The following is a 1,153,433-nucleotide window of genomic DNA, read 5'->3' on the forward strand; positions in this document are numbered from 1 at the left end:
AACTGTCCAGCCTTGCCTACCACCTGTGCGAAGTCCACACTGCCAGCGAGTCAATGGATGATCCACCTTCCAACTCCCATTTTAGACTCTGCTTCCTTGTTCAGTACCACCCTGACTGTCATCAGCTGGATGCAGAGATGGAGACTTGTGTGTGAAGCTTCACTGGGTGTGCTGTAGGGAAGTGGGCCTAGCAGGGAGTGAGGGAAGCAAGATTGAGTCAAGGGAGAATTGAGCAGCAGCAATGTGGCTGTAACCCCATGGCTGTGAGATGGGATGGCCCTTCCGAGGGGTCCTGAATTTATGCTCAGGGATGGACCTTCTCCCCACACCTGTGCCTCATTGGATAGACTGCCTCTGGGAGGGGAGTGAAACCTTGAGCAAGGCAGCTCCCTTTGGCTGAGGGCCATTCCTGGGGACATACTACACTGTGAGCCATGCAGGCAACACTCCCGGCAGTGTGGGCAGATCTAGTGGTCACTCCAGCATCCACTATGCACCTGCCTTGGGAAAGAGTGAGGTGTGCAATGCTACACGTATGCAGCCAGCTAAACAAGGACAGCTAAGCGGCCAGCTCCAAAGACAGCCAAGGTGGACAGCTCCACCTTGTGTCCTGTCAGTCACAAAGCCAGAACCTTCTCCCCAAGAAGAAGTTTAGAGGCCCCCAGCTTGAGCCCTGATCCAGGTGAGCTTCCCACGGGAGGACAGGAATGTGCAGAGCACACAGGTGCCCTGGGATCAAGCCAGTCTGCAAGTGTGTTCTGATGGGGCAGGGCCATGCGGGCTCTGAGTCTCTACCCTTCTTTCCCTAAATCTGTCACCTTCCTGTGGGGAAGAATGTGTGAGAGGCAGAAGGAGAGTGGATGTGTCTATGGAAACTTCCAAGAGACGAGGAATGTCTCCTCTATGTGCAGGGAGGCCTCTGGGGAAAAAGGGGGAGTGGTTCCCTCAATTCGGCACAACCATGCATTTGATGATGCTTTGGTCATCCAGCATCCATTCCTACTTCTGGAAAACACCAGATCTCCTTTTGAAAAAGTACTTTGTCACGTGTGTGGCCTTGGTGGGTCTGTCAGTCAAGGTGTCCTGCCACTTCTAGCCAAGGAGCAGGCATATGACCCAAGCAGACTCTCTGGGACTCTAACCTTGGGGGGAAATCATCTACAGATGGAAAAACGTGGTAGAAGCATGTTCATTCCACTGATGGGGCTGAATTGGAGGACTGAGAAGTCCTGCAGTGTAGACACCAGGGTTTGGTTCTGCTTCCAAACTCAGTTCTCATTTCCATCCATTCTTTGAGCTGCCCAACATTCCCCCATATTTTACTTGTGACCCAGAGTTAGATGTTGTTTGCAGCTAAAGAACATGAATTGGTGAGATATGATGCAGCCCACCAGTCTGGCTCCCAGGCACGCTCCTAACCACTGCCTATTGGCTTGTTGGCTAAGAAATGCATCCCGGTTCCTCCGTGGGTTTGCCATGTTGACTTGGGATGTGTTTAGCTTCATTTACCAACTCCAGATGGTTTTGTTGAAACTTATTGCTGAGAGGTGGGAGGATGGGGTGAGGCAAGTTTTCTTAAAAGGGACAGATTCAGACAGGGAGAAGGTGTCACTATACCTAACAATCCTTTCTCATGAAGAATTTTCTGTTTTGGTGCTAAATCTAGATATTCACTTTTACTGTAAAAACTGTGCTTCAGGAATCGATACCACACAGCACTGGTGTTGACCACTGACATTTAAAGGGCCTCCTCCATCTGTTTTCAGTTTCTCAGCTGTCACTGAGAAGTGATTGTGAATATTCCTGCGATGTCAGAGTGCTTTATGATGATCATGAATTTCTTTTGTCCGTCCTAACAGTACACAAGTTTGGTTATCATGTGAAATTTTCTTCTTGTTAAAATTCAAAAGGCAATAAGATTCAGTGTTTGAAAATGCGTCTTTTCTTCTTCTGTTTTGCTGACGGACATTTTCTGAGGTGCTTTTTGTGTGTGTGCCTTATTTATTAATAGAACTGAGAAAGAAATTATTTAATGTTTTTCTTCGTGCACCGGCCTGGAAAGATATTTTTATCTTTGACCAGTTTGCGGCTTGGCGCAAGATATCTTCTGAACACTGGGTCTTAAGATCTCTCTTGAACATGCTTTTCTCTCCACTAGAAGGGAAAAGAAAACCCTTTTTTTTCATATTGAGGGTAGAAGAAGCAAAAATGAAGTTGGTGAAAGTTTTAGCTTTTTATTTTAGTTGACCTCTTTTTCCCGAGAAGAGCGTTTGATTCTCTCTTTTAAGACATACAGTTGATAATCCCTGGTGCTGAAAAGGCCTCTTTCTAAATGTAAAAAAATATATGTTTTTGTTTTCGACTGGGCGATATCATTTCAACTTTCAGAAAGTTTCAGTCCAAGCTATGGAGGTCCATATATTTATCTTCATAACAATCAGCCCTGGCATTCATTCATTCATTCATTCATTTATTCATTCATTCCTTTGTTCCATCGGTATCCATTAAGCATTTATCCCTGCCTGGTACTGTTTTAGATCCTAAAGATACATTATAAGCAAATAAGAAGACAGATCCCTGCTCTTGTAGAGCACAGAGAAGGTTCTGGCTAATTTTAGCCTGAATTATGAAAGTAGAAATACAATTTCATTTTATTCAAGAAGAAAATACGACTGGAGGATAATCACGCACAGGTTTTATAATTAGTATAATTTACAGTTTTCTTTCATGTTCCAACTTTTGTGTGAGCATTCATAGAATCACTGAGTCATCCAGTCTCACTGAATAAAATGAAGTGTGTGTGTATGTGTGTCTTTGTGTGTGTGTGTGTGTGTGTGTAGGGAGTGGGGAGGGAACCAACCCAGAGATAAGGTAAAATTTTGTGAACAATTCCTTCTCATTCAGCTTATCGCCCCGTGATGCCATCTGGTGGTTGAAATGAAGGAAAACATTTCAACTGACATACGTCGTTGTAATATAGAACAATTGGTCCCTTTATCTGCGATGAACATATAATTATCTTCCAAACTGGGATAGTTTTGAATGTAAAAAAGGAAACTATTAATAATTTCCCAGGGGCAACAGGATAAAATAAGACTGCCAAAGACAAACATACAACAGATGCAAGACTAATAATTTTAACATTTTGAGCATTTACCATGCACCAGTGCTTTCCGTGCCTTATTTCATAAAATCCACACAGTAACCCCATGAAGGGCAAGTTCAATTATTATCCTCATTTTATTGATGAAGATATGGGACTTGCAGGCTTTCCAGATAAAATATAGGATGTCAAGTTAATTTCAGATAATCAACAAATAATTTTTTAGTATAAATATGTCCCAAGCATTCAGATAAGCAATGAATGATTTTTAGTGTCCCATGCAATATTTGAGCCATATTTATACTAAAAAATTATTTATTGTTTATCTGAGATTCAAATTTAACTGGATGGCCTGTTTTTGTTGTTGTTTGTTTCATTTTTTTTTTCCCCTAAATCTGGCCACCCTAAGCGGGAGAGGTTAAGCAACTTACTTAAGATCATACAGATGGTGAGGACGAAACTGGTATTTGAAATCGGCTCTTCTAGAACGAAGCTCAGGCTCTTAACTGCATGGCTTACCTCTACTGACCACATGCCCTCCTGACCAAGAGGCACACATCTGGGTGGGGAGGCAGAAGCCCGAGCTATTTAATTGTGCATAACTTCTACTTCCAACCATGTGTGTAGGTATGCACCGTGTAGTATATGAAGGTATGGACTGTAATTATTAACAGCACAGTTTGTTTTAATTTAGTGAACATCACAGAATTTTAGGGCAGAAAGTGCAGTTGGAAAGGCCAGAGGAAGAACTAGACCCAGGCACTGGAAGATGCCGGAAGACTGCAGAAGATTTTCACGTGGTAAAATAGAAATGCCAGTGTGGGTCTCTGGGTGCTGTGCCGTGGCTGTGAAGCCTGGAGCGACACACACACAGCTCAGCGACGAGAGCATGGAAAGAACCTGGGGCTTCTTAAGGGGAATTCTCATGCTCACTTCCCAACATGGTGTACAGAGGAGGGGTCCCCCAGTGAGCGACGGCTTCTCTGACCAACGTCTGGGGCAGCCCAGCCACGGCTGGAGGCCAGTCTGTGGTTGTGAGCGCTGGGCCTGAGCCTGAGCCACCAGCTTCTGGAATGCGTGTTTTAAGGGATTTTTTGGTCCACAAACGCCTCTTATGAAATCTACCCTCCAACCCACAGACTGGGGCCCTGGCAGCCATTTTTGTACTTGGTGGCTTATCCCTCTGCCCACAACAGCAGGTGGTGGTGGGGACCCATTCCCCAGGAACTTAGAATTGGGGCCCAAGATATTAGTTAGTCTCTGGTGGTCCCCGAGGAGGAGATGGAAACCTGGGCGCTGGGAGGCTCCTGATAGGAGGGAAGGAGAGAGGGAAGGAGGAGGAGGGGGAGGAGGGGGAGGAGGGAGAGGAAGGAGAACCACGAAGAGAAGCAGGGACCCTGTGGCCTCGACAGCACCTGGGAGCCCAGGGCTGGCTTCCTGGGGGCCTCCCAGCTCCAGTTCTGGAACCCCGCTGCCCAAAGGTGCATCATGTTCCTGTCCTGGAACCTCCGTGTGCTCCCAGCAGCCCCTCAGCCTCCCTGTCTGCATGACACCATCTGCACCGTCACCCTGGATAACACTTGGCACCCGCCCCACCCACTGGGTCCCCCTCTCATATTAGATATGGAGAAACGCTGCATTATCAGAAACAGGTTTCTTTGGAGACTATTTACCCAGGATGTCTTCCCTAGAAGTGAATACTGGATCCTGGCCTCCAGACCATGCTAAGTCTATCTCCCTGTACATCAGAATACCTCAAAGGAGGACCCCTCTCCTGGCCTGAGCTGTGGGGCTCCTGCTCTGACCTCAGGCCCTTCCGGGTCTGCTCCTTACAGGAGCCCTTCCCCGAAGCCACGAATAACTGTGACCTTCCTGTCTTGGGGACATGCTGCACAACCCGGTCTTCCAGGCATCCCCTCTGTGGGTCCAGGTCTGGTATCCCAGAGAATAGGGTACCCAGATGACTGTGTTCACCCTCTGCAGTCTGTTGCCACCTAGTGGCCAGGCAGGGCCAGCGGAGAAATTGTGCCCAGAATGGAGATGGCATCCTCTTGGGCAGGTTGAAGCAGCATCATCCATGGGCCCCACGAGAATGGGGGAGCCTTGGAGATGAGCAGAACCAGAAGCCACGTAAGTCAGAGAACAGGAGGCTTACATCTGAGGCTGACAAGCAAGCCACGGTGAAAAATGCCAAGCTGACCGTAGCAGGCACCCACGTTTGCGTGGCCCAGCACCGCTCCCTTCTTAGGAAGCTGTCCTGCCACTCCACTGGGAACTGGTGTGGAGTTGCCGTTTCCTCTCATGACCTACCTTGCCAGGCCACAGCCGATTGGCCCGGAGGTGGACACCAGCTGAGATGGGTCAGTGAGAGTTTCCCACCCTGGAGTTATGGACATAAGACCAAAGAATGTGGTCACTCTTTCTCCAGGGCTGGAGGCGTGAAGTGCAGATGGACTGGTGGCCATGTCCACAGGAGCTGGTCTTCCTCCCCACACGGAGGGGCAGAGAGGGAGAAGCAGGAGAGGGTTCACGTGTCGGGCTCTGTCTGTGCCTGAAGCCCAGCCCTGGTCTGTCCGTGATGTCTGGAGGTCACTCTAGTGTCCTTGTAGCAAATCACTTGTTTGTGTTAAATTGATGCACATTGGATTTCTGACACTGGCAACCGACCAAACTTAAATGAACGCACCATTCAAAGCCAGTTGTCAGGCCCTGGGATGAGTGCCGACCTATCGGTCAGTGCTGTGTCATCAGGGGGCCAAGGGCACCTCAAGCCCCCCAGGCCCTGGGCAGGCTCGTGGGGAACCCACCTGGCCATGGGCTGGGTAGAGAAGCCGAAGCCTGTGGGATGACTTGAGGGGCACTGGGAAGGCCACCTGCCCCTCTCCTGCCTGCATACCTTCCCTTAGTGTGCACGCGCCCCACCTCCTGAAGTTGTACCAGTGGGGAAGCATCATGCAGGTCTTAACTCTCTTCCCCCCTCACCAGCTGTCCCCTAATACGAACACCTCATGAGAGGGGTCAAACCACAAACTCCACCCTCACCACCATTTAGATGACATGCTTCTTGTGGGATTTGTTTCTATTCCCGCCTTCTCCTCCACTCGACTGTCAACTCCATGAGGCACAGCTCCTATGTCTGTTTCCTGTACCCGCAGCACGAAAACTGGTACTTGACACACAATAGGGGCTATGGGTGTGTTGAGTAAATGAACGGGTTTGGGGACTCCTGTATGGTAAATGATAGCATTCTGGAGGTGATGTCACCTCTTCGAGGCTTCGTCTGGTCCGGTTCAGGCACAGAATCCACCCCAGGTTCTCTCTGCCAGCATGTTGGCTTGGCAGAGGGCCAGCCTGGCCTAGTTCTCTTCCAGGTCATGGTCAGGCTGATAACTGATGAGCATTAATTGATATGGGGGAGAAAGAAGAGACAGACAGGAAATATAATACATATAATGCACATAGTTCCTCTGTATATAATATCCGTAAAGTTCTCTTCACACTGCCCCACACAGTGCTGTTCAATAAATATCATTTGCCCCTAAAATATTTTCCTGCAAATATTATATATAGAATCTATAAAACACTCCGTTTGCTTTGGTATTCATGTGTATTTTCTGCCATGTTGTAAGTCCTGCTGCGAGCGCTGGCCAGCGAGAGTGAGGGAGGCCGACTGAAGCATCGTTTCCACCGGCCGCATGTAACACCCAATGCTGAGAGTTATACTGATAATCACAAAGTAGTCGTTGGCAATTTGACATGGGGAAACGGTATCTTGATGATTTAGTTCTCAACTCAATATTTTTTCGTCTTAGGCTTTTTTAAATAACCTTTTTATTTTAGAATAGTTTTAGATTTTCAGTAAAGTTGTGAATATAAGACAGAGAGTTTCTATATACTCTATGTCTGGTTTCCCCTGTAATTAACATCTTACATCTGTATGGTACACGAAAAACATCAAACAAATCTCAATTGAGGTACGTTTTGCAAAGTATCTGCCTAGTCCTCCTCAAAACTGTCAAGGTCATCCGAAATGAGGAAAGTCTGAGAAGCTGTCACAGCCAAGAGGAGCCTAAGGAAACGTAACAACCAAATGTGACACATGTGGTTTCCTGGATGGAATTCAGGAAAGGAAAAAGGACGTTAGGGGAAAACAGGAAATCTGAATACAGTATGGATTTCAGTTAATAATAATGTATCGATACTGCGTCATTCATTGTGACAAGTGTATCCTACTCATGTAAGATGTTAATAATACGGCAACTGGGGGAGGAGGGGCATGGGAACTCCGCATTATCACTGTAATTTTTCTGTAAATCTAAAACTACTTTAAAATAAAAAGTTTATTTAACAAAAAAATCCATGTCGAATCTAAAACAAACAAACAAAAAAACCTGAGCTCATAGATACAGAGAACAGATTGGTGGTCCCCAGGGGCAGGGAGGGGGTTGGGTGGGTGAACGGGGTCAAAAGGTACAAACTTCCAGTTATAACATAAATAAGTCCTGGGCGTGTGGTGCACAGAGTGGTGGCTATAGTTAATAATACTGTGTTGCATATTTGAAAGTTTCTTAGAAAGTAGATCTGGCAAGTTCTCATCAGAAGAAAAAAAATTTTGCCAACTATATATGTTGATGGATGTTAACTAGACTCATTGTGGTGATCGCTTTACAATATATATGAATATCAAATCATTATGTGCTATACCTGAAACTAACATAGTGTTTTACGTCAATTATATATCAATTTTAAAAAATCCGGATACTTCAAAACAAAACAAAACAAAACAAAATGAATAACAACTACCCTAACAGCAAGGAGCCTCAATATCAAGTGGCTGATGAGTTGAACTGCGGGTGGTAATAACAGCCTGTAGGACGTACATCTGAAACCACATCTTCATTATAAGGGCAGTTTTCCTAATGGGAGGTTGGGTTAGTGAAGCACCGTATAAATTTTATCATAAATAGCCTACTGAAAAGACAGTGCAGTAGAGTGGGAAGAAGATGGGAGACTTTGGAGTCAGAGTTAGAGGCAAAACCCTTGGCTCACTGATGGCGTGACTCCTGGCAACATAATGAAATGTTTAGAGCCTCAGTTTTAGTCTCTGTAAAATGGGTATGATAGTACCTAGCTCTCACAACTGTTGGGCCCGTTAAATGAGATGGTAAAAACAGCCCTTACACAGTGCCCGGCACAGGGAAGCAATCACTCCACCTTCCACCAATGATGAGCCCCACAAAGGGTACGAATCTCAGGGAAGGTGTGTTTCAAAGCGGAAATTCTGTTTGTAAAATGTACTTCATTCAGTAGATTAGTTTTCTTTCAAGGACATATGCTTTCTAAAGCTGGAACACCAATTCAAAATTACATTGCCTGTTGTAGGTAATTGGGATTTGTCTGCCAATAATTGACTCAAAGTCCTTTAAAAATTATACTCTTTACAAGTAAACTCCAGCATCTTATTTGCATTGTTAATTTGATTCAGAATAGCTTCATATAATTACAAATTTGATATTATCATAAATTCCAAATTAAAGATATCTAAACCCATGAGGTTTTAACTTATGGTTGAAATAACCAGATGCTTAAAAAATGTGGTGGCCTTCCCCGCACAGAGCATGCTCCTCTCCTGATAGCCTCAGGTCCTGGATCTCATGAGGCAGCATTAAATACAATGTGTTTCTCTCCCACCACCAAACCAGATGACATGCTCACGAGTGGGGAGCAGGGAAATTTATTTTCAGAACACCCTGGAAAGTGTCTTGAGGACCAAAAGGGAATCAGAGTAATGTGGTTAGATAAACAAAGAAACAACAAGCCAGCCAGAGTGGTTTAAAAAGAGCTTCCATTGTTTCGATTCAGCAGATGATGATGCTTTAAATATTCAGATGTGTGATGAGAACCTCTCCAGGGGTTGAGTAGGTCCTGCTGTGGGGAGAAAGGGCACGAACTGGAAGGAGCTGGGCAGAGCCGTAGAGTCACAGGGCTTTCGGAATACTCGCCTTGCCTTCTCAGGTTACAAACGCAATCTTGGAATACACAGGTAGAAAAATTTTATAAAAATCTAATTTTGCTACCCAGTGATAACCATTGTCAAGATTTCAGTGTATATTTTTTTAAGTTTCTGTTGTAGACTGAATGTTCATGTCCCCCTCAAAGTCATACATTGAAGCCCTAACCCCCAATGTGGTGGTATTTGGAGGTGGGGCCTTTGGGAGGTGATTAGGATTAGATGAGGTCATGGGGGGGGGGTTCCCATGATGGGGGTCAGTCAAGGAGAGGGACCTCCCCCTCTCTTTCTGCCACGTGAGGACACAGCCAGAAAGTGGCTATCCTCAAGATGTTAGAGGTCTCTCATCAGACACCAAATCTGCCAGCACCTTGCTCTTGGAATTCTAACTTCCAGAACCGTGAGAAATAAATGTCTGCTGTTTAAGCCACCCACTCAGTGGTATTTAGTTACAGCAGCCTGAGCAGAATAAGACAGTTTCTCTTTCTCTCTCTAATACACATAAACAAACACCCATATACATACATATTTTATAATGATGTGGCCAAAAATTTTTTTTCTTGCTTTTATCATTTAGTAATGTAGAGTGTACATTGTTACATGGTGTCATTCTTCTGCAACTCGATTCTTAATGACTGTATAGAATTCCATTCAAAGATTTCCCATACTTTATTTAGTTAAATTATCACCGTACAATGTTTAGCCAGTTTTTCTCCTGTTTGGTTCCTTCCATTGTACCTATCTACCTATCTGTAAAGGAAAAACACTCCTGTGTTTTTCCTCTACTCTCAGTATTCACACTGAACCCTTCTATGGACAGATGTGTGTGTGTGTGTGTGGGTTCCTCCCACACCAAGCAATTCTATGACACCAGTTGGATGTCCTACAATTTAACTCAATTCTGACACTGTGTACCTGGAGTTAGCATCAGACCCCACAGATTAAGGGCTCAGTCCTACAAGACTGCCCCATCCCCCCCACTTTAGACACCAATTTCAAGTCCAGGTTGTCACCTGTGGTTTGACAGACTGTCTATAAATTGAGGTTCCCATGCTCCCCGCCTAGGGTTAGATGAATTTGCTAGAGGGACTCACAGAACTCAGGAAAACAGTTTACTTACTAGATTACTGGTTTATTACAAAGGATACAAATGAACAGCCAGATGAAGAAATACATAGGGACAGATCCAGAAGGTCCCAAGCGCAGGAGCTTCTGCCTCTGTGGAGTTTAGGGTGCAGCACCCTCCAGCCTGTGGATGCGTTCTGGTTCACCGAACTGGATGCTCTCCAAACACCATCCTTCTGTGTTTTTATGGAGGTTTCATTATGCAGACAGGATTGATTAAATCATTGGCCGATGGTGATTAGTTCAAACTCCAGCTCTCTCCTCTCCCTGGGTCTGGGTAGGGTGTGAGGTTGAGAGTTCCAACCCTCTAATCACAGGATTGGCTCCCCTGGCAACCAGCCCCACTCCTAAAAGTCACTGTATTAGCCATATAAACTCAGGTGTGGTTGAATGGGGCTTTTAATGAATAACAAAAGGCACCTTTATCTCTCTTATTACTTAGGAAATTCTAAGAGTTTTAGGAGCTCTGTGCTAAGAACAGGGATGAAGACCAAATATTATAAATCAAAATATCATTCTTTCTGTCTGTCTATCTATCTATCTATCTATCTATCTATCTATCTATCTATCAATCATCATCTCAATGCACATTCCACCAAAGAGACAGAACCAGTAGGAGAGAGATATATACATCCTCATACATGCCTCATACATGCCTCTAGCGAGGCAACTCCGAAATCCATAGAATAGGCCATCAGGAAGGGTAGACTGGAATTCTCAGCATGAGCTGAAGCTGCAGTCAACAGGTAGAATTTCTCCTTCTGAGAAGCCTCAGTTCTGCTCTTAAAGCCTTTACATTGATTGAATCAGGCCCACCCAGGTTGTCTAAAATGATCTGTTTTACTCTAAATCAATTGATTATAGATGTTAGTTACATCTACAAAATGCCTTCGCAGCAACACCTAGATTGGTGTTTAATTGAATAATTGGGGAATGTAACCTATCCAAGTTGACACATAAAACGACTCTATCTCATCAATCTATCATCTATCTATCTATCCATCCATCCATCCACCTATCCATCTTTCTGTCATCTATCTATCATGAACACTCTTCTACTGTACATTCTTTTATATAAACCATGTGCACATTTCTGCTTGTTTCCGTAGAAAGGGGAATTGTCGAATGAAAGGTCATGCTCATTTTTAAAATTCTGAATTGTGTGGATCAGGGATCAGCAAACTTCTCTGTAAAGGAGCAGATAGTAAATATTTTCAGCTTTGTGGTCCATATGTCTCTGTCACAACTACTCGACTCTGCTGCTGCAGAGTGAAAGCAGCCACAGACGACATGTGAATAAATGAGCACAGCTGTGTCCCAATAAAACTTTATTTACAAAAACAGATGATGAGCTGGACTTTGCCCCAACATAGACTAATTGTAAAAGGGATGTTTTTAGAAAACACTGTCCGTGGAAAAGGAAGCCAGCAAGAGAAGCTGCCAAGGGCAGGTGTGGAGGAGAGAGAGAGGGAAGGGCACCTCATTAGCACTTACAGCAAGTGCAGTAGAGCACAGACAACTGTGTGGAAACCATGACAACCACTGAACTCCATGTGATGTCAGCAGAGCTGTTCACTGGATATGGGGTTTCCCTCCTTCCAGGCACGTGGACTCTCCTGTTCCCTTTGACGATAGGTGCTGCCATGCGGTTTTATCTAGACAGTGAGATATAAGCAGAAATGATGTGTTACTTATGACGAAGAACTTTAAGAGCCAACACATGATTTGTCACATTTCTGTCCCAATGCAGAAGTTTTAAGATAAAGCTTCCATCAACCTGGGTATCTTAGTAAGCAAGGTGAGCAGAATTCCCTTGCCAACCCATGTTATATGAGTGAGATATAAACTTGGGCTGTGTTAAGCCACCAAGATTTTGGAATTGTTTGTTACCATGACAGAGCCTAGCCTATCCTGACTGATATAGTTAACAACAGCAACTGTTAACTAAAATAGCATCCCCTGTTACAGTCTATACTTTGCACCCTACCTTATTTGTCTTCATAACACTTACCACCACCCAAACCACCACCCAACATACATTTGTCTGTTCATTTATTGATTGTCTGTTTTCCCCTCTGGAATATGGGCTTCTCCAAAGCAGACACTTCTTCTGTGTGCTTATTGCTGTCAAAGCTCAGTATGTATTTATTATGTGAATTAATCAACATCACCAAAACGTCAACAATATAAATAAGCACTTACTAAGTACAGGGTATTCTACAAGCAGTTTATATGCAGTATCTCATTTAGTGCTCACAAAGCTGTACGAGGTAGATAGTATTATCCTTATTTTTCTTTATAGGTGAATTGTTCTCATTTTGCCCATGAGAAATGTATTCATTAGCTATTGCTGTGTAACAAACTACCACAAAAGCAGCTTAAAACAACACATACTTGTTGTTTCCTAGTTGATGTGGGTCAGGAGTCCAGACACAGCTTGCTGGGTCCTCTGCTCAGGGTTCCCACAAGACTAGGGAGTCGGTTCAGACTGGGTTCTTATCTAAAGGCTTGACAGGGGAAGGATCCCCTTCTAAGCTCACGTAGTTGTGGCAGGATTCAGTTCCTTCTTGCTGGCTGTTGACTGGAGTCTGGCCTCAGTGTGATTCCCTTGCCACATGGGCCTCTCCAACATGACCGCTCGCTTCATCAAAGTGTGCCAGCTGAGAAGGCATGATGACCGGGCAGCTCTTAGGCAAGCCAGCTGGACCAGTGACAAAGCATGAGGAAAATCTAGAACGAGTGGTGGAGGAGAGAGGTGATACATTTCAGTCATGGTCCCTGGTTAGTTGCAGGTTTCTGGTTCACTCACACCTTCTCTGTGGAGTCATCTGTAGGGACTGTGGCTGGCCACCGTCTTGCAGACTTGATGACAGAGGGGAATTAACATAGAGAAGAGCGATCTGAGAGGTGCGAGGGGTGTGCTGCAGCAAATGTGTGGTGCTCTGACTCGTGTCCCCTCAGCCTGACCTCTGATTTCAGGGGGGCTAGGATTGCGTTTCTGCTCCGTGTTCAAGCCCCTTCATGCTGATAACAGCTTACTTCAAGCATGCGCTGCGGGTTCTTACCTTCCACTCCAGGGCTCCTCTGATGCTGTGAATGGGGAAGCCCAACGTGGGGAGTTGATATCCTTGGAGAAAATCCTCTGCCTTTGGGGGCAGAAGCTGGTGAGGATGGAAGTGCTCATACTTCCTGTCCTTTGGGTGAGCAGTTCTAGAGGCAGTTCTACACTTCTCAGCAGGTCCAGGCAGGATGGAGCGCCATTGTCCACAGCAGTTGGTTGACAAGATCATCTCTTCTTCCTTCTCTGTCTCACTCTTGTGGGTTGAATTGTCCCCCAAAAACAGATGTTCAAGTCTTAACCTCTGGTACCTGCGAATGTGACCTTATTTGGAAATAGGGTCTTTGCAAGATGTAATCGAGTTAAGGTGAGGTCATACTGGAGTGGGGTGGACCGTAATCCAACATGACTGACGTCTTTATAGGAAGATGATATGAAGACACGTGGAGAGATGGGCTTTGTGACAAAGAGGCAGAGATTGCAGTGATGCAGCCTCAAGCCAGGGAACACCAAGGATTGATGGCAAACACCAGAAAGTAGGAGGAAGCATAGAAGGATTCCTTCCTACAGGTTTCAGTGAGAGTATGCCCTAGCTGACATCTTGATATGAGACTTCTGGTCACCAGAACTGTGAGAACATAAATTTCTACTGTTTTAAGCAACGCAGTTTGTGGTTGTGGCAGTCCTAGGAAACTAATGCACCATCCTTTTGTGTCCTCTCTCCTGTTCCCTGGGATCACCTTCCAAATAAACTGCTTGCTCACTAATCCTTTATTTTAGCCTCTTCTTTTTTAGAAACCCAGGCCAAGAAACTGTGTAAAGAGGGATGCAGTAGTGTATAAAGGAGACTTAATGTTTCTGAATGAACTCTTGTTTTGTGAAGCATTTAGTTATAATGATACCATTTGCTGGCTATTATGGGCCTGGCACTTTACAAACATCAAATTTAACACAATGCAACCCCATGTGGTAGATATTAGTATCACCATATTACAAAAGAGAAACTGAGTCTGGTGGAGGTTAATTAACTTGTACCATTTGTGACCCCAAATCCATGTTTTTAAGTACTTGGAACCAAACTTTGCCCAACAAATGTTGAATTTCTTTAATGGTCTCTAGCTTTTATATGTGTATTCACTTGTGTTAATATAAAGGTTTGGTTGCTATAGAGACCAAAATAAGAGTAAAGTAGAAACTTATTTCTCTCTACAGATGCCTACATGTGGGGCCGTCCCGCTCTTCAGAGCCTTCGAGGGCTCAGATTCCCTCTACCCACTCGCTTTGCCACCTCTGGGGTGTGGTTATGGTGGCTCATGACCACTTCCACTTTCCACCCTGTAGGAAGGTGGAAAAAGGGAGAGAGGAGAACAGACTTCTCTTAAGGGCAGGATCTACTCACATCCTCTTGATCGGAATTTAGACACGTGGCCATGCTTAACTGCAAGTGGGGAAGGCTGGGAGATGCAGTCTGTACTTGTGCCCAGCTAAAGAGTAGGGTTCTACTACCATAGAATATGGAAAAATGGATGTTGGAGCATGCCAGCAGCTATCCATAGGGCATTCTTTGTGTGTGGCATGGTATCAAGCCTTCTTGGGAATAGGAAGAATAGAACATTGAGCCCTGAGTCCAGAAGAGGGAGACAACAAGGTAAAGTTTCATTAGCAGGTAGAGGTAGCCAATGCAGTCCACAGAATGGCAAGAATACAATAAATGGGGAGTGTAGGTATTCGAGTACAATTAGCTAGCAGGTCCTGGCCAGAAGAATACACAAAATAAAGAAATAAAGAAGGGAAGAGAAAGTAACTTTAAGCTAGTTCAAGACTTGAAATACAGATCTTTTAAAGAACAGTCCTTTGGAGACTTGGGATATTACAAAAAACCCCCAACAACCCACTGACACTGATTTCACATTTTGAAGGAGATATACCAGGTCAACAAAGCAGAGTGGGGACATGAGAGGAATGGAACCAGCAAATGTTTATTGGACAGCAGCATTTTCAACGACCAGTCTAAAGGGACTAGAGAGGGCAGTAAGGTAAGCAAACACTGGTCTCTTAGTGTCCTAGGGCTGCTGAATCAAAGATCCACAAGGTGGCTTAGAAGAAAGGAAATTTGTTGTCTCACAGTTCTGGAGACCAGAAGTAAGAAATCAAGGTGTCTGCAGGGCCACGCTCCCTCTGAAACCTGTAGTGGAGGGTCCTTCCTGGCTTCTTCCAGCTTCTGGTAGCCCCAAATGACCTTTGGTTTATGGTAGTATAATTTTAATCTCTGCCTCTGTCTTCACGTGACATCTCCCTGTGTCTCCTCACATTGTCTTTCCTCTGTATAGGTCTGTCTCTGTGTCCAAATTTCTCCTTTTCATAAGGACACCACTCTAATGACCTCATTTCAACTCGACTTCTCTGTAAAGACCCTATCTCCAAATAAGGTCACATTCGGAGGTCCTGCTGGTGTGGACTTCAACATATCTTTTTTTGGGAGACACAATTCAAGCTATAATGGCTTCCTTGATTGATGTTCGTATCTGAAGTCAAAGTAAACTTAACTCTCATCCACAGAAGCAAGAAAGATCCCACCACTAGAGCCAACATTAGCATCCAGGGAGTTTCATCTCCCAAGCAACTAGGAGCCCTCGTGCAAACATTAATTGCCAAAAAAGGACGATGTGCTCATTTCTCAGCCATACACACCTGTGATGTGTCAAGCCATTTGACATGCCTAGAATGAGAATTCTCCAGTAAAAATAGAATAGAATAAATTAGATGATGATGTTCCAAGGCAATTTATACTTTTCTGTGCTTTGGAATTCATTTTCAAAAACACGTTTTATTTGTCTTTGAAAATCTAAGTTCACTTTCAAGGGCCACTTTTATTTTGCTTTTTGTCCAACCATTAGTGTGTGAACTGGATGATACACAGGACGGTAACCACGGGGGAACTCCTGGCTTAGGGCCGTGGAACCAGCAGAAGGCCCCCAAATTTAATGACTGCTTTTGAAAGATTTTGCACATTTTAAAGCCCACTCACCCCTCAGCAAACACCACTCTTTGCCCATTGACAAAACCAGGTTGTCCTCACAAGGCCTCTAGTCCCTTGGAGGGTGGCTGACATCTGAGACTCGAGGTCCAGGGCTGGGAGCCTGCTTGTCCAAGATGCCTTTGTGAATACAGGTCATGCCCACCCATTCCTGCGTGCCCTCTTCTCACCACCAAAACGATTTGAGGATGTGGTGGTTTTAAAGCGTGACTGCCAAATTCTTCGACATTCCTCCACTGGGGGATCTGACACCCCTCTGCCTGAATCTGGATTCTGTGACTTCTTGGGCAGTGGAATACAGTGGGAGTGATTGTGGCAGGAAGAATCCTAAAATGACCCCCATCTTTGTATAACCCCCTCCCCCTTGAGGGTGGGTGGGACCTGTGAATATGGTGTGCCATCACTCCTATGTCTGTTACGTTATGGGGCAAAAGGGAGATTATCCAAGTGGACCTCACCTAATCACACGAGCCCTTTAAAAGTTTTCTCCAGCTGGCAGCATGAGAGGGAGTCAGAGATTTGAAGCAGAAAGGGGATTCAATGCTGGCTTAGGAGATGGAGGGGGTGACCTTTAGGAGCTGAGAGTGGCCCTCGGCTGACAGCCAGCATGGAAGCAGGGACCTCAGCCCTACAGCCAGAAACAAGTGAGTTCAGCTCACAAACCAAATGAACTCGAAAGTGGATTCGTTCCCAGAGCCTCCAGATAAGGAGCCAGGCATGACGGACACCTTGATTTTGCCAGAGAACCCAGCCAAACCTGCCTGGACTTCTGACCTGCAGAACAGTGAGACAGTACGTGGGTGCTGTTTTAAGCCGCTACATTTGTGGTAGTTTGTTATTTAGCAACGGAGAACAAATGCAGTGACATTGCCAGTTTCCAGGTCCAGGCTTTAAAAGACTAGCATCTTCCATCTTCTGTCTACTGGAGCGGTTGCTCTTTGAACCCGACTGCCCTGCTGTGAGGAAGCCCAGGCAGTCCCACAGGGAGTTCTACCTGGAGAGGAATGCAGACCCTCAGCACAGCCACACCCGGGCCAACTTTGCAGCCTTGTGAATGAGCCGTCTTGGAGGTGGGTCCTCGAGTGCCAGGATCTGCTCCAGCTGACACTACGGAGCAGGAGAGGCCATCTCCGCTGAGTGCTGCCCAGATGGCAAAATAAATGATTGTTCTTATTTTAAGCCACTAAGTTTTGGGTTGGTTTAAATAGAGGGTGGAATTTCTGCTGTTTGCCCTGGGCAAAAATTGCTAATTATGTCTCTAATGATATGGTTGATATTAAAGATAACTTCAATAAAGCTGTTAAAGGCATTCCTACACAAGGAGGAGAAATGGCCCTTGCAACTTTAAGAACATGTTGTCCTAGTCGATTTTCCCCCTAGGATTTTGTGAATTAAAGTGTGTAGTGGACAGAGAGTATTTTGCAAATTCCTACTTAAAGAGGGATTTATTAACTTTGTACCCCAGTCAACCACACTCACAAAAATGACAATATTTAATGCTGTTGATGGTGCGGTGAAATAAGTCATCTCAGACACTTAATGTGGGATCGTAAGTCAGCATAGTTCTGGAAACTAATTTAACTATTCATAATTTTAAAGTGATTAGTGTTTTGACTTATGATTCTAATTAAAAGAGCCTACTGTAAGATACAGTACCAAATGCAAAATAAAAGAAAAAAAACCCCCAACCTTCTATATACATAAATACACTCATCTCAGTATTATTTGCAATATTGAAAAGCTAGAAACAACATAATGTTTAACCACATGGGTGTTCTTACAGCCACTTTGATATACTTATAATGATATGATGTTATGTATCATACTGCAGCATATTATTATGAAGCCATTAAAACAATGTTCATGAATGGTTTTTAATGATATGGAACAATGCTTATAATATAGTGTTAAACTAAAAAGGATATAAACTTGCACAGACAACATTATATTTAACTATATAATATGTGAAACTATATATGGTGGTTCAAGGAAAAGATTTCTAGTAGCTGAAATATAGATGTAATTTAATGTTTAATAACAAAGAATTCTTTAAATAAATGATGGTACATCCATAAAACATAACACTTTTTAGCCACTTAAAATTATTTTGTAAGAATATATACATTTATGGAAACACATTTAGGCCATTTGATTAAGTGGGTGTATTGGTTTCCTAGGGCTATTGTTACAAAGTACCACAAATTAGGTGCCTTGAAACAACACACATTTATTCTCTCCATTTGTGGAGGGTAGGAGTCTGAAATCAAGGTGTGGGCAGGGCCATGCTCCCTCTGAAGGGCCTGAGGAGGAATCCTTCCTTGCGTCTTTCAGCTTCTGGGGGTTGCCAGCAATTCTTGGTGTTTCTTGGCTTACAGATGCGTCTTTCCAATCTCTGCCTCTGTGGTCACACGGCCTTATCCCTGTGTGTCTTCATGTAATCTTCTCTCTGTGTTCAAATTCTCTCTTCTTATAATGACACCAGTCATGGTGGATTAGGGCCTTCCATAATCTAGTATGACCTCACCTCTATTTAGCTAATTACATCTACAGTGACCCTATTTCCAAATAAGGTCACGTTCTCAGGTTTTGAGTAGACTTGAATTTTTGGGGACACTATTCAACCCTGTATAGTGGGTTAAGTGAAAAATGCAGACCTTGGGTATAAAATTATATATAATACTTCAATAAAAAGTTAAAAATTATACATGACATACAGACATACACGTTCATAGACACGTAGATGTACGTACACATACATAAGGGATTGGAAGGTTTTATGACAAACACTTTATAGAGGTCTCCCTGGGTGGCAAGGTTCTGGATTCTGCTTAATGACCTCTGTGAATTTTTATGAGTTTTCCACATTGACAACACATTCCTTTTATAACTGAAACAGTAATGAATTTTTTTATTTTTTGCCATTCAAATGGTCAACAATCAAAATAGCGGATGGTGTTGATCACATTGGTTGTTAGCTGCTAGGGGCGATATAACTATCTTGGAGAGATTTTTGGGAATCCAGGATATTTCAGACTTCTTACAGTGTGCGTGTCTTCTGACCCAGCAATTGCATTTTTTTTTTTAAAAAATAGGCTTTATTTCTTAGAGCAGTTTTGGGTTCACAGCAAAACTGAGCAGAAGGTACAGAGATTTCCCATATGCCCTCTGTTCCCCCACAGGCATAGCCTCTCCCAGTATCAACATCCCCCACCAGAGTGGTACATTTGTTACAATTGATGAGCCTACGTTGACAAATCATCATCACCCAATGTCCATAGTTGATCTTAGGGCTCCCTCTTGGTGCTGTGCATTCTAAAGTTTTCGACAAGTGTATAATGACATGTATCCACCATTGCGATATCACACCGAGTAGTTTTACTGCCCTAAAAATCCTCTCTTCTCTGACTATTTATCCCTCCCCCCAGCAATCACGGATCTGTTTACTGTCTCCATAATAGCAACTACATTTTTTGGAATTGATCCTAAGGAAATCATTAGGCGTATACTCTCTGACCCAGCTGTGATGGTGCTCACCACCTCAAGCGATGTGAAGCCCAACAGCAGGAACAGGTGAAGGTAAGTGATGCGACCTTCAGTTGATCGAACTATGTTTAGTCATTAAAAATAATGTATTTCCTGATTGGGGGCAGAGGTTTGTAGTATATTAAGTAAATGAAATCTAGTTACTAAACAGCAGGTACAGTATGAACATTTTTTTTTTTTTTGTGAGGAAGATCAGCCCTGAGCTAACATCCATGCCAATCCTCCTCTTTTGGCTTGGGAGACCAGCCGTGAGCTAACATCTATTGCCAATCCTCCTCCTTTTTTCCCCCTTTTTCTCCCCAAAGCCCCAGTAGATAGTTGTATGTCATAGTTGCACATCCTTCTAGTTGCTGTATGTGGGATGCCACCTCAGCATGGCTGGACAAGCGGTGTGTCGGTGCGCACCCGGGATCCAAACCCGGGCCGCCAGTAGCGGAGCGTGTGCACTTAACCGCTAAGCTACGGGGCCGGTCCCTAGTATGAACATTTTTTAGCAGATACTTGCCATGATGTTAGCAGTGCTTGTCTCTGTGTGGTGGTCTTAAGAGCAATCTGTTTTAAAATTTTCCACCATTTTTTGTGTGTGTGAGGAAGATTCCCCCTGAGATAGCATCTGTTGCCAATCTTCCTCTTTTTGCTTGACGAAGATTCTGCCTGAGCTAATATCTGTACCAGTCTTTCTCTATTTTGTATATGGGTTGCTGCCACAGCATGGCTGCTGACGAGTGGTGTAGGTCCATGCCTGGGATCCGCACCCAGGGCACCGAAGCAGAGTGTGCTGAACTTAACCACTAGGCCATGGGACCGGCCCCCAAATTTTCCTCCTTTTTGCTTCCTTGCGTTTTCTAATTTTTCCATAGTGAATATGTATCACTTTTGTAATAAGGAAAATAATAGAAGCTACTCATTAAAAATTCATAATGCTTATCTATGGGTGATATTGAGAATACAGATGGCTTTTATTTTCTTCTTTATATTAGGTTGAGCCTAATATGAAATTGCTATTTCTGTAGGTGAAAAACAGTTAAATGTGGGGCCTCTTATATGAGTTAACCTACTTTATATTTTAATATTTTCTAAATATTCTAGAGATCATGCTACTTGTATACTTAAATTCCTCAAAGGGCTCCTGTGAAAGGATTTAAAATCATGGCTCTCATACAAATCCAAAAGGTACACATGTCCAAGATCTTATTTAACTCTTTAATTAGTTGAGGGAACCAGTGAGATGTTACAACAGATTCAATGAAGAATTCAAAGAACACACATATATAAGCCATCGTGAATGCTGAAACATTTACAGTCATGTGCTGCATAACGATGTTTTGGTCAATGACGAGCCACCCCATATACCATGGTGGTCCCATAAGATTAGTATCATGTAACCTAGGTGTGTAGTGGGCCATACCATCTGGGTTTGTGTAAGTACACCCTATGTTATTCACACAATGACAGAATCGCCTAAGGATGCATTTCTCAGAACATATCCCCTACATTGACTGTACAAATAGATGCAAAACTGGTCAAAATCTGCAGGGCAAAAATCAACTGCATCCTCACCAAAGTTCATTTGCATCTCTGTGTACTAGAATCATTTGTATTACTCTCAGTTTCTTACAACTCTGTATTAGTCAGGGTTCTCCAGAAAAAGAGAACCTATATATATATATGTATGTATTTATTATGAGAAATTGGCTTATGCGATTATGGAGGCTGAGAAGTCCTATGATCTACCTTCTGCAAGGTAGAGACCCAGGAAAGCTGGTGGTGTAGTTCCAGTACAAGTTTGAAGCCCTGAGAAGGGAAGGGCTGATGGTATAAATTCCAGTTTGAATCCAAAGGCTTGAGAACCAGGACTGCCAATGTCTGAGGGCAGAAGACCAATGTTTAGGTAAACAGCCAGGCTGAGAGAGAGAATCTGCCCCTCCTCTACCTTTTTGTTCTATTCAAGCCCTCAACAGATTAGATGAGGCCCACCCACATTAGGGAGGGCGATCTGCTTTACTCAGTCTACCAATCGATTCAAATGCTAACATCTTCTAGAGACATCCTCACAGACACACCCAGAAATAGTGTTTAACTGGATATCTGGGCATCCTGTGGCCCAGTCAAGTTGACACATAAAGTTAACCATCATGAACTAGCGTTTTAAGTCGTTCAAAGACAGCTCAGGCCCTATTATCAGATAATTCAGTAACCTTCTTAGTCTATTTCAAAATTTTTCACTGCTTTCCTGATATTCCTTTTTATATTTGAAGATAAAAACTAAACTTGTGACTGTACCTTTGGGCTGGACCCTGCTCATCTAAGCCCCCTCTGCCTCCCAGCTCTCTGCATCCGTTCCCATGAGCCTCTTTAACTTCTCTGGTGAACCAGGCTTCCTGCCATCTGCCCCCAGGCTTAGACGCACATTGTTCCCCCTGCCCCAGAGGGTGGTCCAGCCGGCCCCTCCACCTTCCTACCTGGTTAGCTCCTAACTGCCCACCCACCAGCTGAGCCCAAACCCAGTTTCCTTGGAGAACCCCGCCCCCTTCATCAAAACTTCCTTCAGAGACTTTACTGCAATTTGAATCACAGTGTGAATATGTTTTATGTGAATCTGAACTTTGTGATTTTAAAATAGCTTAGGCTAAAAATATTAGTAAAATCTCTCTTTATGCTCAAACTTTGAAATAATGCAAACCTCCCAAATTTCGAAAAAAAAAAATGTTCCTCAGGATCACACAGTTTCAGAGCTGCATTTCCAATGACTTGTAAATCGTGTTTTCACTCTGGTCCCAGAGGCAGCTGCTCAGGAGCTGGTGGACAGGAGAACCCCGGGCCCAGGGTTGGCAGTGGGGGCCCTCCACTTGCTACAGACCTTCTGAGAGTGGTTATTATTGTTATATATATGCATTTTGTTATGGCACTTGTAGGGGGTCCGAATATGCCACTCCAAAATATGCCACTTTGGCAGAAGGATTATTTTAAACTGAAGATGATAGAGCAGGCACCAAACAAACCCCCTGTCCTCCCCTCTCTTGTATCAGGAAGGGCAAAATGGTCTTAGTCGCTGGACACTCTTATCAGAATCTACATAATGAACTGTACCAAAAGCAACCCTTATCTTCCATTAGTCTCCCCTATATATTCACCTGCCCACAGTTTGCTGCCCCTCAAAACCTAAGCTCCTTTTTCTTCGTCTTGTCACTTCTCTATGAATTTATTGTCTTGTTAAGATTCTACCTAAGCCTGAGTCCTAATCACTTCTTTGAGTTACTCATCACTGTGTTTCCCCTGCAGGTACGTGTGCTGCGCGTGTTAACAAACTCTAGTTTAATCTCTCTTTTGTCAATTTAATTTCCAGGCCCTCAGGCACAGAACTGAAAAGGGTAGAGAAAAAATTTGTTTCCTTCCCTACACACTCGTTGTTATGAGAACTTAAAATTTTCTAAAAGCTGTAACAATATTCTCCAGTAGCAGTGCTGAGGCTAAGGCTGGGGCTGGAAATCTTGATGAGGAAAGTCAGCTGTGATACTGTGCTCTGAAGGCCAGTTCTCATGATTCCCAGTGATGACTGATAGTCTAAATATTAGGACTGAAGCTGAGAAAATAAAAAAGCTCATCAGGGCCAAAATGAGCTATATGCACCTTAGATTTTTATTTCTGTGGTTCGTTGTTCTGCAATTATTTGAGTTTTGAATTATGCTAGGCCATCAGGGACACAGTGCTTGAATAAGGTGCTATGACCCTGTGTATACTTGTTAGATTATTTGATTAATATGTTAACTCTGTGAGTCTATCTGTTTTGCTCACTGTTTTTCTGACCAGCTCCTAGCACAGGGCCTTGTAGGAGAAGGAAAAAAAAAACTTTTCCTCTACCCTTTTGGGTTCACTGTCTGGGGACTGTGAATTAAACTGACAAAAGACAGTTTAACAGGAGAAAAGGTTTATTCTGCATGCATATGGAACCAACAAAGGAAGTAGCAGGGTCATTAAATGGCTGGAGTTAAAGGCTTACATACCTAACTTAGCAGGGGAAATGGAAGAGGGGAGAACAAATAGGTTTATTTAGGAAAGACAAATAGATTTTTAGAAGAACGAATGAGAGATAAGAAAGTTGGTGATAATGTTTGTCTATACAGGTATGAGTGGTCTTTCCATCTTATTCTGGGTCATAAACTCTCTTGGAGAAGGGATTTGGAGTACGTTATTTACGTTCTCCCTTCTGGGGGTAGATCCACCCTGAAGAGGAATTTATGGCAGCCTTATTTCCCAGAATTTGCTGCTTTTAGTGAGAAAAGGGAAGCTCTGAGAAGGCTTTTTTACATCTGTTGAATCTCAAATGTCTTCAGCTTAAAATAACTTTTATGCCAAACTGACATATTTTTGGGGTGGCATATTCTGATCCCCTTCAACTGGAAGGCACAACATTTCCCCCTATTTATTTACTTCAGGGTCTTACTCTAAATGTCTGACCCACACCTTGTGTTGGTGCCTATCCTGTGCAGACACCCTTGACCCTGAGTCCCCTGACAAGATTAAAACGTACTGAAGGAGACAAGCCAGACATTCAAAAAGAACTGCACGAGAGCAGACAGTTTAATAACGGTGCCGCGCATCAGGATTTTGGGAGATGGTCTTTCCAGCAATTGTCACGGTGCTCTGAAAAACCAAGTCCCTTTGTTCTGAGGCGCTGGGGTGGGGTGTGGGAGGGCTGCAGAAAACCTCTCAACAGTTCTGGTGCAAATACGCCAGAGGAAACCGCTTCACTCCTCAAGGTGGCCACGTTCCAGAGGACTTCACCCTTCGGCCTTTTTTTTCTTTCACAAAAGAACCCATTCTTGTGGATGTGGAGGCGCCTGGCTGGGAGAAGGAACCGGCTTCACCGGCCGCTGGGATCTGTGTCAGAGGCCAGGAGGGAGCAGGGTTGGCCAGGCCGCCGCCCACAGGCAGGAAGGAGCTGCCAGCCTCCAGCTGGTGGAAGACGACCAGCAGGACAGCTTGGGACCCATTCTGGTCTTGGCTCTGTGGGACTCGAGAAAGGCTCAGAGGAGGAACAGGGAGGGCAGGCCGAGTAGGAGGACAGCCTTGGCCCCGCGGCCTTGGCATTCTCAACCCGGGCCGGACTTCCTGCTGCTGGTCGGGGCTGGCTAATGATTAACAGGAAATGTGCCGCCCTGGGGCACCCACACCTTCCGGGGGCGAGGAGCCTGTGGCAGGTGGAGGCCACCTCTGGGTTTATAGCCCAGCCTGTGACGTGACAGGAGCATTTGGGAGGCACTTCCTGTTAGCTGGTGAGGACGGGCCGAGATTCTCTGGTGGCCAGACAGATTTGCTCCTGCGTTTGTGTGGAGACAGGACGAGAACCTTCGCTGATGTCCTGAAGAGATTTCCCTGCCTGAGTGAGGTGAGAGCTCCTGGGTGTGGCTCCCAGCGGGGTTTGTCTGGTGGGTTTCTTCACTGGGACCAGGTCTCCTCCCAAGGAGCAGGGGACCAGGCCCCCGGAGGCCATCGGCTGTCTCCCAGGGAAAGCGTGGGATGATCAAACACATATTCTTTGTTTCCCAACTTCCAAGAAGTTAAAGATTAAAAGAGCCGGCTGCTCTGAGCGTGTAGGACTTCGAGACGATCTCTGATCTAGCGAGTGTCCCTTTCATGGGGAGCTGTTCTTGGGGATGCGCTGAGAGCCGAGACTCTGCTGGAGTTTGGGAGGTCAGGGTTCAAATGCTGGAATATTTCTGTGACTCATGTTGTTCGTCGGACAGATTTTGAAATGCCGTTCTTCTCCCCCCTAATGAGAAGGATAAGAGACTGGCTCTGACGTCTCTGGAAGTGCTGAGTTGGCCCTCAGTCGCAGGCCTTGCCGAGGCACCTCCTGATGTAGGGGTGCACAGAGCTGGGGTTCAGGGAGTGGAGGAGAATGCTGGGGCCTGTCCATTAGGCCTGCAGGTCTGCAGCAAGCCCGTGGAGTGGATGTTGTTGCTGCTAATTCTCACTAACCCTGAGAAGCACTTGCCTCCTTTCTTTTAGAGTTTGGTTCTTGTGCTGTTGCCTAAAACAGGACGTTGGCACACACCTTTGGGTTTTATGATATCCAGCTATTCCTCAGAACCCCCAGGGAAGGGTTTGTGTGCGTGGTAATTAAGTGAGATGATCAAGTTCAGCAGTTTTCTTCCTGTGATGACTAGCTTGGTGGGTCCAGATGGACAGTCTGAGTTATTTTGCTTTCTCAGGGCAGGAAGGAATTGGTTGAGGGTTAAAATCCTGTCTATTTCATAAGATTTAAGATTTTAAGAAGACTTCACAGTTTTTCAACTAAAAGTAGGTAATGCAAGTCTTCCATAATGAAGGAACAAGAAGGTAAACCTCAAAGACCCATCAAACTACTGCATAGAGATATTAACTTGCAAATTACCCAGCATAGGTCTTCATTCAATTAAAGCAACTTGCCTGATTTGAGTTGAAACTTGAAATCAACCTTATGACAGTTCCTCCCTGCACACACCCTTCACATACCATCCCCGCACAAATCCACATCTGTAGTAACCTTGCAACTGGGTTCCTATGCTGCCCGCCTGTGAGTTCTGCTGGGCCCATTAGAAATGGAGTCCTTCATTCTCTCATACAGATAATAGGGGAGTGGTGTGTGAGGACAGGGGCAGAATGGAGCATTTGACAGTTAGGTCATCTGTTCTTCGTCTGCAGCCTGCCTCCCTTGCTTATCAGCGGCTAGAAGTATTTCCTAGTGGACTCTAAGCTGTTGCCACGGTTTCAATAATGCCCAGTCCACACTTTGCATTTATTGATTTAGTAAGAGGTGTAACCTTTTATCACTCGACGGTTCCATTTCTCCTTCATCCTGTGCTTGGATCTAGCATTCCAGGTGACTGGTAAAGCAACTGACTTGTCAAGTTGTGTTCACTGAACCTTAAAATTAGTAAATGATTTATTCGGCTCTTCGTAATTCGGGATCTTGAATCAATCTTGGAAGGCCGTGATTTCAGTCCGGTTTGTGTACAGCATATGTTCAGGGATTCGCAGGGTCTGTTTTAGATCATTGCAAGGGGCAGGGTTCCACGACAGTATGCACTGCAGCACAGATGCTTTGAACCTCGCAGTACCGCACACGAGTGGTTATAGTTCAGCGCACATGCTGAATTCTGCTTTCCAAAGATATGAGAGAAACGAGGTGATGGAAACCCCATGTTCCTTCTCAGGACCTGTGAATACCCAGTAACAGTGTGGGTCACGGGCCTGAGCCCATGTGATCCTTCACACTGCCTCTGTTTTACTCAGCAGCTTGTAGGAGGGCGTTTCCTGGACTGAGGTGTGGAGGTTATCTACCTGCGCCTACTTCAGATTTTGTATTTCTGCTTGTGAGCTGCTGTGGGGTCTGCCTCCCACGGTCTGTGAGAGATTAAGGGAGACCGGAGCCCTGGATGAGTGTGTCCGCTCATTACAAAATCCCACACGCGTCCCTGATGGAACCCAGCACCCCAAATTTGGGAGGGACTAGGTGGATCCCCCCAGCAGGGCTGTGAAATCTGCGCGACTCCAAAGCGAAAGCGAAAACCGCTCTCCACTCACTGTGTTCCACAGGTCAGCGGTGTTGAGGAATGTTTGAAATAAAGAGACCCTTCCCTGAGGCTCAGGAGCCTCAGTTGTCTTTGCAGACAATTCCCCATAAGTTCAGTGGGTGATTTAACTCTAAGTCCTCCAGCCGGACCGAGCAGTGCTGGTGACTGCCTTGGACAGGCCTGTCCCGGGGGGGAAGGAAAAAATAAAAAGAAAAAATGCAGAGGGGCCGGCCCCGTGGTGTAGTGTTAAGTGCGCACGCTCTGCTGCTGGTGGCCCAGGTTGGGACCACGGGTGTGCATGGACTCACGGCTTGTCAGGCCATGCTGTGGCGGGGGTCCCATATAAAGTGGAGGAAGATGGGCACAGATGTTAGCCCAGGGCCAGTCTTCCAGCAAAAAGAGGAGGATTGGCATGGGTGTTAGCTCAGGGCTGATCTTCCTCACACAAAAAAAGAAAAAATGCAGAGATGGAGGGTGAGCAGGAGGGTTATCAAAGAACAAATGTTTTGGAAGGAAGGGCCAAGAGGCCTACATGACAGTATCCCCATGTGCTGCTGAGGGGCCGGTAAGGCCTTCCTCCATCTACCCTGATCTCTCCTCCTTCCACTCACCCCACACTCTGCCCCAGCCCCAAAGCCCTCTCTGCAGTTCCTCCAACACTCCAGGCACAGTCTCACCCCAGGGCCTTTGCACCTGCTGTTCCTCTGCCTGGAAAGCTCTTCTGCAGATAGCCACGTGGCTGTCACCTCACTTCCTTCACTGTTCATGGAGCACCTTCTCAGGGAGCCTTTCTCTGCCCTCCTTATTTGAAGCGATAGCCAGCCCACCCCATGCACATGGCCCCTGACACACACTCCTCCCTATTCTATTTTTCTCCATACCTCTTGCCATCTTCCAGTAGGCTTATGATCTATTTCTTTATTTTGTTGCCTGTTTTCCCTTTAGAATGTAAACTCGTTATGGGCAGGATTTTTTTTTTTTCTCAGTGATGAAAGTATCATGATTGAAATGCATAGCAGGAAACCCACACGCAGACACCTCGGTCAGTGATTCAGCGGTAACGGTATACCATCTGCATCTCATAATTTATACATGGCCTTGGGAGTAAGATCATTTAATACAGTGATTCTCAAAGTTGGGCATGGACCAGAATCGGAAGATTGTTTAGTTGTTCAGACAGATTACTGGGCTCCCCCCCGGAGTTTCTGATCCAGCAGGTCTGGGGTGGGTCCAAGAATTTGCTTTTCTAACAAGTTCCCAGGTCAGGCTGGTACCACTGACCATGCTGAGAAGCTCTGATTAACCCATCCGCGGACCGTGGGAGGCTGCACATGCTCTGACAGTAACTGCCCATCACTGATGCACTGTGACCTGCGGCTTTGTTTCCCAGGGGAGGAAGAACATGCGGAGATGGAGAGCGGCTGCAAAGGCATCCTGACCGTGCTGGTGGTCCTGGCTGGGCTGGCAGGTAAGGATCACGGGGGCTCAGAGGGATGTTCCTGGGCGTCCACTTGGAGTGGGCAATAAGGAACCCCAGATGAGGCTGCCAGGACACACGGCTTCCAGAGAGTCTTCCTTAGGCACTCCCCACCGCGTCCCCTTCCATCCGCGCCCTCTTGAGTGGGGTCCATTTCCTGCCACGTCCCCTCAAGTCCGGGAGCGGTCCTCCAGGTGCATCTGACCCCACCAGTCCTCTTTGTTGGGGTCCTCGCCGTCCTGGGAACATGCCTTCAGTACTTTCCCACATGTCATCGCTCTCGTCGAAATGTCCCTCCCCTGCCTGGTTTTTCTCCTCTTCTGTTTCCATCTGGTCTTCAAGGAAGGCCCAACTCAGCATCACCTCCTCCTGGAAGCTTTCCTGACCTTGCAGTTTTTGGGGTGATAATCCCAGCTCCATTTATTGACAGGGTGAGGGGCCCCTTGTGTGTGATTCCCACCCCCCCACAGCTCCTCCTCGTCGTGGGACCCTCCCAGGGTGTCGGTCGGAGTGGACTCCAGGGTGTCCGAGGCCAGGCTCTCCTGATCAGGAAGAGGAGTGGGCGGGCATGGGGGCCTTAGGTAACTGGAGTTTGGACCCCCAGCTTTGCTTTCACTGTGTCTCGTCTAGATTTCATTGCTTCAGGTGCGTTTGTCTTGTTTTCCCGGCTAGATTTTAACCTCCGGGTCCTCCTCCTGTATTCCTTACTGCAGAGTTTTTAAGGCATCGTATTGAAGAATAATACACACACAGACAAGTGTGCAGATCCTGAAGGTACATGTTCACAAGCCGAACACCTTCCTGTGTCAATAGTGAGCCTAGAACATTCCACAAATGTTCCCTTTCAGTCACTCCCTATCCCTTTCCCCCCAAAGTGACCGTGATCCTGACTACTAACTGCATAGATAAATTTTGCACTTTCTGTACATATGAACCCTATTTTAGATGGCTGGATAATGTTTTTTTTTTTTCTTTTTAAAGAAACTCTGGCCATGACAGCGTTAAACAATTAAAATGGAATAAAATAGAATAGGGACTATCAGAGGTGTTACATGCAGTAAGTACTGTTTAGAAAATTTTGGTTTTGGGTATTACATGTTAAGGCTCTGGGTCCCAGGCTGTGGTGGTAAAATGCATTTGGGGGCAGCAGAGATGTTCAGAAGCCCCTCCTTATAGCAGGCAGTGCTAAGCGATTAGTAGGTGCTTGGAAACATTTGTTCACAGGGTGGACAGGGGTGCACGGTCCCTGCTTGTGTAGAGCTTGGGGATTCATCGTGGAGCGAGCAGACCACGCTCTGTGCATGTGTTAGGGAGATGGCTCCAGACGGGCCTGTCTCAGCCACGGTTGCAAAAGTGTTTTCCAGGGGTTTAGTGGGAAACTGACAAAATCTGGGTCTATAGTTTTTCTGAGACATTTTTCCTAAAGTCTGTTTTGAAGGCAGGGATGGCTTTGGTCGAGGCCTGGAGACGGCTGTTCTGGGAAGGGAGAGTATTATGGGCTCATTCTAGAGCCCCCGGGGATGGGGTCCATCGCAGAAGACTGAGCCCTGTGGATGCTTCCTCTTGGAAAGTCTTGGGGTAAAGACACCCTGTTTGTAGACTTGGCTTTGAGTAGCTGAGGGCAACCTCCATGTGCACCCAGAGGGCTCCAGCCTGCCCTCTCCTCTTTACTTGGCCCCCAGTGTAATGGATTATATAGAACTGGACCACCTAGTTTATTCACTCAGTGAACAGTCACTGAGGGTCTGTTATGTGCACTGCCATTTAGTTGCAGGCACTGGGATGCAGGGATGGGCAAAACCAGTCCTAGTCCTTGCTAACAAAGAGCTTAAAGCCTAGTAGGGGAACCAGCTTTAATCGACAAAAAAAAAATCTATATAAAAACACCACTGTGACAATTGCGTCACTGACTCGAAAGCCTGTTATAGGATAGTTTAACCTAAACAGGATGGTCTGGGGAGGCTCCCTGAGGAGAAGATGACATGGCCAGGAGCTGAGGAGTAAGCAAGACTGGCACACCATGCTGTCAGTGCCTGTGGAAAGGCCCTGGGGCCAGAAGAGTTGGTGAGTTTGATACATTCAAGTTGGTCAGGTGATCAGAGGGCAGAGTTGAGGGCACAATGAAACTGGAAAGGAAGTTGATGTGAGATTAAGCAGGCTCTGAAGATACTGTTAAGGATTATCTGGTCTTTATCCCAAACGATGGAAATATTTTAAACAAAGTCTGGGGTGTGGGGGTGGGAGGTAGGGGAGAGTACCTGGTCCCAATGGTGTGTTGAGAAGCTGCCTCAGGCTGCCACGTGGAGAGCAGCTTTGGGTGGTGGTGGTGGCAGGGCAGTGACGCTGGCACCTCCTGCGGTGGTCAGCAGGACTCGGCAGGCAGCTCAGACCTGCCTGGGGAGCCCCTCCCTCACTTCTCAGTTCCCTTCTGACGGTCCCAACCCCTGATGTGTTTTGATTCCCATTTTCTCCTTCAGAGCCGCCTCACCAGGGCAGTTCTCATCCACTGCTCTCCACGTTATTTCCCTTTGTTCCTTCTGACTTTTAATTGTCTGCTTTTCTGTTCATTTCCAGTGGTAAGTAAGAGACGGGGGAAGGTGAGGGATCTATGCTGCATTGAGGCAAGCTGGAGAAGAGCAGAGGGGGGGGACAGAGGGGTTGGTTGGTGCAGACCTGCCACGTCCTCTACGCCAGGGAGACAACCGGCCACTCTTCCAGGGAGCCGAGAAAAAGCCATCACAGAAGAATGGTCCTTCTGTTTAGGATCAATTTATGGAGGACAGGTGGGAGCCACGAGGCTGGCAGACGTGCTGCGGTATGAAGGATTTCAGTTTTGCAGATGTTGGGATGCAGCGAGTAGAGGAAGAGAAGCTTCTTGATCCCGGGCGGCAGCCAGTCGTTTCCACGGAGATGCCTGGTGGAGTAGGGTCCATAGGGCAAGAGAGAAAGCAAGAGGGCAGGGCTGGAGACATGGCTTGGGGAATTGGAGAGTGTTGGCGTGAGTAAAAATCTTGCAAGTGGATAGACTCCTACAAGGGAGGACCTGGGGTTGGCTGACCACCATAGCTGGTGGCCGATGGAGGTTCCTGGGAGGAGGGGGACGCCGATCTTTCCTGTAGCTCTGCCCCTGATTTGACTCTTTGCTGTACAAAGTGAAAGGGAGAGCAAAGCGGGAAGGGAGGTTTCGTGCTGAGGATCTGCCTGTTTGATTAAAGGTCTTATTTACAATTTTCTAGTATTGGTTCCGTGTAGGGCAGGGTTACACCCGCCACCAAGCTGATGGGACATGGGTGAGAGAGGAAGGAGACTCCAGGACCGCACGTTACGGGAAGTACAGCTTCTGAGTCACCAGGCAGAGCTGGACGGGTGTTTACTTGTGATGGTAACAGAGATCGCAGGCAACGCTGTCATGGGAATTTAGTACCTAGGATTTGGTGCCTCCTGTTTCATTTAAAGGTCAAGTTCAAACTGGGAGAGTTTCCATTTGGCACAGGTCCCTCCTTCCTTCCCTCTCACCTCCCCAGCTGCAAAGTAAGGTGTGTCACCTGCGTGTATTCTTGGTCACACGTGCATTCTGCAGGATATCTAAAGACTGGCTTGGAGTGAACAGTGTTCAGGAGTGAAATAATCTCTCTACCTCACACAGGGCCGTGAAGGAATCATGATTTCAGATGGCTTTGCTTATTCTGTAGGAGTTGCGTAGATTGAGCTCCTCGCAGGGCAAGCCTGGGTCTCACTCGTCCCTGCACTCCCCACATCCAGTCCCGCCGGGCTCTGTCCAGTGAACTCCTGTGGACCTGAGTCAGGAGCGGGGAAGAATGTCCTTATCACAGGATGGAGAATGAAGCACACCACATCCCATCTTTCTTTCCTTGGGGTGTAGATTTGGCTATTTCTTTTCTTTTGTCTTTTTTCTTAAGATGCAATTCAGGGCTCGTGGAAAGAGCCAAGTTGGCACAGTGGCTGTGACTTCCCTTCCTCAGGCTTTTTGCCTTTTTAAAAATCCAAGATCAGAGGGATCCTTGGACTGAGCGACTTACCCAGGGGTAGGGGAGATGACCCAACGTGAGTTGTTATTTAGAGTCACCCTTTCTCTCTTTTTCTCTCATGCCCAGAGACAAAACAAAGAACAGTGAGCGTGTTTACCCAAACTCAGGGTTGGTCTTAGTTAATTCTGACCTTCCCTCAATTCCACCTCTTTGGGTGCCCTCTTCGACCCTGGCTGCCTCACCGCCCAGTCCTGGTTTCTGGGGCCCTGTCTGTGCAGTGGTTCATTCTCTCCATTGACCTGTTCCTGCAGTAGACAATGCATTCTGGGTACTCAGGTGAAGCGTTAATGTGTTAATGTGTGTCCAGTGGTGTGGTTCCTCTGCAGAAACCTTCAGGGTTGTGATGAGATTCTTTTAGAACCTGCCTTACAACTTGACCTTATAAAACTGGAAGGAAAGGAGGGGGCTGCAGTTATTGGGGAGCACCCAATGTATACACCAGGCTGCCTGGTCCACCCACAGGGATCATACAGCTCCAGAAGGTAGTAGGAACCCATCGCAGTCTTATTGATGTGGCAGGCATGGCTGAGAAGAAACCAAGGAGTGTGGTCTGCCGGGGAGTCTTTTTGTTATACACTCCGAGTGAGATCAGAGGGGAAAGAGTGGGAAAGAGGGAAAATTCAGAGTGGGAAGGTCTGAGTTTGGGTCCCTGCTCACCACTGTGATCACAAGTCCTGGGATGTTGCTGGTCTTCATTTCCTCATCATTAAAACACAGGTGGTAATAAGGTGAGAATAAGAGATCTTGAAGACTGTTCCAGTGCTCTGCAAGTTCCACTTCGAATTGTTACTACAAACATGGGAAAGTCTAGGAAAAGTCCGGCTGCCAATTTGCTCTTCTAGGGTGATAAGAAATCAGTCCTAAATGGCCAAAAGATTTCTTGAGTTCTTCAGGTGCAGAACACACTCCATCTCAAGTGATTATGACTGAGTTCACATGGGCTGGAAGCCTTTGGTGCACTCCATGTGGAAGACCAGTCAGAAGTTGTCATTCCAGTTAAAACCAGTGTCACAGTGCATCTGCTGAGCGAAGGCTGAAAGTTGTGAAGGGCATGAAAGAAACAGTTTTATTTTAATCTATGATTTTCTTGGCTCATCTTGTAGGTCCACACAATCCCTTCTCACAGGTCCACGCAATCCCTTCTTACAGGTCAACGCAATCCTTTCCTGCAGGTCATGTAATAGTGACTATTTACTGAGTGCTTGAGGGTCATGGTAAGGGCTTTACATGCGTCGTCTCATTTGGTTCCTAAAAAAAATTCACTGTGGTACTAGCATCGCTGTTTTGCAGCTGAGGGGAGTGGCATATAGAGAAGTTGAGATAACTTGCCCAGTGAGCCAGGAACCTCACTCTGGAGTCTGTAGTCTTACAGTCTAGAACCAGTTGCCTGTCTGTTGGAGTTTCAAACCAGACACTAGATGTGGTGAAACTTTTTACCGAGCTACCACATGCATCCCTGGAGCGTTCTCAGAAAGGGATCCACTGTCCTGCATCCTTCTACCTATTTCCTTCTCTCTGTATCTCCCCCACCTGTGTCTCTTCAAGTCCTTAGGAGGAGGGGTGTGGCCTCAACGACAGTACCATCCTTTTGAGACTTGGCGACTGAGTTTCCTTTTACTCCATGACGGTAAACTCATGATACAACTTTTATCTCTCTCCAGCTGTATTGCTTCTGTCTCAACCTTGTTCATCCTCCAGCCCCAGACACTGTCCTAAACACCCCTTTTGGGAGCTCTAAGGATGCAGGGGCACGCAGTGGGCTGTGATCACAGCATGCCGAGGTCCTCACCCTCTTTGTGAAGAGAAGATACTTCCCTCTTTCTCCTCTGAGCCTTTGGATTTCCACAGAGGTGGAAATCAGATTTCCTCCCCATTTCACTGGGAGGAAAATTCTCATTTCATAATGAGGCTGGAAAACTCGCCTAAATTAACAGAGCTGGGCTAGTGGTGGCTCTCTGGGCCAGGCTGGGGTCAGATACTTAAGGTAACATCCCTCCAGAGCATTGCTTCCTCCACTCCCAATCCTGCTGGGAGTGCCATGTACTGTGGATTGAAGGGAGGGGAGTGGAAAGCAGGGATGGGGTGGCTTCCTGTCTACTGGACGCTCCTGATCTACTGGGAGATCTGGTGTTGGTACCAGTAGGACATGGAGTCTGAGCCATTGGACAGTCACCCAGGGGTCACAACTGGTACAAGAAGGGTTAAATTGTACAGGTGACTTACATAGATTCATTCACTTATCACCTTGAAAAACTGGTTGTCTTCCAGCTTCTGGATCCAGCTATGAAATCATAGAAGGTCCCAAAAATACAACGGTGCTGAAGGGCTCAGAGGCTCGCTTCAACTGCACTGTCTCGCCTGGCTGGAGGCTCATCATGTGGTCTCTGAATGGTACTGTGGTTCTGAGCATCACGCCCACGGAGCCCATCATCACCAATGACCGCTTTACCAATGCGAGTTATGAAGAGGGCGGTAACTTCGTCTCTGAGATGATAATCCATGATGTGCAACTCAGTGATGCGGGGCATATCAAATGCAGCCTCCAGAACAGTGACCGGGATGCATCTGCCTTTCTCTCGGTCATAGGTGTGTATACAGGTGGCTCCGAAGCAGAGCATATGGAGTCCATTAGGTTAAATGTCAGGGAAATGGAAGGAACCTTCTGAAGTTCATGTCATGTAAGATGACATATGGGGTCTACTTTCAGTTGGTGTCATGCTTAGAATTATTCTGAACAGACTAATATTTATTGTTTTATGTGTTTATTTCTCTCTTTCCTTCCTCACTGACTCTCTTTCTACTTCCTTTCTTCCTCCTTCTTTCCCTTTATCCTTCCCTCTTTCTTTTCCTTTTTCTCTTACTAAGACTCTTAAAGACAGGTTTCATCACTTTCCCATCTAATCCATTTCAGAACCTAATAGCTTTTCTGGAAGTACATCCTGGAATTCTTCTGGGGCCAGTTGCAATGACTTGTATTTGATTTAGAGAGAATTGACAATCATTGCCTTTTCTCTAGTTTTTCATATATGTGACTCTATTTCTTTTATCATTTATCAACTTTGAATCATGCTTTAACTTTTTCTTCTTTCCAGCTCAGTCCCCTCAATCTATATTACTCTTTCCTGCTCCTAGTGGTTCTTGGTAGTCAAAGATGGGTGTTCACTAAACATACCGAGTCTTTAGAAAAGAGTGAACAAAATTTATAATAACGGATAACTTATTTTTCATTTTCAAAGGTAATTTTGAGGTGCTGAATTCAGATCATGCTACATAGTGAAAAAAAAATAAAAGAATGCTTTACAAGGATTCAGAACATCTTTATCAAAGTTTAATCACTTTGCATTCCTTAAAAATGTAATTACATACTATTTATATAATTACTCCAATTATTTATGTATTTATTCCAATTTAGATGCATCAGAGCTTGTCCAGCTCCTGATTTCTATGGCAGCATTTTTAATAACAGACCACATTGTGTCTTTCAAATTTTTTCTTATATCTATTTATTTGCTTGTCTAGGAGAAATTCCCAAAGATTTGGTGTGTCTTTGCGCTGCTATCAAATCAAATTTGATAACATTTGGTGGAGATACAAGTCTACCCATTTCTACTTGCATTTTTTTGTTTATCCAAATTGGCGTGTCTTTACTTTGATGTGTCTTTAATTTTGCATGGTTTAATTAGGGGCACAATGATATTTTCTAAATAAGTGATTTTACGACGCTACCTGGACTATTGGCCTAGTTTGCACGGCCAGATTCTTGTTATAATAATTTGTGGTATAAAGGAAAGAACACAGGAAAAGGAATCAAAGATATGAATTCTGGTTTTGCTTTCATCCGTAACCTACCTTAGTGACCCCTGAGATGGCTCAATTTCTTTACCTTTATAGTGGGGATAAGGGTCCTCTGCCCACCTCGCAGATTTACTGTGCGGATTAGATAAAAACATGTCTGAGGATGGTTTGAAAACTCCAAAGCCCTGTCCGAGTCAATTTACTGCCCATGAAATTGAGGGGCCGGAGTCGTCTAGTAGTTAGTGGTGCAGACTTGGGAGCCCATCTGCCAGGTTCAAGTTCCAGCTTTATCACTGGCTAACTGTGTGATCTTGGACATGTTACTTAACGACCTTGTGCCCTAGTTTCCTCATCACAGAGCTATTGTGGGATTATGCAAAGCCTTTAGAACAGTACTTGGCTCTTAGCAATTCCCACATAGTCATTTGCTGTTATTTACTGCATTCCCAATAGCAGCCCGCATCGTGTTGGGCATTTAAGGGGGACTCAAAGATGAATAGAATGAGACACAGTTCTGCCCTCAAGAACCTTCCAGGAAGAGTGGATAATGCAAGTGCACGAATAATACTGGTGCAACGTAGATGCTGGCAAGTGCAATGGGAGGGAGACAAGCTCAGGCTCGAATTGGGAAGGGAGACGAGAGAATCAGCAAAGCCTTCAAGGATGGCTCCATGGAGAATATGCCATTTGAGATGTGCCTCAAAGGTCTGTAGATGATAGGAAAATGGGGAAGCAAGAGGGGAGGAGGGCACCCCTGGATGAAGGAAACATCTGTCAAAGGCATGACTTATTACTGCTATGCTTATGGCATATCCAATTCATAAAGCCATGTGGTTTTATAGCATCTTTTCCCAAAGCTATAAATCTACAAAGTTATCCCAAAACCCCTAACATGCATTTTTATATGTTGGTAATTACTGTAGTTTTTGGTTTTAATACAGATGGAAGAACAAGCATCTAGGGAAGTTAAAGTCTTCCCCACGGTCATGTGGAAGGAACCCATAGAGCGGGGACAGAACTCGAGCATTTTACCCTGGTTCCATCGGTCTCAATGGCACTTTGTTCTTAGAGGAACAAATGTTCTCTGAGCAACAGGGTCTCTTTCAAGAGAAAAGAATCCTGAAAAAAGAGGGAACATCCAATTTATTTTGAAAGTGAATTATCCAAAGATTGTTTTTTTTTTTCCTCCTCGTGTATTAACAAGAAAAATAAAGAGAGCTTACATAACTCCATGTTGAGTCCTCCAAAATCCATGTGAATGTTCTAGCCATCACCTGTGTATAAAATCTCTGTCCTGCTACTGGATAACCTTTGTGAAAGCCAATGGGAAAAGTTGAATTGCAGATACATACAGAAAAAGGAAATGCTTCAGATTGCTGCATTTGTCCGTTTATTGCCCAATCCTCCAAATAATCACACACTAAACTCCAGACTCCTTGTGTTTTGAGGACCACTAGGACTTGAGTTCAAGATCTTCTGTTGTTAACTGAGGCAATACCGTTCCTCCTGTTTCTGACATCTTAAACCTCTCCATCAATGAAATAATGAAGGAACAGAACAGAACAAGCACAGAACCCTTTCGCCTAAGAGACAAATCTGTTCCCCTCTCCTTGGTGCATTTACACTAATCTTTGAATTAGCAAATGTGCTTACTTACTCCAAGAGACTATTCAGGAAAGGGATAGTTGGAAATCTAACATTTCAGAGTCAGAAGAGCTTTCAGAGCTGGTCCAGTTCTGTCTAGTCTGGGAACTCCCAGGTGTTTCCAAGACCCTTTCAGAGTGGTCTGTGAAGTCATGACTGTTTTCATAATAATACTAAGATGTCACTTGAATTTCCCACTCTCATTCTCACAACTGCACAGGGAGTTTCCCACTATCCATGGGGAAGGTCTGCACAACTCAGTGGACTGGCATTTTCCAAAGACTTCTGTGTAATGATACACAAAATCATGCAAGGGCAAAAGATCCATTCAAAGTGCCAGATAAAGCAATGGACTTTAACGTTAACAGAGAATGAAAGTTCCTTTATATAGTTTCAGATTCCATAGTGCAACAAACCCGTAAGAAACCACTACTTGTCAAGTTTTGGTGTAATGTCAAAGAATATCCATGATTATCTGAGAAGTCTCCTCACTGTTCCAACTATATATACTATATATCCAACTATATATATATGTTTTTCTTTACATACTCCAGACAAAGCAATGTATTACAACAGATTGAATGCAGATGCAGACATGAGAATCCAGCTGGACATTAAAGAGATTTGCATAAATATAAAACAATGTTCTTCTTACTAATTTATTTTGGTTTAAAAATATAGGTATTTTTCATAAGAACATGTTAATCCATATTAACATATAATGGGTTAATATTGTTATTTTTAAATAATTATTTAAAAATACACAAATAGGGGCCAGCCTGGCGGTATAGTGGCTAAATTTGTGTGCTCTGCTTTGGCGGTCTTGGGTTTGTGGGTTCGGATCCTGGGTGCAGACCTACACACCACTCGTTAAGCCATGCTGTGGAGGTGTCCCACATACAAAAAGAGGAAGACTGGCAACAGATGTTAGCTCAGGGCCAATCTTCCTCACCAAACAAAACAAAACAAAACAAAAAACACAAATATTTAATTCAAATTTCAAATATGGTAAATATTGATATACCCCACAAAAACAAAAGGTCTTTGGAGTCCTCAATGATTTTTAAGAGTATAAAACGTACTGAAACCAAAATGTTGGAAAACCAGTGACCTAGTCAAATCATCTTATTCGACAGGTAGAAAACAGAGAGCCTGACAATTTCAGTGACTTTCCCAGGGTGATGTCAATATTGTGGGAAAGCCAGGATTGAGAACCGATTTTTGATTCCTAGTCCAGTGTTCTTTCCATTATATTATGGAGCAGGCAGTTTCAGGATATTTTATGTGAATGTTTCAATGTGTATATATTTCACTAAGGCTGTGTCTTTACCAGGGCCAACCCTCAGGTTATTTTAGTAATATTAGCAACACAAGTGCTATTCTCAGGGGGGTTATTTACAGTGTGAACACTGGCATATGTAAGTGGGTCCTTAATAAAAACTTTACCTTATCTGAGTAATATATCCTGATACATGATTTAGGGTCATTATTTCTATAATTAGATTAGATTTTGATCTAATTTGTACCTAAAAAAATATTTTAAGGCAATATCATAGGATGTTATGTTTAAAAATGTGTGACCCAAAAAAATAAATGAATCTGAATGACCGAAGGTGAGGAGAGACTTAATTCCAATGAGACTCGGAGATGTGTTCTCCTTCCAATGAAGAGAAGTAAAAGTATTTCCCTTTTTGCTTTGGCTCCCAGGATAGTCCAGGACAACTTTGCAACTCTACATCAGAGATTGTGTAGCCCACTATGGCAGGCATTTGCCCTCTCTTTCCCTTATAATTTATATTCCCCTGGATTCTGATTTTTATTTATTCATTTTCTGTGGAATTATATGTTTTCTGGTGAGCAACTTCACCTTCTTCTGTGAACTTGGCAGGTATAAAGAACGACACACAGGGTCTGGCCCGGTGGCGCAGCGGTTAAGTGTGCGCGCTTAGCTTCAGCAGCTCAGGGTTCGCAGGTTCGGATCCCGGGCATGCACCAACGCACTGCTTGTCAACCCATGCTATGGCGGCATCCCATACAAAGTAGAGGAAGGTGGCCACGGATGTTAGCTCAGGGCCAATTATCCTCAGCAAAAAAAGAGGAGGATTGGCATCAGATGTTAGCTCAGGGCTGATCTTCCTCACAAGACAAAAAGAAAGACACAGATAAAACCTGAGTCAAGGTTCTTGATACAGACACAGCCAATTTGGGCTTGGGATGATAGCTTTCATGAAATGTGATTTGAAGGAAAAACTAATGAAAACCTAGAACCAGAGGCATGGTCATTCCTTCAAACGTTTCTCTTCTCTTCTTCAGTTATGGGGGACTTGCTCATTCCCAGTGGTGTTCTTGTAGTCACTGAGGATGAACCTTGTAATGTGACCTGCCATGCACTGGGCTGGACCCCACTCCCAAATATTTCCTGGGAGATCGGTGTTCCGGTGAGCCATTCAAGCTACTATTCCCTTCCGGAGCCCAACGACCTTCAGAGCGCAGTGAGCATCCTGGCTCTCACGCCACAGGGCAATGGGACTTTGACTTGTGTGGCTAATGTGGAGGTGCTGCAGCTCCACAAGTCTGTAACTGTAAATCTTACTGTGGTTCAGCCTTCCTTGGGTAAGTGAAGACTTCTTGCTTTATATAAAGTGAATTATTATTTCATGCTTCTATTTTATATGTCGTGCTGCTTAATCAACAGTGCTTAGGAAAATCATACGATGACCTTGATTTCAGGTGGGGATTGTAATGTAGACAAATTACTTATAGGGTAGGCTTAATGACCGTGTAATTTCACTTGCTTTCAAAATTCCATCTTCAAGTATTTCTCTCTTTTCTACTTACAAATGAAAACCATTAAGAATCTTGACAATTATTTATCATGAAATAGAATCAAGTTCAGAGACAAATACTTGAATTCCATCTTTTTCCCTAGGTTTACCCGCTGTTCTGGTTTGATCCCATCCCCTGGGGCAATATAAAGCGAGCTCTTATATTTGAGGAGGGTGCGTAGGTCTTCTTGGGTTCCTTCCAATCTCAGTGGAATTATGATGTTTCATTTTTTTTACCCAGGAAATCCACAGTGTTTGAAAGTACAAAGTCTATATATATATTTTTAACTCAACTAAATGACAGAAGTTTAAAGTTTAGATCCCGAAAAGAATATACAATAGAGTCCTTGACATACCAGAAACTCTAACCACACACCTTCTCGGGGCCCGCAGAGCCTGCTTGAGCCTGAGTCGGCCTGGGCCAACTAGAAAACGTGGGGGGTTGGGGGTTGGAGCTTGACTTTAACTCCGTTTTGCAGAGCAGGAAAGAAAGAGTGGCCTAGAGAAGTGCGGGGCTGAGTTCCAGGTAGTGTAGCTCTAAGGGGCAGAGGGGGCCTAGAAGCCAGGAAGAGTAGCTCTCCTGGTCCAAAGCTTTTCCCATTACAAAAGCACCATTACTTAAGATTGTTCGAAGTTCGGAACAAAGCTACAGCCAAAGCAAGAGGACAATAATAATAATAACAAAAATAAAATAGGGCTACATAGCACTCACCAAATAAGGACACTGTTTTAAGTGCTTCTAAATATTAACTGAATTAACCTGCACTGCAGCCCTATGAGTGGATGCTGCTAGTATTCCTGTTGTAGAGGTGAGGTGACAAGGACACAGTGTTGCTTGGAATTTGCCTGTGTCCGTAGAGCTAGTAAACGGCAGGAGGTGGCCCTGCTGGTCTATCTCCAGAATCTGCTCATCTGTCACCCCCACCCTCCACTGTGTGAGCAGCTGCTTGGTGGGTGTATGAGTACCCTGGGGCCGCTGTAACAAAGTACCACAGATGGGGGTACTTAAACCACAGAAATGTATTCTCTCTCAGTTCTGGAGGCTGGAAGTCCAAGATCAAGGTGTTGGCAGCGTTGATTCTTTCTGAGGGTCGGGAGGGAAAGTCTGCTTGGGGTCTCTCTCCTAGCTTCTCGTGGTTTGCTGGCAATCTTTGGCTTGTAGGCGCATCACCCCCATCTTCATCTTCACATGGCGTTCTTCCTGTGTGTGTGTCTGTGTCCAAATTTCTCTTTTTGAAAAGGACACCAGTCATGTTGGGTCAGGGGCTCAACCTAGCCAGTATGACCTCATCATAACTATAATTAATGCGTAATCTACAAATACTGTCTGAATATCTTTTTTCTTGCCAGTCTTTCCCTTAATAACTTTTGTATTTTTTGATCAGTCATTACCTGAATCAGTTATTTCTATAGTGGTTGTCAATGAGTGATTTTCTGGTTCCATGATTTTTCTATATTTATTAGCTGGCATTCTTCTGTAAAAAAGAGGCTTCCCTCTCCTTCCTTCATTTCTTTCTTTTTTTAAAATAGTTTTAGCACGGACTCGTTTTTATTCAATACATTATAATTTGCTTCTGTCATTATTCATTTTGATGCTCAGATTGCTCCCGATTTACCCAGTGGGAATCCCTTCCACCTGGCTCTGGTGTCCTTTTGACACGGCCCTATTAGTTTTTGAGCACTTGGCCCAATAAGATGTCCCCGATTTATTTTACACTTCTCCTGTCCCAGGCTGGAATCAGCCATTTCTCCAAGGAGCCAACCTAGCTTGTTTTTAAGCTATTTAAATATGATAAGATATGGTCTAGGCTTTGAAAGGGAAGATTTAAAAAGAAGTTCCATTAGCACCAAATGGAATGAAATTGACTGTTTAACCACACATCTTAACCAGGTAATAAGGCAGCAAAGAGCTCTGCTCTGGTTGATGATGCCCCATAGAAATGGATTTTAGAGATTAGCTTGCCTGCGAAGTTTTTCTTCAGTAGGGGCAGGGCAAGGGGCACTTAATTTCCCTCGATCAGTTTGATTCAGCTGAGTTCTGCTTAGATTAGGACTGGTGAAGCGAGCGGCCTTAATTACGGCAGCTGGGGTCCCCACAGCCTCACAGGGGAGAGCGTGGTGGCTGTGTTGCCATGAGTCTTACTGTATTGGACTCATTTGGAAAAGGGTAATTTGTTTCTAAATTATTCATCAAGATCCAGAGCAGCTGGTGGCTGGCTGTATGTTGTGTGTTTTATGCAAGTTTTAGCAGTTGAAGACCTCATTATGGCCTCGGCTGGCGGAGCTGGCGGCTGGAAGGCTTCAAGGAGCACGGCCAGGTTGACAGGGAGCCCGGAAGGAACGAGGCTGTGCGTTCAGGCGTCTTCAGGAATCGGATAAACACCAGTCCTGAGGCCCATTTCCTAAACGTGCAAGGAATCTGCATTCCTTTCTGAAATAATCCCTTTAAGTCAATGACAATGGCAGCTTAGGAAGCCTAATTAGTTTAAGCCAAGAAGTTGTATGAAGCACTTACGGTTTCTTGAAAGAAAAATGTATTGAAAGGGCTAATGCTCACGTTTTCTGAGAAATCGATTTTCTTGGTTCCAGAAGTCATACAAAGTTCCAGCATTGCAGACACGCATACAACTAGAAGGAAAGCCCCTCCCCTGCCTGCCTTGAGATAAGCACTCCACCCCCTGTCTGCCCATCTGGGTTGTTTTCTCTGTGTACTTAATTGTAAGGGCTGTGAAACGTTAAAACAGAGCAGTATTTTTAGGACACCTGAGCACCCTGTAGAATGGAGTGATTCCTGGTTATAATCTCAGTTTTGTGAGATGTGGAATTTTCCAGGGCAGGCAAGGTGGTGGGAATGGCAGTCCTGGGTCGTAGCTCTGCCACCAGCTGTGTGACTTGGGCAAGTCACTGCCCTTTAGGGCTCCATTTTCTCACCTGTAAGCTGAGGGGGAAAAGAATAGGATGGAAGTTTTCTCTTCTGGCTGCCTGTGGGAGACTCCGAGGAGCTTTAACGCATCTGCTGCTGCTCCAGCCCCACCCCGGAGGCTCTGATTTAATTGGTCTGCATGGAGCCTGGGAATTGACATTTTTGAAAAGCTCCCAAATTACTCTACTGGGCAGGCTGGATTGGAAGTTACCGAACTGGAAAATCTCAAAGGCCCCACTTCCTGATCCAGCCTCATGAGGTGTTACTATCCACACAAGCTTGGGCACCAGACAGCCTGGACTCAGATCCCAGCTTGCCTACTTACTTGCTGTGTGACTTTGAGCGAGTTACTTAACCTCTCTGTGCCTCAGTTTTCTTTTCCTTTTTTTTTTTAAGATTATGCAGTCCATGTACCCACCTCCCCCATTTATAGCAAGCAAATCTTTCTATAATTTTATTTTTATTTTTTTCCCCAAAGCGCCAGTAGATAGTTGTATGCCAGAGCTGCACATCCTTCTAGTTGCTGTATGTGGGACGCGGCCTCAGCATGGCCGGAGAAGCGGTGCGTCAGTGCGCCCCTGGGATCTGAACCCGGGCCGCCAGCAGCGGAGCGCGTGCACTTAACCGCTAGGCCAGGGGGCTGACCCTGCCTCAGTTTTCTCATCTGTAAAACTGTCATAATAATAATACCTACCTTATAGGGTTGTTATTGGTGTGAGAAGGAAGTGAGTTAAAACATCTAAAGCACTTAGGACAGTCCCTGCCCCAGAGCTCACAGGACAGGAGAGTGAGCGATTGTTATCATTTGTTATATTGATTCAGAGATCTCCTGTGTCCCTTCTGGTCAGCGCAGGAGCCTGTTTTGCACATATGAGTGGTGACATTTTGTATTAATCCAGTTGGTTTCGAGAAATTCTATGTGCCCTTTTAAAACTCTGAGCATTCCTGTGAGAGCATCTGGGGAACATTATTTTCCTTTTCTTTGCAGACGGGCAAAGGACACTCTCGAAGCTGAGATTAAAGTTATACGGTAAATTCAGTAACGCAGCCCTAACGTGCACACAGTTGTGTGAAGGAATGTAGGGAGGAAGGCAAGCGGTGTTGAACTTGGAGGTAATCCTTAGTCACTGTGGGTTACGCAGGTGTAGTATACGCATGCTCTCCAGCAAATCTGCCACTCACCTTATCATCACGCCACACCCTCCACTAAGGCACAAGTCAGGGATCAGCGTCTGCCTAGACTCTCTACTTCCTCTAAGACTCGGGCTGTGTCTTTCTCAGAAGGATTATTGCAAATGGAAGACACAACATGGCAGGATGGAAAGACAAGAGTCAGAGGGCTGGGGTTTTTCTATTCTGAGTATCCTTGTCCAATTTACTGAGTCTCTTCGTCCCGAGTGTCTTATCTGCACGATGAAGGGGTTGGATTATGGATGAGATCGTTCCAAGGTTCTGTGTTTTCTGTCTCCTCTCAAGACTTTTGATTTATTGATCTATGACTATCATTTATTTTTCTTTCAATCCACTATGAATGGACTCATTTAAAAAATTAGCCTCATCCTAAACAAAATATCCATGCTATATCTGCATGTGTGTATACATATATATGTAAGAGACGATAAATCAAAAATTATTGGGAAAATAAGAAAGGTTCTTCGATGTAGCTCCAGCACCAATCATGCTTTACTTTGGTCTCTGCTGGAGTAGAGGGGGAGTGTAAGTCTCTCCTAGGTGGGAGACTCCATGGGAGATTCAACCCCCAGTGGAGTGGAGTCACAGCAAATAGGAAACGAAAGAAAGAGCCATGTGGTTCCTGATATCAGGTGCCGTTTGGTGAGAGTTGGGGGCTTTTGACTGATGCAGGCGTCACTTAGCTGACCTTGATGGTTGAATTACAGACATGAGAGTGAGTGAGGTCACAATATCACCTGCTTGTGTCCTTGATTCAGTTGCCAACCCCAGCAAGGTGGCCCTTCCCTTCCTTTAAACAGGTCGTCCCCAAGAATAAGCGGCTGTCTCTGTGCTAGATCAGAGGAAAGGGTGCTATGTCGTGACTTGGTTGACAGAACTTGGCACGTCGACAGTTTTCTCCAGCAGGGGAGGAAAACGCTTTGATAGGGAGTATTTGAGTAAGTCAACAAGTGTGTTGACTTACGCCAGTAAGAATTTCAAGCCTATCTCTTGAATCCGGAGCCAGACCCTAATGTTTCACGCCAGCTGGCTCCCTTATTATGAAAACTTCTAATATCTGCAAACTTTGGTTGTAAAAGAGCTCATCAGACTGAATTTAGGATGACCACAGCAATCTCGAACATGGGCATTGTGCCTTATGGTGTTCTCAGCGTGTTCACGTGTATCTCTTGAGTCTCTGAACAGCCTGGTGGGGCAAGAATTGTTACGGATGAGTGAGCCAGAGGCCAAAGGGAGCCCAAGTCAGCGGTGGCCATGAGATTTCACTAGTTCCATTGACGTGAAGCCCAAAGCTCTTTGTCAGCCATGAAGCTTCCATATGGTGGTTTGACTCTAAACTCCAGATTGTGAATATCATAAATGCAGTTCTGGACTTCATAATTTTATTATCACATCTGTGAGAGGGAGAGTATGGGAGCATCCTGTAAGGTGGCAGGTTGCTTGGGCAGTGTTTACATTTTGGCTGAACACTAGGAATTCTCAGAGTGTGGGTCACCACCCACCTGCATCGGAATTACCTGGGGAGCCATCCCAGATACCTGACTGGGCTGCACTGGAGGTGAGTTCAGAATCTGCGTGCACAGCAGGCATTCCAGGTGGTGCTTGGGATTCTGCTGTCTGTGCAGCAAAAGGATAAGCTGTATTGCTCTCTGGGTGTGAAGGGATTGGCTTGTTTTAAAGCTCCAATTCTGGGGCTGGGGAAGGGTGGCATAGGAAAGGTATAATCCTGTCCCCTCCCCCTTCCACCTTTTTTTGGGAATTCTTTTCCTATCTCTATCTGTCCCAGTTCATCTCAGAAAAATGGTGGGTAATATGGAAATCCATCCGTTCATCCATCCCTCCATCCATCCCTCCCTCCATCCATCCCTCCATCCATCCCTCCATCCACCCATCCACCTGTTCTTCCCTCCCTCCATCCATCCCTCCATCCATCCCTCCATCCATCCCTCCATCCACCCATCCACCTGTTCTTCCCTCCCTCCATCCATCCCTCCATCCATCCCTCCATCCATCCCTCCATCCACCCATCCACCTGTTCTTCCATCCCTCCATCTATCCCTCCACCCATCCCTCCATCCATCCCTCCATCCCTCCATCCATCCATCCATCCGTCCATCCGTCCATCCACCCATCCATCCCTCCATCCATCTCTCCATCTCTCCAGCCATCCATCCTTCCATCCCTCCATCCACCTGTTCTTCCATCCATCCATCCATTCAAGGTGCCCAATATGTGCCAGATGCTTGGGGCATAGGGAGAATAAGACATAGTCCTTGACCTTGAGGGGACTAAGGCTAGATTAGATAGTAGCAAGTGTGTAAGAAGAAATGGAAGCCACAGCAGTCAATTTCATAGACATTTAAGATGGCAATGAATGTGAGATGTTAAAAAAAAAAAAGAAAACTTTTAAAACTATCACAGGTAATGCAGAGAAGCTTTGCACAAAGGGCAGAAGACAAATATCATTTTGTATTATATAATTCTTCAAAGCAATGTTCTTGAGATAAGTCTGTGGATTATTCTGCAGTTGGATCCTTGCTTTTCCATGAGTCAGCATCAAGGTGGTTGATGATTGTAGACGCCAGAGCATTAGTGACCATCTCTAACCACTCCTAAAACTTATTCTGAGCATTTAACTTTGACACAGGAATAGCAAACTACGATTTCAAGGAAAACTCTAAGTAAGAACATCCAAGAGCTGCTTTTCCGCTAATAACTCACCTGTGGTTCCAAAGTGCTGGAAGGCCACTGATGTAAAAGCAAACTTTATCTTCCTGCATAGGAAGTCTGTTGTTTTATTTTCTAATGACTGGCATTTAATAAAATAGCATGCATTTACACTGAGATATCACCCAAGCACTCAAGGTTGAGTGACGGACTTTATTGAATAGCAATTCACACGTAAACAGATCAACTTAAACATGGTTTGACTTCCCTGTTGTTCAGTAGGGGAAGTGAAACGCCCATAAGGGCTTTTTGGAACATCCATGCAGTTCCCACAAGCCCATGACCAGGCGGCGCTGTCCAACAGGACTTTCTGCGATGAAGGCAATGTTCTAACCTGTGGTAACTGAGCCTTTGAAACGTGGCCAGTGCGACCGAGGCACTGAGTATTTAATTGTATATAGTGTTAATTAATTTAAATTTGAATTTAGATAACCGCGTGAAGTGTATTGACAGCTCTGGCTAAGACATGGCTATAAAAAGTCATAATGGCTTTTTCTCTCTTTCCGTCTCACCCTGCCTCTCCTTCATTTCCTGCTTGCCCTTCCTTACCTTATCCTTTCTCTCTTCCGACTCCATGACTACTGGATTAAACAAGAGGGCAAACTAGGCATTAGTGAAGGTGGCCCCTGAAAAGCCATGGAGAGAGCAATTACTCGATGAGAAATGAATTCTGCGGGTGGGGTATGGATGGCACTGGAGCGAAGGCCTTGCGATAAGTTCCTTTGTGAGTGACTCTTCCCCAATTTGTCCCTATTCCTTCGGGCTCTGGACTCTCGAAGGGTGGGGATGTGGAAGAGAGCGCCAGACGTTAGTCTTCCAGTCTTGTCCAGCAGTAGCTGATCAATAAGCATTTCTTGACTAAATAAAGGATGTGGAACATGGTAATTACTACCCCAATCCCAGGGAGTTGTCACCCAGCCCAGCCTTATCTACCACTCAGGAATGTTAGAAGCGTTAACCAACTAGCACTTGGACTGTGTTACTAAGCAGGTATTTATTGACAAAATAAATATTGTGGAAGGTACTGTAGAGTGTTGAGTATTTAAGCACACTGAAGGGAAGTTGGCCTAGGACATCTAGCTATAGCAGGCTGAATAGTTATAATATTATTGAAAAACATAATCTAATTGATAGTGTGGCAGAATCAGTGATTGCATCCCCTAGATAATGGCAAATATCACTAAAATATTTCTTTTCCTCCTTTTGACCTTATAGGCAGTGTTGATAAAGCAGGTGCATCATTGCCCACCTGGGCCATAGTTCTACTCGCAGTCTCATTGTCATTGCTTTTGATCCTGATAATTGTTCTGATTATAATATTCTGCTGCTGTTGTGTCTCCGGGAGAGAGAAAAAAGGTAATTTTTTTTTATATAGATTTGTACATATTTTTGAACTTTCAGTACAAGCTGTCAAAGTTCATTAGCTCATCAGCTCTTTCAAAAGATACATTGGCTATCGGTGTCCTTGAAAGGAAATGTGTGAAATTCACAGAGAGGGAAGGGACTTTCCAAAGAAGAGAAGCCACTCCTTTGGGGCCTGACACAATCCCTCTAGGAAGACAGATCTTCACACTTTTGAGATTGTTTTGAGGCAACACCTTTCTCATAAAAGACACTGACTATTTGATTGATTTTTGTGCTTATTTGCAAGGACACAAGGCTGTGTCATCTGTCACTCAGATGCTATGTTTTTTCTAGAATAATACCTACCTATCTGAGCACATTAAAAGATTATTTCCTCTTTTGTATAATTCCAAATCTCCTTTGGTAGGTGAACGGTGATGTAGTGGCAGAGAGAAATGTAAGGTCTTCTGTTAATCAAAATAGTAAAATAAAATTAATAAAAATAGTTATGCATTTCTTCTGAATGAGGTCTCCTGAGATACTCCAAGATATATGAATGCAGTGACCTTGTTTGGGGTCAGGCTCAACGTGGGGGTGGGCTCATCCACGTGAGGGTGGGCTTGTAGAGTTTGGCAGTGTGTGACTTCAGAAACAAAAGGATCTTTGCCATGTGGACAGCTCAGGACTTTCCAAGTGCTGAGTATGTGTGTCCATCCTTATCTTTCTTTCTCTCATAAAACCTTTACCTACTCCTATTTGAATATTTTCTACAGTTGAATTATTTTTCTGAAAATCAGTTTTGATGTTAGGCAGCGTGTCAATTTAATTGCATTTTTAATTTTATTAACACTAAGTGCCATTCGATGAGCAGTTTTTGTGTGTGTGCCGGGCACTGTGTTAACTAACTCTTCTACACGGAATATCTCTCTTAGGGAGATGGTCTAGCCTTAACCAGGCTAATGGTCTAGTCTTAACTCCTGCATGGATTCGGTTTGTGATTGAAGAATTAATTCTGTGATATAAATTTATTCCTTATGAAATAGAAAATGAAAAGTAGCAAACTCCTGTTGACCCAGATTTGAGGGGAATTTGTTTTTGCTTGGGAGTTACTCTATATGGCACAGATGGATTACTCAAATAAAATACACTGGATTTTAAATTAAAACTATTGGATAACTTGAATTTATTCAGAAGTGACTAGGATTGTTCAGTGCCTTCAGATGATTATTTTCAACGCTAGCTATTGAGGTGTAGTTGGGGAACACTCTGGTTATTTGGACTTCTGCTTCTCTTAGGTTTTTCTCTGTTCCACAAGAGCTTGGTAAGGTTTGTGATGTTGGTGGCCCCTGGAGGATGTGCAGAAGGGTGATTCCCTGATTCTTAGCTTCCTCATTCACAAAATGGGAATAAGTCCTACCCTGTAGATTGGGTACGAGAATTAAATAAATGGATATATTAAATTGTTCTGTGATCTGTCCTAGATTTTATCCTTTTTTTAACTTTGAGATGAAAAGCCATGTAAGAGAAATTTGTTTTTATTCTCCTAGTTCATAACAGCTCCAGGTAAGGGCTTTGAACAGGGCCTGTGACAACCTACTTACAATGCCTGCTCCCACTAAGTGTAATTCCAAGTGGACACTTCACCTTGACATAAATGTAAAGGATCCAAGTCCCAAGGACATTTTTCACAGAAACAGAACAAAGAATCCTAAAATTTATATGGAACAACAAAAGACCCTGAATAGTCAAAGGAATCCTGAGAAAAAAGAACAAAGCTGGAGATATCACATCCCCTGACTTCAAAATATACTGCAAAGCTATAGGAATCAAAACAGCATGGCACTGGCACAAAAACACACACATAGATCAATGGAACAGAATTAGAATCCCAGAAATAAACCCACACACCTACAGATAGCTGATCTTCAACAAAGGAGCCAAGAACACACAGTGGAGAAAGGAAAGTCTCTTCAATAAATGGTGGTGGGAAAACTGGACAGCCATGTGCAAAAGAAAGACAGTAGATTATTATCTTACACCATATACAAAAATTAACTGAAAATGGTTTAAAGACTTTAATGTAAGACCTGAAACCAAAACTCCTAGAAGAAAACATAGATGGTGTGCTCTTCAACGTCGGTCTTAGCAGCATCTTTTCAAATGCCATGTCTCACCAGGCAAGGGAAGCAAAAGAAAAAATAAATAAATGGGACTACACCAAACTAAAAAGCTTCACACAGAGGAAACCATCAACAAAACAAAAAGACAACCTAACAATTGGGAGAAGATATTTGCAAACCATATATGATAAGTGGTTAATATCCAAACTATATAAAGAACTCATAAATCTCAACAACAAAGAAAAAAGCAACCCAATTAAAAAATGGGCAAAGGATCTGAACAGGTATTTTTCCAAAGAAGATCTACAGAGGACCAACAGGTACATGAAAAGATGTTCTACATCACTAATTATTAGGGAAATACAAATAAAAACTACAATGAGATATCACCTCACACCCATCAGAATGGCTATAATTAACAAGAGAAGAAATAACGAGTGTTGAAGAGGATGTGGAGAAAAGGGAACCCTCATACACTACTAGCGGGAATGCAAACTGGTGCAGTCACTATGGAAAACAGTATGGAGATTCCTCAAAAAATTAAGAATAGAACTACCATATGATCCAGCTATTCCACTGCTGGGTATTTATCCAAAGAACACAAAAATATGAATGTGTAAAGATATTTGCACTCTTATGTTCATTGCAGCATCATTCACAGTAGCCAAGACTTGGAAACAACCTAAGTGTCCATCAATGGATGAATAGATAAAGAAGATGTGTGGTGTATATACATACGATGGAATACTACTCAGCCATAAAAAAGATGATATCTTGCCATTTGCGACAGCATGGATGGACCTTGAGGGTACTACGCTAAGTGAAATAAATCAGACAGAGAAGGCCAAATACTGTATGATCTCACTCATATGTGGAAGATAAAACAACAACAAACACATAGATACAGAGAACAGATTGGTGGTTATCAGAGGGGAAAGGGGGTGGGGGGAGGGCAAAAAGGGTAAAGGGGCACATGTGTACAGTGACGCATGGCAGCTAGACTTTTGGTGATGTACATGATGCAGTCTGTACAGAAGTCGAAAGATAATGATGCACACCTGAAATTTATATAATGTCATAAATCAATGTGACCTCAATAAAAAAAATAAATAAGAAAAAGGATCCGGCGAAGTCCTGGATTTCCCCACGATAATTATTTACATGCTTATAATATTAAACAATTAGTTTTTTCAAAAGTATTTTCTGGCACTCTCCTTTGCTAGTGCCTGGAGAATTCTCAGTGCTCCAACTGGTTAACTCCAGACTGACTGAGGACGGCTGGGACCCCACTCAGCATGGCCTGGAGGACTTGGGATCGCATCTTCTAGAGCAGAGGGACCGAGAGGCCGTCTCTTGCAGCCTGGCCCTTATGGGAACGCTAGCAACATCGCCTATTACCAGAGGGGGACCAGATGATCTCTCTCTTCCAATTCAAATAAGATTGCCCGAGGTTCAATCTGGAGTGTGAATCGGCAGATGTTATTACAACTGAAAATAAGCGATAGCATTATCTAAAAAATAAGGAAAATGAATATTTTTTAGATCTCAATAAAGCTTGACGAGTAGACGATCCACCAGGAAAGCATAGTTGCAAAGAACGCTGGGTTTCGAGACAGATGGCCAGCGACTGGTGTGTGGCTCTGTTACTCCCTATTTTCAAATTCTATATTTCCTCTCGTCCGAGAATCCATTGATTAAAAACATTAGCAATTTAATGACAGCTTTTGGGGTGGACGCAACTGTATGAATTGATACCATTGGTACATGGTGATTGAAAATGTATCTTAGAATTCAAAGAACTATAGTGCTTAAGCAGTATAATTCTTTATCTGTTAAAAATATGGTTATACTAGTATAATAGCATCCAGTCTGTTAAAAATATGAGAACACTAACATAAGACCTACCTTTTGGGTTGTTGTAATGATTAAATGAAATAATACTGCACAGTGCTGGCCAGATGCTGTCACATGGTAAGTACTGAATGAATGACAGTGGGGATTGGGAATGCAGAGCATCTCTTCATGGAGAATGGAGTCTTTATAATCTTGCTAATCAAATGCAGTGTTCACTAAGTACTTATTAGGGACCTACTATATTTCAGGTGCCTAGGGGTTATTTATATTTGTGATAGTTGATAGTGAATTCTACTTTCTTTGATAACTGGGTGTGAGGAAGCTTAATAATACCTACTGGGTCGCAGATATTCAATAATGTCAGTATTAAAATCACGGAGTCTATAAAAATCTATGAGATTTTATTTTCAGGATAACTATCCTGATTTTGCTAATGTGATTTTGTTCTTTTTTTTTTTTTTGCAGAATCTAGTTATCAAAGTGAAATAAGGTAAGCTTGAAATCACATCAATTTTCCAAAAACAAAAGTAAATGAATAGAAAAACCAAACAGTGGGGCTGGTCCTGTAGCGTCGTGGTTAAGTGCGCACGTCCGGCTGCTGGGTTCAGACCCCAGGCGCGCACCGATGCACCTCTTGTCAGGCCATGCTGTGGCGGCGTCCAACATAAAGTGGAGGAAGATGGGCATGGATGTTAGCCCAGGGCCAGTCTTCCTCAGCAAAAAGGGGAGGATTGGCATGGACGTTAGCTCAGGGTTGATCTTCCTCACACACACACACACACACACACACACAAAAACAACAAAAAAAACCCGAACAACACACACACACACACACACACACACCCAACTGTGGGATTTTAGGATTATGTTAATCAAAATTTCAGTGGTACTGAAAATGGACCACTCTGAAAAACATGTATGCCAATCACAAGCTCATAGGGCAACATTAATTGTAGAATAAAATAGGTGGGCTGCTACTGCCTACGACTCACTTAGGAAAATGGAGCAGATTTTCTACTTGGTGTCTGGCATTTGCAACTCTTTCCACAAGAGGACATTCTGCACTCTGACTCTTGGCCTTCCTGCTTTGAGTCAGGGCTAGGGACCTGAGGAGCATTTCAAGGATGTTAAAGAACCAGGCAAGGTCCTGCTGACATTTCTGGGGCGGTGGAGAACAGTGAGACCAGCCAGATGGCTTAAGGCACGTGAAATTGAGCAGGCAGACAAATTAGGCAGCATTCACTGCTTGTACCACTGACAGGGGAGGGGACAGAAAAATTCCTGCCATTCCCATGGCTGTCCAGAAGTAGCTGCAAGCACTTTTAAGGTAACTATGTCAAAGACTCACAATAGTACAGTAAATCAGTTTAAATGTCTGCAATATTTACCGAATCATAAGTGCACTAAGGGGAGGGATTTTTAGACAGCAGTGGTTTTGTTGGGGGTGTTATAACGAAACCGCATTGAGTTTCAGAATTTTATTAGATAATTTTGATTTTTGAAACGTTGCAATTTTAAAATATCTTTCGGCTACACGTGGAGAATGAAGATGCGTGTAATTACCGCATAACAGATCCTGCCCTTTCTCCCTCTGGCCCTGCTTGCTCCCTGGTGATAACGTGGTTTTGAGAGAGGTGGCTGTGCTCTCCCTGAGGACCCCACCAAGCGGGAATCTGAAAATACACCTCCTCTGGGGCCTGACTTAAGGCAAGAGGAGACGAAGGAGAGCTGACTCGATAATGACTCCGGCATTTCTCTCCATCGCTGTCACGGGCAGGATGGCAGTCTGCATCCTTCTGTTCACTATTGACCATGTAACAGCTTTCATTTCTCTTCTCTGGGATCTTAGGTGATTTCAAAACATGGCACAGTGATCAACAGCTATTCAGGGCAATGGGAGAGAATAGTAATAATAACAGCAGGGATAATAATCACGACAGTGGTAGTGACAATGAGAGCTGGCATACACTGAACGCTTAGCATACCTGCCAGGTGCTGTTCTACACCTGGGAGGGGTTGTTCTCTCACCTAATCTTCACAATGATTTTATGAGTCTGCAGATGAGGAAACTGCAGGGTACAGAGAGGCTAGGTTGGGAGCCAGCATCTCCCGTCTAGAAAGTGGACGGGTCAGACTGTGACCCAGGCAGTCCTGCTCAGGACCTGGTCTCCTGTCCGTGTGTAGCTCTCACACTTAGATCCAAGTGCATTAGGCCCAGGGAGGAAAGACGGGGTGACTCACTGGGACCCCCGTATCTCACCTACTTTCCACTCCCACTGCACCAACAGTGCTGACTCCAGCTGCCTGCAGAATTCTTCTGCGTTGGAAGAACCTATATACTTTTCCCTGTAGAATCAATGCGTGTTTATTATAGAAAAAATTAAAAATAAAGTATAAGAAATGGTTTTAAAATCACCTGTAATTCTGTTATTCAGAAGTAATCATTGTCATCTAAGTGTGTATACTTACATGCGTGTGTGTTCACACAGACACAAGAGATACACACTCATATGCATTTTGTGAGATTTGCATTATCATCAACATTATTTTGTAGCTTTTTCTCTTCACTTGACACTATTCTGAAGTGTATTTCTGTTAACAGATATTTGCCTGCAACATTTTGCTTCATTTGCTTAATGAAATATTTTATTGAAATATAAGGGCAGAAAGTACATGAATCGTAGGTGTGTAGCTTGATTCATTTTCTGAAAGCATATGTGCCTGGCCCTTGGCTGCTGACATGCAGGACTAGAACACCCTAGCACCCCAAAACCTCCCTCAGTCCCCTGTCAAATCATCACCTGCCCCTTCCTCAAAGGTCACATCTTCTGACAACTATCCCCACATCTAATCTGTTAGAATCTAATCTAACAGATTAGATTCATGTAAACTTTACATAAATGGGGTCATATCATGTGTACTCGTTTGCATCCGCCTTCTTGAGCCTCACACTGTGAGATAGATCCATATTGTTGAATGTCGATGTACATGGTTTATTATGATATAATACTACGTTCTGGGCACATAGGCAATTCATTTTTCCATTTTACTTTAAATGGGCATTTGGATAGTTTTCAGGTTGGAGCCCTTATGAATACTACTGCACTAAGCATTCTCATGGGTGTCTTTTGGTGACATGTACACAAGTACTCATTCCTGTTTTGTATTCCATTGGGTATATAGCTACCACGAAAGCTGGGTCATAGGGTAGGTATATGTTCAGTTTTATATGGTACTGCCACACGGTTCCCCAGAGTACCTGTACCAGCAGGTGTATACTTCCACCAGCAGTGCATGAGAGTTCTCATCTATAATAATTTCTACAGGCAAGACTTTTCATCATTTGTTTTACTAGTCCTCTATGCTTGGGCACCTGGGTTGTTTGCAGTTTTTGCTGTTATAAATAGCTCACGAATGGACATCCTTTCAAGTAAATCTTTGCACATATCCTTGATGATTTCCCTATAATAAATTCTTAGTGGTCAAGCATAAATATTTTTAAATCTTTGGATATCCATTGCCAAACTTCCTTACATTGCACCAATTTTTGCTTTATTTCAGCAGTTGGCATACTTTTTCTATAAAGGGCCAGATGGTAGATATTTTTGGTTTTGCAGGCCACACGATTTCTGTCACAACTACTCAACTCTGCTACCATTAACATGAAAGCAGCCATAGACAATATGGAAGCAGACAGATGTGGCTGTGTTCCAATAAAACTTTATTTATAAAAACAGGTGGTGGGCCACATTTGGCTTGTGGGTCCTAGTTTGCCAACCCTGCTTTATTTGGTTACTGGTTTCTGAGAGTTGAGTGGAGTCCATGGACCTATCATGATGAAGTTGCCTCTCTCCCCATAATGGGAGTGTGTGAGCCTGCAGGCTGTCTACACAACCATGCCGGTGGCTGTGAGTGTCCATTCTGTTGCTCACCACTCCCCAGAGGCCAGCAACCAAGCTGTGGCCTTGTGGTAAGTTCAACATGTAAGAATGCTCTGGGCAGAACAGTGTGAACTGAACATCCATTACCAATTAACATTTGGCTTTTTAAAATGGTCTAATTCTAGGAAATCTGCGACCATGAAGACCAACAAAGAAACTTCTGAGACAAAGTTAAAAAGTGGAAATGAAAACTATGGATACAGTTCCGATGAGCCAAGGACCACAAGTGAGTGGACATGTGGGGCAGGAGAAAGACCTTGAAAGGGGAGTGTCCAGAGAGGGGCTGGCCAACCAAACACCAGCATCACAAAGCAGATGACTTAGCCATGGGTGGTCATTATTTTTTGGATAATTTTTAGAAGAAGAAGAAATTCCAGAAATATTCTAGGAGTAGATTAACAGTGAAAATCCACCTATTTGTCTAAAGTTTAAAATAAAGTGAGGTGGGAGCCAGCCCTCATGACCTAGTGGTTAAAGTTTGGCGTTCACTGCCTTGGCGGGCCAGATTTGCGGAACCACACCACCTGTCTGTCAGTTGCCATGCTGTGGTGGCGGCTCACATAGAAGAACTAGAACAACTGACAACTAGGATATACAACCATGCACTGAGGATTTTGGAAGGGAAAAAAAAAAAAGGAAGAGGAAGATTGGCAACAGATGTTAGCTCAGGGTGAATCTTCCCTGCAAAAAAATAAATAAATAAATAAAGTGAGATGGACATGTAAGAGCTTTTAAGAATAATGTTCTGGTTTTTGCCCCATGCTTTCCATTTCTTTTAAGGCTTCTACCTGAAACCGTGTGAAGAGGCATTTTAATACGTTGAGGGTAACTTGCCCAAAACCTCAATTAAATCTGAAGCTCAGTAGGAAATGTTCCTCTTCAACCTTACAGGGTGTTGGAGAATGTCGAAAGACTAAACCCAATTTTGAAAAGCCTTTTTGTAGTCCCTATACGTCTTACTTTTAGAGGATGCAGGCATCATGGGCGGCATCTCTGAAGGCACTCTCACTAGTAAGAGGCAGGGGTATGATTTGAACCGAGATCACTTCGTAAGGCAGATGAGAGAGAAAGGCTGTGCAAATTACTCCTTAGCAGTCCTATTCTCAGCCACCCCATTCTTCCCACTTTACCATGGATGTCTCCCATGTACGTTCCAAACTGTGTGCTTCAGATTTAAAGAAATTCTGCAAAGCATTGGCTGTTTCCTTTGATAATCTGATCACAGCTTCTTGCAAAACTTCCTGTGAGCGAGTATTTATTCATTAGTATTTTGAGCAATTAATCCAGTAGCTTGACCAAAATCATGGCCAAAACCAAGCCTCTCTGCCTCTTTTTTTCCCCATTTGCCCTGTATTTGTTTTCCTTGGTCAGCCATTAAAGCTGTGGATCCATCTTGTCTCTGGATGAGACTATAGTGTCAAGAAAGGAATTGATTTTGAGTCAGTTTGCCATATTTTTGTTTCATTAGAAAGAAAGTTCTAAAGATATGCAACCTCAAGGGAACTTTAAAAAAAGTCTGTTTATGGTTAAGGATTATTTTTTGCCAGGGATACTCCATAAAAGCAAATGCATTTCTTTATAAATCAGAATTGTTAGGATATGAAGCTTGATTTTTGTCACTTATCACTCTAAAGTCATTCTTCTGTTGCAGAGACTACTTCTGTCCCTCCAAAGTCCTCCGAATCCAGTGTTCCAGAACAACACAGTAGGCAACCTCGTCAGGTGATTTAGACTTTTTCCTCTTTTTGGACTTTTTCTGCTATTTAGAAACTCTTGCATTGTTGTAGGTGATTATAAAACAGTGCCTTTTTTTTTTTTTTGATGTTCATGATGAAAGAAAGTGGCTTTTGCTCACCTCTATGTCAACCAGTCAGCATGGGGGGAATGGGGCCGGGACGTAGTAGTGTCTCTTGCCCTTTCTAGCGAGTTTTTTGGGGAAAGATAAGTTTAATTGGGGGCTTGTAGATCTTGAGTTGTGTGTTAGACGTCCACATAGAGATGGCAAGTGTGCAGCTGGATGTACAAGTCTGGAGTCCAAGGAGAGGCACAAGTTGTAGATATTATTGGCCGTTAGGCAAATTTTGATGGGCACCGTCCTTCCAAAGGACGTTAACTTAAAGAAAACAGTCAGTTAGGAGCTGCGAAGATGCAGTATGTTAATTTTCTGACACAGAATTAGCGTTGGTTGTCATACACAAGTGAATTAGAGTTCATATGCTGAAAATACGATTTTTTATATCCAAAGTCATATTAGGCAAAAAATATATAACCAGCACCATCTTCTGACCTGTATAATTGCGACTTCAAAGGAGAAGTACTTCGATGCAATTCTGCAATGGTGTCCCCGATAAGTGTGGATGTTCTCCCCTCTTAGCTTTGGGAAAAGCCAAACTCACAGATTGCGTTTCCAACAGCATGCTGGATCAGATAGTCTTGGCTTTGTTCTGCCTAGAAGTTGCTATTAGTCTGATGTGCTACTCTGGAGAGTGTGCCTTCACAGCCCCCATCACTCTCTCTTGGTGCAGATATTCACTTGAGTTTCCAGGCAGCTCCAGGCTGTAATATTCCCTCCTGCAGTTGGGATTCAGCTCAACACATACATCTTACTGGTGACGTGTGTCTCCCAGGTCTTTGGAAGGAAGAGGAACTTTGATGGATGCTCAGCCACATATCATCAGGGGGACCTAAGTGATGCTATTAGTGCAACCAAGGTAGCCAGGCGGGAAGATATATGAGGGGTCTGGGGCACACAAGAAGATGGGCCTAAGTGACAAATCTTGAGTTCCTGGTATGAGTTCAAGCTGCTTTCCTCAGGCTGGGTGTCAGGAAAATGGAGAGGTAAACTTCTTCCCACCGATGCTGCTCTTTTTGGTACATATATCTTTTAATGCACTTAGTCTGGTGCTGGGAGGGATGACTGTAGAGATGCAACAGGTTCCCTTTTCAAAGGCTGGCCTCTAAGAGGTGGCGGGCAAAAGGGAGTAATCGCCGGGTTGGGAAGGATGTTTCCTGTCAACGCCCCATGATTGGACCTGAGTGGGGGCCACAGGCTAATGAAGGGGCTCTCTCCTACCCAGCGCTATGCATGGTTACCCCAAGAACACATTTAAGGCAACCATTATTCCTGTGGCCTTTCTGTGGTTACGTTTTTCTGTCACATGTCTTTCCACTAGACAAGCCAAAATGCTCAGGTCTGGGGTGGTGGATGGGATAGGCGGGGAGGAGATTCAGAAGGGGGTCATGTCAGATGATTCCCCTGAAAAAATAAGTGAGGAAAAAGGGGAACTCTCAGTGCCTCAGGATACAGGAATGGAGAATGATGTTTTGAAGCTCAGGGTGGATATTTATTAAAGCTTGAAGTGTTGTTTTGAAAATACACAGGGAGAGAAATTTAAGAAGTCTCTGCTACTTAAACATGTAACCAGCTAAATAATCTATTGGTGGCTGGGTCCTGGGGCTGGTCACACACGCTTGTGTTTCTTGAAGTGTTTGGAAGGCTTATAGGGGAGCAGTGCATCTCAGCCCAGAGCATCAGGGTCCTTCAGAAACAAATCAAGATGCCAGGAAAGATGTTTTTGCCTGGGCTAAAAACTGGTGAGAGGTGATTAAATAGCTGGATTTTTCTACTTAGAGTGGAGGAACTTAGGACAAGCACAGTTCTGAAGAGGTCCATCTTTGATCATTCACCAAAGGGTGCTTTTGCAGGTGTGGTTCCAGGCACTGTCTCCAGGATGCTCCTCTGGAGAACCTGGACACGAGATGTACCATGGGCTATGCTTCCCATGAGGCAGAGAAGGGAGGAAGCAAGATGGGCAGTAGAGGAAAGCGCCGGGCCTAGGAGCATGGTGGCTCCCTTCTGTGTCCTTGGCCCAAAGAGGACATAGTCCTGCATGTGGTCAAGTGGCCACTCAAGAGCTGCCAGGTGGCTGAGCCACAGCTTGTAGAAGCAGGTCAAGATGACTCTTAGCACAGAGGTTCCTTTTAGAGCTCCCCAAGGCCAGGCCTGCAGCCCTGCCTGGTCTATGTGGCTGTGTTCCTACAGTGCCGGCCGAGAGGACCTTCCTCAGAACTCATTAGTCCATGGTGCAAGGACACCGCAATCTGCACTTTCTTTTCTCATAAGCTGTCTCCATTCTGCGGTGAGCCTTGCCCCCTAAAGGGCCTTGGAGAGGCAGCTGAGAGCTATTCAGAGCCCCTTCGTTTGTTCTTTCATCTTGGCTCCTTTCCACATGCCTCAGTGTGACTCCAATTTGTCACAGAGCCACCTGTGCTGCTGTGGGGTGTTTCCACCGCTGGCTCAGAGTAGGTGCCCAGTGGGATTCCTCCCAAAAAGCTGGCTTGTTAGAGTTCAAGGTTGTTGATTACAGATTAGACTGTTTTGCAGAAAATCTGCACTAGGATCCTGTCCTGAAAAGCCTGTAGATTAAACCGAGAGAGCTCAAACTGTAAGTCAGCCTGCAGCAAAAGCACTTCCCAATCTCCATCGCTGTGGAGCCAGTTGGGTCAGATGCATGTCCTATCCATGGAGACACTGCATGTACAACAGCAACAGAAGCCCCTGCTCTGTATTAATAGGTCTCAGAGCAGAGCGATCTTGGTTTTGTCAACAGGGCAGCAACTGTTGAGTCCATGTGCTTGTTCTCTCCTCATGCTGGCCTTCTCATCTTCTCAACCTGGTGCTCTTAGCATTTTCAGAAGATCTAATGGACGATCATTGACTACACACAGTCTAGCACAGCATTACTGGACACTCATTAAGCAGTTATTCACTAAAGTGGAGGCTATCTTCAACGCCCAGCGCTATGCTGTCACAAGTGAGGCGATACAAGGAGCGTGTGTGCGTGTAGACATGGTTCCTTTGCTGATAATCACAATCCAGTCATGACAAGAACTAGTATCAGACTGGTGGACATGAGTTTGCAACATAAAAATAACAGTATGTTTTGAGTCCTTGAAAAAGGGTAAATAATTCCATGTCAAATTGCCATTTCACTCCTTTAATTGTCTCGGGCACTTTGGTTTCCTTCAAGAGTCTCCTGTTCAAACGCGATCCAAGGAAGGGGAGGTCTGAAGGGCCAGGGGCTGCATACGGAATCGTCGATGTGGGAGGTCTTGGGATGCCCAGATTCCTGGTCCCACTTCTGGACCTCCTGGCTCGGCAGAGTTGGGGAGGCAGCCTGAGCATCTCTGTGTTTTAGACAACTTGAGGTGGTTTTGACATGTGGCTGGGTTTAAGGGTTGTTTGCTATCTCATAGCAAGATAGAAATGGGGGTGTTGCCAGAAGGGAGAGTGGGATGTTGCCAAAGATCACCTTGCCTACTTTGTCATTTCACACCACCCAATAATTGTGATTTGCTCAGAGTCCCAAGGCATTCATGATGCCTGTGCTAACTACACTGGGGAGGGGTTGTACTGGGCCCCTCCTAGGGCTGACGGTGCCCGTAGTCTTGTTGGAATCATGTGGACTCCCCAACAAGCAGAGGAGGGTGCAGATACTGAGCCCTGGACTATGTAACCACACCCAACTCAGGGCTGAGCACAGGCGCTGAGGAGCAGGTGGCCTTTCTGGGTCCCTGTCACCCTTGCCTCCAATGCCACAACTTCCAGTCCCACGCAGGGTCCTACACATCCGTGTCTACACCTCCAGGCTGTAGCAAGCTGTAGCGATGAAGACATGCCACGTCTTCATCGTGCATCGCCAAGCATGATTTCAATTACCTCCCATGCTCAGCAGTTACTGACACAGGAAACTGGAATTTTGATACTTTGGGAAGCGGTAGAAAATGGCATTGCTCTGCACCAGCCCCCTGTAACTCTTGCTCCTCCCACGTCCTTTCAGTTGAGGTCCATAATGCCAGAGGCCCACACGGCTATGGGGAAGATCAAGATGAGATGTTGTGGGGAAGCTCTTTTTTCAAATCCCTAATTGTATCCTGATGCTTTCAGTGCTGACAGTTCTCAGGAAACTTCAGAAGGGGTGAGAGCTCGTCTCAGGGATGGTGTTATTGGGGACAGGCTGTGGGCTGGAGGTGTGCGCCACAGAAGGCCAGCCACCGAGGTCAGAAGCTACAAGGGGGCCGATGGCTGACATAGCTCAGGTCCATTGGGTGATGCTAGGTTGTATACCATGAGAAGAGGCAACCACTGGCTGCCTGGAGCCCCCTCCCTTGCTCATCCCCACCTCTCGGCCCACTCCCTGCGGGGGTCTTCCCTGAACATGGGACTCTTTACCAGAGGCTGAGAGATGGGGCAGTCCTTGTTCCTGCCACCAGCTGGCAGAAATGGGGATGTGTTTCCTGTATCCTGGCTCCCAAAGAATGCCTGCTGCACAGGGAGGTGCATCTTGCACCTGTAAATATGAATGTCTTGGTACCCTGCTGGTTTAGCAGTCGTTCTCAACACAGTGGTAGTCCAGAAGCATGTTGGGTGCTTGTTAAAATGCAGACTTCTGAGCATCTTCCAGACTTTCTGGCTCATAGTCTCTGGGAGATAGGGCCAAAGAATGAGTATTTTTACCACGTTCCACAGATGATCTGCTTTGAGGAAAATATTTTCGTGGCTCAATGTGAAAACATCACAGACGTGTACAGTGTTGTTTCTAAGGGCAAGTCATCTCTGAGAGAACGTTCTAGGGATTTTCCTACAATTGTGCATTTGGAATGACTTGTACTTTGAAACTCCACAGCATTGAGCTTTCCGCAAAGCACAGAGAAGAATGTGAGATGCTTGTGGGGTGCTGTGATGCATGTCAAATGGAAGGGTCTTGAGACTGAAATACTCCACAATCCATGCGGCACCATGGTTGAGGAAAACTTTTTTAAACCTCCCATGTTTTAGATGAGTCCTAAGGCACACTGCATTCAATATGAATGAAAGAAATAAGATTTTAGGCTGTAGAGACCCCAGATCATATATTAAATTGTAGGAAGGATCAGAAGGAAGAAAAAGAGACTGATTTTCAAAACTGACATATACCAAAACATGACACTTTTCTTCACTGATTAGTTCTATTCTGGCTGAATCTACAGTTAGGATATTTAATACTGACATTATTTTCCAGACAACAGTTTCTGTAGATAAAGTACAGTGAACTCAGGTGTAACTGTCCATGAAACACATTAGGACAAAACCAATAAATAAAATTAGAAATTCTTGGGCCAGCTCCAGTGGCCTAGTGATTAAGTTTGGCATGTTCTGTGATTAAATTTGGTGGCCCGGGTTTTGTTCTTGGGAGCGGACCTACACCACTCGTCTGGCAGTGGCCATGCTGTGGTGGCGGCTCACATACAAAAAGAGGAAGATTGGCAGCAGATGTTAGCTCAGGGTGAGTCTTCCTCAGCAAAAAAACAACAACAAAAAAAGGAAATTCTTAGTAAAACTTACAATCAGTTAATGAGATAGGCAAGTGTCTTTTATTTTTATACAAAGCCATGGGGTTTGCAAATGTTTTGCATCTTAATGAATATGTAACACAAAGAACTCTCCTTTTCCTCTCCTCTTTCCAGGCCTGGACTCACGGGCAGTCAATTTTTCTGGCTATTTCAGGCAACTCTGTCCCTTTCCTCCTGAGTCTGTCAGTTTCGAGGGGTGAGCATATGAACAACTCAAAACCTGGGTCAAGTCTTCCCTGCTAATCACTTCCCTACTGAGATCAACAGAAATAAACTCTTGATAAATTTAGAAAACAGTGATGCCTTTGTGCAACCCAACAGTGACAACAAAAGTCAAGCAACGCCCAAAATCTCAGGCATAGCCACAGCAGAAGCACAATTTCTACAGTACATTGCTGAGGTTGCCCCATCAGCTCCCCAGTTCTGGTGCAATTGGGAGTCAATAAACTAAGGCCGTGAGCCAGAGTGAGTCTATCCTCAGGACTCATTGACGTTCCAGTGCAGTGTAAATAATTGATGGTGCCCAGTTGCATTATTTAGGATGTTAAATGCAGCTACGGTGCCCTGGAATCTGAGCTGGCATTCTCAGGACTGGCAGGAAAACATGTTGCACTTATTTTAGTAGAGCAATACCCTTAGACAGGCATTGGCCCCTCTGGAGGAGTAAGTGGTCTGCTTGGGATTACATTTCAGAATGGGAACGGCAAAGACTACTTGCCTTCCTGATAGGAGCCAGCAACATGCACGGTCCAAGGACACCGATGGGTGATCTGCTTGGAGTCGGTTCTCAGTTTTGCCCCTCTCTTTTAGAAGGAATGTGTGTTATTTAAAGAAAGTTAGAAATATTTTATATTTTCATACAAAAGCTAGAATTTCCATAGGAAAATTGAAAAACAAAACAAAACAGTGAATCTTTGCAGTAATTTGCCTGCATGCAAACAACTATTGGATTCTTTGAATTGGATCGGTCTTTAGGCCCTGAACTTGGAAACTTCTAGAGTGTGTGTTAATGAAAATAATGAAATAAAGGTAGGACCCGAGGTAACATTTTTATTCTTCTCTGCACCCTAATTTTATCTTATCTGAGGAGTGGAGCTTCCTTCTCAAGTGTGTCTTTTACAGAGATCTCAACCCACTAAATTGACCTTTTTCCCTTGGTTACCAGGGAACTGATGACCGTCAGCAGAGTCCAGCAAGTCGTTCACAGGTTTCCTTTATCATGGCCAGTCCTAGGAAGGTCAGGAATGTGACTTTAGTATAATCTAGTCATCCTTTGGGCTCCATGTTGCACTTGGCTGATCAAGACAATGTCATCATTCCTCTCTGTCCCGAGGCTGGGCTCCTGCTTTGCCAGCGTTACCTGGAAGAAGCGATATTGGAATCATCAGAACAGATATTTTATAGTGAAAGAAGGAATCCATTTTCCTGGCTTCCAGAGGAGAATTTGACTTTTAAAATGTTTCAAGATTTCAGCGAATTCTGCAAAGTGACTAAGTAAAAGCTGCCAATCCATCATGATAATGTGTCTCATCACTCAACACTCCTGTCTGCTAATCCAATAAATGGTAGATAAGTCTACATCCTACCATGACTTTTAAAATGTTTTTATAATCTTAAATCATATGAAGATGATATTTATGTTTGTTTAATACGTGGGCATTATTGCATGTTATCAGTGGAAAAAGAGGATAAAAATTAAGATCAATCAGACACCTAAAATTGCCTAGAAAATCAGAACTCATAGGTTAAAAATAAGATTAAATTCTAGGGGTCAGCCCAGTGGGATAGTGGTTGAGTTTTCGTGCTCCACTTCGGCGGCCCGGGGTTCATGGGTTTGGATCCCAGGCACGGACCTATGCACCGCTCATCAAGCCATGCTGTGGCAGCGTCCCACATATAAAGTAGAGGAAGATGGGCACGGATGTTAGCCCAGGGCCAATCTTCCTGAGGAAAAAGAGGAGGATTGGCAGCAGATGTTAGCTCAGGGATAATCTTCCTCACACAAAAAAATAAGATTAAATTCTAAAGTTGATGTATACCTTGCAAAATATCTCATTATTGGATATTGACATGAAAATATTCATCTTTTTCTGCTCCCTTATCAGCCTTGCTCTCACGTCCACAAATGAGTTAGATGTGGATTATGCTTTGTAGGAGATGTCCCTCACCTACCACAAACGCCGTGAAAAAACTGGAAATGGGTAATGTGTTCTTTAATAAACAAAAGAGAAAACACCAAAAAACTTGTATTGCCTTTTTTTAAACTCTTCACTATTCAGATGGTAGTTTAAAGAATCATAGTGTTTAGGAATTCAGCATTTTCCAAAATGCAAAACAGGAGACTTCTGTAAAAAAAAAAATTACTTTTCATGTAGATATTCTCAGGGGATTTCACTGCCCACCCCACGGCTTCATATTTAACCTAGAGGCACGACTATTATTTGGCTGAGCTCTGCACTGGTTAGAATAGATTCGTATGATGGTTAGTAATTAGCAACTGCTCTAAGCCCCCGATGCCCAACCATGCCATTGCCAAAGTAGAATCTGACTTGCAAAATGTGTTACGATTTTAGTGAATTCCTTAAAGTTACTAGATAAAAGATGCAAATTCATCATGATGATGTTTCTCATCACTCAATGCTCCTGCTTGCTAATTCAATCAAAGGTAGGCAAGTCTATATACTACCATGATTTATAAAGTATTTTTATGATCTTAGATCATAAAAATGATCCTACCCTGGACCCCCTCCTATGAATCAACTAACTCAAAGGGTATTGGCTGGCACAGCATGGGGTGGTGGCAAGTATTTGTTCTAATTGGCTGATGCCTATATAGCATCCATTCTGATTGGTCAATGCACATACAATATCTACTCTGATTGGGTGGTGTTTGTGCCTTACAGGTTGTCAAATGTTTTGAATATCACCACTGCTTAGAGGATTCTGAAAAAAAAGGTCATCTCTTCTAGGACTGTGTTCCTAATGTGACGGAATTGGCTACCTATTTTCTTTGGTGTAGGAATAAAAATGCAGAATTTCAAAAACCCGTAAATATTGCTTTCCCATGAGTCCTTTTTATGGAAAAAATTGCCAATTAGACTACTTAAAAATGAGACTCTTGTTTATTACAATAACTTCTTTACTCTCTGCCAGTGTGATTCTGTCTCCCTTCACCATCCTTGAGTGAGTACAAGTCAAGGAGAAAGATGAGAAGATTCATGAGGCCCTTTGGGCAGAGCAGTTCAATGAATAAAATCCATTTTCCTCACTTAATAGTTTGCTTTCCTTAAACCACCACAGAACACAGATCCCGAGACAAGGCAAATGTCATGTCATTTATGCCTTTTGTAACCTTTATAGAACCTAGCATTCTGTAGGCGTTTAGTAAATGTTAATATTACACAGGTCAATACTGAGAAAGACTGTATATTGAAGTATCATATTTGCCATCTGCCTGCTATAAAATTCATATTTAAGGAGTATTTAAGACTCCATTATTTTAGGAGTCGGGGGGTTGCATGTAGAATATAATTGAACTTTAAATTATGAACTCTGGACAATGCCGAAGGATCTTCACAGAAATTTCTCCAACTTAGTATGTGTTGGTTGAATCATGCTTAAAATATTTTTGTTTATCAGACTTTGGGAAGTTTTCCTGTGTCACTGATGAACAGGTTGTAGCTTGTTCCAGGAGTAAGTTTTCTCAAAGAGACCCCTGACCCGTTTTTATTTCACAAGAGGTGGATAAGTTATTTGAACAGAACTGTCTAGAGCTGCACTGTCCAATCCCGTAGCCGCATGTGGTTATTTATATTTAAATTATTTGAAATTAAATAAAATGTAGGATTCATTTCCTGAATCCCACTAGCCACATGTCAAGTGCTCAATAGCCATGTGTGGCTAGTGGCCGTAGTATTGGACAGAGCAGATTACGAGTTTCACTGTTGCGGAAAGCTCTATTGGACAGTACTGACCTGGAGCTAGCTACTTGGAAATGACCTTAATGTGTCAAGGAGGGCTCTTTTACCCAAACATGCAATCGTGTTTTCTCTCCGTGTTAGTCTGAGCACTCGCCGGTTTCTATTTAGGAATCCTGCAAACCCCAAGACAGTCCTCAACTGAGAATGGGGTTTTGCTGATGTGGTAAATTCGTCTCGCACTTCTGCAATGCAGAGAGCTGAAGCAGGCTCAGTGGGATGGGGTGAGAGGAGCCAATCACAGCAAAACATCACGGCCAAGGGTGTTTCTCAGAAATATAGATACGGCGCTCTGCTAATGAATGGCTGGTGAAACTACAGATTTATTTAAACAAATACCTCTCAAAGCCTTGTGTCATAAAGTCCTAGCCAGGGACACCACACCTGCCCATTGTCGTGGGGGCCTTTGATCTTGGTTACTCTGTCAGGTTCCAAGCCCGTGAAGTCAATGATCTTCCATGGTTTACTTAGAGTAGGACTGAAGTGATAATGTCGATACATCAAAGATAATTTGAGAGCTCAAATAGAAGCACTTCCTTTGCTCTGTGCTGCCTTGACCTTGGAAAACAGGAGCATTAAAATTGGGCTGCCAGTTCCCAGGAGTTTGATGACCTGAAAGGTGAATGAACGCCACCGAGAATACAGGAGGTGCTGTGTCAGCATCTGCACCCTGCGATTTAAGGGCTTATGGTGTCGCTGGGGAAGAACACTCCATCGTCTGTAAAGAGGGCAGATACTCCTCTCTGTGGAACAGCTGAGAGCTCGGAGTTCAGAGACTAGAGAAGTAGCCAAGAGGCAAGACAGTAAGGAAGGGCTCGGGGGGAAGATAGAATAGAATAGATGGGTGGCCTAGCAGGCCTGGGGCAGAACTTGTGGGCCTGAGGAGCTGTTACCATCCATAGGGCTGAGGGGGCAGGGAGAGGTGGCTAGATCTATAGGTAGGGGGCCCCCGACAATTGCTGGACCTTAGGTAGAGGGACACAGCCAAGCCATGGAAATCAGGCATGGAGAGAGTCAGCTGATAAAGACTCCATCCCCTCCCTCTCCTGCTCATGCCTCCTGTTGGCCAAGCCTGACCAAAGCCAGAGAGCCCACTGAAGTCATGGATGGGGAGGGGCAGGCAGAAGCTATCCAGCCAGAAGGATCTGGCAATATTTAGGAAACAGAAATTAAGGAATGGGGGATGTGTTTGTGAAGTCATAGGGAAAGATGTTTTCCCTGGTAGCATTCCACTTTTCCATTCCTTAAGGATGAATCCATTTACCAAAAGAGGACACCAGTTGGAGGAAAGGAATTTGGCTGTGTTGAACTTGAATAGGTCATGACTTGGGTATCACATCAGTAGAACAAAGCGATTGGATGGTGGACCCCTTCTGGCACTTACCTTTGTGGAGATGTTCACATACACACACACACACACACACACACACACACACACACACACACACACACCCTGCCCCATCCTCATCTGACATGGCCCAGCTGTTAGGACTGAGGCTGCTTCTGTCTGAATGTGTGCAGGCGTCTTTCATCCCTGCAGCACTGGGAGGGAGCTGTGTTCATCTGCAGTTAGTAAATATTTAATTCTCACCCAGCACAGCCTGTCAATCACGCTCTGGGCCAGGGCCTCCGGTGAGACTCCCTCTCCAACATTCATGGAGCTGGGGCTCCAACCTCCGGGCCTCACAACCTCCACAACCTCCGGGCCTGGATCTGGACAAAGTACAGAGTTTGAGGCAGCAGGCTGGGTGCTGAGCTGAAAGCAACCCCACAATCGTCTTCCCTCTTTTGTTGGGCGAGCCGTGTTATTTGTAAAAATACAATGAGATTCTGAACCTGGGGACTAGTGGGAAGATCTGTGAGATTTATTGCCCCATCAATGGCTTCAGACTGCGAGATTCATGCCTGGCCTTATAATCATACTGGGTTGACACAGCAGAAAATTTATGAGATTCCAGTAAAGTCTGTGGGGAAAAGGTTGCACAGAATGTACTGATTACATTTCTCTTCAGAAAGCTTAAGAATGGATGACATTTCATAGCGTACCTTAATTTGGGAACAATTGGTAATATTATATTTCAATTTCATGGCTAATAAAGTCTGAGGTAGTTCAATTAATAGCAAATTATGGTCTAAATAAAAAACTAATTTTAAAAATTACAATTGATATAGTTTTCTTTTTTTTTTCTCAGAAAGTGCAAATTGGACTGGCTTAGGTGAACTGTGCTCAGCCTGAAGGCTAGTATTATGGCAGAAGCAGGTGATAGAAGAAAGCACCTGTGCCTTCTGCCCCCTCGCAGTTGTGTGGTATGCGTGTGTGTGTGTGTATGTTTGTGTGTGTGCTGTGCTTGTGTGTGTATGATGTGTATGTGTGTTTCTGTGTGTGCATAGATGGTATGTATGTGTGTGTGCATTTGTGTGTGCATGCGTATGTATGTACATGTTTGTGTGTGCTTCTGTGTGTGCTGTGCTTGTGTGTGTATGTGTGTGTGTAGATGGTGTGTGTGTGTGTATAAAGAACAAAGGAAGAGGAGAGACATTTGTTTTGTTTCTATCTCACAGGAGTGAGCAAACACAGCCCATGAGCCCACATCCAACCTGCTGTTTATTTTTATGCGGCCCACAAACTAAGAATGGTTTTTACATTTTCAAATGGCTGAGAAAAAATAAAAAAGGAATACTATTTCATGACATGTGGAAATTATATGAGAAATTCAAATTTCAGTGTCCCCAAGTAAAGTTTTATCGGAACCCAGCCAATACTTATTTACACCTGTGTGTTGTCTGCAGCTGCTTCCGCACCACAACGGCAGAGGCGGGCAGTTGTGACAGAGACCGCATGGCCCACAGAGCCTAAGATATTTACTGTCCGGCCCTGTGCTGAAACAGTGTGCCCGTCCCTGTCCCTGGCACACAGGCAATGTCGTGGGTTATTTCTCTTAGTCCTCACTTGATCCTGTGGTGCTCTTTTGTCTCCATTGAACCAATGAGCAAAGTGAAGTCACAAACCTACAGTCACAGAGTGACATGCGTGTCTTCTGACCCCAGGTCTTTCTAACTCCAAAGCTGGTGCTCTGTTTACTCTCTCTGCTGGGTGACATCTTCCCCTGGGTCTCTACCACTCTTAGGATAAAATCTAAAATCCTATCATGGCCTCATAGCCATGTGGGTCTACCCTCAACCTTCCCTGGCCATGCACTGCTCTTTGCAAATTGCTCTCCAGTCACTGCAGTGCAGGAAGTTCTGTAGGCATCCATGGTCCTGTCTACCACAGGGCCTTTGTACATGCTGGTCTTTCTGCTTGGAACATTCACCTCCTCCCTCTTCACTTTGTCCAGCTATAGCTGATCCTTCAGTTCCTCCCTGATGAAGCCATCTGGATGGTTTTGTACTATGTCAATTAGGTTCCCTTCCCTCTGTGGTTCTGGGTGGGAGCCGGCCACAGAGAAATATGCCTAAGATTTGGAAGGTAGATGTGAAGGCCTGGTGACTTGACGCTCAGAAGGGTTGGTGTGGTGCACCAGATGCCTTTGAAACTCGCACCTGCTGAGGCTGGTCTGCTGGCTCACGTCACTGCCATGGGCAGCCGCAGGAACTCGCAGCTCCTCCAGCTCGCCCAGGACCTTCTCCTTCCATCTCTCCTGAGCAGAGGTGTGAGCAGCTCTGTGGGGAAGGGTGCCAGCTTCTGCAGGCCACCTGTGTCATTAGGCTAGACGAGCTGAGAGAAAGGCAGGGGTCTCAGTTTTTCTTCCCAGGTCAAGTTAGTGTCTCTGCTGACTTAGTCTTCACGTCTAACCCTTCTTGCTGATGGCAGTGACTGCAGGTCCTTCCCAGATGCAGAGGCAGCAGCTCCCCACGGACTTCTCATCAGCTTCCCTTTGCAGAACCTGGTTGGTGACTCTTTTCTGATCCTCTCACCCTCCCCTTCTGAGCCTTTTCTTCCCAGCACCCTACAATGGTGTAATGAATCCCTTACTCCGTATCACTCAGAGCATTCTGCTTCCCTAATGGAACTCTAACAGCGTCCCTGTTGGGTTAATGCCTTGACTGTATTAATATGCCACCTTAGACTTGCCCTTCATTGTGCTGATAACTAATGACATACTTGTTTGTGTGATTAATTACTGAATGCCTGCTTCCTCATTAAATTCTGTGAAGGTGGGCAGGCTCCATGTCCACCTTGTTCCCCCTGTGGCCCTGTTTCTACTTAGATGGGGGCAGGCATGTTCCAGGTGGTCAATAAATGCTTGTAGAATGAGTGATTTATTCCAAAAGCAGTGAGGGGACATGAAAATTGATGTTGCTTTTAGGCATTCGTTCACATTGTTTTCAGAATTTCCAAGCTGTCAAGGCCCATTGACTGATGTACGTTAGCAGCCACTTTCCACCTGTTGGCTCACCTGGTGCCATAGCGTCTCAAACCAAGGGGACACAAGCACCCACCTGTGGCTGAAGGACATTTAAGATAATCGCCATGATTATTTTGGATGGGGGTCATTGTAGAGTTGGATTTTCCCTCTTTGGAGTCTGGAGGCCCCTAGAAGCATCATGCAGAGGAAAGAGCCTGGAAAGGAGCGATTGGGCTTGCTGCTGACTTGCTGTGTGACCTTGGGCATGTCACCTGACTCATCTGAGCCATATCCTCAGTGGTAAAGGTGTGGCTCTCCTCCCAGTCTGTGTAGGAGTGGGTGTTTGAATATCTTAATGATTGACAGATGCTAGTGACTTTCAGTTGAGGACAGGTTCCTAGATGTCCTTCAATACTTGAGAAGTCTGAAAAACTTTCAAATGTCCCATCACACATTTATGTAAGTGACAAATCTGTTTATCTGAGCCATTTTTCATTATAAATATTTCACAATAAATAAAAACATAAAATATGTTTGTCATGTGAGTAAGATACACCTAATTTTCCATGAATGCAACTACCATGAAAATCAAGGGAAGATTAAAGTTGGTTTTGTGAGGAGCTCCATCAAGAGTTGTTTGCCCTTTTGGAAAACTGCATCACTGATAGCAATGCCACTTGTAATAGTTGAGTTGCTGACACCACACATGTAGATCCATGTGGGTTTACAGCTGTTGCACTCCTGGTGATTCTAAGTGTGGATGCAGATGTAGATGCAGTAGACTATGTCATGTCTTCCAGTGGAGACCTACTGTGCGCTACATTTGCTATCTTATAAATAACTTCCCTTTTACATTTCCTTTATGTCACATAAAGGGCATTATGTTGGAGTTTTTGTCTTGAAATTTAGGTATATGTAGGTAAGTTATGTTATGCATGAATTTAATTTCAGAATAGTAAAATAGGCATTGCAAAATAATTATTGTTAAAAATGGTGCTGCATTTGAAAAGTTAAGAGCTGCTGTTACTGAAAACAACCATAGGTTTGTTTATCCGATGCACGGCAAAGCTAATCAGCAAAATGTCAGTCTTATAGCAAGGAAAGAGGTTTATTATCAAAAGGCAGCCAGACCAGGACACGGGAGTAAAAAACTCAGATCCACCTCCTTGAAGGGGAAGAAAGTAGAGGTTTTTATCTGGGGTTTTAGGTAGGGGAGGCAGAGCATGTGACCTTGATGGCTGGCTCCTTCCCACAAGGTTTATCTTGAGTCTCTGGGTTCATCATCTTCAGCCTGTGTTTGGTCTTGTGAGACTGAATCTCTTTTTGTCTTGACCATCTGGCCCTTGACTGTCTGGGAAAAACAATTCACTCATAACAGCAAGATCTGGTTAGTTTTCGTAGCTGAGTATGTGCATGCGCAGCTGCAGTTAGAGGAGCTTATCTCAAATTTCTCTCTCTCTCTTTTTTTTTTTCTCTAACCCAGAGAAAATTTTAACTCATTCATTCTCGGTTTCACCTTTAAACCATCTGCCTGTGAACGTCGTTTTAGCTTTAATATATCCCTGCATTTCCCCTATTCCAGTGTACATTTGACTTCTAAAGGAGATTTGGCATAGGGAAAAGAGAGACGTCCCCAAATTAGCATGTTTAGGTATCGATTTCTTCCTTTTCCATCTGTTGTTCCTCTTAACTGAATATTTATATACTGAAATTTTCTCAAGCGAGGGAGAATTATCGGTGACATCAGAGCTCATGGTAATTATAGTGCTGCGTGTGACATTGTCTTGTTTGCAAAACGCATTTCTGCTGGTGCTTTATTCAGCATTTACATGCAGCAAACTTGTCACTTAAAATTGGATTTGGGTTCCACTTCTGCCTCGGATGTAGAAAGCTGAAAAGAACGTCACTCAGACTTTAAAGAGAAAAAGCCAGATAAACTACAAAATCATAGCTTTTCCTGAACCCAGCAGAGAGTTAGAGAGCTGAGGTCATGGGGCAGTCGAGTAACCTGGAATCCAAGGAGGGAGAGTCCTGCCAGAGAAGGCAGAACACAAGCACTGTGCAGAACACAGGGGGAAGTCACCTCTGCCATAAAAGAGTTTTGAAGCAATCAGCTGAACTTTTGACTAATTGCTACAGGCCTAGTGTGGACTGACATGGAGCAGAGAGACCCTGGGTGCACAGACCCAAGGGGATTCACACTCACTCACAGATTTTCTTCTGTGGACCTCCCCCCAAAACTTCCTTGAAAGATCGAGGTGGGAGGCTGGAGAGCCTTGTCGGTGGTACAGGCCTGAAGAAGAAGATCAGGTACCACTGCAGCGGTAGAGTGGCAGGTAGTAGGGGGAAAAAGCAGGAACCCCCTCCATAACTCCTGAGCCTTCACTCAAAGCAACAGCTTTAAGCTGCTGGGAGAGGAGGCAGTGAGATTTGTAGCCTCCAAGGTGCAGGTACAGATCCATTGTTGCTGAGTGAAGGAGAGCAGACAAACCCTGTATCTGGGAGAGGGATAGAGAAAGCCATGGGCCCAGAATCCCACACCAGCATCAGGAAACGCTGTTGTGTAAGACTCACTACAATTATAGAGCAGTCTGATCTTCATGGGGAGGAGGCTCAGAAAGCTGTACCGTCAAGTCCCAAGCACACAGGACCATCTGAGACTGATGCTGGGCTGATCGACAGAGATGCCCATTGCATCCTCCCATCAGCCCAGCAAGAACCGGGTAACAAACAGCAGGCTTCTGCAGGGAAAGGAGCAAGAGCTTGGAGAAGCCCAGAGAAGCTCTGAGAGGCTGGCATACAAGGATGAGGAAAGCTGAGAGTGGGGCATGAACACGGAGAAAAACCTTTCCACACTCCAACTCCCATGCCGAACATAAAGCATTGTTAGAGAATGCCCACCTTTGGTTTGAGGAAGGTAACCATTTTGGTCTGCTTGGGCTGCAATAACAAAGTATCATAAACTGGGTGACTTAAAACAACAGAAATTTATTTCTTCTTATTTTTTTTAAAACAGTAGTTCTTTTATTATATCCCAATTTTGTGTGTCAGGAATTTGGGTAGGACTCAGCTGGATAATTTTTCTGCTCCACATTGTTGTTGTTGTTGGTATTCAGCTGGTGGGTGGGATGGTCTGGAGGGTCCATAATGACTTTATTATTCCACCTGGCCCCTTGGTGGGGGTGGCTGGAAATCTAGGCTCAGCTGGGCCTGTCAATCAAAACATATACTTGACTTCTCCATCATGGTGGTCTCAAATAATTGGACCAATTATACCATGGCAGCTCAGAGCTCCCAGAGAGTGTTCCAAGACATCGAGATGGAAGCTGCAAGGTTTTTTATGACTAGCCTCGGAAGTCCCAGCATGACGTGTATGCCACATTTTATTGGTCATGTAAGTCATGAAGGCCAGCCCAGATCACAGGGGTGGGATCTAGACTTGCCATTCAGCAAAGAATTTGGGCCATCTTTATCGTTCCAGATGGATCATAGTCCTAAAGATAAAACAAAGCTTTTAAGAGAAAACTCAGGGGAAAACATTTCCATGACCTTAGGAGGGGGTAAAGATTCCTTAAACAGAACTCAGAAAATACTAATCATAAAAGAAAAGAAAATATTGACTTCGTTAAAATTAAGAACTACATATAAAAGAACGCTTTTTAGAGAATTAAAATACAAGCTACATACAGACTTACCTCAGAGAGATTGCGGGTTTGGTTCGAAACCACATCAATAAAATGAATATTGCAATAAAGCGAGTCACATGGATTTTTTGGTTTCCCAGTGCATATAAAAGTTATGTCTACACTATACTATAGTCTAGTATATAAGTAATACTTATATACTATAGTCTAGTATATAAGTAATACTTATATACTATAGTCTAGTATATAAGTAATACTTATATACTATAGTCTAGTATATAAGTAATACTTATATACTATAGTCTAGTATATAAGTAATACTTATATACTATAGTCTAGTATATAAGTAATACTTATATACTATAGTCTAGTATATAAGTAATACTTATATACTATAGTCTAGTATATAAGTAATACTTATATACTATTAAGTGTGCAATAGCATTATGTCTAAAAAAACAATGTGCATACCTTAATTAAAAAATACTTTATTGCTAAAAAATGCTAACCATCATCTGAGCCTTCAGTGAGTCATAACCTTTTTGCTGGTGGAGGGTCTTGCCTCAGTGTTGATGGCTGTTGACTGATCAGGGTGCTGGTTGCTGAAGGTTGGGGGGCCATGGCAATTTCGTAAAATAAGCCAATAATGAACTTTGCCACATTGAGCGACTCTTCCTTTCACCAATGATTTCTCTGCAGCACGTGATGCTGTTCGATGGCATTTTCCACACAGTAGAAATTCTTTCAAAATTGGAGTCAGTCCTCTCAAACCCTGCCACTGCTTTATCAACTAAGGTTGTGTAATATTCTAAATCCTTTGTTGTCATTTCAACAATCTTCACCAGGAGTAGATTCCATCTCAAGAAACCACTTTCTTTGCTCATCCATAAGAAGCAACTCCTCGTGTGTTAAAGTTTTATCATGAGATTGCAGCAATTCAGTCCCATCTTCAGACTCCGCTTCTAATTCTAGTTCTCTTGCTATTTCCACCACATCTGCAGTTACTTCCTCCACTGAAGTCTTGACTCCTCCAAGTCATCCACGAGGGTTGGAATCAACTTCTGCTAAACTCGTGTTAATGTTGATATTTTGACCTTTTCCCATGAATCATAAATGTTCTTAATGGCATCTAGAATGGCGAATATTTTCCAGAAGGTTTTCAATTTACTTTGCCCAGCTCCATCAGAGGAATCACTATCAATGGCAGCTCTAGCCTTATGAAATGTATTTCTTAAATTATAAGACCTGAAAGTTGAAATGACTTCTTGATCTATGGGCTGCAGAGTGGATGTTGTGTTAGCAGGCATGAAAACAATGTTCATCTTGTCGTACATCTCCATCAGAATTCTTGGGTGACCAGGTGCATTGTCAATGAGCAGTAATATTTTGAAAGGAATCTTTTTTTCTGAGCAGTGGGTCTCAACAGTGGGCTTAAAATATTCAGTGAATTGTGTTGTAAACAGATGCGCTGTCATTCAGGCTTTGTTGTTCCATTTATAGAGCACAGGCAGAGTAGATTGAGCATAATTATTAAGGGCCCTAGGATTTTCAGAATGGTAAATGAGCATTGGCTTCTACTTCAAGTCACCAGCTGCATTAGCCCCTAAGAAGAGAATCAGCCTGTCCTGTGAAGCTTTGAAGCCAGACATTGACTTCTCCTCTCTAGCTATGAGCATCTTACATGGCATCTTCTTTCAATATAAGGCTGTTTCATCTACATTAAAAATCTGTTGTTTAGTGTAGTCACCTTCATTAATTATCTTTGCTAGATCTTCTGAATAACTTGCTGCAGCTTCTACATCAGCACTTGCTGCTTCATCTTGCACTTTGATGTTATGGAGATGGCTTCTTTCCTTAAACCTCACGAACTAACCTCTGCTAGCTTCAAACTTTTCTTCTGCAGCTTCCTCACCTCTCTCAGCCTTCACAGAATTGAAGAGTTAGGGCCGTGCTCTGGATTAGGCTTTGGCTTAAGGGAATGTTGAGGCTGGTTTGATCTTCTATCCAGACCACTAAAATTTTCTCCATATCAGCAATAAGGCTGTTTCACTTTTTTATCATTCACGTGTCCACTGGAGTAGCACTTTTAATTTCCTTCAAGAACTTTTCCTTTGCATTCACAACTTAGCTAATTGGCTTAAGAGGCCTAGCTTTCAGCCTGTTTCAGCTTTTGACATGCCGTCTTCACTAAGCTTCATCATTTCTAGCTCTTGATTTAAAGTGAGAGACATGTGACTCTTCCTTTCACATGAACACTTAGAGGCCATTGTAGAGTTATTAATTGGCCTAATTTCAACATTGTTGTGTTTCAGGGAATAAGGAGGCCTGAGGAGAGGGAGAGAGATGAGGTAATGGCTTGTCGGTGGAGCAGTCAGAACACACACGATGTTTATCAATTAAGTTGGCTGTCTTATCTGGGTGTGGCTCGTGGAACCCCAAAACAGTTACAACAGTAACATCAAAGATCACTGATCACAGATCACCCTAAAAAATATAATAACAATGAAAAAGTTTGAAATATGGTGAGAATTACCAAAATGTGACACAGAGACACAAAGTGAGCAAATGCTGTTGGAAAAATGGTGCCAACAGACTTGCTCGACGCAGGGTTGCCAGAAACCTTCAATTTGTAAAAAATGCAATATCTGTGAAGTGTAATAAAGTGAAGCACAATGAAATGAGGTATGCCTGTATATTAGAATGTATCCAGAATATAAATGAACTGTTCAATCAATGAGATACATAATTCAATAAAAAATTGGTTAAAAGTGACTTAAATAGGTATTTCACAAAAACGATATATAAATGGCCAATAAGCATATGAAAATGTACTCAATGTTATTAGTTATTAGGTAAATGCAAATTAAAACCACAAATTCCCCACCAGAATGGCTAAACTCAAAAGGATCGACAATTCCAGGTGTTGACAAACATGTGGAGCAACTACAGTTCTTTTATTTTTTAGATTTTTTTTGAATTTTATTGAGAAATAATTGACATACGTCACTGTGTAAGCTTAAGGTGTACAGTGTCACTGTTTGGATTTACTCTATTGTAAAATGATTACCACAATAGGTTCAACTAACATCCATCTTCTCATATAGATACAATAAAAAGAAGAGGAAGAAGAAAAGAAAAAAGAAAGTATTTTCTCCTTATGATGAGAACTCTTAGGATTTACTCTCTTAACAACTTTCCTGTATATCATACAGCAGAGTTGGCTGTAGTCATCATGGTGCACATTACATCCCTTGTACTTACTTATCTTATTACCAGAAGTTTGTACCTTTTGACCACCTTCCTCCAATTCTCCCTCCCCTCCTTCCTCCATCTCTGGTAATCACAAGTCCAATCTCTTTTTCTATGAGTTGTGTTTTTTTTCCCCAACAAAAATTCATTTTATCACAGTTCTAGAGACAGGAAGTCCAAGATCCAGGTGTCAGCAGTTCTCCTTGGCTGGCAGATGGCCACTTCTTGCTGTGTCCTCACATGGCCTTTCCTCTGTTCGTGCATCCCTGGTGTCCTCTTCTTATAAGGACACCAGTCAGATTGGATTAGAGTCCACCCTTAAGACCTCCTGTAAGTATATTTACCTCTTTAAAGGCTGTATCTCCAAATATAGTCACATTGTGGCTTAGAGTTTCAAGATATGAACTTTGGGGGAAAACAGTTCAGTCCGTAATGGTAACTATAACTAAACAAAACCCAAATCCAGTTCCTTCCTAATTAGATCTACTCAACTCCCCCACTTTAAAAAAATCACTAGTCATTATATTATAAATGTTTCCCCTATCGCTGCACAGTCTTTGCAATTGCCATGTTTAACAGCTCCATAGTATTTCTTTGAGAAGATTTGTCGTTCTGTACCTACATCTTTTCTTCTAGTTGCACATTTTAGGTTAGTTCCTTTTGTTTTTTTTGCAAGGAAAATTTTTTATGCACGTTTTTCCATAGTTTGGAATATTCCTTTAGGATAGATTCTAAAAAGAGAAATTATTGCATCAAAGGGCATGACCTCTGTCATGGACTCAATTGTGTCTTCCCTAAAATCCACATGTGAAAGCCCTAAGCCCTAATGTGATGATATTTGGAGGTGGGGCCTTTGGGAGGTAGTTAGTGTTAAATAAGACCAGAAGAGTGGGCCCCTAATCCGATGGGATTGGTGTCTTTATAAGAGGAGGAGGAGACACCAGAGAGCTCTCTCTCTCTCTCTCTCTGAGTGAGCACCCACAGAGGAAAGGCCCTATGAGGACATGGTGAGAAGGCAGCCTTCTGCAAACCAGGGAGACCTCACCAGGAATCGAATTTCCCGGCACCTTGCTCTTGGACTTCCAGCCTCCAGAACTGTGAGAAAATAAATTTCTGTAGTTTAAGCCCCTTAGTCTGTGGTATTTTGTATGGCAGCCTGAGCAGAATATTATACCCATTCTATACACATGCATTACTAATCTATAATGTCCTTGCCCATGTTAGGAGTCATCTGCCTTTTTTCTGGCTGTTAACATAAAGTTTTCTGTGCCTACCTCTCTGAATCAACTTTTCTGTCATTTGTAAACTTAAGATATTCAAATATACTCTGTCATTTAAATAATTTGTGAAGAGTTAGATCCTAGCACTGATATCCCATAATTGTAAATCAGGGATTTTGTATCTTTAAGCTTATCAATAACAAAGTAGTCATCTAATTCTGACATTTCTTTCTCTTTCTCGCTGTTTTTTAGATCATCTCTTTCATGTACCAGGAAACACATATAATAAAAATGAACAAAACAAAACCCCCAGAAACCCCAAACCCCAAACCAAAAAAACCCCTAGAATTATAGAAATTCATGCCTAAACCCTATAAATATTTTAACATAGACGTTTATCCAAAGTATATTTTTATGTATCCTAATATAACACAAGGAATGTTATTTAAATACTTGTTGCTATGACACGATTTGTGTTAGTTTGAAAAATAAAGAGGAAAACTTCAATAAAACATTTTTCTGTCATGTGGGTCACCAAATAATGTAAGTGAAAGTTACATAAAAATTAAAAATGAATAGCTTAGGAGAGAGTCACCATCGTTGGATGATCTGACTTCCAAGATAAACCCTTGATTCACTCTGGGATACAGCTTGTCAGGGACTACAGTAGTAACACATCTATGGAGGACTATATTTGCTTCAAGACCTTTATTTTACTGTCTTTAACGGAAGCTTAAGAGTCAGTCAATAAACATTTATTGATTTTCCAAGGTTCCTTAGGACACAAAGAATAAGATACAGTCCACATAGAATTTTCAAGCCATTGGTTTTGTCAGAGTGTTGTTTTAAGGTTGACTGCTGCTTACGATGACATCCCTGTCGCCTTGCACCTGGGTTCCCACATGAACTAATATCATCTGAAAGAGAGAGACATCTTTGCTTCTCAGGTCTGTCTACTTTTATTTCTTTGCCTATACTGCAGCCAAAGTACAGGTCAAGACTTTTTGAGGTATTAGGAGAATGTTTGGATGATCCAAAATTATCACTTATTATAATTGGTTCATAAATTCAGTTATTTCCTCACCCAACTTCCTCACTACAAATGTAGCAAAATTGATGAAGGGGAGCATTTTAGTTCCAGTCTCCTCCCCCGCCAAAGAAGCAGGAGTTAGGGAGAGGGAGGCAGGGAAGGAGGAAAAGGCAATATCCAGGTATTGATGTTATCAATATAATATATAGAGGCAGCAGGCTTGCTGCTGTGGCAGTGAGGGCTCAAGCCTGGGGCAGCTCCTGTGAGTTTGGGATGTCCCCAGAAAGGTCCACTTGAAGGAGAGGAGGCTGCAGCACTTATTCACCTGCTCCATTCCTGCTGACTGGGGACATTGACCTCCTCCTCCCTCCCATCTGCTGAGAAGACCCTGGAGCACAAATGGGAAGACTCAAGGTCGCTGCCTGAGGTGGGATGCTGCAAAGTGCAAGATGACTCTGCGCTCATCCTGAACTCTGCATGGCACCTGTGGACACTGGGTCAAGGAGGTGGGACTCAGGGCACCAGAGGCATCTCTCTCAGCGAGCTTCATCTCCCTTTTCCGTTTCCTGTTTGACTCCACAATCAAACAAGCAAAGATCAGGGAAGAAGTAGAAGCAGAGGACTTGAAAAATCTCGGCCTTGATTAACACAACTTCTGGCACCAAGAGTTGAATCCTCTAAGTCTTTCTGCTTTATTGGCAAACTGCTGAGAAATTGTGCAGTATTTGCAGCTGCCTTTTGAGTATGATAATTATAAGGAAACAAATTGATGAAGAAGCCTGGGGGTATTGATGAGCGTTCTTCCATCTTCACTGACATGTGTGTGGTTCTCTTAAAGGCCTGTAAGAGTGACTAGATTGAAAAATTAATGAGTGCGACGTGCTTTAAACTTATGCATCTTTTCAGGGCAAATGTGAACAGGCACAATAGTGACCTGCAAAATGCAGAGTTTAGGTCTGCTCTCTGGAAAATGCACAACTCCAAGCTTCAAAGACCAATGGCAAATTGTGGTGAGAGCATTGGCTGCAGTTTTCCATGTTTTTGGATAGCACCAAGGTATTCTTCACTTTTTATTTCATCATTAAGATAAAAATAATAACATCTGTCTGATGGTAACACTACAAAATATAAAGCTGTGATTTATACTTTTGTAAAAGCTTAAAGTATAGAACACACTGCTGAGGTGAGAGACTAAATAATGTAGAGTCAACCACATAAACATTTAAATAAATGTTTTAAAAAGTGAGCTATTATAGAGCCGGTCTTCCTCAGCAAAAAGAGGAGGATTAGCATGGATGTTAGCTCAGGGCTGATCTTCCTCACAAAAAAAAAAAAAAGTGAGCTATTAGACTCATTACCAAGTAGCAAGGCAGTGAGCCTGTATGGTTATGAGCGCTCATGTTTACTTTGGGGAGGGTGGGCTGGGGGATTCTGCTGTTGTTTTCATATAGTAGTAAGTTCTTTGGAAGAAATGGATTTCAAGGACTGCTCAGATTTAGGAAGAGACAATGATAAGAGAGGGGATTAAGGGTGGCTAGACTGGGACTCCAAAGATGAGTTGACGATGAAACCGTGACCAACAGTACATTGAATACATTTTCTAGAGAAGAACGCATATTTTAGGCAATTTAGAAAGAGTTGTTGTCAGAGGGCAGGCTCTTGATGATGCCGAATGAATGAATAAAGAGAGATGGTGTGTGTCATGAAGAAGCCCAGGGAATTTTGGACAAATACAGCGAGGGGGTGGATTTTATATTGACTCTCTGTGTGAGGGGAGGGTGTTGGAGGGCTCTAAGGGGAGAGAGGTGACAGGAAGAGGAAGAAACATTACTAAGGGTCAGAGTGTAGCCCAACGGAAGCTCAAGCACCAGACAGTGACCTAGTGGGGGAGGAACAGGCTTCAGTGAGGAGAAGGGTTGTGTCCGGAAGGGAGAAGGTGGGAAATATTATCAAGGACCTACCCTAAGGCTGGGTCTTCCATAACTCATCGGTGATGGGTTACTGAGCATCTTCTCAGAGAGCGTTTTCGAATGGCCAGATTCTCTTCAGACAACTTTGACTATGAATCATCCCTCATTATGCAACCAAAGTGCTGAGTTTCGCCTCTTAGTAGTGAAAGCCAGTCACTGGTGCCTCAAGCAGAGTCTGCATGGAAACTGGTCTCCTGGTAAGAGTCCCCTCAGCCCTGTCCCAGTGCACAGACAGTGATTTCTGCAGTGACATTTCCTCTTTCTGGCACATGTTTCACTGCAGCACTTAAGGGGAGGGGCACACAGGACACAGCCATCCTGGCAAGACCTCCACTCCCCTAGCCTCCCTACCTCTATCCGATGCCTGAGGATGTAATCAGAACTGCTTACCCACTTTCTCCTAAAAGACCGTCAGGAACAATCTCATCACTCTGTATGTACATCTCTCTTCAGGTCAGTCTCCACCAGAACGCCATGCCTTTCAGATGGTCTTTATCCCCCTGATCTGTGCTCCATAATGTTTTTTATATCCCTTAATAAGACTCGATCTCCCACCCTTTCTTACCACTCAAAACCTTCCACTGTATCCTCTGGAATCAAGTCTGTCATCAGCAAAGTCCCCTGTGCCTTCAATATCTCCTCGGAAAGTTCCCTTCTTTCTCAGAAAGACATCTGCTTTCTCCTGAGGACACTGTGGTCCTCTTGAGTGGTGGCTGTTTCCTCTCCTATTCCCCATGGAGCACAGGGCTGGGAGTGGGATAGGCATCCTTGCTGCTTTCATGGCCTCTTCCCGATCATTTTCTTCCTGCCTTCCTCAAAAATTCTGTCCTTTTGAGGAATAGCCATTGCCATATGTATTAGTGTGGGTTCTCCAGAGAAACAAAATCATAAGATGTGTATATATATCCTATGATAGGATATATTATGATATTATAATATATCCTATATATTATGTATGTATTCATAATACATATATATATATATTTACTATAAGGATTTGGCTCATGTGATTATGGAGGCTGAGAAGTCCAAGATCTGCAGTCTGTAAATTGGAAACCCAGGAAAGCTGATGGTGTAAGATCCAGTCAGAGTCTGAGTCTGAAGGCAGGAGAAGACCCATGTCCCAGCTCAAAGACAGTGAGGCAGAGAGAGAATTCTTTCTTTTTCAGCCTTTTATTCTATTCAGGCCTCCAAGGATTGGATTAAGCCCATTCATATTAGGAGGGCAATCTGCTTTACTCAGTCTACTGATTCAAATTCAAACTAATCTCACCCAGAAACACCCTCACAAACACACCCAGAATAATGTCTAACCAAACGTCTAGGTGCCCCGTGGCCCAGTCAAGTTGACACATACAGTTAGTCATCCCACACTTACTTGTCACAGTCCTCAGCTAGTGGTGGATTCCCCTTGTTCATTGGAGGTTTGAACGCAGTTCATTTTTATTATCTGGGGATCTGTAGAGAAAATATTATTATGTTTCTGCACAGTTAGGGCTTTCTGAGCATATTTTATTGAAACTTGGGACCTGGGCTAAAAGAACAAGCCTTGGAAGTTAAAGAGTGATTAGATAGTGGGTGACTTTCCAGAAAGATTTACTGCCCTGGAAGTGTGTGTTTACATTTCAAGGTGGGGATGAGACCTGGGGCCATGGGCACATCCCTGAGTCTCAAAGCTGAAGACACTAATCTTTTCTTCCTCTTAGCGTCATTTATTTACATTCCAAGGATAAGAACCCAGGATCCCAGCTAAGGAGAATTTATTTACACTGAGTGACAACGATTCTTTGCTTGACCAAACTTTAGTCAGCCTCCCAAAACTTCTCCTAGGCTCATCTGTGCACCTCCTTGTAAAATCTAGTTTTAGCAACAACCCTGCTAGGTCAGTCTAGCCAGAGTCCCTGACTCTCACTATCTGATCACCCTCATTACCTGATCGGGTTCCTCATCCTCCATCATCCCCCAGGTGTTGTCTGGTCACCCTCTTCTGCCTCCAGCAAGAATCCTGTTGCGTCAGTTTAGCCAGAGTCTCCCTCACCCCTGTGTTTGCTTTTAGTAATTTTCCATCCACTGGCCACCACCCTGCTCCTTGGCTATGAACTCCCGGTTGTCCATACTGTACTCGGAGTTGATCCCGGTTCTATATTGAGGTCTCTTTTCCCCTATTGCAATAGTTCTAAATAAAATCTGTTTTTACTGCTTTAACTACTGTCCAACTCTGGATTTTCTTTGACAGGAAATAAGGTTTATTTTCTTTCTCAGAAGGAGAAGAGGGCTACTACACAAGCCACCCTATACAACCACCCAGATTCATGGTTTCATTTGTGGACAACAATATGTGTAGGGTGACATCTGATGTAGCTCTAATTGCATCACCCCAGGGGCAAGAATTGGGGTATGGAAGGGTCCCGGTTATTATACGTAAGTAATAATTAATCTATCTTTGCTCTGGAAACTCATGTCTACTTTCAGCTTAATATGAAAAATACTAAACACTTGATGTTGTCTTCAACACTGTTCTCGTGTTCTCGGTGATTCAACACTCATGTCAAACCACCAGACTTGAGCTTCTCACTTCCTTCATTTCCTCACTGCTCACACAATGTTTTTCTCTAATCCTCCTCACCACCCAGGGAGTAGTAAATATTGGCTGAATGATAATCACTCCCAATTGATGATCTTGTTTTGTTTCATTGAGCAATCAAAAGAGAACTACCTTATATTTTCCCCATGAGATTGCCAGCCTGACAGACTCTGTCTGACTCTTGCCCTCTGCCTTCTCTCTTGTGATAAAAGGGCTTGCTGTGTCTATGCCCATCCCCTCTAGTGCACCCTGGATCCTGTCTCCTCTGACTGTCCCAAGTGGCTTCCCTGCATCATCAATTTTTCCTTCTCTCCTGGATCATTCCCCTCAGCAAACGTGCTATACTATCTCCCATACGAAAACATTGTCCTTATTAATTTCTCATCCCCCTCCAGTCACCAACCCAATTTGTTCTTCTTTATAGCAAAACTCCTCAAAAGAGTTGCCCCAAATCACAGTTCCCACTCTCTCACTCCCCAATTCCAGTCAAGCTTTTATCCTCCACATTAAGATCACACTGGTCAAGGTCACCAATCACCGCCATCTTGTTGAATCCAAAGGACACTTTGCACTCTTCATCTTGCTTGACCCATTGGTGGCATGTGGTACCGCTGATCACTTCCTCCTTCATGAAATCTCTCATTTGGTTTCCATGAATCTCCATTCTCCCCCTCCTACTTCGCTAACTTCTCTTTCTATGTTTTTTGTTTGTTTGTTTTTTAGGATTCTCCTCTTCTTGTGACCTCTAAATGTTGGTTTGTTCTGGACTGAGTTTTTGATTCTCTTCTCTGTCTATAATCTCTCCCTACATTGTTTCACATTTCACTCAGTCTCATGGCTTTAAAAACCATGTGTATGCTGATAGTTCCACATTTTTATATTGATCTTTGACCTCTTCCCAAACTCCAGACTTGTTATCCAATTTACTACTTGGCATCTCACTTGGATGTTGAATACACACCTCAAATCTGTATATTAATACTAGATTTCTCCCCAAACCCATTGCTTCCCATGTTGGTAAATGATGCCACCCATAGTCAGGCCATGTGTCTTTGGTTTTCTTTTTCACATCTTTCATCCATTATCTTGTTGGCAATATCCTTGAAATACATCTGGAATCCACCCACTGTCACCACCTCTGCGGCTGGCAGAATAATGGCCCCCCCAAAAAGTCCATGCTCTAATCCCCAGACCTATGAATATCACATTATATGGTAACAGGGACTATGCAGATGCCATTAAGTTTACAGACCTTAAATGGGAGATTTGCCTAGATTATCTGGGTGACCCAATCTAATCACATGAGTCTTTAAAAGTGGAAAAGGAAGGCAGAAATGTGGGTCGGAGAGATATGACATTAGAAGAACACAACTGCTACTGCTGACTTTGAAGATTAAGAAAAGAGGCCATAAGTCAGGGAATGTGGCAGCCTCTAGAAGGTGAGAACAGCCCTCATTTTACAGCCTGCAATAAAACAGGGCTTTGTCCTGTAGCCACAAAGAGCTGAATTCTGACAACTCAAGTGAAAGGGAAACAGGTTCTTCCCTAGAGCCTGCAGAGAGGAATGCAACCCTGCCAACAACTTGATTTTACCCTCATGAGACCGTTCTGCACTCTGACCTACAGAAACATAACATAATAAATTATTGTTTTTTTCAGGCATTAAGTTTTTGGCAACTTGCCACAGCAGCAATAGAAAGCAAACACAACCTCCCTCACCATCAACCTGTCAGAGGCACCATCATCTCTCACTGGCAATAGTTTCCCAATGGCTTCTACTCCACAAAATATAAATCAGAGCACACCATTCTCCTGCTCCAAAGCCTCCAAAAGCTTCCTGACACATTTAGCTAGATTTTTAATTGTTGCCCACAAGTCTCTACGCGTCTGACACCTGTGTAACTTTATGATCGTGAATTCTTCCATGCTCCTTCTCTCATTGTTCTCCAACCATACTGGTCTTTTTGCAATTTCTCAAACACACCAAGCTCGTCCCTGCCTCAGTGCTTTTATCCTTGCAGTTATTTTCCCTTGAATTCTTGCTCTTTCCCCGGATATTCACCAGGTTTCATTCAGGTCTGTGCTAACATGGAACCTCCATGGGCAGGATCACTCTATCGGCCATTTCTATAATTGTCCCATGTCCCACTACCGTCACCTCTATTCCTTTACTTGCTGTATTGTTCTTGATAGCATTTGTTAGTATTTGAAAGGAGTATTATGGACTCATTTCTTTGCTAGTTTGTTGTTTGTTTCTGCCACTAGAAAATAAGCTTCATGAGGACCCGTCAAAATATGTCTTGTGTGTTGCTGTTTTGTGTGCTGCTGGCTACAACAGCTCCTGGCAGTGGTGAATGAATGAGTGAAGGGCGGAAGGCGGTTAGGGTATCTTAGTCTTTGCTTCAATGAACCCATGTCTTCCGCACCTTGAGTGTTTGGGGAGGGAATGGAGAGAGGTATTCTTGAATTCTACTTGATTAATTCTTTATCAGAGAGAACACCACATTAGCAGGCTCACTGGGTGAAGGGTCTCTGAAGAGTTACGGAATGTGGTGGTGCTGGACTGTGCATATCCCAACACAGCAGAATCAGAGCCCAAGGACAAGTCAAACAGAGGGAGCATCGGATGGTTTGGTCAGCTGCTGCCTCAGGACTTTGGGGCTCAGAAGTGTGAAAGGTCATGGCATTTTGCTTGCTCCTTTGGTTTTCTGCTGAACCCACACAGTTTTTGAATATAATGATGGCTGGAAGAAGGTTCTCCCGTCCGCCCATTTACAAAATGAGCTGATACCATGCTGTCACAGCCTGCAGGAATGGTCACTGAACATGACCTTCCAAGTAAGTCACGCATCTAGCATCTCTCATTTCTGATGACACGGCTGAAGTGCTAAGACATCAGGGCATAGGATGTTAAAAAAATACTTATTCACAGAACAACCCCTTCATCTAGGGAGGAAATTCCAGCAGGTGTGTCGTTGGGTTTACGCGACCAGCAGAACTCCCCATCTCACTGTCCACTTCCTCTCACCCATGCTTCAGGACCCAATGTGCACAGCAGGACTCAAGCATTTGTAGCCTTTGTTTACATCACAAGTTTTCTTGTAGTTTTGACCAAACGTTTTTTACTAGGACTGCCGAATAGAAATTTACATTTGTTTATCTATTTAAAAAATAGTTACTTTCTCCTGGTCAAGTTCCTGTGCTGGTATCCTTTTCTTGATCCAGTTGATCACTTCCTTCTTCTGAAACACTTTCTTTGGCTTCCATGTTGCTTCATTCTCTTGATTTTTCCTCATTCCTCAAATTGCCTTCTTTATTGCTTGTTTTTACCGATTACACATTGGAGAACCCCTGGTCCATGGCCTTCTTTCCTTCTCTGTTTACATTTTTCTCTTAGGTGATTTGTTATGGTCCTGTGACTTTAAATACCAGCTAAATGCCAATGACTTCCAAATTTATCTTCATTCTTGACTTCTTCCCTGAGCTCTAGCTTCATGTATGCAACTGCCCCCTTGAAATCTCTATTTAGATGTCTACTAGGCTTCCCAAACCAGAAAGCCCAAAACAGAACTTTTGATCTCCCACTATAAAATGAAAAATAAGATCTAGAAGTAATCCTTGATTTGTCTCTTTCCATTATTGTCACAGCCAAATCCATTAGCAAGTCCTGCCAGCTCTACCTCCATGATATACTTCCTCAACCCATGCACTTGGCTCATCCCCGTAGCTCCCACCCTAGTCTAAGCCACAATCACCTCTTGTCTAGACAACTACTCCAGTCTTTTTACTGGTCACCCTGCTTTCACTGTAGTTCCAGTCCAAATAGGAAGAAGTCTTTAAAAATGTAAATCAGGTAATATTTATTCTCTTTTTAAAACTATCCAGTGGCTTCTCATTATATTTAAGGAAAAAATCCTCCAAGCTCTCTTAATCTGGCTCTACCTTTTATTCCGACTTCAATTGGCACTCCCTACCCCAGCCCACTATCAACACACACACACACTGGAGTACCATGCTGCAGTCTCCCTGGCCTACTTTGTCTTCCAATACTGGTCAATTTTGTTTCCATCCTCTGCCTTGAATGCTATTTCCGTACATCTTCATGTCATGCAGGTCTCAGATTTATGTGACCTCCTCACAGAGGCCTTCCTTGCTGGATGGGGATACTGAGGCTCAGGAAGGTCCAGTAACTAGTGTGATGCTACTCTGCCGATAAGTAACATGTGTGAGATCTGAGCCCAGGTGGCCTGGCTCCATATCCTGGTTCTTGACTACAATTTTCTCTGTCTTTACTCCCTCATAATAGGGGCAAGAGAACCCAGTATGACGCAGGGCTTGTTGGGGGCTGCATCTACAGGAGATACAGGGGATGAAGGAAGCAAAGGAGATGACTGGGGAGGAGGTCAGCCCATGAGCATTTTTGGCAACAGCAGTGGAGCCCAGTAACAGAACAACTGAATGTTGAATAAAATGAAGAGTCAGCCTGTTCTTAATCCAGCCAAGAATAAAGCATCAGGTCATGATCCATAGATTACAAGATGAGGACTGCAAAACAAACCTGCTCTCCCTAGCCAGAGAAGTATTCTTTATTTCCTAGGAAAGTAGGGAACCTGACTCACACTTGTGTCTCTGATTAGTGATTATACTTGATTTAACAACTTAGTCAATACCCTCAGAAATTTATCAAAGAGTGACAGTTATCTACAAGTAAGTCCTTTAGTTTAATGTTACTACTCCAATAATCCCAACCGGTGTTGGTTAAAGCAGGAATACCTGAAACTGGTGACCAACATCTTTACATGATTGGAGTTGGAAAAGACCATGAGAATAACAATAGAAAGAGTGGATGTGTCAACTCTTGTGTTAGGTTATTTAAGTGTTCCTTTTGAGTCATCTCTATACTGACTGTTACTGGGACAAAGAAAGGAAATTCCTATGATGGGGCCAAGAAAGGTGGTGATTATATGAACACACCGAGACACCAGCATAATCTCTAGAGCATGTATTGAGTTTAATAGCATCCCCCCAAAATTCCTGTCTATCCAGAACCTGTGAATGTGACCTTATTTGGAAATAGAGTCTTTGCAGATGTAATTGAGTTAAGATGAGGTCATTAGCATGGGACCTAAATCCAACATGACCATGTCCTTACAAAAGGGGAAATTTGGGCACACACACAGACACACAGGGAGAACCATGTGAAGACAGAGACAGAGACTGGAGGGATGCAGCTACAAGCCAAGGAGCGCCGAAGGTTGCCCGCCACCACCAGAAACTGGAAGAGACAAGGAAGGATTCTCCGCTGGAGTCTTCACAGAGAGCATGGCCCTGCTGACATTTTGATTTCAGAAGCCTGGATTCCAGAACCGTGAGTGAATAAATCTCTGTTTTTATAAACCACCTAGTTTGTGGTAATTTGTTATGACAGCCCCAGGAAGCTAATACAGTGCCTCTAAATAAGTGGCCCTCATCAGATGCTCAGTATAAGTAAAAATTACCCATAATTGCTGTATTTTTGTTGTTGAAACAGATTATTTTTGTTTTCAAAAGTAGTTTCTAGCAGTCTATGTGAACAGACGGTGAATTCATATGATTCTCGAATCAAAAATTGAACAGGGAATGCGTGAAATCCTTCCTCCTTCCTCTGCCCCCATTTCTCCTCTTCATAGGCAACACTTTTTATTAGTTTCTTGCTTATTTTTCCAGGAGAATTTTGTGCATATACAAGCAATTCAAGGACATATTCTCCACACAATTTTAAATAAATCATAGCATACTACATTCTTGGATTTACACCTTGCTTTTTTCACTCAATTATTTATCTTAGAAAACTTTTCACGTGCGTATATAAAGAGCATCCTGATTCATTTGTACACCTGCAAAATTTCTCCTTGTATGCTTGGAAAGATAATTTATTTATCTGGCCCTCTCATGATGGCCATCTAGATGGCTCCCAATATTTTATTATAAATAGTGCTGCAACAAATAACTTTTGACCTATGTCATTTCACGTGTCTGTAATTATATATGTAGGGTAAATTCCACCAAAGTGAAATAGGATAATCCCAAGGGCATGCGCATTTGTTGTTTTTCAAAATTTATTTATCTTATTGTGGTAAAATACACATAATATAAAATTTACAATTTAATAATTTTTAGGTGACATTTAAGCACAGTGGCACTAAGTACAGTGGTAAGTTCAGTGGCGTTAAGTACATTCACATGGTTGTGCAACCATCACCACCATCCATCTCCAGAACTTTTTTATCTTCCCAAACTGAAGCTCTGTCCCCATTATACACTACAGGAAGGGAAGGGGAAAACAGGGGCTCAGAGAACATTAGCTGGATGAATGACTGAATTCACGGGAAGCCAAAGTCTTGAGTTTGACCATTTGGTTAAATAAAAGTCCGGGTAAACTGTAGACCAATTACCAAGTAGCCAGTGTCCAGGCAAGGAGGAAAACTCCCAGATACAAGGACTGCTACTTAGGAGCCATTCATGCATTCATTCATTCATTCAACAAATGTTTATCTTGGGTACCTAGGGGCAGACAAGGAGCATGGTCTCCAGTCTCATGGAACTTCCAGTCTAGTGGGGGAAACATATCTTCTACAAATAAATATGTAACTATCAACTGATAAATACTAGGAAAAAGAGTGCAGGAAGGATGCAGTTTAGAGGGTTTAAGGTTTGGCTGGTGGAGAGGTGGGGGGAGTTCTGCACTCAGTCGTTCTCCTTGCCATCCTCCAAGCCCTGACACATGTCCCCAGTGGGAAGAACAGAGGGGCACAATGATCAGCTGCTAGCACTGCATTAGAAGCCCCGGCTTCTTAGAGCAAACTACTCTCCTCCATGAATCTGTTATCCAGCACGCTCTACTGGCAGAGTCAGCAGCATGATCGGGGTGTGCTTTCTCACATCATTAAAATTTTAGCTGCTGAGACTTTGGTTCCATAGAGGCAATAAACTAAATATTTAAGAGAGCTCAGAAATAAAATTGACAGACAGACCTAAAGAAGTCTCCTACTTCGTAATTACAAAAAGTAGCACAGTTTCCACTTCATAAAAATGTACACTTACAGGCTTTGTTGGTTTTCACTTTATGGTGGCTTAGCTAAATCTGAGCCCTCAGAGTTTGGATTTTTAAAAATTTCATAAAAATAGTGACTTCATCCTATTCCTTTTAAAGCCTTAATTTCTTTTCTCCATTTTGTGAAATGATGGGCCAGATTCCAAATTCTAAGACTTTGGAATGCTTATTCTATTTGATTGAGTTTCCTTTTTTGAGTGTTCTTTCTCTCTCTCTTGCAAAATATAAAATTTGAACCCTAAAATAAAAACCCTAAAGTTAAACCCTAAAAAAAGTTAGGATCTATCTTCTCTTTACTGACACCCCATGAAGTAGTCTGGTTATTTCTAGGATAAGACAAAGAATGATCCATAGGTTTTAAGCTCTTTCTACCAATAACGTAATACCTTATAAGAAACAAGATATTTTAAGATTTAATTGTTAGTAATTCTCCCTTCTCATGACGATAATTTTGCTTTCGAAGAGTCAATACTCAATTTTACATTCGCTTTTGTATAATCAAGTCTGCCCATTGTCTATTTGTCCTCCATGATATGTGACATTTGTGGCCCTGTCATTGCTTCGTTGGCTCTGGATAGTGTTTCTCCAATGTTCCTCTCAGTGTTGTCCTTGAAGCAGAGAGAGAAGATGTGTATCCTTGGGGTTCTGGGGGATAACCCAGAATGGCTTACCAAAGGCACAAAATTTTTGTGAAATCTCATACTTTAGTTTCACATTTTGCCTCTGATTTGTATTCTTATCATGTTTCTACTTGTTTTAATATATAAATGTCTATTTCCGTCAAACTCTCAACGTTGATGCTTTGGGATGCTGTATTAAACACGTGTGCTCTACAGTTGTCTGTCTGAGGAATTTGGGGGTACACGGTCCAGATGAGCTGCACAATGTCTGGGGTTGGGATTTCGTACAAGGTTTATTGAGCGCTCCATGTAGCAGGGCAAGGACTAGAGCTTGACCTTCTCTTGTCGCCCCAGGAACTTTGCAACCCATTGCCTGGATTGTGAGCACAGTTCTAGTCTCACCTCTTCATGTGTGGCTCCTCATGTGTGTCTACACAAACCAGTGGGAAACTGGAGAAAGGAGTGCCACCACGCCTCGCCCAGCCAGGACCCCCTGTTTAGATTTATAGGGAGTGTCTGTTTCCTAATGAAAGGCACCAAATGCAGCTTTTCAGTCTCCTTCCACATATCCAAATGCCATCTCCTTCCTTTCGAGACAGGATCTCCCCCTCCTTCAAATCCACACGGCAAAAGCAAAACAGATCAAAACAAAAGGAGGAGATAGAGTTAGATCGAAAATGATGGAATTAGAAAATCATTATTTTGCAATTATCACTGTAACTGAGTCAAATGAAATCATGGGATGAATGATTGGGGAACAGCATAGTCCCAGATCTTCAGAGGGACACTCCCTAAGTCATTTATTTATTAATTACAAGGGAAACTTCCCTTCTGGCCCAGCCATCTGCCAACATCGGGGTCATGGAGAGGCTGACATCATGGGCTCCTGTTCTGATGCAAGGGGAAGTGCACGGCATCAAATATTTAGCATTCTGGCCCAGAGTGTTTAACCTGAGTCTAACAATGTGGACATGATCAGACAAATTTAGACTGTAGGACAGTCTACAAAACAACTGGCCTGGACTCAAAAAACATGTTACAAACAAAAACAAGCACAAGACATAGGCAAGGGATCAGTTCTAGGTAAAAAGAGACTAAAGAGGCATGATGATTAAGTACATTGCACGATTCTTGATAGGGTCTTGGGTGATTGGGACATTTGAATATGAATTGTATATGTGAAATTATTATTTATCAATGTTAAATTCCTTGGGTGTGACAATAATATTCAAGGTATGTAGGAAAATATTCTTTTTTAAGAAGAAATATTTGGAGATGAAACATTTGGGGAAGAAGTGTTATAATGACTTCAACTTATTTTCAAATGATAGAGATAGAGATAGTGCTCAGGGGCGCATGCACACCAGGGAGAGAGAGAGAAAGAGAGAGAGAGAGAGAGAGATTGAGAGAGCAAATGTTGGGGACATGTTAACAACTGGTGAACAAATGTTCGGGAGACGTTAACAATTGGTGAAGAAATGTTGGGGAGATGTTAACAATTGGTGAACAGATGTTGAGGAGATGTTAACAATTGGTGAACAGATGTTGGGGAGATGTTAGCAATTGGTGAACAGATGTTGGGGAGATGTTAGCAACTGGTGAACAGATGTTGGGGAGATGTTAACAATTGGTGAACAAATGTTGGGTAGATGTTAACAATTGGTGAACAGATGTTGAGGAGATGTTAATTGGTGAAAAAATGTTGGGGAGATGTTAGCAATTGGTGAATTGGGGTCAAGGGTACATGGATGTTTGTTGTAATCTTTGACTTTCTCTGTAGATTTGAAGTTTTTCAAACTTTTGCAGGAAAAAATAATCCGCATAGCAATATATCTATCTACAACTCTCATTTGGCAATTTGAATCTTGTACTCTAGTTATCTGTGGGTGTTCTACTGTCCCTAGTGAGATGTTGACTCTTCTAGGGTCAGGTCCTATCTCCTACAGTCTGCCAGCACCCGCAGAGGCTAACGCATGGCTTTTCTCACAATATGCGTTCAATAATTATTACCTTCATGAGTGTGAATACTAATACCTTGTACATTGGAGTGAGCCTCTCCTCAACCCGTCCTGAGACAATAAAATGGGTCACTCTCTGCTGCAAAAGGTAAGGAATCTTAACCTTCGTGGGTCCTGAAGATCTTGTGAGCCCTTCCAGTATGTAAGCCCCACATTTAGGACACTGGACTTCCTGGCCTTGAAGACCTGACCTTCATCTACACTAGCTGATGGGGATTTCTGTGTGTATGGCTCGTGTGAGGGAGCTGCCCGAAAAAGTTGAGAGTAATGTAATAATAAAGCTTTTGAAATAGGAAGGATGATGCACAGAGTTTCAGATGATCAAGTTTTTTGAAGTTATGTTTTATAGACATAGGGCATGAATAATAGGAAGGAAATGTGCATTTAAGTTAGAGCAATCAAATTTTTCAGAATTACATATTTATTCAAGGTTCAGGAATGTTGTGTATTTTTCTCATTTTCCTTTGATTTGGGACGCATTGGTTTATCTTATGAAGGGGCTCGGTGATGGTGAGGCGGGGCTCTAAACCTTCACATCAGCTCCCAACAGAGTGTCAGGGCTTTTTCCATCTTTTCCTCGAGCACCTCATAGTTTATTGTTTTCCTGGATGGAGATGGAGGCATATACTTCCTTCACTGAAGAGTCAGATTGGTTGCAAGAGACTAGTCTCCTCCCCTTAGGTGGCCTGGGTTTTCTTCACTGTGGTCCTTCCACGAGTCTTGAATTCCGAGCGCCTCCAGGTTGGGTCGGACGCTGACGGAGACTCCTGCAGCTGCTGAGGCCCCAGGTGGAAGGGCCAACACTGTTCCTAGGGGTTCACAGAAAAGCAGATGCCCCACCTCTAGTTCAGTGCCACTACCAACCAGATGGGCAGCTGACCGCCTTCCTAGCTCACCTGCAAAGCAGGCACAGTTGGCCAAGGTGAGCGCTGTTTCTTCTCGGAGACAACGCCGTCGGTTGCACCCAATGAAAGGGATGTCGCTCCCGTTACATGACAATAAGCTCTGGCGTCATTGTGCCCAGGAGTGTTTGGCTTCTTCCCAGGACCAGCTTCCATTGCAGGCACCTCCTTGCTGGCTGTGAATGGATCTTTCTCTGCCCACAGGGAGGAGGACACTGCTCTAATGAGATTGTTTCACCTCCAAATCTTCCTCAGTGATTGGGGCAGTGGCGGTGCTTTCCCATTCATGCATTTGTACAGTATTAGGGGATATAATAAAGTAAGACCACAGCTTCACACCAAATCCTGTGTACCACTCTTTTTGGATTTGTTTTTCCATTTTGATTTCATTTTGATTCTTTGATTTTACTCTGGGGCATGGAGAGATTCTCCCCTCTCTCCTCCTTCCGTGGACCAATGTGGGAGAGGGGCAGGTGGGTATATCCACAAGGCACACTGTTGCTTCTTTCATCCTGGGCCCCATTGTGTCCCAATGATTGACATACTTGAATATTTAAATTTTACTTTATATTAATTTATTTGAACAGGAAACATTTGCATGACTCAAAATTCAAAGCAATGTAAAATGTATACACTGAGATGTATCTGCCCATCTATCTCCCACCCGCCCTGACTGGTATTCTTCACCTGCCAATGTCCATTCTCCATCCTTTTCTGCCTGCTCAGCCTGGAAGCTGCCCCATGATCACACAGACCAGGCTTCTTGGCTCCATTTAGCCAGTGGGAGATGCTGACAGGCAGTCGTGTAGAATGCTGGAGGGAATCCCAGAGGGGAGCTGGCAGGGGGCTTCAGACTCCCCTCCACTCTTCATTGCCTCCCCATGGTTGGGGCAGCTGTGCTCCTCTATGGCCATGGGCCCTCCAGGATGGCTTCCTTCTGGAGAATACCCTTCTCTGGGACTCAGGTCACTGTTCCTGCTGCTCAGGGAAGATGGGAGTGGGAGGAAGAGGTGGTGGAAACAGCCTCCTGAAGTTGTTGGCCCTGGGTGCTCAGCTTCCTCTGCTGCTCCCTTAATCCTGCCTTACACTTGGGTGCACAGGCTCTGCCTTAAATTCTTCCTCTAAACCCATAAGAGCAGACCAACCCATCTGACCTGGTGGTCATACCCAGAATGATACATTCGCTGTCCCCCATACCCTGTAGGGAACTGCTGGTACCTCGAGTGTTTCTTTATGCAAATATCAGATGTATGCATATATAGTCTCATTTCCCTCTTTTTGAGATGAAAGGCAGCACACTTTTCACTGGAAAGTATATGCTGGAGGTGCGTCCATTCAGTGCATGGAGAGACTCCTCTTTTTATTCTTTCCCTCTCTTCCTTCCGCCCTTTCTTCTTCTCCTCCTCCCTCTCTCCTTCCTTTCTCTCTCTCTCTCTTTCTTTCCTCCCTCCTTTTCTCCTTTCTTTCTCTTTCTCTCTTTCTCTCCTGCTCCAATCTTTCCTGAACTAATGAAGTTTCTGTTCACACCTGCTCTGTGTGTGTGTGTGTTGGGGGGGGGGAGGTAGGTTGCTTCTCTCCTGCTCAGCTGATGTGGTCCCACTGAGTGGGTGAGGGAATCTGTGGTTGGGTTTGGGTGTTCCCAAATCCATCTTCTTAGGAGATTAAGCACTGGGATATTTGGGTGCCAGAGGGAAAAAAGACTAGGGGAGAGGCAGGAGAGGAGTGGGGGCTGAGGGAGGGGAGACAAAAGGGTGAGAGAAGGCTGGAGGGGTGAGGAAACGGAAGGGGTGAGGATGGTTGGAGGGGAGGGGAGAGAGAGGAGCCAGTGGCTGATGTAGTGGTCGCTCCCTGGGGGTCTCATCCCATGCTTTTTGGGTTTTTCAGTTTTGGAGATGCCACAACACAGAAGAACCTAGAGTATGGTTCATATTAACCAGACGCACAAGATACAAGAACATATTTTGTTAACTTACTTGAGAAAATGTTCTTTTCACTGGCTACAGGCTTTGTGTTCCATTCAGCAGGAAAATAAAAATTCTAATCAGGTGAGCCTAGAATCAAGGCAAAATGACTTGCATAGTTTCGTCCAGTATTCTCCCTGGGATTTTCTTTATCATCTTGAATCTTTGGTGTTATGGAGATATTTTTTGCAGGTTTGGGTGAGTTCATTGATTCAGTCTCTATCAGTACTTCGCTCACGTCTGGACAGTGCCTGGTGCCAAGGAGGACACACTCTCAAGGCTTGCGGTGTGGTGGGCAAGGGGATCTATGATTGTTGCCCTCTGGTCCATGGAGGCTCTGTTGATTCTCCCCAGAGGCCAATATTTCCAATCCTGGTTGACTGAAGGGAGAAAAGGCTGGGCTCAGAGAGGTTACTCAGCTCTCTCGAAGTCACACAGCTCACTCACGAGACAGATACCTGCTACGGACTAAATGTCCTCCCCAAAATTCATATGTTGAAGTCCTAACCCCTAATGTGATGTATTGGGAGACAGGGTCTTTGGGAGGTGATTAGGGTTAGATGAGGTCATGAGGGTGGAGTCCCCATGATGGAATTAGTGCCCTCATAAGAAGAGGAAGAGACACCAGAGCCCTCTCTCTCTCCACAAGCATTTACCAAGTAAAGGCCATGTGAGGACATGACAAGAAGGCAGCGCTCTGCTAGCCAGGAAGAGAGGTCTCACCAGAAACGCAAGCTGCCAGCACCTTGATCTTGGATGCCCAGGCTCCAGAACTGTGAGAAATAAATGCCTGTTTCTAAACTCCCTAGTCTGTGGTATTTTGTTATGGCAGCCCCAGCTGACTAAGACAATCCCAGAAGCCAGGAAGTCCTGTGCATTTGACTGACTCAGAACTTTTCTCTTCCTGAGGAGGACATTGAGGTCATCAAGCTTTTGGGGTGCAGCATGAGAAACTCTGTAATCCAGGAAGAAGCCCTCTGTCTGATGATGGCTCAGTGGAGACGTGAGCACCTCAGCAGGAGGCTGCAGGACAGATTTTCCGAGGAGGAGGGGACACTTGGGCAGGTTTTGAGGGCAGCTGGGCCAGGCTGGGGGCAATCTCCTGGCTGAGGGACCCACCCATGTGCACAGAGGCACGGGTCTGTTTGGAATGAGGTTCCCCCGGTTCTCAGGAACCAGCGTCTTTGACATCATTGGGTCACCTTCGCAGATCTTCCTCCTCAGCCCTTTGGCCTGAAAGGCTTGATCCTGGGGAGACCTCAGTTCTGTGACCTCAAAATGTGCTCTGGTCCAGTGGAGGAGCTAAAATGCCACCTACGTTGGGGTCTTTCCAATTAAAAAAAACTTTTTTTTTTGCTATAGTTGACCCAGGTTTTAATTATTCATGGGTTGATGGCCTCACAGCACGTTGCCCATCTGGCCTGGCTCTCTGGGAGCAATGTTTAATCCAAGGAGCTGAAAGCCTTTGACCCCCCTCTACTTTCCATTCTCAGGGGCTGACTGATCTACTCTTATCATGTAAGAGTTGCCAGCTCAATATTTCTTCCAAGGAAAGAAAATGCCCATTCTGGGAAAAAGTGGGAGAATATCTCAGAGGGAGGCTTTGGACAGAAAAAATCACAAGGTATAAATAACTGAACAAGAGCAGTGGGAAAGCATTGTTCTCCACAAGGAAGCTCTGCCAACGTGCGAACTTTAAGGTCATGAAAGAAGAGAACCCCTTGTTTTCCCTACCTGGGAGCAATTTTCTTGGAGGTCTAGCAATTTTTTGAGTGTGGAGAAAAATCCATCTGGTGACCAGCCAACCCACAGCTTCCCTTTCTGCCAGGGTTAGGCGCCCTTCCTCCTAAAGTTACTTAGGATAACGGGGCCCTTAAGTCTGGAGCCCTCGCAAACAGGTGTTGGGGGTAGCAGCCCTGGAGTTCAAGTTTCCAGAAACCAGAGGGGAAAAGTGGGGGCAGAGGTATTCCTTTATCATCACTCCTTCCCTAAACCTCAAGAAATAATTATCCAGGCCTTTTTTAGACACATTAATTCCCTTGTCTGAATAGAGATTGAAATTTGTTAACTGATAATTAATGTCTTTTTTACCTTTTAATTAAAAGTTAACTGCCAGTGGAAAGTGCCAAGAAAAATTCTTGAGCTGCGCCCAGGCAGTTAATGCTCTCTGTGCTTTCCTGACCTGAGGCCAGTTGGAGGGCCTGAGGGCGATATTTGTATGCAAGTGACAGGTTAGGGACTTAAGCAGCTTGAAATAAAAGTTATTTATTTTATGCAAAATTATGCAAAAGATAAGGCTGAAACAATTAAAAAAGAAAACCATCTCCAAGTTCACAACCCTTTTGGCTACCAAGCCCAGCCCCACTCCCTAATTGCTGGAGAGGAGAGGAAGGCTTTGTTCTGTCTTCCTAGGGATGACAATGAGTCATTGCAGATAAAGCCTTTCTCCAGTATCTTCCATAAGTGGAGGACAGCTGGCCACCATACTTTAAGACTCCCTTGGGATGGTACCTCTCTTTTGCCCTTCAGGTTATCGTGAACTGTCACAGATGGTGTTTAACTAAAATTTCCCCAAAGGATACTTTCTTCCCACCATTGTTTATACCTTAGTAATGATATGTGCTGTATTCTGTCCCAGGCTGGGGGGTGGGACACAATGATCTTACCTAGAAGTTGTTTTTTGAATTGTATTTTGCACAATTCAAGTTTAATTTGCATCTTTGTAGGATTCATATTGACCATATATTGAGCTTTATTATGTACTAGGCACTGTGCTAAAGCCCTGAAATGTTGGTTTGAACCCTGTGAAATTGCAGATATTCAACTATTTCACCTACAAAACCAGACATTTCTTAAGGTTCAACCTAATACCTGATTTCACTTAATCCTCACAGTAAGTCTATGGGGGAGGTATCTTTTAATTCATTTTTTTTTGGATGGTGAAGAACCACGGTTCAGGGAGGTTAAGGTATTTGCTTAAGGTCACATGGCCAGTAGGCTGGCAGAGCCAGCTGTCTTGTGCTGAAAGCTTGTGCTATTTTGCACCTTGCTCTGGGATGCACATCTGTGTGTTTCAAAAAGCTTGGACTAAAATTCAGTGCTTTTCAACAGGATGCAGTGCTGTACTCTGCAGAGGCACTTAAAACAAAGTGGGCTGGTTTAGTATCACGATGACGGGGGACGGGACCCTTTTGGCATTTACTGGATGGACCAGGGGTGCTAAGTATCCCACAAAGTGTGAGTGGTCCTGACCAATGATCAATCATTCTGCTCCAAATGCCAATTGCTTCCTCTCTAGAAACACGGCCCAAATGAACCCCAGGTTTCTTTGGGCGGTAGAATCTGAGCATTCAAAGGCAAAAGTTTCTTTCTGTGAATAGCTGATGGGCTGGTCTGACCAGCCCTCTTCTGAGGACATGCTGGCCCTGCCATGCTCAGGGCTGGCTCTGGGGCCATGATTCTGTTATTGGACCATATCCCCCTGGCTGAGTCAGTCCATTCAGGGGTGGGCACCTAGCCAAGCTGGGCTAATTTCTGAGAAATCTGACCATGAGTACACATAGAGACCCCACATGACAAGAACCACACACATGAACTTAGGCTTGTGGGTGGCCATCTTCGATCCACATGTGGCCTGGAGTAGCCAAGATGGTCAGCTTGCAAAGAAAGAGGGTAGAAGGCAATTATCACGACTTCCTGGTTCCCTAGGGGCCTCGAGGTCTCAGGTCCAGCCTTCCTTGTTGATCACCTGCCTTCTTCTCCTCAGGTTCTGGGAGGCAGCCTGCTTCCCTACAGCCAGTCCTTCTCTTTGGCTTAAGCCAGTTGGAAATGGTTGCTGTTTTTTGAAACCAAAACAAGCCTAGGCAAGAGACCTCTGTCTGCTCTACCTTTGCACCCACATGATAGAATGTGAAAGATGAGCCGTGCTGCCGACTCCCTCTTTAGAAAATGAAGTTAACCTTCATGCAAACGTGAAGGTGCTTATCTTAATTTGACTCCACAGGAGGTTAATATTTTTACAGTAGAAAAACTTAGCTTTCGTTGTTGAAGGGGAATTTTCCATAATTAAAAAGGCAAATTACCTGCGAAACTGGAAGCGGTTATTAATTAAAACAATTTCCGAAGGAAAATTTTCTGGTTTCTCAATTAAAAAAATATTTTTTCTTGAAATTGGTCTTGTTATTTGTCTGTAAATTTATCCAATATTCACTTATTTATTATGCAACTAATTTTAATAAAATGAAAATGCATTATTATAATTGAACTACATTTGAAAGTAAGAACATGGGTGCTTTCTACATCAAATATCTATGAGTGCTTTTCATTCCATGGATTTTTCATGGGTAATAAAAGCAGATATTTTCTTTGTATTTGGATCATCATTACTTGAATATTCCAGTATTCCAATTATTCCATTACTTGAAAATTACTTTCAAGACTTTGTGTTCCTAAAAGTTACTGAACTACTTGGAAGTAATAGTTTCATCATAGACTGATAGAATTATATGTGAAAAAATTCCATCCTCAGATGCTGAAAGGAATGGTGACAGCAGTAGATGTCTACACTACTCTTCTTTTACTTTTATAATTATAAGTATTAGATCCCATCATTATGAAAAAATAATACACTTAATTTATCTAAAAAAATGGATTGTGCCTGTTACATAATGGGAATCAGATTCTTATCTCATCAAACACTTAGGGAAATTCTTTGAGCTATGAGAATTTCCTGAAACTTTTTTGCTGGAGTTGACTGTCAAGGTGAATCGTCAGCATTCTAGACAACTTCGAGAGTTCTGGAGCCACAACCCAGCTTCTGCAGAGGCCCAGCTGTACCACAGGCCACGGTCTGTATTACTCATATCTGAATCCACTTCATTCATCTATTTTTCCTCACATCTCTGGGGGCCGAGGGAAGGGCCTATTGAGTAGAGTTGGGATTTATCATGGTCCAAAGCCTCATGCTGGCAGAGTGTTTGTGTTTGTATGTATGAAAGAGAGAGAGAGAGAGTTAAAGGCAGAGAAATGGGTAGAGAAACAGCCTGTGCTGGTGGTTCTGTCTGCCCAGAACCCCTGATGCATACATGTCCAGGCAGATGCCCTCTCAGCTCCAGGCACTTTAGCTGCTGTTGTAGTAACCCTTGCTCTTTCATTTCTAAGCCATGGGATGTGGGTAGTGTGGCCAGTAGAATAATGACTTCCACAAATATGTCTATGTCCTAATTCCCCAGACATGTGAGTATGTTACCTTGCATGGCAAAAGGGACTTTGCAGCTGGTATTAAGTTAACAATTTTGAGACAGGAAGATTTTCCTGGATTGTCTGCGTGGGCCCAATGTAGTCTAAAGGGTCCTTAAAAGATAAAAGAGGGAGGCAGAAGGGTCAGAGATGGAGATGTGACAGCCAAAGCAGAGGCTGGAGTGAGGCAAGGCCAGGAGCCAAAGATGCAGGCATCCTCTACAGGATGGAAAAGACAAAGAAATGGGTTCTCTCCTAGAGCTTCCAGAAGAAACGCAGCTCTACTGATCCATTTTAGACTTCTGATATCTGGAATTATAGGATAATAGATTTATGTTGTTTGAAGCCGCTAAGTTTGTGGTAATTTGTTACAGCAGCCATAGGAAACTTGGACAGACAGCTCACTTCAATTCCCTGAACCTCAGATTTTTCCTGTTTCAATTATGCTTAGATCATGGTATTTAGATCAATTATACTTAATCCCTGGCCTGCACCTGATACTGACTGTCACTTCTTGTCTAGGATCTCACCAAGACAGTTCATGAAGAATACAATGTAACTCATGAAGAAGATGGTGTGGCTCATGGAGAAAATGGTGTGGTTCGTGGAGAAAATGGTGTGTTTCATGGAAAAAATGGTGAAGCTCATGGAGAAAATGGTGCCGATGATGGAGAAGATGGTGTGGCACATGGAGAAGATGGTGCGTCTCCTGGAGAAGATGGTGCGGCTCCTGGAGAAGATGGTGCGGCTCATGGAGAAGATGGTGTGGTTCATGGGGAAGACAGTGCAGCTCATGGATAAAACAGTGCAGCTCATGGGGAAGATGATGAAGCTCATGAGAAGATGGTGAAGCTCATGGGGAAGATGGTGCAGCTTGACAGAGACTGGCTCCTTGATCAAACTCTAGTAAGGCTCCCCTGAGCCCTCTTCTTGTCTAGGTCTCAACCTTGGCTTATAAATACTGCAGACTCTCAGCACAAATGATTCTATCCACGTCCCCACACTAAGAGACTTAAACAAACACTAATATAGTTTCTAAGAGCTCAAGGTTGTGTCGCTAGGATGATGACTCCAGTTCCCTTCAGTTCCTGTCTGGGAAAGCTCACGGCTACCAAAAGAATGTACTCTTTGCTCCAGCCAAAACCTGGTGATAGTCAGGTAGGCCTCTGAACTTCCTTTTAGAGCTGTTCCTATAGAAAGCTTGCAAATATAAATCCTTTCTCTGCCCCTTTGAGCTACACATCTTCTACCACACAGATCTGTCTTCTCAAGGATTGAGAGCTGTCCTTGAGCAACATTCAAGGAGATAACTCTTTGCTTGCTTGCTTCCACTCCCAGTCCCTGGGGGAGTGAAAGCACCTAACTTCAGTGAGTGCCGTGCTCTAAAGTGTACCACTGCCTCCTGACATAAAGACACGAGACGTTTGTTTCTCTGTGGATAACGACAATGATCAAATCCAAGTGGCCTAGTCACACGGACCAACCCCCCTTAATGCCCCTCAGTGCCTTTTCTTTAGCGCCCCCAGGCCTTTAAAAAGTCTCCTGACTGTTGTCTTGGTAAATTTGAGTTCAACTCCTGTTGGACCCTCTTCCTTATTGCAATAACTATTACTGAATAAAATCTACCCTTACCACTTTAACTCACGTCTAACTTTGTTTCTCTCTGGCAAGCTTGTGGATAACAGGGTGCAGCTCGTGGAGAAGACAGTGTACTTTCATCAGTTTCTGGCCCTCTAGCCTCTAACTGTCAGAGCTCCATGGGACCACAGAGGGGCCAACTCACACCACCCGCTTCGTCCAGCACCCATCTCTCCTTGGTCCCTCATCATTGCAAAAAGCGTCACTCCCCCTGAAGCCTCAAACTAAAGCTCTTCAAAGATGAATAAGGTGAACAAATCTTAGCCACTGTTGAAGGGAGGCAGGACTAACATGGCGAGGCAAAACCTCCTTCTTACCCATGTTTCTGGGTCCATGCTGAGAGAGAGATTCCTTTTTGTCTGCTCTGGGAACTGGTGTACTCTGGTTTTCCTGACTTCCTGAGGTGAGCGACCCCAGTGATATCCTGGCCCAATACTATACCCACTCCATGCATTCAACCGGAGAGACACAATGGCCAGTAACAGAAGACGCATTACTGGCAGATGTCCCTTGGGTCAGCTCTCAGGCAACCAGTACCATTGCCCATGGATTCCCTCCCAGTTAACCCCTTAGTTCAGCCCAGTTTTCATCTGTAAGAATTCTCCATGCCTAATAGGACAATCCACCGTCTCATAAGATGCAGCTCTTGCTCTTCAGACTGAGGTCCAGAGTTGTCTCCCTTCACCACCTTGCATTGCAACCTAGTCCCCCGACTCTGAGGTGCTGACCTGGCTGTCTTGCCTAACTCTTCTCATTTGAAGCAGGATTCAATTACTCAGATCTTTCAATCTCAGATCTTTTCCATTCTTTGGCTCTGGGCCTCTTTCTCTCTCCTGCGCTTGGTGATTCTTTGGGAGACATTTTGGGGAACTTCCACTGACTCCTCCCTTTCCAGGTCTTGACTCAACACTCTCTCCAGTCTCCTCTAGTCCTTGGTCCTCCCATGACAAATTTACAGATGGAGAGTGCCACTGGCCTGCCACAGAGCCATCCTCCCTCCCCACTGCTGAGCCCCTCCCTTCTCTCAAGGGTAAAGCCCCTTGCTGTAGCCATTCACCTATTCCCTATATCGATACTCACCATAGGCTGGTATTCTCACGTGTTTCTGGCTGTTCTTCCCATAGTTCAAGTACCTTATGAATTTCAGGTATTTTTCCAAGGCCCTAGAGATCAAAGGATGCACAGGACCCTGAAGAATTTCATGTCCCCATGAATTTTATTAAAGGCATTACAGTTACGGTTAATGGATATGTATTTATGGGGGAATGGGCAGTGAGTTTGTCCACATTTTAATGTTTTGTGTAGGGATGTTGCTATAGATGAAATTCTGGCACTTAGACTATTCAGGCCAAAAAAGGGCCATGGAATAGACTGTTATTACCCCAAATATTTTTGACTCAGAGGTACCTAGTTGCAAAAGCAATTTTTCAGAAGAGGAATGAAGGCTTTTTCTGGTTAGCTTCTCTACATGATGAAAATGGCCTTGCCTTTTGGGTTACAAGTATATGATGGCATTTATGGGTTTTTAAGCTTCATTCTCCACAATTATGTCTAAGTCAAAGTCATTTATGAGGCTAGTACCTCTGTGGCTTCTCTGTGGGAAAATTGTACTTGCAATCCCCCACCCCTCAGCTGCTTAATTAGGGAATTAAATTTTTCTAAAGACTTTTACTTCACTGAATTTAATTGACTGAGATTTTTTCCAACTTTACTATATTGGTAATAGGTTCTTCAATATGATTTAGTATTTGGAATTATTTAAAGCGACATTCATATTAAATGGAATGAACTTATTGCTTTTTATACTAATGTTTTGCAATCTTGAAATAATTAAAATGACATAAATTTTGCAGAAGATCAAATTTGGACATCATTTTTGCTTTCATTTTGAAAGAAGTTAGCACAGTTTCCCAGCATTCTATTGACATATGCATTAGGCCCAGATAGTTGTAACCTTATATAATCCTTCTTTCATGACCCATTTAAATGCTGTACAATTTAGTGCCATAGAAGGTGTCACAGTGAATATATGTTTACTTTCTCTCTACTCCTTTCTCCAGCCCATCCCTGAAACACACACACACACACACACACACACACACACACACACACACACCCCAAATATTTGTCCTCTTTATTTGTCCAGCTTAATGACTCCTAGTACAGGGCAGAGGTCTATTAAGGAGTATGAGAGAACAAAAACAGTGGTATCCACCATGTTAATACACCCAAGAAGAAAAACCATGATCAAACTTTTAAATTTTCTTACCATATAAACTATTTATCTTGAGGGAAAATAGTGAGATTATCTGAATTCAGTGAATTGAAAGTTAATATTGTGGGTAACTAACACCAGCTAAATCACTTGCTTCACTGGTCTTTTTATTTCCAGATCCCTTGGGGATTCTCCCATAGACATTGAGAGGCAAGACTCATTTCATCCCGCATGACCCACATTGCCTTCTCCCGGATGCTCTTATGATCATAGACTGACCCTGCAGCATTTACAAATCCTACTAATCCTTCTGTAGCATTGAGTGGACATTTTCCCTGGTAACAGTGAGTCCAGGAGTATTATCTTACATGCTGCCTCATTAGATTTTGTGAGCACTGAATGAAATAAGGCATCTCAGGGGCTATATGGACAGGATCACCAGGAAGCTGACACTACCAGCTTTGCCCAGATTTGAGTTAATATAAAAATTGATAATGAGGTGTAAAGATGTTGGCTAGTTGACCAAAAGAGAACTCTAAGGTATCATAGAGGTAGAAATTGTATGAAGCAGCTACTACCCCTGTGGCAGGAAGAGTAAGAATTACTGAAACCTAGAAGCTTAGAGGAGGGCCTTCACAGAGCTGAAGTTCAGACCTCTGAGGAGGGGGTGTAGCTCAGCTGGTGCTGGTGTCCCTGGGGGGAGTGTGGTGAGGCTCGTTCTGCAAATGTTGGAAAAATGACAAACTAGATCCATCCAGGAGGAATTGCCACTGCTGAGGTGATCAAGTACTGCCACCAAGGAGAACAGGAATCAAACAGGAAGGATTGAGAAGGATCAAGAAGGAAACAGGAAGGAGTAAAAAGGAAACAGGAAGAAACAAGAAGGAAATAGGAAGGAGTAAGAAGGAAACAGGAAAAATCACAAAGGAAACAGGAAGGAGCACACCTCTTCTTCCTCTGCCAGCCTCAAAGAATCACTACTGTGCCCCCTCTTGGCTGAGCCTGGAAGGGAGCCACTGGCTGAGACAAAATGTGGTTTGCAGAGTCCCAGATCCAGGATCATAGAGCAGAGGCATAGGAGGGAGAGTCTACTAATTCCATCATCTCTGCGTTGGTTTCTATGAAATGAATGGGTCATATTTTCCTGCTTTTTTTGCACACTTGGTAATTTTTGGATGCCAGACATTACGAATATCGTATTGTTGGGTGCTAGCTTTTCTTGTATTCCTTTAAAGAGTGTTGGGTTATTTTTCTGGCACATAATTAAGTAATCAGTGGGTCAGTTTGAGTCTTTTGAGGCTTGTTGTTGGGCTTTGTTATGGTGAGCAAAGGGCAGCCTTTAGTCTGGGACTAATTTGACCCTACTGCTAAGGCATAGACTGATAGGGCCTCTACCCGATGCCTGTATATTTGAGGTCGCTCCTCTTTGGCTTGTGGGAAGAGAATGATTTCCAATTCTGTGTGACCTCCAGGAATTATTCAAGGGGCTCTTTCTTCAGCCTTGGGAAGTGTCCTCCACTTTGGCTTCAGGGAGTACTTTTTGCAGAGATCAGTACTCAGTCCAAGATTCATGGGAAACCTCTCTAGATCTCTCATTGTAGCTCTCTCCTTTCTGCTATTCAGTCTTGCACACCTTAGTGTCTCTGGTGCCCCCTGGTAAAGGTGACGCCCATGCTGTGTTTTCAAGACTTACATATTATACCCACTCTAGCCCTTTGTCGTAGCTCAGTTGATGTAAAATGGGGCTCTTGGCCCAAGGTGATGTTATGCAATATCCTATGTCAGTGGGTCAAACACTCTTTAAGCCACCAGATAGTGGTGATGGACTTGGATAGATAGAGGCCTGTGAGCAGGAAAGGAAACTCACACCAGCATAGGTGTCAATTCCAGTTAAGGTGAATTCATCTCTTCTAGGGTGGAAGGGGTCTATAGATGTCAACTTGCAACCAAAGGGCTGGCTGATCTCCTGAAGGGATGGTGTCATATCAGGGGCTCACAACTTCTGATTCTCCTTCCTCATAATGAAGGAAGAGGACGCATTTGCTAGATCAGTGACCACATACCGTGTTCCCGAGGCCATGTTAACCTCCTCTAGCAAGGATACCACATCTGGCACAGCAGTTGCAATTGGGCTGCTATTTGGTTGAGTTTGCACCACTCTACTGACATCTCCCAGGGTCAGTCTGGCTTTTATAGACACCAGATTGGTGGATTAAATGAAGATAAGTTGAGAACCACCACACCAGCATCCTTTAGCTGTTTATGAGTGGTGCTAACCTCCATACCACTGGAACGTGATATTGTTTTTTATGAACATTTTGGCTGAGATAGGGATGGTTTCAGAGCTTTACTTGGCCTTCCCCACTATGAGAGCTCTTATGCCACAGACCATGGATCCAGTGTGGAGATTCTGCCAATTGCCAAATATGTCTATTTCAAGTGGACCAACTTTGTGTCGATCCTGTGCCAGGATGCCATTTATACTTGGCTCCCATAAGTCCCTACTCTAACAGGGAAGCTGATGCTTTGAGTCCCCAGTTTCTACTTGGACCATATATTTAATTATCTTCAAAATGTTTGGGCCTTCTTCCTTTTTAGTGTACAGTGACTCAGGTAAATGGTCATGGGTCCTTTTGAGGAATAACTTGGAAAATTAATATCACATACAGTTGCCATGATATTGATGGGTCCTTTTTCCTGGGTACCTGGCCTCCCTTCCAGTCAATCGCTTCTGAATCTGAAAACTGGCTCAGATCGAGAACTGAGCAAGGAATCTTGACTTTTTATTGGGATGGCTGCCCTCAGTCTCTTGATTATCCATCTTTGGTTTCTTGTACAGATTTGTACAGATCCTTGTATAGATGTGTTTGTATAGATTAAGGTTTCTCAACCTCAGCAAATATTGACATTTTGTACCAGACATTTTTTTGTTGTGAGGGCCTGTTCTGAATAGTGTAGGAAATTTAGCAGCATCCCTGCTCTCTACACGCTGGCTGTCAGTAAAACCCTCCCCCAACCCCAGGTTGAGACAAGCAAAAATATCTCCTCCCAGTTGTGACACCCAAAAATGTCTCCAGACATTGCTAATGTCCCCTGAGTCAGGGGGAATCACCTTGCTCCTCCTTTGAGAACCACTAGTATGGACTGAGCAATGCCCTTGTTGGCTGCCCCTCTGTCTTGCCTCTATGGGAGCTGTGTTCTTTAACAAATATCAACATAGCGCTCTGCAAGTCAAGTCTACTGGCTGCCCTCAGGCCTTTCCATTCATTTGATTCTTGCACCCACTTTGCTTTTGACAGTTGAATGTTACCACTTGGCCTCTGTTATTTCTGGATCCTACCATCTCCATTGCCATTAGGAAGCCTGCTTCTGTATTGGCTTCACCTACTACAGTCCTGGCCTTTGGAAGATAGTTGCCAATGAGCTATTCAGTGACACTGAAGCCTCTTTCACCAGGATATCCCTTATTGCTCTGGTAAAGGCGATGCTCTTATTGTATTTTTCCAGACTTAGATGGTACATCCACTCTAGCATACCCTCATCTCTAAGCCTTTAGATCCTCTCTTTCACTTTTTTCCATAGCAGTTCTGGCATTTTTACTTCACTCAGTGGGGGCCACCTCTTTCTGTAAGGTCCCAGAGCCATCCTAGCAGCTTGTTGGTATCATCCCCTGGGTGATGATACCCTTATCAGACCCAACACTTCCCCTGCCAGCTTATACAGTGATTTAACTCTAGTTAAGAGTCTGGTGGCCAGGAGGAAGGTGGCGCAGATCTGGGAAAGGCATGTATTGTCTTGCAAGGCAGAAGCCTTTGCATCATCTTCAAGCCCCAGGAGCATGAGCCTTCAATAGGACTGGAGGAGGCCAGTCCTGCAGGCCCAGAGTGATCAGAGGGATCTAGGAATTCAAGATTTTAAAGGGCATGTACCTATGACTCAGGATCCTTTTCCCTCCCAAACAGACCCTGACCTTGGCATAGCATACTTGCTGGGCTGAGGACTTAGCCTTCCCTGGGGTCCTGCTACACTTATGATTAGTCTTGGGCCTGCAGCTGTAGGAAATGAGAATCTCTGTGTGCTGCTCAAGGGACCCCTGGATTTCACACTTAGTCATCAATTCCTAATTAATCACCCCAGCCTTGCCTGATTTTTCTCCACAGCTTTAGTTTCCCAGAAATAGCCATCTCATCCCATTGCCCTCATAATTACTCTTTCCAGCTATTTCTTGAACGTCTGACACTTGGTTCCCACATTGTGCATTTGCTTTCAGAGGTAGACCACCCACTTCACCAGGATGAACATTTTAACAACTGCGCACTCCAGGTGGTCTTTGTGCTCCACGTGCTGCCACTGAGGGGTCCTCACTGCCAGCTGGTCAGCTGGTGATCCAGCTCCGAACCCCACGTCAGCATCTGCTTTCTCCCACCACTCGTGGTACGACTGTGTCAGTTGTACCTGGAAGCAGACTCTGAGGTGGCAGTTAGAAGGCAGGGTGATACTGGGGGTGCCCTGACATTGCACCCATGTGGGAGTGAAGGGGGAGGCGGAGGCAGAGGGGGAGCTTGGGCTGTGAATCAGGCAGAACAAATGCCTCAGTTGACCCCACAGGAAGCTTTGGAGCCAGGATGGATGACCCTGCAGAGTTGTTCAGAATTGGCCAAGGGGGCCAGGCCTCTATTGGATGTGGACTGCCCTGTGAATGGCATGGTGACTTTGGGTGAGGTGGCTCCTTTTATCTGAGAGCAGTCTCCCTGGGGCTACCAAGTGGAGAGCTGAGTCCAACACCAACACTCAGCAGCAGTGGAATGAGCATCTGGGGGCGTCCACTCTAGCGTTCTCTACAGAAAGAACCTCAGCCACAGTCCAGAGGTCTGAGCTGCTTGGGCTGCCATTACAGAACACAGGTAAGGCAGCTTAAACAACAGAAATTTATTCTCACTATTCTGGAGGCTGGAAGTCAGAGATCAAGATGTGGGCAGGGCTGGGTTTCCCTTGAGGCCTCTCCCTTTGGCTTGTAGATGGCCATCTTCCTGTGTCCTCACATGGCTTTTCCTGGTGTGTGCACATCCCTAGTGACTCTTCCTCTTCTTTTTTTGGGAGGGAGATCAGCCCTGAGCTAACATCTGATACCAATCCTCCTCTTTTTTTTCTCTTTTTTTGCTGAGGAAGATCGGCCCTGGGCTAACATCCGTGCCCATCTTCCTCTACTTTATATGGGACGCCACCACAGCATGGCTTGATGAGCGGTGCATTAGTGTGTGCCCGGGATCTGAAGCTGTGAACCCCAGGCCACCAAAGCAGAGTGTGCACACTTGACCACTTACACCACCAGACTGGCCCCTCTCTTCCCCTTTTATAAGGACACCAGACCTATTGGATTAGAGTCCCACTCTTATGACTTCATTTAACCTTAATCACCTTATTAAAGGCCTTATCTCCAAATATAGTCACATTGTATGAATTTTGGGGAGGGCACAATTCGGCCTATAACACGAGACAAGTGGGCTGGCTGTGCAGAACTACCGATTTGAAATTTTGGGAACAGTTGCTAGAGAGTGATTTGGAGGAGTTCGCCTGTGTAGAAGTGAGAGCAGGGAAAATAATTAAGGACTCAACAAAGCACAATTCTGAAAGCTGTCACGGCTGCTGAGACTGGAGAGCCCTGTCAGCTGGCCCACAGCGTGGCCTTCAGCGACGGGCCTGGGGGGCTCTTTGAATACAAACATCCATTGACCTTTTCATCAAAGAGAGAGCTGCAGAGGGTGACACACCGGCTCTGTGAGCAATCCGGGCAGTCTTTATCCCGAAGGCAGGCTTGGACAATTAATTGGGCAAAAAAGGACTGTAGGTTATAACATGACCTTTTCATCCATAAACAGGGAGTAATTTAAACCTTAAGAATAGTAGCAGCTCAGGTAAGACTGCAGCAATTGAAATGAGAAGGTGAGAGAAGACAGAGGCCACAGAACCATGGCAGCAGATCTGACCTTTCCATGTCGGCCTCCCATGTCTTTGTTCTTTCTCTCTGATTGGCTGGTGACCTCACCCAGTGTCAAGGTGGGATGGAGGGTTGCATATGTAAACACAAGTTATTTTAGGTGAGAGAGAGAGAGACATAGAGGGAGAAAGGGAGAAAGAAAGAGAGAGAGAGCACGCTCAAGGGTGACAAATTTTCATGCATTCCAGAAACGGTAAAACGTACACATCCATTATCCAGAGTGGTCAGTTAAGGGTGACCACCAGAGTATAGAAGAGTTGAGGAGAACACAGAGGTTGGGTGGGCACTAAGAAGCAGGGGTCAGATTGTCAGCTGTGCAATATTCTTTGCTAAAAGCCTGGAAAGTCTGATATTTCTGTTAATCAATTTTTCTTTTAAAGAGGCAATGAAACAGTCATCTAGGTTTAAAACAGGTCTATTTTGCCAGAAATTTTTTTTTTTTTTTTGGTGAGGAAGATGAGCCATGAACTACCATCTGTTGCCAATCCTCCTCTTTTTGCTGAGGAAGATTGGCCCTGAGCTAACATCTGTGCCCATCTTCCTCTACTTTACATGGGATGCTGACACAGCATGGCTTGACAAGTGGCGTGTAGGTCTGTGCCTGCTAACCCTGGGCTGCCGAAGCAGAGCGTGCAAACTTAACTGCTACGCCACTGGGCCGGTCCCCAGAAAATTTTTTAGTGTTTTAAAAAGTTGGCTTAAAATCTGACAGCATAGGGATTTTTGAAATATCCTCTTTTCTCAATTTCAAAGGAGAAAACTCTTACATGACGGCTTTGGAAAGGGAGTCTAATTTTATAGAAAAAGAGTTTTCTTTATATAGCAACATTCACATTTAGTGTCTGATAGAATACTTATTCATTTGAAAGTAGTTTGGGGAGCTGAGTTGGTGCCGGGCACCATGCCAGGTAGGGGCAGTGGGAGGGTGAACGGGGTGGGATGCCTTACCCTCTTTTAAGAGGCTTAAAGTCAAGAAGATGAGAGACAAGATTTGTGTAAACAAGCACACACATGAATGAATCATTCCAATAAATAAATGCTCCCAGGGGAGGTTTGTAGAATTAGGTTGTTTTTCCGTATCTGTGGATACAACATGGTAGCTTCTTGGCTCTGGGCCCTGTGACATCCAGCAGTTGGCAGAGGGTTAGGTCTGTAGGAAGGATTAAAATTCAAGGCAGCAGGAAACAAGGTGGGGGATCAAAGACAGGAGCCCCCTGGGTCCATGGGAAATGCTGAGACTTGGGAGTGGGGGCTACATAGACACCCAAGGGCTCTAGCTGGCTTCTGGTTGGGGAGCAATGAAGGCAGAAGGAAAAGAGGACACTGGCCTCTGATGTCGGTACCGAAAGCCTCCATTCTAGGAGGATGACCACATTATCTCTCTGTCCTGAAGCCTTCTATGTTCGGGGATGAGGATAGCACTGCGTCTGTGCATGGCGGCACATGAAGAGGTCAAGAAGCAAAGGTGGAAAAATGAAGCAGGAGGTGGATTTTTTAAAAGTCTCCACGCCCCCTGAAATTGTACACAAATGTTGCACTTGGTATAAAAGTCTGATGAAAAGCCCTAGGTCATCAGTATACACTGTCCCTATAAATAACCCCAATGGAAGATTTTGAAAGATTGCCTGGTCCAACTTTGCACCTTCAGGCAAGATCATGCTTCCAAGAAGATGAAAATAACCTCTCTGTATTATGTATTTTTTCATAAATTATAGAACCATACTTCTGTATTTTAATTTCACAAGGTTGAAGTATTCCCCAAGATCTAATATATGAAGCTGTAGATCTAATTCTCCTGAAGCTCCTTCAAAATTTATTTCCCAGCTCAATATATTTAGTGTATATATTTTTGCTTAGGTTGGCAGGGGTGAGGGTTTAATATTTCTATATTACCAGTGGAGGAAATGAGACACTGAAGAATGGAGAGACTTCACCAAGGTCGTGTGGAAAGCAATTGCTCATGTCAAGGATTAAAGTTCTAAGCTCTGGTTCGTGACTCTATCTACCATGTAATGTGGTGTTTGGCTGATCTGAGGAAAGTCCTGTGATAGAGAGGTGTTGAAGCTGTTTCAATAAAATTGGTACATGTAAGAGTCAACAATGTCCACGCAGATCCTAAAAGGAGGTAGAGGGAGGAGGGTGGGCAGGACGCAGGAGGGAGCCCGGAAAGTTTGGCAGGCATGATGTATGCGTGTGTATATGTTTGTTCTTCCACTGCTTTAGGCAATGATTCTCAAACTTGATTGCTTATCAGAACCAGACAAAAAGGCGCAAAGACCATTCATTTACCATCCTTGTCCCTCGGGATTCTGAGACCGGGTCCAGGGAGTCTGTAATCCTAGGCCTGATGGCTGGTCTTGTTGGGGCACTACTGCCCCAAGAGAATGGATGGAGTTGGGAGTTGTGGTCCAAGGGCCCACCTGTTGGGAGATAATGGAAGAAGCATTCAGTGCCGGAGTGCCTGTGGAGCTGGCCAGCGTGCATACATGGAACCGCGTGAGGTGCACCCTGGGATGCTTCCTGTGTAACCCTGTGGGCACTGATTTCCTGCAGGCCACTTGGTCCTCCCCCTGCACCATACTCAACATTTGCTTTGTGTTCTCTAAAACAGGCAACTCCACAACTCATTAACAGGAGATAAGTGTTTTACTACAGACGTCCTGGGAGAAGGAATAGGGTTAAGTTACACGCCACATGGCAAACACTGATCAAATTCCCCTTAAGATCCTTCTATCTTTCCCCAGAAGTCCTCTCTGACTGCTTGCTCTGTCATCTGTATTAGTCTGGTAGGGCTGCCATAACATAAAATGCTGGGGGGCTTAAACAACAGAAATTTATTGTCTCACAGTTCTGGAGGCTGGAAGTTTGAGATCAAGCTAATGGCATGATTAGTTTCTCCTGAGGCCTCTCTCTTTGGCATGTAGGTAGCCATCTTCTCCCTGTGTCCTCATATCGTCTTCCCTCTATATTGGGTCTATGCCCAGATTTCTTCTTCTTTTAAGGACGTCAGTCTTGTTGGATTAGATCCCAAAGATATGATCTAATTTTACCTTAATTACCTCTTTTAAGACCTTTTCTCCAAATACAGTCACATTCTGAGGTACCGGGTGTTAGAACTTCAATATATGAATTTTGGGTGGACACAATTCAGCACATAACATCATCCATCCTCTCTTTCATAGCCTTTACACCCCCTCATTTGATCCAAACAATTGCACAGTCTACTCAGCAAAGCCACAACCCAGCTTGGGCCCCACCAACCCTGGCCCCACCCCTTGGAAACTCCAGCAACTGTTCCCTGTTCCCCAAACCCCAAGCTGTTGCAAATCGATATGTGTGTCTGTGTTATGGGAAAATTAATGTGTGCATCAGAGTCAGGCCAGCAGGGCACAGGCTGGTTCTCTGTGTCCCTTTTACTTATCTTCTCTGCCTGCAAAACCACATGTGGGACCCTGTCAAGGTTGCCACTGGGAGATCTCCTCCTCCACCTCCAGGTGCTGGGTGCTCAAAATCCCCAACCAGACAGGCTTCCCTTGAGGAGGGTGCGGTTTTGCTCCTCATGCAGAGAAGTGAGCTCTGCTCCCCTTCCTCTGGTCTGTTGTACATCTGTAGACCCATCCTCTTCCCTTCTCCCATTTCTAACCACCTGGGGAATCCTAAAATTGTCCTGCCTGGGCCCTCCCTTGTGTGAAACTCCCCCACCCCTTCCACAGTGTGGGTTAGGGGAGGGGAAGGGGGAGTAAGAGGATAAGGAGGGTGCTGTCAGGATGCGCTCGCAGACACATCCTTTGTTAGTTTGCAAATGGTTCGTGTGGTTGGGATATATAAATACATATAATTTATATACATATAGTCCATTTCTGTTGCTCTGTGAAATATGAGTTATTATAATGAATAGACCAATATTCCCATTGAAAGGTGCCTTTCTGTAGACAAATTCCTTCGTAAAGTGGCTCTAAATTAAGAAGATGGGTTCCCACAAGCCTAGGAGACTTGTGTTTCTTGCTGCTTCATGTTTGTGCTCACTCGTATTCATGCAGCACAGACAAAGTCTCTGACCCAGGCTTCCTGCATTGGCCTCCACGGTGGCCCGTGCTTACTTGGTGCTCATCTGGGGACCTGTGGCCTTTCCCTCCCTCACTGAGGGGCCCCTGAGGAGACTGGAGCTGGAAGACTGGATGTCAAGGAGAGGAGGGTATAGTGGGTGCTGAGTTAGGGCGAGAAGAGGATTAATACAAGTTGGGATGTGGTGGGTCTTCTCAGCACAGGGGGCAGAGGGGCAGTGGGGGGAGTGTGGGAAGAGGAAGGTGTCAGAGGACACTTAATCTTCTTGCCAGACCCATTAACTCCCACCCCAGGACTGGCCAGGTAATAGGACTTGAATGTTCCTTGAGTCTCCCTTTCTGCCTCCCCCACACCTCCCCCAGGCACTCAGTCCCGCTTGTGGAAAAGCTGTTTTTGCTCCTTGTCCTGGGGCAGCAAACCAGGATCCGCAGCAGTAACCCACGTTAAGGAAGTTTTGAAGTTTCAATCAAGTGCTCACGTTGTTGATTGTAGTTATTTGTCATGGTTGCATCTGAAATGTGCATTCTGGCTAGACGGCTCTACAAAGAACCATGTTCACAGCCTCTTCTTTGATGGTGACCTAGAAGGGCTCCTGTTCTCGCCTTTTACTGTGCTTTTATTCTTTGGTATTGTGGAAATGAATAAAAGGAACGTTAACTAAATTGGAGTCAGGAAGGCCTATGGGGGAGCTTTCATGCCCTTTCATAATTGTCAATTACACCAACTAGGAAGAGATGGACGCTTGCATCTCAGACACAAAATAAAATTAATTTACTACCGAAGGAAGATTTCTCTCCCCATCTGGCAACAGCTGAGAAACCCTGCAGCTCAGCCAACGGGAAATGCCACAGCTCAGTCAATGAGAAACCCTGCAGCTCAGCCAATGAGAAACACCACAGCTCAGCCAATGAGAAACACCACAGCTCAGCCAATGAGAAGCCATTGCCACCCTGAACTGTTACTCTGCCCCAATGGATTTTCCTTTAGAACAGCCCCTCCCTACTCCGCCTTGTTCTCTATAAAGGCAGCTCCCTCCTTTGTTTTCCAGATTTGCCTATGGTTCACCACAGCATGCACATCTGGAAATTCTTTTGGCTATTCCCGAATAAACTCGTTTTCAGGATAAAATAGCAGGTGAATTTGCTTTTTAAGTTGGCAATACAAACTCATTGACCCTCTCCCAGGAATTGGGGAACTGCTAGCAAGGCAGGACCAGGGGGCACAATCCTGGCACCCACAGAACACAGTTTAAGGAGGTGCCGATTCTCAGGTTCCAGCAAGCGCAGCGTTGGCATTTGCACAAACCTGAGAGTGAGTGCCTCAAGTTTTGCGCCTGCCCTGTAGTTACCACTTCTTACTTCTTCCTCCAAACTCAGGGAAGTTGATTCTGTGGATCCAACTGGTAGAGTTTCAAACAGTAGATGACTCAAATATTCACACGTTCCCTTAGAGCATTTTGATTTCAGGGCACCTGCAAGGCAGAGATGGAGGGACTTTACCCCAGAGCAGTCACGATGGGTCATTCCTTAGCAGTGAGGGAGGCTGATAAAGAAAGAACAGGGAGAGAATTAGAATTGCCACGATTGTTGGGGTGCAGAGGTGGGGGTGGCATCTGGGAACAGAAAGCCTGGAGCAGGAAGGCATGGAGGCTGGGTGAAAACCCCATGGAGTGTGAAGTGAGAGATGGAGGCCCCCATGGAAGAAGGAGTTGAAAGAAGAGGCTGCCATGGCGATGGCTGCAGAGAAGCCAATGGAGGAGAATCATGATTAAGGCCTGTGCTCTGTACTGATTCCATATGCAGCTGGTGACTGAGTCTCCCCGTGTTGGGGTGCCGGGTGAGGCTCTGTGAAGCATTAGGATTGTAACAACCACCCAGTTTCTCACTGATTTATCCACATGAGATATTTGGTGGCCGCTGCTTGGATATGTTTGTATCTCCAGGAGGTCCTTGGCATTTGAGGAGTTACTGCTCATCACTTGGACTATTCACCAGGACATGGCATCATCATTACCCTGCTGAGGCTTCTGCTTGAATGTGGGGCCCAGCTGAAGCTGGCAAGTTGCGGGAGGGCACCCTGACCAGCGATGGGCCAAGGAGACAGGCATCCACGCACATCTCAGTTCTGTGCATCAGCTACATTCCCCAGTCTGTGACATCTCCCTTGTGAAAGTCAAGGGTCCACTTGGATGCCATGAAAACTCTTCGGGGTCTCACGAGTCCGGCACTGGGCAAAAGGATTGAATCTTTTCACAGAGAAGCTGGATAGCTCGAGGCAATGAGACCTTTAGCTGATTCCAGGGTCAAAGCTGAGTCTTCCTCCCAAAGCTGGTGAGGTTATGACAATCACAGATGAAGCTGAGGGAGCTCCTCTCCTCTCTTGTCACACGTGACTCTCCAAGTCGATATCCTAGTCCTGCTTCTATCTTCCAGCCAGGGATGAAGTGCCCGGGGTACAAGCACGCTGACAGATTTGGGGTCGGGGGAGAAGGAGTGGAAAATGTTCAACTCTAAAGGCTGAGATGTGTGCTACAAAGCGCAGGGAGGCTGCAGCTCCTGAGAAGACAAGGAGGGATGCCACAGAGCACTCACTGGTATTTTCAGAACTGCATTCCTTCGAAAAACAAATCTTCTTTCCATTGACACTGAAAATGTATTTTCCAAGTGTCGAAATCCTGTGCCCCTTGAATTAACGAAAAATGGCATCCCTGTGATGACCTTTGTACCTCTGACTTTGAATTTTTTTTTTTTAAATCCAGCATTTCCTTCTCTCCCTGGCAGAATTTGCAGTGACCTAGCCCGCCTTCCTCCTTTGTTCCACTAGGTGGCCCTTTGTGCTCTCAGATATCTGCGAGGCGTTCAGACAGGTGAATGAATCTCATTGGCTTACGGAAGGCGTGATGCCACCAGGCAGCCCTTTTTAAGAGGAAAGCCAGGACCGGGGATAGCGACCCCTGAGCAGTGCTCTCCGTGCTGAGCGGCGGGGATCCAGAGCTGCTGTGTTAAGGCAACATGAGTGAGGTGAGTGGTGCTTCTACCTGAAGAGAGAAACACGGGAGTGAGAAGGGACCTCGCTGCACAGTTAGGCTCAGAAAATGTGAAGGGTTTCTGAGTGGTGGTGAAGAGCAAGTCAACCCTGTAACTATTTGCTCTGAGGACTGGCACTATCGATAGCTCGGTTTGTATGGCACGTGCAGACACTGGTTAGGTTTGCAACTTTTTAAAATTCACTTAGAAAGAGGAAGGGATGAATTGTTTGCTTCTGATTTAATTGTGACTTTGGACAGTGCTTTGGGTTTTAGACCTCAGAAGAGAAAGCCAATCGTTTTAGTCTCTCAAGAAGATTTTGCGTTACTTCCAGCAAGTCTTCATGTGTTTTCTTTGGTGGATACCTTTCAGAGTGCTTGCAGGCAGGCCATCTGGTGAAAGTCAGCCTCGGCAGAGAAGTGGGGAAAGGATTTCATTGCATGGTGTGTGGAAGCTTTGCCTGTGCAAACTACATCTGCAGTTAATCAGAGTACCAGTGAGAGAAATGCAAATTGTATGAACCATGAAAAACCTGTGTATAGGTGTGTGGCTCTAGGAAGGAGAGACTTTGGCAGGAGAGGAGCTACAGTTTTCAATTGAAAGTCACTTCTCGGAATATGTTTATATGAATATTTTGTTAGGGTAAACCGATAGCTCATTTTATTTTTAAAACAATCATATTCTCTTTCTTTCTTTTAAATGAGGCAGATTTGGGGTTGTACAACACCACCCTCTAATTCAATTGGAAAACCGAGAAAAGTCCATTTTCATTTCCTTTTTGGCACTTAAATTATTACTTTTTAAGATCTTTTATCTTTTTTGTCTTTTTTTTTTTGTTTTTGGACAGATGGGTGATCCTTTTTTTGGAGCTCTAGAGTAAAATTAACAAGTTCAGAAATAAAATGCCTCTTTACTGCTTTTATCTCTCTGGTGGGTGACTTTTGATATAAACATGGAAGAAGGAGTGGGAAAAGCATTATAAAATTTAGGAATGGGGTTTGGGGTGGAGCCAAAGGCTCGAGCAAGGAAGGGAGAGAAAGATGGAGAGGCTGAAACCCTTCCAACAACAACAACGGGAACCACCACAGCAGCTCCCATTGGCCCATCGGTCTCAGTGCCCAGCGTGAGGTCTACCACTCCACCCGTGTTTCCTTATTTGAGCCTCCCAACAACCCTGGGAGGTTGGGGCTATTATCATTTCCAACCGACAGATGAGGAAACTGAGCCACAGAGAAGTTCAAGGTCAACTGGTTCAAAGTCACCAGCTAGGGCCGGCCCCATGGCTTAGTGGTTAAGTGTGCGCGCCCCGCTACTGGTGGCCCGGGGTTCGGATCCCGGGCGCGCACCGACGCACCCCTTCTCCGGCCATGCTGAGGCCCTGTCCCACATACAGCAACTAGAAGGATGTGCAACTATGACGTACAACTATCTACTGGGGCTTTGGGGAGAAAAAAAGGAGAAGGATTGGCAATAGATGTTAGCTCAGAGCCGGTCTTCCTCAGCAAAAAGAGGAGGATTAGCATGGATGTTAGCTCAGGGCTGATTTTCCTCACAAAAACAAAGTCACCAGCTAGTGAAGGGCGAGCCAGGACTTGGGCCACAATGCTGGGCTGCCGACCGCCAGGTGGATCTTGATGTCTAAATGCATGTGAAATTCTCTGAATGGCGGGTGCCAGAGAAGGAGAAAGAAAAGGAGAGTGGGAGGCGAGGAAAAGGAAGTCAGGGCTCTGAAATGACACAGGGCAATGAGGACCAGGCCTCCATCTCCTGCCTGCTTGGGTGAGGGCCTTTCTGCTGGACTTGACGGAGATTTCAGAAGCTTCTGTGCTCATGTCAGCTCACCTTGCTTGCAACAAGAAGGATGGGTGCTGTGTGGAGTGGTTTTTTATAGATAACTTAATAGTTTCATGTAGAAACCAGCATAGCCTTGAGGGACCCCCTTTCTTCCATCAGGTTATCTAGGAAGATTCTTCCGGGAGCAGTGATCCACCTGCGGGCTCTCCCCTCTGGCTGTCACCCCGTCTTCAGTTAGGCTCCTGCCTAGCATCATGCTCATGAGCTTTCCAGAAAGCCTCAGCTCCCTGGTGATCACTTAACTGGGTCCCCAGGGAGAGAGCAAATGTCCCGGAGCTCACCCCATGATTAGGGTCACAACCTCGTTTCTGCTAAATGTGTAATTAGGGCAGCTCGGCAGTCATGGCCCCGCCCCTCAGCATTCCATCAGACCCGTTTGCAGGCTATGGCAAGAACTCTCTGCCTTCTTTCCTTGAATGTTGATAAAATCCCACAATATGCACATCTCACTCCTTGCCTCCCTTTTCTGCCCATCAAATCCCTTCCAGCTTCCTCTATCTTTCTGCTTTCTGTCCTTCCTGTGCCCATCTCCCCCCTCACATCACGTGCAGCCCCCGACCTCTGGCCACCAGCTGGGTGACCAGCTCTCTGGCTGATCTCCAAGATTCTGGGGGTGTGCTCCTCGGGGAGCTGGAATTTGTCCTTTGACTAAAACTTAAATCTGCTTAAAACATTTAATAAAGTTGAACAGAAGCTCCTTTCTGGGTAGAGAGCTGGCTCCCCCCTCCCCAGTTAGTTGGATGACTTACATGTGGCTTCTAGTTTTAATAACTTTCAGGCAGCGATGGATTTCAGATGATCATTTACTTACTCCTGTAACTGATGACCACAGAGGGCCAAAGCAAAGGATTTTGCCTGACTTTCCTCTGACTTCAGGATTTATTTGAGTCTGACGGGCAAATAGTTCCTGCTCCAGCTGTCAGAGCTTAGTGCCCACTATAGAAATACCCCAGCTCATAGCTGTTCCTTTGTGCCAGTGCACCAGTTGCGCTGGGCAGAGAGACCTGTAAAGGGCTAAATGCTCCTTGGAGTCAGCTCTGCTCTCCCAGGTCATCTAGCCTTTAGGGGGAAAGCCGTGGGGGTGGGGAAACTGATCCTGGAGCTGGCTCTAAACTGGATGATTTTACAAAGACATTGGTCTTCTTTATCCTCTGTGACAATGCTTTTTGGGGGGAATGACATATGATTGAAAAAAGCAGCTCAAGTATAGGGAGGAAAGTAAAGTCCAAATTTAGGGCAATGTGAGAGAGTGGAGGCGGTTCGTGGGGGTGTCTAATTTACATTTCAGTATTAAAGGATGTCAGATGTGCCTGGAGCAATCCACGGGATGAGTTGGAAGATAATTTAGCAGGGATCAAAATGCAGGCTTAGTTATATTAGCCAGATCAGAAATCCTAATCACCAAGGTTGAAGTTTACAAAATGCATTCTCTTCTTTCCCTACTGGACTCCCCATGCACACGAAGAATGAAAAGACTCCCTTTGTTTAGCCACCTAATATGGGTTGGAAAAAAGATTCCCGTGAATGATGACAATCATTCCCATTTTCTCATTCAGTGTCCATTTTTAAGTTGCTTTTCAAAAGAATTTATTTAGGAGATCTGGGAGCAAGATTTTGATGCATAAAGGCAAACATCTGGAGAGTTGATTTAAAAATGACACACACTATCGCCCTGTTTGGGAAGGGGCGGCGGGAGTTCCCGGTTGCATAATGCATCAGTTGACAGCTATTAATTAGACTCGAGACCTCTTTGGGAAAGCGTTCTCCTAATGCTTTGGTTTCACTGTCACAGACTCTCTTCTCAAATTGGCCTGGGTGGGATGTTGGAGCTCGGTGCCAGGGTTACGAGCCTTTCTTCCAACCAGACACCGGCCACAACAAAAGGACTGTTTCTGTCAGAGGCACGGGTTTGAACACACCAAGGACATTTAAGGGCAAATCTTTAGACACAGAATCAGAAGCTACTTGCCTTATACATTAAATTATCCAAGGAAAGAAGAAAACAGCAAACAGCATTGTTCTGGACAGAGATTTGCAAGGGGAGGCTATGCCCACTTAAATCTTGGAATGAGGACATGGGAAAGACATGATTTTTTTTTTTTTCCCCAAAAATAGCCATTGGTTTTAAATTCACATACAACACTGGTTTGGGGCTTACCTAGTCAGCCATCAGCGCAATCCATCAGTGACACAAACAGTGAGATGAAACAGATCTAAAATGAGAATTATTATAGCCGTGTGCTTCCTATGATGTAATAGAGAGCTGAAACAAATATTAATAAATGGATGATTGGGTTTGCAAGGAACTATATATTTTAGACCACTTCAGCACAGATTCTGAGGTAACTGCATAAAATGTGCATTTTGCAACTGGTCCCAAATGCATAGCAACAGGAGGTCAAGTGACAATCCAATGTCTTAGATAATTCTAACCTCATTTGGAGGTCTACCTACAGTGGAGATCCAGGAAGGTCTAGGAAGATCCACATGGTTTTGCTGGATCACACAATAATAGACACTTTCTCTGTTCTAAGTGGGGATATTAGGTCTAGAAAGACGCCAATTACAACTTGGGTTCGACGTTCAACTTTTCCTAAGTGAGAAGAGGCCGCAATCAAGCACGAAAATGTGTTTGCTGGGCTGACTGTAATGGATTGCCCTAAAATTTGTTTCCCCAGATCCTGCATTTCATTAACGAGTGCTGTGGGATTAAAGCTAATGCTGTTTTTTCTCTTTTGAATTCTAAGAATGACAGAATACAAGATGTATTATTTTTTTGCAGGAAGAAAAATGAATGAGTCACAATTGATTTTATCAAAGGTTTAGTGGAATATTGTGATCAAGATAAAAAAGGAAACAGGGGTTTTTGTAATGGAAAGTGCCTTGAATTTATGAGGAACACAGTTGCTGCATTATTTTTTAAAATTCTAATGTCTGCCACCAGTGCTTTATTAGAAGTGGTGTCATGGGTGGAAGGCATTCACAATTGGTCTGTGGTCCTTCTGTTCTTAGTCTACTGGGCACGCTGTATGGTTTCAACACCTGAATAATATCATGAACCCTAGTCTGGGGCTTTTCATTAATTTAGAATGAATTTCTAGAAAGGGCTTCATACTGGGGGAAAAGAAGGATTTTAGGGGATGCATATGCATAGGTTTATACTGTGTTTGACTGATAGTTTTATCAAACACAGCATTGAAGATCGTGCTGTTAGCCTATTGTGTTAGTCCGTTTGGGCTGCTATAACAAAGTACCACACACTGAGCAGCTTATAAACAACAGAAATTTATTGCTCACAGTTCTGGAGGCTGGAAGTCCGAGATCAAGGTGAAGCATAGTTGGGTGAGGGCCCTCTTCCTGGTTCATAGACAGCAGGCAGTCTCCTTGCTGTGTCCTCATGTGGTGGAAGGGACCAGGGAACTCTCTGGGGTCCCTTTTATAAGGGCACTACTCCCATTGAGGAGGACTCCACCCTCACAACCTAATCAGCTCCCAAAGGCCCCACCTCCTAATGCCATCACCTTTTGTTGTTGGGATTTCAGTATATGAATTTTGGGGGAACACCAACATCCAGACCATAGAAAATATTATGGGTTGCATTTTATTTATTAAAATTATCCTGCCTAGACTGTGAACTTCCTGAGGACAGGGATGACCTTACGTCATCCACAAGACCTGGCTCCTGGTTTGGCACTTGGTACTGCTCAGTTACTGGATGAATAGATGGATTTCAGGGTGTGGATTTATCAGTTAATGTGACCAATGGACCTGACACCCTTTTTCCTACATGTTGAGATTTTTGGTCTGGATAGGTTTGGAGAAGAAAAAAACGTTCTCTCATTTGTTTTTCACTCCCTATTTGAAACCTGTGTTTGCCATTTAAATCCTTTTAAGTTAGAAATGGTGCATTGTTACATATGCAAAATAAATGCTTTCACGGCAGACAAAGAAATGAGAAAAACTGGGAAGAATCTTGACAGAAAGAACTCTTGATATTTGGGAAAATGTCAAGGAAAATAGGGGAGCTGAGGGAGGGATGGAGAATTCTAATATCCTATTGTTGGGAGCTGTTTCCACTGAGACTATCTCACTTCACATAAGTTCTATGAAATTCCAACAAAAGGGACTGTAGCCAGAGAGGCAGAGCCCATGAATTCCCTGACAAATTGTTTGCTGTCTTGAAAGCCAATCCAACTGTGGTTAGAGGGGAGTAAGAAAAAGTCGAAGCAAATCTTTAGTAAGAGAGTTCCTTCTGCTGAATTGCAGTCAGACAAACTGCAACTTCTGGCATGTTGTTGAAGGCGAAATATCTCTAACATACAGAAAACAAATAGCACATCTAAATATTTTAATTCAGATTTAAAAATTAATCATCAATATTGATGTTAATTAAAACAAATATTTTAATTTATAGTTGCATATTTAAATATTTTAAATTTAATTTATATTTGAAATAGGAATATATGACAATTCTTACGCAATAAGAAATTGGTTTGCATTTGTTCTCCTGGGAAGTTAGACATTGAATTGTGCATCCATGCCTCTGTGCGGTCACATAGGGTCTGTCTTCACTTTCCTATTATCCCCAGGCATAAACTATTTACCATTCTTCTTTCAATCTTCTGAAGGAATTGAGGTGTAAATAATGAATAGAGAAACATTTTCCATTCGGTTTGGCACAGGTGCCTTTTGGGTATGGATATAAGAATGTTCTATAGGTCATCAGTTTGTGCCATAAGCCAAGCAAGCTTGCCACGCCTATCAATGGCCCAAAACTATAAATCCAACATCCATTTCGGGGCTGCTTAATGTGAACAATTCAGCCTAAGTTACACATTCCAAGCATCAAACTGCTTGAATGTTGTTTGTGCCTTGCAAATAGCCCTAAATTTATGCTTTTGAATCTCACTGAATTACCTCTTATTCCATTTCTGAGAGGGAAATGTTTGGCCATATTTATAACATTGCCAGTGGAAAGATCAATCACCCACTAAATGCCATTATTTTATATTTTACTATTAAACTGCCACCTTATAAATAAAAGGAAGACAAATTAGAATCATAAAGTAGTAAGGTAATCATCCACAAATTGAAAACTCCCCTGCAGAACATCTAAGGAGAAAGATGCCAAAAAGTGTGAACTGATGGAACTAATCAAATGAGGCAGTTTTTGTATAGCAATGGAACTAGAATGGAGAACGGGGAAGTCCTTTCCTCTGGAAGGTTTCTGTCCCCAGTTGGAGGACATAGTCATGGACTACACCAAGACTAAAATATCTCAAGTCATCCATACTTCAGTCCTTCAGCAAATGGTCTGGAATGTCTTTGGAATTTTAGTTTTCAATACTTGTTTATGACTATTTGATAGCTGAGTTTGTATCTGGATTGGTTTGGGATTATGCTTTTCCTGGTATCACAATCCAAAACTGTTGCAGAGAGGCATGGCAAAGGAAATGGTCATCTGTCGCCGTAACACCACATCTGTGCCTTGGCCAAGGTTCTAACGAAGTGACTAGTTATTTTAATTTTAAAGAATGCCTGAAAAGAGGATCCCAGAGGTTGAGAATACTCCTTAACATTTATCTTAACCAAACAAGAGAGTAAAAAATATCACAAGGAAATATGTTTTCCTTTTTTCCCAAGATCTCTTTCTTTTTTAGCCAATATACTTTTCTGCCCAACACGTGGCTAAGTTCCAATACTTAAAAGCTAATTAAGAAATTACACCTGTTTTAAAATTTAAGATTCTTACATATATAATGTTCTTATTAAGTAATATCCACTGTTTCATTAGGGGTTGTTAGAAAAATATCACTTTTTTTTCCTGAGCCTGGCAAAATGGCTAATTGTACCCCAGCACTTCTTTGTCACATTTCCCCACACTTGTTGGATGTGCAGAGAAATCCCTGACCGTTAATTGGTCAAATAGTAAGCCTGAGAGTGGTTGTGTTGGAGGATCCATGGTGCCAGTCTCCCCATCTCTGAGGGGTAAGAGAGGTCATCAAGAGACACTAGTGTGGACATAAACTTGTCTGCATCCAAGATGGGCGTGAGTGTTGAGCCCTCTTTTAAAAATTGTATATGTTCGTGTGTTTCTCAGAGTTTTAGTTGGAGGTATCAACAAGCAAAACTTCAAGCCATTATGCTGTAGAACATCTTCTCCCCAAAGCAATTCAAGGTGCTTTGACATGATTCTGTTGTCTCCCTAGGGGGACCATTGCTATCTTGTTCCTTTCCTTCTTTGACTTTTCTGCAGTCAGCTGTCGTTGTTAGAACAATAACCATCAATAAGTACTTAAAAACTCACATTCAAAGCTTATGAACTTTTTGGGAACTATCTCCGCAGTCTTCCCACAGATCCATGACAGAACAATGGAATTATGTCCACAATGACCATGGGAACCCATCCTCTAGACTACTGGTCTCCAAAGTGTTTGCAAGTGCACCCTCTCAGGAAAAGATTTTGAGCATGTATGCACAATAAATCTTTATTTATTTATTTAAAAATTATGTATACATGCTAATACGTTAAGTGAATTATAAAACATTAAAAATGTAAAAGAATGAGACAATGATGAAATAAACCCTACTTTTAGATATCTTGTTAATTGTGATGGCTTTTTTAACCCTAGCCAAAGTTTCAAGGCAGAATATATACTTGTGAAAGTTGGTTGTTAGTAGAAGAGCATGGAAATCTATAATTCAAAGAGTCTTGGTAATTGCACCTCTTTTTGAGCCTAATTCGATGACTGTGGTTTTTAAGCTCGTCTTGGCGCTCATGAAGATATTCTAACGGTAGAAGGGTCAGTTGGCGCCTGCATTGTTTCCTTGTTGCTCTTGCTGGCAATATTAGCATTATTTTCAATCTGTAAACATTTTATGCAGGAATATTTTTTTATTGTGGTAAAAAACACATCATAAAATTTACCATCTTACCCATTTTTAAGTGTATAATTCAGTAGTAAGTGCATTTACATTATTGTGAAACAGATCTCCAGAACATTTTCATCTTGTAAAACTGAAACTCTATACCCATTAAACAACAACTCCCCACTTCCCCCCTCCCTCTATCCCCTGCTAATTTCCTTTCTACTTTCTCTTTCTATGATTTTTGATTACTTTAGGTACTTCATATAAGTGGAATTATGCAGTATTTGTTCTTTTTGTGACTGGTTTACTTTACTTAGCATGACGTCCTCAAGGTTCATCCATGTTGCGGCATGTGACTATGTAGGAATTACTTAAAGCCACTTACCTACTCTGGGGAGATTAGTTTAGTTAAAGGTAGATTGTATAATCTATAGATCCTCTTATACTGGAGCACAGGAACTGCAATGCAGCACACGGCGATATTCTGAGAGCAAGTCAAGAGTTGAAGGTCCCAGACAATCCTCAACTGTGGGATTCCCACTCTTCCCTACCCACTAAATGATGATGTCAGCATCAATCCAGATATGAACTATTGGTAACACCTAATTTCTGTCTTATTGATCTTAGATCCTAAACAGATAGATAGAAATTATGAAGTTCTCTTCGCCATGAGTGGTTGTGAGATTTAAGCACCTTACAACCTCAGAACTTGTAAGGTCATTCACTCTGCAGTCTGTGTCGATGGTGCCCCCTGGAGTTGTGCTGTGCACAACCTGTGCAGCTGAACATGGTGGCCCTGCTCCTCCCTGGGGTGCAGTCAGCCTGCTTAAAGACTATTGACCTAGAGAAAGACTGTCGTTTCTATGGTCTTACTTAGAATTTAGGGAATTGAAGGAGGCCATGGTTGTCATTTGATTCAAAGTAGTCATTCTAAAATAGGGAACTGAGTGCCTGAAGCTAATCTTGTTCAAAATCAGATCTTCTTGAGGAAAAGCCAGTAGGTTTCACTTACACATTTCCTATCCTATTAAATTTCTTATGTTCTATTGAATCCTGGATACAACCCAATTTCTTTTACACCTGTCCCAATTCCATTTAGAGCTTGAACATGAAATATATTAAAAATAATATTGTCCTGGATTTCTTTTTATTAGTCAAGTAAAAAAAGAACAACTACAGACATCTTGACGAAGCCGTTCTATCCTTTACTAGGTCTTCTACTTTATTTCTAGAGACTCAGGTTTCCACTCTGACCCTCTCACCCTCCCGTCCCAATCACACATGGAGAGGTTGCTAAATGCCGGTATTGCTACTCTTGTGAAATATTTCATTAAGATCTTTGTTGACAAAGTTTTCTTGTTTCTTGCTCAGCAGAGTTTCCTTGACTTTGAGTTTACACCAATCACCTTCCCTCCTTACCTTATCCTCCACGGCTCTGTGTGAATAAGAAAGAGCATTCTGAACCCCCCAAAACAAAACTCTTAGAAAAAGTTTGCTCAGGGAACGGTGGCCCTTTCTATGTTCAAAACCATTGTATGTATCATCTGCAATCACATATTTGTCAGTCACATTTCTTTCTGTCTTCTAGATTAATGAATTTTTAAAAAACAGAGACTATGTCTTTTACACCTCTTCATCTCCCCAGCACATACCATTCAACCCCCATTGATGGAGAATCCATTATGTGTTGGACATTGTGCTGGGTCAATGAATAAGACGTGGTCCCTACCCTGCAAAGAGCTTATAGGCTAGTGGAAGAGACATATCACATAAAATTAACCGGACTATAGGGTTCATACAGAGTACAAATCTGTTCACTGTATAAACCAAGTGCCAGGGCAGCATGGGTTAATGTCGTTGTGCAGGTTTGGGAAGGAGAGGAAGGAAGTGTTCAAGAAAACCTTCCCCATGGAGTCAATGCTCACAAAAGTAGGGGCTTAGTACACATCGACTGAAGAGTAACAACCATAGAGAATTTAATAATTTGGTTTAGCAATAACCACATGAGAATTTAACAATCTTCAAAACCAATGAATGGATACATGCCTAATGATAAAAACTGCTTTAAACATGTGGGGCATTTTTCCATCCTCATCAATGAAAATTTGGGTTCTATTGACTATCTCCCTTTAAAGTGTTAAGTAAAAAAAAATATCTTCAGTACGTTGGAAGCAAATTACATGAGGACAGTCAATAAGATTTTAGGAATTGTGCATATTGTTTTATTTTTAAAGTTCCATGTTCTAATTGTGAGAAATGCCTAAATGAATGTAGATATACCTGTAATCTACCTTCTGTGTGAGTGTTAGCATTTGCCCATGGTGGAATATCATTGCACTATTTGTATCTTAGAGCCCCGTTGGCTTCTTAACCATTATTATTATTTTTCTCCTCCTCTTTGGAGTTTGTTCAAGGCATGGGCTCATTGCTATACTTATAGCTCCGTTTTCACATATGCATAAGTCCTGTCAAAATATCGAGATAATACAATGCCACATTGCAAATATTATTTCCGGCAATGTTGTATACCTCTGAAATGTGGGCTATTTCACCTCTTCTTGAAGATAACTTCTTAAAATAGATGTAGCAATTTGTCGACTTCTTCCACCAAATACTTCCTTCAAGTTCATAGTCATTTTTTCCTCTAGATATAATCTTCTCCATCTTCAAGGCAGATTTGTTTCATTTTTGGGGCACTCTTTTATGAATTTCCATGACATCTTTTTTTTTGCTGAGTGCCAGATTTGGCTGAAATTCATGTGAGAATTCCCCCACAGTTGAATTTTGGATGAGGATTTTGAATTCTCACATGACAAAAATATAAGCGCAGCGTAATGTAACTGTAGAGCCACAGGCGATGCCCTCAGGGGATGCTGCTCTCGCTCCTATATCCCTTTACTATTACAACAAGGAGGCAGACAGAAACTGGTTAAGTCAGGCAGAGCTCCATCAGAAATGAGGTAATTTAAAAGCAAACAACAGTTCTGTAATCATTTCTTCCTGTCTACCTCTGTGATAAACCTCCTTTGAGGTGTTGGTAGCTCAGACAGAGTTGGGAAGCCTGAGAGAGCATGTGACTGGGGTGTGGGGACAGGACCAGTGACACAATTTATGGGGCTCAGTGAAAAATAGAAATGTGGCACTCCATGTTAAGCTTTCAAGGCGGTGATGATAGAGCAGTAAATCAAGTGTGGGGTGCTTCTAAGCCAGAGGATTGTGTGTATATCCTTAGGTCACTCAGCCATAAGCCTGGCCCTGGGTAAGTGTGGGGGGCTGCCTAACTATGTTTTAGAGGAAAAAAAAAGAGAATGAGCTGATGAAATATAATTCCATTATCCCTTTGCAATGCCTGGATCTTCTTATGTGTCTTTTTCCCCTCTCCAAGTGGAGGATTTTGGAATGGCCCACCCCTGACCATGAAAGCAGGTGACTTGAGGGTCTTACCCACGGATCAGATGGAGCTTTCAGGCTGGCTCTGAGGAAGCACACCTAGTGGCATGCTTGGACAAGGAATCAGTGATGCTGGCTGACCCTGCAGGACTGTTGTGAGGATGGAGAAATAAAATTGATTCAAAAACACTTGGGAAGTATATACTTTTTTAAGACCATATAAATGCTAAACTATGACCTCAATGTGAAAAATCCCCCCAGTTCAGAATCCAAACGTCTTTACTGAGTGTTCACTGTTTATTCCAATGAATGCTTCAAGTGGCCCCTTTTGTCCTGAGACTTTTCCTACAGACGAGTCTTCTGTCCTCACCTGCTTTCCTTGAGCGTGCAGTGTCACGGGACACGGAGGGCAGACGTAGGAGGCTTGTTCAATTGAAGAAACATTTTTGTGCTTGGGAAGTGAAGAAGTGTATCATAATAAGAGCCAGGGTCCATATGTGCAGATATGAAGCAATTCTGTGGTATGAACTTTGGCTATTCCTAACAGCCTCGCCCCTGGAAGACAACCTTTAACTAAATTACAACTGGGTTTGTTCTCCAGCAAATTAAGTTGTTCCGGATTTTGGAGGGATTTGAAAGCAAAATATGGAGCCAATATCCACCAGGAAGTAGGCCAAGCTGTGAGACTGAGTTGGTAGGTGGTGCTGATGGTGGTGGGATGTGTGCATTTTGTTTGAACGGGGAGACGGCTAGAATTTTCACCTCCCCAGGGAGCAGCAGATCAAATGGACCATATAGCTGTTATCCTGTCTTCCAATCTGTCTCAATTTACTTCTTGAGCTGTGACAGCTGGTTTAGGACAAAGCATTCCCCTTTCTTCCAAAAGTATACAACCTCAGACTTCCATCGTCTTCTGAAGCTATTTTCGTTTTAGTTGAGTGGGGGAAGAAAGCCGGCTGCTTCTTTATTACCAAAAAAGAAAATCTCAAGTTTCTGTAGCCTCGAAATACCCCATCTCGCAGAAGCACATGGAGCAGTGCACGGTGCCAAATCAGCATCTGGGCTTCATCACAAGAAGTCATTGCGCGAGGACTGGGCTTTAGTCTTTGGAGGAGGTGTGTACGCACATCTAGTCTATAAAGCTAGCTAAATGTGTGAAAAATACAGCAGGACACCTGTACAGAGTGAATTACCAGGCGAGAGTTGTCTGCATGGTCCTGGAGCCCTGTTCTCACAGGCGCGGGAAACACGTCTGCAGATCTAATGTCAGAGTGGACTCTGGACACTGCATGGTGTGTTATCGGGGTCCTTGACAATCCGGTGAAGTGTGTTCATCCCATCTTTTTCCTGAAATGATTCGTGCATTTTCACACACAGAATTTTGTGTGATGTAATGGACTTCCATAATGAGGAGGGTCAGGAAGCATGATGATGCCCACTCTGCCACCAGATGTACAGAAGCATAAAATGACTGTGCCATTGGTGGCAGAGGGAGTCATCAAGTCAGGTCTTCTGTCTTCCAAGTCAATGTTTTTCCCTCTAGACAGGCAAGATGAAGTGGCAAGTGTGCAGACTTCCAAGCCAGTCTGCTCAGGTTCAAACTCCACCCCCTCCGCTTGGAAGCCATATGTCCTTGGACATGTTACTAAACCTCCTTGTGTCTCAAATTTTGTATCTACTGAACTGGAATAACTGTCGTATCCACCTCATAGTGTTGTTGCAATAGACGTGTTAAGCTATTGTTATTGAGAAAACATGGCTCTTTGCATTTGCAGAGACAAAGCCTTGTGCCTTGGTGCAAAGAAAGGAAAAAGTCTTTGCCAAACTATGGAGGCACCATCTTTCACTCAGCCCTGCAGGTGGGCTTCTCTTGATTAACAGTGGATTTGGCTTGTGTCCTGTCTTCTCGTGAACTCTGCTTTGTCACTTGATGAAGAAGTTGAGTGCAGCAATAGATGAAGACTGGTTCAACCACGGGGGAGCCATGTGGTCATGATGAGTGACCACTGAGCTCCCAGGATGGATGGCTGTTTAGGAGTCAGCAGTGCAAGATTCACCCCTCCATGGGGACATTTTCGTTCTATTGTCTTTGGTCCCTCTTTGGCCTTCATTTGATTACATCCAGCCTGCATTTTACTAGCCATATTGGGGAAGGGTTGGAGGAATGGAATGTGGGTGTTACTCCTGAAAGCAAAGCAAGGACATGTCTTTCTCTGTGGCCAGTTTCTGTAATCTGGGGAAACCACATGTGGATCTTCTGACCTCATGTCAGTTTCTCTGGCCCGTGAAATACAGAAGTGCCCTAAAACTCACGTGATTCTAAAAGGGACAGGCAGGCTTGGTGTTTCCACAATGACACAGTAGAGATTTCATGTAGCTCTAGAAAACTGGCCATCCCTGTTGGTTTTTCCCTCATTATCTGTATAGGGTAGATTTGTCCTTAACTGAGTTAGTTTATAGCCACATGTCAGTTTCCACTTTTACATTTATCTTTTATTGACAATTTTTCATCTCCTTCCTTTCTCTTGGCATTTGGCTCGTCAGCCATAACTTCTAGGGATGGGAGAGAAAGCAAATCCCTTCTGTGCGTCTCTGCCCTTCCTGAATCTGGTACCTTCTGGGTTCACTGTGAGAATAAACATTTGGATATCTGCGTCTTTGTCTGAGAGCCTGCTGCTGTGTTTTGTTCAATCACAGCAGTTGTTCTAGAAAGCATCTGGCCTTTATACCAACAACCTTTATTCTGAGGATAATTTGAGGAACTGACACAAATTCAGGAAGACATAGAGGAAGTGGGGCGGATGGACAAGCATTTCTTTGAGTGCAGTTGAGATGCAGAGAGTGGATGAAGACATCCACGTTCCCGGATCATTCTAGCACCTTACAGATCCATGGGGTTTCCAAAGATGGCTGAGGGCAGGTTAATTCCACTCTTGCTGGGATAAATGGAGCAGATTGGATATTGACTTCCATGTCCTTTATTCAACCTTAGATTTGTGGAAAGTCTGCAGATTGGGTTAGAGGCACACGCACCAGGGCCACCAGGTTCTTCCAGCTTCCTTCCACATTCTTCCTTTGGTCATCAGTCCATCCTCACCCTGCATCTTCTCTTTCTAGAAAAAATACAAGCTGTGATTTGTACCAAACATGTAAAATGCATCCACGCCAGAATCGAAGGCCCAGGAAATTTCAACTGAAATTAATAACTTAATGACTAACGGGTAGAGGCTGCATACTTTATGAAAAAAAAGGATCACAAATACTAATATCCTTTCTTGGGATTCCCATAATAGCCATGTGGGATATATGTTTACTTTAATTGTATTTATTTTAATTCATCACACAGAAGAAACTAAGCAGATGGAGAAGCTGAGATCCGAGGAGTGAAATTGCTTGTTCAGGATCATTCGGCTGCAGGTGAGAGCTGGGCTCCTCCTGGCCTTCAAAGTGCCGAACCCAATGCTTTCACCAACCTTAACTTACTGCAAGTTGAAGACAACGGAAAAGAGAGGCATACCTCCTTTTGGGCCTTTTTAACCATAACTTTTCGGTTTGATTCCTTTTAGGGACTAGGTCCACACCATGTGACTGTTTATATCTCATTTAATTCTCACAACCTGATGAGGTAGGTGTATTGTTATCCCCATTTTATAGAAGCAGAAACCGAGGCTCAGAGATGTCAAGTGACCTGCACAGAGTCACACAGCTGCTAAGTGACAGGGTTATGATAACCTGGGCAGTCTGATTCCAGAACACTCTATCTTTCTTTTTTTAAAGTCAGGTTTATCAAGGTGTAATTTATAGATACTAAAAGTTATCCTTGTTAGTTGTACAGTTGATGAGTTTTGACACACTTGCAGTATTTTTTTTTTTTTTTTTTAGTTTTTTTTTTGAGGAAGATTGCCCCTGAGCTAATGTCTGTGCCCATCTTCCTCTATTTTGTATGCGAGACGCTGCCTCAGTATGGTTTGATGAGCAGTACATAGGTCCGCGCCCAGGATCCAAACCCGTAAACCCTGGGCCGCTGAAGTAGAGTGTGCGAACTTAACTGCTACACCACCAGGCTGGCCCCCCACACTTGCAGTCTTGTAATTGAAATATGGACTCTGCTACCACTCTCAAAAGTTCTTTTGTGTCTCTTTGGAGTCAGTCCACTCTCTCCACTTTTAGTTCCAGAACCCACATTCTTCGCCATGACACCCTCAATAAAAATAAACCTAATCAGTGATGCAAGGTGTTTACGCTGTCTTGAGAATAGTGTGATCACATAGACTTGCAAATAAATGGAATCGTGTATTACCACCATTTCCAACGGTGCTTTGTAATTCATAACTGGAGTCCTGGAAATGTGGAAAATGCCCAAGGGAGTGAGGACAGTTCTGGTTCCCGTAAGTCACTCCGAAGTCTCAAACAGCAGGGAGGGACTTCGACGAGCAGGGGAATCTTCAGCGTCTGCACAGCAGCCTCAGCCCCGGTCCGTACATGGTTTTCTGTCCTGTTCCTTAAGCTGACACTCAGCCTCACCACCTGCTCTTGCTCGAGGGGCCTATTCCAACACATCTGGGAGATGGAGGGCTGTGGTGCTTCTGTTGCCAACCAGGATCCCATCTTCAGTTGTTTTGCTCTGCGCCACAGCTCTCTCTCCACGTCCTTGGTGGAGGCTGGGAAACCTCTGGTTCTGGGCTGGTTCTGGGGCTGGTGATTTAAAGACCACATTTATCCCCTTTCTAATCCAGAGCCAGCATCCTGCGTCTGTGCACTTTGGGGTTCAGGAGAGAATTCAGCCCATGCCCACAGAATCGCACATCCCATGGAGAGCAGGTACTTGAAGTGGCCTGGAAGGAGGATGCCCTCCTGTGTGCTCTGGGCACTGGAGGCCAAGGGCGCCATGCTGCCCTCTGGGGCCAGGATTCCAGGGCACACAGGGCAAGGCCAGCTGCAGAGTTTTCCCTTATGTGCCTCTAGTTTTGAGCCCGAGTGGATAAATCTGTTCTTTCTCCTATACTATCTGCATTATCAGTTTGCTAGGGCTGCCGTAACAAGGTACCACAGACCCGGGGCTTACACAACAGAAATTTATTGTCTCACAGCTCTGGAGGCCAGAGGTCCAGGATCAAGGTAGCAGAAGGGTTGGTTCCTTCTGGACAGTCTGTTCCAAGTCTCTCTCCTTGGCTTGTAGATGATGGTCTTCTCCCTGTGTCTCTTCACATTGTCTCCCTCTATGGACATCTGTATCCATATCTTCCCTTTTTACGGGGACACCAGTCATAATGGATTAGGGCCCATCCTAATGACCTCATTTTAACTTGATTACCTCTGTAAGGACCCAATTTGCTAATAAGGTCACTTCTAAGGTACTGGGGGTTAGTACTCCAATTTTAGGGGCACACAACTCAACAAGTAACACTGCAAATGTTGTGGTGGCTTCCCTGCATCTTCAAGAACCATTTGGAAACTTCCATACCATTCATTTTCAAAGAGAATTGACATACACATGTCATGGTGCCTCTTTGTTGAGCTAAGTTGAATAAACGAAGCAAAGAGATTTTGTTGGCATGTTTGAGATATGTGGATTTGAACATTTAGAGGATATTCCTGTAAGTGAACTTAATAGGACATGAGCTCATCCTGTGATGAACTCATAGGACACATCACCAAATCTATAAAATTAGAGGATTCCGCACAGAAGCATTAAACAGCAACTGTTCTTGAAATTGCAACATATACCTGTTATGAAATTGTATATGTGGTGTACAGCCATTTCTATAAAACAGAGACTATGTTTATATATGTCCATACAGAAAAAAGATGGGAAGGAAATATTCTGGAATATTTCATGGAATATTAAAATGGATTAACTCTGATTACTTAGATTATACATATTTTTTTGCTCTCCTTGTACACTTATTTTCCAAAATTTTCATAATGACCACATCCTACTTTTATAAATAGAAATCAGTGTTATTAAAAAACAATTGGCACAAAGAAGCTTTTTATTTATTTATTTATTTATTTTGGTGAGGAAGATTAGCCCTAAGCTAACATCCACTGCCAATCCTCCTCTTTTTGCTGAGGAAGCTTGGCCCTGAGCTAACATCCGTACCCATCTTCTTCTACTTTATATGGGACGCCGCCACAGCATGGCTCTACAAGTGGTGCATCGGTGCACGCCCGGGATCCGAACTGGTGAACTCTGGGCCACCGAAGTGGAGCGCATACACTTAACTGCTTGCGCCACTGGGCTGGCCCCCAAAGAAGCTTTTTAAGGGTAGAAAATATTAATTTAAAAAGTATGGCTATGGGATAAAGTATAAATTGAATTTCAATAAGACAAACTAGGAATCTCTAGAAATGAGGGTCCTTTCATAAATGGTCTGCCTAAACTACAGCAATGCTAGTTGTTTCTATTACCATAAAGGTCAGGATAAAAATGCTAGGAGCAGAATATAGTATTTGGGGTAGAATTTCAGCATTTGGGTCTTTCAGAGGTGAGAGCAAGCATGGGGAGGAAGAATTGGGAAGACTTACAGGGGTTAATGCACTTGTCATTGAGGAGCCCATCACTTTTTTTTTAAGCAACTATATTTTTTTTAAAAAACCCTGCCAGCTGAAATTCTCTTTGACATTAGTTTTTACACCTTTAGGGATTAAATTTGTGGAGTTTTTAGTGCTCAATTTTCAGACAGTTATAGGAGAATTATAGACGATATAAAAATATCAGTGGCATGAAATTAAACCTATTCAGTCCTCATCCAAAAATGTTGGCATAAAAGTCTCTTCTGTTCTTCAGACAAATTCAGGGACTCGGATTTGGAAGAAGCCTTTAATGATGTGTCTTTGGTGTTCTTGAGAAGCCACTCCTTTAGCGATTGCACTGGCCCCAAGCAATCATCCATGACCTGCCACCGACCCAGCTGTTCACTCCATTTTGCTATGCAATCACCGTGGTTTCACTCCTCTGTTCATTTAAAGTCTTATATTTCATCTAAGAGACTCACCATCCTCTGTCAATAAAACATTAAATATAATACTATGGAAACACGCCTTTGTGTTTCTTTATAAACATGATGATCAAAAGAAAGCATAGAAAAAATGCTGAGAAGGGTGGACTGAAGTCTTTGGGGATGGTTCTCCACCGTGCTGTCACTCCTGTGCAGAGTATTCGTTCTGCAAAGAACACACAATATCTGAAACATCATGTTCCCCGAGTGCAATCTATGCCAAAGGTATGCATATTTGTGTCTTTCCTCTTATTTGTGACCCATCTGAGGAACTGCTTGTCATGATGCTACCATTTCAGGGGCGCTAGAAACACGGAAACCATTAGAAATCTGAATATCAGGATACAACAGCATGAAAGGGAGACAACACCACGGAGAAAAATAGCTTAAGAGAAAACTCATCACCAGGGCATGGATGGTATTAAGTAGCTCTTGCTAATGAGAGCTTCCAAGCTACCTTGGGAACGAGATGGATTTTTCTTTCCTTCTTTGGCCAAATCTCTGCAACTACTTGGTAGACAGGGTCCAACGGTGGCCAGGTGTTGGGAACAGAGGGCAAAATGCTAAAAAGCGCCTTGAAACAAGTACTTTCTCTTCCTTTGATACAGAGATGCTGTCCACTTGATATCATTTCATAATGCCTCTTCTGGAAAACACTGTTATTGATAGACAGGTGGTAAGAGCACCCCTGCTGGGTACCAGGTCCCTACTTGTGGCAGTAGAAGCCAGAGGTTATGATGTTTCCTTCTCAGCGGGAGGGAATGGAGACTCCGATAAGGGATTTCCTCAGCAGTGCGCAGCTGGTGGGGGCGCTGTGACTCACACGCATCCCTCAAGATGTGGAAGGCCCCCCTTGACCCCCACCCACCCTAGTGTGATTTTTGGGGGCCCCTTGTCCATGGCCCTGATCTTAGTCGTCTTAGGTCAGTCTTATCTGCTGTATTAAGATGGTTGGTTTAGTCTCTGTCTGTCCTTCCAGGTTCTGAACCAATCCAACTCAGGTAATGTGCCCTTCTCCTGGGACCCTCACAGTCCAGCCTAGTGTCTGGCTCATCGAAGGAAAAGTAAACAGTTAGTTCAGGAAGGAGTCATCTCCCCACCCCCTACCCCCAGTTGAGTTTGGGCCTCTGTCTGACACTGAATCCATGACCTTCACTGTGGATGGTTTTGTACATTGACACATGCACCTAATTTTAATAATCAGCTTTTGAAAAGAATGTTTTATTTCCTAGCCTGGGAAAGACCAGAGTCCTCTAAGTGGGGAATTTTCCTTGAGTTGCAGCCATGAGAGGCTGACCCCTCTCAGGGGGGTCAGAGGGAGCCCATTTCACTTCCTCCCCTGGTGGCTTGATAATGGGGCTGAGAAGAAATGTCTTTGTAAGCCAAAGGCTTCTGTGGGGTCCCTTTGTCCTTTGTCCCCTGTGGATCTGGCTCCATGAGGGTTGTTGTGTTGTCTCCTGTGTTGCTAAAGCAAATGCATGCATAGAGCTTTTCCCAATATTTAGTGGCAAAATGGGCGAGTCTCTTGGGAAGATGGGAGAAGTAGGGGTGGAGAGTGGGTGGGGCACTAGGGACCTTGGGGATAACCTGGGGCCCTGACTGCTTCTGAAGGCTCTTTGTTCCCCAACCCTAAGGGGGCTTTGGAAGCGGTGACCCTCCAAGTCGTATCTCACCAAATTAAAAATCAAATCAAGTTCTTGGAGTGAATACAGATTTATCCACTTAAATGCTATAGGTGTAGATTCAGAAAATATTCTTACACTGCCATTTGTACCCCAAATTTAACATGCTGGAATTCATTTCACATTTCATTCTCTTCAGGCTTCTGAAATGAAAAATAAATATCTTTTAATGGGAACGTGTGTTTCATCCTGAAGATGAAACAGTATGTCCTGGCTGAATGATTTTCCAAGTAGACATAATCTGTGATCTGAGTTTGCATTAATGAGGAAGCAGGTTTTGGTAATTTAGTTGCATACACGACATATTATTGGCATACTTAATTTTATGGGTATAAACGGCAAAGTAGGAAAGATGGGTCCCTCCACTGCAGTGCTCTAGAAATCGTATAATAAAAACTCACAAAATGAGAGCGCGAATACATAACCTACAGTCATGGCCCATGAGAAAGCTACAAACGAGAGGTTTCAAAGACTGGATTAGAATAATTTTCTAAATCCCTGAAATCATTCGACTTCTTGACTCTTTTACTTACTTTGGGGAAGAAGCATGTGATCAGCGCTTGGTGGAGCCTCACAGGAGCCTGACGCAGAAGGAAACCTGAGTAATACCGAGTGATCCTGTCTTTATGTAAAACGTTGATATTTCGTTTATATGACTTTTTGCGGTACTTTGATTTGCTGAAATATTGCATTAAAATATTATTTACCTTTTTTCAGCTTTAGTGAGGTATAATTGACCAATAAAATTGTAATATACTTAAAGTGTGCCATGTGATGGTTTGATATATGTACACATCGTGAAAGGAGTCCCACCACTGGGTTAATGAACACACCCCTCACCTCACATATTTACCTTTCTTTTTTGGTGAGAACACCTAAGTTCCACTCCCTTAGCAAATTTCAATTATACAACACAGTGTTATCAGCTATAGTCACCAGATTGTGCATTAGATTCTCAGACTTTAGTCATCTTATAACCGAAAGTTTGTGTCCTTTGACCAACCTCTCCTGGTTTCCCCACCCCCAGCCCCTGGCAACCACCATTCTACTCTCTGTTTCTGTGAATGCATTTTTTTTTTTTTTGCCCCCCAGATTCCACATATAAGTGATCCCATACAGTGTTTGTCTTTATTAATGAGTTTCTTGGCCCCCTTAAATTTTGTGCCTTAGGCGAATGCCTCACTCTCCTTACCCCATGATGACCACTCCAAGAAGACTGAGATTTTGTAATAAATTTCACGAGGAAGAAGAGTGGACTGAGAAGTAATCGAGTCACTCGTTTTCAAAGGAAGTGTAGGCTTTGCGACGAACATGTGGTAAGGTTGTTTTTGAGTCTGTGACGGTGAGGATGCCAGCGCGCTTTCTAGGCAAGCCAACACTGTTAAGACGTAGGTATTATTGATATGTGAACAGCCACTAGACGTAGCATAGAAGTGGTCAGACATACCTTAATATCTACTCTCAGCTCAAAGTATGGGAAGAAATGGATCCAAAGTCAGTTATTTACTGGAAAGTTGGTGTGACCTATTCCACTAGTAGAGTATCTAATATGAAGGGACTGACTGTGATTTTGCAACTTGGTTGAAGAGAGTCACCCAGCCAAATTTATGTGCTGAGTCAGACACCTCTCATGTTTCACTTCAGACACTATCAGTGAGGACACCCCTGGGAGGCCAGCTCGGCGTGGGCTCCACAGACTTCAGGCAGGTGTGAAGGGACAGCATGTCTCCTCCTGCCCATGCCCGTGTCTTCACCTGTCCACCTCTGGCCCTGGGGCTTCCTCTTTGTCCCTGGACAGATGCCAGGTGGGAGACATTGCCCAGTCTGTAAGCATCGGGAATTAATGCTCCCTGGCGTGTGTCTTGGACCAGTGAGAGACAGGAGCTGGTGGATAACTCATTCGTCTTCTCCCTACTGGGGGTCTGTCCTCAGACGCAGTCTGCACAGCTCTTGGAGGGTGCATGATGAGCATCCGGATGTGAGTGGCAATGCCAGCTTGGTGATGAATGCTTACATCGGATCTCTCTCATCTCTGCTTCCATCCTTCCTCCATCATTCCTGGCATCGCCTTCTCTAACAAAATTGTAGCACAAACAGTGTGTGCCTCATGCTCTGCTTTCTGGGAAACCAAACTAAGACATATTCTTTGTTATTTTCCTATAGCCCCGGGTAAAACTGGACTGCCAGGAAAAATTACTTCAAAAATTGTACCTTTAAATATCAGTGCTGACTTTTTATGGATACTTGGCATGTACTAGATTATCAGAAGGAACTATCATATACTCTTCATTTAGGCTTCTTTTAATTGGGGGTTTATTAAGTTCTGAAGTGCTATCTTTTTATTAGTTAATCTCACTGAGAGAGGAAACCTCCCTTCTGAGATGTGTGAGTTGCTTGGAGAGTGTTTGAAGGTTAAGAACCCAGAGAAGTCCTCTTCCTGTGGTGGTTCTTCCTTCCTCCCTCAGATTTCCTCATTGCTGGTCACCAGATTCCACAGCATGCATGCCAGCTACCAGGCTGTGCTAGAGAAGGTTACGTTAATGCTGTGATTTTAACTTCTTGTGTTGCGTCCTCAGGGGGGTATTTAACTTTTCCTAATGGTGAAATGGGGACAATACAGAAAGAGGGAGTTTTGAGGAAAACGTGTCTGTGTTCTAAGGAGCTGAGTAGTTTTCTTATTTGTGATCGTGAAGGTAAATTTAGTGGAATACTCTCCCTCACACAGGACTCTCTATTCCTTAAAGAGGTCCTGGGGATGATGAAAGGGAGGTTGTCTGGATGTGTTTGAAGAGAGAATGCCAGTGTGCCTCAGGAGGATGGAAGCAGAGCTGGCTTTGGCAGTAGACTCTGATTTCAGATGGCCAAAGAAGGAAGGGGCTGTTATTCTTTTAGACACTTAGGAGAACATGGAAGATGGTGCTGTGTCTGTGGCAGACAAGGTGTCTCGGGGAGGGTCCCCAAACAGGAGTGTTTTATGAACATGAAGTCGTTAGGTGGGGTGGGGCTGGAGTTGATCAAGAGAGGACCTGAATGAGAACATTTGTGCCAAGTGCCATGATGACAAGGATCACAGCGAGATTCTCCTGGAGCAGAATTATGAGGAGATCTCCCAGCACTGGTGTTGCTGTTGCTAACATTGATGCTTATTTTTTGCCTCTACTTCCTCCCCCACCAAAGAAAACATAAGCAAAAGGCCAAATATTCAACCACTACTGTTCTTAGTGGCCATGAAAATTGACTCTCTACATGGGTCTGAAAACATTGAAGGAAATTTCTGCTGACAAAAAGCTATTGAACGTGACTAGCAGGAAGCTCTCAATTATATTTGTGCTTGGTTTTCTAGACAATTTCGACAGTATATTCAACACACCTGCATTAACCTGGTAATTGTGGCTGTGCACATTTGGTCAGAGAGAACTTTTCCTGCCTTCTGTGTACCCTAATATATTACGTTGTACTGATATGTAAACTGAATGACGCAGTGGTGGGATTCATGATATCATTGAATCATTTCTGAAATTCCTAGGAAAGAACTTGGAATTCCAGAATCTCACATCAGGGTTTGCTCTAATGACAGTTCATTGGGCCCTTCTCCTTTAACATTTCATCTTATCATTAGTCCAGTTAGAATAGATGATATTCTTGAGGTGTGACTACTTCTGTTCAGCAGGCAACACAGGTTCTCAGGTTGATGAACTCGTGGTTGGGGCTAATGGATGGAGGAGGCTGGGGTCTTTTCTCACGTGGGGAAGAGAGTGGGAGGGGAGAAAAGGCAGCCTCTTCCTTCAGGGCCCTAATTCTATCATCTCATGGAAAAGAAACTTTTCCCTACCAGACTTTTGGAGAATGACATCCACCCATCCATCTATTTTAGCATAGCCTAGCTCTGAATTTTGTGTTATTTAAACTTTATTTAAATAACAGTAATTCTACCATTCTACCATTGAGCAATTCTACCATTGAGCCCTGGACTGTTGGTTTGACTCTGCTTCTTTCTGTAAATCAAGTGTCCTCAAAACTCAGCCTGTGGGTGCTAATGAAGTCACATCGACCTTCACACAGGAATCTCCCTACCTCATTACTCCCCACCTGCTGAGGGAGGCCCGCAGAAGGATTCTGGGAAATGCTCAGGCTCAGAGGTTCCAAGGGAAGACTCCAGAACCAGCATCTCTGGGTTTGAGTTCTGGCTCTGCCACTTCCCGGCTGCATGACCTTGAGCCAGTTCCTCCCTGTGCCTTGGGATACAATCTGGATAGTGAGGCTGATGAGGATAATGATGGTGTCTCCCTCATCAGGGATGTTGTCAGAATCCTTTGAGACGATGATGCCCGGAGCACTTGGAGCATGTCTGGCTTTGGCACGTGTGAGCTATGACCACCCTCAACACCCAGCCTGACTTAGACCCTCTTCGTTTCCCAATTCAGGGAAATTTCACCTGCCTTGCCTAGTGATAAATCAATCAAGTGTGATGACCACCGTACGCCCCAGGAATAGGAAAGCTCTCGGATAATTCCCCCACTGCTGTCAGCTTTGCCTTAAAAATGTCACAAGGTCTCAAAGAATTCTGAAACGAGATGCTTTCAATAACTATTTCTCTTTTGTCAGGATCGTTTTCTGATCCGAGACAGCGTCTCCTTACGACATTCAGCAGCTTCGTTTTGCCCCCATCAAATAAGACCTGACACAAAAACCCCGTCTTAGAAATCCTGAAAAAAGTGACTCCTTTTTCTCCCCTGCGCACATTTCATTTTGGTTTTCCTCGGGTTTCTAAAAAGTGCTTTTTTATGGAACGCAGTATTCATGACATTTGAAAGGTGTCAATGTTCAAGGTATTCAAAGACAGTGAGACTGAGTATACTCCTGTTTTGCACTTGTGTTCCATTTAATTTGACTTTATTCAACTGTAGAACACTGTCCTTTTATTCCGTGGAACTTGCCTTTTTTGTCTGAGCCGTCTATGAATTATGCGGAGGAGGGTTTAAACCCTGGAGCAGTTCAGCCGCCCACAGCCCAGTCCTCCACAATGGCGGTCAGATTTCCATCGAGCGCAGCGAACTTATCAGCTTTGTGTTTGAAAAAGGGAGACATCACAGTAAGCACAGGCAGGAAAAAGGGGCATTTTCACTTGCAAATCTACTATATTTAAGAGACGTGCAACTTGGTTTAAATCAGGATGGTGTATATTACAGGTTGAGTGCTTTAGATAATGATGCCATGACGTGGGGACCTAAATGGAGTTTGTTGAAGAACAGTTGATGTTTGGCTAAGGGCTGGAACCTTCTCCCTCGATGAGAACACATGGGCAAGTCTGGCATTCTGAAAATTCAAGATGTCCCAAATTAAATATGAGGAAGGAACCCGCATTTATCTAACCTTTACAACTTGTTGCCTTTCCTTCCATTTCCTGGCAGAGAAGGGTGGTTTTTCCTCTGAGGATGGGGCAGAGCACCCCCTTGACCTGGGGGGAACATTTGCACTTCACATTGACGGGGATGGGTGTGTGTGTGTGTGTGTGTGTGTGGTGGGGTTGGTAATAAATAGGAGACTTGACTTTGCCTCTCTCTCGGGTATCACCTGCACAAGGCAATAAGCATACACGGGGAGGGTTAACTTTGTTGACAGAAGTCTGTATCATTCATCCTATTTATTAACACTAAGCAGAACCTGAAAGCAAGATTTTCCCAGATGATCCATCTACCATTAATTAAGTGTTGACTAAGGACCTGGGAATTTCTCATGACAACATTGAACGCTAATGGGAACTGATTATTATTTTTTTGATGTTATTTTTAGGCTGAAGTCCTGGATCCAAACATAAATTTTGAGGACATCCTTATTCCTTAGTGCGAGTCACCTTTAGTGGTTTTCTTCTTGTTCAGTGCTCTGCCTCTTTCCAAGATCCTGTTCAGATAGTTATGTAACAATCTCAATTCCTGCAAGACACCAACCTCTGGGCAAAAAAGTCCAGTGTCCAGTGTTGACAGTGCCACCAATTAGCCAAATGACCTCGGACAATCAGGCTCCTTGCCTGACCTCGTTTTCTTCACCTGAGAGTTAGAGACTTTACAATCTTTTCAGTTTTTTCAACCTGAAGCATATTTTCTGAAAATGACCAGAAAATTGGATTGACAAAATACTTCCCTCTCAATGGACTAGAGCAATTCTGAACATCATGTTATTTAAAGACAGTAGCTGGATAAACTTTGAGGAAACATGCTTAGATGTTTACATGTGTAATGCATTTCACACAGCTCCCCAGACCTCACATCCAGAGAATCTTGCCCAAAGGTTCAAGTCTAACCATGAAATATTCATACTTCTGGTCGACCCAGTAAAATGAAAAGGCACAGGATAGGCATAAACAGTGACAGAAAAATAACTCAACAATAGCAGAAACTCTATCAGTACAAATTTTTTTTAGTTGATTAAAATTTATTTAAAAATAAGACATTGGACATAGTGATTGGAATAAGAATAAAGCAGGACAATGACCATCATTGACAATGGTGGCAGTTCTGATCTTCTCGTAATTGGTACAAACCCTTGGCTGTTTCCTTCATATTAGATGAGGTTATGCTCCATCAACACTAGTCTCCCATCTAGTTTCCCTTGTGACTGGTGAACTGCATTCATAGAGCAGTGGATATGGATGAGTCTGTGCAATTTCAGTAGGTCCATCCTTAGTTTGATCCTATCCTGGTCTCATGAGCACCATGCTTTAACCACCTGAGCTAAAGTAACATAGAACTTAATATAATGAAGAGATATTGTAAATAATAAAAGAGACAAAAATAACCCTGAATATATTTGATAACAATTTCTTTTTTTTTCTTTTTTTTTGTGCCTTTAGCGACAAGGTGCTGGGGCAACCAATGGAAAAGACAAGACATCTGGCGAAAATGGTAAGATGACACAAGTAATCCAAGCACTTACCTTTCTCCCATCTGCAGACTTGGGCATGTGGCAGGTGTGGATCACACCTTCCACCCAAACCAGCTTACTGTATATGTCTGTGATTCAGTTTGAAGTGGATTTTAGTAATTCACAGTGAGCACCACAGTCTGGTTTTACAAAGAAAACCGAGCTAGCTAAATACAGTGGCAAGAACAGTTTTCCTCCCAAAGGAGGACTCCCATTTTGGGCAACGTGATAATTGCAATGTAAATATAGTTCTCTGTTTTCTTCATTAGGGTTGGTGAGAATCATCTGGGTTGTTGTGAGGATAAAATGAGATCAAATGAGATAAGTGCGTTGAAAACTGTGAAGTGTTCAACTCCTAAAAGGAGGTTTTAAAACGTGCATCACCCTCCCTTGTACACAGAGCACAGAGCCCTAGGGGAGGTGCTGGATCGTTGAGTGTTGCAGCTGTGATTCACCAGCAAATAAAAGCATGTAGTCGAGACCGGAGCATTTGCATCCTGTCCCTCTAGTCTCCACCGAATGATCATCCTATTTCATGGATGGGGAAACTGAGGCTTGAGTGGGGGAGCTGGGATATGACCAGGAATGGGAAGAGCATGGGTCTTGCAGGAGACAGAGGTGGGTGTAAGCCCAGCTCCCCAACTTTAGCGGTTGTGATGGAGGATGACTCATAATAATGGAAAATCTCCAGTAAGCACTGAGGGCTACAGTTATGGTTCTGGTGAGGTGAGAATCTGGGTCCTCTCACTTTTTGTTAATTACAAAATGAACTCACCTTTTGTGAAAGACTACTCCTGCTTCCAACTGGATGGAATTTATGCTGGTGCCTACTCATCCAATTGTGGATAATGCCAATCTTTCAAATCAGCTGTAAAAATTGCTTAGGGGCCTGAAAACCACTTTGGATCCTCCATTGTGAGTCTGAGCTGGGGCCTAAGCAAGACTCAAGTACTAGAATGTTCCTCTCTGCTGCACTCATCTCCGGTCTGCTAACTCACCCACTCGTTTCGGGCCATCCTATTGGGCAGCGTCAGTGTGGTGACTTCTGGGGTGAAAGGTCATCATATCAATAAATAGAGGGGTTGGTACCCAAGAATGTCCTGATCAGAGCTGGTGGTGGGGAGCATGGAAGGATCTTGGAAAGAGGCAGAGCACTGAACAAGGAGAAAACCACTGTAGGTAACTCCCACTAAGGAATAAGGATGCCCTCAAAATTTAGGCCTTTCACAATGCTCAGGGCTCTTCCTGTCTTCTCTGTGTGATCTGGGGTTGGTGTGGACCGTTGGCAAGGAGGTCAGAAGCAGAGGAGGAGCAAAATTAGAGATGCTCTAATAGAGCAGGATGGACTGCCAACAGGAGCTTCCCGATTTTCCTGGCTCATAGATTCATACCCATCTCTTTGTTGGAGTTCATTTCCATTGAACCTCCCACCCTTACACTCGTGGAGTTTTATGGTCAAAGATCTTTTCCTGCAGTGGTTCTTACACTTTTTGCTCTCACAACTTCTTTCCATTCTTAAAAATTCTCCAAGACCTCCAAAGAACTTTTGTTTGTGTTGGTTATATCTACTGATGCTTCCCATATTAGAAATTAAAATGGAGAAATTTTTAAAGAGTTTACTTATTAATTCATTAAAAATAAAGTGATGAACTTGTGATATGTTAACATAAGTAACATTTTTAAAAGTAATTATATTTTCCAAAACAGAAAAAAATATTTAGTGAAAAGAGTGGCAATGTTTTACGTTTTTGCAAATCTCTTCAATGTCTGGCTTAGTAGAAGACAGCTGCTCTGCATTCAATCTGTTGCAATATCATATGGTGTGTAGCCTCTGGAAAATTCCACCGTGTACTTGAGAGAATGGGATTTAAAAAAGCAAATGATACATTAGTACTATAAGAAATAATTTTGATCTTGCAGGCTCCCTCAAAGGAGGGAGTTACCTCCAGGGTACCCGGTCCATACTTTGAGAACTGTTGCTCCAATGTAACTCCCGTGTCATGCCTGAGGAGCCTGGAGTCTGACGATCAGGCAGGGTGGCGGCCACGACAGGACTAGATCCCTTGTGCTCAATGCCTCTGCAACCCAGCTTTACCCTGGCATCTCAGAGGTCTTTTGAATCATGTCTACATGCTCAGTGCTTTGCACCAAAGGGATTGTCAGCTGTTACAGAAGACACTACTTCCTGCCATTCCAAGGCAGGGAATTTCTTTCAGCTGAAAATCGGTCCAGTCTAGTGAAAACTGAATGTGTCTTTTCTGGAGGTATAAAAATTGAGGGCTAGCCCCAGTGGCCTAGTGGTTAAGTTCGGTGCTTTCTACAACACTTGTTGGTGGCCGTGCTGTGGTGGTGGCTCACATACAAAATAGAGGAAGATTGGAAACAGATGTTAGCTCAGAGCGAATCTTCCTCAGCAAAAAAAAAAAACGTAAAAAAATAAAAAAATTAATTGAAAGGAAAAATTTGAGATACTGTGGATAAAACTTTTCTTTATATAATTCTAGATATTAGAGGATATTCTCTTTTGAGTAGAAAAAGGGATATTTAAAATTAGAGATTATTTGATAGTTATAGAATAATGGGGCTGTAAAAATTCTCTCTCTTTTTTTTTTGCTCAGGAAGATTAGCCCTGAGCTAGCATCTGTTGTCAATCTTCCTCTTTTTTTTTGCTTGAGGAAGATTAGCCCTGAGCTAACATCCATGCCCATCTTCCTCTACTTATATGTGAGACGCCGCCACACCATGGCTGACAAGTGGCATAGGTCCACACCGGGATCTGAACCTGTGAACCTGGGCCACTGAAGCAGAGCGCGCCAAACTTAACCACTGCACCACAGGGACAGCCCCAATGGTGCTGTATAATTTCAAATTATTATTAACATGTTGTACCTTAATTTCGGATAAAACTCCTCATATATGATATATGTACATGATATTTTATTATAATATTAAATTTGTGCTTTTGCCTCCAAAACTGAACATGGACAAAAGTCAGTAACAACCCAACAAAGGTTGGGGTAAAGATTTCTGGAAGTGGTCTAAAAGATGTTTTCATAAAAATCTGAGTTGCTTAGTTCCTTATCCTTAAATTCGTAAAATGAGAAGATCATCTTGGAATTTCTGTTTTAACCTAATATTACATTCCATTGAAATTCAAATTATTTTACTCTGTCATCACAGGTATCTAGAGAGATCTTTTATCTTAATGTATATTTCTTATTAATACAAATGAAGCTGCCTACATGTGTTGAAGGAACAGGGACCCATGAGAATAGAAATATGAAGCACAGAACATCAAAATGCTATGAGATTTGGATAGTAGTCAATTAATCATAAAATGAACATCCCCAAATTTCGTTAGTTGTCTACAAATCTAAGTGTTCTTATTTTAGATATTATAAATTTAGTTGAGGTCTCCATTTAACACTTAAAGCAATGAAGACAATGGGAGTGAGTTATGGGTGCCTTGAAATTCTAATTCAGATCACAGAAGACACAAGTCAGATACATTAAAACTCCAGAGGGATCTAAGTTCTTGGGCTCTGCTGGAATTTTATTAGATTAAACGTTATCTCAAGAGGGCCATTGGCTGGGAATCTGGGCTTTTGTGATTTCAAGATTTATTTTTGTTGTTGTTGCCAGGGCATTTATTGATGTGAAATATGACATTTACCCACTCTGTATCCAGAACATCCCTGAAATCCTCCTCCCTCTCCAGGACACCAATCTCTGGATGCACAACACGAAAATCCAGATGTTCCTCATCTTATCTGCAGTATGGAGATAAGTTTTTTCAGAAATATTAGGGTTATTATTATTCTTTTAGTTAAAAATGAATTCATTAGGATCTTGGTGGTTCATAGATTTTCATTCCTCTATGAACAAAGTACCTTCATTATTTGATTAGTTTCGGCCAAGAACTTCATTTGTTTCTTGATATAACGCCCTATTTGAGTGAAATAGTAGCTCATGGCTCCAGTTACAAATCATCTGTACATTAAATTCAAATATGTTTATAAGTACAGCCACCGCCATCTGAATCTAGATTATTCACCAACAATTACCAGTTTGGGCACAACTAAAGGATTTTTTTGTAAGACAATAATTTTGCTGGATATCTTGATCCATGTCTTGATACTCACCCAGAGAGACTCCAAGAGTTAAATTTCTTTAATGACATACAAAAATAGGAAAATATTAGAAGGAGAGTGGCTTCTGGGACACTTCCAATCCGAAGGAAAGATTTATGAGTAATAAACCCCTGACAGAGCTTTTTTTCAGAGCTTGGAGGCTTACCCAAGCTAAATTGAATTTCTAAAACTGGAACGGATTTCTCTCGACTGAGTGAGCTGTGATACATTTGTTTCCAAAAAATCTGACTTTGGAGGTGAAAGGCGTATGGACATAGCTGATTTTGATAAAAGAATCCTCTCCAATCCAGGCTATAGGTAAAGACACAGAAGGAAGGTATTGTTCTGAACTACCTGTGGGGCTCACTGCAGTTGTAGTTTGAGATGTGAGTAGCCGAGCAAAAACTCGGGTACCATATTTGAATGCAGAAGCATGCCCCTTCTTGGGGAAAGAGGCTGTGGCTTGAGAAATTCTAGTAGTTGTGGGTTTATGCTAGGAGCAGTTAAGATTTAGTTTGCTTTGATAAGATTATATGATTGCTAACAATGAATAAGATAAATGTTGTTGAACTGGGTACTCTCCTCTCCTTGTTTTGAATAAAACCAAAATCATAGATATTTAAGTGTATCTCACCTTAGCATTTTGCAGGAACACACACACACATATGCACACTGTAATTTTATTTTTCTGCTATCGAGTAGGTGGAGAGAGAGATTGACTGAGAAGAACCTGCATTCACAGACAGATATATACACTACCATTAATCTGAGCGTGATTTTTCAAATAAGAAATAAAATTCAAATATTTATTCCCAAAGCACTTTACACGCCCCCCGCCTTGGCTCCAGATCACTCAGTAGACACCAAATTTTTTTTCTTTTGGCATTCTTGGTGCGTGATGATCTTTCAATACCTACAAATGACTTGGGCAGATTTTGCCCAGGACGCTTTTAAGCTATCACCTCTCCTTGGTTTGCAGAAGTGTGTGGAGTGAGGTCTTGTGTGCAAGGGTGGAAATCATCTTAGAGTAAGAAGGAACCGATGGTGGGGCCAGGAACGAAAGGTGATTGTGCGCTCACTGTGGCACCCAAGAGAGAAGGTCAGTTCTGGCAGAAGGTGCTTCCTGGCTGCTCCTGTTCCTGGTGCACAGGAAGGTTTGGATGGAAGGCAAGAGGGAGAAATGCAATTTCTAGAAAGGCTACAGAGGCATCATGCCCTACAACTGCCTAAAGCAGTGATGTGATTCGGTTCTGCTTCAAATACCGGATGTGATAGATCAGAGTTTGAGGATGGATAGACAGAAGCCCATAGCCTGCTATTTAGACTTGTGGTGTTCCCATAGGCTGGTGTGTGCAGGGGTCTGGAAGCCAAAGGATGTAAAGCTCTACTCACACTGAAGATCTAACATGCCAATTCTGCATAGTTCTCAATAGGAGTTTAGGTGGAAATTTACTGGGCTAAGCTAAGCCTCTTGGAAAATGTAAGGTGATAAATTAGAATGTTGAGATGCAACACGTATCAGAAACGTGTTGTTTAAAGCTTTCTACACCTTGCTGTGGGAAAAGAACCTTCCTAAAGTCATCAGTCTCTCAGGTGTGCAACAATTCCAGGCCAGAAAACTCTAAATCGGTTTCCTGCTGGAGCAATAAAACCGTGAGCTGCACAGAGCCCAGATTACCCCAAACTGAAAGATCGTGAGTGCTGCCATGAATGACACAGATACAGGAAGGTTTCAAGGTGAAAAATCAAACAACTCAGGTCTGCATCTGGGGTCTCTCGGCTATTCCTCTCCTTCTTTTTCTGTATTTGAAGCAACCAGAAAAAAAATTTCAAAACGGGAATGGATGAAATGCTAACACGGCTTTCAAATACTACTAGTGGGATATGCCCTTTGTGCTGCTGGCTTTGAACACCCTAAAGAATCTGTATTCCAGAAGGAAGACAAGGATACATGAGGTTGCTTCTGATATTGATCCCGGTGGGGAAGGAATGAAATTGGAATTGCTTATTAAGCCAGGCCTTTAAACCATTAGAGTCTCCACACAAAGCTGGTCAATGGGTAATATTGTTCAACAAGTGAATCGATTCTTTGTGAAGGTTATTTGAGGGATTAGTGCTGACAGGGAATTTATTACTGTCCATCTCAGTTTTAAGAGTGATTTTTTTTTTTTTTTTTTTGCCCTTCAGGTTGAGCACTAGAATAACTTCAATGTGCAAGTAACACCTTGAATAAATACAGTGTCTCTAATCCACTGTCTTTGGAGTAAACATGCTAGAGGCATTGTCAATAGAAGTAGAGAGTTATACCTGCTCCCAATTATAATTCTCTACATTTAGATATATTTGCAGAGTTTAAAAGGCTTTCAGGCACAATCTTCTGTTCAATTCTATGGCAGACTTGGGAGGTGGGTAGGGAGGCCATGCCAGGCAAAATTCCTTGGGAAGTCAGGTGATTTGTCCAAGGTCACATAAATAAGAGGAGGAAAGTTTTGGTCATCTGGCCTGCAGTTCAAATGCACCAGGTTGTCTCCATTTACATTCTCTCCTGAGTTATCTCTTGACTGGAAGTCTTGTTTGGAAACTGGCCCCTTGGGTGGGCTGTGGTCTGAGCCCATGGAACAGAATGGGGTTAACAGGCCCACATCTAGGCCAAGCTGAAACCGTAGTCTCAACAGCACCATTATCTCATCAATTTAGTTAACTAGCCTCTGCTAAATCCGGGTGATCTCAAACTAATTACAGGGCTAGCCACATTAACTTTCAAAATTAAAACATTGAAGCATATACTAATTTATGAACTTATCCATATTTTCCCTTTTCTTTCTTCCTTCCTTTCTTTACCCTCCATCCCTCCGTTCTTTCCATCTTTCCTTCTTGCTTCTTGAGATTGAACACTGGATAACCTTAGACCAGCTGAAGACAGAATTTTGTTGCATACGCCTTAGTGAAAAACTGAAGTTATAATTTATGCTAAAAGAATTGCCGTTGAAGATCTTTTTAAGCCTATGAAGCAGTTGGCACCAGGAGAATTGCCATCTTTCTATCCTTTTGGGATCCTGCCCCATTCAAGAGATAGGAATGTTCATATTTTGCTTATCAATTATTTGTATGGAGATAATATTTCTCAAGTGCTTGAAAACATTTTGCTCTTTTAAGTAAGTGAAACACTCATAATTTTATTTATAGAATTAATTTGCACAGCAAGCAGCTTTTCAGAAGAGAGAAACGACTTGAACTTCAGCCTGGGCTACGTGATAACGTGGTTTAAATTTGTAGGTTTCATATTAGTGGGGTCCATCTGTGATGACAAAGGCACGTAGAAATGCTAATGCTCCCTCTTGGAAAAGGATGTTCTTGGGAGATAGAGTGGGCTGAGTCGTCTTCAGAGACTGGCTCTTCCTCCTAGGCTAGATCTGCTCTGTCAACGGCGTTGTGCAAGGAAAAGGAAGCCTTGATGTCCCTGTAAACGTCTCCCAGGGTATCCTCAGAGCAACCACAGAACTTACTTCAGCCCTGAAGGCAGACATCTCCCTGGGTCTCACAAGGAAGCGCTCTGCGTGCCATTCTAGAACACGGCTTTGGCGAGAGCACTTAGGGACAGTTGTGAGCTTATGTAAATTCCATTCAACACTATTGATTGTCTTCTTCGAGCATTCCTAATCAGTAATGTCAGAGTTTCCGATCAATGTCAATTGTGAAGATTTGGCTCAGTTTGGACTATTCAATCAAGAAATGGCACAATTTTGCTCCAAGTACAATTTTTTGTTTTCTCCTAAGTGGGCTTCTCTGTGTTTTTAGGAAGTAGCCAATTTTCATTAACTTAATCCAGCTGAGAACAGATTGGCTCTGAATGCACTTTTTAAGAGTTATTTCAAAATGTGATCGTAGATTTTGTTGGCTCTGCGATAAAAAACCTAGTCTAGCTGACTGGCCACGTTCTTTACGAAGGACAGGGGCCGGCAATATCAGTTGTGGGGGCCCAGGAAAAATGAAACACAGGCCCTTGTTAAAAAATTATTAAGCAGAGGGTTAAGCCCAGGCCCTTCTGAGTGTGGGGTCTGTACGTGTTACCTGCCGTGAAGCCAGCCTGTGAAGAGGGCCACATACAAACTTCTTTTTCTAAAACAATTAAATATGTATCATTTATTTCATAATACATTTTTTCCCCAGCACTTTCTAAACTGCTATCCTGGTTTAAGCACAGCACATAGATAATTGGAAACTTTTTTGTGTGAAAAATTAATTTGAATCCAATTAATTTTCCAAACAAGGGACATGAAACTTCTCTGTTCTTTATATTTTTTCTTACTTTTTTTTTGAGGAAGATTGGCCCTTAGCTAACATCTGTTGCTGATCCTTCTCCTTTTTTCCTTTTTTCTCCCCAAATCCCAGTATATAGTTTTATGTCATAGTTGTACATCCTTCTAGTTGCTCTACATGGGACACCACCTCAGCATGGCTTGATGAGCCATGTGTAGGTCCTCACCCAGGATCTGAACCGGCGAACTCCGGGCCACTGAAGTGGAGGGCATGAATTTAACCACTACCTCACTGGGATGGCCCCTTTCTTACTTTTTACTGGAGTTGGCGATTATTCCTGGATCACTTTGAATATTAGTAGTAATGTTGTATGATTTCTGGTTTGAGATCATACTTTGTAGAGGATTAAAGTCTTTGGCCCATGGAGAGGGAGTTCTAAGTCACCTCCTCTTGCATCGGGGCAGGCTATCTTAGACCAACAGATGCATGCGAGTTTCTAGGCTGAACCTTAAGACACTGGCAGCTTCCACTTTTCTCTCTGGGAATGCTTGCTGTGGGAGAAGCCAGTTGCCACGTACGAAGTCCAACTACTTTGAAACTATCATGCTGTGTGGATGCCTGAGCCAGCCACGTGGAGCGGCCACTTGGAGATGTGCCCAACCAGCCAGTGATGTGCCAGCTCTCTCAGCCAGGCTGGCAGACATGTGGGTCAAGATCCTCCAGGTGGCTCCAGCCCCTGGGCCATCTGGATGCAACCACATGGGAGACTCCATGCCAGAAGCACCCAGCTGAGCCCGCCAACCTACAGACTTGGAGGAGAGAATACTCAGTTCTTATGTTTAAGCAGCTAAATTTGGGAGTAATTAGTTTTACAGCAGTGGTTAACTGGAATATACCTAAACCTCTTGTTTTGGCTAACCCGTCAGTTAGTTCTCCTCTCATTCCATCCCTCCTTCAGGTACATGCCAGATTGGTTCCTATTCTTTGCTGGTTAGAATGTCGTCCTGCAGGATGCAGACCTGTAGGTCCTTAATCATCAGAAAAACGATGTTACAAAACAGTATGGACTCTGGCTTTTTTTTTTTTTTTTGTGAGGAAGATCGGCCCTGAGCTAACATCTGCCAATCCTCCTCTTTTTGTTTGCTGAGGAAGACTGGCCCTGGGCTAACATCCGTGCCCATATTCCTCTACTTTATATGGGATGCTGCCACAGCATGGCTTGATAAGCGGTGTGTCGGTGCACGGCCAGGATCCAAACCGGTGAACCCCGGGCCTCCGCAGCGCAGATCGTGCACTTAACCGCTTGCGCCACCGGGCTGGCCCCCGACTCTGGCTTTGTTTTGCTCGTTCATTCATTCAAGAAATATTTGCTTAGCCCCTAACATGTGCTAGAGATTATAATCAGAGCTGTGATGGAATATTTTAATAGAGCAATGCTGTGTGCGTGGAGTGGGAAGTCCTTAGGGACGAATGTATCAGTCACGGCCCAGGGAGGAAATAGGGGGCACACTCCATCTGGGTAATTTGCAGAGAGTTAACTACAAAGGGACCATTTGCAAAGGGTGTGCAGGGTTTAGGGACACACACAAAGACTAGTGTAGTATCTCAGGCCAGCAATGGCAGGGCCTGAAGGGAGACCGCAGGATCCAGAGAGGTGCCGCTTGGAGGGGCAGCCTGACAGGGACTGCACTCTGCTGTCGCGGGACATACCTGAGCTTTGGGCAATTTTGCAGACTTTTAGGGTTGCCAGCTTTAGCAAATAAGAATACAGGATGTCCAGTTAAATTTCAATGTCAGATAAGCAAAAAAACATTGTGTTTTAGTATAAGTGTGTCCCATGGAGTATTTGGGACATATTTACAGTAAACATTTTTTCATTGTTTATCTGAAATTTGAATTTAACAGAACATTCTGTATTTTATCTGGCAACCCTAGTAGAGAAGGAGAGAAGGGACAAAATCTCCCTCTTTCTGTCTTCTGATTGCCTCCAGTACCACCTATTGGATGAACCCAAGCAAAGTCACAACCCAACCATTAAGAAGAGTGGGGAAAGGATGGGGAGTGAGTCGGAGGAGCAGAGCTGAACAATTGTGTTGTATCTTGACCGTGCAATTCTCTCACTGGGCCTTTGGGCCAGGTCACCCTGGGTCCCTCTCAGTCCCCCTAATTGGAAAATGTAGCCCATTATACTCTAAGTGATTGCAGCCTGACAGAGACAAAGCAAGAATGACTTTTGTGTGATAATTCTGGATTGGTTTCAGAAAAAAAAAAAAAAAAAGAAAAGAAGGAAAAGCAGTCCATCCATATCATCCTTTTATTTAACTGTGTAGTGTTATTGATTGGCTTAATATTTTTAAAGAAGGAAAACTGTCAAGTCTATTTTTGAAAGATGATCTATTTGACATTCTTAGAGCAATTAGGCTGTCCCTGTGAAGGTTAATGCATGTGCTCGGCGGTCACCCTCAGCCCCCTACAGGTGTCATTCAGAGGTGAAGGGAGGTGGCTGAAGACGGAGGGTGGGGGGTGGCACTTAACTGGAAGGCAGCCAGGCAGGGGTGGGCATAAGGGTGGATGCCGAGCTGTGCGCATCTCAAGCCAGCCTGAAGGGAAACTCAGCAGGAGCCCAAGCCAACTGCGAAATGGGGGTGGGGAGGCAGAGCAGGCACGGTTCCTGCCAGGAATTCAGGCTTATCAGAGCGGGAGGGAGGGGACAGCAGCTTCCAGCCGTCTGGGATTCGGGGCTATCAGGGACCAAACAGGGGTGGGGCATGGTCAGGCACCCTCCAGTGAGCTGGGGCTGGAAGCCACACACCCACACACCACGGGCTTCCAGAAAAGCTGCCTTCCTGGGGCCCACAGCATCTGTGGATGACTCACCTAGCCGTCCTCAGCTACAAGACAGGTGGGGAGAAGGGGCTGCCAGCGACTCCAGGTGTTCCTGGGAAGGCCTGGAAGAGCGGCTTCCTGACTTGGAGTGATGATGAGAGATGCAGCCCTGTGCTCTCCCCAGCCAGTGCCTCAGGTAGGAGAGGCTACAGGTCGCCTGCACTGTCCCGGAGAGGCATCAAGGAGCAGATTTGCTTCCATTTTACATCTCTCTTGGATTCCTTAGTTTCAGAACCTTGAATTAAACTTCAAACATGTGGCTGCAAGATCAGCTGCTTAAAAAAATATGAGAAAGGACCAACCATCTCTTTCTTTTAATTAAGTACAAACCAGAACCCAAATCTTCATCTCGCTCCTTCCTCACACAACCAGGGGAATTGTTCTTTTGGGAAGTAGGTGAGGACATTTCCCCAAGAAATGAGGATTTGAACCCCTTCAATATAAACCATACTTTGAAAGTTCAAGAACGAAGAAGGGTAACCAATATGGCGGGATCATTGAATTTAAAATGTCATTATTTATAAACTTCATTTTTTCCAGCATTAATGTGAAGGAATATTCATTATTATTACTGTTATTTACAGAAATTGCCACTTGTCATGGGTGAGAAAGATAATTATTTGCATATTACTAGATTTAATTTAATAAGACATTAAAAAAATTATATTTCCATTGAAGGTTACCCGCTTCCTCCCAGAAAAATAACTAACAGTAGATGCTCCGAATCAACCCTCTGGGATTCCGTTTGCTTCTTGCTACATCTGTCCTGTTCCAGTTGCCACTTTCCCTTCCCTGCTGGGATCTGGAATCGAGTAAGACCACTGACTAGCTGAAATGTGTATTGATTCAACAGCCCCAGATGAGGGGCAGGGGACAAGGGGGAAACGGGGACACAGCGATACGGCCTCCTTCACAGTGTTTATGAGAACACTCCTTCCAGTAATTTATGAGGATGCGAAAGGGAAGCGAGCTGCTATTTTTGCTCTTGGCAAGTGGCTTCTTCAATATTTCTAAAGCACGTGTTTCTCTCTCTACCGTTCCACCGTCCAGACCCTGACGAATATTGAAAATTGAACCGTGTTCCGGCGTTCACTTAGAAAGCACAATCTTCTCGGATGTCAGAGAGATGCTTTCATGGCTAGGAGCTAATGGGAGCTAAGTAACTCCCACTTCAGACGTCTCCCATTGCAATCACCTCACAGACCCAAGTTCAGCGGGACGGACCTTGGTACACGTCAGAGCTCATTTTCCACAGCAGAGTCACAAATGGTGCTAAATCACAACGAGATGATGGGTCTTCTTGCCTGTGACCTTTCTTAGATTTTAGGGTTTCGGAGTTTCAATGCAAACATAAACTGTTTGGCAGTTTGAATTGACGTGCGCTCACCAAGATTCAATTTCTCACCAGTCCATAAAGAACATATTTTTAGATTGTGCTTTGAAAATGGGCTGGGTCATCAGAAATGGCCCATGAAGATGCCTGTTGTAGATTATAATGCATTTTCTGGCCATGAAAAGTGCTCTAAATGTTCCTCCCAGGTAGTCACACTCCATAATTCTTTCCTAGGAATTTCGGAAGAAAATAGAGAAATGTTTAGCATCAAATTTTTGCTGGGTTCATCCATGGCTTAGCTGACACCACGAGGCCTTCTCTGCGAGGCTTCAGCATTTCAGTTGATAGGTTTCCTACCTTTTAGCCATTTCCCCTGATTGTGGAACCTCTGAGCCTGCTCCGCTGCCTGGTCTGGCTAGAAAACCAGGTCTGATTCTCTGTTTGCTCGTGAAGGGCAGGGGGAGGGTGAATCCCCAAAGTCTCTCATTCCTGCTCTTCTGTGGTTTGGCCATTTGCTGGTGGTTCATCCACAGTGAATCGTTTCATCTCTGTGGGTCCAATTCCTCACTGTGGGACTATGTTGTCTTTAGGCTCTGGTCTAATTTTGACAATTTATGATTCTGTGGCCTTCTCTTTCCTGGGACACTATAGAATGTTTGACTTCTTTTGATTTTATTTTCTGCACATGGCAAGGGACTATCGCCTGTGGGTCTGAAGGAGAAATACGATACTATTTCTTGGTGGAAGCTGTAGAGGGGAAAGAAGGTACAGTGGACAGAATTTGAATAGGATTGTCACCAGCTGCGAGCATGTGATAACAAATAACATAACTATTTCGACAAAATGAGTGAAAATGGGAAAATTCGTTTTCCGATCTGGACAAACTGTGTGTTTCAACTAATTGACTGCAGAACACGGAAAGAGTGCTCATTTCCTTGCACATTTCCATGGCATGCATTCAGTTTTGCAACGAGGCTGCCCTGCCAGGGACTGGCCTCCAGGTGAGGCCAGGTGTTGACCACAACGGTCCACTCATCGCAGGAACACAAAAGATGCTGGTGGCCTCCCAGGGCTGAAATGGGCACACCTGGGCACATAAAGAGGCTGCTGTCAGCCCTCCTTCACCCTTGAAATTAAATTGTTACTGCAATGTTGCAACCAGAAGGTATTCCAATCTTATTTTGAAACTTTATAACCATTTCACTTGTGGGCCTAATGCCACTTGGTGCCACGTAAGCATGATTGGAATCGTGGGTGAGGTTGCCAACGTGTACCCTCTCCAACCCCGTGGGAATTGAACATTGAATCACAGCTATTTCTTGAAAATGTCTCATTTGCATTTTCTACAAATCCAGCCCATGACACCTTAAATTATGGCAAGGCATGGGGGAGTTGAAGCATAATTTTGAAATTATGGGCCAGATTCGTTTGTGGAAGGCTAGAATAAGGTCTTAGAAGATATTGTGAACTACCTGTAGATAAAATGTTCAGTCTTATTCTGTTCACACATCTCAAAGTTGAACAAAACCATAAAATCTTGCCAATTACATATCTGGGCTGGAAGCAGGCGCTTAGGTCATCCTGGTCATTCACAGCGGGCAAAATATAACCCCGTGGTGTATATTTCCTCAGTTCAGTTTAAAATGACTTTAGTGAAAGGTCAGATGCCACCCTCTGGGGAACGCTTCCATTTTCTAATAGACTGATGTTAGACATTATTTTTTTTATAACGTTCTATCTAAATTGGTTTCCCCCATCACTTTCTTGACATCGGCCTCTATTAATGCTCCCCTGAGCTACAGCAACCAAAAATGGATATTATATCATTGCCTAAATTTTTGATCTAGACAGAAATGCTTCTACGACCTCTGTTGATAATTAGAATCCTTCAAGGAATGATATTTCAGTGCTGGTCCTTTGAATAATTATGTGTGTTTTTTTAAACTATTTCAAAACAATAATTTTGGACCATGTTGCCTGATACTGGAAATGTCTCTGTTTTTGGAATTCTTGAAATAAATACACTCTGTTTTATTTTTGATCTGTAAGAACTTCTGGAAGGAGGCAGTTTGAAGGCCTGCACAAAGGGCAGGGGACTTGCTGTCTTGTCACAGTGTCACCTAAAAGGCCCTGCTTAGACAGTGGTGATGGCTCGTTGGACCAAGCACAGCCCACATCTGAATGTTCTCCAGGTGTTCACCACCTGAGCCAGTAGGAGAGAAGTCTGGAGCTTCAGAACTTTCCACTACCTGGGAAAGCGCTTCTTATCCCATTTCTTCTTGAGACTAATTGTCAGAACATTATAATTAAATAATTCTTAAAACTAAAACCAAAACTCTGCTGTTAGCTAGTCCTTCTGAGTCTGGGGCTCTCTATGCAGCTCAGCTACCTAGGCCGGAAACCACATAGCTTTATTCCTTCTTGGGATTTTGACTTGATTCTCTTTTTACAAATATGTAAACCCATCTTCCTGGTAAGTAGAATAATAAAACCCAAAGCTTAAAATGACTCTCCTCTAAAAAGCTATTTCCAACAAACCAGCAAGTCCTTGGCCCTGCACTTAAGATAGTGCCATTTAAAAAATGCAAATGGAAGCCATGTGTCTTGGTTTCAAACATACCAGAAGAATGTGGAAGACTGGGGCTGTGGATTCAGGAAACCAGAGGGTGTGGAGTTTAGATCCACAGGCTGGCAGTTCCTGGAACCCAGAGCACATCTACGTTTACACATAAGTACACACTTACGAACAGTGGCACACACCTCTGTGCAGAACCCATCCCATCCTCAAGACATTCCGACAGGGAGTGCTTGGTCACCTTCAGAAGGTTTGAAGAGTATTTTAAAATATGGGAAGTCGGGGACACATGTAGTCTCATCTATTTCCGCTCCTCTTTTTCTTGTCGCACGTGAAAAGCGTAGAAAGTGAAGTGAAGCACAGGATGCGTGACTGGATGGGGAATCAGGTTTGGTGGGAGCCTTGAGTTTGCAATTTTGAGCAGAAACGGGCATTAATCAGCCCAGCTGCAGCTGGACCTGGCACGGACCTGGCTCTGGCTTTGCTTCACAGACCCCCTTTCAAGGCGTCACTCAGAGCTTTGCATCCAAAGTCAAGTTCTATATATGTGGTGGATGCATCTGTCCAATAGTCTTGTGCATCTAAGAAAGCTTGTAATCCCTGAAAATCCGTAAAGGAAAATGGCTGGCCGCCCGGATTAGAGGCGCAGGGCCAAAGAGCCAGAGAGGAATGTGTCCGGTGCGATAGTGCAGCCCCTTGGCTTAGCTGCCGGCGAGGGTCCAGGAAGAATGCAGAAACATCTGCCCGGCTGAGGCTGGACACTGGCGCACGGCTGGAGAGAGGCATCCTCAATCAGGCAGCGCCACAGAGAGCAAGGGAAGGAGAAGAGGCCAGAATCCCAAAGTCTGAAAACAGCTCTGGTCCCCTTCTGGCGAGCATGTAATGATTTTTCAATCCATGCTGCTGTTTGCTTTCCGTTCACGAAGCTTGATTATTTATTCTACGGATCCCAGGGCTTATCTGCCCTGTAGTCTTTCTCTTCCTTCTGCACCGAGTCCTGGAACGCCTTCCATTTGCCTTAGCTGCTGCCTTTTCCCTTTAAAGTCAGAATCATTAGAATGATAGGGGAGGGGAGTCAGAAACTCAATGGGCTCATGTCAGGTTTTCCATATTCGTTAGGCGAAATGATGCTCCTTTGAGGCTACTTGAAAATGTCCTGTAATTATGATTGCATTTGACTTTTCCTTCTGTTTAAAACTGGGGCACTTTATAAAATTCTCTATGGTGGCGAAAATTTCAGAGTTTAATCCTTTAAAACTGGTATTTTGAAGTTTAGAAGCTAGGGGAAAAAGTGAGTTTGAGAATGTTCTACCCTTCTGAAATGGTAAAACCAGGTAATATAAAAGAAAGGAAAAAATTCAAATTATTTCAAATTCTAAAAGGAAGGAAAAAATGGACGTGGAGCAGAATGAAGGAGTGGGCTAAACCCTGATGCCGGAAAATGCCCCCTGAGGAGCTGTAACTTGCTCACATGTTTCCTATATTTTCAAGCACTTGAAAAGCTACATGCTTTCAAAAGCTGGGAGTGGCTATTCCACTGCTGGGTATTTATCCAAAGAACTTGAAAACACCAATGCACAAAGATACATGCACCCCTGTGTTCATTGCAGCGTTATTCACAACAGCCAAGACTTGGAAGCAACCTAAGTGCCCATCAAAGGGACGAATGGATAAAGAAGATGTGGTATATATACACAATGGAATACTACTCAGCCATAAGAAACGATGAAATCCAGCCATTTGTGACAACATGGATGGACATTGAGGGTGTTATGCAAAGTGAAATAAATCAGAGGGAGAAGGTCAAATACCGTATGATTTCCTTCATTAAGTAGTAGATGATAAGAACAATAAACAAACACATAGAGACAGAGATTGGATCGGTGGTTACCAGAGGGGAAGCGGGGAGGGAGGAGAGCGAAAGGGATAATTCAGCACATGTGTGTGGTGATGGGTTATAATTAGTCTTTGGGTGGTGAACATGATGTAATCTATGCAGAAATAGAAGTATAATGGTGTACACCTGAAATTTATACAATGTTATAAACCAACATTACTGCGATAAACAAAAAATTAAAAAAAAAAGATAGCAAAAAAAAAAAAAAGCTGGGAGTGGAAGAGTGTGGAGGGAGAAGCTGATGCTACAGGAGGGGAAAAAGGATAACAGGAAGCAGGGAAGCCTGAGAGTGATGGCTGGCAAAGGTTACCGAATATGCAGGAAATATTACTGTAAAAAGATAGAAGTTTTTAAAGTAGTAAGTGCTATAAAGAAATGGCCATCCATATCAGAAATTGAATAGACATATATATCAGAAGAAAAAACATATAGTTAAGGGAGGAAAAGGAAGCCATACTGTGCACAGTGACGTATATTTGAATTTCTGCTATCAGCTTGAAATAAAATGTTTTCAAATGAATTACACACGTATGTGTGAGTACATAAGGTTTATCTACAAGAGATTGAAACCCTAAAATAACAACAGCTTAAACTGTAAAGTTTATTCCTCTCTCATACAAAAGGAGTCTGGAAGTATGTGGTTGAGGACAGTCAGGATAGTTTCAAGGAGCATCAAGCATCTGATTAGTGTTTTGTCATCCTCAGCATAAGACTTCCAACTTATGGTCCAAAATGACTGGTTGAGCATCAGCTATTGCATCTGCATTCCAGCTAGCAGGAAGAAGAGAGGAACAAGAAAAAAGCGGAAAGAGTGTCCGTCAGCTTTCTTTTAAGGAGATTTCTTTCTTTGAACCACATCATATTGACCAGAACCTAGTTGTGTGTATGGCTGCACCCAGTAAGGAGGATGGAAACCTTGTTCTGGGTAACCATGTACTCAGCCCCAAATCAGGGGTTTTATAACTAGGAATAAAGGGGGAAAAGGGAGGCAAGGAGCAGACTCGGCCACGTTTCTGCTCATGGAGTTTCTTGAACACTTACATACCTGGCTGGCTTGCACAGAGGGCTGGTCTAGAATGTTAGAGGTCTCATTTGTCCTCCATCCCCCAATCAGCTTGAAGTCATTTTTCTTTGTCAGAGGGTGAGGGAGGGTGAGCTGTGGCATATTTGACAGGGATTGCCGTTAGGGAAGTTAACGCTGATTCCTAGGAAGGAGTTTTCATTCTCTCCATGTGCTCAGAAGAGGAAAGAAACATTTGGTATGTTACCCTCATCTCCGAAAGGATTCTCATTTATCTACTTTCCTTGAACTTCTTCTCTAGCAAGTACTAAAGAATCTTTTTTGCAAATAAAGTGAAAGCCTGTCATCTGATCCCTAAACTCATGGGGTTGTCCCTTTCCTTATATAACATCCCTCTCCTCCTCCAGCCCCACGTAAACTAGGCGTGCCTGTAAGGGATGGTGGCACAGACAACAGAATTCACTCTTGCTAGATTCAGTAGAAAGGGGTTTGTTGCAGGGTGTCACTGCCTTACAGAATTTCTGGGGGGCAGAGACCCCAGCCTGGAGCGGGCACAGTCAGGAACAGTGCATACAGCAGCACTCAACAACACGGCACGTCCTTCCAGCAGAAGCTCCACGGCTGCTGCTGCTGCCTGGCACGTGACACCAGGCACAGGATGGTGGATGTCCCTACGTCTGCCCCAAAGAGACCCAATGCCTCCGCCTCCGTGCTTGCCAGAGGTGGGATCTTCCTGTGTGTGGTTGCCACCCCCGGCACTCACTTCTGCCTTCTTAGATCCTGCCACAGTGCACCTGCTTGGCTGGCCCTCAGCCTGGGCGGCAGAATTCTCCTCTCAGGACATCTGGGAATGGATTTCCTCCAGCATCTCAGCATCTGTGGTGGAGGGAGGAGCTGGAAGGAGAGAGTACTGGGTGAGCCAGTCTGCACACCACCATCTCTGAAGATAATAATCCTGCATTTGTCCTTGCTCTTTACCCATTACACAGCAGGCCAGTGCGCGCTCTCTGCTTGTCCCTCCAATCATCTTGAGAGAGAACCAAGCCTTGATTCATTATCACCCCCATTTCAAACACAGGGGAGGATCTGAACCTCAGAAAAGCAAATCTGACCACACTCAGTCAGTCAGAACTTGAATTTGAGCCTTCCTTAGTGAAGCTGTGTCTCATCATACCTCATCTGCCTGTCTTTATTTTTTTCCCAGAAGATGTAGGCATTTTGACAAGTGTTATGGGCTGACTTATGTCTGCCATCTTAAATTTGTGCATTGAAGCCCTAGACCCTAGAACTTCAGAATGTGGCTGTATGTGAAGACAGGGCCTCTAAAGAGGTAAATTGAGGTAAAATGAGGTCATTAGGTGGGCCCTAGTCCAAGATGACTAATGTCCTTATAAGAGGAGATCAGGACAGAGGGAAGACCATGTGAGGACACAGGGAGACGACGGCCATCTACACGCCAAGGAGAGAGGCCTCAGAGGAACCAGCCCTGCTGACACCTTGATCTTAGACTTCCAGCCTCCAGGACAGCAAGGAAATAGATTTCTGTTGTTTCAGCCGCACATCCTATGGTACTTTGTTAAGGCAGCCCTAGCAGAATAATACTACAAGGAACCAATTTTGCCTTTGCAATAGAAAAGTTATTTTTTTCAATGATATTTGTATCTTCTTTTTTGGTTCTCTTCCTAGGCTTAATGAATTTGGGGGAAAATTGGATCTCATCCATGCTCATTCTTTTCCATCGATTCCCACATTTGTGAGATAATCATTTGATTATCTAAATGCTACAGTTGGGTAGTCATTTTATATAAGCAAGGTGCATATAGGTAGGGACCAGAGAAATGGAATAATGGGAAACAGAGGGGTTGGAAGTGAAGTCTCATTTTCAGCTGACCAAACTAGGCTTTGCGTGAACCATAGCACGATTTGAACAGTGGAGACAGTGGGTTCAGAATGCCTCTATTTCAGGACACAAGAGAATTTCTCTTTCTTTGCAAAAGACCTAAGTACTAAAGAAGGTGCTAACTTGGTAAATGGAAAGTTAGAAGAAATGAGAATTGTGTTTTTACTTGACGTGAGAAGACAATAGATGCAGAAAGCCCCCTTGCCCGTTGCTGCTAATGCCTGACCCTGCTCGTTAATCTCTGCCGCTTAACAAAGACCTGGAAAATTGCAATTCTCCGCACCAGTGGCCCCTGTTCAATAAGCCCCGAGCCAGAAGGCAGGAGCGAGGCTGCTGAATTCCGTGCTCCCGCCCGGCAATGAAGGGACTGTTTTAACTCGGGAACGACTGGCTGAAGGATACTGTGGTGTCTTCATGCTTCATTTCCTTTTTAAGCTGTTGTGGTTTTTTATTGACATTTCATAAAATGGATGCTCTATGCCAGCATTTTTATGAACTGGATATACAAATTTATTTTTATTATTTTTTTCTCTTGGGAGGAATCGACCTTTTCCCTAACATTAGATGCCTTGTTGTCTGGGTATATTTCGATCCAATTTGAGGCTTAGGAGATAAAAATTCCAATCCTCACTTGCTTTTCTTACTTGTTTCTTTGCTTTCCCTGCCTCGAGGGCCTGGTTTTGGGTCCTTAGGAAGGAAGCCACACTGGTTCTCCGTGGCCAGTGGGTGGCCTGGTGCAGGAGAGGGCAGATAGCCAGCTAAGAGGCTCCAGGAGCCAAGGGCTCTGTGTAAATTAAGTCTATCAAGGGCAATACAACTGATAGATGCTAATTCTTTCCAAATTAACATCATACTTTGAAAGAAGGTAGGACCTTCTAAGGACCTTGGCATCATAATACCCCATTTGCAAGGCGTACTTAAGTTAAATGACTGTTATTTCTTTATGGCGTGCTAAAATTTAGGTCCTTTTATAGCTCGCTCTGTGCTGTGCCTCCAAATCAAGGCAAACTCCCACTCAGGACAATTATATCCCAATTTATTGCTTATGCGCAAATTTCTGATCCACAGGATTAGGGCTTAGGAGGTAATTTGTTTCTATAAAATAAGTCTTAAGATATGGAGAGTCTTAAATACATAAACGAAAGTCTTTACCTGTGTGTGTGTGTGTGTGTGTGTGCTCGTGCGCGCGTGTGCTCAAGCCCCTGCGTTCTTGACTTATTGCCAGTACCTCTAGTCATTGACTTTACATCATCAGAAACTCAGAAAGAAATGTATTTAAGAGTTCCTTTGATCAAGCGTGGGGGTTATTTTGGAATGATGCTGGGTTTCAAACTTATCATCATATCTTGGGTTGTTCAGGATCTGTGAATAGCTGTCTTATGCCCTGGCTGACTACATGTCTTTTAATTTCTCGAGACTTTATGCTAATTATTTGAAGTCTGTCGCTTAGATTGTGAATGCGCGGATGAAGAATAATTTTTCAGAAACTGTTGTTTCTTGTCACCAAGAGCCCCTGCTGCCCCTCCTCCTGGACAGATGGTCCTAGCCTCCTGCTTCCACCTCCGTCCTTCCTGGAGGCCTTACCTGACACCTTTGTGCACACACACACACTCTCCCGCTCAGCACTCTGCTTTATTTTTGGAATTTCTGAAATTCTATTACTTATTTGTGCATTTACCTTCTTATTTCCTATTTTCCCCAGGAGAACAGAGGTGTGGGCTTGCTCTCTGCTCTCTCCTAGCCCCTAAAACAGTGATGGGCCTGTGCTAGGCACTCCAGACCATTTCAAGAATTTGGCATAAATTCTCCCTGACAGCCTGGTAAACAAGCAGATTTTGCAAAGTGGTTGACTGTGTCATGTATTCAGGACATGGACCTGGACCATTCATGGACCATTTAAGGTTTTTTAGCAACACTAACTCGTCCATGTGAATGCTGCCATCTTGGCCTGTGTCTAAGGAGCTGAAAGGAATGCAACTCTGCAGAATAAAACCAAGACTTGGAGCAAGACCTGGGTTCTGAATTAGCCCTTAGCCAGTACTCACCAGGTGATGCGTGGCATGGTCTCTGTGCCTTTGTAGAATGGGGACAATGAGCACTTCCTGCAGCTCTCGTAAGTGGTGACGGATGTCAAGCAAAGCACAGAATATAAAGCTACTTCAAAACTTATAGAGGCCCAGAGTTAAATCAGCTGCTGTTCTGGGCTGAATTGTTCCCCCCACAAATTCAAATGCTGAAGCCCTGACCTCCAGTCCCTCAGAATGTGGCTATATTTGGAGATAGGGCTGTTAAAGAGGTGATTCAGTTAAAATGAGGTCGTTAGGGTGGGGTCTAATCCCATCTCACTGATGTCCTTGTAACAAAGGAGACACAGTGAGGACACAGGGAGAAGGTGGCTGTCTGCAAGCCAAGGCGAGAGGCCACAGGGGAAACCAACCCTGGCGACACCTTGATCTCAGACTTCCAGCCTCCAGAACTGTGAGAAGATACTCTTCTGCTGTTTAAGGCACCCAGTGTGTGGTACTCTATTATAGCAGCCTGAGCCGAGTAAAACAGGTGCTCAATTAGCATCAGTTGATGGGCTGTAGGACTGATTTGATAACCACTAGACTCCATGTTTATGAGAATAGATAAACCCAAATGGGATTTTAGTATGTCAAACCTTTTCCCCAGTTGATGGATTTTCATGACAATATCAGAGACTTGTCATATTCATTTGAGATTGTCTTCAGCTGGTAGTAGTTCCTTCTTTTTATATTTATGATTCTCTATTTTATGTTTGCCATCAAATGATCTGTAAAAGAAAATCCACTTAAGTCTATGAGGGAGGTTCTTTTTAATGCTCAATAAAGAGTGGCTCTTATTACGATGACATTTTTAGAAGGGCTACCTGAATGTTTCTTTTATGACATAATAAAATACAAAATAGCAGGGCCACTTCCTGTCTCAGTTTCTGCAAGAAAAAGGCAATATTTCAGAAAAGTAGCATAAGAAATTTCTACACTAGTCCAAGTGTAAATCTGAATAGGACTGCGTTCCTTCCTGGTGGGGAGGTCGCGAATCACGAGTCGTTTTGAGCCTAAAGACCCATCGTTTCTTCACTGTGCTGGGCTTCTTCCTCGGCAGGGCTGTGTGTCATATCTTGGGTGTTTGGTGAAGTTTCTGCCTGCGGAGAAAAGTCTCATTGCTGGGGGTTGTTTTGTAGCTGTGCTCTTTGTTCTGAGAGAGAGAAGTGGGGAGAGAAGGTAGAGGGAAACATGGATAGACGGATAGTGGAGAGGCAGATAGGTAATGCAGCAGATAATGCCAACTTCCAGTCTGATAGATTTTGACCCTCATTTCCTCAGACTGCCTCACATCTTTGAGACGGGGTCTTCCAGGTAAAGGACGTGGCAGAGTTTGGGTGAAGTCTGAAGAGCTTGTGGGGGATCCTTCTCCTCATGTCTATGGTCAGGAAGTCAGATTTCCGCCCATTCAACAGGGGAGCTGGCAATCACCATCTTTTTCCATTAAACCAATGATTAGGATGAATAATCTCTTGACCATTCTCCTGGTCAGATTCAGAATTTCTACACAGAGGGACACACAGAAATGACAAAATTCCAGAACCCTGGACAGATACAAAGAATAATGACGGTGCAGTAGTGGACAGTTTACAAAGTGTCTGGTGAAATATTGCTCACTCAGACTGATGAAAAGCTGCCGTCTTGAACCAGGCAGCCAACGCGTTTTGCCTGCTTCAGGCAGCGGAATCCTAAATAAAAATGTCAGGTAGAGCCCATCCAGTCCAGATATAAGCCTGCAGACATCTTTGTGAAGCAACAAGTAGGAGGATAAAGGGAATGGTTGGGGCCACCTGGAAATAAGAATGGCACGTGATCTCCCTGCACTGCTCATTTAGATCTACTGTCCCTCCTGGCAGAGGAGCTGTGCAGAGGGCCCGGTGCCTTCAGTGCCCCCTAGCTTTGGTGATGGGGGCCACCCTTCTGCACTGTCCCAGGTTTGTATTCACAGGACCTGTGAGTCACGGGCTGCCAGGTCTTTAGGTATAGTCTCTATGCCTTGTGCTGTTGATCTGGGGCCATCCCGTCAGAACCCCAATAAACACCACCTGTCACTGGAGAGGCTGGAGAGGGCCCAATGCCTCAACAGCCGAGTGGCCAGCCCTGCAGGAAAGCATTCCTTTCCACTCTGCATTAGGTCCCAAGTATCTGTGAGTCTCACCACTGAGCAGACGCAGGGCCCTGGGGCTGGGGAACCCTGTGTCTGCCCATGTCCCCCTCTACTTGCTTTGCAGCTGCAACCTCCCCAACACCATTGGGCCTGTGGTTTAATTTACAACATGGCCTTGATCTGCACATAACACTGGGACCTAGGGGGAGCAGGATTTTAAAAAACGATTTTACTTCTCCGTTTTCTAGATGAGCAAACTGAGACCCAGAGAACTGATGAACTCTCCGTAGTCACAGAGCAGCCGGAGACACCCCCAAATCCACTGCCCCCTGCATCTGCCTCATTGGGAGCGGGAGGATCTGAGGATTGGAGGGAGTCAGCCTCTTTCCCGAGGAGGCTGAAGGCAGCTGTCTGCCTGGTGCGAGGGCTGTCATCGTTTATTCCCTGGCCTGGTGCTGGTGGCAGGTGCTGTTCTAGGCAGGCAGGGGCTTAAAAGCCCACCCAGAGCTCCCAGGCATGAGAACCGACCATCAGTGGCGATTTCTCTGGTGCTAGTGCCTGGGCCCCTGGGCCCAGGGCTGCCTCTGTGTTCACCCAGGGTGTCTCTGGTCCTGCTGGGCCTCAACAGGCTGCTCCAGGTCACACCTATGCCTCACTAATTCCCTTGTCCTCCCGCGAGGGCTGCGTATCTGAATGTGCCTGCCCTGGGTGCCCTGACCATATCCTGAGTGCCTCTTGCATGAAACAACACTTCCTTACTCTGTTCCAATGTGGCCACATTTTCCATCTGGGAGAGAAACCTCCCACCTTCTTCACCGTGTCATCAGTGGACAGTGCCCCTCAGCTGGCCCCATAAAGTCTTTGCCTTGGCACCTCTCCGCCTCCTCCTTGAGAGGCCTGGTGGTGGAAGTTGGGGTGAAGAACCCCTCCCATGTGGAAATGAAATGGTTACCACTGAGAGTGACTGACTTGGTTTAGTCCTCCAGACAAAGGCATGCACTGGACAGCTGCCTCTCCTATGAGTTAATGGGCTCATTTGCAATCAACGGTTACTAATTGAACACCTGTTAAGTGTCAGGCCCTGTGTGAGCTGCTGGAACAAGACAGATGAAGTCCTTGCCCTCGTGGAGCTCACACCGTAGTGGGGTGATGGGCCACAAGCCTGGAGTAGAGAAGGAAGGAGAGTGAGGTAATGATTGCCTATGAAGAACCATAATGTGGGGCGAGGGGATGGGTGCACACTACAGGGAGCGCACCTGCCCAGGGCCTTTCCTGTCCCCAGCAGACGTGGCCGAGGTCTTCTTTCTGGGTTTCAGCAGCAGGAAGGGCCCCTGGTGCTGCCAGTGGGTAACCCACCTCCGCCCTGGAGTGACAGGGAAGGGAGGCAGTCATATGGCCACGCTGCACCTTGCTGTTGTCGCCATCACCTGTGTCATGGGAGGGGAGCCTTGGCAGGCACTGGATGACTCGGATTTCTGCAAGGCTTGAGGCTCTGCAGAGTGGCTCTGAGGGCTGGGGATCTGGCAACGGTCCCTCTGATGCCCTCCTCCATCATCCCTTCGCTTCTGCTGAGTCTGGGGTGCCCAGAGCTATTTTCTAGATCTTAGGACCACATGGAGCCATCTCCAAGCCTGTACATCATTTGCACTGAACTCAGTGCCACGGAATCTAATTAGCCGCCCCTTCTCTACCACAATCCCGGTCCCCCTCCTCTGCTTCCACAAATCCCTGGCTGGCTCAGTGGAAGAAGTAACAATGGCAGACCTTCTCCAAGAAATGCTTGACTCAGTAAATACTTGACAAAGTAAACAGAAAGCAGCAACAATTCTTGGAATATTAGTGGTTTCTTTTTTAAACGTTGTACCATTTTTCAAACGAGGGAGGAATCCATAAATCATTTTTGGCTGAAGATATTAGTTTAAGATATAATTGTGAAATTTATTTTTATGACCCATCCTCACTGTCTCGTTATATACTCCCTAAATATACATAATTTTCTGCATCTTCATTTATCATTTGTCAAAAATAATCTTGCTGTTTTCTTCCATTATTATAAAAGGGAAAAGATGAATCAGACCTTTCAAAAACTTCAGGTTGCAGCAACATTTTACATCTAAAAAAGAAATCTCTCATCTCCTTTTAAATCAGAGTTAATTTTTCCCCTTTATAATTTCGATACAGTAGATGCAAGGTCTCCTTTGGGAGGAAAAATATCTGGGACTCTAAATCATCTCATGACAATTCCTAGTGTTGAAGGTTCTACTTGTTCACAGATGTTGTTGGTATTGAGGCGCTTATTGCTGTGAGCATGTGAGCTGTAGCCATTTGACTTTCAGGTTTACTAGATACTTTTCTCCAGTCCCAGGCTCATGTGATAACATTAATGAGATGTTTTTAAAGTATGGATTTGATCTTCAGGAAAATCCTTCCCCTACCAATGGTCCTGTCCCTTAGCATTCCCTGAAGAAAGGGCCCTTGCAAGGTAAATTAAACTGTGAATGGCTACCTGAGGCACTAAGAAACAATTGCACTTGTTTTCCCGATCATCTGGGCTCTCATGGGTTAAAAAGATGGCCTCTAAATATTCCCTGGACATTGGAGCAGTCAAAATCACCACTTTTATGGGCATCTGAAGCAAATCTGGGGTAGAGGAAAACAATTCTACTGATTTAGGTTATGCACTGATCAGTCGGCAAGGCTTGCAAAGCTAGCGTCCTGTCCTCTTGGGTGGAGGTATGATTGGAGGGCTCCAGGGAGAACCTGCTTAATCTCTAGGAAAATTGACATGAGACTGCTCAAAGATCTGAGAAGGAAATAGCATGCAACCAGATGCATCTGAAATGAGGGCCCATTCACATATATTCTTATCTATCATCTATCTATCCATTATCTCTATCTATCTATCTATCTACCTACCTATCATCTATCTATCTGTCTATCTATCTATCTGTCTATCTATCTATCTATCTATCTATCTATCTATCTATCTATCTATCTATCTATCGTCTATCTGAGAGAGAGAGAGAGAGAGAGAGAGAGAGGGAGGGGACAGAGAAAGCAGGAGAGAAAAAGCCTGCCTCCCTTACAAGCAATCCCAGTGTCCTCCAACCTCTTTGTTAGGGCTACTGTGTGAACATTATTATCCAAAGTCACTGAGAAAGGAAGTGGATGAATGGACCACATGTGGGTTAAATGATGAACCCAGGCTGCCTGGTGACAAAGTCAGGAATAGAGGCCTGCCCCCACTCCCTGGCTGGGGCTTTCTCTCCTGCCTCAAATCCCCTGATTCTCCCGTCCATAGCTGGATGTGCTCATCACACTGTCGGGCTCCAGGTGCAAGTCCAGGCGGCAGTGAGGTTACTGGCCCAGATGCCAGCGATGGGCCCTGTCCCCAGTTCTGCCTTGAGCTAACTCCAGGGCCTTATTTGTCACTTCAAAGTAGCTGGATCTCAGCTCTGGCTGCATCTTAGAACCACCTGAGAGCCTTTTTAAAAAGTAGGACAGTCTAGCCCTACCCCAGGGACACTGATGTATCTAACTTGGCCTTGCTCTCAGGAGCTCTTCCCACTGCAGCTGTGCAAAGAGGCATCCCTGTGTCTGTATTTTAAAAAAGATGATTTTGGTCATTCTGATGATGAGTTTTCACTGGACTGAAGGGGTTATAAAGATTCTCCTCTTTTAAGACTAGATGATTTCATTTATGTATTCATTTTTAGTACTTAGCTAGAAGTTGGCTGGTGCTCAGTAAGGTACACAGCACAAAAGGCCAGTAGGCACATGTTATCACTTGCCTTGGCTTATATCCTATTTCAATGATCATTACAGTGTGAATTGGTTAAATCCTCCTGGTTTAGCAAACAAATTGCTAAGCCTACCTCATTGGAACAGAATATAAGACTTGTGAAAGTTCAACCTAACTGTGAAGGTCAAATGGTGTCATCCATTCGTGACAATGATAAAAACAGAAGCCCTAATTCGACAATCAAATCTCATTGGCAATAGAAGTAACACAGAAACTCAATGACTTTAACTTAGAGCTGTTGTGAATATCAGGTACTATTTTGTCTATAGCTACAGCACTAGTTAAATTGTATCTAAACTATTTAAATTGTTACTTTCAGGAGAAAGTAACAGCACAGCTAGTATTTTTGACACTATGTGTAAAATCTGGCTTTGAGACATAGAAAATCGTGTAGAGAACATATCTGAGATGTTGAGACTGTGTCCTTGAGTTTCATCATCTCTCACAGGTGTGGAGTTGGGGCAGCCAGAAAACAGCATAGTCTGAGCTCTGATGAGCATCAGGACGCGCTCCACTGGACTTGACTTTGCAAACTAGGTCTTGTGCTAGGAGTGGAGTATGCACCGCATGGTGACTGGCCGCTATCTGCCTTCCCGCTCTCAGCTCAGTGACTGCCTTATGTTTGTGTGTCTCTTGCTACAGATGGGCAGAAGAAAGTTCAAGAAGAATTTGACATCGACATGGATGCGCCAGAGACAGAACGCGCAGCGGTGGCCATTCAGTCTCAGTTCAGAAAATTCCAGAAGAAAAAGGCGGGGTCCCAGTCCTAGCGGGAGAGCCCCTTCCTAGTCTGCCAGAAGACATCGAATTCCACCATCATCTGTCAAGGAATTAAAAGAACAACACCCTAGAGAGAAATCATCTACACACCATACACACATGCACAGCAGTCCCAAAATGCATGTACAGAGACCCTTGATATTTATACCCTGATAGGAAGTGTAGACAATGCAGTTGTGAGTGGCTTAATCTCTGTGTTTGCCTCTAGTATCATTCCTCCTGCAACTAAGTATTTTCCTTGATGTTGTAATAAAATGGAGTTAAGATGCATGATTACAGTGTCTGCCTTCATCTCTCCCTTTGCATTAATCTGGGAAGTTATGACAGTTAGAGGTGACCGCCAGCCGGATGTCGATTCTTCGTCCCTTAAGAGTTAGAGCTGAAACACGGTGCCTTCTGCAAGGAGCTTTTCTGGAGAGAATGAGAGCTCCATTCTCAGCAGTGCCTGTCTCATTTGGAGAGTATTAACTGCCGACTGGCGATGGTAATACATTTTCTTCTTATGATGGAAATAGAGCCCTGTATCCTGGGATGTCAAAGATTCAGATGTTCACTGGGAATTATGACTCATCCAGGAAAACAAGAAGGGGGAGGGAGATGCATCTGTGTCACCCAGGTTTACTCAGCAGGTGTGTTTCAGAACTCCAAAGGGGATGCCCCCACCGTTAAAGGCTATTCTGCCACTTACCTGCAGTTCTCTGCACCTGCAGGGCTCCAGGTGGAAGGCATGTTTTCCGGTGTCCCCCACCTCCCTGAGCTTCTCACGCTGTGATTTGCCCGTGTTAGGATTATTTACCACAGCCTGCAATTTGGAGAAGCTGTCTGGCTTCTCTCCCACCACATCTCTTTCCCTGCAAACCTTGCAGGTAAATTGCTTTGCACACCACAAAGGGGCTCTGCACGCAGCAGACATTCTGTCATGTGCAGAAGATGGCTTCACAGAGACAAGAGCCAGGGGGTTGCGTGCGTGCCTGCCTTGGGGGCCCAGGTGGCAGAAGCCCCCAGCCCCAGAGTCTGGCTGTTGTTGGAGCTTTGCCACATGAGAACCTGATGTGGAAGTTGCATCTCGTCTTCAGCATCCCAAGGTGCTCCGTGACAGCACAATGTCCTGCAGTGGAGCATCAATATCTTTCCTTTGCCAGCTCCTTAACCAAGATCAAGGTGTAGGATAAAGAATGGTGGAAAGAGGAGGGACGGTGGTCTGTGTGTTTGTGTGTGTGCGTGTGCTCACACACATGTGCCTGGGAGTGAAGGTATAAAGTATGGTGGAAGCAGCCAGTAGGCAAGGCAATGATTGGGGTGGAGGTCATGCCACTCCTCTGGCAGGGCCCCGTTTGCCATCACGAGGGTACAGACCAAGAAAGACTGGCTCACTTGGGAGGATTAACTGCCTCAAAAAATCAATCTGAAAACGTGTTTGTTGTCTTGTGTAAGGAGATTCCTCCTCTGGGGCTGTTAGGGACGGGGTGGGAGAGAAACTCCGGGGGTTCCTCTGATGGGTTTCTAGAGAAGCACTAAAGAGGATTGCTTTGGCACTAGCCACCAGCCAGGGCTCCTTGGGGCTCCTGGTAGCCTGTGGTCCCCCCTAAAAAGAGGATAGCAGGTTGAGGCGACACTCTACAGAAAGCTTCCTGAGACCGCAGGGGTACGAATGACACATAAATTAGATGGATTGTGACGTAGTCTTCTTTGGATGTCCCTGAAGGACCAATGCGAAGAAAGTCGGGAACAAAACAAGAGCTTACACAATTTGGATGAGTTCCCTCCACACCCTATTCTCCCAGCACCCCCTTGGTTCCTTTTTACTCTGAATATTTCACATAAGGGAAGCGGGGCCTCCCCTTACTGGGTGTGTCTGGCTCTGATGGCCAGCATGGGTCTCCTCTGGCTCTGACCCATCTGGAAGCAAATCTGGTATTATAGTGAAGATGCTCCCCCTAGAGGGGACTCTCTATGCAAAGCAGGAAATCCTAGGGTGTGGTTCTTCTCCAATGTTCCAAAGGGACAGGAAGTACTCCTTAGTAGTAATGGCTCATTGGTGCAGAAGGAGGAGAGTAGGGTGAGGGCTGTGACGTTTGGAGAGGCCCTCAATGGTTCTGATACACTCCCTCATCCCAGTCACTGATGGTACGTCAATGGTACATTTAACTTCTTAGAGCTACAGGGATGAATTTAATTTTTTGCTCCCCAGGTGGATACATGAGAGTGTAAAACTCCAGCTAACAGCAAGGGGAAGATTCCAAATGTGCCCCCCTCTGCATGGTAATTGGATATGTTGAGTCTATGGCCTCATAGAGCCAGAGGAAGGAGAAGTGGTTTATGGCTCCAGGCTTTGAAGGGTCTTTCCGTTCCCATGGGCTGTAGTGTTTACCCCAGAGGAAAGGAAGGAACTTTCCCAGTGGGGCTGCAAAGGGTGGAGTATCACTAATTCAATTTTGTTTCATGTATACTTATTAATATTAATTTATTTATTTTAATTTATTAATATTAATCATTAATATATTAAGCCCTTAATATTTATATGGCCATCCCTCATCAAGGTACTGGCAGGCTGGTGGGGAAGAGGCCCAGATAAAAAGATGGCAAAATGGAGAGATTCATGCTGTGGCAGAACAGAAGGGAGGCAGCTCATCCAGTCTTGGAGAATCACTGAAATCTTCCAGAGGAACTGTCACCCTCAGCAGCGATTGGAAAGATGATGACAGTTGCTAGGTAAATAAGGGTGGATGGTTGGTTGGTAGAGAAGCGTCTGGGAAAGGCCCAGAGGGAGGAGGTGCTCAGCTTCATAGACCTAGAGGTACAATTTATTAGCATATCCCAGCGTGGGGGACGTGGCTCTGTAACCCAAATGTGGGAAGGCTAGGAGGCAGGACCCCAACACTTGAGACTGGGAACTGGATTCATCTTTGGCTTACAGGTCAGCCAAGTGACTGCAGAGACGTTACCTACCTTGAGCAACTGGTTTCCTTACCATCAAGATGATGATAAAATCTACTTGGCAAGGTGGATGGGAAAATGTTAGGAACTTAAAATGAGATAAAATACATGAGTGCCTGGCTCAATGTAGGTGTCTAACAAATGGAAGCCATTAATAATGGCAGACCCATGTGGCAAAGAGTTAATCATTGCCTCCATCACTAACACCCTTTTTCTTGACTCAATGAAACCCAGAGTTCCTGGGGACTTTGCTTCTCTTGGCTACAGCCTGTTGGGCCAGTGATGGGCACTTGACCCAAGAGGTGGGCTCGGCTAAACAGCATCCTTTTCTTGTGAGTCTGAACTAATGGTGGGAACTGAGCCAGTTAACAGGAAGGAGATGTTGAGTTGGGCTGAAGCTGGTATTATGGAAGGTTAAAGCTGCCAAAAAGCTTTTTAAAAGAAAGCAAAACAAACTATTTTTTTTTTCCAAGAAGCTGCAAAAGACCATTTGGAGAGAGATGCAGGAGGATGATGAGAGGATTTGAGACCCAAGATATACGGGCCCACAAGAGACGAAGAGCACCTAGATTGAGTTAGTCATTTGGTTGCAATGATCAGAAACCTACTCACCTGAGCTAAAAAAAGAATTATTCAGGTCCTACAGACATCCAAGATTAGAACACCCAAGACATCCAAGAAAAGAACAGAACGCCATGGGCAGGGAGAATTACATTAAATTTATAAATAAACTGGGGCATGGGGGGGGGAGAATTGATGTCCTTAGATTATTGTCTTTATAGCATTTGATGACTTTCAGTAAAGTTTTATAGTTTTCTTCATATAGGTGTTTTTGTTCTATTTCTAGGTATTTCATGGCTTTTTCTGTCCTTCTCAATAAAATCTTTTCCAAAACATTCTCTAGTTGGTGTTCCTGTTATCTAGGAAAACTACTAATAACTGTGTATTTAACTCTATCTCTATTCATCATACTGAACTACATAATATCTGATCATTTTTCAGTGATCTTAGGATTTCCAGGTAGACAGTCCTATCATCTGCAAATGACAATAATTTTGTCTCTTCTTTTCCTCTATTTTTCACTCCTTTCTTTTTTATTTTCTTGTCTTCCTTATATTCTATACTTGTGTCTTGATTGTTTCAGTCTCAAGTGATAGCAAAAGACCATCACATGAGATGGTCATTTTCATCGATCATCTATATTGGGTCATGGGTTTTAACTTCAGAGGATCATTTATTCTCAAGTCTTGCCATCCTCTTATTGTACCTTCAAATGAACAAATTTTGTATACCCTGAAGATTAACCTAGATAAATTGGTATCTTTAGTATGATTATAAGGGAAGATTGGAGAGGAGAATGAATTTAGGTTCAGAGGTTATTTAGGATATGTTTTTAAGGTGAGGATTCACATTAATGGTATATTTAGTTTTCACTTGATTCCAATTCAAAGCATAGATCATTGAGGTTGGGTTCCTTGGTCCGTCTGCAATATTCAGTGTCTTAGTCAGCTCAGGCTGCATAACAAAATATTATAGACTGGGTATTCTAAACAGTAGACATTTATTTCTCACAGTTCTGGGGGCTGGAAGTCTGAGATCAAGGTGTTGGCAAATTCAATTCCCTGGTGAGGGCTCTTTTCCTGGTTTGCAGATAGCCTCTTTCTTGCTGTGTCCTCACATGGTGGAGAGAGAGAGAGCTCTGGTGTCTCTTCTTCTTATAATGGCACTAATCCCATCATGGAGGGTCCACCCTCATGAACTCATGTAAATCCGATTACCTCCCAAAGGCTCCACATCTTAATACCGTTGCATTGGGAGTTAGGTCTTTGCCATATGAATTTGTGGGGGGTACAGACATTCAGCTCATAACATCCACCTTCGTAGGAGCAGGGCTCTCCTGTCCTCCCAGATGCCCTTTACTGTAATGTGATCTGACTAAAATAATACGTTGGATGTTATTCATCACCCAGCCGTCTTGCTACGTAGCTCAGGTGTGTTCTCATCGCCTGCCACTACTCCTCTCAGTTGCTGTTTTAATGTTGGCTCCATTTTCCTCATGGCTGTGACGGTGGACTCCGTTCAGTCCACATTGCCCTTTTGGATGTAGTTTGCTCTTTTGCTAACAGATGCTTAATTGAATAAGAATTAGGGTGAGCATAATGCTGCTATGTTACTTCCCTGGAAATTAGGGGTCTGCAGGGTGGGGATAAGGATGGATTTGAATGGGGCCCTATCAGGCTTTATGGATAAAACCACGGGAGGATTGTCAAAGTGGAACCACCAATCTTGTTCTCTCTCTGCCCCTTGCCCTGTAAAGCTAATCTGAATATGTAAATTTTGAACCCCCACAGCTAAGCTTTCTCATTATTTCCACATGCCTATGCTGCTGTAGGGTCTCTGCCACCCGAGTGTTTAAAAAGATGCCATCACGTGAGTCACGACCACTCACAGAGGATGGAGAAGTGCTTCTCTGTTAGAGCTTCTTGAGATTCAGCAGGGGTCCCTCTTACAGCCCCCACAACAAAGCACCATTTCCTAGCCCCCTATGAAATGAACTGCAGAGCTCCGGTTAAAGAATTGTCTTGTCCAAAGCCAGGCTGAGACTTCAACTTGTGAGACGGATTTCTGCACAGAAACACCCAGACACAGGTGAAATCACACAGTGTTCACCTAGGCTTGGAGGAGACTGTTTCCCGCGAACTTTACGATGCTGAAAATACCACCCTGATTGCACGTTTCCCTGTGGTGCAGCCACAGCTATCCGTGTCCCGGTCCTTTAACCAATCACTGTAGTTTGGAACTCACATACGAAGTGTGTCCTGCCTGAGACAGAAGAGCTGGTGGCTGACTCTCTAAGTATTGACTAGTCCAAAGGCTTAGACAGAGCTGACGTTGGGGAGAGAGCTAACACTATTCTGCACCCGACCATTTCAGCTGCCGTCCCTCCGATTTCTCCACTTTGCACCCTCTTTCCTCTTTCTAGTAGATTCCCCTGTGGAAGCCAGAGTAACCTTTTAAGAATGCGAATCTGATCATGTCATCTTTTCCATGCCTTCCTGCCCCCAAACTTAAAATCCTTCAATGGCTTCACTGTGCTCTTAGGATGAAGCCAATTTCCTTAACGTGGCCTTCGAGGACCTGTGTGCTGCCCTCTCCACTCACTTTCTGGATGTTTCGGTTCTTCGAATGCACTCTGCTCTGTCCCACAGCAGCTCGTTTTTGCCTGCCTCTCTGTCTTCGCACCTGGTTGACTCCCATCATCCACTAGTTCTGAGCTGACACGTTACTTCCTGGAGCAGTTGAGATAAAACTAACTGATGTGAAAGATAAACCCCCAAATCCCGGAGGCTGAACCAAGGGAATTTTATTTCGCACTCAGAGCAGAGCCTAATACAGGTGTTCTGAGTCATGACCATTCTCTACACAGAAGATGGAGTCAGAGGTTTGTCATGGGCCAGACCCGGGAGTGACTTAGATCGATTCCACCGGCTAGAACGCAGGCACATGGCCACACCTTTTTTCAAGGGAAGCTGGGATGTAGTCCACCTGTGTGCCCAGGAGGAAGAGGAACCAGATTTTTGTGAACACACTGCAGTTTCTGTCCCTTCCCTCCCATGCCCACCTCATACATGAGGTCCTGTTCTTGATGGCACTTATTATAGCTTTAATTTCACGTGCATTTGTGTGATTCTTTGATTAATACTCGTCTCCTCCACTCAACTCCATAAGGTCAGGCACATCCATTTCATAGGCAGTTTCATTGCTCAGTAAATACCGTGAGAATGAATGAATACTTGTGCACCTGAGTCTGTTGCATGCATGGAGTCTCCCCCAACATATTTGAAGACAGAGGGACATAAAGGAATCCCGTATTTTCATTCAGTAAACAGCCAAGAAAGACCCTGATTTGGCCAGAGTCCCAAGGGGCCTGTACTCTTCAGTTTTTCATTTTCCTTTCTAAAGAGGGTCTTAGAAAGCCAGTGTGTTGTGGGCTTTCTTGTCATTCCAGTTTACAATGGACAGACACACCATGGATTTCAGGACAGACATGCACCAAGGCATGAGGACATTTCTAGGCCATCTCCCTCCTAAAAGAAAATAAGAGCAAACAAATCTCCAAGGCTGTGGTGTCCTCAAAGACAGCAGGTGCATGAATAGTGCAAATCCAGGATCCTGTCTGTCATTTTTTTCATGTCTTTCCTTCCATATAGCACATAGTCCCTCCTCTCCACCTATCCTCCCTGGGGGAGCAGACCACCTGGACTTGTGGTCAGCAGAGCCAGGCTTTGGCCCCAACTCAGTCACTACCATCGGTGTTGTCCTGTGCAAGAATCATAACTTCCTCCAGCCTCAATCTCCCTTCTATAGAGTGGGCATAACAAAGCCCCCAGGGTGGTAGGGAGGGAACGATGTCCTTTCTGTGTGTCAGGCTGAAGCAAGCTGCTGAACACTTTGTGTGTATTATTTCATTTAATCTTAGCAATCTTACAAAGTAGGTACTTTATCCCCACTTTACAGATGAGGAAATTAATCATGCAGCTAGTGGGGGATGAGGTGGGATTTCTCATCTGGGTCTGACTTGAGAGCCTGCAGTTTCTGACACCTATATCACCCAGTACAAGGCATTGAACACAAAAGTGTCTTGTAGCTAATGATATTTATTATCCACATGAGGCACTCTTAGGGTTCTACAGTCTTTGGTGACCACCATGGTGACTCTTTCATCCATTTAAGTCCTTAGGGGGTCCTCTTGCCTCTGAATTCTGACAGTGGTGGTATAGTTGGAATAATGGTCCCCAAAGATGTTCATGTTCTAATCCCTGGAACCTGTGACTGTGCTACCTTACTCGACAAAGGGGACTATGCAGAAGTAATTAAGTTAAAGCTCTTGAGATGGGAGATTATACTGGTTGTCTGAGTGGGCCCAATGTAATCACAGGGTCCTTATAAGAGGAAGGCAGGAAGATCATGTCAGAAAAAGATATCATGATGGAAGTAGAGTTTGGAATGATGCCCTTTGAAGGGCAGGCTTCAAAGCAGGCTTTGAAGGAGGCTGTGAACCAAGGAATGTGGGTGGCATCTAGAAACTGGAAAGGGCAAAAAAAAACAGATCCCCCCTGGAGCCTCCAGAAGGAACTTAGCCCTGCCGACACCTTGATTCTACTTCATAAAGCTCATGCAGGACTTCTAACCTCCAGAACTGTAACTGTTAATTTGAGTTGCTGTAAGCAACTAGGTTGTAATTTGTTACAGCAGCAACAGGAAACTAATACTGTCGTATTTTCTGTGCCATGTCTCTTGTACCTTAACACTTGGCATGGTCTTGTAACAACTGTTATGCATGCATTAACTATTATTGCCCTACCTCATGGAGAATCCCTTGGTGGAGGTGACCACCGTTTATCCCTCTCTTAAGGATAGTGCAGACATATTAGAGGAATGGAGTAAAATTCTGTTGGGGTTCCAAACCATGGTGAGGCCATGGAGATGGCCAGCAGATCACTGGGTCACCAGGCCTGGTCTCTGGGGATGGAAGCTGCATGACATCACCACACCCAGAGTCTCCGTGGGACCCCCTCAGACGGGGAGGTGTTGATGGCTGAAGTGAGTGGGCAGCATTATGGCCACAGCTGCCATGACCGGAGAACTGTGGGCAAATTCAACACATAGAGGTGTCCTGCCTTGGAGGCTGGCCTGGGGCCAGCACTGGTTGTCACCACAGATTTTCTTGTGGTTCAGATGTAGCTCAGGATCCTCTGTGTGATTTGTTTGCAACCCAGCCAGCAGCCTCTGCGACACGAGGGCACTGAGCCAAGCTGATGAACACGGTCACCACAGGAATGGCTTTGCCACTGCAGAGCTGCGAGCAGGGAGGGAGCAATGCAGGCTCTGCACCATTTGTAATATTCCTCCAGTGTTCCCTGCCCTCCCACTGCAGTCACTCCCCAAGGAATGGAAGATGCGTGGCTCTGCTCATCCTCCTGGTGCAGATGATCAGTGCGGTGGAAAAGTGGGAAGCAGGATACTTTATTAATTTGATAACCTCCTAGGTGGGCAAGCCATGGCAAGGGAGCTCCATGGTGCTGTTCGTGGAGTGGCTGGGCTCAGCTTTTGTGATTGTCTGGGTCTAAACGAACAAAGGCATTTTGCAGCTCCCTTGTGAACTGTCAGGCTCTCAATCCAGCTCTCATTTGCTTGCTTCTCTCACCCCCTCTAAGGCCCCCTTATGTGCCTTCACTTTCATAAATCAAAGAGCATTCAGGGCTACAAGCTGCCATAGGATCTCATCCAGCCCTGCATTTTATAAACAAATAAAGCAAGACTCAGAGAGATGGAGTGGCTTGTCCATGGCTACATGGCCATGCCCCAGTCTTCAGGGCCAGTGTGTCTCCTATTGAAGTTTGAACCACAAAGAGGGCTGATGCAATGCATCTCTGACTTTCCATCAGAGACATGAGGCTGCGCTTTTCCCCAACAAGGCCCCGTGAGGCCCCTTGCTGACCAGGTTGCACAATCTTTTGCTAAAATTCCCTGGGAATGGAAGTGGAAGAAAGATCAGAAGCAAATAGTGGGCCACTCCATTGCTATTTTAGGCCAAGTCTTAGAAGGGTGGAGAGGAGCAGTGTGGCAGAAAGGATTTAAGCTCAGTTGCTTCAACCAACACCCCAAATACTAGCAGCTCCAAGAAGCAGGCTGTCTCACTTGTGACAGTCTGGATGAAGAGCTTCCATGGCTGTGAGAGCAGCTCTTGGTGTCAGGAACAGTGTTCCTTCTATCTTGTCGTTCTGCCAGCCTTAGGTCCTGCCCTTTCCCTCCCGATCTAAGATGGATCCCCACGGTGTCCACATTCTAGTCACAGGAAGGGGACACAGGGATGCACTGGGAGGATGGATCCAGAGGGATGGCATAAAGTCTCTGCCACACAGCTGTCTTTTGTGGCCTAAACTATGGAGATGGACATGACATGTATATGGCCATGTTCCCCAGACATTCCCTTGGCATGTGTGGCCTGGGGTGTGTGATTGATGTGGTGTAGCAGATGCTCTCCGTGCCTGCCCATGCCTCCCCAGCACTCGTCATTCCAGTTAACACTGATGGCCTCCTCCTGCAAGCCTCTGTGACTCACTAGGGCTTCTCTCAGCCTGCATGCAGGGCAGCTGGGAGTGATGGGTCATCTCTGCTGCCCAGCACAGTCCCCAGACAATGCCTGATTGGGATTGAAGGATGACCATCCCAGCTCCCTTGCTCCTCAGACGAGATCTCTCCGAGGCTGTTCCGTCCTGCCTCCCAGAGTTTCCTATTGAAGGCAAGCCCCCAAAGGCACACAGTAACCTGCTTGATAACACACTCTTTATTGGTTTTGCTCCCTTCCCGTCCCATGTCCCCACTTCCCTCCCCATGCTCCCTCAGATAACCTCCCAGATAAACCACTTACATTCAAATCCTTGCCTCAAAGTTTGTTTCTGGGGGAACCCAACCCAAGACATATGGCAAGGGAGATGTGTGGGCATTTTTAGTTAAACTCCCGGTTCTGAGAATTCTGGACCATATGTTTTGTTTACATCTTATTTTTCACAACCTCCTTTTATCAAGAAAGCCTTTTAAGAATAAAGTGGGCAAGAATTGACATAGTTTTTATCCATCAAGATTTATTTTCTTCCGTTCATTGAAGGAAAAACTTGCCCATAAGGACGAAGGAAAGTGGAGTAGGATGGTGTAAACAATCTGCTTTGTGTCGGGCTCTGGCTAAGTATTGTAGATACAAAAACAAGAGACATGGTCTCTACTTCCCCTGGAAGGTCCATTCTAAAGGGAAATTTAAGATATAAGTATATGGGAAGGCAAATAAGAGGCTGAGAGTGAATGTAAGATGTGTCACAGCAGACCTCATGTTTATGAAAAAGTGAGCATGTCCTTGAGAAATGGAGAGGTCTCCATGGGTGGGCTGAGAAGCCAGAAGCATCTAGAACTGGAGAGATGAAAAGGAGAAGAAAGGACAGTTCAAGAATGAGGCTCACAATGTCTGTAACAAGACCACGTGTTTCTGGATCAGCCTCATCTTCTTGAGCACAGGAACATCAGCCACGAAACCTTCCCTCCTGGATCCTTGGGAATTGCGTACAAACTTCCCCCCTGCTTTTTCAGGTTAGTGAGACATGAACTTCAGGTTGCTTCAGGGACATTGCTTTCTTCACTGATTTGTGTATTATATCTTGGTGCCTCGGGATACACTGACATCTTGGATCTGCTTTTGCATCTCGGCTGAAACAGGGATGGTGTTCTCTACACATGTGCACCCCCATCCCTTCTGCCTCAGATGTTACCCACTGCCCGCTCTCTCTGATTCTTCTGGATGTTCACTTACTTGTTCTTTGTTGAAGCTCCCTCAGTCTCCTACCCTCCAGACCATTCTCAAGTGGTCTTCGCTCCCCAAGAACAACTCGTTGTGTTTGGTCCAGGCTTAGTTACAAGGCTCTCTGGTGAAGGGGTGATTGCTTCCCAGGAGGTGCCCTGATGCCTCATGATAATACTTCTCTGATAGACACAAGTTCTTGGCAGTCCTGACTGCAGAGAAGTTTGAGTCTAAGCCCTGAACACAGCTGAGCCCATCTCCCAGCACCTATGTTAGTCTAGGACTATGAAAAGCTATTCCAGTTAAAACCAGTTCAGTTTGGGGTGAGGCCAATTGCACTGCGGCCCCTCAAAATTTCCTGAGTCCTATCTTTCCTCTTTTCCTATACTTTGTAAACCCCAGAGTATGATTTCCCAGTTTTCTTAACGGGCAATGTAACAAGCTGAGTTATCTTCCAGACAGATTACATCATTTTTATCTAGCCTTAAACTGGGTGCCCGACCTGGATTGAATCAGTCCTAGGGTGTGCCTCTTGGCTTCCTCTGGCCTGGGACCACACTCATCCTCAATTTGAGTCTCCCCAGGAAAGTAGGTCAGTGTCCCTCCTTGAAGTTTGTGGACTTTACAACTCTGTTTTGTAATAAATGGTTTGACTTAGTCTCTGAGCCAACAGTAACTCCAGTAGGTTTTAGAGATGAGGTGGGATTAACAGGGCTTTGTGTGGGTCATTCTGTCCTGGACTCATATCCACGAGAAAGATCCAGAACTTGATATACCATTGAGGAAAAGGAAGTGGAACTTCTTACCTCCTCTTCTTTCTACCTTTCCTGTTATTCATGTTGTTTCCTTTCTGTTTCATCTAGATCCCTACTTTAGATCCCTTAATAATAATAGTCATATTACTCAGGATAATTAATGCTAGTGGCTGTAACAAATAACCCCACATCTTAATGGTTTAATAGACAAGAAGTATTTCTCACTCCTATAAAGTCTGATGAGCCTTGTGAAGCTCTCTTGGGCAGCTCTCCAACCAGGGGGTGACTCAGGGATTCAGGCTCCATCTCCAGGGTGACTCTGCTACCTTTGGGTCATTTGCTTCCGAGGGAAGGAGCTTCAATGATTACAAGATGTGTCAGTTTCCTAGGGCTGCCGTAAAAAACTGACACAAACTGGGTGGCTTAAAATAACAGCAATTTATTGTCTCGCAGTTTGAACCTCGCAGAGGCAGAGGTTCAAAATCAAGGAGTTGACAGGGACAGGGTTGGTTTCTTCTGGAGACAGTGAGGGAGAATCTGTTCCAGGCCTCTCTCCTAGTGCCTTGTGCTTCTGACAATCCTGGAATTTCCTTGGCTTTCCTTTGCATCACTCCAATCTCTGCCTCCATCTTTACTTGGCCCTCTGCTCTGTGTCCCTGTGTCTTCCTTCCTTCCTCCCTTCCTTCCTTCCTTCCTTCCTTCCTTCCTTCCTTCCTTCCTTCCTTCCTTCCTTCCTTCCTTCCTTCCTTTTGTTCTTTCTTTCTCTCTGTCTCTTTTTCTTTCTCACTTGCTTGCTTTCTTGCTTTCTCTTTCTTGCTTGCTTTCTTGCTTTCTCTTTCTTGCTTGCTTTCTTGCTTTCTCTCCGTCTCTCCCTTTCTTTCTCTCTCTCTCTCTCTCCCTCTCTTATAAGGACAACTCTCATTGGATTTAAGGCTCAGCCTAAATCCAAGATTATCTCATCTTGAGACATTTGACTTAATTACACCTGCAAAGATCCTTTTTATCCAGATGAGTTCACCTTCACAGTTTCCACGGGTTAGGACTTGGATATATCTTTTTGGGGACCACTTTTCAACCTTCTCCACTCTGTTTTATTGTCAGGCCTGGAAGTGGCACACAGGTCCACTCACATTCCACTGGCCAGAACTAATCACACAGCACAGCCCTAATTGCAAGGGAGCCTGGGGAATATAGTCTTCCTGTTTGTCCAGAGGAGGAAACGGAGGTGGTGAGCACCTGGCCAGGCTCCGATATTGGCCAACCCTCAAAGAGAACCTGCTCTGTTCCAGATGGCCTGAGGACTTTGCAAGGACAATTTCACTTTAATCCTCACCAGAAACCTCTGAGGTGGATACTCTTAGTTATGCAAATTTCAGATGAGTAAACAGAGGCACAGAGTCCTTTGAACAATTTCCCGAGGTCATTTGTACATGGTGGAACCACTGTTTTCAGAGCCTATGCCTTTAGCCTCTGCATGACGTGGCCTCTAACTGCACTGACTCTTGGTCATTTGTCCTTGTGGGACAATCGTTACCCTTCCCCCCATGTCCTCAAGCCTGTTCTTAGACCTTCCTTGACTCATCCCTGGGGACTGACCCGGCTGGGGCTCAGTGTTCATTGGGTGTTGACCTTCTTCTCAAATATTCTTTCCTTCACTCTGGAAAGCATCTCAGCTTTCTTTTCCCTGCAATGACTTGTTCAAGGACACCTCAAGGGATGCCAATGATAGAGCCAAAGTTCTTGCCTTCTAGTCCAGTGACTGGATGACAGCAATCAACAGGAATGACTATGCAGATGTCCCAAGCTGATTGAAGTAAATGTTGACAAGCTCATCTATCACAGAAGAGAAGCTGTCTAATGGAGGCTGGTGTGAGTATCTCAAGCACAATTATTGACTTTTGAGTGCGAGGATACTGCAAATTTATTTCTACTTTGGCTGCTCACAGAACCGCATCTCAGCAGCTCTAGCATAATGGACACCAAGCTGCAAAACATCAATTGGCAGTTTGGTTTAAGTGGATCCAAGCTCCCTTGTCTGAATAGAGCAACACAGCACACTTGTGAACAAGAAGGTCTTGGATTCATGGTGTGTGGTGAGGAGGGGATCATGGTTACTCTCCTGCTCTCTGCTGTCTCTTCTGTTTTGGAAAATTTTCTGCTGGCTTCCAGAAGTGCAAAGAGGGAAAAAGACGCTGGTGTAATTTTGTACTCCATTACTGATTATTGATCCAGATCTATCTTGTATATATAGCAGACAAAAAAAATAAATATTTCTTTAAACAAATAAAGTCTGGGAGAGCGGTGAGGTTGGATGAAGGGTAAGAAGACGGAGGAAAAGAATCCAAGAAAGGGAGAGAGGCAGGAAGGGAAGAGAAAAAAGGAACAAATAAATAGGAGGAAAGAAAATAATTTCCCTCCAGCGTGGTTTTGAGGTAAGAGAAAACATTTCTCACTGTGCCCTTGACCCACTAGTGTATGGTTAGGGGACATCCATGTCTGCTAAAAAAGTTCTGTTAAATATGCTCCCAGTTTCTGCAGATACATTAGATTTCATTCTAGAAGCTGGAGGGCTGTGGTCAGTCCATGGATGCGGGGTGCACCTGATGGTGCAGTTGTCACTAGTTCCCTTTGCACCTGCTGTGTATGAGGCATTGTGCCAATTCTAAGAGGACACAGGGTGAACAATGCGATTAGGCACAGAGAGTTCTTACAGTCTGCTTCGGTTAGGCACAATGTTAAGACATGACCATCTGTCTGCAAGGGGCTTGCTTTTTAATGGAGGTGATAGACACGTCCACAAATAAGGAAAAGTGTCAAGTTCTTTGGCAGACTGATGAAGACTGGGAAGGGAGGGAGATCAATTTCAATCAAGAGAATACTTCATGGAGAAGTATGGTCTTGAAGAAAGAATAGAACTTGAACATGTGGAGATAGGGAAAGGGACATTCTGGGAGGGGCAGACACAGAGGCAAGAAAACACTTTTTTGGGAGAATAGCAGCTATTCCAATTTGGGAAATGCATAGGGAGCTTGGAGTGGTGTGGTGAAAATGAAGCCTAGAGAGGCTTAGGTTAAGGCCAGGCCAGATGACATATGGCCGCTGCAGCAGAGATGGCTAGCTGTTCACCAGCTTGTCTTCTCTTTGCCTTGGGACCATAGCCAGTCTATACTTCCCAGACTTCCTCACAGTTAGATGTGGCCATGTGACTGAATCCCAACCAATGAAATGGGGCAGAAGCCATCTGCCAGAAAAGAGGAGCTGACACCATGGATGGGTGGGAGGTGAGCCTGTGCAACTGCACCACCACATCTTACCATGCCAGCTGCCACCAACACCATCACCACCACCATTACCACCATCACCACCATCAACATCACCACCATCACTATCATCTCCACCTCCACCACTATCACCACTGCCACCAGTACCACCACTACCACCTCCACTATCATCATCACTATTATCACCATCTTCACCACCATTACCACTATCAACACCACCCCTACTGTCACCACCACCAGCACCATCACTACCCCTACTTTCACCGTCACCACCACTACTGCCATTACTGCTGACAGGAGTATCAAGCATACATGCTGTGCCTAGTGTTGTTCTAAATACTCTCACATTTTATCTCATTTAACGCTAACATTGACCCTATGAGGTGGGCACTATGATTAGCTCCATCTTGAAGATATATTTAATGCCATTGGTTGTGTTCTAGACATCACAGAGTTAGCCTTTCAATTATTTTGAAGTTCTTTAAGTCAATTCTTAAATCATGGTATTCAGGTAATGATTTAGGCTTTGTTTTCTTGATCATGTTCATCATGAATCTTGCAGTCTTTTAGCTAAACTTGAATAGTGTTTAAAGATAAGCACATTCATCTGCAGATGGGAGAGTTTCCAGCAAAGTGCTACAGCATATAAATGTTTAGTGTCATATGACTCTTTAAAACTTGGGCAGTAAGAGCTATTGCCTTGATAACTGTCCTTCACTATTATGACTTTTACTCTATTGATAAAATTATATAGAATAAAACAAAAGGGACATTTCATTTGAGAAATAAAATTAGGTGTTTAAAGACTTGACCTACAGAGGAACAGAAAATTGATGAAGATGGTTTTCAAAACAAAATGTTCTGACTTGAGTGTTGAATCCCTCCGCTACTTCCATTAATTCCTTTCACGTCTCCACAACCTCCAACATTTACTGATCTTGCTTTTCATCCATACTACGACCTGTGTCTCTATTCTCTCTACCCGTTCCTTCCAACCATCTCCACTTTACCTTCACTTTCTTTTCAGCCTCTGCCTCTATCTCAGCCATTTATTAAGGTACACATTTCCCTCCCCTCTTGATGTATTGCCTGCATTTTTTTTGGTTAAATTTTACTTTTATAGATATTACATAGTTCTACAAAACTTATGACAAAAACAGCAATGTTCTTCCCCGCATTTCCCATCTCCAAGTCCTATCACCCAAAGGAAACATCTTTCAACTTTTTCAGATATTTCTTTGAGCAGTTACCCCCATATTTCTAAAACATGCTTATACAACTCTTAATATTTCAGTTTCAGATATTGTATGTGGACTTCCTAAATGCAATATGAGGATTTACCTCCTCCTGATCTTCCCCATCTCCTATTATCTTAATAGAATTTTGTTTCAATCAGTTTTGGTATTTTCCTTGTTATCTCTATGCTAATGTAATCCAGAGTTTAGTCATTTAATGTTCTGTCATTGCATTTTCTTTTCCCAGAGTTAATAATTGTCTATTTTTTCCTTTGCTTAGGTTTTATGTACTTACTACTATTTTAATCCCAAGCTTTTCACTAAAAGTGTATCTATCTTCAATATATTAAAATAACTCAAGTAATCTGTAGTTTCCTTCATTATTTCTTTCTGATGTATCCCTCCATCCTCTTGCTCCAATAGGACTGCAGCACAGCTTCCATCCTGGAGTGTCTATCTATGTATCCCACAGATAGTCACTTAACCTTTCTCTTGTGTTGGAATTTCTGTATTCTGGCTCTCATATGTTCTTCTTTCTTGGTTAACTTTTTCCATGTTGATAGAACATATCTTCGGGTTCCTACTAGGAAAGAGTACCTGGAAGGTATATTTTTTGAGACCATGCATTTTTGAAGATATGTTTTTCCTAACTCTTACAATTGAACCATAGTTTGGCTAGGTATAAAATTCTAGGCTGTGAATAATTATTTCAGATTTCTTATACTGTTTTTTCCCCCAGCTTTACTGATACATAATTTATGACAATAACATTCATTCATTGAAAGTATATAGTTTTATAATTTTGGTAATTATGTAAAATTGTATAACCACCACTACAATCAAGATCTAGAACAGTTCTATCACTCTAAGAATTTGACCCTCTACAGTCAATCCTCAGGCACCCACTGCTCTGATTTGTGTCACTACAGTTTTGCCTTTTCTAGAATTTAATATAAATGGAATCATATAGTTTATAGACTTTTGTGTTTGTCTTTTTTCACTTAGCATAATGTCTTTGAGGTTCATCCGTGTTGTTATGTGTATTAATATTTTGTTCCTCTTTATGGATAAGAAGTGTCCCATAGCATGAATATACTGTAATTTGTCCCTTCACCAATTGATGGACAGTTGGTTTGTATCAGTTTTAGGATTTTATTAATCATTCTGTAACTAATATTTGCATACAAGTCTTTGCGTGGACATATGTTTTTATTTCATTTCTTTCTCTACAAGTGGGTGGGATTTCTGGGTCATATGCTAAGTTTCTGTTTAGATTTATAAGAAATGGCCAAATTGCTTTTCAAAATGGCTGTGCCATTTTGCACCCCCTCCAGCAACATATGGGAGTTCTACTAATTCCTGTCAACAATTGATATTGTTTCTTAGGACTTTTGAAAGTGTCCTTTGTTATATTACAGGCTCCATTGTTGCTGAAGAGAAATCTAATATCATTCTGATTTCCAATTTTTGTCTGTGCCCTAGTTTTTCTTCTGGAAGCTTTAAAGTTCTTCTCTTTACCCCAGTTTTCTGAAAATTTAGTGATGTTCTTTGAGCTAGATGTCTTTCATCCTCTTGTACTGGATGTTTAAAACAAACTTTCCAACTGGAGTCTCATCTCCTTCCATTCCCGGAAATTTTCTGAAATTATTTCTTAATTTATTCCCCTCTATTTTTCTCTGAACTCACTTCCTAAAAATCTATTATTTGGATGTGGGCTTCCTAGAATGCTCCCTTCATTTTGCTTATTTTTCTTTCTTAGTTTTCATTTCTCTATCATTTTGTCTTACTAGCTGGAAGATTTTTTTTTCAATTTTGTCTTTCAATATTTCTATTGTATTTTCCATTTTGATCTCATGTTTTTAGTTTCCAAGATCTATTTTTTTGTTGCCTGAATGTAATTGCTTTTAATCACACTTATTTTATTAAAACAGTATCTACTTTTATCTATCAGGATATTAATTGTAATTTCCACCCCCCAAAAAGATATATTATTCTCCTTGCATCATCCTTGTTTCCTTTTTCTTATGTTTGTTGTAGAATTTGTCGTTCGTTTCATGCTAGATCAGTGATTCTCAACTAGGTGAGTGAGGGGGAAGGAGGGGAAGGTGGATTTTACCCTCAGGGGATATTTGGCAAAATCTGAAGATACTTTTGATTATCACAACTGGACTGGGGGTGCTACTCCCTGTAGAGGGTAGAGGCCAGGGATGTTGCTAAACATTTTACAATGCACAGGATACTCACATCCCACCCCACAACAAAGAATTATCCAGCCCACAATGTCAGTAGTGTGGAGGTTGAGAAACCCTGTGCCACTAGATGCTTCTGTCAACTGCCTGCTTGTCCTTGGCTGTCAGTTCATATTTAAAGTGCAATGCACTAAAAAGTGTCTATCTGCAGAGCTTGTTGACTGATGGATTCAACATAGAGAAATTTGACTGTATCTTTTCATTGCCGTGTGTAGGTCATTGTCAGTGTGAGTATGAGTGTAGGGAGAGGAGGATAAGTGTGGCAGCGTATGTGCGCTAAACTGAGGAGGGAAAGGGACCCAGAGGTCTCACCATGAGTGTGCAAACTTTTGTTTAATTCTTGTGTTTCAGGCTATACTCTGACATTATCTCTACTCTGTCTCTGTTTCAGTCCCTCCAGAGAACAAACTGCAGCCTTTTGCCAGGTAGAGGTGGACTCAGGATGTAATGCCTTTACAAAATTTTAGTAAATCTCCCTGTTTTTGGTGATGCTTGTCTCCCCATTGCTCACCTGAGCTGTAACCTCAGCCCATCCTCCCTGGGGCTTATTCCCCCTTTCAGAGTTGACTCTGCTGCTTTTCCATGGGAGCCACCACACACCCTATAAATTCTCCTTAAACTCCCACCCCACCACCAGCTGGTCCTTAAACTCTTAGCAGATGACCTCCCCTCCCATCTTACTTCTCATACTGAAGCCATTCCAACATAAACCCCTGACTCCAAGCCTCTTATGGACAATGTTTCTTAGGTCCACCTCTTCTCTTGCTTCTGTTTATGAAGAAATATCTATTGCCTTGAAAATGTGCACCATTGCTGTTATGTGCAGGACCAACCCCTTCCAGTCTCTTTAGGAAAGGCGCACCACAATTTTACTCTTTTTCTTGAATGTTTCGTTTCTCCCTCATCATAGCCTCCTTTCTCCCTGTAAAAACATGGTTAGGTCTACTCTGTCTTTCAAAATGAAATCATCTCATGACTGTGGTATTTCTCAAGACTCCGATTCTTCCCTTCATAGGCAAACTTCTTTTAAAAAGTTGTCTACACTTCTTGCACTTACCCACCTGGTGTTTGTGCACTGGCCGTCACTTCCATCCCTCCACATGTCACTGACGATAATCTTGGCTTGCACCCTCCCAGAGATAACCCCAGGCTTTCTACCTTCTTGTCACTGCTCCTTCTCTCTGCTGATCCCCTCTCTTCCTTCGATTGGGTCTTCCTCTTACTCCCATAACTAACAAATGGAGGAATAGCTTCAGGCCCTCCACTCAGCCTTCATTTCTTCTCCCCTGGATAATCTTATTTATACTCATGGCTTCTATCAGTTAGCTCCCAAATCTTCATTGCCAACTTCCTGGTTTTAATGCTCAGAGTCCATGTAAGGCACACCTGAGGGAAATGACCCTTTGATTTTAGGTTATGTGGGGGGAAAAAAGATGGTAGCCAAAATATTGCCGTAACAGCTAGATATATATGTTCAGAGGATGGCATGCTATCAACCTGCTGCAGTTCCTTGGCAGGCTCATATCATCAAATGTAGGAAATAGCCTTCCACCTCAGCTAAAGTGTTAGTATTTCTGCCCTTCTTCCACATTAAATCCTTACCTTACTCTGTTTTAATTTGGGACCCCTTTTACACCTAAACTATTAAGATACTTCTGTTTCCCAAGTTACCCTGAAATTACATTTTGTAGTCCATCCATAGCTAGACCAAAGAAATATGGTCTTTCATTCCTTTCAAGTTGAAAATGAAAGCATAATTTTGTTTATTCTGTGACTTGGAGCACAAAGGAGCGAGGCAAACCTCTCCTGAACCCCACACTTGCACACGTACTCATTATGCTGCCCCTGGATTAAGTCTTGTGGCTTAGGTTCTTGGCCCTGTCTCACACTATAATCACCTAGGGAGCTTTTTAAAAACACCGTTGTTCTGGCTCCTCCCTAGACCAATTATGAGGCTTGGGCATCAGTACTGTTACAAAGCTTTTCATGTGATTCAAATATGCTGCCAGGGCTGAGAGCCACAGTTCCACTTGGGTGTTTTTCTTTGTCTAACTTTTATTCTCTTTTGGCCAAGACTCAAAACCTACTCTTGTGGTTCTCAAACTTTCGTGTGCATTAGCATCACCTGGGGCACTTATTAAGACATATTTCTGAGCCTCATCCTCAGAGTTTCTGATTCAGTAAGTCTGGATGGGCCCCAAGAATGTGCATTTCTAACAAATTTCCAGGTGATGCAGATGCTGCTGCTCTGGGGACCACACTTCGAGAGCCTCTGCCTAAGGGTGTTAGTTTTCTGGAGTCTGCTTCTTAGAGTTAAGGTAACCAGCTAGTCTCCATCTTGCCACTAAAAGTCCCAGGTCTTGGAAAAACCCTCAGCATCAGGAAAACTGGGACAGTTGGGTCACCAAAAAGGTATATCCATGTTCTAACCCCTAGAACCTGTGAACGTGATCTTTTTCGGAAACAAGGTCTTCATAGATGTAATTAAATTGAGGATCTTGAGATGAGGAGATCATACTGGATTATCTGGGTGGGCCTCAAAGCCAATGATAAACGTCTTTAAAGGATGAGGTGGAAGGAGATTATACAAACAGAAGAGGAGAAGACCATGTGGCCGCAGAGACAGAGACTGGAGCAATCCAGTCACAAGCCAAGGAGCACCTGGAGCCACCAGAAGCTGGAAGAGGCGAGGACTGGATTCTCCCCTCCAGCCTTCAGAGGGAGTGTGGCCTTGTTGACATGTTGATTTTGGACTTCTCCAGAACTGTGAGAGAATATACTTCTCTTGTTTTTAAGCCACCAAGTTTGTGGTAATTTACGACAACAGCCACGGGAAATTAATACAGTTAATTTATTAATTATAAATAATTAATAAATTATTATTTGCCCTAACCATTGCTCTTCTGTTGGGGATGTTTCTTGTCTCTTGTGCCTATCAAAAGTGGGATATTTTAAAAATACATTGCTTCCACAAAGACTGGTTGATTGACTAATGAGTCCATAAAAATAGTTTCCAGAAAGAATGGGCTAGAAACCGATGGAGTACAGCTAATCTGACATGTTAAAAGTTCTGAAGATTATCTACAGTAGGTCATTAAGCAGCAAATGATGTAAATAGAAAATCTATTAATATTAAATGTGCCACTTGGTTATGCAGGATATGGCAGCCCAACAATTGTGGGCATCTTGTCAGAAATATTCTGGAGCAATTGTGCTCTGGGTACAAAAACGAGACCACATGGAGAAACCCGGAGAGTGTTAGCACATCCTTGACCACTGGGAAAGTACTGCAACCCTAGAGTCAGGTGTTGGAGGGTTGTCTGTGTTCTAAGAAGGTACTGGCATCTTCACATCATTGGGGCACACAGAGGGAGATCCCAGGTTTTAAAGGGCTGGGCTGGCCTCAGGGCACACTCCGTCAACTCCAGTTCTCTCCTAGGGCCTGTGCTTGGAATAGGAATGTCAAGATGTGTATGAAAAGCTCTAGAAATCTCAGGTTGCCCTGCAATGGTCTTTGACTTCTATGCACTGGGCTGGTTCTACCCTGGAAAACCAGGTGTGGATCTCTTTGGGGCTCCCTAACTGGTTAACTGGTGTACTCTGTTTTCTCCATCTCTTCTGGGTGCTTATGAGGAGTCTCTGGCTCCTACATCCTTGCTGAAGTCTGAGTCATGGTTTTCTCCTGATATTAAACTTCTGGACTAGTCTCTGAACATACCACTGTATGAATTATCTTATCCATGTTGCTCACACTTAGCATACATCCAGCATACATCCAGCATATACTGTTATATATAAGTGTTATACTTTTTCTTCTGTTTATTTTTTTTAAAGTTGTTCATCACTTGTCTAATGAACTCTCTTCTGCACACTGAGATTACTAATTATTTAAGGAGAATAATCAGGCCATCTGCTTTTTCTTACTTTCAAAGCACCCAGGCCTGGCACTGGTAAACAGTAGGATCTTATCTGGTGCAGGCATATTCACAGCTCCCCACCATTGTTTTATTATCATTGAATCTAAATATTAATAAAAGCCTTCTGATTCAGCTGTGAGTTGAATGGGTCTCCCCAGAATGGGCCTCAAAAGCTGGCTAAATGTTCTAGAAATGAGGAGAGAGGATCAACATGGCAGACCTGGGAGAGAGCGATGGAGCCACGGGCACAGCTCATTACCTGGCACCTTTGCAAACATTCAATGATATTTGCTGAATGAATAGTGCCTAAGGGAATTAGCAGTGTTCAACTTCTCGTAATAGAATACTTTGGAGTGTTTTTGCATTGCAGAGAATCTATTTTGAAATTCAAGTTCTTCAATGGCTGTTCTTATTGGACCAACTTAGTTTCTGAGACCATAGAGAAGAAACTCTAGGTTATATTTAATGTCATGTCCACCCCAAGACATGACCAGCCCAAAGGCCCAAAATGAGTTTGAAAGCTGGTATTCTAGCCTAAAATTCACATGAATGTTCATTCTATTCTCCAGTGTTTGCATTGTAAATTACCCATCAGGGAATGAAATCAATCTTTAGGGAAGATGCGCCATATTTTTTTTACTTTATTTCCCACTCTTTCTGAACCCTGGGGTTCAGGGGCCTTGTGCATAACCCTCCAGTGTGACTAGCCCAGAGTATAACTGTATGGAATTGTGTTAAAATGGTAATTTTAAAAAAGGAATGATTAACGTAGTTTATAAAATGTAAAGATGTAAGATCCAATAGTTATTTCTCTCAGCTACCTCTACAGCTAGCTAGGGAGGACAACCTTAGTGAAAATTTAAAGTGCTTTTTGCTAAAAATAGAAGCATCCTATCAAGATACAATGGGCTAATGTAACAGTTCAGTAACTACTTTTTTCCCCAAAAAGTAGAATTGTTAGTAAGCTAAAATGCTATGGGATTTTAATTCACAGATTTACTGTAGAAACTTAATTTGGGAAGGCTAATATAAAAAATGCTTTGCTTGCAAAGCTATCAATAATTTAGATGATGGTTTCTTTGGGATTTATTTACTGATTTCATTGAGACTTTACAGTATGGGGAAGAGAGCGACTATTTTTGAATATTGTTGAAGTTATGCTACACAGGGCTCCAAATTGGCGAAAGAAAAGCTTAAAGGGAAAATAGATCAAATTATCTCCTATCAGTGAGAAGACAATGATTTCAAATACTGAAAATCTTGCATTAGTCACTTTTTTGCAAAATTAGGAAAACATTTATGTTGGTTCTTTATAAATTTCAATTGGATTTATTATGGCACTTTATTACTAAGTGAATTTTGTAAAACGAATTTATTATGCTAAAAAAGAAAAAGTATATATATTCAAGTATATATATGTCAGGCTTCTGTTGATAAAAACTGGCCATGTTCTCTTAGCTATTGTTCCAGGGGTCTATTTCTGGAAGCTTACTAATGTCTTTAAAACTTAGAAGCACAAGCCAATGTCATGTAAATGAAATTAAGCTTATGAAAAATTAGTTTCTTTCTAGTTTTAGCACTCGCAATAAACCCTGCAAAACAATTTCTTTTTTAGTAAGTTCTGACCTTGGGAAGTTATGGTACATGGTAGAATAAAACTAAATAGAAATAGTATTTTAAAAAATTATGTGAGGCCATGTTGGCTTCTAAGTACTCAATTTAAAGAAACTTAATGGTAAGAAAGTAAGTTTCATGAAAAGAAATGGCACTTCTGAGGTTCTCCGAGTTAAGTTTCTCTGAGGATGAACACATTTCTATGAATATGTGATTAAATCTTACAGCCCCATTTTGAGAGGCATCTAACATACCTTCTGTTAACTAACTGTCCAAGTGCCATACAACCATGCATCCACAAAAGACTTCAGCACTAATTTTTCACGAATTATCACCCCTAACTCACAAGGTATAGATCACCATTAGGCAAACAAGTAGCATTTTTAGCTGTTAAGTCAGAGTAGAGGGGGGGCTACAGGGCCATGGGCACTACTCAGGTATCCTTGTTGCATTTTTCAAGTCATTTTTCTCTAAGTTGTCCCAACAATGTGCTTCTGCAGGTGCTGATGTTTTATGGACAAGCTGATCGGTCAGGTTGAGTTGGATGTTCTTACTTCTTTTTTTGAAACATGCTGACCTGATGTTTCCACCTCGAATTTCAAGAGCCAGGTGGATTTTTTTGGAAGTTCAAAATCTGTAAGTTTCCGTGTTATCTTTAGCTGAGGCTCAAAAAGAAAAAAGGCAAGCATTTATAAAAGGGTGACTTTTCAAAGAATGTTATTTCTATATTTTTATTTTTAACAGTTTGAGTAGATATTAAAAAAGACTGCTTCATGTCAGTAAGGAAACTTACAGAATGAAACTTTTGTTAAAAATTAGAACTTACCTAAAAATACCAGAAAAACACACTGCATTTTAGCTTAAGGTGGGAAACTGAGAAGAGGAGATGGAGTATAAGGGAAGGAGTGTGGATCTGACCTGGGTTATTTCCTCAGATCAAGGGAAATGAAATAACTTTTGGCTTCACAGTTTTTCAAGCTTTTTGACCTCGGCAGTCTTCACTTCCATTTCATTTCAGAAACTCTCATTCATGGCCTTTTTCTGGATCTTATAACCGCTCAGAGCTACTCTGCCTTCAAGGAGGTCAAATTCTTTACTGTGGCTACAATCTTTGGTCTCTTCCACTCTCGCATTCTGAATGTTCTTTTTTTCTCCATCAAATCAGTAGTCCTATAACCTTACCCTAGATTTCCCAGTCCATCAGTCTTCTCTTGTCTTAGTTTCCCCACTTGGTCTGGATGAGATGATCAGCCGTTTTGATTGTTCTCTTACTAGTGTCCTAAATTTCAGTATTTGCTTGAATTTCCTCACTACCCATTTTGTTTTTGCCTAACATGATTAAATTCTTGTGTGTGCATGTGAGTGTGTGTATGTGTGTGCATTTGTCTATGAGTGCGTCTGTGTGTGCCTGTGAACATGCACATGTTTTTATAGTCTTGATGTTGAACTTTTAGATGCTACTAGAGAAAGATACTTGGTAATTTTCATTACTCTCACCACAAAATTATTTTATATAACCTCAGCTGAGGCCTCCTTGGTACTTGACATGTCTTATGTTATTCTAGTTAATTTCCTAGTGAATTGCCCGCAGTGTCTGATCTATTCCTTTTCTATTCTTTTCACGTTTCAAACATACTTCCTTAAACTGCCTCTTTCTCTGACAATGAACTTGTGTCCTACTTCACTGAGACGATATGGCTGTATAGACTCTCCCTCACCCTTGGCCTCTGACACCTCGATATCAAAATTCCTCTTCATATTCTCTTCTCTTCTCTTTTGCTAATATTTCAGAAGATGAAGTAACTTTCTTCCTGTTTCATCACTGAAAATTTCTCAGCCATTATCTCTTTGAATTTTACTTCTACCCAATTTTCCGTCTTTCTTCTCCTCTTTGGGACACCAAATATATGTATGTTGGACATTCCGAGGGTATCCCAAATGTTGTTTATGCTCTTAATTGTTTTTCCCACTATTTTTTCTCTCTTCAATTTGTGTGGTTTCTACCAGCTTTTCTTCTGGTTTACTAATACTGTGTTCTGTGTGTCCAATCTGCAGTAAAACCTATCAACTAGTATCTCAACTTCTGATGTTATACTTTTTTAATGAACTTCAGTTCTTTGGCAAACTTGTTCACCTTTTTGTCTATATTATGATTCTTTTCCTTCATTTAAAGGAACACATTAATCAAGTCAAAATTATTATTTACTATCTCCAAGATCTAGCTTATCTGTTTTTCTTCTTCTATTAAATGTTTTTTCTACTGATTATTGGTCTTCCCTCTTTGCATATCTAATTTTAAAAATTCGTATTGTATATAAAAGAACAGTGGAGCCTCCAGTTGATGTTATCTTCCACCAAAAAGGCTTGTTCTTTCCTTTGGTAGGCAGAGCAGATAAGAGGCTGATCACCTTACTACAATCAGGATTGAGCTGAGTTGACTGTTGAGCTGCAATTTTAGTAAAACTCAGTTTACATCTGGTCCACCACTGTGTCAGGCTTTTGATTGAGAGCCCAGCAGATCTTTATCTCAGCCCTGAAAGACCAGAGTTCAGTTCTGCCCTTCAGCGGTTTTCAATTTAGCTCCTTAACTTCACATATATATTTGTTATCTATTTCTGCATAACAAATTACCCCAAATTTAGAGGCTTAAAATAACAAGCATTATTATCTCACAGTTTCTGTGGGTCAAGAATTTGGGAGTAGCTTAGCTGGGTGATTTGGCTGAGGGTCTCTCATGAAGTTGCAGTCAAGATGTTGACGGGGGCTGCCACAAAGATGAAGATTGGACTGGAGGGGAAAGATCTGCTTGCAAGCTTGGTCACCTGGCCACTCACGAAATCCCTTTTTTTCTCTCTGATGGGCAAGGGGCCTCATTTCCTCACCATGTAGCCTTTCTAGAGGGCACTTGTGTGTCCTTATGACATAGCAGGTGGTTTTCCCCAGAATGGATGATTTAAGAGAGAGCAAGATGGAAGTCACAATGTCATTATGACCTAGGCTCAAAAGTCACACTCCATCATGTCTGCCACATTCTATTCCCTAGAAATGAGTCACTAAGCAGAACCCACACTCAAGGGGAAGGGAATTATCTTCACTGAAGGGAAGAGTATCAAGTCATTTGTGAACATATTTTAAACCACCACATCGCCACACACATCTTTCAAAATCTGGAAAACATCTTTGGGGAAGATCTGCTTTGTGTTTAAGGTAGACTCCCAGAATGGCCTTGTTTTTTAAGCACCAAGAGAATGCAGGAGAATTCACTTCACTGTTTGGAATCCTTGGCCTGCGTCCCCAGTCTCCCACATGGCTCCAGAACTCAGAGAGTAGCCCGAGGCCCCTCTCATTTCCAGTTTGTCACAGCAGTCTCATTTGCTGCTAGAAGATTTGCTGTTTCTCCTTCTCTCAACAGAAGCCCTCTGCTGTCCAGATCCTCAGCACCCACCAGGAATAGTCCCCCAGTAGAAAAATGGGTGGCCATCATCACTTCACCTCGGAATGGTTTTCCCGTATTTGGAAACTTAGTTCATCTCGTCCTTCTTGCTTCTACAGTTCTCTGATGCTTTAAAAATATAATTTTGTAATTGAGCCTCTGAAGCAGATCTCTCTTCCTTTTTAAAGGAAACGCCTCCGTCTGTTTTCTTGTTTCTGAGTCCTTGAAGCCCTGCTCCATAAAGCGTGTGTTCTTTCTCTGGAATCTCCCTTTGTTCCTGTTCTCCTTCAGCTTGCAAACAGCTTTATGTCTTTGCTCTTCTAAACAAATCTTGTTTTTTTCCCCAACTCTGACATCTCTTTAAAACCTCCCTCCCACTCCCTTTCACTCCATTGGTGGAGGTGCTTGGCCTCATCTCCTACTTGCGTCCCTCCCACTCTGGTTTCTGAAAGCTCCCTGTAAAGTCCTCAAGAGACCTCCTGACAAAACCCTGAGGCTTCTTCTCAGTCTTCCCCGCACCCGAACACCCAGCTGCATTTACTGTTAAAAACTCTCCGCTCTGATCTTTTCTTTGGCATTTCCCTTGGGGGGAATTTACCGTTTTTGGCACATCTTTTGCCACTTGCCGCTCTCTTTTCTTTTGTTGCTGGATGTTCTCTCCTAATTTCACTAGAACCCAGGGCTTCCACTTCCACTTCTATTTGAGTGACCTCCAGATTTTCACCTGTAGCCTTTACCTTTCTCCTGGGCAACAAAGCAGATTTCAAGTGCTTATCAGACATCTCCATATGATTGGACTATTATTATTCTAAAAACAATATTTTGACCTGAAATTTTATTTTCTTAATCTCCATTCATTCTTTAAGACTCAGATCATATTGACCTTCCACCTGGTATCCATCACTGATCCCACAGGCTGCATGGTGTAGGATGGGGGCAGGATTTCTCTGTGTTCCTGTGTCTCTCCAGCATGACGTTCACTGCTCTGCATTGCATCATCTGCTAACTGTCCCTCTTGCTCCCCTAGAGCAGTCATTCTGAACTTGGGGGATTTTGCACCACTATCCCCACCCAAGGGAATTTGACAATGTCTGGGGACATTTTTATGTTGTGACTATTTGGGAGTTGCTACTGGCATCTAGTGAGTAGAGGCCAGGGATGCTGCTAAACATCTTAAAATGCACAGGACAACCCTCCCCGCCCCCATAACAAAGCGTTATCCAGCCCCAAATCCAGTTTCTAGTGCTGAGAAACTGCAGTAGGCTTTCAGAAATTAGTGGCATGTTTTCCTGCTCTGTGAACCTGCAGCGCTTGACTCATTATACGCACTCAGTAAATGTCTACTAAATGTCTGAAAGAAAAGAAACGCATTAGATACACTTGCCTACCTTATCTTCTTTTCTAGATTCTGTAATATCTTCTTTCCTTTTTGTTTACTAAAATCTTATACATTCTTTACGATTTGGATCAAATACAGGTAGCACTCCACGAGGTCTTCATGATTCCTCCAGAGTTCCTCTCTCTCTCCTATGAGCCCCCACAGCACTTTGCTTGCAGCATTTATTATCTTTTCTGGAGAAGTAGGTTTATTTGCTTCTATGGTCACCTCCCTAAGTAATTCATGGAAGTCCCCAGAGCACTGTTGGCTAACTGCTCCTTTTGGATACCCAGAGTCTCAGAGTAGTAGCTGTTTTTCATCGTTAGAGAGTTGACTTGTGCTGCCAAGTGGCCCTCAGTATCTCCCAATCCAGAGCACTTTCTGTGTACCAGGCTGTATTCCCTAAAACGATGCAGAAACCAATGGATTATTTGAACTTCCTGTTTGGTGTCATTTGTTATCTGATGATAAATGCCTAATTGAGAACTTTTGGTGACTGGTGTCTCCTTGTAGTATTTGTTAAATAAACTCCAACAAAAGAACTTCCAAAAACATCTTGCTCAACAATGTCATCGTTGGAATTAATCCATATCCAACTGGACAATTGGACAATTTTTATTTCAACGTGTAAATACCAGTGTTTGCCAAAAAAAATAAGCACACCACTAAACCGTCACACTTGGCTTACAGCACTGCAGGGGAGCAGAAAATGCCATCCCAAAATATGGCATGTTGGCATAAGGATTATTTTGAGCTGAAGACAGAGTAGATATAAGAAAAGCTCTCTGCCCTCCCGCTATTTGCCTAAAAGCAGGACATAACTTTGTAAAGGTGTCACCCCTCCCCTAGCTACCAGGAAGGACAGAAGTTAATCCCTGGAGACAACTTGGTACCTTTATCAGCCTAGAGATGTCAACAGAGGAATCTACATAACGAACTTTACTAGCTAGCCCTTATCTTCCATTAGTTCCCCCATATATTTACCTTCCAGGATTTGCCACCCCTAGAAGCTTGAAGTTGTTTTCCTGTGTCTTATCACTTCTCTAAAAATGTGTTGTTCTTTTGTTAGGATGCTCTATACGTCCAAGTTCTCACTACCCCTTTGAGATACTCATCACTGGGTCCTCCCATGTGTATGCAGCTGCCCGTGTTAATAAACTTCTGTTTGTTCTTCTCTTGTTAATCTGTCTTTTGTCAGTCTAATTTACAGGGTTCCAGCCAATGAACCTAAGACAGGTAGAGGAAAAAAAGTTAAGTTTTCCCTCCCCTACAACACACATCCAAAGCATTATAAACAAGTTCAGAACTATCACCATTGTTCTAACAAGTCCTATGGACTGACACTAGGCTCATAGTGGTAAACAGCCTGTTCTTTCAAAGACAGACCCATTCTTCTCACTGCTGGCAAATCCTTGCTCTTTGATTGTGGATTTGAATTTCTGAAACTGTTTAAAATCATTCAGAACAGAGAATAGTGAGTAATGGGGATTTGCCCTAGGCCTCTGAAAGTTAAAAACAGGGTTTAAATAAATAATTTAAGCCTGTATTTCTTGAATCACTTATAATCAAGTTCAGAAAGCCATTCCAACGTGGCTTTATATGTTTCAGCATCACTGAAACAGCTTCCGGAGACTCAAGGTGACTACTCTAAGAGGGTCAAACTCCTGTTGATCTATAAATTCTGTCATTGCTTTGCTACCTTTCACTCATATCTTGTTTTGAAAGTGTGTTTAATCACCTTGTGAAGAGGCGATGGTTCCTACTCTACTAGGACAGACTATAATATTCAGAAGAACAGGGACAAAGAAGATCATTCAACATCCTTCTAGTAAATGACCTTTTAAAGGATTTCTGTTGCTTTAAATCACGTCTCTTTTCTGCCTCCGGCTAAGAACCTTCCAGGCATTTTAGATTAGGTTTTCTGTGCTTCTAACACAAGCGTATCATTAGGGAGCTAAATTACGTTTAGAAGTTGCATTTTTATTTTGATGATATATTGTTGATTGACTTTGCGCTCAATTTAATAGAGTAATCATTTTGCTCCCGAGTGGCTATGACATGCTCACTGCCCTAGGCCACAAGCCAGAATCAAGATCCTGTGTAAGAGAGTTATAAAGCTCTTTAACAGAGAAAAGAAAGATAATAGATTCTTTGCTCTACACCATCCAGCCCCACCAGCTGTTTTGAACACATTTTCACTTGGACTCCAAAATTAATGAATTGTGTCTTTTTCAAAATAGCAATACCAGTTTATACAAACTGGTGTGTCCTAAATGGACAAGATAGATGTGTGTTTGTTTTGCAATAGGAAATAAATGGACTTTCTTGGTTACAGTTTTAAGGTTAGACACTTAGTTTCGTTTTCCTTTTCAAAATACACACACACAAATACACACAGAAAATTGCAATTAAAACGTCTAAAACATCTAATTCCACAGTGCTGGGACTGCATTACAGTGGACGTTACAGTTCTACATGACCTCATAATTTACAGCACACATTTTGTGTTTTAAGTTATTTAATTTCCAAAACGATCACCAGAGGTGAAATAACTCACCAGAGACGAGAGAGTGACCGAGCCAGGACTTGAGAACAAATCTTTTGACCCAGGTCTTCCACCTTCTTCGTTACAAGAGTGTTTCTCAAACTCAAGTATGGTCCAGACCCTTTTGAAAATATCTATTCTCATGGATCCCTGAGAGAAACACAAAAGGCATTTTGGTGATTGCCTGGTCTAATAACATCATAAATCCAGAGGCAAACATGAGATGCCAGGTTTCAGAATATGCTCATGCTTTTTAAGATGAACATCAAAGTGAAAACGTACACTAGAAAAGATGCATATAATTATAGGACTTGAGAGCTCCCCCTGATTTTATGGACTCCACACTGAAAAGCCGTGGCTTAGGAAAAAGAATATTTTTTTAGCTTTCCTGAGTGAAAATGTAGAATTTACCATCTCAGTATGAAAGCTTCTGCAGATAGCATGAATCTCAGTCCTCAAACCTAAGCATCCAAAATGCAACTTCATTTTCATATACATACCCTAAGCCCCTGCTGGGTGGTGGAAATGGAAAGAGTCCTATTTCATTAAACATAAGCACAACTGTAAGTGAACATAAGTGAGGCCATCTTGTCATGCTAAATGACCCTTTCCTAGATAAAATCCATCTAGCACGTAATCATTATGAATTACTACACACTTTCATGATTTTATGGCCCTGATCCTGTGCGTATACCTCTGCTGAGGTACTCTGATAGCTTTGTTCTTAACAATCTTAAAAAATTTTCCCAGGGAACAAGAAGGCCTCCAGGAAGAAGGAACACCTGTTGGATGTTCATCATCACTGACAGAAAAAAAGAACAATAAAGGACCCTGGTGTCTGTCATGTTAAGAAGGCCGACATTTCTTAACGCACATTTTACTGCCCATTTTCCCTATATAACTGCCTGAAGATTCTGTAATCCTTTAAGATGTTTTTTTTTTGAGACATTAGCCTGCCATCTTCTGATTATGCTGGCTAATCGAATAAAAGCTTCCTTTCTCGATCTCTAACTCGTTGTGATTAATAGGCTCAGATTGTGGCGAGCAGAGAAAGCCCATTGCTTGGTAACACAACCAGTTCAGGGCTTCCTCTGGAGATTCAGGGTCTCCTCCTCTTCTCCCTATAGTGGACACTACATTCAAAGGTGTTGGGTTTAGATGGTGCCACAGTCTGGGTGGGAGTGGGGCGTCTTGTCCTTGAATGTCATTGTCTTCTCTTGTGAGCTTCTGAGATATCCATGTTCCCATTTAGTCAGGGGTCACTGGTCCACCCAGATCTTTCTACCTGGAGCCCTTGGGTGGTGCCCTTGTCCTCCCCTTTGGCATCCACTGAGTGACTGATTCTCAGCAAGGAATGTGTGATGGTTAATTTTATGTGTCAGATTGATTGGGCTAAGGGATGCTCAGAGCTGGTAAAACATTATCTCTGGGTGTGTCTGTGAGCGTGTTTCTGAAAGAGGTTAGCATTTGAGTCAGTAGACTGAGTAAAGATCTGCCCTCCCCAATGCACGCAGGCATCACCCAATCCACTGAGGGTCCAAACAGAACAAAAAGGGAGAAAAAGGACAAATTCTCTTTCTTCTTGAGCTGGGATGTCCATATTTTCCTGTCCTCAGACGTTGGCTTCCCTGGATCTCTGGCCTTTGGACTCTGGGACTTACACCAGTGACCCTCTCCCTGTCTGGTTCTGCCTCAGGCTGAATTACACTTCTGGCTTTCCTGGTTCCCCAGCTTATAGACAGCAGATCGTGGGACTTTTCGGCCTCCATAACCATGTGAGCCAATTGCTATAATAAATCTCTTCCAGTATATATTTCAATATATCCTATTTGTTCTCTTTCTCTGGAGAACCCTGACTCATACAGAAGGGACACTCTCTCTCTTGTGTAGAACTTTGTGGGGCTCTCCCAGCTATCACTTTTCCTGCACCAAAACACCTGGGGTAGGTGAAAAGCTGCGATGTTGGTCCCCATCTAAGAAGCAAGGCACAGGTCATTTGTGATCTTGGGCCTCCAAACTTCTCCAGGTGGGGAGGGGACATCTGTCATTCCTTCCTTGTATTAGTCAGGGTTCTTCAAAGAAACAGAACCAACAGGATCTCTCTCACATCTCTATGTATAGAGATATAAGATATATATATGCACATAGAGAAGGAGAGAGATTTATTCTGAGGAATTGGTTCACATGATTATGTGATTGTGAGGACTGGCAAGTATGAAATCTGTAGGTCAGGCCAACAGGCTGGAAATCTAGGTGTGAGTTCATGTTACAGTCCTGAGTTCAAGTTGCACAGGGCAAATGGCTGGAATCACAGGCAAGATTTCTACATTGTGGTCTCAAGCCTGAATTCCTTCCTCTCTGGAAAAGCTCAGTCTTTGCTCCTAAGGCCTTCAATTGATTGGATGAGGCCCATCCACATTACATAGAGTAATCTGCTTTACTCAAAGTCTACTGATTTAAATGTTATTCATATCTACAAAATACCTTCACAGCAATATCTAGGTTGGCGTTTGATCACACAATTGCGCACCGTGGCTCAGTCAAGTCGACACACAACATTAACCATCACACCTTTCCCTGAATGACTTGGGTCCAGAGGGCAGAACAGCCTGGGCATGGGGCCCCTTCTCAGGCCCCCCACTATCAGGCATCCTTTCTCCTGCTCCTTCACCCCAGCCTGGGGACATTTTAAAATTCTCCCATGGGGCAGGAAAAACTGGCTCTCACTTTTTCTCACATTGTTCCAAATCTGTTGTTGATGGTGTAAAATGTGTTTCCCTGGATCCTTCAGGACTGTGGTTTCTGCGACTCAGATGGCTTTTCCTGTAAATTATGGTTTCTCCATTGAGTTGCAAAGGTTATTTTTAAACTCAGAAGCTGAGAATTTATTCCCTGGTTCTGCTGTGTCATTGTAGCAGGAAGGCATCACACAGGAATGGATCCTGTGATGTCTGAGCTGCTGCCTGACCCAGGGGAGGCAGCATAGGGTACAAGAGGAGTCACCAGAGAACACTGAAGTCAATCCATCACCATGTCAGCAGCTGCATTTCCACAACATCAGACTGCTGCTTTTGTGCCTTGATGAGATCTCACATGTGTTATGTGCACCTGGACCCGATCTTCCTCAAGGCCACCTCTGCATCTTATTCATCTTGCATCTACCATACAGTTAGATTTCACTGAGAAGAAGTTGAATATAATGGGAGGAAGCTTCCAATTCTTCCTCACACCCGATGACTGTCTGAGACAGGCCAGGGAATATAGTAAGCATAAATTTCTTTAAATAAGAACTGGAATTTCTTCATCAGCTCTGGCTGGCGCTATTCTTTAAGGTAGTTGAATGCTTTCACAACCACTGAGACCAAGGGCTTAATGAATTTGCACATCTCTCTTCATAAAGCCCTTTCCTGTGCTTAGATTATAAAGCCAAGACCCATCTATTTTGTCACTCAGATCAATTATTAGAAGCACGATGAAAAATAAAACTTTTGAAACACATAGAAAGAAGATCTAACCGCATCACTTATAGTTAGTCCTCTATGTCCTTGAATGAGTTTCTAATTTGTCTCAGAAAAAGCTGGCTCTCTGAAATACAGCATATATTTTAATTGCTGATTAAGACCTACATAAATCTAAGACTCTATTTCTTTGTTCAAAGACATACCATCTTATATAATTAGCAGAGGGGAGGCTCTCAATATTATTTGTTGAATGAACAAATCGTGTTAATAATACAGATGTTAATATAAAATATAAGCTAGCAACTGAGCCACAGGAGGGATACTGATCCATGTGGATTAAATCACTTGGCATTGTTGGCCCAGATATTACCATAGCCATTTCCTGATCTGGAGGGCCATTTTGTCAGTGAGTGAATCATCAACACCTCTAGGGTGAAGCAGAAAGGAATTCACTAGAAGCTTCCAGAACTAAAGGGAAGGCTGGAGAATCTGGCTCAGAGAAAGGGTAGGATCAGGTAGACTCAGCAGCAGGGCTGAAGCCAAGGGTCCTCCAGGGTGGACATCGTTGTTGGCACTGTGGCCACTCTTGGACACCTAATGTCAATGCTGATATGCCCTGGGAGCAGAGGCCACTCTGGACATCTGCCTCTGTGGGGCTGCAACTGTGAGCAATTTTCTCCACTATCCTGGCATCTTTGGGTCACCTTCCTGGGTGCAGAGGCCGGAGCAGGAACTTCTCGCTGGCCGAGTGGAAGTCGCATGCTCACTCAGTAGCAGTCAGGGTGGCACGCTGGCCTTGCCGTCCACCAAGATTCACACAATGCAAGGATCCCTCCCAAAGGGACCTGGATTCAGAAGCTTGGTGAGCAAACCCCTCAAAGATGTTCACTGCTGTGTTGCAACTGAGTCGTGTACAAATGTAGTTTTATAGAACGAAATCAGATTAACACCAAGGAAAGCAACATTATGTTTACATGGAGCCACTTAGCACTGAGTTGGGCTTGGAATAAACACTTGATAAACATTATTTATTATTGTTATTTTATTATCATCATTATTAACAATGTGGAATTGTCTAGATTTTAAAAATAGTATGTAATGACTAATTGTCCATGGGATAGCCTTTGGTAAAATTCTGAAGCAGGGGGTTTTGTCTCAGAGATCCACCTCCCTGCATTTCCAACACTCCCTCCCATCTGCCTCCTTCCCACCCTCACTTTCTTTCCTGTACCCTCTTTCCTTCTTTCCCAGTACCACAGGGTCTTGTTCTTTGCTGGTGGTCGACTAATGTTTGTTAAAGAAGTTAAGGTTGAGAATGGCTTAAATACCAGCTATGCAGAGCTATTTGTATTTCTACCACGAGCTGGCAAAGATCTTAAAGTTGGCAAGGCCAAATGAAGGAATCTTTAATGGTGACACTTACTGCCGCAGGAATAACTAGCCTTCAGTAAATATGCACTTCCATGCTGGGTGCTGAGCCGAATGCTTTGACTGCATTATCTCCTAGGCGTAAATGCATTTAATCCTTGCAACTCTTTGAGATGGTTATTATTATTATTACCACCTTGATTTTCAGATGGGAAAATTGAGGCTTAGAGTTAAGGCGTGAACCCAGTCTTGACTGATCTGCAGCTCGTACTGGGGGCTATAGCTCAAACTACCTCACCTTTAGCTTAATTTCACATACTCCTGGGGCTGGTTCTTGACACTGCTGTCCACTCAAATGGTAAAGAGTATAACCTGAGGAGCATTGAGGAGCCCTGTATTAGTCGGAGTTCTCCAGAGAAACAGAACCAATAAGATATATATATATATACGGCTCATTTCATTACGGAGACTGAGAAGTCCTAAGATACGAAGTTGGCAAGCTGGAGACCTAGGACAGCTGATGGTGTAGTTCCAGTCTGAGTCTGAAGGCAGAGAAGACTGATGTCCCAGCTCCAGCAGTCAGGCAGAGAGAAAAGTTCCCTCTTCTCCGTTCTTTTTGTTCTATTTGGGTCTTCAACTGACTGGATGAGACCCACCCACACTGGGGAGGGCAACCTGCTTTGCTCAGTCTGCTGATTCAAATGTTGATCTCATCCAAAAACACCCTCACAGACACACCCAGGATACCATTTGACCAAATGTCTGGGCGCTCATGGCCCAGTCAGGTTGACATATAAAATTAACCAGAACAAGTCCTAATTTTCTGAAGTGTTCTGAGTTCCCTGAGGCCAAGGACTAATTTTTACTCTTTTTTGAAATTTTTTATTATTTGTTAGTGTTCAGTGCCCATCTAGTTAAGTTGGATTGAGTAAATGTGTGCTAGACTTTGTCTCAGTGCGTGGGGACAATCCCAGTGGCTCTAGTGAGGAATCCTGTGCCCCGCAAGCCCAGAGTGTACTGATGAGAAGAGTTTAGTTTCAGGTCTTGTGTCTGCAACTGAGCAAGTGATTCAGCATCTCCAAGTCCATTGTTTTATCTGTAGAATGGGCGATAACACTATCTGTTTCCTAGGGTTGCTGTGAAGATTAGAGAGCAGGCAGGGGGAAGTGCCAGGCACATAGTAGGCCCACCACAAGTGGATGCTCTTATACTTAAGAGATGAGGAAACTGAAATCGATTTTCCTGGCAACGATCAAAGATGGCAGCTTTTTACTGGTTGTGCCCAAAGCGGTTTAGGGAGAGGGTCCTCTCCAAGTCACCGTCCATCAACTGGACATTTATAAGCTTTCTCAGAATCTGTTCTGGATGGCTTCATTTAAAAGACACTCAGCACGCCTCCTTTTAAAAGATAAATCACTGAAAATATGACCTTTGTGTTCTAAAGCAGCTTTTATCTGGTGCAAAGAAAATATGTGGAATGCTGAGAAAGCCTTTCAAGTGGAGACATTTGCTGTAGGCTGGCATAGCCAGGGTAGATGACCTTTTAATTGATGGTGCACCAAGCTCTCAAAAATCAACTTCAAAGTTAATTTGTCAAACAGTGTTCCTTTAAGAGTTGGAAGCCATGATTTTTTTCTTTCTAATAACAAAAGAGGGGTTTTACATTTTTAGCAAAGTATTTGCTCCCTCTTTTAATATCCCTCCCTTCCTCCTCCCCAGCATCTCTGGGGCTTTGATGTTGAACTTAATTCTTTGTGGGTCAGAGCCTCTGCTGAGATAACTCAGGGAAACGGATTAGCCTCTGAGACCCACAAAGACTTACAAAGAGTTCCCGAAGAAGCAGAAGGATAAACGTTGGATCTGAGGTTGCAAGTCACTGAAAACCCATTTTGGAATTATGGGGTTATTGAGTCTTTCTGCTGAATTCTCCTTGTGGAGGCTTCATGGAACCAACAATAAACTGTGGCTGTCAGTGGGAATGCTTGCGCCTTGATCTCACCGAAGCCAACAGAATAACCATTTAGGAAGAGTAGGTCTAAAGGTACTTCATTGGACTTGAAATAGACCTTAACTTCCTTACCTTACTCAGTCAAGCCACCCATTTCAACTTGATGTTCTTTCATTTTGCACACGTCCTTTCAGTTCTGGACTTCCCTGGGTACCACAGCTCGTCTGCAGCCTTGTCTGTGAGCTTATTTCCAAGTAGCTCTTTTGATGGGGACTTTTCTATTCCTTTCAGTCACCAATATCCATGCAACTATTCAGATTTGTTTAGTTCTTTTGTCTGTGTTTTTAGAAAAATCCAATAGGATGTTTGGCTGCCTGGGTTTCTAGATTGTTTCTTTTACTGATGAATTTGTTACCTACTCCCACTTTCTGGGAGTCTTGGTTTGTCTTGAATACACCAAGGCCAGGAGGACAGATGGCCTCAGGTTTGGCCAGCAATCCCCTGCCTGTCCAAAGGCATGAATGCTAGAATGTTTGCCATTCAGAGCCACCTCTAGCCTGGAGCCATTCTTTTAATAAGCCCCAGAAACACATACTGCCTCTTCCAGGAGAGGGTCAGTTTCTCTTCAGCCCTGCATCTCCCTCCCCTCCGGATGACCCACTGAGTCAGGGTACACAACTGCTCTTGGTGCCCCTGTCCCTCAGCCCAAAGCACTCCTGACCCAGGAGGCCATTCCCCAGGGTGCTTACACCATTCAAAAGCATGCACAGTCAACTCCAAACTGAAGGAAATTGCGGCAGCCCAATGTAATTTTGGTTCATACTAGCTAAGAGCCATAAAATGATGATTTTTTTTTATTTTTTATTTTTTGCCAGAAGCACATAACCGCCTCTTTAAATTATTTCAGCTAACTTCCCTTGATGGTCTGTGGATAAACAAAAGTGCCAGTTGAACTGAATTTGTGGGGCGGTTTCACATAAAAGCGGCATGTCGTAAGTAGGAGATCTGTACTCGAGAGCATCTAATTAGGAAAACCTAACAACAGCCCTGGTAAATGTCTCCCAGGAAGCTTGCGTCTGGGCTCAATGCATCAATTACATATTAAAGATTCATAGGTTTTGTGAGTCATTAAAAACTGTGTAACAATCATGAAGTCATGTTCAGTTGTTGGGGAAAATGGAAGGCACGGTTTTGAGCTGGAAAGTCATTTGCCTTATTGTACGGATATGTGTCTGTGTGTGACACAAAAACATTCCATAGGTGACCTTTGTTTCACATGCCTCCCTCCTGGGCCCCCACAGGCCCCTTGGCCTCCTCCCTGTACTCTGTGTCTCCCCTACAGGTACCTACTTGGGATTTCATGCCTATAGGTTCTTGTTATTTTGCTTGCTGTCATGTTTAGAAAAGTAATATCCACTAAGGTTTTTAACATTTTAAGCAAACACATTATTATTTAATATGCAGCTTCTGAAAACTGAAAAACTTTCAAGACCCACTAGGATTCATGTCAAATAATGGCGTGTAGGCTTCCTGAAGAGCTGATGGAAAGATGGTTGTGGTCAGGTGTCTTCTCCTCGCCCCATCTGTTAGTTTCCTAGGGCTGCCATAACAAATCATCACCAACTGGGTGGCTTACAACTATGGAAAAGTATTTTCTCAGTTCCAGAGAAGAAGGTCAAAATCAAAGTGTGAGCAGAGCCGTGCTGTCTCTGGGTGTTCTTGCGGAGGATCTTCTCTTGCGTCTTCCATTTTCTAGGGGCTCCAGGCATTCCTCAGCTTGTGGCAGCATCACTCCAATCTCTGCCTCTACGGCCACATGGCCATCTCCTCTTCTGTCTATCATCTCTCTCTGCCTTTCTCTTATAAAGGCACATGTCTTTGGATTTAGGATCCACCCAGATAATTCATCATGATCTTGTCTTGAGATCCTTAACTTAGTTATACCTGCAAAAACCTTTTTTCCAAATAAGGTCACACTCATGGTTCCAAGTGGACATATCTTTTGCGGGGGAACTAATCAACCCACTACTCCTCTTAAACCACAGTAGACAGCAAAGAGAAAGGGCACTATGTTGTTGTAACTCAATTTCTGGGAGATATTTGTGAGAAAGTCAAAGCTTGTACCAGTGAAAACACCACTCTGTGTTGACTCCACCTTCTTGTTTTGAAATTCCCTGCCTGATTCCTACAGGGTGACTCTTTGCATAGTTCTGGAATTTTTAAATAACTAAATTGGGACTTGGGGGTAAATCTTTGAATTAGGTGGTGCTACTTAGACAATTTCTCACTTAAAATAAGGAATTTTATGAATAAAAATCCAAAAGAATCAGTTGGCATTTTGGCTCCCTCTGTGGTTAATGGGGGAGATCTTTGTGGTCAGAGGTGATATCTCCTTGCCCCTCAAACCACAGTGCATAGACTTTCCACTACAGACCCACAAGGAGCCCTGCTGTTGATTCTGGTGGGAGAAGAGGGTCTGGCAGAGCAGTTCATGTTCCTGCAATAAGAGGGTCAGAGTCAGCAGGAATGGGTGAGGAGATGTGGGGCAGGAAGAGGACAATAATGGCTACAGAGCAAGACAAAGTTGGAAGAAGCAGAGAAGTATAGGTAATGTAATATCGCAGAACACAGAGAACGAGCCCAACCAAGGGGAGAAATGGAAGCAAAGGAACAAACGTAGGCTTTGGAACAAAACATTGTGAGGATGCAAACTCTCTCTTAGTATGTACTACATTCCAGGGTTTTTCTATTCCCAGATGCCAATAAATATGGCTGGCCCAATTGGAAGCCATACTAGTCTTCTGTGGTTCTATAATTCTGGCCTTGGGAATCCTCACTTAGAGTCTGGGCTTGGCTCAGAGAAGATCCAGTGAAAAGCCAGGAAGATCCAACATGACCTGAAATCAGGGATATATTCACTGGTTTTCTTGCTTACCATCTTCCTCATGAGAATGAAGGCTCCATGAGGATGGGGCCCATCTGTGATGTTCACTGTTGAGGACAGGACACTCAGTTCCTACCCTCAGTGTTTGACATGTAGCAGGTACTCAATAAATATGTGATAAACGAAGGATGAGTGGTGACCTCAGGCTTTGTTTGTCTGTATTTTGTTCAAATTCGAGTCCTTGATTTTTCTTTGATTCTTACTCCCTAGTCTTCCTTCGTGTTTTAATTGCCTCCTATTTGCCCCATTAGTGAGAGATGGATTCTCACCCCAACATTATAGAGAAGTTTAGCAGGCAGGTGGAGCTCTCCCATAAAACCACTTCCAGCTCACATTATCCCCGGGGCTCAAGTGTTAGATGTTTACTCACATGGGTGCCATCTTCCCTAGTGAGAAACAATCAAATAATAGTACAATAACATCATTACTATTTTTATTGTTTCAGGACAGGATCATATATTTGCCAAGAAAAGAGACTCTTGTCTTTGGAATGAGACTGAATGAAGTTCAAACACCAGCTGAGTCATTTTCTAGCTGTGCTTGACCTAGGGAAAGTCACTTGACTTCTCTTAGCTTCAGTTCTTCATCTGTTAAGCACAGAGAATAACATCTTTTACACAGATGAAATAAGGCAGTAATATAAAAACTCCTGGCATAATACCTGGGGCATACTAGGCACTCCGTAATTATGATTATCACCAGTGTGGTTGTGTGGCTAGTTCCTTTGAGATGTCGTAGCTCAAAACATCTACAGCTCTTCTTGAGAAAATGCTAGTTTATTTGCATGTATTTTAGAAGATGAAAGAGGCCACTGGGGGTGGGAGGGCAGGTGTCTTGGTCATGTTCCACATTGTAATGGCATGCTTCTTTGAAAAAGAAGTTCTAAGCACTACTCCCTCCTTCATAATCATGCATGCCTTCATAATTGCTTGAGAGTAAAGACTAAAGTCTCATACATTTTATTAGTCCACATATTGGCCACAAAGGATACAACAAATCCTTCTTACTGGGTCCCAGGGGAAGGGTGTGATGTGGTTAACCCATGCTTATTCTCTGGCTGCCTCAGAGTCCCTGTTCTTTCTTCTTTCTCCCCACCTTTCCTAGGCAGGCTCCTTCTAGAGGAAGGTAGCCAGATCACATTTGTCAGAGGGAAAATGAGAAGAAATCGATGGTTACGGCTTTACAGCCCACTTGGGAAATCTGTGCCGTTTCTCCAGGGGTTTCCAAGTTTAATTTTTCTTATTCAATCATTTTACTTTCTGAACTTGCTGGCAGGCAGTGAATTTCCTTCAGAACTGTTGCAGCATGGAGCTTCTGTTGGCAGAAACAATTTTTTGGAGCTATAAAAATCTTGGCAGAGTTGGAGAAACACACTGATGGTCCTAGCCCGTCTCCAAGTGACCACTCTACTAACTCCCAGGAAACAAACAATTTGGTCCATGTTCCAGTGACTGCTATCGTGAAGCTGGAATTTATTATATTGTTCAGAAGTCTAATGATCCTGGTAAATCAGGAATAAATAGAGATTAATTTCCCAGCTCTACAGTATAACTCTTCCAGTAAGTGGATAAAATCTCGTTTCTCATTGTGAGCTCAAAAGACTGACTTTGAAAATCTAGAAGTTTCTGTTGTTGATGCTACTTAAAAGAGGCTGGTTCCAAAATCATCAAGGGCTCTGTTTGTAGAACAAATGGAGTTTTAATGGCCTGCAGTGTCATTTGAATATTCATGCTAATAGGCATTTTCCATTTAGGAAATAAGTACATGGTAACCAAGAATTAATTCCAACGCTGGTTGTTAATATAGGCAACTAATTTACACTGATTCTTGACTAAAGGAAGCAAATTGGCATATCCATTAAGGAAATTAAAGAAGGCCATCTTTTTTCCTTCACCTGCATCAGACGGTGGGCATCCTTCCCCTCATATGCTGAGCATCCAAATGTCTTCTGAACGTGCTCACCAGCTTCATTCCAACCATTAGGCGCTCTGTTTTCCATTTACTGTTCAGTTAACAATAAAGGAACCCAAAACTTAGATTAAGTATAAAGAAGTGAATACTTATAATACATTAACTAGGTCTTTCAAATAAGAATGAGGCCTTGCAGATGGCATGATAAATCTTGTAGGTCACTATTGTGTAGATCAGACTATGGTCACTGAGCCCAATTAAGTCTGTAGATTTCAAAATGTAGAAAGTTGATTGAGTGACGAGGATAGATATTCTTTTTTGTGTAATTGGACGAGGCAAAAGTAAAGGATTCTTAAGAAAGAAAAGGATGGCTTATTTATTTTCCAGTCTTCAATCAGGACCCTAAGAATCATGTCTAGACCTACCAGCCTTCCCTCAAAATCAACCTGTTAGGTGTCATAGTCTCTGCTTACTTGTCTGAAAATAGTGAGTTTTTTTTTTTTTTTGAGAGCTATTCCTTGAGGGTTCCCTGCTTTCTGTTTTTCTTTTTAACTGAGAGTTATAGTCTTAAACAAGACCACCTGTACTGAGAGTCAAGCTACCTGAGTCTTAGATCTGGTTTGGCCACTAACTAGTTTGGAGAACTGCTGAAACTCCATTGGTTATTCTGAGCCTCAGTGTCCTCATATCTGAAATACAGATGTTGGACCAGATCATTGTTTGGGTCACTAATTCTCACTTAGACAATGGTACTCCCCATTAGTGAAAATTTACACCGCTACCAAGCTCGAAAAGACACTTTAAGTACCCTAACAAAAAATAAAAAGAGAAGAACAGAGTTCTAGTATCTTACGGGAAACTGGAATATCCTAGACGTGGAAATATGTTTTATATACTATAGCACAGTAATTTCCCCCAAGTTTTCTCTATGTAAAATTCAGTTATAAGGAGATCCACCTCTTCATACTCTGCCTATAAATGCACAACTTTGGGATCAGTACATACAAATTTCTCCAAAATGCTTGAACTGTTTTTACTCACAACACTTCTGACACCAAGCGCGTGGGGTTTTCCACATCAATAAATTCTTCAGTTTTCTGAGGAAACCAGCTGGGTGTGCTACAATTCAATTCAACTCAATTCTGACATTAACTACCTAGAGTTAGGGTCAGACCCCACAGGTTAAGGGCTTAGTCCCACAGTACTGCCCCTACTTCAGATGCCAATTGCATATCTCGTGTCCCCAGGTTATCCTTCTCTGGAGTGTTTTTTGACACCAACGACCAATTCTCTGATTCTCTGGACACTGACCGGGTGTGCTACAATTCAATTCAATTCTGGCACTAAGTACTGAAAGTTAGCACAGACCCCACAAGTTAAGGGCTCAGCCCCACAAGACTGTCCCCACTTCAGACACCAATCCCAAGACCAGGCCACTTGTACTTCTGACCGACCAGCTATAAATTGGGGATTCCTGTGACCCCCTCTTTAGGTTCGTAATTTGCTAGAAGGACTCACAGAACTCAGGAGACCACTTTACTTATGTTTATCGCTTATCATAAAGGATACAACTCAGGAACAGCCAAATGGAAGAGATGCATTGGGCCAGGTATGGGAGGTTTGGGCCAAGTTTCCATGCCCTCTCTGGTTTTGCCATTGTCCCAGCACCTCACTGTGGATGTGCTCCCCTACCCAGAAGCTCATCAAATCTTGTCGTTCATGAGTGTTTATAGAGCTCAACCTGTAGCCCCCCATCCCCTTTCCCAGAAGTCTGTGTGTGGGGCTGAAAGTTCCAACCATCTAATCACTTGGTCTTTCTGGTGACCAGCCCCCTCAGAGGCTATCTAGGGACTTCATCCTAAGTTACTTCTTTAGCATAAAGTCAGGTGTGATGAAAAGGGGCTTGCTATACATAACAAAAGACTCATCACTCAGGAAATTTCAAGGGTTTTTTTTAGGAGCTTTGTGCCAAGAACGGGGATAAAAACCAAATATATTTCTTATTAGAATGCATCTACCCTTCTTGACTACAAAGTTAGGGGTTCCCACAACCCTGTCTCCCTTTCAGATTTGATAATTTACTAGAATGGCTCACAAAACTCAGAAAAGCACTTTACTTATGATTACCGGTTTATTATAAAGGATACCACCCAGAAACAGACAAATGGAAGAGATGCATAGAGCAAGGTATTGGGATGGGTGCATGGAGCTTCCATAACCTCTCTGGGCATGCTAACTTTCCAGCATCTTGATGTGTTCTTCCACCTGGAAGTTCTCTGAACCCCATTGTTGAGGGGTTTTTATAGAGGTTTCATTACAAAGGCATGATTGATTAAATCATTGGCCATTGGTGATTGAACTCAACCTTCAGTCCCTCTCCCTTTTCTTAAAGTGAGGGTGAGTTGGGGCTGAAAATTCCAACCCTCTAACCACATCTTGGTCTTTCTGATATGCAGACCTGAGGTCATCTAGGGCCCCCCAGCCACCAGTCATTTTAGCACATGAAAGACACTCATCACTTCAGAGATTCCAACGGTTTTAGGAGCTGTGTGCCTGGGACTGGGGACGATGACCAAATGTTTATGTTTTATTATATCACGAAGCTCTCCTATTATTTATGAGCAGACCTTTTCATAGGGCATAGATCACGATCAGTGAAATAATTGCTCACATTTAGGTTCTATTTCACAAATGTATCTTCTCTCTATAATATTTTGTGTTGTGTGTGTAACCATGTTCACTGCTATAGTCTCACTGCCGGCATATGGTAGGTGATGAAAAAATACTTATTGAATGTGTAAATAAATGAATGAATGTGATCTTTATGTAGGCCATATGCAGTTGGACTGAAAACATTTAACAGTACTGCCCTGATCTGCCATCACTGGGGAAGGAGAGAGAATGATTTTTGTTGTTGTGACACAGAAACATATCCGTTTTCATTCCACATCCCAGAAGTAAGTAACTCTTTCAACCAGGGTGTTGAATGGGTCCCCTCCATTGCCACCAATGCCAATGGTGCCAATGCCAGTGGTGCCTCTGAAGACATCACAAAGATCAGTCCATTAGAGAGTTTTGTTGTCACACGTCTTTCCTATTTCCTAGTCATATAGGCAGCCTGGATTTTGTGCAGCAAAGAAAAGCATTTCATGGGATTCAGTGGATGAGACTCAGAACTTAAGCATTATTCTTCCACTTAATTAATAGATTTTAAAAAAATATGTCTTTGTGTCAGGGATTATGTTGTATGCTGGGGACGAAAACATGATGAAGATAGGATTCCTGTTCTCAAGGACGAGGGGAGGCCACTCATTACTCACCATTGTTTAAAGTGTCATGAAACAAATGTACAGGCTGTACTGTGGGAGTTTATCCTGAATGTCAGATTGAGATTCAGGGCCAGAATCGTTTTGTATTCAGTCATCACTGTCTGTGATTTTCAACGCTGTGTCCCCCTCTGTGCCATTGGCGATGCAGTAGATCTGCAAAGAGTGATCAGCAACTGTCCCCAGATTTTCTGCAAGTTTTAATGTGGTGCTCACCAGGATGGGTCAAGGGAAGATTTCCAATTAACAGCGGTATTTGCTTCCATCACCAACTGAGCCTTCACAAGTTTATTGAAGAAAACATCAAAGAGAAAGAAGGGGGGAAGCAGCGTTACTATGGAAACTCCCTAAATTCCCCCATAAGAACACAAAGAGCAACTAGGATAACAAAACTAAAAACCCGTGGACACCAACTACCATGAAATTTGGTGGCAAGGTAGCCCCACAAATCCCAACGTCTAAGTGAGTCATAATCCATGTCAACAGATGCCGTTACTCCACCCTTTCTGCATCATGTCCTCCTCAGAACCTCCTGCCATCTTTCCACTCCTTCCTTCCTTCCTTCCTTCCTTCCTTCCTTCCTTCCTTCCTTCCTTCCTTCCTTCCTTCCTTCCTTCCTTCCTTCCTTCTTCTCCTCCTGCTTTGTTCTCTGAAACTGAGGTCAAAAGGCAAGAAGAGGAACTCACATATACTGGGCTGCTGCTCTCTGCCCACCAGTGGTACACACTGGAATCTCACCAAACACGCATGAGATTTTCCAGAATCTCTGTGGTTTCGTGTGATTTTGTTCATTTCAGTAAAGTCGATTTGCTAAAAGTATATAACTAAATGCTATTTTTGTATGCTTGTAAAACTCATGAATAAATTCATAAATCATGAAAATAATCCTATTTCTAAATGTGTACCATGATTTTGGGAAATACAGTCTTTAGAGAGGACACAAAAGGACAAATTTAAATTGAACAGCTGGAGAAACAAGCTAGGAAAACATTCAGCCTCTAAATAAGACAGAAGTATTTGACTGTAAAGTGTAGTTCAATGAAATTTGAAATGATTGCATACAAGCTTTTGTCGTGTTGGTTTGTGTTCCTAAGACGTGACCCAGCTATGACTAAAATTCGATTGGTCCAGCGCTGTGTGCAATTCTCTGCTGTTGGGGGCTTCTTCTTCTTCACTTTGCTGACCCTCTCCCTGCCCCTCCCACTTGCCCGTGGAGGGCACCATCCTTCCAGGTTCCCGCCCAGCCTGCTGCACTTCCTGTCCTCTCCCCTTCCCTGCAGAATGTCTCCAAGGCTCAAAAGTTTGCACAGAAATATGCTGGTGACTCCCAAGTGCACTTCTGTGGCCCGAAGTAGTCTCTGGAATTCCAGACCCGTGTTTCCAAATGCTTGTAGGACACCTCCATGGAGCCTGGAACTTTTTATCCCGGATTCAAGGGCACTTTTGGAGCCTGGGATGGCTACAGGTGGTCCGTGTGCATTTTTCTGGAGAGATGGTCCATAGATTTTATCAGATTTTCAAAGTGGTCCCTGATGCCCATTTCCCTCACCATAGATAATGTTTAATAAGTGCTCACCTTGTGCCAGGCATGTTCCAAGGCTTTGCTTGAATTATTTTATGTAATTATTGCAGTGGTCTCCTGAGGTATGATCTGTTAACAACTCTCAATTTTGCATATGAAGAACCAGAAGAATAGGGAGATTGGTAAGTAGCCAAGGTTACAGCTAAGGGATAGTAGAGGTAAGGTTCAAACTCCAGTCTTTTAGATGCCGCAATGCAGGTTTCTCATCCCAGGACTCTACTGTCTCCTTCATCCCCTCCCTCCCCCCAAGTTAAGAATCCCGCTCCTAATCCCGTGTTCTTTACTGGACATTGGCATCATATCGCTATAACCTACCTGGTCCTCCACACTCCTCTCTCTTCTTCCTCTACCCATCATGGATTTTGTCTTTTGGGGTTCTTTTGCACTCTGCCTCCCAGATGTCTCTTATAGCTTCTCCTCCAATAGAACCCCAAATACCATGTCCAAGTTAAGGCTCTCCTCACGTCAGACTGATCATCACCACATTGGCTTCCCTGCCCCTCCCCCTCCCATCCGCCCACCACCTGCTACCCACATTGTCTATCGGAAGCATCAATTGTATTGATCAGATCATATTCCCTGCTCAGACACGTCTGTGGCCTCATAAGATACAATCCAGCCTTTTAGCAAGAAGTTGGGTTACTCCAGGATCAAGGTCACTCTGAACTTTACAGCCACACGCATGTGTGCTCACACACACACACAGACACACACACACACATCACACATAGATACACACATCACACAGACACACATACCACACACATCATTCATAGATAGACATACCACACACAGACACTGACACACCCCAGCCAGACACACACTGCACTTTTCCACCTTCGTGCGTTGTCCACACTGATTCCTCATCTGAGAGGCCCCATCTATTTCCTCTTTTTGGATTTAGATCAATCTTCGTTGACTCAATCCGATCTTCCCCAAAGGAAGCCTGCCTGAATCACTCCATTCAGAATATTCTCCTCCCATCTGCCCCCAGGACCTCATAGTATGTGCCAGGTGTCTTGAATTGTAATTAGGAGTGTATAGTTATGCCCCATCCAACACAACCCACACAGCTCCCCATACCCCCCACACTACATGCAAACACACACCCTAAACTATGACTTCTCTGATGCCTGGAATATCATCATGATTCACTACAACAGCTGGCGCTCGGTAAATGTTGTTGATCTTGAGTTTGACTTATGAGTACAATGCGAATCTGGGATTCTGCTGGAAGTCGGTGTCTGGGAGAAGGGACTGGGAAGGGCAGGAAAAGGCCACTGGGAGCCTTTGCTGAACTTTTGATGCAGTGACCACGTTTCTGCAGAGCTGCCCCTTTGCAGATGGAGATGGTCATTCACGACAGGAGCCCACTGTGCAAACAAACCCCAACTCAGGCCCCACCCACATTTTCCTCAGGCAGGTGCTTTGATGGAAGAGGTGATGGTCCCAGGGAACTCTGAAGCTGGGTCTCCCCAGTTCCCGCAGGTGTCTGACACGGGCCCTTTGATGGCATCCCTGCTTGGAATGTGATCTCTTTCAGCTGGCCAGATCCCTTAAGTGGTGACCATGTGGTCAGGTGGGGTGGCTGGGGGCGGGGAAGAAGTATTACTAAGGGTTATTTGTGCTGATGGAAAGTTTGGGGAGTCCTGTGTGAGGGTGCTGAATCTCTCCAAGTCCTGCTGGGTCCTTGAGCCTCAGACCCTTGAGCCCACTGAGGGAGGATATAATTGCCTATGAGGGAGAGGAAGGAGCAGAAAGGGGTGGGGAGGGGTCTGGGTCACCCTGTGGGCAAACTGCCCCCCATGTGGAATGTGGCAGCCCCATCTTTCTTGCTCCCAAGTTCAGGGAGAGACTGGCTCAGTCCATTCCTTGAACTCCCGCCCAGGGAGCCAGCGGTGACTCAGCCACCTGCGCTGGCTATCATAACACACTGAGTCCTGAGATTCTCACAGACAAGCAGGAAAATATCAGCTTGCACCACCTGTTCTTGCTCCCCAGTGACAGTGAGTGATGGAGAGCCGTCTTCCTTCCTCATCTGCACCCCAGGGAGAGGCTGGCACCATCTGGTCATGTCCTCTCTACTCCTCCACCACCCCCTGACACCCTGTACCCCCACTCACTTTATGTCAATTCTCCCTTCTATTGCTCACTACAACATTGCTGTTTGTGGTGCCCTCTCAGGTGTTCTCAACTTGCTCCTAAGGTGATGCTGTGCCCACCTCCTCTCTCCTACCACTATTACCAAAACCAATGATTCTCAAAGTGGGGTTCCTGGGCCAGCAGAATCAGCATCACCCAAGCTCTTGTTAGCAATTCAGAGTTCTGGGGCCCACCCCAGACATTCTGAACCAGACACTCCGGGATGGGGCTCAGAAATCTGTGTTTTTTTTGTTTTTGAGGAAGATTAGCCCTGAGATAACATCTGTTGCCAAGCTGCCTCTTTTGGCTGAGGAAGATTGGCCCTGGGCTAACATCCGTGCTCATCTTCCTCTGCTTTATATGGGACACTGCCATAGCACGGCTTGACAAGCGGTACGTAGGTCCGGGCCTGGGATCCGAAACTGTGAACCCCAGGCCACCAAAGCAGAGCACGAGAACTTGACTGCTACACCACCAGGCCGGCCCCCAGAAATCAGTGTTTGTTCAGCTCCTACAGGTGATTCTGATGCACTCAATTCTGAGAAGCCCTGAGCTAAATTGCCAGGATTACAAACCCTCTGTCAAGAGTTGATTCAGAGGGGACTGGCTCTGTGGCTTAGCGGTTGAGGGCGCGCGCTCCGCTGCTGGCGGCCTGGGTTCGGATCCTGGGCACGCACTGATGCACCACCCCTCCGGCTATGCTGAGGCCGCCTCCCACATACGGAAACTAGAAGGATGTGCAGCTATGACGTACAACTAGCTACTGGGGCCTTGGGGAAAAAATAAATAACTAAAGTTAAAAAAAGAGTTGATTAAGAGGAATCAGAGTTTTAATTGGGACGGACTTCTCCTTGAGCAGAGCAGACTCTGCTTTGCCCAGTGGCCACAGGAAGTTCCCGTGGAGAGGCAGCCCTGGCCCTGGGCCTGGATACCTGGTCCAGCTTCTTTTTGCCCTAATGCATCACTTCTTATCTAGCTCACTTTTCTGCAGCCGTTCTTATGCCTGCCTATTTAACAAGCATTTTTACTTTCCATCTGCAACCACATTTTAATTTTGGCTCTGAAATTAATTTTAATAAATGGAAACCCCTTAACCACCTTGGGACATGTGCTTCCATGTTCCCAGATAAGTGTCAAGTAGGAATGCTTATGGTGAGTTAGGTAACATTGTGTAATTAATCCAGAAATCCCAAGTTCTAAACACTGAGCTCCCAGGGATGCTGAACACAACCCTTTCAATAATTTATGTGAAGGGGAGGGATAGTCTTCGATCTGGCTGTGACTGAAAGCACATCAGACATGCATATTTTGTTTTGCTGCCTGATGAGCGGCTCCCCAGCCCCGTACAGCTGCCTCACCAGCTGCAGGGGAGGAAACCCCCAGACCACCTGGCCAGGTGTGGGTCAGCATTCAGGGCGGGAGGGGAGAACGTAGGGCAGGCCGGAGCAGCCCCATTCTACTTCCTCACAAAAGTTGTTCCCAGTTCTTGGCTCACCCTGGAATTTATGAGCAGGAGAGGAGCAGACCTGGGGTCTCAACTTCCTGACATGCTGTGATGTTGCCTTCCCACTATGCTGGGGAAAAGGGGCCAAGGCGAGGCCTGCTCAACACTGGGTGCTGTTGGCGGCGTTACTTTTGTTTTGAAACCCAGATGCTGTCAATTTAATTGTACTATTTGAGTGGATTAAATGTGCCTCCCTGGGGGACTTTTGTTTGACTGACACGGGGACTTATAGTTCCCCCAAATCCCCAAGCTGAATGTTGAGGTCTGTGTGGGGCAGGACTGGAGCTGTCAGACTACAGCGACCCCATCGGCCGGAAGGATGAGAGTTTAAGACAGGCAGGGGAGCCCAGTGGTCAAGGTCGTTGACCCTGGAGCTGCTGCTGGGTGTGCATCCCACCTCTGGACCCTGAGCAAGTTCCTTTACCCCCATAGCCTTCAGTTTCCTCATCCACAGACCAGAGATGATAATGATATCTGCCTCAGAGAGGTATCCTGTGGAATACATGGCTTCATATTCAGAAAGCGCTTAGGACAACGCCTGGTAGAATAAGCGCTATGGGTAAAAATAAAAACAATAAATGATACTTACTTGTTTTCCTATAATTTTTTTTTCCCTAAAAGCATAAGACAGAAAAATCTTTCTGGTTAATGGAAATAATTGAGGGCTTTGAAGAGGACATTTATTTCAGTTTCCAGTGGCTGCTGTAACAAAGTACCACAAATTGGGGGCTTAAACAACAAAAGTTTATTGGTTCTGGAGGCATAAAGTCCAAATCAAGGTGTGGGCAGGGCTGGTTTCTCTGAGGCTGTGAGGGAGAGTCTGCTCCAGGCCTCTCTCTTTGACTGGTAGATGGCCATCTTCTCTCCAGGTCTCTTCACATCATCTTTTCTCCATGTAAGTCTCTGTGTCCAAATTTCCCTTTCTGTGAGATCCCAGTCATGCTGGATTAGGGTCACCCTAATGACCTCACTTTACCTTGATTACCTCTGTAAAGACCCTATCTCCTAATAAGATTCATTCTGAGGTACTTGGGTTTATGACTCCGACATATCTTTTTGGAGGAGCCCACAATTCAACCCATGACAACATTCAACTATTGTTTTGGTTCTTTAATCATCCCTGACTGTCAGGAATTCTCCCCAGAAGTTTTTGCCTTTCCACCAGCTCTTTCTTCTCCAACATGGACAATTTATGTCTGTGTCTGTGCTCTGACTCCCTCTGGTCTTTCGTGATTTGGAATTCTAAATGAAACCAGCATTTCTTCCTAGATTTTTACAGGAGAGCTGTACTTTCAGGTTTGAGGCCATCTCAGAGTAGTTTTGTTTTAATTGGTTTATTTTTTTCTTGTCCAGCCAGATTGCTACAAGTGCTTGGCTTTCTGAACGAGGTGCTGAGATGCTCAGATGTACACAGCAGGCCGGAATCTGGCCCATGTGATGGGACCTTAGGATGGAGATCAAGCATGACTATTAATAACAATTATTGTAGGGTGACTGGTCAGAGTCAATGTCATCTTCAGAATCATTATTCCCCTCAGCATCTGCTCACTTGAAATATAGGCGTGGGATTTTTAAAGAACCAAATATTCGGAATATGCCTTTCTTCTCCCACTTCTGAGGAACTCAAATCACTTTGTTGTTAGTTCTAATGTGACTCCTTGCTTTTCGTAGGTACTGCATAATAAAGCGGTAATATAAGGTATTGGGGAGTTAGATGTAGTTATATATATCTCGGGGTCACTGGAGTCCAGATAGGCTAGGGTGATTCATGGATAGCTGCACCTCGAAGCAGCAAGGAGAAAGAACTAGGGATGCCAACATGTCTGACTCTTGGCCCTGTGTTCCAACTTCTAACCACACTCTATCTAGGTTGAACAAATTTGGAGACATCTGTCATTGCAATCACACTGTGTGAGCTCTGATGCATGACTTCTGCAAAGGCTTCAAGGAGTTTTACTTGATGTGCTTTTTATTATCCATTACTGCCCTGAAGTACGTACTGTGTTTTCAAAATCGTGACGTGTTGGGTAGTTCTGCTGTTGGCCAAGCAGACGCCGGGGACGTCCTGTGGCCAAGATCCAGATGTGTGGTTGGCTCAATGGGTCTAAATGCCCTTTCTCTTTCCAGATGAGACCCACTGCAGCCTCGAGCTGAAGCCAAAATATGCGGCTGCCAGGAGAGGTTAACGGGATCACATTTTCCCTCCTTTATGGGCTTCAGCAAGGGAGAATGGAAATGTCAGTGAGGTTTCTGACCTCTGAAATATGAGCTTTTTAACGAACAAAATTAAACAAACAAACAAATAACCTAGAACCTGTGCGACCCTGTCTGAGTGTCCTAGGGCTGCCATAACAAGTACCACAAATTGGGGGGTTTAAACAACAGAAACTTATTCTCGGATATTTCTGGAGGCCAGAAATCTGAGATCAAGGTATCGGGAGGGCAATGCTCCCTCGGAGACTCTGGGTAGAACCTTTCATGCCTCTTCCTAGCTTCTGGTGGTGGCTGTTGACCTTTGGCATTCTTTAATTTGTCACTAAGCCGCTCCAATCTCTGCCTCTATCATTACATGGTGTTCTTCCATGTGGCTCTGTGTCCAAATTTTGCTTTCCTTCTAGGGACACCTACCACTGGATTTAGGGCTCACCCTAATTCAATATGCCCTCATCTAAACTTGATTACATCTGCAAAGACTCTATTTCCAAATAGGGTCACATACTGGAGGGTTTGGGGGTTGGGGACTTCAACATATACTCTTGGAGGACACAGTTCAGCCCAAGACACTTTATCATTCTCACAAGCACTCATTTGTCTGCTTGGCTTTCATAAGCTTTATTACAAGAGTGTAAAGTCCTAGGAAATATCGAAAATTATCTGACCTTGGGATTTTGCAGTTGGGTTTATAGTGGCCATGTGTCTGTGTTGATAGGGATAAGGAAATAAAATTTGGAATGGGTTTTGGTTTGTAGGGATCAGGTTAGTTGCCCAAAAGACAGCTACCAAGCTGGTCAATCCCCGACTGTGGTCATGGGATCTGGTAAACACCAGCTTCCTCCAGTCCAGAGCCACACTTGTGTTTCAAGATAGTGGTATAAAAGATTTCCCTGTGCTTCTGTGTGTGGTGAGGGAGCATGGGCAGGATCAACACTGAAATTAAACAGTTAAGCAAAAAACACTGATGTTTTGTAACAATGTTCTTTAGATTTCATTGGGAGTTTGAAAGTCTCATACAGAAAAAACTGAATAACTTGGATTACTGACTCACATCTACTTTTAGGAAGTGACTGTCTATTGTCCAGAGTCACAGCCTAAGGAGAGGACACACTGTCTTCGTGGCTTCTCTATGCTCCTGACATTCGAGCCACAAAGTCGAGGGACCTTCATGACCCCCACCATGTTAAGAAGCCATTTGGGTGTACGTTGGACTGCCAAGAGGACCAAGAGAATGTCCATTTCATCTTTTGATGAAATGACCTTGCTTCACGACCTTGGGCAAAGCAATTTGACACCCTCTACTTTGCTTCTCTTGTTGCGAAGTGGAGATCACTAGAAGGAAACTCACACAAGAAAGGCTCTCCTTTGCTGCATGCCAAAAATAAATAAACAGGACCCATAGAGCAATTTATTGGGGTCTAGTGTAAATGATGTTATAGGTGCTCACAATGAACCTCTGAACATACTCATTAATGTTTTCAGCATGCCAGGGCACTGTTGAATAAATTGAAACTTTAGGAATAAAAATAAAATATGACTGAAAAATAATTATAAAGATCGTAACAATTTTACATGAAATTTTTTTTATAGGTAATTGGGACTTTCTGAATGCTTGGGCTATAATGATTCCCCCATTCAAATAATGGTTGATTTGATTCTCCCACAATCAAAGTAACTGAAATTGTAGGTCCTAAAACCGGCTTTGTAGCAAGTGTTTGAATTTACAGAATGCTTCTTTATGTAAATATGGTCTTTTGCATATATATTTAATGTGTCTTTGTAAGGTAAAAGTAGTGTTCACAAAACCAACCGTTGTTTGAGAATTTTCTCTCAACTGAAAGTGAGGGTGCTGTGAATGAGGGAAAATGGCTTTTGCAGTCAACTTAGAACTTCTTAAAGACATTGCAGGGGAAAAAAGAAAATAGCTTCAGGAATTGTGTGTCTTATGCTCCTATTATCAAGCCAATGATTTGCTACTTATTCTTTCATATTTCTTGATAAGAAACACCTGTGAAAGTATTGACTAAGCTTGAGCCATAGGGTTATGTACAAGCCTGAAATTCTAACTTTTGGAAATTTGAACATATTCATTTACTCACATTTACAATGAAATTGGCTTCTTGTGAAGTGTCAGCTCATTGGGATGGTGAAGAGGAAATCCTGTAGTCTTATTTTTTCCAGCATCTGCCTTTCCCAACTCTGCTAGGATGAACTCTCCATTCCTCCAGGCAACACCTCCCTGAATGACCTGGTGAGAGCCTGTACTTCTTTCTCAGCTCCTTCCATCTTGGAGCAGTCTCACTCTGGTCCTTAAGACTCGGTGTTATTCCTTTGCAATCATCACTATTAAGTTTGGTTCATCTCTCTCTTCTCCTCCCCAAAGAGCAGGTCACATCTCCTCCTTGTCTTCTCCTTGTACTTCCTCCTCCTCCTTCTCCCTCTTTCAGGCGCTGGATCCCCTGAGGATGGAGTTGGGAGGTTGACAAAAAAGGGCAAATGTTTCCTGGTTGACTAGGTGAAATTACAATCCACTCTACTGGTATTGTTGCCTCTCTGGCTGGCACTGCCAACCTTTGTTGTTCTTCTTAAGTTGGGAATCCAAATGTTTGGTCCCTCATGAGTTGGACACTCAGGTGGTTCTTTAGAGGACCCTAGAGAGAGCTCTATCTCCTCAGCCCCCACTACAGGAAGTCTCACCCTCAGATTCTTACTGCTTGCATGACAGATTCCCTCTTGACTGGGTCTCCCCAAGTCAGTGCAAACTTGAGGTGTTCACTCAACCCACAAGGAACTCCTGGATTCTTGCAAGGTCAAATGCTGGAGGTTCAGGCTACTCCAGGTGCCCTCTCTTGAATACTCCTCCATGATGTTCATCATGGAGGATCACAGATGAGGAGTGCTGCACTGCTTGGGTGGGAGAGAGTGAGGTGAGGTGACAGAACAGCTGTGTTCATGGAAAAGCTGATAGACTCTTCTCCCCATTCTGAAGAAAGCCCGTGGGGGAGCAGTGGGCAGAGTCGGTGTGGTGAAGCCAGCAGGCTCCTCAGGAAAAGGAGGGCTTCCAGGTTAACCTCTTGACTGGTTGCAGAGACTCATTCTCATGTGTACACCATGGTTTCTATCTTTATCATCAGTCTTGAATGGAAACACACTATCTACCTAAATTTGCCTCTCACAGAAATCCCATAAGGCTGATAAGGCTGATGTCCTCATTTTAAAGATGAGGAAACATTCCACATATCATGGTCCCCTCATGCATCCTCTCCTTGCACAGTCACAATCTGTCCTCCTAAGACTGAGATAACCTCCTCTTTGAAGGTCCTGAGATTAAGTTGACCTTTACGATCCTTCTTCCTGGATACTTAATTTGGCACTGAGTATAATCTATTTTGTCCTATTTTATCCGTCAAGTGTATTTGTCTTGTTTCTTTAACAAGATGGTAAAATATTTGAAGGTGAGAGTCATATCTTCAAGATTTACATTCTCCTCTTAACTGACTAGAAAATGCTGGACATTTAGCAGGTACTGAAAAATATTTCTTGATTGATTAGAAAGGGCAGCCAAACTTTTTTTAGAAGCATGGGTTATTCAGGTATTTCCTGTAATCCTTTTTTATTGGGCAACTCTGATACGCTTGAAGAGATCCGTGATTGATAGATACCTTCATTTCCTTCATTTCATTTTATGGTAAAATGTATGACCTTTGGCAGAGTCAACCAAGGGTAGGTCCCATTCAAATGCACTAATAGGGGAGACTTCCCTGGCCCACCTATTCTGAGATCCAGAGCCTGCAAGTGGCAGCTGGGGTCTCCTGTTCTGCAACTTCCTTAGTCTCCTTGGAAACAATCTCTCAACAGTGCCTTATAGAGATATCCAAGGAAATGGTTGAGAAAGACCAAAACCATACCCATAGAAAATGTATCCATAGTTTAGTAAGCAGGAAACATTAGCTATAGTATGTACATAAAACGCCAAAACCATATGTGGTCATAAGAACAGTCTTGTTCTGGTACTGAGTACAAATCCTGTCTCCCCTAAGCATTGGGGAAACCTGAGTGACTCTGTCTCTGTTCCATTCTTGCTTGACTCTCTCTGGTCCCCTCATGTGCTTCTCTGATGTCCTTGCTCCTGTTTCTGCCCTTCAATGAACTACATTGTGGGGGAAAATACTTGTCTTCTGGCTGCTATGAAAATGGCAGCAAAGCCTTCATCCATCCAGGAGTTGTTGCTCAAAGTACTGACTTTAAAATACAGAGTTTTCATGGGTTAGACTCACACTACCACTTGTGCTAAGACAGAGGTCCCTTAAAAAGCTCGAAGAGGTGCATTTTTCTTCCAATGAAAGTTCTACTTAACTGGCCTCCATTCTTGATTTCTCCTTTCCTGGGATGGCTCTTGTTTTCTCTTCATTATTTTGGTGGCTGTGTTCTATAATCCACTCTGGTTTTTGAGCAGACAAAAGCAAGAATTGGAGTCAGCCAGATGTGGGTTCCAATCTCTATTTATTGCTTATTAGTGGTGTGTGACTTTGGTCAACTCATCTCACCTCACAATGTCTTCCCAATGACTTCCCAATGACTGCCTCCAATCATTTTGTATACATAGAGAGAGTATATGAGTGTTAAATTATCAAAGGTCCCCAGCCTGCAGCAGCCCAAGAGTGGGGAGGATACACGGTCTGCTGTTCTCATTTAATGGATCTGTGCCCATTTATGGTGACTTACATTTGCACAACAAGCCAAAAAATTATGTTCTCCATCTGATGCACACATCAAAATATTGATGCTGATGATAAGAAAACCTGACATTTTTACATGCAATATTTTCACATGTATCATTAATTGAATTCTTTTTTATTATTACTGATATTTTTCCTGAGGGTATTTCGTAAGGTTTCCTTGAAAGCATCTTTGTTGACATCTATGAACTTACCTTACTTCTCACTTGAGTTTGAAGAAAGGAACTAGGATGTGGCATCCTGGTGACCTCTTATACTCAAGATGCCATGAGCCCTACCTTTGTGCTGAATCTGGTGTGGGGAGTGACAGTGGCACCTTGAACGTGGAGGACAAAAAGTACTGAGTAGTTAGAAGATAAAACAGAGCCCAAGCCAGCGTTAAGAGAGTTTAATCAATCCAAGACACAAAGTAAAAAGAAAATAAAGTAAAAACATACAAAAAAATCTTCATTTAACTGGAGGCATTTAGGCAAAGCAAGTTTACGTCTTTCAGAAATTGCTCATTTGAGCCTAAACCCAAAAAGCATCCTTTGGATGAAAATATTGACTTGAATAGTTACTTGAAAGTCATGAAACATTAGCAATGAAACTTTAATTAGAAATAGCCATGGCTTGCTACTGTGAGAGAACTTGCCTCTTTTTTTAAAATTATTTTAAACAACAACTTTATTGAGATATAATTCACATATCATAGAATTCACGCCTTTAAGCACACAATTCAGTGGATTTTAGGATATTCACAGAGTTGAACAATCGTCACCACTATCTACCTTGAGAACAGTTTCATCACCCAAAAAGAAACCGCACACCCATTAGCGGAGAGAACTTGCCTCTTAATGGGAGGATCTTTGAACAGTTTGCAGCATCAAATTTGCTTTCATTCTAATGATATACCTTTAAAACTTTCAGAAAAATAACTTAAAGACTTTATTGAATCATAGGGCTTGTGTCTGTGAATAGCCTCTTCTGCAAGGGGAGTGGGTCACCTCAAGAAGTGGTGCATCCTCCCAAAGTGAGGAGAGGGCAGCGTTTCTGGAGTGCATCAGCCCTGCTTCTGTGAAACCTTTGATCACATGTTCCTTCCTGAAGAAAAGTGGTATGGATGTCCTTTCTATTTACTCTGGGCTCTTTGTTAAATATATACTCTTTCTCCTTGTTCATTAAGCTGTTGATTCTCTTCAAGGCTGAAGAGACCTCCATGAGTTCATAACTGGACTTGAACCCAGCTGGCTAATTTCTATAATTCAGATCTTGGAAATACTCCCTCATTAAATAACATCCTGCTGTCTTCAAAGAGCCCTCTAGGGCAGCTTATTTTAAGTAAGTTAACCATTGCTTTACCATGGATCCTAGAGCACAGCTTTCCATCTGCCGAAGGTCCAGGCTGGGTGTTCAAAGCCTTGCACAGTCAGCTCAAGGAAGGGAGTGGCGGTTAGGAATCCAAGCCATGGAGTCACGTGCCTGCCTCTGCCACTCATCAGTAGTGTTGGGGAAGTTACTACAACTCTCTGCACCTCTGTTTCAGCATCTGTGAAATAAAGATTACTATCTCATGGGCTTATTGTGAGGATCAGGCGAGATAATGCCTAGGAAGGGCATTCTAGGTGCTGGCATGTGATCAGGACTCGATCTGCAACAGCTATTTTACTATTATTTTCATTATACAAACTTTTACTGAGATCCTACTATGCACCAGTCACTGGGCTAGACCAGTTGGAGTGCCAAGATGAAACCATGAGCCCCTTGGTCCAGATGAGAGGAGCAGACAAGTACATAGGTCATGAGAGTTCAGGGTGATCCTGGCTTTGGTCAAGGTTTCCCAGGGTATTTGGGAGCATCTGCCCAGATGTGGGCTGGGGCACCTGAGGGAATTCTGAAGGCTGGATAAGAGTTGGATGTAGCCAAGTATTCTCAGTGAAGGGAGGAGCTTGAGCAAAGGCTCTGAGGCATGGAGGAGCATGGAGAATTCTGGAGTCACTGGCACAAGGTGGGCAGTGGGGAGTTGAGTCTGGACAGTAGGCAGGCCAGATTAGAGGGGCCTTGAGGGTCATGTCCAAGAGCAATGGGAAGTCACCAAAAAATGTAAGTGGAGGAGGAGTTATTTGATGACATTTCTGTTTCAGGAGGGTGGATTTTCCAGGAATGTGAAGGAGGGACTGGAGGGAGAAAGACTGGAGTCCAAGGGACTGATTGGGAGCAATACTCCATTGAGAGAATGAACAACTCTCATTCATGTAGAGAATGGGCTACTGAAGGGGTGGTGGGATGGGCAGGAAGAGATAAAAATGAGAGGAGGGTGAGACTAGAGTGGATAGTGTTGGAAACCACTGCAGGTGGGAGCTGAGGTATCTGCAGGAGAAAAGGGCGATGAGACGGAAGTTGGAACATGGCAGGTGGTTCAGACTGGAGCCTGCTCCCACCTGTGATGGGGATTAGGAGCAAGAGCAGCTCCTGAGTGGGGGATAGGGAGTTCTGGCTGCCTGAAATCCCAGCTGCTATTCTTTATAATCTTTGACCTTGGCCAAGTGACTAACTGCAAGCCTCGCTTTCCTCGTATGTAAAATGAGGGTAGTAAAATCTTTCTCTGAGGCTGATGTGCATTAAACAAGGGAACATGTGCACAGAACACAGTGCTGGGAGCCTGAGGTTTGGTCAGTGTGCCCAGACTGAACATATGGAGGGTATCCTCAGAATAGTTTGAGGCCGTGTAAACAAGGAGGGGCTGTCAATATCAAATGCACGGTGACTTGAGGTTTTACCAATTGCAATTCTGGTCGCTATAAAAATAGGATTTGGATGGATCCAAAATGGATCTTATCCTATCCAAGCTAAAGAACTAGTCACCACGAGAGTTCCACAGATAAAGCACAGTCCCTCCCCTCAGGTAGCTGAGGGTTGGGTGAGGAGACAGGGTAGAATCAGAGAAGTCTAGTCTTGATTCTCAGCATCACTGCCACTTTCTACTTACACTATCATAGGCATCTCACCTTCCCTGAGTTATGTTTCTTCACCTAGAAAATGGGGATGATAATGCTTGTTTTCTGGGCCTTTGGGAAGATTAGAGGTGACATATGGCAAGACCTGGCAAGCAGTGGCTTCATTATCATTATTAAAGAGATGAAAGGTAATCACATATAGTTATGTAGCACAAAATGAGGAGCATCATTAGAGAAGGTAAGGTGTTCTGGAGGTTCAGAGGAGAAAGGGACCATTTTCAGCTGAGATAACTAGGAAAGCCTTCCCCTGGAGAAAATGGAACTTGCTGGTCCTGAAAGAAAGGTGTGGTGGCTTTACCATGTTGACTAAGCTAAGCTGGAACTACATTTCCCAGAATTCTCCTTGCTGCATGGGGTCAGGTTAGGGCGGCTACAGGGTATTTGCATGATGTTTCAAAGGCGAAGAAGGAGCAGCAGCCACCTTCCTTCAGTCCTTTGGAGGTCAGTGTACAGGGTCAAGGCACTATCACTGCTTACACACATTGTCCTCATCTGCCGGCTTAACTGGATGGCTCAGTTGTGCCAGCTCCTGCTGAATGCCTGCTCTGCTTCTCCAACTCCTGGGCCAGGGGCGGGCTTAGCTCCATGAGAAAGAATGCCAGCTTATCCTGCAGGACACACTCACCACCTGTCATCGAAGTTGGAGGCTTAGAGGTGTAAGAGACTGTGGTATAAAGCCTAAATTCTTTGTGCCTCCACATCTGGGGGAACCCAGGAGGGCCTCAAATGGCCTAACTACAAGTTCCTCTCCCCACTGTGCTCCTGCAGATAGGTCTCCCAGCTAAATCACTCTCTTGATCACAGGGAACAGGCACAGAGGTTGCTTATTGCTGGTAGCAGGCTTCAGTTCTCTACCAGCCTACAGAATTTTTCAAAAAAGCCAACCACGTCCTCCTGTGGGAACCAGGTGTCACCTCACCCTCTTGTTACTACAAAGCCTGCCTCCCACAGCCCCTGGTTGTTCACTCTGTTCCCAAATGGAACCCCTGTGTGGCCCTGTGTGGTGTGTGGTGTCTTCCATTCCCTAAGCTGTGAGTGTATGTGGCTCAGATGCTGTGTGTTTGACCATCCCCATAACCCTATGGTGGGAATGCCTCCCTCACCAATGAGGTGAAGAGGTGGTATTCAAAACAAACCCACACATGTTCCAGTCTGTTCTCCTGGATTCCTGTTCCTGTATGTGGGTTCCACTTGTCTTCCCTCTCCCCAGTGTGATATACATCCTTCCATCCACACTACCTCCTTTGTGGACTTTAAGCACCGAACACAAAGACCACAGCCTTGCAGGGACTGTTTAACTGGCTTCTGGAATTTCATGGCTCAAATCTCTATAATAAATGCCTTTTTATATATATAACTCCAGATGGTTTTGTTTCTTGGATCTACCCTTAAATTTTACAGATTCTAACAGGTACAATCAGGCTGAAGGAATAACAGGATCTGAAAAATCTAAAGATGGTGAGGGGAAGGTCTATTTATGCAATAGGTGGAAATTTTTCAATCCACCACCTTGAGTGTGCTAGAAATGTAACTGGCTTTTTCTTCCTGGAGGTCCCTTTCTGTAAGGAGTAGAAACATAATCTTCCTAATTCATGGTAAACACAGTGAATATCCAGGTTCCTTTCCCCGCTCCCCTTCTCCTCAGAGGGGCACATTCATTCTATGGACTAACATGGTGGCATCTGGGCAGGGAAGGAATCGGGCTTCACTTGGCATCTGTAGACATCGGACTCCTCAGCAACATGCATGTTCCATTGGTGTGTCTCTGTTCTGGCTGGCCAGTTCTCCTGCCCTCAGGACAGCCACCCCTCCTCTGACATTGCCTGCTGCTACCTATGATTTCTCTGTACTCTGTCAGGGGTTGGGGGCTCTGAGTCTACCTTGTGACCTTGCCCTCAGCATTCCATGCAGATCCCTGTTTCCATTCTCTTGGTGCCCAGGGTTACAGGTGACAAGGTTCCCACAGGTGTCCTCAACTCTTGGGTCCTCAAACATATCAGAGATTTCCTTATGTTCTCCCCTTAAGGCTTGTCCTGGGCTGGGATCATAGCTTCTATTCAGAGACCTTGTACACATTTAATTCTTTTAATTTTCTTTTCTCTCTTTTGGTCTGAAGAGAGTATTTTTCCCTCTTAGGAGAAGCAAGTATTTTAAAAATCTTTTCATTTTTTCCTTGAGCTATAGTTTAGGAAAACACCCCAGATATTAAGAACTTGACATCTTTATTCTTTCTTTCCAACTGACCTGATGATTTTGCTTTGGAGAAATGGCAGCCTCTGGTTTCAGCTAGAGAAGGCCTCGGGGTGGGTGAGGGATGGGAGGACACATATATCACACAATCCTTCAAAATCTCAGGCAGAGGACAAGACAGGTGCAGAGCCTGTTGTTAGGGACTGAATGCGCGCTCCCCAAAATTCATATGTTGAAGCCCTAACTCCCAATGTGATGATAGTTGGAGATGGGGTCTTTGGGAGGCAATTAGATTTAGATGAGGTCATGATGGAGCCCCATGATGAGATTAGCACCCTTGTAAGAAGAGGAGAAACCAGAGCCCTTCCCCTCTGTCTCTCTCTCTCTGCATGTACGCACCCAGGAAAGGCCATGTGAGGACACAGTGAGAGGGCAGCCTTCTTCAAACCAGGAAGACAGGCTCACCAAGAATCAAATTTGGTGGCACCTTGGTCTGAGACTTCCAGCCTCCAGATCTGTGAGAAACAAATGTCTGTTGTTTAAGCCACCCAGTCTATGGTGTTTTGTTACAGCAGCCCAAATGGACTAAGACACTAGGGAGCCGAGGATGGGAGAGAATTTAAAAGGAGAGCCGATGGATAACAGACTTCCTTCTACACAGAAGGCTGGGCAAGGCTGGGTGTTAGGAAGGCCATTCAATTTGACACTCAAGAGCATTTTTGGGAGAATGCTGGAAAGAAAACAAGATTATGAAAGGTTATGAAGTAAACCAGGATTGGAAACCTGGGAGTGTTGAGTGTCAGCCACTTACTTCTATGAGATCCTAGTAAATAAAAGTGGGGACAGATGATGGAAGCTTTAGGACCTGTAGGGGGCATTCAGGTCCCAGCAAGGTTGAGGGAAGACTTAGGTATATTGGTTGACAGAAGAGAAAGGGCCGAAGCAAAGGGAGAAATCAAAAGTGTGTTGAAAAATCTCTACATTTGGAAATGGAAAATCTATTTTTGAACCTTGGCTACATTTTGCCATCATGGTAATCTTGGACAAGATACTAAGCTTCTCTGAGCTTCACTTTCTTCATTTGTTTAACTTCTGGGGGTGACAAGTCTACTGACAGGCTTGCTTTGAAATGTTATACTATTAATTCAAAAGGACTTTGCATAATACACTACCACTTCCACAAAAAGGATACATATACGGTGCTTACCACGTGTCAAGCCCTATTCTCCACATTTAACGTGTATTAACCCACTGAATTGTATGTGTTAAATGTCTTTTGACTCACTTAATTTTCAAAGCAACACTGGGAAGTAATTACTTTTATTATTTCCATTTTACAAGTGAGGCACAGAGAGGCTAAATAATTCGCCCAAAAGACAGGGCTAACAATTGGCAGGAAGACTGCCTCCATAATCTATACTCTTAACCACTGTGTAAAACTGTCTCATGCCAAATGAGCTTTCAGGATAAAAATTCGTTACTTGATTGATTGATTAGCTAAATAGAGAAAGAGGAAGGATAATCACTGGAAAACAATAGCAAAGAAGGAATGAAATTGTGAGATCAATAGCTCAAGTAGAAAAGTTGACCTTTGAAGAATGAAGGACAAGACCAGAAGAAAAGATGAATCTGCAATGTGACAGTAACACTGTTTGAGCACCTGTATCCAGCCGCTCCTGAAGCTGATCAGATCTCTCCCCTGAATTTCTGCTTGAGCCAACAAAATCTCTTCTTGCTTCAATTAAGATAGATTGGATGTTTGCCCACTTGCATCTGAAGGATGAAAACTGATATAATCATGGAATTTAAAGTCTGGTGGTAGAGAGGAGAGGCAGAGTGGGCTATCACTTCATGAGAGTAACCAGTCCCTGCCCATCCGTCTGTATTAGTTTCCTAGGGCTGCCAAAACAAGTTATATCAACTGCGTGGCTTAAAACAACAAAAATTTATTCTCTCATACTTCTGGAGGCTAGAAGTCTGAAATCAAGGTGTTGGCAGGGCCGTGCTCTCTCTGAAAGTTCTAGAAGAGAATCTGTTCCTTGTCTCTTCCTAGTTTCTGTTGATGCTGGTAATCCTTGTGTTTCTTAGCTTGTAGATGCATCACCTCAATCTCTGTCTTCAGCATCACTTGGTTGTTTTCCCCGTGGGTCTATGTCTCTTCTCCTCTTATAAGGACACAAGTCGTGTTGGGACAGGGCCCACCCTAACTAAATATGAGTTCATCTTAACTTGATTTCAGCTGCAAAGAGCCTATTTTGAAATAAGATCACATTCACAGGTTGCAGGGGTAAGACTTCAACATACTTTTTGGGGGGACATGATCTTCCCACTACATCCTCATAGCTCATTATACATGGCCATGTGGGGCAGAAGATCACCTTGAAATTTTCCTCTCATTTTTTCCTATCTTTCCACAAGTATTCAGGCAGCTTTCTGTCTCCCAGCTCTCAAGGGGAAGGATGACAATGTCTAGAACAAAGGCCATATTCTTGACTTTGAGTTCCAAAACTGGCTCTTGAAATCAACTGTAAAGTTAACAGTCTAAAAACCAAGGGATTTTTGATTTACAGGAGTTGAGCTTTGTTGGGAGACAAAAGAATTTGTGAGTTTCAGCAAAAGAGCTTGAGGGCTGAGCACAAAAAGTGTAAAATAAGCCAGATGGCTAGAGAGAGGACACAGAATATAATGCAAGGGCAGCTTTTCAACTACTTGCAAAGGAAAACAAGGATTTAACAAGCAAGGTACTTAGGAGGCAATGAGGTTAGAACAGAGCTTTTGGTAGGTGTCTGAGAAGACCCACGTCCCACAGTCTCCCTCTGCCAGAGTTAAAACCCTAAAGAGGCAAGAATCATGAAGAGAGGTTTGAGGAACCCAGTAAGCAAAGTCTGGGAACACTGCAAGCCTCTTAGCATGGGGCCAGAGCACACGGCCTCGGGGTAGTAGATGACCTAAGGTTGAGGGAGGTGTTTAGCTGCAGAGGTGCCAAGGCAGTCTCAAGGTGCTGTACATACCATGAGGAGCATGCCCCTAGGTGGACCAGAGTGCCAATAAGGTCTGAGAGCCCATAGTGGCCATGGCAGGGACCACAGACCTTAGCAGTGGCTGTCAGCATGGGATATCCAAAGACCGCAAGGAGCGGCTTCACTGAGACTGAGGCAGCAGCAATGGCTAGATGCCAGCCCTCACCCTTGGCAGCCTGTCCTGAACCAAGTGTATATTCCCTTCCCCTCCTCTAGAGCTTTGCCACAAAGACACAGAGAAGAGAAGGAGCAGGAGGGAAGTCTGCATTTGGACAACTTCTTACCCCTAACAGGCTGAGTTCTAAATTGGACGTGACCAATTTATTTGAATTGAGTTTTTATTTTCAATCATCAAGTGAAATGGAGGCTAAGTTGAGTTATGAAGAAATAGAACAACTGCATCTTTACACATCTGAGTCTTCCTAATATGGGTATACCTATTGCTGTGTAACAAATTACTGTAAATTTACACTGAAAACAATCTATGTTTATGATCTCACAGTTTCTGTCAGCCAGGATATTGGGTATGACTTTGCAGGGTTCTCTGTTTTGGGGTCTCACCAGGCAGCAGTGAAGGTGTTGACTGGGCTGAGGTCTCATCTGAACGATCCAAGGGAGAAGAATCCACTTTCAAGCTCTCTCAGGTTTTCGGCAGAATTCATTTCCTTGTGGTTGTAAGATCAAGGGCTGACCGTTGGCCAGAGGTGGTCCACAGCTTACAGGGGCCACCCACAGTTCCCTGCTACGCCGTTCTCTCCACGGGCAGCTCATAACATGGCACATGACTTCTTGAAGGACAGTAGAAGAGCAGAAGTGAGGCAGCTAGCACAGGGTGACATCTTATGTAACATAATCATGGGAGTAACAAATCGTCACCTTTGCCACAAACTACTTGTGAGAAGCAAGTCACAGGTCCTGCCTACACTCAAAGGAAGGGGCTTACACAGAGGCATGACTATCAGGAGGCAGGGATTATTGGGGGTCACCCAAGGGTCTGTCTACTGCCATATGTAAATTTTCAAACTTGTTATTCTTGCATAGATAGCTGCATATAGTCTTCACTCCAGGATATGGGTTCAACTGTTTTCAGTGAAGTCTTTTGTCAATTTCATAAAGATCTGTTAAAGATTATGTTAGTTAGAGAGCCTCTCTATGGAATTTATATACAAGCTGAGTAAATCCTATCTAACTGTTGAAGAAGGGAAAACTTGAGTAGGCAGGACTCTGCACAGACTCCAAGAAAGGATGGCTTCCAAGTGGGTGGACTGTATGTTACAATTCCATACGCCACTAGGGTCCAAATGCATTGTTTTCTTTATTTACTCGGGTGTTACTCAGTATAATTTAGCTATTAGAAAAAGATCTAATATTTGAGAGACAATAACTTGCTTTTACGAAGTTTATTGTCTAGTAAATAAGAAATAAATGAGAACATGTAGCTACTTGACTTTAACGACTATTTACAAATTTTAAACATGTATCTTTTAGAATGATAATGGAACAGTTTCTTTTGAAGTTTAAGCTATAAATACTGTCATTTATACATTTTTGGTAGAAGTGGCTTCAATTAGCCCCCTCTCCTCTTCGTCCTCCACACTCTCCCTCTCCCTCTCCCCTTCCTTCTTCTTTTTTTTTTTTTTAAATATATGTCAATATAATTAGCTTTATGAGCCAACCTGGCTCAACTAAGCAGAAAATATGACATAAAATTGAAAATGGACTGCATGATTAAACATTTAAACATGATTAAATACACTCCTATACATGCTGTTAGGCTAGGAATTGATTTCAGTACCAGGGACATTCACCCAATCCAGAGCCATGTGGGAGCGTTTGCCTTATACTGCTACATACAAATGCAACAAAATGACTCTTTTCAGCCCAAATGTTGAAACAGTGCTTGCGATGACTGAGTGGGATGCCTGTTGGGACATTCTTGTTGACAGGTGTTACTCAGCATGCATGGTCTTAAATAAGTGGGACAGAGGCCAGAGCCTTGGTGTAGTGGTTAAGTTAGGCACACTCTGCTTCGGCGGCCAGGGTCACGGGTTTGGATCCCAGGAGCAGACCTACACCACTCGTTAGCCACGCTGTGGTGGCATCCTACATGCAAAATAGAGGAAGATTGGCACAGATGTTAGCTCAGGGGCAATCTTCCTCAAGCCAAAAAAAGAGGAAGATTGGAAACAGACGTTAGCTCAGGGACAATCTTCCTCAGCAAAAAAATAAAATAAAATAAAAATAAGCAGGTCAAAGGAATAGCTAATCACAATGGTAAACATTTATTGGGAACCTATCATGTGCCAGGCACTGTTCTAAGGCTTTTAGATGCGTTAACTCATTTCATACTCATAAACTCCTAAAAGGAGTTACTATTATTTCCCATGCTTTACAGATAAGGAAATTGAGACATGGGGAGTAACTCGCCCAAGATTACAAGCTTATCCACGGTAAAGCCCAGATCCAAACCCAGTAATCTGACTCCAGATCTCATACTCTTAACTGCTTTGTTTTAAGTTTCCTGCAGGGTTAGTGCTGTACACCTGGGTAAGTCAGTGCAAAAGTCTTTGGAATGATTAAAGGAAAGCAAGTAAGTCAGCTTTGAGCTGTTCCATTAAGTGCCAATATTAACTGCATGATGAAAGGACCCTGGTGTGGTGTATGGTCAGGGTTTCAGAGTGGTTTCTGTCTGTATAACGGGGCAGGTTATAATGAAGCACATTCTCCCATATTCATTATTTTTGGTTGAAAGACTAGCTCATATTAACTTTGTGTGAAATTCCATCTTTTTTTGTCCTCTTTTGAAATATTGTGCTCAGCTCAAGTCAACAATCTCTTGCCCCAGGTGTTAGAAACACTGGGCTCCTCTTAGCAGGGAGCTGGGAGGATGAATCAGCCACAAGGTGGGTTTCACAAAGAAGTCTTAAAAGGAAACCAAAACCAAATTTCAGGAAATGGTGTTAAAGGTTCACGTATATTGTAAGACCTATAAATATCCCATCTTCTATCTTTAAAAGTCCTTGCTGCTAGTCCAAATGTTAATCCCCGTTAGGTTATAAACCTGGAAAGGATTTAGTCATCAAAGATAGTGCAAAAATTGGATGCTTCCTAGCTGAGTCCAGCCCTGTGAAGAAACCAAACGACTTCCCCCTCCCTGCTTCAAAGCCCTGACTGATTTACCTATTTCCTAAGCTTGTCAATCCAGATGAAAAGGTCCTTTGTTGAGTGCCTGCTCTAGCAGTGTCCTGCCAGTTCTTCATCTGTGAGAGGGCTTGGGAGGGGAGGTTAAACTCAGAACCAATTCACCTAGCTGTCTGTTGGACACAAAAGCAGTGGGCTCTTATGCTGGATCCCATTTGCCTTCCCCTTGGCTCACGAGCAGCTGTGGAGCAGACTCATCAGGGCTGGCTCATGTTTCCTCAAAAGTGCAGGAGAGCATTTTGCATTTCAAGAGGATTTGATCTTACACTTTCTCCTTTACTTTTGGCCAAGATTGACTTGCACCATATATTGAGAAGTTCAGAGAGTATTCAATAAGCATCTCCCCAGAGGAATCTTCCTAAGAATAATAAGGAGAATAATAACATTCTTAATAAGGAGAATAAGAGAAAAGTGTGAACATTTGCAATGCTACCTACCCTTATTTATTGTCAAATATTTATTGAACATCTAATACACATTGGGCACTAAGATAGGTATAGGAGTAGAATGAAGAATAAGATCTTACATTAGGTAGAGATCCCTAGAAATAGGACAAAGATGTGAATTTATATGCAAATAATTTATTAAAGTGCCACCAGGAGAAAGCAGAAAGGGAGTGGGTGAAGAAAGGTTGGAACAGGGAAGAGGCAATGATGTTATATTTGGCAAATTCCCAGCTTTGGGCTGATCCTGCATGGAGTTCTGGAGCATAAATTGCAGATAAGATTTTGCTCTAAACTGAGGCAAGGAAGCTGGGCTTTCGTGCTCCTGGACTTGTCAGTCATTGGCTAAGATCTCTCCAGGAGGATGATAACTCCCAGGTATTTTGACTCTCTGTGGTTGTAGGAAATGCAATCCCAGTAGCTCAAGCGCACTGAAGAAAGTGGTAGGCACTGCCGTTAGAAGAAAAGCACACAGAAGCTGGGGTATGGCCATATGGAAAGAGTAAAAGGTGATTTGAAGGATTGGATGGAGCACTAACAGAGTCCACTACAGTCCACCCCTTGCTCCTCTTAGATTTACTCATGTCTCTCATTAGGTTCACTCCTTCCTGTCATGGCTTCTTCAAGATTGTTGTTGATTTCAATTTCTGTGGAAAACCTATAAGAGAAGAGTTAGTGGGACAAAATACAGCCCCTACTGCTGCACTTGGTCCCAAGGCAATATCTCATTTTCATCGTCTCTTTCCTCTGGCACCCATTCTAGCTAGATTCCCTTCACCATCAGCAAGCACTCCTGCTGGTCTAGGTGGCTTGTTTGGTGAGATCACCAAGACCCTCACCCCTGAGAGCATGGAGCCCATGGTTACTATGCCCATTTAAGGCCATGGTTGCTGTAACTGCCCATGCACAGTTAAAAATGGGCACGGGAGCACCAAGAGATACTCCAGTGAATCACCTGAGCGCCAACTCTACTCCTCTCTGCACTCATTAAGTGGAAACCCTATTTCCTTATGATGACCAAGGTCAATTACTCCTACCAGGATGGTAACATCTTTATTTGCCAGCTGATCTGCTGTCAGAAAGAACCCAGAATGACCAGGCAGCAGCTGTAGCTTTAATGTGATTTCTACTGTGTCTCCTGGTGGAAACTTATCCCCTCTGGTAACTGGGACCTCCAGACCCACTCTAGAAACCTGAAGTTGTAGAGATGAAATCACAGATTTCCTTGTGAGTTATTGGGGGTGTTGGTGAGGAAGGCCGCTCCTACTTCTAAACTTTTGTTTCTGGATCCATGTATTCTACCATTGAGGACTTAACAACATATAATGACTGTTGGTTTAAGATATATGCTGCTTCCTGAAGCATAGTACCCCAACTTTATGGGGTGTCATCTTCAATCTAGCATCTTAGCTATACCTTCAAGATGCCATTATCATGCTCTATGGTAGCTTCTGGTTGTAGTAGGACCAGTAGATTCTATCAGCATGTGCCCAATGTCACACTTTCTTTGCCATAAATGGGTCCCTTGGTTCTAGACAATATTTTGTTATGTGGGACCCCATATTAGTATATTTGTCACTCCATGAGCTCTAAGATGTTTTGTGGGCCTTGGCACTGGGGCAGGAAGGGCAGAGTGATATATGTTAATCCTGATCATGCTTGCTACCTTTTCCAGGTCAGGGACGAGGAAGGAAGATGCTAAACAGGATATAACTTCAGGCAAAGTCCAAGGCTCAGACATGTCTCTCAGGGAGAACTGAAGAATAAAGTACAGCTCGGCAGAATTGTTGCCCTGGTCTTAGGCAAGAGGGCTTGAATTTCATGCTTCAGCCCCAATCAGTTTCTGGCTAAGGCTTCTTCACCCAGGGAACATAAGCTCCTAGGTACATCCTTCTGTCTTCATTTGTGGGCAAAGTGGCTTTAGCTGCCCAGGAGAATCCTTCCAAAGAGAGTCTCATGTATAGCCATTTGAAGCCAGGGCATGGGCCCAGGGGATCCGAGTAAAAGGGATCTGAGAAGATCTGGGTGAAGAGTAGACAGTGTCTGCTACAGACTTGGTCTCTGCGCTCAAGCAGCTCATGGTCTCAGGGAAGAGGTAGATCTTGAGTAAATTCTTATAATTCAGAGCAGTAGGTGCAATGACAGAGGCAAAGCAGACAATTCCAGGGTCACTGAGGCTAAGTGTCTTTCCCAGGCTTAAAGGTGTGAGAAAGGAGAAGGGGCAATTACTCTATAGGAAGTGACCTCTGAGCTGAGTTGAGAAAGATGACCAAGGATTATTCAGACAAATGAGTTGCGGGGTATCATGTTCCAGGTAGAGGGATGGGCATGTGTAAAGTCATGAGGGTGAGAAAGCCAATACAAGTATTGAAGACTGGCGGAAGCATTGAGTGTGTGTGTGTGTGTGTGTGTGTGTGTGTGTGTGAGAGAGAGAATGTGTGTGAGTGTGTGTGTGTGAGAGAAAGATATTGTATATGTGTGTGTATGTGTGTGTGAGAAAGAGAGGTGGGGGATAAAGGGATGTTGATTGAGATGAAAGAGTAGTCTAGTCTAGACAGATGAGACTAGACAATAGGCAGATCATAAATGGTCTTATTTGGCACAGTGAAGAGTTTGGATGTTTTACCGAAGGCAATGGAAAATCGTTAAAAGATATTGAGCAATAAATTACTCAATGGGAATTGCTAGGAAGACAAGTATGGCACTGGTAAAGAGAATGAGATTGAAAAGGGTACAATATTGGGGATAGCAAGACCTATTTCAGGAAGTCTTTGCAATAATACACGTGAAGAAAGACCTGAACCAGAGCAGGTGTGGAGAGACTAGGAAGCAGAAGGAGAAGTGTGAGAATTAGAGACATGGTTAGTGAATGTGGGGTGAAGGAGAGCTTTGGATAGGTGATAAAGTCATACACTGGGACAGGGATTCAGATGTACGGGAGCCAAGCATAGTAGGGTCATACATAGTCATCAGTGTTGCAGAGGTTGAATATGAGGTTCGCATGGGACATCCAAGTGGAGATTTCCAGGAGGCCGTTGGATGTGGAGCTCAAAGCAGAAGTTCAGGCTGGACATACAAATTAGGAGTCAGCAGAATACAGATGATAACTAAAGCTATGATTGCCACAATGAGATACTAAAATTGTCCAGGTGAGAAATAAATGCACAAGAGTGAGGGTGGAACTCCAAGAACATACACATTTGAAAGGAGTTTGGGAGAATAAGGACCTTACCAATGAAATTGAGAATTAGCCCAAAGAGTAAAAGAACCAGAAACCAGGCAGAAGACAATTTCTCCAACGCTGCAGAAGAGGTTGACCAAACTGAGGATTGTCAAGGGGCAATGGGATCCAGCCACAAGAAAGTCATCTGTGGCCTTGAGGAAAGCAGCTTCAGGAGCAAGAGCAAATGGGAGAAAAACTGGCGGTGAGGGAGTGGGACCACAGGATACACATCTTCAAGACGCATTGTGAAGGAAAGGGGAGACATACGACAGTGTCTGCAGTGAGCGGAGGATGGATGGAAGGAGAAATTTCTTCTTTCTTGATGTGAAGAAATTGAATATCTTTACATATGAATATGAGAGGACATATGAGTGAGAGGGGGAGTGAAGGTCTTGTAAGGGGAGAGGTTGAGATCCAAAGCACAGATGGAGAGATGAGCTGTGGGTAGGAGAGGACACTTTTTCTACTGCCCCAGGAGGGCAGGGGTAAGGAAGGATGTAGGCTCAGAAGAGTTTGGGAGTGTGTGCAGGAAAAGGAAGACAAATCTCATTGATGGTCTCTGGTTTCTTTCTTTCTTTCTTTCTTTTTTTGGAAGAAGATCAGCCCTGAGCTAACATCCATGCCAATCCTCCTCCCTTTTTTTTTTTCCCCTTTTTCTCCCCAAAGCCCCAGTAGATATTTGTATGTCATAGTTGCACATCCTTCCAGTTGCCGTATGTGGGACGCCGCCTCAGCATGGCCTGACAAGCGGTGCATCGGTGTGCGCCCTGGATCCAAACCCAGGCCGCCAGTAGCGGAGCGCGCGCACTTAACTGCTAAGCCACGGGGCCGCTGGCCCCGTGATGGTCTCTGTTTTATTGGTTGTCTGTCTGCTGAAAATGGGGCCAGGATATCGACGGGGGTTTGGAGAGGGTCCTGAAAGGTTAGCCTGGCCCACGTAGAACTGGGTTAGCATCAGAAGTGCTGGCGTCACAGGAGCCTCAGTTGCAGAAGTTGGCTCAGTTCTGGTTGTCTGGTTCACGTTTTCAAGAATGAGAGGCGTGGTGTACCTACTGACCCTCATGCTATGACAGGAGCTGTGGTCTGGGTGAATGTAAGTGACTGGGGCCGCGTTCACCAAGGGCAGACCACCAGCCTTTTTACCAAAGACAAAAATCATTTTTCTGCTATCATACAAGGGTTACCAACACACACTTAGAAAACTGCTAAATGTGATGTTTGGATAGAGTCTACCTAAAGAGAAGTTTTTATTTAGAAGGGCCTGAGGGAAGGTCGATCTTTTCAACACAAGTTTGTGAGATTTTATGCAACATGCAGTGAAGTCTCTATTACCTGAAACCTTCAAATAATCAAGTTGTTTCTTTACTTTCCCCTCCCCCCAGGATAAAGAGCAAACAGACAACAATTGGCTGAACTTAGGAGTTTATTAAAAAGGTTAAAATCTGTCTTATACCCTGGGCTCATGGACCTTTAGAGCATCCTTTTTACATTCTACAGACACCTGAACATCTACATTCATTTCATAAATATTTTAAAAATTTACCACTTTTGGCTAATGCCTCTGCTGGGTGTAGGGGTACAAAAAAATGAATGAAATACAGCCCTCACTCCTCGCACACACATCCAAGGAGCTCAAATATTTACCCAGTGAGACTGACACTGAGAAGGATCATCTCCTTGTTCAGCCAAAAGGGCCTTAGATATCTTCTGGTCCAATCAGGTCTGTTTGCAGATGTCCAAACCAGATGGCCAAGCATGAGATCTCAAGGTGAATTTCTGGAATTGGTGGTACTAGAGTTGAGCCTCTCAGTGCAGTGTCTTTTTTAATGACACCATGTGCCTTGCCAACTCCAAATCCTCCTATGATCCAACATCATTAAGCAAACAGAAGTTTTCGTATTCAGCAGAATGGCCACATACGGCAAGCAGACAAACGCATCTTGAGAACACTCTTTGAGAAGGATGGATACTGAAGGGTTTTCCAGTTAGCTGCATGGCCATCTAATGTCCCCTTCCTGCATGCTCTGATAACACTTGTTGGAAGCATTTTCATTATGTTTGGTTTGATGCAAAAGACTCTTACTCCTCGTAATGGAAATGTCAGCATCTTGATGCTGAGTGTTAACTCTTGCCACATGAGTGGATTGAATGTCATTCACTAAGATTCACCAAGCTGAAGATCCTGAAAGAATTTTGAGAGAAAGATAAGTGGTAGTTTCAATGGGACAAGAATGTCCTCTTGTCACGTGGCCAAGCAGTCAGATGAATAGGTAGTGTTGGGCTAACACTACATTGAAATAAAATCAATTCTAACGTATGCATCTTCACCTGGCTTGTGCTTTGCTTTGCATGTGTAGAGTGTATCTCTTTGGACTGTCATCAGGCCACCTTCCTGGGCAACGGGAGAACAACCTCCCACCTTGGATGGGGAAATGGATGTTGGAGAGTTGTTGGCGTGGTGTGTGGGATGTGTTTCATTTGTGTGTTACTGAGTGTGGGCACAGCGGTTGCATGGAGGATCATGCTCTCACTCAGGGCAAGGGTTCTTGATTTCCACATACCTGGGGGTTGAATGCTGGATCAGCACCACAGCACCATCATTGCTCCATCTCAGAAGTCACACCTTTATAAGACATTTATAATTTTAGATCCAGAAACAGGAAGCATCTTTTTAACAGAGAGCTAAAATATTTCTCCATAGAGTGGTAAAAGGAGGTCCCCTTTATTTAGTGAGGCCCTCAACCCTTAGAGGAACCTCAGAGGATGACAGCTTGAGGCAAACACCAAATTAACTCTTTGAGAACAAAACCTTGTGCCTGCACACAGCGTGGTTGGAAATGCCACCTTTCCTCTGATAGTGATGGTTGGGGGAACATGGTAACCACCTAGGTGGTGTTCTGGCCCCAGGCCCTGCTGTCTCGAGGATGCTTGTGAGCACGTTCCCTCCGAAACACACATGAATGTATGTCCCAGTTGTTTTGTTCTCCAGAGAAGGGTTATTTCTTTGAGGCAGAACACAACCCTCTGTGGGGTGGCACAGTGCCAGACATAATAAACATTGCCTTTTTTTCTTACAGTTGGTTTGATGTTTCTGGGACACAAAGAGCTTCCTGGCTTTGCCAAGCTTGTCTTGGGAGATGAAACAGGCACCCCCTGCCGTGTGCTCAAAGTTACTTTTTCCAAGTTTTTTCTCTTTCTTTCTGAAAGTGAGAAATTGAGAAGAGGAAAAAACAACAACAACAACATTCCCATCAAATTGCAAAAAATTTGTGAGTGAGTGGATCACACCCAGCAGCCTAAGCTGCTACTAGTCCTACTAGAGAGTGTGGGGGGGTGGGATTTGGTGCTGCCCAAGTCTAGTTTGTTATTGTCAAGAACCGTAGGGGGTCTCAGATTTTTATCATACTCGAAAGCTAACAAGTTGACCTGCCACTCTTCTGTGGATGCTGCCTGAAGACACCAGTCTCCTGAGTCAGAGACTCAGCATGATATTATGCATTGTATAGCAGTCAGCATGAGTGCCATGTTCCCATCAGTTCCCCTGTGCCCCCAAGGCCCCCGGGGTGATCTGGAGGGCCAGGTGAATGCTGTGCACACAGTGGGTTTGTGTCACAGCTGAGGAACCCTGAGCTTAGGAAACCTCAAACTTCTTTTTCCAATTCAACAAATATTTATAGGATGCTACCACGGGCCTGGTGGTGTGCTAGGAACTGGAGACACGATGAACAAAAGAGAGTTCTGTCCTCATGGACCTGACATTCTAGCGGGAGAAGACAGATAATGAACAATAACCATTATAAATAAGTAAATTACATAGTAAGTTAGAAGATGGTAAGGGTATGGACAGAGAACTAGAGAAGATGTGGGGGCACAGAAATGCCAAGAAGGCAGCAGAATGTGATATTTAAATAGGGTGAACAGGGAGGGCTTCACTGAGAAGAGGAGATTGGAGTGAAGATGGAAGAAGGTGAGGGAGCCTGCCTGAGACTCCTCAGGTAGTCAGGGAAGAGTGAGGGTTTGAATTGCCTGTGTCTAATGCCTAGGAAACCCCAAAATTTTAGACAGGGTTGCTGGCAAACTTGCCAAATTCTGCCTCAGAGGGAGATATTGTTTCTGTTGTCCTGGTCAGCAAACAGATCTGCCTTTTGCCCAGCAGGGAGACAGATCTCTTGTCTTCCAAGGCTATTTGTTATGCAAAGATAGTACAGAACAGAATCCACCAATGCCCCTTCTCAGAAGACATGCACAAATGCAAAGGATCCACGAAGGTTTGTCTCTCAACAGTCATTCCCTACTCCCATGCTTGATGACGCCCGAGTGACCCAGGTAATGCTGAGGTCCATTCAGTCTTCTGTCCCAGCTCACTGGAGGTGAGAGGCTCAGCCAGGATCCCGTCCTTACTTACCACCTAACTCTGTTCCACCCTGGGCTCATCAGGCTCGGAAATTCCTTAGACTGCTCAAGAGCTCTACCATCACAAATCTTCTCCTCAAATAAACACACATACAAGAGCAAATGAACAAAGTTTTACAGACTTGAAGGCTCCTTGATTTAAGCCCTTGTTAGGGATTGCAACAGCTTGGTTTCTCAGAGCTGCAGAAAACCTTTCCTTCACTCCAGCCTCGTTCTTCCTACTCTGTTGTTTGACAGGTCATTTGGGGCCAATGGCTGAAAAAGTAACGTGGTGTTCAGGACCCCTGGATATTAAATTGTTGACACTTAATCTTCCCAAGAGACTTTCAGAGAGCTGATGATGTAGCCCTCTTTCTGGGCCACATTCTTTAGGCAGTTAAAGAAGGCTTTTGAACATGTACATACTGTTAGCTCCCTTTAAATCTTTCCAGGGTAGGTGACCATAATGAATTAGTCCTTGTATTCCCGATCCTGCTCCAGGCCCTGGAGGCTGTCCACACTGTCCGCCATTGCTGGAAATAGATTTACAGAGTTCACAGCTTTTCTGGAAGGCCTCAGTCATTTTCTTAAAAATCACATGAAGCTTTTGGCATATGGGGAATCAAGGTCCCCATATGAGGGACCCTAACTGAGTGGTCATCTACTGCTTATTTTAAGACCAATTTAAGCAATAGTGTGTTTTCTGTGTCTTAAGATATTATCAAGATTCTCTGTAGCAAGGGCACCAAGACAGTGGGATTAGTGCCTATCCAGTCTAGCCTGTGACCAGCTTTACATCATCTCACTCTTCCATCTTTCCTCACCTCCACTTCTCCCCCCTCTTCCCTTCATGGGTAGTCATGGCAGATGTGGATACAAGGAAGTGGGCAGGCAGACATGTGAACTGAATGGAAGCACTGGGGCTCCTGTAGACGTATGAGCACGGAGTTTTGTTTGGCTTACTGGCTACACATTAAGAGAAGACTTTGCTCACTTCAGGCAGTTGGGCATTTTTCAGACTGCCAGCCAGATGGATGCCTCGGAGGAAACCCAATCCATTGACTCAATAGTCATTGTCCAGAGGATAAAGCATTTGTCTGAGTTTCACCACTCTAAGATACAGCAATCTGATCTCAGACTGAGGCTAATAAGATGACCTCCCAAAGACATTATAAATCAGATTAGAGATAGGCAGAAGTCTGGAGGAAAATTAATTATTATTACTCTTTATAATGGTCTTTTAAATACACAGTGTCCCTTTAGTCTAAGGATGTGGACCTCATTGTAGACATGAATACTAGGCCACTATCTGACAGGTAGGGAGGTGGACATGTTGATACAGTGCTTGTGTGTTGAACTCATTTTAACAAGCATTTTCAAGGCAAGATTATTGAAAGCAATCCATTCCAGAGGCAGACATGATGTAGAATGTTTTATTTTCACATAGCTTGAGAGAAAAATTTTAAAATAGGTAAACTTCTAAGTTTGGGGAATATAGAAGTTTTAAACTGATGAAAGATAGAGCTTTAATCTTTTTCCCGGAAAGTAGCATTTTATTTCTTTTCCATAAAAAACATTCTGTGAGAGTCTGTGAGGGTGCAAATAATAAGCTGTCAACATGGATTAAATTCTGAAACCATGGCAAGAAAAAAATGTACATCTCACATCCATGGAGTCACCTAATGTTAATACCAGCAGGGGGTCTTGACATGGTCGTGGACCTGTTCTGCAGGCACTTGATGTCACTGCATCTACGTAGACAAATGAGTCTGCCTGGAAAATAAGTGGAAGGAAGAAATGATAGAAAAGAGGGAAGGAGAGAGGGAAAGAGATAGGAAGGGAGGATGGGAATGAACGAGGGAAGCAGAGAGAAAAGGAAAGAAATTTCTGAACATGTTCCCAGATGGTAATAACTGGCACCAGCCTATGCTGGTGGCTTAAAGGGAATAAGAATGCAGAGACTATTAAGGGAAAGGAAGATACCTGTGCAGTCTGTTACCTGGGTAACTGAGCAGCCACGGGCGTTTGATCAAGTTTTCCGGTCAATGCCACACCTCTGACATGGAGACGCGGATATCCTTCTCCTTTAGGGAAAGGAGTCTGAAATGGGATGTGGGTACCATGGGAGGATTACATACTCTTTCTAAAATTCACTATGTAAGGATCACGGGATGAAGAATGCAGTTCACACTGTTTAAGAGCAAGTTCTCTGTTAGGAATAGTCACATGGTAAGTAATTTAAATTGAGAGGAATGACAATAAAAACTTTGATTTCAGAGGAACATCACTTACTATTGACTAGTTTTCCTCTGGGTACAGAGGAGTGAACTGGAGGCAAGATATATTAAGATGCTCTGTTGCAAATTTAGATACCAGTCACAGTGGCGACAGGACAGGTCTGGGAGAGTATGCATGGACTTCTCCTGGTCCTCTCTTCTTTTCTCCAGCAAGCTGTGGCTAGCTGTGGGACTCTAGAGCAGGGTTTTGCACATTTTTTCTGTAAAGGGCCAAATGGTAAATATTTTCAGCTTTGCAGGCCATACCATCTCTTTTGTATCTACTCAACTCTGCCATTGTGGCAGGAAACAGTCATCAACAAAATGCAAATGGTGCGCATGGCTGTTCGAATAAAGTTCCAATAAAACTTTATTTATAAAAACAGCAGTGAGCTGACTATGGCTCAAAGGCTATGGTTTGCTGGCTCCTGGTCTAGCCAGAGGGCCAAGTGCCATGGGGAGGTGAGGAGCAGAGCATTTGGGAAGCTCAGAATACCTGGCCAGCCCTTTGTTATGATTGAGACCAGCTGCATCTTCTGCGCTCTTCCCGGCCTTTCCGGAGAAGTTCAGAGTGTTGGCATCCTCTCTGGTTTATGGAGTTGGGGTCTAGGTTCAGCCCTAGTATTTGCAAACACAAACATCAATAGGAAGGAAGACCCGGCAATCAGTGGGAGGCAAGAGAAGTAGACGTGGAAATAAAGGCAGACAACTTTTTCTTTTTTATTTTGCTTAGACAAAATGCAAAGAGTGTCTCTTTAAATTAAAAAATAAACAAAAAAGAAAACCAAATTGATTCCCCCCACCCCTTCACTGACGGCACTCATCCTAATTAACAACAGAAGAAGGTCAAATTGAGGACCCCGTTTCTAATGGGAAAGAAAGGTGTGCAAACGTGACTAAAGTTTCCCCTGCCCCCAAATCAATGTCCCCTTTAAATTCACAAAGAGGGTTAATTTTTTTTCCTGTTCTCTTTCTTGCATCTTGTGTGATAGAACTTCCAGTCAGAAGGTTTAGTTAGTCCCCCATGCACTTTGTAGAAAATCAGTAAAAATGCAGTAGCCTGTGAAGATCATAAAACTGGACTTCTTTCCCAAAAAATCAGATGCCCAGGCAGATGGAGCTCACACTCAGACAGAAAAAAAGCAGGAGAGTCTTTGCACTGTCTGTGGTTTCAGTATTTTCTCTTTTTTTTTTAATATATTTTGGCAATTTTCTTTAATTATAAATATTGGAATTCCGTAAAAAAAAGGTAGCTTTGATTGAATTTTTTAAATCGTATTTACAACGGCTTGTCCAGTCATGCTGTTTGTTATACCAGGGTGTACGATTTTGCGTAGGGATTGTTTCCTTTCAAATGGCCCCGAGAGTCGAGCAGAGATTCTTGGGAGCTGCTCATTTTAGCTGCCTGTCCCAGCTCTGCCCCTTCTCGCTGAGGTAATGTGGCCACGGCCCCTTGTTGCCACTGCTGTCCCTCTCTTGTGGAGGACGTGGAGGAGGAGGCCTCCATGGGGATTGGCTCGAGGACCGTGGGGCGCTTCAGGGTCCGACTTTTCTGAGGTTCCAAGCATGCTTGCCCTAAACTCAGATCCCTGCTGGTGCCTGGACCACTTCGGTTTAACAAAAAGTCCATTCTAAGGTATGGAGGCAAATGGATGAGGTCACCTGGAAAGAAACACAGAGCAGTTAGTTGGTTTCTTCATTTGGTAAACAGGTACAAAGGGCTCTTGAGCAAACACAATGGTCCATTCAGGGTTTGGAGATGGAAATGTCTCTGCACCTGGGCACGTTTTTCAAGACCCCTCATTAGAGTGCACAAAAAGCAGATGGAATTGTCCTCACTTCTCTCCACAGGGCACAGGAAGAGCTGGCTTTTCTACAATGCATTAACTCAGGCTCTTAAATGTCACAGTAACCTGAGAAATAGAGGCAACAAGATCTTTCAAAACCCCATAACGGAAAGAAAAACAACAGCAAAGGCAACAGTGCACACCGGGTATAAAATGTTGACAGATTGAACCCTGTACGTGATCAGAAGTGCTGGGAGAGCACTGGGCTTGAGGAGGGAGGCAAGGCTGCCAAGGAAAGAGGAATGAGGAGCTGGATATAGTCTCAGCAATTCCACAAAACTGTGTGACCTTGGCCAGCCACTTAGTGACTGGGTTTCTATGATTGCTTTTGGTGAAAATCCCAGAGCATGTGGCCTCTCTCCTAGGCTTTGCCTACCTGCTAAATTCTTGTGTCTCTTCTGTTTCAGTTAGTGCTGTGTATAGAGATAAGAACAGCTTAGACCAGAGTATTAGTATTTCTACTTTCTTCTTAAGACCATTCACTTTGGTTTCTACGGTGCCGTGAAGATGCACCCTCAGGTCTCCTTCAAGAGAACCCACCGTAGGGAGAGAGGTTGGCTGGCAGCCTCCAGAATGCTGAGGCTACCTGTCCTCCAGGCTGCTCCCAGCTACTGCCTGAGCATGACAGGATCCTCCTGACCACCATTCCCACCCAATGCGGGATTTCTGTAACAGGCAGCTTTTCTCAGGGATTCCCTATCACCCTGGCTGCAGCCTTCTCAGCAGTGCATTGCGTCTGAGGTTCTTCCTGTCCCATCCTTCCCCCGCTTTCTCCTCTCACAGGTGTCAGACCCATATCTTGGTCTGTGGACTCTCCCTGTCTGTTCCTGCTTCCTCTTTCTCTCTTTATTCTTCACAAGATTAAATAAATCCCTTGCACATCTAATCTGCCTTAGCATTTGCTTCTTGGAAAATCTGAACTGGCACAGTTTCTATCACCATCAACTACTGAAATCATTCTTTTGAAGGTCAACTCTGACCTCTAATTGCCACATTTTATGGTTTTTTCTTGGTCCTCATCCTCTTGTACCATCTACAACATTTGACGCTATTGATCTTTTTGTTCTTGGAACTCAGTTTCCACGGCACTTTGTTCTCCGAGATCTCTTCTACAGTCTGATTGCCACTTGTCACTCTCCTTGGCTGGATCCTTGTCCTCCATTATTCCCCTAATACAAGGTTTTCCCAGTGGCCTGTGCTCAGCTCTCTCTCTCAGAGAGCTCAGCTGCTGCATTGTCTCTGTATGAGTAGCTCTCACATCTATCTTTTCCATTTTGCTCTCTCTCCTGGGCCCTACACTTGAATTTCAGATGTTTTTCTAGGTATTTCCACATGAATGTCCATCCTGAATTTTAAAGGTCATGATCTACAAACTCAGTTTGTGAAAGTCAGCCCCCACTCCCAACCTCACACCAAATGCCACTTTCTCCTATGTTCCTAATCTTGTTTAATGCCATCATCACCCTCCCAGACCTTAATGCTTGAAACCTTAGAGCCCTTTCTGGCACCTTCCTCTCTAGGTTAATTCTACTTGTGAATTATCTCTTGACTCCTTTCTGTTCCCATCTTCATGATCCTGTTCAAGTCTTTGATACATCTCAACGGTCCCCTGCAACGCATGAGCACAATGAGGACCCAGGCACTGGACACATGTGCACCTGACATTCCCCAGGCTTGGGCTGGACTGAAGCCTGGATATGACCTTCCAGCAGTTTTTGAATAGACAGTGCTCATTCTCTAGCCTAGCTCCCACCGTTCTCACTTTGAGACCACACAGACAAGGGGTATTTGTGCAGCATGCTGGGATGAACCCAGGGGTCTCTTCCTGGCCATCTTGGGGACTGAGGGGCTCACCATCTTGGCTCACCTGTAACTCCTTCATGACATACCAGGTGGGCAACTCTACTTAGAAAATGGACTGGGTATATGCAGCCCTGGAGCCAAGAGACCAGGTAGAAGGATGAGCAGGGGAGGGAGCCATGACAATGGCCTGAGCTCAGAGGGCAGCAATGGGAAATAAGAGAGAATGAAACTGTGAGATATGAATGAGGCCCAAGGAAGACGGCTTCAGAATTGACGACAGGTGGGACTGGTAAAAGGGAAGGAGCGGTCAGGGACGACTCTTCCCAGCTTCTAAGCTCAGGAAACTGGATAGACAGTGGGACCATTCACTGGGAAGAGATGTCTAGGAGAAAGATCATATTTTGATGGAAAAAGATAATGGATTTAGTTTCAGACATGCTAACTTTGATACGGTTCGAGGACACTCAAGAGGAGACATCTAGTGGATATTTTTATCTTAATAATATATCTAAGGCCTAACTCATCCTTTAACTTTCTGAGTCTAAAATAACTGACAATTCTCATTTCTTTTGCTTCAAAATAGTCCTTTCTTTCCTAATTGTCAATCATGCCTTCCTCAGTCAGCCCCTTTGGGGCTTTGGGCTCTGAGCACAGAGCAGGGGGATGGAGGAACCACCTGTATGAAGCAGGGCTGCCATCAGCTCTGACATGCTAGCAAAGTAATGGAAGCTGTGTGTGTTCAAACAGTGACTTAAACCCCCAAACCTTCAAAAATTCAAGTTTACTCACTACAAGGGAATAACCAGTTAAATAGGAGGAAAGGATTGCTCAATGACGTAGGAGAAATAGAAATAAAACCAAGATGGGCACTGAAAAACACACTTTATACAATTTAAATGAGCATAAAAGTTTTCAAAATGCTATTACTTTTATTAAGATTTTTCTCCCCAGGGTAAGAGGAACAATGACCTTATTTTTGGGAAATTCAATCATATCTTTGCATTACATTGTTGTGTCACTTGATATTTATGATGCAAGAATCCACTCAGCATTTCCCATTGGCTTTCTTAGGACGTCTTTATGCCATGAAGCGATGGTGAGTAATTATATGATGTCATTAGGAGCTGTAGCATGTGTTTCACTAAAATGGCCCCAGGGACACTTCGGTTTTGGCTCACTGAAATTAAAGATATTCTGATTCAATGTTGGCTTTATACAGTGAGCTGGATCAAAGGAAAGCCCAATAATAACTACCTTGACAATAAATTGGCTATAATACTCCTAGAGAAAGAAATTACATAATTTGGCATTCTTGTGAAAAGAGTTTTGGTAACTTGATGTATTTGGATTTCGGCTTAGAAAAAATAATGGTATGAGGTCCCCCGTTAAAGACTCTAATGGTGAAGGTAAAGGTGTATTTTGCCATGTGTATTAGCTTTGCTCCTGAAAAATGACAGTATTTAATTTTTAAAAATGAAATCTTATGTCCCTAATGCCTTCTATGATGGCATTAAAATTATTTATCTGCATTTACGGTAGTAGATGTATTCTTCAACCCTCTCTACCAGGGGTTAATTATTTGCAAACAAGTCTCATGAAAACATTAACAGCTGTGATTAAAAAATAAACTGGAAAATTCTTTTGTAGTGTGAAGAACATTTTGTATGTGAATTGACACACCCTATTTTACCAATTTTTAAATTTTTGTATATCCAATTTCCTCAAAGTGATTATCTGTCTTTATTCCTAAGAGTCCAATAAGAAAATTATGTTAATTTGCTCCCTTATTTATTTACATGACTGCTTTTTCTTTTTTATCATCTTGTTCAAATACTTGAGCAAATGTGGAAGACATTTATCTTCAGGGCTATTTAAAAATGCAGGTCAAGAATGCTGCCTGCTTTTCCTGAGACCCAACCAAATCTTGAACACTTGATATGTTTGTAATGTGTTGTAACAGATTTAGGAATGAGTCTCTATTCCAGCAACTCCCCATTGAATGCATAAGACTTATTAAACCCTTAAAAAGCAATAGCCTTTTGGTCCCAGCTGGATTGCAGGATGTTCAGGTCCTAGATTGGATGGAACGAATGTGTTTGAAATCAAAAGACAAAGCCCATGATATCTGCCCCCTGCCTGCAGGGCTTCCCACTTCAGATTTAGTGATCAAGAGGGTTCAGGTGGCTGAGAAAGATTGGTGATAACCAGAAATCTTTAATAATGAAAACAGCTCAGCACCATAGCTTTATATACAAGGGCTTCTTGTGTTTGCTTATTGCAGGTCTGCCAAGTAGCTCTGAATATCCAATGTCTCTGAGTGATCCAGTTTTTCAGGCAAAGCTTGATTAAGTTGTATGATGCTCTAATTCACTCTTTTGACAGTGTGTATTTCCCAATTAGCACCCAAAGTAGCCCTTTCAACTGTGTGAATGCTACAAATGAGCTCTCAATAATTCATGCACTTATATGGAAGAACGCATCAGAGCAACTGGTGGTGAGCTTTGTTTATTAAAGGCATTTTATGTCCCTTAAAATCTGTCCCCCATGTGCTAGTCCAAGTACCAGCTGGGAAACTGGATTCTCGAACTGTTTGTCCATCTTCTACGTTCTTCAGACGCCTACAGATACCAACTCAACTCATGCACCTATCACTCCAGAGACAGAGAAGGGAAATGGAAAACTGTGGTGTCCAATCTGGCTATTGGCACAACTGCTTTTCTTAACCTCCCGGCCTCCATCTGCCTGTTTCACATGGGAGAAACTAAACAATGATTCTAACGGTGGTGATTAAAGAGTAGAAGTCTGGATGGCATTGCCTGCCTTTAATCTGACTGCATACAAATCTGGGCTCATTTTCCTCATTCATACAATGGGCATAATAGCGGAATCTATCACACAAGGTTGTGGTGAGGATTTAATTAGAAAATGCATGTGAAAATTTTACTGACAGACATCTCCCTTGTCAGAGGGTCTGAAGTTATGGGCTGGAGATCTGCCAGGGGGATGAGCTGGGAATCTTCTTCATACCTTAGTTTCTGTCTTTAGTGGGTTGATTACTGTCCCCCAAAAAATATGTCCATGTCCTACCCTCAGAATCTGTGAATGTGACCTTATTTGGCGAAAGGGTCCTTGTGGATGTAATTAAGTTAAGGATCTTGAGATGAGATCACCTGGATTTAAGGTGGGCCCTAAATTCAGTGATGTGTGTCCTTATAAGAGAAAAGTGAGGGAGATTTGAGACACAAAGAAGAGGAGAGAAAGCCACACGAAGATGGTGGCAGAGGTTGGGGTGATGCAGCCCTAAGCCAAGGAACACCTGGAGCCACCAGAAGCTGGAAGAGGGAAGGAAGGATTCTTCCCTAGAGCTCCTGGAGGAGCGCAGCCCTACCGACACCCTGATTTCAGACTTCTGGCCTCCACAACTGTGAAAGAATAAATTTGTGTTGTTTTGAGCCACCTAATTTGTGGTAATTTGTTACAGAAGCCATAGGACACTAACATAGATGTTCTCTTCTCTTGGCTGGGATGGGCTGAGGGACTTCACATGAAGCCTCTCTGAATATTTCTCCTGTATGGGAACAGTCTCTGCTTCCATCAACCAAGGAAAGGAGGGGATTTCTCCTTAATGATTAATACTAGCGGCCAACATGGTAGTGGTTTAGGGCACCCCGACCTGTGCTCTAAGCTTGTAGTAGCCCCTCGGTGGGCTATCCTGTCCTCCATCCTTGCTTGCCTACCAAGGCCAAGCCAGAGTCACTTCTCCCAGTTCCCCTGCTCCCTGTCCAGGTGGCACTCAAAGAACCCCTCAGGGATATGTTGGAAGTGGCTTTCCTGGATTTTCCCCCAGAAGGGAGCAGAAGCCTCTTTGAAGGCATTTGTCTCCATAGGGAGTGGGCCTTCTTGCTTCCTCATCGCCCAGTCCTCTCCAGCTGACCCACCCCAGCCAGTCAACCCTCTCCACACTCCGTGGAGTCACACGCCCCGAAGCTGACCAGCCATGCCCCTCTGGAGTCTTCCATTTGAAAGAAGTAGTGACCCAGGAGAAGTTTAAGGATCTTTTCTGCTTTGAACTCAAAAGTCACCCCTGTCAGGTGCACACGCCCCTTGGCATCCTTGTATATAAACTCGCCATTACCACAAACAGCATAGAGACCAAGCCTCACCTTAGCGCTGTTTCCAGGAAAACCAGTTACAGTGTCGTTCACTTCTATCTCCTGCAAGGATTTACAGCCTCTGTTATTTCACTTCCTCCTCCACTTTCTCTCTCTCTTTCTTGTTTTGTTTCCCTTGTGCTGAAACTTTCACCCATGAAGTAAAAGGCATGGAGAAGGAGTAAAACAGAGAGGACACGTGGGAGAGGGGGAGGGAGATAGCTGAGTGCAGCATAGCAACTAGGGCCCAGACATCAGGGAAAGTGTGGCGGGTGTGTGTGTATGCACATGTGTATATATGTGTCTGTGTCTCTGTGTGTGCGTATGTGTGTATGACAGAAAGACAGAGACGGGAGGAAAATTGGGGGGACAAGCAGCACACTAAAAGAGGAAGATGAAGCATGTAGGAGAAAAGGACGGTGGCTGACAGGAGGACCCCGGCTCACATTCTGAAAGCTGGAGGGAAAGAACATGGAGACTCCAACACTCCCTTCCATATCTTCCTTTCGCCCTGCTTACCTAACTGCCCGCACTTCTAGCACCTTCTTAGTTAGCTAAACCCAGTTAGCTAACTTCCCAAACCCAACATGAAGACCCACGGTGACAGCAGGCTAACAGAGTCCCATCTGGGCCTTTGGGGGCACACTCTACCCACTAATTTTCGTGGTTTTTAATCGTGCACTTGCTCATCATAAACAGTCACCCACTGTGCTCTGCTCCCGAGGCTGACGGCCCTTGTGTCAGAGACGGGCAGTGAGGGCGAGGGCTGAAGGAAGCTGAGACACCTGTGGGAAGAAAGAGCTCTGAGAAACCAAATTTAGGGACCAAGGAGCCTGATCAGACTGGGGTCAGTGGGGCTGAGATGGAAGGGGCAGGGCAGGGGTGAGTGGGAGGGAGGAGGGCTAAGAGAGGGAAACAGAGAGAGGGAGACAGAGAGACAGGAGACAAAGAAATAGAGAGAAACAGAGAGAGACAGAGAGACAGACAGACAGAGAGAGAGATGTGGGACAGAGTCAGAAAATAGAGATGGAGGGGGAGAGAGAGATGGGGAGAGGGGGGGAGGGAGATGGAGAGGGAAGAAAGAGAGATAGAGACTGAGTGAGGGGAGAGAGAGAGTTAGACAGACAGAGAGAGAGTGGCAGAGAGAGGGGAGATCAGAAAGATGGACACACACATACACACACACACACACACACACACACACACACTCAGAAGGAAGAAACACGGAGAATAGAACGAAGGAAAGATGAAATGAGAGATAAAAAGCCACAACAGAGAAAAGCAAATGGAAAGGGAACAAGTGAAGGCATCACATGGACCACAACAAACAGGAGTGGGGAGAGCCAGGACACTGAGGCAGGCACTACGAGAATAGATGTGGATTACGGATGACAGAACAGCCTGTCCCCTTGCCTGGCATTGACGGCCACCCTCCCTGGGACCTCTGCATTACCAGAACATTTCTTCCACTTTGCCTCATCAGCCTGCAGCCCCCCAGACCACAAGCTGTGACCCTCGCCCCCTGCCGCCGGAGCCCAGGTGCTGCTGTGACTCATGTCTCAAGGGATGAGGGGCTATTTAGCTTTCTTTCAATGTTGTCCCTTATTATTTGACATAATGCTCTATTTCTCATCCTCTTGTCACTGCCCTCTGGGGACCTTCGGTGACACTATTATCTCTGAGAGTTCACACTAAATACATCAGCATCGATTTCTCTCTCTGTCCCTAACCACTGTGCTCACTGGTGCCCTGAACCAGCACAGATCCCTCTGGCGGTCCCATATCCATTGGCAGATACTTGCTCAAAACTTGCCATCCTCCACTAACAGGGCCTTCAAGCCCAACTGTGAGAAAGGTGTTGTATTAAATCTGCTTTACTTTAGCTGAAAACCAGGAGACTCCCCTTCCTTTCAGGAAAGCAAAACTTCCTGAACTTTCTCAATATATTCAGACTCACACACAGAGTTTGAATGCATTTTAGCTTTGGAAGGATAGCAAAATCAATACTGAAACGGAACAAGAATGAATCAATTCAGAAAATCTATACTGGATGTGCATTCCACAGATCTATTCTTAGACAATGGTTCCTGCCATTTGCCACGTACACACTAGGAGAAAAACGTCTCAAGTCTAGATTAGTGGCCCTCAGTTGAGGGTGATATCCCACCCCCCAGGGGGCATGTGGCAACGTCTGAAGACTTTTTTGGATGTCACAATTGGTGGTGGTAGTGGGGGATGGCTGCTACCGGCTTCTATTGGACAGAGGTCAGGGATGCTGTTCAACATCCTACAGTGCACAGGACAGCCCCCACCACAAAGAAGGATCCTGCCTCAAGTGTTCATTGTGCTGCCGTTGACAAACCCTAGTTTAGACGGCCACAGTTCATAATTCCAAATGGGTCTTTATTTCACTTTAATTATACTTGAAAAAATGTTGAATTCCATCAGAATAAGGAATCCTACTCCTCCACCTCTACTAGTCCACAAGGAGTTATGGCCTCAGTTCTTCACGGGAAAAAGTAAGGGAGAGTCGGAATGAACAGTGGTCAGAAGGCCTTTTTCCAACTTGACCTGATGAGGTGGGAGCTTAGAACAATGTGAAGAGAGTGAATTGGGGAGTTCTGCGCTTTGTGTGGAAATCCTGCCTCTGCCTCTACATACTTCTGTGACCCCTTCGAGCGTTAGCTCTTATCTTTAGTCAAGTGAAGGGGGCACAATAATTTCTAAGGGTTCCTTTAATTCTGAAAGATTCTTGTGCTCTGAACTATCTCATCTGTGAAGACTTGTTAAGCACGTCTGCATTAGGAATTTGGGGATAAATATGGGACAAATGAATGCATTTCTGGGAGCCTAAAATTCCAAGGCACATTGCAATAGCCTTCTTCCCCTCCTGTGCAATACTTTACTAGTCAGCAACTGTGAAAACACGTGCATGTTTTCACAACAAATTCATGTGGAATGAAAGTGAATCAGAGTCCAGAGGGGCTTAAATCCCTTCTGGGGCCACAAGAAAAGGAGCTTTCATCAATGTCTAATGATGTTTGATATCTGTGCTTGGATGGAGCTGAATATTGATGCAAAAGTAAGAAGCAAAGGATGCTTACCTTGAGTTCTAGAAATTTCAATAAAAGCCACAAGGATCAGCCTTCCAATGATACTACGGCTTCAAACAGCAAGCTACAAAGGGGAGCATGCAACCTGCCCATGCCAGAGGCAGACGAGATCTAACGCTTTTTCAGTTTAATATTAATGCTGCAGCATGGTAATGAAAACTTGTAAACGAACCTCTCCTGGTAAATGAATCTTTACTCCCAAACGGCAACCAGGAAAAACCCTAAATAAATAATGTGTGATTGCTATCAGATTTCCATGTACACGGATTCTATTACCGTTCTTGACTTGTACCTTGGAGGCTTCATGCATTTTTAAGAGCTCATGGATATTGTGATCCCCCTACCTGCTGATGAACTTTGAAAACTACACCGAGGTATGAAGTGGGGCTTAGGGTTTGTTGCTGTTCATGATTCTTCCGACATAAAGTCATTCTGGAGAAAAGTGGGATTGGAAAATGTGCCCCAGCATTTAGGCAAACTCAGTACTCGTTAGCAGGGATTTTGGAGCACCAGGTGAGGAAGGGTCTGTGAGGTTCAAAGACAGCTCCAGCTCCCAGGTGAGACCCACAGGGCCCCACACACTGGGGACCACTGAGGAGGAACCCTGGTTAGGGGCTTGTACCTGCTCAGCCATGAAGCTGGCAGATCCCTCTCAACAACCCTGTGCATCTAGAGTCATCCCACAGAAGGACTGAGTTAAACTCGAAATGAGAGGATTCCAGGTAATATACGTTGGTGGGGTTTAGGAGGCCAGAGAGTTGGAGCCCAGAGAGCAGAGGTCATGACTGGTGAGGAAGACGGGGCTGCCCTCTCAGAGCTTTGTATGCCTTTATCCTGAGAGCAGTGGGAAGCCATGCCAGGGATTTCAACACGAGAGGTTGACTACGTGACTAGAATTTACAGCTTGTTGCTTCCCCATTTGGGATATAGGATGCATTAGAACTTAGTGCCAGCTGTAGCCACACAGGACCACATTGAAAGATGATTTCTTCCTACCTTTTCTGTATAATCCCAGGACCTTCAGGTTGCTCCTGGCTCAACATGACATCTCACTGGGCTGTGTGTAGTCTGTGTGTGTGTGCATAGGCGTGGGCATGGGAGGGGATGGTGCCTGTCTTCCTAAGCTGGATTTCGCCTTGTTTCTTGGACCTCCTCATTTATCTGTCTTGTGTCTTCGGTACTCTTTGCCTGCTGTCTATGATACTACATGCTATTCTGATAAACTAAGGAGACGGTGGAAAGTGTTGATTTAATACATTAACATTTTCATGTCTTAAGATAACACCTGGTGCAGTATCATTTTACAGAGAAGATGTTGAATAAATATGGACTGAATACATGAATGTAATTGAGTGTAATATATTTGTGTAATATGCATGCTCTTTCTGGAGATGCAGCAAACTTGCATTCACTGTAGAGAGCCTTTTTGCTTGTCATCTGCAGCACCGGAATCTATAAGCTTCTAGACACAAGTGGCCCTCCTGCTTTTCCATCACAGTTCTATCAGGCAGAGCCATCCTCCTCACCTTCCACCACCTGTGGGCTCCCCAACAACTAGACCTGAACCCCCATAGGCCTATCAAGCAAAACAGTGAGCTGTCTAAGGGGCTCAGAAGTCAGAGAAAAGGCAGTCAGAACAAGAGAACCCACCCCTGGCAAGCAGAGGATGCACACAACAGCAGCGGCTACAATAAATCAGTAAGAACACTCAGAAAGGGTAGGGGGCTTGGGCACCTGTAACCAGTGGCAGGAGGGGGAGAAGGTGGGTGCAAAAGGCAAGTGGGCTTAGAGTTCCAAGCTTGGGACCATTCAAAACAAGTCCAGCCGTCACTTTGTGTGTCCAAGATTAAAATTACAGAAGAGTCCTTAATAAGAAGAAACTGCAAGTGCACATCAAAGTGATCTGGGTTTTCTAGAAGGGAACCAGGATGAGCAGCTTTGAACATTTAGGTCTACCCAGAGTGGGTGTGAATAGCAATATGCGAAGGTGTTGATAAAGGCCCCAGGGTCCTTCTAACTTGAAATTCTATGGGAGTATTTGAAAGTTTGCAAGTTTGGCAGGTCAGAGGGAACTCCTGCTCCAGGTGGTGAATGCCAAGGTCATTCCTATTTCCTGCCTTTATCTTTGCTTTTTCCCTCTGTCTAGGCCGCTGTCCCCTTAGGATCTCTGCTGGACTTTCTCTGCTTCATCCACTGCTTAGATCTCAACTCAGGTCTCATGGCTTTCGAGAGGCGTTCCCTGACCATCCTCTCCATAAAACCCCCCTGCCAGACTAACTCCTTCTCCAGTTTACTTCTCTTCCCAGCACTTCTCACGATCTGACACTATATGATTTGTTTACTTGATTAGTGTCTGTCTCCCCCCAGGGATGTAAGCTCCTTCAAGGTGGGGTCTTTGTGAGTCTTGTTTACCGTTGTATCCCCAGATCCTAAAGCAGGGCCAGTTATTGAGTGGGCTCTCAAAAATACATGCCGAAGGAAGAAAAGGAAGCTGGAAGGGAAGGAGCAGATCTATCTCTAGAAGGGAGAAGGCCAGAGCAACTCAGTGTGTATGTGTGAGTGTGCAGGTGCATGCCTGTGTGTGCATGCATGTGCATGTGTGTGCACATGTGTGTGTGTATGCACACATGTGCATGTGTAGGCATCAAAGATGCTTGCACTTGAAAGGAGACTCTTTCCCTAGCTCTTGAAATAACATTCATGATAGAAATTTCAAAATTAAATAGTAATGATATGCAAAAAAGAGGAGGAGGATGAAAGTCGGAGGCATGGGGCCCAACCACACAACCCAAGGGAGAAAGGGCAGGAGGGAGCACACTCACTTGAGAGGAACGAAGTGTGACACCTTGAGTTATGTGATGGGAGTCTGTGCCAGTTTACCTGCCAGGAGCAGAGCTCGAGTTCTCAGATGATGCAGGTGAGTGAGGGTGGGGAGGAGGTTATTTGGCAGTGAAGATTTCTGGAGTCTTATTTTAATTTAAGAGCCAACATGAGAGCCTCATAGGCTTCAGAGGGAAAAATAGCACGATCTAAATGACGCTGAGAACAATCGGGCCAGCCTTAGTGGAGGAGGGCATGACCTGAGCAAAGCTCGGCTTGTCCTTCAGGTAAGGACCCCGTCTCTCACTCTCCAAGCTTTTCGATTAAGCACACACACCCAGAAGAGCATGAGGAATGGGAGGAATGGATCCTAAAATTAAAATCACGAAACTGCTTCATATAACTGGTTATTCAGAGAACCAACAAGTTGGTGGCAGGCAGTGGCCATCTCCAGTTGGAAAACCTCAACTGTCTTCATCGCGAGAGGGGCTGACGTGTGTACATTTAAGGCTGGGCCCCAGATCTGAAGAGGCCGACGCTTCCCCTGCTGCTAGTGGGGCCAGGCTGCATTATGTTGCATATTTGAAGCTCTAAATTGATTTAAGTGGCTTCATGCAATGGCATCTCTTGACTGCATAGGATAAACATCACGAATAAAGAAGCAGCAGTAATCCAAGAATGTTAGAAACGGGCTCAAGATGCTACCTGACACCAGGAATAGGTATTGTAACCAAAGTATTGGAAGCCACCCTGACCAAGAGGAAAAGAAGCTGTTGAATTGTCCAGCTATTTCTCAGAGGAATAGAGAGTTCTGTTTGTTTGCCTGTTTTTGTTTTAAAAGATGGAAATAGCCATCCCGTATGGAAGAAAATAAAACAATTACACAATTGGCTTTTTATTTAAAATATACAAGCCCTACAATGCAGAAAATTCAAAATTCAGGTATTCTTAAAAATTGAAAGGTAGATTCTGATGCCAGCCTCCTGTATGAATCGTCTACATTTCATGGGGAGCTCTCCCTTATCTGTAGAGGAGATTTTCTTTTGACTTGTTTAGAGCAAGAATAGGAAATAATCACTTTGTTTAAAGTTAGGCTGGAAGATGGAGTAGACTTAACCATCCTCTTATATTTTACTAATAATTTCTAATAATTGTAATATTTTAACAAATTGGCCATTCTTGTCATTATCACAAACATCATATAGCCATTCATTCAATAACGTTTATTAAGCACCTACAATGTGTCAGACATAGAGTTGGGAGTATATATTCAATACTATTCAGTCATTTAAAAATATTTCTTGAACACTCACTGTGCTGCCTGGTATCTGCTAGACACTGGGAGAGAAATATGAGGGTAACGAGACATGTTTTCTGTGTTCCTGCAGCCATGACTTGGCCAAAAAGTTCATTTAACTTGATCCTGATTTATAGAGAGTTTAAAAGCTTCAGATTATAAATGGAAAAAAAAAGAAGATGTGCTGGCAAGGAGAAAGATATCTAGAGATTTGGAAGACTACCTAGAGACACACACTGACTGGTACCATCTAGAACCACAAGGGAACACAAGTACACAGTGCAAGGAACTGCTAATTTTGACACAGCCTCTAGTCAGCAGGAGAAGAAATTGTAACCTTGGCTTCTGTGCCCAACATTGAATTTAGTTGCATTATAAAGGAGCAACAGAAAGGCTTCCAGAAGGATGAAATACTTTTCTAAAAGCACATCAAATGTTCAATAATAACACAGTCATCTAGAGTGGACAAGACAAAGTTTGTGGACATTAGAATTTGAGTTGATTTAAAAACGTATTCATATCTAAAGTTATAAAATCATTTCAGTCTAAATAGTATATTAAGACAACAGTAACTTACTTAGCTACGATCTTTCAAGAGCTCTGATGGACCCAGGCAACAATGTCACAAAAAAGTTCAAAGTTTTTTCAATATTAATCCAACAATATGAACAACAGGCCATCAAAAAGAAACAAATCTTTAATTATTTCAAGGTCTGCCCAAATAAGACAGTCATTTAACACAGAAGTTCCTTCTATGCAAGGGGGATGGTGGCTGTGTATCTTAGATGGAAGCATAAAGTACTTAATTGGGTGATACATAAATGAGGTGGATGCTTTCCAGGACATCAGTGGCCACTTAAGGAAAATAAACAAAACAAGGAAGGAAGAGAGGAGCCAGCAGGACATCTGGAGAGCACCATTGGCATCCCTGTGGGAATTCTAACAATATCATCAAAGCAACAACAGAAACAAATAATGTTGCTGACCCATTCTCTGCTAACCTCTGCTTTATCTGTATCATGCTACATACGTCTTACACAAACCCCATATGCTAGCCACCAATGTTATGCCCATTTTACAGATGGGGCAACTGAAGCCCAGCAAAGGTAAACAACGTGCGCACAGGCTCATTTTCTCGTCTCCTGTCTTCCTCATCCGCAGGCTTTAAAGCCACAAAAAGCCATGTCATTTATCTTACATTTTCCTGCGTTTGCCTTTCAAATAAATGCCAACAACAAAAAAATACTTGAAATAAAAACACCCACAAATAACAGCTTGTCTTCTCCCTGAGGAGGTAGACAGAGTGAAAATAAATGAAGCCATCATTCTTTATTGTAAGCTGGCATGAGTCTTGACTCAGTCTGGAAGATTAGTTACTGGATAGATGATTCTTATTTTATATATTTTTATGCATTTATAAGGCTCATTTCAGCTAGGCCTTATGCCATAAAACCCAAGGGAATTGCAGTAATTTAAAAATGAAGATAAATGTTTGAAATAGAATCAGTATAATGGTTCAGGAAATGGGAAAAAGAGAAATAAAACTGGATTCAACAAGAACAGATAGGCCAGTCCACGAAGGAAAGTTTACAGGCAGCTATTTGAGGGTGAAAAGGAAAAAATGATTCTTCAGATGAGGACTACAACTGGCTGCTGTGATTTGGATTTAGTCTAAAAATTTGTCTTATTTGCCCTGCACAATGGTTTGCAAATATGTGAGCTGACACTTACAAACTGTGAGTCTCCACACAGAGTCAAGATTTCTAGCTTCTCTTAGGAAACCCCCTCATATGAGGCCCCCATTTCCACTTGGGTTCAGTTGGCGGGAGCTCACTAGAGTCTTTTCCCTCTAGACAGTTGGTGAATTCTTAAATTGTCCATGCCCGAATCATTCTCTTTTATCCTGTTTCCTAGCCTCTTCACTCACTTACATGACCTGCCAGTCCATGCAGAGTTTACAGCTCCCATCCACACAGCCAGACTGCAGTCACACGCTCAAGGCAAAGACTAAACTACGAGCTGACCTAATGTTAGCCAGTTACTGTCACTTTGAGTAACTCAGTAAAGCCAAGTCCTGAGCATTGGCTCACTGGTAAGACCTCTCTCCCTTCGAAAGCCCTCAGCACAGCAGTTTTAAAATATAAGCCCCATATTTTTCATACTTCTCTCAACAAGTGGTGGGGGTCTCCTCTTAAATCTGAGCTTCTTGGGCCCTGTGACTGCTTCAACAATAGACTATGGCAGAAGTGATGTGTTATTTTCTAGACTCAGCCTTAACGAACTGGCTATTTCCACTGTCTGTCTCTTGGGACACTGGCTCTTAGAATGGAGTCACCATGACATAAGGAAGCCAAGACACCTTGTGGAGACACCTCCATAGGGAGGACAGAGCCAGCACTAACTCGCCAGGTGAGCCAGCCATTTTGTAAGTGGATCCTCCAGCCTTAATTGAGCCCTCCCAGCTGACACTGCTGGAACAGAGATGAGCTGTTCCCACCAAGCCCTGACAAAATTTCAGATTCATAAACAAAATAAATGATTGCTGTTTTTCAAGGCATTAAACTTTGGGGTGGCTCATTATGCAGCAATCGATACACAGAACACCCAATCTAACCACCAAGGAGGGCCTTCATCATAGACGAGTGTGAATTAGGAAGATGAGCCTTCCCAAACAACAGTCCGCGCGTTTACTTTCTCACCTGGCCGATGTGCCTTTGGAACCGCCATGTTCATCACGCGTCCTCCATCCTGAGGTTTAGGGGGAGATGCAGTGAATCTGCAGATCCCCGATTCTGAAGGGGTGCTGGAGGTCAGACTGTCTGTGTACTCATTTGTCCCTGCCGTCAACTGTTCGGATGATGTGTCTGATATGAAGCACTCTGTGATGGTGAACTTGGCGTGCCTCAATTGTTCTTCCATCTTGGCGTGCTCGTAGGCCCTGGCCAGTTCTTCATAAGTGGAGGAGGCACTTTCTGTGGAGACCATGCTGCTTCGCGCCCGATCTGCCACGTGGAAGAGAAAACAAGATGGGCGAATTATCACTGTAAGTTTGCATCGACTGCATGGCCCTCTCTGGCTTGTGGCTAATTCTCCCAGATCACAGGACAACCTGGTAGGAATCCTGGGTCTTTGTCTGAGGACTGCCTTTGTCACCCTGAGGCCAGCTTCATAAGCCCCAGCAAAGTCAGCTCGGGGAAATTTGTTTCAACTGAATCGCTGTACTCAGATGTCCCCAGCCTGGGACATTTCTACAAATCAGTAATGCATCCCCCTTAAAAAATTCTACTTTTAGTGAAAACAATTAGGAATGCAGCATCAATGAACTGCAGTGTCTCCCCTCCCTGCTCTGACTTGCAAATCCATCCGTACTGTGGACTCTTTAATTGGCATGAATGATTGAAGCTCTCCTCCGGCCGCAGAAGCTGTGATGATGGTTTGAAATGAAGATGTGACTTTGCATGGAAATCGGCCACTGGGCAGAACTGTTCCTGATGCCTGGACTCATCCTTTGCATTTGCCACCCTTTATAGGGACTGGAAAACCCCCCTGGACGAAAAGAGGTGCATCTTGGCCAGAGGAATCTCTGCATTTTAAGCCCACTAAAAATTTTTGAAACATCTCTGTGGAACTCTGAGATTCTTCTAAGAGAAACAACAGCCATAAAAATAAATGTACATGGTGACACTACACCTTTGGAACACTATTTTTGAAGTGTATCATCCAGAACAAAAGAAAATGAGTATTAAAATTTCCCACAGCTATTAGGTTTAGATATAATTTCTTTTCAAAATTTAAGATGGGGGGGTGGGCAACTTGGTGCTATTCTTAGGCCCTGTCTTTTCTCAGAAGTGAAATCCTACTGGCTGACTTACTTTATAATCAACCCGTTTAACTGTCAAACAGATCAGCCTAGGTTCCCTGTAGAGGGTGCTGTGACCTTGTCATGTAACTTCAAGTGCAGTGTCTTAATCCTGGAGATGGTAGTGGGTCAGACGCCCTCAGAGTGTAATAAGGAATTATTGCAATCATGTGGGTGAAAATTTAAAAATATCTGTATTTCTCTTGGTAGGGGTAGGAACTAAAAGGAGAGAGCAGCACGAGTCTGAGATTCAGGATATCTGCAAAATAGATGTTTTTTGGTTCTGTTTTGCAGAATTCACTGGGCCCCAGATGTTGTCAATGCATACAGCTGTACTTGTACCTGTTAGGTAAATAGCCTAACAATTTGAAAGTGATCTTGAAAGAGAATAAGTAGAAGACCATGGAGCTCACGGTGTGGGTCGTGCTCATCCTGGGTGGAGGAGGAGGTGTGAGGCCCCTACCTGTGTCTTGTGAGGGGCTGACACTGTAACTGTCACTCTCCTTGTCCATCGATCCCGCAGCCCTGGGCGTCGGCAGCCTCCAGTCTGTGGTGAGGGTATGTGCTGAAATGGTGGGGTGGGGTCTGTTGAGGGTCCACTGGCTGGCGTACCGGTTTCTTGCTGTGGGCCCAGTCTTTGCATTCCTCCTGGTGGTGGGATCTGTGAAGAGCCAGCAATAATGTCTGTCTCTGTTTCTAGGAGTACAGTCATCTGTGATCAAGGTGTTGAGCGCAGTTCTCTTGACCCAGCCCTACGACCCACCCTGTCCCAGGGCTCATGCTTCCGGGAAGCCCTCCCTGACTGCCCCTGTCCCGAGTACTCATTTCCTTTCCCTTATGGCCTGAAACATTTATGTGATACTAAAGCATTTTAAAAATCCCTGTAGGGAAAAGAACATTAGATTTGGACTCAGGAGTTGTGGATTAGAGTCTTGCTCTTGGCCGTTAATAGTTTCATGACCTGATGGACATCATTTAAACTTCCTGAGAATCACCACCTTCTGTAAAAGGAGGGGGCTCAGCTAAATATGCTCTAACGTGGCTTCCTTTCTATAGTTCTCCTACCTTGAGGTGTTGTTGTGGGTTGAATCCTGCCCCTACAAAAGATATATCCATGTCCTAATCCCCAGGATCTCAGAATGCGATCTTATTTGGAAATAGGGTCATTGCAGATGTAATTAGTTAAGATGAAGTCAGACTGAAGTAGGGTGGGCCCTTAATCCAGCATGACTGGTGTCCTTATAAGAAGAGAAGACAGACACAGGAGGGCAGAAGACCATGGGACAACGGAGGCAGAGTGCAATAGTTGCAAGCCAAGGAACATCAAAGATCATTGGCAACCACCAGACACTAGGAAGAGGCAAAGAAGGATCCTCCCCTACAGGTTTCAGAGGGAGCATAGCCCTGTTGACAACTTGATTTTGGACTTTTAGCCTCCAGAACTGTGAAACAATGAATTTCTGTCCTTTTCAGCCACCCATGTTGCTACAGCAGTGCTAGGAAACTAACACACATGTCTCCTGTTTTATTGTTGTCTTGTATTTACTCATTGCCTCAACTGTGACTGTTTTGTGCAGCAACTAAATTGCAAGTTCCTAGAGCAGAGGGATGGTATCTTTTTTTTTTTTTTGTGAGGAAGATCAGCCCTGAGCTAACATCTGTGCTAATCATCCTCTTTTTGCTGAGGAAGACCGGCTCTGAGCTAACATCAGGCCGGAGAAGCGGTGCGTTGGTGCGCGCCCGGGATCCGAACCCCGGGCCGCCAGTAGCGGAGCGCGCGCACTTAACTGCTAAGCCACGGGGCCGGCCCCGGGATATCTTTTTGTCGTTAACACTCTCTTAGACCTTTGCATATGATAGCATATCTCTTCAATGGAATTGTCTGAATTTTGACAAAGACTTGGATTACACTACATGGAGAACAAAGGATTAATGAGTATCTGGATTTTACATGTCTACCATCCTCAAAATCACAGAGTTTATGAATGCATGGGCTGGTGCCAGATGGGTTTCATTTTCTCTAAATTTGGAATTGAAGGCAGCAAGCCAATGGAGTGGACCGAGTTCCTAGCTCAACTCTTTGGTGAGCTAAGAACAAAGATGTTCTAAGAGCACAGAACATTGGACACAGGAGTGGACCTCAACATTGCTTTTTCTGGAATTCTCTGGAAAAGGGGAGAGGCATAGTTACCTGGAATGATTTTTCTGGGGCTCCAGCCTAAAGGAAACATAAAGTCCTAGATGGGCCTTTTCTACCTTTGAATTCTTTGCTTCTCAAGGAGGAATTTTATGCACTTATATTTCAAAATGGTCTGGCCACTACAAAACACAGCAGTCTCTCTTCACTGCTCACCACTAATGGAGCAGTTTCAAAGGAACAAAACCAAAAGGGCCAACCAGTGGCATTATTACGCCGACTTATTCATGTGCTCTCATGAGCCTGGAAGTCTGTCCAGGGCAGGGGCAAGAGTGTTCAGCCTTGCATCCACCCATAGAGCCTGCTGTAACCCCTGACACACATAGTTCCCTGGATTGATACGTATAGCCCAGCGTCACTTTATGGATGAGGCAGTGGAAGATCAGAGAGGCTCAGTGAGGAGAAGGGGCATAGCTATTAAGTGACGAAAATGGAGCCCAAGACTCCACCTTTCAGTTCAGAGATTGCCCATTACTTGACCATACACGTCCTCACCCTGGACGTCTCAGTGTCTAGTACAGTGCCTGCATGACACTGGCTCATTTATAATTCCATGTTGGGTCATGGGAGGCATGGGAGCCATGGGTCATGGGAGACACTTGAAAGTGGTGAAATGACTTTATTTTTAAATGGAGCATTTTCCTCTTTGCAATTTCTGGTTATCGGACTTTGAACCTAATCCATCATTCTACAATGCTAGAGAGAAGCATTAAGATGGCAGCCAAATCAATATATTTTAAGATTTTCTGGGTCATCAAAATACTGTGTCTTGGTGCATATTCTCTGGGACATTGATTTTAAGACACATTTCATCCTTTACTTGCAAAATTCTGCAGAAGACTTTATTGGAAGATTTTTTTTGCCTTGATTAGAATGCAAATGAGTTATGCTGGAGAGACAAGCTCTCTGGACAGCAAGGTATGAATGATAATTGTGTTTCTCCACTGAAATGCTGGGAGAGAGGTCCTCAAAGCAATAGAAAAACATTCTCCTGGGTAGGAGGCTAAATGTCTTCCAGGCACTATCGACTTGATAAGTGGAGCTTGTTATTTAAATGCTAATGAATCTTTTCCAGAAAATTACCCAATCCCTTATATAAGTTTTGAGGGCTCTCGTTTTTATTCTTCTTTAAGTTTCTTACAACTACAGCTGTGGATCAGGTTTACCCCTGGCATGGATGCTTGTCGGGGATGGGGTCAGTTTGATAATCCCACTTCAAAGACACAATTTCCTCAACACCCCCCAAACCCTCACCTGCATTTCCTTCACCCATCAACGGTGAGGCAGAGCCCTTTACACCCATAGCCCCTTCTCTCACCTAGATCACCCTATTTGGAAAGCTCCATGGTCAAGTTGCACGTGTTAGCCTCTACTCAAAGCCAGAACTCTTTTCACCTTAATTTTGTTCATCACCCCTTTTTCCTAGATGAGAACAGTTTTACCAGTGGCCTGATAATGCTGGAAATATAGGTCATGGTATTACTTTCCTTGAACCACAGCCTGCCGTTCTGTTCTGCTCTAAGCAAGCATCCTAGAGGCGAAATTGTCTCAGTAGGTAGCATACGTGGGTACTTGACACATTTTGTTAATAATCAGGTTTTTGGAGCCATTTTGTACCTGAACGGAACTCTTCTGTATGATTGTTCCTGCAATAGCAGCAGAATCAAAAATTTTACATGGATTCCATGCAGTAGCTTCCTTTGTAGATCTTACTAGCTAATCTACTAACCAAATACACGTTGGGATTTCCTGCCCTGGCATGGAAAATATTTTATCTAGTTTCCCAACATTCTAACATAAATAAAACTTAGTGATGAGGCATCATGCCTGCTAAACAGCCAACGAATTAGGGGGGAAGTGATATAAATAATTCTTGGCCTTTCAATACTGGGTCTGAACATGAATTAAGCTTCTGCCCATTGAATCAAATTATTTTAATTATCCTGAATTTGGGATAAGAGAGGATTTTGTGGATAATAGGGTTATAAAAGATGTCATGTGCACTGTGTTCGTGGTATTAATCTGCTTTTATTCCCTGCTATTGGTTTTCATATCTTGTAGATGCTGAGGCCCCAGCTTTACTTGATGAATTTATGAGTTGTCTCATAAGGAGGATGAAACTGGTAAGCCTGAACATTCCTATCATTTAATGAACAAATATTTATCAACCCTCACCCACATCAGATATTTTCTCCCAGTGTTATATCTAATACCATCCTGGGTGATAGAGGGTGCATTTTTCTCAGTCTCAACAAAAAAGATTCAAATCATGTTGTAAGCTGTTCTTATTTATTATATGTGTGAAGTCCATTTAGTCTCTAGATTTCCTTCAAGAAGCAGCATCTCTACTTAATGGCAACATGAAGGAGTTGAGAGTGGGGACTATGGAGTTAGGTTGCCTGAGTTTGATCCAGTTTCACTGCTCGCTGGCTGTGCCCATCTCCCTCATTTCTGAGAATGGGGCGATAACACCACCCACATTTAGAACCATTGTGAGACGTGAGTGAGCCGTGGGCACATGGGAGGACTCAATAGATCTCAGGGCCCACGACTCCTGAGTGACAAACACTTGGCAAGAGATGGAGCACATCCTGTTCATTGGGAAGATGGTGGTGGGCGAGCTGGTTGATCAGGAAGGCTAGAAACTCAATTTAGAGGGTTTGGCAAAAAAACACCCATTAAAACTCATAAAACTGGATGCTGGAGGATGCTTATGATGCAGAAAGGAGCTGAAAAGTAGAGCTGGTGAGGATGAGAGCTGTGTCCTATTCATCTCCCCGTCTATGCCTACATGTATCAGGGGTGCTTGGTTAATGTGCTTTGCATGAGTGAATTAATAATGAATGAATGGATGACTTACAGGTAAATATGACAAGAAAAACCCCCAACAGGTCAAGTCTAATACTTATCACTTGACATGTCTTCATATCCTCACACATTTTGTAAGTTTAAATAGTTGATTTAAGGGGCCGGCCCAGTGGCACAGTGGTTAAGTTCGTGTGCTCCCTTCCGCCGCCCGGGGTTCGCAGGTTCAGATCCCAGGTGCAGACCAATGTATCGCTTACCAAGCCATGCTGTGGCAGGAGTCCCACGTATAAAGTAGAGGAAGATGGCCATGGATGTTAGCCCAGGGCCAATCTTCCTCAGCAAAAAGAGGAGGATTGGCAACAGATGTTAGCTCAGGGCTAATCTTCCTCACACACACACACACACACAAAGTTTATTTAAGTTCTCCTAGGTAATGATCTCATCAGTAAGTCTCTGCAGTGTGCTGGGTGGAGATGTGTATGTATTAAAAGGGACACTTCTAATGGGGTGAGGGCACAGTACATACACCCAGCCAATTAGATGTCTCAGGAAATGGAGAATAAAGAGAGGCAAAAAGGGATGGCCCAAGTCTTGTTTAAAATACTAAACATCCTTTGTTTTCCATCCCCTTTACTCTGATTTCAGAACTAGACAGTTAATAGCTACTTAAATATATTTACTGAATGCCTCCTGTGTGCTGGAACCTGTGGCTGGAGCTGGGGATATTGACATGAATAAAGTTCCCATTCTCAAGTGTATCCTAACTCACAGGAGAGACAGGGAAGTGAAGAGAGCTGCAGACACAGCCAAGGCATGTGTTTTCACGGGCTGAAAGAGATAAATAGCAAATCGTTGCAATTTCTCCCATCCTCACACTAAGAATTTGTTGCAATTCTTTGGTGAACCAATAAAACGCTTAGAAACATAACTTCTATGATGCAGTCATTGTAGTGTGCAAACAATATATTTTACATGCTCTTCTTAAAACTAAAGAATTCCTACAATGACAACACAGTCCTAACATAACAAGAATAGAACAATAATGTCTTTTGTGGTTGAGGCAATAGACTATAAATGAGTCTCTGTAAATACGCCAGACCGCAGTGAGAAGAACCTGCTCCAGGGGACTGAGATGACATAGATGTAACATGTGGGCCAAGGTGACAAGCTGTAGGGTACAAGAAGCAAGCAGCGGGCTGGGCTTCAGAAAGCTCACAGCTATAGCTTCCTGCAGTAATCTGCTGGGGGCCCGTCACTCACAATTTCTACTTCCAAATAAAAAATGCAACGCTCTTAGTCCCTCACAATGTGGTTTTGGGGAAATATTTAATGAAAAGTGATCCCAAAGATCTTTTACCATAGAGATTGTTCCGCAGACGCTAAATGAATAACCATTTTTTTTTTTTTTTGGAACTAGAGACTGATGCATGGATTTGAGTAGATTTGCGTAATGTTTGTAAACGGTATTTAATGAAGTTTATCCCAAATGAAAGAAGCATCCTTCTACAAGCTTTAGTTGTTTCAATGGGATGTGATCATCAGGTGGAACCCCCTGGGACAGCATCCCAGCACCCTCAGAATGAAATGCAAATGCCTGACCATGGCCTGGGAGGCCCCACAAACCCAGGCCAGTTATTTCTCTGGCTCATCCTTTACCACATTTCCTATCGCTCGCTGCACGCCAGTCCTGCTTCTGTCCCCAACATGCCTTAGGAGCTTTTCCCTCCTGTTCCCTCTGCCTGGCAGGCTGGTCCCTGGCTGTGACTCAGACGTTGGTTCACAGCTTCTCCTCAATGGAGGTCTTCCCCAAAGACTCAGATCTGAAGTAGCCCTCTCACAGTCCCCACACTCTCATTGACTCACCATCACATCATTGTGTTCTATTTTTTCCCTAGTACTTATTGACAAACAAAAAATAATTTAGTTCCTTGTTTAAACGTCTGAGTTCCTCCACTAAGATGAAATGAATGTCTTTTTGCATCTTACAATGTAGCTCTATCATCGAGCACTGGGCCATATGTAAAGTAAAACCTTAACAAATAGTTTTGACTCTGAATGAACAAATTCTTAAAGGTCCCCAATGATGCTTACAACATCCTAGCCATGGGAGACACAGATATGCCCCTCCCGGGTGTCTCTTGCCTGTCACTCACCTCTCACTGGCTATAGTTTCTGCTTGTGACTGAGATTCATGTCTCTGTTGATATTTTGAATGTCATCAAACCAACTTTCCCTTTATTCTGGGGCTGATCATGCAGTTGGAAGGTTCCCAGTGGTTTCGTTTCACTGTCTCTCCTCCCATCTTGACTATTTATGACTAGCCTTTGTGCATTTCTTTGTTGGACACTGAAAGGGAGGTGGAAATGCACCTTCTTTTTATCTGGCAGAAAGAACTGATGTGCTGTGAGCATGGCAAGCTTGAGGGATCTTGCACCAATTCACTAAAAAGGCAGAGGTATGATGAACACTTCCTCCTGGATTCTACATGACACGTGTCTAACACTTGGGGAAGTGTTTCTTAATGAAGGGTCCAGATAACCAGCATGAGAATCACCCAGCATGTCTGTTACAATACAGATTCCTGGGCCCTGCCCTAGACCAAGTAGATCAGAATCTCTGCAGGCGGAGCCCTGGAATGGGTATTTTAAACAGGCACTCTGGGGGATTCTGATGCACACAAAAGATTGGGAACCACTATCTTGGGCAACTGTCCTATTTTTTCTGTCTCTTTCCTATTCTGCTAATGCCTCTGTTAATTTCCATGTTGACTGAACAAAGGAACGCTGAAGTCAAGGATCCATCGATCAAAGTCCCCTGGGATTGTCATCCTTCCCTGATTTAATAGCAATGAGTGGCTCAGAAACCCATCTGTGCAGTGTCCTAATGTAGCCAGAAGCGGGACCAGACAGATCACAATGGAAAAGCCAACAGCTGGAGAGAATGTCAAGGACCTTGAAGCAATTGTTAAGAGCAAGGCTCTCCTTCACACACCCCTTCACAAAGCTAATTCTCGCTCATGTCCCATTCACATCTTCAGAATGTGCTAATGTCATCAAAGAAGGAAGGGGGTGAGGTTAGACAGAAGAGAGAAATAAAAGACTTTTTAAACATGTTCTTGAAAACAATTTTTCAAGTGAATTTCAATAATTGTTAAAACTGTTTTCCTGCATATTACAATGTTATTTAGGAATCGACCAGTTTGCTTCATGAAGCTCAGTGCATTTTGCAAATGTCTTACCAAGGCAGGAATTATGAAGAATAGCCTTTAACAGTATAATATTTATTTTTATAATTATAATACTAAGAATGTAAATTTTTGCCAAGAGAGCGATTAAAGATTTAAAAGCTAGACATCAAATCTTCCAAAAAGATAATAATTGGGACATCAATTTCTCAGTCTTTAAAGAGATTTAGGAACAATTTCAATAGGAAGGAACAAGAATATCTAATTAATAAGCTCTAGATACACGTTAGGGGATTTAATTTCATTGCAGTAATTAATTTCCATGTATCATGGTTGCAAATATTAATAACTAAACCAAATATAATCCTCAGATTAACCAGAACTATAAATTATCCCAAACAGTGTGTTCAGGAGAAAAGCTTAAGCTTTGAGGACAGGCAGATCTACATCTAAATTGTGGTTTCACTACATATTATGTGTACAACTTTGGGCTGTTTACCTGACTTTCCTGAGACACTGTTTTCTCCTCTGTAAAATAAGGGCTGTGATATCTGCTTTATAAGTAGGTAACTTGCAGGGTGGTTGCACAGATAACAGATACGACATCATCTTTCTATTCCAACCCTGGCACAGAGTAGACACCCACTAACACTAATTACCTTCCCCTTTCCTGTATTATCTAAGTAAAAAAAACTAAATTGACCAGAAATTTCTAGCACTTTCCTAGTAAACCAATACCAAAAGTTATTGGCTTCAATTCACAATTTTAATAATAGCTAAGATCAAACAATAAAAACTCAATGTCCCAATTAAAGAAGTTATCACACCTGTTTGTTTCTTAGGCATAGGGCTGAAACGTTTTCATTTGGTAGGGACAGAGCGTTAAGGTGTCCTCCACACTGATAACACTCATACAGTTTAGGTGAAGTCTGACTATCACTCGTTCCCGGTCTAACACCCATACAGTTTAGGTGAGGTCTGACCACTCACTCGTTCCCGGTCGAGCGTCCGAAACATCCACTAAGGGCCCGGTGGCCTGGGACACTGATTGGTAGTGAACCGTGTGCGTGACCGTCAGGGACTTCTGTTTAGCTGCCTCTCCAAAGTCAGCATCCGTCAACAGGACCGTGGAGCGATCGTCTACAGCACAGCAGGGACACAGAAAACCACATATGTTTATATCCCCCCTTAAATGACTCCCTGGCCTTTTCCCTTCTAGGTACTTGAGTTGTTGTTAATAGCAACAATAATAATAGCCTCATCTACAGCAGCAAAAGCAGCTAAAAATTCAAGCACTGCATTAGAATTATTCTAGAATGCCCAAAATGGAAGATTAAAGAGAAGGACTGCAGAGAAGGGTCACTTGTCTACCTTGGGGCTTGGTTTCTTCTCATTAAGCAAACATTGATTTGGGGAGGCTTGTTGCAGCTGTCCGTTTAACAGAATTTTGGATTTATGTGTTTGTCAAAAGCTCACCTGAGACATCGCCAGCCACATCAGCACCACCCAGTGATGGGGCTGCCATTGAAAATAAGCTCTGTTTGCAGTGCTAGGAAAACTCCACTGCAGTTGACTACACTGGGGTCAGCTCTCAGACTGCACTTGGCAAGTGTTTGGGGTTGGGGGGTGGTGGGGAGAAAAGAAGGGCCAGTTCAGAGCGTATGGATTCCTCTATTTTAGAGTTTTTGAGGTATGTTCCTTCTCTTCCCACCTCTTCTGAGCTCTAATTACTCTAGAACATCCCTTATTTGACTTCTCAAAATAACTCACTTGTCAGATTTCTAAAGTCCTATTAGCGTAGGCACTTAAAGGTTAGAGAAGCAGGAACCTGGCTTCAGATGAATTGGGAGGATTTTAGTGCTTGGAGAAGGAGCCGTTGGTTGAGCTCTGTGTCATTATTTGGTTGTCTCAAGATTTTCATGACTTTGTTGTGATAATTTTCACACTTTCTTAAGAGCTTTATTCCTCCAAAGGAAACTTCCGTTAGGATATATGGATTTTTCATAAACTTTCGAGCACTGCAGCCCGGGATGATGTTTGTACGAGTTTATCAGTCAGCTGGGACCACACTTCAGTGTGCCTTGACACGGAATGCTAACGTGAAAGTCATAAACAACACAGCAAGACTTCTGTGCCCAAAAAAGGCTCTGAACAGAACGAACCTTACAAAATCCAATTACCCAGGCTCTGGCAGGAAAGGAAAGCCTGTTGAAGTTAGAATAAAATTTCTTGGCAGAGAAATAGAGGAAAGACTGCCAAGATGTTTGCCGGTATCCCAGTGTGTGGTGCAGCACAGGTTGGTACTGTAGCAGAAGCTAGGATTTGGCTTGGGGGTCCAGCCCCCCAGCCTTCACTCGACCCTCAAATAGGGCAGCCTTTCTCAGAGACAGGTTCTTACAGTTGGACCTGGCATCAGAGGCCCGACGTCTACAGTGGCTTTTCATTAATAATACTGATGTGTTGTGGTTTCTAACATGTAACCCTGTTAAGAACACACCAGGTTATCTGCGGGGCTAGGTTACAAAGATTTAACGGGGAATTTCAGGTGCCTGTCAGTTTGTGAGGTTAACTATTCATTCTGGCTAGAAATTAATGGCCATCTCATATTGGATTTTCATAGTCAGAGCACGGAGCATTTTACGGCATCATATTTTTACTTCCCCAATAATTAGAAAATTCCATCGACCAATTGTCAGGCATCACCAGGAGGTCGATGGCTCTTGGTGATAGATGATCCTGTGAAGACTGTGATGCATCTCTGGCTGAGGGTCATTATTACTTACAGAAATGATGAGCAGACCTTCCTCTGGTTTGAGGCCAGCAATGACTAGCTACTGGGAAGCAATGCACCACTCCTAGGATCCACCTGGCTATCTATTGTAACAGGCATAAGTAGAACTATTGACAAGTCCAGTGAGAAAAATTTAGCAATACCTGAACCAAAAGGTCAAAGGAAGTACATTTTGATTTTTGAAACCGAAGTTTCAAAGGAAATTTTAGTTTTAATTATGTCCAATCTATTGAGTTCAATAAGAGACTGCAGATATATTACTGAAGAGATAATCAAAGACAAAACATGGTGCCTTGTCATGATGTGAGCAAGCTAACAAAATCCTGTGTATACTACGACGAGTAGAGCACCCTCATACAACATGGGTGGTATTTAATTGAAGTTGGTTGGTCCAGGGCCACATTGGACTTGACAGACCTTCTCTAAGTGCTCTTACGCCCGGACCAAACTTGAATCCAGAAGGGCAGCCCAGGCCTTAGAATTCGGGAGCCATTAGGTCAAGATGTCTTTGCTGTTTTGTTAGAACATAATAAAAGTAGGGCAGGGGCAAGGGGCAATGGAGATGTTCTGCCAGCCTGGCCATTTACACTGCCTTCCTGGCAGGAGGTACCTAGGGCACGTGCCAGGAGTTGGGTAGTTTTAGTCAAATCACAAGAAAGGGTTGCCCTGGGACCAAGTGCCAGCAAACACCTTCCAGAACAAACACAGAGTGAAGTTTGAAAAGAGGCAGGCTTGCAATCTGCCACAGAGTCTGTTTCCATGGCTACCAGAAAGCTCAGTGGTACTTCTAAAGTGAGGGATTCTGGGAGGTAGCCTGTTGATACGGAAGCGGCAATGATACGGTGACTGGCGATGGCCAGTCACCTGAGGAGAAGCAGGCGGACAGGCAGGGGCCCTGCCTGGTTCTGCTCCTAAATGTCTGTGAGATCTGCAAGCTGTGGAACGTCTAAGTGCCCCAGTTACAAAGTAGTGCCATTTTCCTATGCTGACTGGGAGAGTTAAACTACATATTTCATATAAAGAGCTTATAAAAGTACATGACATTTAGAGGGCTCTCAACAAATGTTAGCTATTCCTCCAATCATTATTGCAATGAAAATATAAAGCCTCTGATTCTGGAATAAATAGGACTATCTAGGAAGACAGTGGGGGACGGTGCACTTCCAGTGGAAAGAGCCCAGGAGGAGTCAAGACACCAGGGTTCTGGGTGAACAAGCCACAAAAGCTCTCCAGGTGTCTGTTTTGCAATTGTGAGAAAAGGGAGCTGGTGTTTCCCAAAGCACTGTGAAGGAAACTGGTCCAGGATGTTTATGGGGTCCCGGGGGATGGAGAAAAGATACCCTGTGTAAAGATATTTGTCTGTGAAGTGTTAAGGAGAGTTTAAATGTTTTCTTTAACAAAGGCCTTATTGGAGCTGATGAGGAGAGCACAGAGTGGATTTCCAAGAAGGGGCCCTTCTAGGTTTATTTGATTACAGGTGTTCATTCTTTGGAGCAGCACCAATAACCTCTCCAGGAAAGATCCAGTGTGGATCAGAGCTGGGGAACTCCTGTCTCAGGTGACTTCTAAGATGTACATAAGTTCATTTCCCCTAGATTTGTTAGTACTTATTATTTTCCTCCATAACAATTCTTCACCTTCTAACTTCTTGCTCACATAGCATCAAGACGTTCCCACGTCTAATGGGGTTTGGGCTGAGAGGGCATGGCTGTAGCAGCCACATTGTGTAAAGTGATAAACAGGGCACCTTACCAATGGTCTCCATTGTGTCTCTCTCTTCAATCAGAAGCTGAGCCCTGGGTATGTCAATGTGCATTCTCAGGGTTTGTTGTTGCTTGCTCAATGTATCCGAAGTCCGGGTATTCTTACTGGGAATAAAATAAGGGGGATGCATTAACAAATACAGTTCAGTGTTACACTATGCCAACATATGCTTAAACACCAACCTGGTTTATTATCTAATTATGTGAATGTTTTGTCAGGGCTGGGGGAAAGCCCATGATAGGAGATTTTTTTTCCTTCATTCAAATGATATTTGTTAATATTAAATTTCAGCAGTCAGTTGGGAGGTTCAGAAAATACAAATTGTCTATAACGATAGAACCTTTGGAATTTCTCATTTCCTGAGTAAAAGCTAAGTGAACCAGAAAAGCGATTTTTAAACCAACAACATTTTCATTTGTCAGATGTAAGATATTCCAACGACGGCAAGGGAGGAAGCATGTGCACTGGCTCGTCAATGGATGAGAGTTTTACTAATGGATTTGTATTTATATCTGGTGTCATTTGTTCTAGTAACAAATCATAAACCTTGTTAGCTTTCCCCACATTAGTTTAGTTTTCCTAACCAATATTACATTTTAGAATACAAAAAAAGCAATTATGATAAGAATTTTATCTCAAAATTTGTGTACCAGAAAATTACTCTTAGAGTGAGCTGTCTTCCAAAAGTAAATAAAAATAGGTAGTAAAACTGTATGGTATAATCAAATTCAGTTACAGGCCGTAGCACAAAAAATCTGCATGTTGCACAAAAACACAAGAAAATTGATAAAGGCTTTAATTAGCGACCCACATTAGAAGAATGTTGTTTGGTCTTTACAGAATTATAAGAATTGAGTAGATTAAAATGTTTACTGAAACACCCTCTAAGAAGCAGCACCCTCATTCAGATAATTCAGTCAGTGTGATAATTTATGGCATCCATAAATCTAATTCAATGATTGTCAAAATCTGTTTTGAGAAAGATTTCTGGAGCCTTAGTTCACTCAATGATTTACCTCTGTGTTAGTTACTTTTAATAGAGAACAATAAACAGGGTATCCATACTACAGCTCAAATGCTTTTTGATCCAACCAAGCATCCACCAGGAGTCCCAGATCCTTCCTTGTCAGAGGACTCGTCCACTCTTGAACCTCGTGGCTGAAGGAACGTGAATAATCTGAAGGTGAAGTTCACTCGAGAACCCCCGTAGATGTTTGCATACTGACATCTGTGTTAATATTCTGAATACGTTATAATGGCCCTTGCTTCATTGAGTGTAAACAAAACACCTCACGAAAACGACAGCTCCTGGAAGGTGCAGCGTTCCTACTTAGGATTTGATCTTGAACCAGATTTCTTGCTCCACAGATGAGTAACTGGGTTATGTAGCTAGATCATGCTAATTACGCACAGCCCGAATTCAAACGTGTCGGCCTGAATTTTTCTCATGGCCTGTATACTCTTTTCAATTATTAATAAGTTCTCACTTTATTTATGTTCAAAAAAAAGCAAAGATCAAACACTTGTATGAATTGAGAAGCATTTTGGTTACTTGGGGGGCTGCAGCCATGTCATGCTTAGACAAGGTCTATTTTCACAAAAACGTGTGGGGAACTACTCCTCTGTGAATATCTGAAAGATCTGTTTAGAAACTTCACTGGGGACTCGGGCTTGTCCTTGCACCAAAAATAGCAGCGTGAGCTAGTTCCTTCTGTTCATCATGAATAGTTATGAGGCAGCCAGAGGCCGCTCTGTTAAACAGCTATGACCCCAAGTGCAGGCTATCCTTAAGAACAATAAGGGGTGCGCTGGCAGACTGACACAGGAAGCAAGCGAAATAACTGGTGTGCACCACTGCAATTGGCACAAAGACTGAGAATATGATTAAACTTTATGAACAAGGACAATCAAAGCTGAAGGGTAACTCCCCCTCCTCCTGGAAGGATTGTACGCTGCCAGGACCTGCAGTGGGAAGGCAAGAACACGGCCCCATGAACCTTGAGATTCACGGGCTAATTGTTCCTCCCTCCCTTTGCACTTCCTGCTCCCTTCGCTTAGAACACACTCCCCCTGCCCCCTGATATCCAGATACCCACGTGGCTGGCTGCCTCACTTCCATCTTTTCAATGGAGCCAGGTTGGCCCTGCTATGGGAACTCTTCACACCTCCTCTCTTCATTCTCTAATTTTGTTTCCTTAGCACTTCATACTCTAGTATATATTTAATTGATTTATATATTTTTTATCCATCTCTCCCACCAGCATATAGGCTCTATAGGGGCTATTTTCATCTGTTCTGTTCCCTGTGTATCCCTGGAACTTGGAGCAGTATGTGGACCAAGGTAGGTGCCCAATAAACATTTGTTGAAGGTTGTTGAATAAACTGTGTTATTTGGACATACAATGTGAGCTGAGTGACATGTCCCTGAGGCTTTGCTTTGGGGCCATAATATCCTTCTCATTCTAAAAGTGTTATTAGGTCCCAACTAAACTGTTTCCTTATGTTAATCTTTGCTTCCGTATTTCATAATCTATTGTTATATGAAGGCTGATTCTCCAAAATTATAACAATTGGTCATTAGAACAGCAGCAAATCTTCAAAAAAAAAAAAAAAAAGAAAAGCTATTTGAAGCAATCTCATTGGTGATCTGGAAAAGGATTCTGAATGTTTTCACTGTGGAAGCAAAATTGCATCTTTTATATGAGATGGAATTATGTTAAATATATTAGTTAGTTATTATTGAAACATAATCTTCCACCATCCATTTGCCATCTGCTTGTCTGATTAAAATGACGGAGAGCTGGCGCTGGTTCACAGAGTATGGTATTTCTGGGCTCAGTCAACAAATTACTTGCAGTTGCTACAACTCTTTTAAGTCTTAATACTTCCTTAGGTGTTGTGGAAAGGAACGAATGAAGATGCCTGCACATCACCTTCCCCCCCCAAAATAGGATATGGGGCATTCTATAAGTATAAAATAACTGTAGGGCTCTCAGGATCATATATCATTATAACAGTTGGGTGGGTGTTTTTGTTTTTTTTTACTCTGTGTATAAAAATATGAACATCAAAAAAGCTAAACTAATTTAAACTCTCAATTTGAACCCTTCTCTGCTTACAACTAGCTCTTACTAATACTGGTCCTTGGACATTAACCTTATGTGTTGGTTAGTGTCTTAGAGCAGGCCAGTCTCATCTCTTAGAAGGCTGGTATTTTTAAAAAATTTATTCTTGTCTAATCATATAAAAGGAAAATCCTTTCTATCTGGGCCTGGTGGGTGAAGTCTCTCTTCTTTCTCTTATCTGGGGTGGTTTGCTTGGGTGAAGTGGATAAGTGTCCAGAAGCAGGAAGCCCAGCGATGGGAGATGGTGCCACACGGGGGATCCCCTGGAGGAGTCCAGATTGTCTGTGTTTGTCTTACAGTGGCATCTGCCTGTCTGGCCTTGGGACAGCTAATCTCGCTGAATTACGCAGAGACTCCTTTGTGGGACGTGGTCAGAAAATACACGCTACCTTTGCTAAGATCACAGAATAATAAAAGCTAGGAACAATGCCCAGTTGCTATTTTTAGATGAGGAAAGTTGGACACAGATAGGGAAAATGACTTGCCCAAGATCACAAAACCAGCTGGTGGCAGCATTAAGCCTAGAACATAGGCTTGTGGCTCTGTGTTCATACGGCACCAGCCTGCTAAGGCCTCAACTTCCCAAGAAAGCAGCAGTGAAGATTGGGGACAGCAATCCCATAGTCTTTTCTGCACCAATGGATATGACTTGCCTAGACTTCCTGGGCCAAATTCAAAATATCTTTGGCCCACAAACTCACCAGGTAGGTGACAAGGTCTTTTGTTGGTTGGCCTGTTAACCCACCAAACTCAGACTGAACTGATCCTTTACGATTAAAAACATTGCTTTTACTTCTGAATTAATCCTATAAAAATCCACCTATTTGAGGAGCTCGGAAATTCTCTTCCTTTTCAGTCATTTTCACTTGTTGGAGGAATACCACCCCAACTACCTTAAGTGGGAGTAATTACTAGTTTTAATCTTCCTAATTTCATGTTGACAACTGTCAACTGCAAATACCATTATTAATTCCTGCTCTCATCAACAGGTGGTCTTTCAACCACAGTAATTGCCCTATTAATGAGGAAGATGCTTTCTTATGTCTTACTTGGGGCTAATGAGAAGGTGGAGGGATGCATTCTAGAACATCAGATACTAAATCATCCTGACTAAACAAATGTCAAACACGTCAGAAAACAGACTCAGATATCATCGGCTCTGGGCAGAAGCGTGATCTATGGTTTGGGAGAGGATGGAGGAAGTGGCCAGAAACTCCCTGGGAGGGCTGCAGGAACCAGGCTGGGGTACAGATCACTGAAGTGAACTGGGGTGGGGATGCGGATGAGCTCCCTGTGCTGAGCGCAAGTCAGGCCCGGTCTAAAGGGGGCGCTGTATGTGGCTCCAGAAAGCCATTATCATCTAGGCTGTGCCCAGTGTGGCCAGAGCATTTTCAAAAGTCAGAAAGCCCAAATTTCATGTGAAAGCTCTTGATTTCTAAATGTCGTCAATGAATTCATATTTTTAAGTCTACATTATTTTGTTAGGTGGATAAGTTATAATAAATCAAATGACTCTGGTTTGTTTTTTTGTTTTCCAGATGTTTTGTCAGATTTGCTCTGCACAAGCACACATGTGTCTAGAAGCCTTCCATGTGACCACAAAAATGTCCTAATACTTGCTTGGCAAACAAGTACAGATTTTCATAAGACATGGACTCAAGGTATTTCATGTAGATTTTCTTAACCTTCCCATACAAGTTTGATCTAGCATGATGTGATTAGATGTCCACTATGAAGGAGATATTTTACAGGCCATTTGCATCTCTGAGCTCTCCTCTGAGCTCCAGATTCCTGCTACTAACTGTCTATTTGACACTGTCTTTGGATGCTTAAAAAGCATCCTAAGTTCAACATGACTCATACAGATTTTTTCATTTCCATCAACATCTTCCCTTCCCCACCCTATAGAAAAAGGGTCCACACCGTGCATCTATCATCCTAATCCTGGCAAATGGCACCAATGTTCATCTAATTGCTCAAACCAAATAGTTCAGAGCTATCTTTTACCCACATTTCACATTGTTTTAAAACACAATATGGCCAAACAAAGACGTCTGTGGGAAATGTACTCTATAGGCCAATGGTAGTTGACCTCTGCCTTAGGTCTTCAAAAATACCAGTGAGATGGGACATGGGTTCTCTGAATAACAGAAAGGTACTAATTTTATATGCAAAGATGGGTGAGAAAGTTAAAGCCAACTGTGATGGGGGAGGGAGTGGGAAGAGACCCCATACTCCATCCTCTTTCTCTCCCTACATTAGTCATCCCCGAATGGCAACACCAAATTCACCATCAGGGTCCCTGACATTTTTTCTTATCTGGTTCCTAGACTCTGATTATCTCTTTACACTTTTGGTTTAATCATTACCATATAAAAGGCTTAAAATGCAAATATTGGGGTGTCTTTTACAGTTGTGAACATTCACTTACTTATTCAACTACTCTAGTCATTCATCTAGTAAACAATCATTAGCGGGGCAACTACAGTGCTAGGTGGCTCCTAACACTATGATTAAATATCAGGCTCTGACCTCCAAGACCAGACAGAGAATAGATATTTGCAGCAGAACTTGGTGAGTGCTCTAGTGGAGGGGTGCTAAAGGTTCCATGGGGGCTGAGGGCCAGGAAAGTCTTGATCAGCCTACTGCTTTTGAAGAGCACAGTGCATAACACATTTCCCCTTGTGGATTTCTTTTCACTTGGCTAACTCTGTTAGGAAGAAGGTTTGACCTCAGGTTGTGTATTTGGGTGGAAGTAAAGCCAAAGCTACTTACTTACCACGTGTCTCTTTATTCCCAGGTTAATGGGAAACATTCTACTGGTTGAGTTTAGCCAACAAGAACACTACATATGTCATGTATAAAAGGATATTATTTGGTATTTATATATCCAACTAAGTATTACACGGATATTTTGGTACATAGAATGGAAATTATATGTCAAAGAGAAAATGTCTTATCATTTCAGACTGTCATTAAAACAATCATTAAGGCAAGTTGGAAATTGTTCTATTAAACATGATGTTTGGGATGCTAGGTCTTATTCTTACCTCATAAGCATTTCAGCTAAACTCTTTGCATCTGGGGAAAGAAAATTAATATTAGTACATGGTAAAAATTCATTAACATTCACTTAGGTATTTATCTTTTTTTTTTTTAACTTCATCTATTTATGTTTTCCCCCCAAAGCCCCAGTAGATAGTTGTGTGTCATAGTTGCACATTCTTCCAGTTGCTGTATGTGGGACTCGGCCTCAGCATGGCCGGAGAAGCAGTGCGTAGGTGCGCGTCCAGATCCGAACCCGGGCCGCCAGTAGCGAAGCGCGCGCACTTAAGCGCTAAGCCACGGGGGCCGGCCCTCACTTAGGTATTTATAACACATATTCTACAGAGTCAGATGACAATAGCCATTTTTAAATGTGTATAAACTGTATACCCAGACAACTACTAATAACCTAGAGTTTTATGGATTGCTTATTTCATCTACATGGGGTATATGTATATACATATATATATTTTAATTACAAGAAGATAGCATAGCACTCTAGGGCCATAAAAATTCTCAGACATTGATTAAAGGTTTTATTATAATCTGTTTGCCACTTTTTGGAAACCCAATTTTATTTTCAATAGTCAGAAAATTAACATTTTGAAAGTAATTCATTTATGTAGCACAAATCCTATCCTTTTCATTAGCAAAATTTAAAAGTTTATGACACCATAGATCCCTTAAAAAAGGCACTATTATAGAGCTGTGAGTCCCCTAGGCCAACCAAAGAATTGTATAAATGGCATATCACTGTGCCTGGAAACTTAGATGTTTACTTCAAACTCAGAAACAAAACTTTATTCTTTTTTCTCTGAGGACATTGTTTACCAAGACCTGATTACCACTCCTGACAAAATAAATCCTACCTAAAAATGATGTAGAAAACAAATATCTACTTTTTTGGTGGCATTGCTTTGAAATTCTCATTTCCTTTCAAATATAATTTGTTCTTTTTACACATTTTGTCCTGGCAAAAATGAACATTTCGGTTCTTAGAACACAAAAGCCTTCCTTTTGTTTTTCTTTCATTCTACTCCAAAAAGTCTTGATGCTAAATGTAATGTTCGATAAATAGAACTTTCTGGAAAGGGATGCAGAGGACTGTGTGTCTGGGTCTATAGGGAAGAACTACATACGTTGGAGGATTTTCATCTTTTCGGGGGCTGACATTTAAATGCAATCATATTCATGTCGGGGAGCGCCATGCTATTATTGAGAGGTGTGGACAGTCATAGGATAACCACCCGTGGGCTGGCACCCTCACCACCCAAAGCTCAGTTCTTCAAGTCAGCCATGCCAGTTCCCATTGGCAGCCTCACAGCGGGGCCCTGGTTTTGTGCACAGATGGGCTCAGTCTGGGAAATGCAACAGCTCCCTTCCATCCCACTCGTATGGTAAAGCAAAGGAAGCAAAACAGCATTTAATTTCCCAGCCCATGTCTTTATATTTATCTACAAAGACAAAGTAAATATGACGAGCTTCTTCTCTTCCTGAATGAATTAACACTTGTAGAGTAAATATATGTATATTAAATGCCAGAAGCTTGGGATTAATGAGCTCTATGTAACAACCAAGCAGTGGCTAGTTAAATATTCTAAAAAAGAGGGAAAAATTCCAAGGAGTAAACATTTTATTTCCGCTCACGATTTGAAGGTAACTCACACTCAAATGTCTTCAGCATGGACCTGCTTTCCTCATTTAGCCCATCATCATTTTTCCTTTTCTATTCCTGAAGTCAATCACAGTTTTCTCTCCTGTGATTTTTCCACATCAATGTGCTACAGCATTGTAGGATCCAACAAGCGAGAACAGAGCCCCCCTCAAATACTGACATGCTCTAACTGCAAATTTTCCCTGTCTACAATTAGCAGGCATCTCTGTTGGGGTTAAGCTGGTCCACAGGTATAGGCGCCCAAAGCTGTTTTGGCCCAATCTCCTCTACGCTTATCATCTTACAGTGGATCCCTGTCTCCTTCTGTCTTAGCTACTTCCTCCTTCTGATTTCATCTGAAATTGTGAGAAAAATTACATTAGTGGAAATTCACTTCTTCTGTGAGTTCACCTTTGAAAAGTGTTGGTGGAGTTTTAAGCACAGTGATGTGGTCCAGATGGCACAGTTGGCATCAGGGATCACGGGTGAACGTCTTCTGGGCAGCGGGCAAGGGGCCAGTGGGGGTCACAGTTGAGTGCATACTAGGGATCTGGATTTTGCCAGTGACTTTAGGACTGCTAGCTCGTGTCCCCTTAATATCTATCTCTGCCCGGGGAATTATTATGCCCTTGTTCAGAAACCAGGAAATTGGGACCCAGATATGCTCAGTCATTTGCTACAGCTGAGCGGAAATTCATAACCAACGTCTGTTGGTTTAAACTCTTTTTTTTCATCACTGTGCTCAAGGCGCTTTGTACATAGAGTGGGATACATGTCATATCTTCAGGGACACAAAGAGGAGCAGACGACTAGCACCAGCTGGCTGAGGGAAATGACCCCAGGAGGGCACTGTCTCTGGTTAAGTCAGTCTGGAAAGACAGAAGACTGCCCACACCTTAAGCGGAGCATGGACGTGGGGATCCCAGACTTGAATGGGAAGGGCGCTCCACGGTACAGAATTAGCGTGCATTGCAATTCTGAGCTCCTCAGGAAGCAAGGATTGGGCCAGTTTGACTGAACAAAGTTACCAGCATGGCTGTGAATTGGGGATGGTCAAGACATTAAGGAGCCAAGCGAATGTGACTCCTTGCTACTGGCCATAATCTGGAAGCTTTCACCTGGGCCAAGGGAAGGAGTGGAAGAAGGAGGGCAGAGGTGGTGGTGGGTGGGCATGGGTGCTATAAACTAGCATCAATCAGGCAATCCAGGGCGCTCAGGGTGGGGGCTGGGGCAGGGACTTGTTGGCAAAGGAGAGAGGCTGCGAGGCTTGGATTAGAGGGCTGCAGTGAGAGCAGGGGGCGGGGAATGGATGACATTACAGTAGGTAGAAGGCATCTGTAGGAATCAAGGACCTACCGGATGTGGAGGCAATGGGCAGAGGGACTGCAGGGAGTCCAGGGAAATGGCCAGAGATATGCAGGGCTGGGTGTATGGCGACACAAGTGACAGGAATAGGAGTCTAGAAGGACATGGAAGCAGCAATTTGGGTGAAAGCTGAGGTGTTTGGCTTCAAACATATTGGAGTACTTTAACATATTAAAGTAGATGGAAGACAGGAGGTGAAGCTGTTCAAGGCAGATTTGGAATCGAGCTTGAGAGAGATGTCAGGGCTGAGCTGGAGCTCAGGGTCTTATTCATATTCATATAGGAGGAGCGGAAAGAGAAGATGACAGAATCTTAGACACACTTCTGGTTAGGGGTGATAAGAGAATCCAGGACAAGTTAAGATAATTTTTTAAAATCATGGAATCATAGAGTCTTCAGAGGATTAAAGACTTTTCAAGTCAGCCTCCTGATAAACATTTGAATCCCTTCCACATTGTCTTGGACAGACGTTAAAATGAGCTGGGGCCACTGGACACTGCAGGGAAGGGATCAATGTTGCTGCAGCACACACAGTGCCCTACCTCTTGCTCCAGTATTGATGGGCCTATCAGTCTGTTGATCTCTCCCACCTCAACATGTCCCCAGGGGACCTTTGCGTTTTTCTCTCTCCTCAGTTCAAATCTCATTTACTAGTCAACAGCCTCCTCCTGGTCTCCTCAACTCCAGTCTCTCAGCCCTTTAAATGACATCCATATTGGAGGAAGGGTGACGGGTCTGAAACACAGCCCTTACTGTGTCACACCTGTGCCTTGAAACTCTCAAAGGCACCTACTTGCCAATAGGACTCCTCAGCACAGAGCATGAGCCTTCAGACGCTGGTCCCAAGCTGTCTTTCCACTTCTGTTGCCTCTCACTTTTGACTTCCTGCCTTCTCCTTGAGTTTCTGGCTCTTGCATTCTCTGCAGAGACCCCATGACTTTGCTCTTCCAAGGCCCTCCTTTGTCCCACCCCATGCAGATGCCACTTGCTCTGTGCCTCCTCCCAAGTCCAGCAGGTGAAGTTGGTGCTTTGGTTCTTTGGGCTCCTGTGGACCTCTGCACACACATGCAGCACAGCCTATCCCACTTTGCATTGTGACTTCTTGTTTTCATGTTGTCTCTCTATCGGTCCTTCCGTCTTTATTTCCAGGCACAGCCCGGTCTCTGGTAGACAGTGAAGCCACATAAAGTTTTCTCAAGGATACATTTAACTTTAAGAGACATCTTCCTTGTCTTGCATTGAAATCCCTTGATATAATTTCTACCTGGATATAACAATGACACCTTCTGGAATCATTTACCACCATTGAATATTTCCATGTATCCACCATGTCCACTGCTTGCCTTCAACTTTCTCTTTTCCAGGTTAAATTCTTTAATTTTCTCAATCACTCCTCATATGGCATAATTTCTAGGTAATTCTCTACTTGGAACTCTCTTCTATGAAAGACTGGTAATGTCTTATTATCTTTTATTAAATAAGAGGCTGAGCACAGAAACTGGTAATTTTTGATAGTCTCTTTCTTGCACACCAGTGAGAACTCAGTGCTCATTATATGTGTTGCAAATGAATTTTCACAACTTATCTAGAAGACTTTACAATTATCCCTGTTAAATTTTATCTTCTTGGTTCCAGCCTTTCAAAATCTCTTAAAATTTGGATTCTTCCCTCTAACACATTAGCTTTCCCACCTGGATTTGTGCCACCTCAAAAATTGACTCAGCCTGCCCATATTTCAGCTACAGACTGGTGCTCCCTTACCATCAATGCTGTCAAAATGCAAATGGGATTTGTCTAGGCCTCTGGTCATCCCTATCATTTCCTGATTGCTCACAAACCATCCTTCCTATAACTTAAACTAATTTATTTCAATATATAATTTCTAGAATTTATTGTTTTTGACAATGGTTATGGAGTATAACTATTTTCTAACAACTCAAATTTGATTGTTCAAAGATTATCCGCAAAGTTCGTGGGATTATGTTTGAAAAAATTTTGTTCAGAATCCTAAGATGTTATCCTTTGGGGTGTAGGGACTGGAAACCTATGGCACCTAATCTCCCCAGTGGGGAACAATATCTTCCCTTTCAGTGAGTTAGCATAGCATTTATTGGTGTCCACAGTGTGCTGCTTATCATTTGGAATTTGTATCATGGTTTGTTGTAAACATGGTTTGCCTCCCCTGCTAAGAAGGTCTTGGGAATATTATTTTATACAACATCCCCTTCCTTTCCCCCAATAATGACTAGAAATCAGTAGGTTTTGAAAGAATAAATCAATTTAAATAATCAGGGACTCTGATTATTTTATCAAGCAACCTGAGTTTTCCTTCCTTCCTTTCCTTCCTTCCTTCCTTCCTTCCTTCCTTCCTTCCTTCCTTCCTTCCTTCCTTCCTTCCTTCCTTCCTTCCTTCCCTCCTTTCCTCCTTCCCTCCTTCCTTCCCTCCGTGTGTTTTTTATAATTCTTGTTCCACATTTTCTGGTCTTGTTCCACACTTCTGGTGCACATCAAAGCAGAGCAGATGTTGAGTCATTCTTCTTTCTACCTGCCATCTGTTAATATAAGAACATCATCTCAAGCCTTGTTTTTCTTGCCCAAAGCAGCTATACAGCCGTTTGTGTTGCCTGTCACATTTTTTCACAAATTTCAGCTCAACCTGAGGTTTAGACTTCATGACATCTCTTCTAAAGCCCCTTGCTATTTCTACATATCCATCTTGGCTCTGTGCTCTTCTCTTAATCTTTTGGGGTGGGAAATGGTGGAGAAATACCACTATGATAGTCTAGTGATATTGAAATGTGAAAAGAAGGAGTTTCAAAAAATTACAGTTGCTAACACTCTGAATGTTCAAAGAAGGCTAGAAAATGATGAGGGAAAGGAGAGTTTGGTGATCAGAAGGCAACGGGTCATCTTCCTTCAAAAGAGCAGTTTCATTTGAGTGGTGGGAGTAGAAGCAAGACTGTGAGGATTTGGGAGCCAGTGACAGGCAATGTAGCTGAGTATAGAATACTCTTTCAAGAATTCAATGGCGGAAAAGTAGTGAGCAAGGCAGTAAGCTGAAGATATGCAAACTAGAAGGAATACTTTTTTTTTTCAAATATAGGAGAAGCCTGAGGGGTAGTGAATATAGAGATAAAAAATGGATCAACTAAATATCTTTGATGGGCAAAAGTAAAATTGTAAAGTAACTACTGATTCCATGTTAATATATCTTCTGTTTCCATGTTTCACTGATAAACCTTTTAAAGCTAACTTAATATTGATGGGACAGCCTATTTCCTTCTTGAATATTCCAAAGTCTGAAGAAGTTTCATGGAAAGAGAACTGGGATAGGCAACAGTGATCTGGGCTCTCCTTCTAGTTCTGTCCTAATTGACGTGGGATTTTGGGCAAGTTCCCTTCAGTTTTCATGTCAACAAAGTACAGCATCATCCCATCAAGTTTATCCTCAACTGATTTGCACAGGTATTGAGAGACTAAAACAAGAAAGTGTACAGTAAAGGGTTATAGAAGAGGAAGAAGAGTGAAAAATGGACAGTGTTAGTACTCTGTTGATTACCACATGGTTCAGTTAGTTCTTGGGGATAGGCGCCCCCAGCTGAACTAGGAGTATCCCAGCGTGGTCTCCCCCAGTTCCCATGTTCTTTCTGGGGACCATTGCTCCTGTCTCCGGTCTGTGCACGGCATGAAGGTTCTTATCAATGACGCAGCGCAGGCCACATTGTGTCAGGGGAGAGCACACAGCGAGTCTGTGCCAGCGTTGAGAGCCTGAGTTGCCTCAGATTTTACACGCTCAAATGCTTCTTTAAAAAAGAGAAATCTGATTCATAGCACATGACTACATTTTCATTTCCGAAGTTCCAGTTAGTTAAGTGAAATAGATTATGCTTAAGTTAATACCTCTATTGGGCAGTCATTGCACACTCTCACAGAAAGAAAAAACCAGTTTGGGGGTGACAGACTTTATCCTGCTTTGCCATCTATCAAAAGCTCTTGTTTACGAGCTCCCTCACAGCAAGCCCTGCTTTTCTGTGGGATTGAAATGGGTCTCATAAAGTAGCTATTTTGGTAAGGGCTATAAACCTGCATTTAAATTTTTACAAGATGACCAATAGGACTGGCAATCATCAGCATGTTCAACTGAAAGCTGATTCAAAAACCATGGCAAAATAAATATCCAAAAAAGAAAACCATGAATACTTGCAATCCAAGAAAACTGCAAGGGCAAACAGGCAAAATAGAACACTGGGCAGGGCACAGAGCTGGGGCCAGGGCTGACACCAGCTCGCTCCCTCCTGCTGCCCATTCTCTGTCCCTCGCTCCACTGGCTGCCCTTAGCTCCGCCCTGCTCCTCACTCTCAGATACAGAAACTCTTGTTTACTTAGGTTTGCTATAACAGGTTTGGAGGTTTGAAAGGATAATTTTATTAAGAAATTAAGTAAAAAAAGAAAGGAAGGAAAGGAGGAAGGGAGAAGGAAAGAGAAGGAGGAAGGGAGGAAGGAAGGAAGGAAGAAAGGAAGAGAGGAGGGAAGGATGGACGGAAGGAAGTACAAAGCGTAGAACTAAAATTTCAGAGTACATGCTTCTGATCCCATCTAAACCGCAATTTGGGCATTTATTAGCTTGGCGATTAAGTCTCTAAGGTACCCACTCCCAATTCCTTCACTAACAAATATTGTGGACTTCTTGCATGCACAGGAGCTCTACACATCAGTGTTATGGTCATCTTTATCTACTTTAAGTCTACCTCAAGTCTAAGAGTATTGGACTCCTAGATACAATTCCTCTTCCTTTAGATTATTAAAGTTTAAGCTAATTTTTGGTCTTACACATGAGGAGGGCTTTTTAGCTCATTCGCAGAGCAGATAAATGGCATATCGGAACTCAGAAAATGATGACTCCTCATGACCCACTCCTTAAACTGCCTGTATAGAACCACGAGGCCTCCTGGAACTGATCAGTTTTATAATATTAATCCATTTCAAGGCAAATTTAAAATAATAAATGTGTTTCTGTTCAAGAGAAGAAGGGAATTTTGCCACAGAAGCATGGCCAAATTTTATATCATCCATTGATTTTTATTTTTAGCTTATTTGAAGTCTTGGAAGTAGCTTTTTGGCTTGGCACTGCCAGTTGACCCATACTGGTTGGTGCCAGCGTAACTTTGCACCCTCTTGGGTAAACTCATACTAAAGGAGGAAGCTTTTAGGGATTCTGGAGTTGATTACCTGACATGAGAATCAAATTTTTATAAGGTTGGGGATGCTGGGACAGTGGGTCCAGCCAGTGACTCATTCTATAACCTTGCACTTCAAAGGATCTAGAAGTGGGGAAAAATCAGGACATCATTAAAAGCAAAATGTGGCTTCTAAACTCCTGGATAAAGTTACAGATTTAAAAAAAAATGTAGCACTTGCAAACAATCTAGACTTTAGGAGGTCGCTTCGCTCTAAAATTAGTAAAATGCTCAGGAAGGAGGAATATAGGTTGGCTAAATTGCTTGAGTCCCATTTTCTTCCCTTTTTTTTTTTTTTACATTTTTACATTAAAGAACATTATGTTGTATTCACCTAACTAAGTTGCTTGTTTATATGGTAAAACACACCACGCTTATAACCATTTGGTAGTCTCTAGCCACAATAAACAACGGAATCAAACAAGGTCAATAGTACGAAGCTGATCTTAAGTAGCAACTCTCACAGTGCCCACTAGGAAGCCCCATGATAGTTTTCTATAATTCAGATTTTCTAATTTCCATTTTTGATCCCGATCGGTGGTTGCTCAGGCAACACTGACATACTATTAGAAATGTTGTTATTTTGGATAATACAGTTATTGTAGGAAACAACTCTTTCTGTCGAATCTATAAATATACTTGAACTCGTTCTAACTCAGGCACAGGATCTGTGCCTTATGTGGGTCAGGTTGTAACTGGGCGATTCTACTAGTGAACTTTGTTTAACAGATAGGCATCTACTGCCTTAAACACTGTGGCTGCAGTTTCCCTCCAGGAGTGAGCTGGGAACATTTCACGTGGTTAATGAATAGGGGCCCTGCAGGGCTAAGAGACAAAGGATTTCCTGGGGCAAGGCCTGGCCTTTCATTAACTGCCCCTTAACAACCCTAGTCACTTACTCTGTCCTTTTAAGGGTCACTTCTCACAGTTACAGAAAGATGCATCTGTCCCTTATAAGCCTTTAGTCACTGCCACTGAGTGTCAGCATTTACAATTCTGAGATGGGGTCTTAATAATCTGTTTTCTCTCCAGGACCTAGCCAAACTCTTGTGATCAAATAAAAATGGTTAATAAGAAAATTATACTGTTGGGTTTAAAAATGTTACACCTGGCACTTGGTAGATAATCAACAATGGTTTGTTGAATTGAATGCATTTCAGTGCGTCCACATTAAAACTTGCCATTAGGATGTAGATGGAATTGGGTACCCAACCCTTTGCATTCTTGCTGCACTCTGCTCAGATTCTTCACTTGGAAGCCTTTATTAAGCATGCACAAAATGCAAGAGTGCAGATACCTTTGTACCATGGCAAGCTACTTCTCTGGAATTCTTTGCTCCTCAGCATCTCCCATAAATACATCCTCTTTGCCACATCGCTTATATTCTTCCTGCTGAAACTTTTGTGTTGGCTCTATCTTTTCTCTAGTACATAGAAAACAAAACCACTTCTGGGGAATGAAAGACCACGCTCTTCGACGTGATGTATTGCTTTCTTTGCCAAAACCAACTACAAAATGCTGGTGTCTAGAGGTAGAAATGCCAACAATAAAAATGCCAGTCCCAGGATATTTTCTGGACAGAGCTCTTGCAAAGCAATAACTAAATTACAAGGAAGTATTAAGAAGGAAAATAAAGGATGCACGAGCCTGCCATCAGTCTAACCCAAACATATCAGTGAGAGTCAGCAACATCTTTTCCTTGCTCTTGTCAAGGAAGAGCGAGCTTGGGTACTTAGGCTGTAAGTAGAATAGGAAATAAAACAATAGCTGGGGAGGAAAGAGCATGAAATAGGGGAGGGGGGGAAAAGAAAAGGTGAATTTGGCAGAGGGTAGTACGATGCTGGGAAGCACTGCCTCTATGCTTAACCTTTTGCTGCCAAACACTTGTGATCAAACAGAAATGATGAATAAGAAAATTTTACTGTTGGTTTTAAAAAGTGTTATGTGAACAATTCATAGCCTTCTAAATGCAACGAGTTAGATTTGGCTGCCTGAGCACAACCAGGACACATCCCCTTGGTACGTCAATAACAATGTTCCTGAAGTCCAGACTATGGGATTCTGTTTTCTGTGAAAGAGGGTTATAAAAACATCCTTTTGGTATTTTAATGATGGACACTTGTGAATGGAATCCAGCACAGCTCACCTTACACCAAATTTCTCAACATATTAGGCAATATTACATCTGTATAGTGCTATTTTATGTAGCTCTTGGATGGCCTCCTCTCTTCCCCTCAGTTGGGATTAATCGCTCCCTCTTTTGTGCTTATGCAGGATTTGTTTGAAGCCCCACTTGAGCATTCATGACATTTTTTGTTCTTTTCCTGGAAGATGCTTCTGTGTCTCCCTCCTACGCTAAACCTAGAGTTCAGAAGGCTCTTTCTTTTCATCTTTGCACATCAAGCACCTAGCATGGAGCTTAGGATACAGGCTTCGCTCAAGTAAGTCTGTAGGATTAAAACATACGTGGTTAACGTGATTTAGAAAGGACACTTCAATGAGATTGACAGTTCATCTGAATTATTGGGCTGCAAAAGATTTAAATAGGAGTACTAAAGCGTAGAGATGGAGTGCAATGTACTTCAAATATTTTAATTTGTTGGCAAAGTGAAGGCAAATTGATAGTAAAATGTATTAGTCATGTAAAGAAGAGTACTTTGAGTAAGTGAAGATGTGAAAATCTCACCATGTTCTGCTGCTCTAACTGGATTACGGTGAAATAAAGTATTTTCAGAGAGGTCAACGTTTTCCACATACATCAGCGAGGTTTGGGGCTACCACAGATACGTTTTAGGGGGAGTGCTTGCAGACTTGTTCCTCAAATGTAAATTTGAGGAATATACAGGATGCTGCATACCATTACTCCACACTGCACTGATATTAAAATGTGAACATCTTGCATATGCATTTTACCAAAAAGGCAGCTTGGTTAAATACCCTGACAGGTAAAGAGGAAGGACTCGGAAACACTTGTCCTGCCCAATGTTTCGTGTTTGAAAGAGCTCGTTATCCTCACCCAGTAGAACAAAGGCCAAGTAAGGGCTGCCGGCTGGAAGCTGGAAATAGCCCCATTACCAGAACTCTACAGAGCTGGACTTTATAATAACGGGGACTGCTAACAATGGCTTTCATCTGGCCTAGGGGCTCATCTTCCACTATTGTTTTCTTAGTTAGAGTGAAACTCTTACTCCGGGCTTCAGCTCAAATTTCTAATTCAGGAAAGTGTGTTTTCTGCCTCATAATGCTTTACCAGGACCATAAGCCCTCCATTTCAGCTTCCTGGCAATAAACTAGTTCGCATTTCCAGGGCAAATCTGATAGGTCTTTTCAAAGGAAGCCCTAACTGGTGCTATTGCTGGAATGGCTGAAAATTAAAGAGAGTGGGGTTGAAAAATCCAAGAGAAAATCTGCCTACTGATAGCTAGGATTTAGGAGACTTGTGAGAGGCTGACTTTCACTCCATTTCTGACTGACTGAGTAGTAACACCTGTATGACTTTTCCCCGAAGGCTCTGTGGTCTTGCTGAAGGCATGTCACAGAATCAGGCAGTTGGGGGACCTGGTTCAGAGAGTAAAGGTCATTCCACTGGGGGTTAATTCTCTCCTGCCTGGCTGCAGGCATGTGCAGGGGGTGACTGGAGCCTTGACTCACCTCTCAGCCTCTTCAGCCTCTGCTCCCGCCTCCTTCTCCGCACCACCAGCAGGAGAACAAACAGCAGCAAGACCCCCACCAAGATACAGGAGATGGTCACCAGCATCTTGAGCCCCTCGTTCGTCGTCAGCCCTTCTTCGCTTTGGACAACTGACTTAATGAGTGGAGGGATTGTACCTGAAAGCAGGGCCATGATGTTAGATGGCTATTAATGAAGACAGCATGGCGCAGTTTTTAGGGATGACGGGTTACAAGAGTCGGACCGTGTGATCTGAGGGTGTCCAAGGTGATGAGAAATGAGAGGAACTCTTTATCTAGGTCCTTGCTAATTTATTTACTTGCTCACTCCTCTCCTTCTGCCCAATTTCGAACTTACTCTGTAGCACATCAAATCAGCATCTGCACAAAGGGTAGAGTGCATTTCTTTGACAGGGACTGCATTTTGCAACCTACTGCTGGGTGCAGGCACTTGAAAGCATAATGTCCAGGCTAGGTGCTCAAAAAAGCCACATGCATTTACCTGGAATTCAGTGTCACCCACAGTACAACTGACAGAGGCTGTTTGAAAAATTGCACATCAAAGAAGGAACAATAGGTTTGGCAAGCAGACAGAAGAGAGGCTGCAGGGAGACTGTACCAGACACACTGGCTTAAAGAAACTTAAAATTCCTTTTTGTTTGGTTATTGACTTGCTTTTTATCACAGGTGTAAGACCAAATCTACTTTAAAAACTCTTATTTTAGGGATTCAGAGCTACAGACAACTTTTCAAAGGGGTACCATCTAGGTCTCTGAAGCAAGCTATTTATTGACGAGGCATTGTTAAACAGTGCTATGAAATTCGGATTGCCTAGAATTATAAGGAAATACCTAAATAGACTGAACTCTGAACTATATTAAGCTGCCTTCTATACAGAGGCTTAGTACAATGGGTGCATAGATTCAAACACAGATATCCACTTTTTGTGGAGCGTGCATTTTGGCACCCTCCATTGTGTAAGATGCTCCATTCCACTGTATCTTCCATGTAAAACAAGGGCCAGGAAGTCAAAGATTTAGGAAAAATAATGCAAAAACAATGTAATTGTCCTCTGAGCAAAAATGCTCTTTATCCTGCATCTAGTGAGTAGAACAGAGACAATAGAACCCCACTTCCCCATGTTATCTGCTGAGTGCAAGAAGAGCCTTCTTCCAACTTAGTGTTTTGGGCTGGAAACCCTGGTCTGGAAATGCTCAGAACCCAGGTAAGAAGCACGTAAGGGGTGCAGGTGAGGATGGGTCTGCAAAACCAAGAGATCATAAGGACAAGTGGAAATGTTTGGCCAAGGAAACTGCAGAAGAAAGAGTCAAATAAAGAAATGGAAGAATCTGCAATCTGACTGGTGTAGATGTGAGGCTAATTGTCAATGTTTGTTTTTCCCAAAATGAAGAAAATTCTTCAGGCAGATGAGACAAGAGAAATGAAAAAAATTCTTCAAGCAGATGTGACAAGAGATATTAAAGCTATATATCCACGAGATTGGTTCAAAGAAATCCATAACCTTTTTCAAAGAAAATATAAACATGTATTCTCATTTCCTAGTGTCAAAATCCTTTCAGAGTTCAGAAAATTAAATGTAGTTCATAGGACTTTTTCATGATGATAATCTAAGATCTTGGATAGAGTGAGAGCATTAAATATGTTTTTGGAAGAGAAATATTTAAAACCTGCAGAGTGCTTTGTAAGTTAGAATCACAGTTTCAAATGCTGCACATGAGTAGTTTCTAATTAAGTGGTTGGCTATGAACATATCATCAATGTGCACATTGAAGCTTATGCTCTGGCATCTACACAGATTATAAAGAAGCTGTGTGCCAGAGTGTGATTATTATAAGTAAATTGATATGTCAATAATCTAAAGTAAGAAATATACGTACTGCTCAAATGTGTACCTACTAGCAAAGGACTTTGGGGAAACTTTAAACACTAGGAAAGTTTTTGATCTTTTATTTTGTAAGACTGGAGAATTAAATCATGTCGGGGGAGAAAGCAAGTTAGAAGTGCCGCTCTGCCTGTGGTGATGTTTTGTGATGGGAACATCTTTGAATGATGTGATTCATAACTGAGAAAGTTAGAGAAGCATCAGCCCTTGAGAGAACGGTTACCATCCAGGAGCTGTGCAAGGTGATCCAGGGCCATGGGGCAGAGCACCACAGAGGAGGGGTCCCAGGCTGGTGTGACCAACACCAGGAAGGCTTCTACCTAAGGACCTTCCCCCATTCCCCTCCATTCAGAGGCCCCAGGCCTGAAATGCTGGAGACAAGCCTGGGCTCTGTCTGAGGAGGACTTTGGGGGAAATAGCCCTGACAGGACATCACAGTGTGCCAGAGAGAAAAGAACTGGCTCTCGGCCACCCAGGAGAAAATGGGAGAATGAGGCTTACAGGCCACATCACCTTATTAGCTTCCTTCAGCCGTTTCTGAGGGTCCTTGGGCTCATGGACTCACTTTCCTTAGGACAGTATAATCTGCACTCCAAGGAAGCTCCTGCTGGAGCTTTAACTAGCAAGACTCCACGTGCACATAAGCAGAGGGGGGCCCTTAGCCTGCCTAGCAGTGAATAAAGTATTCAGGCATTGGCTCAGGTACAGCCTTTCTGGGCTCACTCATCCAACACTGGGGTCCAGCCTGATCCACGGGGAGTGGACAGAAGGCTCTGAGGGGAGCTAAGCCAGGAGGCCCAAACATTCTGATAAATTGCAGCTGGTTTTACCTTGTGATTAGAGCACCTAATTCAATCCTTGCCGTTCCCTGAGTGAACATCGCCGCAAGGCTGCAGAAATCAGCACAAAGATGCTGCTATTTAGGACTTTCTGAAGTTCCCTAACCGCAGAACATTCAATGAGCTTTACCAGGCTGGGCATTTGTTCAGATATCAATAAATGGCCCTTGATACTAGTTACAGAAAAAAAGGATAAAAATTTATATTATTTATTTTTGGTCAACTAAACATCATAAGACACCTCACCTGGTTTTCAGAAAGCCCTGGCAAATTGTGTACGTGCGTGTGTGAGTGTGTGAGCTGGCACTAATATCCTGTGACACTGTTCTATTTCCATCGGTGACTCTATTTCTGCGGCGAGACTGACATAAGCTCCTTTACCATGGAAAACTGATTTTGCACATGCATTTTAAGGGCTTAATGAGAGCAAACACGAAAGTTGTTATGTGGATTGGGATGGGGTGTGGAAAGAGGTGGGAGACAACAAAAGCAATGTTAGCTCACGGTCATTGACAAAGGTACAGAACCACGTGGTCAAGAATCCTTCAGCCCGGAGAGAAATCACTCCTGCACCAAGACTCCCTAATGAGATCCCGTTGGCTTTCAGTCCCTTATTTCTGGAACACAGCCACCGTCATGTAAGTACAATGAACTAGGAATCCCTGGAGGGAGCTGATTGAATGGCCCCAAAGCCTAAGGGGATCTGTGGGCCCTGGTCACACTGTGCTAAGGATGGGTGTCAAATGGGAAAGGGACAGTGAGCACATGCATGTCCCGAGACACAAACAGGAGGGCTATAAAGCCAGCCAGCTTACTGCCGTCGTAGTTCAGCGTGGCGAAGTTGGCCTGCTTCTCTGCACAGCCGGCGCTGTTGCACACCCTCATCTGCAGCTCATACCACGTGGCTTCCTGCAGGTCGTACAAAATGTATGACTTGGAGAGAGAGGTCCGCTGAGCTGTTGTCCAGACCGTGGTCCCAAAGGGTCTGTACTCGAGTGTGAAGGAGGTGATAGGACAGCCGCCGTCATTCCAGCCTATGAGGTTCAGCCTCACGCGTGTAGTGTTGATGCTGGCGAAGAGCTCTTGCTCCTTCGAGAACTGGGGCTCTGCAGGAGAATGCACATTGGGGATCAGCCCATAGGATGCATGAACGAGAGCTGTGGAGTAATCACACATTTCCTTTGGGCTGTTTCTCGACCTAGGCGAGAAGCCCAGTCCATGTCTGGGTCACAGGCCATTCACAACTTGTCCTCTATTTATAGGGACCTTATGGACCAATGAGCTGTCTCCAAGTGTAATGTAGGTGTGAGAGGGAAAATTGGGTGGGTAGAGGTTATCTTTGTGTTTCTTAGAGTTCCCTGAAGAACAACGCTATTTCATGTGTGTATTTCCTTGAGCGGTTCTGAAGGACCCATTGCAGTATGCTGGGCTGACTCATTTCCATACTCGTGCAGATGGACCTGACTCAAGAGAAGACAGAGTTGGATTTTGGAAGTACCAACAGGTATCCCTTGCTATCCAAACACTTCATACTGGAGCCCAGGGACCTAATGGATATATTTCTGCATAAATCAATCCCTCATCATCTGAATCCTTACAATACATTCTCTAAATCTCAGGGCCTGATCAAAACAACACCTTTGCCTTCTCATCTCTTGCTCTCCTGCCATCCAGCCCACTCCACTGGATAAGAGGCAGATGTGAGGGAAATCTACAGAGACCTTCTCTTCACCTCTACTCTTACACTCACGTGCAGCTATATCCCTCCCTCTGTCAGGTGTGCCTGGGCTGCAAATTCAGTGCTGAACATCTTTTCCCTGGGGTTCATCTCCTTGAAGGTTCATGTTTCAGATATACAACCAAATCACATTGAAGGTTAACAATCTATCCCAGTCACTTCCCACGTGAGAAGTGGGGCCATATGGCAATGTGAAAGTTATAGATAGAGGGCTCATGGGGTGACTAAGGGCGAAGGTCACCCTAGAAGAAGGTGAGAGGGCAAATATCACATTTCATGGCTGCCCTGCCTGGGCACTTTATGTTGGCACCAAAGCCCTTGATTTTAAAATGACAATCTTCTTTCTAACTGCAAATGAAATAATGAAAAAAGAAATCCAGAATACTCTGTAAGGACTGGCCATCTCTCTCTTTACGCTGCTGTAGTACTGCGAAACCCACTTTGGGAATCAAGTTTAAACACACAAACATGCAAATATATGACGCATCTTTTGTGATTCCAATCCTCCTTCAATCTGCAAAACAGAGGAAATCTAGAAACAACAAGAAGGCACACATACCTTTTCCTAATGTTTTCGCTTCTATGATTTCACTTATGCGCCCTGGGCCTACTCCATTTTGTGCGGTAAGAGTGAACTTATACCAGGTACCACATTTCAGATTCTCCAGGCGGTAGGAACGTTCGCTCGGGCTGATTGGAAAACTTCCCCACTGCTCACTGTTATCCTCGGAGTACTGCAATATGTATCCTTCGGGAAACAAGAAATATTCACAAGAGCATTATTTACTTCCTACCAGAAGTCGGCTGATGTTTGCATTTTGTACCGCATGGGAGTTCTCAGAATTCGAGCATCTTTGGAAAAGAACATGTGAACTCTTTCTGATTCCAGGAAATTTAACCCCGGCTGGGAGAAGTGCTGTGAAGACGTATTGATTAGTAAGATATTTAGGCCACAGGGACATTATTATGGTGGTATTGCTGGATGGTGTGGTGAAAATAAAACCGCTTTCTGCCCACTCCCTTTTAAAAGGTGCACTGGGAAGCAAGGAATGGACACTACATATCTGCCCTTCAGAGCACACATGCCCCAATCTTTGGGCGTGGTCTGAAGTTGAGTTATTTTTAAGAGAACGAAGCTCTGGAAAAGGGATATGGTCTCAATTGGGGTAGGAATCTCCTCAAACATTCCCTGCCAGGGGCACAATTACTAAGGGAATTGGCTCCAAATCCTGTAACTATCTCAACATTTCAATGGTAACCTGGCTTCTCCTTGGTTGGAAAAATCCCTCCAACAATTCATTTCTGCACATGACCACTATTACCTCTACTTTTACTACTACTAACAACAACTGTCCATTTTTGGAGCAGTCACTATGTGCCAAGCATTGTCCTCAGCCCATTACATTACCTCAGGAAGCCCTATGAAATAGTGATTATTATCTCCACAGTACTGATGAAGACCCTGAGGTCCAGAGAGGTTAGGTGACCATTCTAGGGTCCCGTAAGTAAGATTCAAATCCCATTGTCAGAATCTGAAGCCCACCCTCCTTGCCCCTGTGGTCATTGACACATTCCTCCTTATCACGGCCTTCACTCCTGTTACTCCAACCATCTTCCTGGGCAAACCTATCTTATCTATTCTGTCCCCGTCTCCAAATGCAGCCCACCACTAGCCTACCTGGTGCATGGTGTCCTTACACCAATGGACTGCTATCTTCTACCCTGCCGTGGAAATCCACGTTTAACACAAGCTAAGCACTTCCCACTTCTGCACTACAGAGGCTCCTAACCCCACAGTGGCAGCACTAAGTGTGCTCCGAACCTCTCACATGGAAATTGACCATCTCTGATTCCTCCTTCCATGGTCATGGTCGGTATCTTCCCTACTTCCTCCTTTCCTCCCCTCTGGCTATCTGCAGCCTTTTGGTTCCTCCTCCTTCCTGAGCCTCATTTTCTCTTCTGTGTTCCTGATCTACACTCCTCGAAGCTCCTCCAATGCCTGATAGGTGAGTGACGGATCCATGTACTCCGTGCTCCCACCATCATAGCCTGACTCCCACTCCAGCTCTGCCCAAAACACCTCCTTGGTGCCCTGCACATCATAGAGACTGCACTTTCCTTCTAATTTCCACCATCTAAATCACTTCTAGGAAGCTTTTCTAACCCTTGGCTATGGGACCCCCTGTACCAATGACTTGACCATCACCGTGTTTCAAGGACTCCCTTGTTGCCTTTGCTTGGAAACTCTTCATCATAAAAATTGGCCACATTTCTAAGACCTTCCACTCTGACACTCTTCCTGCACTATCTCTCCCATGCTCTCACACTAATGGATCCAAAATTTCATTTCATTTGAGCCTGGAGTCCTGGGTCCCTTGGACTCTTCCCTTGGTGCCCCATTTTTTTCCATAAAAAGGTTCTCTAAGCGGCCTAGAACCTTGGGTAGACCATTTAGATAAGGAGCCTGGGTATCCTCTCTCTTCTGACTCCTGGCCACACGTATCCTCCAGTCACCAACTCTGTAACCTGTGATCCACTTTTCTTCCCAGCTGTTCAGCACCACTTGAGAAAGTCATTAAGCGGTGATAATTGTGACCACTACAATTTGTCTGTTTATCTCCAGCTGAGGCCTCGCTCCCACTTGGCAATGATTTTGTTCATCTATTAATGACTCCCCGTGCCTTTCACATGACAGCTGTTACAAATCTTTCCCACGCTCTTCAAACCCACAAATGCATCCTACCCCCTAATCATCCAACTATTTTAAAAAAATAATCTCACCTTCTTCTTTCCTAAAAAAAGGGGAGATCCTCCCCTTCACCCAGTGGAGTGCTGATAAATGTTTAACAACTGGCTCTTGTAAAACCAAAGAGCCCTGATTGGCAGCATTTCTGATTTTCGTGATGTGTAAATATCTCCAGCCTGGCTCTAGTCACAGAGTAGAAAGATGGGAAGAGATGTGACAACTGGCTCTCATGAGCTGGAAGGAGCTGGTTCCAGCACACCACTGGCTTCACTCTAAAATGCCCTGTATTTCCAGTTGTCTACTCACCTTCCCCTTCTCTTGGAGGAAAGGATGTCCTCTGCCTTTGGAAATCTAAGCCCACCATCCTCTCCCACCCACTCCAGGACCTTTTTCATCACTCAGCCCCTCACTCCTGTGTATCTTCAGTCTCTTACTTTAGATTGTCTCCCTTTTCTTGGTCTGCAACTTGCTCAGAATGATGTTCTCCAAACTCCATTTAGGCTAAATTATCACATTATCTCATTTCTTCAGTATAAACTTTCTTTATCCTTTTTTAGTGTACACTGATTGCAAAAGCTTTGTGCAAATAGATCACTTCCCATTTAAATTCTAGGTTCTCCATCTTTTATTACTTTATAAGTCAGAACACTGTGGTTACTTGAATGAATGATTGATTACATGAATGAATGAATGATACAGTGTTCACAACATGTGGAAGAAACAGCATGCAGAATTTCGAGGGAGAGATTACCAATTTTTTTTTCTTTTTTTGCATTTGTTAATATCTAACTCAGATTGGATGCATAATAATAGTTTTGTGAATGGGACTCCTTGGATGAATGATGAGTTTCAACAAATACCATAAAAATAGATGTGTGGTTTCCTGTTTAGTTAATGGAAGAATGAATTATACAATGTATTTTTTGGAGGAATAAAAAACACAATTATTTGATAAAGATGTGTCACTTATCAGCCTGTAGATAATGACAATTAAATAACTATTGTGGATAACCTATTTCTATTACCTCTGATGGAACTGCCCCCGTTGTCTCCAGGGAGCCAGGAGAGGGTAATGGAAGAAGATGTGGTTTTGGACACTGTAAGCCGAGGCTGATCTGGTGGAACTAGATAGGAAACGGTTTTCAGAAAACAAGAATTAGTTTTTCACATCTTTAATCTTCTTTAACAGTCATTTACCAAATCATTTTTAACAGCCATTTATTAAATAAGTGTTTTAGGTTGCCAAAATATGCAATTCACTTCTGTCAAAATGTCTGTTTCGTTGATATCCTGGGCTAAAGAGATAGAACAGAGTGAATCTATTATTTAAAGAAAATTCAACCACATTTCTACTTGGATTTATATCTAACTCATTTTCTCATCGATTCCTTGAATTTCTGAGTCGTTCATCACTAATTGAAATCTGCTTTAAAATTACTAAGAATACACGCATTATTTTACTCTGAATTTCAGCCATGATTCAAGTGAGACAGATAAAAGGCATCCACTTAGCTGTTCTATTCTCAGGGATGCAAAAAGGGGAGGCAAAGTGTGGCTGGTGGGGAAAAGAATTGTAAAAATTTCCACTTTTTTAGCTACTCTTCCAAGATGCAACACACACACTCAGCTCTTAAAATCAAAGGTGTGCCACTGAGCAGCAGTACATGAACTTAAGAGTTCATACAAGCTCTGAAGAATACATACTCCTAACCAATGAGCCTCAATATTATTTTGGATTAGCTCTGAGGACAGAAACGCTGAAGAAATTCAGAATCAGGTTATCCAAATTATATAGAAATCTTCCCATAAAATGTCCTTCTCTTTTAATCTGAGAGAAGCCTGATATATTAGCCCAAAGGCATGAAAAATTGACCCATCTCCTTAGAGTCATAATAGAGTGCCTGTGTTCTAAAATGCCCTGAAATTCTCCTGACTTCAATTTACTTGAAATTCCAGATCAATTTTGCACTATTTTTAAAAAATATGGTTCTTCCCCTCCCCTCACCTCCCACTGAGGACAATATTGATTTTTTTGTTACTTGTTGTGATTCATTAATGTGACAACATTTAAATCCAAAGAAGCATATGCTTTGATTCTTCTACTAATAAAATATAACTGTGCATCCAAATCTGAACCCAATCAGTGGCCATTTGGGATTTTACACTGATTTTAATGTGACATTCTTGAATTTGTCACATATTGTTTGTGTATGATATCAAGAAAAAATTACTTATGCTGTATTAAATACAAAATTAAATATTATAGCAATATACTTAGAATTTTAGTTAGTGTCTTTTTTACTTACAGTACATATAACAATTTAGTTACTTAGAAGACATAAAAGACCTCAGTTCAGACTTATTTTTGTTTGTGTTCTCTGGATTACATTTATACATAATAGAGTAAACCATGCAATTAGTGGAAGTTATTAAGAAGGACTTTCTCAGCGATGCACACACAAAGAAAAATGAGACTAGGCCCTCTAGATGCAAAACTGTAAACTGTGTTTTCTCTAGGATTATGAATGCTAATTATTCTCTTTTATTTTTTAAATTGTATTTTCCAAAATGAACATACTTTTTTGTAATATGAAAATAGCAATTAGCTCCTTATAAAGGCTTATTTTTAAATTTGTTTAATTTTACTCTTTGCATACGGGCACACATACAAAAACTGTCATCAAAGAGTCCCCAAATTTTGTACCTTGTACTTGTAAATTTAAAATAATTTCATCCGATCCCCAGTTGTTATTGGCGATGCAGCTGTAATAGCCGGAATCTTCCGCCTTTACCGTGCGGATAACGAAGCTTCCATTGCTGAAGATGCTCCTTCGCCCGTCAATCATCACGAGGCTGGGTGTCCCGTTACTACCTCACAGGAAAAAAAAGGCACAGATTAAAGAAATTACAATCCAAATTAGCTGAGGTTGGGGAAAAGCATAAAGACTCTGACCCCTGTGTTCATTGCAGCGTTATCCACAACAGCCAAGACTTGGAAGCAACCTAAGTGCCCATCAAGGGATGAATGGATGAAGAAGCTGTGGTATATATACACAATGGAATACTACTCAGCCATAAGAAACGATGAAATCCAGCCATTTGTGACATCATGGATGGACATTGAGGGTACAATGCAAAGTGAAATAAGTCAGAGGGAGAAGGTCAAATACCCTATGATTTCCTTCATTAAGTAGTAGATAATAACAACAATAAACAAACACATAGGGACAGAGATTGGATTGGTGGTTACCAGAGGGGAAGGGGGGAGGGAGGAGGGTGAAAGGGATAATTCGGTACATGTGTGTGGTGATGGGTTGTAATTAGTATTTTGGTGGTGAACATGATGTAATCTATGCAGAAATAGAAGTACAATGATGTACACCTGAAATTTTTACAATGTTATAAACCAATGTTACTGCAATAAACAAAAAATTAAAAAAAAAAAAAAAGACTCTCTCTGAAGCAAACAATACATTTGGAAGCTTGTATTAAGTAAGAACTAAACTACAATTACATGACCAACAATCAAATAGCTGAGTTTTGTTCTTTGTAAAAAATGGTATGTTGAAGTTATGTCTGTGTTGAGGGCCTAGATTCTGGCTCCTGACATATATCAGTGACTGTCACAGCCCCAATGGGCCTCTCTCTCCTGCACTGTGTAGGCACTGGTGACTTCCTCTTTTCGAGAATTCCTTCTGTGGGCAGAAGTGCCATTTTGACCAAGTCATGTAGGAACAACTAAATTTTGGGATCTCTTGCAGAGTCATTTAAAGTGATAGTTGTTGTTAATAATTTTGACATAAAAAATAAACTGTGGTATCTCAAGAGGGCAATGAGCTGACCCTAATATAAAGACAGTTAGTTTCCTTGCCCTCATAGTCAAGGCCACGGTGGTAACAGTCCAGTCATCTAGGGTCATCCCCACATCAGGCAGAATGCCACTTGACCTTGGGAACTTACTTATTTCCTTTGGATTAACTGACTTTAAAAGAGATGAGAAAAGTGGTCACTGGACGAAGACCATTATTTCCATAGGTTATGTCTTTTAAGTGCTTTAGTTTGAAAATAGGTACTCTTCGGAATCTGTTATCTCTATGCTCATTAGTGAATTCTCAACCCTTTATTTATATCCTAACTTCTTCCTCTGAATAGAGACAAGGCATTTAAAAAGTTCCACTGACAGAATACGTCTCACCTTCTCCCTTCTATCTTAGCTGCTATTATTGTAATAATTACTATTGAGTATGGAAAATCAGATTTATATTAGCAAAGTGCTAATGTATTCCATTTCTTAAAGTTATTTCTCAGAGCATTTGAGTTAGAGTTAGTTGGTCCATTATCTCCAAAGGAGAAGAGATAGGTGTTAAGTCTCACATAACCTTCGGCACATTCATCTCAATTGTACAGGAAACTAACGCCATAAGATACAGAAAACTTCCACAGAGATTATTGCAAGCATTTATCGTGAATTTAAATGCTCTGCATTTATAGAGGATTGACACAATAGATCAGATCTTTTTAGTGCTAACGTGAAGATTCTCCCTCCTCCATCTGCCCTCTGTCTCAGAACAGTTGAAAGGTTTCCTGGAGATTTCATGAGCGTATAACACAAGATTAGACCACTAGACCCAACCATGGTGTGTCTGATGTAATCTCTCAGAGTTGACTAAGGGCGTACATTGGGTTACTGGTTACCTGTCTTTCATCCATTTTACTGCAGGAGAAGGGTCCCCGACAGCTTTACAAGGCAAGGCGATATCTTTCATCCAGGGAGTAGTCACCGTGCCACTGAAGGTCAGGATTCGTGCAGGAGCTGGAGCACCAAACAGAGCAGAAGCCCAGTTACTCCACCGACTTTTCTACACAGAGGCCAAAATGACCTTCCCCACTATAGCAACACCCCACAAAGAGGCGAGCGCAGCACTGCCAATTAACCTTACACCTGTCAATGCTATTCTCTGGTGTCAGGTGTTTACAAGAGATTTTCATTGTAAGGACATACAAATAACTGAAAATCCCTATTGTAACATTGTTTTTTCCCTTCTATTGACTAAACATGAAGAGCCTAAATTAAATATTGAGGCTTCATAAGCCCAGCAGCTCCAAGCTGTGCTTTCTATGAGCCCAATTATTTTTCGAAGCACTTTATTAAGTAATTTATCTCAACACCAAAAACTACACATTAAAATAGATTTTTAATATCTGAGAGAATAGACAATACAAAACATAAAGCCCCAAAAGGCAGGAAGAAGTAAAGCTGAACAACTTCTATTTATCAATTTTGTGGTACTTTCCTGACTTTATTACATCAACTCGATCTTCAGCACAAACAGTAAGAAAAATGAAAATTTTCAGAGTGGCCTCTCTCAAAGAACAACCGTTTACTTGGGCCAGCGATTCTGACGTTTGAACAGGAGCATCATCCAGGGGCATCTGGCATTGGCACAGTCCCCAAGTAGCAGGAGACCCCAGGAGGTAGAGAAGAAGCAGCCCAGGGTGGACCTGTGTCAGTAGGGGCCTCTTTGAACACCAGCAGGGCCCAGCACTGACAGGCTCCTAGCACCACCTTCTTGAGTGAGACACAAAGGATGACAGAGACACCAAGACACAAGTCTTCCAGAGGCAAAATGATCTTCCCGAACTTTGCCATACATTGGGACAGTACTTTCTGTAGTGCTCCCTCCAGAATCTCAGCCTGATCAGATGCACAGATGTGGTCTCCAGACTACAGGTGGAAAGTGGCCTCAACCTGATTCTGGGCCCATAAAAATGGGACCAGTGTTGGGACGCCTGTACCACTTCAGGCTTGAGGGTTTGGATTGGCCAACAGGTGTGGGGAGGAAATTCCCCAGGAAAGCCCTGGAATTCCAGAAAAGGCGGAGTTCCTGGAGCCAACTCATTACAGAGACAACCTGGTTTAGAACACAAGCCTTGGTTATTCAGGTCTACCAAACAACTCCTATTTTTGTTGTTCTGAGCTCTGTGGGCAAGAGCAGAGAGAGAGGAAGAGGAAACGCCAGTGGGCTCAGAAGCTGGGCCTGTTTTGTGCAGCAACAATTACGCAAAACCCAACCATGTGTTTGAAGCAATGTTCCCTGCCTATAGGGGAAACTGAAGCTCTTCCTCCTTAGAGCAAGGTCTTCAGAGACAGACATGGATCGCACCCTTTACCATGGAATGGAGTGTCTAGGGCAGAGATCACGCTGTTAGTCATTGACATCGCTGATTTATCATCTTGATAAGAGAACTAGGCCCATCAGGTAGCATTGGATTTCTGGCATTGGTAGTTTGGCATTTTCCCTTTCAAATCTTTCAGACTGTCCTTTTATGAGGAATATTCTAGCAGCAAATTGGGGGTGACTCGGGAAACCCAGCTAGAGTTAGGGTCTTCCAAGCTTTTTAACAGCCCCCTCTACTCTAAGAAATATATTCTACATTGAATCCCAGAAGCTGCACACATATTGGGATGTGTGTGTGAGTGAGAACAAGTGTACAAATTAATACTTACTGTGTTTGGTGCATTCTGATATTTTCTACTTTTTTTTCAAGTCTAGTCTAGACTATTTGACTGTATTCCATTCTATTCCATTTTATCTCTTTAATATGCTGGCTATAAGCCCTAAAATTAATTCCAGGACTTAGGAATGATTTCCCATCAGCGTTTTGAAAAACATGGCTAGAATTACTTCATCTTCAAGCCCAACACACCTGGTTTCTAGAATTAATGCCCATTAGTGACAGTTGGAATTTAAGGGGTCCTAGTCTGAAATTCGAAGACTAAGCAACAGAACACACTAGACCTGGTTTTCAAACTGCAGCAGGCAAGAGAATCACCTAGAACCTTTGTTAAATACGCAGATTCCTACTCTGGCCCTGTGAGTAAGCGGATCTTTGGTGGGCTCAGAGATCCTGTCTTTTAACAAGAACCTCAGGTGATTGTGATGTGAAACTGTAGGCCACCTGCAATCCGGACATCACTTCTGGTTCCTCTACTGACCTCAGCCATTCGACCATGCTCTCTGGGTCCATGCCCTAGCCCTGGGCTCCTTCCCAGGTTGGCGTTCCCCTAGGACTGGGTACATGGTTCCATTCTGCCACTCCCTTCACAAGAGCAGCAATCTTCTTCTTGAACCTAACTCTGGATTTTGAACTTGGCTACCTGTCAACAGATTTGCCATAGCTGCCAGCATGCCTTGATCTCCCAACAATTACAAAATAACCTGCACCATGGCCCGTGGGCAACCCTGTCCTTCCAGCTTGGACCTTTCAGTTTTTATGGTTTGCTAGTGTCTGGGGCTTCTGGATGGTATCTGCCAGCCTGAACATCTGCTCCAAACCTGAGGCATTTCCTAGGTCATCCCCTTTCCGGAAAACTCATCAAGATCAACCCTAACTCTGGGTGAACCTCACTTGAGCGTGAGAAGCTGAACATTTCTGGAGAGGTCCATGTGATTCAGGAACCACTGTACAATCATGATCACCAACCTCAACCAGACTCTCAGCTTTCCCTGCCCGTCTGTTTCCTCAGTAAATTCCTTCTCACTTCTCTGCAGTGATGATTTTGTCTTGTCCCTCTTCTTCTCAAACTTCTGATCCTCCTCCACCACCCCCAAATTGTTTAATACTTGATAGAAAAAATAGAAGGCACCTCTGGGAACTCTGCATTTCCTGCCATCAAATCTACAAACTTGTGTTTCCTCCCACAAACCTCAGTCATGTGGCTGCCACTCTTTCTCCCGTGTTATCAACCTCTCCCTCTCTGCTGGAGCCTTCTGTTGCCCTACAAACATGCACTGCTAGCTGACATATTAAAAAATAATAAAACCAGAGCCTTTACCTGGGTGAGACCCCCACCCTCGCTCCAGCTTCTTGTCACTTCTTCTGGGAGATGTATGTTCAGAGAATTTTTTGCCCAGTCAGTCTGCTTCCTCACCTCCCATCCACGTTCTCCATCATCCAGTCTCATTTCTGTATGCCCCTCCCCACTGAAGCTGCGTTCAGGAAGGTCGATGAAGTTCCCTACATGGCCAAACCCAAGGGCACTGCAGTCTTGTCCCACTTGACCTCCCAGCAGCAGCTGCCAAGCTGACCGCTCTCTCCTTTTCGAAGCATCTCTGTTGAGTTCCCAACACCACCCTCCTGGTTCTTCTCCTGCCTCTCTGGCCTGACCCCTTTTCTCTCTACCAGCTCCTGCGCCTCTCCCTCCCCTGTGTAAGCTGACGTTCCTCAGAGCTATTCCTGGACCTGACTCTCCACTTCTCCTCTGTCTTCCAGTGGGCGCTTCCCATCCCAGGTGGGAGGGGTGTCTAGGTGCTGACCACTCTCCGTTTCTGCCTCTTGACAGAGGTCTCTTGAGAGGCGGCATTGGCCTCATCTGCACAGACATCTTTAAGCGGACGGCTCTCAGTCATCTCAGATGTAACAAGTCCAAATGTCCAGATCTCCTTCCACCTGCTTCACAATCCACTTCTTCCACAGTCTTCCTCATCACTACATGACATCTCTAACTGCAATAACTCATGCTAGAATTTGGGGCTTTATTCTTTCCCTCTCCCTCTCTACTCCCTGCATGTCTTCCACTCAGTCCTGTCACTTCTTCTCCCAGGACACATCTTGGGCCCGTCCACTTCTTCCAGCCCTGTCTGCTGCCATGCTAGCCCAAGCCATGTTGCCTGACTGCTCGGACGCCTCTCTGTCTCCTGCATTTTCCACTCTTACCTCCCTGCAATCCGTTCAGAATATAGAGATCAGTGTGGTCTTAGAAAACATGCCTGCCATTAATTGTCACAAACGCTCCACGCTGATATAAGACGTCAATGATGGGGAAACCAGGTACAAGGTGTGTGGCCATTTTCTGTACTAGCTTCACAATTTTTCTGTAAATCTAAAGCTGTTCTAAAAAATAAGGTTTATTACAAACACATACACACACACACACACAAACACACACACAGGATCATGTCCCTCCTCTGGTTAAAACCGTATGGTGTCTGCACATTTTGCTTCGAGTGAACTCTGAAATCCCTTCAAGGCCCAGCATGGCCAGGCCCCTGCCTTCCTCCCCAGGCTCACCATAGACTACTTTCTCCTCCGCAGACCCACGGGTTCCAGCATCCCGGACTTCCGACATGCTACACTCTTTCTCTGAGAAGCTGGAGGCCTTCTCATGTTGGGACATCATTTCCTTCCCTTGTCATGGAACTGCATTTACTCTTACTTATGTGGCCAAGTCCATCCACCACCTCCAATGTTCTAAGTGAGGTCCTGTCATGGTGCTTCTTTATAACACTTACTGCAGTTTGCAATGATAAATGTATTTTTGTGATGCTTTGTTTACTGTCTCCCCACCCAACTGTGAACTCTGTGAGGGCACGTAGTAAACATTTATATATATATACATATATATATAATCCTTAGAAGAGACTCCTATGTGCTTACCAAACCCTGTTTCCTTTTCCTTCTGGACATTCAGCCTGGCTTCATTTCCCAGCTCTGCTTTGAAAATAGGAAGGTCCCATGACTTCGTTCTACACAATGGAATGTGGGTAAAAATAATGCATACACTTCCATATCTGGCCCATGAAAACCTCCCTTACCAGCCTCCATGTTCTCTCTTTCTCCATCTCTGTGGCTGGAAATGAAAGATCCCAGGACTTGAAATCACAAGGTGGGAGAGACCTTGATCCCTGAGTCACCATATGGAATGAGCCAGCTGTCCAGAAATATCTGTGTTGGCCTATGTTACTATGTTAAGCCACTGAAACTTAGGGGATATTTGCTTCAATGGTCAGGCTTCCTTGACTAAATCACCCCTCTATCCCTAGCCTAGCGCCTGACATACAATAGGCACTCAAAATGAATTTTTTTTTTTGTACGGAAGATCAGCCCGTAGCTAACATCTGCCAATCTTCCTCTTTTTGCTGAGGAAGACTGGCCCTGGGCTAACATCCATGCTCATCTTCCTCCACTTTATGTGGGACGCCACCACAGCTCGGCCTGACAAGCGGTGCGTCAGTGCGCGCCCAGGATCCGAACTCAGGCCGCCAGCAGCAGAACGCATGCACCCAACCGCTACGCCACGGGGCAGGCCCCACAAAATGGTTTATTGAATGACCAAATGACGTTTATTCTCCCCAGATAAGTCCTACTCCTGCGGAAGTAGCCAGTTTTCAGTTGTGCCCCCTCTGAGTATGTCACCTCCTACTACATTAGCCAGGACATTCCTGGCTATGTTTGGAGATATAATATTGAACACACAAAAGGAGAGAAGAGGTCAAGCCATTGCTAATCCTGCATCTTATGTTGCAGCTCTTTTTTCAAATCCCACAGTGCAGTCATTATGCCCATTGATAATCATTGTTTTCTAAATGTTAGAGACTGTCTGTTATGGGTGGCTTGATATCATGATCAAAGAGTACAACAGACAAAACAAAAATCCACCAATTTATTTTCCTTATCAACAACATACTTATTTTCTATCTGTATTTGTGTTCACAATGTGACACCACTCTCTTTTTCCCTCACTATTTTACTCTGCCTCTTTCTCAGCTATCACACTAAGGCATGATGCATGTTATCAAGAGCTCTTAGAGGTAAAATTGGAATCTCAGGAGGTTGATTTTCTCTTTCAGGCACCTAGAAGCTTCATTAGTAATAAACTGCCAATGTGGTGTATTCCAAAATCAGGAGCCATCTCCTGCTGGCATGGAATTCTGATGTAGATACACTCATTCATGATGACTGCTAATTTAGGGGGACCCTACACACTGGGTGGTAGCAATGAATAGACGTAGAATAAGAATATTCTGTGCCTATAAGTGCTTTGTAGGATCAGGATACCATGTCAGTGCGGAGACACTGTATTTACTTTTAGGGACTTTTTGTTCTTTGTTGACTCCAACTTCCCACTGTTACTTAATGATTTTGTTTATAGTATTCTATCAATAAAAGAAGAGCTAATGATTTTCTTGTATTTGTAAGGTTCCAAATTCCATAGACCAAAACATGGACTTTTCTCTTTAAGAAGTATGGTACCCGATTTTGATGAAAGTAGAACTTTGCTGGGATGTTGCGATGCAGTGATATTCATCTACCCATAGAGGTGAGTGGGGGCTCCTTTTCTTAATTTCCCCAAAGACACATTAAGTTGTAAAGCCACTCACACCTCCAGGAGGATTCTTTTCTGATTTGCACAAAAGCCCAGTGCCAGCTAGCAGCAATCTTATTTCTTGGGCTGAAATATGATAACATGTGATGTTCTGATTTACTTGAGTTTTAGGCCATTGGAAGCTTTATTTCAGATAAAATAGAGACTTAAAAACAGTCAAATTTCAATGGGAAATGAGGTCCTTACTACGGTGGCACACCTTTAGCTAACGGCTCTACCGTGATGATTTCGCTGCTGTTGCCTCTCCCTGCTGAGGTCACCGCCACCACCCAGACGCTGTACTGACGATTCCGACTCAGGTTAGGAATTCTGTAGGAAAATGAGTCAGGAGAGGCTTCAAACTCGCTGATCACCTGTGAGAGGAGACATAAATGTTCCCACATTCAAGGAGGCAATGGTACAATGGGTTTCCTAAAGCAATAGCTATTAACATATTATCTTTTGTAAGAAACAAAAGCCACTAATCCCTCTATAAAACGCTGGATTTACAATATGAATATACACACACACACACACACACACACACACACACACCATAGTCTACATTTCTCTATGCAGCAGCTTTGACAGCCACCAATGAGTAATTTAATCCTTTAAATTAGAGGTCACCTCACTTCTTTTTTCAGCTGATATGGAGTAACAAGAACCAGATCTACCCTCCTACTGGAAACAACCAAAGAACACAATATATATGAAACAACAGTTTCCAAGGCATTGTACATCCGCTAATGAAGGATGGTGATCTCTGAAATACAGGAAACCAATGAGGTAAGGCCTACAATTGCAGGGTATTTACATTTTTGAGAGTTTCCAGGCCATGGCACAGGGAACCCAGGAGGAGCCCGGCAACTTCCCCGATTTGAGAAGACAGAACTGAGAAACTGGTAGGGAGTTGGAGTTTGCAGGACTGAGTACTGGAAAGGAGAGAGCTACACAGAAAACTCTGGAGATCTAAAGAGCATCCCACTTGGGTATTCAACTGAGTTGATCTGTGCATACATGTGAGGAACTATCTGAGGCCAGGGAAGAACCACCTGAAAGGACTGGCGGTCACAGCACCCAGCATTCACACAGGGCTGGGAATAGTGCCTGTTCCCATCAGCCACATGGGAAACTCTAGAGATTCACGGGGCATTGGGTATGGTGTATAAGGCTCTTATCTCGGTAAGGGGGGATAATTCGCTCTAGATTGAACACCACACTGGTATTGCCTAACAAATATTAAAAGCAAGATTCATAAAGATCAAATTGTCACTAAGTAACTTAACTGCATCCCAGAACAAAAGCCAAAAATATTTATAGGAATAAAAATATCCAGTATCCAAGAAGGTAAAATTCACAATGTTCGACATCCAATTAAAAATTTACAGATATGAACAACCCAAATATCCATCAACTCATGAATGGATAGAAAAAATATATGGTATCCATACGATGGAGTATTATTCAATAGTGGAAAGGAATGAAGTGTGGATACATGCTACAGCTTGGATAAATCTTGAAAACATTATACTAAGTGAAAGAAGCCAATCACAAAAGACCACATATTTATGATTCTGTTTATATGAAATGTCCAAAATAGGCAAATCTGTAGAGACAGAAAGTAGATTAGTGGTTGCTGGGGGTGGGGTAGTGAAGGGAGAGAATGAGGAGAAACTAGTACTGGGTGTGGGGTTCCTTTTTGGGATGATTAAAATGTTCTCAAATTAGACAGTGGTGGAGGTTGTGCAGCTGTGGGAATACACTAAAAGCCACTGAACTGTACACTTTCAAAGCATGGATTTCCTGGTATGTGAATTATATCTCAAAAAAGCTGTTATAAAAAAAATTCCAGGAATGTAAAGAAGCACAAAAACATGACTCATAAAAAATATATAATTCAATCAATCCAAATTGACCCATAATTGACACAGATATTAGATTTAGCAGATGAGGCCATTGAAACAGTTATTATAATTGTATTATAGCTATATTATAATAGCTATATTATAGCTATAGGTATTCAAAAATTTAAGTAGATACATGAATTATATAAAAAGATCCAAGTTAAACTTGAAATGGGGCCAGCCCTGGTGGTCTGGAGGTTAAGTTTAGCGTGCTATGCTTCAGTGGCCCAGGGTTCAGTTCCTGGGCATACCTACACCACTTGTCTGTCAGTGGCCATGCTATGGTGGCAGCTCACATACAAAAAGAGGAAGATTGGCAGCAGATGTTAGCTCAGGGTGAATCTTCTTCAGCAAAATAAAAAAAAGGAAGAAAAACTTGAAAATACAATGTGTGAGATGAAAAATACACTGGATTAGATTAATAACAGGTTAGTTCTTGCAGAAAAAAAAAGGTTAGTGAATTTGAAGACATATTAATAGATGAAACACAGAGAGAAAAGAGAATACAAAACTTAACAGATCATTAGTGAGCTATGGGACAACGGTAAGCAGCCTGAATACGTATAATTGGAATCACTTGAAGGAGGAGAGGGATGCAGGACAGAAAAACAAGTTTGAAGAAATAGTGGCTGAAAATCTTCCATATTTGATGAAAACTATAAACCCATAGAGCCAAGAATCTCAATGAACCTCAGCCATAAAAATATAGAGAAAATTAGACTAAGGCACATGATAACCTAATTGCTCAAAACCAGTGATAAAGAGAAAATCTTAAAAATAGCCAGAGAAAAGACTTATTGCACACGGAGAAACAAAGATGAAGATGTCAGCCAACTTCTCGTCAAAAACAATCCAAGTGCTATCGAATGTCTCTCTCAAATTCATATGCTGAACACTAATCCCCAAAGTGATTAGGAGGGGGGGCCTTTGGAAGGTGATTAGGTCATGGGATTAGTGCCCTTATAAAACAGGCTGGAGAAACCTCCCTTGGCCCCTTCCCCTATGTAAAGACATAAGGAGAAGTCTGCAACCCAGAAGAGCGCTCTCACCATAACCTGACCATGCTGGCACCGTGATCTTGGATGTCTAGCCTCTGGAACAAATACAGAAAAGTAGTACGGAGAAGTGGGGATGCTGCTGTAACAAATACCTAAAAATGTGGAAACAGCTTTGAACTGGGTTGAGGCTGGAAGAGTTTTGAGGGGGATGCTAGAAAAAAGCCAATATTGCCGTGAAGGGAATGCTAATGGTGATTCTGGTGAGAGCTCGGGAAGGAAAGAGGAGAGCTGGAGAGAGCCTCCATCTTCTTAGAGAATACAAATAATCATGTACGGAACGTTGGTAGAAGTACGGATGGCAAAGGCCATTTGGGTGAGGTCTCAGATGGAAATGACGAACATGTTACTGGACAATAGAGAAAAGGTGATCCTTGTTATTAAGTGGCAATGAACGTGGCTGAATTGTGTCCCTGTTCTAGTGTTTTGAGGAAGGTAGAACTTATGAGTGATGAAATTGGATATTTAGCTGAGGAGATTTCTAAGCAAAGTGTTGAAGGAATGGCTTGGTTCCTCTTGACTGACTTTACTGACACAGTAAAAGGCAAGACGAGAGAAATGAATTGAAGAAAGAAGCAAAAGGAACTAAAACTTAAAAATGTGGAAAATTCTCACCTACTTATATTGCAAAAAACGAGACAGCATGTTTGGATGAGAAGACTGAGGCTGCGGGCCAGCAACCATTAGATAAGGAGATTACTGTGGGTGTGAACTATGAACCTAATCAGCCACCCCAGCAGGAACACTCCCAGTTTATGGGATAGAATGAAGGAAGGCTACTGGACTTAGATTCTACAAGGCAGGACAACAAAGCCATTTGGCTGTGAACTTGTGTTACTCTTCAAGAAAAGGGAAGAATGGCTCTGAAGGATATTCAGAGTTCATCAGGACCACTGCCTTGGTTTCAACTGGCTTTCAACTGAAGTGTTGGAGGCAGGGACCCCTGTGTCTGTGGTGGTCTAATGCCCACCTGGCAGAGCCCTGGAGGCTCTGCTCTGACCTGCAGAACAGCAGCATGGGTGGGGTCCCTGCAGAGGGCCCCAGCATGGGCAGAGCCCCACTGAGCAGAGGAGGCAATCCTAGTGGACTTGGAGGACAGAGCATTAAACCAAAGAAGACTATTCTTGTGTCTTAAGATCCAATGGAATTTGCCTTGCTAAGTTTCGGACTTACTTGGGACCCATCACTCCTTCCTTCTTTCCTGTTTCTCCCTTTTGGAGTGGGAATGTCTGCCCTGTGCCTGCCCCACCATTGTATTTGGGAAGCACATAACTTGTCTGCTTTCACACATTCGCAGTTGGAGAGGAATTTGCCTCAGGAGGAATTGTACCTGGAGTCTCACTCACATCTAATTTAGATGATATTTAGATGAGACTTTGGATTTTAGACTTTAGAGTTGGTGCTGGAATGAGTTAAGACTTATGGGACTGTTGGGATGGAATGAATGTATTTTTGCCTGTAAAAAGGACATGAATTTTGGGGGGGCGGGGGCAGAATGTTATGGACTGAATGTTTGTGTCCTCCCCTAAATTCATAGGTTGAAGCCCAGATCCTTAATGTGATGGTATTAGAAGGTGGGGCTTTTGGGTGGTGGTTAGGTCATACAGGTGGAGCCCTCATGAATGGGATTAGTGTCCTTATAAGGTGATGAAGAGACCAGAGCTCTATCTCTCTCTACCAAGTGAAGATACAGTGAAAAACCAGGAAGAGGGGTCTCACCAGACACTAGACCTACTAACACCATGATCTTGGAGTTCCCAGCTCCAGCATTGTGAGAAATAAATGCCTGTTGGTTAGGCTTCCCTGTGTGGCATTTGTTATAAAAGTCAGAGCTGACTAAAGCAAGGAAACTAAGGTACATACAGAGTAAGTGACTCACTGAGGTCATGCCAGACAAGGGTGGACAGAGGCTCAAGCTCGGTGCTTCTGGTCTCAAGTCCACTGCTGTTTCCTCACACTCCATGCTGCCAGTTATGAGAGGCCAAAGACATGAAGAACTTACTTCCACCCTTGTGAGCTGTTAAATATACCTTAGTAGGTCAGCAGGCTGCATAAACTGCAATACCAGCTGTGCAGTGAAATAGGTTAACTATATCTCTTAATTGTCATACATCTTACGCTCCTCCAATAAAAAATCACGTCAGAAAATTGCCCATTGTCACATAGTTAACTTACAGGTACATAGTGTCAGATGATTAAAGGGAGACTATAGGGTCCTTGCACAGATTCCTCAGGTGTGCATATACACTTTAGTGTGCACACATGCGTGTGCGTGCACACATCTGTACTCCCCCTCCCTCTTCCATCCCCACACCAGTCTTGTCTCATTTTCAGAAAATCGTGGGAAATCTAATCCCTACAGAAGTTCAGAGAGAATTTGGCTTGCCTCCTGGCAAACTGAGGAAATGATCCCAAGACTGTGTGTACTTGTATTCTGTCATGTTCCAAGGCTATGTTGTTGCTAAACTAATTTTACAAAGCTTAATGATGTGCAAATTATAACAAGTGCATCAACGGAGCCTTAAAATATATTTACAAAATAAGGATTTTCTGTGAAGAGCACATAGCTTTTAGTTAAAACTCAATAAATATCCTGTCTATAAGGTGCAATTGGCCCTTGACTACCACCAAAATATGCATTTTACTTAATTTTTACCTGCAACACAAAGCATGGCTAAAATCAGTGATAAAAATATGATTTCTTATGAAACAATATTTGTTTCACTGTTTATATAGAAGATTAACCAAGAGCTGAAGTAAAAAGTTTATTTACAGCAATTTCCTCCAGTTGGAATGACTTTTCTCTACAGACTAGGATGGAACATAGTAGTCAAGCTGTTCAGGGTTCCTATTGGTTATTTGGGAAAGTCAGTTGCACTGGTGTTGTTGCCCTTTGATACCACTGTATTCCCCTGATGACTGCCATAATTAGGCACCATTTTTCTGGTGTCAGCAGAAGGGCAAATAGAACATTGCCAACTGTACAATTTAAGCAATTGAAGAGTTGATTTGTTTTCTGTGTAATGTACGTAACTGGATATTAAATGTGACTCTTCTTGTTGTCTTGAAGTTTTAGCAATGGCCTTAAAAGGTGAGAATAGTTCCAAAGATGCCAGTACCTTCTTTCCTAACAAGAAACACGAGGCCACATATGCAGGGCCTTCTGGTTCTGATGTTTTGTCCATGATCCATCACTGGGCCCCATAAGGGGCAGAGTCAGGATTAAGGACTTTTGTGTTGAGAGACGTCTGTGTGAATTCCCACCTAGGGGTGGGAGGGGGCTTTGAGCTTCAAGGAAACCACTCGGAGATCTTGGAGTTTGGAAGGATATAGAGATTGGTGAGTGAGTCACACCTGAGAAGGCTAAGGCTAGCCATAATGGCAAAGGCTAGCCCTGCTCACGACAGGAGAGAAGGCTGTGCTGAGACTGGCTGTCCCTTCTGGTTTGGTGGGGTAAGGATGCTTACAGGTGGACCCTTTGGGAGAAAGCAAGACTGGATGCCTCAAGAGAGATGTCCATAGGCATGAGATACCTCTTAACCAAGCGTGTATTGCAAATTACATAATGTTTACTTTAAACAGCATCACTTATCTATAGATAGTGCATAATTCAACTATTGGTAACAATTTCAAGACGTGGCAACAGGTAAGAAAGAAGAGCTAAATGGAAAAAATATCAGAAGCTCATTCAGGGTAGTGAAGCAAATCTATGTGATTAAATCCTTCTCCTTAACCCTCACCCAAAAATGCTTGTTCTGAGAAAGAGGGAGGATGAATATCGCTTCCTTATGAAACATTTTCCTCAATATTGTATATGAGATATAATAGCATTGATTATATTTACATTTCATTAATTGTCTTTCTATTGGACACTAGATTTTCCAACACAACGATCTAGTAGCGTTTAAGCTGACTTGCTAATTTCACATGCATTTCATTATATGACATTCCCTCCCAAATACTGGGAATGTTCAATTTGAAGGGATGAATTTTATTTCCAAATTTCTCCCAATACTTCAGCTAGGTTGATACATCAAAGCATTAATGGAACATGGAGGGAATAAAAAGTTACAAAGTAGAGCTTGACTCTCAAGGGCAAGAAGATACAAAATTGTAGCATAAGAAAAGCTAACTCCCACTGTCTTAGAGATTAAAGAATCAAATGCAGTAAAGAAGAAATTTGAGGGGAGGAGAGAAAGACACATTTCTCAATATTTAAATATCAAAATATTTAATTTTCTTCCAGATCTTTAACTCTCTAGACTCATCATCTTCAGAGTTAAGAGAGAGATATTAGCCATTCAAGAAGATTTTATTATACTTAAAATGTGAATTAATCTTGAATAGATTACTATAATTGGGCTAAACATTTATTTTAAGGGAAGACTTAAGAGTTACTTCATGGCCTGTGGAAATGCAGGAAATACTTTCAACAGTAAGAAAGCTCTGGTGCCAGGCATATGACTTGCATAAGCATGGTTTTTGGTGGGGAACTCTGCCCCACGACTCATTTTTGATTCTGCTCTGTGCCGGCATGATGGAGTAGACAGACATTTGTAGATGGGGTTGCCATTATTCTGTGCCTATCATAAATTCCTATTAGTCCTTTAAGAAAAAATATCTGTTCTTTCTCATCTAAAAAGTATTTAAATATGTTGATTCTGTCAGAATCCAGAGTTAACCTAACATTTATTATTAATTAGTCACTCTCAATTGAAATGGCTCTAAGTGGCAGCCAAGTTATTTATTTCTTGGTCCATCAGAGATTGTGGAGTAAGAAGATCAAGTTCTTCTCTCTAGCTGATGTCCCCTAACAGGGACAATCCACAGAATTCTTGAGGGAAGACTTTGGTTTTCTGCTTGAGGCACACACTTAAAATATAAAATATTTATGTAGTTTGTCTATTAGCTATCACAAATACTGTGCTTACAAATGGAATGTTCATAGTTTTTACTGTAGGAGATAGTTGGGGGGTCATGCTAACACCACTACAGTGGAAGGATGGAGGCCCACGGCTGATGAGGGATGACAAGAGGTACAGGACACCTGGGGCCAGCCTTATAAACTCGCTGGACTACAGATCCCTCCTTTGGGTTGTGATAAGAAAATTCATGCAAAAGCTCTTAACGTCATGCCTAGTAATAGGAAATGCTCATAAATAGTTGCTGAGTTTGAATCCATAGGCATTTACTGAGTTCAATTCCAGTGTGTAGATTATAAGGTAAAGTTCCTCCCCAAGGAACAAGATGTGATCACAGCATGGCAAATGGAGGATTAATTAAAATGAAGTATGGTAGGATTCTGACAAATTCTTACTAAAATCTAGAAATAAAATCATTTGCATTCCTTTTTTTAATGCCAGAAATGTATTCTTTGTAGAAATTATTATTTTTTTTTTTGAGGAAGATTGGCTCTGAGCTAACATCTGTTGCCAATCTTCCTCTTTTTCTTTTTTCTGCCCAAAGCCCCAGTACATAGTTGTGTATCATAGCTGTAGAGTTGTAGCTCTCCTATGTGGGACGCCGCCTCAGCATGGCTTGATGAGTGGTGAGTAGGTCAGCACCCAGGATCCGAATGAACCCCAGGCCTCCTACGCGGAGTGCGTGAACTTAACCGCTATGCCCCCAGGCCAGACCCCTGCATTCCTTTTCTAAAAGTATCCTTGTCTTATTTGAGGATATGGATTAATATTTGCAAAATGCCTATGAAAGTAAACGGAAACTTCATGTATTTCATTAGAAAAATATTTAGAGCAAGTTTTTACAAGACTTCTGACATGTTTGCCTTCCTAAAATTGGACTCAGAGTGGAAAATGCAGCTAATGGTATGAACCTTGCAACACCCACGCCAGACAGCTCATTTCCATTGTTCCATCTTTCTGCATGATTTCTTTAGGTCTGGTGGATGGAGTCACAGATTTCTAAGGAACTGGACAGCATACTCGTCAAAAGAACGTAAACATTGCTGGAAGGTTAGTCTCCTAGTGCTTCAATGTCGCCCCATGAAAAGCCTGGGAACAGTGTCTTCCAGGCCTACTTTCATTTCAGAATTATTTTTGCCTTGTGGTGCTGGTGTAATATTCTTCCTCATGTTTAAGATACTTTTTAACCAGTAAATAAGATAACATTAGCCACCATGAGCTACTTTAAGTGCTCTTTAGTAATTTCTATAAAACTGGATATTTACCTACTAATGGCTGAATCCATCTCCAAATCCCTCTTGCTATTTAGCTCAATAGACCAACTTGTAATGTCTTCTAAGCTTTCTCTAATCCCCTCAATCTGGTGCCGTACTGGCCCTTTGTTTATACGTCTTTTATGGTCTGTATTCCACTTTGGATTATGGTCTTCGTGCTCTTACCATCTCTCTCCCTGCTGGGTGGAGTTCAGGCTCTCTGAGTGGCCCTTTCTCACCCCTCCCTCCACTTATTCCCCAGGGGTCCAGAGTGGGGACCCACTAACCACTAACTGGAATGGACCGAGGAAATGCCTGTTGTATTAAGTGGGTTTAATAATGACCTAGAAGTTATTTGAATGCAACAGAAAAAACATGTGTAGAGAATGGCTATGGAGTTGCAGGCTGTGCAGATCAAATTGTTCAGCATGTCTGTTGTATATAAAAAGAATTCCACTTAAAAAAAATTTCAATTAACTTTTTAATGAAAAACTAATTCTATCAAATAAATATGGTGCTTTATAAAGCTTTAATATCTAATTATTAACACGCAGTTCAAAAAAAAAAAACTTGAATGCTCTGATTTTGTAGATAGAATGTTTTGTAGACAGAATGTAGATATTAGTGATGAAAAAAAACCTCCCCCAAAGCAGAATAAACCAAATGGATAGTTCTTTTAATTATAGAGCAACAACAGTTCCAGAGCATATAAAATCTTCCTGTTTAGTGGCAGAGAAATGGCCTGGACTACATTAAGAATAAGCAGTTAGCTGGATCAATTTAAGATTTGTCTCTGTTTTTTAAATTCCTATGTTTAATACATTTTGATCTAATTTCCATTTTATTTCACTATTTTGATCTATAAAAGGAGATAATATGGCACAAAACCCCTCCTAAAGGGCCAGACTGGGATGGCCTGTGCTTATAGAAAGGACAGCCTATTGAAGCTGCTTGTTCCATCCCAGTCAATTTCAGCGGTTTTTCTCTGAGCTTTACTGAGATGACTGTAGCTGCTGTTGGCTATATACGACTATTGTCGACTTTTAAGAAAGCTTTCCAAACATAGTATATTTTGCTTTTGGCTTCAAATATAAAAATTATTGTTATAATGTTTTGCGAGTGAATTAAAGTTGATATCCAGAAAAGGCATGAAAGAAGCTAGTTTCTCCGTGTTATTATTTAGAATCAGGAGTACTGTCCAGTTTGCCAGAATGGCATTACAGGATCCTTATGTTTCCCAGGGTCTTTCTAATAAAATCACCTCCATTTACTAAAATTCTGCCTCATCCCTTCTCTGTTGTCACATCATCTGCCATACAAATTGTGTATTTGTAAAGTGCTTTATTAATTTAACTTGATTGTTATCACCTATTCAACAAATCTTGCACAAAAGACCTAGTTTAGCACCATATAACTTCTCACATATAAGAAAGAAATTAGCGAGAAAGGCTATTCTTAGTAAAAAAAAAATATGTATAATATACTTTTTTTTTTTTTTTTTTTTGTGAGGAGATCAGCCCTGAGCTAACATCCGCCAATCCTCCTCTTTTTTTTTTTTTGCTGAGGAAGACGGCCCTGGGCTAACATCGGTGCCCATCTTCCTCCACTTTATATGGGACGCCGCCACAGCATGGCCCACCAAGCAGTGCGTCGGTGCGCGCCCGGGATCCGAACCAGCGAACCCCGGGCCGCCGCAGCGGAGCGCGCGCACCCAACCGCTTGCGCCACCGGGCCGGCCCCTGTATAATATACTTTATTGGAAAAAATAACTATTTCCACTGTCTTAATTGAAAACGATTTAAAGATATTTCTTTCCTTAAATAGTACCACACGTCTGTGTCAGGCCAAGTCAAAAAGATAAGATATTTTCAAAGCTGGAAGCTTTCAAAGGCTCCAAAAGCTGATTGATCAAAAGGGCATTTTAATCTGTGGCTACTTGGGAAGCAGTAAGCAGCAATGGAGAAGCACGTTCAGAGAGGCATATACTGGCTGTCTAGTCTGAATGAGTGCCATCTCAAAGCCAGAATAGTTATTGGCAATTTATCTGAAAAACTGGGCAGGCTCTCTTGTGAGACTGGGTTTCAAAAGAGATTTCTGGGGCTTGTTTCTGCACAGAAATTCTATCTGAATATATGCTTCTGTTTTCCTATGCTCCATAAAGTACAAAATTGGGCTCAGGATCTTAAAGCTTTCTCCCAACCTTAGAGCATGTGTCACCTGCACCTGCTATGCATCATAGCAATGAGCAGTTTCACTGGATGACAATGAAATCGAATGAGTACCTATGATGATAAAAAAGAAAATTAAAATATGTATTCAACAGAGAGATTGAGCAGTTATTGACTGGTTCATTGAGGATAGGTAAAATGGGAAGGAAGACTATTTTTTGTTTGTTTGTTTGTGAGGAGGACTAGCCCTGAGCTAACATCCAATGCCAATCCTCCCCTTTTTTCTTGAGGAAGACTGGCCCTGGGCTAACATCCGTGCCCATCTTCCTCTACTTTATATGGGACGCTGCCATAGCCTGGCTTAACAAGCGGTGCATCGGTGAGCCCCCGGAATCCGAACCTGTGAACCCCGGGCCGCCGCAGCCGAGCGCGCGCACTTAACCACTGCGCCACAGGGAAGCCCCAGAAGACTATTTTTAAAGAAATAGATTCTAAAAAATAACATGTAGTTCCCCCAATCCCTAAAGGGGTGAAATTCTAATAAATAGATGCAAATTGCAGCATGAAAAATTAAAGTCTATTTAGAACAATATTCCGTCAGAACTGGGTTTGAAATACTGAAGTATTTCCAAGGAAGTTTCAAGGATATACTTCCCAACAGATTTTATAAAGCCAGAATTGGTTTGCATATGTCGGGGATGCTTAGATGTCGCTCTATCTCAAGGAAACTTTTCTAGGCTTTTTTTCCCAGCCATGTGATTGTATGAGACCATGTTGACAGCTTGAGTACAATTTTATTGAATACAAGAGCACTTATACATGCCCACCACACAGAAGTACTCAACAAAGCTCTGATCAACAGGTAATTAAATGCACGTGTCAATGGAACGGGACTGCGCATTCTTAAGCCAACTGTTGGCATCTCCATAATTTCTAACTATGTCATTACAGAGCAAAGAGGTCCACCATTAGGTCATTTAGATAGAACTACGGAAGAATGATTTCCACATCAGTGATTTAAAAGCACAGGCATTTTATCTAACTTCTTCTGGGATAAAAACCATCCCAAAGTGTATAACACACTTTCCTACCTTATTAAGCAGAAGCTTCATTATACAACTTAACCTCTGTTGGATGACTCACAGCCATAATCCATAAAATTTAATTCGACACAACATTTGCTGAACATCCACTATTTCAGCATAATACTAGATTTTCTGAAGGCATAACAGCGACTAGCTGTGGTTCCTGCACTCAGGAAACTGACTCTAGGGGCTCAGCTATGTCCCTGTCTCACAATAATGCATGATATTATGGTTGCACCAAAGGGAGGTTGAAAATCAGTGCTGGGGATCCTTGAAGTGAGATGGAGCCACCTTCCCAAAGAAGGCAGTAGGCTCTCAGGGTGAAGAGTCCAGACCCCAGGCTCAGATACCTGTGGGTTGCAGACTCTGTGTTTTCCTTGCTAAGCTGCATGGTCCTGGCCAGATTGCACAGTCTCCATTTCAATACCAGTGCAATGAAGATAATAATAACAACCCCTTCTGCATAAGGTAACCATCAGAATTAACTGATAAAAAACAGCATTTTAAAAAATGTGAGTCATGGAAGCAATTTCGTGAGTCATGACAATCATTTGAAAAATAAAATAGAGGAGAAAAAAATCCAATAGAACAGAAAATATCAGAATGCATTACGTGTAGTAAGTGTAAGTTTCATTCTGGAAGCTTTTGTTGTGTGTATGTATTGGACTGTGATTATAAAATGTATTTCCTATTGTGAGTCATGAAGAAACAAGTTCAGAAACGGTAGCGAGAAAGCACATAGCGACCAGAATATAGACAGTGCTCAAAAATGGTAGACTAAATAATATAGCATTTAAGTTGAGCCTTAACAATAAACATTTTTACATAAGAAGATGAGAGGAAAAGGCAAGGAGGACCCAATACACACACACACTCATGCACACACACACACACTCATGCACACACACACACACATCTATACACACACACACACCGAGACATGGCATGGCTGAGATATTGGGTGGGGGCAGGTTAGTAGAATATGAGACTGGGCAGGTGTTGGAGCTCGATTGTGGAAATCTGTACAGATCATCTTGAGGATTTTGAATTTTTTTTTAGGTAAAAAGGAAGAAGTCAAGAAATTTGCACAAAGGAGTGACATGATCAGACGCAAGATTTGAAAGAATACTTATGACAGTGATGTGGACAGTGGACTGGGAGTTCAGGCTGGCAGTGGAAATGCTTCTGACCGAGTTTTGGTTCCCCCATCCCCTTGAACCAAGGCAATGGCAGCGGGCATGAAAGGAAGGGAGAGGATTAAAAAGACTTTGCAGAGAGAGAATCCTCACGACCGGATGTCATTTTGCAGATGCTATTTCGTCTGATCATAATGCCCTTTCACCAGGTAAAATTCTCCTCCTGCAAGCCAAGGCTTTATATAGGTCCCATGAAATTATCTCTGACCTTACTGTTTGAGTAACAACCCTGTCGCCTGTGTTCCTATGTCATCCTGTGCTCTGTATTCCACTGTTGTGACCTTCCCCACATCACACAGAACATGATGATCTCTGGTATTATCTGCCCTCCCTACACTAGGAACTCTTCAAAGAAAGACACTACCCTTTGTCACTGCAGTCCCACCGGAGTCATTAGAGCTGTTCTCCAAACAGTCTGGTTTTCCGTCTTCCGGGTACGTGTTAACGTTGTACTTCCTAGTTCCCTTGTAGTTGGGTGAGGCCATGTGACAAATTCTGGCCAAAGACTTGTGCTGGAGCATTTAATGTCTATTGCAGACCCTCCAAAGATTTCTTTCCCTCTGTCATAAAACCCACATGGGTCCTTCTTGGAGTGAAGATAACTTAGAGCAGAGCTATCGCAACTCACAATGGACATGAATGTGAAAGAAAAACAAAACTGTTGGTGTACATGTTAGGCTTGTTTGTTATGCCACATAACTCAGCTTCTCCTGACTGATAAGCCTCAGAACCTGGCTCAGTGCTTGGCCCAGAGTAGTGCTCTACATAGATTTGCTGTGTAGATGAAGAAATGATTTGCTAGCCAATCAGATAATGAGTGGAGAAGGAGAAGAGGCATCAAACGTAGCTCTAAGGCTTTTGGTCAGAGGAAAAAGGATATTGTTAGATTGTGAACTTAGCTGAGAAATGGGAAGAGAAGTGGGGCAAGAATGAATTTGGTCTGGACTTGCCGGATGTGAAGGACTGGTGGGGTCTCCGTGAAGGCGTGGATGGTAGGAAGCTAGAAATATAGGACGAATTGGTTCTCTAAGATTGTCAGGGTTAGGGATAAAAATTTTGAACTCCTTAACTTAAGGTGCTAGTTAAATTATGAGAATAGATTCAACGAGCCATGGAGATAGTAAAGAATATGTAAAGAGAATAAAGGAGGAGTATTGAAAAATGCCTACATTTAAGGGTGGGGTGTTAAGGGAGAGGGAGCAACAAAAGAGAAAGAATAAAAGGATAACGGAAGCTAAGAAAGAATTTAAAAACAAATAGCTATTCCATGGAATGCCACGCTAAAACTGAATAAAATAGGAAGAGTACTAGGAAGAGGTAATGGAATTTTACAACCAGGAGGTCCATGGTGACCTCTGAGCGAGGAATGACAAAAATTGTGATGAATATCCTTATCAATATAGACGGTTGAGTTAGATACTACTTGCCTGATTCCATCATGGCATCATTTTTTGACTTAAGATTCCTGAACATTTCTGGTTCTCTGAAGCCACTCTCTCTTGTTCTCAGTCCCACTATGGTTTTATTAAATGCAATTGTGTGGGAGGATTGGGAGGCAAACGCACACCTGCTACCTTGGACTGAAAGTTACCTGGACCTGGTGAAAGCTACGCTCCTTTTTGCTCAGACTTGCTTAATTCCAAGTTGTGGGCTACATCGTGGAGAGTTCGTTGCCAAAAGTCTTCTTTCGGTTAAGAAGTATACTAGTATATTCTCATTTGCTCATTCAGCAACATCCATTGAGCACCTACTATAATAATGGATAACATTATCCTCTGAAACTGGAATAACTGATGTGGATCACAGCTCATTGATTTTTTTTTTTATTTTTCATTAACGACAAGTTTGTGCTGTCTAATTTCACTTTCTAAGCCCTATGTAAATCAGCTTAGCATTGTAAAGTAGATAATTTCTAGATCCTGGTGTTTATTGAATATACAAAATTTTTAACAGACTGCTTTTATGTGGGGAGGAGCATTAGAGAGGAAAATCCAGCTTAGCTGCTTTCCACCTGGAACCTTACAAGGTTAGCTCACGTCTTTGGATTTCCACGGCTTATCATAGTGTGTGAATTGATCATTCTAATATTATACATTAAAATTAATAGCCACAGTCCAAAAATTATGTGGATGAGGTCCTGAAGCAAATGAACTTTGAGGTTTTGCTACTCGAATCTCTGACTGGGGAGGTCAATGACTGCATTTGCTGGTCCCTCGTGGTGAGGTTCACGTTTACCCAGCCCCACTTTTAGACAACCAGTCTTTTGATGAGTTTACAGTTTCTTGTCTGGCCACACAGTAAGTTTCAAATTCTAATACCTTTTACTATGCTGAATTGAGAGAACACCATGAAACAAACGCCTATTATTAGACGATATATTTTACGTCTTAGAGAAGAGAACTTGGGTCATTTAACAAGGTCCTTTCACAAGGAAGGAGATGAATTAGGGATCTTGAGAGAAGATTGACATCAGCAAGGAGGTTAGCTGAGGGACTCTTATAAAGAAGATTAAATTACAGGGCATGGTGTGTCCTGATTTATCCTCCCATGTTCTACATTCAACTAGGAAATCATTTCAAAGAAAAAAATGTCAGATAGATGAGCAAGGAAAATATACAGAAGTAAGACTGCCCTCTGGTGTTTATTCTGACACACAAGCAGAAATGTAAAACCCTCAGAAAATTTGATAGCATCATTTTCTGCCTTTATTATAGAAACTAAAGATGGGGGGAAAAATCCCCCTTTCTAGTAATTTATATTTTCTTACTGATTCCATTTGAAAAAAACAGAATAATAGGTGGGATTTTCAGGAATCACCTCCAAAGAGAAATGTATTAGCTCTCTCTGATCTTTACTTGTTACAATATTATTTTATTTTAAAAATAGGTCTCGTACGGGAAATCTCCTCACCTCTTGCTCAGGTTTGCTGTCAACCTAAAACTGCTCTAAAAAGTGAAGCCTATTAAAAAAACAGGCCTCCTGGTCTTAAATGAGGTTTGAAATAGATGAATATCAATGTGGCTCCAGAGATGGAATGAAACTGATTCTGGTTCACTTCACTTTATTGAGGACAGCTCTGGGGTTCTTCCAAAACTTAGTAAATTGTCCTGCCCAGAAGACTACAGGAACCTTGTGACAATCATCTCTCTAGATCTATAGTGTTTTCTAATACAGTCAAAAGGCAGCACAGTGACACTCTGTTAGTGATTGTAAGACACCAACTAGGTGAGAAACTCAGTTGTTATTTCCCACCTTTTCCGGTTGGCCTGATCTTATTACTGTCATTTTTGGAAGGATCTTGTTGAGAAGGTACTGGGCGGTCAAATCCCATTGTTCAGTGCACAGAAAGACAGTGGAAATCCCTGAGCAAATCATTTCTATCCATCCTACAGGCTGTTTGATCACCTTTTAAGAAGAGTAACTCGTTTTTTTTTTATTGTATATAATTTGTAGGCTGGGAGGATGGATGCTAATATAGTCCACAGCATTCACAAACAGGAGCTTTCTCACCCAAGTGTCCGTTACTTAGGACTAATTTCAAATAAGCTGGGTTGGGGTTTTTAGATTAGAGATAAAGACTCGATTGGGAAGACAGAATGAGCGTGAGCTGCTGGTGTTCTCTGTACTCTGCTAGTCTCTTTCTGGCTTGTTGGAGTTAAAATAGCAAATGTGAGTCCTTTAGCAAATAGATCAATGGATGATGCAATGAATAACAATAAAGAAGCACTTCATATTCTAGTGGCATATGGGTACTCTTTACTTCAGCAATAATCTTGTCTCTCTGGTGAACATGGTGCTACATTAGGGCTAATGAGAGAATAAGAAGCTACACAGTGTCCAGTGGCTTGCCTCTCTTAGTAGAGGAATGGAATTTCCTAGCACTTCATCTCAGCATCTACGTTGCTTTGCATCTCTGGGCTTTGATGACAGGATTCACCAGGTGAGAATAACAGCATATTTGAAACCAAATAAGGAACCCATAAAAAAGTCCTGGAACCCAAATGTGACTATTTTACATTTAAATCTACTTCAACTCCAGAGGTGCTGCTGCTGCTATATAAACAGCAGAACAAACAACTTGATGTTTTTCAGCAGAGAGATGGACCGATCTCTGCAAGCTGCATACATGCTCTCCCTCGTCTCCCTACTGTTAATCATGCTTGCTGTCTGGGGAGCTACAGGGTCTTGGGGTCCCCTACAGACTCTAAACTTGGGAAATTGTATCACTTGAATTAAAAGATTAACTAAAAAATTAGTTCAGGAATAGTATTCAGCCCTAAAAAAGAAGGACATTCTGACACATGCTGCAATATGGATGAACCTTGAGGACATTATGCTGAGTGAAGTAAGCCAGTCACAAAAGGCCAAACACTGTATGATTCCACTTATAGAAGATATCTAGAGTAGTTAAATTCATAGAGACAGAAAGTAGAATGGTGGCTGCCAGGGGCTAGGGGAGCGAGATGGGGAGTTAGTGTTTCATGGGGACAGAGTTTCAGTTTGGGAAAGATGAGAAGAATTCTGGAAATGGATAGGGGTGATGGTTGCACAACAATGTGAGTGTATTTCATGCCACTGAACTGTAAGTTAAAATGGTAAATTTTATGTTATGTGTATTTTACCCCAATGAAAACCAAATTAATTCTGTACTCACTCCAAAAAAACTTATCAAATGGCTATGCATGTCAAGTTCTATGCCAGGAACTGGGAGATATAAAGATAGCTTAGACACGGTGACTACCTCAGAAGATGTCATAACATTTCTATGAAGACATCATAAATTTTGATGAACCATGTTTGTTTTCTTTTCTCTAAAATTTCCCTTCTTGATATGCTTTTGTCTCTGGTCTTAGAAACAGATTTAACTCTATAATTATTATTCAGTAGTAATAACATTAATGATATACCACACTTTGAAACATTAAGTACTCTAACTTTTATTTCCTTTGCAATGAACTAAGATGACTGTTGTAATTGTGAGGGTCACAGATGCTCATTAAAGTCCCTCAGGTCCAGAACAGGGGTTTGCCGCTGCTCTTTCTCAGTGGGGGATGGGGCAGGGAAGGAAGACGGGGTGGAGGGGGAGCAAAGGGGGAGGGCGGGAGGGAATGCTGAGTCGAACAGCAAAATCAATAGGTGTTGTCCACTGACTATCAATTAAGGCACAATTAAAGCCTCTGGGGTTTGATTTTGATAAGCCGGCTGGCAGTTTTGTGGGAACTCACCAAATAAACAATAATTCCAGACAATCGTGTTCCTCTTAATGATTCAGACATGTATTTTCAAATGAGGTGTAAATGAGGACGTTGCTTTGTATGTGGAGACAACAGAGGAAAAATAAAACCACTGGAAGGACACAAGTAGGTGGGAAATAAAGGAACGAAACTGGCCGAAATGCGCCTCGTGGCTCGTTTCTGGAAGGTGCTGGAAAGGCACTTGGTTATTTACCAACTTACTGTGGGATAGGGGTGGGAGCAGAACACAGTGTACTTTCGGATGATGCCGTTCAGCTTGAGAGGGGGAAGCCAGGACACGAAGACCATGGAGGCTGAGGCCGCCGCTGCCTTGACTCCTGCGGGCGGACCTGGAACTAGAAGAGCCATGCGTTTAGTCACAAAAATGCAGCTTCCACGAAAGCGCTCAGGCCCTCTCTGCCCAACATGACCCCCTTCTCCAGCTGGGCCCAGCCACTCTCTATGCTCAGCTCTTCAACAGTCAGTGTTATGGGCTGAATGTGCCCCCTCAAAATCCGTATGTTGAAGCCCTAACTCCCAGTACCTCAGAATGTGACCTTATTCGGATACAGGGTTTTTACAGAGTTAAAACGTGGTCATTAAGGTGGGCCCCAATCCAGTATGGCTGATGTCCTTATAAAAAAAGGGAAATTTGGACTCAGACATGTGTGTAGAGGGAAGACAATGTGAGGACATGGGGAGAAGATGGCCGTCTACAAGTCAAGGAGAGAGGCCTGGGACAGATTCTTTCCTCACTGCCCTCAGAGGGAACCAACACTGCCCACACCTTGATTTTGGACTTCTGGCCTCCAGAGCTGTGAGACAATACATTTCTATTGCTGAAGACACCGGGTCTGTGGTACTCTGTTACAGCAGCCCTAGGAACTGACAGAGTCTCTCTTTGACCAATGACCTATGAGCCCCCTAGGCCCTGTCCCAGGGCATGTCCTCTAAGAGCCCAATTTTAGCAAGAATCTTGCTAATTCAGTTCAGCCAGAATCCCCTCAATATCTCATCACCCATCAACTTGATATCTGATCAAAGTTCTTATTCTCCACCATCCCACAGGGACTGTCTGATCATCCTAGCCTGCCTTCAGCAAGAATCCTGTTAGATGGATCTAGTCAGAATGCTCCTTATCCCTCATGTTTCCTCTTTGTAATTTTCCATCCAATGACTCCGCCCCTTCCCATCTACTCCTTGGCTATAAATTTCCACATTTACTAGTATTCAGAGACAAGCCCAATCTCTCTCCCCCACTGCACAACCCCATTGTGGTAGACCCTACACCTACACCTTGCGATAGTCCCCCTGAATAAAGTCTGCCTTATTGTTCTTTAATGAGTGTGATGAATAATTGTTTCTTTAACATAACTAGAACAATCAGTTCAAGTGCCTGTTTTCCTGGGAGCCTTCCCTACCCATTTCAGTCCCAGCTGGGGAATTTAGTTTCTGGGTCATTCTTGTTTCTGCTACCGTGTTTGGCTTTGAACAGGCTGGGGATGTACATCTCGCCTCCTGAGTTAGAGAGGAATGAGGGCAAACTATCTCAGTCATCAGAGACCACTCCTCCTTGCCCAAAACACTTTTTAATGTTGACTCTTTGGGGTCAGGAGAGGTACAGAAACATTTTTTATGAGTATGGATTTTTTGTCAAAGATTCATAGTTCGTATAGAAAACAAATTCTCCTCTGTAAACCATCTAAGAAGGCAGAAAATGGTGCTAACAATATTAAGCATAATTTGGGAGTGAGACTGAAAGCACATAGCCCTCCCCCATCCCTTTGTCTTCCAAGTTGAAGAAGGAGGGTGGGGTGAGGCGGGCAGGACACAGAGAGAAGAAGAAAGAACATTAATGCTGCTACAAGAGAAGCCCAAGGATCTTGCTTGTTCCTCACTGGTCTAACTGTCCACGTAGAGAGTGGTTCCCACCTTGATGTAGGTCTTGAAATTCAAGCTAATGTAAGTCCCTTGTGAGCCCCTGGAGGAATCCTTGAGTCTCTTCCTGGTCCAACAACAACATAACTGCTCAGTAAATATCTTTGGAGTTGAGTGTGTGTCTTGTAATTGCCACCTTGACTCTTCTAGTTCAAAACGACAAAACCGACAACTCTGGTGAGAGGTAAATTGGGTTGGACACAGTCACCATTTGGAAATATAAAATCTTGGGATCAGGTTTTGGCCAGCCCTGCTGACAGGAGAGGGTCTAGAAAAGGGAATACACCCAAGTGATGAAGCCTGGATCAAGTCCTTGGGAACACTGCAACGTTGTCCTGAGTATGGAGGGCATGTGTGTGCAAGTTTCCTATAGGTGTGGGCAATAGCCAAGACATCCACAAATCCACAACCTGGTTCAGAGCCTCAAGGGCTCTTCCTGAACACCAAGGATAGAGTGGACATTAGCTTAATATTTCCATCCCAGTGGATGCCCCAGATTAGCCAACACTATCCATTCTTTCTGTAAAGCAACCACCTGGCTGGCATCCATCATGCTGAAGACTCCCTCTGGTCAGCTTCTTTCTAGAAGCCCAGCCACGTGAATGGCTGCTCAACAGGAGTCGGTCATGTATGTGTCCACCCTGTTTGTGACAATTGTACTTGTCTTGGTAATGCAATTTAATTCGTCATGTCAACCAATGAAATGTGAGTGCACAAGAAAGCTGTTTCTATGACAGTTAATGGGATTTCTTTGTACAAACTTTCTTAAAGGGAAGTTAAAAAAAATAAGGTCCAATTAGGTTTGGGGCAAGACTATTGAGAAGAATGGGACACATGGCAAAAATCATGACAAACAGATAAAAAAAATGCATGCAAAAAAATTGTTGGCAAGTGGCAACCTGCTTTTACTCTGTTTTCAAGAAACTTAAACGGAAATTGAAGATGATCCACGATGAATACAGTTCATGGAATAAAAAATGACGCAGAAATCTAATCTCTTAACCCAAAACGTAAAGAAATGAGCCTGACTCATTTGATTAGAGAATTATTAGAGAATCAATCTATGTACTTTAAGTTGAAATATAATGTCTCCTGGTCACTGTAGAGTTTAGTGATTCCTTGTTTTAACTGATTATTTCTATTAACTTGTCTTGATCACATCGGTTCAAAGGCCTTTTTCTGCACTTACTACCGAAACTGCCACCTGGCTCCACATACACTGACTTATGATCTATCTGGTGCAGTCTTTCCATACATGGTTATTAGAAATTTGTACAACAAAATAATAACTATATAGACACTAAGGAACAAGACATTCTGGAAAAGTTTTCTGGATTGCTGAGCCAATACATTAAGAGCTAGAATTTAAAATTTTAATTCTGGCTTGGATTATACCACAATGGTTAAACATGTGGGTCCAGCAGCCCCATGCTGGCTTTGTCAACCTCTACCACTTAGTTCTCTGTCTTGAGCAAGTTCATTACCTTCTCTAACAAGCCTTAGCTTCCTCATCTATGAAGGGGAAAGAATAATTGTACCTATTTATGTTTTACTAGTAGGATTATGAGAGGTAAATCAAGCAAGGAATTTATATGGAATTCGGAGCACTAAATAAATTCCAGCTATCATTTGTAATAACCATCATCATTTCCTTACTTTACACATCACTAAAGCATCCTAGCCTTTACCTTATGACTCAGTGTTGAATTATAAATACCAAATGTTGACAGTTGCAGAAGACAGAGACGGTGTAGGACAGTCTGTCTGGGACATGTTTTCTTAAAACATTCCTAGTCATCAGATTACATTTTGGTAATCTGCTTTTTTCTCATGAAGGTGTAGGCAAGCTTGGGCTTTTCAAGAATTCCTGGCCACTGTTGAGTGAATTTCTGACTCCAGATTTGATGGGTTGAAGTAAAGAACACAGCCCAAGAGAACATCTCTTCTACACTCTCCCAATTTGCCTGGGCCTACCTTCTGAGTTGCAGACACTTATTTTTCACATATCCACTAGCCACTGGCATCTCCACTCTAACTCACAGGCACCTTATACCTGCCATGTCCAAAACACGGCTCACCATCATCTCTCCCAAGTCTGCCTCCTCCCCCATTTCAGGAAATGCACAGCCCTCTCCTCAGCTGCAAGAACCAGAACCTAGAATTCTCTTCCCACCTCCCTCCTCCTCAGTGGATGTGTAAGTTTGGTGTGCCCTTTAGACCTCCTGGTGGACATGCCAGGTCAGTGTTTGGGCTCTCTTCCCAGCTCGATGTTGTTCTACAACATTGGATCCCTTTTTAGGTCCCCAGAAGTGGTCCACTTCTCCCACCCAAGGCCATTGTCACATGCTGATCTAGGGCTTTGGGTTCCTTTTTGTCTGAAATCATTTCCCACCTTCCACCTTTTCCTTGGCAACTCTTACTCATTTCTCAGGTTCTACTAAATATCACTTCCTTGAGAAAGTCTTCTCTGACCACTAGCCTAGGTTAGGTCAGGGCTCCCATATTCTCCTTCAAGACTCTTCTTCATAGCACTTGTCACAATCCACTCAGGAGTGATTGGTAAATATCTCTCTCTCCCACCAGCCTATGAGCCCTGCCATGCCCATCCTGTTCTCTTCTGTATCTCCAGTGCCCAGGCCAGTATCTGGAACATACTAGATCCACAGGAGAGATTTTATAAGTGGAAAAATGATTTCATCAACTAAAGTGTGGTAGGCAGAATTCTAAGGTTGTGCCCAAGATTCTTGCCCTCTGATGTACATCCCTGTATAATTCCTTCCCCTGTCACTACGGTGGGCGGATCGCTCCCATGATAAGATTACACTATGTGGCAAAGATGAAGGGATTTTGCAGACATAATTAAGGTCCTAATAAGTCAACTTTGTGTTAACCAAAAGGAGAATATCCTGGGTGGGCCTGACCTAATCAAATCAGCCCCTTAAAAGAGGGTCTAGAAGTCAGAGACAGAAGAAGTCAGAGAGATCTGAAGTGAGAGACACTCTCCCGCTGGCCTTGAAGAAGCAGATTTCCATGCTGTGAAGCGGCCAGATGACAGGGAATAGTAGGGTGGCCTCAGAGCTGAGGAGACAATCTCAGCCCTACAACCACAAGGAACTGGATCCTGCCAACAACCAGAGAGCTTGCAAGAGGACCTGATCCCAGATGAGACCACAGCCCCAGCCAACATCTTGATTTCAGGCTGTGAGACCCTGAGCAGGGGACCCAGCTAACCCGTCCCTGGACCTCTGACCCATGGAAATGGTGAGATAATAAATCTGCATTGTTTTAAGGTGCTAAGTTTGTGGTAATTTGTTGTACATCATAGAAAATAAATTCATACAGCTAAGTCCGCTAATAATGTAACTTAATGTAAAATATCAAAGTCAGTGTTCTGAAAACTATTACCTTGGTTTGAAGTATGACAAAAGTCTAAGTACCCACACAGATACTTCAGTCAGCTTCATTTCTGTCATCATTTTTCTGGTCTTGGTGATCAGCCACAGGTAGGTGTGCATATATGGTGTGTATGTGTAGTGTGTGTATGTGTGGTTTGTGTGGTGTGTGTGTGTGGTGTGTGTGAGTGTCCATGTGTGGTATGAGTGTGCATGTGTGGTGTGTGCGTGTGTGTGTGTGTGTGGAGGGGGCGGGGTGTGTGGTGTGTGTGTGGTATATGTGTTTGGTATGTGTGTGTGTATGCGTGCGTATGCAGATGTGGTCCACCATGTTGGCCAGATCCACCTGAGCCCCAAACTCTACAGTCATGTCTCTAAGCCCTGAGCAGATGACATGATATTGAATGGACACATCCGCAATCAACACTATCATCATAGCCGAGCAACACATACAAGTCTCTCTTATCTTTCTATTTCCACAGGACTCCAATATTTCTGGCCTTTGCTCTCACTAGAGCAATGGTTTCCAAACACTCTTTAAAGCAGACAAATCCTTTAACTGAAGTATCAAGTGGGAAACCAATATATAACACAGTGGAAGTGGAGTGGCTCTTCTTGAAGCAGAGTGGAGAGCATGGAGCCCCCTCCAACTCCGGGCCTCTTGCTTACCACTGAGAACCTCTGAGGCCCTCCCAGGGGACTTGGATGTCATAGGAACCTGTATGAGAACCGTTACAGTGGAGGGAGCTTTGAAATCCACATGGTCCAAGGCCTTCTAGCGCATCCTGGTCTGTTGTGCTGCTAGTGTACCTGTTCCTGCACAGAGCATGACACAACACTGCCATATGCTATAGGACTCTGGATTACTAAGCATTATTGACATTGATTAATTGATTGGCAGGCCTTCCATGGCACATAATGTCTTCATTGTGTGTTGAGGGGCAGCACTGCTGGTGGTTAGGCAAATAGACACACACACACAAACACACAGAGTCCACTGTTTTTAAGGTGTATCGAGGTGTGGTTATATAATCACCTGATAACACACCATCCATGCCTTCGAGAGAATGTATAGCTCAAGATACGGGTGGCCAGGGGATTCACAGATATCCTTAAGTCTGTTTATTTTTCACTCAGTCTTAGCTCTATTTTCTGATGTCCCACCAAGCAGATTGTTAATTCACAGGGGGCAGGGAGCAAGGACCACGTTACACCTCCCGCTGGCCTTCTTCCCACACAATGCCTTACAGAGATATGTGCATTAGTGATGTTCTCAGTAAATGTTTGAATATAACACAAACATCTCTATTTATACATATAGAACGTTTACTTTTGCATAAAAGGATGAGTGCTGAATCTACTTTATGCCTGTAGAATGAAAATACAGTGGGAAAATTAATAGTTTACATTTTGTTTGTGTTCTTGTTCCCCACGGCTTTGCTCAGATTATAACCTCAGCAAATAAAATGGTATTAGGATTTCACAAATGGTTTAGAATTCAGAATTAGTTGTCTTGTGTTCAAAAACAGAAAGCCAGATCAGCAAATAATCGTTTGTGTTCTTGTAGCACAATACGGGTACAAGTTCTCATTGATCGAGCAGTCTTGGGAAGAGAATCTGAAACTTGAGCAATCCTCACAGACTCCAAGATAGGTCCATGGACCAGAGACTATATTTATGGATCTGAGACTATGTCTAGGGATCCAAGAATATGTTTATGGACCCAAGAACATGTCCATGAACCTAAGAATACATCTATTGGCCCAAGAATCCTTATAGAGGTGGAGAAACTACTTAAGGCACAAAAAAATTGTTCTCTAAACAAATATTTCAATTGCAAATTACACCCTGAAGAAGTAAACTTTTTGTCTGCTTTATTTTTCAATTCTATTTATTTAATCTATTTTTATGTATTTATTGTTTTATTCTACTTTTGTCTTTCATACTAGCAAGTGATAAATTTTTCCTTTTTAAGATGATCAGTGACCTAACAACACAATTTAAAACTTTAGGCCCCCTAACACTGAAAGGTTAAGGACCCCAGTTTAAGAAATGTGTTGGGCATAGAAGACTGAATTGAATACACTAATTGTTGTTAGTGTATTAGTATTTCTTGTGAGAACATCAATAAACACCGAAACTTCAATCTGGCCTAGAATAGTGCCTTATTGAAGAAGAACTTAATAAATGTTAGCAATTATTTTTTTACTGGAATTTTATCCACATTTTTAAATAATTTAATTGAAGTTGGCAGCATAATCCAAACTTCAAAACTATCAGACTTCATAGTAGAAATCTAAACAGAATCCATATTCTTAATTTGATTAAGCATTCCTTCTATGATAATTAGCCTTTGTCCCTTTCAATCAGACACAAAGCTGCATTCAGTTCTATAAATGCCTATTTCTATTAGGTAATGAGTCTATAAAGGTGGCTGGCACAATTCTTCATCATTTCTAAATTAATGAATTTTTCATGTGAATCTCAGAGATAAGCTCATTATTAGACCAGTTTTGCTCTCCTTCCATCTAATCTCTGCTCTGCTTCTTTTTGAAAATGCTGATGATTTATCTCAAGTAAATACTGACATTCAGTCCTGCATCACTCTTTGTCCCACACTCCAGCACCAGTGGAATTCTTCACCTCCTCCCTGGGGTAACTGGTATACCCAAGGCTGCACCTTCCACGATCAATCACATCTCCAGGTACTGTCAGCATCGGATATGAAAGCAGAGAATAATTGATTGAAAAATTAGACTTTGGGTCTCAGGGTCAAGTTTTGAGACAGAACTCTATGATTTCTAAAATTAGAGGATTAATTAAAAATTGATCCAAAATTGCCAGTCAATAAGGAGCTGTGGACAGCCTTTCCTTCTTATTGGATTTCTGTACTTTCTTCTGAAAAATGCTGGTGTCAAATTTATGTTGCTGATCAATTTTCTCTTTAAGTAATAATTCCAGTGACATTTGTGTTATTGCTTAGCAATGCAAAAGAATGTTCCACCCCTGCTCTGAAGGAGTGGAGATCAAATAATCGAACGTCTAGTGTCAAAAACCTTCCCACTTCACGTCAAGCTAGGTGTTTGCACACATCACTTGACTTTTTATATCTTAATTCTGTGCAGTCTGATCACTGTGTCAATTTTGTACATGAGTTAAGTTTAGAGAAGGCTAGGTAAGGTACCCAAAGTCCCAAGGGCAGCAGGTGACAGAGCCAGCATCTACACATGGCTCTTTGTCTATTACATTTTAAAAAATTAAATTATGGCCATCTTTGCTCAGGACATAGCTTTGTAGATCTCTTTATTAATGTGTGACTTCCTAATGGCATTGCGTTTTGACCTTAGATTTCCCTAAATAATTCAATTTCTTTGAGCAGAATTGGCTGACACCTGCACATTCCTGGGAAGAATTACCTCTGTGTTCTAGAAAAACTAAAGCTAATGAGGATTAATCTGTGTGCAATTTCTATAATGCAAGAGGGGCTAGAGAGACAGTGAAAATAACCTGTGAAGGTGGATGGACTAGATTGCCTGGGAGAGCAGGGCTTGGTTTGCTGAGGTGAGAGCAAAGAGTGAGTGGAAGATGGCATGCTGTGAATGTCAGGGAAGTGTGGTTAGGGAACAGAAAGGCAGAAGAGAAGAGTCTCTCCAGGCCTCTGAGCATGAGTCCATGGCTTTGCTTCCACAGGACAGATATGGGGTGGAACCATACCATGTTTCATATTATACCTAGTGAAGGAGTTTTCGTAAATATCAAACCTGCCAGTACATCGGGGGGTCATGAGCAATGGGTCACAGCTCTCCCACTCCCACCCTGCCCAGCTCCTGGGGAACAGATCCTGGCAAGAAGAATAAATTACAAAGCCAAAATCAGCACAGAATTTGGGTACTCTGGTGTCACATCTCAACCCTATCTCTGGTATAATTTTGTGCTCTGATTTGGAGGGTTCTACAGGGGTATCAATTTGACATCAGTTGCTCCTTCCTTTATTAGGGTGGAGACCGCTTTTCCTACTATTGCTATAATGTTTATTAGAACTGACACTGTTCTTCAAACAGGCTTGGATATGGGCCCTCAGAGTTTCCCTTAACATAACACAAAAAATGACTTGACATGTAGTTTTTGTAGGTTTGGGAAATAGTCACACGGCCAAGTCCAAATTGTGTGGAACAGCAGGAATTAACTGTCTGAACCAAAATGCTCCGTGAATTAAAATTTTACTAAAACATTATGAGCTCTTCTAAGAAATTAAAAAAAATTAACATGAAACTCTCAAATTAAGGGTTTATTCTAAAGTTGGCATAAAATAATATGACTTAGACAATTACATAATTTTCAAATGGAAGGATGGAAATAATCAAAGCTTACACTAGTAGCTAAAGAGTCACTAAAATTATTCTTATGGGATACAAAAACAGGCTAGTATTACAGCTCTGGAGAAAAGGCATTTTTGTTTAAAATAAGACTTGGCCAAAAAAAAAAAAAAAGTCAAAAGAAAGAAAAAAGAGAAAAATTATAGGGGAAGAGAGAGTCAATGGATAAATTGAACAAAGGTGACAGAAAGTTGATGGCCTGAACTGGGCTGGGATATTTTGGGAGGGCAGCAAAAGGCTTGCACGGAGCAAAGCCAAGAACAGCCTGAGGAATTAATGGTGAGCTCTCTGACCTGGCCTTCCCAACAATAGCTTCAGCCTGGGAATGCTGCCACCTAGCAGGAGCCTCGAGTGTCCCTTGTATTTCAGACAGGCACTGGGAGTGCCACCCACACCCGCCCCATTTCTCACCATCCTCTTTGGTCCGGGTAAAGATCTGCTCACTTCTGACGCCATCCCCGGCGCGAGTGAAGGCCAAAACCTGGATGCTGTAGTTGGTGTATTTCTCCAGCCCGTCCAGCTCCAGGGAAGGCTGCGTGGTGGTGACGTTTTTAATCTCACCCAGCTCTGGAGGACAAGAAGACACGATCCAGTTACCATGGCTATGGGCACCTGCCTTCCCCTGCACTGTGCTTGCTGCCCAGCACGGGCCACATACATCTATCTGTCACACCCTGAAATTACTCAAGGGGGCTGGGCACAGCCTTCGTGTGACACTGACAGTGCATGAGATTTGGACAAGATCATTCACACCAAACTACCACAGGACACCGGGTGGAACACTGGTCTGAAAAAACAGAACGATTCACTCCAAGTTAAGTGTTATAAACCAATGCCAGCACGGTGACGGCCACTCCCGCAGAGTCCTCCAGCAGTAGCTGACCAAGCATGTCCCTCGCACCTTGACCCCAGGAAGCATAGGACGATAGATTGCCCCCTCTGTAGATAACATTTCTAACTGCTCATCAAGAAGCATCTGTAAGTCCAGTTTTGTTAAAAAAAAAAAAAAGCATACTTCTACTTTAACATACATGTATTTTTAAGTATCTAAGTTCTGAAATATTTGAGCTGAGATAAGGTGGCTCGGCAAACTCCTCCTTTTACCTGGAGTCAACTCCCTCAGCATCCTTGCTGAAGTGACATGCTGATGTGTCAGAAACTTGGTGTTGGCTAAAAATGCTTCGTTTTCTGGAGTGGGATCAGCTAATAATATTCAAAGATGGAACGTTTTGCTCACCCATCTTAGGCACATTATACACGGCAATTTGAGAAAACTTACAATGATGTGTTGAATATCTCTATGGAGGCTCTGGATTTTGAAAGGAGCCACCTACAAAGCAGCCAGAGCAGGAGAGAGAGGCCTGAAGAACTGCTCACCCCTAGGGCAAGTGGCCGTTTGTGGAATGTTTGGTACTACCTGCATGCCTGGAGTGCCCGGTTACTAAGAGAACTGGGTGGGAGGTGGAGGTCCAGGAGGGATTCCTCCTTGGGTGACTGGCCATGGTGAAGGCCACTTTTGCATGCATTTAGAAAGCAATAGAGCTGCCTGTCAGCCTCTCTTGCTCTCTCTTTCTTTGGTAAAAATAGCTGACATGCCCAGTATGCTTACTTAGGTGCCAGCACTGTTCTAGGTACACATGTTAACTCTTTCAACCAGCACAGCAATCCTGTTATTTCCACAACCCATTCATTTTACAGGTGAGGAAACTGAGTCAGAGAGGGGGTCAATATTTTGCCCAAGGTCATGGAGCTTAGCCTAGTGGCGGAGATTATGGGCTGTGGTGCCACAGTGCGTGGCCTCACGTCCACAGTCCACGTTCTCAGCCGCTCTGTGGTGGTTACTCTGTGGAACTGTCACATTGGCCAGATCACATGGACTCTCTGCCAGCTTGGTTTTCTCCTCCTGCTCTTTGTCTTTCTTTTCTCTTGTTCTTCTAGCATATTGCACAAATGTTTAGAGATTAACGGCCACCTATTTTGTGATTATGATGACTGTGGAGAGTCTTTTTTTATCTTTGTGTCACCAAAGGATCAGGGTTGAACTAGACATAGGAGAAAAGTTAAATTTAAAATAATGCATGGGGTGGCCAAGCCTTGTCACACACATGCCAGGGCCCCTGTGTGTGGCAAGGGTTGTGAGAGGAGAAGGGAAATGGACACATGAGGGATGTTGGGTCACAGACACAGCCCCGGACTCCAACATGAGCCAAAGGCTGCTTACCACCCTGAGCAGAATATGGGCGAGTTCTGGGGGCAGGATGCTCTGCTAGGGGGACAAAGGGAAAGAAGGGCACCCCCACAGACGCCTTTGGCCTAGTGTCTTCTGGGGAGGCCAGCAGGCTGCAGACTTTTAGGGGCCATGATTTGGAAACCTCCAGAGATGGCTTACAAAAATGAGAAAAATGTTTGCTCATGTATGTGGCCACTATGCATTAAAAATCCCAGTAATTGTTAGCCCCAGATGGGTTAGAAATTCTCCCCTCTGAAGGAAGGGCTCACCCTGGGTGACCTTCGGGTCTCGTTCCATTATACTATTCATTTATAGTTTTAATTTTCCTGAACATAACTAATATAGCTCAATTGGGTTAGGATAAAAAACTCAAATGCTAATGGGAAAAGTTTAAGTATAGACCTTAACAAGATCTTTTCAGATTTAGAAACTTCTACATTGTGCCAAAGATTTCACACACACACACACACACACACACACACACACACACACACGCAATCAGGGAAAAATGCAACTAACAGGAGGGGTTACACAGGGGCTCTGTGCCAGAGGCTGGTTATGAGACCTTGACTAAATCATTCGACCTCCTGGGGCCTCTGAGTGTTTTTATCTTTAAGAAGGACCCAGGGGTCTCTGCCTCACAGAGAAAGGACCCTCTAATATCACGATGCGAGAGAGAGTAGTGCCAATTCAGCAGTGCTGTTCCTGACTAAGACACAGTGACGAGGAACAGAGTGGTTAAGAGAGAAGGGCAAAGTGGAACACTGATCTTTCTGAAAGAAAGCAACCATTAAGACGAAAGAATTACATCTGCTCATGAATTACTATACCTATTAGAATTAATATTTGGATGTTTATTCACATTGGGGATCATATTGTCTTAATGAACTAATTTATCATGAACCATGAATACGATTGCAGCCAAAACCCTCATTCAACATTATCCCCCAGGGATTTCTAAAACTACCTGGGGGCTTGAATCAACTTTCCACACAAGTGCCTTGTTCTCTCTGATGGAACGGTGTTCTCTTGACTAGTAGATACTTGATGATTAGAAGATATGGAGGAAATAAGAAGGAAAATTATAAATAAAGCCAAATGCAGAACAGCATGCCTCATTTGGCAATTTTTTTAGCTTTTGTTTTTCTTATGGCTTAACCATGGATTTCTATCACTTACCTTTCACGGCTCCAAAAGGGTTATTTAAAAAAAAAAAAAGGAAGCTAAATAATAGTGCTTAGTTGAAGTTATGAGTAAAATAATATGAAATAAAAGTATAAAATAAATTCAGAAATCATACTACTTCTAATACAAATTTTAAAAAACTTTATATTTTAAAACAAAATAGTTTTACGAATTTATTTATACCCTCCCTCATTCTCAAAGCGTTTTAAGGCAGAAACCAAAATAGGGGTGGAAATAACTTCAGAAGCACCCCCAATGCTCCCCCAACACAGCAAATACCCTGGTTGGTGCCTCTATGTTTCTTTGCTTCAGAATCCATCATTTTTGTCTTGAAAAAAGAAGAGATGAAAAGTGGCTCAGATTCAGATGGAAATAGGGACTTTTCATAGTGTGCAATTTTCCTAGTAATCGCAGATGAACTGCTTCTGTCAGGTCTTAAAAATTACTTAACTTTCTGATTATGATAAAATACTCAGAAATTTCACTGACATGTTATATTTTTAACCTGTCTTATCAAAGATATTAACCAGTTTCATTTCATTTGATTATGTTAACAATGACAAAATGCTTTCTTATACATATTTTTGAAAGTATTTGAGGCAATTGCTAATCACAGTGATAGCAATAATCTCTGTCTTCCCCTCCTGCTGAGTGTGTGTGTGCCTGCATGTGTGTGTGAGATGTTTTCTCAAGGGTTAGCGGGTACCTCTTTACACAGTCACTATATGTTCTAAGTCTATGGGAACCTCAGGGCCAAAGCCTGAGGAGTTTGTAGAAAAGCATCCAGTAATTCCATGAAATTACCTGCTGACTCATAAACGTCATCTCTCATAGTAGGTAAGGAGTCACTGTTCATAAGCAGGTTCATGTTTCTGAGGGTTTCTTTCTTATCTTTTGGGAATTACGCATAGAACTTCTGCATAAGATATCAAGCACATCATTTTGATCTTAATGCAGTGAGTAAAAGTATCCTTAGGAACGATAGCATTTTCAAGTATGTTTATTTAAAGAATTTTACATTTTTGAATATTCATGTTTTTAAACCTTTAAAAGTGTGACATTGACTGAACCACATTAACCACATCATCCATCATAGAACTAAGGTGCTAATAGGCAATATTAGCAAGTATGGGTAATATATGAAAATATGGATGAATAGCCACCACTAGATTCTGGAAATATTTCCAACAAGAACAAAATAAAGAACGATTTAGTGCAACACTGCCTTTAGGCGAGTATGGTAGGGTGTTTAATTTCATCTTATTCAAGATGAGGATTAGAAACCAGAACAAGTATATGCAATAATATCCTATGGTATTGTGTCAATGAAATAGATAATTTTGTGACTTTTCATTGATCTACACTCTACATCCGTGGGATTTTTAAAAGTTTTTTTTGAGGGGGGAGAGGGTAAAATTGTGAAAGAATCATCTACTTAAATTTGTCCCTCTATAGGGCTGGCTGTGTATTATTGTGCTTATGGTTCTATGCTCATCAGATTTTCCCTTGCTCACTAGTCGAGAACATCCAACAGGGCAGATGCTGCATCCTCAGTGTCCAGCATGAGCCTAGCATGGAGCTGATGCTCAGCTCACAGGTCTGCTGTGAGACGGAACAGGTGAATCTTGACAGAATGCCTCCCAGTGCCGGCTGCTGTGGGAGGTGCTACACTGGACATCGAGAGGAATTCAGTCTGGTCTTCAACCCTGAGAAGCAAGTCTGGTTACAGACACGAGTAGCTAAGGCTCAAACACTGGTATTTACTCCAAATTAAGCTTATTTTGCAATGCGTCTTCTTTATTCTGGCACCAATAGTGGAGTCCCCTGCAGTCTCTGAGGCCCTCTGTGTTTTGTTTACCTGGATGGGGCAGCAACCTGTACAGCAGGGCAGACCCAGGTGGTGCTGAGCAGGGGTGGGATCTGCTCTGGGGCTCCGGCTGCATTTGCCCAGTCTCAGAGGTGAGTGTGCACCAGGAGACCACACCCAGTCAGAGGGGCTGAGAGAAGCCCCAAACAAGAGTGGAGGCACTGCCCAGCGGCAGGGAGAGCAGGAGGAGACTGGGGAATGGAGAGCAGGGGAGGATGCAGGCGTGGGGCACCCACATCTTGTGAGCAGACCTTGAGAGGCCTTTTCTGTTAGGGGCAGCCGTGCAGGTGTGCACCTGTCATACTCATGGCGTGGGGTGCAACCTGGCTCAGCATCATCCACCGTCTTGGAAGCAAAGACATCGAGATGTGTTCTCCCCAAGAAACTTCTGGCCCCGGTCTTACTGCCACCTGAACAGGTACTCTCTCATTCAAAGTCTAGGCCAAACAAAAGGGGAATTTTTGTCCTACAACTTGAAAGAGAAAAACAAACACAAAAAAACAAGAAGAAGAATGAAGGAAGAGACGAAGGAGGAGGGGAAGGAGGAGGAGAAAAGAAGAGAGGAGAAGGAGGAGACAAAAATGGAGAGTTTTGGATTAAATGGCTTCTCTTCGGGAGCAAAAATATTCCTCACAAGGTGTTCTGGCATTCTCCCTTTTAATTCAGCTACAGGATCTTAAGAAGTTTCCCTGCTGAGTTCTACCGGGGAATAGGAAGAGGTCAACATTTTAGGATACACATCACGTAGAACTTTCTAGATACAGATGAAGGTTTTGGAGCTGCCTGCAGAGGCTTGACATAGATACTCATAATTATGAAAACACATTGATGCCTAGATTTCCCAAGTGCCACCCCCCTCCTATATTTCAAATTGCTTTTTGAAGGCATGTGATGTTTTAAACAGCTGTATGTACCTGTTACAACGTCGGATGAGAGATAAGAACAGAACCATGTGCAGAAAAGAGGAAACTGTCTATTGATAAAGAAGTGCCTGCCATATCCTGAATCCCATGTTAGGAGGGGAGGTCCGCAAATTCCATCCTAGTTTAATCCTCTTACCTCCGTCCATGAGGTTGGCCCAGTAAATGACTCTGAACCCCTGGAGAATTCCATTCAAGGCTTCCTTGGAAAGTGTGGACCAGGATATTGATATGCTTTCTGGTGATGTTGCTATGGCTTGGACATTTTCAGGGGGGTAACTGGGCACTGAAATTAAACAATTAGAATCTGTAATAACTGTGGGTGGTTTTATTAGCAAAGCAATAATAAGCAACATTAGTTTAATATTTCAATGTGCAAGCAAAAGAAAAAAATGTACTCAATCCCCCAAATTAAGGAAAAAAATGAGTACCATTTCCCTATACAAATATTACGATAACTCCATAAAATATCATGGGTTTATGTATGTGTCCCAACAGACTTCCATAGTCTCTCTTTCCAGCGTCACTGCTTCACTTTTAAGGAAGTTGTTCTGGGCTGAAAGAGTTGAGGACACTTCTGATCTTATTGCATGAGTAAAAGACCGGTGCGTGTTTGGTTTATCTTCCCATCATTCTTGTAAGTTACTGCTTTAAGTTACATTTACTTTATATAGTACTTTCCCTTCATATTTAGTAATAATTGGCATATAAATTGGAAGCCTAGCTGTTGAAAGGCGCTAAAAAGCAGACATGTAGTCATAGCTTATTCACTGCCCCTCCCCATCAGCCTCCCTTCCAATACTATAACATTCTGTCAGAGGAAAGAGAGAAAATGGACTACGACGCAGGCTAGAAGAACATCTGAAGTATTTTTCACATCGAGTTTATGCAAATCTTAAATGTTGTGGCTGCAAGAGGGGACAACATATTGACTGAACCACAGACCTTGAAAAATGAGCATCAAAGTGAAACCCAAAGGGGCAGAATTAACCACTATCGCAAAGACTATGAAGATGGAATGAAAATCCCAGTCTTCAGGTTTCTAGTTATCTAAGACATCTCTTCCTGTAAAAATGGTCAGAAATTATAGATAGAAGCCATCACGTGCCTCCTCAAACCTACGATCAAGTGGTTAATTGCACAAAGGTACTGCAGAGCAAGCTTGCTATCTTAAAATCTAAAACTTAATACTACAATTAACCCCGTATATTATCTCGTACCTAACAGACTGTGCCTCTGGACACCAGGGTTCTCTCTCTCTTTTCAAGCACTATCTGAAATGGGAGCTTTTAGGTCTTCTTCGCTATGTCATAACAGAAGGGCAAATCAATTCCTTATGGTCACTAGGGGGCACTCGGTCACTGTGAGATCTGCTCCCAGATGTCTGCTCATTCCTGTTCTCTGGTGTCAGAATTTTTTGAAAATAGAAAGCAATCCAAAAAAAAAAAAAAGAAAAAAAAAGAAAAAAATCCTCCTTATCATTGATTTGGGAGAAATTCTTAGAAAATCGATTTCTGCATTCTGGTCAGACTTCTGCAGTCTTGGAAGAGCCTTAATTTCACTCAGGAAATGCCCAATTCTTGTGCTTGCAGTGAATGAGAAAGATGCTGCCAAGGGAATGGATTTTCGCTTTGTAATTTGTAATCAAGATCCGTCAAGGGCGGGACCAAATCAATGCAGTCTGTGAGTTAATTACGGCAAGCTTCGCCACGGGACACCCCAGGCCCCCAGGCCCAGTGCCTTTGGCCTTTGTTACGGCAAAGCCAGCAGGGGGTTGGCTGTGGGGAACCAGAGAGGCGACCAGAACAAACTCTTGAGGAAGGAAAGGCACGAGCCACGGCCAGAAGAACCTACCATCCTCGAGGGTAGTGGTGATGATTTCCTGAGAAGAAGGTCCCGTCCCGGCCCGGTTGCAGGCCTGCACCACCAGGCCATACTGGGTGAACTTATTTAGGTTGTCCAGCGTGTAAATCTCACTGTCCCCAGTGGTGTCAATACTGATAATGTTGAATTGGAAGTTGCCCCCAGTGCTGTACTCGCGGTAACCTATTTGGTAGCCACGGATAATCCCATTTTGCAAATGTTTCTTGGGAGCCTAAACAGGAAAGAAAAAATACACTAAAGAATATTTGAGGTATAAAACCCTCACCCACCCACTTTTTAGGGAAACAAAAATAAAATCGCATAATCAGAGTAATAGTAATAACGGCGTAGTAGTAGAGATAATGTTCACAGTAGAAACTCATATGTGGAGCTCACTCTTGGCCAGTGCTCGCTTTTTACCTGCATTAATGTACCCAGCCCCCACCACAACCCTAGGAGGTAGCACTCCAGATGGTGCTACAAACGACCCTCATTTGACACATGAGGTCACACCAACATAAGGGACAGAAGGGGAATCTGTGCTCTCAGCCCCCCTGCCATGCTCCCAACCTCTCCAATTGGTGGGGAAGTTCCGGAGGATGGATTGTATTTGCTGTGGCTCTGCGTACACCAACCATCACACAGCAAGACTGATCTTCATGTATTCCAGCAAAATCTATTGAGCTTGCCACTCTATGCCAGATTGTTCTAGGCACTGGGGAACAGAATTTAATTTTAAAATGTCCCTGCCCCCGCAGAGCTTACATTCTAATGGAACACATGAGAATAAAGGTGTTTCCAGGTTGACAGCTGGATATGAAGGGGAGTCCACCGCTGACAGACAGCCAAACCTTTTTCATTATGGCACAAGTTGTTTTGGAGTCATTTTATGGTGATTTAAACTGGGAAGGGTGAGCCTAGAGTTAGCTCTGCTCTGCTCTGCTAATCATAAAGAGTCACTGCTGTGCGTTAACCAACCTCTGCTCCATTCTAGCCGGCTCAGTCTTGTGCTTGCAGAAAACCTTACGGTTTTCTTGGCTTCCAGTTGCTTTTCTCAACAAGCCAAGTCAAAGTCAGAACAATTTTCGCTGACATGTTGGACTTTTTTAAGAAACCAGACTCCTTTCAAGAATGTTATAAGAACAATACCAAAGTGACACAGTAAAGTAATAAAGGTTTTGTAGGCTTTCAGGCAGTCAACAGATATGTGTGTGTATGTGTGTGTGTGTGTGTGTGTCTGTGTCTGTGTGCGTGTGCATGTGTGTGTATTTGAGGTGTCTGTGTGTGTACATGTGTGAGTATATTTGTGTGTGTGCATGTGTGAGTGTGTGTCTGTTTGTCTGCACACGTGTATTTCAGTACAAACCATGGATTTACATCCCTCAGGGTTCTGAAAAGCCTTCTTTGCCCTGAAAACGCTGACAATGCAGTTGAGAGAGGAAATAAACTCTTGGGAAACTACAGAGGAATCTGAAGTGTGAAAATGTACGGTACCGGACGGTGAAGGCCAGGAGGCTTCCAGAAAGGGGCAAAATGAGAGTGGCCTGAAGCAGTCAGAAAAGGCCCACCCTAGGTGGGCTTGGAAGGTTGGCCAGGGCTGTGGGAAGGAGCAGTGAGGGTGTGGTGGGCGGAGCCTGCAGAAAGGGGCGGGGCAGAGACTGAGCCGACTAGAATGGAGCAGAGGTTGGTTAACGCACAGCAGTGAGAAATAGCAGAGAGAGAACAGACAGGGTGGACCCGCCTGTGGGGCTAGTCCTTGATCACCGCAAAATGTGAACGAGGGGAGTCCACTCGGGGAGAAGGCAGAAGGTGGGAGCAGACAGCAGCATTAATGAATCCAGCAAATATTTATGGATTGCCTAATTCGCCAACCTCCCAGTGGGATTAGACGCCTCTGGGTCTTTAGGTGTTAGTCTGAGCTATACAGAAGCAGAAAAATTACATTTTTTTTTTTTTAGAGCAAGTTTCCTCCTTTATGGTTTTCTTGGCTTCCAGTTGCTTTTCTCAACAACCAGTCTGATTTCATGCATTTACATGGTCCTGATAGACAACATGAAACAGTCATGGAAACCGTGACTTCTGTAGTCAAGTTGGCACAGTTGATCTGACATAAGAGCTCATACCTTTACTTATTATAAGCAAACGTCCATGCACACCTGTTTTTGTATTGATCAACTATGACTTTTCACTTTGCTTTGAAATCGGATCCAAAGATTTTAGATTTTGAGAATTCAATCACATGGAATTTGTTTGACTGCAACCATTGAATTGCATGTGTATCATTTAATTAATTAACAAAATTAATTTCCCTGCAAAAGTCATGTATAAGTCAAATTTAAAACAGGCTATTTCTCCTATTTCACAGAGTTTTTTAAATGTTAAATACAGTGACCCAAATATAAATGATATATATATTTTTAATTTAAAACATATTCTAAATTTTTAAGCTTGTTCCCTGTGTGGGTTTAAGCCTCTCTAAGATACCAAGTCAGGATCACAAGATGGGGGCAGTAGAGACAGCTCAAGAAGGCAGTGTAGACAGTGGAGGCAAATGCCCACAAGAAAATGTTTACACACAGCATCCAATTTAGCAAAATCTTCTACGAGTGGAGGGACCTGCTTGCTGACACTAGTTCCCTGGGTCTGGGGGCATTAATCATGCCTGTGATCTGAGTGCACACGTAGGGTGGAGGAATATTCCTTTTTTCCCTCTCCATGGGTGAAAAAACATTCTAACTAGACAACACAGATGTTTTTGTTCTATTCAGTTTCAATATTTTGTTAAAAATAAATGGAATATTCTTTACATTTTTCTTAGAACTAAATTTTAGTCCTGCTAGTTCTAGAATGAAATTAAAGTTATTTTTGCTTATTAGGTTTTTCTGCAAAATATTTTGTAGAAAAATTATTATTTTTTGTATCATAAAAGTATACAGCCACCATGTCTATGCAATCACTATTCACACTGGATACATGTCTATTTATCTAAGGGATGTTGAAGTCTGTTTTTGTTTTTCACCTGATTGTCTTCATACTCTGTATAATTTGCTGTCTGATTTTTTTTCATTTAACATGCTATTATGATCATATTTCCCATGTTTGCTTGACAGTCTTTAGTAATTGTATTCCACATATTGATGTTTTATTTTATTTAACCCTTTTTCCATTGTTGGGGATATTATTGTGTTCTAATTTATTTTCTACCACAAATGATGTGTTAGGAACCTCTGTAATATACTTTCTTTATTTTTAAGTTTATTTATTGGATGAAAGTCCCAGAAGTGGATGACTGTCTTGTTTCAAAAAGGTTGTGTTTCACTTGCCTGTTAATGAGATAGGATTTTTTGTTATTATTCTTTTAGATGTGCAATACAATATGGCAACTTAAGGGCCTGTACTTATCACAAGGAACAAACAAGAGAGAGTTTTCCTCCAATTTTCTTAATATTCTAGATTTGAAGAGATCTACGTCGAGTGGAGTTGTGAGTTAGTTGAAGGTGGTAGTGTTTTCCCATCTTTTCCTTTCAGGATTCTAATATAATCTACAGTTATCAAGCAGAATGAATTGCTGAACCTGAGAAAGAAGCAATAGATTTTTTCTTACAAATGGACCATGCACTTATAATTCCATAGCTTGCAGGCCTCCAGAGGGTGTTAAAAGAATCTAAAAAGGTGGTGGGGTGAGGAGAATGGGGAGTGACTGCTAATGGGTATGAAGTTTTGTTGTGGGGTGATGAAAATGTTCTAAAATTAAATTCTCATGATTGCTTCACATCTCTATAAACATACTAAAAACCATTGAATTGTACAGGTAAAACAGCGAATGTGATGGTGTGTTAATTTCATCTTAATAAAGTTGTTGTAATAAAAGGCAGTGTGCTGAAATCATCTCTAAGTTATTTATCTTTCTAATTCAGTTATAACAACATCCCCCCTGGCCCACTACCACAAGGACCACCACCAACCAATACTCACCATTTCTACCATCACATCTTCACCGTCATCACCACCACCAAAAATATCAACACCACTACCTCTTACCACTACACTACCTCCATGCCTACACCACAACCACTACCGTCTATCGCTGCCACCACCTCCACCACCACCATCACCACTACAACCTTCATTACCGCCAACGTCACCACCACCTCCTGCATTATTACCACCACCACCAATAGCATTTCTACCACCATCCCATCAACATTCCTACCCTTGGTACCAACACCACTGCCACTACCATTACCTAACACTGCCACCACCTCCACCACTTTTACCACCTTCACCACCATCTCCACCAACAAATCACCACCATGACCTCCAACACTCCCACCAGCATCATCACTGACATTACCATCACTGTCACTGTCACCACCACCACAACCATCTCCCTCACTGCCCCAGAACCAACATCACTGCCACCACAGTTACATTATCACTACCACCATCTCCACTTATTGAACACTTGCTTTTTCCAATTAGTGTAAGAGGTGAGATACATATATATAAATATACATAAAATCCCACTTATCCTCACAACAACCCCAGGAAGTCTCACTATCATTCTTTACAGATGAAGAACCTGAAGGTCAAAGAGATTAAAACATCCTCCTCAAGGTAAGTGTAGAGTTGGAATTCTAATGTAGGTTTTTCTAAGAGTTATCTTTAGTCTCCACCATTCACAGAGCCTCAAATAACTTCTCCTTTGCACAAAGCTTGTTAATTATGTTTGTAAAGTTATACTAAACAAAGCAGTTTTAAGCAAAGAAAAATTCAACAAATCACAGGAGAAGAAAGTATTATGTTTTCATGCACAAAAGCAAGCAAACATTCTAACTATATCAGGCAAAGTTTAAGTTCTGCTATTAATTTGTAGGCTAAACAGTCAGATTTAAATTCAGAGATGTATTTACATTAAAGAAATCCTCAAGGACATATTGAAAAACACAGATCGCTTAAAAAAATCCATAAATGCAGGAATTTTGTACATTAAATGTAGGAAATATTAGGGGCTGTGGTGCAAGTTTCAGAGTTTTTTGAAAGTGACCCTGGAGGCTCTCACTGAGTTGTCTGGACAACATGCCAATGAGGGCAGGGGGTGTGGATCAGCCAGGGCACTTTAATCCATTTGTCTGGCAATGGGCTTCATATCATCCAAAAACAAATTAGTACACAACAGCCTTTACTTTAAAAACTGTTTTGGATGATGCTTTCCACATTTCTGCTTGGAGCATGTGTCTACTTGGTTGGTGGTATATGTAGAGAAGACATCCTAATGGGAAGACAGTTTTAGAATACTGTTCTCTAGCTGTTCAATAGCATCAATGAATGATTGGTGAAATGGGTCAAAAATAATCATTCACTTTCATGAAACTAAGTGAATGGAGTTAATGGTGGGGTAGGAAGAAAGGAAAAAGAAGAAATCAGATAGAAATCTTAAAACATATTTTGAATCTGGGTTGTATGATACTGGAGAAGACAAATTTCCTAAGAAACCACTTTGGCCATGACCTCTATCTCCCCACATCTCAGCAGTGTCTGTTGTGAGATCTGAGCCCTACAGTAGTCTTTCCAGACTAATGTCCCCTGGATGTTCCTCGATGATTTAGGATCCTCTCTGACTGCTGGAATAAGCATGAAAATATCAACTCCCTTACATTTTCCCATCTCATGAAAGCCCTCATCAGAGCATGCTCTCCTTACTCCTTTATGCTGTCAGAACCTGACTCCTTCTCCACAGCCAGCTCAAGTTCCAACCCACTGGGAAATTTCCTTCGATTGCCTCCATCCAAGTAGTCCTCTCCTTCCCCTGGTCTCCAGTGGCACTCGCCCATCCACCATCAGCTCAGCAAGAACTGATCGCTTCCATCTCCTCTTGTGGCCACTGTTCCGTACAAATGTCTGGTTTCCAAGAACTTGATTGCAAGCTCCAAGAGCACAAGGATTCCCACAAACATGATTCTAATCTCATCCACTCTCTTTTCCAAATCAAGGCTTCAGCACAATGGACATTCTCAGAACATGTCATTGTAGATGAAGAGAATGGTTTTGAGCATACATGAGGGGCAACAAAAGTGATGGGTAAAAATGACCTCAGTTGCAGGTTTACAATCTGATTGGATAAAGGGCTAATGAGAAGTGTATAAAGACAGAAGCGATGCCTGGACTCCAGATCCACAATGTAGCTGTTGATCAGAGAGGCCTGGGTTAGCCTGTACAGAAGAAGCACTCAGAAGCACTGCGTGACAGCACGGATTCAAGGTGAGAGCTGGCTTCCATGCTGTCACTCAGCATGATGGCCCATGCATCAAGATGAGAGATCCAGGCAGGATTTGGAGGGGCTAGCTTTATTTCCCAGGCCCCATCAGGGAAGAAAATCGCTTCTGAAGAGCCAATTTCTTTGGACAATGTCATCCATTTTTTTTCCTGCTTATAACAAGGATTCCAGAGAGTTTGTTCTCTTGTTCAGCCAGCCGGTGGGTTACATGTTTTTACAATAAGGATCATTCAAGAGAGATCCACAGATTTAGAATAAGTCTTACCTGACAACCAGTCCTCTTAATGGATATTAAAGGAAGACTTTGGAAAGTAAAGGAATGGAAAAAACACTACAGTGGAGGAGGGCTCCCTTCACTCTATAGTCAAGAATTCAAAAATCTGAGTTTATCTCCATGCAAGATGTTGGTATTTATAGACCACTTTGATATGTGATTCTGTTTTTCCCTTTTCTCAAATCCCTTTGAATGTACTAAAATTCTAAGAGAAGGCTTTGCCTACTCACTGTTATATTTCTCATGTAGAAATTAATTGTTTTTCTGTGTTGAATTTTACTCTTCCTTTCATTTACCTTTGCATCCGGTAATGATCCTGATTTCTTTTCATTTGTCTCATTTATCTGCCATCTGTGACACTCTCTCTCCCCTTTCCAGCCCTGGCATTTTCTTTTTTCTTCTGTAGTCTCCCTAAACAACCTTCTTTCATCCTTCCAGCTGCCCTTTCTCCAGCCTCCAAATCCCTCCCAACCCCCACTTCCCTTAAGAAACTGTCTCTTTTGATCTCCATGACAACAGCAGCACCGTGTCAATTTATTTGTGCGGTTTGCAAGTGCCTGCATTTCATGTGTCCGTCCAAATCAGCTTGCAAGCTGCCTGTGGTAGATTCTTCGCTCTTTGAAGAGAAGGAAAAACAGGGGCGATGTGCAAATGCTCATGGCACCATGGAGGATGGGAGTGATTAGAACGGGCATCTCTTCTTCAGCAAACCACTGGCCAGGTCCTGTTTCCAGCACACTCCCCTCCCCCTTTCCACTGCAGGCAAAGAATGGACTTTGCTCAAAGCTGGGATCCACCTGCTGACCAGGAGAGCTAAAAGCCTCCACTGCGGAATTCTGCGTTTCAAGAACACCGCAATACTTGGGCACGTTGAGTAATTCAGTTGAAAAATGAATTGAAAATATTCCTTTTAGATTCCTCCAAATTTACTTAAAATGTAACCTATGCTCATTTCCCTTTTATTATAGGGGTGGGGAACTGTCTTCTCCATCTCTGTGTACTTCCTCCAGCCCCCTTCCCTGCTCCCGAACATAAACAGCAGCTACTCAATAACTTGTTCAGTGGGTGGATGCATTCAATTTAACAACCATGAACTGGGTGCCTATTCTATACAAGGCATTGTGTGCAGGAGAGACCTACAGTGACTCTGTGATGAAAGCAGAGCGTGAAGCTTGCAGTATTAAAGGTTTGCACAGGGTCCTGTGGAAGAGAAAAGGGGGCAGAAAGACTCCTAGAGAAGGGGGCACTTCATCTGAGCCTAAAGGAAGACCAGTATTTGCTACAGAGGAGGCAACATTACAGGAAAGCAGTCAGCATGCACAGATGCACCGAGTGAGAGGACAGAGATGACCAGGAATGGAGAACAGCTCTGAGTGACCCTTTGGGAAGGTATCTGCGGTGATTGTGGGGGTGAAGGATGGTGGGAGTGTAAAGGAGGTTAGGGAAACACCCAGACCTTGTGAATCAGAAACACGCCTTGGTGAGGGGGCTGGCGATCTGCATTTTCACAAGCCCTCCAGGGGATTCTGGTATATGCTCAAGTCTGAGAACCACTGTGGTTGTCATTGGGGAGTCATTAAAAGGTTTATAATTGGCCTCACTTGGGATGGACTAGTTAGTTGAAAAGCAATGGCTGTGTATTCCTCAATTTTTCAGGTTGCAATAACCCATTTTCCTGGTTTCTTTGCAGAACAAAAGGGAATGAATGCAAATAAGACTGTAAGACCTTCGTGGTCCCTCGAGTCACACAGCAGCAAGGGGACTCTGCTTCACATGGGGGCTTGTCTGGAGGGGAACCAACTGCCTTGCTGGACAGAGCATCTCTCTGGCACCATAGCCACCATGGATGTCATGGTAGTCTCTCTAGATGAATGGAAATGGACTTTGAGGGAGCGATTTCAGAGAGAGGAGATCTTACATCATTGCCTCAAAGCATATTTTCATTTCTGTCTCTCTCCTTAGAGTTGCATTACACCAAACATACTATCTATATCATAGGTCTGATAGAAGGAATCTGTATGGCCACGCAGGTCCCTCTTCCAAAATTATTGTCCATCAAGAGGCTGGGAAAGAATGAGGGGCCACATGTTATGAAATAAAAAATAGACTTATGATCTGACAACGAGACATGCATAAAACAAAGGAGTTATTCAACTCAGGTTTGAGAACTAATGGTGAATGACAGAATGTTTGAACTACACTACCTTGAGAGGCCAAGAACTTTGACTTGTAGCCAATAGTCACTGTATTCTAGCAGGACTTGGCAGCTGAGGAGGAGATGGCAGCCAACGGTGTGTGTCAGCTTGGAACACAAATGTAGAATCTTAGAAACAGGTACTTAGAATGTTATGGGATGAAATTGAGATTAACTACTGCAAAACAGGACTCCATTTATTCAATTTCTAAACCATAGAAATGGCTCCCATTTCATTCACTCACTCATTCATTCATTCATCTAACCAATAAAAACTTGGTGAATACCTACTCTTGTTGGGACCTTCCTTTTTCTGAATTTTGCTGTCCTTTGCATAGCACTCTATCTGGTAGCCACATATTCCATTTCTCATTATCCATAAAGGCGTACCCAGTGGTTTCTCTCAATGACCTACCAAAGGTATTCACGGCACATTCACAGACTAGGCTTGGTTTTGTATATATCATCTCCAAGAGCTGGTCTCCAGGAATATCCCTCACCTAATGTCAAGGCTTCTACATGTCATGACTCCTTCTTAAGTTTCCATTGCTAACTCAGATAGCTGGTGAAGAGGGGTAGGTGCCTGCTATAGCTCAACAAAACTAGAGAAGACTTCTGAGAAGCAGAGTTGGCCAGAAGGGTGATGGCTCAGTGCCCCAGAGCCTAGGAGTGGAGTCAGAGAGAAGTGGCAGGGAGGGTGGAGATGCCCTGAGTTCCAATCAGATAAAGAGCAGGGAGAGAGTGAGGAGGGGGGCTCTGGAAGTTTCCGTGAGCCAACAGGGAGTGTAGCCAAGGCCCAGCCAGGAAAGAATCCACCTAGAGACTGTGAGGTTTTGGGAGACTGGTCCAGCCTGAACATCTAAGTCCGCAGGTAATGGGGATTTAGAGGGCAAGTTGTTTGGGTTTGGATACCAAGAGGCAGTGTGTACCAGTCTGTGAGCATAAGGCTGGGTCCCCAACTATTTAGTGGTAGCTGAGTGATCCCAAAAGGCTCAGCTCCTCCCATGCAGATGGGGGCATCCAACCTGGAGTAGCTCCCCTGCAGGTAATGGGAGCCCCTAGAGATGGCAGAGAGGCCAAGTAGGGTGAGGTTGACCCTCAAAAGAGATCTAGGGAGGACACAGTTGACCCAGATATGCTAAATAAGAGCAAGAGGCAGGATTTCCAATGACAGGAAGGCTTTGTATACGAATGACCTGCCACAACCACATGCAGGGTTGCTGCTGTCACAGTTTTGTAACCTCTGCTAAGTAGGGTCTGTCCAGAAGAAACAAAGGAGATCTGAGGCTCAGAAGAACCTGCCGAACGAAAGGGAGACTCTAATTTCACATGTAGAAAGAGTTCTTCAATGCTTTAAATCTCTGCCCAAAGAAGCGATTACTAACAGGAAGCTGTTTGTGGCGTAATTCAATGGTATGTGGCTGCGTCCCCAGGCACCCTCCTGGTGCAGTAAAGCACGGTTGACAAACTATGGTCCTGGGACCAAGTCTGTTTGGCCACTAGTTCTTATATATCATCCTTAGCTAAGAAGGTATATATTTTTTACTTTTTCAAATGGTTGCAAAATTCAAAAGAGGAAGAATATTTCGTGACACGTGAAAATTACATGAGTTTTAAATTTCAGTGTGCCCGGGGAAAGTTTTACATGAGCTCAGCTACGTTCACTATTTATGTATTGGCTGTGTCCACTTTTGTGCCACTTTTGGGCAGAGTTGAACAGTTAAGACAGAGCCATTATGGCCCACAAAGCTGAATGTATTTACTCTCTGGCTCTTGATAGAAATAGTCTGCCGACCCCTGTAGGACACAGTTTTGTGGACTGAAGCCACATACAGGGTAGAATTCACTGAGCAGGCTCAGGTTGGGGGCAGGGTGGAAGGTGGGAGGTGAGGAATGGTGGGAGGAGAGGCAAGGTGGAAAAAAGCCAGTGTAGGGGAGGAAGACTATACTCTACCCACTCTGGGTCCTTTCTGGCTGGACTACAAAATAAACAGGAGACAGAATAACAGGAGAAAATCAAACAAAGCTTTATAACATGTATACACGGGAGAGACCCAGGAATAACTGGGTAACTCACCAAAATGGCAGAGATTCTCATTTTAAATACCATCTTCAGCTAAAGACAAAGGAGGATGTTGGGGGTGAGGGGGGAGTCAGCTATGGGAGATTACCAGAAAGCACAGTAAACAAGAGTAAGGTCAATATGTAGATTTAAGTCCTTGCCTTCCACACTGATAAGAATTTCTAGAGATAAGGCCATCCCCCCTTCTTCCTGGTACAGAGAGGGAGATACATTTACAAATGGCGATTTCCTTATAAATGTAAATGTCTCTTACAAAGGATAACTTCTACTTTTACTTGGTTTTCAGAGCTTTGATAAGAATGGGCTTAGCAAGGAGCCTCCCAGTCTATCCATACTCAGAGTTATCTATGGTGATGGGCTGTCCTGGGGACAGGTCTTCTATCTTAAATTCTTTTAGGCAGTTGAGGGGGAGGAGGTCAAAGATTCTTTCAGAGTCTTCTGAGCCTTTGTTGTCTTCAGCTCGAAATAATCCACATAGCAGAGTGGCACATCTTGGGAGTGTCTTCCCTGAACCCCCATCACCAGCATTTGGGCCAAGTGTTTGATGGAATCAGTTACCCTCCTTGCTGGGATGGCAAAGTTCTAATTTATGTTCCACCAGAAGACAAGTAACGTCTGCATCAACAGTGGGCTTCTGGTCATGGATTTAATATCTGCCATCTGCACCTTAGTGATGATTTAAGCATAGGATGGCATCGCTCCTATAGAGGTACTTACCTTTGTCTCACAACTGTAATTGGTAATGAAGGGCGTTAGCCTCAACTAAAGGAATTTCAGACATCAGCATCATGAATGGGTAATGGAGGAGAAGAAGATTGAAAATGTGTCTAATAGGCTACTCTGCCCTCTCAGGAACATGCTAGAAGCATTTGGACCAGGGGTCCCCCAGGGAGCACTCTGGTTCTGAAAAGGAGGATGCATCTGACACAAGCCCAAATACATGCAGGGAGAGCCCCGGGAGTGACACCACCCATTTTCCTGCATCAGACTTTCCTTTTCTGAGAATTCTCACTTCTGCAAGTCACTAAGAATATGTCTCCTCCTGAATTATCCTGCTGTTTATATAAAAACCAGGCTTATTTCCAACTTTAGACTGTGACTGGCAGCAAAAACAAGAATGATCATATACTTAAGGTAACATTGTTTTATTTCCTATATTTCTGTGATTACTCAAAGCACAGAGAACTGTTATTTTCAGTTGCAACTTAAAACTTTCAAAAGAATGTCTTAACTGGAGGAATCCATCACAGGAATCGAAAAAATGCAAAATTAGTTTTCAAAGTTTTTAATACAAAGAGGAGTTTGGCCTTTAAAAACATTACAGAAGTTTACCTTGAAATAGAGTTAGTGGGTTACATCTTAGTGTATTAAGTTAAATGTTTTGTATTAGTGACATGAATCTAAAAGCATATATTGTGTTTTTCCGTTATGCCCCGTGTTGCCATAAAAATAGAAGGTGGAAATTAGATGCAGAGTGTCCTGCTTGGAGTTCTTCCTGCAACAGACCCTGAAGAACTTTGCCCAGACTAGTTTTAAATGATAAAAGTAACATTCTATTTCTTCCCTTCCCTTAGGAGACAATGTCCATGACGTAGCAGACATCATTTGGTGTCTATGTAATTCTTGATTGGATGTAGGTTTTTCCCTTTTTTTCTTTGGTTTTTCATTCCAATAACTGTGCCTTGTTTACTAACTTGTCTACGTTATCTGATTTCTCTGATAAGATGGTTAATATCATGCGCAAGATGGCTTACTGATGGCCATCTAAGAAAATTAGGCACATTCAACAATGTATACTCATTCATTCACTCACTCAATGGATGCCATTCAATCCATGTATAAAACTCAATGCAATATTCACATGAATTTGATCTTCTTATTTGTTCTCTGTGAAAAGTAGAGTCAGTATTTTACAAGAACCGGTAAAACTATACACGAGACAGTCTTTTGAATACTTTTCTTAAATTGACTACCTATCCATCTATTATTAGATTATCTAAAATAAAACTTTTATTTATTTATTTATTTTTGTAGGCAAATTTTATGGTATTTACATTTGCTGGGAGGTATCTGTTAGTGTGCTGTCCAGAGCCATCAGAGGGGCCAGCATCCAGCGTAGAGATCAAAATCAAGGTTGTTGTTCAAGGGACCAACCTACGGATTCTGAAGTGCTCTCACATCCTCCCTCCTCCATGGTTATCAAGTCAGTGCTGTGAGATGAGTAGGGATGAGACGATGCCATGAAAATGTGCTCTTATTTGTCTATGATATAATGAAAAGGACACTCAGATTGGAACTAGTGAAAAGGATTTGAGTTTCACCAATGACAAATAAAGTAACTTGCTCGAGGTTGTTTTTATTATGTGTAAAGATGGCAGTAATATCTAATTTTCCTAAAGTCTAATCTAGTACTTTTCATGCTAAATCAAAATATTCTTATTATATGCTATTTACTTGTTGTAGATGCATTTAACTTATGCTAATCTCACGTTATGCATAATGTAAGGAAATAATGTCATTATATTTTTACATATACTCTTCATTTTTCTCTGTAAATATTACATATTCATATATGAATGTCCCTATAAAGTTTAATAGCTAGAATTATACACAGTGTACTTAATAGACAATTAAGTAATTTTCAATATTATCCTGACCATAAGCAAATTTTATCCTAATGTCCCAATTTTAGAACCTAATCCATTTGTCAAATGTGTTGTTGGTGTACCAAATACACAGCTATGGCTGGTCATCAATAAATTTCCAGGATACTCTTTTAGTTGCAATCTCATGGCTCCTACTCATCACTCTTATTTGCATTTCTGATAATTATGTTCTCTAAGTCAAAGCAAAAATACCATCCTTGCCTCCTAACTTATTGTAACCCAGCAATTTATAACCTAACAGTTCTAAAACAGAACAATGAAAGTGCTTGCCCTCTGTTGTCTTGTATTGTGCCAGGTTCATCCAGGCTCAGTGTGAAGTTTCAGAAGAAACCATCTGAAAGGATTGCCAGCTAATGAATGGAGATGGCCTTGGTCCTAGTCTTCAGTCCAATTCAGTTTATGTCCTGTCAGGGTCAATTAGCTGGAGAGGTACAGTCTTTTCACCGGAGTTGAATGGAGATATGCCTCCAATGCTGAGACCCAGCCAACCTCTCTTCCCAGCAAGCCCGTGTGTCAGACCTGGATCCCACCCTTTTGGCGGCTGAGCAGCCTCTGGAAAGGTGGCCAGTACCTTCTCCCTGCACTTTGAGGCTGAGAACCAAGAGAACTGCCTGCTGGGTTGGGAGGCCAGCCAGGACCCTTTAAGCAGGCCAGCTGGCAACTCTGCTCTGGGACAGAGACCTGGGTTCCTTGGAGAAGGCCCATCACATGGCTATAACAAGAGGGCAATGCAATGGAGAGATGGAGAGAGATGCAGAACATATGCCAAATCAAGTAAATAAGCAATGAATTATTTTACTAAAGGGATCTGAATATTTTATATATGCTTCTTTCCAAGGAGTCCAGAGCTTTCCAAGGGAAGGGTTACCCCCTCTTGATATGAATATTTTAACATATAAGTGAACAGTGAGAGTGCCTCATGTATTTATTTAACAAGTATTTACTGCTGTCTTACTGAGGATGTAATGAACAAACAAGATATTCTCTGCACCCTCACAGAGTTTACAGTCTGGTCAGTTGTAAGAAGTTGAGAAAGAATAATGCTACTCTACGTGGATGACCAACAGGTTCTGAAGTCAGTTTGGGTTTTTCTTCTCTTGCTCTAGGGGAAAGAGGTCAGACTTGTTAATACGAGAAGGGCTGACAATTCCTTAAATATTTGTAAGACATGTTGGTCCTCAGGATTTTTAATAAAGCTGCTGTAAATCCAACTCTAGAACCAAGTGATTAGCTCATCAAAGAAATCTAAACTGTCGCAATTTTTCATAGCCTAAGGATTAAAGTGAGAGTTAAAAAATTAAGTAAAATTAATTTCAAGGCAACTCTTGAATTTTGTAGGGACAAAAGCTGTTGATTTACTACTCAAATTACGCTAAGGCTAAGTTTACAATTTGGAAAGAAAATGTAGTAGGTAGAATGCACATTTTGCCTATTTTCTCTAACTTTAATGGGGTTGGGTAAAATTTATAACGTGAGGTTGGAAGGAATAGGAAAACAACTAATATTTGTTGAACCTTACTATGCAGGAGCCACTATCTCAGCACTTCACATACATTAGCTTATCGATTGCTTAGAAGCCCACGAGACAGAGTCAGACAGCCCGGGTGGAGTTCCTCAATCTGACAGTCATGAGCCCTTAGATCTTGGGCAAGTCCCTCCAACTTCAGGATCTTCTCTGTACAAAACTGGGTGCACCCAGTGCACAGATCTAAAGACACAATGCAGGCAACACTTGAGCACAGTGCCTAGCAGAGACCAGATGCTCAGAAAGATGACTTTCTCAGGAGCCCCAGCCAGGAAAAACCAGCTCTAGAAGGCACTCCTTTTCCAATGTGCTGTGCCATTTCTTGGAGGTGAGGGATTTAAATGCAGGAGTCAAGTGGAGCCTAAAGTTTTTTAAACTGTTACTGTGAAGGTCACTGGCAATAGAGCAGTCCTGTTTTTAAATGGTGGACTAAGCCATTTTCCCATTGTACGAGCTCATCTCTGAAACATATAATAGATTGTAAGGATGCCTCAGTCAGTTGGAATTATTGCGGCTTATGGAGATGTGGTGTTCTAGTTAAAAGTATTCTTCAGATTACTGAAATTTAATTAAATCTCTAAATATTCAATTTTGATATTTTATGGAAATCATGTGTTTTTTTCTGCAAAGCTCCGCATTCTAAATAAAATCTTGGCCAGATGGTGTGATACTGAGTGGTAAGAAAGTGGTAAAATCCTTCTCAGGATTTTTATCCTGAGTCATCAGTTTGACAATTGTTTTCAGCCCTGCAATATTTAAGCAATTGAAAATTTCATATTTTCGGGATAGCCCATGGCGCTAAAACGATTTCTCATTCAAACCAAAATGAATCAAAACATTTACATGGATAGGACAAAATCTCTGACTTAAATTGCATTCTCTGGATAAGTGTTGTGAGATGTCTATACTAATTAAATATCCCAAATACTGATGGTTTTATTTTATGAGCACACGCAAATAGCAGTTAGTCAAACTGCCCTTAATTTGCATAAAACAAGATGAGTTGATTCTGAGACTGGCCAGAAAAGAAGGTGACAGGCACTGTCGAAAGAGGCTTCTTCTGTCAGTATTTTTATACTTAGGAGATAGACTAAAGTCAGAATTTTCTGAAATACCAAAAAATTCTCTTTTAGTCTTACAATTTTCAGGTACTTAATCAAATATACTATCAGTAATCTGTAGTTTTAAATAGTTTTTCTGAATTTGAGTAACCCCAGCAAAAACATGCAGTAAATCGTATTTGCTTATGCCAACCCTTTTGTTTTTCAAAAAAGGGTGGAGCAAAAGTTAGAACATGGATCTTTATTATCATTTATTCTATTTAGTACCAGTTACGCTATCTCTTGAGATCCTGTTTAGGCACTGCTTAGCGTTTTTATTTAACTCAAAATATGTAAAAGTATTTGAGAGCCCTTTCTGAGCCCTCATCTTGCATAATGTAGACAGTTAAATGCGGTGCTGGTTCTTGGACATCTTCCTGTGGGCTTACATTTGAAGTGAAGTGCAGATGTCCATTTCCTCTAAAACTTATCACAGATTTATTGGACCATGACTGCCGTCTACTTTTAAATAAACAATAGTAGAAACCTATGTGTGAAGCGGTTGGTGTGTCTGGTACACTGAGCGTGGATGACATCTTTGGGTGTCCACCGCTGCAAGCTCTGGGGTATTTCATGGTAGCATGAATTAGACCTTCACTGTATTACAGCTTGGTGTTTGGAGATTCTAATAGCTGGGATGCCTTCTCCATGGAATTTCTGAAAGACATAATGCTTCAGAGGCTAGTGTGATATGCAACACTTGTCATTCTCAATTCACATTTGCGCTCATTCATCCATCCATCCATCCATTCACTCATTCAGGCAAACCTACCAGCCACTGGCATCAAAGATGAATGAGACACTCCCTACCTCTAAAGAGCTCACAGAACAGCAGAGGAGAAGCAACCAAACGAACTATAGAAACCATGTGATGGGAGCCTCGCTGAGCCATCACCAAGAGTAACAGGCAACACGAGAATTAGACAATTGATTCCACTGTGGAGATTCATACATCTTCGTAGAGAATCATGCAGGACCGGAGCGTTGGGTAAGCAGGACTGGACAGGCAGAGGGGGGATGTTACAAACAGTGTGAGCAATGACATGGAGGAGGAGAGAAGACGACAGCTATGGGCACATGTATGGTCCCTTATAACGGAGGAAGATGGGGTGCAAACCCGAAATGGGGTGCTGCAGCCTGATGTTGAATGGCCTAGAGTATCCTTTGGGTTTTGGTCTGTATTCAGTGGGCCATGGGCAACTCTGCCAGACTTGAAAATTAAAAATATTGAAAATTTCATTTGGTGAAAGAAATAACTCAAATAAAAAGGGAAAGTTGTTTATTTTGTTCAAGAGAAGGTGTGTGTTACAGAAGCATTGCCTGTACAATGATAATTAAATGTAATATCTATCTCCAATGTTATGGAAAGGCTGCCAAGGTGCACCTGACCTTTAGGAGGTTTAGTGTCGAAAGTGACCGTTTTCCCACCAAAACCCTGGAGCAATTCTCCTTTCTGTCTCACGTCTCTCCATTGAGCGCAACTTTTACTTCTGATCAGTTGTCCTGTGACCCTGAGTGAGTTTCTGCCTCAGTCCTACAGCTCCTGATGTGATGTTTCCATCCTGGCTGACTGATGTGGGGGTCCCTCTTTGGGCTAATGGGATTTCTCCATCTTTCTTTACTTCCTTCTTTCTTCTCCTTTGCTGTCAGTCACCTTATATGAAATGTAAATCTGGAAGTTTTACACCATAAAACAAAGGCGTATTGTATGCAACATATCATAATTGACATATCGTTTAAATTATGGACAAGAGCATACAATTTGGTTGAATCAGTGCTGCACTTTCATTACATAATCAAGCCAACATGAATCGACAAGCCAATGAATGGGCAGCGATTACCTCATTCAGTTGGTTAGGTCACCCCCATATCCGTCTGCATGCAGACAGGCCATGCAACAACAGCCTGCTACTCTGAGATAAATCACTGTTCTGTGAACAGTCTACTCATGATCTAAAGGGAGCCCCGCATCCTTTTAATAGCCTACAACACGTTCATCCTTTTGACATTAAGAAGAAATTTACCTGCAATTTACTGACTTTTGCTGCTGCTTTTCTATGGAGAGAAAAAGGACGCAAAATCTTGTAAAACTTCACAAGTTTCCATTTTTAGTTATAAGAGATCCATGAGCAGATACCTCTCTCATGCAGGACCCAAAAAGCTTTAGGAGCCACAGTAACAGCTGGTCTTTTTTCAGTGGCAAAATGTGAGAGAATGTGGAAGGCCAGTGGGTGGAACTTCAGAGTCTTTAATTCGAGACAGAGTGAGTCAGCATTCCATTTGTAGAGTGGCCAGGATGCGGAATGGGGTTATGGCTTGCTGAGTGCCTTTCATTACACAGTGTGTGATGCTCGCAGCTGGCGGATGTGCTCACAAAGACGAATGACACCCCTCCCCACACTGCTCGGCCTGCACTATCTGAGCAGCTACACAGTCATGGCATGCTGCCGCTGGAATCATAACTTATGGGCTGAAGTGTGCAAAGTTGATGCAAAGGGGCTTGCTGTATTAATGTGCATTGACACCAAAGGTGGTATCCATGCCAACAATGAAAACCCTTTTTTGTTACAGACACTGGTCTATGAAACAGCTGATGCTAGAAGGAAAAACCCAACAACAGGTGCGATGGATTAGGTTTTTAGGTTACAAGGGATGGGCGACTTGAAGGCTTCACTGAGGTTGCTGCCATCTTCTCTGAGTAAGAACACAGAAAAAAGGTGAGGAAAGAGGTAAGAAGAAAACCTTTGTGATGAAAGAAATCTAGAACTGGAAAAGCAAGTGCAAGTTTACAGAAGTTCTGTTTACCCAACAACAGAACTTCAGATAAAATGGAATTTGGCCTAAGGTAGTTAGCTCCAAGAGCACACTGGGAAGATGACTAATTCCCAAGGCAGCTTCACCCACCTGGTAGGTGACTTCAAGATCCCTGGGGCAGTGGTGCCTAGTGCACCAGAATATAAATCAACACTGCTTCCTTCATCAAGAACATTTTGCTATGAAAAACATGTCGCTGGACAAGACAATGTGCTAAGCAGTGAGGTTGTTTGCATTGTGGCTCAGGCTTTCTCTCCCAGCAACTGGCAACAAGCCCTCGGCTGACCAGTAGCCAGTCTGCATCTGCTGGCGATGCTTGAGGTACCAGCACCTTGGACAGCAGCTGGTTCAACAGTCAGGCTCACTGGGAGGAAATGAAGGGCCGTGCTCGTGGACACAGCTAGCTAGTGGCACAGCAAGGACTTCTCTCCTTTCTGCCAGTTCGGTGGACTAACTACCATACCATGACATGCCATTTAGGAAAAGCAATTAGAAAAAGTTTCGCTGGAATGAAATGAGCAAGTGCAGTCAGGCACATCCATGTCACTGTTTGTGTGGAGACAGCACTGACGACCAACCAGGATTCAAGGATAAAAACAAGACACAATGACATCCCTCTCTGTGGATACAGAATCTGCTGTAAAATTATTCAAGATGTAGCTACAAATATTGGATTTTAAGAAAAGGGCTTTTAATCTAATTTTGCAAAACAAAAGTTTCATAGAATGTTAGTGTCTTGGCATCATAACACTTAACATGAGTCAAGCGCTCACCCCCGTGGAAAAAGTGCCAGGAATACAGGTGTTTACTCAGTTTACCTTCCAGGTGACCCTGATGCTCTGAGATGATATGGGCTCCAGGTGAACCTCTTGAGGTGGGCCATCAGGAGCTGTAGAGATCAAAACCCACAGGCTGGTTAGAAACGGTTCCAAAGTGGATTGAAACCTACACAACAATGCACAGCTCAGGAAGACAGGCCCACATCAGCACAGAGAAGTGTGTTTTCAGCTTTAGTGGGCAAGTCAATGTGGCAGAGCCATTGTACAAAATTTACCCTGTGCTTACTTGTTCCTGTTAATGAATCTTGAGGACCTGTCCTTGTATTCTTCCTCACCATGTTTTCGACAATTTGATTTACAAAGCTTGAGTTTGAGTAAGTTAATGGGTAAAATAGGAAGTTGCAAAACAACATTCACTTATAAAACTCTGTGGGGCTGTTGAAGACCCTTCTTCTCTCCCCTAGAAGTCTTATTTAGTGACACGACATTAGGGTGACTCAGGTTGCTCAGACCTATTGGGGCAAAATCAAAAAAGGATTCTTCTGCCTTTGAGTCTCTTTGATCTCTTTATTTCTCCACACTTTCCAATTAAAAACTCTCTGGGGGCCGGCCCGGTGGCACAGCGGTTAAGTTCGTGTGTTCCACTTCAGTGGCCCATGGTTCATAGGTTTGGATCCTGGATGCAGACCTACACACTGCTTATTAAGCCATGCTGTGGCGCTGTCCCACATGTAAAGTAGAGGAAGATGGGCACGGGTGTTAGGCCAGGGCCAATCTTCCTCAGCAAAAAGAGGAGGATTGGCAACAGATGTTAGCTCAGGGCTAATCTTCCTCACACACACACAAAAAACCCTCATTAACCAGGGTCTGTAGCCACAGATGACAGAAGCAAAGAGTAAAACGAAGTGTGCAACTCACACCAACCTATTTCCAACAGTTGTACAGATTCCAATTACATTCCCGTTACAGTCGATTAATGTGTATTAGAAACGTGCTACGTACCAAGAACCTAGTGTAGAACTAAGAGATATAAAGCCTCTTTGTCCACCAAGAGGTCATAATCTAATCAGAACAGTTGAACGCCTGCACTGAGAGGAAGACAAGGATACAACATAGCTATGCTCAGGTATCTTCTAGGAAGTTGAAGCAAATGGTAACCCAGAAATCAGGAGGGAGAGAACCCTTTGGGTGACAAAACGCTATTGGACAGACAATTTTGCCATCACTGCTGAGATGCAACATGGCCATTTTTGTGGAAGCAGAGATGCCACTTTGCAGAAGGGTGATATGGGAAGATAAGAAAGCAGAACGTAAACAAATTGGAAGGGTTTGGAAGTGAAAGGAAGGGTAAAGATACAGGTCAGATGAGGGGAGAGGCAAAGTCAAGGGACATATGTTCTCCTCTTTTCAGGGGAAGAAGTTTTGGGTAAATATCATGACGTAGTTGCTAAGTTGATGAGCATTTTCATGTTTCTGCCAGAGTTTGGATTCTAGCTCTATCACTTAGAAGCTGTGTGGTGTTTTGCAGGTCACTTAATTGCTCTGTCCCTCAGTCTCCTTCTTTATATAAAGGGACAATAAAATTTATGTCACAGGGTTGTCATGAAAATAATGTACTCTGTAAATATAAGCAATAATAATAAATATTATTATTATCATTGGGTGTTTTGTACGTAGGTGGGGTAAAGGGAGGAATTCAAATAACAAAAAGAGAAGGTACATTCGAAGGAACAATGTTTGAGCAAGGAGCCAGAAGCAGGGGGGAGGTGATGGGGTGAGTGGGTCTTGTAAGAGCAAAGGCCTCTGGGATGGGAGGAGAAGGAAACAGTGGGGAGGCTTTGGGTGGGTGTGGCGGTTGAGGGAAGCAGGTTCAAACCCAATTGTCTGTATTTTCTCAACCAAATAATGAGAGGCAAAATCAGGAAATCAGAACGGGAGTGTGAAGGAGAGAGTTGTGGGCTTGAGGAAAACAACAAAGCCTTGGGAAATTGCAGTGGCTTCTGGAAAAGTGTGTCCTGCACGTGAGAGCACTGACAACAGGCGGGGGCGTGTAGCAAATGAAGCTAACATGGAGAGAAGCCAGCGTGCCTGGTCGTGGGCCTTTACGAGACCACTGACATGGTGTGGGATGGAATTTCGCTGGGTGGATTGGGGTTAAGCAGTGACGATGGGAAGGAAGACATGGATGCTCTTTTTTCTACTAGAGGAAGCCTGCTCCCATACCTAAGGAAGAAAGGGGGGAAACTGATTCCAGAAGTCAGGGCTGGTGGAATTGGGAGAGAATGGTAATGTCAGGATGCCAAGAGAGGACGCCGATTTTTCAGAAAAGACAATTCATTGCATTTTAGAAACATGAATTTGAAGGGACATGGGGACATTGCAGTGTCTGCTAAGCAGCTGAAAATGTTTACAAGAACTGGGGAGAGAGAAGAGGAGAGAATCAGGTCTGTAAGCTGCTTCCTTCTCCACACCCATCCTTCACAGACTTGCTGGTGCCATCCCTGAAATCTGCTCTCAATGTCTCGTGCCCTCTGCTTTCTCTGCCACCGTCCACACCGGGGCTCTCACAGTCTCTTACCCTGACAGCCCACTCCAGCCCAGCATCCATGACTGGCCCTAGTTTCTATTTAGTTCCTAAACATGAATTCTGGCCTACATTTTACTCCTTTTAAAGGGGATATGGACCCAGAGCACCATTCCAACTTCTCACCCTTCATACTAACTTCTCACTGTATCCTGCCTTTTTCTCCATACTTCTGCTCTGCTTCCCCTCCCCCACCCAATGCATCCCGTGCCCCAGCCAGTTCCTCAGTGGAACCTAAACACACCTGCCCCTGGGCAGATTGGAGCCTTTTTTCCCCCTCCATCAGAGTTTCCTGTCTGTGCCTGTGAGCCCCCGCCTCGGCTTGGGAACCCATCACAGCAGCATTGGGCATATATTTGCACAGCAACCTTTGCACCAGTCTTTCTCTCTTCCCCCAACAGACTCTAAGCTGCACCTCTCTCTCCCCAGCAGGTCATGGGGACAGTTGGTTTTCTGGGGGTGCTGCAGCCTCTTGGATTTATCAGTACTCCAAGACTGTGCTAGCATTGAAGCTAATTTCCAGAACAGTAACGAAGGGAGAGGCTGGCATCCAGCTAATTGTGATAATTGTTGTGAGAGCTCTGCACCCAGTTTCTACTCAAGCCCTTTATGCAGGAACCCTTTGATATCAGAGCCCATGAAAACACATGGGAAGGATTTTTCTCACCAATGATAATTCTGTGGTCAGTGAGAAGCATGCAGTTTGTCCATAAAAATCCTTCTTGAAAAAACTATTTTGGGATCTGACAGCTATACTGATGCTTGATTATTTTAATCTGATTGTGATAGATAAAAATGAACAAAGAGCCTGTTGGTTAGGAATTGGAGGCAGTATTAGGGCACTGCGTCATCCTGCATCCTTTGGGCACGTCTGGGCTCTGGCCTTTTGTGTGGCCTTCTCAGGAGTGTGGCAGGCAAAAAATAGTCACAGTCTTCATATTCATGTGGAGATATATTCACAATTAAAAACAAAGACAGCAGAATAGTATTTACAAAAACGCCCTTGATTCTCTCAGAAAACATAAAGCTGACAATGCAGTCATGAACTGGGAACAATTTGTTTTTCCAGTCTGATCTGGTGTCTTACGAAGGCCCCCCAGTGAAGAGGTCGGGGAACAGTCCCTGTCTCCAGGACAGACCTGACCACTTTTAAGAACACAACACCTGTTTTACTTAGCCTATTAATACTTAGTGGTTTGTTAGTGATTCATTTATTGGTCTGCCTGTTCTCTGAAGTGAACGCATTCAGACCTCTTCTCTCTTAAAAAATAAAGTGATAGAAACAATATTAAAGATAGACACACAAAGAATATAATCATATACACACGTTACAGCCCAATATAATTAGAAAGAGTTTTTGTGCATTTATTTAGGTACTGAATTTTTTACTATAACTTTCTAATACATTATAAGAAAAACTTTAAAAAATTATATAAAAAAAAGAGTCTGCTTTCAGAATTTTAGTGCTTTCTTTACAGCTCCTGAGCTGTAATTTCTTCATGGGTCCTCATCTCACTGCAAACAGATAATTTCTGTAAAATTACAGTGCAAGGCAGATTGAATTCCCAATGCAGAAAGTACTGAAGATCAACCATGAGGTACCCATTTATTTAACTAAATTTGAAAATTGTGTTTACATTTGACATTTAAGAATTTATTCACATGCTCTTGAATGGAAGCTGTAGTATATATAGAAAACATAATTCCTTCTTTTTTTTTAACCAGAATATTTAGAGAAGGCTAGAGGTAAGAATTAACAAGGAATGTGATTTTCCAAAATAAATAATCTTGCACTTCTACAGAAGCCAAAACTGTTCAATCTGTAAAAAAAAGTAACAAATGAAGACTATATTCACAGTTGCTAACGTTTTTTCTAGGCGAGGAAACTTTTACTAATTCTGTTTGGCTGAAAATGCAGCGATGACAGACCCTTCCTAATTGCCAAACCCACAGGTCTCTCTTTCTGGTTCCGGTCACCCAGGGCTGGCTCTGCATCCCTCCCGCTGAGCTGGCTTCTCTCCTGCTGCCTGCTTCCCTGACAGCTCCCTTGTTGCTCTCAATGGATGGTCCTCTCTCTTGCTTCCAATCTGTGAACACCAAGATTCAAGCCTCAGCACTCCCCTCTGCTTGCAGATTATTCTCTCCTGCATGGATCAGTCTCCTGGCTTCACCCAGAGTGTTGGGATTAATCACTTATAGAGACTGACTGAACCACTCCAGTGGAGATCACTCCCAAATTTCTCTCTCTGGTTTCCTTATTCCTCAGGATTCCTTACCGAGGGCCTGCTGTGTTCCAGGTCCTAAACTAGGAAAGAACTGGGGTACAAAAGTCAGTAAAACAATAGACTGAGGGGCAACTGCATGATTCCACAACCACATATTCATGTCAAGTAGAAGCAGCGTGGGTGAGAGGAATGTTCTTGCTGGGCAAAGGTGACCAAGACGGTGTTTAGTAAAAACCAAAACGAAACCAAGAACAGTTAATGCCTAGATGGGGAAAGCTGAATTCATTTAACAACTATTTATCAAATAAATAGCTTATTCATTTAAACAATTTATTTAGCATCTATTATGTGTCAAATGCTGTCCAGCTGTCTGGGATACAGCGGCAAGCAAAACAAGCAACTATTCCTACCCTTGTGGGAGGGACCAAAAGAGATTAAATAAGTAAATCACTAAATTATATGGTGTGTTGATGGTGATAAATGCTGTTTTTGTGTTACAGAGTGTTAACGGAGGGAAAGGACCAAGTGTGCCAGAGTGGGCAGTGGGTTGAACTTTAACCAGGGAGTCAGGGTAGGACTCATGGAGATGATGATAGCTGAGCAGACTTGAAGGAGGTATGGGAGGAGGGGGAAGAACATTCAAAACCATTGCAGAACAATTTCAGAACATTCCAAGAGAGCTGGCTTGAGAATAATGTGCATGAGTGAGGAACAGCAAGGAAACCAGTGATTTATTTAGATTTAATTTTCAAAGTCTTTAAATGGAAGCTGGAGAAAAACAACTAAAGAAGCAGATTGCTGAAGGCTCAGGTGTAGGGCACACCTGGTTCTTCTCAGTGGGCAGACCCTGTGCATTTGACTCTGTCCTTGAAGAACACAACTCATGCCACACTGGGCCCTATTGTGCAACACTATTCACACGCTTAGTGTCACATGTTGATGCCTTTTATTCCTTAAGCCCTCATTATATCCTCTCTCACTCAGCCTCCAGCTCAGCACACAGGAAACTCTTCTGGATGAGAGCTGTTACTCTGGACGTGATGAAAGATGATGCTAGGACCATTAACTTAGCACTGGATCTAATGGAAACCCAATGACTCCATGTGGTGACCCTTCCATAATCCTGACCTTCCATTCTCTGGTGCAGCTATGAAAATTCAGTGGTTTTTCAGTGAGCTCCAGCATAACTGAACTTCCACAGTCTATGGACAGATTGATAATGACAATGATGAAGCGATCAGCCACCCCAAACTAAGTCACAGGCACTAAGTGACACGTGACCTTCAAGGTACAGCTGCTAATGGAGAAGTTGGTCTTGGGTGAGGGTCAGCTGTGGATGTGACATGCTGATCCGTGTCAAAGAAATCTGGCAAGTCAGTGCACTTCTGTTCCATTAGGAGCTAATCTCGTTGACTCTTGACAGTGTTGCCACTTACTCTCTCGACTTCTCCTCTTTAGGGGGCGAAGGGTTGCTAAGAGAAGTCAGGAAGAGTGTGATAGACAGTGTGATCTCTGCATTGTGGCTGTTCCCTGAGGTCAAGTGTATTAAAGTACATGATAATGCATTTGTGCACTTTCACATGAAATTAAACTCAGTGTTGTGGAGTTGGAACAATGTTATTTTCCAGCAATAGGTAGAAAGGCTATGTAAATGGCAGCAATTTCTTCCTCACTAAGCATTGCAATGGATGATACAACAGGAATCCAAAACCCAAAATCCCCCCATGGCACGACCTACATTAGGGATCTGTAAACGTTTTCTGTAAAGGGCCAAATAGGAAATATTTAGGCTTTGCTGGCTACATGAAGTCTCTGTTACATATTCTTCTTATTAAAATGTAAAACCTATTCTTAGCTTGAGAGTTGTAAGTGAGGTTTGGTCCATGGGCTGCAGGTAGCTGAACCCTTCAATGAAAGAAAGCTAGGATGACAGTTAATTGGGGGTGCATGGCCAGTCTAAAGGGTAACCCCTATATACTTGGCTCCAGCTGATTGTTTCCAAGGAGGCACTCAAGAGGAACTCAAAATTTAGATTTTGATCTGATATTTCCAGATTTAAAAAACTGATACCTAATTCAAAAGATTTGTATAAAAATAGGCAGACCCAAAGCAAACACACCCACAGGCCTGATCTGCTATGGGTTGCGTATATGATCTGGACATGCTCCATCCCATCAGGATAGGGGAGGGAGGGAATCTCAGGCTGCCAACTCAGAGGCTTCCCGTGGTTCTAGTTGGAGCTTTGATGGGTGGGTCTTCTTTCTCCCACCTTCCTCTTCCTCCCTCCACCTTCCATCCCTTTCTCTACTTTCTTTATGAGGCCCTTCAAACTTTCAGTGTAAATATTTTCTCTCTCTCATGTACACACATGGCTCATTGTTACACCTAAGACAATCCCATAAGGCATATTTATGAATATTCCTCCCACATAAACTGAGCAATGTCCCTTGTGCCAGACACACATGAGGGGTAGAAACATGGGTAGCACATAAGCCCCATGGAGAAATGATGATATGGCTCAAAGCTATTGTCAGAAAGATTCCTACTTAGTGCTGGGGGAGGAGGCAATAATGTCATCCAGGGACACTGGAAAAGGTACTGCACTGGGGGACACCCTTGACCTGCTTTTCGAGGAAGAATACAGAAAAGGAGACTTGGAGGGCCTTCCATATGAGACCGTAGTAGGCACGCAGTGGACTGGGGGCAGGAAAGGTCTGTAGGAAGTGAAGCGCAGCTTCAAAGCCCTAGAGTGGGGGAGACCCAGACCTAAACACCTCACAGCCTCACTTCCTCAGCCAGGTGGGTACTGAGAGGTGTCCTCAGGTGCCTGAGACTTGGGCACTATATTATCATAAAAATGATTGGATCTACAGCTTCCAGAAGCTTCCATCTGAGGAATCTCACTGCTTGAAAGATGACCTCCCTTTTTAGGGAAAGAGGGCAGTAAGGAGGGTAAAAGGTCATCTTGAGATGGCTATGGCTCCTAAAAGACATGGTTTGGGGGATCCCTGCCAGGAAGTGGCAGCAGCAATTCTAATGAGGGTCTTTGGTCAGGAGAGTTGCCCTCCGTTCTATGTGAGTCACACGTGGAAAAACGACTTATCAATTTTAGTCATGCAAACCTATGTGCCGAGACACACAGATTGGGTTTTGGAGGTTTACTTTGCTCCACCCTGTTTCTTTTCTCGCATTCTCTCTGAGCTCGTCTGAATAGTAAATGAGAGAGGCTGTGCAGGACTGCTAGAAGCCAGCGCCTAGGTAAAATCCAGGAGCCTAGAAGGTGGTTTCCGCATCCGTCTGTCTGCAGAGATGCCAGGGGGTTGTACTGCAGACAGGTGACCTGGAGTGGCTGTTCCCCTGGCCTCCTGGCTGGGGAAAGAAACGTTGCCATGGTAACTGCAGCTGCAGGGGAGGTCACAGAGGAAATGAAATAAAAGGCGACCACAGCAGCGTTCATAATGGCCATCAGGAAAGCGGTTGCAAAATGCACCACAGGAGAAATATAGCCACCTTGAGAAGGTTGTCGAGATGGGGCAGAGTCAGAAAAGGAGTGAAGAGGAAGAAGAAAGTTGAATACAGAAAGATTATGTTTTGGGGGCAGCTTATTCTCCCTAAATATCCAGCATAATGAAATTCCAGGAAGTTAGCGGGGTGTTAAAATAAGATTTAAATAAGATTCTATTTTTGCAGGAGCACGTTAACACTCATTTCCCACTTATTTCTGAGAAATGCAAAGTACTTTCAGAGCTTGGCATTTTTTTTTTCCAATTATCCAATATGTTTGTGGTAAGGGGGAGAAGAGCATCATCATGTCCATTTTGCAGATCAGAAATCACGCAGAGTATCCAAGTATTAGAAATGGCTCTCTTCAGACACTCAAGCAGAAATCTATCCTATCACTCACTCATGAAAACAATTTTCAAGAACTGATGTGTTCCAGTGCTGAGAAATCAGTACTCATCCTCAGTTCTGGAAGAATTATAAATTCTATCCTATTTCCTTGAGGACAATAGTGATTATGCATATCGAAAGAGTTAAATTTTTGCATTTGCTTTGTCCAGCAATCCTACTTTTTGGAATTTAACCTAAGAAAATAATCTTGAAAATGGCACAAGATATACCACAAGGATGTTCATCACAGTGGTGTTTATAATAAGGAAAAATTGAAAATAACCAACATGCCTAACGATATGGGATTTGTTAAATAAATGGTAGAAGGTATCATTATAATTTGTAGGAAAGTACTTAGGAGATGTATAAGAGTGTATAAGAGTAATGACTGTTTGGAAGGTCATTAATGAGGGCAACAGAGAAGTAGGTGGTGGGATGGAAGTCAAGAATAACCCCAATTCTCCAACTGAAAGATGGAATGAAACTCCCATGGACTCTGACTCATTTGGGGGTCATCACCTTAATTTTGGTGATGGAGAAGTAGGGATCTGAGACTAGGCTTCCAACTTCATTGTAGAATTAGCGGCTCATTAGCTCTGATTTCTGGCAGGAAAAGAAAAACTAGGTTTGGGGCTGGACACTCTTTTTCCCCCAAGAGATGAGGCAGGCCTTGGTTTTTTACCTCTCCTTCCCCAGAGAAGCCCACGGGCAGCTTCCTTTCTTCTCTCCTGCCAGGATGTGGGTTGACAATCAGTATTCATTGCCACTGCCTAATTGCTCAGTCCTCTACAAACCGGTTAATGTCACCCCCTTGTAACCATGAGTGGACTGCAAATTTGAAGGGTATGTGAGCCTGCATGCACGTGTGTGTGTGCATGATGAATGATTTAGTAGGGGATATCAATATGTTCATAGGTAGCTCTAGGTGGTAGGATTATGGAAGCTGTTTTGCCTTCTTCAAAATGTTTATTTCTATCTTCTAAATTTTCCACACTGAATATGAAATAGTTTGTAATAGGAAAAAGAACAATAGAGGTTATTATAGAGATTTGGAATTTCTAGTCTATAAAATAACCTATACCATCATCCCCCCAAATCCTCACACAAAGAATGTTCTTGCTGTTTCTTACTTAAGCATTCCTCCCACATCCGGACTGCACAGGGTCTCAGGCAAGACATACACTCATGGTTCGCCTGTCAACCTGGATTCCAGGCATCCAAAGAAAGAAATTGTAAAAACAGCATGCTTTTTTAAATCCCACCAGACTTAGTCTCCTATGTTTTTATTTTAATTCTTGGACATGAGAACCTTGAACTCAGTCCTATTTGAAGAGCAGTGACTTCAAAGCAGGAGGCAGATACCTGTATGCGGTTTTGATAGGGCATGGAGCTATGGAGAGCACTCATCACAGGCCTCCACCAGGCATGGACAAAGACCTGGTTCTGCATTAACCATCTGAGCCCTGGGAGCCAGCTCCGGGCTCCTGGGCGCGGGCCTCTGCCCAGTCAGACGTACCTGCTTCGTCAGCGGTGATGGACAGCTCGTTGCTGGGCTCGCTCTTGCCAATCCGGTTCTTGGCGTACATGCGGATGCTGTAGGTGGAGGAAGGGTGGATATCAATGATGGTGGCCGAGTTCAGCTGAGGGGAAACATCTTTGGTTCTCTGAGCAGAATCCCAGGAGTCTTTTGGGTTTTGTTTTTCAAAAAAGAAGAGATAGAGATGTGAGTTTTTTTCCTCTGCCTTTGAAAGTTCACAAGAAGGAATTAAAAACAAAAAAAGAAAGAAAAGTTACAACTCAAAGTGAATTCTCAATGCAATGTTCCCAATGTCCTGGCAGTCTGGCCATCAGGGGGGCACAACATCACACACGTTATCCATGCTGAGTGAAGGGGACAAACGCTGCGGGTAGCTGAGTTCTGGGAGGAGTGTCTGAGGTGACACCACAGGGCTACTGATGGAGACCATGGAAAGTCCAAGTGGTGGAAACTCATGCCAGCCAAGTGGAAAACAGCCACATCTAGGCACTCAGTATACAAGATAATAAAAGGAATTATGATTTGGACACCTCTCCACCCAAAAGAAAAAAAATATCCTTGGTTCTAAAAGACATTTGAAAACCAGCAAAACCTTTAGCCACATTAGATCCTTTGTTCTCCAAAAAGGGAGTGGTAAAAATGAAATACTTACATAAAAACTAATCTCCATCTCCAGTATAAATGCTGCTTACCAAACATTTTTCTCAGTTCTAATATTTCAAATCGTATAGTCTCAAATCCTTTATCATAGGAATTATTTTTCAACCACTGCTAATTTTAACAAGTGCACATGCCTCATATGAAGAGTTATCATTGAGTATGTGACAATTTGTGTCTGTTGATTTTAGGGCTTCAGCTAATGACGAGAATGTCAGTAAATGGTTCTTTTTTTAGAAAGAGTTTGGGCAGGTGCTGATTGGGGGCAGGTAGTCACGAGATGGCGTTGGTTGTGGAAGAACAAAGAACACCTGAGATGGTGGACAGAGGATGCTTATACGTGCCCTCACTCCCCATGTCCTTTCGCGTCGTGCTTATCGTACTTGTGCAAATTTCATTGAGATTCTATGTTCCCTGCTGGATTCTAAGTCCCATGAGGGCAGAGACCATGCTTGCCGTGCTCAGTGCTGTATCCTCAGTGCTCACACAGTGCTGGGCGCATAGCAGATAACAAATAATAAATGCATGTTTAATAGATGAATAAACAAATGGCAAATACACAGACCTCTGAGTCCTGGGAATGGCCCCACTCCCCTTTCCACATTAATAATGACTACTTAAGTTTAGAGGGCTGCTCTGCCCAAAGGTAAACATAAACGCAAGAGATTTTCTGGATTGTAGAAAAGATATGTGGCTTCGAGGTTGCCTTTGAATGATCTAACTTATCAGGGAATAGAGCATAATAGAAACTGACAATGAATATTCCAGCTAAAAGAAAAAGTATCATTTGAGTCAAGATGACGGGAGGTGGAAGAACAGGACGTAGAAAGAGAAGATGGTGCAAAAAATCAAAGCATGGAAGAGAAGAATGTGATTCAATGCAGGACAAGTGACGGGGAGGGGATATAACACCCATGGGATGACACATAAATATGAGCCTTGTCGCAGAAAAAAAGCCAGGCCTTCTGGTGAAGACATTTAGGACAATAGAGAGGAAGCCCAGGCATTATAAAGTTGCTAACTAGCCTCAGGAGGAAGTAGATACTTGCAGTGGCGGATGGCTCTGCCCAGAGCAGCATGGAGGTTTCTGAAACTGACAAGACCAATGAAGACATGGCCTTCTTCACTGAGGATGCATCTGGGAGGTGGCTGAGAGCCTGAAGAGGCGTAGTAATGTCTACTGACCACCTCCTCCTCCTGCCAATCAAGTCATATGCCTAGCCTGTGGGGGAGGGGCCAAGTGGGAGTCTTGGGCGGGAAGCGTGAGGTCCTTGGAGAAGGGGCTGTGCTTTCAGCTTCATCCTTGCGATGATTGAAAGAAAAAGATGGTGTCAGTGATGACGATTACTAGAGTATGGTTCAAAGCAATGCAGGATGGATTTTTAGCTAAAGGTCAAGAAGATGAGAAAGAATGTGTTATCCTGAAGGATTTTAAAATAACTGAATGGAAAAGGAGAAGAAAATCTAGTTAAATCCCCAAAAACACTCTGGCAAATGAGATGGCATCAAAGGAAGAATAAATACAGGGAGGTGACTACCCAGGAGAAAAGAGTAAAAGGGAAAGGGAGGAAAAGTGCTACTTCTGATCTCAAATGCTGATGTGCAAACAGGCAGGTCATGGATTATTAACAAAATGTGCTGAAGAATAAAACACTGGGTGTTAAAAATAATCACAGAGAGATCCTGACACTTGGGAGGATGAAATTGTAAATCAAAATACAAATATAACTAGGGAGAACATACCATGGACAAAATAAACTTTTGAAGAGTAAGTCATAAATAGAAATGCATGTTTGGAAATCCAAGAGCTGGAGGATGCAAACATTTATGGGGCATACTTGGGTAAGGACGTGAACGGGAAGGGAGAGGAATGAACTTGTTTGGGGCTTCATGATAGGTTTCCTTGCCCAGTTGGAGGAAGTGCATGGTGGTTTCTGGATGCAGAGAGCAGATGTAGCATCAAAGAGAGTTTATGAGTCACACTGGAATATTATTTATAAGGGGGCTATTTACCGAGGTGTAGGCTTGGCTAAAGGAATTTACAGGGGTGCTGAGGCTCCTGGCATCTAGCAAGAGTGGGCAGCTGCTCCCTCTCAGGGCCAGGAGGGCCAAAGGGAAGGGCCAGTGCTGCTGGAGTCCAGATAGGGCTGGAACCTTAGAAGAGGTGCCCCCGACTGTAGTTGCACACAGAGAGTGCAGCCTCTGCCAGGATCCTTGTCTGAATCATTCTCTGTGCATGCACTGGGAAAACCCAACTGGAAGTCAGAGGGAAAAGGAATCTGCGTGGTGCAGTCCATGGAGTTCAGTAACCCAGAGAAGGGAGTTCAGTATCTCAGACAATGGGTATGTGGTAGGAAGTCAAGGCTGCAGTCAGAGAAAAACCAGCAGCGAAAAGAATTCACGCCTATGGAGTAGCATCTGTTCACTCAGTACTGTGCTAGGCATTTTAAAAATGTGACTTCTGCAGTCCCCAGATCTGTGAGCACATTCGAAACACCTTGGAACTTTTTGACAACTCCACTTCAAGATCTACTGAATCTCTGAAGAATCGTGCCCCCAAAACCATGCTTTAAAAAAGCCTTGTTCTCTGGGTCATTCTGATGCACAGCTCTAGTTTGGACAGACTGCCTTATCTGATCGCATGCAAATTAAATGCAACAAATGCAATTTAAATTTATTAAATTAAATATTTATTGGTGACTCTACATGGCAGCACCGTGCTAGGCACTGGGGATCCAGGGACAAACAAAGTCAGAGTTCCTGCCTTGGGAAAACTTATGGGTGAGTTGGGAGATACTGAGGATTCTGAAATGGGGAACAACCAGTTTCACAAACATTGATGGTTTTAGAGGCCTTTGATATATAAGAATTTTCATGCACACTTAAGTAATACTAAAACCTGGTATTTACTAGATGTTTACTCTGTGCCAGACAGCGGGTAAAGTGTTTTTAAATGCATTCCCTTCTTAAAGAGAATTCACCAAAAAATCCATTGAGTGCCCTCTACATGTTAGGTGCTGAGCTGGGTGCTGGAGGAAGGGACTGGGCAGAACTAGAGCACAGGGAGCCCCAAGGAGCTTCCAATCTGGTGGAGGTGACACTTTGATCAACAATCACAGCTGCCACGACCCTTTTCTGAAGTAAGGTCACATTCTGCAGTACCAGGGGTTGGAACTTCAGCATAGCTTTTTGGTGGACACAACTCAACCCACAACAACATCATAAAAATGTGAGTTATCCCTAAGCTCATTCACAAATTTAATGCCATCCCAGTGAAAATAACAAAAATGTTTTTATGAAGCTGGACAAGTTGATCCTAAAGTTTACATATGGAAAACTAAGAAAACACTAAAAAGTAAAAATGACAAGAGTGAACTAGCCCTACCAGATAGTAAAATATGAAGCCTCTATGATTAAAACAGTATGGCACCAGTGCATTAATGACAAGTCAACCAATGGAATAGAATAAAAAGTCCAGAAAGAGACTGAAGTCCACATGGAAAGTCAGTTTGTGATAAAGGTGACATCTCAAATCACTGGGCAGAGGTGGATTTTTTAAATAAATGATGTTGGGGCAACAAGGTACCCATTCTGGAAAAGATAAAACTAGATCCGTATCTCCCAGCATGCACAAAAATAAACTCCAAATGGATTAGAGATCTAGGTTTTAAAAAGAGAGAAGAAGAAGCCATACAAGTACTAGAAGAAAATGGGGTAGATTATTTTATAGCCAAGTGTAGGGAAGAGCTTGTCTGACTTGACTCAAGATCCAGGCGCTTTGTAAGAGAAAATGTTGATAAATTGGAAAAAAAAGAAAAACAAGAAACCAAACAATCACAGAGATAAGGACGTGACCGTGCCCACCAGGAAAGAAAGGAGATGATGCTGTAGGAGCACATGAGAGGGAAGCCTGGCTTCATGTATGGACCAGGGATGTGTCCCTGTGGAGGTAACATGAGGAGTGGGGTCTAAGGAGAAGGTGAGAGTAACAATAGTATCCATGTGGTCCAAGGAAGGAAGGGCTTTCTGGCAAGAGTGGGCAGCCTGTGGTCTTTGAGGGACGCTTGTCACAGGTAGATGCTGTGGTACCCCATTTCACAGATGAGAATGGCCAGGAGAGGTAACTAGCGAAGGCACGCAGCTGGTAAGAGAAGGCCAGCAGTGGAGCCAGGACAGGCTGGGCCCCAACACCCTTGTGGAACCACTGGATCGTCACCAGCACCTGGAAATGACTGATCCCCCTGACGACAAGGAGGCACCAACCAGCTCCCCTGAGGGGCTACCTGGGTACCAGCATCAAGAGCCTGTGGTCCTGTGGTCAGGGCTCAGCCAGAGAGACTGGCGGGGCCTGCCCCTCCCTTTGGGGACTCTGTCCCTTGTCCCCATGATGCCTTTCTCCCGAGTTCTCAGCCACCATCAGTTTCCAGGCTGTTCTCTGTTGGAATGTGCCTGCCTCACTTAAGAAGCGTTTCCTCTATGTGAAGACCTGCATCTCAGAACTTCTCATTCTGTGCCTCCATCCTGACCTTACGTCTTTGAGCAAGGGCAAGGCCTCCTCTCTTCCCTTTGGCCCTGGGGAAGCCCCTCTGTCCTAGTTCCTGGAAGATCCCTGTTTGGGTCAGCACTGTCCTCAGCTTGTTCACCCGGTCACTTCGCCCCATCCCTGCACGCAGCCTGCAGTGGCTCTGTCACACTGCCTGGTGACAGTGCGGCTGCCTGCCACCACGCTTCTCTCAAGAGGCTCCCGTAGGCCCTGTGTGTGCATCGCCTCACTTCTAGGTCTCTAGTTGGGACTCTGGGTGCACAGCTGAGCCATCCCATCTTTTCTATGTGCATGTCCATCCAGCTACTTATCCCAAGTCTCAAATACTCCTTCTAAAACCACTGTTCTTGGTTTGGTCCATCTTCTTTTTAATCTTCACGTATTGCTCTCCTTAGCAGTTCCTTATAGTTCCTTCATAGTCCTACCTCATGCCATTTTCTCATCTGTCCCTTCCCTGTTCTTACCGACACCTTTCCTCACTCCTGACGTGCCTTTCAGGTTGCCTCCAGCTCAATTTTTACTACAGTGTCAGCCCGAAAGATACCAAATTGGTCACAACAGTGTAAGCTGAAGTAACGCACAGTGCCCAGAAAGCGAAAAATAAGGCCATTTGTGTGGTCTCTGGCAATTGTATTAACCCTTCACATGCTGATGGTGCTCTAATTCCTCGTCTGTTTTACGAGACACGGTAAAAGTCCCGACTAGAAGCCACACCGGTGGTATTGGACCCTTGGTCTCGTGGAGCATAAAGTTCAAATGGCCTTTGCATTGTCACTTTAACATGATAAACAGATACAACTGTCCTGTCCTGGCAGCTAGGTTGGTTTTATCTACGGGCTCTCGGCGGAGCTGGCTGCGCTGGCCCAGAGGAAATACAGGAGGGCTCCGGGATGCAGCAGTTAGTGGTCCCTGCAGAGTCAGTGCCCCGTCTCAGCAAGGAGCAGCTCTCTTTTCTTGGCACAAACCACCAGCACACAACTCACCCTACAGACACTGAACACAGCTGAGGCTGAGGGACTTGGCCACAAGGGAAGTAAAGGAAAGCAGGGGAGATAGAGAAAATAATGACAGTGGCCAAGTCCTATCAGCAGCTACCACATGCTGATCAGTGGCAAGAATGCCAAATCGGCTCACAGGACCAAGACTGAGGCTGGCTTGGAGAAAGGAGGCAGAGCTGAGCCAATGAAGTGCATCTGGACACAAACTCCACTCCACCAAAGGACACGTGGGTGTACCTTGTGCCCGAGAAGAAAGGAACTGGGAAAAAGAGCCCCCTCTGAGTTTCCGTGAGTCCAGGTTTATTCTTACAGGTAAAATGAATAAAGAAGGAGAAAAATAAAAGGGATCTTTGAATTGGAGATAAACCTGGAGGAAAGAAAGGACTTACCTGATTTATTTTTGCATTCAATATCGTAGCCTGTGATGGGGCTGTTTCCATCAAATCCCATCGTCCACCTGAGGGTAATTGTGCGTGCTTTCACATCTTTGATCTCAATTTCGGGAGGGTCTGGGGGCTCTGTGCAGTCAACAGAAAACCCGGGGTTAGTTCAAACGTGGTTCAAACGTAAGACGCTGGTGGAAATGCCGGGCGTGGCTCACACAAGATTTGTCAGCACTCAGCATTGGCAGGGGCTTTTGACAAATGGAAACATTTATTTCCTCGTCACACTTTAGGAAGGAAAAATTGCACTTTTCCCAAACTGCTAATGTTTCATAGCACTTGCAGAGCTGGGCCAAACCTGGATGGATTTAAATGTCACTCTTCTAGTTTGGAATCTATAACTCAAAAAATATTTTGGCCCCACATGTTAAACTTCTCTTTTCATTTGGATCGTCTAGTATAAGGATTCCTAAAATTGAGCAAAGAAGGCACACTACCGCACTGCTGTGCACTCAGCAGGACTGCCGAGTCATCTGACCCTATTCCTTTAAAGACTTTGTTCCCTGTGTTTTGGGGCTGCACCTTGACATAATCGTGGACACTGCAAAATACTGCTTTAGCACCAGTTTCACACATATCCAAAATTTTCTGAGAATTAGGAAGTGTTACATAGCAAAGTGAGCTACAGATGCCCAGACAGATGCCCGAGCCTAGGCATACACTCACTGTCCTACAAATGCCCTGTTTTTTCCCCTGTGCCGCCTCCTTCCTACCTTGCACTGTGAGCTGAATTATTCCACGGTCCTCCCCATAAGAATTGATAGCGTGACAGGAGAAGAAGCCAGAATCTTCTCTCACAGTTGGCAAAATCTATGTGTAAAGCAGAAAGAAATCCATCTTATCCCGCAGCATGGAGCAAAAGAACAACTAAAAGGGCTTTGGCTGTAAAAATCTCTTCACTCTTTCACCCTCTTCCCACCCCCAGCACACACACATATACACACAAACATACACACAATGCTGGAAGCAAATTATCTCGGTGCAACTGTAAATGTGCAGATGGATAGGTGAAATGTACATAATCAGTGTCAGCTGCCAGCTCGTTATATTGGATGTGCAATTTATGTAGGATTTCATGGTTAGGTTGATATATACTCCACATATACAGTTTTTTTTTTTTTTTCTCATAGTGGATTTTCAAAGCATTCAAAGCAACCCTGCCTAAAGAAACAGATCTATAAATACTGCAATAAAGGCCTGGTCTCGCAGGACCCTCATTAGAGTTCTGCTCAAGAAAGACTCTGGGATTGGACCCTGTGAGTGAATCAATACCCGTGTTTCAAACACAGGCTTTTTTTCCCCATGTGTATGCTATAGCATCATTTCTCCCCCATATTAAAAGCATCACTCACTAACTACCAATATTGCTAAAAGTTATAGGAGACTATAATACTCTTTCTAGTTTTTGCGATCCTGTATAAAAGATAGAATTTTTTTACATTGGATTTTTCTCAAGAAGCAGAATATTTTTCCTTATAGTATTTTTTGTCCCAAGGTCTGACCAATTTTTCTTTTTATAGAAGTTAAAACACATGCACAGCATGGCTGCCACTCCTCCAGGATTAACTGTCATTAAAAGACTCTATTTCTCATATTTTTTTATTGCAGTTTGGTTCCCCGCTGTGTTCATAATAATTTTACTCTTAATAACACTTGTGATAAAGCACTATTTTTGCAGGCTACTCAGTAATCTCGCTGTATGAAGGGGGAGAGAAATGGTGCTTCATACATAAGTCCCAGAAGATTATTTGGTGTTTATCACCCACATGCACCCACGTATGTGAAAGGGAAGGCTTATTCTGCCAATGAAGCTGGATTCCAATCTGTTATGTTTGTCCCACTTTTACCTGCAGAGTAGAAATCACCTCCTCTCCCACCTCTTTGGTGGACACAAGATAACGGGCCATTTCGGGGTTAATGATCCGATCCTCTTTCTCCCAGCGAACTATGATGGGCTTCTCACCATGGGCCGTGCAACTCATTTCCTTCTTTTGACCCTGAGTGGCCAGGGTCGTGTTTGGGTAGGACGTAATCATCGCAGGAACTGAAAACCCAAGAGGGACACAACTGATTCATCAAAGCAGGCTCTTGAATTTCCCCACTGTGACACTCAGCTAAATCATGCTTAAAGAGATGTTCCTTTGAAATAAACCTTGTTTATGAAACTGCTGAGCAAGAATCATGAACGAAATAGAGGGAAAGTGGCAGAAAAATGAAACGTGATTAAATGAGTCTCAAGCAAAAATTGCCGTGTGGTTTCATAGTCAGAGGATAATGCTCTTCCAACTCCGTGGAGGGCAGATGTGGGTCACAGAGCATGGCCCATGTCCCCTAGTACACATAGAAAAATGATTTTACTTGCTGATTAGACTGGAAAGGAGGTTTCCATTCAGAATTATGCTCCTGCTTCTGTAATCACCTACGTTTCTAACTGTCACTTTCAGCTATGGAACTAAGAAACCTTACTCATCAACGTAGGTGGAACTCTGATTGCTGCTGACCGGTCTTTGAAATTACTTCTACACGTGTCCACCTCCCATAGTTGTTAAAACTTTTATAGTTACATAGAGACCTCAGACCTACCCTTCTCCCATAACTTACGGCCCGGGAATCTCACCCCCAATTCACTAAGAAAACAGAAAGCTTTATTTGTGAAACTTCTCAAGTTCCCTCTCCCCTATCTCAAAATTAATCTATAGACTTCCATTCTTGGCAATATCTTGGGTGACGTAAGACCCTACTCCCATTCCACAAACCACCTAGAAATGCTGGATAGCATAACGCGAACACCTTTTTAAATGTATACTGAGCTTATAAGAAAGGGAGAGAGATCCCAGGAGCCAGAAATGAAAGTGGATGTTGCAAGGCCAGAGGAATTATGATGCTGATGCTTTGACTACTTGAGAGGTAGAGAGTTAAAAGTGAGACTTCCAAAGCTGGGCTCCTCAAAGGGCTCTATCTTCAGAGTGAGTATATAACCAAAAAAAAAAAAAAAAAAAAAAGATAAAAATAGAAATCCACAATGGCAAAGTGAGATGCAAACTGCCTTGGCTTGTGCTATGAATGAAGAAAAAATTGTCTCCCCTGAGAATTTGTAACTGATCTGACTCTATATAGGTTTGGAATACATGCTAAAGGATTGATAGGTTGGTGATCCTAGTCTGGTAACAGGCCTGAGGAACTCAGCACAAGCAAACCCAAGCACACTCCAGAAGGATGTGCCCTCCATCCAGGCTCACCGGAATTCTCCCAGATAAACATCTGCTGAACATGAGCTCACAACCAAAAATACCAAATACATGAGAAAACAATCCACCATAACTGAGAATTAGCCTCCCAAGGACTTCAGATGCTAGAATTGCCAGATGCAGACTCTAAAAAGAATTATACACAAAATGTTTAAAGATTTTTTAAAAACATGAGAAAGGAACAAGATGTTATCAAAAAGGATCAGGAATTGGAAAAAACCACCAAACCAATCTACATTTTCACCTGCTTTTTACCTCATTTTCCCAATCACCAGAAGAAAGACCCTCCCTCATTTTAAGGTCAAACTCACAATTATGTTCTTTATTGCCCACCTCAGAAGCCCTCCAATGTTTCCTGCGCACTTGATCATAGAAACACTGTGCCATCTCCTAATACTGGCACATACTGGGTCATGTCTTCTCCTATGGCCTACCAGAGTGGTTTGAGACAACAAGTCAACGATCTACCAGTTCTGCAGCCTGGACACTCATGGAAGAACCCACACTTTTAGTTCCTCTACAGTCAGCAGGCCTGTGGCAGAGATAAGAATATGTGGAGCGGGCAAATTGGTAACTGAGGAAAAGAAGAACTATGAGTCCCACACTTTACAGAAAGTTCCCACAACTGTGGTGAGGTTTCTCTTCCAGCATATCTGAGAAGCAGCAAAACTGGCTCTACGATGCCCAGCCTTTCATCTTAATCACACCCTTTCTCTAGTCTAGTTAAGAAAAATTTTAATTTTTATTAACAGTTTTATTGAGATATAATTTACATACTGTAAAAATCACCTGTCTTAAGTGTACAGGTGAATGAATTTCAATATTGTGTTAGTTTTCTAGGGTATCTGTAACAAATTACCACAAGCTGGGGGGTTTACAATAATAGGAATTTATTCTCTTACAGTTCTGGAGGCCAGTCCAAAATCAAGGTGGTGGCAGGGCCGTGTTCCCTCTGAAGGCTCTAGGGAAAAACCTTTCCTCGTCCCTTCCAGCTTCTGGTGGCCCTTGGTATTCCTTGGCTTGTGACTGCACCACTCCAATCTCTGCCTCCATCTTCACACTGTGTTTTTCCTTGAGTGTTTCTTTGTGTCTTCACATGGATTTCTTATAAGGATGCCAGTTGTTAGATTAGGGACCCACCCTAATGCAATATGATTTCATCTTAACTGATTATATCTGCAAAGACCCTATTTTTACATAAGGTCATATTATGAAGTTTCAAGCGGACATGAAGTTCTGGGGGACAATATGGTAAATTTACATTACCCAACACACATACACACACACACACTATTACAACCTAATATAAGTATATAGAGTAGTATAATCATCACCGCATCAAATTTTTGAGCATTTACATTACCCCCAAAAGATTCCTCCTGCCCGGTTATAGTCCTTTTCCACGCCCAATCCTAGGTAACCACTAACAGACATTCTGTTCCTACAGATTTGCCTTTTCTGGACATTTCTTATAAATGGGATGACACAGTAAGTATTCTTTTGCAGCTAGCTTTCTGGCTGTTTTTCCCTGAGCATATTTTCATGGTTCATCTGTATTATAGTGTGTATCAGTACTTTGCTTGTTTTTGTTGCCGAATAATATCCCATTGCATGTATGTACCACATTTTGCTTATTCATTTACCAGTCAGTGCCCATTTGAGTTGTTTCCACTTTTTGGATATTATGAATCATGCTGCTATAAACATTTGTGTATATGTTGTTGTGTGGACCTATATTTTCATTTTTCCTGGGTAGATCCCTGGACAGGAACTACTGGGTCACATGGAAATCCTGCGTTTAACATTTTGAGAAGCTGCCGCACTGTCTTTCCAAGTGGCTTCACTATTTTTGCAATCTCTATGTAAGAAGATTAAGCACAGAAGAGGAAAGGGGAAAAGCTGTCAAGATTCAGGGTTTACCGTAAGGGGATAGGGATGTTTCCCTTCAATCATGTGATGGGTAAATCTTCCACGTCAGCTTGATGCTTACTGGCTGTGGAAACCCTGGGCCCACCATGGTGATGCCACTGCAGAGGAGCTGGGGGTGGTGAGGAAGGTTCCGAGAGAGGTTGACATGTGCCACCTTGGAGAATTAAGCCAACACAGGGACTGGAACGACTCCTTCTCTGAGATCATGAAGGCAGAAGGCTTCCTGTGGCAGCCTGTGTAGCAGCATGAGAAAGTCCACTGAGCTGTGAGCCTGGGACAACAGATGGAGACCTATCTAACCCACCCCAGTTCCCCACCTACCTAAGGGAAGGGCCTAAGGCCCTGGGAGTTCAATGGCCCATTAGTTGGTCCAGATAGTCACCAACTAAGAGGCCCCAGACCAGAGAGGAGGCTGGATATGTACTCTGATGGAAGAGGTCAAAGGGAGACATAATGTCCCTATCCATGGGAGTCCTCGCAGCAGAGGAGGCCAGGGTGAAGCTCCAGGAGGAGCAGGAAGCACAGTGGACCACTCCTCCTCATCTCTCTCCTTGGTCATGGATATTCCTGCCTTCAACTTTGTACCATCTGCCATCAAAGAGTTCTGGATGCTACCGGGCCCCTTTGAACAGAGGGTTTGGAACTTGAACATCTTGTGTGTGGATGGAGAGCTGAAAGGGAAAGCTCACACCTTGACCGAGGGGGAACCAGATGGGAGCATTGGACATCTGTGCCCGGGACAGTGGGGCACAACTGCTCTGCTGCACGGAGCCCTGCATGTGAGTCGGCCTGCCCAATGCACTGTGACGCACACTCATCACGGCCCTGCGGACCGCTTTCCTGAACACAGATATGAGGAGAGGCCAGGCCAATCTGTGAGCTTCTTCTGACCTGTCTCCTTATCAGTTTTCCTTTAAACACAGAGTAAGAACTTTTTTTAATAGTTTCATCATTTCAGTAAACCTCAACCATAGGGAATATATTTACGAGAAAAATGAAGCAATGATAAATTGTGTATAAGAACCCCAAAACAGCCCTAAAATATCTGTACAAAATACAAAAATTTCAGCAGTAGCAGAAAGCCCCAGATACTCTCTCAGGGTCTATTCACGTTCATAAGCAGGACAGATTACTTTCCAGCCCACAGCATATTGAAACCCACCCTTGGAGAGAGTGGCAGTCTGCCGGAGGTGGGACCACCCAAAAAAGTGAAAGAGCAGATATGAGAGAGGAGAGCAGAACAATACGGAGCAGGTACAAAGTTGAGACCACGGTGGTGTGGGACAACTTGGGTCCAGCAAACGCAGTGTCCCGCTTCCCCTCACCTGGCAGTCACACCCCCACACCCACACTTACTTCTCAGGCTCCCCTGAGTATTTCGGGGCCCTTCAGAACACCATGATCATTGGTTTTCAAACGATGACCCTCAGCCATTGAGAGCACGTTAAGCTGGCTTGGTATGTTTTGTCTAATAAGACATAGAACTATTTAAAATACGATTTTTTTCTAAAATGACTAATAAAAATATTTCAAGTGTCCAAGAGGGTAAGGAGGAGTCAGTTCTGTGGATATTTTACTTGTGATGATGCTGGACGAACTCAACATCTCTCTAGAAGCAACCCTGGATGTCTACTTTTGAACAATAGGCCAGTCAGGAGGTGGTGGTGTCATTCTCTTGTGAGGGATTTAGAGAAAGGATCAGGGACCCCTGATGAATACTGACACTGCAAGCAGTAGGACTATTCTTGGTGGAATGTCTTCAGTAGCGGGGTATCAGCTACTCAGGATGTATTCAGGTGTACTCAATAATGTACGTTAGGGTACTTGCTCCTGGTGAAAAATTATTTTCCATGATAATTGCAAACTCCGTATTTGTATATGTTACAAAATTACTTATAAATTTGAAATATAGTTGAGTTTATAATTTTAAAAAATCTATGTTTTAAGAAGGCAAATTATTTGAGAATCTCTCAAGATGCTTTCTTCTAATCCTACAGTTACTCAATCTTTTAAAGACAGGAATTGGTTTCCTATGGTAAGATTTGTTGGATAAAACTGAGGGCCAAAAATGTGGAGGAAAATGGGAAAATTAATTCAAGTATCCAAGACAAGGACAGTCTCTGTTATGTCTAGTCCGTAACTGACAACTTGTTGCTGAAGAAGACACTAGGTAACAAAATATTTCTGTTTTCCCTTGGATATATGTTGATGTTTGGATTTATTGTGAGTTTAAAGCAGTGAGTAGCTCTGCTGCTTTGTCTCCATGGAGGCTGTGATGATGATTATGGACCTCGCTTTAACTGATGTTGAAATGTGGGGGTATCTGGAGGTGAGGGGGTGACCAAGGTGCATGGGTGGGGAGATGTGTAATGCTAGTGGGTGGCTTCTGAATTTTAAATGTGATGGAGAGTGGAGATCCCACCAGAAATGCCCAGGGCTACAGGTATTTGGGGTTCTGGATGGGCTTGTCTGGGATCTCAGGCAGACATTGATGGATTTGTGTGGAATTGACATACAGGGACATTGTGGGACTTAGAAGTTAATGAGTCAGCTCATGTTCACTTCTGTAGATGCTACATATCAGGGTTTGACTGGTTGTCTTATTGATTGCCTGGATTTAAGAAAGGGATGGAGAAAAACTTAATAATGAAGATTAAACACCTGAAGCCATTACATGGTACATAGCCCTGAATATTGAGAAACTATTCTTCTAGTGTGAAAGATTCAGCAAAGAAGTCTGATTCATCTGATTCAGCAAAGAGGTCACTCACACCATGGACAAATGAATGAAGTTCCCATATGTCTTTGCTGTTTCACTTCCGTCTTACTTGTTACTGTAAACAAAAGTCCCAAACAGACTTCATGTGGGAACAACACGGGTTCATCAGTTGCAGCTGTAGGGTGCCATAGGGTGGCTACAGATGCAAGAGTTCATTGAAAAGCAAGGAAAGTATTTTGTGAGTATGAATTGGCAATCCCCAGTATTATGTATTTTATTATTTATACATTTTTTTGAGATCTGGCAGTTAAACATTTACTAGCATACCACTGGATGTATGCAAAAGAATTTGCAGACCAGAAGTAAAGTGATAAGAACATCATAAAGGAGGTGAGGTTCCAGCAGCCAAAACCGGTAAGCGGTTGTTGGGGAAACGTCCCCCACTCCTTATGCTTCCATGTGGAGGGAACTTCTATTAGGGCAACGCTTCTGACCTCTCTCCTGAATGAGGGGCAGTGACTTTCCTGATTCAAGAGTTAGGGAGGAACCAACCAGCGTGGCCCAGTCTCTTCCAGGTTGAATGTTGGCAGAGGGCATGTGTCTGATCTGCAAACTTCCATAGTGAAAGGGGATGTGCCCAAATAAGAGGAGGACTGTGTGTCTCCAGCCTTGTCAGGGACTGGGTGGGTAGATCTCCCTAATTCTAGTGTAGGATTTGCAAACCCACAATACCCAGAAAGTTAATATCAAATTATTTTACTCCGTTTTCTATCTTTTGCTTGATTCTGAGCTCAAGGGCATTATTTATTGGGCCCTCTCAAACTCTAAGAGTAGGTATGGACTATTGGCCTTGAGCAGAAATTTCCAGTTGCCTCTCCAAGCCCATTTTTCCATTATTTCCTGTTTTTAACAGGAGACATTGTAAAAAAAAACTTGATAAAAAAATGCATTTACAAGTCTTTCCTATAGCTAGGTGTTACCATATGACTAAGCTCAAGGCAATGATGTATCTAAGACCTCTGGGAGGTTGAAAACAGCTCAGCTGGTTGAAATCCTTTTAGGCTTCCTCTATTTCCTCCTATGCCAGCTTGAAATCAGGACTTGATAGCTGGAGCATCAGCAGCCATCAGGTGACTTTCAAGTTGAGAGCCTGGGTCTTTGGTGACAATCTGAAGCTATCATCCCAAACCTAGCCTGCTTCACTCCAGAAAAAGTCTACATGAGAGAGAAATAAACTATTGTCTTTATCCATTATTATTGTGGATTTTTCCATAATAGGAGACAGAATTGTTTTGAGCTGACTTAATCGTGAGTCTACATTCTTTGGGAACATATGGCATATGTTCTATATTGAAAAAACAATTTCTATTGGATGGCTCTGCAGAGAAGGGTGTCATATACCACACACATAGTTTCCAAAACAACCCCCATGAGTTGCATGTTATGGGTTGGGTTGTCATCAGCCTGTATAACATGGTAGTTGCCTGAGTTTGAATCCTTAGATGTGCCACTGGCTCGCTGTGTGGTCCTAGAGAGTCACTTAACCACTCTGTGCCTTAGTTTTGTCCTTGTCAAGTGGAGATAATGATTATTGAGAAGATAAAAGGAGCCAGCCCACAGTGCAGAGTCAGTGCTATATGAGCATATCTCGATGGTGTTTCCATTTTCTGATGGCGGGGATTTCTTCACGCCCCAGGGGAGGTGGGGTCTTCAGATGAAGAATGAATGTGGGCTTTGATTTGGGGGCTGTGGTCTGCTCAGGCCTTCAGGCACATCTTCTTCATGAGGCTTCTTTACTAGAGACATCTGTGGTTTGGGCTCAAATCCACTAACCAAGATTTTTTTCTCATAAGGACCAAAGGCTAAGTCATGATAATTAAAGATTCCAAAGCCACCAAAAGTGACCTAAACTGCAAAACTGTGAATAAGTCTGTTGTAGGCTCAAGAAGAAGAAGAAAATATTTACTTCTCATTCTTCCTTTCAAAGCTGGGGAACACAAAACAGAAACTGTGAAACCCACATACAGTTTAGCTTTGAAACGTGGCCCCTTGGTCCCTCCAGAAAGGAGCCTGATTTCTGCAATGTGCTATGCTGAGCACAGAATAGAGAAGCTCTGGGCCCAAAGCTGTGTTCTGGAAATCAGTCCATACCAATGTCGCACAGTGTCATGAGCATCTAATGGCTATGGAGAGCACTTCCCCACTGTGCAAATTTTTTATTTGCAAAAAAAAAAAATAATTGTAACATTGCAATGCATGACAAAATACACATTTTCTGTGAGGATATGACAAGTGTGATCACTTTCCATGTCCAGGGTATTTATCACTTTCCTTTCTTTATATTCCAATGCGAGGGAACCAATTCTGAACTAAAGATTTCTGTCCTACCCTGCGAGCAGCTATGCAAGGGAGCAAATGCATTGTGAAGGCTAGTGTTCCTCTGGAATGTAATTTCCTATTACTTTAAAACAACCAACTAGACGACCGCATTGTTGATCTCCAAGAAAACGCAGCATTGCTTTGAGGACTTGTTTGTTTTCTGACCTTTTCTTTTCTTAATAACGAAAAGCTTTATTGCATTCTACTTTGAGTCCAGAAATGCCTCTACCAAATTGTGGACTTCTGGTTTACAGTTTCCCCTTCTTACTCTGCAAAAAATGCTTCTTTTGACTCATATTTCTCCTTTGGAAGCATGCCCTACCAAAATGGGCATTTTAGTTCTGGCTAATAAATTCTGTATTTAGTCAGAAATACTCTGACAAGCCCATGTTCTCTTACCCCACTCAAGAATTTTCAGCCCTTTAAAGGAATGGTCTAAAGGATTTTTAAAAAATGGATCATTAACGTGACTCTTTGCAATGCTAATGTTTGAAGGCTTGACCTTTTCACTTGTCACAGTCATGAGTGCTGAAGGATGACAACATGTCACTACAGCAGTGCTTTCTGCAAGGATTTTTGAAGCATAACAAATGGATGGGGTAATTGAACAGGGATGGGTAGCAAGGAGAGGCTGTGGGTCAACCCTGCTAGCAGGAGCAAAGGAAGCTTAGTCCAAGAGAGCTTTGTTCAAGATTGTAGGCTGTGTGCTTCCTCTGCAACATGGCCCATCGTGGGGCATGCTGTTCTAGTTCGTTATACTTCAGTTTATAAATTTCCTTCATAAACTCTCATATCATCTAACAGCACCTTAATGTTCAGCAAATCTGCACTCTGATGGTACAAGGGGGCTGCATCTGACCTACTTTCTTGCAGCATAAAGACGCAGTGGTATAGTGGAGATGCCACCACCAGCCAGGGAGAGCCGATTATGCACATGGAGACCCAACTCTGCAGTCCAGCGACATGACCTAATTAGCTTGAAATCAGAAATGGTGGGAAGATTTACACCACTGAAATCAGCAAATGCTAGAAATCAGAGCTTTCTTCCCTCTCTCCACCCCCAAGAGCTAGTTTTTAACATTTACCAAAACACCATATGGGAGGAGATGTCACTACTTTAATGATTTGAAAGGATATTCCCATCATACCAGAGGCACTGAGAAGTTGGTGAGTTTACCTGAGAGCAATAACTAACCTAATTCATAACTGTAAATCCTACAAATGTGAACAGCACATCACATATTTGGATAGGTAATTCAGCAATAAAGTGATGCATACATTGATTTTTCAACACAAGGATAAAAATAAAATAAAAACAAAATAAAAATAAAAATGTATATTAATAAATCACTGATATTAAAGATTAGTTCCACACTTTATTCTCCTGTTGTAATGACTCTATCAATAAGACAAAACTGATCCTAATACATTTTTATTTCTTTTCTCCCTCGCTGGCTCTGCTGAAAATACCACTGAAAGAGAAACAATAGGAAATATCAAGCATCTTGGATGACTCACAACTAGACAACCTGCCTGCTGTGGTCATCCGGTTGAATGCCTTCATAATAGAGAGAAGAAAAGAGAAAAACAGAGAAGAGGAATGAGCATCTACATCAGATGCAAGAGTCAACCAGGACCTGATTTAAATGACTCCTGTTCTAAAACCATCATCATCATCAATAACGACACCCAGTATGGAAGGTGGCCAAACTTCTCGGATGCTCAGGACTTCCCATGATTGGGCAGGAAAGTCCTACATCCTGGGAAGTCCCTCAGTCTCTCCACACAGTCAGAACGGAGGCGACAGAGGAGAATGTAGGACCAAGAACAGGACGATAAGACTTCCCCAATGCCCAAGCTGGAAAACAGAGGCAGGGACACTCGAGTTTCCAGCTGGGAGGGCCAGTGACGGAGATGTTTTGAAACAGGAACACATTTATTAAGGTACTTCTTCAACTGCTTTTTTGTGTCTGTGTGTGAGGAAGATCAGCCCTGAGCTAACATCCGTTGCCAATCCTCCTCTTTTTGCTGAGGAAGACGGGCCCTGGGCTAACAGCCGTGCCCATCTTCCTCTACTTTATATGGGACGCTGCCACAGCATGCCTGGATAAGCCGTGCGTTGGTCTGCACCCAGGATCCGACCCCGCGAACCCCGAGCTACCCAGGCGGAGCACGTGAAATTAACTGCTACGTCATCCTTAACCGCTAGGCTGACCCTTCAACTGCTTTTTTCTACACCTCCCCAACTTTTGACTATGAAAAATTTCAAACATACGGAAAGTTGAACAGCCAAATATCCGCTGCCTGGATTCCACAATGAACATTTCACGCACAGATTTAAATCAAAATTTACTTTCCCTGTTATTTCATCAATCAAAATTTACTGAATAAATAAATTTCATTATTCTATTTTAAAATAGACAAATGAAAATGTGAATCAGTGAGCATCTCAAAGATCAGTCACTCAGATGGCAGCCACCTTCCCGAATTCTGCTGCTCAGGGTGGAGAACCAAGACGGTGCTGTATGCTGGACTCTACAGATGTGACTTGGGATGTGGTGGCCTTGGGTTAGAGCAGTGCCCCTCTCACACATGTCACCTCAGAGGACGAAGCGAGAAAGGAGACTAGGAGCAAGGATCCAGGGCTGCAACCTCATGCAACCACAGATATGCTGGTCTGAGTGGGAAGATCACCGGCTGCCCCGGGCCCCTGTTTTCTCATCTGACTCACAGGAGAGCTGAATGGGACCGGGTACTCTCAACCTGGGCTGTATCTCAGAAATTGGAATTACCTGAGGAGCTTTTAAAATATACCAGTTCCCAGGCCCCATCCCAGACCAACTGAATCAGAGACTCTGGGGGCAGGGCTCAGGAATGGATTTATTTAAAGCTCTCCAAGTGGATTGAAACAACTCAACTGGATGATTTCCAAGGCTTTTCCAGCTCTAATTGTCCTCTATTTTCCCTTTTTCTTTCTAATCCCCTCTTCCCTCCCTCTCTTCCTCCTTCCTTCCTTCCTTCCTTCCTCCATTCCTTCTGTCCTTCCTATTTTTCCCTCTCTTTCTTCCTCTTTCTCTCTCTTTCTTTCCTTCTCTTCTCTCTCTCCCTTTCACAATTCCATAATAATAATAATAGCTAACTTTTATGCCTGCTGACTATGTGCTAGGAACTTTTTCATATACCATGTATGTATTTAATCCATACAGCAACCTGGTGGCTTAGAAATTCTGACCATGAAAATGACCCCAAACATATTTATAAATGTCATTTAAAATAGATTATAAATTATGCTATAAATATGTGTGAGGGATATAGAAATTGGACTTAAATTTATGTTAACAGATGTCTATGCAGATGATCAAAGACAACGAGAGACCAAACATCTATTCTGAAGACAGAATAATAAAGATTAGCGTATAAAGGAATCTTAGGGTTCATTTCATATTTGACGTCTTCTCCTCTTGCCCCTTTATTTATACGCAAGGAAACATAGAACTGGGGGGATTAAGACTGTCTAAACTAGAAACTATTCCTTTTATGCCCTCTCCTACCCCTAATCAAAAGCTCCATTTCAGCTAGTAAGATTTTTAAAACATCAATATCACCATAAAAGTAATGCAGTAAAGTTATCTTTTTTAATCCCTAACATGATGACTCGTTCCCTCCTCTTTCTTCTGTTCTTCCTCTAGGGTCTGGGGAAGCTAAGCAGGTCTAACCTAAGCCATACGAAGTAAATAATACATCTGTACCTCTGTATCCTTTCAAGGGTCAGATCACTTTTACATACATGATCTCACAGCAACATACATGTTCTTAGTAGAGAAGGGAATTCTTAGGTCCATTTGCCCATACTGAAGTAGTATGGCTTTCGACTGATTACCACACAGCTAGTAAATGGAAGATCTAGAAGGAGAACCTAGCTCTTCTGAATGCAAGTGCAAAGCCTCTTTGCCTAACCAGGGTGGAGGACCCGAGGCTGGTTCACAGGGCACAGAACCTCTGACCCAGGGGTGTGGGGCAGCCAGAGCATCCTTGAAAGCCCCTGCATCTGGACTGAGTCCACTCACAGGAGACTCTCCATGATGTCCATCATAGCTCCATTTCCTCAGCTGCAAAATAAGGATCCCAATATCTCTCCTGCAAGGCTATTGCATATTTGAGAGATGATGCTGGCAGGACTGGCTACATGATCTATAGGACACAGAGCAAGAGGAAAATGTGGAGACTTTTGTTCAATAATCAGGAAAAAGGTTCCATTAAAGTTCTAAAATATAATGCTTTTCTCTTTCTCCTGCAGTCTCTCTCTCCCCATGTGTCATGATGGTGTATATTCTCTACTTAATGTGGCACTCCCTCCGGCTTGGGCTGGGCAAGTGCCAACCCTCCCAGACACCCAAGACATTGTCTGGGACTTGGTATGCACATGTGTGAGCCCCACCAGCTGCCAGCGTCCCTCTTCCACCAGAACGACCGGCATACCCAGGTCTTGGATGGGTGACCCCCAAAGTACCCTGAGTCACCCTCTGAAAGCTCTGTGGTGCTGCCACTGTGCCCCACATGGAGATACTGCAGAAAGCCCAACCCCGACCTTCCTTCTACACACACCAGGTCGCCAGGGGGTGGAGGACCACAGCAATTGCTGGGTGGATGCAGGGAAGGGGAGGCCTGGGGCCCAGGCAGTGGGAGAGTGAGCATCTGAGAATTCATCCTGGGGAGGCAGGGAGGCAGGGGAGGTGGGATAACTTGGTGGCTGAGGCTCCAAGTCCCCATTTCATGCTCCATTGTTCCACAGGACTTCACTTACAAAACACAAATTTAAAGATAAAATTATTAAGAATGTCAAGACCAGGGCCAAAGAAGATTAAACCCCAAGTGCAGGGCCCTTGGGAGCTGGGGGCTCCATGCCATTGAATTGGTTATGTACCCAAGATACTGGCCCTGGATGCTGGTACATACTCAGCCACCTAGGCAATGGCTCCTGTTACCAGTGGAGAAGAGCAGCCTGGTTACCCTGGACGGGGATAAAGAAGAGCTGGGAGGGGGCAGTATCTTGGGCAAGACTAAACACATTCTTGAAGATGGACCAAGGAGCCAACTGCCTCCTCTTTCTCTATTCCCATCAGAAAGGCCATGCATACAGAGGCAAACTTTAATGAGAGAAGTGGTTAGTCCCCTTGCTAAAATAATGCAACCTATCAACCTCATCTTCCATAATAACTGTGGTTCCCATCCTTACACCACCTGGGGGCCACCAAGGAACCCACAGTTGCATTTCCCAGTCACAGCAAACATGCTTTCTCCTTAGCATACCTAACATAAGGTTTACCATTTTAACCAGTTTTAAGTGTACAGTTCGGTGGCATTAAGCACATTCACATTGTTGTGCAGCTTCCACCATCATCCATCTCCAGATTGTTCCATCTTCCCCAAATGAAACTCTGTCCCCATTAAAGAACTCCCATCCCCCATCCCCCAGCTCCCGGCACCCACCATTCTACTTTCTGTCTCTATGGATTTGACTACTCTAGGAATCTCATATTAGAGGAATCATACAATATTTTTCTTTTCACGACTGGCTTCTTTCACTCAGCATAATATCCTCCAGGTTCATCTATGTTATAGAATGTGTAGGAATTTCCTTCCCTTTCAAGCCGGAATGTTCTATTGTGTGCATATGCCCCATTTTGTTTGTCCATTTATCCATCGATGGACTCTTGGGTTGCTTTCACCTTTTGGCTATTGTGATTAACGCTTCTATGATCATTGGTGTCCAAAGCATTATTCTTGAAAATGTCTGTAGCACTTTGCTAGAGAAAATGGTTTGCAATTCTGTGCCTACTCCTTCTCGAGGCGTTCAAAGGCTGAGCGGCTTTTTCTCTGTTTGGGGTCTCTGCCTCTCAGCTTCATCTCCATTTCCTCATCTGTAAGAACAATGAGACCTCCAGCCTCCTGAGGCTGTGATGAGGATTAATGAGATTATGTTAGTGGAACCCACTGTGTGAGTCGGGAGAGAGGCCCTGCAGAAACAGGATGTGTTATTATCATGCTGCAGAATCAAAAATTCCTCCTGTCCAAATACTTATTGTTCATAAAAGTTTTAGCAAGGAAGGCTGCCTACTGGGTAGCTCTAATCCCCATAAAGAAAATGATTTCTCCAGCCAGGAATTAATAAGTTCTTAGCACACACTAAAATATCTCCTCGGCTGGGTTATTATGCTTACATAATGAAGTTACTTTGATTATAACCATTAATCAAATACATGTTTCCAAGCTACAGTGGGCTGTATTTGATGTTAAACTTTAGCAAGAATGACAACATCCCTACTTCCTGGCAGCTTTACTGGGGCCTCATGACATGATTAAATGTGTCACGGTGAAGACGGAGAATATTTAGGTTTCAGAATATATTCACTCTGAACCTGTTTCAAGTCACATTATTGGAAGGAAGTTGACTTATTTTGCATGACAAGTATGAATATTAACTAAAAGATATTAAAAACAGTAGTTTCCTGCAGGAAAAACTGCAGGAACTGCAGTTTTCTGTCAACAGTGATAGTAAAAAATAAATTAAAAATTGTAAGAAAATAGATCATGCCATCATGAGAAATTGAGTGAGGTCTAGAATATTAATCAGAAAAAAATAATAATTGGCCATATGTTAGCCAGGCCACCAAGGTATCCCCAGTGACCTTTACATCCTGGCATGCGAACCCTTGCAGAGCCTCTTCCCACATTTTACCAGTTGTTGGTCTGCATGACCAATAGAATATGACCGAAGTGGTGGCATGTCAAGTCTGAGATTAGGTCAGAAAAGACTGCAGCTTCCATCTTGAGCACTGGAGTTCTCTCTCTCTCTCTGATCACTTGCTAGAGGGAACCCTGCCATTGTGTCACCAGGACACCCAGGTGGCCCATGGGAGGACCAGGAGGAATGCCAGTGTCTGGTCAACAGTGTGGGAGGATCCGAGGCCTGACAACAACCTGGGGCAGGAGCTTGGAAGTGGATTCTCCCCCAGCCAAGCCTTCTGCCTTCTAAAATATTCGGATACAGTTCTTGGAAGGCAAGAAGTTTCCATGGAACCAGAACCAGCAGTTTCCAGGGGCTCGAGGACTGATACACAGAATAGTTAGGTCCAAAGCCATGTTTTGACTTTTGAACAGGTGCTTTAGATACAGCTGTTTTTCACAGAGAAGCAAAGAGAAGGAAGAGAAACCATCATTCCCTTCACACTCGTGATGGTGACTATGCCACATTCTGTTAATATCACCTGCAACAGCATGTTGCCTTGGGGCCCCCAGGAACTTATGGCAGTGTCTCCTTGCAGCTGTGCTCACACCTCCTCCCTCTTTAGGGCATCCCAGGGGCTTCCTCCACCTGAAGACTCTTGCCCAAGACCGGCCAATGACCAGGACTTTGATCCTGCCTTTGACCCTGCAATCCCCACTGTATTTTTATTTATTTATTTTTTTGTGAGGAAGATCAGCCCTGGGCTAACATCCATGCTAATCCTCTTCTTTTTGCTGAGGAAGACCGGCTCTGAGCTAACATCTATTGCCAATCCTCCTCCTTTTTTTTTCCCCCAAAGCCCCAGTAGATAGTTGCATGTCATAGTTGCACATCCTTCTAGTTGTTGTATGTGGGACGCGTCCTCAGCACGGCCGGAGAAGCGGTGTGTCGGTGCGCACCTGGGATCCGAACCCGGGCCGCCAGTAGCCGTGTGTGTGCACTTAACCTCTAAGCCACGGGGCCGGTCCCCTACTGTATTTTTAATTTCTGACTTTTCGCCGTTTCCTTGAAGCCATTCTGACCACTTAGTCTTCATCCTGTGTCAATACTCATTTCCCACAGTACTCTCCTCATTTGGCCACTAGTGATATGTTCCCACTTGCTTGCATACGATGCATATGTGTTTTTGTTAATTTGGTTACCTGGATTTGGTTATAATATTTGGTTTATTTAATCTGGTTATCATTTTTTTCCTGCATTTTTTTTCGTCAGGAGATTCACACTGAGCTAGCATCTGTTGCCGATCTTCCTCTTTTTTTCTGCTTGAGGAAGATTGTCCCTGAGCTAACCTCTGTGCCAATATTCCTTTACTTTATATATGGGACACCTCCACAGCATGGTTGGTGAGTGGAGTAGGTCCGTGCCTGGGATCCAAACCCATGAACCCAAGCTGCTGAAGCAGAGGGCAAGGAACTATAACCACACGGCCACAGGGCTGGGCCCTCCTGCATGTTTTTATCATTTGACTATGCTAGTATCAGGGTCACAAAAAGTCCTTTTAAAGACACCTGGTGTCATAATGATGATGATAATTATAGCTAACATGTATTAAGCCCTAGGTCGAGAGTTTCATTAGCTTTTAATCTTTCCAGCAACCCTAGGAGGTAGGTACAATTATTACTCTGATTTTTAAGTGCCGACATAGAGGCACAAACAGGCTGAATGACTCTTCCACAGCCACACAGTAAGTAGCAGAGCCTGAATTTTAACACAGTCAGCCTATGTTCTTCCAACCTGGGTATGCCTCCATAAACAATGGAGTCTAGTCTCGCTTGTTTTTGAATTGTATATACAATAGGATCACACTGTTTGTATTGTTTCGTTCTCTCATTCTGTGTTATGTTTGTATATCTGCAGCATAAATATGGTGCTTGCAGGCATTTTCACTGCTGCATAATATTTCTTTGTATGCATATTCCGTGGTTTATTTGGGAGGTTTCAGAATGTGGCCATTGCAAACAATGCGACTATGAACATTTTTGTACATGAACCATGGTCACTTATGCGTGAATTTCTCTAGGGAACATACAGAGGAGTGAAATTTCTAGTCAAGCTATGTGTATATCCATAAATTTATGAGATAATGCCAAACAGCTTTCAAAAATAGTTGTATAAATTTATAGTTTTACCAACAATCTTTGTTACTAATTTGTTTACAACAGTGTTTCTTCAAGAGTGGTCCCTGATCTAGCAGCAGAAGTATCACCTGGGAACTTGTTAGAAATGCAAATTCTGAGGCTGACAATCTGTTTGAACAAGTGCTCTGTGTGATTCTAGTGCATGCTGAAGCTTAGAATGGCCACTTTAGAGCCGTTCTCTGCACCATCCCTCCCTTTTCCCCCAAATCACTTGGAACCTGCCTCTGGCATCCTGTGGAGGTGTTGTGGAAACAGCAGAGGATTTGGAATCAGAAGAGCTGACTCTGAGTTTTGGCTCTGCCAATTACGAGCTATAAACTTGGATGGGTATTTACACCCCAAGCCTGCTTCCTCATCTGTCATCTGTACCATGGTGATGTATCCTATGTAGAGCAGCTGTTGTAGAGATCAAATACACAGAAAGTCTTTTGTAGACTATATGGAGTTTATAATGTTAGTTATCTTTTCTCTAGCTAATGTTTGTATCCGTGACTTGTTTTCCCAATTAGATTTACATCCCACCAAGCAAGACTAAAGAGTTTTTCATATATATATATGTAGAAAGGCAAGGACCAGAGAAGAAAAACAAAAACAGTGTTAGGATGATGGGTTGATAGACATTTTAGATGTAAACTTGTGTGGTTTTTATAAGCTTAAGTAATAAATAAAACATGTTCAGAAGTAAATTTTACTTTTGTATGTTCTAAATGAAGTATTAATGGATTTGGTAAATAATATAATGGCTGTAGCCATCATATCACCTAGAAAATTGATAGCATAGGTTCAAAAAAAAAAAAAAAGAAAAAGGGAGTATTTTTTTCAAGTGCTAAATTTTGTTAACTCGATATGAAAAGAATGAGGTGACAGTCTGCTTACTTTCCAAGAAGAGAGTTTCAAATAGTGTTTTCAAAGGGATTGTTGCTGCAGATAGATAGAAGGGTCTATAGATGTGTGCCCGTGTGCTTGAGTGTGCCTGTGTGTGATTGTGTGAATGGGTATGTGTTCATCTATATGTGCACAGCATGCAAATGTGTATGTGTGCATGTGTACACAAACATGTACATGGATGTACACAGGTGAGCACACCTGTATGTGTGTGTGTTGCAAACACAGAGGACAATTCCTGAGCTACAGGAGCATTTCAATTACCTCAAATTCTTTCTCCAAAATTTTGCATGAAAGCCAAGATGATGTGCATTTTTAATAATGTTTATTGGAACATATACAACTATATATTTCTTTCTTTTTAAAGAGCTTTCTCTCTTAAAAAGAAAAATTTCAAAGTGCTCAGATGGTCTCTTGCCCTGTTTTATAGGTTTGCTAAAGCAATGACAGATAGGGAGGCAGTGGAGATACAACATAACGTTAGTGATTTTGCAGACAGAGAAGGAACAAGCAGCACAGCTAAACCCAGACTTTCAGGAGCCCAAACTAGCTGCCTTTTCTTTCTAAATTCAAAGTGAGGGAAATTCTCCCCATGTACTGAATTGTAGAATTAATGATGCTGAAATATGGAGATCATGTCCTAGCTCTCGAGCAAACGCCAGGATGAGTAAGTGTGCACATGCACATACACACATACACGTGTGCACACATACTCACACTAGCATGCATGTTCACACACGCACTCCAAACCAGCACTTTTTCTTGCTTTGTGCCGTGGGCTTATGTGCCTTAGATCCAGGCATAAAATCAGTAAACCCTCACATGGCACATTTGCGCAGATATCTTCAATGTGACTACAGACAGGTGGCATCTCTCGGCGTCTCTGTTTATGTCAGTTGATAAATCTTACAAAGGAAGGAATAGAGAGGAGCAAGGGATTCTTGGCAAACAGGACTGTTAATCAGGAGATATTTTATGACTGAGCAGCTCTCAGGGGGTTTTTAGGTTTCAGAGGCTTGTGAAGCGACATGTGTAACTGTCCCTCCCAGGGGAGGCGAGCAGGCACTAATTGAGGTATTGAAGGCTCTAAATGAAGCAGAAATCCGCTAGGAAGACTCAGCTCCAGTGAAAATGAGCACTGCCAGGCAGTGCATGCCGGGACATTAGCAGCTTTCATTCACTGCTCACTCATGCAAGTAAGTGCATCCTTGAGCACAGCAACTTGGTCTCTTATAGCACATGGTCTGCGCTAAAAAGCCAGGAGAAATGATCTGTTAAAGTACAAAAAACATCTTCTTTATAATTTCCCTAATTTGCTGTGTTTACAGATGAATATTTATATTGTGTATTTCCCTTTACACATATATAAAACAGGTATAGGAGATATATAAGAATGTTTCAAATATTCAAGCATATTAAAGAATGTTTGATAGCACCCCATATAGCTTGCCGTGAACAAAGACTATTTATGCAACAGGCGTTGGAGATTTTACCTCCTGTGATCTTTTATATTTGACATTGAAGCATCGTGCCTGCGGAGGCTTCTTGGTGCCGGCAGAAGCACCTGCTTCCTTCTCAGAGGTCCTTGGGTACCCAAAGAGGAGGGGACTGTGAGTTCTGACTAAACATTCAACCTGTGCTATAACAGCATCTCTCTTCCTGAAATCCACCCAGTTCTAAGAATAAGGCACTTCAATGCATGTAGGTAACCAGGGCTTTAAACATTTGTGAGTTTGCGTGTGTGTGTTAATAGCAAATGAGCTGTAACAAAAATGCCCTCATGCGCATGGGTGTGTCCCTAATAACAGGGACAGGACATAAGGCTGAAAGCTGCTCGGGGTAAGTGAATGTGAGGTCAGGGGGCAGCTCTGTCTGCAGTAGCCAGAGCAGCGGTTTCCAGACTTGAGCCTGCTTCAGAATCACCTGGCTGGCATGTTGAAGCACAGATGACCGGGGCTAGCTGAGTGTCTCATTTTGCAGGTCTAGAGAAGGACCCCAGAGTCTGCATGTCTAACAAGATCCCCTGAGACAATGGTGCTGCTATCCAGAGGCCACACACTGAGACCCACGGGCCAGGAGGAATGGGTGGTTCCAGCACCCACTTTAACACGGCTATTTGGAAGTGTTATATCAAAAAGTATAAACACTGTTGGTTTTTTTAATTCCATATAATGAGCGTAGAAAAAATCCTTAACACTTGCATTTCCCCTGATATTTACAAAGTTATTCAAAAGAAATTTAGGTGAATACTTTAAGGAAAAGAAAAAACTATGTGCATGATATCCAAGCCAGAAACTATGAAGTAAAGCTTAGTAGATCTAACTATATAACAATGTAAGAATTCTGTATGACAATAAACAAGAAAACAGCTAAGAAAAACAAAATGAAAAAGAAAATAGCAAATTGGAAAGGATGTTGTAACATATATAATGGAAAAAGGATTGTTATGTGATGACAGGGGTTTATAAATATAAAAAAACCAAAACAGCTCAGAAGAAAATGAAAAAGGATACAGAGAGGTTACTTAAAAAGAAGAAATGGAAATTTCAATAATCAAATATCAAGATACTCAGCTTCTCTTGTGAAATTAAACGATCGTTTCTGCCTTCCAATGAGAGCAGGTTAAAGACTGGAAGTGTCTGGTTTGGTAGGAGGTGGGGATGCTGGTGCTGTAATCCTGCAAATGGAAAAGCCAGTTGGTCTAGCTTTCTTTTTTTTTTTTTTTTTTGGTGAGGAAGACTGACTTGGAGCTAACATCCATTGCCATTGCCAATCCTCCTCTTTTTGCTGAGGAAGATTAGCTCTGGGCTAACATCTTTGCCCATCTTCCTACGTTTTGTATATGGGACGCTGCCACAGCATGGCTTGATGAGTGGTGCATATGTCTGCAACTGGGATCTGAACCTGAGTACCCCAGGCCGCCGAAGCGGATCATGCAAACTTAACCACTACGCCAATGGGCCGGACCCAGGGCCAGCATTTTGGGAAGCCAGTTTGGCCACGTGTAACACAATTTTGCATGAGCACATCTTTTGACACTGCAATTCCATTTCTCGTATTTTATCTTAAGAAGTCAATTAGGTATATGAGCACAGTTTATGCATAAGGATGCTCATTGCAACCTTGCTTATAATAGGAAACTTTAGGCAACATAAATGCTCATGATTGTTTAAATGAGTAATTATATAGTCATAGAATGGAATATTATTCAGCCAGTATAAAACACTGAAAACTGTATTTAAAGCCCCATAAAGAGAGCTTTGTTAGTTTGCTAGGGCTACCATAACAATATGCCACGGACTGGGCAGCTTAAACAACAAAATTTATTTTCTCACAGATCTGGAGACTTGAGGTCCAAACTCAAGGTGTCTCCAGGTTGGGTCTCTCTGTGGCTGGCAGATGGTCACCTTCTGGCCGTGTCCTCACATAGTTTTATTCTCTGTGCACATGCATCCTTGGTGCCTCTTTGTCTTACAAGGATACCAGTTCTAATGGATTAGGGTCCCATCCTTATGAATTCTTTTAACTCGAGTTACCATTTTAAAGGCCTTGTCTCCAAATACAGTCACATTAGGGTTCCGACTTCAACATTGGAATTTCGGGGAAACACAGTTCAGTCCATAATAATACCAACAATATATTATCAATTGAATAAAATGGCCTATAAGGCATAATCATTTTTCATTCTTAAAAAGTGTGTTTGTAAACCTCTCTTTCTTTCTGTCTCTCTCTCTCTTTGTATATAAACAAATCTATATACCTATGTGTAGGAATAAAAATTAAAGTGTCTTAAAAGATAATAAATATGTTAATAGTGATGAATCATGGGTAATATTCACTTTCTACTTTATTTCTTTCTGATTTGTCTGAATCTTTTATAATAAACACATTTTCTTTTATAAACAGAAAACGTAAAAGTATTTTGTTTTTGACATAATAATCTGAGCTTAATGGCTTGGGTTTAAGGTCTCATTAAAACAGCCCAGATTCAAATTTGGGCAGCACGTAGGTGACCACCTGAAAAAAGGCACATTAAAATGTCTTTAAGCCATGGCTGAAGGCTCTTCCGGAGGCTCCATTGTTGAGCCAGCAACTTCATTGTCAAGGCAAATGGCAGCAAACTTCAAAAGGTTTCCGGTTGGCCACACAGACTCTCCCGTTGAGCTGGTGCTTTCACAACGTTGCACCTTTTTTTTCAAGGCACTCAAATTGCTGCATATCCTCATATTCCTAAATTCTTAAATGGTTGGGGATTCTCATCCAGCAGGGAGAAGCCATGAAGCAACATTTCTTCTCCATCTTACACTGAAGGAATATTTCAGGCATGGTGAGAACATACAGCAAGTTATCCTCGGATAACTATCCTCTATACGAAGGGCCCATGTAGCACCAAATGCAAACCCCCTGGGTCGCACGGTACAAACACGCAGAGGCAGCTGCAGCCTCTGGCTTGGAAAATTTCCCGTCTGCCCCACTCTTCCCTCTGCTTCTTGCCTTCTTATTAAAAAACAAACAGCAATATAAAACAGGCTTATCTGAGCCTCCAGGGAGATCTCGGGAACATTTGCTGATGATGGGAAGAATCCCTTCACCTCCAACTGAGGAAAAAGCCCTCAAAACAAGCAGCCCCAAAGATAAGGTCTGAGCTATAGTGATTTCTTGTGGAAGCTCTAAGAGCGTGGAAGCTGACAGCTAAATGAAGGGGCACAATTTTGAGAACTTGCAATCAGGATTAATTGTAGAGGTGAGGGTCTGTGGGCATAAAGAGGCTGCCTGCAGCCACTTGGACAATGAGCGATTTTCCCCTCATCTTCCTGCGTCTGGGACTCTTGGAGCTGGTTGCCATGGAGGATGAAGTGCACCTGCTTCTGCCTTGACAACAGCCCGTGGCAGGAGCTTGTTAAGGAAGCAGTGAGGGAGGGCGAGTGAGAGGGTTATGCAGGGTGTGTGGCCAAGCCTGGACCCGTCTAGGATGATGTCAGCTTGGAACAAAATGACAAGAAGAAGAAGGGTTAAGTGAAGAACTGTTTCTTATTTTCTAAACTGTATCGGGAGTGTCTGCACATGCAGGAGCTTCCATATCTCTCTCCTTCATCTGCTTTCTTGTCTACTCTTTCCCTGCAGATCTCATCTGTTTGGGCTGTTTTGATGATTTATTATAAAGCCCTGAGCTACCATATTCTGAGCTGCAGGCTCACATCTCTGGAAGTCAGCTGGATATTTCCAAATGGATGACACACCACCACAACACAGGCAAAATGAAATGTGGCACCTTTTCCCCCAAATTCCCTCCCTCTCGCTATTCCTGCATCCAGGACCCAACCTTAGACTCATTCCAGGTGCCCATGACCAGTTAGTGAACTAGTCCTTTTTGGTCAAACTTCATAGAATCTTTCAAATCAGCCATGTCCTTTCTAGTCCCATGACTGTCACCTTAACTCAAACCTTTATCAAGATGCCTGTGCTGGGCTGTCGGAAGAGTGTTTTAATTGATTTGTCTGCCCCTTTTCCTTCCCCACACCAATCTATTCTAAACCTCTGCCAGGTCCAGCTTCCAAAGAGCCACTTCCAGGAAGACGTTCTCTCACTTGCAATTTACAATGGTTTCTCACTATCTACTATCTATTTCTACAGCTTAAAACTTAAGACATTTTATAATCTTGCTGCAGCCTATGTTTTCAGTTACCAACAAACTCCTCCTTTAACCATTCTGCTTTTGTGCTTGAATCCACTTTGTGTGTTCCTCCATCTCCTCCAGCCCACATTTGCGGTCTGGGAACACACTTTTCCTTTTCCAGGCATGACTGGTTAGTGCTGTGTTGCCTTTCTGAAAATTATTTCCATTTCTCCAACCTGATTTCCACTCATCCTTCCGTGTTGAGTTCACATTCCATCCCCCCATAAAGCCTTCCCTGACCTCACCTCTCCAAGATAACCTCTTTTCTCTGACCCCCCCACAACATTTTAATGTCTATATCACATATATCTTACACATCTACCTGCTGTCTTTTTGTCTTTTGGCATTATTTTTAAAAACTTTATTTTCAAATATAGACACTCAGGGATTTGCAAAAATACCATCAATTCTTGTGTGCGCTTCACCCAGATTCTCTCAATATTGAGATTTTATGTAGCCGTGGTACAATATCAAAACCAGGAAATTGACATTGGAATATTACTATTAACTATACTGTATTTTTTACTTGGTTTTCACCACCATTAAACTCGCATTTATTTTTGGGTGCATGTGTGTATGCGTGTGTAATTCTACGTAACTTTGTATAATTATAGATTCACGCACCCACCACCACAGTCAAGAACCATTCCATACCCAAAAAAGAAGTCCCTATTGCCACGTCTTCATATTGGCCCCACCCCAACCTCTTTCCCTGTGCCCCGGTAGTTGCTAAATTATTCTCCGTCTCTTCAGTTTTGTCATTTTAGAATGTCATATAAACAGAACCCTTTGAGATCAACTATTTTCATACATACACTGCCCTTCAGGTCCATCCAGGTTGTTGTGTGTATCAATAGTTCATTCTTTTTTATTGCTGAGTAATAGTATCCCATTGTATGGATGGATCAGAGATTTTTCAACCATTCACTTGTTGAAGGACGTTTGGATTTTTCCCAGAATTTGGCTATTATGAATAAAACGACTAGGAACATTCACGTATAGGTTTTTTTGTGAACGTAAGTTTTCATGTCTCTGGAGTAAACACCCAAGAGTGTGATTGCTGGATCATGTGGTAAGTTTAGTTTTATAAGAAACTGCCAAAATATTTGCCAGTGTGGTTGCACCACTTTCCATCTCCACCAGCAATGGAGGATATATCCAGTTTCTACACATCTTTGCCAGAATGTGGTATTATAATTTTTTAAAAATTTCTGCTGCTCTTATAAATGTCTAGTGAGGCACTATATTTTTAACGTGCTGAAATCCCTCAGCATTCTGTTTCTTTTACTTCCTGTTGTATTCTGGCAGATTTTCCGTTTGGATACAACGGTCAGTGTATAAATCTCCCTACCGCACTCTGGGGATTATTGTCTGTCCATTTGGTCAACAGAGAGCCATTTTATTTGTCTAAATAAATAATTTCTTCCTGAGAATCTGTTTTGTTTGAAATAAAGATTACATTGCCTGCCTTTTTGTGTGCGCATTTCCCTGACATGTCTTTGCCCATCATATCTGAGAAGCACTGTTTTCACACCAAAGGCTTTCTGCTTCCGATGCAGCAGATTCTCTGAGACACAAAGAAGAGACGTTGGTCTTTGGAGTCTTCCAGATACCACAGACCTTCTGAGTTCTTCACCAAAGGGCGAAGACTGCCTCCTTCTCTCTGATAATGAAGGATCTACTCTGGCTGTGGTGGTGCAAAAGACTTCCAGTGGCCTTGCTCCACAGACTTCAATGTATGTGAATCTCAGCAGTTGATGTAGCAGGTCAAGCTGAGCCTCCTGCTGCTCAGATAGTCAACAATATCAGCAGAATGCTCGGGTGTACCAGATGTCCATGAATGAGTCAGATCTGCTACAGACCAGATATGGTTCCCTAGACATTACTATGGTGGGCACATGGGGGATCACATTTCCCAGTAACAACATGAACACACACAATTTGCTGTGTTTTATATTGAATACTGTTATATGTACTCTTATAATTTATTAAGAAATATTCCAGTCCTATAAAAAGAAATAGAGTATAATAAGTGAACATCCATATGCTCTAAAAGATACACATTGCCATCATGGGACCCCAGGTTACTGCTTATCTTTACTTTCCAGACCCTCAGTTTTTATTGGAACACCAGGGTGACGTGGTCCAGGAGCTATGCAGTGAGAAGCAACCATGAAATTTTAGTGATGCGATATTCTCATGTGACTTCTTTTTTTTTTTTTTTTAGAGACTATTTTTTTAGAGCAGTTTTAGGCTTACAATATAACTGAGAGGAGGGTACAGAGATTTCCCATATACCTCCTGCTTCCAAATTTGCATAGTCTCCCCCATTATCATTATCACTCACCAAAGTGGTATATTTTTTACCAAGGACGTAGAATTACATACCCTTATTTCCTTTTTTGCCTCATTGCCTTATCAAGGACTTCCAGTACAATGTTGAAAAGGAGTGGCGTGCGGGGACATCCTTGCTTTGTATCTGATTTTAGTGGGAAAGTTTCACATTTCTCACCATTAAGTATGATGTTAGCTGAAAGTTTGTTTTATAGATGTTCTTTATCAAGTTGAAAAGGTTCCCCTCTATTCTTAGCTTACCACTTTACTGAGGGTTTTATCATGAGTGGGTGCTGGATTTTGTCAAATGGTTTTTTACATCTATTGACATCATTTGATGTTTCTTTTTTAGCCTGTTGAAGTGATGGATTACAATAACCGATTTTCAAATGTTGAACCAGGGATAGATCCCACTTGGTAGTGGTATATAATCGTTTTTGTACTTTTTTGGATTCAATTTGCTAATACTTTGTTGATAATTTTTGCATCTATGTCGTGACAGATATTATCTAGTTTTCTTGAAATGACTTTGTCTGATTTTGGTATTAAGGTAATGCTGATCTCATAAAATGAGTTAGAAAGTGTTCCCTCTGCTTCTATTCTCTGAAAGAGATGGTAGAAAATTGGTATACTTTCTTCTTTAAATGTTTGATAGAATTCACCAGTGAACCCCTCTGGGCCCGGTGCTTTCTGTTTTGGAAGGTTATTGTTGATTGAATTCCTTTAATAGATATAGGACTATTCAGATTTTCGATTTCTTCTTGTGTGAGTTTTGGCAGATTGTGTCTTTCAAGGAATCGGTCCCTTTCATCTAGCTTGCCCAGGCAGAGATAAACTACGGTGGGTAGGAACAGACACAATGGATCCTACTCCACGGCACAGGCCCGAAGCTCATGATAGGTCAGCCATGGCCAGATGTGTGATGACCGTGTACCACACACTGATGATGAATACGATGACAGAGCATCCACACTTGTCCATCTGGAACCCTGTGGAAGGCATTATTAACTCTCATGTTTCCAGAATGTTCTTTTCTAAACTATTCCTCAGCTCCTGCACTATACTCTCAAAAAAGAGTTTAAACTTCCTTTCTTCTTTCTGTCTCCCACAATCAAAAGTGAAACATGCACAAATAAATCAAATTTTTAAATGTAATTTATTTTAATTCATATATGTAACAATCCAAAGGGGACCTAATCTTCATATTTCTTCAGGTTTGTCTATTGGTAAAAGGAGTATACAGGGACAGGATGAGGGACCCAGGAATCAGGGATGTAAGGTACTTGTGAAACAGCCCATGCTGGCCTAGGGAAGTAATATTTACTTATAGTGGGAATTCTTAGCCAGGGCTCCATGAGTCCTTAGGGGATCACAAGTGGAACTCCAGTATTTAATTTGGGGCATATGTATATGGGTGATCTCCTATGGCAAGAAGCCATAGCTATCCTCTGATGCCCAAAGGAGTCCATGACCCTCAAATTCCCAAAGTTTTGCTTTAAAGCCACAGGTTGGCCCAGAGAAGCAAGATTTGGCTATGACCTGATTATAAGCCTGTCAAGGAATCTAGAGAAAGCAGGTGTCAATATGAAAGGGGTTGACTGCTACGGAAGTGAAGAAAAAATAACAAATGGAAGCAAGGAATGTGCTGTCCACGTTCCTTCCAGAACAGAGGCAATCCTGATCCCAAAATGTCAAGCATTGGGGTCACATTGGCAAAGCATCCACAGCAGAAGGCAATGCAGAGCAGCCAAATCGGCCAGCACTCCTAAATACTATGCTTCTGTTTCTACTGTCCTCTGTTCTGATTCTAGTCATGCCACCCCTCTCTGGCAGACCTTTGGCTTCCCATGTGGGTCCATCTATGAAAGGCAGGATAGCTACACTTCTCACTAAGTAATTAGTCTCGTGTATTTGGCTAATTTGAGGACAAATCCACTATCAATGCACAAACACAGTCCTGAGCCAAGGAGCAAGGCCGTGGCAATCTCACCAGAGCATTGAACGATGCCCTGTAAGATTCCTTGGGAGGAGGTGATATCTATAGCCCTCGGCGTTACTGTGAAGTGAGCACCTTTTCTAGAAACTTCTATGACTGTATGACACATAAGCGTGCTATATTGTGATGGTAATCTATTACTGTTGGTAGACTTGACATTCACATGGATCTTATAATAAATAATGATGGACTTTCTGGAGATCAAAAAAGGACGCCACTTGAAATATACTACAAGCCTTTTTTCACTCTCTCCCAACAATATCCTAAAGGCAAATTAATCCCATTCATTTTCCCAATGAACCTAATGAAGTTAAATTGCACAGACAATCGACACAGTGCCAGAAGGGAAGAGACAGTAAACTAGGAAACAAGGCTTGAAAATGCCCATTGATTCCAGCATTTTGTGTTGAATTTTTAGGAAGCCATCCTTACCGGGAAATGTTTTCAAGACAGCTACTGTTGCATTTCTTCACGAACCGTGAGAATGTCTATCAATCACGGGAAAAAGATGACACATCCTTCTGCATATTTTAGGCTGTTTTTTCGGTTTCCCATTGTTCTCACACAAGAGCACATATCTATTTTGTGAGGCCTCTGCTGTGTATTATGACACAGAAATTTATATGCTTGGCAATAAAACTATTCTTCTTGGGGGTTGATATTTTCCATTTGAATTTTCATCCCCGTAGAGGGTTGAATTGTGAATCCCAAAGATATGTCTACATCCTAAACCTTGGATCCTCAGAATGGGACCTTATTTGCAATAAGCGTCTTTGCAGATGTGACTAAGGTAAGGATCTCTTGATGAGATCATTCTGGATTAGGGTAAGTCCTAAATCCAGTGAGGAGTGTCCTTGTAAGAGACAGAAAAGGAGAAGACACAGGAAAGAAAGCCACGTGAAGACAGATATAGGAGTGGTGCCTCTACAAGCCAAGGAAGACCAAGGATTGCCAGCAGCCACCAGAAACCAGGAGAGAGGTAAGAAATGAATTCTCACTCAGAACCTCCAGAAGGAACCAACTCTGCTGACACCTTGATTTCAGACCTCTGGCCTCCTGAACTGTAGAAGAAATTTCTGTTGTTTTAAACCACTCAGTTTGTGGTACTTTGTTACTGCAACCCTAGGAAACGAATGCAATCCTCCAAAGTATTTAAATAATACAAGAAATTTCATTTCATAAATTTTTTACTTATTTCATGTTTTTTACTTCATATTGCATGTTTTGCTTTATTTTGTGCCTCAAGGTTTCCAGGGTGCATTTTTATCACCCCAGAAGCATGAATATAAAAAGATTTAGCTAAAAAGTGCATCCTGAGCTAGCAACAAAGTGAAGAAACCTACTGCTTCTTCATGGGCTCTGGCTTTCCAGTGTAAAACACTGGTTTAGAACCAGGCATTGGTTTTAAGAGTGTAATGAAGTTGCATGAACAAAACCACTTTAGAAACAGCTTTTAAGTTGCCACCAAAATACATGTTAAGAGGTTTGTTTCCACTATAAATTGACACTTACTTATACGCATACACATGGGTATTTATACATAGTAGAGACATGAGTAATGTATGATGATTGTAGAAAAATTCCATTTAACGTATTGAGTTTTACTTGGGTTCCGTGCAGGAGGTAGCTTAGGTGGCCACTGCAGATTATTTCTAGAAGCTAAGAGACACTAGTGGATTGCTATCTTAGAGATGGAGGGGAGGAGAAGGCTAGGACAGAATTGGTTAAAGGAGATATGGATGGATGGGCTCCTTCTCTGTGAGAATGAGCTGAGAGTAAGTGGGCTCCTGGAGGCAGGGGGATAAGGAGGCTGGCTCCAGGAGCAGTGTAGGGTCTCTCTCCTCAAGAAAGAACCCCTGGGTCCCTCACCTTTTCAGCTTCTGTTCTTTATTGGCACTCCAGGGCCCTTCACCTAGTCATTCAGTCACTCAAACCTATAGCTACAGGGGAGAAATTTTGGGAGACAACTCTTCTTAGCAAACTCTGAGGTCACAGGCACCCAGTCCCCCAGTTTTTCAACAACTTGGCACAGGATGACAACATGGCACAATGTTCTTTGTTTTTCACTTTCCTTCTAGAACCTTCCTTTAGGCAGAGGGAAGGGGAGGGGAGAGAGAATGAAGTGGCTCATACTTCTTCTATTTCCACCCAATAAGCCTCCGATCCTATCTTCCCACAACTCACTGCATGTAAACCAAGAGGGTCTGAATTATCAGGTTTACTTTTGACTTTAGTCTGAGCTCTTTGGCCCTGCACTGCCTTGCCCCACTAGCCCAGCTACGACGTTCATATATGAGTCCTGATGGGGGAACTCGCCTTCCTCTTAGTTTCCCCATGATAAGCAGTAAGGTACAGGGCAGTCCCTCAACAAACACCCTTTTCCCCCTGTGGAGCTTCCTATGAGGACTGGACTCCTGATGCACAGACGTCGCTTCAGCCAGAAAGATATTTTTGTCTTGATTAAGCTGCTATTAATTTATGCCATTACCTGTCTTTGTCTTGGTTTCACTCTGTTTTTCAGGGTGGTAGCAGGAGAAGTTTCTCCTAAGACCACGCCCCTGCCTTTGAGGGTCCCAAGCCTCCGCCATCTGTCTTTCTTTTATGACCTGCCAGAGCTTTGTCCCTTCTCTCTCTACTGCCCCTAGAGACATGTGGGTTTTCTAATTTTGGGTTTTTGGGTTCAAATGCTTCCCTATGCAGTTGCTTGGCCTCCACCTGTAGGCACATGCTGGTCTGCAAAGCCTTGCTACTGGGCGTGCGCTCCCACATTTAACTACTTGACTAGGCCACCAAATTCCTCATTCATTCATTCATTCGATTTTACAAATATTTATCAGGTGCCCACTGTGTCAGGCACTGAACAAGGTTCTAGGGCCACAGCAGTGGTCAAGGTCATCACAGTCACTGTCACTATGCAGCTTACTTTCCTACACAGACAATAAACCAGCAAACACGTGTAGGGTGAGACCTCCAGCAGTGAGTGAGGCCTGGTTTGGAAAATAAGGCCTCCCCTCTGCTCCTGCTCTGAAAGTTTTTCAGGTAGTTTGCTGTCCAGCCCACTTCGACTGGACTAATGTTGCTTTTTCTCCAGCCAGTCACAACTGTCAGCTGGCCTGGCCACCTCAGAGCCATCCCCCCACAGGGACACCCTAATTTAAATATTATTAGCACAGAATTTTTCATCATAGATTTTTAAGTGTACCAGACTCCACAGTTCAAAGCTCCAATTCTTCACAATTCTGCCCCCTCTCACGTCCAGACCACTCGCTCGAGAAACTCCTCCCTCAGACTTTCTTTTTGGCTCTTTTCTTTCTCCTCCATGATTTTAGAGACCAACAAAGCCTCAGTCACGTGCAATTCATTGTCTCAGACCTCAAAGTCACCAGGACCTTTGTCAAGAAGCCGTTTTACGGCTTCAGAAGAAGAATGCCTGAGGCTCAAAGCAGCACCCACAGGACACAGAAATTCTGACCCGATGGAGGCAACTCAGACCTCACATCCCATTCACCCTTCATGCGTGTGGCCATCAACAGGTCTACGTGTCAGCCTCATGGGTGAAGGACTCCCCCTGTCTCTGCTGTGGCCCAGCGTCTAGAGCAGACTCTGGGCACACTGCTGATGAAAGAATGCATGGGTGAGACATGAATTCCTGGAAATCCATGGTGGCTAATACACTTAGATCAGTGTAAGGGGATGCAATGAACTCAAGTCCAAGTGGATGTTATGGTGAAAGCAGAGCACTGGCTTTTGAGTCCCGACACCCAAGGTCTCTGCTGCGGCCACTTCTCTTGCTGAGGGAAGAATTAGTGGGAAGCCGTCACCTCTCTGCATCTCTGTTTGCTCATCTGCACAATCTGAGGCTTGACTGTGAGACTTTAAGGTCCTTCCAGCTAGGAGATGCTCTGACTGCATTTGGCACGTAGAGCCTTCTGCCAGAAGGGGCTCTGGAAGGAGTCATTCCGTATTTGGGGTAAGTAAGGCGTCCACTTTAGCACGGGGAAGGGTAACTGCCCAGCCTCAGGTGTGCAGAGAGCTGGCTCACACCTGCAAGGACAGGTAGGAGCTAGAGCAATACCAACAAAGCAGAGGTCAGTGCTCGTTTCACTGAAGGGGCCTGGCCCCACAGGACAGTCTCGGTATAACACAATGTTAGTGTGATATCGTTTCTTTTATTCTCAGAGTGAAGATTCCAAAGCTCTTTATAAGAAATGACCTGGGGTCCATCTCACCTCTTATTTATAGTTTACTGACAACTCAGATGATTAAAATCTAGTTAAGCAAAAAGACTAAATCAATAATAAATTACTACCATTTATCTCTACACTCTAAAAAAAGGGGAAAGCTGATCCTTTTCTTCGATTTTTTTTAAACTTTTAGATGTTTGTATTCAAGATTCTGTAGAGAAGGACCCAGGGATTAAAATGCATTTCATTCCAATATTCCTTCTGGAGAATAAATGATAAGCATAAGCGAGTCAAGACCTCCAGTGATTTTCTTTGGCCTTCTATAAAAATCAAGATCCACTTTTTACATAATTTATATGAAATCATTTGCTTCCTGAAAAACTCTTAAAAACATCTGAAGGCAAGGTCTGCTGATTTTAGAATCTTGCTTGAAATCACAGAGACTTACGTATGTGGATTATCTATAATCAACACTGTCTATTAATCTATAATCAGTGACAACACCAAAGTAAGAGCTATGGGGAGCAGAAAAATGTCAATACGTTGTTTCAAATTAGATCTATGCAAGCATGGGTGAAGTCACTGGAATAGTTAATCACAGGAAAGCAGAATTTCGTGCTTGGCAGACAGGACTTTGCTCATAGTGCAGCCTAGGTGACACCCAGCAGTGTGGCAGGAGGCCACTTGCCCAGATGACCAGAGCAGCCTGTGCATGAGAAAGCAGAGCGGTCCTACACCTCTCGCCTGGAGCTGCCACCCTGCTAGAATGTGATGGTGGAGATGAGAGAGCATGGAAGGACTAAATGACAAGTGTCTCTTCCAGGCTGAGAATTTAATAGCATTTCCCTCATTTTTCAAAGTCAATTTCCATAAGTGGAAAACAAAGATCACCAGGTCTAAAAAATTGATCAAAGTGATGATCCCCCTCCCACACCAGGAAAGGTCCAGTGGATAGATTTCTCTGTCTAATTGTAAAACACATCCTGACTTTCTAAGGGAACGTTTCTTATCCCTTTCTCAAAAGTGTTATGACAAAGGTTTTCATCCTTTCAAGAATACTTGATATCCAATGAGTCAGAAGACAATGTATACTTCATAACATTTTATTACATTTCTTGATTAATTTTTCCTGATGGCAAACTAGTAGAAGCTCGACGCAGAAATTTGGGAAATGCAGAAAAATATAAAGAAACGTGTTTTGGTCAGCTCGGGCTGCCATAACAAAATACCATAGAGTGGGTGCCTTAAACAACAGAAATTCATTTCTCGCAGTTCTAGTTGCTTAAAGTCTGAGATCAGGATGCCAGCATGGTGGGGCTCTGTGACGTCTCTCTTCCTGACTTGCAGATAGCTACCTTTCTACTGTATCCTCACATGGCAGAGAAACGGCAAGCTCTGATCTCTTCCTCTTCTAATAAAGACTCTAATCCATCATGGGGGCCCCGTTCTTATGACCTCATGCACCTATGTAACTCCCAGAGGCCCCATTTCCCAATACCCCCACATTGGGGGTTAGGGTTTCAACTTATGAATTTTGGGGGACACATATTCACTCCACAGCAAAGCACAAAAATATGTCATCCATAATTGTAATCCATAGAGAAGCAACCATTTTTAACACTGGCATTTTCTTCCCATCCTTTTCATATGCTTTTCTTTGCATTGTCAAGATTATACCATCTACACATTTCAAATCCTGATTTTTAAAAACTTAGTTATATCATATGACTTACCCCCATGTTAAGTAAAATTATTTAAACACTCCATTTAAAATTACTATATAGTGTTGAATTAGGTTGATGCATCATAATTCATATAAATATTCACTTAATTTGGCTATGTAGAGAGAAATTTTTAACTATGAGTGCGAAGTGCTATGTTGACTCTTTTTATATAAGTCTTGTCTATGCTTTTAATTTCTTTGGTATGGATAACTAAGGATGAAATTAGTGGATCAGAAGACATGAACGTTTTCATGGCTTTTGATATATGTTGTCAAATTGTCTTATAGAGTTTCCCACCAAATGGTATATCAGAATGCATATCTTTGTGCATCTCTGCCAGCATTCCATATTGTCAATTTTTGCTTTCCTACATGTTTATTAATAAAGCCAATGCTCAAAAAATTGTGAAATTCTTTTTAGATAGTAGTCTATTTCATAAATAATATATCTTTTGAGAATTAATACTAATGTCACTATGTTGAAATCTGCCATATATTTTATTTTGTTATATATACCAAATAATATTTTTTTGGATATGCTTGATGCAGATCAGACATAAATTTTCTTTCTCTCCATGAAAGATGCTGAACAGTTCTGGGGAAATTTGCTTTAAGCATCTATGGAGCAAAATCTCTTGGAAAATCACAGTGTTAACTCATCGTGATCTCTCAGTCATGCTGAGTAATGAATCAGAGGAAATTGGAATCACTTGAATCTGAGAAGTGACTCGCTAAACTTTTTCTAACACATAGCTGTAAACAGTTTACAAAGTTTCGTGGGTTTAGAGTTTATCTTTTCTTTTTTTTTTTTTTTTTTTGTAACTCTGACATGAAAGACTGAGCATCATTAATTTGCCTTCCAGCATTGCCTCACTTTTTTACTCCCATCTACTGGAAGCCTGGAGGCAGGTGTCAAAGATACCGGCACCATGTGCTAAGAGGGAGCTTGATGTGTGTACCTCCTTTGTCCACGAACTGGCCACAGGTGCCTATTTTCCAAACATAACCAAGTCCAGAATGAGAAAAGTTTCACTTAAAGTGAATATGCACGTTGAATTTAATAAACAAAATGTAAAAGAAAGATGCTGTACTGACTGAACAATAAAATATTAACTGAATTCACTATTTTCTCTCCTCTAAAAACATTGTGGGTTTGTAAGCACAGCCTTAGCCTGAGTTTGAGGTGAAGGTATTTGGTGTTCAAGAGGGAAATTAGCTAATCCTACCTTTTAATTAAAATTTTTTTTTCTCCATGATACATAAAAATTGATTATAAAGAAACTTGAAGCTAAGCAAACTCTGCTATAATAAACTCTAATACTTCATAATCTGATTTTTAAGAAAATCTCCCACAATTTTGGTGCCACACAGTGATAAGAAAGTATTGGAATAGCTATATGAGTTATATGAGACTGTCCCCAAGAGAGTTCATTGTTCCATGGCCAAGGAGACAGATGGAGGACCCAACTCTTCCTTCACACACCAAAGTGGACAGGGGAGTTTGTGCAGAGAGCAGAAGCTGGAGGAAAAGGAGCCATCTTCACTCACAGGTCTGCCTCACCACCCAACCAAAAGCTGGTCATTTATCCTGTCTGCGCTGATCTCTGCCCTCACTGGACCATGAGGCTGGACAAGCCCCCTTGTACAACCTGTCTTCTGAGGTCCCTCCATCAGTGGGTTTGTAAAATCTCATTAATCTTCTAGCAATGCTCGAGTCAGCTTTGCATTATCTCCATTTCACAGATGCAGAAACTGAGGCTCAGAGATGTTCAGACACATGCTACATACAAATCACACAGCTGGTGAGAGGCAAAGTCAGGATTTCAAGGTGTCTTTTTCTGACTAATACCTCTGTTAATTATTATGCAAAAGGTATGTGGCCTCGAGAGTATCGCAAGAATAATAGATAGGTCCCTCCTGCACTACACTACCTGCCCCACCCATGGCACCCTACCAGCCTGCAGAGAGCACTGAAATCCAACCTGGTGGGATTACTCAGATTTGAGGTTTATAAAGCCTGAATACACACACAAACACAATTAAATAATTGTAGGGTTATTCTATATCAACTGTTCTCAGATGATTTCAGGTATGATTGGCAGATATCAAGAGTCCCCAAGAATCTTCCAGGGGATCTGTGAGATTAAGAGCTATTTTCAGAATAATACTAAGAAAGTATTTGCCTTTTAAAACTGGCAGTGCAAAACCAATCTTGGGCCAAACTGCTGCAGCGTTCGTACAACTCGAGGCGGTGATGGCGACAGCAAACCACACTGTAGTCCTAGTTCTTCACCATCACACACTCGCAGCAAAAACAAACACACAAATTGCCAGCTTCCCTTAAGCATATCCTTGACAAAACAGTAAAAAACATTTCATTTTATTCCATCTTGACCTTTCAGGACGTGTCTTTTTAATATTCTGTGTGACAAATGGCAAGAATGGACAAGAAAGCACGTACGTGCTGGGTGCTCCAGAGAAAGCTGAGTTGTGAAACTGAGTTGTGAGCCAGTTAGCTCCTTTTTTCACGAAATGCCATTTTTCACTTGAAAGAAAACAAACTGTTTTTTTTTGCGTATTTGACAAGCATTTTCTCGAAATGAACGAAGTGAGCCTGTCACTTCAAGGAAAACAACAGAAAGCATTTGTTACTCATGATAAAATCTGAGCTTTTAAGCCAAAATTAGCTTTCAGAAAACTTGCATTCTTCATCATATACTGAATATACCTTCCCAGTATATAAAGACTTTTTGGATGACATTAGTGGTGATATCAAAAACTGTTTTTTTAAAAAATATTGTATAATGATGTGTGTCAACATTTTAATTATCCACATAATTAAGTAAATCAATATTTGCCAAAAACCGAATGCTGTAACTAACCCATAGTTAGAAAAGTACGCATGTGCAAAAGATCCATTCAAAGTGTGAGATAAACCGATAGATTTCAGTGTAACAGAGTACAAACAGAATGTTGATATGGTTTCTGATTCTGGGTGGCAACTAACCTTTAAAAACTACCACTTGTCAAATTTTAACGTAGTACCAAAGAGGAATAGCCACAATTATCTCAAAAGGCTATCATGCCTCCTTTACCCAACTACATCTCTGTATGCGGCTATATTTTCTTCATAGACTCCAACCAAAACAACACGTCACAACAGACTGAATGCAGAAGCAGCTGTAAGCTGTAAGCCAGATATTTAAAGAAATTTGCAAAAATGTAAAATAATGCCTCTCTTCTCACTAAATTTTTTTGTTTTGGAAATAATTGTCATTTAAAAATGACAATTTCTCAGTTGAATTTCCAATACAGTAAATACTAATAAACATAACCCACATAAACAAAAGCTCTTTGGGGTCCTCAATAATTTTTAAGAGTGCAAAGCCATCCCAAGACCAAAAAGTTTCAGAAGCACGCTTCTACATAATCGAGAAAGCTGAAAAGTTTGAAATCTGTTCTGATGTACTTCCAAGCCTTAAAGTCTGTTGGAAATTTCTTAGAACAAGGGCCAAACTTCCAATTAAACTCTAACCCCTGGGAATGTTCTCTGCTGTGTGTTCTTTTACCCCTCAGCTCTCTGTCTCAGCACACCCCACCAGCCTTTGTAAGTCATGATGTCTCTTATGCATGGCAGCCACAGCCTCTCCCGTTGGGTCTCCAAGTCTCTCCCTTCCACACTCTGGGAGTCCAGCACTTTCCTGTACCCCAGGTTTGTTGCTGTTAGAGCTGTCCAGTGGATTCCGACTCCTAGCGACCCTGTGTACAGCAGAGTGGAACCCTGCCCGGTCTTTTTGCACCATCTTCTCACCTTTCGGTGCTGTATCAAAGTGGGTGGCCAGGTCCTTCTTCTTAGTCTATCTTAGTCTGGAAGCTCCGCTGAAACCTGTCCACTATGGGTGACTCTGTTGGCATTTGAAATACTGGTGGCATAGCTTTCAGCATCACAGCAACATGCAGCCACCACAGTATGAGAACCGATAGACGGGTGGTGTGGTTCCCTGACCGGAAACAAACCCGAGCTTTGGCGGTGACAGCGCCGAATCTAGACCACTAGACCACCAGGGCTGCTGTACCCCAGGTAACATTTAGATATTGTCCTTCATGTTGGGACCTAGAGGCCAACCCATCACTTGGGGCTGAGAGCCCTTGTTTAGATGTTGCTCAGCCACACCACACTTGTTACCATTACGACTTTCATACCGCTCCTCCCAATGGAAATGGCATTTTCAGCTCTTAGAAACTTTCCCAACTTTCTTGCCTCATGAGCTGTGAGCTTCATAAACACAGGTAAAAGAGCTCAAATAGGTAAGGACTGCCAATTTCAGAACTAAAAGAGTATTTTAAAAAATCCTCAACCAAAAAACCAATTACCTTTATTGCAGTCACATCACACAAACATTATAATCAGAAACACATGTGCAAGGATACATCCGTATAGCCATCTAAATGGATTTTATTCCTAACTTCTAAGCTATCAAGTGTGATTATCAGCATGACTTAACAAAATGCCTAGGCAACTTTTCAATGCGAAATTTTAAAAAGTCACAACATTAGAAAAAGGTTACTATCACATATGATTATAAGGGTTTCTGAATATGCAAATGACAACATCTATGGGAACACACTTAAAAGCCTCTTTAAAACAGATGATACTCAGAAAAGTCGTATCTGTACTTCCCATCTGCTCTGACAGGCTGGGGGCATGAAGGATGGAGAGATTCAGGATACCCCAACCCTGCATGCTGGGGGGCCCTGGGAAATGCTCTGGCATTTCCTAGATTTCAGAGAATTGAAGAATGAATGACATCAGGAGGAAGTAAAGTGGGTTTTTCGAAGTAACCCACAGAGTCATAACAACAACTGAAAAAACATCTGGCTAAGCACAAATATGATAGGTAGTTTTTTTAATTGAAAAAGAAAATCTCTGGTGGATTCTTTAGGGTTTTCTATGTCATCTGCAAATAGTGACAGTTTCACTTCTTCCTTTCCAAATGATTTCCTTCATTAAGTAGTAGATAATAACAACAATAAACAAACACATAGAGACAGAGATTGGGTTGGTGGTTACCGGAGGGGAAGCGGGGAGGGACGAGGGCGAAAGGGATAATTTGGCACATGTGTGTGGTGATGGGTTGTAATTAGTATTTGGGTGGTGAACATGATGTAATCTATGCAGAAATAGAAGTATAATGATGTACACCTGAAATTTATACAATGTTATAAACCAATGTTACTGCAATAAACAAAAAATTTAAAAAAAAAAGAAAAAAAGAAAATCTCTTTAAATATCCTATAATCCAGTCTATTTTCCTCCCCAAGAAATCGAGGCATATATTCCTTCATTCATTAATTGTTGACGCACTATTTAACACCAACAGTGTTTCAAATAAGATTTGGTTAAACTACATATAAGTATTCATCTGGTGACACAAAGATACATATTTAAATATCTCTGACAGTTTTGGACTTAGTAACGGTTTTAGTGAATGTTCAAAAGACAGGAAAGAAAAAGATTTGATTCTCTATGAAAACAGCTACAGTTGTTTTGCAATGTATTTATCTTTTACAACCACGTTTGATCAGAAATGTAGAACATCAAGATGGAGGCCATGATATCTGTGGGAAGACTCCTCTGATGGGGAAAGATGGCTGAGGGTATCTAGATTTCCACTATATACACTGAGATTATCTACAACATTGATAAATATGAATTTAATCCCTTCAATAAATATTGATGCTTCAATAGGCAGAGTACAATAATTGGCAATAAAAAATCTCAAATTCTTACTGGAAGTTTTGAATCGGTCACAAAGTAAAAAGTTAAAAACTGACTTTCATATTTTCTAAAATGAGTATCTGAGATTTTACGTCACTTTAAGTGATACTAATTGGGACGACTGACTCAAGGGCCAGACACACACACACATATGCCAGAAAATTTCCAAATTAAAAATGCCACCTGCTTCAAAAAGACAATAAGTCAAAGTTTCTTGTCTTAAATTGAACGATCAATCACTTAAATATTCCATCTCAAATGTAGTTGACGGTGAGCTCTTGATAAATACAAACTGGATTGAATCAAAGACTACTTTTTTAAACCAGGTATGGTCTGTGCTGTGATGTGATGGTGCATGACGCACAAGTATTATACACATCACACACTCAGGTTATTTGTTGGTAAATTATGAAAAATGCCAGTCTAAGGGAGTCTGGACAGGCCAAGTGCATGAAAGACATTGCTCATTCTCAGACTCAGACCTTCCTTCCAACAATGCCTATAAGTAATTAAAGTGCATACATGCACATATATATTTTTATCTCCTGTTGATTGCCTTTGTTCCTGTTTGTAAAACCTGCCCTGACCATTTGACCTGCACCATCACTTGGTGGCCCTTTGGATTGAGCCCAAGAAGGCAGCCTTTTGTTTGAAACCTTGTCTCCATCCCAATCTCTTCCCTCCAATTACCTCAGGCACAGCCTCTCGAAACCTCCCAGCCACTCTCACTCCCACTCTCAAATACTCTACAAATTGACATTCCCCCCCGCCCACCCTTATGCCTCCTTCTCATATATTTAAAATGCCTACAATCCAATCAGATGGGAGAGAAGTCCTGGCACCTTCTTTTCCACCCCTGTTTTGTGTGGGCTCAACAGCTACCCTCCTGGAGCCCTCAATTAATTGGTCACCCGCATCAAGCCTCAGATAGAGCAGACCTGTGTTGATAAGCACAGACCTTGTTGATAAAAGTATCTGTAGCCCACAAAGCAAGCTGTTTCTTCCTCCCTCATCCCTACCCCTGTCACCTCTGGGATCCACCTCATCTTCACTGGGACAGTGGGGAGACGACAAAGACAGCAGTCCCTTCATCAACCTCCTTAGGCTCTGTTTGTACCAACTGAGGGGAGAAGGAAGTAGAGGTTGGGGATGTTCACCTCTCCTCCAATACCTGCTTGGAATTAGATACAAGTATCCTGATGCTGCCCTATCAGCCACAGAAACCTCAGCACCACCAACACATTGCTGTATTTAATTTTGGAAGATGATGATTCCAACATGGAAACACAGCCATTCTTATGTGAGTTTGATAATAACACTTTACATGTAAATAGAACTTGTTTACTAAGTACTCTACATATATTATCTCTTGCACATCCACATATCAACCCAACGAGATGGATTCTCTTATCATCCCTGTTGTATAGTTGAGGAAATGGAGGCAAGGAGAGACGAGGTGAGTACATGGAGGACCTGAGACACAAACCCAGGCAGTTTGTCTCCTAGAGTCTGTGCTCTTGACCTTATCACACAATAGTCTGAAATAAAGAATGCAGGTGAGATGCACAAGGAATTTCGGGACAAAGTATATATATGGATATGGAACACATCATTCTATTTATTACTCTGTAGATAATTCTCTGTAATTCAGTGGGTTGTCAATATTTCCTTGGGCTGAAACAGAAATTTCTCCCTTGAATACTGACTTTATAATAGCACAGTTCACTGCCTTGCATTTTTTGGGGGAGTCATATTCACTGCTGAGAGAGACATCAAGCAGTAGAAAATATTTTACATTAAAATTATACAGAGTCATTTGGTTATGAAATGAAAGAGAGATAGACATGGACAAGAGCTGGGTGAGGAGGCCTGGAGGCAGCAAATGACCCAAACCCATGAAGTCCCACAAGGACCAAACTGTGCCAAGGTCTAACCAGGAACCCAAATCCTACTCAGATGTTTGGATGCCTCTTTGAACTATAGCCATATGTATACAAAAAAGTTAATTTGCCATTTTCGTTGTTCATATTTAAGCAATCTCTTAGGATTTGGGGAGGGAAGAAATCACTTAGAGATCAAGGACAAAAACTCAGATGAAAGGTGTCGTGATGAACTGTGGCCCACGCTGAGGCCCCATTCTTGAAGACGCAGCACTTAAGTGTTTGGAGGGCCCCAAGCTTTCAGAGAAGACTGATAAGTCACTCAAGAACCACAGTGTAATCACCAGCTCCAACTCCTACTTTCTTGAAGACAGAGGAAGGTTATAACATTTCAACCAAGTCTTTGGAAAAGGGCCATTTTTGTGGCCTGTCACAACACTGAAGTTTATGGGAAATGCTATTGTACTAATACTAACAACATGTAGGGTAAATTGTTCTGTAGACGCCCAGTAGTTCTCTCCAGTTCATCCCATTGTATTTCTCAGAATTTGAAATACTTCATTCTCTCTTGAGGTCGCTAGGTATTTCTAAGTCTGGAGCTATAAAGCACCACCTCCACTGCCACCCTAACCTGTCCACCCAGGGAGGATGCCTCTCTTCTTTTCTGATTTTTTAAAAATAAACTTTACATTTTAGAATGAACTTAGGCTTACAATTTGTGAAGACAACAGAGAATTTCTCATATACTCCACATCCAGTTTCCCCTATCACATACATCTTACACTGAATGAATATTGACACATTATTAACTAAAGTCCACACTTTACTCAGATTTTCTTAGTTTTTGCCTAATGCACCTTTTCTGTTCCAAGATCTCATCTAGGATACCACATTACACTCAGTCATCTTCTCTCCTTGGGTTCCTTTTGGCTGTGACAGTTTCTCAGATTTTCCCTGTTTTCAAGGACTGAGAGTTTTGAAGAGTATTGGTCAGGTATTTAGCAGAACATCCCTCAGTTGGGATCTGTCTGATGTTTTTCTCATTATTACACTGAGATTATGAGTTTTTCCAAGGGGAGGATCATAGAGGTAAGGAGCCATTCTCATCTCATCCTGCCCAGGGTCCGTGCTATCAGTACAACTTGTCGCTGTTGATGTTGACCTTGATCACCCGGATGAGGTCGTGTGTGTCAGGTTTCCCTTCTGTGAAGTTACTCTCCTCCATCCCCTTTTCTATGTTGTGCCCTTTGGAGGAACTCTTCAGGCACAGCCCACACTTAAGGAGTGAGACTTGTGCGACACTTCTTTGAGGTGGTGTGTCTACATAAATTATTTGAAACTCTTTTGCCAGGAAATTGTTTATTGTCCCTTATTTATTTGTTTATTCAGTCACATCATTACGTGATACTACCTCATACATCCTGAACTGTACCCCCGGGTTTTTTCCCCTAAGGCACAATGTAAGATGTATCCATGAAGCCCAGGACTGGAGGCAGGTCGCGAACCCTGAGTGCTGGTCTAGCTTGGACTTCAGTCTCCTCTCTCTCAAACAAGAGGCTTCAATTTGCCAAACTCTTAGTCTCCTTCCAGCTCCAAACCTTTATTCACACATCAGAGATATCATGACTTAGTTGTTCTAAGTCTACAATGATAGTAAACCTTGTTAATAAAATAATCATCAGCTGTCTCCATGTTTGTGTGAAACTAGCTTCTTTAGGGATGCAATAGAATTAGTGATAATTTACCTGCCTATGTAGCTGAAGAATCTACTACAGACCACACATGAGATCCAAATCAGCAGTATACATTTTCATACGACTCCACAGCAACGTGATCCATTACTATGGAGTTATCCACCTTCAGTCTACTTAGGCAGCAGGATATGGTTGGGGGCCAACAGAGGCCACAGAATGAAGACGTAGATGAAACAGTCGGTGGCCTCACGTTAGCCTCATGTTCCATGGTAACTATCTATAGGTGCCATCACAAAGAAATACATTTTGGTCATGGAGTAGAAAACCTGTGTGACAAAAATGTCAGGTTTGCAAAAATACAGAGTCATTTATTTTCTCTCATATTTAATTTGAAGAATGTTACATAAATGCCAATAATTAAGATTAAAAGAGCTGATATTTAGGTCTGTGCAGGGCTCTTTCTGACCTCTTTAATCATCTTCTCCCTCTTTAGCAAGAAAGCCCAAACAATGAGATGGGAAATAGAGTTGAGTCCATTTGGAGGGACCATTTGGAGGGAAGAAAATGGTGTCACATCCATGAGGGTCAAACACAGCCTTCCATTCAAATCTCATCTTCTCGTCCCCTGGAGGACCACCTCATTTGTCACTTCTTCAAATATATTCATTTGCAAGCAAATTTAGTCTCACTCTCGATGACAATGCAAGCAAAAAGTTAATGATGACGCATCAGGCTTGCATTTGTTTTCAGAAAAAAAAAAATCAGATCCATTTACACTGCACTAGAGGCCATCACCCTTATATAGACAGCTCTCTCACGTTAGATATGATAAACATTTGTGTGTATCATCAATGAGACTAAAGAAAAAAGCTCACTACTGCATGGGTAATTTTTCTATTAGCCAAAAGGAAGGTTGTTTTGCTGAAATAAAAATTATCAAAGCCCCATGCGATGTAGTACAATGTGGCTCTATTATCAAGCACTACATGTAGAGTGGCAACACTGCGGTTGAAAATAACTTTCCTCTATACATTTGCTTTGATCTGCACGCCTAAATATAAAACAACTAGTTTCTTCCTATACAAATGCATATATGACAAAAAATTCTAAACCTTGAACTTGACTGCTCATGTCTCCTGCCCACATTCTAGAAACAGCAGGTTGCCTCGTTCTGTATGTTATTCCAAGCCCAGAGCCCAGAGTTTGGCCCAAAGTGGAGACTCAGTCAACATCTGATGAAGAATAAGTCAAAATGTGCTTCTCAAGGTGCCCGCTCTGAAGAGTATCTGAGGTTCTGGAAGAACCTTCACTGTGCTGTATGGTCAACTTTGCCCTTTCTTATTCTGATGAGTCTCAACGGGTGTGGGCTAGTTTATCATTCCACACTTTTACAGAACTTCCAGTTCTGTAGGGTATTATTTTGGAGGGACAAACGTTGCCTATGGCTAAAGGAAGGAAATGCCCCAGCCCAGCGGGGACGCAGCACAGCGGGGGTTCAGGTTGAGACCCCTGGGAACAGGCTGCTCAGACATGCATCCTGGCTCTGCTTGTAACAATTTTTAGGTAAGTTTTCTGAGTCTCACTTTCTTCATCTTTAAAATGGGGTTAGTAATAGTACCCACTTCATAATGCTGGAATAATGATTTAACAAGTAAATATTGATAAAGAACGTGAGAGAATGACTGGTACACAACAAGCAGTAAATGAGTGTCTTTTGAATCACCATTAGATAATTGAATCACTGTTACTTATTTAACAATGTCTATGAGGAGGCTATGGCTGCGAATGTCACTGGGTTTGGTCTATAGGGCAATTTGGATAGGAAGCCCTAGGACAACTTTATTATATCACCGCCATTGAATTTCTCACAACAACTGAACAACTGTCCTCCAACTCTTCTGTGAACTCTTGGAGCATAGGCACCCTGTGTCTATCACTCACCCCCAGAGCTAGCATGTAATCTGTTGCATGAAGATTGTTCAATCAGGGTTTGCTGGAAAAAATGCTGCAAAAATGCCAGGAGGTTGGATTAGTTTTCTATTGCTGCTGTGACAAGTTACTACAAACTTAGTGACTTAAAACAACACAAATGTATTCTCTCACAGTTCTGGAGGTAAGAAGTCTAAAATCAGGGTGTTGGCAGGGTTGCGTTCCTTCCAGAGGCTCTAGAGAGCAGCTGTTTCCTTGCTCTTTCCAGGTTCTAGAGACTACCTGCATTCCTTGGCTCATGGCCCCCTTCCTCTATCTTCAAAACCCACCACTCCAACGTCTTGTTCCATTGTCATCTCTTTTTTTGACTCTGACCCTCTTACCTCTCTCTTATAAAGACCCCTATAGCTAAAAAGGGCCCACTCAGATAATCCAGGCTACTCTCTTCATATCAAGGAGATAGGGAGAAAGTCATGTTGCCATGCAAGGTAACGTATTCACAGCTTCCGTGGATTAGCACATGGACATCTTTAGGCAGTCATTACTCTGTCTACCACAGAGGTTTTGGAAGTTTGAGAGAAAAATCAGTTCAGATATGGGGCTAGGTGGGAGAAAAGGAGGAAAGATGAGGCTCTAAAGATGGGATAATTCAGAGTTGAGTGTACAAACAGCAAAAATACCAGTTATCAGTGTATCTTGGGTAAAGATCAAGATGGTTAGAAGCAGTGCAGTTTAACCTGAAACCATAATGATGATTGAAAGCCAGAGTCCAGAGCTTCTTCTCTAGGGACAGAAGGAGTTGAAGGATTGCAGGTAATGAGGGAACTAGGACAAACTAGCAAGAACTGACAGCGACCTCAAGAGTCAGATTCAACAGAGAAGCCAGATACCTAGAAGAAAGCAGACATAGGGAAGACCCAGGAGACATTCATGAGCAATATATATCTATGTACCATTAATTGACCCACTCTGGGTATAGGGAGAGACCCTGAATATCCTGTGTTGCAGGAAAATAATTTGGTATCTTGAATGTACTTCAGATGTTGTAAATGTGGCTGACCCTATAAAGGAGGTCACAGCTCCTCAAGGTGGCGAAACTAGAAAACTATGGAAGGGAGCGGGAAGTAGGAGCCATGGGACCATGGAGCATGGTTAGTGGGACTGCACTGTTGTTCAGTAATAACTCACAAGGATTAGCTGCAAGACCTTGAGGGAGCACTGGAACAATCTGAACACAGAGCTTCTTCTCTAGGAACAAGAGGACTTAGAGCAGTAAATAGGATGGTCATCATGGTACCACCTTCAATCAACCTGGGCTGGAAACATAGTTTTGCATCTGGTTGGGTGAGTGACTTTGGGAAAATCACATCACTTCCCTGAGACCATTTCACAGGTCATCTACAGGAAATGAGGCTAATCATACAATTCTCATGGCTTTTAAAATTTTTTATGAGAATAAAATGCCATCAGTTCATAACGTCTTATCTTGGAGATCCCATGGGAAGTAATGGCTTCTCCTTTCTTATGTTTTCTGTTCATTTGGCCTCAGGTATCCCAGACTATCTCAGTGTTTGGGCTTTCTAGTGCCTGACCCTCCCCTGGTCAGAACCTTCTGAGCATGGATCTGAGGCCAGAATTTCCCTGAAGCTGTAAGGAGTAGTACGGGCCCCTCCTTTGGCCCAAATGGCACCTCTATGCAAACAAGAACCAAACCCACCCCTTCCTTGGGGCCTCCAACTGCCATCTGCCTGACAACTATTACAGTAAGTGACCAACCACGATGACCATAGTCTGAACCCCTGAGATGTGCAATACATTTTCACTATCTTAGGCACTGGCCCTGGAGAAACAAGATATACAAGAATTAAAAAAAGACTCACTTCTTTTAAATCCATATTTTGCTTTGTTCTAAAATACATCAAAAGTAGAAAAGCTTCCAGAGCCTTATAGAATTCTAGATTTCATCATTTCTTTGCTCAAATTTCAGAAAATATGGATGTTTAAAATGGTAGTGCCCAAAAGAATCAAGTGGGGAATCTCCAAGAACGGGAATGCGAGGTTCCAGCCCTAGAACCTGACTCAGTAGGTCTGGAAAGTGGAACAAGAATCTGCATTCTTACTTAGCTCCCTCATCCCCCAATAAGCGTGGACAAACATGCCCAGGATGTGGTAACCCAGATGGAAGAACTGCAAATTGGGCCAGACCTTAAGTCATAAGATCCCCCTGTTTAAGCAGTAATCCACAGCCCCATTCTCTGTATTTTAGAACCAGGTCAAGGGGATAGCTTTGGGGGATATTGGGCATAACAGTCAGCAGGGGAGGAGGTGGAGGCATTTAGCCTCTAACTCTACCTAGTAGCTGGAGTAAATGTGAGGCAAGTGGGGTTGGTCTAGCTGGCCTCTAGGATGGAGAATGATGAAGGTAATTAAGTGCTCTAAGTGACTAAACTTGTGTCTTCTCTCATTCACCCCATACAATGCTTCCACGGCGGCAGGAAAATTAACAAATTCACGTGTTCTCTAAATGAACAATGACATCAAGCAGCGTGTCCATCCTTTTCCATGCCTAAGCTAAGTCTAACTGCTGGCTTTACATGGTCTTAATGAAGTGCTGCTATTCATTTTGGTGACAGCTGTCAGAGGTGACAGCACAGGACCTGGGAAGAATTAAAAGACTTTCCATGATTTTCTAAAACCTTACCACTTTCAAGTGAGGAATGACTGTGCCCTTCTCACCTGGATCTCTGACAGTGATATAAGTCCCCATACAAGACGGCTTTCCCACTTCCCCTGACTTGAGAGGCAGCAGCAAAACCTCTTTGCAAAGAGTGGATTCTCATATATTCATCACGTGTCATTGACTGTCTAACTTACAATTGTTAAATTCTCCCCATGAATGACTTCAGAGATGGAGAACAGTTATGTGTCCAGAGTGGAATCAGGCAATTATGATGGGTTTTTGTTGATTCCCATCATCTCTAGAAGGTTTGTTTCAAAGGTCTCTTCTGCAGAGAAGAATATGCAACATTTCCGGATGCCAAAACCGTACATACCTTAAGATACTGAAAGATGATTTTGGCCCTGAAAAAGGAGAGAGAAATGAGTTTTTCCTCCAAGTAAGAAGAAATAACGACAGTACATGTTGGAAATAGAATTTTTGACACCACGAATTTCTCAGGAAGAGAAGATAATAAAGAATGCTCAAGCCTACCATGATGTTGCTTTAGATCACAGGATGGAGAAGTGGTCCTGTTTCATATGTGCTGTTTTGGAGACATATCTTCTTAAATATGAGTAGTCACCTTGTGTGCAAGATGAAATCAGCAAAAACCAATGCTGAACTAAGGGGTACCTTCTAGGTTTTTAATGGAAATAAATTACATAGGACAAGAAACAAAACGTAATGCTTTTTCCAGCCTAAGGTGGATTATATTGTTAGGTAGTTGTCGTATGCTGGGAAGAAGTTATTTAACTGAGCATAAGTGCCTAGAATCCTACGGAAAACTTCCAAAGGTGCTTGATTTAGGAAGATAGATGAGGTCCAATACAGCTGCTTCCCTCAGAAGGGGCATAGGTCACAGTGGCAGTAACTTAATCCAGCCTCTGAAAGAATCCACTAAGCATCCAAAAGTTGGTAATCGCAAATGGAGAAAGAATTAGAAATTTGAGCTATTTTAATAGTGACCTCAAATGCTCTTAGGCTGGTCACTTTTTAATGTATCCAGTACTTGCTATTACCTGTCAATTTCAGGTGTTTATCTGCAGGGACCCCTCCATTTGAGACTCCCAGTTATATTTCCACCAGTCCTTGCAGGAACATCAGACAAGAAGGTAGAGCTGCTCTATACCATCCACACCTTATGCTATGGATGAAATTTTTGTGTCCAATCTTGCAATTCATATGTTGAAGTCCTAACCCCCAGTGTGATGGTATTTGGAGATAGGACCTTTAGGAGGTAATTAAGGTTAAATGAGGTCATCAAGGTGGGGTTCTAAACTGATAGGACTTATATAGAACAGGACAAGATCTCTCTCTCTCTCTCTCTCTCTTTCTCCTTCTCCTTGTGTGCACACACCAAAAAAAGGCCATGTGAGGACACAGCAAGAAGGTAGCCATCTGCAAACCAGGAAGAAAGGTCTCACCACGAATTGAATCAGCTGGCACCTTCATCTTGGACGTCTAGCCTCCAGAACTATGAGAAAAAATTGTCTGTAGTTTAAGCCACTCAGTGTATAGTATTTTGTTATGGCACCCCAAGTGGACACCATAGCTGCTCAGACTACAATGGACACACAGATCACCCAGTGGATCTGCATGCCTGGGAGAATTTGCAGATCCCAGTGATGCTGATGCTGCAGATCCTGAGACCCTACTTTTGAATAGCACTGACCTACACAAACACACAAGGGAGTCATCAAGATTAAGATGCAACCTGAGCCAGCAAAAGCTAGCCATCTGCATGTGCCTATCCCACAGAGACCTCCACCTCATCAAAAGTTTTTATCTCCATCGACCCCCCAGGGAGATGTTAATCTCCTGTGATGGTTAATTTTGTGGGTCAGCTTGACTCATTAAACATTGCCCAGTAACATTGTGAAGGGCATCATCCAACCCACTGAGAGCCTGAGTAGAACAAAAAGGGTGAGGAAGGAGGAATTTGCCCCCCTTTGCCCTTCAGACTGGAATTACATACACCATTGGCTTTCATGGGTCTCCAGCTGGCAGATATCAGATAGCAGGACTTCTCAGCTTCCAAGCACAAGAGCCAACTCCTCATAATAAATCTCTTCACATGTATGTCTCCCACTGGTTCTGCTTCTCTGGAGAATCCTGAGTAATACAGCTCCCTGGCTCTGTTAACGCAGGTGATCACCTTTCTAATGATCATTTGGTTTTGAAAGTTCAGCATAACCTGTAACTGCTCCCTCTTTATAACAATGAAGAGGGCAATGCGTGCCCAGGGTCTGGCCCTAGGCTGGACAGAGAGTGCCCTCCACAGCTGTAGCTGCTCCCCTTCCTCCCTTCCTGTCCAGTCACTGTCAGTCCTGTTGATTCTCCCTCCTGAAAGCTCTTATCCTACCCTTTCCTTCCTAGCCCCACTTTACCTGGGGTTAGTAGGTGTTTATCACCTCATGTCTAGACTATTCCAATAGCCTCTTTACTGGCTTTTGCCTCCATTTCTATTCCACTCACCCCACCTATTCTAATCCATCTGGCAGATAGATAGGCATTAACTACTTTTTCATAAGCATTTCTCTCATTATATTTTCTCTGCTTCCAATAGCATTCAACAACTTCCACAAGTAAATTATGTGTGCTCCTTTTCCAGCTAAAATATCGTATTTTTTCTAGCCTCTAGGTTTATGTTCAGGCTGTCCCCAATGTTAAGAATGCCTTCCCCATCCTCCTTCTTATCTCTGCTTATTGTAACTGAGCAAGTTCTTAATGTGCAGCTCCAATGCCACTTCCTCCATGAAGCATCCATTGATTGCCCCATGTGAAAATATTAGCTTCCTCCTCTAAACTCCCATAGCAAATTGCCTGCATGGCATACATGACATTTGTGACACACATCATAGCTCCCCTTCTCACAAGGCATTTGTAGCTCCCCCAACATACAGGAACTCTTTGGGTGCAGAGACTCTGATGACTCCATCAAGATTTAGCACATCTTGCACACAGTGAATGACCATTTGTTGGATGGATTCCTGGAGGAATGAACGAATGGATGGATGAATGGATGGAAGGATGGATGAATCATCAAAATAATGAAGTAAAAAAAGTCACAATTTAGGCTCCGTGGTGGTCATGAGTGCTGTTCTCCACACGTGTCAGGTCTTCCACCTTCTGAGCACCTGGGAGACTTGTTCTTCCGGGTCACTTGTGGTTGGGCAGGGCCAGGTGGCAAGCTGTAGCCAATGAGCTGTGAGCTGTGAGCTTCCAACCAATGAGCTGTGAGTGAGCAGAAGTGATATGTGTGGCTTCCAGCCAATGAGCTGCGAGCAGGAATGACCTGTGTGGCTTTCAGGCTGGACCATCTACTTGTTAGGTGAAAGCATCCAGAACACATTTTCCCATTGACATCATGACAGGTGACTTTGAGACGGTGCCTGCTTCATCGGTCTGAGAGCCTGAGAGACTCCCACAACAATGAACAGACTTCTACCCCACGGTGGGCATCTTGTGTGAGTGAGAAATCAAGAACTCTTTGTTTTAAGCTGCTGAGAGTTGGGGGTTGCTTGTTACTGCAGCATAACCTCTCTATCCTAACTGGTACAGGCACTGTGGGTCTCTCTTCCTCACTGTTCATTTTCATCTCGTGCTCAACTCTTCCAGCCATAACTATGTCCCTCTCTCCCCCACCTCTGATCTTCATGGTGACCCTGTATCACTCATTTTAGTTTAGTAATTTGACAGGATTCCCCTGTGTCTGAGGTTTTGCTTCCTATTTTCTATTTACAGCTAATGACCCCTGGGGCCCATAGCTCACAGCTGGGCCATCTGCCTGAGCTCTGGGATCATCCCTGAGTTTGAATGTGCTATGAACAGCTGATGTTCTTGCTTGTTCACACTGACTCCAGAACACTGAAGCTCACAAGGAAAGATCTTCCTGCAACAGTCTTGTTACATTTCACAGTTTAGAATTAAAGTAAATGAACAAATCATAAAGTAAAAGAAAAAAATAATGAAGTGATTTTTTTTGAGAGTAAAAAATAAGTCTTTGGGGGAGGAGATTTTGTGGGTTGAGCACTGGATTGGTTATTGGCTTGTTTCACTTTGTTAGAGACCTGGGACTCAAAGGCAAGGAATCTACTCTTTAGTGTACTTCTTTTTCTTTTTTAACTAGTGAAGGATAGTAAAGAAGGAAAGAAATAAGAATTCTTAACAAGGCTAGTTTCACATATCTTGCCTGTAAAAGGCAACATAATTTGCAGGGCTCAATGGAAAATCAAAATGTGTAGCCCCTTGTACAAAAATTATTAAGCATTTCCAGACAGTGACAGCAGAGCATTAATTCAAGCACAGGGCCCTGTGTGACTGCACAGGTTGCTCCCTCAAGAAGCCAGCCCTGCCTGTGACACAGACGCCTTTCAAGATTCTAGAATGTTTTGCTCTTGCACACTTTGTTCCTGCATTATATTCCATGACCTCAGGGAATGCAGGACCACGACATTTGAATTAGTCCAGCATCTCTGGAGGAGAAAGGGGTAATGCAAAGAAAGAGAAGAACTTGCTTTCCAGCAGCAACCATTACTTGTCACCTCATTAATTCCTCCAGTGTCACAGAGAGGGCCCACCATGACAGTGATCCATACAGGCAGCAGAGAGAGGGACCTCCCGGGGGTCTACCTTGCATTTCCCATCTGTGATGTTCATTTCAGCCCTGTCAACCCCAGAATGCACAGCTAAAGGGAAGCAAGAAACAAATGCACCTCTGTGCCCAAATGGATTCTTCTTTTCACATTTGGACAACACGTGGAGGAAACTGTTTCTCAGCTGGTATGCTGCCATATGGAAATCGACCACTCTCTCACAATGGTCTAATAGCCTACATCTTTTATCACACAGGCTCCAGCCGAACAGTTATTAAAATTCACAACTGTGCTGCCATTGACTTTTCCCCGTTTAATCATTTTCTTAAGACCCTGTGCCCGTTTTGCATCTCGTTTTTTATGATGCAGACCTAAGAGGTCTCAGAGATAAATTCCAAAGGAACGGGGTGCTGAACGAAAGCTGCTGTTGGTTCTCTGCTAAAGCTCCACAAGCAGACGCTTCGGGTACGAAGAAGCAGCACATGCAGGCAGCAGCCCTGCGTGGGTGGGATGCTGGGGTGGGAAAGCAGAGCCAGAAAAGCCACCGATATGATCAGCTGTGCCTCATTTTTCTCCAGCAGCCAGGGGTGGGGTGGACGAAAGCAGTGTTTTAAAAGCAAGAAAGCTCAGCGCCGTCATGATTTGCATGCAGAAGAGCTTGAAATTCTGTCCTGGCAATTAGTTAACAAGACCGTGCTCACTTTGACTTACTGCCAAGAGCTTGAGCTTACAGAGGGTCTGACAAGGCGTCAGGAATCAAACCAAGAGAGAGAAAGAGGGATGTTCTTGCTTCCCACCAGCGACCTCGAACCCACTGCTTTCCACCCTGCTGCAAAAGGCACCGTGTTGTTCTGATGACAGCCCAACTGCCACGGAATAGCTGGGAGAGAGGATCAGCAAAGGCTTGCCCTGGCGACTTTCAGCGAGATTTATGGGCGCTTGTGTCTTACGGCTCCTGCCGTCCGTCGGGGTAACGACATGTGATGGGTGGTGAGAGTACGTCCTTAAATCAAAGCTGTGTTGATGGTCGGAAGAGGCAGCAAACAGCCCTGGGAGCTTGCTCACTCCTATTAGTCGGAGGACCTCATTAGGACAAAAAGAGGCCTGTTATTCTAATAAGAACAAGTCTTGCATCTGGGAACCTTCTTGTGTTTGCGGGATTTACCCGAGCTCCTCGTGGATGCATGAGATAAAGGGAGAGCTGGGAGAGGCGCCCAACCCATGACAGCTTGTTGGGCATTAGCATGAGGCTCGCAGGGCTGGACTGGCCTCTGCAGACCCCCTACCTCCACCTCTCCTGCAGAGAGGCCCACTGGACACGGAGCAGGCAGGGAAATTTTACCAGGTGCCTGCTGCATAGTCTGTCTCTCTCTGTTTCTCTCTTTTTGGGGTTGGTGCTGGCAGGGAGGGTGGCTTGAGCGGGTGGAGCTCATAATCTCTCCTTTCCCTTGATCCCAGAAGTCAACGAGTGAGCAAGACATTATACATGGGCCTCTCTGAGCTGGAGAAATTGCACCTCTGGTTTGCTGTGGGCTTTTATGCTTCCCATCATTCTGAAACTGGACAGACCAATGACACTGTCAGTTTTCATGATGACCTAGCCAAGGGGAAGAATAGGGGTGGTGGAGAAAGAACAGTCTTTGCTTTCAGGTGAGATCCATGTTCCTGCTCCTTCAAGATTCATCAAGAAGTATATCCAGGGGGCCTGAGTGAACACAGACAAGAATCCCATAGCCACTTCCCAAACGTCCTAGGAGCAGGTGTCAGCCGAAAAGGAGGCCCCAGCAGAACAAGACTTTGGAGTGGGTAGGTGTGCCCTCCTCAGGACGTGGGGGCAATGAGAGCTAACATGGAGGAAAAGCAGTAACGTGATTAAGACTCTAAAAATCAGAACTGGAAAAAGGGGGAGAAGTCAATAGTGTATAGCCTGGAAGACCAAAGGATGAAATCTTAGCTCCTTAACTTCCCACTGTGTGAGGAGTCCCCAGGACACCGGATTTTTAATGCTAAAACTGAGAGGCCCAGGCAAACCGGGACAATTGTTCACCCTCTATGTGACCTTGGATTCATCTTTAACCTTTATGAACATCAGTTTCATCATCTGAAACATAGCAAAATTGGCCAAATTGCAGCCTTGTTGGAAATTAGCATAGAAATATATTGAAAGTGTCTGGTATGTTTCCTAAACAATGTAGGAATTCAATAATAGCACTATAAAAAATAACATCCATGAAATTTCAATTGGAATAAGATGTCTCTAAAAGTAGTGAGCTCCCCATCAATAGATACATTCAAGATGAGGCTAGATGAGACTTTTCCTGGGTTGTTGGAGGGAGTTGAAGCCTCGAGCAGGAGGAGGGGACTGGTTGGAGGGGATTCCCACTGGGGATTCCAGGACTTCCAGGATGAAGGGTCCACAGCATTTTGAACATGTACAGAGCCAACATTCCAAGAGGTTCGAGGAGGTTGTCTGTGAAGGTTGCTGTCACTCCAAAGTGTTGGATGCTGGGTTTCCAAGCAAAGGGGTGAGACAGGAACACTCTTTGCAGCCTGGATGCTGGGATTTAAGGTTGGGGAGCTCAGACTGGAGGTAGTCATGACCTCATGGGGAAGCGCAGTGGCTCCGTGCAGCCAGAAGAGACAAGAACAACCTCTGCCACACTGAAGCGAGGAGAGGGACGGCGTGGGGCCCCAGGCTGGCAGCCCCATGCCAGGAGAGGCCTCGAGGCATTGTGTCTGCCTGCGGTGAGTGAACCCAGAGACTGTGCTGGCTCCTGAGCAGGAGATCCTAGAGCCTGCATAAAGGGATGGCTCTCTAAGCCAGTCTGCTTTTCACTCTCTCTTGGGGTAGGAAGCCCCCATGCTGACACTGGGCTCAAGCCTGTTTTGAATGAATGCTATGGTCTCCTTGTTGACTTTTAAGTCCCCACACACCTTCACCTTGTGTTGTTTTTGTAGAGATTCTGCTCACAGTGACCTTGACTTCACTACCTTTGAATTTAAATCTGAGACTTCACATACACTTGGCTGGATTCTGCAATTCCAGAGCTCAGGCAGGCAGAATACCCTGTAAAATGCTGGGAATTCATGGGCTCTGTTGTGAGCTTAATCCATGCAGCATCAGGGAACCCCAAAATTCTTCCTGGGTCTGTGATATATCTGAAAAATTCCTACAGGGATGAGGGGTTTGGTATTTTAAGAGGAAGTCAGTGGTATGGATTAGGATCGTGGGATCAGGGAGATGAAGGCTATTGCATTTAAGGTGTGGGGGAATAAATGAAAGATATAAAGAGAGAGTAGGTATATGGTGCTATGTGGTGAGCTGGAAATAAAAATTTTAAGTTAGCTTGATGCATCTTCTATGGTTTGTTTTATAATTGTTGCAAAATTCTATGCCCACAGTGGACATATGTGATGGATGGCCTGTAAAGTAGTGCAAAATGCAGGCATTCTGCATTTCCTCAAGAATCAACCCAGAATTTCTGAATCCCCAGACAGCCTCTCTGTGGCCTCCTTTTATCTCCGTTGCTAATCAGAGAAAGGGCAGCATGCATTAAGACACTGCTGAAGTGCCAGCAATGGCTTGGTGATGGCTGCTGTGCTGTGCTGGGTCAGGCTGAAGTTCCCACTCTCACTGCTAATGAGAAGACTTGAAAGATTACTGACATGCTATGTCCATGGAGGCTACTGGAAGTAATTAAGTGCTGCTTCAATGAGGGACTATGTTGGCACATCCAAGACTTGAATGATAAACGAGTGAGGGGCTGGGGTTGTGCGCGTGTGTTACCTGCCCCAGCATGTCCAACACACTCTCCTTCCTGGCGTCCTTCCCTGCTTTGCAGGCCAGTTACAGGGACGGCTGGGACCACTGAGCATTAGTTCAGTCTCCATCCCCTGATATCCTGAGAAGGCAGTGGGAGAACGTTCTGCAGCTTTCTGGCCTCCCACATCCTTGTTCTGGAGCATGTTGCCTTTCTTCTTTTCTGTCGTCAATGAAATATGGTGCTGGATACTACGATCCTGATGAGACTTGGGGATGATAAGGGACCAGAAGGCAAAACTGGCCATTAAGGACAGGCTAAATAGATGCACAGCTAGCCATGTGATGGAGAGTGTGGACCACTAAAAAGCACATAGCAGAAGAACACTGAATGATAGAAAAATGTCGACAATATGTAGATCAGAATAAAGGGTGGATTATTCAAGAGTAAGTTCAGATGTTTCTAGTTATAGAAAAATGTGTAAGCATAGAGGTAAAAACAGACCACAGGAGATTTGTCAATGTGCTTGTAAATTTTTTGGCACGAAGAGATGTTTCCCACTACTCCTGACATTCCCTTCCACATGGGGTCAGCTCTGTTGGTGTAACACTCCTTTTTTCTTCCTACTGCCTCTCTCATCTCAGTTCAAGGGAGAAGGAGGAACTTACCATTAATAGTGAGTTTGGAAGGAGGAACTAGGCATATACTGCTCTGCCCTTTTCGCTACTATTTTTTGGGAGCTGACAGCCCCTAAGAAGCATGCACCTTGTGGTGAGCAGATTCTACGGTGGCCCCCAATGATTCTGCCTCTGGTATTCATGCCCTCATGGAATCCCTTCCTCTTGAGTGTGGGCAGGACCTGTGATTCTAACCAATAGGTTACAGCAAAAAATGTGACAGGATGTCGCTTCCATGATTAGGTTACATGAAAGTCTAACTTTCATCTTGCGACTCTTTCTATTGCCTCCTCAACTTGCAAGTTTTGGTGAAGCAAGTAGCCATGGTGGAGACATCTGCATTGCAAGGAACTGAGGGCAGTCTGTGGCCATCAGCCAAGCAGGAACTGAGGTCTTCAGCTCAACAGCCTGAAAGAAACTGAATCCTGCCACCAACCACATGAACTTGGAAGAAGAGCCTTCCCCAGGTGAGCCTTCAGATAAGACCTTAGCCATGGTTGACACCTTGATTGCAGCCTTGAGAGAGAAGAAGGCCCACTAAGCTGTGCCTGGACTCTTGACCCACAGACACTGGAGATGATACACTGTTCTAAGCTGCTAAGTATGGGATAATTTGTTACAAAGCCATAGGTAACTAATACACACCTTCATGCCATAAGGTATGCATGGCGGATTTATGCTTTGGTAGGGCACAAAGGTTGTCAGGAATCTGGTGATGCTCAGGACTTCCTGGTTGAGTCTGTTGGATTCTTGACTCAAGTTAGGAAGTTCATTTTCCCATAAATATAAACAGCACTGTCCCATATCAGTTTTCTTAGTGAGAAATGAGATGCTGTTTTTCGACTCTTTTGTCTCTTTCACATTTTTCAGATCTTGGACAGGCAAAAGAGAAATATTTCTATGAAGTTTCCTTTAAAACACCATCTTTGAATGTTGGGATCAGCAGAGGTTTTTCTGCGTTTTCACATATCATTCCATTTAAAAAAGACCTGGGAACATGTGTAATTATTATAATGTTCCTGGAATGCATATGGCTTCCTCCTCTCTCATTAACAATAAAGACTCCACTCTGATCAAGTATAGAAACTAAGTAATAAGGGACGAGAAGCAAGACAGGGACTTCTCAGTATGGACCAGATCCCACAGCACCACCCAGAGATGAGAATCAGGCCACATCATCAGGGAAGTGATGTCTCTGGGCCCAGAAGTTAAGGGTTCTCTCCATTTCCTTAGAGAGTAGACTAAAATTAGAATCAGATGAATACTGTTTCTTTCATAGTTCTCCTTAAAGAATGGGAGTATTGAGTCAGCCATTCTCTACTAATGCCTCTGCCATGCTTATAAAGTCTTATGTAGTCCTTCAGTGTATAATATGAAATATTGACAATTAGAATCATGGTCTGATGCCCAGAATGAGCTAAAAATCAGGCGACCTGCTCTGGTCACATAACTTCAGAATGAGAAGGTTCTTATTTGCCTGTGTGTATATGGGCTGTACTCCTCTATAATGGGCCTTAAAATCAGCAGCTAAATGGATAGATGCACACATGTGGATACCTAGCTTGAGGTGCTGGAATCAATTGGCTAAGGGTGTGGGGATTTAAATGAAAAGGAGGGAAAATAGTATATGTGAAGACCCACTGCCCCATCTCTGTCTTTCTGCTGCAGCCATGGCTGGAACTGCAAAGAGCAGATGGCTGGGCACAGCCCCAGTGACCATGGGCATCCCGCCATGACCTACCATTGCATTACAAATGTTCACCAGCGACTCTTCTCTGGGGCTGTTGTCTTTGGATGTGTCCTAACATGAGTAGTTCAGATTGTCCCTGCAGAAAGTCAAACTTGGGGATTCCCAAGAGAAAAGTGAGCATTATAGTCCAGATACTGCATTCTACTTAGAATAAATTATCAGAGGGAAATCTCCAAGCCTCACCTTTCTGTAAGCTCATTTCCATGCACCTGTTCACAAGGTCCATAGCAGATCAGATGATCTGTGAGCTTGTTTTGGCTGAGCTTGCAATAAAACCGGTCTAGTGGCCCTTGAGGACAGCATTTATGTGTAGCCGCTTCTCTTTAGTTATGCCTAAACAAAACTATCCATTGTCTTCTGCATCTTTTTCAAGATAAATTATATTAAAATCAAGGACATGATAGCGATGATTAAGAGAAATGAGAGAAAGAAAATGAGCTGGGAACTCCCAGCTCGGCCTTGGTGTTCTCTTGTTGAATCTAAACAATTGCACAAAACACCAACATAAGAGAAGGACACTCCATGGCTGACACAGATCAAGATGAAACAAGCCCATTCCATTATCATGTCTGAACAGAGACAATAGCAGGAACATTGTCCAAATAAATCACAAAATGACCAAACATCTGCTATCCTGGCCAACATGAGGGACCACTGCATCTTTACTAACCACAGCTTTGGCCTGGCTCCATTCCTCCCCCATTATAAATAAGATTCATTGAGATACCCAGTCACAGAATTACCCCCACTCCCAATAGCATTCAATCCAGAGCCAAGTGCTTCTTCTTTGGCACTTCCTTCAAATCACCCTACCACCCACCCAAGTATATAATATGTCCTTTCCAACACTCACCTATGGAGGCATCTTACTGGTCCCCATGGTGTGTGTTTTCCCTTATAACAAGAATAAATCCAAGTTCTTTCACTACTGGTGTGTGGCTGTGGGCTATGGCTGGGGGCCACTGGCAGAAAAGAGACGGGAGGGCAGCAGCTTGGGGATCTCAGCTGAGATGCTTGAATGACTGCCTGGTACATGGTAGAAACTCAGCAAATTTGTTGAATGGATGAAAGAACTAGGCAGCTACTATTGAAATTGATCTGCCTGGATCTTTGAGCCTTCTTGACACTGACCACCTCACCAAGATGCTGTTAATGCTGCAAAAACATTCAAAAATAATTTGTCAACTGTAATAATACAAAATTATTAAGAACTTGGTATTAGACCATAAAAATAAAAGAAAAAGGCAAAACGACTATTTAAAATAACATACAAAATTCAAAACTCTGTGGGAAAAAATAATAAAATATGTCTAAGTCCTAAATGGAGAAAATTGTACATCTCCATTAAGGGGTATACAAGAAGACTAGAAAAAATGGAGAGAAATCTCATATTTCTGGATGTGAAGACTCAATATTGTAAAGATGTAGGTCCCCCACCCCAAATTCTTCTATAAATTAAGTGAAATTTTAATCACCTCCTAATGGTTGTTTTTGAAATAAACAAAAGTGTATCTGGTAGAATGAACACGTGAGCAGAGCAAAGAAAATTTCAAGTAACAGTATATGGAAGGGCTAGAAGTGGAGGGGGCGGAGGAGAGGCAGATTTTGCTCTATCTTATCTTCAACATATTATAAAGATACAATTATTTAACCATATGATATAAGTGTGGACATTTAAAAAAAACTCAATGCAAAATATTCATGGAGCATTTTGGGTATGGCCATAGCGGCTTTCTCTAATTAAGAGATTATCTTTACTCTTTTGTAGACACTCTGCTGTCAAAATATTCTATCACTTACTCCTCACAACTCTAGACAGCATGCACAATTATCCTCATTGTACAGACGAGGAACACGGTTCTTGGAAAGGCTGGAGAACTTGCCCAAGTTTGCATAACTAAGAAGCATTGGAACTGGGATCTGAAACTAGATTATCTAACTTCAAAACCCAAACTCTTTGCAACTGTTAACACAGGTCCATTAGAAGTTACTAGATATTCTGGGATTTTTCAAAATAATAGCTTCATTGAGGTCTAATTCACACACCATAAAATTCATGTTTTAAAGTATACAGTTCAGTGATTTTTAGTATATTCACAGAGTTGTGCAAGCTTCACCACTCTCTAATTCCAGAAAAGTTTTATCACCCCAAATGAAATCTGGTACTCACTAGCAGTCGCTTACCATTGCCCCATCCTCCCAGCCCCTGGCAACCACTAATCTATTTTCAGCCTCTATGGATTTGCCTGTGTGGGACATTCAATATAAATGGAATCTATGATATACGGTCATTTGTGTCTGGTTTCTTTCACTTAGCAGAATGTTTTCAAAGTATATCCATGTTATGGAACGTATTGCTACTTCATTTGTTAGTACGGCAGAGTAATATTCCATTGTGCGATATACCATATTTAGTTTATCCATTCACCAGCTGATGGACATTTGGGTTGTTTCCATTTTTTAGCTATTATGAGCAGTGCTGCTATAAACATTCATGTACGAGTTTCTGTGTGGACGTAAGTTTTCATTTCTCTTGGGTATATCACTAGGAGTGGAACTGTTGAGTTATATGGTAACTCTATGTTTAACTTTTTGAGGAACTGCTACACTGTTGTCCAAAGCAGTTATACCATTTTACATTCCCAGCAGCAATGTACAGGGGTTCCAATTTCTCCACATCCTCACCAACATTTGTTGTTTTTTTGTTTTCCTAGCCATGCTACTGGATGTGGAGTGGTATCTCATTGTGGTTTTGATTTGCATTTCCCTAATGATTAGAGATGTTGAGCTTCTTTTCAGGTGCTCATTGGCCATTTGCATATCTTCTTTAGATAAATGTCTTTTCAAATCCTTTGTCTATCTTTAAATTGGGTTATTTGTGGTTTTATTGTCGAGTTGTAAGAGTTCTGGATACAAGTCCTCTATCAGGTATATAATTTACAAATACTTTCTCCCATTCTTCCGATTGTCTGTTCGTTTCTTGATGTGCAAAATGTTTTAACTTTTTATAAAGTTCAAATTATGTATTTTTCCTTATATTGCTTATGCTTTTGGTGTCATGGTTAAGAAATCATTGCCTAGCTCATGAACACAAAGATTTACTCCAATATTTTCTTCTAAGAGTTTTATAGTTTTAGCTCTTACGTTTAGGTCTACAATCTATTTTGGGTTAGTTTTTGTATATGGTGTAAGGTAGGAATCCAACTTGACTCCTACATTCTAGGAAATTTATATGTTTACATTAACTCATTTATTCTCTATAACAGCACTCTGAGGCAATTTGAGAATTAAATAACCAAGGCACAGAAAGGTAATGTAACTTGCCCAAGGTGCACAGCTAGTAATCAGCAGAGCTAACCAGGATATTTGACTTGAGAACTCGTTTTCTTAACTACCTTTCTCTAAAATAAAATTGATATTTCAAAAAGTAAGGACAGGATGAAATGTTCAACAAATGATATCAAGACAACTGACTAACCATTTGTGGAAAATATATTAGATCTTACTCATAATTTCCATCACAATAAATTCCTTACGCATTAAACAATTAAACAACAAATATAGAATATTTATATTCTTGGGATAGAGAATAACTTTGTAAGCATGGTGCAAAATAGAAGAAAACCCTAAAGGAAAGATGTGGCATAGCTACATAAAAATCTTTTCAAATTATATTAAAAAACAATAAATTAAAATGAAATGTTTCAGATTTGCAGTAATGGCAGAAAGCTGGATAGACTAACCTTTCCACAGATAAGATTATAAAGTCTGAATTCTGCATGTGTGTATATATGTATGTGTGTGTGTGTGTATATATAAATACAATATACATACATATATATAAATATATACATATATATACAAATATATATACATACATACATATATACACATTACATATACATATACATATATATGAAGATATATATATATATATCTTCAGGCACTAAAGGCAGGAAGAAACTAACTAAAACAGAGTCTTCCCTTAAAAGATGAACCTCAGTGAGTGAGATTTGTGAATTTACTGGAGACCTATCTGGATCTGTGTAGGGATTAGCAGTAGAAATCCATAGCCTATTAGCTTCAGAGGACAGAGTTAAGGACTGGCAGAGCAGTCAGAAAACTAGGGGGAAATTTTAGAAAGAAAGGAGTCACAGAGAGTGTTAAGTCCCAACATTTGCAAGTACTATCTGCCTAAATCTTGGATGACTACTAAGCAATGTAGGAGATCACAGTGGACTCGGAGAAAAGCATCAGCTGGAGGCTGAAAGAACTGATGAGAGATTTCAGCTGCAGCCCACTGCAGGGGAGCATTAAGTCCAGCTCACTAAAGGTCTGCTAGGACAAAAGTCACTCTTTGGAGGAATGTAACAGAACCCAGGTCTCTTCAGTGTACCATTTATAATGTCCAGTATCTAACTAAAAAAATTACCAGACAGGAAAAACAACGTGCCCCATGCTGAAACAAAAACAGTCAACAGAAACTGAGCAGAAAAACATTCACATGTTGCAAATGGCAAACAAGGATTTAAACAGCTGTTCTAAATATGTCCATTGGCATGAATTAATATATGTTCATAATGAATAGATAGATAAGATAGATTAGATAAGATAAGATAGATAGATTAGAAATTCAGCAAAGAACTAGAGAATATAAAAAAGAACCAAATAATATCCAAAATATATAAAGAACTCATATGAGTCAACAGCAAAAAAACAAACAATCTGATTAAAAAATGGGCAGAGGATCTGACTAGACAGTTTTATAAAGAAGACGTCCAGATGGCCAACAGGCACATGAAAAGATGCTCAACATCAGTAACGATCATGGAAATGCAAATCAAAACCACAATGAGATCATCTCACACCTGTTAGAATGGCGATTAGCAAAAAGACAAGAAATGACAAGTGTTGGCCAGGTTGTGAAGAAAAGGGAACCCTTGTGCACTGTTGCTGGGAATGTAAATTGGTGCAGCCACTATGGAAAACAGTTTGGAGGTTTCCCAAAAACTAAAGACAGATCTATCATATGATCCAGCAATTCTACTTCTGGGTATTTATCTGAAGAAAACAAAAACATTAATTTGAAAAGATATATGCATCTGCATGTTCATTATTTACAATAGCCATGATATGCAAACAACCTAAATGTCCATAGATGGATGAATGGATAAAGAAATTGTGGTAAATATATATACAATGGAATATTATTTAGACATACAAATAAAGAAACCTTGCCATTTGTGATAACATGGATGGACTTTGAGGGCCTTATGCTAAGTGAAACAAAGTTAAACAGAGACAGACAAATACCATACGATCTTACTTATATGTGGAATCTAAAAAACAAAACAAATTAACAAAAAAACCAAGCTCATAGATACAGAGAATAGATTGGTGGTTGCCAGAAGGAAGGGAAGGTACAAGTGGGACAGAATGAGTGAAGGTACAAATGGGTCAAAAGGTACAAACTTCCAGTTATAAGATAAATAAGTCATGAGGATGTAATGTACAGCATGGTGATTATAGTTAATAATACTGTATTGCATATTTGAAAGTTGCTAAGAGAGTAAATCTTAAAAATTCTCATCACAAGAAAAAGCATTTTGTAACTATGTATGGTGACGGATGTTAATTAAACTTATTGTGGTGATCATTTTGCAATATACACAAATATTGAATCATTATGTTGTAAACCTGAAACTAATATAATATTATATGTCCATTATACCTCAATAATAAAAAGAAAAAGAACAAAATAAAATTCTAGAGCTGAAAAGTAAAATATTTAAAATGAAAACCTCAGTGCGTGGGCTTAATACATATTGGACATAGCCAAAGAAAGTCAGTGATCATAAAAGTAGATTTAAAAATATGTAATTTGATGAGAGAAGAAAAAGACTGAAGAAAAATGATCCATGTATCAGAAACTTTGATATTGGGACAACATCAAGTGGAATGACATATGTGTCCTAGAATGAAAGGCAAGAGAGAATAGGACAAAAAAATTACTTGAAGAAATAATGGTTGATTTGTCTCGCCAGATTTGAAGAAAGATATCAGCTTACAGATCCAAGAAGCTCCTCAACCCAAATCAACATAAATACAAAGAAAACCACACACATGTACATCACAGTCCAACTCCGAAATCCCAAGAGAAAGAAAATCTTAAAATGGGCCAGAGAAAAATGACTCATCAAGTATATGGGCGCTGACTCTGAATTGACACTAATTCCTGGAAAACCAAAACATTACTCTGGTCCACCAATCAGAGTTATATAGGGCAGGGAGTCAATGGTGTTTTGGCTGAGGTCCAGTTTACAGCAGACTTAAGGCATCTTCAAATCCACCCTGTGGTTATGTTCTCAGTTCCAGAATGTACAGTTAGCATAGATAAACTCGGTAACTGACAAAATATCTATTAGGTTCTTAAACTGTCGAGAGGGGGCTAAATAGGAAAGGCCAAGTGGAAGCCCCGAGAACTGCCTCTTCCTATCAACATAGTAAACCAAAAGCATTCTTGGAGAGACTGCAGAGGTTAGTGCTCCGGGCGCACTTGTCAAGTGGGTAGGGGTGGCGGTAGAGATGGAGCAGAGAAGGAGAGCTAGTCACTGGTGAGGGTCCCATAAAGGAGCCCTGGGCTCTGACGGCTCAGCACAGGGTCAGGAGGGATCTGTTTGGGTTTCAACCACAGGACGTGAAAAGTAGAATGGAAGCGAGAGCACGGGACGCTGAGGCAGACATAGTGCTCCCAGTCTCCACCTGGGATTACTACGGTAGCTCCCACCTGCTCTCGTGGCTGGCTCTCCTGCCTCCCTATGCTCCTCCAATAAATCAGACATAATATAGAATTATGAGTGTTATTGTCAGAATTAGATGAGATAATACAAGTGTTTAGAGTAAATTGTAGCTATAGTAGTTGTAATGCTTTTCCTGTGCTCAGAATCCTCCAGTGGCATCTCATCATAATTACAATCAAGTCCAAAGTCTGCCCACGGATCTGGCCCCTGCCTAGCTCTCTGGCTTCCTTGTGTTCACTGCACTCCGGGTACTCTTGCTGCTGCCCCAACGTAACCCATTTCTACCCGGAGCCTCTGCACTTGCCGTTCCGTTTGCCTGGAATACTCTCTTCTAGCACATGCACACCTCCTTCCTTACTGCATTCTGTTCTCTGCTGGGCACTGTGTTATACACCTGCTTGCAATGTCTTCTTCCCGTGGAAACGTATGCTTCATGATGGTAAACTAGTACTCTGTATTGTTCACCGTATATGCAATGTCTAGAACAGTCTTTGACACTAGGGGGTGCTCAGTGACTACTGCTGAGTGGACGAATGGCCAGATCTGACCAAAGGCAGCCAGAGGACCAAAAGCGGGCTCCTGAGGGCAACTAGGCAGTGACCCCATGGCCAGGGACTGGATGGGAATGCAGGCATCTCAGTGGACGCCAGCATGGAGAGTGACAGCTAATTGAGGACTCAGAAGACACGTGCCACCACCCACAGAAGAAGGCTGTGAGAGAGGGAGAGCTTTAAATCAACCAAAAAACCTTGAAATAGCTGAGATTACCCCAAAGTGGCAAAAATAACTTGTCAGCTGCTGGGCAGAAGGGAGCCTAAAACAGAAGTGGGAAGAAGAAGAAAGTAAGTAAAGGGGAAAATACACTTCCTTTTCCTCGGAGGAGTGCCGGCCCCAGTAACATTTTTTTTAAATGCTGTTTGTATTTGTCATTCTCCCTCCACCAGGTACTGGCCTCCCTGCTCTGAGCTACCAGCTGTGCCCAAGACCCTCAACCTCTCCTACCCCAACCGAAAGCATCATGCTTTATGAATCCCTATAGTTCCTCACAATAAAACTCATCAATCCCTCAGAGGTGTTTCTTTCAGCCTGACTTGCTGAGGGGAGTGGTGTGGTTGAATTAAGCCCCATTAGTTGCTAATGATGCTGTCCCTTACCTATTTAGTCTGGATGCCTCCAGCTGCAAATGAGAAAACCCTGACCCACATTGGTTTACACAGGTAACTGGTCATCTTACAGGACCACGAGTTCAGAGGTGGGGGAGTCCAGATGCAATACATTAGGGGTAAACCTCCACTTTTCTGGTTTTCTTGACTCTCTCTTCCTCTATGTTTTTGGTTTTATCCTCAGGATGACACCAAAATGGCTGCCATGGATCAAAGTATCACCTCCAGATAGGGTCAAGAATTAAAAGAGATGAGAATCTCTTCCAGAGTCTCCTATTAAGGAATAGGAAATCTTTTACAGATATATCACAGAAGATCTCTTCTCACATCTCATTGGCCAAAACCAGGTCACATGCCTATCTTAAACTAATTACATTCAAAGGGAAAAGGCTGCCCTTGGTTGGTTCAGGCTACAGTTCACATCCACCGATTTATACAGATTAGGATTTACCTGCTGGAGCAGGTGAAATAGCTTGGGATGAGCTTCCTTGAAACACAAGACTCTGCAAAGATCTCTGTTATCATTGACTGCATTAGTGTTCTAGGCCGCCATAACAAAGTACCACAAACTGGGTGGCTCAAAACAACAGAAATTTATTCTATCACAGTTTTGGAGGCCAGAAGTCTGAAATCAAGGTGTCGGCAGTGCCATGCTCCTTCCGAAGTCTACGGGAGCATCCCTCCTTGCCTCTTCCAGCTTCCCTTGGCTTGTGGCAGCATAACTCCAATCTCTATCTCTGTCTTCACATGGCCATATTCCCTCTGTGTCTGTGTCTAAATTTTCCCTTTTTATAAGGACACTAGTCATATTGGATTAAGGACCACCCTACTCCAGTGTGATCTCATCTTCACTAATTTCATCTGCAAGGACCCTATTTCCAAATAAGGTTACATTCTGAGATACTGGAGGTTAGGACTTCAACATATGAATTTTGGGGGCACACAATTCAACACTTAACACCAAAGGAGGAGCAAAATTGAAATTGTAGTCAGTAACAAATTGCAGCTGCCGTATTAGCCTTCCTATTTTGCAAATTCCTTATTAATCCCAAAGCATCTTTAGCTGGTAGAATTTCAGGCTTCCTTAAGAAGTTAAATGCAAATGTTTAGGTAAAGCACAGGACACTCCACCTGGAAGGAGCCACCATCCACCATCAGCATGACAGCCATTGAGGGTCTTCCACAAGCTGAGAGTTGCTCCAAACACTGCACTTACCTTTCCATGCTTCTTCCCATCCTCTATTTCTGCACCCAGACATTCCCATGAAAGTTGCAAATACTTTTGACAAGTGGACTTCAGAGGGGCAGGGTGAGGGATATGAGTGTGTGCATTTGTGTAGGATAAATTGGGTTGGGAGCTGGTGGACTCTAAATTATGAAACTCTTGGCACTGCCTGAGGGGATAGGGGGGCATCCCATCAGACGATGACTCCACAGGGAAGAGGCACTGCGGCAGCTGCTGTAGTTGCTGCTCCTGCCAGCATTGCTGGAGCCCCAACACAGTACTCATCAGGACGGGGACTCCACCCGCACCTGTGAGCTGAGCAACCCTACTTTCAGGCATTATGGCTCCTCCACCTGGTATGAGACCACCCATGGGCCCACCAATTGGGCTTCCTTTTCCTCAAGGGATGCACATAGACATGCCCCCTCCAGAAGTAAGACTCCCTCCACCAGGAATGTATCCCCCATACCCTAGGATACTCCTGATCCTTCTTAGTCATTTTCTTTCCTGCAATGCATCTTGTGAAACTGTGCAGAATGTTTGTGAGCTTTTTGTCCCCTCTGCTGTATTAATATTAGGTAATAAATGCGTAGAACAATTTAAAAAAACTATGTTTTTGAATCAGGGACACCTCATACCCTATTACAGGCACTAATTTGTCTTGTTCAGGGCGGGGAATCTTAGACTAATTCAGGAATGATGATAACAATCACAACAGCAGTAACAACCTCAACCTCAAAGGTAGCGGCTATTAGTCTGCACCTGTCATATGCTGGGCATCTTGCTAAGTGATTAAATGTGATGGCTCATGTCAGCCTCAAGGCAACCTCAGGAGAGAGGTATTTTCACCATCTCTGTTTTATGGAGGCTCGGAGAGAGGTTAAGTCACTTGCCCCAGGTGACATGGCCGGGAAGGGATGGATCCCAGGCAGTGTGAGTTTGGAGCCCGACTGTTAACCACAGAGTTACATCACTTTGACTCATTTACGTCACACACACGCCCCTACGGCTGCAATAAGAGTGTGAACACGAAGCAAAGATAATGAGATATCAAAACCTAGTTTTCAATAAAACCTGGTCGCCGCCTGATTCATGGCTGCTGATTCCTCCTTGGCCCCTTATGACCATATCGTTGTGTGCTTGGCTGCTTCCAGTCCAACGACCTGAGATATGCTGCATGAAAAGCACAAGATGTCCTCTTCATTTCAGGCCACCCACAGTGTGATTTTCTATAACAGTACTTCTCGACCTTTGCATCGTGGATCTCTTTGAGGACATCATGAAGTCTACAGTGTTTCTTCCCAGAAAAATACGTATATTTTTACATATGATTTCAAGGGGTCCCAGAACCTTCACAGGGTCATCCATAGCACACGGGAGCCCATGAGCCAAAGTTCAGAAGGTTTGGTTTAGAAGCTCCCCGAATTAGAGTAACATAGGGAAAACAGCCTTAGACTGAGACACACACAAGCTACTTGGCAATTTAAAGAACAAAAAAATTGTAATTTAGTAATGTTATGCGTTCAAACTTGACTCCCCCTTTCTCTGAGAGAGTAAAACAATGGAAAAAAAAAAACGAGCCTTTACTCCTGTTCTAAAGTAAAGGGTGGGCTGTCAGAGCAACGATGAGGAGTCCAGGAACATTCTGGGGGATTGATTGAGGCCATCACAGCTTCACGTGGGGTCAGCTTGGGGCTGTGCTCCTTTCTTCTTCTAGGAGTATCACAGAGCAATTGCAAGGAGTAGAGAAGGAGATTTCTATTTAGATAACTAGGTGTTAGGGTAAAGACCTGTGAGTCCTAGGGGCAGTGGGTGAGGGCAGAAAGTAATGGAGGTTGAAAGGAATATCCAGGGCAGATATGGATTCTCTGGTGGGGGGAGAACGGATTATTATATGCCATACCCAATGTATCCACCCTGGCAATGGCAGGACTTAAGAGTGGCCTGAGGTCAGATCACATTATCGAGGTCTGTCCAGAAATGGCCGAGGCCCTGGGGATTGTCTGATCAAAGCCAACTTGAGTTGGTGGGTGCACACACAGTGAACAGGTATGCGTACCTGCATTCTGGCAAAGCGAGATGGGCGTGGCACCCAGGGACCTGCTGGGGCCAAGCCTGATGGAAGAAGACCTCAGGGCCGAGGCTGCACTGGGGCCTGTGGGGTGGGAGCCAGGGGAGTTTCATTAGACCCCAAGAGTAAGTGACTCTCCAGGGAAGCATCTGCCCTGTTTGATAAGGGATGCTCTGTTATACTGCATGGGGGGATCAGAAAAGACCTATGCAGAGCGGCCAAAAAAAGAAGAGCTGCTCATGCATCATGGGCCCCAGATCCATACAGAAACCAGCATTCCTGGAAACATGCAGGCTTAGATCAGCCAGGGGCAGAAAGTTGGGAGGCAAGAGGATGCAATTTGGCATCTGGTAAAACCATTAGGGATGGCTCATCCACTTGAGAGATCCAGTAGTTTTTGCAACTATTTTCTTCCCACAAAAGACCATGTTTCCAGATCCCAAACGGTCCCTAGTATAGGCGGAGAGGCTTCTGCAACCCCTGATGGGCCTGGGATGAGACGTTCGATGTTGTCACCAGAGGCCAAATTTGCTTGAAAGCAGAGTGCAGTCCCTCTGTCTTTTCTGCCAAAGCTCCTTAACATTATCTGATGCTTTGTGTCCCTATTCTTGGGATGATTTTTGGTAAAAGATAAATTAGAATTGAGATGATAATGTAGAATCAGAAGCAAAGATACCAACAAGGCTGGAAGGATTTGCTTTGATTATTTTTCTATGTCATTGGTTGTTTTCCATGACCATTCATTCCAAACTCGACTGCCTGATCTCTTCTCTGCCCATAGCCTCCTCATGTCTGATTCCAAAAAAGTGTGTGTGGGAGGGTATTCATTGCTAAATTGCTCTATTATTGGAGTAGTGGGTTTTGAGAGAATTGGAGTTATGGCAAGAAAACTTCTCAGACAGAAGACTCAGCCAGTGTAGAGTTCCCAGCACCCCTAGGGGGCCCCCAAAAGCAGGCCCTGTTGGTAGAGTGTGGGTCTTTAAAATGTGCATAAAACCCAGCACCAGCCATCCTGGGCTTCCAGAATTCTCCTCTGAGAAGATGCCTTCATTTCTTAACATCTGATCAGGCAGAAAGTTCTCCCCTAAAGAATTTAGAAATATTTGCAGCCTGTTTTTTTTCACTATTATTATTTTTTAGTGACTTGCCGAAAAGGGAGAATACTTACTATTTTTACTCAGAGCAAGACAATTTCCTTTCTATCAAATTTTTTGTTTCTGTTTGAAATCCCCACACACTTTATTGACTATTCTTAAACAACCAGGATTAGAGAAAAGACACTGGCCACGAGAGTTTTCGGAGGCACCTCTCCTACAGATCAGCATTACATGGATGCGAAAACACCTCCCCGTGGATCTTGAAAGCTGTGTTTCCTCTTCCTTCTTCCTATCGTATAACATTTTCATTTTCTTCTTCAGAGTGATTTTCTGGAAATGCTCCTGTGCCCAGCACCATCAGTATATATGTTTTCTTTCTCTCCAACCAACAAGGTCACTTACTATTTGTATGTGGTGGAATACACAGGTGGAGTGCTTTATATTTTACAATGTATTTTCACATAAGTTATCCCATTTAATTTTCATGGTAACCCTGTGATGAAGGCATAATACTTCCTATTTTACAGGCTTGGAGAGGTAAAGCAATTTGTCCAAAATCACATATTTAGAATAAAGGGAGGGAGGAGGATGCAATTTTGGTATCTGGGAGAAACATTAAGGATGGCTCATCCACTTGAGAGATTCAGCAGTTTTTGGAACTATGTTTTTTTGTTCCAGGGCTTTGGGGTGCAATGGCAGTGGTCTTATCACTATCCCATGGGCTCCTCCACTGATTACATCAGGCTTCTTCACTCCTCTCCAAGTCCATCTCATATTGTCTTTGAGTATTTCCCTCATTTTGACTTTGGAATGTAAGATTTTTTTTTTCCTAACAGGATTTTCCTTTGGGGACTACGGCTTGAAGGTTGTCAAAATAGTGGTTACCACTCCAAAGAAGGCTTGTTACCATTTTTATGTAATAAATTTCAGCAATATTGAGAAATTCTTTAGTACATTAAAGATTGTAATCAACTCTTTGGGGAAAAGGGCAGGAGGCTTTGTCCCTTTTTTAGGGATTCTATGAAATGTTTTCCCCAGTGGTTGGTGTGTGGCCGTGTTTGGCTGTCATTCTTGTCTTCTTGGGTTTTGAAGAGGTAGCTCTAGCTCACTGGTGATGGTTTTACTGTGTTTGTGTGGAATGAGGGTCGTGTGTGTGTGTGCACATGAGTGTGAGTGTGTGTACATGTCATTGTTAGGACCATATTAAGAGATTAAAATAAAGGGTAGTGAGATGATAGTCTTTTCTTCTTACTAGCTGGAAAGCATTTGGGTTTGGGGGTGCACACTATATGTGCACATGTGTGTGTGGATGTGTGTCTGCATTTCAATGTATCCCCTCTATTATCTCCAGAAATAACAATAAAGCATTACAGAAATTGTGCCTGATGTAAGTCCGGTTAACGTCAGACAAGAAGAGCCCAGAACCTCCCTCACTGTGGTGTCAGGTATAATCCCATTACCACTTACAGGGACATAAAATCTGCTTGGGCAGCTGCCAGTGGGCAGTACAGCAGCAGCCAGGGTGCCAGCTCTGCCCCTGCCAGACCAGCACTGCCCTCTCCGCTTCCATTTCCTCCCTATTGTCCTGGTAAAATAGCAGCACGCCAAACGGCAGATCTTCCATTGCAGTGTGAGCTGCCTCAGTGTGTCAGCTTGTACACACCTAATAGTGTGGTCAAACACACAACGAGCAAGCCAAAGTCATCTTGTGTTTGTTGGTTTTTTGTTTTTTTTAAATAGTATTGTTTGAACAATGGTTATAGTCACTGAACATCTTCTGTCTTCATGCTTCTATATCTCTTTCTTAAATCATTTCTTGGCTTTCAAAATTTAAATATTATGATTTTAAAAGATTAAAAATACCAAACACTTGAAGCTGAAATAATTTATAAAGCCACCCAAGGGTTATCAGGAACTGGTAAAATTACCTGTTATTTAAGTGCGCCTCTCTACTAATAGTTTGCATGGTTTGAGAGAATCTAAAATTGGCCAGTTCTAAGAACCGTTTTTCTTAGACATACGCTCACTGTAAAAGTTTCCCTCTCTATCCCCTCCACGCACTGTACGACCTTCACACATAGCTACGTCTTGTCTTGGGTCTTTTGATTTCTTATCTCTGCTCTCTCTGTCCCCTCTCCCTTGGGTGCTTCTATTTACCAGCAACAATTCTCCCTTCTGCAATCTGCTGCATCCCTCAGGACTCTACTCAAAAGCCACAGGTTTTCATCCTGTAGTCACTGATTCTACAAGCAACTGCGAACCGTACCCTCGTCTGTGCACTCTCGGCATTCTGCTGTCTCTTCTAACACTAGTGCGTTCTGCTGGACAGGAGTTGTACACACGCAGGCCTGATTGTCCCTCGAGAGAGAAAGCTCACTAAGGGCAGGGGGACATCTTCTTTGTAGTTCCATGCCCACTACCAGCACCAAAGGGACAGAGAGAGGAGCTGTGAGGAAAATCTTGAATTTCTGCATTTTTAAATTATACCCACTCTTTAATATTTTTTTCCGTGATGCTTTCCTTAATCCCCTCAAGCCGACAGTTATGTCCTCCTTTGAAAGGCACATCTATGGTGCACATTACTCTTCATCTTGCATTATAATTAGTAGGCTCTATAGTCTTCCTTGTTATCTCCTTTTCCAAAACATTCACTCTTTCATTCATGAGGGTAAGGTCCATAGTTGATTGTGTTTACGTCCTTAATAGGGACTTATATCTATTAGATCCTAGATATAAATTTGTGGAATACAAAAACATTTCTTACATTTAAAATATATCAAAGAAATTGCAAAATATATTCCTTTCATTGGGGAAAGATGGATCAACATTGGTCACCACTGATCCTCAGCTTTGGGTTTAATTAATATTTCATAAATTTATTATTTTTTAAAATTACCATTTCAACTTTGGATTTCAGTGATAGGATAATTTGTATTCAGATTCTTGCAAATCAGTCCCTCCAAAGTATAAAATTTAGAACTTAAAATTATATATGTGATATATGCAAAGCATATTTCAAAGCAACCCTATTTCAGAACTATATTTTTTCCATGATATAAAAGTATAGCAAAGAAATAGTTTGATATTTTCAATGTTCTGTTGGAAATTATGGACTAACTCGAATAAGTTCTTAGTGAAATACGATGGATACCAGTCTTTGTGTAACCTTTAAATATCTCGTACATACACACACATCACTAAAATTAACTTTTAAATCCAATCCCCCTGATAAATGATATGGTAGAGATCCTTTTCAATCTACCAGTAGCACAATTAAAACTAAAAAGAGGAAGCCTGACCAAAGCCTTGTAGTAACAAAGAAATCACAAGTCATCCAATAGAAAATTATATAAATGGAGAAAGACATTAGCCATTCCCTGTAAACCAGATGGACAAATATTTGCTAATAAGCAGCACTCAGTAAAAGTCAGTCCACTTTATGTCCTTTCTTTGGTAGTTTAGTTAGCAAAGTAAGAAAACAATTTCATTATAAGGTGCCCTTTCCTACAAAATGGGTCAGCATCATGGACACTAAACACAGTGCTACACATTTTTATCTTGTTGTAGTTGTGTGTTTTGGTAATGAGGTTTTTGGTTGCTTGATTTCATAAGGATCTTATAAAGGAAATCTATGGATAAGCCAGCTTGCAAATAATAAAATACATGAAAAAATCTCTGAAAAGAGATTTTTACCTGAGGCCATATATTGGGCTTTTCCACAATAAAATCAACAGGATAGAAATGCTGATGCAAAAGACAGAAAGCCACTCATCTGCTAGGTTGCCCAGAGCCTGTACCAATCGTCACAGGAACCAAAGGGATGGAAACACGTGGCTCCACGACCCAGACTCAAGGGGACGTGGGCATGCTGTTGACAATTGGCTGGATTTTTACCATACTCTTCATTGTGTTTTTAGGACCGCAAAACGTCAAACCCCAGCTGTAGCAAACCGACGTTTTGTTTTTGTTGTGTTTTGTTTGTAAACAAATGTGTATGGAGACCATTGAAAATTTAAGCCCCAAAGACCTATTTAGTAAAACGAAGCATTCTTCTTCCTTACTTTTCACCGTGAGGTACATGGACTTGCTGACGTCCGCGCCCACATCGTTGCTGACCTTGCAGAGGTAGTAGCCGCTGTCTTCTTCCACCACGTGCTTGATCAACAAAGACCCGTTGCTGAGGACCTGAATTCGGCCATTCAGGGCAATTGGTTGGAACTGGGGAACCCCAGCACCTGGAACAGAACAAAAAAGAGCAACAATGATGCAAACATGAATAAATATGGGGAGACAATGAGCTCAAGGGCATCCAGACTAATAAAGAGAAGCGATGGACATTTAACGTGTATATCACAGGGCACAGTCATGGGAGACACCAATATATTTTTTCTTTCTTCCAACATTGATATTCTTGTTTGGAGAGAAACACATTTATTTAAAATGACATTATTTCAAACTGTGAGATCAAGAGTAAGAGACCTTACAGATAGTTTCTACATAAAAAGCCAAATTAGATGAGTGTTATGTAGCTGATAAATTATTCAAAGACATCACAAGAGAGCCACTACAGAAGTAGACATCTCTCATGGTACTAAATAAATTCCTTGTGTTCCCAGGGGCTTAATATGAATGCAAACGAGGAGAGCTCCAGGGACACGGCATTTGAAGACCTCACTCGCTGCACACATTTGAGTCTACAAAGAGAAGACAAGCATTGTGGATTTCTCTTCTAAGTGTGCTCATATTCCAGTCTAGAAACACATGCACTGTTAATATCATTTAATGTTATTTAAATAAGTAAGTCCAATCATTGCACTGAGACAGCACAGAATTAAAACACCACTCTTCTCAGAATGCTTGAGTCCAAGGAAACAATGGCACAGTTGTGATATGCTACGATCATAGATGTGATATGATTCATATGGGAGATCCATGTGAAACTATTTTGAAAAAAAATCTTTTAGAAATTATAAAACAGAGGATTAAGGTCTCAGGAGATTTCTGGGAAGATGGTGGTTTGGATTAACCTGCTATGCTGCTTGCCCTTCTCCTGGGGACATGGGGTGGGACTGGGAGGGTGTGATCCAAGCCTTGAAAGGCTGATAAGGCTTCTCTCTTCTCCGACCCAAGTCTGAGAATTTGGGGAGAGGGCCCAGGGGTGAGGACCAATTCCATCTTCCAGAGAAAGCCCAAAGCATAGGCCAAGAGTGTGTTCTAGAGAAGAGCTGCTGGTCTCCATGGCCCCTGAACCTACATGGGAGCTGAACAGGTGGGCTGTCACCATCCTCCTCATGCAAGAAACTTCAGACTTTGCATCTGGGGACATGAGAGGAGGAGACACTGCCTCCTGCCATCTCCACACCAAACTGACCATTTACCTATTGGTACCCCTCAGCTCACAGTGGCAGAGACTGTGGCTGTGCCTTCCCTTCCCTTTTTTCTACTTCAGGTATATCAGCCCCACCAAAGAGACAAAGGAAATTAATAGTGTATCTAAGGGGATCTTTCTCACTGAATAAGAAGAGCAAGCAGAATCCCTACAACACGTGGTTTCTGTCAAAAGAGAACTGCTAGAGAGGAGATACGAAAACTTGAATTAAAAATAATAGAGTTCCACTTCTGCTACGGATGGAGAAAGATACAAAAGAACGTAACTTCCATTCTAACAACAAAAAAAGAGACTGTTAATCTACAAAATCATATTTTTCTTTGAATGAATTAGAAAGTTGAAGTCACAGGCAACTAGGTAAACCTAGATGTAAAGAATTAAAAGCCCTATAAGGAGATATGGGATATATAAACAATTTCATCTTTGGCATAGGATGAAAGGACAAGGTCCTGGTCGTAAAAGCAGGTAAGAGGCAAAGAACTGGAAATAAGTATAACCTACCTCAATCTCTACCCTTCTTTTGTGCACCATGGCCAGAATTCAATAAGATATTATGAGACACATGAAAAAAGCAAGAAAAAAGGACAGAGAAAAAATCATCAACAGAACTTTGGTACAGGACTATCAGACAGGACGTTACAAAAACTAGGATTGATATCCATAAACAGGTGAGGGATTCAGAAAGAATATTAAAATTGTACGGAGGAGAGACACAAATAAAATTGTAGAAAGAACAAACACAATATTAGATAAGAAGAATTCCTTAAACAGGCTAATTAGCAGATTGGACACAGCAGAGGAAACAATCAGTGAACTTGAAGCTAGGTCAATAGCAATTATCCAAAGTAAAATAAAAAGTGCAAAAGAGTGAAAAATAGAGGATAGATCGTCCTGGAGCCCTGGAACAATATCAAATATTCTAACATTGAGTAATTACAGTCTCAAAAGGAGAAGAAAAAAAGAAAGGGGCAGAAGAAATAATATTTGAAATATAGGAGACTTTAATACCACTATCAATCAATTTGACTTAACTGACATTTATAGAACTCTACACCCTACAATAGCAGAATACCAAACGGTTTTGAGTACACATGGAACAGTTGTCAAAAGAGACAATATTGTGGACCACAATACAAATTTCAGTAGATGTTATAAGATAAAAATAATACAAATTATGTTCTATTTCCACCACAAAAGTAAAATTGAAATCAATAACAGAAATATATCTGGAAAAACTCCAAATATTTGAAAACCAAACTACACACTCTAAATAACTCATGAGTCAAAGAAGAAATCACAACAGTAATTAGAAAAAATATATATATTTTCAGTTGAATAAGAATGTAAAAACAATGTATCAAAATTGTGGGATGCAACTAAAAGCAATACCTAATGGAAGTTTGTAGCACTAAATGTTTGTATTAAAAAAGGAAAAAGATCACAAATCAATGATCTAAGCATCCATCTTAAGAAGATATTACAAGAAGAGCAAATAAAGCCCAAGGAAAGGAGAAGGAAGGAAATAATACAGAGGAAAACTGAAATCAATGAAATACAAAACAGAAAAACAATACAGAAAATCATTAACACCAAAAGCCTGTTCTTTGACAAAAACAATGCAATAAATAAACTTCCAGCCCGACTGATCAAGAAGAGAGAAAACACAATTTATAAGGAACTATAGTGAAAGAGGCCATCACTACAGCCCTTACTTGAATTAAAATGATAATAGGAAAATATTAGGAAAAACTTCATGCCAATAAATCTGACAATTTAGACTAAATAGACAAATTCCTTGAAATACACAAACTATCAAAGATCACTCAAGAAAAATTAGATAACATTAATATTCCTATATCTATATATAAATTTAATTTTTAGTTAAAAACCTTCTACAAAGAACACTCAAGGCCTAGACAGCTTCACTCGTGAATACTATCTAACACTTACAGAAGAATAATATCAATTTTACACACACTTTTTCAGAAAATGCGAGAAGAGGGAGCACTTTACAACTGATTTTACGAGGTCAGTATCATCTTGATACCAAAACCAAGAAAAGAGAACTGCAGACCAGTATCCGTAATGAGCATAGACACAAAAATCCTTAACCAAACATTACCAAATCAGGTTTATCAGCATGTAAAAACAATAGTATATCATGACCAAGTGAGATTTACTCCAGGAATGCAAAGTTAGTTTAAATTCAAAAATTAGTCAATGAAATTTACCATATCAACAGACCAAAAAAGAAACATAATATGATTACTTAAATAGATACAAAAAAAAAAAAAAGAAAATAAATTACAGAATTCAACATCCTGATAAAAATCTCACAGTGAACTAGCAATAGAATGGAATAATCTGATAAAAGGCTAATACAAAAAAATCATAGCTAACATCATACTTAATTGTGAAACATTTAATTATTTTCCACCAAAGATCAAGAAAAAGACAAGGATGTCTGCTCTCACTCTTTATTCAACATATTTCTGGAGATTCTAGCAAGAGCAATAAAACAAGAAAATGAAATAAAATGCATATGTATTAGAAACGAAGTCTATAACTGTCTTCATTCATAGATGACATGGGATTTTACATAGATAATCAAAGAGTCTACCAAAATTTGCTAGAATAATAAAGGAGTTTAGTAAAGTCACAGGATACATCAATATACATAATTCAAAGTTAATTTTCTTTATATATATTAGTAACAAGCGATTGGAAATTGAAATTTAGGAAACAACACATTTGCATCAAAACACGAAATATTTAGAGATAAATTTAATGAAATACGTGCAAGACTGACCCATTAGTAACTACTGAAGTTATTGTTAACAATGAAAGAAAACCTAAATAAAGGGAGCATTATACCATGTTCACGGATAAAAATTCTCAGTATTTTCAGACAGTGGTTGGAAATCTTTTTCTATAAAGGGCCAAATAGTGAATATTTTAGGTTTTGCAGGCCATATCGTTTGTCACAACTACCTATTTCTGCCATTGAAGAACAAAAGTAGCCATAGAAAATATACAAACAAAACAGCAGGATTGTGTTCCAATAACATTTATTTGCAAAAACCAGTTGTGGGCAGGATCTGACTTGTGGCCCATAGTTGGCTGACATCTGGTGTAAAGGTATGTGAGAAGTATATATAGATGAGAGATAATTGTAAAGTTGGAAGGGGGGGCATATACTAACAATATTCACACACTTGGATCACTTCTTTCTCACACGTCTAAGATATGAAATATCATAACATAATTCTAAGCAGAAAAAAATTTAAAAATTTATCTCATAAAGAATTGAAAATCAAGGATGAAAAAGTTTTAGAAATGTAATAGTATTTTGTTATAAATTCAATATGTTGCTTTCCTAAGTATCAGCCACTGAATATTTTATAAACAGAGACTAAATGAACAAAACCATTTTATCCCTAAATCTGTTCACTCCTTGGGAAGAGTTAGAGAAATTATCAAAATATATAAAATGCAAAATTATAACAGAAACATGGGTAATATAGATCAATTAAAACTTAACTCATGTGAAATTTCACAGAAGATTTTAACATATGTTTCATGAATACTGAACATATCAGTAAAAGAGTGATTGATTTTGAATAATTAATGAAAGCTATCTATTAGTTTACCTACTGGGGTTTAAAACATGAGAATTCCAGATCAAAGATCTGTGGATATTTGGTCAAAAATTCCAACTGTAAAATAGTAAATGCCCTCTATTTCTCCTCAAGATCCCAATCCCATTATCTGGAGAGACTATAGCCTTCCTAATGTTTTATAAGCACGTATAAAAATGTGCTCTGCTTTTACACAAATGGGATTTATTGTTCAATTATTGAGAACCCATTGTGTGGCAGATACTGGGAAAGTAGCTATGGTTATGACAGATTATGGCTACTCTCTCCATCTCTCCCTCTCTGAGGTCAGAGCCCTCATTCTGGGAATACAAGCTGCCATACTGTGAGCTGCCCTATGGAGAGTCTCCCATGAGAGTGTCTGCCAACCAACAGTCTGTGATGCCTTGAATCCTGCCAACACCCACGTGAGTGAGCTTGGGAGAAGATTCTTCCTCAGTTGAGCCTTGATAGACTGCCTCCCTAGCCGACACCTTGATTGCAGTGTCAGCAGAGACTCTGAGCCAGAGGACTCAGCTAACCATATCCAAACTCCAGACACACAGAATTGGGGAGATAATAAATGTGTGTTATTTTAAGCCACTAAGTTTTGAGGTAATTTGTTACACAGCAACTGATCACCAATACACTGTGAGAAACTAGGTAATTAGGTAAATTTTCAGTTGCTTAGTTACCTCATCTGTAAAATGGAGGTAATAATAGAACCTCCTTCATGGAGTGATGTAGCCATTGAAGTTCTTAAACTGGTGTATGGCATATAGTAAGCACACAATATTGCTGTTTATTTTTTTTTAAATTTCTGTTTATAATTATTTAATCGTTTTATGATTAGTTGACTTTCAGTCTTTCCTTCTCCACAAGAATAAGGACCATGCTGCAATGAACCTCTCCATTTATCAATCAATCCATCAATAGAGAGGACAATACAGGGGTAGGCAATCTCTTGGGTTAATCCTTGAAGTGTAATTCTGCAAGTTTAAATACTAAAATATATTGATAAATTGCTTACTAAAAGATGTGCCAATTTTATCTCCATCAGTGCTGGCTGGGGGTTTTTCCTCACACATGTACACTATTAATCTTTTTGATCTTCATCAATGCAGTATACATTTAATTGTTTTAATTTGCATGATTTTACTATTTTTTGTATTTTTTCATTGTTTCTGCTTATAGATAAATTTGAGCATTTTTTCATGAATGTATTGGCAATTTGTACTTCTTCTTTGGTGAACAGTCTGTCCATATCCTTTGCCCATGTATCTGCTGGACTTTTTGTCTTCTTCTTCTTCATTTGCCAAAGCACTTTGGGTCTTAAAAAGTGTTTCTATATACCTATTTTACAAAACTTTTTCTTTTCTTGTTGTTTTGATCAGGATTGGATGCTGAGTATTATCCGCTACCTTTTCATCATCTAGTGAGATGATCATATATTTTTCCTTCTAGAAGAGTTCATTGTACTTTTTAAGGATTTGGTTAAATATTATACAGTTCTTTCTTATGGATAACATGTTCTTTAGGATAAGAATACAGGATATTATTGGAACCTAAAGATCAGAGAAAAAGCCTTTAATTTTTATTTAAGTGCTTAGATTTGGTCCCCAATGTGAGAATACGTAAAAGCCTTTTGATGCTTTTCTCAACATTGACTGCAAATTGGGAGCCAGATCTAGTCTAATACATACAACTTGAAAATTCAGCCAAATGTAAGATTTAAAAAATATACCCTTAAGGCAGCAAACCAGGAAATCTGAAAATGCTATAGGATTTACAAATTACATAAAACTGTGTAACAAAACCCTAAATATCTAATGAAATGCTGATAGAATATGAGAAGGTTACGGGATTATTTATGTCAAAACACATATGTTTTCCTTTCCTCAAAGAATTTTTACCAGAAAAATATGTGTAATATTTGACACATTTATACTAAAGAATTACATTGCTAAGCTGTCTCAATTAAGTAGCTGAAAAGGATTATCTATTAATTCCTCTCTGGACCCAGAGAAGCCTCTCATTACTAAAAAGTCCTAATGAAGACAAAAATAAAGTATAAGTGCATTTGAAAAACATTAAATCTTTTTTTCACTAGGAAATGAACCTAACTCGAATGGTTACACCATTTATAAATCTGATCCTGCTTGCTAAACAGAATAATAGTGAACCAATTCGTCTACTATAAGGACAACAGTCCCAAGGGTGAGCACTTGTTATATTGAGGAAAGTGGACTCTGCCATGGTTTGATAGAATTATTGGTCATCTACTTTACATTCATCATCATTGTAAAGAGCAAAATTTAACATAGTGCATACAACATCCAAAATTCTGTAATCTTGTTGGCATAAGGCAAGCACTTTGGGTAATTAGCTAAAAGATACACTGTAGCAACCAGAAGTCATTAATTAAAAAACTTTCAATTTTCCATGGATAGCTGGGGTCAAGTGGGGATAGTTTTAGTACTCCATTACACAAACAGAAAATGTTACATTATGTAAGGCACGTACTGAATTCCTGGGTATGTTAATACTGTGTGGCCTTTCTTATTTATTGAAAAGATATGCCTAGCAGTGTTCTCAAGGACTGAGAGTGGAAATAGTGGAAAAAGAATAGCCGAGTGTCACCAAGTGAGCCCACTTTGAAGGCAGCAGCAAAGGTGGTAATTGTTTCATCTTTTCTTCTACTCTTCAGTCTTTGCTGGTGTGTAGGAGCGCGCTTGGCTAAGTGTCTGAAGAATTGGGTTCTAATACTATCTCTGAAACTTATAAATCTGCCCTTGAGCAAGTAGCTTATTCTCTCTGCATCCTTAATTTCACCATATATGAAATGGGAAGAATAATCTATTTACATACTATTTAGATTGTTGTTTACACCAAAAGAAACAAAAGATTGCATGAATGTGAGTGAGTGTAACTGCCCACATGCGGGGACCAGAAGAAGTTGGTCAATGAATACCTTCAGAGAGGTACTCATTTGAACTAGAAGAGAATAGTGGAAAGGAGATCTCTTTATGTTCCCTGGGTTGCACCCAGATGATAAAGCTGTAAGCTATTCCTTCTCCTCACCAAGGAATCCAAAACACAGTCCCTTTTATCCTTATGGAGAGGATGGTGTTTTCCTGAGGAATGAGTTTGTTATTCTTGCTCAGTGGGGACAAGGAACACTGGATAACAAGTGGGACCGAGAGCCTGGACGAGCCTGGTGCACGAGTTTGGAGCAGGGCTTGCTGGAAAGACTTAAGAGGATAGCTGTAGGTCCAGCAAACCTACAGAAGAAGGTCAAAGGGTATTTTACCCCACACAGAGCACAGGACAAGTGGTATGTCCAGGAGCAGGCATGGTTAGAGTGCTGGGTGGTAATTGGATAGACAGGAAGGCAGCAAGATGGGACAGTGGGTGGGCAGGACCATGGCAGGGCCATGACCAGATGACTGGCCCCAAGGAGATTACCAAGGCAGAGATCTAGTTTCCAGAACAAGGGTGTGAAGGGGACACTTGTTCTGAGCAAAGACTGTAAGCTGGCATTCAAAGTCAGAGTGTGAGTCGCCAAGAGGTAAAGAAATGAGGCTAAATGCTTTGGCCACTGAACCAGGGGGAGGCTCAGGCCCTAGGTTGGGGGCAGAATGAAACCTGCAAGGATATAGGAAGCAGGATTAAGGGATCAGAGCTGAGGAAGGTAGTTTGGGGAAACAGAGAACAAAGAACCATCCTGACTGGGCCATACGAACCTCCCCCGACCCCCCGCTGAATTATTTCAATATGAAAACTCCAGCTTTCTTAGAAGAGAAACAAAGGACAATCTCATGTAAGGGGGTGTTTGCCTCTTGATGGCTTGCCCTCATCCAGGCTTATCTTTTGAATGGAAAGCTGGTGATCTGTGGCGTGGGTCATCTCTTGACTGCTGAGGAAGAGGCGCCCTCGGCCATCTTACCAGGGAGGTCTTGGAATTGGTGTTGGTAGAACATATGTCCTAGAATTAACCTGCTCAAGGGACTTGGGTTTGTCCCATGCCTCGTGTTCTTCATGGCATTCCAAGACATAGGGCTTAGGGACAGTGGAGGGTCCTGGGATGTCATTTTGACCTTGGGAGAGAAGGTGTGAGCAAGGTGAGGCATTCCAGGGCAAGCCCTTGAAGTAGGAGGAGGCTCCAGAGGGGTCACCTGAGCAGTTTGCCCAGGTATTGAGCCCAGCATTTGTTTCTCAGTCTGAAACTGAGCACACTGCATGAAAATATCCTGAGAACTGTTGTACGTGTCAGGTTTTATTTCTATGGCTTTCTAGACAAAAAACTCAAGTGCCTGTTGGCCCCTATAAAGAGTCCATGACAAGAGGGGAGGGTTTTGGCAGGTGTGTTGACACCAAGCAGAAGAGGACACTTCTGGGACCCTGGTGGTAAGGGACAGCCAATCTCTCTGGTAGACTGCATCTTGTGGGCGCAGAAATGACAACCTCCAGCAGCTTTTGGCGACAGTGGGAGATGCCTGAGCACAAGCAAAACTGTTTCTGCATCAGCACTCCAAATAGCGATGGATTCTCTGGAGCCTCCAGGGAAAACTGGATTTGGAGAAACTTTGGTCTTACAGAAATGTGTAAATGTGCTACAGCTACCAGCAGGAAGGGCACAGGAAGAGGGTGGGAGAAAGCTAGTCTAGAGAGAAACAGGCGGGAAAAGGACAGTCCCCTTTCCACTGCAGCCCTCTGTATGTACCAGAGAGTGGAAGAAAATAGGAAATCCTCTAAATTAAGGAAAACCTCTCCTTGGTTGGGAGAAGACAGAGACATGGGCAGCTGCAGAGTGTCAGCAAACACTGGCTATAGATGCAACACTTCACCCAGAAAACCAAAGAAGATCAAAGAAATTGTAGGCAGAAGCTCATAAATACTCACTACCACAAGCATATAAAAAGAAAATAATAAAATTATAATGGACATAAAAAAACAGACTTGATAAATAGAGCAACTGTCCATGATATTGGCTGGGAAGTCTCAATATATTCCCCATGTTAACCTTTAAATTTACTACAATCTCCCAAATTTTTCAGAATAATTGTTTTTGGAACTTGATAAAATTACGCTAACATTCATTTAGAAGCAACAAGCGAACAAAAATCCATGTGAGAAATCTGGGATATTTTTGAAACAGAAAAATAATGAAGGGAGTCTTGTTGTACTAGATAGGAAAATATATCAAGAAGAGAGAAACCTCTAATGCACATGGTCCTGATGCCAGAACAGACAGATCAGTGTTACAGAGAGAGGAATAAAAACAGACTTCAGTAGACACATTTTTTTCATAGACTTGAATTCAAGTTAGTGTGAAAAGGTTAGACTATGCAGTAAATAGTTTTAGGACAACTGGCTAACCATGTGAGCTGATCATGACAATAATGATGATGATGATGACGATGATGATGATGATGATAACAGCTAATGAGTATTGACTAATTGCTATGCGCTAGGCACCGTAATGAATACTTTCTATGAATCATCTTACTAAGTCATCACATTAATCCCCTTACTTTATCTGCTTCATGTACGAGGAAGCTGGGGTTCATGCAGCTTAAGTAATTTCCCTGCAGTAACACGGTCAGAGGGTGTTGTGTCTGGTGTTTGAACTCAGCCCACTCTCTTAACTGATGATTTCTACTACTTCTCCTGGATTTCTACTTTGCTTACTTTTCTGAAATAAAGTCCAAGTTTAATAAAGCTGAGCGTATAAACAATAGGATTTAAGGTTTAAAGATGGCAGCATAAAACCAGCATTTCTTCTCTTCCTGGAAACCACACAAAAACCAAGGGGAGGAAGAATAGAAAATACAAATTCTATTTTGCATGAAATTAGGAAATAGCTAAAATATCAACCACAAAATAGGTAAATGGACCACCATCTGTGTACATTGAGCAAACGTACATGCAGAGAGACACGGAGAGATGGACCATGGCTTGAATCTGAGCAATCCTCTGCAAAGTATGCATTGTGAGAGTGGGAGGCACATTCAAGGGGAAAAATTGACATTGGTGACCATCACGTGCACAGGCTGGGTGGGCAGGAGCCCCCCTGGACCAGGTGTGGGTCTCAGAGAAGTAGGGTTAAAGGAGGAACCAGATATTTGCACAAAGCAGTCTCTTTCTGGGGATATGAATTTTCTTCAAATGTGAGTTCTCAAAATGAAGTCAGGGTCTAGCAAAGATACTATAAGAAAAATGGGAGAAAGAAATCAGGGACTGAAATCTCACTAGAAGAATGTTGCTATGATTTAGATGAAAGAATAAAACAGTCACTTGTCTGAAGCAACCACTTAAGACAGAATGAAATGTGAGCTGGCAGAACTGCAGAAAGAAGGCAGAATAATAAAATTACCAAAATGCAGGCAATATTGGAGAGGGTACAAAGGAGAACAGACTTTGCTGGGGGATAAGACATAGAGAATAGACATGAAAACATATCAAACAAATTAAAACGGGAGTAAATTGAGTTAAAATGAGTTAAAAAATCAGAGAGCAAATGATGCCTACAGAAGACAGGTGAAGGGAGTCCTAAGGGGTCATAATTGGAGACCCCGAAGAAGAAAATGAAAAGTATAGAAGAGAACAAACATTTACAGATATAATTCAAGAGAAATGTTCTTAAATCAAAGATGCTTTGAAGCTACTTATTAAATAGCCACACCACATCTGTAGGAAAATTGACCCCAAATGAATAACATCAAGGCATAGACTACAAATTTACTGAACTTAGAAGTCAGCTCTTTGGTGCATGCAGTAAAATGATTAAGTACCCTCTAAGGGGAAGTCAGGCAGCCTGTTTCCTCCCAGGAAATAATGTGAGCCACCAATATCCCACCAGCTAAAATGACTTTATGCGTAAAAAAGTAACAGACAAGCCACTGTGAACAAAGAAAACTTTGGAATAGCCCTCACTGGAAAAACTATGGCTACAGGACTAGTGGTGAGCACAGGATTAATCTAACATAGAGCTGAGGCACAGTGAAAGCTGGGCATGTGGTGGCAGCTGAGAACATGGAAGGAATAAGCCCTGACAATAGAGAAAGCATTTCTCAAATAAACAAAATTAAGATATATAGAAAGTTTATCATTGCCACTACTGGGAATTGGTGGTTGTGTCTACAAAGAGAAAGGCCCAAAGTCCTGATGTTGATCCCAGCCTGACTTGCTCTCCTGGAGTTGCTCCATCTCAGTAAATGGCCCCTCCACTACTGGGTTTATTTTTATTTTATTTTTTAAAATTTATTTTTTGAGCAAGATTGGCCCTGAGCTAACATCTGTTGCCAATCTTCCTCCTTTTTTCCTTTTTTCTCCACAAAGCCCCAGTAGATAGTTGTATGTCTTAGTTGTACATCCTTCTAGTTGCTGTATACGGGATGTCGCCTCAGCTTGGCTTGATGAGCGGTACATAGGTCCACACCCAGGATCTGAACCAGTGAACCCCAGGCTGCTGAAGCGGAGTGTGAGAACTTAACCACTACACCACTGGGCCAGCCCCTGGGTACCATCTTTGACTTCTCCCTTTCTCTCATACCCACATGTAGTCCATCAGCCAAACAGATTTAGAATTCAACTACTTGTCCCTCTTCCACTGCTGTCACCCTGCTCCAAGCCACATCACAACACAGGCCTCCTAACAGGTCTCCAGCCACAATTCCTGCCCTCCACACACTCTACTTTCAACAGCAAGGCCACTGGGATCCTTTTCAAATATTAGGCAGATCACACCACTTCTCTTGGATGACTCCAGCAGCTCGTAAGTTCTGGTTTCAGCACGGCAGCAGATGAAAGGAGAGAGACCATTGTCACTACTCTGATCCCCCCGCACATCCCCCACACCCACTTTGACAAAACCACATCCTTACACTGATTGATGAGGAATCTGACCTCCTGGGACCTCTAAGATCTCCTTTCACTCACTCTGTCCGAGCTTCTGTGTCTCCCTTGGTGTTTCTGGAACATTCCAGGCATAAACCCACTTCCGCCCCTGGCTTTGGCATCAGTTGGTCCCTTGAGCCTTAGTGCTCCCCCTGCAGACAGGCACATAGCTCATCTCCCATCTCTTTTAAGTTTATGCTCAAACACTGCCTTCTCCTGGGGCCTTCTCTGATGCTTCTGTTTTAAATGTGAAGTGCTCCCGACTCGTCTCCCACCCCCTATACCCAGGCATGCTCTGACTCTCGTCCTTGGGCATTCCCATGACCAAAGCTTCCCTGGAGGTCAGAAGTGGCCCTGTCTCTGGGCAGCCAGAGAGAAAAGGATGCCTCCGCAGGCTCTGGACCAGTGCTATCTCTTACATTAGAAGCCCCTCTTTGGCCCTCAGCAGCTAACCAGGGGATGGTCCTGGTCCCCAGGACAGTGATTAAAACCCGTTCTCTCCACTCAAAATGACATACATGTGCTTAGCTGTGGATTTCTGGGAGCACAGGTGAGGCCTACCATGGCATTAAGCCCTGATTTTTTTTAAATAATCTCTTTTAGACAAGATGCTTCATTTGTTCATGTAAAAGAAAAAATTCAGGAGACAGAATTGAATGCCTTAGACTTCATGTAATCAGACCCAAGGTCAAAAATGTAATAACGTTATTTTTCAGCAAAGATTGTTTCATTTCTGCAATAGCTGCCCTTAAACCACCACGATTTACTCTGGAATTCTGCAGTCCCAGGATTAAATTGCTGCATCTCTCAGAGAAACAACCCGAGTCCGTTTTGTTTGAATCCTTTTTGTCACGTATACGGGAGTTGCACTTATGCTCTTAGCGAATATTTGGTTAATGGGAAGATGTTCCATAAGCCATAATAAATTTTCCTTAAGAAACATCTTCATTACTTGCATAATTAAAATAATAATATACAATTTTCCCCTATTCTATTGGAAAATATTAAAAAACAAGCATAATATCCGGTATTATTTTAGTTCTAAGAAACAGGCACTGTTGTAGACTGCAGGAGGATGTGTAAACAAATAAAACTCTGGCAAGCAGCCAATGAATACTGAAAGTTATAGAAATTGCTTACTCTTTCAGCCAATTATACTTATAGAAATTTATCCCCAGGGAAAAGAATGGACACATGTACAAAGATCAATGAGACAGAAGTCATTGTGACATTTTTATAGTAGTGAAAAACTGGAAAAAACACACAATATCCAACAATAGTGTTGGACACACTTAGTTGCCAAGTGTTCATCCTCCCCTCTTACTTAGGGAAATAGCACAAGTTGTATTCATGATAGCCATGTGCTTAGCTACAACACAGCTTGCAGACTCCCTATGGTTACAGGTGAACTGGCCAGTGAGCCAGTGAGATGTTGGCAGAACCGACACATGAAACGTTCTGGAGAGGTCCTGAGAGGGAGCTGACTCAGGTGGGAGAGGCAGCCCCCTTTGCTCTTCCTCCTCCATGGACATGTGGAAGTGGCCACGGGAGCTCAGTGGCCATTTTTTGATGGTGGGAGAGGCTTGCTAAGAGTGGCAGTTGCAGAACAGAATGATATAAGCAGTTAGGGTCCTTGATGACTAGGGGAGTAAACAAACGAGTCCTGAACTATCTACATCCACAATCCTCTTATGAGAAAGAGTAAACCTTTGTGGCTTTAAGCCACTTAACTCAATCCTAACAAAGGTAAGAGATAGATAGAAGTACTTATTGACGTATTAATATAAACTCTACACAGACATTTAAAAGTCATATTGAACACTCATATGTGTTGACATGGAAAGACATTCATAGCATTGCTAACTGAGTAAAGAAGATTATATACCAGAAAGAATCATATGATCAAAAATTTTTTAAAAACCACAAAATTATATGTATACCTATGGAGATATATATATATATTTTTTCCTGAGGACAGGTCTGAAAGGCTAGAAAAAATGTTTACAGTAGTTACCTTTGGTTATCTTTGAGTGATGTTAATGGGAGAAATTTAGCTTTTTAAAAATTTGTTGCAATTTCTCATTTTTTCTTTGATGATTTTATATTGCATATTAAATTTAAAGATAAAAAGGCTATAACTGAATTTGCACATCAGTGATGGGAAGCAATAAAATGTTTGTAACATCCGTGACAAAGGGTTATTTAATCTATGAAAAACACTTACAGATAAATAAGACATGGGATAAGGGTGCAAGAAACATGAATAAGAAATTACCAATGACATTCTTCAAGGAAATAGAAAAAAGAATTCTAAAATTTATATGGAACAACAAAAGACCTCGAAGAGCCAAAGCAATCCCAAGAAAAAAGAACAAAGCTGGAGACATCATAATCCCTGACCTCAAAATATACTATAAAGCTATAGTGATAAAAATAGCATGGCACTGGCACAAAAACAGACACACAGATCAATGGAACAGAAGTGAAAGCCCAGAAATAAAACCACACATCTATGGACAGCTAATCTTTGACAAAGGAGCCAAGAACATATAATGGAGAAAGGAAAGTCTCTTCAATAAATGGTGCTGGGAAAACTGGACAGCCACATGCAAAAAAATGAGAGCAGACCATTATCTTAGACCATACACAAAAATTAACTCAAAATGGATTAAAGCCTTGAATGTAAGATCCAAAACCATAAAACTCCTAGAAGAAAATATAGGCAGTACACTCTTTGACATCCATATTAGCAACATCTTTTCGAATACCATGTCTACTCAGGCAAGGGAAACAAAAGAAAAAATAAACAAATGGGACTACATCAGACTGAAGAGCTTATACAAAGCAAAGGAAACCATGAATAAAACAAAAAGACAACTCACTAACTGTGAGAGTATATTTGCAAATCATATATCCAACAAAGGATTAATCTCCAAGACATATAAAGAACACAAAAAACTCAACAACAGAAAAACAAACAACTTGATCAAAAAATGGGCAGAGGATATGAACAGACATTTTTCCAAAGAAAGTATACAGATGGCAACAGGCACATGAAAAGATGTTCAACATCATTAATTATTAGGGAAATGCAAGTCAAAACTGCAATGAGATATTACATTACACCTGTCAGAATGGCTATAATTAACAAGACAAAAAGTAACAAATGTTGGAGATTACGTGGAGAAAAGGGAATCCTCATACACTGCTGGTGGGAATTCAAACTGGTGCAGCCACTATGGAAAACACTACTGAGATTTCGCAAAAAATTAATAATAGAAATACCATGCAATCCAGCTATCCCACTACTGGATATTTATCCAAATGACTTGAAATCAACAACTCAAACAGATTTATGCACCCCTATGTTCATTGCAGCATTATTCACAATAGCCAAGATGTGGAAGCAACCCAAGTGCCCATCAACTGATGAATGGATAAAGAAGATGTGGTATACAATGGAATACTACTCAGCCATAAAAAAGACAAAATCATCCCATTCGCAACAACGTGGATGGACCTTGAGGGTATGATGTTAAGCCAAATAAGCCAGATGGAGAAAGACAAACACCACCTGATTTCACTCATATGTGGAAGATAAACAAACATGGATAAAGAGAACAGATTAGTGGTTACCAGAAGGGAAGGGGGCAGAGGGGTGTATGAAAGGGGTAAAGGGCCACCTATGTATGGTGACGGATAAAAATTAAACTATTGGTGGTGAGCACAATGCAGTCTATACAGAAACTGATAAACAATGATGTACTCCTGAAATTACATAATTTTATATACCATTATGACCTCAATAAAATAACTGGAAAAAAAAAAAAAGAAATTTTCCAAAGGGGAAACAGAAGTCAGTAAACATAGGATAAAACATTTTTAACATCATTAGTAATCTAAATATACAAATGAAAACCGAAAGCCATTTCAACCACCACACTGCAAAGTTTAAGAAAAAATGCGATACTGGGGCCGGCCTGGTGGCGCAAGCTGTTAAGTGCGCATGCTGCACTTTGGTGGCCCGGGGTTTGCAGGATCAGATCCCAGGCGCACACTGATGCACCACTTGTCAAGCCATGCTGTGGCAGCGTCCCATGTAAAGTGGTGGAAGATGGGCATGGATATTGGCTCAGGGCCAGTCTTCCTCAGCAAAAAAAAAGAGGAGGATTATCATCAGATGTTAGCTCAGGGCTGATCTTCCTCACACACACACACACAAAAGATACTATTTAGTTGGCAAGGATGCAAGACACACAGAGCCTCACACTGCTGGTTAGTGTGTAAATTGCCCTAATATTTACCAGTGGGCCCTGGGCCAGTACAGACCCAGAGCCTTAAATGTGTCATAGTATTTCACTGCTAGCAATTTGCCTCAAGAAAGCAATCACGCATATGCACACTGAATTGACATACAAGGATGCTCATTGCCGCAGTGCTTACAGCAGTGAGAAACTGGACACAACCTCAGGGAGAGACTGGAAACATCCACAAAATGACAAGCACTAGAAATAATCTTGAAGAAGGTAAGTGTCTTGGAAAATGTTCATAACGTCATATAAGCACATCTATATAAACTAAATTAAATGTATGCTGTTTGTTTCCATATATTGCAACATGGGGCTTCAGATATGGCATAAAATAAAAAATCACGTGGGCCGTTACTCTGAATAACAGGCTTTTATTTTTGAATAAAGTGCTTTTCACACGGATAATGTATGTGACGTCCTACAAAGGAGTAGCCTCAGGGATTTAAAAAAAAAAAATTGATTGATTCTCTCCCCAACCAAACAGTGTCTAGCACTCTTTTCCTTCCCTCTTCTCCTTCTTCAAAGGAAATACACAAGGAAGGAGTGTGGCGAGTTCGCCTTTTCTTTTCCTTTGATTGTTGTTACTTTCTTAATAAAGAAAAGGGGCCAGCCCAGTGGCGCAAGCGGTTAAGTGCGCGCGCTCCGCTGCGACGGCCCGGGGTTCGCTGGTTCGGATCCCGGGCGCGCACTGACGCACTGCTTGGCAAGCCATGCTGTGGCGGCGTCCCATATAAAGTGGAGGAAGATGGGCACAGATGTTAGCCCAGGGCCGTCTTCCTCAGCAAAAAAAAAAAAAAGAGAGGAGGATTGGCAGATGTTAGCACAGGGCTGATCTCCACACACACACAAAAAAAAAAAAAAAAAAAAAGGAAATGCAACACACCACATTTGTTAGGTCTTAGATTGTTAGGAAATAAAAATCATGATTTATTTATTTATCTGCTGTTTATTTATCCCATCAATATATATTTGGCCCTCAACTGTTTAATAAATAAATTACTGAGTGAAGATGGGTGAACGAGAAAAAGAATTTCCGATACTTTCATAAGCGCAGATAAAGAATCTTTCCTAAAGAAGATGATGAATTGAACATAAATTATTTTTACAGTGTCTAGAATAGTTCCCCCATTGGTTTCCACTTTACACATTTCTATTCATGTAATGTTTACAGCATTACCTTAAACAGAAATGCTGCTTTGCCTTTGAAGAAAAAGCATGATTAAGATTGAAAGTTTCACCGTTTTTAAAAAGAACCTACGAAGGAGATGATATATAATTTTTATATCTAAGGTATCCAGGTAAAACAAAAATCAACAATTTTATTTTTAACCTAGAATATAATGTATGTCTGGCAGATAACAAGCAAATCAAGTAACTTCATACCTTTAGAGAACTTCCACACGATGGTCGGTACAGGATAACCTTCAGCTGAGCAATTGAGGATGACAGCCTTGCCATAAATCCCGTCCTGGTCCCGTGGTTGAACCACAAACTTGGGAGGAACTGAAAAGAGAGAAACGTCACCAGTAATTCAGACAAGACCACAACTTATTAAAGGTGTGATTTTAAGAAATCCAAGAATTTTAATGAACGTTAAAATACAGAGAACGTTTTACATCTACAAGAAAATAAAATACAGTGTTTGTAATTTGGGGCCAATTAGGGAAGCAATCTTCCCTAGTGTAAAATTTGCCTAGTGTAGGCAATTTTTCTTATTTGTACAAATGAGCTTATGCCGATGGAAGTTACTCTGCACTGGGGAACACTGGACTCTTGAGTGTGGGAGTTTGACTAAACCAAGGGAATGTGACATTTTGTTTTTGATTTGTGTTATGGAAGATGTTCAGGAATCCACTGGGTACGAACTGTTTAAAGCATCTGATATCTATTCTTCCTCTATTAGGAGATGAAGGGAGAATTAATAGGCACTCCCTAAAAGAAATCAAGACCACAACACGGTATTGAACTTTTCCCCAAAATCTGATGAGGACACATAGACACATTATTCCTGACGTCAGCACCCTTCTGGGCCAAAGGGGGACCAGATTACGTAAAAAAAATCAGATTAAGTAACTGCTTATTAGTGAGTATTGTGAGGTGCTGGAAAAAATCCCTTCCTATCTGAAACATATGCATGCACTCTGCTTAAAACATACCTGCCCAGAGAAAGCAAATGCTTTGAGTTGTTATTAAGACTTTAAATTATTCAAGTATTCTCTCAAAGAGAAGATACAGATTCTCCTAAGAAAGGTACCATCTGAAGATGTTAGAATCCTGGAATATTTTCCAGCAGATCAGTGATTAATTATAGGATGGATTTTCAATGAAGCAGTCATAGGATTATGTGAGAGGAAATCGGTTATGTCCACCACATGATAGATGCTTAGCAAATGTAGGTGTTCTTCCTCTCCTTTCCACAATTTCTGGTAAGGCTAATTTTGTCTGCCTGGCAATTTCCAGGATTCTTCATTTTGAGACAGAAATGTGGGCCTATGTGCCACAGATAGATAGGAATTTCAGCCACCACATGAAATGAACTGGGGAGAAGGTTAGAGTCTAGATTAGCTAGGAGCTTAGAAGCAGATTGAAATGAGTCATAGTGAACATCACTTTGCCTGTAAAACAGCCTAGGAAGAGGCAAAGATATCAAGACACAAGAAGCAGTTGGAGATGGTACTCACTGGAAGAGACAACAGAGAGTCATGGCTAGGAGTACAGAGCCAAAAGCTAAACACCTGGGTTTGATCTCCAACTCAACTACTCCCAGTTAGATGATCTTTTGCAAGTAATCAAATATCTCTTGGTTTTGATTTCCTTATCTGCAAATTGGGGATAATTACAGTACTCACCTTATAGGATTTGTATGGGGATAAAACGAATTAAGATTATAAAAGTTAGAATGGTGCCTGAAAGATATTAAGTGCTGTAGGAGCGTTGGTTAATTTCATAAGGGCAGGTATGTCAAGCTTTAACATATCATTAACAAACACAGCTTCCAACTCACAAATTAAATAATTTATACAGCCACAAATTAAATAATTTATACAGGGTCTCTTCAATATTGCTTAACTAGTAAGCAATTTTACACCACTTAGATGGTATTCTGAGACAAATATATTCAATAAAATGTGAATATATTTAAAATAGGGTGATAAGGGATGACTGTCTCATGGTGAGAAAATTATTTCTAGGAAAAACGCTAGAGATTTTACAAAGCAAATTTTTTTAGTAAAAATAATCAACCTCAAGGGTAGATTACAAAGTTTAAGACATCATGTCAGAATTATTCTGCCCAGGGTGGAAGGTAAATATGCAATCATCTACATTCTGTCTCTATTTGGCTCAAATTCTGCTAAGAGCAAGGAATACATTGTCAAATGGGCAGGGTAACTAATTTTCTCTGGAAGAATGTCTAATTATAGTTGATCCATGACCATTCCCCTCAATTTGGTTCTAATCCAAAGGGATGTTACTTAAAAACTGATCATAGAGGTTTACATGGGAAACAACCATTGACATATTGTTGAGTATAAGGTAATTACAGATTGAAATGGCCAATAAAATCGAGAATTATCTTTCATATGCCCCTTTCATCTCCCTGTGTCAAGTACTGATCATTCTTCCTTGAAAATGTATCACATATCCTCAAATTCTGTTCTTCACTGCCATGCCCTAGTCATGACTGGTAGACAGAGTGTGTGGTGAAGTGACACATGCTCTCCATCTCTCTGGTTTCAGAACGTATAGTTTGGACAGTGCCTTGCACTTTGCCAGGGTACCACACCAATAGCATGAGTCTCTCTTTGCTGTCTCAGGGCCTTCTCTGAAGTCATAAACACTTATTCACCTTCACGGGTGCAACCCAGAAGTGCGGGAGACAGTCGTCCACCAGTGAGGGACCAGAATCAGGATAAATGCCCTGCCTTTCCATCCTCCAATCCTATGGGTCAATTCTGAGGCATGTTCTATGCCTGCGCTTCTCAAACATTAGAGGCTATCAGAATCACCTGAAGAGCGGATTACAATACAAATTATTGAACTCGTCCCCAGAAATTCTGACTCAGTAGGTCTGAAATGGAATCCAAGTTCCTGCTTTTCTAATAAGCTCCCAGATGATGCTGAGGCTGGTAGCCCAGAGACCACGCTTTGAGAACCACTGTTCTATCTGAGTCCTCAGAGGGTTCCCAAAACAAATGAACCCCAGTTGCCCACAGCAGCAACTAGCTCATTAAAGCAACTTTTTTTTTTTTTTTTTTTTTTTTTTTTTTTTTTTTTGTGAGGAGATCAGCCCTGAGCTAACATCCACCAATCCTCCTCCTTTTTTGCTGAGGAAGACGGCCCTGGGCTAACATCGGTGCCTATCTTCCTCCACTTTATATGGGACGCCGCCACAGCATGGCTTACCAAGCAGTGCGTCGGTGCACGCCCGGGATCCGAACCAGCGAACCCTGGGCCGCCGCAGCGGAGCGCGCGCACTTAACCGCTTGCGCCACCGGGCCGGCCCCTAAAGCAACTTTTATTGATTTTTTTCCCTCCTTTTCTGATCTCATTTCCCCCCACTCTTTCACTCTGGGATCCAGGAATTTCATCTCAACTAAGCAATCTGCAGCCAATTCTACACCTCATACTCTGTTTTCAGAAGGACTTAACCTGAGACAAGGCCAAAATTGGCTCTTATCTGGATTTCTGAAACAGCCCCCTAACTGGTCTACCTGCCACTGACTGCCCCACTCGAATCCATTCTCCACACAGTGGCCTGAAGAATCCTTCTAAGGCACAAATTGTATGATGTGACTTCCCTTCCCTGATTAAAATTATCAGTGCATTCCCATTGTCCCTTGATACAGTGCAGACGCTTACAATAGTTTGAAGGCTCTTTATGATTGGGTCCTTGGTCTCCAGCTTCATCTCTTGACATTCCCCTTTTGCAGGCTTTGCTCCAGTCATTCTAAAATCCTATCTATTCTCCAGTCGCCACAATCACTCTTGGTGTTGGATCCTCACACGTACTTCTGCATTTCTTTGTTTAAAGAATTATAAATTATTATTATTTACATCCTGACATACACCTGTCACAGCCTTTATCACACTTGTTTGGTATTGCTGGTTTAACCACCAGTCTCCCGCATCTGGCTGTACATCCTGTGAGAACAAGAACCATTCCTTTCTTGCAGACCATTGTACTCCCAGCATGCACACAGTGCTGGAACATAGAAAGCACTCTGCAAATATATGTTGAATGGACAGATGAATAAATGGATATTCTTATCCCAGTTTTAAAGAATAGGGAAATAGACTTTGTCCAAAGTAGCATGGCCAAATTAACAACTCAGATCATAGTGACATCGATGCCCAAGGTCTCTGAGTAGGATGAGCCCGGAAGCACAATCTGAGGGAAGAAATCAGAGTCACTATAGGAGGATTCTGGCCAAGAAGATACAGAACCAGAGGTGGAAGGATGCAGAGCCACTGGGACTATTACAATTTGGGCCCAAACTTACAATAGAACCTAGAAACTGAATACTCTATATTGTCTGGGTTATAATTCCCCAAAATTGCTGTTTTATTTTTAAATTATATTTTCGTTTCCGTTTTATTTGCATAACACTTTATTTGGTATATTATAATAAGAATATTTGCCGATATATTTGGGTTTCTAACAGAGATACTTTTCCAGTGGGCATGAGGATGATTAAAGAGATGGAAGGAATATGTCCAGCAAATAATTATGTCTAATCCCCAAAAGGCAATGTAGACCATTATTGCTGTACATTTCTCTGCATCATAATTACATGCACATTACCCCTAACCCCCTAAAAGAGTAATTTGAGATATATATTTTCTAAAACACCTAAATCCTGTCGTGAGATCCATGTAGTCTGACGGTATCTGAAGACTCAAAGGGATTTCTTTGAGCGAGCTTCCTGCTCACGATGCCTAAAATGAGCGTTGTTTAAAATACAGTGACCTTTGACTTGGTCTATTTATTAAAGGGCAGAATCATTTTTGCTGTTTTTAAGGGAGGAGTAGTATGTTTATAACAGGACAGGTATTTTTCAATCTTAGATGCAGTCCGGTGTTTTTAATTTGGAATTCATGGCCTCTACATAGCTATATGTTTCCAGAGGATGGATGTAGGTTTGCCTAGCTGTCAACAGGGACAGGCATTCAGTTTTATTGAAGGTAAAACTGGGCGCTATTTGGTGGGGGGGTAGGGGCATGGCTGTGTAGATAAATACTGCCATTCTCTACTGAATGGCATTTAGTCAAGATAGTAATTGATCAAAGTCTAGCTAAGATTTAATTTATGACACGGGAAACCAAAATCCAATGGCTTCTGTCACACCCAGGATAGATGACCTTGCCTCTGCCTTCAAACCTTTCCTTCTTGTCTTACTGAACAGTGAGCACATTGGTCTCTTGCTGTCCTTTGTACATGCAAAACTCACTCCTGACTCAGGGTCTTTGTACTTGTTGGTCTCTGCCTGGAACTCACTCCTGTGAGTTACCCCCTCACTTTAGTCAAGTGTCTGCTCAAAATCTCCTCAGAAAGACTTGCCCTGTCCATCCTACCTAAAATACCATTCCCATTCTTATCATCCTCAATCCTCTTAACCCTTATTTTCATAGCACATGTAGATACATGGCATTATTTGTTTGTTCATTGTCTCTCTTCTCCACTGGAATCTAACTTTTATGGAGCAGGGAGTTGGTCACTCTGTGTTGATCACTACTGTACCTCCAGCACTCAGAACATCTATTATAAAATAGCTACTTAATAAATATTTCTTTAAAGAATGAATGGATGAATGAAGTAATGTGATAACATGAATATGGCATCAAAAATTAGATCAATAAACATAGCAACAAGATAGTGCCCTTGTATAATTTTTGTTTTTCCTGCCAAATGAAGGTCAACTAGAGGCCTTTTAAATAGTGTGTTTGTTTTTCTATGTGGCAGCTCATCATTAAAAGCCAGAAACAACAGATCCGTCATAAGACATAAAGAAGCGTGAGAAGATTGACCTCCTTTGGAATCACAGATAGGAAATCATTGCCTTGGCAGCCTTCCCCTCCGTGGTGCAGAGCCAATAACAGGAACCAAATGGCAGGTGTGTTTTGTCATTAAGTCCAGTACATTCCCTCCAAATGGCTTTATTCATGCCAAGGTCACCCAACTAATCATGACATTAGGGTGATCACAGTTCCACTGCCAGTGTAAGCTGTGGGTCACATATACTGTGCCACATCATATCGTCCTTGCCTACTTCTCCAGACACTGACCTGCTTGTATAGTACATTTCCTTCCTCAGGGTCATATTATCTAATCAGTAATTTAACATTAATTTCCCAGAAGCTTATTTAACATATTTGAAGAACCATCACATGGAGCCATTAATCAGATTGTGATCAACTACATCATCCCAAATGGCTAGGCTCAATTTCAGTTCGTCTGATCTTTGCCTTGGTCAGAAAAGTCTGGCTGCCTTTCCTGAAAGGGCAAGTGATACAAAGAACACTACGTACATTTTTATCTAGCATTTCTGTTCTCTGACCTCGATCCTTCAGAGCAGATTATATAGGGGACAGTCTGATGCACTGCTTTGCCCTTCACAAATGATGGTAAGAGTCCATTCCTCGTTTAAGAAAACACTTGGGAAACAGATACCAGGTTGGCTCTCATTTTTATTTATCTTCAAAAAATGAGAAAAAATTCATTTATCCCAATTCTTATCCTCAAAGCACAAAGCAGAAAGAGCAAAATGTCATTTGTATCTTTAGTTTGTATCTAACTGAAGACATATCTTCTTATTTATTCACACAAGGAAAATCTTTTTCACAAATATAAAGTAGCTTCCTTCATATGAATTCTAAGTATGCTTCACTTTTTTTGTTGTTGGCAAATAGATAGAAAGTGCATTACTTTTCAGCCAGCAAGGAAGGAGAGGTGTCATGAGGACAAGATGTAAGGAGTGAAGAAGGACATGGGAGTTTACCGCTTAAGAGTCTGCTCAAATCTGTTGACTATCCTGAAAATAATGGAAATCATCTTCTCCCACCTATTACTCTGATAGCCCAATGTTGGGGAATTTTAAAATGCAAATAATCAACATTAATATAAATCTTTAATTCCATACAGTCACTTTTGCAATGTGGGTGAATATTGCACTGGTAGATGAATGCGTACAGCTCTTGGGGACTCATAAAAGCACAGAATATCCACACTCAACAGATTTTAGAGAACACTAGCTGCTCTTTTTGCACATGAGGAGTGTGAACCTCAAAGGGGATTTGGTGACTTGAATAGAGATTTGAAATAAGACCGATGTTTACATTTTAGATGTATGAAGACCCCTGTCAATGTCTACTACAAATTAAACTACCCTATTTTTAATATTTTTCATAAATATTACCACCATTTGCTTAATTTAATAAATGTTGCAATAACCTCCCCAAATGATGAGAGATTTAATGCTAAACAGAAGAGAGGACAAAGAAAACCACATTTCTAAAACTAAAACAAAATATATAAAAAGCTACTATTTTTTGACTCTAGAAAAACTGTGATATATGGCTTTGACAAATAATATTTTTAAAAACCATCAACCTAAATGACAATATTATAAAAAGTGCTATTTAAAATAGATACATTATAGCAACACCTCATGGACTTTGGTCCTCAAAAATCATTGGGTTAATGCAGGAAAGCCCTATTTCATGAATTAAGTCCTGTGGCTCCCACCTCCTCATTCACACATTTGTTTGCTGCTAATTTTTTGAAACTTTATATTTTAGGTAAATAAAACCTTGGCTTGAAGTTTAGGGACGTTCATAGTTGGTTTCTATAGTTGTTCTGTTTTTTTTTTTAATGGAATAACAGTGAATTTTATGAACTCTAGTTATTATAATACTTCAAGCAGACACCATATGTGAGCACCATTGAATTTGATTGCATCAATGCCGTGCATCCTATGTCCCCTCTCCTTACCTCTCACAATTAGCTGGCTTTGGTGCTCCACGGCCGCTGCCTCATTCCTGGCTATGCAGGTATAATTCCCATTGTGCATCAGGGAGAGATTAGAAATCCTTAAGGAGCTCGTGAAGTCAATGTTGTCAATGGTCACCCCGAGGCTCGCTGGGATTGGCCGGCCATCCTTCTGCCAGGTGATCGTGATGGGTAAGTCCCCTGAGACCACAACACATGGGATGAAGACCCGCTGTCCAATGGAGAATCTTGGAAACTCAAAAGGTTGGATAAAAGGTGGAACTGAAAGGAAAGGAGAGAAAAAGTAATAGAGAAAAGATGATAAGGAACTGCGTAAATATTCTACACTCTCTTTTCCTTTAACCCATTTGCATGACATTGAAGGAGTTATATAATAATTGCTATAGCATATCAATACATGAGCCAGTAGAAGATTTGAAATTGTGCTCCTACTATTTGAATTTTCTCATCGTTTTAAATGAAAAGCATGGCTTGATGGACTTTAGCACATATGCTTAATCTAACTTATTTTGACAAACATTTTAAAAAATTCAATAAGTATTTATTTTGTGTGTGTGTGAGGAAGATCAGCCCTGAGCTAACATCCAATACTGATCTTCCTGTTTTTTGCTGAGGAAGACTGGCCCTGGGCCAGCATCCATGCCCATCTTCCTCTACTTTATATGGGACGCCGCCACAGCATGGCTTGACAGGTGGTGAGTCTGTGCGCGTCCGGGATTGGAACCGGCGAACCCCAGGCGCTAAAGTGGAGCAGGCGCACTTAAGCGCTGCACCACGGGGCTGGCCCCCTCAATAATCATTTTTGCAAGAAAGTATTTCAGACTCGGTGCTCTTCAGCATAAATATTGTGAAAGAGGGTTTGGTTTACCTTAGAAGCTTCTAACCATGATGTGTACAAGAGGAGATTTCTTTCCTGCTTCACTAATTTTAGCACTACAATTTCTGTTCTCCCTTGAGTCCATTCCATGCCTTGTTAATAGGCATACTTCAAGCCTTGAAGAAGCAGAGACTTTACTTTTATTATGTTAAACATTTTTTTAACTTCCAACAGCAAATGTTAATTAAAAAGATTTATTTTATGTTAAGATAATCACATCTTTACTCCATACCCCTCAATTTTACACATTCTGTGTACATGACCTTAAATTATGAACTGGTCCGTGGCCAGCTTTCTGAGCTGTTGAGATGTGTTGCTAACGAGGGTAAGGTTACAGTCTTCAGCCTGGCCAGCTGCAGACACAGCCAAGCTCAATCTGGAAAGCTCTTTCCAGCTTTAATTTCTGTCATAAACTCTTATTTATTTTTTTGCTTCAGGACCACTGTTCCTCAGCGACTTCCTAGATAGCCTCAAAGAGTATCAGCATCATAAGATGCTTAAAGGAGCCAGAGGAGCCAAGTTTGAATTCTACCTCTGTTTCCTATTAGTTATAGGCTCATGGGCAAGTTATCAACATGCTGTTCCTACCAGCCCTATGAGGTAGTTATTCATAGCCTCGCTTTGTAGATGGGAAAACTGAGACTCAAAGATGTTACTTTGCTCTTGGTCATAAAACTAGTCCACTGCAGAGTGAGGGCTCAGACCTTGTTTATTTGATTGCAGGGGTTTGGAAATAAGCAAGATTGCAAACTAAGATCATTAAGCATGCAATAACCTAATATAAACCAGATACTATACTAGATGATTTTACAGAATGAAGTTATTAAATAGCAGGATGTTTAAAGTTTGTTCATTAAATCATCTACAGGTTCATTTCAATTATCAGCTCAGGAGAGATATAAGAGATCTAGCTGAGAAAAATCTGAATGGAAACCGATCATTTATTCATTCACTCAAGAAGTACGTATTGAGCACCTGTGCTTGACAACATTGTGTATGCTGGGCATACCACAATGAACATAATATACTAGTCTCTGCCCAGTGGAGCTTTCATACATAGGCAGTGGATATCAACAGAGTGTAGCCATGGCTATTCTGTTATTTAATATTATTATTAATACTGCTATAAGCTTTCAAAAAGAGTTGGGAATTAGAACTCAGAATTGCAAATACAGCTAGAGTTAGATGGACTAGTGAGCAGATGGCTCAAGTTAGGTCTTAACCAGAGAAACAAACAAACCAACAAAAATAGCTGAATGTGCCAAGCGCAATGTCAAAACTGCTGTGGACTCTCAATGCAAAGTTAGAGCTTTGGGTCTACAATGAGTTGATCTGATGCTAAGAGAAAAAAATCTCAGGATGAGGTTCTACCTGGCGCCGGTAGAAAGAAAAGTTGGGTTAATTAGGATTAGGCTGTGATTATTCATAGTTGACCTTGGGCGGGGGGAGTGCCAAGTTGTATCCAAGGTGCTTGTATTTCTCTAAATCTTGCCCCAAATGGCATAAATGTTTATTATATATGTAAATATTATTAACACTTAATAAACTGACTTTTTTTAAAATAAAAAAATGTATGTTTCCTCTTCTTTGGTCTCTTACACACAGAAACCCGGTTGTCAGTCTACTCAGGCAAACCTAGGCACTCACTGTTGGCTTGGTGCTTGTTATATACATTGCAGATGGTTTTTCTAAGATAAAAACTTTGGAGCCGTGCTACGTGGGTTTAAGTCCAGCTATGCTACTAACTAAAGTTATCAACACCCCCATGCCTCAGTTTCCTTATTTGAAGAACCAGGAGTACTGCTATGAGGAGCGAGTGTGTCAGCACAGGGCTCACAAACTTTCACAGGCACCTGAAGCCGTTTCTTAGCATTGGTTCTATTTCACAGGCCTTTAAGATGAGGAAAAATCAAAAGAGTTAAGTTGAAAGATTATTGTTTAAGCGAAAGGACTCAGTTTCTCTTATCAGTTATAATAGGGAGAAGAAATATATGAGGACTTACTTTTTTTTAAATTTTTTTTGCTGAGGAAGATTAGCCCTGAGCTAACATCTGTGCCCATCTTCCTCTACTTTGTATATGGGATGCCGCCACAGCATGGCTTGACGAGCGGTATATAGGTCTGTGCACCCCGGGATCTGAACCCAAGAACCCTGGGCCACCGAAGCAGAGTGCACAAACTTAACCACTATGCCACTGGGCTGGCCCCAAGACTTATTTCTATTCCACAGATCAAGAAAGAAAGGTAAGACATAGCATATTTTTGACCTATCTATTTAACTAGAAAATAACATAGGGTGTAGGCTGTCAATAACTTTTAAAAATAAGAACGTCTTCTTACAGCAGAAGAAAGTTGTAGTATAGAGAATGGGCGCACGCGTACTATTTTTCAAGAACAGAAGCGAGAAGTAACTACAGAGAAATCGGAGTTAAAAAAGAAAACAGAAACAAAATCTATGCTTTCTGTGATTTCAGAATATCTACCATTCATTGGTTTATAGAATTCTGAGGAATATAATTAAGTTACAGAAGTAAATTTCAGAAAATTTAGCCATAAAGCGCCACACTGCTGAAGGGGAAAACTGATGTCACTAACACAGGGGAAACAAACGTCAGAAAGCCGATGCACTAATTCTCACACATGCCGCTCAAAGGAAAACCTCTTGCTTTGAACATCATCTTTTAAAATGTTACAACACTCTTAGTTGTCTCATTTCTTGATCTAAACCAGATGCTGAGAATTTATGCATTCTGATGAGGGCTCAGTAAGAAGCCACAGTTGGCAAGCCAAAGGGGGCAAGACACTGATCCTAAACTATAAACAGTAGACGCAAAAATGCAAAACACACAGCAGGTGGGGCACATTTTGTACCAGGGCATGCTGCCCTTAATAGTCAGCATTTTTGTAATTAATACAAAATCAGAGTACATAATTAATCTGAAGCACATGTTATAGTTAATATACTAAATATAAAAAAGATGTATCTAAAATATTTTAAAACATATTTACAAAACAAAAACTATCCAAAATAGTTAAAATAAAAATTTTCATGAGGAAAGGAAGGATTTAGCTAGAGGGAAAAGTCATTTTCCCAGAACTGTCAAAATCATGTTTGTTCTTTGTTGTTTTGTTTGCATATTACATCAGAATGCTTTCTTTTTTAATGCAAACTAAATCATCAGACCTATTTGTCAAGCATAACACTTCTCTCCTCACTGCATATGTTGCCCCCCTTGCTTCAGCCATGGAGCCTTAAGTTTGCTGTATAAAATGCTGAGAAATTTTTTAAAGGGTCCAAAATCTTATATTGTATATTCATAAGATGTAAAATTGGAGGCAAAAAGTAAACCAAGTGATTCAAAAACTCTTGTAATGATTTTAGTAAAACCCAATCACCTGTTTGAGACACACTGCATCTTTCATCTGGCTCATTATATGACCTTTTAAGGTGAATTCTCTGAATCTTGTTGACAGTGACAGCTTGTAACATTACAGGAGCAGAAGTTCTGAATGTGACTTGCAATGGGTTTTGATATAACCTTTCCACACAAAGAATGTAAATGCTAAATGTCACTTATTACCAGGTTTGTTTATTTCGTTCTCTGTAACGGTGGGAGTTCCTTTTTCTGGAGCAGTTCAGAGCCATTGAATGCTGCCAAACGTTAAATTAGACTCTTATTCTTTCTAAATCCTTAACAAGAATGTTAAGGTCAGCTAATGTAGTTCTGTGTCTTGTCCCTCAAAAATTAATTGTATACTCTGCTTCACAGGGAAAAAAAATTTTTATTTTCCCTCCAGAGAGGACTATGACGTATTGAAAGAAATGTGAGTTGGGTGTCAGTCAATCTTGGGTGATTAGCAGTGTTTTCTGGATTTCAGTTTCTTTAATTCTGATTCTACTTCCTCATGAATAAAATGGTGATAATGAAACACAATTCATGAGAGGGTTGGGGAAAGGCTTAGGCATAGAGCCCAGGTGGCACATTAAGGCTGCTCAATTAGCATCCTCCTATCTTCCCTCTTCCTAACTTTTTTTTTTTTTTTGTCCCAAGGCCCATAATTCACTGGGAAAAATCAAATACATTACAGGAATGTTGAGGCATATTGAGGCTCTGTTTGCATTGCCATACATAATTTCATCAATTCCACATTTTGTCATCTCTTTTCTAGCGGTCATTTAACCCCACGAGCCTTCACACAGTCCTCAGGTTGACAGCTCTTTGTCTCAGACTGCTCAAAGAGTCTGCCTCAGGCCAACGTTGTCTGAGAAATGGATATTTTAATCTTTCCAGCTCCTTTTCTCCATTCTGTCTAACAAGCTCTTTCTTCTCATCCTTTAAGAAGTTTGTTTTTTAACATCTTACCTGCTTCACGAAGTCTCCAAAAATTACATTTGCTAATCCTGTCCATTATGGGAATGCAAATCCCAGGGCCGATCTCCGAGAGTTCAGTCCCAGTTACATCCCTATCTTAGGCGCCCGCATGCGCACTGGACATGCCCAAGCCCTGCCTAGGCTTACAGCTCTGTACTGTCCATTAAATGCAAGCTGTGGCTCTAAAACCAAGAGGCTGAAGAGCATGTTTGAATTGTGAGTTGAGCACATCATTCAATGGTCTCTCCACCCAAAATACTGGTTATTTGTCCAATTCTGATACATTACAACATGATTTAGATTCTAAAATTGTAGATTACTGACGCTATGTGATATAGTTCTCCATTCTGTTCACACAACACAATTAAACTCTTCCTCCACTCACCCAAGATTCTATAATGGAATGTATCACAGTATGACTCAACTGAGTATTGTCATCTATGTTCACGTCTATTTCCTTAAGTAGAGTGACCCAGAAGGCAGGAGATGTATGGAGTTCATCCTTTTTATTTCCCACAACCAGTGGAATATATAGTGCTTTGTGCATCTTAATTGCATAACAGTTTTTGAAAATACCTTTTAAAGGTGATGATGAACATGTGTTTACACTCTGATCATTAGACAATCCTGAAGTTATGAGTAGAAAGGGAGATGATCGAGGACACAATAATGGCAAGGTGTCAGGGACAAAGGTGAGGCTCTGTTTCATAGTCTGATGAGCCTAGAGGCCCAGGGGAGCCATCTCTCCCCCTACTGGTAGCGCAAGTTGGGGAGATAAAGTCAAGACCTAGCCTTGCTTCTTCAGGTATAACCATCTGTGCCAACTCTGAACTGCTGTGTGAGCTTGTTCCCCTGAGCAGCCAGAGCTGCTCCTGGCTCACCATGAATTAGGCTGCCCGTCCTGGGGTCTGTGCCTGCTGGAGGAGGAAGGGCATGAGGCCGAGATTCAGGAGGGCATGAGGCGGGGGTAAGAAGGGCATTGTTGGAGATAGCAGATGCTAAAGAAACCAGAGGCTTAAGCATGTCCATATAAATGCGGGATCCTTTGGAAGCCATTTTTGGCCTCTCACTGTAAACTCCCTTTGGGGTTCAATATGAACTGATATTAAGTGACATGCAAACATCGACCTAAGAATAAAAAGCAGGAGTGAGCCAGCGGGGGGGGCCTGACCCTGCTACTGGGTGGGAAAGATAGGGAAAGAGTAAGGCATTATCCCTGTGGTGTGGTGGGCACAACTTTTGGGTCCAGCTCTAAGATTTCCTTAGGGAATTGTGTCTTGGGCATATTTGCAACAGCCCAAACCATGTAAAACATCCAAAATTAAATGTGTTAAAAGTTTCTATTTTTTTTAGCCATAGATTGAAAATACCACATTTAAATTTCTGTGGCTAAATTAATTGGGAAGTTTGAGTGCATTTAGAGAAATTCTCACTGGTGAATTATTTTAGGCTTGCTCAAATGGGGAGAAGAATTCCTGTTTTGCTTAGTGTTCTTTTAAGACAGGCATTATAAGCAAAAACAGGAAATCAGAGTTTCATAGATTACTCAGCTCTGGCCACATTCCAAGTTACAAAGAAACATTTTCCCTCATGGGCAGAAAACAACAACAGGACCAAATCATCCATATTTGCCTCAATTTCAGAAAGTCCTAGGTTCAAGGAACCTGACGTGACTTGAAGGACTGCTTACAATTAAAAACAAACAAAAAACCAAAATCATATAGATTTCACAAATTTCACAATTCTTACTCAAGATGAACACCAACATCTGCAGTCCTGCACGCTTGACTTACTACTGTTAGAACGCTATCTGCTGTAGACACTGCTGTGATAAAAGACATATTTTCTCAGATCACATTGTGATTTTTACAGTGGGTTGGAAGTATTTCATTTTCTGATGTTATTTCTTAACGCATGTTATTTTCCCTATGTAGAATTATTGTCCTCATTTTACTCAATAAAGATTCCAATACGGCCAATGAGGTGTTAAGTTTTTTCAATTATTAGAACTGAATTACGAAATATTGTATGGTAAATGTGATTTAAAATTATATCTAAGTTAATTAAATGGTCCAGTGATAATAAATGTTGTCACCATCTCTGCTTGCTTATGATATTTATAAAAACACAGACAAGTGTTTTACAAGAGTTTATAAGAGTTCATAGATCCTATGGCAAAGGGATAATGAGGGTGGGTGCTTCAGTCATTTGAAAAATTCATATAAAGTATGAATGAGATCAAAAACCTTAAATAAGTAGTTCAGCAATTCAAATGGCGATGGTGTGCTCCTTACGAATCATCTACTGATGGAAACATTATTACCACATCAGTGCCCTGGCCTGGCCTTGCTTCCTTCCTCTATTTCCCTGATGATCTCATCTACTCGCTCTGTCCCAGTTGTCAGTTCAATGTCATTGATTCCCTAATCCACATTTTCAACCAAAAACTGCTTCTCAAGCTTCATGCTTGCTTATTCAGTTGTCTGTTAATACCTTCATTTTGATATCTCAGAAGCATCTCAAATCCCAAACCAAACGTATCATGTTTCCCTTCATCTAAGCTTCATCTTCAATTCTCTATTCCTAAAAGTGCTAGCAAAATCTCCCAGCTGCAAGAAGCTCAGAATAATAAAAGTGTTCCTAGTGGGACATTTCTCTTTATCTCCAACCACTTTCAGTGGGTTGCTGTGTCTTGTTTACTCCACTTCTCAATATCTCTCGTGTCTGGCTCCTTCTTTTTCAAACACACCACTACCACCTTTTGTCAAAACTTTTCCAATCGTGTCCTAACTGATCCTCCTAGTCTTTTTTATTTTTAATCTTTCTGTACTGCAATCCCTCTTATATACCTCAACCAGATTAATTTTCCTAAAACACTATCGTGAGTATCTCTCAGCTTCAATCATTTCACTGCCTTTAGGATTAAGCAGGAGGTACCAAAGGCTACAAGATCTGATCCCCTTCTGTGTGCCAAATCATACTATTTGCCTACATTGAGTATCTTTCGCTTCAGGCATATTGACTCTGAATGTGAAGGACTGAACCCTGACACTATTTCTGTCCCCAGGCCCTACCCTGGCCCCAGTCTCATCCCTACCATCTTACAGTGTGAAAACTCAACTCAGTTGTCACCTGCTTTGGAGACCTTTTCAGGCTCCAGATCGCTTTGAGACTCAACTCGGTTTCTCCTGAAAACCTTTTTTTGACTCCAGACTTCCCATCCCACCTCACCCCCGGGAATGGGCTAGCTGTCCATCTCCTCTGTTTCTAAAACCCTCATGTGTATTTGTTTGACGGTATTGTGTTGAAATCAATGTTTTTCTTATTTGTCTACCCATTGTTCTCCCTCAGCCAGTTGAAATATTTTCTGTTCCTCACCTCGTGCTGCTTCCTTCTCAAGACATTTGCTGCCTCCTGCCCTGTATTATAGTTATTTGTCTGCAGGTCAGCCCACTGACCCCAACCTCTTTGTTGGCAGTGACCATCCTATTATTACTTGATCTCATTAACAATAGATGCACAGATGTTACCTGAATAAATTCAAGAAATCATAGGAATCAAAGGGCTAAATAGATTATTTGAGTTAAAAATTGTTTTGATGACAAAGGTCTACTTCAATTATACTACTATCGTACACTGTGATCATTTTCATTTCTTATTTGAAATATTGGGCTAATGTCATTATAGGAAATGGGAGCAATTTAATGAAAACATTTTTAGGAAAAGGTGTTTAAGATGCACATCTATAGCTGTTTCACACCTATGTAAGTGGTAGGAGTTGATGCACCTGGAGACACATGGCCCAGAGTCCTTTTCAAGAAAGGACAAGTGCCCTAGATTCTAGGAGTGATGTCAAGTGGCACCTTTCAGTTATCAGCCTGCACTATGGCTCATCTTCTCCTTGTGCCCAATCCTCCTTCCTCTCCCTCCTTCCACAGGGGTGGATTGGTTGGGCAATCCCTGATAAACATCCTGCCCTCTCAGAGACGCTTCCTGGAGAGCCCAACCTGCAACAGTTTGCTTCGTGTAAAGTAAAAAATTGATCTACTATTAATAATGAAACCAGGTCTGTTTGTGGCATTGCCTCTACATACTCCATCCGTCCATCCATGTTGCTTTTATTCATTTTGGATGGTGACCTGAGGACAATTACCATGTGTGCTGGGTTCTCTTTTAATAAGCTGTACATGATTAACAGTGTCTTCCTATTCTCCTGCAGAACAGAAAGGGATGCTAGAAGCAAGGAAAAAACAGTTTGAAAGTTTAATTTTAAGATTGCTGCTAATTACATAAAAACATATCTGTTGGTTTGTTTTTACTCATTTAGCTGTCCCAATTACAGCCAGTGTCCAGAACTGAAGTTTTGTCTTTATTTTTAGCATTGTAACTTATTTTAAATAAATGAGGTTATGCATATTCACAAACTCAGTAAGTATGTGTCAAATAGAACTAAAATGAAGAAGAATTCAGGGCTAATACTGGAATTAGAACTCAAGAAATCGCAAAAGACTCAACTCAGAAATACAAGAAACCATGGCAAATATAAACCAAAGCACACACATATATAAATATCCAAGCACGTACACACACTACACACACTGGCCAAAGGGTTCCCAGTAGATGAAGCCTAAAGCATTGGGCTCATAAACTGAATACCAGCCAACAGAGTAGCACAGTTGACATAAAATAGTGTAACTCTGGAATGAATCAGGAATAAGAGTAGCTAACTCTTCTACAATGATGATAAACAAGATATATTGGATGCCCAGATTGTGAGGACTGTAGAGTCATAAATATGACAACATAAATAGAAAGGTGAAAAAAAATAGCTTTTTCAAAAATTGTTTAAAATTACCAGTTAAGTACACGGGAGAAAACGCAATTAAAACATTTTAGGGAGAAAAAAAATCCTTAAGGCATAATGTAGAATTATAAGGAGAGAAACAGGAGCTGCTGTTTTCATCAATTAGAAAGATACAAATTAGACATAAAGAAGAGAAAAGACAAATTGCTTGGAATTTGCAGATGTGAAACACTTAACTCTGACAGCATCTCTTTCCAAAGTACTTTCAAGAAAAATGGGTCATTATCCTATTGTCAGCCACATGCCTACAGTGGGATATGGTGGAAGGAATTGGGTGGTTTCTTGAAATGATTCTAGTCTTTAGTCCTGGGAGACGTTTCTTCAAGGTTTTTCATGGAAAAGGTTTTATAGCCATAACCATAACATGTTGAAATAAATAGAATTTCTTTAACATTTAAAAAGGATGAACAACTTCAGAATGTATGAGAATTTCTGTACTTAAGAATTAGAGTTATCTTGGACTGAGGAGAATGGCAGGTTACTTTTCTCCTGGTTGAGGGCAATAACATGTTTACACAGAAGACTTGGTAATAAACCTGAGTATTTTTCTGATTAACCCAAACTAACTTGCATCTCTAATATATAAAGACAAGCCATTTGAATCATCATGGCATCAAGAAAATGAAATATGGCTCATGTTTTACTAATCTGGGTGAAGAAAAGACTCATTCAGATGGGTTGCAATTACTTTATTTTTGTTTATATGGACTATTGATGGAAGCAAAGCCATGTGATTCCAACTAGAGGTGATGGCGGCCAGGCTAAATGACAGAGAGGACCAAGATTCATAAAATCACTGGCATTCATTTTCAAACTTAACTTCTTTTTCCAGTTGGCTTCTTTACAAGGATTTTTGGTAAGAGCAGTTTACTTACTTGAGAAGTATGTTCCATGACCTCGACTTAGAAAAGGTTATCTCTCTTTAGAAGCTCCGTTATTAATCATAACTGATTTCAAAAGGCTGTATTCTTTGAGCAAATGCTGAAACATGTCACAGTGAAGACAAACGTATAAAAATGTAGTTATGGTATTTCAACAAAACTATATGTCGATTAAATTATTTTGAACAATTTCAACAAACATATTTTCAAATTTATGCCCCCAAAATATAAGAATAAACAAACATGTTTTAAAATAGGTGAAACATCCATGGAGAAAGCTTCAATGCACTTCACAGAACTAAAATTGTCTCTGACCACACCGCCGAGATATCTCGGTATATGGAGAAGAGTGGAAAGCACGAGTGATTTGATAAATGATGTTAGTAAAACTGACTCAATATATAGAGAAAGAAGAAACTGGACACCCGCTTCTACTATGTCTACAACCCTCAATGTGGATTGAAGACCTACATGTGGACAGTGGAATAGAAACAGAGAGCAAATATGGAAAAAAATGTAGGAATGTGTCTTCTGTGAGCTCAGAGACTTTTTTTTTTAATTTTATTTAAATTTAATTAATTTAAATTTAAATAGCCATATGTGGCTGGTGGCTACTATAGTGACTTCTTAATCAAGATCTCAATGAAGACAATCAAGGCAAAGTTAAGAGACAAGAGATAGTCTTGGAAAAGATATTCACAACCACTTCTAAGTCATAAGAGACTCATATTTACATTAATGATCTATAGCAAAGCAGGAAGAAACAGCAGGAAGACTGATGACAAAATACGCAAAGGAAATTCATAGCTGAGATACTCAAATATCTAATAAGAATATGAAGAGATGCTCAACCTCAGTGGTGAGGGAAGAAAAAACAAATTAAAATAAAACACTACTCTACATGCATTCGACTTGTAAAAATTAGAAAGACAGATAACATCAATCACTGGCGAAGATATGGGGAAATATGACCTCTCATGCGTGGCTGGTGGCAGCATAAACTGGTACAGGAATTTTGGAGAGTTCTATGCAGTCGTTAGTGAAATTAAGTTAAATTCTATGAGCTAACAATTCTACTTCCGGCTTCTATTTCTAGTATTACACATGGGCACATCTACAAGGATATTCATTGTAGGATAATGTACAGAGCCAAAGAGCTGGGGGGACAACATAAGTGTTTACTTTTCATGCTTTTATGGTACATATTTACATGTATATCTTAATAATGGCATAGAAAGTGGATTTAAAACACATATATTAAGTACACATAAATGTGTGCCTTTTGGACAGGGAGGAATGATACCAGAATTAGTGGATGGTTAAAAAAAAGATAAATTAAAATAAAAAAATAGACAATTTGTATGGACTGATGATAACGTGTGGTATAAACCAAATATTGACAAAACAAAACAAAGTTCCCAACTGATCAATCAGCAGCATCTTTAGAGGTTTTTTTGTGTGTGTGTGAGGAAGATCAGCCCTGAGCTAACATCCATGCCAATTCTCCTCTTTTTGCTGAGGAAGACTGGCCCTGGGCTAACATCCGTGCCCATCTTCCTCCACTTTGTGTGGGACGCCGCCTCAGCATGGCCTGACAAGCGATGGCTCGGTGTGCTTCCGGATCTGAACCCGGCTGCTAGCAGCGGAGCCTGCGCACTTAACCGCTATGCTACGGGCCTGGCCCCCTTTAGAGGTTTTTGTTCCTGATCCCAAGAGAATGACTCAGCAGTGGGATGTGGGTTACAACAAAGAAGTCTTATCTTCAGGATGGAGGTGCCACTCTCATTTCCTTCTTTTATGCCTAGAGGGCTGTGTTCCTTTGAGATCAGACAGACACATCAGTGTCCTCACAGAGGAAATGAGTTGCTGATCAGTGCTGCATACAAAACAGTTGAACAAATGGGGATGTTAGAGATGGTTAGCCAGGAAGACAGTTGCACACATTTGGTAGCTTATATGGAGAAGGGGGAGAGTTCCGTGCTGCCCTAGAGGGAACAATGGGACCAGAAAGAAAGAGATAAGCTAGAGAAGGCAGATTTGTATTCAAAGGAGAAAGAACTGTCTGCTGATGATGGCCTTGAGGAATCAGGAAGGGCTTAGAGTTCTGTGGGGCACTGCACAGACTGTGTGCAGAGTCTGGAAGAATGCCGGTATGGTTGAGGGGCCATTAAGTTGAGTATCACGTGAGAGGTCGATTTAAATGAACGCCTAGTTTATTTATATCCCTAAGGTTCTATCATTGTATCATCTATTTATGCATATGTAGGCATATATTATATAAACTTATTTATTTCTATCTAGATATGAATATGATACACATAAATATTTATACATGATTTTAACCCATGCATATATTTTATATTTATAGGTGAATATATTTTTATATAATTATAATTTATAATTATACAAATATATGATACATATTATATACATAATATTTATAGTATATAAATTATATAATATACAATTTATAATGTATAAATATATATTATATAAATATAATACACACATATTATTTATGTCATATATCATATGTGCATAAACTACACAATTCTGTTGAACTTATATATTTTGACAATTACTTGTGTTATGTAGCAGCACTACCAAAGGGTCTTTTCCTGTGTGCGTGTGTATATGTACACATACAGGTGTGTGTATTTGCAGAGATTGATACTATGGGGTAGGCAGGGAAAGTTTAAGCAATTTTCTTGGTTTTCTTTCTTCCTTTCTCATCTCTACTTAATTCTCTCTAAGTTCCCACGTTTAACAAGCATAACAAGTATTGCAAAACATTATTTCTTAATTTTAATTTTAAGTGAGTGAAAAATTGCATTCTTTGACTTCACAATAAATCCAATACATAATCTTTTACTTTTCCTCTACTTAGCGGAAAGCAATTTGAGATATTATTTCTAAAAATTTGAAGAAAGTTACAAGCACATTTGCTAGGATTGGAGAGGAATTACGAGGCATTCTACCTCCAGGACAAACTTGCCTGAAGGAGAGTTCAAGCTGAGTTGGGAGCTCAATTCTGACAGCCTAACCAAAGCAAAGAACTTCTCTTCTGTGGAAGCTGGAGGGCGTGAATCCTCAAGTCAGGTGAGCAAATGCAGCCATTTAAGCACGTTTAAACATGAGCGCTGCTTCGGTAGTTGAGGAAGGTAGGACAGTGAAAGCTTCCCACTTCCTCAGCCTTCTTTACCATGTTAGGACATGAAATCAACAAAAAGAATTTAAAATCCCAACTGAAATCATAAATTACCACAAAAGGATTACACACAATTATTATCTTTATGTTTCCCCACTACATCTATTTTCTCCCATATTATTCATAATAGAAACTATACATTCCCTAAATAATCATTGAAAATCTATATAAAAATTTTGTGAGTGACTAAAATTTACGGCCGCACAAGACGCCAGCAAACAGGACTGTATTAAACATTGCTAAACTTGAATGGGACACCTAAAAGCAAAAAGTAACTTGAAATGCCATGTTTTCTAGAAATGATATTGTAAATGACTCCAGCAGCTAGAGAGAGGGAGAGTGGGAGAAAGGGAAAGTGAGGAAGAGAGAAAGACTCTTCCTCCCTGACAGAGATGGGTCTGGAACCTGGTGGAGGCTGATGGTGCTGACGGAACAACAAATGAGCAAATGTTGGAAAGTGAGAGTGGGTGACGCTGCCAAGGTTGTTTCCGTGCACAGAGCTGTTCCTCCACCTGGGCCAAATGACATTAGCTCTCAGTAGTCCTTGAAGAATGATGTCATTAGAAGGCAGTGTTCCTGGCCGCTCACTTAGAGATGGGAGGAGAGCAGACCCACTCTCAACGCTAGTTTGAATTTAGCATTCATTTCCCCAACTGCACCAACAGCAATACTGCAAGCCTGCCATGATGACAGATGAGATGCAGCATGTGCTAGAAAGCGGCTGAGGAAGCAGCATCTTTATGTCAAATTGTGCAGAGAGCGTCCTGGTTAGACTACAGAATACAAAGGGCCACTGCCCTAAGAGTTGGAAATACCATCAATGACACCTAATTCTTCCTTCAATTTGAAGCAGGACATGATACAAATTTGTCTTAAATTGAATGGGAAAGTGCTAAAAATATAAAAATGAATGAAATATGAAAGAGGGAATGTTCGTGACTGCTCTTGTTGCATTTCTAGCATCATCATCTCATCTCATTATTGGCAAATATTAACTTTAAAAACCCATAAAATATAATTGTGAGAGCTTGATGCCTCTTAGACACTCTTGCCCACTTAACATTTTGAACCATCTCCCTCTACTAATTTTAGACTGCTCCCCCAAAATCCATATTTCAAAGATTCCATGGTCTGAATCCAGAATGGTGGTCCACAGACACTTTCTACCAAATCCTACCCTCATAAGACTTTCCCAAGACATTACTATTTTAGGTTCCTGCTCTCAGCCTTTCTGTCATCCTAACTAGGACTTCTGGAGTCATTTTTGGATCTTACTCACCCTCGCTCACCAAATCTATTCCTTTCTTTTCATCTCTTCGATTTAACTAATTCTCTCTTTCTCTCTTAAATTAGGCCCTCAACATCTCATGCCCTTAACTTTTTAAATAATCTCCTTTCTTGATTTTTTAAATAGCTTTCTTCCTGGGTTCTTGGCCTTAATGTCTCCTCACTTCAACCCTGGCTTCCCACTGCCATATGAATTACTTTTCTAAAACACATCATGTGTATTTGAGTCTTGAATACATTACTGGACAACTTTGAGCAAGTCTCCTGCTCTCTCTTATTCTGTTTCTCTGATTATGCTTTATCCACATTACAGAGTCACTGTGAGTGTTAATTAAGGTTACACATATGAAAGTGTTTTGTAAACGATAAAGTTTTATATAAATATAAATAGAAGGTGACATTTTTATCTAGCAGCCAATTAACTTTCCTGGCCATGTTGGTCCCTAGCAATTAGAACACTCAGTTAGGCACTGTTCAAGTTCACTGAGGCGCCTAAAATGAGAAAGAAAAAAGCTTTGAAATGTGTTAAATATAACACTGCTTGTTTAATTGAAATGAAGTGAAAGAAGGGATTTTGACTTTCATTTCTCCCTATATGTTTGAAGCCTTTTGGTTAGTTAATATATTTAAGAACTGTTTAAATTTCAGGCATTATCAAAAATTAACATGTTATTTACATCAGTTTGAGTTTTTTTTTCAAATTTTCCTAGTCATATGCTACAAAACAAGTGAAGGGCCATGACTGTTATCAAAAAAGACGTGACTGAAAAATAATGTTGTTTCTACACACACACACACATACACACACACACACCACTCTATTCAGTGCTAAAGAAGAACCTCCTGGAAACAAGATAAAAATGGTTTAGTTTCACAGTTTGCAGCATTATTGATGGAAACAAGTAGGCCTACTTCCAAAGGCATCCAACTTTTGTGGCATCATATTTGCTCTTCTAAAATTATCTGAATAAAATATTCTCTGTGTAGTCTAACAGGAAAGGTAATGGAGCTGTATTTATGTGAATAAAATAAGAGAGACTCTCTTTCAATCCTGATCCACAGGGATCCACAGGGAGAGTCAAAAATCTGTCTTTTCCCTTAATTCAGCTGATTCCTCATCTCTCCTCTTATCATAATTGAAAACAGTAAAGGTTATTCATTTTTTAAAAGCTTTGATGGCCTACAAACCTCACCACTGGAGTGTGATTTAATTTATATATTGCATTTCAAAACATTTTAAAATTCAAATTTAAATATTCAGAAGTCAATTTGGTTGTAACCTTGCTATCAACATCTGAGTAAAGGCTAAACAGTTAATGATGTATAATTGTTACTACATATTGAAGGTTAGAAGTCATCTTAACTTGCAATAAATGTAAGTGGTATCTTAAACGGAATTACTCTAAATATCTTTGCTAGAGTGCAATGTGCGTGAATATGACCAAAAAAAAAAAAAAAGGATGCCCTAAACTGACATATAGGAATCCAGAATTTATTATTTTTTATCTGGGAAGTTCTACACAGGCTTATGCAGGCTTAATCCTATCTACCCAGCCTGCAATTTCCTGTTTTAGTATCTTCAGTTTCATCTGCCTACACAGAAAAGATGAAATTAAATATAAGTAAGCTGTGATATCCTGCAGTATTGATAGTCAGCAATTGTACTTAGTTTAGAAAATTCCCCTTAAAATAGAAGAAAACATGCTTTGAAGCAATGACTAAAAAAAAGCATATGCTATTTCCTTTGCCCAGATATGTGCCTAAAAAATTAATTTACGTCTAATGAACACCAACCGAACCCACCTTTTTTGACCAAGTTCTGCATTCCCAGCTTCTTGGCAAACCCATTGTTTAAAGTCTTTCCAATCAAATTTTTGTTTGTTAGTGTGTGATAGTCTCATATGGTGGGGTCCATGGAGAGATCTAATCTGTCATCTAGGAGGCTATTATTAGAGACTGATGAGGATGTCCCTTGCTTTGTTCATACGGCTGTTGTAAGTTTCATAGATCTGCTTGGTTTCAGTATCATCTTGCATTTGGAAGATTTTCTGCTTTGTCTCTCTGATTTGACGGCCCCACCTAAAATCCTCCTTCCATCTGGCGCCCCACCCCCAACCTTCCTATCAATGGTCATTGCTTGGCTTCCATTGGCTGAGATGATGATTCTTCTCCCTGGGGTTGGTTTTTTAGGGAGAATTCTTAGCCATTGGATAGAATTTATTCTCTGAAGTATTGACCTGCTCAGGGGCCTTTCTCTATTCAGCACGTTTTAATAAGTAAAGTGAATACACATTCTGAAGTCATTATCAGCCCTGTTCATATTTTAATTCACTATCTTAAGACAGCCTGTAGTGTCTGTTGTTTTCATCTTCCTCCTTCTTTTGATAATGCAGTCTTATCCCTGGCATGGAGTTGTGGGTGGAGGCAGGCAGCCTATCCAGGTCCCCCATGGCTCTGGCCACAGAGACCAGTCCAGGAATGGGCTGGTGGCCTACAGAGAGCTAACCAGAGTCCCTCCCTAGGATTATCCTACATTGAATGGTCAGGGAAGGGCTCTTTTCTTTTTCTATTGTAGGTTGTGGGCATGTGAGTCCAGAGATATCCCGGGCCAATTTTTCCACCATATATAGAAGCTGCTTTAAGGGAACTAAGCTGATGTTCGGAGGGAAGCACCAAAGAGACAGACAGAAGGTTCAGATGGTAATTAAGGGTCTAAATCAGACCTCCCCTGAGGCCTACCCTGTCTCTGCTCCTTCCAAAGTTTGGTTAAAACACTCTTGAATCTCCATCCCTATCTCTTCCAATACACTATTGTAAATTGCTGTTAAACCAGTTTGATTTGGATTCCTGCTCTTTTTAATCAATAGGATCATGGTCAATACATTGATTCATCCTAATCTAGGAAATTTAAAGAGATAAATTTAAATTTCAAACAGTCCTTGTTTGCATTTTTGTCAGACTTTGTCTTTAGATATTTAGTGAATAGGTTTTAATGTGTGTTTGACTAAAGCATCGGTAAGTCTATCTATATGAAGGTAAAATCTGCAGTGGGGGACACAAAGTACCTTGATGGTCACACTTAGGCCTGTGGCCTTACACATTACCTATTCACTGTTGTCTCCAAATCTACAGCCCCGATTCCTAAATTCCACTCTTATAAATCCAACTTCCTACTCAATGGATCCACTTATTTGTGTAATGTATATTTCAACCTCAACAGATCAAAAAATAGCTCCTAATTTCTTCCTTCAAACTGTTCCACTACATCTTTTGACAACTCAGTTGATGGCAGAGCTATTCTTTCCATTGCTCAGGCCAAAATTTTGGAGTTATCCTTCCATCTTTGTTTCTCTCACACCCATATCCAATCCATCAGGAAATCCTATTGAATAGACCTTAAAAATATACCCAGAATCTGTCTTCTATTCGTCACCTCCATGCTGTCTCTCTGGCCCAATCCCCACTACCTCTCACCTCATTAGCCTTCTAACAGGTCACTCTCCTTGTCCTTTCTTGCCCTTTAGCCTAATTCTCAGCACAGGAGTCAGAAGTATCCTTTTAAAACCCAAGTCAGACCATGTGACTTTTATTTAAAATCATCCAATAAATTCCCCCTTCTCACTTAGAGGAAAAACTCAAGTCCTTATAACACAAGCCCTGGTGTACTAGGTCCTACATGAAATGAGGTTAATTCTGACCTCATCCCTATTAATTTCCCCCTTGTTCACTCTGCTCCAGGCACACTAGCTTCTGTGCTATTTCTTAAGCTTGCCAGGCACACTCCCAACTGTTTTTGTTCTGTCTGTTCCCTTTGCCTAGAATGTTCTTCCCCACATATCTGCTTGTCTATCTTGCACTCCTCTAAGTTCTTGCTCTAATCTCACCTTCTCAAAGATGCCTTCCCTGACCACCCTGTTAAATACTGCTAATCCCAAATCCCAGAAACTGCCCCACTCACCACCAGCCATTTGTCACCATGCAACTGTAATGAAATACCGCACAAAATGATATTTTCCTTCTTTTGTTCGGCAGTCTTTGCAAAGGAGCTGAAAATGTTTGTACTGCATAATATATGCTTAAAAAAAAAAAAACTCCTGAAAACAAACCTGTTTGATTAAGTTGTTAAGTTGTTTCCTAAAATGTTACATATATTGGTTATAAGAGCCAATAAATTCTCCTTTGGGGCATGGGCTAGTTTGAATTGGTTTCTGTCACTTAAAATCGAAAGGACCAAGATTAATACATTGATTTATGCTGGTCTGGAAAATAATAAAAGTTTTTAGAGTTTTAAGAATAAAAGTGATTCAAATTGTCTTTGAATTTATGTCTCCTAAAAAATTGGCATTAATATATTTATATTCATTTATCCAATGGCCATACTTCTGGCAAATTTTCCTGAAAGAAATAATCTTAAAAGTAGACAAAGGCCAATATATAAAGAAGTTGATTTGATGCATCATTTACAATGGTTAAACATTAGAAGTAATGAAATATTTAGCACTGAATAGATATTTTCAATATGTAGTTTGCAGACCCATGGGGATCCTTGAAACCATTTTAGGCAGTTTGCAAGAAAACAACCATTTTTGTTATAGTACTAAGATGTTATTTGCTTTTCTCATTGTGTTGACATTTGCATAGATGTGCAAAAACAATGGTGGGTAAGACTGCTGGAGCCTTAGGACAAGTCACACTAGTGACACCAAGAGGTACCAGTAGTCATTCTATTGTTTACCCCCACACATCCCAGCTGTTGTTTTTTTTTAACCAGTTTCATTTAAGGACACTTGATGAAGCCATAAAAATAATATTTTAATAAATCTTGACCCTTGAGTTCACGTCATTTTTGTGTGTGTGTGAGGAAGATTAGCCCTGAGCTAACATCCGTTACCAATCCTCCTCTTTTTGCTGAGGAATATTGGCCCTGGGCTAACATCCGTGCCCATCTTCCTCCACTTTATATGTGGGATGCCACCACAGCATGACTTGATGAGAACGGTGAGTAGGTCCACGCTTGGGATCCGAATGTGCTAACCCTGGGCTGCCAAAGTGGAGTGCACAAACTTAACCACTACGCTAACAGGCCGGTCCCTGAGTTTATGTCATTTTTAATGTTCTATGTTCTGTGTAACAACATGGGAAGAATGCACAAAGGACTTCAGCTGCCTACTGAGCAGAATGGTTGTCTTGAGGAAAAGTACTTGTGCGCTTGTTGAGTTACAAGCTCAACTAGCCACTTTTTTCATGGAATTCCATTGTTTCCTCAAAGAATGGCTACCTAAAATCTATGGTTATTCAGGCTTGTGTATTTGGCAGACATGTTTCTGGAAAAAAAAAGAAATGAACCTGTCACTCCTACAATCAGAACTGACATTGTTTGTTGCAAACAATAAAATTCAAACTTTCAAGTAAAAAAATAGAATTTTGGAAAACATATCTGCCACCATGAGCTTAACAGCTTCCCAATACTTAAAGACCTTTCTGATGAGATCATGGTGGTATTTTGATGTTGTATAATGAATTGTATCAACATTTGGAAGATCTGCATAGCTCAGTGAACCAATAATTTCCAAATGATCAACTTATGTTACAAAACTGTGTGTGAGTAAAACATCCATTCAAAGGGCACAAGAAATCAGTGAACTTTAAGACAGCAGAGTACAAACAATTCATTAATATGGCTGCAAATTCTCCATTGCAGCTAACCTTTAAGATACTGCCATGTTTTAATTCTCTGCATAGTGCTGAATACTATAAAGTATTTTCTGGTTTATTTGCTTGTTTTATTTGTTTATTGTTTGTGTCTCACGATTGGAAGCAAAGCTTCATGAGGGAAAAGACTTTGTCTACTTTCTTCATCATTGTTTTCCTCAGTGCCTAGAGTAGTGCCTGGCATAGAGTAGATGTTCCATAAATGATGGTTGAAGAAATAAATACAAACGCAAAGTTGACTTTTATGCAGCTATGACCAGTCTGGTGGTTTATCAAGAATTTCTAATGATTTGAGAAAATTCTTAAGATATGTGGTTATTAAAAAAATTAAAAATTATTTATTTGTAAGTGTACCTAATGTATAATACATAATACATATTCCATAACATACAATACATAATATATTACACATGGTGTGTGTGTGTGTATTTACAGGCATTCCTAGAAAGGTAAACCAAAAGGGTTTGTGAGAAAAGATGGTGGGGAAGACCATGGCGAACCTGTGCACCTTTGTAACCAGGACAATAAAGACAATGATTGGTCCATAGGGAGATAACTTGGACAGCTCAGGCAGGCAGCTTAGCATGGCAGGAGGCTGCTTTCACAGATTTTTTTAAATTGTTTCATAACATTTTAGAGCTATTTTCATGGCCCACTTCATGTAGATTATTTACATAACGGAAAATTTTCATTTGATGTTCAGCTGAGGAAATTGAATTGGAGAGTGGAAGAAACAGTCTGTCACTATAAAGCTATATGTCCTTGGGTGGGTCTTGTCACTTTATTGGTCTTTACTGATAAGGAGATTGGAGTGGAGTTGCATGATCTCCAAAGTTCACCCTGATTGTTAGATTCCATGATAGTCCATGTCATGATGTCATATAATTTAAAAGGCAAGAAAATTTTCTGTGCAGTCCTTTCATCATTTAATTCCTGTATTGCTATTTCTACCTGCTCATCCACTCAAAATGCGAAGCTTGTATGAAATTGTCTTTCTTCCAGTTGGATTATAAAATAACTCATTTTTAGGAAAAGAAAGATACATGTTTTAAAATTATCTAACAGACAACTAGATAACCAAGCCAATGATGTGTTTCTTTTTTCTATGATAATATTAACAATATATGTCCTCCTAAAAATCAAGCCAAAAAGTCACATGAAAAGATAGTTGTATCAACCATAGGTCTTGCGAAGATGCAGTAGTAGGGAAAACAGAACATCTAATGTACTGTCATTCCTCAGTCATTACAACTGTCCTACTCTAAATATGCAGATTCTTAGTTTATTCCACTCCTAATTGTTGGTCTGGTAAAGCAGTAATGGCGGGTTGTGCGGGGATGGAGAGGAGAACAGCCTTACCTTTGACCGTCACGTGGACACTCTGGCTGGTGGAGAGCTGTGGTTGAACCAGCACGTTGCATGTGTACTCTCCCTCATCAACTTCCTTCTGCACATCTGAGAGTTTTAGAGTTCCATTGTTCTCAAATGCCACTTGGCGGTGGTTAAAAGGAAGCAGATTAGAGTTCTTGTACCATTTGATGGAGTAATATGGATAGCCAATCACACGGCAGTGAATGTATGTGTCCCGTCCTGCTATTGCTGTGATATTTTTCATTGGTCGAATGCTCGCAGGCCCTGGAAAGACACAAAGAAACTCTTGAAAATAATTTAAGGGTACCTCTCATGTGCGGAAATGGGTACACTTTTCCTTAAGTTAAAATGGTAGACTATTTTCACGTAAGGACATCTTTTTCAAGTCAACAAATTTTTCTGCATTTGACATTTTCTCCTAAGAAGGTTTTTTCTTTTCCTTTTCCAACTCATTACTTTCAAATGAGTTGATTGAGTGTTAAATACTTTAACTATCAACAAATTCCATTAAAATGTTTTGAATTACAAGATAAAAGGCAATTTAATCAATAAAAAGTAACTAGTCTGCACTGCACAATCATGTTCTTTCTGTGAAAACACTGGTAGCAATTCAATTGTTTAGCTGTCTCTATAAAATAGATTACGAAGATGGAGGTTATGCCATGTTGCACTATGAATGCAAGTTAAGATACCATGTACATGAAGGTTTACCATGAATGGAGGAGAACAGAAGAAGAGGAAGAAGGAAGGGGCATGCAGAGCATTGACCAGGAAAGGAGAGATCAAGTGGACAAATCTAAGAGAAAAACAAGAGAAGAAGCTGACTAAAGAAACCAAAATGCCATTTCCAACATTAATCCAATCAGTGCCATTCCTGAGAAGGAAGGAAAGGGCAGGAAATGGGAAGCAACAGTTAATCCGTTTTGGCATTCCACGACTCAGGTCGGTGCATGCAGAAACCTTCTTCTCCACTACAATGAGTTATGTGTGTTTTTTTGAGGAGCCGATTTGACAAGCACCTCTTACGTTTATTCGAGCCTGGTACAGGACGACTCCTGCAGAGTTGTTGGCTGTGCAGCGGTAGACGCCCCCATCGCGGACCTGAGAGCTGGAGATGTTCAGGTAGCTGACCACGTTTCCCTCCGACGTGATCATCTGGCTGATGCGGTGGCTGCCACCCTTGAGAATCGGGTCGTCGTCCAGTGTCCAAGTGATCGTGGGCAACGGAGTTCCCTTCACGTTGCACATGAGGGAAACCGGTTCTGCAGGACTCACCACTTTTTCGCTAAAGGCAGAAATGATTTTGGGAGTTCCATCTGCAGGAAGACAAATCATGGAAGGAAGTGGCACGTACAAATAATTAAACAACTTCCATGTATGTTTATTCAATGGTTAGGCGATAGATGTAGTGGTTATTAAACACTACAAAAAAGTCTGGTTTTATTGATAAAGCTAAATTCCCATCAGAGCAAGATTTAATTTTCAAAAGAGGTAAACACAGCATTAGCAAGCTTCAATAAATTGCTAATATTCCCTGATTGCCATAACAAGAAGAATAAAAATGCAGCCCAGATGTTCATGTTAAGCAATGTCAGCTCCCAGCAAGTCTACAATTCAAAACTGCTATGTCCCCCCCTACCAAAGTTATAAATGTAGAGGAAATCCACACCCCCAAATTGTCACCGAAGCTTTACACTTCCCCCAAGTTAATCAGGGATTGCTCACTAGGGAACCTTTTAGAGGAATAAAGACTGGGAAAGACTGAGAGACTGGTTATCTCATCTTCCTTTTCTCATTAGAAATAATCTTTTATAGTTTTAATGACGAACGGTACGTAAATGTAAATTTCCAGGAAGCCTCTGAGAATGGATAGAAGCTAAATAAAGTTTGACCCTTCTAGCATGTATTGACTATCTCTATAAGTATCTTCAGTAGGGTGGCCATATAATTTATCATCCAACCTGAGACATTTTTGAGAATGGAATGTGTACTATGAACAGTTATACCAGGAGAACAGGCACAACCCAAGACTATCCCAGGAAAAACAGAAGCTTAATCTTAGGGAAGTTTCCATGAGAATTTCCCATATTTTCAACAAAGACCAAGTTTTCATATTCCATTATTTTTCTATCACTGATGTGGACTATTTCCCTCATATTGTATAGTAGTAGTCACGAATGCATGTTTTTTTTTATATGGCTCTCCATGAAGGAAAAAAAAAAGAGAGATACATGCACATTACAGAAAAATATATGTAAGTCAAAAGAAGAAAAAGTTACCAATATGCCTACCAGCCTCAAGCATATAAATCAACATTGTGACACTTTTTTTCTAGGCATAAGTGGATCATTATTTGTGGGTCACAATTATGTGACATAATTGTGATCACATGCAATAGGATTTTTGAGTTTAGTAATAAACCTTGCTGGAGGAGATAGTTTTCTACAAGTATTTTTGTGCTCATTTTCAGGGTTTATCCCGGAATGAAAGATAATGATTACCAGATATTACTTTTTAGGTTTTAATTTTTATTATAAAACGTAGAGATATTCATTGTTGAAAAACTGGAAAGTATAGATAAGCAAAAGAAATTGAGAAACAAAACTGAAGATAGCTTGCAATTCCATCACAGAAAGATAACTGCTAACATTTCCAAGTACTTCCGAAGAAAGAGTTACTCATCACCCCAAAACTTTGAAACACGCTTCTGTGGCCAGTTGGGCCAGCTGTGTGGGGTTCTCATGATGGGGAACACTGTGCAGGGGTGCTTCACGACAGTCCTCTACCATCTTTTCATTTGCAAATTCCTGAATCTTAACTTCTTCATTCCAGCTCACATTCTAGGTGCCTGGAGAAGGCCCTCAAATATGTTTTTTCCCAGATGCATTCATAAATAGCACATTTCAGTGTCCTTGTGTTGCAAACATCTTCCTTTTACTCTCAAAAATGAAAAAAAGAACTTCATAATATTAAAATGAAGACCCTGCACTTCTGCCCTCAGAACACTGCAGACACTGCTTACTGCTTCGACATGCTCTGCATTTAATTCACAGAGAAGTTAGATATCATCATGATTCTTATTCTCTGTATATAACCGGTCATTGATGCTTGGGAATGTTGAGGTTATTTTATTTGACCTTACAATTCAACTTTTTCTTCAGGATGTGTTTAGCTGTAAATTTCATTGCACTGATTTTTACAGTATGTACTGAAAACTCAAGTCTTTTTTTATCTGTTTAGGAAAGTTTTCTTCAGTTAACCTTTTTTTTTGTAGATAAAGTTCGCATACAGTGAAATGTGCAGATCTTAAGTGTACAGACAGAATGAGTTTTCTTAAATATATACACCTGTGTACCTACCATAACGATCAATATATAAAACATTTCCATCATCCCACAACGTTCCTAGGGCTGCTTTCAATCAATCCCCACCCGCCATAGGCAATCACTGTTCTGAGTTCTATCATCACGAATTAGTTTTGCATGTTCTTGAGTTTCAAATCCCTATAATCAGAGTGTGTACTCTTTATGCATGCATATATTCTGTCATAACCACAGTACAATTAGCAAAATTAAGAAATGCAACTTTGGAATGATACTATTATCTAATGTACAGTCCCTATAGAAAGTCTGCCAATTGACCAAAAATGTCCCTTATAGCTATTTTTTCCCAGTCCAGTCAGTATTACATATTACATTTATTTGTCATGTCTCTTTAGTCTCTTTTAATCTGGAACATTCTTCAGTCTCTTCTGCATTTATTGACTTTGACATTTTTGAAGAGTTACTTTGTAGCCAGTTGCTCAAAATGGGTTTGTCTGTTTCCTCATGATTAGATGCAGGTTGTGCATTTTTGGCAGAAATATCATGGAAGTAAAGTTGTTTTCATGGACATTTCTTGGACATCTGTGTATCTCCTTTTGTGAAATATCTGCTTGAATCTTTTGTTGTTTTTTACATTAGACTGTTTGCCTTTGTTATTGACTTGTAGGAGTTCTTTATGTATAGTGAATACAAGTAAATATATATATGTCAGAATCATATAATGGTCAAATATATTTGTCAGATATCTTATATAAATTACATAGAATGTCAGACATATATATGATATATTACATATTGGGAATATATATATAGAATATATTATATATGTGTGCTTGTGTGTGTAAAATATTTTCTTTCAGTCTGTAGTTGCCTTTTCATTTTCTTAAGGATGTCTTTGTCTTTGATATTTAGTGCTTTCTTTGTCTTAAGAAAGCCTTGTCTACCTCAAAATGATGAAGAATTCTTCTATGCTTCCTTTTAGAGACTTTATACTTTTAGATTTTATATTTCAGTCTATAAGTCATATCAAATTAATTTTTGTGTAAAGTATAATGTGTGAGGTAGGGATTGATGTTAATTTTTTTGCCATACATTCCTCGAGTAGTTTCAGTACTGTTTGCGGAAAAGACTTTCCTTTACCTATCGAATATTGTATGTTCTTTTGCACATCAGTTCATCATGTATGCTTGGGCATATTTTTGAGCCATTGGTTATGTTCCCTTGAGCATATCTATCCTGTTTAATGTAGCTTTATAGTAAGTCTTCAAACTAGTATGAGTACTCCTATTTTATTCTTTTCTTCAAGATTTTTTGAGTGATTCTTAGCCCTTTACTTTTCCATATATATACTTCAAATCAATTTAGACTGTAGGACTTCTATTTTTCTATATAAATTTTAAAGTCAACTATAAAAGCTGTAGGGATTTTGATTGGGATTACATTGATCATTTTAGAGTGAATTGTTACCTTAAGAAATTACTTGTAATTAGTATTTGGGTGGTGAACATGATGTAGTCTATGCAGAAATAGAAGTATAATGATGTACACCTGAAATTTATACAATGTTATAAACCAATGTTACTGCAATAAACAAACAAACAAAAAAATAAATAAATAACCCCCCCCCCAAAAAATGAAATTACTTTTCCAGTCCTTGAATATGGTATATCTTTCCAATTTTTTAGGTCATCACAATTGTTGTATAGTTTTACATGTTGAAATCTTTAACAGCTGTTGTTAAATTTATCCTGTGTCTTATGTTTTATGCTAATGTAAATGGAAATTTAAAAATATTATTGTCTGATTGTTCCTACTATGTAGAAATAAAATTGCATTTTGTATATTGTTCTTGTATCCTATGACTTTCTAAACCCACTTATGCTTCTAGGAATTGTTTGATAGATTTCTTGGTATTTTCTAAGTAAACAACAAGTCCTGTGATTATAGACAGCTGAAATTTTTCCTTTCCAAACTTTACACATTTCATTTTCTATTCATGCCTAGCTAGGACTTTTAGTATAATGTTGAATAGAAGCAGTATGTGTGAATATCCATTGCCTTGGTTGCAATCTTAAATGAAAAACGTTTACTAATGTTTAACCATAAAGTATGATCTTAGCTATAGATTGTTCATAGATGCCATTTATCAGGTCAAGGAAGTTCTCTATATTCCTTGTTTGCTGATAATTTTTATTCTGAATGGATGTTGAATTTTGTCAAGCGATTTTTTCTAGATATATGGAGGTCATCAATTGGTTTTTCTCCTTTATTCTGTTAATATGATGACTTACATATACATAGATAAGTTTTGTCTTTAATGTTTTGCCAATCTTACACTTATGGGATAAACTTCAACTCAGTGTTATATAGATAGATGGATATATAAATATGTAGATGCACATATACTTATTTATATATATATACACACACACATATTTATATATAGAGATACACGTATAAATATTTACAAGTATATTAATGCTAATATGTATATGTGAATGTATGTATGTATCTATATAATTTTAATTACATGTACTAAAAGTTAAAATTATAGTACTTTATGTTAAATGTAAGAAAATTGAAACAAATAATTTCAAATAATTTAATTTATATTCTGTCCTTTGTGTTATTATCTGTTTATGTTATAAACTCTATAATACAGTGTTGTGATTTTATAATTGTATAATTTGTCAATTGTTTAAAGAAATTAAAAGAAAAAAGACAATTTTGCTTAATGTTTACTAACATATTTACTACCATTTCTCGTGCTCTTTATTCCTATAGATCTGAGTTTCAATTTTAGGTCATTTCCCTTCACCCTGAATGACTTTTTTTTTTTTTTTTTTTTTGCTGAGGAAGATTAGCCCTGAGCTAAATCTGCGCCAGTCTCCCGCTATTTTGTATGTGGGTCATTGCCACAGCATGGCTGATGAGTGGTGTAGGTCTGTGCCCAGGATCCAAACCTGCAAACCCAGGCTGCTGAAGTGGAGCAAGCTGAACTTAACCACTATGCCACAGGGCTTGCCCCAGGATTTCATCTTTTATGTAATATTTTTTCTTCCTCAGAACTACAAGATTTTCTATTTATCTTCCAGCAATTTGACTCAGATGTGCCTGCATATGATTTTCTTTGTATTTATGCTTCTTGGGGTTTGCTGAGTTTCTTGATTTATTTTTTATACCAAATTTGGGAAAATTATGGCCATTATTTCTTCAAATATTTTTTCTTCCTCATTCTTTGTCTCCTATATTTCTGACCCTCTAATTATATGTATACCAGGCCATCTGATTCATGTCGCACACGTCACTGAGGCTCTATTCCTTTTTCTTGCAGTCTTCTTTCTCTGTGTGCTTCACATTGGATCATGTATTTTAATTTATCTTCAAGTTCACTGAACCTTTCTTCTTCTTTCTGCAATCTTCCATTAAAGCCAATACAGTGAATTTTTTCATTTCTATTGGTTCCTTTTTGTAAAGTTTCTATTTTCTCTGTTGATCTTTCCCAGATGTTCATTCATTCTGCCCATACTTTCCTTTAATTTATTGAACATATTTTAAATAGAAGCTTTAAAGTCCTTGCCTGCTTATTCTAACATCTGGGGTCTCTCAAGGCCTATTACTATTGCTTACTTGCCTACTTTGTCTTTTAACTTCTGGTCACAGTATCCCTTTTTTTTTTGTATGTCTACTTATTTTTATTGTATACTTGGATTCACCTTCACATTTTTGCAGTTCAGGTGTTAACTAAGTTTTTCAAGGAAGTTTATTTTTAGATTATAGGATTCCCTACTGTTATTTCCTCCATCCTGGAATTTCCACTCACCTCCCTCAATCTGTAGGTGATTTGACACTGCAGACCCCTGTCCTTCTATACCTCAATCCCATAAGTCTGTAGCTTTCTGCTTTTCTTCTAGTGCTCTAGTTTTTTTTCCCCCTACCCCACAAAGCCTGGAGAATGTCTGTCCTGAGGGTAAATGTGGTATCAAGGTAGATATCACTTAATCCTTTCCCCTTCTTTCAAGGGTCAAGTCCTTTCTGCCTGCTTTTGAGTGTCTTCTCAGTGTCTGCATGCAGTTTTGTTTTTCCCTAATTTCATAACTTTTATCTTCTTGCAGCTTAGTCTATACATGCTAGTCTATAATTTCTTGAAATAGGACCTGTTCTTATTCTTTTTTACTATTCCATTTTCCAGTTATTCTAGTTTGATCTTGAACCTATAATTATCAGATTCCAGTTTCTTTAGACTTTCATTCCAGTTTTTTTGGCCTCATACGAAATACGCTCAGATTATGCATTATATCAATGGCCATTCTTAGTTCATAGCATTGTGAGTTTTTATAATTTATGCTAATCCATAGCTATTTCACTGGAAATAATAGGAGGCTTTATCAGAAAATACTAGTTAGACACCATTTTAAGGCAGATACTAGATATGTATTTGTAATTCCATTTCTCCTCTCTTTTGCTACATTAGCACTGTCATCTCCCAGAAGAGAAAAAATAAAGTGAAGCTTCTTGTCCTGAATGGAAACTGACATGCAAGAAATAAACCCGTGAGTGTACTCAGTAGGCTCCTCTGCCCCTCTTTTTTGTTCAAGTGACAGGCTTTTTTGGAAATGAAAGCAGACATTATTTTCCCAGTGAGACCTGAGTGTCTTTGAAATCTTTCTTGCTGTCACTCTCTGATAACCTGAACTCTTTTGACATTATTATGGATTATCAATATGCTCTTTAGGTTTTCTTAGTCACAAGAGGTGGTTGCCAAGGTAACCAGGCCTAGACAGGTAATCTCTCCTATTTCTACAAAGAATCTAAAAATAGGGACTATGTAAAAACTACAGGGCATCATCATTAGCAAATTGGCTCTGTACAAATTGATTACTTTCTACACTTAATTGTTATGTGGAACACAGTGTGAGGCATTTATTATGAGTATCCTGCCTTCAGCTAATTTTCCTCTGATTTAAAAATCTCACTGTCTGCAAGGAGATGCTTAAATCAAAATAAGAATCTCCTTGCTGAGCCTGCTTCTTAAAAATTAGCTAAGGTTAAAAAAGTAATCATAGAAATATCCTCTTATCATGAAGACATATTTAAATTTATTTTCATATAGAAATGGATTTTATTTTTTCTCCCTGTAGGCTATATGAAAGTCATGTAATTATTTTAATCAATTGATAACAGATGAATTTTAAATTACATATAAAGACACAACTTCCAACAAGACATGCAAATATACAGATAAAAGCTAGTTCAATTAACTGGTGATAAACATACGTCTCACTTGAATATTACCTTGATAGCTTCTTTCCCTGGCTGATGGATAAGCTTGAAGATGTAAGTAGGCAGTTAAGAAAAGAAAACAATATAACATACCTAAAACCTATTATTACACCCCAAGGTAATTCCTCACAAACTCCATTCACTTAAATCTGTAAATATTTGGACCCAATCAGTGACAACCCAAACCAGATGTCATTTGCAGTATATTGAAATGTCGCCCTGCATTTTGCCTTTGAAGTTTTGCTTCTCAACTTGGAGCTATTTTGCGCCCTGAGGGGACATTTGACAATGTCTGGAGACATTTTTTGTTTGTCACAATTTGAGGGGTGGTGCTACTATCATCTGGTGGGTAGAGGCCAGAGATGCTGCTAAACATCCCGCGGTGCATAAAACAGCCCTTCAAACAAAGCATTATTGAGAGACCCTGGTCTAGAGCATAATGAACTGTCAACCAAACCGGAAGTTTCAAGTTTCTGAGGTCTATATCTTAACAAGTACCTTTAAACACATGAGTGGGCAACACTTATGTTACTTAACTTTATGTTACTCATGTTACCTCTACCATATACAATTTTCATTTCATCAGAACTTGCTCTTTATTTGCCTGATTTAGCTGGAAAAAATAGTAGAGTTATTAGCGGGTCAGACAGATAGAAATCTTAAAACTGAGAGTTATCAGCACCGTTTCACCCTTTATTCTTCTTTTAGAATGCTCTGGGTTTGGGCTCTGTTTCAGCTGAACCCTATAGGGAGGCCCACTGACCTTCAAGGGCCACCTGCACATAGTCTTGAGCGGACAGCTTATCCTTGCGCACAAAGCACTGGTATGCGCCCCCGTCACTTTTGACCATGTGATCCATTATAAGGTTTTCGTGGTTGATCCCTGTGATCCTCACATTTTTTCCAGGGTTGAGGATTTCACCATTTCGGTACCAGGAGAGTTCCTGGTCCTCGCTTCCTGTCACGCTGCAGGACAAGGAAACCTGGCTACCGACGCTGCTTTTAACTTTCCTAGGGCTGATGGTAGCTTTCAGTGGCTCTGGAGAATTTGGTAAGAGAAAGAAGAAGGTAAAAACATCACATATGTAGATATCATTTCAACAATATGCTGGACTTTGGACAAGGCAAATGCATCATTGCAAGCATACTCCGTAAGTTCTTGTGTTCAGTATTAGTTCACAGTGCCCTGTTTTGTTTGGGAGCACCCTCTTTGCTATTTGTTTTTTTCTGGCCTTCTTTCTGTAGGTTGCAAAGAGACTAATGTTGATCAAATTGCTTCTCAACTGAGTAAATGTGAGGATTAACTCACTGACCGTAAGAAATGCAATGTGCTGGTTACCACTAAGGACAGAAATGTTTGAATATTTAAACCCTATTTGCCTTGTCCCAAGGTAGCACTGATGGGTTTGCTCTGGGCCATTCTCACACACACACATAAACTCACTCACATCCCCTATGCGACTTAACCAGGGCCAATAACACACAGCTGTAAGAAAACAGGTTGATATTTGAATCTGTGACTATGAAACAGGGTTTTTCTTTAAAATGAGGCTAACTGGTTTGGACAGGGATGGAATTCTCATCCTTGACTTCCTACATTTTCATTCCACAAACTCAATTCAATGCAGCAAGCATTATTGAGCATCTGCTGTATGCCAAGGATGGGGTTCAACTCACAGGTGAGACAAAGATGAACAACATTTGTGGTGCAATTAGCATGTGCCATAAAGTTACCAAACATCTTTGTACGTTATCTAAGTCAGAGGGTGTTAGATTAGACTAAAGGGCTCCTCCTGCAGTCACATCCCTCCTTCCTCTAAGTCTGCCTTTGGCACCCATTTCAACAGATTCCTCAAGATGGTCACTACAAATCCATTGGAGATGAAATCTATCCACCATACTTGGACTAAATGATCCATAATATTGAATCCAAGTCCAATATTTGGATTATTTAGAGCCTTATATTTCTGCTGACAATAGCCCATTTAGAATTTCAAGTAGCATCTGGAAACAGGCCATGGACAACCACTTTGATGTAACAACCATCGCCTGTGCTGACAACACAACCCTGCCCCTCTTCCTCTGTCAATTTTCAGACAGGCTGGCCATTCTGAATTCAACTGCTAGGTAATGTTACCTTGGAAATGTATCCTCTGGCCTAATGGAGTCTTGGAGATGTGGGGATCAGACAGACTTGAAGTCAAATCCTAAGCCCCAAACTCTCTAGCTGTGTAACCTTGAGCAATTTGTCTGAGCATTAACTTCCTCATGTGCAAAATTTGGCTAACATTGGTCTCAGCAGTTGTAATGTAATCTCACTGTTGTAATGATTGATGGAAGGCTATAGAGAAAGCCAAGAGACCAGCTTGTAACAAGAGCTCCATCAGCGGCAGCCAACGTCACCATTGCAAGTTACCGTCCAACTTACGTTTCACGTACAGGCGGCCTATCACCTTAGCAGTTCCATATCTGTTTGACACTTCACACACATAGCTGCCTGAGTCTGAGGGACGAGTGTTCTCAATGAGCAGCCCTGTCACGGTCTTCTGGAGCCTTCCAGAAAGTTCCAGGGGCATGTTGTCCTTCAACCAGCGGTAATCTGGCTCAGGGTGCCCAAGCGCTTTGCAAGGCAGTTCCACACGCTGCCCCGCCATGGCTTTGCGATGATCAAACCCATCCAGTATGGATGGGGCTGAGTTCGCTGGGTCTGCAGAGGAAAGGAAAAGTCTTAGATACAGTGGATGAGGAGTTGAAATGGACATTTAGAATCATAAGGCCTTGTGTATAATTTAAATTCTATACGTCACACCAAGTATTAATACAGATCTTTAAGATTTTGTATATGAACAGAAAAAAAAGAATGCCCTATTCACATAAATTTCTTCTGCTCAGAATTTGCAAAATTGTGAAGCAGAAGAGGTTCTGCTTCTCATTCTCTACTAAATAACTAAAAACTTCAGAATTGGCATGTTTAAACAGGAGTTACTGGCTTAGGCCAAGAATTGGGTTGTCTTATAACCAGAGGATGTCAGACTTCCCCTTTCAAAAGAGCAACAGTAGCAGAAATAGTTGTTTAACATTAGTAAAATTTATTTCACAAAAAAAGAGTTTTACACATAGTTGAATTTGAATTTGAATTTATTTATTCATTTCACAATATTGTTTGAGCCCCAAGTCCAGGACCAGCATGGAGTTAGGCGTTGGAGACACAGTGGTGAACAAGACAGGCAAAGATGTGCCTTCGTGCAGCTTACATTCTAGTTGGGTGGATGTGTGTGTGGAGGGGTCAGAAATGTATAGGTAAACAGATACATAAAGGTAATTTAGCATGTAGTAAGTGTGCAATGAAGTAAATAAAAGAGAATGACACAATAGAAAGAGTGAAGGTATAGGTTTTGGGGGTAGAGGGAAGGGGACTTTGGGATGGTCTTCTTGGATGGTCTCTCTGAGGAGATGATAGATCTGAGGAGAGAGGAGGGAATGAAGACCATCAAGTTGTGGCAAGAATTAAATGGTTAAAAAAATAAGAAGCTTCCAGATTATCACTTAGGACATGGCCCTGGTTTTAAAAAGTGATAATGTATAATTAACCTGTTCTCCCAAACGATGTTTAGCCTGCATTATATTCTTGAGCCCAATACGGAAAAGGATAAAATATTCTCAAGAACTAGGTCAGTGGAAATCACTCAGTTCAATGTCCAAGTTTGCTTGGAGGAAGTGATGTTCTCAGGGATTATTATAAAGAATGTAAAAATAGAGATCCCTGATGGGGTGCTGAAAATACAACTCAATGACCTTTCCTTGCTCTCTCTTCCGATTCTTCCTGTTCAGAACTGCACTAGACCACACGCATGAGTGGCCACACTGGTGTCCACAAGGATATTACAGAACAGATATGGGCTCCTAACTCCTGAAATTTTTCCTTTGTGTTGGCCAGAAGTGCGGTGGCAGTTTGATCTATCTGCAGTAAAATGCTGTGATTCCTTAGTCAGCCACCAGGGGCAGTCATCAGGAATGAGTGAAAACAACAAAAACATTCAGCTGAAACTGCTTCCTTTGCATCATCAGAGATAAACATCCTTGACACTCTGCAGCGCTTTTCACTTCGCTGGTGCCTTATGAGAACAATGTGAATGCCATGCGATATGATGAAGGGAACTAAATAATCTCCTAAGGAATACGTGACCGAGTTTCCAGGACTCTTCTGATGGTCCACTAGTCATTAACTAAAGAGTTCCATGTTCCCGAATTATCTTCCCTCACATGTTTGAGTGTGGGGCTCCAGAGGGATTAGAGGCACACAATTCTACAATGCCAGGCACAGAGCCCTTGCTGGCAAAGGTCTTATTGCTTCATTCCACCTCCCCAAGGAAATTACAGATGGACTTGGGAAAGTGTTGCTTTGAAGAACAAGTTACTTTCCTTGGCACTAAATAGTTACAAACTCTGTCATTTTGCTTAGAGTAGGAGGTAGGGTTGGGGTTGGATAAGGTGGCACAAAGAAGGTGTCACTCCTTTGGTGAGGCTGGCTAATAAAAATTTTTTGCAGGACAAGCCCACAATCTCAGGAAATAAGAGGTGCCCACTTCCAATGTTAGTCATAAAAAATAAATACCCAATGATTGCGATTAAAAATTTTATTCTGACTAAAATGAGTGATAGAAAATTCTCAAATATGCTTAAGATAGTTCTGTATAATTCTAATAACTTTTTAAGAAGTATAGATGGGACAGCTGGATATCCATATCAACAAGAAGAATTCTGAGCCCTACCTCATACCACCTACAAAAATGACCTTGAAATGGGTCCTAGACCTAAATGTAAGAGCTAAAACTATAAAACTTTTAGAAGAAAAGACAAGAAAAAGTCTTCATGACCTTGGGTTTGGCAGAGTTCTTAGACACAGCACCAAAAACATAAGTGGCAAAAAAATCAATATCTTAAATTTCATCAAGATTAAAATGTTTTACACTTTCAAAGACACCATTAAGAAAATAAAATAAGAAGCAACATACTGGGAGAAAATATTTGCCAATGATAGTTCTGATAAATGGTTTATATTCAAGAAATATAAAGAACCCTGACATCTCTATAATAAGAAGCAAAAATCAAAAAAATGGGCAAAAGGTTTGAATAGATATATCTCTGAAAAGGAAATACAAATGACTAATAAACACATGGAAAGATGCTCAGTATCATTAGGCACTAGGATAATGCAAATTAGAACCGCAATGAGATACTACTTCACACCTGCTAAGATAGTTACATTAAAAAACATGAACAATAACAGGTGCTCCTGAGAAAGTGGAAAATAAACTGGAACCCTCATACATTATCGATGGGAACGTAAAATGGTGCAGCCACTTTAGAAAACAGTTTGCCAGTTTCTTAAATTGTTAAACTTCAATTTACCGTAAAATCCAAAAGTTCCACTCCTAGGTGTCTACTCTAGACAAATGAAACCTAGGTTCACTCAAAGACTAGGTTGTACACAAATATTCATAGCAGGATTATTCATAATAGTCAAAAAGTGGAAAAATCTAAATGTTCGTCATTTAGTAAATACATGAAATAAATGCATATATACATACAATGGAATACTATTCAGCGAAAAAAAAGAATAAACTACTGATACATCTTACAACATGGATGAACCTCAAAAGATGATGCTAAATGAAAAAAGCCTGATACAAAGCCACATACTGTATGATTTAATTTATATAAAATATGCAGAAACCACAAATCTATAGAGACTGACACTAGGTTAGTGGTTGCCTAGAGCTGGGGGTGGGAATTGGAGTTGACTGCAAATGGACAGCAGGGATCTTTTGGGATGATGGAAATGTTCTACTGTTGAATTGTAGTGATGGTTGCACAATTCTATATATTTACTAAAATAATTGAATGGTATTCTTAAAGTGAGTAAAGTTTATGGTTGGTAAATTAAATCTCAACAAAACTATTTTACAAGAAAAGAATGGGGCATTTCTTTTCTATTTTAAGTACACAAATTAAGCAATGCTTGAGACAGGCTTTCATGGGGATATTTGGTCATGTACAGAATTAATACAACCAAACAGCATTGTATTTAATTTTCACCCCTTTGTCTTCAAACTTCTTATCTACATTTTTAAAAATTAGTTTTTGGGCCGGCCCCATGGCTTAGTGGTTAAGTGTGTGCGCTCTGCTGCTGGCGGCCCGGGTTCGGATCCCGGGCGCGCACCGACGCACAGCTTCTCCAGCCATGCTGAGGCCGCGTCCCACATACAGCAACTAGAAGGATGTGCAGCTATGACATACAACTATCTACTGGGGCTTTGGGGGAAATAAATAAATAATTAATTAAAAATTAGTTTTTATCACAAAAATTTGCAAAGTCACTCAAAAGTGGAGAAAATAATGTAATGCATCCCATATATTCATCATCCAGACTCAACAGGCATCAAATTTTTTTTATCTTTCGAATATCTGTTTATTTCTCTATGCTTTTGGTGCTAATGTACTTGAGTCAAATCATAGAATCTATGTTATCTTATCCCTATATTATTAGTATGTTTCTCTAATGAGTTTCCTTATATATTCACAATGCCAATATCACACCACAGTAATAACCTGTGTGTATCATTTATTATCTACTCCATATTCATTTTTTCCTGACAAGCTAAAAAAAGTCTTATTATTATTATTTTTACAATTGAGCTCAATAAATCAGGATTGTTCTAAAGTTAACATTTAGTTGTTATGTCTTTTGAGTCTCTTTTAATCCAGACCAGGATTTTCTCCTTTTTTATTTCTCATGTCTTTGACTTGTTGAAGAAACCAGGTGAGTTATCTTACAGGAAATCTCACATTCTGAATGTGTTTCTTCATAGTGTCATTTAATGTGTTCCTCTATTGCCAATTTTCTTATAAACTGGAATTTAGTTCTAATGGATTGACTAGATCAAGTTCAACATTTTTTCTTTCTCTTTGCATCCACATAATGTGTGGCTTTCCCACACTTAATGATGTTAAATTGATCAGCAAGTTCAGGTGATAATGTTTGTCTGAATTAGTTATTTTATTAATGGTTGAAAATGGCGATTTTCTAATTTTCTTATTTCTTTCATATGTAATTAGATAATTACATAGATGTAATTATTCTGTAAATAAGAACTTTCCTTCCTGAATTAGGGTTATGTGGTTATCTTGAAACACAGTAACTATAGGAAAGACAGGGAGAGTTTTTGTTGCTCTCTTTAATTATCAATTATCAAAATCAAGAGTTAGTGCCCTAGTTACCACTGTGTAGACCAATGAGATTCTTATTATTGCTTTTGTTATTATTAAATGTATATGTGTGTATATGTAAGTATATATGTACATATATGTGTGTATATATAATCATAACGAACCCGAGAGTTTTTACATATTTAATGGTTATCAGCCAAATGCAATCATTATTTTTGATATTCAACTCATCACACTTTTGACCAATGAAAGCCCTTTCAGAAGTTGGCTCCTGTATCATTTTGACAAGACTCCATTAATGTTTCAGGCTCATCTTATACATTTGCTGTCCCAGACCTATAGTCCACCATTCTTCCAAGGAGACATGGTCCTTTTTAGCGGAGAATCATATTTAAAGGAGACTGCGATGGAGATGTTAGAAGTGTTTGTTGCTATTGGCTGCCCATTGCTTCTGGGCCAATTCAGTGAAAGATTTTGGAAATACATATTCAAAAAATAAAAAACAAGTGTGTACTGATACTTTCAATTAGAATTTAAATTTCAAAGATTTTATTTTAATTCTTTGATTTTAAACTTTTACCTTTTCTTACACTGAAAATCTTGGTTCCAAATAAAAATAAGATAAATATAGTTATTTTCCCCTCTTCTATTATAGCCAGCACTGGTGGTCTAGTGGTTAGGATTCAGGGCTCTCACCGCCCCAGCGTGTGTCCATTTCCCATTCAGAGAACCACACCACCCATCTGTCGGTTGTCATACTGTGGTGGCTGCATGTTGCTGTGATGCTGCAAGCTATGCCACCGGTATTTCAGGGTCACCCATGGTGGATAGGTTTCAGCAGAGCTCCAGACTAAGACAGACCAAGAAGAAGGACCTGGCCATCCACTCTCAAAAAAATCGGCCATGAAAACCCTTTGAACAGCAGCAGAGCCAGAAGGTGAGAAACACCGGACAGAATTCTGCTCTGCTGTACACAGGGTTGCTAGGAGTTGGAATCGACTCAATAGCACTAACAACGAACTGCTATTATATCTTCTACTATAAATATAAATAAATATATTTTTCAAAAATTAATACTAATATAGACCTTGAGGGTATTATGCTAAGTGAAATGTCAGACAGAGAAAGACAAATACCATATGATTTCACTCATATGGGGAAGATGAAAACAACAACAACAACAGCAACAAATAAACACATAGATTCAGAGAATAGACTGGTGGTTACCAGAGGGGAAAGGGGTTGGGGAAATGGTGAACTGGGAAAAGGGGGTCATTTGTATGGTGAAGGATAGCAGCTAGACTTTTGATGGTGAACATGATGTAAGTGTATACAGAAGTTGAACTACAATGTACACCTGAAATCTATAAAATATTCTAAACCAATGTTACCCCAATAAAAAAAAGCAAAATAAGGCAACCAAATGAATTTTAACAATTTATTTTAAGCTGTGTTTATCTTTAGAATATATTTTTAATAGATATATAATAAAAAATTATGTCTTAAAAAGTTACTTGAAATAATTATTTTCTGTATTTGGTTATCTCAATAACTTGATATGCATTTACATTCATTTGCTTCAGTGTATTTTCCATTTTTAACATTAATTTTTTAACATAATATTTTGAAATATGAACCATTCACATGATTTTAAAGTTGAAACTATGTAACAAGATATACTCATATATGTCTTATTTACATCCACATTCCTTCTACTTTTTCCCCTAGAGTCAAACAATTTTATTAGTTTTTAGGTTACCTTTCCAATATTGCTTTTCACAATTATGAGAAGATCTACATGTATTTCCCCACATTCCTTACATAAAAGACTGTATGCTATATATACTGTCCTGTACCTTCCTTTTTTCACTTAACAATATATCCTAGAGATTACTCCATTTCGGTAATAGAGATCGTCCTCACTCCTTTTTATGCCTGCATATTACTCCACTCAATGTCTGCAACATAATTTATTTGATTTTCCCCTATTAATGGATATTGGGGTTGCTTCCAAGGTTTTGTTAGTATAAGTAATGCTGTGATTTGTAACTTTGTGCATAAGGCATTCTTTTACTACTCTATCTATGGGAAAGTTTCTTAGGTTACTTGCTCAAAAACTAAAGTCATATGCAATATTTATGTAAATATTGATAAATTATCCTGCATGGAGGAGAGGAGGTGTGTCATTTTTAACACCCTCAGAAAGACTGATCAAGAAAAGGGCAGGGGAGTTAGAGAGTAAAAATCATCAAAGTTAGGTGAATGCAATTGGGACATCATTACAGCACTAACCATCCAAGATCATCTTTTGTTTGTGCGTGTGTGTGTGTGTGTGTGTGTATGTGTGTGTGTGTTAGGAAGTTCAGCCCTGAGATAACATCCATGCTAATCCTCCTCTTTTTGCTGAGGAAGACCAGCTCTGAGCTAACATATATTGCCAATCCTCCTCCTTTTTATTTCCCCAAAGCCCCAGTAGATAGTTGTGTGTCATAGTTGCACATCCTTCTAGTTGCTGTATGTGGGACGCAGCCTCAGCATGTCCGGAGAAGCGGTTCGTTGGTTCAGGCCCGGGATCCGAACCCGGGCCACCATTAGCGGAGTGCGCGCACTTAACTGCTAAGCCATGGGGCCGGCCCCTCCAAGATCATCTTAACCAACTCTTCAGTCCTGGATGATATGAAGCTGAGCATTAGTCCCTATGAGGGAAAGTTCTATTTCTGCTTTTCTCTCATTCTTAGAGGATAGTCCTTTGACATCTCAACCCAAAGAATGGGGTGTTTTCCATGCTCCACTTTGATGGAAGCTAGATTATTTTTTACCCTCCTGACCCTTCTAGACTTTCAAAACTTCTCAGGCTTTGGCTATCTCCTCTAGAAAAGCAGCCCTCAATGCCAGACTCACTTCTTGTGGCTGTTTTCTTCTGGATTTTGATCCTGTAATTTTTCACATCAGCTCCTAACAACTTCCAGCAGATGTTTTTTATACATTTAAACAGCCTTTTTAGTTATCCTCAGAGGGAAAAAAAATGATCTAAATAACCTAGTCCCAGTATAGAAATCACAACCATTTTTTTTTTTAATCAGGCCATTTGGTTTATTTTATTGATTTTTTTAAAGAAAAAAGCTTGTTTATTACTTTTACTGTTCTTTTTGTCTGTTATCTATTTCATTAATCTCTTCATATTTTTCCTTAGAAGTAACTTGAACTTATTCCTTGGATGCCCAAATAATTTTTGCTTGCTGTTTACAATTCACAACTTTTATTAGAATATGTAGCATATTGACTATGCTGGGTCCATTTTCCCAGGTACAGGTGCATCACTTCAATATGTAGTAATTATGTATTTTTTAATTATAGGAAATTTTCTTAAGTTGTTGTTTTAAATACATATTCTGATCTATTGTTTGGTTTTTTTCTTAAGAGACTCTAATTATACATGTATTTTATCATCTTTTCTTTTCATCTGTATATTTTTCCATGAATCCTTTTTACCTCTATTTGTGTGATTTTCTGCATGTTTTTATTTACTGCTCTTTTTTTCCCCACATTATGCTTTCTGTGGTGTTTATTCTCTGGTGTGTTCCTTCTGATTTAATTTTAATTTCATAACTTTTCATTTTTCCTAATTCTTTCCTAAATTATTCCATTTCTTTGTTTCACAGATTCTTATTGTTTAGCTATTTTATTTATGAACTCTATTCTGATTTATGCTGCTCTTTCAAAGCTTTAAATCATTTTCAAATAATAAATTACAATTTTCATATGATTTATGTCCAAATTTTTACAAATTATTTCTAATTGTCAATACATTATTTGGTTCATTTTCATCTTTTTTCTTGTAATAAAGTTGTGGAAGGTTAAATCTTTTTTCCTTTTTGCTCCATTTTAAAATGAAATAGGATTCTTAGTTAATTAGGAGAAGCTTCTTGCAGGATAGGATGATATAAGTGATCTTTTCCAGCTTTCTCCATTGATATCACCAGTGAAGGACTCACAATTTAGCCCATTTCTCAGAGCTATGCCTGCCTTGAGAGGGTTTCCACCTTTAGCCATGCTTTTCCAGATCACTATGTTACTTGCTTCCGAAGGCAGTACTCTCACCTTTTCGTGCTGTATTTTTCTTGCATAACATTTTATAGATGGGATTCCTCCAGGCCTTCCATGCTACCTGAGCCTTCCCTCTTTGCTACTCTTAGAGTTCTACTCTGGCTTAAGTTGATTTCTAAATCCAGCAGTTTCCCTCAGGGTGAGTCTCTGTCCTTCTGAAAGGAGTATTTTCTAAATACCTCTGAGATCTTTGAGGACTTAGAGCACCTCTGAACTACTGATCATTACTGTTTGTTCTCATGACCCTTTTGCACTCATCTTCAACTCAGAGCTCATGCAGGTCTATCCAAGGCCTGTGAATATTCTTAGACACATTTTCCCAGGTTTCCACTCAAAGGATGGACCTCTGCTTTTGGAGATGAGCATTTGTTGACTATTTTGCAGTTCTGTGACTACAAAGTAGTCCAAATAAGCCTTCACCTCTCCCCATCTACCACTTCTGTGACACTGCTGCTGTTCCTACACTGCTCCTATTGTTGTCAGTAGTTTGTCCATGCCCACCCATACTCAAAAGTTTCTTGGGAGTCCCCATCACCTAGTTTTGTTGAAGATGTCATCCATGTGCTTTTTCTTTTGTCCTCCTATTTGGTTTGTTTTCATTTCAGGAGGAGTTTGGGATCATTAAAAACCTTGCTACTAACATGCCCCCACCATGACCCAAACCCCATGTGTACATTTTTACATAAATTTAAATCTAATTTAAAATAAAATTCATTTCTCTTTTCCTTCAAATCTTAGACTTCTAGAATAGTAGTCTGTACTCAGTGTCTATGTTCTCATCTTTTAGCATGAACAATTTCCACCCTCAACTACTTTATTTAAATTTCTACGACAAAAAGTCACAAGAGTTATTTGTCACATACAGTAGACTCTCTTATGAGTCTTTCAATGACACATGACTCTGTTGACCCCTCCCTTCTCCTTGCAACTATCACCTACACCTTTAACTCCAAATGTTCAGCCTTATTTCTGCCTTTCTCTTCTGCTGGTGTCTTAGTGTCTGACATTCCCTCAGTAGATTATGCTCTGGTTCTCCTCTTTACTCTCCACAAATGCTCACGAGGCAATCTCATGGACCCCTGTCACTTCCTTGGTGATCAAATACTCACGATTCCTGTTATCAATTTTTGAAACATCAGTGAAGCATTCTTAAAAAAAGCTTGGGATTAAGAAAAGTAAATTTGCCTTTCTAACCTAGAAAGTTACATTTGGAAACCAGTACTTAATGATTTAGAGTGGAGATAAACAAGGTTACCTTTTCAGGTTTCCTTATTTTTAGATTTTCTCTTTCTTTCAGGTTTCTCTTTTGAGAAAGATGAGCTCCCAGATTATCATCATATAATTCACTTTTTTTGTTGTTGTTTAAAACAACACATAGAGACAGAGATTGGATTGGTGGTTACCAGAGAGGAAGGGAGGAGGGAGGAGGGCGAAAGGGATGATTAGGCACGTGTGTGTGGTGATGGATTGTAACTAGTATTTGGGTGGTGAACATGATGTAATCCATGCAGAAATAGAGGTATAATGATGTACACCTGAAATGTATACAATGTTATAAACCAATGGGACCACAATAAAATAAAAATTTTTTAAAAAAAGAAAGAAAAATAATTTACTTTTTTTGATGGAGAAATGTTTATTTGTTTGTTATACTCAGCTCAAATTAATCTTATACCAGGATCCACCCAGCCCCCCAAATCTTTCCCCTTTATTGTCTCAATATCATCATCATCAAGTTCCTCTTCAATGCAGACCAGACCTTTTCCAGGACACTCTGAACAAGTAGAACATTGTGCTATCATCAAAGCTACCATGGACTGAGATGACAGATTCCATTCATTTCTAATTCATTTTTCTCTATAGTGTTTTTTTAATTGAGTATATTTTTAGTGTACTGATTGTTCTGGCCTTAGCAGACGCAGCAGGGCATACTAACTGTAAAACTAGGGAGAAAGTAACAATTGACATGAAAAAGAACAGGTAAGGAGAAAACATTTTTGTATTCAGAGTAAAAATCACTGAATTCTGACTTAACGTTTGTGCTGGACCTTGAAAGACAGGCTTTGGCTACTTTCAGGATGTGAATGGGGAAGAGGAATCCAGAGAGAGCGTGGCCAAGGGCAATAAGTAGGTGTTTAGGAGACAAAGTTTTTAATTACTCCAACATTCAACAACTTTCCATCCTTTCTCCCTCACAAAGCATCAATGCCAATAAAATATTTGTTGCATGGAGCAATTTTATATTCTAAAGCTACAAGGGCAAAGTCCAGATATTTTGCATTTGATTTTCTCATACTGAGATGGACATTTCACACGTCTAAACTGCTCCATGAAGTGTTAATGCATCACTGTGTGAACACATTGCTTATATGTTTGACAGATAGACCTATATCAAGCCAATAGTGAAGATTATGCAGCAGATCGATATTTCCTCAAAGTATAAATCCCATGGCAAGAAACTGACCTATTTACCAGAGTGGAATCAACTGCTTTCAGGTTTCCTCGCCTTGAGTATAACCCTAGAAAGGGGAGGGAGGATGTGAATATACCTTTAACTTTAGAGGTGTATAATTTCCCCAAGCAACATTGGTAGGCATAATATGGGGATGAAGAGATGTGTTCCACATGATGCTCTTCTCCCTCAGAGCTATGCATGGTGGGAAGCATCTTGGTGCTGGTTGGTATTATCAATGACAAAACATACAATATGGAGAGCAAGAAGGTGTTGTCTTCAAAATAGAAATGATATTGGGTCAAAGGAATTTGGAATTTGACAAGATATGAAATGGCTTCACTTGGAATATCTATATTGGTACTGTATTGTATTGATATTGGTTTAAAAGACCTTAAGTTGCTAAAATATTTCGGAAAAAGACTGAAGCCTTCATTTTAGTCGCGAATTCCACAATTTTGGTTGAGTTGTCTGGTGACATGAACAAAGGAATGATGGAAATAGCAAACACAGTCTTGGTGAGTTTTTACCTGATACAAAAAGTCTAGCACTGTTGCTCTGCCTCGTCTCCCCAGTGTATCTGTGCCGCGTGATACAGCGGTAGTTATATAATCCATCTTCATTCTGTACATCTTTAATATACAAGGCTCCAGTGGATGTGATGAGAAATCTAGATCCTGAAATAGAGGAAAACCATTACTCAATTAAAATAGGACAAAAGCCACCCAATCACATAAGCAAAGTTGTCGAATACTATTTTTTCACCTGAAGGAACCTCATGCAAAGGCTAATAATAGGGTGTGTGTGTGTATGTGTGTGTGTGTGTTACTTTAAGGGTCCAAGCTATTTTAATTTTTCAACTACCCTAAATTAGGAGTTTTTACTAAATATGCCACTCAGTAAATATATTCTTAGAAAATCTAATCTCACGAATTAATTTTTTAGGTCATGTATTTATCTTACAGCAACAGAGTTGGCATATAATTGGCACATAGCTAATTTAGCAGATTTTTCTTTGACCATCACGTTTATCTTAGAATGTGACATACTAAGGGAGTATTAACTTTCTTTCGTAAATTTCTACCTCATGAAAGTATAAACTTTTGCCTCAGTTTGAAGTGTTTCAATAAATACACAAAAATGTTAGATTATAAAGCAATAAAATATTCCACAAACTTCCGGGAAAGACTATCTTATTTCCTCATAATAATAACCAACATTTATTGCTATATTCTAAGAAAAAGATCAATTCTACCTGTATTCAGTGTTTTAGAGTACTCTGCTATTTCTTAATACCCACTCTAATAATTGACAATAACTATTTTCACCTCAGGGGGAAAAATCATATCCAGACATTCCTCTCCCAGATCAGCATAAAACATGGTGAACTCTCTCTGACCTGTGAGTTTTTTATTTACCTTTAGATTGTGAATTTATTTTTAAAATTAACTGTCCTTGTCTGATCTCTGGTTTTTGTCCCTGCAACTCTAGTTGTACAGAAATGGCCAACGCTCAGAGATCAAATACCAGCGTTGCTTTAAGAAGAATGAAGATGGTTTTTCCTTTGAAAATATAAATATTTAAAGATAATTTTCACTGTTCAATTATAATCTTATGATAAACCAAGTAAAAGCAAAAGAGTACACCTCAAAGTGAGTTGTTGCACCTACATGGTGGGTGACTCAGTATACCCTGGAGTGAGTAGTTGCAGCTACATGTTGGGTGACTCAGTGCACCTCAGAGTGAGTTGTTGCTCCTACATGGTGACTGACTCAGTACACCCCAGAGTGAGTTGTTGCACCTACACGGTGGGTGACTCAGTACACCCTAGAGTGAGTTGTTGCACCTACGTGGTGGGTGACTCAGTATAGTTGTTGCACCTACATGGTGGTTGACTCAGTATACCTCAGAGTGAGTTGTTGCACCTACATGGTGGGTGACTCAGTACACCCCAGAGTGAGTTGTTGCACCTATACGTTGGATGACTCAGCACATTTTCTGCCACAGCTGGACTTTTTTCTGTGGAATATTACCTCGTCTGATGCAATTATACTTGAAAGATAGTGTGACTTTGTCTCTTCGAGAAAAGACTAAAATGCTAAAAGTTCACCTTCTTTTATTGTTTGTTTTGCTTAGGTTCATTTGAAACTACTTTGGTTTATTTTAATCATAATTTACCAGGAGTCTTGACTTCATTAATTTTTGGCCTCAAATATTTAAGTTGTGAATACAATTCCTACAGCCCTTGGTTATTTCTTGTAAGGACTATACTTTATTCATAGATCAGTGGCTCAGATAAAATAAAAATGGCTTATGATTTCTAACGCAATATAAGAGCAATTCAGAAGGACATAGATTAAAAAAATCATAAAACAAACATGAATCTAGCATAAGTTTTTCAAAGGAACATAAATTAACTATTAGAATAGTATAAAATATCTTCAGTAATAAATTCACTTTTTAAACATTCTATTTTTTTACTTATTTTAAAATATGCTATAAATATGCTAAATATTATAATAGCTGTAAAAACAAATGCTTTATATTCTAGATATTTTTGCTTTATCCCCCCAAAAAAGAAAGCATTTAAACATATCTTTTACCACTTGTCATATGTCATCATACACCAAACATTTCTTACCAATATACATTGTGCATAATTGAAAAAATTTTTTCTTTCAATATATTTTGCATACTTATACAATGTTTTAATAAGCAGTTCCTCTAAAGCACAGAGTAATAGAAAAGAGGACAAAAAAGACAATGTATGTAATTCCTGTCACCTTCTTAACATGGAGTATTTTCATTATAGTTGACAGGCCATTAGCAGTGGCGAAATGTAAGTGGAAAGTATTTTGTGTACCATCCCTCAGAAGTACTGGGAAATGCACAAGGATAGAGCAGCAGAGTGCGTTTATTACCCTGCAGATTCCTGAGAGGGTTCTATTCTCTAGGCACAGTTAATTTAATCACTCACTTTGCTCCTGTAATATCTTCTTTTTTTTTACCCACCTAGCATGCTAAAAGAGACTCTCTTAAGACATGTCATTTCAGAAAAGATTGAACCTCGTTTGTCTTAAACATTTTCTGAGATAGTCACAGAAAGGGAGAAGGAGTTGACTGAATGATTGTACTTAATTTGAACTATCTCTATCTAGCCCCTCATCTCTCATTGAAACTCATCTCAAAATTGATCAACACTTTAAAACATAAAATAAGGATGAAGAATAGAAGTCTTTGATTAGGAGAGGGCCCTGAGGACCCACGGTCCTTGGGTTCACTCTGAATCCCAAGATACACGGAACTCTCAGGAGACAACGAGGGCACACAAAGTCGTTAGAGTGCCAGATGTCTTGTCTCCATGGTTACTAGGAAACATTTTAATTACTCCCTAATGCTGCCAAACCCTACATCCTGCCTTACATGACCAGAGGTCTTTTGTATCACATACAATAAATGGTTTGTTCACACTCATAAATGGGGTTGAAGAATGTGCTTCTGTTAAAATAGGAAAATATTAAAATACAAAATATTGATATTAATAAACTGCACACCCAACCTCTCTGTCTCTGTAGTTCTGTCCCTGTCTCTGTCCCTCTCTCTCTCTCTCTCTCACACACACACACACACACACACACACACACACACACATATCACCTTACTACAACTATCTAGTAACATAAAACTGTGCAATGCCAAAATTTTATAGGTAACTTTATTTCCCTTGGAAAACTATTAGCACTTTAGACGGAAGCATTTCTAAAATATAGTACATACTTTTTGTCATGTTAAACACATTGTAAACCAGTCAACTGAACGATAGTGAATGGTTTTTGGATTTGGGTCATCACTGTGGACATTGATTATTGAGCTATGCAGCTCAGTTGTTATAGGGATGTCTCAGAAGCTATCCTGGCTTCTCAACATGCACTAAATGGTCCCCAGGTCTTTAAGCCCCTGGTTCTATCTTAATAGTTTATCTGTTCCCTCCTTTACTAGCAGGCTATCAGCTGCTACTTCTCTCTGCTGTCAATATCCCTGTGGACACACTCACAGTGTGATGCATTCAGTATGCGGAGAGGTAGAAATCGGACATATTAAAGCTGTTAGAACTTTGCATAAACTAAGAGTAAATGGGTTACAAGAAAGCACTAGGGTGATTCTGCAATGTTAGTTGACATGAGCTTGTATGTTAATGCCGCTAAAATAAACCCACAGCTTGGTACCAGAGCAGCCAGCCTGGCTAAGCTCAGCACAGGGGCTGGCAGAATATCTCTATCTAGAGACATAAAACCATCAAAGGAAATGAAAAATTTGCACGATTGGGAATGTCGCAGGAAGACCCTGGGTTGACGATCTACAGGCACGATTCTCACACTGTGACAGTGCTGAGCAGTGGAGAACATACAGAGAGTGAGAGCTCCTGAGGTTCAAGAACAACATCTTTCTGGGTTTTCTGTACAATAGCATCAGAGGCAGAAATTAAAATAGCAACAGTGCTAGAAATCCATTTTGCCCAACTAGGGGGAGCCGAAGATCTGAGCTGCAGAAAGCAGGCATGAGTGACCTTCAGAAGGGAGCATACTGGAGCTGCTTCTGGGAAGCAAAATGTGTTATGGGTGAGCAGGAAACCAGAGTGGAATGGTATACCCCTTTACTGGGCCAGCACTGTCCTGGACTCCTGGAATCTAGAAAAGAGTGAGACACAGCCTCTGCCTTCAGGAAGCTTACAATCTAAACAGCTTTGAGTCTCAGGATTAGACACAAGGCATCGAGGTGAGAAAACAAGATGGGAGGGAGGAAGCTGGAGTACCATTAGGGAACAGACACTATCCTTGTCTCATCTGAATGAAGAGAACTACCAACACCCAGGAGGAAAGTTGGTGCTTATCACAAAGCCTGCATTTATCTTTATGTATTACTCTGACGTAAGTAATTAACTTTATATGTTCAAGTATCCTTCTACTCAGCTAATTTTTTTCATGTTCTTATAAAGAATCAAGTTAAAAGATCTTTCCCTGGTTCCAGGGGGAATAAGATCACCCACCTTGAGAGATTCCTCATTGTGGAAGAAAAAAATCTAGGTTTTGGAATCCAGTGGATTTAATTTAAACCTATCAATGTCACTTTCCAGCTGTGTGGCCTTGGACAAGACATTAAACCTCTTTAAACTTTGGTTTGATGATCTATGAAAGACAGATGATAAGTAGCAGCCTTTTTGTTCTACTGTTGAAGATTAGATTAATACATAGAGGTCATTTAACAAATAGCCATGCATTAAAAATGGTATCTATAAGAGTAAATGTAATGTGTGTTATTCTGCTGTTTTGATAGGATAAGTCAATCAACAGGATGTGCGTAATGCTACCCAAGGCCACCAGGCCTTCTTGAGCCACACAGGGAAGAGCCCATGGACACATACACAGCAGAGTTCACTTCTACTTGTTCATTTATTTGCTTACTTATCTGAGGCAACCTCATGTATTAGAAAAAAGCATAAGAGTGGAAATGACATGGATGAGTTTTACATCATGATTCTGCCACTTGGAGCTGTGTTACCACAGGCAAAATATTTCCTGAAACTCTCTGAGCACGTGTCACACAACAGCGTAGTAACAGGGTGTAGAAAGCTACAACAAGGCCTACAGAGTATATTTATACATCCCAGTGAGGGGCTGTGGGGAGAGGAGGGCCATAGAGACATTGTCTTCAGAAATCCATTCTGCAGCAGAAAGGGATATTCGCAGAAACTCGGGGAATTCCTTCATAGTCATTATAAGGTTATTTGAATAAGAATATCCCCTGGTATATTTGTCATATCTGAATATAAGATACACACTCTGAGATTTTCCAATCAACTGTTCCTCACCCCTCATATCTCATCCAACAGAAGGTCCTTCTATTCCTACTTCTAAAATATATCCTGAATCTCTCACTTTCATCTCTCTCTGCTGCACCACCCAGGTCTAAGGACCCCAGCATTTTACACCATTCCCACTCCTGCTCTTCTCAGCCCCTTCTCCACTCAACATCCATGATCATTTAACATGGTGAATCATTTAGATCATTTAGTGTCTTGACGGACTCCTGCTAAACCAAATCATTCATGGAGACCTAAGATGGTTTAAGCGTTGACCTTCCTCTATGCTCTCCCTCTTCCGCCATACCCCAGACACACTGTCCTTTTAATCACTCTACCTGGACGGCCCTGAGCCCAGATCTCTCCATGGCTGGCTCCCTTGTCTCATTCTGACCTCAGTTACTAAGTCAATTTTCCAGCAATATCAGCCCACATTAACCATATCCATGGACACTCATGTTCAGAGCACTCGACTTTGTTATACTTCTGTGAAGTTATCTTGTGTGCGTTTGAGATTAGTTTAACATTTATCTCCTCCAACTAGAATAGCAGGAACTTGGTTTGTCTTGTTAGCTTTTCATCTCCATTACACAGAACAACGCCTGGCTACGCTATCCAAAAGCATCTGCTAAAGAGGTGGGTGGATGAAACAGTCCACCATTACTTGTATACAAAATGTCTCTTCTTAGGTCCAGATAAAAAGTAAGAAAGCTAAAATGCCTCTTTTTAGATTTTAACAGGAAACTTCCTCATGTATAACACACAAAAAGAATATTTTTCCCCTCTAGGAATGACTACAATATATTCTTACATGAAAATGAGCATATTTTAAGATTTTGATGTTAATTACCCTTTCATCACCCTCTCTGGCTTTTTCCTGTACAGCCAAACTGTGGGATCTTCAATAGGCATAATATTGTTTTCAGGAAGATTTTAAACACATATTTGATTTTTCACTTAGTCAGAAATACATCTTAGGGTTTTTTTTTTGCTATGGTAGCCTGAACTGAGCTAATAGTAATTAAAAGAACAGATGGTTCTTCTAATAAGATACCAAACGGCAGTGCAACACAACGAAACTGTTATTAGCTGTGCCTGCCACCTCCAATTGACAGCCACACTGTGTGATGAAACTGGGCTTCTTCCTAAGCAGTGTTCATAACAGTGTCTGAGAAATTAGAGGAATGTAAGATAGAAATCTAAGTTCTAGGTATACAGCACTAAACATGAGATGAGCCTCCGAATGGATATCTTACATTTTTTAGTTTGAAAGTTAAATTAGCATTAACCAAAGTAGAAGTGGAAACAGAAAAAGATACGTGTGTATATATACATCCATGAAAACTTAAAGTTATCAATGTCTCTTAATTAAGATGGAGATTGAAATGGAATTTATCTTACGGTTTGGTTCTGAGGTAGTCCTAGGCTGTGATGTGATGATTGGGTGCCAGGCCATGAAAGAGCTACAGATATTTCTTGAGCAATTGAGTGGCCTGATAAAAATGATTGTTAAAAGAAAATTATGTTGAAAGCTGCCTATAAGAGAGAGAAAGGAGTCAGCCCTTAAGATAAGACTTCTAACCTGGTGTTATGGATTGAATTGTGTCCCCTGCAAAATTGGTAAGTTGAGTCCTAACCCTCAGTACCTCAAATGCAACCTTATTTGGAAATAGGGTCACTGCAGATGCAATTAGTTAAGATGAGGTCATCCAGGAGTAGTGTGAGCCCCTAATCCAGCACGATGGCTGTCCTATAAAAAGAGGAAATCTGGGCACAAAAACATCTGGGTATTAAACCTAATCCTCATCAGAGCCAATAGGTATTGCATGCTTAGTATGAGCCACCACTGCTCTAAACGTTACATGTTTTGACTCATTCAGTTCTCACAACAACCCCAAGGGGCAGGTACTGTTCTTATTCCCATTTTGACAGATGAGAAAAGTGAGGAACAGAGGTTAAGTGACTTGCCTATGTTCACAAAGCTAGAAGGATCCCAGCCAGCATGATACCCCAGCGTTCTGGTTGGGAGCTCATGCCCTCCCCCACTGCGCTCCTTGGCTCTGGGTCACGGCCAGAGTGTGAGACAGCAAGGCCTGGGCCAGGTGGAGAAACAGCTGCAGTGGAACAGAAGCGATGCGCACAGACACATATTTAAACTAAAGAATCAACAGAGCTTGGCTGGGTGAAGAGTGCTCCACATGCGGAGTCTGAGGGACCAAGGGGATGTGGTTGCCTTGCCAGAGCAGAGAAGCTGAGAGAGGGATGTCTCTGTTTTAGGAAAGACAGGAGTTCAGCCCTGAACACGCTGAGTCACTTAGAGTACATGATAACAGTCAAGCTGGAGACAGAGTTTTGGGGATTAAGCTATGCATGTTGAGCGGCCCTTTATGGGAACTGACACCCAGGAACCCCCCAGAGGGGAGTGAAGGAAGAGAGCCAGCAAAAGATACAGCAAGAGAGAGGTGGGACAGAGATTCAGGAGGATGTGGAATTATGAAAGCAGGGAGAAGAGGCCTTCCAAAAAGGATGGTGCAAACATCTCCACTCTTCATCTGCCTGTCAGTATGACCTAGAATACAAACGTAACCCAAGAGAGCCACCATGTCCTCATCTGTGCAATGGGGCAATAGTACCTTGTTGGGGCTATGGTGATATGAAAGAATGTCCATGTAAGTGTCTGCTAGAGAAAGGCACTTCAGAATAGCTGTAATCTGCAGTAAAATATAATGACAAAATATCCCACTTGCTAGATCAATAAAAATATTAAATATTTAGCTACAAACAGCTAGAAATATATAAAATGAACTTAAAGAACACTATAAATCATTATCAAAGAACACAACAGAAGACCTGGATAAATGAAGAGGCATATCAATTTCCAGGATTAGACAACTTGATATTGCAAAAATATCCATTTTCCACAAATAAAATTAATTACATTTTAAATGATTTCGGAACAGAATTTATTTAGAACTTGACCAAATCAATGAAGATTAAAACAAGATGCTATTTTTCATCCAGGAGATTAGAAAAAAAATTAAAATATCTGATACTATGTAGTCTTGACAAGGATGTGGGGAAATGAACACCTACTGGTAGGAGTGTAAATTGGTGAAGCCTTTGGTTTTTTGGTGGGCAATCTGCTAGCGTATTTCAAATGTAAGAATTGCATACATTTTGATCCAGCTTATCCCCTTCAGAGACTCCATCCTATGGAAACACTCATACATGTGCACACAACGTATGCACAAGAAGTATGTAAAAACTGCACCGTTGGGTAAAAAATTAAAAATTGTAAACAAACCTAAATGCCAATCAAGGGGTGAATAAATAAATAAATTAGGGTACCTCTATACTATGCCATTTAAAAGACAGTAAGGTAGATATGCAAATGCTGCATGGAAAGATTTCCAAGACATAGCATTAAGTGATCACAGAATGTTATGTACAAAAGGCAATGAATGTGTGTGTATAAATTTGTATGTGTAAATGAACAGAGAGGAAGATGTCAGCAGATATTCACTGAAATGTTAACTGTAGTTGTCTCTGGAGTCATGAGTGGATTAGGGGAAGGGAAGAGAGAATTACATGTTTTATTTCATAGCCTCATGTATTCAAATATCTTAAAAGAAGACTCTGTTAGTGCACTATTTGTGCAGTTGAAATTTATTTTGAAAAAGGTGTCAGTGGGTGGTGAGCATATGGACGCAGCAGGCGTAGAGCAAACTCATTTGAGCAGAACAGCAGAGGGGAAGGAGAGAAATCTAGGATAATATTTATGTTGGGAGTAAATGTGTCAAAAGATAGCCTTCCGTTTTGCTTGATTTTCAATCTGATCACTTCTGTGCATGTTTAAAAGCAGAAGGGGAGGCTTTCAATATTTATACTGGACTTTGTTATCCTTCCCCTCCAAACACCTCACACCAAAGTCTAATCCACTATGCACGGATCTCCGGATCTTCCTAAATGAGTTTGTTAACACACGACTTCACACCTAATTGCATTCAATCTCGTTGGTTTTGGTGTGTTAGCACTGCCTCTCCCAAATGACAGAAGCCTCTCCGAGGACGCAGTAATCCCCATGTTTGCCTTAATTATCCACTTTTTCCCTTCACCTTGCACAGTGCTGAATTAAATGCTTATTTGGATATTGATAACATACATGTTTTGAATTTTTCCCCCAAATCAGCTCAGTACAATAAGGTACCATATTGTTGGGGCCTGCTATGCTTATGAAAGTATCATCAAGATATCCAAGGAATCATGAAGCCTCAGTGTAGACCTAGAGCTGCTGGATGAAATCACCTGGCCAGAAAGAAGGACGTTACCTCCGCCCACAGGGCATGTGGGATAAGCTAGCAACCCTGGGCTGGATATGATAAGTAAGGAATCATTTGGTATATATATGTTTAAATTCTCTCAAAGCAATCTCACGAAGACATTTTTCTTATGTAAATAAAATTCTCTCAGTGAAATTCTCCTGCAGTTAAATGAGGCTCAATTATACACAACTAATTCAAGCCTGCACACTGCACTCCGACTGTATACCTAATTACCCTATTTAGGCTTTTAACGATCAGATCTTCCTCTTGAGCAGATATTCTAGTCTGTCATTAATCTTGCCTCTAGTTAGGTTTCTGGTTATTTAAAAGAATAAATCCTTAGAAAGAATAGAATTTGATTTTTAAAGTAATTATTTTAAGGATTTTTTAAAAGAGCCAAAGAAGCTTATAAAACTTGAATTGTATTTATTCATCTATAGGATGAACAAAACCGTTTTGCCTCTGATCTCTAGGAGCAAATGTTTTCATCGGGGAGAGAGAGACAAGGAGGAAATATATAGAAAAAAATTACAAAGTTTGAAAAGTCTCTTAAGAGAATTAAGGCATGCAGGTTGAATCTAAATAAAGAGAATTGCTGTTTGGATAGGGGGCCTGAGAGGAGGGTTTCCATGGAGGGTGCCTTTCAGATGAGGCACAGTGGCTGGGAAGAGTAGGGCTGAGAACGAAGAAGGAAAAACACATGCAAAAGTCCTAGGTAGGAAAAGTTGTGGCATGCTCAAGGCACTGAAATAAGATGTATTTTGAAAATAGAATTGACAGGATGTAGAACTGGCCCAGATGCTGCAGTGAGGCAAAGGGGTGAGGTCAAAGATGACTCCTAGGTTTTGGGGTGGGGGAGCTGAATGGATGGAGAAGACTGCCTTTTCTGGGAAGAAGAAGCTTGGGGGAGCACTGGTTGTCCATGGGTGACTCATTTCAGACTTCTGGGAATTAAAAGTGGCACCTTATAGATCATAGGTAAGGGAAGAAAAAGAATGTCGTTAAGTCTGCTTGCTGTATCAGATTAATTCATATTTAGAAGAAGAGGTGCAGCAACATAGCTCCTGTCCCATGAGATTTCTGACTCTGAGGCTGAGAAGGAATGCCTGTCTTATGTTGGTCTTCTGTTCCAGTGGGGCTGTGTCACGTTGTGCCCGTTAAAAAGCAACACGTTCAAAAAGGAAAAGAAAGTGAAAGATAAGCAGACCACGGCACTTCAACCCGCAATGAGTGTGCTTATCCCATCTAACTACATTATGGACCCAAATGGAATTGAAGACCTTGAGCTTATGGGTGAAACACAGTGACAATTAATCATAACGTTAGTTGGCCTGATGCAGATGACATATGGTATGTGAAAGAAGTTAGAAAAACAGGAGCCATTAAGAATGAAAATAGACACTGTTGTGGCCACTTAATGTTGTGGGGTAATGGTTTCTCACAATGGTGGGTAGTGACCTATAAATGGGCTGTGAAATCCATTTCATGGACTGTAACCTTATTTTTAAAAAATAAAATAAAGTAGATAGAAGGAATTGGTGTGCATCAGATATAGTAGGGGTAAGTATTTTATGAATGCTTTGTTTTAGATCACATGTGCCCATAGGATTGTGTGTGTGTTTCATACATATGTATGCATGTATGTGTCTGTGTATATGTGTGTGCATACTAGGTCCCAAGATAAAAACGTATTTTTTACTATGTATTTCTTACCGTGAGTCAGAGTGAGAAATGTTTGAAGAACACTGCTCAGCACCCTGGAGATCTAGTTGTTCTTTCTTTGACTAGGTTTCCCACGTCCGAGCAAGTCTAATAGCCCTTCTATATTTGGGATTCGTAAAGTCTTCCCTCTAAACATGCAGACTGATAAGTCTATAAGACCACAGACTTGGCTGCATTCACAGCAACAGTGGAAGACAAAGCAGCTGATTTGTTATCAAGCCACATCATTTGAAGGTCTTAGATTATGTCTCTTTCCTCAGGACCCATGAAACTGTCTAAAGGAATTACAATGAGTTTATTGAGCCATTTGCACAAATACATGTGCAAGTATATTCTTACAAAAACACCTTATGGTACAAATAATGTCATATATAGCTCCTAGTGTCACCTCCACCCCCAGAACCTCTAGTTTTAAATGGCCTGACCCAATGGGATTGGGTAGAAACTTTAACACCAGCTTCCATGTTCCAGAGCCTTCCACTGTGAGAGTAACTTCATTCTCTAAATGGCTTCCCCAGACCTAGCTGATCACGAAATCCATTGCCTAGCACTATCTTTTGTAACAAAACGTTATTAATACAGTCATATAGCAATTCCCCACAATATGCAGAGCTGGCAATGTGCTTGGAGGAAACTCCATTACTAAAGGCTAATTCCAAGTTATAGGGAAAGAAAACACACTATAAATAAAAGTACAAATCATACAAAGCAGGTAAAACAGTGTCAGTTGAATACACGAAAGTGTTGAGGTAAACAAAGATCGAAAAATAATATGTCTATGATTAATTAGAGTGGGATAGGAACCACTGCTGGTATGCTGGTACACCAGCCGATGAGATTCTCCAGAGAAAGGCCATTAGAACACTTAGTGAGAGTTTTTTCTCTGTACAAGTCTCCTCAATCCTGATTCTTTCAGAGGGAAAGACTGAGGGAGGTGCCATTTATCTACCACCAGCTGTGTGCCTACCTATCTCCCCTCCACTAGGATTCTCAGTACAGTTTTGTGGAAATGAGTTCTCTCTACTACGTCTGCAACATTTGTTAATTTCCTGTTGCTTTTTTGTAAACATAAGAAAAGCCACAGGCTTTTTTTTAAACATAAGCCACTGGCTTAGAGCCTTTGGAAGGCAATAGTATCCATACATAACTTAATATTATTGTTTTGCTTTTATTCTATTTGTATTACATTGTATATTTGCATATTATATTATATATTTGCATTTGTATGTCATCATATATTATATTGTATTATGGCTGGTAATACTATTTAAGTGTAGCAATGAAAATTTTCTTTAAAATTACATTGTTTTAAGAAAATATGAGTTATTTAAAAGACAAAAATAAATAATAGTGTAGATGGTATTCAGTGATTGCAGGAATCGTAAAGGTGGTTCATGAACAACCAAAACTTCAGATGCACTATATTCGTAATGCTTCTGAGAAGAGGTGAGTTATATAACATTCTTTGAAGAAACAAGTAGCCATCAATTGTTAGGAGGGAAAGATGAAACTATTCAGGAGGTCAAGGTAACAAGAAGTGGGCAAGTCATCTGTAAGCAACATCTCTCTATGCTGAGACAGAGGAATCTGGGCTTATAAAAGGCCAGGTCAGGAGCAAAGGGGAAGTCTAGGAGAGGCCCTCGATGGAGGAATTTCGTGTGTTACACCTCCACGTATGGTAACATGGGAGTTCTGGGAGGTCCAGGGGCTGGTGCCAGGATTGTGGTACATGATTTGCAGATTGTGAGGCAAGAGGTAACCCCAAGCGAAGCAGAGGTCAAATAATGGTGGTTAAATAGGAAATGCAACTGAGAGCAGAGAGGTGAAGATGTGAAAGATGTTGGCAAAACTGGGCAGCAAGACAGATGACCGACAGGGAAAGCCAGCCAGACAGCACGAGGCCAAGGCAGAAAGAGACACCGGGGAGATCCACTCAGTTCCACAAGAGACCTCTCAGCTTTACAGGGGACTTGTCCTTTAGGGGAAGTTCTGGCCTCATAATGATTCATTTTCTTCCACCTTGTCCTCCTTACTTGTCCTCTCTTCCCTCCTCTGTCCCTTGTCCTCCTTCCATTTTTCATTTAATTGAAAAAATACAAACCACCCCCACAGACATAAATGCCCATCTGTGCACCCATCACCCAGAGTCTATGATTAACACTTAGCGTTATTTGCTTTATTTATTTTAAAGAAAGAAATAAAACTTTACAGAAAAAGGTAAATTCTTCTCTTTGCTCCCTCCCCTGTCTTATATTTATCTCCTAAAAAGCCACTGTGATCAGGAATTAATTATGTGTATTTCCAGTTTACAGTTTTCATTCTATCACACACGTATATGCATCTGTGAACTATACATCATATTGCTCTGTATTTTCTTTCTTTTTTCAAATTTACATAAATAACTTACAATTTATCATGGAAAAACTTGCTTTTTCCACCCAACATTATGTTTTCTTAAGCGCCCTCTATGTTGGTATAGAGAAATCTAGTCCATCTTTAATGAAAATATAGTGTCATATTGTATAAATATAACTCATGCTAACCACTGCAATGGAGCTCAGTTGAGGCAAGCATTTTTCTATGCTTTTTTCATTGCTGCATCCCCAGCACCTAGAGCAGTGCAAGGCACATGCATAGCAGTTGCTTATTAAATATCTGTGAAATGAATGAATGAATCCTTTTATTCCACTACCCATGGACTTTAAGATTGATGTCAAGAGTCCATTATTATAAGAAAAGTCTACAAGATTTCCTTGGCACATGTGTGAGTCTCAATAACATTCTACCTAGATATGTAATTATTGGGTTGAGAGGTTTGTGTTTTCCATTTTCTTGGATCCTCTGCAACGCTACGGGACTTCTTCAAGGCCCAGCTTGGTGCACCAGGGGTCATCGTCTGGCGGAGGTGAGTGGGGTTCACGAGACCCCTGGAGACAGGGTCAGAGTGCATGCTGATGACTTTGCAGTGCCTCTTTCTTCCCAGTTGCAGCCTTGCATAGTACTTTGTCTTTCCTTCAAAAGCATAATATACATTTTTTGAAAAAATGATAAATCTTTATCAGAAAGAAAAGGCTGAGTTATTCCAAGTAATGAAATAATCCTAAGTATAAAATAAAGAGGGTAAAATGATTCATAGCCAGGGACAGGGGGTCTCTTTGGGCTGATGGGGTATTGCCATCAATATCAGCCTCAGTGCCTTAAAGCAGAGAGTCCCTTTCTACTCAGGGTTGTCAGTGGTAACCGCAAGCTCAAGGTGGATCTGGCCCTTACCACCCCTCCACGAGGCCACTGGACAGACGATAATGCATATCATTGTGCAAAAGCAATATCATGCTCATTAATTATACCTGCTGCAAGGTAACAGCCTTGTAGATCTTATCTTTTATTTCGTTTTGCCCTGGGCCACCTCCCAGGCGAGTATAAATGAAATAAAGCTTGTGAAAAGGAATAAACACTTGAATAAAACGTATTTATTTTTCACGGCAAAGCAGCTCTTAATGGGTTTTGTAACCTCCTTGGAAAAATTAAAACACACGTAGGACCCTAAGTGTCTTTGCAGATTTTCAGATTCTGAGACTTTAGTTGAAGGCAATCGTAGAAGGTACCAGGGTGTTTCTGAGACGTACTGGGAACATGAAAGAGTATTATTCGCTGCAGAGTGACTGGAGACTCCTCGGCGAGGCATTCGAGCTGCTGCGCACGCCCTGCCACTGCGCGGATAGCACTAAGTCCCCCTGCTGGTCTGCCTGAGGCCTAGCAGCTTGGCCTGGAGCACAGGACTGAACACATACATGATATGGGAAACATGGCATGGAAAACACTCTCGGAAATGAAACAGTGAATTCCTGTGGAATATGCATTATCTTAATACATCCTCATTAATGACACGTGATTTTTGCTTTATTACTCTATAATCAATTTCTATGTTTACTCCTTCCTGGGACTTGACAGAAACTGGTGATCAGCAAAATTCTATTTTTCAGTGGTACTCCCTCAAATTGTTTTCCAATTTAAAATGTGGAAATTCCACATACATTTCGTAGTCACTATTATTATTATTTATTTTTTCGTGTGTGAGGAGATCTGCCCTAAGCTAACATCTGCCAATCTTCCTCTTTTTTTGCTGAGGAAGACTGGCCCTGGGCTAACATCTGTGCCCATCTTCTTCCACTTTATGTGGGACGCTGCCACAGCATGGCCTGACAAGCGGTGCATCGGTGCGTGCCAGGGATACGAACCAGCGAACCCCAGGCCACCGCAGCCAAGTGGGCACACTTTGCTTGTGCCACTGGGCCGGCACCCATTATTATTTTTAATTACATTGTTGTTAGATGGCTATACAACCATATAATGAATTTTTTCTTAGAATATTGAGAAAAAATTCCTCCTCAGATTGATTTTTGGTCATTTCTGCCATGAAAATATAACATATTACTTGGAATCTTATTTTCCCTGTTTTTTTTCCAAATAGTTTAATATGGCCAATAAGTCAAATGTGAGTTGTAACAACTTTCATTTCTGATGATATAAATGGTTAATTATTATGAAATACCTCCTGGTATAAGAAACTTAGAAATGCTGGATAAATATAATAAACATCCGTTTAAATGAACAGCAGCATTCTCAAGTAAGGAAAATCCTTCGGGATCTGGGAACGAAGAGGGAATTGAACACTCTAGAGCAAAGATTTCACTGATGATATGGGTGCTGTGGACATTGCTCTCTCAGGAAGCAATGAGGAAAGAAAAGAGAAGACTTTAGTCCTATGCAAGTTGAGGAGACCTCTGCAGAAAGCTACAATCTAACTGAAAGAGTGAACCAGAAAAAAATACAATTCTTATCAAACACCCTTGCCCGTTCCTGCCAGAGCTTGGGTGGGAAATATGTGTGACCAAAGTACTAGCCTTGCTCAGGTTTGGGGTTTGGATTTACATGATCTGCAGGGTCTAAGAAACCACACACCAAGAAATGAACATATAGTGACCCAGTTTCCAAGAGCATCTGGTAGAAGCAAGGGCAGATCTTCCCTGGAGGACTGAGCCACCAGGATGGTTACAGATAAAGCCCAACTCCTCCCTTCCAATCCGGAGCTCCCAATTCAAAACCACTGAACATGGTAGGGAACAATTTATCATAAGAAAGAGTCAGGAGAAACAATAGAGACCTCAGATAATCGAACAACTGAGTATAGATTACTCAATAGGTAATTTTGAAATGTTTGCAGAAATATAAAATTGAATCAAGAATAAGAAATGAATAAGATAGTGTCAAAAAAGACAGGTAAATTAGATAAAGAATGAAATAGAATGTCCAAAAGTGAAAATTATAATCCTTGACATAAATATTGAGATTAGACACAGTTGGGGAGATTAGTGTACAGGAAAATAAATCTAAAGAAATTGCCCAGAATATTGCCTAAAGAGAAAAAGCAACATAAATATGAAAGAGAAATTAAGAGACTTGGAGGAAGGATGGGGGAGATCTACATGGCTAATTACAATTCCAGAGAGAAAAAGTAGAAAAAAACAGCAGACAAGCAATATTTGGAGAAAAAATCTGAAAATTTCCCGGAATTGAGTTTGCCAATAATAGACACTCCTCTGGAACTAAGGGATGTGCTTCAGGAAAGGCAAGTGCACTCAAGGAAGGAAAGAGATGCAGGAAGGAATGGTGAACAAAGAAATTGGTATAAATGGGTAACTTTAAACAAATAATGACTGTATAAAGTTATCATCATAATAATGACTTATGTGATAGATATGAAAAATAAGATGTATCTAGAACACTGGACAACAGTAGCCTTTAAGATGGGAGGGCTGTCATAGGAGGCGGGGTATTCTGAAGGCCTGTGTTATTCAGCAGGAGGTAGGTCAGTGGCATTATAGCTGTATCTGAAGGAAAGTAATCTCCTTAGTACGTTTATGATACAGCTCCATGAATTCCATTCCGCCTACGTCTTAACCTGGCAGGCACCTACTTACTGTTTGAGAAACCAAACCATGTACTTTACAGTTTACAAAGGGGTTTTATGGTCATGACTTTATTGAATCTGCATAGCAAAACCATAGGAAAAAGGCCTTTTCAAATGTCCCCCCATCCTCCACTGATTAGTCAGTCTGTGTTCTTTGAAAATATTTGATAAAATTCTAAGCATTATAGAGGCCGGCCCAGTGGCTCAGCGGTTAAGTGCACAAGCTCTGCTGTGGTGGCCCGGGGTTCAGATCCCTGGTGCGAACGGACACACCGCTTGTCAAGCCATGCTGTAGGGGCATCCCATAGAAAGTGGAGGAAGATGGGCACAGATGTTAGCCCAGGGCCAGTCTTCCTCAGCAAAAAGAGGAAGATTGGCAAATGTTAGCTCAGGGCTGATCTTCCTCACACAAAATAAATTCTCAGCACTGTCAACTTTACATTTTGAGAAATGTGTCCAATCTTAGTCAAATCTATTAGAATGCATTCCAATGCAAATGAAGCACTGGGATATGGTTGTATGAATTCATGGCTCTAGGACATGCAATTCTTGCTTTTTAAAAAAATTCCATTCATTTTCTTCCCACATTTTCCCACCTAGTAATTGTTTACAAATTCCATGTAGAACATGTTCATTTTACATTGGCTTATATAAGCAATTCTCACACTAAAGATAGGGTACAGTGTAACCATCCTGTACCATTCAGAAATCCATGGAATGCAACATGGTAAATTTACTCTTTCCTTCAATCTGATTCAACATGTGTTTAATAAAAAAGTAGGATAATCCTTTACAAAGGATGAATAACAATCCCTTGTGTTTTAAGATAATTTGCTCTCTTCTTGAGAGAGAGTACAAAGGGTTTTCTCCAACATAAATTTTATTCATTTTGATATCTTCTGATAAATTACTCTCATGTCTTGCTGAGAAAACTTCAACTTGTCTTTTGAGCAAGGATATAATAAAGTCATTATAAATGCCTAGCATTGAGGCCATCTTTCTTTCTTTTCTTGATATTAAATTTTAATTAGAGAATATCCTTTTAAATAACCAATATTTTATGGAGAGTAATAGCATAAATGACGGTCATAAGGAAAAAAAGCTAATATTATAAAAAAAATCTGACTAGTGGGCACCACTTTTTTCTGGCCCACTCTAAAGTTATCCACTGTATATATCAAATACCAAGAAGGACTACAGAAAATCAATGCTGAATTTCCACCATAGATCTTTTAGCATTAATACTTTCCAGGCATATTTACAAAATTCTTTGTTAAATTCCCCAAATCATTTTAACCATATGAACCAAGTTGACAAGGATCTTACCATTTAAACCAGAGCTATGGTGTAACAGAAATCTGGATTCAATGGATTCAGATTAATGAAAGGAGTTATAAAGCATACCCTTAACTCTTGTTCTAAAAAGAAAATATAACCCATTATAATCTCTGGGTGGATAAGCACTCCTCAAAAAATCTTCTTCACGTACATTGGCCAACGTTTTCACCTGCACTGTTTCCTATTCAATGGCCACTGTACATGTTATCACAATGTTCACCCATCATGTAAGAGAAAACTTGAGAACAGAGATTTTTCGAGAATGTGGAAGTGAGAGGACACATGTGTAGTTGAGGAGAAGGAGAATAAATGAGAGTGAATGTATCCTCAGGGGAGGACAGATTTTGCAGCCAGCGCTGGAAGTCTGGGTGTTCAGTATCTTGGGGATCATTATTATGTGTGATTGAGAATAAATCCCAGTTGTTACCTGTTCATCATGTGACTGTACTTCCTCTCCCTTTGAGAACCTCTTGGAGAGGGAGTTGTATGTATAAGCGGGAGGGAGAGACTGACGGAGCCTCAGGTTAGTTTGCTTAACCAAGTCTCCTTTGACTTCTCTTGCCCAGTTTCAAATTCAGACCTCCTCAGCAGGTGTGTGAGGCTAATCTCAACATTCAGTCAAAAGCTCAATTTTTGCTTTTTTTTCTCCACTGCACAGAATTAAAGAATGTGGAGTCTATCAGTCATTTGTTAGACAGCAACAATTTTAGAAGGATATGTAATAGCCAACCAAGAGTTGACAATCTTCATTTTCAAAGTGACAGGCACAAAAGAAGATTTGAATAATTCATGGCAAGAAGATGGAAGGTCTTTGATGAGTTGATTGCCAGTGAAACTTGTTTTGTGTTTTGCTTTTGGCTTCATCTCTCAATATGGCGTCTGTATTAGTGTCTTAGGGCTGCCATTACAAAGTACCATAAACCGGGTGTTTTAAACCACAGAAATTTCTTCTCTCACATTTCTGGAGGCCAGAGAATGAAATCAAGCAGGGATCTCTCCTCGTCTCTTCTAGCTTCTGGTAGCTCTGTGCAGTCCTTGGCTTATGGCCGCATAACTCCAATCTCTACCTCTGTCTTCACATGGCCATGTTCCCTCTGTGTCTGTGTCCAAATTTCCCTCCTCTTATCAGAACACCAGTCATATTGGATTAAGAGCCACCCTACTCCAGTCTCGTCTCATTTTAACTTAACTAATTATATCTGTAATGATCTATTTCCAAGTATGGTCACATTCTGAGCTACTGGGGAGTGGTGGCTTCAACATGTCATTTTGGGAGACACAATTTAACCTAAAACAGCAACTCAAAGCAGCTCATCCCCTTCTTGTCTCATGTAGAACAAGGTTAAAATAAGAGTGAGCAAACTTTAACTATAGTTCTTTGCAAGGGAGGGGAGGTGGGTAGAGAGTTTCTCCCAAGAGAATAGCTTTATTATGGAAAAAAGATTTCAAGATATATAACATTTCATATCAGATGAGTCAGGTTGAATAAAGTCACTATACCCTTGAACACACTCCATGGAGCACTGGTCACCTCAGCAGCCACTACCATATAAGCAGTGTTCATACACACAGGTGGGAGCTCTTACCCTGTGCAGACCTTAGGCTATTAGAATGTGCATCAGTGTTTATTTACCCATTCAGATGAGCTTTAAATAAGAAGCCAATTCTGTATTAAACAATCTTTGGGTGCATGAACACAAAACACAGAAATCTTGAGGGAAGTGGAATTTTAGACAAGGTACCCACCTCCTCTTTCAGATAAGAATGCTGCAGTTCTTAATACAAATTACAACAAAGAGTGCAGATGAGTGAGAACATCAAAGAACCCTCAGCTCAGTCTAATCAAATGAAATAACATGCCTTCAAGTGATTTGAAGCACAACTACAAAGTATTCTAATTTGTCTTTCTTTGGGGGGAAACAATTTTAATTTTGTTGACTCGTACTGAGATTTATCTCTCTCTCACATGTTTGCGCCCACCATGGAGTTTTTCTCTAGGCAAGTGTGAGAGTGAGTACAATTTTAATGACAAGACGTCTCCAGATTGCACGCTCTTTATGAACTGGTGCATGTTGCTGTCCACCACAGCATCCCACACAGCACTAGCCATGTTCATACAATAACTACTTGCTTACTAATAATATTTAGAGAAGTATATCATTCCATTGCTTTTATTGGATGTGCCTTATCACAAAAATTTGAAGAACTGCGAACTCCATAATGTCATTTTGATTATAATATGTTAATGAAATTTGCATACACTAGGAGTAGGTATATGACACTGGATCATCTCAGATGAAGGGAATTTTGACCAGTCTCTTCATTCTTCCCCTCCAAGAGGGTAGCAGACATGCAAAGGAAAAGTGAATTTGGACTGTGGTAACTAACACATATTAATCAACCACATGAGGATGTGTTTTCACTGCTTTATCACTCTTTTCAAAAGTACTTTCTTGGGCCGGCCCCGTGGCTTGGCAATTAAGTGCGCTTGCTCCGCTACTGGCGGCCCAGGTTCAGATCCCGGGCGTGCACCGACACACTGCTTCTCCGGCCATGCTGAGGCCGTGTCCCACATACAGCAACTAGAAGGATGTACAACAATAACGTACAACTATCTACTGGGGGGCTTTGGGGAAAAAAAAAAAGGAGGAGGATTGGCAATCGATGTTAGCTCAGAGCCGGTCTTCCTCAGCAAAAAGAGGATTAGCACGGATGTTAGCTGAGGGCTGATCTTCCTCACAAAAAAATAAAAATAAAAAAGGACTTTCTTATTCCCCTCATTACCTCCATGGTTATTTGACATGACCTCATCGAACATTCAATACCTTTCTCAAATATCAGACTTGAACCTCGAATAAAGGACAGGAATTCCTGAATAACTAGTCCCCCAGGCTTCCTGAACATGTGATCTTATTAATGCAATAAAAAAACACCTGCAAGCGATAAATAGTTATACTACACATTTATCAAGACTCTAAAAATCATTTATTATCCTAGTGTGGGTCAAAGTGAAACAACATTTGATAAGCATTTGGAAAACACAAACACTTATCAAACAACCTTTAGATGACCAGATCAGAGGTTCATCTATAGGCCATATTCCCCTAACATGAAATATATTTTAAAATAGTTATAGAATGAGAATGGATTAGAAAATAATACTCCCGTACAGCATGAACTTGCAAGTATTTTCTAAGAAATGACCCTAATAAAACTTAGAAAATAATAATTACATGAGTTTAAGTATCCCTCAGAGACACAAAGGAGGGTAGAACATAAGTTCTTATAATACCCCAAATTCCAGGATGGAGTATGTATTATGCATCTACCACTCAGGGGAAAAAGTGAAGCTCTGTGGGACAGAGAAAACTCTGGGTCTGATCCAGACGATGAGCTTCTTCCCTTGGCTCCTGCCGAGCTCTGCAAAATGCAGCTGAAAAGATGCTTCCAATAAAGGACCAATCAGCAGCATCATAGCAAATATAACCTCAGAAGCAATGGTTATGACTCAGCGATTCTCAAAAGCATGACACAAGTGAAGACAAAGTAAGCACATATACAATCAGCACTGCCAGAAGCTTCCATTCTTGAGAGAGTGCAATCTTAGGTGGATCACCAGGTCAACTTTTAATAATGAAAAAATATTTTAAAAATACAAACATTCAAGGGGCCAGCCCCATGGCCTAGTGGTTAAGTTCTATGCACTCTGCTTTGGCGGCCTGGGTTCAATTCCCAGGTGCAGACCTACACCACTCATTGGTGGCCATGCTGTGGCAGCGACAAACATACAAAATAGATGAAGATTGGCACAGATGTTAGTCCGGCCAAATCTTCCTCAGCAAGAAAAAAAAAATGCAAACATTCGAAAGATAATAAAATCTACCACCCCAAAACCAAGGTTTAAGAAGAACCATGAGATGATAAATATGCACACAATTGAACATTAGTGCACTAGTTAGACACCACTCGAATTCTGCTTCCTTTATGTCAAACGTAAGACCCATTTAATGCATGTTGTGTGCACATAAATGTGTGGTTATCTGATATCGACTTCAGATTGAGACCATTAGAGTCTTCCCGGATGAAAGATTTAGAATGCCTCAAATCCAAAGAGTTCAAATTCAGAGAAATACAACCTCAGGAATATACTGATTTCTCAGTCTCACCACTTCTGCAAGTCACACCTAAAGCATCTGAGGAGGGCTGAGCCATCTCTTTCCTAGAGAGGGAGAGAATGGGAAAGCCTCTGTCTTATGCTGAAGTTTTGAAACATGAATTTCAAGCAAATGACAGAAAGAGGAGGATTTTCAACACAGAACTGTAGGATCCCAGGCACACAAGTTCATACATGAGTTTTTTGGTGTGTAATTAGGGAGCACTAGGAGGGATTAAGATGGGGAGATAGGCAGTTCTACGTGGGAGAGGGGTTTAAAAATTAGTGAATCCCAGGATCTTTAATATATATTACTTATTGCCCAAGGGGAACCTAAGGCAAATTTAAAAGAAAGGAAAGGTAGAAATAGGTAATTTTTACATGGTTAAATTGGGGAGGTCAAACAATGTCTATTATTATATTTGATACGAGTATACTGAGTTCAGTTAGTCTAATTTGCCAAAAGACTTGCAAGATTTTTGTGAAAACTCTAACTCCAAAAGAAACGGTAATACATTAAATTCGAAATTCCTCCTCCGTTCTCTTTCTCGGCTGGTTCCAAAAATAATTTGATGTGGCTCCATATTTTTAACTTAAGAAGAGGCTATTCTGGGACATTCATTTTTATTTTATTTTTATTTTTATTTTAATGCAAGAAAATAAAAGTTAGATTTGAAGACCAGAAATTTCTTTCTTCAAAGGTCAGATCTATTTTTACTTTCAGAATTTTTTTTTTTTTTTTGGATCAAAAATTCATCTCTTTGGCATCCAGCTTTAAAATGAAACAAGTTTCTCTACCTGGAAATTATAACATTTTCCTCTATTTTAGGTTGGAAGGGTTGAGGGCAATTTGTAAGTTCATATTTTAGGACCACTGAAATTAGTTATAATTGGTTTAATAACACAATTTGGAGATTTCTGTGTAGATTCCATAGCTGCCTTTGCAAGGAATTTCTCTTTGTTTTTCTTAAATCACAAAACTTAAAAAAAAAAACCTTCAGAAATACTAAGATCTTGCTGTTAGGTTGGTTTTCTCTTTGTATTACTGAGCACAAAGAAAATGGACGATAAGGCAATTTTATGAAAGAATCACTCTGTATGGACAAAATTCTGATAAAGATTCTTTGTGTTTGCAGTTCATCTTTATTTTATTTTATTTTATCTTATTTTATTTTTTGCTCTTGTAGAATAGAAGGGGTGGGAGATATTGGCATTTACCATGTGATCGACTGTGTCCTGACCATTTGCCAAGTCTTATTAAAAGTCCCTGAAATCACTCTGTACCTTGGCCCTTACACTCCATCAGCCGTCAATTCAGAATGCACAACCTGATTACCAGCACTATCTCTGAAGCCCCTTCTAAGCCCTTAGCAGAGGGAAAGCTGTGTCTTTGTGCCTGCGCATATGTAAATGCACCTTTTCAAGGCTTCCAACTCCAGGGAAACTCACTATGCTTCAGCATAGCATTGACAGTGTTAATTTAGTCCCCTTCCTAAATCATGGGGACATTTACAATTTTAAATGTTAACTTGTTTATTTTAGTCTTCATTACTACCACATCTTACCAAAAGACAACTCGAATTCAAGTTCTAAAACATATATTTAGTTCACAAAAATATGTTAAAAGGATGTTTAAACAGTGTAACAAAATTTCACTGAATATCACTCATAACAGAGACTAGAAAAAAAGGGATTCTTCACAATTTTGCCAAATTTCCAAAAAAATTCTAACCTTGAGAATTAGCTAAATTTAGTTAGATCAGATTTATCACTCATTAATCCACTAGAATAAGGATGATTTCCAAAAGCAGGATGGTGTTGATTTGTCTTGGTGGTTTCAGTTGAGTGATGAGGGAGATTATCAGGTGAAAAATATACTGGTTAGGAGCAACTGACATTCCGAGTCTATTGGTATGTTCCAGAGTGCTTATCATGAGTAAATGCCAAACTTGAAATGGACATGGCAGTTTATGTGAGGAAAATACTGGTAAATGAAGGCCCCTAAGTACTGCTACTGTTACTACCATGACTACGAGATCTAGTCCTGCTCTCAGAGCAGTGCAGCTAGCAACTTATTATTTTTATAACAAGTTCAGTTTACAAGGCAGTGTCACATGCCATACCTCACTGAGGATGTTCATATTTAGCTGGCTGTTGCTGAACGTACTAACCTAAATTCCCTGGTACCAGGGCTACAGGCAACCTGCAGAATCCTTCCCCTCTGGGCACTGACATACTCTTAGGTGACATGTCACTTTCATTCAGATATTTTAAGAAGTGACTCAATTTTAACGGTCCCTCAGTGATTCTGAGCAAAGTACAGATGGTTATCCCAAAGTTCAAGGTCTCCTTAAACTTGACTTTGTCCCAGATCCTAACCTGTAACCCATATCCCTTTCACAGTTGACCCCAAATGGCTCCACAACACACTTTTCTCTCCTAAACCTTCATTCTCACTATTAATTTCCTTTTCCTAAAATTTCAAAATACATACTATCAAGTCCCTATCTCATGTTTAAAATGGTAAATAGCTCGTTTATGGCCACACAGTAAAAAATTGTTGGAGCTGGACTTAAAGTAAGTCTCTAGGCTCTAGGGTTCCAACGTCCACGCTCTGTTTCCTGTTCGTTTTGGAATTACGCATACGTATTGAACTCTCTCCACTATGAGATTAGGAGTTTCTTATAAGAAGAGGCAGTGTTGTTTTCTTTGTATTTCCCATAGTAAACACTTATTGCTTGAGGAATGAATGACTCAGCCAAATGGGAGTCCAAAGACCCCACCTACAGATGGATATTTCATATTGCTTTTGGGGTGAGAGTGTAAGGGATTTCTGTATTGAAAGCTGTGTCACTTCTAGTTTCCAAACATGCTTAGGGCTCTTGAGGGAACGCACCTACTTAAGCTGGGGAGTCAGGGTTGCTAATTACTTATGAGCCTGCTAGTCGATCAGTTTGGACTTGTATGGTCTTCATATTTCACCATGTTTGAGAAATGGAACATTTACAGAGAATGTCCTTTGGAACTCAGAAATCTAAAGGTCTCCTCCCTGAATCTGCCTGGGGTGGACAAAACTCCTGAATCTCTGGGGTCAAGAGTCATATCAACCTAGTTGCCTGCCTAGCGATGTGATCTGCAAATATGTCATCGTGTGTTGCTGTTAGAAGCTATTTACTTATTCATTCATTTTTATTTAACAAACACTCGTATAAACTTAGTAGTGACAGGTATGTTCTAAGTGCATTATAAACATCGACTTACATAAGCCTTGTGCTGCTCTTAAGAGGTAGGTAAAGTAATTACACTCATTTTTTTTTTGTCTGACATGGTAAGTGAAATGATTTTTTTCTGTCTCTGAATATCCCTGCTCCAGGAAACATATTTCTAAATTTTCATAGAGGTGGAATGGATTCTTCCAACAGGATTTCACACAGAATCTCAGATCAAAAACAGCCACCACTGAATCTGCTGTGAGGGAAGCAGGCATAGTAGGCCAGAGCTGCCCCCAATCTCACCTTTCTCCCCTTATTCCAGAGGCACCTTCCTCTAATGCCTTACTGAAGCAGGTCTCAAATTTTTGGGTCTCAGGATTGCTTTTTATGCTCTTAAAAATCTTTGAGAACCTCAAAGAGTCTTTGATTATGTGATTTACAGCTATTGATATTTAGTGTGGTAGAAATTTAAAAATATTTTGAAATATTTTACTTATTAATTCTTATTAAAATAGTAACTCCATCACATGTCAATATAAATTTCAGAAAATTCATAATATAAGTTTCATAAAAATAACTGTCTTCTCTAAAACAAAAAAAGTGAGAAGAGTGACATCATTTACATTTTTGTAAATCTTTGTAATGTCTGCCTTACCAAAAGACTGCATAATTCTCATATATGCTTCTGCATTCAATCTCTTATGGTGTGTTGTTTTGGTTGAAGTAGATCAAGACTAACTGCCTTCACACAGATATGTAGTTGGAAGAGAACGGAGTGTTTTAATAGCCTTTGTAGATAAGTGTGAATATTCTTCTTTGGTAGTTTCTTAAATATTAGTTGCAATGATCTTTACATATTGTTACATTAAAACCCATTGGTCAAAGTTCTGCTTAAACTTTGGACGGACCTTTTCCTGATACATTACTTTTATAACAACATGCATAAGTCATTTATAAAATATTAGTTCACTGAGTCATGTAGATATTGTACATGTTGACCAATTTCAATATACAATATCAAAAAATCATATTTGTGAATATCATCACTGATCTCATCAGAAAAATATTTATATATTGGGAGGCTATCAAGTACATGATGGTGAATAAAAGCTTTCCAAAATTTTAATTTTTGCTCAAAAGTTCAAATTTTATCATTGAACCAAATACTCTCAGTTTTTTTTTTTCCCTGAAGTGATAGGCTCCTCTTAGTTCGTTTTTAAGAAAATGTCTGCTAAGTACCTATAGTCTGAATAATCATAGTTCTTTTCATCCATTGTTCAAGTTTAAGTGGTGTTCCATGAAAATAAACAATTAAAAAAAAAAAGATAGATCAGCTTGCAGCTCAACCACACGAGTGCTTTTCCTTGACATAACCAACCTACTGGCATATGTTGCTGAAGCGCTTCATATAAACTTCCCATTTCTTCACATAGACTATTAAGACTATTAGACAATTATTGAGACTATGTACTAGTTTTATGGCTGCATAAGGAACGTTCTTAATTATTTTTCTGTATGTGACAGTGAACAATATAGTACAATACTTGTACAACACAAGTGCATGAGGTCCCAGGTCTTATTTCATACTAAGGCACCAGCAGTTTTACCTACCATTGCAAATGTCAAAATAGTGAAGAAGGAAAAGAACATGTTAGTATTATTTTGAAAATACTTTTGACCTTGCAAATCCCTACAGGTGTCTTGGAGACCCTCAGGGGCCCAGGGACCCAAATTGGGAACTGTTGCTCTTTGGCATTATGATTCAAAGTGTGCTATGGTATGATATCAAGTTTAGAAAAGGTACAAGGAGAGTAGACATGATGGTATTCTCATGGGCCTGTACCACCAGGGTCATGTGCACCTGCCTTAGGCTGTGCCTCCTCAACTTGCCCCATCTCCATCTCTGGAGAATGCTGACCTGCTGACCTACGAGAGGCCAATTTTGCTAGCTCTCCTAGTTCTTTCTACAAAAGGCCACCCAGTTTTGCTGGCAGTGTTTTACACTTACTGAGCAGAGTGGTGCTGGAAAAATCATCAAACGGTTCACCTTTTTAGACTCATAGTGCAGTTGACAGGGAACCGTTATGATTTCTAAATGGTCATGTAAATTTTATTCTTTCTAAGACAGATGATATTGATTCCTAAGAAGTGATTTTAGCTCTCTCAGATTATTATAAAAAGTATCTGCTTTGGGAAAAAGAAAATTTCTAGAGAGCTTAAATACAAAATAATTTCTAAATGGAGAAAAGACTGTTTTTCCAAAGAGAGTAAAATACCTGTATATTTCCAAATGATATTGTTCTTCTTCACCTGAGGTTAGGCAGACTATGGCTCCCTACTGGTAAATAAGATAAAAAATAAAACTACCTCAAAATTGACATTGTCTTTGCCCATTTGTTTTTAACAACTATTTCTGAAAGGGAAAGTTCTCAGTTCAATTGACTCCAATCTATATATTTGAATTTTAATTTTAGGAAAACAGGCCCTCACTATATTAACGTTTTTTGTCTTTTGAAACACAAAAATTTAAGACTTGACTTTAATTAAATGCTAAAACTCAGAGTAATGTAGCAGCAAGCACTAAATCATCTCTTCACATCACCTGAGAGAGACAAGTTGAGAAAAAAATAAATTAACAAATTTGAGAAAATTTGGAAGACATATTATGCCTCTCTCTCCCCCATCATAATTCTTCCCTATCACAGCCCATTTAATTATCTGTCCATCTCCTCCTCTAGCCTCTGAAAGCAGGCACTTCCTATAACGTGCCCACCATTGCACCATTTCCATCAAGCACATGCCTGACAATGATGTGTAGACGTTTGTTCAACAAAGAAGTACTCAGTGATGTGGAATGATCAGAATGGACATAATCATAAAAAGTCCCATTATATATTACTGATGATCCTTTAAAATACACAAAAGGAAAATGTATCAATGAACTCACATACTCTAATAGAGAATGTACATTCATTCATTAACATACAATTATAATAATTTTTTAAGTATAAGTGGTTAGTAAGTCTATTTTCCAAAGAATAAATTAAAGACAATGCTCACTGGAATTTTCACTGGAATTAAATGCCTTAAAAATCAGATTTGTAGTTTACCAAACCATGACCTACACAATGCTGTTCTTATGTGGGTGGTTTGCCAGTCTGATGTTGTTGATATACCAGCAGCTGTGGATAAGAGAGGCCTGCCTGCAGGACAACAGGGCAGCATTCCAGGTATGATTTGCCTTCCACAGTGACATCCACTTCATGTTGTGACACTAACATCATCATTATCATCAATGCACACACACACACACACGCATGCACTTCTACTGTTACCAGGATCCCGGATTTTGTCATGACGATACCAATCACAAAATCAGACAAAATCCACTTGAGCCTAAAACGTTGATGGGGGGCCCTAGACTTGAAAGCTGATGAGGACATTATGTTCTTTAACAAAGCTTGAGTATTGGATGTTCCCTTGAACATTTTTCAAGGGTACAGCAGTTATGGTTTTAAGTGTTCAGAAAATATAACTGATAAAATATTTTAGAAAATAATATGAAATTCAGGCATTTCTTTTTTCATAACATTGACTATCACCACCAGCACCACCACAACCATCATCATCATCATCATCATGGCTACAATTTGTTGAACTACCTGATAAGCATTGTGCCAAGTAACGTGCATAAATTATTTAATTTAATTCCCTAATATCTCAGTCTATTTGTGCTGCTATAACAAAATATCATAGACTGGGTGGCTTATAAACAACATAAATTTATTTCTCACAGTTCTGGAGGCTAGAAGTCCAAGATCAAGGCAGCTACAGAATCGATGTCTGGTGAGAGCCCACTTCCTGGTTCACAGATGCTGCCTTCTTGCTGTGTCCTCATGTGGTGGAAGGGGCAAAGGAGCTCTCTGAGGTCTCTTTTATAAGGGCACTGATCCCATTCACAAGGGCTTTGCTCCCATGATCTAATCACCTCCCAAAGGACCCACCCCCATATACCATCACATTAGGGGTTAGATTTTAGCATACGAATTTGGGGGGACACAAACATTCAGTGTATGGTACCTCGCAAACATAAGTGTAAAACTCCGAGACGGACTTCAGTCTCTCATATTGACTCTCTCTTATCTTAGACCTCTATCTGACACCTTTCTTGTCTTCTGTGAATGCAGGGTCATAATACATCACTTGACAACATCTCACTGAGGGTTAATTTCAAAAGGATTCATCTGTGGCATAAACAAAATGCTACTGCAAAACACTTTATATTTGCAAAATTTTCTGGAAATGCACATAATTAGGAAAAAGGAAAGGATTTAGACTCCTAACTTACCATAATCTTTCAGATTCTGTGAACAAAGAGAAGGTTGGAGATATGTTAAATCAGATTTTAGAGGAAGTTTGTGACATTGGGTAACATTTTGCAAATGAGCTCCTAAGACCCGATCTCTCGACTAGTTAGAGACAATTGTGTGCTCCTGTGGCCTCTGGAGGACTGGAGATGGAATGTTGTGCACAAGGCTAAAAGCGTTTCCTTGGAAACAAGGTGTTTTGTCAATACAGCACAGGTCCCTTCGGACGTCACATATTTTCCAAGCGCTTGCTGTGTGTCTAGAAATCTGGTCTTTGAACTGCACTTCATTTAAACAAATAAACATGAGGAAGAAGTTAACTTTTAGATATGCTCTTTAGAAAGTTCTATCATTGCTTAAACTCCATGCAACTAATAGGGTCCCTCATCTACCAGGCTCTGTGCCATTGGCTGGGAATAGAAGGATGAGTGGAGGAAGGTGTGCTCTCTCCTTGATTGGAGCTTATCATGCTGTCACTGTGTAGGAAAGGCTCTTTCATTTGTACCCTGACATTGTTTGCTTTGTATTCATTTCCATTTTGGTTTAATGAATGGGTCCTCCTTCCTAGAATGACTGATATTCATGAGGTCTGCAGGCATACCCAGTACACACAGTTACGCTTATTTTATGTGGCAGAATAAAATCATTGAACGGAATGCTATTCCAGCCCTAACTGTCATTTGGATTGAAAGGAGCCTTGCAAGAACCTCTGAGTCATAGGAGGAGAGAAGCAGCACTATATGTGATATGGGGAGAACAGAACAAAAGCTGCATTTGAAACATTATTTTTCACTCATACATTAGATTACTAGACCTAGAAGATCTAGGATCTAGGAGATATGAAAAATAATGTAATCTGAGGACAGTAAGGATTTTAATTTGGTTCCATACAAAACACATATTATTAAAATAGAGTTGTTTATTTTCATTCAGTGAACAGTTTGTATGTAATAGGAGTCATGCCAACTGTGGAAGATACAAAGGAGAATAGGACACATCCCACGGCCCCCAGGAACTGAGAGTCTAGTGGAAGAGACAGTCAAGTAAAAAGACAATTTTCCTACTGAGTGATACTGATATTCTGAGGGCACTGAACACAGGAGAGTCTAGAAAAACACAGCAGGGCCCTTCACCCATCTGAATGGGGTCAGGGGAGCCATCTTAACATCTTAGCCTTCTGAGACCATCCATGTATAATAGTTATGCTTAAATTTAGAAGTTGTGCTATTTATCATGACCTAGAATTATAATAACTGGTACAGTCTTGGGATAAGCCTTAGTGATACGTGTTAAAAACAGTCCCCAATAAATCAGGTCTCTCTGTGTCAACACTCCCTTTGTGATGTGACTTTGCCTTGAATCCTAGATTCAAGGGGTGGAGTCTATGCCCCCCACCCCTTGAATCTGGGATGGTCTTTGACTTGCTTTGACCAAAAGAATGCCATGCAGGTGATGTCACGAGAGCTTCAAGGCCATCCTTTTAGAGGTGTTGTAGCTTTCACTTTGGTTCAGGTAGAATCCAACAGCCATATGAAGGCTAAGCTACCCTGATGGAAAGAGGCCACGTGGAAGGGAGATCTAGGAAGACAAGACGCTCCACATACAGATGAAGCTCACATGAGGGAGAAGTGAAGCCCCAACCATCAGTGAGCTCAAACTAGCCATTTGAGCTGTCTCAACTGAGGCTCTAGACTGGTAGGAAGGCTGTCTTTCAAGGACCCCATTAAAGGAACCAGTTCTTTACAAGGCTTTCTGGCTACTTGGGGTGTTTGTGCCCACTGAGTTATTAACATCAACAATCTTTGCCTAAAATTAGGCTTGTACCACTACTAAGAGACTCAGAACAATTTCATCCCTGGGCTCTTTGATTGCCCAACATGAGAATAAATATGGAAAAAAAATAAATGTTGATAAATAATATATTAAATAAATGAAATAATAAAGGACACTAAGCCTAGACTACAGGCTAGCATTAACAACGTTCATCAGTGGTGTGGATGGTGAGAAAGAAATAATAGTTATTAAGTTTGAAAGTCTCTAATAGGCTGGGTGCACAGCACATTGAAAGACAAGCTGGAATTTAAGGTAACTTAGTAAGATGGCTTGGAATCAGAATTAAAAATAATTAACACAGTGGGACCTGTGAAGTATCAGGGACTTAAAAATTTGCAAAAACCATGAAGGAAAATGCTGGTTATGAGATATTTGGCAGAAAAAGCTCCGGGGCTCAGAGTGAATGAAGATAGAAGATCACCGCTAGGCATCATGCTCAGTCTTGGGGACACATTTAATGAAGAGCATTGACAACTTGAAAACTGAGTATCTTCTAGTTCTGACATCACAACAGATATTCAACAGTCTTAAATTAGTCTTAGTTCTTGTTGGAGGTTTCTGTTACCCTAAGATTCAGTTAAACAATTTACGAAAATGGATATTCAGTAGGTTTTGTTTTTGCCTGCCAGCTTGCTCTGCATTTTCTTTCCCTGAGCCTATTTATTCATACAGGAAGATTTGCACAGGATCCCCTCCATAACACATCCAGGGTGACAGCTAATAGAGGTGTTCACTCATGCAGGCAGCATGGTACACAAGTGCCCTGTGATGTCAGTCATAATTCTAAATGACATAACTAGTGTTCTTAGGCTGATGGAGTTTTGATTAATGAGGCATTTGTTCTCTATCAGGTAGCAATTTAAAATAGTCCATTTTTGGTGAGCTATGAATGGGACTTGAATATTACCATCTGACCTGTATAGATGTTTAGGTGAATTGTGGTTATTTTTTTCACTGAGAAATCACTTAATATTTCTTTGAATTACAGTGTAATGGCCCAATATTAATGCTTATGGAGGAAAGAAACATGGTAAATGTAAAGAGTAATTTAAATATTTTAGTGTGGATTTAAATACTACTTCCAAATGTCCATTCACACAAAAATTTTACAGTAAATATTGCCAATACTTTTAGTTCCTGGATATTGACAGATTTAGCATTAAAAAGTTTCATTAGAAAGTTATTTGGACATTTTAAATGTTAAATTACATAACAACCACTTCCACATTTAGCCATGATGGGGTAACAAGGTCCATATTTACCCTCTCATCTTAAACAACGTGAGAAAAGGACAAGATATATGAAACAAAGGTTTACAGAACTGGGAAACAGGCAGCACAGGACAATGAACCCTGAGACAAAGAAAACAAATGAGGCGATCTCTAGGATTTCCCTAGCGGACTGACTGGAGAGAGGTCCCCGGCCACAACGCAGGGAGGGAGAACCCAGACAACCTGATGGTCTCTCCTCTGAGGTGAGAGCACATCATTTCAAGTTTGAGCAGGTCAAGGCAGCTGGAATTTACAGGAAAAAATATAGAGGAGGACATTGTAGTGATGTAGTGTAAAAGCCTGACAATTAGCTTTTTTGATTGTAATGTAAGTGCCTGACATGAAGCTTTTGACTGCCGAGGCATCCATTTCAAAGACATCCATCTCAAATAAACACATTGCCAGCTACAACTAGATTAAGAGCCAGGCTGCTCCGTCCATGAATTTCCCTTTCTAGAAAGCCCTGGTGACTTTGATAACTGACCATTTGAATGACCCACTTTTCCCTTCTCATGCTTTAATTCCTGCTATTATGTTTTAATTTTACCCATAAAGAGAGAGCCTGCAAAACCCTGGGCATCCCACCCTTGACCCTAATAAAGACAGAACCAGGTCCATGCTATCTCTCTCTCTCTCTCTACTCATGACCACACTGTGGGGCCCTGGCTATGCCGTGTACCCTCCAAGACTTGTGAGCAATAAACCTTGTTCCTCAAAGTTCCCTGACGATTGTTGCTGGGGTGTGTCTTGCAATCATGACAAGAACCACAAGGGCTGGTCTAGGAACAACGTTGGCTCCAGTTGGGGAAATATTTGTGGGGAATCTACAAGCAGTACTGGCCCAGGTGAGTTCCCCTAGGTGTTCCTAGCCAATAGCATCACTATTGATAAGCTGAGACTGATACAAAATAAATGAGAAAGGAACAGATCCCCAGTTCTGCAGAGGGGTCTCCCAAGTTGAGCACTTTTCTATGAATGTATGTGAGAAAACTACTCAAGGCTAAAGAAAGAACCATCAGAAAGGAGTAGACAGAACAATCACTGGAGCTCACACAGAGCTGGGAATAGGTTGTGCTCCCACCACTCAGAGTGAAATGATGTCTGAAGACATGGGGACTCAAGGAGAAACAACAGAAGTGCATTTGTATTGCCTTAGTAAGGGGTCAAATCAGCTCTGGACTGGAATCATGTAGACAAGGCTTAAAATCAAAGTTTAATGAAAGCTGAGTGATGTCAAATAATACAATTGCATCCCAGAATAAAGTCCAACAGCATTAAAAAAAAAAAAAAACTAAAAACATCCAGGATCCAACGAGATAAAATTCAAAATATCTAACCTCCAATAAAAAATTACTAAACATGCCAAAAGCAGGAATATTAATAGTCCAAGAAATGAAGAAATAACACAAATAATAGAATTAACAGATGAGGAAACTAAAACAACAATTATAAATATATACCATTTGTCCAAGAAGGTCAGGAAAAGGATGAGGAGAAAAATGGAATATATAAATTTGACCCAAATTAAACTTTAGGAGATGAGAAATACAATATCTGAAATGAAAAATTATCACTGGATGGGAATAATAGCACATTGGACAATGCATAAAAAAAGTCAATGAACTTGAAAACACAGCAATAGAGATTATCCAAAATGGAATACAGATAGAAAAAAAGACTGAAAAAAATGAACAAAGCATCGAAGACCTGTGGGACAATATCAAGCAGTATAGAATATGTGCAGTTAGAGATGTAGAAGAAGAGGAGAGGCAGAGATGGACAGAAAAAAAATTTGAAGAAAATACTGAAAAAAATAGTACCAAGTTTGATGAAACTATAAAGCCATAGATCCAAGAAGTGCAATGAAACTTAAGCCAAGGACATATGAAGAAAACAACAACAAGACATATCATTGTAAAATTTCTGAAAGCCAGTGCTAAAGAAAAAATATTTAAAAGAGCTAGTTAATATTACATATAGATGAATATAAGAATGACGACAGACTTACCATGCAAGCCAGAAACAACGGAGTGACATCTGTAAAGTTCTGAAAGAAAAACTGTCAATGTAGAATTCCCTAGCCAATAAAAAATCTCAGAAGAAAAGATGATATAAACACTTGTTAAAAAGTTGAGAGAATTCATTGCTAGTAGACCTGTGCAGTGAAAACTGTTAATGGAAGTCTTTCCTGCAGAAGGAAGAGGCCACCATATGAAAACTTCAATTTAGATAAATGAATGAAGAACACCAGAGATGGGAGGTATGTGGTTAAATATGAAACCATTTTTTTTCTCAGTTTTAAAATTTATTTAAAAGATAATTGACCATTTAAAGTAGAAACAATAAGCATATATTGTGGAGTTTATATCACATATAAAAATAAAATGCAGAACAACAATAGTAAAAAAGCCCAAGAGGGGAAAAATGAAAATATACTGTTTTAAGATTCTTACAATATATATGACAAGGTATAATATTACTTGAAGATAGAGAGTGATGTATTCAATAGGCATATTAAGTCATAGAGAAAACACTAAAAACAAACAAATAAGAAAAATCAAACAAATAAAAAACCAATAGCAATAAAACAGAACTAATAAGCCAAGAGTACAGATAAAATGAAGTTTTATACAATCAATAAAATAAAATATATACCTAATCCAAAAGAAAGTAAGAAAAGAAGAAACAGATCAAAAACGGATGGGACAAATAGAAAACAAATAGCAAAATGGTAGGTTTAAACCCAACATTTGCAATAATTACATTAACTATTGATGGCCTAAATATTTTTATTAAAAGGCAGGTAATATCAGATTGCATAAAAAAGCAAGACCCAATTATATGCTGTATAAAAGAAATGCACTTTAACTCTAAAGTCACAGAAAGATCGAAAGTAAAAAGATGTTACAAAAACCATATAAACATTACTCATCAGAAAGTTAGCCTTGCGGAAACCATTGATATCAAATAAAATTAATAAACTTATAGCAAGACTGACAAAGTGAATAAGAGAGGAGACAAAAATCACCAAAATCAGCAATGAAATGGAGGATATCACTAAGACTTCCTAGATATTAAAACAACAATACAGGAGTAATATAGACAACATTATGTACAGAAATTCAACAACTTAAATGCAATGGGTCAGTTTCTCAAAAAACCACAAACTACCAATACTCACCCACTATGAAACAGATTATCCAGATAGTCCTATCATTATTAAAGTACTTGAATTTACAACTTAAAACCTTCCCCCAAAATGCCCAGGCAAAGATGATTTAACTAGTGAATTCTATCTACTATTTAAAAAAGAAATAACACAATTCTATATCATGTTCCAATAAATAGAAGAGGAGGAAACACCTCCTAACTCATTTTATAAGTGCATTATTAACCTTATTCCAAAACCAAAGACATTATAGAAAAAAAAAATCCTCAACAAAATATTACCAAGTTGAATCCAATGATATACAAAAAGAATAATACACCATGGCCAAATGAGATTTATCTTGGTTGGGGAAAATTTGTTTAATATCTGAAAATCAACCAGTGTAATTTGCTAGATTTGCAGAGTTTGGCAGCATTAGAGATGAGGTTTGTCATCAGATCTCCCTTAGAGATAATCTGCTGTGAGTGATGTGGTTGACTGACTGCCACCACCTTATGTGACTTCAGATACTCTATAGCATGAATACAAAAACCACACTGTACTCAGGCTGCTCCCAGCAAATGATTGAGTACAGAGAGGTACTGAAATGGGCATTTCTACTAGATATAGGACAATTCTAACAAGCAATGCTTGCTCTGGGGTTCCTCATTGGCCTGGTTGAGAAATTCTCAGAAATGCACTGCAGTCTGAAGTTCTTTCTACTCAATCCTCTCTCCTTCCAGCTATCCTTCCACAGGTGTCAGACTTGCACTGTGGTCTGAAAGCTCTTTCCACCTACTCCTGTCCCTGATGCCTTTTATTTTTAACAGACATTTCCCCTAATAGATTTTTGTACATCTGTTTTGGCAGCTTCTTCGAAGATCCCAAATGCCACACATCTAAAGAAGAAAAATCATATCATCATCTCAATACACGCAAAAAAAAGAAAGACTGGATGCCATTTCCCTAAGATCAGGAGCAAGACAAGGATGTCTGCTCTCAGCACTTCCATTCAACATTGCAGTAGAGGCCCTAGCCAGTGCAATAAGACAAGACAAAGAAATAAAATGCATGCTGATTGGAAAGCAAGAAGTAAAACTATATTCATAGGTGACATGATTGTCTACATAAAAAAATCTTAAATAATTTACCAGAGGAGATACCAGAACTAAAGAATGAGTTTAACAAGTTTACAGAATCAATATACCAAAAAATAAAAACGTATTTCTATATGCTAGCAACAAATAATCAAAAGTTAAAGTTTAAAAACAAGACCGTTTATATAGGACAAATAATATGACATAAGTAAATTTTTTTAAATACATAAAATATATACATGAAAATCTATAAAATATTGATGAGATAGATGAAAGCAGACTTGAATAAATGGAGGGATAAATCATAATCAAAGGTTAGAAGACTTAATATTGTTAAAGTGTCAATTCTTCCTAAATTTATCCTTAGATTCAACACTATCCCCATTGTAATCCCAGAAGACTATTGACAAGGTAATTCTAAAATTTATAAAGAAATTTCAAAGATAGAGAATAGGTGAGACAACTTTCAATAAAAATAAAGTTGAAGGACTGAGACTACCTGGGGTCAGACTAATTGTAGAGTTATGCAGTCAAGACAGTATATTATCGGCATGAAAATAAACATATAGGTCAATGGAACTGAACACAGTCCAGAGCAACTGACATGTATGGTCAGTTGATTTTTGATTGATGTACCTAGGTAATTCCATGGGGAAAGAAAACGTTTTTTTCAAAAAATAGTGCTGGAAGATGTGGCTATCCATATGCAAAATAACTTAGATATCCATATGCCAAAAATGGGCGTCAAGTATTACTTCAGTCCAAACACAGAATTTAACTTGAAGAGGTCACAGATCTAAAAGGAAGAGCTGAAACTATAACACTTCTAGAAGAAAACATGGAAGACAATTGAAGTGACTTTTGGTGAGGCAAAGATGTTTTATCAAGGACACAAAATAAAGTATAAAAGAAAAAATATTGATAAAACAAATTTCATCACAGTTAAGTACCTTTGCTCTTCCAAAATCACTGTTAAAAAAATGAAAAATCCAATTGCAGATTAAGAGCAATTCTTTACAAAGCATATCTATGATAAAGGACTTGTATCTAGAATATATGAAGAATGCCTAGAATCCGATAGTAAGAAGATAAATGTCCCAATTAAAAATGTCCAAAATAATTAAACAAACTCTTCATCAAAGAAGATATACGAATGGCCAATGAATATATTAAAAAGTGCTTAATATTATTATCAAGGAAATACAAAATAAAATCACATTTAGATGCCACTACATAGCTCCTAGAATAGCTCAAATTAAAATGTGCTGGTGAGGAAGTGAGACAACTGGATCTCCCCTTTGTTACTTGAGGGAATGTAAAATGTTCATAAATATTTTACTCTTTCTCCACGAAATGCACTCTGAGAGTTCCACTCCATCTTTTTCTCTCCTATATCTTTTTCTTTAATGCTTGTTTTGAAATACTAAATCTATTTTATAACCCAAAAATGGGTTGCAATCTGAGTTGGAAATACCCTGATCCAGTTAGCAATATAAGTATGTCTGAAAATCACAAATTATTATAATCAAAGCACAGAAAAGATCTCGAACAGGTTACCTGCCAACACGAACCTGCCTAAGGCTACAAAGTGTTCTGATGAAGCACCAGGTAAATGGCCAGGCCTAAAAGCTAAAGAGATTCGTCAAGACATAGAGAAAGGAAGAGATGTTTAATAGTTCCAGCTTTATTCAGCATATAAATATTCATGAGTAACTGAGGGAAAATTTCTCACCCTCAGTAAGTATATCCACGGTTACATATAGCTGGATTTGTGATACGTACCTGAAACTTTTCCAAGATCAAGTCTACAGACACAAGGTGTGTTTAGAGGAAGCAAAGGAAGAAACTACTCAAGAGAAAGAGAGAAAACACCTAGAATTGGATTTGGACATGTTTTTACATGTTAGGCACTCAATAGTATTTATTAATATTAATACTAAAGATTATTATAAAAAAGAGATTGACTTTTCCTACCAAAGGCTTTGTAGTTATGAGGGAGCCATGATTTTATAACATTTATTATTAAAAAGAAAAGGCAGATGGAATTTGACTCAAATTCTAGTACAAAATAGCAGTGTAACATGCTTGAATATAAAACGGTATTGTCATCTATGGTTTCTTTAATAGAACTCTCCAAGAGGTGATAACACCATTATTAGACTGTTCATACTGCAATGGGAGTTAACATACTAACTTCTAGACCTATTTGAAGAGGAAATGGATACATGCCCAGGACCGGATGGTTACTGTGCAAGATGCTGGGGAGACAGACCAGATGTCTGCAAGGAGCACAGTGTAGTGGGGTTGCATTGATTAGGAGACTGTGTGATGAATACCAGAACAGAGGTCTAGAGTCCTGGATGGACAAGGGAACTGGCCCAGGTCTGGACAGGGAAGTTGCCTGGGGCCCAGAGAAAGAAATAAGCTCTGATCTGCACAAGGGCACACATCCCTATAAAGGCAAAGTGCCCACCAAGAGGTACCATTCACAGATGTTTCCTATGGGCAGATGAGACCCACCCAGGAGGCCTTCTTGCATCCATATGCCACTTCCTCTCTCTCTCCTCTCCCCGCCCCCACCACGATTCCTATACACACCCCTCCCCACACCACCCTGATGAGGGCACAACCGTGTTATGCATCCCAGTCATACTATCCACATTTTACCTCAGCTTTATTGAGGTAGTATTCACAAATAAAAATTGTATATATTTAGGATATAGAATACTATCCACTTTTATTAATGACACCTGTGCATTTTATAGCTCAGATTTTCTTTTTTTAAGTTGGAAAAAAGGTTGAGATCTTCTGGTGCAAAGGATTGTATTCAGACTCCTAGAACAGGCATGAGAAGCCATTCGCGATCCGGACCCATCAATCTTTCTGCACCTGCAAATATATTCTTTCAATAAGACAACCTGCACACTCTATTTCACACATACCCTGAAAAGTCCCACCTTGGCTGGACATTGGTATCGTTCTTTTTTCTGGATTGCGCATCTTGATTTAACTTTTCAATTCCTACCTGTCCTTCAAGGCTAGGTTCCCTCCCACTTCTCTATTTCTTCTGTGGCATCTTGCTGGCCACCCTGCTCTGCACTAGCTTCTTCCCCATCAGCACTCCCTGGTCTCCCTGGTCTGCACCAGTCTCTTGACCCACCGCGTTCAGCTCAAGGTTATGCCTTCATTTGTCTGCATGTACTTTCTCAACTAAGGAGGGGAAAGTCTTGCAATTATTTGTAGAGAGATGCTAAGTAGCATCCTTTGCCTGGTAGGTTCTTGGTGTTTAACAGATGCTTGTTGAATTTGCATCTCATAATCAAAACAGACATTCCTCGGATCACTTCTTGGATAAAGTTTTTTTTGGATAAAATAAGCAGGCAAATAGTATGGAGACGGGACTGAAACATACTCTTTCCATGTCAAGACAAAGTAACATTAAAATGACAAATAGTTTTGCAGGATCTTTCAAGATTTGGGGGAGAAATCACATTCAACTACTTGCAAATAGAATGATAGGGATTGACAATGAGGTCAATTGAATTGCTAGGAGTAGTAAAAATAAAAGAAAATAATAAAGATACTGTATTGAAAAGTTACAATACTAGTTCATAACTGATGGTGTCCAGGTATAATATTACAGTACTCTCTAGTGCCCTCTAGTGGTCAGATTATAGAGCAAGATGCGTTCAGAAGAAATTGAGGATTTTTTAGAAAGGCAAGTAGGGCAATGTACAGAACATTTAAGATGTCATTTTTAAATGAACATTTGGTGAACTACCCTTTATAATTAAAAAATCAAGAACTTCTCATGTAACTAGCTACTATTGAATGTGCTTAAAAGACCTCTGAAATGCTTAATGCTCCTTCAGGTTTTTTCAATCTAATATTCTGTCATCTGAAAAGGTGACATTGGTCTGATGTTGTAGAGGCATTTAATCACAAATATAACTCTGGTGTCCATATTTTCTTTTCCTATATGACCGTTCCAAATCCAGTAGAAAATTTCCTAAAATTACTCTTTTAATAGCATTGTAAAGTTATAAGAATTGAGTAGATATCTATTATTATTTCATATTTGCTTTTATTTTTCACTGTCAATATATATTTCACACAGATTTTGTTCCTTTTGATCAAAAGTAATTTTCAAGACTTATAAAACAGAAGAATATATGATCTGTAAATAAAAATTTTCAAAGAAATAGTGAATATGAGTACAGCAGAAAACACAGTAGAATTCATTTCAGAAACATGACCCCAAGTTAATTATTGAGTCTAATATTGGATCTGATACTTGATAAAGACAAGAAAAATAAAAAGATATATAGAGCCATATATATGTCCATATAAAATAGTAAATAATTCAAATTTTATCTTACTGCTGTAGAACGAAATTTAACTATAATAGCCACCCAGATATTTCTGGCATGGTTCTAGGTATATAAGGTGTATTTAATTCAGTTTAACTCAGCAAATAATGATCACTGTGCTTAACAAATGTTACTCACAAGAAGGATACGAAGACTTTTGAAGAAAAATTCCTGCCAGACAATTAAGTCACTCTAGGTAATGGACACAGAAAATCACAATAATAAAAGATAACAAACTTTGTCATTTACATTGTCTCATTTATTCTTAGGAAAAATGCTTGCCCTCTGTCATGATCCCCATGTATGAAGGAGGAAAGTGAGGCTCCAAATCATTAAATGTCTTACCTAGAATTGCTCAGTGAATCAAATCTAGATCTTTTGCTTGATTATGTGTGTTGTTTCTTCTACACAAAGGTTTCTCAATAAAAGATGGGAGAACTTCCTTGGGAATAATCATTGATATAATGCAGGAGTTTAGAAGAGAGTAAAGAACCTCCATGAACACAAAAAAGTCCAATGAGAGCAGAGAATCAAGTGTGTTGAACAGATTTCAATGCCATCCTCCTCAGATTCTGTGAAATTGTCCAGCTGGGAAGATAGAAAAGTAAGGTGGGCCAGAGGAAAGGATTCAATAAAATTACTCTAAACTTTCGCACACTGCCTGAGCAAGACACTCTGAAGAAAAGAGCTCATGTTTTAATCAACTGGTCAGTTTTGACTGAAGCTCAAATTAAAGATAAAGATGCTCAAATAAACTATGATAGCTGTGAATCCAATTCTTATAGTTCTGTGGCTGGGCATAGGAGAATTTTGTAACATTCCAAGGAAGGGGAAATGCGATTATGGCGACAAGAACGTGGGATTTATTTTCAATGAAGGCAAGCCTTCTCTTGCACTGCAGGGCAAAAGTAGGAATGTTTTAGCAATCAGTACAAATCAGTACAAATGGTAGATGGTTTTAGAAAGCTTCTAATTAACTATTGCAACATAAATAATGAAGGCATTGCACGTATGAAACTTACTGCTAAAATGAAGGGACAAGCTGGAATGAGGACAAACGGGATGAAAAAACATGATTATTGAATTAAAAATTATAAATAGAAGATAGACTATTACATAAAATTGAATGAGTGGGATAAAACAAACACTTTAAAAATTTCACTGACAATAAGGAGTAAAAAATTAAAACACTAATATAATTTTAAAAATAAGAAATGGACATAAATATCTAACCTACTTTGGCCATAAATCTCAGTAATTAAGAATAAAAAAGGGAAATAATCAAATAAATGGTCAAAAACAAAACTATTCAGATGCTCACAAACCTTGGTGCTTTCAGATAGAAAGAGCTCATGAAGTATCAGGCAATTTTATTGAAAATAGAAGAATTCTTACACATATATGGAAGACATTTTGAAATATGAAGATGAAGAAAGTCTTCTAATTATTCACAGCTAATAAAACATGTTATCTACAAATGGAGCAGAATTACAGCTCTCTGAGCAAACTTCTGTACTCAGCCACATTATCTTTCATGTTTGAGGGCAAAGGAAGTGATTCTCCTACATTCAAGGGCTCACTATCTGTACCACTCACATACCCTTTCTCAAAAAAATTACTATCATATTCCAACCTACCAAAAGATTAAAAGAGAACTCAGAAATATATTGCTTGACTCACAATAAATGCAGCCAAATATAAATTGTGTCAAAGTATGTGTTTTTTTTTTTTTTAATTTTTTGTTTATTGCAGTAACATTGATTTATAACATTGTAAAAGTTTCAGGTGTACATCATTGTACTTCTATTTCTGCATAGATTACATCATGTTCACCACCAAAATACTAATTACAACCCATCACCACACACATGTACCGAATTATCCCTTTCACCCTCCTCCCTCCCCCCTTCCCCTCTGGTAACCACCAATCCAATCTCTGTCCCTATGTGTTTGTTTATTGTTGTTATTATCTACTACTTAATGAAGGAAATCATACGGTATTTGACCTTCTCCCTCTGACTTATTTCACTGTGCATTATACCCTCAATGTCCATCCATGTTGTCACAAATGGCTGGATTTCATCGTTTCTTATGGCTGAATAGTATTCCATTGTGTATATATACCACAGCTTCTTTATCCATTCGTCCCTTGATGGGCACTTAGGTTGCTTCCAAGTCTTGGCTATTGTGAATAACGCTGCAATGAACACAGGGGTGCATGTATCTTTGCAAATTGGTGTTTTCAAGTTCTTTGGATAAATACCCAGCAGTGGAATACCTGGATCATATGGTAGTTCTATTTTTGATTTTTTGAGGAATCTCCATACTGTTTTCCATAGTGGCTGCACCAGTTTGCACTCCCACCAGCAGTGTGTGAGAGTTCCCTTCTCTCCACATCCTCTCCAACACATGTTGTTTCCTGTCTTGTTAATTATAGCCATTCTGACGGGCGTGAGGTGATATCTCACTGTAGTTTTGATTTGCATTTCCCTGATAGTTAGTGATTTTGAACATCTTTTCATGTGTCTGTTGGCCACTTGTATATCTTCTTTGGAGAAATGTCTGTTCAGGTCTTTTACCCATTTTTAAATTGGGTTGTTAGTTTTTTTGTTGTTGAGATGCATGAGTTCTTTATATATTTTGGAGATTAAGCCCTTATCAGATGTATGGTTTGCAAATATCTTCTCCCAATTGTTAGGTTGTCTTTTCGTTTTGTTGATGGTTTCCTTTGCTGTGCAGAAGCTTTTTAGTTTGATGTAGTCCCATTTGTTTATTTTTTCTATTGTTTCTCTTGCCCGGTCAGATGTGGTGTTTGAAAAGATGTTGCTAAGACTGATGTCGAAGAGTGTACTGCCTATGTTTTCTTCTAGAAGTTTCATAGTTTCAGGTCTTACACTCAAGTCTTTAATCCATTTGGAGTTAATTTTTGTGTATGGTGTAAGGTAAGGGTCTACTTTCATTTTTTTGCATGTGGCTATCCAGTTTTCCCAACACCATTTGTTGAACAGACTTTCTTTTCCCCATTGTATGTTCTTGGATCTTTTGTCAAAGATTAGCTGTCCATAGACGTGTGGGTTTATTTCTGGGTTTTCGATTCTATTCCATTGATCTGTGTGTCTGTTTTTGTGCCAGTACCATGCTGTTTTGGTTACTATAGCTTTGTAGTATATTTTGAAATCAGGGAGTGTGATACCTCCAGCTTTGTTCTTTTTTCTCAGGATTCCTTTAGCTATTCGGGGTCTTTTGTTGTTCCATATAAATTTTAGGATTCTTTGTTCTATTTCTGTGAAAAATGTTGTTGGAACTTTGATAGGAATTGCATTGAATCTATAGATGGCTTTAGGAAGTATGGACATCTTAACTATGTTAATTCTTCCAATCCAAGAGCACGGAATATCTTTCCATTTCTTTGTGTCTTCTTCAATTTCTTTCAGAAATGTTTTATAGTTTTCGGTGTACAGATCTTTCACCTCTTTGGTTAAGTTTATTCCTAGGTATTTTATTCTTTTTGTTGCAATTGTAAATGGGATGGTATTCTTAATTTCTCTTTCTGCTACTTCGTTGTTAGTGTACAGAAATGCAACTGATTTTTGTATGTTGATTTTGTATCCTGCAACTTGACCATATTCGTTTATTACTTCTAAAAGTTTTCTGGTGGATTCTTTAGGGTTTTCTATATATAAAATCATGTCATCTGCAAATAGTGACAGTTTCACTTCTTCCTTTCCAACTTGGATCCCTTTTATTTCTTTCTCTTGCCTGATTGCTCTGGCTAGGACTTCCAATACTATGTTAAATAGGAGTGGTGACAGTGGGCATCCTTGTCTGGCTCCTGTTCTTAGAGGAATAGTTTTCAGTTTTTCACCATTGAGGATGATATTAGCTGTGGATTTCTCATATATGGTCTTTATTATGTTGAGGTACTTTCCTTCTATACCCATTTTATTCAGAGTTTTTATCATAAATGGATGCTGTATCTTGTCAAATGCTTTCTCTGCATCTATTGAGATGATCATGTGATTTTTGTTCTTCATTTTATTAATGTGGTGAATTACGTTGATTGATTTGCGAATGTTAAACCATCCCTGCATACCTGGAATAAATCCCACTTGATCATGGGGTATAATCTTTTTAACGTATTGTTGTATGCGATTTGCTAGTATTTTGTTGAGGATTTTTGCATCGATGTTCATCAGTGATATTGGCCTGTAATTTTCTTTTTTTTGTGTTGTCCTTGTCTGGTTTTGGTATCAGGGTAATGTCAGCCTCGTAGAATGAGTTAGGGAGCTTCCCCCCCTCCTCAATTTTTTGGAAGAGTTTGAGAAGGATAGGTATTAAGTCTTCTTTGAATGTTTGGTAGAATTCACCAGGGAAGCCGTCTGGTCCTGGACTTTTATTTTTGGGGAGGTTTTTGATTACTGTTTCGATCTCCTTACTGGTGATTGGTCTATTCAAATTCTCTACTTCTTCTTGATCCAGTTTTGGAAGGTTGTATGATTCTAAGAATTTATCCATTTCTTCCAGATTGTCGAATTGGTTAGCATATAGCTTTTCTTAGTATTCTCTTATAATCTTTTGTATTTCTGAGGTGTCTGTTGTAACCTCTCCTCTTTCATTTCTGATTTTACTTATTTGTGCCTTCTCTCTTTTTTTCTTGGTGAGTCTAGCTAAAGGTTTGTCAATTTTGTTGATCTTTTCAAAGAACCAGCTCTTGGTTTTATTAATTTTTTCTATTGTTTTTTTGGTCTCTATTTCATTTATTTCTGCTCTGATTTTTATTATTTCCCTTCTTCTACTGATTTTGGGCTTTGTTTGTTCTTCTTTTTCCAGTTCCTTTAGGTGCATTGTTAGATTGTTTATTTGAGATTTTTCTTGTTTGTTGAGGTAGGTCTGTATCGCTATAAACTTCCCTCTTAGAACTGCTTTTGCTGTAGCCCATAAATTCTGGCATGTCGTATTTTCATTTTCATTTGTCTCCAGGTATTTTTTGATTTCTTCTTTGATTTCTTCATTAACCCAGTCGTTGTTCAGTAGCATTTTGTTTAATCTCCATGTATTTGTGGCTTTTCTGATTTTCTTCCTATAGTTGATTTCTAGTTTCATACCATTGTGGTCAGAAAAGATGCTTGGTATTATTTCAACCTTGTTAAATTTATGGAGACTTGTTTTGTGGCCTAATATGTGATCAATCCTGGAGAATGTTCCATGTGCATTTGAAAAGAACGAGTATTCTTCGGTTTTTGGATGGAATGCTCTGTATATATCTACTAGGTCCATCTGTTCTAGTGTGTCGTTTAAGGCCAATGTTTCCTTATTGATCTTCTGTTTGGATGATCTATCCATTGGTGTAAGTGGAATGTTAAAGTCCCCTACTATTATTGTGTTACTGTCTATTTCTGTTTTTATGTCTGTTAATAATTGCTTTATATATTTGGGTGCACCTACATTGGGTGCGTAGATATTTACAAGTGTTACACCCTCTTGTTGGATTGTTCCCTTGATCATTATGTAATGCCCTTCTTTGTCTCTTTTTACAGTTTTTGTTTTAAAGTCTATTTGTCTGATATGAGTACTGCTACCCCAGCTTCCTTTTCATTGCCATTTGCGTGGAGTATCTTTTTCCATCCCTTCACTTTCAGTTTGTGAGTGTCTTTAGGTCTGAAGTGTTTCTCTTGTATGCAGCATATATATGAGTCTTGTTTTTTTATCCAGTCAGCCACCCTATGCCTTTTAATTGGAGCATTTAGTCCATTGACGTTTAAAGTAGCTATTGATAAGTATGTACTTACTGCCATTTTTTAACTTTTTTTTTTCTCAGTGTTTTAGTAGTCCTTCTCTGTTCCTTCCTTCTTCTATACAGAATTGATGGTCACTTTAGCTTGACCTCTGTCTGAAAGCTCTACTCTTTAACTCCCCTCCTCCCTCCTTTTATGTTTTTTTTTTAAAGATTTTATTTATTTATTTTTTCCCCCCAAAGCCCCAGCAGATAGCTGCGTGTCACAGCTGCACATCCTTCCAGTTGCTGTATGTGGGATGCAGCCTCAGCATGGCCAGAGAAGCAGCGCGTCGGTGCGAGCCCGGGATCTGAACCCGGGTCGCCAGCAGTGGAGCGCACTCACTCAACCACTAAGCCACGGGGCCGGCCCGCTCCTTTTATGTTTTTAATATCATATCTAACCTCTTTTTTGTGCATTTGTATCCATTACATTCTAATCATGGAAATAGATAATTTTTCCTAATTGTGGTCCTCTCTTTTCCCCTTAAATCAGTCCCTTTAACATTTCTTGTAGCACTGGTTTCTTGGTGACAAACTCCTTTAATTTTTGCTTATCTGGGAAAATTTTGATCTCTCCTTCCATTTTGAATGATAACCTTGCTGGGTAGAGTATTCTTGGCTGTAAGTTTTTTCCTTTTAGCACTTTAAATATATCATGCCATTCTCTTCTAGCCTCTAAGGTTTCTGCTGAGAAGTCAGCTGATAGCCTTATGGGGTTTCCTTTGTATGTAACTTGACATTCTCTTGCAGCTTTTAGGATTCTCTCTTTATCTTTAATTCTGGACATTTTGATTATGATGTGTCTTGGTGTGGGCCTCTTTGGGTTTATCTTGTTTGGGGCTCTCTGTGATTCCTGTACCTGGATGTCTGTTTCCTTCCTTAGGTTAAGGAAGTTTTCATCTATTATTTCTTGAAATAGATTCTCTGCCCCCTTGTCTCGCTCTTCTCCTTCTGGGACACCTATAACACGGATGTTAGTGTGCTTGATGTTGTCCCAGAGGTCCCTTAGACTGTCCTCACTCTTTTTAATTCTTCTCTCTTTTACCTGTTCACCTTGGGTAATTTCTTCTAGTCTTTCTTCCAGCTCAGAGATCCGTTCTTCTGTATCTTCTACTCTGCTTTTGAGTCCCTCTAATGAATTTTTCATTTCCAGTATTGTATTCTTCATTTCTGATTGGTTCTTTTTTATATCTTCCATTTCTTTGTTGACATTCTCACTGAGTTCATCTATTCTTCTCCCCAGATCAGTGAGCATCCTTAACACTCTTAGTTTGAACTCTCTGTCAGGTAGGTTGCTCATTTCTGTTTCACTTAGTTCCTTTTCTGGGGTTTTGTCCTCTTCCCTTACTTGGAATGTATTCTTTTCCTCCTCATTTTGCCTCTTTCCCTGTGCTTGTGTCTACCTATTAGATAAGTCAGCTACGTCTCCTGCTCTTGGATAGGTGACCTTATGTAAGTTATGCCTTAGGAGGCTTCCAATGTGCTTCCCTCAGTTCTCAATGTTCCAGGGGTGGCCCCTATGTGGGCTACATGTGTCCTTCTATTGTGGCCTGTTAGCTCTCCCTATAGGCGCCCAGGGAGGCTGAGTTATGCTCCTGGCCAGCTGTTGTAATGCTCAGCTGCTTGTAGTTGTTGTGGGCCCTTCAGTCTCTTTATCAGGTGTGGGGCACCCCAGCACAGTTGGCTGTAAGTTCTAATACCACATTTGTGTTGCAGTATTTCTTTTAACTGAGTAGGCCCCCAGTGTGGCAGGTTGTTTGGCTCAGGGCCTTACAATTGCTGTAAGCCTCTAGCCTATTATGTCTCTTGTGAGCTCTCTGAGGATTGCAGCTGTGTGGGGCTGGCCTCAGGCATGGGAGCACCCAATTGTTTCAGGCTTTGGAAGGTGGGGCAAACCTCCTATGTGGGTCTTTGAGAAGCACAAGTCTTCTGCAGCTGACAAGCCCTGTTGCCCACAGGTCCACACACACAGTCAACACAGTCCTGCCCCGTGTGCGTGCCCCGACGTCCCCAAGAGGACCCAGTCTCTTCACGGCGGGAGCCCCACTCACTCCGCCACTGCCCCACACTCTCCACCCGCTCCTTGTGCACACCCTGCCCCACTAAAGTCGGCTCAGTTGCCAGGCTGCAGAGAATCCAGTCACCAATCTATGCAGGCCCACAGGTTGCCTGAGGGCTTGTTGTTGGGTGGGGCCAGTCACTAGGGTGGGCTGCCTGCCCTTGCTGAGCTGGATTAAATCGGTGCTCTAGCGGGTGGAGCAGACCCTGGGCTAGCTGGCCTCAGGGAGAACTCCAATGGCGTCTGTGTCAGCACGCTCACACCAGGCCACAACAATGGCTGCCGCCAATGTCCCAGTCCCTGGAGAGGTCTCACCCCTCGCCGAGATGCACTCAGGGCCTATTAGGTGAGTCTGTTGTCACCAAAGCACTGTGCACCTTTCTTTCTGGTGATTTTAGGATGCTTTCTGGAACGGGTGAGTTTGTGCGTGGGCCCTTTAAGAGCCAGTTTTAGTTTCTTTGTGAACCAGGTTTTCTGGGGGTACTCCCCAATGTTTTAGTAACAGGCAAAGTCAGATATTATGCCGCTGGTGTCGATTGTGCTGTGTCCACAAAATGCCCACAGTGGGGGCGCTCCTGGCTCAGGGCCCCGCGCCTCCAGGGAGGGCTGCATACCTGTGAGCTGCTCCTGGCGGCCGTGAAGCTGGCGGTTTGTGAAGGCGGCGTTTTTCCTCTCCGGAAGGGGGTCTCTGCCTCTTCCACCTCAGTTAGGATTGTCCGTTGTTGCAGGAGTTCCTCTTATCCAGTTTTCAGTTCTGTCTCAGGGGTAATTTTTCCACGAGTAGTTGTAAATTGGCTGTGTCCACGGGAGTAGGTGAGTTCAGAATCTGCCTACACCGCCATCTTGACTCCGCCCCCAAAGTATGTGTTTTTAATATGCTCATAAAACTTAATAAAAATCCTAATCAATTCTATATTCATCATTATCATCATTGTGTAAAGTCCCAGATTGTTGCTATTGAAACAAGGCACTGGCAGGAAGAGAATAACAAAATTAAAAGCATACTAAACTACTCACCTTATACTCAGGTAATATATAAATACTTTTTTATTCTTGGCTTTTATAACTAGAAAAATATGTTTGCATGTGTCTATATAAAAATTTAGGAGTAATTATTAGTAAAATAAATACCGAATACATGCCTTTCAAATCTCTAGAGAAAAAGTGATTATGAAAATACAGCCACATAGAAAATGTTAAGAAAAAAAGGATATATTAAGGGAATGAAAATAGGACACAACGAAAACATTAAGCACAAAACAAGATAACAGGAGACCAATTGTAACGTCTTTATAGATCAGTGAAACTCATGTTTTCAAAAATATTGAATAATTTGATGAAATAATCACAATATAACAATTGGTGAACTAATCTGGGTAAGAAATTGTATGTAAACAATCCCAATTCTCATTTTAAATTAAGCCTGTATGTGCATGAAAGACTAAAAGGAAATAGGTACACACACGTACGGGCTTGACTGTGTCTCAAGATCTATGATTGGGGGCATGATTTTGATTATCTTTTTCAAACATTTCTAAATTTGCTAAAACGAGAGTGTATTATATTTATAATGAGGAAAATTAGCTTTTTTTTGAGGGAGACAACTGAAATCCTGAGGAGAATTAAGGAATGAAGTTGAACTTTATGGAACGTGCAGGAGGATCAGAAGTCCGCAGAGTTGAGAGAACAGAGAAAATCTCAAAGTTTGAACCTAGTATAGACATTGTTAGAGGTTGAATTGTGTTCCCTCAAAATTCATATGTTGAAGCCCTAACTCCCAATATCTAGAATGCGACCTTATTTGGGAGGAGGGTCTTTGCAGGTATAATTAGTTAAATTGAGATGAGGTCATTAGGGTGAGCTTTAATCCAATACGACTGTTGTCCTTATATAAAGGAGAAATTCAGACACAGACCCACACACACACACAGAGGGAAAACACCAAGTAAAGATGGAGGCAGAGATTGGGGCGGTACTTCAATAAGCTAAGGAATGCCAAAGATTGCAAGCAAACCACCAGAAGCTAGGGGAAAGTCCTGGAATAGATTCTCCTTCACAGCATTCAGGAGGACCCAACCCTGCCTAATCTAGAACTTCTACCCTCCCAAATTGTGAGACAATACATTTCTGTTCTTTAAGCCAGTTTGTGGTACCTTGTAATGGCAGCCCTAGGAAACTGATACAGAAGTCTAATTAGGAGAGACCCAGGGAGAAGCTACACCCTCAGGCATAGTCTTAAAAGTGTCACCTTCTCACCAATTTTTAAGGTAATATGTAACCTGACAATTGTTACAGCTATGAAGAAAGACAGAGGAAGCTGTATATTTCAAAACCTTGAGGAACCTGGAGAAGAGCTGGCTCCACCATGGCTAATAGACAGGCCCATCACCTGCACCCTTCTCCTCAACATTCCTCATCCGGTTGGCTTCCCCATGGCCCTGATATTAGAACCTGAGCTTGCCTCTGGAACTGCTGAGAGAGAGGAGAGAAACTAGGTATATAGTACCCGTCCCTATTATCAAAGGGAAGACTGGCCTTCAGTAAGCTCAGCCACCCACAAAGTGAACCCAGCTTGCTCAGAAGTGGTGCTTGAGTTCATTCTGCAACCTCCGGGCATGCCTTAGCATGCTCCTTTTATGCAGAATTGCGTGTGTGCTTCCGGCATTAGTGTGGATCCTTTAAGGTGTCTCTCTGGGCTAGAAAAATTTGGATTTCAAGTATATCTGGTCTCAGGAGGGCTTCCAAGGCTGTGTGACTTGAGGGGTACTGACAACAATATCCCTGCCCCAGAGCCTTGCTCCCACTGCCCCTCAGTTTTGAATTTTCATCAAGGGTCACATCTTTGGGCATCAGGAGTGATAAACTGAGGCTATCACCAATCACCTCTTTAGCAGACTAAGCACCTGAGAGAGTGGAACCAAAATGGAGATGGGCCATGGAAAGTATGTCTATTCTAAAGGTGAATATTTCCATGATTCTGCCAGTGACAGAGCCCAGACAAACAGTGCCGTGGGAGAGGACACTCATGTTTTCCTGGGTTGCTTGCAAAGGGGGATGCTGATAAAAGATCTGCAGAGCTGCCTCTCTGCCTCCTTGAGAAATATCTTACAAGGCTGTGGTTTTCTTGCCTGAGAACAACTGTGAAGGCTCTGAGCATGCAACGCACATGGAAGAGATAGAAAATGTTCTTCAAACATAATGATGCCCCGCCCATACCATTGTTCTCTTTCTTTTCTTATGGTGTTACACCAGGGATGGCAATATGGGCATGTCCACTGATAGGTGCCCTTCTCATGTACATGGCAGACATTACTAATCAATTTCCATTCTCCTTTTTGGTGAGCCCAGATAGGCTTCAGAATTCTTCTCAGCTCTGCATTTTGGGCAGACCCTCCCAATCGGATGGAGCTAGCATTTGAAATGTAACTTATTTCCAGTCTTGGCTTAGATGGCATGTGCCCTAAATGCCCAAAAGATGTGTGACATATTTGGCTATTTTCATTTCATGTGCATGGATAGAAAACCTTATTTTAAAAGGGTGAATGCCAAGCCTCATTTTTTTAATATTTATGTATTTTTTTCAGGATTTTCAGTAACAACTTGCAGAAACCACACTTTTTATTTTTTCCAAAAGAGGCAGCCACAAAACCAAAATCTCATTGCTACAGATTTTTCCAATAGTTAAACATCTTGCAGAAAAAGCAAACTTTCAAATACACCATCAATATAATATGTAGTAAACTTCAATAAAATGTGCATCTATAGACATGGAATACTGTTGTCTCATAAGGTCTTTTACTAAGTAATTATAATGACACAATTTTATCAGTAAAGGTTAAGTATCTTTATCTGAGCAGAATCCGATGAAATTAGTCCTGATGTAATAAGTACCATTTGTCACTATTAGAGCAAGAGATGTTGACAGGATTTGGATGTCTCCGTGGCAACCCCAGTGTTCCATTTCTTTTTTCTGTAACCTTAGACACTAACAAGGCATAGAAGTCCAGAGGGCATAGAAGGTAATTTCTTTACCCTTTCTGACTTTGCTAGGCAGTGGCATATGTGAGAATCTGGAAGCATTTTACGTCAAATGGGTATATGCTCCCCCCTTTTGACTCTGCTGATGAACATTTGGAACAGAAATATTGGACACAGGTTCTCATTAACAAAAGAAATAACTAATTTTTAATTGACTCATTATCCATAAGGCCTGAGAGAGAGATCACACATGTAAACAGAATATGAATTTCTCCATTTCAGAAATTTACAAGAATAAATATCCCTAAGCAATGCTACGTGTCCCACTAAAATTAAGCAATTTTAATGAAGTGCTAGTTACAGCCCATGTCGCAAATAAGGACATTTGTGGAGTAGAGTGTCCCATGGGGGCATATTTGCAGCTATGCTTGAAATGACAGAAATTTGCTATGAGAACTAAGCCAGTGCAAGGGCACCGGGGCACGTGCATTACAGAAGATCCTCCTTTGGCCCCAGACTCAGCTGTAGCTCAGTTTACAGCCAGAATTATACCTGAAAACATGTTTGCACAATTTGAAGGCCTCCATTTGGGCCACAATCAGTGATAAAATAAAATTAATAATGGCACTTTATAAATCTTCCTGCTATCCATCTTATTGGGCAAAGATTCAAGAGTGGAGGGCTTTGGGGGTGAATGGAGGAGGGATTCTGGGATAAAAATTTAGAGAAATATAGCAAACAAAATTTTATATTTCATTTGTTTCCCATTGTGCTTTACCTTTTTATAAATAGCAAGTATCAGTTTTTCCACATTTATAAATAAACTAATATGAAAAATAACGATTTCCAAAAATATGAAGTTAAGAATATAATTATTCCATTTTTAAAATTTGTATACATGGATAACCAGACTTGGAACATTGTTTATTTGAAGATACCGTAGCAGCATGACACATCTTTTAAAATATCCTCCTTTTATTTTTCTATTTAGAACTTATGTTATAGGTTGAATCGTGTCCCTCCACTCCAAAATATATTGAAGTTCTAATCACAGTATCTCAGAATGTGACCTTATTTGGAGACAAGGTCTTACAGAGGTTATCAAGTTAAGAATAGATCATTAGGGTGGGCTCTAATCCAATATGACTGATGTCCTTATAAAAAGGGGAAATTGGGACAGAGAGACAGACATGCACAGAGGAGATGATGTGAAGACACAGGGGAAGATGGTGACCATGTGACTGGAGTGATGCAGCTGCAAGCTGAGGGATGCCAAGGATTGCTGGCAAATACCAGAAGCTGGACGAGGCAAGGAAGGACCCTCCCCTAGTGCCATCATGGAGATCATGGCCCTGCTGACACCTTGATTTCAGACCTCTGGACTCCAGGACTGTGTGAGAATAAATTTCTGTTATTTCAAACCATGCAATTTTTGGTAATTTGTTATGGCAACCACAGGAAACTAATACAACTTACTTTGGATAAAAGATAAAAAGCTATTTCCAATTAAGAATATAATGCCAGTTAAGGCTTCAACAATGATGCCATCCTACCATGTAGTAAATGACAGAACTGAGGTTTGGGTCACATATTTATTTCAAATCTTGTAGTTCCTAATCAATCTTTAGCATATATATGTATACACACACATACATATGTATACACAAACTTATATACAGAAACAATATATATTTATACAATATGTTTATATATGTATATATGTTAAACATGTATATGTTATATACATGTATATGTATCAACTATATAATATATATGTGTGTGTGTGTGTGTGTGTGTGTGTTATGGTTTTTTGACAAAGGGGGGTCCAAGAAAGCTAAACTTTTCAAATAAATTGAGATCTTCAGAAAGATCACTTTGCCTGCTGGTCAAAAAAACAGCTTCTCTAAACCTTGTGGTCGATTTTTAAATTTGTGCCTCTGATCATGCATGGGCCCAGGTGTGAGAGTTGGGCAAAATAAGTTCTACATTGTTGGCAGAACTGAAAAAAACGTTCAGCCCAAGATCATGTCCAGCAAAGCCGGGTGCAGAGATCCGGGCTCGTGTCTGGGGGCTGGATCCCCCATAGCCAGGGCTGCCGTCATGGTTAACATAAGCTGCATGCACGCGTTTGCCTACAACAGTCATGTATGTCCTCACCTCGCCAGATCCATGGACAGTTTCCTAGAAAGCCTCCGTCACCTCCTTTTCTCTGCCCACTCACCCTTGCATTGTCCGTTCAGGTTTTTGGTGAGGTGGTCCCTGCGTACTTTCACAAGTGGAAACTGCATATGGTAAAACTCAATCAGAGTATCTATATCCCTGTACTTTCTGAAATATTTAGGGAATTTGGCAGCTTTTAATATATTATACACATTTAAAGGTTGATAATGTAAATAGCAGCATTAAAGTTGTCAAGGGCTGCATTTAACAATCTATTTTTTAAATGTGGATAGCATCAAAGATCATTGTTTTAGAGAGTACCATGAAATGAGAGATCAAATGAAGCGCCAGATATAGTCCAGAGGCGTAACTCGAAGGTCTGGGGCATATTTAAGATGCTCAGAGAGTTTCCTTCTCTGATTCCTGGGAACACCAGCTAGTCACCACAGTAAACACAACATCCAAAATGGCATCATTTGGGGGGCGTGCAAAACGCGGTGTGCAAGGACACTATAACCCACTATGGGGATGTTTAATAAGGAGTTATATTTAGCAGGAAAAGCACCACCAGCCTGGGTGTCGACCCTGGAACCTGATGCCATTAGCTGTTTGAGGTAACAAGCAGCCCTCGTGTTCTCATTCTAGGCTCCCCGAGCAGGCTTCTGGCCAGGCAGCTTCCGTGCAATGAAGAGAAGGAGCAGGACGCCCAGGAGAGGACCTGTCTGTTCAAGGGGACTGTTGTCCTTGGCGTGGGCCATTTGGACACTGGCACGCGGATTCCTCAGAGCTCCTGTCAGCTTGTTAACATGAGCCAGAATTCCCAAATCCCTTCAAACCTGGGTCAGTATCAGGATAGCCTCGCTGATCCCAGAAAGCTAAGGTCAGGCCTCAGGGAGGAGAGATTTTCCAAATGCAATGGTCCCTTACAGGGAATGTCAGGATCCACCAGCCTCCCCTCAGGGACCCCTGCTCTCCTATGTATTTCTGCCTACCTTGTAGGCTTCTATTCGAAATCTCGACAGTGCAGGAGAAGCCGGGAAAGAAGGCAGAGGAAGATGGACTGCCCCCACACCCCGTTCATCATTGGAATCATGTCAGACTCTTGTCCCAATGCATCTGACTGAACAAAACACAAGCTAGTCGGGCTCTCCTCAGCTCTCGTCTGCTGCGTCCCACCCAGTGCTGCTCTTTCTTGCCATGACACTTGATTGGGGATGCAATTAAATTGTCAGCCAAGTATTGTGTTCTGGGTGAATATTGACACTTTAGGAAGAAAGCCCCACTTTTCCAAAGGAAATTCTCCAAATGGCACTGATGAATCAGCTGAATTTTGATTCTAGATGGATCTAGCTCTCTACCAATTATACTATGAACAACATTGTCTCATCCATCCAGAAGGGAAGTGCCTCACCCCCATCTTTCTAGTCTTTCTTTGTGGTTCTGGTTCAGTTTGATCTGTTATGGAGGTGAATCTGCCTCCTACTTTCCTGAACTCTCGTGTGATCTCTGAGACCCGTGTACAGGCAGATTTGCCATGCTCATCCTCTGTCTTACCCCCAAATAAATGTTTGAGCACAGACTTACTTACTCTCCATTCTCTCAACAAAGGCACTTTCTCTCAGCGGTGTGAACAATGAGTGCAAAAATTATTTTATGATCAATTATTAGACTGTAGTTATGGGTCTTTACATAGAATCTAAGACAAATCAAAATTAAATAGGAAGACAAAATTATCTCCAAACATCAAATTCCCTCTACAGCAAATATCTCTAGTTAGTGTTTGGAATATCATGAGACATCCCTTTTCATACAATGGCCCAGTACACACACACACACACGTACACACACACACACACACACACACACACACCATGTCATGTGAATCTTTTCATTTAGGAAAATAAAGTATAATAAAACAGAAATTGAATCAGTGTGGAGACCCCTTGCATTTTAGGCTCTTTCACAAGTATCAGTGTAACCCATTGCAACATGATGATTTTCACAATCAACACATACTATATATATGATTGAGCACATACCATAGACTAGGTTCTGGGCTTACCAGGCAGGGGAGATAAACTGGTGAACAAGACAAAATCTTGGCTCCCATGGAGCTGACAGTGGTACCCACACTTTAGTGTTATTAGATGGCATCAGAGGAAAATTATTTATTTCATTGCAAACAAAAAGGCAGCTTTGCAAATTTTTGCAAGACATCATTTAAAGTATTGCATTTACAGACTTTAGAAAGGTGGCCTTGCATCTAGTTTAAAAGTGCAAACCGTGGACCCAGGCAGGGCTCCCATCTCAGGGCTGTCACCTGTAATTTAGAGAGTTACTAAGCCCTCCTGTACCTAGAGTCCTCTTAATGTTGATAAGACAATCAAATGAGTTAATATAAGAGCACACAGTAAGTGCACAATGAATGCTGGCTATTATTAAATACCACAGGGTATGTTACTCATTTTAGTTATTAGATAAACACTTTCCAGGCTTTTTCTATGCTGGGCACTGTTCTGGATGCCAAAATACAGAAGACAATAAGACATGACCTATGCCCTTAATGGATTCCACCCCGTAAGAATTAAATGAACTAATACCTAGTTATGAATAATCAAAGAGCCTTCAGAGCAACTCAAGCAAGTCATTAAGTACTTATGAAAAATACAAATAAAAAAATTAATTTTTCCATAATGCCCAATAGTTTAAAGAATTCCTTCCCGTACATGACGAGAGAGGGTTACTGCACCCACATCTGTTATCAAAATCAACAGCGACATGGTTAAGCACATATGCACAGGCATTTGATGGGGAATTCACTGCCACATCCTCACCCACAGCCTAGCTCAGAGCTTTTAGGGACAGTTCTAGCAAGCCAACATTGTTTAGAAGTTGATGTTGAGGCAGCATAGAAGAGTTTCCAGTGCTCAGGCACTAGAGCAAGGCTCCTATATTCATCCTAGGTGGCATTAGTGCCTGCTTGGCCTCTCTGGACCTCAGCTTCACGATCCATACATAGGGTCATAATAGCTCCCACCTTGAGGGGCTGCTGGAGGATTAAATGAGATAGCGCATATGATACACTTAGGCTGAGCACACGGCAAGTGCATGTTCTCTGTCATTATTATATTCCAGTTGTACAACCACCAAAGATGGTAAGAATAGGGGCAGCGATAAGCAGAAACAGAGAGAGTCGGAAGGCGAAGAAAAACAACAGGAAGACCTTTCAAACGAAAACTAACAACTCAAAATGCATAGCAACCTGAGGGCATGGAGCATCTCTACGTCAGACCGAATCTGTGTGGAGAGAAATAGAACAAAACTACTCTGTTCTACCTTCATCATCCTTGGTTTAAAAAGGCTGATATTATGCAGCAACCTTCAGAAACACCTTCCACGTGCAACAGTTGAAATCTCGTGTAATAGGGTATATTAATTTCATTTTGCTGCTGTAACGAATCACTGCGAACTTAGTGCCTTAAAACAATGCAGATCTATTCTCTCATAATTCTGGAGGTCGGAAGTCTAAAATCAAGGTGTCGGCAGGGCTGGTTCCTCCTGGAGGCTCCAGGGGAGAATCTGTTCCTCTCCTCTTCCTCCTTCTGGAGGCTGCAGCATTCCTTGTCTCCTTGGCCATCACTCATCTCTGTTTCCGTCCTCACGCCAACGTTTCCCACCATCCTCTTGCCTCCCTCTTACAAGGACCCTTGTGATTACATTTAGGGTCCCCCACATAATCCAGGATAATCACCCCACATCTCAGGATCCTTAACTTAATCACATCTGCACAATTTACTGAACCTCAAAGCAATCCTGTGGATTGGATGCGATCATCCCCGTTACGCAGCTGAGGAAACTGAGGTCCAGAGGGTTGAGTTGCTTGCCCAGGTCCCAGGGCTGCTGGGAGCTGGGGTTTGCCCCAGGGCCATCTGAGTGTGAAGCCTGCTCTTGTAACCAGGACCACACATCGCCCCTCTTGTTTATTCTTCTGTCCTGGCTGTAAAAGCAAAATTTCTGCTATAACTGCTACACATTATCTATTTGTCTCGGGTTATCAGCACCTTAACAGGTACAACAAAAATCAGTCACCTTGCTGCTTCATTAACACATCCATCAAAAACAAAATGAGTGCCGATGCCGTGCAAGGCATGGGCTGCTCGAGGGGCTGTGTGGGCCTGATGGAGAAAGTCTGGCAGCTGCTGTCCAGATGCTGCTCCTGCTTGAACTGCCTTCTTCTCGAATCCCTGTACACAATTTTATTTTTCTTGGGAAACTATCTTCCTAAAATCCAATTATTAGTGAAGGAAAATGAAAACTTGGAGGGAGTTGGGTTTGTTCTGGCTGTCGGCCGGTTGCAGAACCAAGATTCATTTTCCCTGCCTCTCTTCCCATCTAGGCAAATGGTTAGCAATAGACTAGACGGCATCACCTGAGTGAGAGCCACCAGGTTTCACCTGGGAGGGGCTGGTGGCTTTCAGGGTGTATCTGGACTCCCTCTCTCCCCTCTCTGCTTCCTAACTGTGTCTTTCCTACTAGCCTTCCCTTGGGTTCCTGAACTGAAAACTAAGTTGGTCAGCCCAGGTAATTCCACAACTTTCCTTGCCAACCACTTCATCACTATTTGCCTTCCCAAGAGTGTTTGCACACGCGTGATAATTCAGTGGCAGCGCACAACTGTTCTCAAACATTAATGCCACACGAAGTTCACCAGGAGATAACATATGTACGGTCATACTGATGGACACACGCAGGAAGAAAGTTCTACCCTTTCGGCCAATACAGCCAGAGCATATGTGAACACACAACTCACTGGCAGAGAGAGACTCTCAACATGCCTAAAATAGGGATGCAAAACAGTAAAACATCAGCAAATGTGAAATAGTATATCAACTTCCCAGCGTCTTAGGGTTAACCAAAACTCCTATCTTGAAAAACAGATTACTTGAATTTAGGCTTGAAATCAAGTGACTGAACTCAAAATGGATCTGGACCCTGCGGGGGCATGCTCATTTGGGGATAGTTGCTCAGCCAGGGGCTGGGGGCACAGACTCTTCAGTAATTTTTCCTCATAATGGTGCACTATGCAAGGAAAACCATAAGCAATTTTCCTCATCAGGCCATCAAGTGGAAATAATTAAACAAAATAACATAGTAGCACCTCAATTATAATTACAAAAAGCAATTCCAATATGCCTTGTGTGTGAAGAAGTGAAAGGATTTTTGGATTTGCATAATTATTTATTATTCTCAATGAACTTATATTGATCATCAGCCATTAAATAAGTGTCACAAGACACTGATTAGACACCATATAAAGATCTTCTGGAGAGCGTACCATTACCAAAATTATCTACGAGACCTATTCCAGCTATCAATTATCAGGTTATTTTATCATAATATTGAAAAGTAGCCACAATTATGCTCATTTGTAGATTGGGGCTAGGAGCAGAGGGAAAAAGAGTTTGACTCTAGGGTTACCTGCCACTAAAGACACACATTTTCCCCCACAATGCTCTAGAAAGCTTTCCAATAACGGGATGGATCAGCATTAATAGAATTTCCAGGGCATAGAAAAGATCTTTTCGTTAAGCAGGAGACCGCATAAGATGACTCCAGAATCAGCAGTTTCCAGTTCTTAGATTTAGTGGCTGATGTACAAAGTGACATGTGTACTGGTGGCCTTGCTTTACATCTGCTGAGCTGAGTCACCTTGGCTGAAAGGACGCCCCTCTGAACCAACAGCTCCCTGTCCATAATTGCTGGGGTTGGAGTACAAGCTAGTTGCTAGATGATATGTCAAGTCTTTCCAGGCTTTCAAATTCTATAATTTTTGTTTGATTTAGTTGGGATTATGCATTAAACAAAACAACAAGTTTTATAGTTTTACATTTTGCATTTAAGTCTGTGACCCATTTTGAGTTAATTTTTGTATAAGATAGGAGATTTAGGTGGAGGTCTATATTTTTCCGCCTATGGACATCCAATTGCTTCAGCACCATTTGTTGGAAAAACAGACGATCTTTCCTCCATTGAATTGCTTTTGCACCTTTGTCAAAAATCAGTTGGGCATACATGTGTGGGTCTATTTCTGAGTTTCTGTTCTGTTACACTGAACTGTGTGTCCATCCCTTCATCAAAATTGGGGGATTTTTAAGCTCACCCTGTGTCAATTCAAAGTGTTTCTGTATCAATTACAGGCAATGCATTTCTTCATCGAAAAATAGTCATAACAGAAATTACACAAAGATGAATTTGGGGAATGTCCCCCTTGAAATGCTTAACTTATACAAATTACACTTACATCGTATTTTCTGGTTTAAGTGACCAGTCATAGTCCTTTGGGAAAGAACCTAGAACTCCAGTTCTCAAAACAAGGCTGAGCTGCGTTCTATCTGTCCCAGCATTCAGCAGCTCTGGTTCATGCTGGCATCTAGTGGTGTGTGCATATATATTTTAGATTTGGAAATCTGTTACCTATTTTTTTTTTTTTTTTTTTTTGAGGAGATCAGCCCTGTGCTAACATCCGCCAATCCTCCTCTTTTTTTTTTGCTGAGGAAGACGGCCCTGGGCTAACATCTGTGCCCATCTTCCTCCACTTTATATGGGACGCCGCCACAGCATGGCTTGCCAAGCAGTGCGTCGGTGCGCGCCCGGGGTTCCGAACCAGCGAACCCCGGGCCGCCGCAGCGGAGCGCGCGCACTTAACCGCTTGCGCCACCGGGCCGGCCGCTGTTACCTATTTTTAACAATCAAGATAGATTCCTGACTCTTCATTGAATTTGTCTCTCATTGACCCAGATGACAGGAAGCAGCACGTGCCTGGGGACCAGGCAGGCCCCAAACAGAGACAGGCACTGGGGGTCTCACTAGAGCCTATGTCTGGAAGAATGCCAGCTCTGTGGGCTATGAACAGGGATGTCAGGAAGAGCTGCATAATTTGCAGGACCCACTGGAAAATAAAAATGACCAGCCCCTTGTTTAAAAATTATTAAGAATTTCAAGATGGCAACAGCAGAGCATCAACACGAGCATTGACTTCTTCTTAGTGCACGGCCCTGTGTGACTACCCAGGTCATACACCCGTGAAGCTGGCCCTGACGTGTGTTTCTTGCACAAATAAGTTGTAGAATTTAGCTTTCATTGCCTCAGTACTCTCCGGAGTTTTTTAATAAGCTATTGTAAATTTTGAGTTTCCAGGAGGGGGCTGTACTGTTTCTCAAATGGATTTGGCTCTGTGTGTGTATGTGTGTGTGTGTGTGTGTGTGTGTGTGTGTGTGTGTTGACTGTATTTTGGGAAATACTATGTCACAATCGTTACAGACATACTGTGTACCTGTAATAAGATGCAGCATCTAAAGACACAGGAAATGGAATATATTTGACTAAAAAGGTAGTAATTTATTTTCAAAATTCCTGAAAACAGTCAAAATCGGGAATGTGGAATTAAACAACCATTTTAATGAACGCTTTAAGATGTCTTTCTTCAGAAGGGTGAATGAATAAATGAGTAGTGAGTGAGTTAAATAAATGAGAGAATTCAATGATCCAACACAGAGCAAATGAACATTGTACGCTTTTAGATGCCTCACTGATCAGGGCACCAAATAGAATCCTGCAATTATAGCATGGGGTTGGCCAATCTCATGTCAAAGTCCCATCAGCCTTCAGTTATTGGACATGTCGTTGCTGGGAAGAGGAACTCATGAACAGGATCTATGCAGTGCCTCTGAGGTGAAAGCTTCCATGTCGGCCTGAGGAAAAGCTTCATTTGGCCTTAGTTTGGTGTCAACAACATAAAGAACGGGGGCCAATTGAGGTGACATATTTTTGCTCACAAAAATCAATGTGTCCTCCGGGACCTTTTGATAATAAGCAGACCTTTACTCTCATGAGGCACCACAATGCAGGTGCAAAGTACAGAGTTAGTGGAGTTAGAACTCGTGGCTCTTTATCTCCTGCAAATTGCAATTATTGACATCCTAATTCACATATGTTTATGACATTTTGTCTAGCAGGTGGCAATACAGTAACATGCTCTAATAAAATCAGTATATTCTGATAATTCTTCAACAGATAAAAGTGAGGCATCCTGAAGTAGAAATATCTTTTTCTCTTTGCACAAAGTTACCATATGGACTAGCAAGAGCCATGTTTACCTCATTAGCTGTGTGTATTTAGGCAAATTGCTTAACCTCTATGGCCTCAATTTTCTCATTTCTAGAATGGGGATATTAATATTACCTCCTGCGTCATGGAGCTGTTGTGAGAATTAAGTAAGAAAATAGATATTAAAGCATCTGTGATAGTGCCTACAGATGGTAAGTGCTCCAATAATTAGTTATTAGCTTCACTAACATATACACAGACAAAACGGAATCAGAATATAGGAGGTCACTTTTCAAAGATCCCTGGGGAAAATATTATTCCAGCCTAGACCGGGCCTGGATCAGACTGTTCAGTTATTAATACAGATGGACTAGGGTGAAGTCAGAAAGCTCAAGTTAAGAGCAGAACACATTAAGTGAAAAATATCTATATGAAGACAGGACTAGCAGCACTTTAGATGGTTGAAGAGAAAGAGTTCGGTACTCAATGCTTAGTAAGCATGTGTTGCAAACCTCAGACAGACACTGGCTGAGTTCTGAGTCCCCTGCACACAGCAGAGCCACCGAGCCATCCTCAAGTGCAAACTTTCATTCTGTACCCTGTCTCAATGCTGAGTGTCTCACTCTGAAGCAGGCGAGATCACCGTCCCCAACAATTAGCTTTCTGGTGTGGCCATGTCCTTGGAGAAGGACTCTTAGCTCCAAACTCTTAAGGTGTTCACTGATGAGCTGGTAGAGGGAGAAAAGAGGAGTGAGGTCCCAGCAGCTGGCGTCAGTAAGGACTCTTGCCCTCTACAAAGCCATGGTCCAGGAGGGTCTTCTCACAGCACTGCCTTGGATATATACATTTGTTCTCTGGGACCATGTGGGTCCCCAGTAAAGGCCACCGTGTTGACAAGCTCAGGAAAGCCGGGTGGGATGAGTGTTAGATGGTCTAATCATATAGGTTCTAATCACATAGAGGTCTTGTTGAAGGAAAACCATATCAAATGTGGAGAAAGAAACATTTTTTGACTGTAAGGCAACCTGGGCTACAGGGTGGAAAATCTTCTGAAAACGGAAGTTGTTGGGACATGTAGCTGCCACATTAATGACATTAGTGGCCATGATGAGATGGGCACCCAAAATCCCAATCCTTTGAAACTTTGACTCATTGTTCAACTCAATGACAGTTTTCACGCATGGATGGAGGCATTATAAGAAAGCATTAGTAGCAAATGTTAAAGACTGTGAAGTCCAAAAGGTCCAGGTTTGAGTCCTGTCTGTGTGACACTGAGTAACTTAACCTCTCTGAGCCTCAGTGCCACCCTATGTATAAAAAACTGACACATAAGGTTGTAAAGAGGATTGAAGGAGTTGAAGCGTGAATTCTGTTTTGAACAACACTTGGAGTATGTGTTAGCTATTCCTACTATTAATAGAGTTATCATTAATGTTAGTAGACTAGACCACCTGGAGCCTTGAAGACACTCTGCTGATTGAGGTCTGGGGCCTAGAATGGAAGCAGGCCTGGGAGCCTCCTCAGTCCTCCACTACAACGGGCTGATGCAGTTGGATGTTCAGTTCCTACCAATCTGAGGGCAAGAAATGGTAAACCCAGTGGAGGACTCATCCAAACATGGAGGAAATGGAAAGTCTGTCTGAGTCCTAGGTAGACCAGGTCTACACCCTGACCCCAGGGTTTCCAAGGAGGAGGCAGCCCCAGGGCTGTCTTTCCTGAGAGTCTGACCCAGGAGGGCAGAGCCCCTACCGTGTGTTTGTTCCTCTGAAGGTCCCCTCCTTCATCCTTAGCTTGCTGTCAGTCTTTCCCTTGGTTGGGGGGCCCCTCGGGGATGGAGTTGGGTTAGAGCCCTGACTGTAAAGGGGTCATCCTGTGCCTCTAACAGGGAGGATTATCAATTGTGACTTAATTATCTGAGATGTAGAAGTTTGTCATCTTTTTCTTCAGTTTTATTTTGGTAATAAAGACAGTAGAGGCCAAATGCCCCACAATATGGGGAAAGGTTAAATAATGTCGATCCATAGTTGCACATTTATGAAGCCATTTACAATAGAACCAGCTTCACAGTGGCTTCCTCTTCCCACCACTTCCCCTGAACTTCCTCCCACCAAAGCCATCAATGAACTTCCTGTTCCAAAACACAGATCATTCCCCTCCCTGGCCTAAAAGATGCGAATGGATTTTAGGATAAAATTTAAACTCCATGCCCTTACCTGCAAAGGCCCGTGTGAAAGGCCTCAGTCATTGGCTCACCAAGCTCGTCTATATCTTCTCTTTCTCACTTACCATCCTCTCTCCTGCTTCAGGGTCTTTACACATGTGAGTCCCTCCGACCAAATTATTCCTGAGTTCTTTGGCAACCCATCTCAAGTTTCCGTTCACTACACGCCACCACCCTGCCGTTTCTCTTCATCGCACCCTGTTCACTTTGCTTTCGTACATTTCATATCATTTTCTTTCATTGCACTCTCTTTATTTTGCTTTCATAACAATTCTCACAGTTTGTAATTATGCACCTGTTTATTTGTTTACTTATCAATGATTCTCTTCTTCCCTAGACAGTAGGTCCAGAGGATAGAGGTTATGAACACAACTGAATAATCTCATCTCCCACAGGGAGGGCACATTGAAAGAGACCAAAATATATTTACAGAAACAGTCAATTGCTATACAAATATATTTGTTAATAGAGAAAGGGGATTCACAGTATAACGTTGAGTAAAAAGGTGCATTATAAAATGTTAGATACTGTGTGATCCCTTTTAAAATACAGATGTAAAATATCCATGTACAAGCATATGTGAAAAAACAAGTCTGGATGTAGAGACTAAAATTCACACAGTATCCATCTGAGCTTGGTGGTATTGGAATGATTTTATTTTGTTTTATTTTATTTGTTTATTTATTATTTTGTGTGAGGGAGATTTGCTCTGAGCTAACATCTGTTACCAATCTTACTTTTTTTTTTTTTTTTGCTTGAAGAAGATTTGCCCTGAGCTAACATCTGTGCCAGTCTTCCTCTATTTTGTATGTGGGTCGCCACCACAGCATGGCTGAAGAGTGGTGTAAGTCCATGTCCAGGATCTGAACCTGCAAACCCAGGGCGCTACAGTAGAGCATGCCAGACTTCACCACTACACCACAGGGGTGGCCCCTATTTTATTTTTTAAATTTCCTAATCTGTATCTCCTAGTTTTTCAATAATGGTCATATGCTACTCGTGTACTAAATATTTTTTTTAAAGAATAAAATGCAATTTAAGATCCCTGAGTTTTTAAATTTTTGATTAATTTCTAGAGTCCTCGAATGGAATATGTGCTCTTTGCTGGAAGAAACCATACATGATACATCTACGAACCCCTTCCTTTTCCCCCAATACGCGTGTGTGTACATGAAACAAAAGCACATAAAGGAGCAGAGGAGACAGCACGACTCCTATTCTTGGAAACTAGTAGATGGTGAAATGCTGAGATGCATAAATCAACACTACAGATTTCTTAGTTATTTTCTTCATGTCTGCACACACATCTGTAGGTCACGTAGTGCTGTTGACAACAGAAATGTCTATTAGTGGCAGGAAGATGGTGTGGATCTTCTGAGTGTTGGCTAATTTATGTACTTCTCTTAATCAATTTCTTATACCAGTATAAAATGCCATATCATTCCAAAATAAAAATTTTAAACAAGGTTTTAATTAAAATTTGTATTGCTTTGGGCATAAATCCACATAATGCTCCTTACTTGGTCCACGGATTTATACTGTAATGGAGGATCAGTAAAGCCGTTGAAAATCCTTTCTTTATTTCAGCAATATTTCTTATCTGACAATACTGTAACATCTTCTAATTAAAGAGAATGTTCATACGGCCTCATTGTAAGTTAGAGGGTTGAAACCACAGATGAATTATGGGAGTCCACTCATGGGGGTCTGTGTTTGCATCTGTGTCCCTGCTGGGGAAGCCAGCTCCCCATGGTTCCATTTCTCATCACTAGGACACTTCATTATCACAATAAAATCCAGGTTTATATCATTACCTGTATGTCCCAGTGGAGTACACTATTATTTTTAAAAAATAAAATCACATTAGCGATCTATGAATTTTCATTTGGGTCAACACAATTCCACAGGAAAATACAGAACAAGGAAATGTAATGTCCTAATAACAAATACTAGCAGAGGGAAGATGGGTACTATTTTTCTCTGGCTTTACATCAGTCCTACTGTTGTAGCAATTACAGGTAACGATAGCATGAAATATTTCAACGTTTTAATTATTCTTCCAGATTTACAGTGGTTCTACATCATGCTTATATTCCTATTCACTTTACAAAGTTGAGACAGGCATTTGTGTCAAGCTTTGTGGCTGTTAACCTGACATTTTCATTGAGAATTTGGAGGAAGTGGGTGAAGAGAAAACACTTAAATACCTTAGCTTTGTGCAGATTTCCTTAAGACAAGAAATAATGTACAGTACTATAGAAAGACTACCACTTTTTCTTTTCTTTTTTCCCCCTTGCGTTTGTGATATCAACAGGAGCTACTCTTTCCTTTCTCAACTTTAGAATATGCCAAAACATGCTCATGGGAGGATCAATAACTAAATTGGGAGACTCAGGATCCGAGATTGTAGTCAATCCATCATTGTTCTCTCCCTTCACCAACCTCCCAGGGCAGGAAGCATGCATTTCTCAGCACCACTAATGTTAGCCTTGTACATGTGACTTAAAGCCGAGCTCATGCCAGCAGAGAGTCTGGAACAGAGAGGCTTTAAATGTGCTTGCACGATTTGACATGCTTCTGATGCTGCAGCGATCTTCCCTGAGAAAAGCAAACTCCACATACCTGCTGGTTCAAGGAAGAGAAGAATCAAGTGGAACTGATCTGGCCCAATCTGGTACCTAGAAACAAGTCTAGCCCAACCCAGCCTACCTGAGGTCAGCCAATACCCAGCCAACCAGGAAACTTCAAAGCAAGAGAGAGAAATGCTTTAGGATTCGGGGGCTATTTGTTACACTGCATTATTGAAGATATAGCTGACTAATATACAATCTATTGAAAAACAAACAAACAAACTGAGTTATAGCATAATATGTTCAAAGACTGAACAGAAACTGAAGTGGTCATCTGAACCCAATCTTCTTATTTGGTAGATGAGAATACTGAGGCTCAAAATTTATCACCTGCTCCAAAATAAGGAAGAGGAAAGTAAGATCCAGGTCTGCTGATTCTCAGTGCCTTTCCTGACTGAGCAGTGGCAGTTTCGAGGTCAGCATGGATTTTTGTTATGAGCCCTAGATTATACCATCCACCTCCCTGTTCTACATGCACCCCACTCTATCTGTCCCACTCTCCTCACACCTTTGCCCCATGCTTCTCTATCATTGACCTATACTTATCCTCAGAGTTTGCTATGATTTCCACTTATGATTTCCATAAGCCTTTATTGCATGCTGGTCTCTGGGCTGTAAAGTGACTCAGCTCACCGGAATAACACAAAGATTGGTCTGTTCCAAGGTTGGTGATTTAAGTGAACAGTCTCTTTAAATCACATTTTGTTTTTCTCTGTTTGTTTTATTATCCCAAATCACTTTCCAAATCTCAGAATTAATTCTTAGAACCACAGAATATCATAGTTCCACGGAGTCTTGAGTTTACCTCATCCCACCCATTCTTACAGATTTTTAGGGGAGAGAGAGAGGGAGCGTTCTTAACACACCTGAAACTTGAGTCAAAATGTCTAGAAGATAGTAAAAATCCAACACACCTAGACTTTTCCTCTGTAAGTAAAATGATAGTGATGCTATTCAACACCCTAACCACTTCTCCTCCATTGCTTTGAAAGCTCAGTCCATTGAATATTTTCCTATCTCCTGTACAGCTTCTCTCTGATCATGTCATTACCCTCTTTCGGGTGAAGCCAATAGTTCAAGAACCTCCTCAGTGGGCTCCTGAAAATAAGCATTACTTCTCTTAAAAAATGTACTCAGTGCAGCCAAAGTTTTACTCTGCATGTGATGCCCCTACTCATAAAATGACTTATGGGATCTCCTTCTGTGCGTGAAGCAAAGCCACATAGTCCTTTGCCTCCCTTAGAACAGCTCATGTCCCTTGAGGACAGACCCGGTGTGCTGACTCCCAACTGAGTCACCCAATGATCTCATCAGTTAAGGATTGCACGTTAGCCCCCAATCCATCTCTCCAACTTTGTTCTGTGCATGGATTCTTTCCCTTCCTTGGTTTGATGAGCGTCTCAAATACCAACTTCAACTGGAAGCAGTCCCCAAGCAAAAGAGAAACAATAGTATACACTGCACTCCATCCTGCCTAAACATTTATTTTACTAGGTTTATTTTTCCATCATCAGCCTTCAAATTTACCACATTATTGGTTCCCAAATGTGAGAAGTAGCCAGATGGAAAGGGCGGAATCCTACCTCAGGTCAGAAAGTCTAGGTCTTGCTCTCTCCTGGAATAGCAATAGGATCTTGAGAAATTTACTTAACATTGGTTTCCTCCCAATAAGTATGCATACAAACCTCCCACCGTTATTTGAGCATTAGAGATAATAGAATGCATGTAGGAGCCTTTAAACAGTGGTATATTTATGATAAGTGATTATGATGTAAAACCTTCTTATATTTGCTTGTTATAAATACATCTTTCTTGCACAGTCTCCCCACCTGTCTACTTTGGAGCAATCTAGAAAGCATCTAGAATAGGCAGCCTCCTTGAGAAGCCAGCCGCTCCTGTGCACTCTCTTCCCAATTGGAAATTGTCAGCCAAAACCACATGCTCCTTACTGAAATGCTCAGCACCAGGTTTCTTTCTTCTGTCCCAAAGACTCAGGTTTGCCAAGGGCCATGGCCCACTCCACTGTGGCTTACTTCTCTAAAATACCATAAGGGTTAAATGATTTTGCTTAATTTCTAAATGCAAACTTCCTTCCATCTTCCAGGGATTCTTCTCTAAGTTATTTGATTCGCCACTGGCCTTCCACCTTATTTAAGAGGCAAAATGGAATACCTCTTTTGATAAGTACTTAATAGTATTGGCAGGAAATCTTTGTTAAACCCTTTGGGGCTATGATTCTAAGGTCTAGAAAATGCCTGTTTCTGAGAAGTCACATAAAGCTTACTTTGGCCAATAGTGCCTCTTAGTATCTCTGTATGTGTGTGAGGATGCTGGGTCAGGTGGGTAGAAGCCAACAATCAGGCAGGTCAAGCCTGGTAAGCTGGAGATGGCATTGAAGGACACAGTTGGAGACCAGAGTGGGGGCACTGGGTAGAGTCTCTGGCAGATAAGTTCAGGGTATCCATTCAGGCATATTCTGGGCTCTGAGGAAATGGAACAGACAAGGGTCCACCCTCAGCAAGCTTAGCATCTAATCAGGGAGTAAGAATATAAATAGGCACTCACATACATTATTGCATAATTAAGACCACGAGACTGACAAGGAAAAATGATGAAGCTTCTGCAGTCAGGGAAGGCCTTTCTCTTTGAGACCCAAAGGCTGAGCGGAGGAGGTAGTTGGACGAAGAGGAACTTAGAGGGGAAGAGATGGGGCTGCCCTTGTGAAGACTCTGAGTCGAGGAAGAGATTGGTAATTCGGGGACCTGAAAGTAGTGGTGTGCCTGGAACTGAGAGAGCAAGATGTGGGGTGCTCGGAGAGGAGCCTGCAGGCATAGCCAAGGCCATATCAGGGAGCCTGGTGGACTCAGGAAGAATCCTGGTTTATTCTTAAGCAGAGGAGGTGCCCAATAAATTCTGCTCTTGATCAAGGAGAAATGAATAATAAGAGAAAACAGAATGACCTAGAGACCATGCCAAGAAGTCAGATCAAATGGAGAGAATGGAACATCACCAACTGTTGTGTAAGTCTCCCTTCTGTCCAGATCACTTATTGCTACTTCCGAATCCTGGAGTGCCTACCCTTTTGCAGACCTTGTTGAGGGCGATTCCTCCCTGTTCTGCCTTTTCAGTAGGGCACGTATGAGATGGGGACCAAAGATAGCGGGACTTCTGTGCATTGTGCAGGTCTACTTAGTCATAGAAAAGGTGGGCAAAATCACTGGTGTATAGAAATTAAGGACCTCAAGTCTACTTCAGAGAGTAATGCAAAGTTGACAGTCAACTCATGCTGAAATGACATGCCTGCCTTTCTGCTTGACTTTGCTGTCAATCAAGGCAACATTGGACTCAGCGAAGGCCATGTGATGGGATCCAGTGAGGGGATTCAGTCCTAAGGGCACCAGGCCAAGGAATGTTGGACAATGTCAGATGTCATCAGTGGAAATCTTGACCACGCAGAGTACTTCACTGATTGTCATACACAACCCAATATCCTCTCAGTTTACTTTCCATTAAGAATACTGGGCCCCCTCTGCAATATAGTGGATGATCAATTGCATTAAGAAGGAGCCATTCCCAGTCAGTGCTGCTGCTGAGAGAGAGTAAAACTGGCACGAAAAGCAAATGCCCTCAGTGCATGGTTGACAATGGCCAGAATGGACTCCAAAGAAGTCTCAAAGTAAATTTCATTTAGTAATCATCCTCAGTAACTCAAGGATGTGGCTTTTCCTCCAAAAGAAATAATTCTACAGACTGTCACAAAATGAATAATGTTTGGTTCCAACATGAGGTAGAGCAGCTGTACGTTCCCTTGGAAACCTGGAAGTCTTACATTGGAGTTGTATTTAAGAATGAAAACAAACCTCTATGACTTTCAAAGTCCTGTTGGGGAAATTCCAATGATAATGCCAGCTCTAAATGCAGCAAGGAGGATGCTGCACATCAGTAAATACAGAGGATTGAACGATGCTGAAGATCCTGGTGTCTCCTGCTCATCAGTTTAGCAGTCTGTCTGTTAGTAGTGCCATCCTTTTATGTCACCTCCTTGTGCTCCCGTATTATGCTTATTTCTTCATGCTCTGGCAGGGGCAGTGCAGAATGCTGATTGGATCCCATTTCAAGCAGCCTGGGCAGTCACTGTAAGGGACTCATTATGATCATTCTTCCTCAGGATGGAGGATTTACTCACCAGGTTAAGGCTGGGCATGTAGGTGAATGAAACCCTACCCCTTCAATGATCAGGGCTCTCACATCCAAGTGGGGGCTGCATTGTGGAAGGCATTGAAGACCTTTGTATTACCAATGCAAAATCTAAGACCCACAATTTCCTTCTAAAAGCCCTATGCCCCACGTTTGGTCCTAAAAGGTCTAGGGTAAGTAAAGACCAAGAACAATTTAAAATATATTTCATGGTATTTTCCACAGACCTGTGAAAAACTTGTTCTTTACTTACTGGGGACCAACACTGTTCCATGTACTTTATGGCTTAAAAATCATTAACAAGCTCTATCTAGGGCTGAAGTGAACAAGAAGTGACCCATGTTTAGGAAAATACCACTCAAAATGGGAAAAAGCATTTGCAACATTCCAGAACTACTGGGAAGATTGGTTCTGACTTACATAGCCAAATGCTATGGCAAACTCTCTTTTTCTTTGTTTTTCTAATAAAAACCATGATCATCATATAACATATCTCATTGCTGTGTGTATGGTATACCCTCGATACAATACATTTGTACTTTCAGCATCAATAATCCTCTTTGAAAGAACAACCACATTTCTGTTGGTGTTAACTGACAATTCTTTTCTCCTAAATTAGATAACTTATTTGTAAAAAAAGTCTATTATCACATGAGATAGTCCACATAGTACAGCTGCATAACAAGGCAGTGTGCGATGGTTGTATCAACCAACCTCAAACCTACTTGGAATTTTTAAGGAAAAAAAAGTCTAAACTGTATTTTTATGCGATTGCTTTACACTTAAAAATCCATCTGCTTCACCAAAGAGGATTTTTGATCACATAGATTTTTGTTCCTATGGGTGCTGGAATACTGGCCTAATAAAATTAAATATTTCTTGCATATCTCAAACAAAACACAATATGAAGCCCAATTTCCTTCATTCTATCAACATGGAGATCAACTGTGCTATAGTCTGTTTACTTTACAATCATAAAATATGTTTCCCCTGTTCTGAGGGGCTGTATTCCCACCAACAACTCTAAAACATAATTGTTACAGTTTTGTCTCAGGGTTGACAGGAAGAATGCTAAATCATATTCACATCTGTATAGATTTCCTATTGCTGCTGTAACACATTACCACAAACTTAGTGGCTTAAAACAACACAAGTTTATTATCTTACACTTCTGGATGTCAGAAATTGGACATGAGTCTTACTGGGTTATTCTGGAGGCTCCAAAGAGAAAATATGTTTTTTGCCTTTTCCAGCTTCTAGAGGCCACCCGAATTTCTTGGGTTATGGCCTCTTCCTCCATCTTCAATTCAGCAATGTTGCATCTCTCTGACCATTCTTCTGTGGTCACATCTCCCTCTGACCGTGCCTGGGAAAAGCTTTCTGCTTTTAAGGACTAGTGTGATTATATTGGGCCCATCTGAATAATCTAGGATAATCTCTCCATTTCAAGGTCATTTCATTGCATCTGTAATCTGTAATCTGTAATCACAATTCCCTTTTGCCATGTGATGCACCATAATCACAGGTTTTTGGGATTAGGAAGTGGGCATCTTTGGGAAGCCATTATTCAGCCTACCATAATAGCTTTATTATACATAATTACCTTTCCAAATATTGTCCCAGCTATAAAAATTGTGTATCCCACAATGTCAAATATAAGCTCAGTATACTAATCTGTATTCTCATATTCTCAGAAATCAAAGATGGGAAAGAAAACATCAATATATCACATTCACTTTTTAGGAATCAAAATAAAATCTCACCTGCCACAGATTTTCATATGTGGCCAAAACAAGTGATTTCACAGGTCATCTATGATGTATTTTTTTTTTTTTTTGGTGAGGAAGATTAGCCCTGAGCTAACCTCTGTTGCCCATCGTTCTCTTTTTCCTGAGGAAGATTGGCCCTGAGCTAACATTTGTGCCCATTTTCCTCTACTCTCTACTCTTTTTATATGTGGGAAGTCTGCCACAGCATGACTCGATAAGCGGTGTGTAGGTCCGCACCCAGGATCTGAACCTGTGAACCCCAGGCCACCGAAGAGGAGCGTGTGAACTTAACCACTACACCACCAGGCTGGCCTCAATGACGTATTCTTTAATGCTATATTCTGATTAGTAATTGGACAGATTTTTTAAAAGATAGTTTTACTGAATCACATAAGCTTATGCCTATATTCTTCTGTTGGTATTTTTTGTTGAAGGCATAAAGACTTGAAAGTCGTTGAGTTAAAGTAATCAAAAAGCTAAAATCTAGCATATTCTTCCTTGCCCAACCTGGATTAAAGTTCCTTGATAAAAGAAACTGTTTTAAATTTCTTAATAAAGATTAGGCTTACCTTTGCTAGCAGGAATTCTCACAACTACATATTGATTTAAACCTATTTTTATTAACTCTGTAAATCACCATAGCTTTAAATAGAATGGCTGCATTTACAATATCTAAAGCAGTTAGAATCATCCCTCAAAGGCATAAATAAAATCAAATATATTAAGTTTAACTTTTTTTGTTTCTTTTAAGCATGTTTTGACTTGGGATACACAGAATAACAAGTCAATGAAATGGTTAATGACATTTCTTAATATACATCAACATAGATGGTAATAAGTACTGGAAAGTTCTAGAATGCTATACAGGAACTGGTTAACAGGTTACTCTGATATTCTATTTTGAATTTTTCTTTTTTTTTTTTTGGTATACCATGGAACTACATCACCTTAATGAACCAAACCAAACAACATAACATAAAATAATGTGTGAGGATTCCTCCTTGGCTTGAATCCTGGGAAACCGAACAGAACAAGACAGATCTGGTTTGCTGAAGAGCCTGTGGAGTCAGAATCATTCCAATGTCCTAGACCCAGACTAGCACTTGAAAATGGGCCCCAAACACACCATTGTTTCCTTCAAATTCTGGCCAGAATCTCATTCATTCATTCACAACTATATGATAATACTCAGTACTTTGCTTTTGGTAACACAGTAAATGTTATTTACCCATAAATGCAAGCTTGATGGCCTTGAATATTTATAGGGATAAAGCTCTGGGCTTAAGATTCCATGTGGCTTTCATGGATAATGACTTCCAACACTTGTCTAATTGTCCATGTTTTTACCTAGGTTTTAATTCAGAAATGAAGTTTGTTTGCAAATGTTTGGGATTTTGTCTTTCATATGTATTAAACTTATCTAATCTATCAGGGCTCACGAGTTCGGGTTGTATATGGTTTTTTTTTTTCCCCTTTATTTTTTTTTTTGTGTGTGTGAGGAGGATCGGCCCTGAGCTAACATCTGCCAATCCTCTTCTTTTTTTGCTGAGGAAGACTGGCCCTGGGCTAACATCCATGCCCATCTTCCTCCACTTTATACGGGACGCTGCCACAGCATGGCTTGACAAGCGGTGCGTCGGTGCGCGACCAGGATCCGAACCGGCAAACCCCGGGCAGTCACAGCAGAGCGCGCGTACTTAACCGCTTGTGCCACCGGGCTGGCCCCTGTATATGGTTTTTATGGAATGTATTGAGACTTTATTGAACGTGTGTTTTGTTATTGCTGCTGTTTTTTTAATTACAGACATCATTTGGGCTCTGAAAGGAAATGTTTAGGAAGCTACTTAATATAGAATTCATATGGAAATTTCTGGCAACAGTTGAACAATACACGTATGTGTATATAATTTTTGCTTTTGCATCTTAGGATTTAAATCATATTTTGTAAAGTTTTGAATCCCTTGTGGTTCACCTGCCCTCCTGCCCAAGAGTTTGTCGTGTTGGTTAGTGTTCTGGCCAGTTGGCTAAGCTGGGCCATTCCAGGACACATGAAAGTCTTTATGTCTTGTCCTTCAAAGCCAGGTCTATAAATAATCCTGCAGTTGTCACACAGCACACTGGAGTGGGAGGCAGGCAGGAAGGTGGAAGATTTCTAAGATGTTTAGCAAGTCATCTCTGGGTATTCAGCCTTATCATCCAAAGACTCTGCCCAATTGGAATTTGTGTCTCCCACTGAATGGCTGAGGTTAAATCGTTCAGGCTACGAAGGCCCACGATATAAGAGAAGGCCAAGCTTCAGGGTTTGTAAAAGAAAGCAGATGGAATTTTAATGAAAGGAGAATACTTAACTATTATAGTCCAGCTCCCCATGACTGTTTCTACTAGCTTAGACATCCCTTCTCTTTGAAAGAAACATAAATCTTCATAAAAGATTAGTGGGGCTGCTTTAATGGTATATGAAAGATAACAGACTTGGAGTGGCAAAGGAATTTCCACACACATCAAATACATGACACAATTGAGTGTCTCTTGGTTCCATGTCCATGTGGTATAGTCACAAGAATCATGTGCGAGTGTGCATGCATGGCTCGTATCATATTAAGTCTGTACCAGGTATATATCGTTGTCAGAGTAAATTAAATTAAAATTGTTTTCTCAATTGCATCAAACATCATTGTAAAGCACAATAATGTTAGCAATTTAGCCACAACTGTTTCCAAGAGAACACGTGCTGGACTGCATTAGAATGTACATATAAATCAAATTACAATAGCTAGAATTTCGGGATAGCCACAAAATGTGTGCACACCAGAAACTATTTGGATGGTTAATAACAAATGCGATATTTAACAAGGAATTACTACTTCACTGTGGATACTGGTTCTGACAGCAAGGTCTTCCAATAGTGTTACTGTTGAAAGATACCAATTACATTACCTCCCAAGACTTGAGACTCTACCCTACTGAGAGGCCCCTCAACCAGGCCAACTTCAAAAATAAAATTTATTTTTTGCCTATCTACACAAAATCAAGATGATTAAAGTATGGAGAAAAATGATGAAAGATGTAGATACAGAGCACTAAATATATTTATTTATTTATTTTTTCCCCCCAAAGCCCCAGGAGATAGTTGTATGTCATAGCTGCACACCCTTCTAGTTGCTGTGTGTGGGATGCGGCCTCAGCATGGCCAAAGAAGCGGTGCGTCGGTGAGCGCCCGGGATCCGAACCCGGGCCGCCAGCAGCGGAGCGCACACACTTAACTGCTAAGCCATGGGGGCGGCCCACAGAGCACTAAAGATAGATACTGAGAAAAAGAGTTATCCTGGAAAATACCCTGTAAATGCATCAGTCTAACTTGTGAAATAAATATTCAATATTCAAAATGGATTTCTGAACAATTATTATCTTATACAAGCTGGTTTGGGAGATGTGTGCACATAGACCTGAACAAATTTCAGATATTTTAGTGAAGTTAAGAAATGAAATAAAGAGTGATATCACAGGCAGTTCTTGTTTTATTATGTAAATATATTTTTATATTAAAAAATGAGTTTCAATAGTTCTTCTAATAACCTGTTAGTATTATACAAAGTATAAAATATATTAGCTGCTATTGGTATAAAGCAACATTTTATATTTTGTTTATATAAAGCACACGATATGATATTCATGCTCAGGTCAGCCATGGGATGCTACCATGTGATGGGGAATCAATGCATGTGAGAGTTCTCTATCAGCAGAAAAGAAGAAACTGTATATGTCAGAATTTATTTATTTTTTGATGCATGATGCAAATAATTCCCTATCAAGGATAATACTTATTAATACAGCTGCAAAGAATGTTTGATCTAGGATTTGTGCCAAATGTTGTAGTCTATACAGGAAAATGGAACAAATCTGCAAAATTCTGGCTGGAGCTGAAATTAGTAGTTTATGTCTCAGTTCTTCAATTAGATATAATTAGATAATTCCTATTAAATTTGAAATGACATTTAAAATGTGTTCTGATATTTCTCGTCTTTCCTTTTCTACTATGAAACAGAAAGATGGCTGCCTCTGTTTCTAAACCTTATGGGCTGTGTGTGTATGAATGTATGTGAGTGTGTGTGTACATGTGGTATGTACATATACACACACAAGTATTATCACACTCTCATGTTTATAAACATAACATAAAGCTTACTTCTTGTGTAAACTTGCCACCTGTTTTCTGAGCTCGTGGAATTGATATGTGATAAATATGCTCCTTTTTCTATCCCAGAATGTACTGTTTCTTGAGAGGATGAGGAGGATGGTGAGACTTACTGAAAAAGCCATGCACCGTCTGTCATATTGTCTTAGTGTGATATAAAATTCCATGGCATGTGACACCAGAAAAGGTCATACTGACAAGCTGACAACTGCAATTCTGGTGGATTTTGTAGTATGAGTGCAAATGACTTTATGCCCTCACTGCACAAAATGCCTGCAACAATAAAATGTAGGTTTTCCCTTGCATTTTCACAAATACTTCAGAAAGCTTCATTTGCCCCCAACCTTCTTCCAGACATCCTTGGGAACCATTGCCCGTCTCCTGATCCAGTATTTTAGGATGAGAAATTAATCATCCACCTGAGTATTGGTTAGTATGATGTCAATAAATTTTTACTATTGTTGATGACGAGAGATAAATAAAAGGAGAACATCAAAAGTGCTACAATTCTTTCTTTAAGAATGGATAACATTCAATTAGGAAACATTTATTGCTGTTAATGCCCTCGAGTTCCCACTCCTAGTGACCCTGTGCACAGCAGAATGGAACCCTGCCCAGTCATTCTGCGCCATCCTCTCACCTTCCTGTGCTATATCAGACAATGCTCCGCTGCTATTCATAGGGTTTTCATGGCCAATTTTTTTGGAAGTGGGGTGTCCTGGTCCTTCTTCCTGGTCTGTCTTAGTCTGGAAGCTCCGCTGACACCTGTCCTCCATGGAGGAGCTTGCTAGTATTTCACATACCAGCAAGTTTTCAGCATCACAGTAAGAAGCAGCCGCCACAGTATGACAACTGACAGATGTGTGGTATCATTCCCTGACTGGGAAACAAACCCAGGCTGCCAAATCTTAAGCACTAGACCACCAAAGCTGGCTAAGAAATGTTTATACAGCAACTTAAAATGCTTGAAGCACTGAGGCTGTATAAAGAGCAAACAACCCTGGTCCTCCTATAAAATTATCCTACCTAAAATGATCAGGAGATGAACTGATCATTCAGTAATAAGACTGAAAAAGTAAAAGCATTGGTCCCTGAATTAGCAAAGGCATTCATCATGTCTATGTGCAGTATAGGGACAGGGATGAGTCCTTGGCTGGGACTATTCATACCACGTGAAAGCCGTTCCATTCTCCAACAGTGCCCCAATGTGGCAACAAGGTCCATAAGTGGCCCCGAATCCCTGCTGAGTTGGGATGAAGAGAAGAGCATACTAATGAGCAGAATCATATACTGAAGCAGAAAGATATATATGAGCCAATTAGACAGTCTGTCACCATGGCAAAGTCTGCTCATGATAAATAAGAGCAATTTTCTATTTCTCTAATCTTTCAAATGTCAAAGCTCTCACCATGTTCTGAGGGCTGTTTCTCTTCTTGTGTTCGGAGTCTGTTCCCAGTAACGAGAGTAAGTGGTATACTGATGCGATGAAGGGTGTCAGGAACTCAGCTCTGCTGTGTCAGCTGTGTAACATTGGCCATCACATGTGATCTACCTATAGGATTCTTTCGTTTGTCTATAAAACGAGGATACCAATGCCCACTTTGAAGGATGGTCAAAAGGATGAAATGAAGCTATATATGTGGAAGATTTCTGCCAAGACTACTCTGAAGGAAGCACTCAATTTTCACTTATCCAAATTTCCCAATTTTAAAAATGTAGGAATAAAACAGAAAAATCAATATAATGACATTAAATACGCTATGTAGAACAGAAAGGAGGTCTACTAGAAATAAATGGAAGGATGGCTCTCACGGAGAAGTTTTCAAATGGAAGAAATTCATCAACAGTCTTATACCATATACAATTTGTCTTAAAAAAAAAAAAAAAAAACTAAGATATTTCCATAAACTCAAATTACCTTCCAAAAGCAGAAAAAACAAATGGAAATGTGGGAAGTGACCATGAAAAGAAATCTATAGCAACTCAGGCAGAGCCGACAAAGCATTCTTTTCAAAGTAGAAGAATTCTACTGAGAGGAATCACCACTAACGGCTTAATCAATCACAACCTTTGGTAATATGGTGGTCGGCTGGGGGTGCGAGATTTTTCAGAGCTTGTCCAGCACCGTGGACCAGCAAGAAAGGCAGGATTGGATAATTTCTATCCCCATCTCTATGGGAAATGGGTGGAGAAGAGATGCTCAGAATTAGGAGCAGCCCAGGACCTGCTGCCTTCTGTTGGCTAGAGAGAAGTGAAGGCAAAATAACTCACACATTAATATAACCCTGTGTTGGAAGTACTTCGTTATAAACTGGGAACAATTCCTGCTCATTTGGTTCTGATTCCATCCCTGAAGAAACCTTTTATAAGGACCTGATCTAGGAAGGCCTTCCATGAAAAGGTGTGAAATAAATCAAAAAGTCCCCAACATGGGGTCTATATAAACATAATACAAGATGAGGTTAGGAAAAGCACTGGAAAAACAAAAGGAACATGAACACTCAACCTGAAAGGGTAGTTACTGAGCCAATGAATCGTTTAAGCAAAATATGTAGCCATGAATGAGAATAGTTTCATGAAACAATCAGATAGCTCAAAGCAGAGGGAAAGGCTAAGTGCAGACAGGAATGAGATGGAATATAAGCTATTTAAGAGCACAGGAAAGATAAGAAAGGGGATTTAAAAAAAAAATCACAAACTGACTTCCATGTTGTGATCAGCCCATAGAAAGTAGACATTGTCCATAATGTGTGGGGCCGGATTAGAAAAATAGCCTACGTAAATAGATAGATACACATATAGATAATTAAAAAGGACTCAAGAGAGACAGGGAAGAGGACAAGGAGATCCAAAAATCCATATAACTGGTATACTTGGGTAAGAGAAGCATATAAATGAACTAAAAAATATTAAAAATATTATTTAGGAAGTAAGGAAGCAATATCAGGATAGGAAGATTTGAATGTAACATAGTCACAATGTCCTAAGAATATTTGATATAGATAGGTCAATAAGAACCTTATCTCTATTAGGATTTATTTTATAGGACTTTTGAAGATAAATAAAGGGACATTTTTAATCAGGTGAAAAAAGAAAAAAAAAAGTTACTTAAAAGAAGAAAGTAAATCCTAATTACACTCATCTTTTTCACAATAACATCCCACATTTGAAGATAGTGGGACAATGTAAAATATTCATGGAAATAAAATGCTATACCTAGGCAAAAATAGCATTCAATTAAAAAGACTTCAGAACACATTTTCAAATGGAAACATAATTAAGAATTATAGTTGCTGTGAAATCATCCTGACAATTAAAAAGAAATTAGCCAATGGAAAAACTGAATGAAGACTACAAACATTGAGCTCTAGTTAATGATGTGTCTACCGAAGTGTTCAAGAGTCTAACGATATTTGCAAATTATTTAGAAATGCATCAAGAAATAAGATGGATTTATGGATAGTGGGATCAACAAATGGATAGCTAGCTGATAGAGCAAATATAGGAAATGTCAATTGTAGAATCTAGGTAATGGTAAATGGGTGTTTGCTATAGAATTATTTTAATTTTTCTATATGTTTAAAAGTATTCATAATAAAACGATGGAAAACTGATCAAGAAATCATAGCAAAAGGATTGGCTCTCTGCATTAGCTCCATTAACTATAGAATTAGGGGTAAAACAATTGTGGGAATTACAGGACAGAAATCAATTGTTTTATATTATGATAATTTAGAATTATTATAACTAAGAAAAACTTATAGGAGAAGGGAGATAGCAGGTAGAGGAATGTTTATAATAAGGGATCAAATACAGATCCTTTAATGGTGATAAACCAGTTAACCAAGATATAACAGAAAACACTGGAAGAACCAATATAAATATAATCAAGTAAAATTAATGGGTGGCATTCTTAGGACACTTCATAATTTCATCACAAGTTATTGTAGAGGGTTGATTATGTCTTTAGAAAAAGGAGATCAAGTATATCACATAAATTTGTAATTATAGAGTTAATCAGTATAAGGACTAAAAACAGCCCATCAACATTCCATAACATAGAAAGAAATAAACACATAGCAAAAAACAGAACAAAAGGGAGAAAAAACAAAAGAAACAACATGAGGAGAAAGCATAACATAAACTATGATACAGCACAACATAAATTTGTTAAAATTACTCTCATATTGGGTCACAAATTTAATTGTATACCATTATGGTGGGTTTTAAAGTGATTAAAAGTATCGAATGTTAATGATGTAGAAAGGCATATTGGGCAAATGTAAAGAGAAAGAATTGGTCATGCTCCTAAGCAGCAGACAAGGTTGAAATTAGGATGGAGAGCATTTATGTGACAAAGAACAGCCCTGCATGATGGCAAAGGGTACAATGTGCAACAAAGATATGAGAGGTATGAACTCCTACACAATGCAAATATCACCTCAAAATTCATAAAGCAAAACCTTCAAGAAATAAAAGAAAAACAGGCAGAAATATGTTGGTAGCAGGAGACTTTAATTGACCTCTCTCAGCCCATGACTGATCAAATACACAAAAAATGTAGAGATAATGAAGACATAAACAACATAGTTAATAAGTTAGATTTGTAGGTAATTTACTTAATTCTCTAACCTAAAAACAGATAATCCATTTTCCTCTCCAGGAACCAAGGGAAAAAAAATGCCAATCTTGAAGACATACTAGGCCACAAAGAAAAGTTCATTAAATTTTTGCAAGTAGAAATGGTACAGAACAGAACATTCTCTGAACTCAATACCACAAAACTACAATTAAACAGGATTTTGCACATGGAATTTGCCCTTGAGTCAGAAAAGAAACCAAAACAGAGATTGGAGAATATCCAGAAAATTATGTTAATGAGTATAGTTCATATCAGAACCTATGTTATATGCCAAAAGCAATACGTGAAAGAAATTTTATTGCCCTGTACACTTATATAAACAACAAGAAGAAATGAAAATAACTGAATTAAGTATCCAGTTTAAAGAATTAGAAAAGAGATAAATAAAATATATACAAGTAAACCAAAAGGACAAAATTAATTAACAATAAATGCAAGAATCCATGCATTTGAAAGCAGATTGATGTTAAAACTATTAAAGAGATCTAAAGTTTTAAAATGATTAATAAGATAGAAAATTAGAAATGATCACGGGGAATGAATCACAGACGGTGATGAAATTAAGTGCTATAACATACAACTCGATAAGAGAAGGAAATTGGAACTACATATACTAAAAATGAAGAGGGAAATTATCATTATTTGCACACAATGTAATTGCATAACTGAAAAATTCATGAGAATCAATTGAAAATTATTCCAAATGGTAAAAATAATTCCGTGAAGTGACTGAGTAAAGGGTAAAAATAGACTGCCTCAGTATATGCAAACAACCACTCTTTTGAGACCAAGATCCTATTCACAACAGGAACAAAAAGAATAAATATAATAAATGTGTATGAACCATATGGACAACATGTTGAAATGCTTCTCAGATGTACAAAAGGACATTTGAATAAGTGGGATGGCAGATCGTATTTAAGATAAGAACACTTCTTAGAACCTCTTTTGCTGTATCCCATAAATTCTGACATGTGGATTTTCATTTTTTTCATTTTCATTTGTCTCCAGGTGTTTTTTGATTTCTCCTTTGATTTCTTCATTGACCCAATTGTTGTTCAGTAGCATTTTGTTTAATCGCCACACATTTGTGTCTTTTCTGATTTTCTTCCTATAGTTGATCTCTAGTTTCATACTGTTGTGGTCAAAAAAGATGCTTGATATTATTTCAATCTTCTTAAATTTATGGAGACTTGCTTTGTGGCCTAATATGTGATCAATCCTGGAGAATCTTCCATGTGCATTTGAGAAGAATGTGTATTCTTCAGTTTTTAGGTAGAATGTTCTGTATATGGCCACTAAGTGTATGTGGTCTAGTGTGTCATTGAAGGCCAATGTTTCCTTATTGATCTTCTGTTTGGATGATGTATCCCTTGGTGTAAGTGGAGTGTTAAAGTCCCCTGCTATTATTGTGTTACTGTCTATTTTTCCTTTTATGTCTGTTAATAATTGCTTTATATATTTAGGTGCTCCTATGTTGGGTGTATAGATATTTACAAGTGTTATATCCTCTTGTTGGATTGTTCCCTTTATCATTATGTAGTGCCCTTCTTTGTCTCATTACAGTTTTTGTTTAAAAGTATTTTGTTTTTTATCCCTTTCATTTTTTTTTCTACATGTTTCTTTCTATGTTGATGGGTTGTTTTTAGTCCTTATAATGATTAACTCTATAATTACAAATTTATGTGATATACTTGATCTTCTTTTTGTAAAGACAGAATCAACCCTCTACAATGACTTGTGATGAAATTATGAAGTATCCTAAGAATGCCACCTCTTAATTTTACTTGATTATATTTATATTTGTCTATACTTCCTAAAGCAATCTATAGATTCAATGCAATCCCTATCAAAGTTCCAACAACATTTTTCACAGCTATAGAACAAAGAATCCTACAATTTATAGGGAACAACAAAAGACCACAAATAGCCAAAAGAATAGTGAGAAAAAAGAACAAAGCTGGAAGTATCACACTCCTTGATTTCAAAATATACTACAAAGTTATAGTAACCAAAACAGCACGGTACTGGCACAAAAACAGACACACAGATCAATGGAACAGAATCAAGAGCCCAGAAATAAACCCACACATCTATTGACAGCGAACTTTTGACAAGTGAGCCAAGAATATACAATGTAGAAAGGAAAGTCTCTTGAATAAATGGTGTTGGGAAAACTGGACAGCCACATGCAAAAAAAATGAAAGTAGACCATTATCTTACTCCATACACAAAAATTAACTCCAAATGGATTAAAGACTTGAATGTAAGACCTGAAACCATGAAACTTCTAGAAGAAAACATAGGCAGTACGCTCTTTGACATCAGTCTTAGCAACATATTTTCAAGTACCATGTCTGACTGGGCAAGGGAAACAATAGAAAAAATGAACAAAGGGACTACATCAAACTAAAAAGCTTCTGCACAGCAAAGGAAACCATCAACAATATGAAAAGACAAACTAACAATTGGGAGAAGATATTTGCAAACCATATATCTGATAAGGGGTTAATCTCCAAAATATATAAAGAATTCGTACATCTCAACAGCAAAAAAACTAACAACCCAATCAAAAAATGGGCAAAAGGCCTGAACAGACATTTCTCCAAAGAAGATATACAGATGGCCAACAGGCACATGAAAAGATGTTCAACATCATTAACTATCAGGGAAATGCAAATCAAAACTACAATGAGATATCACCTCATGCCCATCAGAATGGCTATAATTAACAAGAAAGGAAACAACAATTGTTGGAGAGGATGTGGAGAGAAGGGAACTCTCACACACTGCTGGTGGGAGTGCAAACTGGTGCAACCACCGTGGAACACAGTATGGAGATTCCTCAAAAAATTGAGAATAGAACTACCATACAATCCAACTATTCCACTGCTGGGTGTTTATCCAAAGAATATGAAAGCATAAAGATACATGCACCCCTGTGTTCATTGCAGCGTTATTCACAATAGTCAAGACTTGGAAGCAACCTAAGTGCCTGTCAACAGACGAATGGATAAAGAAGATGTGGTATATATACACAATGGAATACTACTTAGCCATAACAAACAATGAAGTCCAGCCATTTGTGACAACATGGATGGACATCGAGGGTATTATGCTAAGTGAAATAAGCCAAAGGGAGTAGGTCAAATACTGTATGATCTCACTCATAAGTAGAAGACAAAAACAACAAAAAACAAACACATAGAGACAGAGATTGGATTGGCGGTTCCCAGAGGGGAAGCAGGGAGGGAGGAAGGCGAAAGGGATGATTAGGCACATGTATGTGGTGATGGATTGTAATTAGTCTTTGGGTGGTGAACATGATGTAATCTATGCAGAAATCGAAGTATAATCATGTACACCTGAAATTTATATAATATTATAAACCATTGTCACCGCAATAAAATAAAAAGATAAGAACATTTAATATCCTAAGGAGGGCAATTCTTGAGTTAATCTGTACATTTCAGGTCACACTAATGAAATACCAAACAGATTTTTTTAACATAAATAATCTAATTTTTAAAGCAAACATATAAAAACATCCAGAAAAAAAATCTTCAAAAAAATGAGTAAGTAAGGAAGAAATAGATCTACCAGACATTTAAACATATTTCAAGGCTTTGGCAGGGTACACAGATAGACAGAGGATGCAACATAAAAGAGGGATCAGAAAGACAAATAAAAAATATAAATTTTTTAGCCTCTGATGAAAATGGTATTGGGTATCAGCAGAAAGAAAAACAGTTATTCAATAAATGGTGTTGAGGCAACTGGAACTTCTGGAAAAAACTGAAATTGAAACTCTACCTAACTCATCAAATCAAAACAAGTAACAGAGATTTAAGCAACACAAAATAATGTAATTATTAGAAGAAAAATAGGAAATTTTTGTTTTATATAGCCTAGGATAGGGAATGTCTTTCTAAGTATGATATAAAACTGTGATGTCGTAAACAATTTATAAATTCAACCACAAAAATCAAGTATCTCTGTAAGGCAAAATCAAAAGCAAACAAAGTGAGAAAAAATGTAATTCATATCATGGAAAAGAGATAGTTCCTTAAATTGTGATGAAATCCTATAAATTAAGGAAAAAGTCAACCACCTAAAAGAAACATGGATGAAGGATACAAATTGATGATTATTTGAAAAGGAAATATGATTGTGAAGAAATATATGAAAAGACACTTGATTCACTCATAATGAGAGATGTTAATAAAATGCATAAGATACTGTTTTCACCTATCATAGTGGCAGAAATAAAAATGCTTGATGACACGAGTCAGTCAAGGATGTGTAGACACACATACACAGCACTGATGAGAGGCAAATCTGACATTATATATATCAAATTTTAAAATGTACATTGCCTTTAATTCAGAAGGTTCAAGTCTAAGAATTTTTATAACAGATACACAGGCCATGTGCAAACTTATTAATTTACAGGAATGTTAGTTATGGCCCTGTTTGTAGTTGCAAAATAGCTGAACAACACCAAATGTGCATCATTAAAGGACAGGCTAAGTAAATTGAAGTACATTCATAAAACAAACCATACAGTTGTTTAAAAGAGTGAGGAAGCTGACATGAATTAAATTATTATTCAGAAAAGTCTGAGTTATTGCCTACCAATGGTGCAAATAAATTATATATCTGCATATGTTTGTAAATGCATAGAACATCTCTGAAAGTATACCCAAAGAACTGGTAACGGTGTTTGCCTGTGAAGTGGGGAACTGGGTGACTGTAGGCAAAGATATATAACTCCTAATAAAAATTAAAATGATGACAATTATAACAATAATAGTTAAGATTTTCTAAAATTCCTTTGCAGGATCTGGCATTATCTATCTATCTATCTATCTATCTATCTATCTATCTATCTATCTATCTATCTGTCTATCTACCTATCTATCTATCTATCTGCTATCAATCTATCTAATCTATCATCTATCTATCTAATCTATCTCTATTTATCTAATTAAATACCCACATATTTAATCCTGTCTTAACACTTTGAAGTAGGTATTTTAGTTTCTTGACTTCCAGCAATTTAGAGAAGTTCAGTATCCTGCCCCAGGTCATCCCACTCATCTCTGAAGGGATAGAGCTGGTTTCACACTGAAGCATTCTGCCTGTGGAGTTGGGAGTCAAGAAGGCAGCTGTGAGAGGCACAATAACGGCCCCCAAAGATGTTCACATCCCAGTCCTCAGAACCTGTAAATAAATCAGCTGACCTTAAAGTAGGAAGAGTATCCTGGATTATTCTATCCTGGATTATTCAGGCAGGCCCAATATAATCACAAGAGTCCTTAAAAGTGGCCTGAGAGCCAGAAGAAGAGTCAGTGTCAGAATGATGTGATGTCAGAAAGACTTTACCAGCCATTGCCAGCTTTGAAGGCAGAAGGGGGTCCATATGTCAAGGACTGCAGGTAGTCTATAGAAGCTAGAAAAGGCAAGGGAACTGATTCTCCTCTGGAGCCTCCAGAAGGAAACACAGCCCTGACCACACCTTAGTTTTAGCCCAGTGAGACCCGTTTAGCCTACTGGGCTTCTGATGTCCACAACTATAGGATAATAGCTTTGTGTTGTCATAAGCTACTTAGGTTTGTGCTAATTTGTTAACGCAGTAATAGGAAATTAGTATAGTGGATAAGAACAGAAGAATGATCCCAGGAAGATAACATGGCAGTAGGGAGCAGATGAAATTTAAACCCACTTCTTTCCTTTTGGAAGTCCCTTCGTACAAGTTTCTATAAGAAGATTTTATGCCAGGAATATATGAGACACCAGCCATACCACTTGCAACCAGACCCAAGGGCTACCATCAGCCAGTTTTCATGGTGTGGTCCCCAGACCAGCAGCAGCAGTGTCACCTGAGAACCGGCTACAAAAGCAAATTCTTGGACCTGTCTTTGAACATCTGGAATCAGAAACTCTGAGACTGGTGGCCAACAATCTGGTTTAACAAGCCCTCCAAGTAATTCTGATGTGATGCATGCTTGAGAAACACTGGCTCTTCCTTTAGGCTGAGCAAACTTTACAGCATGTTGGAATCACTTGGGGCTTTAAAAAAAATCCCAATACCCTGGTTGTACCTCAGACCTATTGAATGAGAATGTTTGCATGTGGGAGGTGGGTATCAGCAAAATAACCTGCTCAAACTGATATAGATCAACACTGGAAACTGTGTCTGATTAAAAATAATGAGATGAGTTCACTCATTACCTCTAGGGAATAAAATTATCTTCTCTCTTCAAAGGACACACAGCTAACTCTCTAGCTATTTAAGTAAGGAACAATGACCCCTCGCTCTAACAACTTGTTTGATTATAAACACATTTGGTAAAAAATATTCTCCGCAAGACTGTCAAATTCTAAGGTCTGTTTGTTTTTTAAAGAGTAAAAATAAAAGAGGAGCATATCCTTGCTGTTTTGGGTGATGGAATCACGCCTGTAAAAATCTCAAAAAGACCGTGAAATATGCAGATGTGGTCACAAGAAGTGCAATATAAATGGAACTGTTGCTCAAAAAGAAATGCCAGCATCCCACAGACATATGCACAATCCATCTGTGATTCTAAATTCATTGCTCATGAATGACTACAGAGTTGCTGGATATCAGAAGCGATCTGTGCTTTTACCCTTTTGGAAATAAGGCAACATACAGCCTAGATACATTTACCCTCCTGGAACTCGAGACAAATGACATCACTCAAGTCTAGACCCAACTCTGCACTGACACCACCTTCTGTTCTTGAAACTCTTTGATTTATACAGATAGCCTCCAATGCTGTCAGCAACTCCCACATGACCGTTCATTATTAGCCCACGTAGTCCCAGGGTTTGAGGGTTGGAAGGGATCATACAGTCCAGGCCAATCCTTGAAAGCCTGAATCCCCTCCATGACAATGCTGACATGCAAGAGTTCATCTTCTGCTTGAATATTCACAGGGATGGGGAACTCACTACCTGTCAAGGGAGTCCCTTCCATTTTTTGAAATATTGTTTTTAATAGTAAGTTCTTCCTTATATGGACCTGAAACTGATTCTTTTCCCAGGTTTTATTTCTGCCTTCACTGGCCAGGTGAGGAATGGAATCGCTATTACAAATACAGCGCTTCTGACCCTTGCAGATAACTAAGACATATCCTCTTTTCTCCAGCTTACATACCCTTACTTCCTTCACGGCAAAGTGGTAGCAATTTCTCTGGGGCCAGCTCAAAGGGCTGTTGAATAGCTGGGAGTGGACAGCAAGGCTTCAAGGACACCGGGACTCCTCTGTGACCTAACATATAGGTTTGATTGCTGTTGGTTTCCAGGAAAACTCATACGAACTTGGTTGAACTTTGCTGATCATCACCTCCAAAAATCATAATTTTTCCTAATGCAGTTATATTTAAAACATTTTTAACTCTTAGTTAATTTTGTTCATCTTTTTATTAAAAAATTTTCCCTATGTATTCGTGAACTTTAAAGTAACTGGATCTCATGAATCTAGAATTTAAGCGGAAGGATAAAGATACTAGTCTGCGTCTAAAGGTAATTTCACCACCTTTCACCACCAGAGGGCGCCCATATTTTGGTCGTTAGTACTTTACCCGTATTTAAAAAGTTAAGAAAATAAAGGGGATTTGTAGCAACAGCAATCAAATTTAAATACAAGCTGTTACTGACACAAAGATACATCAGAAAATTTTTAAAAAACAATTTGATTTGTCTTGGTTTCTTAACTGCAACACGCTATCTCCTTACGCAAATATACACACACACACAGATTAAATCCATAATTACTTAAATATTAAATTGATCTTTACCCATAAATTTATGTAAATGTTTATGATTTGTTGGTCTATATCTGTAGAAATTGTCATATGACTATTTTATGTGAAAGAGTGAAGGCTCAATTTTCAAAAATATATAGCTTTCTGAAGGCTTATATTCAGAAGTATGACTGATGACATGAAATTAATTTGCCTATCAAATTGAAAATGATAAAAGAAGAGATCTGCTTAATGTTGAGAAGAGCAAGAGAGTCAGCACTCTTATACATACTTGCTAGAAATGAAATTTATATATTTTGGAGGGTAATTTGGAAAATTATGGCATTTTGTGAAATGCGCATGCATTTTGATTAAAGAGTAACTCATCTAGGAATTGATTAAAGAGATATACACAAATGGATCTTTTATCACCAATGTTTATAATAGTGAAAATGGAGGGAAGAGACTAAAAGTTCATCAATAAAATACTAGTCAAAAAATGCAATTTTGTAGCAGAGAGAGAGAGAGAGACTGACTGAGAGAGGAGGAGGAGGAGAAGACTAAGAAAACGAATTCCATTCCACAGACTTGTATTATTTCAGGGCTGTTACAAAATGTCCACAAACCCAAGCTCTACCCTCCGAAGCCAGGAAGTATACAGGAGAAAAGCGGGGTATACATGTAAGGATGGGGGAGGAGGGCTGACCAAGGAGAGATTTTTTTCTTTTTTGTGCACACACAGAACTCTGGAACAACTCAGGAATTGGAGGCACCAGATGCTTCTGAAGTTTAGAGTGAGTGGGAGCTGAACAAGTAGACATTGCCTGGACGTCCTCAGGTCCCCATACCCCGCCCTGCACATTCACGTGACCATCCTTCTCTCACCATCTCAGGAATCTAAAGGTTTATTCTCTGGCCAAACTGAAACAGAGCTTTTGGGTATTTATTTTTTATTTATTTATTTGTGTGTGTGTGTGTGTGAGGAAGAGCGGCCCTGAGTTAACATCTGCCAATCCTCCTCCTTTTTGCTGAGGAAGACTGGCCGGTGGGCTAACATCCAGGCCCATCTTCCTCCACTTTATATGGGACCCCGCCACAGCATGGCTTGCCAAGCGGTATGTCCAGGTGCGCCAGGGATCCCAACCTGCCCGGCAAACCCCGCAGCGGAGCGCACGCACTTAACCGCTTGCGCCACCGGGCAGGCCCGGAGCTTTTGGGTATTTAAAATATAAGTGTTGGGCCGGCCTGGTGGTGCAAGCGGTTAAGTGCGCGCGCTCCGCTGCTGCGGTTTGGATTCGGTTCGCCGGTTCGGATCCCGGGCGTGCACCGATGCACCTCTAGTCAAGCCATGCTGTGGCGGGGTCTCATATAAAGTAGAGGAAGATGGGCATGGATGTTAGCCCAGGGCCAGTCTTCCTCAGCAAAAAAAAGAGGAGGATTGGCAGATGTTAGCACAGGGCTGGTCTCCTCACACACACACACACACACAAAAAAAAAAAAGAAAAAAAAATATATATATATAAGTGTAGAATTTTTTTTAAAGTTAACATGAAGAGAAGAGTAAAAAGTTGGAAAAATTTTCTGGAATGTCAAGCAAAAAAAGACAAGATGTGGGCAGTGAAAGAATAAAGATTTAAAACATTATTATCTCAATCCAGGAAGTCTAACATCTGAATAATAGAAGTTCCAGCATGGAAGAAGGATGGAGAGAGTGGGGAGGGAATTATCCAAGAAGTAATACAAGGGGATCGCCCCACCTTGAGGAATGGGAGTGTTTGCGCTGTGAGAACCCACTCAATGACCAGCACGGTCAATGAAAACAGAGCTACACAGACCCATCCTCTTAACAATTCAGGATATCAGGGATTAAGAGAAAGGCCTAGATGTTTCCAAAGAGAAAGAAGAAAATGAATTTACATCCAAAGATCAGGAATCAGGATGGCAACAAGTCTGGAAGCTAAAAGACAGTGGAGAAATTATTTCATATAAAATTATTTTAAATTTCTGAGAGAAAAATTATTCTCAAACAAATTCTTTTTGCAAACGTAGGATCTTAAAAATGTACTTCCCATGTACGTTTTTCTCAGAAATGACTGGGTGGAGAATATGCCTCACTGAAAGGAGAGAGGGAGAAAACAGAGGATCACACAAGACTTAGGAAATAGGGAATCTAACGTAGAGAGAGGCGAAAAGAATACTTCCGGTGATGCAAAGGGGCTGGGGCTGCACAGGGAGCAGCCGGTTCAGACTGGAAGCCAGTGGAGGTGCTAGGAGAGCCTCTGGTAAGGAGAACTGATCAATTGTCTGACAGACTTGACCACGTGGAAGACTGTTCTTTGCTGTGGAGTGTGGAAGCCTTAACTGTTTAAGCAAAAAGGGACATGCCATCATAGTACACTACTGGCTCAGCAGTTAATAATACTTACCTGGTTCTAATGAATTTCACTAAAAATTAAGAAATATGGTGATATGGGATAAGTGATTAAATTTCTCATCTATCATAACATGAAGTCAGTAGATACATGAATAGAATTCAGAAAAATCCAAATAAATATGGAAAAGACTAGTAAAACATTATGAAAGTGATTGCCTCTATGGAGGGGAATGGAGAATACATTCTTACTTTTTTGTTGTCATAAGCTCTTTATAATTAAAATTATTTACATGTAGGGTTTGATTAAAAAAAATACCAGCGAGGCATATGTACTCTCTGGAAAAGTGTTGTAATAGTTTCAGAGGGAAAAAAAAGTTGTAAAATAATGTAATCCCATATAGTATCATAGGAAAAAACCTGAATAAATCTATGCCAACATGTTTAAATGTTCATCTCTGGGGCACAGGATTATAGGGGTCCTCACTTTTTAATAACCATTCCTGTTTTCTCAATATTTTACAGTGCATCTATCTTTTGCTTTTTTTTACTTAAAAATGATATAATTAATACTAATGTTATAATTAATATAACATAATGAAATTGATAACGTTTTATTTATTTCAGGTTTGACCACAAAAGGAAAAGTTTTGTAACTTGATGCAGTCCAGAGAGCTTTTCAACCAATGAGAATTCAGTAAATATGGCTAAAACCAAGAGCTCTCTTAGGCCATTAATTTCATGCTTCTGCCTTACAGGAAAAAGCCACCGGAACAGAATGTCTTAGAGCATTGAATCCTACAATTTATGCCAAGGAGAGGCTTACCATAATGTCACAACAGCTACCTGTGCTGTTCGGTGTTTGTCTTACCTAGGCAAAGTTTGCTAGTGGAAGGTGGTTCACAGAATTCAAGAGCTTTATACCACCCTGTCTCCAACAGAGTCAATTGCAAATTGACACTGTAGGTCAATTTCCCACCCATCTTTCTTAGACTTTCCACATTTTGACCCAGCACTAAGGTTACTCTTAGTCATGAAGCTTGAAGTGTTGTTTTTTTTAATTAATGTGATTAATTCAAGGCTAACAAAGAACTCTTACACTTAAAACAGCAGCCTTGGAATGCCACATATACAAGAAAAATTATGATGAATTATTTTGGCTTTATTTAGCAATTTTCTTTTCATTACAGACATTTTATGATTTTCCCTTTCTAGATTCTGGCTGTCATATTCAATTTTATGTAGCCATTTCTTTTCTGGTATTTTCTCCCTTTAATGCATCGGAGGGGGTAAAATGTAATTGGTAAAGATCCATATGTGGCAACTTTCTTTTCAGAGAGTTAGCATAATCAACATGAACTCTGACCAATTAGTAGCAAATTGTCCCATCAACCTAAGCCCTTTACTTCTGAAGTTCTGACCTCACAGGCAGAAAAACCAGCCTGCTCACATGCCAGAGAAATGAGCTCACGTCAATGCTAAGAAACCACTTTTCCCAGCAGTCAGGGACCAGTTGACTTAATGAGGTCGAGGCCATTTGGACCAATCCCTCATTTCACAACCTAGGAGAACACACCCCTCCTGCTACCAGCTACAGTGATTTTAACCCAGTGCTTTCAAAACAAAAGCAAGAACAACTGATTGTGCATGGAGTGGAACCAGGGTCCCAATTCTGTTCTAAGTGTTTTGCAGGGATGAAATAATTTAATCTTCCACAGCAACCTGATCAACTGGCTATTATTTTTTTCTTTGTTTTATTGATGGAGAAACTGAGAATGTGTAGACCACCTGCCCAAGGCGACAGAGCTGAGAAGCTATGGAGCCAGTCTTCACTTCCAGGTGACCCAGCTTTACACCCCACGAAGCTATTATCACATCAGATCCCCTGCTTAGAGGGCAAAGCAACCTGCTCCATCATTTTACCGAGAGGGAAAGCTCAGAAGAGCAAAGAGACTGTCCAAATGCCTCGTTACTTGTCCAGGGATAAAGCTGGACTGGAACTCACTTTTCTGACCTTGTCTCTTGGTGGCAGCTTTTAGTTCTATTATGTCATTTAGATGTGTCAAAGAAATGAGTGTGTCTGTGCATAAATATGGGGAATGTGGACACTTCACCCTTCAATTCTTAAATTTAGAACACAAGATTACATCACATTTCAAAACATATGTTCTTGAGGAGATGGGTGTGAATTTTTTTCATATTGAATCATATTTTAAATTCATGAAGAGCTATTTAAAGCAATCCTGAAGCAAATCATTTTTCTTTAAACTAAAGAAAACTTTTGGGAAACAATCATCATTTAATCTATCAGCGTACCAGTTTTAATGTCCATAAATTTGTTTTAGTTAATTAGAGATACACATGCCTCTTGTTGTATGGGATATATTGTTCCATAAATGGAAAAAAACAGGTAAAACTTCATTTTGAAATAATTTCATCTTGAATCTTTTAACTACCAGGGCTGTGGGAACTTGGAGATTTAAGATGATATTGCAGATAATTCAAAATCTAACCCAAGACCAGTTGATCTGGTTTGTTTCATTTGTGTGTTTCTTTTGGAGGTTTTTTTTTTTTTTTAATTTTTGTGAGTTAAAGTCTTTTTTGGTTAAAAAGAAAAGAGCCACTAGTACTCATTTCTCAAAACGATAATGTGTCTCCGATTCTGTCCCCTTCTGGAACGCTAATGTAGCACAATGTAGCAACTAGGTACAAGCTAATATATGTCACTGTGCAGGGAGAAATGGGAAGAGAGAGTGCACAGCTTCTCAATGCTTATTAGCACAAACACTGCAGTGCACTTGATATTTTTGTGGCAAAGGTCCCACAGTTCAGCCCTCTCAGTGGGCTACGAACCTATTTCCCAGCAAACAAGACTGTCCATATGGAGCGCTAATTTATTTGGGCAGAAGTATCAATGTCGTCTAAATGAACAAAGGGTGCAGTTCACCAAACTGGCAGAGACCTCGCTAAAAAGCAGCCACAGTAAATCAGTTTACCTGCTGGAAAGAACCACCAGCTCATCTCACTGAATAGTTATGAACTTTTCAGCCAAACTGAAGTAGAAAAACAGAATGACCTGCAGAGAGGGAAGAATGACACATTCGTTTCGGACCTACAGATGGTGAAAGTTATCTCAAAAGGGCAATTTAAATATAATGAGACAAATATTGGAATTCATTAAGAAGCTTATTGAGGATCCACCACTGAAATTAACAGTAACTAAATGAAGGAGAAGATGAGTAAGAAGCAATTCTGACAATGAAACAGGCCAACCTAAAGGCAGCCACACTTCCCAACATCCAGAAGGTGAAATAGGACCACAACGAGTGCTCTGAAATAGGGCTGTGGTCATCTGTAATGTAGATCATATCTACGTGATCCCCAATATGCATATACAACTTTTTTCAGATGATGGGCTGAATTGTGTCCCTCCAAAATCATATGTTGAAGTCCTAAACCCCAGTACCTCTGAATGTGACTGTATTTGGAAGGGTCTGTAGGGACTTGCTTGCTCAGCGATAACCTATGTGCCCTATTACAACCATGTGTCCCTCTGGAACCCTTCTGGGCAGGACAACAACCTCTGGGATTTGTAACAATCCAGAGCCTGGCCAACCCGGATCTTAACTTATCTCAAAGAACAGCATGTCTTGAAGGAACACAGAGCCCTTCCATGTGAGCTCTGTTCCTGGGAACGCTAGTCCTACCAAGGATGGTCCTTCTTGGCAAGCAAGTAGTCTTTATTCCCCTACCTATATAAGCAACCCCTCTCTGCCCATGGTAGTGGGTATATAACTCCATCCAGCTGGCCGCCCCTGGACACCCCCTGTACATAAGTCCCAATAAACCTATATGTGTCATACACCGTCTTCGGATCTTTTCTTCAGTCTCTCTGCACCCTATCCCGCACTGCTTACTCAACTGGGCATGCGGCCAGACAGATCATTAGAGAGGTAATTAAAATGAGGTCATGTGTGTGCCCTAATCTAGTGACTGGCGTCCTTATAAGAAGAGCAGATTAGGACACAGATACACACAGAGAGAAGTCCATGTGAGGACCCAGGAAGGAGATGGCTGTCTACAAGCCAAGGAGAAACCTTGCCTTGAAGAAACTAACCTTGCCAGCACTGTGATCTCGGACGTCTGGCGTCCAGAACTGTGAGAAGATAAATTTCTGTCGTTTAAGCCCCTCAGTCTGTGGTACTTTGTTATGGCAGCCCTAGCCGACTAACACAGATGAGCATCAAAACACACATCTAGGTCTAGAAGATTCCGGAAAATGGTCCAAGAACTTCTTGGCATGCTCCTTTGTGGCACATAATAGTTCATCCCATTGTTTTCTAACTATTTTTTTTGTAGATACTTATTTTTCTTCATCCAAAATATTAACAAGAATTATAAACACATAAACACATAAAATAGCTAAAAACGGAGCAGCAGCCATGGGAACTGCCGCCCTCCCCTTCCACCCGGAGCCAGCACAGCCCCTGGGGCTCTGGCAGAGCAGAGTTTGAAAAATGCCGCTTCCATTCTGGTGCCTCACAAAGATCTAATATGTCAGCAAATTACCTCAGGTTTGCACATTATCATTAATCACAGTTGTCATGGGGGATGGCCGCATTCCCCCAGACATAATAAATAATGATGACCTTAAGGTTTGTGCAGGCAGAATGTATATGCGTGTGTGTGTGTGTGCACACGTGTTTGCGTGTGCATGTGAAGGGGGGTCTGAGTCCATTAGAGACAGAAGGAAACATTGCTCTTGACACGTCCTCTGATGGTCCCTGTAAGGAGGACGGCCCTCCCCACCCACCCAGGGAAGCCCAGCTCCTGCAGACCCCAGAGCAGGTGCATCAACAGTACCTTCAACAGTTGCTCCAGCAACCATCAAAGTCACTCTGCAGGCTCTCAAGGGCATCTGAAAATTTGCATCTCTACAGAGAAGAAAATGCCCATCACCCCAAACAATAACAAAGCATGCTGTGGCCTCACCTAACCTCCAGTCTGTATTCTGAAGAGCCCCTGAAACTTTCAGAAGCTTCTCCAGCAGTGAGGCACCCCGCATTCCTCCTTCAGCCAGCCATGCACAATTAATGACAAGCTTTCATTCCTTATGGCATTAGTACTTCAGTCAGTTCTTCTGGGGCACTCCTGAGTTTATTCTGTGCTTAAGCCTTCAAACTGTGCCTTGATTTGGGTCTTAACATTCAGACCAGTGCCCTTCAGAGGGACACAAGGGTGGCACACCCTATCTTTGAGGGCTAACTGGGCCAACCATATTCCTTCTCTCATAGAACTCTTGGTGAGATGTGGCAGGGAGGTTTCTCCTGGAATGGGACCAAGGCCTCCTTTCTCATGATTGTAGAAGAGAATCACGGGCTCTTCCTGTCACCTTCATCCTGGTCTAGTTGTTATTTGAGTCATGTTGTCCTCAGTTGCATTATCAATTATTATCAAGTGTTCCTTAATGAAGGTGCTTACTTTTGTGTACAAAACGGTCAGCCTATTCATTTTGGGTAGTTTCAAGTTTCCTTGGCCCTTCATTCCATTCCTGATTTTGTAGGGGACTCAAACTATTTGTTGTGTTATTAATTATCCAATACCAGAAGTCGCTTTATTCCATCTCATGTTTTATCTTTGTGCGGATGTCACTTCACTCTCCAGCTAGACGAGGAACCTCATGGAGGAAGGAATTTTATCTAAAACTTGGTTGTATTTCTACTTAAGTGTACCCATTTGAAAGCACTGTGTCAAGATATGTTGATAATTTTATGGAAGCAATATAGTATGGGGAAGGCCAGTCAACTCTGGGTTTGAACTTCGGCTCAACCATTCATTCCTGATGTGCATTTGGACCATTTCTTAACTCTCCTGAGACTCAGTTTCCTCCTTTGCTAGATGAAGCTAATATCACCCATTCGGTTGTTATGAGGTTTAAATATTCAGATAATGCGTGCAAAATGCACAGTAAGTGCCTGACATGGAGTCATCGATTTATAATGATGATGATGATCGCAAATATTTAATAAAATGTAGATTTAAAATAGAGTTTGCTCACAACTTGACAGCTAAAGTGTTTGTGGTCTTAACTAACCAAACAGATTTTGAGTGTGTTTATGGAGGTCAAATCAATATGATCAATGCAATTAACCTTGAACTGGGAATCAGATTTGAGAAGTTCAGGCGGAGAAGTGAGAAGCTTTACTCCCTTCATCTTAGTCCAGTGACCATAGTTTTGACAAGCCTAGACTTCATAAAAATAATATTTATTTATTTCTGAACTTACTTATCTTTAACTTTAAATTCAAAGTATATATTTTCATTGCATAAAACTGGGGTATTTGGAAGAGCCCAAAGAAGAAAACAAAAGTTCTTGAGCTTCTTAAAAAGTATTTGATGAGGACTAAAGCCAGCCTGAACGCATTTAGAATCTCAATGTAGAAAGGCATAAAATGCTTTTTAATTTATAGATAAATTTCCAAAATAGATATGTTCAAACTTCATTCACACAATACTCACAAATTAAGAGGAATATGAAAATAATCCGTTTTCACTTAACAGTCTAGAAAAATAAAAACTGTTCTCTATCTGCCATAAAAAACTCAGACTTGATCTAATGAAAGATAACAAAAAAATGAAAAATGAAAAAAAGAGATCTCATCCTCAAAAAATTTTTTAAAAAAAGGAGAAAGTAAAAAAAAAAGTGATAATGGCTAAAATAGTATTTATCTGCTAGTCTTTTCTATAACAGACCTTTGTAATTTCTCTGATTTTCAGACTGGAGTTCCAAAGGAATGTTTAATTTCTGTTGATGCACATGAATCACCCATAATTATTTCCACCATATGTACTTATATCCTCTCCAATGAACTTACCCATTAGAAAGAGCATTCAAAACTTAAGTTTCACTTTTTTCTGTTTTGGAAGGAAGTGATAACCCACAGTACTTTGTGTGCTCAGTTACAGAGTGTCTATCAACCCTGAGAGTATGCTTTTAATTTGAGCACCAATTTATGACTATTTTAGAATTTTATCAATATTATATATTTAATTTAAAATCCAAACATGCATTTCCCTTTAAATTGTTAAAATTATTTTCAGTATTTTAAAGGATAAAAATGATATATTTTCTGAATCGACACTTTTCTCTGCATTACTATTTTAAAAACTTGCTAGTAAAGTGTAATATACTTAGAGATGAACACACTTATTTTGAGTGAACAGCTCAACTGAATTTTCACCAACTGATCCCACCCATGTAAGCAACACTTAGGTCAAGAGCCAACGAATGATCAGCACCCCTGAGAGCCCCTCCCCTTGACCGTCTGCCTTTGTGGTCATGACTCACCCTCCAAAGTCACCCACTTGCTGACTTCGAACAGCAGAGATTAGTTCTGCCTTGTTTTGAGCTTTAAGTAAATAAAACCACACAGTACATATTCTTTCCTGTCTGGCTCCTTCATTCAGCATTGTCTTTGTGAGATTCTTCCACGTTGTGTGTAGCTGTGAGCTGTTCATTCTCATTTCTTTGTGGTAGTATATATCGTGTGAACACACCTTACTTTATCTCTCCACTTAGCTGCTTGGGGGAATTTGAGTAGCTTCCCGTTTGGGGTTATTATGAAGAGTGCTGCTGAAAACATTCTAGTACCTGTGCATTGTGAACAAAGGCGAAGACTTCTTTTGGGGACATACCTGGGTGTGGAATGATTTTGTCATAGAGCAGGCATATGATCAGCTTTATAAGACACCGATGATTTTCCATAGTGATCGTATTTGCCATACATTGTATTCGCCAAATAAAATAGTACATCATAAAAATGCTATGTTATACTAAAATGATGGCCATTTCTTTGTTACATATGATCTTCAAGATACATGGATCATCCTAAAAAATCAGTTCTTGGCAATAGGGAAAATTTGTAATTTCAGGTGTTGAACTGAGATTTTGAACAAAAACTTAGAAATCTAACAATGATGATTACTACTAATATGACCACAGCTACAACTAGCTGTAACACCACAACAACATAAGAAATAATAACTGCACCCCTTCTATGCACCAGGCATGGGGCTAAGTGCTTTATTGCAATAACGTATTTAATCCTCTCAGTAATCCTGCAGATTCTATGACTGTCCCCAATTAGCCATGATGAAACCAGAGACTTATGCTGTAAGTCATTTAACCAAGATCACCAAGCTACCCATCCAGGTCTGTTGGACTCCAAACCCAGCTCTTCCTGTCCTCTGAAGCCCAGTGCTCCTGTTTCATTTCTGGGAAGCACATGGGTCAGCAGCATCATACAAACGGATCTGGGATGATATGCTGCTCATCTGGGTTTCCTGATGTGAGTAATTTGTTAGTCCTTCTAGAAACATTGCATATGGAATTCTCTACATGGGTTGTCATAAATATTTTTTCTTTTAACTATAAAACTTTGTATCCTAGCAGTGAAGACAAGTAGGTTGCAAACATTTTAGATTTTATTTTCATACACGCATGCGTACACACACACACAGATCTAGTGGTCTTTTGCATCGTAAATGATAGCAATGCGTGCGAGCTATAACAAAAATAAATGAATAAAATTGGGCTTCCTTTCACGCTGTTTATTTAACTTAGCAAAATTGAACGCCGTGCAACAATATTCTGTCCCTAAACTTGTCAGCTGGGGCAGAAACTGCCTGCACACGATATGAAGAAGAAAGGAGGCAGGACGTGGGATCAAATGGAAGGTCAGAGGCCCTTTCTCTGTGAGTCTCTGTTTAGATGCTTCTCCAGCCTCATGGCCACGAGGTGTTTCCTTGTGCCCGGGCGCAGCTTCCTGTTTAGAAAAGAGGATAGTCTATGTAGATGCGGCTTCACCGGTAAAAGTAAAAGAATTACAGAAGGCATGAGACCAGGCATTTCTCAAAGCCTTTTGGGGAGTATAGATCCTTTCCTCCCAGAATCCCTCCCTTTAAAAGTGGAAATTCTGTGTGAACAAATAGCATGTCAGAGACTGACAGAGTCTGTTCCTAGGCTCACAGACATGAAGTCCAATTCCATCCATAACAAATGGAGACTATTTTTAGAAATATCATAGACTTTGTTTTCTAAACACCTGAGACATCGTTCAAGAGGAATTTTAAACGATTGTAGAAATTACTCATTTCTCATATACATTCCATATTAAAACATGTCTAAATATGTAATGTATACAATTTTGATGGTAGAAACTCAGCACAATTGTAGCTGAAAGTTATTAACAGAGGGCCCAGTACTAGACTGTATTACTATTACAGGACAAAGCGCCATATATTTTGAGTGCAGAAAGTTAAAGTGACAATATATAGAGGTATGTACAGTAGGAAGGCCATTATTAATCCCCACTAAGACTTTGGATAACTGGACCTTAAAAATGTTATTGGTTCAAGGACAAAAGACACTCTAGATATTAAGATTTACATTTTTTCTCTCTGATGCAATTGGAAAATTTTCTAGTCAATCTACCAAATATATTGATTTGGAAAAGAATTAACAATGTCTTTATCTATAAAAAAAATTTTAAAGCTATTAAATTCATTTTTAACTCTCCCCACAGAAGCTGCTGCAACAGAAGCCACTTACTACATAAAGTTCACGGGAGCGAAGGAAAGCCTTGCTCAGGAATATGAAATATACTCAAATGCCCAACATTATTCAGTATTAGTGGCAATGCCAAAAAAAAATTCAACAATGCTACAAAAAGAATGATTTTCTTCTATTTTTTAAAATGTATAATAAAGCCAGAACCACATTCAATAACATAAACAGTAAATTATGACAATGAAAAGCATTGTCCTAACCCACTGGCAGTGGTGCCTAATTACCTTGTTAGAATTTGGGTTTGGGATCTCCATAACTAACTACCCTGAGAGGCTGGACAGGATGGGTATTAGGTCCCTTTGGAAGGAGGAGGCAGCAGAGTGAGTGACAGAGCAATTTCATGAAGCCACAGGCAAATGAATGACAGAGTCAGAACACAAGCCACTGTTCTGGCTTTTGATACAAGGCTGTTCCCCTCACCCCACGAGTCCATTCATGGTCCCCAGTTGAGCATGAAACAAGAAATTTCAGAAGCTGCTGAAGTCACAATAATGACTATTAGAGAAACCCAACTCCCATGGGAAGAACAAGAGTAGTCTTTCTCCTTCCAGTGAGCTTACTTCTCGTTTATTCATACATGAAAATGGCTCAAAGTCACCCATTCTTGCATAGAAATGAAGATCATTCTTTCCCAGCCTCTTTATTCACATAAGTGAATTTCTTCCCTATATTTCATAATTGTTTAATAGGTCCCTGCTAACCAGGATTCTAAACATAACCACCGTATATTTATCTCCTCTGTGAAGCACCTCGTCTAATAGATACTTAATTTTATGCCCTTATAGCTGTAAAATAACGTAACAAAATTGTGCACATTTTCTTTGAACACATTTAAAACACACGCTTAGCCCCCAAAATAATAAAACCAATGATTGTTTTTGCCCCATTTAGATAGTTCACATCTCACTTTCCTCTCTTGTCTTCTCTAGGCTCAACTTTTTTTTCCTTAAAAGTAGAGAATTTCTCAGAATCTGTCCTCACTACAACAGAGGCATTGTTTGAAACGATTTTGTCTTTTTGAAATTCAACCAAAAGAAAACTTTATCGGTTTTAAGAATCAAGAGAAGAGAAATTCCCACCTTCTCCTGTTCTCTGGAGCCATTTCAAAGAGAATCAGAGCAAACGGGAACATATGCCCAGAGGTTGGGCCCTGTCAGGGGAGGTCAATTTGATTCTAGAATTTTTCATTCCTTGTGTTTATATTATATGTGAGGCCCCTGTGTTTTTTCCCCAAAGAATTTCAGCAAGACAATTTACAACTCTCTGCACTCTGCCTCAGCACCTTTCGAGGTGTAAAATAGAGAAGAATGGGGGTGACAGAGTGGCTCACTTCCAGCAGACGTGTGCTTGAAAGTGAGGCGATAACACGCAGAACGCAGTCAGGGAGCTAATGACACACAGCAGGCCTAATTGAGAAAATGTAATTAAGGTAGAGTTGCTGTGCTGCGGATGTAATTATTTTCAAAAATATATCTGACTTGCTTTTTATGTGTTGATCGACTATGTCAATGAAAGACATCTCATACAATTTGACAACAAATTACTTGTGACTAATTTAAAAAAAATACATATGATTCTTCTTAATTTCTAGAAGATTAGCAACGTATAACGATATGCAGTTTATAGTGGAAAAGTAAACACCCGTGTGTATATACGCATAAGCACAAATTCCTAATGATTTAGCCTTAATTTATAAAGTAGCAAATATCTATTTAAAAATTTCCACAAGCATTTCACCATTCTGAGATTTTAATTTAATTTTGATTCTATTTGCAAAGTAAGAAGGGAAGAGTACACATTTATTGGGAACCTATTATGGATAAGTGTAGTTTTAGTCATTTAAAATATTATTCTAGTTTTTTTTATTTTAAGGAAGAAAACAAGCTAAATGGGTAAGATATTGATTTAAGAGTTAAGTTGGCTTGGTTTTAATGTTCTTGGCCTACACAATTTGACAAGAAATTACAATGGGAATTATATTTTCATTAGGTATTTTTCATAACAATTTTATTGTGTGGATTGATGAGCCATATATATTCACCTAATTAAATAACTATGAAACTTTGCTCTTTAATAACATATGTGATTTTCCTATATGACAGAGACATAATTAAACATTCACAATAAAACTGTTTAAGCTGTTTCTCAGATACATTTTTAATATAATTCATTTAACAACTATGACTATCCATCAATAAACCTTGATTACTATTTTTCCATTTGCAGAGTCCCATCCCTGTGACAAGGAGGAGTGTGCCTTGTTCTCCTTATCTAGTTAATGATAGAGCTGAAACATGCCTTATTTGCCCTAGTATATGGATATCTCTTATATTATTAAAGATTTCTGTGAAAACAAATTAAACTTCAGATATCTAACCATTCCTTTCCTTACCAAGGCACCAAGCCAGCACTTTTTATTTTTCCAGGGATGAAGCTCTTTTAATCTCAATATTTCTGCTATTGGCCAAAATTTATAAATTACTAATTCTGTGGAGTAGGAGGGGGTCCTAATGGATGAAAGATTAGCCATGGGTCTTGCTTTCAAGAATGTCCCAACCTCACACCAGGTCTTCCAACCTTCAGCAGTCTTCTACCTGCAAAGTCCCAATCTAAACATTGTGAGTTGTGGGTAAGTCCAATATTTGACCTTTTCCAGTATGTTGTCAGGAAAAGTTGTGGAAGACTGGAATGGGCAAAAAATGATTAAGTGGGCCTTGAGTCTCCTTATCTAGTTCACCCATCATGGCTAACTTTACCTCTGCTTGTGTTACTAGGCTGTTCACAACTCCATAGAGACAGAAGGTAGCTAATAGAACATGTACAGCAATGCAAACATTTCCTGTCTGCAGCAACGCAAAGGATTCCTGTTCATGGCGATGCAAATAGATTTTATCCTGTAGAGAACACAAATCCTTGTAAGTCAAACCCTCAGCTGAACCATTTGCAGCATCTTACTGGTTCCCTCATTAATAAATGAGTCAAATAAAGTCTTTGACTCATGTTCATTTTATGTTTGCATGAGAGTCATGATTTTACTTCCTAAAAAAATCTTTTAATAGTGTTCCTGGGTAGCTTTTTCTCTGGCTTCCTGCTGGCTATGTCACCTCTTGGAGCTTCTGTCTTTTCTCCATCTGGTGTGACACCAAGCATGAGACACAAATTCCCCAAAACACGACTAACGTGAGGCTACTGAGTTTCCCTGGCTTTACTTTGGGGTCTGGGGTCATAGCATCAAGGGTCCCACAGCTGCGCAAGAAGATATTCTAAACTTCATGTGTTAGCCTTGAAATGCACACAGATCTTGCATTCCAGCCCATAATATAGCCGTGTTGTAGCATTAACACTAATACTCCGAATGTCCATGGAACCGATAGTCCAGGAAACTGTCCAGCGCTTCCTTTCTGGCTTCCCGCATCCCCTGAATGGCACAGGCCTGCAGTCCTTGTGATCAACACCAGTTATCAAACGGGGCTTGAAATAAGCTAACATCAGCGTGGACATTGTGGGGCGGCTGCCCTCTGTGGGATCCTCTGAGCTCCTGCTTGGCTCCTTATAGGATTTCTGCTCCTTCCTGAACGCCTGTCCCCTGGCTTGGCCGCATCAGTGTTCACCTTTAGCAGTCTGGCTTGTCCTCGTTTTCTGTTCCTAGTAGGCTGAGAGCACCAGGTAAGTGAGGAGGTAACAGCCGCATGCAACATAAGAGGATATGACGATGAAGAACTCTCCCATGTTTGAAGGGCAGGATCTTTAGCACAAAGGCTCAGTCCTTTCAAATGCAGCCTTTCATGGGCTTTTTATGAAATTCTTGGTTCTGGTTTTTCTATGGGATATCTGAATAATCTCAGAGAGAGGGAGGTCTCTCTCTGCCTCTCTCTCCTTCTCTCCCTCCTTCCTTTCCTCTCTCTCTCTCTCTGTTTACAGGTGGAAGAGAAGCATGCCAGGTAGTGGTAAGACTTCACCAGGTAACGCACACGGCTATCCTGTCTCAAGTAGGTATGGGTGTTGCAGAGGTGAGGCTGGAGGGGTCAACTGGAATGACACGCTCTGGGAGTTGGAAGCCACACCAAGCAGTGGGGAGCTACCCAGCCTTTTCAGCAGGGGGATAACATAAACAGATTTGAATTTTAGCAAAATCAGCATATGACAGCAGGGTAGGGAATCCACTGGAAGGGAGCCAGAGCGAAGGCAAAGAAGCCTGCGTGAAGGTTAGTAACTGAGAGAGAGAACCAGGGTGGTGGCGGTGAAGATGGGCAGCTTCTAGAGATATGCTAGAGAGAACCTACTCTGTGAGGAGCTGCTGTGAGGGGAGGAAGAGTGGTTTCCAGACAGATGTCCAGGATTTTGGCCCCAGGATTAATAGATGCTTTTATATTCAGAGAGATAAGAAGCATGGGAGGGAAAGCAGAGTTGTAGTGAGTGGAGAGGCTATTCCCAGTAAATTACAGTCATATTCATATATGTTCTAGTTCATGTACAGTCTGGATCAGCACTTCTCAAATTCTAATGCACATCCGAATCCCCCGAGCATCTTGTTAAAACACAGACTCTGATTCAGGAAGTCTGGGCTGGGGTGGAAGTTTCCACCTTTCTAATAAGCTCCTAGGTAATGCTGATCCTGCTGGGCCAGGGACCAGGCTTTGAATTAAGGCTCTAGATTAATCAAAACCTTTCTCTTATTATGCATCAGTCCTCAATGAACTTATCAACATTAACTCTACAAGTGTTCATCTCTCCATTCTCTGCACCCAGAGCGGTAAGAGTGGTAGATACACCCAAAAATTTGTTGAGAGAACCAATACCCAGAGCAAACCAGAGGTCACTTTTTAAACTACAGATGACATATATTGGCTTTATTTTCTTTTTATACAGCTTGGTGAAGCAAGAGAGTAAAATATTCAAGCTTACCAGCTCATAAATCTGTGAGTCCCTGCCTCGGTATTTTAGATATTTTTAAAATCCCTAAATATCTGATGATATCATAAAAGAAAATACAATTTAAAGTAAAAAATTATATTTAAAAGGATTATGTACACTTCAAATGTAATTCTCTTTTCAAGAATAAATATTTCCTAGTGAAAAATCTATTTGGTGTTTGACATTTAATGATCCAAAACATGGGGAAGTTATGGTTAATTGCTCTTTTTCTCTCATCTCACATCCAGGTCATCAACAAATCCCATTCTTTCCACCAGCATAATATATCCAGAATGCCCACTTCCACTGCCCACTTCCACTGCTGTCACTGTCATACTGTCATTTACCATGGGATTCCTGCAATGCCTGTTGACACCCCACCACCACCACCGCCACTGTCTTTTCTCAACTCAGCAGCCACTGTAGTTCCTAAAACAGAAATCAGATCCTCTGCTCAAATTCCTGCAATGGCTTCCCAGGCCACAGAGATCTTACAAGGCTGCAATGCCCTAGGAGACCTGGCTCCCTATTTCCTCTCTGATCTACCTGCAACTCTACTGCCCCCTATTCATTCAACCCAGCTGCCATAGTGGCCTTTGCGCTGTTTCTGCAACATGCCAGTCATGCCCTCACCATAAGACCTTGCCTAGAGCTTTTCCTCTGCCTGAAAAGCTCTCCCTACAAATGCATTTCACCAGCTACCTCTTTCCTTTATGCATTTCCTCGAATGCCATTTTCTCAATGAGCCCCATCTTCACCACTTTGCCCCTATTTAGCACTGCCACCCCCGATGCTATCATTCTCAACCCTTCTTTCTCTGCTTTCTGTTTCTTTCATCCACAGTGCTTAACACCTTCTAACATACAATATAATTCACATATTTATTATGTTTAATGTAGATACCCCTCCCCTCCAATGGAAGTCCCAAGAGGGAAGATTTTTGTCTGCTTTGTTCACGAAAGTATCCCAGACACTTAGAACAGTGACTAGTGTGTCATAGGCACTCAATAAATACCTTTTGAATAAATCAAGTTTATTCATTGTTTTAAGAAAAGAAATGTTATTCTAGAGCTTCAGAATCTTTGATAAATTCTACTTTATAATGAATATATTAAGTATATATTATACTTAATGAGGATAAGTTCCATTTAAATTAAGAAACCGACTTGCTTTGTATTTGTATTGCTTTGAATAGTAAAGTAGGTCAGTGAAGGCCAATTATATAAAAATAAAAGAAAGGAAATTGTTGAGCACAAGGTTCACTTCTCACCCCACCTGCCAGAGCAGATAGATCCCACCTGCTCTGATCCCTTACCTTTCACTGTGTGTCTTTTAATGACAGGATGTATTTTTCCTCCAAGCCCTGCTGTAGGAGACCAGTGAGGGTCCTCTCACCACCCACACAGGGTAGGGAATCTCAAATCTGCACAGTACAGCGTTTCCAAGTCAGTAGGTTTTAGATTGCTTAACAGAGATTTCTCAAATCCACCGAAGAACAGCTAAGAAACATAAATGAGAGGACCACAACAGCAAATCTAGACTGTGGGGCATCTAGTGGCCAGAAGACAACAGTGAAGGTTTTCATTAGAAGGCAATCATTCCCCTTACATGGGAGCACACCAGAAATTGACCAAATGCTGTACTTTCAACTGGTCATTCTCCAGCAAGCATTTAACTCGTCTATTCTCCGTGACCAAATAAACATAAATGATGCAAATCATGCTTTCAAAATTTGCTACAATTAACATTTATTATACATGTCACTCTTCTCTCAACAAAAATTCAACATTGCACATGTGTGCTCCATGGAACTTGGATTTAAGGATAATTAGGGTATTTACTTTCCATAAAAATCAGGTGTATATACATTTGTCTTTGCACAGCTTTGTGTCACTAAACAGAAGCCTATTTCTCTCACTTGCATTTCCAGCTAACACTGGGAAATGATAACACGATCTGTGAAAGTACCATGAATTTTCAAACCATTGCAATTGTGAAATATGAAGAATTAGATTTCCAAAGGAGAGTATCTTTGGTGTGTCGTCCACTGTACTCACGAAAGTTGAGTGCATGGTGGGCTGCATAATATAGGGATAAGAATGTGGGCTTTGGCGTTAAATTTGGGTTTGAATTCTGCCCAGGACTTAACCATGCTTAGCCTCAGTTTCCTCATCTGTAAAGTGGGGATAATAATATTTGGTTGCTAGCAGGTTGCCTGGATGCTTAGTACAATGTCTGCCTGACAGTGGGTGTGCAGAAATTATCGGTTATCGTGATCACAAGGGTGGCTATTGTTCTTTTCATACGAGTGTTCTGATCCCACCATCACTGGCTCAGTGAGCCGGGAAAGCTCACTCTACTTCACCCGGCCTGTTTGCTCACCAAACAATGGGGATAACACCACCCACTCTACAAGACTGCTGTGAGGACTAACCGAAGTCACGTGTATAAAGATTTCAACACAGTGACTGGCCCATGGCAGGGGTTCCAAAGGCACAGGATCCTGACTCCTCTTTCCCTTACAGAAGGGCATTCTGGACACGATTTCTGTAAAAGTGGAAGAAAAACAGTAGAAATTGATTGACTTCTATGTAAGTCAGTGAAATCATCAAGAAACAGATGTCTACCATTGTTCAGAATTTATAAGCAGATCTATAAGGAAATACACTTTAAGATTGTACATATATATTATATTTATAATAAATAATATTATAGATTTATATTATATATCCATCACCAATATATGAGACAAGGTAGCCAATATTAAAAGAAGAATAGATAAACACTACCGTAATTCTCAAATAGAATTCTAGAATGGATCTAATTCTCAAATAGAATTCTAGAATGGATCTAAAGTCCAAAGTTGTCTAAGAGAGGAGATTAATTAGAACACAGAGAATTTCTCATTATAATATGATATGCAGCCCATTCCTCATCAAGTAAGAGGGTTGGAGCTTTACATAACATCATGTGGGATGGATAATAATTCCTGAAAAAATTAGCTTGGAATAAAACAGATTGTTAACTCAGTATTAAATGAAATCATCTAAACTGACCTAAACCAGAAAATAGATTACATTGAAATAAGCATATGAATACTTATGAACTATAAAAGATTAAGAAGACAATTATTATATCTGTTTATGTGGCCATAAAGCATGATAGAGGAAAACACAAAACAGCTGTGTAGACAGCTGCTGAGGAATCCTAACTCAATGATACATGGAATTCCAGCCACAAAATTTATCAGGGTTGAATGGTTTTCACAAGAACAGCCAATCTCCTCACTGATTTCTCTCCTGCCCTTCTACCACCTTGCTGGGATACTCAAATTAAAACAAACAAAAGACCTAGAACTCTACTACATATGGGATGATTGTAACTAGAACCTTCCAATTTGTGCCGGCCATTTGACAAAAGATCCCAGGTCTTAATTAAGAATACACCCACTGGGAAGGTGTCTGTTTACAATGTGGGATAGGCCATGCTTCAATATGCCTGCTAATTCTCAGGGAAAGTTTAGAGAAATAGTTAGGGAATTTAACTTTATTTCTCTATTGCTTTGTTCCCAATCATATCTAAGACAATTGGGTCAAAGGGGCAGAAATGCAATTAAATATAGGGAATATTTTTTGAAAATATTAGATGCATGGAAAGGAGTCATCCAAGGTGTGAGCTGGAGATGGAGTGCTGAGCACCATTCCTTGAGAAGACAGCCCCAGTAGCACTTTGAGGGAGGAGCAGGAAACGAGTCGATATTGCAGGAAAGGATGTTATTAGACAAGACGTGACTTGTTTATTAGTTTTTCCTTTCCACTTACCAAATATTTTGATTTCTAAATTTTCTGAAGACATCTCCTTAAATACACGTGTTCTGTAAATATAGGATTTATGGTCTTGTTTTAGGGGGGATGTGTACATTTTAGTGATAAATTCCTTATTTCCACGAGGATTTATTCATTTATTTACTTCAGCTAAGACTCCTACTTCTATTCATTCTTCCAGGAACCGTTTAAGAGTAGATATCCATTTTATAAGGGAAATTAGGTGTCCATCAAGACCTCACCGTCTGAATGGCACAGCCAGAATGCCAATTCTGCCATTTTCTTTCCAAATCTTGTGTTTTCCAATTCATGCTTTCATGGTTGTAGGTTGTACCTTGACGTTGGATATCAATCTCATATTCTTTACTGTATTAGGGTTCCAGCAGGGAAGAGATGGCACCCTCAAGCCCAGTAATTTGTGGAGCAGCTAATAAAGGGACAATTTACAATTCAGTGCAGTGCCCAGGGTCTTATGGCAGCTCAAAGCTGTTACCTCCCCTAGGCCCAAAGGGTTAATGGGAAGGAGTGGTTTCAGAGACTGCAGGAGCCACAACAACCTGGTAGGGAAGGAGCTGGTGAAATAAAACAATACCCCGACAGCACTCTTCTCCTGCCCTCTAGTCTCCTGCCGGTGCCTCCCACTGGCTGAACCCAGTAGGAAGCCAGATGAGCAGAGAGCCCATTAATGCATCCGTCCCCCCTGAGGCCCAGAGCAGAGTGGAGACAGGTGAGAGAGTGGCCCTGGAGAAGCATATGGAAGGTGTGCAGCCAAGGCTGCTGTTCTTAAACAGAGCAAGGTCAAGGAGAATGGCAGTTGTAGAGACGCTCAACACAACCTCTTGCTGTTATTGCAAAAATTTCTCACTTTTCACGGCCTAGACATAATGAGTCAGTAGTCTCTTCTTTATCAGTTTGCCAGATTTAGCTAATAAAAATAGAGGACACCAGTTAAATCTGAATTTCCGATAAACAGTATGTAATTTTCAGTGTAAGTATGCCCCATGCAATATTTGGGATATGCTTATACTAACATTATTTATTGTTTATCAGAAATTCAAATTTAACTGGGCATCCTGTATTTAATCTGACAACCCTATTTCTTTGTATAAAGTTATTACTTCTGTCCCAGAGGATGAGGGCAAATGATGAGTTTCCACCAAGTATGTTATATTTAGTATTATTCCTGTGAGTGTCATATTTTTGCTTTCCTTTCCAATTTAATTCTTGGGTCCTCCTTTTCTAAAAATTATGCTATTTTTATTCATTGTGATATATAAAGACTATCTCTGTTGAGAATGTACCGATTTTATTCCCATTGAGGTCATCCGTGAATTGCCTTTTTTCTCATGAGAATACATTTTTTTAAAAAGGCATTAAGCTTAGTGTTCTGTTGCAAGGCAGTGAAGTTTTGTTACATGTCTTCTGTGTGCAAATGGGAAATATGGATTTTAAAAATAAACCCTCATTTAGAAATGTTCAGTATGTTTCCATACTGAAACATGTGAATCTATGGAAACCAGTACATGAGCAAGCAAGACCAGGGTTCTACAGCTCCAAAGGATTCCAGGGGTTTAATGAAGGAAAGCTAACCTTTGGGATGGATTAGACCACGAATATTCTTGGAACTCTGCTTTCATGGTGCCAACACTGTCCCTCACCTTGTCCAGGGTTGGGAGATGCTAAGAGAGAGGAGGAGTCCCCATGGCTGGGAGTGGGTGGAGAGGGAGGGGCTGATATAATGTAAGGACACAGAGACAGCATTCTCCCTCCCATTTACCTTCTTGCGGTTCCTCAACTGATTCCCATCTCACTCAGAATAAAGCCCAGGGTCAGTCCTCATGGGACTTTTCAAGACCTGCCACTCGACCCCCCGCCTCAACACTCAGATTTCATCTCTTCATCTCTCCTCATCTTTTTACCTGCTCTCCTCCAGCCACACTGACCTCCTCAGGGGTCCTCAATTTTCCAGCCGCGCAACCACGGTAGGGTTCCTGCCCCTACTCTGCCCTCTGCTGGAACCCTTCTACTATTTCCATGGGTTCATTCCCTGGATCTCTCATTTTTATGGCCTTGCCTGACCAGCCCCTTTAAAATGGTACCACCTCCATCATTCCCAGACGCCCTGCCCTGCTTTGTTTTTCTTCTGGGCGTTGATCACCACCTCCCAGTAGATAATTATTTGTCTAGCTCCTTTGTTATTAGAATATAAGTTCCATGAGACCAGAGATTTTTGTATTTTGCTTTTTGTCTATTGCTGTATAGCTAGTGTCTCTAGCACAGTCTCTCGCACATGGAGACACCCAACAAATTGGTGTAAAGTCTCCATCCTCCTGTGATATCACACCACGTATATACTCTAAAGATATGTATGCTGCATTCACCGGCTGGCTTTGCAAGTGTCCATTACTTGAGGAGTTCACCTCCACATTATCAAGAGACTTAGACGTCTCCTTATTTTCTTTTATTAATAGCTAAAATCAAATTGGGTTGGAGTTGGGTGCCATCATCATCAAAGTCTAATATCTAACCATATTGACGAGAGCAACAAGTCCATCCAACATTTTGTTCTATTGATTTCACCCTTAATATATTACATTATGCCTTTTGAGCTTCATTGTTGGTCCTGCTGGTTCTTCAACAATGCAAACCCACTGCATTCTTTGGAAGATGATTGGTCATACTGCCCTGTATTGAAAAGTGTATTTGACATCTGTTGACCTCTTTACCTACAGGCCACTAAACTAAATCAGTCTTATCAAGTGAGTACTCTTATTTCCCCTGAAAATGCTTACATTAATTGAAACCTTGAGAATCTTGTTCTCGGTGTCTCATCCTCCTAGTTTAAGTTCACTATAAATGAAACTGGTCCTCCGCACATATTAGCCCCATTAGTAGACCCATGAATGCCTTTGAGTCTTTTAGAAATGCACCAAATCCTAATTCCTGACACTCATACAGCCTTTTACAATTTATTTAAAAGATTTGATACATATTATCTTATATAGTCTTCACAGTAGACCCATGATGGAATGTTTTCCCAGTTTTACAGATGAGGAAACAGCCAAGTTGATATCAAGGAGTTTAAGCAGGGCTGATGGTAATGCCAACTCCAGGGGGAGACCTTCCCCCTTAGTGGTTGTGTGCATGATGGCCCTGGTTTTAAATGACTTTGTCACAAATTACTTCAGTGGAGAAGGCAGTGGTATATGATCACAGAATCAAATATGAGGCATTTTTTTTCTGACTATCATCAGTTCTTATACACAAAATAAAAGGAGCCCTTAAGCAATTTGCCATGATCCAAGTGCTCTACGGGGGAGTTTCCCAGCAGACACATACATCACTGAGACGTGTATTTTTCATACAATCCAGCAAAATAGTTTCAATGAGCAGTATTTTAATTTCATATTAACTCATTCTGCAACTGTACATTTTGGCGTCCACAAAGTTTTTTGGGGGACTTATGCACAGAGACACAATCTGGTCTTTAATAATGTAACCCATACACAAACAGTTTTAGGAGCCCAGGGTGTTAGGGTTGGAAGGGACAACACAGCCCCATGGTTCTCAAACAGAGGTCCACATAATCAGAACATGCATCAAATAATACAAATCCATGGTATAAGCATAGTTCATAATACTAATGCTTTAATATTATGCAATGATAAGCAATTTCAAATCTTATTTAATATTAAACTGAACACATATAATGTGGAAGAGAATAAAAATTCTCATGACTTTTCAAGACTTACAGTTTTCACAGATGGTTTAAGCTGGCAGCTGGCTTCTTTGGGCAAATCTCAAACCCTCTGGGGTTTTATGCTATTTTGCCCTTAGGGTTAAGCAAATGGAAAGATATGAGAAAAATTAAACCCCTCAAGTAGCAGATGAATCAAACTTGAGACCCAGACAAGCTAATTGACTAAAAAGATGCTGGAATTAGCTATTGCATGAGACCCCATACCCCTCCTGCTTTTTATAGGATGATATTCCTGGTATCTGAGCTGGTTGAGCAGCTGTGGGTTGCATCTGGCTGGAGCACATTAGAGGGGTGACATGAGTTTGCTAGGAATGCCATGATAAAGTACTACAAACTGAGTGGCTTAAACAACAGTTCTGGAGGCTAGAAGTCAGAGATCAAGGTGTCAGCAGGGCCATGATCCTTCTGAAGGCACTAGGAAAGGATCTGTTCCAGGCCTCTCTCTTAGCTTCTGGCAGTTCCTTGACTTGTGTAAGCATAACTCCAGTCTTGACATGGTGTTCTCCCTGTGTGTGTGTATGTGTGTCTGTGTCCAAAATTCCTTTTTATCAGGACACCAGTCATAATTGGATTAGAGGCCCACCCTACTCCAGTATGGCCTCATCTTAACTAATTACATCTGCAATGACTCTATCTCCAAGTAAGGTCACATTCTGAGGTACTGAGGGTTAGGACTTCAACATATGAATTTAGGGGGGAGGCATAATTCAACCCACAACACAGGTCAAGTCCATTTTCACCCAGACTCAATGAACCAGGTGGTTCTGAGAAATGGTAGCCAAGTTCAAAGACCAAGATGAGCCTCCCTGGTGTCCATCACTTAGGCTTCCTTAAGTTCAACATTAGCAGTTTACCACATCTCCAAAATTCACTGCAACGACACAGCCTAGGGTTTTCAACATGATATGTTATCTGTACAATCCTAAAGCATCCATAATTGTTGAAATTTTGCCAGACTTAGGTCAAAACATACAGGAAAAAAAGCAATGGAAGTTTGAGCTAACTGCCCTTAAAAGAGCAGAAACCCATTTGCTGGCACTGCATTATCAAAGAGGGCCTTTTTGAGATCCCTGAATATTCATTAGTGATATGCAAGAGTCGGAAAAATCTCATTCATTCTTGAGCTAACTCACTTCTTATTTAATATGTTATTTAACATAACATATTCACAGGTTTTGGGGATTAGGACATGGACATATTTGGGAGTCACTATTCTGCCAACCATATATGTTAATACAAATTCGATAAATGATTTCCTTTATAACAGTATGAATTCTGTTTTATACAGTTAGAAACACCATCTTGAAGAGAGTTCCATGGGCTTCATCAAATTGCCAAAGAATCCCATGGCACTCAACCGGTTAAGAACCCTCGATTCTAGACAATGAAGCTGACAACGATGACCACTGCTTCCTCTAATGAAGCATCTGCCATAAAGGCACTTACATGTATTCTCTTTAATTCCTACTTCCCAACAACCTTCCACAATAAGAGGATTTATTAGGTTTTTTTTTTTTTTTTTTTTGTGAGGAGATCAGCCCTGAGCTAACATCCGCCAATCCTCCTCTTTTTTGTTTTTTGCTGAGGAAGACGGCCCTGGGCTAACATCGGTGCCCATCTTCCTCCACTTTATATGGGACGCCGCCACAGCATGGCTTACCAAGCAGTGCGTCGGTGCGCGCCCGGGATCCGAACCAGCGAACCCTGGGCCGCCGCAGCGGAGCGCGCGCACTTAACCGCTTGCGCCACCGGGCCGGCCCCAAAATTTAGCTTTTTCTAAGTTTTTTTTTTTTTTTTTTTTTTTTTTTTTTGTGAGGAGATCAGCCCTGAGCTAACATCCGCCAATCCTCCTCTTTTTTTGCTGAGGAAGACGGCCCTGGGCTAACATCGGTGCCCATCTTCCTCCACTTTATATGGGACGCCGCCACAGCATGGCTTACCAAGCAGTACTTCGGTGCGCGCCCGGGATCCGAACCAGCGAACCCCGGGCCGCCGCAGCGGAGCGCGCGCACTTAACCGCTTGCGCCACCAGGCCCGCCCCAAGGTTGTTTTTATGAAAGAGGAAACTAGGGTCTTGGAGAGTGAGTGTAGAGCTGATGAGTTGTAGAGCTGAATTCAAAGAGTTCCTCTGTCCACCAAGCTGAGGATCCACACTTCTTTTCACATCACATTGTGTCTACTTGCTGCCTGACATGCTTAGACCAAGAAAAAATTAGTAGTAATATTAACCCACGATGTTTTTCCCCTCTTACTAAGGCATCTGACAAGAGTAGAAAAATATTTTTGAAAAATAAACTCTAGTCACTTCTGTCACCAGCTTTCTCACATTATTAAAGAAGACCTTATTAACATGCATTTATGACAAGAGCGGCACATTTCTCTCCCTGGCTGTAGTAGCCAGAATAAACCAGTAAGCAGAAGCTAATGCTCTCGAGGAGCTGTCAGATAGACCACACTACCCATATCCATTGTTATTTCATTCTGTTACCTTTCTCAGGTAGCTATAAAAACCCTCAAACAAAAATACACTGAAGATCTCGAACCTGAATCTTTAAGTCGTTGATGATCAGTCTCTTTAATTGAAGGATGTCATCAGGATTCCATTTCCTCTGGATTTTTCAAGTCACAAAGATCAAGATCCAGTTCTGTTTTTTTGTTTGTTTGTTTGTTTTTAAATTGCATAGCAACTTCACTGCGTAACTTGGAACCCTAGTCAATACACTAAAATTCAGCTCTAAATTCAACATTGATTTATTGCCATTGTGGATTGATTATCATTGTAGTTTGTCACTGCCACTGGTTCACTGACTGATAGAACTCCTCTTCCAGGCTTTCACAGGAAAGGTGCTATTGGATATTTCATAACAGCTCTAGAGTTTCTCATTAGCAGCCCTTAAAAGTATCTGGTAGAACCATCCCGTGGGACACAGACCTCTCACCTCACTATTCCGTCTGGCTGACTCTAGAAGATCATGTGTCCCAGGACTGGAACAATGAGGAAAGGAAGGAAAAGAAAGGATATGAAGAACATGAAGAGGAGAGAAAAGGGGAAGAGGAGAGGGGAGGGGAGGAAAGGGAAAATGAAAGAGGATTTGCTCATCTCCCAATACCAAGTCTGTACCGGGGATGGAGGCTGACTCTTAGGCCAGGTGGACATCAGGACTCAGGTTGTAACCATGGTGATGGCCACAAGGACACAGAGCTGCGTCGATCCTAACCCTTACCCTCTCCAGCCCTGCCTTCGGGGTTCTCTGTTGGTCCCTCTCCAAGTCCCAACACTTCTTCCTGCCTCAACTCTCCCTCAGGTGAACAGTCCACCTCTCACTGTGAACAGAATTCTCAGTGTGGAATGCTACGGTTAGCAGACATTACATGAAGAGATACAAAATACAAGCAAGCTTTAAACTCTCAGTGCAACTTGATGCCAATTTTCTAAAGCAAAAGAAAAACTAGAGAGGGTATGGAAAAGACTCAAATAACACATACCATCAGGTGGGAGCAGAGGTTCAAGACTCCCGAGCTGCACAACTCTGGGGGCCGCCATCCACACAGAATTCCATGTGGATTTGGAATCCCCATTTGCAGCTGCACAATAGGGAGTCCTTGATAAATTATCTCTGAGGGTAAAACTGTAAATGCTTCTTATTTTCCTCTCAGTGTTTCTCTGTAGTTTTAAAACTCTCCAAGGGAAACATGTATCACTTTATTATCAGAAAAAAGTCCCTATTATTTTAAAAAGAAAGATCTAGCGGAAGTCATACAGCACACCAGCTCTTATGTTTCCCTCTGAGGGAGACACCCAGGGGTGTTTATGTGGTCCTCCAGTGCCATGTTCCTTGCCAGTTGGAAGGTAAGGCCCTGCTCACAATTCAGTTTTGTGGTTGCAACTGCGTCCCACAACCTGTTTATCCATTTCACAGGTGGTTGATATACTGGGAAAGCTTTGAGAGACCTTGAGAGGAAGGAGTTAGAGGAACCAAGGAAAATGGGTTTAGCCCACCATCACTCACCAAGTACAGCTAGACACAGACTCTTAGGGGCAGCTGAGTCCAGAAACTCTTAGAAATTCAGCACAGTATTTTTTTTCTTTTTTTTTTTGGTGAGGAAGATTGGCCCTGAGCTAACACCTGTTGTCGATTTTCCTCTGTTTGCTTGAGGAAGAGTGGCCTTGAGCTGACATCTGTGCCCATCTTCCTCTATTTTGTATGTGGGACACCACCACAGCATGGCTTGATGAGCAGTATAGTCCATGTCCGGGATCTGAACCTGCAAACCCTGGGCCCCCTAAGGGGAACATGCCAAACTTAACCACTGAGCCACTGGGCCGGCTCTCAGCACAGTTTTAAAATCCCAGTGTTGCGCCATCTTATTTTGCAAAGGTAAACAGGGAGGATAGAGCTATTTCCATGTAGGTAAGTATTCTCACATGCTAAAGCTTTCTTCCAATTATTTTTAACTGGTTTATTGACTATTTGATAAGAATAGGAAAGTCTAGAGATGCCTATAATTCACTCATAACATTCTGAGAAAAAGTCTGGTAAATTCTCAGAAAAATTCTATTTCTCAGACCTTTCTCAATCCCTTTACAGCAGCGTGTTGTTTCCTTAAACTCTGCCTTAGGGAATTTCTGAGAACACCTCTAAATGGCAAACGCCATAATGAGTTGTCTCCTCTTGATAAAGACTTGGAATCCCTTAATTTCCTCACCTGTTTACAGGAACTCTGATGTTACTAAGAGAACAGGCTGTTGCTAGGGTATGAAGTGGCTGTCAGAACCTTCCAGCTTTGAATATGCTGATTAGATTTCCCTTTGGGGATCTCAGCTCATCACATAAGATCACTCAGGGAGTTGCTTAATGACTGTGATGTGCAGTGCTCCTCATTTAAAATCCCACTACACTTCCTGTATCCAGTCCCTCTGCACACCGTGACAACAGCATTCTCGACTTTTAACACTTCACCAACAACTCTATTAATCAAAGCATCAGTCTTTGAAATGAGCGAAGTAGCTATATTTGGCTCTTTTTCATTCAGGAAGATGTTTAAAAGGATGCAAAGAACCATTAAAAAAGCAAGATACAACATCATCCACAGTAAAGCAAAAATTGAATACAATACTCGAACTAATTTGTACTTCTTTTGAGACTCTTACAGGTTTACTGGGGAAGGTTTGTTACTAATGCACTGCATGCTTGCATTTCAAAAATATGTAACCAATTTTATAAGCTACCCTGTTAATCTCAAAGACAAATGAGCATTGTCAAGTCTTCCTCACCACTGATCTCAACCGCCAAGCTCGCGTGCACGGGGCCCGTGATGACACCCATCACATCTGGTTTTCAGACAAGCAATAAAGAATGAGTATCCCAGCTAATTAGATCGTCAGTTTGAAGAGTTGACGCCATTTTCCAGAACCCACTACTGCCCACAGCTTCCCCGATAAACATGAAAAATGCCCGTGGGAGCTGCTGACCCACTGACTTCAGAGAGGGAAGATGAAAAAAATTCAAGGTTGTTGAACCACTTATCTGCTCCATGTCGCTTAACTAGAAAAACCAAGTTGTTCAAGCAGTGTCTGCTTCATTCAAATATGAAGTGGTAAACGGTGTTTGAGGATAATTACTGACTGAAAGCAGATTAGGAAGAGTTGGCGGGATTTCTTCTTGCGTCTCTCACACAGTGTCTGCTCACCAAAATGTTGAGTCTGTATGTCCGGCCAAAGGAAATGGTGGCTTTCTAGGAGGAAAAAATATACTTTTTGCCTATTGTGTTACTAAAATATTAACCCCAAATATAATATGGAAATCTTGATCTGGTGGTAATCAAAGGAGGAGAACATTATTTTGCCCTATTCTTACTAAAACATTAACCACAAATATAAAGCATATTAGTAGAGAGTTTACACTTTGATTTGAAAATAGACTTTTCTTGTCAAAAGAACAGCAACAGTTGTTAAATACCAGGGTCTGATTTCAGAAAATAGTCTTATCCATCATTGAAACATGCAGCGCTTCCGGGGCCGGCCCGGTGGCGCAAGCGGTTAAGTGCGCGCGCTCCGCTGCGGCGGCCCGGGGTTCGCTGGTTCGGATCCCGGGCGCGCACCAAAGCACTGCTTGGCAAGCCATGCTGTGGCGGCGTCCCATATAAAGTGGAGGAAGATGGGCACAGATGTCAGCCCAGGGCCGTCTTCCTCAGCAAAAAAAGAGGAGGATTGGCGGATGTTAGCACAGGGCTGATCTCCTCGCAAAAAAAAAAAACATGCAGCTCTTCCGTTTGACTTACATACGACAAGCACGCATTCACGTATTTACATACACACCGCTGTCTGTATACAGCAGTTAACTCATGCACTTCCAACGTACATTTCCCGTTTTGTAGAATAACTCGCATTTTAGGACATGGTTGGATCTGCCCTTTAGACAGCCTGTTACATGGCATCTTCCTCTGTGTCCCTCCATCCCTTCCCTCACTTCATTCCACTTTTGCATCAGTGACTCCTTATGGAGCTACTCTACAAAAATCCCAGTCCCTGGGCCTTCATGACAAATAGATATTTGCTAAATATAGTTGTGGAAAAGTGGATAGAGTTAAATGTGCTTTTTTTTTCCTAAAGTGGAACAACCCTAAATCAAGACGGTATATTTAATCTGAGTGTTTCCTGTAGGAAAGGAGACTGTTAGCTTTGGGTATTCACCACTCTGAATCATTCAACTTGTGAAAAGCAAACAGGCATTACTTTTATAACTTTTGGAAAATAAATTAAATAAATCAATAATGAAATTAATAAAATGGAATATGTTGAGATTCACACTTCATCCACACTTTAAATGGGAATTAACATGCTATTTATAACCCAAAAGGAGAAGGTAAAAGATCTAAAAAGTTTATTTTTGATTAATAGAATAACTCAATTATAATTGTTAAATGCAAACCAGTAATGGTAAAAAGATCTCAGGCGCTCAGGCGTAGGTTAATTTAAATCAAATTAAAAATATGCTAACTAGATAGCTTGGCATTTAAATTTGCAGAAAAAGAGCATTTTGATAGAAGGAATAATGGGAACATGATGCATTTCTGAACCAAAAGTTTGGTGGCTGAGTATTAAGAATTTGGTAAAAATGAGACCAAGGCCTGAACACAGGTAAGCTGCCTAATGTCTGAAGCTTCCTCTTCTAATTGCAACTTGTCCTCATTAAAAAGAGTTGTTCCCCACCCTGCCCTCCCCCCTCAAATTCTGCCTACTTTTGTAAGTTGATTTCTGTCCGGTGTGTGTTACACAGGAAAGGGAAAATCTTTTGTCAGACTCTCAGTTTCCAAAAGCACAGTCATTTGCAGCAATAGGTTCCAAGAAAATAAAACACGAAGCAGAATTTAAAAGGCATATGGACAGTGAACCCAAATACACAAGATGATGTCAAACCTCTCCATCATTTCCCAGTAATCTATTGACTAGCAAAAGGTCTTTTTCCAAGACTTCTCTTTTACACTGAAGGGTGGAGAAATGCTGGTAGACACTTGTCAACATGCAGCAGCCTAAGCAGATGAGATTTTCTCTTTTTTGCTGGGAAAATTTAGAAGGGGGGTGGTATCTCCCCTTTGTTCACCTCACTCAGAGCCAGGAGCCTGTCCCTGATTTCCCAGGGGGCCTGTGCATGTTCACCCCGAGGGCAAATGCCAATAATGCCGTGGGTCAGATTGACAAGAAAGACCACACACTGACATGGACCCGGTCAATAAGCAGCACTTCAAATAGAGCAGCTAGCTGGTGAGAGTTCTGTGGAACAATCATGCAGAATCACATTAAAAAGTAGGAATAAGGCTTAAGCACAATGTCTTCACACTTTGCGAAATTATAAAAATTTCACACGTGCATTGTGAAGCAAAAGAAATCTAGAATAGAAAGTGAAAGCTTATAAGTAAAGCTTGGAAATTGTTTTTTCTGAAAGACTCTGCAACTGCCCTCCTGAATGTGTCAAAATAAATAACAAAAAAATCCTATGAAATCATTAACTAGTATAGCTAAGTCTCATATAGAAATAAACTCTATGTGGGCTATACTTCAATAAAAGGCAATCACATTGAGGGGAGAATTTGTTAATTTCAGCAGAGCTAATATTTTTATCACTAATATTCTATCTGCATAGCCTGACATTACTGGTCATTGCCTTCTAATAAATCCCCCTTTTAGGAATTAAAATACATCTTAATTTTAAAATAATAAGTTATTCAAGATATTAGTATCATGCTTATTTACGTATTAGAATAAAATAAAAAAATTTATGTTTGAGAAAATCACGTCATGTTTGTTGTATAGTTCAAAAATTCCATCAAATCCCCATCTTTTTTTTAATATATCAGAATTGTATTGTGTACATATGTGTTAATAATAAAGGTTAGATTTATTTGGGAGGATAATAAAATTCTATTTATTTGTGTAATTCTGTTTGTGATATATTGCTTCACAGTTCATAAAGTGTTTCATGTGTTCTCAGCTACTCTTGAGAGAAGAGAGGAGAGTAGAACAGATGCTATCATTTTCATTTTACAGATAAAGAAATGGAGAGAAACTTCATAACAGCCCCCAAGTAAACAAAGCTGATAAGGAGTGAAGTTAAAAATACATTCACATATAACACAATTAAAAATGCAAAGAATTAAGCTTAATGTAAGTTATCCCATAGATTTCTTTATTAGAACAACATATAAGAGCTCCCACTGAAAAAGAAATATTATAAATTCCGTGTATGTTACTTAATAACAAAAATAATCAACATGAAAGTGACCTCGGTTAAGTTTATCACTTCTTCAAAGAAAAGTCTGCCTCAACTAACAAAAATAGAAAGGATAGAACCAAAATCGGATCACTAACGTCACTTTCAGTTAAAACATTCCACGAGTCTATGAATTTTATAATTCCCGCTGAATAAAGTTACGATCCTGCGCTCCCACCAAAACAAGCCCCTTGCACCTCTATGTATCAGCTGCCTTTTCACCAACCTAAAAGGTATCAGATTCAAGGTCTTGTTTCTGAGGAAAAGACTTGCACACAGAAAGAAGTTCTCTAGAATGAGAACAAAGAGGAAGCCAGGCTGCGTAGTTGTGCAAGAAGAGGGTAGGTGTGTTTAGCGCGGAAAAATCAACGTAACAATGATCTTCTTCCAATTAAACTCCATCAACGACTGCAAATGAGAAGAAATCCATTTGTCCGTTCAACCCTGCATGAGCCCTGTTCTTCCTCACTCACAAAGCTGACTGCGTCTATTTTCCTTCACATCTACCATTTCACAAAGAGTAATTTAACACCTACTCAGTGTAGTCACCCCCCTGGACATCGGGAATACAAGAGCAAGTAGACAGGCATATTTGCTGTCCTTCTAAGTCTTACATTTATTACTTCAAACTGTTAGAAATAATGGGCTTCGTGTGATGTTCTGGAGTCTAAAGTGTCAGAAACAGTGGAATTTAATGATCTTCAAAGGTTGTAGGAGAAGCGGGAGAGGAGAACGTGAGGATTTCTTCACGTTGCATTATTCCATGCCCATCTATTGCCAAGAACAAGTAGACCTCAGAAGCGTTCCTATAATTGGAAGTTCTTCAGGAAGCATCAACTTGACTACTCGCCTAATCAGTAACGGAACTAGTCATCAATTTGTCAATTTGTCCCTTTGCACATAATCTTTAAATCCTACTGCATATTTTATCTTTTTCTGGTGAATTTATACCATTTTATAGTTACATGCTTTGGGAGTAACGCACTTTAATCTCCCATGTTCACAAAGGGCAGCGCCCTCCCTTAGAGCTATTAACAGCACAACTGCGTCCCTGCTGGCCACTCTTAGAACTGCAAGGAAGGGACCACAGATACCTCTAGTTCCATCAGCGATTGCCCATTTCCTCCCAAACTTCTAACGACAAGCCTCAGTGGTGCATAAATGGGGCTCTCATGTTCCTCTCCTCTACCCTTTTCTTACTAACCCTTTCTTTTTTCTCTCATTCCTGTCTATCTGTCTTTCCGGCATCTTTCTGTCCTTTGTTACTATCTACTCTACTCTACTCAGCCCGCCTTCACTGTCTTCTCTTCTCTCTGCCTTGAATACTACTAGGTTTCACCCTGGGCCAAGTGTGTCGTTCTCCACCACAAAGAACATGGATCACATTGGGAGACAGCGGTGACTTCTCAATCAGGTCACTCATCATCTTTAAGGATGTGATTTGCCCCTGGACAGAAAGAGGTGGGTGCTTCGGGGTATCTTGTCAAGATAGGAGGGAAATTATACCCCAAAACATATTTGCACACTATTTACATCAAAGCGCAGGAACCACGGTGGTTAAGAGAATAAAATCCATCTTGGGAACAAACAAAAATCTAAGAACAAAAACACGCATATGGGTGTTGAATAAATGGAGAGAATACAAGACAAATAACATTTAGAAGGAGAATTTAAAAATCAGAAAATGTATATAACAATGAAGAAAACCTAAGTGCAGTCGAAAATAGTCCAGCTGTTCTCCAGGAATCTGATCACAGATCTGAATAGGAAACAGAAAGGCACTTGATAAATGCTTGAGGCTTTGGTCTTAAACTGCTAGATAAACAATGCAGTGATAGACTGTATGGAATCCATATGGAAAAGCTGAGGCCATTCGTGCAAGCAGAGACAGGCATCAGCTGGGCATGAACTAGCAGGCACACATTTTTCTTCAAAAATTTCCTTTCAAAAAAATGAAAGCGACCTCTTGAAATAATTTAAGAGAAACAGTGACAAGTACAAAGAAAACCCAACAAATATGGTAAAGCATACTGCTTATTCCCAAAGAGTTACATCAGAGCTGTTGCCTGGGTCCTGTGTGCTCTATTTACAATTCCCGAATCACTTTTTCTCCCCCCTATGTTGTCACTGAGCCAGGAAGCCATGCAATGCTTCATCATCTCGGAGAAAATGGACAAGGTTGTCTTATTAATTTTACTACTTCATACTTATTCCTCTTAAACGCAACTCAGTGTTAGAACTCTGGATTAATAAGAAAATGCCTCAGGCTCCAACGCAACATATCACAATAGAAGAGTTCATCTCACTACTCAAAATGAACCCTGCACCTCTGGATCTTCGTTTTCCCTCTTGACGTGGCATAAAACCAATGGAGATTGCAATAAACAACAGTCAGACACCCCAGGTTGCATCAATGAATATTCTAATGCTCTGTGGCAATATCTAAGGGTGTAAATAAGATGAAAAATACCGACACTCATTTAAATATGAAAGCCGTTCTTTTTCTTTATGGGGCATAGTAAAGCACACACAAATGGAGCCTGCAGAACAATTTGCTTTCATTCCTCATTTTCTCTCTTGTACTAGTAAATGTGATGTAAATATATGATGTGTGTTAAATAATTGTGGCTATTAAACCATTACGAATACAGGTTTATCAAGAGAGTTTATGAAACCCCAGTATTCTTCTCAATGAACCTTCTGAAAGGAACAGCTCTGATTTGGATATAAAGATGTTGAGTGGGTCACCTGATCATATGATCCCAAAACAGTGGCAAGACAAGTATGCTCTGGGAAGGAAGAGAGAAAAGGGCATGATATATTGTTTTCAAGAGGAAGAGGCGGTGTGCAGAATTTATTTTAATTTTTCCGTAAAGAATGAGCTCCTGGCCTTTATTAAAATCTAGAACTTCATTACTTACAAGTCCCTCACTTCCCTAGTTCTCAGAATATAGCAGAAACTACTCTACTGCTATTCTGAAACAGGAAATAGCCTTTTCTGAACGTACCAAATTTTTTGTAGTACCATTTCTAAACAATAGTTGCTTGACTTTGTGTCTGAAAATTTGAAAATTATCATTTAATCAGAAGCTATATACTCCATTAATTTTTAACTTACATACTTGAAAAAATACAAACTAAGGAACAGTTACAAAAATAGTATAGTAGGCTGCAGTGCACCTTTCACTTGGCTTGCCACTTGATAAAAATTTGTCACTTTTTCTCCATCATGTTCTCTTTTTCTCTCTCTAATAACAGTAATTATTCTTCCTGCTGCTGCTCATCAATTTGAGAGTAAGTTGCATACATGAGATCGCTTTGCCCCTAAATACTTGAACATTATCTTCTAAGAATAAGGGTAGGCTTTTATATAACCACGGAACAATGATCGATTTTAGAAAATTAAGATTTGACTGTGAGGGTCTTTGAATTTGATAACTTACAAATGGTAGTGTCATAAAACTCCAGTTGGAGGTAAAAATACTTTGCCTTAATTATAAGCATCCTTTCTGACTTTACTCCAAGGAACTAAACAGAATAAGACTTCCTGAGGGCAAAGATTTGTCTTCCTTATTCCCAGGTTTGGGGAGCTCCTAGGAGACCCTCAAATCTAGTACATGCATAGACAGTGTGTCTGGTTTTGAAAATTATTCGTCAAGCCACGTTTAATGACTAAGTAGCTCGTGTGACTAGAACAATACATGATGTGATTCTCAATTTTGTTTAATGTCAATAAAGTTGCTATGACCCATGTTTTTGGTAGCATGATATATTTTTTAAACGATTATACTGAAATTGTTTTTTTTCCCCGCAGATAACCCTCAAACATTACCTTCGCTCTTGATTTATTTTGAAAAATGCTTGGCACTGTGCCATTGGTTTAGATTTTTACCATCCAGTGGTAACACCCAATGATAAGGGTAGTTATCATTTTAGCTTGATTATAGGATCACTGAATTGTGTTTTCCTTTTATCTCTCCCACTGTCAAAAAAAATTTTTTTTCAAGAGAAAAGCAAGACTCTCCAAACTGACTTCTATTAAAATTAATTTTCTAATAACTGCTTGGTTTTATCATACTTCCCCAAATGCTAATTAATTCTAACTCTAAACTATGTAATTATAATACTTCTACTGAAATACAAATTATCTGGTGCCCCTGGGGCGAGCAAGTTAGAATGTATTTCATGTTCCATTCAGCTATTTCTGAGACCCTGGAAACAATGTAGCAACCCCTGCCGGCTCCCCTCCCCCACACATTTGCAGTTCCTGTTTCTTCCTCTTTAGCAAGAAGACAGGGATGGAGCTGACAGTTGGCATCTCATCAGTATAATGCCTCTCTCCATGGGGCTGGGAGAATCGGTGGCATGCCAAGTTATTTTTGGCTGGGCACCGCAATACACGGAATCTTCAGGAGCCTTCATTTAGTCAGTGGCCTAAGTGGCTGCTGATACACCTGCAGAATGTGAATTGACGTTGCCATGGAAATAGAACAACTCTTCCTGGTTCTGTCAAAATCCATCTCTATCTGCGACTAGGCAGGGGTCAGAAAGGAAAGAAACGCCAGCTTCAGGGAGAAGAGGAGAGAAGGGAGGGACTCCACAGTGCCCTGCAGTGTTGAGAAATCCATTTGGATTTCTCTGCTAACAGATTCATACACATTATTACCTTTATTTATTTGTTTGTTTATTTATTTTTTTAAATAACAATAAAAGTAATTGCTATAGGCCTTGGACATACAGATTGATATTCACACGTAGATTCTAAGAAAACAAGAGACAAAAGACATTCTACTTTATTAAGGAAGTAGGTATCCGTGAATTGCTTTTATCCCAAGAATCTTCAGCTTTCAGAGGAGTCCCTCCAGCCTCTGCAAACATACAGAGATAGGAACCAGGAGTGTCTGAGATCAGGGACCTGGCTATCCCCTAACGCCTAGTCTGCCCTGAGTATTTAGGGGGAAAGGATGAAATGTCCATTAGTTTTGTTTCCTGTTGTGCAGAGATTGTCAAGACTGAGTGTGATCGGCAATCTCTTCAATGCTTTTTTTTTTTTTTTCAGGGACCAGAATCTTATCCAGTTTCACATGTGATTCTTTTTTTTTTTTTTTCTTTTTTCTGGAGTGTTCCACACAGAAGATAATTCTATTCAGTCCACTTTGGTGGCCCATTTTATTCTCAATGTAATTTCTCAGCATTCCAGAATGTCTGAGATAGAAAGGGCTGAAATAAAGTCCATGTTTTTCGATGTTCTCATTTATAAGCAAACACAATGAAATCCTGAAACCCAGAGAGGTTGGGTGACTTCCAAGGTCCCAGAATCAGTGAGACATCAAGGGTGGAACCCAAGACTCTGATCCCAGTCCACTGCCTGTTCTGTTACACAGTGGTCACCGTGGCTCGACCCTTCTCTGTCCATGTGTCCAGGAGTAGGCTAATCACTGCTCTGTGCCCCGATTTTCCCATCTGTTAAACGAGAAGATAATTGGCACACCTCTCTCTGGGCTCATATGCTGATCAAATACGATAATTCATGTGAAGTGCCTAGCACGTGTCAGACTCATAGTAAATATTCAATAAATGAGAACTCTCATTATGATTACTACTGTCATTAACAGGGAAACTAAGTATTAGAGCCTCAGAAAGACTTGACAAATGACAAGATTTTTTTTTTTTTACCTTTTGACTCCCTTCACCCATTTCTCCCACCTCCACACCCTCAACCAATCTGTTCTCGCTATCTATGAGCTTCTTTGGTTTGGTTTTGTTTTAATTCCACATATAAGAGAGATTATACAGTATTTGTCTTTCTCTGTCTGACTTATTTCATTTAGCATAATGCCTTCAAGGTCCATCTATGTTGTTGCAAATGGCAAGATTTCATTCTTTTTTATGGCTGAATAGTATTCCATTGGATGGACACTTAGGTTGTTTCCATATCTTGGCTATTGTAAATAATACCGCAATGAACATGAGGGTGCATATATCTTTTTGAGTAAGTAATTTCATTTTCTTAGGAGAAATACCCAGAAGTGGAACTGCTGGATCATATGGTAGTTCTATTTTTAATTTTTTGAGCAACCACTATACTGTTTTCCATAGTGGCTGCACCAATTTACATTCCCACCAACAGTGCACAAGGGTTCTCTTTTCTTTGTATCCTCTCCAAGAATTATTATCTCTTGTCTTTTTGATAATAGCCATTCTAACAAGTGTAAGGTGATATCTCATTGTGGTTTTGATTTGCATTTCCCTGACGATTAGTGATGTTGGGCACCTTTTCATGTGTCTGTTGTCCATCTGTATGTCTTCTCTGGAAGAATGGCTGTTCAGATCTTATGTCCGTTTTTTAATTGGATAGTTTGTTTTTACTATTGAGTTATATGAGTTCTTTATATATTTTGGATATTAACTCCTTATCAGATATATGATTTGCAAATATTTTCTTCCATTTGGTAGGTTGCCTTTTCATTTTGTTAATGATTTCCTTTGCTGTGTGGAAGCTTTTTATTTTGATGTGGTCCCACTTATTTATTTTTGCTTTTGTTGCTTTTGCTTTTGGTGTCAGATTCAAAAAATCATCACCAAGACCGATGTCAAGGAACTTACTGTCTATGTTTTCTTGTAAGATTTGTATGGTTTCGGGTCTTACATTCAAGTCTTTCATCCATTGAGTCAACTTTTGTGTATGGTGTAAGATAGTGGTTAAGTTTCATTCTTTTGCCTGTGGCTGTCTAGTTTTTCCAATACCATTTATTGAAGACTATCCTTTCCCCGTTGTATATTCTTGGCTCCTTTGTCATAAATTAATTGACCATATATGTGTGGATTTATTTCTGGGCTCTCTATTTTGTTCCATTGACCTGTGTGTTTGTTTTTATGCCAATACCATACTGTTGTAATTACTTTAGAATCCAAATTTCCTTTTTTTGTTGTTTTTTTCATTAGACAGTAGCAAATCCAAGTACTTTTTTCCCCCTAGAACCTAAAATCAGCCTTCGCAGAGCTGCCACGTAATATCTTTAGGGTCCCATTTCCTCCACTGTCACACAGGGTTGTTGACCCAGATGATTGCTAAGCCCTCCGATTCCAGGCCTTAATATGCATTAGCCCATTCTTCCCAGAACCCAAGCAAAAATGTCACAGTTTAAGCGCATGAAAATAGGGCAGTGCATGTAAAAAACAGCAGATAAGTGGGAGCCAAGAAAGAAACCAAGGCAACTCCCCTCTGCATTAAAGGTGTAGTTTTGTGGTGTTGCTGGGGGCCTGCAGCCCTGTGCTGGCCCAAGCCTCAGCTCTTGAAACAACAGAAGGAAGGTCAGAGGTGTGCTGTCCATGCCGACAGGACTCCATCCTCTTGTCACTGGGAATTCGTGGCTGCAGCCTGTCTCTGCTTTAGGCCTGGATCTGGCCCACTGGCCTCATCTTGAATCACCCGTTTGGCCCTGCACATGGCTCTGAGTGTCAGTTCGCAGTCCTGGTCTCTGGGCCTCCTGCTCTGCTGGCCTCACGCTGAGCTGACAAACACTTTGTTCACAGAGATACTGGCACTGAATGCAAAGGGAGGGCGTACCCAGGGTCTGGTGGTGCAGGGGCCCACAGAGAGGATGAGGAACCTTGATAACGATATTACTGAATACAGCATCAACAACAACTATCCCAATTCAATAGGAATCTATGTGCGCGTTCTAACAGACCTGTTGCATAAAAAGATATCACTGTTGTGTTCTGATCATTTGCAAGAGACCCCAAAGGCCTGAGACACGTCCCACTTCACTATCTGGATGAGGCACAGGCTCGTCATTAGCTGACATGTGCCAGCCAGTAGGTTAAAGAGCCTCACAGACCATCTCGCACATATTGTCAATGAGGCTTTGCCCTTACCTACACACCATCACCACCTAAAACTTGCGTGATATTATACTTCATTGAATGTTAGAAAGAAAATCCATGCATCATGATATTTATGGGTCTAGTAATTCAAGAGAATGTCCCTGTAGCCTTCTATTTTATTCCTCCTAGATGTGTGCATATATGTGGTGATTAGTTTTATGTGTCAACGTGGCCAGACTATAGTATCTAGTTATTTAATCAAATACTAATCCAGATGTTGCTCTGAAGGTATTTTTGTAGATGTAGTTAACATCTACCATCAGTTGACTTTATGTAAAGAAGAGTATCCTCAATAATATAGATGGGCCTCATCCGGTCAGTGGAAGGCCTTAAGAGTAAACACCAAGTTTTCTGGAGAAGAAATTCTCACTCAAGAGTGTAACATAGAAATCCTGCCTGAGTTGTCAGTCCCACAATCGTGTGAGCCAATTCCTTAAAATCTCTCTCTCTATATATATGTATATAACATATAAACATACATACCTATATATGTAAGTATATATACGTGTGTATGTGTGTATCTATATATCTACATACATATGTGTGTGTGTGTGTGTATATATATCCTATTGCTTCTATCTTTCTGGAGAACTCTAATACAATATGTTTTTGCCTCATGTTTGAATGAAAGAAAACCCAAAAAACAAACAAACAAAAAGACAAGCACCTTTGAAACTTAATTCACCTGGGTAACTTAGATCACAAAACACATGGCTTGCCTTCTCGCATCATTCTAGACCCCAAAATTTGCAACCCCTGCCTCTTAACATAAGTGAATACTTACATTATTTCAGATTTCTTGTCTATTAGAAGGCCCTTAACTAGTCTGAACCAATATGTTTCCTGAATGACATTAGTCCTTGCCCTACATTATGCCTGAGGTATATTAGCTTGCACTGCAGGGAAAAATTTCCACTAGAAGAAATTCTGTGAGCCATAAACCGACAAACTTCTAGTTGAATTTCAGTGGTACACTGAAATGCCCACATTCAGGTGGCACATATGTCAGGAGCTCTGCCCTGCTTTAAATACCTTTCGTCTTCAAGAAAAAGTTCAAGATTCTCTATAATAATTATAGGAAGTCAAACAGGAGGGGCAAGATGAAGAACACCACCACTACGTCCCAGCAAATACATTTTCCATGAAAGTGTTTAAAAATCAAAGATTACTGTCAACAATTTAAATGCAAGTATGTTTATACATTTGTAAGTTCTTGAGGGGGAGAAAACCCACCAACGCTAAACTGAGAATGGATGAAAAAATATATGGTGTGTATATAGGGCATCCTCAATAATTAAATTTGAGTTAGTGTGTCATAACAGAGCTGAAATGGGCTTTGTTTGCTTAGCTTCTAATAGACTCTAATAAAATAAGATTGCAGGACACCCTAGAAGCACTTTCGTTCTCTGGGGCTTTACAATAATCCTACAACCCCTACTGCATCTAGGACAATGATTCTCACCCGGGGGCAATTTTGCCCTCCAGAGGACATTTGGTAAATCTTCGGAGATATTTTTGGTCACAACTGGGAGTGGGAGGGTGGGTGATACTGACATCTAGTGGGTAGAGGCCAGGGATGCTGTGAAAACCTTAAAATGCACAGGACAGACTCCTTTCCCCCAGAACAAAGAATCATCTGGCCCAAAGTGTCAATAGTACTGAGGTTGAGAAACCCAATCTCAACTCTGAGGTTGAGAAATGCTCTAGAACAAAACTAGGCATAAACTATGTGTTTCCATTGGTACGTGTTATAATTAAGCTGAAGCGGGAGATAGAACTCCCGACTAAAGCAAGGGCACTACTAGGCAGTTAGGATAGAGAGATGGCATAAACTCAGAGTGCAAAATGCCACGTGTTCTCCTTAGGAGAAGAGCCAAGCAAACAAAGCCCATTTCAGCTCAGTTGTCATGTGCTAACTCAAATCAACAAGAAGGGATAATAGCAATGCAATTTGTTCCACTTGATTATAGTTCATTTTGCTCAACAGGGAAGTCAGATTTGATGTTCATGATCATCAAGCACAAATCCTACAAAATGTATTTAATAAGAATGCAATGTCATTTTAAATGCCTTCATTAATTTGATTTTTCCCCTTTTAAAACAATAAATATTGATATCTAAATCTAAGTCACATTATATCTTTGGGCTTCTACTTGGTAAGTCTTTTTCAAACTGGAGTTCATGAACCCTTGCTGGTACACAGAAAAGGAAACAGAATCGACCAGTTGATGTTTATGGTCGGTGAGGAGCAAAACAGACTTTATTTTGGGAAGGTATTCCATCGCTATTTCTAAAGGTGGTTTTGGTCAAGGGATTGTAGGACTCAGATGCCAAAAGCTGGCCATAGAAAAACGTCTTCCTCCCCTCTCCATTCTTAATTCTGTATTACCACCTTGGCATCCAGAGTCTGGTACTCAGGTTGGGAGGGCAGAAGCCATGTATAATTGTCACACGAGCATGAAGTTAATAAATCAACAACATGACAACATCCAATGAACAATGAACGATAAAGGGCAAGTTGGTTTTCTGTTTAAATTACACTTGCACAAAAAGCTTTCCACCAGGAATCAAGAGACCAAGACTCTGATAGAGGCTTTATATTTATTAATTTCATTGACCTTGGAGAAGTAACTTTGCTCCTCTGTTTGAGTTTCCTAATGAATTAATGCTTGCAGACATATAAATACTTTTTAATTTTTAAAATGCGTTATTTCTAATTAATCTAGGAAGAGCATCTCAATAACTTCTTGAATGAATGTGAGAGCTTAATTTGATGAAAGGAATTTGGTTTATAATAAAAAGGGCCAGCATATACCTTTAAAATAAAACTGTTAGTGGCAGCTTTGGTCCCTAAGAAAATTTAGATCATGAAGAACTTAAAGTCAGAACTTTCATGAACAAACTCTTCAAAATTAAGCTTTATTTTTCATCTGTCACATTCAAATATTACTTCACGTAAAAATCTAAAATTTAGGGAAGTAACAAAGAGATATTCCAAAACTTTTATTGTTAGCGTGGTTATGGGAGAATACCACTCATAAGGATTCTCTTTCTTTCTTTCCTTTTCCATATCTTCGTTTCCAAACTTTTCCACCAATTTTACCAGTGCAGATATACGAATGCACAGAAGTAACATAATAAGCATTTATAGAATGAAATCTTTAATTATGTTACATATAATCTTAAGTGCATATATATATAAACACTTTACCTAAAATCAAGGTTTTTCAGCATTTTGTATGTTACCATGTATTAACAATCAGTGCAAACTCTTGGTATACAATATGTCAGCTAAACACAGAATCTGGAGTAATAAACTAATTCATTCATTTTTTGCTTGAGTTTTCTGGTAAAGGGTGACGACTCAGGCTCAGGGAAAGTTTTTTATAAAAGTGGGTGAAAGGGGAATTTTTTAAGAAATGCATTATTAAAAAGTTCCCTGGTACCTGTGAAATTCAAGTACATTATATTTAATTCACATGATGTTGATGTAATATGCTAGAGAGATCTCAGAAAAGTTCATCATAACTAGACAAATAAATATGTTCACATTACTTGGGTTTATAGATACTGTTCCCAAAGTGGATCTTTATTTGTGATATATTTATTTCATGCAAATATATACAGATAATAGAGCATCAAATAAATATACTTGGGAAGAAAAAACTAACCTCAAGAGTGATGCTATGGCTTCAGTTTTGGGGAAATAGAGCATGCGTCTCTCTTTTCTGTCTAGCAGTGGGCAGAGGTGCAATTAGAGCCAGATGAATATAGATGCCATCGGGGACCAGTAGGGTCTGTGGTCTTCCCGTGTGGGACCATATACACGGCACCATCACCCTTCATCACAGAACATGGGGCTTTGTGTTATAGGCCCCAAATTGACATGAAACAAACATTATTTGGGTAAGAAGAACAATTATATGTTGCTGATAAACCTTTCCCTAAATGTAGCAGTGGTTTGCAAAGATATCAAAACAACAACTTTTCAGAATGAGTTTTGTTTTCATTACCAAGCCTTCTATGCACAGGATGAGGAAACATCCGTCATCCATGTCTTGGATCCGAACAACTACCATTCCCTCTTCTTTCCTGCTCTTTTCTGTTTTGCTGGATTGCTGTTCATTTCCCCAATGTCCAGCTATTCCATCCTTAGGGCCCCCTGACCTTCCAAGTTCACTGTCCCTTTCCCCAGCACACTTTGCCCCTCTGGTCTTCACTTTCCCCTTTTGGGGCACTGCATGCTCTGTGGTTGGAATGGTGCCTCATCCAGTAAAAAGGAATAAGGACTTTAAAGTCAGGCAGATTCAGTTCTTAACTGTGTGGCCTCACAAAGTTTGCCTAATATTTTGAGGCACCACATTCCAGTTCCAGCCAAGAGGGTCCTCTTAGGAAGGCAAACACCTGCGCCCTTCCACCTGTGAGCCTTCTCTAGCCAGCAAACAGGACAGGGTGTGCTGGGGTCAGAGCCCCCAGGAGCAGCCCTCAGCCACAGAGAGGGCAGGTTCCACGTCCCTCAGGTATGATCCTTCTGAGGGATGTTCTACCAGGTCTCTCAGCATTCCAGGTGGGACTGAGCCCCCATTAAAAAGCAATAACCCAATGGACAACACTGGCTTCATTGGCTTCTTCCCGTTCCCATCTCAGTTCCCCAATCCCTTAGTAAATCTTCTGGGACTGCCTCTGAAATAAACCGCTTGCACTCAATTTCTTGTCTCGAGGTCTGCTTCTGGGGGATCCCACCCTCAGAGAGGCCCCATCAGCAGCTCGCATGGGGAATGACCTCTGCCTGTGGAGCTGTGACTCTCCTGGGGCTGGGTGGCTCTCACCTAGACCTCTCTGAGCACTTGGCAGAGACCACATTTCTTTAGGAGAGTCCTGAGGGTAGAAGAGAGGGCAAGAATATTATTCACACCATGTTTGTGACTCACCACAAAGCCAAGCCTTCCAGGGAAGTGCCACTACCCCAAATTACACCCACTCTTAATTGGCTTGTTCAGGCCAGGGAAAAGGTAGGCTTCTCAGGGGGTCCTGGCCTTATGGACGCTGGTCCTGTGGTGAGAATATTAAAGAGGATTGTTCCATTGTCCTCCTCTTTCCAGCTACGTGGAAGACAAAGCATCTGCCAGGAAAGGGTTGGAATGAGAGTTGGAGCGGCAGGCGGGTGAGATTTGGGGCATCAAAGTCAATGAAAGCAGTTGGAGCATCTGCTGATGGGCCAGAAACTTTGCTGCCCAGATTTTTGAGGCAGTTTGGAGAGAATCACATGAGGTAGCTTTGTATCTCACCTTGGCCTATAGAATGTGGTAGAAGTCACTGTGTGCCAGTACCCAGCCGAGGCTTCAAGGGGGCTTACACATTTCTGCCTTCTCTCTCTGAACTCTACTGAGATGCCAGGTCCCGGCTAGCCTGTTGGATGACAAGAGACAACTGGCCCAGTTCCTCCCATCACCCTAACACACAGCTGGCCCATCCCAAAAGCAGAGCCACCTTCCTGACCAGCAGCTGATCACAAACTCATCACTGAGCCCAGTTAAGCCCAGCCCAAACTGCCCACCTACAGATTCGTGAACTAAATCAATAGCTATTGTATTAAGCCATTGAGCTTTGGGGCGGTTTGCTACACAGTGATGGATAACTGATACACCCTGGAACAAATACAGTGCACCTGTCTTGCAGTGCCTGTTTTGGTGGTCATAGCTGCTGGTGCTAAGGAAATGTGGAGCCACTCCTGCCTCTCAGGGAGGAATCTTGTGTGAGGAATTGTGCCTGAGACAGAAACCCCGTGTGTGGCTCTCCATCACTCCTCTCTGAAGACTGTACTCCTCAGAGCTATGGGAACAGGAGAGTGGACCTTTACTCCAGTTATCTCCAAATTTTCTAGAGCGTAAAGTGACACATGCTGGCAGCCATTCCCCATCCGTGTGTCTCAAAATATCACAGCATCATTTTAAAACTCTAAGCCAAAAAGCAATCCTTCAGCCCAGGGTGTTTCAGTGCCAGAAACCACAGTATTCCTGCAGAGTCCTAAGGATGATTTGATAAACTAGCGTTGATTTAACTTCGCAAAGATCTCCATGCTGTAAGCACAGCCATAGCCACAAGCTGCCATTCATATGGAGTGGTGAAATTCCAGAATTCGTTATACATTGGAATTTTTCTCTTTCCTCGATTTGGCTCAAATAAGACACAGGACGGAGACACAGGCAAGACTCATTATATTAATTTAAGGACTAAAGCAGCCCCTCTATGAACTTGGCTGGCATGGAATCATCCTGTGATATTAATTCCTGGCCTCTGTTATTTTATTATATATATTTACAGAGTATAAAAATAAATGTGTTTTGGGGCCGGCCCAGTGGCATAGCGGTTAAGTGAACGTGCTCCACTGTGGCGGCCTGGGGTTTGCAGGTTCAGATCCCAGGCGCACACTGACGCACCTCTTGTCAAGCCATGCTGTGGCGGCATCCCATATAAAGTGGAGGAAGATGGGCATGGCTGTTAGCTCAGGGCCAGTCTTCCTCAGCAAAAAGAGGAGGATTGGCAACAGATGTTAGCTCAGGGCTGATCTTCGTCACCAAAAATAAATAAATAAATAAATAAATAAATAAATAAATAAATAAATAAATAAAATGTGTTTTACAGATAGAATGTGCATAAACATTTGTCCTGGATTTCTGGGACAGCTCTGATTTAAAATATCCATTTCCAGTATAGAATGGATGGTGTTCTTCCTTGAACAAAAAGAAGGAATTGTTTCTACTATAATCTTCATGTTTGTGACATCGCTGGCACCATTGTCTTATATTGCTGGTAAACCGTGTATGCTTGTGTCTCATCTTTCTAAAGAAATAGGTGGTTCCTTAAGGTCACAGGCTTGAGGGATGCCCTCTTAAATCTCTCCTCCCCTGCTGCCAGATGCTTACTATGAAACCTCAGTTGGTTTCAGAATCCTGGAAGAGAGAGGGTCTAGCAACAAGTTGTTGGGGTAAGCAGCCATTGGAGAATCTTCAAAGGTATGATTGAAGACATGTTTTGTCTTGTTGGGAATGCAAGCTGGTGCAGTCACTATGGAAAACAGTATCGAGATTTCTCAAAAAATTAAAAATAGAAATACCATATGATCCAGCTATTCCACTACTAGGTATTTATCCAAAGAGCATGAAATCAATAATTCAAAAACATATACACAATCCTATGTTCATCACAGCATTATTCACGATAGCCAAGACGTGGAAGCAACCCAAGTGCCCATCAATGGATGAATGGTTAAAGAAGGTGTGATATACATATGCAATGGAATACAACTCAGCCTTAAAAAAGACAAAATTGTGCCATTTGCACAAGGTGCATGGATGCACCTTGAGGGTATTATGCTGAGGAAAATAAGTCAGACAGAGAAAGACAAACACCGTATGATTTTGCTCATATGTGGAAGATAAGCAAACACAAAGATAAGGAGAATAGATTAGTGATTACCAGAGGAAAAGGGGGTGGGAGGAGGGCAAAAGGGGCACATATGTAGGCAACAGATAAAAAATAGACTATTGGTGGGGGACACAATGCAATCTATAAAGAAACTGAAATATAGTGATGTACACCTGAAATTTACACAATGTTGCAAACCAAGATGACCCCGATAAAATAATAATAAGAAAGAGACATATTTTATTCTTGGCAATGTTAAAGCTTTCCATTTTTAGTCTCTCAAAGCATTCTGTGACACTCACTTGTGGGAAGGTTCTCAAGGAAGCCAACAGAAGGCTTTCACCACACCCTCCAATGCCAAAAGGCATCCACACGCCTCTATCTTGAGTTTTACATGTTCCTATTACAGAACATGGTGGGGGTCCTTGGTGGCTGTTAAATAGTTTTCACTCTGGAATGGGAATTATGTTTTCAGGGATTTCACTCCAAGGTCTAATATTTGCTTGCGTTAATTAGAAGTAACCTAATCTTAACAGTCTCAGATTCTTTCAAAGCCTTTCAAAGTCACATGGATCTTCTTAACACTAGGTATTTAGTGGATCGAAGGTCTGAGTCCTGACCCTCAGAGACTGGTGGTCACCTCTCTCAGTCAATGGATATGTCACATTCATCTCCCTCATACCAGCTTTTACCTGGACCCTAATCTGATTGGATGAGAAACATTTCAAGGTAAATGTCTAAGATTTTAGCCCTTTAGATAAAAAGGAGCTTTAAGAATATTGCAGACATGTTTTTGAAAGTGGAAGAATGTTCGTCACCACCTTCAGAACCTCCCTTTCTTCTTAGAGGAAATCTTTCTTTCATTAGAAACTATCAGAGGATTAGGATATCCCTGAGCCCATCTATCCCTCTGGTACCCTTCTTTTTTCCCTTTATGTGAGAAGAACAAAACTAAGAATCTTTTCCTAGAAAGGACAGTTACAGAAGGCAATAAAGTTTATGGAAATGGGCTTGCCATTTTTTATTCCCCAGTGCACCCCCACAATACTTTGAAGAAACAATTTCTATATTACAGATATATTGTTTTAACTCTGAGGGTACTGTTTATTTTCAAGAGATGCCTTACTCTGAGGATGAAATAATAAGAAGGAAACATCCTTTCACAACTGCCCCAGGTCCACTTCTAAGTCACTCTCTGGCTCAACTCCACACTGCTCCCAAAAGGGGACCAAACAGAATTCACTAGAACTTGGAGACAGTGAGATGCAAATTCAGTACAAAGAAAGAAAGCACCATTGATTCTTCTTGATAAGCTTATCTTTTTAGAATCATTGTTCGTATGCTGGAATTGAAACTCCTTTTCTTCCCTTTAGAGTCAAACACAGACTTTACAATTCTCTCTTCTTGATCTGACTTTTGTTTGTAAACCAGATAATGAGCTAGAAAATGCCTTCATATGGTCCAGAAGAGAAAGACTGCCCAGCTCTTCAGTTGACCAGTTGTCTACAATTTATCTTTTGGGAGCTCTGATCTCAAGTGGTCCCTCCAATTGCTTTCACAGTGAAAGTAAATGCTCTGCCTCATTCTGTGTCATGATAAGAAAATTCTGAATTATTCGACATCCACCCCAGAGAAGGACTCAAGTGCCTAGCCAATTTAAAACAGCATATAACCTAAAATAATTTCTATTTGACATTGAAATATTCCAAGAGAAAATGTATTTTCTCATAGATAGAGACAGTCTCCCCTCCACTTGGAAATCCCAGGGACACTTTGAAATCAACCCGTCCAATACTGAACTCCTCCATCTCCATTCTAAACCCCCACTTCATCTGGTTCCTTCCATGTGGATTAAAGATTCCACCACCCACCCCATTACCTGGTAAGAAAGTCACCAGGTCCTCCCTGTTTTCTCCCTTTCACTGTCTCTTGACCTCCACAGGGTCACTAAATCCATTTGGTTCTCTGCCACAGCATCTCTCAGCTCTGCCTGTTGATTCCATCCCCACTGTCCTCTGGTTTAAGCTTGCCCCAACTGTCCCCTGGATTATGGCCCAAGGATTGTCCTACTTCTGGTGCTGGTCACCCCCATTCCCCCAACCATTTGCCACACCTCAGGCAAAGTTTGTGTTGCAAATGTGATTGTGTCTCTCCCCAGCTATGATCTCTCTGTGTCTCCTTAATACTTATAGGACCATAACCATGGCTTGTAAGACGTCGCAAGTTAAGGGTCTGCTGGCATCCACAGCCTCACCTTCTGCCCCTAATCTGTCCCCTCCCTCAGGCTGCTCCCCACCTCAAGCGCACCATGTGCTCCCTAGCCTCTAGGTCCCCCGTGCCTGATGCACTGCCCTGCCATCATTCCTGTCTTACTCCTAATTCTCACCCCAGGTCTCAGTTTACTTGTCCTTTCCTACAGGCGACGTGCAGATGGGTCCCGATCATTACTCCTCCTGACACCAGCACACCTCACGGTCCCACTACAGCCTGTGGGTGTCACCCTCTGCACTGCAAATGGTAAGCAGGGCCCATGTCACAGAGTCTCCCACCATTGGGCCCTCTTTCCTGATGGTTTCTGGCTCACAGAGGAAAAAGTAAGCATGGGGCGAAGGAAGGACAGGGTGGATTCCACCAGAGAATTCCAACCAAGAACGCTCAGCTCAGCCTCAGGGAAGGCGGGGAGACACAAAGAGTGGTTCACTCCCCATCTCTGAGCAGTTTCCATCAGAGGTGGGCCCCACGCGTGTCGGCATGGAGCACGTCTCCTGGCCATCAGAACACCAGCCGCGTGGTGGAAAATGCAGGTCCGGGTCCTGCTCCCAATCCCTTCCTTCCTTCCAGGCAGAAATTCAGTCAAACTGATAAATCAACCACAAGGAAGTGTGTTTGCCAGGCATGGCATTGGGCACCTCGCGTGCTACTCCACACCATCTGTGTGACACGGGTGTCGCCTCGAAGACCAGGCACTGTGCTTGGGAGGACAAACATTGAGTCCCAGGACATTGGGTCACAAGGAGGCAGAGCTGGGGTCCGACCACCCTCTCTGAGGCCAAAGCCCCGGAATTTAAACAGCTGCAATCTGTTCAAGGTAAGCATTTTCAAAAACTTGAGTGTTTTTACCTTATGTTTTGAGAAACTCTTTTTTATACTCTCATTACTGCTTAAGAAAAAAGTCATACAAATTGAGTGGTTCCAACTCAATGTTGTGTTTTTAATATTTGATATAAGAGAGGTTGTTTTAAATACTTAATACTTTAATACATAAGGAAATTCCTTTAAAATTCGCACTGGTGGAAAAAACCAAGAAGGAACTATGAAGCTGAAATACTCATAGATATACAGATAAGACAGCTTCTGGTTTCCAGCGAAACTAACGGTTACTCTTATCCCTGCCCCCAAACCAAATTCCTGCAACTATTTTGAGGCAGAAATCACTCTGGCTGTAGTCTAGGTACTGGGGAAACATCACCGAATGAGCAGATGACATGCGCGCTCTGGACATGGGGACACGGGTAAAAAACAACGTAAATGAGTGCACATAGCATGTGTGCTGTGGTAATGAAGGTTACAGAGAAAAAAAGGGACGAGTGGTAAGAAATGTTCCGTTCAGTCTTGACTTTAAATACAGTGGCCAGACAGGGTTCATGGAGGGACATAGGAAGCCTTGGACCAAAAGAGAAATAAGGGAAAGGAGATCGAGGGTGATGAGGGTGTGCTATTGATATGAGATGGTCAAGGCCATCCTGATAAGGGGACAGAGGAGCAGAGACCCAAAGGGAAAGAGCGAGAGAGACTGCAGTTACCTGGGGGAGAGCATTCTCAGCAGAGCATATGGGATAGACTTGAGGCAGGAGTGTGTGGGGAGTGTTTGGAAACACCCAGAAGACTTTGTGGAGTGAGCCACGGAAAGAGGAAAAGGGGACAAAGTCCAAGGGCAGGGGGACATCGCACAGTGCCCTAATGACCACTGTGAGAGCCTCAGTTAACCATGTCGTTGTCAGGCGTAAGCCTGGGTGTGCATGTGTGTATTAAAAGAGAATATCATTTGATTGGATTGACTTTACCGATAAGTAATAAAAATATCTCACTTCTAGCTGGTCAGCAAGGGCAGAGCATCTGATTAAAAGAGGACTTTGAGGATCCTAAGATTGTTTCAGGATTTGTAAACACAATGGTACCTCATTATCCTGGGTTAAGAATGATCAAAACTACCCTCTTCTCCTGCCTGTGTGTGTGATTGGATCCATGCATGTGTGAATGCACGTAAAAATCATTTCTTTGTATTGTGCTATAAACATATAGACATATAATATTTTAAATATTCCAAACTTATTAAAAAACTGCTTTTCTTTCTCCAGTTTCATAATAAAAGATCTGAAGCACAAAACTTAACCAACATACAACCAACATTGTTCAAAGAAATGAATCCACCTATTTATCCATTTTCCCATCTGTCCATCCATCCCCCTGTCCACCTATCCACCCATCTAGCCACCCACCTACCCATTTGTTCATCCATCTACCCATCCATCCATCCATCATCCACCCATCCATCCATCTATCCATCATTGACCCATCTGTCCATCATCCATGCATCCATCCCTCCACCCATCCATCCATCCATCCAACTATTCGTCTTTCCTTCCTTCTACCTAGGTTTGAAAATTAGGCCCTAAGACCTATTTAGGTGATTATAGCATGTCATCACTCACACTATTCTGGCTTCTCAGAAGTTAACTTCTTGAAGCAGGTTCCCTAAGATGAATCCTTCTGATTGTTTTTGATAAATATTCTGTGACAGATACCTGGCACACTATGATTCAAATTTAAAGTGGTTCAATACTTTAAAATTTACTTGAGTGACTTTGTTTTTATTGTGTTCCTATGGAAGATCAGAAGTTTATAAAACAGAGGATAAACTCAATATCAATACTTTGTATTAAAATAAAAATTCAAACTGGCAACCATGTGCTTTTTTATCCATCGAAATTAGGATATTCCCAAGTTATGGTATGTGAAATTTTTTTATGAAAATTGACTTTTATAACAAAAATGGAAAATTTGACCCCAGGTGGCAAAATCAATTCAGATTCCTTTTGACATTTTCTAACCTTCGAATTTCTCTAGGAGCAAAGTAGTTGTATAAAGATTATATTCTTGGATATTAATTATTTCAAGCCGTTTCCACAGGGAAAAAAGTAAATGTCATTTGTGACAGTTTGGAAGAAAGTCAAGGTTTTACTTTCTCTCATTTATAAGAAAAAGGAAAAATAGGAAGTCAACTAGAAAACGCATGCATCTCAAATGCAGCTGAAGGTGCCTCCTGCATCATGAGTGGATTCACAGTGATCAGATGTGGGGGCCCTGCATGGAGATGCCAACCTGAACTCCTGCGGGCATGTCCCAGCTTTCTCATTTCACTGCGCAGGTGACGGCATTTATCATCCAGCATTCATTTTTATGTGCATATTTCACGAGATGCTGCCTTGATCAACATTTTTTTCATTTGAAGAGCATTTATCGTCTTTAGTATTGAGGACAATTATTTAAGAGTGATATGTATTTTTTAACTTATTCATCATTTTACTCAATACTTTTATATAAGGTAATTAGCCCATATCATTTTCTGTATTATTTAAATTTTATGTATTATTTATTATCTTCAGATTGGGAAATAATACATAGAATGGGATCAGATAATGGGTGGCCATAATGATCTCTCCAGCATTATCTCTGGAGCCATCACAGCATTTTAGTCGACTCTCTCAATATACGTGGAGTCATCCAATAAAAGGTAAGAAAAGTAGAGAGTTCTACTTGGGAGGAAGAGGATGGGTTTTTGTGACACATACTTGAGTTTGACCCAGTTCCCCAAGAGGTGGTCAGAGCTAAGAGTGTAACTTTTGATACCAAGTCACTGGGTTCAAATCATGCTCTGCCACTATCCCACCTAATCTGCATATTTACTTACATTCTCTGTGCCTAACTATCCTTATTTGTAAAATGGATATAATGATACTCCCTATCTTAAAGGTTTTTGGAAGAATGAAATGAGATAATATATATGAAAAGGGTTAGAACAGTGCTTTGTGCAGAGTAAGCACTAAAAAAAATGTTTACTCTTCTTACCATAACATGTAGAAACTTGGGCAAATAATTTCCCTAGACTTACGTCCTCATCCATAAAGTCAGACAAAAATAGGAACAGAGTTAGGGTTGTAATTAGCTGTGATAACCTGTGCGGGGTTCCTGGCAAACGCCACCTTGCCACATTGCATCTCAGTAGCATTAGTTTCTTATAACCTTCATTCTGCATTTACTAATCAAGTCGTGAGATTTGTGATGTCTGATGGGGTTAAAAATAAATTGTTAGCATTAGAAACACTGTGGAATCAATTAACTTTAGATATGAGAATATATTTTTCAAAAATGTATTCATCTCAATTCCTAACACATGAATTGAGTATGTACTAGGCACTGCGCTGGGTGCGGAGGGCACAGGGATGTATGAGAGCCAGTTCCTCTCCTAGAGAACCTCAGAGTCTGGTGCGAATGATGGGTAGATGAATATGTAATACACCAAGGGCTGGTAGGTGTCATATGGACGTATTAGCAGACCAACATGGTGCTAAACCAGAAACTTCGATGAGGGCAGAAAATGAATTCTCATCAGTTTCACATGTTCACAGCAGGCTTGGTCTGAAACAGAATTCCACTTTGGCAGGTCTGGATATGGTTTTAAGGAGACTTATCAGAAAGAGGAATTGTGGCCAGAAAGGAGGCGGCTTCAAGCAAGAGAACCATAATTGAAGTTGGACCACTTGGCATTTATTTCAACCACCTTCTAGTGACATGATTTGGGGCAAAAATCAGAGCCTCAGATTCTGCATTATTAACAACAAAAAAGGTATACTATCCCTACAGGACTGTTTTGAAGATCAAAAGCAATAATATATTCTTTTAAAAAACTTATAAGTTGGAAAATATATGATAAGACGGGCTGTTGTGGCAGAGGAAGTGCAATCTATTGTCGTGCGCCATACTGTTATCCCGCTGTGGGGGCAGCTGCAGAGGACTCAGGAGTTCTGGTTCATCCACAGCTGGTTTGTCTTTGGGGACAAAGTCCCCTGGTGAGAACCTGACCCCAGAACAAAGCTCTTAGGCATCAATGTTTAAACCAAACCTCATATGATCGTTATCTCCTTCCTTGTTTTTTTTTTTTAAAAATTGTGGTTTGTTAAAATTCTGATCACAAAAGTAATTCATGTTCGTTATAGAAAACTTCAAAAGAAATAGAAAAGGGAAAAAGTTGTTAAAATTTATTAAGTTCGCTGTTCTCAATATAGGCGCTGACTTAGAGCTTTATAATACGTATTAACTATTGAACCCCACGAGGCTGGTACAATTATGGTCCCCATTTTTCAGATGAAGAAACTGAAGCCCAGAGAAATTAATTAACAAGCCCATCACACAGGTCAGAGGTGTGCTCTGCAAATTACAGTGATTTATGTGAAATCCTTTATGTACAACCCCGCCTCCCAGAGGCTGTCATAGTCTGTATGTTGATATGTATCCTTCTAGTTTCTAATGCCTTTGTCTGCTCACTTTCTCAACAACTACCTTTGAGAAAGCACCCTGTGCAGCAACTGTCCCACATGCTGGAGACAGAGTAGCCAACGAAACAGTCCACAGAACAGAGTACCTTCCAGTTGGGGGAGGTAGATAACAAAGAAGATGTTATGTTAGATGGTGTTAAGGTTAGGGGAAGTCAGAGGTGAGGATATGTTTCAATTTATACTAGGGCGGTTAAGGAAGAACTTTCTAGAACTTAGGTTTTTCTTGTAGTTAAAGAGAAAGCCATCAGAGAGTTGTGAGCAGAGAGTATGATCTGAATTATATTTTTGAAAAATCACTCTGTCCATCCATCAATCCTACTGAACAAAGTGCCTGGAGGGAGGGACGAGAGAAAGGAATTATTCTCAACATATGAATTTGGGGGGACACCATTCAATCCTTGACAGGTATCATTCTCTTCCATTAATTAGTTTCTTCTTGTGACAGTAGATCTGCCACAAGTGAAAGAACAAGTGATTTTGTTCCTGTTCTTTTAATTTCCTCTCAGTTATTCAAAGGTACTGACCATTTCTGGAAATGCTTGCAAGGATGGAAGGTAATAACAATCCATGCATAAGTCAGTGTGTCATGAGTCCCTGTCTCTCTCTCTTTCTCTCCCTCCTTCCCCCCCCCATCCTTTTTTAAACACTTATTGACCAAATCATATTGAGTAAATATGGTACTTCTATTCCCTAGTACTCCAGCTCCTTATTTGGTAATAAGATTGTCAAAGAAGTCATTAGAAGAGATGAGGTCATACTGGAGGAGAGTGGGCCCTACACCGTGTGAAGATGAAGGTAGAAATCAGGGTGATGCTTCTACAAGCCAAGGAATGCCAAAGATTGCCAGCAAACAACCAGAAGCTTGGACAGAGGATGGAACAGATTCTCCGTCACAGCTTCAGGAAGAACCAACCCTGCCCACATTTTGATCTTGGACTTCCAGCCTCCAGACTGTGAGATAATACATTTCTGTTGTTTAAGCTGCCCAGTGTGTGGTACTTTGTTACAGGAGCCCTAGAAACTAGTATACTTTCCAAGCATATTTTGCATTACATAAAGTACTCCTCTTTCTTTCACATGGCTTTAGAGCTTCTTGAAGTGGGGCTCAGGGGAGAATTCATCTTTGGACCTCAGAGAGAGTGCTCAATAAATGCTAAATAGTAGGTGAGTGAGTGAGCTAGTGAGCAAGCGAATGAAAGAAGAAACAGATGTAGAGTTTGGCTAACACTGACGCAGAGCAGGGGCTACCCCACCGGGTAAAGGTCTGCTTGACAATTAAATAATGCATGGGTAACCCCTCCACCCTCCAGTCACATCCCTGAGAGCTCTCTGCTTTCTCCGTTGAGAAGTCACAGGTTTGGTAAAGAGATAAGGTCTTAGGGCTCCTTCATTTCCAGTTGAAAGAGACAATGGGGTCCTTATTTAATCCAAAGCAAATCGCAAGGAATGGCAGAACAGTGGGGCAGTAAATGCAGTAGGAGCAGCTCCCCCAGTCCAGTGCTGTCTTATAGGAACGTGAGCTGTTGGCTACACCAAAATGTGCAGCTTCTTCAAACACAGTACTTGTCATAACAACCCCAAAACTGTAATATAATCAAGTTTCAAATTATTCCTGGAAAAGATTCCATCTTAAAAAAGAACTCTGATTTCTCCATTTTGGTGCTAAGTAGAATTTGGCCCAAATCTAAAAGGGAGCAATTCCTAAGTATGAAATGAAAATTTGCTTTGATAGTATGCTTACTTTCTGTGTTTGCCATTCTATGAATCCTAGAACAACAATTTCATTTTATTGTTCTGTTTTGTCTTTTTCTCCAGGTGTGCTCTTTGGACTACCTGCTGTTAAAATCATCAGGGATGTTGTGTTCAGATCAGATCTGATGGCTTCTCAGATAGACTTGCTCAATGAGGCTGGGGAGCAGGGCGTACAGAGGAGGAAAGAGGACAGCATTTGGCATTTTAATGAATTATTTAGGTGGTTCATACACAATATAGATTGAGATCTATTTCTCTGGGTTCCATCTTTCTCACACAAAGCAAAATAGTAGAGGATGAAGATGGCATTAAGGTAAATTAACTCATACACTGAAGAGACAGAGTTGCATTTTAGAGAATGAAAAGAAATCCAGAAACATTTTTTATTGATCAGGATTTGGGACTAGGAAGGAATCTCCTGATCACAGCCCAGTGGTTGTGTGGGGAGCTCCACAGTCTGGGAGTCCCAAGTCTTTCAGAGGAGCCTTGGGGATCTGAGGAAGAGTATATGGTGGGGGGCTAGCTGGGTTGCACTGCAGATGTCCACATGAGGTCAACCAGAGCATCTCTGAGATTGATTATCTGTTAGAAATATTGGGATTTCAAATGAGATTTTATTTGAGAAAAGGATTTTATCACTTAAAAACAAGTTTGAAAGCCTACCACCATTTGCAAATAAAACAGACTCACAGCGAGATGGAATCTGGCTAAAATCATCTACAATTAGTGACCAAGCCAGAGCAAGAACTTTTTTCTTTCCCGTTATCTCTGCTTTTCTCAGGATGAGAAAGGATGTTGCGATAGGTCAGTGGAACAAAAATCAATTCTTAAGTTTTTGACAAAGGAAAATATGGCATAAGTATCTACTTTTACATTAAGGCATATTCTCCATATGTGGACATAATGCAGAACATTCCTGGTGTGTCTCATTTTGCCTAATGACTTTAGTAAATAACACGTTTCAGAAATATTTATTCACAAATATTTTTATTTTTCCATTTTGTCTTAGGTGCTATGGAAAGAATATGATAAAAAGACACTGTCCTTCGGTGCATAGAACCTATAATTTTAGTATAGATAACTTTTTGCAAATGTGTTTCTGTTGAGTTGCATTATACATTTAGGAATGCTTTATTTTCATTGTGATCCATCCCCAACATCCCTATTAGAATTCATGAATTCTTAACAAATACTGACTAATTATCAGCTGTCAGGCTCATGGGCTCTTCCTTTTACATCTGATGCCTCCTCACCTCCCCTTCACGTGCACAACGGAAGAACAGAAAAACAAAACACTCTCTATTCATTATTTCGTTCATTAAACATTAATTAAGGTTCGTTTAGCTTCTCCAGAAGGTAAAGTACAGATCAAACAACAATTCCTCTAAGAAGCCTCCATTGATTTTCCAGATAGAACCAATTTCTCTCTCCCTGCTCCCATAGGACTCAGAGATGCTACTTTCACACATGGCATCATCTTCTTTCTGTCGACCTTAATTACCAAGTCTATTCCTTCCATCACGCGCACACAGTACTGTGAGCTTCCGGAGTACTAGAACTATGTTTTATTCTCTTTGTGTGTTCTACCCTCACTAAATATGGCCTTAATCCTTTCAAATTGTATGAAGCTTGGGAAAGGGACCAAAAAATAAAATTTTCTAGGATACAAAAGCTTTAAAAGTGTAAATCAGAAAAAGATTGATAATAAACAATGATTGACAAAATGAAACCATTTACCTTTCAATCTACACCCCATTGTATCTCATTTGCTTTATGTCAAAATGCCCTAAAAGGGTCATCCATCCTTTTTTGCCACTCTGCTTCCTCTTGGATGCTCTCCAATCTGATTTTAGCCACATGACTCTGCCACAAATAATACTGAGCCAACCACCTAACCACTGAGAGAACATATTTTATTAAAAGAAATGACATATATATTAAAACATTAAATGTTATCAATGAAACAATGAGAGCACTAGAAGAAAATTCAGTTGCATATCAACATGATCTTGATACAGGGGAGGCCTTTCTATATATCAAAATGTTAATGAATGTCATTATCTTTACAGGTCATCATTGCTTTTATTTTGGTTGATCTGTGTTTCCTACATATTACAGAAAGGAAATGTATACATTTTTAATAAGAAAAAAGCAATTCACATTACTCCAGTCTAACTAACCCAGAAGTTTCTGCAGTGGAGCCTACCTCATTATTTACTCTATGCCATGCTTTAGTAATAGATACGTTGAAACATTTCTTTGAAATGGGACCAATGTGGAAGGTGAATTTACAAACAAAATAAGGTACATGCTAATAAGCATCAGATAATAAATGTTCTAAATACACAAGAATAAATTGCAAAGTTTAAATTCAAGAATTTTAAGAGACGAATCACAGCAATAGCTCTCCTCACAAACTGCTGTTTGCACTATTTATTTTGGTTTAGTTTGTTTTCTAAATTGAACGTTATTTTCTTGCTAATTCAATGAATAGAGGCCTTTCCCAGAGTTGAAATTTTAAACATGCTTAATAGAACATGTGGAAATGCGTGCTTATCATGATTAGGCAGTGGGTTTATATAATTTATAGGAAAGGATAGGGTCTCAAGTCTGAAGCCCTCTGCATACATGAATTTTGAAATCTTTTGAGAAGTAAGAGAATACAGGGGCCAGAAATTTAAAAATCAAGGCATAGTTAAGGAAAAACGTGCTTTGGGCTAATGTCTGAAATCCTGTGGGTTTTCAGATATAGATATACATACATACATGTATGCATATAAATATATGTATTATAAGACCTAAGGCCAACTTTTTGTAAGTTGTGGTGTTATTAAGTCTATCAAAATGAACTTTAGAAAGTAAAACAATGAGACTACCCTTAAGGAAGAATCATTTTTCCAGTATAGTGATGTCCAGAAAGACTGAAGAAATGCGTCCAACTTCAGCAACATTTAATGCTCTAAAATAGAAAGTAGGTATTGGGGATAAATTTAAACTTATCTTTGCTTTGGATCTGGTAGATGTCACAATGGACAACGATGGTGTTCAATTGTGTTCTTTAGGAATGCTTCTTAAAACAAGAGGAATCATTTGGAATAACATTGCAGCCTTGTCGCTCAAGAAGAAAGCCACTTGCATAGGTCAGTAGCTGGAAACAAGAAAGAGCCAAGCAGAACACACAACAAAAGGTGGAGAAAATTGCACAGCAGCTCAAAGACTTAACAAGGAAACCACTCTTCTGAAAACACACGCATTTTTGCTTCCCTTCTTTGTCATTGAGATCATCTGTCTACTGGTCTCTAATTGACTGGTTTTTGGAAGAGGTGCTTGATTATTTAAAATCTATAGACTGTTTCAAAAATAAATATTTAATCTCAAAAAAGGAAAGTTCAAATGCTATTTATCGACATGGTTGGAGGTGACCGATTCAATGTGAATTTGAAGCCATAATAAAATCAAATGTTTAGGATTAAGAACGTCACAAGGAACACATATGCTGGCCGGGGTCTCCTCCCACACAATGCAGAAGTTAGAGGGATGGTTTTCAGATTGTGCTCCCGGGAGTCTCGGGGCAATGAGGATGGCCCTCTGGAAGTGGGGACTGAGCAGGAAAAATTCACCTTGATTCAGCCAGAGCAGCTCAGTTTCTATACATTTCATATGCTTGGTGTGCACTTACAAAGAGGAGAAGGCATCAAATGGCTTTTGATTTGTAGGTTACTTTTATTCATTTAGATGGAGGTCATTCAGTTTTTTAAAAATTGATTAATTCAATAAAAGTCTATATAAGAAGAAGAGAAAAGACATAGAGTGACACGGAGAAGAACACCATGTGATGATGAAGCAGAGACTGGAGCAATGAGTCTGCAAGCCAAGGAACAACATGATGCCTGCAACCACCAGAAGCTGGGAGAGACAAGAAGGATCCTCCCCTGGAGCTTTCAGAGAGAGCACAGCCCTATCGACACCTTGATTTCAGGCTTCCAGACTGCAGAACTATGAGAAAATAAATTGCTGTTGTTGGGGCCGGCCCCGTGGTATAGCGGTTAAGTACGTGTGCTCCGCTGCTGGCAGTCTGGGTTTGGATCCCGGACGCACACGACGCATAGCTTGTCAGGACATGCTGTGGCGGCGTCCCACATAAAGTGGAGGAAGATGGGCAGGGTTGTTAGCTCAGGGCCAGTCTCCCTCAGCAAAAAGAGGAGGATTAGCATGGATGTTAGCTCAGAGCTGATCTTCCTCACCAAAAAAACAAAACAAAACAAAACAAAATTGCTGCTGTTGTAAGCCACCCAGTTCGTTCTAATGTGTTATAGCAGCCACAGGAAACTAATACAGTAGCCATTATTATTGTTGTTGTTATTAATTTATCAGTTGAAACTTTCCAAATGAAAATTATCTTTCAATTTGCATTTGATAGTCCAATTGAGCTGGGAGGCAGGTATCATTTTTTTCTAAATAAGGAAACTGAGCCATGTATTCACTGTCATTTAATTAAAAGCATGCAGTACAAGGCAGAATGGGGGCCAGAATTCAAAACTTACGAACCTACCAAATGTTTGTTAATCTTCACAAATCCAGGAAAACCTCTCTTCCCTGAGATTCTCAGATCATCAGCCCTGTGATTTCTGGAACGTCACATGTATTGGCTCCCCTAGTAAATTGAAAAGCTCATGTGCAACTTCGACGGATTCTCCTAAGTCTTTGCTTTAATATTTTATAAAAGCCAAAAATGTCATCAGAAGCCAGAGGGGCCACATAGCAGGGACCAGAAGCATGTTCCCTGTACCTGCAATTACTTCCAGGAAGCCTCAGTTTCCTCAGTGATAAAGCGGCTGTCCTGTGAGACCAGGGATGAGAACTGTGTGAGGTGATGGATGAAGTGCAGGTACCGGCCCAGCACAGCAGGCGGGGCTGCAGAGCCTGCACTGAGCAGAGTCAGTCATCACTTCCACCCTTATTGCATGAAGGAAGGAGGAAGGCATGCGTCAGAAAGCTGACTGCCTCTGTAACTTCCGGAATGACACGAGAGGCAATGTGGACGCAGAAAATGTTCACTGCAGCCATCAGTGGCATTTCTGAGCATTTGTCCCCATTAGTCCATTGCAGTGGTCTCAGCACCAGCCCCGTTGTGTGGTGGGTTGAGTCTGTTATGGAGGAAAGCAATGACCTGGGTGGCAGCATGGCAAGCCAAGGGCTTTGAGGGCAGAATCGGGTCCAGGCTGGACTTTCCCTGTGGTCATGTGACCTTGGAGAGTTTCCTAGCCTTGCTAAGCCTTTGCTCCCTACTCTATAAGTGAAGATCATAACAATCCCTCATAAGATGGTCATGAAACTGAAATGATGTGATGCATGTGGGCCTGGCCTAGAATAGGTGCTCTTTTCCATCTGTTTTTTTTTTTTTCTTTTTGTGAGGAAGATTGGCCCTGAGCTAACAGCTGCCAATCCTCCTCTTTTTGCTGAGGAAGACTGGCCCTGGGCTAACATCCATGCCCATCTTCCTCCACTTTTTATGGGACGCCTCCACAGCATGGCTTGCCAATCGGTGGGTCAGTGAGCGCCCGGGATCCGAACCGGTGAACCCCGGGCCCCCGCAGCTTAGAGCGCGCCCTTAACCGCTTGCACCACTGGGCCGGCCCCGCTCTTTTCCATCTTACAGCATTCCCTGTAGAAGACCCAGACTGATGATTCTCCCTCTTCTAGGACACAAGCATTTTAAGGGGCCCAATGTGTAGTGGAAGTCCATTTCCTGAACGAATTTCAGGTATCAACAGGGGAGCTCTTTGAAGTCGGAAACCATGGAGGGCAGCAGGGAGTGGTTCTGGGAGGCAGTGAGCTCAGTACAATGGTAGACAGCATTTTGTTGGGTCAAGGGAGATACCTGGTGAAGAGCCCCCGCCAAGTGAGTGACATCTCCACCAGTACACTGGGCAAGCTCTGGCCAGAAGCAAAATGCAAAGTGGGCAACAGACTATGGGCTTTGGATAGGCCACACCTGGATTTGGATGACAGCCACTTCCCAGCCTCTTGACCTTGAGCAAGCTGCTAACACTTCTCTGAGCCTCAGCTTCCACTTTTGGATAATGGGATGGTGACACCTACAGCACAGCTCTTTGCACAGAGGGGGCAGTAAATCAATGAGATTCCCCTCCCCCCATCCATTCATAGGCCTCAAATGGCCTTTGATTTGTAGGTTATTTTTATACCTTTGAGATGTAGCCCATTCATTTTTAAAAATAAAAATAAGTCTGATTAATAAAAGTCTGTAGATACCATTACCTAAAGTTGGATTTGTGACTCATTTAATATTTATTGGGATCAAGTTTCTGCTAGCCTCACCCCAAAACCTATCTAGAAAAGAGAAGTGCAGATATTTCTAAGGAAAGTCACATCCCCTGTAGTATCTTTTCTGGAGAGAACTAGTGAGACGCTGGCTTTGTTCTGGTGGCCGGGGCTGGGGTGGGTGCCTGGAGGGTACTTTATGAAGGCTGACATCCAGTTGTGGGGGTTCCTGGAGAGCATTTCTTCTTGAGGCCTAAGTCAGCCCCATTCAAATTCCCCTGTAAGACCGAGCAAAGCCACCAAAATGGAACCCAAAGTCAGCCAACTGGGTCAGGGAGGGATGTTTACCACCCTCTCTGTCCCCACCCCACCCATCCCAGGGAGGACGTGACCTCACCGTCCCTGCAGTGAAGGTCCAGCTCAGCCAGAAGGCAGCTGCTGCCATTTCTATAATCCCTTTTTGTTGCACACTCCCTCCCCACCGCCCTCCTTTTCCTTTCCCGGGCACCTGCTGTTAGAAAGGTCTTAATCCCGGTGACTGAGAGAAGCATGAGATGGTGGCTCCAAATCAGATCAGCCTGGAAGCCACCTTGCACCCAAATCTATCACCTGGAGGGACCCGAAAGCTAATTCCTCAAAAGCCAAACACAGTCATCTCCTTTTCAAAGCCCTGGGATTCAGCTGTCAGGCCACATCAAATCCGTTCTTCTCAAGGCTAAAATTTTAATGCAGTGTTTACACATTGAAGCAAAAGAGGTTTGCATAATTAATAGAGCACAGAAAATTGAGAGACAGCTCACAAAGTATGTTTTAAGGAAAAAGAGTCGGGGGGGGGGGTGAGTGGTGCTGGGAAGAAGGGAGGATGCCCTCCTGACTTGTCCTGCACAGCCACAAAGAGATCAGTGGAATCTCAGGGCACGTGGCTCTCCTGCTTCTAAAGAGTGATGACGCAAGCCACAGGGGACCCCCTTCCCAGTGCTGCCACCCCAGTGGCAGGCACAGGGAGGGGAAGAAACAGACCACCCGGCCAGTTCCCAGAGCAAAGCTTCCGCTGTCCTTGGAACATGCGTCAAAGCCTTTAAGCAAACTCAACCACCTCTGCCACATTCCCTGGAACAATGGGACGTCCCCGCCCTTGCAGCGAAGGCAGGGAGGGGAGGAGGAGGCACAGCACGCACACATTTCCTCTGCAGACGGTGCTTAGCGCTCTCGCAGGCCCCTGAGTGGGGAAGGAATTCCTCAGCGTTATCATCAGCAAGGGGCGCCCAGCAGAGGCAGCCTGGCATATGGTGTCTCCAATTTTTTAGTGACAAGTGGCATGTTAGCAGAGCCGTGGAGGAGCAGGGAGAGAGCCGGTTGGCTAATCACTCCCCGTTGCCTGCACCCTCAGGCAGAATCATATTGCTTTATGCAGATGAGCTCATAACAGTTTCTTCAATTTGGCTTTTATATAAAAAAGTGCCAGCTCCTCACACTGTGTCAACAGCCACCCGAGGGCCTACCACTTTACAACGCAAGTGTATTACTATTTAAAGACAAGCTTTTAGCTGAACATCAGTGCTGCCTTCAGAGTTTAATTACCGCCCTCCCCATGGGGCCCAATGAGCCAGCGACTCCTCCCAGGGGGGTTCTGCTTGGTGATGATCTTTAACTAACTAAGTAAACGCCAAACCAGCTTGGCTTAAAGCACTCGCGTCTGATTTCCGGCTCTGCTCTAAGGTTTCAGGTGACTGACTGGTAATGAGCCACCAGCCATTTAGAATCCTGGGGTCATTAATTTCCAATTAAAAAAAAATAGTAGAGGGGCTGGCCCGGTGGCGCAAGCGGTTAAGTGCGCGCGCTCCGCTGCGGCGGCCCGGGGTTCGCTGGTTCGGATCCCGGGCGCGCACCGAAGTACTGCTTGGTAAGCCATGCTGTGGCGGCGTCCCATATAAAGTGGAGGAAGATAGGCACCGATGTTAGCCCAGGGCCGTCTTCCTCAGCAAAAAAAAAAGAGGAGGATTGGCGGATGTTAGCTCAGGGCTGATCTCCTCACAAAAAAAAAAAAAAAAAAAAAAAAAAAAAGTAGAACATATATATAATAAACTAGTAGAATACAGTATATTTACATATAATATGTGCATATACATGATATATATTATATATTTATAATATTATATAATATGTAGTATATACCTCATATAAATATATATTATTTTTTTATATCCTCTTCTGAATTACCAGAGAAAGAGCTCAATATAGTAGAAGCAAGCTCCTGAAACCATTCCCAATTTTATTAACTCAGTCAATTTAACTCCAATACCAAAATAAGGCCTTCTCTTAAAATCCTTTCTCAGTTGACTGGGTAGAATGAAGCAGATTTGAAAGACTAGGTCAGGGCTTCTTCAATTCCTTCGTAGTGAGCATTAAACTAGTCTTTTCTTCAAATACCATTAAGTAGGCTCGACTTTGGGGTATATCATTGTCTTTTAGGAGACAAATTAACATGTCAAGAGTAGTACACACTGAAATTTTATCTGAAAGTGGTCCAGAGAGTTAAAAATCTAGTAAAAGCCATCGAAGTGTTGAAATAGGGTGAAACACAAAGAATGCCTTTTATCTTCTGGTTTTGAGAAAATACACCAAAAAATTAAAGATGAATCAAGGCATAAATTCAATTTTTAATGAAATCAGGCTGGGCAGAACATTCCTAAGGTGTTGACTGAGCTCCAAGTAGGCCAAGGTATTAAGCTTTCCTCCCAGAAATTCTTTGGTCCTCTACTTCGACATAAAAAAATGCACCCAAGGTTGTGAAGCTGTGCCAATGAAGAGAGCGGCTCAGAAGGATTAAGTGGTGGTCCTTATGGGACCGTCTCTCAGCATTTGTGCAACCAAACTAAATAAAATAAAGCTCCCTGAAATGTTTATTTGTGGTGCTGCATCAAATAAGTTATGTGTTTATTTTAACATGGTGCGACCTTGTTGAGGCAGAGTGAGAAGGCTCGCCCTTGGAGCTGGAAGACCAGGTCCTAGTTCTGCCTCCTCCGTATACAAGGCATTAATATTTCTGGGACCAGTCATCATCTAGCCTTACATTCCTCCTTAACTAAACGACTGTATCTGTTATGTTGAAGTTGTTGGAACTCCAGCTAAGCAAATGGAGAGAAGGGCTGGGGTGAAGTCATGGAGATGAGACAACTTGGAAGTAGCCCCTGCAAATTGCTACTGATAATACAGACCTCAAAGCTGACACATCATGCCAACTAAAACAAGATTTCACTGTATCCTCTATACGCTGATGTATACAAAACACTGAAGTGGATGAAATGATGTTGAAATGAATGAAATAATGAAAAGTTGAGTAGAGAGCCTGGCCTTATTGAAGGTCTGTGAAGTATCAAGCACTGTGCTTTGCGCTTTGTGTTCCTGATCTCATTTAGGTATGAACAGAACCCGATCAGAATACCAGCCGTGTCCTCAGGAAATGTCCAGTGTCACCTGGCTGGTAGTTGGTCATTTGGATCCCAGCTACAAACCAACTTCTAGCCCTGGGCTTGACATTCAGCTCAACTCAACAAGTGTCCTTTCTCTGAGCTGCCCTGAGTGGTATCCACCTCTCATGAAGACGGGGGAGGGGAGAGTGGCAGGTGGACGGTGGGCCACACTGCATCCTGAGGCTGCCTCACCATACAGTCAGCCAGGCCTCAGCTTTCTTGCTCTGGGTTTCATAGATGACGGGGGAAGTGCTGAGGGTCCCTAAAGCAGGACTACTATGCTGAGTGTTATGGACTCTGATGAGGCTGTTTCCAAAGATACACATCCTTTGATGGGCTGGTCATCGACTCGAGATGAGGCTGAAGCCAGCTGACTTGGAGAAGGGCATGCTCCTTGGGCTCACAGCATATAAGATTGTTCTTCTACTCGCCCACAACCACCTGCCCAGTCCCCCTTAACCCAGGAGGGCTGCATTTGTCATCAGCCTAAGGAAAATTTCTGTACAAGAGGTGGCAGCTGGGGAAGTAAAATTCAGAAATATCTAAGTCCCTGTCTCCAAAAGGGAGCCGGTGTGGTCATCCTGAGGTCGTGTAGTCCCCTCTTCCCGTCCACCGCACATGAGACCAATAAGACGGTGAAGAGTGTACCAGTCAGGGTCAAGTCAGGATGACAGAAACACCATCTGTTATCTTAACCGAGAGAATTTAATACAAAGAATCATTGCCCAGGTATTGGGGAAGGGAAATGGCACAAAGGAGACCCTGCAGCTTCAGGGATTGGTAACTGCAGGGCTGAGAGAATCTAAGGGAACGGGTGTGGTTATTGGAACCTGGAGGCTTGGGGAAAGGGCCCACAGAGCCGGACTCCAACCCCCAAGGGACACGCAATGTGACATCTTGGTGACTGGCAGATGCTCCAACCTCAGGACCCCAGAAGGGGGACCTTGCAAATTCAGAGCCCTAAGTAAAGGATGCCATTAGCTGGCACTTGCATCTCTGAGAGAGTGCAATGAGGCTGACTTTGCAAGTGCAGAAATGATAACCCTGCAAACTGAAACTGAATGTGGCTCCGGGAATCAACTGCCACTGCTGGGTAAAGTTTGGGTGCTACTGACCCAAACAGGAGTCAATAGGTGGGAATTCGCCCCTTCTCTCTCTGACGGCCTTCCAGACGACCCCAGTGGCCCCAAATGCAGAGCCTGATGGAGCAGCTGAAGGAGCAGGCGGGTCTGCAGAATCCCAGCCTTGGTATCACAGAGCAGAGTAGAGAGGGTGGGTTGGAGCTGAAATACGTAATCAAAGGAGCGAAATGATCCAATTGACTATTGCTGTGCCTGAGTATTAGTTTTCTATTGCTGTGGACAAATCCCCACAATATTAGCAGCTTAAAACAACGCCCATTTATTAGCTCACAAATCTGGATACCAGACACCCACTACGGCGTGGCTGGGTTCTCTGCTCAGGACGTCACATGGCTGAAATCAAGGTGTCAGACAGGTCGGATTCTCATGGGGAGGATCTGGAGAAAAATCCACTCCAAGATCATTCTTGTTGCTGGCAGAATTCAGACCCTTGTGGTTTTGGGACTGGGGCCCCTATTTTCTTGCTGGCTGTCTGTTGGAGGTTGTTCCCAGCTCCTCTAGGTCGCCCACATTTCTTGTCATGTGGCCCCCTCCCTTCAATTTCTTCTCATGCTCTGACTTCTAGCCCAAATTTGAAGGGATCATGTGATTAGGTCAGGCCCACCTTGATAATCTCCCTATCTCACGGTCAGCTTGTTTGGGACCTTAGTTGCATCTACAAAATCCCTTTTGCCATATAATGCAACATAATCACAGGAGTGAGATCTCATACTGGCAGGTTCCTCTTACACTTGCTGGGAGGAAATTACACAAGGGCAAGGGTCTTTGGAGGTCATCTTAAAATTCTGCCTACCACAACCAGCATGTAGGAAATCTCTCCTCTTCTTTTCATTTAAAGAGTGAGAATTCACATGGAATTTTACCAGGCATACAAAGTAGGCCCAAGCTAAATTCTAGTAAAAAATTAAAGCTTAATTTTTAGAAGAAGTGCACTCAGATGAAAACTTTTAACCTCTTCAAATATTTTCAGTAAGAAATTAAGTAGTGGGGCAGAGGGAGTTCCATAGCCCTATTGTAGCCCCTAAGTCACCCCACCAGAGTCCATGATTTACACAATGTGTGTGGGCAGGAGCTGAGTGGGCCACACCTATTTCTTCTCTGCGTGTGAAAGCTGCACCATGCGAGCTGGTCTTAGGTCACGTTTTAAAGGATGATTGTTCTTATTTAGCTGCTTTGCATGATTGAGAGGCAAGGCTGAAAAGATGAGGACCAGTGCTACAGAGCTGCAGGAGTGTGCTCCCAACCTCCTGTCCTCAGAGAAGCATCAAAGCCCCAGAAGTGGAAAGGGAAACAGCCGAACAGAAAGTGGAAGTTCCAAAGAGAAAGCCAGAAGAATCATAGCAGCCATTCCTCCATTCCCAGACCCATCCAACGCATGAGACGAGTAAGAGTTCATCAGATCTCTCATGAGAGTCGGGATGAGTAGGCTTCAGCTCATTGCATTTCTCAACTCTGATGCAGTTGGAAACTCACACCTCTGGGAAACAGTGGTTCACTGAGAAACCTGTGTGTATCCACCTATTGCTCCCAGTGTAAGCAACATCTGGAATCTGCCACATTGTCCAGAAATCCTCTATGTGTTAGAAATATTTCTATCTTCCAGAAATCCTCTATGTGTTAGAAATATTTCTATCTTCTTCAACAACCTAATAGTCTATCTCAGTGATTCCACTTGCACGCTGCTGCCAAAGGTTAACTGATTCATGTACATTCCATCTGAACTAGACCTCAAACCACATTTAAATCTAATACGGCGGATCAAATCTGGGGGAAAACTCTTTCATTCTTTTTTTGTGAAAAGAAATTGGCACTTGCACAATCTTTATGCATTTTCACCTTTCTACCTACATTTGGAAACTAATTTCACTATGATTTATGCCACATAAATAGTCTTGAGACTACAATTCTATTCAGTGTTCTTAAAAAGCTTTCTCTTCCCCCAGCATAATAATGGGCATTATTTGCTGTGCTTAAGGGCTCCTGATGTATCAGAGCAATTGTCGTCGAAGAACATTACAGATCATCTGGAAACAGTTTTCTAATTTTTTTTTTAGTCTAGGATTAGGGTGGAAATCCAACCCGGAAATTGAACCATCCCTAAATCGCACCGTTGTTTATCTGATTACTGCTCAAAACCATCTGCACTTAATTGTAAGACAACAAATCTTTTAACAATCAGCTAGGATTAAAGGACAAAACCTCTTAGGAACAGTCTGTATCAGTGGAATTTAAAAATAAAAGAAGAAACGGCACATATCCCAACATTTCTTTCCTGATTTTAAAACTCGGTCACGGTTTTTTGTTGATATGTTTGAGTGGCCCTGTTATGAAAGTACTGGAGGGCTTATCTTTTGTATCTCAGGGCATATGCACGATCTGGGGATCATCTCCTCCCTTCTGAGAATTGCCAGTGAGTTCCAGAGACCCACACAATAACAACATCTCATTTGAATCATCATTTCACAGGGAAGAGCCAATGGGGATATAGTGGACTTCCACCAGGACACCAGAGAGATCATTCTATGTACAAGATGCCTCCTGGAGTTGTGCAAGGAGGGGAGGCCCCTGCATTTAACATAAAAAAATACATATGTTTCTTTTCTTAAGCCTTTGCAAATGAATAAGATTTTTTTTGGTGAGGAAGATTTGCCCTGAGCTAACATCCATTGCCAATCCTCCTCTTTTTGCTGAGGAAGATTGTTGCTGAGCTAACATCTGTGCCAGTCTTCCTCTCTTTGTATGTGGGACGCCGCCACAGAATGGCTTAATGAGCAGTGTGTAGGTCTGTGCTCAGGATCTGAACCTGTGAGCCCCAGGCCGCCGAAGTGGAGCTTACCACGAACTTAACCACTTGACCACTAAGCCACCGGCCTGGCCCCTAGGATATTTTTATATTATTAAACCAAATACATACTTAACTCTTCTCTAATCAATCCTTCCTCTTCCAACCAAGCATTGAGATAAGATGCTGAAACACTATTCACTCTTAATTCTCAAGATAGCACACCAATTTGCACCCAAAAGTATATTGCGAACACTTGTCAGCAATTCCTATTTCAATTCTCAAATCCAGTTCAACTGGAAATTTTTCTTCTGAATTATGTCTTTTAACATCCTAAGGCAGAGTCACAGAATCACTGAAGCAAGACTGTTAGAAGTAGAAGGTTCTCGAGAGACCATTTACTAAATTTCTTATTCAATAGGGTAAACTGAGGCTCAAGGGGTTACCTGACTTGTCTGGGCCACAGCAAGTGGCGGAGCCAAACTGAGGAGAAAACAAAAAAGTCTCAAATCCCACAGAAGGGTGCTTGTCATCTTGTCACTTGTAGAAGTTTAGTTCGTTCCTCTTGATTTTATTATTTTTTAATGATACTCTAAATTGTTACATTGAATTAATTTAAGAAGTTCAAGAACATAACTGCAAACTGAACAAAACTGGACCATTTTCTGGTGAAGTCTTATTTAGGTAGAAGATCCAGGGAAAAGAGAGGTTATCATTCTTACAGGTGAAAACAAGACGGTTTAATGTGTCTCAGAAATGTCTATCACTGACTGCAGGAATTTTTGCTTCTGGCCAGTTCCATGAGGGATGTTTCTGTGTGAACCCAGACCCTTAGGGCCCCTCAAGGTTCTCACCATGTGGGCAATTCTGGGGAAATTAGGCTAAATTGGACAGTCATTTGGTCAATAATAAGTGGAATTCCATTGTGCATTGACTATGGTATTGAGTAAAGAACGTGAATAGTGGTCCTCATTCAGAAAATTATACAGAGATGGTTACTCCACTCCCATGCAGAGACACATACTCTCCTCACAGGCTGTATTCCACTGAAGTATGTTTTTAAAAATTACAGAAGTTGGGGCCAGCCCCGTGGTGTAGTGGTTAAGTCCGGTAAGCTCCGCTTCAGCGACCCGGGGTCACGGGTTTGGATCTCGGGCACAGATCTGCACCACTTGTCAAGCCATGCTGTGGCAGCGACTCACATACAAAATAGAGGAAGATTGGCACAGATGTTAGCTCAGGGCTAATCTTCCTCAAGCAAAAAAAAAGAGGAAGATCGGCAACAATATATTAGCTTAGAGTGAATTTTCTTCTCCAAAAAAGACAAAAAGAAAAAATTATGGAAGTTATTCCTATTTTTAGGTGTTTTTGAAAGATGGCAGACCAAACTGTATGTAAAAAATAAAGTGTATTTTGGTAACCTTCTGTAGGATACTAAGCATAATCCCATGCTCCCAAGATCTCTCATGGCTTTTTTATAACCATTAACACATTGTATTGGAACTTTTCATTTAACATATTGTGTTGGAACTGCGTATTTACTTTCCAGTTTCCTCCAGCACACTGTGAGCAACTTAAGGACAATGTCTCATTTATTTTTCAGTACCTAGCACCAACTGCAGATCCTGGCACATAGAAGGCATTCAATAAATGTTGGTAAATGAATGAATGAATCAATCAATCAATCGATGAGTGAATGAAACCATAAACACCTTATATTCCAAAATGCTTTATAGTTTCTAAATTATTAACATGTACATTTTTAAATTCAGTATTCAGGCATTGCTATCCCCCTTTTTCAGAAGAACCTGATGAAGGTGAGTGACTAGCTCAGGTCTGTATAGTCATTTCATGAGAAAGGGAACCAAGGGAAGATAAAAGCACATGAGATCTTGAGCTTTAAAACACATAGACTTGTACTCAAGAAGATATTTTATAGATGTATATAAAAATATTTTAATGGTACAACCCAAAGAGAAATAACCATTCCTCACTACCAGAAACCTACCATAGGTCACCTGATAGTACTGAGTTATCGGAAGTATTATTTAATCGGCTTCTGAAATTAGTTTAAAACCAAGATCCAGCTAAAGTAGTACTTTCTAATGATGCCAAAATAAGAATCAGAATGAAAATCTGATCATCAATCCAAATAAAATTCTATTTAGTTATAGAAAATGACATATTAATTGAACTTCCTCATATGAAATAATTATTCTAAACGTGAATACAGGAGACTTTGACAAATTTTAAACCAACTTTTGCTCTGATAGTAGAAAATTTATTAGTTGAGTGAGAGAGATACCAACTGGATACTATTGTTAGATTTTGAAGAAACACTTCTGTCAGTAAGAAAAAAAGAATGCATGGAATGAAAGCAATACATAATATTTTGCTTCAATTTGCTCTAAACTTTTTTCCACCTCCAAATCAAGATCACTCTATAACCACAACCTTTAAGAAAGGATGTATATTTGACGTTAATCATGATATAACACTCAGGAGATGGAATTATATGCACATGAACATCTCACTAGAACATGTCAGAGAGATCCAACATGGATCAAGAGGATTTGACAATAAGTGTTAGGAATACCTGCTTTGTGACCCAATGGTAGTTTGATTTATAGCTGCATTTAACATATGTGCTCTTGGGCATATCCCCAAGGACAATGTTTTAAAAAGACCTTGTGACTTTGAATGGATGACACAAGTGTATCTAAATGACTAGTATGCAAGGATCATTAGATAAATGAATGCCCATCCCTTCCTTCAGTCTCAGAAACTTTCCAACGTATATTTATATCACTGAGAAAAAGATGTCACCACCACGTTGTACCTTTAACAGTTGTAACTAAAAGGATCTAAGTTAATTATACTTGTAAAGTACAGACTCTTACCCGCTAGGTCAATTTGTGACTGTGTTTGCAAGCAAAGAGAAACCAGCCTGCAAGCTAACAACCAAGTGGTCTGGGGTCCCACCAGACGTATCTCATTTATAGCAAGATAGAAACACTGATTGTCCTCTCTGTAGCTTAAGCATTGATAAAAACAAATATCTGAACATTTCTTCTTTACATTTACTTTTAAAGAGATGGTCTTTCTTTCTCTAAATTGAGAGAGATTTTCAATACTATTTTTACCGTTTTCATCCCTTCTCACAAACCATTCTGGTTATTTTATCACCTTTGGAAATGATTTTAAACCTTGATTGTTCTTGGCAGCACATGGAGAAATGTCCTTCACTGGGGACGCCAGGATAAAGTGAATTTATGAGCCCATACCTAGATCTGATAAGCAGGCAGAAATCATTTTTATTATGTACATAAAACAGCACCCGATTAAAGGGCAGCCACATTCTCCCCCGACAACCTGTCTATGTCACTTCAGAAAATAGGCTTTCTTTTTAAAGGTAACCCTATAAGAAACTTAAAGTTTAAAATGGAAACCGTTAAAAAGTAAAGGTGAGAGATGCGATTAAGCAAAACAAAAAAAGCACTAATGGGAATATTTGGAGGATAAACTCTCCTAGTTAACTACAGTAAAAGTGAAGACAAATGATTATAAGCAGAATGAGAAGCCAAGAGAAACAGCCTCTCATAGGTTGAGCATCTCACAGAGTTCACAATCTTGTCAATTTTTAAGAGTGAATTCATACCTTACCAATTGAAACAGAACTCAGTAGACCTGGAGTCCAAAGTCATGTTTAGAATTTGAGACCCATCTTAATTATAAACAAATACCTAAACCATAATTATAAACAAAAAACTAAATACGTAAGACCATATTTTACTGGAGATGGTGAAGGCGAATGCCTCTCTCAGTACCTTCTACTATGGAAGAAGAAGAAAAAGAAGAATGAGGCAAATGTTCATTGTGTTCCATTTCTTATAGGAATTAAGAAAGTCTATTAATAGAAAAAGTTATTTTAAAACCAACAATTTACAAAAAAGGAAAGAAAACTATGTTCTTTGGATTACCAGAGCAGAAGAAAATGAGTGGGAAGAAATGATTTACTCCAATGGTAATGACAACCAAGTGAACAAATGCATTGCAGATTTTTTTTTGGTAATATTTTTAAAAAGCAAGCACTTTTAAAAAGCACAACTATCTCACTGTGTGTACCAAAAACATCCCATATATGTCTCTTTTCAAAAGGATATATATGTATGTGTATAAATGTCCACAAACATTACATGTGTATATGTTAATTTTCAAATAGTCAGTGAGATGATATATCCCTGGAAAAAGAGATCAAGTTCTAACAGGCAGAAAGGATCAAGGGCAGAGAGTCTCAGAGATTCAGCTGAGCAGCTTGAATCCAGATTCCTGGTCCTTTTCAAAAGCTTTCTGATTCTGCGTGTGTGTGCGCATGTGCGTGCCTGTGCATGCATGTGTGTACATGTGTGCTCACGCGCGTATGTGTACATATGGTGTGTGTCGCGGGAGGAGAGCAGATCTAGGCATTTGCATTTTTAGAATTCTCTGTGTGATTATTACACACTTTAAAAAAATCAATGTGCCAAGATGTAAAAAGCTGCATCTGGATTTTGCCAAAACCCACACACCCAGCAGTGTTTCACTTTGAGAAGCGCAAAGGTTCCCCCAGCAGGTAGGTCAGGTGACCTCAAGGTGAGGGAAGCTGTACTCTAGACAACCCCTCCAACCGCCTTCTCCTTCGTTCCAATGAGAATAATGCGCTACCCCACCATGACTTCCTGACAAGGCAATTTCTGCAAGTGATGCTGGGGAGGGTTACCCGCATCAAGAAATTTATACTGGGCTGTCCTCTGAGCAGACTAGAGACCGGCAACTTCAGCTACTGAGTACTGTCAGCTCAACGGTTGGGCTGGGGGTCTGTGAGCCCACTGCTTAGCCCTTGCCCCAGGGCTCCCCAATTTCCTCTCCAGCATTTCTGAATATAAAAATGAGCTGCTTTCCAATTTCCTCATTGGCTATTTTTGAGGATTCCCAATACGATCCTTTCTCTGTGGGAGGTTTTCCTCAATGGGATTATAAAGCATGTGGTGTAGGAACCATTCCTCTATAATTCTCTTTCTGCCAACTAATTAAACCAACTAAAATATTAGAACTGGTCTCATTTTCTTTCACTTCTGTTTAATAAAGGCAACAGTGAACAATTTGTTACCCTTTCTTATCTCTTGGATATCAGTATATTGTCAAGAAGAGAAAAATATTTATCTTCTACCTCACATCACCAAAATAAATTGGAATTGCTTGAACTAACAGTTTTTGGAAATCATACTAAAAAATTCTTTTTAACTATTTTATTTTTTCTTTATTTCTCCTGTGGCCCCTTTGACAAATTAGATCATCAGTGACAGAATGAGGAAAAAAAATATATATATAAGAATTCATCATTGAAATTGCTAATTCTTGTTCCTTCCATTTAACTATGAAGCGTAGATTGAATTTTCTTTGTAGGTATCAGCAGGAAGCAGAAAAGAAAATGATAAGAATTCCCCCATATGTGTGTAGAAACAGAACTCACTAGAAGTCCATTAGAAGTTCACGTTGTAGTTCTGGGGCCTGATGGTCCCCTTTATACAACAGACAAAAATCTGCAAGCACAAAATATCAATGATTCAGGACATGTAGGTCATAGCAAAGTCATCTTATTAGAATATCTACCGAAATGGAGCAGCATGATGATACTTAAGCACTTTATTGACTCCCTATAAAGTCTGTCTTTGTGCTTTCAAAATTTTCTGTTTTTATACTCAATGCTTGCCAAATTCTCATCCACCGTTAAGTAAGATGAGAAGATGTTAGAGCCGAGTGGCAGAATTCACTAGGAGTCCACACACGTCGTGTCAATATAAGGACGGATCTTCTGTTGCTCAATGGAATGAATTACCTATGAAGCAAGAGGTACTTAGCAAAGCTCAGAGCAAGACTGGAAGACAAGCAGTCAGGTAGGCAAAGCGGATCCTAGGGAGATGCCTACATTGGGTGGGGAGTTGGAGGACATAATCTGGAAGTTCCTGGCCAGCTCCAGATTCCATGACCCCCTGTTCCTATGAATATCCAGAAGCACCTTGATGCTGACATCTGCCCCACGCTGAACCAAGTGAAGACATGGGCGTTTGCGGTCTACCCATTGTTCATATTATATGAGGTCCTTTTTGTTTATGGGGATTATGGTAGGGGCCATGGGTTAACAAACATTGATACATGCTACTTTGGAGAAAGAAAGAAAAATCTGAAATGGCCAGCTGTGATATTGTTAACATTAGATTGAACAGTATAGAATAATAGCTATAGGCTCAGACTTTGGATTGATAAGAAGCTGGGCTAGAGTCTAGGCAGCGTGACCTCCATTTCCACACCTGTCCACTGACCTGGGCTAACAGTGATGATAACCAGTCTACAATGGAAGCCCAGTCTTCTAGACTAAAGCCCAGTCTTCTGCCCCCTGGTGGCAACGCACACTCAACAGTTCTTTTCAGGGGTACATCAATCCTTTGAAAGTATAATCTACAAAATAGGTGTTCATGTGCTTATGCGGAATACAGGTAGTTCCATCACTGTCTCACAGGCAGACTGTTCTTAGGAAGAACGTGAACCACCTTGTTTTCATTTAAGTCTGTTTCCACTGACTCTGTTTTCACAGCGACAGATCACTGCTTTTGGGATTGCCATTTGAGACAATTTATATGATGACCCTTCAGCTTTTGTTTGGTGAAATTACACCTCATTTTCTCTATTTTCCTCTGGTTCTTCTTCAAATGGTTTACATCTTAATAAAACATGGGGTTTGGGAAGGTTTGTCACAGTGAGATGATTTTCTTTTCTTGCTCTGTTTCAATCTTAGTTCAGATCCCATATCTCCCAATGACATTCTTTCATGGAACACAATAATGACAAAAGTAAGTAGACAAGTAGTTGTGTCCATTTTTGGAGATGGAAAGGCATGTATAGGTAGTTTTGCTACCTATTTTGAATAGCAATTTAAGAAATTGCTTAAAGGAAAACAGAACTAGTGGCAAAAGTACTAAGGGAGCCTGGATTTGGGGTCCTTTGTGTATATTTCAACTTTTTAAAATAACATCCAGGCGTATCTCACTTTTTAAACTATTCAGTTCACATATTTTTTATTATTTAAACGTGACTTCAACCATAATTTCCAAAACTTGGAAGCAATCAAGATGTCCTTCTCTAGGTGAATGGTTAAGTAAACTGGGGTACATACAGACAATGGAATATTATTCAGTGATAAAAAGAACTATACTATCAAGCCATAAAAACACACAGAGGAACCTTAAATGCATATTACTAAGTGGAAGAAGCCAGTCTGAAAAGGCTTCATACTGTATGATTCCAACTATATGGCATCTGGTAAAGGAAAAACTATGGAGACAGTAAAAAGCTCAGTGGTTGCTAGCAGTTGAGGGGAGGGATGGGAGGGATGAAAGGGGGAGCTTAGAGGATTTTTAGGGCAGTAAAATATTCTGTATGATACTATAATGGTGAATACATGTTATTACATGTTTGTTCAAACCCATAGAATGTACAACACCAAGGGTAAACTCTAATGTACACTATGGACTTTGGGTGACTATGATGTGTTAATGTAGGTTCATCAGTCGCAACAAATGTCCCACTCTGGTGGGGGATGTTGATAGTGGGGGAGGCTATGCATGTGGAGGGGCAGGGGATATACGAGAAATCTCTGTATCTTTCAAATCTCTTCCTTTCAATTTTGCTGTGAACTTTAAACTGCTCTAAAAAAAAATAAAGTCTCTAAATTAAAAAAAAGTGACTGATGACTTTTTCAAAGACTAAACAAAACTAGCCATCCATCCATTTTACCAACTTTCCCCACATATTGGCCTCTCTTTATGAGGAGTGTGTTCAACTCCAGTAACACAATCTTTTGCTTTTCTAGAGTCCTCTCAACATCAGGTGGTACATCCCTCCTCAGACACAGCACTTACTCAGAGAAAGCTGAGGGCTGTGTTTACCTCTAATGCCTCCTCACTAGTCACTTCCCTATTTATGTCCCTCCCATCATCATCTCTTCCTGAACTGATTTTTCTACTACCTCTGAAAATAACCGCTCATTAGAAACTGATCAGAGATTGAGTGAGCAATTGAGTATAATTACACAAAATTATACAGATCTTACACCAGGCGCTCAACTATGCGTCGGAGCATGGGAAGCCAAAGCCCTGTGTTTTACTATCTGGTGCTGCTGGAGATTACATCGATAGCCTTAAAACAGAAAAGAGAAATGGTTCCTCACTACAATACACACAGAATCTCATTCTCTACTGCACACTGGCCTTGAAAAAGGGCCATTGGCAGTGGATGGTGGTGGGACTTCTGCAGCCCGCATGCTGAAAATCAACAGACAGGAGAGAGACGCTAAAATAAAGCATGTCAAGAATCTGGCTTATGGAGCCAGTGGCCAAGGCATTGAGGCAGGCTGACTTCTCAAGAAAAGCTGACACAGAGTAGAAGACAGTCCATTATCAAGGCGGGCCATTGCATCTCGAAATGACAGAACTACCTGGGTATTCTTGCAAACTGAAGCCACTTAGAGGGTGACCAACCATCCCAGTTTGCCCTGCACTGTCCAGATTTTCACACTGAAAGCCGTGCGTCCTGGTTACCTCCTCTGTCCCTGGTGAACCAGGATGGTTAGTCACCCTGCCGAAAGTCACCTGAGACCGTGAGATCTACTAAATCATGGTAGAGAAGCAAGAGAAAACCAATCCAGAAGTTGGCAAACTTCTACCGGATCAATGATATTATCTTGATTTTGAAACAATATATATATACATGTATTATAAAATTTCTTAGCAAGTGAACACCTCTAGCTGACTTAGTAACTCATTGTTTTCAGCTTCGTGTTTAGACACAGAACTATAAACAGAGGAAAATCAAACCAAAAAGAGCCTCCTGTAAAAGTGCATTCCAGTGGAGAAGTTTGGAGGTAGAGAGAAGTGGAAGCTGCGATTTCAGGGCCCAGACACTGCAGGAGACAATGACTGGAATTCCCTGATTCCCAGCCTTCCCAGCTATCAACGCGACGCCTACTCTCTGCCCTGCTATCCATCTTTCAATACCAAACATTTAATGATTTCCACAACAAATGTATTTGGTCGGGCTTCCCAAGTTTGGGGAAAAAAAATCACTATAAAGCATCTTTGGCCATTTTGCTGCCTTGCAAGTTTGTGTTAGGGGAAGCACACAGTTACCACTGGAAGCAAAATGCTCTAGGATACTGTTCAAAACAGACCATCTGCCAGAGGACAAAAACAAGATTACAAAGCATGAATTTTCCCATGAGAAATAGAAATGAAAACAGTGGTGTTTGCCTCATCAAAGTTCTTCATGGAGGCTGGGTAATGAATCTTCAGAGGAAATTTGGGGAACCTGTTCCGATTTTGCACACAAATAAGCTAGCGTGAAGGAGGCAGGGTTACTTTATTGATTCAGCGTCCCTCCATCACCCCGGTCCTCCCACTACTTTTCCATCACCATTTCTGACTTCCCTCTGTCCTGTCTTTGGGCACAGACTTAGGGCCTAGGATGGAGCCAACTACCTCACCTACATCACACCCAGCCCCGCCCCTTACAAACCAGGTAGCTTTGAGCCACTTTGCTCTTGTCTCTAAGCCTGCCCTAGTTCATGGGATGGTTGTCAAGACTAAATGGAACCAGCATGCAGAACATGAGCATGATGATTGGTACATGGTAGACAGTCAAGAAATGTCTGCTCTTGTGGGTTTTATCAACTTCAATGGGGGGGTACCACCCTGGGGGGCATTCTAGAAACCTATGGTGACTTTGTGTTTCCATTATGACCGGGGCCCTGGTGGGGCTGCAGAGGGGAGGGAGAAGCAGGGATTCCAGGTGTCCTAAATGTGCAGGCCGATCCCACATACGAGTAATCGCACCAAGTCCCACAAGACTGTGGTATGTTATATAGATGAGAAACCTGCTCATCATTATCAGAACAGTCTAATTCTACTTAGCTTAAATGTGCATATTTTGTACTGAGTTCTAACTTTTACTTAATTTTTCAAGAATGTGGCTACTGTGTAAACTATAGGAAGGAGGTATATTTTTAGCTCAGAACTTCCCTAAGAGTCTTTCACCCCTTTAAAGACAGAAATGGCATTCTTAAAAATAATAAATAGTATTATCTTCCTGCCCAGGTAATGTTTAAAGACTTATATACAAGTATTCAAAGCATCACTATTTGTAACTCGTGAATGGCTAAACAAAATGTGACATATCCACACAACAAAATACTATTTGACAATAAAAAGGAACAAAGAATTGATACCACCTCAAAAACATTATAAGTGAAAAATGACAGACAGATCACAAAGACTACATAACTCCATTTGCATGAAATGGAAAGTACATTAGTGGTTGCATGACATTGCATGATGGAAAGTAGATTAGTGGTTGCCTAAGGCTGGGGGTAGAAATGAGGAGTGACTACGAATGGATATGGGATTTCTTTTTGGGTTAAGGGAAATATTCTAAAATCAGATTTTGGTTATGGTTTCACAACTCTGAAAATACACTAAACACTATTGAATTGTATACGTAAAATGGATGAGTTTTATGATATGTAAATCATGCCTGAAAAAAGCTTTTAAAAACTCAATATAGTGGGCAGGCCCGTGGCTTAGCAGTTAAGTGTGCGCGCTCCGCTACTGGCGGCCCAGGTTCGGATCCCGGGCGCGCACCTACGCACCGCTTCTCCAGCCACGCTGAGGCCGTGTCCCACATACAGCAACTAGAAGGATGTGCAGCTATGACGTACAACTATCTACTGGGGCTTTGGGGGGAAAAAAGAAGGAGGAGGATTGGCAATAGATGTTAGCTCAGAGCCGGTCTTCCTCAGCAAAAAGAGGAGGATTAGCATGGATGTTAGCTCAGGGCTGATCTTCCTCACACACACACACAAAAAAAACTCAATATAGTGAATTAATTATAATCTAAAGACAAGATAAAATGGAAATCATTTTTTAATAAGGTATGTATTTAATAATGAAATATGTATTTCATCATGTACATGCTCAGGCACAAGAGCCCGGAGGTTCACACCTGTGCCTTGAATCACTGTGAATGTGACATCTATGAATGTGGACCCAGTGTGTGGGTAAATAGGTAATATTAGTTATACATTCACTTCAGGAAGTAAAGGTTTATTCCAAAACATTTGTTATCAAAAAGGAGGTTGGACTTGATAGTGTTGGGAACTAATGGTATTGTTATTTCTTTTAATCACCGCATACCTTCTTGCATGTAATATTGTCTTTATTTTAGAAACAGGAAAACTGAGCCTCAGAGAGGTTGAAGAAGTTACCCAAGCTCATGCCTATGGTGCAAGGCATACATGGATCCATTCATGGTTTATCCACCTCCAAAGACCAGACTCATCACCAGGCTGTACTCAGCCTCCCATGTTACCTCCACTCAAGAAAGCATCTTTAAGCTCTCACATCTCCTATAGCATGAAACTTCTCTTGGTTTTCATGTTGAACAAAGGCATCAAGGTTTATTCAAGGGTGAGATATTCAAGGGTGTCTATGCTGGCAGGTAAAAGGGGGATGATATTAAAAATTTCACATAACAGAGAGGGAAATGGCCCCTGGAAAGGGAGAAGGGGAGCTGGATGGAATATGAAGTTGTAATGGTCAGACTACGCCATGAGGCCCATAGTTCCCCTGCCCCCATCTGAGAAGTTCAGAAAGCCTCCCTGATCTCTGCGGCCCCGAGGATTTCCTCCTGAGGCTCATGCTTCATACCACGTGACTTGCCCCCTTGGCCACAGCTGTTTGGACATGAGGTTGGTCAGTGGGGGAGGGGTGTGTCCTGTGTAGTGTGTTGAATAGCAGACCTTCTTCCTGGGAGTCTGAATGGGTCACCTACCATGGCTGTCAGCAGATAGGGAGCGGACAGAAGCTGAAAGGCAGATGGACACAGATCTGAAGGAGCAGAAGCCCTGATGCAGGGAGAAAAGAAGAGAGCTGGCTTTGGCAGAAAGAAGAAAAGAGAGAGGCATAAAGAGGCTGAGACACTATGATGGACTCACGCCGCTCTGAGACAGTGAAGGGAGCCTGCCAAGAACAGAGCCTCAAGTGTCCTGTCGTGGGTACCAAATTTCTTGAAATTTGGCGTCGTGACTTAAAAACACATAAAACCACGTTTTATGCGTGATATATTAAGCTTATTTTAATACAGAATTAAGGTGAGAAATTATTTGGCATTAAGGAAAATTGGTGTGCCAATAAGATGCACCATATTGACCCGGTTCTTCCCATGCACCAAGGTGGGTACCTGGAAGCTGGAAGTGAGGGAGGCAGGGGTAGGGTACAGCGAGAATGCTGCTTCCCCCAAGCACATTACCCCAAACTGGTGCCTTTTTGATAACACTTTAAGGTAACATGTTGCTAAGACTACAAAGTGAAGACACAAGATGGGAGCAAGGAGTGTAGCCCTTGTACGTGTGCTTTCTTCTGCCAGCCAAGGTATAGGCTTCTCCTCTTGGGCCAGGCCTGTTCTCCTGCCCCAGGACTGCTGGGCATCTCTGACTGAATGACTGGTGTGGCCAACAAGGCTTATATCACTTGACAGTTTACCAGCCATCTGGGGCAATTGGTGAGAAGACACTGTAACTTGGAGAAGGGAATGAAGAGGAGGTTTCCACTCTTACAGGAAAGAGAGGCCACTGTAGCTAAGGGGTCAGGGTGGCAACCCTGGGTCTTTGAACTGACTCTAGACTATCCAGGACTTCAGCCATCTGATTGATGTCAATCCCAAGAAAAGAATGCTAAGATGTTAATGTGTTAATGGAGAAGCCTCATGACACTGTGGTTATGGAGATGAATCCCACAGAAGGAACACCTCAGGATAAGTAACATATCAGACTAAAATTGGAATTTATTTGCACAAAAGTCAATTGCTGTCCCTACCTTGTAAATGCCCTCTGAATTATCATCAACAATCATATGTTTGCAGTCAGTGCCTTGGGGTCTTCAAGATGTACAAAAACAGCAGCTGGAATTCCCTATCTGAGGAAAGGCTTGTGGTTCCAGTCCACATTCTTGTTTAACATTACATACGAAGGTGAGATTTAACTTTAACAGAGGGAAAACACCTCCTAATGCATCACTTTCAGCCACATTTAGGGAACCACTATAAGTCTTCCTCCAAGATTTCAGGTTCTGACCTTATATTGGAAAACTGGACCATTACAGCTCCTGTCTGTTCCACACATGCACGTCCCCCACATCTGACATGCATACCTACAACAGATGTGTCCTTATATATAAAACTTACACACCCGCTAATAGAAGCTTCACAAGAAAAGGCACATAAAAAAAGCTAAAATGTGAATTTTCAAACCCAAAGTGTAGACATTTAAGTCCAGATTTAAACCCAGTCCTATTTCCCCCCTGCTAAACGGGTCATTTAGTTTTCATCTTTTTCCTGCATTCACATATGTTATTATTGTCCTAAATTTCATGGTTCAGGGTTTTCCAATTAGCGTGCTGTAAGCATGTGCTTCAGGAGACAGCGCAGAAGCATTTGGCCCCGTTGGTGCTGGGAAACTGTAGCTCTGGAAGAGCCTGTCATGTCTGGGAATATTTCCTGAGACAGTGGCAGGGTGCCACAGCCCAACACACGCTTAACACTTCATCACACAGAGAAGCGAAAGATGAAAAGTAATATGATGAAATCTTAATAACACAATCCAGGGAATCCTGTGTAACCTGCTCTAAATTAAAAGACAGAAATGGCTCAGCCTCTGACCCTCAACTGCACCTAACTAGTTTAAGACTCTCCAGGTATTCATTGACTCGCAAAGCTTGGGTTCATTGCCATTTGGCTTTCCGCACAGCTGCTCGCCATCCAATACATTCTTCACCACTCAAAGGCAATTTGAATTTATGATGGGCTGGATTTAGTAAATTTATCTTTATCTGAGTTCCAAATTATTTCTAATTCTCCCTTTAGTTCAGGGAAGTATGCATTATGTGGCGCAGAATGCTTTTAAAACAACCTCGTTGTCTGAATCATTCAGTGGCTTGATGCCACATTTCTGTGAAGAAAAAGTCAGCTAAGGAGAAAAGGAAATAACATCACCAGCACCAACACTGGCAAAGAGGGCTTCATTTACTCATTCATTCATTCACTCATGCATTCATTCTCTCAAGCATTCATGCATTCATTCACTCAAGCATTCATCCATCCAAGCATTCATACATCCAAGCATTTATTACTGAGCCTTCATTCATTCAAGCATTCATTCATTTAGTCATTTGTACGCTCAAGAATTAATTCAGTAATTCACTCATTCATCATTCACACAAGCATTCATTTACTCATTCCTTCATTCACTCAAGCATTCATCCACTTAAGCATTCATTCAGCCATTTACTCCTTCATCCGTTCTCTTAAGCATTCATTCATTCAAGCATTCACACACTTAATTCATTCACGCATTCATTCACTCAATAATTCATTTATTCATTCGTTCATTTACTCAGTCACTCATGCATTGATTCATTGAATTGTTCATTCATTCACTCAAGTATTCATTTACTCATTTATTCACTCATTTAATAGATGTGCATCACAACATTCCCTAGTTCTGGGTGTTGTGCAAGATGACAATCTTGGCCTCATTGCTCCTCTGTAGGCATCTCTTTATGGCACAAAAGGAAGGTGGGCATGGGCATGGATTGAAGATGCCCCCATTCCATATGAATAAGCATCTTTTCTTCAGTGTGAAGGAGAAATGCCAAACAGTAACAAAACAGAAGAAGGGAGTGTTGGCAATAGCACTATGAAAGACACAGAGCTGTGGGCAGGGTCACATTAGACCGTTCATGGGTCCTTCCTCCAAAAAAAATTATTAAAGATTATATTTTATGACTGCATTAGTATAAAGACAAATACAATCTGTGCTGGATTGTGTTCATTTTTTTCTTCCAATTTTAAAATAATTTAAAACATTTTCTTGGGTTACTAAAATCATCATGGTCTTAGACGCTGTGCCTGCTGTGCTAGGGGATAAGTTGGCCCTGGCTTTGAGGTCACTCATATGGGCGTCCCAGTCTTCTAACACCCATTAACTGCACTGCCCTTGTACAAAGCAGATCACTTCCTAATGCTCGCATGCCTTCATTGCTAAGACAGAGGAAATTAAATGAAAGCACCTGGCTTACTGCTGGGGACATAGCCAGGAACATTTGTCTCTGCTTCTGCTTTCCCCATCAAACAACAACAATATGATTCACTCTGGAAGCCAGTGAACAGTAATGGTGGCAAGACCACAGAATTCTCTTTTCGGGAGCTCATAAGACTGAACTGGCGCATCCAGACTAAAAGAATCTCATGAAATTGGAGCCATTTTTGTCAGTTACCCACAACTAAGTAGACCAACAAAACAGGTCCTACCTCAAGGAATGTAGTAAGTAAGATCTTTATTTCATCTCATAATAATTCTCATTATACATCAAACTCCACGTCCCTAGCCCTTATCTCCCTTAGTTATTACTTTTAACATACTTTGTAACTGACTTATTTGTTATGTCCATCACCTGTCTCTCCTCACTGGAACATCATGTTTGTTTGTTTATGACTATATTGTTATTCCTGACACTTAGATCAATGTCAGGCACAAAATAAGTACTCACTGAATATTACTTGTTAAATTGATTTGATTTGAAAATTATCAGAAACACTAGTTTGAAAAACATTAAAATTCAGCCTGTACGATATTTTTGTTACTTTCTATGAGAATTTTCCTCTACAAAACAACAACCCTTGATCTAGTATTCCTGGTAGTGTAGAATATTTTTTCTGTCTATTCCTCTTTCCATTTCTGATATATAAACTATTTTTGACTATAGTTTTCAGCAAGGGATACAGAACACATGTGTACTACTCTCTTCTTCCCCTGTCAAATTCTTCTTTATAAGCTAGATTTTCATCTAAATTTTCTACCAATTTGACAGTTTCCCATAAAGCAAGAGGAACAAAGAGAGAATATTAGCAAAGTTATTGGGCTCACTTTAATTATTAAGGCACAAAGTGTTTTAGGATATTGTTCAAATATATTTTTTTCTTTACGATTGGCTGGTCGAGCTGAAAAAGAGACAATGACTCTGGATTAATCATTTCTAATATCCTTAATGTACAAACTGCCCCATTTCCCATAAAGGGGAGCTCTCTCAACGTTTAGGGCCTCCTCTGTCATCCCCATGGACTACTGCCACCACACAGACAGGCCAGTCTGTACATTCAAGGAGATGCTTATGGTAATTATAGGTGGAGACTTATGGAAAAGGCAAAAATAGTAAGAATCCTATTTTCTTTCTTATGGAATGTAAACTCATTTCCATTTTTATCTGAAATGTTAATAGTTGTATTGATTTTTTATTATAAAATTAATATATTCCCATTGTAAAAACTTCAGTAAATACAGAAAGTAGAAAAAAATTAAAGTGAACCATAATCACATCTTATAAAAACAAAATGCCTTCTGCTGACATTTTGATGTATACCCTATAGACTGTTTTGGTGCAATGAGCAGAATGATCTGAGAGGGGCCCCAGGAGTTCACTTAGGGTAACCTAGACAATGAGCCAACTGGAAGCAGGAGCCCCCCTTTCTGCTGGCATAAGGGGCTGCATCTGAATGAGGCTTCTTCCCCTGACAGAAGGGACTGTACCTTCCCATGGGCCTGGGGGTCTCCAGGTGCTGGGCAGCTGGCTCTCTCAGACAATTCCAGTAGCAGCTGATGTCTAAACCCAGACGGAATGTTTATCCTCCCACTTACTAGGATTTCTCTCAGGCTTATAAGAAAGGATAGTCACGGGGTGCAGAAAAATTCCTCAACTGGACACAGACCCACCCACTATCCAGCATACCCGGCCCCAGCATGCCTCTCTGTGGGGTGATGAACGGATTAGGAACCCTTTCATTTTCTTGCTTACATTTATTTTCTTCCTAAAGTTTATTCCTCAACACATACTGGACCACATTGTGGAACATGCCCTCAGCCACCGTGAGCGTCAGTTCTATGTGTCAACTTATAGCTAGGTTGGAGCACCCAGTTATTCAGTCCAACACTAGCTGAGGTTTTTCTGAGAAGGTATTTTGTAGATGTGGTTAACATCTACCATAAGTTCATTTTAAGTAAAGGAGATTACCCTGGATAATCTGGGTAAGCATCATCTAATCAGTTGAAAGGCCTTCGAGCATATCTGAGGCTTCCCTGAGGAAGAAGAGATTCTGCCTGTGCACTGCAGCATCAGCTCCTGCCCCAGAGTCTCCAGCCTGCCTTGATGGCCTGCCTATGGATTTCAGACTTACTCACTCCAACTCCATAATTGTGTGAGCCAACTACTTGAAATAGATCTCTATCTATCTATCTATTTATCTATCTATCTATCTATCTATCTATCTATCTATCTATCTATCTATCTATCTATCTATCTCCTCCTGGTTCTATTTCCCTAATGGACCCTGATTTATACCCCTACCTTGCACCAGAGCTACATAATATCTTTCATAAGTTTAAATTCTGTATAAATGAGAAACAATCTCTTGAGATAAGTTTTACGAAACTTGTGGGTTTTTTCCCCATTTATTTGCTTCTTTGTTTTTCTATGCTCCCCAACTTTTCCTCAAAGTGGATTGAAGATATCAACACAGAAATATATCATAAATTTAAATATAATAACAAAACATAGAATATTTCTTAATACATAATTAATAAATAGCAAAATGAAGTATATGGTAGAAAAGTAAGGAGGCAAGGATAAATTTAGCAAACAAAATAAATGCCAAAAGCTGGGAGAACGGTAGGAGAAATGAGACAAATCTCTACAAAGATCCCTGGACATTCACCAAGTACACTATAGTGGCCCTCCAAAGATTGAGGGTAGTATCCCAAGGCAGAAAGAGATGCCTCAAGGTGCAGAAAGCCAGGAATAGTTCTAGAGAGCAAAGACAACACTCCAAAACCTCAAAATGCTGTCAGGCAAGCTGTAAAGCAAAAAGAGCTTCCCATGGTTTGGAAAGCTGGTGGCTGGCCCTGCAAAGCACAAAGAGATGTAAAGAGTCCGGCTGGTGCTCAGATCTCAAGCCTTGTGAAGGCAAAGTTTCAAGCCCACCTTCACAACACATGAAGCTCACGGTGAACTGAGTCTAACTAAAGATTCTAACTCCACAGTCTATTTCAGGGCCAGCTCAGCTACATGTTGTATTGACTCAGCCCCATGCCATTAGCCTGATAGAGTGGCAGGTGCTTCTCAGGAGGTAATATTCCTCACTTCAACCTCAACACAATGTTTAGCATAGAATAAAAAATCACACGATACACAAAGAAGTGAGAAAACAGGGCCCATATTTAGAAGAGGAAACAGCTCACAGAAGCAACTATGGAAATGGCCCAGATGTTTGAATTATCACTTAGGAACTTTAAAGTCACTATGATGAAGGATCTAGAAGAAAACGTTGACAACATGTGTGAACAGAGGAGGAATTTCAGCAGAGAAACGGAAATAGTGAAAAAAAAATCAAATGGGACTGTCAGAATGGAATTATGTGATACCAGAGAGAAAGAATTCAGTTGACGGGCTCACTGCTTGTGCAGAGTGGACACAGCAGAGAAAAGAATTGTGAAATCAAAGGCAGGCCAATAGACACTACCTAGACTGAAGCAAAGAGAATAAACAGTGAAAAGAGTAAAACAAAGCAACCAAGACCTGTAATGTAATATCAAGCAACATAAATGATTGGAGTCACAAAAGGAGAGGAGAAAGATATAGGAGAAAAAGATATTATCAAAGACAATAGTCAATAATATTTAAATTGATGAAATATGTCAATATACATATCCAAGAAGCTTAGGAAACTGAAAACATAATTTTTTTTAAATAATTTAAAAAATCACACCTAGCACATCAGAGGCAAAGTGCTGAAAACCAAAAATGAAAAGCAAATGTTAAAAGTAGCCAGAAAAAACAGCCAAGTCATATGCAGGGAAAGCATGAAAAGAATGATGGCTGAATTTCTCACAGTGTAATAAAATTTTCAAAGTGCCGAATGAAAAAAAAAAAGCTGCCAGTGAAGAATTCTGTATCTAGCCAAAGTATACATCAAAAATGAAATCTAAATAAAGACATTTCAGCCAAAGAAAAACACAGAGATTTTGTAGCCAGAAAATCTGTGCTGCCAGAAAGACTAAAAGAGCTTCTTCAGAGTGAACAGATATGATTGCAGATAGAAGCTCAGGTCTGCAGGAAAGAATGAAAACCAGAGAAAATGCAATATATGGGTAAAAATAAAGAAGTTATTTATTACCTTTAATATGTGTTCGATTTTGTGTACAGACACTTATACATGTTTGTATGACACATACATATGACACATATAGGTTTAAGCTACAATTGTTCAAAGCAAAAACAGTAACAACATATTGTGGGTTCATCAAATACAGAGCAGTAGAAGGACAGAAAGGGTGGGAGCGGATAAATGGAATTATACAATTGTGAGCTTCTTACACTTTATGAAGAGTGTGACATAATTGGAAATTAGGTAATAAGTTAAAGATATATATTGTAATTTCTAGAAACCCCTAAAAAACCCCACAAAAATATATATATTTAAAAAGTTTACAGAGTTAAATAATTACTTAACCATTCAAAATAAAGCAGGAAATTGGGCCAGCCCTGTGGCTTAGCGGTTACGTGCACGCGCTCCGCTACTGGCGGCCCGGGTTCGGATCCTGGGCGCACACCGACGCACCACTTGTCTGGCCATGCTGAGGCCGCGTCCCACATACAGCAACTAGAAGGATGTGCAACTACGACATACAACTATCTACTGGGGCTTTGGGGAAAAAAAAGGAGGAGGATTGGCAATAGATGTAAGCTCAGAGCCTGTATTCCTCAGCAAAAAAAAAGAGGAGGATTGGCATAAATGTTAGCTCAGGGCTGATCTTCCTCACACACACACACAAAAAAGCAGGAAATAAAAAAGAGAAACATGTATCAAGATAAAAGACTTACAATCATATTGAAAATTTCATTAGATATAAACAGACTAACCACCACTTAAAGACTAGATAAAAAAGCAAGATCCAAACGTATGCCTTTTACAAGAAATACACTTAGAACATAAACAGATGGTTGAAAATAAAATATTGAAAAACAACATACTATTCAACCACTTTGCATCATAAATCTAGATGGTTATGTTTATATCAGATATAGTACAATCCAAGACAAATAGTAACAGCAGAGACAAGAGGAATATTTCATAATGTTAAGAGTCACTCCATCAAGAATAAATAAAACTTTAAATTTATATGCACCTAACAAAAGAGCTTCAAAATACACAATGCAAAAATTGACGGAATTAAGAGAAGAATTTTTTTAAAAAGCTCACATTCATAGTGGGAGATTTTAACATGCCTCTCCTTGTGACTGATAAAACAAGCAGACCAAAAATTGAAAACATATAGAAGTTCTGAGTAACACTAACAACCAATTTAACATAATTAGCAAGTATGGAACACTCTACTCAACAACTGTATAATATAGATTCTTGCCAAAAGCATATGAAACATTCACTAAGATAAATCATATTCTTGGACATAAAAAAACTGAATTATAATAATCCATACAAAGTATGTTCTCTGACAACAAGAGAATTAAAATGGAAATCGATAATAATAAAGTATCTTTAAAAATAATCAAATATTTGGAAATCAAACAACACGTTTCTAAATAGGTGATGGCCTACAGAAAAAAACACAAGGAAAAATAGAAAATATTTTGCATTGAATCATAATGAAAACACAGCATCTCAAAATGTGTAGAATGCAGTAAAAGCTGTACTTAGAGGGAGATTTATAGGTTTAATTGCCTGTTCAAATAGAAAAACATAAGTTATAAAATTAAAAATCTAGTACTCTAGCTTAACAAGCTAAAAAAATAGTAAACTAAAATAAAGCAGAAGAAAGGATAAATAAAAAATAAAGCAGAAATTAATAAAATAAAAACAGATGAAAAATATAGATATTCAACAGTGTGAAAAGTCAGTTTTCTGAAAAGATTAACAAAATTAATAAGACTCTAGCAAAACTAGAGTCCAGATCCTACAGGTATTTAAAAGATGATAAGAGGATGTTCTAAGCAACTCTATGCCAATAAATATGACCATTTAAAGGAAACAGACAAATTCCTTGAAAACTGCATCTTACCACAACCAATGCAAGAATAAAAAAATCTAAATAGCCCAATATCTGTTAAAGAAATGTATCCATAATCAGAAGGCTTCCTGTAAAACAAAACAAAAAAGGAAACACTTCAAGTCAGATATAAATGTTTAAGGAAGAGGTAATATCGATACTTGACAAATTTCTTTTAGAAAATAGAGAAAGAGGGAACATTTCCCAAATAATTTTTAAGGCTGCATAACCCTGATATTAAAACCAAACAGAGACATTAAAAGATAAAAAATAAGGAAAAAAATCCATCACTGGGGCAGGCCTGGTGGCATAGTGGTTGATTTCACACGCTCCACTTCAGCAGCCCAGGGTTCGCAGGTTCAGATCCCGGGTGTGGACCTATGCACCGCTCATCAAGCCGTGCTGTGGCAGCATCCCACATATAAAGTAGAGGAAGATGGGCACGGATGTTAGCCCAGGGCCAATCTTCCTCAGCAAAAAGCAGAGGACTGGCAACAGATGTTAGCTCAGGGCTAATCTTCCCCACCAAAAAAAAGAAAAAATCCATCATTGACATATAGAAAAATCTGTTAAATTATTAATAATTGAATGCTATAAACATAAAATGGATAATACATTGCGACCAAGTAGAGTTTATCCTAGAAACACAAAATTGGTTTAAGATTCAAAAAATAATCAAAATAATTCATTACATCAACAGACTAAAGGAGAAAATTCATGTAATTATCTCAATATATACAGAAAAATCATTTGAGAAAATTTAGCCCCATTTATTATAAAACTCTCAGAAACCTAAAAATAGAAACGAACTTCTTTAATCTGATAAAAGACATCTATGGAAAATATACAAATAACATTATATCCAATGGTGAAATATTGAACACTTTCCCCTTATAACTGGGAACAAAGCAAAGGTGTCCACTCTTATCACATTTATTCACTTCTAATCAATATTCAACATTGTACTAGAAGTCCTAGCTAGTTTAACACAGCAAGAAAACCTAATTAAAAATTCAAAACAATCTCAAAAAAGAAAATTACTTAAAGTGTCTGATTTTTAAGACTTCAATAAAGATTTGGTAATCAAAGCAGCACAGGCAAAACCAGCTCAAGAAAAAAAAATCTCACAGTTTGGTGTTTAAACCAACCATATATAATTAAAACAGTGTGCAATTGGCATGAAGATAGACAAATAGATCAGTGGATCAGAATAAAGATCCATATATATATATGACTAATTATTATTTTTAATCAAGGCACAAAGTCAATTAAATGAGTGAGGGAGAGGCAAGTTTTTTTCACAAATAATGCTGTAATGATCAGATAAACAGATGGAGGAAAATAAACTTTGAATCCTACCTTACTCTTTTTGTAAAAATTAATTGAAGATGGATCATAACACCTAAATGTGAAAGCTGGAGTCATACATTTCTAAAACAAAACCTAGAATAACTTTACAACCTTGGGATAAGCAAAGATTTTTGTTAGATGAACAAAAAGATGCTAATAAAAAAAATCAAAGATTAGACTTCATCAATTTTTTTAATTTGCTAATTGAAAAGCATCATTAATAAAATACACAGTCAGGTCACCTGACCCACGCCCCAAAAATACATATAGTCAGGCAGGCTACAAATGGGAAACAAAATAGTATACCTGACAAATGATTTATACCCAAAAAATATAAAGAATTCTTACAACTCATTAATAAGAAGACAAACAACTCAACAAAAATTAGGCAAAATACTTGAATAGTTACTTCACAAAGAAGATATACTATGGCCAATAACCACATGAAACAGCATCATTAGTAGTCATGTAAATGCAAATTAAAACCATAATAAAATACCATTTCATACACATTGGAATGGTTAAATTATATCTTATACTAAAAGTTGGAAAGAATGTTGAGTAATAAGAACTATCATACATTTCTGGCAGGAGTTTAAATGGTAACTTTTTGAAGTTTTATAAAGTTAAATATGCAATCCCACTCCTAGTATTTACCCATGAGAAATACTAACATATGTCCATAAAAAGACGTCTACAAAAATATTCATATCAGCCTTTCTCAGATTAATCAAAGACTGGAAACAGCCCAAAAGTCTGGCAACTGGAGAATGGGAAAGATATTTCTTTTAAATAAAGGAACAAACTTCTGAAGGTGAAAACAACATGTATGAATTTCATAAATATACTGAGAAAAAGAAGCCAAGTACCAAAGAATGTATACAGTTTGATTCTATTTATATGAAGTCCAGGACTAGGCAAAACTACTCTGTGTTGATAGAAATCAGAAAGGGGTTGCATCTTGGGGGTTAGTAGGTGGGACATGGTAATGGGAACAGGAGAACTTTCTGTGGTGACAATTAATGAAACGTTCTACATCGTGTTTTGGGTGGTGTTAACACAGGTGTATTCAAATAAACACCTGAAGCTGAAAAATTGTCATCAATGCATTTTATTGTACATAAATTATAACTCAAAAAATAGACTAAGAAAAACGATGGATTTCTGTTTAATGCAGAAGACCATGGACAAAGTTAAAATAGTGACAAAATGGGAGAAGATATTTTCAATGCCAAAAATCGACAAAAGTTAATATTTAGAATATACATAGAATTCCTGATAAGTTGAAAATAAAAAGACAGAAATCCCAATAGTAACATAGCAAAGGATATGAATGGACAATTTTTAGAACAGAAAATCCATAAGGCACAAATGAATATAAGTAAATCCTAAAACTCATTAGCAATAAGAAAAAATAAGAATGAAAAGAATGAGATTTCATTTTACAGCTTTTCATCTATCAAAAATTAGAAAACTAGATATTTCCAAGTGTTGCTGAGGATATAGGAATATGTGAACCTTCATGCATTGCAAAAAGGAGTGCGAGCTAATGCAACCATGGTGCAAAGCAATCTGGTAATATTTAGTCAAATCATTCTCTCTCCCAAAGAAACTCGGATACAAGTCAGAAAGGAACAAATTCGAGGATATTCATTGTAGCAATATTTGTGGTGGTGGGATCTTGAAGATAATCTGGGTGTCCATCTCTGAGCAAGCGGATAAATAAAATGCAGTGGATATAAACCATAGAGTACAATGTAGCTGTAAGATACAAGGAATTCAATTTACACATAGCAACGTGGAAGAATTCCAAATACACAGTGTTGGTGAAAACTGAAAGGTGTATTACACCATTTGATTATGTAAGTTAAAACCAACATTTGCACAAAACAACAATACAATGTACAAAAATACATACCAAAAAATGCACCTTAAACACATTGGCACATTTTAAATGGCAGGGGGGAGACTCGGGAGTGGTCAATGGGAACAAAAGGAAATAAACAGAACAAAAGGGAGGGATTCTCACTTAGACCAATGACCAGCGTGTGCCATCAAATGAGAGCAGAATACCAGAATCCTCTGAAACCATAATCAAAACAAACAAAAACTAAACAATATTTCAGACTAGATGTAGAAAAAAAGAGAATAGTGAAGAAAAATGTTGATATGATGAAATTGCCCAAAGCATAACACAGAGAGGTAAAAAGTTGGACACCATGAAAAGGAAGTTAAAAGAAGTAAAGAAAAGAATAACAAATCCCAAAATATTTTTAATAGATACCTTGGAAGAAGACCACAGGAGAGACAATAATTAAAGAGATAAAACCTGAAGGAAATTCCAGAATTGATGAGCGACATGAATCTTCAGATTCCGGAAATATTTCAAGCCAAGCAAAATAAATAGAAAGAAAAAAAAAATCCATGTCTTAACTAGATGAAACTATAGACCATCACAGAGCCAGAGAAAAGTATTAAAACCCACCAGAGAGAAAAAGACAGACTACTAGCAAAGTCAGGACAAATAAATTGACAGCAGACTGTTTATAAGCAATAAAATATTGGAAATCCTAAGAATATATCACAAAAATTCTGAAGGAAATTAAATGTCAATATAGAATTCTATACCCAGCTATATTATCAGCCCAAAAAGAAGCACAACAAAGATCTTTTGAGACATAAAAACACTCAGAGAATTTACTATTCTGAGAACCTCACTGAGAAACTATTGAAGATTATACTTCGGTAAGAATGAAAGGAGTCCTGTAGTAACAGGTGGGCCTTCAGCAGGTGGGCTCAGCATTCTCAATAATGCCCATCCTGACTGGTCAGACCTCTGTCCCGATTGTTTAGGATCCATGCCACACCAGATCTTAACTATTCAGACCATCTCACCAAAAGCAATGATGAATAAAGAACTCTATGAACCAGTTGGTAAATCTAAATAAATATTAACTTTAAAAAAGACTGATGGGGATGTTAAAAAGAAGTAGAATTAAAATCCTAGAAAAAACAGCATGGAAAGTGTGAGAAAAAAATCAGAATTAAAGAAGTCAAGATCAGAAGGATAGATAGGCTCATTAACTTTAAACTTCGTAAGTGAGGTACAGACATCCAAGTCATTAGGTTAACAACAAATAATAGAAATAGGATTTGTAATTTCCACACCAATAGAAGAAATGAAGAGAACTCTAGCAATCTAATGGACAGCAGGGAAGTTTCATAGGATAGAACGAGAAGCAACGACAAAGCGTGATAAACGGAAAATACCAAATATACCAGAAATTCAAGAAAATATAAACGTGCTTAAATGACCTACTGAACAACAATGTATTTTAAAAAATATCTTGTGGAGTGTAACTACAGTGTTCATTAGAGAAATTTATAGCTTTAAATATATTTCTTTTTAAAAGAGACAAAGACTGGAAACAAATCAGCTAAACATGTATTCAATTCCACAAGCTAGACGAATGAAGTAAACGCAATGAAATTAGAAGCAAGATATTAAAATACAAAACAAGAAATTAAAATAAACAAAAGTTATATTTTTTAAAAGACAAATAATATAGAAAAATATTTCAATAAGCCACTAATGATAAATAGTAATGAAGAAGGAGATACGACTTTGGGTGATCCAGGTCCTTTTAAACCAGAAGAGAATCTTTCAAAGCAAGAAGATAACAGTGTGGTCCTTCCCTGTGTAAGCTCAGGGAGTGCCCTGAGGCAGCAGGAAGTCGAGTTTTCCTGTTAACACTCAGAGGTCACCTTCTGCCAGACACAGGTGCTGCCACTGCGTGAACGTCACTCTGAGTTATGGGGTTTGTGTCACGCTCTGAGCCAGGAGCGTCCACATAGCACCATTTTACATCTTCACTCTAACAGCACAGAAGTAAGGCCCATCATCCCTGTTACAGGTGAGGACATAGAGGCTCGGGGTTGTTAATAACACACAGCTGTTCAGGGAATTAATCAGGGAATTAAAAATAAGAAGCTGTTCACACAGCTGGTTAATGGGGAAGCCACATTTCAGACTCAGGTTTGTCTTATTCCAAAACTCATAATCCTAAAACTGCATCACTTGCAGTGTCTCCCAGGTGGGAGTGTAGGGGAGCTGCAATGGGGAGAGAAATAGTAAGGAAATGTCAGGTCAGCATGCAAGTTTTCCTTCACTCTTTCAGAAATGTGACTTTCTAGTTTTGTCAGCCCAGCACGGGATGTTTCCCCACTGTTAGGTGGGCCCACTTGGCACCCATGCCTCCAGGGTACACTCGAGTCTGAATACATAGGTCTTACCTGGAAACAGGTGGAACGGCACTAAAGTTGGTAATTCATAGCTAATACTAACTTATTCTTACTCTCTTTTAAAGCTTAACAATGACACCTTCCTATTGGTAGAATTCCTTTCTTTTAATTATTCCTTTAAAAAAATATAAACAAGTGAAACATATTTTCACTTCCAGAGTCACATACTATCCTCTAAAGATACTGTAAAATGTAATTTATTTGATCTGCTTCTTATTTTTAATTCCCTGACCCCATATACTGGCGAGATTAGCAAATATGAGTGAAATGCGGTTGAGTCACAAGGTAATTACTTTAGATAAATGTCATTCTGTGGTTTAGGATTATGGTCCTAAGTCTAGTATTTAAGGGTACCTGATTAAGCCCTCCTTGGACTGGCTATGTAGTCCTGGGGACCCCACAAAGTAACACATTCATAAGTCAGTTTCAATGCATATATCCCTATGGCTGATTTCACGTCTAAATCCAAATCCTCAAGTCAGATATCAACAAGAAGAGATGAACGGTTATGCACAATTATGTTTAAATAATGAGAATGCTTATTCAAAAAGCACACATAGAAACGCACCTATATCAAATATGTTCACTGTGACTTTCAGGTTGTAGGTATTTTATTTTCTTTTAGTGCAAAAATATGACAAAACACCCAAACACATTCTCTCTCTCTCTTTCTATTTCTCTCTCTCTTTCTCAGACACACACACACACACACACACACACACACTCACACACAAATAATTCAGAAAAAAAGATAACAGTCCCAGCAAGAAGGAGCAAGAACAAAACATTCCTAGGTTATATATCATAAACACATATGTGGTAAACATACAACCTTTGTAAAAATTCCCAGAAAGTGTTTTTAAAATGCACCACTAAGCGTAGGAGGAGAGATAGCAATGTAGAGGAATAGAAATGAACACACATAATAAATATTTCAGGGATTTCCAGTCATTGGGATTCTGTACGTATCCCACGCACATGAAGATAAGATCCAGAGAAAATGAAACTCTAGTTAGATAACACGTGGCCTGACTCATAAATACTTACCAGAATTTGAAATGGTGTCCTGAACATTGCTTAACTGGAAGCAAAGTGTCAGTGTTTAGAACAAAGTATTCTAGATTTGGAAGAAAGTATAAGTGAGCAGAACCCACATCCTGGACCAGAGGGAACAATAGGTGTAACATACAGTGATTGTTTTTAAGTAAACAAAGGGATTACGTTCATATTGACTGCACACTGATATCCGAGCAATGGAAAGCAATGCAATATTTGGAACAGATTATTAAAGTCATGATTAGATAAGAGAATTGAATTAAATTTACCAAAAAATTTTAGAAGCACTATAAGAAAAAAAGAAAACAAGACCAAAGACAACTGACTATATATGAACTATTGATAAAAGACCATTTAAGAATTCAGAAAAGTCCAAGACAGAATCACAAAAGGATATCTATAAAACCAGTACTGAATTTCCCAAGAGACACATTTTATAAATGGAAAGCGACGGTATGTAATGAACCCAGCCAGCAACACAAAAGGCTATTTGGGGCAAGCACACATTGTACCATCAAAAGTATTTGCTGGGGCCGGCCCGGTGGCGCAAGCGGTTAAGTGCGCGCGCTCCGCTGCGGCGGCCCGGGGTTAGCTGGTTCGGATCCCGGGCGTGCACCGAAGTACTGCTTGGTAAGCCATGCTGTGGCGGCGTCCCATATAAAGTGGAGGAAGATAGGCACCGATGTTAGCCCAGGGCCGTCTTCCTCAGCAAAAAAAGAGGAGGATTGGCGGATGTTAGCTCAGGGCTGATCGCCTCACAAAAAAAAAAAAAAAAAGTATTTACTGATTTCTAGGTTGAGGACAGATTATATTAACATATTCCAGGCTAGGTTTGATTTCCATTGATTTAATGTTGGGCCATTAAACTCCCAGAGAGTTACATTTATAGCATATCAACTTTCAGACCCCAATGCCACAAATGAAGCCACAGGCAGGAATACGCTTCTTGGCATGAATGGTGAATGGAATATGAGCACCATCTCTGCCCTTCTTTCTTCCACTACACCCCTGCATCTGCCTCAGCTGTCCGCACTGTATCTTCCCAACATCACTCCAACTTTGAGAGTCCTCAGACCAGCCAGGGGAATGGGTAGGAGAAAACAGAAAAGTACAAAGATAGGTAATATCTTGGTTTTAAAAAATGTGAATTTTCTTTTGGCTGGCCAGCAGGCTTGAAGGGAAATTCCTTGAGTCTTTCCAAAATTTTCAGTGAAACCAATATAATAATTGGATAGTCCCAGAAGGATGTTGAAGAACTGTGCTCACATGCACGTGTAATGAATGAGTTCTCGTATGGGGCCTGGAAGGCAGAATAAAGAGTGTTCTGGTTGTGTCACCTTGTATTACAGATGATGGAGGTAAATTCCAGAAATGTTGACTGACTGGTCTCAACGTTCTTACTTAGTGTGATGTTGTGTAACCCATTAACATGGCCAGTGATGTAGCAAAAGCCTTCTTTTATATAGAAGAAAGTCACCCTATTTGTGAAGGAAAATCACCAACCTAACAAAAAATCCCCAGTGTTCTCATCACCTCATAGTCCCATTCTATTCCATTGTTGAAGGTGTCTATAGGCCCCGAGTAGCGTGGGGATGATGCACCGTCTGGTGGGGCAATGTTTGGGGCTCACAGCAGCAAGGTTAGGTCATGGAGTTTGTGGGTTCATGTTCAAAGTGAGTGCTAAGCATCTCCGAGTTTGACCATCGGGCATCACTCTGAACTATAAAAAAGGACAGTAAAGTATCAAAGGGAGTAAAATTCCGTGATGAAAGACTTTTTCTGTGTTGTGAAAGGTAAGATTGCTATTCATTAAGGAAAAAGGCAAAATTGCCAGTGTGAATGGAATTATGCCTCAAGAAAACTGAAGAAAAAAACAATTCTATTTCAGTCAGAGAAAGACCTATAATTTGAGCCCCACTGCCCCTTGTGTCATGGAGAAATCTATTTAAAAAGGAGCACAGAAATTTGATATTCCACCCATGAACCCTCCTGTTGATTCTTTTCCTTGATGTCATGTAGGATTTAGGCATAGCTTAACTGAGGCACCAATAGCTCCAGCTTCAAAGCCCTAGATGTGAGTTACCTGGTGGTAGACGTCAGTAGGTCAGGCTTGGGGAATAAATGAATTACATATATTTTGCAAATGCATCTGCAAGTCAGATGAAAGACAATTTGGAATTAACTCAAGGCATGAAGCTAGAGTGTTATCATGATGAGGACTGAAATCACGTCCCATCTCAGAAGTGTCAGCACTTCTGAGGTGCTGGGGAAAGCATGAACCCATGAAATCAGGAAGAGTTGCAGAATGGAAGGAAAAAGCAAAGGGTGCCCATGGTGATGTGAAGAATGATGGGCAGTTTCTGGAGTGCTTTTACACCCATCAGTGTAACTGGCTCTCATTCCATCCCCATCACCCAAAGAAACAGGCTCTGCAAAGTCAGGTCAATTGGCTCCAATATGGCAGATCATCAGAAATCCCCCAAATGCTTTTCACAAATACCAAAATCTGTGGCACTGTGGTCCAAAGAAAGCTCTGGAGGTGGGAACCATGAACCTGGAATTATCAAAAATCCATCTTGGTTATCCACAGGTATAAGAACACAAAAAGAATCAGAGAGATGGAAAATATTGGAGCCTATGAGATCCATGAGGAAATTCTATTACATGTTAAAGAAAAATGCTTAAAAGGACCTATATTCAAAAAATTATGAGTATTAATATGTTTGCAGGTTTTTCTTTCAGTGTGTCAATAAAATAGCAAGAAATATGAATAATTTCAGAGTGGGTTTATTTTTCCTTGTTTAATGCTAAAGGGAAAATAACCCCGTGCACCTCTCATCAGTAGTGACTGTTGAAATGAGAGGGTCGTGTTTGATGTTCAATGTCCCAGAGCAGAGCTGATTAAGGGGAATGACACGGCCACATCCTAGGAGGGAGCATTCAGAGACGCCCAGCCCAAGGTTGATATGAAGGACACGGACGTTTTAGCCCAGTGCTTCTCAAACTTCAGTGTGTGTAAGAATCACCAGGGAACTTGTTAAAATGTGGATTCTGATTCAGGAGGTCTGGGGCAGGGGCTGAGAGTCTGCATTTCTGATAAGCTTCCAGGTGATGCTGACAATCACAGACATCCTTGGAGGTAGTGAGATGTTTCTGGCAACATGGCAGAATGTGGACATAGATGCTTGTAACCCAACTTTCTTAGGAAATCCACTGACAACTGCAGAAAGGAGCACTGTCTCCTCAATATCTATGCAATCCTCAATTTGTTTCTAAAGCAAATTTCGCTACCTAATAATTCCATATTCCCATCACAAAATCATAAAATTGAACTACGGAAGTCTGTACTCTAAATGGCAGCAAAGATGACATTTGGAGCAACAACCACATTACATGGCATCTAGAAAGAAAGACAAGGCACCAATTCCATCACAAAAATTTAAAAGAACAGGGGCTGGTACGGTGGCGTAGTGGTTAAGTTCTCATGTTCCACTTTGGCTGCCGGGGGTTCATTGGTTCAGATCCTGTACGCAGACCTACTCATCGCTCATCAAGCCATGCTGAGGCAGCATCCCACATAGAAGAACTACAACTCTACAACTATGACGCACAACTATGTACTGGGGCTTTGGGGAGAAAAAAGAAAAAGAGGAAGATCAGCAACAGATGTTAGTGTAGGGCCAATCTTCCCCCCCCCCAAAAAAAAAAGAATTTAAAAGAACAGATGAGTGATTCAAAGGGTCCATTAGAGGACACAATATTTTCCAAAAATTTAAAAAAAATCTAGTAAAATCATTTTTCTTAAAAAAAACTAAATAATATCAACAAACACAAGAGGAGAATGATAGCTTTGGGAGCAAAGTAATAACACCACCACTTGTAATAACGTCCTCAGTGAAACAAGGCTCTATGGAAGAGGATATGGAAAAAATCACAGATTGCAGACTTTAAACTGGAAATTACCTTGAAACCATCTAGTTTTTATCTATACATTTTTCTGACCAGAAAACTAGGGCCATGTCTGAGCCTAAAGCACATAATATTCATGACAAAATCTGGGCTCTAACTCGTATGACTACGTATTTTTCCCAATATAAACGCTAATCTACACACTGATTTTTTTAATGAGGCATTCACAAGCAAAGGTTAATTACAACATGTACTCATGTTGGAAAATGTTTTCTGTGTTTATTAAGTTTTATACAATATTTTATTAGCATCAGTTAATTAAATAAAAAAGGTGATGTGCTGTCCATAACTGGCTGCATTATCAACAGAGGGAGAATGCACAGTCTTTATCACAAAAGATTAAATTTGCTGTTTGTTCAGTCCTTCCCAATTCTAACACAGCCTCCAAATAACATCATCTCTACTTAACACATATCTGCCATTGAAATCTTATTAAAAGAATCATCAGCTATATAATAACTAAGAAAAAAATTTAAAGATGCTGCAATTTACATTTTAGTCCATTCAAATTGGAATATTCTGTAAAAATCAACATTTTCTGATGTAAAACCAGGGTTTGTTTTTTTTTCCTGTGCTGGCAAAGCCTTTGGGTGTGAGCTGGATTGAAAGTTAAACATCTATTTGCATTTGGTTTAGGAAATCCTTGTCACCTTCCCACAAAATTTCAGCTGTCTCAGTGGATTTGGGGAAGATCAAAGCCCCAGTGCTCAGTGAGCTTCGGTTTTAATCCCTGCCATCCGTCAATCATTTGATTCTTGAGTACAAAGAGCTACTCCTGGTGTATCGGTGCCCACACGGTTATGACTTCATACGACCGTGTCTCCACTTGCTTCTGTTCAGTGGGATGTATGGATTCCAGGTATTGCAGAGACTTTGCAGAATTGATACAAGGAGAATCTAAAATGCAGACTCCTGCTCAGAATTCAGGGACAGAAGACACTGACAAAAGCCTTTCCCCTCTCTTCCTGCCCGGTGAGCAAGTGGCATGGTGTAGAGCTCTCAGGCATGCACTTATGTCATTCCTGATCCCTACACCTCAGGTTTATACCCAGGGACTTTGGCAGGTCCCTCTGCCACTCCAGGAAGAGGCAGGGTCCATCTGACTTTAAAGTTCTTTTTCTTTCAACTGTATCACATTACCTCGTAATATTATATATTGTCATATGTTCAGGAAAAATTAGTTTGTGAATATCACTTGGTTAATATCAACATTGGTCAGAACATCTTTAAATAGGAGGAATATGCTTGTAATTAGTCTCAAATGCACACCAGGATGGTTAAAGCTTTTATAAGCATCCATGGATGCCGTTAAGTTTCAGCTAGTGGTGATGGGAAAAAAAAATCGTAGCAAAATTGTCATTTTTAGAACAATAGAGTCTCCTTGTTGAAATCATGGAGACTGTACCTTTATTTTTATTTTACTATAGATTCATAAAAATGATTGATAAAAGGTATTGATTAACAAAGTAATAAATAATGATAATTTAATATATATAATTATAGTATAGAATGCTCATAAATATCCTAGTCTTTCATTCTCTCATGACATAGACAAAGGAAAAAAAATAGAATTTTTTTCTGGGTAAATCTGTGCTCATCTACATAGGGAAAAATGTTTAACAAGAAAAATAACTGAGTCAGAACAAAAGGAAATTATTTTGACAGAGGGAGAAGAAAAACTTTTTTCTCATAGGAAAGAAAGGGAAACTATTTCTGTGAAGAAAAATAAATCACAATCAATTATCATTATTCCGTAGTCTTATTTTCAAGAGCCAAATTTTCCATCTTAATAATTAGGAACTCGAGTCTGTATTTACATGGAAAAAAGAAGACTTGGGCAAGCTATTTCATGTGATACATCCCAGCCTGCTAGGTAGTCCTCTTCATTTCTCTGTATCATTTTTCAAAGACCATGAAAATAACGATACACAGCGGAATTGCGATCTATCAACAAGTCACTTTTTCCACAGGAACAATCAATAAAGAAACAGCAACCTACTCTGCAGATTGCTAATCTTACCTTCTACTCTCACCTTCAAAATTTGATTTCTATACTTTGGCAGCCAATACAGTACAATTAATGTTTTATTCATGCTTCCTTGACAAACAAAATGAAAAGAAAAAATCAACAATAATGAATTACCAACCTTTTAAGATATAAGATATCACACCTAAGGGAAGTAAAAAAAAAAAAACAAGCTTGTAATTTTTGAAATCATCTTCAGCAACGAATCTGACATTATCAAATGTATGCAAATGAGGAAGTACAGAGCTTGCAATCTAGTATCTATAATCATCACAAAACCATTCTCATTACTAAACTTCTGAATACAAACTATTTAAAAAAATAATAGACACATTATATTCTTTTGTCCTCTGGTAGCTTACATCTGGATAATACAGCCAAAAATTCCATACAAATGAACTGGCTCTATTTTTTTTAAATCCACCATTATAAATTAACATACCTCTTTTCCTCCACCCCCCCAGTTTATTAAAGGATGTGAAAATAAATCTAAATATATAGCTCCTCTTCCCCAGAATTAAACTCATGGGGGCTGGCAGGCAGTTTCTGCCATTTTGCAAGGGAGCCCACCTGCTTGATCTGAAGCCCCAGTGTACCTAAGAAATAGACTCGAAGTGAAACAGTATTCATACCGAAAGGAAAGACCAAGCAGTGAAAGGCCTAGATTCATATACTGAGTCTGCAGCTTACTCAAAAGTATATAAATAAAGAATATTAGTAGAATATGAACAATGACACCTCCAAAAATGTGAGTTTCCAGTATCCCCTATTTGGTCTACAATTAGATCCACTTTCTTCGCCCAGGCTTGAGCACATTAACTATTCATGGAATATCCACAGGGCTTCCACTCAATGTGTGAAGACCTCGGATAAAATCCTAACTCTCCCACTTTGCTAACTGTCCCAACACTAGGGAAGTTAACTAAAATCTCAGACTTCAGATTTCTCATATATAAAACAGGAGGAAGGGCAGCCTTGGCTCTACAGAGTCACTATGAGAAGTAAATGAGATAACACACATCTTCCCTTGGTGTCCAAGGGGTATTTGTTCCAGGACCCCCGCAATACCAAAATCCACAGATGCTCAGTCCCTCGCACAAAATGGTGTAGTATTTTCATATAACGCACACACCTCCTCCTGTACACTTTAAATCATCTCTAGATTACTTATAATACCTAATACAATGTAAACGCTATGTAGATAGTGGTTATACTGTATTCTTTAGGGAATAATGACAAGAAAAAAAAGTCTGTACATGTTCAGTACGCACACAACCATCACAGGGCTTTCAAACAGCAAATGGTTGAATCCGCGGATGGGGAACCCGGGAGCCCGCGGATACAGAGGGCTGATTGTATTTAAAAGGCTCAGCACAGTGCTGGGGTAGTAACCCCGACAGGTGGTATAGCTGATAATAGCAATAATAATATCACTTTATATCACTTTGAAAAATGTGTCTCAAAGTCAAAAATACTGAAAAACTAACAAGAGACTATACCTGGTGTCTTCCTTTTGTAAGATGACTTTTTGAGCATGATCTCAGTACTAAGAGTCCTGGACAAATATTATCAGCCTCACTTCTCAGATGAGGAACACCTCAGAGGGCCACTGCCTGGGCCAAGTGCCCCCACCCTGGAGGTGGGGGCAGATGGTAGAGGAAGATTCTTCTCACCTCTGCCTCTCAGAGCTGTATTCTAGACAACCTTTCAGAAAGAGGGGGTAATGAATATGAATCAGGCACCAGTCATTGTTCACCTTACATCACTTGAGGACTTGCTGTCTCCAATCACTCTTTCGGGTGCTGAGCACACAACAGCAGTGAGCAAAGCAGAGCAGACTCCTGTCCTCGAGGGCTCCCCTTCCAGAGAGCATAAATGAATAAGCAAAGAGAGATGGAGAATAGAACATTGGGTAGTGATCACTCTGCAGAAAGGTGGGATGAGAAGATGGGAGGTGACGGGTGCTGGCAGCAGGGCAGTAAGAGGGGACCTCAAGAGGAGACGTCAAATGAGTGAGTGAGATTTGAATGACGCCATGGCTTGGCACAGAGGAAGAGAAAAGTTTGGGGTGATTTTCCAGTTCTCCCAATATCCCCTTTACGTAAAGAGTTTTCTGACTTTGCCAGTTCTTTGACAACATCCTCAAGTTCAGAAGTGTGATGTGAAGAAATAGAATCCAGGGGTTTTGACAAGTAGTACAAATATTTGGAAAAAAAGCTGTGGCCATCTTCTAGTCTAGGGACCCTCTTGTTTCAGAGGAGGTGACATTGTCCTAGAGAAGTGAAGTCACTGCTCATTTGTCTGTGCTGGAGTTGGGGCTAAAACTCACATCTTTTGGACTTTCATTCCTGTCTTGTTCTGTACCCTGTCCACAAAGGTAAAGGTTTTTCCATGACTGAAATCTCACATAGGTAAGAAAAGAGAATGCATGTGAAATATAGATTCCTTCCTTGGTAGGGAGCTGGCTGAAACTCTGATTTCAACAAGTGATTTTCACAACAGGAAGAAAAGACACAGCTACACAAAATATTAAAGAAAGCAAATGTAGATGGGGTAAAGATTTTAGCTGATTAAATTCGGATGCCATAAACCCTCTTGAAGTTCCCCATCATTGCCAACTTTGATAATTGTCTAAAACTTTCCATCAGGTAGACCTCATAAAGGTGGAAGGAAAGAAATCACAAATCTTCCTTCTGATGAGGAAGAGATTTTGAAGCACAGTGAAACGTGTATCCATGGTGCCAATGGATAAGTACAGCCATAACCGCCATTGCCAATGAGGAACTGAGCAACCACATGGAACCCGAACACACAATACTGTTTTTTGTATGATATCATTTGTTAAAAACCTCCTTATATTCTATTGTAGTATTAAAAACATTTGAAACACATAGATGGACTGCACTGGGAGTGTAAGTGATGCTGTGAGAAGTGAGAGCATGCACTAAGGTTAAGACTCCTGGAGTAATTCTACTCAGGATGAATTCTGAAAGAACGAGGTGAGCTAACAGAATATGAATATACACAGACTCTAGAGTCATTCCAGGGAAGTGTCATAGCCGTGGTAGGGACATATTGAATAATTCCCATTTCAATCCCTTAATCATATGCCAAGTATGTGTTGACAATTTGAATGGTCCAGGATATGTGGAGAAAATGCCTTGGATTTATATGTCATTTAACAGCTTACCAATCATTTCCCTGTGTGTCAGCTTTTGGACCCTTGTGGTAAATCTATGAAGCAGATATCAGCCCCATTTTACAAATGAGGGAACTGTATGCCATAGAAGTTACATGATCTTCCCAAGAAAAACATAGCAAGGAAGTGGCAGGGCCTTACTCAGACCTTACTCAGCCAGGACCTGTCCTCACACCTCGGCTTCCCAGTGGCATTCAGAACTGCCACACATGCCACATCTAAGGGGAAGGTCTACATCTTCCAGGAAAGGGATGATATCCCAATAGAGTTTGAGCACTAAATATATATATATTTTTTAATCTGACTTTTATATACATAAATGTTTTAATTTTCAGGCAAAGAATTAGCCTTAAAATGCTATTGTTCCCCAGGGAGTTCTGATGTTTTTTTCCTAAATCAAGATACCAATAAGGATATTCCAAAAGACTAGAAATCATCATCTATATAGGCTGATACAGAAATTCCATTAGCTAAACATCTATCAAATATCACATGGTTGCAATGGACTTGTGTATCTTAATGACATTTTTTAATGAGCCGAAGAGACTCAAGTTGACATCAGAAGGACAAACTGTTAGTTGGTTTTGGGCAATGGCTTCTTACTGCAATTAAAATAAAATGCAGACGCCTCACTTTAGCCTGCAAGGCTCATCTTGGTTTCACCCCTGTCGGTCTCTCCCACTTCACCTTAAGCCATCCTCCTCCTCAATTGTTCTCCCTGAAACAACTGTTCTCTCTGTCCTTCCAGTACACCTGGCTCCTTCTTGTCTCTGATCATTTGCTGACGCTGTTCCTCTGCCTGGCTTCTTCCTTCTCATTCAGGTCTTGACTAAAGTGTCACTTGCTCAGAGAACACTTAGAGAACTCCAGTGACCATCTCTTCTATCATCCTCCACCCAGGTCCTCTCTAGGGCATCCCCCTGGTTATCTTCTTCAGTGCATTTATCAGTATCCCCTTTGATTACATATGTATTGTATTTGCAGATAATGTGTTAGTGATTAAGCTGAAACAAGGTTTGGGAAGATGCAAAACAAAATACATTTGACGAATTTAAATGTTTGGAGAACCAAAATAGGTCCTGAATTGTTGTTCAAATTGGCATAAAAAATATTTTCTGCCCCAAATTGAAGTTTGGAACTGCCTTAGAAACCTTTTGATTAACTTAAACCACACTGAATAGTTATGAGTTAAGGTATATGTTTTATATATTGGAACTTCACAAAAAAGTTATGTTATTCTATGTTAAGTCTTGGCTAGTAATAATTTTTGAAATTATTGGCTCAGTGGAATAAAGTCCAAACTCCTAGACTTATGTCATGATTTGACAGCCTCACCTGTCAGCCTGTCAGTCTCTACCTTCACATTAAGTGTTTCAATATTATGAAACTATTTGAAATAATCTAAAAACGTCATTCAGTGATGCCCCTAGGAAGAGAAAACTCCAACTGGTCAATATAAAAGATTGTGTTTCGTCCAAGATCATTGATTAGTAAAAGGTAGACCCAGGATTAGAACTCTACTCTGGGCTGACCGCACAAAGGATGCTTTTCAACTATCTAAGGTTTCACGGGAGCCTCGTGCAATACCAGGGGAGACACGGATGAACATGGCAGAACTCATAGTCATCCCAAGAACAGGAATGATGATCCAGAATTGCTGTCATGCACAGGCATGGCCAGCGAATGTGTGCAGAAACTGGATGGAGGGAACAGCAACGTGATGAAAGTAGCAAGTTGTTAACATGTTTAATGTGAATGGTGAGAAAGGGGTGGACCAGGCACATGGCTACTCGGCCGTTCTTAGTGTCCCCTTAACTTCTGACAGGTGAGAACTGACACTCATTTCTCTTCTTCAGCCTGCCTCACAACTGCACCACGTTCATGAGAGTTTTTCACTGTCATTTAACTGCATAGAGCCAGAACTCCCAGGTAGAGCAATCTGAGCAGGTTTAGCACTCTTTGAACACATGACAAGTAGGCTGAATTTCCAAGTGACCCATTTCTGAGGTTCATCATTGAGTTAGACTTAGATCTTATATAGCCACTGATATCTCGCTACTTATCTGTAAATGTTTTCCACTGAATCTAACATTCCAAAATGGAACCTTAAATCTGCTCCTATGAACACAAGTTAAACAGTGTGATATTATTATTATTATTTTATTTTTGGTGAGGAAAACCGGCCCTGGGCTAACATCTGTGCCAATCTTCCTCTATTTTGTACAGTGGATGCTGCCACAGCTTGGCTTGACGAGTGGTGTGTAGGTCCGCATCCGAGATCTAAACCCACGAACCCCAGGCTGCCAAAGCAGAGCACATGAACTTAACCACTATGCCACCAGGCTGGCCCTGTGATATTATTATTTTGTTGTTGTTTTGTTTTGTTTTTTCAGAAAACCACTTCAGTTTGTGCATATATTACATAATATTTGACATAACATTCTGCTATTTCTCACAAGTCCTTTCTCAGTTGAACACAGGTTTTATAACATAATATATAATCAAATATAATATAATATTGAACACAGTAGAATTATTTTGATCTTCCAAAGCCTAGAGGAAGATGCTCCTGCCCCAAAAGTTATTGGAATATGGTCAAGAAAGGATCACCCTCTAAAAGGTGAAACAGGAAAATAGTAACCAATATTAGATCTAGAACAATAATACACTGTGCAATGGAGTTTGGAAATGTGCTGTTGGCAGAGATTCTGCAGAGCCATGAATCACTGGAAAGTGAGAAGCACATGTTCATGCTTTGCATTGTGACATAAATTGGTGGGATATCATGGTAGGTGGGAACCTGGGTTTGGAGTCAACTCACACGGGTATTAATCTCGGTTCTGTCCTATCCAGAGTATGACCTTGGGCAAGACACTTATATCTTTCTCACTTTTTCATCATCTGAAAAATAAAAACACTAATGACTGTCTCATAAGATTGTTATGAGTATTAAATGAAATGACCTTTGTAAGGCCGTTAGCACGATATTTAGCTGGGGGGGGGGGTGAATAAGTGGCAGCTTCTGTGATAATGTTCGGAATAATGAGGTAAGGAGGATGCTGGTTAGCTATGACCACAGTGCCACTTGTTACAACATGACCGGCTGTCTACAATACAAAGATGTGGTATCTCATTTGGGCACAGCAATGGGAACCAAGGAGTGGGAACAAATTATTGTGATGGTGGCATTGTTCAGGGGCTGATGCCAAGAAAGTAACCACAGTCCTCCCAGAGGACACTCCGTATACTGAAGGGATATCAGTTGAGAATATTTCACACTCTTGGCCCCAACTCTGCACTTTCTAATGGAAGGACAGGCAGGAACTGGGTTAGGTGAGGTAACCCGCATTCACTGGCCCCTTCTAATTCGGCACCACCTGAAATTCCCCAGTCCCAAGCAGCACCGATCATGCCTTCTTTGGTGCCACCACACGTCTCTGTGTTCACATCTTACTTTCCCACCCTTTATTCACTTCTTTCCATAGCCATCCATTCACCTCGTATGGAGGAGAAGTGGTCTATTTTCAAAGTTCAATCTGAAACAACACTTGGCCCGTGGTAGGTATGTCACAATGGATGAATGAATGAACATATAATTATACTTGCCTTCTCTGCATTAAGAACTTGCTAGGAAAGGGCACACGCTGAGGTTTTAAATAACCATCTCCATTCAAAGGCATGCTGCACGCTCCCACTGCTAGGAGCACAACCAAGCCCTGCCATGCAGCACAGAGCAAGCAGGTTCTCCTTGGCTCAGAAATATGAAAGCTCTCTTCTCACCTGAAAGTCAATAATTTCTTCAGAACCTCCTCCCCCACATAATTCATTCTTCCTAAGAACCTATTTTTACCATAAACAACTAGAGCCACTTCTTTTTTCCTTCTTCAGAATTTGGCACAAACTTTCTTTTGAGGGTAGTCCAAATATATTGATGAACATATGTGAAATTTCATCCTTGCTGTTAAAGACTTCTGACTTTGAATGTATATCACTTCAAAATAATGACACAGTGTTACTTTGATATATTTGGAACAAGGTTATTCAAAATAGACTGAGTTGTTGAAAAGATCAAAACTACACAGACACACACGCCTGTATGTGTCTGTGTGTGTATTTATCTACATTGGAATGGTAGCATACACTTGCTAGAAAACCTTTTTGACCCAGAAAAAGTAACATTTGATTTGTTTACTTCCATTTAATCCATACCAACTATAAATTTTATAGGTACTTCTGAAGTGAAATGGCTCCTTTCTTTGAGAGGAAAGCTTTCAATATTTTGCTTACCAAATCAGCTAATGTTTAATTCACTGCTCCTTCTGCCAATTCAATTTAAAGAAAGAACGCTTATCAACAGAAAAGAGGAGGCAAAAGTCAACCACATTCTGGTTCCAGTTTATAAGAATTTGGACCAGATCCAAATTCTGTTTAATGTTATACTGAAAGGAATGTTCGGACAACACAATATTTTTGAAAGAAAGAAAGGAAGAAAGGAAGAAAGGAAGCAAGTAGGTTGCAACATTACAACAGCCCTAGGACACAAACATCACTAATGATGAATTCTATAGGCAAAGTAAAGTGTATGATGTGAATGAGGTGGAGTGTCCTGGCACCTAATGTCATCCTTATTGCTAACAGGGATGTATGTTGCAGCAAATTGTGGCCTCTGTGTTCTGTGTGTGTGTGTGTGCTGGGGGGTGCTTATTCTCATTTCCCAACCAGCCTCTGGTTTTATTTTGGACAAAGACCAACAAAGCAGAGCCCTCTGAGCAACCCATGTTCCCTGCATTGGTTTGCTGAGCCTATGATATAGGGACAAGCCTTAAAATGGTGCATGAATGTAGAGCAAGAAACATCCTAATATCGTCATATCAACACAGCTGACTCACTTATTCCATAAGAATAAATAGCTACTAAGAATATATAGCTATATTCCATAAGAATATATAGAAACGTGGGTGTTTTAGAAAAATGCCCAAGATAATTTTATATCCACTGGATTGGTAACACTATCAAACTTTCTGATACTTACTTTCAAATACAAGATTGCTTCCCCTGAATGACTACCTTTTAAGGAAGTACTGATGTTAAAGAACATTAGAACCAATATTCTGATACTTGCTAATGGGTAGGAGTTGATGAATCTGAGGCCACTCAGAGGCCCTTGATGCTCATTCTTTGTCAAAGAGTTTATTAAATTTTTCTGTTATTAATTTATTCAGTTCAGATAAAAAGAAGAAACCTCTTGTCTGTTCAGAGTAACACAACACAAAGAATCAGAGTCCTTATTGGAGAGACTGGAAGGAGTAAATACAGAGTGCTTGACATGTAAATATCTTGGGGGGAAAACAGCAAAAGAAAACAGAATACAGAATTGTGATAATTCCTTGTAGCAAGAAAATATTCTTGAACATGAGCCCCCATAAACAACCTAGGTGACATTAAATGTAGACACTCAGAAAAGCTATTGAACTCTATTCAGACAATTTTTAAGGGAAATACAATGCTTTTTCTGTGACTTAGGGTCTGCCTGACATTACTGCCTCATAGCTGAAAATCACTCTTGAGGAAAAATAAAATAGTTCACGTATGCCTCATTTCGTGACTATATCATATAAATATAGAGAGAGATGTTCACGTCCCTCAGTGTTCCAGAAAATCCATCACAAGATAATAGATAAGTCCACGTGATGCTATATTAAAAACAAAATAAACAGCATTGTCCTCTGCATTTGTCCTTGCCCTGAAAACAAAACACTTTATAATTCTTTTTGTAATTAAGCTTATTATTTTTTTAATATTTTTTGCTAATTAGTTTTTTTACCAATTCGAATAATTTAACATATTTTAGGAATCCACAATCAAATAACGCAATGCTCCTTTAATAAATAGTAAACACTCACAGCACATGGAATATATTTCTGCAGTCATTTATAAGCCAGTTTGGCTGTTGCTGGTTTCAACTAGCTTCTGCCTGATAAGACATCACCATTATGCCTCAAGAGTAAATAGTATATAGGGCAAATCAAAGTAACCAACTTTCCCAATGTCAGATGACCTCGTATATTTTACATCAAAGTTAGATTTCTTGGAAAAATGTCCTCTTCAAACAAATGAAAAGTTTCCTCTGTTGGTTTACTTACAGAAATAGGGTACCAGGCATCTCATAGAGTTTTAAGACAGAAAGCTTCAAGGCTCCAGACCAGGGTTGGCAAACTCGCTTTTTTTTCACTTATCTTTTTAAAATTAGTAAACTTTATTTTTTATAACAGTTGTAGATTTATAGAAAATTTGAGCAGATAGTACAGAGAGTTCCCATATAGCACTCCCAGCCTCCCCCCACAATTTCCTCTCATTAACATCTTGCATCAGTGTGGTAAATTTGTTACAACTGATGAACCTATCTTGACACATTATTTTTAACTCAAGTCCATAGTTTATATTAAGTTTAACTCTTTGTCTTGTACATTCTATGAGTTTTGACAAATGCATGTCATGTATTCACCATTACAGTATCATACAGAATAGTTTCACTCTCCTAAAAATCCCGTTTCACTTTTCCATCTTTCTCTGGTCTATACTCCTAAATCCCTGAACTTGTTACTGTCTCTATAGTTTTGACTTTTCCAGAATGTCATACAGTTGGACTCACGCAGTATGTAACCTTTTAAGATTAGCTGTCTTCATTTGATAATACACATTTAAGGTTCCTCCATATCTTTTCGTAGTTTTATAGCTCATTTCTTTTTATCACTGAATAATACTCCACTATATGAATGCACCACAATTTACTTATCTATTCAATTATTGAAGGACATTTTGGTTGCTTCCAGTTTGAAGCATTTATGAATAAAGTTTCTATAAACATATATGTGCAGGTTTTTGTGTGGCCCTTAAGTTTTCAACCTAGTTGAGTAAATATCTAGGAACAGGATTGATGGATTATATGGTAAGACCATGTTTAGTTTGAAAGAAACTGCCAAACTATATTGGAAAGTAGCTCTACCATGTTGCATTCCTACCGACAATGAAAGAAAGTTTCTTGTTGCCCTACATCCTCATCAGGTTTTGGCATTGTCAGTTTTTTGGGTTTTAGCCATTTTAATAGATATGTAGTAGTATCTCATTATTGTTTTAATTTGCAATTCCCTAATGATATATGATGTTGAGCATCTTTTCATATGCTTTATTGCCATTTATGTATATCTTCTCTGGTGAAGTGTTGGTTTATATCTTTTGCCTTTTTGTAAATTGGAATATTTGTTTTCTTATTGTCGAGCTTTAAATGTTCTTTATATATTTTGAACATAAGTCTTTTTCAGATATGTGTTTTGCAAAGACTTTCTCCCAGTTTGTGGCTTGTCTTTTGATGCTCTTAACAGTGTGCTTTGTAGAGCAGAACTTTTTAATTTTAGTAAAGTCCAACTTCATTTTTTTCTTTCATGGATCATGCTTTTGTGGTTGTATCTAAAAAGTCACAACCAAATCCAAGGCTGCCTAGATTTTCTTCTATATTATCTTCTAGAAGTTGCATAGTTTCCCATTTTATATTTGTCTATAATTCGAGTTAATTTTTGAGAAAGTAAATTTTGTTAATTTTTTGTTAAATTTTGTGTCCAGATTCATTTTTTTATGTATAGATGTCCAATATGTTCAGTATCATTTGTTGAAAAGCCTTTTTCCCATTGAATTGCCTTTGCTCCTGTGTCAAAAATCAGTGGAATATATTTGTGTAGATCTTTCTGGCCTTCTCATTCTGGTCCATTAATCTATTTGATGATTCTTTTGCCAATGCCACACTGTCATGATCACTGGAAGTCTTAAAGTCAGGTAGTGGTAGCGCTCTCACTTTGTTCACCTACAATATTGTGTTGGCTATTCTAAGTCTTTTGACTTTCCATATAAATTTTAGAATCAATTTGTTTATATGCAAAAATTAGCTTGCTGGGATTTGATTGGGATTGCATTGAACTTATAGATCAAGTTGGGAAGGATTGACATTTTAGCAATATTGAATCTTTCCAGTCATGAACATGGGATATCTTTCCATGTATATAAATCTTTGATTTTTTTCATCAGAGTTTTGTAGTTTTCTTCATATAAATCTTATACATATCCTGTTAGATTAATACGTATTTCATTTTTTGGTGCTAATGGAAATTGTATTGTGTTTTTAATTTCAAAATCCGATTGTTTCTTTCTAGTATATGGGAAATCAATTGACTATATATTAACCTTGTAAACCTGAAACAATGTCATAACTGCTTATTAGTTTCAGGAGTTTTATTGTTGATTTTTTAGAGTTTTCTAAATAGACAGTCATGCCATCTGTGAACAAAGGCAGTTTTATTTCTGCCTTTAATCTGTATACCTTTTATTTCCTTTTCTTATCTTATTGCATTAGCTAGAATTTCCAGTATGATGGTGAATAGGAGTGGTGAGAGGGGGCATCTTTACTTTGTTCTCAATCTTAGAGTGAAAGCATTTAGTTTCTCACCATCAAGTATGATGTTTGCTGTAGGTTGTTTTGTGGATATTCTTTATCAAGATGAGAAAGTTCTCCTGTATTTCTAAGTTACTGAGACTTTTTATCATGAATGGATGTTGGTTTTATCAAACACTTTTTCTGCATCTATTGTTATGATCATATAAATTTTTTTCTACAGCCTGTTAATGTGATGGCTTATATTCATTCATTTTCAAATATTAAATCAGCCTTCCATACATGGAATAAATCAATTTGGTCATGGTATATAATTCTTCTTATACATTGTTAGATTGGATCTGCTAGTATTTCGTTGAAGAATTTTGTATCTATGTTCATGGGGGATATTGTTCTGTAGTTTTCTTTTCTTGTAATGTCTTTATCTGATTCTGGTATTAGCATAATACTGGTTTCATAGAATGAATTAGGAAATATTTCCTTTGCTTCTATTTTTAGGAAGAGATTGCAGAGAATTGGTATCATTTCTTCTTTAAATATAGTTGGTAGAATTCACCAGTGAAACCATCGGGGCTTGCTGCTGTCTTTTTTGGAAGATTATTAATTATTGACTCAATTTATTTAATAGATATATCCCTACTCAGATGATCTATTTCTCCTTCTGTGAACTTTGGTAGTTTATGTCCTGCAAGAAATTAGTTTATTTCATCTAAGTTATCAAATCTATGAGACTTAGGGTTTTTCATAATATTCCTTTTCTATCCTTTTAATGTTCATGGGATCATTAGTAATGATCTCTCTTTCATTTCTGATATTAGTAATTTGTGTCTTCTTTCTTTTTTCTTGGTAACCTAGCTAGAAGTATACCAATTTTATTGATCGTTTCAAAGAACTAGATGTTAGTTTTGTTCACTTTTTCTGCTGGCTTCCTGCTTTCAATTTAATTAATTTCTGCTCTAAGTTTTCTTTCTTTTCTTCTGCTTGCTTTAGGTTTATGTTGTACTTCTTTCTCTACTTTCTAAAGATGGAAGCTTATATGATTGATTTTAGGTCTTCTTTTCTAATATATGCATTAAATACTATAAGTTTATGTTGAATCAATGCTTTCATTGCATCCCACAAATTTTTACAAGTTGTACTTTCATTTTCAAAGTTCAAAATATTTTTAAATTTCCCTTGAGACTTTTTCTATGACTCATGTGTTATTTAGAAGTGTGTTTTAATTCTCCAAATATTTAGAGATTTTATAGCTATTTTTGTATTATTGAATTAAATTTAATTCTATTATAATTTAATGTCACTGTAGTGTGAGACCCTATTTTGTATGATTTCTATTATTTTAAATTTGTTGAGGTGTGTTTCATGGCCCAGAATGTGGTCTTGGTGAATGATCCATTTGAAAAGAATATGTATTCTGCTGTTATTGCTGAAGTATTCTATAAATGTCAATTAGATTCAGTTGTTTGATGGTACTGTTCAGGTCAACTATATCCTTACTGATTTGCTGCCTGCTGGCCCTGTCAATTACTAATAGAGAGGGGCTGAAGTCTCTATAATAGTGAATTTGTCTACTTCTCCTTGCAAATTTTATTTCACCATCATTTATTCCTTCTATGATGCTCCTCTTCTCTTTATGTAGATCCAAGTTTCTGACCTATGTCATTTTCCTTCTCGCCAGAAAACTTCTTTTACTATTTCCTAGAAGGCAGGTATACTAGGGATGAATTACCTCAGGTTTGTTTGCCTTAGAAAATTTCTCCAATTTTGAAGAATCACTATGTTGGACATAGAATTCTACATTGTTATTTTTTTCTTTTAACACATTATATATTTCACTCTACTCTCTTGTTTGTATGGTTTACAGCAAAAAATCCAATGTAATTCTTATCCTACTTCCTTTATAGGTAAGGTGTTTTTTTCCTCTGGCTTATTTCCATATTTTCTCTTTTGCTTTCGTTTTCTGCAGTTTGAATATGATATGCTTAAGCGAAGGATTTTTGAGTATTTATCGTGTTTGGTGTTCTCTGCGCCTCTTGGATCTGTGATTTGGTGTCTGTCACTAATTTTGGAAGATTCTCAGCTATTGTTTCTTCAAACATTTCTTCTGATCCTTTTTCCCTTTCTTCTCCTTCTGGTATTCACATTACGCATATATTATACCTTTTGTAAATTTCCCATATTTCTTAGATATTCTCATTTTTTCATTTTTTTTTTCTCTTTACATTTCAGTTTGAGAAGTTTCTATTGACCTATCTTCAAGATCACTGATTCTTTCTTGGCTGTGTCCAGTCTACTAATGAGCCCAGCTGTTATGTTGTTTTTGATTTCTAGCATTTCCTTTTGATTCTTCCTTAGAGTATCCGTTTCTCTGCTTACATTACCCATATTTTCTTGCATGTTGTCTACTTTTTCCATTAGAGCCCTCAGCATATTAATCATAATTATTTTAAATTCCATTCTGATAATTCCAACATCTGTTTCACACCTGAGTCTGGTTCTGACTCTTGCTTTGTCTCTTCATATGTGTTTTTACTTGTATTTCATTCCTTGTAATTTTTTGTTGAAAGACAGACATATTGTATTGAGTAACATGAACTGGAATAATTAGGATTTTAATTCGAAGTTTTATGTGAGTCTGACAAAGAGCTGGGCTGTATTTAATGTTTGATGTAGCTATAGGTTCATTTTCCTCCTTCTATTTTTTTCTCTCCCATTGTCTTTGTGTTTCCCTAGGAATTCCTTCTTAGATAGAGACAGTATCTTGCAGATCTCTCAGTTGAAATACACTGCTGCTATTTTGGAGCCCTGTTGATGTGGTGGTAAGGTATCAGAGAGGGGAAGCTTTCTATAATCTTATGATTAAATCTCAGTTTTTAGTAATCTTGAGTCCCTGGGTTGTCACCTTGAGAAGTGTTATTTTTAAGCATTTTTTCCCTCTCTTTATGTCAGATAAGAGGAAAGCCAGAGGGGGCTGCAGTTGGCTAATTGCTCTTTCCCAGGTCAGATAAGATGCTGGCAGAGTAATTTCCCTTAGAAGACAGGGCTTTGTTATGGAGGATGCACTGGGATTATTTCAGATGGTTACTTTCCCTCTTCCCTTGCTCAAAACATAAGAGTTCTTATCTCATCTCCATGTGAGAACATGATGAAGTTCCTGGAGGTAAAACCCAGGAAAATATGGGGCTCCCGGGAAATTTTAACTCTTAAGCTATCCATCCACACTTAGCCACCAGCAATTCGTCAAAGTTACCACTTAAATATTCCTACAAGTTCTGCTCCCAATAAGCTGATCTTGGCTGTCCTTCTCTGTTTTGGCCTATCTCTCCAGATTTCAGAGTGGTGGTCTGCCCTATGACCTCAATTCTCTGATGAATCTAAAGAAGTCATTGATTTTCAGTTTGTTCAGCTTTTTCTTTGTTGTGAGGGCACGAGTGATGGTTTCCAAGCTCTATACATGTCAGAGCCGAAAATGAAAGGCAGCAAACCTTCCTTATGAAAGGTCAAATAATAAATGTTTTCAGCTTTATGAAATACTCAGTCTTTACTGCCACTACTCAAGTCTGCAGTTGTAACATGACAGCTGCCACAGACAATATGCAAATTAATGGGCATGACTGTATCCCAATAAAACTTTATTTATAAAAACAGCTGGTAGACTGAATTTGGCTTGTGGGCTAGTTTGCCAGCCCCTGCTCTAGACTAAAGGCCAGAAACTGAAATGCCATCAACGGTCAGGATGGTAGCAAACATGAGCGAAGTTCGATGTGTTATTACAAAAAATAAAATACTCTTTACTTATATATTAAATACATATTCTTTATTTCCACAAAAAATATGTCATATCTCATTTTTCTTGAAACGAATATTTTACTTTGGATAAAAATGTGGGTAACACAGATCATTTAATATTTCTAAGTTACTAAGAGGAAACAGCCATACATTGTGAATATAATTGGCGACTGTACTTTATCTCAGCGTCAGGGACCCCCCAGGGGTTGTAGCGACATTGATGCACTGGGGAGGAGAGCACTAGAGCCACAGCCAGCTGCTGCCCAGGGGGAATAAAAGCCTGAATTGCCAGATTTACAGTTTTTCAAGAGGAGCTGGAAATCTAGATTTTATGGTACCTTTAAAACTTTAAATGTTGGCAACTACTCAAAATAAATTTTAAAGCATCATACAGGCCAACACTGTGTAGCTCAAACACAAATATTATAGCTTGTTAAAGTTGGCTCTTGGCTGCATTTGTCCTCCAGTCTAGGCCAACCTGCTGTTTTATCACAGGCGAGCCCAGGAGTTAAAGAACTTGTCTCAGGTCGCAGAGTGTGATGCATGCTGTAGCTGCCAAGTAGACCACTTTCCTGTGTCAGATCACAGGTCCCATTAAATGCACCTTTTAGCCTCAATGGAATTAACATCTCCCTCTCTGTATTTATTCCAACCACTGTGTCACTTTCTCCCACTGATAATATCAATAATCCCCATGCTTACATTCCTAAGTAGCTTTTAAAAATCAACTAACTTCACAATGGCTTTCATTTTTTTCAAAAGAGCACAATTATATTTCATTTAATCAGCAAAGAAGTAATAAAAAAAAATCACAATTACATTTGTGCTGTGAAATCACAGCAAGATAAATGGTCCCAATCAGTTACAGACAGTCTACAAGGAACATCTTATTCCAAAATTGTTTCAAGGTATTCAGATCAAATTTCCCTGTGCAACATTGTCCTGTGTTTTGTTTGTTTGTTTATTGCAGTAACACTGGTTTATAACATTGTATAAATTTCAGGTGTACATCATTATACTTCTATTTCTGCATGGATTACATCATGTTCTCATATTCACCACCCAAATACTAATTACAATCCATCACCACACACATGTCCCTAATTATCCCTTTTGCCCTCCTCCCCCCACCTTCCCCTCTGGTAACCACCAATCCAATCTCTGTCTCTATGTGTCTGCATGTTGTTGTTATTATCTACTACTTAATGAGTGGTAGTCCTGTTTTAAGTGAGAATTGGTCTAGAAAAAATTTCACCTTTCCAAGAATTTCAGCTTACTAGAAAGTGATATTAAGTCTTTTAAGGGCAAAATGAGGACAGGGGAATGTTTAGCGTATTCTCTCCCTGACAGGTCTCCTCTATTTTGTGCATGCCCAGATGGAGCAGGAAGTTGGTGCAAAGGGATAGGGTCAAGGTGACTTTATGGAGGTTGACCATGAAGGGACAGGGAAGAAAGTGGAGCTTTCGATTGGGGCGTGGCGGGAGGGCTCAAGCTTGCATTCATTGTTGCCCTTTCTCGTGATCTTTTGATCTGGAGTTCTTCAAAACCAAGAAGCATCCACTCTAAAAAGCACCACAAATGGTAGGAAGAGACTGATTATGAAATATATACAATCACAATGAACTCAGCTGAAAGATTTTCATATCGACTGCAAGAAAAGAATTGTCCTAAAAACCTGGTGACATCGCATTACATTTAATTGCTATCATTTTGGAATGCCATAGAAGTATTTTTTTTGTGTGTGTGTGAGGAAGATCAGCCCTGAGCTAACATCCCTGCCAATCCTCCTCTTTTTTTTGCTGAGGAAGACTGGCCCTGGGCTAACATCCATGCCCACCTTCCTCCACTTTATATGGGACGCTGCCACAGCATGGCCTGACAAGCGGTGCATCGGCACGCCCAGGATCCGAACCCCGGCCGCCAGCAGTGGAGTGCGTGCACCTAACCACTACGCCATGGGGCTGGCCCCCATAGAAATATTTTTTAATAGAGTTAGGTATAAAGACTGATATTTCAAAAATATATTTTACACTGGAAAAAGCAACAAAATATTCTGCAATTAAATGTATTCAATAAAATTAGGGAGAAACGTCTAGGTCGGCTGAGCAGAGTAAAAGAAGCCATCCTTTTAGTAAAGGAGCCAAAAAAGGAGCCATCCCATCATACACCAGACATCAGTGTATATGCCAGCATTTCCTAAACTAGTATTCTAAGGAAAAATGAGAGATGTGGCTCAAAACAAATTGTTTTGTGCCTAAATAGGTTTTGGAAATGGGAGTTAGATAAAATTAAACAGGTATTTTTGCTATAAAATCTATCAGCACCTTTGCTATGCTTGTACGCATTGTACTCTCAACAGGAGATCTCTACTATGAAGTAATTTTCAAATCTATTGACCATCAAAGCCTGTTTTCAAATGCACAAATTCCAAATTCTCCCAGAGAAGTGTTTAATGGAACATAATTTGGGGAATACTGATTTATTTTATCTGTGGGAGACTTAAATAATAACTTCATATATTAAGAAGTTAAATTTGCAGTTTTCTTAAATGGTGCAGCAATTTTGGTTATAAGCATACCAGACCACCTTTTCTTTTCTCTTTCCTTAAATTTAGGTTATTCGTTCTAGGAGCTACCACCGGTTCACACCCAGTGCAATTCTTATGTTCTTTCTGTGTAAAACATTTTGAATATGATGAATTGCTTCAGGTTTCTAAATTAGTGTTTTCTTTCCAATTGGGTCTAGAAAGAGTTAAATATGCATATCATATGGAATTTTTAACGCCAGCAGAAGCAATTACGCAAAATTGTTGTCATAAAATTTATACTAAAGCAAGACAGAACACCTGGTTAGTTATCAATTAATATCTTTTTATTATATGCTGCCTGGCTTTCCTCCTTCTTATGCTGTGATGATCCTTGGGCTAGGGTTATTTATGATTTATAGCAAGGATAGCAATTAAGATTTATGCTCATAGGAAATGCTTTGCAACTCTGCTCTGTGTAGAATAACACAATGCAATGTTCTTTCTAATCATGCAGTGGGGAGGGGAGCTGAAGCTCAGAGAGAAAAAGAAAGATCATCAGGAAGAGAACAGCATTGTTGCAGAAGAGGGTGAAAATGACAGTGGAAATGCTGATCAGAGGGAGAGCTGTAAAATGGAAACATTTTATTGCAATTGGGTGCTAATGAGAGGCCAGCGTTGGCTTTGATGAGGAAGGATGGCATCCTTGCCTGGGACAGGCTAGACCCACGATGAGCAGAAGGTGGAGAGACTGACAAGATTGCCTCAGCTCTAGTTAGAAGACTCATCACTCACTGCTCTTATATCAAGATGATTCTGGTAACAATCCATCAAAGAGGGTCACAGGGCTCATGAGATTAATTTGTAAGATGCACGATTCTTCCTTATGGGGAGATGGACTCGTTCCCAGATTCAAAAGTCTGCAGAACAACTTTCATGGGCACCAAACACCTTTCAAACAAAAATGGTGAATGGGACATAGTCCAAGTGGCAATCTTGAGGATTCTGTGTTCAGAAATGGCGTATTTACATCTCCTGTCTTTCCCATCAAGAACACAATTTGGAATGCCCAGTGAGAAAATGCCCACCATTTCTGGTAGAAAGAATAAAATGCCCACATTTCTGGCAGCCAGTTCAAGGGAATTCAGAACAATGTGGCGCTTTGTGACACAGCTTACATTTTTCTCCCTCTGTGCCCCATCTGTCGGACACTCCTCTCCAGATATATTATATATCTGAAGTTATATGCTTCCTTGGGTTTTCCTCTCCAGCAAACTAGAGAAATAAAACAAACTAAGAAACAGTCCAGACTTCTGTGAAGAGCCCAGTGTGGTCCACCCAAAACCCTAGGGACGGTAAGGATCTGTCCACCTTAGAGCAGATGTGACTTCCAGCACCCGGGGGAAGATGCGTATTTTATATGACTTTATGTAAGGGGTTGTGCAATTCTGGGAAAGTCCTTGAATCTGGCTTTCTTCTATATGTCCCCCACTCCTCCTGCCCCCCCAAGCAGGCACTACAGTAGATTCTGCTTCCACTTCTGTAATGAGATTGGGTATTACATGATCCATGCCCATGACTTCACGGTCAGGCCTCCTGGTGGCAGGTACCTAGCCATGTTTCCCTAAGTGTGTTTCACGAAAGATGAATAATCAGGGTGCTAAAAAGAATGGATCCCATGCATGGTCAAATCACTTCAAAAAACACTGGCTTAAAGTAAACAGGTGTCTCGCTGCAGGACTTCTTGGGGCCTTTGATAGGTTCATTGTAAACCTTCTAAAGAGTGAGAGTGTTTGCAGCATTTCTTCGAGTGTATTTCACCATACAACCCTCTGTCTAGAGCAGCTTTGTTCAATAAAGATATAATATGATCCACAAATGAGAGCCACGTATGTGATTTTAGATTTGAAGAAAGTCACATTAAAAATGTAAAAAGAAACAGGTGAAATTAATTTTAATAGTATAGTTCATTGACCCAGTATATCAAAATTATCATTTCAACATGTAATCTATGTAAAATATTATTGAGATAATTCACACTCTTTTTGGTTGTACTACGTCTTTGAAACGTGGTATGTAGTTTACACTTACAGCATGCTCAGTTCAGACCAGCCTCATTTCCAGTGTTCAATGCAGTATTGCATATGGCATGGCTACCCCACTGGAAGTGTAGGTCCACAGTATTTGGGGAGAAAATTGTTTCACAGAATTGATGTAATTTGGGATACACAGATAAGCACTATTTCTGGATTTGGGCTAATCTGAGGTCAAATTTAATAAATTTTAATAAATTTAATTAACATCTATTTAATTTTAATTAATAAATGTAATAAATATTTATATTTATTTAATATAATTTACATTAAATGTAATAAAATTAATTATTAATAGATTTTTATATAAATAATTTTAATACATTTAAAATCATTTAATAAATATTTATCAGATGCTTACTGCGTGCAAGACACTGTGCCAGGTGCTATAGACATAGTAATGAATAGTATAAAAACACCCTTCCTTCATGAGGCTCTCATTGTAGTGAGGAAGGTGAGCACTAGATCACATGATGAACCATTTACTAACACCAAGTGCTAAGAAAGGATATGACAGAGGGGTCTCACTGCACCCAGGTGTCAAGGAGAGCTTCTCCTACCAAGTGGCACTTAAATGGAGACCTGAGAGATACTTTAACTTTAGCTAGACAAAGCACAAAGAGAAGAACATGAGGTGGGAAAAAACATTACAGTTCAAGGAAATAAAGGAAGGTCAGGACGTCGAAATACAGAGAGCAGAGCTGTGGAGTGCCCACTATGAGATGAGCCTGGTGAACAGGAATATGCACAGGGTTTTGGGGCCAGTGTTGGATTTTATCTGAAAAGCAAAGGGGACCTTTGGAGGCTTTTAAGCTAGAGAATGACATGAGCCAATGTATTTTTGGGAGAAATTAAAGATAGCTCAAATTTTTGGCTACACCACTCATTGAGAGTTGGGATCTAATTCCTTTCTCTTTGAATCCAAGTTTGCCTTAGTGATCTGCTTGACCAAGAGAGTTTGTGAGGTTCTGAGATTCCTGAGGCCAGGTCATAAGAAGCCTGTCAGCTTCACCTTGGTCTTTGGGCACACTCTCTCTTGGAGCCCTGAACCACTGTGTGAGAAGTCTAGCTACTGTAAGAGTGCCATGCTAGAGGTACCCTGTAGAGAGGACATGAGGTGATGAGCTGCAGAGAGTGGGAGAAAGAGAGAGAGGTCAGCCCATGAGTGAGAACAGTCTCTACAAGTCCCCAAATCAATCTGCCCCAAGAAGAGAACAGATCCCCATTCTACTGGCCATTCATGCCATCCCAGATGAGTCCACATATCTCTGAGAAGAGGTGAGTTGCTCTGAACTCTTCCCAAATCTCATGATCATGAACAAAGTAAAGGATAGTGATTTTAAGCCGCCAAGTTTTAGGGTCTTTGTTACACAGGTGTGGATGACTGCAACAGTTTTTGATGATTCCTTTGGTTGCAGTGTAGAGTTGGACTACAAGCGAACAAGGACATATGTGGAAAATAGTAGCTGAGCCAGAACAGGGCAGTGAATAAAGAGTTAAGACACATTGAGGAGGGAGAATTGAAAACCGTGTCTGCCTTAGTGGGAGGGGAGGTTCAGCCACCCGTGTTATTTTCTTCATTTCTGCCCTCTCCTCTGCAATTTTCCTTACCATATTAGAGAACCAAGATAGGGATCTTTAATTTGCTTTCCTTTGCTACCGTTCCCATATGTTTTCAGGGGGCTCAAGAGTGCCTGTGGCCACCTGGCCATGAAAATAACACAGCGATGGTGTGATAGATGGCAGTGCAGGAGGGTAAAAACACCTGCCAATTCATCCTCAGAAAGAGGATATTTGGACTTATTGAAAATTGTATATCCATGGTCAGATGGTTTAGAAATAATAAAAGTAATCCAGGAAAAAAACTTCAAACATTTAACTTCATCCCATTATAGCTAATTAAAAACTACTAAAAGGTTTTTAAATCAGAACAAACATTATTAATAGTGAAGCGGTAAGAGGCAAAAGAGTTCCCAACAACTGGCATTCCATTGGGTAAGTTGTCTAGGTTGGTACACCAATGCAAAGCCATCTCCTAGCACCATTTTGGAAAATGTAGTCGAATTTTGTTGAATAGGATCATTTAAGATTAATATTTTTATTTGTGCCTACCTATAATGGTTTTAGATTCTTAATTCTTAAAGAAGGTTTTTATTGTGATATCTAAGGCTACAGTAAACAAGAGATTGCTCAGAAGTCTCTAAGAAATCCTTCTGTGAATCAATGAAGGCTGCAGATTTTAATTCATCAGTGTAATGCAAATTAATTGCAATCACATTTTTAAAGGAAAATTGTTAGACTAGGGTTCAGGGCATAAAACCTAGCCTGTACTACCGCTGAGAAGAGATATTAACAGACCACTTTTCCACTTCACATTTGGGGGATCCGTAGCTATTATTTCTTATTTAGGAAGTAAAATTGGCTGCACCTGGGCATATTATTAGCTGCTCACCACAGGGAACCTCATGCTGATGGGTTATAATTTAGCAGAGAAGAAAAAAAATGGCAAGCCAATTAAAATGAAGTACATCACTTGGTGCCCATTCGCTGATTGTTTGTCAGAATTTATTATCTTATATTGAACAAATAAGGGATAATTAGAAAAGGAATAAATGTGACATAATCAAAATTTGGGGAACAAATTAATTCTCCTGCACATGGAGAAAAAGACTCTCTGAGCCCTCAAAAATCAGTCCTGCCCAACGAGAAAAGCACACCAGCTGAGATTCACAGAGAACTTGAGAGGAGCCCATCAACCAGACGCCAACCACACCCCCAGGACCCAGCGGTGTAGACCAGCCTGAGGGCCATTGAGCACAGCACACACCACCAGGGCTGCTCAGTGAGACCCACAGAACCTGGACTTCGAGCAGGGAAACTAACCCCTGGTCATGCAAGACTGGGAAGTCCAGGTTATAGACCACCCTAATGGTTTATTTAGGGTCAAGACACTGTTTTGTTTTCATCTTCCTGTTATTTGGTAAATCTGAACAGGCTCGTGTCCTGATTAAAAAAAGAAGCCAATCAGGTTTTGTTTAAAGGTTTTCTGGCTATTTCTTACTAATCAAACTTATTCTACATTTTAATTATAATGAAAAGCAATTTATGAACACCAACCTGTTCAGATTTTTTTTTTTTTTAATTATAATCACTAAGATTGGTAAGTTTGTGAGGGAATGGGCCCTCAGAGTGAAATTTGGAACAGGAGGACAACTGGACATAAGCTTCAACTATTTGAAAAATGTGCATACCCTTTAATTCAGAAATTCCACCAAAAGAATATAGCCTTTTGGGAAAATCATATGTGCACCTAGATTTGATTAAAGATTTTTATCTCAGCATGACATGTGACCGTAAAAAATGGGAACAGCTCTATATCTAATGACAGTAGTACTAACTATGGTATAAGCATAGGATGGAGTATAATGAGGCCATTTAACATTCTTCAACAATGTAGAATATATAATATTGATAATGTCAATAAAACAAATGAAAACACATGTTACAGAAGAACATCAATAGGATCCAAATGATATAAATTATATATAAATTACAACTATGTGTATGCATATTCCTAGGCATGTGTGTGTGTGTATACAGTCATCCCTCGCTTCCAGAACCCCCGCGGATACCAAAATCAACAGATGCTCAAGTTCCTTATGTAAAATGGCATAGCATTTGCATATAACCTACACACATCCTCCCGTATACTTTAAATCATCTCTAGATTACTTATAATACCTTACAATGTAAATGCTATGTAAATAGTTATGCTGTTTTGTTTAGGGAATAATGACAAGAAAAAAAGTCTGTACGTGTTCAGTACAGATGCAACCATTGTAGGCCTTTCAATCCAAGGTTGGTTGAGTCCATGGGTGTGGAACCACAGATACAGAAGGCCAACTGTACACATGTATATATACATACACACACATATATAATCCCCCATATATATATGTATGTGTGTGTGTGTGTGTGTATGCCTTAAAAGTAGATGTGAATATTATGCACCAAAGTGTTAGCAATTTTCTCCAAATAATGGAATTATGAATTACTTCAATGATCAGCTTTACATCTCCCTGTGTTTTTTATATTTTTAATAGTAACTCTGCATTACTTTCATAATCAGAAAAAAAAGTATTTAAGAGCAGTCGTGTCATCATTATTTTCAATCATTTCAAAAAAGAGAGAAGAATTTGGTGTGAGAAAGTCAGACAATAAAGCCAAAAACACCCCAGCAAATTCTCAACATTTCATACTGAGCTCTTTCATTATTTTGAGTGGTAATATTGCTTTCCTCAGAGATTATGATCCGCCCTATATATATGAGCTGTATTTATTCCATACGTGAGAAAATCGGATGCCTTAGACCATAACAGTGGTGGACTTGTTAAGTGGCCCGGTGTAAGTAATAACATACAGACAGAAAAGCTAAAGTCACTCCTGGGCACAGAGCTACACATCCACAAAGGTCTAAAATGTGATATGGGCAACATCTTTGCAAGTAGGCCGGGTCTAGTCTATTTAAAAAAGGAGAGAAAATATTTTAATTACATATTTTTAAAAGCCACAGGGAGTTACATGTGATTCCCTATCCCACCTTCCCCATTGACTCGTGCATGGTCTCCACTGAAGTCTTCAAAAAGCTCACTTTCTGATGGAAATGATAAAGATAACGGTTTGAAATCACACACACACACAATCAATGCAAAGCACAAAAGTGGTCTAGGTTGTCATTTTTGAAAGACATCATGTGTGAGTCGGTTCCTGGTTGTCGGCTGCAAGCAGCAATAGCCAACTTTGTCTAATTTAAGCAGAAAGGGCTCAACTGAAAGGCTACAGGGAAATGCACAGAATAACTGGGAAGGTGTTGAGGACTGTGGTGTGCAGGAGAGAGTGAGCAGCCTGATGTTGCTCGAGTCTCACGTCTCTTCTGGGCCCTGCTTGTGTAACTGACCTTGGCCAGCTCCTGGGAACCTAGCCCTTGAAATTTTCCCTATGCTACTAATTAATAAGGTTGTTTTGTACCCGGGGGCCTGAAACATCCTGCATGAGCTTATCTGGATTATTTGTACCAGCAATATGATTTATGATGGTCACCAGATTTCCTTCTGATGGTAGGTGCCTACGTGACCAGACCCCAAAAAAACCCTGGACTCTGAGACTCCCTGGCCTGGGACACTTGGCACAGGTCACACAGTTCATGGCTAGAGGAACAGTGTTTCCTGTGTAATTACAAGGAGAGGATTTTGCAAGCAGGTGCCAGGTCTCCTCCAGACTTTGCCTGATGTGCCCTTTCTGTTTAGTGACTCTGCTGTGTATTCTTTCACTGTAATAAACTATGTCTGAGTCCTGAGTCTTTCTAGCGAATCACTGAACTTGAGGGTGGTCATGGGACACCAGAAATAAAGAAAGAAGGCCCAACAGAGGTCAAGACCCAGGACAAAAGAAAGTCACAGAACCGGTCAGAGTGGACGCCAACTGCTGCTAGCACCACTGAACACCAGAGGCCACAGCCTGCCCCCACCCAGCCCCTACTAACACCAGCACCGGACACTGGAGACCCCCATGGCCCTGATTCCATCACTGCCCTGGACACCCCATGGCCTGCAATCAGAACGGACCTAAGGTCCCTACTTCTTGACTTCACTGGCTCCCAAGTATTGCAACTTAGAGCCGGGTTTCTCAATCTCGGCACTGTAGACATTTTGGGTCAGACAATTCTTTGTTGTGGGAACATCCTGTGCATTGTAGGATGTTAAGCAGCCCCTCTGTCCTCTACACACTAGATGCCAGTAGCTCCCTCCCAGTCGTGACCATCAAAGTATCTGCTGACATGGCCACAGGACTCCTGGGGGCAAAATCTCCCATGATTGAGGACCACTGACTTAGAAGAAGCTACGTCAGGGGTCCAATAGTAACTAAAAGCACATCTGGAAACTGAGACTCTGCTGACTCATTTTCTATTTCCTCCCTCCCACCAAAACTCATATGGCAGACAAATCCCCGGACAGAAGAAGGGCAATCAGATGTGAGGAACCCGTCCAGTCGGCAACACCACTAGGGCCTTCGTCAGTATAATTGTCTTCCTTAAAGTAAAGAGTCAAGAGCAATAGGAAATGTTACATCTGCTTCCTAAAGAAAATTTTCTTTACTTGCATTCTGGATCCTGAATTAAGAGCCATGTGGGACTGATTAAAATATGGCATTGCATTAAGAAGTTAAAGCATCGTGTTTCAGTAAACATCTCTGATAAGAAGAAAATTGCTAGTTAGTGCACAGAAAATCAATAGGCTTCTTGATGCTGCTCAAAATGGGTGCTCCGTTTTCATAGAACCTAAACGAAGAGTGAATAAATGCATTTTAAAAAGTTACCCGATGACACCTACAGATGAACTCTCCCTGGTCTTTGCCCTTACCGAACTTCCACTCGACGTTGTCTAAGGCGGCATGGGAGGAGGGCGGGGAGGTTGGCAGCGGCTGGTGCTGTGTGCAGGCTGCACCACAGAGCTGTCTTCACAGCATGGCCCCTTTACCCTCACCTGTGGCCTGGGAAAGGGCAGAATGAGGGAAGACCACACATCTACATCCTGGACACCTGGGTTTACTCTGCCTAAGGTTTTTCTGCACATTTGTGCTCAACAGATATCTAACAAGATATAATCTACAGAGCGCTTAATAAATTCTGGATGACTTCATTTGAATAATATAGGTGAGTAAATTACATTGGGTTAAGAACATCCCACTGACTGACAGACTCAAAAAATCGACATTTTCGGGGTAATATTTTTTCAACGAAATACAATTCACTCTAATTTTATTGTTACGCAGTCCACACTTCTTCATTTTGTTCACTTATTTGTATGAAATAAAATACCGTATCTATTAAATTATTCTAACATATAAGTTAACTACCTAATCAAAAAAGAAAGAAAATCAAGGTCCCTTCGGCATAATTTAGTGAAGGCTTCTGTTGGTTACTACCTCATTTAATATCTATTCCTAAAGGTTCTACAAAATAACCTGTTCTAGAAGTTTGTTTTCTCATCACATCCACAGGCATTGTAAATATGCCAACCCATACTTTCTAGACTTAATGCATTCTTCTTTTGTGAAAGGTAAAATTTGATCTGGAAAGCTATTTTTAAAAAGCCCAGTCAAAAGATTTGAACAAATACTTCAATACAGAAAACACGCAAATAGCAAGTAAGCACATGGGAGGAAAAGCTCCAACATATTAGTCATTAAGGAAATGCAATTTAAAACATGTGAGACAGCACCATGACACCTATTAGACTGGCAAAGAAAGAGAGAGAGGGAGGGAGGGAAGGAAGGAAAGAAGGAAGGAAGGAAGGAAGGAAGGAAGGAAGGAAGGAAGGAAGGAAGGAAGGAAGGAAGGAAGGAAGGAAAACTGACAATGCCAAGTGCTGGTGAGGATATGAGGATATGGAGAAACTGAGACTCTCATACATCGCCAGTGGGAATTCAAAATGAATAAGCCATTTTGGAAAACAATTTGACAGTTTTTTATAAATTTAAACATTCACTTCCCATACAACTCAGAAATGCAATCCGTAGGTATTTACCCAAATGAAATAAAAACTTATGTTTACATAAAAATCTGTAAATAAATGTTTATAATGACTGTATTCATAATCACCCATAACTAAAACTAACCCAAATGTCCCTCCACCGGTGAGATAATAAACCTGTACATCTATACAATGCAATACTACTCAGCAATGAGTATAAAATAGAATACTACTCAGCATGTAGTGATACATGCAATAACCAGGATGAATCTCAAGTGCATTATAAGTAAAAGAAGCCAGATTCAAAAGGCTTCCAGAGTTGGGGCTTGTGGGCGGGAGGGGGAGGGGTTAAGGGGTGTGGAGAAGAGGGGGAAGGAAATTGACTACGAAGGTGTGCCAGGGAATTTGGGAGATTTGATGTCAATGCTCTGTATCTGATTGTGGCGATGGTTATATGACTCTATACATTTGTCAAAACTTACAGAAATATATGTCAAAAGGAGTGAATTTTATGATAAGGTATTATTATACCTTCAAATAAAAAAAACTAGCCCGGATGCAACAATGGAGAAAGGGATTTTGAGATGAGCTCACAAATAGTGACTTAGGATGTTCTCCTCATACCAGACATTTTTCAGGATCGCCTCTTCATATTTCAGCCTTCAGGGTTCATGACAGGACTCACCAGGAGCCTTTCATAAAACCTGTTCCAGGTGCCATGCAAACGCACGTGGGGTGCGATTTCATTTTGGTGACTGAGGAAAATAGCAAGAAAATGAACATCTTAGGAAAGTGTAACATTCCCCCTGATACAACTGGAAGAGGCTTGAGGATCATGTAGTCAGAAGAGAGTTTACAGAACAGTGATCATTAGATTCCCGAGCAGCAGTTGGCAGGCCATGTATTCTGAGCGCCCTGGTTTCTTTATGTCGACCAGGAGGGACAGGTGTTTGCTGGAAGAAGTCATGGAGTGGTTTGGGGGGCATGGGTCCAACCAGATCCCAGCTTTCCTGATTCCTCCTTAGTGAGTATCCGTTCATCTCCATCTCGATTTTGCATCAAGGGTATTTGGTAAATTTATTTGGATGCAGTGCACAGAGATGGCCCCAAATGCTTAAACCAATTGAGCAATTAGGAATTGCTTTTATGGAGAGTCTGATGCACAGAGAGGGATCAGGGTGGAAGCGAGAACTGGCACTGAACCAAGTCACGGATCATCCATAGAAATAGATAACATAAAAGATAAGAGTAAGGAATGAGGAAAATCAATTTTTGCATCAATTACCACCACAATGAAAAAAAAAATCTCTAAAAATGACAAAAGAGGGGGCCCGCCCGGTGGTGTAGCAGTTAAGTTCACATGCTCCACTTTGGCGGCCTGGGGTTAGCAGGTTCAGATCCCGGATGCGGACCTATGGACCTACGCACCACTCATCAAGCCATGCTGTGGCGGCATCCCACATACAAAATAGGGGAAGATGGGCATAGATGTTAGCTCAGAGCTAATCTTCCTCAAGCAAAAAGAGGAGGATTGGCAATGGATGTTAGCTCAGAGCCAATCTTCCTCACCAAAAAAAAAAAAAAAAAGACAAAAGACTTTTAAATACTCAATGGAAGCGTTGCTTATTTTAGGCTAAATTTTGTTTATATACCCAGAAACACTATTGGGAGCCCACAGTTGTCACCTTCTTCCTCTCTTCTTATCCCTTGACTTTCACCTGGTCCCCTAGGTCAGGGAGCTTTCCTAACTTTAAAGCCAAAAAAAGTATTTGAATATCAGCATCCTTTTGGAGGTGTAGAAAAAAATGTGTGCTTCAACGGAAAACTGAAATGTGCAGAGGTTATCTGATTCTGAGTTTTCACCATCTTTGAGCTATTTTACAATTCTGTAGATTGCAGGTAACTGATAGACACAAATTCTGCCCTATCTGGTAGGGGTTTAATTGACTTCCCTCCCCACCTTATCCCATCTCCTTGGAAAACCCAGTTTGGCCTCTATTTGCATATTTATTTCAATATTCCTGATGAATAAATATTTCTGTTTTGATTCTTTCTAGAACTGGTTATATCTTCCCAGCCTCCTCATTGAATGAGTTTACATAAAATCTTTAACACATGTCCACTTTTATGTCTGCATGAGGTATCTTTTAACAGGAAGGTCTGTGAGAGCAGCCCCGTCCTAACCCTAACACTGGAGGTCCCATTTGGAGGTTGGACTTTAGGGCTTCCTGGTGCAGCCCATACTTGGGCAGTTAGGCTGCTTTTGGCTTAAGGATGGACTGGACCAAACCCAGCTCTGTCTTTCTGTAGTGCTTTTGATGGAGCTGGCTCAGAGCCCGCCCTCAGGAAATATTTGTTTAGAATTGAAAGCACTTAACACTGATTTGTGTGCACCTGATACAAGAAAAACATTAAGGGTTACAATGTGCTCACTCCTTGTAGCATAATTGGACCTAACAAAGAAAGATCACGTTAGTTACTTAAGTAAATTTCAATTTATTACTAAATTATTAGCTATCATCACGTACATCAAATATCGTTAATGCTTTCCTGGAAGCTAATGCCACCCACAAATGTAACCAATTAAATAATTAATTAAAATAAAATGACTCTTGTCCCACAGAACGGTTATGGGACATATTTACTCCTTCTATCAAATCCTCCTTTTTCTACATTGCACCATTTCTGAGAAGGAGATCTGAAGGCAGATCTGGGCTGGCTCTTTCATTGAAGACTGCATAAAATATTTTGAAGCTGTTCAGAGGGAACACATTAAAAACAAATTTCATACCGGAGGTTAAGTGGCAGAAATCTTTGTAGAGAAAAGTCGCTTTGTTTTGTATGCTATTTTCTGAGTGCACTGAACTTATTAAGCCCTTTGATGTAGCAAAAATTGTGATGTGCATATGTACAAATGATCCAAACACAGTAAAAAGCAGCTAAAAAAATCAATAAAGCGGCTTTTTAACAAATGCATTCCGAACTGGATCAAAGGGATAGCCTCCCAGCTACATGCTGTTGATCTAACATTCATTACATTTTCATTTCAAGGCAACATCTTTCACAACAGAAAGGTGAAGTCTATCTGTAATGAGCTTCTTCTAAGGCAAGGGGAAAGCTTCTTTTCAAATAAGTGACTAAATAAATATAGGGCCTATGTGAGGCTCTGCAAACAGAAGGGTGCAGATGGCTCACCTTGGAAACAGAGGCCTCTTGAGAGCAAATACAGATTCAAAGAGTGAGCTTTGCAATCATTTTCCGTCTTCCTTTACCCCAGAAGAGACTTTAATATGTAAATATGTGGTCAGGATAAAACACTTGCCTAGGGATAGTGGGTATTTTTGCGTTGTGTTTTTATTGTTGTTTAAGGTATAAACACTGGAAACCGTATGCTACCAAAAGCTTTCCTGTACCTGATTTGAAAACGATGCTTACCACTCATCCGACAGCCTGAGGGATGGTCTCCTCGGAGATTTTTCAAATAAGTTCACTTAGAAGGTTTGTTTGTTTTCTGGGCTTCATGTGGACCTAGGCTTTGAGGGTGATTTCCAGGCTTCTTGTTCTGAACAAATACACCCATTCCAAGTTATTTTACCAGAGGTGCCTACATAATGCACCAATGTAACATCCTAACATCCTAACGTAAGACACCGGACCCATCCGTTCTCTGTCTAGATCCCACCTTGCCCCGCAGCCTCTCCACACCTCATTTTCCATTGCACCAACGTGGAAAGTTGTCCTTGCCTGTGTCACTGGGCTAAAACGAAATACAACAGAACCGGCTCCCAATTAGCTTCCTGCAAGAGAGTACAAGTAGGAAACAGATGAATGAAGCTTGGAGATATAAAAATCTTCCTTCAGACCCGTGTTATCTGAACATCTACCTAGAATAGTATGTCACTAGCATTGCCATAAGATAACCAGATCTTAAAAAACAAGGTTTTTCTTTTTTTCTTTTTTCCCAGCCCTTAGAATAGAGGCAAAGGATTACAGGAAGTAGAGAAATATAACAGCCTCATCTCCAGATGGAGTGACGGGTGCCTGAACAGAATGACTATACTAAAGATGCTCAGATGCAGGGTCTCTTGGAAGGCAGAACACTCTTCCAAAGAAAGAAGGAAGCCTAGAGGAAGATGAAAGTCCATACTAGCGTTATTTGTGTTCTTATACATTGGCTTACCAGAGGGGCTCAAGTAGTTGGGTATGGTGTATGGAAGTCAGGCCAGAAGAGCCAAGCATCTTCTAGTTTGCTTTCTTGTTGTCTAAAATTCACCTCCATTGGTTCTTATTGACTCTAAGAGATAGTTATATATTCTAAGGAAATGTCAGATCAGGAAACAAGATTCTTTGTGTACATACACACATACACACACACACACACACACACACACTCATGCATGCCAACCTTCCAAGCAAGTGCAAATTATGAAATCTCAAATATATTTTGAAAAAGATGAGAAAGCATAATTAATTGAACGATTTTCCGGTTTAATCATACCAATCATTTCATAAGCAACGTAAAGAAAAACAATCTTTGATTATATAAATTAAAATGAGCTTTTATAATCTAAGAGTACGTTTATTATGTTGGTTGTTGCTGTTTTGATATATTATACAAACATATTCTTCTTATAAAAGTTACAAATAATATATACATCTTTAAGTAAACTTTTACTTTAAATCTTTATTTTTCAGGTGTCCCAATTTGACAAAGTGGATATTTACACAATTTCTGAAAGACGAATGAGTGACCCGGAAAAATGAGAGATGTTTGTGAAATTCAATAGATACAAAACCCCAAATAACGTTAACATAGAAGTGAAACACCACAGAGATATACATGGAGACTGACTTCTTCCAGGTCCTTTAAAAGAAAATAAAAGATCTTGGAGAATAAAAAAAAACAAAATATTATACAAAGATGCACTATAATGCACAGTACAATTAGGCTCTCCAGGAGCCTTCTCACATGGAACAGTCACTCAACAGAGATCCACAATCTTGTGTCTAGCAGGCTTCCTTCCATCTCCCTGAGACATGATATTAAATTTCTTGTCTTTGCCTTCTCCCCTAAAAGCTCTTACAATGCCTTCTCCAATCTTTCTCTGAGTAGGAGACCTCATCTTAAATTTCCTCAGTTAGAATCTCCCTCAACTCTGCACCCATCCCAAGTCATCCCCTCAAGGCAGATCCCCCTGCAGGAGTTCCAGAGCCCCCAATCCTGTGGCTTTCTCAAGGACCTCATTCCTTCCATTTTTTTCTCTCCCTTGTATCTGCTCCTCAGTATATTATTCTCTGTTGGATCTTTGTGGTCATCATGCAAACATGCTCGCTATATCTCATCTTTACAAAAAAACACATAAACAAATAACAACACGGGGCCAGCCCCGTGGCGTAGTGGTTAAGTTCAGCATGCTCTGCTTCAGTGGCCTGGGTTCCCACGTTTGGATCCCAGGCACAGACCTACATCACTCATCAGCCATGCTGTGGCAGCAACCCAGACACAAAATAGAGAAAGATTGGCACAGACGTTAGCTCAGGGCAAATCTTCCTCAAGCAAAAAAACAAAAAAAAAAACAAAAAAAGAAATAACAACAATAAATCCAAATTCCCTTTACTAGACATTCTCCTTTACTGCTGTCCCATTTTTCTGCTTCTCACGCACAGTCACCTTTTTCAAAGGAGTAGATCACATATTCGTCTTCACAGCCTCACAAGCCATTCATCTTCAATCTCTTCAACATGGCTTCTGCCCCACAACTCTACAGAGATTTTGTTCAGGTCTCTGATAATTTTGATGGTGCAAAATCCAGTGAATACTTCATAGATCTTATCTGGACTTCTCAGCAGCATCTGATACAGCAAAAGCCTCCCAACCATTCTTCTCTTGGGGGTGTCCATGACACCCCCACATTCCTATATTTCCTCTTAACCCATTGGGTGGTCCATTGGCTTCGCCTGATCTCTAAGTGTTAGCGTTCTTTGGGAATTCATCTTGGGCTCTCTTTTCTTCTCTCCATAGAGTATCTCATTCAACCAAAGACTTCAGATGAGAATTACATAGCTGATGACTTGGATTTACGTAGCCATATGAAATCCACATCCCCACATGTCAACCCGGCTCTTCCTCGTGAGGGTCTATTATGTTCAAAACTCTTGCTGTTGAAAAAGCATTCTGAATCTTCCCTATACAACCTGCCTCATATTCCCTCCTTTCAGGAAATGGGACCACTATTCACCCAATTCCTCAACCCAGGAATCATTCTTTTTTTTTTTCCATAAGGAAGATCAGCCCTGAGCTAACATCCATGCTAATCCTCCTCTTTTTGCTGAGGAAGACTGGCTCTGAGCTAACATCTATTGCCAATCCTCCTCCTTTTCTTTTTCCCCCAAAGCCCCAGTAGGTAGTTGTATGTCATAGCTGCACATCCTTCTAATTGCTGTATGTGGGACGTGGCCTCAGCATGGCCGGGGAAGTGGTACGTCGGTGCACGCCCAGGATCCGAACCTGGGCCGCCAGCAGCGGAGCATGTGCACTTAACCGCTAAGCCACGGGGCCGGCCCAGGAATCATTCTTGATGTCACCATCCACCTGCCTCTATGCTCCTTCCTCCCTCTCATCCCACCTCAACGCATCCTTCTGCAGGTCCTATTCCTTCTATCTCCAAACTATATCTCAGATCTATCCATTTACCTCCGCCTCCAGTTCATGTGACCATCATCTCTTAGGTGGACATCTGAAATAGCCACTAAACTGTCTCTCTGCGTCCACGTTTTCTCCTATACAATTTATTCCTCCTTATCTTCGTTAGTGAGAGTGATCTCCATAACCCAATATCAGGTCATGTCACGCTCCTGGTTAAAATCCTTCACTGATTTCCCATTGAACTTAGAATAAAATCAAAACTCCTCCCATCACCTCCCAGCCTCTGGGTAATCTGGACCACATCTCTCTGAGACCTTGTCTCCTTTTTAGTCTCACTCAGTTCCAACCACACTCTCTTCTTGCATTCCTCATTGATGTCACCCTCTACTCTTCATGTAGCTGCTTCTTTTTCATTCCTCAGACATAGAGATAACTTCCTGCTTACTTAATTTAAAATAGGTGCTCTCCCACCCTGTCCCAGCACTCTATATCTCTCCCTTGCTTGTTTCCTTCAGAACGTTTATAACAATCTGTAACTATTTCAATTTATTATAGGTTTCACTTATTGTTGTTTCTTTTTTCTATCTTCCCCACTAGACTGCAATCTCCTTGAAGACAGAAGTTCGTAGCTATAGAATTTGCCATTGTACCCCCAGAATGTCCATCACATAGATGCTGAATAAATATTTGTTGCTAGAATGATAAAGAATTAGGAGGCTAGAGGAAATAAAACTTAATGAGGTCAAAACAAGTAGTACAAAGCCAATGCCATAACACGTGAAAACTTTATTCAAAAGAAAACACCTTGAGCTCTTAGACTTTTGCTTTACACACCAGGAAAACAACAACTAAAATAAATTGGACATCTGGTTTCCAGATCCTCAGCAAAGCAGGAAAGAAGGAAGAGCTCCTGTTCCCCCAAATCATTTTGATTCTAACTGGGAAGAGAGAGATGTAGGAAGTGAGCACACGAGCGTGTTTATTTCATATTTCATTGCCTTTGCTTCCCTAGCAGCTAGTACATTGCCTGACCCATAGTAGAGAACTGCATCTTTGGTGAATGAATGAACAAACCAATGAATTCTAGTAACTGCTGGTAAGTAGAGGTAAGTACAAAGGTCTAGAGAAGGACAGAAGAATCCATGACAAGTGTAGCTTGGGAGACCATAATGATAACTGAGTGAGCCAAGTCTTAAAAAATATGTGGCATTATAACAAGCAGAAAAGGTAAAGAAGGCTGTCCACACAAGGGGAACCACAGGGGCAAAGCTGACTGCTTCTACCATCACTTTATGAGTAAATATGCTCTGGAGATTCTCAACAATTCTGAGACTTCTAGAAAATCACTCGAGATTTAAAGAACTAGTCATTTGCCTTAAATGAGTATGAGCAACTTGCAATTAAATGACTCTCAACTGGAATTAGTATGTGTTTAGAGCCTTCTGTCTCTATATGCAACCACCACACTTCAGTATCCTAGAAATACAGCAAAAGCAAACCCCTACCCTGAGGACGATAACGATGGTAAGGATTTCTTACATGTCTATAGGGTATTATAATTCACCCAACACATGCATTTACTTAAACTCTTCTATTATTCACAGCACACCTGGAAGTAGATATCTTATCTCCATTTTTCAGAGGATAAAACTCAGAGTTAGAGAAGCACAGAGATTTGTGCAAGGCCACACAGTGAAATGGACTGATTATCGTTTGCATTCAGCCCTCTAACAACAGCTGTTTCCCACTCCCCTCACCATACCTCAGCGACTCTTCTCATCCTTGGACAGAGTTTCTCTGCTGTGTTTTTGCTCTTTCTTCTACCCTGGTGGGAAAGCACCAGAGAGAAACCTGAAGATCCCCTGAGCTGTGTGCAAGAGATGCCAGAAATCATTCAGATTGTACACTTTTATCACCTTGTATGTTATCCAGTTTTGTATGGAGTATGGTTAACCATAACCCCAGCATGAAGGAAGCTGGACTACTTTGTGCCTTTGTTTAGATAGCAAAAGGGATCACTCATAAAATGGTCAAAATTAAATATCTGGGAAGCCAATCCCTCTTTTTCTGATCTATATTTCAATAGCCTATCTGAATCCACCAGAATAGCATCACCAGAGGAGCAAAGCATCTTATTGGTTAGGAACATGGACCCTGTAGCCAGACTGCCCTGTTCAAAGTCTGGCTCCTCCACTCAGCAGCTGGATGACCTCCTATAAGTTACTGCACCTCTATAAGCCTCAGTTCCTTTATCGATAAAATGAGGATAACATAAGATTGTCTTAAGGAAAAAACAATACAAGGGTCGACAAACTGTAGCCCATGAGTCAAACGCGCTCACTGCCTGCTTTTGTAAAGAAATTTGTACTAGAGCACAGCCATGTTCGTTTGTTTATGTGTTATCTGTGGTTGCTTTTGCACTACAATGGCAGAATAATGTAGTTATGACATAGATCTCACGGCCCACAAAGCCTAAAATACTTGGTATCTGTCTCTTAACAGAAAAAGTTTGCTGACTCTTGAGTAAAGATATATAAAACACTTAGAACAGTCTCTGGCATATACTAAGTACTTAGTTTCTCTATCTATCTATCTATCTATCTATCTATCTATCTATCTATCTATCTATCCATCTATCCATCCATCCGTCTTTGTGTGTGTGTGTGTCTTAAGTGGAAAGTTGTAGGAAAGTAGTAGGATGTACATGGTACTGCTTGCTCTTTGAAATAATTCCACACAGAGGCCCAGAGGCTGGGAACCATGGATCAAACATTCCTGGAATTGGATGAGGTTATCCTTATAAATTTCCTTGAGCTCTTTGATTCTGGGGAAGTCAAAATTAAATTGAAATAAAATTAACAGAATTTATTTCTTTAGAAGGATTGACTCTTATTAAAATATGTAATTGTGTGTTTTTTGTGTGTAGACTGTTTATCCAGTTAAATGATACCCATCAAACTTCTTTGGGGAAGAGTACACACCCATAGTCTATTGACGGCAGGACTGGCCACGTGACTGGTATTGGCCAGTGACATGGTAGAGTGTTACCTGAAAGTGGACAGATAATGACATCATAATTTGATTTTTAAGTAGGGCTCAACTAATGTTCAGTTGAGAAATGTGGAGGACACAGTCCTTGTGGGAGGAAGAAGAGGAATAAGAGATAATAGGCCCTGGGGAGGTATGTGCCCAGGAAGTCAGATAAAAAGAATGAGCTTTAGAGGTTGGCCAGGGCGAGAAGCCCCCACAGAGAACCCAGGTCAAGCTGCTGAAAAAGAAATACCCTGGGAGTTGGAGCATCTTTGTAGTAAATCTGGAGAGTAAAAGTACTATCATTTTCCAAAATTAAATAATGCAACTTTTTCCCCATGCCCTTCAGCAGATATGGCCATTAAATACACCATGCAATTAAGTAGAAATTTTGAATGCCAGCATTGAACCTTCTGCAACCACACACTTCTGCCATGTCACTTGGAATTATTTTATAGGCGCACCTCTTCACACCACCCCATGCCCTCTCCATGTGACCCAAAGGCTCTCATCCTCTCCTCCATCAGCCTGCGGGTCAACTCAGCCATGTGAGCTTCATGCACAACCTTGTTTGTCTCCTCGGTCCTTAGGCGACTCTTCTTGGCAAATTACTCCACTTGATAATTAAGCCAGTTACTTATCTGCTCCACTAGCTCATATTCCCTTCTCTAACTTTCAGATTAGTTCTGGTAAATTGTTCCCATGTCTTGCGCATCAACAACTTTTGTTATTTCTTCAAAATAAAATTTGCCAGCTTTCCTGAGCATGGCTTTTGGGTGGGATTCTGGGTTTTCTAGGTAGTCAGATTGCTCACTTGGGTGATTCACTGTTTTCGTCCAACTCATCAGCACCTTTGGGACCCCAATATTACCTCCCAGGATCATGTCTTCTTCTGTCCTCTCTCTCATGCCCCACAATAATGGGACTGGTGGGAAGGAGTTAAGACATTGGATCTGTCATTTAAACAGATAATCACTCTATTCACATGGGTACAATTTAGGTGGTTTTCCATGTTTAGCCAAATGCATCTGGATAATAGAATTTCAGAATAGGGAGGGCCAAGGAAGTCATCAGTTATTATCTCTGTCCTGAACTAGGAATTTACGCAGCAACAATACGTGCTCATTCAGCCTCTGTCGGCACCTCACTCTCCACGAGGCCTCCCGGACTAATGTGGGACGCAGGCGGTGCAGAAGGAAAAATAAAGGGTTGATGGTAACAGAAGCCCTGGGCTAGAGACCTGGATCTGACACTATCCATGCAACCATGGGCTCATTCTTCAAATTGTCTGCATCTAGGTGTTTTGCTTGTACAAAGGGGACAACGGCAATGCTTGCCTCCCTGCATGCTGGAAGGTTCTATAAGAGCGTGCCTTTGGAAGCGCATGTTCATGCAGCGGAAGTGGGCGTCCCTTTACAGATTTGAGTTTGCAAGGGTAGCTCCAGCAGTGGGCGAGGTCTCCGAGGAGCTGTGCTGGTTTCTGGAGCTGCTGACACCAGCGCTAACGGAAGTGTTCCTGGGTGAGGCCCCACGGCTGCAATAACCACCTTTGCGGGCCTTTTGGACATAAGAGGGCAAAAATAATAAATAAAATCACCCCTCAAACGACTCTAGCTATTGTATCCCACCGATAGAATTCGCCTGTGCCTGGCTATATTAAAATCTGTTATTCTATCAATAAATGAAGACGTAGAGAAAGCAGTTCCAAGATTAAAAGGAAGTTGAGAGGTGGAGAGAGAGGAAGGGGGTGAAGAGGGAGGGAAATAGGAAGAGGGAAGGAGAGAGAGAGAGGTTATGAGAGGGAGTGGGGCCCCAGATGCTCGGGCTCCCTCAGGGAGTTTATATAGGAAGGGGAGGAAGGGCAGGGGCAGCTGAGGGGGCAGACTTAGCAAAGGGCATGGTTCACATGTCCGGGAGCAGAGTGTCTTCCCATGCTTGAGAACCTCTGCTGCCCCTGCCCAAGGGCAGCACAGGGACCAGCTGGGCCTCGCAGTGTCCAGAGAAGGTTTCATTTCTCAGCATCCCCCACAGCAGCCATCCACTGGCCAGTAAGAAGGGTACCCTTTGCCACCCAGCTGAGTCGGGGCCCACGTGGGTGTCCCCTGTGGGCACCTCCTCACCTCACAGGCAGCCCACTAGCCCACGGGAGGAGGGAGGACAGATGGGTGCTTCCCCATCCAGCTGCCCCATCCACTTGTGACAATTCTGGGCCACCTGAGAGCACTGAAGGCTGCGGGCACACCAGTGACACTTTCACACAGTTGACGCTCCTTGACTGGTCACTGGTTTTGAAACTGTCACTTTACCTCCAAAAGCTGGTGGCTTTTTGTCCTTCTTTTAGTACACATCCCAGAGAGTACATCCACCCCTAGCTTTTGTCAATCTCAGTGCCCCCCATCCCAGACACAGCAGCCTTTTCACTCTGCCTAGACTCTGGGCAATGAAGCTGGGGCCTGGCCTGTCTTTCCAAAGTGTCTGGGGTGCTGCCCCCCCTGTAGCAAAGAAAAGAACAAAAAAGTCTGAACAAGAAACTGAAATTGGTGTTCTTTTCCAAAAAAGTGCACTTTGATACACTTCAGAGATTTCTAAATACCCCCTCCCTAACTTGGATATAATTTTTAAAATACATTTAGATATTAAATTAGTAGTTTATACAAAAACCACAAGAAACGTATGTAAAGGTGAGCGGCTCCTAGAAAGTCTGAGATTCAATACTGAATCAAAATTCTTTTTAGAAACATCCATTAAAACAAATTCTGATGTGACCCAACACTTTGTTCAATAGACAAATGATGCCAGGGGCTGGAGGTAAACGAATAAGACAAAGTTCTAATGGAATTAATTTTCTATCAGAAGAGTCAAGTAGCAAAGAGCATGGAACCCAGAAAGTGAGACAGAGCGAGACTGTTAAGAAGTAGAGATATCTGAACTCCTCTAGTGGTTTTACTGTCCTGCCATCCCATACAAGTGACTTAGTACTTTATTTTATAGTTAGTGAGTGCATTTGTTTTTCTACCTAACTACTTCTGATCTCCTTGAAAACAGGGAGTAAGTTGTATTCAACTTCATCACCCAGCTAAGTTTAACACGGGTCTTGCTGTACAGAGGGAGTCCTCAAAAATAAATATGTCACTCTGCATACATCACACACACTCATGGTCCCACGAGTTTGACATTCCTGTGTCCTTCCCTCTCTCTCCTCTCTGCTTGGTGCCTCTTCATCTGTCAGAGCTGGGCTCAGCAGTCACAAGTGATCGTGTTCACAGAACCGTGACATCCATCATCACATGGTTGGTAGCCATTAATTTATCTCCTGGACTGTAAGAACTGTGAGGACCCCATCTCTGGACGCTGGCACAGACTGTCATGTAAGGGGCACTCAGTAAATGTTTACCCAGAGAAGTTGAATAGAATATGTAAGTAAGGTCAGAAGAGCTTACAGCTATTTGTCGTTTGATTAGAAAAATCACTTTAAATATCATTTCTTTTAAATCTTATTTGGTGTACTGACTACATCACAAAAACAAGATGAATTACAGACTGAGACTATAACTATTAACCAGGGAAAGGCCATGAATCTCTTTCAGGAAGAGAAGAAAATCCTCGAGGCCCTGACCTGGGGTGGGAGTGCAGAAGGTTTGGGGCCTGGGGAGGGGATTCAGTGCCTTGAGGAGGCAGCAGTAGGCTTTTCCTTCTATCTCTGCCCCAGGAACCATCTTGGGAATAAATACATCTAAATGTTGATTAGAGGGACATTTTTCTATGGTCACATTTAATTAGATTTCCATAAGGCATAACTGGAGAGAAAATATATCCACTTATACACTAGCCCATCAGAGTCACCCATATAGAGAGGTGAACTGCAATCTCTACAGGCTGGGGGGCCCCAGTGAGCCCACAGCTCCCCACGCAGTGGACGCAAGCCCCTTAGCAAGCAGAGTTCCCCATCTGTAAAGTGGGAAGAATAACAGTCCCTACTCAGCAGGATCCTTTTACACACATGCACATTCACAAAAGGGCTGTATTATGCAGGTATACACATGTGTACATGCATACATGCATGCGTAAGTACACACATGTACATATATACACATACATTAAAGGGTTGTGTTATATATGTGCATACATATAAAACATATATATTCAATATATATACATATGCACATATGTGCACACATATGTTACAAGGTTGTTTTATACACACACATATTAAAGTGTTGTTTTATATGGACATACACACACATATACTACGGTTATGTTATACACTCACACACATTAAAGTATAAACGTAAACGTAAGGTAAAACATAAAGTGTCTAACAGCTTCTGTTAGTGCTCCACAAACATGGGTTATTATAATTATCCATAGTCTATCAAACACTGGGTCCAAAACAAAATAAACCACTGTGCTTATTAAGAGGACATATCATATTATAGCACTGAAATTGCTCAGTTGGAACGTGCAAGACCTCTTAAGTACTCCTCATTCCTAAACCTGTAGGTTTCATTGTCCTGATTTTGTGCAGCACTTTTAGAAAGAAGGAGCCACATAATTGCACTGGATCAACATGAAGCCTAGCAACTCTGGAACTGAGAAAATTATGTGACTGTATGAGAGTCCCTTCAAGGGAGTAGTAATTCCATTTGTACACCATGACACCACAAGTACTTGAATGATTTTAAGTACAAACAGATCATTTGCTTAAGGTTTTCATCTGCATCGCTTTTTCCTTTTATTTGTCCCAGGCAATTTATTCTCAGAGATTTTGCAAAATAGCAAAATCTGGAGGGGAGTTAATTATTCATTTCCTCGTCACTGCTCACATTCATTGTTCCATATTGATTTGCTATCCAAAACCTCCTTTAAATTGTTTATTGATATCTCCCCAGTCTGTGGTTCTCTCTTATTTAATATATCATCACCAGAGAATAAAAAGAAATGCTGAATGATAGTTACTTTAATAGATTCCAACTCTGAGTGTGATGCTTGGATTTTGGAAGCAGAGAGTAGCCGTCTGAAATGACTTTTCTATAGCATCTGTCACACAAAGATGGAGGAACACACATTCCATGCAATTAAATGGTGGTGGTCCCAGGAAGCAGCAATGACTCCGCAGATCAGACAGCAAGACCTGCTTTCACACCACTTCTGAGTGTGTGGTATTTGATATACTAGCATCACACACACTCACCACAGCTCAGATGCAACAGGGCAGCCATAATTCCAAACACGTCACCCACTGTCCACTCTCAATATTTCTTGGAAATTCCTATTCTTGGTAAATAGCATCTGAATAAGTCAAATAAAATATGCATAAATCTAAAATAATTATTTGGAACATCCCAGGTTAAAGGCGTGTGAATTTCAACATATTAGTTTAAAGCCTGTATATCTATCTTTACATCCATAGCATGTAGCGTTTTGTGGCTTCTACCAAAATGTGATAGCACTAATTTTCCACTTTTGCACTTAGGGTTCTGTCTGCCTGGAAGTTCTTCCTCCAAATACACTCACATCTTTCTCCCTCACGTCTTTGCTCAGATGTCCACCTCTCCAAGAGACCTTCACTCAACATCCTATTCAAAGCATTCAACAGCATAAACCTCTTATCTCCATTCCTTGATCAATTTCTCTCTATAGCACTTATCAGCAAATATATATATTTTACATGTTTATTTTAATAGCTGTCTATCTTCTTCCCCCACTGGAATGTAAGCTCCTCGAAGACTGCAACTTTTGTCTGTTTTATTCTCTATTGTACCTCCAGTCCCTGGAACAGCACCTGGCACATATGAGGAGCTTGGTTCAGATTTGGAGAATTAAACAATGAATGCATATGGAATAGATTGTATGGAGGTCACAGTTTAAGGAAGAGGGGGTACAGAGAGAGGGGACAGCCAGGGCAGAAGAACCAGAAGAATCCCACCAACAGGAAAGGAAGGAGAAATGAAGTAGATAAAGGGAGAAAAACACAAGAGAGCAAGGGAGGGAGGGCTCCCAGGAGGAGGAGAAGGATGGACAGCACTACCAAAGGTTGGCGGGAGGTCCAGAACTGTGTCGACCGTCGGATTTCAAAATTAAATGGCTGTCGGTGAACTTCAAGGAAGTAGGGTCAGTAGAATGGTCCAGACTGAAAATTGCTAAGGAGTTAAAGGGAAGATATAGAAAATAGAGTTAATGAAAATAATCTAATTGAGAAAGAAAGAGAGAGCGAAGGAGGCAGGTTGGCCACCCAGTCTTAGCAGCACAGAATCTGGAAAGAAGGCTTGTTACCTTAGGAGTTGTGTGCTGGTGTGTGTGTGCATTTGCTGATGTGTGTGTGTGTGCCTGAGTGTGTCTGAGTGTGTATGTTGATTGAGACAGTGGCGGATGACCCAGGAGTAGACCTTTCAAGTACAGAAAGACTAACTTCACCGTGTTTTCTTTTACGAGTAAATGGGAGAAATTAACATTGAATTAAAATGCCATTCACACTGTGAATTTTAGTCTCTCTCTTTCAATTTCAGGAGATAAGATATCATAATGTCCACACTTCCAGGTATCTAGGACCTTTTCAGATAATAATTTTACAATAGGTCAGAACTAAGTTTCCAAGTCAAAAGAATTGACCTAAACACATGCTGTTGACTGAAATAGAGAAAAATCGGAACAAAGTAAAAAAAAAAAAAAAAAACTCTGCATAAAAAAAGAAAATTAAAACAAATGAAAACCCCTACAGGACCCAGAGACAGAGGCAAAATGAATTCTCTGAAGAGGAAAATGCATTTTGTTCTAATATTCTCTTAATAGATTTTTTTAAACATGATAAGGAGATTGAAAGAAACCTGGGTGACTCTAGGTAGATTATGCAAATACTCATTTCATTTCTCTGCTTCTGGGTGAAGTATCAGCACCATTTTTAAAGCTGTAAACCCCCAACATTCCCTATCTCTGCTCCCCAGCTGGCGAGCACAACCAAAGGATTATGCATAATACGCTCGTGATCCAGGCAGCAAAGACATTTATGCGGCGCTCAAAAGAATCTGGGATACTGCAGTTCCCGGGGGTTTAGAATGAAGATTTTTAAAATACAGTTCCATGATTTTCACCAGCTTATCTCAATCGAGAGGTTAAATATTCTCTCTCTTTTGCAGAGAGAGAGAGAGAGAGAGGAATTTGCTGCTCCTGCAGCTGGGAATGGAAATGAATTTGATTCTTTGATTTCAGGTTATCTAATAACCACTAAGGCCTTCCCTCATCTTCCCTCTTTTTGAAAGTATGAGGTTTACACCAGTGAATATTCCACACCAAATTTTACCATAACCATTATTTTTTTCAGATTTGTATCTCTAACATAGAAAAATATGCCTTGCTATATCTTAGGCTAAGAGGAATGAAATGGACACAGTAGATTATATTTTCATTGTCTCTTCTTCTATAACTCAAATGACTTGACGTGCTAGGAAAAGAAACACCACTCTAGTCTGAGTGTCTTAGTCTAAGATTCTCATGACTTCTTTTCACAACATCTCATTCAACAAACACTCCATAGCTTGAGAATATGCCACTCAAGTAAACATTCCTGTCATCGGTCTTCTTAGATCAGAGGCATCCTGCAAAATCAGCTTTCATTAAGAATGCCCCAAGAACCCAGCGACCAATACAGAATCAAGCCCACCTTTGTCACTCAAACACTGCCTTTGTCTGAAGGGAGTTACAGCTATGTTTTGACTAAAAGAGGGATCAAAATAGAATTAACCCAGAAAAGTCTACTCTTGCTAGAATAGTCCTAGGCAAATGTATCTATAGTCTTCATTTTTCTGATGAGAACATAATCGAACTTAGTCTTTCTTAAGTGAACCTCAGAGATAAGACAATGCATTAGAAAAATAAATAAACTGCAGCTATATTTGCCTTAATGCTCTGATTTGTATGAAATAGAAATAATCAAGGAAGATTCTTCTTTTCTAAATTTGCCCTGCTCTGTAATCTGTACTGTCAGGTGTTGACTATGCATGCGTAATCCTGAACTTCCAAGTGGAATTTCCTTGATAACAAGATGTTAACATAACCACTAATAGAGCCCTGGATATGAATAAACATGCATAACTTTAACACATATGATGCAAAGGGTGGTAGTCTGCTCGGATCATTTCCAGCAAAAAAATGACCTTATGAGTTTGTCATTGGAAATGGATTCAAGACTATTCGCCTAAAATTAAATTGGAATTCAAAACAGAATTACAAGCACTATGGTTTAATATTTGGGTGGCAGGGGAACCCAGAGTTTATAAAATTCAAATTAAATAGACAGTCACAATGCTCTGCAAGCAGTCAGGGTTAATTCAGACGCTTTTCTCGGCTCTTGCGTTCCTTGATTTCAAGCTCGGCAAAGCCGGGCTGTAATTACAGACCGGGTAGTACTCACTGTTCACCAGTTGGGTGTAAGCTTTAAACTAATAACTCAGCAATTACGGGAAAAATGAGCAGTAATTACTCCCATTTTACTCGCAGCTAGACAGATGGAACATTTTCTCCTTGTTATTGGCAAACTGTCACCACATTTATTTCATTTTTACTGTTTACTATTTGTTGTACTTTGATTAAGAGTAATTACAGGCTAGGAAAATATGAAAAACATGAATGTTGGGATTTTTTTAAAAAATAGAAGGAGGCCCTTCTTCCCGATCTATATTGATAGAACTCTCATTTTAGATCCTATTGAAATGGTATCGGCATTCTCGAGGTATTTTGAGGCAGCCTTCATTTCTGTGATGGCTTCTGCACGGAATTTCCACGATTACTAATAATTTGAATCATCATAGGCCCTATAAATACCCTGATTTTGCTTTTTTTTTATAGCAGCCTCCGTGTCCCTCCCACTCATCCATTTTGTGTCCAGTGATCAAGTAAGCAGAAATTCACCTGTGCCAGGAATAAAACGATAATGCAAAAGTATGTCATTGCTATTGTTTTCACGGCTTTTAGGAACATAAAATAGTCTATTTCCCTTCCACCATTGTAAAATAATTTAATATACATTGTCTAGGAAGCAATGTTATTGAGTTCCCTACTAAAATTTCCCTCTGAAGCCCTTTAGTTAAGTGACATCAATTTTAAGATCACATGATATTTACATTTTAGTTACTGACAAGGCAAAAGCAGTGTTGATAATACCAGTAAGAAAAATATACTTCATCTTCAGCAACCATGTTTCTAGCTTGTATTATTAATTTTTAATTAATGTGGGCTAGAAAATTGTACTATTTTAAAAGAAATGTTAATGGCAAAAGAACACATGTAGAATTATCATTCATTAAACATGGACTTGAGTTAATATTAAAAATAATATCTATTTTAGAGTAAGTCCCCGTGTGTAAAATAACGTGTTCTCCATTTGTACAGTTCTTCACGAGGCTTTAAAAAATAATTTTTGAGAGTCATGATTATCTAGGGTGAGATTCTGAATTCTAAGCTCTGGATGACACAATTCCAGGAAAAATAAAAGCCATCATGGTCCCTAATTGGCCCACAGAAAAGTATGCTTTTGCAAGGAAAAAAATGCTTTCCCCTCTGCTAAAAAACATACTTGAAAACATCTGAAAAGTTGTTTTTGGCATCAGGTTTTCTTAATGGGAGAAAAAAAAAACTGCCTTGTTCTACATGGGGCCCATATTGATTCACGGAAGTGCCATGTGTTAATGCACCCACTCACTAATGGCTCTGCCTGTGTGGTACTCTGCTGTGCTAGTGCAATGCACGGAATTGATTAGTTCCCTTAATGAGCCTTAGATTGTGCTGCTACCAGTAGGCAGAATGCAAAGTAGGGTAAGTGTGTGGCTGGAGAAACCCTGCCTCAAAGCAGTCATCAAGAGGGAAGCCAAGAGGAGCACTAGCAGAAAGACAAGGGAGGGGTGGAGCTCGAGGGGAGAGCTGCAGCCAAGGATGCCCTTTCTCTTTTAGGGATGCTGCAGCTTGCTACATTCTGGGCTTTCTCCCAGGACGACGGGAGAACAGGGCAGGGGGGTGCTCAGACCTCACTCTGCAGCAGTAACCACGTGCAGCTTGGAAAACAGCTACAGTCAGACAGATCTGGAGTCGACTCTTGTCTCTGCCCTTTACCACTTCGGTAACCCTAAACCTGTCCTCCCTGATCCACAGCTTCCTATAAACGAGGGACAGTGATGCAGCCATCCCTATCTTCGTTTGTGTGTAAACTGCATCGCGAAACGTTAGCTAGCAATGTACTAGAGATAGTAACTAATACCAAGCTCTGAAGCAAGTCAGTTCAGTTAACAGATAGTCAATGACTGATGAGTGTGTGTGGGAGAGATGGGGGATGGGTATTCTAGGAAGCTAGTTAAGGCGAAGGGAAGCTCAGGAAAGAAAGAAAAGAAGGTGTGGATGGAAAAGTGGCCATAGACACGTATTTCATGTATGCAAGGGCTCAATCTGCCATCAGTCATTTGTCTAAACATCCAGAAAGGTTTACAGAGAAGAGAAGAAGTCAAAAAAAAGAAGATAAAAAATAAAGAGGACAAGAAAAATAGCTTCCCCTTTTCTCTGTCCCTCCCTCCCCATGCCACAAACACACACACACACAACACAGACACACGGAACATACACAAAACATCACACACACGCATACACAACACACTCACAACAATACACACACACCTATACATACACAACACACAATACCACACACACACATACAAAAACACACATCATACACAAAACACACACATGCACATGTACACACACAAAACACACACACTCCAGGAAAGGAGATGTTAGATTAGCTGCTAAGAACTACAATTTTTTTAAACGGTACATGAAAGCAATTTAGGAAAACATTTCTACTTTCGGAAAGAAATACAAACAGACAATATTGCCTAATCCATTGTGCTCATGTCAGAAGAGAACTGCTTAAAAGCCCTAGAGCTTGTGGAAGGAGAAACCAGAAATCCTACCCTCCTGTAAAATACCTGCTCCTAATAAGACGTAAGGGAAATGTTGTATGTGTAAGTCAGGGTTTGTTCTTCCTCTGCCTTTATTAAGCATGAAAGGGTTTTCCTATTGAGATGAACAGAGTGTGTGGCAGTGTAGAGAAGATGCACCTAGCAAGCCACAGTCTTGGTCGCAGCAGCAGTGTGGTCCATGTGCTGGACACTTAAACTTACGTCACTGCCACTACACGGGGGCTAGAAATGGAAAGAGGGAATGAGGAAAGACATACAAGCTAACTGTAGGGAAACGTATCTTGACTAAGTCTTCAAGGACACTTCCTCTTCCTATAGAGGCTCAGACAGGGCTCTTTGTTTCCTGTATTAAAGCCCATTTGACCCATCATATTTAAGTCAAACAGATGGTCATTTGAATGAAAACAAACCAAAATGCTTATTCTCATTTCAGGTGTTTCATTTTGGTAAGCAGAGGCCACTGGCTTTCAAAAGAAGCTTGCTTTTTCCATTCTTTTACATATGTAACACAAAAGACTTAATATGATTGAAATTATCTAAAACAGAAGTTCTAGAATACTCTAATCTTAACACTTCAGATAAGAATTTATTTGGTTCCAATTCAGTGCATTTGCTCTGAAATGGAGATCCTTACAGATTGATAAAAGCCAGGTTAATGTGTATTTCAAAAATGTGCTGTCATTAGTGCCGTGGAGTCAATTCTGACTCCTAGCGGCCCTGTGGACAGCAGGGCAGAACGCTGCCAGGTCTTTCTGCACCATCCTCTCACCTTCCAGCACTGTATCAGATCATGCTCTGCTGCTATTCACAGGGATTTCACGGTCAATTTTTTAGGAAGTGGGTGGCCAGGTCCTTCTTCTTCATCTGTCTTAGTCTGGAAGCTCCACTGAAACCTGTCCATCACAGGTGACCCTGCTGGTATTTGAAATACCAGTGGCATAGCTTTCAGCATCACAGCAACACACAGCCACCACGGAATGACAACTGACAGACAGGTGGTGTGGTTCCCTGACAGGGAAATGAACCCAGGCCATGGTAGTGAGAGCTTCGAATCTTAACTACTAGACCACCAGGGCTGGCTCAAAGATGTGCAGTAGCGAAAAAAAAAAAAAATTGAATCATTGCTTTAGCCCTTGAGAATTATAAGCAATAGTATTAGTTTTTCAAAGCAATACATGATAAGGCATCAACTGATAAAGGATGTTGCATCAAGTTAAATTGGAAAAGTGAGCTTAACCTTGGGTATTTGGGTTCCCAAGCTAGCATCGTCATGTTATAGCTCATTATTCTATGCTTTCACAGATTCCACAGGGTAAGTCACTTTAAATATATATATAAATCACCGACTATGCAGCAAATGCTTTGCCAGACACTATGAGAACAACCAGGAAGTAAAATCTAAAGTTTTTCCTTTAAATGAATTTATCATGTAGTTGGAGAAAGAAGCCCAATGTTTTTACAGTTTTTTTTTTAATGGTTCAAGTTCTTTCGAACTAAAGAACAATGGAATCATTTCCCGTGGACCTACTATGTGCCAATATTCCACAGGATGATTTATAGATGTTGTCTCGTTTATCCTCGTGGGGTCTTCACACTATAAGGATCATTGTTCACGCTTTGGTTCTTGAATGGGAAAACGGAGGCTCAGAGAGGTGAGGTAATTTGTACAGGGACACACATCTTGTAATGATACAGCTGATTCCCTGGTTGTTGGACTCCAAACCGAGAAGGAACTCAGAGATAAAAATCTCAATATTGGTGCTAGCCACAAAGTAGGCTTCAGATGAGGAGGGGGCCGATGTTGGCCTACAGAGTGAAGAAAGGGCAGAGAATGAAAGCATTGCAGTGGGGGTAGATGGCAGGGAAGGACTGACCCAGGTCACAGCTGAAAGCTCCCATTAGAAACAGCGAGAGACGAAATTGGAAAGAGCCATGGTCTAGAATTCCAGTTTTCAGTCCTCCTGTCTCAGAATCACCTGGAGGGCTTCCAAAAAGATAAATATTTCCACTCCTATTGACAAGAGATGTTGGTTCTGGAGGTGAAGGATGAGCCCAGGAGGAAGCCTTTTTATAAGCTCTCCTGTGAATTGTGGTGTACCTGCCATGAGATTCGGAACCACAGGGGCAGAGTATCCCCCAGAGAGCCAGTGAGGGGGTTTGTATTTGCTCTGATGAGAGCCTGGAGCCTAGACTCTTAGCTCTGTGATTGGAGAGACTCAGGCTGTCTTGTGTTTCTAGCACCTTGCACAGTATGTGGAGTAGAATAAAATGTGTTCTAGTGGATGAATGAATGGATGGATGAGTGGATGGAGGAACTGTAGAGAGAAATATAATAAAATTCTTCCTCAGTGCAGCTCAAATTTGTGTGAGTTGGATTTGCATGATGGCTACTGCCTGCAAATAGAACCTTAATCTTTTTAAATATCTTGAATTGAGTAAGACAGATTGACATTCTCTCCTCTAACCCACACTTGGATGGCCTTCTGTCAGGAGCCTGACTTCTTGTTTTATTTTCTCTAACTTAGAGAGACAACATATTTTGCAAGTGAGCAACCTGTTGTTAATAGGAATTTGGCAATCACTGGAGCATCAGGGTCAAATAAGCTTAGGAAACCCTGGGTTAAAGTCAGTTACACAAGTCTCCTTGGGAGGAATTCTCAGAACCTTAAGTGTGCGCTGTGAAGCTCTCAGGGGAGAAAACCATATCCATGGAACACCTACGAGCGTTTCACAGAACACACTGGGAAACACCAGCTTAGGATGGCCAAGGCTCGGCTAACTGGGCCGTTTTAGCCGAAAGTAGCCTCTTCTGCCCCGTTGTGGGCTGAACTGTATCCCCCTGAAATTCATATATTGAAGTCCTGACCCCTAGTACCTCAGAATGTGACTGTATTTGGAGATAGGGTCTTTAAAGAGGAAATTAATTAAAATGAGGCCATTAGAGTGGGTCCTAATTCAACCCAACTGGTGTCTTTATAAGAAGAGGAGATTTAGACACACAGAGAGACAGCAGGCGTGTGCACACAGAGAGAGGACCATGTGCAGGCATGGGAAGAAGGCGGCCATCTGCAAGCCAAGAAGAGAGGCCTCAGGAGAGACCACCCTGCCCTCCTTTGATCTAGGACTTCCAGCCTCCAGAACGGTGAGGAAATAAACTTATGTTGTTTAAGCAGCCCAGTCTGTGGCATTTTGTTATGGCAGCCTGAACTGACTGATACATGCTCTGTTCTGTCCACACCAGCTCCACCGAGACCCTCAGGCTCACTGTCCAAGAATCCTTGTGGACCTTGTTACACTCCCAACCTTCCCAAAGTCCAGCCCAGAGACTCTGATTCAGTTGGTCCAAGACAGGGACTCAGAATGCAGGGGGTTTCAGAACTACGTTTAGATTCCACAGCTTGGCAGAGCGAGAAAAGCCAGCACCGAGTACATGCTTGATGAATACGATCTGGATGGATGAATGGACTAACTCTTTCTCATAAGAGTATAAACCAAACAGACTTTACGACATTTCCCACTTCGGCAACTAGTGTTTTGGGAGGGACCGATGCGATTTATCTGCAGTTAGGACCCTCATTAGCATATGTACGAATGTGAAAAACTTGGGACATGAAGGACTGAACTTGTAATTTAAAATCTGAAGGGACCCACAATATTTTTTCCTTTAAAAATAGATTTAGGGGCCAGCCTGGTGGTGTAGTGGTTAAGTTCGTGCGCTCCGCTTCAGCGGCTCAGGGTTCGCAGTTTCGAATCCCAGGTGCGGACCTACTCACCGTATATCAAGTCATGCTATGGCAGGTGTCTCACATATAAAGTAGAGGAAGACGGGCATGGATGTTAGCCCAGGGCCAATCTTCCTCAGCAAAAAGAGGAAGATTGGCAACAGATGTTAGCTCGGGCTAATCTTCCTCACCAAAATAAATAAATAAATAAATAATAGATTAAAAAAAAATAAAATGCAAGATTTTAAAAATTACTTTTGAAGTAACTAGAAGCCAGACACTCATACTCTTTTCCTACATTTTACGAACAAGGATACATGAAAAAAAAAAAAAGCTTCATTTTGTTCCAGCTTCAGGTTTGGCCACAGAAGCATGCACTGGGAGCTGTCAAATCAATGACATTTTCCTGGTTTAACGTATAATGGCCTCTTTCATGAAGGATTTATGCACTCGCTTCCTGCACCTTTTCTTCTAAGACTTTCCCTTTTTTCCTTCTGTCGTGGTCTTTCAATGTCCTGGAAGCTACGACAATTCAGGAGAGTGTCTTGGGCACAGGAATAGTGTTTCTCGTGGTTTTGAGGATTTAATATGCTACGCAGGCATTCAAAGCAACAAAGACGCAATAACTGAGTATGGAGTCCTGATATAGAGTGGTGTAAACCATGAACCAAGAGCAAAAGACTTTATGAGAGATGATTATACACAAAGAAGAAATGCAGCTGAGTGTAGAAGGCTGTTGACTGAACTACGGGAAGGCAGTGAAAGTGGAAACTGATCCATATTTATGGAATAGTGCGATGCTTCAATATTATCCTTTTTAAGGCATTCATTAGTTAGTTAAAGCTCATGGATAAGCCACTGGTAATAATGAGGACCAGTAGGTAAGAAGAGTCCCCAAATTCATGGCCAGTCAACAAGAACGCAAGGTGCTCTCCTTCCTCTTTTATGTAACATACACACTTTCCTTTTCTCTGTCTGGGGTAAACTCTCCCATAATTTGCAAAACTCTGTCACATTGGTGGTATTGGGTCAAGGGCCTGAACACCACGTGGCTATTAGACAGCTATTTTAGTCATTCACTTTTAAATCCAATTCAATTTAGCAAAAGGTAGAAATGGAACATTTTTAATGGGAAAGTGTATTTACCATGCTGTCTTGGTAAACTCAAGGTAATGCGTGGGGAAGGGAAGGGTTAGAGGGAAGAAGAAAAGACAATGCTATTTAAACTAAAAAATACTTTGTTTTGTACGTGGAATATTCTAAAGCACTGGATTATTTAAACAGCCTTATGACATTAAAGATATTGCCTCTATAAAGTATAACGGGTGCAGAGTAGATAATGCATGATGAAAACTCCACATTGATTATAACTCTGTATGCTTCGGGCCATAAAATTAACTGCATTAACTGGAGAGAGATCCTTATCAGGGAGGATGCTGGGGATGAAGCGCCGCTGTACTGTTCCAGCCAGTGAAGGAAGTCGGCTGGGAAAACCAGGACTAAAAAGAGAGACATATGAGTGGAGTGAAAGACCTAGAACTTAATTACCTTGCAAATCACTGAAAGAAGTGGGAGTCCACCTGATAACCCGAGTTCTGATTTCTTCTTCCCAAAGTGAAATACTGAGACATTGACTCTATCTAGAGTCAGTTCTGTTACCTACCGAACTTCCTACAAATTTAGTTTCTTTCCCTGAGTTCATCTTAGTTTTTCTTGCTTGGATGAAATATTTAGAGACGACAGAAATATTGACGTCAAACAGAAAGTATGTAAGAGGGAAGAATGGCGGGCAGAAAAGATTACTGGAGAAAACGGAACACAAAATAAACATAAGAGATAGAGAGCTGGCGTGTGGTTGAACGTCAACGTGGCTACCGCGCCTCGCTCCGAACGCCAGGGAGCGAAACGGCTCTGCCTCTTCTTTCCAGTCCGTTCCAGACTCTCCAGGTGGAACTGGACTGTCCCCAGTTCCCACCAGAGCCTCTAAGTGGCTCCCTGCCCCACACATAGGCACGAATCCACCTGCACACACGTGCAATAGGAAGCTGTGCTCAGGCCCAGGCCCCCAGGTCTTCTTGCCATATTTTCTTCCAAAGTTTCTCTTTGCTCTTGGCTATGACCCTGAGCATTCATGTCGAGAATCTGCAACATCACAAAGATACAAAGTTGTTTAAATTTTGCTCTGGGTTTTTAAAGGAGGAAAAGTCCAAGCCATGAATATTCACCGGGCATGCTGGCTTTTCATTGTGAGGATAAGTTTTCCCATCCTATAATCCTCACTTTATTGATGTCTGCATTATAGGAGCTGCTCCAATTCACAAGAATGACATCAGCCAAATGTTACTGTAAAGACGTATACACTGTAATAATAGCTTAGAAAGGCCAATCAATTTGCTCCGAATTATAACAGCAGCAATCTTGGCCTTAGTGCTTGTGTGTATAAGTGCTGCTTCTCTGATAATTATAGTTATATCTTTATTTCTTCAAAGTGTTTTGAATCTTCTGTAATGTTTCTCTATCAGATGTATTTGAGAAAATAACTATAAATAGCTTATTAAATGTTCCAAATCTAACATTTCAAAAAAATCTGATTAAACATCAGTCTTAGATTAGTGATACAAATTAACATTCGATGTATTATGGCAAATTTTATGTAACTTTTTATTATTATTAAATAAATTTGGCTAATCGCCAAGAAATTCCATTACATAAACCATAGTCTAAGGTCTGGTTCCCTGGTCTAAAATGGCAAAATTGCTTGGGACAGAACAAAGATTTAAAGTACCAGCATAGTTATAAGACAGAACCTTTGGTAGTTAGAATACAAACTACATAACGCTTGAGAACTCATGTCCATTCAAAATATTCCTTCTGCAACTATTTACCTTCAAAATTCATCAGATTACATAGTAGGTGACAGCTATTTTTCATTTCAAGATTCAGAAACCCTAGGATTTTCAACGCTAACAAAAATGCGCCTGGTTTATATAATACCACACGCCTGCATGAAAAATGAGACTCTGAATATCATCCAGCTGTTTCAAATGTCCAGATGCTCTGGAATGATCCACCCATGTGTCTTGCACATTGAAAGTGCCAAATAACGATGTTGAGCAGGCAGTAATGTGCTAACTACATAGGGGGAGGGAAAGACACTGGCATTAGTTAGAGAAATAAAATGAGTTAAGTCGGTCCATGCAAGAGAACATTGACAAGAAGATTGACAAGAAGGATAAATGGAAAAACAAAGATGGCAAAACTGGTATATTTTGTATTCTTGCAACAATAAAAAGATAGTATTTTGAAAAAGTAGAATAAAACATTTAGTAACTACTGCACTGCACATATTCCCAGGGGTGATATTAAAATATTCAACAACCTGTACAGTTACATAAATCATTAATTAAATAAAAAATTAAAAATTTTTTAGCCAGCTTTTTCTCTGACTATACATATGTCTGTACACACACACACACACACACACACACACACACACACAATAAAACTGCTCAGCAAGTGACTGAAGCTATAGAGCCAACGTTCACCAAATTATGCCTGTACTTCTGATTTTAGAAACTGCTGGTGTGATTGTTCCTTTGCTGTGAATGTTCCGAGCCGAAAGATGCCCCTACCTGAGACATGAATGGGCATCATACACTTTCATGCCTTCCCCTTAGGTCAACGGTCATTAGGTCCCTGCAGCTAGTTACAGCGGAGGTGTTTGGACTGGGTGTGCCCTGGATGCCAGCACTTTCCATACGGCTTGGACTTAAAGAACTGGTGTCTTGACCCCAACTCCAATTCCCCACCTTTGCCTTTAGCCCGTTACCTGTTCTGCTGTCTCTGCCACCTCTGGACCACCCCAGAGCAGCAGAAGCATTGCACATCCCCTGCCTCTAACCTCCATCTCTGTCCACATCTAGAACAGCCCCACTCCCAGGTCCCCACCACCTCCATGGCCTCCACAGGGCAATGCCATTAGATACTTCATAGTCTCAATAAGTAGACTGTTTCTATTTACCAAATGGTACAGAAGAATTTTTAAAAATATTTAACAGATAGTGCCACATTGTTATATATCAGCTAAATACCTGCTCTAAATATATTGTCCCTTTTGCCCTGGTAATGAAACCCCAACATAACGACCTGGAAATGAGAACAATGACACGCAAACCCTAGCAAGTAGTGGTAGAAAAACGTGTGACGTGGCAGTTCCCCATTAGAGATGGTCCAGGAAGGACTTTGAGAGGTGATAGGGCCACTGTGAGGTCACCGGTGAGAGAAGTCATGCAGGAAAGGCTGAGTTGAGCCCAGGAGCCCCAGCAAGCCCAGAGCACAGCAGGCCCGGCTGTTCCCTCTCTGGGTTAGTTGGCAACGGTTCCACTCTGTGCTTCACTTTGCCTCACCTGTTCTGCCTGTCGGCATTGCCTTCGGGAAAGAGACCTGAAGAGGGCGAGTGGCGCTTGCTCCAGATGCACACCTGGAGATTGCAGTGGTTTTGAGGGCCTTCCCTTCCACTTCCAGTGTGCTCCGCACTCCAACAGTAAGGGTGAGAAGCCCAGAGGAGAAAGTGGGGCTGTAACCACGAAAGAACACGTCTTATTGGGGGCGTGGGGGAGCGGAGGCCTAGAGAAGAAATCGCATGCCATTTTATGCGGTGACACAAAACCACGGATGGAGGCTTTCTTTTTCTCATTTTGAACTGAACTGCCTCCAGGAGTCAAACGCCAAAAGCAAAAACTTTTTCATTTGGCAAAGGGTTTATTTTCAGCCAAGCGTTTACTACCTACCTATCATGTTTTGCATTATGCTAGAGGCAACATTTCCACTTACCATTATCTAAGTGCTTTGGCTCAAAGATAAGCGAGGATGTTCATCAACTTACCAGGGTTGGAGGCATTTAGGCAATTTTTACCTATGTCATCGTGCCTTGCCCCAAGGAGGAGGTCCTGAATGTACCAGAATGTCACTAATGGGGAAGTAGGGAAAATGAGGAGAGTGGGTTGTGGGTCAGGCAGGAATTTGGTTTAGGGGCTTTCCCAGTTCTAGTGGAGGGTTCCCAAATGTTGACCAGCTGTCTATAACCTGGACCTGGAGGAAAAGCCCAGACTCTAGAACAGCATCGCTGGGATTGAGGGGCAGCCTTGGGAGTGCGCAACCTTGGGAGTGCCACAGCCCTAGGGTCTGCAGCTCAGGTCATCAGCTCCTGAGCTCTGGGCACCCAGATCGGTTCCAGGCCCTGTGTCCTGGGGAAGGAGAAGTAACTCATACATGGACAGCCTCGGCTAGGTTTGGTTTTTGAATCACAGTGTCTGAGGCTGCCAGGATAGAGACTCCTCAGGAAAATGGTGAGCACAATTGTGATGGCAGAGCTAATGGAACATTTAGAAAGAGTAGCAGATGTTTATTAAATATATTTCTTGTGAGCCTCCTATTTGGTTCAAAAGTTAGCACATCCTCCTTCAGTCTCCTGAAGGCTTCGACTTAACGAACTTATGAACTGCTCTAAGGACTGACAAGTCTCGTCCTCACTTGAAAAGCAGATATATTCTGAATACCGGCTCATATCTTGCCTGGATTATAACACCAATGACTTCCCACCCCTCTGATTTATACCTGTAGAAGTAACTGCCTTGCTTCTTCCAACCTCAAGAGTGCTGTGAGGTCCCTGGAGTAAAGTTACTTGATCATTGAAAGATGTCAATTCTCTGGTCTGTTGGAAACTCACTTCTCCACAGCTTAACCAGGGCTACAGTGCATTACATCCCACGTGTTTTCTCCCAGACACTGTTGATAGATTACTGACAAGATACGTTGATTTCGTTGTGATGGAAATATACTCAGTTTTAGGGGGTGAATTATGTTTGGAATAAGACAAACACACCCAAACTAATTCCCTCTTGGTCAAGGGATGGTCGTGTGACCCCATTCTGGCTAATGAGATAAAAGTGGGAAATCTGGGGGCTTTGGGGGAAAGATTTCCTCCTTAATAAGAGACAGGCACAGAGGGGAGACCCATCCTCCACCACCTGACCTGGCCACTGTCCTCTAGGACCATAGGTCCCCATTTAGGTGGTGACATTCTTCCTCCTCCATTATGTGCCTTTTTCTTTGCTATTTTAATCTATATCCTTTTACTGTAATAAACTATAACCATGAGAATAACAGCTTTTCAGAGTTCCACGAGTCCTTCTAGCGAATCGTCAAATCTAGGGGTGATCTTGGGGACCACCAACACAGCCTGACTTTCCTACACAGGCTCCCCTTGACAGCATGGCCTGGGTGCAGTAGAGAAAAGTCGGCTGGGTTGGTGCGTCCAGGCAGATGGACCTGGGACAGTCTCATGGAGTTCCTACCTTCAGCAGGGTGCAATGAGAAACCAAGCATTTTCAGGGTGCCCCCAAAGGGCCACAGAGGCAGTTGAGAGAACCCTTTCTGGAGAGGCCTTGTATGAACAGTTAAGACCCCAGAGGCCACGGGCAATTTGCCGAGACTGATGCAGCATGGAAGCTTCAGTGTCTGCTGATGTTGACCACGAATTGATGTCAGTGATGGAGGGAGGACCACATCCCCTCTGGCTGGCCTGCTCTAATGCCTCAGTCGCAGGTTAGATTCCTGAACATAGCAGAAGCCCCCTAGGTGCAGGCTAGAGGAGACCCTGAATTGACTGAGCAATCCCTGAATTGACTGTGATCATCATGAACGAAATAAATAAAGATTCCACCACCCAGCACAATGAGGTATATATTACAAATTAAGTTGAGCTATACAGAAATAGAATACGAATTCTAACACATGATATGTGTAACACATTATACACGTAAAAAATATGTTAGCTTTTTAACCCAGTCACCAATGCAATAATCCTAAGGTTGGCAAAAATCTTTTTGTTTTTCCTTACAAATCATATTGACTATTGGGGAATGAACACAAACACCAGATATGCAAGCCAAAGTCCCGTTTAACAATCTAAATGCAAGTGGATTTCCAGGTTGAGTTCGTGGAAGCGTTTTCTACTTTCCAGTGTTGCTGCAGGATCAACAGCAGCATTTCTCGGCACCATTTTGATCTCAACACACATTACAGACGGTGTGTAGTGAGCGGATCCATTCCATCTTGATTGCTTACTGTACTAGTTTCCTATAGCTGCTGAGAAAATTACCACAAAGTTGGTGGCTTAAAATAACACAAAGTTATCATCTTCTGGAGTTAAAGATCAGAATCCTAAATGGGTCTTATGGGGCTAAAATCAAGGAGCTGGCAGGGCTGTGTTCCTTCTGGAGGCTCCAAGAGGAAGTCTGTTCCCTGCCTTTTCCAGCTTTGAGAGGTCACCTGCATTCCTTGGCTCATGGACCCTTCCCCCCATCTTCAAAGCTGGCAGTAGCAGGTTGAGTCTCTTTCACCTGGCATCCCTCTGAGTCAGACCCTCCTGCCCCCTCTTTCCCTTTTAAGGACCCTTGTGGCTACATGGGGCTCACCCAGATAATCCGGGGTCCTCTTCCCATCTCAAGAGCCTTAATCACATCAGCAAAGTCCTTTTAACCATGTAAGATAACATAGCCACACGTCCTGGAAAAGAGCATGTGGGTATCTTTAGGACCAATTATTCTGCCGACCACACTTAGTATCAGACTCTGGTCCAGGGGCTTAGATACAGCCATGAATTAAAATATCATCTCTGCCATAGAAGTGCTCCAGTTTAGACAGGGAGATACACACGGAAATGCGTGTTTATACTCTGTGATCACTGCTTTGAGCAGGTTCTGAAGCAGCCAGAGGAGGAGAGAGACCCGGCCCTCGCTTTCTTGCAGCGCACAGCATAAGGCATGCCGCATGCACGTAGACACCCTGCCAGAAACTAGAACTTTAAAGACTATGCCTCTCTTGTTCCTCTCTTCCGGAAGCTAAAATATCACTCTCATTTCATTTTGTCCTTTTTACCTCCTTTTAAAGGCTACATTCTATCTTTCTTGGAGTTTCTATTTTATTTTCACACACAAACGCTAATGACCTCCTGGTTCCTCAAGAGTTCCTTCAAGATCCTAATGTAACAAATTTTCCTGTTCTTGAAACCTCGTAGCCAAGCCCTGTTGTGCACCAGAGAAAGCTATTGTCACTTTCTCCATTCAAGGTTGCCCGCTCCAGCAAGCTGTGTGCGCTATTTCTTTGCTCCAGTCTCAAGTTGACAGAGAGGAGCTGAAATGCACTATTAGATGCTTCGATACAAAAAGCATTTGTCCGCACAAGCTTCCTATGTTCTTCTCTTTTAAAAGAACAAGATGGATCTTTCTTGCACTATTGCTGCCACATTTCTGCCTCACTTTTGTTGTGGCTGCTACCTCCATACAATGAATTGCAATAATATCATTTCTCTTCCTAGCTGTCTTTGATGCTGGTCATTTAAAGGCTGGTGTTTAATTACATATGACATGTGGACAAAAATGGCCATGCCTAGTCATTTCAGGCCCACAGCGAGGAAAGCAAGAAATAGAAGCCAACAGACTCATATCCCCTCAGTTTAAGCAAAGGTGTGATAGTGGAATGTATCTTATTTTATCTTATCTTAACTGACATAGATCCAAGTTGAGAATGTGAAAGTTGAGGTTACTAATTGCCAACTGCCTATGAAGTACTGTTCTACATTAACCCCTTAACATAAGCACAGTACCCCCCAAATTTTGTGTCTAACAAAAAAAAGTAAGCATTTTAAAAATTAAAATATGTGCTTAATAAAAATTTAAAATAAAATAAAATAAAAATTTTTTAAAGTTAAAAAATAAAAATCAGATGACTCTATTTTAGCCAAATCTTGTATTATAAGACAGTTTTGTGTAGGAGTGAGTTGATACGATATCTATACTCTACACATGGGTGGCTATCTTTCTGGATCATAATGGAATATATAAATCCCCTTAGCCTGATCTTGCGTGGACTGAAGCTTACAGAGTCACGAGCAATGCCTTTCATGATCATGGATGCGCTGTCTAATCTTCCATCCCCAGAGGTCACTTTCTGGCTGACATGAGGAATACATCAATAATTAGCCCTTAAGATGCGATTCTCTATTGGCCTAATTATTTGGGCCATTTTCACAGACAATAAAAGCAAATAAACCAGAGCACAACTCTTTCTAAAATGTAACAGGAGTTAAAAGCAACACTGGGGGCCAGTTCAAGTGCCTTTCAGGCTGCGAGAAAAAACAAGCGAAATGGACCAAGTCCAGGGTTTTATTTTCAGCTGAGAACAGGAGAGCCAGAGTGCTGCACAGAAGCAAGAGTCACTACAAGGTCTGACGACTTATCCTAAAGCCACACCACCACTATTTCCTGGAAATCCCATGGACGGGCAGAAACGTTATCTTCCAGAACATGGCAGTTAGATTAGGGAGCGCTCAGCAGGAGAACCAATGCTCTGCTGATGTGGTAAGCACTAGTGTTACAAAGTGATACATTTTAATTTGTTTGTGCACAGAGAATTTCTGGAAGGATAGATAGACAACAAATTAATAACAATAGGTACCTATTTGAGGATAGGGTATGCAGATCCGGGAACAAGGGGGTGAGGGCTTGGGGTAGGACTAGAATTTTCTCTATACACCTTTTTAACAGTTTTTGAGTTTTGAATTATGAGTCTATACCTACTTACAAAAGCAAATAAAATAACAAGAACAAGCCAACAGTAATATCCAATTCAGAAGATGCTACTTTGTGGGAACACATTGGTCAGGTAAAGCTGCCCTGCCAGGAGCTGTTACCAGAAATGTCCACGAGGAAAAAGCCCCATTTCTCTTACAAAGAAGTTGGCTCCTGCTGAGATTTTGCCAGAACAAAGCCAATCGCAGCAGAAGAAAACATAACAAAGGCAATTCTACAAATGTCACCTCCTCTCAGGTTCAAGCATTTGCATTTAATTTCTGAATTCCCTGGATCTGTTAAGACACTGACCTTCTCGGGTGTTCTGTCAAGCCCTCTGGACTAATGTGCCTCTCGGGCCACTTCTGCCAAGGCTTAAAAATGAACTAATATGTGGTTTTCACTTCATCAGAGAAAACATCATGTTCAGTTGAGCCAAACTGACACTCTAATAGGTCACAGGGAGCTGAGAAGGAATTTTATTGCAAATCCTCACCATGGGGCATCGTGGGACTTCTACAAGAATCTTCATATTCATGAAGCTTAATTATAGCAAAATTGCCAATCTGTAAAATACGGCTGCATTTGAGTACCACTTTCAAGTCTGAAACATGAACAAGGAGACTACAGTCCCCTTGAGACCTCCCTGCAGTATGTACAGAGACACACAAGTGAAAGGGAATTGGGGGGGGAGGAAGAAAAACATAAACAGATCAAGACGCACTCTATTTACCAAAAAAAAAGAAAATGCCAATCACAGAAAGGTCTTATTATGTACTTGTAATCAACCATAATATTCAAATTGCTGAATGAAAAATCAAATAAAATCGCAAATTTAAGAATTAGTCCTAAAGATAATACAGATTTTAGTTACTGAGATGAATAAAGAGTGGCAAAGGCTGCGTGCACATTCTATCTGTTCTGATAATAGGTCAAATGAGGCTCCATCTTCAAGCCCTTGCAATAATCAACTTGAAATCCTGAGTGCTCCTTTGGAGAGGAGGGAAAGCATCTTGAAATAACTGGGATTGAGGGGCTTCAGCAACAGATGAACAGAACCATCGTAAGTACCACTTTGCCCACAGAGATCTGCGAAGGTGTCTTGTAGAATCAAAAATACACACATGTTTCCAACTATTTGATAAAAATTGAGGCAATTAAACTCTGGCAGGGCTACCATTTCCTATCAAAGAAATAACCTCCACCTTATGAATTCTTCTCTTCTTTCTTTGGGAAGATGCTCTGCTGTGCTCTGGTCCATAGCAAATGCAGAATCCCACGGTAGTTCATGGTATTTCCTATCCACAGCCACTTGGGGTTCAGATGAATGTCTATCTACCTGTCTGTCCGTCTGTCTGTCTCTATCTACCTACCTATCTATCCATCTAGCTATCAATCACCTATATAACTATCATATATCCATATCTGTCTATCATCCATTCATCTACCATCTATCTATCTATCCATCCATCTATCCATTTATCTATCTATCCATCCATCACCTATCTGTCATCCATCCATCCATCCATCAGTCCATCCACATCTATCTATCTATCCATTTATCTATCCCATCACCTGTCATCCATCCATCCATACACCCACCCATCCATCCATTCATCCATCCACATCTATCTATCTGTCCATCTAAACTCACAGGACGCAGCAGTCATGCTCCTCACGTGGTCAAGCGTGGCTGCGTGCAACATGCGCTCAGGCAACATTTAAAGCCAAGGCTAATGAAGATAATCATGATGGATGATATTTTCAGATAGGTATTGCCAAATAACTCACATGTAAGCAAAGCCAAATGCATTCCAAAATGTTTTTAAAAGTGAATAAATTTGTTACTTAAAGAGAATAGCAAATGTAGTGTGATCTTGTAAGACATGGTAATAACAGCAGCAACAATAGCAGTTTTCATTCATTGAGTCCTAGTTACGTGCTGGGAACCATGTTAAGTGTTTTCACACCCATCACCTTGTTGTGTCCTCACAACACCCCAGAGGAGGTAGATGTGATGATTATCTCAGGAAACAAGCCCCAGGAGTTACATGGAACAATGGGCATGCAGGCAATGAGCAGCAGAAACAGAATGTGGCCACAGATTGTTTGACTTGAAAATCTGAGTCTTTAAAGACCATACACTGCTGCCTCTCTCCAAATCTTAATGAAACGACCAAAGAGAGAAAGAGAGAAAGGAATGGAGGCAGGGAAGGAGGGATGAGGGAGGGAGGGAGGGAGGGACGGAGAGAGAAGCACTGAGTCAGTGCTGAAAAATGGGATGATGCTATCAACTGGTCAGAAAGTGTATGAATTTATAATGGAATTATAATAATAATAAATATCTACAATCTCTTATCTGTAATTCCAAAATTGAAAAATATCTAAAAACTGAAAAAGTCCTTTCATGATGCACCTGCTGGTAAAACCTGACCCTAATTGATAGGAGACTCTATTTGGTCCTTGTTTATCCCACTCACAATGAAAAAATCCCAAAGTTCTGCTGCAGCAACATTGGTGGAGAACTGCCCCATGCTCCAACTGGGGGGTGTAGAAAACATTCAGAATATGCACAATGTTGCCTGTCTAAAATCTGAGAAATTCTGAAACGCATTTGGCCCCCAAGGTTTGGGTAAGGGCTGAGAGCATGTAGCGTCCACTTGACCCAAAGAATCCCTCTGCCATGAAATGTCCTTGACAATCAAAGCAAGCCGAAAACAACTTGTGGTCAAAGCCAAACCTGCAATGACAGAAACTTAATGAAAAAAGAAACACGCATCTCAATAACTGATGGGAAAAAAAGCAGCCTGCTCCGTTGCAAGGAGAACCCTCGGCAATGTTATCGCATTACGATCTGACATCAGCCGCTCTCCCCTCCGGGCTAATTTCATAACCCAGTTTAGTCTGAGCACAAGGACAGCCACTTCTGGACCCTGATTACATTTGTACCCCCTAGCCTCGCCAACTCTTGACCTTGAGGTTTTGGAAGGAGAATGTTTTGGTGCATATACATAGTTTCTGTAGAAAAACAGCAAGGGTTTGGAGAAATGATTTAAAAGAAATCTCATGGTGAATCTTAACATGTATGATATCATTTACATGCATTTTTAAACCCACCAAGTAATAGCCTGTGTGCTTTACAGATTCATAAATATATTGTAAAGGCATTAAAATATGCATAGAAAATATGGGTAGGAATTAGTTCTATCTGACATTATTATTGATGAAAAAACGAATAAAATGTGGCACGCTATACACATCCGTCTCCGTGTTGCATTTAAGAGCCTGTTTAATTATTCTCTGTCCCTTTCTGTTCGTTTGAAATGCATTTATTCATTCAATATTTGTTTCAACAAAAATGCTCCTCACCGAATGCCTACTCTGTGCCAGGCACAGAACAAAACGAGGAAGAAAACAATCTCTATGAATGGTTTCATAACTAAAATAAAAAATTATATTAATTTACTATGTCTTCTTAGGACTAGAAAACAAACTGACATTTTTTTGGTATATGTGAGAATAGTGTTGATTTGCTTATTTGCTTTTAATGGAGTTTAGATTGATAAAATAATTAATGATAATAAATTTCCCTAACACAATGGACATATCTTCAAACTATACAAAAACATGGGGTTTCATCAGGTAGGGAGGGAAGGAGGAAGGAAGAGAGACTGTTAAGATTCCTGTTGTAGGAAGGATCTCTGCCTTAGAGAGTACTCTCAGAGGGTCACAAGGCAATATGAAAACAGAGATATGTTTAACTTCATCTTCCAAAACTACGCCTGAGCAGAAGTCCCTTGCCTGGTAAATAAATGTAAACCATATAGCAAATAAATATTTGAAGAAATAAAACTATGAGATTGAGCTTTTCATTACTTAGAATATTCCTAACAAAATGTCCTTATTTTTTCAAAGTACTTATTCTACACATAGGATTGGAGCATAAAATCATGGAACTAGGCTCTTGGTAGCCCACGCTGAGTGTTACAGAGATCTCCTGAAAGTGGAAAGAATGAGGGCATTAAGTTGTAAAAGAAAAATTTGTAAAGAGACAAAAGCATTAGAAATTATGAGCATTGACAATTATATAAGAAACAAGTGTCTAAAGGATGTTCACTGTTAATATTTCTTTCTTGAAAGAGATAATCCTATCTTTTATCTTTCAGGTATATAGATTTTTTCCCTTTTATTTATAACCTATCAAAATTATTGTCATGATGGATATGCCCATCTAAATATGTGCTTTTTTTTTAACATAATGAGTTCCATGTTTCATCATGAAAGTGGCATATTTGAGTTTGAGAGCAGACTTACAGAGTGTAGTACTTTGGTCCAAAGTGAATGTGAGGATCAAATCTTCCCTCTCTTCACCCACCACTGTATACTTGGAGAGCAGAGATCAGGCATGGTTTTGCTTTACTCCAAAATATACCACTGGGCTTGGTTTAGCTCCCTTTCAAGGCAGGTAATGAAAATGGAAGTAAACAGAAAAATAAATAGAAATAGAAGAGGTTGAGTGCTGAGTGCTCATTGGGAGCTCAACTTAAGGGGCCTAGAAATACGCAGGGATTTCTTTGGTTGTCAGTGGTGTGTGTGTGTGTGTGTGGCCTGTGGGCATGAGTGCCCAGGGCCACCCAGTCATGCACAGACCAGTCCCACACAACACAGAACTGTCCACGTTGCCAACTCTCCTCCAACCCCTTACACGCTGGGTTATGGGCTTCTGTCTCTTTTGTCTCAGGGCACCCACGTCCCCCTCTTACAGTAAGAGCACCTGGGCTTTCCTGGGAGGAGCCACCATCACTGGCAGGGGACCTAGGTCATCACCACTATATCCCTGACATAGTGAGTGGTTCATAGATAAGCATGTGACATGAGCCATCTCAGGGACTGCAGAGAAAGAGAACTCTTTCTCCCCAGTGCTGAGCTGCTGGTGGTGGTAAGCAGTGTGTCACAAACCTGCCTGCCAAGGGGCCAGTCTAAGCCAGAGGAAATCCCAGCGCAGCGAGACTGACAGCAAGAGTGAGACGTGTCCCCATTAAAGTCGTTTGAACACCTTGATCCAGCTGGGCCTGAAGGTGATGACTCCTGGAATTTTCAGTTATGTGAGCCAATAACAGCTCTTTTGGTTCTTATTTGTCACTTGCCATCAAGAGTCCTGACATACAAATGATTGCCCCCAAGCCTGAACTCAGTTTATTGCTGCAAAAATAAATAAAATACAATACTTCTGAATTATGTTTATAAAATGCTTGTAAATATGTATTCGGATGTCAATCTGCCCAATTATTGTCAGGTGATAATATAGGCACAAATTATATATTCATATTCACAAAGCCAGGGTTCCCCTCCTTAAGTGTCTGTTCCCAACCACAAATGCCTCCTTGTCTACACCTGAGATAACAGAAGTGGATTCTTCTAACAGGCGGAGAAACACCTCCCCACGCCATCACACGTTCGTAGCACTAGCTGTGAAGTTTGTAGGAAAATCCCTACTTTCACAAGAGAAATAAGTGTGGTCCTTCCACCAGAACTAACAGGTTTTCTCACCATATTTGTGAAGATCTGGTCACTCTGTGTGTGTTGTCATTAAAGCCTGTGTTTTTCTGCATGAATTTTCTTCCTTGCAGCATTAACCATTGAGGAAGCAGGTTCCTGGCCATTTCCCTACAGATGAAGGCGCAGATTAACTGGACTGTAGTCCTGCTTCCTGAGAAATGGAGGAAAGCCGTCAATTTCAACCTGGCAGGGAACAGAGGAGCAGCCGCCTTGAGACAGGAGGGCCCCATCCTGAGAACACAGTGCGCTCCGGAGAGAGGCTCTCTTCACCATAACTGGGGTAAGGGCCCACCAGGCACGGAAGAATGAACGCCGATTAAATGTCTGAGGGCTTAGAGATGTGCTCTAAGTACTACTCAGCCATAAGAAACGATGAAATCCAGCCATTTGTGACAACATGGATGGACATTGAGGGTATAATGCAAAGTGAAGTAAGTCAGAGGGAGAAGGTCAAATACCGTATGATTTCCTTCATTAAGTAGTAGATAATAACAACAATAAACAAACACATAGGGACAGAGATTGGATTGTTGGTTACCAGAGGGGAGGGGGGAGGGAGGAGGGCGAAAGGGATAATTCGGTACATGTGTGTGGTGATGGGTTGTAATTAGTATTTTGGTGGTGAACATGATGTAATCTATGAAGAAATAGAAGTACAATGATGTACACCTGAAATTTTTACAATGTCATAAACCAATGTTACTGCAATAAACAAGAAATTAAAAAAAAAAAAAAGAAAAGAAAACCATGGTGACTCTAGGCAGGCTGAGAGAGCAGGCTCCCCACCCTTCCTTTCAGTCCTGCCATCGCTCCTCGTTGCTCTGCAGGTTTGAGGTGCCCAAAGAAGTGACCTAAACCAGCCAAACGGCCGAAGCAAATCAGCTGTGCCCAGAATCGAGTTGCAAACTTGTTCTGTGCATTTGACCTGTGAGTGCAGGTGTTTTTCATGTTCTTATATATCGAAACTTTGGCCCTACTAGAAACCCCTGTCTATTGTTCCATAAACAGTGAGTGCTTACGACGTACCAGGCACTGTTCTAAATACGAGAACAGCACTGGACACGACAAAGGACCTACTTTTAGGGGCTTTTGTTCAGAGGAGGACGAACAGATGTAAGCAAGCAAATGAGTGCTTAACAATAAGTGAACGACAGAATTTCAGACGGTGGTAACTGCTACGAAGAAAACTCGAGTGTGCCTGGGCATGGGGAGGGGGTGGGTGCAGAGTGAGCGGTTAGAACGAGCCTCCTGGGTGAGTATGTTCTGAACCACAACGTGAATGGCAAGAAGGGACCAGCCAGGCCCTGTGAATATCTGGGGACCGAATATTCTGGTGGGAGACAGCATGAGAAAAAGTCCCAAAGCAGGAACAAAGGGACAAGACTGGACTCGGCAAACAAGAAGGGGCCATCCCTTCCTCACGTATGCCACTGCAGGCTCTAGGCTACTGTCAGTTCCCGCTTCATCATCTCCTACCTCAGGGGCCTCACACATGCTGTTCCCCTGCCCCAAATGTTCCCTTCCCCACCTTGTCTCTAAATGACTGCTTGTCACTTTCTAGAGGACACATTCTCTGAACTCCCCTGGGCCAGGTACCCTGCACTCCCCTCTTACAGCTCCCACCCCTCCTTTCCATTTCTAGCATGTCTCATGATTATAACCAGGTAGTCATTTACATGATATTTGAGGTCTCCCCAGGATCATAGGCCGATGAGGACAGGAACCCCGACACTACTGCTCACTGTGCCCCCTCCCACCCAATCCACGCAATGCCTGGTTCACGGCGATGCCCGGTAAACACTCGTTGAAGGAATCGGCGAATGAACGTTGACTAATAGGCACAGCTCTTTCTCTCCAAAAGAAAGAGGACTGGTGACCGTGATGCTGGGTGCGCAGACTGGACGGGAAGATCTCAGAGCGGTGGTTATACACGCAGCCGCAGCATTCCCTGAATATTGCAGGCCATCCGTCCCCTTGGCCCACAGGTGAGTTAGGCGCAGTCAGCCCAGTTTCTCCAGCTCCTGTTTGGCAAACATCTCAGGGGTCACAGCTGCCTGAGGCTCAGCCCGGACCGCAGGGGCTTGTGCAGTGGCTGCCTCTTCTCAGTGGGGACATTCAGTCATCTAACGGTGACCTGAGGAGACCAACCGCACCTCGAAAATGCTGGGTAAGGGAGCAAGGAGCTTCTCGCCTGTCCCCGTCTTGCACCCGCATACTGACGATGGACGACCACAGTAAAGCATCCTAATTGTGAGGCTGATGATACACACCGTGCACGCCAAACACGGATACGAGTACTTTCCATGCAATATCCCACCTAATCCTTAAAACAACCCTATAAGAAGGGTGGTATCACCATTATTTTGCAGAAGAGGAAATTGAGGTCCAGAGGAGCTAAGTAACTTCCCCAAGATCACACAGCAAAGAATCGGCAGAGACTGGATCCCAGGAGGTCAGACTACAGAAGGTGGCTGCTCTCCACCCCGTGTGAGGTTGTCTTGCTGCGGCTGCAACAGTCCCCTGTCCATCCGCATCTGCCCTTCCTCCCCTGCATGTACAGTGGCTCCTTCTGCATGCTGTCGGGACAGCCAGGCTCCCATCTGGGATGGTCCATTTTTACATGTAAGGGAAAGTCCCTGGCAGGTGTTTGCCTGTCCCGTCTGTCCCTGAAGCATTTAAGCCCTTAGCACTCACACTGCGACACTGCTCTGTCCCTCTGCCTTCACAGTCAGTGCAGTTCTGCAGGGCGAGTTGATGGTAGGACTAAACACCAGAGGCATAAAACTAGCCAAATGCTCCAAGAATCAGAAGGAATGACTCCACAGATTATTGCAAAGTGATGTGCAGCATGGCGGCACAAGAGTTGCCAAAACAACTGCGGCCGGTTAATTCTTTTTTCTTTTTTCTTTTTTTTTTTTTGTGAGGAAAATCAGCCCTGAGCTAACATCCTATGCCAACCCTCCTCTTTTTGCTGAGGAAGACTGGCCCTGGGCTAACATCCATCCCCATCTTCGTCTACTTTATATGGGACACCGCCACATCATGGCTTGACAAGGGGTGCATCGGTGCGCACCCGGGATCCAAACCTGTGAACCCCAGGTGGCCGAAGCAGAGTGCGGGAACTTAATTGCTACGTCACTGGGCCAGCCCCCGGTTAATTCTCTTCTCAATGCAATGCTTTCCTAGTTGCTTGCTTCCTTGCTTGGCCTTATTATTTTATCACCAACATGAGTGAATGGCGGGTGTTCTGGGAGAGGGACGCTGCGCAGCCTCGCAAAGCTCCCAGAGCAGCCTTGATAGCTTTAGCGGCCACTTCACGTGGTCACCCCCAAAGCTACGCGGGCAGTGGATTCTCCTGCTGACCCTGCACCTCCCGAAGATGCAGCCCTGCCGGGGAGAACGTTTCCCAACATGTGTATCAGGAACACAATTAGAAAGAGAGAACCATATGAAAGCCACTGCCTGTGTGTCTTACGATGCAATCAAAACAATATCTTGGAAAAAAGTCAGAAAGCGCTTTCTGCTCAGATGGAAAAATGCATGTTCTCCTCCCCAGTTACACTGTGAGGCCGTGCTTCTCTGAGAGTCCATCCTGGGCTTGGAAGCAAATGGACACGATTTGAAAAGTGGTCCTTAGCATGAGCAAAGTATTTGCATCCAGAAGTCTTGATTTTTTAAGCCTTGATTTCTATTTTTATTGAAACATGCTTTCAAAAAATAAATGCTTGTTTATTTTGCTGAACGTTTGCTGAAACTGTCTGCCTGTAATATCTATGTGGCCCTCCAACTTCAGTCCCTCGAAGGCTACCATCGATTTACGCCTCTTCATTCTGAACTGTAGATCTCTGTTGTTTTTTCCTGTCTTATCCTATGTCTGTCTGTCTGTCTGTCTGTCTATCTATCTATCTATTGCAGATATAAACTTAATTTTCCAGTACCTTCTTTCCAATAGCTTTCCCAATTCTGACCTGGGAGTACAAGGCCTCTTTCTCCCTCCATTAGCTACACCATCCAATGGCCGGCATGTTTAGAATATTGAAGTATAGGGGCTGGAGCTCTAAGCCCTGTGATTGAGTCACTTGTCATAATCTACAATGTCTGAACGGATCACTCACCTCTCTCACTTGCCCAGAGAACACATTTCTGTACACTAGTCCTTGTGTTGCCTCCTGTCTTATGATAATTGCCCCAGTCTTCCTTGCACCCCTAAAAGACACCAGTATACACCAAGTCACAGCAGTGGATTCAGCTATACAAGGTGAGATACAAGTGCTTGTTGTGTTTGTCCAGGGCACTGGTATTCAGCGCTGGTAGCATGTTAAACTCACATGGAGAGCTGTTAAAAATATGAATGCTGGGGCCAAGCCCAGAGCAATTAAAGCGAAACTCTGAGAACAAGGCATTGATATTCATAAAAATCACCCAGGTGGTTATAATGTACAGCCAGCGCTGAGAACCTGCAGCCATTGGACCAGCAGATTAGGCAACACCTGGGAGCTCATCAGAAATGCAGAGTCTCAGGCCCAGCCCACACTACTGACTCAGAACTGTTTTAACAAGGTCCCTGGGCAATTCATGTGCACGTAGCAGTTTCAGAAACACTGTTCTAGAAGATTGTAAGATAAAACTTTATCTATTGAATTAATAGAGTATATTACAGTGGGCTGCCTATCCTATGATTTTCAGAAACTAATGACTGTATAACAATTTGTCCGTAAGATGCAGATCACTGCAGAGACGCCAAAGGACCCTACTTTCTTTCTTTAGGATAATCCCACCAGAGATAGTGGTTGGGAAAAAATAAAGATAAAGCGCAAAAAATGGGGCTAAGAGGAGGTAAGGTGGGAGAAGGTAGACAGGATTAAGCTGGGAAAGTAGTGACATCCCCATCTCCTCACACCAGATCATAAATCCTTGAGTGCAGGGACCGTGCAGCTCTCTTATTCACAGCCATAGCCACAAACCAAGCACGGGGCTTGCACACAGTAGGTGCTCACTAAATATTCATTGCACCATTTACTGTCCTGAACAGAGGACAGCTCTGTTACTCTGTTACTCGTTTATTCTGAGACAGTGGACATGTCTCTCCATCCCTCTGTTTTACAGCGTTCTCATCTACATGATCTGCTTACATTATTTACTCTGAGATACAAAATACTCAGCAACTGAAAGTGCACTGATAAGTAACTATGTGATGAACAGACACAAGGAAGGCTCCTTCCGTCCAGAAGCTCTGGGTGATTGGTTGAGGAGTCATCTCTTCCACACACCACGTGCCCAAGTGGTAATTAGTGCATAGATACCCTCGACATGCACTCATTAAACAAATATTCATTGAGTTTATATTATGTGCCAGCTGCTCTTCTAGAAATTAACAGAACAGATCAAAATCCTTGCTTTCTCATAGCTTATATCCCAGTCATATATCACTCAGGCAACAACAGTGTTGAAGAAAATAAAGACTGGTACAATTGCCATCATATTTTCCCAAAATTTTGTTACAATTTTTAAGCCTACGATTTACTTATTTTTCATTTTCTAAGGGCTGACTTTTTTCAACATATGGCTAACATAAAAAACAATCCAAATTCAATATCATCAACCACATCCTTTTCAACAATACTAGGACAAAATAATTTTTATGATGATCTTCAAAGCTGTTTGTAAAATACAATGTTACACATATGATGCTATTTAAAGCTAATTCATCTAGGTCTTTATGAACAAAACTAATTTTCGTATGCAGTTATTTAAAGGGAAAGATGTAACAATTTATTTTTTATTGTGGCAAAGTATGTATAATATAAAACATCAGTTTAAGGATTTTTTTAATTGAGGTATGTTTGACATATAACGTTACGTTAGTTTCAGGTGTACAACATAATGATTCAATATTTGTATATTTTGTGAAACGATCACCACAATTAAGTCTAGTTAACGTCCGTCACCACACAGAGACACAATTTTTTTTTTTTGTCTTATGATGAGGACTTTTAAGATCTACTCTCTTAGCAACCTTCAAACATGCAACAGTTTCGTTAACTATAGTCGTCATGCTGTGTATTACATCCCATGACTCAACTATTTTAAAACTGGAAGTTTGTACCTTCTGACTCCCTTTCCCATTTCTCTCACCTTTAACCATTTTTAACCATACAGTTCAGTAGCGTTAAGTATATTCACATTATTGTGAAACTAATCTCCAGAACTTTTTCATCTTGCAAAACTGAAACTCTGTCTCCATTGAACAGTAACTCCTCATTCCTCCTCACCCCAGCTCCTAGCAACCACCATTCTACTTTCTGTCTCTAAGAATTTGACTCCTCTAGGTACCTCCTATAAGTGGAATCATACAGTATTTATCTTTTTATGACTGGCTTATTTCGTCAGCATAATATCCTCAAGCTTCAGCCATGTTGTAGCATGTGTCAGAATTAGCTTTCTTTTTAAGACTGAATGATATTCCTTTGCATGTATATACCACATTCTGTTTCTCTGGCCACCGGTTGATGAACATTTGGGTTGCTTCCACCTTTTGGCTATTGTCAATAATGCTGCTATGAACATGGGTGTACAAATACCCCTCAACAATCTATTTTTAAAAATTAGTTTCCAGTTGCTTTTGTATAGGTTACTCAGCATTCCTACTTACAACTCAATCAACTTGAACACATAGAAGATAAGTCAAATATGTTTATATGTCATATAACTTGTACAAGAGAAAATACCTGGTCTTCATCAATAACATTGCTATTCCATTTGAAAAAAAATGCATCCTAATTTAAAGGTAGAAGCTAAGAAGAACTTAAGAACCTTACTCTGCAATACAAATGTGGGAAACACATTGAAAAGGAAATAATTCATATCCATCTTCTCATTAGAAACACGACCACATAAAGTTTCTCCAAAGAAACTTGATTATAGTCTTTGACTGCATTTACCTTCTTTAAGAGTTATAAAAGTTCATTTTCCTCACTGCATGATTTTAGAAGAAAATTTATGTACTGTCCTTAATGGAGAAATGTTTGGAGAGAGATCAAAGAGAGCAAAGAAAATGATCCAAAGGTTGGAAATTGTAAAACTTATAAGGAGAAGTTAAAAGAATTTCTTCTAAAGAAGAAAAGGCTAAGAGACTAGCCTTGAAAAAAGAAGTCTCCACACTAAACAAAGATAAATAAGGGGATGGCTATAAGCAAAGTAGAAAAATAGTTTAAATTATAAAGATGAATTAAAGTTAGATGACTTGGAAGTTCTGTGGAAACTGAACACAGAAGAGCAAGGAGAATTTAAGACAGCACTTCTAGAAACCACATTCAGACAAAGGAACAGAAAGGCGATCTCGATGTTTTTAAATTTAGCTTCAATAAATTAAGCAAAATTAAACAGTGACTAATAACTATAGTGAGATGTCAACTATTGTATCCAGAGTTTTTAGAATGGAGCAGTTGAGAAGAGAGGCCCACCATCTTTTGTCTCAAATGCCTAAACCATTCTCTTTCCTTTATTTGGACAACCTGAAATCAGTCAATGAGAATGCAGTGAAGTTAGTGGTGAGGCAGAATCAATGTCAGATAGAGTCCAAGGTAAAACCGGATAAAGACCACAGCTTGAGCAAAGCTAGGAGGCAGGAATAGTATGTCTTGTGAAAGTATACGCAAAGCCAGCTTCAGAAAGAGATTTTTGGTGAGTTTAAGAGCTAACAGGTTGTCACAAATGCCTGGATTTCATCATTTCTTATGGCTGAGTAGTATTCCATTGTGTATATATACCAGCATGGATGGACATTGAGGGTATAATGCAAAGTGAAATAAGTCAGAGGGAGAAGGTCAAATACCATATGATTTCCTTCATTAAGTAGTAGATAATAACAACAATAAACAAACACATAGGGACAGAGATTGGATTGGTGGTTACCAGAGGGGAAGGGAGGAGGGAGGAGGGTGAAAGGGATAATTCGGTACATGTGTGTGGTGATGGGTTGTAATTAGTATTTTGGTGGTGAACATGATGTAGTCCATGCAGAAATAGAAGTACAATGATGTACACCTGAAATTTTTACAATGTTATAAACCAATGTTACTGCAATAAACAATTTATTTTAAACAAACAAACAAACAAAAAGAGCTAACAGGACTCCTCTCTCACCCTCACCAAGAAGAGAGCTCCTAAACGGCTTTGCCTTTTATTAAAGCTATTCAATTTCTCGTTGATAAAATTAAATAATAAACATTCTCCACCTGTTCATGTTACCACCATCTACTAAATTCCTTAAGCCAAACCTTGAGTCATCCTTGATGACCACCGTTCTCTCACCCCTCACATCCAATCTATCAGCCAACATATTAAATCTCCCCCAAACATCTCCCAGATCTCTCTTTTTTCTGTCCTCATATCTACTATATGTCTCCCTTGTGTCTCCTAACTACTCATCCAATGACACATTTGCTCCCCACTCCCTACTGTTCTCCATAAAGTAACCATGGTCATATCGCCTCCCTGCCCAGGTTTCAACAGTTTTCCATTATCCATACAAAAAATCCAAACTCCTTGACTGGGCTGAGAAGGCCCTCCACACACTGGCCCTGCCCACCTCTCAGCCCTCCCTCTCCAAGTTCATCCCTCTTAGGGGTCGTTGACCCGCCCAAGGACCCAAACGTGGCTGGTTCTCTCCTGCTATTCCACCTCAGCATAAATGTGCACTCTTTCCTCCCCACTCCATTGTGGAGTTGGCCATGATAGTGTCTTGTTTTACAGTATAAGGATAAAAACCATGTCCAGAAAGGTACAAAACAGAATTAGAATCCAATAAAAACTCAGGCATCTATAAACTACATTCTAGAGAAACAGATTTGTTATACCCACAAGTGGTATTTTGTCCTATGAAAACATCTAGCCAATCCTTAATCTTTAATCATTGAACCTAAGGCTTAAAATAATACACTTTGACATAAATCAGCTTTAGTGGCCTTAAATTCTAAAGTAGTGTTTCCCAAGTTGTATTCTAAGGAATATCACGGATGGTCTTGGAAGATAAAAATAAATAAAAATAAAAATTGCCATGATCACTCAGGATTCATGGTGCATGGTCCTATAGAAACAACTGTGTTGCTATTGTTTAATATATTCTTTCCTAAATTTTTTCGAACCCAGAATCCACATGACCTTTTCCCTATCCTCTTAAACTCTCCATGGACAAAGCTTGGGAAATGCTGGTCAAAAATATCCCATCTTGTTCACTGAGAAGAAACACTCTCAACTTGGAGAAGCATCGCTAATTTTAAAGGACCTTTTTTATGGTTCTAGTCTTGTCCCAGAATTTCAGAGCTCATAACCAGCAGGAACACAACACTTCACTTAATGTGTCATTAATTTTTAAAATATGACATTCATAATCTGCCGATTCCTGCCTTGATGATGCGCCAATTGTTCATGTTTAACTATATACTCTGAAGGTTCAAATAGAAAGTATTATGGTTTGTTGTACAGGTGTTTTTATCCCTCAACTTTTCACTACGGAATATTTTAAACATACACAAAAGACAAAAATAAGTATAACGAACCTCCATGTACCCATCACCCATTTCAACAATGACCAATTCTTGCTGTACACCCACCAACGCCATCACTGGATTAATTAGAAAAGATCCCAGACTCATACACGTATTTTTTTAAGAGCTAAATGTTGGTTAGTGTTGGTTACTAAGAGTAAAAGAGCCACAACTCTGACCCCAACATTTATACATACACAAATATACACACACACACAAAATACACATTTATTAAGACAAATAGTTCCAGCTACTTCTGATTTTAGGTTGGTGTCTCTGAATGCATTTCATGGCATGGCAGAGGAAGGTGTCTCAATGGATCTCTCTCTTGTGTCGGTTACTGTCGGTAAAGACTCCATATAAAATATTTGTTCCAGACCATGGGACTAATATGGTCACACACTTTGGACTGTTAGATTAGTTTGATCCACACAAACCTGTCAACAAAAGCAGGTCAGTAGGCTAGAGCAGAGCAGAAAACAATCAATAAATCTTTGAATTAATCACGTAGCCGTCAGAGAGAATCTGGGTGCGCAGAATGAAATATATACACAGGGCCTATTTGTTTTTCCTTTCTTCTAGTTTTCTTTCATTTCCGTCTGATGTGCAGTCAGGATCCCCACTCCATAACTACCACTGAGTGCAAATAACCATCCCTAATTTACAGTTTCTGTCCCACCTAATTCTTTTAAAAAAGGATTTGAGACTGAAGATAAATGAGTCCAATTTATATCAAAGGGAAAAGTCCATTTTAAATTGCTCTTTTTCCACCAGTCTTTAAATTCTGGTAGCATATGATACTTATTATTCAACAAACAAACCTTTCTATAAAACCGGATTTCATATCCTGTGTAATCACCCGATGAACACAAAGAATTCTATGGATCCTGTACTTTGGTTCTGCCTCTCATCACCTTGAATATCCGTGCTGTTACACATGGGGCTTAAAATGTTTGACACTCATGCTGCCTCAATTCGATTGATCCTCCAAAACAGGAATATTTTAAATCATATGTCCATAGACCTTCCTATTCTCCTTCTGAATAACTATTTCACAAGGGTGCATATAAAAGATCTACAAATCAATAGCCTCTGTTAGTAAGAAGTAGCTTAATCTTAGATCCTGAATTTGAAATAAAAGCAACAAAGGACATATTTTTCCCATGTACAGCAAACTGGTGTAAAATTTGAGATTATTCATGTTGAATGTGCAATAAATGTATATTTTAAATATGTGAAATTAGTTTTCCAGGTTCATTATTTTTCCTTAAAAGATAATAATTATGCATGTGCTTACCACCTACAAAGGATTTCTTTTTAAAAATCTCAACATAAAATTAAAGACATTTAAAATAAATATTTTGGTAATTTTGATAGAGGAAGAGAGGAACATATATGTACTCATCTTTTGTATCAACAAATAAACCCAGTAAACAAAGAGCATGATTCAGGAAAATAAACCAGGATTCACGTGTTCAGGACCATCAATAAATCATGTGAGAGCCCAGTGAAAATCATTCACCAGGCCTCAAAGAAACCAGAGGTTCTGTGTATCTCATGTCTAAGATCAACTTCAGAGTGTCATGGAAACATTTTACTCAAGAAACATTGAAGGCATGGCCAGCAAGGGGATGTTTAGGTTTTCTTACTTAGTGATGGGATGGTGTAGAATCCAGCAGAAGAGGAAATGATTGAAACATACGTTGGCATATTTTTTCCCTCACTTAATGGCAGAGGATAAAGCAGAATTCACCAGAAGAGGAAATAATTGGGACATAGACCAACAGAAAATAATGACAATCAAAGTTTATAGGTCCTGAACAATTTTTGTGGGTCATTTAAAAAAATATCTGCAAGGCTGAGATAAACTGCTCTTCAACATTTGATTATTCGTGGTAGGAATTTGTAATATGGACAACTTTTTTTAAGTCCTGAATCTTGGAATAATTTTTTAAAGAACGAATTACTTAACTTGGAAATTGGAGCTGTAGCAACATGTCCTGTGCATCCAGATGGTGTGTGCTCTGGCTTTCCACGGAGTGCTCAAGCCTGGCTGCACTCCTTTTTGGGAAATGGCCCTCCTCAATTTCAAGTTCATTTGGCTTTTTCAATGATAGGGTTTCAATTCAAACAGATAACAATGCCAAGAACTAAAAATTCCACCATCTAATTAGGGAGGAGGAAACAGTATGGGCTTTCTTTCCTAATATCATCTGTAGTGTGAAAATGACTTGATGAAGGCTTTTTATAAAAACCCCTTACTTTTCCCGGGACAAGTACAATTGTCCTGAAAGATACTGGTACAATGCGATGAGCACAGAAGGAGAAAAACATGTATGTGTAACAAAGGGATCGAAGGAAGCAAGGACAAATAAGAGATCAGAAAAAGGGGGAGGCTGAAGATTTCACATGAAACTTAGTTAAAAAAAAAAAGAGAGACACTACCCGCATCTATATCAGAGGGTTTAACCTCATGTGAATACCCAGTTAATCTGGGTTAGGGGAAGTGAGGATGGGGTTGGGAGGGTATGGATGGGTGTCAAGGTTGAAGGGAAGCAAAAAGGTCCTGGAATTCATGCAGGTTTGGGTGCTTATGTGTTTTTCTGGGGATTGACTGCTCCATAGTTTTAATTATCTCCTCAGCATGTCTCTGATCTAAAAGGTCAAGAAACATTGACCTCAGGATATTTCCACCTATAAAGGAATATATATATGTATGTGTGTATATATATATATATATATACATGTGTATATATACATGTGTATATATATATATATATACACACATACATATACATATTTTTTTCAGAACTACCAGTGAACATTCCCAGATAGACAACATATCATTTGACCAAAATGCATTTTAAATATTTGGTATTGAAAGAAAACTCAAAAATTCAGAATTTTAAGTCTATTTCCAAATGATTCATTCTGAGAAGTGCAATTTTCAATGAACATCTTTTCAATCAATAGTTAAAAGCTCCCCCTTAGTCTTTGCAGTTCCTTCAACATAGTAAGATCGTTGACCTTCAATAAGTTATATCTTGGTGTCTTGATCTCACTTGTGCCATGTTTAAAGGGTCATATAATAAAAAACGGCAACTTTAAAAACAATGCCTTATGCAGAGTAAGTGCCTAAATGACAGTAAGGGAGAAATTTTATATTTCTCGTACAAAACCATCACAATGAAATCCCAGGTTGAGTCCCCACTTTGCCACTCACTGCTCAGGTGACTCTTTCTTCATCCATGAAATAATATTACGATGCAAAATCTGATCCTGTAACAGAGATGGAGGGATAGCCAACATCCCCATCTTCATGTAGGCTCATGAGGGTTAGCCCATGAACTAGGCAGCCGCCATTTCTGCTGCCCCCATGTGACCTTTCCAGGGCTCCACTGTCTGGGTCAGAAAGATACCCTGACACTCTTCCACACAGAAATTCTGCAATTTTTAGATGCAGCTTCATAAATTAGTGAAGCACACTGATCCCTATTCGAAACAGGCACTCCCACACACAAAAGCCATACATCCAGATTGAGGCTCTGTGTTGACTGAATGTGTATGAGTGTGTGTATCTCCCTTTAGATAAAGGGGTAAAGTAAAATCTGAGGGACACTGGCTTGGTTGTGGACCCAGCACATCAGGAAATGCTATAAAAATGCCTCTAAAGGCCTTGGCACATAAGGATTTCCATTGACTTGTCCACCTACTTGTATTCAGCACTGTATTTTAACAAATACTGCAGCAGAAAATTGTAAGCAGGTTACAAAAATAATATCATTTCATGAAGATAAAAGGAGACAGCTTCTGCTTTGGGACTAAAAAATATTGGGAATTTGGAATACTTATTTCCCTTAGAACAGCATCGTGTTGTGAAAGCCAGCTGTGAAATCCCGAGTTGCCTCTGATTTGCCTACCCAGACACTCTTCGCATTGGGAGGAGAGGCTGATGTCAAATTGTACTTTGGAGTAGTAGAAAAAATGTATAGGAATGTAAAAGCTCTTAAAACATTAAGAATAATTTGAAAGGAAATAGCACCATCATTTTGATGAAAAGTTGCTCATTCAACGTTCATTCAATGAATATTTAAGCTCCTACTATGTGTGAGGCATCATAATGTTATCCTTGAGGTCAACAAGAGGGGATGATTATAAACAAAATGGAAATTAGGAAAATTATTTTTATCCTAAACAGTTTCATCTATTTTGATATTTCTTTAGTTGTACAATATTGTTTCAAAAAATCATTAAGCATATTGCCCTCAAACCACAGCGAAATGCTCTAAATATGTCAAATATCCAGAAGGTTAAGTCTAGCTTGGCTCATAGCATATGCGAAAATGTTTTTCTTGATTAAACAAGTCCCTTCTCTCAAGTTATGTCTGTATTAACGGCGTGTCATTCAGTTGACAACTTTCGTTGACTCTTACGCATACTTGCACGTGGGAAACTGAAAGAAAGTTTTTAAAAAGTTAAAATCTCTATCTTTTAGAGAGGGAGAATGGCAAGATAGGTCCTTGGGAAGTTTCTGAGGCTCTGTGCCTCAATTTTCTCATCTGTAAAGTGGGGCTGATGAGAACAATCACCTGTGGGGTTGCTGTGAAGTTGTTAGATATAACCTGACATATACTATTAGCTATTTAATAACTCAAACTTGCTGGAAGGGTTTTAATCTAAGTCCAAACCCTCCCTGCAAACATGTATTCTGATTTATCTGTGATGGTTAAGGCAAAAAATAAGATCTTTTCATTCTAGTTCATTGCTCATTTTACATCATCCAATTTCGGTTTCAGAAAAGCAAACATTTAATAAAGTAGGTAAAGTGTTGTTTATTTTGATAAAACCCAAAAGACTATTAGTTCAGTATCATTCCACTGCTATTATATTGAAACTGCAGGATTTCAGATCATTTCTCCATGACTTCTTTCAGCGTGCCTTGCATGTTAGCAACTCTTCTTAAATAGAATTACCTCTGTTTTTACTCTCTAACAAGCACCACACAAGCAATTTTGTATTTGTTTTGAAACCATGGAGTCCTACACACCCTGTTTCTGGAAAAGGAATACTTTAGATAGATGGAAGATGATAACAATGCCAACATTTGTGTCAAACACTGTTCTAAGCACTTTACATACATTAACTCACTTAATTGTTACAACAATCTTATGAAGCTGCTATTATTGTTACTGTTCCCATTATATGATTGAGGAAACTGAGGCATGGAAAGGTTCTGCAATTAGCTCAAGGTCTATAGCATGATCTGTGGTGGGTCTGGAATGGGGACCTAGACATCAGCTTCAGCATCCATCTTTATGCCTTCAGACTAGATAGAGGAATGCGTACCTAGAGATCAAGAACTGGCTAAGTGTGTGTAACTGATGGAGCACCTTCCCCAGCATTTCTAATCTTTATAAAAAACCGTGTCCAGTTCCACAGGGAGGTCATTAATTGTTGAAACTCTCATAGCTGTGAAGTTGGGAGCCAAAACCAGGTCTCTCTGAGTTCAAACCCCAGCCCTCATGCAGACTTGGCAAAATGAAAGGTGAGCAGAAGCTTGAAACCTTCCCTGGAAGAACATGTGACCCAACTGCGAGATTTTAAAAACAGTCTGTATTTGGTTATTTCTGTATTTGCTTATTAGCTTCTCCACAAAGAACATCTTGACTATGCCCTACTGCAGAGTAGCGTGTGCTAGAGATCTTCAATTCTTTATGCAGTCCAATTCTGGAGAGTCAACACTCTGCATCTACACTATATTTCCAGAAAATAGACTGAAATATTCTGTAAATATTCTCATTACTTCTCCACGTGTGGAAACAGCACAGTCGATGCAATTTTTCAAACAGCACTTAGCTGTAGACGTTTCAATCCTAAGTGATTGTTTATCCAAAAACATCCTATTACTTTGGAATTTATTATGGAATTTCTTCTTATAAGCCCTCTTCTATTAGGGCTGAACCCTTATGACCTCACTTAACCTTGATTACCATCTAAAGACCCTATCTCCAGATACAGTCACATGGAGGGTTAGGGCTTCAGTGTATGAATTGCGGTGGGGGGAGTACAATTCAGTCCGTAGCATGATCTGAAAATGCAAGCCTAGCAGTTTGCCTACAGACACTGGTGTCTTGGCCCTGGACTATCTCGATTCTGTCCCCATCCTGGCCCCCAGCCCAGTCTGACACAACAGCAGGCTACACACAGCTGAGGGAAAGGCAGCTGATGGTGTGGCCACCAACTGGAATTCTAACATAGTTGGGACAGGTCTAGGGGGACAGCAGAGGAGCACTCATGTATCAGCACTTCTTGCCACACTGCCAAGGTTTTCTGCTTTTTATTTCCTTCCTTTAAAAGTTTATTTTTATTTAAGGATCTCATTTAATACGCATTTCTCAGTTGTCTATTATGCGTCAAGTAGGAGGAAAAAAGATGTAAAATATGTGCGAGAGAGGATCACAAAGGAATTGAAAAGATTTGTTAATGCACTGGGTTGAATAGTGTCCTTTCCAAATTCATGTCCTTCCCGGAACCTCAGAATGTGATCTTATTTGGAAATAGGGTCATTGCAGATGTAATTAGTTAAGATGAGATCATACTGGAGTGGGGTGGGCCCTTAATCCAGTATAACTGGTGTCCTTGTAAGAAGAGAAGAGACACAGGGACACACACAGAGGGAAGATGGCCATGTGATGACAGAGGCAGAGATTGGAGTGATGACGTTACAAGCTAAGGAGTGCCAGGATTGCTAGAACCACCAGAAGCTAGGAGAGAGACAGGGAACAGATTCTCCCCTAGAGCCTTCAGAGAGGGCATGGCCTTCTTGACACCTTGATCTTGGACTTGTAGCTTCCAGAACTGTAATAGAATACATTTCTGTTGTTTTAAGCCATCTAGTTTGTGAAACTTTGGAAACTAATAGTTACCATCTGTAAAAAAAAAAAAAAATAGAGAGTAATGCAAAGGCAAATTCATTTGTGGGGTGGGGAATGTTGAGTTTCTGCTTTAGGTAGGCTCTACTGGAGGTGACAGGAGGGGAACAGGCAGTGGGAAACAAGCAATCCCAGGAGAAAAGACAGGTCCAAAGTCAGGGTCATCTACATAGAAGTGATGGAGAAGCCCAGGGAAAGAGATGAAATGATCAATAGAGAAGGTGGAGATTGAGAGGGGAAGATGGTGAGGACTCAATTTTGGGGTCTACTTAAATTTCTGAGCAGGGAAAAAAAAGACATGAACTCAAGGAAAGGGATAGTGAAGAAATAATCAGAGAGGAGAAAGTCAACCAGGATAGTGTAGGAGGGCAACCCATGGAAGAGGAAGGTCAACTGTGTAGATTCTTCATGGACGTCAGAGAACTTGCACCAAGAGACAGCCTTGGGATTTGACATTAGGAAGTCACGGGTGACCTTGAAAAGGTAAGTGTCAGTAGAATGCAAGAGGCAGAGCCCAAATCAGGAGAGATTAGGAATAGCAGTGAAGATAGATCATTCTTTTAATAAGGTTTCCAGGAAACAAAAAGAAAGCGTGAAGACGTATAGTAGTACGAAAGTTGGCAAAGGGAAAGGTTTCTCTAAAATTGGGGAAGCTGCGCACCTACATCATAAGAAATAGGGTAATCACTAAAGAGATGATGGCAGAGGGAATAGAGGAGAGGACTGATGAAAGGAGGTCCTAGAAAAGTCAAAAGGATGGTGACAACAGCACTGGGAGGGGGAGTAGATTGCAAGGAAAAAGGAACATCCCTTCCTGTGAGAGAAAGCAGGAAGATGAATACGATGTTTGAGGGAGGAGGGGTCGTCGGAGAGAGCTGGTTTCAGACTCCATAAAGTGAAAAGATATTATCTTTTGAACACCGAAGAGTAGATCCATGAAGGGCTGGGAAGGGGGAGCTTAAGAACTCTGAGGAAAGGCTTGGGAAAACCACCTTCAGCAACGCAAAAGGGATCAACAGAAATATCCAAAGATCTGGAGAAATAGTGAAGGGCCAGTTCAAAGTAAATGGCGTGACTGGTCAGTACTCAGTCCCTAGCAATGCTTAGCAGGCTGGAGGAGGGAAAATAAAATGGTGGCGACCACCGGGACTGGGGATTCTACTGGTGATGGGGCTACTGAGGAGGGAGGAAGTCTAGGGTTCTAGAATTTTCATCGTCCTGTCCCATCGGCCCAGAAGTGAAACCACAAAGGACTGCAAACTGTGTTGGCTCTGCTTGGTGGCTTTCTGCAGCTCCTGCCACCAACCCACCTAGTGAGGGACTTTCTTCTACTTGGTCTAGCCCAGCAAGAAGGAAGCAGCACCCAGAGCCCCATACAATCCATGTTTATCTCAGATCTTGACCTTGATAACACATGGACTTCTTGTTCTGAGTCAAAGTTTATGTTTATAAATCTTGAATCCTGCCTTCTTACACTATGGCACATTGCCTAAGCAAATTTTGATTCATGACATCTGATTTTAGCTTGATGATAATGATATTAACAGTGTTATTGGTATCATTGCCTGATATTATTTTGTGAATGATCCTGTTATTCTCTTCAACTTTCCTGAAATGAAAACTCATACATGAACAAGAGACCAGAAAATACTCTTGGGTCCAAATTATATCTGATTGACTTGGCTGACAATCTGTGTCTTATGTCTAGAAAGAACCAAACGTGAGAGGGAGAAAGGAGAGAAGGCAGAAGATCCTTAACAGCTAAACACAAAATGAAACTATATTTACATTTAGATGGAGCAAGGAAAGAATCTGGGTCAATGGGTTTGGGGATATTAAGATAATTTGGGAGGAGATCTATCTGAAGGCTGGGGATATTTGGATATTAGGCAATAAAGTCCTTAAAGAATAGACTGTCTTATTCACTCAGTTTCTCCAGCATTTTGTGCTGGGCATATTCAGATAGTGATTGTCAAGTAGTGAAAAAAATGAGCCACCATCATAGAGGAAGTTGCATTGTACAGAAAAGAATTAACATAGTAGGTGTGGGACTGCTCTCCTTTGAGGGGTCTGCTTGCAAGTTTGACCCTTGGCTGGTGTCTGGGAACTGGAATTTCAGGAGTGTTCCCTCCACCCTAATGGATGAGATTGGCTCCTTGCGCCTAAACTGTACAAACAATTGGGTTTATGCTGAACACCTACTTTCGTCCTGGGAGTCTGGAATTATGGTACGTAGCAGGCAGAGGGTGACTACGTTACAGCCCCCAGTAAAAACCTTTGGCACTGAGTGTCTAATGAGCTTCCCTGGTAGACAGCATTTTATATCTGTTGTCACCACTCCTTGCTGGGCGATTAAGCGTGTCCTGTGCGACTCCATGGGGAGAAGCCTCCTGGAAGCTCGCACCTGGTTCCCTCCAGATCTCTCCCTGGCGCATTTTCCCTTCACTGATTTTGCTGTCTCCATGCGCTTGAATAAAATACAGCGGTGAGAATGACTATATGTCCCAGGATCCTCCTAGCGCATCACTGAACCTCTGACACAGGCATAAAATAAAAATTCTATGAGAATCAATCTAAGAAGAAAAAAAAAATAAGTTGTTGGCTTGAGAAATGGAATATTCAATTTGGAATTTTAATATCTGGCATCTTATTGTGAGGAGAACCAGTGAAACCATCTTTAATCCTCATGTAGAAGCTGAGGCAAAAAGAGAGTCACTTTCCCTGGGTCACCCGGCTCATCTGTGCTGGAGCTGCAGCTAGAAGTCATGTTCTCCTGGCAAGATTTGGAGCAGGAAATCAGGCGGCATTTTAGGCTGACCTAGTGACCCAATAGCTTCATAGCAGACGGGTTGTTTTACACACACATACACACACACAAACACATACACACATACTCACACACGTGCCCCATCCTGCGATGCTCCAGAGTAATTTTCTACTTTCCTTTCTTTTCTTGTTTTCTTTCTTTTTCTAAATATTATATTAACACTTCTATCACTATGGGTCTGTGTACCTGTCTCAGTAGTTCAGAAGTCAGAACGTATTTTTTGTTTCGGGCCTTAATCTGTAATACTCAGTTTCCAATTCTGAGAATGGCAATTTCCCTTCTTCCTAAAGTCTGTTAGTAGGCATTCTGTTTACTCTGGATCCTTCAGGATCTCACTAGGGGGTTATTTTTGGGATGCCAGTCTTGAGCCACTCACGCAACATGACCTTCATTCTCAGTGTCACGAGGAGTTTCCTCCAGATCTACAAACAGCCCTGCTTTTAATCAATTTCAGATGGCAGTGGAGCAACATGTAAAAACGAATTCAGTAAGCAATAGATTTAAATGGCAAAATTATAATCAATTAATGGCCTTTAAAAAGAAAGAGACCAGAACTCTCCCTTCCTGTAGACGTTCATGTGAAATAATTTTTCAATTACCTCACTCCCCAAAAATATAGCACAATGAAAATATTGTATCTCTCCACCTTTCTAATTCCAGTCTGCTACATACCTCCTGTGCTAAGAATAATTTCTAGTGTCTGAAATGAGGCTCTCATTTGCTGAGAATTAATATTGATAGATAATTGATAGATATATAATAGCTAACTGATAGAAAACCAATAGATGATAGATAGATGGAGAGATAGATTAGATAGATAGATAGATAGATAGATAGATAGATAGATAGATAGATAGATAGAAAAATATTCCTTTTGCTGTTTCCATTTGGTCCTACAAATTTCTTTTTAGTGAATGTTAAAGAAATGCTTCATTTTGCAACTCTCTGGTACTTTTAAAATCAAAGACAAAGCTTCCATGTGACTATAGGTCTGTTCCTTAAATCATCTTGATGTTTGATCTCATCCCTTTTACTCATAAGCACCTTGAGGGTAGAACTGTGTCTTATCGTCATGGCAACCTGAGCAGCTATGTAGCAGATTGCCTGGGAAACGCTCAGTGACTAGAAATAAAATTAAAATACAAGTGCCTTAGAAAGAGGGAACCTGGCCTCCCACGGTTTTATGTTATAGGAACAGAGCGCACAATTACTGACACGACCCACCACAGCACAACCCACACCACCCCCAACAGCTGTGTCCTCCTTCCTCCAAAAGAGAATAGATCACATCAAATCTGCTGTTAGTTTAAGTTTACTGAAATGTGCTTAAGGAACAACTTACCTAGTTGGGTTGACCATATCTATAATGTAATTGTGTTCCCCATCCTAACATGCAAACTAAAACTTTCTAAAATGACACATCTTTTGTGAAACCTTGCCTGCCTCCCCAGTCAAAATCACCCGAAGGTGTGTGTTCCTGTTGCATTTTGCCCATATGGCTGTCACAACACTCACACCACACACAGCACAGGAATTCCTCCCCTGGGCTCCCTAAGCCAGAAGCCGTCTCCGCAGGGTCATGGAGAAGGGACTGCTTCTTAAAGCCCAGGTCCTGCCTTATCTATGATGACCAGATCCAAAAGCAGCATCCAAGAACTGCAAGGAACCTTTCATATGAAGTGCCAGGCTGATTTCCTTTGATATTTAATGTGGGCAGAAAATTGCTCACTTTTATCCAACACACAGAAAGAAGATAATCATCTGAGGACTTGAATGCATTGATCCTAAGAGATAAAATTCTCCTTGAGTCATCACTAATACAGATGTAAAGATGGGAAATATCTTAAGAGAAAATGGGGCCAGTGCAAAGAGGGAGGCAGATTCTCTGGGAAGCGTAAAATGTTTGCTTTTTACATTTTCCAAATCCGGTTACCCTTGGGCTGTGTCTTTGATGTTAATGTAGCTAAACCCCCAGTGAGATTCTCAGAATTTTATCAGAGGAAACAGACACAGAAGGCCGGGCTCTCTCCTTGCTGGCCTTCCTAATCGGGAAGAAACTCAGAAGAGGCCTTTGAGTGAAACCCAAATATAAAGCTGTTGATAATGTTCTTTTCCAGGATGGGTCTTATGTATCTATCTGAACATCAGCAAGACCTCCAAGGCACATCGCTATCTGAACTACCACATTGTTATTGGGCTACATCAATATTTTGATATTTAAAAGGCTCTCATGTTTGCTTAGAGGAAGAGAAATGATAAGGCTGTCTTAAAAATGCATGTAGACATCATCACTTTTGTCTTTCCTGGTTCGTTTTAGTTAGGAAAGAAGGCAGGAAGTCAAGATCCATCATATCAATTAAGGACATTAGGTGCGCAGTGTGTGTCTGTCCCTGAGATATTTTCCTCTCTCTACATTTACAAGCCTCCTATCATCTACTGTGCCAGAGTCTGAGAGTGAAGATCAACCAAGTCGTGTCCTGTGGCTCAGGTGAAGAGCCCAGGTAGAGGGCAAAGCAGAGGGACAGCAGCATCAGACATTATAAGCCTTTCCTTCCCTTTGGGGAATTATGGAATTTCTACTTTTAGACCTGTCTTAGCTCAAGTTGCTATAAAAAAATGCCATAGACTGGGTAGCTTAAACAACAGACATTTCTTTCTCACAGTTCTGGAGGCTGGGAGTCCAAGATCAGAGTGCCTGCGTGGTCGGGTTCTGGTGAAGGTCCTCTTCTGCTTGCAGAGAACCATCTTCTTGCTGTGTCCTCACACGGTGGAGAGGAAGAGCTCTGTGCCTCTTCTTATAAGGACACTAATTCCATCATGGGGCCCCACTCTCATGACTCCCCTAAACCCAATCACCTCCCAAAGGCTCCACCTCCAAACACCATCACATTGGGGGTGAGGACTTCAACATATGTATTTCGAAGGGACACAAACATTCAGTCCATAACAAGACCTTTGGAATATTCTTTCCAAAGAACATTTAAAATAATTGAACTCATGTATGTTCTTATTATCAGTGATCTAATAACCTCATATGACAAAGAGATACAACTTGATTCCTGAGTCTAGAGTCAGGCCAACCCAAACCTCCCCTGGAAAGAAATCAATGCCTGACTAACGTGCAATAAGCTAATGAAAGCAGCTGTTGGAATGGCTAATAAAACCATGCGGCTCATTGAAACCCAGACAGATGCTTGACTGGTACTTCTCACCCCTACAAGAACATAACCCAGTCATTTTCTCAACCAAGATAAAGGACAAAAATTAGTAAGATATGCTGATAGAAGACATTTTGTTTCTTTTTATAGGAATAAACTAACATTTTAATTTTTTTCCATTGAAAAAGAATTCCTTTGTAAATGTAAATACCCGTTTACCTTGGCCAAGATTTCCAAAGAACCCGGGCTAGAACACTTGCATAAGCTCACTGATCACCCATTAAAAATAGGTCTTTGCTGCCTGGCCTCCTGCAAGGCTGCTCTGGAACAGTGAGGCTGAGCAGTGGAACCCAAACATTGCCACAGCAGACAGGCCTCACTCTGGGCAGGCAGCTTCCTGCCCCAAGCCCCGAGTGGGACCAGGGGGCCATGGCCCTCTCTTAACTGCCATTCCTTCCCAGCTTTCTCAGGTCAGATACCACTACCTCCCTGCTACTTCTGCTCCAAACTCAACTGCCTTAGGAAACTTACACAGGCTTATTTCCATAGCTGATGTGGTTCATAGCTTTTCTCCATGAGGAGAATGAGAACTAAAGGAAGCAATCTTTGCAGAGTAGGTATGTTTCCTGTGACAAATTTCCCAGCCAGATTCACCGCTGGTTGGGATGTCTTGGAATCCCAGGAAGAGAGAGGTGCAGTGACGGCCGCCGCCAATGACTAAATCTAAACTAGTCAATAGGGAGTTACAGGGGTTATCAATTTATTCACAAAATAGAGACAAATTAACCTTTTACAGACCACATGCTGTGCTTATAGCACCCAAGATGTCTTTCCTGGAGCTCAGAGTTAACTCAGAAAAAGCTGGGTCCCTGGGACCTCTGTGATGCAAGGTCATCCCCTACAGTCAAGAATCCCCTGTGCTTCCCCATCGCTCAGTCCCTGGTGCATAGAGGAAGGAGGTCTCAGCTTGTCCTCTTGGCCTCCCTGCCTCCCAAGTACCTGTGCCCTGGCCACCAGAGAGAAATGTAACCTTTCTTTACCTAAACCATCTGAAACGGGTTTATTTATTAAGATCCCCAATGTTTTTAACCATTTTGTCATCTCCAGTACCTTCAGGATCTCCTTCCCTGGGCATTTTTGGCAACCTCCGTGGGTGGAGCTCAGACACTGGAAACAGAGTCTGAGAGTAAGCGAGATTAAGTCACATTATAAGGCTTAATTCTACATGTTTTACTTACAGATCATAACACTGCTCTGGGGCCCTGTTGTCAGGTTAACTACCTGAGTATGAAAATCTCTCCCTCTTTCTGTGTGGGTCTCGATCGCTCTCTGTCTCTCTGTCTAAATCCCTCTGTGTCTCCATCTGTGTCTCGCTCTCTCTCTGTCTCTCTCTGTCTCTCTCTGTCTCTCTCTCTCTCTCTATATATATATATATTTCCGCCATGTGGAGCATCTTGGGAATACTTTGTGTTTGGTTAAATGGCTTACTTTTAAACAAACAAAAACTACTGATGTATCCCTTAATGAGATGAAAGCCTCACAATATTGGTTTCTGGATACTTTTGTGAATAAAGAAAAGCCAAGTGCATATCCATGGTATATGTTGTTGCTTTTAAAATTGTGCCAAAGGTCAAAGCCCCAGTGCCTGATGGAGGAGACGACATGAGAGTCATCAGCTCTTATCTGCAAGATACTAACTCTATATTTGCATGTCAGTATCCTCTCTACTCACTAGATACAAAATTCCTTTTACTTTATTTAATTAGGTTCATGTTGCAAGGAGAAAAAGTATCTATTCATATAGATTGCAAAAGGTGAAACCTGCATATGAGCACACCACTAATTAAAGATGTCTATGAAACATAAGAACACGCACATTACATTATATATATAATATATATGTACAACCTATATTAAAAACCTATACAAAACCTATATAAAATATATATATATATAAACCTCATGATAGATATTTCTATTTCTCATCCAGATTTCCACTTGCTCTCTCCTTCCAGGCACATGCCCCATTGAAATCAGACATGGCCATGTGACTTGCTGTAGCCAATTAAATATGAACAGAAATGACATATGTCACCTCCAAGTGGAAGCACGTAGAGGCAGTTTGTAATGCCTCTTCCTGCTCTCTTCTCCCTCAGGGCAGACCCTGACGTTGAGTGTTTGATGACTGTTATAAGACGGTAGAGTCTCATCAGCCTAGGCCCCTGAGTGTGGGAGATTGCAGATATTGCCCCAAATTCTTCCTTTCCCTGAACCCATAAGCTCTGACTCTGGGCTCAGCTGGACGGACTTGTCATCAAATCTCTCCATCTGCCATCAAGAAACTAAAATGACCTCTGAACAGAAGCAATTAAGACCATTAAACAATCCAAATTAGCACATAAAAGTGTACAGGTGAGTCTCTATTCTCATTATCACAAGCATATTTCAGTTCTTAAGCTCAGTATTTTTTTCAATACTCTAAGTTAACAAATTATGATGATTAATCAACATACCAGCAAGGAATTTATTGTTCAGTGAAGTGTGAAGGACTTTGAATTCACTGTAAAGATGATAATAAGGAAAGCTGGACACATCCTAGTCTACTCTAATGCACTTTAAAGACCAAAGATTTAATTTTTGACTTGGACTTTTTAATGGTTTTATTGTTTTTTTTTTTTAACGGTCCTTTTTGTATAGTAACCTACACTACCTAGCAATCAACAAGCTCAAAAAAAAAATGATGTGTCACTATGAGAGGTTAGTTCCAATTAGTTATTTCTACAAATCGACAACATTTTGGTGGCACTCAAGAATTACATTAAAATGTGTGCATGTATGCACACTTGCACATACATACATAAAGACATATAAAGAAAAGCAATCATTTATAATAGGTTATACCACATTCATTCCATGCTCATCACAACTCTTTTCCAAAAGCAGCCAATAGTCATTATCCAAAGATGTGCATAACAGGAAAACTGGACAGTGTACCTACACGGCTTTTCCAGGTAAATAGCATGCAGCAAAACATCGACTTAAAAATCATGAGAAAGAAGAACCATAAGGTCTTAGAAGCCAGATTTCAGTTGCGTCATTTCTAGATACCAAAAAGAAACCAAGACACTATTTACATACAAATATATATATTTCAGCACTGAATATATATTCTGAATAGAATCTTCAAGAAAGCGATCAGAGATACCACATAACTCTTAAGACATTTGAAAGGACCAAAACAGCACTAAATCAGGGCTTCCATTTTCTAGATTATAGTTTCAGAATATCATTCCTAAATGCATTGCTGAGGTCTCTCACAGAGGCAACAATCCCACTTCTCTATTTTCAGGAGCAGAAATAAACCAAAATGTCCTCATAAAAGTAACATCACGTATACATATAGTGTAAGTAACTAATTTCTATCCATCAGGCAATTCACTGAAGAATATCTGAATTGATCCACGTAAAGCAATATAAAACATTGACATCATGCAATCATAAAATAGCATTAATGTTAAGTATACGAATTCTTAATTATGATGAATGCATAGGTGGAGATCCTATTTGATACCTGAAGCAGGCTGTGACAAGGTAAGCTGGGCACCCTGCTCCCTGGGAGTGCAAAGCCTACCTGAGATGAGTGAAACAGTGTCTTTCTCCCATGAGATGACAGTGATGTACGCCTCCACCGAGGAGGGGATAATGCACTTGAAGACCGCGACATTGCCTCTCATGGTTTTCTGGTCCTCCACACGGACTGTATAGGGCTCCCGTAAAACTGGAAGGCAAGAAGAGGACCCTCGGTGACATACGTAGTCAACGGGCTCATTCTCAGAGCATCTCATTGGAATATATATGTTGTATCTTACACATATTATTTGCATCAGATATATTTATTGGAAAAAATTTTAAGAAACCTGCATTTTATGTTTTAAAAACTTTCATTCCATTAACAATAAACTACACTATATACTAAAGAGTATAACTACAAATAGTTCCTCTACCCCCCAAATGCATCTGGAAGTGGGAAGTAGCTTCTTAAAAGAAGTTATGATGATGGAAAACTGCTCTCCATGTCCTCTGAAGATTAAGGAAGAATTTTCTCACTATAAAGAAAAAGAATTTAAAAATTCAAGAAAGGCAACTTCTCCTGGGAATCCTTGAAAACTATGTAACAATTAAAATAACACTTCATAAGTAAATTTTTTTTATGACAGTTGCAAAGTGGTTTTGGAAGCAAATATTCTACTTCTCATCACTTAGGGAAGGATGCTGATTTAGGAATATGCCCAAATACCCTCAACAACAGGAGCAGTCCAGAAAGCACCCAGAAGGGACTTCCACAAACTAGATATCTAGGCTAGAGGCAGGGTGGTACTGGGGTTACTTGACCATCCTGCAAACCCAACTGCCTGGGTTCAAATCCCAGCCCTACCCATTTAGGCAGTGAGCAAGTTCTCTTGCCATCTGTGTAATGAGAATTTTGATGATCATATCTACCACATAGGGTGATTGTGATTGCTCACTCAGTTAATGCAGATAAAGCACTCATGAGCAGGTTAGGTAAGGTTACAGGTACCAACAGCCAGAGTTCGATCTACATCATCCCTTGATGGGCAGAAGACCTCTGTCTCCAGGATAAGGAGACATCGGTGTGTCTAATTCAAGTTCTGCCTCCCTCCAGCTCTATAAATATGGGTACAAGCCTTATTTCTCCAAAGCTTTATTTTCTTCACATTTAAAATGAGAAGAGTGAGAGAGGAAGATCTTCAAGGTCTGAATTCTGTAAGTCTATGATTTTCTAAGACATCCACAGAGAAAACTTATCATCTAATCAGCTCTCTTAAAGTTTAGTCACTTACTGGACAAATATGTCAAGAAAACTGGCCATAAAATTAATTTCAAAAGAAATTAACATACTAGCAAAGACAGGAGTGAGTTTCTAAAGGGAAGTCTTCTAATAGACAGAGGAAAATAATGCTCCAGAAGAAGCATTTTTAAGATTGGTGTTGGCTCTATGATAGGCTGAGTATTTTAGTATTAGAGTATGTCATTATTAAGAGTAGTAATAAGAGTATTGCTCTCCACTCCCCATTTTTAACATTGGTATTTAATGTTTCCTCTACTTGGAGAATTTTTTCATGCCTATCTCAAATCAGAGAGATTTTCAGATGTCTGGGAATCTTCTGAGATCCCCATTCCTGCACTCCACGTGCTGGCTGATGTGATGTTCCAGATGGCAATTCAGAGCCTCCTGAAGGAAGTCCACTAGACAGTCAGTCAGGGTGCCCAAGAGCCTGACCTCAGAAACATCATTGTTATACACAGTGGCGGAAATTGACTTTGTACAGGAAAACACCTCGATAAATAACCCTTTGTGGAGAGTGAGGTCTATGATCCTAGGTTGGAAAGAGACAGATAAACTAATCAAATGCATTAAGGAATGAGAATGTGGGCATGGTGGAGAGTAGAAGACAGAGAACAGGAAAAGGGGAAGAGAGTAGAAGAGAAGGGGCCACTGGACAGCATGGTGGAGGCTGCAGAGTGAGTCCATTATCACAGCGACTAGGCCAGCTGAGCAGGTATGAGTCCAATTTAAGTTTGTGTGTCTGTGTGATGTTTGTGTCTAAGTTATAAAATCACTCCACCTCCCCAAACCTTCAGTAAACAAACAGCTCTGGTCGGGGAATTTTAATAAGAATCAAAGAAAGGGAGACAAGTCTCACCTCACAGCCAGGAAAGAGCAGGAACAAGAGAAAATGCCCACATGGAGACAGAGGAAGTGCCTTCCCACCAAGCAGGCAGTCATGCACCAGCCCTGGTGAAGGGAGCCACAAACAGAGGGTGACCAACTGGGACTTGCTCTGTTAGCACCCAAAGTCCGGCATCAAGGGAACCCCTCAGTTCCGGTCAGCCATACACACACCATGGAGTGCCCTCTCCCCATCAGCTGCCCGCTGGCCTCCCCAGGACCAGGACCACTGCGGTAGTCACAGTTTAAAATCTCTGTGACTTTTGCTCCTCCCCATCTCCCAAGCCAGCCCCATGGAGCCCAGATCTTCTTGAAGCAGGGACACAACTAAAATGTACTGAACCACATTGAGTTCAGAGAAAATGGGTTGTGGAAGGAAATTCTCCACTCCCTCACTAGATTATTCACTCTGCATGCATCCAGCCTTTAAAAAAATTATCTTAGCATTTCTAATGATGCTTGGCACATAGTAGGTAGTCAATAAATATTTGGAGAATGAATAAATAGAAACACAGGGCTTCCCTTTTGAGAGTACTTCTAATCCTATTGTAGAATATACATGTATCTACATTTGAATTTATAGCCACTAGCTGTTGTTTAAAAGAGCAACTTGGGTTTTCATTGGAGATCTCTATCTCATTAACAGAGAAATGCTTATTCCTGAGGGGCCCACAATTTCAAAAGCCAACACTGCTATCTATTGATTTATACTTCTCACGGTACAATATAAGTCTCCTGGGGTCATTGAAAGCCTCCCAAGAGACTTGCGTAGATTTGGTCTTCATTCTGCACCCAACTACTACTAATCATTGTAACAGAGACTGGGCTAGAAACCTAAGATACAGGCAAACATTAATGGTTATTTTAAATGTGATTGGCATTTGCACTACGAGATAGTGTTACCTAAGTATCGTGCTGTGTGTACTAGGTTGGCGTCTCCCCAAAAGCAGACCCTGAGATGAGGAGTTGGGTCCAAGTGATTGATTAAGGACATGACCACAGGAGAAGCAGTGAGAGGCTGAGGGAAGTGGGGCAGGGAATAGGAAGCAGCCAAGCCAGAGTGTGATTTCAGGGGAGTCCCAACCTCCACTTGATCCTGAGGGGAACTGCTCCCACTGTATGTCCAGGAGCTGGGACTCTATCTTCTTAGAGCAGTCTTTATCTGGAGGGGGCTGCTCCCAGGGGCACAGCATTCCCAAGCACTTCTACTCTCTGTGTGAAGCTGCTCTAGGGCACAAGCAATCCTCTGAAGGCTGCAGGTCCAAGTTCTTAGCACCCAGCATAGATGCTGGATGATCTGACTCAAGGGCTGCTCGCAGTGTCCACTACAGCCGTTGTAGTCCTCCTTAGCCAAATCTACAAGCTTTGAAACCGTTCCAGAAGAGGTAACGTGATAAGGGGATCAGAAGAGAGAATCTACAGTAATGTGAATTTGGGGCAAAATCAGCATATGTGCTGAGGAGGGGATGACACAGCTGATGGGCAATGGTAGTATCCATCCCTCCCAGTCAGCCATCATCCTTTCAAACGAAAAAAATCCTTTAAAATGTAAATATTAGTAAAGAAGAAATGGCCTCATTTCACATTTTACTATGATAATTAATTTAACCAAATCAGGCCAACCATATAATTTGTGGGGACCAGAGCAACTTGAAAATCCAGGGCCCTTTATTTAAAATGGAGGGGAAAAGTGCCACTAAAGACACTAAAATATAAAACTTTTTCTTTCTTCTGTGGTCTTTCTCTCTACTTGTCGTGGTGTTTTTTATTTGCTACTTAATGTCACCCTCCCTAGGGTGCAAGAATAATCACTGAGAAAGTGCAGAGCCTCACGGGCTCCCTGGACCACACTCCACTGGGCATACATAGCCCACCAGCTGCAGGGTCCCCTCCTGCCAGTCTCTAGGCTGATGCACCATGCCCCGGCCAGGGATGATAAAGGCAATCTGTTCTTCCTGTATGCCCATTGCCCCAACTCACAGTGGGCGGGCAACCTCGAAGGGATTGCAACCTCCATGCCTGGATGCTCTTTGTCTCTGGATGGGAGGTGGACATGAGGCTTGCCCCCAACAAGTTACTGGCTAAATGTCCTGTGGCGCTGCTAGCTTGGAGCTGGGATGGCCTCCACCGTGCCTCACTTCAGAGTGTGTGCAGCCGCTCCCACCCACACCCCACCCAGGCCCCCACCAGGATGGAGGGCGGCAGTGGTTGCTGGACAGGGGCAGGGAGGAGGAGGCCAGGCAGGGCCAGATCACCAGGGATCAGAGGGGACAAGAGTGGTCATTTGGTGGAGTTAGGGAGGTGGAGGCTCAGTGGGGCTCTGGGCACCAGAAGACTGGGGGGAGGGCGGCTAAGAACCCATCCCGGGAAGGTGGAATGGAGCAGAACCCTGCAGGAGCTGAGGTACCAGGTCCCCAGAGCATGTCCCACTGTCCTGTTGCACTTCACTTACAAAACACAAAAGGGAAACTAAAAGCATTAATATTTCACGATGGCAACAGGAGAGCATTAAGCCTGAGCCCAGGGCCCTTCTCAGCACTGCACTGGTCCCATCCCATGAAGTCGGTCCTGATCCGAATTCTGTCTATGCGGCAACCAGAGGATGGGGGAGGATGGGATGGAGGAGAGTGAGGAGAAAGTCTGGAGAACTGGGTGTTGTGGAGAAGGAGGGTCTGGGTGGCCCTTCCTCTCCTGATAGAGTAGGTTCAGATTGTTCCTAACACCCCTGATTGCTATGTCCAAAGTGATAAAACATAAACAAATGCCCACATGTTGGATTTCTCTGGAACCCCAGAGGACTTGGGGCAGGGAGGAGGATTTATGCTTGTTGTCCTTCCTGTTTGGAAAATGGTGATCTGAGGCACAATGTGACCTTGAGGCCCATCAGTTTTACAGAAATTGTTTTTTTTCATTCTATTTTATTTTGTAGCTGATTGCTTAAATAATTGAGAGATGTTTAAATAATCAGGACATCTTGAACACACTCTCAGGTCAAGCACTGTCTCAGGAACTACGGAGATCCTCATATTTATGGAATGATTAGCTGCAGAAAGAAAGAAAATTCACACGGCACAACAACTAGGAGAAAACAATGAAAGACTGAAGTGCATGGGACTGAGAGTGACTGAAGGTAATAGGAATTTAAGGAAGGATGGAATCCAGATGCCTGTGAGTACTTGGTGGGGAAGAAGGGACTTAGAAGGCAGAGAGGAAAGAAGGAGAAAAGCAAAGGTGAAAATCAGCATCGAGTATTCCAGAGACTGTGCAGCACTGGCCTAGTGCCTTTTAGCTAAACCGACCTCCCAACTCCCATGAGCAGCCAACAATAGGCTCATAGAGGCCTCTATTTCCTCCACCTGAAAATGGAAATATCTTTCGTGTGGGGTTGTGCAGATTGACATAGAGAATGTCTTTAAAGTACTTGGCACAATGTCTAGCATATAATCACTGTATTCATTGAGTCTCTCTGATTGCTGGCCAGGGAAGCCTACCTGAGCTACTTTAGGCTGACACAGGAGATACCCACTGAAGACACTAGGAGCTCTGGAACCTGCAATTGAGCCCTAGGAAGGGCATCGCAGCCTGTCTCTCTTTGACTCTGGCTTCATCTTTCTCTTTTCCCACAGACAGTGTTCCTCTGTTTTTTCTGGCCCACATGAAGGATGGAAGGTGCCTGGCCCACAGTTCCTAAGCATCCTGAGGAGAGATGGACTCTCTCTCAAGATTTCAATTTCAAATTCGAGGGGTAGGGGAACTGATGGACCAGCTTGGTTTACTGCTCTCCCTCAGTACAATCCCCTGTGTCCAGGGGTTCAAGACCATTTGTGTGATGTGGATGCAAGACAGTGAGGGGGTTATTGTGGGCTGGAGAGGGAGGTACAGAGCTGTCCACCATATATGCAGCTAGTCTTAGCTACTGTTATTATGTGATCATCAAGACAACTCTCTTAAGAGGTTAGCCAAGCGTTATTACTTGCTTTTTCTTAAAACAACTTTATCAAGATATAATTGGCATACAATAAACTACATGTTTATTGATAAGTTTTTACATATGTACACACCCATGAAGCCACTGCCACAATCAAGATAAACAGAACTATCATCCAAAAAGCTTACTTGTTCTCCTTTGTAATCCCTCTTTTCCACCCCCTTCACAGGCAACCACTGAGATGCTTTCCACTATTATAGATTAGTTTGCAGGTTTTAGGGTTTTATATAAATGGAATCATACAGTACATACATTTTTACCTGGCTTCTTTCACCCAGTGTGATTATTTTGAGATTCCTCTATGCTATTGTGCTTATCCATAATTCATTCCTTTTCATCTAACTGTATGGATAAACTACAATTTGTTTACTCACTCATCTGATGACGGCCTTTGACCCATATTTGGCTATTACAAACAAAGCTGCTATCAACATTCATGTAAAAGTCTTTGTGTGGACATATGTTTTGGGTAAATATCTAAGAGTAGAATGGCTGGAATATATGCTAGGTGTATGTCTATCTTTTTAAGAAACTGCCAAACTGTTTTCCAATGAAGCTGCACCATTTTTTCATTCCCACCAGAAGTGTGCAAGAGTTCCCAGTTGCTGCAAACCCTTGCTAACACTTCTGGTCATTGTTTTTAATTTTAAATGCGTAGAAATATCTATCTTGCTGTGGTTTTAATTTGCATTTCCTTGAAGGCTAATGATGTTGAGCAACTTTCCAGGTGCTTACTAGCCATTACATATCTTCTTTGTTGCAGTATCTCTCCACCTCTTTTACCCATTTTTTTTTTAATAGGATCATTTGTTTTCTTATGATTAAGCTTTTAGATGTCATTATGTTTCTGGAAAAAAGCCCTTTAACAGATATATGTCTTGGAAGTATTTTCTCCTAGGCTGTAGCTTAACTTTTTATTCTCCTAACAGTGTCTTTAAAGGAGTAGAGGTTTTTAATTTTTATAAAATCCAAGATAGCAATCGGTTCTTTCGTGGATTGTGCTTTTGGTGTCATATCTAAGAAATTTTTACATAACTCAAGGTCGCAAATATTTTCTTTCATTTTTCTTCAAAAAATTTATATTTAGATCTATAATCCATTTTGAGTTCATTTTTGTATATGATGCAAAGTGTGGATTGAAGGTCATTTTTTTGCATGTGGATATAAAATTTTTCCAGCATCATTTGTTGAAATGACTGTCCTTTTTTCACTGAATTGCCTTTGCACCTTCGTCAAATTTCAGTTGTCCATGTGCATGTGGGTCAATTTCTAGACTCTGTCCTGTTCTATTAGTTATGCTTGTAATACTTATCTTTATTTAAAATAGTGTTAGCCCTCTTAAATTTTTATTTTTCAAGGTTCTTTTGGCTATTCTAGGTCCTTTGTATTGATATAAAAATTTTAGAATTAACTCATCAATTTCTATTTGTTAAATAAAAAGGCTGCTGGGGTTTTGATCGGGATTGTATTGAATCTATAGATCATTTTGGGGAGAACTGACATCTTAACAATACTGAATCCTCCAAGCCATGAAAACAAACTATTTTTCTCCTTTTATTCACATCTTCTTTAATTTTTCTCAGCAATGTTTTGTAAATTTTAGTGTATAGGTCTCTCACATTTCGGGTCAGATTTATCCTTGAGCATTTCCTGTTTTCGATGCTATTATAAACAGTATTTTGTTTAAAAAAATTTGTATCTACAATTTATGTGTGCGTGTGTGTCCTGAATTTGTACACTGCCATTTTGATAACTTCACTCATTAGTTCCAGTAGCTTCTTATGTAGATTCCATCAGATTTTCTATATCAATGATTGTTATCTAAAAATAAAGACTGGTGACTTTCTTTCTTTGCAATCGGAATTTCTTTTACTTACTTTTCTTGCCATATTGCACTGGCTACAACCTCCAGTACAATGTTGAATAGAAGCAGTGAGAAGACACATCCTTGTGTTCCTCTTCATCTTTGAGGAAAAACACTTAATCTTTCACCATTAGGTATGATGGTAGCTATAGCAGGATTTTTGTAGTTTCTTTTTATCAGACTGAGGAAATTCCTTTCTACTACATTGATTAATTTTCAAATGTGACACCAACTTTGCATTCTGGAGATAAGCCCTACATAGTCATGCTGTATTAGCCTTTTTATATGTTGTTGGATTCAATTTGCTAAAATCTTTTTCAGAATTTTTACAACTATATTCATGAGAGATATTTGTCTGTAGTTTTCATCTCTTATAATGTCTTTGTCTTATTTTAGTATCAGGGTAATACTGGGCTCATAAAATGTTTTCAGTATTCTCTCCTCTTCAGTTTTCTGGAAGAATTTTTATTATTTCTTCCTTAAATCTTTGGTAAAATTCAATAGTGAAGCCATTTGAACATGGAACATTTGAATTTAAATTCAAATACTTTAATAGATAAAGAACAGTTTAATTTATTTCTTCTTGAATGAGTTTTGATATTTAACATCTTTTAAGGAATTTCTCATCTAAGTTGTTGAATTTATTGGAATATCTTATTCTTAATTTTCTCTTATTATAACTTTAATATCTGTAGAATACATAGTGATGTAACCTTCCTCATTTTTGACATTGGTAATTTGTCCTCTCTCTTTTTTCCTCTTCAGGAAAACCAGGGCTTTTCAGGATAAACTAGAGGTTTATCAATCTTATTAATTTTTTCCAAAGAACCAACATTTGGCTTCAGAGATTTCCTCTGTTTTATAATTTATTGATTTTCACTCTGATCTTTATTATTTCCTTTCTGCTTATATTGGTTTTAATTTGCTCTTCTTTTCTAGTTTTAGGATGGAAGCTGAGATCACTATTTGAGACCATTTTTCATTTCTAATGTAGGTTTTTAGAGCTATAATTTTTCCCCTAAGTATGCTTTAGTGGCATCCTCCAAATTCTTAAATATTATGCTTTCATTTTTATTCAGTTCAAAATACTTTCTAATTATCCTTTTGCTTTTTCTTTTACACAGATCATTTAGAAGTGTGTTATTTAGTATCCAAATATATGGGGATTTTCCAAAGATCTTAATGTTACTGTAATTTAATTTAAAGATCTAATTTAACTCCTTTGTAGTCAAAGAACATACTTTATATGACTTATTTTTTAAAAAAATCATCTGAGACTTGTTTCATTGCCTGTAATATGGTCTACATTAGTAAATTTCTGTGGTTCCTTGAAAAGAATATGTATTGTGCTATTTTTAGATGGAATGTTCTTTATTAAAATGTCAATTGGATCAAATTGATTAATAGTGTCATTCAAGTATTCTTTATCCTTGCTGATTTTGTCTACTTCTGCCATTTATCAAGAGAAGGGTATTGAAATCTCCAGCTATAAATTTTGATTTGTCTGTTTCTCCTTGAAGTTCTATCAGTTTTTACTTCATGTATTTTGAAGTTCTGTTATAAGATGCATAGACATTTAGAATAGTCATATACTCTTAATTAATTGACCTCTTTTATATTATGAAATGACCTTCGTTAGCCCTGGTAATATTATTTGCTCTGAAATATACTTTGTTTGATATTAATGTAGTTACTCCAGCTTTCTTTTGATATTTTCTTTTGATTAGATTTATTTGATTTGATAAGCATGGTGTATCTTTTCCCATCATTTTACTTTTAACGTATTTGTGTCTTTATATTTAAAGTGTATTTCTTTTAAGCAGTGTTTGAATCTAATCTGGCAATCTTTACCTTTTAGTTCAGATGATTGGAGCATTTACATTTAATGTGAGTGTTGGTGTGGTTAGGTCTAAGTCTGTCATCTTGTTATTTGATTTCTATTTTCACCATCTGTTCTTTGTTTCCTTTTGCTTATTCTTTTCTTCTTTGTTTTGGACTGAGTATTTTTTTAATGATTCCATTTTTCCTCCTTTGTTGGCTTATTAGCCATAACTCCTTGTTTTGTTATTTTAACAGTTGCTTTAGGCTTTATAATAGATATCTGTATAGCTGTATATATAGTGTACATTATACAACTTCATATATAATAAAAGAATCTTTTACAATATTATACTTCCACACCTTTATTCCAGGCCTTAATGCTATTGTTGTCATACATTTTATTTATACATATGCTACAATCCCCAAAAGACATTGTTATTATGTTCATTTAAATAGTCAATTATCTTTTAAAGAATTTTAAATAACAAAAAAATGTGATTTATTTACTCATGTAGTTACCATTTTTGTTATTCTTCTTTCCTTTGAGTAGATCCAAGATTCCATCAGGTGTCATTTTCCTTCTGATTACAGGACTTTCTTTAAGATTTCTAGTAGTGTGAGAGTCAGCTGTTGATGAATTCTTCCAGTTTTTGTGTGCCAAAAAGGCCTTGATTTCACCCTTATTTTTGAAAGAAACTTCCACTGGGCATAGATTTCTAGACTTACAGATTACTTTTTTTTCAGTACTTTAAAAATGTTGCTTCACTGTTTTCTCACATTGGTTCTGACAAGAAATCTGCCGTCATCCTTGTGTTCGTTCTTCTGTGTGTAAAGTGTCTTTTCTCTTTGGCTGTTTTAACATTTTCTCTTTATCATTGGTCCTGAGAAATTTGATTATGATGTGCCTTGGTGTATTTTTATTCATGTTTCTTGCACTTGGGGTTTGTTGAGTTCCTTGGCTCTGTGGGTTTATAGTTTCCATCAAATTTGAAAATTTGAGGCCAGTATTGCTTCAACTCCTTTGTTGATTTCACCATCCATTCTTCTGGGGACCCGATCTGTATATTAAGCTACTTAAAATACTTTTCTTTGGAATAGAATGTATTTTTTAGAGCAGTTTTAGGTTTACTGAAAAATTTCACAGAAAGTACAGAGAGTTCCCATATTCTCCCTCTCCCCACCCCCTACACTTTCTCTCATTATTAGCATTTTGCATTAGTGTGATACATTTGTTATAATTAATGAACCAATATTTATACATTATTGTTAACTAAAGCCCATAGTTTACCTTAAGGTTCATTCTGTGTTGTACAGTTCTATGAATAATGGCATGTATCCACCATTAATGTATCATACAGAATAGTTTCACTGCGCTTAAAATGTTCTACAATCCACTTATTCATCCTCCTCCCCTCCCCACTATCCCCTGGCAACAACTGATCTTTTTACTGTCTCTCTAGTTTTGCCTTTTCCAGAATGCCATATAGTTGGAATCACACAGTATGTAGCTTTTTCAGATTGGCTATTTTCACATAGTAATATGCATTCAAGATTCCTCCAGGTCTTCTCATAGTTTGATAGCTCATTTCTTTCTATCACTAAATAATATTACATTGTATGGATGTACCAGTTTGTTTATCGTTAAAGAAAAATTATTCTGATGCTTGTTGAAATGTAAAGAAAGACTTTATTCAAGACTATTGCAATAGGGGTCACAACTATTTCAATATGGGAATACGACAAGGACAAGTGGGGATTTATAGCCGATAAACAGAGTGAGTGGGTCAGTGGATGGGAGATTACTAAGAGGAGATGTCAAGATTAGGGAGATTCTTGCTAAAGGCAGGCCAAGGACTTATACATCAAAGGTAAGATGAACTTTTTCAGATATCAAGAGTGATTGAATATCAAAGGTGGGAGATAACAGCATTATTCTTGCTAAAACTGGGCTCGAGGAGGACAGACACAGAAGGTGAAGGTCAAAGACTAGTCGAGAAGAAGGCTCAGAGGAGCCTGACTAAAGTTTAGTCAAGGCAAGGGTCTTTGTTGTTACCCATTCACATACTGAAGGGCATCCTTCTTACTTCCAATTTTTGACAATTATGAATAAAGCTGCTATAAAAATTCATGTGTAGGTTGTGCCCTCCATCTGGAAACTTAAGTAAATTGGGGCATCATAGGGCTTAGCTGTTTCTTCCAGTTTCTCAAGGATCACTTTCCTTCATTACCTGATGGCCAGTCTTTAAAATTATTGCTTTATGTATTTTTCCTGTTTGTTATTGTTGTTGTTTCAGATAAAAGGGTAAATTTGGTCCCTGCTACTCCATCTTGGCCATAAGCAGAAGTTCCAAATGTTATTAACCACAGTTTACTAAGGAGGAGATAATCACTAGAAAGTTTTTTACTTGCCCAAGGTCATATAGCTGACCACTGTTTGCTAACTAGCAAATACAGCATGGGCAGTACCATTTCAAGTGGTCCATCTACATTCCAGTCCTTCTAACAGAAAGGGCAAGAAAGTATTTTATGTGAGAGAAGAACTAGAATTGTGATTAATGAGATATGATGGATGAACCGTTCCTCTTTTGTTGACATCCAGACCTAGGTCAAAGTTGCTGAAAACTGTTAAGAATAAGAATTCCCTGTAGTGCCAAAGGAGAGATTATAAAGCCATTTTCCCTAATGGATTATTCCAAGAAAATCCCAACACCAATCCAGAAGGACATTTTGACATTTAGGATGAACTGAAACACAGAAGGATGCCCCATGAGTCAGTGCCCCTTCTACTCAAACCTGCACTACAGTCATCACTGGGTAACATAAACATCCCTCACCCGTCCTTCTGAACAGCCATCCAGTTCTGTACTAGCATCTACATAAAATAGCAAATCAGATTTTCAAGAATCCAATAAACAATCTGAAAGACGATTAAAACCATAATGTGTCCATAATAAGAAGTAAAATTAAATGAGAAAAGAAATTTCATTTGGGCAACACGACTGTCCTTCTTTTAAGTTCAAACTGACAGAGTAATCATGGGTGTGCTGGATTCACATTTGGTAGGGCTTCAGATGCCAAGAATACCAGCACATAAACAGCAATAACAAACTATGTGGAAGAGGGAACAGCTGCCAGACAAGAAGATACAGTTTCCACCCCTCTAAAACTTTCAGTGTCATGCAAAAACAATCAATTCCATGACAAATTTAGAAAATAGCAGGTAAAACATGAGTAAGCATTTACTTCCTTTATCTAACAGGAAACCTAAGACATAAATAGCAGATTAACACATACAAGCACAGCCGTTTGAAGTTCCAGGTTTTTCTATAAGTGGTACTTTGTAGATTATAAATATGTTTTTATAACACATCATTAAAATGTCAGCCTTCCAAGTAAAAGCATTCACTAAATCTCCCTGTTTGTCAGGTTTAGAGGACTCTATACAAATTGTATTTGCTTTATTTTAATTATTTGGGTATCAATTTTTCATATCTCTTGATTAAAGCCAATCTTTTCCTTCCTTTCTTAAGTGTGTTTTTGTGCAAGTCTTGAAATTCATGAGCATGTCATGGAGATCAAAATATACTTGGGAAAATGAGTAGCTAGCAGAATGAGTCATATTCTAATGTTTGATCGCTTACATCAAAGAGATTATATGCAGGAATTCAGAAACATTTCATATTTTGCTCATGTTGTGATGTCTTCAAGTAGCACCTCCTCACTTGCTGCAGAAATTGTTACAAAACTCCCCCAGCTAGCTGCTGTATAAGATAAAAATTAAAGTCACATTCTCTTTGCCCTGCCATTATATTGTGTCAGTCTACCACAGTATCTGAAAGGCAAGGATTAAAAAAAAAAAAAACAATTTAAACACTGTTTGCTAACTGGAGTCTAGCTGTGAGCTTGTTTTTCAGGGCTTTGTTAAATCTATAGAAGGACACAATATGTTCCGTACATATCACTTTTGGTGTCTGTGTATCTCAGGCTGTATTCCTGGGTTGACTTGTAGCAATGCAATTAAAAAAAAATACAGTATATTGTTAAAACGAACATAACTGATTCAGGATTTATTCATTGACAACATTCCTGCAACATGCAACATAGTCAAAAATGTTACAATAGCCTTTTTTTTTTTTTTTACTTCACAAGGAATACAAGAATATTAGACTGATTCTGTTTCAGTTATATCACACCTGGATGCTGGACCTTTTGCTCCAGTTCAACTCTTTGTCTTCTTTTCTCCCTTTCTCCTCCTCACTCCCTCTACCATCTGCCTCCAGGACCAGGTATGGGGAGGGCAGTGGGGAGAGGGGGGCAAGAAGAAAATCCACTGGGTTCGAGGCACTGAAATTTTGAGTCAGAGTATCAATTGGTCAAAATACAAATAAGTTTATGATATAGTTTAGACCTTACCAAATTGGTATCACTAATTTCAGGTTTTAGTTCCAACAATGTAAGGCACTCTGAAATTCATCAAAACATGCTCTGACATCTCAAAGAAGCCATGAGCAGTGTCAGAATGAACCGATGACAGGGTTTCATTGGTTCTTAGCTGATGGCCTTTTATATTTGTCAATGTCCACCGCCACCCTAAGCAGGCATAGAGGGAATAAAGCCTGACGAATGGTACTCACCAGCCTTGATGTGGACATCCTGACTTCTAATTTTCCCTGAAGGATTTTCAGCTGTGCAATAATAAGTATTATCATGGATTAAGGTACTAAAGCTTGAAGGAGGGAAGGGGAAAATTTGGAGAGTGCCGTTGGGGTGGACGTGGCGGATCCCGGGAACATCGTAGATCTCCTCGCCCGTCGCCAGGTACCATCTGAGAGACACAGGAGGGATGCCTGCAGCGGGGCAGGGCACCAGGGTCCCCGTGGTGCTCGCAAACACTACCTCTTGCAGAGATGCATTGACAAAGTACAGGCTGGAGTGAAGGTCCTCACTGAAAACTACAAGAAGACAATACAAGAATTGGTCAGTAGCATGCCTTCTTAATCTGTCCTTCAATCAGCCTGGCCTGAGATGGCTATTCTGAGAATAATTATGAGGCTGACTAAAACTAAATAATTCAAAATTTCTCAAACTACTTTGGACAGAGAGGCTTATTTTTCCAATAAGGTAACATCCTTATTTCATATTTTGTGCACAAACTGGTAAGTTATCCTGGATCTTAACTTTGAATAGATTACTCTTCAGCCCTGTACCCCATGCCCTGTTCTGTCTCCATAGAACTGACCACTATAGGAATTTATATTATGTATTTTGTAATCATTTATTGTCTGTCTCACCTGCTAGAACACAAGCCCCTTGAGGAGAAGGTCCTGATTTGCTCACACTATTATCTACAGCACAGAACCTAACATCCAGTGAGCACTCAATAAAGAGAACCTAAATGAATGGATGACTAGATCCAGTTGCTAGGACCAAATTACTCAGATTGGTAGGTCCACTGAGAGCTATTTTTGAATGAAATTAGTCACAATTTTTTAAACTAAATTTGAAGATCGTATGTAAAGTATTTTAAAAAGCACAGTTGATTTTCTGAAAATAGTGTCTAATCAATAATGCATTTATTTTACTGAAAATATATAGCAATAATAAAGAACTTTGACAAAAGTATCATTCAATTCCACCAGACTATAATTCCATCAGTTTCTGTGTCAAATTTTACATTTTCTCCTCTGGTCCATCTGCCTACATGTCTTACCTATATAATTATACTATGTTACAACGTGCATACATAAAACATGTAATTCTTATAGACTCTGCTTCATTCTCTTAACATTATTTCATATATATAATATCATGTTTCTATACAGACTTCACAAGTAAATATTAATGGATGCACATTTTATATAAGTTTCTAAAGTATTTTCCTGATCTTAGTTATTTAAACTGTTTCTGTTTTAATTACTATAAATAAAATGTCTACAAACCTGTTCACACACATTTGGCTTTTTAATTCATTGACCGAGTGCCTACATTGCAGTCAGTAACAAATAATTACGAAGTATCGTTTATACAAAGGAAACTTAACTTCTAGAATCCAAAAATTAAACAAAAGATTTATAAATGCCGTGAAGACCTACTTCTCAGACATCTGTGCTTATATATGACTTTCTAAAAACAAATGCATAGCCAGTCACATATTCACAAGAGAGAAAAGAAGCCCTGGATATTCAGAATTAACCTCACTGGGCAGAGACGAGAAGAAGATCTATTGAGCACCAATTCCCTACAAGGCAATGTTATGAGACTCAAGGTGCTATTTCATTTACTCTTGGGAACAACAGCTCTGCCAGGTGAGTATAGGCTCCACTTCACGGAAGATGATGTGGAGATTCAGAGGGGTTGTCACTTGACCAAGGATACAAGGCTACGAGGTTGCAGAACCAGGATTCAGTCCTTCTGATAAAGATTATATTTCATTATATGGCTGCCTTTATCTATAAAGCCAAATCTTGGGGAAGCTGTATTCATGAGATTTAGCATCCTCTAGATATGTTGCTTGAAATATCCACCCGTTTTCTCTTGGTCTCTATCACTGGCAGTGACCACAAGTTTGCCCACTGGGACCAGTGCTGACTATCTCTGAGCTGGGAAGCAGAGTGAACGCAATTTGTCAAAAGATGGTGGAGAAAAATATACTCTGTAAGGGTGACAGACTTACTCAAAGAGAAGACAGCAGTGTTTATCATGTAGTAACTGATAGTTTGCTCTCCCAGTCGTAACTAAATTCTTCAGCAACGCTCCATAAATCAGAATATGAAAATTATTGCTAACTAGGAAACTGGTTCAGATCAGAAGCACAGTTAATAGTTAAACATTGCAGCTTTCAGCTCAAATAAAAGTGCTGATAGTGGCACTGTGATTTCACATTTGAGCTTTCTAGGAAACTGACATCACCCCAAACATACTGTTAGGAAGGAGGTAACTGTCATCCCTCAAGGCTAATTAATTCCACCCAGATTCTTTTCTTCCCTCCCCACATTACTCTTCTGTCAACTGGATTGTGGGTAATTAAAACTAAATAAAACTTAGTCATATTTGAATTTATTATCTGGAATCATAAAAGTAGCCTTGTTAGAAGAACAAGTCTTTGAAAATGTATGTGTATATAAGACATATTTCTTAATTAAATGTATACTTTCCTACTATAAACCACATCCCAAGACCCAGCTTGTGAAATTATTTAAATGACTGCCAGAATAAATGTTTAATCCTAGTAAAGAGATAAGTGACCTGTGGGGGATTACTGTCACTTCTCCTTACATTTTTTAAGATATTTCAGATTAGTCTTTCTATTTCACACCACAGGGTTTAATAATGTAACATAAACTCATTCTCGAAGATACACATCATATGGCCACAGGCAAAAGAAAACCTAACTATATTCCAACAGTTTTTGTTTCTTCCATCTAAGAGACCATCCATCTGCTTAGATAATAGTACTACGTTTTATGGCCTGCAGCACGCACGCACTTTAAATACAGTAACATTTGCTCCCTCCAGTAAGGGCACAGGCAAACTTAATGTGAATTATGTGTGTGTGTGAAAGTTCCTTGAAAATAATTGCAGTTGCAGTTTAATAACAGAAAGCTAAACAAAACATTTGGCAGAATCTCATTGTGAGATTCAGGTATAAATTCCTGGAGTACGAACACTAAGAGTGCTGAAGGAAGCAGCTTTAGAGGATTGTTCTTTCATTTGGAGATTTCTCCATATTTTATATCCTTATAACAGATGGTATAACCAAGGCTCCAGTGACAAACATAAAGAAGATTGTTATACTACAGAGAAAAATAAGTCAATATTGCTTTCTTTGAAATTCAAAGATGGCAAGGTGAAAAGAAGAGATGTGGGAGAAACTTTGCAGGAAACAATGACACAATCATTCATTCATGCAACAATATTTATTGAGCACATGCTATGTACCAGGCCTTACAAATTTGCATGCATCATGGTACTGCTCTTCAGGAATCTTCGGTCTAGAGGGTGCCACAGTCACGTAGATAGATCGATGATAATTCTTTTGGCTGAGTGTTGTGGCAGAATTATTCACAAAATGCTACAGGAGCATAAGTGATAGATAAAGCTTTCCAGAGAAGGAAGAGAAAGTATATTCTAGGCAAAGGGCATAAAAATAAAGTCACTGAGTGTCTTAGGCAGGAGAGAAGTGAGAAGAGACTGGATAACAGGAACTTAAGGGCAGAACAAACAGTGATACAATTTTGGACAGGGAGCTTTAATACCTTGTATGCCTGGTTGCAGAGTTACACCATGAATGAAGACAGAGAACACACAAGGCAGAGCTGGTTGTGAAGAGGAAACAATAACGTCAGTTTTACTAAGGTTAAGGGGGCACTTCCCTTGGGCCATCCACTAGCAAGTTGGGAATAGGGCTCCACGACCCCAGAGAGAGATTCCTCAGTCAAGGAAGCTGAAGTCCATCATTGGGTGAGATATACCAAAGAGAGTGTAAAGCACAAGAGACAAAAACCAGATGGATCCTCTGGCATAGTTAATATATAAAAGACGAGCAAAGGATATTTGACAAAGGACTTGCACCCAAAATGCATAATGAACTCCTATAAGTCAGTAAGAAAAAGACAATCCATTAAAAAAATGGACATAAGCTTGAACAGTCACTTCACAAAGGCCAATATATAACTGGCTAATAAGCACATGAAAAAATACTCAATGTCACTAGTCATCAGGGAAATTCAAGTTAAAAGCACAAGGAATTATCACTACACATCCGTCTGAATGACTAAAATGGAAAAGACAGAATATATTGAGTGCCTCAAGCATATGGAGTGACAGGAACCTCATATCCTGCAGGTGGGAATGTAAACTGATAAAATCATTGTGGAAAACTGTTCACCAGTATCTACCAAAGCTAAGCATATGCATACCCTATGATTCAACAATTCATCTCCTAGGTATTCATCCAACTGAAATGTATGCATATGCTCACAAAAAAATACACACTGGAATATTCACAGCAGTACTATTTGTACTGGAAACCACTCAAATATCCATCAATAGTAAAATGGAAAAATGTATTGTGATATATTTGCACATCAAATCACTACATAACAATAAGAATGAACAGTCCACAATTACAAACAAAATATTATGAATTTCACAACCATAATATTGAAGGAAAGAAAACAGACACAATAATAGTACATACTGTACTATTCCATTTATATCAAGCATAAAAATAGGAAAAACTAATCTATAGCATTAAGAGTCAGGATAATGGTTACCCATGGGTGGGTGGGCATAGAGAATAGAAAGGGCATGAGGGGGCATCCAGGCTGCTGGCTATGTTATTTTACTTGATCTGGGTCCTGGGCATACTGACATGTTCAGCTAATGAAAATTTCAATGAGCTGTACACTGTGATATGCACACTTTTATGTATATATTCTATACTTCAAAGTTAAATATTTTAAAGAAATTTGGAAAGAAAGAACCATCGAGGAGATAAAGGGAAAATTATGAGAACAGTAGCCCAAATAACAGGAAGAATGATGGCAAGTTCTCTGGGTCCTAACAAGGGGGTACAGTGTGGTAATTAAAGGAACATTTTTGGAAGCCACCTACCAGCTCTGGTGTGACTGTGGGCAAGTGACTTACTCTGCTGTGACTTAGTTTCTTCATCTTTAAAATGGGATGATAACATTTCCCATCTCAGGACATGCTGTGAGCAGTTAATGTATGTTAAGCACTTAGAAAAGCACATGGTAAGGCTAAATACTGTACCTATTTGCTGTTATTAGACTATGGCTTAAATTTACATATGACATATGGTTTTTTACTTTTAATGTTGTTAGGTTTTGAAAATGGTATAAAAAATGTATCATTGTTTTTCAAAAAAAAAAAGAAATAAAAGGACAGCATTTTGGGAGTCAACCAGCAGTTTCAACAGTATCAACTGCTTCAGAGAGATCAGAAAACATGAGAACTAAAACAGACCATTAGATTTCCAAATTAAGTATATTCACTTTGAATGGAAATGTCATTTAGGTCCAAAATACTTTCATTGATTTTATAGGAATATGTGAGTGGATATGCTTACTAAAATAAACTGCTTCTGTAAAGGTCTTCCAAAATGAAAAGGAATGTAATTTAGCCTTAGGTAAATATTATCCAGAAAGCCTAACCCTTAGCCGATTCTGAGACTCCAAAATTTTTTTATATTTGAATAAATGCTTAGAAATTTAGTGTCATCTCGATCAGACAATCTGAAAGCAGATAAATGAGCAGTCTCATAATGACTTGGAAATCATTCTAAGTTTCAATGAAATAATTGCAAGTCAGGTTATAAAAATATGCTCATATGTTACAGTAATTGTGCATTTAACTCTATTATATTTCAATCATTCTATCTATTCCCCAGCACTGAAGAAATGGTGCAAATGTCCTCATGAATAAGAATTGGATAAAACATCACAATGGCATAGAACTTAGAGCTATGAAATTTTGTCTCTGTCCATGATAGAAAGTACATATAACCAAGAACTGGATTTACCCTCCTGGAAGGAAACATTCAGGCAGTACAGAACAGTAAGTCATGAAAGAAGGAAACAAACAAGGTGGGTCCTGATAGTACCCAGCTTTCTGCCTGGAGAGAGTTCCCAAATCATTCCAAAAGGAGGAAACTTAAATAGAACTTGGTGGAATTTCTGAGTTGAGTAGGAAAAAATGTGAAGCTTGGGGAGGCCAAGGCAATTAGAATTTACAAAGCAGAGTGGAGGAAGCTGCCTAGAGAGGGAGCTCCAGAGATGTGAATAAGGTTCTCTTTGAGGAGTCTTTAGCTGTGTAGTGATATTTGCATGTGTGTGAGGAAACTATTGATACAGGATCAGAAACATCAGAAAGAAGCAGGTGGAAAATCCCTGAAGCTCACATGGAGGAGGAACTAGTTCATTTCAACCAGCCATAATGGAAAGAACTAATACATGGAGTATAAGATAGAGTACTCAGAAGTGTACCACCACAACAGTGGGGACAAAATATCACCACAGTGCTTAAAAGAGACACCATAATGGATCCCAGAAGGGATTACATTGATTCCATGTAACTTAACTGCGCAACAAACCAACTTCAACACTAGGTAATGGAGAAGAAAAAAATTTAATAATCAATAATGTAAAAGTTACTATATCTGGCCACAAAAAATTGGACATAAGCAAGAAAATATGACCTATTGTCAGGAGTAAACTCATTCAGTAGAAACAGACACAGAAATGACAGATGATAGAATTAGTAGGCATAGACATTAAAATAGCTGTTATAAGTATTCTCCCAATATATTCAAGACAGTAGGAGAATGCAAGGGCATACTGATGAGAGAAAAGAGAATATAAAAATAGCCAAAATGGAACTTCTTGAGATTAAAAATACTGTATAAGAAATGAAAAACAAGCAAATGGAATTAACAATAGATTAGACCTTGCAGAAGAAAATATCAATGAAGCAGAAAACAGTGATAGAAACTACACAAACTGAAAAACAATAAAAGGCCTAAAAACAATAAATGTAAAATAAATGAGATCTGAGACAATATCATGTGGTCTAATATAAATACAATTGAAGTTCCAGAAGGAAGAAAAGAGACAAAAAAATTTTAAGAATTAATATACAAAATTTTCAATATTTAATTACTATTAGAACCCAAAATGTCCAATAAATTCAATGAACACCAAATGAGAAATGTGAAGAAAATCATACCCTGACACATCATAATTAAATTGCTGAAAGAAACTGATAAAGAGAAAAATCTTAAGGGCAGCCAAAATTGTTTTTTAATTCACATTACATACAGAGAAATAAAGATAAGAATGACAGCAGACTTCTCATCAGAAACAATGAAAGCCAGAAGACAGCAGAGAGAAAAATTTAAAGTATTATTTAAATAACAGCAAAAAGAAAAAAAAACCTTACCAATCTAAAATTCTATACCCACAAAAGAATAACCTTTCATAAATGAAAGCAAAATAATAATGACTTTCCAGACATTCAAAAGCTAAGAGAATTCATTGTCAGTAGACCAGCAACACAAGAAATGTTAAAGGAAGACTTTCAGGCAGAAGGAAAATGATATCAGATGGACATTTTGACTTCACAAAAGAAATGAGAATGGCAAAATATGGTACGTATGTAGATAAATATAAAAAAGTATTTCTTCATTTAAAAAACATCATCAAAAGATAATTTACTATTGAAAGCAAAATAACAATGATATATTGCCGGGTTTATATCATATGTAGAAGTAAAATGAATGAAAGTATTAGCACAAAGGAAGGTGGGAGGAAGGAAATAATTTACTGTTATAAGTTTCTCCTACTATACATTAAGTGGTAGAATATTACTTGAAAGTAGGCCATGTTCGTTTAAAGATACATATTGTAAACTCTAAAACAAACAGTTAAAAAACAAAAAAAAGCCAAACAAAACTTAGATATTAACCAATTAATGTAGATAAAATTGATTATTAAAAAAATACTCCATTAATCCAAAAGGAGACAAGAAAAAAAAATGAACAGAAAATAGATATAATAAATAGGGAGCAATTATCAAGATGGTAGATTTAAATCTGACCAAAATGATGTTTACATGATATATAAATGGCTGAAACACTCTAATGAAAAGGCAGAAAATATCAGATTGAATGAAAAATTAAGACTTAACTATATACTATCCAGGAGAAACCCATTTTAAGTGTAAAAAAGCAAGTAGATTAAAAATAAGAGAACAAAAAATATACCATGCTAACACTACTCAAAAGAAAGCTGGAACAGCAACTAGAAGGATGTGCAGCTATGACATACAACTATCTACTGGGGCTTTGGGGGAAAAAATAAATAAATAAAATTATAAAAAAAAAAAGAAAGAAAGCTGGAGTGGCCAAATTAATATCAAAGTAGGTTACACGATAAGGAATATTACTATAATGGTTATTGTCTAATGATAAAGTGGTCAATTCATCAAGACAACACAATGATTCTAAATGTTTATATACCTAATAAGAGAACTTCAGAGTACATGAAGCAATTCTGCTAGAATTAGAGTGAGAAATACCAAATCCAAAAGGACAACTGAGAACTGGGTTTCTTTCTTTTTTAGTGCTAACTGCCGTTGGGGTGACATATCAATGTTTTTGTTGAGATTTAATCTATCTTCTTGTATTTTGATCTTAACAAATTGTACATAGAAAAAATCCAAACTTACCTCATGCATATGGTTTACTAGGGTCCAGGCACACTGGCTGCCTCAGTGTCTTGAGTCCCTGAGTCCCTTCCCACCTCAGGGCCTGATGGACCTGATGGACCTGAGGACAGGTATTGTACCCTTTGCTGGAATACTTCACCATCCTTAGCCCAGTTGGCTACTACTCATTCTTTGAGTCTCAGCTTGAACGTCAATTCCTTAGGGATTTATGCTTGGTCTTCTATCTCCCAGACTAGACCCCACGTCCTACCTCTCAGCTTCCTGCATCATTCGTTCACAGCTCTTATCCAAGTTGTTTGGTGTGTACACCCCACTATTTTGTAATCTATAAGAGGGGCACTGCATATGATATGATGCAACCTTATTCCTGGTACTAGGGCACCAACTAGTACATAATAGAAGCCTTCAAATTTTTATTGAGCAAATAAATAAATGTTTAAAAGAAAATTATTATAGTTTTCATACTATATATAGCTAAAAAGATTCCTTATAAGAAATATATTTAATTTGTATTTCATATTTTATAAGCTAAATTCCATTAGATAGATGTCAAAGGACAATAAGAATGAATAACTGAGAAAAAGAATTTCTCAGATATTATGAGAAGAACACATTTATGAGATTTTAGCTACTATGTGTAAGAATGTTCCTTTTATCCAATATTTGTACTGATTTTGCAACAAGGACAAAAAGCTCAACTTGGCTGTGTGTTTTACAAATCTCTGGAGGAGAAAAATAAGAAAAATGTTAATGTTTTACCTAGAAAATGTCTGAGTACTGTTTGCAATATCCTTCTAGAGAATGATTTCCATATGTGTATAGGGAATTCATTTCAGAGAGAAGTCTCTCTGTCCCTTTGGATGGATGAAAGTCACTCTCATTAACATTGCTGGAGGTTAAGTGTACATTTTCAGAGAAGAATACAGACTCTGTAATGAATACTGTGTATGTAGTTCACTACGTTCCAGCATTTGCATTTCAACTCAAAAGTTTCAAAAGGCATGAAAGTGTCTCGAGATTTGGAAGGAACAGAAGACACTGCAGGAATTATGTTACAAGCAGTAAAGCACATGAATAAACCAAAATGATGTAAATGGCTCCTTAGGATGGGGGAGCATAAAAATTTTGGAACGAAAACAGAACAAATTAATGAAGAAAGAGAAATGAGTGTAAATTCACATAAGGAATTATAAATTAAGAAAATCACCAGAAAAGGAGCGTGAGAAATAAAGCTAACATCCTAATAATGTTAACAGAATTGTTTCCTGCAGATTAAAAGGCCTGGAGAGAGGGAAAAAATTAGAAAAAAGAATGTCCAAAAACACAGCAACGTGAACTAGGAGACAACAAAACAGCTAAGCAACAATAAAATAAGACTACTAAATGAAATTAACTGAAGCCAGCTGAATCGCCTATCCTCTGACCAAAGAACAAAATAGAATACAACCAGAGACTGCAATGGCACCTCAACAGAAAAACATAAAATCCAAGTCCAGTGATGAAACCTTAAGCTCCAGAGTTAAGTGAAAGCATTGAAGGTGGGATGATAGGAAGCCACACATTCTCTTTAGTTAATCTCATTGACCAAGATAATGTTTAGCATCCTTTTTTTTTGGCTAGAACTTCACCATGCTCAGGGGCACTCAATTTTCCATGTGTTCTGGCCTAAGGACTTACGTAAGCCTAATTTTTAAAGTAACTATTTTTTTCAGGTAATGCACAGATTTTACTTTTTGTTTCAGTAATAAAATGAATGACCATTCTCATAATTTCAAATACATCCCAAGTTGAAAATGACAACAATTTTTTTAATTAGAAAAACTCTCAGACGATTGATTCTAGTGTAACCTAGTCCCTCCAATTTGCCGGCCTGAGTTAGAGACCTGCTCATTGGCTTCCTCTTGTGTGACTTCCTTTAGCTTTCTCCAGTATGTTAAATCATGGGCCACTCATCTACTGCCACTGGCATCTCATGGCCGCCATCATCTTACCTCTCTTCCTCTTTGTCCTTAGGATTATGCGTAAATTCCTTTACTATCATTTTAATGGACTCTCAGGTGTAGGATGAGTGAACAGTGACAGAGCATAGACGTTCAGTTGCCTTGTCTTACCAGCAATGCCAACTGTCTCCAAAGCAGTGATAGGAAGAACATATGTCTGGGCTTCAGGTATAATACACCTCTCTATCTTCCCACAGAACACTGGGGAACATTGCACAGAACTCACTTGACTTCATCATCATCATCATCACTTTCATACCACCTGATCCATTCTTGTAGTTTTTGCCCTTGCTTAATCAAGATTTTGCTCATTTACGTGACTTTATTCATTGCTAAAACATTTGTACCTTTGATACAGAAAAGGGGAGATTATTGTCCATGCACATCATCTGCTTACACAGCACTGAGTGCATAGATAAGGCAATGAACACTTAAATAGAACTCAAGGCAGACCTCCGTTAAGATAGAAAGGGTATTTCTTTGGGACAAAACGTGCATCTTCCTTGGGGTTCTCCGTAGTTGAAACTTGCTCTCAGGTTCTGATCTACAACAGCATGGAGGCCAGCGGCCTGCCCTTTCACCTCTCTGGACCTTGGTGTGCCCATTTATAGAAAAAGCCATGGGAATGACCTGAAATTCTACACCCAGAGTATCAAGCAAGTGAATGAAGATATTTTAGATGATGCAAAGTCAAAAATTTAACCTCTCATGCACCCTATTCAAAAAGCTTCTGTAAGATGAATAAAAAGACAACAAACCAAGAAAGAGGAATACATAACCTATAGGAAACAAAGGCTCAAACATAGGTGAGAAACAAAAGAAATTTCCAGAATGACTCTGAAAGATTCCAAGATAACAACTGTATAATGAAAACTAGTCCAGATGGGTGCAGAAAGGAGGCTCCCAGAGAGATGTTTTGAAGAAAAAAATAAACATTCAAAGACCCTGATGTATCTGACTGTATTAAAAGGAGTACTTAGTCCTACTGGAGAATTTGAGGGATGAATTAGTTACACATGCAGTGAAAACTAAGTAAACAAAAAAGTAAGTTATTATTAATCCTAGGAAAAACACAAAGCTATAATAGAAAGGAGAGTGTTCATAATATGCTACGTGGCTTGGCTGTGGCTAATATTTACATAGTTATAATAATGTAAATCTTAAATATTTATTTAACCCAAGATGGTAATATCGTTACATGGAAAAAAATGAGAGAAGATAAGAAGGGAGGGTATTCATAGTCCATAAAATTAAGTTAAATAGATATCTAAGCCTGAAAAAATAAATATTTCAATGTAAACAGAGAATTTGAAAATACAGATCTGAATACCAGGAGAAAGACCTTAGAAAGGAAAAAAATACAGACAGCAAAGTCTGTAGGTGAGTGTATTTCATTCCAATCACTCTCAGAAGCAGCCCTAACCAACCTCACATAGAACAATGCCTTCCATGTGTACTACTCACAGTGCCTCTGATTCTCATCCTACATCAGCCAACATGGAGCCTGATGACACCCCACAGGCTCTCGATGATGCAATGTAGGCTGTAGAAATCCCACCTACAGAGCCTTATTTGGGAATCTCAAATACTCAAAAGTTTAGAAAAAAATCTATTGATGGAACCCTGGTAAATTGTTGTCCTGATTTCCTGGTCCACTCGGTTACTCCCATATTCTAAGATCCAGCATACTTAACATATCACAGTCAAGAAGTTCCCCGACCTCCTTGAGACTATGATTCTCTTCCATGTGATTCCTTTTCACATTTGTTAATATTTCATAAAGAGATAAATTAGAACCACACAAGGTACATACAAAAATATTCTATCCGTAAAATATTAGTTTTTAAATAAAAGAGCTAATGGCCATCCATTCTTGCAGTTGCTCAGACCAAACGCTTGGAGTCCTCCTTGATGTCCTTCTTTTTCTCATACCTACATTCACTGCACCAGAAGTCCATGAGCTGCACCTTCAAAATATACTCAGAATCAGCACCTTGCCTTCTCTTCTGCCACCTCCCCTGCCCAAGCTATCATCGTCTCTCCCTTAGATTGCCATGATGGTGCCCGATGGCTTTCTCTGCCTCTACCATTGCCCCCTACCCACACACTCTAATCGATGAGCCAGAGTGATCCAGTTAAAATGTGTCAGGTCATCTCTCTCCTCTGGTCAGAACCTTCCAGAGCTCCCATTCTCTCATATAAACGCCAATCTTTCTCTATGATCCATCCTCACTCTTCCCTCTCTGAGGTCACCTCCTGTTCCTCTCCCTTGCTCATTCCACTCCAGCCATGCTCCAAGCTCTGGTCTTTATTCATGCTCCTCCCACTGCCTGGGATGCTCATCCCACGGAAGCCACCTGGCTCATTCCCTCACCTTTTCAAGTCTTTGCTGGACCATCTCCTTCTCAATGAGGTTTGCTCTGACCACCTTACCTAAGTTGCAGTGCCCTCTACCACAGGGAGGGCTCCCAACTGACCCATCTGCTGTTTCTCTCCATAGCATCTATCACCTATTATGCAGTATACCGCATAATTTACTTATTTATTCATTTGTTTTGATTGTCTGCCTCTCCTTCCTCTTAAAATTTTAGTTCCTAAAGGGTATTTTGGTTGGTTTTACTCTCTGATACATCTCCAACTCCTTGAATAATTTCTAGCATGCAGTAGAATCTCAGTAAATGCTTCTTGAGCACATGACTGTTGATTAAATTCAATTAAATATAAATAAACAAATTTCAGTGAAATATAATATCTTAAAATTAACCTTTCACTCTAAATGATTAATAATTCCACCTGTACATTTATAGAGCATTTTATCCATTCCAAAGCATTTTCTCACACGACTGCCTTGTTTAATCACTGGAGTATTTATCGTTACACACTGTATTAGGTGAGAAGACAGAGGCCAGAGAACAGAAGGGAGTCAGTTATCCAAGATCTCACACTGTGTGTCCTGGGCAGTGCAAAGAGGAGAGAGTGTCCTCTCACTTAGTGGGGTGCATCTATATATGACATTATTTTAATCTATACTTATGTGGCTTTCTCGCTTCATTTCTGCCAAGACAGTATCACCAAGTGCATTATTAAACTTTAAATTTAGTTTAATTCTATTGGTATTGCTTTTGTTTTGGGGTGTAATTGAAAAGTTAACATTTATTGACTACATATTATATGCCAGGACTATGCTAAGTACTCTATATAGAAACCCTAGTTTAATCCTCAAAATACATCTTGCCAGCAGCTAATATTGCTATTTTCATCTTAGAGATGAGAAACCACGTGAACTTTGAACTCTGTCACGAGGAACAGACCTGGGATTTGGTTCCAGTGTGTCATTTAAGCAGAGACTGTGTTTGGGCTCAGAGCTATTCAAGAATGAGAGGCAAGTCCTGGCCTCTCTCCTCAGAAGGAAGGCAAAGGCAACTACCATTCTGTGTTTGATTCCTTAAAGGTCAAAATCCCTTTAAAAAGTTAGACACCTTTGACCCAAACATCATTGCATATAATGATTTAAGATTCTCATAATAAGATGCGCTTGGATAGGTACACTGTGTATTTCTCGGAGATCATTCCAAAGCTGTATAAACTGAGTCTTCATCATCTTTCATCTTTGTAATCTCATTAGGGAGATTGAGGTTCAGCAACGATACCATTAAACTAGGACTGCACAAAAAACAAAAAAAAGACCCACAAAACTCTGCCACTGAAATGTCTTTGATTACAGCACTTATTTCCTCTTTGTTTTCTTTTTTTTTTTACTAGAAAATTCTAATTATCTACCTCGATATACTTCTTCCCAAAATTAAAACTGTGATTAAGGATTGAAACAACCAAACCAGAAGACAATTTTTAGAGTGGTTTCCTCTAAAGACTTTCTCTGGACCTGAATCTGTGGTGAAAATGTAGCCTGTTCAAAATACATTGGGGCATTAATGCTAATTTACAACTGCACTAGGTTTCTCCCCTGCGGGACCCAATCTCACTAGGAATTCATTAATTTTGACAGTTTGCCCATCACACTAGAATGGATTTGCTGAGTCACAGAAACGTCTCTAAAAAGAGAAGGATCACATTCTCCTTGTTATTAAGTATTCATAACAGAATGGAGTGTGAACATTCTCAAGGCAACTAGACACACTATTAATAATCCCAGAACCTACGAAATGTGGCTCGGGCTTCACTAAGCAGAAACCCCACAGCCACTCGAGTTTCTCTCCTAATATACCTACTATATACCAACCAGCTGTGTAATGGGCCCAAGCTCCCCCTAGGGCACAGAAGAAGGTCATAAAATAGAGTCCATTATCCCACATTGGAAATTTGACTTGATTTGGATTTGACACTTCATTGGGAGAAATGTCCTGGAGGCATATCTTTTCTAGAATGTTGGGGTTGGAGTGGGTGGCTGGCTGTTGCCAAATTAAGTCTGCAGAACATTTTTAAACTTAAAGGAGTAAGACTTTTAAAATATTCCCTTCATGATGACTTCTGAAAATCAAATTGAGTTGTAACGTCTGAAAGTTATTACCGGAACATTTTAAATTAAACCAACCTTGTATCACTCATTTCCAAGAGGGAGCACGGAGACAGTGCCAGTCACAGCATTTGCCAGTGTTTGATAAAAATCAAATAGTATTTGTAAAGACAAAATAGTTCTAAACTTAAACGGTATTCTAAGGAGGAAATAATACCCACACAGTCTATCAAAGGATGCCCCAGCACCACAAGGCTGGCATGCTCTTGATCCGTTATGACAGTCTCCACATGAGAATAATCTGATGTGAGATACTGGTAAGGTTCCAAAGCAACATAAAGTGCAGGAGAGGAAGGGATGAGAGGCTAGAACCAGACTCACAATACTCCAGCTCCTAAATCAGTAGTGTCTTCATTTGCATATTTTGGGGTGACCGCAGTATCCTGTTAACTCATGATCTCACTCCATGATCACTGAAGCCTAACATGGATACCATTAGGAAATATTATAAAGCAATTCTATTACTATTAGAAAAAGTTTAGACAATTGAAACTAAACCCATGATCCCAAGTAACCATCACAAGAACTATTTTCATGTCAGCATATTTGGACCACCTTACGCACTTAAAAACAAATAATTTAAATATTTTTGAGTCATTTCTTTAAAATATAAGAGGCCAGTAAACTAGAAGAATGCCAGAGGTAACAAATCTAAATTTCAATAAGGAATGTATGGACACAATGTTGTGATCCATAGGTGTAAATGTCTGAAGAAGTATTTAGGAATGGATCAAAGTCAACCTTACAGATATTTTGAAGTAACGTGGCATTAGACTGGTCCTTACCTTGTCTTATTTAACATTTTTATTGGTTACTTAAACAAAGATAATATAATGAGAGAAATGATAATGAGAATAATATCAGCAAGAAGTGATATTCATTAAACACTGCGCCACACACTGTTCATTATCTCGTGTAATCCCCCATCAGCCCCATGGGGCAGGGGCTATTGTTATCTTCATCGTGCAGAGAGAAAGTTGAGGCAGGATATTGACAAGTTACAGTTAGTGGGTGGGTGGGAACATGGTGGGGAGTATTAGTCTGCTTGAGCTACAATAACAAAATACAGACTTGGGTGGATTAAACAACAGAAATTTATTTTCTGCCAGTTCTGGATGCTGGAAGTCCGAGATCAATGTGTCAACAGCTCTCTTGTTGGCTTGCAGATGGCTGCCTTCTCATTGTATCCTCACGTGGTCTTTCCTCGCTGCACATGCATCCCTGGCGTCTGTGTGTGTGTGTCCAAATGTCCTCTTCTAATAAGGACACCAGTCAGATTGGATTAGAACCTCAAACTAACGGCCTCATTTTAACTTAATCACCTCTTTAAAGGCTGTATCTCCAACATAGTCGCATTCTAGAACTAGAGGTTAGGGCTTCAACATATGAATTTTGGGGCGACACAATTCTGTCCATAACAGAGGGAAACAAAGACGGTGGAGACAGGCATGAAAAGAGACAATTTGGGACAATTGTGATAGAAGAATTCTGAAGATTCTGCAATGATGGTTACAGGCAAGAGGATTAAATGTTCTGTATTGCCCCAGGACCCTCTGGAAGGAAGTTAAAGGAAGGCAGATTTTGTCTCCATGTAAGGTAGAATATTCTAACAATTAAAACCGCCCAAGACTGGGGCTAGAGTTGGAATGTTTCAGAGGAGAATGATGATTATTGATGCAACCAAGGGCCTTGAAGGTTAATTGGACAATGTCTAGGTTCTCACCCCTTCCTATCAAAAAGCATGAAATAACTAAAGGCATGCATATGCCTCCTCCTTGGAATAGATATGTTGATTCTATAACTTGATCTCCTTGGAAGCTCCTTTTCTGAGTGATGTGAACAAGGGTCCTGTAATTAATTATATATTAGCTCTAATTCCTAAAACAGCTTAGACAACTGTTGAGACAATTTCAAGTGAACATGCCTTGTAAAATAAGTTACATTTTGCCCCCAAACTAGTCCTAATTAGCTACCTGTATAATATAACTGGAAAATTATAGCTTGACTCCAAGATAAAAGCATAAGAATGATGAATAAAAAACACTTTTTGAGAGGAATTAAAATGTGCAGAAGGCAATATATGTGACTATTATCGCTATTTAATGACACTTAGTGCTGAGACTGGGCTTGGGGCCAGCACCACGGATATGATGATCACTTGCTATTATTTCCACCATTTTAGGAGTCTGTGCTTTTTGTGCTGGGTAAGATCTATGCATTTGGTAGGTCAGATAAATGCATAAATGATTTGTGGAATTACATTGACAGCCAAATATTAATATTGAAAAATGTTCACAAACATTTTTCTTCTAATCTTTGAAAAAAAATTTTTCTAAAGTCAATACCATCATACCCACAAGAGGCCATGCTATGCCAAGTGCTGTGCCAGGCACTGGGAGGGGCACAGAGGTGTAGGTAGGCACTCAGGGACACAAAGCCAGGGAGCTGCTGCCCTCACAATAATCCACATGTGACAGTAATTACAAGAAGGAAAGATGGAGAAAAAGGCAGGAAGGGGCATCCACAGGGAGCTGGGATAGAGCAGAAGAGGGCAGTGGGTCCTGCCTGCTGGGTTTAGGAGGGCAAGAAGGGAGGATGCTGTCTGCAGTTTATATTGAAGTTTCAATTCCCCTTCCCAGGGTCTGTTCTTCCATTTGGACGGTCCTCATATTGGAGAAGTGGTTCTCCACCCGTGGCAATTTTGCCCCCCAGGGAACATCTGGCAATACCTGAGGACCCCATTGATTGTCACAACTGGGGAGTTGGGTGGTGCTACGGGATCTAGTGAGGAGAGGCCAGGGATGCTGCTAAGCATCCTAGAATGCACAGGACAGCCTCCACAATAAAGAATGATCCAGCCCCAAGTGTCAGTAGTGCTGAGATTGAGAAACCTGCTTTGGAGTACAAAACTCACCGACTTTCCATCCTTCCCTCCCTCCCCTCAGACAAGAGGTGAATTTGGTAAAAAGGTGAATCTTCTTCTCCCCTCCTGTTGGCACCTGTCTGCCTGCAGGGAGCATGTCCTCTGGTCTGCTCTCACCAATGTGGTAAACTGAGCAGGGTCCAGCTCGGCCTGGTGCTGGGGTTCACACCGAGATTTTGTCATGAAAAGATGATATTTTGATCTCCATCTGACTCCTAACTGTCTAGCTATCTGTCTCGCTCTCTCTCAGTTGGTTCCAGGTGTGGGAAATGAACCAGGATGTCTAACTGGCTTCCTTAAAACCCCAACAACAATTAGCTCTCGAATCTAAAATATATGTCAGGCCTTAACTTAATTCTACAAATGGCAGTGCTTAATAAACGATGAAGAGATTAAGCTTGGCATGTATTGAATTAGACGACATTGACTTGGGGTCATCTGGAGATCCACAGCAGATCCATGTCACCCTAAGGAATTCTGGAAATGCCCTGAAGATGAAATCCAAGGAAACTCTAATTAGAGGCTCTCGGCTTTAATAGCTTCTAAAGAGATAGGACTACAGTGTTATTCTAGAAGGGCATTTAAAAATATTTTTTTTAAAAAAATGTGTAACTCTGTGTGGTGATGGGTGATAACTAGACTTATTGTGGCGATCATTTCACAATATATACATATATTGAATCATTATGTTGAACACCTGAAACTAATATATGTCGCTTATATCTCAATAATAAAAATAAAATGTAAAATAAAAATTATATATTTTTAAATGATCAATAACCACTTTGCAAAAGGCCTCTTTAAGAGAAAACTGGTCAAAGCCTCAAGTCAAGTCATGAGTACAAAAAGTCCCTTCCTTCCTTCCTTCCCCCCTTCCTTCTCCCCTTCCTTCCCCCCTTCCTTCCCTCCTTCTCTCCCTTCCTCCCTTCCTTCCTTCCTTCCTTCCTTCCTTCCTTCCTTCCTTCCTTCCTTCCTTCCTTCCTTCCTTCCTTCCTTCCTTCCTCCCCTGCACTTTCCTTTCCCCTTATTGCAGTGTGAGGCTGATCTGCCTCTTTGAATGTAAATAGAATTGCTTGTGAAGTCTGCAGATAATGTGCCAGCAGCCTTGTCTCTAAAAATTCAATTAAGCCCTCCATCCCACCACTGCAGTTGGACAGCTTCAACACAATTGGTTCACACGATTTTCCAGGACCCTCCCTCTGTTAATATCTTATTTCCTCACAAATGCCATATGAAAATGTAGACTATGAAGGTGGTTTTTCCGCTTACTTAATATATGCAATCTCTACCCTCCCTTTAGCTTTGTCAACTCCTCATTCTAGGGTTCCAAAGACAGAGGCATTGCCCCACATATTTATGTAGGAGAAAAACGTAATGTGCTTTTGGAAAAGAAGAGAGTAGACAAAGTAAGAGAATCTGGGGTTTGACTCATCATCTTCATTTGCATCTATGACACAAAAGAGAAATGCTCATTGGTTTGGTTTGAAATTCAAGCTGGTCAACTATTCACAAATCAATTTCAAAAATTGCAAAGGCATTCAGAGATAGATTGGCAAAGGAATTAATCACTCTCTCCTCTCTCCTTGACCATGTGCCTGTTATTGTGTGTATATCACTGAACTGTATGGATTTCTGTGCTTGTCTTTCTCCCCCACTAGACTGAAAGTTCCAGAGAGTCAAGGACTGCATCCCATAGATCCCTGCGTTTCTAACACCTAGCCCAGTACGGATGCAGAGATACTCCATAATTGTTTATTGAATTTAATTCACTTCAAAGGATATATAAACAGACAAGTCACAAAAAAGGAAATACAACTACAGCCATGTGTCGCTTAATGACAGGGATATGTTCTGAGAAATGCATCATTAGGCAATTCCGTCGTTGTGCGAACATCATAGAGTGTACTTAAACAAACCTAGATGGTATAGCCCACTACAGACCTAGGTTATGTGGTACTAATATTATGGGACCACTGACGTATAAGTGTCCCGTTGTTGACCTAAACTTCGTTATGCAGCACATGACTATAGTTAAGAAACATGCAGAATTTATTGCAGTTAAAGAAATGCCACAAATAGCCATAGTGTTTAAAATGCACTTGTATTCATTTGAAATGAAAGTGTACGCATATTTTAGAAAGCAACTTGGTCATAGGTATCAAGATCCTGAAAAATGTCATAATCTTTCACCCATTTCCTCTTTGAGGAACCTATTTTACAATACAAATATTTACCATAGGTGAAGTATCTAGCTACAATTGCGCTAAGAAACTTTAAATGTCATTGTATCCTTTAAGAATTGTAATCGTATCCTTTAAAGACAACCACAACCACGACAACCTTATGGGGTAGGCAGCTGTTCCATTTTAAGAAGGAGAAACAGAGGCTCCTGGATGTTAGCTAAAGTATGGAAGGCCACAAAGGCCATGTGGCTGGAGAGTGGCAGAGCCACGATTCAAACCAGATCTATAGAATTCCCAAGCCCAGGTTTTTTGTTCTATGATGCATTCTGCGGTTACAATCTTAAATATTCCTGTACCACGTTATTCTTTCCAATCTTATTTAAAATCCTACAAAGTTGAAAATTATCTAAATAAGCCAAGAGAAGGAAATAATTAATTGTGGAGCATTGGTAGAGTGGAATATTATAGATCAAAAACTATATTTAGTGAACACGATGCAGTCTATACAGAAGTCAAAATAATAATGACATACTCCTGAAATTTATATAATGCGATAATGTGACCTCAATAAAAATGTTTTTAAAATTATATTTAAAAAGATTATGAAATATTATAGAAAATATTTAAGATATAATGTTAAGCAGAAAGCAAAATTGTGATTGCACTGTGATTTCAATTAGAAAAACAAGTCTATAGGTAGAAAAAAGACTATAAGGAATATTCTAGCATTATGGGAGTTAGGACTATAAAAGATATTTTCCTTTACTCTAATTTCTTATCTTTACTAATGGATGAATTTGCTAATGGATTTCTTGAATTCTGAGTGTTAGTTATAAAGTCAGGTTTTGATTTCATCGTAAGAAGAAACATTAGAGGATCTGGTGCTTGTTAAAAAAAGAGACAGCTTTATAAGGAAAGAAATCAACACTTTATCCAGCTATTGGAGAAGTTTGCATTTAAGAGCTGAGCAACCTCTCTGAGTAGTGATTCATGTGTCATAGATCAACAACTAATTATAGGGCTGATGGCACTAAGCCACAAGGGAAGCAGTGCAGTCCTGGGTCAGCATTGCCTTGGCAGCCTTTTCTGATGAACCTAAGAGCAGAGACTTTCCAGGAGAGAGCCTGGGGCAGCTTTTTCCTAACTGTGTGTTTGCTTTATCTAACATCTATGCTACTGACCAACTTCCTGCTGAAGTTTTCTTGGACCATTCTATTTGCTGGGCTGCTGTTTGATCTCTGTTTAGCTTATCAGCAGAGGGACTTAGGGCAAATTAATTTGTCCAAGCCTCTTTATTTATCACTAAAATGGGATTAATAGTAACCGACATATTTATGTAAAGCACTTAGTGTTGCTTCTGACGAATAAACGTTCAGTGAAGGGTAGTTACTATTATTAGCATTAAAATAATAGCAACAACAAAAAAACAATGCTGATAACAATATAGCCACCTGATTAGAAATTAGTACGTTTCAATGGGCCCAATGCTATTGAGGGATATTGTTTACCAGCAGGAGCCCTCCCTCACCTCCTCCCTCCTTTTGAAGAGTAGGGAATATTTCTACCCATCTGCTCATATCTTTGCCACTCAAATACACGCCCTGATCCCTCCTACAAGACCTCAGACAGTGGTGGTTAAGAACACTCCGGAACTAGACTACCCACATTGCATCTTGTCTTTACCACATTCCAACCACTTAACTATGTGCAAGTTAATGACCTTCTGGGTGCCTCTCTTTCTGCATCTTTAAGATTGAAATAATAATAGAATTGACTTCACAGAGTTATCGTGATCATTAAGTGATCTAGTACGGGGGAAGCATTCATAACGGTGCGGGCATATAGCATGTGGTCAGTTAACTCTGTCCTTTATCTTCGTCAAGATGCTGAATGTTATAACAGGAAAACAGGCTATAGCTATTAAAAAGGTTTCTCTTAATCCTTTTGACAACAAAAGGGGACAAAAAATAAAAAGAACACAAGAATCCTTTGATGGTTATATGTCAACTTGGCTGGGCCACAGTACCTAGATATTTGGTTAAACATTATTCTGGATGTTTCTGCTAAGGTGTTTTTTGGATGAGGTTAACATTTAAATCAGTAGACTTCGAGTTAGGCAGATTGCCCTCCCTAACATGGGTGGGCCTCATCCAATCAGTTGAAAGACCTAATAGATGAAAAGGGCTGACCCCGGCAAGAAGAAATTCTGCCAGCAGATAGCCTCTGGACTCGAACTGCAACTCTTCCCTGGGTCTACAGCCTGCCAGCCTCCCCCGTACATGTTGGACTTACCAAGCTTCCATAGCCACATGAACCGATTCCTGAAAATAAATCTCTATCTATCTATCTATCTATCTATCCACACTCACATGCACTGTGGTTCTGTTTCTCTGGATAACCCTGACTCATACAAAGCCCAAGACCAGCTTTGCTTACAAAGGACAGATGGGTTCTTGTCTGATCCTGACAGGCTTACTCCTGGCCAGCAGGCTTGCCCTTCCACACTCCGCCCCACGATAACATGTCCCTCAAGGATTAGAACCTCGAAGGCAGCAACAGTGTCTTTTTCTCTGCTGGATCCCCAGAGCCCAGCCTGCTGCCAGCACCTGACCAGCCTTAGCAAGGAGTTCTTTTTGAGTCAGTGGGTTCTGGACTCCCTATCTTCTGGCCCACTTCAGAGGGAGAGACCATCTTACGTCTTATCATGCAGGAACCACCTTCCACCAAGGAAAAGTGCATAGATCCTCCCCCCTCAAGTCTCCCCTCTCATTCCATTTTAGTCTGAGAGGTTAACTTTCATTCCTGGGAGAGTGATAGCCTTCAGGGGATGGCCTGTCTCCCACCGATAGGGGGCGTATCTTTCATTCATATCACATGCATTACACCATAGAATAACAGCACAGAGAAGGATAGTCCCTGACATATACCCCTTCCCCTTTCTCCTCCCTGTAATAGCAATGATTGATTATACTCCTTCAGTTGATATTTTTACGATAAAAGAATGGTTAGTTTCATACTTTAAAGAAATTTCTGAATAAAGTTTAAAAAAATTTGCCAAGCAATTAAATCTAATTAAACTGCGCAACAGGTTGCCGGTAAACCAAGCAAACACACCTAGTTCTGACTCTTGTTGCCTCCTCCTAAAGCAGAAGGCTGCAAAGAGATGCATTAGAGCCCTGGGGAAGTTCTGCACCCTCCTCATTTTAATCTTATCTTCTGTGTAGCAGGAGGGCTTAGCCACTTTCTCTGCATTTCACTTAGGGTTTCATTTAGCATTCTAACTGTTGTAATAAATAAACCCCCAAATTTCAGTGGGTTAAGCTAACAGAAGTTGATTTCTTGCTGTTTAAGAGTCAAATGAAGGGCATCATGGAGGTGTTGTTGGTTAGTGGATGCCCTTCTTCTACAGAGGGATTCAGAAACCTTGGCTCTGCCTTCTTGTGGTTCCTCATTTCCTAGTCCCGTGGTTCTCAAAATAGAGGATGACTAGAATCACCTGGAGGGCTTGGTAAAAGACTGAGCTGAGCCCCACCCCAGAATGTCCAATTCAGTAGGTCAGGAGTGGGCACTGAGCCCCCAAATCATGCTGATGCTGCTGTTTGGGGGAACCACACTTTGAGAACAAGTGCCCTAAACCCAGCCAGTGGAGAAGTAAGAGAGTGTGGAGAAACACACCTCCTTCTTAACTCTCAAGGCCCAGAAGTGACACTCCCCAGCAGCAGGGGCTACTCACACAGACTCCTCCTCCCAGAGGTGAGCAGATGGGAAACGTGGTCTATGGCTGGGCAGTTGCTTCCCAGCACCAACTCTGTGGGATGGTAGGAGTGGTTCTGGAGTGGAGCGAAACATCTCTGCTAGCATCCAGTTATTTACAGAACCAGCTGTCCTTGTTATGAATCCTCCGGGAAGGTCACGTCCCCTTTCTCCAGATCTTATGTAAATTGTGTTTGCTTTGCACACATATGCTGTAGAGAGGATCATATTCCCTCCTCACCTCACCTGTCTCTATCTTAGCTACAGACAAAGGTGAAGGAACATATGCAACCTAATCTAGACAAGTGACAATAGAACAAAGGGAGGAGCATGGTCTGCAGCACCACTGGGAAGGGAGGGTGGGGATCCTGCTGCTGAGACCCTAACAGAGAAACTCCACCTACCTGGGGGCAGGGCAGGGACTGAGGGAAGCTTGTATAGGAATGAGGTGTGTTCAATAACAACTTCTCCCTTTCTTATTATTAATTTAACCTGAGTGTATTGGTGGCCTCTGGCTGTCATAACAAATCCCACAGACTGGGTGGTTTAAACAACGAAAGTTTATTTTCTCGCAATTCTGGAGGCTAAAAGTCTGAAATGAGTGGGTTGGCAGGGCTGGTTTCTCCTGAGGCATCTCTCCTTGGCTTGTAGATGGTGTCTTCTCCCCGTGTCCTCACATAGTCTTCCCTCTGTGCGTGTCTGTGTCCTGATCTCCTTGTCTTATAAGGACACTAATCAGATTGGATTAGGGCCGAGCCTAATGACTTCATTTTAATTTAATTACTTCTCTAAAGACCCTATCTCCAAATCCAGTCACATTCTGAGGTACTGGGTTAATACAATAAAAGAATTTGAGGGCGAGGGACACAATTCAGCCCATAACATTGAGGATAAAACGTAGCTTTTATTTCTCACAGTCACTATGTCACTTAAGACACAGATTACACTTTCTCCAGCAAAGAAAATCTCCTAAATGTGGCAGGCAGTTTTATCTCAGTTGCTTACTTCACTGTAGTCTATAGTTTTCAGACATGAATTTCAATAGCCAGCCCGTTGTCATAAGTGGATATGTTCATCAGGAAAGACCATCTCTGGGAGATGCGGGTGAGACTTCTCTTGCCAACATTTAAAACAAGAGCCACATCAAACCTTAACCAGTCTCTAACTTGAGAACACATGGCAACACTTGTATGTGGGCAGAGGAAACCTCTGTAGCTGACAATGCTTTAAAGTGACTGCCTAAAACCACCTGAAATAGTGCTCTTAAATTTTGATATAAATGAAACTTAAAGCTCTTGTGAGGAGGAAAAAACTAATACAGAAAGCCTTCTTCCAGATCTGAGATGTGAGGTTTCAAATATACAGTTAGCTTTGAGCCACACCAGCCCAGTTACAACATGCTTGACTGCAGCCTCCTTGCAAAGCTAAAGGGAGCAGGGGGATTGGGTGGTTTGGCCAGAAACCTAAAGCCACGTGTTTACTCCCCAACAGACAAACTAAGGCAGCCCAGGTAAGGAGGTCGGGAAATTGTCCACAGCATTTGCTGCCCATTGGTGTCCCTTCATCCCATATATTCCCATACATGAGCATCATTACAAGCTCCTCTTAAAATTCAAGACTTCCATGGAGCATCAAGCCTCAATTATATCTGAGTGCCAACTACTTTAATCATAGAATCTTCTGCATTAGTTGAGTGTTGCTGTGTGTTTCAAGAATGGACAATTTCAGTTTGGATAAAGTGGATGGAAGAGAAGTTTTGGGTCCATCTGGATGGAGTTAATGTCTTTGACCCAAGCAAGGAAGGCTAGGGACCATAGACTTCAGGGTGGTAGGGACACTGGAGGTGACAGGAGGACTCAGAAAGACAGGGAGGACAGCCAACAAGAGGGGGCTCCTTTGAAATCTTGCCTGAAGGTTTTGAGATAAGTGGTATGGCCCTAAAATGTCTCCTGTAATTTATAAGGGCCTGGTCAAAATATCCGAAGTTGAGAATGACGCTTAGCTCAGCAAATCTCAAATTGGTGTCATTATCCAAGTCTAGGTTAGTCAGCGTGCAGTCTCTCTAATCAAGCTGATTCAAGGTCTCTCAGCTAAGTAGACACTGTGTGCCATCCAGCGAGGATAAAGTCTGCTCCTCTTACCCAGAATTTAGTGGGGGAAATAGGATTACTTCCACTGACCCTCTCACAGCAGAGTCACCTCAGGTCACAGCAGGGACAGTGATCAGAAATGGAGAAAGATGAACTCAAAATAGTTCATCTAGAGACATGGTCTCTAGTATCCTAGAGGGGTGACTTGTGACATACTGAAAAGATCAAGCATGGCTTGAGCAAAATTATTCACCTCTCTGGTTTTCTAGTTTGTCAGCTAAAAAACTGAAGATTGAAAATGCCTACCTGGAAAGGCTGTTGGACAGAAGGAATGAAATTACATATATAAAATGCAGAGTGGGTGCTTAATATCTTTTATATCTGCATAAACATGCACACACACAAGCTCTTCCAGAATGATGCCAGCTATTTGTCCCTGTGCATAGCGAAGGGACTTATCTACTACCTTCCAGAGCAGTGGTTCTCAAAGTGTGGTTCCCCACACCAATAGCATCAGCCTTAACTAGGAGCTTGTTAGAAGTGCATATCTCAGCCCCCAATCCCAAAGCTATGGAATCAGAAAATCAGCGTTTTAATCAGCCCTCAAGGTGATTATAATGCACACCAAAGTTTGAGAACCACTATTCTAGACCAATGGTTAGCTATCTAGCTCCACAGTAGATTCACCTGGGCTATTTTGAAAAAGAGCAGTAATACCATAGCCCCACTCAGACCAAATAAATCAGAATCTCTGTGAACAGGGTCCAGGCCCAGAACTTTCTTTTTTAAGATCTCTCCCAGGTGATTCTAATGTGTAGCCAATGCTGAGAAACCATTGTTCTGGGTACCACCAGGTGAGGAGTCACTTGGTGGTTCTTGTACTAAATAGCCATCTATTCATTCCTTTGCTTCCCTAAATACAAATGGCTACTCTATGCCAAGCACTGCAGTAGGTAATGAGGATTTAAGATAGATGTGGACCATACATTTCTGGAGTTTATAGTCTGGTGGGAATCACAAAAAGCCCACCATGTACAGCCACACAAGTCTTTCACTGTACAACTCCAGTGAGTGCCCTTCACATCTTTGTATACGACCTGCAAAGCCACACACATCTGAGGTTGAAGTTCAAAGTAATCTTGGCACCGAAAGATGTAGACTATATAACTTCCAAGCAGCTTTAGCCTCTGCTGTTGGCACTGCCAAAGGATTCGCAGGAAGTCCCAGCAGGACCGAGGCCAGCGAATTGATTTCTTATCACTCTGTTGTGTATAATCACTACATTTATTAATTAATGAGGGACATTATGCAGAATATGACTTTGCTGAGCATGGTGGTTTTATTTTATAGTAAACTGGTGCCAATAAAAAGTGTCTACATTTTGAAGTTACTTTATTCTTATTGTGGTAGACTAAACATGGCCCCCAAAGATATCTAGGCCTTAATACCTAGAATCAGTGAATGTTTCCTTATATGGCAATAAGGACTTTGCAGATGTGATTAAATTAAAGATCTTGAGATGGGGAGATTATCTTGGATTATCTGGGTAGGCCATGAATGCCATCACAAGTTCTTTATAAGAAAGGCAGACGGACATTTGATGCAGAAGAAGAAAACAATGTGACCACTGTAACAAGATGGTACATTCCTGGCTTTAAAGATGGAAGAAGGGGCTACGATCCAAAGAATGCAGTACTAGAGCTGGTAAAGACAAGGGAATGGATTCTCGCCTATTCCATCTGGAGGGAGCATGGTCCTCCTGATACACTGATTTTGGCCTGGTCAAACTGATTTTGGAACTCTGACCTCAAGAACTGTAAGAGAATAAATGTGTGTTGTTTTAAGCCACCAAGTTTGTGATCATTTGCTACAGCAGCAATATAAAACTGATACACTTATGTATATCCAAATAATGAAAATCCAGAATAGAGTGGAAGTTTGGGGGAGAAGTTAAGGGCAGCTGAAATTTAATGAACTGCTGTTAGTGGGCCAGGCTCTGTGCTGGTTACTTTACATGGATTAGGTTTCAACCTCACCACAGTCATGTGAGAAAGGTGATATTATCATCACCATCACCATCATCATCATCATCATCACTACCACCACTACCTTCTTCATCACCATTATCATCATCATCATCATCACCATCATCGTCATTGCCATCATCATCACCATTTCAGTTTTAAAGATCAGGAAACTAAATTACAAAAAAGGTTAAGTAATGTCCCCCAAATCACCCACCTGGTAAATAGTAGTCAGAATTTGGACCCATGTCTGCTTGACTCAAAAGTACACTTTCCAAAAGGCACTTTTCACTAAACAAATTAACGATATTACTGATGAGGGCTTTTGCATAGAGTTCTAAAATTCTACTCTAATTGGAACATAGCAGGTCACCAATTAATGATCTTTATGGACTGAAAGCAGAGTGGCTGAAGCAACGACATTTGAAGAGCTACGGAGCAGATTTTCTTGATAGAAACCCACAAATGAATGTGGTGGGTTGGCCCACAGACAAGTCCATACAGAAATTAACATGATAAAATGCCATTAATAACTCCCTATTCAACACCATCTTGTCCCAAAGAAATTATTTCTGCATCATCAACTCCTGGCAGCAACGCTGTTATATCTGAGCTGTCATTTCTGTCCTTGTTCTCCACTCTGATGTAATACCAGAGGTTAACCTACTAGAGAGGTTGAATTTCACAACCCAAAAAATTCAATTAAGATTTGCTCATATTAGAAGAGAAAAATATATAAAGCAGTAAAATAGAATAGAAAAATATACAAAAAAGTAAAATCTGAGATGAAGAAAAATTATTTTTAAAGATTAATTAATCTTATTTATAAATAAAGTTGTATAAATTTTATTTTATAATTTATAATTTTGTAAATAAAATTTCTTCATGACACAGAGTTACTCGGATACAATGGTTCTATCTGGTCAAAAGGTCTCAGTATTTCTCAAAAGTCCTTGATTTGAGGAACTATCCCTATCATCCCTCAAAATTTATGTTTGCCATGTGGTATAAAGGAGCCGAAATTCCCTAAATTGAGCCAACCATTAAAAGTAAAGTCCATCAAAAAATAACAATAATCATGACACCTTACACTTACATAGTGATTCCCATATACCAGCACATGTTCAAGGTCTTCACAGTTGGTAACTCTTACTCGTCCCAGTATGAGGAAACACTTCTGCCATCCCTGTTTTGCAGATGAGGAGACTGAGGCACAAAGCTAGGAAGAGCTGGAGCCAGAAATCTATGCTTAGCATATTGGCTCTAGAGTCTGTCTTCTGAAGCACAATGTTTTAAGATCTCATCAAAATTCTAAAAGGACTTGCAGAGGAGCTTACATACCTTATTTCAAAATTTACACAAAATCTAAAGAGCCAAGGAGAGCAAGGCCTTGCCCTACCAGAAAACGCTAGTTATAAAACCATGGTCATGGAGCCAGTGTGGCGTTGGAGCAGGGATAGATCAGTGGACGTGTGGAACAAATCAGAGAGGCTGGAAGAGGCCTGCAGATATGTGGAAACCTAACATGCATGAGAGAGAGGCGTGATGGAAAGGAACAGGAAATGCTCAATCAACGATTTGGGGACTATTTGTTATCCATAGGGAGGCAAATGAAAGTTAATCGCTATCTCTCACCATACAAAAATCAATTCCAGATGAATTAAGGACTTAATGAAATGAAAGGCAATACAAAATATTGTAGGAAAAAACAGAAAAATATTCAAATCTTGTAGTAGAAAGCATTTTTTAAGATACAAAACAAATCAAAAATTGTAAAAATTAATCTAAGATCACCTATCCATCAAGAAAAACAACAAAAAGGCAAAACGTAAGCCACAAACTGAAATATATTTACAGTACTTATAACCATATAACTGAATATATATAAAGAATATATAATGAATTCTAAAAAAGAGAGGGGGGGAAGAAGATAACTCAATAACAATAACAAATGGGCTAAAGGCATTAGTAGGCATTTCGCAGAATTGGAAACATGAATGGTCCACACACATGTGAAAAGATGCTCAACCTCCTTAGTCAAAAAGGAAATGTAGATTAAAATGAAAAGAGATGGAAATCTCACACATGAAATTGATAAAAATTAGGAAGTCTGACAATACCACGTGCTAGCAAGGACTTGGAGTAATGGAAATGGAAATATGCTTCTGTTGCTAGTATATATTTGTACAAAAAAACAAACAAAAACCTGTTAAACTACACAAAAGCCTATCAACAATGGAATATATTCTTGACTAATTATCTATTCTTATCTATCTGTCTATCATCTGTCTGTCTATTTCTTATCATCTATCCACCCATCCATCCATCCATGCATCTATCCACCCATCTATCTACCTATCTATCTGTCTGTCTGTCTGTCTAACCAGGGATATGGTACAGCAATTGTTTCTTTTCTCTTTTAAGTCATCAAATGTCCCTTCTCTACTAGATCATTCCTAATAGTGTATAAACACCTGAAATGTTGTTATTTCTCTCTGTCTCACCCTCTCCTCTCAAATCCTTCCTTGGCTCCGCTTTCTCCTTCAGCCCCCTATTCTCACATTCTAAGCAGGTTTTTGTCCCCACCATTCCCCAAAACTGCTCTCATAGAAGTCACCAGTTACCCACATGTCACCCTAGCAGGGATATTTGACACTGTTGATCATACCTGCTTTCTCTCCGAAAGGAAGACTCTTGCTGCTCCTTCCCAGCCTCCTTTGCTGGTTCCCTCTCATTTCCCAATCTCCGAATGTTGAAGTGTCCTAGCACTCAGTCCTTGGACCTTTTCTCTCCCTATTTACAGGCACTCCCTCAATGATCACACCCCTTCCCAAGGGTTTAGGAGGATCGCTATTTCCAGCCCAGGACTCTTATCTAAACTCAAAACTTCTATACCTGGCTGCCTCCTCCCATTTCCACCAGGAGGTCAAATTTGCATCACAAACTGAACACAGTCCTAACTGAGCCCCTAGTCTTTCCCGCCATGCCACCCAACCTCTCCTTTCTTCATTTTCTCCATCTCCATAAGCAGCACCTCTGCCATCCCAATGGCTCAGCCTACAGCAATTAGCAATTAGAATTAGAAAGCAATTGTCACTTTCTCTGCCACCCCAAACCCAACCCATCAAAAAATCCTAACACTCAACCTTTATATTTACCTGAAACGTGACCACCTTCCACTGCATCGGTATGATCTCTCATTAGCACTGCAAAGACTCCCACCTGGTCTGCTGGATTCTTGCTCCTTCCCCCTTTAGGTCTCTTCTCAAGAGAAGATAAATATCTTTTTTTTAGATACTTTATTGAGGTCACATTGGTTTATAACATTGTGTAAATTTCAGGTGTACATCATTATATGTCGGCTTCTGTATAGACTGCATCATATTCACCACCAAAAGTCTAGCTTCCATCAATGGCCATACACACGTGCTCCTTTACCCCTTTCTCCCTCCCCCCATCCCCTTCCCCATGTTAAAACACGTCATATAATGTCACCTGCTCAAACACTTCCAGTGGCTTCCGTCTCCCATGTCCTCCCTGTTCTCATCTCCTCCTACTGCACTCCTCTTGTTTGCCCTGCTCTCTCACACCTACAACCTTACAGTACTTGAAACATGCCAAACACGATGCTGCTGCAGGGCTCTGGCACTTACTATTTGCTCTGTCTGGAGAGCTCTTGCCCTGACATCTCCATGACTCTCCTCCCTCATCTCCTCCAGGTTTTCACTCAAATGTCCCCTTCTTAGCCTCACTATCTAAAACTCCATATCTCCCCGAAAATCACTCTTCTTTGTTGCTTCAGTTTTCTCCATACACCAGTTACGATCTAATGAGCTACATATTATATTTATCTTGTTTATCACCCTCCCTTCACCCACTAGAACTCAGTCACCTTAGGACATCGAGTTTGTCTGTTTTGTTCACTTTATACCCCAGCACCTAGAATCAATGTGTGGCACATGGTAATTTTCTAAAAAAAGCTATTTGTTGAATGGATGAACAAACTACACACATCATCACAGATAAATCTCAAAGCAATAATGTTGAGAACAAAGCCAGTCCCAGAAGAACACCTCCTCTGTGATTCTAATTACATAAAGTTCAAGAGCATGCACATCTTAGCAAGATATTACTTAGGGCTACAAACATACGTGGCACAACTACAAAGAAAAGCAAGGATCAACTAACATGGAATTCAGCAGCGGGGAACCGTCATTGGGAGGGGATGTGATTGGAGAGGAACACACAGGGGACTTTTCAAGGACATTGTCCTCTTTCTTAACTTAGGTGCGGTTCTATGTATGATTATATTTTGTTAGTGTAACAAATTTTTAAGTTGCTTTTGAAAAAGACAAGAAAAATCATTTAGAGCATGTCAGAACACATCACCTCTTTGGAATCCGATATTCATAATATAAATGGCCCACCACTGATCTGATGCTTTGTTCTGTTTACCTGGCTGTATTACAATCTCACTGTGCGGCAAAACCAGGCTACTTGTTCTGAGCTCCAGAGCCCAACTGGATGGCAAAATTCACCCCAAGAGACTGACCTCCAAGAACACTCACGGCAAGATGAAGGTACAGGTCATCTCTTATTTTGTATCACCTGACAGCAATTTGTACATGGGAATGATGAAAAAAAATCTACTGATTAACTACACAAACCACAAGGTTTGACTCAGTAGCATGAGGGTTTATACCCTGAAAAGAGAATGAGTTTCCAAAGACTGTTAAGAGTGGATGCTTCCTTTATGCTTCTTCCCTCCTTTTCTCAAAAGCCAGCCCAGCTCTTCCTCCTGCCTGAGAACAGCTGGGCCCCCCTGCCTCACATGTGGGTCCTCACCCATGCGTGCAGCTGAAGACTGCATCACAAGGCATAGAATTCATTAAATGTCTTTCCTTAGGAAAATTACCTGTGGCTCTACTGATATCAGACAATTTGGCATGAAGACCAGGAAGATTTGAAGCAATATGTGAGAAAACATGCAGTTATTTTTAAAATATTGTTATAAAACTGGATAAGAACTCAAGTGTTCAAATGAAGCCCTGTAGATAGATAGACAGATAGATGACAGATAGATTAGATAGATGGATAGATAGATAGATAGATAGATAGATAGATAGATAGATATGACAGATGATAGATAATAGATAGAAGATAGAGAGATAGATGATAGATAGGAGATAAATAGGTATATAGATGATAGATAAGTAAATAAATAAATGGAGGAGGAAAGAAGGGAAGGAGGAAAGGAAGAAAGGAAAGAAGGAAGGAAAGAAGGAAAGAGGGAAGGAAGGGAGGAAGGAAGGGAATCTGTTTTGTTCACTAACATATCCCCAACAATCATTAGGTAATAGACACTAGATAAATATATGTCGAATGAATGAATGAAGTGCTGGATGTGAAACAACAGGAGAAAATATGGTCCCAAATCTCTAACCCCTTATCAGGTATCCTACACCAGAATCTACACGATCAGCCCTTCAGTCTCTACTATGTGGCAAATCTCACGTAAACACGCATTTTTCTTCTGTCTCCTGAATGCCAAGCCCATTCTCTTTTGAAAGCCAGCCTGTCTGTGCTCCTGCTACATAGCAGGTGCATAATGAACAAATTGTTTTATTTAATTACTATATGTTTCAGGAGAATATCTACAAGAATCCATCCAATTTAGTGTATAGGGAGGTTTTCCTCGGTCTGTTAGATCCCAGAAAATGACCTCACTCCATGGAAAAGCTGGTTGTACCTGTGAATCCAAGGTGGTGACACCAAGACCTATATCTCTGGCCTACAAAGAGGCTTAGATTGTCAAAACCTTCAATAGCTCAGCTACAGTTCTTCATCGTCCAGAACCATGCTGTCCAGAATGGCAGCCATCAGCCACGTGTGACGATTAAATTCAAATTCATCAAAATTAAATAAAATTAAAAATTTCACTCCTCAGTCACTCTAACCACATTTCAAGTGCTCAGTAGCCACATCTGCCTAGTGGCTACCAGCCACTAAATGGCTTAATGTTCTACAACATTTGCATCATGACACAAAATTGCATTGGACAGCACTAAGCTAGCATGTGATCTAAGGTTACAGTACCCCCTTCACCTGGGATTGTGTCTCAGTAGACGCTGAGGATAAGCCACCTGGAAATCCTCAAACTACAGAAAGGGCTAAAATGACTTAATAAGGATTATGGAACTGATAAAGACATGAGTTGTAATTTAAGAAGCAAAAAACTAAATGAAGTAACAGTCAATGGGGGAAGGGGATGAGTAAATCCTCTACTTAAAAATGAAACACACATTTATACAAAGAGTAAACCAATAAAACTGATACATTTTTAGACCTATATTATACTGAATTTAAAGCAAATGCATGGGTCAAGAAATAGACTAATCCATTTACAAACTAATTGGATTGTTAGGTGCACATTAGTATCAGAGTAGCCTGAGGTAGTACTTCTAAGTAGTGGTAGAAATTGCTTTTAAATAACCTTAAGATGAGTACAGTTATCTTAAATGTCCTATTTAACTCCCTTTTCTATTGTAGACATTATGCTATAGGTCAGGCTAATGGGACACACACACCTAATATGCATACAAAAGACAACTGGAATAGTCAAGAAGTAAAAAGCAAAGAAATGCAGCTCTGTAGAATGAAGTAAGACCAACAAAAATCTGAACTGCACTTGGAGCAAATCTGGTCCTAGTCACCGTTCACGGTTCACGGTTCACAGTTCTGCAGCTTGCTAGCTTTATGACATTCAACTTGCCACTTGACCTCTCTGCACTTCAAATTTTCATCTGCAAATCGAAGGGGGTGGTGCAGGTGTCAGACATTTCTTTCAGTTCCTACGGGCAGTGAATCTGTGAACATGGCAGTGACAAAAATGGAAAGGAATAGTGGTGAGCTCTTTCTTGTCATCAGGCCAGCTCCTCCTTCCATGCTGAGCTCAGTTGGGGGGCATCTTCCCAGTCACATCTTTCCAGTCACCCTCACCAGACACTTTGGACCCAGGCCCCATCCTTCTGCTGGCCCTACCACTATCCTGCACTCCTGATTTCATCACCACCTCCTGCATGCACAGGACCCTCCACCAGGACCACCACGACAGCCTCCTCTCCAATGTCACTTCTCCAATCTGTTATCCACTCTTCTAACAGATATTTCCCTAAAACACTTGCAACAGGAGTGATACTTTTGACATAGTAAATATGTCTCTCTCTGGATTCCCTCAGATGAAGACCATGAACCAGGGACTCAAGTGAAAGTAGTTTATTTGGGAGGTGCTTTGGCAAGTGAGGCAGGAAAGGGAAGAAGGCCAGTGAAGGGTGAGTTGTCAGGCAAGTCATTACTATGAGCAACTGCAGCTTAATCTTTGGGACTCTGAGAGCTGGGTAGAACATCTCAGTTAGCCTGCTGAGAGGCCCATATATGTATCACCAAGTCCCAGCAGTCAATGGTCGAGGGCTGTTCCCAAGAGTCAATTCCCAGGCACTTCAGTCTGCCAAAGAAAGCCCTCAGACACAGTGTTGCTGCTGCCCTGCCTGGAGCTTGAAGTCCAGCTACCTGCCATGAAATGCTAACGACCCAGAGGGTCTGTGCAGGCACCAACAGCATCTGCTACAAAACCATGGATTTTCACTTCCTAACTCTTCTGTGGCTCCTTCACACACCGAGTTGATGGCAGCCACTGCATCACAGAGGACGCACACAGCCTAGAATAAAGGGTCATGACTCAGCTCTGAGTTCCTGATTTTGTTTCTTGAGTCCGTGATAAAAGTTCAGTGTTTGAAAGCCAGGCTTTATGGGGTGGTTGAGAGGGAAAAGGATTTTCTAAATTCTAAAATTCTTGTCCTCTATTAAGGGCAAGCCAAGCTTTGAGGGCTGATGATGGAGCCTGGCCATACGACACGATGTGGAGAAGAGTTAAGGATATGACCCCAGGATAGAGCTCCTTCAGCCTGGAAGAGAGATGAGGATGACACAATAGCCAGGACGTGGAGAAACTTGGTGGGGATGAGACTGAGGTTAAGATGCTGCCCAAGTTCTTGGGAGGGATCTTATCTTTGAGGGAGGGGGTGGTTTGAGATGATACAAACTCTGCATAAGTTGAGGGGGAGGCCAAAAGGAGAGAGAAGATCTCCCCTCCCCTGAGAGCCCACAGCAGGATGGAAATGATGGAATGAAAGGATACCACAGAGGGTAGCACCAGTTCTCCATGGCCTAGGTGTGGTGTGTAGGGGATCCCAACGTTCCTGTGTGACTCCTTCAATGCACACACACACAAGCACCCTATGCATATTAGCTGACATGCAAGCTCAAGAGCAAAATGAGATATTAATTAAAGCAGTTGGCATTTATTTAGCAGTTGCAATGTGCTAAACACTTTTCATATTTTAACTCATTTAATCCTTACCACCTGCATCCCAAGGAGTGAAGTATTATTATTCTTATTTTCTAGATGAGGAAAATGAGGCATAGAAATGTTGGTCAAAGGTTATACAGTTTATGTGTCTTGGAGCTGGAATTGCAACCCAGGTGATATAGCTTCCAAGCCTGTGCAATTAATTTCCAGAATATTCTACAGCTCTGTAAGGAGAGATACCAACAAAGGGATAACATATACATATTTTTACTCTACTGTATATACAAGAGATTATGTCACTCAATTTCTATGGTAGGTTATTTGCAAAAAATGGCTGCAATAAATTCTCCTGTTCCTCTCTGCATGCCCTTTATAATGTGACAGCTGCTCCTCCCATGAAGACCTGAGTCTGCTTCTCTGCTCCTTGAATCTGGGCTTGACCACATGACTTGCTTTAACCAATGGGATATTGGCAGACCAGACGCAAGCAGAGGCCTGAAAAGTGCTTGTGCATTGGGACTTGCTGGGCATATGGGATGGCTACCATGCAGACAAGCTAGGCTAGCCCACTGGGGGATAAGAAACTCATGTAGACACCCAGCCATCCAAACTGAAGCCCAGAAACGTAGTAGAGTCCAACCTTCCAACAGAGCCTGTTCTTACTAGAAGAACTGTCTGGCCAACCTACTGAATGATGAGAAATCATGGTGTTTGCTGCTTTAAGCCACTAAGTCCTGGCATGGCTTGTTCCACAATAAATATCTGAAACGTCTCTTTGAAACTTCCCGGTGACCTCACTACCTGGCCTCAGCCTGCATTCAAGGCACTCCACAGGTCAGCCCAACTTCTGCAGTTTTGTCTCCCTTTACCTCCTTCCTTACTCTACCCACTGGACACAACCTCGCCACTGCTTCCCAAATATACCTTGTGCTTCCGGTCTTTTCTCCCAGCCTCAGACTGATCTCCAAGCCTAGAAATCCCCCTTGACTAAACAACCCTACCCATCCGTGGTTGGCAGAATAATGCCCCCCAAAAGATTTCCACACCCCAATCCCCAGAACCTGTGAATATGTGACCTGATGTGGCAAAAGGGACTTTGCAGGTGTGATTCAGTTAAGGGTTTGGAGATGGGAAGGTCATCCTGAATTGTCTGGGTGGGTGCATTATAGTCACAAGGGTCCTTATAAGAGGGAAGCAGAAGGGTCAGAATCAGAGGAGGAAATGTGATGGTGGAAGCAGAGATCAGAGTGTTATGATTGCCAGAAGGAGGCCACAAGCCAAGGGATGGCAGCCTTCAAGAAGCTGGGAAAGGCATGGAACAGATTCTGCCCTAGAGCCTCCAGAAAAGAGCACAGGCTTGCTGAAACCTTGATTTGAAAACAAAATCTATTTTCAGATTTCTGACTTCCAGAGTTGTAAGATAGCAAATTTGTGCTGTTTTAAGCCACTAAGTTTGTGGCAACCTGTCAGATCAGCCATAGGAAATGAATGCACTATCTGCCCCATGAAACCTCCTCTAAAGCTGGGAATCAGAACCAAGGACTATTTCTTTGCACCCCACCCCACACTCTGCTTCCACTTCTGCTTGATTGCCTTGATTTGGGGTGAGTAATAGTCCTGTCTCTTTTTTCCATCCCATGTCTCCTTGGCAAGGTCTCATTCATGTCTGAATCAGCTTACCGCAGCCTACTACAAAACTACCCCAAGCACACACATGCACACACACACACTCATAAACATGCACATACTCATGTGCAAGTCTCCACCCCACAGCCCTGAGCTCTGGCATCACTTATTGTCCGTAGACAGGAAACCTGAATTCCAGCCAGAGCCCTGCCTCTAGTGTTGAGTGACCAGGGCAAATCAAACCACATCTCTGAGCCTCAGTTTCTTCATCTGTAAAACGAACACATGTTAACAGTGGGATAACCCTTTTCCTTACAATTAAAAGTTACCAAAATTTACCTTGAAGAATCATTATAAATGAATAAATTTCAAAGAAAAAATTTTAAACAAACAAATACTATAGTCTTGATTGAGAAGAGTCACAAGGCAGACATCTCATTCACGTCCTGAGCAAAGCGCTGGTGTACACAGGGAGGGTGAAATGCTGGGGCCAAACCACGGCAGCTCGAAGGAATAAACGCAAAATCCACAAAGTTTTAAACTGCCCATTCCTCTACATCTAAGTCCAAAGACTAATTTGAAAATGAGAGGACAGGAGGCATTCCCAGACTCTCACAGAGTTAGTTAAGATATCCATACTTTCAACCTAAGGCACAATCAAGCAGTAACGCACGTCCCACCAGACATTTTCACTGAAGTGTGAAAAGCTAGCTCAACAAAACCTTGGAGGAGCTGCATTAGGAGGTCAGGAAAGCGCCAGTGGGGGGTGGGGACCTTGAGTATCCAGGGGGAATTTTCCAAACTTGACTTTTCTATTTCTGCCTTGGTGACAGAAAAATTCACAAAACCCTCTATTAAAACCAAGTGGTATGAGAATGATCTGCAGCTTTCCTTACTTTGCTTTCTAATGCCTGGTCTTCGCATCCATTCCTTCATCAAGGCTGGGGTGAGCCCTCCCTATGTGCCTGGCGTTGCTCTGTGTGCCGTCCAGGGTGGGGGACAGAACCACATGGGAGAGAGAAGGCAGCAGAGAGAAGGATGGGCAGACGACATCACAACCGCTCCGCCAGCAACAGGGCTTTGTCTTTTGCCCTGTCCCACCCCCTCAGTGTTGAGTCTTCTGGAAAGGAATGAGAACCAATCACTCAGGTGGACCCCAGGCTCAATTCCATACTCCTCAGGCTTTCAAATTCGTGCATACTCTAATTCCATCCTATGTGTCCCATCTCACCTCCCACCAATCCCCCAAACTCCATTAATCAAGACTCCTCATTGCCTCCAAATTCTTCCAACCTCATGGCAGCCCAGAAGCCAGCTCTACTCAGGATTCCTCAACACCCTTTGGAGTCTCTGTGGGTTGGATCACATCCTTTGGAAGCCTGAATAAATAACCAACTGAACAGCCTTTAAGTGTGTGCATCTCCTCTCTGCCCTTCCCATCACTGATAAATGCCCATGTTCTTGAGAGCAGCCTGCTGGCTGACCTGTCTCATCCTCTTCCTCTCCTAGCTAAGGGCACCAAGGGAGTGCTCCATTGACTAACACTCACGTAAACTGGGAGACGTGCTGCTAAGACCTTCCATGCTGTCTTTAGCACAGAGCCGGTCTTATTCTCAGATTGCTGGGTTGGTTGTTGGGGCTGGTGGACCCCAGAGCACTTGATAAATGAGCATGAGATCCAACTAACTCTGGCTCAAGTACCAGTGGTTCAAGTTAGCCCACAGCCCCTCCCCACCATCTCTTTGAGACCACTCCCTGGAGGCAATCAGTACACAGCATGGGGCGGTGCCTCTGCTTTCAGCACAACCCTTACCCTCTCCTATCCTTCATCTCAACCTACTGAATTATGAGAAATTATGCTGCCTCAGACCGAAATCCAGCCATCACCCTCCACATCTCAAAGGAGGGAGGTGGTGAGAGGTGGCATTAGCCTACTGAACCCTACTAAAAATCAGGCACTGCATTTGATACTTTCACATCCATTGATTCCATTGGTCTTTGCCTCAGCCCTTCTCCAAATATTACAAGATTATTCCCATTTTTTAGATAAGGAAAGGCTGAGAAAGGCACTGTAACTTGCACAAGATCCGTGGATCACATAGAGCAGAATTTGGATTTGCTTCCCGGCCAGACTTACCCCAGAGACAATGGTCTTTCCACCATCAGGATCCCCGGCCTCAGACCATTCAGAGAGGGAGCAAGTGCCACTTACAGACGCTCAAAGCCATCAGCAGAGTCACTGCTTTGCCACAGTCAGGCAGGCAAGAGCCAGGGAAGTCACCACAAGTGTGCCATTTTGCTGCAGAGGTGGAGGAATCTCACTTTTCTACGAATCCCCTGCCCTCCCCACTGGCCGACGCCCTACCTGGCTGTCCCCTCTTCCTGGGAAGTTGGATGTGACTCTCACACATATGTGACTCTTGCACGGGGTCGCTGGGGAACAGTGCACCAACTGTGCCTCACTGGCACTCTAACCCTCCAGTATTTCCACCTGCTGTGCCTGACCCCAAACTGCCCTTCCCATCCATCCCTTCATCTGCTCAGCTGGACCCCCAGCTTAATGAAAACAGGGTCTCCCAAGTCAACCCAGTCACACCCCACAGTGTGTGTGTGTGTGTGAGAGAGAGAGAGAGAGACAGTGGGGAGCTTTGGGGTGTGCTTCAAATGGGACAGAAGGATTTACTTAAAATCTCGAGATTCCTTGATCACAGCTCAGTATTCAGCTCTTCTCCTTTCTCCTTGCGTAACACAGGAATCCGTGCTGAATTCTGCCCTCCTGGCTTTAATGCCGTCATCTCGTCTGTAACCAGCTAACTCCCTACGGAACAAGCTGGTCTGGCATCTGAATTGAATGCAACATAGGTGAGGGGCTTGAAAATCACCAGTGAGAGACTCCAAATCGAGCTGTGGCCTTGTCCATGCTCTTTCCAAGTAGTGAACTTGATCACTCTTTACTCTGTGTGCTTTTGCTAAACCCAAGTCCAGCTCTGGGCTGCTCCAGGCCCACCAGCTTGGTACCTGTGTTAGTTTTCTATTGCTGTTGTAACAAATCACCACAAACTTAGTGACATAAAATAACACAAATTTATGATCTTACAGTTCTAGAAGTCAGAACACCAGATGGATTGGTAAGGCCACATTCCTTCGAAAGCCTGTAGGGGAGAATCTGTTTCCTTGTCTTTGCTGGCTCCTAGAGGCTGCCTGCAGTCCTTGGCTCACGGCCCCTTCCTACATCTTCCTTCTCTCTCTCTCCCTCCCTCCCTCTTGCTTTCCTCTTAAAAGGACTCTTGTGATTACACTGGATCACAGCTCAAGGATCTCTCCATCTCAAGATCCTTAACTTAATCACAGCTGCGTGTAAGGTAGCATATTCACAGGTTCCAGGATTGGAATGTGGACATCTCTGCGTAGACCATTATCCATAGATTAGGACATGGACATTCGGGCCATTATTATTACAGCCTACCATGTACCATGACCCTGTGACAGAGGGCTGTGCGGATTCACAGAGTAGGAGCTGTGTCTTCCAAAGTTTTGTTAGATACAAAACTTTGTATCTAGATGCGTGGCCTTATCCTTGATGGTCATTTGACATGTAGTTCTTGGATAAATGAATGGATAGTGTTGTGGACTAAACTGTGTCTGTTCAAAATTCAGATATTGAAGTCCTCACTCTCATTAACTCAGAACGTCACCTTATTTGGAGACAGGATCTTTATAGAAGTAATCAAGGTAAAATGAGGTAATTGAGGTGTTCTCTAATCCAAAATGACTGATGTCCTTATAAAAAGGGGGAATATGGACACAGACGTGTGCACAGGGAGAAGGCCATGTGAACGTGAAGACGGCCATCTATAAGGAAAGAGGCCTGGATCACATTCTTCCCCCACAGCCTGAAAGAACTGACACCTTGACCATCTGTTGCTGAAGCTGCCTAGCTTGTGGTGCTTCATTGCAACAGTCTTGGTAAACTAATACAGAGAGTAAAGCTCCTAATTAGAGAGTGTCCTGGTCAGACAGTGAAAAAAAGAAAGAAAAATTAAAAAAAAAAAAATGAACTTATCAGAAAGTTCTGCCACCAAAAATATTTTAGGCTAATGGTTATTTTGGGTGGGGGGGTTCTGAGGGCATCAGTTCATAAGCAGTGTTGTTGACATTACTCAGTGCATGGAGATTGAACCATATACGGGTGGTGCATTTGCCCCTCCCCCAGTGAGGGGCACCAGCTGAGGATGCTGCCCCTGGGACCCTGGCTCCTCCCTGCACAGAGCACAGCCAGCCTGGAGGCAAATTGCAAAGGAGCTGCCAGGCCCTTCCTGCTCCCTGGTCTGCTCTCCTGCTCCTTCCGCTGCCTCTGTGGGACCTCCTGGTCTCCACCACATCACACATCCAGCATCAGGCGTGACTCTCCCTCCAGCCCAGAGCTCCGGGTGAGCCATCAGCACCTCTATCATGAATTGTTTATTCTCCAGGGTGTCTGTGGTCAAAAATATCTCCAATTAAGAACAACAAAAAATATTGTCCCCTGAGAAAGAAATCTGAGGCATTAGACAAGTGGTGGGGAAAAGGATTTGGGGGTCTTAAATCATTGCAGGTCAGATACGGCCCCCTCACAAGACCATCCTTGACACCTTGTAAGGTTTGCAAGAAGGCATTTTCTCCTGAAGAAATTAGTTCAGGGCCATTTTGCTAGAAATAGGCTAAGCATCTGCTGAAGGCCACCAATAAGATAGGTGTTTATTTGTTTTCATGTCCCCGCCCAAAGCTGACCCTTCTTGTTGCACTGCCACTGTATTTTATTTACGGCAGTGAAGGGTCTTAACCTCTGGCTCTGCATTTTCTTTCCCAGATGCCCCCTCATTTCTCATATTACACACCACTGGTCAATTGCAGGGAAAATAATTAGCTTCCTCTACCCCGTGCTGATTATGGAGAGCATCGTTTACCCAACCCCATGCACTCTCCCGTGGCAGCCTACCTCCGCCCTGCTTCCCCAGACCCGTGGGATGCAGACAGCCAACGCGTTTCGGTGACAGCTGGCAAGCCAGCCTCTGGGAATAAAACATTTTAGCACTTCATAAATTTCTAACAAGGTTTCAAATTGCCGCCGTTTCCCTCCTCTCAGCTCTGTCAACTAGCAAAAGGGAGGGGAAAAAAGACTAATTAAATCTACAGCGGGAAAGTGCTGCTGGTAAGATTGCTACTTATTAAAAATAATGAACTGTTAGGACCACATTGCAAAGTAAGGTGAAATTCTCCCCCACTTCCTCCATATATAAAAATACAAGATATACCCTTCCATTTTCCTATGTGTTTGGTATATATGGATATATATCAAGGAACTAATACATATCGGAACAGAATATCTGATACATGACATTCTTAAACCTAATAGAAAGTGACACATAATAAACTAAGATGTTGAGAGACTATATAACAATACTGAATATGAACATTAAGGCTTGATATCATTTATAAAGTGGGTCATTTCAAATCCTTTTCCCATATGATTTTTACGCAAGAAAATGATGGCTGGTGAGGCACCAAATGGAGAGAAACAGCCTCGAAAACCTCACTGAAATGACAATTTCCAAGTTTGAATCACCACCACTAATTTTTAAAAATAACAACAGTAAAACCCTCTTTATTCTTTTGCTTTCTGTTTTAAACAGGAAGATACTCAACTGGGCATGTACAAGACTTAGGGCAGGGAGGATTGCAGAGGGAAAGAGAAGGGAAAACAATTCACAAAGACGTTTCGCCGTCAACTAAAACATGTTAGCAGTCTAGTGGGAGAGGTGAGTTCCGGGAAATAAAAGATAAAATTTTAAAGACTTTAACTCTGAGAAAAGCAACACTCCTGTTTCTATCAGCACAAGTAAGCAAATACAGCTGCCTCCAGCCTGTAGGTGTATCTCACACAGCAGCTCTTCAGCCTGAAATAAGGCGGCTGAATTGGACATGTGAAGAGAATAGGGCAAATCTAGGGCACTGACAGAGCCCCCCAGAAACTCAGGGTCCCAATCCCTTTGAGCAAACACACGGCCAAGCACACAGCAGGTACTGCACAATCGGCAGCTGCTGGATTGAGGATTACTGGCGCCCCTGCACCCACCCAAGGCATGCCTGACACCCTGCACCCTGCACCCAGGGGCGGCCGATGTCACCTGACGCCTGTTTTCTTTCTCAGCCTGAGAAGGTTGACCTTTAAGATGACGTATATAAGTAATCTTCTGCAGCTAGGATGGGCGGAAAATGCAAAGAAGAACACTTGTCTTGTCTGTGTTTGGGAATACAAATAAACCTTCCTTTAAAGTATCAGCCTAGCTGATATTCAGAACAGCGACCTCAGGAGTGGCTATCTCACAACAGCTCCCGAGTGGATTTCAGATGCAAATGATCTCTTGGTATTAATTCCAGCCTAGCTAATATTTGGTCCTGGGCATCACAGCTAATTGACAGGCTGAACTGCCAGTACCCCTGATGGCGGCCCCATGTGACATTTTCGATCTTCTGAGCCGTAGGACCCACAGTGATGATGTTGCCAGTTTGCCGATTATGATTCTGGGTACATCGCTGCCCGTTCTCTCTCTCTCTGGTTTCACTAAGGGATATATTACATTTTGTTTTTCCTACATATGCAGAGGTTTGGACAGGAACAGAAACAAAAAAATCAAGAATAATAGAGTGTGATTAAGTGGGAAACTATTTATAAAACACTCCGATGTTGACTAATAATGGCAAACAGCATAAAACTGGATTTTAGAAATTCATCCAGGCTTTTAACTCATAGGCTGTGACTTCAATAAAGGAAACAGAGTCACCCCGGGCCCACTCTGCACCCCAGATTGCAGCTCTGTGCCACTAATGGGGACATGCCCACTTACCCCACTGTTTTACAGTGACAACCCCTCTGGGGGCTGCAGTGTGATCATTCTCAGAACAGCATCATAGATCTGTCCTGCATTTTTATGCAAGTTACCAAATGATTTCATAGGCACTGTCTGATCTAATGCTTGCCACCATTACATCTTGTCTTCCACCAATGGAAACAATTACTCTCTGTCCCTCCCAGCAATTCCCGCAGCCATAACCGGTGACAAGACTAGTGACCAGCCAATACCTTGGGCTTAATGAATAAACCCGACCTAAGTTTATTCTCATCATATACAATTTCCGTTTCCAGGTGTTTGCAAGGTTCGGTGAACATCATGGATGGTCTTTCCCTGGTAAATTTAGAAATCCATCTGCTGCTAGAAGCATTGGTGCACTTTGATCACCCGATCTGGAAGTGTTTCAAGGTAAAAGCAGGCTTCCCAAGGAACGTGTTGATTGTAATCAGAGTGAAGGCAGCAGTTACGAGGAAGTGAACTTGAGCACTGAACCATGGCCGCAGCCTAGGGGTATGGAGGAGCTTACAAGAACTTACAAATAAGCTTGAAGAAGAAAAACTGCTTTTCCTTTGAAAAAGAAAGTGGAGTTCTTCATGGCATATGGCTGAAGTTTATCCAAAAAGGAGAGGTTATAGGAGGGATCAATATTAAATATGGCAGTTAAAGACCTCCTTCGATGTCAGGGTGAACCAGCTTGGGGGCTAAAAAGTTAGACCTGTCTCTAGAGGGTGTTTGGGGGATGTTTGCTCATATTAACTCACTGGAGTCTATACTTTAGAAGCTCAGGGGGTCCTGCCCCTGCCCTCTGCAGTCTCCTCTAAGGCTCTGAGTGGTCTTGATCAGTGCCAGATCCCCCCTTCCTTAGGGAACATTCTAGAACAAAGAGTGACATTTACCTCTTTGTGGTACTACTTGCTCCCCCATAAATATTCTTAATAGTTTGAATTTTCTGAGCAGAGTCTTCTAGAAAAGATGGTATAGCACCTTAAATGCTCACACTCCATTTTCATCTTGGGGAATGTGTGGGTCCTGGCCAGAGATTCACAGATGACCTCAGCTATGAAAACTGGCATGTTGTGCTGTGTCCACAGGGCAGAAGGAGGCGAGTCCTGCTCTCTCGGAGCACAGCTAGTGAATATTACTGATGTCATCATGGTGAGAACCCCATAGAGAGCCCGAATCCTAGGCCAGCCCTTCTTCAATCACCCCTGGAGAGGTGGGTCTCTCAGCTTTGCCCGGGCATCTTGTGTTTATCTGTGCAGAACCCTGAGCTCTTCCCGAGTCAGACCAAAGAACATTCTCTAAATTATATCCATTATCTTCCTAAAAATAAAAGGGAGTTTTTACGTAACTGGTCTTCATTATCCCCTTGAGACAAAACAAGAAGTTTCCTTTAACATTTCTTAAAAGACTCTTTTCCCTTGATTTTTTTTCAGTTTCTCCTCATATTTATTGAAATATATTTTAAAAAAATTAGAATCAGTTCCCCAACACTTCACAATATTTTTTTCTCCATTGGCATATTAGGATCACGATGTCAAGGTAGCATGTTGGGACTCACAACTCCAGTGCCGAGGAGATTGGTAAACTCGTGCACAAACACCCCACCCAAGACTGGGACTGTGGAACACAGGCATAGTCTTGCACTGACTTCAAAACTCACCATGAGTAATCGTTAATTGAGTTGTCTCCATGAAATCTGAGTTCAATATCGTCAAAGTCACTGGTGTGGCCAATTCAGGTGATAAACAAATGAAAAGCAATAGGAAATATTGGAGTAATGAGGGAGCCATTTGGTTTAAAATTAATCTGGCCTGACCTTGTTTCTCTAAAAGGGCCTGACGTGGCTGTTGAGGATGCATTGTACATCTGCTTTAAACATTTACATTGTCCCAAAGACAAGAATGATGCCCTTAAAGATAGGGATGTAACTTCCCCCCACATCGGCATTTCTTTAAGGAATAAGCATCTCTTCCTGGAAACGGAGGATTAATTACCGACCTGCTGTGCCAGCTAAGCGTCTCACGACAGTAGCAAAAGGGACATTCCTATCATATGTGATATATGCTCTTTGTTCCAAGATGATATATAACCACTCTGTACACCCCACTTCTTTGGTGCCCTTCCTTCCTTGGGGAAGGAAGGCCCCCAGCTATAGTCCTCAAACCTGGTTCATAATAAACTCACCCCAGTTTTGATTTATAGATTGGTTATGGATTATTTGCATTGACAAGGGGTGCATAGTCCTTTTCATCTTCTCAGCACGGTTGGGATTTAGAAGAAGAAATAAAGCTAACCTTCACCAGCTGCAATTGGCCTGTCGCTGCTCTCAAATTTTGTGTGCATGAATCACCTAATTCTCACAGCAGCCCTACAGGAAGCCGTGTTATTATTACCCCACTGGCCAGATGAGAAAACTGAGGCACACAACAGTTAGGGAAGCTGCCCAAACCACACAGCAGGTACAAAGAGAATCAGAGCCTCAAACCCTGAAATATTTATCGCCTAATGAGGAAAACTTTTTGGCAGTTACTAAAAAGCAGTGAAAACATGATGAGGGCATAAGTAAAGTGTTAAAAAAAAGAGATAAAAAGTTGCCAAGTTGAAAAGTACCTGAGGATCTGGACAGTTTTTTCTTCTGGAAACTCCTAGAAAGATTTAGACTGTCTGGAAAGGACAAAAACAACCGTTGAAGGCAGGGGGAATAAACATAATGCAGCCGGGGGATGGGCATGGGGGGCATGGGCACGGCATAACGCCCCCAGCCTGGCTGGCTTCGAGGGGTGCCGGCCAGGTAGCTGTAGAGCATCAGCCGGTAGTTGGGGCTGGGCAGAGGGAAAAGTTCACGCTTGATGCAGTCGGAAATGGGCCAGCCGGGTGCGCTGAGAATAGGAGGGACAGAGGGGCTGCGTAAGGAAATGAGCCTTCATCAGCAAAAGAATCACGCAGCTCATTTACCCAGGCATTCTCTTGAGCAGGCACTGGGCTGCGTGTCCTTCAAAGGCCTCGGTGCATGCTCAGGCTGCTGTCAAAACGCAGTTATGAACTGAGATGGAGGGAACCGGATGGAAAGGAGTGAAGGTCGCCTCCAAGAACAGTGTGCCTTTTGAAATTTTTCTGAAATGTGGAGTTTTGAAAGCAGAACTCCTTGAAAATGTGTACCAGGGCGTGCTGCTCCCTAGGACTGTGAACAAGTTCTCCTTTCTCGGCACCTGTGACAGGTGAGGCAGGGCGCCTCCTTGACCACATTTCTGCGAGGTGCACTTCCACGGTTAACAGAAGCACACTCCAGAACTTAGTCTGCTTTCTCTGTCCCTCAGTGCACAGCTCATTTCCATCTAAACTGCGCCTCCAAGTAAATCAAGCGCAACATTAAGAAAGTATGGAGATATAACAGGGAACTTTGAACAAGACATTTTTTATTCTCAATTACTTTAGGTAAAACTCTGAAACCAATTTGTTTGATTTGCAATGCTATCATTACTGCCTCAAAAACTGTTTTTGATTTGGAAAGGCATTCCAAGTAGGAACACCAGGAAGGCAACCTAAAATAGCCAGGTAATTTAATTTTACATGCATGTTTTATTTCCAGGGAAAATGCATCTGGTGCACACAATGGAGAGAAAAAAAATGGAGATGTGTTTATGATGTCATCTTTATGTGAACGTTCTTTATTATTTTGTAAAATATGACAATGTTAATGGGAAAGAGGCCACGAAAAATATTCATTTTTGCTACACAGGTTGATAACTGCAAAACAAGATGGATGGGAATTGATACAGAATTTTCATAATAAGGATTGATACAATGTCCTCTTGTGTCAACACAAATTCAATTCCTAGCTTTTGTTATTAAATGTTTTGTGAGTAACAGATGAAAAAGCAATTCAGTGGTTATTGCCTATCTCTTTCCTCTTAAAGGTATTTCAGATGTGCATCCTATGTCTTTAGTCGTTCATGGTTCAGTATGGAGCTCAGCCAGTTATAGGAACTTAGTCCTCCCCTCAGCAGGAGCCCCACCCATTTCCAACTATTGGCTAATGAGCCTCTGCAGCCAAATTCCCTGTACCTCTCTGTATCATGTGAATTCCCCATTCCCACCTACAGATAGCTGGAAGAATGGTGGGCATCTGATGAGCTGTGCAACATGGGACCCTTTGTGGGTATCTCCTGTCATGCAAAATGGTTGCCTCTTGTCACGCACCAGGACCTATAACAAATTCTATAACTTCACAGGATTTGGATTAAGAAATAATTATTGGCATAGTAGAAGCTATAGTAACCCAGCTCAGAGCCCCTTTTCCAAGCTGCTGTACCCATCTCCTAGCTACTATGAGTATTAGCAGCTAATGCCTCGCAACCTCAGCTCCATCAACCTGGAGAACCATCTCTACCAAGTGAGAACCAACTCGCTCTGGAGGATACTGCCCACTCCTCCCAGGCAGCCCATAGTCAGGAACTGGCTGACCTAGGGTTCCAAAGGTGGGCCCCACTGCCACAGCTGGAACAAATCCTACAGGACACGTTGTGCTCCAGAGCCGTCCTGTGAGGTCAGGCTGGGTCAAGTCTCCAACTGAAACCATACCCCTGACTCCTCTGGCTCCTCACTATGCCCTTCTTCAATCAATCGTTCAATCAGGAATCCCCTGATTGCTGTTTCAATCAATCCTTGCACAGGAATCCCCGTCTCAGGTTCTGCTTCCAGGGAACCAAGTTCATTAGGTTCCTTGGGCTCCCATAACAAATTACCACACACTAGGTGGCTTAAAACAAGAGGAATTTATTCTCTCGCTGTTCTAGAGACCAGAAGTCTGAAATTGAGGTGTAGGCAGGGCTGGTTTTTCTGGAGGCTCTAAGGAAGCAACCATCCAATGCCTTTCCTAGCTTCTGGTATGTGTCAGCAAACCTTGGTAAACCTTGGCTTATAGACACATCATTCCAATATCTGCCTCTATCTTCACATGGCCTTCTTTGAGTCTCTGTGTCTAAATCTCCCTCTACTTAGAGCCCACCCTAAATCCAATATGATTCCATCTCCAGGTCCTTAATGGATCTGGAGAACCTATTTTCAAATAAAGCAACATCCTGAGGCTCCAGATGAACACGGATTTTGGGGGACCCTATTCAACCCACTACACCACACTAAGACAATTGAGCAAAGTACCTACAAACCAGGGATAGCAAGAGAAGGTAGAGATCCTCCGATCTTCGCACTGATCCCATTGAAGGGCGTGCTGGCCAGGACACTGTGAGGGGCATGCAGTATGGCTGTGAATTCCAGGGAGGTTCCCTCCACTGTGCTGCTCTCCCTTCTTATAAGGCAAGTGTGAGAGCGATCTTACAAGCAAGGGAATAATCAGGCTCCTGGGGTACAAGGCAGTGTGGGTTCAGATGCCAGCTGTTTGTAGCAGCTGTTTGGGAAGGCTGGATGCCCAGCACCTAGGAGCCTTGGGGATCCACAGGAAGCTGGGTTCAGGTGCACCCCCCCAATAAGAAGGAAGCTGTTGATCCCATGGGAAGCTGAAATTGGGTTGAGCCCTTCGCACTGGGAACAAGGGAAAAGCTCCAGCTGAGACACTGTCCAGCAGGCAAGAGAGAGCTCTCAGAGCTCCTTCAGACAGTTGTGCTTTTTACACCACATCTTACAAGGACAGTCAGCCTGTGAGTCAGTTACCGTGAGAGCTCTGCCATAAGACCAATCTTTTCTTTCCCTCTGAGATTCTATCATAAAATACAGAGTCAAAGAGCATCAAAGTGATAAAGAGAAAGAAGAAGCATACTTCATGGTGGGCAGTGAAATAAGAGACACGGAGATAAAAGCAGCTATGCCCAGAACCTCACTGAGGGAAGTTAATGGTGGGGACCAGAGTGAATGAAGATCCATGAACAGTACATGAAGGGTCAACGAGACAACGTGGTCTCCAGAGCTGTCTGGGAGCCTCAGTCGCCCTCTAGTTCTAGTTTCCAGAAGGTCCGGCTGGGCAATAGTTCCTTTTCTTTGTTGATATCTGGTCATGTAGCTGAGGATCCTAGCATTCTCACTTCCAAATGTATCCTTTACAATAAACTCTTATTATTTGCAGTGACACGAGTCAGTCTCATTCCAGTGCATTAAAATGAACCAACATAATAGCCCATAAAGTTATGAAGATAAAATTAGTCCAAATATGTGACACCACATTAAAAACCTTAGACATAAATAAAGCATGTTTACACTGGAAGCCGCAATAATCATTACTTAGTCCTACTTATATCTCAAATGAGCCTGAGATTCAGTTTAGTTAAACATCTTGCCATGATCACTCAATGGGCTCATCTCGGATCTCCTAAACAGCCTTAAAAAACAGGCTGAGATAGACCATCCAAGGTCTCTTGTTGCTGTTGTTTGTCTATCATTCATCTATGCATTCGTTCACTCAATAGAGACTTGGGAATAAAATGTTAAGCAAAGTCAGATATAATTACTACCCTTATGGCACTTATATTTGTGGGTGAGACAGATTTAATCAAATGATCATAGAAACAACAGTAAAATTATGTCTCTGATGAGTGTTACAAAGGATATGTGATGCTCTGAGGCTGTTTAGAAGGGTAATTTTATCAATTCTGGGATTGGAGGAGTAGGTCAGGGGTTGCGAGGGCCAGAGAGAGAAGAAGGCCTTTCGCACAGAAAGGACAGGGCGTGTGCACATCCCTGAGATGTTACACGAAGCAATAAGAGCACTAAAGTCAAGATGGAGCATGATTCAAGATTAGGCTAAAAATCCATCTGGGGAGAAAGCTATTCAGAACCTTGGAGATCAAGGTACGGATCTTGGTCTTTGTTCTACGGGCAATTAGCATGCTTTAAGCAAGGGACAAATATGATGAGACTGTTCTCTAAAAAAAAAACAAAAAAAAAAATCACACCGGGCTTTTATTTCAAGATGGCAGAATAAGTCTACTCATGTTCCCTCTTTTCTCCCAAAGCTTCCTTCAAGTAAGAGTGATGGGCTAAGACAAGGGGTAAAAAAATATCATTATGGCAAAGAATATAGAGCTATCAGCAATCAAGAGATTTCAACAGATTCTGAAGTGCAGATCCCTCAAGCCACAAACCAAAGATGGCTATTCTATAAGCCCTGACCACTTACATAGTGTTCTCTCTGTTTGCCCCATCTTGAATATGGATAGACAACCAACAGGGGCCAGTCCCGTGGCAGAGCGGTGAAGCGTGCGAGCTCTGCTGCTGGCGGCCCGGGTTCAGATCCTGGGTGCGCACCCACACACCGTTTGTCAGACCATGCTGTGGCGGCGTTCCACATAAAGTGGAGGAAGATGGGCACGGATGTTAGCTCAGGGCCGGTCTTCCTCAGCAAAAAAGAGGAGGATTGGCATGGATGTTAGCTCAGGGTTGATCTTCCTCAAATAAATAAATAAATAGATAAATAAATAAATAGACAACCAACAGCTACCAGATATTCAGGGAAAGCTCACATCATAAAAGAGTAACAGCAAGATAAATAAACATAAAAACATGAACCTTGGGTGAGACATAATTCGGAAAACTAAAATCATCACCATCATCATCACCTCTAATAAATATCCAGTGAGGGATTCTAGAACATAATTTATTTATAAGACAATAACAGAATAGTGATGGAGAACATGAGAGATGTTAAGAGAAATGAAGAATGGAATGAGAAGGCCAGAGATACAAATAACCAGAATCTCAGGAACATAAAAACGAATGAGAGGAAATAATTAAAAAGAAAATGATGGTAAAATTTCCTGGACTGACAGAAAACATGGATGAAAAATCCCCAAAGCACAATATAGTAATTTAAATAAAGGTAAGATATATAAAAAGAAATTCACGTCTAAACATACTTTGATAAAATTACAGAACATAAAATACAAAGAGAAGATCTTAAATGCAGCCAGAGAAGAGGGACAAGTCATCTACAAAAAAGAAGCAATTTAAATGATAGCTGATGTCCCAAGTGCACCAAAGAAAGCCGGAGGCAGTGATGTATTACCTTCCAAGTGTAGAGGGAAAATAATGGTCAAGGTAGAATTGTGTACCCAACCAAGTACTCTTTCATGAAAAGGATGAAATAAAGACAGTTAGAGAAAACAGAAACTGAGAGACCACACACAAAGAGATCTGAAATGAAAGAAAGTCTAAAGGATACACTTCAAGAAAAAGGAACATGACCCACAAGGATGGTCTGAGATCCAAGTAGGAGTAAACAAATGAAAGGATGAAATTGTGGGAAAATCCAAACAAATATCATGTGAGTAAGGTAATAATAAAATAATGCCTAATTTCTGGATTAAAAAATAAAATGCAGAAGTGCACAAAACAGCAAGACCATGTGCATCTTGAGATGGGTGATCAAAATCAAAGTGCTCCAAACCCCTGTTGTCTTAGTCTGATTGGGCTACTCTAACAGAATACCACAGATTGGGTGGCTTATAAACAACAGACATTTCTTTCTCATCGTTCTAGAGGCTGGAAATCCAAGATCAAAGCATCAGTAGATTCAGTGTCTGGTGAGGTCCCACTTCATGCTTCACAGATTCTGTCTTCTCACTGTGTCCTCACATGGTAGAAGGGATGAGGGACCTCTCTGGGCCCTATTTCACAAGGCACTAATCCACTCACAAGGGCTCCACCCTCATGACCTAACCACCTCCCAAAGGCCCCACCTTCTAATACCATCACATTAGACATTAAGTTTCAGCTTATGAATTATAGTGGGACACAAACATTCAACCCATAGCACCTGTTTTGTTCTGGGTTTTTTTTTTTTTTTTTTTCATGGAAGAGGATGGCTAGGTTATTATTTAACTGTAGACTTTTGCTAGTTTAAATGCCCATGGTAAAATTCCAAGGAAAATTTAAACATATAGAAATGGAAAACACAAATCCTAAATAAGTAGAGCAAAAAAAAAAAAAAAAAAAAAAAGATAAAAGAAAAATTAATTACACAAACAAAGAAAGGAGAAAGTATAAATACAATAAAGTCAAAAAGTAAGAGAAGAGACAGAAGTTCAATATGTCAATTATCACAGTGAGTGTAAGCAGACTAAACGAGAGTTTGGATGATCCTGTCCTAGAAGGGTTCAGGAGAGACGGGACAGCAAACTATCGTTTTCCAGTATGCTAGACTTTAACTTTTTAATCATTATCATTTTGATAAAAATATTTTTTAAGGGGAAGAAAAGATATTTTGGGCTTACGTATGAAAAAAGAGAATGGAGAGATGCAAGGCTGGATATCAGAATGTTATTACAACAGGCTAAGTGAGGAATGATCAACATACTTAAACTTTTTAAGGACATGCTCAATTATGTCTACGGAATAAATTCCAAAGGACAGAAGTGTTGAAGTCAAACAGATGCAACTATTTATAATTTTTAATAGATACTGTCAAGTTTCCCTCCAGGAAGTATGTTCCCTTTAATGCTAATAAATGTTTATAAATTTTCTTGTGGAAGTTCTTATTGCATACGTACCAAGGGCAGGCACCCTTCTGGATCATAATAGGGAATGAGATGACAAAATCCCTGTCCTTGTGGATCTACCATTCCATACAGGGAGGGGAGGAGGACTAACAGTATAAAAAGTAAATCAACAAATAATAATTTCAAATAATAAAATGTTACTAGGAAAATAAAATAGGGGAGTTGATGGGAAGTGACTTCAGAGTGTGTCGTCAGTGAAGGTCTCTTTGAGCCAGGACTTGAGTGATCTGGAGGAAGGGCGTCTCCAGCAGAGGGATGGAGTGTGAAGGCTGTGAAGTGGAACTCCCTGGGTGTGGCCAAGGAATAGAAAAACGCCCACGTGGCCAGTGTGTAGTGAGCGAGGGCTGAGTGGAGTAAGAGCGATCAGTAGGAACCAGCTGGTAAGCGGTTTGGCTTTTCTTTCAAATAGATGACTAAGATTTATATATACACCCATGTCCATGGGGGACAGAGGAGCAACAAAGATAACTGATGGGCAGACAAAACCCATAAGTGTGTCTTCCTTCACACATGGTAGGGATCTCATCTTCAGTAAGCGTTAGTATGTGCTTGGGACTGTATATATGCCATCTCTTCAATTATAACCACAATTGCAGACACAGACATCATCACCTCCATTTTAATGTGGAGGAAACAGAAAGTCAGAGCGAGACAAGTCACAAAACTTGTAAGTAGCAGAGTCTGGCTTTAAATCCAATTGTGCTGACTCACAAGTTCATATTCTTTCCACCAGGAGGAAATGGACGACTGACTGAAATACTGACATTGCGATGAGGCTTTAGAAACCAACATGCAACCCCTTGAGAACGTAAAACATATAAAGGTGAGATGGTTTTCATGACTTTATTTACCATTTATAATTTTATGAACCATCTATTTCCAAATTATATATAAGAATTACATATATTATGTATTATACATCTTATATATAAACTAAAAATAATTATTATGAGAAACTAGAGAGCAGAGGAAAATAAGTATGGTAGCATCCTAGGGTGAATCGGCCATTATAAGTAGGAATTAAATTTAATTTTAGTTAATCATTGCTTCATCTATGCTCAAATTACGAATTGTTGTGTCTGATAATCTTGCTACCTCACGTAATAATAAACTCTGATTCTACTATAATTAGTAACTCATCTTTAAATTGAGAATGATAATACTGGTAGTGACTATGTCATAGTAAGTTTTTAAAGAGGAAATTGTGCTTATAAAAGCAGTTTGGGGTCTGGGATACACAAGCCAAAAGTGAGTGGTTGCAATGGCTTTCAAACGTTTTCAAAGGAGCTGAAAGAGGGAAGCTAGCCGTGACTACTGGTGCACAGGATTCTGAAGGATCCTCACCCAAGACAGGAGCCACAATTAGTTAAAAAGAAAACTTAAGAAAACATTTGACAGGAAACCCCAAGAAACATGGGTACATGGTATCAGGAAACCCAGGGGTTTCCATTTTGAACACAGGGTTGACTACATTGTGAGATCATATTAAAGGAATAATGTTTGCATAATTAAACAGAGGGCGGAATTCAACAAAGACCTGAGCTCATCACTCAGGAGAAGACAGCCAATTCTAGTGAAAAGAAATCTCCTGAGCCCTTGTCTTCAGCTGTAGGAGATGGATTTGATTTTTAGACTCTACGGGATCATAGAATCACTGCTGGAGAGAATTCTAGAGAGACTGAACAGAGAGGCAGAGCCTTGATGGGACACATACTACCTTGCTCAGTCACCACTGGGGATGCGTTCCCCAGAAGCTACTCCTGGGGCAGAATCGTCCTCAATACACATGAATGAACTCAAAACCTCAATTTTTTGAAACTGATGATTTACTTTCTTAATGCTCATAGTAAAACATCTTTTTGTGTGTGTGTGTGAGGAGATAAGCCCTGTGCTAACATCTGCCAATCCTCCTCTTTTTTTGCTGAGAAAGACTGGCCCTGGGCTAACATCCATGCCCATCTTCCTCCACTTTACATGGGACGCTGCCACAGCATGGCTTGATAAGTGGTGTGTCGGTGCACGCCCGGGATCCAAACGGGCGAACCCGGGCCGCCGCAGCAGAGCGTTAGCACCTAACCACTTGCACCACCGGACCGGCCCCAAAACATCTTTTAAAGTATAGAAAAGTGTAAATTAAGAGAAAAAATTTACCTTTACACTCCCAACCTCAGGTACAAAAGGAGGAAACCACGAGTGATAGTTTCATATGAATTCTTCAAAAGTATATATGTATGTAAAAGTATATAACATGTACGTACTTCTGAAATACACAAATAAGATTAAAATATACATGATATTATGCACCTCGGTTTTGTCCTTTGATAACCTATTGTTCTATGTCAGCACACATAGATCTATCTCATCCATTTTAATGGCAGTATGATATTTTATTTAATGGCAGTATGATATTTTATTTTATCATATGGTTGCTTCCTATTTTTTATTGTTACTGATGTTGCTGTGTGAATATTGCTATACAGGCCTTTTGTGTGAGAACATCACAGAGTAAATTCCAAGCAGAGAACCTGTTGTGTGTTTCCATTTTGAATTTGGGGAGATATTGTCTGCTGCAAGGTTGTTCCAATCAACACTCCCACCACAAGTGGGAAGTGAGGGACCTGTTCCCCATATTCATGCAAATGAGTGGCAAATTTCCATTTTTACCAATTTGGTAGATGAAACAGGGCATGGCATTGTTTTGATTTCCAAGTCTTTAACCATGAGGGGTGCTGAGCCCATTTTCATGTCTTTACTGGACATTCAGATTTCCTTTGGAGTATCTGCCTGATCATATGCTATGCTCATTTTTCTATTGGGTTACTCATCCTTGTTTTATTCATTTTAAGGATTTCTTATAAGAGAAGAAAATTATAGTTCTTTGTTACATGTCTTCCATGTTATTCTTACAAATATTTTCCCAGAATTCCATGTGTATATTGATTTTATAATATTTACTGAATGTTAGCTAGTCGCTGAGTGTTTTACCATGTCTAGAAAGGTTTTCCCCACTGTAAGATTATTTTTTTGATTCAAATATATTTTTCTAGCACTTTTTTGGTTCACACTTTAAATATCAAATATTTATTTCATTTATAATTCATTTTGGTGTAAAAAGTAAGGTACAAATTCAAATTTATTTTTTTCCTAAATAACAAGGATTTGTTTCAACTTTATTTACTGCAGATTCATCTTTCTTTTCCTGATTTAAGCTGCTTTTATCATATAATAAATCTCCACACATATTTGGACCTATTCCCAGACTTACTTCTGCAGTTGTGTGCTGCATAACGATGTTTCAGTCAATGATAGACCGCATATATGGTGGTGGTCCCATAAGATTAGTACCATATAGCCTAGGTGTGTAGTAGGCTATCCCCTCTAGGTTTGTGTAAGTACACTCCATGATGTTCGAACAACAATGAAATCGCCTAATGATTCATTTTTCGGAACTGCGCCCCATCATTAAGTGACACACGACTGTGTTCTATTCAACTGGCTCTGCATCTAAGACAAATTGAATAATAGGCACACATCATCTAATCCTCACTTCATAATTCTTCTATAAAACTTTCCTGCCTTCTCCCAAAAGGACTGGACTCTGGTTCAAATCCCAGCTTTTCCGCTTACTGGGTATGCTGTCACTTAAACAGAAGTTACTTAACCTGTCTTCCCCTCAGGGTTCTCATATATAAAATACTGATATGAAGAGAACCTACTACATAGGATTCTTTTGAGGAATAAATGATTTAAAGCAATTAGGATGTAGCAGATATAATAAGCACTTAATTAGTGTCTGCCATTGTCATCATTATTACTCTTTTTTTCTATGGATTGATGTTGTTTTGTTATGCGCATTTTCCTCTTGGTAATTTTGGAGTTTTATATTTAGTTTTAGTCCTTCTGGTGGTAGCATTTATAATTGTATAGAACATTAAACTTTCATTACTTTGTCCAGTGATTTCAAGCAGTATCTATTAACTCTCAGTTATCTGCCTTCCTCATTCCTCCTCATCCCCAGTTTAATACATATTATTCCACATTTTCATGTTTAACAACATTTAAACTCTGTAGCCATAACTCTGTGGTCGTGTAGCCTTAAGAGCTCGGCAGCACTTCATTTACCATTGCTTCTCCATTCCTGAGTTCTTTGGATTATGTCTGGTTGACTAGATTATACCATCAGTCTGCTCCTCTCCAAATTTGGCCAGGATGGGTATGTTCCTGAGGTTTTTCAGAACTTTTCCTATTCAATTTCCCGGCCTACTGCTTGGAGCAGGGGTGCAAGTTGGGGTCAGGAGTTACTTCCTGAGATTGCCTGCTTCTTCCCACCTAGAAATGACCCACTCTTTCAGGATCAATCCGTTACCTCCTGCCCCATTGTTAGTTTCTGCCCATGTACACTCTGCTGTGTTTCACTCAGTGCAATAACGTTTAGGGGCAGGAGGTTCTGTGACCTAGCCTCACTTTGCCATCTTACCCAGGATCTCATCTCCAATTTCTTGACTCTGAAGAGTTAGTGAAATTTAATACGCATATGTGTACCCACACAGAGTCAGAACTGAGCTCTGGTTGCATTATTTTAACGTTTTTTAAAAAGATCTTCCCAGCCATGTTGATCCAAGCAAGATATAAAGATGCCAGTGTCTTAAGAGCACAGACTCAAGTAAGTAGGCTGGTGAAAACAATTCATTAGTTGTAGGATGTAAAAACCCAAAAGGTGTTCCTCACAAGTCAAGAAACATTGATAGGAATCATCCTTTCTTGCAGGACTTTTCATATACTACCTATATGAACACTAGAATGTTCTAGAAAGTCTGAAGCATCAAGGTGAGCCATTATGACAACAGACAATGCAATAGTGGCCAACTTTTACGGAATCCTTACTATGTGCCGCGTGTTCTAAGTGTTTTATATGTTTATTCATTTAATAATCCCAACAGCCCTATAAGAGAGTAGCATTATTATTATTAACCCCCTTTTACAGATGGGGGACCTGAGGCACAGAGAGATGCAGGACCTTGCCCAAAGTCATTCAGCTCCTCAGCGGTACAGCCAGGATGTGAAGCCACGCTCACTGGCTCCAGAGTCCCTGCTCTCTACTGTATGCTCTTACATCTCCCGAGTAATTTCTGGTGGTCATTACTTGCAGTAACTCTTCCATTTGTACACAGAATGACCTAAGCATGTCTGGATCACAGCTGCCACTTGCCATCCACCTCAAGTCTAGCTTGAGACTGTTCATTGGATAATTATGGGATACTGTCTAATTTAACACAGAATCAGCCTGGGAAGACTTCCAAGTGTCTTCTGTCATCCATCTGCATTTCTTATGTAAGAAGTCAGAGGCCTCAGTTTAAATTTGTATCACGCATTTTTTATACCAAATGCCCACATTAACCCAGTAGTGTTGTAAAGACAGCAAAGTGAGAGTAGATCAAATTATCAAATTTGCTACCAACCTGGCTGAACATGGGCAAATGATTTATCTTCCCTCTGCCACCATTTGGGTGACTTGGAAAAAAAGGCACCAAAGAGCAGAGTGTTCTATTTTACCACCTTTTGGATGGATGGATTCCCTAACTTGGCAAGACTGAGTTGAGAAAATGTTCTTTAGCCTTGCAAAAAAATGAAACAGTCTCTTCCGTCTTCAAATGTTAACGTTGCAGGCTGAAATAAGAGATGCACAGATTTTTTTTCCCTCTCTTTGAAGGGAGATTAAAGAGCAGAAGAGAGTGGAAAAGAGGAGAAGGAGGAAAAATCCAAATGCACGACTTGAGTTTATAACAATTTGGTTTATCTATGTGTTCACAAAAGTCTCTTCAATATGAAGCCACCTTCCCAGAGCTAACCACAGGAGAGAGTGGAGAGTAATCAATCGTCACCAAATGGTTACGTCCAGAGCAGTTTAGAGATGGATGAGCAGGGGCTGGGAGCTCTAATCAGATCAGCCAGCCGGATCACCTCTTCCTAACACCACGTGGCCCTTTAAGAGTTCCATCCAGAGTACGAAATAGCAATCAACAAGTAAAGGGATTATTTCCATGATCTCAAAGAAGGAGCGAACGTGTTACCTTAGAGAATGAATTCCACACACCCATATTCAGACTATTATCTTCACACAGAAGACTTTTCCCCAAAATGATTGCTTTAAATTTGACAGTCTCAGTCCAAAGCAACAACTTAAGGTCCACTAGTCTAATCGCTTCTTTGTGGCAACAATTCATTCTTCTGTCTTAACATGGCAGGCAATGAAAAGCTAAATATGTGGAATGTTATGGATTGATTTGTGTCCTCCCACAATTTATATGTTGAAGTCACCCCCAGTATCTTAGAATGTGACTGTATTTGGAGATATAGCCTTTAAAGAGGTAATTAAGGTAAAATGAAGTCATTAGGCTGAGCCCTATGACTGGTGTCCTTATAAGAAGAGGAAATTAGGACACAGACACATAGAGGGAAGTCCATGAGAGGACGCAGGGAGAAGATGACCATCTACAAGCCAAAGAGAGAGGTCTCAGGAGAAACCAACTCTGACGACACTTTGAGCTCAGTCTTCCAGGCTCCAGAATTCTAAGCAAATAAATTTCTGTTGTTTAAGCCACCCAGTCGGTAGTACTTTGTTATGGCAGCCTGAGCAGACTAACATGTGGAGCATTTATATATACTAAACGTGCCATACAGTATTGGAATATTTCTGAGGCCACATTCAAAGTGATTCATTTAGTTAAATTCTACAAAGACAAAACAGGTTGTTAAACATTTACCTCTAGAATTATTATCAGTGTATTAAAAATAACTCAACAGTGGCACTTTCTACATATTTTTGTATGGTACGTCTTAGTTGAGAATTCAGGTGGGACACATATTAATGTTACTGCCCCGAGGTGGACCATGGCAACCTCAGAGTCACCTGCCTACAAAAAACACATGTAAAAGGTTCAGACCACAGAGTTTATGCCCTGAACCTGTCAGGGAGGTAGCTGGTGGTCTTATTGGTATTGTTCTCCATCCTCCAGAAAAACAGTGCAACCAAATTATTCTAAGAAAAGAGAGAAGAGAAGGAATGAAAATGGGCTCGGAGAAAGCCCAATTAAATAACAATATTCTGGAGAAGGAGTCAGAAATTGCTGAGACTGTTATACAGCAACATTAGCACGTCCCAGTTCTCACTCCAGGGAGGAGATTTACCTGAAGTCCAGCATTCGTTTAAGAAGAGTGGTCACTGGTTCTTCCAACTCTGATCAGCAGCAACACGTGCCTTTGCAGTAAGGATCCACAGTAATACACACGGCAATACATCTATATGTTCTAAAGAGCTGTACCCAGGACCTTGTAAAGCAAGAGATGGGGTGAGACTGGATGTTGTATGTGTAGCTTTAAACCCACTACTATTTGTGTGTGTGTGTGTGTGTGTGTGTGTGTGTGTGTGTGTGTGTGTGAAATAACAAACCGCTAAAAGGCCTCAGTTCTGATCTTGGTGTAGGGTCATTCTTTAAAAGGACTTTAAATGGAAAAGTCATTCTCCAGTGGGAGACAAAGGAAGAACATTCATGGAGTGACATGGGACGTAAAGAGAAAAAGGCCAAAAACCTCTTAAATTTTAAATTGCTTAAAACTAGAGCAATGGACTGGATATAACCAGTATGATGAAACTTGTGGATGGTATTTTTAACTCATCACACATAAAACTGCATAAAAACGTCTTTCATATGTCCATAAGCATTGAATTGTTGAAAGCAAATGATTGCAATGCTTTGAGGATGCCCAATTTGAAGAATCTATTGCTTTCCAAAGACATCTGTTTGGGGGTCATATCCCAAAGTAGCTGGTAAAATTGCTTTCTCCTTTCTTCTCATGCACACCTTTAAAATATTGGAAAGGTCAAATTTGACTCTGTATATAATCTGATGGACATGCAATATTTTGGGAGCTTTAAGGCAAGTTTTTTTTTTTTTTTATGGAACTCATGTGCCTTATTTTATTAGAGGATATACAAAGCATGCTTTGGATTAATTTCTAGAAATAAGTCAACGTTTATTAGAATCACCTTTGCATAAACATATTCATTTTAGACAAGGCCATATCATGGCACATTTTATCAATTCGATGCTTTTGGTTACCTACTTAAAATACAACATTCAGTCCTCTATTTCACAACATTGAAATTCTTTCTCAGTGCACAGAAAGATAGGTTTCAAATAAACTGAATGTGCACTAAAAATCTTCTGGAAGTAGAAATCAATACAATTAAAGTGGAAATAAATTTACATTAGGGCAAAGCAATTTGTTTTGAGCCACAAACATCAACTATTTTTGGTGAGGTTCAAAGCTGAAAATGGGAATCTGAACCACACTTAAGAGTAAGTCTGTAGGAAACCTCGATTGGAGAACATTTCCCAATTGATTGTGTATTGTCTTCCAGGAGTTGTGATGACATACTAATAAGAAAATGCTCTCCTGCAGACGATGTGAGGGGCTGTGAGTGAAGAAGTAACTGGACCCCTCCATGCCCCCTTCCATGGGCTCACAGTGGAATTACTCTCACGGGAAACTGCGTTTGTTGTCACACTATACTCCTGGTGCTCCTGAATTGCCTAAAATAAAGGATAGGAACAGTCTTCACAGGCCAGCACTCCTATCAGAAGAATATCAGTAAAGTCTTTTAACCGAGAGAAAGTAGGAAATACTGTCAGTGAATGATATATAGAAGTAATGCTTTTGTATGTCACCTGAATCCTAATTTTGTACATGTCTTTTGGTTACCATAGTCTGGCCTTCCCCCAACCTCTACAGTGTGGCATCTGATGAAAAGTCCAGGAGAAAAAGACTCAGAGTCCTTTCATTCATTCATTCACTCATTCATTCATTCAGTCAGTCAGTCATTAAATATGTATTGATCTGCCTCTGCAATGCCAAGAGAAGCATTGGGCATTGGGGACAAAATGGTGAGAAAATGTGTTCGTCTTCCTCTGCTTTACATGGGACACCTCTACAACATGACTTGACAAGCAGTGCGTAAGTCTACACCCGGGATCTGAACCCACGAACTGTGGGCCGCCAAAGTGGAATGCGTGAACCTAACCACCATGCCACCGGGCTGGCCCCGTATATGCGTGTGCTTTTATTCATCCATTCCATGCCTATTTACTGAGTTTCTACTATGTACTTTTATTCATCCATTATATGCCTATTTACTGAGTTCCTACTATGTGCCAAGAAGCAGTTCAATGTAATAGGAGGCTCTTCACATTTACAATTATGATCTTCTCAACCCAAAATTAATGTACACTCAATAATGGCAGCCATTTAGGCATATTCTGATACAACATTCTATCTGTGGATAGACTGAGGAGAGCAGAAGGTCAGACCCAAAAGGTATGGGGAAAAAATAGACTATAATATTCATCTTCTCCATTCCTCCCCCAATTTTATGCCGAGGAAATCAGTTTAAAATGAACATTAATGGCGAACTTGAAGTAGGAAAAGAAGTCACAGAAAAATGGACATTACAGTATATAAGCAGGAGTGACGATCCCTCCGCTGGCTGCAAAGTTTACCCAGAGTGAAAGATTTATTTCACTCCACAGAAAGCTCTAAGTGTCTGTCTATGTGTAACACCCAAGCAAATTAACACTGGAATCAAAAATGCCTTCCACTTTCCTCACCTCTCTTCCAAGAACTCCCTAAATAGTCACAATTAACTAAATGTGTTTAGTTCTGAAATGAATGCTTGCTATTCACTAAGAAAAATTGTTACACAACGGCTCTGGAGTTTTTCTAAATCTGTATGTCTGTGTTCTGAATAAAAATAAATGTATAACCAGCACACATTTCTTTTCAATCTAAAAGGACAACATGATGAAAATTCAATAGGGACATGACCCTGCCTACCCTACTTTATTTTATTTGTAAATAAATTTGGTTCCCCTTTGGGTTCAACTGTAACTTTGATTGGTGAGACAAAGAACTCACCAATTTTATGGCTACACTGGAGGAAACACTGCATCTTGGCAGTCCCAGGCGAAATGGAAGCATAACCATAGATTATTAAACCTAGTGCATCTCCTACGGTATCAGTCTGTTTCTTCTGTTTCATTTTGAGTTGGGATCACTGGTTCTTGTCTCCAACTTCCCTGCCCTAGAACTAGTAACATTAAGTGACTTCTGGCATTTGCTATTTTTAACCTTTCTTCAAACTCCAGTGTGCTATAAATTCAGTGACTCTGGCATACACTATGTATAACTCCCTAGAGAATATTACATGTGGATTTTGTTTTAATATCAGAATCCCTTTACTGTAAAAACATATGGATGGAATTCCATGATGATTTAAATCTAAAGCCATAATCCAACTTTTAATTTAAACTAGATTATTAGAAAGATATGTAGTTATCAATCAAAAAGATTAATTTAGCAATTTATCTTTTTTATACTGTTTTATGGTGTAATGTAACAGTGCCATAGTTTTAGATTTAACCATTAAAAAGATTGTTTTCTACTTAGCAATCAGAATCTAAGACTAGAATTTCTGCTAGAAATATATTAATATTTTTATGTCATTGTTTGGCACATAGCACCCATTAAAGTTGGAACAATAATAACATATTAAGGACTCATGAAACGTATTTTACTAGAAATGCTCCATCTCATCCTTTGGAAAATTAGAGAATATTGTACACCCATCTGTTGGAAGGATATTGGTAGAGCAGATGAGTTTGATAATCCTTTAAGACAGAACGAAACCAGAAAAGCATTGAGACAATCAAGAAGAGAACGCAAGATCACTGAAAGCAGAAGACAACTGAGATAAAAGTGAACCACACTTTTAGAGAATAACTCAAATCTTAATCCTTTGGCTCCAAAGAAAAAGTGACAGCAACGGAGTGAGTATCTGTCTTGGACAATAAATCAAGTTTGACACCTGCTCTAGAACCTAGATGCCAGATGTGGCCATGACGATCCTGAAGTACCTGTGCAGCTTTGTAAATAATTGGGACAAAATTCCATAATCATAGCAGCTGCTTCATTATGTCCTGATAAGCCGCCTAGGTAATTAAAATGTCACACATGATGCAGAAGAGTAGATTGATTTTTCTGCTCTACTTGTTAAAGTCAGATGTTCACTCCCAGCCTCAGTGCTGGGAGCCTGGACCAAGCTCGCACCGTCTACATGGCTCTGACTGGTGCCCCAGCCAATTTAGCATCATGAGGTCCTTCTCAGCTGGGGCTGACCCTTTGCTTTCAAGGCTCGGTAGAGGGATGGATGACTCATATTCCTTCCCAATATCAGAGGCTCACAAGCCACTATCCAGAACTCACAGGAGCCTCAAAACTTTTGGTTAAAATGCCCCCCCCAGATGGGAATGTTTACCTTAATTGAGTTTATCGTAGGCGGCTTTTCTCATAGGCCCTAATTAAAGTCCAATTTATCTTCCACATAATGGAGCCCATTCTGGTACTGACAACTTGTTCTGCTCTCTACAAGGGAATTACTTTTTCATCATCCTATGTGCTTGAAATTTAAAGAACACTATATGGAATAAATTCATGTACATGATTTCCATCGAGGTTTTCTGATGCTCATATTCCTATCATCCTGTTACACGGAATTGCTTGAATAGGAAATGGGAATTGGTAGACTCTTGGAGAGAATAATTGTGTGTGTGTGTGTGTACACGCACATGTGACTATGTTGTCTCTAGTGCAATAAAGCATTGAAGATGTCTGGGACGCTGTAGGATAGAACATAACAAATAAATAGGAAATTATAAAATTTTCCTGAGATCATAAAACAAATAAAAAGTAAATATTCCATTCATATCTGCTATTCGCCCAGAATGCACACTTCACACTTCATGTAATGAGGAAAATATCTTTATGGAAATACACTCAGCACTGACTAGCTGATGGAAGCAGAAGGCTTCATGAGCCCTGACATAGATGGATGGAGGGTGGGACACATTCATATCTATCTTCCAAGACAACCTAGCAAATCAAGGAGGGAAACAGATAGCGTGCAATACTCTGACAATATCCTTTTAAGTAGTCATAGCATCGCTAGTTATTTGTATAATGAATATCAAAATACGTCATTTTCATTCTTGGAGTCCGGATGCAGTGAAATCATTTCTTGTCCTGTTCCTAAGAGGCTAAATAATCATTTGAGCTATAAATAAATGTGCTTCTCCTCACATTGTCTTAATCCCAACCTCAGGAATCCGGGCCATGAAACTCAGAACTGTAGGCATCTCCCCAGCTTCCTGCACACGGATTTACTTGGGCATACTTTCCAGGTGTCTGCTGCCTCTTCACCCCCACCCAGCTCAGCTCAGGGAACCGAATAATGCATCCTTCGAGACCACGAATCAGAAAGTGAACATAAGTACTCATATCATTTGAGGCCTATTGGATTTTCTTTAGATTTATAAGGGGTTCTACACAATAGTTGTTAGATACACAGATTAGCATGTGTTGTGAGTTGAATTCTGTCCCCCCCAAATTCATACATTGAAATTCTAATCCACCAGTACCTCAGAAGGTGCCCTAGTTTGGAAATAGGATTATTGCAAATGTAATTAGTTAAGATGAGGTCAGATGGGAGTAGGGTGGGCCCTAATCCAATACGACTGGTGTCCTTGTAGAAAGTGGAAGTTTGGACATGGAGGCATGCAAACAGGGAGAATGCCATGTAGAGACGAAGACAGAGACCCTTAAGACAAAGATCACCAAAATTGCCAGCAAACCACAAGAAGCTAGGAGAAAGGCCTGCAAGAGAGCGTCCCTCATGGCCCTCAGGAGGAACTGACCCTGCAGACACCTTCATCTCGGACTTCCAGCCTCTGGAACTGAGACAATAAGTGCCTGTGGTTTAAGCCCCCAGCATGTGGTACTTCACTGCGGCAGCCCTAGCAAACTTACACAGCATGTCTGTTCTTGGTTGATTTAATTACAATATAATAACCATCTTCAACCAGCTGACCCCTTGCGGCCTTGACCTCTCATTTCTTGCAAGGTTAAGAGCAATATTATTACTGTTGATAAAAACAGGTTCTTCACATCACTGAAATTGGTATAATGCATTGATCTTGCAAAGACAAGTATTTCCTTCTGAAAAGAGAGGATGATGTGCAAACAAAAGACCAAATACCAGTTTGCATTGAGTCAAAGTTATGTGAAGAGGGAAGCCATGATTAAAAGAACTTATCTGAAATTATAAATTTGGAAGTCTTTTCTTTGGTTCATGCCTAACAAAATATTGTTTAAATCCTATTTATTATGAAGCCCACTATAAACCAAAAAACATTTTAACTTTATATATGGACATATACACACAAACATATATGCATTTTATATATACGTATATGTACAAAATACATATATTACATTAATACATATGTGTGTTTCTGTGTATAGGCTGCTAGGATGCTCTCACCCATGATGTCAGGCAGAGCAGAGAAATACCACTGGGCACATTCGAAAAACACCAGGCTGACAGGCAAAAACAATTTCAGTAAAATTAAAGCTTTACAGATGTCTCTGGGAGCATGCCAAAGGGCAATTATGCTCGTTCTACAAAGTCAAAAAATTTAGAGTCTTCATTCTCCATCACAACCTCCCCATCACTCACACACACACACACACACTTGGCTGCCTACCAGCCAAATTACTGTCCTATCACATTGCCAGTTCTCCATACACAGTGTCTCGAGCTCAGCCCCCAGGCTCTCCTCTCCCCTCCTGTGCCCCTCTCCCTTTCTATAGGGATCCTTCTCCTCCATCAGCAGCTCTCTCCCCTTCCTAACATAAAATCCCTTAGTTTTCTGGGTTCTCTGACTTGTCTTTCTTTTTGCTCATGCCTCCCCAGAAAGCCTCAGGTCAACAGCTCCCTGTCCAACAAGAGTGTTTCCTTAGCAGAGGAGAGTGGAGGAGGTGGGAGGCAGGGGAAAACAGGCAATTACTTTTTTTTTAATTTTTTATTTATTGCAGTAACATTGGTTTATAACATTGTATAAATTTCAGGTGTACATCATTATACTTCTATTTCTGCATAGATTACATCATGTTCACCACTCAAATACTAATTACAACCCATCACCACACACGTGCCAAATTATCCCTTTCGCCCTCCCCCCTCCTCCCTTCCCCTCTGGTAACCACCAATTCAATCTCTGTCTCTATGTGTTTGTTTGTTTGTTGTTGTTATTATCTACTACTTAATGAGGGAAATCATACTTGTAATGTGCTATCTTCTCCTTTTACCTTGACAAAGTAAAAAATTCAAAGTAAAACATGCTGTCCCCCTTTCAAAAAAATCGGGTTTCTTACAAGAAGCCCTGAGATCTTCTAGAATTTCAAGTGTGGCCCTGCTTGCTCAGGGATCAAGCTGGTTCTTTAGACCCTGAGAAAAAGAGAAAAACATGGAGAAATCTGAGGAGGTCCTCAGGGGCAGCACACCCTGGTGTGGGTCCCCGTCCAGCTCTGGACAGAGATTTCCGCAGTTCAACCCATGGTTTCAGGAGCAGAGAAGGTGTCTTGGTGGTCATGGTGGTCAGCTTGGGTAGCCATAACAAATACCACAGACTGGGTGGCTTAAACACAAATATTTACTTCTTACAGTTTTGAAGTCTAGAAATCCAAGAGCTTCAGACGTTGCCAGGATCAAGACAATGGGCAATGGAGGATCCTGTTACAGCTGGAGGGTAGGGGACTCACACACAGGCAAATTAAAGAAATAAACACCCTGCTGGTCAAACAAAACACATCTGTGGGCTGAGGACTATAGGTTTCAACCCCTGTCGTCGAATTTCTGGCAATTTTCAAAATTAATTGAAAACTGCCTGGACGGCACTGATGGCCCAGCTGGTGTTCACTTGTTTTGAGTTTGTTTTTTGTTGGGTGATGACTATTCCATGTGTTATGGGATGGAGAGTGGAAGGAAAATGAGTCTTAGCACACATTTAGTTCCCTTGGATGTAGATGTAGGTAGAAAAGGCAAAATACACATGTCAGTTAATTTCCTTAAAAATTTACTTCTGACCCTTGTTGTCTATATATAGAATAGAAAGAACTCATTTCTACAGGCTGAACTAAAACATGAGGTGATAGATGTTTGCATGTAGTTAACAAACCAGACAAATTGTTAACGTGTCAGATAGATTTGACCAAATTCTTAGTTCCTCAGATCCTCAGACAGAGGGCAGGTGGGCTTCATGCCACAAGCCATTCTGATCAACTAGCAGTGACTGCCTACAGTCCTGTGATGAGAAAGATTCTGAGGTGTAGACTGAACATAGAAAAGATAGTGCTCTCATCAATTAGCCACATCTGTCAGTGATGGTGGAGGGAGGGCTTTGCAGCACCAGAACATGGAAGCAAAGGAATCAAACCAACTTTCTAGGGTACTCTTGTCGTGGATAAGATCCAGTGTGGCTTCAGCCAGACAAATCCCTTACTTTGCAGATGCAACACATGGAAAAGTGCTCTGCTGTTTTACAGGCCAAAAAACAGAAAGAATGAATCATTTCCTTGGGCATAGAAGAAAATTAAGATCATGCGAATTATAAGTAGCACACCCACTCTATGATGTTCATATGAAACCCAGAGAAACAAACATTTATTAGTTTTGTTGTTTGAGAGCTTGGTGGTTAGTATTTTGCGCTTTTGATTTAAAAAAAATTATCTCTGTAATAAGCTTATTGATTTTTTTCCTCTTAAAATCAGCAATATTCTGTGGGAAAAGGTCAACTTTTCTTGGCACCACCTCTTTTTTCTGGAGATTATTAATTTCTTTTTAATAGACCTCATACTGCAAAATCAAATTTTTATATCACAAAGGGATTTACATTTATCTTGAGCTGCACACTCTTCATCGTCTATCAAACTGAGTTTAAGTTTCTAATTGAAATAATTTTTCAAGTGTTGAGCAATAAAGAGGCAATAAGTGATATATTTAAATTATTTATTCACCTTATTTATAATTAATTCGGTTTTGGTCCTTGCTGCACATTGAGGCTAACCCGATGCCTTTGATTTTCAAATCTCTTCTATCATAAGGCAACAATAGAAGCGGCTGCTTTTTCCATCCCACTTGTGTTTCATTGGTCTCTGGGGACTCAGGCAATATCAATTTAAATCACAGTTAAATTTAACACATTAACTTTGTTTTGCAACACGCTGCTCCAAAAAGAGAGAGTCGTGAATACCATGTGCCTATTCTTAGTCAAACTGAAAAAAGGATTACCCACCTGGTAAGATGAGCCATTGCATTAATAAGGCCTCATCCTTTAGCATTAAAGGACTGCATATGCCTTGGTCTACAGTCTTCCTTCTATACACTAAGATTAAAATATCTTTAACATGTATTCTGTAATGAATCCTCAACTAGTTGATGTGGTTAAGTGGTTTGTAGATTATCCGAAACCCATTTTCTGACACCCTTATCTGAGTATCAATTTTGTAGCACAAACTCTTGCTCCAAATTGAATCCATCATTTCCTCCTTTACCTAAACCATTTTCCTAATCACAATTCTTCTTTCTGATTATGGTATCATGCTCATCTTCAGAGGTCCATGGTCATTGGTTACTGTCTTCTGCCACACACACGTATATCCCGCCATCTTCACTCCACCACTGCTCTAGCTCACACCCCTATAATTTCTCCTTCCACCAAGTTCCTGAGCACCAGACACTCCAACAGCCTGCACATACTACCCACATTTTTTTCCTAAAGCCCAGGTCAAGTATCCGCCCTGCTCGCAAAGCTATAATGATTCTCCTTGGCTCACTGAATCTGCCCAAGCTCCCCAGATTCCCATTTATTCGGGCTGCATCCCACCCTTGCAGCCTCATCCACCACCACTTTCCAAGTGGACTTCCATGTAACAGACACTCATAAGCCCTTATTCAACAGTAACCATACCTTATATGTGTCTTTGCTTCTCACACAACATCTAACATACACCGGATACTCAATAAATACTGACAATAAATAGCCATAGAACAAATGATCAAAGAATGGTCATAAGACAAATACAGAGAATCTACCAGAGAAATCAAGTGATCTGAAACTCAAGCCAAAAACTCAGAAAATGTGATAGGCAGGAAGATTAAGCCACTGCCTAAAATGATTTGGAAGTAACTGATTGTGTGATAAGCCAGCCACCTAGAACTGCAGGTGAGCGCCTAATTGATGAAATGGACTCGGGTGATCTGATTGCTCTGTCCATACTGGGCTCCACATGTTCCATGTGTCATGGAAGGCAGGGAGAGGGATTTTCCTCAGCCTGGAAGATGCAGCAACTCGGTAGTGAGGATCAGGCTGAGGTATAAGTACAAAAACAATAACAATTATGATTATGGACATTTGCTGAGGTTCTCCTATGTGTCAGGTACCAGGTGCTATCCATTTCAACTCATGCAGCCCTGTGAAAATAACATGAGTGCACAGCTGCTGAGTGGCTGTGGAAGACTGCCTTCTTGTCCCAACTCTTCACTCCCTTTCCTGTAGGGGGCGATACACCCTCGCCTGCTGTGGTGTGGGAAGAGTCTACTTCCCCGCCTACTGACATCAGGCTTGCCGTATGATTGACTCTGTGGGTTGTGAGCAGACATGACATATGCAGATCTGAGCAGAAGTTTTAGGAGCCATTGCACTTCCCAACAGATCTGGGAAAAATGGCATGCCCCAGATAAGGCTGCCTTCAGGGTGGATCCTAAATGAACAGAGCTGTGGCCGACACTCAGCCCCACATGTCTGTCATGTGAGCAAAATATAAATCTTTGTTTTTGTTCGCCATAGACACTGAGGGGTTGGTTGTTTCTACCCAAAACCTAGCAATGGCAGAGCCAGGATTCACAACCAGAGCCTACACTTCTATCCATTCATTCTTCTTCCCCTTTAAGCACATGCCCTATTATTAGAAGAGGCCCTAAGTCTACTTTGGTTGGGTTCTGTCCCCTCCATTCTGCAAGCTGGATCATTTGAGCATGCTACTCAAAGTGCGGTCCAGGGACCAACAACAGTATGAGCATCTCCGGGAAGTTGGTTAGAAATGCAGAATCTCAGCCCCTCACTCCAGAATCGGCATTTTAACAAAATCTCCAGGTGATGCATATTCACGCTAAAGTATGACAAGTGCTGGTTTTACACATCTGCATGAATGACACGCTTCATGAAAGGGCAAGCTCAAAGGGCCATGAATTGGAAATGGAAAGGCACAAGTACCCACTTATTTTCTTCACCTCTTAGAGATCAGAGAGGGAGGAGCCATGTGTTGTAACTACTGTGCTACTACTGTGAAACTTTGTAGTACTTGCCCTAGCCACCAAATAATGCCCTTTGATGGAGCAGCTCACACCTCACTGCTGGATATGCTGACCTCTTGTTCACAACCCAATGGCTTGTTTATTGAACAAATAAACATTAGGGCCTATTAGTCCCCATTAGGGGCTGTTAGCATGTGAAAAAAATGACACATTGTGCTTATCTTTACTCTCCTGTTCCAAGATCCCATTATTGGTTTATCACCCTTTTGATGAGTGACATTGACCATTAACCATAACAGTAAACATCACAGCTTCCCAAGCACAAGTTATCATCATAATTAGAAGAGGAAGATAGCCCTTACTTGGTGCTATGTAGTGAGAACTCAATGTCATGCTCTCTTCTCCACAGAGTCCTAAAACCCAGTGGCAGTGGGCCAGAGCATCCAAGTAGTAATGGAAATGAGTAATGATCTTTCAAGATGGTGGAGGATATAGGTGGAACAACCACCTTTGCATCTGAGACGCGTTCTCCCCAGTGAAAGCTAAAGTTTTTGACAGGCTGGTTTATGAATAAATTCATGACATGAGACATTTCCAAAATGTCTGTTAAGAACCGTTTCAAAATGAAGTCATCAAAATTACTGCAAAATGTATACTTTAAATTCAAACAGCCGGGGGAAAGAGTGTGCTTGTTATGTAGAATTCATTATCAGTATTTCGGAGTGCAGCCTCTGTAAACATTTGTTGAGGATTGCTTTTATGCAATTGTTTGGAACATAAGCAGAGAAAGAGCTGAATGGGAAATTCCAGAAGCCCAGAGCTTATTCAGCTTGGTTTTTTTCCCTGCCATCTTAGAAATCATTTCTTTTTCTTCAAATTTTAACACAATCAGAAGGATCTGATTTTTTCTAATTTATCATTTAATGTTATTAAGAGTAGGGACATCCATTTAATGTGGGAAATGGACACCAAATAGAGATTTTCTCTTTCATTATCAGCTAGGGGTCAAAAAAATCCTTCATTAGATGCAAATTACTTTTCATAGGTATTTGATTCACAATATCACTATGCAAATGTCCACAGACTCACATATGATCCCTATACATTTTGAATTCAGCCTGGAGCTGCTAAAAGGTGAGATTACATGGTCAAACAATCGAATTAATGAACAGAGGATATTCAGGGTCAAAGATAGGCTAAAGGAAAAAAAAAAAAAGCTATTCTTAACACAGAATGAACTGAGTGGTTAAGGATTAGAAACACCACTGCTCCACCATGAAGAAGGAAAGCTGCATTTGATCTAAAAGATGAAACTGGTAAGATCTGGTATGCCATCACCATGGAAGAAAATCAATCTGTAAATAATAGAGAAGAGAAATCACCACAGACACACCCAAAAAGGAAAAGCCAAATAGTCTGGAGTACATAAAATTTAATAATATTCTTATGTTAAAAAAACTCACCAGAAACAAAATTTAAATGCAAACAGTGACCTCCAAAACTGTACATTATCTGTTAAAAAATTAATAACCTTAACATACAACAACAACAAAAAGCTTACGAACCTATTTTTCAAATAACATACTGAAAAAGAAATGGGCAAAGCACATGAACAAGCAAAAACAGAATTCCAGGGACAACTAAAATGCACAACAATAGGGGGATGGGCTAAGATACATATAATAAAATAGAATGCTGCCATTTAAAATTATATTATAGGAGAATATGTACTGACGAGGGGAAGATGCTCTTGAAGCAGTAAAAATCAGATAAGCACCTAATTATGAATCTTTGACAAAACATATCCCAAAATGTGAACAGTATTTATCTCTATATTATAGAATCACAAGTGTTTTCTTGGTTTTTTTTTTTTTTTTTTGGCTTGTGAGCTTCAAGTGTTTTACAAATTTTACACATTCAGTATATATTGTTTTTCAATTAGAAGAAAAAGGAATAAAGATTATATAAAATTTAAAAAGATTTAAAGCTGGAGCAATTTATATCAAAGGCTTTAGCATAAATGAGAGGGAAAAGTCTTCCTAATGTTGTAAAACTATAGCCTAAACCATTGAAATATCTTACTTCTGAGCGTAAACTGGCATATTTTGGACAAATATCATTACCCTACGAGGACATTTTTAGATATCAGCAGCTATGTTTGTAGGCAAAGGACAATGTTGAGTCATGTGAGGAGAAAACTTGGACCTAAAGGAAAATTCCATTTCCTTAATTCAGAGCCTGTGTTTGCAACAATGGAGACTCTCTTGACAGAATATCTGCTAGATTCTGGAGTGAGCTGTAAATAATAGAGACTTAAGGGCTTTAATAAGACTCAAGGGCTTTAGACAAGATGGTGCCTCCTCACTGGCTTTGAATCCACACTGCCAACAGGTCAAGATGGGAGCTAACACACCAGCTCAAGTTTATTGCTTGCATTACCTCCCCTTACCCAGAAAAACCAGTCATGTAAATTCATCAGGGTAACTGATCAGTGAAACACAAGGAAAAAAACCTCAAAATAAATTATCCAACAGTATTAGTTTCTTGTCACTGCTGTAACAAATTAACAAAAATTTGGTGAGTTAAAACAACACAGATTTATTCTCTTACATTCTGGAGGACGGAAGTCCAAGATCAGTTTCATGGGGCTAAGGTCAAGGTGCCAGCAGATCCGTGTTCCCTCTGGAGGCTCCAGAGGAGAATAGTTTTCCTTGCCTTTTCCAGCTTCTGAGGCCACCTGCATCCCTTGGCTTGTGACCCCTTCCTCACATTGCTCCAATCTCTTGTTCCATCATCACATCTCCTACTGTCCCTCTGACGTCCTGTTTACCTCTTAGCAGACTCCCCATGATTGTATCAAGCCTATTAGATAATCCAGCATAATCTCCTCACATCCAGAGCCTTAATTTAAATACAACTGCAAAATCTCTTCTGCCTTATAAGATAACATCCACAGGTTCTTGAGGTTAGGATATGGACATCCTGGGGGATGTGGCGGTATTATTTAGCCTGCCACACCTACCAATCAGATAGGCAGGGCCCAACCTACAGAATTCCTCTTCTTAGAGCAGCAATTTGGTATATTTTTGCTGATATTTTTAGATAGTGGCAAACATGATTCTCTTCAAAAGTACTGAATTGAAAGTAAGTCAGATAAGTGGGTTTTCAAGAGGAAAAAGAATACTCATTCTTAAATTTCTCGTTCCTTCCCCAAGTCTCCAATGAGTGCTTCGCAGCTGAAAACTCATGTTTTTAAAAATAATTGTAGAACATCTGCCAGATGGTAGATACAGATGTGATCACTGTCTTTTGCTTTACAAGTGCAAATGATGCCTTTGACTTTCACATGGCCTGTCTTTGCCAAGAAGGCAGTGAAGGATGAGAACACCGCTCTGCCACATGGGCGCACATACACTACCCCATCGCCCTCCCCAAGCCTGAGAGAACAACTAAAGCAATCAATGGAGGTGACTAAAAATCTGTTAAAGGAAAATCTAAAACTGTAAGTTCTTTACAATGGCAGGGCCATGACACAGAGGCCAATCATGCATGAGATATTTTTACCATTGCAATGCCCACTAGGAACTGATCTCAGGCCTCCAGTCCTTCTCTTCTCTTTCTCCTTGTTAGTCCATCACCTATAAAGGTGACATATTTGTGTTTCTATCATCCTTAAGCCTCTGAGTTGTTTGGTAAGTTAGTAATTACTAGACTATATAGACTCTTAAATACTGAACTCCAACCTGGACAGATTAGGAAGGAAGGCAGGGAGAGGGGGAGAGGAGAATGAGAAAAGCTGCCTTCATGCCCATATCTGGACCCTTCAGTGTTGTTGGAGGAAATTGCACAACTGGGAAGATTTGTGTCACAACAAATGCATGTTTGCTCACAACACGAGCCCCTCCCCGTCTCCAAAGAGAGGTCCCTCTCCTGATCTCCAAAATGGCCCTTTCCCCTACTTGAAACTCTCCAAGTCTCACATCCCTCACTCCCAGGAGCCAGTCTTTTCTCCCTCCTTCTGGAGAAAAGAGGGAAAGAGTCAGTTAAAAATTCCTATAACCACCTCAACACTGCCACCAAATCTACAAACACTACGGGATCTGATCCATTCTTCCTCCACTTGGGTTAGAATGGAGACGATGACCTGTTCAGTGCAAGGCACTTCTCCAGTTGTATCTATAGGGAGATGGGGAGACAGGCCTCCTGGAGATCTGAGTGTGGACATGGCCTTACTGATGCTGAGTTTAGCTCTGAATCAGGAGAGCCCAAAATCTGCAAACCCTCCTCTCAATGGAGGCACAGAGTTTGTTCTTTCACAGGGTGATGAAGCCTGGGGACGAACACTCTTAGGCTGGCAAGGCTTTGGCTTCTTCCTCATTCCAACTTTTTTCTAGGTTATCCAATTCCTCTTGGATCCTTGTCCTCTCAATTGCCATTAATTCTCCAGTGACTGGTCGCCATTTAAATGCACTCAGTTCTTCTCACTGAGTAGGGCTCTGCTTGTACTCCGACCACCATCCAATTACTCTCCTATCTTCCTCCTCTCCATTCCCAGCAAACCATCCCTGAGGAGATGCAAACATTCCAGCCTCCATTTCTTCATTTCTCAGTCACTCCACAACCCACTCTGACCTACTTTCTGTCCCCTCCCTCTTGAATTTCTACTATTTATGGCATTCCTTCTCAGTCTTCTTTACTGAGTCATCTCTCTCTACCCAATCCCAAAATGTTGGTGTTTTTAGGGACTCTAACTTATGCCCTCTTCTCTTTTCACTCTGCATTTGCTCTTTAGGATGTCAGCCACACCCACTGCCTACATTACCATCCATAAGCCACGGCTCCATGCTACCTAAGCCCATCTCTTGAGCTCCAGGCCTGCACCTCCAACTGCTATTTGATACTCCTCTTGAATGTATTCACAGGCCTTTCAAAGTGACCAGGACCACACTGCGCTTATGCTTTCTCCTTCTTCACTCCCCAAACCGCTCCAACTTCAACGTTCCCTGCATCAGTAAAAGGCACGTCCATCCAGCTGTCCAAACGAGGCTGTCCAAAATACATCTCCATTTGGCTCACTTCTCCCCGACTACATTGCTCGACCTAGTCCAGGGCCCCATCATCTCTCCTAGGGAGCTGAAGTGACCTCGTAAATGGCATTCCAGAATCCACTCTTGCTCCTTTCAAACCCATCCTTCATTCTGCTACTTTGTTACCTTCCTATAATAGTCTGACCACATTATTCCCTTGTAGAAAGGCTTTAATAACTGCCCAATGACCTTTGAATAGAACTTAATCCTTAATATGAGCCAAGTTTCTCTTTATAATCTGGCCACTGCCCACTTCTCCAGTCCTATCCGTGTCATTCTCCTTCTGTCTGTGAAGATCCCTTCTGTTTGCTCATCCACAACCCCTCTCCACCCTGTTCTCTGGGCCCTGAGGCTGACCAGTACTGACTATATTAATGAGCTGCCCAAGCTCCCTGACTTCCATTGGGCTCAGGGCAGTGGGAGTGCCCACAGGAGATCGGAGGTGGGTAGGAGAGTGGTCAATTACTAATCCCCCTGGCTCACTCTCTGATGGGAGCTTTCTTTAGCTTTATGCATCCATCAACCAAAGATCACTCCTTTTGTCAAAATGGGCCTCTCCTTCCAGGTTCTGGGAACTACTCCGTCATCCCCTGACCCTACCAGGCCTATGGACGGTGAGAAGTCAGCCATCACAGGACCCAGGCCACTGCATCATCCTTTGTGCTCTCCTGACATCCAGCCTACACCTTCATAAAGGGTCCCTTTATTAAAAACTCCTGGCATTTTCTAATCTGAGAGTGTCATCTTTTTCCTGTTGGAATCCTGCCTGGTGTGCCCTCGTCCTCTGCACTCCAGCCCTGCTGAACTTTTCTCAGATCCTTCAGCATGCCATATTTTATATTCCTGGAGGCCTTGTCACAACTGAGGCTGGTCCTTCTGCCCTGCCTGACTCACAAGCTAGATTAAGTCCCCCACTATATGCTCCCAATGTGCAGCCTACTTTGCCGCTGACATACTCTGAAATGCTGCGATTATTGATATGTTTCTTTAATGTCAACTACACAAGAGCAGGGACCATGTGGGTGGCACCCAATTCCCCCAGTGCCTGGCGCCCTGTGGATGCTCAGTAAATATGTATCGGCCAACAAACTCATTTCTCTGAGTTTACCCAGTGGATATCTGATGATATTTAAAGTTTCATTCTAGCCCTTGTATTATACATGTAGAATTGCTACACAAATAGCTTTGCATGACCTTGGGTAAAAGGTAACATCGTTTATTTCTAAATCCTAGAGGTATTCAAAACTCATCCTCCATTTTGACAGTCATGACGTCCAAAAAATTTATGAACGCTACAATATGTACAAGTATACTCAAGGGCCAGATTCCCACTAGTTTCATCATCATAAGAAATTAGTCTTGCATAGTGGACTCAAGGTAACATATAACGGAAAGCATTATAAATATTTGATTAGTGGTTTATTATTATTGAACTCTGTTGCTGGCTGACCACCTAACCATATGGAGTCCAAATTCCTTCACTATGAGGAAAACATCTGTGTCCTGTAAACCTGTGATCTAAACACAGGTGCTCATACCTGCCTCCTTCCAGGTTGGCCTCCTGAGCCTCTGGATGGCCACTTAGCAACCGGTTCTTGTCCTTAGTCTTTTGATTACCCTTAACTGCTATCAACCAAATTGCAGGTCTTGGTCCTCCTGTCCTCACACCCCTCCAGGGACAGTTCTCCTGGCCAGTCCCCTTGGAAAGCTTCAGTCCACTCCCTGGACTGGCTCCTCCTCATAAGTGACCACAACACTCCTAGCTTTTCACCAACACACCGAGAAGGGGGAAACCTTGACTTGGTCACAGAGCCTGACCACATGAAGACCCAAAGGTAACAACAAAATGAAAGGGGGTCATCTTGCAAGTGGATAGAGATGTAGTACCAGCAAAGCCAGAATCACAGAGCGGCCAGACTCTGGCAGGAGACAAGAGAAGAAAGAGAAGAGAAAACCAGGTTGGAGAAAAAGGGAGAGGGAGGCGGTGCTGGGGAGGGAACAAAAGCCTGAATTCCTACCCACCTTCTTCCATCATCCACTGGGGGCATTTTCACTTCTTACAACATATTGTGAGAGATGTTGCATCTCACAAGCCACCAGGTGCCCTTTGGATACATGTTCCCCGGGTGACTTTGTTTGGCTTGTGTTGTCTGTAGGGGATGCTGTAATCTGCTGCCTAGATTCCACTTCAGGACTCAGGTACTCATCACCCACTTCCCAGGCACATTGCCTGCTGAGAGCTCACAGCTGAGTCCCTGCAGAGAATTGACCTCAACCAACAGAAGCTTCCTCTCCAGAGACATTACTTATCCAAAGTCTGGTCAGTGGGCATGCGGGAGCCTCAACTCAATTAGGGACAACTCTGAGTGGCATCTCAGCTCCAGGGTTTCTCGCAGGGTCAGATGAGGCTCTGGTTGCATCTCAGTGCAGCTTCCTCTGCCCAATCCTCATTGCTTCATTTTCCCCAGGTGTTGTTCCTGAGAGCATTCTCTCCCAAATTTCCTACAGGCAAATCTTCCCAGGACCTGTCTCCCTGGAACTGACCTAAGACATCAACCCTTCCTGCTAAAATCTTGAAGTAATGGGGCCCCTATCCTGACTGTCCTTCAATCAGCCAACATCTCTATTCACCAGGCTGCAGGGAGATCAATAGGCCCAAATATGGCCCCTAAAGATGACCTTTGACCTCGAGATCCTAGGCAGGCCCAGCATTTATACAAGCACTGTTCAAATCTTAAAGCTGAGAAAGACTTTGGGGGTCACACATTCACCTGCTGCTCAGTGTGGGTTCAAATCATGCCCTGAGCACACGCCACCCACAGTCTGTGGCCCCTCTCTGCCTTGTGTCATGGTGTGACCCCCCTGGGCCACCAAGTCCAGCCTCCACCATCTGTGTCTACCTCTAACTTCCACCCCAGAGACTGTCCTACACCCCCTGCATTGGCCATTCCCAGTGTCAACCTGATCATTCCTGAACAATCTTTGATGACCCCTCCTCATTGGATGAGACTGTTGTTCCACTCCAAAACTCACATTGCATCCACCAAGCTCTGGTCTGTTCGGATTTGTATCAAAATGTCCAGGGTGCCCCAGGGCAGCATAGCCACTACCACAGTTGAGACAAGAGGAAGCACTTGCCACCATGTCCCAGGGAAGGACCAGCAGCCCATAACACTGGACAAGGGACAGTGTCTTGGTGTGGGTTCTCCAGAAGCAGATCCTAATTCAAGGATTCATGAGCAAGATATCTACTGTCCCTGCCACCCAGAGCAGGTGCATTATAAAGTCTGCTATCAAAGTGGGCCTGAAGCTTCATCCTGCAATTCTACTCCTAGGTATAGACCCAAGAGAATCAAAAACACATATCCACACAAAAACTTGTACATGAATTTTGATAGCAGTATTATTCACAGTAGCCACAAAGCAGAAATAATCCAAATGTCCATCCACTGGAGAATGGATAAACAAAATATGGTCCATCCATATGATAGAATATTATTTGGCAATAAAAAGGAATGAAGCACTAACACATGCTACAGTGTGGATGAACCTCGAAAACATGTTAAGTGAAAGAAGCTAGTCAACAGACCACATATGCTATGATTCCATTTACGTGAAATATATAGAAAAGACTATTCTATAAAGAACATAGAACAGAGGCTATTGCCCGAGGCTAGGGGTGGGGGTGGGGATAGGGAATGACTGCAAATAGGCATGAAGGATATTTTTGGGTGGTTCTAGAATTGGATCGTGGTGATTCTGGTATAACTCTGTAAACTTACTAAAAAATCAATGAATTGTACACTTAAAACAAGTGACTCGTATGCTGTGTAAGCTGTTCCTCAATAGAGATGTTAAAAATATAAAAATAAAATTAAAAAGTAGACAAGCCGCTAATCAACTGAGCCTTGTGACCACCCAGCACAGATCCCACCCTGCCACAGACTAGACTTAGTTGATATGCATCTGTGTCGCCGTCGAGACTTCAACTTCTTGTCAACTGGTATTTTCATCTTTGTTATATTCACAGCAGAGTTCCTTGCTTATGGAGATCATTCAATAATTATTTGTTGAATTTCACTCTAGTGGAGGGGAAAAGGAGACATTTTTCAGGACATCAAAATAATGATTTAAAAAAAGGTTTCACAAAAGCCTTCCCTCAACATGGCCCCTTACAAGTAACTCATGTGCAGAGCGTCTAGAAAAAGTGTGATGACTGGGGTGTGAGAAGAAGATGCGACATTTAGCTAAAGACCCAGCAAGTCAGTCTTTTGGAAAAAAAAATATATCAGCTATGAATGTGGTATGGCCTCCTGATTTGGGGCCAGATGACAGTGGTGTGCCAGAAGGGGCAGCCATCCACAATGCCAGAGGCTGCTGGCTCCTCCGCTAAGACTGTCAGATTACCGCCCACATGGCTGAACTTGGGGACAAAGAAGACAGCTGGACTGCTTTTCACTTCAGTCTAAATGTTACTGTGCATCTTCTCAAGAAACAACATTGGCGAACGTCGCCTCCATCCTGATGAAATCTGTCACGGCACCAACAGAAGGTCGTGAGCAGCTAAAATTCTGCACCCCCAGGATGGCACGCAGGAGGGATGGTGCAGTAATAGGTAGGGGGGAAATTATTTTCAAGGAATGTAAGTTGTTTTTCCTCTGGAGATTCACTGAAATGAAGCATAGAACTTACATCACAGGAGAAAGATTCATTGGAAGCCCTCCTTGGCCCAGGAAGCCAGCCTTCTCCTGATGGGGAGTTTGTTGAACCAGGAATGTAGGTGGGTGGGTAGAATGTCTAGGCTTTGGGGCCCGAGAGATCTGGGCTTGGATCCTGGCTGCCCAGCTCTTACCTGACTGGACCTCTGATATCTCACTTGTGCAACTGGAATAATAATAAAGTCTTCTACTCAGGGTTATTGCAGGTTTGAAATGAGGCTGTACCATGACCAGCAGCATAAGTAGGAAGCACTCAGCTAGGTGCCATGGAGCCCCCAGGGAAGAGCATGTCATTAAGTTAAATGAACAGGGCCCCTGGCCCAGCAGGTCATCAAATAAAACTGGAGGGTTGTTGTGTCCTTGGTTGGGGTTTCAAAAGTCCTTTCCAGTGGGCATCTGCCAAAGAGGAGAGTCTGTTCTCATCACTTTCAGGTTGTAACATGCAGATTCGAGGAGGAAGAAAAAGAGCCCATGTGTGATATTTAAAGACAGATTGACTTTTTGAGGGTATTATGTATTAGCCAGAACCCCAAAATTAGTATCTGTGGTTCTGCATTTTAAAGACCCATCACTTCAAGTAAGCATTTCTTTTTTAAGATCTACCAAATTTTTTCATATCTACCAAATGCTTAATAATGATTGTTGAATTTTAATTGATAATTATTCCCACAACTTCACCAACATGAATCATGAAGTGAAAGTATATTACAAAGAGATTTAAATTTCATCCAAAGATGGGCCTAAGTGCGGACCAATTCTTTTCTCCAGGAAATAGGGAGGAGGCCCTGGAACTGCAGAGCTGGTGGCCCATGCTGGAGAAGCAGAGTAAGGAGGTTTGCAAAGAGAGAATGAAGCCAGCACACAGAGAGAAACAGGGTGGAACACCGTGTGAGCCTGGAGGCCAAGAGAGCAGCTAGCTCAGCTTTGGATCACTTTTCAGGCTTGGTCTTACTTTCTCATCTTGAGAAATCTAGATCTCCCACATAACCTCCCTTTGGGCTGAGCCAGGCTGAGTAGATTTCTTGAAGACTCATATGGGATCTCACATGAGACAGGCAGGTCGGGCCACTGTAAGTCCAACTTAGTCTTATTCTGGCCTTTCTCACTTCTTACCCCCTTTATATTGTGATTCACAATCACTATGGTCCCTATTTGAGGCATGGGTGCTGCAGTGAAAAGAGAATATTCCTCCTCCATCCCCAACCTCCTGGTATTGAGGAGTAGAAAAGATGGCTTATAAGGAGAAGAACAATAGATCAAGAAAGGGCTTCGAGGTTTACATGGGAAAATGTTGTTGAATAAATGGAAAGTGAAGTTTTCTTTAGATGGGGGAAAAATAACCAAAGAGGGTCAGGAGGCAGCACCAGAGTAATATAACAGGCAGGTGACAGCCAGAAATCCCTAACATTTGACCTCACAAACTACCTCACCGCAAATAGCCACTCAATGAGAAACAAACATTTTCATTTTCACTGCAGGTGCTCAGGTCAAAGACCATCATACTGTGAAAGACAGTGATGGCCAACCCAGTCTTGCCAGGTAACCTCCTGGTGCTCAGGTCTTCAGCTCAGAATCTCACGTGCTACACTCTTGCAGTGTCCCCTACCACCCAGACAACTGTCCCTGCCACCACAGCTCTCAACCAGCAATCACATCCAGGGCTCCCATGACACCTGAATTCCCTCTTGCCTCCTGTCCTCTCTTCATGGATCCATCTAAACAACTTCTACTCACACTCTTATGGCATGGCTATTTGTGGGGGACAGAAGGAGAAGGTGGAATTTGGTTTGGACTATTAGATTTAGAAGTGACTTTGAGAGTTCCAAGTGGATATGTTTAGACAATCGAATATACAGATCTGAAACTCAGAGTAGAGCTGGAAATAGTAAGCTATGGGCATGCATTTTATCACCCAGGAAAAGAGTACAGAATAAAGACAGAGGAGAACCTGGGGTTGAGCTCTAAGGAATTCTAACACTGAAAGGTCATGCATGAGCTGGCAAAGAAGACTGAGATAGAGACTAGAAAAATAGGAGAAAGTATGAGAGTGAGGGAAGTTGGAAGCCAAAGGAAGAGACTGTTTCAATAATAAGGGAGCGGTCATCGGTGCTGAAAAGAAAATTTCTTTTGGTTGGAAATTTGTCCACTGAATTTGGCAAATAGAAGTCCTTGGTGATGTTAGAGTACAGTGTTTTAGTGAAGGGAAAGGGCTGACTGGAGCTGACAGATTGGGTGTTGACTGAGTACAAGGTAAGGACATGGAGTCAGTGAGTATAGACGTGTGTTTAGAGAAATCTGGCTTTGAAGCGTGAGGGGAGAGATAAGAAGACAGTAGAAAATGAAGTCAATAACAAAGAGCAAACTTGCATGAAAGTGCAGCCTAATATATACTAAACAGGAGAATAGAGATGATGATGGAAACAGCAGAAGTGAAACACCATTTCATTCCACAAAAAGCTGGGGGATGAGTTGATTGAATTTGAACCTACATCTCTTGAACCTAAAGATCATGATTGGGCAATAGTATAGAAGCCGATGAGACCAAACATACGTTCGTTAGTCTAAATAACTGTGGCACATGAAAACAGAAGTATGAGGCAGGTACAATACACTGAATCTTTTGGGAAATTGCAATCTTCCAGAGGTCATATAGACAGCTGAAATTCACCACTGCAGCCAAGCAACCACATAATACCCAAGAGGAAGAGTAAAGCGAAGCCATTAATAAGGATATGTGACCAGAATGCAACTGGAACATATCTGTGCCCCCAAACTAGGGTCTGGGTGTGCCAACTGTGCAATCCCCCTGCACACGGAGAAGCACAGAATGATGCAGTCTCTCTAGCTGTGTATATGTCCAGTTGCACCTTTCAGAACCCTTCTAGAATACTTTTTCAATGTTTAACTTCAAGCTAAAATGCTCCAAGCTTTACTAGTATTGTCACTGAAATCTTAAAAACAATCAGCATGGGAGCCCCACCTCTTAGCCTAGTAGAGAAAGGATCAAAGTTAGAAGTGCTGAAATCTCTTCTGAAAACATGTGCTAAGAAAAAGAATTATTGCTTTTTCTCAATTACATCTAACAGCTATTTTAAAAGCTTACATAAAGATGTGCATTGATGAGGAAGGGAGCTGTTTATATCTATTGGGTTGTTCCTGAAGTCTTAGCAACAACATTGGCAAATGAACAGTTCATTGACATTGAGAGATTTTAGCTAATCTTGGGGTTGAGAAGGAAAAGGATATAATGGAAGAATAAGATAAGATGTTGATCCATTGATATGTTTAACTTGGAACCATATCCTTGCAGTTGTACAGGCAGAAATAAAAACACTAGGACCATCCACAAGAGACCACAAGGCAATCCAGTTAACAAGAGGTAGACCAGCTAACTGAAATTCCAGGAGCTTCACATGGTGACCTTCAATTATTTAATTACAAAGGAAAATACTGTGAAGGTCTATTTATCTCATACCATCATGCATCACTTAATGACAGGGATATGTTCTGAGAAATGCGTCATTAGGTGATTTCGTCATGGTGAGAACATCACAGCAGGTACTCAAACAAACCTAGATGGTATAGCCTACTACACACCCAGGCTCTCTGTTACTAAGCTATGGGACCACTATCTTATATGCAGCCCATTGTTGACTGAAACATCATTATGCAGTGCATGAGTGTACTCTTATTAATGAAAAACAGCAATTCGTGAGACAATTGCGATGTTGAAAAATGTGATGGCAATTTACACACTCAAAATAAACACAAGCACTTGAAAAAAGCCACATATCCAATCTTCTAAATATGGCTTGATCTGCTTCTGAAGAAAATACTCAAATGTTACAGCACTGTGAGAGAGGCAGGAAGGTAGAGCCGACAGTTTAGGGGCTGACTAGAGAAAAGAGACCTATTGTCACCAATCTTAACCTTCATGTTTTGCCATTTTGTTTACTTCTATAGCCAAGACTTGGAAGCAACCTAAGTGCCCATCAAGGGACTAATGGACAAAGAAGATGTGGTATATATACACAGTGAAATACTACTTAGCCATAAGAAACGATGAAATCCAGCTGTTTGTGACAACATGGATGGACATCAAGGGTATTATGCTAAGCGAAATAAGTCAGAGGAAGAAGGTCAAATACCATACGATCTCACTCATAAATATAAGATAAAAACAACAACAAACACATAGAGACAGAAATTGGACTGGTGGTTAACCAGAGGGGAAGAGAGGAGGGAGGACGGTGAAAAGGATGATTAGGCACACGTGTGTGGTGATGCACTGTAATTAGTATTTGGGTGGTGAACATGATGTAATCTATGCAGAAACAGAAGTATAATGATGTACACCTGAAATTTATACAATGTTATAAACCAATGTTACCACAATAAACAAAAAAAATTTAAAAATTTAAAAAAGCAGTCTTAAAGCAACCTCAATCTTAACTGTGTTTGTACACCAGGAGGGGCCTATCACTTGGTATATCCTCAGGACAAATAGGAATGTACAGACTACCATGAGATAAGGCTATTTTTCCCCTCAACAAAGCTCATTTGTTTCAACCAGCAGGCTCCACTCCTGGAGCCCACAACCTGGGCTGACACAGATAATGCCTCAAAGGCAGGCTGCTCCCTCACTGAGACACAAGAACCTATTCAGTGAATATGAGCAAATGTAGGTCCCTTTGTCTCTCAGGAGAAAGCTGGCACCAACCTCTGCTGGAAAAATTAAAAGACAAATCTTTCCAACGCTAATCAAATCTCTTCCACTTAATGAGCGCCAATGTCTTCTAGGGCAGCTGCGATTATGTCTGTTTTACAAATGAAATCCTGAGAAATGAAATCCTGGAAATAATAGCAGTATGACAGACATTGGGATATGGTTCCTTTCTCAAGATATTTTCACGTGCATTACGACCATTTGAGTTAATGTTTACAATAATTTCATGAGGTATACATGATAGGCAGTATGAGCCAGAATTTAGAGATTTGGGTTAATAATAGTGGTCCTGAGTCAGAGGATCTGGGTTCAAAGTGAACACTCACCTCTAGTCGCTTCGGGCAATTTTCTCAACCTTGCTGTGACTCAGTTTGCTCATCTGTAAAGGGCAGAGAGCTGTAAAATAAGGGATTGCTAGGAGAATTAAATGTGATAATCGAAGATCTTAGTACAGCGCCTGGCATACAGAATGTGCTCAACAGACTGTAGCCATCACTATTATATCTGCCACCACTGTTCTTATGACCACAGATGAGGCAACCTGGCTGCCATCCCACCAGATCCCAAAGTTAGAGATGCAACCAGAAATAGAAGCCACGGCCCCAGACTCCAGTCTACCACTTCTTCCAATCCACCACAGAAACAGCTTAAAAGACAACAAAAAAAGGAGTTGTATTGGGGCCGGCCCAGTGGTGCTGCGGTTAAGTGCACGCGCTCCGCTTCAGTGGCCTGGGGTTCGTAGGTTCACATCCCGGGCACGCACTGACGCACTGCTTGGCAAGTCATGCTGTGTGGCATCTCATATAAAGTGGAGGAAGATGGGCACGGATGTTATCCCAGGGGCCAATTTTCCTCGGCAAAAAGAGGATTGGCACTGGTGTTAGCTCAGGGCTGATCTTCCTTAAAAAAAACAAGGAGTTTAATTAAAGGGTGGGCTCTTGTGTTAAACATGATTTTTAAATAAATGGAAGCCAAAGTCTTATAGAAAGAGTGGTTTGGAGAGAAGCTAAGAAAATAGTAGTGCTTTGTCCTTGGCTCTGCCCCTAACTGTGAGATGAAGAGGTCAAGATTTCGAGATGCTAGAAGGCTTTTCTGCCTCTCAAATAAAAAAGGGAGGAGGAACTGATCATCTGCATCGAGGTGCAGTGACAGGAGAGAACCTGCTCATCATCTGCATTAGAAACCCTCAGCATCCTCCTAGGAACCAAAATCCTAGCCCAGGGGACCACATTTGATGATTTTTAAAGCAACACAAGGTTGGCTTCAGAAAAAAACCTACTTTCTGGAGAATATATACCTTGAGTCCTGAGACTATACACTCACATTTATTTTTCAGACACTCAAACAATATTTCTGAGGTTCGAACCCATTAAAATGTTCCCAGGATATAAATAGAATGCATCCAGGAGAAGAAAATTAAAAACAAAAATCTACACATACTTTCCAGCTCTGCTCCTTGTTCAACTTCTCTGTTATATCTGATGCTGAATGTCAGAGGAGAATTTCACAGCATTTAAAATCACCACCTTCACCTCTGCAATAGATAAGGATCAAAATCTCATACGGCCAAATAATGGGTTATCCTTATTTAAAGATATGGAGTAAATTAGATTTTTTTTCCTGGTGCCAACAATTAGGAATACATACTTCCTGTTTCTAAGCAATTTCAGGTTTAATTAGGATTCTCTAAGCCCCATTTGTCTTAACAATTTGACAGCCGGCTTCCCCTTCCACACCCACGCTTTTCCTTTTTTTACAATCTTCCCGTTTGTAGTATTTTACTCCGACTAAATGCCGGAAGGGAAAAAGGAAGCAAGCGTAAGTACAAATCAGATCACTCATTTCTTCTCTGAGCACACCACTTTCAAGGCACCTTTGATAAAAGGTTATTTTCCCCTGAGTGACAATTATCTCTAAGCTAATTATTAAAGAGTCTTATTAAAATTTGCATGTTTGAGGGGCTTCCAAGGGAGGTGGCAATGAAACTCCCCTGGAAGAAGAATATGACATCACAGAAATAATGTGCAGGAGAGCGCCCTGTTTGTCTATTTAGATTAGTTTCATCATCCATAACAAGTGTTTAAAAAGCAGAAAAGAAGCGTGATGCATAATGCATTGTGTCACGATGCATAATAATTAGCCCTGCTTCCCGCCACCCCCGTCTCCCAAGACTTAAAAATCTCTCCGAGTAAGCATTTTGTTCTAAAGGCTTTGACAAAAATGCCATTCAGGGACTTTCAAATTTACAGCTAGGCAATTTGTCATCATTTATCGGAGAGGGAAGAAGGTAAAAGAAATAGAATGCTGCACAGTTCATCACTTCACGGACCTCCTGGTGACGAGAGCTCCCCAGGCCTCGCATTGGAAAAAAGTCAGCATCCTATCCCTGCAGGACCGCACGCATGCAGACCATCCCCACGCGATGCCTTGCTTTTTTTCTAAAAAAATGACAAAGCCACGTAAGACATTTATTCCATGCTCAAACATGAGCAGAATGATTTGCTCTTGGAATAGCCAAAGTTAACTGAAGGTTTGGAAATAAATTCCCAACTTCATGTGGGCTTCTCCAATTCTCCACCAAGACTAGGGTTAAGGATGGTACGACATTAAAAACATTTTTTATTCTAAAACATCGTTTTTAGAAGATATGACAAAATCTAAGATAACACTAAATTTATATAACAACTAAAACACATGGGAAGAAAGGAATAGATGTTCCAAAAAGAAAATAGATGTTCTTCGGAGTGACACATTGTTACTTTAAAACGACCAATTATTTTATTAAGAGCTTTTTCTAGATTTAAAGGAAAATTTAGATCTGAAGTACAAATGTGATTCTCCGTTGAATAGGAAAAGAAATCAGAATTTGAAATCTAAAAAGACACACATGGTATACTTTTTCTTCCACCATTCATTCAACACTGAGCACCTAATGTGTGGTGCCCTCTTCACCATGGCCTAGGGCTACTTGTCCTAGAAAACCCAAATGAGGAATAACAGAACAGCAAGATGCCTAAAAGCTGATTATTTTAGGACTGGTAAGAAAGGGTTAATGTAAATAATTTAATGAGTGAACGATTAATGGAGTCCAAAAGGCGTACTCAAGTAACCAGAAAAAATCTCTTTCAGCTAATTTAACATTTTACCATAATTGAACACAGATTGCCTTCAGCCACAGCGCTGTGCTGGGCTGCAACTGGGGATGGGCACTTTCCGAGCCTGTGTTAATCTCTCCCAGACAACAGAGGTAGTCCTTGTCATTAGAACATCTTCCCGGACTTTCACAAAAGACACTTGGTCCAGGGAGAAAAATGCAAGGACCAAATGCAGAATGGCTGTGTACATGTTTCCAATTGCAACCTTATTTAGCATTCATTAAGCCACAAATTTAGGAAGATAGAGCTAATGCCATGTCATTTCTAATCCTCACAAACCTCTAGTATAAAGAACCCATCTTAGTTGACCAAGGAGATCATCGTGGGCCAGGCTGTTAGGACAGATCATGTAATATAACATGCACATATTGATCTGCTTTGACCTATAAGTTTCTCTCCAATTTCTTGCAACATCTTTCCCATACATACATGCGGCTTGATGGAAACTGTCTAGAGCTGGGAGGCAGGTCAGCTTGGTTTGAAGCCTCGCTCTCTGCAAATCACATTGCGTTTTATGAAAGAAGTAAATTTACATCTTTGATCCCTGCTTCTCTCTCATATCTCAAATAGAAGAGTTTGACAGATCATTGCCAAAGTCCCATCCATCTCTCACTGTCCCTGGTTCTATGACACTGAAGCCTTAAGCCTTGAAAAGTAGGGTGTCACTGTCAGGAATGTGATGAGGTGGGAAGGTGGAAATTGTGGGGGAAGATAACGTGTGTTGGGACATATAAATGAAAGCTTCCTCCATGTGACCAGAAACATAAAAGGCACCTGGGTAAAAGATTAGAGACATAAGCGTACATTAAGAAAAAATAAAGCATTATATTACAGTTGAACTCCACAGTCATGAGAAAAGATAAAGAAAGGAAAAAGAAGAGGGAGTCTTTGGATGAGGAGCTCCACGTGGCTGGAACCCAAATCCATCTAGGGTTTATGCCAACTTAAACATCAGTGACCTCATGGGTTTGAGTATGGGAATTAGCATTAATTTCCTTATGAAGCAATAACTTCTCAAGAGCATAAGAATAAATTGCTTTTTATTATATGTTTAACTTAGTAAATTTCTTTAAAATCTACTATCAATAATCTAGTCAGGCAAGCTTCTCCACCCCAAAGTGGCAAACATCTTTACCCCAATTTCTTGAAGCATCTCCACTGCTTTGATTGTGTCAAGTTGTCATTTTTGAATTTTCACATCCTATGAGTCAGGATAGTTTCAATTTTATCCTTTCATCTCCTTGCAATGATCACAGCTCTGTCCTGGCCTCCATCTTCTATGCCATTGGTCATGACAGCAATGTCCTAGCTAAGTTTCTTTCAAGTCTTTCCACGTTCCAAACACTCCTGTATGCCAATTCCAGAATATTTTTTCCAAAAACACCATTCGATGAGTCACCACAGCAGAAATTTTAAAAACAGAATCACTCTCTTTAAGAAGGGAAAACATGGGGCCGGCCCCGTGGCTTAGCGCTTAAGTGCGCACACTCCGCTACTGGCGGCCCGGTTGGGATCCGGCGGGCACTGACGCACCGCTTCTCCAGCCACGCTGAGGCCGCGTCCCACATACAGCAACTAGCAGGATGTGCAACTATGACATACAACTATCTACTCGGGCTTTGGGGAAAAAAAAGGAGGAGGATTGGCAATAGATGTTAGCTCAGAGCTGGTCTTCCTCAGCAAAAAGAGGAGGATTAGCATGGATGTTAGCTCAGGGCTGATCTTCCTCACAAAAAAAAAAAAAAAGAAGAAGGGAAAATATGAAGAAATGTAAGTCCATCTTTAGGAAGTGAGTCTAAATCACAGAAAAACTATAGCAAATCTCTTGGACATTCAGAGGTGTCGCTAGGAAAGACAAAGACATCGTGCATTTAGAACTCAGAGAACTAAAACATAAATCCTATTTGCTTACTAAAAGGGTTAAGGTGGAGGTCTCAGGTAAGACTAAATTTGACTAGGTTATAACTTTGATTAATAACTAAAGATCACTTTTTTCCCTGACACACCTCGTGTTGGATGATAAGGACCCTCTTCTGGTCAAGTTGTCTGAGCACCATCTTCTCAGCAGCTTTTATCCATTCTATCTGCAATGTAAACCTCTACACGTGTAAAGAATCAAAGTTTGTGAGACACATTTTAGATAATTATAGAATTCATAAAACACGGCTGGTGTTAGAATACTGAGAGGTCATAAATTTTACCTTTTGTAAATCTCGTCATTTGTAACTAACAGAGAAGTCACTAGGTTTTTCTTAACTTATTTCTTCCACTCCTCTTTTCCTGACAAACTAAACACTTTACTTTACATGTTGTAAAACTTAGTGCCAACTCCGGGGTTTGAAACAGCCGAGGCCATTGCTCCCTCCGCACCACAGCTCTGTGCCACAAGCATGAATCCACGGAAGGGCTTCTGACCGTTTCTAAACGCCTCGTATAATGTGAAGCTGAATTTCCCCCACATGGCCTTGCTCCGAGAGTCTTGGAAAGCTTCTTGCTGCAGCTTGAATTGTGCTCCTCAGCCTCCTAAAGACCCATGGATCAGTATCCAAACTTATAGCACTCACCCCTGCTCCCAAGCCTGTAAGCTGCATGCGCGCGCGCGCGCGCGCACACACACACACACACACACACACACACACATCATTACAGCCAACACTCAGCCCATTCCTCAAATTGCAGTCCCACACTGATCCATGCCCTGTAGGATTCTACTGAAGCTGCTCCTTTTCCAGGAAGCCTTCCCTGACTTCAGCCAACAAAGCTTGCTCCCTCTATTTTTAAATATAATGACTTTTCTGAACCATCAGCAATGCATTTTTTAATTTAACTAAATTAGATTACTCAGCTGATCTCCTTATTTTATGAGTTTATAATATCTCAATTTTAAAAAGATCGTATTCCCTTGTACTCGTGTGTCATGATTTCCCCATGAAATGGCCAGCTCTTTAAGGACAGAAATTACCTTTATACTTATCTTATTCCATACTCCCAATGGGCATGAAATAAGCACCGTAAATATTTTCATGTTAATTAAGAAACTCTCCTTCTAAGAAAGCCCATTGGTGTGTTTATGTTGGTTTCATGATCATTCATCAGTAACATTAGCAACATTCTGTCACTAATGATCAGCCACTTTAGATAATGCCCGTTGGTCACAATCTGTCTTACATCTCCACATGATATATATATATATATGTTCATGTGTGTGCTTTGTCCACATGATATATATGTGTGTGTGTATGTGTATATATACACATATACATGTATATATCCCCCCATAGATCCCCTATATATCCCCTATATATCCCCTTACTCCTTATCTCAATATTCAGTTTTGAAAATACAACTCTTTATCAGTAAACACAAAAGCAAAGAAATTTTTAATAAACTTATTATAAGAAATAATGCTTAATCTAAGGACGCATAGACTGAGTGTGTGTGTGTGGGTGTGTGTGAACAAGTGTGGAAGGTGAAGAGAGACAGGACACTAAAAAAGAAATAAATCATAAAAGAAATCCTATAAGTTGCCCAACAAAAAATGAGACCACAAATGTGGAATACGAACTGAGCTGTAAATTATTTTGAGATTGAAGTTATACCAAGTTGAATTCCCCTAAATCTAAATTCTACTTGTCTAAGAACAGAGAGACTTTGGAAATTCACAACGTGGAATAAATTTTTTAACTTACAATTTTTTAACCCTACCATGGATTCCTATGGAGCATGGTATATAAATAAGAGAAAGGGTCTGTTTCAGTGATGACATTTTAAACTGATGCGTCTTAGGGTTAATTTAGTTACATTACATGATAAAAATTACCAATCATCATTCCTGTGGTTAACCCTTCCTTATCTTGTGACGATAGAACCCAAACAGGTCCACAATAAAGGGAACCAAAATTTAGTTCAATTATCTATGAAAGAATAGATGGTGACTACTACAGTGGAACCTTAGCCCAAACTCACTGTCAATTTTAGATTTTGTATGCTTTACTTTCAAGAGAGACACAAAAATTAGAATAAAGTAAAATTGTTACTTATTTGTTGAATTAACCCAATCAGTTAATCTTTCAGGGCGTGCCCTCTGATCTGTACCTATTGGGGTCCAGTTTTCAGCATCTCTTGGGTTATGCTGTGATATCTAAACTACAGATTGCCTCTCATCAGATGCTATAAAATCTCTTGTCAATGACTCCATCCTGGCATACAGTTTTCAGGCAGGCAAATTCTGTAGAGTCTCGGGAAAAAAGAAAAAGGATTGAAGTAAAGTATTACTGGCAGTAATTACTGTATAAAGCTACAAACCTACTCTTGCCTTTAGTTTACCAGTAAATTCACACAGCGAAATCCTCCCATAGGGATAATCTAGATTTAACTTTACTAGTAGTCAAGCCTCTATTGATGTCCCTCTTTACTCCATCCTCCCACCTCTGTCAGGATCCAGCCATCCACCACCTTCCTAGTGACAGTGTGTTCCCTTCCTGCACCACTGAAATAGCCTTCGTTTGGTCACACCTCCACCAAGTCTCTTGGCTCTGCAAACTTTCCGGTGCACCACAGCCAAAATGCAGCACCGATTACTCACGTGACTTGGAGATTATGATTTTAATACATAAACCTTAAATTCAATTTGAATTTTAATTTGAATTCAAATGCCTCCATATTCTGCTCCCTATCCCATTTTTAGTTGTATCTCCCACTGTGACTTCACACAGAAGTTTCATGGAGCTTCATGCCTCGCCTTCCACAACCAGGAACTTCCTTGCTTTCCACCTTTATTCCTGCCAATCTCTTTGCTGCCCAGCTTGTCCAGTCAAAAACATACACATCCTTAAAAGCCAAGTTTTGAAACCTCCTTCTCCTTGAAGTCCTTTTAAACAGGCTAACCAGAAGTTGTTTCTGATTCCATCAACACCACAGAACTTTTTCTGTATGCCCCATATAGCAATCTTTATCATGTCCAGCCTCTTTGTAGTTGTGAGTTGCCTTATCTTCCTTGGGACTTTGTCATGACCTTTGAAAAAAAGAGTGATCTTATTTCTTACATAGTCCTTATTAGAGTGATTTTCCATCATTTATTCATTCAACAAATGTTTATGGAGCAACCTTGTGTGTCAGGCCCTGTTCTCGGATCTGGAGATACTGGGATGGATAGCACAAAATCTCTGCTCTCTTGGAGCTTACAGTTCAGTGCATATAACAGGTACTCAATAAACATTTGCTAGAAAATTGCTGAGCCAAATATCTTTGTATTCCCCAAAATATGGATAATATTTCTATAATTACATAGATAGTCAACAAAGTTTTCTTTTAATGAAGGTATTTTTATTGTCATGCTTCTAGAAATGGGTCAGAGTTGAAAATTCTAGGGCATGATGCTTGTCGACAATTCAATCAATATGGATGTCCAGATCTTCCACATGAAGAAACTCCTGGCATACAGAGAGATGCCATCCCTCCATCAGGAAAAAAATAAAATTAAATGAATTAAAGAAACATCAATGACAGTGGGCCAATAAGAGTTATACCTCCGTAAATAGCATTCATTGATTTAATCATTTAATCAGTGAATACTTACTGGGCACCTGAAGTGTTGAATAACTCTTCTAGGTTCCCAAGACGCAGAGCACAATAGACAAGGTCTATGCATCCTCAGTTAGAGGAGACAGATGATAAACAGACAAATAACTATATCATTCCAAGCACACATAACTACCGTGAAGAAACACAAAGTGTGGCATGGAGAAATAGGGTCATCAAGGATACCACTTTATTTAGATCAAGTGGTCATGGGAGGCTTCTCTCAGGAGGTGATATTTGGGCAAAGAACCACATGAAGTGAAAAAGCAGAGCATGAAAAGGCCCTGGGTAGAGCATTCCAGGAACAAGAAGCAGTGAGTGGAAAGTTGCTGAGACAGGAACTAGCTCAGCCATTGGAGAATCACCCAGAAGGCCAGTTGCGGCTGCAGTGGAAGGAGCATGGTGTGACCAGCCTTAGCCAGATCGTGGAGGGCCTTTGAGGTTGTAGTAAGGGATGCTGGGTTTATTTTAAGGAGGATGGGATGTGCCTACTGGCTGCAAGCAGAGGTGTGACATGGTCTGATTTACAATTTAAGCAGGTCCTTCTGGCTGCTGGGTAGAAATACAACTGTGAGGATAAGTGTGGAAGCAGAGAGACCAGTTGCTAGGTTATTGCAATAGTCCAGGCAAGAGAGGAGAAGAGATTGAATTGAAGTAGACATAGAAGAAATGGTCATATTCTGAAAGTAGAGTCAACAGGAGGTGCTGGTAGTTTGAATATGAGATGTGAAGGAAAGACAGCAGTCAAGGATGACTTCAAAGGTTATGTCCCAAACAGTGGATGAATAGTGATGCTCAACTTGAATGACAAAGACATGGGTTAGGAGCAGACGCAGGGAAAAAAATCCAAGAGATCTGTCTTAGACAGGATAAAGTTTGAGATGCCCATAAGATTTCTAAGGGAAAATGTTGAGTAGGCAGTTGGATTTGAGGGTCTGAATTTGAGCTCAGAGGGGAAGTCATGGACAGAGATATGAATATGGAAGTCATCAGCATACAGATGGGATTTAATGCCTCTGCCTAAATTAAATCATATAGAGAGCAGGTGTAGATGGGAAGGGAAAGGGAGGGGAGGAATTCAAAGGGGAGGGAAGGAGAGAGGAGGGGAGAGAAGAGAACTGAGAACCGAACCCTGGGCAATTGCATCATTCAGCATTTGACTTGAGAGGAGAAGTTAGCAAAGCAAAAGAAGAAACCAGTGAGGTGGAAGGAAAACCTAAGGAGTGTGATATCCAGGATTGAAGGTGAGGTGTTTCAAGAAGAAAAGAGTGATCTGCTGGTCAAACGCTGCTGAGAGGTCAAACAAGATGAAGACTAGAAATATGGAGGTCATCGACACTGACAAAAGCAGTTTCAACGGAGTTATGAAGAAGACACTGATTAGAGTGTATTTAAGAGAGATTGAAGATGAAGACGTAAAGTGAATTACGCAGCCCTACTCGAAGTGTGCACAGACCAGCTGCTTGTTTCTTTGTCTGCAATGAGACAAACACAAAAATTGAGATGTTGCTGCAGCATCCACGTGTGTGAGCAGTGGCCTCTGTTCTGAGTGAGTGGGGTATGGACAACTTCAAATATTGCTGAACTCACGTGGCAAGTAGCATGTGGAACAACCTGCATGCCAGGCATGTGCTGTGGGATCTCACAGCAATCTGCAACAGATTGGATATTGAAAAACTAATCCTTCACCTCCATCAGTTTGAAAAGCACTAGTATATGTGACTCTTTCCAGTATTTAGTTTTGCTATAAAGTGTAAGAGAAATGAAGTAGATGAAGAGAATGATGACAAGAGAGGGAGTTTTGTTTGTTAGTATGTTTTACATGTTAGTATGTTTACAGGAAAGATAACATAGTGTTGGTATGTTACCCAGGAGAGAGGGAAATCAAGAGGTGCCCGAGGGTGAGGTCATAAATGTGAGGGCAAGGTCCTTACGTGGATGGGAGATGATGGAATTCCGGATACGGGTGGAGGTCTCAGCCTTCAATGGCAACACAGTCAATGGGCTACTAGTTCTCCTGTCTCCCTCTGCTCCCACAGATAAAGTCTCCTAGCCAAACAAGCCTCCTTATCAAGGGACAAGGCAGAGTTCTTGCTTATCCCTGAGTAGCAGGTGTCAGTTCCCTACCAGCCCGTGGACCTGTGGAATTATGCAAACAAGCAAATTGCATCCTCCTGTGGGAACCAGAGGGCACCCCACTCTCTTGTTACCACAAAGCCTGCCTCTCACAGCCCCAAGTGCAGACCCCATGGGGCCCTGCACTGTGTGGACGTCCATCTCCCCGGGGCTGTGAGTATATGAGACTAAAAATCTGCTGTCCATCTCTCTGTCCAGTGTTGGGTGTCGGGTGCTCAGTCATCTCCATAACTGAATCCTTCCCTCACCAACAGGGGGGAAGGAAGCACTCAAAACAGGTATAGACCCATACAGAATGATAAACTGATTGCATAGGGGGAGAGGATACTCCAAGTAGTTCACCTGATTCTTCTGGGTTCTCGGTAAAAGAAATGAGGTCATCGGCCAAGAGTCTGGAAAGGGAAGGGGAGTTTGAGTTTTGTGGAGGAAGGAGAAGGTGTGAAATGGTCTTCCCACAGAAACAGGAAAGAACAGGGCAGTTAGGTGGGATCGAGGGTAGAGCTAAGGGCCCACTTGAGGTCTGTAGTCAGAACTTAAGATGAGACCCATCAAAGCAGTGGTGTGTGTAGTGTTTCTCTGCTCAAGTTCAGCAGGTCTGGTGTGATGGAGTCCAGGCTGGGTTGGGTTTAATCAGGTGTATCCTGAAGTCTAAAGTCTCTGAAACAAGGGTGCACATGAGCACCCAGGTGAAATGGGTCAGAGGGAAGGCTTGTTGGAGAGAAGGTGTGCAGACAACAGCACACCAGGTGACACACCAGACAAGATTTCGAGATCACTACAGGTTGTAGCCACCTAGCATCATCTACCGAAATTTGGAGGGTTTAATTTTTAATCCAAATGCCATAGAAATAGACATGTAAAGATACGAGACACGTGCCGCACATTGGGAAGAGGAGGTCACGGGTGCCTAGTAATGTGGCTAAGCAGCATGTGCTTGGTGATATTTTGGTGACTGAGCATCCCATCTCAGGAATGAGCTGAGATTCTAGAAATGCTGTGATTAAAACCAACCAACCAACCAACCAACCCTGAAACTCCCAAACTGTGCCCACATTATCACATTTTTCCAGTATCTTCCATCAAGAAAACTTAAGAAAGCAATGCTTGCTATCTGGCCCATCCCAGCTCTCCAGCATAACTCCTATTTCCAGTTCTCCAGGTAAGTATTGCCACTTGAAACAGTGTGTGTGCTCAGGAACCAGCCGAATAGCAATGGTTCACTAATTGATGAGTAGAACCTGGTAGTCAAGTGCAGGCGTCTGGAGTTCTATTGCCCAGGTTCAAATCCTGCCCTCGCCACTAGCTGGATCTATGACTTGAGGAACGTCACGTCCCTGTTGCATGCCTTGATTTCCCCCAAGTGTAAAGTGGGGATAATATGAGCAAGTATCTCAAAGACTTGCTTGAAGATTAAGTGAGATGGATACAGTAAAGCACTTGGCCGAGTGCCTGGTTCATAGTAAGAGCTCAATAAGTAATAGCAATTATTATAAATAGGTTCATTCAGCACTCCACGGAAAAGTGACTCTGTAGGCATTATCACAGCCATAAACTTCAGGTTGCTTAGCCAGTAGAGAGGATGCCAAATATCTTTTAATCTCTCCACGGTCTGGCCTTCAGGGGACCACTTCCCAAAGTTTGTGACATGGCTGATTGGATAGGAATGAATGCAGACTTCATGATAGGGGTCCAGCTGGGGATCCAGGCCATGATCCCATTAGAACCTCCTACTAACCAACCCCAAGCCGTGTGTATAGTACAAGGAGACCACCCAGACAATAAACAGAGCTCTGTGCATCGCTTGCAGCCACCAGCTAAAGGAAGCTTGGCCATTTGGGCTTTGAGCCCTGACAGAGCTGGGCTATTTTCATCACATCCAGACAATGGACTTTCCTACACTCCTCAGAAAGCAAATATGTCAGGTTGAGAGTTACCTAAATGCCAGAGAACAGTAAGAATATCACCGTGGCATGGCACGTGTGCACAAGCACACACATGCATGTACACACGTGTATTATTCTTACTTATTACAAGCACTTTCATCTAGGTTCCGTAAGTGAAAATATCTAGGAAGTATTTTCTAAACTCTTCAAGATACATGTCCCATGAATATATCAGTAAAATAATTCAGCTGCAGCAATAAGATTTGGACTTGTATTAACAAAACTGATTTGTGTCTTTTTTCATAAGAGCCCCAACTGATACAAAACTCACATCCAATTTCAGCCTCCAATTACCAATTTCAAAAAAACCTTTATTCTAATATTTTGGCATTGAGAAAATGGATGGTCAGTTCAGGACAAATCAAATGCAATGTACTTAAAGACAGATACACAATTCAAACTTGGGGGCTGGGGAAGATCCCATCATGTATCATGCATATAAACGTCATCTCTCCTCCAATTTCACTCTTAAGCACACTAACAATAGAACACAATATCACGAAATAGTTCCACCACTGAAATGGATAAAAGTTAATTAACCTGTCTCTTACTTACTTAACTCAGTAAATGAACAGGAGTTGGCAAAGAAAAGGAAATGAATTTTCCCCACTTATGCACTGATTCTTAAAAGTTGATATTTCACTTTCTCGAAACAACTCTTTATTGCTCAACTTTAAAGCAAATTTGTCATCGTTTTCAAAGTGTGAAAAAGTCAAATGAATAAACGTGGCTTTGTTTGGAAGGTTTGGGGATGCTCAGGATGTAGAGAAAACACAATCTGTTACATCAGACGACATGGGCTCAAAATGCTGCCCCCCAATCACACATCCCATCTGACCACAGGCTGATGTTCAATCTCTCCAAACCCTGGTCTCCTATTCTGTAAAACTCAGATTAAAAGTACTGACTCATTGGACTGTTTGAGGACGAACAGAGGCCGTACAGCCATGTGACCCAGACCACATCACTTAATCCTACTTTATTTACAGCAGTGATAATAAAAATATCTACATTATAGGAAATACTATAAACACATAACGTAGTACCCCCATCTAGTAAAAAATAATGTCAGCTGTTATCACTGACATTATCATCATCACTATTATTACTAATAAGCATAACTAGTGCATGTAACATGGTCAACCAAGTGCCCACACACTTCAGATGCTCCATAAATGTGAGTTTCCTTTTACTCTCATTCTCTTTTATGGGAATAATTACAAGTAGGATTTCTTTCTTCAAAGAAAACCAAGAGATTGTAATCTTTACAAATGATATTGCACAATTCTCAGAGCGGGGGGACATGAAAATCTAAGCAGATGTTTACTCCTTCCATCGTCATTAATTCTTGTGGCCCAGCAGTTCTCAGGATGAGGTATGCAGGACCAGTGACATGGTTTCATCTTGTGGCCCATTCTTCAATCAAGGATGCCATAAGTTCCAGTGAAACCAAAACACTTGCACGTTATACTAGAAAAAAAAACTATACATATTCTAAACACTCAGGTTTCTGGTAACCAGACTACCCCATTATGCTAATGAAAAGGGCAAAAAAAGTGAAGGAGTGTAGAGAAAAATCCAATCATCACAAAACTTGTCAAACTAGAACATAAGCCATGGCGACCTCTTCTCTTAGAGTAGAAATCCATTAATGAAAACCCTGCTACCAATAGTTTTCACCTATGTTCTTTCCTACGCATTCTCAGTTTTCTTCTATCAGAAAGCATTTTATAAACATTTAACTCCACAAACCTCAAGGTCACCTAAGGTACCTGGCATGGAAAAGCAAACTCACTAAATGAAAATAGGGATGAGCACCACACTTGAAGCCATGTTGTTAAAAAACAAAACAAACAAAAACAGAACGGTGGAATACTTTTTTAAGGGATTACACACTTGAAATGTATGCAGAGAACACCCCTCCAGGACCACCTGAAGCTTATGCTCACATAACACTGGGAAGGGAGAGGAATGCAAACAGAGAGATCCCCCTCCCAGAGAAAAAGGCTTGGCAGAATTTGGAGCCATACAGCTTCCTCCACACAGGGACGCTCTCTCCTCTTCCAGTGTTTCAGTGCATCAAATGTCCTCAAATAACTGGTGCTTTCTAACTAAGGTTTCCATATTTCCCAGAGGCATCTGCATCCAGCCTTTGCCTGGGAGAACAGGTTACAAAAATATCCCCTCTTCCTTTTACCAGGCAACAAAGAGAACTTGCAGTGCTTTGAAAACAGAAATCCACATCTTCAGGAAGAACAGGCCTCCGACAGCCTGCAGAACAGGGTGCTCTGGGTACAAGGTAACCAGGCGAGAGAAAATGCAGTCAGAGCATTTAGCACACAGGATTAATCGAATTATAATTTAATCATCTGATCAAACACTAATTAGCATAATCACTTGAGGGGAAAATGGCTGGAGGAACCCAGGAACACCTCAGCATGCGTGTTCTTGTGACTGTTGAAAAGGGAGACATAGATTTTTTTTTTTTAATTCATGAAAAAATAAGAAAATAGTAAATAAAGCTTCACCAACGACAAGCATTACTAGCTATGATTTTTGTAGCCAAAGGAATTACAGTTGAGATTCAGAACATCTTCCTTTCTCTCCAGGACCACTCTAGCATCCAAAGAAAAGCACAAAACTGATATTATATTGCAGCAACTAAGCTCTATCAAACTAGTTAATTATCTAAACTATTTAACTTGGGGTTTCTCCACCTCAGCTCTATTGACATTTTGGATGGATAATTATTTGCCATGGGGGGCTGTCTTGTGCATTGTAGGATGTTGAACAGCACCCCAGGCCTCCATCCACTAGAAGCCAGTAACACCTCCTCACCCACGAGAATTGTGACAACTGAAAATGTTTCCAGACACCCAATGTCCCCTGAGGGGGTGAAATTGCCCCTGGGTAGAACCACTGATTTAACTGAAGAATGCAATTCGTCAGGAGCATACCTCTTTTTAAAGTGATCACATCATAAAAGGAGGGAGGGGAGAGTCTTTTATTCCCACTTACCCAAAATAATGAGCCTAAAATGAAAGTTCCATGGCGTTTATGTTATATCTCATGGCTCTGTTTAGAGCTTTATAATAATTAATAATGCCTGTACTTGTGTACTTCAGCAAAAATAATTAAATACCAGGCTCCCCTATTCTGAGATCTTCAGAGAGACACATCAGATTTCCAGGGGGACCCTGAGGGGGGACACCACAGGCTGAAAGAACACTGTCTCTTGCTTGCAGACTTTAGTGTGCCCTGAGCAGCTGAGGGATCATAGCAGTGTCCCTCCACCTGCCCACATGATAGCAAAGCACCCCTGACTTAGGACATCAATAGAGGCAGCTAAGGCCTCCAGGCCCTGGGGAAATCTCGCTCTCTTCCCACACTCTCGCAGTGTGCAAGTAAGCTCTGATATTAGCTCCCAGTTTCTAAGGAGAGAGAGAGAGAAAGGTGAAAGTGATGACAAGAGGCGAAATGCAGAAAGCCCCTCCATTTCTTGCAAATGCATCTCCACTACTCTAGATTCATTGCACCACCTTAAACTGCCTTGGCCATGAGTCAGACTACCTAATGATATTCATTCTTATGGAGAGATGTTAGAAATCTAAGGAAAAAACACTCAACACTTAGTAAAGTATGTAATAAATATTGTCTATGGGTTAAGGTGATTTGTTCTAATAAATCTGAGTCACACAATCTCTCGTTTTTATTTTTTCTAAAGAGAGTGTCTAACCATTTATAATGACTCATGGGTCTCTCGTAGGTTATTAAACTTGATGATGGAAATACTTATGCCCTTTCCATGGGGGAGAGAGGAAAAAAGGTTGACCTACTCTGCTACAAAATTTAAAAAAGAACAGTCTGTACAACGCTGTGGGGGTTGTGAAAACTCCAAATCAGAGAGGAATTGCGAGCTATTTTAAACCGATACCTTCTTCTACAAACTCCCTTGGCAGAGCTTGTGACTTCTTAACGCAATGCCCTTCCCCCTTTTAAAGGAACATAGATGTAGGAGCCTATTGTTGCAAAAACACAGTGTCTACCCTAGCTTGTGTAATTGTGAGTAAGCAGAAATTACATTTCTTTAGCCTACAATGTCTTTCATACTGTTTTCTTCTAAAGCTAAAAATCAAAACAGCCTCTCTGAAACATAATTTCAATTGTGAATCCCAATAAAACCACCAAAGGATGATAACATCAAACTTGTTGAAGATGCCTAGGAGGGAAAATTATTTTTAATATTATCTAAAATAAGATCTCAGGACACAAAAAGTTATTTTTAAGGTTCTGAATGTAGGCCTCTCTCCAGCACATGTTCGAGTCTATTTTAGTTCAAATATCAAGGACACAGTGTTTTGAAAGGATTATTCTGCCACTCACTAATAACTGTCCTCAATATTAACATACATGTGACAAGGTCTAAAATGCATATGTGTCCTATATGCCATTTTTTTCTTTTTATGACAACTTTGTGCAACAACACATACTTCATATGATAAATACAGTCAACTTGGGGTCATTTACCTAAAAGAAGGGATACCAAAAAAATTGAAAAAATTATCCCTACATCATTTCTATCTGGCTTTGGAAGATGCTTGTGCATTGATATGCCTATGCAGGTACGTGTAATGTTCCCTGGGTGGCATCAGAGCAAAACCTCAAGCTGCAAACAGATCCATATTTCTGTCCTGGCTCATTCCGCCCTCGCTCATCTCTGAAGCCTGTTCAATACAGTAACCCAAACGGTCTCCCACTAGTGACCTCTTGCTTGGAGCGATGCAGTTACATTTGGGTTTCCAAGGGCTTTTCTGCTAGGACTCCAGCCGCTAGCAAAGAAGGGGTCAATACGAGAAAACACAATGCAACAAAGTCCATAAGCAAAGCTCATGCTAACAATAAATCCGAATATCAAGTATGCTGAAACTATTTAAAAAATGGAGTGCATACACACACACACACACACACACACACATATATATTTGGATATACATAGATGTTAGATGTATACAGAGATAATTCTCAAGCTACTAGCATCCAAATTAGAAGTTTCTCTGGTGGGATCACCTTTCCCTCTACTCGGGGTCTTCCCTGTTACCAGTTCCCACTGCCAACTCTCCTCAAATCTTCTCAAATCCTTATGGTAGTCAATGAAGCCCTAACCCTCCACATATATACCCCCCAATAAATTGCTACTCAATACAGAGCTCCCCAACAGAGCATTAGAGTCTACTTGAAACTTTATTGGGTGGACTTTTTAGCTAGTGTCTGACCCTCTAGCTCAATCAAGGGCAGGGTAGCCCCTTTCCAGACTCTCTGGTGGTCAGAGCTGGGAAACTTTACAACAAACTATATAAACTATCAGGTGAGCCTCATGCACAGTCACGTGGAGTCTCCCATGGACAAGGGGAAGAAGATGACAAAGGTCCATAACAGAATTAGACCTGAGCAACTTTTTAAACTACAGCCCATTCCCCAGGGTGCCAGCATCGGAATCTCCAATGGGAGGCTCATGAGGTGAAAAGCTCTCCAGAAAATTTCCATACCTTCTTCCTTGCTGACCCAGCCCACCTGGGAGTTAAGGACCAGTGGCCCTGATCTTTACCTGAGAAGATCCAGATAGGCACATTAATTAGATCATGGCTCAATGGCAGTCTGCATCCTCCTTTCTCCTCTTCTCACATTCCTGTTATCCTGACATGGGACTGACATGGGAGCTGGTGCCGCCCCTTCCTCCATATTCTTGCTTTTCCCATAACCTTTACTTCTATTACCTCCAAGCATTTATTACCACAGAAGCCTGCAGCATATTCCCATCCTCCCATCCTCAGTGATGGGGTGATGGGGCAATGGGGGTGGGAGGGAGAGTGAGTGGTCTCTTGTGACTATGAATACCAAGGAGGGGTTGTGGCTGGTGATGTGACATCCCACAAGACACAGATGAACCGATCACTAATCAAAGTAATTACCCAAAACAAATTCCAAGATCACCTCGAGGTCAAAATTTTTCTACCCAGGTTTCTATGTAAATATCCATCAAGCCTATTATAAAACAGTAGCCACCAAAGATTTAATGGCTATTGATTTTGGTGAGTCATAATAGGCACGCACATGTCTGGTCATTAACCATCCCACTCACTTTCTGCTATCACGTCAAAGTACCAGACAGAGACTGTGAACTTGGGTTTTACCAAGCTGAATAATTTATGAAAAAAGAATTCTGTTCCTTAGAGAGCATCTCACATTTTTTATGCATTTCCTTTTCACTGGCCAATGAATGACACAAATGATCACCCTTTTTAGGAACTGGAATTGGCGAGGTCCAGTAGGGGTGATAACAATCACTATGGCGCCCTCTCTGTGGTGTCAAGTTGCCCATTTTGCTAGTAGGGCCCGTTGTTGTTGTTTTGGGGGTGCTCTTCAGCTCATTGCTGAAGTCTCACATGTAATATTACACAGCATTGTTATTTCTATCTTGGCAGCCACAAATCAGTTATTAAAAATGCACTACAGCCGATGTTAAGAAATAAACACTGTAATTAAGCAGACCGGGATTTGAGGTTTTCAGTGTCTTATGGGAACTCAAGATCAAATCACGCCACAGTGGGGCTACTATGGAGAGAAGAAATGAATCTTGAGTTTCTCTAACGAGAAATAATGTTTACTCAAAAGTTTCCACGATATAGCTCAGGTCCTCGATGTAGGAAAAAAAGGAATGAGATATAAAAACACATTGAACTGTAGTGGTTCTAATTATCTCTCTACTTTGCCTTTGTCTTATGAGATAATTATAGAAATTTTCACATCACCCTGAAGTTCACGCAATGAGTGGGAAAACAGGACTCACGAGAAAAATCAATGCTTTACTCAATATTGGGAAAAGGAATCAATGGTAAGAGTCTCCACTGCCATCAGCCATTTCAAATGACGTGGCTCCTCATTGTGTGACATAGGCTACATCCATCAGCATCCTTCTACCCGAGGAGACCCAGTCACTCTGGTTCTAACCCTAGCTTGACAGGATCACCATGTCGGTCCCATGAGGATGCAGAAGGCACCTGGGGACTCTGAGATCATCAGGATCTTCACTGGGAGTGTCATCATCACTGTTGTTTTGCAGAAGCATCCAATAATTTGAGAGTTCAGGTATCCAGAAAGAACTATAAACTGACTTTCACTGTATTTACACACAGTGGACAAGAAGAAGAATTGATTAAACTCTATGTAAGAGCAAGCTTAAAACTGTTTCCTGGTTCCTCATTTTAACATTAATAGAGGCAAAGCTCAGATGAATCAAAATCAGGAATTAAATAGTTCAGATCTCTTTCCACCATCTCATCAAGTCTCATCAAACACGCCCCTGCACAGTCTGGGGAGATTGGCTATAAAATGACCCATTTTAGAGATGGTTCTTCATAAGACAAAAGGCAAATGCTTTTCCCAGCATTATACTCTGGGGTGGGTCTGTCTTTTGTCCAGATTTGCAACCTGTTAACCAGCAGCATTTCCATACAAAGACAAGGATTCTACTTTTAATAGAAAATAAGGCCCACTCGGGACTAGTAAAACCAAAGTGTTAGAAGGAACAGATGCAGTCCGAGGAAAGAAGGCTGTTTCACTCCTAAGAGCAAGCGTGTTCTTTTTTCTTGGTCCAGTAACATTTACGTCAATCAAGTAGTCTGTGGCGACATCGGCTGCCCCATGTGGACCAACCAATTAGAAAAGCACGCGCCACATTTAAATCTCCAGAATTTAACAAATGGGTTAACATGGAGGAACCTGTGATAATCACAAGATCCTAAATTTGAACCCCTCTCACAGTAAATCCTCTACCATAAACAAGCATGTGGAGTCCACTCTCCTACTTTCTGCTGTTGAACATCTTCAAGAAAGGCAATGCTTATTGCCAAATAAATATTTATAGCTGCACTGCAAATTCAACATCCTCCCTTCACCTTCAGTGCCCTATTCAGACCTACCCAAGCCCAGTTTCCAAATAATATATATATATATATATATATATATATATATAGCCTCCCCAGCCTCGCCTCTCAACTCTAATATGGACTTAAACCCTGAGGCTGTTTCTAGAATATTCTGCAGAGTCCAAAGTGATCTCTCAATATTTCAGCAAGGTTGGTATGGTTTTTTTCTCCTCCAAAAATTCTGTACAGGGCCGGGAAGTTGGAGGAAGCCAGCGTTTGGTATGGAGGTGATCTCTCCCGTATTCAATTCTTTCTTTTGCTCTCTCAGCCGCTGCATTTAAAAACTGTGTTCTATAAATAGGACTGCTTGCTCACTCTTAAAGCTTACTCACTGTCTTCTGCGTAAAAATAACTTAAATAGGGATGTAGGCAAGACTCATTAATCCCTGTCATTGTGCCTCTCTGTGTAGTAGCCTCTTTCTTCCCTCTTATCTCATCATCTATCTTGTCAACTCCATTCATCCCCTTGCTGTTAAACCACACTATATATTTATATAATCTAAGGGGCTTACAGATCAAAAATTAATCCAATTGAAAAAAATTTTTTAAAAAATCATAAGTATGGATCAATATAGAACAAATACAGATCTCCCCAAATCAAAGGATGATAAATATCGTAAGCTACAAGACATCTAATTTGATTCTTATATTTGAAAGAAAATCAAATCTTTAACAATGAGTAAAACATTTGCTTTCATGTTGCTTTGGTGAAGGAACCAAATTTTATTTGATTCTGCTGCAAAATAAGAAAAAAAGATAATGATGAGAAACTCATAAGTCAACAGGATACTTAAGAAAATAGTAGCATGATTTTTTTAAGACAATTAAGGCCTAAGAAACTGAGTTTTGTTTTGATGTCCTGGATGGCTCTTTGATGAAGAAATGAATTCCCAGGAACCCGTAGGGAAATTTACATGTCGTTTTGATGTTTCTGACTGGTTTTCAGAATGTGACAGGGCATTAAACAATGTATAGGATGTCTGAATTATGCCACTTAGCAGCATCCACTTGAGAACAAGGAGTTCAACGCACTTATGAGCTTCTTTTCTCTGACATTTGACCCAATCCACCTCACGAAGAGCACCTACAACAATGGTATCCTTGTTACGTAACTGTGACGAAGTCCCAGCACGTGTTCCAAATGTGAATCCGTTTTGGAAAAGAGAAGAAAATGCCCTAGAACCATTTCTAGAAAATAAACATTTTCTACATCCCTCGAGTCAGAGTGTCACAACTCGATGGCAGGAGCCAAGGAATTCACACGGTTGCTCATGTACATTTCTCACAATGGTTTACACGTTAGAATTAGAGATTGGGACCCAGAAGGAGCTAACTCAGCAAGGAAGGATAAGAAAGAGGCAGGAGAGAGAGGAGGGAGGCTAAGGAAGGGAGAAGGGCTCTGCCCATCAATTTGTCCCTTCTCTCACTCAGTCAGTAAACATCCATTTCTCCGACTCCGTGCATGCATTCTGCACATGTATGTCTAAGGTGCCTCACCTGTGGACCTTCCCATCAGTGAGGGAGGCAGTCACCAACCAAGTAAGCACCAAATAAATAAACAGAGTTACAGATCACCCTGGACACTCGCAAGGGAATGTCCAAGGTTTTACGAAAGAGGATAATTCAGGGATCTAATTTGGAGGACCAGATCTCTGAATCCAGCCCTTCCAAACATCCTGGTCAGAAGCTGTCTAACCTCTGAACAAAAATCAGCTATCCGCACCTGCTCCGTGGTGCTTCCCTCCTGCCACCCTGGTGGATGGTGTGTCACCTGCAGAAGGCACCGTGTGTGCTGCACCCTGGGAGTTCAGAACTGCACAGTGGGTACATGTCAGGTTGCTGGAATCTTCCATTCCCACTGTGTTATCTTAATCCGTAAATTCGGCGAGGGAAATGCAACTTTGAATTTTCTTATATTTTCAAAACGTTAAAGAAAGGATATAAATAAAGTGTGGTGGAGAGAGGGGCAGGAGAGATGAGATGAGAATTTCTGTGCCCAGCTTTCTGGAACGTGAAGAGTTAACACCCAGTCCAGGATAACAGGTGCTGCCCAATTCGCCTGGGGGAGCAGGGAGGGGGGAGCCCTGTACCAGCAGCCTTGAGAGTGACGGACTGCAGAGGATCAGAAGCGGCAGCATCACCCCTGTCACCATCAGCAGGAGGAGAGGCAAGCGCAGCCTCCTAGAATGACATTGGAAGGTCAGCCAATCAGGCGCGGGGCTGCTCCTGGAGCTGCCACCTCCCAGAGGAGAAGCACACACGGCCTGGCCGGGCTCCCCCGCCAGTTTGGAAGGGGGTGTGCAAATGCACCCTCGCAGGCCCACCAGCCCCCTAAGACACCTCCTTTTCCTTTCTATGCACCTTCTAGATTTCAAAATATTGCTGTGAGCATGGTCTTGCTTTGTAAAATTGGAAACAAAGACGGCCGGTCCCTGCCTCGCCTGCTGTAGCCTTCGCATCGCGCCTGTGGGACTGAACTCCATGCCATCGGAGTCTGGGCACCCTGAACTTGAGAAATTGTGGGAAGGAAAGCCTCTGACCGCAGTTCTCCCTCGGAGGCGGCAAGTCTGCCTGCTCTGCTGAAGGCTTGCTGCACCAGCCAGTCTGGTGAGGTTTGCCGCCCACTAGTGTCCTACGGCAGGGACACAATTGACATGCAGGTAGCACCACCTCCCCATCTCCCAGGCCTCAGAAGGAGCCGGTCACCAAGAGCCAGCATGCACTTCAGTGCAGCAGCCAAGAAAATGCCCAGACACAGCTCTCTGCGTGCAAAGGCCCCAGGGCCCTGCCTGCTCTGCTGTGCACCAAACACACACGGAAACCAAGAAAATGGGAGTGCTCGCCCTGGAAATGCTACTGAATGCTCTGCCTAACCTAACGCTAAATGTATTATTTTTCTCTGCCTATTAATTATGTATGAGGCAGATTCATAATCCTACCCAGAGAATTCAGCTAATTTTGTGAAATTCGGATGCTATAGATTTTGTAAATGCATCCACTGAGAAATCCATCGTTTCATTTTTCAAACAAATTTCCAGCCTCCTGCAGTGTTCACGGTTCTCTCTGTATAAAATGACCTTCCCCATCTCCCTGCCTCTCTCTCCCTCTCGCTCTCTCTCTCCCCTTTACATCGAGTTTCAATGCACACTGCATTCAGTCTCTTTAGGAAATACTCATGGCACCTTGTCCCGGACACATCAATGATAAAACACTTTGACAGCTACATTGAGGTAGCAGGAATTAGGGATTTAGATTGGCAATTTCTTTTCCATCAAAATCACTTCCCCTACCAGCGTGCCGTATTGTACGGGTTCTGCCCAGTGATCGCCGATTCCTGGAGGCAGCAACGAACTGTGGTCACACTTAAGTGGCATCCAGGAGAGAGTCAAGAAGTGGAGAAGGAGGGGCTGGCATTTATTAAAGGTCTGCATGGCATTTTGTTTTCCTATAGAGGGCATCTTGTAGGGGCACACAGTAAGACCTAGAAATTTTAGATGAAAATCCCAGGATAGAATTTGAATCTGCTTAATAAAAATAGGGAAGGGAGAGGAGGAAGGAAGTCCTGAAATTATTTACCTGATAACATTTTTTACTTACATGTATTTACGTGAATTAAATAAAAATCACCTTAAAAGCCATCAAGGTGCATTTGTACTCACAAAGGTCTGCTCCTAACTTTAAATAAAATACCACATTGGCTGTATGTAATTCTCTGTGCAGAAGATGCTGCACACCCCCACTTTCTCCTTGACGAGCACCCTTCTCTCTCCCACCACCCCACCCTCTCTACTCTCCACCATCTCCCGGGAAATGGCAAAATGGCAAAGCCCAAGATTGCTTGGCTCAGGAAAACATGATGTGTACATGTGTGTGGATAAAAGCAGAGATGCAAAGATACTAGCAAAAATGTATGATATATAGTGAATCTGCTTATTATTCATTATTCTGCTTATGTGGAGGCCACCTATGCTTTGAACACGAATTGTAAACCAGAATGCTCTCACTGAGGTTAAAACCCAGAGAAATTGTGATAAAACATGATGCAGTGTGATTTGTCCTGAGGAGCCATTGAGGGACGTGTGTGAGGATGCGTGTCTGCACATATACGGACCCCGTTCCGTTGCACTGTCACCGAAGCTCTCCTGTGAGTATTTCCAGAGCATTGCAGAACAAGTCGACTGCTTTAAACCACGATGACTGCACCTGATCAGGTGAGGTCATTCATTCAAGGCTTTAACCCATGAAGTGACTGCTCTCTGACTTCTATTTTTCACCCAAAATACTGTCTGCAGCCTGTCCAGCAACCATGCTTTTATTAAGAAATAAATGTTCATCCCATCACATCAATAGGAAAAATGCTATCGTCTACTGTCAAAATGCAGATATATTGTGGGCTTCTTATTTTATTAGTACCCCAAAATATCAAACTGCATGATCTTTTGCAAACAGACTTTTTAAAATCATGTCAGACATTTTGATGTTTGAGGCATAACAGTCCTCAGTTTAGGTATTAGAATTCATTGATCTTTTGTCACACACATTCAAGAATTTCTCAAAGTTAAGGTAGACCAAAATATGACAGTTGCTGAGAAAAAAAATTCTCCATTTTTTTTCCAAGTCTCATTCAGATAGGTAGGAACTATTTAATTTCATATTTTTGAAATATGGTCCTATGAACAGGCAGTGTTTCAAACTGGACTCTTATTTTATTTGGACATGACTATATATTTTATGATCTTTTGCACAGTATGCCTTGAATATCATTCCTTGAAAAACTCTTTAACGGTAGTTCCCCCCCAAAAATGAAACAGCCCAAAGCTCTACAGTCAGGTCTTTTTTTTTTTTTTTTTTTATGCTTGATCACATAAAAAGAGGGCCATTTTTATATAAGAGAGTTCCATAGCCTTCTAGTAGATAGGATCAGAACATGTAATACAGCAATGTAAAATATTCATGTGCATGTACAATCTATCCCTTACATCGTGAAATCTACCTGGATTCAGTACAGTACCAATAATGGTGATTATCAATTGAGTTTTAAAGGTCTTGAAAAAGGTGAATGAAGATAATGCTCACAGGATTTGGTATATATGCACATACATATTCTTTGCATATATCTTCCATATAGCAGCATATTTGAAGTTTTATACAATTTTCTCACTATATATGATTCTTTTATGATTATTTTAGTATGAAAACTGATTCAAAAAAAAGTCACACATTTATAGCATCTCTGTATCAGAGACTGTACCAGAAATTCTTCCCTACTATTTTCGTCATATAGAACTGTGAAACTGTAAAATAGATACTGATTGTCAGTCAATCAGAAGCACAACCTGTTTGGTCATCCTGAAACACATACTTCCCAGTAGAGTGGAAATTATGTTTCATCTTATAATCCAGGCCTTTCTGAGGAGTCCGGAGATGTGCGCCCTGACAGGTGAGACAGGCCGTCAAGGCTTTACGGCACCGGAACACGTCTGTGAGCATTTTCACGTTTTCTCTGAGTTCACATTAGCAGAGCGTCACAGAGGGCCGACTTCCCTGATGCATCACCACACATTAGCTAAAGCAGATCTATCCCCGAAGGTAAATTCCCTAGAGGCTGCAGAAGAGGTATAGTGCCCTCTGGGAAAGATGGGTGTCATGTCAGAACTTGTTGCAATTCCTTCCTGCTAGGAAATCTCAAAATGAAAGTTTGGAACACTTTGCTTTAGGTTCTATTAGAGAGCAAAGTATCATTTTAATGTTAATTTCAGAATCCTTCTTGCAACTCTACCTTTTCTTAGTCATCTTTTTTTTTTAATTTTACAAAGTTTATGCGTTTCCTCTGGCCTGTCTGTGTTTAGATTCTTGAAGCACCATCTAGGTAGGCAAAGAAAATGCACTCCTTTGCAGCTAACGCTCAGAGCTTCCCTGTGTATCTTCCAGGAAAATCTTACAGCCTCCCCTTGGCTTCTGGTATTTTCTCACAAGGGCGAAATTTCCTTCCTTCCTTCCTCTCTCTCTCTCTCTCTCTCTTTCCCGGGTAGGGGATTCTGCCTAATGGTTTAATTTTAATTTTAACTGTCAGCAAGTCAGACATTTTATGCAGATTTCAAATTCCCGAAATTTGAAATGGGAATTTAAGCTGTAGCTACTCTCAGGCAATGCCAAACGATGACAATTTCCTCTCATTCCCAGATGAGAGGAAGCCATTCAGACATGGAAGTTCACATTTACATGGTGACGGGTGACCTAAGGTGCAGTCACACTTACTAATTAGGTCTGACTCAAGAGCAACAGCTTTTCAAATACCCAGGAAGAAAGCATTTCAAGATATAATATTGGATGGGCATGAGGAAAGAAATGCTCTTTACAATATTCACTGATTTCATTTTTACAACTATACAGGTGTTTTGTAAAAAAAAAAAATTGTCAACATTTCAGATGATGTAATGCTTGTCAGTGCATATTTTTACATAAATAACTGTGAGGAGTATGTGGTACCAAGAAGGTGGGGGTGGGGGATGGGGGGACAGAAGGACAGATCTTTCTTCAAGGCTTCATTGCTGCTGGAGATGAACTGAAGCAGCATTAAAGCACATGTTTTAAAAGCTCAAAAATCTTTTGAATCTGAAGGCAAACGCTCCTAATTGACCCCTCCACCTGCCTGCACTTGGAAATGTCCTGTCCCTTTCAGGTTGTAACGTGTCAAAGCGGCGATCTTCCGCTTCTCTCCTCCTCTCCCCAAACCCAGTTTGTTCTGAACGAGGTAGCTGTCTAGTGCTGGAGTTAGCTCCGAGCTGTCACTTTGCTAGGTAAGCTCCTTTAAGTGATTACAGAGCAATTTTTTTCCCCGGCCTCTCATTGCCTCCTCTCCTCCCCCCCCACCCCCAAAATAATATTAAAATAAATAAAAGCATGAACGTTTAAGCACAGATGGGAGAGAAAAAGGGAACGACTTCACCCATGCATCCAATCCCCCCACACTCCGGTCAATACAAGAAATGAAATTCATCACAAACCGAAAGGCTCACCATTCGCGAAGCTCTGGAACAAGGAGAGAGCCAGTATCCACATGCCCCTGCTGCTCCCCGGCCTCCCGCGAGCGACGCGCCGGCCTCGCTCCCCGCGCTCCGCCCGGCTCCGCTCGCTCGCCACCTGCCCGGGGGCCGCCGCCCGCCCGCCGCCGCCGCTGCTGCCGAGCCGCCCGGGCACGCGGCGCGCCCGGGCTCCGGGGCGAGGGCTGCGCTCGCCGCGCGCTGCGCTCCTGCACACCTGCTCCCGGGCGCCGCGCCCAACGCTGCGGCCAGTGCGGGCCGGCCGGGCTGCAGCCCAGGTGCGCCGTCAGCTCAGGGGGCCGCCGGCAGGTCGGCAGGTGGGCAGAGCCGCAGACGCGGGCGTGAGCTCATCCCGGGCACCCAGCCGGCGCCCCGAATGCGCAGCAAGCGGCCTCCCGTGCGCCAGCCCTCAGCCTCCACATCCAGGCAGCAGGCGGGCGGGCAGGCTCATCTTTCCTCTCCCGCGGCCCGAATCACATTGATCTCTCGCTAACCTTCCCTGCCTGGGAGGCGGGCGGGCGGGCGAGGAGCGAGCGGAGCGGAGGCGAGCGGGGACCCCCTCCCCTGCCTCTGGCCGCCGGGGCGCTCTGCAGTCTTAAAGCAGCAGTGGAGAAGTGGAGGCGAACTGGAGGCAGGACCGGCGGGAGAGCGCAGCCACCACACAGTCACGCACAGTCATCAGGATGCATTTCTTAGAGGCTTAAATAATCATTTCAACAGCCCATTATTTTTAGTTATTTTCTTGCCGGTTGCTAATAGGACATGGCCTGGGGTGACTATTCCTGAAGGTTGCCAGCTAAGCAGAGGTGACCATGAAATGTTAGCAGTTTTAATAAAATGTGCAGCTGGGTTCAGATTTCGTATTTACTCTTATAAAAGTCCAGCTCATTTGCCCGGAGGGAGATGCCTTCCCAAATCCTTGCTGGTACTGTGAAGATCTCTATGGTTTCACCGGCTAATTTTCAATTATCTGAAATACATTGCAGAATACAAACACAGGCAATTCTAATTTTGCTCTCTGAATGGTGCAAAAAAAAAAAAAAACCTGATTAAAACTGCTGATGATTTGAGTAATTCCAAACATATAGCCCCTCCCACAATACTGTGAAAAACAGTTTAACATTTCCTGAATGTTCTCTATGGTTCTTGAAGTCATAATAATATTCAAATAGAAGCTTTAAAAAGGGCCTGCATCCATATTCTAGCACTTTGCAAAATAATGACCAACAGGGCTGGAATGCACCCCAATTTCGGATCCAAGATAGAGTACTCAGAGGCAGGGCAATGCAGACTTGTAGAAACATTTTCCGGGGAGGGAAGTCTCGCAGGAAGTGAATGGGCTTCCTGGGCGCTGGGTATCTTCTGCCTAGGCTGCATGTGCCCCTCCACATACGAAAGGGGAATTATGCAAACCTAGAACGGCTCACAACATAACAGGCAATGCAAATGGTGAGGCAGAAACAAAATGGTGTTTTACCAGAGTTGGGCACAAGATGGCCAGGCCCTGTGTATGAGGAAGGGCCAGCTGAGCCAGTGACGCTCGCCATCGGCTCTGCAGCTGCAGGTGGTCACGTGCTGCCGCCCACTCAGGACGCTGGTCCAGCCCTGCCCTACTGCATGCCCCAGTGTCCTCTGACTTTGCAGGCACAGGGTGCTCATGGACTGGTCTTTCCCAAATGCAGTCCAGGAAGGCAGGAGATGGCGTGATTTCTGTTCCTGCTTCCAGCTCCTTCGCCCATTCATTCAATTCACAAATTCCTAACTGCCATCAGCCATCTGCAAGGCCCCACTTAGCCTCAGAGTTAGGCGCTCAAGCATGGGGGACAGATACACCCAGGGTCAGAGCGCAGCCTGCCACTTACCTGATGTTGGGCTTATGCATGCTGCTTGTGTCTCATCGTCCTCATATACAGAAGGGAACTTATCAGGGTTCCTAATTCACATGGTTGTGAGGATCCGACAGCATGTTCATAGTACGTGGTCATTGTAATGAGTGATGGCTATGGTTATTAATGAGTTGGGGAGCAGGACCAGCTACATAATTTGCAAGGTCCAGTGCAAAATGAAAATGAGGGGCTCCTTTTGCAAAAAGGAAAAAGGTGCCATTAAAGATACTAAAACATAAAACTTTTCCCTTTTTTCTCAGTCTCAGTCTGTCGTGGTGTTTTTTTTGCTATTTAAGAGGCATGGGAATAGTCTTGGTGATTGCACCTGACTGAGTGCAGCACCAGTGGCCCACATCTACCACCCTCGCTGGACCAGTGTGCTGTGCCCCTGCCAAGGCTGGGAGTTGGGACGTCAATCTCCTTTTCCCACAGGCCACTGACCCAGTGCGTGATGGACAGGAGATTCCCATAGGATTGCAGTCTCCAGGGAGCACTAGTACCTGGATCAATGGTGGCAAGAGGCTGACTCTGGTCAAATTGCTTCTGGAATATGCCCTGGCCAGGGCAGGTGGCAGAGATAGGGACAGTGGCTGCCAAGCGCCACCCTAAAGCACCATGTGATGCGCGTGCTCAACCTCAACACTCCTTGCCTGCAAACCCAGGCCACCACCAGGCCAATGGAGCATGGCAGCGGGACCCAGGCCACCTCTTCCAACGTGACCCAGTCACCACCCTATTGGAAAGCAGCAGTGATTGCAGGATGGGAGGACGAGGCTGGTCAAGGCCCAGAACACCAAGGACTGGGGGAGTGGGCAGCCTAGAACCCCTCCCGAGGAGGTGGTAGGAGGCAGGATGGCGCGGGAGCCATAAATGCAGGGATAAAATTAATTTTAACAATTAAAGATTGTTATTTTAAAAAAATTAAAATTAACTTTAACAATTAAAAATTTCAAGATGGCAACTACAGAGCATTTAACCCCAAGTCTAGGAACTTCTGGGGGGCGAGGGGGGTCGCAGTACAACTGCATTGGTCCCACCCTCATGAAGCTAACCTTCTGTGATTGTCTATCTAATGCATCTGCCCCAGACTGAATTGGTTAATGATCTAGAATGGGCCTATCAGAACACCAAACTCCCCTTTCACAAATGTTTTAGAACATACTTTAGTATAAAAACATAACTTACATCCCACGAAATTGTGAGCTCCAGCAGATCAGACACTGCATCTCTCACCTGTCCCCAAGTCCTGGCACGGTGCCTGGCACATGGACACACTCAGAAAGCATCTATGGAATGGGATGCAAATCTCTAATGCAGCTGGAAAGTGAAGCCCACTCTAAGATATGTACACATAAAGTGCTGTGGAAATTTAGAAGAGGAAAAGTACTTCATACTCACCCCCGGAAATGTCCTTGGAGGAAATGGCAATTTAGCTGAGCCTTCAAGTTCAATTAAGATGTCAACATGCAAAACTGAATCAAGGCAAGGGGGCATTCTACCCTGATGGAGGAGACATCAGGAAAAACCAACGTTATCAAATACATTGATGTTTAATGTGTGTTGGTTCAAAACCTCCTTGGGATTCCCCAGGTGAAATTTGAAGGTAAATGGAGGGCAAGGAGAGACGGAAGAAAGAAGCAGGCTACTCCAGAATGGTAGGTAGCGATTTTAATAAGCAAGGGAATTTATGTATGAGGCTTGTCTTGGCCGGCTGCAGGACGAGTAGATCTCCGCTCTAGCCCACCAGAATCTTAAGAGTTTACATAGAGGCCTTAACGGGGTTCAGTCATGTATACAGTCCAGATGGTCTCAACAACACCTTACTCTCTGAAGGTTGCATCCTTGAAGGGTCTCCTAGTACCGGAAGGGTGAGGGGTGGGAGGGTCGAGAGGAAGGAGATGTGGATTGCTGGGCCAGCTCAAGGGTCAACCAGCAGTCCTGTCATCTGGATGACCTCCTGCAACAATGTAATTCTTCTTTTTTGTATTCTTGGTTAGTAATACCTGGCCTCCTGAAGATCAACATTTGACCTTAAATCATTCCATATGGAATTGCCCCCTGCACCCCTCCACTCTGTCTTCCTACTGCTCTGGGTCAGCAGAGCTCTCTTCCTAGCAGAAGAGAGACAAAGTCAAAGAGGCTACTTTTGTGCCCACTTGAATGATGCTAAATAAGAAACAACACACATTTCGAGAGTGGCATCATCCGACTTACATCATCTATTACTCCTCCATTTTCTGGTGGAGGATCAAGAAGGGCATCTTTGAAGAGGTGGCATTTGAGCTGTGTTCTAAAGGAGGGGTTCGAGGTTGCACATGTGGGAGTGAGTGATAAGGGCAAAGGCGGCAAGGTCAGCAGTGGCCACAATGGGAAGGCTGCTCCCTTCTGATGCGTGTAGTTAATTCTGACCGAGAGGATAAGTACTTGCCCAAAGAGGAGCTGTGTTCGAGTCCTCAGGCTGCCGTGACCAGTACCACAACCTGGATGACTTACAGCAACAGAAATTTGCTGTCTCACAGTTCTGGAGGACAGAAGTCCAAGATCATGGTGTTGGCAGGACTATACGCCTGGAACCTGTAGAGGAGAATCCTTCCACGTCTCTTCCACCTTCTGGTGGTGGCCAGTGGTCCCTAGCATTCCTTCGCTTGTAGATGCATCACTCCAGTCTCTATCTTCACATGGCCCTCTCCCTCTGTGTGTCTCTGTGTCTCTTCTCCTCTTCTTATAAGGACAGAGGTCATATTCGATGAGAGATTCACCCTAATCCAGTATGACCTCATCTTAACTAATTACCTCTGCAACTTGCAATGACCCTACTCCCAAATAAGGTTACATTCTGAGCTACTTGGAGTTAGGATTTCAATATATCCTTTGGGGAAGAAACCATTCAACCTATGATGGAACTCAAGATGCCTGAAATCAAAAGGCAAGAGGCATGGAAGTGTTTCCAGAGAGAAAGGAATGTGGACATGGATGAGGACCCCAGGGTCTTGCCCCACCTCGCTTGCACCATATGCGCCAGAGGCCTGTTTCTTCCCTTGGAAAATGAAATAATCATACCTGGTGTTATCTAAAAGATTGTTGAGATGATCAAATGAGATATGGGAATTGGCTTTGATAAGGATTACACAGAGAACAGCTACATGGAATCATTACTGTGTAAAACTGGACCTGTGGAAACATTTTGAGTAAGTTATTACTTGATGAAGGCTCATTCTGGCTGCTGGTGCTTTGATTAAATTGGAATCAGGCATATTACACCTCTGGTCTCAGAACTGCAAAGGGCAGAGATGGTCAAGAGTGTCAGCAGTGGCCCATTCATTTCTTCCTCCAATGAACTGATGGAGACCTTCTGCAAATATTTGGAGCATGCCTGCTGCCTACAAGTCACTATAACAGTTCCTAGGGGCTTAAAGATCAATAAATATGAGCCTGCAAGGGCACCAGGGAGCCTCTGGGCTGCTTGAAATGTTCTCTGTCTGGATCTGGGTAGAAGTTACAAGGATACGTACACATATAAAAATGCATCAAGCTGTACACTTAAGATTAGTGCACTTTATACACTTTACTGTATGTTAAAAAAAAGATGACTAAGACACAGTCCCTACTAATTTCACAATCTAGTGGAGGATTCAGATAATAGTTACAATAATTGATGAGATAAGCTGTATAATCAGGAGATGGCACATCTAATTCAGCTAGCCTGTGTGTGTGTGTGTGTGTGTGTGTGTGTGTGTGTGTGTGTGTGTGGTCCAGCAGACATACCAGGAAACGGCCAGGAATGGAAGGAAGGGAGCAAAGAAGTGTGCTTGGACATGATCCTGAAGGTGAGAGGAAACCACTGATGTATGGTGAGCAGAAAGTGACATGATCAGATTTAAATTTTGAAAATATTTCTTGCTAGGGACACAGTGAAGAATGGCCTGAGGGATTTGAGAAGGACACAGGGAGACCATTAGAAAATCAGCCTGAGTCCAGAAGGGAAATGATTAAGACGCTATGAAAGCCTTGGTACTGGGATGAAGATACCTTTATCTTATAACATTGGGAGATACTTAAAAGGTGAGAAGATCAGAACTTAGAAGTGCTGCTAATAGTGATGACAGCTGCTGTCACTATCAATGTAGTGGTCCTTTAGCTCGTCACTGATGTTTATTCAGCATTGGTATGTCCAGTTCTGTGCCAAGTGCGGTACATGCTTACCCAATTCAATTCTCGTCTGAGAGATAAGTCCCATTACGGTCACTCCCATTCCTCAGATGGGGAAGCCTCAGCTCACAGAGGTCCAGAAACTTGCACTGTCGCACCCAGCCAGTGAGGGGCAGAGCTTGGCCCGAATCCAAGCACAACACTCATAGGTCTGGTAAAGACTGGTCTCCTCTGAACAGGAAAGGCGCAGAGAGGAGGTGGCAAGAGACAGAGAGGAGGTGGTGAGAGATTGGGGGGAAATGGTGAGAGAGAGGGAGGAGGTGATGGGAGATAGGCAAGCAGTGGTGAGAGAGAGGTAGGGAGGAAGTGATGAGAAAGATAGAGAGGAGGTGGTGAGAGGAAGGGAATGGTGAGAGAGATAGAGAGGAAGTGGTGAGAGATAGGGAGGAAGAGGAAATGGTAAGAGACAGATAGGAAGAAAGTCGTGAGAGATAGGGAAGAGTGGTGAGAGGAAGGACATGGTGAGAGAGAGATAGGGAGGAAGTGGTGAGAGATAGGAAGTGGTGAGAGCTGGGAGGACACCAAGATGACTCCCAGGGTTCCATCTGGGATGCCTGTGTGGACAGAGAAGCCATTGACCAAAAACAGGGACACCATCGTCTCTCAGAGGCTTTTATTGTTCCTCTCCGCTGCCACCCTCACACCCACAGTCTATTCTCTCTAAAGCAGCCAGCATGAGTTTTTAATAGTCATACACAAAGACGCACATCAGATCACAGGGAGCCCTGTTCTAAACTCTCCATTGCCTTCTGATCTTTCACAGCATAAAATCCAAAGTCCTTACCGTGGCTGCGGGCCCTGCGCTCTCCAGCACCACCACCACCACTCTGCCGTGACCGCCTACAGTGTTCCCCCGCACACTCCACACTGGTTTCCTTGATTTTCCTCAAACACAACCAGCACATCCCCACCCTCTACATAAAACACTTTCCCTCAGTTGCCCCCTGGCTCGCTCCCTGCTGCCATCACTCCAGCTCAAATGCTCTCTCTTCAGAGAAGCTTTCCTGACAAACCCCACACCAACAGCATTTCTGCCCTGTCAATGCTCATCCTCTGAGCTCTATATCTTCCATATTTATTAACAAATATATATATTTATTAACTGGCTCATCCACCTATGTGAAAGCTGGGACTCTGTCTTTCTCTTCACTACTGCCTTCTCCACACTGACAACAACACTTAGCATGGAGTGAGTGCTCGATGAATATCTGTTAGGTAAAAAAAAGAAAGACTAGGTTTTCAAGAGAAACTTTATACGAGGCAAAACCTCACAAACCCTTAGCTGCATCTCCTCCATCCCACGTCCTGAGAGACATACGGAATTGGAATAGCGAAAAAGGACACTCAGGTGGAGGAGGGAAAAAACAGCCTTCTTACATGTCAAATAATCTCGACTTGCATAAACATTTCATCAAAATAAATATTTCTTTACTCCCCGCTGGGCAGGTGGCTTGCTGATAGGCACTCTAACAAGTTATTTTTCAAATGAAGACAGTGACTGAGTCTAGGGATTTGAATCATAAGAAAAGGTCAAGGCAGGTTTGGTATCAAATACGTTTTAGAAGCAGAGAACACTTCAAAGGGAAACAGGAATCTGTGTGGAGAGCACCGATCATGGCTGCCCATTGGGAGTAGAGTGGAGGGAAGGAGGGACGGTGGAGGGAAGGGGCTGGGGGAAGAGGGGAGATGGAAGATCAGGACAGATCTGCCTAGGGCATCTGAGTTTCTGCCTGTCGCCTGCATGTCTGCCTGGGTCTAAACCCAGGGGTTGCAAATTGCCCCCTCTTGAAAGACTAGCATTCCCACAAAATCCCAGAGATGTGAGAAGTTCGAGGCAGCTGTGCTTTGGACCTCATTACAGGAGGTGCCTCAGGTCTGAATGTGGAGAAGGAATCTTTCCGGGTTTAACACGGGACTTTGGCGTCCTGTGACATGACGCTTGTGGCCCTGAGGACAGCAGTAGGGGAAGCAGCCTGGGGTCATTGGGTGACCCTCACATCCCCAGCCACAGCTCAGCTCTGTGGCTTCGTGGGCAGTGTACCAAGTGTCATAGGAAGGAACATTGATGAAAGGCCTGAGGGGCTGCCATCATTACTGGGGGATACCAGACAAGGAGGAGCAGGGGACCAAAACACCCAGTGAGAAAGGCGAGGGGGCAGGCCTTGTGTTCCCGTGGTGTGAAGTGGGTCCAGAGCACTGTGATTAAGATGGAGATTGTGGAGTCAGGCCCTGGCACAGTGCGCCTGAGCTACATGACCTTGGGAGGTGGCTTAGCCTCTGGCCTCAAGACCGTTCTCTCAACCGTCCCTATGCCACAGTGCTGCTGTGACGATTAGATGACTTAACACGTGTGAAGTGCCTAGAACAGTGCATTCTATGAATGACAAAATATAGCCAATCAAAGTGGAAGACAAATGGGGAGAGGGTTTGGGGGCACATTCACTACATACAGGATGGATGAAGCCCTCATATCAATAAAAGACTGAACACTTACCAATTGATGACGAAAAGACAATCAAGCCAATAGAAGCATTCGAATATTACCATTCACGGGAGGAGAAAAACAATGTAGCTGGCAAAACTGAGAAGATGCTCAACCACATTAATAGGGAATAAAATGAAAATTTAAATAGCAATTGGATGTTGCTTCTCACCACGAAATCAAAAGGAATTAAAAGAAGTGGCAGTTCGAACACTGGTGGGATGTGGGTAGAAAGGACACTTTCAGACACTGCTGGTGGTAGTGTGATGTTTTTGTAGCTTGCTTTATTTTTAACAGATTCTGGCAATATGTAGTTGAAAAAACATAATGAAAAAATACACTCACCCTTCAACTTAGCAATCCTACAAGAGTAGGGAAGCTAACCTCTTGAGGTAAAAAAATAACCAGTACTTAGAGCTATTTGTACGATGCTTTCCACTGCAGCATTGTGTGCTGAGACAACAGAAAGAAAATGAGAAAGAAAATGAAAAAGGAAAGAAAGAAAATCATCTGAGTGCCCATCAATGAAGGATGTTGAATAAATTTTGGAACATGCAAACATTGGAACATTACAGTCAAAAAAATCAGTGCTATGAGGACATTTCAACCACATTCAATTAAGTGAGAAAAGCAAGATGCAGAGGAGTGTATAAAATATCTCACTTTTGTAAAACAAACAATAATAGGAACCCTGTATCCGTGGGTGTGTGTAAGTGTATATATGTGTGTAAGCAATCTTGGAAGGGTGGAAAAATGTTGCACACCAAATGTAAACATTTGTTAGCTGCTGGGGCTGAGATGGGGAGAGGGGAAGAAAGAAGGGAGAAAATAACTAAAAGAATAAAAAACAAAGGGGTTGATTTAGAAAAAACAGCATGTGTAACATGAGCTCATTTATGTAAAATATAAATGTCAAAATGAAAATATTAAGGGTGGTTGTCAATGTAGTGGAATATCTGTTTTTTATTTGTTTATTATTCTTTTCTGGGTTGTCTGATCCTTTTTATTTTCTTGATAAGAATATCTAAAATTAAATAAAAGACAATAATGAAATAAAATAAAGTCATTCAGGAGTCCTGACAAGGTCTACACACCCTAATGCCAGGGAGCCCACACTGAGTACACGTGTTGACCCAGAAGTCAGTGTTCTCTTGTCTCCTTCTCTCCTAACCTTTCTGGTCCAGCCTCGTGGAAACCCAGTTGCACCTTTAGCGAGAGGTACAAACCCGCTTCCTTCCACAGTTGTGGATTCACGGGCCTACTCTTCCTACACTGTTTGTAACTTCTCCTTCCTGTCATCCACGTCTTCTGAGAGCTCCATGAGCAGCTCATTGGACTTGAGACTTGTGCCTCATTCTGCAGTTCCCATGATACTGAAAATCTATTGGATGAGAGCCCATATTGACCTCTTCTTGTTATAAAAAACCCTATGCGAAATAACATGCCCCATCATGTTCATTTCCCCATTCTCCCGCAAAGGGTTGAGCCACGGGGTAGGCGAGGGGTCGGAAGCCAAAACCCAGAGGAGGTGACAGAATACAAAGAGTCCTGTTTCCAGGGCTCACCTGGTGCAAGCCCTTGCAGAGGTGAACTGCTCAGGGGATGGGGAAGGATATTGGGCTATTATAGAATGAAGGGCAGAGAGTGTTCGTGGAGAGCTGTGGTGGGAGAAGCTGGAAGAGAGAAGGCCAGATTCAAAGTCCACCTGGAAATCTTGCCCAATAGCAACCATGCAACCCCAGCTTCCACTTCTGAGCCACAGTCTCAGATCATTGCCTTGCAGAAGCATTGCATGCACTGGGGTGGCCGAGGGCAAGGTCCTCTCAGCCCAGGAAGGCCCAGGGCAGCAACTAAGAAGAACTCCTAGTCCACAAAATGGGCAATGACTTACCTGTACCAATTTCCATGTGATTTTACTAAATTGTAAGAAAAGTTTTGAAGAGCAACTCTTAATGTTTGTAAGGTATTTTAACTTCTTTATCACTATTTCTCTAGGAACAGTAATGGATATTATTCCAGGAATAAATATAAAGCAATTAAAAACTAAATAATATTTGATTGCCAGAGCCATTGATAGCCTTTGCTATCTATGACAAAGCTAACCCTTTCAGTCTTAAGAGGCTTTTTCTCAAAGTAAGTGTAAGACCTCAGAACAGACCTACAAGTAGGACATCTTCTCATTCATATAACAAAGATTTCTCGAGCTCCTGCTATGGGCTAGGACTGTGGGCACATGGGACACAGCAGGAAACAAAATGGAGAGCAAGAACTTCTCCTGTGGTCCTTACCATCAGCGTTACAGCCATCAGATGGAAACTGGACTCACTCTGGTTTGTTTCTGAGAGGAACTCAAGAAAGAGAACTTATTAAATCCTAAGTGATTTGCATTCTAATGTTGTCTTTGAGAGTTCTCTTGTCATGTAATTTACTATCACAGAAAATGCCAGCCACACACGTATGCAAAGATATAAGAGGATGGATGGTCATTAAAGTAATGTTTGCAATAGCAAAAAAACCAAAATATCTACTATTAGGAGACTACTTAAATAAATAATGTTGCATCTAGATAATGGAATACTATGCAGCCACTAAAACAATGAAGCAGCTTTAGTGCTCACATGGCAAGATCTCCAGGATGTTTGAAAGTGAAAGAAGTAGGGTGTGGAAAATAGTGGGTACTGCATGTTCCCACTTATATAATGAAATGTATATACATGTTTATGTTTATGCATGCATAAACAACTCCTGGAGAGAGATATAAGAAGCTATTATCCATAGTTGCATCTCAAAAGGGGGACTGGACTGCGTGAGAGGGATACATGATTTCATGAAGTAGTCTTTTCTATCAAATAGATGTTTTCTTAATTTTATTTCATTTTACTATGCATATGTGTACTTTTTCAATTAAAATTTATTAGCATAAAAAGGTAACAGTGAGCTTGAAGAAGTTATTGTGTATAGTTCTACAGTGTCCAATATCTCAGCCACTAGCCATATGTGGCTATTTAAATTTAAAGATGAATTAATTAAAATGAAATAAAAATTTAGGTCCTCAGTTGCAATAGCCATGTTTCAAGTGCTCAATGGCCACACGTGGCTGGTGGCTAGCAGTGCAGATATAGAACATTTCCATTATTGCAGACAGTTAGATTGGACAGTGCTGGATACTCTTGCAAACCTAGAGCAAGGGAATTTATCATAAAATGTCTAAGCCTCTGTTCTTCATACTAGAGTTGATGCAAAAGAAAAATATAGAACAGATTTTGCACTATAGAACAAAACAGACATTTCCTTAAAATTAACATATATCTCTCCCTCTCTCTCCCCTCATTAAGTAGCAGGAAAGTGAGGAATTCATCCCTTCAACCTTTTACAGTGTCATGAATTAAGGTGTTAAATTATTTTGCATATATTTTAAGTATGACCATGTCTGGGTACTTTTGTTCCATAGCAACCTAAATCAATCAATATTTACTGATGCTATTTGTAAGCGTAAAGTAATAAAAGTTAAGTAACAAGCCAACAATCATATGATTTTTTTCATTAGTGTATAATTACTGGTACCGCCTCACTTTTTCAGATCCCTCGTACTCTAACTTGTTTAGATGTCTGAGGTCCCTCTCAACTCTTTGAAGCCACAAGTATAATCCCAGCTGATAGCTAAGCTTGGATAACTATGGATCCCTAGGGTTGTTATCAGTATATCTGGCTCAATAAACCACAACCAACAAATCAGTTAGGGATTGCCCATGCATTTCTGCTCTGAAAATTTTACTTGTGTTTTGTAATCTGTCCAACATAAATTTAAATTTTTTCCAGCCACTCAAACTGGGGTCTTAGTCAGTCCAATGCCAAGGAAGTAACCTTTAAGATTTAGAAGTCTTCTTCTTCCAATTAATGAAATATTAATTAATGAAAGATTAATTAAAGAATTCATTCTTACCCTTGCCCTTCAGAGTGAAAGTAGCTGATTCTGAAAATCTCTCCTCCACGGGCCTAGCTGCCTTAGTCCCAGCTACTAGAATATCAGAGCTGCCCTCCCGAGACCTGTCCATGAAGGCACACGCATTTCACTGGTTAACAATAGTATCTTGCACACAGTGCCCACATCCAGCCATCTGTTAGGTTGGGGGTTTCCATCATCAACGGCTAGAGGAAGAAGTGTGGGTGAATACAAAATGCATTTTCACTCCACTTCTTTTTCCTGTCTTTGGACTTCCTAGAAGACGCTGCAATGACCCATCTTAGAGGAGAGAATTTAGAATGCTAAGAGAAAGCACAAAGCTGCATATTTACCTGCAAAGGTGTATCAAGAATGACTTCCTTGCTACCACGAAGGGAATGTGAATCTCCCAAAGCTGCCAGCTCTCCTCCTCCTTATTCACAGACTTTTATGAGAGTCGGCTTAGAATAGCAGCCTGATCTGAACTCACCATGCAAGAAAGGGAGGCAAAAATGGGGCCTGGCCCAGCTCTCAAAGAACATTCTGTCCCCGCCCAGGCATTTTACCGGGATAGCCTCCAGACAGGCCAGTGGAGGGAAGATGTAGTAAAATAGTATATTTCTATTATTCATTCATCGTTACTCAGACGGGGAAAACCCAGCAAATTTAACCCTGTTATGTATCTGAATCAATTTAGAAGGTGCAAAGCAGTGAAACATGATAGAATCAGTTTTATTTATCTCTTTATGCACCAAAGTGCTCTGAATACAAATTAAATAAGTATTGAAAATATCACATTCACAACCATTATTCGATCCATTCCTGTGGGTAATTTTTAAGTAAACACAGCAATGGTTCATTAATATGGCGCTGATAGGTAATGACATGTTCTTCATGAATGAATTTTCCCAACAAATGTGTCTTTTATGTGAACAAAAGGAACTTCTTCAAATCAAGATTATTCTTATCACTTCAGTGTCAAACAGATGAAGGCTAGGGTTCGTCCCTCCAATTATTAGTAATGGAAGCTTGAGCAACTCATTCCATCTCTCCAGACCTCAGTTTCCTCATCTGAAAATGACAATATCCACAGAATGTAAGCGTCTTGTTAGGTTTAAACAAAGCATCGTCTCTGCTCAGAGCTGTGCCTGGTAAGTCAGAAATACTCAATGTGACAATGCTGGTGATTTATTGTGTCCTGCCTTCTTAAACAACACGTGTGGTACATAATAGACTTTTTCCTGGTGACTTAAGTCCATCATTACAAACATCATGATGTAGGTCAAAGCCTGTTTGTCCCTATACTTAGTACTCCCGTTGTATTTGGGGAACTCTATTGTTTGGTGTTTGGGACCAGTTTCTGGTAAATCTCTCCCTTCCATATTCATTTACTTCAATCTGCTATGAGTCAGGAATCCAGGTGACAAAATAAGTTACCATCTGCTTAAGATGGGTGTAAATGGGCTCAAAATCAGTGATTCTCATGTTAGAACCACCCAGGGAAGTTGGTCTGGAGTGGAGTCACGGCTTCAGCATTTCATAAATTCCCCAGGAGAGTCCAACGGGCAGGTGGGAACTATGGCTGCCAGTGACGGTCAGTTCTCTCCTTCTCAGTTGGCAGTCCAGGAAGTGCAGTAGGTGACTAGCTTGCAGTAAGTGTAGTTAAAGGGCAGGCTGGGGACATCCTGCCTGGTAGAAGGGCCAAGGTCACAGACTGCCTTATAAATCCAAAGCCAACCCAATCTCCCAAGGGGAGGCAGAGAGGAGGAACCCAGGCAGATTCAGTCCTTCTGCCAGTGCTAACCGAGATTACTGTGTGCTGGGTCTGGTAGACACTTGGGGTATGTTAGTAAGTAAAACAGACACAGCCTCAATCCCCTGCATGCACAGAGACTGATGAGGGGCAAATAAAACCAATAATTGCACAAGTAATTAAATAATTAAATAAATCAATTGCAACTAAATAATTGTAATGTGGAAAGTGCTTTGGTGAAAAAAAATGTAGGCTGCAGGGAGATATACCAAATGAGTCCTTAACCAAGGGTAGAAGATCAGACGAGGCATCCCTGAGGAGGACCAGAATGGTAGTGTATCAGTTTGCTAGGACTGCTGTAACAAAGGACGACAAACTGGGCAGCATAGACAACAGAGACATATTCTCTTACAGTTCTGGAAGCCAGAAGTCTGAGATCAGGGTGTCAGTAGGGTTGGTTCCTTCTGAGCACTGTGAGGGAGAATGTGTTCCACGGCTCTCTCTTATGTTCTGGTGGTTTACTGGCAATCTTTGGAGTTCCTTGTCTTGTAGATGTATCACCCAAATCTCTGCCTTCACATATTCACCTGGCATTCTCCCTCTGTACATTCCTGTCTCTGTGTCCAAATTTCTCCTTTGGATAAAGACACCAGTCTTATTGGATTAGGGTCCAGCTTAATGATCTCATCTTAACTCGATCATCTGCAAAGACTCTACTTCCAAATAAGGTCACACTCACAGAGGTGACCCCCTAACTGGGGATTAGGACTTCAACATCTTTAGGGGGACACAATTGAACCCACTACATGTGGCAAGGAATAAGGCCTGGTGAGGGAGGTTGCAGGAAGAAAACGTCACTAGAGAAAAAAACTTGTGCCAAGGCTCTAAGTCAGGAAGGCTGCTGCAGTGATGGGAACTGGTGCTGGAATGCGGTAAGCAAGGGGAGGACGAGTGAGGATGCAGGCAGCAGCCCAATCCTGCAGGTCTTCTGTGGGCGCTATTTGGAATAGGGGAGCCAAAATGGGGAGTTGGAAACCAGGGTCGTGGAGGGTGAGGTGTAGCAGAACCAGCGAGAGGAACAAGAGAGAACAGCCCTTCTACCACCCAACCAAAGACTGGAGGTTTAATTCTAGAGATGGATACACAGACTCTGAACTGGATGATGGCAGGCACAGATGGATACAAATTGGAAACATGGGATAAAGAAATATTTGTGCACGGAATGTGGAGATTCCCAAGCTTCTTCCCTATTCAGGCTCTCAGAAGTCTGGCAGCAGGAGATGACCCTAGGACACATGCTCAGTCCAAAAGAAAAGGCATAAAGATACTGACATGCACCTTCCCCCCCACCATGAAACCATCCAGGCAGACCACACTACACTTTTCAGTGTTTCTCAAACTTTATCATGAAAAGAAATTATGGGGGGAGAGGGACATTAAAATACAGATTCCTAGGCCCCACCACCAGAGATTCTGAATCAGAAGGTCTGGAAGAGGTTCCAGAATACCCATTCCTAACAAGCACCTGGGAATGCTGACTTTGCTGGTCCATGGACCACACTTTGAGAACCACAGCTCTGAGTGAGAGTCAATGAGCTTCCAACCACATTTTAGAATTCTGCTCTTAAACACAAACAGAGATTAAGTGTCCAAAAGAACCAAGACATGTGAAAAAAGCATTTAAAGAGAGTGACCAAAATGAACAGGAAAAAATAGTGACTTAGAGGAAAGAGACTCTTCAGCAAGAAGAAAACTTCATTAGACCAACTGTTCTTCTCGGAGAGAAAAGACAAAAGACACCGGATCCATAAAAATAAGAAGAGATGCTACTTTTTAAAAAGGAAAAATCAAAGATCAAACATAGTTTAAGTACTTAGAAATTAAAAGTATGTTAGCAGAATTGAAAGATTCAAGAGAAGGACTGGAAAACATTATCTAGAAAGCAAAGCAAAAATTTTAAGATAAAAAATTAGAGAGAAAAAATATTTTTTTTAAATTAGAGGACCAGTCCATGGAGCCTGACATCTGAATCAAAGGAGGTCTAGAAGGAGAAAAGATCACATGAAGGGAAGAGAATCATCAAAGAAATAATTCAAGAAACTTTCTTAGAGCCAAGAGACATGATTTTCTTGACTGAAAGGGACGATCAAATATCCAGCACAACAGATGAAAATAGACCTACACCTAATCACACTTCTGTGAAATCCAATACCGTGGTGATTCTCAATCCTTTGTATTAAATTTCACAAAAAAGGTATTAGAAGTTAGAAAACAGAAGAGCATGTCATTCAAAACCATAGGTAAAATTATTTTCAGCCAAGGATTCCATGCCCAGGTAAACCAACTATTAATAACTAGCATAAATACATTTTCATAATACAAGGTTTCAAAAAATTTACCTCCCCTATACCGTTTATCAGGGAGTTACTGAAGGATGAGCTCCACTAAAATGAGGAAGCAGGAGGTCTAAAACAAGACCAAGATGAAGGGAGTCTCCAGGATGATGGTGAGGACCAAGGATGCAGCTGCACCACACTCCTGAAGAACAGCAAGATAGTATCTGGTCAGAAGCACCTGGAGAGGTGTCTTCCAAGAGATGAACTCATAGAACACCTGGGTGTTTGAACGTATTGAGAGGAGAATTACACAAATGGGAGTTAGGAATTAGTAATAAATACATAAGAAATAATTCAAACAAAAGACCTAAGCAATATTAATTCTAAGGAAAAAGAATGTTTAAAAATGGACAGAAAAGCAAAAGTAGTGTACTGTGCAGCTCAGCTGTAAATACTGATGGTACTCTAAAGCACTGGATGTGAAATTATAAACATAGGCCATGAGTCTAATCAACATTACCACTATCTCAAAAGAGACATGATAGAAGCACATATGTATAGGAGGAATGTCAGAGTGAAATAGAGCTCAATCTCATCTGCTATCCTGGGAAGTTGATAGATAATGCCTAAAACTGTATTTTTTTTTTTTTTGGTGAAGAAGATTGGCCCTGAGCTAATATCTGTTGCCAATCCTCCTCTTTTTGCTTGAGGACGATTGCCACTGAGCTAACATCTGTGCCAATTGTCCTCTATTTTGTATGTGAGATGCCACCACAGCATGGCTCAATAAGCAGTGCATAGGTCCATGCCTGAGATCCAAACCTGTGAACCCTGGGCTGCCGAAACAGAGCTCGTGAACTTAACCACTATGGCACCGTGCCAGCCCCAAAACTGTACTGTTTTTTTTTTTTTTTTCACAAAAAGACTTTCTGTAAGCATGTTACTTCTATATAAGGAGATAATTTTTTTAAGACAATTTTAAAAAGTTGAATGATTTTCTGTAGGGAGAAGGAAAGAGTGGGAATACTGTTTTTGTAGAAAACCTTGTGAACTATATGACTCTTCAAATTAAGTAAATGTATAAGTCCAAGATAATTTAAAAAAATATATCTAAAAATCTAAACAAAAATAAACAACATATAGATGAACACTTCTGAAATGGTGGCATGAGGAGCTACATGGACCCTCTCCCCAGTGAAACAACCATAACTGGTGAAAATTATTTTTTAAAAAACTAAGTCTCTGGAAATTGTCTTAAAGGCATACAGTAGAAAAACATGAAATGAAGAAACATTTATTTAAAAATCTACTAAATCTTGGTAAGAACAGTGGGTGTCTATAGTATCTGGGCCGTGACACGCTCCCTCCCCACCCCACTTCAACTCAATGTGACAGATGCTCTACTCCAAGCAGGTAAATCCAAAAACATGAGGCTCCCACTTCCCTGAGTTCCCACTGAAGAGCTACAGTATCTCCCCAGGGCAAGGAAGCCACCAACGTTTCTCATCCTTCTTTGCCCCAGCTCTGTGTTGCAGAAGTTCTATTCCAGGCAAGCACGACTTTTCATCAGAAACAATGGAGGCCAAAGCAGTGGATGACATATTCAAAATGCTAAATGAAAAAAAAAAATCTATCAGCCAAGGATCTTATATCCAGTAAGGCTATCTTTCCAAAGTGGAAGCAATATAATGATATTCCTAGAAAGGATAAAAACTGAGGAAAATTCATTGCTAGCAGACCCCCCTTACAAGAAACTCTAAAGGAAGTTCTTCAGACTGAATGCTATTGACACCAGGCAGTAATTCAAATTCATACAAAGAAACAAGGAATACTAATAAAGGCAATCATATAATTAATGATAAAAGAGAGTGTAAGTGCATGTTTCTTCTCTTAACTTATTTAAAAATCAATTACATAAAGTACTATGTATATAATCGTATTATTGGTCTTATAACCTATAAAATTATGTATTTGGCAATAACGGCACAAAGGAGGCAGGTGGGAGCAAAATTGTATTGGAAGAAGGAAATCACACAAGATGGTAACTCAAATCCACAGAAAGAAATGAAGAGAATCAGAAATGTAAATAAGAAGATTAATATAGCAAACTTATAACTATACAAAAAAGAGGAGAAAGGAGTTGAGTTATACAGAAATAATGTTTCTATAATCTCACTTGAATTAAGTTAGTATAAATCTAAAGTACATTCTGGGGGGGAAGTCAAGATGGCGGCATAGGCAGACTCTGAACTCACCTCCTCCCGCAGACACAGCCAATTTACAACTACTCGTGGAAAAATTGCCCCTGAGACAGAACTGAAAACTGGATAAGAGGAGCTCCTGCAACAAGGGACAATCCTGATTGAGGTGGAAGAGGCAGAGGCTCCCTTCTGGAGAGAAAAAACGCCACCTTCACAAGCCGCCAGCTTCGCCACCACCCAGGAGCAGCCCAAAGGTACGCAGCCTCCCTGGAGGCGCAGGGCCCTGAGCCAGGGAGCACCCCCACTGTAGGCATTTTGTGGACCCAGCACAATCGAGACCAGCGGCATAATATCTGACTTTGCCTGTGTTGGCAGAAGAGGGTGAATCTCCCTCTTCCCTTTTCCTTAAGGTTCTTATGGCTGGCCAAATAATTAACAAGACAGGTTAACAGGAGAAAATAATACCAAGTTTAATAACATGTATACATGGGAGAAAGCAGGGACACTGCGTTTTCTCAACACAATAGCAGAAATTCTCATCTTAAATACCATGTTCAGCCAACGACAAAGGAGGATGTTGGGGGTGGGGGGAGTCAGTTACAGGAGATTACCACTAAAGCACAGTAAACAAGAGTAAGGTTATTATGCAGATTTAAGGCCTCACCTTCCACATTGATAAGCCTCTAGAGATGAGGCCATCCCCCCCCTTCCCAAAACAGAGAGGGAGATACCTTTACAAATGGAGATTTCCCTTATTAATGTAAATGTTTGTCTGGCAACTCCTTGCAGGGCCATCCAGAGAATGTGGCCAGAGAGACAGAACTTCCAATAAGATGGGCTTGTTGGTGCCTTTCCTATTGTAACATTTATCCTACATTATCTTTACAGCCATCATGATAGAAGATCTGTTCCAGGAAGGAGCCACCATGTCAAATTCTTTAGGCAGTTAGTGGGGGAGGTCAAATGTCCCTCAGAGAAAACAATCAAGGTAAAGAGATATATTTCACGGTGGCCAAATCTTGATCTCCCACACCTGCTACTAAAACATTGGAGAGTACCCCCAGAAAACCTGGTTCACAAAGAAATTAAAACTGGCTCTTAAAGGGCCCGAGCACAAACTCACCTGTTTCAGAAAGCATCCTAAAATCACCAGAAAGAAAGGTGCATAGTGCTTTGGTGAAAAGAGACTCACCTGATAGGCCCTGAGTGCATCTCGGTGAGAGGTGAGACCTCTCCAGGGACTGGGACATTGCTGGCGGCCCTTGTTGTGGCCTGGTGTGGGCGTGCTGACACAGACGCCATTGGAGTTCTCCCTGGGCCTGCTAGACCAGGTCTGCCCCACCCACTAGAGCACCGATTTAATCCAGCTCAGCCGGGCGGGCAGCCCACCCTAGAGACTGGCCCCACCCAACAACTAGCCCTCAGGCAACTTGTGGGCCTGCATACATTGGTGACTGGATTCTCTGCAGCCTGGCAACTGAGCAGACTTCAGTGGGGCAGGGCGTGCACAAGGAGCGGGTGGAGAGTGTGGGGCAGTGGTGGAGTGTGTGGGGCTCCCGCTGTGGAGAGACTGGGTCCACGTCAGGAGGTCGGGGCGTACACACGGGGCAGGACTGTGTTGACTGGGTGTGCGGACCTGTGGGCGGCAGGGCTTGTCAGCTACAGAAGACTTGTGCTTCTCAAAGACCCACATAGGGGGTTTGCCCCGCCTTCTAAAGTCTGAAACAATTGGGTACTCCTGTGCCTGAGGCCAGCCCCACCCAGCTGCAATCGTCAGAGAGGTGACAAGAGACCCAAAGGCTGGAGGCTTATAGCAATTGTAAGCCCCTGAGCCTAACAACCTGCCACGCTGGGGGCCTACTCACTTAAAAGAAATACTGCAACACAAATGTGGTATTAGAACTTGCAGCCAACTGTGCTGGGGCTCCCCACACCTGATAAAGAGACTGAAGGGCCCACAACAACTACAAACAGCGGAGCATTACAGCAGCTGACCAGGAGCATAACTCAGCCTCCCTCGGCACCTACAGGAAGAGCAAACAGGCCACAACAGAAGGACACACGTAGCCCACATAGCGGTCACCCCTGGAACATTGAGAACTGAGGGAAGCACACTGCAGGACTCCTAAGGCAACACTTGTATAAGGTCACTTATGCAAGAGCAGGAGACATAGCTGACCTACCTAATACGAAGACACAAGCACAGGGAAAGAGGCAAAATGAGGAGGCAAAGGAATACATTCCAAGTAAAGGAATAGGACAAAACTCCAGAAAAGGAACTAAGTGAAACAGAAATGAGCAACCTACCCGATAGAGAGCTCAAACTAAGAGTGTTAAGGATGCTCACTGATCTGGGGAGAAGAATAGATGCACTCAGTGAGAATGTCAGCAAAGAAATGGAAGATATCAAAAAGAACCAATCAGAAATGAAGAATACGATACTGGAAATGAAAAATTCGCTAGAGGGACTCAAAAGCAGAGTAGAGGATACAGAAGAACGGATCTGCGAGCTGGACGAAAGACTAGAAGAAATTACCCAAGCTGAACAGGTAAAAGAGAAAAGAATTAAAAAGAGTGAAGACAGTCTAAGGGACCTCTGGGACAACATCAAGTGCACTAACATCTGTGTTATAGGTGTCCCAGAAGGAGAAGAGCAAGACAAAGGGGCAGAGAATCTATTTCAAGAAATAATAGATGAAAACTTCCCTAACCTAAGGAAGGAAACAAACATCCAGGTACAGGAAGCACAGAGATCCCCAAACAAGATAAACCCAAAGAGGCCCACATCAAGACACATCATAATCAAAATATCTAGAATTAAAGAGAGAATCCTAAAAGCTGCCAGAGAAAAACAAGTTACATACAAAGGAAACCCCATAAGGCTATCAGCTGACTTCTCAGTAGAAATCTTACAGGCTAGAAGAGAGTGGCACGAGATATTTAAAGTGCTAAAAGGAAAAAACTTACAGCCAAGAATACTCTAGCAAGCAAGATTATCATGGAAGGAGAGATCAAAAATTTCCCAGACAAGCAAAAATTAAAGGAGTTTGTCACCAAGAAACCAATGTTACAAGAAATGTTAAAGGGACTGACTTAAGGGGAAAAGAGAAGACCACAAATAGGAAAAATTATCTATTTCCATGATAAGAGGGCAATGGATACAAATGCACAAAAAAGAGGTTAGATATGATATCAAAAACATAAAATGAGGGAGGAGAGGAGTTAAAGAGTAGGGCTTTCAGACAGAGATCAAACTAAAGAGACCATCAATTCTGTATAGAAGGAGAAAGGAACAGGGAAGGACTACTAAACACTGAGAAAAAAAGTTAAAAAATGGCAGTAAGTACATACTTATCAATATCTACTTTAAACGTCAATGGACTAAATGCCCCAATTAAAAGGCATAGGGTGGGTGATTGGATAAAACACCAAGACCCATATATATGCTGCATACAAGAGACACACTTCAGACCTAAAGACACTCACAAACTGAAAGTGAAGGGATGGAAAACGATACTCCATGCAAATGGCAATGAAAAGAAAGCTGGGGTAGCAGTACTCATATCAGACAAAATAGACTTTAAAACAAAAACTGTAAAAAGAGACAAAGAAGGGCATTACGTAATGATCAAGGGAACAATCCCACAAGAGGATATAACACTTGTAAATATCTAGGCACCCAATGTAGGAGCACCTAAATGTATAAAGCAATTATTAACAGAACTAAAAAGAAAAATAGACAGTAACACAATAATAGTAGGGGACTTTAACACTCCATTTACACCAATGGATAGAACATCCAAACAGAAGATCAATGAGGAAACATTGGCCTTAAATGACACACTAGAACAGATGGACATAGTAGATATATACAGAGCATTCCATCCAAAAACCAAAGAATATACGTTCTGTTCAAATGCACATGGAACATTCTCCAGGACTGATCACATATTAGGCCACAAAATGAGTCTCCATAAATTTAAGAAGATTGAAATAATACCAAGCATCTTTTCTGACCACACCGGTATGAAACTGGAAATCAACTATAGGAAGAAAATCAGAAAAGCCACAAATATGTGGAGATTAAACAAAATGCTACTGAACAACGACTGGGTCAATGAAGAAATCAAAGAAGAAATCAAAAAATACCTGCAGACAAATGAAAATGAAAATAAGACATGCCAGAATTTACGGGATACAGCAAAAGTGGTTCTAAGAGGGAAGTTTATAGCAATACAGGCCTATCTCAACAAACAAGAAAAATCTCAAATAAACAATCTAACAATGCACCTAAAAGAATTGGAAAAAGAAGAACAAACACAGCTCAAAATCAGTAGTAGAAGGGAAATAATAAAAATCAGAGCAGAAATAAATGATATAGAGACTAAAAACACAATAGAAAAAATTAATAAAACCAAGAGCTGGTGTTTTGAAAAGATCAACAAAATTGACAAAACTTTAGCTAGACTCACCAAGAAAAAAAGAGAGAAGGCACAAATAAGTAAAATCAGAAATGAAAGAGGAGAAATTATGACACCTCAGAAATACAAAAGATTATAAGAGAATACTATGAAAAGCTATATGCCAACCAATTCGACAACCTGGAAGAAATGGATAAATTCTTAGAATCATACAACCTTCCAAAACTGGATTAAGAAGAAGTAGAGAATTTGAAAAGACCAATCACCAGTAAGGAGATTGAAACAGTAATCAAAAACCTCCCCAAAAATAAAAGTCCAGGACCAGACGGCTTCCCTGGTGAATTCTACCAAACATTCAAAGAAGACTTAATACCTATCCTTCTTAAACTCTTCCAAAAAATTGAGGAGGGGGGGAAGCTCCCTAACTCATTCTATGAAGCTGACATTACCCTGATACCAAAACCAGACAAGGACAACACAAAAAAAGAAAATTACAGGCCAATATCATTGATGAACATCGATGCAAAAATCCTCAACAAAATACTAGCAAATCGCATACAACAATACGTTAAAAAGATTATACCCCATGATCAAGCGGGATTTATTCCAGGTATGCAGGGATGGTTCAACATTCACAAATCAATCAATGTGATACACCACATTAATAAAATGAAGAATAAAAATCACATGATCATCTCAATAGATGCAGAGAAAGCATTTGACAAGATACAGCATCCATTTATGATAAAAACTCTGAATAAAATGGGTATAGAAGGAAAGTACCTCAACATAATAGAGGCCATATATGAGAAACCCACAACTAATATCATCCTCAATGGTGAAAAACTGAAAGTTATCCCTCTAAGAACAGGAACCAGACAAGGATGCCCACTGTCACCACTCCTATTTAACATAGTACTGGAAGTCCTAGCCAGAGCGATCAGGCAAGAAAAAGAAATAAAAGGGATCCAAATTGGAAAGGAAGAGTGAAACTGTCACTATTTGCAGATGACATGATTTTATATATAGAAAACCCTAAAGAATCCACCAGAAAACTTTTAGAAGTAATAAACGAATATGGTAAAGTTGCAGGATACAAAATCAACATACAAAAATCAGTTGTATTTCTATACACTAACAACGAAGTAGCAGAAAGAGAAATTAAGAATACAATCCCATTTACAATTGCAACAAAAAGAATAAAATACCTAGGAATAAACTTAACCAAAGAGGTGAAAGATCTATACACTGAAAACTATAAAACATTGCTGAAAGAATTTGAAGAAGACACAAAGAAATGGAAAGATATTCCGTGCTCTTGGATTGGAAGAATTAACATAGTTAAGATGTCCATACTTCCTAAAGCCATCTATAGATTCAATGCAATCCCTATCAAAGTTCCAACAACATTTTTCACAGAAATAGAACAAAGAATCCTAAAATTTATATGGAACAACAAAAGACCGTGAATAGCTAAAGGAATCCTGAGAAAAAAGAACCAAGCTGGAGGTATCACACTCCCTGATTTCAAAATATACTACAAAGCCATAGTAACCAAAACAGCATGGTACTGGCACAAAAACAGACACACAGATCAATGGAATAGAATCGAAAGCCCAGAAATAAACCCACACATCTAGGGACAGCTAATCTTTGACAAAGGAGCCAAGAATATACAATGGAGAAAAGAAAGTCTCTTCAACAAATGGTGTTGGGAAAACTGGATAGCCACATGCAAAAAAATGAAAGTAGACCCTGACCTTACACCATACATACACAAAAATTAACTCCAAATGGATTAAAGACTTGAATGTAAGACCTGAAACTATGAAACTTCTAGAAGAAAACATAGGCAGTACGCTCTTCGACATCAGTCTTAGCAACATCTTTTCAAACACCATGTCTGACCAGGCAAGAGAAACAATAGAAAAAATAAACAAATGGGACTACATCAAACTAAAAAGCTTCTGCACAGCAAAGGAAACCATCAACAAAACGAAAAGACAACTTAACAATTGGGAGAAGATATTTGCAAACCATACATCTGATAAGGGCTTAATCTCCAAAATATATAAAGAACTCATGCATCTCAACAACAAAAAAACTAACAACCCAATTAAAAAATGGGCAAAAGACCTGAACAGACATTTCTCCAAAGAATATATACAGATGGCCAACAGACACATGAAAAGATGTTCAAAATCATTAACTATCAGGGAAACGCAATCAAAACTACAATGAGATATAACTTCACGCCCGTCAGAATGGCTATAATTAACAAGACAGGAAACAACATGTGTTGGAGAGGATGTGGAGAGAAGGGAACTCTCATACACTGCTGGTGGGAGTGCAAACTGGTGCAGCCACTATGGAAAACAGTATGGAGATTCCTCAAAAAATCAAGGATAGAACTACCATATGATCCAGCTATTCCACGGCTGGGTATTTATCCAAAGAACTTGAAAACACCAATGCATAAAGATACATGCAACCCTGTGTTCATTGCAGCGTTATTCCCAATAGCCAAGATTTGGAAGCAACCTAAGTACCCATCAGAGGACGAATGGATAAAGAAGACGTGGTATATGTACACAATGGAATACTACTCAGCCATAAAAAACGATGAAATCCAGCCATTTGTGACAACATGGATGGACATTGAGGGTATTATGCAAAGTGAAATAAGTCAGAGGGAGAAGGTCAAATGCCGTATGATTTCCTTCATTAAGTAGTAGATAATAACAACAATAAACAAACACATGGAGACAGAGATTTGATTGGTGGTTACCAGAGGGGAAGGGGGGAGGGAGGAGGGCGAAAGGGATAATTCGGCAGACGTGTGTGGTGATGGGTTGTAATTAGTATTTTGGTGGTGAACATGATGTAATCTATGCAGAAATAGAAGTATAATGATGTATACCCGAAATTTATACAATGTTATAAACCAATGTTACTGCAATAAACAAAAAATTAAAAAAAAAATAAAGTACATTCGGATAAGAACATGTATACTGTAAACCCTAGAGCAATCACTATGGAAAAAAATCCTGGAAAATATATACTGAAAAATCGTTAAAGTTAAAATGCTACATTAGAAAATATCCACTTAATGCAAAATAAAGCAGTACAAGAGGGCTAGAGGAACAAAAAAAAGACATGACACATATGAAAAACAAAAAGTAAAAGGGCAGACAAATCCAACCATATCAATAATAACGTTAAATATAAATAGATTAAACAATCTAACCAAAGGCAGAGGTTATCAGACTGGACAAAACAAAAACAAGATCCAACTATATGGTATCTACAGAAGACACACTTTAGAGTCAAAGATATAAACAGGTTGAAAGTAAGAGGGTGGAAAAACATATACAACAACCATAAAAGAACTGGTGCAGCTATATAAACATCAAATGAAATAGGCTTTAAAACAAAAAATGTTTATAGGGATAAAGAGGGAAATTTTTCAGTGATAAAGCATCAATTCTCCAATATGATAGAGCAGTTATAAACACATATGCCCTAACAACAGAGCTCTAAGATGATTGAAGCAAAACCTGACAGAATTGAAGAAAAGAATAGACAGCACAAAAATAATTGTTAAATGTCTCACTTTCAATAATGGATACAACAACTAGGCAGAAGATCAATGAAGACATAGAGGACTTGAACAATACCATAAAGCAATTAGACCTAACAGACATCTACAAAGCACCTCACCCAGGAAGAGCAGATTTTTATATTCTTCTCAAGTGCACATGGAACATTCTCCACATAGACCCCATGTTGGGCCATAAAACAAGCCTAAACAAACTTAAAAGGATGTTCTCCAAAGTATGTTCTCTGACCACAGTGGAATAAATTAGTAATCAAGAACAGAGAAAAATTTGGGAAATTCACAAATATTTGGAAATTAAACAACATGCTCCTAAATTACCAAAGGGTCAAAGAAGAAATCAAAAGGGAATAGAAAATATTTTGAGGTGAATGAAAATGAAAGACACACAATATCAACACTTATGGGATGAAGATTAGGTGGTGCATAGAGCAAATTTTGAGTTGCAAATGCCTATATTAGAAAATAAGAAAGATCTCAAATTGATAACCTAACCTTCTACAGTAAGACAATGAGGAAGAGAAAAAAGCAAACTAAAACTAAAGCAAGCAGATGAAAGGAAATAATAAAGATTAGAGCAGAAATTAATGAAATAGAAGAACAATAGAGAAAACTAATAAAATAAAAAGTTCTTTGAAAGATCAACAAAAATGACAAAGTTTTATTTAGATAGACTAAGAAAAAAGAGAGAATATTCCAAGTACTAAAATTAGCAAATAAACAGGAGAGATTATTATTGATCTATTAAAAAGTATTATAGGTACTCTTTGCAAAAGACATGATCTTGTATATAGAAAATCTTGAGGAATCCACTAAAAAACTATTAGAACTAATAAAAAATTTGACCAAGGTTGCAGGATACAAGGTCAATATACAAAAATATATTGTAATTCTATACAGTTTCAACAAACAATGTGAAAATGAAATTAAGAAAACAATTCCATTTATAATAGCATCAAAAGGAATAAAATAAGGGCTGGCCTGGTGGCATAGTGATTAAGCTCACGCACTCTGCTTCAGCGGCCCAGAGTTTGTGGGTTTGGATTCTGGGCGTGGACCTATACATTGCCATGCTGTGGTGGCGTTCCACATACAAAATAGAGGAGGATTGGCACAGTTCTTAGCTCAGGGCCAGTCTCCCTCAATCAAAAAATAAAAAATAAAAAGAGGAAGATTGGCAACAGATGTTAGCTCAGGGCCAATCTTCCCCATCAAAAAAAAAGAAAAAGAAAAAGAATAAAATACTTCGGAATACATTTAACCAAAAAAAAAAAATGCAAAACGCACTCTGAAAACCATAAAACTGTTGGAAAAAAGTAAAGAAGAAAAGTAAATGGAAAAACATTCCATGTTCATAGATCAGAAGACAACATTATTAAAATGACAATACTCCCCCAGTTGATCTACAGATTCAGTGCAATCCCTATCAAAATACTAGCTGGCTTTCTTCCAGAAATTGACAAATTGATCCTAAAATTCATAAGTAAACGAAAGGGACTAAATTTTAGATGTGGTAATGGATGTACATCTCTGAATATCCTGAAAACTATTGAATCGTACATTTAGATGCGTGAACTGCATGGTATATGAATTACATCTCAATGTAGCTATTTAAAAAATACGTAAGCAAGAGGAGGATAGGATGTTACAGACCATATTTACCAAAATTTCTCAGTGAGCATAGAGGCTCTTTGGTTATTAAATAACGTGTTTTTTTGCCTTGAAGTCATGATATTCTTCACGTGAGATCAAATATTTTATAGCAGTAGTTCATGATCTCTTAAAAATACGTTTAGAAATATAATAAAAATGTAGGTTCAACTAATTTTTATTTATAACTTAAAAATATAATAAGGATGCAGATTCAATATTGTATGTAGTGGATGGTCTCCATTTACTCTGCTACCCTTCCCTGCCCTCTTTTGCCCTAAGCAGTTGACCTCTTTGGACTGTATTATCCAGGCTCCCTGATATTCTGGCTTCCAGTGGGTTCCACCAATAGAGACATGGGCAGGACACCAGAAGGCAGGAAGAGAGAGGGCTGATTAAACATCCCTCCTCCCTCCCTACGGCACCATGGTTTTGTCCATGGCTGTGTTTCTCATGACCACAACCCCTGTCTGCAATCCTGCCTCCCACAGTTCTTCTAATTATCATGGGAGTCCTGTAACACCTTTAGCTCCCCTCGCCCCTTCATGCTTATGAATGGGAGAGCTTTCTGCTGGGACCATTCCTGAATTATGTCATCATCTCTCATTGGTGCCCATGTCTTGGTACATGGTCCTTCACTGCCATTCGTTTCCTTCTGGGGCCTCATGGAGATAAGGCATTTCACATCAATTCCTTACTCAACGCTAACCCGCTAGAGTTGATGGGAAGAATTAGTTCCATCGTTCAGACTCATCACGTCATGTTCCGTCTTGGGCGTTTATGTGACTGCAGACACCAAGTAGGCCCTTGCCTTGCAGATTCATGTCAGCAGGACAGGACATGTGACAATGGGGTTCTACTGGATGGCCTTTTGCTTCTAGTTTTCCATGAAACTAGAGATATTCTTGCAAGCAACAGAGTTTTACTTTAAGAGTCAAGCTTTTCCTCCCATATGAATTAACTGTAAATATGGTCCAGGTGCCCCTTTCATAATCTCTCAAATAAAATAGTAAGAATCAAAAACATTTTGAAAAGTTAATTGCATTATACAAATTTGATATCCAAACAACATTTAAAGCTCATCAGACCCATATTTTTGATGTAGAAACCTGAATATCTGGCTCCCAGTCCCTGTGGGTGCCTCCCTCAGCACCTCGTCTGCCTTTGTCCATGAAACAGTTCTCACACTATGCTGCTCTGGACCCCACCACAAGCTTCTGTGAGCACAGTCACGCTGATAGCCTCTTTCCTCAGGGTGGGTAACAATTCATCCAGAACTAGCAAAGCCACAAAGAAGACATACTTTGCTTACTATGCCAGATCTCCGAAGGACTGATTTTAAAAAATTATATAAAATATTCTGTGTGGGTTTCTTGTGGATTAAGAAATGCATGACACTATTTTTCATGGCTGCATTAGCCATTGGTGACCTATATTTATTCCTTTCCTTCAGGTCGTATAATATCAGATCTCTTCGTTAACATGCTAGCTGGAGATGCATTTAGAAGCTTTCTGTCTATAGCAACTAAAGTGCCCAATATAGGGAACATTTATGGTATTTCGTTTATCAGGAGCCTATCTCTTTGTGATGTACACAAAGGCCAACTGTAAGAGAAGTAAGTCACAGGGATGGTGTGATTTGAGGGATGTCCAGGCAGAGCCCTTGTCTGGGAATATGAGCCCCTCCACCAGTCGCTCTGCTGTGATGGGGTGATATTTTAAATCAGGGTTTCTCTAAGTGTGTGTCTACATTTGTATGGGTGTGGAGAAGGACACTGGCTAGGCTACCAACATCTGTCACCTCGGAGGATGGGACTGGAAGGGATTTGGGGAGAAGAGAGATTATTAACATTTTCTACTGCATCATTTTACTTGTTGCAACAAAATTTATTACTTAGGTAGTTTGTGTTAAGAAATGTAATACCAGGCGTTTATAAGTGAAAAAGTAGTTCTATAGAGTTCGTGTTCTGGGAACACATTTTGGGAACTCTGCTTTTTTTTTCTGGGAAAGATTTGTTCTGAGCTAATATCTGTTGCCAATCTTCCTCTCTCTCTCTTTTTTTCCTTCTTCCCAATGCCCCAGTACATAGTTGTGTATTCTAGTTGTAAGTCCTTCTAGTTCTTCTATGTGAGCTGCAGCCACAGCATGGCTACTGACAGATGAGTGGTGTGGTTCTGTGCCAGGAAGTGAATTGGGCTGCCGAATTGGAACCTACCCAACTTTAACCACTAGGCCATCAGGGCTGGCTCTTGGGAACTCTGCTTTAAACTAGTTTCCCATTGAGAAAGTCCAGGCTCCTTCCCATAGCACAGAGGGCCATTGGAAACCACATCTGAACCTGGAAAAGCATCTTCTTCTCCCACGCCAACAATTGTGAAGATACCGTTAAGTACCAGCACTGCCATATATCCACAGCTCCCCAAACACACCAAATATATCACGTTGGTCCCTCTGCCAGAAATTCCCTCCTTTCCCTCTGCCTGGGGAGAGCCCACCCTTAACTCTTCCAGACCCCGTTCAAATGTCACCTCTCACCCAGGCTGAGGTCTAGTGCCCTCTCTCGTTTCCCACATTTTCCATACAGCTGGCTGTTTACTCAGCTCACGTTCAGGGGCCACCGAGTGGTCACATGCTTGAATCACACTCAAGAATTTCAGGCCTTTATTGAGTAGTCCTTGCCCCTCCCACGTCAAGGTCTTTACAAGTGTCCTTTCATTTAAGGCTCCCAACACTCTAGCAGGTAAAGAGAATTCTTTCCCCATTTTACTGACCAGGAACCCAAAATTTGGAAAAGTTACAGAACTTGCCCAAAGTTACATGGCTAGTGGCTGGCGTAGCCAAGATGCTGACTCTGTCCGGCCAACTCTGGATGCCCACACCCTAACTGGAAGCCTGACATTCAATCACGAGCTCCTCATGAGGCTAGCCATGTGAGCCTCTTATTTTCATACCTCCTGGGAGCTGGCAGGTCTGCCACTTGGTAGATGTTTAATAAATGATTGTTGAACAAATAAGAGAATGCATGAGCGAATCAGAAAGATTTGATTCCTTTTAACCTCTCACTGTTAAAACATTATTACTTCTGGGCAGGGTTCCATCTTAATCCCTTATCAGATTACCTGATATGGCCTCTGTTATCAACACTATGGCAGGGTGACCACATGTAAACATTCCCAATAGAGTGCCTGAAACTCGGCAGACGCAGCAAATATCAGTGTCCTTGTCTTCTCTCCTCCTAAAGCTGGAAGGATTGAGGTTGGATGTGTGAGGTTGGAGAGGATCATAGTGTGCCAAGAGGACATTGATGCAGTGATGGAGAGGACATCAAAGATAACCCACCTCACTTCACCATCTTGATTAGCACCCCATTGTGCACGTTATTAAAAATTAAGGAAAACACATAGTCCAACCTTACTCACCAAAGTGTCCACTGTGCACAATCATATTTGGCTTTGGAGTTAACAAACTGCCTTCATGTGCACTGTCTCAAATAAAATTCTCAGCACCAGCTCTTGTTTGTAGGTGAAATAATCAAAACTCAGAGAGATTCAGTTGAGATGACCGCCAGGCAGCGACAGAGCTGAAGATCAAACCTAGATCTCTGGACGCCAACCCAAATATCCATCTCTCCATGAAGAGCCTCCTCTCTGGGTGTGGTTTCCATTGCCAGACATGGACAGTTAACAAGAGAAATGGTCCGACTGTTACCGAGCAATGGGCTCGCTCTGCTCGCTGTGATCAAAGCCAATTAATCACAATGAGTTAGGGATCAAGAAACGATGTTTTAATTTGATTAACTGGCATAACTGGGAAGATGGTAGACTAGTGTCTCAAAAAACCATCTTCAAGGGTTACAGAATCTTGAGGCAGTTATATAGGGAAAATGGGCAGAGAGGAGGGGGTCCAGGGATGTTGGTCTCCAGGCGTGACGGGCTCCAGGCCTCACATTGTTCCATTCATCTGTTGGCTGTGATGGATACCTTGTAGGTGTGTTTTCTGCCTGTGGTCAGCCTGTTCCTGGAAAGAAACTCATAGAACAAAGTTTTTAATTTATCAAGCTATTGGGGAGTACATACGTAAGCAGAGGCCATAAATCAGGAGAGCATGTGAATTTTTTGGAGTATGTGCAGAGCAGCAAGTAGTCACACAGAGGAGGGGCTGGGACCATTTAGTGTAACAAGAAGGCCTCACTTAATGCTCACTTACATGACCTTGCTGGTTTCCCTTCTACGGCTCCATCTCTCAGTCACTTAAAAAAGTGGTAAAGAAATAAAAAAAGACCATAAGATGGGCCTCCAAGAAATGCACCATCCTTTGTCTTTCCAGACCCTTTGCCTTGTGGAGGAGAAAACACATGCTTTTCATCCTGTTTGTGCTCCAGGCTTGGAATCAGGGCAGGGCAAGGGGATTCCATAGGAAAAATTTTATCCACGAGCAAATGTTTAAGTTTTCCTTCAAAATCTTCCACTTTATTTTTGAGAGCATGAATGCGTATAGAAATTGAGGACTAGGATTAGAGAGAGGATTTTAAATATAAAATAATCTTCATTTCTGTCTCTCACTGGGCATGAGAAGAGAGGAAGGAAGTCATTCCTTTGCATTCAAATAGAGCAGCTCAGTATGACAAAGTGGGGGTGTGGGGTCCTAGATTTAGTCTTACCCCTGTGAATTGTATGATCATGAATAAATCACTTAACCTCTCTGATCCTTGATATTAACGACCTATAAAATGGGACTAATACTGCTTGTGCTATTTTCCTCACAAATATACTGCTAAAATTAAAAAGGTGGAATATTTAAAAGTTATTAAGAATATATAAAAACCTATAGGAATATCAGATTATTGTTATTAATTCTCTATTTTTATTACTATCAATTAAGAAATAGAATAAAATATGCTTTGCATCTTAATATTTAAATTCTGAGGGTTAAAGTTTTTTCCAAATAATAAAGCAAGTTTTTATTCCATGGTGGTCCAGGAGCAATTATTTATTTGTTTCCTCATCGAACAAAATTAAACAAATAGTGTGGATTGATTATTGCCCAGCTATTTGTGCAAATATAGGTTAGTATTTTACTCAGGAAAGCATGGTTAAAATTTTTCAAATCGATATTTCTATGCATCAATAAATCCACAAAACTAATAATAGCTCTGAAATTCCAAAAGGGCGCATTCTTTCTGCTCTTCCCTTGTAAGGACAATTATTTTTTTTCCAAGGTCTAAATCACTTACATTCAATGTGCCCAAGTAATTGTGACCTTCAGAGCTGATTTTTTTTTTATAACAGCATTATTGAGAGAGAATTCTCATATTCTACATTTGGCCCATTTAAACTGTATTATTCAATGGTTTGATATATTCACAGAGTTGAGCAACCATCACCAAATCTAATTTTAGAGGATTTTTGCCACCCTAGAAAGAAACTTCATCCCCATTAGCTGTCTCTTCCCATTTCCCTCCACCCCACCAGCCCTAGGCAAGCACCATTCTACTCTCTGTCTCTATGGATTTGCCTGTTCTGGACATCTCATATAAATGGAATCATACAGCATGTGACCTTTGACGACTGGCTTCTTTCACTTAGCACAATATTTTCAAGGTTCATCCCTGTTGTTTCATATGTTAGTACTTCATTCTTTTTTATCATGGAGTAATATTTCATTGGTCCAATTCTAGTGGTCTAGTGGTTAAGATTTGGCACTCTCACCCCTGTAGCCAGGGTTCATCTCCCAGTCAAGGAACCACACCACCCATCTCTCGGTTGTCGTACTGTGGTGGCTGCATGCTGCTGTGATGCTGAAAGCTATGTCACTAGTATTTCAGATACCAGAATTTGGACATTTGGGTGTCCAAATGTCACCCACGGTGGACAGGTTTCAGCAGAGCTTCCAGACTGACAGACTAGGAAGAAGGACCCGGCCACAGCTTCAGAAAAAAATGGCCGAGAAAACCCTATGAATAGCAGTGGAGCGTTGTCTGATACAGCGCCCGAAGGGGAGAGGATGGTGCAGAAACACGGGGCAGCGTTCTGTTCTGCTGTCCACAGGGTCAGTAGGAGTCAGAATCCACTCGGCACTAACAACAACAATATTCTATTGTATTGATATTCTATGGTTTATCTATTCACCAGGTGATGGACATTTGAGTTGTTTCTTCTTTGTGGTTGTCACAAATAATACTCCTATGAATATTCATGAACAAGTTTTTGAGTGAACATTTCATTTCTCTTGGATATATACCTAGGAATGGAATTGCTGGCTTATATGGTAACTCTACTTTTAACTTTTAGAGGAACCCTAAGATTGTTTTCCAAGGTGGCTACACAATTTTACATTTCCACCAGCAATGTAGGAGGGTCAGGGCTGATTTCTGAAGATTAATCTGTAAGCCTTTCTCTTAGATGATGTGAGTTCAGATCTTGCTGCTGTGTGACCCTGGGCGTGTGACCTCCCATCACAGCAGTGAACCTGCGCCTTGGGGAGAGAAGCATCTGCCGCTGAAGGTCCATGTATGGATCTAATGAGCTGATACCTGCAGGGTACCAGCCCTGAGCTGGAGGTATACAGCAGGTGCTCAGGCCGTGCTGGCAGCCTGCCATGGCTAGCCGTCAGTAGGAAAACAACAAAAGTAATAAAAACATATGATTCACAAAACAATCATCACTATCTGTTTCCAAAACAGGGCAGGTCCACTTGAGGAGTACAAGTTAGACTAGACAGGGCTCAGGCAGACAGGAAAGAGCATTTAGATGAGGGTGAACAGGTGCCTCTCTTCTCTGCCCGGGGCACACTCAGGGAACAGCATGAATCACTCAGGAACGGCAGATTTGTCTCCAGATATTGGCGAGGAAAAGAGCATTGAGAAAGCTGTCCACAGAGAAGACCCCAGCCAGCCCGGCAGAGCTAAGCGATAGTATTCTGCCGGAACTTGAAATAAATGCTTCATCCGGTTGCGTTTCCCCAGCATTGCTTTCAGATATAGAGGAGCTCAAGCCTGCGCCATCGTGCGTTCCGTAAACGATCAACCTTTAGGCGAGAATGACCAGAAATACTCCATTTCACTTCCTGTTCTGTCGGAGAAAGGCTAATCGCTGCAGTTTTCAAGCCAACTGCAAAAGCAAAACGAAAAAGTGGGTTAAAACTATGATGGGGTGAGTGTTAGCTCTAATTTAACGTCCAACGTGGAGTGCAGATATTCCCATAGGGCCCTTACTGGACAAGACCCCAAGCTTTTTCAACAACACACAACTGAGCGCCTGCGTCTAGTACAGCCCTGCGATATGTCACTATTGAACCACTGCGGAGAGGAATCGGGCGGGAAACTGACACCCTTCTGAAATGTTCGGAGAGAGAGTGGACAGGTGCATGGGGGCCAGAGGGGCAGGACTGTTCAAAAAATAAAAGGGACATTTATTGAAAGTTAGATTAAGCTGTGCCTTTGCTAGACAGTAGAGTTGGAAAGGTCACATTGTCGTCTGCAGTTACCAGCTCTTAACACAAAACGGGGTAAGTCACTGAAATCCTTTTCAGAAGCTTGATGTCCATTTCATGACACACTTTAATCAGCAGAAATTTAAAAGCAAGCGAGCAACACAGGCAGGACGGCCGCCGCTCACCATTCGCGAAGCTCTGGAACAAGGAGAGAGCCAGTATCCACATGCCCCTGCTGCTCCCCGGCCTCCCGCGAGCGACGCGCCGGCCTCGCTCCCCGCGCTCCGCCCGGCTCCGCTCGCTCGCCACCTGCCCGGGGGCCGCCGCCCGCCCGCCGCCGCCGCTGCTGCCGAGCCGCCCGGGCACGCGGCGCGCCCGGGCTCCGGGGCGAGGGCTGCGCTCGCCGCGCGCTGCGCTCCTGCACACCTGCTCCCGGGCGCCGCGCCCAACGCTGCGGCCAGTGCGGGCCGGCCGGGCTGCAGCCCAGGTGCGCCGTCAGCTCAGGGGGCCGCCGGCAGGTCGGCAGGTGGGCAGAGCCGCAGACGCGGGCGTGAGCTCATCCCGGGCACCCAGCCGGCGCCCCGAATGCGCAGCAAGCGGCCTCCCGTGCGCCAGCCCTCAGCCTCCACATCCAGGCAGCAGGCGGGCGGGTAGGCTCATCTTTCATCTCCTGCGGCCCGAACCACGTTGATCCCTCGCTAACCTTCCCTGCCTGGGAGGCGGGCGAGAAGCGAGCCCAGCAGAGGCGAACGGGGACCCGCTCCCCTGCCTCTGGCCCTGGGGCGCTTTGCAGTCTTAAAGCAGCAGTGGAGCATCCAGAGCGCGAGGGAGGCAGGAACAGCAAGGAGGTAGTAGACTCAACTAGAAAAACGAACAAGTGGATTGGTCTCCTATCTATATTCTGGGTCCTTTATCGATATCTACCCTTCCATCATTGTTTATAGCATCTATTTTCAAAAATCTAAAGAAATATTATATTGCGCTCGTAAATATGCCAACTTTAAGATAGGTGATCAAAATAGGCTGCATTTAATGTAACCTTCTCACCCTTCAGAGAGCATTAGCATGCATCGCTGCTCCTCATCCCCGAGATAGCTGTACGATGCAGGTGTTAGTAGATTAGGCTCATTTTCCAGAGGAGGAAACAGATTTGGAGAAAGGTGGCCTCTCCGCGAATAAGCAAGTGGTGGACCAGCAAAGCTCAGTCTTTCCAACCACCGGCCAGTGTTCGGAGGTCGTTGTGATGCTCTGGGGCTTGCCCACATTGTCCTCACATTCCCTAACGTTTTTTAGGAAACGTTTCCTAAAGTCTTTGTGGATCATTCCCTAAAGGTCTGGAAATATACAGTGTGTTGCAGAAGCTAAGGGATTTCCAGTTAACCACGGAGAGCTAAGCACGAGCCCCTCGGGAACTGTACTCAAATGGCAGTAAATGAATTGAGTCCAAAAGGACCAAGAGAATGGAAAGGAAGACGACCACAGGCAAAAGATGCCAATATGATTTGAAAAGTCACGGAAGGGGAGGTGGTGTGCTGACTTGGCAGAGAGAGAAGCTCTGTCTGTGGGGGAGGGGTTGGCAAGAGGCAAATTATTGGGTGTTAGGGCCCCGGAATGACTGAGGGACCTGGAGGCACCAGGTGTTCTGAAGGGGAGTCTTCAAGGACTCCATTGAAGCACTCTCCTCTAGAGAGCATCTGGAGTCAGTCACCAGGAACCCTGTGAATGCAGGTGGGTTGTCACTCTAGGAAAAAAAATTCAGTTGAAATCCACACCCCTAAGTTGAGACCTTCCCTTCCACTTGCTCAGGCTCCAGAATGCAGGCAGTCAACTTGTACCACCCCTGCTGAGCTCTCGGCTCCCTCCATGAAACCGCAGCCTGCTCTTTGGGAAGGTGATCTTCACAGGAGAAAAGACCCACCCATACTAGCATTTGGGGGCTCTCCGATGGAAAGCCAGGTCTCCAACTAATGACCCTGGAGAGAAGCCCACTAATTAACAAGCCCCTCCCTCCCACCCCACATACACAATATGTAGAGTTTCCCGTTAACACTTTGATTCTCTTTCTGAAATATAAATACACATCTAAGGGTTAACAGACATTTTAGGAATGTCTCAACCTAAGCAGAAAAAAACTGAAAAAAAAAAAAATCCTACAATGAATGACCCCAGAGAAATAACCAAAACAATTTCAGCCATGAAACAAGAATATCATGCTATGGAAAAGACTACTTAGAGAGTAAGAATGAACTCTTGAAAACTGAAAATATGATAGCAGAAATAAAAAAAATCAATAGGATGATTGGAAGATAAAGTTGTCAGGAAGTTTTCCAAAGAGAAGAACAAAAAGAAAAGAGACAGAAAGTAGGAGGGAAAAAAAAAGAAAAGAAAATGAATGAAGGAGATTCAGTATCTGAATTACAGGAGTTTCTGAAATAGAGAATAAAGACATGGAGAGAAAAATAATATCAAAAAAATTATTCAAGAAAGCTTCCCAGAACTGAACCAAAGAACATGAGCTTTGGGAATGAAAAGGCAAACTAATTACCCAGAACAAAAATCAATCAATCAATCAATGATTTCAAAGCACTTCTTTGTGAAATTTCTGGCCACTAGCGATAAGGGGAATATCTTTAAAATCTCCTAAAATCTTCCACATTAAATGATCATGGTTTAAAAAGGCATAATATTTCTCAATAGCAATTCCAAATGCTAGAAAACAGAGGAGCAATGTCTAAAAACTGGAGGAAAAGGAATCACTAGGCTAACCCAACCTCATGGTATAAGGGCAGAATAAAGATACACGAGATCTCTGAAGTGCTACCTTCCATGTGTCCCGTCTCACAAAGCTACTGGAAGACTTTACTTCACCAACACTAGAGGGTGAAGCATGAAAGAGGAAGACGTTCCTCATAGCCTCCCCCAGGAAGAAGGGATCCCTACAAGAGATAGGCAAAGGAAATCCCCAGAAGGATGGAGGAGGGAGGTCCCAGCACAAGAGCTGTCCGCCATTGGCGAGTGCAGCCAGTCTATAGTGGAGGAGGGCACAGAGAGCATCAAGAGGGAGGTTTACAAGAAAGAAAAAATTACTAACAGATTACCTATGTTTCTGAATAATGGATAGAGTGATAGTTCTGTTTGAATGGGTAGGACTAATTAATGGTAGAAAACAAAGCAAATGGAAGAAATGAAGCACCTTCAGGAATAACAAAATTTGTACAAAAAAAGGAAAAGTAATTGCAGGACTCTATTAGCTCAACCGTGACTAATATGTACACAACGATCATGTAAATACTGACATGGAATTAACTAAAAGTCATTATACAAATATATTGGGAGGAAGTAGGGAGGGGAAGTGTCTTCTTTATGTGGTAAAAGGAGAATGCGTAAGACAGCTTAAACTCCATTATCCATAGTAGGAGTCAACAGATAATTTCCTCAAGTGAATGAAATGAAGAAATCACATTATAGGCAGGTTATTGAGAAGTACGGAGGTAGATACCAGAAAAGGTTTTAAAAATTGAAAACAGCTTGTGGGGAGGGGTGAAGTAATGTATCCTTTTTTCTTTTTAATCCAGAAATGCCAGAGTAAAATGGGACTTAAAAAATGGTGTTTAAAATAAATCAATGGTGTCAATGCAAGGTGGCATTCTTTCGAGGCTAATGAATGACCAGAATGCTCTTGCCTGTCCAGGGGGTCTGGGCACACTGGCCAAACCCAGGCTGGTCCTTTGTGCGGTTGGGCACCACCTGGTGGCTGACGTCTGTGCGGGATTACCTGTTAACTGGGATGGTTTGGGCTTTTTTGGTGGCCAGGAGCTCCCAGGAAAGAGGCGGCAATCCTTGGATTCTCCAGGAGACTGGGCACTTGTTTGAAGGGGGGTTGATCTGAGGAAAGCGAACTGGGAGAATTCTCAGAACAAGGAGACTTATCCTTTGTCTTCCAACTTTTTGAATTGGGATCTCCTGCCATTTCTCCTCCTGGTCTCAATCTTTTCTCCATGTCCTTCCTTCCCCTGGACAGAGAATCAGGGCTGACCACCTCTCATGTTATAGCTGAATTTCCTAAAATCACTTTTTATTACTAGCACATAATAGGAGGATTGTTCTTTTTAACTTTAAACTACTCATAGTACCTATATTACTTTTAAAAAATAATAAAACATTTAAGGGACAAGAGTATATAAGCCAGGAGCAATGACTAAATATCTGAGAAAAAAGAATCACCAGCATAACCCAGCCTAACCACCCACCTCGTTGTGCAAGGGTGGAATAAAAGTAAGACCTCTCTGGGCCAGCCCCGGTTGCCTAGTGGTTAAGTTTGGCGTGCTCTGCTTCGGTGGCCCAGGTTCGATTCCCGGGCGTGGACCTACACCACTTGTCTGTCAGTGGCCATGCTGTGGTGGCAGCTCACATGCAAAAAGAGGAAGACTGGCAACAGCTGTTAGCTCAGTGAAAATCTTCCTTGGCAAAAAAATAATAGATAAATAAAACATCTAAAGTGTTACCTTCTAGGAATCCTATTCTGGTTCCCTTCTGTCAGGGCAGGGGAAAATCTGTGTCTATCCTTCTTGTGTTCTTATGGCCGGGCTAGTCATAAAGCTGACAGAAGACCAGACTAACAAGAGAAAAACCCAGTTTAATGTGTACGTACTGGAGATCATAGAGAAATGATACTTGGAGAGTGAACAAAGCAGGCAGTATATATGTCTTTTACACACAAAAAACAATAAATTTGTGAGGAATCGACAGGACAAGGAAACTTAGATATCAGGTACATAATTAGTGAGCACCTTAAGCAGAGTTTAGGCTTGAGATAGTAAATGACCAAGGTTTGTTTATGCAGGCTTCTCGGCCTGGAATTCTCCAGCTCTGACAATCAGGATGCAGGGAGAGCACCTTCCACATGGGAGATTTATTTCCTGCTTCCAGGGGATCAGAGACAGGAAGCTCGGAATGCCCTTTTCATAGTAATTCAAAATAATTAATATGCTATTGTGGGATATTTTGGGTTGGCCTGCCATGGGCCCCAACACTTCCTACTTTCTAGCAGACTTCAGCTAAATTTTCTCAGTTAAAAAAAAAAGTTAACAATATATTTATTTGTGTGGTTTTTTTTTTCTTTTTTTGGTGAGGAAGATTGGCCCTGAGCTAACATCTGTGCCCATCTTCCTCTATTTTATGTGGGACACCTGCCACAGCGTGGCTTGATGAGCTGTGCATAGGTGCACACCCGGGATCTGAACATACAAACTCCAGGCTGCTGAAGCAGAGCTCATGAACTTAAACACCATGCCACTGGGCCAGCCCCCAACAATATATTTCTTGAGCAGCCTAAGGCAAATTGCATGATTTTTTCTTTCTTTCTTTTTTTTTTTTTTTTTGTGATGAGTTCAGTGCTTACCAAATCTTTCCTTATGGAAAAAAAAATTTATTTTGTCCTTTCACTTCCCCTAGCTCCTTGTTGTTACAATTTGCATTCATTTATTCAGTGAAATCCTAGAACAGGCATCATTGTCCTTAGAATGCCTTTGATAACCTTGGGGACAGTTTTAAAGTCACGTCTTGTCCTTCTCCTCAAGCGTCACATTCCACGTGCCCTTTCCTCTTGGAGCTTCTTGTCTCAGATTTTAGGCGTTTTGTTGACTTCTCTGGCCAGACTCCAAGCCCTCCCTTGTCTTTTTGGGCTGTAGACCCCAGTGGCCTTGGAAATATTTGCCACTGTTGGAAAGGATGGCATGTCGGTGCCAGGGACTCACATGTGCTGGAGGCCTCCCCGTGAGCAGGAACTGGCACTTCACAGGCTCAGTGCCTCCCAGACCCTCTTCTCTCACACCTGGCCTTTTCTCGTGTTGCATCTGCAGTAATAATACCATCAACTGACAAAAAAAAAAAAAAAAAGCCAATTAAAATAGTAAAATAATTTTTAAAAATCAAGAATAAATGTTTCTGGGCATTTAGAAATTTTATAAAGCCTATAACTCATTGAGATTTGACCATCGCTTTTTGCTTGAGGTCTGCCAGGCACACCCCCAGACACCACCTCTTTTAAGCCTTACAAGAAGTCTGTGTGGAAACTCTTATCATGCCCCCAGAGAGGTTAAGGACTTGCCCAAGGTCAAAGGGCTAAAATTTGGGGGACCTAAGATTTGAATTTGGTCTTTGACCTTCTGTCAAACGCCTTAAGACAGCAAAGCAAAGTGGCTAAGATCGTGGTCTTTAGATTCAGATTAATCTGGTTTCAAAGTCAGCCTCTGCAACTGACTAGCTGACCTTTGGAAATTCCTTAACCTGTCTGTGCTCAGTTTTGTCATCTGTAAAATGGGTGTATTAATACCTCCCACACAGGACTGAAGTGACAATTAAATTAGATATTTGTAAAGAGTTTAGATCCTAGGGAGCACTAAATAAATATAGCTGGTATTATTTACTGCTTTGACTCCATTTTCCAATATTTAGTCAAATCCTGATTATCCACTGTGTGAATCATCCACTTGTCTTGGGAATCATTTCTTATGTTTCATATCAGCCCAGACCAGAGCACACACTCTCTTTATGCCTCTCAGTATGTGAGAAGGTCAATAATAATTCAAGGCGTGAACCGAGATGATGGAGATGTGGGAGAGGGATGGCCTTGTGCAGGGGTGGGCAGACTTTCTCTTAAAGGATCAGATAGTGAATATTTTAGGTTTTGTGGGCCATATGATCTTGGTCTCAACTACTCAACTCTGCCTTCATGGCACAAAGCAACTGATAAATAAATGAAAAGCAATAGGATATATTGGAGTATATGAGGAAGCCATTTGGTGTAAAACTAATCCACCCCGGCCTTGTTTTTCCAAAAGGGTCTGGTATGGCCTGTTGAACATGCACTGTATATCTGCTTTAAACAGTTACTATGTCCTAAAGACAAGAATGATGTCTTTAAAGATAGGGATGTAACTTCCCTCATATTGGCATTCTTTAAGGATAAGCATCTCTTCCTGGGAACTAAGGATTAATTACCAACCTGCTGTGCTCACCTTGTGACCACTGACCTGCTGATCACGGATCTGCTGTGCCAGCTAAGCATCTTGTGACAATTATAAATGAGACATTCTTATCATGTGTGATGTAGGCTCTTTGTTCCAAGATGGTATGTTACCACTCTGTACACTCCACTGCTTTGATGCCCCTCCTTCCTTGGGGAAGGAAGGCCCCAGGCTATAGTCCTCAAATGTGGCTCATCATAAACTCGCCCCAATTTTGATTTACAGATTGATTATGGATTGTTTGCATCAACACAACCACAGACAACACAGAAATGAATGGGCATGACTGTGCTCCAACAGAACTTTATTTATGGACACAAATTTAAAATTTATTTAATTTTTGCATCACAAATATTCACCTTCTGGTTTTTGCAAACATTTAAAAGTGTTACAACGATTCTTGTGACTGGCCGGATTATCCATGGGCTGTAGTTTGCTGACCTCCAGACTAACGTATTAACTACGAACATAATGCCATCAAGGAAGTTGAGAATCTCTGGAGCAGGAGAGGTTTGGAAAAGAGTTCCTGAAGGTCAAGGATTTGGGTGGATCCAGAAAGAGTAGTGGGGGAGGGGGAAAGTGATATTGGGACATGTGCAAGAGTTTGCGTAAATGAGGCAACAAATGGGAAAAGATTTAGCACAATGCCTGGCACTTCACTGATGCAGACTTTCTAAACATATTATCCTATATAAGTAGATCACTATTTTTTAAATGCAAGAGACTGTACTAAAGTAACCTGCATACAAGCCATTTGAATACAATTCAATCTTTATGATTCAAAGGATATTTTCACAATGGGATAGCGGCCTCTGTAACATGGCTTCAGGAATGCAAGATCACATTCCTGCAGCCCCCAAAACACATTTCCAACAATTCAGCAATTCCTGGAATTTCTTAATTACTATTTCATTCCTGTGACTTGAACTTTTGCTTGCAGATAAATCTCAGTTACACCTGGAAAGAGTTGCACGTTGCACCTCCTTAAGCACATGCACTTACTGATATCAAAGCAGAACTTTACAGGGAAAAGAAAAGAGATTTAAGTTCTGAGTGAAGGGGGGAAAAAACAAGAAGGAAACAACCATTCTAGGAGAAGAATCCAGAATGTCAGATCAGGCCCCTCAAGGAAAACTCAACCACCTGCTTCACCTGCTAGTTCAGCTCCACCATCATTGTTCTGGACATCAATTTTCACAGTCGAGAATTTTTTTTAAAAGGCTAACAGACTAGGAGTTCTAGTTAAAAGGCTGTTGGATAGTAGGCTTGTTACGTTTAAAACACCAGTGCTTTATAAAACCAAGGTTGAAGATTTTGATGTATCACAACAGAAATTTAAAATCCTGTCTAAATTATTTGAAGCAGTGGATGTGTTTTTCATGATTTCACACCTAAAAATATTTTGTTCAAAGTATTCATATTTGGACATGTAGTTAAGATTATTTAATTTTACTTTAAGTGATTTAGTAAGATATTTTAGGCTCTTGAATGATGTAATATTGATTCTGAACCTCTTAATCTCAAGTTTGTGTGCCTGGTGGGCAGTAAGTCAAACACTGAGACATTGGTGCTTAGAGATGGAGAAAGATTTATTCCAACTGGCCAAAATGAGAAGGTGGGAGCATGGGTTTGCTCAAATCCACCTTCACAAGAGTAGAAAGCAAGGTGTTTTATAGAGCTAAGGGGTATGGCAGGAGGAGTTTCAGAGAAACAAAGGGGTCGCTCCTGATAGGCCCCTGGGCAATCTGAATTCTGGGCTTTAATGGCTACTGGGGGCTGGCCATCCAGTGATTGCAACCTCCCCAAAGGCATTCTCTTTCTTCTGCAAAACAAGCTCATAAGTCCTAGAGACCCCTGAGTCACCCCACAAGTTAAACAGAAAAACAGCAAATTTCTCATTGAATATCTAGAGTAACCCTCAGGTACCCAGCTTCAATCCCTACTGTCTTTTTTCTCTTCCTCATTCTTGTAGGAAGCGGGGTGTTGATTGTTCTGTCTACTTCTTGCTGAAAGGGGGTGAAGATGGGGAAACTGAGGAAGGAAATTTTCCAACCTGAGATTGAAAATACTCTTGGGTCCAGGCTATATTTTTTGGCATTATCAGTATTTGATTGTCTTTATTTTAGAATGGCACCTCATTCCATATTTGATTAACTCAAATTTTCAGAAGCCAAAATGCAAGAACCCAATTCGTTTTACTTGTCTGACTGTTGGGTGTTGGCTATCTTAACCCAGGACAGCAGTTTAAGGTCTTTAAGCAGCTCAAAAGACCAGTGCTTTTCTTTTCAGTTTCTGAGGGCTCTGGTCATATGATGAATGTGCTCAGGTATGATGAATCCATGGCTTGACTCTGGCCAATTTGATTGATGAATGGGTGGTGAGGAGGACTTCATAAGGCCCGGTCCACCTGGGGGTTAGTTAATCCTCTGGTCCATGCTCTTTCCAAGACTTATGGAGAACCTGGTCACTCGCCCCAGGTTAAATTAGTTTCCTGGTTCATCTTTTCAGTCTTTCCCATTGACTGGGGCTGCCATGAGGCATGGAGTTTCCCAAAGCTCTTGATATTCCCTGGGTTATTTGGGAGATAAATGTGGCTCTGTTGGCACTCTGGATTGACAGAGGAATTTGATTAACAATTTCTCCCAGAAGGGCTTCAGGTACCAGGATGAGTCCTTCTGAGTTACATTTCAAATACTTCACTCAGGTCTGGTAAGGCCAGTGCAGGCAGTTCCATTAGGAAGTTTTTAAGCTTATTTAAAGATTGGTCGCATAGCTTCCCACTCAGAGGGGTCCATTTCTGGCCCCTATAGTTTATCATAAAGAGGCTTAGCAATCAACCCAAAGTTAGAGATCCAAATGTGGTAAAAGCCAGCCATCACCAAGAATCCTTGTAGCAGCCTACAAGTTTTATTACCACCTCTCTTTCTTGAGGGAGGCTGTGTTGCCCTTTTAGAATTGATACTAAACCTCTTTATCTCAAGTTCATGTGCCCAATGCACAGTCAACCAAACACTGAGACATCAGTGCTTGGAGATGGAGAAAAGTTTATTCCACTTGGCGACGACGAGAAGGTAGGAGCATGGGTTCACTCAAATCCTCCTTCACAAGAGCAGAAAGCAGGGGGTTTTATAGAGCTAAGGGGCTTGGCAGGAGGAACTTCAGGGAAACAAAAGTGTCACTCCCAATAAGCCCCTGGGCAATCTGACTTCTGGGCTTCAATAACTGCTGGGGTCCAGCCATCTGATCGCAACCTTCCCAAAGGCATTCTCTTCCTTATGCAAAACAAGCTCACAAATCCTTGAGACCCCTGAGTCACCCCTCAAGTGAAACAGTAAAACAGCAAATTGCTAATTGAATATCTACAGTAACCCTCAGGTACCCCACTTCAATATTAACACCAAGATTTTTACCTTGTGCCTACCCAAGTTGATTATGAAAGTTATCTTATGACTCATCCACTGCCAAGTAATTGCAGTCTTAAATATATCCTGAAAATAGTGTGTTTTAGCATTTTATTGTCCCAATTATTACTCCAGACTTATCATTGTACCCCTTCCTCATGATCCCATTCATTTCAGGTCGGGCTTGCTCGATCTCAAGAGGTCTGTCTCTATAAAGAAAGTAAAAAAGGCGTTGTGTAAAGAATTGGAAACAGCTTCTATTTGGTTTGGAAGCAAAGTGCACTAAAACCCATAAGCCACAAAATCACTGTGACATCAAACAGCAAATGCTGAGTGTTGAGTTCTCACGGTTCTATTCCATTCCATCTCTTGTAGTTTTTACAGTAATGCCATTATCGTGCTGAAACACATCTCGTGTGCTCTGGGATTCCTAACAAATCTTTATCATTTACCTTTGAAAATGACTTCTAAGCTGCCATTGCTCCTTGGAATTTTATGTCAAAGGGTAAAGAAAATTGGATCAGGCAGTGGTCTGTGGGGTCCATCTTCCACGAGCGTAACTCCTCAGAGCTCTCCAGGCTCTCAGGCCAGGCAGGACAACACATCCCTGGCTGATGTGTGACTCGTGTTTTATGACCACACCCTGATGCTGGAGGTTAGAGGCGTGGACGACACGGTTTTGACATTGACTTAAAACATTGTCAAAGGTCAGAGACGCAGAATTATGAATCGCTGTACGATTTTATTTGATTTAATATTAGTTTGTTAAATTTTACACTGTTAGAAAGTTTTGCCCAAAGACATGAGCCTTTTATTTTACTTATTTTTTTAGCAGGCACGTGGATTCAAATATATGAAGATGAATAAAAAAGGAACATCGTAAGTTATCTTGAAGCTAGTATTCAGTTTTCACCTCACTATTCCATACTATTTTCCCTGCACTTCATCTGGAACAAGCTCCAATCCATGCTATTTTATATTATACCATATTATGTTTTCTTACAAATTTAATTTGTAGGCTCTTTAGAACTTTTGCATGGTTATTGTGCTTGGAGATTGTAGGCATGTTCCCTGGGACAAAATCATGTGACTTCCAGGATTAATTTAATTTGATGATGAAAGAAGTCTAAATATTCCAGGAGGGAGGGGGACATACAATGTAGTGATGATGATGGTGATGGTGGTGGTGGTGGTGGTGGTGGTGGTGACGACAATAATAATAATAATATGTGGTGTGAATTTTAAGGGCAAATAGATATGCAAATAGGTTGAATCCTGAAGACAATGGAAGCAAACTAAGGCACTCACTGCAGGCAGAAACACGTGGGAGCTAGGGGCTAACACCTCGATTGTATCAGAACCAAATTATGATGGCTGCTGGGACTGGCTCTAAGATGGCGCTAGTGTTTGTCAACCTTCAGATGCCACAAAGCTAAGGAAATGTTTGGGCTCTTAGTGACTGTAAGAACTTTCCTTATCACAGTCTCCTTTCTTGGATTCCAAGCATCAGAATGCCAAGGGCAGTGGATTCTGACTTGTGCCACCATCTTGGGCGGAACTGAGTCTGGAATGACTGTCTTTCCACTCTTACCATTTTCACGATTTCTCTTTTGTCCCAAATGATCATTGATCCCCAAGGGATTATTGATCTCCCAGTTCTGTCACTTCAGCTTGGTCCCTTCTCATGCCATGTAATAAAGTACCACTTTTAACACCCTTCTGAATAAATCAGTGTCAGATTCAAGCATTAATAGTACTTGAGACTTGGATTCTTTACCAAATATCGCAATTAGTGGCTGCTTTGATAGCATATTAATGATTCGTTAACTACACACCAGTTTCTCACTAAGTGCTGATGTAATTGCTTCCGTAAGATTTTATTACAATACCATAGCCAAGGGTCCAATGTCTAGACATGGAAAAACTCTCCAAGGAGAAATTAACAGCACATACAATTCTAGGCAGTCGTCATCCAACTTAACTGTATTTACCCAATGGTATGTGTTTGCCTGGTTTTGTTTTTCAGATTTGTGACCTCATATCAGGCGAATCATTTAACACTCCAAGCCTTAGTTTTCTCATCTGTAAAATGGGGATAATGCCCTCACGTCAGAGTGTCTTGAGAGGATTAAGGTCGATGATGTCTGTGTAACCAGTTTATGGAAGGGGCTGAACTTGAAGAGGGTGTAGTCAGGAAATAGTTTTACTATAACCCACTGCAATATTCAAACCCACTTTCAATTCTCTATTCCGCAGAGTTGGGTGATGTCTCCAAGAAGCTCATTGCTTTTCTTGTCAATGTCAGGTATTAGTAAGCCCTCATTTTTGAATATTAAAAAGTCAATCTAGTCTAATTCATAATTTTAAATATCTTATTGATTTTCCCACAGTTCAGCCGTGACTTAGATTTGACAATCTGCAAGGAAAACGGCAGCGTCTTTTCATCCTCCCTTTGATCATCTTCTCGCTGCCTCCTTCCTGAGGCCTCCAGGATTGAGCAAGAAGGAAGCATGAAAGCTGGAGACACAAGGCTGCCTCTTGATCCAGCCAGTGCTGTCTGTGGTTCTTCCTCATGGCAGATGCTCAGATGCCAGCTCCTTCTCTCACGGCCACTTTCATGGGTTTTTCAGGAACCGACCTCATACCCTCTGCCACCCGCACTGGCCAAGAGACCTCCATGATGGACACACGCTGTGGGTCACCTCAAAACTGCTGTTTGAGCTCATGTCAGGCATCTTTCTGGTGGTGGACCACCCTGGTCCAGCCTCCTTCTGTAGCGTCAGCCCCAAGGGAAGAAGGACACGGTCAGGGAAGCTGCCGACAGGCTCTGGTGAGACCATGCCTCCAAGTCTATTTCCTGACCTCTACAACAGGGACAATCATAGAATCTACCTTCTGCTGTCTCCCTCTTGGGCTGTCGTGAGGGTTAAATGAGATGACCCGCTGAAGTCCTTGCCACAGCAGCTGTCTCATGCAACACCTAGCAGACGGTAGCATGGTCAAGGTTGTTATGAGCAGGGACTGCAAAGCTGGTTACCTGGGTTTGTACAACCTTGCACAAGTCACAAGTGAGTGGACCTCTCTGTGCCTCAGTTTCCTTTCTGTGCAATGGCGATAATAGCAGTACCTCTGACTCCTGGACATTGTGGGTTGACATTCAATACTATGCTGCCCTGGAAATTCTCCTCTACTCCCTAGGGGCAAAGCCTGGAGACTCACTGCCCACCCGTCCCTGCCTATGGGTTCCTGTTAGGTCCTGCCAATGAGAGGCTCTCATGGGCTATTCAGAGTCAGGGATCAGTGAAGGCAGCTTCACAGGGATCACAGGCATCAGCACAGGACGGGTGAGGAGGTCTGCCAGGGGTTTCCAAGCATCCTCCTGAGACTCAGGCAGTGGGTTGCTGCAGGACCATGAACCCTCCATGTTGTCCTGGCCAAGCGCTAACTGGTACCTGGCCTCATAGGTTGCTGAGAGGAAGAAGCAAGGCTGTACCCAGAAAGTGCTCAGAACAGCTCCAGGCACGGCCAGCTGCTGTGATGCATTCGTTATGACTCTCAATACCACTGATCACTCCATGCACATCACTTCACCACGGATTTACACGCATGGAGGAGGGACATGGGAAGACAGCTCAGCCTCCCCCAAAGGCCTGGGCAGAGGCAGCTGTGCTGACAGCCACTCACCCAGGAACATAGAAGATGCTGTGAGTGCTCATCCAAGTGGAGCATGTCTAGAAATGTGGCGAGAATACACATGCTATTAACAGATGACATCCACAGAAAAGTCAGCCAAGATTTGACTTATTCATCTCTCACTTCAGCTGCTCCAGAGAGAAGTCCCATTACCAAATGCAAAGGGCCATTCCCAAAGACCCCTAACTCTTCGGTGAGGCACACACGCGGAAGGCAAGCATACAAATTCACCATGCTGTTGAACCATTTATTAGATTTAACTTGAAGTCACCTTATATTGACAAAAACAAGCCAGGGATCTATAAGTTAGAATGGGGAACTCCAGGCAAAGCAGAACCAAGCTGTTGTAATCAACAACGCCCGGCTACTTTGTTCAGCTTCATCCAGCTTTGTAGCTGGGATGTGACTCCAGGGTATTTACAAGCTGCATGGCTTGCAAAACCCAAAACCCGCTACATTTATTTCTGCTCTGCAGGGAGTTGTCAAACAATGCATATTTGAGTGTCATGGCGATTACATATATGTTTGCACCTCTAACAGGACAAACCCACACAAAGGCCTAGAATACAAGGTAGAACAAACAATAAAACATAAAGCCCTTCCTGCCGCCTGGATTTTTTGCTTGCTGAGTAAGGAACTGCTCTTTTCATGAAGCTCATCTAGGATATACCCTCAAAATTCTTTCTCCCAATGATATATCACAACTTTATTTTTAAAACCCCAAGGCATGTGTCGTTTACACCCAATCTCTCTAGTGATTCCTACATATTGTTATGGCAGCATCCTCTCCTCACTTCTAACACTAGAATAAAACCCAAACTTTTAATTTCTGTACAACCTTATTATCCTTCCAATGATCTCTGTGGGCTAAAATGGTCCAAGTCATCTCCACCCCAACCCCAAGGATGAAAAGGGCTCATGGCAGAAGAGGCCACTCCTCTTCCAGAATTGTCATCTCTGATAAGCAGATGCTTTATTAGCTGTCAGACCCAGGCATATGCCTAGTGTATCCTACATGAAAACATTCAGGTTAATGGTCACGATAGAGTCGATGGCGGTTATATTTCACTCCTTCCTCCATCTCTCTAGTTTTTTATGACATGATTAAAAGGAAATAGATTCACTATTTGGGATCCTATTTGGAGGCTTAAGAAAAGTAACAAAAATATGCAAAGTTTTTGAAGGAAAAAATAGAAAATTTTTGTTTATATCATATATATGTATGTGTGTGTATGTGTATATATATATATATATATATATAGAGAGAGAGAGAGAGAGAGAGAGAGAGAGAGAGAGAAAGAGAAGATTTCCTTTGGGAGACCTATCTTGGTCCAGGGTTTTCCATTCCACTGTATAATCAAACTGCATTCAAATTGCAGGAAGAAGAAATGATGAGCCTCGTTCTGGGAGAAAAGGCCAAGCCCTGAGTACAGATAAAAGATCCAAACTCCAGACTCTCAAATCTGAGGGCTGGGCCAAAGACAGGACCCACACACAGTAGAGAAGACACTGTAATGGTTTGTTTGTTAATTTTCGTGTTAATCTTGGTGGGAAAACAGCCCGTTCTGATAGGAGTCCCTACCAGTGATTTCATCATTCTTTTGACAAGGGTGCGTGGAGGCCCTATGGATCCTGGGCAGGCAACAGTGAACCAGAGACACGGGTTTCTGCCTTTATGGCTATTACTTGCTAGTGAAGAAGACACAAATATATAGATAGACCAATATGATTCAAGGGAAATTTGTGATATGATCCCCGAGGAAGACTCTAGGCTGCTGTGACAGTCTGTAGGTGGGGGTCCTGGCCAGTTCAGGCCATGTGGGAAACATAATATTTGGAAGGTAGGATATAAGAAAGAACAGAATGGTGGAAATGAAAGCAAACCATTGAAGCCATAACCTGACAAAAATACAATTCACAAAAACTTAACACTGCGCTGGCCCAAAACTCCAAGACTGTGAGCAACTTCACTGGCCAATAGTGGCCTCTGATGCTGCTGATCTGTCCACATAGCATTTGGAAATCATTGTGACTTCATGGTTTCCCCACTGAATCCAGTCCATCACATCAGGTTGCCTGAGAGGTCATTTCCTCATGAATGGTGACTATGAGGCTTTTTGGTTTTACCAAAATATGCATTTTTCCACAGTGCATTCATCACTGAGATTGGAGATGGTGTTTCCAGGGAGAGTTATGAAGATAGCAAAGGAGAGATGCCAGATTGGAGTCTCTCCTGTGCATCGTCCCCCTGGGATACAGCTTATTTATCTCCTACTGCCAATGGGGCCAGCAGTGAACTTGCCAAGGCACATGGGCATTGCCAAGATCAGTAGCCATAGATCATTTACTATTCTCTAAGTCTGAAAAGCAAGAAGCAAAGTCACCAATACCCTGAATCACACACTGTGCAACAGGGAGATCATGACTTCTGTGCAGTTATAAGGGACATCTCAAAGATGAGTTTCCAAAATGTGTTCATTTTACCAGGACCATACAGGATTGTATCCTAGCACTTTGATGTATAATATTGAACAAGATAGAAAATTTTTAATATACAAGAGAGGCAAAACGGTGAGGGAGGGTTGAGAGAGGATACTTATGATCAATCCACATTTAAGGCCGAATGTTTGGTGTTAGAGCGCGCACATAATTTTGATGGTTATCCTGTCCGCTCTGCTTCTGCCTCATTTCTTATGATTTTGCTTCCATTCCCCAGGACTTTTCTTATGATTTTGCTTCCATTCCCCAGGACTTTCCCCACTCCAGCCACTGCTCTGTCTTTGACATCTCTCTCCATGCCTCCCTTTGCAGCAGGCTGGCATAATGCCACCCTGACAGTGTTTGTTCTCCAAGCCTGATCTCCGTGTTTTCCTTCTCTCTTCTACCTAAAAGGAAAACAGCATTTGCTTTTTACCGAAGAATAGCTGACAGCCCCCTAGTCAGGCTAAATGCCGTTGGCAAGATTCCGATGCCCATCAGCAAGTCTGGTGACTGAAGACAGCATTTAGAGGGTGAACCTGGGAGGGAAGGAGACACCTCAGAAGGTCGGGGTAGATGTCTTCAACCCTCCCGTCCACAATTTTCTTTAAAAATCCTCCCCGTGAAAAAGCCTATAGGTCATGGCCCAGGCACACCTCTGCTGTGTGCTCCATCGTCCATGATGAAGGGCTTGTCACTTCCATACTCCAGGGCCCAGGTGCATGTCAGCTCTTCCCAGGGCCTTTCCAGCTCACTTCAGCCCAGATCATCACTCCCCTCACAGAGCCAGAGCCTTCCTGGTCTGACCGCTCTTGGTGACAGCCCTTGTGCCCTAAATAATCCACGCCTTGTTTCCTCATTCAAACTTTGAGGCTCTTGAAAGCAAGCTCCATATGGAACATCTTTTATTTCTCCCACAGCACTAAACACAGCAACGTTCAGGTGGTAGGGGCTCATTTCGTAATCACTTGCCATGTGGCAGGGTCCATGGTATAAGGAAATGATGCTGACATGCTTTCGTTGCTCAAGGAACTCTCTGCCCAATGAAGAACCAATGGCTGTGGAACATTGTCACTAGGTGTTGAAAAAATGCATCAGCTGATCTTTGTTATTTACCCAAAGAAATTGAAAACTTAAGTCCACACAAAAACCTGCACACAAATGTTTACAGCAGCTTTATTCATGATTGTCAAAACTTGGAAGCAGCCAAGATGCCCTACAGTAGATGAACGGATAAACAAACTCTGATAAATCCAGAGAGTGAAGTATTATTCCGAGCTAAAAAGAAATGAGCTATCAAGTCATGAAAAGACATGGAGGAAACTTAAATGCATATTACCAATCTGAGAAGGCTACATACTGTATGATTCCAACTCTATGACATTCTGGAAAAGAAAAAAATATGGAGACAGAGAAAAGATCAGTGGCTGCCAGGGTTAGGGAGGGAGGAAGGGATGAATAGGTGGAGGATAGGATTTTTAGGGCAGTGAAACTACTCTATATGATACTATAATGGTGGGTACATGTCATTATACATTTGTCCAAACCTTTAGAATGTTCAATAGCAAGAGTGAACCCTAATGTAAACTATGAACTTTATGTGATTATGATATGTCAATGTAGGTTCAATTGTAACAAATATACTACTCTGATGGGAAATGTCAATAGTGGGGGAGGCTGTACCTGTATGGGGATGGGATTATATGGGAACTTTCTGAACTTCCCTATCAATTTTGCTGTGAACCTAAAACTGCTCTAAAAAGTAGTCTATTAAGGGAAAAAACCCGCATCGGGTTGGGTTTAAGAGGGTTAGGTTTAGAGGGCTCTGGGAAGGTGGGTTGAGTTTAGCCTTCTCTGAGGGTGAATCAAACCACAAAAGAATTGTGAGACTTTGCTTCTGAAAAGTCTCAAACCTAAATATTCAAGGACAAGCTGAATTAAACACAGTTAACCCAGAAACGGCAAAGAGGTTGATCCATGTGATACGTATGGTTATTTTCATCGTGGCAGCTTAGAATCATAGACCATTGATCTATGAAATGAATTTATAGATCGTTAACTGAAACCACTAGTAGCATAAAGAAACCAAGTCTGATGGAGACAGCATGATTTATCCAAAGTGTAGTCAGGGCCATCCAGTTATCATCCCTCCTCTAAGCCCCCAGCTTCCTAAAATATCTGCTTTGGTACGAGCCCCACAGATGGGTGAGAATGGCCTTAGTTTCTGAATCTGTGAAATGAGCATAATAACAGTACCTCTCAGGGCTGCTATGAGGATTCAGTGAGACTGTGCAGCTAGCGAATTTCATAATTCATAACCCTCTATTCAACAGTAATTTATTCTGTTCCAGGAATTCTATGATGGGGCAAGTACAAGGCAGGTAAGCCTCCCTCGGGAAGCATCCATTTATTACAAATCTCATACCTAGGAAGTCAGAAGGGCTACATCAATTCTCACAGCAACTTCTGGGTGCAGGAACATGAGTATTAAAAAGCTTTGCTATTGATGTTACAAATACAGGAAACACCTCATTATTAAGAAGTGTCTGTGGTTACCTGAAGCTTTGAGTTTTAGTCCTTGCCTTCTCAGAGCCCAAACTGTAAGAGTTAAGAGATTTTTAAAACTTCAGCAACTTCTTTGAACCTACTAAAAATCTCTGGATTACTGTGTTTAGACAGTCAGTACTGACATCCATCTTTTTTTTTAACTAGTTTCTCTTAAAGAGAAACTGGATTTAAGTGCTTGTTTTAATTAAGCAGCTATCTAATCTTATTGGAGGGGAGAAATAAATGCTTAAGAAAATATAGCTGATGTATTTAGTTAAAATTGTCTTTTGAGTAATTTCTGGGAGAAAATATAGTGAGGAGGATAAGGAGCAATAATTATGCCAGCTTTGGTATAGCTTTGCAAATTAGTAGATAACTATAATTACTTATACAACAATCCTATGATGTAGATACTGTACCACCTTATTTCAGAGATGGAGATGCAAGGCAGAGAAGTGTAAGACGGTAGAGGCATTACACCAAGAACACTTACAATTTTAGGTCAAAGATAGGAATACTTTTCTTTGGGACTTGTGACACTATTGCTTTCTTCCTTTCCAAATTAAATATTTAATTGAAGAGATTAGCTTGTGACACTCTGTGTCCAGAGGACACGAGTATTTGAAAATCCACAAAATGAGTGTGATCTTCTACAGTGAGGAGCGTGTGGTTGAGGAGAAAAGAGGGGCTCTCCCATAACTGGTGGAAGGAAAGCACCATCTGTGCCACGTGGTAATCATGGTGTTGGGGGTTTCCATCATGTGAGCGTCTGATGGAAGTCTCACTCATCTAAATGAGAACATCTAATACATTATGGTTACCAATAATGCTGAAAATTGTGTCTCAGAAGACTTAAGAAGAGACAAGAGGACATTTAATATAAACACCAAGAAAGAACTGGTTTCTTCGGGAGTCCAAGCATAGCACAAGGCTAAGAGCATGGCCGTTGGAGCCAGGCAGCCTCACATAATCCCAGTTCTTGGGCAAACCACTTCACCTTTTCAGAATCAATTCCTCGTCTGAAGATGGAGGTAATACATAGTACTTCACTGCACAGATTGTTATGACGATTAAAGAGTTTAGAACAATGCCTGATAGGGTCTATGAAAATAAGTCAGACACTTGGTTGAGAAAAGATGAATCTCAGCTAACCGGGAAATTCAGAAGGAATGCCATCACAGAAGACTTGCAGGGGATGGTGGCACCTGGGAGGATCCAGAGGTATCTAACGGTCTGACAGGCAGCCCAGGGGGTGTCAGGCAGTTCCAGGGTGAGGAGGAGGTGATGGGCAGCCGCAGTGAATGGTGTGTATCAGACAGTGCCAGGGTATTGATGGGCTTGGCATGCCAGGCAGTGGGCAGCACTGGAGGAGGTGGCACCTGCTTGGGCACTGTCTCTAGAGTTAAGAGTGAGACTGTACCAGTCCTGTTACAGTACAGGCAAGTGAGACCTCTGATTGATTCCCCTGGAACGTGCTGGACATACACAGGCCTTGCAGATGTGCTTACAAGCAAAAGACAGTAATTAAGAACCAGCATGGGATCATGAAGAGAAAGTCTTACCAAACTCATTTTTTTTTTTTTAAAAAAAAGCAAGATTACCAGTCTGTTGGATCAGAAGAATCTGTTAGATCTCAGGGATCAAGATCACAGGGGGATGTTAGCTTGATTTCAGCAAGTCCATTAGCAAAGATGTGACATTCTTGTGAATATAATGGAGAGCTATGAGGAGAAACTTTGAATAATTAGAGGGATTGTAGCTGGTTGGACAACTGCTCCCAGAGTACTGGTTGATGGGTTGTCGTAGAGATCAATGGGTTCTCTATTGGCATATTAAAGAACCACGTTCTTGACTGCTGGTGTTCATATATTATCGACAGGTTGGATGAGGACCATGTTCTCATCACCTGTTCACGTGACACTACCTGTTACGGGGAGACACTACGCTGAGCGCAAAAGCAAGCTTCACAGAAGTTGTCACCATGGGCAGAGCTTCAGCTGGGGAAGATGCGAAAGTTCCGGAGATGGATGGTGAATGTACTTAATGTCATGGAACTGTTCACCTGAAAAGGGTTAAAATGGAATTTTTTTATTATGTACAGTCTACCACAATACAAAAACATAAAAAAAGAACAAAAGGTTGTCACAGCCAAGAGAAATACGTTTATCATATATGAGGTCTATTTAGTGAAAGGACTAAAAGCCAAAGTATAGTGTGTCTTACCGCTTGCCGTGCTGTGACAAATTTTTAGTGATACGTTTCAGTTCACTCACGGTGGGTTTGAAAACAAGAACACATTTAGAGAACATGTTAGGGAAATTCCGTTTCGAGTTTATGTTGGTTCCACATATATACTGTTTGATGTTCAATGAAGGTAACATGTGAAAAGGGAACTTTAAGCCGTCACTGCAATATAACCAACAAATTCAAATAAGAACTCAGTATTAAAAATAATTATGATTGACCAGTTTATTTACAAAAAGTAATTTTTAATAAATAAATGATACTAACAAAATATATGAGTCGAGTCTGCTTACAAGGTCGACTACATATATGGCATATTATGAATGTATTTCATTTTATATTATATTTTGAATTTGTTTCATTAACTTGATAGAACTACTTTTAACTAAATGTCTCCATGAGATGTAGGAATGTTACCTCATTATTTGTTTACAGTATCATGGAACTAAGTCCACCGTGTACCAGATCTGCTACTGCGAAAAATGAAGCCGGGGCATTTGGACAAGTTAATATAAATATTAAAAGAATTGAGAAAGTTGTGAAATTAGATAAATGACCAAAATCTATATTTTTGTTTCAGTTATCTGAATTGGAATAAATTCTTTACCATACCTCAGTATTTCAAAATGACGTCCGCTTAGCTATTAATGGATACAAAAACAATTGGAAAACTTTACTAGTGAAATCAGGAAACGAAAGAATTATAGAGGGGGAAGTGCAGGTATGGTTGGATGTGGGCTATAGAGTCAGAGACCCTGGGTTTGTGCCTCAACTTCCCCTTCTGTAAAATGACCTCAGTACCCAAGGGATTGTTGTGAGAAGGAAATAAGTCGATACATGTGACGCTAATGTACCTACAGCTTAGTACCTGATCCATGGTATGTAGGGAGGATTAGCTCTTCTTATTAGAAGTCCCTCCCCCATCAAGATTAGAGTGGAAAATGCCTTCAACTTCTCATAGGTCTCTTGGAAGAGAGTTCAATGAAAGGACCATTCCCTGAGATGCAGGTAGACAAGAAGGGACGCCAAGTACCCAGGGACTAACATGGGAAGCCATTTCCAAACCTCTCTCTCTCTCCCCACCCACAAGTCTTCTACCCCTGCCTCCCATGGGTGACGCCATCAGAAGCCAGAGGGCAAGGGTAGTGGGGAGATGCGTCCGTCAAGGTCAGCCTCCAGGGCCAGCGGAGCAGAGAATACTTTTGGGATGGGTCAGCCAAGAACGACCAGCTTAGCGAGCATTTGAGGCTCTCTTGTTCTCCCCAACAGGACTCCATCAAAGTAGCAGGTCCCATACCTGAGTTTCTAACAGCGTTATTCTTATTTCTTCATTGAATCTTCATGAAGCAAGGTATTGCAGGAGATAAAACCTATTTAAGTATCTTTCCAAAGGAAAGGGCTTTGCCAGCCACCAATCTTAACTCTGATATGGCCAAAGATGAAAGTAAGAGGGACTGGATGTAAAGATTAAGGAGAGAAAATAGTCGAGGGCTGGCCTCGTGGCATAGTGTTTAAGTTTGCACCCTCCACTTCAGTGGCCTGTGTGTGTGGGCCCAGATCCCAGCAGTGGACCTACACACCGCTCATCAAACCATGCTATGGTGGCATCCCACATACAAAATAGAGGAAGATTGGCACTGATGTTAGCTCAGCAACAATCTTCCTCAAGCAAAAAGAGGAGGATTGGTAACAGACGTTAGCTCAGGGCCAGTCTTCCTCACCAAAAAAAAAAAAAAATGAAAGAAAGAGAAAGAAATAGTTTTAACATTTGATAGGAAAAGAGCATGAACTTTTGGCAATAATCGTCAGCTAAGACTGAATGTTTGTGTGTCCCAACAAAATTCATATGTTGAAATCCTAAGGCCCAATGTGATGGTTTTAGGAGGTGGGACCTTTAGGAGGTACTTAGGTCATGAGCTTGGAGCTCTGGCGAACAGGATTAGTGCCCTTGTAATAGAAACCCCGCAGATCTCCCTAGTCCCTTCCACTGTGTGAGGACACAGCAAGGAGCCTGGGACCCAGAGGAGTACCCTCATCTGATCATGCTGGCACCCTGATCTCAGACTTCCAGCCTCCAGAAGTGTGAGCAACAAATGTCTGCTCGTTCTAAGCCACCAAGTCTGTGGTATTTTGTTATAGCAGCCCAAGACTGCTATAAACGGACCAAGACACGGGCTTTAGAAGATTATTATAAAATGGAAGCTCACGCCCAGCCATGTGCTAAGCATTTCAAGTCCTGAGTGTCCCGGCTCGTGCTGTACATGTCTCTACGGCTCAGAACTTTGCCCATTAGTCACCACCCCCTCGTTTTTGGCTGAAGCCTTGGGTCGCTGTAACCCCCGATCAATGGATCAGCAGGCACATTGGACTACAACTTTTTAAATGAAATTGTGGCAGAGACGCTAATGAGTCATGGGCTTTGGGTAGGCTGGCCATCTTTGCTAAACCCAGCATACTACATTGAGGAGAACTCATTGTTCATCTTGGAATTAGAAGTCGTGAGGTGTTTGACCTAATTTCCAGGCTCATTTCTCATCACCCCACTTTAACGAAACTTTCGCTTTAACCAAATGGGTAGGAGCCCCTTCCTCAAGTCTCCCAGTACCTTTCTATGCTGTTCCCTGCCCAGAGCTCCCTCTTGGCTCCCTGTCACCTTCTCATAACCTCCCTCCTCTGGGGGGCACTCGCCCCCGGTACTCCAGTCTGACAGCATCACAGTAGTAATTAAACATTGTTAGTGCTATTTCTATTACGTAAAGACAGCCACAAGCTAAATCTGACACCGCCGTCGACTTCTCCCCCTCTCATTCCATTCTCCGTGGAATTTAATGTGACTGCCTCTCATTTGGCACCTAGTTAGTGTCTATACTTAGCAAGAATTCCTTGTGCCTTCTCTCTCCAACCAGGCTGTCAGCATCTTGAGGATGAAAATCATTCTTAAATGTTTCCAGGTCCTATTGGTTGCCCGTTACAGAGCCTCAGTGGAGAGGCATTTAACCAGTGGCCACTCTCATGATAAACCCTGGTGATGGGACTATGAGAAACGCATCTGATATCGAAAGTCGTTGTGATGAACAGCTTCATCCCCACCACGCACTAAAGGCCATATGCCATAATTAGGTAGTTAAGCTTTGTAACACACATTCCAAATTCAAACCATATAGCCACACAGGAAGTGTTTGGTGGCGCATCAGGAAAACTGATACGTTCAAGACATTCCTAGAAAACGCGTTAGAGTGGAACTGTTTCAAATGCAAAAAAGTAAACACTGAAGTTTAAATAAATAACAAATAAATAAATAATTAATTAAATTTATTTGAGCTAAATAAATGCAAACCTTTAGGTAAATAAAATATATATATATATTTTATATTTTTATAACATTTTTAAAATACATTATTTATATTTTATATTTATTATATTTATACATATAAAATATATGATATATTTATAATATATTTTTAAAATGTATTATTTATATTGTATATATTTATTATATTTATGTAAATAAAAATATATATATATATTCTGGGATTCATCATTGGCAGCAAACGACAGACAAACCTGTGAGAATGCTGAACAAAGATGCCCACAGGTGAGGAAGGCTCCAGGTGGTCCACGAACCAAGGTAGAGCCAGATGTAAGAAGGTCAGATTCCAGGCAGGAAGGTCTGTGTAGGGTATAACAGTAACACCCAGGACTCGAAAGCAGGTAAGAGCCCAGAAGCTAAGAGCCAAGAGTGGAGGAAAGGCCCAGGCACATAGTGCGGTGGGTTCACCTGTCTAAGTAACCCCCCCTTTTCTGGAAAGCTGAAGCTGCTGCCGTGGCTCTCAGCATGTATCCCCACCCTCTGAGCTAGGGGGTACCACCATAACTATGACGGTTACTCTCAGCTCAGGCCCAAGCTGCCTGTGGCCCAGGGCAGCAGGGCACAGTGTTTCAGGCTGTGTACTGCACAACTGCAGGAAGAACCACTGCATAAACTAGTGGCCACACCAACAGCCCAGCTGACACTAGTCCACTTCAGAACAATTGGTTCTCAACACGAGACGATATAAATTTACCACCCAACACCTGCTGAAAAAGACAAGAAAACCAAGAAAAGCTATTAGCCATATGTAATGATTCATCTGGCGGTGGATTTTCAATCACACCCACTTGGACTTCATATCCCTTGCCCCACATGTTTCTTTTGCAGCCCTGCTATTGCTCGTGTCAAAGGACTCACCGTCCCTCCATCACACAGTGTTCCAGTTATGAGCTATGGGTCCTTTCCCGGTAACTGAGAGTGTTTGAACATAATGTCATGACGACGATTTTCCCTCCCTGGCACCCTGTTGATGACCCTACTTTTCCATTAGCCTTTGCTTAGTTCTCATCGTGGCCCCTTCTCTGATCTGGTTTGGAATTCCTGGGAGAGGCTGGACAGAAATTTGAGCACCAGCCAGGGCCAGTCATGTGATGACAGTTCAGGACGAGTGAGAAGGGTGGGAGAGAGGGATAGCCCTGAGCTTCCGCCTTCCTGGGGGACCCTGTGCTTATGTGAGCGGGCCTGAGGCCATGGAGGTAGCCACGGGCGTGCTCCACTCAGCTCGCCCTTAGAGAGAAACCTGTAGCAAGGAGTGTAGTCGGCTGACAGAGCCCAGCCGCCACACCTTCGAGATTTGCTGTGGTGTTGACCCTGAGGCCCCACTCTCCCCAGGCAGCTCTGGTGGGGTTCAAGAGCCAGGCCATTTCCACCTGAAGCTGAGCTCCTCTAAGGCAGTCTCAGCTCTGGGACTCCCTGCCAGTCTGGCCAAGACTTTCTCAGCACGACACCTCAGTCTGAGGTTCTTCCCACCCAGATCTCCCTCCTCCTCACTTTCTTTGCACTGGTGTCAGAACTGCATTGCCCCCTGAAGGCCCACCCTGCCTGGTTGAGCTCCTTCTCCCGTTTATCCTTCACAGACATCCCCCAGTAAGTCTCTTGCATGTCTAATTCGCCCAGGGACAGCTCCCTGGAGGACCCCAAACCACACAAGGGCCGAGGAAGACTGGAAGCTACGAGATATCAAGCTGGGCTGAGTACACAGCAGGTGGGATCCCCATCTCACCTAAAATAGAGAGGCCCGCCCCCTTTCTCTATTTATGCATCAGGCTTCCAGAAGCCATCGCCTTCCCCAGGCAATGTTTGGACTTCTTTGAGACCTTCTTTCTTTGTGACTGCTATACCCAATTCCATTCTAACACACTCTTTCTTCAGAAATGCTAATACCGTCATTCAAGTTACTGTTACTGTATGAATTGCAATAAGCATCTGAAAAACAACAGTGAAAATGGTGTCAAACGCATGGTCCTCAGCCAATCCTGCGGTTTTGCCAGCCCCTTACAATACGTCCTCAGGCCACGTTTTTGTCAACATAGGCCAAAGTGTTCCTCACACATTATAGGAAGTACCTTAAAGTGCTAAGAAGTTTTGTTGTCTGTTTTTTTTACACCTAGTCTGCAAGAAGCACTTTGTCAAGTGCACTATTAGCAAATGTTCATTAGTAATTATTGGCCCCCATCAGATTAGGAGCAGCACCATGACAAGACACAATGAGAGGTAAAAAGGCAGCTGACAGCAGTGGGGGGAAGAGAGGAAGTCACAAAGAGCAGGGGCAAACCTCAGAAAACACCCGGGGGTTCATGCTGCAGGAGCCGACGGTCGTGCTGCAGCTGCCCGCCCAGGCAGGACGGGTGAGAGCTGAGAAGCATTGTCCTGAGCCATCAAGAAAGGCTGAAAACAGGTTCACTGTGCACAAGACTAGGGCAGACTAACCATTTTCATGTATTCATTAAGTTAACAAGTATTCGTGCAGTGCCTGATCATGTGTTAGAGACTCTTCTAGACCTGGGGGATACTGTGCCGACTAAGCCTCTACGCTGGAGAAGCTGAATTTGAGCACTATTTCCATCAAAAGTGGCTAACATGCTGTAGGGGATGGCAGCTAAAGCAGGGAGCTCTGTTATCTGGAAAACGCACTTAAGCAGCCGATGTCTTTCCTGAAAGATGCTCAACAAATGAGGTAATATTGTGCATCCTAAGACAGAAGGTTTGGGAATGGGGCAGGGGACTAAATAACATTGCTCTTGACCTGTGAAGACTGTTCCTTCCCCTCATTGGGACCATCAGATGTGGGGGGCCAAGTACTGATGTTTGTTCAATAGATGTTGAGTGAATGCGTTGTTCTGACTGCACTGCTGTTGGTCGATGAGGGAAGTCCATACTTGGACTCAGATGTAATAGTGTCACCAAGATATAAAATACACAAACGCCATCAGTGATGCCAGGCAAATCCCTTTTCTGCTCAGGGAAGTCCCCGTGGAACCAGAGCAGCAGAGGTCAGATCACTGGGCTCTGACTCTGGTGGAAGAGAAAAACAATGATAGATAAAAAGTAAATGTAAAACAGCATAGTGACGATAACACTATGAAGGGAAATAGAGCGAGGTAAGGAGACAGAAAATGGCCAAGTGTCCCTTTACACAGGGCAGTCAAGGGAGGCTCCCAGAAACGACGGTGCATGAGGAGAGAAGGGAGACACTGAGCCTTACAAATATAAGGAGAACATTCCAGGCAGAAGAAACAAGAGAGAAGACCCTGAGATGGACGCGTGTGCCCAAACTGAGTGAGAGGTGCTGGAGGTCATATGGGTCTGAAGGGTAGGCTGGTGAGGACCTGGAGATCCCAGAGTGGGCAGCAGAGAGGTAACAATTAAAAGAGGAGGAAGGAATGAGATGGTCCAGGAAAGGGGTGTGGGGTCCGAAGCGTGGTTGGGAGCTGCCAGATGTGGTGCATATGGGTTTCAGCTGGTCTGGAGAAAAAGGCATTGCCGCCAGCAGTGGGGTTTCCAGTGGGGCAAAGCGAGCTGTTGTAGGAGCCAAAGTAAGAAGCCTGGAATATTGCTGGGTAAATGTGGCTGGAAAGAGATAAGAGGGAAATACAATGGAAGTCCTTTGTGTTGATTATGGGCTCCATGGTAAGGACAGAAAAGACCCTGGAATCTGCTGCCTTCCCATCAGTGTCTGGGGTTGACAAGCACCTTTGGTAGCCATGGAAGCACATTCTCTACCTCAGTGGCTTCACCATCCAGCAAACGCTGCCACCTCAGCCCCATCTCCAGGGAAGCGCACTCTCCTGAGCCTCCCATCAAAATTTCCAGCTGAATATGGGACAGCCCCACTTGGATGTCGCATAGGCTCCTCAGACTAGACATGCCCAATGTTTAAGTTATAATTTTCCTTCAAACACCTCTCATCTATTTTTCATGCAAAGGGGCCACCAATAACCCAGTGACTCAATGCAGAAATCTCGGAGCCATTTCAGACATACTTCTTCCCACTTATTGTTCATCATCAACTAGCCTCCAAGTTCTACCAATGCAGGCACTGAAGGGTCTCCCTCCTTGCCCCTACCCTAGCCCAAGTGAAGAAATTCTTCCTCCTCCTTCATTCTTTCTTAATAAGATGAAAGATTGGCAGCGGAGAGAGATGCCCATGGTGGGAGGGGCAGCAGAACGACTCTTGGATGGACTCTTACCCTTGACCTCTCAGTGGGGCTATGCCTCTAATGGCCATTGCCACCCCCTGTACTGGGTCTCAAGGGACACAAAGCTTTCCCCGCAATGTGCCCACTTCACATGGACACAGAGTGTTCTTAATTCCACGTAGCTCAGTTGATTACAAGCTAAAACTTGACAACAAAAGACAACACGAAGGGACTATCACAGAGAGTAACTTGAAACCAAATCTGTCTTATAAGAAGACCAGCTCTCTGAGGCTCAGAGACTCTCTCCCATTCTGCAGCCCACAGCAAGTAGGTGCTGACCAGCTCTCTGTGGAGAGGAAAGCATGCTTTGACACAGATGTGCACACCACTGGCCATGTCTGTACCCTGTGATCCTGTCCCCCTACATCCTTGTCTTTAATTGATCAGTCCAGGGATTGGCATCAGACCCAACAGGGCAAATCAAATTTCTCTCTAGAGATTTTCAAACTGGAACCATCAGAGCATTCTCTAGCATGATGAGTGATGGCTGTCAGCAGCCATGTGGGCACCGTGAGGAGAAAGCCAAGTGGGAAGGAAGATGAGTAGAAAAATGACATTGCACACAGGGAGAAGCAGAGAAAACAAACAAACAGGAGTCTTGGCTGCATAAGAGGCTCCATTTCTAGTTCCTCATGGAGACCCAGATGCTCTCTTGCCTTTCCTGGGATTTGGTAAAAGGAAAACCTAGCATTCTCTCGGAAAATGTTCACCCTAGCCCAAACTAGACCGAATTAGTTTTCTGTGTCTCACAATAATCCTGAGTAGTACATCCTGGTCCCTAGTTTGTTTTCTCCTTGTCAAGGACCCGTCACTCTGGAGCCCTGTCCTTGAAATCCAACCCCCCAGGAATGATGTCATCCCATCCCTGCAGGGCTGTGAGATCAGAAGCAATGGCCTTTCCATACCCTGTTACATTAAAATCCACCAGGCTCCTGTGTACTTGGAATGGATCTTTTGCCCATGCATGTTTTGCAATATCATGCATTGGTCATTGGAAAATATTGATTCACCAAATTATGCATTATACAATATCAAAAAATCACAATTGCTAAGATAACATCAAAAAAGTCTTAAGTATTGAGAAAATATCAAGCTCAAATTTTTTTTAATTCCAATTTTTACTCAAAAGATCAAATTTTATCGTTGGCAACAAATACTGTCCATTGTTTTCTTGGATGTGACAGGCTCAATATGTTCATTTACATTACCAAGTCTGGGTAACCATAGTGTGTCTGTCAGTTGTTCCTTCAGATAAAGTGGTATTCCATGAAAACCTAAATGTGGCTAGTTTAGCCTGAAGCTCAATCACAGAAATGTTTTTCCTGGCAACAAATGTTGTACTTTAGCCCATGGTAGAAGTGCTTTATATGTTCTTTCCATCTTGTCACACAGAATATTAAGAGACATGAGCTCAAAGATTAAGATATAATAGATTTAATTATTTTTTATTATTTCATCAAGGATATTCTTAAATGAAACTGACTTCCTTTTTTTCATTCTTTCTTTTTTTTTTTTTTTTTTACTGTATGAGCACAGTGAAGAATCCAATGACTGCTAGTACAGTTTGATGTCATGGCTTTCGCTCATGGTAAGACACCAGCAGTTTTACCCACTGTGATGGCTAATTTTATGTGTCAACTTGGCTAGGCTATGGTGCCCAGTTGTTTCATCAAGCATCAGTCTAGATGTTGCTGTGAAGGTATTTTTTAGAATTTATTAATATTTAAATCAGTAGACTTTGAGTCTAGCAGATTATTCTCAATAATATGAGTGGGCCTCATTCAATCAGCTGAAGGCCATAAGAGAAAAGACTGAGATCCCCTGTGGATGAGGGAATTCTGCCTCCAGACTGCCTTTAAACTGGAGCTGCAACATCATCTCCGCCCTGGGTCTCTTAGCCGGCCAGCCTGCCCTGCAGATTTTGAACATGGCAGTCCCCACAATCATGTGAGCCAATTCCTTAAAATCTAATCTCTTTCGTGTGTGTATTATCTGTATCTATCTATCTATATAATCTATATCTATATTAAATATGTATGTACTATCCCACCAAAGAGCACTGTTTCTCTCTCCGTACACACACACACACACACACACACACACACACACACACACATCCTTTTGGTTCTGTTTCTCCGGAGAACTCTGCCTAATACACCCACCGTTGCTTCTGCATCAATGCAAAAGTCAACTCAATGAAAAAGGCAAATAGCATCTTCATTATATTAAGAAAACTATTTTGATGATACGATATTGTGAAAGTACTTTGGGTCTCAAGATGCCTGGAGGTCCACAGCCCACACCTGGAGAACCACTGCCCTAACCCTTTTCCTCCTGACATCTCTATGATCTCAAACCTTCACGACGATGTGAACAAATGGATCGATATCAAACCTGATTAGCAGGAGAAGCTTAGGGTGTACGAGAAGAAGAGGGCCATCCTGTGGGCCCCTAGTGCTTTGATTCCTGGGAGAAGCAACTCCCTGAGCCTCATGCTGCTGAGCTGCGGCTGTCTGCCCATCACCACTTCCCCCAGGTGTCCTTGGTTCAGAAAAGCTTCTTTCTGATGATTCTATTTGTGGACAAAGTCCTAACAATTTCTGTTCCTTGTCTTCAGGTGTAACAGCATGCATATTTTATTCCTTTAAATTACGAGAAATTGAGCCATCACTGCACGGGAACAAAACAGGATGTGTTCTTCATGCCCTTTTTGTCTCCTCAAGACTCAGCCTGTGCGGGATGAAGCATGTGAAGTGCTAGGAAGAGGCTGAGCACGTTCTTCTCCTGTTGGCTGAGATCTCCAGAGGCCCTGGACCACAGCCAGGCCACCTCAGGAAAAAGGAGAAAGGAGAAAAAAAGCTCCACAGTTGGTGGCAAAACTGTCTCCTCGCCCAGAGGAACTTTAGCATTCAAGTTATTAAATGAAGCAGCCCGTCTGGCAGTTGACTATGAGAGGCAACTCATACCATTGTAAATGGATTAGTGAAATGTGATGCCTTTCGCATTTCAGTTTAGATTATTCCAAATGGGTGCCCGATTTTTAACGTTCAGGAATTGTTTTGAATGTCTCCAGAAACGCACAAAGTAAGCATGTTTCTTGCCTTGGGGCTCAGAAGAGTGTTTTCCATTCTCATTCTTTTCCCTCTTTGCCTTAACCTACCTTTAGCATCAGGTTGACCAGTTGCCTCATTTTGGTATGAGGAGGAGGACTCATTTATGTTCGTTGGAAGTAATGATTCAAAATGGGAGGAGGACCCAAGGAGGAGAGTCTGTGGCCGTCCTTGCCTGACACTTCCAGCTGGTGAATTCTGACAAGAGTCTGGAGTAGGAGGATGGTAGTCCCTGTCCCTGGAGCCCGCCCTGTGGATTTCCTGGGAGAAAAAGTGTAATTAACATGCACAGCAATAGCTTCAGAGCATACTTGCACCCTACCTGATCCCTTCTGCACAAGTGGCACAGGACGACACGGCATCTGAGAAGCAATTCTCGGAGTGATCACGGACTCAGGGTGCAACTGCTATTGGGGAGCTCTGTTCATTTCCAAGGCTGCAATCACCTCAGGATGGCCCTGCCCACTATAGGTGCCATTTTGCTGTGATACAATAGTGCACTTTTGTTCACTGACCGTCCTTTAGCTCAGTGAGTGTCTGGGTGACCACCATTTGCTGCGCTTTCACACTACGAGGCTTTGAAAGGCGGCAGACAGATGAGCCATAAAAGTCAAGTCCCAATGCAAACATTCTATGAATTGTAGCTGGGGGAGTGTCTCTCTATTAATGCGGTGTTGGGGAGTGGGAGAGGAATTCCCACGTGCCCTAGGAGATCATGACCCCACAAATTTCATTCGTTAGGGGTGTTGGAAAAAGACAAAAGCCAGGCCAGTAGAGAAATAGGAAGTCAACAAGAAAGAGAGCTTGTTGGATCGCAAAGCAAGGAGGAGAGGCTGCAGACACTGGTGGCAGTCGTCCTCATCCCCCAGTGAGGCCAAGGAACAGCTTCCAGATTTCTCTGAGAAAGACACAGGCAGGGGCAGGGAAAGGGGCAGCAGTGGAGGGGCTGATCAAGACCAGAACAAATGATGGTGCTGGACTCTTGACCTGCCATGACCACTGGTTGCCTGTATAAATGACTGTGAGAAACATAATCCCCCAGGTGGGAGTACCAGAGACCTGCCCATCCCTCACCACTCACGCCTTTATGTATTACTCCTATAGCATTCAAGTTGCCAGTCGTCACCACCAAATAAATCTAAAATGCCCCATTTAAACCAATGTGTTGGAAGTGTTACGATGTGCCGGGGGTTACACAGAACCTGGAGCCGGAATCTCTCCGGGGTCCTCAAGGAAATGTCTGGCTCTGAGCTTTCTTTTAATTATTGACAATCCCAGATGCTCCACATATAAAGAGATTAACATATGCTTCAGGAGACAAGCCCTCTGAAAATGCAGTCTCTCTCCAATTCGTAGTCTGACTTCTTGATTTGAACTGATTTTGTTCTTCTAACCAGTCGAGGAGCATCTCCCGAAGTTGGAAGTAGTAACTCAGTATTTGCCTCCACCCCGCCCCTCCCAACTTCATGTCTGCCCTCTGAGTAGAAAATAGTCACGCTTACCAGTTTTCCAGCTTCAGGTCGAAGGACAAAATGGAAAGAGCATTTTGAAGTTGTGTTTTCACATTTTTTTTCTTCTTATTCGTCTCGAATGAACATCACGTTGGACGGTGAAGGAGGATCCCGCCACCTGTGTTAACAGGTAGGGGAGCACTTTCTCTTCCTGCATGGGAGACGGTGCAGAAGTATCTCAGGTGGGCTTGCTTCTGTTTGCATTTCAGGCTTAGGCAAGGGCTTATACTCTGGAAGAAGGGTGAGACATGCCTGATTTATTTTGTCATCATATGTCAGAGAGCCCACCAGCCTTCTAAGAAGGAAACAGGTGATGAAGGAAAAAGCTGAGTGTTTCAGGGCTGACATAAGAGTCTTGAGTTTGATTGTAATATTCTGTGATTTTATGGGAATGCAAATAAAGGATAAGAGGGAAGAGAAAATGAGAGACCTTCAGAAAAGAGCAACTCATTTAAAGTCAGAGCAAGGCAAAGACCCGGGATATTTTATGATATTTTATCAATATTATGGTATGAAAATGAAAAAGCTAATATGATATAAATAGTGATAATAATAGGATATAAATATGATAAAAATATTTATTGTTATATTCCAATCACAGCTGCCAGGGAGATTCATTTTAAGTGTATATTTGACTCCTAACAGAACGGAGCTGGCCATAATCTCTCCCATAATCAGATAATTATGAATTACCCATCCAGGAGTAAAAATGATGCAATTTAATGATGCAGATTAACCATCTAAACTGCCCAAAGTCACTTTCCTTCCCCCTCTGGTATATTGAGTGTGTGTGTGTGTGCGCGCGCGCGTGTGTGTGTTCTCTGAACAGCAATTCTGTCTCGTGGGTACAGGAATTCTGTACCCAGTCTAAACCTTTGAGTGCCTCATAGAAAGAGATAATTCAGGGGCTCCAAAATCACATAGTTTCTTATGAAACTCATAAGAAGAGTTAAGCATAGATCTTAAGTGAGCTATTTTATGAGATAGAGTGAAACCATAGGGTGTGTTAAGTATAGATAATGAGTAATTAAGCAGCTTGTGAAACACGGGCAAAAATGATAGGGTGTGTTAAATATAGAGAGTAAGTTGGTAACCTGTAAGACATGTCAAGGTTAGATAGAATAAATCCTTAAAATATGATGTAATAAAGAAGATTCTGGCTTATAGCAAGAAAAGGATGGAGAACAGGACTGTGTCCTCCACATTCAGCCGGCCATCAGAGACTCCCATTATAGTCTGTCCAGGACTCCAGTGCTCTGCCCAGGGAACACAGATGAAAATCATCGCTTCTCAAGAGGCTAGCTAGTGAGCTACAGCTGAGCCAGGCTTACTCTCTTGCCCCTGTGCCTCTCCAATGGAGCAGGTATGTGCCAGGGACCCAGAGAACCTTCCATTTGGGGAGTCCCTTGCTCAAACCTCAATCCCAGTCCTCATAACCACACCTCAGTGGGAAGGCTGATGTAGCAGGAAGAGAGACAAGACACAAGAGGTCAGTCTTTGCATCTGGGCCATCTGTATTAGTTTATCATTTCTCCTCTTGCTTCCCTCTGTATGACTTATGTTAACTTAATAAACTGTGGGACTCCAGCATCTTAATACAGCCCGTGTTCCTTTCTATCACGTCATCTCTGGGATAGCCTGCCTGGCAGTGTACTTGGGGGCTATTACATCCAGGCAATATTCTACATAATAAGTTTTTTTTTTTAATTTCTAATTTAATTTCATTCCATTGTAATCTGAATGCTCTTAATTACTTGGTATTTGTTGAAGACTTTTTGTTGTGAACTAATACATGACCATATTTGTCAATGTTCGATATGAACTTGAAAAGAATGTATATTCTCCATTTTTAAGTGCAGGGATATATATTTTTTCGATTGTGTAAATGATATTTTACACAGTTTTTACATTACAATTGTTTCTGTTTTTTCTGTCAATTTCAGATGTAGTTGGGTTAAATTTCCTCACCAAGATTGTGCATAAGTCAATTTGCACAATTTTTTGAGATAGATAAGTAGATAGATGATTGAGTGAATTAGTTTTATAAATTTACCCTTTTTATATATGTAAAGTCACATATTTTTTAGGCACATCCATGATTGTGGTTGTCACACATTCTCAGGAAAATGTTTCTTTTATCATTAATGCATCTCTGTTTGTCCCTAATGGTGCTTTCACCTTAAATTCTATGTTGCTGACATAACTCCAGCCACATCAGCTTGTTTTTGGTTAATACTGACTGTTGTATCTTTCATTCAACTTTGCTTTCAATCTATCTCTCACACCCTCTTTGGGTCTGCTTCTTTCCAGCATTGTATAGTTGAATTTTGTGTGTGTGTGTGTGTGTGTGTGTGTGTGAGGAAGACTGGCCCTGGGCTAAAATCTGTGCCCATCTTCCTCTACTTTATATGTGGGACGCTGCCGCAGCATGGCTGGACAAGCGGTGTGTAGGTCCGCTCCCAGGATCCGAACCTGAGAACCCCAGACTGCTGAAGCGGAGCATGTGAACTTAACCACTATGCCACCAGGCCAGCCCCTAGTTGAATTTTTTAAAGTCCATTATCTTATTTGTTGTCTTTTAGTGAGGAAATATAATCCTGCTTATAATAAATTAAGCCGGATGCAATTACCAATATTCAAATATTCTTACATAAATTTTCATAATGTTCAACCTAATATTTATTGTGACATACTTTGATTTATTACCACCTTCTTAACTCTGTTTATCATGCTTTTTTCCTTTGCTTTATTTTTTCTCCTTTTCTGCCTTTTGTTGCATTGATTTCCTTACTAAATTTTCTTAACCAGCACATATTTCCATTGGTTCAGAAATTATAAATTATTTTCTGTTCTTTCGTTGTTACTTTTAAATTGTTAATGCTCAACTTTGTTATAATTCTAATAGAGGATAATAGAGTCTTCCTTTTTTCTATCTCAACAGCTCTAGCTCACCATTTAATAAGATGAAGAGGATATTCTCTTACCATTGTTGTCTAGTTTAAATTCCACATTTATGAGCATGAAAAAATAGTTATTTTTATAGCTTATCATTAATTAAATTTATAAGTATGTTTTAGCACCACCTGAGCTCATCATCTTTTTTCTTGCATCTCAATCCTTCTCTCTAGTTCACTTTCACTTTGCCAAAGTATATTCCGTAGTTGACCTTTCAGCCAGGATCTGTGGTGGGGACATCACTTTTACTCTGCAAGGGAGGCTGAGAAATACAGTCTTTCTTCAGGGCAGGATGGGCCCAACTAAAAACTGAGGCTGCCTCAGCCTAGAGGAATAGGACGAGGATATTGACAGATAACCAGCAACACTGCCACAGCTCTGACCCTCTTGATTCCATTGATGGAAGGACAATAATATTCATTCCAGAAGGAGAAGTTGACATCTTGAAGACTGCTTTCCTGCTCATCTAAACAAATAAAGAACAAAGCCTGAAAGAGCTATTTGTTGTTCTTGGAACACCAAAAATATGGGTATGTGCATTACAGAACAAGCTGTTTGGGCAGCAGAGGAACATTAGCAGCATCAAATAGAATAGCTGCTCCTGCCCCCAGGTTTGCGGTCCTCCAAATTCATGCATTGAAGCCTTAACCTTCAGTGTGGCTATATTTGGAGATGGGGCCCCAATGGAAGTAATTAAGGTTAAATGAGGCCACAGGGATGGGCCTTGATTTGATATGATGAGTGTCCTTATAAGAAGGGACATCAGAGAGCTGGCTTGCTCTCTCTCTCTCTTCATGCACACGCATGGAGGAAAGGCCAGGTGAGGACATGGTGAGAGGTGGCTGTCTGCCAGGCAGGAAGAGAGGCCTCACCAGAAACCTAATCAACCAGCACTTCAATCTCGGACTTCTAGCCTCCAGCACTCTGAAAAAATAAATTTCTGTTGTTTAAGCTCCAGTCTACGGTATTTTGTCATGGCAGCCCAAGTGGACTAAGATACTCAGCATCACAGCAGCGTTGGCTAGAGGTGCCTTCAGAGCCCTGAGGTCAAGGCCTGATGTCAAAAGCATAGGCTGGCCTCTCCCAACCAAGAGCATCTTTGACAGCAGGCCTTACCCACAACCATTCCTGTGTGTGTCAAGAGGAATTTGAGGTTCACAGAGCCGGTGGGGGCAAAGCAGAGAAATGCCATCTGGAGACCACATTGAGACCACATTTTTATTTGACCTAGGATGACAGCATATAGCATAGAACCCAATTCTCAGCAAGATTATGAATAAATGTTGGAATAGACAAATAATGACTGAATGAACAGACCCCACGAGATGGGCAGGAAAGAGATTTCTATCCCCATGGCACCAACGGGAAACAGGTTCTTAGACAAGCAGCTTCCCCAGGATCACAGAGCTGGCCAGCCTTTCATCAGGACTGCATCCTTAATCTCCTTTGACTTTTTCTTTACTGTGCTATGATGGGAATGGGAAGTACCATCAGAAAGAACCAGTGCCTGTGAAAGTAACACTAGCGTGGGGCTCAAGACACCCAGTACCTGTGTCTGCTGTTCCTCAATGAGCTAAATCACCTTGGGTGGGCCATCTGCTCTCTCTGCACCCACCTGCTCCTGTCTATAGAGAGCGGACTGTTTGGACTTAGTGATGACCAGGGCTCTTTTCAGCATTGAAATTATTGGAGTTTCACAAGATATAATTTGGTGAATTTCACTGGGATGTGCTTTTAGAAGTGAATTCTGTTAGCCAATCCCTCCACAGATGGTCAGGTCCATGCTGAAGTGCACAGAGCTTTGATGTAAAGGAGCATGCATTTTCTGTCATTTATGTAAATTACATCTTCTCGGCTTGAAAATCAAATAGTTATTTGAACAGCCAATTCTACCCCCTCCATTTGGGATCTGACAAGTATTTGAAATGCTCCCATCATTTAGGAAATTGCCTCTCAGTGTGCATGATGGAGGCGGGCTGGCTGCTAGTTCTGCATTCAAGTCAGGTGTGGTCCTGTGATGTTAGGAGAGGGGCCACCTGGGTTTTGTCCTAAATGAAGAAAATTGGAGGGTGGGGAAATAGGTAGTTACCAAAAGATAATTGCAATACTATTTTGTTTTTCACTTGTCCTCTCTGCATAGTGACTCATTAAAATGAACGAGTAGGCATTGGCCAGGTTAAGAGGGAGGAAGAGAGCTTTTCTGTTAGACAATGGCCTTGCAGGAAGAGAAGAGAAGCAGCATATTTAGGGACGGAAATGTGAGTAGTGTAGTATTTGTGTGCGCATACTCAAGACAATAGATGCTCTGTGTGGTGAGAAACAGAAATAAGCCAGGTCCAGCCCCTGTGGGGCCTGGTCAACAGCATTAGCAGTCCGTCTGTGTCTTGTGGGTGATCCGAGGCATAGGGAGATTTTACGCAGGAGAGTCAAATGACGGATTCACTGAAAGATCACTGAGGCCGCTCTGAGGGTTTTAGAACTAGATGAGGGTCTGGGAATCATTTAGAAGATGGTTGCAACAATCCCGGTGCGAGATGATAGAATGATGGGGATGCAAGAATACTGCATGAGTGAGAGGGAGGCGTTGAGGGTGACTCCAGAGCTGGTCTGGAAGCTCCGGGATTAGCAAGGTCATTCACTGCCGTAGGCTGGGAGGTAAGTAGCTCCGCTTTGGAGACTCGGAGTTGCAGGTGGGAGCAGCACAGGTAAGTGGTGTTCTTTAGCAGAGTGGTGTGCCACCAGCAAAGAGATGGAAAGGTGGTGGTTGCAGTACAGATAGCAGATGAGAGTGGTGGGAATAGAACCTAGATTTCAGTGGGTGAAGGAGTGGATAGAGGTGTGCAAGTAGGGACAGCGTGTGTGGACAAGACATCTCCTAAAAGGAAGAGAGACACACGGAAACATGGATTTGGGGAAGGTTGCTGTTTTGTTTGTGTAAATAAAGGAGAAACTGGGTTTGGTTTAAATGCTCATGAAAATGTACCAGTAGACAAGAGTCTCCTCGTGTCACCCCCCTGCTAGAACCATAGCCTGTCACCAAATATACGTATCTCAGCACAGCATTGGGGGCTCTCCATGAACCAGCCTGTTGTGGGCTGAATTGTGTCCCCCAAAAAGTTGTTGAAGTCCTAACCCCCAGTACCAGTGAATGTGACATTATTTGGAAATAGGGCCTTTGCAGATGTAATCAAGTTAAGATGAGGTTGTGCTGGACAGGGTGGACCCTAAATCCAATGACTGGTGTCCTTATAAGAGGGAAATTTAGGAAAAGACGCAGAGACACACACTGGGGGAATGCCATGTGACAACAGAGGCAGAGATTGGAGTGATACATCTACAAAATGTGGGATGCCAAGCATTGCCGGCACCCACCAGAAGCTGGGAGAGCTTTCAGAGAGAGCAGAGCCCTACTAACATCTTGATATAGGACCTCTGGCGTTCAGAAATGCAAAACAATAAATTTCTGTTGTTTTAAGCCACCCAGTTTGTGGTGATTTATTAGAAAACTGATACACAGCCTGCCTACGGTCACTGTCCCTTCTTCTCTCCATCCCTTGCTAGGGAGTGCACGTGGCCTGCAGCCACGCTGAGCTATCCTCTCCCGAATGCCCCCTGCTCCATCCTGCCTCCGTGCTCCTGCTGATTTCCCTCCTCCTCCTGAACTGTCTTGAAATTCTCCCCATCTTTCACAACCAAATGTATGTTAAGCTTAAGGTCTCTAGAAATATCCCACTCTCTATGCCCCACAGGATTGTGGCCTTACCTCATCCTGTATTTCAGGACATCCTGTCTTCCAGTGTGTCATCAGTCGCATTGTCACCCTCTGAAAGCAAAAATTAAGCCACTTTTTTTTTGTGAAGAAGAAGATTAGCCCTGAGCTACCATTTGTTGCCAATCCTCCTCTTTTTTGCTGAGGAAGATTGGCCCTGGGCTGATACCCGTGCCCATCTTCCTCTACTTTATATGGGATGCCGCCGCAGAAGGGCTTGATAAGGGGTGCCTCAGTCCATGCCTAGGATCCAAACCCGTGAATCCCGGGCCGCCAAAGCAGAATATATGAACTGTGCCCGAGACTAAGCCACTTTTCATCTCTGCCTCCCCCACACTGTTGAAATGGTGTATCTGTCAGGGTCTAGCCAGGAAAGCAAAATTTCCATCAGAGATCGGCAACACAAGGAAGCCGCTGGTATGTGCACACTTTGGGCAAAACTATCCCCTTTTACTTTAATATCAGATAGATTGTTTTTATTTTTTGTTTTACTTTAAAAAGGTATTCCTCTTGATCTGCACTAACACTTACCATGATTTTCCACTAGAAGACCTAACGCAAATTGGGCTTTTTCTATGGATTATAGGTAATTTCAGTCAAAAAAACATAAAACTTCTACAAAAGTCTATACTTTTTTATTTCCCTTGGTCTTAATAACCATTTATCATTGTTATGAGCTGGTTTCTCTGAGGCCACTCATTCACTGTATCACCGGGAAGCCGGTGTGGAATTCCATTGCATTGACGTGTTTTGTTTAACGTTTTAAAACCCGAGTCGGAGACTTTCCTGGAACTAACCTTATTTTGTCTAAAATTACAGCTAAATCCACCTAATCCACAAGGTTCTGGTACAGCCATTGTCTCTAACATTTTAATTTTTTTTAAGTGCATTTGCTCTGTTTTGAAAGCACAGTCCTAACCAAATATTTCTCTAAGGGTTCAATTTGGAATCAGGGTTGAAGGAGCCAAGGGAAGGATAATTTTCACATTACCACCTTCCACGTCCCAGGAGCACACAGTGTCACCATTGTTAACGCTGACTGTTGCATTGGTGATGGACGTTATGTTGATCCATTACTGCAAACAGGCTCCAATTAGTTGGCTGAATGTATTGTTACAACTGTATACGATTTTTTGAAATGTCTCTCTCCAACCATTTATTTCACCCTTTCAAAATTGAAAAGATTTTATAACAGGTTCCCAAGGTCATTGACGGGCACAAGGTACCTGAGTTTTCTATTTTTCTTGTCACCTTCAACCCTTTTTATATTAGCGATTTAATATCTGTCGCCATTGAAATTGGCAAGCAAGCTAATATGTTAATCTGTTAAACCAGCTTGACCTCTCATGATCATAAATATTACTACTATTGCCTTAAAAAAGTGGGAGAAGGGAATTCAGGTTTTAACAATATGCTTCTCAGTAAATAGGAAACTAAACGAGACCATTTACTGAAACAGAAAAAGAGAACCGAGTACTGAAACATACAGTGAGCAGCCAAAATAATGAGAAGTAATATGTTCAATCAACAACTCAGTCAAGTTTGGTGCATAGTAGGAATTCGAGAAATATTTGCTGAATGAATGAATGAAAATGAACTAAAATAAAATTGGGAACCATAAGGAATAATTTATCCATGGGATGAAATTTTAATTAATATTCTTCCATGCAATATTGGCTTCTACAGAGGCAAAAAAATAAAATAAAGACTTCCCAATAAATTGTGGTAGCATTCCAGTTCCAGACAACATGTGATGACACTTTTGTTCCCTTTAACTTGAGTATATTATTTGTAGTGTCGCTAGAACTCCCTAAGATGTGTCTCTCCTCTTTGACAGTCAAGTCACAGCTCACTAGAGCAGGTGGATGCCCTCTGCTCTGGAGTGAACCAGATTCACCAAAGGGTGTTTGCAAAATAGAATCAGAGCCCACAGAGTATGGGTGTTCATCAGAGGAAAGCGGAGGAGTGGAAGCTTGATTCTTACAGAAAATTTGCTTCTACCTGTGAAGAGAGACTAACAGGTGTAACATGGCAACGAGTGCCAACATGAATAGAGATATATGACGCAGCATCAGAATCTTATTGTGTCGGCTGAATCTTGATGATTCAGATTCTCTGGGTGATTGGGCAACACCTATGACTCCTTTGAATTCCTTTGAACTCTTTCTGGCCTGTAGGGAAAATACGCATGAGTTAATGCAAGGTTTATTGACTACTAGCCTGCCTAAAGCGAAAGTTGTTTTGGGTCTGCTTCAAAACTAGCTGAATATACCAAAAATGAGGCCCTCTTCGGGCCAGCCCCCGTGGCCTAGTGCTTAAATTCAGCGTGCTCAGCTTCAGCAGTCCAGGTTCAGTTCCCAGGCACAGACCAACACCGCTCTGTTAGTGGCCAGGCTGTGCCGGCAGCCCACATACTAAAAAATAGAGGAAGATTGGCACAGATGATATCTCAGGGTGAATCTTCCTAAGCAAAAAAAAAAAAAAAAAAAAGGCCCTCTCATTCTTGCCTGAAGGACCATCTCTATGTGGTGACAATGTCAAAGAATCCCATCTGGCTACCAGACAATTACTGAAATGCAATTTAAATCTTTAAGGCAGTCTTGAAAAATTGCCAGAGGGAGATTCCATTCATGATATGCAGTGCACAAAGATGCTTCTTTAAAATTTCCCTTTCTCTGAGTCTCTTTCTCTGTTTCACACCCCAAATCTCTCACTTCCCTCTTTCCAAATTCCTCAAAATTCTCTCAAATCTAGCACAGCTAGACCTTTCCTACTCTCCTTCCAGCGCCTTTCTCAAAACTGATTTTCACCCATGAGAAGGCATGCAAAGTGGGAATTAGGGCAATGTAGTAGGTTAAATTGTGTCCCCCAAAAAGATTTGTCTAAGTCCTAACCTCTGGTACCTGTGAATGTGAACTTATTTGGAAATAAGGTCTTTGCAGGTATAATCAAGTTAAGGACCTTGAGATGAGATCAACCTGGATTAGGGAGGGCCCTAAATCCAATGACTGGTGTCCTTATAAAAAGAGGAGAAGAGACACACATTAGTACTGGGAGAACATGATGTGAAGGCAGAGGCAGAGTTTGGAGTGATGTGTCCACAAGCCAATGAGTGCCAAGGACTGCTTAGAGCCACCAGAAGCTGGGAGAGAGCCTAGGGACAGATTCTCCCTCAAAACCCCCAAAAAGAAACCAACCCTGCTAATGCCTTGATTTCAGACTTCTGGTCACCTAAAGTGAGAGAATAAATTTCTATTGTTTCAAACCACCCAGTTTGTGGTGAATTCTTACAAGAGTCCTAGAACACTAATGCAGGCAGCCTTTCAGATTTCAGGTGAGGTCTCAATGTGTTCAGTAAATTTGGGCTGCAGATCTTCCTGGTTCCATCTGACCCAAGTGTTTCCAACTTTCCTTGTGGTCCTGGGTCAGTCCCATCTGAACACTCTCAGTCTGATGATGTCTTCCTGATAATCACAATTTTCCCTCCTTGTGTCCATTCCCTGGCAGGGATGCCATCTGCTATGACAACAGATTCTGTGGCCCTGAGTCCATGAATAACCCCTCCTGTGGACCTGACATTACCCACTTCCATGCTGTCCAATGGCGTCTGTTCATCGCCTATATCCTGCTCCCAGTGAATTTCACAGCTTTCTGGTGGTAAATATGTCTATCAGTGATTCCAAGGAAGATAACCAAGCCTCGGTCCCTGTGAGGCTCCTTCCACTGTCCAGAAAAGACTCAACTCTAATTTCTCAAGAAATCGGCTGTCCATGGAGACTAGGTTGACTACTAGTTCCAGATGGCAATTTCAAAGGGAAGTTTCTCAGCCTTCTTCCATTCAGGGAATTCATGCCATACAGTGTAGATTTGGTTCTCCTTCAGATGCATCCAGTCCAGAACAGTGGATCCTCTTGTAACCGAGCAAAAGCAGCTCATTCTGCTGGCTGCAATCCAGTGTCAATCAATTGCAAATAAGCTGGTGGTTGAGAAAGGAAAATTTATATGATTAGCCAGCATAATTGGAAAATGGTGGACTAGTGTCCCAAAGAATCATCTTAAACTCATACAGAATCTTGAGGCAGTTATATAGGGGAAATGGGCAGGAAAGGAGGGGGTTTAGGGATGTCGACCATCTGGTGTGATGAACTTCAAGGAGCTACATTATCTCTTTCTTCTGTCATTGGTTATGGGTACCAACAGAGAGTTTTTCTTTCTGGAGGTCATCATGTTCCTAGGGGACTCAGAGAAGGAAGTTATCCTTGTTACAACTGGGAGATATACGTAAGCAAGAGTCAGAACTAGCAGATCATGTATTTTGCAAAAGTGAGAGGTGCTTAATCATCTAGGCTACGTGCAGGCTAAAGTGCATTCTCGGAGACTAGTGAGTCAGGACCACAGTTACAATATTGCTTCCTTTCCCTGAGACGGCTTCCCTCATGCTAACTTAAGATCTAGCTGTTACTCTCTGAAGTACTGTCATGACTACCTCCAATGCTTTTTTATGGTTTTCACTAGCTCTGCTGAGTTACCCACAAACCTCCACCACTCACCTGCGTCAGCCTGTGCCTTGCTTGCTCATCAGCCCATGCACGGTCATGGCTGGCTCTAAGCTGATGACGACTCAGAGGGCAGCAGAGCAGGAGTGTGCCTGAAGACAAAATCACACAATGTAATTCATATGAAGTTTCATATTTTGACCTCACTTTAAGTCGGTGTGAACATTTAGAAGTTGAATGTAAGGGGGCTGGCCCGTGGCATGGCGTAGTGGTTAAGTGCACATGCTCCACTGCTGGTGGCCCAGGTTCAGATCCCGGTAGCACACCCATGCACCGCTTATCAAGCCATGCTGTGGTGGCTCCCATATAAAGTGGAGGAAGATGGGCACAGATGTTAGCCCAGGGCCAGTCTTCCTCAGCAAAAAGAGGAGGATTGGCATGGATGTTAGCTCAGGGCTGAGCTTCCTCACCGTAAAAAAAAAAAATAGAATATAAGTTCCCAGAGGGCAAGGGTCTTTGTAACTGTTCTATTGGCTATTGAATCCCAAGTGCCTGGAACAGTCCCAGGCATAGAGTAGGGACTTAAGGAATATTTATTAAATGGATTAAAAATACTGAAAAGAAATATACTTACTACAATTCCTTAAAAGATGAAACCTCTTTTACGATTCTTTGTTTCCTCTCCCTCTTTCCCTCTTTCTCTCACTCTCCTCCCTGCCCTCCACCCCATACATCATGGTGTATTAGTTTCCTGTGGCTGCCATAACAATTTATCACAAACTTGTTGGCTTACAACAAGAGAGATTTATTCTGTCACAGCTCTGGAGCCAGAAGTCTGAAATCAAGGTGTCGGCAGGATTGGCCCCTTCTTGAGGCTATAAGGGAAAATCTATTCCATGACTCTCTGGTAACTTCTGGTGGCTGGTGGCAACCTTTGGTGTTCTTTGATTTGTAGCTGAATCACTCAGTCTCTGCCTCCTTCTTCATATCATCTTCTCCATCATCTTCTCGTCTGTTTTCTACCCTTCTCTTCTAAGGAGACTTGTCATTCATCTAGGGCCCACCCTAAACCAGGATGATCTCATCTGAGATCCTTAATTACATCTGCAAAGCCCCTTTTCCCAGATAAGGTCACAGTCAAGTTCCTTTTGCTCAAATCTTTTGGGACTCACCATGCAACTCACCAGACTTGGTATCTATCACAGGTATAACATACAACATCTCTGAGTTTTCTCCAAAATCTCCCTCAAATTCTTCCTAACACTACCCACAGTGGATCTTTTCTCTTTTTCCTCTTCCTTTTCCCCAACTAATTCCTTTTTCTGTCCCAGGTAAATTGATGCAGAGCATCGGGACTCCTGACAATTGCCCTTCTTCCTCCGCAGGCTTCAAAAGAAATCTCCGTTAACAGGCCAGAGAAAGGAAAGGTGGTGGAAGCCCATTTTACTCTGTCAATAACATTTTTCCCCCAATAAACTCACACATAAGTAATTCAGAAGAGAACCTTTTTTAATACTGGTGACAAGAAATATTCATGCTCTAGCCCAACTGACACAGTATTTTCCATGGTCACCTGTCCCAAGGATGGGAACCTCTAAATTTGAATATCGGCATCTGAAGAATTATCCTCTTTGGGATGATGATAATAATAATAATAAAGTCCTAGGGCTTTAATTTGAAAGCCTTCCCTGATTCTTGAAATGCAGATATAAATGTCCAACTTAATAAATGATGGGCTTTTCCTGTATTTTGTAACCATGTTCAGATTTCAGTTCAAGTATACTAGGGAAATAACAAAATCAAACATTTGGAGGTTATGTGTGTATGTATGCATGTGTGTGCGTATATACATATGTATATACGCACACACACACGCAGAGTGTGACCAGTTTGTTGAAATACCAACTCTTATTTTTGAATTTTTCCCATATTTGGCTTATATTTTATTAATCTTCCATGTATTTTCATCTTTAATCTTCCTCACTCTCAAAGAATTCTGATTAAGGGTCAAAGTGAGAAAGTTAGATTCTCTTTTAAAGTATTGCTTATAACAACAATGTCTATGTACTCACTCTCAATCAAGATGCTTAGGTAATTTTTTTCTTGTCCTGTTAAAATTTCTTGCGTTCCTGTTAATTCCTCTGTTAAATTTTTATGGCTTTATTTTTTATTACGGCAATGTGTTTCCTTGATTTTAGGTGCCTCTCAATTTGCTGTTCATCATTTATGATATTCTGTGTTTGAATGAACAGCTCAGTGGTTACCCATTTCAAATCTCAGAGTATCTATTCAAGGGCCAACCCTGAATACATTTATTTCATGCCTATCTAATTTACATATGTGATATTTTATCATTCATCCCCAACCAGTGGTTCTCAGAGCAGAATTTTGAGTGATATTTTGTAATATTCTTCTTCATAATATGAAATGATCCACAGTTGTGGAAAACAAATAGCAAATCAACGGCAGGGGCTTGTGGCTGCAGTAGTGTCCAAATTCTGTAACCACAAGAGGAAAGAGAATCAAATTACTTCCTTCCTATTATTTTCCTAAAATCAGATTTCTTGAGATCAAGTTTACTTATGACAAATGAACACCTGTTCTCTCGTTTCACTCATTGATTTGTGGATGAAAATGTTACAAAAGAAAGGAAACCATTCTAAATGGGAAAAATTTAGTAATAATTTTATGATGATACTAACATTTTAGGGCGAGGGATCCATGAATGAGACTTTCATCCAATGGAGTGACCTCTGTGACAATCCTGGGAGGCCCAGAATTTTCTTGAGAATTTTATATCAGCAGAAGCACCACCAGCTTGGACCAAAGGGACAGACAGAGGATGAAATGAAAGGAGAATGTTGGACCCCCCCTCCAAATTCTACTGGCAGGAAGCAGTTTGATCAAAACTGTTCAGCTAAAAGCAGAGCTACCTTTCATGGAAAAGGAAAGATGAGTCAAAGCAAAAGGAGAGCCCAGAGGCAGAGCCAAGAGCCATGGAAGATTGTTCCAAAGCTCTGAAATCTAATAGAGTTCACCCAGCTGAATTTCAAAATTGCTTTGGATTGGTGACTTCTTCTTACCTTCCGTTTTCCACCATTTTGAACGGGAATATCTGTAGCTGTTACCTTGTGTCTGTCCCACCACTGTATGCTGGGCACAGGTAACTTGTTTTCTTTTAGTGCCACAGGCCCATGGACGGAGAGGAATTGTGCCCAAGAGCTGTACTTAATGGATTACGCATCTGAACCTGATTTAGATGATGAGATCTGGTCCTTTAGAACCCATGAGAAATGGGTGTAGATCTTGGGGACCAGAGGGCAGACTGCGGTAGGCAGAATTTTGGTCCCCAAGACTTTGACCCCTGGCATTGGCCCGTGAATATGTTACATAACACGGCAAAAGGGACTTTTCGGATGTCATTAAGGCTACTAATAAAATGACCTTAAGATAGAAAGATTATGCTGAATTATCCTGATGGACCAAGATAATCACATGAGCCCTTAAAAGACGCAGAAGAGGAAGGTGGAGAGATTTAAAGCAGGAAAAGTATTCTATATGCCCTTGCTGGCTTTGAAGATAGAGAGAGCCATGAGTCAAAGAATGTGGAGGCCTCTGGACACTGAGAATGACTTCCGCTCACTAGCCAGTAAGGAAACAGGGACTTCTGTCCTACAAATGCATGGAACTGAATTCTTCCAACATCTGAGCAAGCTTTGGAGAGGATTCTTTCACAGAGGCGCCAGATAAAAGCCCAGCCTAGCCAACACCTTGATTTTGGTCTTGTGAGGACCTGAGAAGAGAATCCAGACATGCCAGGCTGTGCTTCTGATTTATAAAACGGTGATATAATAGATTTGTGTTCTAAACCTATATAGTGGCAATTTGTTGCAGCAGCAATGTAAAACTAACATACTTTCTCAGCCATTGTGAAGAAAAAGACCCCTCTTCTCCCTAGCCACTCTTCTCCAGGATCACTGGCCATTGTTACCCCGCTGACGTAGCGGGGAGCAGCCTTGAAAGAAAGGCTCATTTGCATAAAACACAACTTCTGTAACACAGTCATCATGCCACACAATATAATTCCACCTCCTTCATGTGAAATATGTGCACTTTCAATGACATTTTAGTTCATCTTGGACATTTCCCCTCTAGCAATCACTGTTGGGTAACAAATTTTACTTGAACTAACAATAAAGATCCACATTTTCATCCAAATTTTTTCCCAGGAAAAGTATAAGCCTGAGGTTTTCACCCAGGCTGGGTTTTCAATGGCTCAGTGGGAATTGGGAGGAGGGAACAGGGAAAGCTGCCATAGAGTAGGGTTGGAGGAGACCTACAACCAAAGTCAAGTAGGAGGCAACAACTGGGTGCAGGGGTTAGAGCCAGAGCAGGTCCCTGGGACAATGGTATGCAGCCGCAGTGCTGTGCAGTTTTTATTATTTTTGCTGCAAACCTGCTACCTGCCTTCTCTAGCACCGACCTGTGCTCTATTTTTCTTCATAGCATTTATTAACTTCTAATTACCCAGAGTGTAAACACCATGAGGACAGAGATTTATGTCTGCTTTACCCACTGTGCTTATATCCAGCCCCTAGAGTAGCAAGCATAGTTGGCCCTCAATAAAGTATTCATTGAAAGAAAAGAAGAATGATCACATTTGGGTTGCAAAATGGTTGGAGGGGGCAAGAGTGGATATAAGGAGGCCCTTTCGGGTTCTAACATAGTAATTCATTTGAGAGATGGTAATGATTGAACTAAGGCAGTGAATTTTACTCTCATAAAGGACTGTAGCATACAATTTACAAATAATAATAACATATATAATACTCTTTATTGTCAATTCCACATAGCAAATTGACTCAATTCCACATAGCAAGTTGACTCTCACAATACGTTTTTATTCATTTTGGCAGAACCTTTCTGTCTATAGAGAACCTGTGTTTCAATGGATGAAGAAGTTTCTGAAATGAATATTGGTTGATAATTTGTTTACATTAACAAGAGAGACAAAAGTGAAATAATGAAATGTATGTCAGAACTTTGCTCGTTGGTCAATGACCATGACCTATTTTTTTGCTGAATGGGTTAATAATTTTTCAATACTGGAAGCCTATATCCTCAAATTTTTGAGTTATTCCCACCATAATAGTTAAAGGTATGACACACTTTTAAGTTTAATCCACATTATTAGTATTTCCCTCAACACTTTCTTAAGTCTAGACAATGGACAAAACAATAAATCCAGCTCCATTTGGCAACATTTGCCAATTTCCATGGTGAAAATATTCCTACCACAGCAGATTTCAAACTGCCAATGTGGCACCCCTGAAGGCAGGGCTGGGAAGAGAAGCATGCTAGATAGAATTCCCACCATGCAGATACCATGGATGAAAATAATCTCAGGAGCGTCGATAATAGCAAAATGTAGTAGAATAGGAAGTGATGGTTTCAAATACTTATTACCTTTGTTTTAGTATAATTTATTTACTTATAAGTTAATAGCATTTAATTTTTAATAATTAAGTTTTTATAATTTAATATTTGACAACCAGCTCACAACATTCTGGAAAATCTAACAATCAGCTGTCATGAGTCAATACAAGCCAGCTCAAGCATACAACTAGCACAAAAAGAGAGGTTCCAGAAATGATGCCAGAGGCTTGGCTTGCATAACTGGATAGATGGTCTGTCACTCATTTAGACAGAGAACGTAGTGAAGAACCACTTCACCACGGATGAGGGATGTGTGCAGTTGAGATCATGAAAGTAGAACCAGACACGTCAAGTTTGACGTGTCAACAAAACTTTCCAAGGGAGATGTCCAGTTAGCAATTGGATACACAAGTCTGGAGCTCAGAGGAGGACCAGAGATGAGGAAATAAAGCAGTGAGTCATCAGTTTGTGGATGGTAAAAGAAGCTGTGGGCATGGTGGAGATTCCCTGGGAAGAGGATAGAAAGTAAAAGAAGAGGAGCTAGGGCCAGGCCTTGAGAAACTACACTCGGTGATCAGATAGGGACAAGTCTGCAAGTGAAATCCAGGATGGTCCACCCAAGGGATGAGAGGAAACCCACACACGTGCTTCTACAGAGGCTGAGAGCACAGGGTGCTACAAGAAGAAGTCAACAGGGTTGAAAACTACCAAGAGGCTGAAACAAGAAGAGAACTTGAGGTTATTGATGACTTTAATAAGAACTATTTCAGTGCAGTGTTGGGTGGAATCTAGATCACAGAGAACTGAAGAGTAAACTGAACCTCAGGAAACGCAGACAGAAAATCCGAAATTTTTTCATTCTAGAAGCTTGGCTTTGTAAAGGTGAAAAAGTATATATTCAGAAATGGGGTAATGTAGAGTTGAGGGAGGATATTATTTTGTGGGAAATAAAAAACCTTGTTCAAGTCCAAAAGCCAGTAGACAAAAAGCAGTGGGAAAATACAAAATTCAAGGGAGAATGGAAATAAGTGATAATGTCATAAGAACCTGGGAGGAGTCTAAAAATAGATCCAAATGCAGGTGGAACTTGATTACAGGTTTAGGATGACACTTTATATCACAGGGGAAACTTGATAGCCATTCAGAAAAAAAATACTATGAATCTATACTTAAAACCATAAATCAAAACAAATTCCAGAAAAATATTTTAAAACATGGAAATTATAAAAGAATCAAAAATAAGTATGGATGAATTATTTTTAATTTTCTTAAAGTTCAAAAGGACACAAAGTATGACATAAAACCTAGAAGTCCTAAAAGAGAAGATGGATAAATTTGACTACATGAAAATTTTTTTTAATCTGCTTAGCAAAAGACGATAATCAAGTAAAAGACAAACGGAAAACTCTGAAAAAAAATGTGCAGCTCATATCACTAAGGGCTAACCTCCTGAAAATAGAAAAAGCATCTATAAAGCCATACAAAAAACAGATGGAAAAATGAGCAAAGAATATAACAGTTCTCAGAAAAGAAGACTCAAATAGCTCTTAAGTGAAGTTCAGCATCACTGCTTATAAGAAAAAAGTGCAAAATGAAACTACACTGATATAACTTTTTTTTTTTTTTGGTGAGGAAGCTCAGCCCTGAGCTAACATCCATGCTAATCCTCCTCTTTTTGCTGAGGAAGACCGGCTCTGAGCTAACATCTATTGCCAATCCTCCTCCTTTTTTTTTTTTTTTTCCCCAAAGCCCCAGTAGGTAGTTGTATGTCATAGCTGCACATCCTTCTAGTTGCCGTGACATACCATTTTTTAATGTTAGGTTGAAAAAAAAATTAAGAAGTTTGTTTACACATTGAATTTGAGAAGAAGCCAGGAAATAGGCATTTTCATATGATGGCAGAGCCTCAGTAGGCACAATTGGCAGAGCCTCAGTAGGCATAATTAGGCATTTAAAAATTACAAATAAGCCTACATTTTGAACTTGCAGGTCCACTCCTGGGAGTTCATCCTACAGCCTTGAGTGACCACATGGTATATTTTATCAATTTCTAAGACGCATCTTGGAAACTGGGATGAGTTTTATAATCGATGCTGTAACATGTTTTAATTAGAAGCATTTTTTCTTTGTTAATGACACATAAAATAATAGGGTGTCTTATTATTACGGCATCTTAGATTAGCTGATGTCTGTAGAAGATTGTTCATTATAGCAGGATTCTGGAAAAATGATGAAAGCAAAACATGAACAATGTGTATAGTTGCTATAATTCGTGTAAAAATATATAATCTATATCTGTAATCTATGTTATATCTATATTAATGGATGCACCCACTCACACCTAACCATTTGCTTGTCCATGTGTATAATAGCTCTCCGATCCCTCTAGGGAAGGGAGCTGGCTGGCTGGAGGACAGAACTGGAGGAAAATTTCACATTCTCTTTTGTACTCTGTAAACATTGTGCAAATGCATCATCTAAAAATTGTAAAAATGTATCATCTAAAAAAGAACATTCTTGAAAACAGAAAAAATCAGTTATCCACACTGTAAACCCCTGCTTTGTGCTAGCTTCACCATTACGCTCCCTTTCTTGACTAACTATGTACATGTTAGCCACTGGGCCTGGAGAGTGAGAAGGAAAAGAAATTTGTGCCACAAAATTATTCTTTATTCTGAGTCTAGATACAGCAGGAAATCCTCAATTCAATAACTGAATGTCTTTTCTATACTCTCTGTAATATATTTAATATCATAAAATCCCATTAAAAAGTATGGTTTGGGATGACTGGACTGACATTTCTTAGAAATGAATCCAGTTCTAACCAACTTTGAAAAAATTCTTATTACTTTTCTGATCATAAAAGCAATACCTTCTCAGGAAAAAAAAAAAAAAAAGAAAGAAAAAAAAAAAAAGAAACACTATAGAAATTGCTACCATACAAAATACCTTTTAGCAAGAGCAGGAGTTAGGGATGTGGTCAGATCCAGGAACGCCCGTTGCCACCAGTTTTGGGTATTTTAAAGGATGGTGATTTTACATGCTGACAGGGTCAACATGACCCAACTAACGTCAAACAGTGGCATCAAAATGTCTGTGTCAAAATTTCCTGCAAGTCAAACAGCCACATGAAACGGTCCTTCTTCCTATGCAGACGGCGTGCAGCGACTGGTGCCACCAGGGAGGGCGAGGTCTCCTGCATCAGTTTGCAGGTTCCTTGAGGTCATCTCTGTATTCTCACCCCCCAGCTGGGTGCCTGGCACATGTGGGCGATCAATAAGTGCTTGTTGAATGCAGGAGGAGGTGGCACGGGGTGGCACAAAACCTACCAACCCAGGAACCAGACCCACCTCAGACTCAAACTTCAAAGCCTGCAGATTGAGGGGTCTGAGTAGGTCACTCAATGCCTATGAGTCTTGGTCCGTCATCCATAAAGTGGCCATAATAACACTCTTCTTGCTGTGGATATTTAAAAATGATCTATGCAAAGGTGGTTCCATAGCTCCAGGAACAAAATCAGGGCATGGTGTATTTTTGTAATTATGATGATTAGCACCGGGAAGGAATTTGGGCTGATGGGCAGAGTCGGGGTGCACAGCCCCCCTGGGGATGGTAGGGGTGGCGATGACTGTTATCAGGGCATGGAGCCCTCAGACAGGTCCCCACCCAGCCATCCCTGTAGACATGCCCAGTCCACTGCAGAGGGACATACAAGATTCAGCAAGTGCAGTCAAAACCTACGTTCTTTGAGTTTCTGCTTAAAATTACAATGCTTGTGTACTTTGTCTGCTGAAGGCTGCTGAGAAACCACATATCTGCAAGGACTGTTGTGACCACAAGCTCTAGGACACCGGGTTAACCTGAGCGCTCAACCTGCGGACCCTGTGACCATTCTCAGGCCCTTTGTCAGAGTCCTTGCTCATCCCCACAACTGCTGTTTCAAACCTTTATCTCCCTCCCTAAGTCTGCTCCCCCTCTGCCTGTCTTGATGTTCTTAGGAGACAACCTCACTGTTCATTACAAAGAGAAATCAGAAACTGCTTATGGAGTCCACTGCATTCACCTACCATACAATTCACGTACCATACAATTCACCCATTTGAAGTGCACAATTCAGTGGTTTTAGTATATTCACAGAATTGTGCAACTGTCTCCTCAATCAATCATGGAACATTTTCATCACCCCAAAAAGAAGCCCTATACCCATTAAGCACTCACTCCTCATTCTCCCCTTACCCCATCCCCAGCCCTAGACAACCACCAATCTACTTTGTGTCTCTACATATTTTCCTATTCTGGACACTTCATAAAAATGAGATCATACAATATGTGGACTTTGAGTCTGGCTTCTTCTACTCAGAAGAATGTTTTCAAGGTACATCCACGTTGTACTGTGTGCCAGATTTCACTCTTTGCCATTGCCAAATAATATTCTATTGCATGGGTATACCATAGTTTATTTATCCATTCACCAGTTGATGGATATTTAGGCTGTTTTCACTTTTTGGCTATTATGGGGAAAAAAAGCTACTATAAGTGTTCTCATAACACTTTTTGTTTGAACATATGTTTTTATTTTTCTTGGGCAGACACCTAGGATTAGAATGCTGGGTCATATGGTAACTGTATGTTTAGCCATTTGAGAAACTGCCAGATTATTTTCCAAAGTGGCTGTACCTTTTACATTCCCACCTGAAGTGTGTGAGGATTCCAAATTCTCCACCTCCTCCCCAACACTTGTTATTGTCTCTCTTTTGGATTCTAGCCATCCTGGTTGGGATTAGGATTAAGCTTTGTCATTATGGTTTTGATTTGCATAGCTAGTCTTCAGCCTCTTGAACTCACTATGACTACTGATTTAATATAATATTAAGTGTAATATATATATATTATATAAAATGTAAATGAAAATATAATAGAAATAGACAATATATATAACAACAAAAATACAATAGAAATTTAGTAAATACCTATAATAAGAACCCTGACACTAACCCTAAAATCCTATATTAGGAAACGTGCAAATCCAGTATGACACATTCATTTAGCAGCAGCTGTTTAAAAGGATGAGGTAGGTTAAGTCTGGCATTACCATTGAAAACATCCCATGATCGCATCCATCTCTACCAGATCCTTCCCTTTTCAAATGAGGAGGATCCTCCCATCTGAACCAGGTCCATCCCAGCTTTGAGTCCTGGACCCCATCCCCTGGCACCTCTTTGGGAACTTCCTTTCCATCATCTGTTCTCTCTTTCTTATCTGTATCACCCACCAGAGACAGAGTCCCTTTCTACTGGGGTTTCCTCCACAAACATCTGATGCAACGAAGACTCTGAGGAAAGGGCTGAAAGAACTCCCGTCCTGCTGCTCCACTCAGCAGCCGTGTGTCTTGCTCTTCGTTTCCTCATCTGTAATCATCGTGTCTACCTCCTGAGGCTGTGGTGAGGCCGGTGTGTGTGCGTTGATACATCTAAAGCACTCAGAACAGTGGTACATAGTAAACACGGATGTTTGCTATTAGAGCTACTATCTTCAAAATTGTATCCATAACTTGAATAACCAATATGTGCAAATGATACAAAATTTAAGATAAAAATGTCATATGGTAGGATGTAAGTTTCTCTCCAATCACCTTTTCACAGCCTTACCCCAGAGGCAAGCACTTTACCAGCTGCCTGAGTGTCCTTACAGAAATGGATATTCTGTACTTACGCAAGAAAATTGTGCGAGGGAAAATTCATACACATAATAGCCTCCTGAGCACAATATTCTTGCTCTTGATTTTTTCCATTTCATATTTATTTTGGAGATGTTTCAATGTCAGTACCAAAGACTTACCTCATCCTTTTTAATAGCTGCCACTCAATGAATGCGTCATCATGCATTTACATGTTTCCCAATAAAGATATTTAGGGTTTGTTTCCTTTTTCTACTAGTTTTCTATTATTAAAAAAAATTCTGCAAAGCCTTGTACAGGTATGAATTTGTACACATGTGAATATATCAGTAGATAAATGACTAGAAGAGGAATTTCTGAGTCAAAAGAGAGCTGCACTTTAATTTTATAATTAAATATTATAAATACATAATATTAATATGTTATTAGTAAATAATATTATTGATATATTGTATTAAATACATAATTATGAGTAAATATAATGGAAACATAATTAAAATTTATAACAAATAACACCAAATTTACCTTCAAAAGCTGTGCCAAGTGACAATTCCCAGCTACAATATAAGAGCATGTCTCTTTCCCCCATCTTCCCCAAACAAATGGTGTCATCTTTGATCCACATCAATACGATCAGTGAACAACAGAATCAGTATATAGTTTAAATTTGTGTGACTCTTGATTTGAGTGAGAAGGACCATGTGTCTAGAAGCTGTTTGTATTTGTGATGGGAGGTGTGGAAATTAGTAAAGGAAACCTTAACTAAACTGGACTCAGGAAGGCCTGTAGGGGGAGCTCTCACCCCAAGCACACATCATCAGCTACACCAAACAGAAAGAGAGGATACTTGCATCTTGGGCAGGAAATAAAACTGCTTTACTACTGAAGGAAGATTTCTCTCCCCACCCGGCAACAGCCCAGCCAAGGAGAAACACTGCAGTTCAGCCAATGAGAAGCCCTTGCCTCCCTGAACTGTTGCTTTCCCCCAAGGGATTTTCCTTCCGAACAGCCCCTACTCCTCCTTTTTCTCTATAAAAAGAGCTTCTCTCTTTGTTTGCTGGATTTGCCTATGGTTTGTCATAGCATGCGCATCCTGATTAAAATTCTTTTGTCTATTCCTGAATAAACTCATTTTGAGATAAAATAACAGGCAAATTTGCTTTCTAAATTTGACAGAGGAATGGTGAAAACTATCTGAATATACCTTTTACTCAATTTCTATTTTATTGTAAGCATTTTCTCCTTGGTTTGTTAGAAAAATTAACCTTTTGATCATGACAAAAATTGCAAAAATCTTTGCAAGATTGTCACTTGTGTTTTCAATTTGTTTGTGGTGAAGTTTTTCCCAATTCAGGGACTTACGTAGTCAGATTGATCAACCTAGGTCTTGTGTAATACTTAAAGAGGAATTCCTCTTTATGTATTTTCTTTTAGTGTTTTTCTTTTGCATGTTTATAGTTTCAGCTGTTGAAAACTTGTCTTCTGCAATTTATTTTTTCCAAATACTATCTATCTACAATCCTTATTTAATAATTAATACTTTCATGCCTAATTTAAAATATCATCTTTAAATCTTTGTTTCTAATTGGATCTATAGTTGTGGCTCTTTTCCATTTATCTATCTTTTCTAAAGCTACCATCACATTGATTTAATTATTACAATTTTATTTAAAAATTTTTTCAGAAGGCTTATTTCTCTCCTCAAAAAATGCTATTATGTTTATATTATGATGATATTAAATGTATAGATTAACCCAGGGAGAATTTACAATTCTATGAAGCTGATTCCTCTCCAACCACAGAGAATGTTTTTCTATTTTTCAAGTCTGTCATGTTCTTTTATAGTTTAATGTTTTCTTCATCATGGTCCTAACTATTTCTTGGTAAGTTTATTCCCAGTTATGTTATGTTTTTGTGATGTTATCAATGGCTTCCTTCTTTCACTGTAGCCTCCCACTGCTGTGTATAACAGCAATTGATATCTGTACATTAATTGTTTTATTCTGATACTTTTTGGATTCTCTTTGTGTAATTGCTTTTCAGTGGTTTCCTCTGGGTTTTCTACTTTTTGCCATTATGAAAATGTTACTTCATCCACTTCTTAATTCTTTTTCTGTTCTAATTGCATTGACTATCCAGATTAAGACAAATAAGAATAGTAATATTTAACATTCTTTTGTCTTACTCCTGATTTTATAGGGATGCTTTCAATGTTTCTCTATGAAACATTAGAGTGACTTTTGAGTTGAAATGGATACATGTGTGTTTGTGTGTGTGTGTGTGTATATATATATATATATATATTTTTTTTTTTTTTTTGCTGAGGAAGATTTGCCCTGAGCCAACATCTACTGCCCATCTTCCTCTATTTTGTATGTGGGCTGCTGTCACAGTGTGGCCTCTGACAAGTGGTGTAGGTCTGTGCCCAGGAACTGAACCCGGGCCGCTGAAGCAGATAGTGCCAAACTTAACCACTAGGCCACTGGGGCTGGCCCAAAATGGATATTTTAAAAAATATTTTATCATGAAAATTTTAAAATGTGCATAAAATTAGAAAGTATAGTACAATAAACATCATAAACTGAAAAGCCTAGATTCAACTACTGCTAACACCCTATTTTATTTGCTTTACACACACACACACACACCATATATATACGTATATATATGGTCTGTGATTTGTTGAATGATTTAAAGTAAATTACAAAAATTATGGCCCTCCAAAAATTAAAAGCATCCCTCTACATAGACAGAAACCATTTTTTAATTGAGATAACGTTGGTTTATAACATTATATAAATTTCAGGTGTACATCATTATATTTTGATTTCTGTGTAGAATACATCATGTTCACCCCCCAAAGACTAATTACAATCCATCACCACACACGTGCCTAATCACCTCTTTTGCCCTCCTCCCTCCCCCTTTCCCCTCTGGTAACCACCAATCCAAACTCTGTCTCTATGTGTTTGTTTGTTATTGTTTTTATCTTCTATTTATAAGTGAGATTATATGGTATTTGACTTTCTCCCCCTGACTTATTTCCCCACAATACCCTCAAGGTCCATCCATGTTGTTGCAAATGGCAAGATTTCATCTTTTGTATGGCTGAGTAGTATTCCATTGTGTATATATACCACATCTTTATCCATTCCTCATTTGATGGGCACTTAGGTTGCTTCCAAGTCTTGGCTATTGTGAATAATGCTGCAGTGAGCATAAGGGTGCATATATCTTTGCACATTCATGTAGAAATAATTATTAAACATAACAAAATTAATAAGTATTATAATACCTAGCTCATTTTCAAATGTGTCTAGTTGATCCCAAAATGGCTTTTATGGTAGGACACAGTCAGAGATCACAAATTGCATTTGGTTTGTTACATCTTGGGTTGGATATATTGCATATTGATGAGAAAGTGTATACTTATTAATAATTTAGATGTTGAATTCATCAATTGTCTCTTTGGCATCTAAGGAGAAGATTATAAACATTTTCTCTTTTCCTTTATTAATGTGGCAAATTATTACTAAAAAATTTCCTAATATTGAAGGAAGTTTGTATTCTGGAAACAAAACTCTCTCTGTGTTATTTTTTCCAATGTGTTGCTGGATGCTGTTACTAAGTGAGATTTGCCTGTGGTTTTTGTTTTTCATACTATTTTTTTTAACCTTTGATAACAATACTGTGTTTGTTTCAATTTTTTTTTTTCCTGAGGAAGATTTGCCCCAAGCTAACATCTTTGCCAATCTTCCTCTATTTTGTATGTGGGTTGTTGCATGGCTGACGAGTGGTGTAGGTCCGCACCTGGATCCAAACGCGTGAACCCAGGCCACTGAAGCGGAGTGCACCAAACTTAACCACTATACCATGAGGCTGGACCCTCAATTTTTTAAAAAGTAAGATTTTCCTCTTCTATGTCCTGCAATAGTTTCAATAGTATTGGAGATAGTTCTGCTATGTATGGCCATGTACTACCCCTACAAACCAACTCGCCTGCTGGTAACACCTATAAACACTGGGGAAAATGTAAATTCGATTTATTCTCCACCCTGTATTACTTTCCCATTTCACCTTCTTCTTTCTCTTACTATTTCTTCCTTGAGATCTTGAATGTCTGATTTTTTTTCCTCTTTTGTTTTATGCTGCTTGATGGTGATAATTAAGATTTCAGAGATTTTCTGAAGATATATTTCACCTCAATTTCTATCAATTCCATGGCAACTTTCTTCTGGTGAGTATTCTTGACCCTCCATTTTCTAGATCTGCTGTTTTTTCTCACCTTTTCTTGAAGTGCCTTTAGGTAGATTCTACGGTGGTTTATTATTGATTAGTCATCTCAAATGAGATGAGTTATTCTTGAACCGCCTACTAGGAGGACTTGTCTGTAGAGGAGGAGTCTAGACCATGTTCCAAGCTAGGAGGAATTTTCCTTATCTAGGATTATGAACGTGGATTAATTATTTTATCTTTTGCTTCTCCCCAGATAATTGAGATCAGAAACTGCTCAAAGAAAGACATGTTTCTTCTTACCTGTATCAGACCCCCACTGGGCAGGTTTCTGAATGTGCCAACTATTGAGTTTGGAATACGCCACCTACCCTGGCCTGGGATAGAGGTATGGTACTCTCTCATGGCATTTGTGTGCTGAAGAAGAGAGAAGAGAGACAGAAAAGAACATTTATTGGCCCTCCCATGGGTGCCAGGCACTCTGCTAGGCTGTCTGTGTATATTATCACATTTAATTCTTGGAACAATTTCATGAACTAAGTGTTATTATTCCCATTTTTCAGATGGACAACTTGGAGCAAGAGGAATAAGTTTCTTGGCCCAGATTACAGACCCAGTGAGTGGTGTAACGGGATTCTGCTGGCTCCAAAGTACACTCTTGACAGGATCTCCCAAGGATCCCCAAGCTGAATTCCGTCATTGCTCCTTATGTCTAAGCAGCTGTTATTTAGATGAAGACTCTCTCATCACAATGACAACCACAAAGAAGCTCCTGCTCCCTCCCAGAAGTGGCATTTATCTCCGCTTTGCTTTTTGCCTCTCCTCCCCATCTGCCAATGACTTACTCAATGGGATTGGTCTTCTGTATTGGTCTCTCTCTGATTAAAGCATTGCTCTGCACTCCTCCTGTGCAGTCACTAGGAGCTGATGCCCATCCTTGCCAGTGGCAATTTATTTTCAAGACTCAAGCTTGCTTTACCCCGAGCCCCAGCATGCCCCCTGGCTGGGGTGTAGACCTGAGTAGAAATTAGCCAGATGATCTGGCACCTTTTGCTGTCTGGCTGCCTATCACTGTGCTCCACCTCCCTGGAGCCCTGATGCTCATTATTGCCAAAATTTAATGAAGATGATTTTATTTATTGGGAACAGACATCCTAGAACAGAAAAGGTATGCTGGGCTCATGATGTAGGTCAAAATGCTCAGGCTCTGGGTTCAGAGGGCTCTGTTTAGTTCTCTTGCTCATTTGGCAAGTAATCTCAGGCATAGCCTCCCAAGTTAAGCTGTTCTCCTGTAAAACAGGGTTAAAACATTTGTCCTGCCTATGTAGGAGGTTGTTGTGAGGCTCAAAAGAGAACAACGCAAGAGAACATTCTACGAATTATAACATACTCAACAAGTGTTCTCTGTTATTAACAATATTTTGCAGTCAATATTAATAGCATAAATGGATTGTAAGGGAGAGCTTCATGAGTTACTTCAAATGTTAACTTCCAGTTGAGGAGGGCTTGCTTGTTATTCATCACAGCAGGGTTGTTGGGAGGGTGGTTCCTGCAGGTGAAGTGTCTAGTTTGAATCCTAGCAACATCTCTTCCTACCTGTGTGAGCATCAGTTTTGCTAAGTGTAAAATTTCTGTTAGTCTATGTATTTAATTGAGATAAGGATTAAGGGAGATAATCCTTCTGTGACACTTATCATGATGCCTGCTCAATAAATATAATCTATTATTGTTACCGTTGTTATGTTTAGTTGGACTGAGTCAATTAATAGAATTAGATGGAAGGTCCAAGAAGAGTGGCACATAGACCCCTCTCTCCATTGGAAGGTGAGGTCTCTAACCAGGCAGGTCCAGAGTCTTAACCTGAATAGACTCATTCTCACTAATTAAGTTGACAGGAGATCAATTCAAAACAGAGATGTGAAATTCTTAATCAGCAGTGGGGACTAAGACTGATTAACATATGGCAACAATTAGTAACCCTATTTGGAGGATGCCTCCAGGCACACAAGGCTATTCACTAGGAAGAGAGAGTCATCAAAAGGCTGTGGAAGCCTGAGGGCTGAGAAGAGAGAAAGCGAAAATTCCTTTTGGCTCTCCCTTTGTCTCTCCAGGCAGGAAAATGCTCTGCCCAGGAAACCGTAGCAACTGAGTTCCCAAAACATGTGTCCTTGGCTGGCATTTCCCAGGAGACATGGACCAATCTTCATGCCGAAACCTTAGCCACCAGCTAATGCCTCTGTCCAGCACTGCTTCCAATTTCACACCCAGGTTTTATTAATGTTTTCTAGCTTTTGGTCATTCACGGCAGCTTGTTTTGGAAACACTTGGAAAAGCTTCCAAGAACAATACAATTTCTAGTCATCTTGATGTTTATTGCCCTGGCAGAGTCCTTTAGATTCACCTTGGTTATAGCAAGAGAAAGACACCCCTTGTTTTTTGACAATCCTTTGTTCTTTCTGATTCTTGCACACATCAGTAATTTACTCCCATTATTTTTCTAAAAACATGTCACAGTATAAATTGTGGCATGGAAAATGGTGTGTTTCCTCTGGTTCCAGATAAGGAAAGCTGTAAATAATTTAAAGTTCTTGCTGTGCAAAATTACCCAAACAGAAAGTGCATTTTTTATGCTTGGCACTGAGGATGGTAAAATAAGAAATTGTGCCAATTTTCCTACGGGTGAAATTTTAGCTTCTTTATAACGTAAGCACTTTGACTCTGAAATAGTAATGTAATGAGATTTCTTGCAAGGCATGCCAGCATTAGGAATAATGGCCCACATTTACCTTTCTCAAAAAAAAAAAAAAAAGACGACTCACAGAATTACTGATTGAAAGTCTGTGCCTGGGACCATTAAGCCACACCCCAGGGCTCAAAGATTGTGCTCACTAATAGCATTTATGTTGCCACAACTGTGTAGGTAAGCACATCAAACTTACATGAAAAGATATTGTTTTGTAGCACAAAATTCTGGTTTGTATGTTATTTGAATCTCTATAAGCCACTATATTTTGAAACAGCAATGTGACCTATTTTTCACCCCTTAATTAATGAATCATTGTAAAATGGGGCCATGTCTAGTTTCACCTGACCCTCTGTGCCTTGTGAGTACCTCCAGAGATGTCCTGCTATCTCTTCAAGGCTGCCAGCTTTTCCTCCCTTATGTCCAGGTTGGCACTGAGGCTGGCAAAGCTTCATTCTCACAAAGCAGAAGGTCTCAGAGCAAGAGGGAAGCCATCTTGCCCAGATTTTTCTCCCTGGGAAACCTGTGTTGGGAACCTGTAATGGAAAGAGAAGTGGACTCCTGGTCTCCCATTCAGGTGCCATTTTGTAAGGAGGGCTGCTTCCCTGGGCACCAGACCAGTGGCTCCCATATCAGCTAAGCAGTTCCAGATCTCATCCTTCATGATGCAGGAAGAGCTGAGTCATCAGGGTTTATAAAGACAAAGCACAAACATTAGCAGACAAGAGCCAAACATACATCAAGCATCATAATAAAAATTGTTTGCCAACAGCTACTAAATATCATAAAATATTTATACAACTAGAGTTTGTTTCGGGTGCTAGCTGTCAATCCCTCTCACCAGAGAGATGGCTTCATCCTTAGGTGACAAGCATTCAGTCTCTTTACTTCCCCCACTCCAGTTGCCTTGCAGAATATCTGATTGCTGAACAGTTCTGAGCAGATGTGGAAAGGCCAGAGGGATGAGTCCTCATACGTATGAATGAGTTTGGCTGATGTTTTCTACAAGGAAGGAAGGAAGGAAGGGAGGGAGGGAGGAAGGGAGGGAGGGAGGGAGGGAGAGGGAAGAATTAAAAAAAAAAAAAGCCACTGCCTCCAGTAAAATAGCCTCCATACTTACAGTAGGAGGGGTGTCATGGGTTTCCCCGGCTATAGGAGACAAAAGTCCTCAGCTATTTTACCTGCAGGAATCCCCCTTCTCTCAACGTCCTTCACTCTGCTGAGCGTGTCTCAGGGCAGCATCTGGCACTGCCACTTGTCCCACGTTCACTTATCTGTTCTGACAGTTCTTCCGGAAGCCTCTCCATGACTGCTGCAGCGGGCTGGGTCTTTCCCTTATGTGTTCATTACACGTTGTGGTTGCCACCTTCCTCCAACTTCTCTCTTCTCCATTAAATTATAAACTCTGTGGGGAAAGGGATTTTATCTGTCTTGTTCACGGTGTCATTCTCTGAGCCACTTGGTCAACACTCAACAATGGTGAAATGAATGAACTCAGGGTATCGCATTGAATACTTTTAAGCCCATTGACATGCAGATGACAGGTTCTGTATTCTCCGCTGCCCTTAGAGAAACAAAACCAGGAGTCCTTTAAACTTTTCCAGAGAATACACTTCACCTGCAACCTAAAACAATGGAAGTTCTCTGGTTTAAATAGACCCCAGGGGCAGGTGCGCAGATTCCTCTTTCAGTAGCTTTTCTGCCTGATATAGATTAGAAGTTCCCAGGAGGCAGGACTTGGGTTGTCTTAACTTGTGTAGGTAGTCACAGGACAATGACAAGCTCAATGAATACCTTTGGATGATAACTGGTATCTGTCCTCCTAGAGCTTCAGGGCAAATTGGATCCACTTTGAAAATATCTACTTATTACTTAAAAAAAAAAATCCATCATGAGTTTCTTGTCTTGTGACAGAATCACAGAATAGAGTGCTAGATAGCTAATTTTTACAATTTATTGCCATTGTCTCTGTGGATCCCTGGATAAAATGGGGCTTGGCATTACAGCTCGAGTCCGACAGCCTGCTTTGTCACCAACCTCCTGAGAAATGGACTAGGGCTGCATGGCCCCTCATACGTGGGATGCTCAGCATGGATGACAGAATCCAACCTCAGCTTCTGGTTTCTTATCATCAATTTCTCCCCAGTGAGTACTTAAACCTCCAAAACAGTGCGGGTAATATATTTGATAGGTTTCACCTTCAAGCTTTATTTCTTAAATTATACACACCTGCTGCCTAGGAGCTGCTACTCAGTCTCCACTACTCTGGGTATTTAGTAGGAACTTACAGCATTATTTTTGCCCTTGGAGATAATTTATAGCCCATTTACCCCCAAATAGTGCAATTCGAGGGAAACGTAGAATGACTTTCCCTTAATTCCTAGCACTGTTTTTAATAATCCCTAAATGCCAAGAGTGTGCTGCAACCACCCTTGAATGGAGCTGCTGACTGTGTGGGCTGTGTAGAGCAGAAAGATCTGGAAAAAGCAGATGTCCTTGCTCGTCAGGGCTGCCATGATGGGGACTCAGAGCTGCCAGTCACTCAGGTGCAGGTGACAACTAAGTTCCCTAATTTCATGGGAACTTAGAAGTGTTCCCACCACCAGTTAGCCTCAGGGCCAAATTCCTACCCTGGCATAATCTTTTGCATGGGAATGTTGACTCCACAAGACTTCTTCTAAACTGTAAATATACCATCTATAGCACCTTAATCAATAGCTCTACTCAACTTAGTAGAACGTTCTGATCAGATTTGTGAGAAGAATTCTAGTGGGACGTGACTCAGAAGTGCCTTCTATTCAAGTGGCTGGTCTTCTTCTATGTGACGGGAGAACCTACCTTACATGGGCTGGTCACAGCAGGAAAAGAGCAGGTAGTCAAGATCCTTGAATCGCCCCTAAGTCCACAGAGCCCCTGGAAATGGTTAAGCATACAGAAAATATTTGTGTGCCTTGGGAGCATTGGGGCTTTCTGAATGAATTTGTCTGCAAACTGGGGATCCTGGGCTCCAAGGAGGTCTTGGAAGGTTAACTTACAACTGTAGAGAGACAGAGAACCACAAAGGGATTTACGAACTCTGGACGTGTGTTTACATTTCAAGGGGAAATGAGGCCTCGGAACTTGGAAACATCTCTAGGTCATAAAAGCTGGACACCTGGGCTCACCTGGCCTTTGAAGGGATGTATTTACATTCCAAAAGGTTAGCAGAAGAACTCAGGATCTGTTCTCTTCCATCTGCAAGGAGCAAAGCTTTTCCTCCCTCCTTCTGGGAGGGGTGGGGAGACAGCTGCCTCTTTCTCCTGTATATGAGGAGAGAAAATACATTCTTCTCTTAGATGCAGACTTTGAAATTTGTATGCAGGAGAAGTTTGGCCTGGTTCTCAATACATCACCCCAGGGGTAAGAACCAGGTCGTGGGGAACCATGCAGTCATTATTTGCTTTCTAAGTGAATAACAACCTGTCTCTAATCCAGAACACCTCATGTGCACATTCAGGATAAAGTTAATAAAGATGAATACTAAAACCTAACAGCAATTCAAAGGGAAAAATTATAGCCTACTTTATTTCTCTTTGAGCTTCACTTGTGGCCAGTCAAGGGGAGGGAAAGAATGGGGCAAGTGGAGAGAATCCTCACTTCATCTGTTTTTGTCATTGTTAATGTTTTCTTTGCCAAATATATGGGGTTAATTTGAGAGTGTCAAATCGGGGGTTCTCAACCTCAGCACTACTAACAATTTGGGCTGGATAATTCCTTATCGTGGGAACTGTCCTGTGCATTGGCAGCAACCTTGGCCTCTAGGAATCAAAAGCAAACAGAAACACCTCCACCCCTGAGTTGTGACAACCAAAAATGTCTCTAGACATTGCCAAGTGTCCAGTAGAGGGCAAAATCGCTCTGGTTGAGAACCACCGTTTTAAATGCACGTGTGACACCATATGTCTATGCACGTCACATAGTAGTAGTCATGGATGAGACTGGAGGAGCTGGTCTTATGCAAAGGCAAATCAGATTATTTCCTACTTGTCTGAAGAGGTCTTCCTAGACACTTTCATATGTTAACTCATTTAAATGGTACCCAAACATTTTACTCACAATGATCAAGTTTAATCTGCAAATACTTCTGGGAAAGGTATCACAGTTATACGGGTCCACTTGAAAGAGAATGTCAGAGGAGATGGCTAAAACGGCGGATGCTTTTTTTGAAATCAGCATTTGATAGAGGGGAAGGCATCAGATTCCTGCAGGGAAAAGGGACGCTAATGCATTCGAAAGAGGATACAGAAATCAAAGACCAGTGGTGCCAGAGATGAGATTCACTTAACACAACATTTTGCAAAGAATGGGCACCACTGAGTACTGAAATGTTTAGAAAACAGAATTCATAGCATTCTGGTATGGGAAATGCCCATTTGTGACCCCTGCTGTAGAACATCAGGGACGGGGCAGAGAAGTCGGCTTGAATGAGGACATGAGAGTATAAGAAGGTAAGAAGCCTAGAAAATGGGGCCAAAATGGGAAAGAAGATGCTCAGAAAGGAGTCTATACAAAAGCACTTTTACCTGGTTCATATTTCCCTTAGAATTACTTCATTGTCTGGATCACAAACGTGCCTTAAAGGGAGGTTTTCTATCTAAATACTTTCCTCCACTGGATTCTAGATTTTCGTTGGCAGTCCCTTGTCTTCACCATTAGTATTTCTGCTGAAGTGCCTATGTCAGGGTCTGACACCATAGGAGGACATAAAATGAGTGTATCCTTGCCAAAGGGAAGCACTGTTATTAAGCTTTGTATAGTATATCTGCCTCTGCTTGTGGCTGTGCCTCAAGATTAAAGATGAGTTTCAGACGGTCATACCACCTTAGATGGCCATTGATACCTGCCACTGTAGATAGCCTACAGGATGGGAGAACTGGGCACCATCACCCGTGGCCTGGAAGACTCTCAACACAAAGGCATCAAATCCCCAAGTAGAATATGGTCTGGGGATATATATGAGTTTTGTATTTTGTATAGCAAACTACCACAACCTTAGTGGCTTAAAACAATACCTATTTACTATCTCAGATCCTGTGGTTCAGAATTTTCAAGTGCAGTTTACCTGAGTCCTCTGCTCAGGGTCTCACAAGGTGTCAGCTGGGCTGTGTTATCATCTGGAAGCTGGACCATGGAGGAATTCACTTCCAAGCTCGTGTAGGCGGGTTGACAGAACTTCTTGATGGCTGTTGGCCAGAGGCTGTCCACAGGTGCCTACAGTTCCCTGCCACGTGGTCCTCTCCATAGGCAGTCCACAACATGACATATTGCTTCTTCAAGGCCTACAAGAGAGCAAGAACTGGTCTGCTAGTAAGATTGCAGATAGCATAATGCAATCACAGGTGAGACATCTCGCCATCTCTACCATATTCTATTGACTAGAAGCAAGTCATAGATTCCCACTCAAACTCAACGGAAAGCAACTGCACTAAGGCATGGACATCAAGGAGATCGGGGATCACCTTAGGATCTGTCCACCACAAGAAAGAATAAGATAAAAGAAAATGATAGTAATTCTCTCCTGCACAGCTTCCCTGCAGCTATTCACAAGGAACACAGTTACCATCACTTTGCAACAACTCTGAGTATTCTCCGGTAAAGAGAAAAGCTTAGGAGAAAAAAGTGAACTGCAGGATGGTTTTCCCCTTTCCATGCAGCAGGTCACACCGCAATAGGTTGCCAGGCCGCGGAACATAGAATCCCATCTCGTTCATCACTATAACCTACCATCTAAACAGAATGGAGTTGGAGGGAGGGGGAGGAACGTCCAACCACCACAGAAACCCTGGATTGAAATGCTGAAATGTCAAGTTGTAAACTTCCAGTGTGCTGTTTCCTGGCAGGAAACCCGAGATCACACTGACATCCCCCTTTCCCATCTTGGAGCAGGACCAAAAGTCCTTAGCTTGACTCTTGTGCATAGCCAACATCATTTCTAATGAGGGGGCACGCACAGAACCTTCTGCTCCTGGAATTCTGCTTGGTCCATCCCTCATCCACTCTGACCAATTTCTTTTGGATTTTCCTTGGAATTGTTTTCTGACCACATGAGAAGTAGGTTTGTTCCATCTTGCTGGTGTGCTTATAGACCGTGTCCTTATCTACTGTTTGGCTAAGCACAAAATACTTTCTTCATCGGGTAAATTTAATTGAGGTCGTCACTCAACACATCCAATCCTGCCTGGGCCAAAGGCTAAACATAGAGGGAGAAAAAGTCCTCTCAGCCAAAGACACAAAAGTGAATCACATTCTGAACCTCTCTGCGCAGTGACCCTTTTGTCAAGGGGGAAGTAGCCATCGTTTCTCGCTACCGGAAGCACTAGGTTCTTAGCTAGCTCCTTTTCCTCATTGACCTCTGCCCCCCATAGGAGGATTATTTGACCTGATTGCACAAGTTGGAATTGTTCCTTCTCCCCATTCCCCACCCCCAATTACTCTCTGTTCATCAGCAGGACCACAAATGAAGCTGTGTGTCTGGCTTGTAGCCCACTATGACCTCTGCATTGTTTTTTTTTTTTTTTTTTTAATTTTTTGTTTATTGCAGTAACATTGGTTTATAACATTGTATAAATTTCAGGTGTACATCATCCTACTTCTATTTCTGCATAGATTACATCATGTTCACCACCCAAATACTAATTACAACCCATCACCACACATGTGCCGAATTATCCCTTTCGCCCTCCTCCCTCCTCCCTTCCCCTCTGGTAACCACTAATCCAATCTCTGTCTCCATGTGTTTGTTTATTGTTGTTATTATCTACTACTTAATGAAGGAAATCATATGGTATTTGACCTCCTGCCTCTGACTTATTTCACTTTGCATAATACCCTCAATGTCCATCCATGTTGTCACAAATGGCTGGATTTCATCATTTCTTATGGCTCAGTAGTATTCCATCGTGTATATACCACATCTTCTTTAACCATTCGTCCCTTGGTGGGCACTTAGGTTGCTTCCAAGTCTTGGCTATTGTGAATAACGCTGCAATGAACACAGGGGTGTATGTATCTTTACGCTTCTTCTCATTCTCACGGTAGGCATTTGTAATTTGTTTTGCCTCCCGTTGTGTATTACACTTGTGCATTTCTTTTCTTACTTTGGTCTTTTGAAAATAATTATCAGGTGTTTCTTCAACTTAGACATAGTGGCTTCTTAGCTTTGTAAGTCTTCAAAGATCTCAACCCCCTTATCTTACAAATGAGGATAGTGGGAAGGATGCAGTCAAGCAATCACATGGTGACTTCACTGTGAGCAGAATTAGATCACTCCTGAGTCCTTAAATTTATGAGACACCCTACCACCTTCACGAGAGGCAACAGTGGAGATACTGGATTGCTGAATTTATTGTGACTGCATTGTGATTGATGAGAAGTCAGGGTCAAAACTAAACCACAGCTCAGAGGAACCTAGAAGAGGCCACACTCAGGGAATCACCTCTGGGGGCTGATCAGTCTTCCCACCTGCATCCTGCTTTCTTCATCATCTTTCTTTCTTGTCTTCCTAGAACCCATGTTTTCTTGTAATCTCAGCGCCAGACACCTTCATCCTCCAGCTCTGCTCCCCCTACCTCTAATCTCATAGTGACTTCACTTAATTCACATGCCACCACCGCCCCTCTCCCCCTCAACCTGAAATGTCATTCTTCTAGCCATGCCTCAGCTCAACACAACTTGACAATTCTTGTTCCCCCTGCACCGTGTAATTATAAGAGCCATCACTGATGGAATGCCCACCCATTACCCAGCATTGCACTTGGCATTAATTGTGTATCACTTAATTTAATTGCCACAAATAACCTGTGAAGGGGATGCTATCTCCATTCTACACGCGAGGACACTGAAGCTCAGAAACGTTAATGACTTGCTTGTGTTCATCTGTTAGTTAAGTGTGGTGCCAGGATTTGAACCCACGTCTCACTCTAGAATCCATGTTCTCTCTACTGCCCCACAATAGCACCCCAATATCCTTGAATTTTCCAGGACATTATTGATTTCAGATGCTCTGTCCCTTGGGACCCCTTAGTAGATGTATACACACACACACACATACACACACAGGTGTATAATACACCTCTGCATTTTGAGCAGGCAGACATTGCAACCCTAGAGAACCTCGAAAAATGAGCAAAAATCCGTTTGCAGTCGGAAACTCACCATCACTAAAGTCCTCCACCATCTGTCTTTCACTCCAACCAAGTTTAAGTCATGCGGACTATTTGTTTCACAGTTTTCTCAGGTACTTGCCAACTCACATCCTTGCCAGGGACGTTGAGAAATTAATGTGGCAGTTTTCTGTTTTTTCTGCAGTATGCTGACCTAATTGGCCTTATATAATGTTGAAACATTTTGAGATTTTTTTTGAAGTTAACTTTTCTTTTTTCCTTTCGTTTCTGAGTTTCTCTCCCCTGTTTACCATTTCCAGTATAATTTTTTTTGGTATACCTCTAATTAGTCCTTTGTGAATCTACACTGGATGTTTCCTATTCTTTGTGCTGTTTCTAAAGAAATTGCAATTTTCTGGGCTCTAATTAAAGTGCCCCGTAGGATACTCCAGTTTTCTTCTGCTGTGTGTAATATTGTGCAATTTTTTTCTACTGTGCTTTTCTGCTCCTCTTTGTGGATGCTGAATTCTCCTCGACTGTGTTGCCTTAAATGCCCATAAGAACCATAGATGGATGTATGTTTATTATACTTTTCAAAGTTTGAAATACAAATATTGAATTCCTAATCTTGACAGTGCAACACTAAACATGTGGGGATGATTACATACACTCAGCTAATTAGATGAGCCAATAGATGAATATCATACAGCTGTTCTGTTATCTACGACTAGACTGGTACATACAGGCAAATGCCAAAATAAAAGAATTCTAACTTTTCTTATTAGAAAATACTGATCTGTGTCTTCTGATTCCAGGTAGACGTAGTAGGACGTGGCAGACCTAGACTACCACTGCAACATTTTTTTCAAAAAAGCAAGATAAATTACACAGATCACATTTTTAAAGGATTAAAGAGCTGTAGAAGTGAGGAACACTACAAGAACTAAAGCCCCAAAGATACAAGAGTTCCTCCTGTGTGAGATGGTAATTGCTGACTGTTTTCGTTTCCTGGCATATTTGCCAATTCTGGACATCAGTTGAAGATTAGGCTTGGCCCAAACTGAGGGATGCTACTAGTAGACTTTGGGCAGTCACTTGTGGATGGAATGATGGATTGGGAACTAGCATAGCCCTCAAATAAGCATGTCTTCCCCATGATATTTGCTGAGCTTTGCTGCAGTGCTGGGAACCAGGAACCTAGACACAAATGCAGATTGAAATTTTACCCAGTAATCCAGGGCTTAAGAGACTAAGTCCCATTGGAAAGAGAAGCTCTATAACCAAAACAAAGACAGTCTCTCTCCAAAGACATCAGCCATATTTGAACTTGTGTAAGGGGAGAGCTAAGCTCAAAAACCCTGAAGGACAAAACATTCAGAGCTGAGAAAACTTTTCAATCAAAAGTCTAGGCAAGTCATGCCCAATGAGGGGCTTGGCATAAAAGCAGAGTGAGATCTCCCCCCAGGCTCCCTGAAGAGACAACATCCTACAGGAAGGAAGGGGCCTGCAAAAAACATATAATTGGTCAAGATATTTGCCAGATTTTTCATCTCATATAAACTGAAAAGCTAAAGAGCTAGGCTCAAAATCTCTGAAAGGTAGAACATTCTAGGATGAGAAGATAAAGCAAAAACCCAGGAGTACCACACCCAAGAAATGGGGACTTACCAGATACAAAAGAAATTTTGCTAAAATTGCGATCCAGCCCCATGCGGGACAATCTTAATTGGGTTGAAGTGATCAGCCCCTCATCCTACATGCCAACAAAGCAAAAGGCAACCCTCACTGATGGAAGAAATTATCTAGAGTACCTTATGATTTATTTATATGCAATGCCTGGAATATAATAAAAATGTCACTAGACAGTCAATGGGACCAATAATCAATTTCAGTTCTGACATGAGCTTAGAAGTTATCATCCTATACTTAAAACAAGAAAAATCTGGACAAACTGAAAATCAATGACTTTCCTTGAACTCCTCAGAAAATTGAGGTCACAGGACAAACCACCACCTCAAAATCTGGAGAGACAGGCAAATGCAGAGAGTCATAGCCAAGATCTGCTTATCTAGAGCAGAAGCCACTGGACCCATAAAGTGGTAAGAATGTTTAAATGGCAATTTTGATGAATTGCTAAAGGCTGAAGTATAGGCTAGCACAAGAGTAAGAAACTTCTGGAGGCCATAGTCTTAGGGGGACCTCCAGATATTTGTGGGCTTTACTTCCAGGAGTCACACCACTTCTCATGGTGAAGATTTGAGAAAGGTATCTCCTGGCTCTGGCAGGGGAAAGGTAATCATTGCAAAATACAACAAGAGTCTTATCCACAACAGAGGACAACTCTCCAGTGGAAAAGAATTTACCAGAATCTTATCGCAGCTGTGGGAGGGGCATTCCTCCCAATTAATCCCAACTTAGCTTCCTGTCTCACCTAAGGGGGAAAAAACAGTCATCAGGGCTCAAGAAAATAGATTGAGAATATTGCAAACAAGGAAGAGAGTAGGAAGCAAGGGCAAAAGGAAAAAGCTAAGCTGCTGGAGAAACACTATGAGGGGCACCGCCCGGAACACAGACCCACTAAAACACTGAGATTTAATCATGAGGTTATAAAATGCTTCCCATCCCCCACACCTTACCACCATAGCAATAGGACTGCGGTATAAAACACAATGGATTTTAGCCAAAAGAGCTGCACAATGAGACTTTATATGGGGAGGAGTACCTAGGGAAGCCCAGAGTCAACAGGGGAGGAAAAAACAATGACAGTGAAGGAATAAGAAGCCTCTAATACCTGTAGCAACAACATATATCAAACACAGCCTAACTCCTAGCCAGATAAACATATAGCCTAGCACCATAGCCCTATTTAGTTTAATTCCTGTTACCTGAAGCATCACACCCAGCTTTCAAGAAAAAACTACAAGGCATACAAAAAGTCAAGAGAAAGCAAAATCTGAAAAGACAAAGCAAGCATAAGAACTCATATATGACACAGATGTTAGAACTATCAGGCTGAGATTTAAAATAATTATGATTACTATGTTAATGTCTCTAAGAGAAAATGTAGACAACATGCAAGAACAGATGAGTAATGTAAGCAGAGCTGGAAATTCTAAGAAAGAATAAAAGGAAAAATGTTAGAAATAAAAAATACTGTAAGAGAAATTAAGGCTATTTTGATGGGTTCATCAGTTGACACAACATGGCTACAGTATTACTGAACTTGAAACTAGGTCAATAAAAACTTGCAAACTGAAATAAGAGAGAAAAAAGAATGAACAAACACACAAACAAAAAACAGAAACAGGATATCTAAAAACTGTGGGACAATTTGAAAAGAATAACATACGTGAATTGGTATACCACAAGAAGAAACAAGAACTGTAAAAGAGAAACATTTGAAATAATAATGGCCAAGAATTTTCCAAAATGAATAACTGACACTAAATCACAGATCCAGGAACGTCAGAGTATACCAACGGAGACAATTATCTCCCCCTAAGATATTCATCTTTTGCTTGCAACTTTTGGCAACTGTGAATAAAGTAACTATAAACCTTCAATGTGAATTTTATGTGGTTGTAAGTTTTCAAATCTGTTGGGTAGGGTAAATACTTACGAGAAAAAATGCTGGATCACAAAGTGAGACAATGTGCAGCCTTGTGAGAAATTGCCAAATTGTCTTCTGAAGTGGCTGTACAATTCTGAACTTCCTGTAGCAATGAATGATTCAATTTATTTAATAGATATAAGCGTATTCAGATTGGTAATTGATAGGATATAAAACAAGCAGAAAAAAATTAGTAAGGTTATAGAAGAATTGAACAATATGATTAACTAAATTGACCTAATTAGCATATATAGAAAACTAATCTTGACATACAAAATATATGTTTTCAATTCACATGGAACATTTACTGAAATGGACAATAATATGGGCCATATAGCAGATCTCAGCAACTTTCAAAGCATTGAAATCATACAGACTAAGTCCTCTGACCTCAGTGGGATTAGACTAGACATCAATAGCAGGAAAATAACTAGAATATTCTTAATCACGTGGAAATTAACACACTTCTAAATAACCCTGAGTCAAATAAGGAATCACAGGGCCCGGCCCCATAGCCTAGTGGTTGAGTGCACGTGCTGCGCTACTGGTGGCCCGGGTTCGGATCCTGAGCATGCACTGACGCACCACTTCTTCAGCCATGCTGAGGTGGCATCCCACATACAGCAACTAGAAGGATGTGCAGCTATGACATACAACTATCTACTGGGGCTTTGGCGAGAAAAAGGGAAAAAAAAGGAGGAGGATTGGCAATAGATGTTAGCTCAGGGCCGGTCTTCCTCAGCAAAAAGAGGAGGATTCGTGTGGATGTTAGCTCAGGGCTGATCTTCCTCACAAAAAAAAATAAATAAAAAAATAAGGAATCACAGTGGAAATTACAAAATATTTTGAAGTGAATAACAATGAAGATTTAACATTCCCAATCTTATAGAATGCAGCTAGAGAAGCACTTGGGAGAAAATTTATAGCTTTAAATAAATGTGTTTAAAAAGAAGAAAGGTTTATAATTAATTGTCTAAGATTCCATCTGAATAAGCTAGAAAAAGAAAAGCTAATTATACCCAACAAAAGTCAAAAGGGGGAAATAGTAAAGTTAAGAGCAGAGATCAATTTAATAGAAAGCAAACACTTAATAGGGAAAATCAACAAAGCCAAAAGGAGATACTTTGCAAAGACTAATGATATTGTTAAATTACCTATAAGACCACTCAAGGAAAATGTAAGAAGCCAAAGATTACCACATCCACATTTTAAAAATAACATTACTACGAATCCTATAGTCATTAAAAGAATAATAAGACAGTATTATTAATAACTTTATGCCAATTATTTGAAAAATTAAATGAACTAGACTTTTAAAAACACACATTACTAAAACTGACAAAAGAAGAAGAGAAAAATTTGAAGAATCTTATATTCTCCAAAAAAGTTGATTCCATTAAAATTGTTTCCACCAAAAATTCTAGCCAAAATCGTTTCACTGGTAAATTCTTCAAAATATTAAGAAATAAATAATGAGAATTTTTGCAAACAGTTTCAGAGAATAAAGGATCAGGGAACACTTCTCAAATCGTTTTATAATGTTTATAACAAAATCCAACATAGTCATTTCAAGAAAGGAAAATTATAGGCTGACATCTCTTATGCAAAAGTCTTTTTTAAAATTACCAAATTGAATCCAGCCCTATATATAAAGAAGAATATATCATGACCATAGGAGGTTTATTCTGGGAATAAAAGAGTGGTTTAACATTTGAAAATCAATTAACTTAAGACACCACATTAATAGAACAAAGGAGACAAATGATTTGTTTATTTCACTAGATGCAGAAAAAGCACTGATAAAATCCAACACCAATTCATGATATTAAAAAAAAAAAACTTTTCAGCAAACTAGGAATGGAAGGAAACTTCTTTAGTCTGACAAAGATGCTTACAAAAAAAACCTTATAGCTAATAAAATATTTAAAGATGAAATATTAAAATCTTTCCCTGGAATTTATGAAAAAGGCAAGGATTCCACTATCATCATTTCTATTCAACTTTGTGCTAGAGGTCCTAGAAATTGCAATAAGGAAAGAAAAAAAAATAAAAGATTTAATTGTTAGGACAAATTAAATAAAATTGTCATTATTCACAGATGACCTGATTGTATATTTAAAAATCAAAATGAATCTACAGAGGAAATAATAGCATTAAAAAGTGAATTTACTTTCATGTGAACTCTCATGTGCAACACTGGCTGCTTTGAATAGTAAACTGTACATGTACGTGCATTTTTGCTTGCAAAAGTACACAGCAAGGTTAGGCTTCGGGTTTGTTTGTTTTCTCTACAAATTTCTACTTTAAGCAGACTGTCTTAACTAAACATGTAAAAATAGAAGTGTCTATTAAATGGCCTTAATTTTAATAGCTTTATTTTTTATAGGTGTATTACTTTGAGCTGTATGAAATTACCATTGTTTCTGGTCAAAAAAAAAAACATTGAATATTGGCAGTTGTTTATGGTTCAATCGAATGCATTGGGTAAAGGGTAAAATTTAGAGAATTCTTACATTGTGAAAGAATTGTTTACCTTAACTTTACACTTTTCAGCAGAACATTTTTGCTTTTAAGCACAAAATTTTCCTATTATTCTGATATTCTAGAAGTCTGCAGGTGTTACCAGAATTATTATAAGAGTTTCATTTCAGCAGAAGAGAAAATACAACATAAATAGTTCCCAAGAAATAAAAAATTAAAAAAAGTAAAAAATAAAAGAAAAAGTGAATTTAGCAAGTTTGCTGAACAAATGGTAAATATATACAAACATCAAATGTTTACCTATATCCTATCAGTAAAGAATTGGAATAGAAAAAAATAAGTATAATTTCAAATAATATTAGAAAAAATAAAATACTTCAGAATAAATCTAACAAAAGATAACAAGAATGCTACACTGAAAACTAGACACCACAAAAGAGTTTTTAAAATGAAATATATATCTCTATTGAAATACTCAATATTGTTGAGTATTGAAATACTCTCCAAATTTTCTATAACTTCAATAAAATTCCAATCAAAACTCCAACAGATATTTTTGGAAAAATAAACAAATTGAATTTAAAATGTATTTGGAAATTCAAAGGACCTGGAATATTCAAGAAAATCATGAAAAAGAAGAGCAAAGTTGGAAGATGTATACTACAAGATTTTAAGCCTTATTATAAAGCTACAGTAATTAAGACAGTACATCAACTCAAGGATAGACCAGTTGAGCAATAAAACAGAATACAGTCCAGAAAGAGACCAACACATACGTGAAAATTGAGTTTTGGAAAAGGTGCAAGGGTAATTCAATGGAGAAAGAATATTCCTTTCAACAAATAATGATACAATTATTAGATATCCACGTGCAAAAATATAATAATAATCCTTAACCATACCTCCTATAACCACCCAATACAGAAATTAGTCTGAAATGGATAATTTAGATAAATGGGAAAAGGAAAAACTATTAAACCCCTATAAAACAAGACAGGAGAATATCTTCATGACCTTGGGGTAAGCAATCAAAAATTAAACATGACTCCAGAAGCACTAACCATAAAGAAAAAATTGATCTATTGCTTGTGTCAATTAAAAGACACCATTAAGAGAGTGAAAGGGCAAACTCAGATTGAGAGAAAATAGTTACAGTATTTGTATCTGACAAATGACTCATATCCAGAACGTTTAAAGTGATTCTACAACTCAATAAGACAAGAAAAAAGATGAACAACCCATTTATTCATGGGCAAAAGAATTGAACAGGCACTTCTCCAAAGAGAACATCCAACTGGCTATTTAGCATACTGAAAGATACCTAATATCATTGTTCATCAGGGAAATACAAATTAAGAACACAATGCAACACCTCTCCACACCCACCAGAATGGAATAAATTTGTAGAATATTTAATGAATCTCAGCCGTTAGCTCAATTTTTCATAGCAACCCAGGCAAACCCTAAGCGAGGTGTGTGGTGAGGGAGGAGTTCCATTAATCCCTGCAGTTGCAAAGCGAATTTTGGTATTTGGGAATTTAACTATATAAATATTAGAAATTTTCTTAAATTCAAATTTTTATTTCCCTGAAGTGATATGGGAGTGACATTTCCTACTTTTTAAAGCAGCAACTTTGGGTTTTCTCATAGGGCTCACATTGGGTACGAATGGATTTCCAGAACTCAAATCATAGCCCTAACGTACTTCTGATAGTACTTGCTGGTCTTCCCGAGGTTTTTTTCCCGCACTATTTTTCACTATATTTTTTCCCGAAATCAAGTCCATCACTGGTAAATTAGTTAGATGTTGGTTTCTCGGAGCTCATGCAAACTTCGAAGTTGAGTTTCTCTATCTTCTTCCCTTCTTTCTTCAGGTCTCCGTTCAGAATTTCATACTCCTCTAACTCAATAATACAGAAATTAACTTCTTTAATTTGTTGCTTTTATTAAGTAGAGTTTGTATACTTTATTTCGATTTTTTAAAGGATTAGTGGAACATTTAACATATTTTTCTAATAGTAAGAGACCGAATCGCTTTTTCATTTATGTGACCTTTAATTGAACTTGTATGTATCAGTGTTTCTTTGTAGAAAAATTGTCCCCTCTGTGATTAAAAGATGATCTGAACTGTCATCCTTAGTTCCAGAGCAAGATGAAAAGACACCCTGTATATTCTTTACTTGGGGAAGGGGACACAGAATAAGTTCTCCTAGGACTCTTGCTCTGCTCTGCTCGGTTTCCCAATTTCTATGAATTGTTCTCTTGAAGCATCTTGCCCTCACCTTGGGGAGGGAAAGTACTACCACACACACACACACACACACACACACGTGCACACACCACACACACACATACATCACACACACACCACACACATACACACCACACACTCATCACACACACACATGCACCACACACGTGCACACACACAAACACCACACCACATGTGCACACACACATACATCACACACACACATATACCTCACATACACATACCACACACACCAAACATACATACACACGCACATACCACACACATGCACACATCAGACACACATACACCATACACACATACACCTCACACACACACACATACAACACACATACACACTCATCCATTAGAATGAAAAGAAAAAAGTTATACCCCTACCGTGACAGTTTCCCCTCAAGTGTCTTTAATTTCCTCTACCCTGTAGAATGTTAAGGTGGTCATAATATAGGCTGGGACGGGTGATACACTAGGGGCGGGACTCCATAGGGGACATCCATTAGGCCAGCAGCCGCATCTCTAGACTAGAGGGGTTGCCTAGTTTACTGATACTATGGCAGAGACAAGCTTGCAAAGGTTCCCACCTCAGAAGGGCTGGACGGGGTAAGGGACAGAGGACTTCTCTGCAGCTCTAAAAAAAGCCGGTGAGGGCATCAAATAACCAAGGCTCACTGGTTCTGGAATCACAGGATGGCCACTTTCTAGCAACTAAACCTCTCGAAGTCTGCATTTCCTCATCCGTAAAATGACATTGTGAGGAGTAAAGGAGATAGCGTGTGGAAAAGTGGGCTGGAAATACATATCTGTACCAAACGTTGTCTACCATTTTTGTTAGAGAAAACACCAAGGATGAAAGGTTGAAGAAAAGAGTTTTCAGACATAGCAAATAGAAACGAAGCCAAGGAACTCATAAGGAAGTTTACCCATGAGGAGGGACAGAGTCTTGAGGTGATTCCTAAGGAACTGTCTCCTCTTCATTTTAACAAGTGCATAGTTTGAAGACCTAACGTTGCTTTAAACCTGGCATGGCCTTTGGACGCCAGAATATTCCTGAGGATGGAGCCAACAATAGGTCAGGCAGTGAGTGTGCAAATAAAACCAGCATTCTCCTTTGTGTCCCAGGGCACACACGTGAAGTCTGGCCAGCCGGACACGACAGAGAGACAGGATTGCAGCAGTGGAGATGACCTCTGCATGGTAAGAGGCAAGAGCTGATTTCTTTGAAGCCTTCATTGCTTTTCTGAGGAAGACCTTCAGTTATTCTATCCCAGCCCTGTCGGAGTCTCAAGGGTCTCTTTTTGTAGGTTAAAACCATCTTTCCCTGCTTGTCATAAACCACACAGTCAGGCAACGTTTCCTAAGTACTCATGTAGCACATCATCTGAGGGCATTTTTATGGGGAAAATGGGTTTGCAAAAGAATTATTCCAAATTGCAGAACATATTACAAGATACATGTGCACATCAGAAGATTCAGCATTTCCAAATATCCTTGAAGAAACTAATTTTCCTCTGAGAAGAGCTATACTGGGAAAATCCTACAATTTCTGCTTCCCTTGAGGAAACAACCAAGAGCATGCTGATGCTTGTCTTTTTTGCCTTCTGGTCTTCATCAGCATAAAGAAAATAGAAGCTGCCTGTCAGAACACATGAATTAAATAAAAACATTTCCTTTTTATTTCATGTTGGTGTTATTTTACACAGATGCATCATGGCACAGACTGGAATGCAGAAACAGTGGATATTGTTATCTATCTTTTCCCGATTCAGAAACATATCATCTTCATAGTTCAAAGGAACTATTGTGATCACAATTGTTCGGCATAAAGGATCCAGAGTTACAAAGAATGCATTCAGTTCAGAATGCTGAACATCTAACATATCACACTTTCTGTGCATTATTTTGGCAAATGCAGTCCTGGCAGCCTCGCCTAGCTGATGATGTAGCAATGGAGAGAACAAGAAAGATATCTTCACAGACAAGAAAACACAGGGCTCCAGGTGGAGGAGCTTCCCAGGAATACGACTAAACCTAATATTGCTGAGTGGAAAGTAATGCAAATTTAAAGTTTTTACAAAAATGATGTCAGGGGCCTACCAGGTGGCATAGTAGTTAAGTTCCCTCACTCCACTTCAGCGGCCCAGGAGTTCGCGGGTTCGGATCCTGGGCGTGGACCTACGCACTGCTCATCAAGCCACACTGAGGCGGCATCCCACAAGGGGAGCTAGAAGGACGTACAACTAGAATATATAACTATGTACTGGGGCTTTGGGGGAAACAAAAAAAAGATGTCAAAACTAAGGCAGGAGCCAAACAGCCAAATATAGCGTTTCTAAAGGCAGAAGCTAAGATTTACTGATAATCCACTCTATGTCAAGCGCATAGTACATTGTCTTACTAAATATTCATAACAATCCCATGACTATTGCTCTCATATTATTTATAAGGCTCAAAAGAGAGAGATAAGTAAGAAGTGGCAGGAATGAATCCAAATGCAGAGTATAAACACTACGAACCTGTTTTCAAATGCTATACCCTGCTATTGAATGAATGCTAAGAAATTGTGTCTATAACTTTTTCTGTGGAAGGTGGGATAGTTGTACATTGGAATGGGGATTCTGTGGGTTATGAAGGCAAAATGCTTGATTCAATGAGTTTTATATTCTGGGAGGGCATTCTAATGGAGAAAGCAGATTTTTACACACACACACGTGTGGGGGAAGTGTGTTTGTGATGTTTGTGTGTGGACATACATATGAACATCAGGAGGTACAAGCACTTTGAGAAAAATAAAGGCATATGGGGAGCTGGAAAGGGAGAGGCTTTGTGTATGCATGTGGGTGTGGGTGTGGGGGTGATGCTAGAGTGGGCAGGAGGGTCTCTGAATAGTGACATCTGAGCAGAACCTCAGTAAAGTTTGGCAAATCAGATTCCCCTGGGGGCCCTGCAGAATAGCGAGTCCCTCCAGCCCTGCCTGTGACCATCATGGGAAATCAGAGGGGGCCGCTGTGGCTGGGTTCTGAGTGAGAGGGGAAAGGGATGTGGGACAAGATCAAAAGTTAGTCAGAATCCAGGCCAAGTGGGGATGTAAAGGTCCAGGAAAGTTGAGACTTTATTCTCAGAATGTTTGTGTTTTAGAGGGTTTCTATCTACTTAAATTAAAAATCAAAACACTAGACAGGTTATAGGAAATTGATTTGGGGGTCACAGGAGAGGAAGTAAGGAATGAGTCAAGAGGTGCGGGCCCCAGTCCTAGGGAGAAGTAGCAGGAGTTTGAATAAAGATAGTAGAGCTGAAAGTGAGGGGAAGTGGACATATTCTGGATTATTTTTAAATGAACTTTATTTATGGGACAGTTTTAGATTTACAGAAAAATTGCAAAAATAGTACAGCACCTCCCCATATACCCCACTCTCAGATCCCCCTATTACTTCTTAGAGTAGTATAATACATTTGTCACCATTAATGAACCATACTGAGACATTATTATTAAATAAACTCAATATGTTATTTAGATTTCCTAAAGTTTTACCTAAAGTCCTTTGCTATTCTGAAATTCCATCCAGAATACCACATTACATTTAGAAGTCAGGCCTCCTTAGGTTCTCTTGGCTGTGACAGTTTCTCAGACTTTCCTTGTTTCTGATGGCCTTGACAATTTTGAGGGGTCCTGGGCAGGTATTCGTGGAATGTTCCTCAGTTGGGATTTGCCTGATGTTTTTCTCGTGATTAGACTGGGGTTGCGAGTTTTGAGGAAGATCACAGAGGTAAGGCGCCATTTGCATTTATCAGGGGTATGTACCATCGACATGACTTACCACGATTGATGTTCACCTTGATCACCTGGTTGAGATGTGTTTGACAGGTTTCTTCACTGTAAAGTTACTCTCTTTCTCCCCCTTCTCACACTGTCCTCTGTGGAAGGAAGTCACCATGCACAGCCCACACCTAAGGAGTGGGGAGTTATGTTCCACTTCCTGGTGGAGGTGGTACCTACATAAATTCTTTGGAATTCCCCACAGGAGATTTGTCTATAACTCCATTTATTTATTTATTCTATCGTATATTTATATCAGTATGGACTCATGGATATTATTTTATACTTTAAGTTACAATCCAATGTTTTGATGTTCAAATTGGTCCAGCTTTGGCGTTTGGGAACTCTTTCATTTGATGCCTGCGTCCCTTTGACATACCCACGTGTGTGCATGTATATGTGTGTATGTGTGTGTGTGTCTTCTTTACTTTTTGGAACTACAAGATGCTCCGGGCCCACTTTGTATATTTCCTGTCCCAGTCATAAAATTATTTATTTCTCCAAGGATCCCTGGTTCCTTTTATTAGAGAATGGTATTAGAAACGAAGATCTGGGCACTAGATGTGCTCATTGCTACAGGGGTTTCATTGTTTCTTAGCCCACTCAGCTGACACAGCAAGGAAATATATGTGTGTGTACTAATCCTGTATAAACATATATCTATATACATTTCTGTATGTAACCATCCATATCTATATAGATATATAGACTTTATACTGATGTCATACTCTAATCCATAACCACATGGATCATTCTAGCTTCCTCCCCTTGCTTCTCTATAATCTCCCACTTCAATGGTGACAGATCTGGCCCTCACCACCTGCTATCCCCTAATTTTTCAGTTCCAGTATACATATATAGCAGTTTCAGAATTGTTAACATATATCCCCCGGGGAAACAACTTTATCAAGTAGGGTACAATGCTTATGCACAGTTTCTTTTGCCTTTAGTTTTATAGACTCCAATCATTTCCAAGGTACTTAGATCAGCAACTTTTCCCACACTCCTTTCATTGAAGATGTTTCATATATTTGTGATAGAGTTAGATTCATTTGTTACATTCTGCACTCCATTCTGAGATCTCCCAAGCTTCTAAATGATTTTTTTTCAATTTGCATACATCAAGATTAACTCTTTCTGCTATAAAGTTACATGGATTTTGACCAATGGATAGTGTAATACATCCAACATTACAATACCATACAAAATAGTTCCACTGCCCTAAAAATATCTCCTGTGATTCATCTATTCAGCTCTCCTCTCTTCCTCTGAATCCTGGTAACCACTGATCATTTTACCATCTCTATAGTTTTTGCCTTTTTCAGAATGTCACATAACTGGAACCACATAGTATGCAGACTTTTTAGACTGATTCCTTTCACTTAGAAATATACGTTTAAGATTCACCCACGTCTTTGAGTGTCTTGATAGCTCACTAAATAAAATTCCATCATATAGATGCACAATACTTTATTTATTCATTCATCTATTGAAGGACATCTTGGTTACTTCCACTTTTAGTGATCATGAACAAAGCCACTATAAATATTTGCATACAGGTTTTTGGGTGGACATGAGTTTTCAAATCTCTTGGGTAAATACATACAAGTGTGACTGCTGAATTATATGTAAGACTGTTTAACTTTGTAAGAAACCACTAAACTCTCTTGCAAAGAGGCTGTCCCACTAGCAATGGATAAGAGTTCCTGTTGCTCTGCATCCTCACCAGCAATTGGTATTGTCAGTTTCAGTATTTTCAATTTCGGCCATTCTAATAGGTGTATACTTGTGTTTCATTGTCGTTTTAATTTGCTATTCCTCGATGACACATGACAATAAGCATCTTTTCATATACTGATTCACTACCTATCTGTGTATCTTCTTTGGTGAGACATCTGTTCAGATCTTTTGCCCAATTTTCAAGTTGGATTGTTTGTTTCCTTGTTATTGAGTTTAAAGAGTTCTTTGCATATTTTAGATTCAAGTGCTTGGGCAGATATGTGTTTTCGCAAGTATTTTCTCCCACTGTGTGTCTTTTTTCACTCTATTAGTAGTCTATAGATCAAGTTGGAAAGAATTGACATCATAACAATATTAAGCCTTCCAATCCAGGGTAAGAAATGTTGCTCCCTTTATTTAGATCTTTGATTATTTTTCGTCAGAGATTTGTAGTTTTCTGCATATAGACCTTGTACATATTTTGTTAGATTTATATACCACGGTATTTCTTTCTCTCTCTCTCTTTTTTCTTTTTTTTTTTTTTTTTTTGGTGTTATTGTATATTCCTCCAGTGTCCTTGTTTTTGTCCTTCCCTGTTGTCTTCATGTTTCCCTAGAACTTTTTCTTACATAGATTCCGTGTGACGGTAAAATGTGGGGGGAGGAAGCATTCTAACATCTTATGATTAAATCTTAGTATTTTAATGGGACTGTGCCCCTGGGCTGTGGTCTTCACAAGGGTTTCTTAGCTTTTATCATCTCTTACATGAGACAGGAATGTTAAAAGGGGTTGAGGGGGGGTAATTTCCTTTCCACCATGTTGAGATAAGCTTCTAGTAAATTCTTTCCCTTGCTGAGTAGGCTTTTGTTATGGAAAATGCCCCAGCCATATTTCAAAATGGTAATGCACCTCCTCTTGCCAGAGACTCAAGGAGATCTTTCTTGACTCTTCAATGTGATAACCTGGTGGCGTTTCTGGAAGTAAAACCCACAAGTGTGGGGGCCCCTAAGACTACTACACCCAGGAGTTTCTTACGCTCATATTAGTCCACACTCAACCCCCAGCAGCTCATCAAAATGACCATTTAAGTGTTCCCACCAATGTATGGCTCCAGCGACCTCTGCTCCAGGTAAGTAGATCTTAGTGACTCTCTCTCTCTACATGCATCTGTCTCTCCAGATTTTTGAGTGTCAGTTTTCCTTTCAATGCCAGTTCTCTGATAAGTTGTTGATTTTCAGCTTTTTCAGTTTTTTGTCATTGTAAGGATGGGAAGAACGACTTTCAAGTTCTACATTTTGGAGCTGAAACTGGGAGTCCTGGAGAGATATATATATATATTGGTGTGGAAGATTGGCCTAAGCTAACATCTGTTGCCAATCTTCCTGTTTTTGCTTGAGGAAGATGGTCCCTGAGCCAACATGTGTGCCAATCTTCCTCTACTTTGTATATGGGATGCCACCACAGTATGGCTTGATGAGTGGTGTGTAGGTCCACGCCTGGGATCTGAACCTGTGAACCCTGGGCTGTCCAAGCGGAGCAGGTGAACTTACCCACTACCCTACTGGGCCGGCCCCTTGGATATATTTTTTTAATGCAAAAAATATCCAGGCTTCCCGTCAGGTTGAATATGGAGATGAGAAAAAAACACATTGATTTGGAATTGTTTAGCTCACGGTGATCAAAATTTGTATTCACTGTATTCATATTTGTGGTTTTTAAGCATTACCTGGTATAAGAAAAACAGTCTGTTATACGTATCCCTTAGCTTGATTCTGAATTCAGAAGCCACAAGCAGTTCAGTTGACATTATTTCCATTACAAGTTGGCACAGTAAACACTGTGTGCTTCTGGGTTCAAAATTACTTTGCCCTTCAGAATTACTCAAGGGAAATCGTGAGAAAAATACCTTCCAAATGGATAATTTTAACAGTGCTGTGTTGTAAATATATCTGTAGCTCCAAGTCAGGTGCTCTGCAGCCTTCAGCAGCCACTGGGTTTGGAACGTTCTCTCAGTTGCTCTTTGGAGCCTACTTTTCACACATCATTGACGGCATCCCACAGCCCCCAGGAATGCCAAGGTGTTGGCAAAGTTTTGGAATTAGCATTTAGTGAAGGAGACTCACAGTCAACCCTATTCATGGGCTACTGACCCATTTATAGGGCAATGGGACAAACAGATCTAGATTTTAATCCAGACTCTGGACAAGGATATGACTCCTTTGTCTGAGTTTTGCATCTGTAAAATAGGCCTAGGAATAACTGTTTCCAAGTGCCCAATCAGTATGAACTCATCTTTTGGGTTGCTTGTTGCTGCCTGCTCCATGGTTTGGTGAAATTTCCACCAATCAGTGTAAACATTGGTTATTCTGTTTCTGATTAACAATCTCTGGGAGACTTCTTGAGTTAAAGTGGGAGGGTTTTTGCCCATGGATCTAATTCGCCATGTTAGTCTTGTGACACATGACCATGGACAGTTGCCGGTACAAGGGATGGATTCTGGTCGGTCAAGTTTCTAGAGTTCCCTTCTCTTGTACATGAAGCTGTTCTCCTCCTCGTATGAGATAGTATTCAAAACCTCAGTCATGTGTTCTATAAATATTTCTGTGCAGTGTTGAGTACTATTTATGCAATGGTGAACAAAACAGACCTGACCCTCCTCTCACAAAGCTTGCAGTCTACAGAGAAGGATGGATTTTAACTCCCTAATCCCACCAGTATTAACTGTAGCAGGTGTTAGGAGGGAAAAACACAGTGTGGGGCGCAGGAGGAGGCAGGAATCACAAGAACATGAGGAACGGGACTGAGAGCTCGCTGGGGCTCAGGAAGGCTTCCCAGAAGAAATTACATTGACTCCACGATGCTGAAGGATGGGAGAGAAGCTCAGGTGACAGGCAGGCAAGATGAAAACCTTGGAGGCTGTCATCGTATAAGCAAGGCATCGGCAAACTTTCTACAAAGGACCACCTAGGAAATATTTTCAGCTTTGTAGACCATATCTGTCACTACTACTCAACTCTGCCATTACATTGCAAGCCATAGACAACAAGTAAACAAATAGGAGTGGCTGCGCTCCAGTAATCTTTATTTATGGACACAGAAATTTGAATTTCATATAATTTTCTTGTGTCACAAAATCTTCATTCTTTAATGCTTTTTTCCAACCAATTAAAAATGTAAAAATCATTCTTAGCTCACAAAAACAGATAGCGGACCAGATTTGGCCTGTAGTTTATAGACCCTAGAGGTAAGCCAAAAAGGAGGCCGTAGCCAGCAGTTGTCAGCATTGCTGAGAGGCCCTCAAAGATGAAGGCTAAAGACAAAGAGCTATGCATGAGAAAGCTGTCTTCCCTGGAATATGTGCGCCAATTGAAACCACCATTTTGTAAACTATTAAATGCCACACAAACATGAGGCATTCTATTACAGTTGTTTATGGTCTCATCAAATGTTAATGTTGGGGTCAGGAAAAGGGTGTCTAAGTTACCTCATTTGCATGTAAGGAAAATTCACAGTTGCCCAAGGTCAAGGGAGCTGTCAAGACCAAATCGTTCTCAGGAGACCTCATTTAAGACTACGAAGGAGTAATTTCCTCTCCTCTGGTGATGAATATATCCTCCAGTTCAAACTGCTTAAAAATTCATTTCCAGCTGCTAATGAATATCAGTTAGCAAAATATGGAGTATACCAAGATAGCATTCTTTTCTTAAAGAAGAAAAGTCAGGGAATCTGTGTAAACTTTCATTGAAACAACAATTAGGTACCAGGTAGAGTTCTTTACTTTACACAGGGAATCTGTGTAAACTTTCATTGAAACAACAATTAGGTACCAGGTAGATTTCTGTGCTTCATTAATTCACATATTCAGCAATAGTGAGACCGCAAGAGTGGATATTAGTTCAGAGGGAAACAGTAAACAAATTAGATAGGCCCCCTCTATCACAGAACTTACGTTTTAGAGGCGGAGACAGATATTGCATGATCACACGAAATTATGTATTTTCATAACCAAGACAGATGCTATAAAAGAAAAGTATAGAAAACCATGAGACAATTGAACAGGGCTCATCATTCGGGTTGGGAGGTTGGGGTGACCTCTCTTGTCTCTGTTGACAGGGCAAGTCTGAGGGTGGAAAGGGCTTAGAATATTTGAAAAACTCAACGATGGTCTTTGGGACTACATACATTGAGGCTAAATGGTCCCCAGCACAGATTGGGAGGTGGGGAGAGGGTGAGGAGAACAAGAACCGTGGTCAGTGGAGGTGGCCTCTCAGACTCAAAGGCCCCTGCAGGGGTTTAAACACAAAGGGAGCATTAAGGACTGAGTCAGAGATTCTGAGCGCCATGGCTGCCTGTTCCTCAAGAGCATGTCAGCAGAGGAGAGAGGAGGGCACCAAAGACATCTCCTTTGTCACCGAGGAATATACATGTTCACTGTAAAAATGAGAGTTGTTTCTTGAAAGCTCTATCTCCCCAAAATGCACTGTAACTGCCATGTGAGTAACTGACCTCCGTTCATGCAGATGTGACACATAAGAACTCATGTAGAATTGTAATGCACATGCTTATCATCTGATTCAGGGGTTACGAAAAATAGATACGGGGCACAATTGAAATCTAGTGTAGTAAAAACAAAACAAAGGGAAAAATTTAACCTGGACACTGATTTAACAAATCCCTAAGAAATCATCAGCTTGGTTTCTCCCTAAGAAATGTTCCCTTCCTGTTTGAAGTGACACTACGACCACCACCACATCTAGTCCTTACGTGGCCCTCATGTGCCGGGTCCTTCTGTAAGAGCTGTGATATTATAATTCATTATTGCTTACACCAACCTTAAGAAGAGGCATGTCACCATCCACATTATCTAGAGAAGGAGACAGACTCTGCGAGGTAAGCAGTCGCCCAGTCAGTAACTGGAAAGACCAGGTTTTGCTCAGGCCAGCGGGCTTCCAGACTGAGCGCCTGACCTCTATGCCGTAAGGACCATCATATGGCTGGGCATTGGCCTGGGAGGGAGGCAGCACCGGGAACACATTGGCCCTGCTGTAAACCAGTTACCTAAATTCTCAGACAGTCAGTTTGCTCAACTATCACATGTGTAAAGTGACAGCCTTGCTACGAGAATCAAAAGCAAAATAGTTAGCCGAGTGCCCTTAGTAAATGATTAATAAACGGTAGCTCCTCTTGCTCAAGGTCAGAATCTGAGCTGTCTCTTCAACATCGCCATCACTGTCACCTCCTGAGAGAGCAGCAAGAATAAACACTGTCAGGGCTCAAATAGCACACACAGAGCTTATTAAAAAGAAGCGAGAGAAACAAAGGAAGTGAGAGAGGGGCTCGTCTCTGCTTGGACAGGCCAGGTCTCCACGGTTCTCATCAGCCAGAGGCTTGCCACCTTCCACAGCTGCCCCTAGCTTTTACCGAGCTCTTTATTTTCACCTGCGCTGGCCAATAACTCAGCTCCAGTTTGTCTCGGGAAACCTGCCACTCGGTGCAATGTTGCTGTGAGACTCTTAGGTAGAGAGACACGTGGGGTCACCAACCTGAGCAGCTGGTTTGAGATTATTAAAACTACTGTGTCCATGAGTGTTTCGAAAAGAGCAAATTGGGAAAAACAGCTGTCTTCCTCACATCAAGCCTGGAAATTACATCAAGAGCTGGTCGGAGGACTGATATCTCCAATCAACTGACAGGAGAACCTAGAAATACTCAAGGAAACAGCACATCAGGCCTGCTAAAAATAGAGCAAATAGCCCCATTGAACTTTCTCTTGAGAGAGAATGATTAGGAGTTAACGAGTCAGCCAAGCGTGTCTTGCAGGTGTGGCCAAAACACAGGCCAGTACCAAAAGACAATGGAGGCAGAGATGTGAGCGACTCTTCAGACCATGTCCGAGATGTCCCCTCTCACTGCCAATTTGTTTCTGATGAAATCTAAGCCCAGCGTGACAAGTCACATATATTTTGATGAAAGACTCGAAAGCTTTATTATAATTTTTTAATTAAAAAATGAATTTATCTACACGTTTTAAATGTTTTATCTCGTAAGATTTTCTATTTTGGTGTAAATAAGAGATGGGAAAATGCAGCTCGAGGGATGGTTTATCATAAGGGAAAGAAGCCTTTTTTTAATAGAAGCCCAAGTTTTTCATATGAGTTTCAAGTTTTGGGTTTTTTTGTAAGAGATAGTGAGACGGGAGCCTCTCGGCAGAACCGGCAGGCTGGGGCCCTTCTGAGGCCTTGTTTCTGCTGAGGATTCCCAGCACTGCGCTGGATGGCAGACCTCAGATCGAGGAGGAAGGGCAGGAGGATGTGAATGCATCCCCTGAGTAAACAGCAGAAGGGTCTCCACGTGATTATCCTGGCCTGCTACCTGGTCCCAGGAACACCAAGTCTTAATTCCTGGGAGAGAAATAGCCTAAAAGCTATTGTATAGACATAAATAAAGATGTATATATAGGATGTAGATATATAAATATAGTTATGTGTCTGTGAGAGTGTGTGTACGTATGTATATAAATATAAAGTTATATGTATGTGTGTGTCCACATATGTGTATATGTATGTACACACATACATATATTTATATGCAAATACACATGTATGTATGCACATGTATGTGTGTATATATGTATGGATAGATAGGTAGATGACTGATAATAGATGATACATATTCATAGATGATAGATAGATGATTTATAATAGATGATAGATAAATACAGGGATAAATAGATAGACAGATTGATAGATAGACAGACAAACCATAAAACTCACATTTTCAGAAGCTGGGAATACAGGAACCGGGTCTACTGAGTCTAAAGGCAGAAACCAGCAGAGGAAGCTTAGGTTTCAGCAAAGCCAAAGTTCACAGTAGGGTCAGGTAAAGACTCATTCCAGAAACCTCAGGGGAGCCCTAATACAGCAGACTAAAAACAGGGGCGTACTCCAGCTCCAGCGAGCACGTGAGAAGATAGATTCTGAGGTTTCAAGCTCAATACCCACAGGCCAGGTAGGGCCTTTTGGAACGGGAAGAGGGCACTTGGCAACTCCAGCACTGCCACTGCAGCCACTCAGAGGGCAGGCACACAGCTGCCAGAGCTTCCCATTCTTAAAGTAGATTTTTACTGTGAAAATTTTTAAATGTTGGCTCCGTTTATAAAAAGAGGGGCAAATTTAACTCTTATATGGCAATGTGGATCCCCCATCCAACTAGCAGATGTTGATTGAGCTGCCCGTGGTGTCCAGGCACACGATGCTGAAAAGGACCATCGTGGTCTCTGTTCCTGCAGAGCTTCTGGTCTAGGAGGGAGAGAGAAATTCGGCACTGCTGGAAAATGTGAGAGCTGATCTGGACACCTGGCAGGGATGTAGGACAGCCTCCCTGAAGAGACCCTGAGGAAATGCAAGAGCTGGCCCAGGGGACAGGGCTGGGGGAGTCGAGATGGGAGCCCGGTGCCCGTGTGAGGAAGAGCCAGGGGTCTGGAGAGGAGTCCCTGAAGTGAGAAGTGATGATTTTCCGCCACAAACCACACTGCCCAGGCCCTTTCAGGCTCAGTCCTGCTTCACATGAGAAAGCCTCGGGGTTGCTTCTTGTTCTGTCCTTAGCCCATTTGCCTATTGTTTTATTCCCCTTTTTCTTGTCATTTTCATAAAACATCACAGCTTTATTTGTCATCTCCACTGCAAACACATTTTCCAAAACTATCATTTATTTTTCTATTTTGTTCATGGCCTCTTCCTGCCATATAAGTGTTTATATAGAAGAATATGTGTATCTATTATTCCATGCCTTTTCCATTTCCTTTGTTAAGCAAGTCTCCTTATCCTTAGAACTCCCTTTACAATTTTTACTGGGTTTTTTAAAACATATTTCCTTAATCTATCTGCAATTTATTTTTGGATATAGTCTGGTGTAGGAGTCCAACCTTATTTTTTTCCAGGTGGACAGCCAGTAAGTTGTGCCAGGATCACTTTTCAAATAAGCCAATTTGTCCAAATAAATGTCAATTCAATCTTTATCATAAATTACATTTTCCTATATATTACAATTGAATTCTAGATCCTCTATTCTATTGCATTAATTAATTCACCTGTTCCTGTGCTAAAATGATATTGATTTGATTACCCTAAAATGTAAATTTCTCTCACTAGTGTTCCCATTATTTTCAGGTAATTTGGGGGCTTCTTTTTTTCCTATATGATCATTTAATTCTATTCCCCCAAAAATCCTCTTGAGATTGCAATTTTTAGAGAATTGGTCATTTTATAAGATTGTGTCTTCCTATCCACATGATCATGATCCATGATCTACCTTTCCCTTTCCTGGGAGATCATTCAGTAAAATCCTGGCAGAGCCTGAGGCCCACACTCTCAGAGTCCCAACAGCCCACAGCCCTGGGTCGGGAGGTGGAGGGGACTTACAGTTGGGAGTGGGAGAGAGCTGGTACACTCCCTGCCTTCAGAACACCTGCCACACCCCTCCTGTTCTCCCAGGGGGACACAGGATAAGCTCCAGAGTCAGCCTCCAGGTCCGTAGGCCAGATCCTGCAGATGAATGGGGGAAAAGCCACCATGCACTTCAGAGGTTTGGGAAAGCCCCAGTTTGCCACACCATTGCTAGCAAACACACACACACACACACACAACCATACACACTGCACACACTCATACGCTCACACCGCACATACACACATACCACACATATGCACACCACACACTCACACCATACACACACACACACACCACATACACATACATGCACACCCACACTCTGGCAGATGTACACACTCATTCACACTCTCACACACTCACTCACACACTTACACACTCACACACACACGTGCACACTGACAGGCTGAGTCTTGGAATTAAAAAATCAGGTACCCACTCCTTTATCTGAAAGCCATTATCTCCTATAAAGATGAAAAATTCTCTCAAGGGGTAACATTTCCCAGGAGCTTTTTACACCTGAGTGTGGCTGAATACATGAGTCTCCACTATAAGAAGAGATTTCCAGAGAAGTAGAAAGAGAGACAGGAAGTAGGTACTCAGGATCTCTGCAGGAAGTTCTAAAAGAGTTTTTCTAAGACAAGAAGAAACTGGGAGATGAGGCCTGCAGTGTCTGGGACAGTCTGGTCCATCTCATGATGTGATAGGCTCCATCGTGTCCACTGGACACTGTCCCTCATTTATTACAATAGTTCTTTCAGATCAGGGGTCAGCATACCTTTTCTTAAAGGCCAGATAGTAAATATTTTAGGCTTTGAGGGCCGAGAGGCAATATAAAGGATAGTATGTAGGAACTTATACAACCATTTCAAACTTAACTATTTGAAAACGTAAAAACCAATCGCTTCTCAGCCTTTTGGTTAAGATCAAGTGTGAACATGTATAAATCATTCGTAGCTTGTGGGCCTCAAGGAAACAGGTGGCAAGCAGATTTGGCCCACAGGCTGTAGTTTGATGACCTAGCTCTAGAACCTTCCACACACTATGCTCATGGAATTCCAGAATCCAATGCTACTGTCCCACTGAAATGTTTATTGGTAATTATGCACATTAAAATACTGTTTCTGTAAACAATACATACCCACACTACACGTTGAAGCTACACATTGAAAAAGATACCATGCACCTGACACTATTGACCTGGAATGATCAAATCTGTCCCACTTCTAGAAGTTTCATAGTTTCAGGTCTTACATTCAAGTCTTTAATCCATTTGGAGTTAATTTTTGTGTATGGTGTAAGGTAAGGGTCTACTTTCATTTTTTTGCATGTGGCTATCCAGTTTTCCCAACACCATTTGTTGAAGAGACTTTCTTTTCCCCATTGTATGTTCTTGGCTCCTTTGTCAAAGATTAGCTGTCCATAGATGTGTGGGTTTATTTCTGGGCTTTCGATTCTATTCCATTGATCTGTGTGTCTGTTTCTGTGCCAGTACCATGCTGTTTTGGTTACTATAGTTTTGTCACCCCTGTGTTCATTGCAGCGTTATTCACAATAGCCAAGACTTGGAAGCAACCTAAGTGCCCATCAAGGGATGAATGGATAAAGAAGATGTGGTATATATACACAATGGAATACTACTCAGCCATAAGAAACGATGAAATCCAGCCATTTGTGACAACGTGGATGGACATTGAGGGTATAATGCAAAGTGAAATAAGTCAGAGGGAGAAGGTCAAATACCATATGATTTCCTTCATTAAGTAGTAGATAATAACAACAATAAACAAACACATAGGGACAGAGATTGGATTGGTGCTTACCAGAGGGGAAGTGGGGAGGGAGGAGGGTGAAAGGGATAATTCGGTACATATGTGTGGTGATGGGTTGTAATTAGTATTTTGGTGGTGAACATGATGTAATCTATGCAGAAATAGAAGTACAATGATGTACACCTGAAATTTTTACAATGTTATAAACCAATGTTACTGCAATAAACAAAAAATTAAAAAATAAAAAAATAAAAAATAAATAAAATAAAAATATTCTTAAAGAAAAAAAAAAAAAAGAAATCTGTCCCACTAAGATTACCGGACTTAAAAAAAATTCTTGGGGGCCAGCCCCAAGGGCCGAGTGGTTAAAGCTCAATGCACCCTGCTTTGGCAGCCCAGGTTCAGTTCCCAGCTGCGGAAGCAACCACTCATCTGTCAATGGCCATAAGGTGGCAGTGATTCACATAAAAAAAAAGGAGGGGGGCTGGCCCGGTGGCGCAAGCGGTTAAGTGCGCGCGCTCCGCTGCGGCGGCCCGGGGTTCGCTGGTTCGGATCCCGGGCGCGCACCGAAGTACTGCTTGGTAAGCCATGCTGTGGCGGCGTCCCATATAAAGTGGAGGAAGATGGGCACCGATGTTAGCCCAGGGCCGTCTTCCTCAGCAAAAAAAAAAAGAGGAGGATTGGCGGATGTTAGCTCAGGGCTGATCTCCTCACAAAAAAAAAAAAAAAAAAAAAAAAAAAAAAAAAAAAAAAAAAAAGGAGGAAGACTGGCAACAGATGTTAGCTCAGAGTGAATCTTCCCCAGAAAAAAAGAAAATTTCTTGGGACATCTGGGTAAGAAGAGCAAATGCTTTATAAGGGGAAAAAATAAGATTATTAACAGACTTTTTGACAGCAATGTCTTATGCCCTAAGAAAATGGAGTAACATTTAAGATATGAAAGAAAATGTGAGTCCAAGCTTTATAGTCAACAAACTGACTTCCAGGTATGAAAGGCACAGAAAATCTGTTATTAGCATGCAAGAGCTCTTCTTGAGGAACTTGCTAAGGAAACAACTTCAGAAAACCAAAATGACTAGGAGGTGTTGACAAAAGTACAGGTGGCAAGCATTAAATGCAGAGTTACTTGTATAACTAAGTCTTGATGTGGGTTAAACGGGAGAGAGAGTGGTGTGAATTGGCTGTGTGCTCTGACAGTGTAGATGCAGTACATAGAAAAACAGAGAGAACATGAGCAAACAAGATGTTTAATGATTCCAGTAACCATATTGGCAGTGATAGTATTAGGATTGCTATTCTGAGTCTTTCATGTGTGGAAAGAGGGATAAAGAAACAATCGTGGGTGTTCTAAGTCTCTCATTCCCCATTGAGAACCAGGATTCTTAGTTTGGAAGAAAGGAGACACAGATGTAGGATAGGAGAGGTTAGATCAACCCCTATCATTTTATTTATTTATTTATTTTTAAATTAAGACTTTATTTTTTTTTAGACTTTGTGTTTTTTTTTGAGGAAGATTGGCCTTGAGCTAACATCTGTTGCCAGTCTTCCTCTTTTTTTTCCCTTTTTTCTTCCCAAAGCCCCATAGTTGTATGTCATAGTTGTACATCCTTCTAGTTGCTCTGTGTGGGACGCCGCCTCAGCATGGCTTGATGAGCGGTGCATAGGTCCATGCCCAGGATCTGAACCAGTGAACCCTGGGTTGCTGAAGTGGAGCATGCAAACTTAACTGCTATGCCACCGGGCCGGCCCCAAGACTTTATTTTTTTAGAGAAGTTTCAGGTTCATAGCAAAATTGAGGGGAAGGTACAGAGATTTCCCATATGCCCCCTATCCCCACACAGGTGCAGCCATCAGCAGCAGCATCCCCCACCAGAGTGGTACATTTGTTACAGTGGATGAACCTACACTGACACGTCATCATCACCCTAAGTTCATAGTTTACCTTCGGGTTCAATCCTGGTGTTGTACATTCTATGGGATTGGACAAGTGTATAATGACATGGATCCACAATTATAGATTCATGCAGAGTAGTTTCACTGCCCTAAAAATCCTCTGTGCTCTGCCTACTCATCTCTCCCTCCTCCCTAATCCCTGGCAACCACTGATTGTTTTACTGTCTTCATAGTTTTTCCTTTTCCAGATGTCATATAGCTGGAATCACAGAGTATGTAGTCCTCACAGGTGGGTTTCTTTCACTTAGTGATATTCACTTAATATTCCTCTATGTCTTTTCATAGCTTGATAGCTTGTTTCTATTTAGTACTGAATAATATTCCATTGTCTGGATGGACCACAGTTTATTTATCCGTTCACCTACTGAAGGACATCTTGGTTGCTTCCAAGTTTTTACAGTTACGAATAAAGCTGCTATAAACATCCATGTGTGGGTTTTTGTGTGGACAGAAGTTTTCAATTCCTTTGGGTAAATACAAAAGAGTGTGATTGCTGGGTCATATGGTAAGAGTATGTTGTAGTTTTATTTTGGATCGAAAGTGTCAACGTGTACTGATAAGATTGTATATGTGCGTGTGTCTGTGTGTGCATCTGTGTGTGTCCTATATATTTCCACTAAAAAGTCTTAACGGCTTAGAAACTATCACCAACAGCAGTAGCATCAGCATTCCTCAAACTGGATTGTACCATTGTGATTGGAAAACGTTTTACATTAAAAGAAACCAGGGCTTCTTTTTTTTTTTTTAATTTTTTGTTTATTGCCGTAACATCGGTTTATAACATTGTATAAGTTTCAGGTGTACATCATTATACTTCTATTTCTGCATAGATTACATCTTGTTCTCATGTTCACCACCCAAATACTAACTACAACCCATCACCACACACTTGTGCCAAATTATCCCTTTCGCTCTCCTCCCTCCCTCCTTCCCCTCTGGTAACCGGCAATCCAATCTCTGTCTCTATGTGTTTGTTTGTTGTTGTTATTATCTACTACTTAATGAGGGAAATCATACAGTATTTGACCTTCTCCCTCTGACTTATTTCACTTTGCATAATACCCTCGATGTCCATCCATGTTGTCAAAATGGCTTCTTAAAGAAGAAGAAGAAATAGCTGATTCCCAGTTTGGGACAGGAAATGCACAAAAGATGAGCCTAAAATATCTCTTCACGCCACAAAGTATGGGGGCTATTAACAATTATTAGGATCATGTCAAATGAAGAGCAACATAAAGAACCTCCCACTGGAGGTGTCTGAGCGTCAATAAGAATAACAATGACCATGAACTGAAACCTGTCAACTATATTTAAATCCATTCTTTCATAATGATATTTTTTAAAAAGCTAATTGGTTGCCTTGGGACAACGATAGGGAATCAATTAATTATTTTAAAAACTGGTCAATAAGGAGGAAGAGTACAGCATTTATTTATCTTGAAAACTGGCAAATAAACGAGAAAATACAGCACATATTGCTATTTATATGTGAACTAAACCACTGGGTAACTAACTAGTGGATGTGAAGAAGTATCTCACTATAAAAGTATTCCAGCCACCAAATGAAAAAGATGTCACCAATTTGCAAACCTCTCCTACTACAAAACAAAACAAAACAAAACATGAATTAACGTTAAGGCAATGAGTACCAATGACTATAAACATTTAAAAAAAAAAAAGAAGAAGAAGAATAAAAGAAAAGACAATCAGACATCATGTTTCTCCTGATGAAGAAATTTCCCATCACCTCTTGTAGTCTTGCCAAAGGGAGAAAATCAGAAAATCTGAGTCTGATCAAACCTCAGGATCCAGCTCGCAATTTGTAGGGATTATGAAGGAAGACCAAGAAGCAGGACTGGACCTTGAGTGGGCGTTCAGCCAAATCTCAGCTGGGAAACTGCAGTTCAGACAGCTCAGGTGCCTCAACAGGTAAATTGTAAGGACAAGACAGGGGATGAAGGGGATGGAGGGCAAATCTATAAATTAAAAGAGACTTCAGAAACTGTCAGATTAGAAAAAAACGGATGAGACTAAACTATACTGTCTAGGAATTCACAGCTTGGGGTTAAACTATAAAGGAATGCAAGAAAATTATCACTATAAAAGTCAGGGTAGTGGTGACTTTGGGGGACTTGGTATGATTGGAATGGGGCACATGAGAAGTTTCTGGGTGGGTGGCAAAGTGCTATTTTTGACCTGGGTATTGGTTACAAGTGTGTTCACATCACAGTGATAATTAAGCTATGCTTGTGCTCTGTGTGGTTGTTTGGATCTCTTATGTTTTACAATAAGAGATTTTAAAAAGAAAAAAAAGCAATAAACTGAGTGATCTTCAAAGTTATCTTCCACCTCAAAAAATAAATTTGTTTTCATGTACAGGGCTAAATCTTTAGGGGGGAAAAAAGATAGAAGGTCAGGATATGGCTGGGAGGGGGGAAGAATATAAAGCAAGAATAATTAGAACTATTCATGCGAGGCCATGTCAAGAGAATTTCTTACAGAATCAATTTCTTGATGTTGAGGGTTAAGTTGTATGCATGGTTAATGAGAGGTGCAAACAGCTAAAGTAATTAAATTAAGCAGAAAGAATATTAGTGGGAAGACTGTGTGAGTTTTCGAACCATATAGAGGTCACGCATTTCAAATATCAGATCACAGCACGTTTAAAGAGCCAGACTACATACTCCAGAAATTGGGGCTTTCTACCAGAATTGCTGATAGACTTGCAAATCCTTAACTGGAGACTTGCAAATTGGTCCTTCTAGTGATTAGTCCAGCTGGATGATTGAATTAGGCTTGCCTATTAGGGGGGGCAAGGACTCATTTGATGTTCAATACTATCAGTCTTGACAATCAATACTTTTGTCATATACATTTCATTTGAAATATTTATATGAAAAGTAATCTACAATAGCATTTTTTTCTAAAGGTTCAGATGCACAGTTAAATATATTTCTCTATTAGTTGAGCAGGTGGTCTACTCGTGGCTAAAGCTGAAAGATTTGCGTCATCTGCTGTCCTTCGAGAGAAGCAGACCAGCAGGACAGGAAGAGTGCCTTAGCCACTGGCAATCCAATTTGCTCCTTTGTCTCCTTGGATTATGCGTCAGCTCAGCTAGCCCAGGCACACAGTTGAATTGAATTAACAAGGTTATTCAAAGCCTGAAATCACTACGATAGAGGAATGTTATTCAGAGGGTAATCTTATTCTTTACTTTCAATTAGATTTTTGTTGTTTTCTCCAAAGGAAATTAAAATCCTTTATTAAAATAAATAAAACTTTCCCAAGAAGTGTCTCAGTTTACAAACATAGTACATACGCGGGAGACCTGTATTTCCTGGCTATCTGTCCAAGGCCCAAATGGAGACATTGTGACATGGATTTCTAGGGCTCTTGCTATTGAGAACAGTCTCGTTGCCTCTGAGATTCCAGATCAACTGCACACAATGGAATTTGGGGGTGGAAGCAAGGACTCAGAAATGTAAGAGGAAAAATGTGAAAACAGGTCAGATGAAATTAGATCATATGGTGCAGAGGACAATATTGGAGAGACTTTAAATAAACCCTTCATAAATTCTAGCCAAAAAATATGGCAGAAGGTACACTTGCAGGAGTTCCCTTTTTATACTTTTTAGGTCTGGCTGTAAATAAAGCTTCTGAACAGAAGTGAAAGACGAAAGCTTGCGTTGAAGGCTCTCAGAAATCAGAAGCAGCTTAGAGGTCATCCAGCCTAGTCCAGCCCCAGCCCACCACATATACAGCACACATGAATTCCTTGTACAGCATCTCTGACAAGCTGTCATCCTGCTACTGAGTAGGGACACAGAGGGAGGGATCTAGAAGACTGGAAGATAAACAACCCTTCAGCTGGCACCGGGAAAAATGATAAATGAAGTCTTTCTTCATGGCTCCCACGTTCTCTATTCTTTGCCCTTTCTCCTCTGCATAAATTCTCCATACTTTTTCATCTGCCTGGTATCCACTTATATCCTGGCTGGGGAACTTTGCAGTTAATCAGAGTTCCAAAATGGGCTGCACTGCCTTGTGTGATAACAAGCTCCCTGTTATGGGAAGCAACCAAGCCAAAGCTGCATGACCATAAGCCAGGAAACTGTGGATTGAGCTGAGCAGAGAAGCAGGACTGAGGCCCTCCACCACACAAGGCTAATATGACATCAATTGTATATGTTGATACCAATTCAACAAGTCTTTATTTACCTTTTACCATAGACCAGGCACTGTGCTGGGCATTACCAGGAAATTGCAGGCTCAATAATTACAAAGGTGGTGTATTCACCACCTTAGACTCAGCCTGTTGCTGGGAACAAAGTGCTCAGTATTTGTTGAATAAATGAGTCATTGGTACAAGCAAAATAATTGTTAGCTAAGTGACATAATCAATTTGCTGAACCCTCAGTGCCCAAATTTTCCTAGATATAAAATGGGGTTAGTAATGATATTAACCTCTTAGGGTTATAAGAACTAAATTTAAAAATACAAACTGCTTTTGTCCATGGAAAAGTAACTGATTTAGTATGTGCACTCTTGCCATTAAAAAGAACTAGGAAAGCTGGACAAAACATATGAAATAAATATTTTCAGACACTGGACAGTACACAATGCAGAACCGTGATCCCTGATTAAAAGGAAACAAGTGAGGTGAGCACTATGGCCATCCAGGTTCTCAGACCACGAGACAGAGAGGGGAAACCCAAACAGATCCCACAATCTGCTGAAGTGAGGAAAAAACTATAGTTCAGGAAGCATGTGGCAGCTAGAACTTGTGGAGCAGAATACCAGAGAGCAGAAAGCTACACAGGGAAAGAGTTCCAAAAATCTACATCAGAAGGATATGATATGGTTATGAATGGATATGAATCTGCTCATGTCTAGGGTGAAAAGCCACAAGGGGGGCTGACTCTGTGGCGTAGTGGTTGGGTTCACTGTGTTCCGCTTCATTGGCCCGGACTTGCAGGTTTGGATCTCAGGTGCAGACCTATACCACTAATCAGCCACACTGTGGCAGCAACCCACATATAAAGTAGAAGAAGATTGGAACAGATATTAGCTCAGGGCTAATCTTCCTCAAAAACAGACAAACAAAAAAAAAATGAGGAAGATTGGTACAGATGTTAGCTCAGGGCTAATCTTCCTCAGCAAAAGAAATAAAAACAAAAAAAAAGCCACTAGGTTGGGCAAAAAACAGTTAATGGGGAAAGAAAAATTATTTGTGGTAACTATAGGCTAAAAAATTCCCAGAGCTCACATATGACTAGGAATTATTCAGGTGCTCACAAGGCAGTAACTGTTCATGGGGTACATGGGGCATTCACGACAGACACCAGAAGGGCTATGTCTTAGTAGAAGAGATAAACTGGCCCTAAAAGTAGGCTACTCTAGACCCATCCCATAATTTTTTTTAAAAAGAGCTTGAAAAGATCAAGCAGATTTATAAGTAACTTAGTTGCTTGCTAGAACAAAGTTCCATACTCCTTAAAGAAAAGCAACAAAATCCAGCACTCATAGCATAAAATACAGTGTCTAACTCCAATTAAAAAATACTAGATATGTGGATAAGCAGGAAAATGTGACCAAGAACCAAGAAAAAATCTATCAATAGAAACAAATCCAGAAATGATGTAATGAACAGAAAAGGACATAAAAATAGTTACTACAAATATTTTAAATGTGTTCAAGGATTTAAAGGAAAACGTGAATATTATGGACGAAATGGAAGATGTAAATAAATGACCAAGTATAAGTTTTAGACATATTAAAAATACAATATCTACACAATTCTATATGCAGTATGATTTCAATTATGCATATATATGTTGGATATTTGCAGAAATAGAAATTAAAATAAATATACTAAATGTTAATTGTTCCTTTTAGTTTTTTATTATTTTATATAGCTGCCATATTTTCTTAAATATACAATACAATAATTTGCAAGATGAAAGTTTTATTACAAAGGATGAGGTGATAAACCTAACTTGTAGGGTAAATATTAAGCCTTAACTCTCTTTAGTTCCTATAAATGTAGGCATTTAATATATCATAATCATAAAATTTTAGAGCTAGAAGAAATCATAAGAGACCATCATCTCACAAATCTCTACTTTACAGATGTGGAAACCAAGCTGCAAATAGGTTAACTAACTTGGCCAACATCAATGATTGTTAGTCACAGACCTGGGACCAGACTTTATCATTCCTCTCACACTGATGCATGCCTTGTATGGAGGGAGAATATAAAGCCTTGCTCTTTAAGGAAAGTTTCATTGACTTTTCAAAACATGAGTATGTGAGAATTATAATTATGTAATATCACCAATGAAATGTAAATTTGTAATGCAATAAAAATCTAATAAAGCAAATGTGAAAAACTTTTTAAATAATGAAAAATTAAAATATAATACCTAAAATAAAATTTCACTGAATGCATGGAGATTTATCAAAAAATTAAGAATAGAACTACCATACGATCCAGCTATTCCACCGCTGGGTATTTGTCCAAAGAATATGGAAACACGAATGCATAAAGATACATGCACCCCTATGTTCGTTGCAGTGTTATTCACAACAGCCAAGACTTGGAAGCAACCTAAGTGCCCATCAAGGGACAAATGGATAAAGAAGATGTGGTATATATACACAATGGAATACTACCCAGCCATAAGAAACAATGAAATCCGGCCATTGGTGACAACATAGATGGACATTTACATAATGTTATAAACTAATGTTACCAGAATAAAAATAAAAAGTTTCGCTGAATGGATGGGAGTAATATGAGATTAAATACTCTATGAGAAAAGGTCAGTAAAATTGAAGACATAGCAATAGAAGCTATCCAAATAAACCATAGAGGGAAAAAAGACTGAAAAAAATGAGCAAAGCCTCAGTACGCTCTGAGATAATATCAAGCAGTCTAACATAGGGATAATTGATGATCCAGAAACATAAGACCAATGGGACAGAAAAATATTGAAGAAATTATGGCTACGATTTTTTTCAAAATTTGAAGAAACAGAAACTCAAAGATCTAAGAAGCTCAAAAAATTCCAAATTAGGATAAAAATGAAGGAAATTGAATCAAGTTATATCATAAACAAATTGCTGAAAACAAACAATAATGAGAAGCTCTTAAAAAGCATCCAGAGAAAAAGGATAGAGATAGTATTGGGGAACAAAGGTAAAAATACTTCATATCTTGTCAGAAACTATCTAAGCCAGAAGACAATGGCTTACACAGTTTAAGACAATGTAATACCTTTAAAGTGCTGAATTTTCTTTGAAGTTTCATCTTGGAATGTTATACTCAGAAAAAATATCTTTCAATATTATGATGAAATAAAAATGTTTCAAACAAAGCTGAGAAAACTTATCTTCAGCAGACTGCAAAATGGGACACGTTAAAGAAATTTCTTTAAGCAGAATAAATATGATACCACATGGAAATCTTTACACGATGGAATGAACAGCACCAAAGATGACAAATATGTAGTAAATATAAAATAAATTTGTGTTATGTTTTTAATGTATTTAAAAGATAACAGTTTAAAGCAAGAATAATAGTAATGTACTATGTAGTTTATAGCATTTAGAGATAAATGTTATTTAGAAATAATAAATAATAGTACAAATGATGGGAAGAAAAAGGGTAATATACTGTTGTGAGTTCCTTAAATTATGGTATAATGTTATTTGAAAGTATACTGAGATGAGTGGAAGATGAATATTTTAATCCATAGAGCAACCAAGAAAAAAATTTTCGAGAAATGTAACTAATATTGTAAATAAATAGAGTTCTGAAACAGACTCAATTGAAATGAAGAAAAAAGTGAAAAAAATAGATAAAATCAATAGAAAGCAAATAATAGTGTAGTAGATTTCAATCCGACTATATAAGATATCACATTAAAAGCAAATAGAACTTTAATTAACTGCAAAGTTTCCCAGCCAATTAAAAGACAGAAGTTGACAGAGTAGACTAAAAAGCAAGATGCAACATATACTCTCTACAAGAAATCCACTTTAAAGGTAAAGACACAGATAGGTTAAAAGTAAAATGATAGGAAAAGATAGGTCTGTTAATACTAAGCCTAAGAAAAGAGGAGTCAAAATATTAATAGCAATCAAGATAGATTTCAGAACAAACAATAATATTAGGGATAAGAAGGGACATTTTGTAATAATAAAAGGATCAAATTATCAAGAAGAAATAATTGTATTTGTGTATTTGCACAATAACAAGACTTCTAATACATGAAGAAAAACTTACAGAAACAGAAAGAAAACAGACAAATCCACAAATATAATTGGACATCTCAACACTTTTCTCTCAGTAATAGAACAAGTAGACAGAAAGCAGTAAGGATATTGAAGACTCAAAAACACTATCACCCATCTTATATAATCGACGTTAATACACATTCCACTAAATGATGGCAGAAAACACAATCTTTTCATATGGAACATTTACCAAGAAGGGGCATATGCTGGGTTATAAAAAGTCTCAATAAATTTATAAGGACTGAAGTTATGCAAAATATATTCTCTGCTCACAACAGAATTAAATTTAAAGCCAATAACAGAAGTATATCTGGAAAAACTAAAAAATTTTAGAAATTAAAATCATACTTCTAAATAACCCGTGTATCAAAGAAGAACCACAAGGAAAATTAGAAAATATTGAACTAAGTGAAAAAATTCTTAAGTGGCATTAAAATTTGTGAGATGCAGCTGAAGAAATACTTAGAAATACGTAGATTTAAATGCTTATATTAGAGAAAAGAAAGGCTGAAAGTCAGTGATATTAGCTTCCACCTTAAGAAACTACAAGAAGAGCAAATTAAACCCAAAGTCTACTCTCATAATTTTTATTCAATTTTGTACTAGAACTCCTAGCCAGTGTAATAAGGAAAGAAAAAAAGAAAATCTATCTCTCTCTATCTACTTATCTATCTATCTATCTATCTATCTATCTATCTATCTATCTGTCTGTCTGTCTATCTATCTATCTATATCATATAGATTGGAAAGAAGTAAAAATGCCTTTGTTTGCAGATGCCATGAACATATACATAGAAAATTCTAAGAAATCTACAAAAATGCTATTAGAACTAATAAGTAAGTTTAGTCGGGTAGCAGAATACAAAGTCAATATTGAAAAATCAATTTTATTTTATACTAACAATGTCCAAATCAGTTTATAGATTTCTACAACATAGCCTGCTGCAATTTTGATTCATCCCTAATTATTACCTGCTCTTGGATGCAAATGAAAACAATATTGTGTTCAATTTTTTTTCTTGTTTCTTCATTATTAGTCCAAAATAGGTGAATAGAGAAACAAATTACAGGATGTACATCCACACAATGAATATGATGCAGTAAAAAGAAAGGAATAAACTACTTGCAAGAAAGGAACTACTTGCCCTGTACACTTCAAAGGATGAATTTTATTGGATATAAACTATACTTCAATAAAGTTGATTTTAAAAATACATGTAAGGCACTTAGCCCTGCATCTGCCACATAGTAAATGCTTAAGAAATGCTAGGAGTGAGAAGGAGGTAGGGAGGGGAGAGAAGAAGGGAAGGAGAAAAAGAAGAGGAGGTTATTATTATTGGGAAATTCTTGAATAAAAATATTTATTTAGTAACAAACAATCACAACTTAACATAAAAATATCGAAGTGGTTGTTGTTGTTGTCATCATTAGGACATTGGTTTGCTCTCAGAGCTCATAAACAATTGCAGGAAAGACATGTCTACTACTATAGGACAGAATACACATAACCAGTGCTTCAATGCAGGAATTCCTCCCGAGGTTTTTTTGGAAATTTGTTTCTCCAAATCCCCAAGTTTGAGAAAAATTGGTCGAGAGATCAGGAAAACAGAGAAAAGTGTTAGAATTCTCCTATGAAAATAAGCTGAACAATCAAGATAAAGACCTGACTGTTGGGAAGGAAAGCATTGACGTCAAGTTGGATGCAGGAGAAGACAGTGGAGTTGAAGGCTAGGGTGGACATATCTGGGAACTGGAGCAGGAGCGCCGAGGAGATGAAAGGTTATGTTCTGACCAATCCCTCTTGCCTGCACCTGTGCCATTTTGTAGCAGTGTGTGTTCCTGGCTGCTAACAGTGAGGCATTCTTGGAAATAAAATTATTATTAATAAATTTATCACACATTTACTTTACACAAATCTTATGAGTGGTGTTCCAAGGAATAACAAATTCTGAAAGCAAAATATGTCCTTAAATTGGCAATTTTGCATAGTACCATCAACCTGAACAGGAAATCCAAATTTTATGTTAATTTTCACTAATCTTTGCTAGCATTTCCCAGTGTTTGAATATTTGTGATAGGTTGCAATTCTTTGAAAACACTGCTAAATTTACTATTTCTTATTTATAAAATTTTTTAGGTATTGATAAGAGTCAGCAAAGAGCATAAAGAACATTGGAAGTGTTTTAAGAATAACCAACACTGTGGGCTTTCCTGAGAATTCCCCCCAATTGAGATTTCTCATTCTCAAATCCCAAAGATTAACATCTATTAGGAATTTGGAAATAATCACAAGTAACATCTATGGAGAGAATTATGAAATGATTAATGCTGCCTGGGCTTCATAAGTTAGGTGGCATTTGAGAAAGCATTGAAGGATAAGCCTGGGATACATCAGGACATGGCTGTTTATGTCAAGAACCATGCAGGTAGGAAGGAGCTGGGCCCAGTAGAAGTGCTCACCACCCAGATGGGCCAGGCAAGTTGTGGGGGGGAGGGCTGAGCATTGCACATTCAGCATCCAAAGAGCATAACACTGTTCACCAGCCACTCAAGCAAGCTGTTACCCATGAAGAGTAGAGATGAAAAGACGGGATGTTCTGAACCTGGGCAGGACACAGCAATAGGGAGACTTTGGCAGATAGTTGGAGAGCCCCTGCCCCTGGCTGTGGAACCAAAGCCCTTCTCATCAGGGATTTAAGGAGCTCACAGATGGAAACTCAATACCACTGGCCTTCTGTTGTTCTGTTTGAACCCTGCACCCCCATTTTATTGGCTAGGGCCTTCTGATCAAGTCCCCTTCATATGCCCCAGGTCCAGTGTCAGGGTCTCAGTCAGCCCAGTCTCTGCTGAGTTCCACTTCCTTGGACCTGAATCCAGCCTTCTTCCAGTCAACACTCTCAGGAACTAAAGACCTGCATTGCATGGCTGCCAAGCACCTGGTCGTGACAACTGGTCCTGCTACTCGCTCTCCTCACCCCACTCCCCCCCATCCTCCCATGCATTGGGGCTGAAACTGCTGACCTGGACCACCACACATCACAGTGGACCTCTGACACACCCCCCAGTTGAAATGTTAACATGGATTTTTCCCCCTTCCTCCTTTTCAGGAAAGTGACTGTTCTCAGTACTTCTTTGTCTCAGTCAGAAGACAGAAGCTACTGAAAGTCTGTAACTCATCCTGCATTTAGTAACAGCCTTAGTTCATCTAAGAGTTTGCTCAGGGAGTATCTTTGAGGGCAACCAGGAGAGAGTGGGGACTTGCTCCATATTGCGAGATTGGAGAATGCGGCTTGGGAGAGATTTAGGAGGAACGAGGACCCTCATAAAACCTGATAGCAGCACCCAGAAAGGTCAACCTCAGAGGGGATGGCTGCACTGGGGGCACCAGGCAGAGATTCCTGTGCCCACCCCGCAAGGCAAAAGGGGCTGAGCCACTAGACCTGAGGGGTCAGATGGCAGAGAAGGAAAAAGAGGCTCCTTTGCAGAAACCACAGATCCTCCCCAGGTCTCTGCCCAGCCTTGGAGGTGGGCAAACCCAGGGATGACCAGGAGAGATGTCCTGCGAACCGAAGACTGAGTCGCAATGTGCAACCTCGTGCACGTCTGTTTGTGGACTAGGATTCGTCACTGGTCCACGTCTGCATGGGTTGGTCTCTCTCCAGCTCGTATCTCCACCCTGCTGAACTCCAGTGCTGACAGCTTTGGGTAGGATATTCAAAATGAAATCTCTTTTCTCTCAGTATCTTTTAAAGAGGGTTAATTGTGTTTACCGAGAGTTGGTTGAAATTGTGTTATGCGGCTGAAACAACTGTGTTGATTGCCTAGATGACCCCATTCAGGGAAACTTCCATTCCTATTATTAAGCGTGGAGGGCTTTCAAGAGGCCCCACAAAGAGGTCTGCAGATCCCTGGGGGGATCTGCTTATCAGAGGGGCCAGACTCAGCACTCAGCATTTCCAATTAAGCCCTGATTACATACCTGAGTCCACCACTTCCGAAGGCAATCACTGTTTTGTTGAAAGTGACTCAAGCTCCGGGAAAGGAAACAGCAGAGGAGAGCACAGAATCAACAGGCGTGCCCTCTGCTGTGACCAGTTCTCTGAACTTACAGATTAGACCTCCTGATACCAGAGGAGGAAGTCTGGGGGAAAAAAAAAAGCATCCCGCTGCTCCCTTTAAGTCAGGAGAGCCAGCAGGTCATGCAAATGTCTCTGTGGACTTGTGGACTCTAAATCTGGAAAACTCACCTGTTTGAAGAGGCTGTCTTGAGAGTGTTGATTTTGTTTCTAAAGATCTCAAGTTGCCTTAATTCATGAGGAGACACAGCTGGTATTTGGGGATGGAAATGATTTACTTTTTAATTACAGAATTGATGCACTTTATTCTCTTTAAAATATTGAAGAGTTTTGCTGTTGTTGTCTTGAAGGTGAAAGTAAGTCATCTGGGTAGAATTTCTCCCCATAGCTCAGTCACGAATGACACAGAACTGCAAGCATTGCAGCCAGGTTGCCCAATCCCACTGGGAGCAACCCACAGGGGACAATTCCTGGCCCTTGGTGTGGTGGCAGAATAATGGCCCCCTAAAGAAGCTCATGTCCTCATCCCTGGGACCTGTGACCATGGTTCTGTGGAAATTAATAAAGGAAACTTTAATTAAATTAGAGTCGGGAAAGCCTGTAGGGGGAGCTCTCACATCCTATCACACATTGTCAACTACACCAAACAGGAAGCGACAGATGCTTGCATCTCTCACAGGAAGTACAACTACTTTACTACTGAAGGAAGATTTCTCTCCCCACCTGGCAATAGCTCAGCCAATGAGAAAGGCCACAGCTCAGCCAATGAGAAAGGCCACAGCTCAGCCAATGAGAAAGGCCACAGCTCAGCCAATGAGAAGCCATTGCCGCCTTGAACTATTACTTTGCCCCAATGGACTTTCCTTTAGAACAGCCCCTCCCGACTCCCCCTTTTTTATCTATAAAAGCAGCTGTCCTCCTTTGTTTTCTGGATTTGCTTATGGTTTGCCATAGCATGCATATCCCGAGTTGCAATTCCCTTGGCTATTCCTGAATAAACTCATCTTGAGAGTAAAATAACCAGCGAATTTGCATTTTAAGTTGACATTACCTCACATGGCAAAAGGGAATTTGCAGATGGGATTAAGGATCTCGAGATGGGAAAACTTTCGTGGATTATCTGAGTTGTCCCAATATAATCACAATGATAGTTACAGAGGGACGCTGGAGGGTCAGAGACACAGAGATGTGACAACAATGGAAGCAGAGGTCTGAGTCAATGACAGGAGAGAGACCCCGGAAGATGCTATGATGCTGGCTTTGAAGATGGAGGAAGAGACCACAAGCCAACAAATACAGGCGACTTCTGGAAGCTGGAAAAGGCAGGGAAACAGACTCTCCCCTAGAGACTTCAGAGGTAACCAGCCCTGCTGACATCTTGATTTCAGGACTTCGGACCTCCAAAACCATGCATGTTATTTTAAGACACTAGGTCTGCGGTCGTTTGTTACAACAACAATAGGAAACCAACACACTGGGAAAGACAGAGAAAAGGTAAAGGTCCTCACCACCACACTCCTCAGCTGCCTCCTTCACGTGGGCTCGTGAGAAATGCCCTCTCTCTACCCGCCATCAAAGTTGATTATACCTCCTCAGACTTTCAATTTTTCATTCCAAACAATGTATTTTTGAAATGTGATTAGTGTTTGTCAGATTCATGCTCCATTTTTAGCAACAGTATAACTAAAGAGAAACTAAATTTGTAGATAATTTTTAAGCTTCTAACAGACCCTATTCTAGAAGTCACATGTTAGTCTTTTTGGGGGGAATATTTGGCCACATCTGTGCAAATGAGAAGCAAATTTTGAAGAATATATAAACCATTGAGGCCAGGCATTTCTCCAACTTAGGACTGCAAACTCAAGAGGAGACTTTTTCTTTCCAAGGACTCAAGTTCTAGAACGTACTTTCTTAAGGTAAGACAGGAGGGGATAATCAAGATGAATAGAAATAAGAAAAATCCATCTTTTCAGACCCAAGTTTCTATGTAGACGTGAGCTGTGGAGACGAATAGTTTGTTCTTTTCTCCTCTTCATCTGATTTGTCAATATTCCCTAGGACTTTGATGATGTAAGAATGTGTAATAAAGGAAGTGTTTAAATTGGTGTGTAAACAAGAATGCTTATATGCAAACAGACTACAGAGTCCCTCAACTGGTGTGTTTTTATTTCTATCCCCAGCCTTCCATTTTTTTGTGAGGAAGATCAGCCCTGAGCTAACATCCATGCCAACCTTCCTCCACTTCATGTGGGACACTGCCACAGTATGGCCCCACAAGCGGTGCATTGGTGTGTGCCCGGGACCCGAACGAAGGCCACCAGCAGCAGGGCACGCGCACCCAACCGCTATGCCACAGGGCCAGCCCCTATCCCCAGCCTTCCTACTGTCTGATATTCCATAGTTGGATTAAATGAAGGTTAGCAAGTGCCTGGCTCACCCATCACTAGCTTCCTTCCCACACACATGGCAGACATCGCTAGTTGATCATGGCACCCTTCCCTCTCAGCCTGGACGCAAGCTCATAATTCTCCACACATTCTCTAACAATCAAGGCTGAAGCTGAGCTCCCAAGGAAACCTATCTGCCTATCCTGGGGTGAAGCCACAAAACCGTGGAAATCTCCTACTAATGCAAAAAATCATCAAGGACATTTCATCAATGGATATTTGCCCACTGTGACCTTCAATATGGTAGTACTTCCAGGTCAACACCATCAATCTCTAAAACGATGGCAGAGAAAGCACCTGAGACAGGTAAGGAGGAATGGACAGGCCTGGTCCACAGGGTACTTCCTAGCTGGGAAGGCCAAGTGCAGAGTCCTGAATGGCCCTAGCAGGGTGGGGCTGAGAGAGGAAGAGGAAGAGGAAGGAGGAGAGAGGAGAGGCAGAAAGGAGGTGAAGACGAACTTTCCAGCTTGACAATACAGCCCAGCACCAGCTGCCCTCTAATGCCTCTTGCCTCAGACCACATCCATCCTCTTCCCGGGTTCATGGACCTCGGGTAACACCCTGGTCGAAGGGCTTGCGTATCGTTTCAGTTGCCGTGGAAACCTCCGGGCTCATCTAAAGATATCGTTAGGGTTTTAGTGAGCCAAACCGTATCACTGTGGTCCATCGATTGTAAAGGTTAGGGCATCCCACTACTCAAAGCCTCCACCGAGGTCATGATTATTCATGAAGGTGTGCTTGCTCCGTTACTGGGGAGGAATGCACTTGGATTCCAGCTGAAGGGGCAGAAAGTTGATTTAACAGCCTCTCATGTAGAGGAAGCCTGATTGCAGGTTTCTGGAATATGAACATCACAATACAGTCTGACATGCACCTCCCTGTGGCCCCACCTCCAGGTCCCCAAGAACAAATGGCAGTGAGGTAATGGGCTGTTAGGCCTGGTGATGGAAAGTGGAAACTAAAGGACTTATCTAAGAAAGCAGACTGTGCCCCCCGCGTACGTGCATGCTGCCCTCCAGGATCTTATCTCTCCTTCCTTCATTAGTGGGATGTTTAAAGTCAAAGCAGAATTTGGGGCTGGATCATTCATAAAATTGTAATAATACTTATCTAACTCATTTCTCACATTGAAAAACTAAATAAATAATATCAAACTAGGGAACTGATTAAAATAAATTACGGAACATCCCTAAGATGATTGCAGATATCAACAATGTTGTAGAACAACATCCAGGAACACAAACAATGTACCGATTTTAAGTGAAAAGGTATTTTACAAAACTATATGATATGATGCAATTTTGGGTGATTTGTATGTGTGTATAAACACAGAGAATTATATAAATGAGTGCCTAGGGATGGGGGAGGTGAGTGTTGTTATTTTACTTTATTTGTCTTTGTTTTCCACTTTTTTTCTTTTAAAAAATGCATCACTTTTGTAAAAAGGAAAAAAGGAAGCTCTTTAATCTTCAAAAAATTTAGTAACTCTAATAAGCCTGTTTACAAGAATAAGCCTGTTAAACTATAATCATAGAAAAGAAGAAAATTGACTAAATATGTTCTTGGCTCTCCTTTATTAGATGGATGCTCTCTGCCAGAAACAAGAGTTCCTTGCTAGGAACATGTGTTCCTAGCAAACTCAGAGGGGTGTTTGTCCTTAATGGTTCTTCAGATTCCAGTGGGGTAACGGACACCACCGTCATCATCATCATCACCATGGTTATCGTCGTCGTCATCACCACCATGACCTCCAGGCCCACCAGGATCAATTCTCTTAATAATGGCGCTCGCTGAACGTCCACCCTCTGCTGGGTACTCCTGCGTCCAGGCAGCCCTCTGGCTAATGCTTCCTGTGTTAAATACAAGCAGTTGGAGAGAACAGTCTTTTCCCAGAAACTGGTAAGCATCATGTTTTTTTGCCCCAACCTGCTCCACATCCAGGTAGATGAGACACAGTTATATTTTCTCCCAGTTTCTCCCGACATTTACTGCTGGTACAAAGGGGAAGAGAGAGCAAAACAAGAACTGTAACTCCACATAAATCATTGTGCTCTGGAAGTGAGGCACAGACAGACGTCCTCGGTCCAATGAATAGAAAACAGGTTTGAGCACGTGGGGCATAGAAAGAGAATGTGGGGGGTTCTAGGAGGGATCAGAATATTTTGGGAATCAACTGAACATTTGACTGGAGCGTAATATACAATATTTGCACCCCTAAAAGCCTGGGCTGAGATCTCAATGTTTAGGGAGCTGGAGCCTTTTCCCAGGAGCTTGTGTGATGCTTGCGTGTGTGTGTGTGTGTGAGTGTGTGTGTGTAGGTGAGATTCTATCTTAAATGTTTCCAAACTCCTCATATAAACACACACACACACACCACAGCCACCTTCTTTAAGAAAGCTGATGCAAGGAAATTATTCAGTGTGGTTTGAATCGCGGGCAGCAGGACAATGAGCCGCCCACAGCGAGGTAACCAGATGTCCCCTCTGGGCACAGCCCTGCACACTGCTGATCTCGGTGAATGGTTGGGTTGCCAGCCAGAGCCCAAGAGCAATGGAACACAGCGCTGAAGAGCCAAGCGGGTTGCTGGCAAAGGTGGCTAAATGGAGAGGCGATCGTCAGCACGCACGACAGAGAACGCCGGGGAGCCGCCACCTTCAGATTTAGACGTGTCAATGGCAGGGATGGGGTAGGAAAAAATAGAAGCTTCAGAACAAGAAGAGGAAAACACGTAAGGGATGGACACTGAACTGTTAAGATTAATTTGCTTTTTGTGCGCGGCATTTGAATTGCACTCCTGACGTGTTTGTTCTTTTTAACAACGAACATGCATATTCTGAAAATTAACAGGAAAGATAGACGCAAAAGAATTTTATGTGCCATTTTTCATTTCTTTGCACAAACCTACTCCGTTGTTCTTTCAGGTCTTGTCATCACCTGCACCCCAAATCTAAACCATCCGCATCCCTTTGCGTTACACCCACATCCAGTCTCCAGCTAAGTCCTGTCCGTTCTAGATCGACAGCCTTCCACATCTCTTTCCTCCTCACCTAGATAATCCCAACAGCCTCTCAGCTGCCTCTACCTCTTCCTAACCGGGCGTACTTTATACGCAAAGTTAGAGTCATCTTACTGAAGCCTAGCTCTGACCTGTATCCCGTGGACGTGTTCTATCTCTACTAGATTGTAAGTGCCTTACGGGCCGGATCTGCTGCTGAGGCATCTTTGTATCTCCCGAAGCATCTATCAGTAAATATTTCTTGAATGAACAACAACAAATGTAATGCATGCATGTCTCGGGGGCACAGGGAACACTCTGCCCAGCCCCCAGTTCTTTAGCTCCTCTCCTCCACACACCCCGGTTCCTTCCTCGCCTCCACACTGGTGCTTATGCACATGGAGACTCTGGCCCAGGCGCCAGGGAGAGAACGGGAGAGGTGGGCGCCACTCCAGGTTCTGGGCCCCTTCCTTCTTCATGGAGCACTAACCAGACTGACCCAGTTCTGTCTTCCCTGTTAGAGGAAGGGGAGATTCCTGCATCAGTCAAGGGGAGACTGCCCTTTCTCCTGAAGGTCAGATGAAGTGTCACTTAATTCTCATCAGGTCTTTGACCCTCATCCTCCCCACGCTCTTACCATTACCATGTCCTGTAGTGGGAGGTTGAACAAGCCAATCCAAATCCCCCCACTACTGGGTCTGGATGGATGAATTTAGAGATGCCCATTTTTACTACATGTAGAAAACAGAAATTATGGGCATGATGCTTTATGCTATGGGTGTATATAACTGTTTAGCCTAACAAAAACCAATCTCAAATATCAAGAAAGAACGTTTCATAATGCAGATGAGGAAAATATGGAGGCGGTAAAATCCAGTAACCTCCACCCAGCTCCGTTCCCACTGAAGGAATACAATTGCATTCATCAGTAAATACACCCGGATGATCACCTCCTTTGGTTTCCATTTTGAATGTGACGTTTCCCAAAGAGAATGCGTGGCCAAATGAATAAACACAGTATCGGATCAATGACACTCTGATGCTAAAGCCAAAATCGGGGTTGGGTGCCTCCTCCAGCTCACAGCCTCTCCTCTACGTGTGGGACCAGCTCTGGACTGTGGCATATGGGGCCATCACCATAGAGGTGTGCAGGGAATGCAGCCTTTATGGTAAGTAGAGCCACAAGCGAGAGGGTTGCATGGTTGGAAACAAGTTAAAATGAAAAGGAAGGAGACAGACAAAGCCAGATTGATACCTAAAGATAGTCACCTTGGATGTGATCTGAGGATGATAAGTAAGGGAAACATGCCAAACAGAAGCCTGTTCATTATTTCCCAACCAAAATTACAGCTGTTAGGAAGAAATGGGGACATTTCTGGAGAGCTTTATAGCTGCAGGTACATATTCCCTTGTGTAACATTCATGGGTACACAATGGGAACATCCAAGAAAACACAGTAGTCAGAACACGCTTATCTCCTTACTCTAGAATAGTAAGGGGAAAACCAGGAAATAAGAGATAGGTTTTAAATCCAGGTTTAAATGCTTTCCAGACTGTTAAACTTTTGCTTTTTCATTGCCAAGGTGAACAGTGTATACATTTTTATGATTGGTCTCTAGGTTGATTCTAAAAGGTAAAAATCAATAACACCAAAAGTAATGCTATAATTAACTTCCCCTTTTATATGCATTTTATTTTTCCTGACATACTTAACAATCTATGTGTCTATCTGTCTGTCTGTCTATCTATCTATCTATCTATCTATCTATCTATCTATCTATCTATCCATCCATCCAACTATCTATCTTGTAATATCTGCTTTTATCAGATCCTTACCATCATTCAGTGTTTCAAGGACATCTTTGAATATATGGAATCCTTTTTCTTCCCTTTTTTTATCTTTATTGAGCCCTTTTGCTCTAGACTAATCTCTCTCTAGTTCTGTTGCAGAGCAGTCATCCTGGATAAAATCTATTCTTTCTGAAACTTTAGTCTTCCTCTTTTGGTTTACTCCCTTGTTTTGCTGGAGCACATCCTTGAATAGCTTTGTCACAAAATTGCCTTAGAAATAAAACTTCTGGGTTCTTGCATTATCTGCCTTCACAGTTAGTTGATAATTTTGTTGCAAGTAGAATTCTAGGCTATAAATCACTTATCTCAGAACTTAGAAGACATTCCTCATTGTCTTGTAACATTAAGCTTGTAAGAACTCCATAGACAGTCTGACTCTGATCCTTTATAGGTGAACAGTTCATACTCTCTGCAACTTTCAGAATACTCTATTACTTGGCATATTTTGAACCTTCCTAACAATGTGCCTCAATGTCATCTTTCTTGTACATTATGCTAGGGTCAGAGGACCATTTCAGTCCAAGAACATGTGCCTTCTTCAGCTTTTGGAAATAATCTTTTAATATTCCTTCAAAAACTGATTCACTTGTGCTTTCTTTGGTCTCTCTGAATGGAAATTCTCTTAATTGTTTGTTGGCCTTTTAAATCGATCTTTGCTGTCTCTTAGGCGCTTGGACATATTTCTATCGCTTTGTTTTGTCCTCTCTTTTTTCTACCTTATAAGAGATTTTCTTGATTTCGTTGTTAAACTTTCTGTTGAATTATGTAGTTTGAAAATAATTTTGTGCTTTCCAAGAGATCATTTTTGTTCTCTAATAGTCTTTAAAAAAAAACATCCCATTTATGTATTATGAAGTTTATACCTTCTCTCTGAGGACACCAATTAGGATTTTTTAAAGTACACCTGAAATTATTTGTTTCCTCCTGGGTGATTTTCTTCTGCTTGTTTATCTTTGCTTTTCTCCTTTACATTGCAGGCTCTCCTCGAATGTCTGTGACCCCCTGTTTTCCATTCATGTTATAAAATACTGCAGTGGCAGAGCTGCGAGCTCTGTGTCTGTAAATGAGGCCCCTTACCTGGAAAGTTTCACTCCAGCTTGAGCAGAATGGAAGCAAGCCATACCTCTGGGTGCCCAGAATGCATTGCTTTGGGGCACCAGCCCTCGCTAGCTGCCCTGCCAATTTTCAATTTGTTCAGTTTCTTTAGTGAAGAATCCTTTGCTTTTTTGCCTAAGGGGTAAACGTCTGCCTATCGGCTGTTCTGTGCTCCAAGGGTAGGAAGGGGTTTGTCAGGGCTCAACTCTTGATTAATCCTCCCACATCTCCTTCCCACCCTTAAAAGTGTCTCTGAGTTCCAAGTTTCTGTGGGACTCTGCTGGGCACAGAGGCAGATGTGCAATTTGTGGTCTCTCCTGGTTACATTCCGTTCCGGACCTTCTCCCCTGATTTATCAGTCATTATTACTCAACCTGCTTTAGTCTTTAGGAAACGTATAGAAAGCTGTCTTTCATTGATATTTCCCCTCCAGGTCTCTTGATGGTTGTAAGCTAATTCATTTTTCATTCTCTGACTCTCTTTTTAATAGGATGTTGAGAGGAAGAGAACAGAAACGTATGTGATCAGCCTGTCATTCTGAACTGGAAGCCACTTTTTGAAGTAATCAACTACCCAAAAAAGAATAAGATTTAGTTAATGATTCAAAAAATCAATTAAAATAAGAAAATTACATTCAGTGACATTTTCTTGGGTCCCTACTTTGTTCAAGGTAGGGTGTTGGACTAACAGGGGGATTTACAAAATAGTAGGATTGAGGATTCTGTCCTTGCCCCAAAGGAATTTCCATTCTGCTACCAGTGACAGATATTTATCAACATGCTTTAACTATACATTAAACTCTATACAGATTTTAAGAAATGACTAAATACATCTGAATGTACCTAGGTATGGTTTTGAGCGCAATATTCTAATTTGTCTACAAAAATAGGTGTGAGGTGCCAGGAAAAAAAAAAAAAAAACAGAATGGCACAAGGATAGAAAAGAGAGAGGAGGTGGCATTCTGGGGGTAGAGGCCTTGAGCTCTGGGTAAGCAGAGGGAATTCACAGCTTTTAAGTTAATCAAAGGAAATCTAATGGAGGTGGTGAGTCCACCATTAGCCGTGATGTTTGCAGCGAAATTAGAACGCTGTGCTAAAAACCATACGTATGTGCATTCAGATGTATTTAGCCATTTCTTAAAATCAGTGTACAGTCAAATGTGCATTGTAATCCTTTTTTGTGAAAAGCATAATTTTATTTATAAAGGTCAAAATACAAAAAAAAACAGTAGTTTATTTTATTACGTAGGGCAAGTCATGATTGGGAGGGGGCAGAAATGAAGGATTTTGGGTGCAGACAGTGTTCTATTTTCTGGATCTGGGTGCTGTTTACAGGGGTGTGTCCACTCTAGGAAATTTCATCCAGCTGTATTCATAGGATTTATAATCTACATTTCAAAAACACATCTATTTAAAAAAGAAGTAGAAATAAAAAGAAAAGGGAGGACAAAATAGTTCAAATATCCTTCTATTTAGAATTTATTCCAAAAGGAAAATCTAGAGTGCAAACCATGAATGCCTTGGAAACAGGGACTGTTGACCATTGTATTCCCAGAATCTCACATTATACCTGGCCCATGGTAGATGCTTAATAAGGCTTTGTGGGGCAAGAGAAAGAGGGAGAGGGAGAGAGAGAAAAGAGAGGAAGAAAGAAAGAAAGAAGGAAAGGAAGGAAGGAAGAAGGAAGGAAGGAAGGAAACAAGGAAGGAAGGATGGAAGGAGGAAAAAAGAAGGAAGGAAGGAAGAAAGAAAGGAGGAAAAAAGAAAAAGAGAGAGAGAAATAGAGAGAGGAAGGAAGGAAGGAAGAAAGAAAGAAAGAAGGAAGGGAGGGAGGGAGGAAGGAAGGAAGAAAGAAAGTGAGCAAGAGAGAGAAAGAAAGAAAGAAAGAAGAAGGGAAGGAGGAAGGACGGAAGGAAGGAAGGAGGAGGGAGGGAGGCAGGGAAGGAGGTAGGGAGGGAAGGAGGAAGGCAGGAAGGAAGGAAGGAAGGAGGGAAGGAAAGAAAGAAAGAAAGGAAAGAAGAAAAATAGAAAACCTTTCTATACTCAGCCACTGAGATCTAGAGCTATTTTTTGGTTTCTGCTGTTGTTATTACCACAGCATAGCCTCTCTTGACCTAACTAATACACTTCCCCTGAGCTTCCACGGCATCATGCACACACACGTCTGTCAACAGCATACATCCCTCCTTCTCCCATAACATGAACTTCTTGAGATATGGGCTCTTTCTTCACAACTTAAACAGTTCTTAGCTTGTAACAGGTACTCATTAAAAGTGTGTTGAATGAAGTCATTTCTAACCCTCATGTGCCAATCACAGTGGTTTGCATATGGCAGGCGCTGAACCAACATAATGGTTGACTGATTGCCGCAGGAAGTGGTTTCCAAGACGTTATAAACAGGAGAGACAAATATCAGTGGATTTTCTGGAAAATTTGCTGAAATCTCACTAAAACTATCAGCTACTCTGTTGTGTTTGCCATATGCATACGGCTGAACTCTCCTCCTAGAAACTCCTTCCATACTTTGTCTCCATTTCTCTTTTTCCAGCCCACTCTTGCAGCAAATGCTACCTTGCAAAAATGCAGACTCTGAGGTCGGGAGAATGAGCTGGGTAAGACTCGATCATTCAATATGATGAGCTTCCCTCAGTGCCTCCCAAAAGGAATATGAATTCCATTCCTTGTGGGCTTGCCGAACTGTAGCAACCTCTCCAGGCTACCACACGCTCTGCTCCAAAGGGCTGGAGAGCCGGGAGCACGTCTTCCTGCCTGTTCGCGGGGAAATGGAGAAGGTTACTCAGAAAATGAGCAGCTGTAATGATTTCCCTGAGGGGGTAGCATCCTTGAGCCTGCAGAGAAGTTTGCAGCTTCTCTTTATGCATTTTTAATCAATTCTAAGCTACTTACAAATATGTGCAATTACTTTCTGCACTTCGCTTTGTAATAAGATTTAATGACTCTGCTGCAATCCTCTGGGTGAATGTTGATAATCTGACTCTATGATTTAAAATTTAGCTTTAGGAAAGGAGGAGGGTATAAATGGAGATGAAGGCTTTTTATTTTTTTTTTTAAGGAAATCGGAAGTTGGAATTATTTTAGCCTTCAAAATATCCCCAATACGAGAGAACAGAACGTGTCATTTATTTGCCACATAGTGTCTGGTTAAAAAATAGGGGGAAAAAGCCCTGGCAACATAAGCTCTCTCCTTGTTTAAAACATTTTACGGATTACTTTATTTTTTTTTTAATTTTTTGTTTATTGCAGTAACATTGGTTTATAACATTGTAAAAATTTCAGGTGTACATCATTGTACTTCTATTTCTGCATAGATTACATCATGTTCACCACCAAAATACTAATTACAACCCATCACCACACACATGTACCGAATTATCCCTTTCACCCTCCTCCCTCCCCCCTTCCCCTCTGGTAACCACCAATCCAATCTCTGTCCCTATGTGTTTGTTTATTGTTGTTATTATCTACTACTTAATGAAGGAAATCATACGGTATTTGACCTTCTCCCTCTGACTTATTTCACTGTGCATTATACCCTCAATGTCCATCCATGTTGTCACAAATGGCTGGATTTCATCGTTCCTTATGGTTGAGTAGTATTCCATTGTGTATATATACCACATCTTCTTTACCCATTCGTCCCTTGATGGGCACTTAGGTTGCTTCCAAGTCTTGGCTATTGTGAATAACGCTGCAATGAACACAGGGGTGCATGTACCTTTGCAAATTGGTGTTTTCAAGTTCTTTGGATAAATACTCAACAGTGGAATAGCTGGATCATATGGTAGTTCTATCCTTGATTTTTTGAGGAATCTCCATACTGTTTTCCATAGTGGCTGCACCAGTTTGCACTCCCACCAGCAGTGTATGAGAGTTCCCTTCTCTCCACATCCTCTCCAACACATGTTGTTTCCTGTCTTGTTAATTATAGCCATTCTGACGGGCGTGAGGTGATATCTCATTGTAGTTTTGATTTGCATTTCCATGATAGTTAGTGATTTTGAACATCTTTTCATGTGCCTGTTGGCCATCTGTATATCTTCTTGGGAGAAATGTCTGTTCAGGTCTTTTGCCCATTTTTTAATTGGGTTGTTAGTTTTTTTGTTGTTGAGATGCATGAGTTCTTTATATATTTTGGAGATTAGGCCCTTATCAGATGTATGGTTTGCAAATATCTTCTCCCAATTGTTAGGTTGTCTTTTCGTTTTGTTGATGGTTTCCTTTGCTGTGCAGAAGCTTTTTAGTTTGATGTAGCCCATTTGTTTATTTTTTCTATTGTTTCTCTTGCCTGGTCAGACATGGTGTTTGAAAAGATGTTGCTAAGACCGATGTCAAAAGCGTACTGCCTATGTTTCCTTCTAGATGTTTCATAGTTTCAGGTCTTACATTTAAGTCTTTAATCCATTTGGAGTTAATTTTTGTATATGGTGTAAGGTCAGGGTCTACTTTCATTTTTTTGCATGTGGCTATCCAGTTTTCCCAACACCATTTGTTGAAGAGACTTTCTTTTCCCCATTGTATGTTCTTGGCTCCTTTGTCAAAGATTAGCTGTCCATAGATGTGTGGGTTTATTTCTGGGCTTTCAATTCCATTCCATTGATCTATGTGTCTGTTTTTGTGCCAGTACCATGCTGTTTTGGTTACTATAGCTTTGTAGTATATTTTGAAATCAGGGAGTGTGATACCTCCAGCTTTGTTCTTTTTTCTCAGGATTCCTTTAGCTATTCGGGGTCTTTTGTTGTTCCATATAAATTTTAGGATTCTTTGTTCTATTTCTGTGAAAAATGTTGTTGGAACTTTGATAGGGATTGCATTGAATCTATAGACGGCTTTAGGAAGTATGGACATCTTAACTATGTTAATTCTTCCAATCCAAGAGCACGGAATATCTTTCCATTTCTTTGTGTCTTCTTCAATTTCTTTCAGAAATGTTTTATAGTTTTCGGTGTACAGCTTTTTCACCTCTTTGGTTAAGTTTATTCCTAAGTATTTTATTCTTTTTGTTGCAATTGTAAATGGGATGGTATTCTTAATTTCTCTTTCTGCTACTTTGTTGTTAGTGTACAGAAATGCAACTGATTTTTGTATGTTGATTTTGTATCCTGCAACTTTACCATATTCGTTTATTACTTCTACAAGTTTTCTGGTGGATTCTTTAGGGTTTTCTATATATAAAATCATGTCATCTGCAAATAGTGACAGTTTCACTTCTTCCTTTCCAATTTGGATCCCTTTTATTTCTTTCTCTTGCCTGATTGCTCTGGCTAGGACTTCCAATACTATGTTAAATAGGAGTGGTGACAGTGGGCATCCTTGTCTGGTTCCTGTTCTTAGAGGGATAGCTTTCAGTTTTTTACCATTGAGGATGATATTAGTCGTGGGTTTCTCATATATGGTCTTTATTATGTTGAGGTACTTTCCTTCTATACCCATTTTATTCAGAGTTTTTATCATAAATGGATGCTGTATCTTGTCAAATGCTGTCTCTGCATCTATTGAGATGATCATGTGATTTTGTTCTTCATTTTATTAATGTGGTGTATTACGTTGATTGATTTGCGAATGTTAAACCATCCCTGCATACCTGGAATAAATCCCACTTGATCATGGAGTATAATCTTTTTAACGTATTGTTGTATGCGATTTGCTAGTATTTTGTTGAGGATTTTCGCATCGATGTTCATCAGTGATATTGGCCTGTAATTTTCTTTTTTTATGTTGTCCGTGTCTGGTTTTGGTATCAGGGTAATGTCAGCTTCATAGAATGAGTTAGGGAGCTTCCCCTCCTCCTCAATTTTTCGGAAGAGTTTGAGAAGGATAGGTATTAAGTCTTCTTTGAATATTTGGTAGAATTCACCAGGGAAGCCGTCTGGTCCTGGACTTTTATTTTTGGGGAGGTTTTTGATTACTGTTTTGATCTCCTTACTGGTGATTGGTCTATTCAAATTCTCTACTTCTTCTTGATCCAGTTTTGGAAGGTTGTATGATTCTAAGAATTTATCCATTTCTTCCAGATTGTTGAATTGGTTGGCATATAGCTTTCCATAGTATTCTCTTATAATCTTTTGTATTTCTGAGGTGTCATAATTTCTCCTCTTTCATTTCTGATTTTACTTATTTGTGCCTTCTCTCTTTTTTTCTTGGTGAGTCTAGCTAAAGGTTTGTCAATTTTGTTGATCTTTTCAAAGAACCAGCTCTTGGTTTTATTAATTTTTTCTATTGCTTTTTTGGTCTCTATTTCATTTATTTCTGCTCTGATTTTTATTATTTCCCTTCTTCTACTGATTTCGGGCTTTGTTTGTTCTTCTTTTTCCAGTTCCTTTAGGTGCATTGTTAGATTGTTTATTTGAGATTTTTCTTGTTTGTTGAGATAGGCTTGTATTGCTATAAACTTCCCTCTTAGAACTGCTTTTGCTGTATCCCATAAATTCTGGCATGTCGTATTTTCATTTTCATTTGTCTCCAGGTATTTTTTTATTTCTTCTTTGATTTCTTCGTTAACCCAGTCGTTGTTCAGTAGCATTTTGTTTAATCTCCACATATTTGTGGCTTTTCTGATTTTCTTCCTATAGTTGATTTCTAGTTTCATACCATTGTGGTCAGAAAAGATGCTTGGTATAATTTCAATCTTGTTAAATTTATGGAGACTTGTTTTGTGGCCTAATATGTGATCAATCCTGGAGAATGTTCCATGTGCATTTGAAAAGAACGTGTGTTCTTCGGTTTTTGGATGGAATGCTCTGTATATATCTACTAGGTCCACCTGTTCTAGTGTGTCGTTTAAGGCCAATGTTTCCTTATTGATCTTCTGTTTGGATGATCTATCCGTTGGTGTAAGTGGAGTGTTAAAGTCCCCTACTATTATTGTGTTACTGTCTATTTCTGTTTTTATGTCTGTTAATAATTGCTTTATATATTTAGGTGCCCCTACATTGGGTGCGTAGATATTTACAAGTGTTATATCCTCTTGTGGGATTGTTCCCTTGATCATTATGTAATGCCCTTCTTTGTCTCTTTTTACAGTTTTTGTTTTAAAGTCTATTTTGTCTGATATGAGTACTGCTACCCCAGCTTTCTTTTCATTGCCATTTGCGTGGAGTATCTTTTTCCATCCCTTCACTTTCAGTTTGTGAGTGTCTTTAGGTCTGAAGTGTGTCTCTTGTATGCAGCATATATATGGGTCTTGTTTTTTTATCCAGTCTGCCACCCTATGCCTTTTAATTGGAGCATGTAGTCCATTGACGTTTAAAGTAGCTATTGATAAGTATGTACTTACTGCCATTTTTTAACTTTTTTTTTTTCTCAGTGTTTTAGTAGTCCTTCTCTGTTCCTTACTTCTTCTATACAGAATTGACGGTCACTTTAGTTTGACCTCTGTCTGAAAGCTGTACTCTTAACTCCCCTCCTCCCTCCTTCTATGTTTTTGATATCATATCTAACCTCTTTTTTGTGCATTTGTATCCATTACGTTCTAATCATGGAAATAGATAATTTTTCCTATTTGTGGTCTTCTCTTTTCCCCTTAAATCAGTCCCTTTAACATTTCTTGTAGCACTGGTTTCTTGGTGACAAACTCCTTTAATTTTTGCTTATCTGGGAAAATTTTGATCTCTCCTTCCCTTTTGAATGATAACCTTGCTGGGTAGAGTATTCTTGGCTGTAAGTTTTTTCCTTTTAGCACTTTAAATATATCGTGCCATTCTCTTCTAGCCTGTAAGGTTTCTGCTGAGAAGTCAGCTGATAGCCTTATGGGGTTTCCTTTGTATGTAACTTGACATTCTCTTGCTGCTTTTAGGATTCTCTCTTTATCTTTAATTCTGGACATTTTGATTATGATGTGTCTTGGTGTGGGCCTCTTTGGGTTTATCTTGTTTGGGGCTCTCTGTGCTTCCTGTACCTGGATGTCTATTTCCTTCCTCAGGTTAGGGAAGTTTTCATCTATTATTTCTTGAAATAGATTCTCTGCCCCCTTGTCTCGCTCTTCTCCTTCCGGGACACCTATAACATGGATGTTAGTGTGCTTGATGTTGTCCCAGAGGTCCCTTAGACTGTCCTCACTCTTTTTAATTCTTCTCTCTTTTACCTGTTCACCTTGGGTAATTTCTTCTAGTCTTTCTTCCAGCTCACAGATCCGTTCTTCTGTATCCTCTACTCTGCTTTTGAGTCCCTCTAATGAATTTTCATTTCCAGTATTGTATTCTTCATTTCTGATTGGTTCTTTTTTATATCTTCCATTTCTTTGTTGACATTCTCACTGAGTTCATCTATTCTTCTCCCCAGATCAGTGAGCATCCTTAACACTCTTAGTTTGAACTCTCTGTCAGGTAGGTTGCTCATTTGTTTCACTTAGTTCCTTTTCTGGGGTTTTGTCCTGTTCCCTTACTTGGAATGTATTCTTTTGCCTCCTCATTTTGCCTCTTTCCCTGTGCTTGTGTCTATGTCTTAGGTAGGTCAGCTATGTCTCCTGCTCTTGGATAGGTGACCTTATGTAAGTGATGCCTTAGGAGGCTTCCAGTGTGCTCCCCTCAGTTCTCAATGTTCCAGGGGTGGCCCCTATGTGGGCTACGTGTGTCTTTCTATTGTGGCCTGTTAGCTCTCCCTATAGGCGCCCAGGGAGGCTGAGTTATGCTCCTAGCCAGCTGTTGTAATGCTCAGCTGCTTGTGGTTGTTGTGGGCCCTTCAGTCTCTTTATCAGGTGTGGGGAGCCCCAGCACAGTTGGCTGTAAGTTCTAATACCACATTTGTGTTGCAGTATTTCTTTTAACTGAGTAGTCCCCCAGCGTGGCAGGTTGTTAGGCTCAGGGCCTTACAATTGCTGTAAGCCTCTAGCCTACTAGGTCTCTTGTCAGCGCTCTGAGGATTGCAGCTGGGTGGGGCTGGCCTCAGGCACAGGAGCACCCAATTGTTTCAGGCTTTGGAAGGTGGGGCAAACCTCCTATGTGGGTCTTTGAGAAGCACAAGTCTTCTGCAGCTGACAAGCCCTGTTGCCCACAGGTCCACACACACAGTCAACACAGTCCTGCCCCATGTGAGCACCCCTACCTCCCCAAGCGGATCCAGTCTCTCCACGGCGGGAGCCCCACACTCTCCACCCGCTCCTTGTGCACACCCTGCCCAGCTCAAGCCGGCTCAGTTGCCAGGCTGCAGAGAATCCAGTCACCAATCTATGCAGGCCCACACGTTGCCTGAGGGCTTGTTGTTGGGTGGGGCCAGTCTCTAGGGTGGGCTGCCTGCCCTTGCTGAGCTGGATTAAATCGGTGCTCTAGCGGGTGGAGCAGACCCTGGGCTAGCAGGCCTCAGGGAGAACTCCAATGGCGTCTGTGTCAGCACGCCCACACCGGGCCTCAACAATGGCCGCCGCCAAAGTCCCAGTCCCTGGAGAGGTCTCACCCCTCACCAAGATGCACTCAGGGCCTATTAGGTGAGTCTCTTGTCACCAAAGCACTGTGCACCTTTCTTTCTGGTGATTTTAGGATGCTTTCTGGAATGGGTGAGTTTGTGCGTGGGCCCTCTAAGAGCCAGTTTTAGTTTCTTTGTGAACTGGGTTTTCTGGGGGTACTCCCCAATGCTTTAGTAGCAGGCAAAGTCAGATATTATGCCACTGGTCTCGATTGTGCTGGGTCCACAAAATGCCCACAGCGGGGGCGCTCCCCAGCTCAGGGCCCCGCGCCTCCAGGGAGGGTGCGTGCCTGTGAGCTGCTCCCGGCGGCCGTGAAGCTGGCGGCTTGTGAAGGCGGCGTTTTTCCTCTCCGGAAGGGAGTCTCTGCCTCTTCTACCCCAGTTAGGATTGTCCGTTGTTGCAGGAGTTCCTCTTATCCAGTTTTCAGTTCTGTCTCAGGGGTAATTTTTCCACGAGTAGTTGTAAATTGGCTGTGTCCACGGCAGGAGGTGAGTTCAGAGTCTGTCTACGCTGCCATCTTGACTCCCTCTCACGGATTACTTTAAAGAGAGAGGCCCAGAGGCACCCAGAGAGGTCATCTAGCCCATTTGCAAGCACTTGGATATGGAATGTCCTCCAAGTGTCCTCGACAAAGAGAACATCTCCCAACTCTCCAATCATTCGGAGAAGCCCCGGTTTCCACCATCCTGATATGTGCTGACCAAGTTGCACCAGAGCAAATAATAATAAATACAGCTAACATCTACCAAGTGTGTGCTCTGTGCCAGCCACTGGTGACAGTGCCATCCATCCTTACAAAAACCCAATGAGTGAGGTATTATTGGCACCCCATCACAGATGAAGAAACAGAGGCACAAGTGAGGGTTATACTTTCTCTTTGCGAGCACTAGGGAGCTGCAGTGCCCACGCTTATTGAGAAGAGGCCCATGGACACACAGGATTCTGTGCATGTTGCCGTAAACCTTCAACCCGACTTCCTGCAGACAGCTGAGTCCCCCCCACACACACCATCACAGTGCTAGCGCTAGCTCCTCGGCACTCTTCCTGCTTTCCCACGCAAAGCAAGAGAGCACGAAGGCAAGCGGGATTGGGCTGCTCCTGAGCCTCCCCATCAGCTGACTTCCTTCTGTTTGGGGCTCTAAGAGGCCGTGTGGCCTACCTGGGCAAGGAGGAACATGGGCAGAGGGCCCAAGGCCTAGTTGTCATCCTTGAGTTGCTAGGCAACCAGGTAGCCAATTTGGGGCTCCCGTTCTTTATCTAGAAACTAAGGGGGGTAAAACAGATAGCCTCAAATGTCCCCTTTCAGTTCCACCGTATGTGAATTTATTTAACAATTATTTACTGAGAGTCAACTACATGATGGGAATTAAAGATAAGTAACGTCTTTCCCGTGCACAAAGAATAATAAAGTTTCCCAGTGTACGATGGTGTCCCTGTGACAGAGGATTCAGGCTCAGAATCCTCCTTCTCAGAGGCACCCTGAAATAAGGCAGCTTTCTTGCCTTCTTGTTCTACAGCACGACTTTCTATTGCCCGGGCTCCTTCTTCCTTTCATCATCAAGTATTCCTACTCTGAGAGGCAAACTTGGAGCTAGCTCTCAATGAAGGCCCAGATTAGCCTTGGGATCCAAAGTAACTGAAAACAAGTAAAATCTTTATGAGCTGTTGGGTACATACTAGTCCCTGCCCTGCTCTATGGCACCATTCATTACTGAGCCATTGCTCGTGACGTACAGCCTGTCTGTAACTATTGCCATTATCAACAATGACTCATAATACCTTGGGAGAACGGCCTTTAGTTTCCTAAATGGAAACACCAGCGCAAGCCCCCTCACTCCCAAGCAGTCCTGGCATCACCTGGCATCCTGGAAAGGGTAGCCCTGGAAGTCGGGCAACTCAAGGTTTTACAAATAATGAGGAGTGTCTTCTAAATGTGTTTTTCTAGAAGTGAAGCACAATGTAATGTAATTGACGATTGTATTCCGAATTGTTGAACTTAAAATTTGAGTAATTTACTTTTTCTCTATTTAGACATGGAACACTGGCATTCAGATCTAGAATAGTGTTCCTAAAAGGTGCATATGGAAGCTTGGATGAAATGGGCGTGGAGAGATTCTGATTCATCATTTAGTAGCTGGAGAGGCAGTAAGTAGTGTCAAGAGACCGTATGGCCAAGGGGAGAGAAGATAATACAAGATTAGGAATGGGAGAGTGAAGCCAAATGCAGATGCCCCCATAGGCAATACAGGCCCTGGTGTGCCTAAGCTGCCTTCTAGGGAGAGGGCTGTGGGGACAGGAACTTTTGTGAGAGAGGGTTTCCAGAGCTGCAAGGCAGGTCTGAGTGTGGAGAGGGAAAAGACACTTCTGGAAGAAAGAAAGGAAAGTCTTAATATGTCATCCCTTCAATGGGCTGAGCCTCCCAAATGGTACACAGAGAAGCTGAAACCCCATGGACATGGATGATAAGGTGGAGGGGAGAAGCAAGGGCCTGTCAGACGCGGACAAAAATACAAGTAGTAGGGAATCAAAGTGGCCAGCTGAACTGACAAATCTATTTGCAGGAAGCTTCTTTTCCATAATCAACAATCCCCCAGAAAGCACAGCCTCTCAGACCATTTCCCCTGCTCTGTGGACAACTGTCCACCAAACGCACACTTTCCAGAAACCCCTTAAGCGGGTTGGAGTTTCAATTACTATGATCAAAAGGAAACCATCTACTTAGAAGAGTAACTCATGCAGAACATTTGCTGGGTACAATTGGGCACTAAGTATGTCCTAAATGGTGGTCACGAGGCAGAATGTGTCTGCAAAAGCCATTACCGAGCTCTGAGAGTGGCATCCTTGCAAGAAATAGCAAAAATTACAAAATCAAGGAAACCACTCCCCGTTTCCAAAAATTTGAATGCTTAAACCAAGAACATAGGGGCATTCAGGCATTTTGCAGGCCTCTGCCACATCAAAGCACTGATAATTTGATTCTCTCACAAGAAAAATGTTGGTTTTACAAGGGAATGTATGGGAAGGAACTAATATTTATTGAGTTCTCGTAGACTTTGAACCTCAAAAAGACCTACAGCCAGCTTGCCCACGGTATTACATCAGCAGGGCAGAGTCAGTATCTCTGACCTCTGACACCCTGAGATCTAGTTGATCCTCTTCATAATACAGTGATGGAGGGACTGTTATAACCTCATTCACAAGCAAGGAAACGGAGGCAGGTAGAGGAAAGGATCCAAAGACACATAGGTAGTAAATGGAGGAGTCTGAACTCAAGGCTAGGCTTCTAAAGCCACAAACAATTTAAAAATAAATTTAAGAAAATACTATTTACAATAGCATCAAAAAAATCAAATACTTAGTAATAAATCCAGCAAAATCTATGCAAGACCGCCAGACTGAAAGCTAAGAAACATTACCAAGAAGTTAAAGAAGACCTAAACAAATGAGAAATAGACCAGGAACACAATGAGAAATCTCAATGTTGGTAAGATGTCTATTCTCCTCAACCTGATCTATCGATTCAACACAATTCCAATCAAAAGGCCAACAGGTTTTCCATTGAGAAGGTGATTCTAAAATGTCTACTGAAGAAGAGCAAAATTGGAGGACGTACACTACCAGACTTCAAGACTGAGTACAGAAATTCATTAATTAGGACATTTTAGTGTTGGCTCAAAGAGAGACAAATAGACCAATGGAACAGACTAAAACAATGCCACACATAGACATATGAAAACTTGGCTTATGTTGTCTTCACCTCCGTTTTCAGATGTGATGGAGGAGTGCTGGCCCCAACGCAGTTTCCATGTCTTACAAAACTCACCTCTCTCCCAACACGCCCAGCACAGTGCCGTGAACACAGTAGGACCTTATTAGTACTTGCTGAATTATATTACCATATGTTTCTTCCCGCTCCAACAGTGAACCTTGAACCCAGAAATACCCCAGTCCACATCCGATCCCCAGGCTGCTAAGCAGAACACATCCCTGGAACCTAATCCCATGCACAACGGGCCATTCATACTTTCATGGATCCATTCACGATTTAATTCCAGTCTTTTATCAAGCACTCATTGTGCACCAGGAACTTTGCTAGATGCGCATGCTTGCAATTCCTCGTGGATTTATACACACTTTCAAATTCCTCAAGTTACGATCTTTGATTTGATCCCTGTGATGACCCTGTTGGACGTGTACTATTCTCCCATGCCTTATTTTGCAGATAAGGGAGCTGACCCTCAGAGAGAAGATGTGGTTTGTTCAAAGTCACACTGCTGCTACATCTCAGAGCTGGGGTGAGCACCACTGAGCATTCATTATCCCCTCGAGACCCCGCCCACGCCCCTGAAGCTCCACAGGGCATCTAAGGGGGCAGCCCATTCCCAGTTCTTTCTACTCCCCCATGAAAAGCCTGGCACGCCTGGGGGCTGCTCCACTCCACATCATCACATCACTTCCAATTATGCTTCTGATTGCTCATTACTAATTTTTATACCTGGGGGTAAAACCTAGGAAAAAAAAAACTATAAGAAAAAGTTATGTGACCCACAAGCCAGATCGGACTGTGGGGCACTGTGAGTGTGTTGGTCTGTCTGTGGGGAGTCTCAGGACATGGATTGACATAAAGAGGCACTGTGCTCTGGTGTTTCTCTTTCCAAACCACCTCCACCACTCGCTGGTCACAGATGGACCTTCCCAAGCACAGAGCACCAGGATTTCCAGGGTAATCCTTTAAAATGTACATGCTAAGAAGGGTCTGTAACCAGATGCTTGAAACATCCTCAGTCTGTTCCCAGAGGTGCTAACAACCAACCAAAACCCCCACATATGTTGAGATTCAATAACCTATGTAGCAAAGAATAGCTCTAAACATCTGATAACTACCTATTTGTATCCTTTATTGAAGATTTCAAAATGACTTGACAAAAATGAAGAGTAGTGTTGACATGTTAAATAATGAATCCAAGCTGCAGAAGTAGAAAATATCCTTTTCATGATACCATGGAAACTCATTTAGTAAAATGCAGCAGTTTTCATACTTTGGTAAGACAGGGAAAAGCAAGATCAAACTCATAGGAACTACCCTTTATTCACAAAGATAATGCCTTGAAGGGTCACCCTGCTTCTATATCCCTTAAGATGTATCACAGAGGAACTGCTTGGTACTTATCTCCCAGTGGAAGTGCTGAGGGAGGCTCTGTCACCCCATTCATTTTTTATCCCCAGCACTTGCAATCAACACAGCAGAACTCTGCAGATGCAGCCAAGTGGAGGTTGCGCAGTTTTCAAACCTGATTCCATCATAAGCCCATATTTTGAATTATTGAAAACTTTCCAGTACATTTAGCTTTAGGCAATAAATTTTTAAAATCCGGTGCTTATCCTAAAGGGAATGTTTCCAAAGTGAGTTCAGACAAGAAAAAATCTTGATGAAGGTGATCTTACCAAGTTTTGTTCTTAACTTAGTCACCCAAGATTATGTATACCTCTCAGTGTATACCAAAGAGGGCAACTTCATGGCATTTCATTATTTTTCCAGCACATGCTTGTTCACTACAGCTATTAAGGAATACGAAATGTCTCAAGCATGGTGAAATGGACCTATGAGACAAATCACACCTTGTTAGGATGGGTGGACACAGAAGGATGGAGTCCAAGCTGAAACAAATCTGATCAATTATAGACTGAACACAAACTCTGTTCCTTACTGCACAGACTATTAGGAAAATCACTGCATGCAATTTCGGAGAATTCTTACTCAACTCACTAAATTTTCCTCTTTGAACAGCCACAGATGTGATAGTGAAACAGTTTAAAAATCAATGAGCGTGCAGGCAAGAATTTTGTCATTACACACGAGGAGCTATTTCATTCAGAGCTGTAGCTGAGGAAAATTGTGAAACAGACAAGGATAAAAATGATAGGTGAGGTTTTGCTAGGCCATCACTTATGTGCATTATCACAGCAGAAATGCCCAGGAGTGCCCCATTAAATGGATAAAGAGCATGAAGCTCCAAACCTTTTCCAAATAACCCAGCTTGGTGACTCCTGGCACTGTGACAGTATGACACTGCTGTCCACACTTTCCCCTGCTGCTTTCCTTCATCAACAGCAAGTACTAATCTCAGGGAGAAGTTGCCTGTTAACTTATATAGTGGGCAGAACTGCATCTTACCAAAAGAGTTGAAGTCCTAACCCCCATACCCCTGACGTGACCTTATTTGGAAATAGGGTCTTTGCAGGTGTTGTCAAGTCAAGATCAGCTCATACTGGTTTAGGGTGAGCCCTAAACCCAATGACTGGTGTCCTTATAAGAAGAGGCAAATTTGGAAACAGACACAGAGAGAGGACGATGTGAAGACACACGGGGAGAATACCATGTGATTGGAGCGATGCGTCTACCAGCCAAGGAACGCCAAAGATGGCCACCAATCACAGACTAGGAAGAGGCAAGGAAGAACCCTCCCCTCCAGCCTTCAGAGACAACACGGCCCTGCCGACCTTGATTTTGGACTCCTCGCCTGAAATGTGAGAGAATAGACATCTGTTGTGTGAAGGCATCCAGTTTGTAGCAATTTGTTATGTCAGCCCTAGGAAACTAAAAATCTTATAAATCATAATATGGCTGCAAGTGGCATTTTCTCTGAAAAGGTGACAAGGCCTCACTCCAAAATTCTTAATTTCTAATGGTGAATTTCCAGACACTCCCTGCCTTGTCCTGTCTTCTCTCCAGCTCACTTTTCACGTGGGCTTGGGCAAGTTCCTTTACCTCTCTGAGTTGTGGTTTCCTCCTCAGTAAACTGGAAATGATAATCCTCACCCCACAGATCAATTGGCAACATTCAGTGAGAAAATATAAGAAAATGCTGGAACATAGCAGAATGTTCCTCCTCTTTATTATCAGAATCCTTCATAAAAGTTTGGTCTGGATTTTAAACACTTGCCAATGATCCTAGAATCTGCTGGAGTTTTTTAATTTGGTAGTTGTGACGGTTACTTTTACCTGTCAATTGACTGGGCCACAGGGTGCCCAGATATTTGACAAACATTATTCTGGGCGTGTCCATGAGCATGTTTTTGGGTGGGATCAAGATTTGAATCAGTAGACTGAGTAAAGCAGATGGCCATCTTCAATGGGGATGGGCCTCGTCCAATCAGTTGAAAGCCTCAGTAGAACAAAAGTTGACCTTCCCCTCAGTGAGAGAATTCTCCTGCCTGACTGCTTTTAGACTGAAACGTGGGCTTTTCCTGGTTCTACAGCAGCTTCCAGCTTTCAGACTCAAACCAGGACATTGGCTCTACAGGTTTTGGACTTGCCAGCCTCCATAGTCACATGAGCCAATTCCTTATAATTTCTCTCTCTCTCCTTCTCTCTGTCTGCCTCTATAGATAGGTGGATGGATGGATGGATGGATAGATAGATGATAGATAGGTAGATAGATAGGTAGATAGATAGATGAAAGAGACAGAGAGAGAAAGGAAGGAACGAAGGAAGGAAGGAAGGGAAGAAGGAAGGAAAGGAGGGAGGGAGGGAGAGTGAAAGAGAGAGAGAGAAAGGAAAGAAGGAAGGAAGGACGGGAGGAAGGGAGGGAGGGAAGGAGGGGGAGAGAGAGAGAGAGAGGGAGAGAGAGAGAGGGAGAGAGGGAGAGGAAGGGAGGAAGAAAGGAAGGAAGGAAAGAAGGAAGGAAGGAAGGAAGGGAGGAAGGAAAGAAGGGAGGGAGGGAGGGAGAGAGGTAGGGAGGGAGGGAGAGTGAGAGAGAGAAAGAGAGAGAGAAAAAGGGGGAGAGAGAGAGAGAGAGTAAAGCAAGGAAGGAAGGAAGGGAGGGAGGGAGGGAGGAAGGAAGGAAGGAAAGAAGGGAGGGAGGGAGGGAGGGAAGGAGAGAGGGAGGGTGGGAGGGAGGGAGGGAGAGTGAGAGAGAGAAAGAGAGAAAGAGAGAGACAGAAAGGGAGAGAGAGAGAGAGAGAAGGAAGGAAGGGAGGGAGGGAGGAAGGGAGGGAGGGAGGGAGGAAGGAAGGAAGAAAGGAAGGAAGAGAAAAAGAGATGTAGCTCCTGTTGGCTCTGTTTCTTTGGAGATCCCAGACTAATAAAATAGTGAGCATGATGCTATTCCCTAAAATCTGAGCACACATATGTACTTTCCACCAATATCGTTTATGGAGCACCTCCTATGTCACAGGCACCCAGGAGACAAGCGTGGGTGAGCCAAAGTCCTGTCTTCTTGATGCTCATACCCTCGGCCTGTGTTCTAAAGAGTCCCTCCTCAGCACTAAGTACTTACATCAATAACAGCATGTAAAAATTGGATGAAGCTCAAAAGTGCAGGTGGCATCACCCTTCTATTCTAAAATGAGAGGCTAGGGGCTGGCCCCATGGCCCAGCGGTTAAGTGCACGCGCTCCGCTTCAGCGGCCTGGGGTTCGCAGGTTCGGATCCTGGGTGCGCACTGATGCACCACTTGTCAAAGACATGCTGTGGTGGCATCCCATATAAAGTAGAGGAAGATGGGTATGGATGTTAGCCCAGGGCCAATCTTCCTCAGCAAAAAGAGGAGGACTGGCATCAGATGTTAGCTCAGGGCTAGTCTCCCTCACACACACACACACACAAAAAAAAACATAAAATGAGAGGCTAGTACCTATGAGGCCTTCAAAGGAGGCTGCCAAAACCAGTTTACACTCGACTCAAAACTCTGCTCCGAAGAATTTCTTTGGGGAGAGGTTTTGCAACACTGTGACATTTTTCCTACCCCCCACCCCCCATGAGGAAGGGATGGGGATTATGCTGTCCTGACGCTTCAGAGTCCAGTGGAGGGTTCCAAGGCGACCTCTCAGAGAACATGTGTCCCTTGGAATTGGAGCATCCAGAGATTCCAGTGTCTGCGAACTGGGAAGGGTGTGGGTGAGATGCTCTGGCAGCTTAACAAACAGTTGTGGCAACGTTGGAGCTAATTGTGTGTCTGCCAAAGGGGGATGGAGACGTGTTTCCTCTCAGGTCTCCTCTTAGGCTGAGCTTCCCCCCAAGTGGATCTGGGACCTGGACGTGAGGACAGGTGTTTGTACAGGAGGTGATCGCAGGGAGTATCTGTGAAAGCAAAGGGAGGAATTAGCCAGGGAAGGGAAGGCAGCCTATAAGGGAAGGAGTGGGTACTGAACAGCTTACTTTCTTAAGCACCTGGGGCTCACACCTGCTGGGGACCCTCAGAGAGACCGTGAGGAACTCGCTTCAGAACTGCCGACCCAAGGAATGACGAAGGTGGGGCATTTGTCATCTGGCCCCCATGAGGCAGAGTCACAGGTATTACCAAGATGATGAGGGCCCAAGGGACAGAGTCAGGGCACTAAGCATGAGCTGCAGCATCTTTTAAAATGATCTGCCCAAGAGGGCCTCTGGTCAGGGGTGAGACAAGGTCAGCAGAAAGAGGGTGGACGGGTACCGTGGGAAGCAGGAGCTGAGGGGACATTCGTGAGTGAAGTCATCGCAAGACCAGCACATAGGTGCTCCCAGTGGAATTCGGAGGAACCCACAAGGGAAGGTGTCAACCATGACCACGTGTGAAGCCCAGGGAGCACCAAAACCGTGCCTCAAGCACACCAGTCATTGACCTTCCTGCCCCTTCCCTCCCACCCCTCTCTCAGCACTAACTCTGGAGGAGCCAGTGAACCTTCAACTTTGAATACAGTTTGGGGTTTTGGCTACTAAACTAGATTGAACATTTTAAATACCAAATAAAGACTGTTTGGGGGTCTAAAATTGTCTAGAACATCTTTTTATCGTCCAACAGAGATTTAAGGAGTTACTAAGTTGCTCAAGATTTCGTCCAAGAGCAGGGCTGGGGAGAAAGAGACCACATCAGGCAGTGAGAGGAAAGAATATAGCATTTTATGGAGTTTGTCTTGTTCAAAGTAAAAGTTATACAGCTTGGCAGGTAGAGAAGGATCGAAACTTCTGACTTCCCACACCCAAGCAGGCTCTGAACAAAAGCCAGGTAGCCACAATTCTAGAATTACAATGAATAAAAGAAATGGAGCAATAAAGAAATCTATTCCATAAACACACGGACAGAGAGAACAGTTTGGTGGTTACCGGGGGAAGGGGGTTGGGGGGTGGGCACAAGGGGTGAAGGGGAGCATTTATATGGTGACTGACAAACAATAATGTACAACTGGAATCTCACAATGTTATAGACTATTATGACATCAATAAAAAAATTAATAAAAAATAAATAAAAATTTAAAAAAAAGAAATCTATTCCACCCAACATTCTTACAATCTTAAAAATAATAACTATCCAGGCTCCTATGTAACTAGAAATGAATTTTTTTCCTCTAATAAACATTGCCCCCTGCCACACTCCTTTCTTCAGTGTATTACCCAGGATTTAAATATTCAGTTTTCCACTCCATTTGGTACTCTTCCATTCATTTTTCATCAAATGAAATCCACCCCTTTGCAGGAGGTACTCTAGTTAATGAATGGCACGGGATCAATGAGATAGAACAGTCGTTCCTTGCAAGTGACCCAGGATTGTGTTGCTCCCTGGCACTGGGGCAGCAGCGGCACATGGTGGGACAGGTTGGTGTGTTTACTTGGGCTAGATGGTTTATGGTTCACATGGCAGGGTTTTGCACACACGGCCACGGCCCCCATTACCATCGAGGCCCCAGGTCTCCTGCCGTGGCTCATCTCCTCCTGATTCTCTGCCTCTGTAATGATTTGTTCCCCTTGCTGCTCCTGAAAATGGCCCTTCTTCCTTTCACGACCCTTAAAAGCTGATTATTCCCAGTCTTTTGTCAGCAGCCACTCTTTTCTTCCTGCTACCTGTTCTCATTGGATTTTAACCAAATCTTTATCACCAACCTCAACCTCTGTCCTGAGCTTCAGATTTATTCATTTATCTATTATTATTATTATTGTTAATTTTTTTTAGAAAGATTGGCCCTGAGCTAACATCTGTTGCCAATCTTCCTCCCTTTTACCTTTTTTCTCCCCAAAGCCCCAGTAGATAGTTGTAAGTCATAGTTGTACATCCTTCTAGTTGCTCTCTGTGGGACGCCTCCTCAGCATGGCTTGATGAGCGGTGCATAGGTCCGTGCCCAGAATCCGAACCGGCGAACCCCCAGCCGCCCAACCAGAACTCACGAACTTAACTGCTACACCACCGGGCCAGCCCCCATTTGTCTAACTAAATGGGTTTCAACCTTGGCTGCACAAAAGAACAACCCAAATGGCTTTCCAAAAGTACCAATGCCTGGGTCCCACTCTCATCTACCTGGATCAGAGTGTCTGAGAAAGGGCCTGGAGATTTATACTTTTTGATAAATGATGCCTGATGGCAGCACGCCAGTGACCCATGCCTCTCCTTTCTCCTGTTGGGTTAGCATATTTCCCATGCATGCCAGTTTTGTCACCACAGTTCAGTAGTAACATCCTTGAGAATATAGACCGTATTACCCCATAGCCCCCAAGCTGATGATTATCACCCCAAAGGGACTCAGTGGAAAGAGAAATGGCTGAGAATGTACAGCTGCAGGGTCTGGTTGCAACTGTGCATCAACGAGCGAGGTGCCCTTGGAAGCTCTGCTGACCCCAGTCTCTCACCCTTGAAAGAGGAGACGGGAGCTCACTGCATCATTTCTAAGGCACTTTCATGTTGTGTGAGCCTAGGTCCTTGTAAATTACCTGGAATTACCTGTGTCTATTTTCTTTGGGGCCACTCTCTTTTCTCTCATGCAGCTGTGGAAGTTTCTTTTTTCTCTCCTTTCCTTCTTTAATTTTTATTTTTTAATAAACTCATTCAGCCTCTACTCTGTGGAACTTCCACAAAGCAAATAGTTTCATGAAGGAAGCAAGTCATTGACCCAAGGAGCTACAATTTCTCAAAAGAGGAAGACATGTCCTGGCAGAGAGAGCTGGCCATTAGTTCTGCCCTGTAGGGTTAGCAGAAAGCTTCATGGAGGTGGTGAGTTTTGCTATGAACCTTAAAGTAGGAGTTTATCAAATGGAAAAATGGAAGGACCTGGGGAAAATACCTGGAGAATGGGGAAATGTATGGGCGGTGAAGCAAAACACAGAAAAAGAAGGTGAAAATAGTGCACACAGAGAGGGCTGTGAGTAGACGAACGAATACAGTGTCTGGAATTTCACAACCAAGTGCGTGAGGCTCAGGAAGTCAAGTGGAGAAGATGCGAGAGACTCCACCAGCAGCTGGAGAAACCCGGGCAGACATCTGATTCCAGTGGACTCCACCCTCGCACACAATGGCAGTGGAGGAGAGTACAGACAATGATTTTCCATCTGTGTTTCTCCAGACATTGTGTGCTGGGGAAAGAAAGTAATCATATCCTCAAAATATTTGGCCTCGTCAGAGATCGAAAAGTTATTCACATCTCCTTATTGGGCCTCTATTTAACAGAGTCAAAAAGGCTTTAAATCCCTAAGAGCAGTCCTCCACAGAAAGGAATATAGTAATGAAGTTGAACTTCACTCAGAATTCTTTTAAAGAAAGCAATTTCTGCCCATATCATCAGGCAACCGCGCGGTCCTAATTGTGCACACTCTAGCTCACAGTGTGCTTTCAAAGATTCACGGGGGGAAGGGCAGCTGGAGGGAGCAGGAGGGGCAGGGATGCAGGAAGATGCAAGCCCCATGAGCATGAGGAAGGTGATGCATCCCTTAGCAATAATTTTTCAATCATCTCCTGCCTTTGTCAAAGAACAAACCACTCCTTTTAAGCACCTCTTTCTAAAATACAAATAGCAGCATTTACAAAATTAAGGAAACTCCAAGGATGCTAAACTGTGGCCAATTATGCTGCAGCCCAGAGTGAGTGACAAGGACCAGCTGACAGTCTCAGCCTCTTGAAAAGGGCTGCTGTAATTGAGCCACTGATGGAGCCCTCACTAGGGCTGTCACTGGGTGCTTCTACACAAGGCCCATTTTAATTGCTGATGCTGGCATTTATTCGACGTCTTCGGTCTGACTCAGTGTCCTTTTACGACCATCCTATCGGACCACAAATCAGGTACAAATAAAAATCAGCCACAACATCATTCCTCCTAAAGGCAGTTGTATTATTTTATAGATATTTGATATTTAAATTTTAATTAGGATGGGACGAGGATGGAATATGGACAGAAGCGGAGTGAGCAGAGAGAGAACTTGTTCTGGAATAAACAGATCGACGGGAAGGAGGGGAGGCTCAGGGAGATTGTGAGAGGAGAGGGGTAGAGGTGCATATGAATGAATGGACCTTGCCCGTAAACGCGTTGGCCAGAGGCCGGCAGTCACAGCGACAATATAGCTTCAAGAATGCAACACGCAGGGTGTGAGCCTGCGGGGAGGGGAGAGCCTCCCGTGATGTCGCCACGCCGCGCTTACGTGTTGCAATATTTCACTGCATCCTAAAGCAGCTTGCTCTGGCGGAGGCAGCCCAACACTCTGCTCCCTCCTGTTTGCTGTTCTGCAACACAGGGAGGGAGCCGCACATCTCCTCTCCCACCTGCTGGCAGTTAACTGAACTGCAGGGCACACCTGGCCATCAGCAGGGCTTCACTGATGCCCAAATTCCACTTACCTCCGCTCATTTGGAAACCAAAATATGGCACCAAAATGACTCCAAGTCAGGCTAAACGTTTCATATCACATACTTCTCTTTTGAAATTTATCTCCGTCTCGACAGGAAGTTCTGGGTTGTATGCAAGAACAGAAAGTTATGGAATGGATGGTAAATATTTCATGATGTCAACACTGTAGCAATTTTGAATGAGGTCTTCTATCAAGTTCCAGAAATAACTTCACTTTCTCATTAGAAACAACAGAAAAAATCCTACTGCTGTATGGAGGGGGGAGTTCCAAAAAGCTCACGGTTTTTAGACACTGAGAGGGTATTCGTTTCACTTAAGGGATCTTAGCCGAAGAATAGCCCTCTGACCACAACTCTGACCCTTCTGATTAGCAGCTGTGCCTTCTAGAAACAGGCGGCAGGGCTGGGAGATGTGAAAAGGAGAGAAGGGCACATCGCCTGCACCTTCTCAGACGCACCAGTGGGCTCCCAGACCGGAGAAATGAGGTTTCAAGTCTTTGATCAAACAAGGAACTTGATCAGTCTTGTTTCCTGTGTCTTGACCAGTAAGTCGATGGAGTTAGCTGTTTTGAGTGGGAGGAGTGAAAATGGGGGCTCCAGATAGGGAGGACCTGGAAGGATTGTTGGTTTGAATCCATCAGTCAATGTCCTGAATCCAGAGTATTTAAAGACGCAAATAAAATTTGACAAAACGGGAAATCAAAAGACAATAATAACCTTCATTGTTATATTCTGACATAAGAGGAAAATTCAATAATCTACACTGGCCCAGGAAAGGGGTAGTTGGGTAAGAAAGGGGTGTCTTCCCAAAATAGCCAAAGAGGCTCTTCATAAATGAAGAACTGTCAGCCCTTGTCAAAGACGCAGTAGTAACAGTTGGTTGTCGTCAGGGAAGCAGTAGGCTCAGAGAGGCAGGATATGGGAAGACCTTGAGTCCATGCAATGGCCCAGGGTATGGTGTACACAGTGGTTCTGAAAGTGTGGCTCCTCGACCAGTGGCATCGGCCTCACCTGGGAACTTGTGAGAAAGGCAGACTCTTGGTCCCCACCTCAGACCCACTGAACAGGAAACTCTGGATGGGGCTCAGCCCTCTGTGTTTGAACAAGCACTCCAGGTGACTTGGAGGCACCCCAAGTCTGAGGCCCACTGAGCATGCACCTTTGCTCCTAGCAACTGCTGGTCTGGAGAAAAACAGCCGCTGGGTTTTACTGCCCATTGCCACTGTACAACGCCAACTCCTGCCCTCGGAGAAAGGTCCTGCACAGTGGCCTTTTGTTCTCTGAGTTGCAAGCCTTTGTCCAGCAGAGGTATCAAACCAGCGGCTTCATCCCCATCATAGAAATGCCATGCTGGTTCCCCAGAACCCGAGGCTGGGACGACCCGTTCTTGGCAAAGGGAGAATTAAACGGGCGGGCAATTCTGTTCCTTGGCCCTCAGGCCTTCTCCTGCACCTGCCTCCCCCTGCCTTCTCCCATCCGTCCTTCAAGAAGGGCTCCCTCTGTGCGGAAGCCTTCCCTGGGAGCCCTGAGCCCCTTGATAGTTGGGGCCACCTTTGCTGAGCTCCCCCAGGGTGGCCGTCTGAGGGTGGTGACCCAGCAACATTGGCCTGAGTTGATAGGCACAGAGCAGGGGTCAGGTGGAGAAGGAGAGAGCAGCTGGGGCTGCTTGCTTTATGCAGAGGCACCTGGAAAGAAAGGAGAGCTAGACATGGAGAGTGAGGAAAGGGATGGGTTAGTGCCCGATCCTGCACTGTGTGAAGGGCCAGGTGTGATCACTGAGACAACAGGGCTGGACCAGAAGCTGGGGAGATGTACTCACAAGAGACTTGCTCAGGGAGACTGGGTACTAGTGGCCACCCTTGAGGCCCAGGACCAAAGCAAGCGTCCATGTGGCTGAGACAGTGAGAGCCCAGCTGGCCACAGGCAGACAGCCCCCCTTTCCCCCAGAGCCAGCTGGCTGGGAAGCCATGAAGAGGGGCTGGTAAGGAGAGCTGGGCAGACGTTCCTCTTTCCTGACATACATCTGGGGGTTCCTAGAAAAGTTCCTGGATGTTCGAGGGAAGGCTGAGGCCCTGGAGGCTGCCATGGAGGCATGCTGTTCAGGCCTCACTCCAGGGAGAACCTGCCAAGAGGTGCCCTGAGCAGCTGGCCTCCAGCTACACACCTTCGGGACCCACTGCAGCCATCACCTGAGGCCAAGCTCTTCCCGGCTGCTCCAGAAAGGACTGAGCTTTGCAGGGGTATCCGAGCTGGGCCTTCCTGCCTGCAGGAAGCCTCCATAGACAATCTGTGCTCTGGGGCTCCCTGTCAGCAGTGGTAGAGACTTTCTCTTACAGGCATGGCAATCTGAGACTCTCCCCGGCCCAGTCCTCCTTTGCTCCCTCCATCCATTCACAGGTGCCAGCTTTGCATCAGGCTCTGAGGCTCTTCCTGCCCACTCTGCTCCTCCTCCTCCATCCTTCCCAATAAATCTCTTGAGCTTGCTATTCCAGCTTGGTGGCTGCTTCCCAGAAGACTCGAGGGACACATCCTGCTAAGGAGAGACGGACTGAGAGATGCCATACAGCCAACAGCAAGATCGTCGCACATACACATAGTCTGGTGGGGCTGGGACCCGTGGCCACACACTTCCCACTAAGTACAGATAGTAGCGGCAACACTCAGAGTACATATGTACCAGCCACTTGCAAGTGCTTCACGTACAGTCACTCATTTAATTCTTGCCATGACTCAGTGAAGGAGGCTACTAATGTTATCTCCATTTTACAGATGATAAAACTGACATACAAAGAGATAAACCAACTTGTCCAACGTCACGCAGCTACTAAGCTCTGAGAGAAGGACTCCAACCCAGGCACCGCTCCATCCAGCTTCTCATTGGCTCATGTGTGTCCACCTGAAGGCAAGAATTGTCTCTTATTCATCTGTTTACTCACAGTGCCCAGAAATCATTGGCACCAGTAAATAGTTAATGAATAAATAAATGGAAACTCATGTATCATGAGTTCATTGGTTCCCAACCTATGGGCAGCTGCTGCTGAATTGTGAGATATCCTTGTGTTCATATGGGCCCATGAATTGAAAAAATACTTCTTCGTATGTTTATGCGTAATGTTTATTAAATGTATGTAGAAACCATTGTGATTAAATAAATTCATTCTAAGAGGTTGTTGAGTTCATAGTTGTTTTCGGTGTGCTGTTTCTATTTTTACCACTGCAGGTAGTAGTACAACCAACAGGTGAAGTTCCATGACATTTTGTCACGTTAAAAAAAGAGTTGTAATATTGGAACATGAATCAGAAGGAGAAGAAAAAAGAGAGAAGAAGAGCTGGAGAGGAAGAAGGGATCTGGAGGAGGAGAAGGAGTGAGAGGCGGTACAGAGAACCAATCTTTGGGGCAGCAACCATCACGATGATTTTGCTTCTCTCTCTTTCATGATATTCCTATGTTTTTACCCCAAAAGGGCTCACATAAGAAAATTTTTATTTGATTCATCTAAGGACCACCATCTTGGATTGGCCAAAGCAGACTTTGAACTGAAATTGTACTAGAAATGTTTGAGAACCACATTCCATGTTAAAAATTATCGGACTTTACTCAAATTGTTTTTGGACGTAATTAATGAATTAGCAAGAATGGAAGCTCGTGCAAGCCATCGCAGAAAAACCAGGCAGAAGCAGAAATGCAATTTGCCTCCTGAATTACCAGCTATAAACAATCTTTTATATCATAATGTAAGATCTAAAAATAGTTCACTTTAAATTTTGAGCTCTTGTACATAATGAGAGGCCGTGCATAAAAGCCGGTTACTCTTTTATTCTCTACATTAAAGGCTTCATGGTAAGAGCCCAATTAACAAAACAGACCAGTGGGAAATTATACACAATACTTTTTGTTTATTACAGAGAGACTTTTCGTTCATATCTCACTGAAAGGAAATTTTGTACCGACTCACATAACTCACCCATGGCATTATTCCCTCTGACTATAGGGCTGCCACAAATGAATATGCGGAAAAAAAAATGAAATGGAAAAATAGTGATTTTTAGAAAGATAGTGCCACTGTGTCATTAAGAGTTGTGGATAGCATTTCCCATGGCCAGGGGTCAAGCCCATAGCCTTGGACAGATGGGCAATGCCATAGCTGTGGCTTCAAAGTTGCACTGGGATCATGACTCAGGAATTCTAGATTCTAGTCCTGGTTTAGAAAGGATCATTTCTCCATAGACTGTCTTATCCGTTCTGGACATGGTATGCGAGTTACCTCGAATCTTCTCCCCACTGTGCCATTGTGCAGATAAGGAAACGGAGGATGAGTAAATTGCAGGGTTGGGGTTCTCCCTCCAGCCCCTAATTCCTCTTCTGCCAAATCAGACGGGTAATAAGATCATATTTAAGATACCTGAAGCCTCTGCTACTGTCTGACTACTTCTCAAGGAGGCTGGGACATTCCTAGGATGCCAGATGACTAAGGAGACATAACAGGGCTCACATTTGCCCTTCAACATTCAAAAATGCAGTTTCCTGTTCTTCCCAATTCCCAGTGTCCATAGCAAATGAAAATTAGTGACTTTGCTGAGGCCGGTATTTGGACGCCAGCTAGGAAGCTGCCATGTTGGAGCAAATCATTTGGCCAGGAAATGAGCCTGCCGACCACCCACCACCCCCGTTTGCAAAAACCCAGGTGGTTCTTTGCTGTCTATCATAGTGAGTAGCTTTTATGTATTGATTAAAGTCTTTCTCTTCCTAGGGGAATAAGTGGCCACAAAAGCAAGCCACTGGCTAGTGCTGGTGATGGAGTTGAAGAGAGAGGGGGGCAGCCTCGGAAGCAATAGTTCTTTCTCAGAGTATAGGCACAGCACACACCAAAGAGTGAGGTGACAATTCAGCAGTGCTTGGGGATCCGACCAGCCCACCATAGGCTCTTTCATTGGTTAAATTACATGTTATCATTGCATTTGAGAATTGGAGTATGCATTAAGATCTCAAGACATATATTTTAAGAATATCAAAGTTCTTTCATATCAATTCTCCCATCCTTATGATGCCTAAAATTGCCAGAAATGAGAATGTGGTTTTTTGAAATCTGTGTCTGGATCATGTGGATGTGATATGATTAGAATGTTCACATGTAACGGCTAATTGGGGCCACTTTCACAATTATGTAATATTTCCATTCCGTCTTTTTACTATCGAGAGTGACTAAGCAGGCCTCCCCAGGTTCTGGCCATGCTAGGACACGGTCATAAATTCCACATTCCGCACACCTGGAATGGTCACAGAAGAGGTAAAGACAGGAGGAGAGAATAAATCTGACACACGCCTTGGTACCAGAACACAGGGACTTTTAGTAACCAGGGGGTCTCACGTCTCTGACAGAGTGCTAAGCAGATCCGGTCTCCAGGTGCCCCCAAGTGACTCCATTCCCAGACCTCTCGCCATCGCAGGCAAAATTCTCTAGTAAGAGTTACATACCGGGATGCCCAGGGCAAAGCACACTATTCTAAATCAATGATTTCCAGCATAAACCACCCAGGATGGGACAGACGATTAATCAGAACGTGGGAAATAAATACGACAACTTTTATTTACTGCTGTTTTTACCCATACGCATGTATCTATTGATTACATACATTTAGCTCTAGTAATATATCTTATATGTATATATATTTATATATATGTATATATATGATGGGTAAAAATGATAATACATAAAAGTGAAATATATTACTATAGTTACACGTATATAACTATACATGTATATAATTCATAAATATTTGCATATTGGAGCACATGCTCAAAACTGTTTCCAAATGGTAGGATAAATCAAAACTGTTCTAGATTACCTCCCTTGATCTGGATACTGTGTTTTCTTCAATTAATTTTAAGGTTGTATTGGCAGTATTTCCTTACATCATTTTTGATCAACTGAAAAAAATGAGAGATTCTTCACTTAAAAGTATGTTAAGCAAGGCCTCCCTAAACTTGTATCTGTAAAAATATTTATTGAACAAAGCATCAGAGTTTCCATTCATCTCACTTGAACTTCTTTTGTTGATTTCTGCTCACTCTTTTTGCCTGTCAGGATTAATATATGTGTTTCTTCTCAACTATGTTAAAAAAGGAGAAAAACTAAAAAAGGCTGAAAGGAAAAATGCAAAATGTCCCCAGAGGTTGTTCCAAGGTGGTGGGTTTTGAGTGACTTGTTTCACTTCTTCGCACTTTTTCTCTACAATGAGCATGTATTTCTATGATCATAAAAAGATAAGCATTTGTGAAGCAAATGTTTCAATTCTCCATCCGTTCTCCTCACTATCCCTCCAGACAGATGCCAGTGGTAAATGCTCTGAGTTCGTATGTTCTAAAGCACAACGCAGGATTTGACCTATAACTTTGACTTGGTTTTAATGATTTATTTCCATTAAAATTTCACAATTTCAAATAACAATAACATTTAACAAAATATATATATAGCGACATTTACCCCAAGTGAACGTGGGTTGAAAGAAAGGGAGGAAACGGTGCATGTCCCATGATGTGCTGGGATAACTTCCCAGAGGGGGACTCTAGTTGACTTGACCTGGTTCGTGTGGAGCAAATCCATTCAGGCTCCTGGAGATGGAGACTCCTCTTCCAGCATATTTGCAAACCACCTGTTACCCACCTCTTACAGAAGTTCTTGGTTTACTGACCAGTGGTTAATTAGCTTCAAAAAGAATGTCTAGCTAAACCCAGATCTTTTATCTATTACCTGCTCACAGCAGCCGGATCAAAGCCGCCGTGCTTTTCTCAAGGATATCAAAATGTTATCCTCATAAACATCTTACACCAACTTTGAGTGGAAAAAAATCGTTAACCATAGTTACCATTTTTTAAATTTTTTTGTAAGCGATTCAAGATGTGACTGGCGAGATCAACCAGTGCAAAAGAGGGCAAGGCCAGCTGCTCCAACCCCCGGGAGCCTGCTATCCATGCACTGTCCCCACTGCTCCCCTGGACGAGGCCGTGAGGAATCAGAGTGTGGCTGCATCAGCCAAATGGGCAGGACAGCCTGAGTGTCCTCACCATGAGCAAGTGTGTCACCTTCTCAGAGATAACAAACTTTAACCAGGTAAGCACTAACAAGCAGAAAGTGGACCGTGAATGCTTTTAGTTCTGAGAATTAGAATGTAGGAGAAAACCAGAGGTGCTTGGATATGTTTCCTGAATGCAACAAATGCTGAATGAGGTGAATGAACATTAACGAAATCTGAGGCGACGGAAGCAAGGAGCACAGGCAAAGAACTATAAATGTGTGGACGATCAGCCTGAAAGGTGGCCCCAGCAGCGTTTGGATGGATGATAACAGCAATAGATGATAACAGCACTAGGAGCGAGAAGAAACCAGCAGCTGAGAAGCAAATGAGATCATGTGGGGATTAAAAATTGGTATGAGAAATATGTTATTGTGTTTCTAAAGATGAAAACATTCACAGCATGGATTATAAATACACAGCTATTATCAATGATTCTGTACAAAGTGTGTTATTATCTAGATTATTAAACTAGCAGCTTAGATGCGACCATTATGAAATGATTGTACAGAAGGGATATTGCAGGATTGGAGATTAATTAGACAGGATACAAGAAGCCTGATGGGTAGTCAAAGCTAACAGACGGATCTAGGGAAGGGGTGTGAATTCAGGGTGAGGCCTTATTTCTGGTCCTTATCATTGACCATGAAATGCATAATGACAACCATATTTCTAAACTCATATGCAATGCACGAATATCACTTTTTACAATTAGAGTAGGTATATTCTGCACATTTCTGAAAAATTGTGTGCAAATAATCCTTTTTGGCAAATAAAATTGTGCTTTAAGTGTACCAGGGGAGATAAC

The 1,153,433-nt window shown here is 41.5% G+C and overlaps 3 protein-coding genes and 1 long non-coding RNA gene across 8 annotated transcripts; 2 read left to right on the top strand and 2 right to left on the bottom strand.

Annotated features, from left to right (window-relative positions):
- Positions 1-25,217: 25,217 nt before the first annotated feature.
- IGSF5 (immunoglobulin superfamily member 5) lies at positions 25,218-66,913 on the top strand. The gene is made up of 9 exons (XM_058523405.1): positions 25,218-25,265; positions 28,826-28,903; positions 35,230-35,547; positions 40,714-41,013; positions 49,282-49,422; positions 53,850-53,874; positions 57,451-57,551; positions 58,977-59,047; positions 65,883-66,913. Exons 2-9 carry the CDS (start codon positions 28,846-28,848, stop codon positions 65,976-65,978), a joined length of 1,110 nt encoding a protein of 369 aa, XP_058379388.1. The 5' UTR covers positions 25,218-25,265; positions 28,826-28,845; the 3' UTR covers positions 65,979-66,913.
- An 80,421-nt stretch (positions 66,914-147,334) lies between these two features.
- On the top strand, positions 147,335-178,255 carry PCP4 (Purkinje cell protein 4). Its single transcript, XM_058523363.1, has 3 exons — positions 147,335-147,403; positions 149,162-149,213; positions 177,852-178,255. The coding sequence occupies exons 1-3, from the start codon at positions 147,335-147,337 to the stop codon at positions 177,977-177,979; spliced, it is 249 nt and encodes an 82-aa protein (XP_058379346.1). The 3' UTR covers positions 177,980-178,255.
- An 80,719-nt stretch (positions 178,256-258,974) lies between these two features.
- DSCAM (DS cell adhesion molecule) lies at positions 258,975-884,526 on the bottom strand. Of its 5 annotated transcripts, XM_058523125.1 has the most exons (33): positions 884,397-884,526; positions 853,611-853,928; positions 839,183-839,329; positions 548,726-548,872; positions 536,835-537,113; positions 535,170-535,445; positions 526,820-527,116; positions 525,789-526,064; positions 503,210-503,488; positions 495,604-495,723; positions 477,049-477,222; positions 401,696-401,892; positions 400,562-400,658; positions 399,795-399,923; positions 393,187-393,354; positions 383,010-383,080; positions 363,250-363,490; positions 361,535-361,681; positions 355,605-355,760; positions 345,710-345,843; positions 326,888-327,041; positions 320,217-320,334; positions 318,226-318,389; positions 316,547-316,645; positions 313,335-313,523; positions 311,853-312,143; positions 308,278-308,454; positions 296,376-296,406; positions 290,189-290,304; positions 286,636-286,785; positions 277,920-278,117; positions 276,297-276,599; positions 258,975-260,228 (listed from the first exon to the last, which is right to left on the bottom strand). In XM_058523125.1, the coding sequence occupies exons 1-33, from the start codon at positions 884,461-884,463 to the stop codon at positions 259,876-259,878; spliced, it is 6,063 nt and encodes a 2,020-aa protein (XP_058379108.1). In that variant the 5' UTR covers positions 884,464-884,526; the 3' UTR covers positions 258,975-259,875. The 5 variants fall into 5 exon arrangements, with proteins under 5 accessions (XP_058379108.1, XP_058379109.1, XP_058379113.1 ...); XM_058523126.1 differs by lacking the exon at positions 535,170-535,445; XM_058523130.1 differs by lacking the exons at positions 258,975-260,228; positions 276,297-276,599; positions 277,920-278,117; ... (11 more) ...; positions 355,605-355,760; positions 361,535-361,681 and having other exon boundaries at positions 363,374-363,490; positions 393,187-393,263.
- Positions 884,527-986,649: 102,123 nt separating this feature from the next.
- On the bottom strand, positions 986,650-988,810 carry LOC131392885 (uncharacterized). The gene is made up of 2 exons (XR_009215802.1): positions 988,765-988,810; positions 986,650-986,982 (listed from the first exon to the last, which is right to left on the bottom strand). It is a non-coding gene; the product is annotated as an uncharacterized LOC131392885 (long non-coding RNA).
- Positions 988,811-1,153,433: the final 164,623 nt, after the last annotated feature.

Source organism: Diceros bicornis, chromosome 27 (assembly GCF_020826845.1).
Source record: "Diceros bicornis minor isolate mBicDic1 chromosome 27, mDicBic1.mat.cur, whole genome shotgun sequence".
Classification (NCBI taxonomy): Eukaryota; Metazoa; Chordata; class Mammalia; order Perissodactyla; family Rhinocerotidae; genus Diceros; species Diceros bicornis.

Bases quoted from the DNA above. Each gene is read 5' to 3' on its own strand.
- IGSF5 (XM_058523405.1), top strand. From the start codon at position 28,846: ATGGAGAGCGGCTGCAAAGGCATCCTGACCGTGCTGGTGGTCCTGGCT. The intron at 41,014-49,281 runs GTAAGTGAAGAC...TTGACCTTATAG, and splicing joins TGTGGTTCAGCCTTCCTTGG to GCAGTGTTGATAAAGCAGGT. The intron at 59,048-65,882 runs GTGATTTAGACT...CTTGGTTACCAG, and splicing joins ACAGTAGGCAACCTCGTCAG to GGAACTGATGACCGTCAGCA.
- PCP4 (XM_058523363.1), top strand. From the start codon at position 147,335: ATGGCGGTCAGATTTCCATCGAGCGCAGCGAACTTATCAGCTTTGTGT. The intron at 147,404-149,161 runs GTAAGCACAGGC...TTGTGCCTTTAG, and splicing joins TGAAAAAGGGAGACATCACA to CGACAAGGTGCTGGGGCAAC. The intron at 149,214-177,851 runs GTAAGATGACAC...CTCTTGCTACAG, and splicing joins CAAGACATCTGGCGAAAATG to ATGGGCAGAAGAAAGTTCAA.
- DSCAM (XM_058523125.1), bottom strand. From the start codon at position 884,463: ATGAGAGGGAACCAGCAAAGGAGGCTGGGAAGGAGCAGCAAGAGTCTT. The intron at 316,646-318,225 runs GTACAAAATTTG...TTTCCTATCTAG, and splicing joins TTTAAATTTACAAGTACAAG to TTCCACCAGATCAGCCTCGG. The intron at 296,407-308,277 runs GTGAGTCAAGGC...TTCTTTCCCCAG, and splicing joins GAGGCTGAAGAGGCTGAGAG to ATGCAAAGAGTTTAGCTGAA.